The sequence below is a fragment of the Talpa occidentalis genome, unplaced genomic scaffold, assembly GCF_014898055.3.
Source record: "Talpa occidentalis isolate TD23 unplaced genomic scaffold, MPIMG_talOcc4v2.1 talOcc4.16, whole genome shotgun sequence".
NCBI classification, from domain to species: Eukaryota; Metazoa; Chordata; class Mammalia; order Eulipotyphla; family Talpidae; genus Talpa; species Talpa occidentalis.
In genome coordinates, this window is record NW_023601653.1 from 28,150,249 (window position 1) to 29,143,991 (window position 993,743).

The 993,743-nt window shown below is 35.5% G+C and overlaps 1 protein-coding gene, 3 long non-coding RNA genes and 1 pseudogene across 8 annotated transcripts; 3 read left to right on the top strand and 2 right to left on the bottom strand.

Moving 5' to 3' along the window:
• Positions 1-8,255: 8,255 nt before the first annotated feature.
• SYT1 (synaptotagmin 1) lies at positions 8,256-503,807 on the bottom strand. 2 transcript variants are annotated; one of them, XM_054696190.1, is made up of 11 exons: positions 503,439-503,807; positions 404,157-404,274; positions 330,611-330,662; positions 200,515-200,697; positions 151,933-152,117; positions 145,565-145,687; positions 142,157-142,324; positions 137,977-138,144; positions 91,953-92,070; positions 14,034-14,167; positions 8,256-9,613 (listed from the first exon to the last, which is right to left on the bottom strand). In XM_054696190.1, exons 4-11 carry the CDS (start codon positions 200,678-200,680, stop codon positions 9,407-9,409), a joined length of 1,269 nt encoding a protein of 422 aa, XP_054552165.1. In that variant the 5' UTR covers positions 200,681-200,697; positions 330,611-330,662; positions 404,157-404,274; positions 503,439-503,807; the 3' UTR covers positions 8,256-9,406. The 2 variants fall into 2 exon arrangements, with proteins under 2 accessions (XP_054552165.1, XP_037369834.2); XM_037513937.2 differs by lacking the exons at positions 330,611-330,662; positions 404,157-404,274; positions 503,439-503,807 and adding an exon at positions 201,014-201,051.
• LOC129145954 (uncharacterized) lies at positions 20,370-23,861 on the top strand. The gene is made up of 3 exons (XR_008552195.1): positions 20,370-20,493; positions 21,639-21,724; positions 23,823-23,861. It is a non-coding gene; the product is annotated as an uncharacterized LOC129145954 (long non-coding RNA).
• LOC119247476 (uncharacterized) lies at positions 24,892-35,966 on the top strand. 4 transcript variants are annotated; one of them, XR_005125761.2, is made up of 5 exons: positions 24,892-24,972; positions 27,490-27,518; positions 31,941-32,044; positions 32,469-32,592; positions 35,802-35,819. It is a non-coding gene; the product is annotated as an uncharacterized LOC119247476 (long non-coding RNA). The 4 variants fall into 4 exon arrangements; XR_008552193.1 differs by lacking the exon at positions 24,892-24,972 and adding an exon at positions 25,000-25,077; XR_008552194.1 differs by lacking the exon at positions 24,892-24,972 and adding an exon at positions 26,704-26,776.
• LOC119247477 (uncharacterized) lies at positions 84,508-100,627 on the top strand. The gene is made up of 3 exons (XR_005125763.2): positions 84,508-84,569; positions 99,020-99,269; positions 100,559-100,627. It is a non-coding gene; the product is annotated as an uncharacterized LOC119247477 (long non-coding RNA).
• A 228,030-nt stretch (positions 503,808-731,837) lies between the features above and the next one.
• On the bottom strand, positions 731,838-732,987 carry LOC119246927 (annexin A2-like; annotated as a pseudogene).
• Between the last annotated feature and the right edge of the window lie 260,756 nt (positions 732,988-993,743).

The window sequence follows — 993,743 nt, forward strand, 5'->3', positions numbered from 1 at the left end:
AGATTAAGCAGATTATCCTACACAATCGGGGTGGGCCTTAGCCAATCAGTTGAAGGTCTCAAAAGAATAAAGCCAGACCTCACCTGCATAAGAAGGAATTCTGCCAGAAGGCTGCCTTTGGACATAAACTGCAACTATTTACGGAATCTCCACAATTGTGTGAGCCAATTCCTTAAAAAACTGTTTCTCCCCTACTTATATGCACATATTCTGCTAGCTCTGTTTCTCTGGAGAAGCAGGACACATACAACATGCATCTGAGACAAAGGAAAGAAACATATCACATCTACATCCCCTCAACATCCTGTGTCCAGATTCCATACTTTTGTAGATCACTTTGGGAGAGAAAGATGTGGATTTGGAGTGGGTTAATGGGGCATGAGGAGAAGTGCTATACTGTCCAGGGAGGTGAGAGGAGAGGAGTATGAAGGGAATGTCTCTGTTGGGGCAGATTTTGGAAAGAGAATATTCTGTTTCAAGTCAGAGAGAAGGCCAGGAAGATGGTTTGCAGTCATGCAAAGGCTGATTTTAGTTATTAAAACATTTTGAGTTCTGTGTCAAAGTTTACCAGGGCTGCCATACAAATTACTGTAGATTGGGTGCTTAAACAAAACCCAATTTTTTCACTGTTCTTGGGGCTGAAAGCCCAAGATCAAGGTACTGGTGGGGTTGGCCCTTGACTAACTCATGGCCGCTCTTTTGCTGCCTCTTCAGATGGACTTTGTGCTCATTCACCCCTTGTATTTTGTGTGTCCTCATTTCCTCCTTGTATGAGGACACCGTTCAGGTTCAATTAGGGCTCAATTTAAGGGCCTCATTTAAATTCAATCATCTCTGTAAAGGGCCTTACCTACAAATATCTTCACATTCTGAAGTACGAAGAGTTGGCTCTTTAACATACAACTTTGGAGGGAGCTGTAATTCAGCCCATATCACGATCCCATTTCAGTTTGCCTCACACACTCCCAACCAAAGAGTAGCCATTTAGCTGAATAAAATTGTAGAGATAGTATACATTTCCTAAATAACTCTTGGTTGGGTCTTTTGATGGTAAACATACAGACCTGAGTGAGTCTGAAGTCACAGTGGCTTCTGGGGGTGGGAGGCAAAGGAGGCTGATGGTTTCTTCCTGGTCATCAGACACAAGCAGAGATCGTCCCGGCTAGAGGCAAGGCAAAAGTTAATGAGTCACTCAGCCCATAAAGTACTGTCCCAAGCCTGCCTAATTTGAGTCACCTGAGCCCAAGTGCTGGCTGTGAGAATCCCAACAGCACATATTTTAAGGAAATATGAAAGAATGAGGCAAATGTGACAATGACAGGAAATTAGTCAGGGACCTATCTTCCAGTTCCTTTGGGTAAATTATAAATCATCTGACTATCTCACATATGCTGGAGGAAACATTGCTTTAATCTGAAATATGTTCATTTTCTCCTGAATTAAAAAAAAAAGCCTTTCAATATGTTCAAAGAAAGTGGTGAATCTTTCAGGCATTGTTACTCTAAAGAACGTTGTTATTTGCCTAAGGGTCAGAGACATTTGGGGCTGGAAGGAATCCTATGTGTCCCGAACAACAACGATATGAATGGAAGCTGCAGAAATAAGGTAATGTTTCCCAGTGAGAATTGGCAGTGAGGTTAATGGCACGTCTTTCTCCTTACTACCCTTTCCACCTCATTCACCAACCTGTTGGGTTTTGTCTGGAAACTTTTTTTTTCCAAGATTTTATTTATTTATTTATACAAGCATTGGGTACAGTCAGATATGTGGGAGGGTGAGAGAATTCACCAGAGCCAGAGCAGGGAGCAGATCAGGCAGGCCGACGAAGTATACTGCTGAGGGGAGCAGCGGGCGTGGCAGGAGAGGTCTGCGCGCCATGTGAGACCCTCGCCTGGGCGCCGGGTATCGAACCCGCGCTGCAGAGGCTGCGGGCAGCTTCACAGCCCAGCGCTCAACCCCTGCGCCACCGGGGAGGCCCCGCCTGGAAACTTTTGGAGGAAAGGATAGCATTGAAGTCATGGAGATGTGGAGCATGTGGATTGGTTCAAAGGTCTATGCAGCTAGAATCAGCAGCTTAAAGGAGAAGGAGGGAAGTGGCTATTATCTGGGGACAGCCTTGTGTGCAATGCTAGAGGAACAGAAATATTAATCTATAGGAAGAGGTTATATGGGAGGTTAATCTATAAGGAAGAGGTTATATGGGATTATTTTAATAGTCAACATGACATGACCTATCTCTAGTCAGCAATTTCTCACTGTCTGATAGGTGTGCTTTTTCTTTTAGCTACAAATTCTTTTTACATTTTTAGAGGTTTGGAGAGAAAGGAAGGACAGACAAAAAGAGGGACAATAAAACATTCTGTTCACAAAGCTCCAAATATTTACTGTGTCTATTTTATTACAGATAAAGTTTGCTGACCCCAGGCTAGATTTAAAAAGACATTTAGCATTTATTGAATGCTTATTTTATACCAAGTTTAATATTATCTTTAATTTGTAGAATTCAGTGAACGGTCCAGGGCTGTGCCATCTCAGTGGCCCCTGTGATCCTGAGAGGACAGGGAGGGACCTGGTAAACTTCTCAGAGCTCAGAGGGGTTTGCCATAAAGGTAGTGGAGTGGCAGGCATGACGTCTGAAATATTTCTCCTTCTTTCTGGGTATTCTCTTCCTTAAAATTTTCTCTTCTCGGGCCTCCCCAGTGGCGCAGCGGTTGAGCGCTGGGTTGCGAAGCTGCCCGAAGCCTCCGCGGCGCCAGTTCGATTCCCGGCTGCTCCCCGGCCACCGGCGGAGGGTCCCGCATGGCACACAGACCTCTCCTGCCACCTGCTGCTCCCCTCAGCAGTGTACTTCAGTCCTTCTGCCTGCTCTGCTCCCCGCTCTGGCTCTGGTGAATTCTCTCACCCTCCTGCGCTTCTGACTGTACCCAGTGCTTGTATAAATAAATAAATAAATCTTTAAAAAAAAATTTTTTTTTTCTCTTCTCAGGCTCTTGGCCAATGCTTCCTCTATGTTTTTGACCTTTAACCGTGCCGCCTGAAATGTGAAGATGAACAGTGAGTAATACCAGAGTCAAGAGAGTCAGACTCTGCTGGCGGGATAGATACTGTCAGAGAAGCCTGAGTGTGGGGGGATTTTTGGGGATGTGTGTTGTTGAGGGATTGTGAAGAAATCAATATGACTGAAATGCAGATTTTAAAATGCAGGTAATGTACAGCTAGCCGCGGATCTTTGATCACTCAAACCATTAGCAGGTTTGCATAGGTTTTTATTACTGCTCCTTCTCGAAGGTTCTTCCTGCATAATTATTAGTCTGTATGGTTTGGAAATTCTCTTTATATATTTAGTATTTGCCTATTTCTCATTTTTATTTGCCTGCTTTTTTATCTTCTTATTGCAAAGTCACCATCTGACTGTTTTATGGTAAGGATTTGTGTGCAGCTTAGATAGGCTGCTAAACATCAAAGAGATTTATGCATATGTAATAAAGATGTATCACAGGGAGCAGGTAACTGCAAATCTTGGTTGGAATTTTCAAATCTTTAATAGTAAATTCTCTGCATAAATAGAATAAGGATGTAATTTCTATGCATCAGGTGTGGGATGAGCCGTGTGGCTCAGATAGGGAAACCTCATTCCTCTGAGGAAGAACCAAGAGAATTTAGAAATTCTATGCAGTAACTAAAAGGTTTCTTCATGTTATCACCTGAGTGTGTCTCTTCAAAATTTGTGCCTTGAAATTCCAACCCCCATTGTGTTTGTATCAGGGGTCGGGACTTTTGGGTTGGGGTCATTAGGTCGTGAGGGTTCATCCTCATGAATGGGGTTAGTGCCCTGACAAAACTGGCTCGATATTATTCTAGCTCTCCCACCAGGTGAAGACACAGGAAAAAGAAATCCTCTGCCAGACTTAGAATCACCTGGTGCTTTGATCGTGTGCTTCCCACCTTTCTCCACTCCAGTGAGAAATAAAGATCTGTTGCTTACACCATAATGTGTATGGATTGAGTGGACTAAGGCAACTAATGTGGTCAATACATGCTTGCTCACCACCCCAATTCTCTCCTTTCTGTGTCTGCTATGTACTCGGGGGTGGGCTCTAAGACCCAACAGACTATTTCCTAGATTCCCTTGCTGGTTGTCTTTGATTTAAGTTCTGCCAGTGGGAGGCACTGAATGAGTTTGAAGGTAGTAGGAGAGGAGAAGGATTCTCTTCCTGCTTCCAGCTTCTATTGCTTTCCTCTAGCTGTAGTAAGCGTCAGTGGAACAGGATCTTCTAATTCCAGAGCCTCTACGTGGAACCTCCCTCTCAGGAATCTCACAACTGAGATCCTTTGGTGTACAGAAAAATGGAGCCCCGTGGTACCTTCCAGAGGTTCCAGTCCCTCTTCTACAGTTCTGGGCTAAATCAACACTATCTTTTACATTTTGTATCCCAGGTTGGTTTTATGGGATGAATTCTGTTCTCCTCCTACCCTTCAAATTCATCTATTGAAATCCTAACTCTCATATCTCGGAATATGACTTTATTTGGAAATAGGTACCTTAAGGAGGTAAGTAAATTAAAATTAGGTTAGGCCCTAATCCAAGATGACTCATGTCTTTATAAGAACAGGAGGTTAGGATATAGACGCACATGGAGGAAAGACCCTGTGAAGAAAAAACAGGCATCTGCAAGCCAAGGGAAAAGACCTCACAAGAGATTGATCCAGCCAACGCTGTAATCTCAAACTTTGGACCTCCAGAACTGTGAGAAAATGGATTTCTGTTGTTTAAGCTACCTAGTCTGTGGAATTTTGTTAGGGCAGCCCTATCATGCAATTATAAATGATAGTACTACTGATCTCTGGATTATCCACTGCCTCTGTTGTCTCCATTTTTCTGTTGGCCATTTCCTGTATTAAATTATTTCTTTGATATACCTGGCAAGGTATTGGTTTCCTAACTAAAACACTTAATAAATTATCTTCAGTGTATGTGTCTTAGACCTATTAGCCCTTTGAGAAAACAGACATAGTAAAAAGGATGAGGTGATTTTTTGATAATTCACTTAAATATTCTTTAAATAGTTTTGTATTTAATTGTAAGAGCTGCTTAAGAAAATGTTCTCTATCGAAAGTGTATTTATGATGCTGATTTTTGTGGGGCCTCTAACACTAGTGGGCCTTAAATTTGACTTTTCTCAACTCATTTTTTGAATTGCCAATTGCTTCCTCAGAGTGTAGACTAATTAAGTGGTCTTTGCCCTTATTTGACAGTGCTAAATAAAAGCTGGCTGAAGGGAGTATGATAGAGACGAAGCTAGTCATTGCAGATCTTTAAGCCTTGTCAAGTGAGATTGATTTTGCTGCAGTTTTGCCCACTCACTGACTTGATAACTTCTGTCAATTCCTTTAGGACCTTGTGATTGTTTCTAGAAAAGCTTAAACAATGTAGCTTTACAGTTGCCTACTGGACTAGGATACCCAATGTTGGATAATTGCCTGCTCATTTTCCACTCATGTTCCCATATTTCTTTACTATTTATTTGGAGGCAGGTATATATTATAGGCTAGGATCCCTGGGATACAGATTCTGAGATAAAGAGGTTTTATTGGGGAATGCTCTTGAGAATGATACCTGTAAAAGAGTGAGGAAAACCTATTGGGCAGAGGGAGATGTTGACTATACAAGCATACTCAGCTAACCCTTGGGGCTATGAAACTGAGATAGTGCTTTGGAGAGAGCCTTTTTGGCCCAAGGAATGTAGGCTGCCCCCATGGAGGATGATGATCTTAGGAGGCAGCTTCCTCAGGTAGAGGGACACAGTTGTGAACTTTCAGCAAGCGAGGCTTCTAGCAACTGCAGGTTAAGTGCCTCAATGCTGATGCTGAAGTGGGGGTCAGAGTGACATATTGTGGTGTCTGCTGTGATAGGTTTTGCAAAAGTTCTCAGGGATTCAAGGTGCATCATAATATTCATAGAATATTATGATAGTACATTTACTTGTCTGAGTGTGTGAGTTCCTTGTGGCTCGGTGTACCTTATTATATCACTTGTTGTATCCCAGTTACCAGTGAAACACAGTACATCTTAGGCACCTGATAAATGTTGAATTTAGTAAGAAAATATGTTTGTTTCAGCTAGTATTTGCAGTGGGCAGTTAACTTAAGGTATCATAGTACTCACTGAAAATGGGTTAAAAAATCTTGTTATTACTCACATTATGAAAAGCTATGTGACTTAGACTCTGGAGTGAAAACCCTACAGGACACATTCTGGGCAAAATAGAAACCTGAAAGTGTGTCAGATAAATCGATCATAAACAGGAACAGAAAACACATGGTGAGGATGGCATTGCCCATGAACACTGGAGAGTGATGGCCAGATACTCTCTTGGCATTGTTGTCCCTTCAACCATTCTGTATTCACAGATGTGACTCAGCGATTGGCATTCAGTCCATGGTTTTGTTAAGCTACCCCTGCTTCCAGTAGGCCCCCAAAGTCAATAGCACATTGACTTATCATCAGCTTCAGGTAAGAAAAAGAATGGAAAGGCAGCAACATCAACAGGAAATAAAACATTTTTATTGATATCTGTGTAATATGATAAGTCATTTTTAACAACAATCAGAAAACTACTGTGAAATTCACTACACTAAGTGAAACAAAATTTAAACCACCTCATCAAAAATGAAGGTAAAATACAGCTAAAGTAGTTGGCTCGCGGGCCACGAGCCATATGGCAGAAGAAAACACCCCAACATTTCTACAAGATACAGAGAAAACCCACACATAGAAACACTCAAGCAGGCAGTAAATATACACAAAGGCAACTAGGATCTTTCTAGAGCATCAGATTCTAATACTTACACAGCTTTGTCAGAAAGGTACATGTGGCTTATCTGAGGATGAATCTTGATCTTAAAGCAGGTTCAGTCACAGACTTGAAAGATGGCATAGTACCAGCTAATTCTATGGTGACAATCCCATGTCTGGCAGTGTTGCAAGAGGATGCATTAGTAGTACTTTAATGCAAGAAATAATGTGTATTCGGTAGCTTGAACCTGCTTGTTTAAAGTGTTGTTTCAGCATGAACGACTTAAAGCTGAATATAGTGAAATTAAATGTCAGTTTTGAGTATTTAAGGAATTTTCAATTGCCAGTCAACTCCCTCTCTTTGGTCAGATTTGGTATGTTAAATTGGAAAGACGCTCATTTCATTCTTCTGTTCAAACTGATATTTAAGCTCACATCGTCACTAGTGCATTTTCTATTTTCTATGTTTTTAAAAACATATGGACCATCTACAGAAGAGGGAGATGTTATTCTTCTTTCGTCCTTTGTGTCTGTCCCAGTTCTAAAGAGTTTGCTATGACTGGGCTGAATGGTCAAAGGGCTTGCCTCTTTTTTGATGAGGAAGAAATAATGACGAGAATTCTAGTTTTCTCAGGAAACAGTCAACCCGATGCTTGAAGCCCACTATCAGCCCTTTTCAATTCTCACTGAGTTTTTAAAAAACATGGCATGGTGTCCTAAAGTCTGAACATGAGGATGATGCTCAGTTTTCCTCTATTTCGTTTGGTATTGTGAAGATAAACTTTCACTTTAGAACATCACTACTCTCTGTGGCCTAGGAGTTCAAATGGGTCACAGAAGTGATGGGAGAAAAGACTAGATGCAGTGTGAGATAATAGGCTGCCCTCCCACGAAGTGGTTGTCTACCATGGTGGGGGAAAATATGGAATATTGCACAGTGTTTGACAAAATGCTGTGTTCCACCCCATTCTATGTATCTTTCTTGTCCTATGCATAGCTTTTCAGTTCTGAATTGGTCCTTTGTAATGAGAACTGTTTGTGCTACACACACCTTGGGCAGTGCAGTAGAAGGGAATGGCAGTATTGTTACAATATCACTACAGAATAAATTGAGTGCTATCCACTGAGGAAACTAAGTGTCTAAGCACACACGGCAGTCACAGTGTTACACAGAGCAGTCCTTTAAGACTCTTATGGAATGACTAGTAGCTTCATAATAGTGCCATTTACTACATAATAACATTGAAAACATTGAAAAACTCTTTCTAAATCAAGCATCTAGTATACATAAGAGGTTGCTTCAGTTTTCTAGAACTTGTTCTTGGTTTTGTTTCACCTTTTTTTTAAAGGACAAATTAAAACTTATTTAAGTAAAAAGAGCATATAAAAAGATCACTAGCTGTTTGTTTTGGCTTAATTGAAGTGCATTCAGAACTATGGCTAATTGTTTATTTTTTTCATCTTTTGATGGGATTACAATACTGTCTGTTTACCACAAAGTGATTTTGTGTAATAAGCACAGATTGCTGTGTTAAAAATATTCTGCATTCCTTCTAATCTGGTTTCATATAATAAAATATTTGTTACAAAGTCTAATGTGCAAACATTTTGGAATTATCATAGATGTGAAATCTGGAACAGAATTCACAGGATGCACATTTTGTATCAAGGTGACAACAGAGAGCTACTTTTTTCTTTTTATATAGTCAGGCAATATTTCAGAAATGCTGACTTCTCCCCCCTCAACTTCTTCTCACCCACCCCATCCCCAAACAATGCACATGCGCACACATATAGGGACACACACACGCGCACACACGACACCATTGTGTTGTTATTCTATGCTGTAATATGAAATCATTGACTCCTGTTCAGATGCTTCCTCAAATGTCAGAGTGAAGCCCTGATTTTAGCTTTGTAGATATGTACAGACAGATGCTATTCTGGTTTGTGGCTATGCTTCCTGGAGGTCAGCCTGGATGCTGTTTAGATCATGCTAATTTGCCTGTGAGGAAATTCTACAAAATTGGATTCACCCACCAATATGTGTTGTAGGTGTATCTTGGTACTCAAATGATCAATAGAAAGCTCAGATTTAAGTTGTCCTTTAAGATGTCAGTTTCACTGTACTAGTGCCTTACAAGTTGATATTTTTGCTGGAATGCAGACGATACTATATTTACCATATAATATATTATCAGCTCTCCTATATTTCAGTCATTTACATAGTTTAAAATAGAACATCTTATTAAAAACATCTAGATATACACAGATTAGGAAACGCTTACAACATACAAATACACAAACTAGAAATAAATCTTTAGCATACTGGTATATACAACGGTGTGATACAATAAATAATTTCAGTCATGCTCTATCTACACATCATATTGCTTAAAAGAAGAGTTGATTTGGAGGGCAGTGGTATGATGAAGGGTTAGGAACTCTCTACGTTTAAATTTGTGCAAATTAAAATAGGATTTGAAGTACCACTGAATTGTGTTAGGAACGCATGGCTGGGAAAACGAAAGGACCCATATTACTGAGGTATTTACAGATACTGGCTAAAGAGCACTATGTGGGCAAATGCAGAAAGGCTTCTTCATGTCTTTACTTCTTAACTGCCAGCATGGCGTCAACTTCCTCCTCCACCTGGAGGGTGTGCCACTGGGCAATGGGTCGCCTGGGATTGGCCAGCATGTCTGACCAATGTCGAAGCTCCGCCCCGGTGCTATTGTAGCCCACAAAGACTTTGCCGATTGCATCGTTCTTGCCAATCTTGTCATAGTCCAAAACAGTTACCACCACTTGCACTTTCTGAAAGAGGATACACAACAAACATTAATATTCCAGTTCTAGAAACAAAGCCCTATTAGGAAGCTTCCTTGAGAACGAAGCAATTGGAAGGACAAAGGACCAACCTCTAGACATCAGGAGAAGCCTGAAAATGAGTTGAACGTGAAAACGTGAGCCCAATTCCTATTTTGCCTTTAATGCGTCATCATTTTCAAAGTATTCAATAAATGTTATTTTTTAAAAAAACATACGTGACACTGTCCTAAAGTCATTTACATGAACCACTTGGTTTACTTCTGGCGATCAATCCTGTCATTGTTGCCTTTATATAAGATGTGGAAGCTCGAAGAAGGTACATAACCTGACTGAGGTCATATATGGAATGTTAGTGGTTTGGTTTCCAGAGTCTGTAATGTAAGCCACTTTCCCATGCTGCCCATGTCGACTTAATTTCACTCTAAATCCATTTGGTTCAATTGTCTCATCTTCATAATTTATGGCGTTGACATTCACATCATTCTTTTTAAAAAAAAAAAAAAAAGATTTATTTATTTATTTATTTATTTATTTATACAGGCACTGGGTACAGTCAGAAGCTCAGGAGGGTGAGAGAATTCACCGGAGACAGAACAGGAAACAGAACAGGCAGACTGATGATACACTGCTGAGGGAAGCAGCGGGCAGCAGGAGAGGTCTGTTGTGCCATGTGGGACCCTCGCTGGTGGCTGGGGATTGAACGGGTGCTGCAGAGGCTGTGGGCAGCTTCTCAACCCAGCGCTCAACTGCTGGCCACCGGGGAGGCCCCACATCATTCTTTTTTTGGTTACAATCCCTCAAACAGCCATGGACTGCAGTCCCATTTCAGGGGAGATCAGCCAGCATTGTACATAAAACTAACGGAATTTTAGCTAATCTCATAATTATTGAGAATATGAAAAGTGACAATAGTGAAAGTCTATAAAAAGTAGTAATGAAGATATTTTTTTCTCATTCATAATTCTCTCAATAAACATTTATTGAGCAACTTCTGTATATCTGGCATTCCATTTCAAAGGAAATGACATTTTAGATCATATACAATTGACTTTCACGATCTGTTAGGTTGTGAAGGTTAATTTAATAACTTCCCTTTTTGAACTATTTGAATTGATTGAAACAAACAAATTATTATATGAAAGAAACACTTTTAAAAGCGCAATTTAGTTCTGCTTCCTAAGTAGTGAATTTGCTTTGTCAAAATATGCATTGGCTCTGATTTAGAAACTGAGTGTAAAGATAAAGAGTTTAGAACAAAGTGGAAAGCATAACATTGGTGACTAGTTAAAAGAAGCAGAAAGCACAATTTTGAAAGCCAGGGCAGGAAGAAGAGAGAGCTGAGTGATATCCTTTAGTGGACTGTGCTCTGAAGGCTGTATTATTGGACCAAGGTACTGAGAGATGGCACTGATGTACAGCTTCAGACCAGAGAAAATGATCATTTCTGAAAGTTGAACATAGCTGTAAAATGCAGGACACTGGCAACAAGGAAACAAGCTTCCCCCTTTTCTTGTGTAGTCTTGGATTGATTCCATTGTCAATGGACTTATCTAGCCATTGGGTGGTATTTGGAAACAAGAACAAAATCAACTTGACTCTGAGAATTTTCCCCAAGAAAATGAGAAAATGCATCAGAATGCAATCATATTGCAGGGAAAGGGGTGGCGTGGCAGAGGGTCTAGGGCCATCGTGCATAAAGGTAATAAGGGTTTTTGAGGTTGCAGTAAGTGAATTTTGATATTCCATATTGAAGGCACTGATTAATAGCACTCAAAACAAAATATTCTTATGATGGACGGCCTTGCATTAATTTTCCTGCATAAAGTTTATTTATACATACTGGAGGGATGTAACATCTTCATGTGTTTCTGGAAATCAACATATTTTGCTTTTCTTACAATGTATTTCAAAGATAGAGACAGAGAAAGACAGATACCTTCATTACTTCAGGATAAAGGAAACCTAATGCCCTATTTTAGCCTTTGAAATGCTCAATTATTTTCTTTGGGGAAATGCAAAGACTAGGAAGTAGCTTCCTGGAAGAGTAAAAAGAGACAGAAACGATTCAAGGAGCAGAGAAAGAAGGATGCAGTAAAAGACATCCCCGTTATTTTCAGGCCTAATGTACTCTATTAAGTTCAGTTTCTCTCTGTCCTGACGAAATGTTGTGTACTTTAAAATGCTGGCCCAGACACCCAGCATGTGTCTTGATTTTAATGTGTGTGTGTGAGTGTGTATTCATATATATATATATATATATATATATATATGCATTTTAACATATATATGCATTTGTTGCAATTTATAGTTGAAAAAGGATGGTTTAATACAAGATACAGAATTTTAGCTCAAAGGAGAAGGTTTAACAATAGGATTTTTCATCTCAATGTCCTGTCTTATAGTGTTTTGTGGAATTAAAAAATAAAACGCCCAAAGGTGTTAGTTTCCATAGGAATAAGGTCTTAGAATTCACAAGAGTTCACTGAACAAATATAGCAAAATAAATTGTTGGAGAAAATTGGATGTCTTAGGATTTTGCCAGGGGGTCTAAGGCAGTAAGCTCATTGGTTCAGGCTAGTGAACTAGTTATCAGAGACAGGGAATCAGTGTCCTCTGCAATGTCATTTGCTCATATAATAGATGTTGAAAGAAAATAAGTATGTACAATTTCCTGCCATGTGAAAATATATGAGAAAGGTAATATAAATGTGAAGATGCTGGTGATTTTGTCTCATTTAAAACTTCCTTACACAATACAGTAGCTACTAGCCATATGTAGTTGTTTAAATTTAAATTAATTAAAATTAAAGTTCCTTGATCACAACAGTGAATAAGTGCTTATTGCCCACCTGTAGTTGGTGGCCACCATATTAGACAGTACAGATGACAAAACATAGTCATTCTTATCCTCTCAGAATTCTAGTGAACAATGCTGACTTATATGTTATTTTAATCTTATTGTCAGATTCATTTTCTATTACAATGTTAGTTTGAAAAGAGACATTAGCATGCGAGTAATAATAATGATGGAAACTATTTACTGAGCGTTTGCTAAGTCTGATGTGCTTTGTTCATTCTAAATGGTTTTTCTTATCAGTATAGTCTTACTTTTTTTTTCCTTTTTCTTTTTTTTAAAGATTTATTTATTTATTTATACAAGCACTGGGTATAGTCAGAAGTGTGGGAGGGTGAGAGAATTCACCAGAGAAAGAGCGGGGAACAGAACAGGCAGACCAACGAAGTACACTGCTGAGGGGAGCAGCGGGCATGGCAGGAGAGGTCTGCATACCATGTGGGACCCTCGCCCTGCGGCTGGGGATCGAATCGGCACTGCAGAGGCTGCGGGCAGCTTCGCAGCCCAACGCTCAACCTCTACGCCACTGGGGAGGCCCTGTATAGTCTTACTTTAACATGAGTTCTGTTGTTCATATTTTATATGTGAGGACATTCTAAGCCTCACTTTCTTTATATGTAAGACTAGGATAATAAAGGCCCCTCTTTGATGGGTCCTGTAAGGAGTAAATGTAAGGATTAAATGCATGGAAAGTGCTTAAATTGGGCTGAGGTAGAAAGTAAATATACAATAAATATAACTATTATATTAATTTTCTTCATGGAATAAATGTGTGATACCTATTAGAGATAGCAAGAAGTAGCACATAACTATTGGATGTGAAATTTGGACTCCAGTAGTCTCACTATGGATGTGAGGTGAGAAAACCTAAATATGTTTTTAAAAATATCACTAAATACTAAGGGCATAGGTATCATTGTGGATACACATAGCATCTTACCTTGAATATGTTAATGACAAAACCTTTTAATGGAATTCTTACTATTATAAAAATAATTATCTAGCAAATCAAGGTTCCATCATAAAAAAAACCCATATATTCCCACCCAGAAACAAGAACTTGAATTTGAACAATTAAAAATACAACTTAACCTAATCTTTCCACTGCTAGTAATCTCATAATGATAAATGATTAAAGATGCTGTATATTTAGCATCAACCAAATTTTTATTTTTATATTTTTAACTATTTATTTTACATATAGTGGCCCAGAGGCAAACAGTAATAACTCATTTTTCTCTTATTTTTTTTGTTACATTTGAGGATTCACTTTTTGAATTAGAGTAGTTATTCTGTTGATTTTCCTTTTCCTACTTTATTTCTGTTCAATAGAATACCAACTGTTTTTCACTGATGAATCAGCACGTCCTATACTATATATTTTATCACTTCCCTTTATGTAGCTCGAGCATTGACTGTACCTGGGAATAGGAATGGAAGTTCTAATGAAGGAAATTTTAATGCATATTGATAATTTATAAAGTCTGTATAATTTATGTGGTCTGAAGAAAAATGAAATTGAATGGACAACAAAATTATATTCAACATTACCTGGATTTGCTCAAAAGGTACTTCAAAGCTGAATGACTCATTGTAGTAGGGGTTAAGTGTATTCTTTTTAATCGTTGTCTTTTTCTTCTTCAGCCTCTTACCATTCTGCATCAGATGAATTTTCACATAAGGATCTGAAAAACAGAAACAAAAAATTCAGAAGATCAGAGACACATGTTTTACATTATAATTTAGTTTATAAAAGCATCAAATATTCACAATAAGAAAATAATTACACAGCATATATTTGACTTTTTAAAAAAAATTAAGCATTCTTTTACTGAAAGTTTGTAAATAATTCACGGACCATGGCTTTTTTTTTTTTTTTTGATGTGTGTGTTTTTGGCCATGAAATCTCAGTATTTATCATGGGATGTAGGAGATGAGAGCAGTGTTGTGCTAAACCAGATCTTTGGGGAAAAGTCTTAACAGGTAGCGTTTGCCAACATCCATAGTATAAATACTCTCAGCATGGCTAATATCAAGCTACTAGCAGTTTAACAACTGGCTTACAAAATTCCTGAAAATTTGACAATTGACTATTGTGAGCTGGCAAAGAACTCACTGCAGCATGCCACTGCACAGGAATAAAACTCTTAACAGAGAGGACAAAGACCCATTCACCCATTCATTTATTTATTCATTTACTCAACCGGTATTAGCTAGGCCTTAGGGATATAGCAGTGAACAAAACAAGCCACTCCTAATTTCATGATGAAACTTCAGCTTGTGGGGGGTAAATAGACAATAAGCTTGTAAAGAAATGAAATTACAAGCTGACCAGAGTGCTCTGGAAGAAAAGAGCAGAATAGAAATACTATAGAGAAAACTGGGAAAAAGTATGGTGAGTAAGGTAGGAATGTTTAGATTACTTAGGTAAAGCTTTGCTCTGTAGGTAACAAGAGATGTGAAGCATGAAAAGTGATAAGAGGCTGTGTGTGTGTGTGTGTGTGTGTGTGTGTGTGTGTGAGAGAGAGAGAGAGAGAGAGAGAGAGAGAGAGAGAGAGTTCCAGAACATCCATTCCTAGATAGAGATGAACTTCAAGGCTCAAGAAAAAAGAAACATAGAAAAGTGGCAGAATTCCCTTAGGATTTTTCCCAAGGACTCACTGGCAAAGGTAGAGTAATTGGTAATTCACTGGAGGAGTAAAGCAATTTCCATTTCCATTCCCCCTACTAATGGGTGAATGATAAACCTTCTTTCTGGTACTAAGCCCACTGCCCACAATGATAGTATTAATCTCTTTCCTGTTTTTCTAAAACATTGTCCTATTTCATATGTAATACATATTCATTATAGAAACAAAATCAGATGGCAAAAAGAAGAAAAAACATTTCAATCATGATTTTACTTCCTTAAAATAACCACTGCTGTCTTCCAGAAGGTCTTTCCTTCCTTTAAGAATGGGTAGAGCTAGAAGAAACTTTACAAAATTTAGTTTGACGCCCACATCATTTTAGAAGATTAAAAACCACAGACCAGAAAAGGTTCTCATCTGCTTCTCCATATTCTACATCCCACTTTCTTTAGATCAATATGGAAGGGGATGTGCTGGGTCCTGTGGCAGTATACCTCATTACTATTTTTCCCACTGATGCACCAATCCACATTCCTACCAACAGTGCACCAGATCTTCCTTTTCTGCACTTCCTGGATAATATTTATTGTTCTCTGTCTTTTTGATAAAAGCCATTCTACCAGGTATGAAGTGATATTTCATTGTGGTTTTAATTTGCATTTTCCCAGGTGATTGGTGATGTTGAAATTTTTTGTTGTAGCAGTTCATGAGCTGTACGTCTTTGGGAAAATGTCTATTTAAATCTTTTACCCATTTTTGAATAAGTTATATATACATTTTGCTATTGAGTATATGAATTCTATAAGATACTAGCCTTTGATCAGATACATGATTTGAAAATCTTCCCTCCCATTCCATAGATTGTTTTTTTTTCATTGTGTTAATGTTTTCTTTTGCTGTGCAGAAGCTTTTTAATTTTGTATTGTCCCCCTTAGTTTTATTTTTGTTGTCTTTGCTTTTGGAGTCAGATCCATAAAATCAAGTTGATACCAAGAATCTTACCACTTATTTTTTTTCAAGATTTTTTTTTTATGATTTCAGGTCTTACATTCAATCCTTTAATCTATCTTGAGTTAATTTTTGTGTATGGGGTAAAATAGTGGCCCATTTTCTTTTTTTCCCCATGTGACTTTCCAATTTTCCCAATACTATTGAGAGTCAAATTTAAAAAAGTCTAGAAAATGATCTTTTGGAAAAGAAGTGATATTCTTTCCAAACTTCTAAGAATAACCACTCTCTTCTTCAAAGCAAAAAAACTCAAAAAGTTTATCTTTATAATTTAAAAAGTTAAGATACAAATCAGAAGATGATAGTTATACATAGATGTTCTGGCAAGTACAGTAAAATTAGTGAGAAAGTATGAAATGTTAGCTGAGAATAATTTTTCAACAAAGATTCACAATGGGGTTTAATGTAATAATATGCCTTTATGTTTATTTGTAATTTATGGAAGATATATTTTAAAAATATTATAACTTTTAATTCTTGCAATAATACTAGTGAGGAAGCTGGGGCTCAGAAGGGCTGATTCCACCCCTGCTCCAAAAAAACAAAACCAGCTGGGACTCAGAAGGGCTGATTCCACTCCCCCACTCCCTCCCCCACCCCCGCTCCAAAGAAACAAAACCAGCATCTTCTGACTCTAGAACTGTTGCTATTTCTAATATGTTAGAGAGACAATTTAATATAGTGTTTTCAAATACAGCCTCTGGAGCCAGACTAACTCTGCTACGAGCTGTGTGGTCTTGGACAAGTTATCTGACCTCTTATTGCCACAATTCTTTCAAGTAAACGTGATGAGAATGATAATACCAAGCTCATAGAATTGAGCAATTAAATTGAGTTGCTGCGGGGAACGTGCTTCAAGGTTTACCTGGTACATATTATTATAATTATTAATTGTTATTTTAGTTTCACAAACAATAAAGTCAGCATTTATGTATCAGACTCTCCCCCCATATTACTTTGCTGGATCAGTGCACATGATTAGCAAATGAGAAAAAAGTCAATTTGCTACAGAAGTGAGCCACATTGTTCCAAGTGCCAGGTTTATTTCTGGAAAGCAGCATACCTACTTTAAGCATCTGATTAGTTCATGAAGAATTTAGTTGATGACTTCCTTTTGAAAGAGAGAACCAAGCAAAGAGACCATGTGAAGGTAAATGGCAACAGAAACAAGAATGTGAAGGGGGGCAGTGAACTAGTTTTTACCTTGTAATGTGAAGACAATGTTCTAAGGGGACAGAACAAAATAGGAAGATCCTGAGTCCCATACCTAGGCTTAGAACTCCTCCTTTTCCACTTTCATTCTTTTCCTATCCAGAATGAGGCACAGGACACAGGAAATCACTATGTTGAAGCTACAATGATATAATTTGCTAAGTCACCTACTGAACCTTATCACCAAGTGAAGGGCTTGCAGAGGATTTCAGGATGGTGACCAGATGAATGTTTTTATCTTAAATGCCATGCAGGGAGCAGGGTATATACCTTGTTTGATTGATTTTGTGATTACCTGGTCATCTCTAGCTTATGAGGGCATTCCAAAGCTCTGCGAGTTAGGAGGTCCTTTGGAATATAATGCATGTGGTCTGATGTGATTCTCTTTTGTTTATTTTATCCCTATTCATGCATTAATTATGAGGGGAAAATCTCTCACATTAATTGGCAGGAGTTTCCTTTCCAAATGGTTTCTTCCAACAGCTAATTCTTAGCCCTGCCGCTAACTCTAGGTGGAGCCCACCTTAACTCTAGGTGGAGTGAGCTGTCACCTACATGTGGTCCTTCTGACATTGCATCCCATCCTACTGTCTTTCACCTGATACACCTTGGGTATGAGTCAAGCAATTTCTTTTGGTCAGGGAGTACAATGGGGGAGGGCACATGTAAGTCCCTATTTTCTTCCAGCTACTGTGTTTACCACCCACTATATTGCCAAATGCTCGGTTGATTTGAGGACTTCAACTATTTTGGAGAGAATGGAAATGGGCAGGCTTGGTGTGGTGATCAAAAGAAACCCCAGAAGTTCTCCAGATAGTTCTTGATCCCACCATAGCTGGAACTGCCATGGCATTTGTTATGGGCTAAATATGTTCTCCCAAAATTCATGTTGAAATTCTAACCTCCAGTGTGATGGTATGAGGCGCTAGGATCTTTGGGCAGTAATTAGGTCATGAACGTGGTGTCAACATGATTTATAAGAAGAGACACTGGAGACATTTCCTCCATATGTGGATACAAAAAGACAACTGTAAACCAAGAAGAGAACCTTTATCAAGAAACCTGCTCTCAGACTTCCAGTCACTATCCTAATGAGAAATAAAGTTAAAAAGACTCAGTTTACAGTGTTTAAACCACCGCTTAGCAGGCTGAACTAAGATAGCCAAAATCTCTCTTCCTCATTTTTTTCCTCTGGTGGGAACTGATCCTCTGTTTTCTCCCTTCTCTTTATTGGCTCCAGATGACTTGCAGCATTTCAAAGTGTGTTTTATGCATTTAATCACATTTAATATTATTTTCCATATACATTTAATAGGATTTTTTTCTCTACACTACGTTATTCAGTCATCTGCAGTGCAACCTTAGGCTTCCATATCATTGCTACCTTTGTTTTTTTTTTTTTTTTTACATTTAAAATTTTGGCCATATGCATATATTTTATTTTATTATTTTTTTTTTTCCAAAAAAGATGAGTGCTGTTTATTTCTTTGGTTGAATTTAGAACCCAGTAAAACTGCTCTACATTCTGTAGCTACTGACACTAATACACATTTTTTTTCCCTCTTGATGATCACTTGCCATCTGCCATTTCTTCTTTTTTTTTTTTTAATAATAAATTTTATTTTTATATTCCCCCATACAATTGCAAATGCCCCATTCTGACCCCAATCCTTCCCCTCCCGCCCCCCACCCCCCAAAAGTGTCTCTGGTTCATAGTTTTTTGTTGATTTTGATTTTCACTTTCTTATATTCATTTTCCTGGTCCTTTATTTAAGTTTTCTAGATTCCTGCTATGAGTGAGACCATCCGGTATTTTTCTTTTTCTTTTTGGCTTATTTCGCTGAGCATGATCCCTTCCAGCGCCATCCATGTTGCTGCAAATTGCATGTGTTTATCTTTTTTGAATGCTGAGTGATATTCCATGGTGTATATGTACCACATCTTCTTGATCCAGTCATCTATTTTTGGGCATTTGGGTTGTTTCCAAAGCTTAGCTATTGTAAACAGTGCTCATTGCTACCTTTGTTAAGCAAAGTCTGATCACAGACTCTGGCACTGGAATGCAGTATTTTCAACAAAAATGGTGTCACTGGCATAGTTTCAACATGTAAAGTACATCTCCCAATATAGAGAGTAATCTTAAATGAAGACTTTCAAACTAAGCACAAAACTCAGGAAGTGGTATTTCCTTAACTACAGGAACACAATAGGTAGGCTTTGCAGAAACATTTATGTACAGTCCCTGTGCTGCTATACTATAAGGTCATAACTGCCTCTGCTCTTCTCTGATCTTGCAGACAGAGAACTATTGAGCTTCCACCTCCTCCTTAAGCATGTTCTTGTACCATGATTCCAGCTTCATGGACCAAAAAAGTTAGAATATTTTGTGGTTAGAAATTTGGGGCGAGGGCCTCCCTGGTGGCGCAGCGGGTTGAGTGCTGCTCTGTGAGGCTGTCCACAGCCTCTTCAGCATGGGTTCGATTCCTGGCCGGCCAGGGAGATTCCCACATGGCGGAGCAGACCTCTCCTGCCTCACTTGCTGCTCCCCTCAGCAGTGTATTTCTTCAGTCTGCCTGTTCTGTTCCCCACTCTGTCTCTGGTGAATCCTCTCATCCTCTCGCACATCTGGCCTGTACCCCAGTTCTTGTATAAATAAATAAATAAACAAACAAACAAATAAATAAATCTTTTTTTTTAAAAAGATGAACTTTGGGAAGACTATGCACTTGTAATATGGGAGCTTCTTCCATTGCTGCTCCACATTCTAATGCCCGAGAACATTGTCACCCCCTTCTTCCCTTAGGCAGTTCTAATGTCAAATTATGCTATCTTCATAGAAATATAATTGCAAAACAGCTGGCTGTAAGCAATGATCCTTTTGTGTGAGATATAAAGGAGCCACTAAAGGCTTTTTGTCCCATTTACAATGAGAACTAGAAAGCAGCAGTTCAAAGCTGAATAATGCAAGTCGCCTGCAGTTTTCATTTTGGTAATTTTGCATAATTATACTGTCTTCTTTCTTAAATACCACAGTGACCATGGGCCCTCGAAACCGTGGCCTTTCCATTTCAACCAAAAGCTTCTCTTGATAAGAAATAGCCTCATTTCAGCTGTTTTGTTCAATCCCTTCTGAGTCAGTATGGAGTTCTGAGTAACTTCAGGTATTATTCCTTTGATGTTTTATTGTGTGGATGTATTCACGAAATTTTAAGTTAGAGTGATGTGTGAGGAATGTAATACTTGCATCAATAAGCATTCTGAATTTTAAGTGACCATAACCCATTTTAAAATGCTGTAAAATTTAAAGGTAACTTACTGGCTTATATGATGGGAAAATCCAAAAGTAGGACTGCATAGAAAAGATTATTAGTTGTCCCAGAAGCTCAATTCCCCCCTTCTTTTTTAGTAATAGAAGTCCTAAAGTTTTACCTGGGTATCAGTTTGCCCAGTTAGAAATATTTCTCCCAGATTTTCCTATACCTCAGTATGGTATAACAACTGACTTCTGACTATTGGATATAAATAGAAGTGATGTTTGTAAACTCTACAGCATATCCTTAAAGCAGTGGTGCTCTACACTGGTCTACTTTGCCCCATGCAGACATTTTGCAATTTCTAGAGACATTATTGCCAGGGTAAGTCCTGAGTTCACTCTGATGGAACTAGCAGAGGTGAAATATCTACTCTATGGTAATCCCTGTGAAGCAGACAATGTGATGAGCTACGTTGACTTTGTTCCTCCTTAATTGGAGGAACAGAGGTTGTCTTGTGGGCATCAAGGGTGCAGAGGCCAGGGATTCTGCTAAAAATACTACATCACACAGAAGAGTCTCCAGAAGTAAAGAATTATCACACCCAAAATGTTGATAGAGCTGATATTGATAAATCTTGGTTTAAAATAAGCTTTATGCCACATGCCTGCCATTCTTCCTTTCTTTTTTCTTGCAACTGAAACAAGGATGTGAAGGAGGGCAGTGAACTGATTTTTACCTTGTAATTTGAAGGCAGTGTTCTAAGGGGACAGAACAAAATAGGAAGATTCTGAGTCTCTAAGTGACCACACAGGCCAGAAATGCCTACCAATTTTGTCCACCTGCCTTTGGCTATGGGGGAGAAAAAGAATTTCAAATATAAATTCAATCTTTTTGGGCCACTGTATCTTGGAATATCTTTGTTATAGTAATTCAGTCTGTCTCTATCTAATACAGATTCAACATCAGCAAGTTTCTAGGTTTGACTATATCTTTTTTTTTCCTATGGAATCCTCCTCAAATTCCTCAAAAACTTTCTATATTTTCCTCTTAAGGATGCAAATGACCATACCAGCTACAAGTGTAAATCATCATCTTATACCATCCAACGGAAGAGAATGCCTACATCAGAATTGCCAGGGTAAGCCCTGAGTTCACTCTGATGGAACTAGCATAGGTGAAACATCTACTCTATGGTAATCCCTGTGGAGCAGACAATGTCATGAGCTACGTTGACTTTGTCCTGGGTCATGGATCCATCCATAAACCAATCAAGAGGACCAAGAGCCCTACCATTGAAGCTGGGGGTAGGCTCAACTTTAAGCACAAGGCTAAGAGGAGAAACACATGGTGGTTCCCCAAACAGGAATTAAAAGGTTTTTTCCAAGGGAGGGGAGAAATAGAAACTGTCAAACAACTAACCGGTGTTTACAGTTTCTTAACCTAGGGTCTCTAGGATCCCAGCTCTTTCAAAATTTGGAGGTATGTATACACTTGTGGTAGAGAGACATTTGCTTTCCACTTGAGATCAAGTTCCTAGTAATGAGCCACAAAATATTTGTCCAAAGTGATCCCAGCAGTAGCAGAGACAGCAGATTTGGGATTCATAGTTTCTTTGCCAAGTGCAGCTTTTCCTCATGCCAATCAATAAGCTCATCATTTAACAGTATACAAATAATTAAATAGTAATAAGGTTCACAGAGCAAACAATTTCCATCGCTGGCATTTACAACACACTTACTTGTGGGGATCTTTAATAATTTAAAAGTACTTAGAGAAGACTGCATTGAAGAGTTTATCTGTCTTTATAGTTTAAAATGTTCCCTGTAATGTTATAGTAAGGATCAGCATTAAAAATATATTTTGGGGAAATTTTCTATGTGAGCACACAATTTAAATATGAATTTACATTCGTTAAGTGCAGTGTTTGCTAGAAGAAAACAACATTACATAAGTGACTGCCACAGAGAAAACCAACCTCATTTTAATGAGACAGATCATAAAATAGCAAAGGCTGATTTAGTTCATTAATGGTGGCAGAGTGCTTTGAGGAGACAAAAAAAAATGCAAAGTGCTATTATTATGAATTAAACAGAAAGCATTTTTGTTCATGGTGGAGAAAGCTACTGAATTGCAATGGTTCTTTCTAATATTGCCAAATGGACACTGTGTGACTGCCAGTCACTTGACTAAAACATAGGAATGCCTATAAAACCACTGGAAAAGAAGAGTAGAGTAAAGGAATATTTGACAAAAGGGGTATCTTTACGGGCAGGTAAAAGAGCAGTTGAGGGTTTGAAGTCTTCCATCAGTAGAGGGAAGAGTCTAGTGTGTTTGCACAATCAGAATGTTTTGGGTTAAGTTTTTTTTTTTTTTTTTTTTGGTGGGACCCTCTCCGGTGGCTAGGGAACGAACTGGTGCTGCAGAGGCTGCGGGCAGCCTCGCAGCCCAGCGCTCAACCGCTGCGCCACCAGGGGAGGCCCTGGGTTAAGTTTTTTAATCTAAAGTTCTTCATCTATAATTCCATATTCTTTTCCATGTACTTTGGAAAGTCTTTTGGGAAGGGCAAACACATGAGAGAGGAAGTAGTAGTGATTATGCTTGAGTCTTTGATGACTACTAAGAGTTTGGTGGAATCCCCAAGAATAAACTGTTTGTATGAGCGGAATAACAAAAACACAAATGGTCAAATGATTCAGTAAAGCAAACAAAATTGCAAATGGCAAATTTGATTTGACTCTTCCTTGGTGAGCAGGAGACTTGAACCTTCATTTCTTAGTTATGTCAGATAAGAAGTCACTAGTTAAGTTTTTTTTAATGATAATATTTATCCTTTTTGTTTGATAAAATAACACTGGTAGCATTGTCACTGGGTATCATTACTAGGATTTTTTTTTTTTAAGATTTATTTTTATTTTATTTATTTATTTATACAAGCACTGGGTACAGTCAGAAGCACGGGAGGGTGAGAGAATTCACCAGAGCCAGAGCAGGGAGCAGAGCAGGCAGAGGGACCTAGGTACACTGCTGAGGGGAGCAGCGGGCTGCAGGAGAGGTCTGCGCGCCATGTGGGACCCTCCTCCGGAGGCCGGGGAGCAGCCAGGGATCGAACCGGCGCTGCAGAGGCTGCGGGCAGCTTTGCAACCCAGCGCTCAACCGCTGCGCCACGGGGGAGGCCCTCATTACTAGGATTTTTAAGCACATGTAATATGACAAGTGATGCTAATTCTTATCCACAGAGACAGTTTCTTGGCAAGTCAAAATGAGTACACAGTGCAAGCAAGGTGAGTACATAACTGCTCTTGCACATAACATGATGAACTGGGGTGAGTCCTCTTTAGTGGGGTTACCTCAGGCTCACCCACTCACTCTAGCAAAAATCAGTTTTACTCTCCTTAACCTCCTATTCCTCACAGATACTTGCTTCATAATGTCTTCTAAACATTCTGCCATCTGAGCATAGAAAGTTTATGGACTGAGACTGTCTTAGGATAATAGAAGGAGAGATTTGGAAATGTTTCCAGATGGAGTAGAGGAATCTTTCCATTTCCTCATTTTGCTCTGTTTTTAGGACTTGTCAACACTCTGGTTATATTTCTCAGGGAGTGAAGGAATGACCCTCAAGTTTACTTAGCTAGAAGCATCTCGGTGCATCTTCCTTTGCTTAAGAAAAAATTTCAGGGGCCTCCCTGGTGGCACAAGGGGTTAAGATGCAACCTATGAAGCTCACTGCAGCCACTGCAGCATAAGTTCGATCCCCGGCCAAGGAGGTGACTCATATGGCGCAGCAGACCTCTCCTGACTCGCCCGCTGCTCCCCTCAGCAGTGTAGTTCAGTCAATCTGCCTGTTCTGTTCCCCACTCTGTCTCTGGTGAATCCTCTCACACCCTACACCTCTGGCCTGTACCCCAGTTCTTGTATGTATAAATAAATAAATCTTTAAAAAAAAAGAAAAAAATCATTAATGTTTTTAGGAGGGTTTCTCTCCTTGCGCTGCACCCCTGATATTGTTGAGCCTGTGTACCTAGGAAAGGATGAACAAGACAGTTGTAATTTCCCTTTTAGAAAAAGAGAGATGATTTTAAGACTCAAAATGTTGTTGATAATATATATGTTCCCCCTTTGATTTCAGATTATACAGTATTAATAATGCATGTCCTGTTTTATTGTTTTTTTTTTAAACAAAATTTTGAACACCCTCATTGGTTGCTGTTAAGTTTCTTTATTTAAATGTTGATTTCCTTATCCTTCCAGAGAGAGATTTCATTTGGTTCATTAATGGCCAAATATGGTTCTCTTTCACAGAGCAGCAAAACTGTTTGCGATCAGCTGCTGCTCTGCATGTCAAGAAGATAAGTAGCTTTACAGGAGAGATCAACTTCTACCTTGGTAATGTGGTTTTCTTACAATATTATAGGGAGAAGATAAAAATAAACTATGGCTTCAATATTATACTGAATATAGGAAAATGGCATGAAGTAATAGGATTCTGAGGTAATTTTACTGCTTTTTAGGAAGCAAATTTGTGATTAAAGTCAATCACCACATATTTGTATTTCAGATCTCAGTAAAAACTCACAATAATGTTATTACATATTCTGATTTCTTTGGAATCAAAAACATCTAAGAGGCTTTATGCCTAAATCTGGGAGTAGTGAGAGTAAGGATATGAGTTAATCAAATCTTTATATAGAAAATCTGCTTCCTACAAAATGGTTTAACTCTTTACAAGACTCCAGAAAAGGCCGAGAGGTACAAATACAAAGGCTGGTCTTAATTTCCCCACATTTTCCATTGTCTTGAATCACAGACATTCTACTAGATTAACATTTCTCACCTTGATGACTTTAGGTTTAAGAGAAATCAGGTGGTTATTCCATTTTTCTTGATATTATTCCTTACTTCTGTAGGAAGACTCTTCCACTGGTTCAGTCAGCCAGACATTTACAGTGTGTCTATCATGTGCTAGATGTTTCTCTTTCCTCCTGTGTCCTGCTCAGTCCTGATTCCACATGCTTGACACAGGGTCTGGCACATGGTAGGAACCTAGCATATATTTGCCAAATGGCTAACTGAATCTGAAAAATAAGTACCTGTTGAGCCTTTGATTGGGGAAGGGAGGAGAAATATAGGAGAAATTGTTGGGGAAGGGAGGAGAAATATAGAAAACTACAGAGCCCAGTTTGTTCTTTGGAGAGCTTACAGTTAATTTGGGAAGAGAAGACAAAAGTTTTCTGACAGGTTAAGTTTAAATCAGCCCACATATTTTTCTAGTAGGAAAGATAGCCTAAGATGGTGTATGTTTTCTTGCTAAATGATTTGTATAGTGATAACTGTAAGAGGATTTCAGAGCAGACAGACACCCTTTACTTAGTTGGAAATTCTTGTTTGATTTCAAGTGTCTACATTTAAGGAGTCTAAACAAGTTTCGCAAAGAGAGAACAAACCTTTTCTTAATTCTGAAAATTATTTGCTCTCATATCTTCTCCCTTCACCACCACAAACAGATGTCCAATTTTGTAAGACATAAACACAGTTATGTTTGGATAGTTTTCACACTGATGTTGAGAGCAGCAGATAACAGTAGACCAATTGTCTTTCTCTGAACTTGTTTTTTCTTTGGCCTTTTTCAGTCTTCTTGTGTATAATGGAATTTCATGGTTACATTAACATGATTTTCATAAATATGTAGTCCATACATTTTAAGATGGCTTAAATGGCATTTTATGTGCTACACACACTTTTAAAAACTGCAATATCAGATCTGCTCCAGCCTGTATGTCTAAGCTTCATTAACCAAATGTAACTCCTTGGGTACCCATTAGCTTTGAGTACACATTGCCTTCAGGTGGTCCTACCTGGGGAAGAAACCTTCAAAGACCTGATGAATCATCTTAGCAGGGAACTTTGGGGTTTCAGGTACCCATTCCTGCTATATAATGAAGAGCTGATTGCAGACTCCAAATGAGTATGTTTTCTTGGGTTTGTGAGCTCCTTACTCCCTGGGGCTGTAGCTAGGAGAGGAATAGAGTGGGGCCCTCTAAACTCAGGTTTCCTTCCTATCTAGGTTTAAGCACAACACGGCATAATCTTTCCAAATTTTACAAAACTATTCTCAGGCACAGTGATGATTTATCTCACTTGGACTTCATGACCACCCTTATGGGTGGGTGTTCTGCCCTCCATCTCGCAGGTGAGCAGCCCGAGATTAAGTAATATTAGTTATCACAGAAGTCCTGTCACTTTGAACATTCATCCTAAGTCAACATTTGTAAACTTTAGACTATATATTTTATAAAGAGGGATGATTAAAATATGATCTAACTTCTTGTATTGCTTCGGTCCAGGAATTATGCTATAACTTAAGGCCCATTTCTTAGTTAGACTGCTAGACACTGAAGGATCTGACTTTCCTACCTATTTCACCAGCTTCACTTCTCAGGGTGCTCCCCCTTGCTGCCTCCACTCCAGTCCACCTTGGCTTTACCTTGAGTGCAGGCAGCTCTTCCTTCTCTGGGGCCTCATGCCTAGAAACCTCCTCTTTGTGTACCTACTCCATGCCTCTTTAATTGAGCTCAGCCCTGATGTCACTTCCTCATGGAAACTCTTAACTATCCATTTTAAAGCAGTTTTTCCTTTTATAATTCTCATAGGATGGCTATCATCCACTGAAATGATGGTAAATGGGGAAAACAGCTGATTTATTCAATAATCAATTTCCTCAGCTTCTAATAGCTAATAGTCTAATAGGTGCTACTCCAGATAGAATAGAACTTGACAAAACTTACCAGCTAGAATAATTGTAATGAGTCAATATATCACTTAACCTTTTGAAATTTGTGTAAGAGACACAATTGATGTTGCTGTTACAGGGTTGTAACTTTTTCCTTTTCTATCATTTTCTAGATAGCTTCCTGAAGTGAGCGGGTATGCAGGTAAACATCCTCAGATATAGGGCTATTAATGATTTGTATTGAGTCTCTAGTAGTTAAGAGCATAATTTATTAGAGGAGAAGGAATAAGCTATGGAATCATTTTTGGAGAAAAATTATTCCACATCATTTGTCAGAAGGTTGTGTCCTATTTGTATAACAAGTTTATCTCTTAGGCGGCTGTGAAATATTCTTTTTCCTTGAATAAATGCCTGTGGTCTGGATGAGGTTAGAACACTCTGTTCTCATTCTTCCCAGTTTAGCTTCAGAGTGGGAAGGTTTTTGGTGCTAAATGCTGAGCAGTGTCATCTTTAGGAGTGAAGATTAGGCACAGAGGAGGTATTCCAAATAGGTATTCCAAATTTGTAGAATTGTTGAGCTGAGTCAGGGATCTGATTATGAATTTTGTTGATGATTGGATAATTAAGGTTCCAAGTCTAGTTTCAAAAGGGTTAATTCTTTCTTTTTTTTTTAAAATATTTATTTATTTATTTATACAAGCACTGGGTACAGTCAGAAGTTCGGGAGGGTGAAAGAATTCACCAGAGCCAGAGCAGGGAGCAGAACAGGCAGAGTGAGGAAATACATTGCTGAGTGGAGCAGCGGGCGTGGCAGGAGAGGTCTGTCGCGCCATGTGGGACCCTCGCCCGGTGGCCCGGGACTGAACTGGCGCTGCAGAGGCTGCGGGCAGCTTCGCAGCACAGCGCTCATTGCGCCAGGGGAGGCCCTCAAAAGGGTTAATTCTAACCAAATAGTGTTGGATGTACATATACTTCAAACAATTCACAACTTGTACTTAATCTGAAGGTCATCTTAAAGGGACAGTTAAATATCTTTATTGAATAAGTGAATATGAGGGCAGACATGTTCTAAGAGAAGCCTACCATTTATGGGTGGTGAATTAAATGAAATTACTCCCTTATGCTTTTAGTGCCTCTTTTAAGAAATGGTACAAATGATCCAAAGGCCATATGCCATTAAATGATAGTATTGCTTTTTAGGAAAAACTGTTCCTATCCAACTCTTTTAGATGGAGAGGAGTCAACACTTTACAGATTGGAGTTAAAATTTAGCTTAAAAAGTATTGGGCTAAGCTAAATTTAGCTAAAAAATTTAGCTAAGAAATTGTTGGCTAAAATATTTCCCTTTCAAAGTGTATCTCTCTTTCAAAAATGTTGAGTTATAGCTGTTTAACTGAAAGAAATTTTTTTTACAATGGGATTTTCAACATGACTGACCAATCTAAAGAATTTAGTGTGGTAACTGCTGTGAATTTGATTTTGCCCTCAATTCAGAATAAAGTGATTTCAGGCATAAGGACACATCTACAGTACAGAAATTGAAAATAGAACCAATATGAGGCACTTAATCACTTTGACTTAGAATTCTCTGTGAAAAAACAGACTTGTATATGGTTTAAAAGGGGAGGTGCCTATGTAATCTTGTGGGACAGTCACTGCAAACATGAAGAAATGAAAACTGAGTTAGAACACATGGCCAGGGAGATTCTGGAAGTTATTGGAGGGCAAATTATATAATGAATCAGGTTTGCTGAGGTGTCTAGTACTTTGGGAGATGATATAAGAAGACAATTGAAAGGACAGACACCCTGCTAATTCCTCGGATGATTTTATTATGGGTGAGAGATGAGAACAGAAAAAGGATCACACCTGAAAATATGAGAACACATATAAAACTGACATGAAATATCATCTCATTGGGTGAGGAGGAGGAAATCATGCCTGCTTGTCCTCTTTTGGTTAATGTTGGCTTATGTTGTTATTGCGGCTTCTTTGATCATAATAAAGGTATAACTTTTATAAGGGCATGTTAAAATAAAACCAAACATTTCTTTTTTTTTTTTTTTTTTATAAGTGGGGCACGGGCCAGAGTCGTGGGGGGTGAGAAGATTCACCAGAGAGAGCGGGGAGCAGAACAGGCAGATGTACACTGAAATACACTGCTGAGGGGAGCAGCAGTCGAGACAGGAGAGGTCTGCCCATGTGGGTATCTCCCTGGCCTGCCAGGGATCGAACTTGCACTGCAAAGGCCACAGACAGTGTCACAGTGCTGCGCTCAACCCCCTGCGCCACTAGGGAGGCCCCAAACATTTCTTAAAAAAAAAAGACATTAGTTGAAGTATCAATCTCTTCTCTAAGGAACAGGAAAATGAAGGAAAAACAGGCAATTTAAAATCTTAAAAAGCCAGATCTGTAGACAATCACAAACACAAATTTCCCAGGAAAATTGGGAGGCCAAATAGAAGTGAGAGTGTTGACTTTGTGGCATAATTCTAAGGAAATCAAAATAGCTCTCAAGTAGTCACAGTTTATTTAGGAATTTATATGGCCAATCAATTGGTTTGTAAAAATCAGTCCTCACCAACCACTTGCAACCTCACTTCAGCACCCCTAGCAAATCCTCAGAAAACAGAGGCCGAGCAAGAAAAAGAAACTTTTCAAATGGAAGCTATGTTAACATTGCTGAGAAATCAATCCAACCATGGCTGTGCATTTCAAATTGTGGAAAGAGGAAAGATGTCTATATGTTTATGTCTGCTGTGGTTTGCACTGCCTGCTTTACTCTTGAAGCGCTTAAACACAACTGTCATTTCTCAAAAACCTTTGCAAATCCTAATAATGAACAAAACACCACACACATACACACAATCTATGACATTTGTTCATAAAGCCACTTTCAGGGAGAGAACATTCATTGGTAAGACTCTCTGTGGTTGGTTGTTTTCTAGCAATGCAGAAATTCCTCTAAATAGGTCATCATAATACTGATAATCATCTCCACGGTAACCAGCTTTTAGGACAACTGGCTGAAGATCACATTTCTGGATGGGGGAAATTACATTAGAGGCATAGTAGTGACACAAGAAGATGCAATCTAGTGCCATTCAAATCCCCTTATAAGTACAACATTATCAAATATTCTCTTCATAATCTGAATTAAGTAGTATTTATTTAAGAGGCCTTTGTAGGTTATGCTCAGTCTGTTACTGTATGCACTAGAAGGCACAAGTGCTTGGTTATTTCCTTTACTATTTGGAGTTCCAAATTTCTTAACATAAGCAAAATTGAGTCTCTGAAGAAGAGCATCCAATACATGGAGCTGGAAATGTATTCACAATAAAAAACACAAGTGCTTGGTTACTTCTTTTACTGATTAGCTCTAGGTGCTTGGAACTTTTTTTTAAAAAAGATTTATTTATTTATGCATACAGGAACTGGGGTACAGGCCAGGGGGCAGGGTGAGAGAATTCACCAGAGACAGAGTGGGGAACAGAACAGACAAACTGACTGAAAGACACTGCTGGGGAGCAGTGGGTGAGTCAGGAGAGGTCTGCTGTGCCATGTGGGTAGCTCCTTGGCTGGGGATCAAACTTGTGCTGTAGTGGCTGCAGGTAGCTTCACAGTACTGTACTTAACCCCTTGTGGCACCAAGGTGGCCCCAGTGCTTGGAACTTTTAAAGCTAACCCAAAGCCCATGTCTTGATAGAAGTTTAGAGATAGATATTTGTTCTCATTTCCTGTATGCCCGTCACTATCTGTATAGAGGTTTGACATATTTGGAGAGATATTGGTTTCTTATGGAACTGTGCAAGAACAGTCTTAAGCATGGATATCATGAAATTGAAGAACTCTTCTGACAAATGTGCTTTCTAGATAAGAGAGAATCTAATTTTTCAGTGTCTGGGGATAAGACTAAGCAACTTCTTAGAAGAACTTCAAAGTTTAAGTCCTTGAAATGTTTTTAGCCAAGAGTAACTGGCACAAGACCTAAACAAACCACTTCAGCTTTGTCTTGTTGTTTTTTAAATTTGTATTTTATGGACTTTGATAGTCTGAGGTAGATGTTATTTCATGGAAATTTCTTATTTGCTGATTATAAGGTTGGATATTTGGGTTGGAAGAACTAGTTAAGGCCTCAAGCTGCAGGTGACAGTGAAAACAATATAGAATCTTTTTCACAATTAAAAAAAAAATGAGTCAGTACAATGAGAAGCACTGGCTCCCTCCTCCCCCATAATAAATAAGCGACCAAATAAGGCAAGGAGTGTTACTTAATAATATGATACCAAACCAGAACAAAACATAGGAAGAAACACACAATCCTGCAAAATTCTAGCCAAGGAAAACAAAGATTCTGAAGTGACACAGTGCAGCACCCAACCCTGACCTCCTTCTTTGCTCTCTGAAGATTTATTGAATTGATGACTCCTAAAACTTTTACTGCTGTCCTCCAATCTGGAAAGAAAACTAACACATGACTATCCTTATTTCTCCTTTTGAATGAGGGGGTGCGTAGTTAGGCCAAACTGGGCTGTTTCTCTCTGATTTCATATTGTATCTGCAAAGATAATACAATAAATATAAACTTATGAGAAGGGGATTTTTGTCTCATTTGTTTACACAGCTGAAGTCCTAGTGCCTAGATCAGAATGCTTGGCAGTGACTAAGTACTCACTAAAAGTTTGTTGAGTGATTGTGGAAACAAATCTCAGAGTGCTTCCCTTCAGGGTGAGTATGATTCTTTTTTTTTTTTAAGATTTATTTATTTATGCATACAAGAGCTGGGGTACAGGCCGGAGTTATGGGGAGAGGGTTGAGAGGATTCACCAGAGACAGAGTGGGGAACAGAAGAGGCAGATTGACCAAAGTACACTGCTGAGGGGAGCAGCAGGAGAGACAGGAGAGGTCTACTGCACCATGTGGGTTAGCTCCCTGGCCTGGGATTGAACTCGTGCTGCAGTGGCTGCAGATAGCTTTGTAGTGCTGAGACTTAACCCCTTGTACCACCAGGGAGGCCCATGAATATGATTCTTGATTTGAAGGAATGTGTTCAAAACACCTATCAAAATCACAGAAGCTCTGATTCACGCACATTTCACACACACTAACAGAACTTTCCCTTCTTGACCCCTCAATTTAATCTGTATTACAGTGCATGGTACTCAATACCAATTTCTCAAACCATAACTCAGGGGGAATCAAGTCATAGTCAGTGGAAATGGTGTCAAGAAGATGACACTATACAAGGAGAAGAAGGTCTACATAGAGTCATTCAGGTATGAATAGACTGAGGCAGGGAGGGATGGTGACAAATACCCAAACATACTAAGGCTATGCTTCCAAATGGAAACAAGCAACACTGAGCAGCTCTTAGAAGAAAGGAACATACTTGCAAAATGATGATTTAAAAAAAAAAACTTTCTTAAAGAAAACATAATCCAAAAAAACACAACAACATTCCTTACAAAGAGCTTTTGTACTATGAATCAAATTAATGAGAACATGAACTCAGAAAAATATGAGCTTGAAGATGAGATGATAGAACAACAGGGAAGTTACAGAATTAAGGAGGTGGAGGACAAAACAATTTTATAGAACAAATAAATAAATGTGACATAGCAAGGAGCAATATAAACGTGGCTACAAATAAAATTACTGACCTAGAAGAAAGGCTTGTAAATACAAGGAAACTAAAGGAATAAAAGATAATAGACTGGAGTTCCACATTCCTTAATGTTAGCAAAATTGATATCCCTGCAGAAGAGAATTCAACAAAGGAGCAGGAAACATATTCATAAATACCATACAAGGAAATTTCTCTAAAGACAAGTATAATGACATCTGTAGACAAAAAGATGTTCTGGATATATTAATAACAGAATGCTCAACAATACAAGCATAAATCCCACCTTGAATCACTGAAATTCAAGAATAAAGACATGTCTTAGGCATTGGAGCAGATTTAAAAAAATAAAAAGCAAGTTAGGTTGGCCTCAAATGTCTCCACAATAGCAGTTATGACACAACATGTCAGTAAACTTCAGTCAAGGATGATACATAATTGGGCCTCTCAGATTCCTGGTCTCTGAATAGGAAGGATAGTGCAGCCAACCTAAAGTCAACCTACAGCAGTCATTTCCAAGTTGTCTTCTGAATTCTAATCTTGTGAGTTGTTCTATAAAAAGGGAACTAAGGACAAACCATTTGGAAACACAGAATCTCTAAAAGTTTTCCTTTATAATACACATCAGCATATAAGTGACTCCAAGGCATTTTTTATTAGAGATATTCGATTATCTTTTTTTTTTTTTTTTTTTTTTTTTTTTTGTGGGACCCTCGCCAATGGCCGGGGATTGAACTGCCGCTGCAGAGGCTGCAGGCAGCCTCACAACCCAGCGCTCAACCGCTGGACCACCGGAGAGGCCCTCAATTATCTTTTTAAAAATATTCTTTAACCCAATATATCCTTGAAATAAGTTTTACTCTCCAGGATACCTATTAACATCTTGCTAAAACGTGTTTGACAGATACATTGGAGAAATTTTAATCTACTATGTTGAAGTGGAAAAAGATTTAATAACTCAAAACAGTAACCAATACAAAAATGATTCGTATTTTTCTATTTTTCCCCCTTGAGGATAGCAATACTGTTTTATTATGCATTCATTCATTTTAAAGAAATCTTAAAATCCAGTTCCAGGAAGGAATAAGTACTCAAGCAAAGTGCTGGTTATAGGATCACTTTGAAAGTATTAACAGTAAACTCCCTTCTGAAGCAGTCATTTACATCTTTTTGCGCAGCTCAGTTTCACATCTGCTTTGTTTAAAGGAATGTATCTTTGAAGGCTGCATTCCCACCATGAAGCACTGGACATGACAGTACTTCAACTCAATACAAAATGAGAAATTCGAGGAGGTATACTGAAACTGAACACTGTTTTTCTTCCTTAGGAACCAAGAACAGTGTAACTAGGGAAGCAAAGGAGTAAATATCTTCTCTTCCAGGAAACAAACAAACAAACAAACAAAAAAATACACAAAACCTCTACTGCTTTGCAAATACCTTTTCCTTCTCAGTATTTCTCCAATTTACATAAGTGCCAATCCTGGTAGTGTGCAATGACTTCTAATTAGGTTACAAACCACTGCTTTGGAACAGTGGAAGACTTTGCTGTCTACTCACATCCTCCCTTATGCTGCTTTGAACTGGAAAAAGGATTTTAATTCAAGAGTGACTTGTCTTTATTTCCCTCCCATTTTGTCAGAAGACAGAATGTGCCAGGAATGTTGAGTGAAAACGGAGAGGGAGTGTTAGCTTTTAGATACTATTATATTTGTCTGTCTTTGTAAGATACCACCACTGAGCTGATTGAAGTTAGCAGTGGATAGAGGAGTAACTAACTTAGAGGAGGCCAAAGGATTTGAAGGAGTTAAGGATAGAACCCTTACACTGGATTGCAATGTAAATGGCCATAATTACCAGGGAGTACTGCCCTCCACAGGAATGTTAGGGAAAAATACCAGTTAAAATGGGCTAAACATTGAAAAGTCTAACAATATCAATGCTGACAAGGATGAAAATAATAGAACTACTCATATACCCTACATGTATACCCTGCATCCCAGCAATTCCATTCTTATGTAAGTATCTTAGGGAGATTCTCCCACACTTGCATAAGGAGATATGTAGGGATATGCTCCTTGCTGCCTTGTTTGTGACAGCAAATATTTGGAAACAACCCAAAAACCCATCAACAGAGGACTACAAACTTCAAACAGGGTATATTCCTTCCGTGGAATACTATATAGCCATTAAAAAGTAACAAAATTAATCAACATGGAGATACCTCAAGAAGATTATATGGAACTGAATCACATAATATTGTAAACTAATGTTACTCAAAAAAACTAATGAAATAATCTTTGCAAACATACAATACAACATTTTAATTTATCTTCACAAAAAAGAATATAATTTGAAGAGAAAAGTTGCATAAAGATACATAATATACTACTTATATAATGTTTAAAAACACTTAAAACACATAGCGTATATACCATTTACTAATCTGAAGCATGTCAAGATAAGACTGTGCATGCAATAACAGCATGCGTAGGGATGATGACCATAAAACAAGAAAAAAGGCCTGGGAATCACAAACCTCAAATTCAAGATAGCAGTTACTTATGAGGAAGAAGGAGAGGAAAAGAACAGGGAGGGATATGCAAGGTGTTTTGATTATATATGTTGTTTCATTTCTTTTGTGAATTGTGTAATCATTGTATTATATTTGTTATTATAAGACAAAAATAAATATAGGAAATATTTTGCTGAAAAAAATAAAAAGCTCTACTTCAGCTTCAACTGAAATTTATGAAGTTTCTGCCATGTATCTAGCACAGGAGTCTCACCAATACTGGAGGAATCTGTACTTATAAGTGTAATTGAATCTCATTATTTTGAAACATGTGCATTGTACCTCAGATGCAGCTTGGACGACCCCACCTGACGTGCCAGTCACTTATGTTCCTACCTGATCTCCTGAGGGTGCTGTGAGCTCACTACCGTGCCTGATGGATGTGTGGAGCGAGAGTGCATATGGAAGGAGGATCATGCAAGGTAGATTATACATGGACTTCTAGAAAGGGAATTGAGTTGATTTGGAGTTCTTTAAATAAAAGCAGCTTTCTGCTTTTTATGCTTCACATTCTCAATTCTTAACAGAAACTGTGATTGGATGTGGATGCAAGTAAAGAAATTCTCAGCTACATACTCATCAGTGCATGTGGCATGAAGAAAAAGGCAAAAATTCCTAAATTGGTTTTATTTGATTATAATGTGCAAGATTCAGAGGTCTGTTGATTAGAGTGCGTAAACTGAGGCTAGATGTTCACTTTTGAGGCACCTAGAGTGGCTGTTAAGCATCCAATGAGGCCGCAGCCCTTATCAGTGGCTGTCAATTCCAAGTCACTGGAAGAGTTTGATAAACTACACACTCCTTGGACCCACCTCTGAGATTCTGAATTATTTGGTCCTGGATGGGTCCCTGGGTGTTCATATTTAATGCACAGCACTTCTCAGACTGTTCTAATATACATTCAGCTTGAGAACGCAGCAGCTGATCCTATCTTTGTGGTGTGACATACCCTTGACCAATTTTCAGGGACACTGGTTATCTCCTCAGAACAGTTACTGCAGGTCCATCCTGTCACACTTGTGAGTTGAAGGAGAAACCGTGGACAGTATGTTGTCTCTTCTGAATCTCTATTCATATGAATGTTTATAAATCCCTTTGAAGTGTTACTTCTTGCCCAGATACTCTGCTGTGTTTTTGCCTTTCTTCATTCTTTTGTGCAAGACCAAGACATAGGGAGGGGCATGCAGCAAGGTTGGGGGAGAGTAGAATCCCCCTGCCCCTACCCCCACGTCCCCGCCCCCAAGCTACAGAGATAATCCATTTGTAGGTCAGACTCAGCTAGTCTGTAGATTTACAAGCTGGTTTAAAGAATCATGAATCAAGTAGTTCTAGGCGTCTTCTTTCCCATTTCTACCCCCAGCCCCACTGGAGATATTGGCAGTAACACATGACTTTGAGAGCTGAGCATGTAACCTCCCAATCTAGCAGAAAGATCTTTTACAACAACTCATCAGACATTCACTCAGGCACTGCTATAGAAACCTTTGCTAATTTCTGTTCAAAACACTTTTATGGAAGGCCTATTTACTGGGGCCCTGTGTTAGAGCTGGGAATAAAACAACAGTTATGGTTCTAGCTATTCATGATCCACAGGTGGTTAGAGGGGCAGAGTATAACCAAGTGATTACAACAGAGAGTTAGCAGAGAGAAGGTTCTGTGTAATTCCACATACAGGTTATAAAATTAGGAAAGCGGAAGCATTGTACAGATCAGCTTTGTGGGGGAGGAGTTTTTCACAGAGGGAGAGAGGACAGAGTTAAGTTTCAGAGTCTCATCAAGTGTGTTTTGAGCAGCGTCAGAATTACCTGGGACCTGTAGAAACTCAGGCCTCATCCTAGACCTGCAGAAACAGAATCTTCATTTTAACAAGATCCCCAGGAGAGTCATCTGCATATGTCCAGCTGGAAAAGTTGGAGGATGGACTAGGGGTTCTCCATGTTAGAGGTGGTGAGTTGACCACTAAGTGGAGTAACAACATCCACAAAGAATTCCATGTGTGAAAAAGCGTGGCGTTATTTGGGCCTGAGTCTAAGGTTAGTGAAGAACCAAAGATGATGCCTGGAGAGGCAAGTTGGGCCTTGTCATGAAGCAGCTTGTAGAGTATTCTAGGGAATGTGGATTTCATCATGAAGACCGTGAAAAACTGATTAAAGCCAATTAAAGATTTTAGATAGGAGAGATGCACAGTGAGGTTTTGGCTTTAGGAAGTTGCCATTGGCAGACAGGAGATGGGAGGAGCCCAGGGGCCTGACTTCGGGTGTTGCCATCACTGGACAAGCAATGAGGACCCAGACCTAGGTTGACCCCAGACAGGGGGGCAGAGGAGATGGGGATTATTCGACCTCTGAACAATAGGATTTACTACTACACAGCCATCCACATCTCCTTGAAAGTCCTTTTAGACACATATTTTATGTTGGCAGAAGAAAAGCCAATACATAAGCAAACAAAAAACCCAAACTCTCAGATACTTAATCCTAACTAACACTAAAATTAAAGAAAATACACCTCTGAGGAAAAAAAAAAAGAAAACACAACTAGAAGGAAAACATAGGTATACGTGACAAATTGTAGAAGCAGAAAAGACAATGAAAATGTTCCTTGTTTTGGAATGCATCAAATTGACTGACAATTGATATATGCTTTACAATTTAGATTAAATTAAACTACCATGTTGCTGTTGTAAAATATTGTAAAAAGCTTGAAAAACAGAAAGAGCACACACACACTCAGATATATTAGGATTTTTGCCATTTATGTCTAAGTATTTAAAAAGTGGTTTTGTTACTGACCAACAAAGGAGCTATTCTTTTTACTTTTCTTTGAAGGTGCAATCATTTTCTAGAGAATATTGTACCTTTTCTACATCCTTTTTCTTATCAATAACACATGTATAGTAGAATTTGTTAGTTCCAAACTTTTCTTTATGAGCAGAAATAAATTTCTAATAATTTTCTGCCTGAAATAGTAACACAAGTGATTGTTTTTTACTCATTCTCTTAGCAAAATAATCGGTTAAGTCTCTCTCCTTTCATTTTTAGATTTTTAACAAATAACATAAATTATGTATGAGAAGGCTTAGTGCAATTTTAATTACATTTAAAAAAGATATTTGATAAAATCTGAAATTGAATTACCAATGTCATTTTCCAATCAGTCATATTTTTATATCTTTTAAAATGCAGTGATCATCTGTTATTTTACTGCAAAGCATGCTATAAACCCAACCTTTATTTAGAAGATTTGTATATCTATAAACATCAAAATGGTAATGAAGATGGAGTTGTATGTTTCAGAGAATCACATTAGGTGAAAGCAGAAAATAGAAAAGGAGATGAATTTTTGGTCTGCCATTTAACCATATAGTAATCCCCTTTCTCAAGGCAAATCCCTTTTCTTTCAGGCAAATACCTACCATATCTTTTCTTTCATGAGACAAAAATGATCACATGACTGCCACTTGGTTCCTTGCTTCAATTTCCTGAACTCATTTCTTTGCCTTGTTTCTTTCTGTCTACCTCCCTGACAACAGCAGCTCAGACCTGGTCTTGTTAATTTGCTTTCTCAATAGAATTTTCCCTGGGTTTAGAATGGAATCTGTGATAACATTTACATTCCAGAGAGCTAAAACAAAAATGATTCTTTATTTTTAAAGATTTATTTATGTATGCATACAAGAACTGGGATATAAGCCAGGGTTATGAGGGGGTGAGAAGATTCACCAGAGACAGAGTGGGGAACAGAACAGACAGAACTACTGAAATACACTGCTGAGGGGAGCAGCGGGCGAGACAGGAGACGTCTGCTGCACCATGTGCATCAGCAACCTGGCTGGGGATTGAACTCATGCCACAGTGGTTGGCTATAGCTTGATAGCACTGAGACTTTAATCCCTGGGCCGCGAAGGAGGCCCAATGATTCTTAATTTAGATGGGACCATGCCACACCACATGTTAGCTGCACTACTAATACAAACTGCTTTGAGACTTCCAATGCTCAGAGAAAGTTGAACTTGTACGCATGACTGGGATTTTAGTCACAAATGGGTAGGCTGACTGTGAGACTTAACCTTGCAGACCCAGTTCTGTGGCAGCACAGCTTTATAAGCAGGACCTAAGCAAAAAGCTGTCCTTTCCATTGACAGTAAATTGGAACAAAGTCTTGGGAGAATAATCGGCAACATCTATCAACAACTAAAATGTGTATTCCTTTCCACTTATGGATTCTACTTAGAGACATTTCCACTGTAGGTTCCCTTGCCTAAGTACCCAAAGATATATCTACAAAAAGATTCAAAACAGTATTGTTTTTGAAGGCAAAACACTATATACAATCTATATATCTACTATCAGGAGATGCTTAAAAATATTATGGCCCAGTCACCAGAATGGAGAGGTAGCCACTATTTATGTGCTTATACAAAACACCTAAGTGGCAAAGCTAAGGGATTGTTTGTTGGGGCTTTAGTGTTGTCTACTTTCCAGCACCCTCATTTCTTTGATATGGGTAACTGATATTTTATGTGATTAAGAAGTATTTTACAACAGAGCTTCATGTCTTTCCAATCAGACTGCCCTCTCTGAGTCGCTATCACTATAGCATAGTTATGTGGATAAAAGGTAAAACTGTATGATAACATGTATAATAGCATGGAATATATGCATACAAATGCATGAACACATTTTTGGAAGGACACACTTGAAACAGTTTAACAGTGGTTATCTCTGGCTGGAAGGGTTGAGTAAGGGGTGGAGAGAGAGAAATTATAATTTTGATCCTTTTTTACTGCTTTGCAAGAATATAGATTACTTTTCTAATAATAAAGAACTTTAAACAAGTAAATAATTCTACATAAAAAAATAAGATGGAAAGTATATAAAGACAACTGAAATGGGACAATTATCTATTTGGGCGTGGGCACCCTAATAAGAATCTGCAAAAAAAGTCTCTATATTTTTGGTGGTGGTCCATAAGCCCAGAGACTTGTCTCTTTTGCCTATTACTGTGTCCCTACTGAAGAAATGGTTCCCTGGAGTCCTACTACCACTTCATTTTTCAGGACTTAAAGGTTATATCTTAAGTATGGCAGGGGCAGCAAACATCACCTCCTTCAAGAAGCTTTCTATTATTCTCGTAGCCCTTGCTGGTATGCCTTCTTTATACTCCTATTACAAAAAATTCACTGCTTTAGAGTAGGTGCCTATTGCCTTTATTCATATTGATCGTATTCCTTTTATCTCCAGGCAGTTGATGGCAGGAGGTCTTCAGTTCAATTACAGTTGTTCCCATCTTAGTGCTTCCTTTGTTGTTCTGCAGATATACTGATAAGGAGTGAGAATTTTACTTCTCTACTAAGATTGCAGGTATGGGACCTCTTTGCAGTAAAGAAGATCACACAGAGTGTGCCAAATTGCATATAATGGAACATTCCTAGATTCTAGCTGCAACTCCCCCTAGGGAGATTCCTGCTTTAGGATAAAGTCCCACTTTTTTTGCATGAAGCACAAGGATCTATATACATTTCACCCTGTCAACACACACACACACACACACACACACACACACTGACAATTCTAATTTGTTGTTTTTTTTTGGTATATACCCACACTCTATCCACCAAATTACTTGTCTTCCTGGAATGCATAATGCATTCTTACATCCCGAGAATAATTGGTACCAACTGTGGTTCAGTGGTATTCAGAAGTAATTAACCCATATTCATTTTCTCCTTCTTTTGCATTTTGATTTAATGATGCTTGACTCTAAATAGTTTCTCCCATGGAGGGAGAAAAAAAGACTCCAGCAAGACAGTTGGAGAAGGGTCAAACCCCAATGGTGTCTTACAATACTATGGGCTTGTCATGTTCCATGTTATTGCTCACTAAATTTTCACTGGGGTGTGCTCCATGTGAGTCACTGTACCAGGCCTAGCTGAAATTGTAAACAATTAAAAACTGCATATTTGCTTTCCTTATATATATGGAAAAGAATTGTTAGGGTTCCTGAGAAAAAGCAGTAGTTGAGATTCACTGTTTAATTTTTGATTTTGCTTGTAGAGGATGAAGTTTATTTTTGTTCTTCCTATTTTTAGTTTCACCTTAATATTTATGCATATAATTATCTGAAATTTTGTCCCTGCGATCTAATTGGGAATTATCCTGGGGTGTTCAAACTATCACTCACATTAACTCTTAATTTACTAATTGGCTTTTGGGCACAATGAAAGGATTAAGAAACTGCAGAGAATAAATTCAGAGCAATTTTACTGCAGGTAAGTAAGAAAATATATCAATCCCATTCACAGAGTGCATGTGTCTAAGGTATTTGAAGTTCTCTACTTCACAAACATCAGAAGATGAAACAAACAGCTATTTGACTGGCATGTTGTGATCTGGTTACTTACTGTATATCACCTTGGCTCCAGATGTAGTGAAATGTGACATATCATCAGATATTTAAAGGCACACCTTTTTTTTTCAGCTCAGTTACAAATTTAGATGGGAAATATCCTGTTTGGTATGAAAGTAGTTGAACAGATAGATCTTGTGATTCACTGACTGCCTGAATTAAATTTGAACCCCTCTGAATATTTTTGCCATTCTGCTGAGACAAGAGCTTTGACAGTTAACATAAGGGAATGGCTGGGCTGGGAGAAAACCCATATAGCACATACTAAGCATTGTCCTTCAGGCTCATTACCACTTGAGCCAATAAACCTGGTAGTAGCTTGTTTCTTAATAGTAGAGGAACAAATTGGGGTACCTTACTTGAAGTAGCCAGCCGGCATCTTCATTGAGTGCCTCCTGAATTGGAAAGATAGTCTCTCCTTTTAGTTGCCATTCATGAGTCAGCATATATGACACCTTAACAACCTGCTCCTTGTTCAGATTTGAACCCATGAACTTTTTTCTTTCCTGTCAAATCTCTTCACAATAACAAAGAAGGCTAAATATAAGCAGGGGGAAATGTTCAAATTTCATAGTACCCAAGGAAATACAAGTAAAAATGAGATTCCATATTTTGGTCTATTAAATTGGCAAAAGCAAAAAAAAATTATAAATTTCACTATTGGTCAAAAGGCACAGTCATCTCAGGTGGGAGGGTAATAATGTAAAATGTACTAGTCTTTCTGGAGGGAATTTGGTATAGCAGAAAGTTAAGATATGCATATTCTTTGATCAGAGAACCTACCTTCTAAGAAAGGTAATTGAGGATATAAGGAAAGACTTAGTGATAAAGATGTTAATTGTGGTGTGGTTTGTAATACTGGAAAACATGAAATGACTAGAGTTCAACAATTGGACACCAAATAACAGAATTATGTAATGATCATATTGTGGCATAATCTGTAGTCAAATAAGACAATGTTGAAGAGATTATTGATGCAGAAAAAGTTCATAATAATATTTTGTTAAAAGAGCAGATTAAATATTAGTATGTTTTATATAGTCTAACTTTATTAAAGAAAGTATACCTACATGTATATACACATCTGGCTAAAAATAGACTTGAAACTGTGTATCAAAATATTAACATGACTGACTACTGGGTGATAATTTTAAGTTAAAGTAGACATGTTCCAATTTTCTGCAGTTTAGGACTTTCTGTAATTTATATATTTATGTTAGTGAATCAACAGAATGACTTCTAATGATAAATTAGTAAGTATAAAAATGCATGGAGAAGCTAAGTCAGTATGTGACCCTAACAATGATAGCAAGTCAAGGGTTCTGTGAATCTAATTAGGTTAGAGACTGTTTATTGCCTATTTCAATATCCATTTCACCCTTTGCTTCAGTTTTAACACACAGTTTTTAGCTGGGTACATTGTTGCCCAGATAAAGATGGCAATTGCCAATTTTCATGCAGGTAAAGTGTTTTAAAACTAACTTCTGACCATTGATGTAAGTGGATATATTGTGTGGAACTTGAAGAACTTCCATGAAGGGGCATGGGGCATGGGTTCAACCCTTTATGTTACCTTTTTCCTTCTCACGCGAATCTATTGGCTGGACCCTCTCTCTTTCCCCCCACAACCCCGACATACAGGTAGATCCATCTCATGGAAGCCACATGTGGAGGATGACAAAGAGAAAGACAGCAAGCTAGGTTCCTCGTGATAGGGGGAGACTCAAGTCAGCTTTGCATGCTTATTGTCACACTATTTCATAGCATACACACACAAATTTCTATTCATTTAAACCACTCTTATTTTGGATTTTTCAGTTATTTGTAGCCCCTCCTGAGCTTTCTTAATATACTAATTGTGCTTGCGGTTGTTGCTGACTGAAGGACTTTGTAAAATTAGTTGTTCAGAAAAAGAAAATATTTGAAGCATCACAAAACCATTCTTTCACATACATCTACACCAGCACGCTGAATTTCTTTATTTCTAGATAACTCTCATTAGAGATAAACTTTTTTTTTTTTTTTTTTTTGGATACAGCAGCAAAGACAGAACTTCAAATGTTCAGCTAGCCAATTTGGAGGCAGTAACTGCCAAATGTAGTTCTTAATTACAAGCTAAACATTAAATGGATGTGAAAGATGATGAAAATAATGACTTTTTTATACCAGTGCAAATGTGGCTTATTAAAATACATTTAGGGAAAATGAGCCCATTACTAAAGGAAAGTTCATCCTCTCATATGTATTGTTTAAAGATTTTTTTACTCAATGAATTTATCTGTATACTATTTATGATCATGAGAGAAAAATTATACCAAACTGAAAAAATGAATACATGGATTCTTCAGCATTAGTTCATATTGTTAAAAAATGAATAGGAACAGTGTAATTCATACCCTGAATAAACAGCATGATCTATTATTTTATTTTCAGGATGTGATATTTATTTTCTCAGATTTCATCATTGTGTGCCTAATTTACAGGGCAGAGTGATTGGGTGCTTCAGGATTTAGACCTTAACGATGTTGAAAACTTGATTTTTTTAGTGTTGCTTCAGTAAAAACACTGAGACATTTCAAAATGATTTTTGAAGTGGTCTTGAAAACACAGGCAATAAAAGGATACAACGTTAATTCCTCCCACCCCCCTCCACCTCTAAGACATGATTAAAATGAAAAGTGGCAAGAGTTAAAAAAGGAAAACATCCTTTGTGAAAGCTGCCCCCCTTTTCTTTCTTTATTTTTCTCTTTATCAATGCAAATGCTCATGTTTTCATCTCCGTAGGATTCTTTCCTCACTGCATTCCACAAGCCCAGAGAAACTGGCTGGAACTCATACAAAACCCTCTCCTGCTACCATATTAGGAATCAAAATGTGTAGCAGAAACCCACTGCCAAGTCGAGATAATCAACAGGGAATGTCTGTGCCTTCAAGCCAAATGAGTGCCGAAAAAATGATCAAGGCAGCAAAATAAATAATAAAACTGAGGACTGGCTTTAGATTATGGTCGAATTATATCCTCCTCTCTAAAAAGTTGAGCTGGAAATTTCTCTACCTTTTGGCCATTCAGGTAGCAGAGCCCAGTTCTAATATCACTGTGGATGTAATTCACTCTGGGTAGAGTCAAAGTGAAATCATCTATCTTTGCCTTATTAACTCACATCAAAATTTTGTGTGTTTTCATGCCTCATAAATCTTCTAGGATAATACTAAACTATTTTTGTAATACTTTAAATTTTAGATTTTTTTCAACTTTTGCAGAGGGTCTATAAGTGTTTGGAAGCTAGTAGCAGACTTTCTGGTTATATTGTTTTCACTCTAAGTAAAATTGGTTAGGATTAGTCATGTTTTCTTTATTTATAGGCAGCACTTGATCCATCATTTGCTTAACTAGAAATACATTTTTAATTATATGTGCTAAATTAATAGATGCTTCAAACCACAACACAGTGGTTCTGGAATCCCAGCAAGGGCCAGGATGGGGATTATATAGTGAAGGCTGAGCAATTCTTTAGTAGATTGAACAGACTATTGTGGAACTGTCTGCTTTATTAAGACAGTAATGATTATACCGAGAATGTAATGCTGTAAAGAAGAGAAAAGTGACCTTGTAGCCACATGTTATAAATGTTATAAGTTTCAAAGGAGGCAGAGTTAAGAAATGAGGAGATCAGAGAACAGAAGTTTTCATAAATCAAGACAATACATGACAGGAGCCTGAGTGAGATCATAATTGTAGACAGGATGAAGCAAAAAATTTGAAGCTATTACGAAGTAATTTGTGCATCATTACTCTCTGGGATATTGTAATTATCAGAGGAATATTCGACCCCTGGTCCAACTGCCTCTGGCCAAATTACCTGGGCAAAAAAGAAAAAAGAAAAGAAAAAGAAAGAAAGAAATAGAAAAACAGAAGGAAAAATGTGGTCTAGGAGATGTAGAGGTACAGAGACAAATGCCTTCCTTGAATGTGTATAGCTTGACATACTTTACAAAGTGAGTTTTCCTGGCTATTATCCAATTTGATCCTTTGTCAAGTCTGTGAGGAAGACTTACTTCCCACGCGAGGGCCTGAGCTGAGTCATCTCTGCTAATTAATTGGCTCCCAGTCTCAGTATGAATGCACACTGGATCTGAAATCACCACTCTTTCCAATAATCCCACTGATGCCAGCCTAAGCAGGAGTGTCTGTGCTTTCTGGAGCACTCCTCCTTTGCAGGGAAACTTAGGAACAGCTCCCTACTGGCTCATTTGATTGTTCAGTCTTCAATTTGAGCAATTTTTAGTTATTCAGTATTTTTGAAACAACACAGTATTTGGGACCTTAGGCACTTTGTTTAGCCATCTTGGTTTTGGCAAGTCAGAACTACAACCTTGTTGACAACTAATAGGCAGGAAATGCCCATTGTTGGAAGGACTGGGAAAAGGGTATCCAATACCTAGGCCACTACTGCCATCTCCTGTCAAGAATGGCTCACCCAGAACTGTCTTTCCATGTATTTGCTTTAAATTCAAGTGTTATAGCCAGCACAAGCTGATTCCAGGTGAGTATCAGCCTCTTCTGGAACATTTTTTGGTTGTGGCCAGTGTTAGAAGGAAGTACGGATATTAAGAGAGTGAAGACTATTTTCTGTAGGAGGAGAGAGCTGAAAGCAGAGATATTTACAGGGTGTAGATATGGTCAATGATGGAGGAAAAGACAGTAGTGTGATTCTACTCTGAATGTGCTCAGATGAAAGACACAAACTCAAACTTTCTCTTCATGGGCATGAAAAAGAAAGTTGAAGAAACAGAAACTCTGATCCCCTCTGATTATAGGCAGACTCATCAAAGGAGCCTTGACGTACCTCAGGGTCGCAGACAACTGTAGATTAAACCCCTACCTAAAAGGGAGGTCAAGGGTTGGCAGAGTCATGGTACACAAAGAAAGCGCTGGATCTTCTCAGAATTTAGTATTTGCATCTTACATTTGGAGTCATTTTAATGGCACAGCAAATGTGGATAACATTCCAGGATTCAAGCTTTCCTTTGCTCTCACAGCTTCCCACTAGTGATTAGGAAGCAGTTGCAGGGGGCAGCTAGGTAACTGGGCTAGTGGAGGTGTGGCAGACAGGTGGTACCATCACCTAGTGCTAAAGAATCATGACAGGAGTCCATAGCCTCTCTCATCATCAAGGTTTGTGCCATATTTGTGAGGTGGCCTCTTCTCGAAACCATAATCAGCTTTCTGATAAAAACTATTTTCTTTTCAAGATAGTTCCTGATGCTAAATTTAACTTGATATTACTAATTGTTACTAGGAGAGGCCCACACAGTATGATTAATCACAGGTAACAAATCACCCAGGGGGAGTTCTAGTGATAAACCCAGAGAAAAGAGTGAGTCATGGAGGAGAAAAAATGGAATATAGATTATCTGATATTTGTCTAGAACACTAGCTTCTAGCCGTGGGACTACCCTTATTCTTGTGCCACCAGCCAAACATCACCTCTTCAATTAATTACCCGTTGGTATAATTGCACAGTGTGAAATGCTTTCTATTCCACCTGGATACAGTTAAGTACTGCAGTTTGCAGTAAACTTTAAACTTGTTTCTAAGTTTACTCACTGGGTTCTGCGAGTCAGGAATGCATCTTGAACTTAAGCTTCACCTTTAGTGATAAGTCCCTGAAAAGCACATAGCATGAATGCCTCAGATGAAATTCTCCAGATAAGTTGGCTATGTGTATCCTTCTTTTTGGATGTGACCTCTACCTGGTTTGAAATAACTCCCAGGTAAATTCAATCCTTTTACTCTTAATATTGTAGATTCTCCGGGCCTACCTGGTGGTGCAAGGGGTGAAGCGCAGCACTGTGAAGCTATCTGCAGCCTCTGCAGCACGAGTTCGATACCTGGGCCGGCCAGGGAGCTACCCAAATGGCACAGCAGACCTCTCCTGACTGGCCCGCTGCTCCCCTCAGCAGTGTATTTCAGTCAGTCTGCCTGTTCTGCTCCCCACTCAGTCTCTGATGAATCCTCTCACCCCCTGCACCTCTGGCCTGTACCCCAGACCTGTACCCCAGTTCTTGTATGCATAAATAAATCTTTAAAAAAAAATTCTTGATCTTAGAAATCCTCATTAGCGTAATGGACATTATTAAAAAAAATATATTGTAGATTCTCCAAGGGCATGGTGAGAATATGAGGGAGTAGAAGGTATTTGGGGGCAAAGTTTAAATTTAGGGCATAGTATAAATTTGACTCTTGTACAAAAGGGACCATTCCACTTAATAGTTCTATTTCTAGTTTTTCATTTTTAAGGATAGTAGAATGAATTTTACAAAGTTCAAACCTTATAATTTAGTCTGCATTCATGGGAACTGCATAAGGTAATTGAGGCCTATAGCCAGACAGACAGCAATTAGAGACTGCTCTGCTATTTGATACATTAGCTTTATTGGGCACCCACAGTTTTGCTTTTATTGTGTGAAATCTGTATTCAGAGCCAGGTTCCTTTGCAGTGTTGTTATCATGCTTATCCCTGGAGCTCTGACTTCAATTCTAATCTATAAGAGTTAATTGCTTTCCAAGGCCCATTTGAAAAATATGACTCAGCTTAGTTTAAAGAAAACACACATATATTAAACAACATTTACACCCACATTGGTTGGAAAATAGGTGAGGTAACGTTGTTCTTGTAATCAAGCAACTTCTGAAATAGTTGTTTCTGACTTTTACCTTCATTGGAATCACCTGGACAACTCGCTGAAAAACGGCTCAGCCCCACTCACAGGTGCAGTCAGTCCTGGCTGTGCCTGAGAAGCTGCCTGTCTAGCGGCTCCGTACATGTTGTTGGTGCGGTGTGTGGGGGCTGCACTTTGGGAATCACCGCTCTAAGAAACACAGGTCTCTCTCCCCCACTTCTCTTCTTAATTTCTAGATCACAATAATCCCCATTCAGGTCTGTTATGGGCTGAACTGTGCCCCCATGTAAAGGGCAGGACTGGACACAGTGCAGGTTTTCTGATCCCATGCAGACCGGGTAAAGGAGGAGTCAGAGTCCTCAGTGGGTTTTTTGCAGGTCTTTTATTGGGGTTCACCAGGCATATGGCAGGCAGGGGTGCTGGGGGGCCGGGAGGCTGGCAGGCCTCCCAGCCCCCAGCAAATCCTCACTCTATCTGGGCTCTCTGGTGATCTCGGCTTCTCTTCTTTGCTTCTCTTCGGCTTCTTTCTCAGCTTCTACTGCTGCTGCTGGCGTCCCCGTGACGCCGCCCTTAAAAGCACAGTCTTAGCTCAGCTGAATCCCATCTACCTATGCCCACACCCTATTCCAGGTGCCCGCCATCAGGCATGCATTCAGGACAAGGATCCATCATCTATCCTGATGGCGGGAGGGCAGAAAAGCCTGACATTTTCTTTACCCTACACCCCACCTTCCATATGTTGAAGTCCTAACCCACTGTCCCCACTAGTGTGTCTGTATTTGGAGGGAGGGCTCTTATGTAGGTAATTAAAGCGAGGCATTTGGACCTCATCAATCGAAGATCTTAATGTAAAATGGCTGATCTTTCTGAGGAAGAGGGCCTGCCAGCAGACCTTTGGACTGAGGAGTGATGCCTGCTCTTCCAGTGTCTCCAGCCTCCTGGCTCACTGGCTAACTTCTTTGGACTTACTAACCTCTACAAAATCGTGAGTCAGTTGTTTAAAATCTTTTCACATCATACACATTCTATTAGTTCTGTAGTTCTGGAGAAGGCTAATACAAGTTCTCCTTGCAATTGCGGTTCTGGTTGAAGCCTGAGGACCTTATGAATATTTTCCAGTAGGTAAAAGCAATGGAAGAACAACTGTTAACTGGTTTTTCTCATATAAAACCCACATTTAATGCTTTTAGTATCACTTATTCAGATGTATTAGGTATTCATAGTGTGTGGGGGCTGCTCTTTGCCTTGAAGAGAATTCTACCTTGCTCCCCATTGTGGGGCCCACATTTTGAGTTACCTTTTTACTGATTTTATTTGTGGCCAGTGTTGTAACAAAACTAGCTGTATCTGCCAAGTGTCTGGACGGTGGTTTTACTGGAAGAGTTAATTCAGGTCCTTCATATGCTGGGGAGTCATGTGGAATCTCCTGGAGTATTTTGATGACTGAATGCTTTATAAATACGTCAGTATTGGTGGATATGGTGTCTTATTATCTTTATTTTGACTTTTCCCTAAGCCCTGCCTCACACACTGAGGATTTAATGAGCTTTCACAGAGATCTCTACATCAAAACAACTCTTGGGGAGTCATAAGCTTTATTGAGCTTGCTCTCTTTTCATCTTTTGTTGCAGTTTTTTTCCTGCCTCCAGTGTTGACGTGATTGAACTTAGGGGTCTGTTTAGGTTTGCAGCATAGAGGAAACACCTGTGAAAATCTGCCGATTAGGACTTCCATCCACACGGGGTATTTCTCGGGCTGTCTTGCTTTGACTTAGCTTGAAGAACAGAAATTAGAGCCTTCAGAACTGATCAACCCTAGATAACCACTATAAAAAGACCTTGTCAAACTTGAAACCCAGATTTTATCTCCCAAAACTTGAAACCTTGAACTTGTGTTGAGACTGGAAGGTCACACGCGTTTAGATGGCAGCACCTACTGGCTGAGTGAGAAATGGCAGCTCTAGAAAGTGCCTTATTATCCAGGCCTGAGGGGAGCTGTTGCCAGGCGTGGTGCTTGGTGTTATGAAAATTGTTTCTGGGGGAAATTCTTATCTGAGCCTGCGTGGTGTGGAATGTAGATTGACTCAAGCTAGGGGGTCACCTCCAGTGTGGGAGGTTCTGCAAAGGGCTCTGAAAGCACTAAAGTCTGAAAGTGCTGAAACTCCCATTTCGCAAATAGTATGGGGAGAGAATCCCAGGGGCAGTCAATCTACTTTCTTATTCTTTTTTTCTAAAAAGCTTGCAATTTAGTTTCTGTTGTTTTTAATATCTGCTTTCTGTATGGCAATCTATTGATAAATGAAATAAATTGAAAAATTAAATTCTTTCTACAGAAATCTGCTAACCAACACAAGTATTCAGACAACACGTTTATTCTAGAATAAATGTCACAGCTTACATCAACAGGGGATTATAAATGTCACAGATTACATCAACTACATTACTAGTTTCATGACTAAGTGAAAGTATAATGGCACATTATAGCACATTCTTGATATATGGTATTTATGATAGATCATAATTGACTTCATTTTGGTTAATACTGTTATTTCAATGTAAACAGCATTACAGTTGCTTGTTTGACATTTTCACTTTTTAAAAGTATTTTGATATATTCCATGTCATAATGATGAAAAGTCGATTAGCCAGGTGGCATTATATTATCTTACAGAAGGGATAATAGACACAAACTGGAGAGGCTTATCCAAGGTCATGTTTATTAGAGCTGGCAGCCAGGTGACATGCCCCTAACTGCTCCTCCAGTGCTTCTCAGCTTTGCTGGGTTGATTACTTGAATTCATAAATTATTGCCCTACACCAACCACCTAAGAAAAGAAATACCTTTGAAATACTAGGATTCTAAGATTCCAGACCTTCCAAGGAGATGATGGGGGATAACAGTGAAGAACCGTGAATTAATGTTGCCAATTGACTAAGTAGGCAGAATATGAGAAGATTTTCTGAAGTTGTATAATTTATTTTAGTTTCCTGCATTGGTTATTTGTATGGACATGTTGAACTGGACAGGGATTTGAAGTACAGGTTTGGAGAGAGAGGCTGTTATCAAAAAGTCTTCTTGATCCCTAATATCAAATTTTCCTCTATTAAAACTCCACTGTTAATAAAACACGCTCATTTTATGTGCCACACTTTTTCATTTTTAAATAGTAATATAGGTGAGTTCTTCCAGAAAAACTTTCTTCATCAATAAATCCTGTTTGTCAATGTTTTGTCGAATGCCTATTGTTGATAAAACATTATATAAGTTACTATTAATTTAATCATAGTTTAAAATCTACTTAATTTTATTCTTGGCGTGTGAAATAGAAGGATCACATACTATTAAATGTTTGTTTTGTTTGGCAGATATTTATCGACTTCTTAATCCACATTTTTTTACCATAAAAGGCATTGAGACACAAGTGTCATATGTAATACCTGGTCTCTTTGTCAGTAAAATTAAATTCTTCTGACAGTACAAAGGGAGGGTAAGTTAAGGGACAAGAATCGAATGCAATAACTGACAAGATTTTTTGAAGGTAGTACTTGCTTAAAAGTCAAATTAATTATTAAATACAAGGTAGCAACTGCCATGAACTCAGCATGGTTCTTAGTATTCTATCCACATGAGGTATGAAATTCTTCCAATAGCATTTGAACAGATTTCCCCTAGTAGTTCACCGGTGCTCAGACTATGTTATAACAATGGTCCTCTTAACCTGACCTTGCAAGGGAAAATGTAATAAATGACAAATGGAAGGTAATTGTTAGTGGCAAGAAAAGTATTTTGCATTTAGAAATGAATTCAATCTCTTAGCTTTAAACAGCAATTCAGAATGCAATGTTTGTAGCATGAACATACTCTAACCTCATTAGTTCCAAGACTAAAAACTCACCAGAATTCTTTGGGAAACATAAACTTCAGGGTTGTGTAGAAGTTAGTGGAAGAAAGCAGGTTTACTTTTCCTAGATTGAAGATGTTGGGATTAGAACATCATGTAGATTTAGAAAAATACATCAGGGTGGCTCCTTTTGATATGAATTACATCCTACATTCAATCTCATCTTTAAGATTTGCAATACACATTTTTTTAACTGAAAGAGCAAAAAAAAAAATCATAATTGGTGACATTCAGAGGATGAGTTAGAACCTTCCCAAGTACCAAACCACCATCTTCTTTCTAATGGGGGATCCTGCCTTCTGTTTTGACCCTTTCCTGAGACTGTCTTCTACCTCACACCCAATGTGACATTCCAGTGTGTAAAAAGATCACCTCATTGCCATATTTTCCTTGGAAAAACCTTTGGTAGTTAACTTTTGAGTACAGTGGAATACAATACACATCTTGCCACAGCCTTTAACCCCCTACAAGAGCTTGCTCCTGCCTATCTCTTAGACCTAATCCCCAACACATTTCCAGTGGTGCACAAAGATGTAGCCACACCAGCCTTCTAGATAGTCCTCAAGCATACTGTTTCTAGTAAGATAGTTATCTCAGAATCGTGACACTTTTCTTGTTGGCTGAAACACCTTCTTCCATGTTTTTGAAAGTTCCTGTTCACTAGAACCAAATTGGCTCTATGCATTCAACCTCTGTTGTTGCAATTGATGTCATTTTAGCACTTGCAGTACCTTAAATTACCTTTTTTTTTCTTTCTCAAGCTTACTATAGCTCTCTCCCTACTAGAATATGCATTCCTTAAGAAGAAACTATCATGTTAACCTCCCTAGTCCTAGTATCTATATGATAGTGACTGTCATAAAATAAATGTTTATTAAATATTCGTTGTTAGACTGCAAATATCTCTTAATCATGTCACAAAAAATATTTCAGCCACAATTTTCTATATTTAGCACATGACTCTATTCCTTAGCCTGGATATGTAATTTATAAAACTTCTATGCTTGGAGATCTATTCCTTCATTGTCAATCAAAAAAAGAATATAATGATTTCATATAATCCAGTTTTGCACAAGTTTAGTATTACCTGGGAAAACTTAAAAAATTGTTTCTTATGACATTTTAACTCTTTTTTTTTTTTTTTGCAATGTAGGCCAAGTATCTATTTTTTTTTTTAATAGAGGCATGTTTTATTTATTTATTTTATTTATTTGTTTGTTTTGTTTATACATGCACTGGGTACAGTCAGAAGCGCGGGAGGGTGAGAGAATTCACCAGAGCCAGAGCGGGGAGCAGAGCAGGCAGAAGGACCAAGGTACACTGCTGAGGGGAGCAGCGGGCGGCAGGAGAGGTCTGCGCGCCATGTGGGACCCTCCTCCGGTGGCCCGGGAGCAGCCGGGGATCGAACTGGCGCCGCAGAGGCTGCGGGCAGCTTCGCAACCCAACGCTCAACCGCTGCGCCACCGGGGAGGCCCCCAAGTATCTATTTTTAAAGCTTCTAATGTGACCCTGTACTGATAGGATTGAGAACACTGAATTAATATTAAATTTAATATTTAAAATATTATGCTACAAAATTTTCAAATATTTCCTTCCTAGCATGTATTCAACTGAAATATAAACTATTAAGTTAGGGCAGAAACTGTATCAACCAATCTTCCTTTGGTGTGGATTATATCAGAAGATAATTAGCCTTCATTACAAGGATCCCTTACTGTCACCTAGGAATCTACTAGCAGGCACTTTGGACCCTATAAAATGGTCAACATGACAATGTCAGTTTCTAAGGTACTAAAACATTTGGTTTAGAAATGTTCCTGGATAACATCATTCTGAGCATTAACCAATTAAAGATTACAGTCATAGAAACAGGAATTTAGTATATGAAATATATAGTGTTTTGCAGGAATAAAACAATAATAAGTGTTTGTCTTGTAGGCATAAGAAAAAGTGTCCTTATATTTATTACTAAGGATTAATTTAGGAAATATGGATATTTGCTTTCTTTTCTGAGTGTTGTATGATGAGACTTTAAATTTACTGTATTTTATCTTTGATAAGCTCTGCACCAAATTAAATTGTTTTCTTCTTTATATTCTCCCTGTACTTTTTCTTTATTATACTCTTTGAGTAAAGTGTATACTACACATGAATGAGAAAAAAATACATTTACTTCATAAATTAAAGATGACCACTAGTGTCTATAATAAATGTTAAGCTCTCTATTTTATGACAAAAGTCTGTAACAAATGTTGAATGACCTTTTTCACTAATTAATCTACAACTAAATTATTGAGAATTGCTTTTGGATTGCAGACATGATTGACTGATGTCTCTTCTATAGCTATTCTTCCTCTCAACTTCTTTTTCCTTCTTTTTCTCATTTGTTTGACAAATGTGTTTAGAGCCTACTCTGTATCAGGTTCTTTAAAATCATCTTGGCATTAAGAAAACCATAAAATTGTGTATGTGTTATATAAAGACAGTTTTCAAAACATTTGAATTCTTAAAAGATTCATCTATTTAACCTTAATTCTGTTGATAATTATAAATGTAATTTTACATAGGCTAATTTATTTAATGAAACTAAATACACACAATGATGCTGTATAGATACTTTACTGGTGAGATTAAACTTAGTGTCCAGATGTCTTAGCATTTGAATGATAAGCAAGAAGACAAACCTTTTTTTTTTTTTTTTCAAATTATGTGGTAGAAATCTGTTGAACTATATAGCTGGGTATTGTGTGGGCTGAAACAAGTTTTCTTTAACATAAAATAAGCCAAGTAGATGAATTTGTATTCTAATTGTTAAGCATCTTTAAATGAATTCTGAAATGTGTCAACCTCTAAGATGAGATAGGAGAATAAAGAATGAGTTATGTGTCATCAACTTCTATTGGTATTGATCTTTATGTGTTTAAATGGGTTCATATTTGGATGCTGAATCATCCTGAAAACCGTTTTATATACTGTCATAGCAATCTACCTTTATCAGTGCTTATCAGTTGTCTACACAGGTTAGACCCGATGCACTGTTTGAACTGCTGCTTGTCATTTTTGTAGTTGCATTTTCACTGTTTGCAATTCTTCCTTGTCAGTAAAAGCAATACTGTTTCCATTTTGACAACTGCTTTGCTGATATCCACATCATATTCGTATCTGCTGGTCCACTAATACCTACTCATATACCCCTGGCATATGAGTGTTTATCTCCCAACTACCTGGACAATGTGAATAGTTTGTATTGTCTTATTTTAGATAATACATGTGACCAGATGCTAAAGCATCAGAACAAATTACAACCAAAAAGCAGATTACCTCTTCAAGTAATCCCTCATTGCTCAGTTAGGCAAAGACAAGGTATACATTGAAATGGCAGCTGTTGCCACTTCTCTTTTTCCCAGAGTGGAACATTGGAACACTGGCAGAAGTGAACATATTGGGGGAATTGCTCAGTCTCTACCTTCCCCTTTGGGTAGAGAAAAATCAGAGGGTTGGGGTGGCAAGAAGATGGAGGCAGGAAGGCTGGCAGAAGCCTCAAGAAATGCTTTTGGTACTGTCTATCCAGACATGGATAGTCTGAATTGCCTCTGATTTCTTTATTAACTGACCAAGTTAATCTTTATTAAAGTGACTGAGTCAACCTATCAATGTCAAACATATATCTGTAATTTCACATCCTCTCATTAGTCTACTGCTCTTGAGAATTCTTTCTGTACTTTTTCTTTGTTCTTCATTAAATTGTATATCACACTGTACATCAGTACAAATCAAATGGGGAGTAAAGTATCTTTCACCTTCTGTTCTCATTTGCTATAAATGAGTGCATGAATGAGTGTAATAACTTATATATCAACAGTCTTTTTACATCTGATAGTTTCACTACAAGTTATAAAATGTTATTTTAGAATACGGTATAATTATTAATTTGTTTTCAGGCAGTTCAAAATATATTCCCGTGGAAACTTGCCTACATAAAGTATTTCAAACATATTTCAAAAGATTGAAAAGATTACCTCCATGGAGATCCTGTCACAAAATATCTAAACTGTTCTTCCTTGGAGAAACAATGATTACAAACAACTTGTCATAATTTGGCTCTTTTAGTACCCACTCATTTTCAAGGAGCATTATTTTTGTAGTGAGATGTGTACAGATATGGCACATTTCAAGTGAGAGTTTAAAATGTTTGCGAACTGGGGTGCTTTCAGTAATGAATTGACATTTACCTTGTAGCTTACAAAATCGCCCTTAAGATAGGTTTATTTTTCACTTGTGACATCTAGCATTCTTCCCATTGTCTCTAAAACTTGCAGGCAGGTGAGTACTCCTTGGTATTTTCAAATTCCTTGGTTTCTGATCACAAGCTGTCCTGTGTAAAAATAAATCCTTCCATTTCTCTCACTTAAGTGGTGTAATCATGTGCAATTCTTTTGGTCTATTCAAAGCTGTTGGGGGATCAACTAAAGATTCTATTTCAATGATTACAAAAGATAATGTTCTATTTTCTTTACTCTGGGCAACATCTTTTGTACATTCAGAAAATAATGAAAATGGGACACTTTAGCTCTTGGTCATCTTTCTAGTTTGGAATTAATATTTTGGAATTAGTGACCTGTGGACTGTGTCATTCTTTATTAAATTAGGTTTTTATATTCTTAGGGGCCTTTTAAGAAATATGATTCTGGCATCCCCAGATATGTTTTGGAAATGGGAACAAATTTTTGAAAGCTTTTTAAATATCCACTTTGAAAACTACAGTTGCCCTTATTTTTGTTATTTATCTTTAAGCTAATGTTTCTCAAATGCATGATTCTTCAAAATGTTTTATTACAATAGTCCAGAATTGTTAATATGTAGAGACTGAAGTCTCTGCTCTGGAGGTATGTATCAGATTCACTTGGGGAGACCTGAAAGGGAACCTGCAAGATTCTGATGTGTTCTGCTGAGCCTAGTGGCTGTGACTGAAGTTAAAAGTAGTAACTACGACCTTGCTCCTAGAGACATAATTTGCACTGGCTGGCTGGAGGAAAGCATACTGAAAGTGGTAAATTCAATGTGATGAACTTGGAAATTGAGCTCAATACTCTCGTAAATGCAACCCAAGAAGTATCCAGTTGTGTGCTATTACATGTGCAAAACCAGTTGAAACTCTTCAACCATTAAGATGTGGTGGCAGCGTTTTATGGTAAGATAGCAAGAGGATCCTGAATGTAAATATATGGGTACAGTGCGGGATAGAATGATGATTCAACCAGACAAACATTATTTGTATTTTAGTTCCTTCTCTATAATGATGGACAATTATTTCAGCTCCTAAAAGTTGTTTCCTCATCTGTACAATCATACAATACCTACCCCTTAGAGTTACTGTGAAGATTTTATGAGCTATTATCTGTATAACATAGCACAGTGCTGGAGTCATATCCAGCACTTCCAAAATAGCAGCATCTTAAATTTTACTAAAAATATTCCTGGTTTTCACAGGCTCTCTTATTTAATATAGGGACTATTACATCTGTTGAAGGGATCTAAAGTGGTAAAAGTATAGGTACCTCATATTAAAAGTTTTAGTGTGATAGATTCAGATTTAGATAAAAACTGGTTGATATTTGTGTTGCTAAAATATTTGATTAGTAAGATATTTAATAGTCTGCTGACAATGTCTTGAGGCAAGAAACTGATATTTTCACATTTTAATTTTTTTTTCAGGATTCGTGAATGTTAAAACAGCTTGATTTACATACAATTCATTTGTAAGTAGGTAGAGTCATGGGTAAATAGGGTAATGGGATAAATCTACCTATTAAGCATATTTTCCTATATCTTATGGAAAAACAAGGTTGATAGCATTGTGTATATGCATACTTAATGTTAAAATGAGCTCCTTTGGAGTTTATTATTTAAATGGCAGGATTTACATATACCATAGGTTTTGCAAAAAAGGATTGAACTCATGTATGTTTCTATAATATCCTTATATAATTATTTTCATAACATATTTAACTCTGGAAATTGCTCTTAAAAGTACCTGCTTCTTAAATTTTTTTCTGTGAATATATAACATGAGGATCCTTCATAAAAATTTCCACTACTACAAAATTTATACTGTTTCAAGCACATGATTCTTACCCTGAAATCAGTGTTTTGTTTTGAAAAAATCAAAGCAAAGTATGTGTCTGTGTGTTGAAGAGTAAAAGGATACAGGTAATGGCATCAGTATTAAGATGGAGTCCAAAGAAGTGGGAGAATATTAAAAGTGTACTGCAGATATTTTTTGAATCAGCACCCACAATGGTTCCCTATTGCTGTACACACACCTGTTTAAATATTTGTGCAATGTCATGTAGTTGAAGAAAAAAATTTGAATAGGCTGTAGAAGTTCTTTTATTTTAATTAAACAAAATGACATGAGGTAGCAAAAATTTGGATTAGATATATTATCTGAAAAATGTTCGTAATAATAAACAGCAATTATTTTTAAGACAGGTTAGAATATGTCCACTTAATTGTATGTTTGATAAGCCACTCTAATGCCCAGCGATTATTTGTATGTGAAGCTTGAATAATTTGGGTCTATACCTAGCTAAATATTATAGACATTTCCAAGATCCTCTGAAAGGTATTTTATCTTCTCCCTTAGCAATTTTTATTTGGGCATTTCTTAGATTTATGGAAGAAAAATGTATTGGCATTATAAACACCTTCAAAAAATTAAATCTGAATTGGCATCATCAACAAAATGTATATGAAAAGAATTTTAAACATCTTAGTTACATGCATATAGAAAGAATAGAGTAAGAAAGTGATTATAACTGACTAGGAATATTCAAAAAATGTCTGCACAGCTGACATTTAAATAGCTTCCTATTTGACATGATCTACAATTTTATTAGTTATTCTTTACAGTGATTTTAAGAGACCAGTTTTGTAAACCTTATTTAGGATCATTGATTTAAAGATGGAAGGGACTTAGATGTCAAATTTTTCATTTGGGAGGCTGATGCCTGGGTGAGTTAGATGACTTGCCTGTGGTCATGGTTTTAATTATGATGCAATTGCAATGGGAACTCAGCATAGTGTCCTCTTCATTAAACTTAACTAGTAGAAAAAGTGGCAGATAATTTATAATATCACTAGACTTTCAGTTGCTTCTCTGGGTCACTGCTGTCTCTGAGTTACTATTTCTTCAAGCAAGATTGTATAATATGTGGAAAAATATTCCTCTCATGATAGGTATGAGTTAGCTAAAATATTCAAAGATTATAAGGTGGGCAAGGGGTGAGAATGGAGGTAAATTGAGATAAATGAAGAAAGAGACAGGTTGAGATGTTAGCCATAATTGTGATTTGCAATAATACGTGTGTCTCCAATCTCAAATTTACTTCCTTTATCCCCCTAAGGCAGGTGACTGGGCAGACATTGTTACCTCAAATGTATCCAGAAAGGCATTATAAAACACTACAATAGATTATTCTTCAGTAGAATATCTTTCACAGATGTGAGATCAATATTGGGAGAGAAAGCTAGAAGGGTGGGAATAGTGCAGGACTGCAGAACTGCCAGCTGTGTACAAGATGGCAGGAGAGAGGAAGGAAGTGATGGGGAAACAGGTCACTAAGAAGCACTGCAGGCACAGCCAGAACAGGGATGTTCTAGACCTTAGACAGGAGGATGCCTGAAAACCGTTAACTTGAGGGAAGGACACTGAGGATTTTTGTAAAACATTATTAGGTTACAGAGATGATGGCAGACATCAAAGACCCAAACAGTAGTGAATTTTAGGAATGTAGTTATTAGTATTTTTATAAAAAATACACAATAGACATGGAAAATTAGTCCTTGCAATAGAAAACAAATGAATAAAGTGGGAAGAAAAAACTTCAAAGACATATTTGGGAGAGAGTGCTTATTTCCCAAAGGACTCATATAGTTGCAGATTTTTGATTAGAAATTTTTGATTGGAAATTTACCATTTCTCAATGTAAGTGTTAAATACATGCATGTGTAACAAACATATTTTGTCAAGAGTCAAATTCTCTTCAGAAGGATGTGGTACTTTTTTTTTCTTGGGGGGGGCAACTATTTAAAGCAATTTTAACTAACAATAGGGTGATGAAGCCCAAGAGTACAGTATCAGAGAACCAAAAATGACATTCACCTGCACCAGCTGTGACTTGGGCTGGCTGGAGTTTTCTTTTCACTGCAAGATTTTTCTAGCTACTTTACTTAGCCATAGACTGCTTTATCCAGCTAAATGCCAACAGCAGGAACAGCAGCTATCTTAGGAGGGTCAGGATTCACCATGTGGTAATCTCACCTAAGACACCCAGTGGCACATTCTCCTTGTGGTTTTGTTTCTTCATTTAGTAGGTTCATACAATACATTTTCCTGATTAAAAAACTCATATTTGAATTTATACCCACAGTTGATTGATGCTTTTCCCAAAATAACATTGGCCTAATAAGCCAATTTATTCTAAAAACCATATGGCTTGCATATACAAAAGCAATTTACAACTTTGCCCAAACACTATTTTGAATTGTAAATCCTGGCACTTTGCCACCAGTAATGCTAGTATCAAGACTTTAATTTTAATTGTCAGTGATGGTGACATTTTTTTGGGGGGGATAAACATAAAGATTCAAGGCTAATCAGACTAAACAATTCAATGAATATACATAAACCTTGATTGAGCATCCACAAATAGAAAACAGAAATTACAAAATAATCCTAAGAACTCATTTCCAATAACTGATTATGTAGTCCTTGTAGAGTTTGCAAAAAAACTCTTTTGATAGTAGCTTGTTCTCCATTGAAACCCAATAGTTCCCCCTGCCATCCACTGTTTATTATAAATTACTTTGTGGGAATAAACCTTACCGGAAAAGAGTAAACAATGAAACAATAATTGAAGGACTTAGCTATTACACACCTATATGTAAACAAAGTAAGAACGTAATGTCTATGCAATTTAAGAGAAAGCCAATTAAAACAATCATATAATAAGTGATGATGTTTCCTCACATCTGTCAACACTAGTGAATCAACTTTCATTCTAGTTTGCTGATATACTTACATTTAAAACTTGAAATCATGAACTATAAATTAAAATCATCATGGCTCCGAGTATATGGTGCACCAGATCTCCCAGATGGTATCAAACATGTTTATAAAAATCGTCATTCTTCTGGGTGCCAGAATATTTTGTCTATAACCACTATGATCAGGCAGTGTAAAGCCACTTAGAATTTTGTTGTTGTTGAAGTTACAGTTTTACATGCCAGTGCTAAGCTAAATATTGAACATTTTTTATACCTAGTACAGATAGAGGTCATTCTGGTTATAGGTTTTATAAATGATAAATTTCTACTTATTTTAAGACCAAGCTTTTCAGTAACTCATGTTTTTGATACTTAAGAATAGAAGAATTTTAGACATGGGAGAGGTTGTCGACAGATGAATTTTGGCAAAGAGCTATTTAGGAAAAAGAAAATTAATGAATTGGTTTATATTTTTCATATGAGATACTTTAAAGACTTTCACACAAAATTTTTATACTAACAATTGCAATGAACATATATTTAATCAGTAGTTATGGTAAATAAAAATTCTAAGGGGCCTACTGGGTATTTTTGAAGCCTGGAATTTTTCTTCAGTTGCTGTGTTTGTCTTGTTCGGCACTCAGTCAAATACAAAAACATGATATACATGGAGAATTTGCTTTAACTACTAAAACTCAATTTTCTTTATTTATGAAAAATCTTCACGACTAATATGATCACTTCTTAGCCTGCCCTAAATATTAAAATTCTTCAGAAGAGGGTAAATTCTCTAGTTGAAAAACCAGGACACAAATAGTACTTCTATAATATTCTAGTTTCCACAGAGAATTTCTAAATAATAGGTATGATCTAGGACAGGATATATTCATTGGGGCCATTTATCACAATTTAGTTTTTAGAGAGTTTTAGAGAGGAATTCATTTTGTTAGCTCATCAAAATAATAAAGATAAGGGATTTGCATCTTTTTGAAAGGCACAGGTGCTTTACATGATTAAGAATTGAGAAGTGCAATGTAAAAATTCCTCTCTGTAGTTAAGTTTTTTATTTTCATGTGTCTGTGAGTAATCTAGGGATTCAGTCCTTTATAAGATGAAAGAATTTGAAAGCTGTTGCAACAACAAATAAACCTAATTAAATTCTGATCATTTCACTGTTTAGGCTAACTCTAGATTCTGCAAGGGACAACAGCAAAATGTACATAAAAGGTAGTTAGAAAAGCAGAAGGAGTCTTGTTTTTTAGGAAAGATACTTTTTATCTTGAGTAGCCATCTGTTTCATATGGATTTATTTTGCTATTGTACCATATTGAGCAGGGTAAAAGTATCTATAGCTAGGGAACAAATGAAAATAGATCTTCCACAAAGTAGATGACCAGCTCTGTATCACGCTAGGAATAAATGTTTGAATAGTTATATTTAGGTGTGGATTCATTTACCTTAGACGCCAAGGTAAGTGATCCCAGATTATCTATAGTACCAAAATCATATAAACAACATGGGAGAGAATTCTGTGTTTTCCAAGCAGGCTAGAAATGCTTGCATTTCCATGATACCTGAATTTGCTTAGTAATTCAAAGAGGGATCTGCACTGTGACATTTATATTTCACGAAAACCCAGGTATCTACTTATGAGTTGGAGTACAAATCATTTGCCATAGTTTCAAAGTGATAAAACTGTGTTTTTCCCTCTGAACCTCTATATTTATAGTAGGGCTAAGAGGGATATGTCACATGGAAACCATACCACTTGAATAAGATGAATCAGTTCTAGAAGGGCACAGTACATTGTAAATTTTCACATCACTGATATTTACTTAAGAATCTTTTACTTCCTTTCTTCTCTGAATTCTCCAATTTTCTCTTTTTCCTCCTGTAGAGTCTTTACTATCTACAGTAAATAACAAGAAGAGAGAATCCCTGATCCTTTTTTTCCTGGTAAAGTCAATGAGGGTGTAGGGAACGGGAGGTGTTTCTCTGGAGGATGTGGAAGGGAGCAAAATATATGCATTTGTGGTTTTGTGGTTTTGTGCTTTTGAAAATGCCATGCAGCTAGACTGCCTTTTCCCCATTATCCAGAATCATGTGGGAACTTGAATTTGAATTGCTAGAGGGAAAAATAATCTCTCTGGAAATGTAAATGTAATAAAGAATCCAGTCTTAATTTCACACTAGGAATGAACTTTAGCGCACTATAGGCAAAACATCATATTTTGAAGAAATGCCTCCACTTCAACTTGAGAATAGTCTCTTACCAACTAGCCACTTCCTTGAAGTGACGGCGAGTCACTTGTCAATTCTCTGTGAAGCATTTCTTTAAGCAGGGATGGGTATCTTGGCATATGATTGAAAGCCACATTGACTAAACTGGTCTTAATAAGCATGTCTCATGAACATTCTCTCCCGGTGGTCTCTTCAGCAGGCAATAAACTAGACTCACAGCCCTCAATTCTCACATAAAAACTTAGCTGTCAGAGAAGTAATTACCTAGCCAGATATACGCCCCTCCAAGGTGAAGCTCAGAAATCATTATAATACTCTGTAATTAATGTTTATTATTTTATCTGTTCATGTCAGTGAAAGTACAAAAAAAGTGCTTCTCAGCTGGACAATCCTATCATAACAAGACAGAAAATATTAATATAAAAGCTTCTCATTGTCTGCATTTTCTTTGCCATGGCAACTTAAAATCAGCTTGCTTCCAAGCAATTTGTAGCTCAACCACGCTCCCTAACCCTCACACAGCAGACCTGGCATTTCATCCAGGAGTATCTAAATCTTTAGCCTGACAACAGGTGTAGGTATTATCTTCACAAAGACCTGCATGATAAGCTGCTCATTTTTCCTCTATGGGGACAAGTAGTACATTCGGAGCTTATTCTTGGCAGATGTTATTTTAACAGAAATTCAGAATTCAAATCCTTCAACCCCCTACCATGCTGTGCTAAGATGGGGAGAGAGTACATAGAGATGTTGCTGAATTTCAATGTAGTTGAAATTGCTGTTGCTTGGAACTTGGCTTTTGTAGTTCTGCATTTTGTGACCATTGTGGTCCTTTTATCTTCCTCAAGGAGATCTGATAAAATTATCTAATTCCCTGGGAACTTGAGATCAATCTCAACTACAGAAATGTACAAAATTTAGGTATACAGTTTTACCTTTGAACAAAGGACAGATTAATTTAGGAGAAAGTGAAAGAAATATATTTATAATCCTTTAAAAGTTTAAGGCTTCTGTATTTTAAATAGGAATCAGGGTATTCAGGATAACAGTTTTATAGCTTAATATGGGCCCTTGATCTTCAATTTTTGAAAAAAGAGATATGAAATTCTGAGAGAAATTATAGGACAATAGCGAAGGGCATGGATTTTACATGCCTTACCATAGGTCTTCAAGCCATAGTTAATCTCAACTGCAAAATGTTGATAACGATAGGGTGTATTTTGTAGAATTGTCATAGGTATTAAGTGAGGCCGATTGTCAGGTATTTAGCACAGTGCCCAACACAAAATAATCTCCAAAATAAGGTAGCAGTTACTTCTACTCTATCAGACTGTGAGTATTGCATACTGGAGCTAACCTTTTGTGAATTCGCCATTTTGGGATACTCGTCCTTTATCCAAGTTTGTGAACCTTCATAGAGGCTTGTTCAAGCAAGATCAGGAAATTTGGAGTTCCAAGGAGGAAGAAGGCATGAGCAGGTAATGAGGATGAGGGAAGGAACTTTTGCCAAGTTCTATTCAGGGGACCGTGAGGGAAGTTCTCTCAGTTCTACTAAACAAAGCCCCTTCACTTTTAGAAAGGGACTGACTTGACCCTAGATGCAGACTGAGAAAGAATAGATTATTTGCTGATTCACTGACTGAATAAGGTATAAATGTGAATAAATATACTCGAGACACACATTTCAAATTATCTTTGCCAAAGAATCTCTGAACTCCCAATCCTATCTGTTTTTCAGAACATGCTAATTAGTTCCTGTTGTTAATATTTTCTCAAGTGATCTAAATGACAGGTGCTGTTATTTCCTCCTTTTTTTTTTTTTTTTTTTTTTTTTTAGGGGGAATTAAAGGAGTGTAAAAAGAAAGCCTGAAGTTTAAAATTAAAATCTTAGAATAATCTTCATAGCAAATGGAGTATTTTTAAATAAAACAGGTCAGTTCTGAAAGAAGCTTTCCAAAGAGGTCAAACAGGGTTTTAGGTTCACAAATCTGGAAACGTGATTCAAGTGGAAGAGAAAAGGATTATAGTCATTTACTTTCTGGCATGACCTTTGGCAAGTTATTTAACTTCCTTGGAACTATTTCCCCATTGTTTCCAATGGGGTAAACAACACTCATGTTTTTGTGAAGATAAGATGAATGAGACATGTCAAGCATTAAGCACAGGGAGTATAAGATAATAAACCACCAACAAGAGCTATTATTTTTATTGTTATATTCCATTTTGGGTAGTTTTAGTATTCTTTTCATAAGCATGTCAATCAAAGTTAGTTCTATTAGATGCTATTTTGGTGCACAAACATATCTATAATTACTATATTAAGAGGCAAAAGACACAATAGGGGGATTTATTTGAAATCACAATTTTCAGGGGTGTGCTACTGTGCTTGGAAATAAAGATTGCAATCACTGCAAAAACTGGGGCTAACTAGGACTTCCCATAAAAAACCAAGAAGCTTTCTGTGAATTCGGTGCATTATTGTGCAGCTTAGAATGCTCTTTGATCTTTTAAGATGATTAATAAAACCCTTAGTATTTTCAGGGTCTGCAGAGAACTCTCTGGCTCACAGGTGGCACTTTTTGGTAATTTTCAAAAGGCCAATTTTTGCCACTTCTTGAAAATGCATGTCGTTATCTAGAAATACTTCAGGTTTTAAAAAACGACAGGGCTTCATTTGGTGGTTTTCTTACTAACCTAATTAAGTAATCAAGTGATTTGTTATTTCAAGCATATCTCATTGTCTTGCCTGCATTTTGATTAACTTACTAAAAACTCTCTGCTGATGTGCTTATTGGGTCTGAGGGCCATTTACTGCACCATAATCTCAGAACTGAAAATGAGGATGTAAATTGTCAGAAACATGACAGGAACACTAGAATTAAATGCATTTCCTTTGTCAGGAGGAAATTACTCTGGAAGATGAAATGGGGTCCAGATGCTTAACTCCCATCCTCATTTTGAAAAGAACAACTTTGACCCAAGCTCTGTTTTTAGGTATAAACTTTTTTTTTTTTGTATTGCTTAGGGAAGTCAAAACCAGAACTTCCACACAGTCTCTTAGGCTTTGTGTGCAAGTAACTGATGTAAGATTTTTCCCAATTTGGGCTGTAAATTCATCTAATGACCATTTTTAGTTATGATATTTAGCACTTCCCCAAGTGGCATACTTAGGTTGGATCTGTGTGTGGGCATTCCAGCAAGTTCCTTGGATTAATTACTGCTGATCTGGATTCTAATCTTTATACTTTTGTTCCTGGCATGAGTTCATGATTTTATGCTAGTGTCTCATCAAAAGCATTGCCCCACTGTGGGTCATGTTTTGCTTGTTTTTATATCCATTGGGGTTAGTATATTACTCTTTTGACTCTCACAAGTGGTTCTTAAATCAAAATGGTGTCAAATCAGACCAAGCTTTCAATGAAGAGATCTTTGAGGCCACTAACCCAAGCTCTTGTCAGTTGATTCTTTAAAAGCAATTATTTTTATTTATTATTTTTTATGCAAACTTTTTTCTGTAAATTAACTCAAACTATGGAACCCAGCCTGTGCAGTTGAAAGAAATACCAACAAGATTGTTTCCAGTAGATTTTCTTTGGGGTTTTTAGAGTTGATATTTAAATGCCACAGGTTATATAAAGTCCTCTAAAAAGGAGGTCATACTTGTTATATTTCTGAAGATTTCTAGATCTATCTTCAAATAATGCACTTGTCAGTAAGCTGAGATGGGATTAGGAGGATTTCAGAAAGGAATTAAGCCTTGAGCATTTTCTAGTTAGGGGAAGATTTCTGAGGGAAAGGAAATCTGCATTTGATAAGCTGAGAGACAAGTATTTTCAATATGGTGTGTGCCATAGAGAAGGAATGTAAGTCTAGGGTGAGGATTAAGAGTGAGGATGAATGTATATTCCATGGTTAATGACCTGTATTTTATATAGTTAATGACTTTAAGAATTAGATAAGAAGTAAAAAAGATATCATAGCCAACAGTGTTCAGATGTCCTTGACCTAGTGAACACATAGTCATAATTCACCATGGTTGAGATTTTCCATGGCAGGTTAAAAAACTTAAAAACATGAAAAAACATTAGTTAAATACTAGATAACTATTTATTCTTCTAATTGCTATTATAAACTAAGCAAATTACAAAAGAAGTCCATGTCATCCCTCTTCTCAACCATAACCTATTGCAGAATTCCCCATCCCAAGATTTAGCAAATCTATCCTTCAGCAGCTCTGGGCAAAGTTAACCCATCATCCTAATGACTCATTCTCTTTCATAGTTAGAAGCAAATCCTATTGACTTTTCCTTCAAAATGTATCAGAATCTGACCACTTTTCATAAACATTACAAGGTTTATTTTCTCCTAAACTAAATGTATTATCTAACTTTGTATTTCACTCATTATGTTTAGTGTTCCCCCATCTCTAAAATGTCAGCTTCACGAGGGAGATTTACCTATTTTGTTCAGTGCTGTGTCTTTAGTTCTTTAATTAAATGAGTGAATAAAACTACTAGAAAAGAAGGAAGATGTAACTAACACTAAGATTATTGCTAAATTAATTCAGATATTTCATGTACTTATGTGGCTATTTGAATATTGTCTTTAAATCTTGTGTATGCTACCATCAACAAAAAATCCCTTATGTTCGACAATATTTACAGCAGTATTCTTTACAATAACTAAGGCATGGAAGCAGCATAAATTTCCTTCAATTCATGAATGGGTCAAAAAGATGTGGCACAACACATACCATGGAATATTACATAGGCATAAGAAAGGATGAAATGCAGCTATTCTCAGCATAATAGAATTTTTAAAAATACAAGCACCAACACAATTTAAGAATGATAAAATCAAATATCGGACATTTATATAATAGACAATTTGACAATGTATCAATAAAATACTTTCAAAAACTACTGGATATCAATGGACATTTGAGGGCTCTGAGGTTAACAGGAAGAGGAGAGGGAAAAGGACAAGGGAGTGCAAGGAATGGTGTTGGAATCAAAAAGATAATAAGTTGAATGAAGAATGGACCAAGAGTTTCCTGACCAATACTATAGAAATTGTTACAAAAATCTTGTGTATTTTTATATATTGCACTAAAATGCTGTTATCTTTAAAATTTTGAATAAAAATAATTCCAGAATACATATACAGAATCTGCATATCCTAATGGGTGTGTGTGTGTATATATATATATATATATATATATCATATATTCATTGAACAACATTTATGGCACTTAGTTAACAATGTAGAGTATTTCAAATTTAAAAAAAATCTTGGGATCTTGTCACTTTGGACAGTTTTCTTGGAAAGAACTCATTTCAGAAATATAATTAAAACTGTTTTCTTACACTCTCTACTGTTTAATTTTATTCAAGATGAGTGATGACAGAATATGTGTTGGAATATAATTATAAGCTCTCCTTAGAAAATGACAGGGATTTCTAAATAACAGATTTGGTATGTTGAGTAAATTGTATATCATTTTAGCATCCTGGATATTCTCAATTTATAATCAGCCTTAAAGGATTGTGGAACTCAAAGGAAGAAGGGAAACTAAGTTGTTTATACAACAATTGCAATATGGCCATTTTCAGAAGCAATTTTAGAAACAATTCAGTCATATGTAAATTAGGTTAGATTTCAGGATGCATATATGTTTTCTTGGAAAATAGGATGACAAATTGAAAATAGTGCTTAAGACCTATGAATTTTTATCTTATTGTTTTACTAGAAGTAGACTTTTCCATGTTGGCTATTGTTATGCATATGTAAAATAGGAAAAATAAATTGGCTAGGAGTTAAGCTATTTAGAAAGTAAACATTTTATACTATGTGTTACATGAATCTCTAGAAGGAAAGGCTTACTGCATGGCCTATATTGGGTGCTCAATAGATACTGGGTGAATAAATTTGAAAAATAAACAATTTGAATTGTAAATTAACTTGATTTTGTTGCTTTTTGGTTTTCCTTGGAACAAGCACCCTGGAAATGTCATGAGATATAGTGTGTGTGTATGTGTATCATACCACAATTTGTGGTATGATCTTGTGTAATATGAAAGGCTTTTGGCAAATTACACAAGGAGGAATATAATTATTTATAGATCACTCATAAAATGGGTCACTTATTCTATCTCTGAGTTGAAGTTAAAAATCAGGCAGATGAATTGTATATTGGAAAGATTTTACTTCACTTCAAGCTTGGTGAAATATAAACTAGAAAATAGCCTATTTAGATTAAGAAAACTTCTTCAAGGAAATGAATCTCAGTGGAATTGCTGAAGAAAGCCATGTACCATAACATAATTAGAATTCCCTCAGGAAAATAAACTTATGGTTGTATAGAGAATGATTAATCTTTCCTTCAATACCTTTGTTTCAAGTTTTCCATAAATGCTACAATATATTTATCCTTGCAAAATTAGAAGCTAATATGGACCTTATGGAATGACAAAGCGGGAAAATGTTAGCTTTATTTTTTTGCATTTATTCCTTATTAACTTTAGAGTACTTGCTTTGTCATATACCATACCAGGTACTTGTGTATATTAATAATGACAAATCCTGCACTCTAGAACAACAAATGACATTGAAACTCACACTACAAGTTGTGTCACTATGTGCAATGATAGAAGTAAATAGTGCACGTATAGAGGTAGGGATTAACTTTGGTTTTCAGATGAGGAGATTGAGATAGAGAGGGTAAAAAACAGGCTTGAGATCATATGCTTGGTGAGTGGCAGAAAAGGGCTCATAATCCAGGTGAGACTGACTGCATTGCCAGAGCTGGAATTGCTATTCTAGAATTTTGCACTGCTAACTGTTCCCACACCAAACTCCCTGCTCAGTGTCTCCACATCACCTCCTGAGCATAAAGTTTAGTTTCATTCATTTGGCTTTGCCTAGCTCTCCAACTGCATTTCTTAATCTTCTCAGCCATAGCAGCATTTCTTGTGCTCATTTGTGTTCCCCCATCTGCTTTACACAGCCATGCCTCAGCTGACACTATCCTTGTGGCCTTTGAACCACATAATCCCTCAACTCAGTTCTTTCTCCAGGAAGCCTGCGTAACATTTGTTGGGGTTGCCTACCCTTCCTCTGAGATCCTGTAAAATCCTGTTAATCTTTATCAGGGTTCAGCAAAGTATTGTGGACAAAATCTGAGGCTGTAGCTCAGGAGGTTTTGCATATTTAAAATTTGAAAAAAATCAAAAGAATAATTCATGAGACATAAACTCATATGAAATTCAAACATTAGTGCCCATAGCTTTGTTAGAACATAGCCGTGCCTGTTTGTTATCTATTGTTTCTGAGTGTTTCTAGGTTATGAGGGCAGAGTGAAGAGTTGGAAGAGACCGTGTGACTTGGCAAGCCTTAGGTATTTACTGTCTGGTCCTTACAGAGAGTTTGTGGGCACCCACTGTACATCACACACCTTTATTTCTCTTAAGCAGGTCACTTACGCCGACGTTGAGCTCACAGAAGGCAGATACCACATTTTATTCATCTTTGTATGTACCACTGTGATACTTAGTGGGTAGGTATATAATAGGTATTTGGTGAAGGTGTGATTTCATACTTTGTTCCTAGGACAGTTCTTCAAATGCTTGTGAATAGCCTGTTACCCACCCAGCCTTCCCTTTTACAGGCTAATCACCCAGCTATCCCTAGTCCTTGTGTGGCATGGTGGATTCTGGGGGGAAAAATTTTGGATTAGGCCTTTTTATGTCTATTTTTTGTTTCAGATTATGGTGTTATCCTAAAACTTATGGCAAACTAAAAATCCTACCTTTTATTGGAATGGGTACCATCTTTAGAGCAACCTACACATCCTATTGATAAACGAGGCTGCACTGTTCTTTTGGGTTAATGAGTGATTTTAAAGGAAGACAATGGAAACATGACACAAAACTTTCTTGCCCGTGGTGAAGAATACTAAGGTTGGCAGGTTTTGGGTTTATAACTTGGAAACCGCCAGGCTTCAGTAGTCTCCAATGTGGTGTCTGATGTTCTCCATAAAGGAGAAAATAGCAGAATTTTTACTTAATTTTTCTTCTAAAAATAAGATAGATTACAGCTTTACTAAGATTTGAGGAACAGGAACACAGTGGTGCCCTTGTTTGGGCTGATTCACATGCAGTACTCAAGGGCTCCTAAAGGATGTGGGGAGCACCCCAGTGGGGACTGGGGACACAAAGGGTATCTTTACTTACTATTTATTGTCTTTTAGTGCTTTGCTGTGGGGTGCCGTTTATGTGAGGCAAGTTATACTGACTTCTGACTTCGGGATTACATTATTTAGTTGTCAACACACTAATCCTCACAAAATGAGCATATTGTTTATAGTAATTCCTGAAAAACAACAGGTACCACAGGCTCTGCAAGTGAAGGGACTGAGCTCAACTATTGAGCAAATCTCCAGTGCCTACTGCAGGATGCAGCCCAGATGGGACACATAATGCAGGCTGATGGGCTGGATTTTTGAAGCTGGAGTTAGCAATAAGAGAGGGGTGGGGCTTCGGGCTGCCACTGATATTTGGGCTTCTCTCTCGGGCATCACAGAGTGACTTAGCCTTGGAAATGATATTTAAGATCTCATTTGGGGGCTCCACCTGTTTAATCAATGATATCAGTTTACCTTATTTTATACATCATATTTTTCAGAAATACTATCACTCTTCCAGTGTTTTGTTCTACATATCCTAACCACTTTTTATATACACTGTGATTTAAGCTATGTCTACCATCATGGCTTCAGTTTAAAGAAATAACTACAATATTCTTAAAGATTGCTGCCTTTTCTACAGAAACAGAATAGGTAATCCCAAAGATTCCAGTGCTTAGAATCAAGGAACATCATTGCTGGGCTCTTGCTAATCAACTTGTCTGAAAAACTAACATGGAAAATTTTATTGTGACATAATAATGTCTTAATATATTCAATTCAGTTCAATTTGATTTGTTTTGATTCAATTCACTTCAGTTCACACTATGCGCCCAGATGGGGACTAAAATGAAATGTTTGCATTTGCATTTAATTGGAACGCTGAGGGGGCCTACTATGTGTTAGACAATGCTAAAGGCAAAAAATGAATCAAGTCAGCTCCTTGGTAAAAGAAATTCAAAGAGAACGAGCAACAAACACTTAGGGAGAGGTAACTCCCGTGTGCCATGGAAACACAGAAAGAGGAGTAACTAGCCTGGCAACACTGATGATTAAAGAACTCTGTCCATGAATGCAAAAAGGCATTTATAGGACACAATCAAAGAAAGACAATAGTCTGTGATCAAGTGAAGAATATGGACGGTGCAAAGATTAAACAATAACAAAGACAGGTCTAGGATATTGAGGGACATATCCAGGTGAAGTGAATACTTAAATTGGTTCTATTTTTTTTTTCTACTTTTTTTCCCCCCCAAACTAAGGAGTGGCAAAAAAGGAACAAAAATGAAATGAGGCTTTTTAACTTATACCCCTGAGACACCACTTCTGAAATGATTAAAAATAAATTAAAACTACCCAGGAACTCACTGGCTGCTTATGATCATCTTCTACTGGGAAGCCATGGCTCACAATTTCCTGAAAGCTCTTTTTTGTATTATGTTAACTTGTAAACACTAACTTCCTCATTTTTTTTTCTTTTCTTTTTTTTGTCATTGAAAAGAACACAAACTCCTTCTGGACATTATTTTCCAACAGAAATAAGAAACACACTGAAAAAAATGAACCAAGAGCAGTTACTTCTTTGCTCACTGCGGCTTATGCTGTTTATCTGCGAAGTGACAGGGATTTGCATGTGTTGGTATTTGCAGGCACAGTTGGATATTGTTACTTTGTCAAAATAATCTATAGAGGGTATTAATTGTGAGTCAACTGATCATTTTGCAGCTCAAAAACACTTATTATCTTTGAGAGCTGAGGTTTCTATGGTTTGGGAATTATGGCCAATTGAAATTACTGTGCACACTGTCTAGACAGTGGAATGTAATGGGTAAGCAGGAAGGCTTAGGTAGCAGATACGCTGGAGTCATGCACTAGGGCCTGGCCTTCACTCACTCTGTGACCTTGAGCAAGTCACTTTACTTTTCCAAACTTTAGTTTTCTCATTTGCCTATAGGTCTAATGATAGCAACCTCATGGGATAATAATTGGGATTAAAGAACCAAAGCATTATATTGTAATTACTATATTTATATTATGGAGTAGATTATAGTTGCTGCTATTATTAATAAGAGTCGTATTATTTGAGGAGAAAAAATAATGGTTCTTGGTGGGGATGAATTTGTTAAATGGTGTGTTCTTTCATGTGCTAATATTAGCTTCAGGCTGGAGATGATCTTTTTGAGCTTTAGTCTCATCTGGGATGAGACAGTTTTAAGAGATTGGAGTCATTTAATAGGTTAATCCCTTGACCTGTGGAGGTGAGTAGGGCATCATCCCTAACTCAATATTTTTGCTGAAATTGGTTTCTAGTCTTTCTTAGGTAGTAAAATTGAAAGAAGCTAGTATGGATCTCTAATGTTCAACCCATTGACCCCAGTTCAGAGCTTTATTGCTAACAAAGTTCAATTCTTTCTCCACATATTTGCAGCCGGTTATCATTTCCTCTCTGTCTCTTCTGCAGTTTTAACATCTTCAATTCCTTGTACAGAACCTCAACTGAAGCTGTATCTGGCCCCTGCTTGACTCTGACTTTGCTTTGGATTTGCTTCAGAAAGCTAATGTCTCTTCTCATGTGTTTCCAGAAACAAATGAAATATGCCAGCCTTTTCAGTGTCAAGTATAGGAGCTCTGTTGCTGGCGTTTCATCTCTGAAATGAATAATCTCTTTTGGTAATAAGATTTCACTGCTGTTTTACATTTCAGATTAAATCACTTGAAAATTTAAATGGAGAGTTAGAAGCAATGACAAGAACCACCCATAAGAATATCTTTTTGCTCATGAAGCCACCTAAAATGGAAAAAAATTCCCATTCCTTAATCTTGCTTGAAAGCAGATACTAAGTTTCAGTACCTTGAATTACTAGTTCTTACAGCATTAAAAATGGCTGGACTGGGCCTCCCCTGGTGACACAGCGATTGAGCGCTGGGCTGCCCCGCAGCCTCTGCAGCGCTGGTTCGTTCCCCGGCCACCAGCGAGGGTCCCACAAAAAAAAAGAAAATAAATAAAAAAAAATCCAGTGACGGTTATAAAAATCAAAATCTATACATGCTTTAATAGTGTATGTGATTTGATTTTAAAAGTTATACATATGTCCATATCTATAAAATTTGACTTGTGGATAGTGTCTCTTTAGCATTAGGCTAAACTTTCATATCACATCCACTGTTGAATTCTATTGCAGGAATAATAAAGACATCATTTAAAAAAAAAAGCAGCCCCCATCATAGTGTTATATTTATGAAGAGATTTTTTTGAGGGGCAGATTGGAACGTATCTCCTAATTTCATGTTTGCATCTGCCTTAGCATACTGTGGAGCTCTGACATTTTTATCTCTGAAATCTAAAAGAGTCTTCAGGTTCAGGGCTTTATAGAAAATGTTTCCTAAGCAATGGGTTTAACCTTGGGTTGGGCTGACTAGTTGCTTGAGAGAGGCACAGTCCAACATTACTGTTGTGGATAAATGTAGCAATTTGTTAAATAACAAATCAAAGTGGCATAGAAGGATCCTCTCTATTGTAGGACTAAGACACAAAAGTTTTTCACATTTTTTTCACCTAGATTTTTAGTATTATAGCTGAGCTACTTTTCCTAATGGCAAATGAAGCTATACATTTGATGTAGAGTGAAGGCTGTATAGTAAAAGTATAATCCAACCAGGTTTTTTTTTTTTTTTTTAATAAACCACCAAGATGGTGATAGCCTGGGGGTATGTTTGATAAGGAAAAGGACATTCCAGCTAGAGGAAAATAAGCTAAAGCGAGGGCTTCAAAGCGAGGGCTTCAGTTATGTGAGGATTTTGCCTCACATAACTGAGCATTTACATAGGGATTTGTTATTTTTAGTATTGATGCTGTTTGTAAAGAGTTGAGAATTTGTAGAGGTAAGTGAAAGTTGGAATCTTGACCATTCAATTATGTACCAACAATGAGCAATGAATCCTGACTCATGTTGTATCCAATTAGGTATTCATTAGCTGGGGCACAATTATTTGGAAAGACAAGCAGGGGTTGCTTTGGGACCAGGCCTTGTCACTTCCAGTCAAATTAGCATAACAACAGTAGACTCCATCTTGTGGTGTTTCATTTTAGAGGTGGATTTTGTCTAGCAACCAGGCATTAACTTGATAATTAGACTAGCACCTCTGTCATCCCTTCTCTTTATTCCTATTTGCTGGCCCAATTAACAGCATTTGCCTTGGGCCTGTTATCATAAAAAAACCATTTGGAAGAGAACTTCGGTATCTGAGAAAATTCAAGCAAATAAATTAGAGTTGAAGGTGGAAGGAAATGTTACTTGAGAAATTTATTACTGGTCTTCTTATAAACTAAACTGGGTCTTGTGGCCAAGAGTGACAGAAGAGGGAAGCAGAACTGGTTAGCTTTATGATGTCCTCCTAGATTTGTGTAATCAGTGACTGCCATTCAAATAATGAGGGCAATCCTTTATAAACACACACATAGGATATTTGTATCGGTCATATAAGAACATATTTTCTTGGAATGAGGAAATGATGAATTAACCAAGAACTGTCTTTTGCTTAAAAATAACCAACATTTACATAGTGCTGGACAATCACAGTTCCCACCTGGCATTACTTCATTTGCTTATGCAACACTGTTGCTGTCATCAATACTCCAGTTTTATAGATGAACAGACTGATGATAAGAAAGGTTAAAGGCTTCAGATCCAGGTTTCCTAATACCCGTTGCTGTTGCCTTTCTGCTGTGTCCTGCTGCCTCTCAGGAGAGGGTTTGTTTATGGCTAGTTGCATCTCCACTAGAGGCCAAGGAGGCACGGACAAATGCTGGCATTTTCAGATGGGTATTTATTACTAGGTTTTGCCCCATAATAACTGTTAAATCATGCCTTAGGTATGTCTTTTGGCAAGGTCAGGGCACGTATAAAGCATTTCTATAAAGTTAAATTCCTGTTGGGAGGCTTTTAAGGTTTTTATATTTTAATGAAGTTATTAAAATGAAAGTTCAGACTTGCATAATTCATAAGCATTCACTGCCTCTTTTAAAATCTCTGCCACTACACTGTTTTTTTTAAAAAAATTCACTGAAATCCTTACATAAAAGATGAACATGTCTTTCAGTTAAGATTAAAACAGATTTCTAATTAAAGTTAATAGAAGCCTCCCTGTAATATAACTCTTCAGGCTACTTTCATTTATAATGTTTTCATTGCATGTAAAGAAGGCACTATATATTTCAAGAGTGTTGTGTAGATACACAACTTGAATAGGTAACCTTTAATGGTTTTCAGATGTTTAAGTAGTTCTGGAAAGTCTAGAAATTGAGACAGTTTCTGAAAAATGTTTACTTTTGACTTTTGTAAAGGTGTCTTTTACTTTGACCTTTAGTGACTTTCACAGTTATTTTCAACTTGCTATCAAAACAATGCTGCTGGATTGAGTGTTTTAATGGATTCATACTCCTGCAAATATCGTTGATGAAAAGCTGAAAATCTAGAAGCTAATGACCTTATTTTTTTTTTTTTTCGTACACTTTGCAATCAATCCAGGTTGTCTTTTTAAGCAACACACTTTTAGATTTTGAACTTAGGGTAATTGCATCTTACTTTAAAATCCTTTCTTATTTAGAGGCTTGATGAGCCTGTATAAATGTAATATATTGCCTTTTAGCAATAGGAGCCAAAAGTAGAAGAAGCAGCAAGAAAATTACAGGAGCATTAAAAACTGGAGACTTCCCCTATCACTTTTCTCTTACTGATGTAGGAACTCTTTAAGTGTTTGCAAGGTAAAGCTTTCTTCTAGACTGTTTCTTGTCTTTTAATTTCCTAATGGCATTTAATATTAATTTGGGAAGAATTGACATTTTTACTATATTTCTCTCCGGGCACCCACAATTCTTTATTTAGGTATTAAGTCCTTTGAAGCTGTATAGTCTTTCTCAGTATATAAAGAAATTACCAAATATTTATGATATATTCAAGCAAAGTGGTGCAATAGAGGTAGAAGTAATGGCACATCATACATATTGGCCTGGAAGTGTCTTGATTGTATTTTGAAAATAAATTGCAGAATAGTATGTTTGATCTCATTCCAGTCTTGCAAAACTGTGTGTGTGTGTGTGTGTGTGTGTGCGTGTGTGTGTTTGGTGTGTGTGTATAATTTATATGAAGCAGAAAAAAAAACCAGGATATGAACTTTCAAGCCATTTCCCCAAGACAATTAACTATCTCAGATATGGCATTAGAGGGTTTGATGTGGGAACTAAACATCTAACTTACATATTAAGTTGAGGTGATGGGGTTATGGATATTTTAACTATTTTTTTTAGCTTTTCTATATTTTAAAAACTAACAATCTAGGGAAATACAACTGCTATTTGTGAAAGCATTTGTTTCCTTGAACAGAATATGAAAGACACTAATAACATGAACTAATGGCAGCTGTCATATTGAACTGAACTCCCAGTTCCTTATGTATGTGTATCGTGCAAGTATATCACTAAACATGCATGCCACTCTTTATTTGCTTCCTAGGGGACTATTAATTATAATAGTAATAGTGGGACTCTTAGTTACACTGCATAGCATTGGCTGAAGTCAGTAGTTTGATGTCTTTGAATTTCTTGTCAGTTTAAGCAGATTGCTTTAGTTTGGGTTAAAACAGTTGTACCATTTCAAAGTGTATAAAATGGGCTTATTTCCTATTTCTAAGTTAAAGTCAATTTCTACAAATTTATATTTGTAGAAGAAGAAACATCATAGGAAGCCTCCTAGTTTCCCAGGCATCTCTAGGAATGATATGTAGTGAAAGTTAAGCCACTAATAAATGAATGACTATGGTCTCTTGACTTTTTTTTTTTTTTTGGGTCGAACCCTCGCTGGTGGCCAGGGATCAAACTGGCGCTGCAGAGGCTATGGGCAGCCTCGCAACCCAGTACTCAACCACTGTGCTACCAGGGGAGGCCCTGGTCTCTTGACTTTTTTAATTGAAGTGACAGTATTTTACCACACTATATAGGTTTTAATATACAGTGTGCATTTATCACACTGTGCCTACCACCAAATGTCCACGACTGAGCTATTGTCTCCACTCCTTCCACACCACCACTCACTAGTCAGAGTCTTGGACTTCCTTTTCTAAAGACCATAAAGTGGTGACCAGGTAGAATGCTGAATCATTGTCTTATCTGGGCAAAAGGTGCAACCAGGAGACCATCCTTCCTTTATTTCTTCCCTGGAAAATGTCCTTAAGACTGTCATTGAAGAATAACTATAGGACTATGTATATTTCTAGGTCATTCTCCTTTATGTCCCGGAGATAGTCTGTCTCACTATTCTTTCTCAAAATTTTATTATTTTTTATTGAGGTAACATAGGTTGACACACTGTATATGATTTAAGGGTGTAGGTTCACATCTTTTGAGATGTATGTAACCACACTGCATCCACCACCAATCATTGTTCTTTTTACTATTAAGAAGATATAGGGGGTTATGTTTATAGCAGCACTGTTTACAATAGCTAAGCTTTGGAAACAACCCAAATGCCCAAAAATAGATGACTGGATCAAGAAGATGTGGTACATATATACCATGGAATATTACTCAGCATTCAAAAAAGATAAACACATGCAATTTGCAGCAACATGGATGGCGCTGGAAGGGATCATGCTCAGCGAAATAAGCCAAAAAGAAAAAGAAAAATACCGGATGGTCTCACTCATAGCAGGAATCTAGAAAACTTAAATAAGGGACCAGGAAAATGAATATAAGAAAGTGAAAATCAAAATCAACAAAAAACTATGAACCAGAGACACTTTTTTGGGGGTGGGGGGCAGGAGGGGAAGGATTGGGGTCAGAATGGGGCATTTGCAATTGTATGGGGGAATATAAAAATAAAATTTATTTAAAAAAAAAAAAAGAAGATATAGGGGGAACTAAGAAAAGAAGAAAAATTCCCTGAATTGGCAAATTATATAAACAATTTCAAGAATTATATTTTCTGTTATTAATGATTTTACTAATACCTTAGCTGCTATTTCTGTTATTAAGATTACTGTTGTAGGATGCCAAAAGAATTTCATTAAGTAGAAAACAATTCAGTCAGATCAGTTGGAAGATGAAGACTAAATGACCAGTTAGATTGGCAGAATTAAAAAATTCTTAACTGGTTGTCTAGACAAGGAAGGTTAATGATGTTTTTCCAACATGTGTGCTGGGGACTCTGAGAATTCTGGCCTTAGTGGCACAATCCCTGCTCTCAAAGTACCTCATGATAGAGCAGGTGGTCAGACTTTGGAGAAGAGGGAAAAAAGAGAGTCATACCTCTTATAATGAAGAAAAGGATCAAGCGATTAAGGGATCAAATATAAACAGTTTGTCCTTTTATTTTTGTGTAGAAGAACTGGGGTGTAGGCCATAGGTGTGGGGGTTGGGGGACTTGAGAGGATTCACCAGAGATAGAGTGGGGAGCAGAACAGATGGATTTACTGAAGCAGACTGCTGAGGGGAGCCGTGGGAGAGACAGGAGAGGTCTGCTGTGCCATGTGTGGGTTAGTTCCCTGGGTGGGGTTGAACTCAGGCTGTGGTGACATGACGAGACTTAACTCCAAGGCCACCAGGGAGGCCCATACATAGTGTATCCTTTTGGAGGTAGATAAATAAAGTACTTTTAAAAACGAGTTGTTTCTGTTTTTCTGAGCATCATTGTAGTGTTTGACACTCAATAGTATTTTTTGGTTTTGCCACCCAACTGTCGTAGGCCTAACAGGAATCTTGGAGCTTCATAAAAGACAGGGAAAAATAATATAGAAATTGCTATATATTTTTACAACTTTATTAGAGGAAGGTGTTTACCCAAATGTGTAATAAGTTCTCTTGAGAGATCCCACTAAATAATTTTAAAAACAGGTGTCTGTTGGGTCTTTAATCCCACTAACACAATGACAGGAAGGAAACCTGATGTTCCCTATTCCTTTCCCATGTGGAGAGCAGAGGATAGAGTGGTCAACTCAGGATGCAAATGCAGTTGTTCTGGGTTGAATTCAGGAGCTATGTATGCGGCTGTGGAGTCTGATTCTGAATATTGCCTGTGGAAAGGCAGGGGGTCCTACAAGGCAACACAAAGTAAATATGTACTTTGTCCACTTGAGAGTTGATAACTCCAAAGAGACATAAATGTGTGTTTGTGTGTGTGTGTATAGGTATGTATGTGAGTATGTATTTTATCTCAACCTGTTCCATCTCTTAGAGTCCCACTGTAAAATAGCAAAGAAAAATTGACAAAGAATTTTTGAGTAGAAAGGTGCCTTTGAGAACACCTTGAATGGCCCTCGCTTTTATCTATTCTCAAACATCAAGGTCACTTCCGAATTCTGGTATTGTGGGATGTGATAAGCAGGTAGGTGTTACTCTGGCTTATCCTTTCATGATTCTCAGACTTTAATCATATCTCCTTTTCTAGACTACAAAGTCCCAATCCTCTTAGCCCATCCACACACACAGCCCCTTCATCCCTTTGTTTTCGCTGCCCTCCTCTGGCTGCTGGTCCTCCGGCACCACCATGTGTTCCCCTAGGTGGGTGGTCTAAGGACATATACTCTGCACGTGGATGGACTTTAGTCTTGGTAAAGGTAGGGAGTTCTTCCCTTAAGTATTTATGATAAATCTCCCGTGACAACACCAAACCTCTGTGGTTGTAGCACTGTGCTTGGTGAACGTCTTCAGTAGATGTTTCTAGGTGACTTCTTCTTGGTTTATAATTGACCCTATTATTTAATACCTATATATATATATTTTTGGTTGTTCTTTCAATGTGTTATCATTAAGCTTACCCACACTAAAACTCGTCTACACCATTTTGGCTAATTCAGCCTAGCAAGATTTTTTTGGCTCATCCACAGAGTGGCATTTCAATGGCTGGAGAAATTTGTCACATTCACAACTGGAAGTTTCAAGGTGACTAGTAAATGCGTCTTAGCACAGACCTCTTATTTGCTCCTTTCTACTTCTCCAGCCGTGGATTTCTCATGTTAAGTTTCCAGCAGAGTGCTATTTTCCTGGAAAGTTGTGTGATACAACTCCAATTTCTTCATTTTAATATTTAAATAGTAATTTTGATCCCCAGAGTCCAATAGCAATTTACAGGGGTAGTGTTTGTACTATTATATCATAATACCTCTTTTCTGATAGTTTAACAGAGCCTTCTAGAGTCAGCACTTGATAAATTGAATTGGTAAAATTTTTCTGTAGTCTTTCTCTATCTAATAGATGCTCAAATCCCTTTGACTTGGACATTTTCCCATGATGTGTTAGCAGTGTCACTACACACCTACCACTGATACAGTAAAACCACATAGTTTTGTATTTCATCCTCTTTGTTGTGCAAGGAAGCCCTAGAATAACATAGTCATCTGGACAAAAGGGGAAACAAAGAAGCCTTTTTTCCTGCATGGAAATCAATTAAAGTTTAGAGATAATCACTCTTTAGTTTATAACTTAAAGCAGACCCATGTTTGTTTTCAACCTATCCATCTCTTAGAGTCAGATTTTTACTACCCAACAATTTTTGTAGCAAAAAAAAATTTTTTTTGAGGAATTTTGAATAGCAAGGTATATTTCACGTTAGATTTTATGGACTTGTTGATCCTGTCTTTGCTGTCTAATTAGCAAAATAATTAAAATAGTCGACTAGCTAATTTATTCCATGATAGACTTTTAGTTTGCGTACAAAGTAATTTTGGAATGGGGTAGAATTACTGGCCATCTCTCAAGCTGTAAAATGTAGTTAGCCATCTGCTCTCCAGGTTGAACTTGGTGAGAAAGGTTAAGGACTTAGAGTTACATGTTTTATTCATGGAGTTTGAAGACTGGGTTGACAACATAACTCTGCCAAATACTAATTATATGACCTTGGAAAAGTTATTTAGCTCTCTGTGCTATAGTTCCATCAATAAAATAACATTAAAAATAGTCTCTATCTCATAGAGTTGTGATGGGGATTAAATCAGCTAACATATGTAAAGTGTTCAGAGCGATGTCTGACTCACATTGTGCTGTGCAAGTGTCTGCTATTAACTTTTCTCCATAAACCCAAGGGCTGGCATGGTTCCTGGCACAGAATGGGTATTCAAATGGTGTTTGTGGAATGATTGATGTGTACCTGCCAGCTATAGGACTTATTTTGGAGTTTTTGTTGTAACTATTCTGATCAACACATTTTAGCTTATCACTCATTTCTCTTGATTTCAAGCTCACACCCCACATCTGTTCTTGTTTCCTTGAAACCACTGTTTGTCCTTCAGGGATAGCAGTCCATCTATTCTGTGGTAGCTGTACCTGGGTCTCAGCTTCTCTTGGGTGTCACTTTAAGTCTTTTTTTTTTTTTTTGTTTTTTTTTTTTTTTGTTTTTTTTTTTTTTATAGAGGCATGCTTTATTTATTTATTTATTTGTTTGTTTGTTTGTTATACATGCAGTAGGGATCGAACCAGCGCCACAGAGGCTGCGGGCAGCTTCGCAACCCAGTGCTCAACCGCTGCGCCACCGAGGAGGCCCACTTTAAGTCTTTTTAATAACTCAATTTCTAGGAGGATTCAGTTTAAAGATTAGTCATCTCTCTTTTAGATCAATTTGCTCACACCAGAGGGATTCAGATTATCAATATTATAATTAAGCATTTTAAAGCGTCATAGAATTTTATATTGTAATATTCAAGCCTAAAATTACAATGAATCCTCCTGACATCATAGACAACTTATGCATATTCTTGTCCTGTTAGCTCAATAACATGCCGGGTTATTTGCATATTATTGCTTGACCCTGATATCATGGCCAATTAATTTGCATATCCCTGTCTAATTGGCTCAAATAAGTTTTTGTCACTTTATTTATTGGCCCAGTTCCCAGGCTAGTGGCTTTTCACTCAAATCCATAGACTTCGTTGTGGGTTTGTTTGTCATGCTTTCGGCACTAATGAAAGGAGAGGTAAGGGTGGCAGTCTAGGATGTAAAATTGAAATAGCCACTGTTTTTACCTTTCCTATCAGTATACAAAGGCTGAAGAAAAAAGGATAATTTAGATATGTGGGCAAGGCATTTTCCAGGAAAGAAGCAATTGAGCTGAAGAAAGAAATTGAAATTTAAGAGAATTTCAGTATATAAGGCAAAAGATGTATTCTACATCACTGACCAAAAAATAAAAAAATGAGGCTGACCTGGACCTCACCTAAAATTATGATGTATCAGTTAAACACCTAAAGTGTGATTTTCTTTTTTAAATGATTGTGTATAAACATTTCAGATCATATTGTGTAAATTTAAGGTTTACAGCATACTGATTTGGTACATTTAGATACTATAATATGATTACTACCTCAACTTGCTCTGAAGAGTATAGTTTTTAACTTTAAGATACATAAGGTAACATGCAATTTTCACATTCCTCCCCCTCAATAATTCACTTGTAACTGGGTCTGAGGTAGTCCCTGAAATCTTTAATTTTGCATGTAACCTGGGTGTTTGTGATGTAGGTGCAATATCAGATTGTGACAAATACTGCCTGAAGGGATGGTCTGCCTCTGCTGATTTATGGTTCCTTAATTCTATCTAGTGGCTGGGTGAGTTGTTCTTTTCTGGGTGTCTTCAAATACTTAAAACTGGCTGGATTTCCCAAATTATATTTCAAAGAGAGTAGAAAAGTAAATGGAGAAAAGACAAATCCATAAGCAATTTAAAAAACTGTACCTAGTGAAAGGACATCAGGGTGTGTGGGTGTGTATGTGGGTGGGGGCACCTTACTGGCCCATGTCTCAGTGTCTCAATCTACATGCTAGAAGTCTATCATCTTGGGACAAAGATCCTTTTGTTACCACTGTAAATCCCCTTTCTTCCTCCCCCATCATCTCCCTCAAGTAGTTGCCTCCATTTGTGAATTACATTGCCTTGTCTTTTTTTTAAAGATTTATTTATTTATGCATACAAGAACTGGGATAAAGGCCAGAGGTGTGGAGAGGGGGTGAGAGGATTTACCAGAGACAGAGTAGGGAACAGAACAGGCAGACTGAAGAAATACACTGCTGAGGGGAGCAGCGGGTGAGTCAGGAGAGGTCTGCTGCGCCATGTGGGTAGCTTCCTGGCTGGGGATCAAACTTGTGCTGCAGTGGGTGCGGATAGCTTCATAGGTTGAGTCTTAACCCCTTGTGCCACCAGGGAGGCCCTGCATTGCCTTGTCTTTTAGAGACTTGGATGCTTTGGAAGACCTCTCCCTTGCCATGCCCTTGGCTTTCCATGCTATAAATTTCATTGTGCTAAGAAAGGACTAAGGATGGCCAGAATGGGACTAAGGAGGGTGCTTGGTTTGGCAGTGAAATGGAGAACTCTCAGGGAGAACATATGAACTAGTCTTTTTCTAAGAATGAATGATTCTCAGCCCTCAGGAAATCATGCTGATCTCAACTCATAGCCACCTCTCTAGCTCCTTGATGGGGAGACTGCTGGAATCGATGCATACGATTTCAGTTCTTTCGTGGACTTTCCCAACACTGCCCCTTCTGCCATGTTTGACATGCCTGTGTTCTCACCAGAGTATAGGTGAATGCAACTGTTACAAAGGCTGCAAACTTGTGCCTTTGCTGCTTTGCCATGGTTCCTGGAAGTATAAACATGTACACAAATTTCTAAAAGGCTCAGTGCTAGATTTAGGGTAATAAGGAAATGATCAGCCTGATTTCATTCTGTTTCATACTAGACCAGGCAACAAGGGAAACTGAACACCATATCATGTGTGAGAAAAGAAAGTCAGTTTATGATTCTGAGAAAAAAGAAATGGAGGGCCAGGGACCTTTTGGGCGTTTCGTAGGGATTTATACCTGTCGCAGTTTCCCAGTCTTTAAGAATGCCTCCATTACTAACAATCCTTGAGCCTCCATTTCTAGCCTTGCTGACCCCAAGGGCCTCATCTTTGTGTTTCTGGTTCAGATATGGTATACATTTTTAGTAAGTTTGAGCTGGGGAATCCTTGTTCTTCCATCTTGAAGGTGGTGGGTATGGGAAAGACTGAATGAGCAAATGGAAAGTATTGTGCATTGGGAATCAGCGGACCTGGGCTTCATTCAGCTATACCACCTAGAAACAGGTGACTCCGAATGTCAGCAATGACAGTGCAGTTGCCAGTATTGAACCCCTCCTATGTGTCATGTGTAGAACAACATGAATGTCTCTCAGCTTCAATTTTCTGAAAATACTACCTCCAGAAACTTCTTTCTGGGTCCTCAGGGACCACATGAGAAATGAAATTAGAAAAGGATTTCTAAAGTAGGAGGTAGTCACTGAATATGTGATAGTGTGACTTCACAGAAAGACTTTTCAAATTTAAATTGAAAAATCAAATTTCTATATAATAACTTAAAATGTTTATAATCACTTTCACTTCAGAAATTTGGCCTGCCTTCTTTCAAACATCTATACCCTTAAGTTAGAAAACTTTCAGAATTTAATTTATGATATAAACCTTAAATTGAATTTATACCCTTGACATTCCTCATTAAAGTTGTAGTAAGAAGTTTCAAATTTCTGGGATGAATCTTCCTCTCCTCCCAAATTGAGGAAAGTCATTTTGACATAAATAGGGATAAGGAGAAGGCATGACTTGGGAATCTGCCCAGGTATAAATGAATATAAAAATTATATAATGCTGCAGGAACACATGATACATAAAATCACTATGTCGGGAATCCTAACTCTTCTAACACCTTCATAGACCTCTTTGCTACAGGCTAAAGTTGTGTGTTCATCCCTCTCCCTCAATGTGACAATATTTGGAGGTGGGAGTTTGGGGAAGAGATTAGGTTATGAGGTGGGGTCCTCCTGTAAAAGAGGCCCTGGAGAGTCTTACCCTTTCTCTTTGGGAAGACACAGTGGAAATGCGACCATCTATGAACCAGGAGGTGGATTTTCATGACACTGAAGCTGCCAGTGACATGATGTTGGACACTGGGCCTCCAGAGCTGTGAAATCAATTTTTTTGTTTTATGCCATCCAGTCTCTGGTATTTGATTACAGCAGCCGCATGAACTGAAATGCTGTTCACATTCCTGCCCAATTTTTGCCAAGAGAAAATGTTATGCTTTTAAGGGATATTTACTCTAAACATGCAGATGTATAAAAGACAGTGAAGATACAGAGATGATTACTAAGGAGGTTTTTCTCCAATGCTGTTCATCTCCTGCACAACCTGATCCTGAAGAAGACTTGCAGCCCACAAGATTCAAAATTTCACTATGAATAGCTAAATTCTGAAACTCTTGCTGTTGCTTACAAATACTTGAGAGCTGGAATATTAAGCATGTAAGTATGAGGCTCTGTCATAGAGATGTGATTGATCCAATAAAGTCTACATGGTAAAATAGGAGAGGTTGGGACTTTCATGGTTTCCTTTATGGATATATAATAAAGGCAAAATCTTTCTGTACTGCATTTTTAATTCATATAGCATGAAAGAAACTGACCCTCTTGGACAGTAGTAAGAAAAATTATTTAAAAACATTTCCACTTAAAATTCTTTAATATTTTTGGTGGATTAATTCCATCCCTTGTTCAAAATGTGATTTTACTGATAACACTTTGGTGAATTGATCAGCCAATCCCATCAATTAGCTGAATTATTTTTACCATTGAGTCAAGTAATTAATTGGTTAAATTCTCCACTGGTTTTTTTTTGTTTCATATTTAGTCCAAGATTTGATAAAGTTACTAATAGAAATAATTATAATATTTAGTTAGCACTTAAGTATGATGCAAGATCCTTTGTTCCTCACAATCACCTTATAAACAAGAACTTACTGTTCCCACTTTCTAGAAAATGCAACTGATGTTTAAAAAACAACTCATTTAATATCAAACTGCAGTAGTGACAAGTGGGATTGAAAGCCAGGCAAAACAGCCCAATTTGGTTCCAATTAACTAGCCATTTCCAGCAAATGCAGTTTGGCATTTGAATTACCTGGAATGATCTCATTATATAATTTTGATCTCCTCAGACATAGGTCAACTCACTTTTAGACAGACCATCCAAGTACTTAAAGTTATTTTGATGGTAAGTAGGTTAAATATATTTGAAATGCAAGACTTGTTTTTTTCAGACCATAGCTCTTTTGTAAATAATTCATTATTCATTCAGCAGTGCTCACAGGTACCTGTCAGCAAGGGCATTATGGGAGATATGAATACAAAGCACAGTCTAGTGAGGGAGAAGCCTAATGTTTGAAGAATGTAAACAAACTGCTATTGACATTTAAAAAAACAAAAGCTTTGTTCTATGGGGGTGGATCAAAAAAGACTTCCAGGAGTCCCCCACCTAAAGTGCTCTCTCACAGATACCCCTAAGTCTCACTTCCTTATGAGTTACAGGTTGCTGCCAAAATGTTACCTACACAAGAAGCTTTCTTTGAGCATCCCATTTAAAACTATTCCCCAAATTTCTTTATCCCACTTCCCTGCTTGACTTTCTTTGTAGCACATACCACCTCTTGGAATTCTGTACGTGTGTGTGTGTGTATATATATATATATATATATATATATATATATAAATTACAGATTTATTTATTTATGCAAGCACTGGGTACAGTCAGAAGTGCGGGAGGGTGAGAGAATTCACCAGAGCCAGAGTGGGGAACAGAACAGGCAGACTGACGAAATACACTGCTGAGGGGAGCAGTGGGCGGCAGGAGGGGTCTGTGCACCATGTGGGACCCTCGCTGGCAGCCGGGGATCGAACTGGCACTGCAGAGGCTGGGGGCAGCTTCGCAGCCCATGGCTCAAGCGCTGCACCACCAGGGGAGGCCCTCTGTATATTTTTTATTATTTTGCCGACTTCCTATCCACACCTCCACATTAAAAATGTAACCTTCACATGGGTAGGGTCTTTTTGGTGTTTGTCCACTAATGTAAGCTTAGTTTCAGAACAATATCTAACACAGGAATGAAGAATGGGTAGGATTTAGCTAAGCACTATTGGAAGAAAGAGAATTCCAGGTGAAGGAAGTGATGTCAGCAAGGAATGGAGGCAGCAAATTGCATAGCCTGTTTGGAGAACAGTATGATGGTCAATAGGCTTAAAATGTAGAAATATGGTGGGACATAGTCTGAAAGTCTATGTAGAACTGAGTGATTATGACTTAAGGCAGCAGGGAGCTCTTAAGATTAGAATTCTTTAAGGATATTTAACTTATTTATCCTTATTGGATATTTAATAAATTCATTTCAGGTAATTCAAAGGTGGGGGGGAAGTAGACCCAAGTTTATGTGGGTTCTGAAGTTAACATAATTTTAAATTCTGTCAAAACAGGCTGTTTTAATTAGCTATTTCCAGAAATTGTAGTTTGACTTTTAGATAACAATATAAAAAATATAAAATTATGAATGCTAAATTATATATGACCTCTGGCCTTGCCTTTTTGATGTCACAATGCAGAGTTACAACAGTGGGTGGTAGGCATCATCCTGTGAGAGATGACTGTCATTAACCTGCCTTTGCATGGTTATACCTGTACAAGTCACAAAAATATATCTGCTTGACTCCGCTTCCCTTAGCTAAATCTCAAAAATGCTTGATTCTCTTTTGATGTCATTGAACAAGAAGATGGATGATGGAGAAGTCAATGTCAAGAGACACAAAATGTGCTTAAAAAACAAGGTTGAAATATATAGCGTTTTTTATTTAAACATTTTATGCACATAAGAACTAGGGTGCAGGCCAGAAATGTGTGTGATTGGGGGGTGAGGGAATTCACCACAGACAGAGTGGGGAGCAGAACAGACAGATCTAGTGAGATACATTGCTGAGGGGAGCAGCAGACGAGACAGGAGAGGTCTGCTGAGTCATATGTGGGTCCGCTCCCTGCCCGGGGATTGAACTCAGGCTGCATTGGTGATAGTGTGATAACGCTAGACTTAACCACTACGCCACGAGGGAGGCCCCAGTTGAAATATCTGTTATGACCATAGGAACTCACTTCTATATCCTACGGATAAGACAATACAAATGAGGGATCTTGAAGATTTAGTGGCTTCATGATAAACTCTGTTGAATGGTATAAAATGAATTGGGAGGGAGACTAGGGAACACCTCACTAGGAGGGGAGAAGATGGTCGGTGTGGGGGATTGCAGTGGAGCATGTGAGGGGATACACAGCAACAGGCAATAGTTTTGGGCTATTGAACCAAAGGAGAGGGAAAGGTCAAAGTTGTCTGAAGCCATACCTCAGGATACTAAGTAGCGACTGGCAGTGAAATGCTCTTTTTTTTTTTTTTAAAGATTTATTTATTTATACAAGCACTGGGTACAGTCAGAAGAGCAGGAGGGTGAGAGAATTCACCAGAGCCAGAGCGGGGAGCAGAACAGGCAGAAGGACCGAAGTCCACTGCTGAGGGAAGCAGCGGGCGGCAGGAGAGGTCTGCACGCCATGTGGGACCCTCGCCCAGGGGCCGGGGATCGAACCGCCGCTGCAGAGGCTGCGGGCAGCTTCGCAACCCAGCGCTCAACCGCTGCGCCACCGGGGAGGCCCTGAAATGCTCTTACAATTAAAAATTTCTCTGCATTTGAAAAATGTGTTGGTACATTAAATACTCCTTTTTAAGGTTTAAGTTTAAACAAGTTGCGTTTATTATCAGTACTGAAGCTCAAGTTATCACATCTGTGGCCAGTGGAACCCTCTTGAGGGTAGTTCCTAAGCCTTTTAATATGACACAAGTAACTACCTTCCTTTCTGGTGTGATGACATGTTCTTGCCTTTTATACTTTGGTGCCACATCTGGAATCTACCATTTCTCTAATGAACTCCAGTTTCCCTTAGTGGGAAATTTTATTTTGAAGTCATGTGCACTTACACACACACACATTCACATGCACACATATATATATTCTGCATTTTAGGTACATTAAATACATTTTAGAGGAAATTGCTTATTGCTTTAAATTTTCTCTGTTATGTTATTAAGCAATGAAAGCAGTAAGTTATTAAATGGGGTCTTGGTGATATGAAAGAGTTACTGCAGCTTTTGCAGGTAACTTATTTATAAAGAGAAATAAACTTAGGCACCAGGAGAATTGGATTGACAAATCTGTAATTCAGTAAATGGGAACTCAGCTTTAGCATTTTTTAGCTGTTAGGCTTTAGAATATAAAATTGCCTTTCTGCATTAGGGTGACCTTTTGAAGTTATGGTATTTTTGTTAGAGGAAGTACTGAATAACCAGTAATGTTGGTTGTAATTCCACAGCTACAATGAAAACTCTAGTCTATTCATGATGACATTGTGGCATAACAAGAAAATTTTTCATACTTTAATGATTTACTGGGAAATTAAAAATATAATTGATTTAATCACACAGAAAATAAAAATATGTTCATGTACGGAAGTGACAAGTCCTTGAGTTGACTTTGCTTTTGAACAAATACACCAGCTCACTTTTTAAAAAAAAATTAAGTATGGTTTTATAGAGTTTTGAATCCAAAAAGTCTCCCTCATCGCCCATATAAGCTGTAGAAAATAAATACATTCCTAGGGGGATTCACCCTCAGATTTTGATTCACATGTATTGGAAATGCTGAATCTTTAATAAAACTGCTGTTAAAAACTATGCTAGGCTGTGAGATACTTAATAAAGAAGTCTCAGATAATGCACTATTTTTCATATCACGGGTAAATTTCTACCAATAAAACCAAACCAAAAAATCCTGAACTTTCACCGCAATAGAACTGAAAATTGATACTTTGGCTATGAAGCGGGAAAGTCGATCTCATCTTGTGCGCCAGTTCCAATGAACTGAGTGTGGCTTCCTGGGGCACTATATGGGGATGAATGTGAGACTGCTTCCAGGCTCCATAGGATAGAGAACCACGATCAATTAAGGAGTGGGGAGTCACAGCTTGTGTGCTATGCTTTTGCTCTCCATGATGAAGCAGCATTAAAAAAAACCAATAAACATCACAGACTTACCAGATAAGCCACCCACATCCATCTTCTTCAGGTTCTTTGCCTCCAGGATGACAACAGTCAGTTTGCCAGCAGTAGGTACATAGCGAAGGGAGAAGCAGATATCACCCAGTTTCTCTTGCTGAGAACCAATGAGAGAGTATAAGTAATTCTTCAAATACAGGTGAATCTAGTTTGTAAATACACACAGTAAATTCCTCCAGGGGAGGGTTATGACAATTAGAACTCGAAAGTCTTGGGGTGATTGGCATTTACCCTAATTTCATTCCCTCAAATATCAAAAGTGGTTATAACCCATTTCAGATTTTAAGTAGTCTGTCTGTACTTCAACAGTCTTAAAAATATAGCCATCATTCAGCAGGAAATCAGACCAAGATGACTTTTTGAATAGCACTGTAGAACTTGGCAAAATTTCATAACTTAATTAGATTTGAAAGAGCTTAATACTTTTCCAGTGGAATCAACCTACCTAAATTACTGTCTTCTCACATTTCAAATGGGATTATGACTCACACTTCAGATTCTGGAGTAAGAGACTTGCATTTTTGTTCCATTAAATTTTATTAATAAGAAATCCTGAATTCCTAATAGTAAATGGCAACTGCATATGTATATTTTGCTTTTACTCATTTCAAGTGAAGTCTAGCTTTGTTTATCCTTATTCTAAAGTTTGTAAAAAACTAAGTAGTGCATTGGAAAGTTGAAATACTTGGTAACACAAACAAAGCATCTTATAGGCCCTCATGTTATTTTCCTGGTGCCATATTTTAGGCCCAGTGGATGTTCCCCAGACCTGTATTTGGGCATTTCTGAACAACTGCTTCAGAGTTCAAAATGATGATGATGGTGTATATAGACTTCCATTTTTTTTGTTCAGAAAGAACTCCTATGGTTTCTCCTACCTTAAATGTCTTACTTCGTATGATGATTAACTAAGAACCATGCTATTGTTCAACAAGAATTTTTGCATTTATACTTAGGAGGAGAGGGGAGTTTAGAAAAAACTTAGGGAAATTTTATTCTAATTCAATACTGTTCTTGCCCTCATTCCTCATATTTTTTTACATTTCAGACTTAACTAACATTGGTTTATACCATTATATAAATTTCAGATGAACAGGCTTATAAATCAACGTTTGTATGTATAACATGTTTGTCACTAAAAGTCTAGTTTCCATCCATCACCATAAAATTGCCCCTTTTTACCCAACTTAACACTCCCCACCTTCACTGTTGGTAATGATTATTTTCTTCTAAGATCTGAGTTTTTTTGTTGTTGTTCATTCATTAGTTTTGTTTACCTACCTTACATGAGTGAAATCATGATGCTTGTCTGTGATTTGTTTCACTTACTTAATTCTCTCTAGATCCATCCATGTTACAAATGCTAGAGTTTCATCATCTTTCAAAAAAAGTATCTGAGCAGTATTGCATGGTGTATACATATCACTTCATCTTTGTTTACTCATCTGTCAATGGGCGTGGGGGGGCACTTGGGTTCTTAGCAGCTCTAGGTTATTGTCAATAATGCTGTGATGAACATGGTCATGCATATTGCTCTTCAAATTAGTGTTTTTCTGCTCTTCAGATACACACCAAGAAATGGAATAACTGGATCATGCAGTATTTCTATTCATAACTTTTTGAGGCATCTGCATAGTATTTGTTGTACTCTTAGATGCTGGAGACTCTAGACTGCTTTCTGATATAGGGAATTAGGTATCTGGCAATCAGGGTTTATTATTAATATCACTCTCCCTCCCTAAAGTGAAATGTGATTTTCAAGAAGGCAATGGTTGCGTCAGACTTTTGCAAAGAGACTTTTAACAAAGGACTGTGGTACAGAGGCCATATCATAAAGTCTGCTCATGTTATGTTCCTGTTGAGACCATATTTGGCTTTGCCCACATTTTTATTCCTTTATTATTATTTTATTGTTGAGGTAACATTGGCTTACAGCATGTATACAATTTAGGGGTATAGATTCACAGCTCTTCAGATGTACGTTGCAATGCCACACCCACCACCAAAGCATCAATAATCTTTCAGATTGGGACGTCCATTAGACCCCCCTCCTCTTTACTCTGTGCTCCCATCTTTCCCTTCAGGTAGCCTCATTTCTGCAGTAAGATTTCTAGGGTTTGTTTCGGTTTAGTTTTTTCTATTTGTCTCTTTATTTTCCACATATAAATGAAATCATACAATATTTGTCTTTTTCCTTCTGACTTATTTTGCTTAGTATGATTCCCCTCCAGTTCCATCCATGTTGTTGAAAAAGGCAACTCCCCAGTCATATATATATATATATATATATATATATATATATATATATATATATAATGAAACTTTACCTATAACTTTACATATATGCTAAATCATTGAGTCTCCTGTGTAGTAATGACTGCCTAAATGTGATATAACAGTTTAAAGAAATATAATTCTGGTTGGGGTGGGTATTCATTTATATCCATCTTTAAAAAAGGGAAAATGTATATACCTGCCTAACTGTTCTCATTTGTCTGAAGGTGAAAAATGAATGTGTGTGCATGCGAGGGGTGGGGGTAACTCATTATACTTTCCACTTTGGTAATACTTTTATTAGAGATGTCAGCACATATATTTAGAGTCAATTCTTTCATTCCCTCAGTCCTCATAGCATCTTACCCATACATCTCTCATGTTACACTAAGAACTTTTTTTGGGGTCTTACTGTAAACACTTTCTCCCACATGACTGTAAATTCTTTGAGGACAGGATTCTTGCCTGAACTAACAACTTCCCACATGTTTTTCGAAAGTAAATATTGATGGGCATTTTAGACAATACTTTTTTTTTTTTTTTAAGTTACCTAGGTCATCTTTCCCTTCCATTAGTGTAGATAATAGAGAGTTACCTGTAAAGTGCTAAATTCACCTGAAGTGCCTACTCACCCCTAGGAATTAATTTTCACATTAGAAGAATCTGGTGGAATAAATTACTCTTCATAGTCTTAAAATACACAGAAATTAGTACAAAGAAATTGTACTAATCACAGAAATTAGTACAAAGTATATGGACAAATTCGTCTGAACCTTATGAGACAAGAGAAATGTAAATGAACAAAATTGATGTTCAAAAATTCTCATTAAGAGAAGGGTTTTTTCCCCCCCAAGATTCTGCCTGTTCACCACAATAGCCTCTCCAGGGAACTCATTCTGTTGGAGAATTGGGTTACTGTAACCATTCTAATTAGGCCTTTTAGACATGACCACTCTTTCTTAAACGACACCTCTCTTTATAGCCTATCATCCAATTCCCCAATTAATTTATGGGCATCTCAATTGTTTAAAGCACAGAAATGTCACAACTTATCTGTCTTCAAGTATTTTTTTATTCTTCAATCTCAGCAAATACAGGGCATCTTTAAGATTTTACAAATTAGCCTCAGAATAGAGCAGCTGTAGAGTTTGAAAAAACATGTCACAAGTGAGAAAAATATGCATATTTGCCTATAATTTAAAAGCTACATTATAGGGGGAATGAGTGTTTGAAAGAAAAAAAAATCAGATTGGATACATGGGGAGGAGGAAATACAGAGAAGTGGTTATTTTAGCAGCCTTTTCGAAACTGCATTTAATTCATTAATGTGGGAACTTTAAAAATATTTCATTGCATGACTGGTAGGTCAAATTAAAAGTGTTTATTATTAATCAGTTGAAGGTACTTTTCAATGTATTATAATCTTTGTACTTCTGAATTTACAAGCTATTTGCAACTAGTCACTGGTTATTCTGGGATTTGTGTTTTAGATGGCATCAAGCAGCTAAAGAAGCTAATTTCCAGGAAAAGTCCAGCAAATAATCTAGTTTAGACACAATTTTATTGCATTAGCTAAATTCTCTGAGGTGTATGCTTTGTATAATTTTTAAAAATTAACTTCTATAATTTTAGAAAACAAAAACTTTGAGAACTGGGTTTGTTTAGGTTTTCCCTATGAGAATATCAGGTCTATGGGAGAAGAGACTTGTTTTGTTCATGGCAGTGTTTCCAACATTAGAATAGTGACTGGTTTTCACAAGAGTTTCACATATTCTTGTTGAATGAATCAGTGCTCATTCCCAGTACAGTCAGATTGTTCTCCATAGTATCCTCTGTTGCCACAAGTCAGATTCTCCAGGGAAGTAAATTCAGAGATTTGTAGATTTGCAAACAGGAAGTTTGTTAGGGCTTTGTCCTCTAGATAAACACCTGTGTGTGTGTGTGTGTGTGTGTGTGTTTGTGTGTGGGTGTGTGTGTTGCAGGTGTTGCAGGGTGGGGACAGTGAGGCAGAGTTTTCAGGAAGCAGGATTATGCAGGCAGAGAGGTTGGACTGTGATGCAGTCACACCAGATGCCAAGGAAGACCCTCCGGGAGCTCTGGAGCTGCATAGCTCTTAAGAGATTCTGGATTTTGAAAAAGGGATGAGATGTTATGCTCCTAAACCTACCAGTCATTTGTGTGGGCTGTCCCCTACATTTTGGACTAAAAGTAACTTTAGCTGAGGGTGATGCTGAGTTGGAGGAACTCAGTAATGAACTGTAAGCCATCAACATTCTTTGCAGCCAGTGGAATAAATGCATTGATCATGAGTATAGTGCAAGATTTGAGGGTTCACCAGAGCAAACCACTACATCCCTATGAGCTACATGCTTTTCCATCACCAAATTATTTGCTAAGTCAGGAACTTCATCTGCAGTCTTTAGATCTTTCTACATAATCAAGTTACCTCTATCATTAAACCATAGTCCAAGTTCCCTATCTTTAATAAGGCACCTCCTTACTATTCTAGCCCACAAGTATTTCTGCTAGCAATTGCTTAGATTCAGGATGGCACCTACAGATTATTTTTTCCTATTTGTTTCATATATATGAGTTCCCTTCATCCTAAACTCTGAAGGGGGGGATTGTACTTTATACTACTTTCCTATGCTCTAGGCACATAAAAAAAAAAAAAAACTTGCCAATGAATTGTTCTTGATTGTATTAAAATGAAAACCTCACTAGCTTTGCTTTGTAAACAGCAGTGTGGACACTAGTACTCTATCAACATTGTCTCCAGTTTAATAAATGAGTCAACAATGAATTTATTTGGAGTTCCTTCTTTGTGTCTGTGCATGGACACTGCCTTGTGAGCCTAGTCATGAAACCAGAAAACATTTTTGGAAATGTAGTTTTTATAAGATAATTTCAAGACCCTGTAGAGTTGCAACGGACAGAATAGTACTTTTGCTGGTATGATTATCGCATGAAGGGGCCTTATTACTATTAGGAATTTCAGCTTTATGTATAATTTATTTTAGTCAGTTGCCTTGATCACTAGGTGGAAATTGCCAGTTAGTGTTAGAAAGTTCCAACTGTGCGATTCGGAGAAATTAACCTGCTCTTTGAGAATATGGAGCTGACAATCAGAAACCACCTTTGTTCTGAACAGCTTGATAATTCCGTTATGTTTTTTTGCAGCTACTGAATAGAGTAGACGCAAATTAATGATTTAATAGACAGCTACAGCAATGCCTTTTTGAAAAGCACTATAGACATTAGAACAGAGGTCATCTCCAATGGATAAATTAAAAGCTTGACTTAAAATGAATATTTATTTGATGACTTCTGTAGCACCATCCATCATTTGACGTGTATGAAAGAGGGGTTCACTCTAGTGACCTTTGCAAGTGGGGCTAAGTTCACATGTTTGTTGGAAATGCTGTACTTTTGAATGAGTTTGAAAAAGGTGCCCGAATTGACTTAATGCTGTGACATTTTAAAAGGACATAGTCTATTCATGTTAATTGTAAAAATATTTTTCTGTTTGTTAAATTGTCAATAGATTCTCTGAGTAGAGGATTTTTCTCTGAGGCTGGGAGTCTATTTAGAGGTGACAAACATATGGCAGTCCAGTAATCTCTCAAAAATTAAGACCATTTGCAATGTTCTCCATTTATATGAACACTAACGTGTTCTTCACTTGTAAGAAGAGCAATGTCAGGTTCTTAATTTTAATGAAAACTTGGTGACTTTTATTATATTTTTTGGTTGGTAGTATGTTTGAAATTCATTTTGTTCCTATAACTACTCTCATACCCCCGAAGTATTTGCCAAATCGGTATTTACATCTAATGGTCCAGATGGTCACAGTGTGAAATGTTGCTGTGAATTCACTCAGGCTACAAATACTGAATCTGGCCTGCTGTACTAATGTGCACTAAATTGTTCAGGTGAATGAGACAGTATGTTATGTCTTTGAATAATTATAACACTACATAAACTGTTAACTTTGTGTTCATTCAATTACTTATTCATTTCTGATTAATAATGGAGTTCTAATATAGACTCGTCTAGATTTCATGGATACCTAGGTTCATAAGATGAATTTAAGAAGCTCAGAATGGGGCTTTTCTGGTGGTACAGGGGGTTGAGACACAACCTATGAAGCTGTCCTCAGCCTCTGCAGCACGGGTTCGACCCCCTGGCCAACCAGGGAGCAACCTACATGGCACAGGAGACCTCTCCTGACTGCTGCTCCCCTCAGCAGTGTATTTCAGTCAGTCTGCCTGTTCAGTTCCCCGCTCTGTCTCTGGTGAATCCTCTCACCCCCCACACCTCTGCCTGTACTCCAGCTCTTGTATGCATTAATAAATAAATCTTTAAAAAAAAAGAAGTTCATAATGGAATGACTTCGCCAAAATGGTAATAAAGAAGGTTACTTGCTTCACTCCTAAGAGGCATAGCTGACAATTGACAGGGACGATGCAACACTGAAAGACCTGTGGGGCACACTCGGTCCAGTGGAGACTGCACTAGAGGGGACATGGACCAAATTTATATTTCATGGGACACAAAGTGGGTGGAGAAAAATGTCTAGAGACTGTGGTCCAGGACAGAGGACAGAGATGGCAGGACTGCTGACATAGCCATGAACTCTGGGGAGGGGAGAACTAAAATATGGAGACACACACCCTTGATCCAGGTAAAGCCTCTATGGCTGAGCAGGGGTCCAGGAGGATGGCAGAGAATTTGCTCTCTCTAGACTTCATTTTTCTTCTCTTACCTCTTAGGACTGGTACTGAACTTATGAAATGCACTGAGCAGACAGAGCAGAGTCTCAGGTATGGGTCTCCAGAAAGGAGGGCTCTCAGTGGTGTTAAACACAAACAAGCACATTCCCAACATCAGCTGGACTTCTCCAAGCCCCTCCCCTACCTCACTGCTACCATAATGGCAAATGTAGACATCAATACTTATGGAAGACACCAGAGACCAAAATTATCAAGTCAACTCTAAGCCACAGTGCCAGCTGCTGGAAAGGTAAAAGTAGTTCAACTCTCCTAGTTGATCCAGATATATATATATATATATATATATATATATATATATATATATATATACATATAAAAAAGTGGGCAAAAAATAAAACAACCTGCAAAAAAAAACATGGTTGTAGTCCAACAAAATGGTGGCAGGGTGAAGGCACTGGGCTCTCACCCTCCACATATCTACAACCAAATTACCCTAAACAAAGACAATAACCCCAAATGACAGATGACTATTTTATCTACCAAGATTGATGACATGGTAGAAAGGGGAATGAAAAATTACAATCAACATAAAATGGTAAATGTTGTTGCAGAAATAGGTTAGCAAGAATCCCTTTAGACAAGATGGAGGAATTTGTTGTGGTTAATTTCATGTGAATTTTGAGTGGTGAGTAGGGGGAATGTGAATCCCAGAAATGTCCTTGTCAAAAGATTCCTCATGCTGTGGTTCCTGATACCCCTTTTCACTAATGTGCTCAATTCCTAGGAGTCTTTTAAAATAATAATGTGAAGTACACTTTGTCCCCTGGTGGGTGGCATTGCAATCCATTATTAAGTTTTAGCTGACAGTTGGGTTATGGAAGACATATCTAGGGATACATGGGGGAGATGGCAGGTGTGCTCCCATCTTGGAGTGCTGCTTTAGTTAGGAGAATCTGAAGTGGGAATTTAAGTAAATGACAAATTGCTTGAGGATATATGAAGAGGAAGAAAAATAATGCAAAACAGTTAGTGGAATGTGTCCCAAGACAAGCTTTTACCAAGTTGCTTTGTCTCTTTAATATTCTCCACTGTTAACTATTGTCCTTGATTATTTTTCTGGGTCAGACCTAATTTTAAATATTCTATTATCCTCAGGTGACTTTGAGGCTTTGGAGTAAAGTGGCCTCTTCCAGCCGTTAGTTGCACTAAGGGAACCAATGTTATCCTCTTTCATTTTATTTTTTTTAAAGATGTATTTATTTATTTCTGCATAGAGAACAGAGGTGTAAGCCAGAGGTGCCACGATGAGGGAGGGAGCAGAGCAGGCAGATTTACTGAAATACACTGCTGAGGGGAGCAGTGGGTGAGACAGGAGAGGTCTGCTGTGTCATATTGGGGTTGGCTCCCTGGCCAGGGATCTAACTCAGGTGTGGTGGTGATAGCGCTGAGACTTAACCCCCTACAACACCAGAGAGCCCCCAAAGTTATCCTCTTCTAAAGTGTAAATGGATACAAGGTAATTTTGAAATAAGGGCAACATATTTCTAAATTTAAAAAATGCCTATTTGACCTATGCAGTTATAAAGAAAGCCTTGTAAAGAACTATTCTGCCAGAAGATGGGCCATTGATCCTGAATCATACATGAAAACGATGCCAGGTAATCTATGGAAGGAATTGTTTGGAGCTTTTAACCCAGAGAAATGTTATCTCTACTGGCAGTGGTATGTATTTGAATGATTTACACGTAGCCTTATGAGAGAGGACATAAGATTTTTACTAATTCAGCTCAAAGTCTGCAAGGACTTTGTATCCTGATCTTTTGTCACTCCATAGTTAAGATAGCTACCATAGTCACCGTAGATATTCCTAACTATTTTGAGAGGAAACAAGGAGGGAATGGGGTCTCGAAAGAGCAAGCTTAGAAGCCAGGGTACTGTTCTATCCAACAAATACTTTTTCCTTTTTAGTTTTGTGATTATAGTGACTAAGAGGAAAGAGGAAGGAATGACAATGACACAGAATTATGAGATGTTGTTGCCCTAGGAAGGTTTTCCTTCTTGGGGGGATTGGGTGAATCCTTAGCAGCGTATGAGGGCAGTCTAAGCAAATTCTCCCTTTCCCATTACAACAGACAATGCTTTCTCTCTCTGTGAGAAGTGTGTGAGATCCACCTGTGAGCCATGAGGTGGCAAAATCATGAAGAGAACCGAAAAGTTGATAAATGTTGACTGAGGATAATGTTGACAGAGACAATTCACAGATGCTGGTGAGGAGACAAAAGCTATTAGAAAAGTAAAATTGCTAAACCAAGCTTTCCCATTTCTGGTTTCAGCTGGTAATGGTGAGTGTTCATGGTGAACAGAAATCTTGAAAAAAGAGGGAAGGCACAGAAAAATGCTGACAGATTTGGTTTGGGGAGACAAGGCAGTGGGAAACACAGAGAAAGGAACAGAGGAGAGAAGCAAAATTTGAAGAGAGTAAAGGAAAAAAAAGTGCCAGCCTATTTTATCTTCCATTGAAAAGAACACAGAAGGAATATAGACGATAAGGAAAATCAAACAACTTGGGAATGGCGAGTAAAGCAGTGGGAGGATTTTGAAAGAGGTTTTTGTATGGATTCACGTCTTAAGGGATGAGAGGTGTTGTCTGTCTGGGACTATGCGATGGGTCCTAATTATTAGTTCAACCGGGAAGAACCCAGGAGATGTACTTGCAATTCAAATTCACAGAAATAAAGAACTTTGTGTAAACCTCAGATGACAGAAAAAATGGATATATTTAATAGACTGCATTGGAAAGAAAAGCATGAGGCACTGTGGTGATTTCCCCAAGCATGCTAAAGTTAAGACTGTTAGTTCTTGGTAGGACTGAAACAGGGTATATAGGTCAGAAGGCATTTTCTTTTTCTTTTTCTTTTTTTAACATTATCTGGTTTATTTATTTATTTATTTATTTATTTATTTATTTATTTATACAAGCACTGGGTACATTCAGAAGCGCGGGAGGGTGAGAGAATTCACCAGAGCCAGAGCGGGGAACAGAACAGGCAGACAGACGGAGGACACTGCTGAGGGGAGCAGTGGTAGTGGCAGGAGAGGTCTGCGCATCATGTGGGACCCTCGCCAGCATCCGGGGATTGAACTGGTGCTGCAGAGGCTTCGGGCAGCTTCGCAGCCCAGCGCTCAACCGCTGCGCCACCAGGGGAGGCCCCAGAAGGCATTTTCAATGAAAAAAAATTACGGTATGTTGAAGTCCCATTAACAAAGCAGAGAGATTTAGTGTTGGGATAAGGATACAGAAAAGTGAAGTGGAGACTGTTGAGAGGGACATGGGCATCTACCTTCCAGTTGCTTTTAATCCAGAACAGAGATGTGTTCTGGCTGTGGTTGGCACTGCCAGAGATGTCCTTTACATGTGTGCCAACAAGTCTTATGAGCAGAGAGCACCTGAAAAAAAAAGCCCTAGGTAAGGGCAAAAGTTAGCATGAGGAGTTTAGCAAGGGAGCAAGGTATGCATTTTGGGATAGGTGACCCTAATATAAAGGTTGCTATTTGTGTACCTTTGGGAGGGATGATGCTGTGATTGATGGAATGGCGGGAGCTACTATAAATATAACATATTATTTATAGTTCTTTCAAATGGATTTAAATTTGCACCAGAAATCCAAGTAAGCTAGGTAGAAAGGGGAAGAGCTTCAATAAAAATGCGTGGAAAGGATGGCTGTGAGAGAAGCAAGGAAGAGAGGCCTGCATTTGAAGTCAACCGAGGAATAAAGCAGAGCCCTCAGAGATCCCAAAACAAAGAAAGGTCAAAAGAACAAAGAGATAAAAATAACACACTTCTTAAAAATGAAACCCAAAAGCCAGGGGGAAAACATGCAGAAAAGTTCTCACATTCTCCACAGGCTTCCTGAAATCCTCATAGTCCAGCAGGCAGGTCTCGGGCTGAGTCTGACAAAGCTACTGAGGATGTCAAACACCAGAAGACCAAGCCAGCAGATGAAGAGGTGCTGTTCATGTAAAGCCACTATAAACAAGCAACCATGGGTGATATAAATACAGACTGGTCTGGGATGTCGGACTTCAAAGACAAAGCCAAGTGGGATGTCTGGAATGAGCTGAAAGGGACTTCCAGGGACAATGCTTGGAAGCTTATGTTGACAAAGTAAAAGGACTGAAAGAAAGGGAATATAAGGGACTGGACTGGGCTGCCAGCCACACATTTCATCTAAATTTGTATAATACCTTGTTTCTCTAATACCATGGATAAAGTGAAATAATGAAAATAACCAGTTTAACCCAGTTCCTCAAGACTTTCTAGGATGTGGCTCTAACAGATTAGAAACTAAAATGGTCACTGATCTTTAAGTAGTTTTAAATCTGTAGATCAATTAAAAGTACATTTGTTACTTTAAAAAAATATAGGAAAGTATGAGGCAAGAGGAGATATTAGATCATAGAAATGAAGCAGTTAATTATATCTCAATAAAACTGGGAAAATAAGGAAAAAAATGAATGGTTTAAAGACATTTGGAGATCCAAAGATTCCACACAAGAAGAGAAAAAACATGATGTACTAAGCTGCCAAAATGAAAAGCAGGATAAAATATAAAGTACAAATGCTTTATAAAAAAGAAGTTAACGCTCCAAAGGGATTGGCTTTGGATTTCCTGATACTCAGCAATAAGGAAGAACACCAGGGAGAGTGGGGAAGGGGTAGTTGGAAAGGAAAATGTGGGCTAGATGTGTAAGACAAAGTGTGTGTGTGTGTGTGTGTGTGTGAGAGAGAAAATGTGCACTGGGAAAGAAGAGAGACCAGCTTTGTGAATGTTTCTGCTCTCCTAATTTTTATGGGCAAAATAATTAAAGTAGAACTGGGAAGATTGGGGTGAAAAACAATGGCCATTTTGCAGACCATTGGAAAGGCGGTTTCACTTAAAAAAATTTCTGAAAATACAAAGGGGACCTATTAATAAGATGACCTATTAATAAGATGACACCTGAATAGAGAATAAAGACCATGCACATGAAAAGGAAAACTATAAAGTGTTATACAAAGAAATATCAAAGGAGATGTATATTTATGCAGTGGAAATATTACTACATAAAAGCAATGTAATTTGGGGTTGCAGGAACTAGAACAAGGAAGGCCACTACTGGCCTGTTCTGATTGCAACATGTTCTGTGCCTTCAAATTTTTGAACATGCTGCTTTCTTTTCCTGGTATAACCTCTCTACCTTTATTTTTCTGCTGAACTCCTACTTATTTCTCCACTGTCATCTCTTTACAGAATCCCTCTCTGGTCATTCTCAAGAGATTTTGGTCCTTCTTCAGCATGTGTTGCCATGAAACCTTTCTCAATTCTCAGTATTGCACTTGAAATATTATCCTCTAGATGTCTGTTTACCTATTGCTTTGTTCATTAAAAGAGGCCTGTGTTTTGATCAGTTTTGGGTAGCAAGCTGTCTGCCATATGGCTACATTTTATGCTATCATAAAAGTTTGGAGGTAGTAGGTCAAATTGTGAGGGGAACATAATGTAAAGCTATGTTCTCTATACTAGTGTTGTTAAAACCAACCAACCAACCAACCAACCAACAACCTATATCTAGTGCACAGTTGATAATTTGTTTGTGTTATCATTTGGATTTCTTATTGAAAGCAAAGAAAAAATAAGGAGGTAGGATTTTGTGGATCAAACTTTCTAGGAGAGACAATGACCACTGGGGGAATAAGTAGACAAGGTAAAATTGTAAAAGAGACCAAGAGAAAAATCATAGTTTTGGAGGACTGAGTAGGTGTTAACAATGATACACGAGTGTCTTTGGGAATTTGACTGACTTAACAGTGAGAGAGAAATTGTAACTAGATCTATAAATAATAGTGTAACTACCTTTGATAATAAAGAACTGGTAAAAATAAAACAAAATCACACATATAAAAGAGCTTTGAAATATTAAATCTGTTCTGCAAATGAAAGGTATGAATATTTTTCTTTCTACTTCAGTTATCAGAATTACCATTTTTAAGAGTTTTACCTAATTTTTTTTAGACATGGAGTTACTGGATCATAGAATGATGTAATAGAATCCTCATTAGTTGATAACATAATGGCTGATGTGAAATATTTGCATTTTTAAGTAGGTATAAAAATCAGTTAGATGGTGACCAGTTAATCACTTTCCAGGGGTATTAATACCTTATATTGATGGATGCCAGGATAATTTTAAGGATTCTTTGAGACAAAAGTACAGGCCATTTTTTAATTTACTTAGTTGTTTCCACGTCACTATGAAAAGAATATAATCAGCTAGAAACAAAATCTCATGCATCGTTGATTTTATCAGTTTTTGGATATAAATAAGAATATAGGGCAATTATAGGCATACAGATTAGGAATCTGAATTTCAATTTTCCTCTAGAGTATATAATTCATGTGAAGTAATATGAAGAAATTTGCTTCATTTTAGTAACCTCCTTCAGAAAATAGGTTAAAGTGAACTAATCTGAAGGTGACAAGTACACATTTCTAACATCTACATTAATCTCATATTTTTCTTGGTGCAGCCGTCCCATCAGTATATTACTTTTTTTTTTTTTTTTGAGATTTTGACTTTTATCTCCTTGATGGTAATCTTATGTTCTCATTCATTTCTGCTTAAAGGTTATGCAACTAATTAGTGTATTTCTCATGTAGACCTTGAATACACTGCATGTTGTGGCAGAGTTACAGAGGAAGTCAAGATCATCTCTAAGTATATTTGGAATTCAATTTGCCAAGATCTCACAAATTGTTCATTTTGCAGAAACAATTTCATTTCCATCTGGTTTGCCTAGGGGAAAGTTCACTGGTGCTCATTGTTAAGAAAATCAGAACATCATTAGGGAATTCATTGGTCCCTTGCATGGAAATGTGGATGTCACTAAATCACATGGTGCAAAAATACAGTTTATCTGCAAGTGAGTATGAGGTGAATTTGAATGCAAGTCATTCTTCTCAGACAAAGCACATAGGTATATCTTGTTTGCCTCATTTGCATGCATCAGACTGACAGCTGGAGTGACCCTGCTGAGTTGTCAGGGATTTTTTAGTTATGTGAAGTACATCACAGATTTTTATAAGGAATGACTGCTAAAAGAAATTAAAAAAAAACCCCACAAGTGTTATGCAAATATAGCTGAAGGCATTTTAAACTGTGATAATTTTTCTCTTTATTTGGAATCACATTCTGGCTTCTAATTTTTGAACATGATGTTTTGATGAAGGAAAGTTTCTGGAAAATGTAAATGAGAAAACTGAAAAAAATTTTGATTAATTTTACCAGGTGATTTATCATTTTATTATTTTTTTTAAATCTATGGTTTAAATCTATGATTTTAGCACGATATAGTAGTAATGGAGAACAACACTAATTGTTTTTTATTTTATTTATTTATTTTTTAGATTTATTTATTTATTTATACAAGGCCAGGCCAGATGCGCGGGAGGGTGAGAGGATTCACCAGAGACAGACCGGGGAACAGAACAGGCAAACTGACGAAATACACTGCTGAGGGAAGCAGCGGGCAAGACAGGAGAGGTCTGCAACGCCATGTGGGACCCTTGCCGGCCTGCAGGGATGGACCCGGTGCTGCAGAGACTGCGGACAGCCTCACAGCGCAGTGTTCAACCAACTGAGCTACGAGGGGAGGGGAGGCCCCTAATAGTTTTGTTTTTTTTTTTAAGATTTATTTTTATTTATTTATACAAGCACTGGGTACAGTCAGATGCTCAGGAGGGTGAGAGAATTCACCAGAGCCAGAGCGGGGAGCAGAGCAGGCAGAAGGACCGAAGTACACTGCTGAGGGGAGCAGCGGGCGGCAGGAGAGGTCTGCGCGCCATGTGGGACCCTCCTCTGGTGGTCAGGGGAGCAGCCGGGGATCGAACTGGTGCTGCAGAGGGTACGGGCAGCTTCGCAACCCAGTGCTCAACCGGTGCACCACCGGCGAGCCCCCTAATTGTTTTTTAAAGAGAAATTTTTCACATGTGAAATCCTATAATGGCATGTTTACCAATTCTGTATCTTAAAGTAGTTGGCAGATTTCAATGGAAATTTCCTTCAGATAACTAGTAACTATAACTGTTCAGAAATTTTTGCAACGGGATAAATGGAGAGCCTGCAGTCATCCTCATTTCCATGCTTTTGAAATGCATATTGATTCTTGACAAATATACTTTAAAAAAGAACTGAAACTTACAAAAATTAAAAATCCAACGCAAATTTCAAAAGACTCCCCTTCTTAATATCTTTCTCAACTAGGAGAAAGAATATGTGAAATCTAAGGCACTTTACTTTAATTGGAAGTTGAAAAGAATATGTATAAAATGTGTTATCTGAAAAAAAGCCTTTAGGCAGTTGGAGTCCTTGAATATTTGAAAACAGTTGGCTGAAGGAGATGAATCATAGGTACATATGGCTACTTTTGTGAGATGCTAAGATAGATGAGTCTTGCAGCTTTAAGCCTTTTGGAAAAATCACCCAAGAAATGTAAAGAAAATGTATAATATTATAACACATTACTTTGAAATTTATCCAGCATGAATTAAAGGTATAGAAATGACCCAGTGATGTCACTTACAGATGAAGTAAGAGTTGACGGGAATACCTTCTGAAAGAAGCTGTTTTTGTTATAAATTAAGGATACTACACAGTTATGTTGAGGGTAAAATTGAATAGTTTGTATAGGTAAGCCATGGTCATATTTCCTGCAGTCACTGGAAGTTTCCTATGCTGACATAGGAAAAGGGACTAGAAGCTAAGTCTATATTCCTATAGGTTGTCAGTTTCTCAAAACTGATTTTAGACAGAGCCATTAAGATTGAAGTTAGAATAACTATAAGAAAGAAAATATCAAAATCAACAAATAACTATGAACAAGAGACATTCTGTGGGGCGTGGGGGGTGGGGAAAGGAGGGCTTGGGGTAAAAATAAGGGGGTTGTAATTGTATGGGGAATAGAAAAATAAAATTTAAATTAAAAAAAATTGCAGTTAGAAATTCGAGTTCAAATCTTGGTTTATCAGTTACTAGCTGTGTAAGCTGGGAATGTTCTTAAATTTGTGAGACTTTGTATCCTCATCATTAACATGACAATAATTTAATAAGATAATTATAAAATTAAAAAGCCTTATATCTAAAGACAATTGTGAGAGAAATCCATATGAAATGTATTCCAGAGGCTGCACATACTAAGTACAGTAATTGTTTGCCATTGTTAATAACATACTATCACTTATGGATTAGCTTGTAAATGTTGATACTTCATATCATTTATTTCATATATTCATAGTCATGAATATAGGTTATAGTAGCGATTATATGAATGTGTAAATTAAAGCTCAGATCTGTGAAATAATTTTCTTGAGAGAACATGGTTATTAGAACCCAGAACTGGTCTGTTAAGCACCAAAGTCCATGTTCTTCCTTTTTCGTGGTGAAAAAAACTTATGAAATTCAAGTTTTCTTTCTATGTTGGATCATTATTCAATAGTATTTATTTATTTATTTATTTATTTTTGAAAAAAAAAAAAAAAAGATTTATTTATTTATTTATACAAACACTGGGTACAGTCAGAGATATGGGAGGGTGAGAGAATTCACCAGAGCCAGAGTGGAGAGTAGAACAGGCAGAGTGACGAAGTACACTGCTGAGGGGAGCAGCGGGCAGCAGGAGAGGTCTGCGCGCCATGTGGGACCCTCATCCGGCGGCCGGGGATTGAACCTGCGCTAAAGAGGCTGCGGGCAGCTTTGCAACCCAGCGCTCAACTGCTGTGCCACCGGGGAGGCCCAATAGTATTTAATACTATGCCAGTGAGAAACTGTTGACACAAAAAATTGAACTGGGAAAAAAAAATCACATGACAGGATTTCCCTGGTGTAAATGCTCACAGCCAGATTCTTCATCTCCAATATTATGCATCGTCTGTTAAGCAATTTGTAATTGCTTTCATATCTTTCTGAATTCACAGGAGTCAGCAGGACTACAATTCCTGAATGACCGTCTCAAGGTCTTCCACAAATATCTGCAGACGGTGAGATGAAAGGGTTTCTCAGAGGAGCAGAGGCATGTCCAAACACAGACTCCCTGATTTTCCTACATTACTGAGGTTGCCTGAGTTAAATGTATTGACTAAAAGGAGATGTATTACATCGTCTTGAATCAGAAGGGACAATAAAATGTATTCCTCTCGCCTCACAGGAATTTAGTGAGGTCAAATAAGAAAAAATAGGTAGAAGGCTAAGCTTTCTGTAAAAGAGGGGATAAATAAATGCAAGAAAGGGATTATTTTAAACAGTGAATTAGGGAAACACAAAAGGAAAGCTAGCCACCTTTTTTAAACCAGTGATAAAGTGCTATGTTCTCCATTCCCATGTGGTCAAAGGTAGAGACTGTGTGACTCAGTTGGTTGGCTCCATGTAATGGAAGTTGAGGGATGAAATCTAAAGTCAGATCTAGATTTGCCACTTAGTAGCTATATGACCTTTGGGGAAGTTTTTCATCTTCCAAAACCTAATTTTCCTACCACATGACATGGGGAGAGTGATAGTTCTGACCATACCTGACCAGTGTGAGGATGAAATGAGATGAGAGCCATCATATGCTTAGAATAGTGCCTAGGATATGTAAATGTACAATGCACACTACTTAGGATAATAAATAGTGTGCACTGCTAGCTATAAATAATAAAGAAGTATCCTTAAATATTTTATTTATCTCTGTGTGTTCCCAATTCAGCCAGTGTCATGGCACACACAACACAATACTCCTATTTTTGTATTAATAATGGAAGGGTAACGCTATGTGAGTGTTTATATAGATGTGCCACTCTGAGTCAGCCCTCTTACAAGGCAGTTCCTGGACTCACAGATGAGCACACTGACAGCTGGGAGTGGGACCTGGGGAGGTGTCTATGGGAGGTGCATATCTCTCATTGCACATGAGTCCTCTCAAGGTTCTTACGCAGGGGGCCCAGGGCCACCTCCAATATTGGGTTTCTCAGCGTTGAAGTCTACTCAGTCCTTTGCTTTAGTAAAAACATGGTTTGCATTTCATCTCCTATGGGGACTCTGCACTTGGATCAACACTCTGAGGAGCAACTGGTTGTAGTGTTTTTTCCCACACCTGGATGCTAACCGGGGTGATTTGAAATGAAAATCAGAAAGTTCATGAGGAAACCTGAAAATACACAAGCCTAAATAGTGAGAACGAAGGTCATTTTCTTTGTTTTCTATTCAAAATGTTTTTTCCTTTGGACATTTTTTTTTAAACAAATACATGGCTTTTGACTTTGTTTGTGAGCAATTTACAAAAATAGTAGACCAGTAAGGAGACAGTGGAATCTGAAAAATTAAGCAATGCTAGTTGACTGTGGATATGGATGGTAGTATCGAGAACATTTTGATGGTGATGGGGGGGAGAGGGTTTATAAATGGAAATGAACTTTTTAAATCAACCTGTCCAAAACAGAACTTGCTGTTTTTCCTGAAATGAGTGCATGTTTCTGTAATGTCACCTCTTGCCCTGTTTGCTCACTTCTCATCCAGAGTTGGAATCACTTCTTAATGGTTCTCTGCCTCTTTCTCTTCTATCTAATCAGGAACATAATACAGTAAATTCTACTTCTCAATAGTTTTTCAAATTTGAGTTCTTGTTTTCATTACCATATAGTTTAGCAAATTGCAACAACCCCTAAGTGGAGGAAGAGTCTCTATTTCAGCTTCACACTGCCAGAGGATTAATTTTCTAAAACACAGAGCTGATATGGCCACTGGATATTTTCATACCTTCTGTGTTCCCAACTCTGAGAGTAGGTGTTATTCCCACATTCCAGGCCCTGAAGTATTTAGCTGTATTTCTCACCCCCCGCCAACCCCATTCATTTCCCTCTCATATGTGCTAGATCCTAACCAGATTTGAATATCTTGTTCTCTAAATGTTTCAAAGCTTGCTCTGCTTGCTCAACTTGGAAATCTTTCTTCTCAACCTGTTGAGTTCCTAATCATCCCTGATCACCCACTTCAAATTTATATTCTGATCATGCCTGCCAAAAGCCACTTCCAGACAGCATCATCCCTCTCTCATGCCTATGTACTCTTGGAGGGGAGAAACAATGTCTAATTCATCTTTATATCATCAGGGCCCAGCACAGAATGATCTGCAGATGTATGTTTGTTAAACTGAATCATCAGATTAATGAAAAATCTTCCAGAGTTGCCATTTTATTTGTGTGTTTCATTTGAGTTAAATGTTGAAGACATAAAACATCTTTTCTTATGTAGGAGGCAGTTAGTGTATGTGGTGGATTAAAGCCTGGAAAGAAACAGGATGGAAGTCTTCATGGTTAGGTGTTCCCTGAAGCACAACTTTTGGAGTTGAGCTGAGCTGAGATCACTCTGGGGGAGTCACTTCATGTTTCCTTTGTAAAATAGGGATAACAATATTTCCAGGGTGTATATAGGTTGACTGTAGATATTAAACAGTATATACAGCCCAGAATATACTGCTTTTAATTTTATATAGCGCAACCTTTATATACCATGGATGGTATGTCATTCCTATTCCTGAAGAGAAAATAATTATGCTAACAGATACATGAAATAAATGTAGAGACTTACTACTGTGGGGTGTGGCCTAAACTTAGTTGTCAAGCTTAGGTATGAGGTGGTACAGAGCTCCCTTAAATGACCATCTAGTTCCTGTCTGCAGTGACTATATTTATAGGGAAATCTTCATTTTCCTTGTAACTTGATTTTTGGCTGCAACAGTTAAAATGCCAGAACTCAGAGGAAAAAAGACAAGATACCAGGCACTATGGCTATCCCTGAGTCATGTTACCATACCTTTTTTTCTAGGTTCAATATGTATCTTATAACTGTTTAGACACCATTTTTAAAACAAATTTATTTTTATTTTATTTTTTAAAAAATTTATTTATTTATGGGGTACAAGCCAGAGGTGTGGGTGGTGACAGGATTCACCAGAGACAGAGTGGGGCACAGAACAGGCAGATCGACTGAAATACACTGCTGAGGGGAGCAGTGGGTGAGTCAGGAGAGGTCTGCTATGCCATGTGGGTAGCTCCCTGGCCAGGTATTACCTCATGCTGCAGTGGCTGTGGATACCCTCATAGGTTGCATTTTAACTCTTTGTATTACTGGGAAGTCCCCCTTATTGTAATTTTAATTTTTTAAATTTTTGTGTAGAATAACTAGGGTGTGGGCCAGAGGTGCAGAGGTGGGGGATGAGAGAATTTACCAGAGACAGAGTGGAGAGCAGAACAGGCAGATCTACTGAAATACACTGCTAAGGGGAGCAGCTGGTGAGACAAGAGAGGTTAGCTCCTGGCTAGGGAGGCCATAGTGGTGATAGTGCTCAGACTTAAGCCCTGCGCTAACAGAGAGTCCTAGAAAGAATATTTGTGCCATTGCCAAGGTATGTGTGTGTGGGATGAGAAGAAGTCTGTGAAATAAACAATCATTGGGTCTTAAGGTGGTCATCCATTTAAAAGTTTTTCCCAATCAGCTGCCTCTTCAAGACAGAGGGGGGAAAAAACCCTATAGTTTGAAGATAATTGAATCAGAGATTAGCAGGGAGATGCTCTTTCATTTCCAAACAGGGTCCAAAGAAATCAAACATCTCCAGTTTTTCAAAAGACAAAATTTCTTTTGGATTTTTTAAGGGAAAATGAGCTAAACTAACCCTCATCCTCCCCCCATCATAAGTTTGCTGTAATAACATTCTGCACCTCTCTGCCTGCACCCACAAATGCTTGCAGCTGGCTGCCCTGCTCTAGTGAGCCCGTCTCATTCTGCCCTGCCACTTGGCTCTTTTTCTCAGCTCCTGCCTGATCATATTTCGAAATGTCATTCACGCTTATGCAGGCCAGTGAACAAAACACAATTAATTTAACTCACAATGGCACGTTAATATTATTACTTTTGACACCATGAAAACTTATTAACAATAGCTTGTCACAGGCCTCTCAGAATGAATAGCCCAACTCCAATATTGAGAGGAAAATTAATATGATCTAAAGGTTTTAAGATGGCTGGATATTATAAAAAAGTCAAAGTAGTTGAGTTTTTCAATACTTGTACCAAAGTTAACTCTTTCTATGGCAAGAAATGTCTGTCCCTTTAAGAGAGTATTTTATGGTTCATGACCTAAGGTTGATGTAATTTTTTCCTTTGCCAAAAATTATGTTCTCTATATTTTAAGGAGGTAGTATGAAATTTAACATAATTAGCCAGAGTGTAAATTATAATAGCCCAAGAATTTTAAAGAAGGGAGAGGGAGGTAGTATTCCTTGCACATTGACTAGTTCTGGGTGTTTTCACATCTTATTACAATAGCCTGTGACAAAGTTTTGTATTTCCCATACTATGCATAAGGAAATGAAAGCACAGAGAGGTTAGCTGGCTCCTCCAAGTCCACAAAGTTGATGAATGGCAGAAGCAGGGAGAACACAGATCTACATAAATACAAAGACCCTTCCTTGCTCCAGGAGTTCTCACTGCAGCCACACTAAGTCAGCATGACAAGAAGAAACCATAGGACTTTCATGAAAGGAACAACACATTCTTTGTTTTCTGTCCTGGAAGGAGTTTTTTGAATTACTCAAATGTGGCACTTAGAAATAGATGAACTTGGCAATGAAAAGTCACAGAAAGCTCAAAAATAAGTTCTGTGTATATATTTTGGTATGAGATTAGTTGCATGACAGTATTTATTTCCTTTGTTCAAATTCTGATGGTTTTTCTACATCCACTAAGGATGAGATAATAGGCTTTTTTTCTTTTCAGCCACAGCACAGCTTTTTCCCAGTAAGAAGGTGCACTCTGCACACTCTGGAACTGGAACTGGGGTTGAGAAAGTGACACAGTAAATACTGGGAGGTCTCACTCCCTGAGCTTTCGGTGGGCCAGCCGAAAGTTAGATATTTTTACTGTTATAAGTGGGCCAAAAGTCTTCTAGGAATCAAGTGGGACATTTGAGCTCTCCCCCACGTCCCAATCTCCCAGTTGGAAGATACTCACTTACATGGGATTCAGATATTACGGCAGAATATCCAGAGGTTCCTAGGGTGCATTGCAGTACAGCAAACCTGCCAACCACCAAATTGATTCCTGCCATAGCCAGGAGAAGGGAACAAATGTTTGATGGCTACTTATAATAGCGCTCAGCTGGCATTAAAAATGAAAGTGCTTTAGAATCCAGGCTTCAAGGAAGTATTCTGGATCAATATTATTTGATGGTATCTCAAAGATTCTGGAATCCTCTGAACAATTTATTTCCTATTGTGTTAATCTCAGGTTTAAGTCTTCATTTTTTTTTTTTTTTGCCTCATTTGTTATAGGGCATGAAAATATTCACTATCAAAATTAAACTTCTCTTTGTCAGTCGTGGTTTTATTTCAGTCATAGAGCTTTCCCTGTTTCCAGATTTCTTGCCTTCTCAGTGACATAAATGTGTGATGCTGCACATCTCAAACCCAGCAGCAGCTCAGCAGGGGTGCTCTAGGTCTTATGTTTAAATGTTAATCTATTTTGACTTTTCTATTTTCTGATTTCTTAAGGGCAAATACTAAATGCTCCTCTGGAATAATCTATGGGGATATTTGATGCAAACTCAATTGGAAAAAGGAAAAGAAAAAGCCATCAATTGGAAATGCATACAAAGGGAAACCCACTGTGTGTGTGTGTGTGTGTGTGTGTGTGTGTGTGTTGCAGCTGGCAGGGATTTTAGGTGTATGAAAGGAATGAAGGAGGGACCATGCTTGGGTTTATTCACAATTTCTTATATCACTCCTGGTAGTGCACTTAACATGAATCTAACAACAGATTTGGTTCAGATGGTTCTGAAACCAGAATACACTGAACTGAATTTTGAAAGAGTTGCTGTTTGTTAGGTCCAAGTTACATGTGTATGTGTGCATGTATATTCAAATATATGTTAAAATGGGAACAAAGATATCATAATCTTAGCACTTAATTATTCTCATCTTTATAGTTCCCCAAATTATCTTTAGCAAATATTATCCATATCAAATATTTTAAAAATTTACAATGAAAGCATATATATAATCTACTATTTTGCTTTTTCTGTTTAACATGCTAAACAATTTTGCCATGAATTATGTGTAATAGCTAATATCTCACTAAGTGATAGCTTAAGTAGTCATTTTCCTACTGTTGAACACTGAGCCCATTTTAATGTGTGAAATTGTAAGTTAGAGAAAGTTGACTTTCATGAATATGAATATCATTTCAACACGATGGCCAGAGGCTCAGCTTGTTAGTGCTGCTGTTTACAAGAATTCCTTATAATGTGAAATTTCACATCTGTTGACAGAATTTTTTTGGTATAAGTAACCATCATTAAAAATATTTTCAAATTTTACCTGGTACTTTTTTTTCAAGGTGTCTGGTAGGAAAGTCAGGATGATCTGCCTTTAGTTTTTATTGTATTTGTCTAACCTTCCACTGAGAGTTGGCTGCCTGCAAGCACTTGCCCAAAAAAGTTAGCCAGGGGTTGATACATGGAAACTCGCTCTGCTGAATCAACTACTCAAATCCATCATTATAGTCCACATTTTCAGGAATTGCTTTCTGCTATTTGTCACTGTCAAAGATTGATTACTTTGAAAGAGACCAAAAACCTAAATACTGATACCGTTGTTTGTCAAAGTAATTGCAGAGGGTATGTCCTACTGTTTTAGGTCCCATGAAAATGCAGGGAGAGATTAGAAACTTAAAAAAAAAAAGAGAAAGTACATGTAAGCCTTGATTTAGATTGATGCTACCGCTCTTTTATTTCATAGCTCTGCTTTTTTAAACACCTTCTTTGATGAATCACAGGGCAGCTAGATCCCAGGAGAGATCACCTTGTCTGTTCCCTTACCTTGAAGCAGGACTACAAATCCATGCCCCAATTCTTATATTTAAAACCCCCCCAGAGAGTTAAGTTCTTTGAGATACCTGTGGTAACATTTAATACTGCCAGGAGGGTCTTACTTGGTTTCCATGCCACATTTGAACATATTTTATCTTAAACTCTTTATTTTTTATTGGCATGTAATTGACATAAACCATTCTATTTCATGCATCCAATATAATGTTTCAATATTTGTATGTATTGTAACATGATCACAATGTCTAGTTATATATGTCAGCATTTGTACTTACTCTTTTTTTCTTGTGATAAGGGCTTTTAGGATCTGCTTTTCTAGCTGATAGAGTATTATTAACTACAGTCAACATGTTGTACATTATATGCCCATGACTTTTTTATTTTATAATTGAAGTTTGTAACTTTCGACCTCCTTAATCCATTCAGCCCACTGCACCCCACTCCCCCCCCAAAACACACCAAACTGTTTGTTCTCTGTGTCTATGAGCTAGTATTTTTCATTTGTTTTTGTATTTTTTTTGGTTTCTATAAAAGTCAGATCACCTGGCACTTCACTTTCTCTCTCTTGAACATCTTTATTTAATTGGACTCAGTGGCTTCAGTAGGTTATTGTGAGCTATCTCAAATGAATATCTGCCTTTTGCCCTATTAAGGGACATTCATTCACTTCTCTCCTGAGAATGATATTCTAGTGGTTCTGATATTCCAAATCATATTGATGACTATTGTCAATGCCACAATGCTAAAACTTGAGGGAGGGGAGAATTTGTTTTCAAAGTAGAGGTCTGGGTCCCATTCATCTCTAGAGCACATGAAAGTGTCATGCAAATGTGAGGCAATATTAATAACACTCACTGATAAGCTTATAAGAAAAGATAATGTAAATCTTACATGTATCACTAAATTTGGGGGGGACAAATATGAACTAATAAAAGTTGAATTACATGGAACATGAAAGATAATGCAAACAGATGCAGCAGCCCTTTTAAATAAGAAAGTAATCTCAGAGTTTTCTAATAGGAAGGATAAAGCATAGAAGATGATGTCAACAGCAGTTTCTATTTGGGGATAGATTAGTCTGTAATTTTCAGTCTTAGAATATGTTTGAATAATATGTCTCAAATTCTTAGGGAGATTTCAGCTTACCCCTTACAAAATCTTTGTTTAGGTATGCTAGAACTGGCATTTTGGAAATGAAATATTTCCATTCACAGTTCTGAAGTAAGGGCAAGTGATTAGATCAGGAATGGGGGAATCATCCTGAAGCGTTGTCTTAGAGAACACTAGAGGACCGGTCTACTGAGAATGGTGGGGGCAGTGGGGAATGGCACCCACCACATCAGGGCTGGAAACAGTTGACTGTGTTCTGTTATGGTCCCAACCTCTGCCTCTTACTTTCTTCCTGGCTCTCTCACTAATGGCTGGGCAAGTGGCCCTGTGTTCCACTTAGAGGGATCACACCATGTCTCAAGCATTATCATCCTGTAGAAATTACACATGATGAGCTAGTTTTTGCTCCCAGTTACTTAAGTTCTAGCCCAGGGCACAAAATTCATTATGTGCTGAATATGAAGCGCTGAGAGAAGGTTTAATCCCTGCAATTGTGTGCTGGCTTTTTCCATGAAATCATCCCTTGATGACTTTTATATCACATCCTGGTAAATACTTTAACTCAAACCAAAGGCCCCAAACAGCAGCTCTGGCCTAAATCAACCTTGTAAAAATTCATTTATTTTGTATCTCTTTTCTATCTTCATGTTCTGTTCTGTTGATATAGTGTAGCAGTCATTGGGATAAACAATTTCCTTTTCTCTACCATACCCAAAGGAGGAGGACAAGAATTCAAACTGCATGCATGTTATTTAAATGGGCACTTTCTGATCCTGATTACTTAAGGAAAGACCCTCAACCACTTTGTTAAAACAGAAAAGATCACCATAGTCACATACACTTTTTCTCTCATAACTTAATTACAAGGGTCCCTTACACATTTCTTGAACAATATCTCTCAATGCTAGAGATTTAATGTGAAATCCTAAAGGAAATTAAAAATACAATAATTAGCTGTTAAGGCAAATCAAGGATTTAGATGCCTGGTCATTACTTCTTAGTTATAAGTCAGACACATTTCTAAGCCTCAGTTTCCTCATTTGCAAATTTGGCTAAGTGGTAGCTACAACACAGTTTGTGAAATTTCATTGAGTTAATGTATTTAATTACTTCAGATGTAAATTAAATTTGTAAATTGCTTTCCCCTAAGGGAACTGATCAGCAATTAGAATCACACAATTAAGAAAATTCTAAAGAAGGAAGATAGCAAGTAAAAGAGGGTGGACTTTGAGGGTTATTGGTAGTAAGAATCAATGTTTATAGAAGCCGCCTTCTAGATTTGCTGTCCACCTGGGAACGTAAGCCTAACACTCACAGATGAAAGACTTTGAGAGTCATGACTGAAAATGACAACAACCGCTGCTCATTTTATAAAGGTTAGTTATTCCACTAAAATTCACACCTGACATGAAAAGTGGTTAAAAATTTGGCTAGGCAAAATAATTCAGGAGAAAGACAAATACCAGGTGGTTTCACTTATATGTGGAATATGGAGAAACAAAACAAAGAAACAGATAAAACTAAACCAAAACAAACCTAGAAATCTTACTGTAGAACAGCGAGCTTACTATAGCAGAGGAAGGCGGGCATGGTTAGCAAGATGGGAGAAGGACAATGGGCTAGGGTGGAGGACTCTGGGTGCCTTTGTGGTCTGGTAATATAACCTGAAGAGGTGTGAGCTGGGGCCTCCCTGGTGGCGCAGTGGTTGAGCGCTGGGTTGCGAAGCCTCTGCAGCGCCGGTTCGATCCCCGGGCGCCGTCAAGGGTCCCACATGGAGCAGCAGATCTCTCCTGCCGCCCGCTGCTCCCCTCAGCAGTGTACTTCGGTCCTTCTGCCTGCTCTGCTCCCCGCTCTGGCTCTGGTGAATTCTCTCACCCTCCCGCGCTTCTGACTCTACCCAGTGCATGTATAAACAAAACAAACAAACAAATAAATAAATAAAATGCCTCTATAAAAAAATATGTTAATAAAAAAAAAAGTTGTGAGCCTACAGCTCTGAATCACACACAATGTTGTAAACCAATGCTATCTCAATACAAAATAATACAATTTGGAAAGAAAATTTGGCTAGGTTTTATGTGAAATTGGTTGAAATAATTCATATAACAATGATACAAAAACCTCCAGACAGGGATGCTACAATTTTGTCCTTCAAAATATTAAATATTTGGATTTGAAGAAAACAAAAGAATCAGATGACATGCATTTAGTAATCATCTGGTTTTGTAAGATGTGGCTCATATTTTGTCTGCATCTCTCATAAAAGGTAGCGTTTTGAGATGGAAATCTAGGAAGATGGTCAGTGCCATTTTTAAAATTACAGTATTTTATAGGGAAACATTTATTTCAAACAGATTTATTGCTCTTTAAGTATTTTAATAATGACAAAAAATTGGGCAGTTTTGCAGAGCTCAATGTCTTACCTCCCCGACAAAGTGCTCTTAAGGAGCTTCTGTTGTTTTATGAAGCACAGGGGCATAAACAACTCTAAGTATACAAAGATACTTTTTTTTCCAAAAGAAATTTATATTCAAGTAGACCTAATTAAAAACTCCCAGAGAACAACAAAACAAACATTTCATGGATCTTTGGTATTTTCGGTATTATGACAAGGTAGGGTATTCTTCTCATTGTTCATCATGCCTCATATGAGGAAGTGATGCAAGATGGATATAATTATTTTCCTTCTCCTAGAACTTGTAATAACATGGAATGGACCAGATCAGAGGATGAGATGGGGAACTGAATGACTTGCAAACAGAAACCTGTGAATCCTGTATTGAGAATGTTCACAGTCCTATCTACCTCACAGAAACACTGATCCAGAAAGTTTGGGAACAGCTCAATGACTTGGGCATGAGGACAGGAGCTGAACTGAGGAAAGCTGGTTGTCCTTTTGTAAAGTGTGGTGGTGACTTTGGAGTAGGGAGGACAGGAGTAAGGGAACGAGCAGGAGGGTGCATGTGCAGAGTCTATCAGTCCAAGCCATCTCTCCTGGCACAGGCTTTGAGACCCCTTCCTCAGTGAGAGATAGTCCAGTGTGATGGTGTCTTTGACTTCAAACTAAAGTCTGGGGTCAGTCCTTCATGTACTGTGTGGCTTTATACTATTCCAGTTTCTCTGAGCTTCATTTTTCTCTCTATAGATTGGTGATAATTATGGTATTTAACCCATAGTGTTGCTGTGAGGAACAAATGAGCTAACACAGTGCCTGGTTCATTCAAAATTCTCAATAGATGAGAAATTAAATGTGGCTATAGGTAAGTGTGCTCTGCCTGATCTTTCCAGGTAACAGGTTTGGTTTCCAGGTAACCAAAAAGAAACAACAATGATTTTTAAAAAATAAAATTCGATTATCTACTGTGACAGTCAGGTTCTGTAGCTTTTATGCCACTTTCAAACATGGCCTCAATGTAAACAAAGCAACAGTATAATATAGCTTAGAAAAATCAATGACCTTGAAAAGATGCAAACATCTCTTAGATACTAAGGTGAACATTGATGATTTTATCTCAGGCATATATTTCAACCACTGCTGCCTGCACTCCCTATTTATGACTTAGGCTACCCAAAAAAATATGTTCTAAAATCAAAGCATAAGATTCCACGACTCATGACCTATTTTAATAGTGTAATCCCTATTTTTAATTTTTGACACTAAGATATAATTAAGTGCAGACTATTCCTGACACTATGCTGGTTCCTGAAAGACAGTTTTTTCCTTTCCTTAAGCATGAGCAGAAAGTGAAAATTTAGGGCTGCACCTTGTCAGAATATTAATTTAGTCATGTAGAATTCATAGCTTAACTACAGAACTGTTGGTTAGCTTTTGGTAAACAGCAACCTCTGACTACATTCCACAGGCAACTTAAAGAATGAGAAATTTTGACACAAGGTAGTTTCAATTACTTTTGTATCCAAAAGAATTATCCATGGGACCTTCTGCTTTATTCACAAACATGAATCTCTAAACTCTGGTGTTATCCAAAGTTCAAAATATTGTTCTTGCATGTAAATGAATTATCTCCCATATGAAAATAAAAATGCAGGTTTACTAGGTACTTTCAGGGAGGCTGTTGATCTGATTCTAGGGTTCTATAAGAACATCACACTCTAAATATTTTAAAGGTGTAGGTAGTTGGTTTGTCCAAGGCTGGAATTGGGTTACTCTGGGTTTCATTAGTGCCCAATGCTCACCTGTATTTTTTTTTAATTTTTTTGTGTGTGCTTTATTTATTTATTTATTATTTTTTTTAAAGATTTATTTATTTATACAAGCCTGGGTATAGTCAGAAGTGCGGGAGGGTGAGAGAATTCACCAGAGCCAGAGCGGGGAGCAGAGCAGGCAGAAGGACCGAAGTACACTGCTGAGGGGAGCAGCGGGCGGCAGGAGAGGTCTGAGCGCCATGTGGGACCCTCCTCTGGTGGCCGGGGAGCAGCCGGGGATGGAACTGGCACTGCAGGGGCTGTGGTCAGCTTCACAACCCAGCGCTCAACTGCTGCGCCACCGGGGAGGCCCTGCTCACCTGTATTTTTCATTGAAAAATCTGCCCACTTTGGAGCCTGGGAGATGGCCCAGTAAGACCTGACATACACCTAGGTTCACAGTCTTGCTGTGGTCTGTCTCAGGGGGAAAACAATTGTACATTACTAGTGACTCATGTCATTTAAAGTGGAACAACAAAGTAGATGCTTTACTTGTTCCCTGAGTTCCTTTTTGAAGAGAGAGAGAGGAGAAAAGAAATAAGGCTTGTAAAAGACAGCAGTGACAGAGCTATTTGATATGAAGTAGACCAACAAAATTCTTCCATCAGCTTTCCCAAAAGCTTAGATGCATTCTACTTTGCCTTTAGGTGCTTGGAATCTGGAAAGTGTGGACAGGAGCGGGTGAAATACTGAAATAGTAAGACTGTCACTAACCTTGCAGTGAGTGGGGGAAACTTTTTAATGTTATTGGAAACAATGGATTTTTATTTTTTTTTATTTTATTTTATTTTTTTATAAATGTGTTTCTTCTCTTTATTATTTTTTTTATTAGATAATAAATTTTATTGTTATATTCCCCATACAATTGCAGCACCCCCATTCTGACCCCAATCCCTCCCCTCCCGCCCCTGCCCCCCTAAAAGTGTCTCTGGTTCATAGTTTTTTGTTGATTTTGATTTTCACTTTCTTATAGTTATTCATTTTCCTGGTCCCTTATTTAAGTTTTCTAGATTCCTGCTATGAGTGAGACCATCCGGTATTTTTCTTTTTCTTTTTGGCTTATTTCGCTGAGCATGATCCCTTCCAGTGCCATCCATGTTGCTGCAAATTGCATGTGTTTATCTTTTTTGAATGCTGAGTAATATTCCATGGTATATATGTACCACATCTTCTTGATCCAGTCATCTATTTTTGGGCATTTGGGTTGTTTCCAAAGCTTAGCTATTGTAAACAGTGCTGCTATAAACATAGGGGTGCAGGTGTTCTTTGGAATTGATGTTTCTGTGTCCTTTGGGTAAATACCTAGGAGTGGAATTGCTGGATCATATGGAAGCTCTATGTTTAGTAGGTCCAGAAATCTCCACACAGCTTTCCACAGTGGTTGGACCAGTTTGCACTCCCACCAACAGTGCAGAAGAGTTCCTTTTTCTCCACACCCTCGCCAACATTTGTTGTTGCTAGTTTTTTAATATGTGCCATTCTCACTGGTGTAAGATGGTATCTCATGGTAGTTTTGATTTGCATTTCCCTGATGACAAGTGATGTTGAACATTTTTTCATATGCCTGTTGGCCATTTGCATTTCCTCTTCAGAGAAGTTTCTTTTTAGCTCTTCTGCCCATTTTTTGACTGGATTATTTTCTTTGTTGTTGTTGAGTCTCATCAGCTCTTTGCAGATTTTTGTGATCAGTCCTTTATCATTAGTGTTGGGTGCAAAAATGTTCTCCCAGTTGGTGGGGTTTCTCTTTGTTTTTGTTATTGTCTCTTTTGCTGTGCAGAAGCTCTTTAATTTGATGTAGTCCCAGCTGTTTATCTTCGCCTTCACTATCACTGCTTTGGGTGATGTGTCTGTAAAGATGTCTTTGATGTGCAAATCACGTAGTGTTTCGCCTATATTTCCTTCTATATATTTTATGGTTTCAGGTCTTATGTCTAATTCTTTAATCCATTTTGAGTTGATTTTTGTGTATGGTGTGAGGTAGTGGTCAAGCTTCATTCTTTTGCATGTAGCGACCCAGTTTTCCCAGCACCATTTATTGAACAAACTTTCTTTGCTCCAATGCATAGTCTTTGCTCCTTTGTCAAAGATTAGTTGACCATAAATCTGTGGGTTTATTTCTGGATTTTCTATTCGATTCCATTGGTCTGTATGTCTGTTCTTGTTCCAATACCATGCAGTTTTGATGATTATGGCTTTGTAGTATAGTTTGAAGTCTGGGAGTGTGATGCCTCCATTCCCTTCTTTTTTTTTCAGGAGAGCTTTGGCTATTCGGGGTTTTTTGTGATTCCATATGAATTTCATCAATAATTGTTCTATTTCTTTGAAGAATGACATTGAAATTTTGATTGGAATAGCATTGAATCTGTATATTGCTTTTGGAAGGATGGCCATTTTAATAATGTTTATTCTTCCAATCCATGAGCAGGGGATATCTCTCCATTTCTTTGTGTCTTCTTCTATTTCTTTTAACAGTGTTTTATAGTTTTCTTTGTATAGGTCCTTTACCTCTTTTGTTAGATTTATTCCCAAATATTTGATTATTTTTGTTTCAATAACGAAAGGGATGGTTTTTTTGATTTCTTCTTCTTCAGATTTATTGTTTGTGTATAGGAAGGCTACTGACTTTTGCGTGTTGATTTTGTATCCTGCCACTTTACTGAACTGATTGATGAGTTGAATTAGCTTTTCTGTGGAGTTTTTGGGGTTCTCTATGTATAATATCATATCGTCTGCAAATAGTGATAGTTTGACTACTTCTTTTCCTATTTGGATTCCTTGGATGTCTTTCTCTTGTCTTATTGCCCTGGCTAGGACTTCCAGTATTATATTGAAAAGCAGTGGTGAGAGTGGACATCCTTGTCTTGTTCCAGATCTTAATGGAATTGCTTTCAGCTTTTCACCATTGAGAATGATACTGGCTGTTGGCTTGTCATAGATGGCCTTTATGATGTTGAGGTATGTTCCTTGTATCCCAAGAATTTCAAGGGCTTTTATCATGAATGGGTGTTGCACTTTGTCGAAAGCTTTCTCAGCATCTATTGATATTATCATGTGGTTTTTATATTTCTTTTTGTTGATGTGTTGGATAACGTTGATTGATTTTCGGATGTTAAACCATCCTTGTGTCCCTGGAATGAATCCTACTTGGTCGTGGTGAATTATCTTATGGATACATTGTTGGATTCTGATGGCTAAAATTTTATTGAGGATTTTTGCATCAGTGTTCATTAGGGAGATTGGCCTGTAGTTTTCCTTTTTTGTGTTGTCCTTGTTCGGTTTTGGTATTAGTGTAATGTTGGCTTCATAGAACGTGTTTGGTATTGTCCCTTCCTTCTCAATTTTTTGGAAGAGTTTGTGAAGGATAGGCACTAATTCGTCTCTGAATGTTTGGTAGAATTCATTTGTAAATCCATCAGGTCCTGGGCTTTTGTTTTTGGGGAGGTTTTTGATTACCATTTCAATTTTGCTAATTGTAATTGGTCTGTTTAGGTGTTCTATTTCTTCTTTATCTAGCTTTGGGTGATTGTAGAGTTGTAGGAATTTGTCCATCTCCTCTAGATTGTTAAACTTGTTTCCATATAACTGTTCATAGTAGTTACTGATTATTCTTTTGATTTCTGCTGTGTCCGTTGTGATTTCTCCTCTTTCATTGATGATCCTGTTTATTTGTGCTTTCTCCCTTTTTTCCTTTGTGAGCCTGGCTAGGGGTTTGTCTATTTTATTGATTTTTTCAAAGAACCAGCTCTTGGTTTCATTGATCTTTTGGATTGTTTTTTTAGTTTCAATTTCATTTATTTCTGCTTTGGTTTTTATTATTTCTTTTCTTCTACTGGTTTTGGGGTTTTTTTGTTGTTCTTTTTCTAGATCTTTGAGCTTCGAGATTAGGTTGTTTCTTTGAGTTCTTTCTTGTTTCTTGATGTGAGCTTCTATTGCTATATATTTTCCTCTTATTACTGCTTTTGCTGCATCCCATACATTTAGGATATTGGTGTCCTCCTTGTCGTTCAATTCAAAAAAATTTTTAATTTCTTCTTTCATCTCCTCATTAGTCCAGTGGTCTTCCAGTAGTGTGGTTTTTAATCTCCATGAGGTAGGAAAGTTCCTTGCCTTCTTTTTATGGTTTATTTCTAGTTTGATGCCTTCATGGTCAGAAAAGATGGTTGATATGATTTCAATCTTGGTGTATCTGTTGATGTTTGTCTTGTGCCCCAGTATGTGATCGATCCTGGAGAATGATCCGTGTGCGCTTGAGAAAAATGTGTACTCCGTTTTTTTGGGGTTTAGTGTTCTATAGATGTCTGTTAAGCCCAATTGCTCTAGGTCCTTATTTAGAGCTTTGGTTTCTTTACTTATTTTTTGTCTTGTTGATCTATCCATTGTTGATAGTGGTGGGTTGAAGTCTCCCACTACGTATGTGTTTTCTCTGATGTCTGTTTTCAGAGAGGACAACAGTTGTCTGATATATTTTGGTGCTCCTTCGTTTGGTGAGTATATGTTAATGAGTGTTATTTCTTCTTGAAGTATTGTCCCCTTGATCATAATGTAGTGACCATTGGGGTCTCTTTTTATCTTTTTGAGTTTGAAATCTGTTTTATCTGATATAAGTATAGCTGTTCCTGCTTTCTTTTTTGGCCCATTTGCTTGTAGGATTGTTTTCCATCCTTTGACTTTGAGCCTATTTTTATCTTTTGTAGCTAAATGTGTTTCCTGGAGACAGCAAAAGGTTGGGTTTTGTTTCTTAATACAGGCTGCAACTCTGTGTCTTTTTATTGAAGAGTTTAGTCCAGGAAACAATGGATTTTTAAACCCTAGGAAATAGAGAAGGTGTTTTCTACTTGATATATCTGTTTCTTTTAGGAGTTCATATAGCCTGATCAGTATTTGAAAAATAACTTTTCAAGACTACATATTACAGGGTTACATTTATGAAGTGCCTAGAATAGGAAAATTCAAGTCCATAGTAGATTATAATAGAGACCTGGGATGCGAGGTAGAAATGAGAGTGATGACGGATGGGCACAAGGTTTCTTTTGGCGTGATGGAAATGTTCTAAGTTTTGATTATCACGATGGATGCACAACTCTACGTTTAATAAAATAATTGAAAACAATAACTTTAATTTCAAACACATAAATACACAATCTATTGTACATTTTTGGATAGCATTTTGCACATGAGAAAATGAGGCTCAGACAGATTATGGGATTTGGATCCTGAGTTCTTTCCTCATTTGATCTAAGCTATACTTTCTGCTAAGAGCTAACTATGGTGTGCAACAGTGTAAGATACTTTGCATGCATAGAAGGAATTGATATTCTACTTGTGGGGACCACAACTGGTAAATGGCATCATTTCCTGTAGTAGCATTATGTAGCAGTGCACTCACACTTAGAGAATAGGGATGTGTGTAATTAGGTGCCAATTATACGGTAACAGCATAGACAATAGTCTGCCAAGGTCAAGGATCAAGTGATACTGAGCATCATCAGGGAGACTGGTGAGAATGAAAAGAAAATGTGATCAAATCCCATTGAATATCACAATGCATTTTTATATCAGTAATTACCTGGGGCTCTGGTCAATTCAGCTTAAAATAAACATAATACATACCTTTCCACTAGCAATTCCAGCTGAAATGAATGTGTGTGCCAACGGGAACTTGTACGAGTGTATTTATAACAGCTCTATTTTCTAGGGTTTAAAATCAATTGTTTCCAGTAGCATTTAAAAGTTTTAGGAGTATTTTTCTCTTCACTTCAGGGACAGTGACAGTCTCAGTATCTTTCTCACCCAGTCCTGGCCACTGTATATGCACTGTCCTCTGGATTCATAAGAATTCCAAATTGGAAACAACCCAGAAGTCCATTAACAGACAAACAGATAAACAGTGATAGATTTATATGAAAAGTGATATTCAGCAATAATGAGTAAACTACTATTTCATGCAACTGTATGAAGAATTTAAAAAAAATATTGAGCAAAAAGAAAAGTCAGACACAACAGAGTATAATTTCAAGAACAGGCAAGCTAATCTATAATGAGGAAAATCAGAAAGGAGGTTGCCTCTAGAGTCTAGGGCTGGGATCAACTGCAGAGAAGCATGTGGGAACTTTCCTGGGGTAGGAAATATGCTCGACTTGACTGGAGTGGGGCTTACACCGGTGTGTACAATAGTGAAGATTAGTTGATCTGTGCATTTTATTATGTGTTAATTCTACCTCATTATAAAAGATATGATGTTGCAAGAAAAGGTCCAGAAAAGAGCAATTAAATGACTGGGGGAATTCCTGGGAAGCTACAGGATGCAGACAGATTGCAAAACAGATTAGACCTGTATTAAGAACAATGTTTTATGTCAGGAGAATGAAACCTAAAACTTTTTACCCCGAGGGAGAGTAGACTAGTAAAAACTGGTATTGGAATCAGAAAAATTAGTGTTTGGACCCTGAATTCTCAATGGCTGGCCACATGTCTGAAGCCTATCTTCCCCTCTATTAGAAAGGGTCTCAGTATAGACTTTGTGAAAAGTGGCACAACAGTGAGGAACATTATCTTAGAGACAAGCATTCTGGTTAAAGGGAGACAAGAATATTTTGAAGAAAGAATATAGACTTTCAGTGCCTGAAACTTTTAAAGCAGCTTTATGGAGTTTTAATTTACATACCATTGCACCCACTCATTGAAATGTATAATTCAGTGGATTTTAGTATATTATGAATGTGTAACCATCACTACTAACTTTAGGAAGTTATCACTACCCCACAGAGAAATCCCATAACTATTAATTGTCATTTCTCATACTTCCTTTCTACCCCCTCCCCAATTCCCAGTCATAGGCGGCCATTAATTACTTTGTCTTGTATTGATTTGCCTCTTCTGATACATCCATGCGGTAATGTGTATCAGTACTTCCAGTACTTCATTTTTTATGGCTGAATAATGTTCTAATATATAGATATACCATGTTTAATTATTCCTCAGTTGATAGAGATTTGAGTTCATTCCACTTTTTGGCTGCTATAAAAAATAATGCTGTGAACACTCATACAAATTTTTTTGTGTGGACATATGCTTCTGTTTTCCTTGGGTTTTTTTCTAGGAGTGGAATTGCTAGGTCAGATGATGACTTTCTGTTAACATTTTAAGAAACTGTGAAGCTGTTTTCTCAAGTGGCTATACTATTTTATTTTCACATCAGTCATGTGTGAGGGTTCTAAATTCTCTACATCTTCAACATTTGTTGTTAATCTTTTTGATAACATAGGGCCTGAACTTGGAGTGCCTTTTTGCAGTGATCATAGAGATGTACATAGTCAATCAATGGGGTCACATTGCTTTAGGATTACTTTCCACTTGTTCATGCTAAGCCTTACCCTTTATTTGCCCATGTGACCTCTTCATCACCCACTATCTCTTACACATGGGGTCTAAGCTCAGATAGTCTCCCTTTCATCAAAACTAGTTATCATAATATCTTCTGAATACTCAGACTGTCCCTTACAAAAGGAGGAATGTAAATCCAGTGATCTGAGATAATGCTTTTTCAGCTGGCAAGGTAATATGTGTTCTCATCAGTATTTTCAGTGATATAATTAAGTAATATTTATTAAAAGCTTATTAGGGTCTAAGTAGTGCTCTAAGTGCTTTATATGAATGCCTCACAACTCATAAAGGTGGGTAGGACTCATCCTATATTACAAAAGGGTTAAGGAACAAGCCCAAGGTCATCCTGGTGTGAGTGTAGTCCTGGCTCAATCAGTATAAGTTGTGTCCAGGGCCAGAACTTTGATGTATCGTGTACTCTTTCACCATAAGCTTTAATTGCTCAAACTTAATAGGTCTATATTTTTCACCATTGTATTCCTAGAAAGTGAGGTTGGCTGATAAGAGGCATAAAAATAGGTTGAATAAATGAAAAAATGAAATGAGTAAAATCTGTCATATTTAAGCATTCTTGTTCATAAATGGAGAAAACTTTCCCCTTGTTTTAAACAAGTTTGTGTGCATGTGTGCTCCTCTCCTTCTTTAAGCTCTTGTTTTCAGCATATTTTCATTTTTCTCCATTATTCTGTTGTACAAATAGTACAATTCAATTGCTAACATTGCATCTAATTGTAGAGTAGCAGATTGTAATTGATTAAATATTTCACAATATAAATATTTGGCCTTCTTAAAAAGAGGTAGGAGTAAGACAGAAGTTTAAAACATTTAATTTGAGGAACTCACAAACATGATAATATGATTTTTTCCAAATGTGTTAAATTCAAGAGAGAATAGATTGTAAAACAGCCAAATGTGTAGAAGATGGAGGAAACCATAGAAGAAGACATTCTCCTGCATCAGTCATTGTTTTCACTCAAAATCCTCTGTAGTGTTTCAGTAAGAGAACCAAATGTAGACAAGTTTATTCTTCATTTCTCTCCTTCTCCTTTTGTTTTCTATTTATTCTCATTTCAGCTCCCACTCCTCATTTTCTTCTCTACCAATCTGTGTATTTTTGAAACCAGGTTTCCAAACCACTTTGTTCTGCTTTATTTAAAATTCAGCTGAACTCTTTGATTTCTTTTATTCTTTGATTAAAAAAAAAACCACCTAACACCTACTCTAGCTTCCATTAAAACAATTAGATTTCTTTGGCACTACCTGTACAGAACTTAATCTTCCAGTGATAATTTTTCCCACAGTGACTCATTTGAGAGGCCACATACTGATACTAAGGCTCAAAACATCTGGTCAGAGTCAGAATATATGCCTCACAAGGACATCTAGTCCATGTCTTTTCCACCATAACTACAAATATTTTACTCAGTTTGATCAGTTCAAAGTCCATACTTGGCCCTAAAAAGTTATTGATCATTTCAAAACATTTCTCTTTTAAAAACAAAGACAAACCATTATTAAGGACAAATAAAAGAACAAACTGTACACTGAGAAGTACTTTTGGACTGAGGGGCTGGGTTTCAAGGTATTTGGGGCTACTATATGGGCAGAACAGCTGGAGTAATGAGTAGCCTTAAAAGAGGACTTTCTTAAACTTCTATGGCTCACACGTTTTTACAAAAGAAAATCCTCATTTCGTTCTAGTTTGTTCAACCACTTCATTTGAAAACATTGTTGTAAGCACATTGGATGGTCCAGGAACAGTACTAGGTACAGGGGATAAGAAGGTAAACTGTTTTCCCTTCCACTCAGTGTTAGTCACCGAAGGTATATGGCAGAGCAGAGAGAAAGAATTTGGTGGTCAGACAGATCTGGGTCTAAATCTTTAATCTCTTATCTTCTGGGGTCTCTGGACAAATTACATTTTCTAATATGTGAAAGAGGGTTAGGAAGAAATGCCCACAGTACTGCTCTGAGAATGACATGAAACAATATGAATAAAAACACCTCACAGAGCACTTGGCACAGAGATGGTCTGGTTTACATATTCCAACCTTGTCCTTAGGAAGAACAAATTTTATAAGCTTATTCAGTGTCAAGAGTTTAGATTCATGTGTGATGCTTAAGAGCCAAATTTAAATGAAACTACTTCATTCAGTCTCAGGAGAGCTATTTAAGACTGCCAATGACCATCTGAGATCTGTAAATTTGCTCTCGTTGACCCCTTCTTTCAACCTCTCGGAGGTGTTCTTAATTTCTTTCTGCCAATTCAGTTTTAAAAGCTAGCTCACTTTTCCTGACTCTTCCCTGGATTCTTCCTGTCCACACCTTTTCTTCCTGCTAATCACATATGCTACATTTTAGTTTGTACATTTTATTTGGCTTCGTGGAGCTACTTCATTATTATTTTGCATTATTAAAATTATTACTCTTGTTATCCAATCCCCATAGGTGAGTGTTAATCTTCCATTTTATACACTATACAATGTTAATGTCATAGTCAATATGTTTTGAATAAATACATTGGAATTTATATTGTATTTAATGAAGAAATTCATTAATTTCACCAGCATTCATGAATGCATAATAATGTTTGTGTTACTGGGTACCTTTGAATTTTAGGGCTCTATATCTTGCATAGAAATTCAGGTTAAGTATTTATGAAGTAATATTATTATGAAGAAACCAAAATTCCAGAGCTATTTTTCCTATGCAATATATATTTGCAATGTGTTATAATATTGGAAAGGAAAAATATAGGTAGATGTCAACCAGGTACAAGTTGTCAAAGCAAAATGAGGTTAGGATTTAGGTTAAGATTCCAAAAAAAAAAAAGCCAAGTCAAAGCTGAAGAAACTAGTTGTATCAGGCCTGAGTGTGAGTTTTAGCTCTAGTCTTGAGTGAATTCAAAGTATTTAGATTTTCCTGGATTCAGGTTTGTCTCCTCCCTTATATTATAAAACAGATGTAATAGTGTCAATTTGGAAAGATGTGAGAATTATTTTTGTTGGCACATAATAGATTCTCAATAAATGATGGCTCTTCTGAATATCTTGAAGTGGAGAAGCTAAGGTAAGCTCTAATGAAGATGAATTTGAATGTAGTGAGGGGAGACTGGAGACCAGCTCTTTGGTAATAGCTGGGAAGTGAGGGGTTGAGGTATTAGCGATAGAGTAATGGACGGTAGTCAAAGCCTTTTTGAAAATGTCCAGAGTTTCTCTCCCCCTTTCTCCATCTAACTCTTTAAATGAATGTCTAAATTTATAATACTTTTGTAGGGAATTTACAATGCAAAAATATTAAGTTTTTGTTTAGAGAGCCATTGAAGTGAGAATGTGATTTGTGCCTGAAAATTCTTTTTAACTAAAAAGGCAATCAAATTAGTCCTACACACTAGAGAAGGATTTCAGGTTATTTGCTTTTTCCTATAATCTTAGAAATTACATCATGAAGCAGACAATATTTATTATGCCTAACAACATAGTTAAAATTGGTGATTGAAATTCTGGCCAGATTCAGAATCTAGGAAACCATAGCTGTGACCAAAGACATAGTGGAAAATCAAAGGTAGTTATATTTCAGTAACAGCTTACAGGCAAATTGGTATTTTCCAAGTTGCACAAAATGAATACATAAAGGTCCATATATCATGATCTTAATACATTGTAAAACAATTCAATACTATTACATCGGGTCTACTAACAACAAATCTGACAACAGATATTCTTGGAATGATAAACTTAGATTTTTTTTACTTCTACATAGAATTGATTCTATTCCATTTCCCTCCATGTAAATTTCAATGTTTTAAACAGACAAACATCATAGCTTTAACTAAGTCTTCATTTTTAACTGAATCTTAATTAAAAAGTAAAATTCAGCTAAACCACACTCTGTATCTTGGAAACAGGTGAAATGAGGGTTAGAGAGGAAAGAGAAATTGAAAAAGCCTTTACCAAGCGAAAGTTAATGAGAGAAATCTATTCTCATTTTCATGATCAACAACAACAACAAAAAACTAGTTGCAATCATTTTGCTAAATATCTACACTGCCTCTTTTAAAGAAACAAACCAAAAAAAAAAATGGCAAGAACATACTAAAGATTTTTATTGTTCAGGGCTAAGATGTTTTCTTAGCATCCCACTTTTTCTTCATTTGTGAAACAGAACACAATTAACAGGAACTTTTAAAGGGGAGTTTTGCAAAGAGGTAAGGAAGTATACTGGACTATAGTGGAGGAATATGGGTGATTTGGGGGTGGGTGCACTAAGATGGTGACACTTGATGGGGGTATCCAAATATTACCTCAATTAAAAAGAAAGAGATTTCATTAAAAAGGGAGTTGTGAAATATTTCTCATGAAATAAATAACCTCTCCTCATTCATTTATTCAGAGATATTTTTGCATGTTTGCTGCTTGCCTCGGTGATCAAACTTGGTTTCACAGTGGGGTACAATTGAAATGGCTGCTGCTGGGATGGAATTTACAGGCTAGTTGGGAAGATAGACAATAAACAAATAAATCTATACAAATAAGTATACTTCCTTGTGATGCTATGGCTCAAAATTGTTGCATTTCAGTAGTGTGATATATTGAATGACACGAAGATTCTTTTAACTATCCATGTTTATAGTGCTAGCACTTAACGTTTTGCAAGAATTTCTATTCAGGTCATTACTTTGTTGTACAGAGATTCTCAGAGAGCATGAACTACCATCTGACTACTAAGTATACTTAGAAACACATCAGTTCTTTCATGATCCTTGGATATCAAGATGCCATGAGGAACAATGGCCTTAACTCATTCCAGAGGAACTTCAAGGAATTGACCATGGAAGAAAAAATACTTTCCCCATTTGATTGAATATGTATTCTCTAAATGCTTTCCTGTGAAGTAAATATTTTTCTAATTAGGTTAAAAAATGTGATTTTTTTTCTTGCAAAATTGATTTCCTATTAAGGCACTAAAGTAGTTTCTTTTCCCTTCTGATTGGGTACTAATTAAATTATGCTCCAACTTGTTTTAATTCAGCAATCAATTTTTTTCCATCTGCACTGGATTACAGAATCTTATTTACAGAATCTTTAACAAATTCTATGCAAAACAGATGATAGACATTCCTTATTGGAGAGAAAACATTACGTGTCAAGTCACGTGACAGACATGGCAAAACAGTAACTCAGCTATACTGTGGTATCTGTTTCTTATGCTCATTAGATATAAGAAGTAGAAGTGGAAACATGGGGATGAACAATTTTAAGTAGGAACAAACTACCAAAATAGGAAAGGTCTAAATGTTTTAAAGATGTAGCTGATGCTACGGAGCAGGCCTGAAACACTTTTTTAAATGAGCATAAAATTTATTAAGAGAAAATGGGAGTTATATCATTCTACCAGTCAGACTATTCTACCAGTAGGAAGTCTGGTTTCAGGTTCGACTAGTGAGTGGCATAAAGTCTTTTGAATGATTAAAAAGAAGAAAATCTCAAATTCAACTAAGATAGCCTGAAGTTATGTATATATATATCAGGAATTTTTGCATATGGAGAATAGTATATGCTAATTAGAAGGGATACTTTTTGAGGTCCTATATTTAAAAAGGGAAAATAAAAGAAAACAGTTTTATATGTAACCAACTTTGAAATGCAGAGGATGTATATTTCTGTTTTAAAGAAATAAAAGGAACAGAAAGGTTTAGCTGTCCCCAAGGTCATAGTCTATCTTCATCTATTAGGAGGGGGAAGGAGAGAGTGGTCAATTGTGCAACATTTAAAAAATAACAAGTGAATATAAATCAGTAAGTTGACTTTGAGGATGTTTATTAAGCGAATTTAATCAGAATGGAAACCTCACCAAAGATGTTTTCACCAAAGACTAGAATCTCACAGTGGGAGCTGTGTGCTTAGCAGGGCGATTCCTGCATTAGCTCTTCTATACCACTTTTAAACATGTGCTTAGTAACTTTCAGATAGGGTTCCTGCCCATTTGTTTTTTTCCTAAATCTCTTGCTCATACGACTTACCACTAAAATAAGTCATAATTCATTAACTTATGTAATTGCTTAATCATTTTTTGACTTTTGTATTTTTGGCAACAAAACCCCGCTCTCTTCTGTTAAAATTGCTGGGTTGGATCTCAGGGGGTTAAATTTAACCCACTTAAAACCAAGCCTCTACCTGAACAGATTGCAGTGAATAGTGGTTTCATTCCTAGGTAACAAAGTTGATCTTGAATTTTTTCCTCACTTTCCTTGGTATCTTCTATTTATTATGACATTTAAAAAAACATATACCACTATTAGGTAAAAGAAAAACTAAAATCATGAATAGAACTGCTCATGCAAAATAGAAAAACAATTTCTTTAAAATGATATGAAATAAAGTCAATCTATTTTCAATTTATTCACACAACTATAATTTTCTGCAGTTAATGGACAGTAGCATGAAAGGATAGAGACATATCAGTGAGAATAAGTAATTATTCTGATACAAACTGGAATCTTACTTCATTTATTTTGAGAAAGTTTCTACCTGGGTCTAGTCATCCAGAGATAATATGCAAGCTAACCATCTGTTTTATGAGGTTTCTTATTTGTTGATAAAAGGAAATAGTCACTCAACTGAAAACTCCAAATTACCATTCTTGAGTAGATATCAAAAAGGAAAGACTCCAGTTAAAAGCTGTCATAGTTAAATTATTTCTGTGGGCCTCCCTCGTGGTGCAAAGGGTTAAGCGTCAGCACTATGAAGCTATCCGCACCTACTGCACCACAAAATCGATCCCAGGCAAGGAGGTGACCCACATGGCGTAGCAAACCTCTCCTGTCTCACCACTGCTCCCCTCAGCAGTGTATTTCAGTCAGTCTGCCTGTGCTATTCCCCACTCTGTCTCTGGTGAATCCTCTTACCACGCCCACACCTCTGGCCTGCACCCCAGTTCTTGTATGCATAAATAAACAAATCTTTAAAAAAATAATTTCCTATTAAAAACTTCCAAAGGCATTTAATAAACACAGTGGTGATAGAAAAAGAAGAGAGAAGTAGATACAGATAGAAAAGAGCAGAGTAAACAGGAAAATAAAAACATTGGTCAAGAAGAGAGAATAGTAAATATCTTGCTCATTGGGTGCTTGTCACGTACCATAGTCTATGCCAGGTGTTTTACATTATCCTATTTATTACTGTTTTCAGAAGGTAAAATGTGAGTCATGGTAATACATGTTATCAGTGATATACAAGGTGAAACATGAGTCACATTTCTGTTGGCTGTAAAGGAGGATAAACATTTTCCCTAAGATAAGAATTGAAAGAAAAAAAATCACAAATATCTTATGAAAATAACACAATTTTAGACTGAAATTTTATTTACCATGGCTTAAAAATACTTATCTTTATATCTTCATATATTATGTTTTAATCTTAAACATTGAACATCCTCACCATTTCTTTCTTATACCGTTCCCTCTTTTATGTCTTTAGTATACTAATTTTTGTGTAAAGATTTTAGACAGTTTTTTCTATATTATAATTATTTAATCTGTCCTATTCAATCTATACTCCTATTTAGTCAGGTTTCTATATTTATAAACTGAATTGTGGAGAGATTAAGTGACTTGTTCAAGGTCTCTGATAAAATAAATGGATTGGTAAGAATTGAAATTCAAGTGTATTTGATTTTAAAAACAGCTTTTAAAAATTGACTTTTTACCCCTTTCAGAAACCAGTCTAGTTAACAAGAAGCAAAACAGAAATTGGAGTGAGGAGGAAAACGAGACAACATTCAACTCCAAAAAGCAGAAGCACTGTTTCCTCTTTACACTCTTCTTTTTCAAACAGTTAGCACAGTTCCAGGAGTATACCATGTGTAATAAATATTTGCAAATGCATATCTTTGAGTTGAGTGACAAAGGCCTTAGGAAGAGGTCTTAGTAACTTTCAAAGTAACTTTCTTTCCTTGAAAGAAGGAAGTATGATAGGAGGATTGCTGTTTCTCTTCATACAGATGTTGAAATTCATGTCAATATTAGTTTATTCATCAGAAAGAACTACTTATAAAACCCCTAAAATTTAAAAATGTAATAGCTTTGGATTGTTCTTGAAAGCCTACACTATGGTGAAATGTATCTCGATATCTAAGAACGTAAACTTGACTAACCTTTTGGTTATGTATATTTGTTTCCAAAAAGAAAGCAGAGTTCAACTCAATTTGACTCCTTTTGTATGACCAGATAATTTTAGATCACTGATAAAACTCACTTTCAGTGTAGCAATCAACAAGCCTATTCTAAAAGCCTCACCTCTGAAAACCTTAGGTCAAGAGGGGCCCCTAGGTGACGGACTTGGCAGTTTTTTTGAAGACTGCCCACTGATTTCCCTGGTGGCCCAATGAGACACAACTTCCAGAATCCCAGGGACCTAAAATTCCTAAAACTGAGGTCGGTGGCAATCATTTGGGTAATTATTCTTGTATACCAGAACCCCAAAAATGAAAGGGAAAAGAGTTGCATTAGGAATTTGGAAAAGCTAAGAGTTGTTTGCTTTTCTGGTATTGGTCTGTTGAGACATTCACAGAGAAAAACACTTGTACCAGGCATGCATAGCATAATCAAATAGAATTGATTTTTATGTATTTAAAATGTACTAAGGATATTGAACTCCCCTTTTTAAATCACAGAAAAATCCCAGGCTAAACTATTAAAAGCAGACAATACAATTTGAAGAATACTATAAAAATGTGAGTCATTTAAAAAATGGATTTAATTTCAACCATTGTGAATTATATTTGATGTTTTACCCATCATGGTCTGAAAGCTTCATGAGAAACAATGAACTGTCTGCATTTTGCAGAAATAGCAAAGAAACAGTGCCAGATTATTTCTATTTGATAGCTATATAACCTATGTAGAAAGCATACATGATGCTTATTAAAAGATATACTAGGAGTCTGAAAGGATTTCAATGAATTTCATAAATGATGGAAATGATGATGGAAAAATACAAAGAGCAAGATGATTTTTCACTGTCCTTTTAAAGAATTAGGGGTGTGGGTGACATTTTGAAAGCTTCTGGAAAGAGATTGTGTGTGTGTGCGTGCTAGTGCATGTGTCCATGTGTCCATCTCTAGAGAGTTGTCTATAGACCTGGTGCACAACTCTTTATTCTTCAAAGCCCAGAAGACTTGCATGCTTTTTAACAAGGTTATGCAATCCCCTGACCCTATTTTGCCAACTGTCATCAGCTGGAAGCCCATATCACCCTTTATAAAGAGCATCTCTCAGTAGGTTATTATATGAGTAGCAAATGGCGAGTACAGCTTGTCATTTTGGAAATGCTAATGTCTTTCTTACCTCTTCCTTCTCAGCACTTTGCAGATCACGCCATTCCTCAGTTACGTGACCGAAATCCACTGTGTTCATGGGGACCTTGAATTCCCCAATAATGTCATGCTTGGAGAAACGGTCAAAATCATATACAGCCATCACCAGGGTTTTGCCTCCTAATTCTGAATATGGCACCTAAAAGAGATGAGGATATGATACCTGGTTATAACAAAGCTTAAAACTTGTTTATAGTATTCACTTTTAATATTTATGTCAGATAAGCAGAAGAGAGATTATGATTTTTTTTCCTTAAATTATTTCATTAAATGCTTGAGATTCAAATTACTTGGCAGAAGATGGGGACTTGCCATAGTGATTTATCACTTTATCCCCCAATTCTGGAAGCTGTATTTTAAATAATGGATCCCTTATCAGTCATGCTATAAACACTTTGCAAGAATTAAACCAAGTGAATTTGACTCTAAAATTTTTCATGTGGAGAATTCTGTTGTTCTTATAAGTTATGTTGTCAGGCTACAACTTGTGGTAGGTAACTTGTTTCAAAAGTTCTATTAATTCTTTAAAACCATTTGGATACTATAGTTTAATGAAGCAGTGATTTATTAAAAGATATACTAGGAGTCTGAAAGGATTTAAATGAATTTCATAAGGTGCCTTACCTACTCCCTAAAATAATTTACTGATTGACAAGAATTGACTAGAAAATTGATGTTTTGAATATCAGAGGCAGATTATAATATAGAACTTGAAGTTCATTCCTGGGTATGACGCTTTTTAGGATGAGTGGTGGCAAAAGGCCAAGAACTGATGAATTTTCCAGCTGTTCAAATCAATCTGGGACAGATGCTATGGGTTGGGATGTTTATTAGTGACATTTTTAATATGCAGGGAAAGCAGTGCAGTCCGGGTTAGCTACACTTCAGTAACTGGATAGAGATGCCTAATTAGGAAATTTAGACTTATATTGAAGATTTGATCAATTTTCATACACTTGTACCACAGTATTTTATCCACATAAATAGTTGTCTTGTGCTCCAGCAAACATTACTCAATTAACTATGTTAAAAGAAGGAATATTTGTATATGTATATATACATATAAGTATATATGTGGACATATAAGTATATATGTGTACATATATATGTATATTTGTGTAAATGTTTATATATACAAGAAATTTAAGTTTTTTCTTTTTCTTTTAAAGGTTTATTTATTTATTTATGCATACAAGAGCTGGGGTACAGGCCAGAGATGCGGGGGTTGAGAGGACTCACCAGAGACAGAGTGGGGAACAGAACAGGCTGACTGAAATACACTGCTGAGGGGAGAAGCAGGTGAGACAGGAGAGGTCTGCTTTGCCATGTGGGTTGCTCCCTGGCCAGCTGGGGATCGAACTCGTGCTGCAGAGGTTGCTCTTACTTCATAGTACAGTGCTTAACCCCTTGTGCCACCAGGGAGGCCCCAAGAAATTTAAGTTTTTTCATAGTTATAATATTTTGTCATTTATCAACTATTTGAAATCTGAGTAAAATACTGTGCTTAAAAACTAGACACATGCTTTTCTTCAGTTTAGACAGAATGTAAAAGAAGCCCTTCCAAAGAAATAAATTTCAAAGAAGAAATTTTAGAGTACGGATAAACTCTTATTTGTACAATCTTTTTAGGTTTTTTTCTTTTCTTTTATAATTGTACTGAGACAGTATCAGCCAAAAAACTTGAGCTTTGGATCAAACAGACCTGGGTATGGGTTTTCCCACTTTCTAGCTGAGGGATCTGGGGCAAGTGAATTACCCTCAGCTTCTTCATATAACACACAGTGATATTAATAGTGCCTTTTTCACAGAGCTGTTTTGAGTCTGAATGAGTGTTATATAAGGCATATTAGCACAGTGTTGGCAAATAGGACACACTTAATAAAAAAATTATTGTTTGAATGATTAGCAACTCTTTCAGGTGGGAGTTTGTTTTGGAGAATAGGATCAATATTTAGTTTTGGAGTGTGTCAAGTTCATATTAAATGGATTTGAACTAAATTGTAAAAGTAATTCTCTTTAAGCTCTAATCCTATACTTCCATTCCTATATCATCCTGCCTATTGGTATTTCAATTTGGAGAATCTACAATATCTATGGAGAATCTATCCAATGTTCTAGAAACAGTAGTAATTTCTTATCTATATCAAGGTATATTGTAATATGGATTATGGTTTGATCAAACTTTTTGAAATAATATGGAAATTGATCAAAGTTTACAGGCAATTTCAATAGTTATACATCTTGAAGTCACATAAATTGCTAATAAAATTAGCTATTTTTTAGAAATAGCATACAGGTAACTCATGACAATTTTTTAGGAACAGTATATAGGTAACTGGAGACAAAAATCAAATCTCATACAATATTATTTCAAATAATTTAGGAATCTACTAATGTAATTGTGATTAGAAGTGACTAACTTAAGATTAATACATAGTCAAAATGATTGTAATTAACATTTGCAATATTTTATGTCCTGTGGTATATTGACCAAAGTGATTAGTTCTTTGTAAACAAACTATTTCCAGAATGATTTTTTTAAAGATTTATTGATTTATGCATACAAGATCTGGGGTACAGCCCAGAGATGCACAGGGTGAAAGGATTCATCAGAGACAGAGTGGGGAACAGAACAGGCAGACTGACTGAAATACACTGCTGAGGGGAGCAGTGAGTGAGACAGGAGAAGTCTGCTTCGGCATGTGGGATGCTCTCTGGCTGGCTGGGGATCGAACTTGTGCTGCAGAGGCTGCAGATTGCTTCATAGTGCGGTGCTTAACCCTTTGCACCACCAAGGAGGCCCCTCCAGAATATTTTTATTGCTACTCTAAATCAACTATCTGGTTATAAGAAGTATAGATTCTTGAATAGGATTACTGATTATACATTAGGAACTTATGTCTTAAAAACTCAAAAATTTCAGGGCCTCCCTGGTAGTGCAGGCAGTTGAGCATAGCGCTGTGAAGCTGTCCACAACCTCTGCAGTGCTGGTTCGATCCCCACTGGCTGTGGAGATGCCCACATGGCAAGACAGACCTCTCCTGTCTCGCCTGCCGCTCCCCTCAGCAGTGTATTTTGTCAGTCTGCCTGTTCTGTTCCCCTCTCTGTCTCTGGTGAATCCTCTCACCCTCCTGCACATCTGGCCTGTACCCCGGTTCTTGTATAAATAAATAAATCTTTAAAAAAAAACCTCAAAAATTTCAGCACGCATAGAAATAGACTGCTCCTTTTCAAAACTGGAAACTAGGTTTGAGAAAATGACTCATGAACTCAATTTCCTCCATTTATTTCATACCAGAATGTTTGCTAACACTAGGCACATGTTATTGCTAAGACTGGCTGATGAATGGGTGATTCTGAATCAGCCTGCTGGCATTTCCAGACATTTCATTTTTCAGAAATGTATCATTTTAAGTAATGCATTAAAAAAATTCACAAATTAAAGATATCTACCGTACGACTGTTTTTGTACATAACTTCAAGACAAGAGCTAGAACATGTGTGTTTGCTGAGATGCCTGAGGCCTGCCAAACACATTTTCCTGTTGAGTTATCATATGGTCAGTTCCTTTTTGTTATTGTTTGTCAGTTGAGATGCCTGAATAAAATGAACACCAGGGAAGAGCTCAGTATTAAGGAAAAATGCTAGAATTGTATAAAACCAATATGTTGACATTATTTTTATTGATAGGTTAAGAATGGTTTTAGAGTTCAAACTGCCCTGTACACACAGAATTTTGCAATGTGAGGGGTAGCTATTTGTACCATTTAAACAATGGAACAGAGCTTCCCTTGTTCTGTGACTATAGCAGAGTCTAGTTGTTTTCTGGAACTTTGAAAAATAATAGAAATTCCTTTGATCTATTTTAGAGAGGGGGAAATATTCAAGTCTGTTGGCTTGCTTGAAAGTTACCTCCTCTTTTAAAGGAAAAGGTGTCATCGAAATCCTGTTCTAGTCTCTATTCCATTATGAAATGGCTGAGCTGAGTCCTACTTTGACCAAATCTAAGTGTAATGTAGACTCCTCACTGACGATAAGAATTTAAATTTTAAGTAAATGTGAGTCTTGTGAGCAAGCAGTCATGTGCATATCTATGGATATGTCTGGATGAGGTAAGTCTTAAATAAGAGAAGAAAAGTTTTTAAAAGTACCTTGAAAGTAAATTGTTCATTGAAGACAGGATTAAGGGTCTTTCTGTGGACTTTTGTCTCAAATTTCTTCTTTTTATCAGGCAGCAGAAACACTTTCACATAGGGATCAGATGTGCCTCCCATGTCTAAGGCGGGCAACTCGGCAGCCTGGATGATTCCTACCAGGAGCTGAAATGAATGACAGGACACAGGAATACAAATATTATTGGACATTTTGGAAAAGATTGATTTGTTTGCAATGTTGCATATTATGATTTCTCCCTCTTCATCTTTGCTTTTAATGAACTTTTATTCTGTTATGAATCTGAACACAGAAGGCAAATGAACAAGCTATATAGATTTCAGAAACCCAATTATGACAGATGCAGGCTTGAGGATCCTGGTTTTACGCACAAAAGAGGCTTTTAAAAGGTTGCTGATTACAGTTTAAATATGGAATTCATATTTGCAAAAGAGTTGCAATCAAATAACTTTCCAGTTGCTAAAAGCCCTTGTGCATTATTTTCCTTTCTAGGGTATGATTTGTAAGTGGAATTAAATTGTTAAACAATCACAAGTCTGTAATTATAAAGTAGGATTTTTCTTTCTGAACCAGTTTCAGACCAGCAAAACAGAAATTCCTTAGAAATTGGGTAGCATTTTGATATAGAAACATGTAGATAGCTTATTTTATTCATATTTGACCTTGTGTGCTTCTTTGTTTTGACTTATAGTAAATTATTAGCTATTAAGTTCTTTGTTTAAATACAGGACATGGCGTCAAAGAAACAATTTTAGCTTCATATTTAAGGAAGGGGGGATTTCAGCATTTTTACTGTCAAGTGAATCTGATGTTTTCAAATAATGTAGAAATCTCTATTACTTCATGTCTGTTTTCCCAGTGACATATTCCTATATTTTTACAAAGTGGTGTAAATAGACTATACTAGATGCTTCCCATCAGATGTTTTGAATCAACATACTGCTTTAGATTCCTTGGGGAACAAAAGCAGACTCTTTTGTTCAAGGCATATACCTTTTATTTAAGGCATACACTAGTCAACAAATGCAGTCACATCATAGTTGATCATGACAAATGATCATCATAGTTGATCATTTGAACTTGAAACTTTTTATCCAATAGACTGGAGAAACAAATCACCTCCTTAAGAAAAAGTGACATGCATTTTCTGTTAAACTGATCTACCGTGTTCATAAATACATTTGGCTCATTTGTTTTACTTTTAACCTAAACTACTGTCCTGAATGATTATGTTGTTTCCATTTTAATTTTCAACACCTTTGTGACATCCTGATACAACAGGAGCAATGATGCTGGGTTGTAGTATTGAAAACACAGATAATCAAAGACTAGTTAAAGAAGGCATCAGATTAGAAAGACTTGATTAGTCAAGCAAGCCATTTTTGTCTTGATTTGTTAAAATGGTGTTTGGGATTTACCTTTGGATTTTAGGTGAATAAGCACAATTCTATTTTTCTTCATTTTTTGCAATAAATTTTCTTTTCCATAGTTAAAGCCCTAGAAGTATAACCTGACCTCTTTAAAGCTAGATCATATATATTTTGAAGGTTTTTTGGGGTATTTTGTTGGTAAGGGGTATGGTCATTTCTTCCAACCCCCCTTTGACTTCTGCCTTAGAGATAAATATCACATTTCTTTCTATCATGAAAACTCCTTAAACAGAGTATTTTAGGATTTTAGTTTTGGTAAGCAAGATATATTCGATTATAGCCTCATCTATGAAATTTCTTAGACTTTATCATCTATGACTCATAGGGATCATTTTATAAATCAAATTATCTGTGAACCTTTGCAAAAATCAATGTGTAGTATTAAACAATTTCATCATGTAGAATGTTTTAGATCTTCAGAATGAAATATTTTAAAATTTATTTGCTAGGAAGGGAATAGTAAATACGCTCATATTTGATTAAAAAATCAGTGCTATTTACTAAAACCACTGCTTTGTATAAATTAGCCTTAATGCTACTGAAAGTCAACCTAGAAGTCTCAAAATTGTGACTAACCAAGATGAGATGGTACTAGACGTCTAGTGGAAAATATGAAAGTAGGATAAATGAGTAAAAAGATATTGGATACATTTATGAAGGCAGAGTAGATATTTAGAGAACAGGTTATATATTAAGATAACATACATTGACCTTGACCTTTCCTAGAATATGTATAATTAATAGGAAGTTTTACTCCCAACCAAGTCTTGATGATTAAATTTATATAGAAGTGATAGAAGTATACCCAAATATCCTATTTGAAATCCATTGATATAAACTTGTGCCTATTAAACAGTATGTAATTTTCTAGAATATTATGAAATAACCAGTCCAGGCTATAATGAAATTGATAAAGTGTTTTTTATATAACATAGTATATCAATGCATCCTTCAAGAGGAATCCTCTGGAAATGAAGACATTTTTTAAAGTGTCAATTCCTAAGTCCCAGGATTTCTGCTTAGATCTCTCTCTGACAACTGACTTGGGACATCAGTTGTCAAAGCTGAGCATTAGTGTATGATTTATATATTGCTTATTCTTATCAAACTGGAAATAACTAACATATGCTGCATTAGCAGTAACTACATATGTTGATCATTTCTTACTCACCTAGAAAGATCAGTGAAGCAAAGCAAACTGGAGCGATTTAAAACTACCTTCCTCGAAGAAGGGCTTTGTCCTAAGGATTCTTCAGAATAGCATCTTGCACTTAGACCATTCCATAGGAATTCTTACCTAGCTTTTAAAACTCTTAACAATTCAGAAGGTAAGGAGACATCTTCATCAATGTCATGGGTTCTGTAGGAGGAATGCCTGTTTCCTTAGCTTCTTTAGTTCTCTGTCATGTTGGAGTAACAGTCTTAGGCATTAGAGATCAAGTTGCTGGTTTTTCTACTTTTGTAGATTTGCTCTCAAGAGCCCTAGTTTTACCATGATATTCTATAAGGCATTCCTGTCTTTGAAATTCATGACTATAGTAAATTTTTCACCTTTGATTTCTTATCAAGGAAGTCAAAACTTTGACTTTGATGGTGGTCTAACACAGAAGGACCCATGCCCTGGATCTAAATCCATGAAGTTCAAGGAAGATTGTTCTAGCCAGGCTGGGAGCTCTCGGAATCAGACTGACTGCTTCAAGTTAATTTGTATTCCGCCCGCCTGCTGTAAGTGCCATAAGTAGATGTAATCGGTTGAATACTGTGAATTCTAATTACAAGAAGTTAAATTAGCAAGTAGGGGACTGCCTGTACTTAGAAATTATTTCATCAATAGCTTTGATAATTGCATTTTCCCCTCGCAGCAAATGAAATGTTTTAAGAAGTTATCTTGCTTCAATTTCTACTTGGTAATTTCAGAAAACGTAATGGAATTAGAAGACATTTCCCCCCCCAGACCTGGTTATTCTGGAAATCATAATCCAGGGAATACTGAAGCTTTCCCAGTTTCTCCTCTTCCTTAGGTTCCTCTTTTTCTTCTCCATCAGTCAATCCGGTTTCAGCATCATCGTCCTTAAGGGCCTATGAGCAGGGAAATGGATCATATGTGAAATCAAATGAATTTTCATCAAAACCCCAATTCCGCTGGGCCTGTGGTAATACTTCCAAGCTGTTCGAAGCAAGCACTAAGATGCTAGAAATCTGTTTGTCTGACACACATTCACATTTGCTGCTTACATATTTTTTAAATTCCACTTGTGCACGGAATTTTCTCCCCCAGTCAGCAAGCAACATGGAAGCAATGGAAGAAGCCCCTCAGAAAATTGCAAGCAAAAAATGTAAGGCTTTTGTAAGGAAATGTCAACTTGGTCTTACAGTTGGCTCTGATAAAACTACTTCATTTAGAGGGCTGATAAACATGCTATTAACCAGGCCAGGTTTCACATTCATGTAGTTTAAAGAGATGCTAAGCATCATGTAAAAAACATCATTGTTACATGCAGCGGAGTAATTTCTATAAAATATTTGGCCTTTTCTTTCCTTGTTGCCTTAAAAAAGATAGTTGAGTAGATGGTTCTCAGAAAACTGTCATTGCTTATGTTTCATATATGCATTTGTAATGGTTATGGAAAAAGAGGAAAAAAACATGCCACCAGCAAATGCATGTTTAGAGAAAAGTGTACTCCATTTCCCGTCTAAGTTTACCATTTCATTTTCATAACAGCTCCACAGAAAGCTAGGCTGAATTAAATTGATTTCTAGATCTATTTGTTGTCAAAAGATGAGAGGAGTTATGTTTGTAATCTTGTCAAAAACTGAAATTAGTAAAAATAATTTGCTGCTCTTATGAACAAAAATCATGGTATTGAACTCTCAAAGCTGAATTCAGACCAATTGAATATTCTTCACAAATTAAAACATAACTGTAATATCAATTGAAATACTAGAAAGCTCAGTATTTCATAAAATGAGTAATATATATTCAAATGCTCTTTATTTTTCAAAAATGAAAATATAAAATACGTTTTCCTAGCAAGTGCAAGAAGTTTACTAAAACACTAAAGGTTATACAGTCATGAATATAGTTTTTTTCCAGGAATATGCATTTACTGCTTTAAAAATTACAAAATATTAAAACTTTATAGAGATATTCAAAATTAAAAATAAGATGTCCTTTTCCTTGGCCATTAGTGATGGTTGAAAGATTTAAATATATCTTGATGTTAAGATTGTGTGCATATACATTTTTTGCTCATCTTTCTATTGTTTGACTCTTACTGATTTGTAGAGACTCTATTTGAGTGGTCTCAACCTTTCCATCATTATTATATATGGTAATAATTGTCTTCTAATTTTTGGTTATGGCATTTTCATTATGTATGTGTGTGTCTGTGTGTATTTGTCTACAAGATTTTATAGGAATCAAGACATGTGAATGGTAGACTGCTTTATATCTGACAGTAAAGAAACTCTTAACTAAACTCTTGTCAGCAATTAAACTGAATTCTAAAGTTCATGTAGAACTCAAATGCTAGATTTACAAACAGGCTTCAGAAAGGCATCAGAGTCAGACTACCTGCATTTCCTATACTCACTCTCCTCCCCACTCACACTACGTGTTTTTTTTTCATTGCCAAAAGCAAGCGTCTTTATTCATTCATCCATTTTCACAGAGATCCTCAGTGGTATCTCAAAATAGTACCCCAGTCCTCAGAGTGACAAGATTTTCCAATATGGCTCTACCTAGCTAACTCTGAAATGAGTCTTAAAAGCTGACACTTGGGCAGAATTCATTTGGAAGGGAAAAATCGTAAAAACAGAATTCAACAATAAGCAGAGGTACCTCCCCTTTTATGTTTCTTGAAAATTTCAAGGAACTTGCAACACATTTGGAAAATGGAAAATTATCCTTATTACATTTTATTTAGAGACTTTTGCAAATCTGGTTAGCTACATACCTTTTAATTTGGAAAGTTTAATTACCCTTGGATGTTTTGATGTTTCCTTAAGTAGTAAAGTGTTAATGCACTGATAGCAAAAGAAACAGCAAAACTATTTGAAAATCTATATTAGTTTTTTTTTCGAACTTAGAGTGTCATCAAAAGGAACATAGTAGTAAAGTGACAAAACTGAATTTACTTAGAGGACTTTATGCAGTGGAATCCTATTGCCCTTTCAAAACCTTAACTGTGTATATGTCTTTAACATGGTCCTAAAAGATGTGCTTAGAAAATTGCAGCATAGATAACTTCTTCCCTTGTAATATTTTAGTTTTTTTCTTTTTAAATATCAAACTAATACATATTTTTAAAAAAATCTGCACATTTCTCTATCATAATAACAAAGGATCGATTAAAATACTGTTTCAGAAGTCTTTTTCAAAATTGAAAATTTACATATCATGTTTCAGTCCAGTGCAATTTGAAATAGCTGAGATATTAAATCTCCTTCTCCCTAAGTGGTTTTTGCCCTAATAAAAGGTGCAAGACCATCTCTGCAATTATTCTGCATGAAATAGGGCTAAATTTTTGATAATTTCTCAGTGCCACTATTCATCACTGATTAAGTCTATTCTTGTCCAAAGGCTAAGCTTAAGCAAGACATTTTCTGTACCATCATATTAAATTCAGACCTATTAAATCAGTAGCTATTACAATACCTCGAGAGGAATATATTCTCCCCTCTCCCCCAGAACAAAATACAAAAAAAATAAAAGCTTGTAAACCCAGCAGTTCAGAGAGCTTGATAAATTGCAATTGAAATAGCTGTGCTGGGAAAGTCAGACCTTGTTTTAAATTTCAGAGTCAGTGTACATGCTTCTGGCTTGCTTTGACATTCAAAAGGTGCTTAGTTCACAACCATCAGAAGGAGCATTTGTTCATTGTAAATTAAATTGTTCAGATTTGGATTTGATAAGGGACACTAAAAAAGGTAGCACAAGGGACTGAATTTTCTTTCTTTACCGTGGTTTTGAAACTTGAGCTTTCTAATATTGTTCTATTTAATCAGTTAGTAATGTTTAAAATGAGAACACTTTATCTTAAAAAAAGAATCAATTTAGTTCAGCCTTTTGATGTGTGTCAGAATGGTACACCCTCGCCTGTGGAGCCCCAGCTGCCAGGCCACTAAATGTATCCGAGCTTTGACTAGGGTGTCTAAGTAGCAGAGGAAAACCTACCGCAAGGGACAGTCCAGAACAGTCATGAGATACAACACAGATAAGGAGGACATAGAAGGAAGAAATAAAAATTAAAATATCCACACACATTAGTGAAAACCATGGAGAAATGACCTTTGCAGACCTGTGACTTTACCAGTGATTTTCCCATTGTGTTTTTAAGTTTTAAGTCATTTAAAAAATGCATGGCCTATGCTCTATAAACACGCTACCTAGAGTTAACATTTTGGTTGCCATTGCAGAATATTTTTACGTCCCTGGGTTATACAATCTCCTCAGAGAGATGTGTAGCTGTGAACACTGAAATTTGCATTTCTGTGATTTCTTACATGCACTGAAATGGTAAAAACTAATTGATTACCCTAGAGCCTCTATGTCTTTCGAAATAACATCTAAAATGCCTCTCACATCTGTCTTGCTTTGAAATGAGAGCGGCATAGACTATATTTTTAAAAAATATTTTGAAAGATAATTATTTGTGAATAGTTTCATCTTTTGTGCTTATACTGTTTTGAAGTAACTCAGCATCTTAAAATCTGTACCTTCTATTTTGCTTCTTCATTCTTCCTCTTCATAAAATGAAAGAGGCCATGATTAGCTACTTTTGTCTGCCTTAAAAAGTAGTATAAACTACTAAGTGCTTACCAGTGGGGCCTATTTTCATTTGCTCAAATTTCATTTTGTACACTTATAAAATAAAACATAAATTATTGCTCATAAAACAAGAACCATGCCATCCTATACTGACAAAGTGATCTACTTAAAATGCAAAAATACTCTTTGAGTGGTTGGAATCATAATGCTATGTTGTCAGGGTAGAGTACTATGAACTCTTCCTAATATCTTTGTATTTTCTCATTTGACTCTTTAATTTTTCTTCCCCTCCCTATTTGCAAGAGTATGTGATCACTGAAAAATTAACTATTTCTGTTTTCACTCCTTGCACCTTGGTCATTTGTCCAGGTCATAACAGGGGTGATAAACATCACTATTGTGCTATAAATGATAATCTTATGTCATACAAATTGCACAATGAGCAATAGAAATTTCTTGTCCTAGAAAGAAATGTTAAGGTTATCATTTAACTTTATTCAATGCTTTTAATTGTTAATTCTAGGATACATGAAAACCACATTTGAATTTTATTGTTGTCTCGAAAATGAAGGTATTTTCAAAGTATTGCTTTACAGATATAGCTGAAATTCATGTACAGATTATCCAGTTAATATCATTTATCTATACTTAATCTCAAAACAGTTTAAAGAAATCTGTATCAAGTCCTGTTTGCTACGGAGAGTGTTGAAATAAAACAAGACTAGTTTTAAAATTTCAGTTTCTTTGTAATGAATTAACTAAAGAGAACTATCCTTATTGGATATTTGTAGTTGAATTTATACATAGACTTCTTGTGACTGATTAGAGACTTTTCCAGAAAAATGTAACCCTTGTTTTTCTGAGCTCAGGACAATATTCTTTGGGTATGAGCACAGGCATTATGGCATTTTATAGCTCTGAAACCAAACAAAAAAGCGACAAGTTAATATAAGCTTTTGTGAAATTGTGTCAATAGACATTAAGGTTTCTTTGAGAAAAAGTTTGAAACTCAAGCTGTGGAGAGAGTTTAGTCTTTGAGTATGTGGTTACTAAGGACACTACAAATATGCTAAAAAGGTCTTCCCTGATTAAATTGTTCCGAAGAAAATCCACATATTTGAGTTCAATTAGTAGTAATTGATACTAAAAGGAGAATCCATAAAACTTGTAGAGTAAATGGTTTTTCAGGTTTTTCTGCCCTCCTACCATTAGGATTGCCCTGCCTGATGGGGCACCAGCAGTTGTTATATTGTTGCAAACTGTCTTATTTACTTCTGTGGGCCATGGGAGGAATATTGAGTTCATAAGGGAGACAAGCAGAGGCAGGAGAGAAGCAAAAGCAGAGGCAGGAGAGAAGCAAAAGCAGAGGCAGGAGAAAGAGGAAGCAGACAGGCAGGAGAGAAAAGGGGAGAAAGAGGACCAGAGAAGCACAGAGTGAAGACTTGCCTGGGGCCTTGGGACCTTGGGGCTTCCCGCCTCCTGGCCAGCCCCCACCCTCAACCCCTCCCGCCCCACCCCTCCCCTGCCTGCCATGTACCTGGTCACTGCTGTACATGTAACAGCTCAATAAAAGCCTGAGAAAGCCACTGAAGGCTCCAGGACTCTCCTTTACCCGTCTGCCGGATCATAGATAACCTGCTCAGTGGCCTATTCTGCCTCTACAAACTACTATATATTGCTATTTGGGAATAGGTAGAAATTTTGAATTACTTGATGGGAAATATTTATAATTGAAAAAGTTATTTTTCTACATTTACATTTTTCTGAATTAAGTGTTCAGAAATATCCAATAAGGATGATTCAAAAAAATAAATGAAAAATGCATTTAATAATTATAATTACTCTTAATAATAAACTTTATTCTGAACCAAATCATCTAAATAATTTAGGAAAAATAGAAGTTGTTTCCTTCAAAAGAAGATAACCAGCCAGATGGATTTTATAACTTGCACTGTGGTTTTAATGGTCCCTAAGAGAGGAAATAAGAATTATGCTTTAAAATTTTGCCTGGATTTTTAGACCAGCTCACATTTCTCTCCCTTGCCCTGTATAACACGTTCTCCTAAGAACTAATTATTGAGTTGTCTGGATATAGGAATGGTGGCTTTCATCAAGTGTGTTGAACAGCTGTTAAACTCAGTTATCTAACAGTGATTATGAACAGTGAAAATGTTAGATAGATTTCCTGCTCAAAAGGGAGAACACTTAGATATTCTTTATTTTGTTTCCCTAGCTCTAAACACAATTAAGATGGGCTAAACAGATAATAAAAACATTCAGTCATCATTTTGAAATGCTGGACGCATCAAGATCGCCCTGATGACCAAGGATGCCTTTTTCTGGTTCTGTGATTAGGAGGTTGGACAACCCTAACAAATGCTCCTATTGCACTTTGGGATATTGACTAATGACGAAAAGGATTGCAAACCATCTCTGCAACAAAGACCTGTGTCCAGAAGTTGTTTATTTTTATACTTATCTAGCATAAAATAACCAGATATTCATCAATTTTCAATAAAATAATCTAGAAAGAAATCTAGAATGAATACATTACCTGATCTTTCATGGTCTTCCCTAAGTCCTTCACATCTTTCATGTTAATGGCATTCTTTCCTCCCTTTTCCTTTCCCTTCTTCTTGTTTTTCTTTTTGAACAAGCATTTCTTACAGATACAAAAGCAGCAGGTCAGGACTAAAAGCACTGCGACTATGGCTATGGCAATTAAGGCCCATGGTGGCACTGCAAGAAAGAATTATGCAGAGAGCATTAGTAACAAGACTCTTCTACGTGCAAGACCTTTAAATTTATGGCTATAAAGATGTAAGTTTGTGTTTACTGAGTACCTGTTATGCTCCAGGCAAACTGTTCTGCATTATCTTATCCACTTGTTATTTTCTCTGCCTAGACAATTGCTTCCTTCCTTTCCACTGAAGTCAAATAGCATCTCCTCCTACTGCTTTCCCTCTCTCCAGGCTATGTATCCATTAACCCATTCTTTCATCATTCAGACCACAGCTTTGGACTTTGACCTCTGAGTTTTAGTCCTGCCTCTACCATTTACTAGCTGTATGACCTTGGGCAAGTCCTCTGAACTCTTTCTGCCTTTGTTTCCACATTTCTTAGATGGTGGCAAATTGGTATGTATCACATAGAACATTTGAAGGTTAAGATGCAGGGCCTGGCATATGGTAAATCTTCATAAATATTGTTGCTATTACTCATTGATCTGCTACTCTGGATTCTCTTAGTATATTTTGGGCACAGTGGGAAGGGCAACCATTAACCAAATAAAGAGTGGAAAAAAGGGACTATCTTAAGTGTGGTAAAGGTTAGAAAGAAGTACTTGGTGCTCTGAGATTCTAATCATGAGGAGATTTACCAGCGGTCTCCAGAGACAGGCCAGGGGGTTTGTGTCCTGTAATTCTAAAGCTAGGCTGGGACTCAGGCATGGACACTTGAAGGCTGTGTGACTCTGACCAGGTTAGTGAACTGTTCTGAATTTTTTTCCTTCTCCTAAACTAATGATAATAATGTACTACCCATGTCATTGTGTTATAGGACAGGGAGAGGGGCAGCCCAAACCCCGCAAACCTGCCTATACTAAATGGGTTCTGCCATCCGCCGCATCAACACAAAACACATGAGACTAATGGGAAGGATCTTTAATAAAACTAGGAAACAATACAGGTAAGGCAAAGAGTCTAGTTTCTAAATGAAGCACCCAAAGTTACCCGTCCCCTCGTGGGTAAAAGTCCATCCATATGGGATCGGCCCAGAACAAGGCCCCAAAGCCTGCTACAAGTCTAAAGCATCTTCCAGTGGGGACCCACAGAAAAGGGTCACAAACAACCGGACAAGCCCGGAAGGAAAAGAGCAAAATCAACATCAAGATAAAAGCTGCCATTGTCACCTCCCCATGGGTCTCACCCACATCTGTGTCACCCAGTCTACGACCAAAAGACAAGCGCTGTTTCTTCACTTGTCTCTAGGCTCCATGCGCCTCCTCCAGGTCTCCTGGCTCCATCCTGCTTCCTTTCTCAGTCTCTTCTGCAGCTTCTCCTCTTCCTGCTCAGCTCCACCCTCCCTTGGGTGGGGCAGGGAACCTCCCCCTTTCCTGGGACCACCCTGTTACAATTGCCTTGAAGATTAAGGGAGTTTATATGCTAAAAAAGTTAGAATGGAATCCAGCAAATAGTGGGAACTCAATGTTGGGCATATGAAGGGCATATGAAGGGATATAAAACAGTCACATCAATAAATATATAAAAAGGAAGAAACACCCTGAGAAGAATTCAGTGGATATGCTGAGGGGGCTGAGAAGAAGACATGATTTCGAAATGCTTCAGATTTACAGATTCTGTTGAAAATAATAATTCATATAAAAATATATTGAAATAATCTTTTAGTTTATTGTTACAGTTGTCCCTGTACTAGAAGTTCATCTATTTTCTTTGATTTACCCTACAAGCCCAGGTACTTATTAAAAAAAAAAAAGTTCTCATGAAAACATTTAGGATTCACTTTGCCAGGAAAGGAATTATTCAGCTATTGAGATTAATCAGAAGAAATAATTAGATTTGCTTGTTGTAATTAAGAAAGACATTGGATACTGAAATGATAAGAAAACATGCTATTTTATTCTAACTATATAAACATCATTAGTATCAATGATTGCCGCACACAAGTCAGGAGTGCTTTGACAAAGTGAAAACACTTAAAAATTAACCGCTCTTCAGCATTGAGAAAACCCTCAATCTTGGCTCTCAATCTGCATTTAGCTTCAGCTTTGGAGTGTAGAATGCTATGCATGTCGTTTTAGCTTCTGAATGACTACTAGAATTTACCATAAGGACATGTAAAACCATGACTTTGGAAATGGTGTTGTCAAAGAAATATTTGTGTGAAAGTTATAGATCAACTAATACAAAAAGACATGTTTTTTTTTATAAGAAGACATGGTTTTTTACATTTCTCTAATCTCATTAAAAATCACTAAAAATGTAAATTAAAGTAAGCTTAAAGTGATATTGTTCATAATACCTCATTTAAGTGCTTGTACTTTGATGTAGCTAAAATCTGTCTTGCACAAGCAAGAGAGCCTGCATACTCATTACAGGCAACACAGTATTAATAATGACTCTTTCCTTTAAACTTGTAAGTAATTACCCCAGCAGGACTTATGTGATAGTCTTTTAGAGAGACATAGGACACATGATGGCGATAATTTGACAAATTCACACCAAAAAATAGAAACTGAAAGCACAGGAATATTACTTAATTGAAAAAAGTTAAATAGAAACAGAATTATAGAAAGAATTTTGACATGGTACAACTTGTAGGTAAATTATTATCACTGACAATTTTTTACTTTGTGACTTCTATTTTATTTTAAGATTTTATTTATTTTGTGTAGAAGAACTGGGGTATAGGCCAGAGGTGGAGGGGGCCATGAGAGGATTCACCAGAGACAGAGTGGGGAGCAGAACAGGCAGACCTTCTGCTGTCCTGGTAGATGGTAGTAGCACTCAGACTTAACCCCTAGGTCACCAGGGAGGCCCTGTGACTTTCATAAAGTGCTGGCAACTTCTAGATTTGATTTCAGGTGACCTTTTGAATAGCTTAATTTTAACCTTGAATGTGGTATAGTGAATATCTGAAATCAATAAAGTTTTCCTCACAATTTACTGGTACATTTAAATAGAGATTAAAATGTTTTCATTTTGTGTACTCTTGTAATAATGTGGCTGAATAGTTAATTATAATACAAATCACCATATTTAATTAAATGGAGTTTTTCTGAACTGAATTCTCATGTTAAAAACTATGTGGAGCAACCAAATATGTAAATTTGGTAAGATTAGCAAAAATCAACATCCATAGTATTAATAACTTACAGTGTCTATAGAAATATATTTCAATATTAGTGAACAAATCTAGTGAAGTAATTAGGCTACAAACTTATTGCAGACATCCTTAGGGGTTACAACTGTACTATAGTTTTACATGTCTCATCTCATTGAATAGTCACAGCAGTTTTAGTCATTAGCCCTTCAATTTTACAAAGAAAAATCTGTATATTGAAAAAAAACTATATATTTAGTAGCTTGAGAAATTCAAACATGTCTGAATTATTAGGTTAAATTGTGCATATTATAAATACATAAAAAGGAAAAAATTCTTATCTAACTGAGTTATTTTTAATAGGTTTCTTTTAAAAATGAGGCAAATAATAGCAACATATGCTGCCAAGGGTAATTTCTTTAATATAAAATACAGTTTCAATAAAAATTAGGCTCATCAAAGGGCCTCCCCTAGTGGTGCAGTGGTTGAGTGCTGGGCTGTGAGGCTGCCCGCAGCCTCTGCAGTGCCTGTTCGTTCCCCAGCTGCGAGGGTCCCACAAAACAAACAAACAAATAAAACAAAACAACAACAACAAAAAAAATTTGACTCATCAAAATATTGCTACTGACAGAATGTTATCAGCTTATTATTGTTACCCAGCTATCATTAAATGCATTCATATAAAAAGAATTTTAACATTTAACATAAATACCTTTCAACAGAAAATAATAGTATAAAAACTCTCCATTAAAAAATGTTATTCTTATTTTCTAGCTAATTTATCTCACATATTAGTTAACCCAAAAGTGAACTGATGCATAAGAATTAAAAAATCAAAATCAATTTATAATGATTCTGATGTAGACTTTGTGGTATGCAAATTATGTTACCTAACACGTCAGAAAAGACATTGCAAGGATGATGATGCTTAAGGATGATGTTGTGGGTTATCTGGGTGGACTCAATGTAATTACTAGGATCCTTGTAAGTAAAAGAGACAGTCCAGATTTTCAAAATCAGAGATCTGATAATTCTGGGCTGTTGAATTTGAAGATGGAAAAAGGGATCATAAATAATGGAATGTAGGTAGCCTTTAGAAGCTGGAAAGGGCAAGGGAACAGATTTTCCCTTAGAACTCAAGAAGGAATTAGTTCATACAACCATTATGGAAACCTGTATGGAGGATCCTGAAAATGAACAAACAAACTACCAAATGATCCAGTAATCGCACTTTGGGTATATATCTGAAGGAAACAAATAATATCTGAAAGAGACACCTGTATCCCCATGTTCAGTGCTGCATTATTCATAAGAGTCAACATATAGAATAATCTTTAAGTGTCTATATGGATAAATGGATAAAGTAAATGTATTATAGATCTATGATGGAATATTATTCAGCCATAAAAAGATGTATACCCTGCCATTTGTGATAAATATGAGTGACCCTCAAGGCCACTATACTAAGTGAAATAATTCAAATACTGTATGATCTTACTTATAAGTAGGCTCTAAAAGCTAACCCTATAGAAACAAAAAGTAGAAGGCTGTTTTCCAGAGGCTAGGGTTGTATGTGAAATGAGATGTTGGTCACAGGGTACAAACTTTGAATTGTGAGATTAATAAGTTCTGAGGATCTAACATACAAGATGGTGACTATAGTTAATAAACTTCTTGTATACAAGCCAGCCTTATTAGGAGAAAAGTCCTATGTGTCTTATTAGGAGAAAAGTCAACACGCACACAATACACACATGAATATGTGAAGTAATGGGTATGTTAAATAACCATATTGTGATAATCATCTCTCAATATTGGTGAATATTGAAGGTGCCCGAATCATACCACCTGGATTGTCAAAAGTGGTCTCCTTAAGGCTCTGTTTAAAAAAGCAGTTATTTAATCAAACACATATTTACTGAGAATCTATTATGTGTTGGGTATTTTTCTCAGATCTGGAATATGATCTTAAGCATATTTTGTTCAAACATAAACCTAACTATTTACTTCCCAGGTGTTAAAATCTTGGTCTTTTTAAAAGAGAAGTAAATTTCTTGTGTTTGACAAACTCAGATCTCAGAACACATTATGGTACATTTTCAAAAGAAATCTACATGCTCTTGTATACAAATTTAGTGCTGCAGGGCTACATTATTGATGGCATCCACTAATAAATATTCTTTCTATAATAAAAATGTAAATTTCACAGTGAAAAACATTTATTTTCCCCAGGGAATTTTGGCACTAAATAAAAATTTCAAAAATTATTGATGTAAGTGTTCCTGACAAACATTTCTTAAAAGGACATTAAATATTCTCTTTCATAGCGAATAGTAAAATCAAAAATGAACATTTCAGAAAGAACTTGTGTATTGCAGAGGGAAACATTTAGCATCACTGAAAATAACCATGTGTGCTGTTGATATTCCCATAACCAAAGTCTGCTTTTCAGACACCCATTGTTCCTCAGATCTACAAAATGAGCTTTTACTAATTTATACAAAATGTCCTATGGTAGAAGGGAGGTCTACTCTAGATCTGATTCTGAGGTCACTTCTAAATGACAGCTCTCGGTCCTCATTGATAAAAATGTAGATGTCTTGAAAGAAACCCACAGGGTCATGTTTTTGAGCTCAAGTAGAAGTAGCATGCAGAGGCACACCACTATCTCAAGTGTGTTTTTCTTGCATCTACTCAATCCATTTACTCTGATTTCCTTTCATAACTATTTAGTCTCCTGCACTAGCAGCCTTTTGGTAGAATTACTCATTGGGTCTAGATTTAACTTTTGGACGAAGCTCACTGGTTTTTGTATTTCTGCCTTGATTTCACTTTATGGACAGTTTTATCAGTTCCATATCTCTTTAGATGACTTACATTTTTCTCTCTGAGAAATATGAACTTGTACTTTTATATCAGTCCTAGGTATTTCATCTATGAGCTTCAAAATGACACAAGTAATACTGCTGCCACTACTAAAATTCAGAAATAACTTAATTCAAGCCTTTTCTGCCTTTGACACATCTGTTTAGTTATGAGTAACTCACCATTCCCGTTAATGACTATGTTGTTTTTCTATGAATAATGCACCTATTTCTTCATTCTTACATTTGTTGAAGTTTTGGGCAACTTTAGACTTTACCCTAAATAATCTGTCATCTTTCTCAATGATCATACGCTGATGCAAAAATGCAGACTATAATGTGAAAATAATTATTTTGCTATTCAACCAGTAGGAAAAATCATCTCTTTCAAAGCTTTGCTTTTAGACTGTTTATGATTAATTTTTAAAAACACTCAAGGATAATCACTTTTTAAAAACTGGCAAAAAGCCAAATAACCTTGTCTTTTTAAGTTCTTATAAACTGCAGGATGTAAATGGAAAATAAAAACCCTGGGAATACGTGGATTAATATACTCATTAGCCACCTCTGGAAACAGACCATTAAATGCAAGGCTTGAAAGAATGTACAAAGTCATATAGAATATGGTTTAAAATTAAACCAACTAGATAAAGGTTGGAATGAAGAATTTCTCATTATAGACTGAAATTGTTTCAAGGACTATGCATTCTTGGCTCCTGGGTATTAAACAAATTTACTTTGCCCTCATTCTCTACAATGGTAGTTCTAAAGCTTTTTTCCAATCATATGCCTTTTCAAATTATGACAAATTCTATAGGAAAATGTGTGTGTGCAGTGAGTGTGTGTGTGTGCTGTGTACTTCAATTTTCACACAACTGGGAGTATGTGGTACCCTTGCAGGTAGTACAGTGCCCTAGGTTTGGAAGATGATTGTACTCCAAATTCAAAACTCCATTCCTAGAACATCAGGTTAAAAAACTGCAAAGATAAGCTTTGGAAACAACCCAAATGCCCAAAAATAGATGACTGGATCAAGAAGATATGGTACATATATACCATGGAATATTACTCAGCATTCAAAAAAGATAAACACATGCAATTTGCAGCAACATGGATGGCGCTGGAAGGGATCATGCTCAGCGAAATAAGCCAGAAAGAAAAAGAAAAATACCGGATGGTCTCACTCATAGCAGGAATCTAGAAAACTTAAATAAGGGACCAGGAAAATGAATAACTATAAGAAAGTGAAAATCAAAATCAACAAAAAACTATGAACCAGAGACACTTTTTGGGGGGTGGGGGGCGGGAGGGGAGGGATTGGGGTCAGAATGGGGGGGTTGCAATTGTATGGGGAATATAAAAATAAAATTTATTATTTAAAAAAAAACTGCAGAGATTAGTGAGTTAAGGACAGCATATCTCTTCACTTGGTCATTTACCCTTTCAGGCTTCCTTCTTGGCAATACTTTACAGTGTTAGGAGTGGTGGGGGAACAGACAGCATGGAGGAGATGGGTCCCTTGCTCTAGAAATTTATAAAGAATAACTCCCATACTTGGGGGTGGGAGAAACTAGAAAGAGAGCAGAATTAAGTACAAAATTTGTAGTGGATGGTCTGTGTAGGTTGCTGAAGGCCAGGATGATGGGATCTAAACTTCAAGAAAGAAAATATCAAAATCAATAAACAACTGTGAACCAGAGACACTCTTTGGGGGGGGCGGGGAAAGTAGGGATTGGAATCAAAATAAGGGGGTTGCAATTGTATGGGGAATATAAAAATAAAAATAAAATTAAAAAAAATAAACTTCAAGGAAAGCTTCTTGGAGGAGCCTTGCGATGAATTCTGAAGCCTTACTGCACAGTGACAGCAGCACTTGGAGACACTGTTCTTTTCCTCCCTTCCTGCTTACCTGTCTCAGTCCCTCCCTCTCTTCATTTTTTCTTCCTTCCTTTTTTTTCTTTGGTTTTTAGATTCCTTTTAATACTTTTTTCCCCCAATCTCCCAGTCTTGATTCCTTTTAATTTAATGTATTCCTCAGTGACTACCTTGTTCAAGTTCTCAAATAGATGCAGATATATGAAACTATACAGTAAATTTTTATCATTGTATATGAAAAGACATTTCTTTGCAGTAAACACGTGTAGTCTTTATTAAATAACTTTCAGAATTTTCTTTTTAAGGACACATTTTACATTCTCTTCTTATATAGCTCTGTTTAGCTTTTCAATATATGTCCCTAACATATAAAGAAGCTGGAAGGTGTGTCTATATAGTATGCTGTAAAAATCATTCAAACCATTGACCTGAGTCAGCTACCTGCAACTTTTTAAAGAGATGAATTGTATAAACAATAATGTGGAAAAGAGCGACATTCATTCATTTATCTATTTGAGTGTTCAGCACATTTCTTGTTCATCAATTGGAGGACTAGTGAACAAGTTTGATAGGTTAGACAGTTTATAGTCCAAACAGGCCATTAATATACACAAATCAAATTGTGAACAAAACGAGAGAGCACATTAACAGTCAAATTAAATGGTGTTTCTTACTGTCTCCTGTTTCCTGTTTCTACTATGTAGTCTTTGCAATCTTATTCTACTTGTCAGATGAACACATTTAAAATTATTATTTACTTTGCCTATTAAGATGTTTTATTATTATTCAGACAGCAAATATGTAAACATTTTCAGCTGAAGAATTTGTCTAATCCTGTAAGACAAATTCAGTTTATAGAATACTTCTCAGAGATGGCATTTACAGAAATAGATTTTTAGCCCTTTTATTAAATGCCTGTGTCCTGTATTCTTGCTCATACTCATGCTTACATGTATATGGGGGACTAAGGGATATGTACATTTTTGAGTATTTAGTCTAACAGAAATCTGAAAGTAATTGCAGTATAATACCAATAGATAATAACTTTGAGTCTCCATAGCATTTTTTCTTTTTTTCTGATAGATACTCCTCCATAGCATTTTTTTTCCCAAATTTTGAAAGTACTGACTGTCAGAAAAACTTAAATGAGAAATCTACTTTTTGTCTGGCTTAAAAAAAAATCTTAATACATAGAAAACATCAGTAAAATACATTCTATTGCTTTGGTATGCACAAAATCAGCCATACATTGATCTGATTTCAGTATTACTACACTATTAAGCAAATTTAGAGCCGCTGCTGAATAACTTATTAAAGTTATTGATGTTTCTTACCGAATGCAGTGATTAGTCTTGATAGGAAAAGTTAGTTGACTGAAAGCCATTTTACCTGCACATATTAGTCAAATAATTAATGTTATAAAATGTCTATAGTAATAGTCTGCTTTCAATGATAAGGCAAAATCATCCATATCTTCACCATATTGCAATATTTCAAATTTGACATGGAAAATGATGTTGGGCCTTCAGGCAGAGATAAGCCCCAGCACATCTTCCAGGGGATTTAGATAAGGCTCACAGTCAGCCCCAAGCTTGCTGTTTGCAGGCTCCAGGGAGAAGTGCATTGGTAAACATAAAAGGATGCCAGGTAAGTTGGCAGAGGTGAAGGCGAGTCACAGGCTAATCAGTTCTGAAACCTTCGGAAGTTTGTAACAGTTTTCAATCATCTGTGGACAACACAATTTTGTGGCTAAAGGGAAATCCATTTGTGCTATGAAATTTGCAGCTTGTCTCTTGAGTTCTGATTTCTAAGTTCATCTCTAAAAGAGTTATGTCTCAGGTTTTTCTTTCCCTGGTGAAAGCTAACTTTCATCTTAATTTTTGTATTAGAAATCTTCAAAATAAGCCACTCTTGGTTTTTGATCTATTGATAATTATTATTTTTTTTTTAGTTTCATGTTTTGAATTAGGTTAACATTTGGCTTTTCTATCCTTGGCAAAGATATGCCCCCATTCCTCAAATATTTCCAGAATTAAACATGACACTTGTTGGTAACTTCTGGATAATTCAATATGACTATTTGTTTCTTTTCTAAGCAATCTCCTGTTACATACAATGCAATAAAGGTCAAAGAATGTCAGCCAAAGGTACAGATATGTACTCTGCTTCCCTAGGCTATTTTACAAGTTCAAGTTCACAGTTAAAAGCTACAAACAAACAAACAAAAATGCCACTTAGCCTTTGTGCATGGATACTCCCCTCACTGTTTATTATTCTAGAAGCATACAACAGGTTTTTAGAATTCTCTATAACTTGGAGAAATTTGATTATGCTGACAGGAGAACTGTGTGGTAGCAATGCATGAGTAAAGAAGAGCAAGATAGCTGAATTTTTCCCATCACGAAAGGGAAAAGGCAGGCTCATTAGTTTCATTACTATACAAAATGACAGGTAGACAACAGGGAAAAACAAAGCCCTTTGCTTTTCTAGCTATCCACAGAACATTTTCCCTTGATTGTCCAGTAGATTCCTGCTGCTATAGACCAAACATTAAATTTCTTCTCCTACTGTTGTTTTCTGTTTCTTTCAGTATGTTTCTCTCCATGCCACTTTGTAGCATCATTTCTTTTTGCTTTCTGGTTCCCTGAAAGTTCAAATTCAAGAACTTTCTTTATTCTTCAATGACTCCTGTGATCCTTGATTTATTTTCTATTCTTGCTTTTGAAGGGGCTTCTTTAATCTTGTCAGTCCTGTCTATAGTGGCATTTTTTTTTCTTTTTAAATTTGATCCCTCTTCTATTTAGAACATACAGACACTGCAACTGTGAGCACATGACCTTGGGCCCTGTATAGACTTTGCTTCCTTTTGCAGGTTCTCGCAGATCTTGCTAGAGGGCAGTGCTCCTTTATTCTCTTTTCTTTGCCCAAATCTGTCATTTCTTCATTTAAAAGATTCCCAATATGGTCCTCCCTGGTGGCACAAGGGGTTAAGATGCAACCTATGAAGCTGACTGCAGCACGAGTTCGATCCCTGGCCAGGGAGATACCTACTTGGCATAGCAGACCTCTCCTGACTCACCTGCTGCTCCAGTCAGTTTGCCTGTTCTGTTCCCTACTCTGTCTCTGGTGAAGCCTCTCACCCCCCCCCCATACTTCTGACCTGTACCTCAGTTCTTATATGCATAAGTAAATAAATCTTTAAAAAAAATAAAAGATTCCCAATAGTCTGCCTCCAAATATCTACCTGAGTAATACCACAGTGTCTCTCGCCCACGTTTATCCTTGTTTGCTAGCAGCTTTGTGATTTCAATATAAGAAAGCTCCCTAAAAGAGGAATACTGTTATCTTCCTTTCCTTTGCCTTCTTGAGGTGTCAATTGGGCTAGGTATGTGGTAGGTCTGAAACAAATGCTTTTTGGATAACTGAAGGTATAATTAAAGACAGAGAAAGTTTCTTCAAACACTACTTGCATATAGTGAGGGTATGCCTCCATTATGCACCTTGTGAAACTGGAAGTTGTGAGATACATACTAAATATACTAATACTTAGCTGGTAAAAAAGATGAAATCTTGTTTTTTGTGGCAACGTGCATGGAGCTTAAGGTGTATGTATTGCACAACTTCTTAATCTAGTCATCTAGTGAGGGGCATCTCGGTTATTTCCATGTCTTAATTATAATAGATAATGATGCTCTGAACATAGGGGTACATAAATCTTTTCAAATTGGTATTTTCATATTCTTTGAATAGATACTTAGGAAAAGTATTGCTGGATTATATGATACTGCTATAAAATTTTATATTTGACATTCATCTTAATGCTTTTAAATAAAAGGATTAAAAATGGAGAATTCAGTGGACTGATGTGGATAAATATTTTTGATGGAGGGTAAATTATGTCTGAAAAGATTATTCCTTTCAATTTCAATGGACAGAAAGGAAGCAAATAGCAGAGCACTTGACATGAAATACAGTATCAGAATAAGGATCTGAAGAATAAAACAACAAAGAAGTGGTGTGTGCTGTCTCCAGTTGAAAAGCCTGTACTCACTCTAGAAGGATAGCTCACTGACTTCTAAGTGGCAGTTGATTGCACTAAACCATTTATTAATCAGTGCTTTTTGAAGTGCTAGCATGCTCTTGAGACAAATGGAACAAAACATAAGAATGTATTGTGTGGACATTGCAAAAGGGGCTAACTTTGATCAGCTTCCTCTCTGAAACCCATGTTTTAAACTTCACTCCTGACTATTCCTTTAAAGTGCACAATGCTACCTCGGCCCTTGGTCCTCTTGAATTTACTCTAACTCCTCTGTGGGCTGCTTTAAGCTCATTTGATATGGGGAGAATCAAGAAAATTCAGTATGACGTTGGGGGAAGCTATTTGGAACTATTCTCTCTTTGGCACTTTTTCAGATTGTCTTGGAGCAAACATCTAAATTGTAAAATGGGTAGGGTTGGTGGTAGTGGTAAGTGGTATGAAAGTTTTCATACTTGTTCAGAAGAGTGGAAAAGCTGCTTCAGTATCCAGGTGGTAGGAAAGAAAACATGTCTATTGTTTTGTTTGAGGGTTATATGAGTGAGAAGCTCAGGTTCAGTCTCAAAAATACAAATGTAAAAGTGATTAAGACAAGCTTAAGGATATACATGCTTTCATAAAGTACCAGTAATCTGTTGCATTGGAGATGTGGCACAATTATGTAATATTTAATATAAAAAGCTGATCTTGGCTCTACTCCTCACCCTAATACCCACCAATCAAACCAAAGATTTTATAACAGCAGATGCTACCACCTACAGCTAGAAAAATATCAGGCGAGAGTTATAAGGTTGGAGTTAGATAGAAGTTTCCTTTTCTTCAAAAAGTTGAAATAAATACTATTTGAGTGATTTTATAATTTTCTAGGCAAAAGTCCAACTATGCTATAAAAATAGGTTATTTGGGAAAAAGTAAAGTGTAAGGGTAAAAAGCCTTGTTAACACAACTCAACAGAATCAGAATCAATACACAGTAATGGAAAATAAGCTTCTGAAATGACTGAACATTAATGATTGAGTATTTTGTTATAAAACAACACTCAAGGGTTTTGCCTTCCTCAATCAGAATGGATTTGGATAAATTTGCCTCATAGAGCAGTTATTTTGGAGACTGTCAGTATAATTTGATATTAAGTTGGAATAAATGTTTATTTGTGAATTTTAATAAATGTGAAATTTAATAATGAAAACAGTAAATTGTAACAAACCTATGGGGAGGTTAACAAACGGCAACTTTAATCTTGATTTTGCTACTTTTCTCCCGGTCTAGCTCAGACCTCTTCTTCCCCTTTTCTATGAGTCCCCACCAGGAGCTGCCTTAGACTTGTGGCATGCTTTCGGGCCTGCCACAGTGGCTCTGCTTTGGGCCAACCCTGTTTGGCTGGGCATTTACCCACGAGAGGATGAGTAACTTTGGGTGCTGGATTTGAAAACTATATTCTTTGCCTTTTCTGTATTACACTAATTGTATTAAAGTTCTTTCCATTGAAGTTACACACTAGAGTATGTTTTGTTTTGATGCAGCAGATGGCAGAACATATTTAGAACAGGCAGGCTTGGGGGTTCTGGGATGCCCTCTTGCTACTCTGTAACAAAAGCATAGAAAATCAATTATAATGTTACATATTCAACTCATCGTGGCCTACTAGAATGTACTAGCGGTTTGGAGTCAACCCTGAGTTTAAAACTCAATGAGTACTTTTCTTCTTTGAACCTTTACTTCTCTACATGAAAGGTGGAAATAATGCTATGATAACAATTATGAGAATTATGAGGTGATACATCTAAGCCTGGTACATAAATGGGTTTTATATAATAAATGCTAATTCTCTTTCCCAATAGATCAAATTCTGTTTTAAAATTTAGTATTTTTTTTATCCTGAAATTCTTTGGCAACATGATTAAACTTAAACAATAAAATTACATGAAATCTGCTGTATTTCATCTAAAGACCTGGTTCTGTTTTCTTCTATTAAATGTTAAAAGAAGAGAAAATTGGCCCAATGTAATTTCTACAGCTTGGAAGGAATGCAGACAATCTGGAGTTAATCCAGAATAAGATAAAGATGACATTTCAGTCTTCCACAGTGATCTACTAGCCAGAAGAAAATTAAGGACTTATTTTCTACTTTCTGAGGACAGAAAATGAGAGGAAATGAACATAGTACAAGACATTGAAAATATTGGAAACAGAGGTAGAAATCTCTTAACTTTAAGAATTGTTAATACTAAAAGAATTTTAAAAAGGTAGACCTGGCAAAGACCATTCAGTTGCATTGGCAATGAAGGCTCGGTAGCTGGCAGTTTTGATTTTTGTGCCTTGCTCTCATTTGAAAGCCACACTGGGTTTCCAGTCTCATGCTCTAAAGTTATATTAAGTACTGTTGAGGATTTTTTTTTTTTTTGAGAAATCTGCATTAGTATGAGACTACTGAGCACTTGTGACCTTAATAAGCCTAAAGAATGATGACAGGCAGGGAGGGGTTGGACTTGAGGAGGTGCCCCAGAAGGCTGAGGTCCTGTCAGGTTTAACAGTTCACAGTGATTTAGGTCGGAGGAGTTTCTCTGGGGAGTCAGAATCACTAGTTGATACTCAAGATGTGTCTTTGTTATTAGATCTCATAACATGGTCAGGTATTTATCATAAAATTATCCTTCTTTCTCTTTAATAGAATGATTTGAGACACAGGTCCACAGGAAAAAAATAAGGCTTTTCTATAAAAACACAAAAATTTTTCCTTGGGAAAATCCTCTTGTGGTCACATAAAAACTGAAGGATTCCTCATTTCAACTTTTGGATGGAATTTGATCATTAGAGGAGGCAGGTGGAGTGGAAAAATGGGAGATTTAGGTGCTACAATAAAGATCTGAGTCACCTGGGAAGGGTGATATTCTTTCTGCTTAGCACCATGCTAGACAGAGAGTCACTCTTAGTATAGAAAGACAGGATTGCCAGAGCACAAGATGATTTTATTTTACAGCCCATTTTAACTGAACTAGAGTTAATAAAGGCCAGTTTGAAATAAGTTATTTTGATCTCAAAATCTGAGTTTTTAAAACCAGCATTACATCAAAATGAAAGTTTTTTTTATGGCATTTGTGATTCTGAGGAAGCACCTTGTGTAATAGTTTTCTAAAGGTAGTTTGCTATGCATATATGTGAAGTAATTTACCAATAGGAATTTCTGTAATATTATGAAAGTATTATTAAGGGCATGAGAACAACAAAGTTTTTTTTTAAATTTTCTTTCTTTAAAAAAGTTCAACAAAATACCATTTATCTCTAATTTCTTATTTACTTCAACCAATCCTGACAAGATATTCATTTAGAATACTTTCTAATTTAAAAGAAACTGACAGAATTTGACTGAAATTGATCAAAATAAAGTAAAACCTGCAGAACAATAGTAGATATTTTGAGGTTCTACACTGACTTTTATTAAAACATTTTAGGTTGAAAGTTTTGAATTATATTTACTTATAGAATTATGAATGTTAACTAGATGCTCATATAGTGATAGAAGGGTTTTCTTTAATTGAAAGAATGTAGAAGATTTTGTGAGTACAGTACTGTACTTGATTTTAAAGCCATGGGAAATAAGAAACAGTGAAAAAGAAGCAAAGGAAAATCTTTTTGCAAATTAGACTCAGCAAGTTTTCTCTCTCTGGCTGTGAATGCCTTGTAGAAAAAAATAAATGTTTCTGAATTGCTCTGAGATGTATTTGCTCTTTGTCTCTTGTCTTCATAAATCAAGTCCTTTTAGAAAAGTAAAAGTTTTTTAAATGGCATGGTTATAATAGAAGTGAGTAATTCTACTTTTCTTTAATCATGGTCTTATCACACATGCCCAATTCAAGCTCTCAAGTGTTAGACTATATCACATTCAGATTTTGCAATAAATAGGGAAATCAATTTAATATATGTTTTTGTAATATTTAAAAACTATGAATATACTTTTGCTACATTTTAGGTTGAAAGTTTTGAATTATATTTACTTATAGAATTATGAATGCTAACTAGATGCTCATACAGTAATAGAAGGGTTTTCTTTAATTGAAAGAATGTAGAAGATTTTGTGAGTACATGGTAGAGGAAGACAAGCAAGGCCAGTTTGGGTCATTTACCTGCTGAATATTGAAAATGATTGATACTGACCATCTCCTCATCGTCTTGTATGAAAGAACTTCAACTTTTATCACATTATATTTCTCTCCTGATTGCCAAAACTTCAAATCACCTCTCTCAATTTCTGTCCCAATTTCCCATAATTCTACCACCTTCACAAGTAAGCTTCTCACATTTTTCCCTTCTTGTCTTTGTACACATATATTTAGTTACCTTCACAGCAGTTAAAATTTTGAATTTGTTTTTTTCTCATTACCTTCACATATTATTATTAGATCTTCTTTAATTCTTTCAAACATTATTTTTAAGTCTGGGTTAAGCAAAAAGAGTCAAATGTGATGTCCCCTTAATCCAGGTCTAGCTGACAAGTTTAGATGAGGCTATGTTTGAATGATACCTGCTTAACTTCCCTTCTCTCCCCCGAAGAGGTAACCTCGAAATGACATCAAGTGTTTTTTATTCCTGTGTATTTGTGCCTTTGCTGCACATGGGTATCATCTTAGGAACTTCTTAAACTTATTTTTTTCTTATTCCAGTGACAGTTGCTGCTTACATCACAGCGAAACCAGAACTGCTCTTTGAGCTATTTGTCTAGTCAAATAAACCCAACCTTAAAACCACAGCAGAGAAGTCAATGCATCATCCACATGCCCAGAAATCCATAATACGAGTGTTCTACTTTGTTCAGCCATCACACCCTCTACTCTGGGAAGTATTATCAGGATTCAAAAAAGTGCTGTTGTTCAAGCAGCCTCCCCCTCCTATCTTTGCCTAGTTGGCATTCTGACTTCATTTGTACTGTTTAGAAGTCAGAGAGGATGCTAAGTCAGGGGTGGAAAAAAGCATATAACCCTGTCTTCTAACACTGTCACTACCATTTTGAAACCCAATAAATCAGAATCATTATTCTTCAGTGTTCTCAAAGTTTCAGTCCATAGTGATATATAAAATTAAGGTGGTTGGCTTCTGAGAATGAGATATCATATTTATTTTCAAGCAAAAACAAAATTTCCCTTTACAATAAGTGCTTGGTCTTGCTTCCTTACCTCAGATGTTGATCTTTTCTCCTTTTTGTAATCTTGTCCTCTGGGAAATAAAATGCTAAGCCTCAGAGGCTATGACTCAGAAGTCATTGTGATGTATCTTAACACACTGGAGTCAGTTTTCTTCTTACTCTTTGACCCACTACGTGTAGGAAGGGATTTTCACTGCATAGGCCATAACCCAGTGCAGCAGAGGGAATATGGATTTGAACATCCTTTCCCAAAGATATTTGAGGTTAACAGTGAGATGTTCTTTTTTCCTTTTTGGTTCACTTAACAGTAATGTTCTGGAGGGGTGATAATAGGTGCCTGGTTCCTGCAGCAAAAGTGGGACCTCACTGTAGTAACCACTAGCAAGATGACAAATAAATTTAGTGTTAACCATGGGACAAAAGCATCGTTTAACCTCAATACATGACCACTAACCATCAAAATCAAGCTTTCAGCTATCAAACATGTCGATCTACAGTTTTAGAGGGATTGGGATTGACTTTTTCCACATCTCAGTATCAGTGTTGTCTACAAGATTGAAAGTGAGTTACTGTCTTACTCTAACTTCTAATATGTTTTCTTCACTTTTAGATAAAATTGAATTTTGAAACATGCTGCTGAACATCTGTTAAAGTAAAATTCAACACAATTGTCTTTTTTCCTCTAAATCTTCAAGGTCATTTATCTTGGCCATGGTCACACAGAAGTTCTCCTATCAAGTTGCTGGAAAATATTTTTGTTAGTAAAATAGTCTCTGCTAGAAATGAGGCTAAAGTTTATATTAGCAAGCTTTAATTTGAGATTTCATAAAGCTAACTTAAAGGGGAATCATAAATATACAGATAGAAAATACCATATTCTAAATAAATAAGTTTTGTAATATTGCTACTCAGAATTAAATTTCAAATGTAGGATAAACAAATGAGAAGCATGGGTTAATAAATTTGGACTGGCAGCATAAGAAAATATACATAATATACATTTCCATCATTAGGTTTGATCAAAATATCAGTACAACTTGTGATTTCTGAGTGTTTGTACTAAAATCATAGGTGTCAGCAGGATATTTGTGCTTGAGTGGGTAATGGTTTGAAAATTTAAATGCCATTGTAAAAGCAAGCATAATGGCAAAGAATAAAAGAAAATTCCCCAGATTCATCAAAATTGATCTGCATCTATGGAATTCTGTAATCCAACAAAGCCTGAGATTCCTTTTTTGGCTCCTATTTTGACACTGAATGACTTGCATTCCAATATTCAGAGGCATTTCAATACACCTGTGCTATTAAAAATTGGAATTGCAAATATTAGTAAGGAAATTGTGCACTGCACTGCAGAATTTGTTTTGCTGTTTCTCTCCCCATTCTGCATGATTATATTATGGCAAGACATGGCAGTCATCTGTTTTTAGCTTTTAAATGGAATCCATCCTTTCGAACTGCAAATTGTGTCACTTTTCAAAACCATAAGTGGGGTTACAGAGTAGGTCATTATCACTGTCTGGTAAGCTCGTATCTCTCACCTTAGGACAGTGTCACTATACATTCTGCAATCCATGCATGTGTGTTAATTCAAGGTGTCCTTAAATTTGGGTTAATCATAATCTAGGTAATTAATTTGTGTTACACATGATTCCTAGCAACAAATTTTAGTTAATTTTGGTTAATAAGTGGCAGTGCAAATCTATTTAGAAATACACATCTTCCACTGTAATATACAGTGGAGGTATTTACCCAGTATTCCTTCATCTCATCTCAGTAGAACTAAAATCCTTTCCTGTATATGTGTACAGGTACAGGAGACCCTCATTTTAAAAAGTCTTCTTTCAGTCCTACACGATGTCTTATAGAAGGCCATCACTCTTGAGAAAGATGTTCTTGGTTTCCTAGATAAACAACCATTCTCCTTCCTTATTCTTTGCTATGGCAACACCTATGTTCACATATCACACAGAGATCAGTATACTCAAGAATAGTTGGCACTTCCCCCCACACCTGTGGGATGAATCATGATTGGATTAAATATACTTTTTAATTCTTTTTATCACGGATTGATTTACGGTTGGGCTTAAAGAACTGGAATGGGTGACAAACGTTACCATAAGGGAAATGTGCGGAAGAAGTCTGAAAAATATTCTTTCCTGATAAAATGAAAACCCCCTTTTCCCCTCACCCCACTTCAGATTAGATTATTAGGTATATGGTGTTTGGAAGTGTAGTTAATCTTTTAATTATGCAGAGAAGGCCAAAGAAGACTCAAAGTTGCACAGCCAAATTGTAAACTAACTCTAGAACTAGCTACCCTAAGACTTTATTTTATCTGAGATAATTGCTTACTGTATTGCATAAATTGCCTGTATCAGACAGGATAAGATAGTTTATGCAGCAGTAATAAATAATCCAAAGACTCAGATAGGGGAAAAAAACATTTCTGTTAAAGGTCTTTGTGGGTCTGCAGGGTATTTCCTTTCTCAAGGATCTGGGCTGATGGGGTCAGGTGAACCTCTAAAACTGTGGTTCTTGGTTCCAGAAGGAAGAGTGAATTCTGGATGGTCACATAAGAATAATCAAGTGCTCTAGACTGGAGGTAAAATACCTCTTCCACTAATAATAACCTCCCAGAACTAGAACTAGTCCTTCAGCTCCATCTACAGGAGAGTAAGAAAGTACAGTTGTGTTTGTGTTTGGTATCCTCAAAGAGAGAATATCAGAAATATTTGAAAAGTATAATGACTACTCCATTAGCATAAGAATTCTGTTATTTACAGTAGAAAGCACCCCGAGGATAATAATGGTCATGATAGTGATTAAAATTATTAAATGTTAATTATATATTAGTCGTTGTTCTAAGTTTTGGCATTTGTTAATGTATTTAACATGTACTATTTCATTCTGAGGAAAAACTCAGAATTTCTTGATGTAGGTCATCTAGTAGCTTAATATCAGACATCATGTTAACTTTAGGCATTTTAGCTGCAGCCTACCTTCTTAACTACAATTACATAAATCCCTAATAATTTTGATTTTCAAATACATTATCTATGTGATCATCTATCTTGCTAAGAAAAAAAAATAAACATAAACAGTTACCATAACACTATTGTTGGAAAAATATGTAAAATTTCATTAGAAAATATCAGTTACTATTCAGTTAGCTGGAGTCAGCATATTAGACAAACTGTGAATCAATTTTCCCAGAGCTTATGTGGCAGTTTTTCTTCCATGACACAGAGGAACAAAATAAATTTTATAAATTACCAAGCCTGAAGCCTCAGTCACTAATAACTTGAGCTCTACTCACCTGGGGTGAGACAAGATTGAACATCCCTTTCACCATGAAGGGAAAGAAGGTAGCACAAACAGCCTAGAGCTGTTCACTTGGTGGGTGTTCAAATTCTGAACATAAATAAACCTTATATCCAGATGGAACTGAAGATTGTTCTTACCTATTGAAGTTCAACTGACTACACGCAACTAGGGAAGGCTATTTTCCTACCAGTGTGCATTATCTAAATGAGGGTATCTAGCCATTGTGATTCTGGAAGCTTATTTGACTTAACTTTTCCATGTTTGTTACTTGAACACGTTCTATTCATTTTTTGGGGAGAGTTCCTCATCCAACCTTTCTGAATTTAGATTTTGAAGTTTTGACTGAAAAATTTCCTCCCTGGGTTTCGTATCTGTTGTTTGGTTAAAGCACTCCAACTTCTCTTTGAAAAATTAGTGCTTCTCATTCTTAATTAAGGTGATTTGAGTATTATTGATCCTGCCTTGCCTTCCTTTTTTTTTTTTAAGATTTATTTACTAATGCATACAAGAGCCTGGGGTGCAGGCCAGAGATGTGGAGGATGAGAGGACTGACCAGAGACAATGGGGAGCAGAACAGGCAGATGTACTGAATAAAATATACTGCTGAGGGGAGCTGCAGGTGAATCAGGAGAGGTCTACTGTGCCATGTGGGTCACCTTTCGGCCAGGGATTGAACTCGTGCTGCAGAGGCTGCAGCTAGCTTCACAGTGCTGCATCTTAACCCCTTGCACCACCAGGGAGGCCCCTGTCTTTTCTTTTAAAGTTAATCAGAATGTTCCATTTTCCTACAGGGCATAATGACTGGTCTGTGGATGAGCATAAAATTTAAACCTGTGAAATAGCTCTTAGATTTGGGACTATTGTAACAAATGCTCTATCTAGAAAAGGCAACACAAGATTTTCTCTCTATTGATATATCTTCATGGTTAAAGCAATTGTACATGGTAGGTAATTTACATATTTTCTGAGTGAATGAAAAAAGTTGCTCTCTGTTGAGCTTGCTACATCCTGAATATAAGCCTTGAGCTACCAGGTAGTCACTAAGTTCCTGGCCTGAGAGGGAAGTCAAAGTTGAAATTTAAGTCAAAGGATGAGAAGAGTGAAAACCTGAATTCTGATATCATTTGAGCTTTAAAATACAGTTATGTAGAAGCCACTGTAGGTAGGTATGGGTTAGTTTCAAGAACCAAAAAATTGACTTGTCACTTCATGCTCATTGAAGTTGGGTTTCACCGAAAGAATATTAATGAAAGATCATCAGCTATTTTATTGTGTGAACACTCTTCTAGCTCTGGGCTTTTACAATGGAATGACCAAAATTGTATTAGGTGAAGTCACTGACTTGAACATTTCATTCATACATATTTTATTAGGGACTATACTGCAGCAATAAAAATATCTCCAGAGATACAACACAGTTATGCATGGCATGAGAAATACTCTCAATTTTAAAATATTTTAAGTGGTCTGCTCTTCCTAATGACAGAGGGGTTGATACAACATAGAGTGCTTCAACTCTGAGTGTTCCAGAGAAGCCCTTGATGGGAGTAATAACTAGGTCTGCACTAGTATATTCCTGCATTTATTTATGAATGAAGGGTGTGCGAAAACAGTAGCTAAGAGCTCTATCCTACTGGGAAATAACTTATCTTAGAAGGAGGACATACTCAAATGTGGCCTTATCTTTCTTGAATGGACTAGTAGAAGGAGTGTTATCACAACTTCACCTCTTTTCTTGAATCCTCCTTTTGTCCATAGACTGGTAACTCTGTCATTTACTTGTGGGTTTTATATGCTTCTTGCCTATACTATTAAATCTGGACAAGTTAATCTCTAAAATGGAGATAAAGTCTATCTTCTAGGATTGTATGAGGATTAAATATGAAGGTTCTGGTTAAGCACTTAATTATAGGTTAATGATAATTACTATTTCTCTTAGAAACTCTGGATCTCAACCTGTTCCATGTCTGATGCTTTATGGAGTTCTAGCTTTGTATTAACCTTGTTCTAATTTGGAGATTAATTTCTAGTGTTGGGTCTTCAAAATGTTGATTTTTAACATTCAAGCCTAATTACTACGATGAGGCTTTATTCTCCGAAACTTCTCTTGGGGGAAAACTCCAGTTTTTCCAAGAATGGGGGCCTGAACTTGTCTTGTTGATCCATCCAAAAGAGTAAGGCCATCCCTATGGTTGTACTTTTAGTGGGCACACATACTGCCTTGGTATCTCCAAATTATTACACCCTAGTTTCTACCCTTTCCAAAGGTACTGATCTCAAGATTTTGCTGGCTCAACATTTTGCAGGCTATTTGACTAAAAAAAATTACATTTGATCTTTTTCTAGCTATCAGACTGAGCACTAAGTCTCCTTTAGGCCTCTATTTCTTTCTTTCTTTTTTTTTTTTTAAAGATTTATTTATGTATTTATTTATGCAAGCACTGGGTACAGTCAGAAGCGCGGGAGGGTGAGAGAATCCACCACAGCCAGAGCGGGGAGCAGAGCAGGCAGAAGGACCGAAGTACACTGCTGAGGGGAGCAGCGGGCGGCAGGAGAGGTCTACGCGCCATGTGGGACCCTTCGCCGGTGGCCGGGGAGCAGCGGGGGATCGAACCGGCGAAGCAGAGGCTGCGGGCAGCTCCGCAACCCAGCGCTCAACCGCTGCACCACCGGGGAGGTCCTAGGCATCTATTTCTTCTCAAACTTACACACTTCCAACTCTTTAGAAAAAAAAGACTTTGGTGGCCCTTTAACACCTCTAAGGCTGGCAAAGCCATATAGCTCCAGATAACATGCTTGAGAAGTAGAAAATAGGAAAAATATATCTAGCAAAATAGAATTAGTTTATTTTGTTAAACATCACCTACTTTGAACAACAGAATATTGATTTCATGCAGTCTCGCTGGGTTGTCAGACTTTCTACACACATAATATGTTACAATTGATCCCATTAATGATCTCCTTTGAGGACTTTTTTTCCTTTCTGTCAAGGGTCTCTGGGTGACTTGGACTGAGAGGTGTTTCAACAATACAGAAAGCCTACTATGCCCCAGAATCAAGTGGGTTTTGTCTACCTCTATCCCAATTGACCTGTTTTTCAATTTTTACATTTTGTGAAACATACCGTCATTTTGTCATCTAATTTTATTTGGGCACTAATTTTGCCTTTTCTGTCTTCTTTACCACACATTTATGTCCTATCCACTGCCAAATTCTTCTTGATGGCAGTTTTGAGACTCAAAACTTCTTCATATTTACAAACCTTGTTCTTTTCTTCCATATGCTTTTGGTATTACATGCCTGAATAGCTTTGAAGATTTCTAAGGAAGGAGGGAAGAGAGGGCTCTGATTTTTCACACTACTATTCAAATACGGTTATTTTTCTAATATGTTAGCCTTTGCTAAAAAAGAATGTCAAGTACAGTAGAGGTTCTCCATCAACTGCCTCATCTGAACTCTCCTTAGTTTCTTTATAAGTGATCTAATCTTGCTATATTCTCCATTCATATTACTCCCCCCAATTACTAGTAAATTCCATCTTTTGGATGTAAAAATAATCTCTTAACTCTATCATTGGAGAATTCACTGATTTTTCTCAAAAATCTTATTAGTCTTGCACGAATGTTTATGTGACTGGTTTGTCTGATATAATACGGTCATCTTGGATGGCATTAAATTGGCCTGTGATGCTAACTAGATCAAATGGACTTTGTTCTTCCTCAGTGAACTTAAAAAATTGACTTAACCATTTGATTTTTTTTAACCATTAAGATGATTGTTGACCTTTCATTTTTGAAAACCAATTCAAAATGTGCTTTCTCAAGAGGAATAACTTCATCTGCCAAGATGGTGATTATTTTTCCACTGTATGTTCCTTCACTGTGCAAATGTATAGACTATTTGCCATTGTTTCTTATGCTTTAAAAAAAAATAAAAACTCCTGCTCTAGAAAGTATTTTCCAGCTCTTTAAATGTGATATTTCTTTTTTTGGTATAAGTGTGAGCCTCTTGAGTACCTATGCTTATGTGCTATGAGTATCTATTATGTTTTAACTCTCTCCCGCTGGCTTTGCTCTATTTTCTTGAAAGTTGTTTTGCACACAACAGGCACTTATTAAATATTGAATGATCATCCACCGGTGTGTAGGTGGTTGCTGAACATTCTCCTGTGTGTAAAGGAAATAAGTGCTTTTATTCTTTCCAGTTGCTAGTGAGATGTTGATAGATCTAGTGTACTTAATAATGACTCACAAGCTAGATTCTCTCATAGTATAGTGAAGAGTTGTGTGTCACTAATTTTGCTTTTGCTACTTTTCATTATATTCTATGTGAGTGAACAGTAGTATGTTAGTTCTGTGCTAAGACTTATAAACAAAAGTACTGAAGTTTTGATAAGAAAAACCATTCCTGCCTCATAAATTGCAAGGATGGAACTTCTGATATCTTTTTAACAGCTGGGAAACAAAAGGTGCTGGTAAATGGTGGGAATGAGAATATATTTGTTATGTAGCTATATAAAAATGCCTGATCACCCTTGACTTTGTAACTCTTTCCCTGAAGTCTTACTATCTTCTCCATAAAAACCATACACTGGAAAGTCACAGGCAATAAAATAATCACTAAATTCAATTATCATCACTTTCTCTGACCTCTTCTGACACGTGAAATTAGAAAGATTTAAATATTTTATTTTTTTTGGGGGAGGAAAGAATACTCTTTTTTATTCTTTATTTTTTGTTATAATTTTTTTAAAAATAAATTTTATTTTTATATTCCCCATACAATTGCAACCCCCTTATTTTGACCCCAATCCCTCCCCTCCCCACCCCCCACCCCCACCCCCCATAGAGTGTCTCTGGTTCATAGTTTTTTGTTGATTTTGATTTTCACTTTCTTATAGTTATTCATTTTCCTGGTCCCTTATTTAAGTAGAAAGATTTAAATATTTTAAAAACAAAAATCCTCCTTTGAAATCCTTGCCTTTGTTTTTTGACTCTCATTAAGTATACATCATTAGTTCTTTTGCTTTATCTGTTGAAACACCTCCATTAAAGAAATATGCTCATCACCCTTCCATTGAACCCTTCTGTTCTAGCCTCTGGACTGAGTATGGTGATATAAAGAAATGAAGGAATCATCTTAATCTTCTAGGAACTCACAGTAGTTGAGATTAGAGGTGAACATAAGTGACTATGATACAAGATAGAATCAATGATAATTTTACCACAGGCAAAGGTAAAAAAAAAATGTAGAAATTCAGAGAACAGAAGAATTGGAATGGCTTCAGTACATGAAAGATGTGCAGAATTCACACATGCAGAGCTGATGGGGTGGGGGACATGAAAGCAATGGGAATAAAAGAAGAAGACAAAAAAAAGTACCAGGTTGGAAAAGGGAATAATATCTTTCACATACATTCCCTCCTTTGAGTTTGTTTCCAGAGTCCAAGTCAGACTCTTTTTTTTATTATTTATGCATACAAGAACTGGGGTACAGGCTAGAGGTGTGGGGGCTGAGAGGATCCTCCAGAGACAGAGTGGGGAGCAGAACAGGCAGATTGACTGAAATACACTGCTGAGGGGAGCAGCGAGCAAGTCAGGAGAGGTCTGCTGCACCATGTGGGTAGCTCCCTGGCCGGGAATCCAACTTGTGCTGCAGTGGCTGGGGATAGCTTCATAGGTTGTGTCTTAACCCCTTGCGCCACCAGGGAGGCCCCCAAGTCAAACTCTTATTAGGGATTCCCTAGGATATTTGGATTGCCCCTTAATTGATATCCTGTCTCTATCCTCTCCCTTCCCCACTTCATTCAGTAATACACATCCAGAATAATTGGCATAAGTTCTGGTCAGGTTACTTCTTTGCTCAAAATACTTCAGGGGTTTCCAATGAGTCTAGCATTCCAAGCCAACAGTAATGGTACTCTATTCATTTGTAGTCATTATCTCTATCTTTATGAAATACATCCTCTAAACTTTTCAGTTTTTATTTTTGCTCCCCCACACTCTCAGCTTTTCCCTGGCTTAATGCTTTAACCCCCTTTAATTTTCATTTCACCTTTGATTTTCATGCTCAAAGCACTCACTAAGTTTAAAAATATCTTTTGTACCCCAATGCCCTCAACAACATGCTCGTCTTTTGGAATTGACATCTCATATGTCTTTTGGTCTCCAGTATCTATCCTCCATTAAGTTTTTTGCATATTTTCTATAAAATGACATTTTTTAGTGAAATATGGACAAGTTTGATGTTTTATCCTGAGTTCTTCAGAAATGCTTATCTTTTCTCAGAGAATTATAAAATTGCAAAAGACTATTTTAAGATTTTCTTCATTTTGGCAACAATTCTTTAGGGTTATGTTTTTCTTCCCATTGACATTGCCTCTCATAATATTCTGCACAAAAATATGTTATGCTTAAGAAGTCAAAGCAAGGTTAAAAGTTATTTATATTTGTTTTCAACTAGCAAGCAATGTGATATTTTTTAAAAGCATAGCTGCTACGCTGAAACATAATTCCAGAGTCATTCCTTTGGTTAAAAATCTCATTGCTCATTCTAGATTTGGCAGTCATCATAGCTGTACTCAATGGAAACAATTTCCAGGAATAGCATTTATTTGCTTAGACTGCCACCTACTTCATGACACTAAGTTTTAGGGTAACTTTTCAAACACTCTTTTCATTTTGTGGCAAAGGAAGAGAAACTAAAGAGAAAAATCTGTTTAGGAAAAAAAATGTTCAAAAAGCAAAATTACAACCTCAGTTTCACAAGCTCAACAAATACTAAGTTGAAAATTTAGGGGGGGTGGTTAGAATAAAATAGTATAATCTAGATCCCTTTAGTTGCAGATCAAATATTGTTTTTTGCAGAAGTACATAGGAAATTAAAGTTTCTATGAAGTGAGACAAAAATGCAAAGGGATTTGGAAGTGAAGGAATCAAGTGGAAGGTTCTTGAAGTTCAAGGTTACCAAACAGAAAAAAAGCAAATTTAGCAAATTGTAAAGATAATGAGGGTGCAGCAATTTACAAAGCCAATGATAATGATGAAGGTATTAACAAAGGCACCTTAATTTTAGACCAGGAAAAGAACAGAGAACACTGATAATTATTGCTTTGAAATCCTTCACTACCATACTTTAAAGTGCCCAGAATGGAATTGAAGTAAATTGATCAATTGTTGTAACCATTTGAAAATGTGGTTTAAAGAGTCTATTGTGGAACTGGATAAAACAGATAACCCTTTTTGCTTTATGACAGAATATAAAACATTCTGCTTTTGCATCATAAAATTTATGCTCGATTCTTAAGTTTTGTCAGGTATTATTTTATTCAACTCTCCGTCCACATATTTTCTTTTCTCGTTTCTATGCTGACTAAATTTGTGGTGTTACCACCCCCACCCCTTGATGGCAATGTTAACTTTCATTTCCATTTCTGAGATAAGGCTACTTAGCAAATTTAAAGCAGAATTTGATAATTAACTATTCAACTAAATTACCATTTTTTTTTCTTTTTTAAAAAAATATTTTTTATTATTTTTTTACGTGATTGTTCATTTTTAAACAATATTTGCTTCCCCCGACCCCCTCAGGTGTAGTCCCCATAGAGTTTCCTTCACCAATGCACCCGTGCACCATCACCTCAGACCCTTGTGCTCCTCCCTCCCTCCCTCTGACCCCTCTCCTGCCTCCTCCCCTGCAGTATGTCTCTGATTTGTAATTGTCTGTTTTTGCTTTGTTGTGTTTCATACTGTTATTATTTTTTTTACACTGATGTTTCATTTGGTTTCCCTATATTCCTGCTATAAGTGAAACCATCCAATATTTTTCTTTTTCCTTCTGACTTATTTCACTGAGCATAATTCCTTCTAGCTCCATCCATGTTGCTGCGAATGGCATGAGTTTATCTTTCTTGATTGCTGAATAATATTCCATTGTGTGTATATGCCACATCTTGTTGATCAGTCATCTATTTTTGAGCATTTGGGTTGTTTCCAGGTTTTACCTATTGTAAATAGTGCTGCAATAAACATAGGGGTACTGGTGATCTTTTTTTTTTGTTCTTTTTTTTTTTTAATAATAAATTTTATTTTTATATTCCCCATACAATTGCAACCCCCCCATTCTGACCCCAATCCCTCCCCTCCCGCCCCCTACCCCCCGAAAAGTGTCTCTGGTTCATAGTTTTTTGTTGATTTTGATTTTCACTTTCTTATAGTTATTCATTTTCCTGGTCCCTTATTTAAGTTTTCTAGATTCCTGCTATGAGTGAGACCATCCGGTATTTTTCTTTTTCTTTTTGGCTTATTTCGCTGAGCATGATCCCTTCCAGCGCCATCCATCTTGCTGCAAATTGCATGTGTTTATCTTTTAAAAATATGGAACGCTTCACGAAGCAACAATTCGTGACACTCTGAATTGAGTTTAGCTTTAGACCTGCTCAGTAAAAATACTTCGTGATCCCTGAGTTTAGAAAGTGGGGAAAAAGTTAAAATTTTCTATAATGCCCTTCTAAATGTTATAATCCTTGCACCCAAGTAAGGCCCTCAAATTCATTCTTTTTGTACTGATTTTGCTTTGGAATATATATAATTGAAAAATAACACAATTAGTTAAAGAATGACCTAGCAAATATTGTTATCTTCATTTACCAACAAAGTTGCAGCAAAGTGAGAAAAAAATCCCCTCTGCCTACTGTCTTGCTTGATACGGAAGTATGAAAAAGCACATGGTTATATTTTAGTAATTTTAGAAATTCTACTGAAAAAGTTGTAGTCAAAAATATTCATGGAATAATGAAGAGATGGGAAAATTGTTCTTTTCAAATTTGGGAGATGATTTTAGAAGAAAATTGCAAAAACCTGCTCTTAGTCTGTTAATTAAAAAAATGCTATAAACTGGGTGACTTATGGACAACAGATTTATTTCTCACCATTCTGGAGGCCAGATCTAGGTGCTGGAAGATTCAGTGTCTGGTGAGGACCTGCTTCCTGGTTCACAGGCAACATTCTTTCTCTGTGTCCTAGTATGGCAGAAGGGGGTGAGCGAGTAGTTTGGGGCTTCCTGAAGAAGGCTACTGATCCCATTTCGGAGGGCTCCACCATCATGACTGAACCACCGTCTAAAGATCCCACCCTCACATTGGAGATAAAGTTTCAGCAAATGAATTTTGGAAGGACACAAACATTTAGTGTATTATAGCTCCATTATGTACAAGTATATACACAGTCTTGTGGCTACTTTGGAGGAAAGATGGTTTGCAGGACTTATGAGCCTGGTGGAGTTAGGACCATCAGGTTTAGGTATGAGTACTCTCCTGCAACTTACAAGTTGAATGAGTCTGGTTAGTAAGTATCCCTAACTCAAGCCCTTGGTTATAAACCAGAGGTAATGTTAGCATTGATTTCATAAGGAATATGAAACAAAGCATGGTGCCTGTAGTTTACTGGGTACTTGTCCAATAAATGGTGACTATCATAAAGACTAAGTCATAGTGTATAAAACAGTGTTCCAATAAGCTCAGTCCATGGGGAAGGCTACCAGCAAAAGTACCTCTGGCCAAAGTCAGTCATCCTCACACCATTGGAAGTACACCCTAGAAGATGTGTAGTAAATGGAAGTCTCCAGTCTACTTATCCTTCTATTATTCTTCTCCTTGTCATGTGACACTCTCTACTTGCAGAACTGTGATTGGGAATGACTTTGGGCACAGATGGAAAACAGTTCTAAGAATTCATAAGGATTCATATTATTCTCAAGCAACTGTTCCATTGTATTACTTTCAGAGAGTTGCTGAAACAAATTACTATAGAGTGGGTGGCTTACAGCAACAGAAAATTATTCTTTCACAATTGTGAAGTCTAGCAGTCCAAAATCAAGGTGTTGACAGGGTAGTGCTCTTTCTAAAGGGTGTGGGTAAGAATTTATTCTACACTTTTTTTTTTTTTTAAGCTTCCAGTTTTGCTGGCAAGTCTCCATTTCTCTTGGTTTGTTGGTTACCTCATTCCACTATCTGCCTTACTTGCCACATAGTGTTCTCTGTGTGTGTCTCTGTCTCTCCTGTTCTTATAAGAAGATCAGATATATTGGATTAAGGTGACTATCATGAAGACTAAGCCATAGTGCATAAAGCAGTATTCTAATAAGCTCTGCACATGGGGCATGGCTCCAGAAAAAGTGCCTCTGGCCAAAGTCATAGTTTTAATACAGCAATAGAAAACTAGAAATTATCTCTCCAAAAATGAGTTTATACATGTACCATAATAGTGAATCATAGCCTCCAAAATTAATTCAACAAGTAATTGTTTAGTGACTCCTCTATAAGACTAATATATGAGATTGTCCATCTCAGCCGCCAAAGAATTTAGGTTAATCTGGAAGAATAAGACAGATAACTCTAATATAAGAATAAAATTTTTAAGTGTCATAAGTGTGAAACCTATGGAAAGTCCAAAGGCAGACTCAGATCAAGGACGCAGGAAAAAATAGTGCAAATATATTGGTGGTCTCAGCAATAGATTCATAGTCAGTGGGAGTCCTTTGATTTATCAGCGTTTATAATGTTCAAACTGTGGACCATTACCAACCTCTCTATGTTCACAAGCAACTTCTGTTGCAAGAATATGAGGGGTTAGTGATAACACCAGTGGTGTGGATGTATGGTGGCATTCAGAATTAGCCTAGAAAGAGTTAGCTCTGCCTAGGGCACTGAGGATCTGTTTCCTTTTATCTCATTCTATTCACTGCTGAACACTTACCCACTTTCCTTTCATCCCGTTAAGTGCATGGGCTTTCATTCTGTTTGTATACTCAAGGGAGAGAAGAATACATTCTCACTGCTTTCACCTTCTCACTCCAGATACTTCTCTTAACTTCCACCTCACATCCTGCAAACTGACTTCTGTTTCCAACTCCCCAATGAAACAGAGCTAACCAAGGTCAACAAAGAACTCCAAATCCACTGGCCTTTTCTCAGGTATAATCTTCTATGATCTATTTGCAGTATTTGCTATGCCAAGATACTTAGATCTCTAATTATTTCTTTTCATGGTCAAAAAAAAGAAAAAAAAAATCTCTATTCCTTAAGCCCTTAAAGGCTTATGGATTGAGGAATAAAGTATGACCTGCTTAGCCATGCATTAAATGTTCTCAAAAATGGGGTCACGTGTTTTCTTTTCCATCGTATCATTCAATGTATCCTACAATTACCCACACTATTAACCATATAATTGGGTGGAACTCACAGTGCATGTGGCTCTACTCATGTTGTTCAGTCTGGAATGACTTTATACCTGTTCTTCAGATGTACAAATACTTTTTTGGCTCAAGACATAATTCAAGGGCCTCCTTTTAACACCTATTATTTCCATACTGTTTCTTCTTCCTTTGTGCCTTGTTTACTGCTTACCTCTTATTAATATTTATTTCGTTATGCCTTAAACTAAAAAAGTATGTTGCTTAACTTCTTTTGTCTCTTTATCCTATTAAATTGATATCATAAATACATAGACAACAAGGTTATTAGGAGGAATAATTTGTCTTTCAGTGTATAGAAAGGGCCTATATTAATCACTCAGAAAATATTGATGATGATGCTATTGACTCCCTCTCTCCCACGGGACTGAAAATACCCGAAAGGCAGATTGCTTGCTGTAGTCATTTTCTCTTCTCCCAAACTTCAAGCAATACATTCAACAAATTTCTTTTGAATCAAAATTGGCTACTGTTTCTCAGAAACTCTCTTTTTACTCCACTTCTATGATACTCTATATTTTCGTTTTATCCAATACTCTCTGACAGTTCATTTATCTCTTCATCAGTTTCTCTTCTCATCCATGAGCTTTATATTTTAAAATTTATCATTGATGCTCTCTTTGATCCCCCGATCCAATCTTACTAATGACAACTTCTAATTTTATAACCTAAATTTCTGTGTGGCCAATCACCAAATTTTCACTTCTAATGCTGAACTCTCTTGCATGCCCCATTCCCTTCAGGGCATGACCCTGAAATGGTTACTTAGCTTCTGTGGAATTATTTTTCATTTTCTTTTGCCTAGAAACCTTTACATTCAGATGTAGTGCCTGTCAACTGCGTGTTCACAGAGTCTGTCACATCTGTGCCTTCCTTTTCCACAGCAATTTAGGCTTTCATTATCTCTAGTGTTCCTTCAATTGCCTCCTTCCTGCCTTGTCCTTCTCCTCAGACTTCCCCCTTGCAATCTATGCTACCCACACACTGCTGCCAGATTGATGTTCCTAAAACAAAACTATAATTATGTTACTTCCATGCTTAAATATCTCGAATGGTTCCTGGCTCCTCTTTAACTATTAAATAAAGTCTAAACTCCTTAGCCTGATGCCGATGGTCCATTCTAACCTAATTCCAAATTACATTTCCAGTCTCAATTTTGATGACTCCTCTATACATCTTAAGTTTCAGCATGCATCATTATCTTATATTGTTACTGTTTCTGCGCCTATCTATTCTCTCCTATTAGATTATAAGAAGGATAACATTCTGTTTGGTACTCCTCTCCCAAGTCTGTCATCCATGCCATACACTTTTATTGATTGCCTATTCTTTGTAAGCAAATAGCATGGAATGGTTACTCAAACTCTGCAGCTATACTTAAGCACCAAGTCTAATAAGGGAGCTAAGATATAAGCATAATAATACTATGTGATAGTGAATAAGTATATTCAAACAGTAATACAGATATTCAAGAGGTGAATTATAGAAGAGGTAGTGGAAGAAGAATTAAGTGAATTCTTTTGGACAGGGAAGCTTGCATATACAAAGATGGGGATAATGGCACTTCAGAGATAGCAGTGCCATAGGCTAAGGCACAAACATGGGGAATGTATCCTTGGAACAAGAGATAGTTCAGTTCAGAGAAGTTGAAATGAGACTACGTTGGAACTAGACTACAGAGGGTCTTGGGTAACAAAGGGGTTCAACGGTCAGCTAATGGGAAAGAATCAAACGTTTCTGAGCAAGGGACTTGCATGTACAGAGCTGTTCAGAGAGAGACTCACCTGGAAGATTTATGTAAAATGGATTGGATATCGGTGGACAATGGTTGTAGAAAGGTATCTTATGAGGCTCTAATAATTGCAATAAAGATGAGGGCCCAAACAGAGCAGTGGCAGTGGGAATAAAGAGTAGAGAAAGGAGAGTGAATGAGGTAATAGGATTTGTTAATTAGTTGGAAAATGGGGACAAAAAGTGAGAAGAATCAAAGATGATGCTGGGATTTGGACTTTCATGGTACAGGAACATGCACGTGTGAAAAGTTTAATTTTTAGCATATTGAATTTCAATTGCAAATGACAATTGTAGAATGGTGGATTTTAAAGAGTTGAAAAATTCATTCATTGAAGTTTTAATTTTCATTTCTTTAATGACTAAAATGTTGAATATTTTTACATGAACTTATCAGTCATGTTTCATTGTCACATCTTTCATTGGTTGGTCAAGTCTCTTGCTCATTTTTATATTGGTTTATAAGAGTTTTAAAAATATATTCTGGAAATAACTTCTCTGTAAAATAGATGAACAGCTGATACTCTTGCCTTTTCATTTTCATCATGATTCATTTCTAACAGTAGAAGTCATCTCTTTGAAGAAGTCTATAATTTATCAACTTTTGTAGTTAAGTCTTTGGTTCCCTTTTAAGAAAACGTCTGCTGGGCAATACTGATCACAAGTTATAAACCTCCAGTTATATTATAAACAAATTTTAGGGATCAAATATATAATAGAGTGATTAGAACTAGTAATACTTTACTAAATACTTGAAAGTTGCTAAGGAAGTAGATGTTATGGAAAAAAAAGAAACAATTTTATGATAAGGTTTTAGCTGGTGTTATGGTGGTCAATTTTTGATCACATATAAATGTATAAAATCAACACATTCTACATCTTAAACTTATGCAATGTATCAATTATATCTTAATTATCAATTATATCTTAAGCATGACCAAAAGAAAAAGAACTTTGCCTACATAAAGATCATGAAATTATGTGCTACATTTTCTTTCAGAAGTTTTACAATTAACGTTTTTTGAAATGTGAATTTTCATATCCATAAAATTTACCATTTTAATATTTTAAGTATAAAATTTATGGTAGTGAGTGGATTCATAATGTTGTGCAGCTAGTTTTAACTTTTACATTTAGTTCTACAATTCATTTTGATTCATCCGGGATATAAACATCAAAACCACATGATGTATTCTACATGTATCACAATGTTTACAATTTCAAAGACCAACAAATCCAGTGCTGACAAGGACCTGGAGTAACTGGGACTGCCACATGTCACTGATGGGATGTAAATAATAAATGCAACCACTTTAAAAGAAAAATTATGACATTTTCTAATATGAAAGAAGAGCAACACTATGCTCTCAGTAATTTTCTCTGTAAGAGAAAAGAAATAGAACATATATTCACTCAAATTGTTGCACAACAATATTTATGGCAGCTTTCTTAAACACCCAACACTAGAAAGGATCTGTGTGTCCAAGAGATTCATGGGCAAGCATCCACACCCTGGAATAATACTGAGTAATAAAAGTGAATGGAGCTCAGATACTAGAATATGGATGAATCTCAAAAACGTTGTGTTCAGTGAAAGAAACCAGATACAAAAGACCAAACAGTGGTAAGTGGTAAAATGGTTCCATTTTTAGAAATGTTAAAACAGTCAAAATTAGTTTTGTGTGTGTGTGTGTGATGGAAATGAGATTAATTGTTGCCTTGAACTGGTACAGGGTGACAGATGTAGGCAACTTTTGGACTGATGGTTACATTATCTATATTTGCCAAAATGCATGGAACTCTACATTTACAATGGATATGCAAATCATTTTTTAATATGGCTAACTTAACAAAAAGTGTGGGTGCTCTGTAGAGACATTAAGATCGGGGGTTGAGTTGTAGGCATAATTTACATAAAACAGTACTGGCAGTTCTGAAATTATGACAAAATCACAGGGGTAGAAGAATGCCAGAAGCTGTACCTTGGAAAATACTTACCTGTAAGTGATTGGAAAAAGCAAAGAGAAAGAACACTCAGAAAGAAAGCATAAAGATCAAAACTAAGGAAGAAGAGAGCATCAGTAGGGGTAGGATACTTGGCTTTTGGTGCCTTATGCATAGGTCCAGTGGTCCCTGACTGAGTGAATGGCCTGGCCAGCTAATGCAGATAGGAGCAAGGCTGCATCAAGTGCCTGTGGAAGATAAAAGCAGTACAACTGACTCGAGGAAATGGCCTATATGTTTCCCTGTAACTGCAACTCCTGTAAACTCATGTAGTGCTCAAGTTTTAGGAAGATGATTCAATTCAGACTCTTAAGGAGGTACCTGGTCTTTCACATCAGTAGCACTGCAGATTGCTTAATTCAAAGTAACAAAACAGATTCTCTACTGATGAGGACTTGGAAGGCAGCCAGGTAAATCGCATTAGAGCCACATTAGCAGATTGGGAAAAAAAGGTGGATGGGTGACAGCAGCTGTGGAAAGGTGAGGTGACATGTAACGGTGCCAATTAGTGTCGGCAGAAGATGGCTGGCAAGGCCATTTTGAAGCACCACTTCAAATGCTACCCTTGTTGTGGTATTATCAGCATCAACAGTGACTGACAGACTAAACTGCTACGCTTTGTGTGGCTGATGAGGTGAAACTGAAGCTCAGACAAGCTTCCTATAAACAGTTACCAAGGAAAACCTCCCCAAAGTACCCATGGCAAGGAAAGCTGTGGTAACACAACACTTCAGCTATCTTTTGAATTCTTTCCATGAAAGCACAGGAAACTGGGCTGTGTTGTATAGAAATGGTCATAAGAACTGTTTTCGTCTTGTTTCCTGAGCATTCTGAGTCAATACATTACTTTTAAAACTAAAAGCTGATCCTGGTACTAAGTCCCAGATCTCCACTTGAATAAAAATGCTTGTGGGAAGAATCGTTTACCCTGAGGACCAATTTGGCAGCTGCTTATATCTCCATTCTGAATCAGACTGTGCTGCCACTAGGCCAAAGAGAATAAAGCAAACAGGGATGATTTTTATTCAGTGCAGGCAAGAAGGAAAGAAAACAGATACAGACCATGACAAAGTTAGAGCAAGACGGAGGGAAGGCAGAGAAAATAAGAGACAGAGAAAGAGGACGGCTGACTGAAATACTGAGTGGATAAAGGAAAAGCAAAATGACTCTGGAAGTCAGGATGCGTTTAGTCAGTGTGACAAGGAATTCATCTTTCATTACCGTGTCCTCTCCCACTTTTCCAGTAAGGCCTCTTTGGGAGTCTTTTTCTCAATCATATGATTACCTAGGATCTATTTAGCTAAAGGAAAACCATGATTTTGCCTACTATGAGCCAGAAATTTTGCTGGAGACACGAAGATGAAAAGACAGTATTCTGGTCTCATGCAGATTGGTTAGTATTAAGAAGAATGGGGCGTTTGCAATTGTATGGGGGAATATAAAAATAAAATTTAATATTTAAAAAAAAAAAAAAAAAAAAAAAAAAAAAAACACAAGCAGATAGTAAAATAGAAAGTGAAAATGATAACATATGTAAAGTGCAAATGTGTTTCAGAGGGAGAACGGCTGAATAGTTGTAGATGAGGAGGTTGGTAGCATGAGGACAGGAAAACCTTTAAAATGAAGTAGGGTTGGGCCTCCGAGCCTGGTTGAGCGCTGGGCTGCAAGGCTGCCTGCAGCCTCTGCAGCACCAGTTCGATCGATCCCCAGCCGACTGCGCTGGCAAGGGTTCCACATGGCGTACAGACCTCTCCTGGCTCGCTGCTCCCCTCAGCAGTGTATTTCAGTCAGTCTGCCTGTTCTGTTCCCGGGTCTGGCTCTGGTGAATTCTCTCACCCTCCCACGCTTCTGACTGTACCTAGTGTTGTATAAATAAATAAATAAATCTTTAAAAAAATGAAGTGAAGTAGGGTTCTGAGGGACAATTAGAAGTGGGGCTTTGACCATAATCATCAAAACTGCATGGTATTGGAACAAGAACAGACATACAGACAAATGGAATCAAATAGAAAATCCAGAAATAAACCCACAGATTTATGGTACTACTATTTGACAAAGGAGCAAAGACTATGCATTGGAGCAAAGAAAGTTTGTTCAATAAATGGTGCTGGGAAAACTGGGTCGCTACATGCAAAAGAATGAAGCTTGACCACTACCTCACACCATACACAAAAATCAACTCAAAATGGATTAAAGAATTAGACATAAGATCTGAAACCATAAAATACATAGAAGGAAATATAGGCGAAACACTACGTGATTTGCACATCAAAGACATCTTTACAGACACATCATCCAAAGCAGTGATAGTGAAGGCAAAGATCAACATCTGGGACTACATCCAATTAAAGAGCTTCTGCACAGCAAAAGAGACAATAACAAAAACAAAGAGAAACCCCACCAACTGGGAGAACATTTTTGCACACAACACTAATGATAAAGGACTGATCACAAAAATCTGCAAAGAGCTGATGAGACTCAACAACAACAAAGAAAATAATCCAGTCAAAAAATGGTCAGAAGAGCTAAAAAGAAACTTCTCTGAAGAGGAAATGCGAATGGCCAACAGGCATATGAAAAAATGTTCAACATCACTTGCAATCAGGGAAATGCAAATCAAAACTACCATGAGATACCATCTTACACCAGTGAGAATGGCACATATTAAAAAAACTAGCAACAACAAATGTTGGCGAGGGTGTGGAGAAAAAGGAACTCTTCTGCACTGTTGATGGGAGTGCAAACTGGTCCAACCACTATGGAGAGCTGTGTGGAGATTTCTGGACCTACTAAACATAGAGCTTCTATATGATCCAGCAATTCCACTCCTAGTTATTTACCCAAAGGACACAGAAACATCAATTCCAAAGAACACCTGCACCCCTATGTTTATAGCAGTACTATTTACAATAGCTAAGCTTTGGAAACAGCCCAAATGCCCAAAAATAGATGACTGGATCAAGAAGATGTGGTACATATATGCCGTGGAATATTACTCAGCATTCAAAAAAGATAAACACATGCAATTTGCAGCAAGATGGATGGCGCTGGAAGGGATCATGCTCAGCGAAATAAGCCAAAAAGAAAAAGAAAAATACCGGATGGTCTCACTCATAGCAGGAATCTAGAAAACTTAAATAAGGGACCAGGAAAATGAATAACTATAAGAAAGTGAAAATCAAAATCAACAAAAAACTATGAACCAGAGACACTTTTTGGGGGGTGGGGGGCGGGAGGGGAGGGATTGGGGTCAGAATGGGGGAATTGCAATTGTATGGGGAATATAAAAATAAAATTTATTAATTAAAAAAAAAGAAGTGGGGCTTTGAGGCAGGAGTCAGTTTGTATAAAGACCTGGAATCATGACACAATGTAGATAATAAATTTAGTAATTCTAAGAATCTCTGTCCTGCTGAAGCAAACTCTGTGGGGGCAAATAGCAATGTGACTGGAGCATAAGCATAAATGAAAAATCAAAACAAATAAAACTAAGTGCTAAAAATATAATGGCAAATGAGATCACAAAAAGCCAGCAATGTCTTGCTAATAAATTTTCATTGAGAGGTCCTTCTGGCAGAGGTATTGTAAGTCTGTAATACTATTGGGACCCAGAAACAAAATAATGTGTTTTATTTCCCTAGTATGGCATGCACAACCTAGCTCACAGTAGGTGCTATGTAAACCTACACTAAAAGCTTATGTGTTTAGAATATGGTCAACATTACATGAGATTGTTTTATAAAGCATTTTATGTATATTAATACTCTTTACTGCTCTTTGAAGTGCATTTATTCCCAGAATTATTATATCTATGTTTTATAGAGGTTAAATGACTTGTCCAAGGTTATACAGTAATAATGGCAAAACTGAAATTTCGAATACAAGGTGACCAATTCCAGAGCTCACACTCTGATCTTTTATCATAGTAGACAATGTTCCACCAGCCTGAGTTAGGAACTAATATTGACCCTGAACTTCTAAGTGATTCATATAGTTTTATGGAAAAAGTGTTAACACTTTAGGACCACTGAATTATACTGAAGAATTTAGGGAGTAATATTTACAAGACTATCACAGTAATGATTTTAGTTTACAGTAATAGTTTAATGATTTTAAAGAATCTGATCCAAATCCTTATGAAAAATAAATTAATACGATAACATTTTACTTCCAAGGCATCGAACAGTAGGACCCAGTCATTTAAGATTTATTACTCTGAGATCTTGGATCCGTTCTAAGTTTCTGTGGACAGACACACACTACTTTCAGTAAATGGCATATTGATCAGGCAACTATATTTCTATTTGTAGTCTACCATTACCTTTTTTTTTTTCTTTTTAACTTTGTAAACAGATTGAAAGAAAAGAAAAATGGAGAAGGTTCAGTGGTTTTGAAATTCCTCAAGGACAGCAGTTTCAATAAAAGTTGTTTGGCGAGGAAACCTTTAAATGGACAAGTATCTTCTTAATCTTAACCTCAAAGTTATCCAAACTCACACGGTAAACGGGGGAGGCACATGGAGTCAGAAGATGTCAAGTTCACATCCCTTTATTATAGCTTTTTCATAAATGAAAAATCGAAACAAATAAAACTAAGTGCTAAAACTACAATGGCACACTGAAATTTCCCTCTGGTTCGGCCTCTAAATCCTTTATCCAATTTAATAGAAACTGGCACAAACCTGACAAGTCAGCAAGACAACAAAGGATCTACATAGTCATCAAGTGAGGAGAACAGAACACCCAGCTCTGTCCTCACAGCTTCTCTCACACTGCTATTGACTTTATAGATCTGCATTTGTGGTCAGGCCTGTTTAGTGAAAATATAGCCTGTATTTTGATGTGCACCTGTATGGTAAGGAATGGACTTCTCAGGCTATTTTAAAATACATTTGTGTATTTGTATAGTGTTTCATCTAGGTAATTCCTGAGCTATTTTTAATACATGTCCAAAGTAGTGGTCACACCCTTTATTTTTCTCAGGTGTGTTTATTTAATATCTTTGAAATGCTAATGGATGTAATTCAGAAAGGCTTAGAAAGTTCACTGAGATCTTTAATTCACTTGGTGGCTTCTGTGTTTACTGTTGCTCTTATTACTTAACACTTTGAAAATTTATAAAAATCCCTCAACAGTGGTTCATTCTAAAGGCATGAGTTTCTTGGGGAATTTTCTATATAATAGGCTTCTAAGAGGGAATCAAAATGCAAGGACACACACAAACTTCTTCCTGAAATACAACATCAGTTGCGTATACTTTTTTAGATTTCTACATTGACTATAAGATAGTCATATTGCATACTTTAATTCAATGTTCTATAGCATGCCCTAGTTTGTAATAAATATTTTATATTTTTTCTCAGAATATAAATAATAGTAATATAACACACATGTCCCTACATAAATAACTTTTAAGTCAGTAAAATATGCTGTTACATAAAGGAGAAATAATTTACAATGAAATAATTTGCTTTTCAGTATAAAAACCTTCAGATAAAACTGCACTAGAAGATACAATGAAATAATCAAATACTTGCAACTGCTAAAAGGGATTTGTTGATTGTTGATGTAAGCCATTTAGGACTTTTTTTTTTTAAGATTTATTTATTTATACAAGCACTGGGTAGATCAGAAGTGTGGGAGGGTGAGAGAATTCACCAGAGCAGAGCAGGGGACAGAACAGGCAGACTGACGAAGAAATACACTGCTGAGAGGAGCAGTGGGCATGGCAGGAGAGGTCTGTCGTGCCATGTGGGACCCTCGCCCGGCGCTGCAGAGGCTGCGGGCAGCCAGCACTCAACCACTGTGCCACCAGGGGAGGCCCATTTAGGACGTTTTTAAAAAAAAAATAGGAAGAAAATGAAAGATCAGAAGTTATGTGAACATTAGAAAAAAAATTAAGATAGTATATATTGTAGCCATGACAAAAAAAAAAAGCTTTATTTTTATATGCAAGGTAGTTCTGGGTTCAGATAACTATAAGCAGACTTTCCTTCTATTTGCGTGTCCTATGGGAATTTTGAAATATGTAGAGTATGTGGGACAATTTTCAATGTTTGAAACTGTCTCACACATTGCAAGATGTGTGGGCTCCTGGGCGATGGCCTCACACCAATAGCACTCACACCCATTTTTTAGCAGACTGAAAATAACCCAATGGATATTTGAATTATCCTATAAGGGTTCAGTGCCAACTCTATTAAGAATCAAATTGACTTTTTGTCATAGGATTGAGTTTTTAAGTATACACACACACAAACACACACACACACATACACACATGCACATACACACAGAGTATACTAGACAAGTTTCCTATGTTGTGAACCAGAATTAAATTTAAAAATATGAACGAAATAGTAAAGCACAATGAAATAGGTATTCATGTTACATAAGCATAGATCACTAGTTATGCTGTGATGAATTACAACTGATTTCTTTGAGTGTCCTTGTCCCAAATAGAGTCCTTCAGCATTACATTGACAAGGTCACTCTATATTACCAAGCACTTGCTCTGAAATCAACACTCTTCAATTTGTATTATAACATTTTTCTTATAGATACTTCAATTTACTTGATACTAATGAGTAATTTCATTTAATATTGTAGTCAGCGCTTTCCAGAAGTGTGAGAATTGAGTCAACAGGATAACTGTGGCTGAGTCATAAAGAGTGCATCTATACAATGAGACAGTCTCATTGTTTAGTACTTAAGTAGTAATGGGTTATAAACATGAAAATGTATCTCGGTGGGACCAATAAAGAAATGCAGAAACAAAGTGAATAAGTACATCTCTTTAAAGCCAGTTAATGGCATGAGAAAGACTGAATGAGTATTAAATTTATGTTCTGAATATTCACCCATTTAAAATGATCAAAAGGCAAATATCAAATATCAACCAATGTCTCTGACCAGACAAAGAGAACCCTAATAGTTTCAAGTCCTAGTTGTGATAAGGAAGGGTAGATGTGATTTATAGCCTTTGTGATACGTTCCATTAAGGCGTAATCATAAAAGTGCAAAATTTTCCTAATACACCTACAACTTACACCATGTTAAGTTTCTTGGACAAGTCACTTACCTTGCTAGGCATCAGCTTTCTTATCTGTAAAAAGGGGTTTATAACTGTTTTTATAAGGCAGAATAGAAATTGATTTCAGAGAATGCACAACACATAGTTCCATGCTAAGTACTCAATAAATCTAAGTGATCATTACAATAATTGTTATTCACAGACTATGGATTCCTATATGTCCTAAGGGTTCTCTTCATATGTTTCTTGAAATTAACACCTTGAAATAACATTATGTTCATGATATTAATATACAACAGTAACATGACATGTTCATTCTCAGTCACAGGATGGATTACATTTTTCCTCATTGATAAATATTTGCTAATGTCATATTTACCAGCTATCTCATTGTTGGTTGTTCAGTGTCATTCTCTATTGCAGGTGTCAGAGCTGCTGATGGAATATCTAGGGGAGTACTCACTTAAGGGTGTCAATTAAGACACCCTTAATTCACCACAGCAGCCTCGGCTTGCTTTATCCATGTTAGACATTTATAACATTTTTAAATAACATTTTGATTGACAAAGGAATCCTTGAATGAAAAGGTTTGAAAATTACTGCTTTCTGGATGACATTTTCTCCAAGAATGGCACAAGGACCATGGTGTTTGGCATAAGGTTAGTATTTGTAATATGATAATATCAAACAGATATTTCCAGCATCGTTTCAGGCACTTTCAAGGTAAGGGGGATGCAAAAGCAAATAAGACATGGTTTCTGCCTCTGAGGAATTTACATGTCCATGAGAAAGGCCAAAAGAAGACCATATACCCAAATTAGTGAAAGAACTGAATGAAAAATTTCAAAGGTTGGAGGAAGACAAAATAATGGGAGATGAGGGTACTACTGTTCATCAAAGTGGCAACAGATGATCTGGTTGTTGGATGATAAAGACTGTTGGTTACCGAGGAAAGGGAGTCTAGGAAGGAAGAACAGCATGAGAAAGGACACTGGTAAGAAGGGGCTGGCTGGTTTTGAGAGATTTTTTTTTTTCAGGAGAGGAATGAATAGGACCTAAATGAAGACAGATATAGACTGGAGATGAGAGAGTAGGGAGACAGGGATAATAGTGAGAGTTCTTAGGTAAATGAGAGCTCCCAAGAACAACAAGTTTATGAATGGACTAGGATTAAAATTAGAACCCTATAATCCAGGATGTTTACTACTTAAGGAAGGGAAGAATGAAAATAGAGGATCAGACCATGAAAGAAAATAAAGAGAGGGAAAAACAAGGAAGTCATGAGAGTTCTGAACATCAAGTGTTCTCAGAGGACAGAAGTCAATAATGATAAAGAAGCAGAAATATTTGACTGAATGAAGATTTTTAATTAACCTCATATTCAAGCAACAAGAAGTACTTGATCACTTTAGTGAAAACAATTTTAATAGTGCATGAAAGATGGAAATTGGCACCGAAGAGTTGTTAAATGGGAATTGAACAAATAGATGTCAGGATCTAGTTTGTTTTTCACTAAGTTTGATGTAGCTATAAAGGAGGAAGACAGAATGGTATTTGACAATGGAGGTGAGAAAATTTAGAGCATGAAAGAAGAAAACTGATATTTCTCAGAGCACTTACATGGAATTTTGCTAGGCAGTTGCACATACCTGAGTCTTAAGTGTATGTGTAGGCTAAAGGGAATGAGGGAGTAAGATTGTGTAATTAAAGTTAAAAGAAAGGAAAATTAGAGCAGATGATAAAAGTTAAAAGAAAGGAAAATTAGAGCAGATGATAAGAAGAGGAAACACCGAGAGGGAAATCATCTTTTCTAAAACAGGCATCATTGCAGCAGGTTTAAAGAGTGCAATGCACAAATATGTGACTGCAAAGTTTCTGGAATTTTCTTAATTTGTGTGTCTGACCTGAATAGAGGGCTTTTCTAAAATAGAAATAGACTTGTTAAAATGACAGCTTGGATTTAATAATAGCTAACATTTATAGAATGCTTTCTCAGTGCCAGACACTCTGCTAAGCACTTTATATGCATTGATGCCTTACCCAACAACCCTATGATGGAGATATTTTCACCCCCATTTTATGTAGGAAGAAACTGATACAGAGAAAGCTGATGTGACAGTCCCAAGGTGACAGATTTAGTATCTGGGGGAACTAAGATTTGAACCCATGCAGTTTGTGTCCAGAGCTTGTTTTTTTTTTTTTCTTTTTCTTTCTTTTTTAGCATTTATTGAAGTTCTTTATTATAATGCTTCTCTATTCCAACAAGGCCACTGTTAATGATAATATTTGTAATAGAATTAGGTGCAAGTCCATATTATAAATTCCTTTCAGAACTTAATAAATCATGTCATTTGTTTTAAAGCTATCTATCCAATGGCATTTCTACATGAATAACACAACCACCCTAGCTCACTGGCTCTTATTCTGGACTGAGTCAGGTTCTGATTGTTTGGTTTTCTGTTGTGCTTAAGGAAAGGTGCTCTGTACTTCAAGGAGCTCATGAATATCAAAACCTTAATCACAGCTATTCCGATGACATGAGTTCATGCTTTACAAACCAACTATGGCCCTAGTCATATTAAAATCAAAGTTGCAAAATAAAGAAACATTCTGAAAAAGCTTGTCTGCTTCATTTAGATAACAGTGTGCACAATGAATTGAAAGATAAAAATGCTCAGCATTTACCATTTCCTTTTCCTTTTTTTTTTTAATTTTAAGCCCTGTGGTATTATGGATGATACCATCAGGCAATTTGGTTTGAATATGCTCCATGCTGGACTGTGCAGATTACCCAACTAATGACATGCATGCTCCTTGCCATTGTGACACCACTCTTCTCATAAGTGGGAATTTCAAGTGACAGACTAAAGCTGTTTGCTATCAATTTTGCAAAAAACACATCTGCCAGATAGCCAAGATTTAGTTCAGAGACTGAAATCGATTAATATTTTAATTTGTTACCTGTCATTATCGTCACACTATATTATGCCAAGTCAAAAGTGATAACCTTTATATAACATATGCTCCCAAAGGAATTTGATTTTAGGGATATGTTATATTTTTGTTTAGTGTGGCTCTCTGTACATAAACCTCCTTAGAAATTTCAATTACAAGGGCAATAAAAATTGTGATGGATTAAAATGAAAGTGTAAAATATAAAGTTACTTATTTTTCACACAACTGTGTGATCATATTTATAAGCATTTTTCTAACACTTATTTACCATAACATTTTAAGATTTTAGATACTTCACTTGTTCCTTTCTATTACATCAAGGAGAGTACTAGCAATATAATATTTTTATTGGTGTTACCCAGCTATTTTGGGATTTTATTATTTTAGGTTGCTGGCCAAACAAAAATTTTCACAGAGGAGTGGATTGGTTATTTGGTCTGATTTCCAGTGCCCCATGAAAGGGACATGGGAATGGGGCAGTGGCTTGGGTAGAAATGAAATGTGGTTGGCTATGGGAAAGGAAAGAAGGGAGAATTTTATAGATTACTTTCCAATTGATTGTTTTCCTTCTGATGAACAGGGAGGAAAATGTAATAGCTAACTCTCCATGGGGAAGGCTAGAGATGGAACTATTGTAAAGATATAAACAATTTGTTAGTGTGAGCAATACAATATTGAAATAATGCTTTCCTCAGTGTTAGAAATTGAAATATTAATGAGCATCTTAAAGCCTCAAAATCTAAGAGGGGTGGTTCAGGATATAAGTTACATTAGCATCCATTCATTCACCAAGTAGGTATCGTGTGCCACTTATATGCCTGATACCAAGGATATAACTTGCCTTAGAACAGACACAACTTCTTGCTCTCACAGAGCTGGCATTATTTTTGGAGGAAGCTGGAGGAACTTAAAAACAAATTACAAAATACATATTATTGCAGATGGTGCTAAGTAATATTATGAGAAATGAAGCAAAAGTGAGCATAGGAAATGCTGGCAATAATGGGATGTGATGAACGAATTATAATTTTAATAGCATGGTTGAGGAAGATGACATTTGGGCAAAGATCTAAAGGAGATGAAATAATTATGTGAATACATAGGGAACATTAAATCCCATAGTTATCAATGTTGTCATGCTATTCATAATGTTTGCCAGCACAGAGTGGGAGCCGGTACTGAAGACAAGGCGGAATATGCATTTGGCTTGGTGGTATTCATTACTTTCCCTGCTTCCTTATAACATGTTTGTCTTTATTTTTTTTTTTAAAGATTTATTTATTTAAGCATACAAGAGCTGGGTACAGGCCAGAGGTGTGGGAGGTGAGAAGATTCCAGAGACAGAGTGGGGAGCAGAACAGGATTGACTGAAATACACTGCTGAAGGGAGCAGACAGGAGAGGTTTGCTGTGCCATGTGGGTCACCTCCCTGGCCAGGGATCAAACTCATGCTGCGGTAACTGTGGATTGCTTCATAGTGCTAACACTTAACCCATTTGCACCACCAGAGCGGCCCACACATTTGTCTTAAAGTAAGCACTTTGATAAGCTATTTTAAGTGAGAGTTCCCCCGTGATATGCATTTGGTTTCTGCCTTGGAATAAATTATCACCTTATATCAAAAGAACCCAGATGAATCCATCAGCCTAGCGGCAGTACAAGGAAGAGAATGAGAACTTTCATTTCCCATCCTACTGTGTGATCTATTGGACCATCTCTGTCTTCCCTGGTCTGGATCTTTTTTGCTAAGAGTGGTGATTACTAGCAACTGTGCTAAGAGTATCCTGAAATGAATTTGTTGATGTGAACAGATAGATCAACTTGTTTTTAAATAAGGGATCAGAAGTTGATTCCTTGTATTTTTTCATTTAGTTACTGACTGTCCTTATAGACTAATTCTCTTACAAATTTTATAAATCTCTCATCTTCTGTCCTTACCCTTCTATAGTACAGTAGCCAAGAGTTAATTTCTTAAGGGCTCTAGTGAGATCATTTGGACATCTTTGCTCAAAATGCTCCAAAGGCATTTTATTGCACTCTTAGTAAAATCCAAGGTCCGTGCAATTTACAGGCCACACATTAGAAGGCTTTTGTGACTATCCAGCTTCATCTCCTACCACTCTCTGTTCATTCTTTGTAAGTACAGTGGGCTCCTTGTTGTTCCAGGCAGATTTTTGCCTAAGGCTTTTGTCTGTATTTCCCAGGTGTTATAAATTTATCTACCACTTCCTCCAGGTTTCTTTACAAAGGAAATCAACCCTGAAGATCCTAAAAAATAACCTTTTATCTTCTATACCTGTCACCTTCCTATTTACCATCCTCTAGTTTTCTTATTCATCACTACATGACACACATTAGAAATTTGCCTCTTTGTTATTTATTAGTTCTTGTCCCCATGGCAATATAAGCTTTGTGAGGGCCAAAACCTATTTCTTCATAATCTGGAAAAGTGTCTCTAGTATTTAGTAACTGGTTAAATCTAAAGAAAAAAGACCAATCTGTAGTTTGACATTTAAGTAAAATGCCACTGATCAGAATTAATGGTACACTCATACAAAAAACATAGATATAGATTTTTTTCCCTGATGACAGACAATTTAATAGGCTGTTCAAAAGATTTTGAAATAATGAATAAAATCAAATAAAAACTTGTAATATTAGTTCAGTTTACCTATTACTTAGGGATAATCTTTACAATGCAATGCAGATCCAAAATACAGACAACACACCCCATAAACATTAATATTTGTGACAAAAACAGGCATTAAAGATGATTAAGAACCCACTTACATGAAACAAAGATTTTTTTATCAATTAAATTTTGATTTATAAAATATGTTTTAAGACTTTATATCCAAGAATATTTATTTTACTGTTGGAGTACAGTAAAATATTATTTCCAATAATAAAAAAATAAATGTAAGCTTATAATATGTTAAGAGGAGTTCTGCTTTCCAGTGGATAAGGTGATTTTCAACCATTTATTTTTATTCTATTTAAACATTATATAATACTCACATGGAATTTTATGCAACTCATTCATAAATTTCTCTTTCAGCTTAGAAAAGGCATCTTCCTTTCCTTCTCCTGGGCTGGCTGGCTCTGTGGCATTATTTGGTAGAACAGTCGAAACGGTGGTGACTGGCGGGGCTGCCAGGGCCTCATGATGACTCTCGCTCACCATTTTAGGTTCAGATGAAACTGTAAGGGGAGGGAAGTGCACAGAAAAGAACAATTCAAAATGGCTTCACTGATTCCACATCAAAGGTATACAGGAGATGAAAAAGCATCAGAGGGTGCACCTGCTCACTGGGTAAATAGTCTATCATTAGCATATTACTTTATGTTGGTTCATGAAATATTTATGGAACCACAGAGGAGAGTTTCCCCAGCAGGTACGGCCAGACATAGTTACTGAAAGGATTTTCTCCCAACAACACTATGTAAGCTGTCAAATCTAGTAGTTTTCTATACAGTCAATTATTTGCTGTAGATTTAGCTTCTGACCCTAACTTACTGAAATGTGAATGAAACAGTTGCTCCATGCTCTAAACATTTTATATTTTCTGAAAGGAAAAGAGAACAAATATTTATATTAGAAATAATGGTTAAAGATATACTTTCAAAACATTAGTGGCTGTTAGAAGGATTATAAGCAATACTATTATAATATAACAACACTATTATAAGATATTGTACAGAAATTGGTTCTTGAACCTCATTTTTTATGGTATGTTTTCCTCTGAGTCATTTTTTTTTGATATTTGCTGTAGACAATACTCTGATTAATAATTCACTTCTTGCCAGGTGAATTTTTGAAGCTACTGTAAATGTGGCATGATTTCATGGGAATATACATGATACACTGTATTTACCAAGGCACTGATGATAAAACATAACTTGTTCATCTAATTATTTTAATTTATTTAGTTCAGTAACATTCTTGAATTATTTTATGAAATTATTCAATTATTTTAGATGGTTATCTCCAAAATATTAAAAATAATCCTTAAAGTAGTCAGTGAAAAAGGATCTTATAGGAGGCACTGTAGTACTTTTCACTAAATGAATTTTGGCAAGGCATTTGTCCTCTTAATTTACCTGCTTTCTGAAATATGAAGTAATGAAACCTGCCTTGCCTAAATTTTTCTTCATGCATGTGAGTGCTCTCTGAAGGGGTGGAATTGAAGTTGTAGTCTCCAGTCTGAACATATTTTGGACCTTAATAGCTTTACTGTGTAATTTAAGATTTCAGGCTGTGCTGGTGAGGGAGTGAACATGATTTTGGGCAAACAGAGATACTCAATGCCTGGGCATTAATAACCCCAGTTTCAACAGGAAAGTTGGTGGGTCTATAGAGTCCTTTTGATTTGCAAACAAACAATGCATTTTTATGAATTAAACCTTCGCGAATCTATTTTCTGTAACTGTGGATATAGTAGAAGTACAATTGAAAATGTGTAGAATAATCTCAGATAAATGGATAAAAAAATTTCATTCTTTTTTAAGTTTTTAATTTTTCCATTATAAATACTAATATAATACAAAAGTTTATGATCAGGTTAGACTCAGACAGGCATGGATTCACACTCTCTGTTCTTATTTTTTCCTTGGTAAAATGAGAATAATCATACCAAATCATGGGGTTTTCATGAGAATGCAAGATAATCTATTCAAAGAATGTATGTAGCATGATGTCTGACATGTAAGCTTGTTTCATCTATTTATCAGTGGATGAACTGATCGATTCATTCATGCATCCTTCCTTCCCTAGTAGCAATTGGCAGCCCAGAATTTTCCAGAATGTGGCAAAATTTTACTTCCCAACTTAGTGATTTCCAGGCTTTCTCATACTGTTTACCTTAGGATCTTGTCTCCTTATAAGAGTCTGGAGTCTTATTTGCACTATTGGCATAACTCAGGTGAAACTATACAGATATTGATGATACTGTGACTTTTACATTTCATGTTAGTCAGCAAGACTAAAATCATACATACACTCAAACACATACATATGTATGAAATATCAATATGTATGTATTCAAAAAATAAATTTGTTCCTCTGCTGTGAGAATCACCAGATAAAATAAGCAATATTACTTATCTCCACAGGATAGTTGAGGATATTTGAGGAATTATGTTTTATGGTGGAATTTAAAGGAAATGATTGTATTAAATACAAATAGCTAAGTGCAGTAGTACCATCATTAAGTTGAAGGCATATTATCTGTGTTTTGGCTCAATCTTGTCTTGTCTGGAAGTGGGTATTGCTGCTGGTCCTCAAACTGACATTCGGCTGCCATTCCAAGTGGCTACGCCGTTGTTTCTAGTCCTTGGTTCTTGGCCACTCTGGTTTATTAAATATTTTTCTTTTACCCCAGCTGATTATGGAATATAAAACATATTTACATATAGGTTGAATAATCAAAGCAATGATAGGAAAAATAAGATTCAGTATTTAGAAAACGTACTTTGTTTATTCAATTTTTTAAAGGAAGCAAACATTGTTTCTATAATTTCCCAGAATGATCCTCTTTAGGTGTGAAGTATTGTTTGGAAGATGTTTTTAGGAAGAAGGGAAAAACTATAAACTTTTAACGTTCAATTGTCAATGATATTATTCCTATTATATCTGATTTTAAAAAAGTCAAGAAAATATTGCAATAGATATATAGACATTGTTCCTTTTATGTTGCACATACTGTTATAAAATGAAAAATCAAAATACAAAAAATATGACAGATTAATTGCTTATTATTTTATTTTCAATACTTCATTATTTTGAGGTAATATTTGTAAATAGCAAAACTAAGAATGGTTACGTGGCTCTTGAGAATTCATATTCATGGAAATAATGTGGTTATCAAGAAGCTTCACTTTGTAGGTGGGAAAACTTATTTAGTCCTGACTAATGTGATAACTTTAAAGTCTCTAAGCACTTTACTGCATGTGGCAGTTTTATTATTCAGAAAAAAATTGACATTTTGCTCAATTCTTATAATAGGCATTAGTTACTGAGATTATATGTGTTAAGAATAGATAGGAAGGTGAGGGTACAAAGCACTAGATAATTAGGAAATTCCATTGATTTAGAAAAATATTTTATAGTGGCCAAAGTAACAACACATCAAAAAATTTAGAGGTGTTTATTCTTTACCTAGGAATTCACAATAAGAATTAATCTTAGGTGTACAAATAATTTAATGTAAGAATATTTATAGTTAGTTTTTGGTCTTCTGATACTAGGAATATCTAATAGAGAGACTTCTTAAATTACAGTAATCCCATAAAATGCTGTTATTAAATAATCTTAGAGGTAAATATTTACAAACCTGGAAATACATTACAATGCTAGATAAAAAAATTAAAATTATGAGGCATATGTGTCCAGCTTATATAAAAAACTTGTAAAAAGGAGAAGTGATATATTTAAAAATGTTACAACTTGTTAGAATACGCACTTTTTTTTTTTTTTTACCAAATATTTACATTGTCAATATATTATAAGTCTGGGTTATTTTTTATTGTGGTATAAATGCCATATACAATTATAGTGATATCAGGTGTATGATATAATGCTTTAGTATTTGTATACATTGCAAGATGATCACAATGGGTACAGATCATCATGGGTAGAGTTATCACCCGTCATCAGAGTTACAAAGATTTTTTTTCTTATGAGAACATTTAAAATCTAGTTTCTTGGAAGCTTTCATTATGCAACACAGTATTATTAGTTGTAGTCATCATGCTGTGTGTTACAGCTCATAATCTATTTTATAACTGTAGCTCTTATACCCCTTTACAGTTTTTGCCTAAGCCCCAACCCTCATCCCCTCTGGCAACCACCATTCTGATGTCTGTGTTTTGAGTTTTGTTTTTATAAATTCAACTTATTTTAAGTTACATTAAATACCCTTTAAAGTGTTTTGCTCTTGAGAAAATTAGATTTTGCAAAAAGGTTTCCTAATGACAGATTTTCAAAACTATGAAGTGTAATGTAAGGAGCTAAATTGCAATAAAATGATTCAGCTACATATTTAGCAAATAAGTTATGTAAAATGGCCATTGGTTAAAATAAAATGTAGAAAATACTATGGCATCATAAAGGTTTACTTTTGTGGTCTAAAATTAGCAAGATCAGGATTTTGGTTGCTATGACAACTTTCCTCTGTCCTTTATAGTTATTCTTCTTAGTTGAACTTTAATTATGTCTCTAGGTCTACAAATTGATAAGGATTTCTCAGATTATACAGTGAGATAGTCTACCATACTGCATAGACATAATGGTTTCTGAAGAAAGCACCATTTCCATCTCTATTTAAGTATTGTATTTTTTATTAATAATAGCATGCCAAATTAAAGAACAAACAGAAAGGCAAAGAAATACTTAAAAAAATACTTAAAAAAACATTATAATGCAAAAATGCCTTAAACAAAAGTAAGTAAGTCTTGGGGTAATTATAAAAAGCTTGGGAGATAGCATGGAGTGTATTAGAATGCATTTTTTTTTAAAGATTTATTTATTTATACTAGAATCTGTGTACAGGCCAGATGCGCGAGAGGGTGAGAAGATTCACCAGAGAGAGAGCAGGGAACAGAACAGGCAGACTGACAAAAAACACTGCTGAAGGGAGCAGCAGGCATGACAGGAGAGGTCTGCGGTGCCATGTGGGACCCTTGCTGGCCAGCCAGTATCAAACTGCCACTGCAGAGGCTGCAGACAGCTTCACAGCGCTGCGCTCAATTGCCTGCGCCACCAGGGGAGGCCTGTATTAGAATGCATTTTTAAGGTGGAGGGCAGAATATGGTGATTTCTTTCAATCAGAATTTCCCTTGACCTACTGTTAAGTTTAGGCAGAAATCCTAGGAAGATGTCACATAGGGATATCTCCCTGCTGACAACTCATAGGTGAGGAATCTCAAGAATTGCCATTGGCTAAAAGGAACTACTTGCCCAAGGTTAAACACAGTGACTGGTGGATGGTGATTCAAAGACCTGATTCCTTGTCTCAATTTGGGCCTTGGGATCAGCTAAAGCCTGTGGTAACAGTTTTTGCCCAGACCTGCTCCCTCCAATTCCTTACACCTAAAGCGTCCCCCATATCTGACTCTGAATAGCATCCTAGGGAATCAGATTGATGACACCCACTTTCATTTAAACTCTTTCCAAACCCAACAATCATTAAGTGACAGGTTAAGTTGAACAGCATTATCAGAATAGTCCACAAGTTTGCAGATGTTGGAACGCCTGGTTCGAGGTAGGTATATCTTCTCTCCAGTGTAAATAGACGCTCTCTCTTGAGGTAAGAAGAGGAAAACCAGAGGATATACTGAGAATATATTGCTTCCAGTCATGGTGCAAGACAGCTGACCCCTGTCAATAGTCTTAAAAAGAAGGGCAAGGGATAAAAGCTGTTTATCATACCTCGAGGCAGTTGGAAACACAGAGGGCAGCCTATCTTCAAAAAAAACCATAACATGTTTAGGCTTCTGGATTCCCTGTGTTTTCAAGATAGATTTAGGTACTGCTACACTTTATACATTTATTAGTCACAGAAGTCTCCTAAAATGTTCAGGGAGAGTATGATTCTCAAGCACTATCTTTCATAGTGCTTTTGAAAATTGAATGTAAGTGGGTCTGTTTAACTTTGCTTTGAAAATAGAATCAACATTCCTCCCCATCTTACAAATAACATACTAGACAAATTGATATGGTATATAGATTTTTATATTGAAGGTATCTGGAAAAATGGGGGGACAGAGGAAATACTGCTTGTTTATCAACTATGTTTTTAAAGAACCCCTTGTCCCTCGTCTGTCTGCCCATCCAACCATCTATTATAAACTGCTTTATTAAAGCACTGACATGCACAAAGTGATACTTTAATATTTATTGTATACAACTTGATGAGTTTGGCTATACCATTACCACTGTTTCTAGTTTCTTCCCTAGAAAAGGCGCTGTATATTTTCCTCTCTCTCTGAAGCTATGATAGCCAGATTGCCTTTTCTTTGCATATCATTCTTCCCTGTGATTGGGGAGACCAAAATTCCTCCTACATTCCCTAACTTTCACTTTTCTTGTTTTCATAGTTTTCTTACCCCTACCCCCCAAAGAGGAGAATGACACTCATTTATTGTTAGGTCTCCTTTGTCATATACTGGACACTTGATGTATGTCATGAGTGTCTTGAGTCCTGTGTTTTCTATGGAATCAGTATATGACACTAACTTGCACCATCAATATAGCCTGTGCATTTCTCCTGACTGTCTTTCCCTGTCATTATGGATACTTACATATGCCCTGTGATGGCATTTTTTTTTTTGACACCAATATTGGTAAATTATAACTCCACTTACCTTCTTGACATAGACAACTGGGAACATGACTCTGATTGCCCAGGAAGCAGATGGGACAGCATGAATAGGAAGTAGCAAGTAATACCAGGAATTAGGAAATTTGGGTCCAAAGGGAGTAAACAGAGGGAAATGCAGATATGAAGTGCTCAAAACAAATAGCTTTTCTGGTAAATATTTGCATCAAAAAACAGGGATCAGACTTTTTTTTTAAATAAATTTTATTTTTATATTCCCCATACAATTGCAACCCCCTTATTTTGACCCCAATCCCTCCCCTCCCCGCCCCCCCCCACCCCCCATAGAGTGTCTCTGGTTCATAGTTGTTTGTTGATTTTGATTTTCACTTTCTTATAGTTATTCATTTTCCTGGTCCCTTATTTAAGTTTTCTAGATTCCTGCTATGAGTGACATCATCCGGTGTTTTTCTTTTTCTTTCTGGCTTATTTCACTGAGCATGATCCCTTCCAGTGCCATCCATGTTGCTGCAAATTGCATGTGTTTATCTTTTTTGAATGCCGAGTGATATTCCATGGTGTATATGTACCACATCTTCTTGAGGGATCAGACTTTTTAAATGGTATGTACTCCCACCAGAATTTGGAAAATTTTGACTTACTAGCTTCCAGTTTTCATATTTCAATGTGAATTATGTATTTACTATCTTTATCTTAAGCAATTAATTTTTCATTCCCTTCCATGCCTGTGTCCCCAAGACAAGCAAAAGCAATTCCTCATGACCCATTGTACTTAAAGGTGGAAGGACACTGGAGAAGATTTATTTCAAACTTGATCCAACTTGTCAAAATTTTTATTTTTTAAAAATTTTCAATGAGATCTGACCCTGGACACTGTTGATGGTTGGTGAGATATAGACTTGTACATGATCCCAGCTTTCCTATAACACAGCTCCTTGTTAGTGAAATTGTCCTGTATCTAGACTCTGATGACAAAGAATCTACATAGATAGATTGTGCCCACCCCTACAGTCATGGCACAGTGGATTTGGGGGGGTGAGTACCTCATTCAAAGGGAGCTCACTTAGGTGTTGGCCTGAGGCCAAACACGTTTGACTTGAGCAGGTGAATGAAGCCAATAAAAATAGCTCTTTCAGGAATTTAAACGGAAATGCCTAGGGGAAACTGAGGCATTGAGAAGAGTGGGAAATGTTCATTTTCCCAGAGCTATTAGAAGTTGAGCCAGGCTTTTGTCACTCCCTGGCAATGTCATTCTGCTGTTACTTTGCTCTCCCTGCTTTTCACCTCTTTCAGCGCTCACATTGATCATAATCTAAGTTTCTGTAACTTGTCTTCAAGAAAGCATAATGAGAAGTAAAATCTAATGTATGGGGATCTCTGAATTCATAGCCAGATATATGTGGATGAATGACAGAACTGATGATGGAAAGAAGGGTGCCTATCCTACAGGCTTAGGAAAATGCCATGTAAACTAATTTACAGTTGAATGATTACAATTTCCAACTAGTTATATTCTTCCCCTCCACATTTTACATCTCTGAAATGGGACTTGTGTTGTAATCTATGCCATCTTGCTGTCACATCTTGCTTGCCAGGCTGGTGATGTGCATCGTGCTTGTTTTTCCTATTGATATTCCTGTCAACAAACCAGTTAGAGGCCACATGAGGGAGGGGCGTGAATGCTCCTCACAATCTGAAGCTTTCTACTATAAATGCAAATTTAATATTGTTTTTCTGATAATCCTTTTTATTATACACCCACTTCCCAATTAATAAAATATTTTATCATTGTTATTTCAGAAGCTATCATTTGCTTGAAAAACATAACTCAATAGTGGAGAACTTGGAAGGCTTTAAATGGCCTCCTAAGATTTTAGTAAGATGGTGGGGTCATGATCAAAAATGAAACAAAAAGACTTTTCAAATGCATTATAAAAACTTCAAGTATATTTTTCAGTGTTTTAAAAATGGTACAGTGAGGATCAAAGTCTCGTTTTTTACAATTTTTTTGAAAAGGTGGGAAAGGCAGAAATGAGAAGTAGAGATGAAATTGAAATCTCACATGAACCAATTTAATATTGTTTTCAGTGACAATGCTCACGGTGCTCAATATTAATTGAAGTTACCTCTCTTTAACTTTTGTGTAGTAAGATGAAATTAGATGCTTTTGGCCATTGCTGAAGAGGTACAGCTCAGCGAGATCAGGCCAATTGGCTCTCAAAATGTTTATCATAGAAACTACAGATAAATTATTTGAAATTCCCATTCTCTATTGCTCTGCTGAAACTCATCTCTGAACTCTTGCTGTTTCTAAGCTGCAGGCACTGGAGAGAAAAATCTAAGCTTGCAACACAAAGCCCTCTTTTGTCAAACTGTGTTCAAACTGTCACTATTTTGTCACACAGCGATGCAAAACTTTAAATCGATCTGTACACAGTTCAGATTGTGGGAAATATGATGGCAGAAAATTCTACAGCTTATACTTAGAAATGGTGTATTAATAAATAAAAATAGCTAACACTTAATAAACCCATACTGTAACAGACATTTTAATGAGGGCTTCAAATATATAAGCTCATTTAATGCTCACAAAGTAAACCTTACAAGTCAGGTAATGCTGTATTATTTTCTGTCTATTATAGATGAGAAAAATTGCCAAAGTTCACACAGCTAGTGAGTGGTAGAGCAAGGCTTTAAATTGAAAAAGGTTAGCTCTAGGTCCCACTGAATTCTGCTTTGCTAATGAATGATAGTTAAATGTTGAATAAATTAATAAATTCTGTGTCTAAAATGTATATGACATAATACTAGGTGCTTTGAACAATTTCAGGTAGCTCGTTCACCACAAGTATGCACACACATGGTTAAATATCCAGTGCAGTATATTTGTCCCTGTAGAAATGATTATAGCAGATTGTACTGAGAGTTCATATCACATCGAGTAGGGTGGAACTTGTAGACTAAGAGCAGATGGTAGATGTATATCTCTATATCCATCAGATATAAAGTATAGAAAGTAGTGATTTGCCTTATTATTTTTATTAAATTTCATTTTATAACTGTGTGCCAACAACTTAATTTGGGGATATGAGATATGAATGAACAGTACCCGCAATTTACAAAACAAAGAACAAAACCATGTCAGTTGTTTAACAGCTTCTTCTGATTTAAGGTAAGTCCTAGTTTTTTTTTTTTTTTTTTTCCATGCCATGACTGCTCCTTATTCTCCACTGATGGCTAAAACTTTTTAGTCTATATATTACTTGTAATTCTATTCTTTTTGCCAATATTTGGGTTAGGCAAGAACATATGACCCATCTGGGCCTATGATAAAAAAAGAAGTCTGTCGGGTAATGTCTGGGAAAGTTTTCCAAACTCTTAAAAATATATACATAGGACATGATGGCTCTTCTGCTGGTGGTTGTATCTGTATGTAGTCTAGAATTGCTTGTGTTCTTGATGTGATCATGACAGAATCTAGTGTGGAAGGCTGATATTTATAGATAATGGAGCTCAAAGTTGGATATAATCATGACCCACATGATGGTGCTATTCTGTTTACTAATCTGCAATCTCTCAGAACTTTTGGCCTAAAAGATAATACATTTTGGTATAATTCATTATGTGTTATATTTGCTGTTGCTTTGTAGTCAAGAGTTAGCATACACAAACACCTTATAATCTGATTTCCATAATAAAAGATTTAAATTTACTTTTCTACCAGCTTATTTCCTACTATGCTATGCCAACATGGATTCTTTTTTTTTTTTTTTTTAGCGATTTACTCATTTATGCATACAAGAACTGGTGTACAGGCCAGAGATGTGAGGGTGAGAGGATTCACCAGAGACAGAGTGGGGAACAGGGCAGAAGTAATGAAATACACTGCTGAGGGGAGCAGCGGGTGTCAGGAGAGGTCTGCTGCACCATGTGGGTCACCTCCCTGTCCAGGGATTGAACTCATGCTGCAATAGCTGTGGACAACTTCACAGTGCTGTGTCTTAACCACTTGCGCCACCAGGGAGGCCACAACATGGATTCTTGCTAATACCTGTTACTTGCTTTATATTTGGCCTTTGGTTTTTGATTCACCTGAGAATCTCATTACATTTCCTTCTATTCAGAATAAGACTATTTTTTGTGCATCCCATAAATTATGGTGAAAATTATTGCCCTGTCCCTTATGGCACTAGATAAATACAAATTGAATTATAATACAAGAAAATTGATTTTCCTGATTGATTTCAGGAAAGATTTGAGAAGTTTAAGGCTCCAACTTTGAATACTGTATTCCAAGTAAGTGATCTATTTTCTGAAGTGCCCCCCATTAAAGTGTGTGAGTGAGTACAATATGACTTGATCTACCAGATTACTTCAGAAATAAGTCAGGCAGAGTTGAAGGATTGGGAAGAATATTGAAACTCAGGTTATACTGTCATGTCTATTATGAGACAGTCTCCAAATGTTTCTTAGTGTGTGTCTGATCTGCTGCTGCTTTTCTCTTCTCCTTCCTTAGGTTATTTTCTCTTAATAAGAGTTTATTTTTTGTCTGTCCAGCAAGTCAAATTATGATGAAGTTAGAGATACACCCACAAAGAATTTTTGTGTCTTCTCTTTTCTCTTGACAATTTGAGATCACACCACTTTAAGAACATGAGTGTAAGAATAGATTTTCTATGAAATAACATTGAGTCACCATCTCACAGTTAAGCATCCTTGTGAAAAATATGACTTCAATAAAAATCATTATCTGTGACTTTTTAAACTTTTACTTTCATTTTGAACAAGAGTTGAACTTGATGTCATTTCCTTCTGAGTAGCTCAGTAAGACTAAGGAATATACTGCAGTTTGTATCTTAGATTTTCAACTAAAGAGCTCAGTGTAAAAGTCTGTGTTGAGAAGCAGAATCTGTAAATACCCTTTCATTTGCATCATAAACAGGCACGCAGGCTGACAGCAGTATATGGACTCCAATTGCCTTTTCATTTTATATTCACTAATTATAGACACTACAATTTCATTGAAATAAAGCCATCCTATAGGCAGCCCTCCCATCTATTTAGATATTTTCTCCAAACTTACTGATCACTAATTTGATATGGCATTAAAAAAAAAAGATTTATTTATGTATGCATACAAGAACTGGGGTACAGGCCAGAGGTGTTGGGGATGAAAGGATTCACCAGAGACAGAGTGGGGAACAGCAGGTGAGTCAGGAGAAGTCTGTTGCCACACATGGATATCTCCCTGGCCTGGGATCAAACTTGTGCTGCAGTGGCTGTGGATAGCTTCATAGGTTGTGTCTTAACCCCTTGTGGGACCAGGGAGGCCCTGATATGACATATTAAAAGAAAACTGAAATTTGGTCTAAAATATTTTTACTGAGTGTGTACAACTTCCTCTTTGAAAGTTAAGTTAGGTGACTTTTAATCTCAATGCCATATTATCATGATTTTTTAATATTCTTTTTTTTTTGCATAGGGAAACTAGGGTACAGGCCAGAAATGTGGGGGAGGGATGACAGGATTCACCAGAGGCAGAATGGGAAGCAGAACAGGATGATCTACTGAAATACACTGTTGAAGGGAGTAGAGAAGAGAGGAGAGGTCTGCTAGCCCTATTTGGATTAGCTACCTGGCAGGGGATTGAAATCAGGCCCTAGTGGTGACAGCACTGAGACCTAGGGCAGCAGGGAGGCCTCAAATTTTTAATATTCTTAAGTAGAAGTCAGCTCTATCATAGTATAAAGCAACAAATGCAGGAAAGATCTGCAACTTTCCCTATAGAGAAGCTCAAGAACATTGAAGGATAGAAGGAGCTTGTTATATAAGTCTGGTTGTAAACTATGATACATTAGTTAGTTGAATGTTTTTCTCCCCATGCCATTAATAAGCAACTGTTTTTCCTTAAAATTTACAATATCGAGGGCCTCCCCGGTGGCACAGCGGTTGAGCGTTGGGTTGCGAAGCTGCCCTGGGCCTCTGCGGTGCCGGTTCGATCCCCGGCTGCTCCCCGGCCACCGGAGGAGGGTCCCACATGGTGCGCAGACCTCTCCTGCCACCCGCTGCTCCCCTCAGCAGTGTACTTCGGTCCTTCTGCCTGCTCTGCTCCCCGCTCTGGCTCTGGTGAATTCTCTCACCCTCGCGCGCTTCTGACTGTACCCAGTGCATGTATAAACAAAACAAACAAACAAACAAACAAATAAATAAATAAAGCATGCCTCTATAAAAAAAAAAAAAACCTTTAAAAAATAAAAAAAATAAAAAAATTTACAATATCGATAGCTAATTCTCAATAGGAGGAGACATTTCAAAGCGAGGGCACACTATTACAAATTCATAACTGAATATTATGCTACAGATAAACTAACACTTTTACCATGATAAAAGTATACTGATAGTATGAATAAAATATGAGTGTTGATTTCAATCAACTAAAGTCACCTTGTATAAATAGAAGGTGAAATATAGAATAAAATAGATATGTTTAGTAAAATGCCACTTATTTATCAGAGGTTTTATTCATAGAAACCACTCCGAGTCTTTTACAATCAAAGACAAAATCAGTGCAAAACAAAACAAAAGATTGCAAAAGTTTTGTACCTTAAAAGAAGAAATGACATGCTAGCAAAGTATCACTAAAATTAAAAGTACAGGGCCTCCCCAGTGGTACAGCGGGTTGAGCACAGCTCTGTGAAGCTGTCTGCAGCCTCTGCAGCACCGGTTCAACTCCTGGCCGGGGAGAAATCCACATGGCTTGGCAGACCTCTCCTGCCTCCCCTGCTGCTCCCTTCAACAGTGTCTTTGGTGTCTGCCTGTTCTGTTCCCCACTCTGTCTCTGGTGAATCTTCTCACCCTCCCACACATCTGGCCTGTGCCCTGGTTATTGTATAAATGAATAAATCTTTAAAATAAAATAAAATTAAAAGTACAAACTGAAATAAACTATAAAAATTTCTTATAGTGGCAACTTAACATAAGCATTTTCCCAGTATACAAGTACAAATAATTGGTAAAATAAGACTGGAGTAGAAATTTTTAAGATGCAAAGGTGAAAACAATAACAGCATATCTAAACAAAATGTAGGAATTAGGGTATAAAAAAAGAAAGCAAGACCCACTGAGGGGACACAAGGTAAGTGGCCCAGTTAAAGGAAGCCCTTGCTGAGCACATGAGCTCTAGGATGGCCAACTTGAGAGGCATCTCACTTCTGACTCTTGTCTTTGTTTAGCTATAAACCCAAGGACATACTGTTTTCATTCTGAGTCAGTGTTTCCTAAATTGTTAAAAATATATAGTGATACACAATGTAAATATTTCATCTGAAAATAGATAATATATGAATAAGTACATTACAGATACTCAAAGGTAGCTAAATATTTTAATGCAATGTATATGATAATAAAAAAGTCCTATTCCTGTGCAAATATATCCCTATTGTACAGCTAGATGCAAGGAACTCTTTCTACTCTGATTCTGTGAAGGATAATATAGGAGGGAATGCACTGGTGAATGAAGCATGGTATAGCAGTGAATGGATATGTTCAGTCCCTAAAACAAATGTTCGCATTCTTGTTTATATATTAATCTCTTGTGAATAGGTGAGTGTGATTCATACCAAAAGATGACTTTCAAAATAATTTTTGAACCTATTGAGATCAAATTCTGGAAACTGACCAGCTTTTTTTCAGTACTTCTCTACTTCATCACCCTCTTGTTTTGTAAAAACATCAATTGGATTCAGAAAAAAAAAAAATAGTAAACCAAACAACACCTGTTTAAGAGAGGCTCTTCATCTTTCTCTATGGAGTAGAATCTAAATGTGTTCATAGATTTTTCAAATTTTAAATAAAATAGCAACTGCTGTCGAAGGAATTTTTTAGGATTTTGTGTGAAACTGGGGAGCATTTGTGAATCTCTTTGGCAAGGCTTTGCCAAGTGGTCAAAGGTAGTCAACTTTTGAAATCTTTTGAAATCTTTTCTACCATTTCAATATCTTTAAAAAAAAAAGCACAAATAATCTCTTGTGGTTAATAAGCCACCGGAATAGCAGTCCCAATCTGTAATTCCAATAAAAACATGTTGCACCCTCTTTCTTAAACATATAAAGACTCCTCCCTTTTATATTGGAAAAGGGAAAACTTGAGGACTTTTATGCATTGTAACTGCATTTCTAGAATTATATCAAGATTACCCTCTTCTGTGTCTACTTTGCTTACCAGTGATAAGCCCCTTGAATTTTGGGACAGAGTCATATTTATGTTTGTATTGCAATTCTCAGCACAGTGTCTCACTTGCCATAATAACATGGTAGGAAATTGAAGGTGTTTGGAGTAGACTTTGGATGCATTTTTAAGTTTTGCATGTAGGAACAGATTAAGTTCAGTTTTGGAGAGAACTGGTATTTGGAGAGTTAATAGGGCATTTCAGCAGTAAGAATGGAGGCTTGCTTGAAATCCCGAGTGAATATGAAGTCTACATGATATTGGGCACACGTTGTTACCGAATCTTTTTCATCACAAAATGCTGACAGTGAAGTAGAGAAGACAGCTGGTAGAGAGAGAACGGATATAGAGCATTAAGTGTTGAAAGAGGGGTGCATGTAGCTGCAAAATTATGCTGTTATTCATGATAACAAGGAAGCCAGCCAGCATTTTGCAGAGCCTGTTAGAGAAAAGAAAAGTCTCGGAAGAAATCAGCTGATTAAGATGGCACTTTGTAGAAGTCCATCATCAGAAACCAAATATGGTTCTGAATGAGAAAACAGTCTTGCAGATGAGGTAAAATTGGTGTGGCTTTGAAGAGGATCAAAAGAACTTAGACAACAGTAGCAGGAGTCGCTCCTGCCCTGCAGATGTCTCTCTGGCCCTTGCTGGGTAAAGTGTATAAACACCTCTGTGGTGTAGGAAGCCTGGAAATTGCTCTCAGAATGTCAATTGATTTCAGAATGTCAGCATCCACAGTTTATAATTCCAACAGTGCATGTAACCTTCCCTTTGCTCTTTGTGCAGAGGTCTGTTCCATGATGTCCAGGCTTTTACTGTGTTGCATATATAATTTAGACCTGAGTCTTTTGCTGTTATGAAGCCCTTAAATTGAAGTATTTTCTTTATAAAAAGGCTAGAAAAGCTTTAACAATTTCTTCCCACATGATCATTCTGTCATCTTTCACACTTACATCTTGTTTCTTGAAACTTTTATCTCTATTTCTACTCCCCTGACATGGCCATCCACAGACATTCATGCTACTGTATAAGAAAGAAACTCATAAAATTAATGTTCAACTTGATTTAGGCATGAAATTCTAATACTGTCCAGAGTGGGCTCACACTGTTTAAAAATAATTCTTAGTGTATTTCTACAAACAAAGAAACCATTTATTTCAATAAAATACTTGTTTTCTGTGTATTGCATAAAATCAATTTATATTCAAATATTTTGCTACTACCAAATAAATGTCTTTTAGAGAGCTTAGAAATGAAAGTACCATAGAAATTAACTGTGAAACATTTTGCTCTATGAAGAACAATAAAACAGAATTTAGAATACTAACAAGAAAGCAAAGCTATGCTGAGATCACTTTGGTAAATGTGGATCACTTCTGAATTAGCATTTTTCTATCCCTGTTCTTGGAATTGATGGATTCCCTCCCCATTCTGATTTACTTATTAACTAAAGGGATTAGTAAAATTAATTACAGCACAAAAGTTGATATAAATACTAAAATACCACAGAAAGGTGAGAATATCAATTTGTTTTTCTTACTAATTATTAGAATTAAATTACAAAATGGAATTTTATGACAAATTTTAGGAGATTTTTATTTAAAGTTTGGAAACTTGTGTGAGATGAAATGTATTCTCTCCTATTTTGGTTTAGAAATTTAATATTCAGGATATTAATTTTTTTCTGTTAGCATTCCCTTGTTTTTCTGGTAATGTTTTTTTTTTGCCTGCCTTATTTCTTACTGCTCTTATTTGTATCCATCAGAGAGGTTGTTAGCAGGAAATTATTTATTCATCAGAGTAACAGTGTGACCTTTTAAAATATATAAATTTTCTCTGAGGGATTAAATTTGGTTAACTCTAGAGTATTACTCTGAGAATGTGTTTGAGCTTTAAATATTACATATGTTAACATCAGTTTTTTATTACTTTTTTGAAGTTTGGAAAATCTAGCAGATATGTGAAACTGATCAGAGACATACATTCTGGGTTGAGGTAGCTTTGATCATTATTAAGTAAGAATTGGCTAATCTCCAACTTAAAAGTTGGTAGAATTATGGCTTTCAACTTTAAATTATGGTTTTAACTTTCTTATATCTTGCTTTAAAGGAAACAGAATTTATATTAATGTTCCTGAACATTTTGCCTCTTTCACTGTTTTAAGTAAAATGTTCTGGCTATTTTTATTCTGTTTTCTCATTCCTGGACCAGAGGGACCTCTGTTTCTTGTCAGGTTCAGACTGAGATATTCTGCGTGAGGTAAGACTCTGAGTCACCTAGAGCTAGATCATCATCCTCAATCCACCCTGATTTCTAGCCTGACCCTGAACTTTATACCATGATACTGAAACAAAAACAAAATCTGGAGTTTACTGTGACCTAAGGATTCCATCAAATTATACTACTTCAAGTTTACTCGTGTTTTCTTGCTTATAAATTTATTAATCCCATTTTAAACTTAGAATATTCCTACATTTGAAACTTTCTGGATATACATATCAATTAAATATGAACCCCAAAGAAAAGACCAGGTTGCACTGAATTTTTGGCTCTCAAAATTTCCAATCTAAGCCCCACAGAGAGTTATAGAATGGCATCCTCTTAATTATTAACTTTGAGTTTTCCAGGAACACTTTCACCACGTCATGTCAAAGCTAAAATCAGCAGCCTTCCAAAAACCATGAACACAACTTGACTGGTTTTGACAGTCTATTTATTAATTGCTGCCAAAATGTAATTGTTATTGCATTAACGTCATCTATCTGCAGAAGAGCAGCGTCAACTAAGCATCTGCTTCTAAAATTTGAATATAAATTTATTTCTTTAGGTTTCATCACTGATCTTTATAATGTTCTTAATATTTTCAGGCAATTTCTTCTACAACTTCAAATAAATTGTAGAAACTGGAACTAATTGTTCCCCTAATTGATTGACTCTCTTACCTCCTGTTGTGTGTACAATGCATGTCATCCCGGCTGTATGTAGCAACAGGAGGGAAACTATTAATCAATCACAGAACAATTAGTTCTGATCTGAAGCTTTCTCCCGTCTTTTGAGAAGGAAAATATCCTTCTGAAAGGTTAAAGGGACACATTTACTCTCTGTAGCTATTACTAAAGGGAAAAAAATAAATAGGTCAGACTGATTTTCTCCATCCTAATTTTAAATTGAACTTTAGATTAGGATTTCTTAAATTTTGCAGTAACATCCAGATACTATGATGAAGATTAGAAACCCTTGTATATGGTGTCATAGTTCTGTCTTCTTGTTTCTCTAGTAAAAAAGTTATTGTTATGAATTGTTTCTTGGTATTATTTCTTTAACCACAGGTCGAGCAAAGAGTATGTATTCACAACTGCATTTCCTTCACCTAACATTGCACTCATACACGTTTCTTAATGAGTACTTGTTGAAAGGATAGGATTTATAGCCTTCAACTGCAACAATACAAGCAATTTTAAATTATGCATAGACTAGAGGTAGTTCTCTGTAAGAAATCTATAAAGTGAGATAGCTTTAGCTTTGTCATCTATAACTGTATATAACCTATAATAACTATATATGATCTTATGAAAAAGGAGAAGTAGGTAATTTATTTAGTTTTCTATTTCTATATATTTCCAGCTTACTTCCTTGCAAATGGGACTGCAAAAGAAGATAGGTCTTGTGTCAGAATTGTGAATTTGGCACATTTTAATGTTATACCTAAATCTTTACTTGGTCTTTACTTTAGGCATCCTCTTCACTGGCCAGATTCATTCCCAAAGTTTGGTGATTCCCATCTTGGGTGTCAAATAGTTCCCATGGTTTTGACCTTTATTACACTCCCCATCTCTAGCTTAATTCTATTGCATTCTCATTTACAGGGTTAATATCCTTTTTTAAAGTATGTGACTATGCAAGGGATTGCTTTGAATTTTAAAAACAACAACAAACAGCTGGTAGAGTGAATGCACTACTTAACCCAACAAAATAGCATTATTATAAATATAGATATGATTTTCAACTTGGTGACTGAAGAACAAGTTACAAATTTTGGACTCTGGAAACAGATTATAGATGAGTATAGGATAAAATTAGAGAGTCAAAAAAGGAATGACATAATAACAGCAAACACTTTTTCAAATATTTTAATATTTTCGACAAATGTTGGTAAGCTGCCACAAGTCACACCAGGCATCTACATTTAATAAAACATGTGGAAAAGGCAAAATCAAAGACCTAGCAAGTACAGAATAGATTTCATTATACAGTCTGACATGCCCTTACAAATTAAAAGGGATGGCAATAAATATGCAAAATGGGCCTAGTTAACAATAGGGATTTCCTCACTTATTTGTGTTTTAATCAGGGCTCTAAGGTTAACAGAATTTGTATTATTAAAGTTTAGCAAAATAGCTTATTGAAATGCCAATTTTATATCTCTCTTCCTGGTATTAAATCCACCCAGGCAGGAGTCTACTGACAGTTTGACCTGAGCATTTAAGACATTCCCAGTAGCTGAGAATTGGTTTTGCCATCTTTGCAGATCAAAACTGCTCTATGGGGCAGTAGTAGTAATATATACTATGAAATAATGAAGAAAGAACTGTGTATCGTCAGGAATGGGCACTGAGCAGGTTTTCTGATCCAGCAGATGGGGTAAAGGAGGAGTCCGGTTTCGGAGCCCTCAGTGGCTTTTGCAGGCTTTTATTGGAATTTACTAGGTACACAACAGGCAGGGGTGCTGGGGGGCCAGGAGGCTGGCAGGCCTCCCAGCCCCCAGCAAGCCTTCACTCTATCTGGGCTCTCTGGCGTTCTCTCACGTTCTCTCTCTTCTCTTCTCTTCTCCTGCTCCTTCTGCTCTACTCTCTGCTTCTGGCATCCCTGTAACACCGCCCTTATAAACCCAGTCTTAGCCCAGGTGAATCCCATCTACATGTGCCCAAACCCTACTCCAGGTGCCCGCCATCAGGCATGCATTCGGGACCACAGGGTTCAGTCATCTATCCTAATGGTGGGAGGGCAGAAAAGCCTGATACTTTTTCCTTACCCTACAGACTGATAAAGAATGCACTTGATTGAATGATGCACCCACAGAGCTATCTTTAAAAAACACATTCTTCATAACCAAGAATTTCAAAAGTAGATAACGATATATGTATGCATATACACACACACACACTCAGTCACTCAGTCAACCTGCATGCAGCTGCATCAACATTCCTGGTTAATTGTTAGAATGCAAATTCTTAAGTCCAACTCCAGACCTACTGTGGGTAGAATTCTGTGATCTAGCTTAACAAATCCTGGAGGTGATTGATATATGTGTATCATTGATAACCACTGTAGAAGTTACATATGTGTTTAATATCAACCATATCTACTCATGGCAAAAAAATCCCATAAAACAAAAATTAAGCTTTTCCATGTGTAACGGCAGGAAGGACACTGAGCAGGTTTTCTAGGATCCAGCAGACCGGGTAAAGGAGGAGTCAGAGTCCTTAGTGACTTTTTGCAGGTCTTTTTATTGGGATTTACCCAGTACACAGCAGGCAGGGGTGCTGGGGGCCGGGAGGCTGGCAGGCCTCCCAGCCCCCAGCAAGTCTTCACTCTATCTGGGATCTCCAGCCTTCTCTCAGCTTCTGCTTCTCTTGCTTCTCTCTCGGCTTCTACTGCTGCTAGCATCCCCGTGACGCCGCCCTTAAAAAGCCCAGTCTTAGCCCAGGTGAATCCCATCTACCCATGCCCACACCCTACTCCAGGTGGCCGTCATCTTGCATGCATTCAGGACCACAAGGATCCATCATCTATCCTGATGGCGGGAGGGCAGAAAAGCCTGACATTTTTCCTTACCCTACACCATGCAACAAAACTTTATTAGTGTGTTTGTAGCTGGGACACTGGGGATTTATCTTCGTTCTCTTACTTTACTTAGGTGTGGGGTGGAGAATGGAGGAGGCACTAGGGTATTAATACTCGATATTGGTTTGAGGAGTGACGTTAGTCACTCTTGTTTTGTTCCACAGTAAGCTGTCTTCTGTGCATAGGTTGTTTCTTTCTTGCTGTTGTTTCTTCCGGGGATGGTGATCTCTGAAGCTTGGGCCTCCCAGTGGGAAGGGTAATATCCGGGTCTCCGGGCTCACAACCAAGGAACCACTTGCACCTGGCTCGGAGGGCTGCTGCATGCGTAGCGGGCGCACCTGTGCACACTTAAGACCATGGCGCCGACTATGGCGCCGCAGCTCTGCCTTTGCCTTAGCCGCAGCTTCTGCAAGGCTGGGAGGTAAACACGCTGTTGGTTTGCCTTCGCTACGGAACTGTGAGTTCACTTTAAAGTGCTTCTTTCTGGCGTAGGCCTTCTTATGGAGCCCGGCCTGGCTCCACCGGGTTTTATTTGATCTTTCCCGGGAGTGAGGCGGGCCTTCAGTGGGTATCCCGCCCCAATTGCGGGGTTTCTGGCTTCCCAGGTCAGCGTCTGCTGAGCTCCTGGTGCCCTGCCTTGGGCCCAGGGCCACTCTTATGTCAGGGAAATTCCTCTAAGGAATTATGCAGTGTCCTGGGCTTCCCTCGTGCTTTGGGAAGTGGGCCCTCAGCCCAGAGAAGCTTCTCTTGGCTTCTCTTCTCTCCTATTCTTTTCCCTCAGCAGCCACCAACATCAGTTCTTGAGCTCCTTGGGGAGGACGTGAAGTGGTATAGCTGGTTCAAAGAATCTGGATTCTCCTAGGAGCACATATATCAGTGCTTTTTTTTTTAATAGTTGTTTTCAAGGGTGAAATGGATTCCAGCTTCTTTAATATATCATGTTGTGGGTGGAGTCTAAAAGTTTTTCTTCTGAGCAGCTATTATCTCTCTGTACTTTGCTTGTGACTGTCATCTTTTTATATTTTAAGTTGTGGACATTTTTCTATACTAGGTCACCAAGTACCACATAGGTTGTTGTGAGAATTCCATGAAGAAGTCATGTACATGTGTAGTTCCTGGGATAAAGTTTAATATGAATATGCTAACAGCAAGAATTAAATCACTTAGCACTCATTTTTGAAGTCAGCATAATGGCCTAACATTCTCCTTGAAATATCAACTAATATCTCTACACGATCATCCTGTTATAATGAAATCTACATATCCTCAAGAATGTAAGTGTATCAGAAGGTAGAAGAAAAGAGAATATTCATTGTATAGAGACTAACTTATAAGATGCCATACCATAATTACATATATTCCTGTTGGTAGGAATCACCATTATAGTGGTTGTCTCTTCTTTATTCCCTAGCCTTCTCAATTACTAGAATTTATCCCTTCCACAGAAAATTTCATGTGTGTACCTTGAACACAAAAATAGTTACATTTTTAATACACAATTTTCATATGTATTTTAATACATAGTCTTCAAATGTTAAATGTTCATATAACATTTAATAAGTGAAAAATACATTTTCAATGTGGACCTAGAGATCAGGAATATCTATATCTGTCTTTGTATCCCTATATCTCAGTCATCAAGCCATTCCTTTCCATCATAGAATTTTTTTTTAAAGATTTATTTTATTTATTTATACAAGCGTGGGAGGGTGAGATAATTCACCAGAGCCTTAGTGGGGAACAGAACAGGCAGACTGACGAAATATACTGCTGAGGGAGCAGCTGGCATGGCAGGAGAGGTCTGCACGCCATGTGGGATCCTCGCTGGTGGCCAGGGATCGAACCAGCGCTGCAGAGGCTGCGGGCAGCTTTGCAGCCCAGCGCTCAACTGCTGTGCCACCAGGGGAGGCCCAGAAATTTTTTTTAAAGATTTATTTATACATACAAGAGCGGGGTTCTAGGCCAGAGGTTCAGGGGTTGAGAAGATTCACTGGAGATAGAGTGGGGAGCAGAACAAGCAGATAGATCTACTGAAATACACTATTAAGGGAAGCAGCAGGTAAGACAGAACTCTGCTGGGCCATGTGGGTCACTACCCTGGCCTGTGCGGACTGCTTCATAGTGCTCCTTGTGCCACCAGGGAGGCCCCTACATCATAGACTTTTGGTAAAGGAATAGTGATTTATGTTGAGAGACCCTGTGTCTAATTTGAATTTAGCAATAATAACGGTTGTCAGAACAAACAAATATCTATTTGAGAAATATCTATTTGAGAAAAACAAATATCTATTTGAGAAATGGAGTATAGAGTTTACTTATATTTAGTGCAAATTAGCAGCCAATAATATATGTGTTATATTAGCAGCCAAGCTTCTGATTGTCTCTGCTCCAAGTTTCTCCTTCTGATGATCTCTTTGAGAACTGAAAGGTAGAACTTTCTGTGCATAATTAGCACTAAGTACATGAACCTTTTTTGCTTTTGTTAGTACCTGCTTTAATTAGGGGCCATAGATACATCCTTGTAGATAGAAACATGCAATAGATTACTCTATCAAAGAATGATGGTGATACACTAAGTCCTGGAAAAAGGAGAAACTGGAAGCAAAATGATCAAAGCCATAAAAATTAGCCTTGCAAAAAGAACTAATGAAAGCTAGGTTTTTTTAAATCTATCAATCAATATTACTGAATGATGACTATAATGGAATGAATATAAATTGCTTCCCAAATGAGGGGTATATAGTCTAAAATAGCTGAAAGTCATTTCTCTGAAAAAAGAGAATTAATATGGAGAAAAACAGATGTCTCATCTCAGTGCAGTGGAGTGTGGCACCATTAAAACCTGGGGATTGAAAGATATCATTTCGAATGTCATAATTTCTACTATCAGTGGAAAACAATGGACTCAGAACTCTGACTTCTTATATTTGAAACAAAGAGTGGGGTGTGTGTGTGTGTGTGTGTGTGTGTGTGTGTGTGTTCTTGCAGGTCTTTCAACACTGATTTTATCTAGTTTTAAGTGAATTATAGGCTACATCTAAACAAGTCTCTGACTTTTCCAAGAAACTTGATACTTCATAAATGATTGTAAAAGAAAAAAATGTGTGTGCGTGGGTTGGAGGGAAGGGGGTGTGAATAACAAGTTGTACTTTGAAAACAGTCTTTATATAGATTTGCATGTTCAAAACATTTACTTATTATGGAGCAAAGTTCACTAGTACATTTGAAAAAGAATGAATATAAATCATATACAATTGTAAAACTGGTTTAAGAAATGGAAAGATTGCATTCAGTTAGGATCTAGTGCTGCATTTATTTAGGTATTAATCATCTAGATTGAAGGACTAAGAATCTAGAATGGAAGAAAGGAAGACAGTATAGCACAGTGATTAAAAGAGTATACTCTGGGGTAGGGGGTAGAAATCCTGCATCCCACCACCTCAAACACTGCTTTATTTGTGTAACTATGTGATTAGCTAAGATTTTGTTTTCTCTTGGGTAAGCTAAGGATAATTGTATCTTCTACACTGTGTTACTGAGAGGATTAAATCAGATTTACAAATGAAGGACTCAATATTTGGTATATAATAAGCACTTGTTAAACATCAGCTAATATACAAATATTTAAAATTACCTTGTTTGCATTGTTCAGTTATGCTGTTTAATGTATCTCTGATAACTTGAACATAATTCTTAGAATCGGATAATAGTTAAAAATTATTAGACATTAATTAAGCACCTCATTTGATATGATTCCTTCCAAGGTATGTGTGACAATGATCTCCATTTTCTAGATAAACTAAAATGTTGACAGATTAAAAAGCTTGTATTGAGACCACACAGCTAGTAGAGTAGAGTAGTGGAGTCCAAATTAAAACCCAAGAAGATGGTTGCAGAACCATTGAAAAAGATATAGTTGAGGGCTTCCCTGGTGGCGCAGCGGGTTGAGCACAGTGCTATGAAGCTGTCCACAGCTTCTGCAGCACGGGTTCAATTCCCGGCCAGCTAGGGAGATACCCACATGGCATGGCAGACCTCTCCTGCCTCGTCCGCTGCTTCCCTCAGCAGTGTTTTCGGTCATCTGTTCTGCTCCCTGCTCTGTCTCCGGTGAATTCTCTTACCCTCCTGTGCCTCTGGCCTGTGCCCCAGTTCTTGTATAAATAAATAGATCTTAAAAAAAGAGATATGGTTGGAGCTTTCTGATTTTAGAGGAAAAAATTCAGAAAGGTATTGCTGCTTTTAAAATTCAAAAAGTTAGTGGCAAATCAGACTAAACTTGGAGTTTTGCCTTCCAATCCAGTTAACTTTTTATTCAAATTAGCTTTTTACTCCAACAGTTACACTAAAAATTAGTGGCAGTTCATGAAATCATCATGGAAGTCTGACAGAAAATTAACAGTATTCTAAAAACTGAACTAGTGATTTAATATTTAGATTTTTGTTTTTCATAAGAATCACAAAAAGAGACTTCCCACTCCACTATGCATTTTCATAGACTTGAAAAATTTCCAGATCTGTCTCCTACACATCTCATATTCATTGTTTGTTTACTTGCAAGTCTACCCTTAGCAATTTATTCATTGATGTCATTTCTTCTCTCTTTTCTTTGTGGAAAGAAACAGCACATTCTCTTTTTGAGTGTTATTGTAAGGTAAAAAAGACCCTTCCTTAAAGATAGAAAAAAAAGAGTGTTAGTTAGCAAATCACGCTGGATCTAATAAAGGAGATGTGAACCTAAAATAGTGAAATAGAACAAAAGAAAACGAAACCTTATTTACAGCTCTGCTTAAGGTCAACCTTTGTGAAAGAGCTGTGTGATCACACATACTCCCTCTGCTCATGAGGATGCAACAGGGATAAAGGAAGCCAGCATCAGTGAAACAATGTAAGTCCTCAGAAAAGGGTTCAAAATCCAAATTACACCCTTTCTTTCTCCTTAAAAATCAATTTGACATGGCCACTTTCAGAAAGAAGAAATTGCTTTTAAATCATGGATCTAAATTCTAAAATCCAATCAAAAACCTTGCACTCAGATGTTCCAGATACATTTTTTATAAGTTCCAAATCCATTTTTCATAAGGCCTAAAAAGGAAAAAAAAATCTGTCATTTGTAGAATGTCTCCATTCTAAAAATATTTTTGGTATTTTGGGCATTTCACTATGTTACATGCTATACAATCTCACAAAAAAATCTGTGGATAAATAAAGGAAATAGAATAGGAACTCTTTATGCAAATAGCAAAGTTGATATAAAAGTTAAAAGACACCAATATGGTGTGAATAAATTATTTGTAATTGAAAACGAGTGAAATGTTGTATATGTGGGGCATATCTTTCCCACTAGGGTCTTAATATCTCACTGCAGGAAATGCAAAAATAATGAAAAATGACATTCACTTTAAATGATACAAGTGGGGAGAAGAGGCAAAATGTAGATTAACTGGTGCCTTACAACAGTTCAGTGGCGGCACTATGGCAGATTGCTTTGTGGAAATTAAAATTTGACATTCTCACAAATTAAAGAGGTTCTTAGAATCTCTTTAATATGTGGTTCTCTTTAATATGTGGTCCAAAGTGGTCATTGGAAGTTTCCCTTTTGCTCCACTAAACATGCCTTCTTTGAAGGGAATTCTAGCTCCCTCTGAGGAAAAGTAAAAAAACAATCTACTGAGAAAGCTATTTGTAGGGTTCCTACTAATCTTTTATGAAGCCTCGTCTGTTCTCCCATTAGAAACTAAAAATAACATGGGGTGATACATGAATATGCAATGAAATATTAAAGTTGCTCACCCAACTTGAGGGCAGATTCTCACAGCTACAATTGGTAAATTACCAAAATTAATGTGAACTTATGAAATCTAGCAGGAATTAAATCCCAGGTGCTTGTTAGCTGTTGAGATGCAAGTGATAGGCAGGCAAAAAAACTAAAGGAGAAAGTGAAGGCGCTAAGAGCATTGCTTTCTGGACTGTACCTGCAGCATGTTGATGGGAGAATTATTCCAGCACTCCCGGAGCAGCTGCTGCTATGACCTCCCTATTATTCCCACTGTTATGCTCAATGACTTTTAAAAAGCTATTTTGGGTGCAGTTCCTGGGTTCCCTCCAATATATATTTTTTTATTCTTCACTGGTATATTGCCACTTGAATGGGCTTACAGAGTTATGTAAAACAAGCCAGATGGCAGTTGCTTGGAATTTGAGATCCCTTGTACTGTAAGGAGGTATAAAGAAAAAAAAAACAATAAAAATCTAAGACAAAATGTAAATAAAATAATGTTTAGGTAAGGTGACAATATTTCTTGTATCTAATCAGCAAAATATCCCTAAAATTATATAGAGAGGAGACAAATGTTCAGTAAACTTTTAAATTAGATCAAATTAGATCATCTCTTAAAGGGGAAAATAATATTTATGTTAATCATGTCCAGCTAAAGTGCCTGTTAAGCATTTTAACAGACTGTCTTTTGCATGGATTGAGAAAATATGAAATTGATTGTCAATAATTATTTGCAAGGAAAATGAGACTGAGACCTTAATTTTCTACTACTTAGATGACAAAATACAATTTTAGGAAAAATCTGGTAGGAGACAGCATATCCAATAGTTAGTGTATGGGGTGGTAGATCACATATGTAATTATTGGTGATTGACTCCTTGGAATAATCAGATAATCAAAGATAATCAAATTCACATAATTGGAAAATGATATCTGAGGTCCACTACTGAATATAACCAGTGCTCTGGAGGGTCAGCAGCTACACATCCAAATGAAAGTCCCTAGAGAAGAGGACCTGACTCTTTAAACCTACTTTTTCATAGAAGACATTGTTTGTTAGTGAAGATGTTCTTCCTGTAAGAACAGAGCTCATGTCAGAGGTTTTATGTCAGCAGAGATTCTGAGAAAAGAGAATTTTCAGAGGAAATGCTCAGTCTTTGCTAGTCTAAAGGGAAGTATTCATGGTCTAATTGATTTGTAGTTTTCTGGTGACTCTAAAATCCTCAGAATGGGTATGTTAAGAAAGTGGGTATTTGGAAGCATAAGGGCTGTATTACATTTCCCCTTCTAAATTTCTATACCTAGAGATATAATGTAATTATTTTTAGAAAAATAGCTGAAATGCAGACTCTAAAAATCTGCCTAAGTTTGGCCTGTTCAGTGAACCTGAACCCTGGATATCATCCCACAATAAAGACTAGGGTGACTGTGAGTCTTGTCTGTAGAGGCCAAGACACACACAAGATAAAAACATTTGGCGATGACAATTATGGCAAAAATCTTTGTGATGCTCAAATAAATCTTGTCACATTATAATCTCTAAGGGGTAGGATCACTTGCTGATGGTCACATAACTTAATTTAGACCTAAGATTCTTACATTACATTAGAGTTCAACCCATTTATTTAGTATATTACTAACTTCTACCTTGAAAGTTTAAATGAATTAGCTTACACCTAAGTTGTAAAGATATAAATTCTCTCTGAAGCTCTGACTGTGAGTGATTTAGTTCATACCCCATCATATAGTTATGTATGTAGAGAGCTGACTTTCTAAGCTAAAGTTTAGAGAACATTTAAAAGAAAGGAAAGGGGCCTCTCTGGTGGCTTACGGGTTAAGTCTCAGTGTTATCACAGCTAAGGCCCAAGTTTAATCCCCAGCCAGGTTGCTAACCCACACATGGTACAGCAGACCTCTCCTGTCTTGCCTGCTGCTCCCCTTCGCAGTGTATTTTAGTAAATCTGCCTGTTCTGCTTCCCACTCTGTCTCATGCCCTGCACCTCTGGCCTACACCCCAGTTCATCTACGCAAAATAAATCTTTAAAAAAAATAAATGGAAAGGGGCCTCCCCGGTGGCACAGCGGTTGAGCGCTGGGTTGCGAGGCTGCCCGCGGCCTCTGTGGCCCCGGTTCGATCCCCGGCTGCTCCCCGGCCACTGGAGGAGGGTCCCACATGGCGCGCAGACCTCTCCTGCCGCCCGCTGCTCCCCTCAGCAGTGTACTTCGGTCCTTCTGCCTGCTCTGCTCCCTACTCTGGCTCTGGTGAATTCTCTCACCCTCCCGTGCTTCTGACTGTACCCAGTGCATGTATAAACAAAACAAACAAACAAATAAATAAATAAATAACATGCCTCTATTTAAAAAAAAAAAAAAAAATGGAAAAACACAAGTGAATTTTGGACTCTATTGAGATCCCTATAAGTTTTCTACCCTATGAAATACAATACTAATAATAGTAATAAGACTGACTTCCTCCTCTTATTTATGAATGAAATAATGATTTATTGACTATTTGATAGCAACATAAAAATTATATATAGGAAAATTATTGATCTTTGTAGATAAAACTGCAGAATTTTGTCTTGTCCAGGCAGATTTGTTGCTCCTGGTATTTTTTTGAAGGTGGCTAGAAAAATGGTGGCTGGCAGAAATTGCGCTTTGGCCCTGCTGTGAGCTGTGGTGGGCATGAACACACTGGAAAGGAACTGTAATTTGTGAATTGTGCTTGTGCTTCTTGTTATGAGATTTTAAAATGAGGTTGTTTCCTATAATTATGCCCAGCAGGCACAGAACTTACTACCTTAGTGCTTGCTTGAAAACTTTAGTAAGCACTGATTGACCCTTGAGAACAGCTCAGAAAACAAAGAGAAGGTACATATCTCAACTCAACATTCTATGTTTACCCATGAAACAAAAAGATTAGAGGAAAGAGCTTGAAAGAAGACCAATATGGTCAAAGGTAGGAAGGAGGAGGCTATAGGAGAAGAATGGTATATGTTCCTTTTCCAAGAACCCAAGCCACGTGGGCCCTTTAAACTAGAGCAGGGTTGCTTAGTCTTGGCACTGTTGACATTTGGGCTGGAAAATTCTTCATTTGGGAGCCTGTCTTGTGCGTGGTAGGATGTTTAGTGGCATTGCTAGAGGGCAGAAGAACTCTTCACACTGATTATGGCAATTGTTTCCAGATATTACTGAAAGTTCTCTCGGGCAAGATCACCTTTAGTTTTGAATCACTGGTGATATGAATCAGTTCCTCTTTATAGTAGACAAATATCTCCCTTTTGGTCCAGTTTAGTGTGTCCAGTACTCACTGAAGGAAGAGCTGAGTATAAGCTACATATACCATCATCCAGATGAAACGCGTATGGTGAAGGGTATAAAGATCTTGCCTGGTTTAAAGTTCCTAATCCCTAATGACCAGAATAACTTACATGTAACTGATACATAAAAATACCTGCTATAACTTAGGCAATTGATATTTAATTGTCATTAAATATTGCCTAAATTCCTCACTTAAGGAATATATTTGGTTCTTAATCTGAATGATACTATAAATATATCAAGATATATCAGAAATTGAACTATATTAAGTGAAGTATTATTGTAGAAAATATTTAAATATTCAAAATTGTTATGTCTTTAAATAGAACTGATTTTAATATAATTGATGGGCAGTTGTTAATGCCATATCTAAGGACAGTATAGATATAGGAATATGATACAATCTTCTTTTGGTTATCAGATTAAAAGAAATTTTTTTTCAGCAGAAATGCTAAATGTAAACATTTATTTTAATTATAATTCAGATGTCTGCTTCTAGTTAATTAAAAAACCATCATTATGATACATATTAATTTTAGAAACATTGGCTCATAAATATTGTGAATGTATATGCTCCAAAAATAAAATCTTAGAGCTTCACAACATTTGATCTGAACATACTTGTATCTGTTCTTTATTGTGATATAGAATAGCCTATCTATCTGTTACTTTTAGGCTTTATGCAGTGAGCTCCTATGACTCCTTATGTGATTATCACGTGTCCTCATATAATGTTCTCCTATGGGTTAATCACCTGGTAAACTACTGAAATAGATCTTGTTGAAAGACTTTCAAGAAACAGCTACTTTTAGAATTTGGGACCAACTAGTGAACAAGAAAGAGAAGGAATGCTCAGGAGGAAAAATGTAATAACAAAGGGAGTTTATAGATAATCACAGAAAAGGAGTTTAACGAAGGAATAAACCAAGAGTGCCAAACATTAAAGTGAGTTTAAGAAGGCTGGAGACCGATAAGAGACAACTGAAATTAAGGTTTAGAGGTCACAGAAACATTTGTGAGAACTGATTTTGTATTTTAAGAGAACAGAAGTGGAAGTCAGGTTATAAGGGCTTGACAAAGTAGTAAACAGAAGCTGTGATTTTAAAAGTGACTTTCAGAATTCTGCTGTTGAAAGGACAAAAACAAAATAATAACTCCGAGTATGAAGGTGAAGGAAGCTTTCCTTAGAATGTGAGAGACCTAAGCATATGTGTAGACAAAGGAAAGTTGCCAGAAGAAAGCAAGCTTTAAAAATGGTAAGCTTAAAAGGAAGTGATCAGAGGAGCACAGCTTCAGAGCAAGGATGCAGGTGTAGATGTGTGAACGAGCGGTGGCTGGGTGAGCCTAGAAGGAGAGAGACAAGCAGAGTGAATACAAAGATATAAAAATGAAGGATGAATTGATAGGACATCAACTAAATGCCTGCTTCTTCACATAAAGGAAAAACCAAGGTCATTAGCTGAAGGAAGGTATTAGGGAGGAAGGAATTTAACATATCCAGCCCTTGAGAAGGAGGTACTGCTGAGTGGCAGTAAAGTCCATTGATGCCACGAGAGGACTCTACTGAGGTTTCATTCACATGAATTAGTCTTGCATACTTAGTGACATAGGCGTGGGAACCGAGAAATCACGGTAGGATATTAGGAACTGTATATAAAATAAATATTAGAATTTTAGGAAGGTAGAGGCTTGATTTGGAGACCAGTGAGAGCCCTCTAAGAAAAATATTGATACTGCAAGTGGGAGTAGCATATGTACTATAAAGAGCCATACCCTCGGAAATACCAATGGGATAAATATTCAGTCATTTTTATATTGTTGGTATTCATTTTCTTCTAACATGTTGCATAAAGATAAATCTTGACAATTTCTTCCCTCTTTAAATTTTTATTGTATTATTATTTTTTGTATTTTTCATTAGTCTAAGAAAAAAAGAAATTATAAATACTAAAGTTTCAAAATAATGTCACTTATCTGAATTTCTCTAGTGTGATAGTCCTCTACTACCCATGGAAATTTAAACTTGAATTTTGAATTATGAAGTGGGTATTTAAGGCATTCTTACCCTTATACTTGTTCTATAAGTTTTTATTGTTTAACATTACTTAAATTAACATTGGTACAAAATTTTCAGAGAGAAGTAGTTATTTGATTATTTTGAGAAGTACAATTGTGGGAGTTCAAAATGGTACAGTATCTATGGAGGAGAATTGAGCAATATCTGACAGAGTGTGCACCTATAGAAACCTTTGCCTCTGCAATTCTACTCCTATGAGTTTATTCTGAAGATACATCTTCAAAACTATGAAATAATATAAATAGAGTGAGTCATTGTGGTGTAATAGTAGAGGGAAAAAACCTCCTAAATGCTAAATTACAGGATATTGGTTCAGTCAATTCTGATATACCCATAAAGTGGAGTACTATAAAGCCATCAGAAGAATAAAGGATCTATCTCTAAATGATATAGAGTGAGTGTTAAGATACATTGTTAAGTGAAACACCTTAGTGATACAGTCTAAATAAATTTAAAAAAATGGTTAAAATATCTTGAACTTCACATAGCAGTTTTGTTATTAGTGCTGTAACTGGTGTAATTCTGAAACTCTTGTTTAAGTATTGTAGGATAAAGTGATAAATGTATCATTGTTGGAAACCAATATTCTCACACTGGCAGATGGGAGACATGTATGGGAAAGGGAAAAGTAGAAAAGTATTTTGGGTTGAAGTGCCTACAAGTTATTTTCATACAGTTCCAGTAAAAAAGAATACAGGTATAAATAAAGGAAATGTGGCACAGTTACCATTTGGTGTAAGCAAACATAGAAGTTATGTTCATTGTAGAAGTTTTCAACTATTTTTGTAAGTGAAAACATTTTTTCAAATAGAAAAGTGAAAAATATACAACTGAACAACAAACAACATAACTGAAAATGGCTTGCATGAAGCAGATTGCAAAATGGCAGAGTTTAATATTAAAAAACTCAGTATTAATTTAATATTGATAAATAGGATGGTATGTTCAAGTGAATTAAGATAAAATTCAATATATAAAATGTTTGATAAAGTGTTTCCATTTTAATAAATAGCTGTTTATCACTTAGTCTGGGTAGCACTGGGTCTCTTGCTCCTGCACCCCTAAAAATCCCTGGACACTGTCATTATTTGTCTAATACCACCTTCTCCAAATCAATTTTGTATTCTTTGAGCTGAACTTAAGTGGTCTAAGGATAAAATATGGTGAAAGAATCAAATGACAAATAACTCTAATCATGTTCAAATTGAAATGATTTTAAGAACTGCTTTAGTTTAACATAGTCAGTTGTGGCGATGTGACCCTTCTGAGTCTTTAGAAACAATATTAGAGCTTAATGTATATTATTTTAGGGTTGTTTACATAAGTTTATATCTGCTAATAAAGGGATGAATGAAAAGGACTTCATAATTCTCCATGGGCAAACTGTTCAGTAATTCTCCATACAAAAGTTGATGAAATTGTCTTTGCTTTTGCTTTGCTTCATAGAAAAATAATTAAAGTCATTACCTCATAAAGCTGATTTACTATGGAGATTCCAATAATGAATTTTAGTGGCAATGGAGAATTTCATTGCCAAAGATTTACATGTCCCAGATGTGACATCCCTAAAAATTACTTAAATTTTTTTAAAGAGATGTGCAATAAATTTGAAAACTCTGCATTCATAAAAATTTGAGAAGGGTTCCTGCTAATGGCAGCTTGATTTATCCTACTTTGTCAGGAGTGAAATTAAAATTCCCCAGCCATTGGTGTGCTGTGGTTATATATCTCTAATAGAGGTATGAACCTATACCCCTAAATCATGTACCGTGTTGTAAACCATTGTTACTTCAGTTAAAGCAAAGCCTTTCAGCTATATTTGCCCATGTGATCTTGTAGACAAATAAAGACTAAATACAAGTCAAAGGATATACTACATTATTACTAAACTGATGAACTTACCGTGAAGGACAAAACCCAGAGCACCAATAAAATCACGGGAGAAAATATCCATTGCTTTCCTGTGATCAACTAGGCCTATGTCGCAGATGTTATTTTCCATTGTGTTTCTATTAGGGCTAAAATTGAATACAGTGTAAGGCCTATTATTTCATGGTTCCTTATTGTATTAATTTCAATAGAAGACAGGCTAAATCATGTTTCCCAAAGCATAACACACATAGAAAACAAGCTGGATATAACTCCATTAGCTTAGAAGTAGATAGCAAATCAAATCCCTCCCATGTGATTTTTTTGATGATACAATAAAATGCTTTTATAGAGCTTGTTGAAACTTAGATGAATATTCATTATAAAAAGTATATTCTTAAAGAACAGCAGATAGTACCTGACAAAGTAACCAAAGTAACCACTGGATGGCATTGTGACTACATTAGAATGTGTTGGCAAGACCACGGATCTGTCTCTAAAAACTCCCACAAGGTTGTTAGCAGCAAGCTGCAAAGAATGATGCCAGTTCCTGTTCCTAATTATAAGGTGTTGAAGGAATATAAATTTTCAACATCCCAAAGTGATTTGGCAATACCATTCGGAAGAATGGAAAATGAGTCAAGTATGTCATGCCCTACACTGTCAACAGTTTCCTGGAGTTTCTTTCTCAAACCATTGTTTTCTTAATCCTTGGTATTGATAGTTCTCACTTTTGTCCCTATCTAGATTGCCTTTTGAGATCACTTATTCTCTGACCCATTCTCTTATTACTGTGTCAAACAGTTTGTATTTTATTGCACCTTGTAATAAATCCTCAAATCTTCTTAACCCTTTCCGTATTTGATTAACTGAATCATGATATCCTACTGATGGCTTATAGCCACCTGTTTTTCCTATAAGACCAGGCAAATAGGTTAGCATATTTCTCATTCCTCAATGCTACTTCCAGGTTATTAACCACTAGCAGTTACTTAGAAAGTCATATCCACTTAAATATATACCACATATGCTTGTTAATCTTAAATACCTTACTATGGCTCTTCCTTACTCCTAAATATTAATTAAAAAAGCCTCAAGTCATTCTAAGTTCATTAAAAATTCACTTCAGTGTCAACTGGGTCCTCTTTGATGTGTAGAAATTCTTCTAGTTATTTCTCCTGGACTTTCTACTAGGCTCCTCATGATAGAGCTATTCTTTCATCTTGGCTTTCTAATTTATATTTTTCTTTTAAGCCCATCTCTGATCCTCTCTCCTCTGAGTTATTTCCCATCATTCCAACCATCTGGACCCTTTTTTCTTTGAACCGCATGCTGTTGTCTTGCTTTTAGGATGAGAACACTTATTTTATGTTCTCATAGATGTACCAAGTGATTGTGGGAATTTCCACTGCAGTCCCTAAAGGGAAAAATAAGGAATACAGAAATGACACTTTTCATCTTTTGACTCCTTTCCTTCAGGAATTCTCAGAGGGAGGAGTATCTGGCATGACAGATGAATTTGGAAGAAGGAACTGAGCAAACTTATCCATCTGCCTACCTGTGGAGAAGCATGCATGGTGTTGAATATGCAGAAAACTTAGAGGGGTACAATCTGCATTTTTAGGAGAGCCTTGTAGATTTGAATTATAAGCTTAATTCAAGGAACCACACGGAGACCACACATTTTAAAGCAATTAATATGCTTCCAAAAGCTATTCTTTTGATCTTTAGTGGTATGGCTCAGTCTACCTCTAGATTCTTCCTCTGGTGCTGGATTACAGAGAAAAGATAGGGATGCTATTTATCAGTCCTTTACAGTCCCCAGTATTTGTATGCCTTTTATATAACTCCATTTTCTTCCTTGTGCATCTCTCTTAATAGAACAAAACTCCTTTTTTTGATAATAGACACTTGTACTGATCTGTGTTATATGTAGTAGCATCTTGACACATATTCATTGAATTGAATTAGGATGCCAATGTGAGAAAGGCATTTAGAATTTGAAACCCTGTATTGTTGTCAGATCACGGTATTTCCAAGGGAAAATGCTTATGCCATATGCTTAAGAGAAAATGTCTTACACTGTAAAAATAATAGCTGAGAGGAGTTGCAGAATAGATCACAGATGTTTTAGAATCAAAGCTGATTACAAGTAAAGAACTATTATTCACTAGAAAATTGAAAAATCTTAAGTGGTATGATGTTTTATAGCTCATAAATTTAATTCAGAGAGGTCCTCCCCGGTGGCCTGGCGGTTGCGCGCTGGGCTGCGAAGCTGCCCGCAGCCTCTGCAATGCTGGTTCGATCCCCGGCCACGGGCGAGGGTCCCACATGGCACGCAGACCTCTCCTGCCACCCGCTGCTCCCCTCAGCAGTGTACTTCGTCCATCTGCCTGTTCTGTTCCCTGCTCTGGCTCTGGTGAATTCTCTCACCCTCCCATGCTTCTGATTGTACCCAGTGCTTGTATAAATAAATAAATTAATTAAAAAAATAAAAGACCAGAAGGGAGACATTATCCCCATATCAGGTGAGGAGACTTAGGAAAGTCTAAGTAGTTTATCCAAGTTTCACAAACTTGCAAAGATGATAATCTACACGCAGATGGTCTAGCTCTGTAGTTTATGTTTCTAATTACTCTGCTCCCTTATCCCTCTTCTGGAAAATCATGCAGAGCTTTTGGAAGATTAACCTTTTAATGAATGAGTTAAAAGACAGGCCTCCCCAGAATCTCCAGAGTAGGCTTTTCTGAATACATCACTTTGGCATTTGGAGCTAAGGCCAGTCAAGGACCCTCTGACCTTCAAGAGAAAATTACTACTACCTCAAAGCATGAAGATTACCTAGGTTTAGGGTCATCTACAAAAGTGACCTTTTTTGTTTTTTATGAGAAACCTTACAACAGGGCACAAATCTAGAACATCTGGGTTTGTCCTATGAGTCACCCTTCCATCTTATGAGACTCCCCGACCCCTCTTCATGATGTCCCTAATGTCACTCATTAGTTCAAGAATATAAACCCTGGCTCTGTCCCATTTACTCTAGATTCTGTAGCCATGTAAATTCTCCATATGTATGTAATTCATTTGTTCTTTTTCTCCTCCTAATCTGTTTTATGTTTTTTTTTTTTTTTTGTTCCACTGCCTGAGAAGAAACCAAAGAAGTGGGGCAATTTTCCCCCGCCTTCCTACAGAATAACTGAACTCTTGAAGTAACATATTGAAACAGTTATATGCCACATTTGGACTAGTACGAAGGTCGAGAGGAGTCTCCTTCAAGTCCAGCTCCAAGTCTTTATAGTTGAATTTCTCTGACTTTGAACCTTTTTTTTATTTTTTTAATCCATAAATTCTATGTATTTTTTTTGAAAATTTTTTTAAAATATATTTTTTACATCATTTTTCATTTTTGCACAATGTATGCATTTTCATCTTGGTTATATTCCCCATACAATTCACACACCCCTTATTTTGACCCTAACCCCTCCTTCCCTCCCCCCCACATAGTGTGTCTCTGATTTATAGTTGCTTGTTGATTTTGATTTTTACTTTATTATAATTAGTCTTTTTCCTGGAACCTTATTTCAGTTTTCTAAATTCCTGCTATGAGTGAGACCATCCGGCAGTTTTCTTTTTCTTTCTGGCTTATTTTGCTGAGGATGATCCCTTCCAGCTCCATCCATGTTGCTGCAAATTGCATGAGTTTATCTTTTTTGATGGCCGAGTAATATTCCATTGTGTATATGTACTACATCTTCTTGATCCAGTCATCTATTTTTGGGCATTTGGGTTGTTTCCATAGCCGAGCTATTGTAAATAGTACCACTATAAACATAGGGGTGCAGGTGCCCTTTTGAATTAATGTTTCTGTGCCCTTTGGGTAAATACCTAGGAGTGGAATTGCTGGATCATATGGAAGCTCCATCTTTAGCAGGTTGAGGAATCTCCACACAGCTTTCCACAGTGGTTGGACCAGTTTGCACTCCCAGACTTTGAACCTTCTTGTAGAGGGAGCTTTAAAATTCTCTGTGTCTCACTACTGGTAAACTTCTAAGCCATTCTTCTCCCAGATTCATGTGATGATAATAATAAGCAAGTAGCTAAGTAAGATTATATATATTTCTAGTTTTCCCTACATAAGTTCTTACATTCTCTTTAGATTTAATTTTTTCCCATACCATTTATATTTTAGACTTTTAAAAGTCAGGGACATAAATATTTTATAGGTATTCTCAAGTAACCAGTAGTATATGTAGTGTCCTTTGTACAATTGGTTAAGTATAGGTGGGTACCTTACAATTGTTCTTGTATGAATTTTTGGAACCATAAAAAATGAACAAAAATTATCTAAAGAAAATGAGGCCCTAACATTAACTGGAATTAATGTAAGAGTTCTAAGATGACATTTTTTAGAAATAAATTTGCAAATACAGAAAATCAGACTTTCTGCTGTCTCGATTCATCTATAATTTCACTGGGCCTATTTGAAAGTATCTGCATTGTTGAAAATCCATTTAATTTCCAATTCATAAAAACATTCAACTGGTGATTTATGTAAACAGAGAATATAGCATCTTAAGTATTGAAGATGCCTTGGAAAGAATATTGAAAACTTTAAAGACAGGGGAACAAATGCCCTGAAAGTATATAGGAAAACTGTTTTGTAACTAGACTATTGATTATTATTGTTGAATATTGGTTAAACTTGAAAATGTCCTCTTATTAAAGCAAAACTACAGAAAGCTAGCCTCTTATCTCATGTAATAATATACACATTCAGTAAACATTGCACTGAATCCTCACAACAATCCAATGAGAGAGAATTTTCCTTATTTACATATGAGGAAACTGAGATTGGGCAAGGTAATTTACAACTGTGACTTGAATAGAGATTTACACCAGATCTGGTTAACTCCACAGAGTTCCCTACCTCTTCATGTGTTTAAAAATATAACTAGAAGGCTAAGAAGTCAAGTGTATATGTTAGACCATAACATGTATTTTTAATTCTTAATGTTTTAATTCTAACTTGATATAGGTACAAATGTTCAGTCCCTGACATTTTACTCTTTTAATAATTAGGTTTTGTAAAAACAAAGACCAGTTTCTATGTACTGTCTCAGTACATTTCAATAATATATCTTTATACAATTTATTTAATAGTATAAAATTTCACAACTATCAATTTACCAAGAGAAAAGAAACATTTATTCTCTTCTGTATGCATTTCAATTCCATTAACTTCCTCTCCCTTCCCCACCAACACTCACACAAATCAGGGCAGAGTATGTTTTATATGTAATTACTTCACAATAACTGAATACTAATGAGGGTAGGTGACTGATTGAACCAATAAAGTGTCTTACAACAGAAATAATTTGAAAAGTTTCTTTATATAACACAAAGTATGCATGAAATGGTAAGATGAAATGGTAAGATGTTCAAGGCCAGGACTTCTCCATTTTCTGCCCTTCTGTACGGATGTAGTACTCAATTGAGAACTCATTTCAAATGCTTAGCCTTTCTAGATAGATATTTTAATTGAACAAATGTTTATTATAAATGGCATTCCTTTAATGACACCATATTTTAAATATAGTAACATGATATATTGGGTTTCATCGTTAACAAATCATTGCAGATCTCATTTTTTAGGTGATTTATAAAAGAGCACTATGGTAGAAATTATTTTTCTTACATATAGGAGAGTAAGATAAAGAATTATTAATGATTTGCTCAATAGACCACAGCTACTAAAATTAGGATTTTTCAAATGCCAAATTCATGCGTATTTCTGATGTATCAAAACTATCTTTAAAAAAGCTTTCCCCTAGAATTCAACTAACATTTGTACAGTGGCTGGGGAGCTTTCAGCTACATTAACTCATTTGATCCTCACCAGATTTAGGAAGGTAGTTTTTTTTTTATATTCATTTTGATGTCAAATTCATTTCTAAATATAGAAGAACATGTTATCACCCAGGACTTACAAAGGGCTGTTTGTGAACTATTACTAGGTCATCACAAAAATAAAATTAAATACAATTTTGGTCTGAAGAGATGACCTACATTGCTATTCATTATCCTACATTTTTTCCCCTAAAATAATTTTCTCTAGAATATCACCTTTGTCTACCAGATAGTCTCTGTAGTATATGCATCAACATCAAAGTTGGTCTTCCTTGCACAAAATATGAAGTGACTGCTGTGAGTATTAGCTATTGATTTCTATATATACATTAGATTAAGCTATTTTCTTCATTATATATTTTACTGTTACAATTATGATAGAAGTAACCAAAATTGAATTAAAATTAATTTCTGAACTATTTATAAACTCTAACAACCGGTTTGGATTTTAGAATTCTAAGTTTACATATGAAAAATTATATCCAAATGGTGTTATGCAAAGGCAGGTCTCATGGCTCTTAACTTTTGGGTTGACATAAAAAGGTAAACACTTCTTTGATAGGTAATATTGTATGATCAAATCTTGGAATCACAAATTTATGTAGCTTGGTATAATACCCAATTTTGATTATTGACTTTGGTTTGCCATTTCCATTTGAAAAGAAAGGGGAATGCTTTCTTATAAATAATGTTTTTGTGTAGGAGGGCAGGTAGTCAGGATGACAAAAGGTATTGAAACCTTGAGATCAATGGGTGAACTTTTAGCAAGTAATTAGATTTTAGCCTGAAGCATCTAAAGAATATTTTCTGTAATATTATTGGCTGAAAGAAAGTATGCTTTACAATGGACTATGGTGGAGGATTACTGGTGCCTTGGTTGTAATTGTGTGTGGTAATATACACCTGAAGGGTGTGACCCTATATCTCTAACTCACACATAATATGGTAAACTAATGTTACTTTAGAATTAAAAAAAGTAGTTACTGTTCTTCCTTTGTGTGTATTTAATGTATATTTTTTATAAGCAACTGAGAAGGTGGACAATACAGTTCCCATTTAATATGCACTCATTTCAGAGAATAAGCTAGCAAAAATTAAGATCTGTTACAAAAATTAAAAACAAGCCATTTAAAATTCTGTTATGTAGAGATGGGAGTCAGGTTTTCAAATAGCAAGTGCTTGATGATAAAAGCTCTTGAGTTATTATAAGGATAAATAATTGTCCCAAATTGCCATCTTCCACTGCAATCAAGATAAATTTCTTAGGCATCTGCGCAAAGGATAAATTTTCAGTGAAACACATTTTAATAGAAGATTATTCATAGTGCAGCCATAATATAAAATCATCAGCCATATCTTCCTTGAAGAATATATAACATTAGAAATTCTGGAATTAATTTAGTGAACAAAACCTTTCTAACACTATGCTAAATCTGATTTGGTATTGTGCCCAGTCCACACCAAAAAAAGCTTTTATTTGTGAAGCTTCCTCTCAAGCTACAAATATGTAATAAATGTGTCTATTTAAATACTATGTAAGCTATATAATTAATCAACGGAGATTTTCTGTAACTGTTCAAGTATAATTTCCAACCAAAAATGACATGGTAAGAGTTAAAAATTATTTCTAAAGATAAATGCAGCAAAAATGTCACCCAGAAAAGAATTCCCATAAAAGATCCTAGATGATACTTTCTTAAAGAAAAGTATATTTCTAAACACAAATGGGACATCTTTAAGCAAAAATTTTGAATACCATGAAAATAAATCTATTATTGCTTTTCTTCTACCTTCACAAGGATCCAGGTTCAAGATTCCTCATTCCCTACCATTTTGTCAAAATGTGTGCCCAACTTCTTTAGAAAATATTAATGACATTCAGTGATTTTTCTAGATACATGCCTTTTGCTTTATTTTTTTTATTTTTTTTTAATTTTTTTTTTTTAAGATTTATTTTATTTTGTTTTGTTTTGTTTATACAAGCACTGGGTATAGTCAGAAGCGCGAGAGGGTGAGAGAATTCACCAGAGCCAGAGCGGGGAGCAGAGCAGGCAGAAGGACCGAAGTACACTGCTGAGGGGAGCAGCGGGCGGCAGGAGAGGTCTGCGCACCATGTGGGACCCTCCTCTGGTGGCCGGGGAGCAGCCGGGGATCGAACCGGCGCCGCAGAGGCTGTGGGAAGCTTCGCAACCCAGCGCTCAACTGCTGCGCCACCGGGGAGGCCCCATGCCTTTTGCTTTATATCAAAGTCTTAACCAAAGGAGTAAGTTTTCCTCAGCAGACATTTAGGTATCCATCAGGGCTCTGACTCAACCACCAATTCCTCTGTGCATTTTCCACTTCTCGTTTATTAAATGTAAAAAAAGAATATATCTTAACCCATTAAAAATAACTCGAACCCATCCATTCTGTAAAGCAAACAGTGACTATTACTGCATATCCTCTCTCATGACAACCTATTATTTTAACATAATAAAAATGGTTGAACATTTTATTCCCCAATAAAAACAAGGGCTTAACAGAGATTGTAGTCACTGAGAAAAGTCATTACTAAGGATTTCCCTTTACATGGTGCTTGTCTTGCCATGCTCTAGAGCAAATAAATAGACATGAAGTTTTCCTGTCACTCTCAGTAGTTCATGAGGTGACCTATTTGAGAGTATTCATACATATGTCTTTTAGAGAGGTATACAACTTCTTGTAATGTTTTTTAAAACAGATGTAAAAATGAGGAGTGAAAGGACAGTTTTGTTTACATGACTTAATAGTTGGAGTAAAGGGAAAATACCAACACCAAAAAGTAAGAGAGAAAAGCACAAACTAAATTATCCCTGAATTGTTTCAAACTGAATGGCTCTTCACAGCAGTGTCTTGGCACACCAGTAATTCATCACTGAGAATAAAGGACCAGCATTTCTCATTTAAAGAATTTATCAGGTTTAACCTTCCTTGTCTCTGTGATAACATAATACTTGTTATCCTTTCCTGCTAATGAACCTTTTTTTTGTTTTTTGTTTTGTTTTTTTTTTTTTTTTTTTTGGTCAAAAAGAAGTTGTAGAAGTAAGGGTGCATGGGGGCTGTGAATAGGGTAGAGATGGGTATGTTATCAGTCACCTCTGTCTTGGTGGAAAAAGGGCTAGATAATCACACCTTGATGACATCCCAGGTTTCTTTCAAATCCAATATTTTACCAACAGCCCGATTGAAGATATGAAGGTGTGTGCTGAGCACTAAAGCACAGATCTCATAGATTGTTAAGGACTTAAAATATTTGAAAACATTCTTTCCTTGACTTGAGAAAGCTAAAGGTACAAACCAATACTAGGCAACCAGCTCATTCTATTTCAGGGTTTGATACACATGCCAAGTGGGCCTTGATCTCCCAAAGAATTTGGAACTCTTCTTTAGTGATTGTGGGTGCTGTGAAACATTTGGTAATTTATTTGATTACATCAAAAGAAAGGTCAGATAACTGCCTAAGAATAAGAACAACCCTGTTAAGAGCCAGGTTTTCAGTTCAGACAGAACTAGTTGGAAAATTGACCATGATAATGACTGTGAAGTTATTCAAGATCTTTAAGCCCCTGTTCCTTGCTTGTAAACTGTGTGAAAACAAGTCCTTCTTTTACACATTGTTAAGGAATATAGGAGGTGATTATCAAAGGGCATGGCGTGGTGCTTTGCACATACTTGGTATGTAGTGAAACTTTAGGATGCAGGAGCTATCATTATTGATACTGTAGTGTGCATAATTTACAGAAATAAAAATGTGGAGTGTAAGGCCCCAATCAATCAGATGAATTGATACTCATGGATTAAGTCCTCTTTCAAGCGGAGGAACAAGAAGAGAATGTTCTTTAATTTATGATCAAAGGTATATTTAGTTACCAGCAAGGAATTTTTTAATCAAGCAAATAAAGGAGATACTTTACAAGCTAGACTTCTGGATAATGGTAGAAGAAACCAAATAGCTGAAATCACTGAAATCTTACCCTATGTGTAAGCTGGTGTGCCAATGTCCTTGATATTTCTACGAACATAGATGTAATTCAGGCAATGCCAAAAAGTTGTGGTTATTTATAGGACATTGGGTATAAGTGTGTGTGTGGGTTACTCAGGGACCAATGTAATATACTAATTATTAATTCTTTGAGTGTTTTGAAGTGGTATATACATTTGGGGAAACAATTTGTCGTGAATTTTCACTGTATCTGAGAAGTAATATATGAAATCAATTGAAGTTCTGTACTTGGAGCTGTAAAAAAGAGATAAATGATTGGAAACTTTACCTGAAATCTGGAATAATACTCCCAAAGAAATAAAGTTTAATAGGAAAACTGTAAAGTCTTTCATTCAATTTAAAAAATGCTACAACTCCACAAATCATGGATGTGTGTGATTTATCTTGGAAGATAACAAAGATTATTTTTTATATCGTTATTGAGTACAAGTCATTAGGCAGTAATTAAATGATACAAATGCCCCTCACCCCTGAAAAGCTCATGTAATACTAGATTGCATTAGCATACGCTAATCAACACAAAGAAACATTCCCACTGAACTCTGAAAGGGTCTGAGAGAAGTTGCACAATCATTTGGCTCCAGTTGTCACATTTTAAGAGGAACATTGACAGAATGGATTATGTTTAAAGGAGAGAACAGTACTATAATTCAAGTAACAAAAACACTTAAAGGAACTGGAAAATATTAAACTTGAAGAATATAAGACAGGGTGATGTCAATGCTAAAGGTTGTTGTGTGACAGCATATTATGTTTATAAACTAGCATCATTTTGTATTCACTTTACTCTGAGACAGTTTTTCCTTAGACTGGTACCTAAAATAATGAATCCTATTAAAAATGGAAAGTTTTACTTAACACTTTATTAAGTCTGAAGATTTGGCAAAAATGGGTCTTGGAGAGTTGCAACCTTTTTATTTATTTTTTAAAATAAATTTTATTTTTATATTCCCCATACAACCTTTTTAAATGGGACTTTACATTTTCCCACAGTCCTTACCATTCCCTCTTGTTGTCAGCACTGAATTCAAGCATCTATTGTTTTGTCACATTACATTGCTGTTTTCTTATGTAGAGAAACATTTGTTTCCATGTTCTAATCAAAAGTAGGACCATTAGAATAGAGTAAGCAGGTCATAGGTTTTAAGAAATCTTTTTTTCTTTGGTAGAAGTGAACAATGTATCTTCATAGTCAAAAGATTATCAGTGTCAAAAATATACACTTCCAGATACTATAGGTGCAGATTCAGCTCAAGTCTCTCTAACACATTACTTTCCTATGTTCTCTGTAGCATTTAGATTTGCTACATTTTGTATAGGCTGGGAGTGCATTCTGAAGCATTAGGATTTAAGCAAGAGCCTTATTAGATTCAAATCACTAGTCAATCACTAAATTTGTGGCTATAGGAAAATTATTAAACTTCAGATTTCCTTCATTTGTAAAATGCAGATTTGTATATCTATCATGCAGTTATTTATAAATATCAGATGTAGAATGTCTGCCATATGTAAGCATATAATAAAGCATATTTTTTCTTTTTGAAAGTATTATTTAAGTAAGATATTTTACACCTAAATGTAAATTATGTTAAGGTTCTCTGATTGAATTGTTTCTACTATCACTTTATATTTTTCTCCTGGCAGTGGTTTTTGCTACAGCAGTAATACACTATAAGTAGATGAATCTCATATTTATATCTCTAGATCTAACACATCTCCAGAAATAAAGACTATACATTTAAAACACTCTTGGTTGCTTTCACTTGTATATCCTTGTTGCACTTTCAACACAGTGCATAGAGAATTGGAATTTTTACTCCTCTCCAACCAAATTGCTATGCTTCTCATATCTCTTAATGGAACATTTTTCTCTCAACCCTTGATAAAGGATCAAGACTGATAATTTATATGTGCGTGGTATATCTTGCATGGCATATCTTGAATCTTTCATTTTTTTTTCCTACTGCCTTCCCCTAGTTCAAGTCAAGGTTACCCACTGGTTTAGACTTGTAGGTGACTCCATCCACTTTTTTGGTTTCATTGACCCCATTGCCTGGATAATTTCTAAATCATTATTTCTGGACCTGTCCTCTTTCCTAAGTAGGAGCTGAACTCTTATTCCAACTGTCTGCTGACATCTGTAAGTCTGACCTTTATTTCAACCTTGGCATATTCAAAGTTAAACTCATGATGCCAATCCAACATGCTCTCTTCTTTTTTTGCTTTGGTTATCAGTGTTAACTTGTCTGTCATCTTAGAAATCAGTGATTACATTTAAATCTCCTCCCTCCCAATCTGCTTTCAGTGGCACAACTAAGCACAACAAATCCATTATCTAAATATATCCATTATAATTTCTTCAGTCACTAATGCCATTTATTCTCATCATTTCCATTGTATTTCTGTATAACAACACTCAATAAGTATTTGTTTTGTTAATGATATTCTAATACACTCAACGACTGGTCCTCGCAGTTAAATTTACTTTTATTTATACCATATTTCTAAGATGCATGTATTCCTACATTTTAATGTCTGTGAAATAATTAGAAAGCATCTTACAGAGTGGATCTGATATATGGTATTTAATTGGGAGCATGTTTATTTCTTAGGATTTCCTAAAATCATACACCATATAGTTGATGGTACCTTGAATTTGATGAAACAATGCTCTGATATCCCAAATACTTTTCTAGCCTCTGTGACTTCTTTGTTTCCTCTGTCTCATCACTCCCCAGTGATATTTTTGTTAGTAGTCAGAGCAAATTGTAGGGAAAAAATGCTGAATATGTTTACCTAACCTCTAATCATAACTAATTTACACATTTTTCCCCCTGATTATTTGGTCTGAAACCATCAGCCTATACTTCAATTGACTGTTCGTTTCTTTTTACCTGCTTTAAAAATCTTTGCCGTCTATTGTTTATAATCCAACCTTCTTCAGAATAACATAAAAGGCCCTTCCCAGTCTCATTGTACTGTAATTTTCCCTGACTTTCTTCATTTCTTCCATGTAGTTTAAACACCATTTCCAAGTCTTTATTACTGTTTCCTGAACACACTCATTCCTCAATACATGCTACATGTTTAGCCTGAAAGATATTTTCTTCAACTAAATCTGAGCAATCTTTTAGAGTTCAGCTCTGACATCATCTCTCAGAAGCATTTCCTGAATCTCCCTGAGAAAGCCACTCTCTATTTTGTTTGTCTTATTTATGGCAGATAAAAGCATTAACTCTGGAGACAGACTGAGTTTGAGTCCCAGCTTCAGCACTTATTAACTCAATAATTACTAAGTCACTTAACTTCTCCATGATTCATTTTCTCCATCAGTAAAATAGGGATAATAATAGCACTGCCTAAATGATGGTTGGGAAAATTATTTGAATTAATACATTTAAATCACTTAGGAGAGTTCCAGGTGCATAAAAAAGATATGGTCTTATTACAATGTCCTATAATTGGTTGCCTCCCCAGTTAAAGAACAAGTCTTCTTTTTGACAGAGTATCCTAATTTTCTTTGCTACTTAAACCCTCAGGCTAGTTCTTGACATGTGCCTGCCACTCCATACATAGAACTTACTGAATGAACAGTGCCATCAAACAAACATTGAACAGAAGTACAAATTTATCATATATGGCCAAATGGATGAATTATTTTTGTCAGATTCAATGTACACAGAGTTAAACATGTTTAAGGTTTCATTTCAAGTGGGGAGTTTCTTGTCACCTGCTACTTAGAACAAAAAGTCTTCATAGGGTGGAACTGAGGCTGATTCTAAAGTAGCTACTTGAGGTTTCTCACTGCATGTCAGTCTGTCTTTTGAAGTTTTTAATTGCTCAAGGAGCATAACCTGATATCATTACTCCAACCAGCTGCATCACTGCAAAAGGTGAATGATAGCCAAGTCTATAGAATATTGTGTTTTAAAGGTCACAGCTAAAACATTCCTTTGCAATAAATGGCAAGCTGTTCACTTCATCTTGTACAACAAGCTCTCCTGACAGTAGATAGGGTAGAGTCCTAAGCACAGTGGGGTGCAGAGAAGGGAGGAGAAAGAATGATGATGTGAGCCCCATGATTGGGCTAGTGAGCCTACATCTTCATCTTCCTCCTAGCACCTTTCTCCAACACCTTTCTCTTTTCTTCCTGTCTGTCACCCTCTCTCCTCCCTATGTCTATCATGGGGGTGGTGCCTTGGACACTTTGTGCCTGTCTTGGTGAGGGAACAGGTGAGCTGCAAGTGTCTGCTTGTGGCAGTTGGCAGCAATTCTTGCCAAAGAAGACCCTTCTTAGTGATGCCATGATTGAGTCATCAGGACTCTTAAGTTTTTTTAACATTTTACCATTAAAAAATAAGTAAATAAATGAATAAATAATTTAAAGAAAGAGAGCAGCCCTTATTTTTCATGCCATTTGGGATTAGCATAGCCTTGAGGAAAGCTATCTGAAAGCATTAAATATACACATGCAAATAATGAGCTTGTAAAAGCAAAAGGTGTATAAAATGAATACCTAGGGATTTTTCTTTATGAAAATGAAAACGTGACCTTGTGCACTGATGAAAGACTGCATAGTCAAATAAACCTGTCTGGATTTGCCTTAAAATTCTGTTACTTCATTCTAAGGTACCCTATGAGATTTAATTGTGCCGTTTATAAAAGGAGTAATAATACTACCCATTTGCCTGCAACTGTTCTGAGCATGAAGTCATATATGTAACACTCTTGGCACCTATTACTTGCTATAAGCACATAATAAACAAATGTTAGACTCAAATGAGTTTTAATATATATTTCCTCTATAAATATTAGTTGGAGACTGAGTATCTGTTCCATACATATAAGAATAGATGATTAAGCAATTTATATACTCAAGTTATATAATTGTTATCAAGTTTCCATTTGATGCTATAGTAAACTGAAGTACTCTATAATGAGAAGTACTCAAATATGGCCTGAAGACAAGAGAAGAATTTTATTTTGCTTTTTTCCTCCTGAAATGGAGGTGCCACTGAAAGGTTGTCAGTGAAATGTTTATTCCTTTTTAATGTCCATTTCAAAAGCTGAATTAGATATTTCTAATTTCTTCAAAGTCTGCACTAATGGAATAATAACTCTGATGGGCTCTTTTCTGATATAAAGTGCATTTTAAACATATTTTGTATTTAGAGACGTCATTTTGTGAATATAGGACACTATTAAATTATTTACAGATTTTAAACAAAATATGTGCAATTGACTTGATGCCTAGATGAGAATTTTACTCTATTTCAAAAAATACATCAACATGTATATTCAAGTATACTTAGATAGTTGATGCCTCCGTGACAATGATTATAGTTGTGTATTGATTTTATATTAACAGGGATTTTTAGGGAGTTTCTACTTTTAGATATCTGAATTTTTAATTAACAAGGATGAACAGCATCACTTGTGATATTTAGAGATAGGCTATATCATCCCTCTTGGCTGCTTATTCTCATATGTTTTGACAAAACAATTACTCCTATGAAAATTTACAATTTCTTTATTTTCATCTCTCACATTTTTTTGACCCTCCATTATGAAGGGGGTAGTTCTTTAGTATGCCCTTCAGCAAGATATCACACATTTTAAATTGACTTGATGTTGTTATACTTTCAGTTTCCAAATAATGTATCTTGAATTTAGTCAAATACTTCTACTTTTTCTTGCTCTTCAGATCTTGTACATCAGAGCTTAGAGGAATGAGATAATGGTGCCATGGCCATGTGACTATGTTATGGGTGAGTAGAGAATTTTCTGGTTCTTTTGTAAGTTATTTGGTGGATGAATTCAGTAATGAGTACTTCTAAGAGACACAGTGTGCCTTCAGTGGTACAGAAGCAGCAAATTTATCACTGCATCTTCGTTGTCATGTTGATTCCAAGGACTCAAATCTGTGTTTCCTTCTGAATTTATCTTTATAAATTTCCAAGAGAAGTTATAAATACATTATCTTCAGTGTTCTTCCCTTGAAGCATTTCCAATTCTGTCACTATTGTCATTATGTGATACCTGTTTAGTTATCACATGTCCCAAATCAATATTTTTCAGTTCTTCACAGTTTTTTCTATTTCCTATAAATTTTTTCTATATACATACCCATTAAATATCTTGATCTCCCTCTTCTTCCTTGTTGCTACCTGTGAGTGGTATGTTTGAGTATTTTAGCACTGAAATACACCATAAATATATGTAACCATGGATAAATCTCATCCTAGGATGTAGTTAAAGATGTTATGATACAAGTGAGGATGCCATAAGACTAGAGATTTAAATTGAGGGGCTAAATTTCACAGATTTACCAATTAAAATGTGTTTGGTTTTCATAAATTTTAAAATCTTTTTGATCATTGGTTGTCCTGACTATAAAATAAAGACATTAGCAACAGTGATTTACAGATGGCACATCTTTTACATTCTATTGATAAACATTCGGCTTGACTTCATTCCTGAATCTCAGATGTCTAATTAATCATATAGGTAAACGGGAAGGAGAGAAATAGCACCAAGATAATGACTTAAGGTAAACAAAGGCCTCTGAACTTTGAAATTTCCAAAGAAATTATGGCAACAATTGAATGAGATTTCATGCCAAAGCATTTATCTGTAAAACCCACCCAATGAATCAAAACTTATGAAAACTACATTTCAATAAAAGAAGAATTACCACTGCTATAGTTTGAATCAACTTTACCCTGTGGCAGGATAATTTGTATGTAAAACATATTGTCTTCCCTTTGCTTATGTTTATTTTTCTAGCCTTAATTAATGTGTCCCTATTGTTCACAAATTGAGTTTTTAATCATAGTCATTCTATAACATAGATTCATTATGGTACTCTATAAGCCATTACAAACCGTAGCTTAATTTTTCTTTTAGATAGTGAAATAGAGCAGAATTTTCCTGTATGTTCACTGTATTTTCTCCCACTCATAATTTTTTATTGAGGTATCATTGGTTTCCAACACTGCATATGATTCAGAGTACAGGTTTATACCATTTAAGGCACACCCACCAGCCAGCACCCTAATCCTCTACCACAGTCCATCAGGCCCTAGCTCCTTTCTACCCTCACCTCCACCTTTCTCCTCCAGTCACCTCAAAGCTGCAGTCAGATTTCTAGTGTTTGCTTTTAGTTGAGTTTTGTCTGCTCTTTTGTTTTGCCTCTCTATATTCCATAGAGAGAAGTGAGATCATATGTGAGTGAAATCATACGATATTTGTCTTTCTCCTTCTGATTTTTCACTAAGTATAATCCCCTCTAGCTCTATCCATGGCAAGATTTCATTTTTTTAAATAAATATGAGTAATATCATTCCATTATGTATATACCACATCTTCTTAATCTACTCATCTGTTTTTGGCCACTTTAGTTGTTTCCATAACTTGGCTGTTACAGTGGTTTTAGAATAAACTTGTAGTGCGTATATTCCTTTGAGTTAGTGTTTTTGCATTCTTCATGTAGATACCTAGCAGTGGAATTTCTGGATAATACAGTAGATTTATTTTTAATATTTTGAGAAACCTCCATCAAGGCTGGACCAGTCTACATTCCAACCCAGAGTGTACAAGGATTCCTTTTGCTCCATATGCTTCATATACGAACATTTGTTCCTGGTCTTTTGGATATGGGCTATTTTCATTGGTGTAGTATCTTATTATGCCTTTTATTTTCATTTCCCTATGATATGTGATGCTGAACATTTTTTCATGAGTCTGCTAGATGGTTGGATATCTTCTGTGGAGAAGTATATTTAGCTCTTCTGTCCATTTTTGATTGGTTTAATTGCTTTCTTATTGAGTTGTCTGTATTCTTTGTGGATTTTGGATAAAATAGCCCCATGTTGGATATATGATGCCAGATATTTTCCCCACTTTGCAGGGTGTCCTTTTGTTTTATTGATAGTTTCTTTTGCTCTACAAAAGCTTTTTGTTTGATGTCCGTTTGTTTATTTTTACTTTTGTTTTCCCCTGCTGTTGAAATCAATTTCCCAAAGTCATTACTGAAGCCAATGTTGTGGACTCTTTTGCCTACATTTTCTTCTATGTATTTCATGGTTTCAGATTGTACATCCAAGTCTTTCATCCACTTAGGAGTTAATTTTTGTGCATGCTGCGAGATAGTATTCTAGTGTTGTTTTGCATGTGACTGTCCAGTTTTCCCAAAATCATTTGTTGAAGAGATTTTTCTTTCTCCATTGAATGCTTGTGGACCATTTGTCATCGCTTAGTTCTAGATATAAATGTGGGTTTTTTTTTCTAGGCTTTCAATTCTATCCCATTGGTCTGCATGCTTATATTTATTCCGATACCACATTGTTTTGATTACTATAGGATCGGAGTATCATTTGCAGTCTGGGAGCATGATATCTCCATTCTCCCTCTTTTGTTTCAGGATTGCTATGACTACTTGGGGTATTTTGTAGTTTCATATAAATTTCAGTAGTATTTGTTCTATTTCTTTGAAGAATGCCATTGCAGCTTTGATAGACATTACATTGTATCTGTATATTTCTTTGGGTAAGATGGCCATTTTAACAATGTTAATTATTCCAACCCATAAGCAGAAAACTTCTATTTCTTTGTGTTTTACTTCTTTTAACAATCTCTTATACTTTTCATTGAGTGTCTTTTACTACCTTCAGTTTATTCCTTGGTATTGATTCTTTTTGATGCAATCATAATGGGATTATTTTTCTTGATTTCTTACTTTCAGTTCATTGTTCCTGTATAGCAATGCAGCTGTTAATTTGATTTTTTTTTTGGTGTATTGATATTGTAGTCTGCCACTTTACTGATTTATTATTTATTAATTTAATAGGGTTTTAGTGGAGTTTACAGGTTTTTTGTGCATATTATGTCATCTATAAACAGGGATAGCTTTTCCCCCTCCCCCCAATTTGAATCCCCTTTAAAAGTTTTCCTGCCAAATTGTTCTAGCTAGGACTTCCAATCCTGTGTTGAATATTGGTATCTACCTATAATTTCTGTTGACGGTTAGTCAGAGTCATGGGTTTTTTTGTTAAATGTGATTACAGTAGAATTCAGGCTAATTGATATTCTATTGGATTGTAAGAATCATATGAACTATTTTGTTCAAAGTTTTCATTTTTCTTTTTTTAAAACATAATTATTTTAATACAGGAATACAAATTATAATGATTGTTTCTGAAGGTCATCATTCTCTGAGATTTCTTTTTTTGTTTATTTTATTTTATATATTTTTTACATCATTTTTCATTTTTGCACAATGTATGCATTTTCATCTTGGTTATAGTCCCCATAAAATTCCCACCCTCCTTGTTTTGAGCCTACTCCCTTCTCTCCCCCTCCCCCACCCCCTGTAGTGTTCATTTTTCAAATGACAAAATGTTAGAAATCTGGGAAATTAAGTAATTTTTCTAATCTGCAAACCATGGTATGGAACTATTCCCATCTCCCCCACAGTTCCCAGCCTTCCCTAATGAGGCTTCCTTTTGAATTTGATGCATTGTAATTCATGTTTTTTTTTTTTTTTAAGTTATTGATCAAAATTAGAGAAATAGATGCTGGTGGTTCCTTGTCCAAATAAGTATAGTTTATCTATTTGAAATTCATTTCATGTAAGTGAGATGATTTGTAATGCTGGACAAAACTAAATGCTTCTTTAATTCTTGAAAAAGTGACCTAAATTTTCCTTTTATAATGAACAATCCTATGATGCTGATCCACTTAATTTCTCCTCTCTTCTCCACATGAAAAGTTTTAGTGGGCTCCCCTGTTTTCATATATTGGAGTTACCTTAGCATTTCTAAAATCCTGGATTTTTTCTTTAGATTTAAGTGAAGAGTTTGATACTATTTTACACTTCACATTTATAAGAGGCAATTTTCTTTGCCTAAAATATGAAACATTCTTTCCTTTAAAATTTTTAATAAATGGTATATCAAAAGGACTTACAGGAAAGGCTAAGAATGAGAAAGGATCTTAGAACCCCTGCAAAAATGAAAATAAAACAGAACAACCTGAAACTTGATTTGGGACATCAAATTCATGCCAGAAGTTAAATAAGGAAACTACAGGCCAATGGACAAATTTAGGCAAAATGAAATGTCCCAGTGTTCAAAAGGCAGGTGGAGTCCTGTCTTCCAGAAGCTAGATAAGCTGTCTATGAAATTATGACTCTGTTTGTCAAAAACAAAAGGACTGTTGGTGGGAAAAAAAAATCCCCAAGACTGTTTATAGAGGTTTGTCTTTTTTTTAAAGAGCTAAGTCATGAGATTTCTCCAGTGAAATTTAGCATCTATATAATTAATAACGAAGGTGCTTGAAGCCACAAAGGGAAAAAAAAGAACAGAAGGTAAAGTTTAAGAGAGAATGATGGATTTAAAGGGGTATACATGTGGCTGCCAGGCTCTGTGTGCTCTGCTGATATTGCAAATTAGGCCTCCTGGTAAATCTTGCATCTATATGAAGGCCATTTGTTAAGAGGCTGCTGCAGGAGTAAAGGATTTCTGGAATGGTAGTGAGGGGACTGGAGTGTTGTGCCACTGCTGAGTTTCTGGTCAGTTACTTTACCTGTCAGATCTTGAGTTACTTTTATATAAATAAGTATAGATGAAACCTAAGGTGTTTCCTACATCTACATTTGTTTTGTATTTTTTTTTTCTTCTTCTTAGATTTTCCCCTGCTTTTTATAAACCATCAGGAAACCGACTTCCTGTTTAGGCCCTAAAGTAAAGTTTTTTGCTTCTAGCAAAGATTACTATGGAATAGTTTCACTTGGCCCAGTCTGCCCCTCCCCCCACTTTTTCCCCAAACAGTTACTACACTCACTTTTAAACTCTTCCCCCAAACTGTATCCTCACTTTCACCGAACAATTCATCTTCCATATAAGAGATTTATCAATATAACTCCTCAAATAATAGATATATATTTAGGCAATATATAAGATAATTTATCACATAATAGATAAATAGAAGAATGTAAGCAATAATTTCCTTATCATTTGCAATTTTCATCCACTTCTTACTCTATAGATGTGAATGGCTCTGATTTCATAAAGATCCTAGCTCTCTTTTCTTTCCTGTTTATCTGCATTTTGTCACTGTCTACCTTTTTGCAGCCACAGCATATCATTCCTTTACCTTTTTAAAATTTTCTCTTCAAAGTGCTTCTTCCACTTTTCTCTCCACCCTCCACCGTATAAACTGTTCACTTCAACATCATGAAGCAGCAATGAGAATAAGACAACCTAATTTTCTTGATCCTAAAGTTCCCGAGTTCCTAAGTGTCTGTCTCTCCTTCTGGTCAAATTTCATAATGCATTTATTTACCTTACCTATAATTTTCTTCTGTGCCCACTTAAGTCAGTTCCATAGACATTATAGATGGGTAACACATCTTAGTAAGAAACTCCTTTACCCATATTTATATTATATATCCTTGGCAGTAAAAAAAAATCAGTTATTTCATTGGAAATTTTACACTACTATTTTTTAAATAAATTAATTTTTTTCTAATTGAGGTAGTATTAGGGATCCCCCATCAGTATAACCACCAGATCATAGCTATCTTTTAAGTAATACTTTCAAATAGCAATAAAACCAACTTTCACTTTCAAAGATATAAAACAAACAGACATATTCTTCTTTTGTAATAACATCTTTTTAGGTTAGAAGTGGTCTATAACTCAAAAGGTCAAAGAGAAAATGTTAATGAAAACAGAATGCAGTTAAGTCAAATAAAATAAGAAAATAAACCAAGATTTTGCTTCAGGCATTGCAAATCTCATTTAAACAGCTTCTCTTGGAGGAATAAAGCTGCTATTTACTGAAATATAAAGTAATGTTTTTATACTTATTTACCAATAATTTGCCTTTCTAATATCAGGGTGTAACATTCTCCCAAAGACAATAATTTGGATTTATTTCATATATAAGAACTAATTTAAATGATTATTGGAAAGCTAGTTAAAAATCTTGGATTTAACAAAATAGGTCAAAAACCTTATGAAATGACACTAATTACCAGTATTAATAAAGGGAGCCAATGGGTAATTTCATTATTAATGTCTTAGAATCAAATTACAGGCATTTTAATAGTGATTGAACAAGTCTGTGATCATTATTGTTTCAAAGCTGTAGGAATTAATTTAAGTTTTTACAAATACCAACCTAGCACTGCATGTGGTTGGAAACTAAAGTATATCATGTGTAATAGCTAAAGATCTCTTTCCATAGGCTAATGCCTACTTAAGTTCCAAGATGTGCATTATTATTCATATAATGATTCTTGGACCTATGAGATTCTTAACAAAATTACATTAGAAATATTAAAATATTCTGTAAAATTGTGTCATCTTTCAGTTAGTTACCACGAAGTGTTATTAATTGATGTGCTGTTGGACAGGTCAAGGATGATTCAGACAGGGCTTTATGCTGAAATAAAAAATGTCAATTGCAAAATCAGATAGCAATTTAACAGTGGAATTAATTTTTCAGTTTTATAGAAAAAAAGATTCTCACTGAAAAATAATTCCATTGTCTGTCCTGAAATGATTATTTCTATCTCAGGGTCTCTAGGCTTTCATAAAGGTTTTAACAGGAGACTGGAAGGAGTTTGCTGCCCACTCATGATGATGCTTCAAAAAAAGGTTCTTCAGAATGGATCAAAGGCTGTAATTTCCATGCCATTTCTGTCCAATTTTCTTTTCTCCTAATGTTTTCATTTTTTGAAATGGCTATGATTGCAATCCAATTTTGCCCACACAGCACTGCATGCTTAAATGAACCATTTATCACAACTTTTTGTCTTTTTGATGCTTGAGATTTTATTTGCTTAGAAATCTTTTTTTTTCATTAATGTTTACCACTCAAGCTGCATTACAATTACCTTCAGTAATTACTACCTGTAGTGGCTTTATATTATTCTGTTCTCCAGATGTGTCATCAAAAGTTCCTATTTCAAACCAATTATATTAGTACTGGAATTCATTGCTACTTTGCCAAATAAATGTTCCCTTACACATCTTTAAAAAAATAGTGAGTTTGACTCTCTTTTTGACTTAGAAATACTAAAACTTGAAAATTCCTAGGACTGATTTTTAATTCAGTCTTAAAGATTTTTATGAACTCAACAGGTGCAACTTTTCCTTTTTATCAGTTAACCTACTTTCAGCCCTGTGGGGATTTTTCAAGATAAATATTGTAGCTATCACTACATGGCATTGAACTATCTATTTCAAGAAACAGAGTAATAAGTTGACAAACTTTAGAGTTTCAGCTTATAAAATATGGTTTACCTTCTCAAAGGCTAACTGAAATTGACAAAACCTATGTTACAATCATTTAATGAGCATTATAAACTCTTTTCCTAACATTTAGCACTTACAAGGATATAACAAATCACTTTAAATTCAAAATAAAACTAGTGCAAGTCTTCGTGTGTGTGTGTGTGTGTGTGAGTGTGTGTGTGTGTTTTCTTTTTTCTTTTTCCTGGAAATCTGCCTAATTTATGGGGTCTGGTTACTCTTAGAAAGCTCTGCAAAAACACAGTAGCCCTTTCCTTCATCCCAGTGTGTGCTGAGGAGAGCCATGTCCTCATGTCTTGGGTGAAAAAGAGGAAGTGCCTCCCAGAGGAATGTCATTAGGAGATTCATGGCCTGGGGTCAGATGTCTGTGTTCCCTATAACATAAGGGCATTGTTTGGACTTATGTAAATTTTGGGGTGCATAATTTTTTTTTCTGTTTTGTTTTGTTTTTGTGGGACGCTCACCGGTGGCTGGGGAACAAACTCAGCCTCGCAGCCCAGCGCTCAACTGCTGCACTACCAGGGGAGGCCCTGGGGTGCATAATTCTTATTAACAGGTGTGACTTTACTTTTGGAATTTAGAGGAATTAGCTTTGGTACCTCGAGAATTTATTGCATAGCTGCAGTAATAGATTGGTTACTATATTGATAAAAATTGAAAAGTAATTTGATCTATAGTAAAACAAAATAAATTAGGTAGTTTAGAAGGAACTGGTAGGCCAAAGAAGTGATGAGAGGTATGGATTAACCAAATCCTACTGTGGTCAAGCGTGGTATGCTTTATCTTCTCCAATATTGCTTCAAAAGTCCCTACTTAAAGTATTTCAGGAAATCCAACATCATTGCACAAATTTCCAGCAGAATATGTGAAGGCTTCTCCCAATGTGCTAGATCTTTGCGAACACTTTAAATCCTGAGTTTAGATTTCAAGGTTTTGGTTGTTGAGAGATCTGTAACCCATGTTAGCATATTCCTTGAATAGTAAATCATGGACCTGTCACTAGTGCCTTTGTAATGTAGTATTTTTCACTATTCTCTCTCTTTTTTTTTAAAAAAAAAGATTTATTTATTTATTTATACAAGCACTGGGTACAGTCAGAAGCGTGGGAGGGGGAGAGAATTCACCAGAGCCAGAGCGGGGAGCAGAGCAGGCAGAAGGACTGAAGTGCACTGCTGAGGGGAGCAGTGGGTGGCAGGAGAGGTCTGTGCGCCATGTGGGACCCTCCTCTGGTGGCCGGGGAGCAGCCAGGGATTGAACCGGCGCTGCGGAGGCTGCGGGCAGCTTTGCGACCCAGTGCTCAACCGCTGCGCCACTGGGAAGGCCCATTCTCACTATTCTCTTAAGGGATAAAGTAGATGGGTATTTCCCAAAGTAGCTCAAGCTTGTCTCTCTTCCATTTGATCAGAGTATGTGACTTTTTTAAAATAAAGTATCAGAAGAAGCATGCCTAAAGGGGTTTGAGGATGGCTACTTGTCCTGGTTTTGTGTTTTCAAAATATTGCTCAAGGTAGAATGACTGGGTTATGGGTGAGGCATGTCTTCATCTGCAGCAGCACCAGCATGGCCTTTGGCCTTTCTTTCGGGTGATGGCAGCCTCATCACAGCCTCACTGCTGTGACTAAGTGTTCCCAATAAAATGACAGTTGAGCTCAGAATATTTTTCTTATGTACCAAAGAAAGACAAAACTTCAGTGTTACAAAGTGAATGAGGATTTAAACTCATGAAAGGTAGCAGTGGGCAAATTTACACAGGCTTCATGAAAAGAGGGCTTAATAAGTTGTGCCATATACACACACATGCTGGAAAAGCCAACAGTATATAACTTTAAAGGTATTTTAATTAAATTACTTTCTGGGTTAAGTGTTATGTGTGTGTAACTGATGCTGACTAGTACCATAGTTCCTATGGTAACAATTCTCCTAGCAACCTGAAAAGATCTTAATAGGATGTGCTCTTAAGAATCCATTTTTTGAGTATCACCAGAGAAAACTCTATATCACTCTCTATACCTAATCATCCATATTTTTTTTAAGATAAGATTTTCTCAAAATCATAGATCCACAAGTTTACGTGAAAACAATCTAGGGTTTGAAATTTTGTTATTTCTGCTTCTCACTTGTCCAAGGACAGCTTGAGCTTGGCCTCCTGTCTTAAAATGCACTTGAGGCATAGGAATATATCCTGCTATGCTATTTTGGTGTTCTGTAAGCAAAGTGATATTTCTCAAGCTTTCTATGGCTGACACAAATCCCTTAAACAAACTATTCTCTGATTTAGAACCCTGGGTCTTGGACTAATACACAGGGCGATGCACAACAATAAGCACTAGAACTCTGAAAACAGTTCTGGTTCTCAAGTGATTAAAAGCAGTGACAACCATTTTATTCTGCTGCTCAAAAGACAAATGGAAGTACTCATGGAACTGTGATATGCTTATAGTGTCTTATTTCTCCTCATTTTACTAATGTTCACATTTGATTGATTAATTTTTTTCTCCATCTCCAAGCATTTTGCCAAATGGAAACATTCTATTCCATCTATCTTAGTAAGCGACTGTTTCCTGGCATGTGAGATAATAAAAAGTCTTATTATGAAGTCTCTCATAGTTGGTCCACATGAAGGCTGATTTGTTTTTCTTTTTCTGGCCACATTTTCAGTTTGTTTATGCCAGCCAACTATGAATTTATTTCTATCTTTAGTACTTTCCAGAAAACGTACATATATAAACCTCATAAAAAGATGAAAAATGTAAATTTTCAAGTAGCAGCAAAGAAGGGTCTTAACATCTCTTATTTTCCAGTAGTAACTGTAGACTATTAGAAGTGAAGTGAGAGGCTTCCCTGGCAACATAGGGGCTGCTTTGCAATCCAGCACAATAATGCTTGGGTGTGAGAGAGCTGCAAGTCCCCACATGCAGCACTGACCCACACTGTCTATTTGTTAATCACTCAGCAATGACCCTGACATTTTCTGAGGACCTTTCCTGAGATACCAAGCTAGGTACTGCCGCATAGCATAACTGCATGGTGACTGTTAGCCCATTTCTCTCTGGCTCTGAGCATTTCTGCTCAGGCCTCTCACAGACAGCTACACAAGCACATTCTAGGCATTCCCTAGAAACAATATGCTAAGTGCTAATCTGGGTTCTGATGTGCTTTGAAAGCACTCTGAAGAAAGAAACCCAAGTCAATGACACGCTGTTTAACCTAATGAATTATGCATCCTGAAACAATGTGTTCTTATGACTCCATAGTCCTTAGGAAATATGGGATCAGTAAGCTACAAAAAGCTCATGAAAGCAGTAGAAACAATGACTATTACATCCAGAAGCTAACTTACTCATGGCAAGCGAAATATTTCTGAATAACTTTGTAATTTCTTAGAATGAAGTCTTTTGGAGCAGTTTTAGGCTCAGGTTTTGTTTTGTGTTTTTTAAATTAGACAATATCTCTCCCATTATATCAAAACTAATATAAATATTTTCAGTCTTTGCCTCAATTACCCAGTGATCTTTCTTTATTGACAATACTAGAATATTGGTTTTATTTGCTCTGTTATGAAATGCAAAATAGTTTAGTGTACCTTATATTTTTCAAAGGCATCAACCTATATTACCACCTTATTTTTTTCTGGGATAATAGGATCTTTTATTTTATGATATCATGTTTTCCTTTTTTTATTGGAGTATCATTGTTTTACATCCTTTTTGATATTTTGATAGTGTAGGATTCCCCCGCTCAGGTGTTCTCACCATAGTGCTACTACCCCGAAAGCACAGATATTCCTCCATCATAGTCCTTATGGTCTGATCACCCTACCCCTCTGGAGGCTTCAGCTGTATGGTCAGCTTTCAAGGGTTTTAAAGTTGTCTTTGTCTGACTCTTTGTTTTCTTTGTATTTCTCATCTAAGTGACACCATTAGGTATTTATAATTATGCTTATGGCTTATCTCTCTAGGATAATCCCTTCCAGCTCCATCCATGTCACTGTACATGACTAGAATTTACCTTTTTTGATTGTTGTGTAATATTCCATTGTGTATTTGTACCACATCATCTAGATCCACTCATCATACTCAGGTTGTTTCCATAGTTTGGCTATTGTAAATAGTGCTGCAATAAACAGAGGAATGTAGGTTTCCTTTTGAATTAGTGTTTTTGAATTCTTTAGATAGATACCTAAGAGTGACATTGGTGGGTCGTATGGCAGATCCATTTTTAGTCCTTTGAGAAATCTCCACACTGATTTCCATAGGAGCTAGGCCAGTTCTACGGTACCACCAACAGTGTAAGCGAGTTCTTTTTTCTCCACATCAGCACAAAATAATGTGTTCCTCATCATCACTGGTTGTTTCTGGTCTTTTTGATATGGGCCATTCTCTCTAGTATAACCAATATATTATTAATGGAAGCAAACAGATTAATTTTTTTTTCAGCTAAACCATTCATTTTAGCACGTCTATCTAGTCTCATAATATCTCATGTATCTAAATCTTAGGAAATAACAAAGAGACAAATATGCATTATTTGTACATTTTCAAAGGACTGTACTTTTTAAGAAATAAGGATTCTATAGTGTTACAAGATACTAAATGCTGAAATTCTAAATTAGGATTGAAATGAAGCAGAAAGAATAGATTCATGTACCAATGTAAAGATTGAATGTGACCAGAGAAAGCTGGCACGGAAGGGAAGATGAAGATAAATAAGGAGGGGTAAAATAAATATTTGTAACAGAATGAAAAACATTATAGAACTTTGATAGCTGCAAGCAAACAGATGGCATATATGTTTGTTTTCACAGATAAAAATAGTCTTTGTTTTAAGAAAAATCAAGATGGAAGTCAAGGGGGAAAAGCTGGCATACAATTTTCAAGAACAAAACTCAGGAAGTTCATTCCATAGACTTTGTATGACCCTTCTGCCTGTCAGTTCATTCTGAAATAGGGAGGCTGAGCTTTGGTCGGCATAGTGGCCGAGGGGATACTGATGCCAAAGAATATGTGGCTTGTTGAGGGAGACAAAAAGTAGTTGTCACAGTTGTCCTGGCCACATGCTTACCTATGGACTTCTCCTTCTAGACAATTAGACCTTCAAACCATAAATGAGCCAATGCAACCTGATGAACTAGAGAGGGCATGGGTCAAATGGAAGCGTGTACAAATAGCATTTCTTGGGCCCTATCCCAAAGATTATTATTCAACTGTAAATCTAGAAATTCTGCATTTTGTAAGCATTCCATATGACTGTGATGTATGTCACTGCAAAACCTTCCTTGAAAATGAAGAACAATCTTTTGTAAGTCAGGTAGACCTGGGTTCAAACTCAGTCATTTTTCTGACCATATCTTCAGACCAAATTGTATATTAAAATTGCCTTGTAAAAGTGTCCTAAGTCTAGATCAAGAGTGGTTCTGCTAGAAAGTGGTTTGAGGAGATGCCAGAATTTTACAGGCTGTTACACTTTCTTCACCTGAAAGATGTGTGCTTCCTGGTGAGAGTTTGTAGAAGAACATATATATAGTCAGAACATGTATAGTCAGAACATGTACAGTCAGAAGTTTGTATATATTCCCTTAATGGAAGCAATAGGTTACTAGCTCAAGTTCCCCTGGAGTAACATTGCAGGCTCTGTGTTATGAAAGAGTCTGGCATAGGAAAAACTTGGCTGTATTTTCAATGCTAGGAGGGCCTTCCCCAGGTGAAGTGAGTCCCTGGCAGCTGTGTGCCCCTCAGGGAACCCAGAGGCGAGCACACTGCCATATGCTGCAAATCTACTCCTGCTGTGGGAGCCACTGTGTCCCATTCATTTCATCATATTTGTTAAATAAAGCAGGGACTTTGTGCAGGTCCGTGTGGTCTTTTCTTGACAATCCACAGTCTCCTGAAAGGCTGCATGGCAACATGAACTACAGATATATTCTGTGCACAATTCTACTTCAGGGCTTGGTTGTTCTGTTCACTGGATTGCCTCGTGGAAGTACAGTTCTTTTCTCTGCATGAACCAAAGAGGCAACTAAACCAGACAACGTGCTAGTCCAGCCTCACTGATTGAACCAATCAAGACTAAATAAAACCAGTCACTCAAAGTCGGTTTAAAATTTGGTCCTGATTTTAGTAGAAGCTTATTTAAATGTTTCAAAATAGGTGCAACATGAAATAATAAAATAATGATAGAGAATATATTCTAATTTCTTAAAAGCAACTATTAAAATAGATTCTATATTTGCTGAAAACTTAGATAACTATCATCAGAGCATTGATTTTCCAAGACTAACAGCAAGAGAAATAACTATGGAATAGCTATCGAGTAGTTATGGAATACTCTTTTATATTCATAGGTCTAAAAAGAACCAGAAATTTATTTTGTACCTCCAGAAATCATTATGAAAATGGTATTCAATGTTATGGTCAGAAATCATTCATGAGTGAGGAAATTAAATTAGAATGGGCAAAGTAACAGTCGTCTATAGTCTTGTCTCTCTTATTTTAAAATCAATTTTAATTGAGGTAACATTGGGGTACCCCCATCAGGTGTTACCACCATAGTGCATCTACCAACTTTACTCCCCTGTCCTCCACCATCACTGACCATTATTTGTCCCTCCTCTGCTCTTTGCCCCCCAATCCCTCCTGCTTTGGTGTCTCAGTTCTGTAGTCAGCCATCAAGGATTAGTTTTTCAGCTTTTCTTTATCTGACTATTAATTTATTTTCTTTTTCAAATGCTAGAACTGAAACTCCCTCACCCTTTTCTCTGGACCTTTCTGAGCTTTCCCATTCTTGCTTACTCAAGTTTTCAACTCTCATTTCAGCCTCCATTCCTAGTCCAGCCAAAAACCTTTGAAGCTCAAACTGGGAAAAAGAATAAGGCTGTGAGCTATGCAAGAGGCCCAGAACTAAGATCACAGGCATATTGAGTACTATCTCTGTGGTGAGGTGGAGAGCTATGAACCATAGTATGACCCATGTGGGGAATTCTGGTGAAGGCACTGCTTGGCCAAGCCATATTGAATTCTGAGGTGAAGGAAAAACCAGTAATACTGATTCTGCCTTTATTAATTTTAATTTTAACAAAATTAAAAAATGAACAGGTTTTTTTTTTTGTTTTGTTTTGCATCATCTTATTTTTTGTATGAGTATATCTCACTTGCCTAATCTTTGTTCCACTTTGATGGGATGTATAACTATGCAGTATATGAAATAGAGGTAGATATATGAAAAGGAAATAAAGGTGAAGGAACTCACATAAGGAGCCTACTATACACATGCTACACATTGCTTTGTATGTTTATATATTTGTCAGTATTGCATATATATTTATATGTAACTATATATTATATAAATATAACTATATAAATAATGCATATAATCCATATACATGAATTTATTTATTTACATTGTGACAATGAGGACAGGATAAATTGGATAAATTGGAGCGGGTAAGAAACTTGATAAAGATTGAAGAGCTGGAGTCAGAAGAGCTGGAGTCAGAAAGAGATAGTAGAAGTCAGAGAATATGACCTATTTGTAAAGGAAGAGAGTAAGTCACAAATAGGCATACATGCTAGTAGTGGTATTAAATGCATTTGGGAAATGCAATAAAATAAGTTTAGAGGTTTTGTTAAAGAATAAAGTTTATGCCTTTCTCACTGAGATTGAAAATATAAATTTGATGCAGGCAATGTAAGTTTCTTGTTACAGCTTTAAAGAATCTTATAGGGATATTTTGATTTCAGTTGATTTCTCAATTTACTAGAATGACTGCTTTTCTAGCAGTTCTTTTTGTGCACCTCAGTAATAATTGAGTGAGCTATGTGGTGCAAGTTAAATATTTAAATGTCAGAAAACATCAGAGCTAAAGTATTTCTCTATCAATCAGTACTAGTGAAAGCTGTATGGGTTAAAGGTAAGGTTGGAAAATCAATATAAATTATTTATGTTGCTTGTGTCATGGTGACATAAATATCTATCAATGACGTGATGGTTAAATCAGTATGTGTTGCGGCTTGAGGAAGGACATGAATATCTGCAATCATATATTTATGCACTACTGCTTGCAGAGTAGAATAAATATCTGCTAACAACATGACAGCAAAGAGATTTGTGCAAGGAATAAGAAAGAAATAGCCATAGTAAATACAAAAGCAGCATCTGGTACATAAATACCAGTGCTGAGAAAGGTCAGCAGTGCTAACAAATGGTTGATATAAAACTGAATAAGTAAAAAAAAAACAAATGATAGAATTTTATTCACATCTATGATCAAAGACTGTACATTAAAATATTTGTGAAGAAAAACCAAAATTAAACAGGTCAATTTCTTATTTTTACACCAAATAGTTCAATTTTTATTTCTGAAGTATCTTGCAGGCAGCATTATGAAAGGATAAGCATTTAGTGTTAGGAGGCAGGTTGTTTTGGTTTTGAATTTTTTGTCACTTCTAACTTATCACTTGGAAGAGTTACTTGTCTGAGCTACATTGCTCTTGTATAATAGCTGGTAGTGATAGCTACTTTATAGGATGGTCAGGAATCTTAATGACATAATGGATACAAAGGGCCAAGTACAAAAAAAGTTCCAAGTGCAGTATTTGAAACATATTAGTCATTCAACCAAAGACTGGTTGCAAAATGAATAATATTTTGTGTAATAATATTTGACATGAGCAATAGAAATGACCACCCATTTCTGCTCACAGTGGTCATTACTTTTATTTCTCAGATAAGTAAAACCTGAAGAATTAAAAATAGAGTAAATAAATAATATGCAAAGAAAGATGATATTTAAAAATGAGCAGTTATCATTATAATTAATAAAAAACACAGGGCATGGATTTCCCCCCTTAAAATATAATAGATTTACCATTTATATGCAGTAACCTAATCTAATAAATTGTGTTTGGTTTAACAAAACAGTAAATTAATTGGCCAAGAAAAAATGTAAGTCAAAAAAATGCATTAGGTAGGTAACATACTAAAAATGCAAATTACAGATATGCACTAACCACCTTTATTAAATTAAAATATCATTACTAGAGTCATATATATTATTCTACAGAATCTATGAAAAATAGCATAATAGTGATGTGTACTAAAATAAAAATACTTGGAAAATAGAAGTCTGTTTGCAGTCAAGAACTAATTTACTCAGTAAATGTATATGTAATACCTGAATTTTATTGCTGGTTAAGGTTGGCAATATAGAAGGGTGGTTAACAAGATAACTTCTAGGTTAGCATGTTTAGGTTCCAGGCCCAGTTTTACCTCTTAGAAGCTGAAGGATCTTTGACAAATTATCTTTTCCATGTTTTATTTTTTCTTTGTAAAAATGAAATAGTTAAAATACCAAACTCAAAAAGTTTGGTTTAAGGATCAGGCATATGTCTGATGATAAGAGTTCAACAGATAACTGCTGAAAGGATGTCTGCTAACTGGAATGGTATGTTTCTTTTCTAATAATGGAAAATTGAGTGATTTTTTTTTTGTGGTCTAAATATCAAACTTGAAATCTGACTATTCTAAACATGTACATATTTCCCAGCCTAAGCTGAACTCAAACCACTCCTTTAAGGCACTCAGTAAATTTCCAGGAAATGTCTCTGGTTACCCTTCGGGGTTCACACAATGACGTAACTTGGACAGAAAGCTTGCCACTTTGGTGTGATTCCCACAGTTCAGATAGCAACAGTGTTTATCAATGCATTTTAATGACTCTTGCTATGATCTTATTTGTCCTGAAACTCAACCATTTCATAGGACACCTGAATCCATCAATCTTTCTTTTACCATGAGAATAAGCATCAACTTATTATTACCAAACCCTGTCGCCTGGACCCTGAAAGTAAAGGAATAATGTAGGACAAACTGATCTCCCTATAACATGTCTTTTCCAATTAAAAGTAAGATACTCATGTCAGTCAAAGTGCATTTTTACCCAATGTGTTGACTTTTCCTTATCATATAATGAAAAGCTGAATAACTATTTTGAGTATTCAATCTTGTCTCCTCAGTAGATTGTAATTTCTTTAGACTTAAACATTCATAATACCTAACCCTGTGGCAGGGACATGACAGATATGAATTGAATCCTTGTTTTTCATTTATTATTATTTGAGAAAAGCAAGGGATAACTTTATACTTAGAAAGTCAGAAAAAAATTCTGTAGATTCAAGGTATGAAATGTGATGAACGAGGCATATACATTAACCAAATATGTACTATTAAAAGCATGTACTTTTATAAACCTTGGATGCAAAATAAAGAAGTGCTCTAGTACAGCAATGTCTTTGAAAGTTCAGAATTCTTACTTTTGTGAAGCCACAATCAAATCTTGCTATGTACCAATCATCAGAATGTGTTAAAGTGCAAAATCTTCATCGTTACCTTGACATTTTCATTTAGCTTCTACTGAATACCCAGTCGATTCTTCCAACATTCAGAAAAATGTTCCTCAGCATTTACCTTGTCATTTTGATGATGCTATACATCCCACAATCACACAGAAATTGTCAGGTCTCCTTTTATTTAATAGTAATTCAAACATGCCTTTGTAAACCTGAATTACTTGCATTGATTGGTGAAATGATTTATTATTATTTTTTTCACACTTCCATATCACTCAGGTAAAGGAAGATGTAATTATTCAGTTTACATATACACAACACTGTTTTTAAAACTTTTATAGCTAAAATGGAGATAGATTTGGGTTTGATACCCTGTAACAAGGAAAATGGTGGAGAGATTTGAAGCAATTTACTGAATCTCAGTGAAATCAGAATGTGAACTTTATATTGGAAAGAGAGGCATAAAATTGCCAGCATGACTAGTACTTCCAGATTCAAGAATAGTAGATAATTTTTGTGATCTGAAGTCTCAGACCGCAACTGATGGACATGGTGGCTACTAAGTCTGTAATTCTCCCTAGACCTCTCCCCTAAATTCTGTTCACTGAGGATTTATACCAGATGGCCTACTGTATTTTTCAAATTCCAGCTTCCTAAAATTCTATTCATAATAATTTTCAATTCAAAATGGTTGCTCTGTTTGGCATTCCTGTTTCTATCAAAATGTCCATCATTTCCTCATTCAGTGAGAAGCAAGAGCAATATTTAAATTTTTCTGGATATAAATCAGTCATTGAAATCTGTTTCTTCTTCCATATTGCCTTTAATACATACTCTTCCATTTGAGCTGCATCATCCTAAGCTCAGACCATCATTATGTCCTTGGGGGTAGTAGCAATGGCAAGCAGGAACAAAAGTCTAGTAAAGCTGCAGTCCATATTATTGTAGCATTCAACTACATCACCTCAAAAGAAACACCATGAGATCTTCACCTAAATTATAATAGATCCATACATGTATAGTTTGATTTCTGCCTCTATTTTCTTCTCTCCTTTAACCCTGGTTTATTATACCCCCTTTCATGAGACTAATATTCCTACAACAAAGCAGTGTTTCAGATATCTGATTATAAAATTGGCATTTCAAAGTGACTTGTTTTAACTTCCCATATAAATAAGTCAGAAGAAATATATTGTAAGAGCCGTGAGGATATAAATTAGCTCTTTGTTGGTCTCCTGATCTTTAATATTTACTAAACCCTTGACCTTTGATTTAGCTCACAATGGAGATTGTCCTCCTGTCTTTTACATAGTACTTGTAACCAAGTATTAAGGGTGGGCTCATCAGGCATTTGTCCAATAGCAGTGTGTGGGTTGCACTAAAATGAATGCAAGCAGCCTCTGCAGCATGGGTTCGATCCCCAACCAGCCAGAGAGAAACCCACATAAAGAAACAGACCTCTCCTGTCTCGCCTGCTGCTCCCCTCAGCAGTGTTTCGATCAGTCTGCCCTTTCTGTTCCCCACTCTGTCTCTGGTGAGTCCTCTCATCTCTGACCTGTACCCTAGCTCTTGTATGCATAAATAAATAAATCTTTAAAAAATAAAATGAATGTTTGGGTTGTAAGAAGATAAAAAAATTTTGTGTACCAGAAATATTTTCTGCTCTGGGAATAATACTTTGATGGGCAGCTTGGATGTGAGGGTGAGGCTCTAAGGGGTTATACTTAAGTTACAAATACCACTTAGGGACTCATTCCTAAGCTTTCAATTCATAAAAATGTGAAATTTTGTGACCTCATCTCAATTATGTAATATAATAGATTGAATGATGAGAGAAATCAGCAGCAGAACCCCAACAGTTGCATCCTGGTGAGGTGGGTACCAGATAGGTGTCTTTCGTGAGTCTGAATGTCAAAAAAATTATAATCCAATGGAATGACTGGTAGTTTTGAATGGGTAAGAATTTTTACTGAATGCAGTACTAACTTTGTGAGTGTAATGCCCTGAATTTAGAAACTTTAAAACATATGCTAACTACAATCTTGAATCCAAGATATGGTAACAGAGTTACAACTCCTGTATTTTCCCTTCTCATACCCTTTCATTAGCTATTGAGGACACCTGTCTTATTCTGTGTCTGAAAATACTTTTTACCAACACCATTTTGAGGTGTGCAGATAGATGCCTTAAACGAGTTCATTTGCCACTGCCTCTGTAAATTCTCCAGTGCCTGTGCCTCTGGAGTTATGTAAGTGGCAATTCTAGAATATTATGGCACTTTTAAACAGCATATGTAATATTAAAAGTGTATTATTAAATATCAGAATATTCATTAAATATAAATAGTGTATGTGTGTATATAAGGAAGTATATTCTTTTTTTTTTTTTTTTTTTTAAATTTTTTTTTTTTTTTTAATAGAGGCATGCTTTATTTATTTATTTGTTTGTTTGTTTGTTTTGTTTATACATGCACTGGGTACAGTCAGAAGCGCGGGAGGGTGAGAGAATTCACCAAAGCCAGAGCGGGGAACAGAGCAGGCAGAAGGACCGAAGTACACTGCTGAGAGGAGCAGCGGGCGGCAGGAGAGGTCTGCGCGCCATGTGGGACCCTCCTCTGGTGGCCGGGGAGCAGCCGGGGATCAAACCGGCGCTGCAGAGGCCGCGGGCAGCTTCGCAACCCAGCGCTCAACCACTGCGCCACCGGGGAGGCCCAGGAAGTATATTCTTATTTACATATATACAGATAAGAATTACTTCATAAAGATAAGACATAAGCTATATATTTAAAAGGTCTGGTATTTTTGCCAGTCTCTGAAATCTAATCAGGACTTTGCTTTTCTAATCATTCACTCATTTACCAAATAATCCCTGAATCCCACCTCTATACCATACTGTAGTGAACAAAAGAAAGTCTCTCATCTTGGAACTTACATTTTAATGATGTGAGAAGAACACTCAATAAAAATATATCAAATGGGTATAAGTGGTCTGAAGAGAAAAAGAAAACATTTTGATAAGAAGTGTTGGGATGGGGCGCTTATGCCCATGAGGAAGTTAGGGAAGGCTCTTTGATAAGATGGACTTTGAACACAAATCAGAGGAACTGGAATTGTCTGCTTCAGGAAGAGTGAATGTCCCTGATTCAGGAACATGACATACCTACTGGCAAAGTGATATTGGGGTGAGAGCAGTAGAGGATGAATTGTTTTTCACATTTTATATCTGTATAAATCAACTGAGAACTTTAAACATTTTTGTTACTTTACACTGTCTGCCAAAGAATGGAGTCCTGAACTAGGAAGAAGAAAAAAATCATTGCTGTTATTTTCCACTTAGGTAGTTTCTATTAGTTTCTACCCATTTTTCTTGAGGGTTCTCTGATTTAACTTTCTTAGGTGAAGTGATCCATTAAGCCCTAAGGCATACACCAAAGAAGAGATGGAATATTCTTCATCAGAAATAACAAGAATCAAGGATGCATATGTCAGCAGTATAATCCTTATAAACAAATCCATATATGGATAGAGAATGCAGAAGGAATACCTAGTGTGTTTTCTTCTTTCTCTCAATTAGCTTTACTTCTTTCTTTCTTATAGTAACCTCTAATATTTTTCCCTTTTCAACTTAATTTTAAATGAGTTGAAGCCTTTATTTATTCTCAACTAATCCATACTTAACTTTTCAAATCTTCATGGGTGAGATATTTGATTATACTCTTTTTTTTATTATACTCTTAAGAAAAAATAGTGACATAATTGTCTAATCACTAAATAGGAAAATATTATAATATACTACATATAGTATATTCTATGTAGTATATAGTAACATATGCTAGAGATAACACATTTGGCTTATGTAGTTGTATGCAACTACATGAGGAACATCTCATTTTCTATTTCCAAATAATCTGGAAATATGTAATAAAGATGATGATGATTAGGGTAATGTTAATGATGAAAAAAAGCATTCTTATTGGGTTCTTTTTTCCTGGGTATCTATAGGTTACTTAAAATTCCTCCTCATCATAATCCCTTGGGTTTGGTAGCATAACTCTTTTTTCAGATGGTTGAATGGAAATTTGGGAGGTTGAGTATTGTTCCCAATATCATGCTATGGAAATTTGCAAGGAGTTTATTCAAGTGCTGTGCTACTTCCATTGTATTGTGTTGATGCTAGAGAATTCTTCCCTAAGGCAGGCTACAATTTTGAAAGGCAATATGCTTCCAGATAGCTCAGGGTAGTGGCAAAAGTGTGAGTTAGAGGTTGGCATCTGGAGAGTGAACTCAGGCCTCCCATCTGCAAGAGTTTTGTTAGGCAATTTCCCTGTAGCTTAGTTCAGGAAATCCCTTTGGGTTTATGGCAACCACTGAATATGTCAGTACAGATTCTTATCATGGTGTCTCTTGGCACATAGTATGTGTCTGCTAAGTGTTAACTAAAAACAAGACAAAATCAACAACAAAACATAGGTAGGATGAGGAAAGACAAAGGTTGTATGAGAGTCCTTATTAGCTTCTTCATTTAAGGGAAGAAGTCAAGTTATTTGGGACTTTTCTTTATTAATTTCATGGTCAAAAATGAAGATTTTTTTAGTAATTTTAAAAGAACATTCTTGTTTATTTCAGGTATATCAGGAATCACTAATTTGAGCACATTGAGGTCTAACACCAAAAATGAAAAACTAAACCTTTAGACACCTGCTGGTAATTAAAAAAAGAAAATGATTCAATTTTATTTTAGCCAGGGGAAAATTATAGTAAAAAGAAATTATATGCACAAAGAAATCCTGGACATATGCAGTAAATATGTTTCCAAAATGTAAGTAAACATAACATTTGCAATAATACAGCTGTAGTTAAAATCACAGGCTGGAACACTCACTCTCTGTGCGTGTCAGTTTCCTTATCTGTAAAACAGGGATGCTAGTATTTAGAGGACCAAAGGAATTATTAGGTGTTATTAGTTTTCTCTAAAATTTCCTTACCTCCTGATTTCTGAAGTGATTGCTAAGGAATTATAATTTCAATCTAATTTGTTAGTGGGACATTGATCTTTTTTTCTCTCTGCAACTGCCACCCCGCGCCCCACCAACCCCAAGGGTTTTGAGATAGTTCTTTAGAAACAATGAAGTGACCCAAAGAATTTGGACTCCCTGAAAACTAAAGTGCTGACAGAGCCACATAAAACATGATTTAGATAGATGGGAACTTAAGGTAGGTCTTGCCTAGGAATCCACTGACTTCTGTCTTGTTTAATGTTAAGAGTCTATTAGAAAGATGTGGGTTAAATGGCAAATTAGTTTGAAGCTTTGGAAAGATAGTTCATTCTCCCCATAACTAAATTAAAAACACATTTCTGTGGGAGGCTACAGAACTTGTCTCCAAAAGGAAGGGTAAAGTATTCTCATGTAAAACCAGGTTTTCCTCTCATAATAATTCTTCATACTCAGTCAAACTCCTTTTTAAAATGATGGATGTTAATAATCACCTTACTTAGGAGGTGCCATCATTTATTAAAACATACAGGAATTTGGATTTAATAGTTAGAATTTTAACTTTAAGGCTTAAGCAATATGGGGAAGATAAAAACTATTTCTCTCAAAGTAATTGAGAATTGATTATTTGCTAAGGTCTTATTAGAAGCAAAGCATCATCTTAAATATTGTCACATTTCAAATATTTTCATGTCTTTCACTCAAATTTGTCAGACTTAATTTATAGGCAGTAAAATAAATGGAAATTGAATATGTCCAGAAAAATTTACTTTATTAAATAACGTAATCAAATCAGATATGCAAGCTCAATTTTTATAAAATGTTTAATGAGTAGTTAAAAATTCAAATACTTATTTAGTATAAAAGTCTGTTAATGACCTTTATTCTAAGAAATTTTATACCATTTCCACCATCTCTTATGTCTGATTATTTTAGAGAGGATGAATTTGAAGAAAGAGAATGCTTAAGATACAGGATATAGTTCTTTAATTTGAAAGATCTTATAAATCCTCCCAGGAAACATGATAGAAGACACACTTCAAAAAAGTGCTGAAAAGTAATGACAAGAAAAGAAATGACAAGAAAAGAACAGTTTCATTAAAATGTATGCTTAAATGCAACTTTTCTTAGTTCTCTTTTAGCGGGGGGAGAAGGACTTTTCATTTGTGTATATATTTGGTTGTCATGTATTAGCAATTCACTAAATGCTAGTTATTTTGAATTGCCTCTAATAATACATGCTGATTTTGTATATAATTCACAGTATATTGACAGGTTTTAATAGGTAAGTAAATACAAGGATTAACTTCTCCATACAAAGTCTATGGGCTCCCGAAAATATTTTTTGAAGGCAGCTAATAAGAAAATTTCCTTTTTAGTAACTTCAGAGGTGGCCCAGTAGTTAGCAGACTTATGAACTTGACCTTCTACATACCCAGAGGCCTACATAGCTAGGAATGAGCACTGTGTAGCTTTAGGATGGTAGAGTGACTGCGTGGTTAATGAGTCCCCATTGGGGAGAGGAGGAAAGAATAAAATTGAAAAAAACATTACAGAGGCTCTACTTCTGAAGTCAGTGAGAGGCTGGCAATGTTGAATAGCTGTCTGCCTTTCTTTTTAGCTCTATTTGATGTACTGGCAAGTACACTTTTTTTTTATTTTATTCCAGATTGTTCTAGAATATTACAGAATCTGAATAGATTAAAAAATAAAAAGCTTTCACTCTCAGCATATGAGGCTGCTTCTGCAGACCAAAAAACATTCAGATAGCAATCCAGGAATGCCTGGGAAAGAGATGGCTTGGAGAGCATGTCTGTTCGCTAAAGTCAGTCCCCACATTCTGGGGGTTAGGATGATGAACAGTGTGAATGTAAGCAATTGGATCCTCATGATTGGGAAATTGGGGTTACCAGAGGAAAGGAAAGAAAAGCCAGACTAGGACTATATTCAGGAAAAAAGAAACAAACCCCCAACACTGGAGCATGTATGGAGGACAAAGTGATGTTAGGGACCAACGTCCCACTAATCTATGAAAGCTAATTGAGACAACACATTTAATTCCTACTAATTTGTTTTTTTTTTTAAAGATTTATTTATTTACGCATACAAGAACTGGGGTACAGGCCAGAGGTGTGGGAGGGTGAGAGGATTCACCAGAGACAGGTGGGAGCAGAACAGGCAGGTTGACTGAAAACACTGCTGAGATCAGAGAGGTCTACTGTGCCATGTGGGTCGCTCCCTGACTGTCCGGGGATCGAACTTGTGCTGTAGAGGCTGTGGATAGCTTCATAGTGCTGTGCTTAACCCCTTGCGCCACCAGGGAAGCCCTAATTCCTACTAATTGAAACACTATAGGTTACTACACTGAAGACTAATTCATTCTGCTTAATAATTACTTTTTGGAAAGAAGGGGATTTGCAATGTGCAGTAGAACTTTCTCTCAGGTCAGGGTACTTGGGATTTGAGGATATCCTTGGTCACAGAATCATGTGTGGGTTATGGAACTTCTTTGTGCATTGATTCTCAGCTGCATACCAAGGAATCTGCATCAGTTGATATTTATGCTATCTTTGCTTTGTAAAAATGAAATATATATGGAAACTGTCTTAGAATTTATTCATGTGATTCAGTGATCACATGAAATATAATTTAACCTTTTGAGAAACAAATTTTTATTTTTTTTTTATTTTATTTATTTTTTTTTTTGTATTTCAACTATTTTACTTTTCCATGGCCTTTCTCCAATGATTGCCCAACAGAAGAATTTGGATTAAGCACATCCAAGGACTCAAGGCAGTGATATGGCAATACTAAGGGAGCTGAGCAACATCCGGTGACATAAAGGGATATGTGGGGGTCGAACTCCCCAAAAGGGTGAGGTCGGCTTTTCTCAATATGTCTCTTCCAATGTCATCTTTTTTTTTTTTTTAAATATTAAATTTTATTTTTATATTCCCCCATACAATTGCAAACGCCCCATTCTGACCCCAATCCTTCCCCTCCCGCCCCCCACCCCCCAAAAAGTGTCTCTGGTTCATAGTTTTTTGTTGATTTTGATTTTCACTTTCTTATATTCATTTTCCTGGTCCCTTATTTAAGTTTTCTAGATTCCTGCTATGAGTGAGACCATCCGGTATTTTTCTTTTTCTTTTTGGCTTATTTCGCTGAGCATGATCCCTTCCAGTGCCATCCATGTTGCTGCAAATTGCATGTGTTTATCTTTTTTGAATGCTGAGTAATATTCCATGGTATATATGTACCACATCTTCTTGATCCAGTCATCTATTTTTGGGCATTTGGGTTGTTTCCAAAGCTTAGCTATTGTAAACAGTGCTGCTATAAACATAGGAGTGCAGGTGCTCTTTGGAATTGATGTTTCTGTGTCCTTTGGGTAAATACCTAGGAGTGGAATTGCTGGATCATATGGAAGCTCTATGTTTAGTAGGTCCAGAAATCGCCACACAGCTCTCCATAGTGGTTGGACCAGTTTGCATTCCCACCAACAGTGCACAAGAGTTCCTTTTTCTCCACATCCTCGCCAACATTTGTTGTTGCTAGTTTTTTTAATATGTGCCATTCTCACTGGTGTGAGATGGTATCTCATGGTAGTTTTGATTTGCATTTCCCTGATTACAAGTGATGTTGAACATTTTTTCATATGTCTGTTGGCCATTTGCATTTCCTCTTCAGAGAAGTTTCTTTTTAGCTCTTCTGCCCATTTTTTGACTGGATTATTTTCTTTGTTGTTGCTGAGTCTCATCAGCTCTTTGCAGATTTTTGTGATCAGTCCTTTATCATTAGTGTTGGGTGCAAAAATGTTCTCCCAGTTGGTGGGGTTTCTCTTTGTTTTTGTTATTGTCTCTTTTGCTGTGCAGAAGCTCTTTAATTTGATGTAGTCCCAGCTGTTTATCTTTCTCTTCACTATCACTGCTTTGGGTGATGTGTCTGTAAAGATGTCTTTGATGTGCAAATCCCGTAGTGGAGAAACAAATTTTTATATTAAATTCTTTTCACCTAGAATTTGTGATTTTAGTTTTATCATTCAGTTGACCAACTATGATTTCCTTTATACAAAACTTTAGTTTTAGTAAACTATTGCTTTTATAATGTGCTGACACACAATTTCCAACCTTGTTCCTAGGGTAAAATTAAGATTCCCTGATTCCACACTAGAAATGCAGATTTAGAAAGTCTGGAGGGAGAGGTCAGGAATTTGTGGGTATTTTTTGCAAGTTAGAATCATCTTACTTAAAATTTAATTAAGATATAATTGACATAAAACATATTAGCTTCTGTGTATCACATAATAGTTTCATATATTTATATACATTGTGAAATATTTACCACACTAAGATTAGTTAACACTAATCACAATACATAGTTACAGACTTTTTCCCTTGTTAAGAGAAATTTTAAGATATACTTTCTTAGCAATGTTCAAATATATTACACAATATTGTTAACAATAGCCACCAAGCTGTACATTATCCTCAGAATTTACTCATAACTTGAAGTTTGCACCTTTTGATCACCTTCAAAACCCTCCTCTTTCTGATGCTTATACTTCACTTAGCTCAAGTCAGGGGTGGGGGCAAAAGTGTGTTAGAAGACCTTATACAGAAACGTGTTAAGAAAGTCCAGTTTGACAGATAACTAATGTTATTTTAGACCAGTTATATATAGTTAGTGTAAAACTCTGACTACCAAATAGAACTTTGCCAAACATTGGATCATGAAGCTCTTTTTAAGCATCTCTCAAATTCTGCTACTCATACTTTTAAAATTATATGTAAATTAAATGGACTAGACTCTTGAACTGACTGGATTCACATCATCACATAAGACATAAGGACATTCTGACTTGGGTAAATGTTTGTTTCCCTTAAGCACAGGCCTGTTTCTTTGTGTGGTTGTATTTCCCATAAGCAGTAGAATGAGTAGGGAGCTGGGGAACTGAATTCATTATTTCTGGGGAGGCCTTTGGATGCAGATGTTAAGCTTGGTTGGCTGGCCCAATCCCTTGGATCCTATTGCTTTATAGCAGGCCTTTAAGAGGCAACTGGGACCTTCACTACATCTGGTTATACTGGGGATTAAGAAAGAAGAAGGTAGATAATATTTTTCTGTCAGTGCCGTAGAGGATGGCTAATTAGCTTCCATCCTTACTCAAGGGAAAAATAAAGCTATTTAAGTAATTTAGCTTAGAGAAAAATCTTACAAGTTAATTCAGGAAGTAAAGGAATCTTCTAAACTATTTCAAGTGTTCCTCTTTGTGTCAGTGAGTCTTAGGCTGTTCAAGTTCATTTGCAAGCATACATTTCTGCTCACTAAGCTAAACACCAATGATATCAAGTAAACTCTCTAGACACTTAGCACCTTCCAAATATAAACCTCACCATTCTGATTTTTGTAGGACTGGATCAGAGAAAGTTTTCTGGAGATAGTGACATTTACTGAATCCTAAAGGGTGAGGAGGAATAAATTAAAAAAAGCAAGGATGGTGAGAAGAAGGAACTTTTAGACTGCCGGAATGTTATGACCAAAGAACAATCATGTTATTTAAAAAAAAAATACTAAGGAGTGACTTTTTGGGGAATAAAATTAAGGCCAAAGACAAAGAGAATGAAGATTAAGGGAGATCAGCCTCCTTTCTACAAGGTATCTAGAGCACTAAAGGTTTTAAAAAGGAGGAATGGCATATTAGCATTATTTATATAGACTTCCACAGCAGTTCTGCAGAGGACAGAGTAGAGGGTGTTAAGACTAAAGGTAGGAGAACCTGTCAGGAGTCCAAGAAAGAGGTGATGATAGACATAAGGAGATGTTAGCAAGGTTGGAGGGGGCAGACACATGTTCTCTAGTGCACTTGGCCAGTTTGGAGGAGATAAAATTCATAAGCAGGATTTTAGGCATAATGTAGAAAAATAGATTGCGCAGGTCTGTCCTACTTTGCATGGAAGGTGATACCAGCAGCCCCTGAAGAAATAGGAGGCTGAGAAGAGAGATAAGGAAATCGTGGATATTTGGAGGAAGAGTCCAGGGACAAGGATGGGAAGGTTATCTAACAGGCAGTTGGATGTACAGGTCTGAGGTTTAGAAGAAAGTTTACAGTTGGAAATAGTGGAATTGGGAATAATGAGAGTATATAAGCAGCAATCAAAACCACGTAAAGAGATGAGAGTATCCAGGGAAATTATGTACCCTACAGAAACAGTGCTCAGGACAGAAGCTGGTGCAGCTACAGCATTTAAGGAACCAGCAGGACTCATTTGGTAAATTACTTAATACCCTTGAAACTCAGATAATAACTGCTTAGTTTTTGTGTTATGACACAAAGGAGATGAACACATGTACTCTATTAGACTTGATTTTGATGCTCACTATATACTCCTTTTTCTTTCTAATTTTTGTATTAGTGCTGTTTGCTTTACTATAGAGTGAAGATGGTAAACTTGATTATTTTTAAGCAGGGAAGAAAGTCACTTTGTTTTTGGACAAATACTAGTGTATGAAAATTGTATGTAGGCTTGAATGAAATGATTTGTCTATGCAAGCTACATGAAAAAAAAAATTGCTTCATATTACCCTTGGAAGATGTTCGACTTTCATGCTAATACAGAATCAAAATTTGTAAAACCTTTTCCAGTAGACTTTTATACATATATTTCTAGAAATATATGCTTCTACATTCAAATAATTTTAGCTGGAGTGTCACACTACACAAGCAATACTTCATAAGTACACATGTTAAATAGCAAATGGCTTACTCGAATATTAGTCACAAGTGCAAGGTAACGGAGTAAATGATAATGTAGTTAAGAATAAAAGGCTAGATCATTTTTATAAAGGTCAAATTATTTGATGAAATGAGTATATAGAAAAAAATCAGGGACAATAGCAGGGAGGTCAGAAGAACAAAATGGAATGTTTATTGGTTCTGTGCTACAGATTTCTATCCCAAGTATCCAGCTCAGTAGACATTCACTTAGTAAATACAGCTATTTCAAGCTGATGGTAGCGATTTATGGAAAATTTCTGAACTTTAGGCTTTAACCCCCTAAACATGAAAATTACAAGCCTTAAGCTGTTACCCTAAGATTTCTGTAATTTTTTTTCAAAAGTAAATAAGCATTATGATACCTGGCCTCCAGCAACTTTGTTGTAAGCATTACCTACCTCTTATATGTGGTAACAAGTAGTTTAAAATTCTCTGGTAACCGATTTATTTCACTTACATTTTCTAAGGTTGTGTTTTTTTTTTTTTTTAACATTATAACACAGTCTTGTGCTAGAGGCAGGTAAGCTAACTGGGGCCTTGCACCCCATGTGCAGAAACTGGGGTCAATCAGGTCTGAAGCAGCTGCTGCTGACAGGGAACTGATCACATCCACACTTACATGTGGAAGTGTTTTGCTTGATACAAGTTTACTCCTGGAGAGTGATGATGTGGAACTGCAGTCAGCAGTCATCCACTGTGGAGTCGGTTGCTCCTTCTGAAATTGAAATAAATTGGCTGAGGGAATGTGAAGAACAGCAGTTGGTGAATTTAACACAGAGCACTGTGGGCCCACATGGACAATGACTGTATTATATTAAAGCAGCGAAAAGTAAAGAGAAAACCCACTTAAGAATATTGTATTTCTCAATACATATCAAGACATCACAAATGTAAATAGACCTTTTATATTTTAATTGTAGCAAATCTGAGTGAAGAGGGAATTTAATTAGCCTATGAATGATTTTACTGGAACTCCATCTCTTGCTAATCTGTCCTGGTATATTACTTGTAGATTAATGTCTCCAATGACAGGACTTTCAAGGAACAAGAATTTTTTTCTCAGTCTAGAACTGAAAGGCTTTACATTTTGTACCCCAGCTTCTTCATTAATGTTTATAATCCAGCAATCTCTACATTGATACGCTTCCATTTGTAGAGATGCTTGGAAATTCCATAGGACCAGATATTACCCTGGTTGACATTCACTGGAGGAGTAAATTATCTTGCTCACCCAGCTTTTTAGAGATAGAACTCAGATTTACATGTAGAACTTGAGATATGAAAATGAATACAAAATTCTCCTTCACAATTTAGCAGAGAGATAGAAAATAGTAAACAATTATGCTATAATTAATAATTAACTGGGTGTAAAATACGATGGAAATTCAAATAGACAATGATTAAGAGCTTGAGAACAAACACTAGTGTAATTGAATAAAGCACTGATTTTGGCCTCAGAACACCTGGATTTGGATCTTAGCTCAAAAGTGTCTGCCATGTTACAGGTACCCATGTCTTGGGTACCTCATCTTTAAAGTGGGATGCTATAGAGATTTTTTTATTTTTATTTTTTTGCTTTTCAGAGGTTTTATGTGCATCCTAAGTCAAACCTCATTTCCCTATTAGTGAAATATTTTGTGTTATTCGTAGTCACTTTTATTCCATGAACATTGTGTACATTGCTGCCAGTGTGAAATTCCAACCACTTTTCCCAGGGAGCACAAATAAGAATCTTAAATTTCTTTGTTGTATTTTTGAAACTACATGCCCTGACATTTCCAGTAGATATAATAGTACTACCAACATCAGCAATAATGATCAACAACAAAAAGAATACTAACTGCGAACATAAAAAAGGACAATTTGTATGGCCCTGTAATTTGTTCTTTATAAGTTATCTCATTAATCCTTAATCCTATGAGGTAGACATAAGTATTTCCATTTAAATGAAAAGAACCTAAAACTTAGAGAAGATTAAGACGTTTTCAAGGTCATCTAGCTAATTAGGGATAAAGCCTGATATCAAATAGATCTTTCTAACTTCAAAGGTTGTAAGCTACCCTTTCAAGTCACTATGCTCTTCCTTGTTGTTTTCAGAGTATGGGGAAGAACATTGTAGGGACTTAATACATATTTGGTTGAAAGACTAATGTATGATCTCAAATTTGTTCTAGAAATGACCAAAGTAATTGTTCTAGAAATGACCAAAGTAATCCCTAAGATGTAGAAGTGCAGGCTCTGGAAGGGAATCTAGATGAGTGAGAAAAGGAGCACTGTAGACTATAAAACTACAGAAAATACCTGGCATCTCCTAGATTCCCAACAAAAATTTGTAATTGTAATTTTTAAGTTATTAATATTCTACAGTGTCATTGGAGGAATCCATGCTTACTTTATGGTCCCTGTGAGAATAACAATGTTTTTGTGCAGAGTTTAATTTGCCCTACTCCTCTTAAAACCTTTTTTAAAAAGATTTACTTATTTATGCATACAAGAACTGGGATGTAAGTCAGAGGTTGGGAGGGTGGTGAGAGGATTCACCAGAAAGAGTGGGAAGCAGAACAGGCAGATCCAATGAAATACACTGCTGAGGGGAGCACTGGGTGAGGCAGGTGAGATCGGCTGCACCATATGGGTTGCTCTCTGGCCCGCTGGGTATCAAACTCATGCTGCAGTGGCTGGCAATAGCTTGATAGCTCTATCTTTAATTCTGCACTACCAGGGAGGCCCTTAAAACATTTTTAAAAAATATTTCACCTAGAGGTGATTAAAATTAAGTCTAGGCAGTGTTTGCTTTTACACACACAAAAAATATAAATATTAAGGCAAAGAAACAAAAGTGTTTCAAAGGTCATGGGGTAAAGTCATAGCATATTGATTTTTTTTGTTGTTGTTGTTCAGAAATCATTTGCATTGAGGTGGTAGAATGTGAATTTTTGAGAATTTAACTGGACATGAACATAAGGGAATACTAAGAAATGTACCATCTGGGAAAAAAACATTAGTCTCTCCATAAATGTAATTGAACCCTGTAGCTCCACAAGAATAATTGTTGAATCTTCTCTTTAGATAGCTGTTTTTCTGGAATTATTTGCAACCAAATCCTGCCCACAGGCAAGGAAAAAGAGTGTGGCATGTTTTTGAGACTCTTCTCTGAGTTACAATTTTATGATACTGTAATAAATTCCAAGAAGACCATGGGGAGTGTGTTGATCTCCACAAGCATTTTACTGCTACTATGAATTTACAATAATTGAAGATAATTTACTATTTTATGAAGCATAATAGAATAATTGAACCATTTTCAACTTTAAAGAGAAAAGGGTGGGAGAGGTCTGGTCAGGATGATAAATGATTCATGTCCACCTGTGAGTGTTTCCATTTAAAAATGTAGAAATGTTGTATACAGTAATAGATTCTAGTTTTCCATTTTTAAAACATTTTAATCTTCATTTTATTGGAATATCACCAATTTGGGGTTACTGAGTACGTAGGAATAATACTATTTGCAACCTTAGGAACTACTTTCTTTTATCTATAAACGACTTATACACTGATTTTACAATCCAGTGGACCTTCTATTCAAAGATAAATCAACACTGTGACAAGAAGTAAGCATATCCATATAAACTGGCTAGCAGTGTCCTAACAGTTCCCATATTTTGTAAAAACACTTCAAATAACTATATTCTGTTTTAATGAAGAAGTGCTTCTGACCTTGACTTATGGTTTCAGTCATGACTTAGACTTCTATGCTGAATGAAGAATTTCTCCACGGTTGGCAGAAATCCTGGAGGAAGAGCACTGCAGGAGCATGATGGGTTGGCCATATTGCCTCTGTAGCTCTGAACTTAATTCATGAGGGAGGGGAGAGCTCCTGCATTAGCCCCTTGCCTCAAAGTAAGAGCAGCTACCTGATAAGAAGCAGACAGTTATCTTTGAGAGGGTAGTGTGTTACCTCTCCTTAAGTTAGGATTATTCTACATGGGCATAGTTTGGATAGTATTTCTAATATTTCCTAAGAAAGAAAATTCTAATTTTCTTCCTAAGACTATCCTAATCAAGGCCATATGGATGCTCTTAACCTATGTACCTTGACAAAAACTTATCAGGCCCTGTCCTTGTCTATTTCCCTATACTGCTTGTTTAGTGAAGGTGAGGACCATTGAATCTGTTCACCATTTTATCCCCAGAATATCTCGTTCTCCCTGTCATGAAGTCAATTATCAGAAAATATTGAAGGAAGGATTGAGCCAGCAGAGATGGGAAGACAAAGAAAAGCAATATGTTTCTCATTTTTGAGGCAAAGCTAAATAGGACTATAGGAATCCCATGAACACTTATGCTGAATTTGGTCATCTCTTTAACTGATTCACAACAGGACTCCAGAGGTTTTCTGGGAAGTGGAGTTGGTGAAGAGTAGATTTGTTTTAAATCAACACTTTTTATTTCCCTGCTATTTAATGCTGATTTCCTAGTTCTCTGACAGTATTTCTTAAAGTCAGCATTGGAATATGAATAGATGTGAAAAGGAAAAAAAAACATCATATGGTGTAAACAGTTTGGTAAGTACTCAGTTGAATAAATTTAAGTAGGTTTAGTCAGGAACAATCAGACTTTGATATGCTAACCCCAAAGGAAAGAAATGAGATGCACGAATTTCCAACATTTAATTGACAATTGAATTTTTCTTTCAGATCATTCCATAAAATTTATAACCCACAAAGTTAGCAATTACCTAATATGGTATAGTTTTAAGGCCATATTTTTTTAATATAAAATATCTGTCATTGAAGAACTATTTATTCATTGTCCATAAGTCCAGATTCATGTATGGCGCCATTACAAGTATCTTCATTTATCTGATAGAAAACATCAAGTCATTGATGTTAATATCTTAAGTCATGTAAGTGATGCCAATTGTTAAAATCATATTTAGGAATATATATTTAGTTTCAATACATTTAATGCACAATATGCTTGGTTAAGTTATGCATGAAGTACAAAATCCTATCATGACTCCTTTTGAAAATAGCAATCAAAACTGACTTGACTTTTTTTGACTTTTCTGAGGAATACACTTTCAAATTGAAAGATATTTGGGCTTGCTCATTCAGCAGCAGCTACCCAAGACAAGTTCATTATCTCTTTATATACTTCTGTTGATATTTGTGGATGAGTCTGAAGAAACTCTTTTATTTGTCTAATTTATATGCTTTTTCTTTGTCTGCACTCTGCCAGTTTAAATGTCACCTGTAATAACTATGAAAAATTGCAGTGTGCTTCATGTTCTTCTTCTTCTTTTTTAATCTGCAATAGAAGTTCTCTGCAACTACCAAAGGGACTTGAGTTCCAAGAAAAAACAAATCTAATTTAACTGCACCAAGTTGCAATCTCTTACGCTAATAGGCACTTTGTTTAGTATGAAAACTTACCAATGGAGACTTTCTTAAAATTGTTTCATCTATTTTAGGGGGATAAATTAAAAAAAATATTTATTTTAGGTCACTTAAATATATTCTGTAACATCATGTAATTAAATAATACTTTATCATATTTAAATTTGAAAAATCAGGTTTCTTACCTGTATCATATATACACCTGGTAGGTAAATCTTCACAGATTCTAACTCCAATAATGTCACTTTGCTACTCAAATCTCTCAATGGATTCCCATAACTTATCACTTTATGAATTAATTCCTAAGGCTGGCATCTAAGAGCTTAACATTTTAATTTTTTTTTAAGATTTATTTATTTATGCATACAAGAATGGGGTCTGGCCTGAGTGCGAGGGGTGAGAGGATTCACCAGAGACAGAGGGGAACAGAACAGGTAGACTGACTGAAATACACAGCTGAGGGAAGCAGCTGGCAAGTCAGGAGAGGTCTGCTGCACCGTGTGGGTTTCTCCCTAGACTGGGATTGAATTCATGCTGCAGTGGCTGCGGTAAGCTTCATAGATTGTGTCTTAACCCTTGCGCCACCAGGGAGGCCCTTAACATTTTATTCTTACTTTTTTTTATGTCCCTCTGTCACACTATCTCAACTTGTTCTCACTGAAACATGCTCCATAGCTTTCAACCTTGTAGCTTTTTAAGCCCTTTAAGTTTCCTGTCAGATTCCACCACTTCCAGGAGTTTTTTCCCCCAACACCCTGGATGGCATTGCCTTTGAAAGCCTGTGATCCTGTAATTTTAATTAATCATATATCAAGCATGTGCATCATGCTGGGTACATAGAATTAAGTTCTTAGTAGAGACTTTTTCCAATAATCTGTTGACTCTTGTAGCAGCTCTTGCCTGCCTTAAAGTTATTTGTATTTTTCTCTGATCCTTTTTACTAAACTTCAGGTTCTCTTAAGGGCAAAGATTGTATGTATTATTTATTATCACTATGCTTACAATAAATAGTTACTGAATTGAAGGACAATTTGGACCATTTAATTTATAATGGAAAGTTAAATTTTAGCTTTGGCATGCTACTAATTCAATCTAGCAAAATTTTTCAGAGCATGAAATTTAGTATACTACAGTCCTTCTTGTACTTTTCTAGGAGAATAATTTCTCATTTGAGTTATAAGATAAGCCACACTGGGCACAAAGTCCAAATTCAAACATGAGTTTGAGTATCAGATTTGTTGTAGCATTTGTGACCTTGAGCAAGCTTCTTAACTTTCCTACGCCTTGAATTTCTCACTACTTAAAAATAAAAACATTACACTAGCCATAGAGCTTAACACTTGGGAAAATACAATGCAAAGGATGAGATGCTTTAAAATATATTTGCTTATTCAACAAATGCTTTTTGAGTGTTAAATCTATGGTGGACATTATGGTAATTACTGGAGATAAAAATACTGGTTGTTTTATTTTTACAATTACTACATTGAGGTGAATGAAAACCTCATTGTCTCTATTTGGAAGGATCTGATAGTCTATAAGACAATAACAGAAAAATAAAGGACTATAATAGTGTATTTGTGATATATGATATGATACAGAAGGTACTAAGAGCAAGAAGAGGAAGGGCACCTAACAAAGATTAGAGAGAGAAAAGCTTCCTGATGAGTGTAACGTATTAGTGGAGATCTGCAGACTAACCTTTGTTTCAAGTGGTAGAGCAGATAGGGTGTTTCAAGGACAAGTAGAACATTTGAATTGATTCATAATGCATGAGAAAGAATGGTAAGAAATTCTGAAGTTGTAAGATGTTATGGGTAGCATCAACAGACCCTTTCTTGTTTTCTGATATATTCCTTTGTTTTCCTGTTTTTTTTTTTTCCTGCTCCACAACCTCCTGTTTGAAACTTCTCAGGACTACTACTCTTGACCATGAGGATACATAAGGGTTTTCTTTCCAGTGAAAATATTATTTTTTACATGTTAAGTCAAGATGATTTAAATTTAGATCATTCTTAATTGCTGTATTATATATAGTGAATATTTTGAAAAACAGTTATCCACAGTATGGAAAGCACTACATACAGAGTTAAAACAGTGGGTCCATAATCCTCTTGGGTACTTTGTTGTAAATTAACTGTCCATATAGGCATGGGTATTTCTGGGCCCTCAGTTCTACTCCATTGGCCCGTGTGTTTGTTTTTATTCCAATGCTATACTGTTTTGATTATTATAGTGGTGTGCTATTGTTTGAAGTCTGTCATATTATACCAATATTCTTCTCTTTTTTTGGTCAGGATTGCTTTGGCTATTCAGGGTCTTTTGTGGTTTTATATGAATTTCAGTAATGTTTGTTCTATTCCTTTGAACAATGCCATTAGTGCTTTGATAAGGATTGCATTGAATGTGAATATTGCTCTGAGTAATATGTAATATGATCATCTTAACAATGTTAATTCTCCTGATCCTTCAACAAGGAATAGCTTTCCACTTATCTGTGTCTTCTATTTTCTTTTAACAATATCTGTAGCCTTCAATGTATAGGTTGTTCACCTCCTTTGTTAAATTTAATCTTAGGCATTTAACACGTTTTTGATAAGATTGTAAATGGGATTGTTTTTGATTTCTTCCTCTTCTAGCACACTGTTTATATATAGGGAGGCAACTGATTGTTACATGTTGATTTTGTTACCTGCCACGTAAGTGAATTGATTTATAGTTTCAATTAGTTTTTTAGTAGATTCTTCAGGATTTTAAAATGTATATTATCATGTGATCTAAAAATGATACTTTTACTTATTTCCCAATTTGGATTCCTTTTATATCCTTACATTGCCTAATTGCTCTATGAAGGACTTCCAGTACTATGTTAAAATATAATAGTAGGTGGTGAAAGTGGACATTCTTGTCTCATACCAGATTTTAGTCGAAAAGCTTTCAGTTATTCACCATTGAGGATGATGTTAGCTGTGTGTTTGTCATATCCTAATTGGTAATTAATTATTCTCCTCTTGTAACTACTCATCAGTGATACAGATTCAACTTTCAGTTTTTCAGCTATTTATATTGTATCTAACTTCTTTAAGAATATCTAACAGGCTTTTAAATAACTCTAGGGTATTCCAGGGAGATAAGAATGTACTCTGCAACAAATGATAACTTTGTCTTTTTCCAAAATAAGAATAATGAAATAAACATGTGTTTCTGATTTTAATGTTAATGTTTCTAATATGAATGTCAAATTTTATCAAATTCATTGGTTTAATTAATGTCTTTCATTTTCAAAAGAAATTTATCTTCACTATGAATATTTTTAACGTACTATAGAAGTTACTTTGTTAGTACAGCCATCTGTGTTAATAGTTGAGATTTTCTGCATTTTTGTATTATGTTGTACATGCTGTTGATCAAATTTTGTCATTCAAGAAGAATAATGAATTGCTACTTTACTTTTTCCATATTACAGAATATAATAACAAGTTGTTACTTGAATTTAAAAATAATTAATTGGTAAACTCAGTGACCCAATATTACTTTGATAGAAATTATAGTTCTCTTTGGCTTATTGCTCTATCCATTTTTTATACTTTTTGAGTCAATGTACAGCTTTTCAGATATTTGACATTTTCAAGTTTATTAACATATATTTTGTTAGAGTATTGTAATACTCAGTTTATGCTTCTTATATCTCAGTTTATAATACTCTTATAATGCTTCTTAATACTCAGTTTATGTTTCTTATCTCATTCATAATTTTATTTGTATAGGTATGAGTATTTTAAGAACCTTTACTGTTTTATTCAAATTCTGGTCTATATAATTAATACAATGTGAGATATAAGTGTAAACAGCTAGTAAAATGAAAGTGTATATCATTATCATTTTGTTAATGCTTTCTGATTTTGTTTCTACTCTGTTTTTAATGCTTTACAGACAGTAAAGCAGGAGAAAAAAGATAGCTGTATAAAAAAGGATTTGTAGTAATGCTTCATATAGTATGCATTCCTAAGTGCCACCATAGGACTTGAGTCTTAAAGAGAAAATAATTTCATTGCCTTTAGCTATGATGTCAAAGGAAACATTTTTCCATGCTGTTCACAAGACCTATTTTCTAGGCAGTTATTCAGGGTCTGAATATTTCGCAACTTCCCTAGGAAGTTAATATATACTTTAGAAATGTAACATTTTTAAAAAGTCTTCCTTATCTTTGTAAGTAAATGAGATATACACAGAAAAATACCCCTCAGAGCTTAAGAATTTCTATACCATTTTCACTATGAGTGAAAAACTATCAACAATTTTCAAAATATAATTCACCAATGGTTTACATTACAATGTAAGTTCAGGAGTACAGTTTCATAGAGCAACACATGTGTATTTTAAACTAGTTGTACAGATCCTGTAAATGGAATGTCTGAATGAAATTGTTTAATTAAATTTATTATTTAGGTAAATTTATTATCTTGATATATATATTACACATATACATCTAGATAAATGCATGATACATAAATATACACATTGTATATGTACATATATATGTTTAACCACACACATACACATACATAATACAGCAATGGGCATGTAGAATCTGTTCATTGTGATTTTTTGGTTATTTTTTCTTCATATGGACCATTCCCTGTCCTCTCATTCCCAGACTCATTCTTCTGGTCTTGTTAATTACATATATTTGAATGTTGAGACTGTGTCCTTAGCATTCTTTCATTTATCTCTACTCTCTCCTGTCAGTAATATGCCACCAACAATCAAGACTTCAGCTCTAACAGGAATACTGGTGATACTCCAACCCACATTTCTAACTAGAACTTTCCTCCTTATTTTATTTCTGTATTTTTTACACTTGAATATCTTTTGGAATCTCAAACCAGCATGTGCACACTTGAGCCATTCCCTTCTGATTTAAACTCCCTTTTATCATCATCTCAATTTTTAGTTATTCTCTGAGATCCACAGCTTCAATGCCTGTACTCACTTAGTCACAAAGTCCTGTCATTTTAACTCCATAGCATGTACAATGCATTCTTTCTTTTTGGTCTCTGTTATAGAACAAACTAAATTGTTTCTTAACTTTTTTTCTGTTTCTCCAGTGTCTATATTTCCTGTTAACAACAGCTTCATGTGCTGTCCGAAATCTAGCTCCGATGCATTACTTAATTTCTCATTTGAATTTTCATGTCTTTACATTTTTTTTGTATGGGCATGTATTTTCTATATAATCAGTACTAAGAAAAATGAATGCCATGAAAATAAAACAGATTGCTATGTTTAGGCAAAACTGTATGAAACATGGCACAAAAGCAATAACTCTAGAGTAGTTGCAGATCTTACATTCCAATTCAAATACTAATTTGATCTGGGGTAAATTGCTCTCTGTACTTAAGTTTGTGCATGTATGAACTGGGAATAATATCCATGCAATTTACCTCATGATGTTATGAGTATGAAATGCTACAGAAATTGTAAAGTATTTAAGAAAAACATGACAAATGTCCACCTTCAGTTATTTCTTAATGGAGAAAAAGTTTGAGTTAATTTCATCAAATATTCTTTGGTTATTTTTAATATATCCATTTTTTTAAAGAAACATTTATTTACAACATTATATGTTATTCAGAGGCATGAGCTCACACGTCTTCAGATGTATGACCCACACTACCCCCATCACCAAGACACCCATTTCATCAATTTCATGTTTTACAATCAGGATGTTATGTCAGACTACAAAGACTACCTACTCAGAAGTGCAACAATTCAGAAATGGTTCATTTCACTAATGTAAGCATGTATATTTATATGCACAAGGACTGACACAATGAAGGGTATCTTATAGAATTTAGATTTTATTCATAATGTGAATGAAAGCCAGGAGAGTTCAAGCAGCAGAGCTATATTATGATCAAAGACCAATTAGGAAGAGGAAACTATCTCTAAAAAGATGTCAGTGTCTGTCAAAGCATCTCTGTGAGCACAACCCCGTGAACAGGTTCTTTCAATTTCAGAATGTGATCTTTCTCAAAGGCAATAGCAAATGGAAGAAATAGTATTTAACATCTTTCCATTGAGTCTTTTATCGTAATAAATTATACATAACAATATTTACCAGTTTATCATTTCTACATATTTCTGTGGCATTTCAGCACCATCACCACTGTCCATCTCCAGAACTTTCCCAAATGTAACTTTACACCTATCAAACATAATTCCCTGTTCTTTATTCCCCTGGCCCCTGGCAACCATCATTTTATTTTCAGTCTATAATTTGATTACTCTAGTTACCTTATATAAGTGGAAACATTCAATATTTGTCCTTTTGTGACTGGCTTATTTCAGTTAGCATAATGTTTTCAAGGTTTACCTATGTTGTAGCATGTATCAAAATGTCCTGACTTTTTAAGGTTGAAAAATATTCCATTGTTTATTTATACTATATCTTGTTCATCTGTTGATGGAAAGTAGGGTCACTTGGTTTGCTTCCATCTTTTGACTGTTGTGAATATTGCTAGTATGGATGTGTGTACTTATAGCTGTCTTCCCTTTTATTTTAAGGCATGATTTACTTTTTTGGTTTCTAACAGATTCTGTAGGTGGTATACCTACTCATAAAAAAGCCTTAGCTATATCTTTGTTTACCTAATAAGATTGGAGAACAAGTACATTTTGATAAAGTTTTCCATTGCAGTGATGTAGAAATATTTATTTTCAATGCCAAAATGTGGTTTGATACTTCTTTTTCATGGAACAACTAAAAGTAATATAAAACAGTGAATTTAGGTATAATAATTAAGCCAGTCTTCAAATGAGAAAAAAAAATGTCAGGCTACTATATAGATATGTATTTGTGTAGTTCTATCAGCTGAGTTAAGTATGAAACAGTATGACTTTATTTTATTTTTTTTAATATTTATTCATTTACGCGAGAACCAGGGTACAGGCTAGATGTGCGGAGGTGGGGGGTGAGAGGATTCACCAGAGACAGAGCAGGGAACAGAACAGGCAGACTGATGTAACACACTGCTGAGGGGAGCAGCGGGCGTGACAGGAGAGGTCTGCTGCGCCATGTGGGACCCTCGCCTTCCGGCCGGGATCGAACCGGCGCTGCACAGGCTATGGACAGCTTCACAGTGCGGCACTCAACCACCTGCGCCGCCAGGGGAGGCCCAGAAGCAGTATAGTTTTAAACATAAATCAATCAGTACTTTTATGAACTAGGTCAAGCATACTCTATGTGATCACTCTAAATGGCTTCGATTTTTTTTATTATGGGCGATTCATTTCCATTCATTACTTTATTATAAAGAATTTAGAAAATAGAGCAAACATAATAAATCACTGTAACCCTATCATTAAATCACAAGTCTTTTTGGGAATATTTTCACAAGTACAAAAATATTTGTGTCTATTTTGTTTTGTGAGATAATTTTTCACCCCCACTTTCAACCTTATCCTCCCCCACTCTTTTATTAACAATGTTTTGGGAACATATCCTCTACACCTCTACCCCCCATTATTATGACTGTCTGAGTTGACCAGTTTTGAATAGCGCACTCCGGATCTGGTGGTTTAGATGAGGCTTTGGAACAGAGATTGCATGGAATCAAAGTTAGTTCTGCCACTAGTTAGCATTGTGACCTTGGGCAAAAACTTCCGTGCCTTTCTTTTCCTCATCCTATAATGTAGATAAAAATAAATGCTCTGGGGGCCTCCCCGGTGGCGCAGCGGTTGAGCGCTGGGTTGCGAAGCTGCCCGCGGCCTCTGCGGTGCCGGTTCGATCCCCGGCTGCTCCCCGGCCACTGGAGGAGGGTCCCACATGGCGCGCAGACCTCTCCTGCTGCCCGCTGCTCCCCTCAGCAGTGTACTTCGGTCCTTCTGCCTGCTCTGCTCCCCGCTCTGGCTCTGGTGAATTCTCTCACCCTCCCGCGCTTCTGACTGTACCCAGTGCATGTATAAACAAAACAAACAAACAAACCAGCAAACAAATAAATAAAGCATGCCTCTATCAAAAAAAAAAAAAAAAAATGCTCTGTGGGCCTCCCCAGTGGCGCAGCAGTTGAGTGCTGGATTGCGAGCTGCCCGCAGCCTCTGCAGCGCCGGTTTGATCCCTTGCTGCTCCCCGGCCACTGGAGGAGGGTCCCGCATGGCGCGCAGACCTCTCCTGCCGCCCGCTGCTCCCCTCAGCAGTGTACTTAGGTCCTTCTACCTGCTCTGCTCCCCGCTCTAGCTCTGGTGAATTCTCTCACCCTCCCGAGCTTCTTACTGTACCCAGTGCTTGTATAAATAAATAAATAAATAAACAAATAAATAAATCTTAAAAAAAATAATGCTTTGTAAAGTAGCCTTTAGTACTCTATAAATTATTTAGTAATTTTAAAAAGTTTGGGGGAATTTCTATGGAAGATTATAAATTACTGTGATTCTAAAATTCTAACAAGCATAAGAATCACTGAGCTGTTACTGGAAATAACTCCCCTGAGATTCTGACTTAAGGACCTGGAGTAAAAATAGCAAGTTTTAGTGTTGTATCTTGTAAAGCTAAACTCGATGCCTATCCAGCTGAATTCAGCAAGCCACTACCATACTCAGAGACCAGTGTCTGTGTCTTTAAACAAAATCATGTAGGACAAAACTGAAATTTTGAAGTATACAAGTATCCATTGTTCACAGAGACAATGGTTTACAAAAATTATTCTCATTCTTTTAGAGATACTTATCAAGGTATCAATCACCACTTTTCTTTCTTTACATTTTTAGAAATGACCACCTAAACACTTAAAAAATCCTACTTTGTATTTACAAAAGGATTATACTAACAATTCAAGAAGTTGTAATCCCTCAATTCTGTTTTTTTAACTGTACTCTTCTATCTCAAGAGTACATTTCTATCAAACCAGATGCCTAACAACTATGACTTTAAATTATTAATTTTTTTATTCATCTCTAAAGGATAACATTAACCAGGCATATGTTTAATCAAAATTACACTTCTTTAAAACTCCCATTGCAAAGAATAAATGTCAAACAAGTACATTATTGTTCTCGAGTTTCTCTTTTGTGAGAAAAAAACCAGATTTTTTGAATTTATATTTATTGATTGGTGATAAAGATAAAGGAATTAATTTTTTCTGAGGATTATAATGCACTGTAATCAAAGTAGAAATGGTACTTCCTTGATGTATTGCACTTAGTAGGTCAAGTTTATGTAAGTTGTCATTGCCAAGATTGGAGAGACCTACTAGGTAGAGAACCCAAGCAAAACATTCATCTCTTTTATTTCTCCCTTCCTGTGCTCACAATGTAGAAAATTACCATTGACTGCATTTTTTGAAATTATTTCCTTGTTTGTCCTTGAAAGGCTACTGTAAAACTATGAAGGACAAAAAAAATCAATACCCATACATCAGAACAGTTAAGGTTACTCTTCAGTCTACTTAGTGTGCTGTAGACAGGAGCAATTTTGGAATCGTAGTCTGCATAAATCAGATCTGTCTTAGGATCTTCCTGTTAGTTCAAAAAAGAGATTCAGCCCCTCAACAGGTCCTGACAGGTGTCTCTGCTGGCATGCAGTTCTCTCCTGTTGTGCCGTTGTAGGGTACCACATGGCTATGATGACTGTGAGCCAAGAGCACAAAGCTGCGGACATTATTATTAGTCATCACTAGCCAGAAAGTTGAAGATTTTCACTTGTGAATAATTGGACTCTGTTAAGTAGTTTCTCTTTGAAGATTTTTAAATAATATTTCATTGAAAGCACAACTTCACAAACTGAAGTTCTAAAATACCCTTTGAGATGGAATAACATTGCTTGACCTATACGTGTTTATGTATAGGCAACATTAATTGAATCCTTTTGCTGGTGTTTAATTTTTATCATGCTTTTGTTGCCAGTACTTTGGGATTTTCCAATTTTTTTTATTACTGACATATAAAAGTTTTGCAGTTAAGTGCTAAGTTCTGGAATTAAACATTCCAGTTAACTTAGAATTACTAGGGATTGCCATCCATCTGATATATTTGGAAATGACAGGACTTCAGTATCATAAAGACTATTTCACACCTGCCTCTGCCTTTCTGTAGACACATGACCTTGAACAAGATGGTTAACATTTCACATACTCAGATTTAAGTGCAAAATTAGACATTAATATCTCATTCATATAAATATTAGATGAAATGCAATGCAGAATGTGAAACTACTATGGCTTTGGCATAGAATATAAGTCCAGACAGGTTAAATGAAAACAGAATAAATAGTTTTTAGTAAAACAAAACAAATTTGAAAAGAACATGGAATACTTATTGGAAATCAAGTAACCACGTGTGCACAGGTATGTGCATGTATATAGATGCATGTGTGCACAGGCACACTAAAGGGACTGGATTTACTGTCTCACCCTGAAACAGGTGAGGAAAGAAAGGGCCTTTTTTAGTTAGTAACTGGCAATAGAATCCTGGAATCTTGTTTTACCATTTCTAAGCAGAATTTTTAAAATAAAAAATTTTCTGTCATTATTAAACATACACTTATAGATGTGATAGTTTCTTGGAGAAGGCAACAGACCATTTTTCAGAGGTCAAAAGATTTCCTCCTTGAATGGGGTTGTGTAGGGTCTTGTTTGACAGGAACTATACTTTACAAGTGTGATTTTTCAGGATTTTCAAAGACTACTTGATAGAGTGATGCCAGCTCCTGTGACTATTCATAATTAAATAGAGATACTTGTTTCTATAGCTCCTGTGAAAACTATGTTCTCAGACCTCAGAGGTTTAAACCTATATGGATAACTGCTATCAATGACCTCTGCTAATGGATTGCTCTGGCAGTCTTTTGCAACATTAGAGAATAAGAGTATCTCATTTAATTTACCAAAACAGGGGATATATACTTGATCTCCCAGAAGTTTGGCTGATGTCTCTTAGACTATTTTAAAGGGTCTTATGTCTCATATTTTTCACATTCTGTCTTGAATGAATGCATCTACACTATGGCTTAAATCTTTCTGCCTATGTGAAGACTCCCAGGTATGTAAGTTAGTTCATATCATAGACTCCTTACACTCAGCACTTCCATCACCAGATATATTATCTTCCCCAAGATGATTCAACTCAATATCTCTTGTATTTCTTTTGGTTAATAGCACCTGGGAATTATCATTACTTCCCCCTCTTCCCTTGTCTTGCCCTCTTGTACTTTTGTAATTAACTGATTTGGATTGTGAGTCCTAAAAATCTCTTGATTCTGTGTGGGCCTCTTAATCCTCTTCAATCTGTGCCTTCTCACTGTAAATACAGCAACAGATTTTTACTTGAACTTAGTATGAAGTTAATTCATCTTCCATACTGCTTTGAATGTGATGATGGAATTCCTCTGTTCAAAGTCCTTTAATATATACCCAGCCACCATCTGACCCCTCACCGTTTACCAGTCCTCTTTCCAATCACATCTAACTTCCTTTCTCTCCAAATGGTTATGTTTTTGCACTCCGCTGTTCTTTCAGCATATGGCCTTTTTCACCTGACATGCCTGCCTTCTTTGATAAACACCTACTCATTCTTTAAGATTCAATTAGACATCACCTCTGCAGCAAAATATTCCTTGCATGATCCAGTATGTGTTAAATGTACTGGATATTGGTTAAATATATACTAGTTAAATCGTCTCTGGACTGGTATCTATTGAAGCATGAATCATACTTGGCAAAGTTTGTTTACATGTTCTGTCTCTCAGACTTGTAGATCCTTGTGAATTGGTATACTGGTCTAACTGGACCACATTCACCTGACAAATTATAATGTCTTTGAAGCCCGGTATAACTTATTGATGGCCTCAGTAATGAGGGATCACTGGGTTGATAGATAAAACAAGAAGGTGTGAGAGGTGTTATGGAAAATAAGAATTATAAGGGGAGAGGAAAAGAAGCAAGAAACAAGATGGCGGGAGATATATTAGAATGATGTGCATTTGGCTCTCAGTAAGAAAAAAAAAATGGTGTCCTAGATCTTTAGTCTGATTTACTGTCATCAAAATTTGAACAGTATATACCAACTTAAATTCCATCTGCTCTCACATCTTTGAAAACTTTTTTAATGGGATAGTTTTACTATAATAACAACAAAGTGTGTTTTCAAGTAGAAAAGACAGAATTTGTTTTATCTTTAAGAAATATAACACTCACTAAAAGCAAGCAGGAGGTATAGTAATTGAACTCTTATTGAAAAAAATAAGTCTGCAAAAAGTCAAGATGCATCTTTGGCTATTTGTCCATCTCACTGGGGTGTTAGTCCACACAAAATAAAATAGAGATTATTTTCACCCTACTGTTGTTACACAGTTGTTGTTGGAATAATCACAAGGGGAGCAATCAATGCCAAACAAATGTTTCAATACAGATGTATTTTTCTCTGAATTTTGAGTGAATTGGGATACAGAAAAATAAACCTACACACAGAAAGGAGAAACCACAGCTCTGTATTCCATTTGGCTGAGAGTTCAGTAATTTTTTTTTTAAGCAGCAGCAGCATTGAAATACTGCTCTTGACTTTGGGGTGAGGCAAAATGAGGTAAGTAGCAGGATATTAGAGTTGTTTTCAGGCTTTGGTAAGGCAGTGTGACCCTTCTCTGTGGGGCTCAACGAGATATCTGGATCCATCTCAGCAACCCCAAATGCTCCACAAATGCTCTGTAGACTATGGCAGACCCAAAACCCTACAAACTCAATTACAGTTCCTATTTGGACAGAAACCATTTCCTTTTGGTTTACTTTCACAAGCAATTATTGACCTCAGACTAGCAGACCATGTGCAAAGCAGTGGTAATGGAAGGTGAATATAGGGGACCTTAAAGTCAAGTGGGAGAACAAAGCACAGAAGCAGTTAACTCAATATCATGTGACACATGGCAAGATCCTCAGCTCATATCAACTTGTTTCGAAAGTTTTTAAGTGTTGCCAGTAAAGTACTGTTCATCCTAATAGTAAAGTCCTGATCATTTATTTTTAGTTTAAATTCTCATTACTATGTGGTCCTTCCCATTCAGATCCAAACAATTTTTCTTCGTGAGCCTGATTACCTCCCAACACTCACATTGTATCTTCAAGCCCTAATACCTTATTTTGTCATTTATGTCCAGCTCTTCTGATTCTTGCCAATTTCTTGGTCTTTTGCAATTGCATGGCATATTCATCAACTTATTTAGCATTAACATCTCAGACACAGAAATTTTGATTTCTACTGCCAATTTTCTTCCTTGTAATCTACCTAAGGAAACATCAGCTTCAGTCTTTCTGCTTAGGCCAAAGTTTTGAGGCATTTTTTTTTTAACATCCCTTATCTACTCCATCAATGAATTCTGCCTGGTAAACCTTCAAAATATATCTATACTTTGAACTATTCTGCTCAGCAGGAGTCCCCTCTTCCTACCCATACACATATTTTGACACATATCCATTATTTTTTGCATAACCTAACTGGTCTGCTCTCTTCATCTTTGTCCTCTACTAATCTATTCAGTTTTTCAGTAACTCCTTTAAAGCATAAGTTTGATCACAACCCACTTTTTGGGCTTAAATTCTAAATGTTTATTATGCTACCATTACTATCATTATTATACTCACTGTTTACCCCTTTTTATCCAGCTCAGATATAAATTTCTCCCCTTTTCTATGTGGCCCCCATCCGCAGTAAACACCACTGCTACTGGGCTTGATGGACCTTGTTTGCTTATCATCTTCCTCTTCCTGACCCTCTGTGGTCAGGTACTTGGTCCCATTCATCTCTGAATTCCAAAACCAAGACACATAAGAGGTGACAAATATAAATGTATTTTTTAGGGGATCAAAAACCTGTCACCACAAAACAAGTCTTTTGGGCAACAGGTTTATTTTTTAGGATTAGACTTAGAAGGTTGGATGGAGGTTGTCCTGAAAGAGATATTTGTAGGTAAAAGGAGAATCTCTTTCCCTTAATGCATCTCGACCACTGTACTAGGAATACCTAATCTTACCTTTTTTCCATGGAGAAGGCGAAACTTAAACCTTCTTACCTCTGTTTACATTGCCTTCCTTGGAAAACTCCTTAAGTGACCTTGCTCTTTCTTTTCCCTCTAACCCCCAGTGTGGGTGAATTACTACTTAATTTTTGCTGTGTCTATTCCATGTGCTAGGAGGTATAATGTTAGTTAAACTTCTTTTTGACTTTTTCACTTACAAATTTGGTCAAAGCTTGTATGATTATTTGCCAGCCTAGAAGAACCGAGAGGGGTACAGGATCATTTCTTTTGTGAACCAACAATGAAATGAATGGATAACCTAACAACACAAAGTTTGGCTAAAAAATTAAGGAAATGAAAGATCTGAACCTAAATGGCCACTAAACTATATATCAAAAAAGATATAGTTGAGTTTGATTTGCTTAGATGGAATTAAAATACATTAAATTAAAATAAATGTCCCACTCAAGTTAATTATCATAAACTAATGACTTCCATAAATAGACTTGTGATAACTCTCCTTCTGTTGTTTCGGTAGCTTCTCATAAGCCAGACACCGACACTCCCTTTACAGTGAAAGTCACAGAACAACCAGAAGATTTACAAATTTAGGACCTACATCAACGGCTCTGTAAACATGGTACATACAACTTAATTCAAAGCAAAGGCATAATTTAGAGGTATAAAACTAGAAAAGACCCGAACAGCAATAGAGGTAACTAGACAGACTTGGCTTTTGTTTTTTATTTGTTTTTGACTGTTGTAACTCTGGATTTCTATGCTTTAGTTCAGTTCTATTGGGTTATTTCAAGCTTGTCAGAATATAAAAGTCAAAAAAGTATTACAGTAGTGATTGGAAAGAACACACAATTAATTTGAAGTAGAAAGAAGGCATTTTATAATGAAGTCAAAATGCCTGGAGGCCTACCAAGAATATCTGGCCATGCACAAGTCTTTCAGGTTGGATTCAGCTGCACACAGCATGCATGGCCTTGGGAGAAAACCCCACGTCAAATGTCACTGGAAGCTGCTCAGCCAGGCAGGTAGGAAGACACATTGCACCAATGATACTTGACAACCCTGGCAGTGCTGTTTCTGCTTCAGTGGTCAACTTGTCCTAAGTCAGGGCCAGCCAACACACAAATAGTCCATAAAGAACTAGGCTGTCAAAATCATCTTTACAAGGCAGTGACTAGGACACTTCTTTTAATGAACATTTCACATTCTGTGTAGCCAGGAATGTTTCATCCACTAAAATAGCCAGAATTACAGATACTAAACTGATGGCGATGGAGGGAAGCTACTAACAGAAATATCATTAGCTCAACATTCATTCTAACCTGCAGAAAAATAACTATTTCTTATCACTGTGTTTTGAGCTTGCAATTGCATTCCTCATTAACTTTTAATCTAATCTATTAACATATTACTACTGTCTCATACAGAGTGGATATCTTGGCATAAAAGTAGTTAAAATAATTGAAGAGCTAACACATATACAAACACATACACACCCCTATGCCAGGCAATGCTAGTTCCCTGTCCTCTACCCCCCACATACATTTGATTAATTTTATAATAGTCATGATGATAGAGGAACATTGCTCGTGGAACATTGCTCATGAATTCCTTTATTCATTCTTTTTTTAATTTTCCAGGTACTTTTGTAAGTTTTTTCTTTTTTATTTAATAGCCACAACAACTTTAGTAGGTAGGTTAAGAGGGAACTGATTTTATACCAGTTAAGTAATGTGGTCAGTCTCCAAGGATTTGGGAAGAGTGTTCAAAATCCCCTCTTCAAGGAAATGCAAATGGCCAACAGACATATGAAAAAATGTTCAACATCACTTGTAATCAGGGAAATGCAAATCAAAACTACCATGAGATACCATCTTACACCAGTGAGAATGGCACATATTAAAAAAACTAGCAACAGCAAATGTTGGCGAGGTTGTGGAGAAAAAGGAACTCTTCTACACTGCTGGTGGGAGTGCAAACTGGTCCAACCACTATGGAGAGCTGTGTGGAGATTTCTGGACCTACTAAACATAGAGCTTCCATATGATCCAGCAATTCCACTCCTAGGTATTTACCCAAAGGACACAGAAACATCAATTCCAAAGAACACCTGCACCCCTATGTTTATAGCAGCACTGTTTACAATAGCTAAGCTTTGGAAACAGCCCAAATGCCCAAAAATAGATGACTGGATCAAGAAGATGTGGTACATATATACCATGGAATATTACTCAGCATTCAAAAAAGATAAACACATGCAATTTGCAGCAAGATGGATGGCGCTGGAAGGGATCATGCTCAGCAAAATAAGCCAAAAAGAAAAAGAAAAATACCGGATGGTCTCACTCATAGCAGGAATCTAGAAAACTTAAATAAGGGACCAGGAAAATGAATAAATATAAGAAAGTGAAAATCAGAATCAACAAAAAACTATGAACCAGAGACACTTTTTGGGGGGTGGGGGGCGGGAGGGGAGGGATTGGCGTCAGAATGGGGGGTTTGCAATTGTATGGGGGAATATAAAAATAAAATTTATTATTTAAAAACAAAAAACAAAAAAAAAAAACAAAATCCCCGCTTCATGTTCAAATTGACAGATTTGGCTTTTGCTTAAGACTTTAAGTGAACAAAGAGGTTTAAGTCTAAAAACAAATGAAAACTTTACATTCTTGACCAATGTTTTCATTATATTCATGGGGAAACTGCAGCCTGGTGCTCAGAGTCCTAGCAGTGATTCTACGGTTCGGATTCACCTCCCCTGAGTGAGGCCACTGCCACCATGAGCCCTCAGAGAGCTTCTCACATTGACAGGAAGAAGTCATCACACTTCAGTAGCCTCACTGGGCACACTGGAGAAGACTCTATCTGGGATATTCAGCTGCATTTCCAATACTTGCCAGATTACTTAAAAACAGAATAGTAGTTTAAAGTTTTCAAGTATAAGATTTATTGTTGTATTATTTGCACATGTATACATATAGACACATATACTCTGTTCTTATTAAACCAGTAGCATAACCCTGTCAAATAATTTACCTATATCAAATTCCATAGTACACATTGCAAAACAGTTCAATTAAATGCTAATGTTAAGCAATTGTTAACATTTTTTTACATGTATTACATTTTTATATTTGAAATACTATACTGGTACCAAAGTATATATTGATCTCTGAATATTAATACCATGTGCATTCAATAAGGTATCATGGCATAGAATTATGGTTCTCAAACATTTTAAAGCTGCTGTAGCCTGTGCAAGCTCAGTTTGGATAGCATTGTAAATAAGAGCTCAGGAGACTGATGTAGGCTCTAATCTGGACCACACAATCCTCACAAGCTTGGAGATTAAGGCAAAATACTAAGCCTCTTAGACTCTGGGTCTCCCTGCACGCGATGATAGAGGCACCAATACATGGTTACTTGGAGGACTACAGTTAAATATGTAGTTTCTGGAGACTAGTGGATGTTTAAAGCACTCTATGAAATTATATTATTCCATGTTCCCTGATGATACCTTCATGACATCATGCTTTTGGTCCAAAAATTGTAATATCTGGATGAGTAAGAGGACTTTGTGTCCACATTCATTCTGGGCACAGTATCAGTTATTTTATATAGCAGTACATTTTGCACTACAGCAATACTATGAGGTAGATTGCATTATTATCTCTAGTTTGTAGGAGAAAAAGTTAAATCTTCAAGAGGTTAAATAATTCTCAGGTCAGGTAAATAGTGGTGTCTAGACTATTTCATGACCCTAAAGAAAACCACCAGCCACTTTATTCCTCTGTGTCTCAGACATTCCACCCACTTAGTTTCACCCCACTCCATGACAGACTGAAGTTATGTTGTCTGTTGTCACTGTTGTGGGTTTCACACCTTTGTGAAACATCCTGCTATAATTGTGATCTCATCTGATACGAAATAATATTACAAAGGGTGCTCACTTCCATGAGTAAGCAGATGCTAACATGTTCACCTCACTGTATTAAGATGCAAACTCTCTCTTACTTTCTCTGAGCTATAATCACATTCCTGGAGTCAGGATATATTACATCCATGGGAAATTTTATATTTTATGAAACAAGAGTGTCTATTTTAATAATGCATAATTTTCTGTTTCTAGGTTTAAAGCTTTTCTATAAACTTTTTTATAAATCCATTTTTACATTTAATACATTTTTATAATTTTAAATCATTTAATACTTTTTTCATTTTGTTTTTATAAATCACCATGGCTATTGCAATATACTGAAGTCAATAAATGTTTTGTCCATTGTTTTTTAATTTTGGTTCATTACCCTGCTGTGTGAACACAGTTTATCTATTTTCCTACTGAAGAGTAATTAGGTGTCAGTAATTATTTCAGTCTTTTAGAGGGATCAGACCTGAGTGTCCTTGTACGTAACTGCTTAAGGAAATGTGCTAAGGTTTCACTGGGGAATTCATCTAGTAGTAAAACTGCTTAGTCATAGAATATGAACAAGTACAAATTTTCCAGGTACTTTAAAGGTGCTCCCCTTTGCAGTAGTTCTAATTTATTCTTCAATGTGATATATATATGAGTTTTAGACCTTTATACATCTTTACTACCTTGGTGTAGTGTAAGATTAATTTTTGGATAATCTCTCATTGTCTCAAAGTTTATTCATGAACTACAACATTGTTTATAATTTTTTACAAAAAAGGTTATAGACAAATAACTTGTCTCAATGAAATATATACTCTATTGTCCAGTTTTCTTTTGGTCTGGTTGATTTATATTGTCATATATATTTTCTTAATCTTGACATATCCATTTAAAATTTTTGTCATATTTTTATCCTGGTGGAGTCATCCTGAATAACTTTTTAATGATTTTTTTTTTTGCTTTTTGTTTCTTTATTGAAGAAAAAAAAATGTCCTCTAAAAGGCTGCTCAAGACTTGGGGATGCAAGTAGACCCAACAAGGATCACTCTAGTGGGGAAGCTTTGCTCTTTTACCCCACAGACCAGGCTCCTTGGGAGCTCCATATAGCCTTTCCCCCATTCATGCCTCTTCCTTGATTCATAAAGCAACATTTCTGCATGTACTTTTTCTTTCAAGATCCCAGAAACTTGTGAAGCCTCAGTAAATGCTTCAGATACAGTAGCAGCGAGGATAGTAGGGATATACTCAAGGATTTATCGTCCCACACTTCCCTAATAGTTATTCTCTATCACTGCTCAATTTGTTTCATTCATATCACTCATTATGAAGTCTATGTTTAGATGTGTATTTTTTTCACTAGTCTTCTAGCATTTCCTCATACTCATCATCAGTGCATAGTGATTTTCTTACCAGGTGTGTGTTTGTGTGCATGGTATTTGACTTCTGCTCTATTCTGCCAGTTCCTTGAGGGCAGGGGCCATTTCTGCTCACAGTTATACTCGTCTGCTCAAGGTACTGCTTGGGACATAGTAAGTGCCAAAAACTGTATGTTAATAACTAATAAATGAAAGAACTTCCTTGCAGTACCTAGAGGATTTGCTATATTGTGATGCTAATTGAGGCTTGCTCTTGAAGATCATTGAGCTGGACAGTTTGTAAGTCTTCATGAAAAATGATGATCCAAAAAGAGTGTATGTGTAGATAAACGGTCTTATGACTTCTTGTAGGCAGTGTCTACAAAGGGGTCAAAATTTCACCCTAAAATCTATGTTGAACTAGTGCCAGTGTTCCAATACGTGAACATTTGAATCCAAATTTTTGACCCTATTAATTTGGCCAAAATAGTATGTGTTTACTACTATTTTGTAGGGAAAAAAACCTGACAGGTTTTAAGGTCACATAATCTGTTAGCTGTCATGTAAGACAATAAGAAGCTTATAATGTCAAACTTTCCCTTAGAGGGAGTAATTCAATGGTAAATGGAGTTATTTGTGATCTTAGAACCTCCCAGGAAACCTGGGCAGAAGTATTTGAATTGAGAGAATATGCTACCTCAGAGGATCAATTTATAATTTGATTTGGAAAGGAAAGCATGGAATAAAGAGAAAAATCAGACCGAATACCAGATACCAGAGAGTAGGCCTTGTGTGTAACTTGAACTAAAAGTGAATCTGTGAGCCATACCAATGATAATACATTTTTCTTTTCCTTGTAGCTTTTATACTCACACTTTAAAATATTTCTAGGTATATTGCCTTTCCTGGAAGAGGAGAAAAAATAGTGGAATTGAGGAGGATGTACTAGGTTATGTGTATAGGTTTTTGCGCACACACGCGCACACACACAGTCATGATTGATTTTGACATATATCTCTTTCAATCCCTTTCTCCTACTTTTTAATATTTTTAATCCCAAACTTTGTCAGTTCCTTTACCCATCCATTCCACCATCCTTCTTCTGCTCCCTGCTCTCAACCCCCATATAGTCATAATAGTTTTCAATCTGCTGTTATCATGAAGCTACAATTGGACTGGAGATACTCCTTACTCTGTTGCCCCGTGTCAAGGAATTTGTCCTGACCTATCTGTTCTCTTAAATTATTTTGACAAGGAATAGAAAGTGGAAATGACCACCTTGATTAGTCTACCAGTGTCCTTTCGGTTGATAGATTGCCTCCTTGGAATGTGGTAACCAAGCAGAAGGTGTGAATTGCCTTGTTAAAATAACCAATGTTTTAAGATAAATAGCTTAAACATTGAGTAGTATCCTTGCCATGCTGCTCATGTATAAGTAAGATTTTCAAGTTTTTACTTGTGATGTGTAGCTGATAAAGTTTTTCCTTGTGATATAAATATTCAAACCCATCATCTTTTTATGATTTTTTTGGTTTTAAAGATCAGAGAAGATGTATTCATATATATAAACACTGGCATTAATTGTGATTTCTTTCAGATTCCAATTTAGGCAACATAGTTGTCATATGGTGAATGGCTTCTTTTCCTGTTTCACAATGAAAATTTAACTCTCTTTGGACCTGAAGGTTAATTGTCATTAAATCTGTTTTTTTTTTTTATTTATTTTTATTTTATTTATTTATTAATTTATACAAGCACTGGGTACAATCAGAAGCGCGGGAGGGTGAGAGGATTCACCAGAGCCAGAGCGGGGAGCAGAGCAGGCAGAAGGACCGAAGTACACTGCTGAGGGGAGCAGCGGGCGGCAGGAGAGGTCTGCGCGCCATGTGGGACCCTCCTCCAGTGGCTGGGGAGCAGCCGGGGATCGAACCGGCGCCGCAGAGGCTGCGGGTAGCTTCGCAACCCAGCGCTCAACCTCTGCGCCACCAGGGGAGGCCCTTTAAATCTGTTTTTTTTTACTTGGTGTAAATTTAGATAAAAGATGAAAAGCTCAGTTAATCACATTGTGGTTTGGTGGTTGTCAAATAATCCAGATGTCCCAAGATATCCAGATGTTTGGTATAATGTAAAAAGAAATTAGTAATTTGGATAATTTTCCTTTTTTGTAGAAATGCAATGATGTTATATAAATGGACAATGTATATATACTAAATCCTCAGTCTGTTTTCCTATAGAACCCAAAAATATATTAGTGAAGTTAAAATACTTACCCTTGAAATGCCTAATCTCAATGAAAGATTTATTTTTGAAGGAGTGAAGGTTTTACATTGGTCACAATGATATACATTTGAGGAATAGAAACCATTGTACTGTGAACTTAGTTCTTTTAATCCATAACAATCAGCACCTATCCAAAAGTCTTGATTTTGTTTGTAAGATATTTTTATTGAGTCAGCAAAAGGGACAGATGGCCCATTTTTCATGTCTCTAGTTCTGTTCAATGTTAATAAGACCCAAAGTCTGTTTTTTACTTCAGTGTACTTCATTTTAGTGTATGCCAACTGCAAGTAATCTTTTAATTATTGTAGTCTTTCAAAAGAATGTGATTATTTTTATGTTTATAACATAATAAGCATATGCTATAGTTTCTGTGGCATATGATAGACAACACTGATAGAGAACACTGCTGTGATTAAAAAAAATAAAATAAAACAATCCAAATATTTTAAAATGTCATTTCTACCATCGCATACTAATACATTAATTTCATTTGAAATATCTGTATATAAAATATCTGGGTAGTTAGCTGAAATAGTAACGTTGAGATCTTAATTTAAATGAGATATAATCTATATCAATGGGAATTTAAATTTAGCTAGATAAAAATTCATATTTTATGTTCTAAAAACAAAGTAATCACACAAATGCATGGCAATCATTTTATAGAGATCAGTTTTTCATAGCCCAGAAACAAGAGCCTGTGTGTGTATATATACACATATATATCTATATCTATATAGATATATATGTGTATATATATATAGGAAATGGTATGTACATCATAGGAGTCATTTAAATCACTGTCTTTATTACAGATAATAGATCAAGATATATATTGGTACATTATTAATCTCTGCTACAGGGAGATATTAAAATCAGTTGTACTCCTGTCACAAATCCTACACAACTTGTGATAATAGTTTCTATACTAGTTTTATTTTTTTTTACTGTGATTTAATTTATTATTGAATGCTTTTTATTCATTCTTAATTTTGAACCTTTTATTTGGTATTCCTAACAACAGAATGTTCTGGGACTTCTCAGTCAGAGCCTAAATTAGTCCTATGTCAGAATGTTTAGTTGGATCTTGTTCATTTTTTAAAATTTTAATTCATGTTACTTTTTAATTCTACCTAATAATATTGCTGAGTATGTCACTTGCCATTGGGTACACAGGTTTCTCCATGAATTTGCTCCAGGTAGTTAAGTTCTCACTAGCTTTCAGAGATAAGCCGATGTGTACAAGATCTTTTTGAAAATCTAAATAAGGAAATAACCTAGGAATTATATTCCATTTAATTATACATCATATATATAATTTTATATATGTATAATTATATGTTCTTTATTGTGCAATGACTATTTCTTATTATGCATAATTCTGAAAAATAATGATTCTGGCAAAAAAAGAATCTTACAGGACATTTTGTGTCTATTTAATTAAAAAAGTCTAAAACTATATGTGTACTCACCTCCAAATAAAGCAGTAAAGAATTAATAGAAAGTATAAAGGTAATAATATATTAGATGTATATGTACTTCTTTGTAGGAAATTGTAGTAACACTATGACAGTTTTCATAATTTGTGATTTATAATCATCTAATATAGGCCTCTAATTTTTATAAATTTTTTCTTTTGGTTTTCTAAAAAAAAAATGAGTACATGACAATGAAGTTAGAAATCCTGATAGATCAAAGTCATCCCTAGGATTATTATTTTTATTCTCTGTCTGATTTCATGGACTTGAGTTTTGTAAAGAGGAGAGGATCTGCTAAATGTGATGAATTGTTGCCTCACAGACTGCAGAGGTGTGGGTGACCTTGGGAATCAAATAGCCAATATCCTTCTTTTACAAATGAGGAAAGGAAGACTTGGGATTAAGTTCACACAAGTAAAAGTAGAAATTCTAGATCTAGAACATAAATATTAAAGTATCAGGAGCACTTTCCTAGCACAAAAAGGACAATTGCGAATATCCTCTTGAGACTTAGTCAAACAGGGCTCTGTTTACTTATATCAGGAAAGGGTGCTTTGGCTAAACTATGTGTCAGACTTCAGAGACAGATACTTTCTGGGAAGAAAGAGCTAACTGCTTGCTAAAGCTAGACAGAAAAGTCTGTTTTAACGAGCACAAAAAGTTCCAGTGGGCATAAGAGGAAAACCTCAAAAGAGAAGTAACAGATGTAGAGAGTGTGTCATAGAGCAAAAAGAAACTCACAATGATGTCAGAAGACTTGAGGACGTTGACTAGGAAGCAAGGGATTGGATAAGTTGAGAGGCAGGAATCCATTTATCAGTTTTGCAAGAGTATGTAAAAATGAAGAGATTAGAAATGTTTCAGCTAAGGTTCTAATTTCTACAAATACAGGATGAAGAATTCCTAGTTCTGAAAGTATAACAATATGTGCATGGAGTTTCTAGAGATCCTTGACATGTAGGATCTTCAAATATTTTTGATTTGGTGGTTCAGAGTACTTAGTGACATTGGTTGTATTCTCCTTTCTGGGGAAAAAAGGAAGTAAGGAAGTATTATTCTTGGGAACAAGGGAAGAAGTTACCTTCACTCTTCTCAAGGATTTGGTCCAGTGTCCTCTCCTGCTAAATCCTGTGTGAGTAGACAGGAATGGAATGATCAGCAATTACAGGAGCTTGAGTGCCCAGGAAGAGCTGACCCATACAGGGAAAGTTCAGTCTGTCAGGTGAAAAATGACATGTGAAGAAGCCCAACAGCAGCAGGACTCAAATCTAGAAATCTGAGAAATTGATTTGGGATGTTCTTGGTCATGATTGAGCAAAATTAACAGAGGAAGAATGACTAATACTCTGAGGTTTTATTCAGGAAAGTTTATCAGTAGGTAAAAGTATTTCAATAGAGACCAGAATGTGAGTGGGTTTTTAAAGGCTTTTCAGGTTTCTAGAGACTATGTTTTGGGAAACCACCAAGTAAGAAACTTGGGTACAGGATGGAGGCAGAACATGGGCACCAATGCTGTGCAAGTGTCCTTTGTATCTTGAGCTATTTATTTATTTTTTAATATTTTATTTCATATAATTCTTACATCATGTTTCATTTTTGCACAATGTATGCATTTTCATTTTGGTTATATTCCCCATACAATTGCACCCCCCCTTATTTTGACCCTAATCCTTCCTCTTCCTCCCCACCCCCGTAGTGTGTCTCTGGTTTATAGTTGCTTGTTGATTTTGATTTTTACTTTGTATTAATTAGTCTTTTTCCTGGTCCCTTATTTAGGTTTTCTAAATTTCTGCTATGAGTGAGACCATCCGGCATTATTCTTTTTCTTTCTGACTTATTTCGCTGAGCATGATCCCTTCTGGCTCCATCCATGTTGCTGAAAACTGCATGTGTTTATTTTTTTTTATTTTTTGATTGCTGAGTAATATTGTGTATATGTACCACATCTTGATCCAGTCATCTATTTTGGGGCATTTGGGTTGTTTCCATAGCTTAGCTATTGTAAATAGTGCTGCTATGAACATAGGGGTGCAGGTGCCCTTTGGAATTAATGTTTCTGTGTCATTTGGGTAAATACCTAGGAGTGGAATTGCTGGATCATATGGAAGCTCTATCTTTAGTAGGTCAAGAAATCTCCACACAGCTTTCCATAGTGGTTGGACTAGTTTGCATTCCCACCAGCAGTTCAGGAGAGTTCCTTTTTCTCTACAACCTTGTCAACATTTGTTGTTGCTAGTTTTTTTAATATGTGCCATTCTCACTGGTGCAAGATGTTATCTCATTGTAGTTTTGATCTGCATTTCCCTGATTACAAGTAATGTTGAACATTTTTTCATATGCCTGTTGGGCATTTGCATTTCCTCTTTGGAGAAATTTCTTTTTAGCTCTTCTGCCCATTTTTTGACTGGATTATTTTCTTTGTTTTTGTTGAGTCTCATCAGCTCTTTGTGGATTTGTATCTCAAGCTATTTACATTCCTGATGGTTAAAACTGGGAGCAGTGCTGAATTCAGTTCACAGGTGGTGGCCACATACACCACAGCTGTGTGGAGAGGCTTGCAGGGGCAGGAGCCAGGAAGGACACACTGTGACAAAATGTCAGAAAGAGGCTGATTTTTATAACAAAGACTGAGATTAACAAATTTGGGCATTGGAGTCCTGATAGGAGGTGTTATTTTGAAGGTTAACCAAATGATAGAAAATCCACAGGATTTGATTACAGGTTTCATGAAATAAAAATACTCCCTGTGCCTTGGTCTCTGCTGCAAAATGCAAAATGGGTGGCACTCTTACCTACTTATGGAATGTGAATACATTATTATTTATAGATGGAAGCTAATGACTATAATGAAAGCAGAACACTTTAGTTAAATAAGCATGTGAGCAAAATTGACAACACAAGTGTAAATAAGGCTCAGATTAATTAAGTTGCTCATTATTTTTCTGTAGCAGACACTACTTTGTGTTTAGTTTACGAGTAAGATATATACATGTATATATTTTCATTTGCAGAGGTGAGAGATAAAGAAAGATCCACTGAGAGAGACAGCATACAATGGCCATATTTTGAGTAATGCCAAAGAATTAATTCTGGACAATGATGAATTCTATTTAAGGGCACTTGAAAATTTGCCTTTCCCTTGCTTGCTCCTCCCTTGCATACTGATCAAATCTCAATTTCTTGGGAACCCTACAATTTTCCTGACTCAGGGATTGCTTGCTTTCTCCTCAGCCAGGAAAGTACTTCCCCCAGAAGGTTGTGTGGATCCCAGCCTTTTTTGGTTCAGGCCTCTGCTCACGTTCCTCCTTATTTGAGGGGTCTTCCCTCTGATACAGGTAATGGCGACCCCAACCTCACAACCTTCCCACTTGGCCTGTGCCCACACTCTCTTCCTTCATAGTATTCATCACCATATGGCATATTACTTTGTTCTGTCAGATTTAGCAAAGAAAAGGATAGGTCACTTCGATAAATTTTAATTTCAGATGAACAATGAACAACTTTTAGTTTTGGTATGTCCTAAGTTTTGTATTGAACATACTTAAACTGAAACACATTCATTTTCACTTGGTGGTCAACTTGAACAGAGCACTCTGTATTTTATCTAGTGACACTTCCCCACTACCCCATAATTGAAGTTACTGGGGAGCAGGAACTTGGAACAACATGTTCACTGCTGTATTCCCTAGAGCCTGGCATATTGCAGGCTGTCAATATATTGTGTGAATGAATGAATGAATGATTCAATTTTCCTGAAATATACAGAACTTCCCACCTTGGTGAAATCTTTTAAATTTATACTTAAATATATATAAATCCATATTTATACAAATATACCACTAAAGTAATAATATGATCCTTGGTATCATAGAAATGTATTATTTCTCTGATGTGTCTACATACTGTTTGGAATTTGGTGAAGATGATAAACTAGCATATTTAACTAAAGTAAGCAAAAAGTTGTAAATATTTTAGGTACCATTTATATGTTTTTAGAGACATAGGAAACTCAAATATTATAAAAATAGTGTATTTTCAGGTTGGATTGCATTATAGATGTAAAACCCTATTACAGATAAAATATATCAATTTTTATGTAAACATTCTGCTTATGTATCATACTATTTTCACAAATTTCAAAATATATTCATATTATTACCATGGAAGTTTCTCCAAAAGGTCATTTAATACTTCTCCTGAGTTATATGAAACTTTACCATCCCATCACTTAGTTTTCCTATTTAAACAAAACACCAAGGCAAGCATAGCTATGCTATCCATGATCTATTTTAGAGTTGTTGCTCTTTTTTTAAAAACCATCTTTAATTGCTGAATTACTAATTGCTGAATATTTTATATTCCTTATTTGTAATTTTAAGTTACTTTTAAAAGTAATGTGATATCATAAATAAAATACTGTAAATATTTACTGTAAATACTAAATACTACAGATAATAATGAAAATCTGAGAAATATATATATATATATAAAGTCCACATACAGAGCTATGGACTGAAAAAAGTTGATGAATTATATTTCAAATAATACCATGATATTACTTTGTAAAAGAAGGATGGCACAATCTGGTATTTTAATGATCACCTAGTGGTGTGTGTTGAGTTGTGTTTCCTAAAAAATGATATTCTTGCACTGATGGGTTTTTAGGTTCTAAGTCTGTCCTGGTCAGTTTGCATGTTACTATTAGCATTCTGGCTATTAGTAGGTCATTCCATAAAATAGCAGGAATTGGTGATAAACAGCTTTTAAAAGATAGACTTCAGGTATAATGAAAGTGTTACTATTTATCTGTGACATCTTAATTAGCTTTTGGAAAATTTAATAGGATAAAAATGGAAGGCATTTAGAAAACTGTACAATCCTGCAAAATCATTGCATTCGAAGTTACACCTGGACATCTTTATGTATTTTTCTTATTTATTGAATCTGCTAGACAGAGAGATAATGACTTCAAGTAGATTTTTCCATTTTGCATCTCAAAACAGCAGCATATGTATTTTTGGAAGCAGATAAAAGTAAAAATTATTCCTTTATGCAATCACTTTACTCCCACTAAACTACAAAGTTATATAATACTTAGGTTTGCTAAACAGGGCTGAGTATAAGTTTTAACATATGACTCTTTCTACAGTTCATAGTTATCATATATTTATTGCCAGACAGATGTGTGTATTTTTTGCCAATACCAAGTCGTGATAAAGTGAGTATTTAGTAGTCATCATCTATATAACAGGGAATTTTATATTCCTTATTTGTAATTTTAAGTTACTTTAAAAAGTAATATAATATCATAAAATACTGTAAAAGAAAAAAACACTTAACAGTCAAGCAGAATTGTAGGAAAAAGGAATTGACAAAGAATAATAAAAATACATGGAAAAAAGAAAAGTTTGTGAATAATTTTTCAAAACATGTTTAAGAATTTAAGTCAACATTGTGGCCTTAGTTATGTATGCCACATATTTTGTGGAACCAAAAAAATAAAATAACAGAAGAAACAGTGCTTAACAGATTTTCTTGATTATTTATTAAGATAAGTTTTAGCTGCTGTAGAGTATACTGTTGTGAAACCCTTTGCAGGAATATTACCTGTGTTGTTGATTTCACATTACTCTTTGCCATTTATGGATGAACAGCTGCCACCCCTGTTCTCTTCCTTCTGAAAAACTTATTAATTAACCTCACAACAGTTTACTCACAGAGCTATAATTACTAGCTGCTTTTCATTTATTGAACTCTGTAGTTTTGGTTTTATAATTCTCTTTGGCCTACATATGCAGAAAGATACTAAAAAGTCCATATTTATATTTTCTCTGTGACATGGATGGGAACAGGTAAGCTGTTGACCTTAGGTGTTATTACTATTTATGGTAAATCAAATTTTAATATTTGATTAGTCAGATTCTAAAGGATACATTATAAAGAAATTAGCAAGAAACTGATGTAGTGATTTATCCCTGTTGGATATTTTTGTAGTTCAGGGGGGAAAAGACTGAAAAAAATAAATCTTCATGTAACTTTAGAGCCTTTATATTAAAGATACTATAGTAATGTTTAGGAACAGAAAACACACACACACACACACCGCACACACATCCAAAAGGAATTTGTGGTTAATTTGCAGAAAGCGTTTCTATTATTGAGTCTTAGTAAATGGTGTCTAAAGGATGAAATCATGTTGTCTTTAAAATTAGAGTTTCTGTTTTTCTATGTATGATTTATAAGAAGCTATATTCACTTGCATAAATATTAGGATGTAAGGTAATTATTTATATTTCCCCATCTTTTATATATTATCTGTTTTATATGACTATTCTTATATAAAAGTTTTTAAAATCCTACCTCACTAACAAAAATTGTATTTAGTAATTCTGCTTGATTTCTTGTAAATGTGGCATTAAAATGTCAGTTGAAAAATGTCAGTTTTATTTGTCAAGTAAAAGTATACTGTGCTAACATTTGAAAGGAAAAGGATATTACCACACCAAACTTTATGGTATTCATTAAAGTACGTTTAAGCCAGGAGCAAATAAATATAACAGAGTTCAATGATCTGGTTAAAATTAAGTAATAACATTAAATATGTGCAATAGCCAAAACTACCTTCTCTAAGAAACATTAGATCAAATGACTCTTGTTTCAAATGTTCATGTCAACTCCCAATGGCTCATTAACTAAAACTTCCCATATTACCCGGTGATGTAACTCAAGCAAGAGTTTATCATTACATATTTCTTTGTACCTTAAAATTGTACCATTTGGGAATAAAAAGTCATTGCTGCTAGTGAAAATAAGTACATATAACCTGGAATTTGAAGACTTAATTAAAAATACTAAGGAGTCCATAAGGAATAGTCTGTAGTGGTGTAGGGCATGGTCTCAAGTATGGATCATGCACTGGTATCTTTAAAAAGAAATCTTGATCACTTGGGGCTTCAGGGGGAGTTTGAGAAATGTGGGACTAGCAAAAGAAATTGTTTTCTATTAAAATGTAATTCATTTTTGAATGATCTCTGATAAATATCTGTTTTATATTCATAAATGGTGAAATATCTATAATTTTGGATTATTTTTGAAATTAAAAGACAAACTTATTTTTAAATGATCTCATGGTAATCATGAAACTTCAAGAAAACATGCCACTAGGACCCCCCCCCCATGACTAACACTAAAGTAGTAAAATATATGTGGAATTCGAAAATAGATAGGCCTGAATTTGAATTCGAAAATAGATAGGCCTGAATTTGCCTTTATGAACTCTGTGAAAATCATTCAGCCTCCCTGGACCTCTATTCCTTAATTTGTAAAAATGATATAGCTCTCTCCTTGCAGGATGATATGTTAGATTAAATGGGGCAATGTGGGTAAAACTCTTTTGCATAGTGGCTGATACAGCACATGCATTCACCAAAGGTCAGTTCTCCTTGTCTTTCATGGTCCCAATGAACTAAAGGTGTTTGGGATACAGTAGGAAGACAATCAGTATCCACATGTGATGAACACATCAAACAGGGAGACCTTCTTCCTATGAGGCATTTACTTATAAGGTGAAGGCATAGGGCTTTAAAAATAAATAATACTATAGGCAGAAAATAATTCCAGAGCATGACTAGCACTCATGTTCTGGAGGTATGGATGTATTTCACATATATGAATAGATCATCCTGCAGTATTTTTTTGTTTACACTCTATCGAAGGATTAGGTCCAATTATAACTAAGTCTTTAATAATGGGACTAGATACTAGATACTAGAGTATACTATAAAATAAGCTTTGGAGTGATTATGACCTAATTAATTATTTTAGACAGCTTTTTAAAGTTTGATTTCCTAATTGGACTCTCTGAAATTGAAAGCAGGAAATAGAGCTGTCCAGTGCACCAGAAGCTTCATTTCAGTTGGCAAAAAACAAGAGTGAAAGTTGACTTAATTGGTGCTGTTTTGCATGATTGAGTTTAACAAGTGTGTTTGGGTTTCATAAAACAATCAAAGGTCATTTCTGGCCTGACTTTCTGTGACTACAGCCCACATTAAGAAGAATGTTAACCAAAGCAGGATAGGAGTCCAAGGGAAGATGAGTATCCTGCCTTCCTCTCAGACTTGCAGCGTGGGTATGTACTTGTGACAGTAAGTGCGGCGTCAGTATTACCAAGTGATTCTATGCAACCCTGAAATGTGGAGGTACAGAACACTCTTTACATAAGTTCTTATTTCATATGTGTGGTCTGGAACAAATAGTTTCTTAATGTGTTTCTAGCCTAAGGCAGTTTGATCCTGGGGGAGAGAGTATAAGATGTCTAGTAGGATAAAGAACTGCGGAAGTTTAAGGGAACTTCTCAAGTTCAAGACCTGGTTGGTGCCCATATCCTGACTTCTTCCCCTCTACCTTTCTAAACAACTGAGCATGAAAGTATAGTTGTATTGATGTTTTACTTGGAAACTCCAACAACTCTAAGTTACAAGGTCTTCTGGTAAAGTAACTACTGGAGAGAATCACCCATGGCTTGCTTGCATTCATATATTAGTTATTTGCTTCAAAGTTCATATAAAATGTTTGGAATGCTGGTGTTTTATATGGTTTTAGTTCTACAAGAAATTTTTTCTCTAAAGGCTCTAAGTAAAGCAGTTTAAATGTTAGAATTTAAAAAATGATCTAGAACTGATTCTCAGAAATGCCTGTATATCGACATTTTTTCCTGACACTTTTAATATTTAAATGGCACTGAAGTACATATCTCCAAATTCCAATTCCACAGTTCCATGACTCTATTTTTCTACTTGATAAAGCAGAATTTAAAGTCAACTGTAAGAATCCAATACATATAAAGACTACATTTTTGTGCAAGGGACATTGAAAAGAATGGGTAGACAAGAGTTTATATTATTTTAATAATGGAAACTTAACCTTTAACCAACATCTATAACATTATGCTCTTCTTGACATTTCAAAGAATTAAAAAAACCCTCTGTTCTTTCGAAAAAGCATGTTGATTTTCATAAGCTGGTGTAAATTTCACAAACTAACTTACTTATCATAGCAGAAAGTTTCCTCAGCTTTTAGGTAGATAATCCAAAAGCATATTACATTAACTGTATTAAAGCAATGTATAAGTGTCTCTTGTGTAATATGTTTCTGGTCTGTGTGAAAGTTTCATGGTATTATTTAGGTTTCAGAGACACATTAATGTGGACTCAGTAGCCCTTCTTAATATTTCGTAGGACCTAAAAAGTGATCAAATTGGAAAATGCAATTGCTTATTTAGGGTTCATGGTTAGTGAATTATGTGAGGAAAGTCAACCAATCTGAGAGCCACTGGAGATAGTTATAACAGAGGTAAACATATGCCTTAGCCTTTTGCATTAGTTTAGCATCTTGTGTGCCAGGTATTGTATTATGTATGTTACAAACGTCATTCCATTTATTCCTAATAAGGCAAGGTTTATTATTCCCATAGTGTAAATTTCGCGTTGGATGAAGTACAATCCACAAAATCTAATGTAAGGACATGTGATATTTCTCCTAACTCCCTGGCATTGATCTTTCTATTTCAAGACAATGACATGGCCTTGATGTCTCTGAATTTGGTTTAGGAATCGAAAGATGTGACACTGTTAATCTGAAGCACTCAGATGATAAATTTAAGATTTTCTGGTTCTTTATGCCATTATATGCGCAGTGCTGCAAAAATAATTAAGCTTTACAGATCTGGTTGCTTGTCCAGTTATAGGCAACTATGAGCTCCCTCTGGGGCACTGGAAAGAGGGGATGTTGCTCTGATATATGCTGTTATCCCACAGGGTTACCTTATTTCTTGTAAAATCCTGTACTCTTAGCTAACCACATTGGGAGTATAAATGTGCTGTATCTCTGTTTGTATGCAAGTATGTAGTCTGTGCCTTTGTGTTAGTGGATGATACATGTCTGGGAGTCTGTGTGTATATCTGTGCACATATGTGCTTGGGTGTGAGAGTGTGTGGCCAGTGCATTGTGTGTGTGTGCATGTATGTGCTTGGATGTGAGAGTGTGTGGCCAAGTGCATCGTATATATGTGTGTGTGTGTGTGTGTTACCGTAGATGCACACACATGTGCTTATGTGTGGCATTTTTCTCCCAAGTCATAATATAATTCACGCTGTGAAATACTTCTTTTTCTATCTTGTGAATGATTGCTTTGCTCTTTTGTAAATTTCACCACCCTTTATGTAGAGCAGTAACTTTTCATCTTCCTCTTGTCCCTCTTCTCAAAAATCTTTTTGAATTTTCTGCTCATTACAATTAAACCATAAGATAATGAAAAGAAGAAAAATTCAAAATAATCCCCACAGCATCTTCTATGCATTTAAGCGCACATAGACTATTGAAGGTTTCTTTCTGATTGTAGAATTCTGCTTGCCTTCTAAAAGCCAACAGATTGTGGGGGCCTGTTACTGAGATTTAATTCAGAAATTCAGAAGTGATTATGATGTACTTTTGGATACCATAATATTGAAAAAAAAAACAATCCCTGATTTTTTTCCTTGAGGTTGTTTGCTTTCCTGTTTATCTTCTTGCCTTCAGTTTTTGCTAACTACTGCTTTTGGGCTATTGTATTTTTCACTAGCAGAGAGATAAGAAGAAAAAGAAAATACTAAGAATACTAAGTTAGTTTGATAAGTTGTTTCCTCACAAGATCTGACAAAAATTAGAATCTCTCATTAAGCATAGCCAAGAAAGCTTTTTCTTATTCACACTCTTTCCATGAGTTTCTCAGAGGAATGTATGCAGAGCCATAGAATGGCAGCATGCAACACCCTCCAAACTCTAGAAGAGACAGGAAAACCAGGGATTTTCTCTAGGACAGAAGAAGTCAAGGATGAGAGAGAAAAAAGTAAGGGAAAAACTAAAGCTATGTACTAGCTGAGGGCAATGAGCAGTAAATGTTGTATAAGTGAAGGGTGGTTAATTTCTATTCGGAGCCTTGTTGTAAATTAGCAAAATCAGTCTCACAGAGACCAAAGAGAAAACACAAAATGTACACGCGTACGCATACAAACACACATACACACACACATGAACATGTACATCATGGTTTTGCGTTACTTAGCAATATTATAACCAGAATTTGTAGTTTGGAAGATAAAATTCTTTTGCCTTCTCTCTTCATTCGTGAAGCAGAGGAGTATCATCTCGTATATGCAGGCAGATATATTTTAGTAAAAAGAAAAATTCCAAATTAGTAGGAAAAAAATCTAAGTTCTGACTTTTAAGCTTATATAAAACTCATTTCCTTTATCTTCACTTTGAGTTCTGAAGCACACCAAGTATTTTTCTCAAATGTCTTTGCTGAAAGAAAACAGTAAATTTTATATGAAATAATATGAGATAGATGAAATAATTATTTTTGCTTGTATCATCTCCCTCCATTTCCCCTTTCTGTTCTCCCACTTGCTAACCTTGTTCCTTAATTCTCCACCTTTACCTCCTTTTTTCTTTCTTCCTTCATTCTTTGTTGTATGACAAAGAACCATCTGCTATTTGCTAGGCATTGAGCTCAAAGCACTGGATTTCTGTCTGAAAGGTGAGTGTGAGTGTGAGGAGGTGACATGGTTATCATAATCCTCGCTGCTTTTGCTTATATCCACTAGGTCAGATGCGTGCTGCAGAGAAAGCAAGTGGTAGGTGCTCTGGGAATGCAGAAGAGAGGAAGAAAGTATCTCAGTCTAGGAGGCATTTAGGGCAGGAAAAGTAGGGTCAAACCCTTGAGTCAAATCTCTGGTACTTGAATGAATACAGTGCTTTCTGGAATGGTAAGTCGGTAGGGTTCATATTCTCATGGGGACTGGAGGGGACCATACATAATTTTTTTCTTTAATCTTCCAACTTTTGGGGATATTGTTCCCTTCATGCAATTGTTGCTTACGATTCCTAAACAATTTCAGAGAATCTGATGTCTTGGGTTTTGAAAGAGAAATATATTAACTACTTATTTTCATGTTACTTTATCTAACATAACCTCCCTGTTTCTCTTACATGAATAAGGATGCTTTGGTTTACATGGAGCTCTGGAAACAGACCTCACAGTCTTTAAAGGGCATGGATGCTGTGGGTGGGGATCATGTAGGAGACACTTAGGAATCAGCAGCTATTCATGTATTTCCTACAGTTTTCTGGGATATAGCAGTTTGGTCTCAAAAATATTGCATGTCTGCTTCAGGCAACATTTGCTTGGTAGGCACAATTCCAAGAACTCTTCAAAGCCTTCAATATGAAAGTACTCAAGCTGCCTCCTCCCCTGATAGATTGCAAACATAACTACTGGTTAAAAAAAAAAAAAGCCATTATTACAAATGATGCACCCTTAACTAAGGGCTAGGGCAAGGCATTTGAAATTTTTTTCTGGACCTAGAGCCTCAAAATGGTCTCACAAAGAGTACAATGAAACACAAAGTTAGAGATAGCAGTTTTGTGAGTTTGAAACTAGTATCATATGTGAAACTGTTCTACAAACTGTATAGTGTTCTACAAATCCAAATCATAATACTATCAATTTAGATAATTACAAGAAATCAAGAATGATTCAAAAGATAGAATTATAAGCTTGGGCAAATGACTTAGCCTTTCAAAGTCTTCGATTCCTCATCTGTAAAATGGAGAAAAGATACAAACTTAAAGATAAAATGTGAAAATTGTTATGTACAGAGTTTGGTAAAAGATAGGCAAAAAATATAATTTTTATTATGATTATAATAGTAATTTCTTTCTATCCTTAAGTGTCAAAAAAGTTGAACAAGATTTCTTTTAAACTGGCATGTAGTTGCATGGGGCTAAGCATGAAGGTGTTCAAACAGGTTTTCTTGACTTATGCATCATTTATTTAACCCTCCATTGTGTTAAGTATTTCCCTTTTCTTTCTTTTTGTTTTCCTAAGGAAACAAAAAATTTTTCAGTCTAACTGGCTATGTTATTCTTATTAAATTTATGTTACTGTTGTCATTTAGAAACCAGCCATAGTGTGACCCACCATTAAAATATCTGAAATGAACTAAAATATAAGTACTTGTACAAAATATAAATATTTGAATAAAAATATAAATATATGTACTAACAAAATAAGTACTTGTCAATTCAAGCTATCTTGGATTCCAGAGAGACCAAAAAAAAAAAAAAAAAAAAAACCATTGAAGACTATATTTCCAGTTTCAGTCAGTCTGGGGGATTTCTAAGAATGAAGTTTAGACTCTTAAAGAATAAGAGGTGCTTTGGAATGCCCTGAAGAATAAAAGAAGGAAAAGGAGAAAAAATAATAATTGCAAAACCACAACTTTTTCATGGAAACTGCCCAGGACAAGTAGGTGATTTTCAGAATAATAACAAGCACTCACTACCCCATGGCTCAGGGCTTTTCCAACTTCATGCGCAGTGGGGAGCCTTCTATGCCCTCAATATCAAATTGTACATGCAAGTTATTTGTAAGAGAACATTGAAAAGTCAATGAAGGCAAACCTGGTAGGCAGCTACTGTCAGAAAACATCTGAATCAATAGGACACTATCAGAATTGTCTTTCCCAAGCAAAGCACAAAACTGTATTAACCAAAAGCATGACAGCACTGTGAAATTCCTCACTGCAGTAACTTAAAGAACATAGACCTTGGGAAGCAGGCTTCTGTGCCTCACCCACTAGGTTAGAAAATAATAATGAAAAGTTATTACAGATGATACCATTGAGACTCACCTGGAGACAGGATGGCCCTGATAAGAGGCAAGGTCAGATACTTATACATTTAATCATTTCCCAAGTGCAAGAACATTAAAAAACTAATGTAAGTTACAAAATAATTATTTTTCTTAATTTTCTCTTTCTACTGCTACCATTATTCTATTACTAAGACTTCTACAGAATGATTCAATACAAAGAAATATAACAAGCAAGTTTTCCACTGCCTAGAGATCAACTTCAAACTCTATAATGTGACCTTCATGATCTCCTTATAGCCTTTAATCAGTCACATGATGTGTTAACTAAATTCTGGTAATCAAAGTGAAAAACTAGCATGGAAATAAGTCACGGAAGGTTGAGATAGAATGACTTGTAAAGTCTTTTAGGCAGTGTGGAGCTAAGCCTACTTGTTGACTTCCGAGTACTTCAGATCTTCCTACTAATATACATAATTTTAGAAGGTACATCCATTGCACTATTACATGATTACTCCAGGGTGGAAACAATATGTGATAACTGCAGGGTGGATGCTATATATCCCAGCATATAGTATCATATATTAGGCAAATAGGGGACCATGTGAGGTGGCAGACATAAACAACCCTGCATATAGATTTCCTGCTTTCAAGTTTCAACTGACCACTTACAGTAATCACTTAATCTTTATGATCCTCACCTTCCTCATCAGTAAATGATGGCAAAATTGCCAATTAGAAGATAAATACAATTATATACATACGTATGTGTGTGTATCTTGTGTTCAGTAAATGCTAAATATAAAATTACTAGTAGATACATAAAGAATGTTGAAAATATAAAGAAATTAATGGATAATTTCTCTTACTGATGTAAGATTCATCCAGTAGTTCTTGGACAAAATTTCATCATACATAGATTAGAAATTAAATGACCATATTAGAAAAACCACGGGCTATAATTTTATATTTCTATTTTAAAGCAACATTCCCTGTCTTATTATTCTACTTATTTTTAGAGAAATGGTGATTTAAAATACCCCTAGTTTCACAATTCTAAAAAAAGTCAGTGCATAAAGTCATTAGATAAACAAATGAAGACTGGCTAATTCCAATCTGAGCAGTTAAAATGTGGCATGTCTATTACTCAGAAACCCTAAATTATCTTCAACTCATCTATTTCTTCTGCTGATTGCCTATACTTAACTGATTTCTGTGATTAATTTTAGGGTTTAAGATATAAAAACATATGTCCTTGAAATCATAAACTGATTGCATTTCTATATCTGCATGTTTACTTAGGTAATTGGCAAATGATTCCATTTCATGCAACTACATTATTTAGTAAGTTTTAGGATAAATGGATAAATACAATGTGGTATATATACACAGTGGAATATTATTCAGACCTTAAAAGGATAGAAATTTTGACACAAACTACAACAAAGATGAACTTTGCAGACCTCTACTAAATGAAGTATGCCAGTTCACCAAATGAAAAATACTGCATGATTCCATGCAAATGAGCCACCAGTAGTGGTAAGAATCATAGAGACAGAAAATACAATGGTGTTTTCCATGGTTTGTGGGTAGAGGAAATGGGGAGATACTGTTTAATGGATATGGAGTTCAGTTTGGGAAGATGAGTCATACTTCCAGGATATGGTGGGAATGGTTGTACAACAGTGTGAATGCCCTTAATGCCACTGAGCTGCATACTAAAAAATGTCTAAAGATACAACTTTGAAAATAAGACCTTATTGTAATGGAGAGTTTGGTGATGTGGGATAATCTAGCTTAGTGAGGAAAAATAAGAAAAAGTAGCACTTTCAATAAAGTTACTCATATGCAAGGTCTTGATTTAAAAAAAAAAGTCATCACTTTGGTCCAGCTAATTATGAGCCTCTACTCACTGATGTTAGGGTCTGAAATACAAAGATTTGTTATCATGCTCAGGGAGTTTACTTCTTATGTTGAGAGAAACTCTTTAAACATCATTTTCGTGTAAGTCTGTGAAGTGGTTTGTGTAATGTTTAACAGAATAAAATTTTAGATATATAGATCTGCCTCTGCATGTGGGTCAAAAAATTATAAACTATGGTAGTTTCATTGAGAAAACTTACTTGCCTCATGGAATCTGTTTACTCATTTATGGGATATGGATATGAATGTGAACTTCACAGGAATGAAATTACTTTTAAACACTTAGTAGGGCTTAAGTGTTCAGCAGTGGTGGCCACTGCTGTTGCTGTAAGTTTGGGACAGAGGTGTGAGCTGGCTGGGGCTCCGTCCCCTGCCAAGAGCCTGGCAAAACAGAGTTGCCATAGGCTGGTCTGGGCTCACTGTGTCACTTTAACTATTGATCCTAGCACAGAAGGGGCTGAGCCTTTGTTTAATTATTACTAATGGGGCTATTACTAAAAAACATTATATTTACATCCAGAATTAATGATAAAAATTGAAAATTAAAAAATGGAGATTACCACCTTGATCTGAGCTGTCAAATAGAATGGGTGGTATAAATGGTTATGATGAAGTGAATGTTTTTGTCCCTTCAAAATGCACATGTTGGAATTCTAATCCTAAATTGTTGGTATTAGGAAGAGGGCCCTCTGGAAGGAAATTAGATCGTGACAGCGGAGCCCTAGGTGAGTGCTCTGATAAAAGGGACCCCAGAGAACACCCTTGCCCTGTGCCACAGTTTGTGAGGATAAAATGAGGAGAGGTCTGTAACCTGATCTCAGACTTCCAGGATCCAGAACTGTAAGAACTAAATTTCTGTTGTTTATAAGCCATCCAGTCTATGAGACTTTGTTATAGTTGTCTGCTAGAACTGAGACAACAGCACGAATAAAATGATTTCCCTCATGTAAAGCATTTACTTTTTTAAAGTTATTTTTAATCTATTAAAATATTAAATAATAATATTTATAGTTTAATTTTTAAATTTTTAAAATTATTAATTTTAATGGAGGTTATATTTGGATACTGCCAATTAAATTTCTTTTAAATACCCAAAATATAAAACCCACAGAATAAAAAAAATTAAAATGTAGATAAATAGTATTATTTAGTCATATAGTTAAATAAGTTAAATTTCAGAAAAAACAGGCAGTGTCTAATCTGCTGCAGCTTATCAATAGAGCTTCTGTCACAAGCCTCAGAAGACATACTGGGAAAACTTTTGGTATTAAAGAAATTCTTGACTTTGGATTGGGTGAAAATGTAATACCTTAGGAGCAGTGTAGGAATGTCATATTCAGGGCAGTATACCCCAACTATTTGGTTCCTTTCTCTAAATATCTCTACTCATGCTGCCCAAGTTTTAAGGAGGATGTTATATTGCTTAACCTCCCTCATGCTGTTTGCTCATTTGGGTGAACAATTGTGTATGTATAGAGGGTGGGGTAAACAGAGAAATTGTTTGATATGAATGCTGTGACTCAGTTCCTTTTTTTGGTTAGAGTTTCCTTATACTGATTGCATTGAGACATTTTGCTTGAGAGAACAGTGGGGTTAAAGAATGTGTTTCCTTAACACTCGAAAGAAAAGGCGTTTGAGAATATCAGATAGAGAAGAATTACATAGAGGAAAAATGGTTACAAACACAGAAGATAGTGGAAAGTCAACTTATTTATCAGATTTTGAGCAATGTGGATTGTCAAGAAAAGCAGAAAAATTTTGTTCCTATCTCCCTCTTGCTCTTCTAGGTCTCATTCCCAATACACTAAAGATTGTGGTTCAGTGTAAACTGTGGTTGTTTGTGCAACCACTCTGTGTAAATACTCATCTTATGAAATGGAAAGAAAACATCTTAAAATGAATTTCATTACATAACTCTTTCATAAGTTGGGCATTACATGTATTTGCTCCATTATTTTAGCAGTCTCAATGATTAGTTTTATCTTTTGTAAAACATTGAAAATTATGGATCTATTGGTAATTACATAATTATACAAAATCATTTTTCTAGAATTATATTAATAAAATATTTTGCACGCTATAATAGAATGGGGTTGTCAATACTATGACTTAAATAATGCTCTAAGAAAGAAAACCTTCCCTGAAATTAGAAAAACAGATTTTCAAGTCTAAAAGAATAGAAAATTCCAAGGCTAAATCCTTCATAGTTCAAATATTACATATCAAATGAAAAAATAACTTCCCAGCAGCTGCTACTGTGCAGTGTGTCAATGTTACATGCAATAATACAATGGATAAGCAAAATCCCTGTCAAAATTGCAAATCTGCTGCTAAGAATTATTTCTTACATTGCATTTTCAGATGGTTGAAAATTTGTACCAAATCACTTTGGGGGTCATATGAGCTAGCAAAGCAATGTATTTTGAGCATTTGTTTAGAGATGTTATTTCCTCGGTTTGAAACTATTGGTACCATTTCATAAACACAGGCTTTGCCAGAATTCCATTGAAAGTGAAAAATAAAAACAATAGGGTTAAGCAATTTAGGCTAACTAATTGCTCAAATGTCCAATGGAGCATATGCAGAAGCAGATTTTTCATAATTTGTAATAGGAAAAAAAATAAAATTGTCAGTAGTGTGTGTAAGGATTACAAGATACATGAAAGGAAAGACGGAGGGAGGGAAGGAGGGAAGGAGGAAAGAAACCGTGTATCTGTAACTCTTGATTATCACAATCAATGAACAAATCAAAACACATAGAGCTTTACTAAATTGTCCCATGTCCTGTAGTTATTAAGTGGTGGAGCTAGAATTTGAATTCAGTTTTCAAAGCTAGTAGTGGGCTATAATATGATTAGAGAAGACATATCCTATAGTGTTCTAGGACATTCCCTAAGTTGTGAAATATCATTTTAACTAGCTCTATCATGAATAATATTGATTGTGGGAAACCATCTAACCCAGTGTTGCAAAGAAAGTCACAAAGCTCTCAGTCACACAGTTAATCAGATAAGTAGCTTGACAGATATTGAATAGATAATTTAGTATTGTAGTCAAGGACTACTTTCTCTTTATTCTAATATTTACAATTTGTTCATTCTAATACATTACTCTAAATAGTGAGAAATTGCTAATTGAAGGAGGCTGTGTTTGTTTTTTTTTAACTCCTACATCTCCAACATGTAGGACAAGGTACACAGTAGGTTCTCAGTAGCAGCTGTTAAATAATGAAGAATTAATGTAGGGATGACTTTTAAAAGTTTTACCAAAGATTTTAAAGGAAATAAATCCAGATGAAAGAGCATAAAACTTAAGAAGCACATACTCAAGTCTTTATTTTATTGTTATGTGCTTTACAAACAAAAGGTAGCCTAGTATACTTAAGGCTATCATCCACTTCAATTTTGGTTCTGCCTTTTGTAGCTCAAGATATCTGTCTTTAATAATTCTCCTGCTATGGCTTAATGTTCACATATGAGGAACAAATATGCATGGTGCAATCTAATGTTTATTGGGAACTGGTGAAGAAAACTAAAATTGTATATAAAATAAGTATTTTGCCTAGACTGATATTTCAAAAAGTGATATATATATATATATATATATATATATATAAATATATTGCTTCTACCTCTTTCCACCAGGCTGACATTTATGTAGGAAGGTAAAATATGCTTTACTTCATTCAATGTGAAATGTTTAGTTAAGAGGAATAACTTGAAAAGGTGTGTTCAGACAGAGTTCAAATGCTGCTTACTATCTGCTAACTTTATAAAGTTTTTAATATTATCATTTTCATCTATAAAATCCATGATAATTTAGGTGGAATTTTTTTGATAAGTAAACTAATAAATGAGGTTAAAGTAAACATTCAAGGAAATGGAATTTTTTTCTGAGTGACCATTATCATCTAAAACAAATCAGTGAAAAACGTAGCTTTCATTAGCAACTCACTATTGTCATATGATATAATGGGTTCCCAAAGTGTAGTTGCAAATTTTCACGCAAGAGAAAGTTATTTTTGTATTAATATAAATGTTTAATAAAAATAACCTAAATTTATAATTAAACATCACTTCAGGGAATACTGTAAATCCAATTTGATTAGAAGTCTTGGGAGTAAATTGGGTAGGTTTTTTTTTTGGTTATTTAGATGGGAAAACCAGTACCCAAAGAGATAAGTTGATAGACCAGACTGTATATACTGTTAATATCCATTAGTTTTTTAACTGTGATCTTGAATGTTGTGAGGTTCCCCTATGTTTGGTAGTCTTCACTGACAGAAGGAGTTGAAAGAAGCCAAGACTTAGTCTCAGGTTCCCTTATTGTCTCTCTCTGCATATATAAATCTTTCCACTATAAACTTCATGCAATGACTAGATACAAATAAAGTTTTAGGCAGGTAGAGACTAGGCAACAAATTATTTATGTACAATCTCATTAGAGTTTGGTTGAAAGAAAGAATGTAAGTTTCATTTTTGAGCAGAGGCTTTTTGAACCATTCTAAGACCCTCATTTTTTTTTTTTTATGGCAGATAGAAAAAATAGTGGGAGGTTAATTATGTCAGACTTTCTTGATACTTCTAAGTGTGAGAGCATCAATGACTTCTTATTTGGCCTTCTATAAATGATGATATTAGAGAGTATAATGTTTATCAAATTAGACAAGATACATGATTCTTTTCCTAGCTTTATGCCACAGTTACACACACACACACACATACATCTTTACTGTTTGATTACAGGGATTTGTTGCTTCTAATAGAGGCAGGTTTGACTAAATGGAACTTTCGAGGAATATTTGTAAATAATATTTATTCTCTATTGAGTCATGAAATGCTTTTCTAGGCAAAATCTTTTCTCCATTAGGACAGTTCTTACTGAAAACTTCTTTCTCTATATTGTGTGCCAGGAAAGTGAGGTTGTTAATAATAGTCCCACTTTGAGAGAGAACAACTCCCAGTAGTATTTCGAGAGGCTTAGCAAATCTCGGATAATGTGAATAGTTTCCAGAAAGCATGCCTGAGTATTTGAATATTTTTCTTAATGTATCCTCTTTGTTATTATTAGTATCTAGTATATTCAGTTTCTATAGAGAGTCTACTTTCAGAATTATTGAAAATACCACTGAGTATTTGGTGATAGAGAAATTATTGTATTATTTAAAAATACAATTTCCAATAGTTTTTTCCCCCTATGTTTCCTGAGCACAACACTTTGTGTGAAATATAAGTGCAATGGGTTCTAAAAATCTTCAGTAATATTTTAATCAAGAACCCAGTAATTTTTAAGCTATGGAATTTGAGGTGAAATTATAGGTTTGCATGACCTTCCTTGCTGAAAATCCTTTATTTGTAAGGTGTGATTCAAATACAGACTGTACAAATCAGTATTCATGAATTTCCAACACAAACAAATAAGCTATATGTAAAGACAAGACAAGTAATCACTGTATTATCCATTGTCTTGAATTTGTATCACAATTAACCTCATGTATTGGTACCCCTAACTCATGAACTATTTGGAAGCTAAGACATATATTAAGAGATTTGTTTTGATAATATTTTTTTAAAAGATTTATTTATTTATATAAGAACTGGGGTACAGTCAGAGGCACGGGAGGGTGAGAGAATTCGCCAGAGACAGAGCAGGGAACAGAACAGGCAGAAAGACTGAAGACACTGCTGAGGGGAGCAGCGGGTGCGACAGGAGAGGTTTGCCGCGCCATGTGGGAATCTCCATGGCCAGCCGGGAATCGAACCCGTGCTGCAGAGGCTGTGGGCAGCTTCATAGCACGGCACTCAACCCACTGCGCCACCAGGGAGGCCCTGTTTTGATAATATTTTAATTCAGAGTATTCATCTTCATAAATGGTCTCAAAATTTTTAGGTAATATGCTTTATTATTATTAGGGCTTGAATTGAATCATTTTTCTCAGTTGAATGATTGACCATGTAGTTGTTACATAAAAGAAAATAGTTGAAACTGTCCCAAACCACAATTCATATTTTGCAATTACTGAAATTGGCAGTTTTGCTTATTTTTAATGTAAGAAATACCTGATTGTTACATCACCTTCGTTACATCAGAACTATGTAACCATGTTCATAACCAGTTTTTCCACCTCAAAACAACATCTTAAGTTTTTGGAATTTTTTAAATCAAAGGGATACTTTTTGAAAGTTAATGAATTTTGGATTTTATAAATCACTGATTTACATTTAAAGTGTATGGCCATCCACAACAAAAGCAAAAAGTGAGTTGGTGCTTTGTGTGAAATGAAGTTGCACAGAAATGATATCTATGAAACATTTATTTCTCCATATTCCACTTAGACTTCAAATATAAATAAAACAGATTTAAGATAAATTACATTTATATCATCATAGCTATAATTAATTATATTAAATCATTTAAAATTAAAATGTGTTATATGCATCACAATTCTTTGGGGGATATAAAATGTTTCTATGTAAGTGAAATTAGCATGTATCCTAGAAAACTTAATTGTGAATTTCTCCTTTTTCATATCAAGCTTAGATATTTTCCAATGAGCTTTTTTTCTATTTTGATGTATATCAAAATGCAAATTTATTATTTTGCTAATTCACTACATTTAATTTAACACTTGTTTTAACTTTTAAAGATCTTCACTTGCAAATGTGTTTGGATTAGGCGCAGTATTAAAAATGATGCCATATGGATCATTAATGTAGTTTTTCTATTCCAACTTTATTTTATATTCACATATTCAAATTTATAATTGTTTTTACTTAGGAAATCGTTATATTAACAATTCTATAAGCAATGGTATCAGGAATGCATTAACAAAGCTCATTTAATAAAAATCAAGCATGTCAAAGTTGTTTAAAGGCTTGTTAAAAAATGAATTTTGTATCAAATATAGGAAATGTTAGGTACTTTGATTAAATTTTATTTATACCTTTATTTCTTCTTTAGAATTTAAAATATGATGCTAGTCGAAAGATATTATGGAGTCAAGATAAACATTTTCTGCCACACTGATGTATCATGAGGATTACTTTTACCTCTTATCTAAGAGGATTATAGGATAAATGATTTTCACATTATTCCAGAAAACTGAAATTGAGTTTAAGTAGACTCCAGTTGCTTACTGTGCTAATTTTTATCTTAAAAAAGAATAGTAAACATTTTCATGAATTTGTCAGATCTTCTCACTTTATAGATGCTGTCATAGTATATTCATTTTGTTAAATTACTTACTGTTTTGTTAGGAAATCTGGTGTATTCTTTTTCTTTCAGATTCTTTATTTTTCTAAAAGGAAAACAGTATGCACAGTGATTAGTTGACTACACATAGTTCAGAATAATTTCATATTTGCAATAAATTCATCTAATATGTGTATGTATATTTAGTATATGTAGTATATAAATAGGGATTTTAAAATTAGGTTGAAAAGCTAGTTATCATAAAAGAGGACCAGAAGGGAGGGAAGCACAGAACCCTGCTCCCCTCCCCCGCCCACAGAGGCGGCACTCTCCGACCGGCAGAGGGGAGGAAACAACAAACCAAAACGGCCAACAAGAAAAACGGACGCAGCAAGCGGGACTGTGAGTGGAAAGGAACTATTTCAGCCACCACACCCCGTGAACGGGAGCTGTGGAGAACCCTGCAGGATTCGCCGCGGCGGTGAGCGAACGGCTCCGGGCGCCATTAGAGAAGAACAAAGACCCCGGGAGACGCGCACACAGCCCGGGCTGCCGGTAAGCTGGCGCGGATAGCGGCGCGCTCGGCGCGCTTGAAAAGCAAGTGCAGACCAGGATCGCGGCTGCCCAGGTCCCTGCGCCTGCGACCTAGGCTTGGGAGACGACCTAGGCTTGCGGGGAGGCGCGGAGGTCCTCACTGAGGTGAAGGTCCCTCCCTGAGTGAGCAGGAACCAGGCGCCCAGGCACGGGAGCGGTGCAAAAGGCGCCCTTCCCGCGCCACTGAACTGGGCTACAGCCCGCGTCCTGGAACTGAGGGCTTTGAACTGAGACCCGGGGCACGAAATTAGGGGCGTGGGTTCCCCACGACGGTGGGGCACAAGGCAGACACAGCACCCCAAAGCCGTTGAGGTGTACCCTACCATCCCCGCTTTGCTCCCTGTCCCACGGCGTGGAAAATCAGCTCCCCAAGGGCTCTAGGAGAGACCTTTGGCGCCACCTAGCGACTTGTAGACAGCACAGGCTCCTGAAGGAACTAGTGGCCAGCTGGGGAATTAGCCCACACCCAGCCCCTTCCGAACAAGTAGTCTGAGCCCACAGGGAGAGCGAGCACCCACAGCCAGGGCAGACCAGGCACGCAGAAGAGTGTGCCTGACACCGGACGCGCAGGGAGTGTGTCCCACATCACCATTTTAGAACAGGGACATTTCTTCAGTAAAGACTACCTGCAGAAGGCTTCCTCAGGAGCCAGAGGTGAGCGGGGGAAGTTCGCCCACACCAGACCCCCTCTGGCCTGCAGTCCAAGCCCAGAGGGGGAGCAGGAACCCACCGCCGGGGCAGACCAGGCGCACAGGGGAGTGTGTCCCCACATCGACATTTTAGGACAGGGACCTTTCTCCAATAAAGACTGCTTGAAACTGACAGATGACTCCAGGAGGAACCAGAGGGGAGAAGAGAAGCCCACCCAAGATGCCGGCCAGTCCCAACAACACAGTGTCCCAACGCATACGGCAAATTAGAAAACAGACAGTAGGGAGGAGAAGAACCACACGCAACCTAGCAACTCTCCAGAGAAAAAGCACACCACAAAAAGAAAACCAGCCCCCAGATTGCAACGACAGTAACTTGGAAGAACTTCTGAGCCTTCCAGAAAGAGAATTTAAAATTGCCGTGATTAAAAAACTGACAGAAGTCATAAAGGAAAACAATGATAAGGGAAAAATAATCAACGATCAGAAGAATGAAATTGAGTCCCTAAAGAGGGAAGTAAAAGAAATGCAGGAGATCAAAGAATTAGTGGAAGAACTAAAGAATTCTGGGAAAAGCAATGAAAGCAGAATTGATGAAATGGAAGAACGAATAAGTGCTCTTGAAGACACAGAAATAAAAAGAACCAAAACAGAAAAGGAAAGAGAAGTACGAAGGAAAAAGAATGAAGAAAGACTTCGGGAACTATCTGACTCCATGAGGAAAGGAAATATAAGAGTTATAGGAATACCAGAAGGAGAGGAGAGAGAAGTAGGAACAGAGAAAATATTCAAAGAGATAATTGAAGAGAACTTCCCAAATGTGAAGAAGGAGCTGAAAATTGATATACAAGAAGCAAGAAGAACACCAAACTTCCACGACGAAAGAAAAAATACAGCAAGACACATAATAGTAAAGCTCCCAAGAATCCAGGACAAGGAAAAAATAATGAAGCTGGCAAGAGGGAAGAAACAGATAACATTCAAAGGAAAGCCAATCAGGCTGACATCAGACTTCTCCGAAGAAACACTACGGGCAAGGAGAGAGTGGAGGGACATAGTCAACAGACTCCAAGAAAACAGATGCCAACCAAGAATACTCTATCCCGCAAAGCTCTCCTTCCTCTTTGAAGAAAGAATATGGACCTTCCCAGACAAACAGAAACTCCGGAATTTCATTGCAACTAAACCCCCACTCCAAAAAATACTACAAGGAGTCCTAAAGCCAGAACCTCAGAGGGACGAATAACAATGAAAGAAGGCCAAAAAAAAAAAAGTTATTAAAAGAATAAATAAATAAAATCAAAGGAAAGACAAACACAATGGCAAATACAGATGTTAACATATCAATATTAACTCTAAATGTAAATGGACTAAACTCTTCAATAAAAAGACACAGAGTTGCAGCCTGGATTAAGAAACAAAACCCAACCTTTTGCTGTCTCCAGGAAACACATTTAGCTACAAAAGATAAAAATAGGCTCAAAGTCAAAGGATGGAAAACAATCCTACAAGCAAATGGACCAAAAAAGAAAGCAGGAACAGCTATACTTATATCAGATAAAACAGATTTCAAACTCAAAAAGATAAAAAGAGACCCCAATGGTCACTACATTATGATCAAGGGGACAATACTTCAAGAAGAAATAACACTCATTAACATATACTCACCAAACGAAGGAGCACCAAAATATATCAGACAACTGTTGTCTTCTCTGAAAACAGACATCAGAGAAAACACATACGTAGTGGGAGACTTCAACACACCACTATCAACAATGGATAGATCAACAAGACAAAAAATAAGTAAAGAAACCAAAGCTCTAAATAAGGACCTAGAGCAATTGGGCTTAATAGACATCTATAGAACACTAAACCCCAAAAAAACGGAGTACACATTTTTCTCAAGCGCACACGGATCATTCTCCAGGATCGATCACATACTGGGGCACAAGACAAACATCAACAGATACACCAAGATTGAAATCATACCAACCATCTTTTCTGACCATGAAGGCATCAAACTAGAACTAAACCATAAAAAGAAGGCAAGGAACTTTCCTACCTCATGGAGATTAAAAACCACACTACTGGAAGACCACTGGACTAATGAGGAGATCAAAGAAGAAATTAAAAAATTTTTTGAATTGAACGACAAGGAGGACACCAATATCCTAAATGTATGGGATGCAGCAAAAGCAGTAATAAGAGGAAAATATATAGCAATAGAAGCTCACATCAAGAAACAAGAAAGAACTCAAAGAAACAACCTAATCTCGAAGCTCAAAGATCTAGAAAAAGAACAACAAAAAAACCCCAAAACCAGTAGAAGAAAAGAAATAATAAAAACCAAAGCAGAAATAAATGAAATTGAAACTAAAAAACAATCCAAAAGATCAATGAAACCAAGAGCTGGTTCTTTGAAAAAATCAATAAAATAGACAAACCCCTAGCCAGGCTCACAAAGGAAAAAAGGGAGAAAGCACAAATAAACAGGATCATCAATGAAAGAGGAGAAATCACAACGGACACAGCAGAAATCAAAAGAATAATCAGTAACTACTATGAACAGTTATATGGAAATAAGTTTAATAATCTAGAGGAGATGGACAAATTCCTACAACTCTACAATCACCCAAAGCTAGATAAAGAAGAAATAGAACACCTAAACAGACCAATTACAATTAGCGAAATTGAAATGGTAATCAAAAACCTCCCCAAAAACAAAAGCCCAGGACCTGATGGATTTACAAATGAATTCTACCAAACATTCAGAGACGAATTAGTGCCTATCCTTCACAAACTCTTCCAAAAAATTGAGAAGGAAGGGACAATACCAAACACGTTCTATGAAGCCAATATTACACTAATACCAAAACCGAACAAGGACAACACTAAAAAGGAAAACTATAGGCCAATCTCCCTAATGAACACTGATGCAAAAATCCTCAATAAAATTTTAGCCATCAGAATCCAACAATGTATCCATAAGATAATTCACCACGACCAAGTAGGATTCATTCCAGGGGCACAAGGATGGTTTAACATCCGAAAATCAATCAACGTTATCCAACACATCAACAAAAAGAAATATAAAAACCATATGATAATATCAATAGATGCTGAGAAAGCTTTCGACAAAGTGCAACACCCATTCATGATAAAAGCCCTTGAAATTCTTGGGATACAAGGAACATACCTCAACATCATAAAGGCCATCTATGACAAGCCAACAGCCAGCATCATTCTCAATGGTGAAAAGCTGAAAGCAATTCCATTAAGATCTGGAACAAGACAAGGATGTCCACTCTCACCGCTGCTTTTCAATATAATACTGGAAGTCCTAGCCAGGGCAATAAGACAAGAGAAAGACATCCAAGGAATCCAAATAGGAAAAGAAGAAGTCAAACTATCACTATTTGCAGACGATATGATATTATACATAGAGAACCCCAAAAACTCCACAGAAAAGCTAATTCAACTCATCAATCAGTTCAGTAAAGTGGCAGGATACAAAATCAACATGCAAAAGTCAGTAGCCTTCCTATACACAAACAATAAATCTGAAGAAGAAGAAATCAAAAAAACCATCCCTTTTGTTATTGAAACAAAAAAAATCAAATATTTGGGAATAAATCTAACAAAAGAGATAAAGGACCTATACAAAGAAAACTATAAAACACTGTTAAAAGAAATAGAAGAAGACACAAAGAAATGGAGAGACATCCCCTGCTCGTGGATTGGAAGAATAAACATTATTAAAATGGCCATCCTTCCAAAAGCAATATACAGATTCAATGCTATTCCAATCAAAATTTCAATGTCATTCTTCAAAGAAATAGAACAATTATTGATGAAATTCATATGGAATCACAAAAAACCCCGAATAGCCAAAGCTCTCCTGAAAAAAAAAAGAAGGGAATGGAGGCATTACACTCCCAGACTTCAAACTATACTACAAAGCCATAATCATCAAAACTGCATGGTATTGGAACAAGAACAGACATACAGACCAATGGAATCGAATAGAAAATCCAGAAATAAATCCACAGATTTATGGTCAACTAATCTTTGACAAAGGAGCAAAGACTATGCATTGGAGCAAAGAAAGTTTGTTCAATAAATGGTGCTGGGAAAACTGGGTCGCTACATGCAAAAGAATGAAGCTTGACCACTACCTCACACCATACACAAAAATCAACTCAAAATGGATTAAAGAACTAGACATAAGACCTGAAACCATAAAATATATAGAAGGAAATATAGGCGAAACACTACGTGATCTGCACATCAAAGACATCTTTACAGACACATCACCCAAAGCAGTGATAGTGAAGGCAAAGATAAACAGCTGGGACTACATCAAATTAAAGAGCTTCTGCACAGCAAAAGAGACAATAACAAAAACAAAGAGAAACCCCACTGACTGGGAGAACATTTTTGCACCCAACACTAATGATAAAGGACTGATCACAAAAATCTGCAAAGAGCTGATGAGACTCAGCAACAACAAAGAAAATAATCCAGTCAAAAAATGGGCAGAAGAGCTAAAAAGAAACTTCTCTGAAGAGGAAATGCAAATGGCCAACAGGCATATGAAAAAATGTTCAACATCACTTGCCATCAGGGAAATGCAAATCAAAACTACCATGAGATACCATCTTACACCAGTGAGAATGGCACATATTAAAAAAACTAGCAACAACAAATGCTGGCGAGGGTGTGGAGAAAAAGGAACTCTTCTGCACTGTTGGTGGGAGTGCAAACTGGTCCAACCACTGTGGAGAGCTGTGTGGAGATTTCTGGACCTACTAAACATAGAGCTTCCATATGATCCAGCAATTCCACTCCTAGGTATTTACCCAAAGGACACAGAAACATCAATTCCAAAGAACACCTGCACCCCTATGTTTATAGCAGCACTGTTTACAATAGCTAAGCTTTGGAAACAACCCAAATGCCCAAAAATAGATGACTGGATCAAGAAGATGTGGTACATATATACCATGGAATATTACTCAGCATTCAAAAAAGATAAACACATGCAATTTGCAGCAACATGGATGGCGCTGGAAGGGATCATGCTCAGCGAAATAAGCCAAAAAGAAAAAGAAAAATACCGGATGGTCTCACTCATAGCAGGAATCTAGAAAACTTAAATAAGGGACCAGGAAAATGAATAACTATAAGAAAGTGAAAATCAAAATCAACAAAAAACTATGAACCAGAGACACTTTTAGGCGGGCGGGGGCGGGAGGGGAGGGATTGGGGTCAGAATGGGGGGCTGCAATTGTATGGGGAATATAACAATAAAATTTATAAAAAAAAAAAAAAAAAAAAAAAGAAAAGCTAGTTATCAAGATTCTTTGAGTAATTTATATACTAATTTTGTGAACAGTTAATTGTGCTTCCTACATTATATTTTCTCAGTCTGAAAATTGGAATAACACTAATCCAGGCAAACTGTGTTGAAAAAGATTACATTATTCATTGAAAAAGAATCATATACTTACTAGTCAATTAAATACATGGTACTGAGTTGAAAATTAATATGATCATTATAAATCATTTATATACAGCTATTTATTTTTTCTATTTAATTTTTCTACCCAGTTTTATTAAGTTTACATACATCACTGTATAATTTTAGGGAACACAGAATAATAGTTTGATATACATATATTATGAAATGATTAGCCAACAGGTTCAGTGAACATTTGTCTTCTGAAATGTATACAATAAAAAGAAATAGGAGAAAAGAATAATGCAAAAAAGAATTTCTTTGTGATTACAACTCAATTTATTCTAAACAAATTTGTTATATCACAGTGTTAGCTGTAGCCATCAATTGTACATAATATCCCCAGTACTTATTATCATATAATTGTGTTTCTACATTTGACCACCTTCCTCCAATTCCCCCTCTCTCTCCCCTTTGCCTTTGGTAATCACAAGTCTGAACTTTTTCTATGAATTTGTTTTCCTTTTCTTTTTCTTTTTAAGAGTTCCCATATAATGGGACTGTACAGTATTTGTTTTTGTCTGACTTACTTGAGTTAGCATAAAGCCTTCAAGGTACATCTGTGTTGTCAAAAATGGCAAGATATCCTTACTTTTCTATGGCCGATAATAATCCATTGTATATACAGCACAATCTCTTTATCCATTCATTCATCAACTTCAATGACACACAGCCACGTGACTTGACAGTCAGGTTGTTTCATGTCTTGGCTATCATAAATAATGTTGCAATGTAAATGGGGTGCAAATACCTTTTTGATTCAGAGGTTTTTGTTTCCTTACAATACATTCCCAGAAGTAGAATCATTAGGTCATACGGTAGTTCTATTTTAACTCTTTTGAGCACCTGTCATCTTTTTTTCCACAGTGGCTATACCAAAGTACAATCCTACCAAAAATGCAGAAAGGTTCCTTTTTCACCACATGCATGTCAGCATTTGTATTTTTTAAAATTTTTTATTTTATACATTTTTACATCATTTTTCATTTTTACACAATGCATGCATTTTCATCTTGGTTATAGTCCCCATACAATTCCCCCTTATTTTGATCCTACTCCCTCCTGCCCCCCTGTAGTGTGTCTCTGGTTTATAGTTGCTTATTGATTTTGATTTTTACTTTATTAGAATTAGGTTTTTTTCCTGATCCCTTATTTAAGTTTTCTAAATCCCTGCTATGAATGAGACCATCTGGTATTTTTCTTTTTTCTTTCTGGCTTATTTTGCTGAGCATGATCCCTTCCAGCTCCATCCATGTTGCTGCAAATTGCGTGAGTTTATCTTTTTTTGATTGCTGAGTAATATTCTATTGTGTATATGTACCACATCTTCTTGATTCACTCATCTATTTTTGGGCATTTGGGTTGTTTCCATAGCTTACCTATTGTAAATAGTGCTGCTTTAAAAGTATGGGTGCTGGTGCTCTTTGGAATTGATGTTTCTGTGTCCTTTGGGTAAATACCTAGGAGTGGAATTGCTGGATCATATGGAAGCTCCATCTTTAGCAGGTTGAGGAATCTCCACACAGCTTTCCATAGTGGTTGGACCAGTTTGCACTCTCACCAGCAGTGCAGGAGAGTTCCTTTTTCTCCACATTCTCGCCAACATTTGTTATTGCTAGTTTTTTTTTTTTTAATATATGCCATTCTCACTGGTATAAGATGGTAACTCATTGTAGTTTTGATTTGCATTTCCCTGATTACAAGTGAACATTTTTTCATATGCCTGTTGGGCATTTGCATTTCCTCTTTGGAGAAGTTTCTTTTTAGCTTTTCTGCCCATTGTTTGACTGGATCATTTACTTTGTTGTGTCTCATCACCTTTTTGTAGATTTTTGTGATCAGTCTTTTATCATTAGTGTTGTGTGCAAAAATTTTCTCCCAATCAGTGGGGTGTCTTTTTGTTTTGGTTACTGTCTCTTTTGCTATACAGAAGATCTTTCATTTGATGTAGTACCAGCTGTTTATCTTTGCCTTCGCTATAACTGCTTTGGGTGATGTGTCTTTAAAGATGTTACTAAGGTGTATGACATGTAGTGTTTCGCCTATATTTCCTTCAATATAATTTATGGTTTCAGGTCTTATGTCTAGTTCTTTAATCCATTTTGAGTTGGTTTTTGTGCATGGTATGAGGTATTTATTCCAGGGACACAGGATGGTTCAACATCCGAAAATCAATCAATGTAATCCAACACATCAACAAAAAGAAATATAAAAACCCTATGATAATATCAATAGATGCTGAGAAAGCTTTCGACAAAGTACAACACCCATTTATGATAAAGGCCCTTGAAACTCTCGGGATACAAGGAACATACCTCACCATCATAAAGGCCATATATAACAAGCCCATAGCCAATGTCATTCTCAATGGTGAAAAGTTGAAAGCATTCCCATTAAGATCTGGAACAAGACAAGGATGTCCACTCTCAACACTGCTTTTCAATATATTACTGGAAGTCCTAGCCAGAGCAGTAAGACAAGAGAAAGACATACAAGGAATCCAAATAGGGAAAGAAGAAGTTAAACTATCACGATTCACAGAGGATATGACAATATACACAGAGAATCCCAAAAACTCCAGAGAAAAACTAATCAAAATATTCAATCAGTTTAGTAAAGTAGCAGGATACAAAATCAAAACTCAAAAATCAGTAGCCTTCCTATGCACAAACAATAAATCTGAAGAAGAAGAAATCAAGAAAACCATCCCTTTTATTATCAAAACAAAAAAAAAATCAAATACTTGGGAATAAACCTAACAAAAGAGGTAAAGGACCTATACGAAGAAAACTATAAAACATTGTTAAAATAAATAGAAGAAGATACAAAGAAATGGAAAGACATTCCCTGCTCATGGATTGGAAGAATTAACATTATCAAAATGGCCATCCTACCAAAAGCAATTTACAATTTCAATGCTATTCCAATAAAAATTTCAGTGACATTCTTCAAAGAAATAGAACAAATATTGGTGAAATTCACATGGAGCCACCAAAACCCCCAAATAGCCAAAGCTCTCCTGACAAAAAGAAAAAGAAGGGAATGGATGCATCACACTCCCAGATTTCCAACGATCCTACAAAGCCATAATAATAAAAACTGCATGGTGTTAGAACAAGAACACACGGACCAATGGAACTGAATAGAAAATCCAGAAATAAACCCACAGATTTACAGACAACATATCTTTGACAAAGGAGCAAAGACTATGCAATGGAGCAAAGAAAGTTTGTTCAGTAAATGGTGCTGGGAAAACTGGGTTGCTACATGCAAAAGAATGAAGCTTGACTACTACCTCACACCAAGCATTTGTATTTCTTACCTTTATATAATGATCATGCTAATAGGCATGAGGTAATACCTTATTGTGGTTTTGATATACATGTCTTTAATGACTAGTGATGTTGAGCATCTTTTTGTGTACCAATGGCCTTTCACATATTTTCTCTAGAGAAGTAACTAATCAGGTCATTTATGCATTTTTATTGAGTTATTTGTTTATATTGCTGCTGAGGTGTATGAGCTTTTGTATGTTTTGATAGTTTTGCCTGATCAGCTATATGGTGTACAAATATTTTTCCCATTATGTTTTTATTTTTTTTAATGTTTCTTGTGCAGAAGCTTTTTAGTTTGTTATTGTACCACTTGTTATTTTTCTTTTTTTTTTTCCTCAGGCATTAGTTTTTGTATTAAAAAAATAATGCAAAGATCATGTTCCTCTATTTCTTCTAGGAATGGCATGGTTTCAGGTCCTACATTTAATGCTTTACCATTTTGAAATAATTTTCGTGAATGGTATAAGTTAAGGGTCTAGTTTTATCCTTTTACATGTGAATACGCAATTAGCCCAGCATCATTTATTGAAGATGCCATCTTTTCTCCATTGAGCTTTCTTAATTTCTTTCTTAAATATCAGTTGATCATATATGTATTATGTATGGGTTTGTTTCTGGGCTCTTGAATCTGTTCTATTGGTATATTTGTATTTTTTTTAACTGGCAATATCACACTGTTTTGATGAATATTGCTTTATAATACAGTGGAAGTCAGAAATGGGATACTTCTTACTTTGTTCTTTCTTGGAATATATTATATTTTTTGAGGTAATCTATGTATCTTATTTTATTTTTGGATGTCATTTTTTCCACTCAATACATTACATATTTTTGCCAATTTTTAAAGCCAAATCATTGTTCAGATATAATGTCATATTATTATAGTACCAAGGAGATATAGATAGATAGGTAGATAAATTTATACACCTCTCTCTACATACTTTCTCAATCTTGCTCTCACTCTCTTTCTTTTAAGTCCATCAGGGTTTAGGAGAAAAATTACCTCATATTAGCACATAAAAAGTATGTTTCTGTTTGGAGAGTAAGATAATTGAATCCTTCCAAGACTAAATATCAGGAATTGCTTTAATATAATAAAGGTGTCAAGAATTTGTGATTTGGTTGGATAGGTTAGCAACTCATAAATGAAAATTTTCACAGTGCTAGAGACAAGAATTTTTTTTATATAAGTCCTTATAATATTTAGTTGAGAAAATTTACATAGAATGAAAACCAAGAAATAATGAAACCTTTAAAAATAGGTTCAAAATCAGCATGTTACTCTAAGAGTTCTTACAATGTCTGACTATTTTCATCAAAACTGTTACAATGCCAGTAGCTCTAGAGCTTGACTCATGTAGGTACTCAGTGGAAAAGATCTGAAGTGACAGCTATTTTTCCAAAGCTGCATTTATTGCATCTGTTCAGTGGTTAAGCCTCCAAGGTCTGCTTTCATTTTATTCCTGCTTGAAACTCCACTGTTTTCTAGTAAAATCCATTAAAAAAAGGAACGTAAAAATGCTCTTAGATTTGTTTGGTTACCTCTTAAAATACAACTTCGAGACACAATCAATTTTAGCAGAGATTTCTACAGATAGTTTCAGCACACTGACACTTCTTAGTAAAACAAAAACTAGAAGAATTTATGAGCATACAAACAATATGGAAAAAATACCCATTAGAGAAAATGAAGGCCTTCTAAAAAATTCAAAGAATACTTGACACCATATATATTGTATGTATTTACTTAACAAAGGGCTGGTTTCCCAAAGGGCTGCAGTGAAAGAATTAAACAGTTTTTGTGACTTGTGAGCCATCTACAGGGATTTGATTTGATTTCATTTTGGTTTTGCATGTATATCTATCACAAGGATAAATGGACAAGTCTGTTCTGCAGGGGACAAACAAGTATTTTATTTTTAATCTATATGCTGAGTATGGATGTGTATAGTATTATTCTGGTAACTAATTTCTGTTTCCTGAATGTGTAAGCACCTTTTTTATTTTTAAGAGGAAAAATGTGAAAATAGCAAAGGATGATTTTGTACCTTCTGTCATCTATCTGACTTTTCAGTAATGAAATTGTTATTGGTAGGGCTGACTCAGATGGTTTGCTTGTTTCAGAATTTGGTATTTTTATATGTTTATATAATTCTTTAAGAAAGTAACATGAATCTGCTTAGGAAGCTTTATATATTTTTCACAAAACATTGTATTCATTCATAGTCACTAAAGCTGCTGACTCATCCATGTTTTTGTTTTTATTTTGTTTTGTTTTTATCTAGTGTTAGCAGCAAAAATGACCTGGAGAAAAGAGAAAATTCTCTGAGATTTGGAGATTACTATTGTTCAACAGTGCCTAGAAATGAAACTGCAATTTTGCAGCCCTAAACATAATTCTCTTTGCAGATTTAGGAGAAAAACTTATATCTTTGGCATCATGAATACTCCAGGTCCTTGACCTTTCTTACTTTTTAGAGTGAGGGAATTATTGTATTCATTGTAATGATTGTAATTTGAAAATTCACAGGACAGTTTTGTTTTTTAAAGGGGACACAATTCAAGAACGACAAAAAACTCATATTTACATCCACAGTTTGTTTTTAATATCTCAAGTATTTAATATGCATGAAAATGTCAAGCCCTCTCTGAGTCCTTTTGTAAATACTATTACTTTGGCCCCAAGTAGACTTAGGATGGCAACAGAATCTCTATTCCAACTCTTAAATTTCAAAACTGAAAATTACTGATAAACTCAGAATTGTCTGTCTGGACTCCCTCAGACTGAAATTCCAAATCTTGAGGTTAGAATATAGGTAGAAAGTTGATGTGCCATTTCCACAATCATATCACTAATCCTAAGGGATTTTGTTAGACATCTTTTGCCTTAAATTCTTATTCTTGGAACAGCAGTCAGCAAGCAGAGATTACTTTAAAAAGAGACACTATCCAGGTGATTAGTGACTGAATGTAAGTTTTCCAATACAAAAATAGAGCATTACATGCCAGCTAAATGCATTGCAGGATTCTGGATTAGATCCTGGACCAATGGACAGAAACAGCTGTTAAGAACATTGTTGTTATAATGGATGGAATTTGAATATGTACTATGAGTTCAATAATGGTTTTATAACAATGGTAAATTGCCTGTGGTAGAGAACTGTTCTGCGTAATGTAACAGAATGTCCTGTTTTTAGGAGGTGCATTGAAATATGTGCTAAATATTTAAGATAAGGCACACTGTGGTTCCAACTTATTCTCAAATGATTCAGAACATATGTACTCTGTGTGTGTATACAGACATATACCCATAGATAATATGAAATATGTGCATTTTGTATTTATAATTACATATGATAGATGAAAGAAAATAATTTAGGAGAAAATGGAAACAACTGGTTAAATTAGGTAAAAAGGATATGAGGACTTATATTGTCCTTGCAACTTTTTATAGGAGTTTGAAATAACAAAGCAGACAGTACCAAAAGAGTTTATAAGACTATCTTCAAAAAAATTCAATGAAAATAATGTGCCATTTTTAATGCCTTTACAAAATATTACATGGAATTGTGGCTGCTTATTTTTTTCATTAGTCACAAGATTGTTCATGCTGACCAGAATGGTAAAGGATAATGATATATGATCTTTTTATTATCTGAATAACTGTTGGTATTAGACAATAAAAGGAAAATAACCAGTGAAGTAATAAAGTAATCAAACAAATGTTCTGTGAATTAATGTGAGCACTATAGATACCATGGTATTGCTGGTAGGAACAGTTTGAAAGGCAATATTACAGATTATAGACTTGTTAAAAGGAAGGCAGAAGTACAAAAGATTGTGACTCATGTTTAGGACAAAGGGATTTTTCTTTTGAAATTTCACTTAGGATGATTAATTCTACAAGCCTGTTCTCATTTTGAAGAAGCAAATATTTATCAACAAAGATTTAAAAAGGGGAAGCAGGGACAAAAGGTCTACTAATTTTTTCTATTGTGACCCTTTATTCTGTAAGTCAAAACATACTAAAACCTTTGTTATAGTTGGAGTTACAGTAATCACAAATTGAGTTCAACCATGTTTAACATTTTTTATACACAAAATATTTTTTAAAATGGGGGGCAGATACTACAACAGAATGGCACTAAGAATGTCAGTTTGTACCTTGAAAAGGAGAATGGGAATTAATTAAATGAAAAGCTTGGGGAAGTTAATTGGAACTGAGTGAAGATAAGGGCACTACCAATGCATGAAGAAATAGAACTATTTAAAAACAAAGGCAGAGCAGAGAATCACAGTGAGTACATTTGAGTGAGACAAACCAGCGGAAATGTGACAGGAGCAGAATTATGTCTCTGATTGTCTCTGTTGGCCTTTGGCCCCGAGAATAGCACCTGTCACATAAATAAATGTTTGTGGAATAAATAATATTGTATATTGACAAAAGTAAAATTTACTGTCATTAAGTGTCATCTGCCTTTGCCTCTATATAGAGAGTGACCTTAGGCAAATCAATTAATCTATTTTAGCCTCAACTCTATCAGCTATGAAATAAGAGTGTAGTAAAGGGAGATTCTCCAAGGTGCCTTGCAGTTCTGGATGCGGTTCTGTTTATTAAAATGGGCAACAGTGAACAATTTTTTTTAAGAAGAGAATAGCCTGGTATGAGTTTTAAATGAAGAGAAATGGGGACAAATAGAAAAGATAAATAGAAAAACAATGCATTGACTCAAGTATTGGAAGATAAATTCCACTGTAAGAGACTTTAATATAGAAAGAGAGAATGCACAAAGTAATTTAGGGTTTGGGGTGAATGAAGCGACATTTATGGGCACTATTGATACAGAGATACAGATGTAGAAGTTTTCACTGTCCCTTTCATTATCATCAGAGTGGCTCCATATGCTCCCTGCTTCTGGTTCTAGACAGCACAATAGAACAGAAAAGGGGAATGTTCAAAAGAAGCAATGAGAGGAATTTATGTAAATGTTCTTTTATTTCAAGGCCATGGAGTTGGTACTGCCCATCTTAGGGAAAAGAAAGCTGAGGAAACTTAGGATCTGAATTTAATTTCATGAAGAGCTATTTAATTCAATATCTACAAGGTACAACTGCTGATACTTCCATGATATCTTGATTACGCAACACTGGCTTCCTTTTGTGCTTTCTTTCCAACAAGTATGTTGAGCACTTACATTCTGCAACACATAATTTAATCCCTTACTTACAGGTGATGTCATTATTTATTTTCCTCAGTCAAATTTGACTTGATACTAATTGTGGCTATGTGCTATATATTTGTTTCCCTAATATATAGGGTACTTCAAATGAGTTACTCAATAAACACTCATCAGTCAGTGGGTCTGGGTAGGATATACTTGTATCTCAGAAAATGAATTGAGGGCCTCCCTGGTGGCACAGTGGTTGAGTGCTGGATTGAAAAGATGCCCATAGCCTCTGTAGCGCCAGTTCAATCCCTGGTCACCGGCGAGGGTCCCACATGGAGCGACAGACCTCTCCTGCCACTCCCACTGCTCCCCTCAGCAGTGTACTTCGGTCCTTCTGCCTGCTCTGCTCCCTGCTCTGGTGAATTCTCTCACCCTCCCACGCTTCTGACTGTACCCAGTGCTTGTATAAATAAATAAATAAATATTAAAAAAAAAAAAAAGAAAATGAATTGAAATGGTGATTGGCAGCTACCAAAAGTGACTTATTGTACCTCAAGTGTAGTTGATGATTCTAGGACTTCTGTGAAGCTCCTGCCTTGCTTTCCTCTCATCCTTCAGTTTCCCTAAGCATTTCTGGGAAGAGTGACTTTTGACCTATGATATAGAGATCAGCCACACTGTTCTTTCACTATAAAGGTCCAGTCAAATAGTCCTAAAAGCACCAGAAAATATGACTTGGAATAAGCTTGCCATTTGAATTTTACCTACTTTACTTTCTCAGTTTTATTCAGAGATGCCTAAACTCTTATAATTCTGTGTTTAAATTGAAACCACTGGTATTAATATTCCTATTGAAAGTTGGAGGGTTGGTGGTAAAATTAGTGTCATTGTTTGAGGAAGGGGTACAATATAGGAGGGAGACAGATCATTAAAGAACCGGTTTGTTTTCAGAGGAGAGAGTTGATTTCTATACAGATACTAGTACTCTAACAATAGACTATGGATAATAATAGATAAAATAGATACTTACATAATTTTTAAAAAAGATTTATTTATTCATATGTTCAAAACCGGGATACAGGTCAGATGCATGGGAGGGTGAAAGGATTCACCAGAGACAGAGCGGGGAACAGAACAGGCAGACTGACCAAAATACTCTGCCGAGGGGAGCAGCCGGCAAGACAGGATAGGTCTGCTGCGCCATGTGGGCATCTCTGCAGCCGGGCGGGATGGAACTGGCGCTGTAGAGGCTGCGGGCAGCCTCACAGCGCTGCGCTCAACCGCCTGTGCCATCAGGGGAGGCCTGATGCTTACATAATTGCAGATATTGTAAAAGGCAGAAATGAACCACATATCTTTATAAAGGGATCCAAGAGAGTTATAATAACTCTGCTTATTTCCTAACAGGAAACAGGATGCTGAGGAAATGACAAGAAAAAAAAAAAAGTTGATTCAGCTTTCCCAAAACTTTGATTTTGGATGGAGAGAGTGGGGACACCAGTTACCAAAACATATTTAAGGATGACGGCAAGAAACTGATTTATTTAAACCTTGATTTGCAGCAGATTCAAGCCTAGCAAAGTGTCACTAAATGATTAAGTAGTTGTTGGGATGTGACATTAGAGCTTTAGAGCTCTCGGTTGATTGGCTCCTCTTTAGCGCTTTACTGTATTCTGAATCTGGTCAGTATCATGGAAGGTGCCAAACTGGAAGTTCAGGGTCAGCCAATACAAAAACATTCCCAGAGGGAGTGGTCTCTAGTGGCCTCTATTTTATATATGTGTGGGGAACAACGGTAGAAATGAAATGGAAAGTAAGCAATATCTCATGTTACACTTGTCCTCAAGCCAACATATTTTTTTAACTCTTTTTAAGATACCAGTTTATGGCTGCATTAAAAGAATAGAGGGAAATAAAAAAAAAAACAATACAGAATTGGTTACAGGGATCCCCGCTCTTTACAGTCATATGAAGACTGCTCTCTTTAAAGAGTCATTGTGGGAGGTTATGTGCCTATTTTTAGAGGAGAAGCATGATTTAAAGAAATAATTACAATGCTATTTAATAAGCTCTACTCAACAGAATACATGTTTACCACTTTCATCTTCACAAGGACAGGGTGAAGTAGGTGTTAAATATCTCTTTACAATATGAACAAACTTAGACACAACATTTTTGACGTTAGTAAGTGGTAAAGCTAGGGTGTAAATTAAACTCTGTATCTTGATCTTGTTTTTCCTTTGCACTAAGTTCTTTGTACTGCTGGAATGGACTTTTGAAAAGGTAGTGAACCTATTTTCTGAATATTTCTCTACTACTCATTAGGCGTGTATTGTGTGAATCAATTCAAATGAATTTTCTGTGTTAACTACTCCATCTGCAAAGGGGGATAACACAATAAATATCATCAGGAAAAGGAATAGATGAACTGATTTGTTGAGGAATTGTTGATTTCTAAAAGTAATTTAGAAAAATTTCTGAAATTTTTTTGATGAATGAAAGCCTTAAAATTAACAGCCTTTTCAAGGAATTCTCAACATACTTTTCAAGGAATACTCAACATGCAACTTTTAAAATAAAAATCAGCACTTCTAGACCTTCAGCCTGAACACTGTGATGGCTACATTAAACAAAAATTCCAAAGTCAACATAATAATTTCATCTATATCCATCTACATCCAACTATGAGGATTTAATATTGAGGCAGTTGTCATAATAACTTTTAACTCTGAATATGTAAGTCTACAATATAGTTTACAAAGGATTACATTAGGTATGAAACAAAACACACAGCCATGGACTCTAGAGCTACATTTTCTCTGAGAGTGTACAAAATTAAGGAGAATAGCTCAATAAAAAGCCAAATACTAGGTGATGACTAAAGTATTATATATGATGACTTGAAAACATGGAAGCCTGTGTTATCTCAAGTAGCCCAGCCAAGTCTTTTAATGGACTTCTTTTGTCCTAAAAGCTCTAGCTAAAAGTAAAAATACTTTAGATAAAACACATTTTAATAGTTTTTAGATTTAGTATGTAGTTCTTACATTTAAATTTATGTGATAAGAGTTTCATTCTGAAATTCAGTACATATAAAGCCATAATTTCAGAACACTAGATTCTAGATCCCCTATGAATGGGTGAAAACAATTTAATAAATAGTAAAGGCCCAAGGGGAAAAGTTGTAAGAAAGATCCTTGCTATATGTGAGCACCAACTACCTAATATACATTAAACAATTACTTTTAAAATGATCACAAATGCAACATTGGAAAATTGTGAAATAATAATTTATTCAGAGAATCAAAACATGCTTTAAAAACCTCTAAGTATTTGTTAGAGGAAAGGGGACTATCCTTCCAATTACATGGGGAATGTGGAGCTACGACATAATGAATTTTCCACTAGAGAAAGCATTTGGGAACTCTAGCATTAGAGATTTGGGAGAGAGTTCACTAAAATTTCATACTATTGTACTGGGTTTGAAAAATACATTCATTTTACCCATGAAGTAATATAGTAAATAGAATAAGAACAGGTCAAGTAAGGCAATAATATGGGTGAGCTGTTTCCTCAGCTTCCACTCTTTGATCTTTTACATGTCTAATGTGAATGGCAACTAACTTTCACCAACAAAAAGAATATGATCAAGATTGATTGTTTAGAACTAATTCCTTAGAACAGAAAAATTTTCTTAGAGGTAGAACTCTAGACAGAGGTTATAAACACAGAGGATCTGAAGTTTCAACTTTCTTATAGAAAACTCAGCAGAAGACGCCAACCTTCCATTTGAAATTAAACTTCTTTTGCAGTTATACATTAAGTCAAGTGAATTTGTACTGTATTTCATAGTGTTGTTGGTGTGGTATTTGCCAATTAATCCTCTAATGTTGTAATTTTATTTTTAGTTTAAGATTGTGTCACTTTTGAAAACAAACTGTTATAATCGCTTCCATATCTTTGACATAGAGGAGAATCAGAAAATAATCATATAATAATTTACTTTAACAGATTTTAATGGAGTCTATGTTATCATTGACCACATGTGGATTTTTAATTTTACTAACATTCATGACATGAGCTAAAATGTGAACATAATGAAATCATTTAAATGCTAATGATATTAAGAATAGTAAAGTTGGTTGGCAGAGGTTGATGGGAAACAGAGACCCTTTTACTATGTGTATACAAATCCCAGTGTAGTCAGTACAATGGAGGTAACCCCGAGTGAAGTTATAGTTCCATCTCTCTATACAAGCAAATTTCAATAATATTCCTTTCTACATAGTACTATTCCAGGAATTCTGTGGAATAAAAACAGTAGAAGAAAAGGTCCCTATTTGTATTATTATCACAGCACTTAGTATCTAATTTGAAGTTTGCTTTTGTTATTAACTCCGTGAAAATGAAAGTACTATAAGAGACACTATCTAGTTAACTGTCAATTCACAGTTCATAGTATATTGCCTGGTATGTAAGAGATTCTAAAGAAATGTCTATTGAGCTACGCTTTTTAAGGATTCAGTGACTCTCCTTTATTATACCGTTTTCTCTTTATAAATATGCTTTCTCAATTTGGTGGTGTCATTGAATGATGGAGCAACAATTACTAGTAGACAATGTTAACAATGCTTTTGGTTTTTATGTGCACATTAAAAAGTTACTGATTTCTGTGGGGTTTGGTTGTTATGTAGGGCATGGGAATAACTTTTAGTTATTTCTCATGATATTTATCTATCTTGATAACCTGCTTATTTTCATAAAGGTTTAGGTATAACTTGCATAATGAAATTTTGTGACCATTAGTGGAAAGGAAAAGGAATACAAGAGATATTTTGTCATATATGGGTTAATAACCTAGGCTTTTTCTATGAGCAACAATTCCAAAAGCAGGACACCAGATCTCTCATTCTACAGCATTCCATTTTTTTCTCTCTCCCAGTCAGATAACTACTACCCCTCAAACTTTAGCCTTTTGTCCATTAACTATGTGTAACTTTCATTTTTCCCTTTGGGCATATGAGTAAGAGCCAAGTTAATTCTGTCACAAGTTTGAAATGAAGGTTACATCATAAGAAACTAGCAAAGAAAATGTAGGTGTAACTGTCCTTCTAAACAAAATAGAACTGACAACATCACATTACCTGTACGTTTAATTTAAAGACAAAACAATATAAACTACTATTCTTTCTTTTATCCTGTGAAGGATAAAAGCAAGAGATAATAATTTCTTCATAGTATATAGTCATTCATAATATATAGTCATTCAGTATATTTTGCTGGTGAAATACTTTGGCCAAGACACTTGCCAAGCACTATTCCAAATACAAAAATGAGACATCTCAAGTAATATCTGCTCTCCAGAAATTTTAATCCAGAAGACAGAGTGGGAGAGGGAGAGATGAACATACTTGCAGCTCTTACAGAGGCAGACCCTAATGCATTCTTTATGCACACAAATGAACCCTACTGGAGTAGTAAAAGCCCTAATGGCATATGTTTCTTGGAGGATGGACATTCCTTGCATGGGTTTTGATAAGGAGCAGTATCTCTGAGGGACCAGTTATGGACCAGGCAGTGAAGCACTGGGTATGTTTGTGTTCTAGATATTTAGATGGGTGAGGCAGGAGAATAAGGTGAGAATAGAAGGATGAGAGAAATAAAAGTGGAAGATCAACATAGCAAAACCAATTGGACATATTTTTGATTAGGCAATGTTTTATATAAATTTGTGCTTCAAAAATAACTATAACAAAAATTGTAAAGCAAAATTTAAGTGTTATTTTTTTGTTTCTACATGAATGTGGCCTAAATGTGAAATTTGTGGCACATTTAAAGAAAAAGACACTGTTTGATTTTAAAAACACAAAATTTGATACAGATTGTTCCATACGGCACTGATAGTCTACCCAAGAGATAAAAGAAAATTAAGCATAGACAGTGAAGCGAGTCTGACATAAAAATTAAACACAATGAAAATTTATACTATGCAGAGGGGTAGAAGCATAATAGTTAGCTAAGGTTACTATTAGAATACGATTGAGTAAGGAAGAGCATTTGTTGATAACACAGTTGTTAATAAATTTATCTTGAAAATGTTACCATAGGCCTTCTTAAAGGAATATTTATTACAGCTATAATTAATTAACTTATAATTACCATGTAACCTCTGATGTTCACACTCAACACATATATATATATAAATAAAACTTCATCCTAGGTTCATTAGCTAGAGAATAGCATTACTCACGTGGAAAATTTTTTAATTTCACTAATTTCACAAGTGAAGCTAAATTAATCACCAAGTCAGAAGTTGATTCTGATTCTGGATGATAGGATGAAGGCAGAGGTAAATTTAGTTTCATATTCTACTATTTACCCTGTCTGTTGCTCAGTTTTGAGCAATTTAAAGGACATATTTTCTGCAGTTCTATAACTTTTTTAAAATTTTTTAAAAATATTTATTTATGCATACAAGAACTGGGATACAGACCAGAGGTGAGGGGTTTGAGAGGATTCACCAGAGACATAGTGGGGAACAGAACAGGCAGACTGAAATACACTGCTGAGGGGAGCAGCAGGCAAGACAGGAGAGGTCTGCTGTGCCATGTGGGTACCTCCCTGGCCGGGGATCAAACTCATGATGCAGTGGCTGTGGATAGCTCCATAGGTTGCGTCTTAACCCCTGCACCAACAGGGAGGCCCAGTTCTGCAACTTTTTAGAGCAAATTTTGGTCACTTTTTAAAAACTTAACTTGCACAATATTGTACACTAGCACAGTACATAGATTAAAAAAAAACCAGTTTGCACTGTCGATGCTAATGTATGGGATTATTTTCTCAGACTCTGAATGCAATCTGTAAATACATTAACAAAGGCTATAAAATAAAACAGTCTGCACTATCTCTAATACACAAGGGTGAGATGTTCAAAAGTTTGAAAGCAATTAATATCTGCATTATAAATTTCCCAAGAATGAGAAACTATTCTACTACTATGTAATACTTTAAAAGCCAAATATATCTTATACAGCTTCCTGAATGAGAATAATATTCCAACCACTGAATACAGGGAAGAGAAATTTTTTTATGAATTATTTTATTTTATATAATTCTTACATCATTTTTCATTTTTGCCTAATGTATGCATTTTCATTTTGGTTATATTCCCCATACAATTCCCACCCCCTTTCTCTGACCCTAATCCCTCTTCTCCTCCCCCCACCCCCCACTGTTTCCCTGGTCTATAATTGCTTGTTGATTTTGATTTTTACTTTATTGCAATTAGTCTTTTTCCTGGTACCTTATTTAGGTTTTCTAGATTCCTGCTATGAGTGAGATCATCTGGTATTTTTCTTTTTCTTTCTGGCTTATTTCGCTGAGCATGATCCCTTCCAGCTCCATCCATGTTGCTGCAAATGGCATGAGTTTATCTTTTTTCATTGCTGAGTAATACTCTATTGTGCATATATACCACATCTTCTTGATCCAGTCATCTATTTTTGGGCATTTGGGTTGTTTCCATAGCTTAGTTGTTGTAAATGGTGCTGCTATAAATATAGGGGTGCAGGTGCCCTTTTGAATTAATGTTGAACAGAAATATTTTTGACTACTGTTAATCTAAAAGGATGCTTTGAAATAATGTTCTTAGAAAATCTGTTGTTGTTATTGCATGCTGAATGGCAGGAAGTCTTAAATATATTTTCTATTTCTTATTCCCATTTCAACTACTCTAATGCTCTTAAAACAAGGTCAGTAGGAAGGTGCAATTTTTACTTAGGTAAAAGCATGAAATCTGCAGCCTATTACAAATCAGCATGCTGATGAATTTCATTAATTCCTAATAACATAGGTACATTTTAGAGCAAGATAAGACTGTATTATTAATCATTTACCAGTTATACCAAAAAGATTAACACTGTTTTACTATTCTTTTTTGGGGAAGGGGGCGTGGTTATTGATAGAACCACAATATTTTTTAACCCAACAAAAATGTATTGAGTGTCTACTATTTGCCAGATATAGTTCTGGCAAATAGTCATGAGTACAAAGGCTCCTGGTAAAAACATGGATTTTATCTCTTTATGGTGCTTACAATCTCTGCAATAAAAAACATGTATGTTCTAATGTTCTCAATGAAAAAAAAAACTTTGAATGCAATAATCTCCATCCACAGTAGTTTATTTCTATGTTTTTGGATTTTAAACCCCTAATGTATTAGGCTGGCCAGGAGCAGGCATTATACTGCAACATTTATATTTAACAATGTAGAAGTAACACAAGAAGAAAAGATAAAACTTAACAGTATATTTTTCCATTGGTACACAGAAATGCCTTTTGAGTTTCTCTAATAATATTTTTAATGGAGAAGTTTTTGAGGTGATAAAATTAACCAAGTTTTTCTACAATAAAACTTGAACAAGAAAGCAATAATCTCATCTTATGGATTTGGTAATATTTAATATGCCTCTTTTACTCCTTCATCCTGATCAAATATGGAGACCTTTATCGATTCATACTATGCCTACACAAAGAAATAGGAAAGCTTAAATGCCTGTACTCTGGGGAGATATACTGAGCTGTATGCAACCACAGAAAGGCTATGTGATCATTAAAAATGAGCAAATAGTTGAAGGAAATTCCATGGATACATTGGTCTTTATTTTTTTTTAAGATTTATACAAGCACTGGGGTACAGGCCAGAGGCACGGGAGGGTGAGAGAATTCTCCAGAGATGGAGCAGGGAGCAGAACAGGCAGAAAGACAGAAATGTACTGCTGAGGGGAGCAGCGGGCGAGACAGGAGAGATCTGCCGCGCCATGTGGGAATCTCCCTGTCTGGCCGGGAATCGAACAGTGCTTGCTGATAGCTTCACAGCGCTGCGCTCAACTCACTGCGCCACCAGGAAGGCCCCTTTATTTTTTTTCAAAAAAAAATCAAAAGTATTTGCGTGATACCATACCTTTAAAATTAATTGTTGCAAATAGAAGTTATCTTTAGAAAGCTTTTTATTTATGCTTTTAACTATTATAGTTCCAAGTAAAAATACTATGGTATATGGTGTTTGATTTGACTACTTTTTTAATTTTTTTCTAAGACACTTCAGGTGTGATATTATTGAGTAACAAATTGGTTTCAAGTATGTATGTTTATCAATCGCCTACATTTTTAGATTTTCAACTTGTATTACACATTTATTCAACAGTTTTTTGGGGGTGTGTGTGTATGTGTATATATATATATATATATATATATATATATAATTTTTTTTAGCACATCTGATACTTTAGGCATTGTTCATAAGGTAAATTTAGCAGAATAGCAGACAATGCCCTTATCTTCATGGAACTGATGAGAACATGAATCAGGTAGTAATTTTCACTATGAAAAAAATATATGGGCAGGTAATACTTGAAAGAACTAAGCAGAGAGCAGGTAGGAGAGAATGGTTTAGTTCATGTGGTCAGGAAAGGATGCTTTGGAAAGATGTTTGAACAGTATAGATTAGAGTGAGGAAGTTTCTGTTTGAGAGACTAGGTACAAACAATCAAGATGAAAAGAACTAGAAACACAGTGTCTTGAGACAAGGAAAGACTAGCTGTTCTTGAAAAACAGCAAGAGGACAATTATAACTTCCTTGAAAATAGCAGAATAAAGTATTTCCCAAATGTTAAGTTTAGATTATTGTGTGACTAATTTCAAGGGGTCTATGAATGGGAGTAAAAAATAATACACCAGTATCCAAATTGTGTAGATTTTCAGTGTTAGTATCTCCTAAAGATTAAAAATAAATCAGCAAATAAAGCAACATTCAGATGAAATAAAAGTAGAGTGGTTTATTTCATATTCCATTTTGTTTTTCTTAACTGCAGAAGGGTGTTTTCTTATCAAGTAAGAAACTTGTTGACTGGATAAGAATGGGCATTTTCTGTTACCAATCAGTATATAAATGCATTAAAGACCCGTAGAATGCACATGTCTTTTTAAGTCTTTTCTTTACTGTTTCTATAACCAGCCGCTAAAGTTTTCTTGATCAGGAAACAATGAAAACTCTGCATACTCTCAGTTTGTTTATGGAACAGATGTAATTCCCATTTTCAATGAGTTAATAGCTTTTTTGTTTCTTGAAAGTATTTAAACAGAAGCATAAACTACTGTTGCCAATCTGTTAACCTAGAAAAGGAAGCAATTTAAATTGCTTGAATAATAATATTTCCTTACAAAATCATGAGAAACTAAAACAAGTGATGCATAAAATGAACAAATCAAGCTTTAAAATATAATTCTTCATTATAATACTATACCAAAGGCACTTATATTTCAAGGGTCTTTTTAAATATCCATTTTCAGTATTTCATATCTAGCACTGAGGGGAAGATTGATTTTGAATTAGTTAGTCATATATAGACATAAGTTACTTCTCTTTAGTGAAATCAAAATGAACTTTCTGACAACCTATGTGTGTGTCAATGTAACTGACTGTCTGGAAAGATTCAGGTACAGTGTATACTAATAAAAATTCTAGAGTCAGACATAGTCTTTCACTTCCTCCCACTAAATAGTGAACATACCCATACACAGATGTAAACAAATGTATACATTGTAGCATAAAACACAATGTATATAACATATATACATATAAAAGTACTTACACGCTCATATATACACATATATATTACAAATGTATATGTAATGTATATATACATCTACATCAGGAAGTCAAATCAGATTTTATTCTACAAGGTGTACAGTAATAGCCAGAAAATTGGCACAAAGTGTACCTCGGATTTTTGTCTAGATTCATGAATTCAAAATGATATTCCCAAGTCAAGCTATTGGGTTTAGTTTCCAGTGATTTAAAAAATGATTTGGGTCTCCCCTGGTGGCACAGGCAGTTGAGTGCCGCACTGAAGCTGTCCACAGCCTCTGCAGTGCTGGTTCGATCCCGGCCGGCGGGCGAGGGTCCCACATGATGTGGCAGACCTCTCCTGTCATGCCCGCTGCTCCCCTCATCACTGTATTTCGTCAGTCTGCCTGTTCTGTTCCTTGCTCTGTCTCTGGTGAATCCTCTCAGCCTCCCACACATCTGGCCTGTACCCGGTTCTTGTATAAATAAATAAATCTTAGAAAAAATGACTTTTAAAAGCCCCATGGTTCAACATAATTTAAGCATCATAAAGGTTAACGTAAACTTTAACAAGCAAATGCCATTATATTTTAGCTTTGAGTTTAAGAGTTTGTAAACTTAAAGGACATGGAATCATGCTGATGAGGCTCATGATTCACACTGAAGTAAAAGTAAATGATAGCACAGATTTTTTTTTTTTGGCCTCTAAGGGAAAATTACTCTGAATTCAGGCTTGAGTGTTTAGTACATGTACCATGTCAAAATATTCCTGGACAAATCAGAACTGGTTATATGGTGAAAACTACACATCGAACTTTGATTGAACATCAATATTCACATTTAGTACTCACAATTAATTAATTAGTGTATACACATCTGAGTTTTACCTTCTGAATGTATGACACTTTCTGCCCAAATAAATATTTTATAAGCATATTTTATATTATTTTTATATATTTTTTACATTGTTTTTCATTTTTGTATAATGTATGCATTTTCATCTTGGTTATAGTCCCCATAAAATTCCCACCACCCTTGTTTTGATCCTACTTCCGTCTTCCCCCCTATAGTGAGTGTGTCTCTGGTTTATAGTTGCCTGTTGATTTTGATTTTTACTTTGTGTGTTCTATTTTGCAACTGTCAAAATGTCACAGTTAATGCATGATTACCTACATCCTGGCATTATTAAAAAGTAAAATATGTAGCTAATAGGCAGGATTTCAAGAATACAATACATCATTACAGAAGAACAATGCTGGACTAAATTCTCCCTTAGCTTCATTCTCTGCTTCAAATCCTTTCTTAATCAATGCAACATAAAAACTATACCACATGATACAATAAAATATCATTATGGCCTCTCCCTTGTAAAGATAATAGTCACACTTGATAAGAACAGGGGAGATATCAAACACTGTACAAAAAAGGAAGGATGATATAAGAAAATTAATTATACAACAACAAAATGTACCCTGAAAAGTAACTTCCAGGAGACCAGGGATCTTACCCATTTTAGTCAAATGCTATTTTCCTAGTACTTAGAAAATCTGGGACATTATACTTGTTAGTCAGTACTTGTTGAATAAATGAATGTTAATGAGACTAAGGAATTTATCCCTAGTCCAGAAACTTATTCCTATCCAATTTGGACATTCAACTAATTATCAATTATTAAATGAATACATGTCCCTCTAATTCTTGAATGGTACAGGTATGTCACACATGACATAAATCAAAAGTCCAACTTTGGATGATAATCATACAGCAGCAATTCTTCATCACTGAGAATAAATGATATCTACTTATTTAAGCAGCATAAGTAGGAGTTCTGTAATCCATTCTGACATTAGACAGAAGGTACAATCAGTAGTTGGTAGGTGCTGTTCAACTTGTTCTTGAATTTGCCTTGCTGCTTGCTGGCCTTGTAGCTCTTTCAGCCCCCTTCCTCATATGTGTTTGAATTGTTCTTTGGGGAATGAGTCCTTTTTACCCCCAGCCCCAGTTTCTTAGAATTTATAGGATTCACAACACTGAATAATAGACCTGTGCATTTTCATTGTTTACTCTTCATACTTCCTGTCTCAATATTTGGGAAATCAGTAGTTCTTTCCATATTTGGGTTCAGAAAGACTGCCTTTTGGGGAAGAATTTGAAACAGTTCCAGTTATAGATTAATAATTTGGTATTAGTGAGAAATTTCCTGATTTTGATAACTTTACCATGATTATATAAGAAAATGTACTTGTTCTTAAGAAATAAAGACAAACGTGTTAAGAGGTGAGAGGCACGATATCTACCACTTGTAGGCCAATATTCAGGAGAAAAACACTGCAGTGTGTGTGTGCCAAATTTTGGCAGAGCGTGTAAGGAATTCTTTGTTTACTTTTTCTGTAAGAATGAAATAAAAGTTATGTCATAAATGTATTATAAATTATAAAATATAAAAGAAAAAATCTGTAAGTTACCAAAAACAATGACACTGAGTTGTTTTTTTCAACATCTGTGCTCAGGAAATTCACATCATACTTGACCTTGTCGACCTTTAGGAGTTCAGACTTGAAGTTTCCTTTAATGCTTCTTCATTTGAAAGCTGTACTGTCTCAATAATCCTGCTTTTTAAGGCTTTTCCTGCTATAGATCTGTCATCAGTTGTGGGGCCTCAGATAGCCCATATATTACAGATGAAGATCTCCAGATAGTCTCTCCAAAGTCCCATTCTCTAAGTTTCATTGAAGATGGACTCTTTCTTCATCTCTCCCCCACTCAGACCATACTAGCAAATATATTTAAAGAAATTATCCAATTTCCTACAAGCTGGCTTCTTTTCTACCATTTTATATTATCCAGGTGGGCAAGGTGTTGGAAAACCAATTTTCAAAATTGCCTTTGAAAATTCTTTGTGAACTTCAGCCTGTCACATTCTTTTTATCTATCATTTCCTTTTTGGCCTTTGAGAACTTTGCTGTAACTAACGAGTTAGATTTTAATCCCTGGCTATAACACTAACTCATAACTTATGACCTCCAAGAAAACAATAATTGCTGATTTATTTCTAGGGTAAGTGAAATAAAAAAAAATGACAAGGTAGCAAGGTTTTATCTAAAGGTCATTTTTAGAGCTCAAAGTGACATACACATAGATTTTCTTGTCCTTTGAAAGATAGGTACTAGGTTGTTTTGCAGTATATTGTAGCTTCCAATTTTATTCAGTGAGGAAGAGTGGTTCTCAAATGATTTGTGTCTCAGAACTCCTCTAAACTTTTAAAATTATTGAATATATATGTACATATACATGACCTATTGTAAATTAAAAATAAGATATGTAAAATATTAATATTTTAAAAAGATAAACCAATAACAGTAATATATTAACATTAAAATATTGCAAAACAAAAAATTAATGAGAAGAATATCATTTTTTTACACATATGCAATTTTTAAAAAATGACTTAATAGATGGCTAGACTCCCATGTCTATTGCTTTAGTCAATTTGCTGTTTTATAATATGTAATATAATATCTGAAGAACTCTGTTTTAAAATCATTGGACAATGAGATTTTTTTTTTAAAGATTTGTTTATGCGTACAAGAACTGGGGTACAGGCCAGAGGCGTGAGGGGGTGAGAGGATTCACCAGAGACAGACAGGGAACAGAACAGGCAGATCTACTAAAATACACTGCTGAGGGGAGCAGCAGGTGAGACGGGAGAGGTCTGCTGCACCATCTGGGTATTTCTCTGGCCGGGGATCGACTCATGCTGCAATGGCTGCAGATAGCTTCGTGGATTGTGTCTTAACCCCTTGCACCACCAGGGAGGCCCAACAATGAGATATTTTAAAGGAACTATTATATGAGGTTAATAGAGGGGTTGTGTGGGGGTGGGAGCAAAGGTTGTGAGAAGGCTCAGAGGTCTATAGTAAAGACCTATAGGAGCTTGGGTGGTGGGTGTTCTGTGGTAACATAATCTGAAGAGGTGTGTCACAATTCCCCTAAATCATATACAGTGTTATAAACCAATTTTACTTGGATTAAAACAAAGAAGTACTGTTATGAATATGGTTTTTATCTCATATACTTCACAAAAATGTCATTGGACCTGTAGGGGTACCTGGATCACCCTTTGAGAAGCAGTAAACTAGAAGGATAACCATTTGTTTTTGAGTGCCTCTTCAGAATTGAATCCCAGTTTTGCCCTTAAATGGTCTTAAGGCCTTAGTTGAACTCTTTACTCTATGACTCAATATGTTATTTAGGAAATTGAGATAATGCTTCTTCACAGAGAATTAGTAAAACAATACACAGAAAGCTTCTTCCAATAGAGTAGTGAAAATTAGACAATATTTGGTAAAAGTAAGTTTTGTCTATTTCCCTTCATTCTGCAAATCCGTTTGGATTGACATATTGTCAATCGTTTTGTGGATTGGTTTGTGAACTTGGAAAAGTTATTATTTTACCTCTTCTTTTTCCAGTGATTTCAGTGGGTATAGGAGGAACAATAATAACAACAACAAAAAACCCAAAAGGAATAGTCACTTTACAGGATAGTTATGGGGACAAAATAAAATGATAGATTTTAGAAGTTTTAAAAATATAAAAGGAACATTAAAATATTAGAAAAGCACTATTTTGCAATAGGATAAAATGTTAATGAATAAGTTTCCTACTTAGACAAAATTCAGCTCTTTGAAAGATAAAATAAAAAGGTGAATTATGGTAAATTACTTCTTAGACTAGATTTGGGCATTGATTCTATTGTTAAGTAATAAAGATGAAGTATAAAATGTTTTACATGGAGGAAGATGATAGCCCTCTGTTCATTCTTCCACCACCACCTCACTCTGTTTCCAAGCAAATAAACCTCTTTGGACTGCAGTTTCATCTTTGAAATGATTTTTTTTTTGGGAGGGATGAGGTGGTTAGGCATTCATTTTTTCAGCTCTCAATTTGTGAGTGCTATTTGTTTTCTGTACTCATTGGATTTTTTTTTCTGTTTCTTTTTTTAAAGAACATATTTGCAAGATGTTAGGCTCATCTCATCAGTACATAGACTGTGCACAATTTTAATTGAGGGCCATGGAGGAAAAGGGTGAGATATCTTAATAATGAGGATTCTCCACATAGAGGAAAATAAACTCGTGTTAGAAAAATTTACCAAAAGTTCTTATTTTATGGCCTCATGATGGGCTCTCTACTCTTTAGCTCCATTTCTTTTCTCAATAGTCCAAAACCAATTTTATAACTCAGCTGTCTCCCAGCTAAATGTGCAGCCTGCTGCAGAGATGAGTTTATGAAGCTTAACCATACAAAATGCAGTATCTGAAGAGTGCCTGCATATATTTTCAGGCATATTTTTAGAGTTGAAGGAAATTTTGCTTTAGTTTTTTTTTTTTATTTTTTCCTTTCTGATACAGTTTTACAGAAACTATTAACTAAAATAGCCATATCAAGAATAGAACTTAGAGAAATTCAAATGAATTAGAAAAGCTGTGCTTTACATGTGCAATTACTCTAAAAGTTCAGCATGCACCAATATTGACTAAGTATGAAACAATGCCAGTTTTTAATCTCATTAAAGTGATATGGAAAAGCTGCATCAAAATAATGAAATCATTTGTAGTCCTCATCATACTAAGTTCTTAACTTTACCACTCATGAGGTAGCCTTGCTGAGCATTGGTCTAGGACTCAAACACTGCAGGCTTCTTCAAAAGGTTCATAGAGTGAAAATATTAAAACATTAGAGTGATGCATTTTCTTCAAAGTGTTTTCTTTCCAAAGCACAGGAAACCCAAATTTATTGCTATGGACAGGTAACAGCAGGTGATATCAGCAATATAAATTCATGGATGTGTTCATCTATTTTTCTGTTGGAGTGACTGAATTAGGAAAGGGATGCCTGGCATATATGCTGCAATGTGGAGAAAAATAAATCACACATCACTAAGTTCCAGCATCTCTATATTCCATTATTTATATTCACTTCCAGCTAAGACACTATGTTCTGGGAAAAAAGGAAGTTGACTTCATATTAATAGTACATAATATTTTCTCTTTCAGGAAAGAGGCAAATTAGCACACATTTTTATTATCTTGACAGAGAGGTGTCCTGGGTGTTCTGTTAATTGTAATGGACAACTTTGTAGGCTAAAAAAAAAATCTGTCAGGTGGTCTTGTTGTAGCAACATAATGCTAACCACAGGCACAGATGAGATGAGTCACATTCACAACATGCTGCTGGTTAAATTGATTTAGGGAGATAGAAATTACATGTTGGAAAATAAACTGATGATCACAGAAACATACATTAAAAACTGCTAATTCATACTGATGAAGATAGTCCCCAGCATTAAACTTCATTTGCATTCAAGGTCCAAATGTTGTTAATACCAAGGTCAGGGAAGAAGGTATTAGGTCTTCTAATAATTTATTTTAGATTTGAAGTGTCAGATTCTATATCAACTTAGAATGCAGTATTCATTCTCTGGCCACATAAATTGACATTGCTTTTGTTTCTCAAAATGAGGTTTTGCATTAGCTCTCTGGATAAATATCTTTTGGAGCAATATATTACACAAAAGCTATTTGAGAGGTGTTGAAAGGGAAACATCATAGGAAATACCTATTTGTTAAATGGTTAACAAAAATGAAAGCATTTTAATATATATTTCAAGAATTAATTACTATTTTTGTTTGACTTCACTTATAAATTTTGCTCTGGGTTCTCTAGTTAACAATTTTCTTTCTTTGATGTGAAAGGAATTTAGCAAAAAAAAAAAATGCTGTAGGTTGGCTCTTCTCTTCTTAAAAACAACATTAATAGGAAAACCAAACCCGAAATGGCATTTGACCTATCACAGTTAAAGGCAGAGGGGGTGAGGGAAGGGAAAGAATAAAGGAAGGAGGTGCGGTAGATTATGGTGGAGGACTATGGGTGATTGGTGGTGGGTGAACTACATTGGTAATACCTGATCATGGGGTATCCTAATATTGCCTCAAAAAAAAAAAAAGTAAATGGTAACTAACATAATATCAATCAGGAAGATTAATCATAGAAAAAATGTGTTTTTTCATCATTACATTGATACAGATACCAGTGGTACTAGGAAGACACTCTGCGTTGCAGTGTTTGCATTTATAATTATGATATGAATTTCAGTATTGATTGATTTATGTAGCTATATTGCCTTTAAGTTTTGCAATATAACTCTGGATCAACTGCTAATAATTCAACTAGTTACCCTGGTAACTCCGTTGGGTTTCAAATTTCTGTAATAGTTTTAAAGATAAAGCTCCAGGACCTCCCCGGTGGTGCAGCGGTTGAGCGCTGGGTTGCAAAGCTGCCCGCGGCCTCTGAGGCGCCGGTTCGATCCCCCGCTGCTCCCTGGCCACCGGAGGAGGGTCCCACATGGCGCGCAGACCTCTCCTGCCGCCCGCTGCTCCCCTCAGCAGTGTACTTCAGTCCTTCTGCCTGCTCTGCTCCCTGCTCTGGCTCTGGTGAATTCTCTCACCCTCCTGCGCTTCTGACTGTACCCAGTGCTTGTATAAATAAACGAACAAATAAATAAATAAATCTTTAAAAAAAAAATAAAGCTCCAAATTAAAGGACATTAACAGACTATACATTAATGAAATATTATGACCACATATTTAAAAACTATGAGATCATATTATATGGTTTTTATTTGACTGTATTTGACTTCAGATCATAGAGAGCAATCCTGTTTCCCCAGATTTGCATGATATAGGATAGTGGTTCAAAAATACATTCTGAACGAATAAAGGAGTAATATAAGATAAAAGCAATATAAAATTGAGGTATAGCACTCCTTAATTTAACATAGACATGTCCTACTTTGAGCAGTAATTAGACAAGTAGCTGCCATTAACAGAATACTTACATGCCAGGAAGAACATAAAACACCTTACCTACACTATTTAATTTCATCCTAGGAATGAATGTAGGAGGCAGGTATTATTTTCCCATTTTAACAACAATAAAATTGAGTCTCAGCAAGAATCCAGGACACTCAAATAAGGTCATGCACCTAGTAATTACAGAAATGGGACTAACCAATATCTTTTCCAAGTTATTCTAAAAAAAAAGCCTTAATTATTAACTCAGTCTCTTTTATGTAAACTAAATGATGATAAACATGAGTGGCCTTCTCCCCAACAGTTTTTCTGCCAAATTTGGACATTTCCCCACCCTCAAATAACCAGTTTCTTCTCGGTATTTATCACTTATTGGCCCTGTACAACCAACTGGAATACATTTCTACCATTTCTAGCACTTGACTTTCACTGGAAATTTGTATTATACTAAGTAAAGACTTTAATGGATATAAAAAAAATACCTTTGAAAATTCATCCTTTGCCTTAAACCCAGACTTTCTCCTAATCATAAAACAAATTTGGTCTCCTCCTGTTCCGTTATCATCCATACCACCACTACAATACTCTTCTAACAAAGAGAAACCATTTTCTTTCACTCAATTCCCTTTTAATCATCCTCATTGACCTCTTCATCTTCTGCTGGACCATCACCATGGCTACCTTACTAGAGTCGTTAATACCAGTTTTTAATAATTAGTGCTTTGTATCAGTCCTCCTATCCCTTTATTACCTTGTTGATTAAGTTATTTTATCAAAGTTAAATGTAGTCATGTCAAATTTCTGGTTAGAAAACTTCAACAGTCTGAAATTCCTTGGCAGAACTTGCAGGACCTTAATCAACCTAGTATATTTTTTTCATTCTCAGCCTCTTCCATTATTGAAGAAATTCGAATGTTGAAGTCTCTTGTTCACAATTTGTCACATTCTTTACGTTCACAGTGCAGTGTCACACACATTGCGGACAACCTTGCCTTATTTATCAGTTATATGGTTAAAAAATACTTTGAAAAACCATTATCTGTGAAACTCACTAATTTTTCAAACCATTGTATTGGATGTTTCTTGATTTATCTACATGCCGAATTAGAGACTCTATTATTCCATTATGGTTGTTTGCTTACATTTCTCATGATTTCATTAGATTGTAAGCTTGATGAAGACATGGGGGCTATGATTAGACATTTCTGTATTAACATTTAACACAATGCCTGGCACAATTATAAGTGCCTAATGCAAAAATAGTGTAAAATTTGGATACTACTGTTTCAATGTTCTTATCTTCTGATCGCAAGCCATATTTTTCTTAAATGTAAATGTCTATATATGCTAAAACAGAACAGTTTCAGCTTTCAACTAGCTGTCTTGAGGTTGTCTTTATATCATTTTGGGAATCTTATGAACTATTATAGAGTCATTGTGCTTTATCCTTATTCTTATCAGGAATTTCAACAAACTTCACAACTGATAATCTCAAAAGTGGATAATGGCAGTAAGAGAAACGCTATGAACACAATAAGCACTTTGTCCATATCTGGAGGTGGATAATTAAAGGGAGTAATGCTTTGTCTTTTTAAATGTCCAAAGTGATTTTAGTCAGTGTATGGCGAAATTTGAATCTATTGATTGCTTTTATCCATCACTCTACCCTATCCTCATAAATGAAATTTTCTCATATAGTGCCTAGTTGGCACTCATATAGTGCCAATTTTCTCATATAGTGCCTAGTAGGGAGTTGTTTATTAAGCTATTGCAAACTGAATATGAGACCAAATACATATATTTAAATTCTAAGCATATATCGAAATTTAAAGTAATCACTGCTTCTCAGTGACATCATTACAATTTTTTACCAAGTTTAAAAATATACTTCAAATTAAGTTGTGGAAAGCATTGGTAGCCATTTAATACTCATGGATTTTATAATTGAGTTTCCCCCCTTTAAATTTATAATACACCACAAGATAATATTTCCGACACTGGTGCACTTAGTAAATAATGTAATTGATCCCAGTTCTGAAAAACTGACCTCTGTGTAGTTTAAGTTGCTCTCCTTTGCCAAGTTATAAATAAAAATGCAACAATAGTTTTCAGCTGAAATATAATTACAACCAGTATGACAGCAGTAGAACTGAAGACAGCTGTTTAAATAGGAACAATGCGACTCCAACGGAAAACATAATGCTTATGGAAACACACTCCATGCAGCCTTAATTCTAGAAACAACAAGCAAGAGGTTAGAGCATTGAAGAGCTACTGCCTTATATTCTTAGTTTTTATCTGGACACAATGTGTGAGAACATTTGCTACAAATAGCCTACATCATACAGATTGGTATGCTAGTTAAAGTATATGAAATCTTTCATGCAATTAAAGGGAAACAGCTTCTGTTTTAACTGTGTGGGTTTATTTTTTATTGGATATTTTATTTAGAAAGGTAGCACACAGTAATAGATTTTAGCTATAATAGTTGGCTTTGCTTCCATGTAGGAACAGCTATCACCTGACTCAATTAATCTTGATTTGGGATAAATGCTTGATAAATGATTTCCCAGGAAGGGAGACACCATGGCTCATTGCACTTATCTTAGATTTGCTGTGGACTCACTGTGTGACCTTGGCAAAGTCATTTAACCTCTCCTTATGTCTTTTCATTTGTAAAGTGCAGCTAATCTTGGCCTACCATACTTGGCCGAAATAAACAGTAGCACTCTATATTTAACAGTATGCAGTGGGAGATTATTGATATAAAGGATAAATGTGGTGATGTATGAATATTATTGTCATTCACATAAGCCTCTGAACAAATTGCTTTCATGTAGAACTGAGTTTTTCCAACAACTATGTACTTTGAATTCATTTAGGCAAACAGGTGCTATGATATTTTCTTTGATCCACTAGACATAGAAATGCTGGCTGCACAAAATTGGAATGAAAAAGATGGAATCATAAAAATAATCTTGGTCAAATCTATTTTATGCATAAACAATTACATTTTTATCTACTTAGGCTCTGACTTTTCTAGTCAAAACCATTAGTAAAGAAGGAAGTGATAAAAGCAGCCGAAAGATAGAATCAAATAAATATAATCAAAGACAGTATCTGGTATGAAATGATATACAAAGTGAAAAAAAAGGAGGAAAAGAAATTAGAAGTTAGTTAACTGTTATTTACAATTGAGGGACAATATTATGTACATTTTAATTTTAACCTTGTCTTTCCATGTAATATAAGTTTATATTAGTGTACAAGGCACAAATTGCTTACAGATATGTTGGGGAAATGAGTTAGTGAGAAAGGCTATGACTTACAGAAATGGGTATAATAACAGCTTCTATTTGCAAGAAAGTGGACTAAAATTAAGGGTGCGTGTAGTGGTTACAGCTCATAGTTAATACATCTCTGTATTCTTGATGCCTTTACCTGGTTCCAGCATATAGCAAATATTGAATGAATATGTGATGAATCTATTGATTTCTTAAGCCCAATTCACTTTTAAAGTCTTTATTCATTGGTCTACAGACAAGATCTAGTCCAAAATGCCTCCCTTCCCTTGAAGAAATCAAACAGACATGGAAATGAAGGCATCTTAATGAGAATAAAATTCATCTGGAATTTAATGGATATTAATTAAAGAGTAGATATGGGAAATAGAGCATTAGTAGAAAATTATCTAATAATTGAAATATATATTTATATAAAAGAGTATAAAGTGGTTAGGATAGGGTTTTACAAATAATCTGAGCACCCATAAATAATTTAAAAATAATAGTAGAATAGGAACCTATGACCTTATAGTACAAAAGTAGAGGAATATAAATGTGAGTGAAAACATGAGAATCTGGATATTTGGGGTATTATAGGAGGTACTGAAATTGTTAAGAATCCAGATTTAATAATATAGTAAAGAACAGTTCAGTGAATTTAGAAAAGCGGGGATTCATATAAGGATGCCTTTCCTGCTCATGTGCACCTCAAGAGACGTAGCTAAATGTATGATCTGTATGAAAGAAGACAGTGGGAAATAGATTTTTATATACAACTTAATACCTGTTAAGAACCAAAGGAGACATCATTTGGAGAAGGGAGTTTTTTTCCAGAATGAAATAGAAGGACATGGACATTAGGTAGATAATTATTAAGTATTCTGAGAAAAACAAATCACCTACTCTGAACTGGAACTTTAACTGCAAAAAAAAAAAAAAAAAAAAAATCTTTAAGTCGTTTCTGTCCAATTTTCATCTTGTCATGATCTCTTTTCAATTCTAATTCTATTGATTTTTCAGCCTCTTTCTCCATTGTACTAGAAAAATATTGAAAGAACAAGATAGAGAAACATAAACCTACAGTAATTAGAATGCCATAGTATCCATCTAGCAATAAAAAGAAACATAAAAACCCTCCAGTATGGACCTCAGACACCACACAACAGTGTACTGTTCATAGATAGTGATCAGCAAAGTAAGAAATCTTGGAAAATATTATCAGAGTGCAGTATTGTGTATCTAGGAGAGAGGATTGTGACAGCAGTGAAGGCAAAGTGGGCTGAAATATAGAAAACACCTTCTTTCTGTTAAGCTTTAAGTACCTGTGGAGGAAAGCACCAAATCTGGCTTAGAAAAAATATGATAGTAAAATAAAGGCAGAAATAGATGCCAATAAAACAGAAAAGAATTTATATTTTGGAAAAACAAAGAAGAAATTTAGGTTACAATACATATGATTTCAAAATGTTGGAGATTGTGAACATTAGAATTAACCAAATTGGAAAATAACCAAAGTATCAACTGGATTGTTTTGATGATGTAAGAATTTTTTTTTTTACTTATTGCAGGTTTTTTTTTTTTTTAATGAAGGTAAAACGGCTTATCACACTGCATGTGATTCAGAAATATAGTGTTGTTTTATTTGTCCTCCCTCTCCGGATTTATGTTACTACAGCACACCCTTATGTCTTATACACCTTACAGGTATTAGTTTGAGTTGCAGAGTTGTATTTATTGTAGTTCTTCTAATTGAAAGCCAGGTGATCTAAGGCATAGCCCTTAAACTTTTAAGTCTCAGTTTTCATCAGTAAAATGGGTATAATTATGCTGCTTTGTTTATGTGGTATTCATGTTGACTGAATTAAATGATACCCACTGTGGTTATTATGGTGCAAGGAGGCATGGAAGGACTTAAGAGATGTAATTTAGTATTAATAGCTATGTTTTGCTGTGATACTTTTTCCTAATCCTCGGCAAATATGTAGTTGTAGAAAATCAAAGGTTATTCAGGGTGTTAGTGAAAAATGGAAAGTAGGGTCATCTATTGCTTTAGACAATCCCCAGAGTGGATGGTCTTGCATGTATAATTGGAAGTCCAAAACAGAACAAACATAGAAAACCAGGGAGACCTTTAAATAATAGTGATAAAACCACTGAGTTTTAAGATTGCTTTTGGGATACCATCTTACACCAGTGAGAATGGCACATATTAAAAAAACTAGCAACAACAAATGTTGGCGAGGTTGTGGAGAAAAAGGAACTCTCCCGCACTGTTGGTGGGAGTGCAAACTGGTCCAACCACTGTGAAGAGCTATGTGGAGATTTCTGGACCTACTAAACATAGAGCTTCCATATGATCCGGCAATTGCACTCCTAGGTATTTACCCAAAGGACACAGAAACATCAATTCCAAAGAGCATCTGCACCCCTATGTTTATAGCAGCACTGTTTACAATAGCCAAGCTTTGGAAACAACCCAAATGCCCAAAAATAGATGACTGGATCAAGAAAATGTGGTGCATATACACCATGGAATATTATTTAGCGATCAAAAAAGATAAACACATGCAATTTGCAGCAAGATGGATGGCGCTGGAAGGGATCATGCTCAGTGAAATAAGCCAGAAAGAAAAAGAAAAATACCGGATGGTCTCACTCATAGCAGGAATCTAGAAAACTTAAATAAGGGACCAGGGAAATGAATAACTATAAGAAAGTGAAAATCAAAATCAACAAACAACTATGAACCAGAGACACTCCATGGGGGGTTGGGGGCGGGGAGGGGAGGGATTGGGGTCAAAATAAGGGGGTTGCAATTATATGGGGAATATAAAAATAAAATTTATTAAAAAAAAGATTGCTTTTGGAATACACAATAGGAATACAAATGCTGATAAAGCATTGTTTTCTCATGAAAATACCAAAAACTTATAAAAAATTAAACACTGTCTCATATTTCATACTACAATGGAAGTTGTATTCACAGGGTAACAACGAGAACTTTCTTCATGCATGTTAAACATTTAATGAAAGTCAACGACTCAGCTTTTAAATATGTTGCACAGCTTCTAAATACTATAATACTGTTCTAAGTAGCCTTGGAAGCATACCTACATTTGGAACACAGTTGAAGTTTCTAAATATTTCACCACAATATTTTCCCCCTGGGGGAAAATATTTTTGAATAATATTTTCCTGTTTAATTAGTAGAGAAAATAAATTGATAAAGTTTGTTTGAACCCTTGTTGTGTTCATAAAGCCGTGATGGTCACCATGGGTACAGAAGGTAACAGAGCACTTGTCCATGATAATATTAACTGACAAAACAAGGTTAACCACAAACAGAAATGAACAATAAGAGATGACAGGACGTATTTGGGGCATTTCATGCACCCGACTTCTTGTTGAGGCCAGGATCCTGGTTACTGTCCATGATTCCATTTTTGTTTGTTTGTTTGTTTGTTTTTTGTTTTGCTTTTTGGTTATATTTAAATTTATTATTATTTATTTATATTTATCTGAGATATTTTCAGCATAGTGCACCAACCACCAACTCACATGATTCTTTCCTTCCCTTGTCTGCTCTTTTTCGTATTACCAAAAACTCCAATTTACCTCTATAAAATTGTCCTTATCTGACCACCTCACACCATTTCTGCAGCGACTATCATAGTCTAAAACACTTTCATCATTCTCTTTGATAAATGCTTTACTCTCTAAACTCCTTTTCTCTCCTTTTCCTCTCCTGTCAATAACCTAGCCAATAGCCTGATTAGAATCTCATAATGAATAAGGAAAAAAGTATTTCTCTTCTTAAAATATTGTAGTGGTTCCCTATTACCGTTAGAATTAAATCTAACCACTCATCAAGGATTATAGGATCCTAAATATTTTGCACCTGCCTACTTCATTTTCCTTCTCATTGTTCTAAAGTCCTCATACTCTCAATTTTTCTGCCTCTAGAACAAACCAAGGTCATTTCCTTCTTGGACTCATGCATGTATTGAAACTTTCCTAGGAGTTCTCTTCCTCTGACACTCCAGGATGGTTGTTATTCCAGGTTTTTACTCAGTGGTCACTGCCTCATATATATTCCCTTTATGACCTTTCTATAAATATGGCCCTGTGCTTTCAATTCATTCATGATTCCTTTTATGTCTTTAGATTTTTTTTTCCCACCACAATAACAACTATTTATGTGTATGTGGGTTTATTTTTTACTCCATTGAAATGTAAATTCCTTGAGAACAAGGATCTTCTTAAACATATATATTTCTAAGATTTATTTATTTATGCATACAAGAATTGGGATACAGGCCAGAGGTGTGAGGGTGTGAGAGGATTCACCAGAGAAAGTGGGAAACAGAACAGGCCGACTGACTGAAATACACTGCAGAGGGGAGCAGCGGGTGAGAAAGGAGAGGTCTGCTGCAACATGTGGGTAGCTGCCTGGCCGGCTGGGGGATCGAACTCATGCTGCAGAGGCTGCGGATAGTTTCACAGTGCTGTGCTTAACCCCTTGAGCCACCAGGGAGGCCCCTTGTTTAACATATTTATTGCTGTATCCTCAGGTCCTCAAAAGCTGGTGCCTACACCTAGAAAGCATTTATTAGTTGAATGCTGAATGAATGAAGGGAGCCATTACCTATATCTTACACCTAATACATTCTCTAACTGTCAAGTTACTTACTCTCAGAATTCTTTTCTTTGATGAACTTTTGTGTTGAAAATCTTTCATTCCCTTTTTAATAAGAATTGAGCTCCTAAATCTTCTATTCTCCTTGTGCTCTCATAACCTTTCCTTGATACCTCCCAAGAGATGAAAATTGACATATGGCAATGAAAAGAACTAGATACCCTCCATTATTTATGAATTCAGATAATCTGCTAATTTAAAAGGAAGAGAACTCTAGACCCTGGGACATTGAAGTCCTTAGGACATCATATTCCTGCAATACTGTTACTGCTCCATTATGGTTAATTTAATGGTCATGGGGACTTAATCCAGGCAATAATTTCCTAATGATCTAAAGAGAGCTGATTAAAAAAAAATGCAACTATCACATAAAATATATCCTATATCCAGAAAAAAATGTTTCATGTACCACATGATTAACTTACACACGAATTTATAAAGAACATATTTAATTTTTTTTAATAGAGGCATGTTTTATTTATTTATTTGTTTTGTTTATACATGCACTGAGTACAGTCAGAAGCATGGGAGGGTGAGAGAATACACCAGAGCCACAGCGGGGAGCAGAGCAGGCAGAAGGACCAAAGTACACTGCTGAGGGGAGCAGCGGGCAGCAGGAGAGGTCTGCGCGCCATGTGGGACCCTCCTCCGGTGGCCGGGGAGCAGCCGGGGATCGAACTGGTGCCACAGAGGCCGTGGGCAGCTTCTCAACCCAGCGCTCAACCGCTGCGCCACCGGGGAGGCCCAAGGACATATTTAATTTGAAAAATATTTGGATAAGCTGTGAGCTGTAGAAATCTAGAAGATGGGGTGGTAATCCTAACTGGCATAAGGAAACACTGTAGAGGAGGAGGGGGGATTTGAGATGGGCCTCAAATGAAGGTTAGATTTAACTAGCTGTTATACTTCATAATTTCACTTCACCTAATTCTGAGGGCAGTTTTGCATCTCTTCCATTCCCAGTTTTCCCTGACTGGCTCCCTTACTTGTCAATAGCAGGCACTCTTTGGCTGAAAAAATGGTCACAAGGTAATTGGTCATAATTTCAGGCTGAAAACATTTGAATTTCTACAATCTGAAATGTGAATGGTTAAAGCACCTTATGTATTTATTTGTATGGATGAAAATCTTTCTGTGTGTGTGATTGTAAAAAAAATACAGCAAAATAGCAGTGGCTTTTTATTAATAAATCCAATAATCAATGCAACATATCTCAGTCTTTTGCTACAAAACTGTGCTTCAAAGGAATTAATCAAAATAAGTGTGTTTTGCCAATGCTTTGACATATATCGTGGACAAAGTGGGGATCATGTTGTGGGATCCCCCTCTTATTCTCTACTGGAATCAAACTTAATAAATTCTGAAGCTCTAGGAGACGATTTTTCTATTACTATCAAATGATACTACATAGCACACTTAAATAACCAAAAATAAAACCAAAGGAAATAATATACCCAGATAAATAAAACGGGTGGGGCAGATGCCATTTCAGGGACTCTCAGAAGATGGCACCAAATATTCATCCCTACTGGCTGCCAAAAGATAGACAAAGCCAAACATCGAAGCCCTAAGTGCCACTCTAAGAGTGACTATTTTCTAAAAAAAAAGCATCTGCTGCATAGGGTTCATTCATGGTCATTGCCACTTTTACCTTTCCTTTTTCCCCTCACACTGCACTCCGACTAGAACTTATGGAAAGCTGTTTCTTGCATATTAGCCACCCTTTGGCTTTGGCAAGTTTAGTCATACAGGTGCCAGCTGTTGGCAAATTGCTGCATTGGCCAGTACTAACCTAGTATTCCCTAATTCTATAGAATGTAGGGCTTTAATTCCCATGCCTTATATAAGTGATTTTCATACATGGTCACCAATATAGATCAGAAAATCCTGAGAGTAATGAATGTCATCACTTCTTCTTCAAGCTAAAATTGAAATTAATCAGTGTTTCTTGTCAATATCAAGATTGTAGTATTTCCTAGAAGACTACCTTGAGTAAAAGAGCCTTCTGGTTTTTTGCTATTTTTGTTTTTTAGGAAAAAAAAGTATTTGTTGAGGTAATGTTGGTCTGCAATACTGTATATAATTTAGGGGTATAGGTTCCCACTTTTTCAGATATGTGTTGCCACACCCACCACCAACCACAGTTCAGGCAACTCCCCCATTGTTACTTGCTGCCCCCAATCCTTTCCCTCTGATAGTATCAATGCTGCAGTTAGATTTCTGGAGTAGTTTTGGTTTAGTATCATCTGTTCCTTTGTTCTTTCTTTATATTCCTCATAGGAGTGAACGCATCAAGCTTTTGTCTTTTGCCTTCTGCCTTATTTCACTCATTATCAAATCCATTGGTTAGGAAGTAAGATTGTGTCATTTCATGTCTCCAAGGTGTATCATTTGCCTTGTACATACTTCAATTAGAGTACAGTGAGGTAGGCAAGCTAGGTACCTACCCACCAAACTGCAGTGCTTGTTCTAGGTATCTGGTACTAATCTGTAAGTGATTGGGTGTTTCCATGATGTTCAGAACAATTTGGATTAGGATTCTTATGAAAACTATACCTGCAGTATGACCAGTTTTTGATTTTGAATAGTTTTTAAAAACTAAGTGAAGCTTGGGCCTCCCCTGTGGCGCAGCGGTTGAGCGGGGGTTGTGAAGCTGCCCGCAGCTGCTGCAGCGCCGGTTCGATCCCCAGCTGCTCCCCGGCCACCAGAGGAGGGTCCGCGGTCCCGCACCTCTCCTGCCGCCCGCTGCTCCCCTCAGCAGTGTACTTCGGTCCTTCTGCCTGCTCTGCTCCCCGCTCTGGCTCTGGTGAATTCTCTTGCCCTCCCGCGCTTCTGACTGTACCCAGTGCTTGTATAAATAAATAAATAAAAATAAATAAATAAATCTTTAAAAAAAAAAAAAAACTAAGTGAAGCTTTTGGAACTCTTGAAAATTTTAATCCTCTTTTAGTATAGTGATCAGTAATCTAATAGCTCATTTTTATTTCCCTATTTCTTCAGTTCATAACTTCCCTATTTATGAAGGGGCCATGTTGATTTGCTCTTAAGGATTTTGTTGGCTGGGTGATAAATAATAATGATGTTAGTAGATAAAAAACAAAAATGAGCATTCTGAAACACTTTCTGTGGAACAGATATCCTGTGTTTTACATGTATTTTATTTAATGCATGATTAATGTACATCTATGGGAGATACTATTATTAGCCCTATTTTTCCTAAAAAGGGGCTAAAGATTAGTTAGTTGATGACTTGTTCTCAAGCCAAAGCGAGTAAAAGGAAAATTGAGATTGTAGTACAGGTTTGTGACTGACTTTCAAGTGGAGGTTCCTTATCTCCATGGGTAGTTATTCTATTGATAAACATTTAATTGATTTTATGATATAAATAAAAGTTTGGTATGTTAAAAAGGTTCAGATATATTTGGAACCCACTCTTACTTCCTTTCAAAATGCTATAGTTGACCTCTCTCATGATGTTGGTTTTGACCCTTGAAACATGGTGTTCTGTTGTCCATATTGTATATTGTGTATTGCTGGGGTAAATGAAATTAATATAGTCCTAAAAGAGAATTGTTGTTTTCTGGATCCAGAGGGCTATGAGGCAGTTTTGTTTTGCCCACACAACAAGGATTCCAGAGATGCCACATATGTGAATTTTCAGTTATGTCCTAGGAAATTCTTCTTTCCATGGAGTTATTATTCAAGTAGAGATAAGCTTTATGTTTTTGCATAAGATCTGTCTTGAAAGTTCAAAGTTGTAGGAGAGTACAATTCACCAACCAGTGTCAATGTTGAGTGGAAAGGGATTTGGAGTCAGCTACATTGATCCATAACTTGTAACAGTGTCACCTACAGTAAATTACTGAACACCTTTCTGCCTCATTTTCTTTATCTAAATATGGAAATAATATTTTTTCATAATGTTTAATGAAATGAGAAATTACTTAAAGAAACTGGGATATGTAGATCCCATTTATATATCTAAATTGCATTCTTTCACCCTGTGTATTTTTTATTTTTTATTAATTTTTTAAAGATTTATTTATTCATGCATACAAGACTGGGGTACTGGCCAGAGGTGCAGGGTGAGGGGTGAGAGGATTCATCAGAGACAGAGTGGGTACCAGAATAGGCAGGCTGATTGAAATACACTGCTGAGGGTAGCAGCAGGCAAGACAGTAGAGGTCTGCTGCGCCATTTGGGTTGCTCCCAGGCCAGCTGGGGATCAAACTTGTGCTGCCAAGGCTGTGGATAACTTCACAGAGCTGTGCTTAACCCCTTGTGCCACCAGGGAGGCCCCACCCTGTGTATTTTATAAACTATATGCTATTGAAACATACAACATTAAATATCCCTTTTATCTCTAGTCTCAAATCAATAAACAAAATATCTTAATTATAGATATTATTGAAATTATGTTCAAATACAATTACTTATGCTAACTAAAGAAAATGATAACATAATAATGGCAAAGTTTATATTGAGCTCAATATTTCCTTGAATCATAGTATTTCATATCAAATCATGGAATTTATTAGGCATATAAGAGAAGTTAATAAGAATGCAGTGAATTAGTTACATGCTATAATTATTTGAGGAAAATTATAATGTGATCACTTTTATTTTTGAACTAATGTATTCATTTTCAATGAAAATTTAACTTTTATGTGTGAAAATACTACCTTAAGAAACGTAGTGGTAACTTTTACCACTAAGAACTATAAAATGAAATCCAAATTCAATGGAAATATTGTCTTAATGTATTTTGTGTTTGTATATATTTAAACTATATATGAGTATCTTGACTTACTAGGTAAGAAAAAAAGCACAATATTAAATTATTTGAAAGCATAGAAAACTGAATTCTTAGTGGTATCATAGTTACTCAAAAGATGAAGGTTAACTATTTTATTATATGGTTTCTGCTCACGGCAATTTTTCCACATAATTGATGCTTTTCAAGATGCTGGCAATTGTTACTTTAAAATTGGAACAAAAGAAATTAATCCTTTTAGAGGGAGTGATGATTCAAACCTGCCAGATGTAAAAAAATAGCTCTAATCTGACTTCAAAGCTTAAATTCTTCTTTGTGGAAGAGTTTCTATAGAATTACCAAAAAAAAAAAAAAAAAAAAATAGAAAGGCCCTGTCCAAATACTTACGAATTGAAAAGATAGGTTGTATCACCAAAAAATAAAATATGAGTAGATTGCAAACAATTATGGAAATTCATAATACTTCTACACAGGGGAAAATAAAACACACATACATATTTTTAAATAAATTCACCTGTGAAATGATCACTATCATTTGGAATTTTGGAAAGATCCACAATATAATGTAAATCAAACCAGACCCTTTATAATCAGAAACAAATACAATCCCTTAATGACACACATTGTATCTATTTTTTCAGTTCATAATTCTCATAGGGTCTTCAAAATCTTTCTAATTTTGTGGTGATGTATTAAGCATGTGTATATTCATATTTATAGGAAATTAGAAAACCTATATTATAAACTACAACTTTGCCCCATTGACTTTTAAATAACATGCATTGTAATATTACTAACACTGACCAGGACTGATGGCATTGCGCAAGGAAACATGGAGGTAGGAACCAGTGCGCTAGAAGAGTGAAAATTGGAAAGTCATAAAAAGTTTTCCTTTCTGGGTCAGAATTGGACCAGTAATTATCTTGGGACGAGATTCAGACGTCAAATGGTAGAAACACTAAAGTTTCAAGACACCAATCACTGGGTCAAAGGCACTGTAGTGTGTAGGGTGAAAATTGGAATGGAGTGTTTGGTTTGAAAGTCCTGGCCAAATTCCAAGCTGAGAGATTGTAGTCTGCTTTTCTTAAATACCCCCTGTAGTTTCGTTTGGAGCTGTACTCTCATTCAATTCCTTTCTTAAATGAGTTTGCAGAATTGTTGTGTTCAGTTAAACAACTGCTGTGTTCCACTCCAGTGGTGGGTAAGTGATTTCTGTGCTCTTTATATAGTTTGTAATACACTCCTTAGGAGTTAAAAGGTGCTGCATAAATGTACGATCCTGCTTCCCATTTTAAAAGAAAACAACATGCTGATCTTAATTATAACATGTTGGAGATACATAGTGCATATACATATACAGATGCATATATATATATATGCATGGAGTTATATATATGTATCTCCAACACTGTAGGTTTCGTGAAATCATTTACCAAAGTGAATAAGGATTCAAGTTATTTTGCCTTCCATTTTCTTAATTTGCCTTACTTTACCTTCTTGCTGAGTTTAACAACAATTAACAGATTTCAGAGGAGTGACTCAGTGATTTTGTATTCAAGGAATGCAGTCATTAAGCAAATGGAATGTGTTTATTGATGCTAAACTAAATTCACAGTTTGAATAGACATGGGATATAAGTGAAATAAGCTTAGGGAAAGAGTTCAGAGCATCTCAGTAAACACAGCTTGAGGACATTTTTTGTATAGCTCCTTGCTACCTGGACACCAAAAGAGGTTTAAAAGACAAACTTCATTGTTTGTTTAAAAGACAAACTTCACTTGAAAAAAATTAAAAAGCTAAAATGATAAGACATAATTTGAATCAAAATTTCCCCTCATAATAAAATCTATGACTATAAGAAAAAGCTAAACTAGGGCCTCCCCGGTGGCGCAGCGGTTGAGCGCTGGGTTGCGAAGCTGCCCGCGGCCTCTGCAGCCGGTTCGATCCCCGGCTGCTCCCCGGCCACCGGAGGAGGGTCCCACATGGCGCGCGGACCTCTCCTGCCGCCCGCTGCTCCCCTCAGCAGTGTACTTCGGTCCTTCTGCCTGCTCTGCTCCCCGCTCTGGCTCTGGTGAGTTCTCTCACCCTCCCGCGCTTCTGACTGTACCCAGTGCATGTATAGACAAAACAAACAAACAGACCAGCAAACAAATAAATAAAGCATGCCTCTATAAAAAAAAAAAAAAAAAAAAGCTAAACTAGTAATATTTCATCTTACAGTTATAAGTGCATTGTTACTTCTCCTGCCAAAGAAATTTTAGCTAAAAGCAAATAAATTGTTCATAAAATGAAAGCAATAAATCAACAGTAAGCATATGCATGGTGACTTTTCGTTTATGGTGTTCCTACAGGGTGAGACACCTCACCGTACCCATAGGCTTTATTGTCTCTTATATGTACTTTGTCATGCGGTTCTGCTGTTCTCTTTTTTTTTTTTTTTTTTTTAAGATTTATTTATTTTTTTATACAAGCACTGGGTACAGTCAGAAGCGTGGGAGGGTGAGAGAATTCACCGAGCCACAGCCGGCAGCAGAGCAGGCAGAAAGACCGAAGCACACTGCTGAGGGGAGCAGCGTGCGGCAGGAGAGGTCTGAGCGCCTTGTGGGACCCTCCTCCAGTGGGCGGGGAGCAGCCGGTGATCGAACCAGCGCTGCAGAGGCTGTTGGAAGCTTTGCAACCCAGTGCTCAACCGCTGCGCCACCGGGGAGGCCCTCTGCTGTTCTCTTTAACCAGGGAAAGGCTGCAGTGAAAATTATGGTTAAATAATTTAACTGTTTTGAAAAATGTAATGAGAAACAAAAGGCTTGCTTTATCCACTTTTTAAAAAAATGGGCCTGCAAACATTTCCATGCACACTGTAAGTTTTTGCCTTAACTATTTTAGTTATTTCACCATGCAGATGATTACAGCAGAGAACATCTTCAAATGGAATTATAAAACCTTGAAATTAGCAAAAGCAAAACCTTTTGGCTAATCCAACCACTGTTCATGTTCTTTTAAATTTGAAGCAAGTGCTAAAAAAAAGTTTACTTTGATGAAGCAAGTTGAAGTGAAAGCAAACATTCAAATGATGAACTTCACTTCAAGGAAAACAGATGATCACTTCGCACCTTTCAGTAAGAGTATTTTAAAATCCACATCACTTTCACAAAAATATCTGAAAAAGAGACTTTACAATGTACTGTTCTTTCAGGCATCATCGTCACTAAGAATAGACCATAAATTGGTAGTATAGAGTGCTTTTCAGATCCAGTTTTTCTAAAAGCACTTCACAAGGCAATTAGTCAGATAATGGTGGTGTGCTCACTCCTTGTTGCCTTTTTGTCCTCACTAAAGCACACTATCTTTCCAACTAATAAGATGGATTGTAGGTAGAGAGCAGTGTACTCTCTTTGGTCTTTTCAGCCCTCCTCACAGGCTCTTAAATAACTGTTTGATTATCCTCTTATTTATAAAGTAGCGTAATATAAAAATTTGCATTAATTAATGAAACAAGTAAGCATTTATTTTTGCATCCCATCGGTCCTAGGATATGTAGGTGATATCCTCTAAATCACTTGTGAACAATGATACTCAAAAATGTTCTACTGTCATTATAGTAGTGGCTTCCTTGGTGAGATTAAGGAATTCTTTTAAATGAAGTGAACATTAAAATGTTCAAAAGACTTTCAAAATAGCACCATTTTACCCTGTCAAATACATGAAGTGGAGGAAATGATCATATTGTCAGCTTGAAGCTATTGCAAAGGTTAGACAGTTACAACCCTATTTACTATGGTTTTCACACTACCAAGTTGCAGACAGTAATGATGCATTGGCTACTGACAAAGGATCCTGTGGGCAATGTGGAAGTTGGAACTCTCAGAATTTTTAATTTTTTTTTATTTATTTTTACTTTTTTTTAAGATTTATTCATGCATACAAGAACTGGGGTACAGGCCAGATGCACGGGAGGGTGAGAGGATTCACCGGAGACAGAGCAGGGAACAGAACAGGCCGACTGACGAAATACACCACTGAGGGGAGCAGAGGGCAAGACAGCAGAGGTCTGCTTCGCCATGTGGGATTCTTGCCCGCCGGCCGGGATAGAACCGGTGCTGCAGAGGCTGCGGACAGCTTCAGAGCATTGCTCTCAACTGCCTGCACCATGTGGGGAGACCCTCAGAAGTTTTTAAAAGGTAATGTTCAAAGAAAAAAAAGGTAGTATCTATAACCTAATTTATTTGAAAAAATTTCTGTTGAAATTTTAAGATAATTTTCTCTTTATCACTTACTTAATTTCCAGTGAAAACTGTTGGGAATTTAAAATTCACATCACTTAGACAAAGGTATCTGAAAAAGAGCATTTAGAATTGCGTTTCTTGAAATATCTCTGTACATCGGATTGATATAATATATATACTGCTTGGTCCAACAATAATAATAAATTCATGCAAAGTTGATAGCAAAAATAATTCTGTGGCAAATAATATATTGATTGCAATCTTTAGCTTCAGGATAAGGGCCCAAAACTACTTAGTCATTATTATATATAATAAGGCATTATTAGAAAATCCAATGCCAGTGTCCATGACCAATTGTAGAGACAAAGTATAATTTTCCTTTTAAAGATAGGGAAATTATATATTAAAATGAAGGCAGTTTCAACAAGTAATTTTTATACAATTTATGTTATAAAGCAAGAGAGGTATTTTATTTCCAAGAAGTAAGTTTACAATTTTTAATCTTTGCACTGCTTACCTGAAAAAGAAAAATAGTACTCTGCTTTCCATTTTGCTTGAGTGTGAATCACAGCTTAGTAATGGTGAATGAGTTTTGAATTACTTATGAAATATACCCTGTCCTATATTTTAACATACCCTAATCCAATTTAATAGAATCTGATCTAAGATCAGTAACACTTGTATTTATTTCACATTTCAAATATTATGTATATTTCACTAACCTCACTGATAAATGTAAAATAGTCAGCATTTCTCAGTATGAAATATCCAGTTATAAAATCAAAACTGTGGCACCTATTCAGTATAAGTCCTTATTTAAAACATGTGGGGCCTCCCCTGGTGGCGCAGGCATTTGAGCACAGTGCTGTGAAGCTGTCTGCAGCCTCTGCAGCACGGGTTTGATCCTGGCCAGCCAAGGGTCCCACATGGCTTGGCAGACCTCTCCTGTCTCGCCAGCTGCTCCCCTCAGTGGTGTATTTCGTCAGTCTGCCTGTTCTGTTCCCTGCTCTGTCTCTGATGAATCCTCTCACCCTCCTGTGCATCTGGCCTGTACCCTAGTTCTTGTATAAAATAAATAAATAAATCTTTAAAAACAAAAAACAAAAACGCGCGGCGATAAGAACTTTTTCTCTCAGATCACATCTTGTTGAAGTTATGAGTACTCTGAAGGAATATTAACCAGATTCTACTTTTCACTGGTGATCACCCAGCCCAGCCTTACTAACATAGTGAATACATTACGGACAGTGACTGATTCCTGAATAATCTCTCTAATGGTGGGCATTTGACTTGCATTTGACCCTGCATTGACAGGGTCTCACTGTAATACAGGAGGTCAAATTCTGAGTATGGGATTATCTTAATTCCAGTTGCTATTAAGCATACATTTTCTGAGAGACATAGATTTAATCCCAGATCAACTATTATGCTGGGCTGGGAGGACTAGAAAAGGGAGGTGATACAAATCAGAATTGAATTTGCCATTAGAAGGATTGTCAGAAGCAGTTTATACTGTGGTTATCTTTTTTTTTTTTTTTGATCAGTGGCATTAGTAGACAAATTAGTATCCCATTAAGTAGAGTAAAAATTAAAACATGTTAAAGATCTAGTCTCACTACAAATAATTCCCAGAAAAGGAAACTATAGATACAAAATATACAGAAAAATTTCCTTTTAGCAATCACACCATTATTGTTGCCTCTATATTACTTGCTGCTGTTGTAGGGAGGGTCTTACCAATGAAATTTTCCAAGCATTCACGAGAGCATGCTTGTGTTTGCAAATCATGCTATGTTAGATGAAAAAAACAACAGATAGAAATCTGCAAAAATATCTGGTAGAGGGCCTCCCCTGGTGGCGCAGTGGTTGAGTGCTGGGCTGAGAGGCTGCCGGCAGCCTCTGCAACGCCGGTTCATTCCCAGGCCGCAGGCAAGGGTCCCCAAAAAAAAAAAAAAAAATTCTGGTAGCTCAGAGCTGCTTATTTGGAGATTTAGTAGTTTGTTTATCGGTTTGTTGGCAAAACAGAGCACCATGATAAGTCACGTTCTGGCACATAGTCACAGAGTAAGCATTGCTGTGGACATCTTCAATGTCTGTAGCCAAGAGAAGGGCATTTTTACATTGCCCTTCACTCCTTGATCAGCAATGAGGTAATAGAGTGAAAACTTCTACTACTAATAAAACTCAAGGTATTTATAAAATTTTGATTATATTTTGCATGTAACTCTATGAAAACTTGTTAGATACAATATACCTGAACACTCATTATGTGGCAAGTGATATGCTAAGTGCTTTATGTCTAATAGCTAGTTTGTTTTGTAAGAACAGTCTCATGAGGAAACTCATTATGTCCCAATTTATTTTTTTTTTTAAGATTTATTTTAGTTATACAAGAGCCGGGGTACAGTCCAGATGTGTGGGAGGGTGAGAGGACTCACCAGAGACAGAGCGGGGAACAGAACAGGCAGACTGATGAAATACACTGCTGAGGGGAGCAGTGGGTGAGACAGGAGGGGTCTGCTTCACCATGTGGGATCTTCGCCGGCTGGCGGGGATCGAACTGGTGCTGCAGAGGCTGTGGACAGCTTCACAGCACTGCACTCAACTGCCTGAACCACCAGGGGAGGCCCTAACTTGTCAGGATTTTAAGTCAGCTTGGTCCTTCCTCCTTAAATGTGCATTGAAAGTGCTGAGCTTTGGTAAAGTCACCTCAGTCATCAGGACTTCTGAGAGAAACAGAGGTGACTAAGAAACAGCAGCCTGAATTGTCAAATTATTCCTTCAGAAGTTGTTCCTATTAACTTTCCATTATGTTATTGGTGAGGGAATGCAGAGTTTAAATGTAAAATACTGAAAGACACTTTTTCTTCATCCCATGTGATCCTTCTGTTCTCACTGCCCTTCTCTTTTGCACATGCATCTTCTCACCCTACCCCACTCTTTTCCATTTCTCTTTTCAAGGTATGGAAAGAGAAAGGGGGAAAGAAGACAGAGAGAGATTTAGAGTACCAGTTATCTTCTGGGAAGAAAGAGGATCACTTGCATGCACACTACTCTGGTGTTTACTCAGAGTAGTAATTCAAGATATAGGGAACCCAGTCTCTAGGATTTTCATGTTCCTACTTTTTTAAATAAGGCAAAATACTACCACCTTCTCTCAATGTACAATTACTAAATATCCAGCAGTAAAAATTATGTAAGACATTTTTTGGAAACTAGAAAAACCCAAGGCTTTAGAAATAACAATACATAAATGTTTCTATCTTTGTCATATCTCCTTTTTATTTTCAAGACCCTAAGAAAATGGCCATGATAGAATTATGTTGTCTGGACTTTCCTAATTGAGAACTGCCTGTATGTTCCCAAAGGAATGACTCCAGTGGTTATGTCCTCCCTCCAGAATAGTTTTCCTGGCTGTTGCTAACTTATATGGCATGGGCCCTTCACCCAAAATGGGAAAATCAATGGCTAATTTGGAATTATACTGAGAGATCTAGAGAGAGTTTTTGTGCCTCTGGGAGACTTTTTAGAACCCTGGAGAACATATTCCTGCCACTGAGATCTCTACAGTTGTGTTGGATCTCGCTGTAAGATACAAAAATTTAATGCTTATTTGGATTCTAAAGACACCCATATGTCAGTGATGGAATTACTGAGATTTTGCAAGCTCAAATGATAATTCTATGACATGCAAGTCAATGTTTCTTATTTAATGGTATGACCAGGCCTATTTTTAACTTGTGAATAATACCATCTCTGTTTCTTTGAATTTCTTGCAAACATTGCATTTCCAAGGTCACCTATACGAGTTTATCTTTGTTCTTTATTATTTTGAATGTTCTTGAATCATTTTCTGCATTTTGCCAAAATGAACATGTGTGAGTAGAATAATGCAGATCAATGGAGTTGCACGCTATGATACAGGACTCTAGAATCCTTAATCCCTGCTAGGTTTGGGGGTCATTTTTACATATGCTGTTTACGTAGTATTTAGGAACCTACCTCTTTACCAACCAGGTAAAGAACTTCTGAATTTGGAGGACCTTCTAAAATACCCTTTACTATTGGCATCAAAAATAACTGTCAAGAGGAGTTTAAAGCAATTATTCAGGATTTAAACAAAATTTTAATAATACAGTTATTTTAGAAACCTAGCAGAGTTCCCATTTCATTTTTTTCTCTTAATTTGTATCAATGTAGAGTAGCTTATAGTCAAAGGAAAAGGTGTTTTTGTAAGAATCTCCTATACAATCCTGGAAAAAACCCTTCCCTTAGGTAAAAATCAATGCTTAGTAACATTTCCCTAAGTCAGAATTATAGCTGTAGAGGTGATAAAGGGAGTCCCTTGAGAGCAGCTGGACTTTGATGTGGAACAGAAATGTAGTATTCATTGAAAATTACTATTAATGCCTATTTTTTAGTTTACCTAATGCACAGAAGCATTGAAACATAAATGTTACAGCAAAAAACATTTCAGTTCTCTTAAATGATATGAAGGTGGGAAGAAGTGAAATTATACCCATAATTACCTCTGCAGACCTTTCTGTAACAGTAATGGATGGAGACCGACCTGGATTATTAGTCAAACTGACATGGACAACAGTAAGTGCAATTCAGAAACTTCACCCAAGTTTTTTTTTTTTTTTTAATCCCAAAGTATATAGTATTACATAGTAAAAGAAACCTATCTTTCTAAATGAAAGGCTATCATTGTTAATGTAAATTAACTCTAAACAGCAGTTAATTTGGAGATTGGTTACATGGTTGATGCTATTTCTTAGTCCTTTTTATTCATTCTGGTGAAACTTAGCAGCAACTGCAGGAATTGTGCAAAATCAAGGGAGATAGGGTGAAATCCTCCATTAGTCTTTCACAGCCTAAACTTTGGAGAACCAACAGATACAGATTTTTAATAGAAATTAATGTATTTCTGTTACTCAGTCTTACAATGCTTCATTCTGATTGCACTGATGTTCTGAGATATGCTGGCAAATGCTGCTCTAATACAGTTTCTTTGCTGCTAGAAAGGAAAGCTCTTGAGATTTACTCTTGCTTACATAGCTGCTTCAGGTGATTACATCTTTACACAAATGTTAATTACTCTCAGGAGAAAGCTGCCCAAATGATCAGGTGAGTAGAATAATTTTGCAGTGAATACCAAAGAGTGACCTAAGAACTATTATGGAATTTTTTTTTTTTTTTTTGTCTCACAGTAGCTCTTTTTTTTTTTTTTATTTTTATTATTTTTTTTTTATAGAGGCATGTTTTTATTTATTTATTTATTTATTTGTTTGTTTGTTTTGTTTATACATGCACTGGGTACAGTCAGAAGCGCGGGAGGGTGAGAGAATTCACCAGAGCCAGAGCGGGAAGCAGAGCAGGCAGAAGGACCGAAGTACACTGCTGAGGGGAGCAGCGGGCGGCAGGAGAGGTCTGCGCGCCATGTGGGACCCTCGCTGGTGGCCGGGGAGCAGCCGGGGATCGAACCAGCGCCGCCGAGGCCGCGGGCAGCTTCGCAACCCAGCGCTCAACCGCTGCGCCACCGGGGAGGCCCTGTCTCACAGTAGCTCTTATTGAGTTTTGAACTTCACTCCAATTTGGGGTAGATGACAAAAACTTTACAAATGGTAACCTGCTAAAAGTGGATACAGGCATTAGCTTTTAGTCTTTTCCTAAGTTTAGGTCTGGTTTCAATGCGTTTAAAGATGCAGCTATGTCTGGGAATTCTTATTAAAACTTTGATCAGTGGTTCTCAGAATTCACTGTGCATTAGACTCTTCCCGGGAGATTTTGAAAATCTTAATGCCCAAGTCTCTGTTCAGATCAATTTAATCAAAATCTCAGGAGCAGAACCCCATCAGTAATTTTAAAACTCTCTAAGTAATTCCAACTTGCAACCAAGGTTGAGAATCACTCACTGGTTAGGTGCATTGCTCTGCTGTACTTAATCTAGTCTGCTGAACCTCAGAGCAGTAATTGCAGGTGGGATGGCCAATCTGAACAACAAAAGCAAGACTCTGTGAAGAAAACCAAAGCCCCATAGGACTGGCTATAGATGGTTGGAAGCAATAGTTTAAAACATGTCAACCACAAAACAGAATTCTCTCCAAAGAAAATACAATGAAAAACAAAAAACAAAAAATAATGCAGCATCTAAACTAAATATGAAAAACCTAGAAATAGCAATAGACAGGCCATTCAGTAAATATATTATGAAGGGGCAAATTACATAAATATCTACTTGGTATTTTCTCTTCAAAAATGAAGGAATAATAACATATGAACTATAGTAGATTATTGATCATAGCTGGTGCAATTACAGTGCTAAAGATTTACGTTGGTCCTTTGTTAATGCTGCAGAAAACAGGGAGAATTTAGGTGGTTAAAATCTTTTATATGTCATTAATATTAAAGATTGGGGAACAATATCTAGGAGATATTAAATTATACTGTCTGTAGAGTGATTCTACTCAGGAAGAAATAAATATGGAGACCATATAGGAAGGAATTTCATAATAGTAATACCAAACTGATGAGATATTTTAAAAACCAGGCATTTTAATGTTTTACAAAGCTTTGGGTCACTTTGAGTGAAAAGAAGTGTTAACGTTCTTTCTTTTGCCACTAGTGTACTATCAACCAAAAGAAAATGTTGCATGAATCTTAAGAGACAATGCCTGCTTCTTTTTTGTCTGTAACATGTACCTGGTACTTTGAACATAGTAGGAAATTAGCAAAACATTTGTTAAATACAAGAACAAAGAAAAAGCATCAGGCCACACCTAACCTCAACTGAATTCAGGGTATGGATATTTAAAAGGAAGTCTATATTGGAAATAAGACAGTAGGTATAGGTAATGTTATGTGAACCATATAATATCACCATCTTTATAGGTCAAAATGAATCAAATATCAGCAGTTTCATGTGGTCCTTCATACATACATTTTGTTTGCTTTTGAAAACATTTGTTGTAACCTAAAGTGCACAGTCTATTAGAATCTTTTGTTTCCAGAAGTTGGATATTATGGATATCTAGGAGCTAATTTTTCCTTTGCCTATAAATGAAATTTCCTGAGTATGAAGGGTGCCTTTGAGGTGGGGCAGGGTAATGATATGAACAGGATAATGACCTTGGTATGGTATTGAAAAACAAAAGTGGGGCCCCAGTGGAATCAAAGAATTTCTAACTGGGCATCCACATCAGTAAAAAAATATGTAAAATGGTATTATAGGACATAATGTCAAAAGTTTCAAATATTCAGTGGTAACTGATTTTATGAATCAATCTAATTTCATCAAGTACATGGAGAATAATTATTCTGGAGGGGAAATTCCAAATTCACAGAAAATAAAATAGAAGTAATTGAACATCACTGTCCTTCCTTGCAAGATGTACTGAGTCCAAATGATTATTCAGTTTAGTCAGTATTTGAGTGCACCTGCTTGTTGTGATAAGAAATGCATTTTTTCCTATGATTATATGTCCTTTCGGAGACTGGGTTCCAGGATAATTTGGGTCTGACAATTTCATATTCTGCTTTAGGAAACTAGAGAAATGTAATATAGACTTTAAGTCATTAGATATAGGGCTATCAGAATGGGTGAGTTCTGAGATGATGCACAAAGATTGATTAGCATAAAGTAGTCATCTTGTTTCTCATACACACACACAAAATTGTCAGAAATACCAAAGTATGCAGAGGAAGCAAACATAATATTATTACCACCACGAATTTGAGAAGAGTTGTCTAAAATAGCTCTTAAGTCAGCTAAATAAAAATATATTAGTTTATTTGCTTTCCTTTCTCAAGTCTCTAACAGAATGGGAATTGTGAGTTCCTATATGTCACTTTTACATGGTTATCTACAGCTCATTTTCTACACTTAATGCAACAACATGACCTCCAAGAAAGTTGCCCAAGGCAATCACTGACACTGGAGATAGTACTCCCTGTATTCCTAAAGATCTGGTCTATGGTGTATGCATGAATCACATTTTTTGGATTTCTTTTTTTTTTTTTAACTGGATGACCCAACTCCTTAGACTAAAAACTGTTAAAGATCAAAAGAAATCCCCCAAACTGGACACATGGTCAAAAATACATTTTACAGCATAACTCAGTACAAATAAATAACTAAAATAAAAGTTTCATAAAGTAGTATTAATCTTCACTGCATTTAATGTAACATATTTGCATTTGATTCTATTCCATTTCAAATGTGTCACCAAGCACTATTTTGTTACATCTTTTAAAACATTATTTTTTTAATTTGAGACAACACTGTGTATGATTTAGGGGAACAGGTTTGCACCTCCTGTGATGCATGTCCCCACAACCCACCATCCAAGTCCCATCCTTCTTTACCACAGATCATTGTACCTCCCCCCACCCCACAGTTCTCATCCCCATCAGGCCACTGATAAACTAGGTGTCAGATTAGTTGGGGGAATATCATGTCTAAATTCACTCCTGGTATTTGAGATGAGGTTTGGAGACTCTTAATTATACTCTTTTAATTATACTCTTTTAATTTACCTCAGTATACTGAGGTAAAACGACAGTATGCTGGAGCAGGCAGTCATCGTGCCAAGAGACACGCACAGAGGTAATTGGCACATACAGAGTCCAGTTTTGGGGAAAAAAACCTAAAAAAATTCTTGAAATAGTTCAATCTTTCCACAAAGATTTCCATATGCTTTTTGTTGCTAGTGACTCACAGAGCATGGGTAAATTAAGAGCTTTTTTTTTCTTTATAAATGAATTTTCCTGACTATGCAGTGACTTTGAGTTGGGACAGGACATAACCTTGGTGAAAAGGCAAGGTCCTCACATTGCCCACAGATCCCAGGGTACATTCTGAGGACCAAAAATAAAGTTTCCAGGCAATAAAGACTTTTCATGGAATGCCTCTCAGTTCAAAATGATCTATTTTTCTCTCAGCAAGAAATAAAAATTGCATGGCATAAATATAACTATCAAGCAATTCAGTATGATTTTATAAAATCTACAGATTCAGTACTTATAGATAAATAGCAATTTTATAAACAATATCAAAAATTATGAGAAGAAAACTTGGTAATTTAAGAAAGTTCATAAAATGATCAGGCAGAGTATCAAATTTGAATATCAAAATTACTTCTCTAGAACTTTCTTGGAAAAAAGGGCTGGTTTATAATGTTAATAATGAAAACAATTATTTCACAAAAAAAATTCCAAATAATTCTCTCTTGTATTAAATTAAAAATTCAATTTTACTATCATGTCAAATCTAAAAGAAATAATTATCTAGGGATTTACATGTCTATATTAATGTGCAAGATTTTTGGCATTGGATCCAGGCCAGAGAAACATGCATTATTATACATTTTCTAAGGAAATAGGAAAATACAAGTTTAACATAAAAGAAAGGACTTGAATTATTGTAGATAAGGAATAATTATAGGATGTTATGAAACTGCCTTTATATAGTTCTTAACAAATTACAAATCTCCCTAATATCAGTCACAAAATACTTAACTCTTTGGGATTTCTTTTAATATTATGTTTTCCCTCAAATATTCCTTTAATTTTGATAGTTCTATAAGATGTATTCAAATGGAATAAGAATATATGTGAAAATAATAATCTCTCTTAATGTTCATGTCATTTATATTCATAAATTTAGTGAAGAGTAAAAGTGCTGTTGTTCTGAAGTGAAAAAAACAACATAGCACAAAAGGGCACATGCATGGAATTACTGTACTTTACAAGTAAAGAAATGATCCTCATAAGACCACTTTAGCGTGCTCTGTTTCAATAAATCATTTCTTCATGTATTTGTCAGAGAAGAGCTGTTCTTTGCCATTGATGTTTGTCTTTGATTCCAGTGAGATGAGTTGCTGCATGCATACCATATTTCCCTCAATATTACTTTAATAAAGAAGTGGGCTAGCTGCTTGAATAACTAGGACATGTTGCTGTTACTTTGTATTTTCCTTTATTACATTTTTAGAATCAAAAGGAGATAAGCATTACACCAGACACTGTTATCAATATCAAGGAGACACACACAAAAGATCTGTGAACAAAATGAAATTTGACATGTCAATAGGAGACGGATCGCTATAGGAAAGTACTAGATAATTAAATTTTGAGAAGAATCTAAATTTTGGACTTCTCACAATAGTACAGCATGATATGGCAGTCATAGATAAGAATATGTACTTAAAAGCACATGCAGATATCAATTCATACATTGTTTTTTAGAATAATGCAACAAACAGAGCAAGTATCTATACGGAAGTGTAAATCAGATAGTGATGATTTAAATGCTAATGTGTTGCTTGAATTAGAGTTTTGAAAATCAGGAAAAAATTGGAATAAGAGTAGTGGCAAATATTTGTTACAGTACTTATTTACTTATCTCCCCAACAGAGATTGTATTCCTGTGTTGTTTTGTGGTTTTGTTTGTTTGTTTGTTTTTGCTTTTGGCACAGTTTTAGGCATATGGAAGATTCTCCGTGAATGAATGGTTAGTATTTATTAAAACTTTTCACAGAGGTTGCATTTGACTGGCGACATTCACACACCACCTAACATATTCACATCCACAAGCTCATGTTCAGATATTATCCAAACATCTCTACTAAGTACATGAACCTAGAAGCTCACTCTCGGTATTTATTTTTTTTCCATCCTCCTGTGACATTTTTAAGCTCTCTGTTTAATATTTCTGATTACCCTGTTTCAGCTTCCTTAATAGGTCTATCCCCACCTCGTTAGGCTGACCGAATCTCTGTTTATTATTGATTTTGTCATTTTTAGCACAATACCTGGATTGGATTTGTTATATCTGAGTTTTCTTCTTTCTCAGAAATGTTTCTTGGTCTTGGTCTCATTTATCTTAGATAATTCCTGTTCTCTTCTTGTTTATTTCACTTCAGCTACTACCTACTATCTCTAGAAAGGTTGTGAAATACTCAAAGTTATTGACCATAGTTTATTCTAATACAGTTTCTTTTACTTAGCAAATATATCTTAAATACCTTAAATAGCTGTTCTTTAGATGGGGCAATATGTTAAATTATGGTTTTGAAAATGGGTATTGAGTTGGTAAATAAGCAAGCAAAGTGTTGTAAACAGGCAAATGGACGAGTTGATGGAGATAATTCTTATTAGTTACATATTCTGTCTCTTCATATATATGTATATGTGTGTGTATGTATATATATATGTCTTCCAGGCCTCTGAGCATAGAAATAGGGGCAGATTTTTCACAAGAAAGAATTGTAGTTGTATCTTGGTTCATGAGCAGATAATTAATTTCAAAGTTATAAAAATATTAAACTGCAGGTCATTGTTATGTCATTTCATTTCTAAATTAACAGAGAGTAGATAAAGATTAAGAAACTATTAATATAAAAATCTCTGAACATAAAATTATAACCATATGAAGCATTTTAATGATTATCTTGGCTTGCATTTAGTGCTGATACTTGGACCAGTTACTGTGGTTAGACTACCATTGTTATATACTTTAATTTATTCGATATTTTGAAGTAGCAAATATAGATCGAAAGGAAATAAATTCCCTAAAAGAAAGGAGATCTATGTCATGGCTACCCCAATCAGGAAAAAATTCTAACAAATGTCACTGAAAAAAAAGTTTACCAAGAATTACAAAATTTAATTGTCAGATGTATTATTAAAGATGATGTAGGCTGGTTATATTCAATGTCTCATTTATGGAAGAGTAAATGAATATTGGCTGAGCAGCTATGATATAGCACATGCTGTCATAGGTGCTGGGAGTCCATGGAGAAGAAAACGAAGTCTGTGACCTAATTGAGTGTGAGGAGGAAACAGTGAGTAGATCCAAACAAAATATTAGGTTAGTGATAACTTCGATGCAATAAAAACCAGTGATTTAATTATGTATCAAATAGGGTGTGATGTGGCTGCTCCAGCTAAGATGCAAGGGAAGCCGATCTAAGAAAATGACATCTAAGCCCAGTCATGCAAAATGAGAACTAGTGAGTCCTGTGAAGATCTAAGGGATATTCCAGGTAGAACATTCAGGGCAAGGGTAAATCTGTGAGGCATGTCAGAGATGAGAAAATAAGACTCATGATGGTAAAATGGCTATTTATCCTGATTTGTTAAATTTAAATCAGTGATAAATACATTATTAAGATAGTCTAGGCTGTGTTTTCCCCTAAGCTAACATCAGAATATAAAGATACCAGAAATCATGGGGGGGGGGGGGTGTGTGTGTAATTTTTTCAATGAAGAGAGATAATCATAATAGTCAAATTTGTTACTTTTTAGGATTTTTTTAACATATAGAAGCAAATAAATGTTTAGGTGATACTGTAGATTTGTTTGTAGATTTGTTTCTCTAGTGGCTGTCTAAAATGGGTATTAGGGCCTTCCTGATGGCTCAAGGAGTTAAGATGCAACCTATGAAGCTTTCCACAGCCACTGCAGCACTAGTTCAATTCCCGGCTAGGGAGCAACCCACATGGTGCAGCAGACCTCTCTTGACTTGCCTGCTTCAGCAGTATATTTCAGTCAGTTTGCCTGTTCTGTTCCCCACTCTGTCTCTGGTGAATCCTGTCACCCCCTGCAACTCAGCTCTGACCTGTACCCCAGTTCTTGTATGCAAAAATGAAATAAATAAAAATAATAAATCTTTAAAAAATTCTTAAAAAATAAATAAATGGATATTATAGAGAGATGGTGATATTATTTTGAGTATCCATTGGCTATATTTTTGGTATCATTATAGTGCCTGATTTTAAGTATCATCCCTAAAACAATGCCTCCTGTAGCAGACATAGATCATTACCTCCCCAATATATCCTGGATTTTCCACTAATGATGGGACCTCAGTCATAAGAAATGACTCAGACTAGCCTTATCAAATTCTTTGTTATTTTTTCCTCTTACTCCTCATCAACAAATATTATATGGTCTACTTTCAAAATATGTCTGGTATCTTATACTGCCACAAACTATATTAAAAAACTGTTAGCCTCTCATAGCCTCCTTATCTCCATTACTGCAATAACTTCCTAATGGTCTCTGCCTGTAATTATGACTTGTACTTTTGTACTTTCCAAAATAGTCAATCTCTTATTAAAAACCCTCCAATAACATTCTGTTCCTTAGGTGGAAAATCCACTCACTTTACCACTTCCAACAAGGTCCTGCATGCTTTCATTTCCACCTAATTCAAATTTATCTCCAAGCATGTTCCTTCTTTCATTTTTTAAAAATTTTTAACTGTTCTACTCATTATTGGGTATTCTTATTTGGTCTACCTTCTCATTTCCAGGAGACATTATAAAGATTCTCTCAATCACATTGTTTATCATTTTATATAAACTCAATGTCTCAATGACTATAAATATCAGCAGATATATATGTAAGATTATGTATCACATATAGCACATACCTCTAATAAATTTTGTTTTTCATGTATATCTTGTTTATTTCCCCAGTAGAATGAAAGCTCCATGCTGGCAGTAATGTGGTCTCTTTTACTCACTGCTGTAGCACCAGCCCTAATGCCTACCCTAGCACCAGCCCTAATGCCTATCTAACATTATATATGTCCAAAAAATAATTGTTGGGTGATTGAAATAATAAGTGAATGAATGAGGGGTAGTAACAAGTCTAAGTTCTTTTTTTTATAGATCTTTGGGATTATACAAGTCAAAATTTATTTGCTTATATCCATAGTGTCTTTTGTTTTGCCTTATAAAAAGGATGCCATCCAGCTATCTATGAGGGGTAAAAAGTAAAAAAGTAGAACTCAACAAGTCTAAGTTCTTGACTACATAGAAGAGTACTCAGAATAATAGATTTTGGTTGAATAAACTGTTTGTAGTAAAAGGCAGAAGATTCCTCTTTAACTTTATTATGGTTGGTGCTCGACATGATAGCTTACGGGCTGGGTCTTTTTGAGGAAATTTATATCTGTGTTCATGAGATATGGAGCTGAAGCTTTCTTTTCTTACAGTGTATTTGTCTAGGTTTGGCATTAAGGGAATGCTGGCTTCATAGAATAATTTAGGAAGTACTGTTTCTGCTTCAATCTTCTGGAAGAGAGTAGATAATTGGTATAATTCCTTTTAAAATATTTGGTAAAATTCATTAGTGAAATCACTTGGATTTGGTTAGGCTGACTTTTTAGGATTTATTTTATACATTCAAGATGCAAAGTGACTACCAGATGGTATCTAGATATGCAGAGTACTATGGGCCCTAATAAATTGTTATATTCCAAGGAGAGGTAGCAGGGGCAGGTCAGGTATGGTCCCATGATTCCTAGTAAGGACTTTATATACTTGTCTGGGATAAGGATATGACTAAATGATATAACTAAATGATATAACAAGAGAAGATTAGAACAATGAGCCTATACTCATTATCCCGTCTGAAACTTTGTGTTCCCTGTTTTATTCAAATCTTTGTTTTTAATTGAGATATAACTGAAAGATAACATTAGCTTCAGGTATACTGTATATATACTATTTAATATTTGTATACACTGCAAATGATCACCACAAAGTCTAGTTAACATACAAACCCATACATAGTTACCAAAATTTTAAATATTTTGTAAAAGTCTGATGGTTTGGGAATAGCCTCGGGTCTTTTTTTTTTTTTTTTTTTTAAGATTTATTTATTTATTTATTTATACAAGCACTGGGTACAGTCAGAAGCACAGGAGGGTGAGAGAATTCACCAGAGTCAGAGCAGCCCGGTGAGAGAATTTACCAGAGTCCGAGCGGGAGCAGAACAGACACACTGACAAAATATACTGCTGAGGGGAGCAGCAGGCAAGACAGGAAAGGTCTGCTATGCCATGTAGGACCCTCACCAGGGATTGAACCAGCACAACAGAGGCTGCAGGCAACGTCACAGCTCAGCACTCAACCACTGCACCACCATGGAGGCCCATGTCTTTTACCAAATATGTAACCCCATGAGCCCATCAGCCTCAGTGCCTTCTTCCAATGTGATGCATATATCTCTTTGTCTAGGAAAATAGGGTGCTAGAAAAAATAACAAACTTGATGAATGCCTATTTGGTTTGAAGACATACAAACATTTAAAAGAAATGTGTCAGACAGGCTAGCTTCTCCATTTGCAGTAATTATAGTAACACAATAACTTCTCAGGGTTTGTAGAGGAATGCTTCCTAGTACATATACCTGTCTTGAGAGAGTTCCCTGAGCATGTTAACAAAATATTTTACATGGCTGCAGCATTTCTTAAAGTCAAGGTGACCACAATGATAGACGTGATTCAATTAGAAAAACATTTCAGTACGTTAACTTTGTTTTTTTTTTTAAAAAGGTTTTATTATATGGTCATGCTTCCATAATTTTAGTATTTCTCCATTCTGCAATGTGACTATTTTTAATAAGAAATATAGGAAACATTGGGGCAGTTTTCCACATATATTCAGAGACTGACAATGCTGATGGCATTTTTGGAAAGAAAAAGATATGTATCTAATCCTTCATGTGTATGTGGAAAACCAGTCATCACAATCCAGAATTCTATTACAGAGAGCCATATAAACAGATTTATATTCTCTTTCACAAACTAAATTTCAGTGTCTGTATCAAATAAATGGATGACATATTCCACAAGCTGAAAAATGTTGTTTCAGGGTATGAATGGAAAGGCTTTCTTAATGTGAAAGAGTAATTGTTCCCTTGTTAGGAGAAATCTTAATTTTAGTTATAGACAGCAGTTGTTAGAAGCAATCAAATGAACTTCATTCTGCTATATAGATATAATTGTTAATGAGTAAATATATTTAAATTTTACCTTTTGAATGCTAATAGGTAAAGGAATTTTTCAATCACTATATTAGCTAAAACTAGTTGTAATCATGAAGGAAGGATTCTTTCATTAAAGGAAGAAAAAAGCTACCAACTGGAAAAAATTGAGGGAAAACAATACATTTATTTAAACTACTCTATATTGTAAGGTATCAGAGATCTATAAACTAAATGGTATAGTAGAGAGATATAAAAAGAAACTGGATCAGTTGTTTGATAGCAATTTATGTTCATCTTTGTGATAAACAGATCATTTTTATAAGGTCAAACCAGGGAGATCCTTCTTTCAGTAGAAAAACACTGTGAAATTTGTGGTTTGAATGTCCCTGCGTATGTGGAGGAAACTAGTGGAAACATCATGACTATTCACAACATCATGAAATCAGACAAGACAAACAAATATCAAATACCAGGCTATATGCTGAACAGGCAGAATGGCATATAATTTCTAAAGATGTACACATTTTTTTCCTCCTTTTCCCAAAAGTACTTTTTTTTTTTTTTGAGGACATTTCTTTTGCATGGTGATGAAGCAAAGATATTAGTTTTTTGTTTTTTGTTTTTTACTTTTATAAAGGGGAGGATACTGCTAAATTAAAGGAAATGAGTGTAATTTTTCCCATTTTCCATCAATTTTTAATTACATTTTGAAATTATATCTTTTGTTGATTTCTGTAGAATCCTTAAGGTGAATATTTTGCATCCAAAGAAAATTTGAAAAATGCTGGCCATGAGTCAGTTTATAAAGTGTTATTTAAGATTCTAAATTATTAAACAGTATTTCCTTACATTTATACTACAGAATTAAACAGTAGTAGATAAAAAACTTCAATCCTGAAAGAATTGAAAGTTAGAGAATAGCATGAAGAATTCATTATCAATTCTGTAGTTGGAATATGCCCATTAAAATGAAGAGGGTTTATGAAGTATGATGAGCAGGTTAAGTCCATTTCAGAGAAGTACTTCCTTGCATAGTGTTAACAGAGTGATCATTTCTCCTTCTACAGAACATCAAAACAGCCATTAAACCCAAGGTTTAATGTAGTTCTTGTATTCAGCTGCCAGCTTGACAGAAGCCATTTTGGAAAGAGTTTTTTTTTTGTTGTTTTTTTTTCTAAAAGGTTTTTTTCAGTCTCTTTTGCTCCTTTAGAGTGCAGTAACACATAATCATAAAATAACTTATCACTCACATTATTACTCTTAATGTTCCAAGTACTTAGTCATAAATATGTGAGAAGTAGGAAGTATTACAAAAACACATTTCTTTAAATTTAGGGACTTTACTTGTCTGGGATAGGGATATAACAACTATCTCATATGCATTACATGTGCTTGACACAAAAGTGGTATAAGGGTTTAGTCACAGAAGTCATTTGTAAATTTCTCAGACTATTCCAGAGCATTTGAGAAAACTGGGTATCTGCAAAATATACACATGTAAATATGTAGACCTACTTTTTGAAATGCAATAGTCTACATCTAATGATGGTTCAAGCACTAGATGGAAAATCTTTGGAAAACAAAGATCTCACACCGGAAGTTGTTAAGAAGGATTGTTATGGCACTGCCTAGATAACTGAAGAAGAAATGGTCAGAACAGTGCAGGGTTTCTAAATATTGGGACACTTAACTATCTGGAGAAAGGATACCTCTCTATGTGAGAGGTATGTGATAAATAAACGTGTATCAGCAGTAAATGTGGTCTTCAACAATATTTCATTGATAACAAATGCTAGAATCACAAAAGCATAAAGGTGAAATATTTATAGAGGATTGCACCAAACAACAGAGTTCTCTTTGGTATATTTTGTTATTCAGAATTTTTATGAGTGGTGAACTTTAGTCTTGTTCTGAAAAATGCCTTTATTTTCATTCTTGAAAAAAAAAAACAGGTGATATAAGTGTTGAAGTTGGGATTGCCATTCCCTTGCACACTGGAAATTATTTGTTTCCATTATCAGTGTATTGTAATTGATGAGATACACATTATCTTCCCCTTGCATTTTTATGTTGTTCTCTCTAACAGATTTTTAAGATCTTTGCCTTGTCTTTGGAATTTTGAGAATTTGATTAATGTGTATGTATGTATGAATCTATTTTTATTTATCTGGTTTGTGGCTGGGTACATTCTCTATATGGTATTCACAATCTTCCTCAAATATGAAAAAAATTTAGCCAGTATCTTGCAATTGTATCCATCTGGAATTCCTATTAGATATTGGCGTGCTTTCTCATTTTATTATTCTGTCTTTTAACTTTTATATCTCTTAATATAATGTGCTTATTCAGGAAAATTTCATCAGATATAATTCAGGCTGTTAATATTCTCTTAGATCATTTCTCTTTTCTGCTGAAAGTTTTCATTGAATTTTTAAATTTCAAAATGGTAGTTTCCTGTTTCACATGGCTATTTTCCATGTCTTTTATTTATTTTCACAACAGGTTACTCTTGGTTTCTATTTTCTCCATTTCCTTTGTATTTATTTTAAAAATAGTTATTTAATATTTTTCCTATTAAACTCTGAAAATTTTAGAATTCTATCCACATTGTAGTGTCCACTTATTCTTTGTCATTGGATAAATCTTGTGTGAGGCTTTATTATTCTATTAAAAAAGTGAATTAATTTCTTCTTAATGGGCCTTGTGTGTCCTGGCATTGACATGTGTACATTCATTTATAGAAGTTATATTTTGTGAGATTCATGCATCATGACTAGGATAAACTTAAGCCCATATTTATACATGCCTAAGCCTATTGTGTTGATTTGTCACAGTAGAGCAATCTTGTTTCTCCATTTTATCTAAATTCCTAGTCAAGCTCCACTCACTTCCCTGAGTACAATTTTCTTATTGCTTCATCAGTGAGAAAGGAGTTCTCTGGGGGTCTTTAGTTTATGTGAGATTTCAGTTCCAGATCTCTATAGTGTTTCAACCCAAGTACTTAACTATTAGAGACTTGATAAGGGGCCACCTTATCCATGGCATCAGTTCTTATTCTTTCTCTTCTGCTTAGAGTTCTCCTTCCTCTCTTACCCTTGAGAATTTTCAGTTTTTCACTTGTTGCTAATGAATATATTTAGAAATGTTTCTGATATACACGTAGAAAGTGGCCTTTAATATGTAAATGAATGGGAGTTAGAGACTATCTCATTTCAGTCAAAATTGTTGATATGAAGCAAATTGGTTTTTGAAATTTGACAATATTAAAAAGGGGGCAGCTATTAAGAATTTATTAGTATAGAACTTATTTTTATAGGTTTATAGAACCTATTTATTACTATAGAAGGGCAAATGTCTGCCCTTCATCTCCCTTTGTAGTATCACTTCCTAATAAATAAATTTTTTCCATTTATTTTATGCATTTCTACCTGCTTCATATCCAGTATCCTAATTAAATCATTTCCTTCCTATAACCACAATTACCAAAAATGCATTGTTCTTATATTGACTTTTATTGAATTTGAGTGACTAGTCCAACTAAATCTATATGAAAGTTATTTTTTGAAACAGAACAACAGAGCAAAAGACTTATTCTGATGTACCCCAGGACATGTAGTCACTGTACAATATAATTGAGAAAAATCACAGGATCAGAAATTAAGCGTTTTTAGGCCTTGGTTAGGGAGGATTTCATTCCATAATGGACATAGTGCAGCTGCTCTAACATTACTTAAGTCTAGTTATGGGATTAGATTTCTCAGGCAAGTCAGCTATATCTAATATGTAAATTTATGCATTTCCTTGTCCTTTCCATTTCATGTCCTCTTCCATTAAAATGCATTTCCATGTCCTTTCCATTTCAGAAAATGGAAAGCCTTAACAGAGTTAAATAAGTGGATCAATTTGATTTTAGTGCATGGTTGATAACAGTAAGAATCAATGAGATTAAAGTGAGTGAAATCATTGGTTACAAAAAACTTGAGGATAAAAACATATAGAAGTATGATTACTTATAGGTTGACCGATATGTTAGTGGGTCTGAATATTCAGGGTTTGGAAGAACTGTTGCATAGGAGATATTTAAGAAAACCTTCATAGAATGAATTAATTTTGGAAAAAAAAAATTGAGGTTGGACTCCAGGATGGACAAGATAGATTTGCTTTGTCAAGGGAGAGAGTAGGAGACAGATAATATTGATTAGAAACTTAAGTGTAGGGAACATCAAAAAACTTTACACGTGAAGATAACTAGCTATATAATATCAGTCAGGCAAATTTGTTTTTTAAATTTTTTATTATGGATTTTTTTACAACTTTAATATTTTGGCAATATAGGATTTCTCCTATATTGGTGTGGTCATCATTTCTCTCCCACCAGCAAAGCACCTATTGCCCTCTACCACAATCCGTTGTGCTCTCAGCTCCCTGCTTCTCATCCCTTGGTTTCATATCCCTTCTTACATATGGTCAGGGAATTTTGAAACCACCCAAGGGAGAGGGAAACAAAAGCATGTGAGAAATTAATCCAAAGCATATCTCTTAAATCCAGGTTTTCATAGTGGCTTTTAAAAGATGAGAACTAGTTTGAATGAAGTCAAGATAAGAATTGGCTATTCCTGTACTCAGAACCTCCTTAGAATGTTGTCAAACCTCTGCATTTGTTTCTTACAAATTAAATGGAAAAGAGGGGGATATTTTACATTGAAAATCCCCTTTCGGGATCTTAAGAAATTTCATGATGACTTGTGCTGGGCCTAAGCCAAAATAGTAATAGAGATTCTGGAAACTTTCCTTGTAGACATTTTATTGGAAATTAAAATTAAGAAAGAATGAAGGGTCCATTTTCCAGTATGACTTTCTAACATCTTGCTTCTTATAGTGCACATCAGTAATGAGGTTTGGAACAAATCAAGAGATGCTGTGTAGTTGGAATGATTTATTTTTTAGAAAACTTGTGAAAATAAAGGTCCAAATGTAAAAGTAATAATTACAGGAATCATGAATTTAATGCCTTTGAAAATTACAGAGATCATTTACTATTTGCAACTATGAGAAGCTTTTAACTTAATAGACTTAGATCTCCATAACATCCATAATGCAGAATTTTTTATTTCAAAGTATGGGAGTCTCACATGAAAAGAGAAATGAAATAAATGGTCTAAGATCCATTATAAAGTCTCAGAAAATATAAATGCATAGGAAATATCAGAATTTAATTTTAAAAATTTAAACTTTTGATGTCAATTACATGTCTATAGTTTTATAGTGTTTTCCTCTCAACTGTTATTTCCCTTCTCGTGCAGATTGGTAGATCTTATATGTTGGAATGCATGAGAATTATGTGATATGCATATTTAAAATGCTTGCTATAGAGGCCTCTCTGGTGGCACAGGGGTTAAAGACAGTGCTACCAAACTATTGCAAGCCACTGCAGCACGAATTCTATCCCAGGCCAGCCAGGGAGCTACCCACATGGTGCAGCAGACCTCTCCTGTCACACCTACTGCTCCCCTAAGCAATGTATTTCAGTAGATCTGCTTGTTCTGCTCCCCACTCTCTTTGGTGAATGCTCTCACCCCCCATACCTCTGGCCTTACCTCAGTTCTTATATGCATAAATAAATAAAAAGATCTTAAAAAAAATGCTTGCCCACTCCCAAAGATTCTGATTTAAGTAAGTTTGGCATGGAACTCAGCAATAGAATTTTTTGTATCTTGGCTTCAGGGTACATTTTGAGATGTTTCTCAAAATCTTTGCAGAATGGAAGATGAAATTGTTCCTAAAACTTTCAGAGTGGAAGTGAACAAAATGGAAATATTTTAAAAACTGTATGGTAAGAGCAATATTGCCAGAACAAAAGCACATACCCTTCATTATGAATTAAATAGCCATTATACATTAGCAGTATGACAATTGTTTCCTAGGAGACTAACGTACTTTTGTGTCTGGAAATATGCATTTTGAGAACCATTTAGTTTGTTTTAATCCATGTTAAAAATTAGTAAATGAGAAAAAAAATTCAAGAACAATGCATGTAATACTGTATTATAATATGGTGCATGGTAGATAGGAGAAACTGAAAGAGTTTATTTCCAAGAGGTTGATGGACTGTGATACTATCAAGCTTATGGACAGATTTATCAAAAAGCTTGGTGAATTTATAGAATTGTAACCTGATTTCTCAGGAAAAAACCTAAGGTGCAAATAGTGAATTGAAATCTTCAAAACAGTCTCACTCTGTAACATTATTTTTTCCTGAAATACAATGTGATTATGTGGAAGTCAATTCCTTAGAAATCCCACATTTCAGAAACATGGGACTCCAAATAATGATTAGTGAGCTAATTTAATCACCTCCAATTTATTTCATAGATTTGTGTTTATGTCTAGTGAAAGTGTGTTAGAAATGACTTAGACCAAAGATGCAATTTGATTGGTTAATGAAGAGTCTAAGAGTGGTAATTGAATTTGATGGAATTCATTAGTTAAGACAGTGAAGCAGATACTTTACATATGTAATAGTCACAATGTAATGTATGTACGCCATTGTTAAATTAGCCTTATATGTAGGAATAAGACAGCATGGCACTAAGAAACATCAGTCTGAGAAAAACTGTGCCTCTACTCTTACCCCTTTACCCAATATTCTTGTTAAAATATCATCTGTACAGTAGGGCACAAAAGCACAGAGGCAGATGCCATGGCATATTCTTTTAGAATGCAAGGCTGCTCAAGATCATCTACAGATAATGAACCATGACAACTTTGGATTTGATGAAATACAAAATGAAAGTGGGAGAAAGCAGAACTTATACAAGAGGCCAGCATACAATCAACGAAACTGATGCTTCAAGGACATCAATACTAGCAATGCTAATATTTCCTTTGATATCATAATACCTTGTTTTAAAGAGACACAGACCTCCAATGTTCTGCACAAATACTCCCTTCACATCACTGTGCATGTGTGTGTTCAAATGCACATACACCCCCCCACACACATATATATACATATATATATGCAATACTGTGGGGGGATGATGATCAAATCTTTCAAAAGTTTTTATATTCCAAATACCTTAGAGAGTTGAGTTGCAATTTCCAGAGTGAAGCAATAGGCAAATAAACTGTCTTCCAGTTTGAATCCAGATGTTTGTCACTCAAATTCTTGCAAGTTCTTGTTTTCCTGTTGTTCCCTAGAGAGAGAAAAATCATCCATGAAAATGCTGGCCTGTAACTCTGCCCTTGCCTTTACCAGTGACTGAATCTAAAGACTTCTGCTTAGGTAGCCCATTTATTATTCACATCCTGCTTTTGTTTCCTCCATTCCTGGTTGTGCTAAGTGCTCCAGGCTAAGAACCAATAGGTATGAATTATACTGACATTAAAGAATTCTGGAAGAATGTTTCACTAAAATGAGTTTTTCATATTTCTTCTGTCATAGACTGTACAATGGCATTGGTGTATAGAGGAGAAATAGCATGTGCTGCCACGGAAGGCACCCAGTGGGATTATCAACCACAGGGAATTATCTCTAAGCAATTCACACTTTGTTTTGCTAACAAGACTCCTTGTTAGGATACTCGAGTGCCATCCCTCTCTGGCAATGTTCCCCCACCTTTCAGAATTATTGAAAAGCTAACTGAGTCTATTTTGATTTGTGAATCTCTTTGTAAGCAACAGCAGCTGCAGCAGGGCTAATACAAAGGAAAGACATTGCTATTTACCTAGGAAGGATGTTTAAATACTGCAATACAAAAATATCTGCGTTGTGGACAGGCTCAATCAAATATTTTAAGTTTTCTTTCTTCTTTGCTTCCTTTGTCTTTTCTTCCTCTCTCCCTTTTCTATCCATTCAATTTGTTTCTTCTGTAATTCTTTCTGCCTTTCTTAATAGAACCTTTTGCATTTACTTATTGATTGTTGTAGAGTAAACCACTATCTCATACTTCAGGTTTTAAAGTGATTTTAGAATATGAAATCTGAAAACACTGAGTTAAGTAGGATAATTCTTTCACAAGTGTAGAAACAGAGGTAGGGAGACTTGGAGTTATCAGCTGAGTCATGTAGTTGCAATTAAGATTGGAGGCTTTGCAGATTTCAGTGACTCTGATACCGATCAGACTAATCTGCTCTCTTTACTGTTTGGTTTTCAATTCTCCAGTGGAAGTTAACATGGCAACACCCTGTTATTTGATGATTCAAGTTTTCCTACTACAACATAAATGAATACACAATCCCCTGCAGTTCTCATTATATTCCGAATAGAATTTTATAGTTCCTCTGCAGTTATAAAGGAGTCCTATTTGTCAGCTAATGGATCTGTTCCAAATCATCCTGGAATAAATCCACATAGGAAAATCTTCTGAGGGTTTACCAGGTTTGGGAAAACCTTAGTGTGTAACAGATATTACAGAAGAGAGCATCATTCCCTGAGTGGCTACTGAGTTCCATTTTGCCTGGCTATGTTAGACAAGGGATGGTTAAATCCTGTCTGTTTCCATTGAAAGCATTAATTTGTTATCTGTGATTCATTAAATGATTATTAATTGATTATATACTATTTAGCTTTTATTGCCAGATGTTAGGGATGGAAAGAGGAAAATACAGGTTTTTGTCTCTAAAAGAGGGAGATAAATTGATAAATTACTGTAAATTGATAAATGAACAGTAGAGATTTAGGATATCCTAAACCATGGAAAAGGATTCTTCCTATTCCTGAAAGAAGTAGAAGGCATCAGCACATGTGTTTATGTGCATATGTGGGTACCCTTTAGATGTGACTTGAGGTGATCTAAGAAAGTTTGAAGCAATTGCTATCTAGAATTATTTGATGGTTTACATAATTGTAATCTTTTTTGAACAGTGATTTCAAGCATAAAGTAGTTCTTCCCTCCAGGAAGCATTTAAAATCTCGGTCCCATAGCTACATGTCTCGGAAAGTATCTGATTCCTGAGAGAGTACAACCACCAGAGTCATTTTCTACATGTTGGAGGGAATACATGAGTTGTTAATGTACACCCATTCTGGAAGCCAAATAGCAAAGATTAAAAAGCATCTGTCATTGGGACTGTGAGCCTACAAGCAAGCAGTATACTTCCAGCAGAGACTAGGGCAGGAACATTTTGTAACATAGATTTAAAAACACAAGAATTGAACTGGAACCACTTGCTCAGTTACAGGGTTTAAAAGATATTAGCAGCTCTCACCAGAAAGAGCCTACTATGCTGTGTGTTACATAGAGCCAGGTGCTATGAACCAAAGATATTTTTGGTGGAAATCCATTTTTTAATTCTCGCAGAAACAATTTTCTAAATGCAAAGTTTTTATCAGGGTACAAAACACTGAAATTTCATCAGCCAAAAACAGCTGCCTTCAGCACCTCCTCCTCTAAGCCCACAGAGCTTTGCAAATTACCAAAAGAAATAATGAATACATACACACAAAGAGCATATATTATTACATAATGTGAACCATAAGAAGTTAGGAAAAAGACAGGAAAACATGCTAGGAAAAAGAGGTCCGTGATACATTCTGCAAAGTTGACATGCATGCAGAAATCACTTTGAAATTACTTGGATGTAGAGGTAAAGGACTTCCTTACAAGGTGGGGCAATGTGTGTTTGAGGTACCAAGGCAGGAAGGACTTTTACATGTTTCAGAAGCAACAACAAAAGGAAGGTCAATGTGGCTGTAAAACAGTAAGTATGGGGGGTGTTAGGGCCAGAGGCAGGCAAGAATTTGCTCCTGCTCAGGGTTGTAGGTGAAGGGCCAAGAGAAAGCACTGAAGGGATCTAATCCCTTTAGTTATTCTTTAAATAATGACTTGAGTGGGGAAATTCATAGTGGTCTTTAAAAAGTTCTTTTACCTCTTTTCAGGAATAAAATTGATCTTCTTGATCAAAAAAAAAAATGTTCTGGTTCCCTAATACATACTAGGTTGATTTGCTTTGTTATAATTGATGCTATATTTTCATAGTAATTATCATCACATTTTTTTCCTGCTATATCTTTTAGAGCTAAGTTTTTTCCCATTTGGTTTACTGATATATGTCTAGGACCTAGAATGTCATTGGGCCAAGACTAATAAAAATATATCTTGAGTGTATAAGTGAATGGGTGATTTTGAAAATGATAGCATATTAGACTAACAACATGCGCTCTTGTTATATTTGTCATTAAAAACTGTCTTTAGAATAGTTGGACTTTATGACAAAGGTATTAATGAGAGCAATCTGATCAAGTTGTGAAACAACATAAATGCTCAAAGAGAGATGAGTGGATTAGGAAGATGTAGTATATATGCAAAATAGAATAGCATTCAGTTGCCAAAAACAAACTTTTGGCTTTTGTGACAACAAGGATGGAACTAGAGGAGAAAATGCTGAGTGAGATAAAGCAGAAGGAGAAAGACAAATACTGCATGGTGCCACTTATATGTGAAATGTGGAGAAAGAAAAGAAGGGGTCAGATCAAAACAAATCAATAACAAATCCTAAATTTCTGACTGTAAAATTGAGGCCACCAGAAGGTGGGGAAAGTTGGAAAGTATGGAGGAGGCACAGTGCACTATTTTGGAGGACAATGGATGCACTGGTGCTTGGTATGATATGGTAACATAAATTTGAAGGGTGTCATCCTAGACCTGTTAATCAAATACAGTGTTGTAAACTGATGTTACCTCAATAAAAAAAAAAAAAAAACCACCCACCTAGATGGTCAAGCAAATGCATATAAAAGAAGAGGAAGCAAACTTGATAGAAAAAATATTTACTTCTAACTAATGTACTACTTTTAGATTTTAAGTTTAATGAAGTCAGCAAACTCACTTGATATAACACTCCAGTTCCCTTTATTATGAGTTTAGAAATAAGTACCAAATGTAGGTCTCTGACACCTTTTATTTGACAGGATCTTAAAGATACATATAAAAATATACTTTTATGCCACAGGTATGGTTTCATATAATTTATGGATTCAGAATTTTAATACTGTTAACACAGAGTGAGATATTTCTTAATTTGTCAATAATTATTTAATTATTTCTGTATATATACTATTTTGGGAGATTAGATATAAATTTCTATAATATACTGAATAGTTTAAATAATCTAGAGCTTATTATTATGTGCTTAAGAAAGGATTTTCCAAGAGAAGCTACCAAAGGTTATTTGCTTATGGTGCCTTAAATTTCAGCTTATGCGTGTTCATTTTTTTCATGGTGTAATTTTTATTTTATTTTTTTAAATTTTAATTTTATTTTTATATTTCCCATACAATTGCAACCCCATTATTTTGACCCCAACCCCTCCTTTTCCCGCACCCCATCCCCCATAGAGTGTCTCTGGTTCATAGTTGTTTGTTGATTTTGATTTTTACTTTCTTATAGTTATTTTTTTTCCTGGTCTCTTATTTAAGTTTTCTAGATTCCTGCTATGAGTGAGACCATCTGGTATTTTTCTTGTTCTTTCTGGCTTATTTCGCTGAACATGATCCCTTCCAGTGCCATCCATGTTGCTGCAAATTGCATGTGTTTATCTTTTTTGAATGCTGAATGGTATAATTTTTAAATGGCTAACTTGAGGATTGGTTTAATATGGAATATTAACTTCATCGTAGTCAGAGTAGGTTAGAAGAGTCAGTGAAGTCTGATATAGGAAATATAAATTATTAAGTTATGATAAATTACCTCAGGTTTTGACCTAATGGGCAAACAAATCACAAAAAAATTACCAGCCAATGCCCCCAAGGTATGAACACTTACAGCATTATTTCATTAGAATATTTCTTGTTTGTAGATGCCCTATAGGATATTGTATAAGAATCATCTTGTTGGAAATGTACAAAGGCAAAAAGTAGGGGATAAGGAAATAGACCTAGGCTTTTACTTGCAGTCTTCCATTTAGGGCAATCATTTTCAAATTAATGTGCAAACACAGAATGCAGAAATATTTGGGGAATTACCTAGTTTTTGGTGTTAATATCTATTGGTAAGGCCTAGAGCTCCAGTAAGTGTTCAAACCCTGGAATACTATGCAAAAGTGAATGCATTTATGTATGTGTATATTTTCATTAGATATCCAAAAGGGATCAATGATTCTGCTCCTAGAAAAATGTTTAGTAATGGAAGTTCCTTTGCCCAAGATCTCACAGCTTAGTAGTAGTATAGTGGAAGTTAACATTCATGTTTTTTGGTTCTTAGCCCAGCAAGTGATAACTGCCTTTTTCATCATAGACTTCATAATTCCTGCTATAATACATGGTCCAAGTGAAACAACATAGCTCTTATTTCCCCCTAGGAACATGATGTTAGAATAGCACAAAATGGAAAAATGAGGTCTTGCTTTATTATTAAGATTTGTTTGGGTAGTTTTTAGTAGAAAGGAAGAAATTCTGTACTACATTCATGACTATAAGACAAAAGCTAGGAATTTTATATATGAATTGGTCATATAAAAGTGAATTTGAAGAGCCTGGTTTTCTTTTCTGATTTAGTTCACAAAAAGTGCATTTCTTATGTTTACATTCTCAGTATAGAATAACAGACTGAATATTAACAACCTGTTTTTGTTCAAATGTCTTCAGTTTCTCCATTCCTTTGTTACTGAGGACAAGTGAATATATTTCTTTTCTCTGTTGTAAAGTTATTTCAAAGTTGACTGTAAAAGAAGTTTGGAGTTCTTTATAAGATGAATTTAGAGAAGTAATTTAATGTAGACATTTGCTCAAACTAGCCATCTTGCATGTGATCTATTGACTAGTGTTATACACATGATCTTTAGACACACACACACACACATTTTTTATGTTAGTCATGCCCGTAATATCTTATCACCACCTTGGACAGTGTATGGACTATATGAGCACTGTGAACACTATAAACATTTATTGAAGGAAGGGATTCTTCATATGTCAGTTTAGATATTATATCTGGTAAATACCAGTGAATCTCACAATGGCATGGTCCACCCTAAAGACTGGGTTTCTTTCCTAATGCAACCGACCATGTGCTATGCCTGGCATATTTACTGAAGATACAGTGAAGATTATTATAGGACTGTTTTCTGTATGTAGAATAAATTAAAAAATGATCTGAGTTTCTCTTTCAAGTTTGTTAAAAATTTACGGGATACATTTTGAGATCCACAGATTAACTTTTCAATAAAATAGTAATATATATATATATATTCAATATATTATTTATGCTTTTGAGAGAGCAGAACACCAACCAAAATCAACTAATTGTCTATGGATTTTGGCTTACAAATTCTCACTATTTGGTTTTTATGTTTCTGTGCTCTGCTCGTTTACAAACTTGCTCAATTTGTTCCACAGTAAGCCAAAATTTTAATTCCACGATGCCTACATTTTTATTAGTACACTAACTTTTCTCCTCTGTAAGTTTTCTGCATTTATTTCCACATACCAATTAAATGTTTAGCAATTTGGCTTCCCCATTCATTTTTCTAAAATCACCATGAACTTTCTGATTGTCAGATCCCCTGTTATGAAACTCTGTTATGAAACTCTGCAAACACTTTTTGGTTTTGTGTCTCTGGTTTTGTTATGTTCTGTATTTATTCTTATTCTTCCTTTATCATGTCATGTGTGGAAGCTCCTAAAGGTTTTATGTTCAGATTTTTTTCTGTTTCTCTGTTCTTCCATGTACCCCAGAGTCAGTGAAGTCTGATATAGGAAATATAAATTATTAAGTTATGATAAATTACCTCAGGTTTTGACCTAATGGGCAAACAAATCACAAAAAAATTACCAGCCAATGCCCCCAAGGTATGAACACTTACAGCATTATTTCATTAGAATATTTCTTGTTTGTAGATGCCCTATAGGATATTGTATAAGAATCATCTTGTTGGAAATGTACAAAGGTTTCAAATGTCTTGACATGTAGACTACTCTTAACACTATCATTAGTGCTTGCTCTTTACTATACTATACTTTAGATAGATTTCCTCTGATGGTCATCTGATTATAAATATCTTACTAGCAGGATATTAAGTTCATGAACCTTATATGAAATGTGCACATTTCCCTTATAGCTTTTTCTTATGTTTCCTAGCTTGATGACTGATAAGAAAACTTGGATTCATCTTTGACTCCATCTAACTTGTACTCTGCCATGTGATTAAGTGCTTTAAATTATTGATTGTTCCCCTGAAATGTCCATGGTATTCTTTTCCTATTATTCTGTCAGTGTACTGACTAAAGCAGGCCCTTATCATGTTATTGCCGATATGTGTGTTAGCTTCATAACTGATATCTTGCACTTAATATCCTGCCACTTCAATCCAAGCTCCACATTGCTCTGACCTCTAGCCTTGCTCTCTTTACCCTACCAGGGCACTTTGTATTGTTATTAAGGGTTTCTTTATCCTTCCATACTGCATTTGATTGCCTATATGTCTGGTTTCAAAATCAGATGATTAATTCCTTAAGTGCAGAAATGTTATCTTTGTCTCTTTTATAGCCTCCTTAGTCACCTTGCCCACAGTGGACATTTAATAAATACTTGCTAAATTCAGCATGAGCTGTGTGAGAAAAAAATATTCAGAAGATATTACTGTGCGAGGCTAAGATGACATTCTCTACTCTGACTCCGTGATTGTCCCTAATAGTTTATGTTCAAATATTACCTAATACTTTACTTGGAATCCTCACAATTTAGTTTTTGAACAAAGAATTGTTTAGTAATATGCTAGGAAAACTAAAGAGAGCAGAAGCTTGTGTTGACTGAATAGTGATGTAATTCATATATCAGTTATTTCACTTGTTTGTCTCAATTCTTATTGTTAAACAATGATTTTATAAAAACAAACTTTTTGAGTATTTTATATTTGCTAAAAGAATTCTGAAAGAGTAGGTACTTTCTTCAATACCATATAAAATTATAGGGATTAATTCATATTTACCATTGTTTTTGAATCACACCTCTGGCTAAAGCTCTGTAAATAGATAGGTGACTTCCCTTAATATTTTTATTGTGAAATAAGTGAAATGAGCAAAATGTTTAACATGTGTGTTGTGAATTGTTAAAATGTGGTATGAGAGGAAAATATCTATAGATTTCCAGGCAAAACCAATTGGCAAGAATGGGGAGCTGAAAGGTTATGCATACTTAGAATTAGACAAATTTGGAGAATTTTGAATTAAACATGTATAAGCTCTGAAATCTAATAAAACATCATTTAAATTTTAGTGTTTTTCATCTTTAAAATGGTGATCATGTGCCAGTGTTAGAGTTATATAAATAGAAATGAAGTTTGACAAAGTAATGATTAAGGTATATAAACATTTAGTACTCAGTAAGTATCGGTACCTTCCCACTACCCTGTCTTGTACGAAAACATAAAATAGACATTATAAGAATATGTGAACATTGAATTAATAAAGGGTTTTTAAAATTCATTTATTCAAGAATATTTGATACAATGGGTTCTAGGCAACATGTTATCTATTTATTATCTAGTTTATTCAGGTGCCAGCTCCAGGACTGGTGTTCATTGGCAATAGTTGAACACCTGTTTATCAGCTCAGGAGGTGCTTTCCTGTGAGGTATAATGTTCAATTTACCAGTTAATCATTTTGTAGACATTAGATATTATTAGGACTAGATGTAGATTTGAGGGGGGGAAAACGTGGTTTGGATTTAAATATCTCATATTTAGAATACTAGTAGGGTGCCAGGAATTTAGATTGTAGGGTATATGCTTCAGTCGCACAGGGGTCATGCCTGTTTGACTAGTGTCATGTTTTCAGGGGGTCATAGTATCTGCACAATCAGTAATAAGAGCAATGACAATTACAGTAAATGTAATAGAACACTTATTATGTGTCAGTTTCTATTCCAAGGATTTCACAAATGTAGTTCATGTAACCCTCACAACAGTACTATGATTAGGTACCCTGTTTTGTAGGAGGAAAGGAGCCACAAAGATATTAAGTAACTTGTCGAAGATCACATAACCGGTAAGTAAAGCTAATATTTACATCCAACTTTTTCGCCTTTCACTAGTCCCACTAATTCGGAAAACTAAGGGGCAAAGAATAAATTTGGAAGCATAGGCCCAAGATTTGAGATTGTTCATATATAAGTAAAAACAGAAAAAGAGAGAATAGTTGAACTTTCCCAGCAAACATATAAATAGTAAGAGGAAAACAAATGACTGAGTATCCTTAGGGCACACCAAGATGTAATACAAGGTAGACAGAAAAAACAGTAATATGTTCAAGAATTAGGCAAAGAAAGCAAGCATGGTTTTGAAATGGAGTAGAGAAGTTTTTAAAAGTACAGAGTGTGAGAAAGACAAGTAAATGTCATATTAAAATTCTCTCTTGGAAGTGTTACTTCAGAGGCAGAGAGAAGCTATAGAGTGAGAAATAGAATAAAATATAATGATACGTGATAACATACAGAAGATAAGCATATTGCTGCTTTTGTGGGGTGCTTTAATTGTTACTCAAAGGACATTATTGTGGGATATTAAGGGAAAGTAGCATTTTCACATGCTAAAAAAGAAAAAATACTTCAAGGAGTAAACTATCCTTCAATGTTTAATTCCTATTTTCTTGTCAGACAACAAAAATTCTTCTTCAAGGTGGTGTGAAAATAACAAATAGAGGGAGATAAAAGTAAATAGCAAAATCTTGGAAGATTCAACATTGTAAGTAAGCAATGTATTAAAGTTTAGACGATAAGAATCAGTTATCTTTTACTGAGTACATAAAGTGACTTTCCACATGAACATCTCAGAATGTATTGGGAGTAGTAAATAATAATCAAATGTTGGTATTATCCACAGCAATATTTTAAAATGATAATCTAAATTTTCCACATTGGTCACAATCATTTTGTTAAACAGAAATCACACAGATTTTATCTTTATATGTATTTGCTACTTTAAATATAGAAAGAAATTCATCAGATTCTGGGTTCAAAGAAATATTTTCTTTGCAAAGGAATTCCCTTTTTCTCTCAGTTTCACCCATCTCATAAAGTTGACATATTTTCTTAATGTGTTAGCTGCAGTATTAGTTTTGAGACATTTTTCTAATAGTAATTGTTTTAGTGATCGCCTGTAGGCTATACAGAACATTTATGCATGGAGAAAAGTAAAGGTAATTTGCCCTATGGAGTGATTATAATACTTACTGTAAAATCCCATAAAAAGGGTGCTGTTGAGTTATTCTCATATGCCATGAGGTGGTATAAACACTATATCTTGTATTAATTTAATCTTTATAATAACCCCATAATTGCTACATGTGATCAGTCATAAACTAAACTCTTGAAATAATTACACAAATTAGAAAAGAGATGTGGAGTTTTATCTGGACTATTCATATCACAGTTCAAGAGTTGAAAGCAAAACCACATGAAACTTATGTACCTTTAAGCTGAAAGCATAGGAGAAAATCCCTGTAAAAGAACCAAAAAACACAATCTGATATTTTCATCTCAATGTACTTTTTCCCCCTACCCTTTGGAAAATTCTAATATTTTTTATGTGTAATCTATTTTATGTAATTCTTACATCATTTTTCAATTTTGCACAATGTATGCAATTTCATTTTGGTTATATTCCCCATACAATTGCACCCCCCTTATTTTGACCCTAATCCCTCCTTTCTCCCCTCCCCCATACTGTGTCTCTGGTTTATAGTTGCTTGTTGATTTTGATTTTGTTCTTTATTAGTCTTTTTCCTGGTCACTTATTTAGGTTTTCTAAATTCCTGCTATGAGTGAGACCATCCGTTATTTTTCTTTTTCTTTCTGGCTTATTTCGCTGAGCATGATCCCTTCCAGCTCTGTCCATGTTGCTGAAAATTGCATGAGTTTATCTTTTTTTTGATTGCTGAGTAATATTCCATTGTGTATATATACCACATCTTCTTGATCCAGTCATCTATTTTTGGGCATTTGGGTTGTTTCCAAAGCTTAGCTATTGCAAATAGTGCTGCTATTAACATAGGGGTGCAAGTGCCCTTTTGAATTAATGTCTCTGTGTAGCTGGGACTACATCAAATTAAAGAGCTTCTGCACAGAAAAAGAGACAGTAACCAAAACAAAGAGACACCCCACTGACAAGGAGAAAATTTTTGCACACAACACTAATGATAAAGGACTGATGACAAAAATCTACAAAGAGCTGATGAGACCCAACAAAAACAAAGAAAATAATCCAGTCAAAAAATGGGCAGAAGAGTTAAAAAGAAATTTCTCCAAAGAGGAAATGCAAATGGCCAACAGGCATATGAAAAAATGTTCAACATCACTTGTAATCGGGGAAATGCAAATCAAAACTACAATGAGATACCATCTTACACCAGTGAGAATGGCACATATTAAAAAAACTAGCAACAACAAATGTTGGCGAGGATGTGGAGAAAAAGGAACCCTCCTGCACTGCTGGTGGGAGTACAAACTGGTCCAACCACTATGGAAAGCTGTGTGGAGATTCCTCAGCCTGCTAAAGATGGAGCTTCCATATGGCCTAGCAATTCCATGCCTAGGTATTTACCTAAAGGACTCAATGTACTTTTTTAAAAAAAGATTTATTATTTTACAAGAACTGGAGTACAGGTCAGAGGCACAGGAGTGTGAGAGAATTCACCAGAGAGAGCAGGGAGCAGAACAGGCAGATGGACCGAAATACACTGTTGAGGGGAACAGTGGGTGAGACAGGAGAGGTCTGCTGGGCCATGTGGGAATCTCCCTGGCCGGCCAGGAATCGAACCGGTGCTGCCGAGGCTGCATACAAGCTTCACAGTGCTGTGCTCAATCCACTGCATCATCAGGGAGGCCCTCAATGTACTTTTGCCATAGGAAAATAGGTGGCATTAAAGACCATTAGAGTAATGTAATATTGAATTTGGTCTCTGGTTGGCTCTGAGCAACCTATGAGTCAGAAGGTTTTACTCTGAAGTGACATCAGTAAGTAAATGATTATGTACTTACCAAAAATGGACACAGAAAGCAGAAAACAATGGGATGCAGTGTCAAACCATTATTCCAGTTCATCCTTCTGAAAGGATGATCAGTTTATCTAATACTAAGTGTCCTTCAGCCTAAATAAGTTTCAAGTTACCATTAGTATGTGTCAGATCTGCTTATCATTTAAGCAATGTAGCCTATAACTACCTTCTCATTTATCTTACATGACAACTACTTGTGATACAGAGAAATAACAGACTGCTTCTGGAGACAGTGTTGCAAAGATCAAATCTCCATTGGACAGAGGATATAGTAAGCCTTTATAAGGACATGAAGGCAGTTTATTTGGTCAACATGAACTTACAGAAATCTTAATCAGTGGAGTAAGAATTGCTGTAAGCTGGGCCTCTCTGGTAGCGCAGGTGGTTGAGGGCAGCGCTGTGAAGCTGTTCTCATCTCCACAGCCTCTGCAGCGTGGATTTGATCCCTGTTGGCCCAGGAGATACCCACATGGCCTGGCAGACATTTCCTGTCTGGCCCACTGCTCCCCTCAGCAGTATATTTCTGTCAGTGTGCCTGCTTTGTTCCCCACTCTGTCTCTGGTGAATCCTCTCACCCTCCTGCATATGTGGCCTGTACCACCATTCTTGGATACATAAATAAATAAATCCTGAAAATAAAATTGGTTAAAAAAAAAGAATTGCTATAAACTAGGCACAACAAATATAATGCAACAGCTACAAAGTAGTAAGCATTCCTTACAATGGGTATTTGAGTGTAGAAATGCACTACTTGAGAGAGGTAGAATGATAAAATATCTGTGAAGGAACCTTTTGGCAATTAATGGATGACAGATTCCTACTGGGATATGAAAAATAGAATTCAATAGTTTTATATTGCTTTCCACCTTTACTTAGCCACTCTGTAGACAGACCATTAGGTTAATAGAAAGTTTTGTAGTTGTGGTAAAAACAAATATAAGTATTGAATACCGTTAATTAGCAGGCTGTTAGCTTACTAATATTAAGGAGCTAATTTGAATTCTCCAAAAGTATTCGTCATTCCAGTTCTCAACTCTCAGAAGTCATCCCTAAGCACACTGATCTAAGTGTCAATCATTTCTTTGTACCCCAGAGCGTCACAAGCCTCTCTTAGCGTGATACAAATATTACTGCTCTACATTAATATCTTTATTTGCTGGTCTTTTCCAATATTCTGTGATGTCTCGTACAGAGAACATGTTAACACAGCTGTTTATTTTACTAGCACGCCGGATGGTTTCATTAATTGACAGAGAAACTGACTTTTTAATTGAAGTAATAGGTGAGTAAAACTAAATCAAAATAGTGTTTCTATTTTCCAAATTATTAAACAAATTTATTCAGTCAAGAAGTGACCATTGCATTGCCAGATCATTGTGTATATTCACAGCAGAAAATATTTTAAAAATCCTATGATTCTCACCATTCATTAAAATACTTGTGAAGAGAAAATCTGGAAAGGGTAAAGGTTAAAGATAAATTCAAAAGAATTTGAATAGGGTGAAGACAACAATTAGTTGAAATTTCATTTTGATTTCTTTTGTTTCATGATTAGCAAAATTCCCATATTAATTTAGTAGGCTGGAAAATACATGTAAGATTTACTTATTTTTTTTAATTAGTTTGAGTTTACATGACATTTTTAAACCATCTGGAATGCAGTTGTTCCCATCTCTGGCTTTATATGGCTGTTGAAATTACCAGCAGGAGTGCTTTTTTTTAAAGATTTATTTATTTATATAAGCACTGGGTACAGTCAGAAGCGTGGGAGGGTGAGAGAATTCACCAGAGCCAGAGTGGGGAGCAGAACAGGCAGACTGATGAAGTACACTGCTGAGGGGAGCAGCAGGCACAGCAGGAGAGGTCTGTCGCACCATGTGGGACCCTTGTCGTGGCCGGGGATAGAACTGGCGCTGCAGAGGCTGCAGGCAGCTTCGCAGCCCAGCGCTCGACCACTGTGCCACTGGGGTGTTTCTTGAACCCTGTAGTTAAAAACTTTACAGCTACATTCTTCTGCCACAGAATCACTTCAGGTAACCCCTTGATCATGGCATAACATTCGAATGTGCTTACATTTCCAAAGAACATGAAAGAATTTCCAACTGTTATCTCACTTGTCCACTGAGTTTCTCTGTAGCTTCTATAGCTAGCATTGGTGCTGTGTTTTTAGTAGTTTTAAACAGGGCATTTTCAACCCAGCAGCATTTTGTGTACACATTTTGGGTACACATTTTCTTAGCAAACTCTAACATCTGTTATTTTGTAAGAAAAACTAGAATCTAGATATTTGGTATTTAGTTTAGATGCCTTTACAGAAGTCATCCAGATTTACTGTATTTATTAAAGTCTCTTTTGTGTTTGCATAGGTAAGTCTCTCTAGTAGAATATGGCTTTATTTAAGGTAACTAGCAATTAATTAAAAAAATGTGTTTGTGGGGACATATGGGTACAGAAGGATTAAAGACAATTTGATGCACAATAAAACCAATATTTTTATATTAGGAAGCTGTTTCATTATAGTTCCTTTTTTCATTTTAAAAGGACAAGTTAATTAGGAAAAGGGAAAAGAAAAAGACACCTGCATACTCACAGATGGGCAGGAGAACTACAGATAAGTTACTTTTAAGTAAAGATATAACTTTAATGAGAAAATATGGAGATGTTTTAATTATAAATTTCATAGTAAATATAATTTGATTTAGTCCAAGTCTTTCTTCTAGTTGACTCAATATATGGAAACACTGCTTGAGTTCTACAAACTATAGGTCATACTAGTACATATATAGGTTTCTCTGTGTTAGTATAAAAAAGTAACTAAAGTAACTGGAAATTTGAGAGAACCAGGTTTAAAATTAGCATATAAGAATGTTACATACATACAATAGACTCTAAGGGTCTGTGTTTTTCTCAATTGATATTAAGAATATCTTGAATGCTTCTGACATTCGCATAAATAATACAAAATGAGGTAAAGCACAGTATACTTAATTTAAATATTAGAGCTGTAATAAAACTTCATAAATAGGATGGATAATACCTAATATTTTGAATGATCTTTGATATGTATATAAATGTATGTAGTAGAGACAAGGCTAAAATTATAGCAGTGAATAAGGCAAAGAAGTGACATACTTGTCTGTTAACATTTGTAAAGTAAAAGGAGAGATTTGAGGTGTCTCTTGATTCTTTGGTTTCTGAGTAACAGCTCTTGCATGCAGTGTTTCTGTTGTAGTGAGGGACTTGCTGGGCTTCAGAAGAAGAATACATTTATCAATTGAATGGTACTTGGGGGAAGGCGGTAAACTTTTATATGTCTGTAACTATAACTTGGGGCCTCCCTGGTGGCAGAAGGGGTGAAGATGTAGCACCATGAAGCTGTCCGTAGGCACTGCCTCAGGAATTCTATACCCAGCCAGGGAGGTGACCCACAAGGCGCAGCAGACCTCTCCTGCTTTGCCCGCTGTTATCCTCAGCAGTGTATTTCAATAGACCCACCTGTTCTACTTGCCACTCTGTCTCTGATGGATCCTCTCACCCGACCCCTGTATCTCTGGCCTGCCCCCCAGCTCTTGTACGCATAAATAAATCTTTAAAAAAAAAAAACTTTCCTCCCAAAGAAAGATAAAATTTCTCAAAGAGGGCTTCTCTTTTGAAATTAGTTTGAACAGTAGTAGAAAAAGGTATGATCCTAAATTAACTTATATAAGGATTTCAGGGATCTGAGAAGAAAATAAAATTTCTACATTAAATATAATGATATTTTAAAATTATCTGAGTGTTACAATCTAAATGAAAATACAGGTGGAGTTCATCTATTTTAAAATCATAAATGATTTCTTAAGCCCAAAATATGGCATAATTTACTGATGGCATAATTTACTGATGGCCCAAAATATGGCATAATTCCACAGTCTGCTGAGTTTCTATATTTATTTGGGGAGTATTTTTGAAAATACCTTGAAAGATTAAGATCTGAAATGGTTAGTGGTTTATGTACATATGACCTTGCAAAGTCAACTGAGTCAAAGGAAAAGTATAGTGCATTCAGGGGCTCAACATTTTGACTCCCAAAGACAAGCAAAGATCACAGTCTTTTGTTTTACAGAAATAAGATGTAATTTCAGTTCTACCTACCTACTGCCTGTGTGGCCATGAGCAAATTATTAAATATTTCTGTCCACTTAGTCACAAAATATAACTATTAAAATCAAAGTCATAGAGTATTTGCATTTATTGAAATATTAACCTCAATGCTTAAACATAACATGTGCTTCAGCAAGTGAGAGAGTGAGAAAATAGGAGAGTTTGCGCTAGGATATTCAGAAAGCATATTCATTAAATTTTTAAAAATATACAAATACTTTTGAGATGTTGTTCCCAATAGTCAAGTTACAGTGACATATTCTATGTTAAGTTGACGAGTGATAAGAAGATGTTTTTCTATTGATTTTCCTCAACCAGTCCTAGTGCTGAGTGGAGCATTTGCAATATTCCACAAGTGTTTTTCTGCCAGTGTCTCTCTGGCCTCCTGATAGAATGGAGACCTGAGGATAAGAGTCCATGTTTATGGTGGTAGACATTTTCATCAAAATTTACTGATCAGGGTCCCCTATTTGCTTTTTCTCCTTTTTCTCTTTAGAGTTATATATGTGTGGCTGAAATGGGTTTTTGGTTATATTCTGAAAAGTAGACTAAATATATTTCAGAGAAAGGACAGCTACAATGGTGACTGGACCTAAGGGGAAAAATCTTATACTGTGAAAAGAGGAAACTATGATTTTATTAGGAAAAAAAGGAAAGGAGACCTACCATCATGTTTGAGCAGAAATTGTCAAATACATTGAGGATAGAGGTAAGCCATACAGATAAACAGATTGGAGAAATAGGACTCAATTATGTGTAAAATTTGATATGCAGAATGGATTTCAGTTTAAACTCATAATTTTAAGTTTCTTACCTATGATACCAAAAAGTCCCCATCAAAAGACTCTTGCTTACAATGAAATATAGTACAGTCTTAAGTAAAAATTGCATATATTGTCGAAGAGATAATTATCCCATGCAGGGCCTCCTTGAAATTGTGAGGTTTTAATTTTTTTCACTTGTTTTTCTGATTGAACTTGTAATTGAATTGTGAATTAGCAATGATTTTGATAAAGACTGCATAGATGATAAAAATGAAATCATATTTAAGATGTCTGAGAAAATGTCGATGTATAGTTCTCCATAGTAGCTTCCAATTTCCATAGACCTGAGCCATGTGTTAAGATGACCGTGCTCTGTAATCAGGTAAGTCCTTAATAACACTTTAAGTCCTATGCTTCTAACCACTGGGCCTTTACTGCAAGCATGTTGATAATGGTGGTTTTGTTCCATAAAATTAATCACAATAGTGTAGAAATAAGGAAATGAACTGACATTTGTTCCTTAACATTTGTTCCTTCACCCACCGTGTGTTGAGAATCTGCTTATGTGCCAGGTTATGAGGTAATTGTGAAGGTACAACTATGAAAGAAGAATTCTGGTCAGTAAGCAGATGATAGTCACAGGGTAAAGACAGTTACAAGAAATATGAGAGATTACAAAGTAGAAATCAGAGTGCCTATTAGTAGTATATCAGTGACTTCAAGTGTTATGCAATCAATGCTGGATAAGGTCAACTAGCAAGCTTTCTTGAATAGATAATATTATTTGGCCAAAAATATTTCTAGAAATGATTAGCTTTTGTTTTAAGGTGGATACATTTCTAAACCATAAGAAAAAACTAACTTGTCTGTCATTAAAAAGCAAAAAATAAAGTACTCTGTCTTAGTAAACGTTGGTGCAAAGGTAATATTCCTGGTGTGTTTTCTATGATGATTATTTTCTTCATCAAAATAAATTTAGGGCTCACCATCAAAGAAAAATATTGAGAGAGCAATAATCTGTATTTTGTTTAGCATAATCCCCTGCAGTTCCATTCATGTTGTCACAAATGGCAACAGTTTTTCCTAGCTGAGTAGTATTCCATTTTGTAGACATACATTTGTCTAACACATTTCTTTCTCCACAGGTACTTGGTTGTTTCCATTTCTGGCTACTATAAATAGTGCTATAATGAATACAGAAGTACATACGAACATCATTGGTTATAAAACCAAAAGCAAAGAGATGGTATTTTAAGTTTAAATTAGAATCTTCCAGAAGTAAAATAAATGAGTGGATTCCGTTGGAAAAGGGACAAAGCAAAATTGGAGTTATTGGGCTCGGGAAAACCCAAACTGAGTTCACACACGAGTGTCTGTCAACTGCGAGTCAGCTCAGGTGGTCAGTGGTGGAGATATAAAGTGGATCTCACAGTGTCTTCCCTTTACCTTCCTAAGCTAACAGTCCTGTGATAGTAGAGGAATGTTGGGTTTCAGGTAATTAAACTATTATTAACTCATGGTTAACTAGAAAACTATCTGCGTTTTGCCTCATACATAAAACAGTGTAAAACCAGAGTCAAAAATCATTGCATTACTAGTACATCACAGTGATCTCGAGTGAATATTTGCTTGAGTATTTATAGTAAGGATGATAGTGTTGGGAAGTTTAGCTGGAGTGAGAAGACTGCTCATTGAACAGTTGTTAAGGTTTCAGGATCTTCCATTTATCTGAGTTCCAGAATGGCACAGATGACAGCTTTGGATGTAGGTTTCTGGAAGCCTAGTCTGGGACTTGACAGATTCTGTTTTCAGTGGTCAATAAAATGAACATTGTGAGGACACTTCTGAAGCCCAGCCTTTGCTGTCCATCCTTGTACATTTACGCTAGAGAATATTATGGGTCCTCTCTGGTCAGTGGTTCACTTATCCACGAATCAGCATCAGCAGAAGCCTTGTTAAACCAGGGGGCTGGGAAACTTCCTCAGAATTGATGACTCTATGGGTCCCAGTCTAAAAGGGTCTCCTTTTTTTCCTTAAAAAAATCAAACCTTTACCAAGCATAATTCTTTACAGCTCCATTCCACATTGCTGAGAATGGAGAAAGAGAAAGAAGAGAAAGCTGCGTTGTACAAAAAGGAAGAATGATGTAAAAAAAAAAAAATATGTACAATGAAATACAATTAACAAAATAAAACTTTGACATGAGTGTTTGTTTTTAGAAACCCCCCTTAGCTCTCCCACCACTGCAGCACCTGTGATTATTACCATAATGCTTTGTGCTTCTCCCGCCCCATCTTGATCTCTGTCCCTCCCTCTCCCCTGCTGACCATCCAGTCTAGGTGACAGACTGCATCCATGTAGAATAGTGGAAAGATACGCTTGTATAAACTGCATTGGTGGTGAATGCTTTGCTAAATTTGGTTCCATATAAATCTTCTAATCATGGAACAAAAAAAGGTGTTTAACGTTGTAGTCATGAAGACCAGTGGGCAGTCTATTGAATTTTTGTGTTTGGGGGGAAAAAAAAATCACAATTTGTCTTTTTATATTAAATGTTTATTGAGGTATCCTCGGCTTACAGCGCTGTAGATTTCAGAGTTATAGGGTCACACTACCTCTATGGCATTAGTAATCCTTCACCATCGTTCACGGGGCCCCGTCCCTTCCTTTTCTACACCCAAACTCATTGCTGAATACATTAAAGAAACTTCATTTACCAAAACTTCAATTTATGGCAATTTAAAGGAGCATCTTGGATTCATTTAAAAGAAATTTATGGGACCTGGTGATTCCATTTCCCAAATTAAGCCTACATTATTTAAAAAGTGCTATGCACCCCTTTTTGCGATATACATCCTGAAAGAGCCTGGAAGTAGATGTGACGAGTTAGTGACAGGTTTTGCTTCTACAGTGAGCTGATTACATACAGGTGGTCGTGAAGAGCTTGTGGTCAGGTTCTGCCAAGCTTACGTCAGTTTCTTGTTCTTTAATAGGTGCCCTGAACGCCTCTAGGTGGGGAACCTCCCCGGTGGCCTAGGGGCTTACGCCTCAGTCCGATCCCTGCCATGGCCTGAGTTCGAGCCCCAGCCAGGGAGCCAACCCGGCCGGGGTGCAGCAGACCCGTCTCTGCTGCCTTGTTTTGGGGGAGGAGGGGGGGAGGGGCAAGAGAGGGGGGCAGGGGGAGGGGAGGGGGGGAGGGGGAGGAAGGCAAGAGAGGGGGGGAGGAAGGGCGGGGGAGAGGGCCGGGAGGGGCCCAGACAAGAAATCAAGATTCAAAGTGCGCTATTATTTTAATTGAAATATTTCTCATAATGGCATTTGCCTTTTTTGAAATATTTCTCAAATGTACAGACATTCCCAGTTTCATTCAGAAACATGAAACCAAAGTTCAAAACGGAGTAGGAACTTCATTTTATCATAGTTTTTCTTATTATAGGGGCCTCCCTGGTGGCACAACGGGTTAAGATGTAGCACCGTGAAGCCGTGCACAGCCCTTCCAGCAGGAGCCCGATCCCAGGCCGGCCTTGGAGGGGACCCACGTGGTGCAGCAGGCCTCTCCTGGCTCGCCCGCTGCTCCCCTCAGCAGTGTGTTTCTGTCTGCCTGTTCTGTTCCCCACTCTGTCTCATCCACACCTCTGGCCTGAACCCCAGCTCTTGTATGCATAAATAAATAAAGCTTTAAAAGAATTTTTTCTTTTTATAAATGACTCTATTCTTACCGACACATCCTGACTTCTTACACACTCCCATTCTAAACTGATCAACTCATTTGTTTTCAAATATTCTTCTTAAACTATGCATTAGACCTTGACATTTCAAAGTCACACAAATATACATAACTGACCTGCTAGATGACCACATTGCAAATGACACTATACTTAAACTTCTCTCCCTCCCTCCCTCTCACTCCCTTATCTATTTATACACACATAATATCTTGGCAGAAAAAAAAATGTATGGGCAAGGAAACATTTCTTTCTTCTGGTTATTAACGGTTCAATGACGCTAAGGCTACCAGTGATGCCAACTAATCACCTATTGGATAAATAAGCATTAATTTTTCCCTGTGGTCCAAATGGTGTTTTCCTATTCAAGATCTACAAATTCTGAATCATGTACTTGAACATTAATTAAAACAACACTTTTCTCTCTTTCTGAATTCTGATCCTATTGACCAGGCAGACACTACCTTACTATGGCATGTTGTATGGCAGCTGGTCAAAACTGAATGGAATGCCATCGTTACTGTCAACACTTGGGAAATTAGTTTTCCCTCTTAAGGTATTATAACATATCTGAGAAGCTGTTTAACTGTCACTTTAAGTTACAGCAGCATTTAATGATATCAAGAAATACTGCTTTTATAGGAGAATGGATAAAAAGCTAGAAATGAGAATTACAAAACTGAAAAGAAAATCTCAAAAGGCATATGAACTCAGCACATGCATTCACACAATTTTCCTATCTTCAAGGTTCAGATAAAGATTTTAATTAGCTCCCTTGAAAACTGTTGTTAACACTAAAATAAAAATTCCATCATCACTTCCTTTTCACACAGTGCTCAGGATACCATGCCCCAAAATAGAATTTAAATTCCTGATTAACATTGCAATAAAAGAGTAGAGAAATATAATGCAGGCAATATTGCTTCAGTTTAAGTCAATTTTAGCAAATAGGTCTTCTAATATTTAGCATTCATTATTACCCACATATAGCTAAGTTACACATTTAATATCCCTCACATGTTAATACCTAAAATCCCAAATGAAAAATATATATTTAAAGTTATTTATAACAACATGACACTAGTGGAAATGCTCTAGATACATTCTGACAATATCACAATGTACAAAAAAATCTGATGAAACCAAATTAACTTCAATATTGGGAAAATTTATATATGCCACTTTCCTTCCAGATATATTCCTATCGTAGTGAAGTTGGATGGAGTATAAGAGCATTTTTTTAAGAATCTGTCATTCATTTCCTGCTATTTTTTGATAATTATGATTTATTCAAGTATAAAATGTATGCTACATTAATAAGAAAAACTTATCAAATGCATGGTTATTCAAGTTGGAATACACAAAACATGGATGACAATGTTTGATTTCCTTCTGAAGCTGTAATATGCTCAGGCTTATTTTTATGGTCAAGGTGACTTCTGGATATACTGACTGAATCCTTACACAGAACTGTACCAAAGGAAAACAACATGTGTCAACCCTGTGGGTGGAGGTGACATGCAATTTAAAATGTCTAATTATACATTTCACCTTAGCTAAACAATCTGAAAGATGACATGATCTAATTGCAGATTAATGTATTATTTTTCTAAGGCCAGTAATGAACTAGGGGAGAAAACATCTTTCTGATTTTCTAAGTAATCCAAGAATTCTACCCAATGCCTTCTGTGTGTGTGTGTGTGTGTGTGTGTGTGTGTGTGTATATATATATATACACACACACACACATTCATATACACACAGCTATATAGCTATATATATTGTCTATATTCTGCCATATAAAGCTGAATCATTCTCTATGTTACTGGCCCTATAACATTACTAAAATACTACTAAACAGTAAAATTTCATTAATAGTCATTTTTGAAATTTGAACAGATTTAAAAACCTTTTCTGGCTAGGGACCCAAAGCAAACCACATGAGAGCAAATGAAAAAGATGATGCTCTGTTTTCACTCTTTTTGATACCTCCCACATATTTCCTACTTCTTACTCTCCCTCTCTATACCATACTGTCTTCTTTTCTTGAATTTTTAATGAAAAGTTTCAAAAACCTTTCCTCTCTGGCAAAGTATATTTTCTGTTTTCTTAGGTTTATACAGTGGATTGAATGTTCAGATTTCATTAAAATTTGTGTTTGCTAGAGGCCTAAATACTTTTAGACATTTGCTTCTGGTGGATTATACAATTTGTATAACTTCTCACCACAAAGCTCAATTCTCTATAAAGTGGGCAACACTTTTGTGTTTCATGATGATACTGTGCATGTGATGGTCCATCCCTCTGTCTATGCTCTTCAAGTACTTACTGAGGCGCCAAGCTCTGAGCTGCAAATGAGAAGGTGATCTCCATTTAAGTCCCTCTAGGTGATATAACATAAATGTTCTGGGTCCGACAGGGGTACATGAACATGGTGCTTTGAGCAGGCTGTTCATGTCACCAGAAAATTCCGATTCTGGATTCCTAATCACCAATCTGATATTAATTGAAGGTTGACATTGTGGATAATTGATTAGGTTGTGAGGGTAGACTCCTCTTGAGTGGGTTTAGCGTTCTCATAAGAGAGCACAGAGAGCTCCCTGGCTGTGCGAATACAAAGAAAGAAGGTTGTCAGTCTATGAGCCAGAAGGAGGTCCCTACCAGACAGCAAATCTGTTGGCACCCTAATCTTGGACTTTCCACGCATGAGGGTTGTGGAAAAAACTTTTCTGTTGTTTCTAAGCTACCCAGCCTGGAAATTTGCTATAGCAGTTCAGATAAACTAATGGGTAGAATCTTCCATTGGATAGATACATATCCTTTCAGCTCTTCTCTGTATTGTTCAGTTTATTTTCCTCCTACTTCACATAATTTTTAAAATTTTCTCCAGCTTCCCAGAGATCCAGCCACAATATGTTTTCTAGAGTCATTCATTTATGCATCAATTCCTTCTACCAATTTTTATTATGTCCCTACTATGTGGCTGAGGATACAGAAGACAGATTGTTCTGTTTGCAGGGAGCCAATGGGATAATGTAAATTAAATATCTATTCAATTGTAATTCTTAAGTGCTAGGCATGAAAATTAAAAATATCTGTCCTCACGGGTTTAAATAAGGATCTCATGGTTCTCATTTAAGATTAGTATTTTTTTCTTTCTTTAAGCCAATTCTGATTTATTTTGCCTTTACTAGCTACATTAAGTTAAAAAAAAAAAAGCAACTCAATTCTTTGTAATCTCTACTTAATACCACATATGTTGGTCTCTTCTCGATCTAGAAGGGATTATGTCATCTGAGCAATCTTGTAAAGCATTGGCCGTTTTGGCTACCAAATCTATAATGTTCATTAAATCATTGATTGAATTTTACTCTCAAGAAGAAGAACATAGGGAAATACATTGATGTGGAATGATTTCATGGGGCTAAAACTTAACAAATCTGTAGTCTAGGAATATTTCAGAATTTCCAATACATTAATGGTGACAATGGTGCTTTTTGATATAACTACTATACAGTATTCATCTGAACAGAACATGAGTCATGGCATCCTGACAGTCCATGTCGAATTTAAAACAAATTGGAGCTATAATTTATAGTACAATAGAACCCAAGACAGAGGCACATGTAGTCCACGCTCTTTAAATATTCTATAAATAATAGCTCAGAGAGGCACAATTGGCAATGAGCAGAGGCTGGATGATGAATCATCAAGTAGTTTAAGTAAAACCGTGCCTGATTAAATGCTTTGTTTTTAAACCACCTGCATCAGTGTCTGCTGTAGCAGGACAGATCAAATTGTTCTCGATCTTTTTTCAAAAAATGCAGACAGGCTTACAAATGCTAAGTTTTATTATATTGTGAAACTGATGCCAAGCTGAAGTGCTGAGCCTTGTATAATTCCAATTATCTGCATTTTGGACCATGATTTAGTGCCAGGCAATGTAAAAGACAAGGCTAATGTAAATAATCAGACTTCTTATGGCTTTGGGTCATATGCTAGAATTTCATTTTGGTCTTTATGGCCTGGAGAATTCATTTTTTCATATTTCACTTCAGGAGTCTCTTTGTTTATCCCACCAACCAGCTACCAGATGCTATATCGACTAAGCTAATTAGTGGAGTCTCCTTCGAAAGCTGGTGCTTGCTGAGTGTGGTCATTAGACAGACAGAAGCGCAGAGGCTAGAGACATTCAGAGTGACATATAATCTCCAGCAAGAATTCTCATAGCCAAATCACGAGGAGCTGTGTAGTGATTGTGAATAGGCTGTGGCAAAATATAGACCCAGGTGAACAAAAACTTTGTCATTTATCTGACTTAATGTATGAAGAAAAGTGGGCTGACTGACTTGTTCATTGCACTGAACCATAACAGACTTACTTGTTTATATGAACTGATATCACATATTAAATGATACATTTTAAGTGCATCCACTCCCCCCTTGGGTTATCCTAATTATTTAAAAAAATTTATATTATCAAACCCCATATTTTTGTCCCCCAAACCTAAATTGCACCAAGTCACATATAACACTATCTCATGTATATCTTCTGTATTACGATCCAGTTTATCACTGGATGTGCTCACTATTTATAGTAGGTAAAACCTGGAAACAACCCAAATGCCCAAAGATAGATGACTGGATCAAGAAGATGTTGCATATATGTACATAATGGAATATTATTCAGCAATCAAAAAGATAAACTCATGCCATTCGCAGCAACATGGATGGAGCTAGAAGGAATTATGCTCAGTGAAATAAGTCAGAAAGAAAAAGAAGAGTATCGAATGGTTTCACTTATAGGGGGACTATAGGGGAACCATATAAGACATTGGGGGAAAAACAGTAACAATACACCACACAACAAAACAAAACCAGACAATTATAAGCCAGAGACGTCCTGCAGGGGAGGGAGAGGGAGAAGGATCAGAAGGAGCAAGGGAGAAGCACAGGGGACTGTGGTGATGGTGCACAGGTGAACTGGTGGAGGAAATTCTATGGGGACTACACCTGAGGGGAAAAAAAAGCAAACATTGTTTAAAAAGGAACAATGATGTAAAATACATATATATAAATTTAAAAATAAATTTAAAAAATATGGTGCTCATAGCCTTACTCATATCTCATTCCTACCTACTACATGGATAGTTCCTTGAGTACACAGATTCTATGTCTAATTCATATTTAAATATTTATATTTCAGCATGAATACAATAAATAATTATGTAATATATTTTTGCTCAAAAAATGAAGCTCCTGTTCCAATAATAGACTAACATGTAGATAAATTAGGAAGTGATGAGTTTTATGTTAGATATGAGGCTTTATTATGAAAACAATGGAGTTATCTATATACCTAGGCAAATAGTTAATTGACGTGTGATTATCAGGGCTTATTCTAGAGCATATACATTGCCCATTTATATCCATTCAAACTGTTCACCTCCAAAGTAATATGGAATGTATTTCAATATCCAAAGGTAATGTTGCTTTGACTTTAAAATTTAAACATATGGAAACCCATCGTGGCTTGTGCGTTTTGTATAAGCACTTAGGTTGCCAGTTATAATAGGTGTCTTTCAATGAGCTTTTTAAACTCTCTGAAACACATAGTTCTGTGCTATAAAGTAATACTCATGATTTCATTAATATGTGAAAAAGTATCTGCATATAATCCACTGAAATTCCTTATGAAGATCCATCAGAAACTGTATCTACATGTAAATTCCACTAGACATAAGTGTATTTTGTGTTTGGTTATGTTATATTAAGCATATACTTCAGAAGGGGATTACATTAGTAAATTATGGCATAACCATTTCATGAAACACTGAAGTGACAAAAAATTAAAAAGTAAGCTCATATGTGCTGATACATTCAGTTTGTATCTTAGGACAGTGAAAAAGTAATCTGCAGAAGAGTATCATAGAAAAACCTATTAATTAAAAAGCATATGTTTGTATAACACCAAATTTCTAAAAGGATTCATACCAAATTAAAAATTGTAGTTACATTTAAGGGATAGAATTCCAGGGGAGCTTTGCTTCCTTTGTGGTTTTGAAAGAATTTTTGTGGTTTTTTTAAGAATTATGACTTAGCAGAACAATACAAAAATTGTTGTCCCTTTTGAAATTGAATTCTAATCTATGTACAGGTATTGATTATGCAATTTATTTACACCTACTATTCTTTTTTATTAAGATATAAATTCATATTCCAAAAGTTTTCATGGTTCAGGTAATGCCAATTCCACCTTTAACTTGCCCTGTTTAATGAAAAGTGGGTACAACCTTACTTTTCTTCCTAGCTCTTCTGTTTTTCTCATGCTTTCTTTGTAATATGGGACAAAAGACAAAAAGAGATTTGAAAGTGATATTTTACTTACTCAACATGAATTTCCCTACCTGGCTCCTTTATTTTCTTCTTTTAAAGGAAAATATTTCTGCTGTATCCCATTGTAGGCATTTTCTCTAGCAATGACACAAAACCAACCACCATAAACAATTTGTGGAACACAGTACTTAAATCACAACACCATTTCATTTATAATTCACTTTTAAGCCTCTCAAACTAGATATTATTTTATAATAACCTGCACCTTATAAACTCTCTTCCAGCTATCTTGAAATCATTTTAATCATTATAGCTCTGCAGATATTGTTGGGTGTTATTTTGTGAAAATAATAACTATCACATCCATTATTCATGTAGATAGTTTGTCTATCTATAAAGTTAATATATATTTCTGTAAGTATTCTATAGCAATTCCATATTTCTAAAAGTGACCTCTATAGTGAAACTATTAAAACATTGTTTTTAGTATTTTTATGCATATGAATCAAAATTTACTCTTCTCATGTTTTCCCAGTATATGCCCTGTCTTTCCTAATATTCTAGTCCTTGATTTGGAGAAGTCCAATATTCAATCACTATGCACTGGCATAAAGATTATCATTAAATTCAGAATTTAAATTTTGCAATTATATCCTAAAGTGTAAGGGACCCTGCTATTATTTATTTTATTTTTAAAAGGACAGATTTATTAGGAAAAGGAGAAAGAAAAAGAGAGGCAACTGCATAGTCACAAACTGGCAGAACCACCTCTCAGCTCTGCTTTTTACTAGAGAAAAATGCAATTTTAACTCCGACTGTGTAAGGGAACTTATGTTTGAGACACCAAAGCTGGATATATCATGCATTTAATATCAGTGCACACTATGGACGCATCTCTCTGTGGACACTATGCACGTTCTTATCTCACTTTTGGCAGTGAGCATGAAGGGAATGGATACTACTTAAAATGCTAACATGTGCAGACTAATTTAAGATGCTCATATATCTGTGATAAGATGAAAGGAAAATGAATTCTTGACCAGATTAGAATCTTGTGAAACTGTCAGTCAACCACCACTTGTCATGCCTAGGGTTGATTAAATTCAACAATCCTATATACACATGGATATAATCAATGCCAATTTTACTTTATGAGGCCTAAATTAATAAACAGGATGAATCTGGCTTCATTTTATAGAATTATACAGAACAGACACAAAATGACCAGCCATTGGTGTATATTATATCTGTAGAATGTATATCATTAATAATAGTATATTTTCATTAAAATAGGGTTATGAACTATACTAAATACTGCGAGCATCATTAATTTTCTGTCACAGTATATTATAAAATTAAAAAGGGCAGTAATTAACCTGACATAAGTGTTTCTTACAAGCCAGACGTTCACTTCTAGATGAAATAATACATTTTCTAAATTATATTTTGATTAGGAATAAAGATAGCAGTATGACTAAATAAGAAAATTAAATGTCATTAATTGTAGAAAATGTTACTCCATGACTAATTCTCTCATTTTGAGCCTATTTAATATAGGGAATTATACTAATAATGTCTTTTAAAAAATTATCTAGGGATGGTGCTCTTTATTTTCTTAATGGTTAAAATAATCTGCAGGCCCTTTCCTTTATTTCACTTATGCCCTTCTCTATCATTATTAAATTTACCTATTTTTAATAAACATTTCTATGAGTCTTTAAAAGCTTGAAAAATGAACTAGAAAACTAATACCTGCTATTTAAAATCCTACTGGGCGGTGGGGATATTTTATTAGGTTAAAAGTTTTATTAAGATTTTTAAAAGATTGGTTTATACAAAAGACCTACCCTAAGTTATTTTTCTGTCACCCATATAGTTTCATTTTTTATGAATTCTCTTATTTTCAAGCAGTTGCTTTTGCAACAGGACCAAGCATTTCTAAACCAATTAAAATAACCCAAATGGTTCTATAAACAATGATTAGATAAAATAAAGCAAAAAATAAAGAAAATCCACATCATCCTCCAAAGCCACTATCAGCATTTCTAAGATCTGTTGACTAAAGTTGCTATCAGTCTGAGCAACAGAAATTTTAGTACCTGTTAAAATTTTTTAATATCTTATCTGCCATATTCTCTTAAGTGAATATGTTCTCCTTTTCTAGATTCAGTCAAATCATTCTCAGGTACTGTGTCCACTGGCTGAAATTGATAGCCTGTGTGAAAAGTCCATGACTGTAACTTAAATTGTTTGGCTTGTCTCTCAGAAAAAATCCTAATTCGCTAGCCACTAGGTTTCCAATTCCAGGTCTTGATGTATAATTTAGCCAAATTGTGAGTGACATTTCCTTCAAGAAAAGGGCTTTACTAATACAAAATTATTAGTGCAAATATATATTCTTTTTTCCTCTCCATCTTTTAGATACAATGCATTATTTCTACTTTGCCAAGTTACTTCCAGAAAAGAGGCTAGAAAATTGAGCAGTACAGGCAGACACTACCATATAAAGTGCCTTTTTGAAGGCTAATTCCTTCCATAAGTCTATAACATTCCTGCTCTTTGCCAAGAAACAAGGGATACAAGGAAGAGTAGAAAGAAATCAGGTTGCAGGGAGAAATTAGTTGCAAATATTTCATGAATAAAAAAAGTGAAAAATAGCTAAGTAGTACTCCACACACTATATTAACAAACCATTTCTAGTTAATAAATGCAAACATTTAGAAAACAAAACTTGTGAAATTGGATTTGTGGGGAGATATAAAATAATAAAATATATATAAAATAAAATATAAAATAAAATAGATATAAAATAATAAAATAATTCTTTTAATCTGTACACTGAGAACCAGACATAAAAAATTAGATCTCTACTGTATTCTGATTAAACCTTGCGTTTTTAATTTGTACATTCCAAAGCTGAGATAAAATAGCTAAAAAATATGTCTTCACTGGTTTTCAAATTTGGTGAATTAATGTATCATCAAACAAATATTTATTTTGTATTTAGTGGAAGATGTTTTGGGTGCTACAAAATTACAAGTCTAGGAGTTTTGAAATAACTCCTGTTTTATAAATATATGCTTTATTCTTTAAGTATTATTGGAATATAAATTCTTTGTGAGCATTCAGTTAGGATATGCTTAGCATATTCTTGTAGAATGAAAACATTTATTCCCTCCTTGAGAAAGAGATGTACTTTTACAATCTGAAAAGCTATTTTTCCAAAAGATCATTTTTTTACAATAAAAATACAGGTTTATAATATCAGAATTCTCTACCATAAACATACAGAATAACTGAAAACATGCAGAATATATATTTATATATAAATATAAATCTTCTGTTATGTTATGTACCTGAGTTATAACATGGATATTACTGCTTAAAAAAATGAAACAAAAACAAACCTTTACTTTTCTTTGAGTGATGACAAATAGAGTGGTAATATTAGAGGAAGCCTCATATTTTGGACTTCTTTTATTCCCCTACATATATACAACTACAAGGTAAAGGACATTTGAAAAAATGGTGAAGCCAAGAAACGTCTTAAATTTTAGGTAACATATGGAAGCATGCTTAACGTGGGAGAATGGACATAAGGCTGTACAAAGGGCAGACAAAGGACAATTATTCATCCTTTACACTTTCAATACAACAGAAGTGATTTCCCATTCACACCATTAGATTTGTGTCGGTGACTTACACTGCCAAAACCCACATTATTAGAAGCACAAAGCTAATGTGAGTATATTAGTACCAAAGATTGATGATACCCCGTGTTTCACATAAGCACTGCTGATTTCATCTTCTGAATAAAGGACGAAAGTTTGGCCTGGTAATATTTGCCTAAGCACATCATTGAATAACCCAAATTTGTGCAATCATAAAATGACAACAAACATATACATAGAATATATATGTATACGCCCATATGTATAGTATATGAAAGTCTTTATTCCAAAGCAATGCAAATTGCTGTATTTCAAAATTCCTTTTTGTTCCACGTGTATTTGTGGCTATACATTCTTTTTGAACTTGCTTTGATAAGAAATTATCAAGGAAGGAGAACTAATGTGGCAGTGAGGTGACTGTGACTGTAGTTAACACATTTCCAAATTTTGGCATATAAAAAGAAATTGCTAAAAAATTTATTTTGAAGATGAGTACAATTTGTCTCTGCAACATCTTTTGGAAAATTATAAATTGCAAATGCTGATTCATGTCCCAAATTTAAGGGAAAAATACTTTTGCTTCAAAATGATTCTATTTTAATCTCAAGTACTTTTGCATAACACATAATCTCAGTTATTATGCTGGAGGGTTACAATGTCAATAACATGTGCATGTATGTGTATCTGTTTATTAAAATGACTTTTAGCCAAAATAGCATAATTTTCCAATTTTACATTTAAAGGAAAAAACGCTGAGATAAATTACTAATAAGGTATATTTCTGTTTTGAATTTATTACCAATTTTATTTACTTTTTGGAATTTGGAAACACAATTCAGCAGGTTGACTTGTTTCAGAATAATAAAGGATGTTTCATAGATATGTATGATATTCATATGTGTACACATTATGTATTCACACATATGTTACATATATAATCTATGTATATATTTTTCCCTTGGTAGGATTGCAAAATTTCAGGTTATTCAATAATATGCTTAGGCAAATGTTACCAAGCCATACATAATAAACTAAATTTCTCTCACATTTTAATCATAATAATCTCTTACTACAGTTAAAAAAAAACTATCTTTTAAAGAAGAAGTTTTGATCAGTGGACACATCTTAAGAAATTTTTCATTATATTTGCATTCTGAACTCCCAAGATAAGCAAGCCTAAAGTGAAGTCCACTTACAAATATTAGATGGCACTGAAATAAACCAAAATCCTGAAGCTGAGTTAGCAGCTGATTTTCAAATTTTAAATAGAAATTGCTTTTTTGTAGTTATTTATCAAACATATATTCCCCTTTAGCCATTATCTCTAGGGCAAAGACAAATGGATTTCTTTAATAACTAACAAAATCATTCCTGTACTACACATTGGGGTATAGGGTGGGAGGATGAATGACATTTGCCAAAATTGTTATTTAACAAGTTAAAAAAGAAAAAAATATCCACTAAGCACACACTAAAAATTAAGCATTTTCTGACATATATCCTTTTACAAAGATTGTGAAAATTCTGAAGTCTTTGCAAAAATAAGCCAAAAACAAACCTCAGAGCCTCACTGAAGCTACTGGGGTGGGGGTGAGGGGGTGGGGGATGATGCACTCTGGAGTATGGTGCCTTGACGATTGTTGGGGTAACATACATTTGAAAAGGAATTCTGTATTTCTGAGTCATATACAGTGTTGTAAAGCAATGCTACCTTAAAATTTTTAAAAATTATAACTTTTATATAAAGGAAAAAAATTCAAATGTACTTATCAATGTGTTAATCCCCAAAGATCAGGGTTCTGAATGATATCCCTTTCATATTTATAAGATATCCTTTGAAGAAAACTATATACTTATGCAAAGGCTATGACTATATAGGAAACCAATTCAACAGAAAGAAATTAAATTTCTGATTTATTATAAGGTATAAACAAGATGAATCATTTGATGGGTCTTTGTCAATAGTGAGTAATAGGTCAATTTTACCTAGTTTTATTAGCAAAATGTCCAGGAAGGCAAAATGGTGAGGCACAACAGGGTTTGCAAAGTCTTTTCAAAGACATGTGCAAATTGTCACTAAAACTTAAAAATCTGTTTTGCCAAATCTGGCATGCTATGTTATATATACCAGTTATATTTCCGATAAGCTAAACATGACCTGGAATATGGAGCTCATTGGGGAAATCCAGTCATAATGTGATTAATAGAGGTGATAGAAAACATAGAACTATATCCTTCAGGGGATTATAGGCTCCTTATAAATTATTATGCTCTGTACAAAAGAATTTAGTAAATGTGTGAAAAATTATGAGTATATATTAGCCTAATAACAGTAGATGTTCAATAAATAGAGAGCAACGTGGGAAAAATAAACATAAAAAGCCTTCATCAGCTATTTTGATGACCTCATAGAATACTTATAAAATTTTAGACACACTTTAACTGACAAACTTGTATTACATGTTATACAACTGTAGTCATATGTCATAAAGAGTATGATATGTGATAGTGAATTAGAGGTAGACACTGAATTTATACCATATTTTACTAACCAGTACGCTGATTCCATCTTTCAGGTAGTTGGGAGAAATGATTATACAGTTAACCCCCCAAAAAGGAATAAATGGTTTCAAACAGTGGGACATAATTCAGTGGAAATGCTGAGAAGTGCATGGACCCTTTCATATGGAGAGATCACAGAATATCTGGCAACTTGAAATCTATAGAAGAGTGTTTTGTTGTTGTTGTTTTACATTTTAACCTTATTTTTATTCTCATTTTTCAAATGAGAAAACAGTTACAGAAGTACAAAGTAATGTGCCCAGGTAATGCTGGTAGGAGTGACATGCTGGCATAAGTCTAAGGCAAGATGGAGAAAGATTATAAGAATGACTTGTAGTCTACAACGGGGATGCTTATTTGTATAATTCTTGGGTGACTTACAATCTTGTGAAAATATAAAAAAGAAAAAAAAAAGATTTAGAGACAAAGGTACAGACCCAGTCTGATGATCTTCAATACCAGAATAAGAAGACTAGGAATGTGGCAATGGGAATCAGTGATTTCCTGTACTAACATAATAATTTTGAGAAATTAAATTGTTAATTACAGGGTTAAATAGTACAGAGGAGAGAGAAAGAGAAAGAAAGAGGAGAAATGGATTCTTACAAGGTCTCAATGATTAATTCTATTCTTTGGGCCTTTGATAATTTTTATAGTGTAGAGAATCCATGAAGGGAGCTTGGGTAAGTTGATGAGGTCTCCATAAAGATGGAACTTGTATAAAAAGATGCCTTGAGTTTGGGGTAAAAAGAGGAAAGTGATAGTCACTGAGTGGCAAGGGATGTTCAAAGTATCACCCCTACTTTCAGTGTTCCTATCCTTACTTCTGCATTCTCTTCTGGGAATAGTGAGCCACCTCCATTTGGGTAACATGTTTCTTGATGAGTGAAGTAACTTTCTATTAGCTCAAGGAGTAAGAAGGAATATCTTGTTAGAAAAAAAATGTAGGTCACAGAAAATTGATTGCTAAGGCAGTTGGTTGTAGAAATAACAATCAAAGGGCAAACAGAAATCTTACATCTTTACCAGTAGTCCACAATAGGAGAATTAAAGGAAACATTATGGGTCTGAATAGGGTTTACTTTCACCTTGCGCCCCATTGCTGAATATTGATCAAAATGCTTTTTTATTTTATCATAGCGTGTAGTGAAGGTAATATATTGTTTCCCTAAAACTTTCAAGTATTTTCAGATTAATTCACTAATCTGATTGGTACTTTAGGGTTCTGAATTCTACTGATTTACAAGATTCAAGAAATATTTATTATTTTCTTAAGAAAAGTCGAGGGATTGGGGTCAAAATAAGGGGGTTGCAATTGTATGGGGATTATAAAAATAAAATTTATTATAAAAAAAGAAAGTAAATAAAGATGTAATACTTGTGAGATTAAAAAAAAAGTCTAACTAAAAAATATAAGTGAACTTTAAGGGATCATCCTGAATCTTATGTAATATTATCATGTAAGGTTTTATTGAAGTGGAAACATTTAACCTTCTTGTAATAGTTGACCTCTAGAACATAAAAAAGGCCCTTAAAAATGGAATAAAGAGAAACAATTAGAATTGAAATCAATCAGTAGACTCAACACGTCCATGATTGTTTTTAACTCCCATGAAGACAGAACAATAAAGCAAATTAGTTGTCAAACCTAGAAATATGACTGTAGAATTAAAACAGCTAGAGAGGAGAGAGTAGCAGTTTCCGCAATGGTGTGAGAGTGCCCAGTGGCCTAGGTTCAAGGACTAGGAGTGCTTTGATGATGGGGTTAGTATAGTGACATACATCTGAAGAAATGTGAGCCTAGTTCCCTAAAGCATACACAGCATTATAAATCAACGTTACCTCAACAAAGAGAGAAAGGCAATTAGGTTCAAGCACATTTAGAAGAAAAAACCATTATGAATCAGCTGATTAAAGACTAAGTAAAAGTGCTGTGCTAGGCTCTGAGAAGTAGCAATCAAGGACTAGTCGTTAAAGTAGAAAGACAACAGATGCTACTTTATTTTTTTTTTAAAGATTTATTTATTTTATTTATACAAGAACTGGGGTACAGGCCAGATGCGTGGGAGGGTGAGAGGATTCACCAGAGACAGAGCAGGGAATAGAACAGGCAGACTGATGAAATACACTGCTGAGGGGAGCAGCGGGCGCGACAGGAGAGGTCTGCAGTGCCATGTGGGACCCTCGCCGGCGACCGGGGATCGAACTGGCACTGCAGAGGCTGTGGACAGCTTCACAGCACTGTGCTCAACCACCTGTGCCACGAGGGAGGCCCTTCATAGATTTTAATATATAATATAACCCCTCCACCCAGATAGTCTCTTATTGATCCAGGGCTGTACATATCCTCGGTATCTCTGTTCCCAGCACTCACCACATGTCTTGTCCATAGTCCTTTTTTTTTTTTTTGTGTCTATCTGTGCCTGTACTATAGAGTCGCTTATATCCTATAGTCTTACTAATTAAAGAAACTAAAAATAAAATAATCTGTAAGCATTGACATTAATAAGGTTTCATGGAGGGAGTAGCTCATGATCTGGACTTTATAGATGACTACAAATAAAAAACCACTTAGCAGAGGGAATAGTGTCAGTAATGCTAAAGTCAATTAATATAATATGACAAATGAGTGTTATTTTGGCCATCACTGCCTTCCATTGGGAAGGCAGAAAACCTCTGCATCATACCTCCTTGTATCACTCATAAAACAATCCATTTCTAGGCATCAAGGCATATTTGCCATGTTCTTATATGTGCAGAATGTGACTCTCGAGTCCCCACTTCTCTCATATTACCTGTATGCCTATGTAGAGGTTACTTCACAGAAGAGTTAGTTTCTCTTTGAGGCAAAGGGACTGGATTAAGTATCTAGAGATCTTTCTAGCTATGTAATTATTGTATCAATTTTAATTATCCACAAAGCATGAAACTGCTGAGAGCTCTGATTCTGAAGCCATGACCTAAATGTTTCAGAGTCATACCCTTACCCCTGTTAATTCAGCTTCTCTGTCTTTATAGGAAAATTAATACTGCAGATAAAGCTTTAGGTAGATTTGACTTAAATGCTCACAGTAAGATTTAAGTTTAGATGCTTACTTTGCAAGTTCAAAGGGTGACTTTAATCCCAGAAGTCTAGAAAAACAAGAATATGAAAAGCCATATTCTCTTTAATAACTCAGTCCACATTTACATTTAAATGAAATAGACTTTGAAGTGTTTTCTTTTACATTAAACTATTCAACAGTTCATTTTATGAAGTAGGTTTCTTTTAGTTTAAGAAAAAAGAAACTGATTAAAAGTTTTAATCTGTGCTGGGAAATTCATCAGGCCAAAATCCTAAGGCTTTCTAAATGTGCCAAGTGCCCCTCACCTTGTGTAATGTGGCAATTCGTGATGCTCTCCTAAAGCATCAAACAAAATGCTCTTACTCTATAAGTCCTTAAATGAAGAAAGAGTAAGACTGAATGTTTTAACTAATACTAGTGCTTAAGCAAGATATTCCTGATTTACTGGCAACGTATAATTTGCTAATTGGTTTTGTCATCATTAGGCTCTGCAAAAGCAACCTATGTGTGAACTATACAAAGGTGGCAGCTGGTCCTGGAGTGGTGTTGTGCAGTTATATTTCATGGATAGCCTAGATTTATGCCTCTGGCTCAATATCTCATTTTATTTCAAAATTATTTTTTGATGTGTGTTATGAGTAAATTGTGAATGAGTCGTTACAGGACTTCGTAACATTTACTTTATTGACGAATTATTCCTTTCTATACTTTAGGATACTTGGCATGTTTATGAGTGTGTGTGTGTCTGTGTGTACATTTTAGGGCCCTTTTTTTCAACCTCACACCTGTGTAAATAGATAGAAGGTAATTATCCTATGTGATAGGCCCAGGGAAGCCAACGGATAAAGGCTTGATAATAGCAATGAAACACACCAGAAGTAAATCTAGTGAACTGTTGCTAATTCATACTTAATGGTGAGGTTCCTTATCAGTAGAGCCACATTTCTCAATTCCTATTCCACTACTAGCTTTAGCCTATTAAACCCAGAGGAAAGGTTGAGTCTTCAGACATGGCTTACTGAGTACTGGCATGATTATGACTTATTCCCTAACGGCTGTTTGAAGTTACATATTCTTCCAGTGTCCTATTTTCCTAGCAAAGAACAGTGCTAAAGGAGAAAGAAACAGTAGGAAGGGGTTGGAAGGAGGAGAGAGGACAGAGACCTCAAGAACTCATCTGAATAGGGATGGCAAAATGAAAGTAAGATGGAGAAAGAGAAATGTAAAAGTAAAATGATTTTTAGCCTTTACCATAATCCTTTCAACTACAATTCAAAGTCTTCCAGTTACAAATCTTTACATCTATTGTTAACTGCCTCACCTTCACATTCCCTCACATGGTCAGCATGACATTAGTAGCGTAAAATTATGATCTGCAATACCAGTCACATCTGCTTTTCTCTAAGTGACTGGAAAATCATACCTAATTACCCTACACAGCCTTCAAAAAATAATAGAGAGCTTTAACTTTCAGAGAAATAAGAATTACCTAGGTATCTCTGTTTATCAACATTTTAACGAGCTGTCTTAGTATAGAATTTTCCAGAAAGTGTTTTTTGTTGAAAAGTTTTTTGAAAGAGAATGTGAATTTATAATTATTGCTGCCTTCTTTACCAGGCAATATATAAACTCTTCTTCTTAATTCCAGTTTGTAAAAAGCTGCTAGTATAAGAATATGGCTATTCTATTTAAGTAATTGTTCAGCATGACTTACCTTAATTTACTTATAACCACATCTCTTTTCTATGCATCACGATGGTTATGTTCACTAAAAATACTACTGCTAATTGTGACTCTATGATACTCCTGTGCAATTTCAGCAGTTTAAGGTATATGATTCATTATTATTAGTAGGATAAATATTGAATTTCTTTTCTTTTTTTTTTTAATTCAAAGGCCATAAAGGCAGTTTCTCAGGAAATAAATAGTAGGTAAGAAAGAGCAGCATCCCTACTGTTCTTTCTCCTTTCATAAGCCCAAATGTGTCAGACTCAGCAGTCCCAGGCAAAGAATTTTGGAAAAAGAAGTTCAAATTATAACTACAACATAATATATTGATCAAAATGGTCTCCCTTTTAAAATTTACAAGACTTAAATTTAGACAGTCTTCTTCCTGAATCAAGACTTTTGATCTTTTTTATCATTTACTTAATAAAACTTGTAATTACAAAATCATTCTCCACTCCTTCAAAAAGTATTTTAAATTTAGTCAAGCTGAGGGAGACCATCTTGATTAACATATTATGTTGTCATTATAATTTGGATTTCTTTGTCACAGTTATTTGCCTGTGGAGACCTGGGTATCCATGGTGGTAGGAGGGATAATGATATTATATCTAAAGTATGACCCTCCACCTCTGATTCACATGCAGTGGTGCATTTGCAACTGTGTGGTCAAACAATGTTACCTTAATAAAATAATAACATAGTAGCATAGAAGAAGAGTGCATGAGCAAAAAAAAAAAACAAAAAAAAAACTTCTTGTCAATTTTATAAAGTTTTTCTCAAAGACTTGGTAGCCATCCTTCTGAAATACAATCAAGGAAGATATTGATAGTAATCCTATCCCCCAATATCTTTGGGAGGGAGGAGCCTAACTCTGATGGGCACCTTGCTTTAACTTGTTCGACTATTAACTTTTTTTTTAAAAAAAGATTTATTTATTTATTTATACAAGCACTGGGTACAGTCAGAAGCACGCAGGGTGAGAGAATTCACCAGAGCCAGAGCGGGGAGCAGAGCAGGCAGAATGACCGAAGTACACTGTTGAGGGGAGCAGCGGGCTGCAGGAGAGGTCTGCGTGCCATGTGGGGCCCTCCTCCGGTGGCCAGGGAGCAGCTGGGGATAGAACCAGCGCTGCAGAAGCTGCAGGCAGCTTCACAACCCAGCGCTCAACTGGTGTGCCACTGGCGAGGCCCGACTATTAACTGTTTTTAAGATAGGAAGTTTTCTTTTCCTTCAGGCACAGACAACTGGCAATTACAAGTGGCATAAAGTCTCTGCAACCCCTGTACATTATGCCTTCCTGTTTTTTGTTTCAATGGAATAGAGCTCAGATTGAGTTCTTACCTCTCTTCTAATGCTATAGCTCTGAATCTAGGCTTCCCCACTTATTTATGAAAATGGAGGGACCAGGATATATTCAGTGAACACTATTGCCCCACTATACTAAAAAATAAAGAAGTCACATTTTTTTTTTTTTTAGTGAAGAAGCAAACTTATGTTTAGTTACAATTTTTCTTATAAATATCTTCTAATACTACTTATAAAAACTATTTAATCAGTGAGTAAAAGAAAACAAGCAGGCATATATGCAAAGTGAATCTGTTACAGTTATACTGAAAGTTATTTGAAAGGTGTGATTAACAAGTAATGATTTAAGAAATGTTAAATAACTAAGGTCTAATTTTCCAATTATATATAATGACAAGTGTACAATTCATCATTTGAAATTGACTCCTTAGAGTTCAAGTTTAGAGATAATACTGATTCAACTACCATTACAGATAAGGAAACATTACAGCTCCAGTTCCTTACCTAAGTAAACATTTATATTTGATTCATCAGCTAGCCTTTTCTGCATTGAAAATTTCCTTTTCAGTTGTATATTTTTGAAGACAAAGGTCAAATTTTCCCGAGCTATCCAATTTAAAAGAAGTGAAAGTGGGCCTCCCTGGTGGTGAAGTGGTTGAGAGCTGGTTTGCAAAGCTGCCCGCAGCCTCAGCAGCGCCAGTTCAATCCCCGGCCACCGGTTGAGGGTCCCACATGGTGCGCAGATAACTCCTGCCGCCCGCTGCTCCCCTCAGCAGTGTACTTCGGTCATTCTGCCTGCTCTGCTCTCCTCTCTGACTCTAGTGAATTCTCTCACCCTCCGGCGCTTCTGACTCTACCCAGTGCTTGTATAAATAAATAAATTAAAAAAAGAAATAAAAGAAGTGACAGAGTAAAATGCAATAATTGATTTTGGTGATAATATAATTTCTTCCATTATTTTACATCTGTTATATCGAAAGCATTGCTTGGTTGCTATATCTCTCTACTTCAAATGAAAATTTACTTTTTATACTTTAAAATATTTTATGAGATTGCCAAAATGATGTTTTATATAATTTGATCAAGATGGCTTACTCTGCTTGGAGACATATATAGCTAAGATGGCTTTTTAAATGGCTTTATAGCAAATTTCTTACCTCTAACAACCTGGTAGACTAGGAAGTATTGCCTCTTATTTATTTTGACTTACACAGATTTCTCTTACATGCTCTCTGAAAACCCTCACTGGCAAGTGACAAGATCAAACTACTTTATATTAGGATATTAGGATTTCTCCACATTTTCACTTATCCAGCCTGAACCTCCATTTTCAGTGTCTATGCTTGCATATTATGTAAGAGTCTTAACTCCATTCTGTTCTGTAGTAACATTTAACCTCCCTTCTCTTACCAAAGAAAGAAAGTGTAGGTTGCACAAAACATGAGCCATGCCTGTAAGGTAGTGCAGGGGGGATTAAATACTCCCTTCTTCATCACAGGAACTCAACAATTTGTTAATTGAATGGATCATTCAGTAAAACAATTAAATCCAAAACTTGCCTCTCAGAAGCTTATCAGCAGAGAGTCAGCTTCGAACTTAGAGCAACTTCATGAAAAATATACGTAGTGCCACCAGGGGATGAGACGTCACTGTTATTATAAGAAGCCTAATTGCTCCCTAAGGTTGCTCCTCTGTTTAAAGATAAATTCAGCATTTTCTAGATCCAGTATGAAATACCTTTAGAAGTTAAATTTTTAAAATTGTCTGAGGTCCAGTTTTAGTCTGTTTAGGCCCCTGTCCTTCATTCATGGGAAACAGATGCGAGCAATTCAAAATTAATAGGTACAACAAGATTCTGTGGAGTACAGTTCAAAGTATGATCCTTTGCATTTTACAACTCACTTACCAGCATAATATATGCTGGTATGACCTGTGAGAATCTATACATTGAATATAGTATTTACCTCTAGAAAATCTTGGGAAATAGCAGCTGTTCTCTGTACTTGTAAGAAAGAGTTATATGCAAACTCCATCAGGAGGAGAGAATCTAGGCTTCTTTCTGTGATAAATTTCTGTGTGTTTTTACCATAAACATCTTGTACTAAATTTATATATATGTATTATACACACACACACACACACACATACACAAACATACAGATTTTAGGTTTTTTTCAAAAATCTAGGTTTTAAACATAGGCATGCAATCCATGTTTTGATTTGTGACAGGTCTTCTCAGTTCCAGATGTGAAATAATACTTCTGCTTTTAATACTTTAATTTCTGTTTTCCAAAGAGTCTTAGGTCTTTCATATGTTTAATGAACTGGTGCTAAGGGTCAAAAAGTCAATTACCTACAGAACTAAAAGGGAACATAATAATTTTGTATTTACTCAATTGAGAAGCCTGCTGTGATATTCAAACAAAATATTTCTTTACTCAACAAAGATGTATTGACTACTGTTTCTTAGAAGAGACTCTGACCAATAGGACAGTTACTGAATAAAAATTATTCCTCTCTTTCCCCAAATAATTGCTGTGAATAACTTTTTGTATATCATTTCAAATATGGGGTAAAATATATATGTATGATTTTCTGTAATCCTAGAACTTTTATTTACCAATCTTAAATTTTTTCTTAATACTACCCTGTAATTGGCAAATATTCGCTTGAATCATGTTAATAACAATATAACTTAACTAGATATAGTTTGAGATAGTTTACCAAATGTCCCTCTATGTTGGTCCCATATTAAGTGGGCACATGGAAGGTTCTGTTATATTCAACTACAATATTCAGATTACAAAATAATGAATTAGAACAATTATGTTCAAATAACACCAGATTATTTGACAGAATTGAACAGGTAACATTTTGTTTTATTATTCTTCATGAAGCTCAGAATTTAATAGTAACTCTAAGGTCTGGGATTTTGAAGGACATTTTTGGTTCTTTTTTATGCTGGTAGTATTTCATCTTCAGCTTCATAAACATTTCCTTTTTATTTCCTTCTTACACAGGAAATTTTGGATCGAAATTATTCACTATACTTCCAAATGTTCACAAGAGTATTTAAATACTAACTGTCATATTCTCTTTCCTTAAAATGGATATATGTGCAAAATTAGGATAATTCCTGGTAGATAACCCCATGTGATTGGACTCATGATTCACAATGCATTAGAATTCACTATTGACATCAGCACAACTATAGATAATAACATTAGATGTCTTCCTGAGATTTTTCCATTTGTTGTGTCATTTCTATCTGTCAAACTCTGTGATTTAAAAAACAAGTTTCTTCTTGTTTTTGTTTAGTGAAGTCACAAACTTTTCAAAGGTTATGGTTCTTCTCTACTTCTGAACATATATCTAATTTACTTTTTATAAGTAACATTGAGTCGGAATATATTATTTATTGGCTCTAAGGATAAATAAGTCAAGAAATAAGTCCCTCTCTATATTAATCCAGTTTTACTATCTTTAAGAAATGATTAAATAAAAGGGTGATGACTTATGCTCTGAGGTGAAATGTATATGAACTATTCTCATTGAATGAGTCAAATATTTATACCTTAAAATGGAGTGTCAAATGACTTATTACAGTAGTTTATAATGATATTAGCCAAGAAGAGAAAATGTCCAAAACACTATTATTGCTGATAGAAGTTATATTTTTTGAGTTATAACTCCTCCATCTTATAGTAGAATTTTTTTTAATTTGTTAATTAGTATTATTTACTTAAATTTCAAATAGATATTTTTGAATCTCAGCAGAGGAAAATGGGGGAGAAATACAGAAAAACAAGCTACCAGGCAATCCACAGATTGAGTAGAAGCATATAGAAAAGCACTAGAAAAGATAAATGGAAGTGCAGAAAAAGTATCCTTTTATAGAGGTGTGTTACTGCACTGTAGATGTGTGACTGGCTAGAGGCTATGAATTCTTTTTGCTTAAAGATAATTACAAAATTAGGTGAGAGGAAAGCAAACTTCTCTAGCAATAAGGGTCGTAAATGTCTGATATCTACTGGAAATTTTATTGTAATAAAACTGGAAAAGTGAATATTTTTCTTTGCAAAAACGCTAAGCTAATTTCTATTTAATGCTTAATTCAGTATAGCAAAGAGGGGTTGAGATCTTAGCTAGTTGGGAACATACTCTAGACATTTGGAAAGGTCATTTCAAAAGGGCCAAGAAAATGTAGGCATGATCCCTGGTAACAGTTACGGAATTGGACATAACTCACAATGGAGATGTAAAATAAAAATAATGATCCACAATAATATTGTAAAATTTGTAGTTGAGAGGGTTAGAGGATTGAAGCCAATGTCTCATAAAAATAACCTTACTTAAAGACTGTCTTTCCATATTATTCCAAGAAAATACTGTGGTTCAATAAGCAGCCAGACACATGCAATATGCAGCATCCTGGATGATAATTGGAAGTTTCTCTATTTCACCAGAAACAATGACAACGATAGGCATATAAAGGATGCATGAGAGGTCAGACATGAAATCTCCATAGGGGTGGGGATGTACAGGAATAAGTGGTTTTGGAAACCCTCTCCAGGCTCGGAGAACACTTGGCGTCTGAGAGACTGCTGTGAGCAGAGGGCTGTTATATTTACCTCATTTGGAAAAAAAAAAAATATTCAGAAATGTGAAAAGGGGCTTCTAAACAAAGCAATAAGCATCTGTACATTGCTTTAAAGAAATCCCTGGTTGAAATGTAGATACAGTAAAGTCTCTAAATATGGATAGGCATTTTTAACATATCTTTACTATAGGACCATATATTAAATTTTCCCTTCAAATCGAGATAACATGCTTACTATTTCAACCAACCCTGGAAATATATGCAACGTGTAGTTTAACAATTCTAAGTTCACATCAAAAATAGCGAAAATGTATTTAACCTCTTGAAGGAGTTTGTCATCGCTGATGCATGCATGGTTGTTACTTTTTTATCTTGAAATATCTTATCTCTGTTTGCTTTTGTAAATGTTTTAAGGTTCAGTTATTGTCATTTATGAGTGCTCTGTGCAGTTTATTTTTTTCCATCGCTTAGTAATGAGCTCAGGAAAAGTAATAGTAAAATTAAATGTTTCAAAATTTAGGAAATTCAGTAATTTTAATGCATGATCAAAAAAATATATGTGGGTGTTTCATTAAGAATATATTTCTCCCATTGGAAGAAATACATCAAATTTGATCCAGAAATTTTATTGCATACATTTAAACATGAAGCAATTTGTTTTTTGACATACTTATAGAACATCACTAGCAAAGTATACACATTAGAATCACTAGTTAAGTATGCAAAGAGTTCATGAGAAAAATGCAGCAATATTAAATGTCTTCAGAAAAAATTCATTAAAGAAGTGCATGAAAATAAAAGTGATTCTAATGATGTAATGCTCCCACCCTTTCTCTTTGTGGAGCATGACTTAATCTAGAAAACTTATCAGAGTTAGTTATGCATGTAATCCACTCATTTCTTCAGACATGCCTCAGGATTCTTTATTTGTTTCACTCTAATCTAACCATTATAACCTTCATACAGAATTATAGCTCTTTTCACCACATTTAAGGCACCTCTGATTCCGATGTTTTCTATACTACTTCTACTATAACATTATGCTTATCAAATATGCAGTAACCATATTCTACTTTTTAAGGAATAAAACAGCCAGTAATTCTTAGCTAGAAAACCAAACACAATAGTGTTTTGTAATCAATTGTGATGGAGTATAAATAACATGTTACAAACAAAATCTCAAATATCAAAGTTTGAGAAGAACTTTAATCACTCATTTGTATTCCAACCTGATTTCATGGTCAGGAGGAAAAGCTATGAAGTGTAAAAACAGGTAAAGCATATTATTAGATGATTAGCTAAATCAGAGTTTATAGGATTTAAGTGGATGGTAGGTAATATGCAGAATCTAAACATTTATAATCTTATTTCTCCAAACAGTATTATGAAGGGAGGGTGAAACAGTATTTCTCTGGCTATAATTTCTGGTAGAACTCTGACTTTTGGAAATGTGTAATGTTTCACATATTTAAAACAGGAAATAAAAAAGACAAGATTGAGGAAGAAAATACAATTCTAAAAATATGAAAAGAAAAATAAGAATAGGGTCACATTTCAAATGAATAGCACAACTACATCAGGTGCAGAGTAGGGAGAATATTTGTATAATATATCCTCAGTTGGAAGACAGAATTCCACATAGTACTTTTTCCAGATTCAAGGGTTATTTTTAAAGTATTTCCTTTGTATTCCAGGAATAATGACATTGGGTATATTCAGGGTTGTATACTGTATTCTAAGGTAGAACAGGGAAATATATTGTAAATCTATATTATGAATGCAGGATGTTTTGTCAGAGAAATGAGTTATGCATATGGTATGAGGGGAAAAGAATGTTGTTGGTTGGAATTGGAGAGTTGAAGTTAGGACTTTTCAAATAAATATGTACAAAGATCGATATAAATATATACTTATAGATATGTAGTGACATACACTCATCTCTTTCTTTCTATATTTGTGTGTATCCTTATCTGTCAGGTTCTAGAAGAATTGACACCCAGCAGCAAAAGAGCATACCTGACCACCATTTGTTTCAAAGTGCCTGTTTTCACCTAAAGAAATCTAGGCATTATGATGAAATTGCTGATTCATGGGCTAGCTAGGAAAAGTAAAAGAAAAATATGAACCCTCCTCTTGTGTCATCAATTAGGAAAGTACTCAAAGAATGGTGGAGTTATGTCAAGAAGATATAGGGGCAAGCCAGTGGACAGTCCCTCTGATAAAAATCTGGGAACATTTGAGCATAAAAATATGATTAAAAATGATTATAAGCTCAACTAGCAGATGGTTTCCTGGTAGAAAGAACCTTGATAAAGTGATCACAGTTAATATCACCACATAGGGCAAGTGGTCCTCCACTGCCAACCAATATGACAGCAACGACAAAGGGCATAGCACTCCCAAAAGTACACAATGTGAATCTACTGAGGAGGAAACACTGGACGAACCTGAAATGGAAGATACTCTATATACTTACAGGTCTACATCATTAAAAAGTTGACTGTTATGAAATACAAGTCAAGATGAGCAAAGGTCTCAGAATAAAAAAGACTAATGAGGGCCTCCCTTGTGGCACAAGGGGTTAAGCACCGCAATATGAAGCAATAGCAACCTTTGCAGCATGAGTTCGATCCCTGACTGGCCAGGGAGCAACCCACATGGTGAAGCAGACCTCTCCTGTCTCGCCCGCTACTCCCCTCAGTAGTGTGTTTCAGTCAGTCTGCCTGTTCTGTTCCCCACTTTGTCTCTGGTGAGTCCTCTCACCCCCTGAATCTCCAGCCTGTACCCTGGTTCTTGTATGCATAAATAAATAAAATAAATCTCTAAAAAAAATAAAAAAAAAAGACTAAAAGACATGAAGATTGAATGCAAAGCATAAGATGGCATATGCTATGGACATAAAATACATTATTGAGACAATTGCTGAAATGTGTATAAGATTTGTAGATTAGTAAATGTAAATTACCTGATTATGAAAAATAATATACACTTACATGTTTTGTAAAGGAAAGGGGTATAATACCTACAAATTAATAATCAGAGAGAAAGAATAAATACAAGGGAAGGACTCTATTAACATTTGGGAATTGCAAGTTACATGTATACAGGAATTCTTTGTGCTATTCTTGAATCTTTTCTGTCACTCTGAAATTATACCAAATAAAGGTATTTAAAGATGCAACTCAGTTGTTACCCTAATTTTTGTGTAACTCAACTCTGTGCGCTGAGTCACATATTAAGTGAGTACTAGATTCAAGATCTGAGCTTAACAGAGCAATAAGGACAGAGAAAGAGATCAAAGGACTCCAAATTGGGAAAGTAAAACCATCACTTCTTACAGATGCATGATCTGCTGACCATATATATAGAAAACCCTAAAGACTCCACTAAAGGTCAAAACAAACAAGTATTAGAAACACTACATCAACAAAGTGGCAGGCTACAAAATCAACATATACAAATCCATAACATTCCTATATGTAAACAATGAACTAGAAGAGAAAAATCCAGAACACTCTATCTCTTTTTGATATTGCAATATATGGTACCTAGAAATAAACCTAATAGGAAATGAAAGATTTATTTGATGAAAATGATGACATTGTTAAAATAGAAGATGACACGAGGAAGTGGAAAGTTAGAATATTAATATACCTCAACCCCAATAAATGATAAATCAGAAGTCCCTAAATACCCATTCCTAAGAGATATGTTGTTACATATGTAGGTATGATAAGTATTCTCTCTTTTCCTTATCATTTGTTGAATGTCATTACCTCATACAAAAACTGAGTGGCAGGCACTATAACTTCTTCGTGACCTTGTAATATATCTTATAGAAGTACAGTGAACACTGTTATTAAATGTTGTTTCATGAGTAATTGTCACTATATTATTAATCTAATTATTGGTTTCCATGACTTTCATTTAGTTTATAATTTTCTTTCAAATCTATTAATCTTTCAAATCTATTAAAAAGAAAACAGACTCCTACATATCGCTAAGAAAATAAACATATTAATGTATATTTTTAAATTTGGATTTTGGAGCTCATTTAGTAATTTATTTTGCCTTAGAAGATTAAATATCATAGTTCTCTTGAAGAAAAAAAAAACACCCTGATGATGCTCTGCAGTATACTGATACTTCTATATAGTGTCTGAAGTTGGCAATGCCTGTGTAAATCAGTTACTATAGTGATCTTAAGGAGACTATACTTTTTATGGCTGAGCAACATAATGCACGTTATTGAAATGTTCTAGAGTCTTAAGAATTGTAGTATATGCAATTAGACTTTCTTGTACCAATAAGATAACAAAATATTTAAAAGTACTATGTGAGGATCTAAGGACTTCCAGAAGAGTATTAACACAGCATCCCATTTTAACCTTTGATGTAAAAAAAAAAAATTCACTACTCTTTAGCATCCAATAATCTCCCTCTACTGAGAGAAGTGATAAAATCTCAAAATAGGAGGTGTGTGGCTACCTGAGCCAAGAGAAGCAGAGGATAGACTCTCAGGACCTGGAGACACGGACATAAGCTATGAGAATGGGCCAATATTATGCACCATCCTAATTAGGATTTTTGAATCTTGACAAGTAGAGTTAGTGATAATTACAGCCTAGGGAGTAGAGCGTCAGAAAACTTAACGATGCAGTCTTAAAGGTGGCAGTAAAGAGTTCGAGGCAGGACATTCTATTGTCTGAACCAGCTCTGTATTTGTCTGTCCTGGCCTCCCTTGGTGTACTGCTGATCTTGTCGTCTCTCCCAAGCTTGGATCCAGTCACCTGAAGATTTGGAGAGTTCTTTGATAGCTTTCTAATATCCTTTCTTTTTTGCTCAAGTTCCTCAGTTACTGATGTTCATAATCATGAAACTTTATTTTTATATGTTATAATTGAACACATTAAATGACACATATTTTATTACCAAACTTGTAACTTTATGCTTGTGTAATATTCACATAACACATACAAACTCAGAGATTAAAATAATCACTAATTATCAGTAACTCTACCATCTAAAGTAAATCTTTAAAATTTTTGGTTTATAATCTAATTTCTTCTAATTTCTTCTGTTTCTGTTTCTCAGTCTATTGTCCATAAATACATCATTTCTTAATAGTAAAATGCCACTATACAAACGTTGAAATTTGATTTAAAGTAACTCATTAATATCTTATGGAAATGTAAAAGGGTTTTCTTTATCATTACCATGCATATTATGATAATTGTTGGTCATTCAGACTGTATACTTATCTTTTTCCATTATAAATAATTCTATGAGGAATATCTTTTACATAAAATTTAACCCCAACTACTTTTTCTCTCTGTTGGTTTTTTTTTTTTTTGTGTAGGTGGTATGTTGATGAATGTTACATAATAATATTACCTATAATATGGGCCTTTTGCCCTGTTCAAAGAGCACTGTCAACCTAGGAGATGCAGCCTTTTCTATGTCAACCTAGGAGACGCAGCCTTTTCTATACATACCAATAGCTACATCTCCCTAACTTGAAGAGGGACCAAAATGTAACCAGCTCATATGTCCACAGGGCAATCCTCTTTTCCCAGAGTCTACAACTTTCAATTCTCTCAGTCAGTCAGATCCCAACCAAAAAGCAAATCACACAGGCATACCGCATGGACTTATAGTGGCAGTTTTACAGGTAGGGATGGGACTGTGGCAGAGAGCCTGCCTGAAATGGATAGAACAGATGGGGAAAGGTCTTCTTACATGACTTTCCTGGTCTCTTCCCTGGTGGCATCAAATTCACTCAGAGCATATATGATGCAGAATCTGATTTGAGAAAAAAAAATCTAGTGTACAATTACTTGTACATTTCTAAGCTAATTATTTGATATAGGATTGTATATGAGAGTTCCTAAGACCTCACAAATACTTAAAAATCTCTTAATAATGCATGCTTTTAAAATTCCTGAAAGATTTGTTCAATCTAAACATGAGTTAAGATTTAACCTTTTTTTAGTCGAACAACTCGTCCTTGAGTTATTCAGGGCCCAATTCTAGTTTGCTTTAAATTTCATTGAGCTAACATTATAAAAACAATCATCTTAAAAGTTAATCTGATCAAGCGGGTATGTGTATGTATGGCTGGAAGGTGAGGGGTGTTAATGGAAATATATTCTCAAGAACAAGGTTAGAGAGGATTCTACTTTACTCTGATGTTCAGGCTAATGCCAGGCTCCTGCAGTCAACTCTGTGTACACAGACTAATTGGGATACATCCAGAAGATAGGATGGTAAAGAAATCAAAGCTATGACTCATAAAAAATTGCCTAAAGCAGAGATGATGTAGGAGGATGAATATAACCATCTTCAAATACTTGAAAGGCTGTTGTGTGAAATAAGATTTGTTCTGTAGAGCCACAAGGGATTGAGCTATAGGTGGAAATATAAGAAAACATTTCAACTCAATATAGGAAGGAACTTTCTAATAAAGCATTGGACCAGATGTAACTGCTTAGAGAATTCATACTGAGAATGTGAACAGAGAAGTTTCCAAGTTTATATTTTGTAGAAAGCGATGAGGCACTAAAACAAAAATTAAAGACTATGGTTTCATAAATATTAAGCACATAGATTTAAACTGAGGACAGAATTCTAGGGTTTTCATAATTTGAATGGACACAATTAGCCAAGGCAATTATAAATGCTTTGCTCAGCGTCTACATGTATATCAGTAGAAAGAGAAAACTATGTAGTCTCAAGTGAACAGATCACTAAGCAAGCAACAAACTATATTTAGTGACCAGTAAACAAAAACGGAGATTAGGAGGGAAATGCATGAGTTTAGGTTGAACTTTGCAATGAAAAGATTTTTGTTGTCAAAGGAATGCTTCAATAACCAAATCTGAGCCCTCCTCAAATATTCTTTATTAAAAAAAGTTTGGAATGACTTTTTTGCAATTACTTTTAATATCAATTACTTCTCATAAAATCTTGATTTTGACACAACTCTAATATTGTTTAAAGAAAGCCATATATTTGACTAAGCAATTTATTCAAACCTTTCAATGAAATTAAATAACAGAAAATCTTGGCTCAACAGATGGTCCCCATACATGATTTCAAATCTTGTTGGGCAGGCTCAGCAAAAGAGCTGAGCTATTTTACATTTACAGAATCAACAACTGAAACCTGAATCTTCCATTGGGGTTCTTTTCTCTTAGCTTTTCCCACATATTTTAGCATAGTGTACCATTTAATTAAAATAAGACTGGATTTCATAAGACCCAGAAACATCTGATTAAACTCTAGAATAAAACATCACTATGAACATATAATTGCATAGTAATATGTTAAATGTATATTAAAATAAATCAGTTTATATACTTATGCATTTGGGAATTTCAATAAAGTGTTACAGAATTGGGATGCAAACTGGTAAACAAAGCCAAAATATATTTTGAACATAATGGCTTGTTTTCTTAATAAGCAGATATAATTCTTTCTAAAAATATCTTTAGAAGCACGTAATTTTAATTATTCAGTGCAACTGTAAAAGGATATAAAATTTTAAAATAACTCAAGAATTATAGTGAGCATAAGTAGAAGGAAGAAACACCTATGAACTTATTTTGACAAAAATTTTTGTGTTTTCAATGAGAAAAAAATGACAGGAAAATAGAATGTACATGCACTATTCAAAGTAGTAATAAAATGAGACAGCAAAATTTTTATAAGTGCATTGTACACAGTGCAAATAAGTAAAACTTGTCATTTTGAATGTTAGGCATTTAATAATAACTAAAATGCCTTCCATGTCATTTCCACATTTCTTTCTTTCTTTTCTTTTTCTTTTTTTGGTCCCTGTGTCTTGCTCTAATTCCAATTTCTACTAATGAGGCCAGAACATTGTCATTTGTCATTGCAACCTATGGTTCCTAATCTTGGTTATGCATCAAAGTGTCTTGGTGGTTTCCAATATTATTTCTGAGGCCCTACCTAAGAACCATTAAATCAATCTCAGAAGGGGCCTAGAAATGTTCTGTTTCTTAAAAAAAAAAAAAAATCTGTTTTGGGGCATTTGCGTTGTTTGCATTGCTTACCTATTGTAAATAGTGCTGCAATAAACATAGGGGTGCAGGTGCTCTTTAGAATTAATGTTTCTGTGTCCTTTGGGTAAATACCTAGGAGTGGAATTGCTGGATCATATGGAAGCTCCATCTTAAGTGGTTTGAGGAATCTCCACACTGCAGATATTTCTGTAGCAGAGGACTCAGTGGTTGGGAACCATTGATCTATTATTAAAATGGTGACATAATTGCTTTTTAATCTGTAGAGTCATGCTGTTTTCTAATCAATCTGGATCAAGCTATCACTTCAGTCTTCTAAAACATTTAATGATAGTACCTTTCTATTCTAAGACCTTTAATAGCTCATAATTGGGGCCTCCCTGGTGGCAGAAGGGGCTAAGTCTCAGAGCTATCAACCTATCAGTCACCACTGCAGCATGGTTCAATCCCCGGCCAGGGAGCTAACCCATATGGTGCAGCAGTTTCTGTCTTACCAGCTGCTCCCCTCAGCAGCGTATTTCAAGTAGATCCTCCTGTTCTGCTGCCAACTCTGTCTCTGGTGAATTCTCCTACCCCCTGCACCTCTGGCCTATATCCCAGTTCTTGTATGCATAAATAAATAAAATAAATCTTACAAAAAATACCTCAACAGTACTTTGTCTAGATGCTCACCTTCAGTACCTGTGATAAAAGTTATCAGTCCCTATTTGGAATCCCTACATATTCTATATTACTCACCTGGTAGTTATGGCCTTCACTTTTGTTTATAATTACCTCTACATCTTTTATTGTGTTAGATTACATATAAATTGATGATACAATGAAATGTTAATCACTGTATACGTCACACATATCTCACCAAATATCTTGAACTGTAATACTGTATACTTGAAGCCCATTATTATACACCAGTTTTATTTTAATGTTTTTTAAAAAAATCTACTGTATGAATTACTGCATGAAAAGATAGAGAAAAGAACACCCTTACTCAGAGTTAAATAAGATATTTTATAAGAAAAAAAAAGGTTTCCAATACAGCAAATTGGGCTGGATGTGTCTTTAAGCAGACATCCATGGTATAGGACCCGAAAGTTATTGCACATCAGGCTTAGAGCTGTAATTCATATGCCTATTTAAACTTATGTAAATGAGGACATTAAAGTGGAAAGGTATATATTACCTATAATTTGTTGCTGTTAAAGTAGGCTTAATTCATTAAACTGCTTGGTAGCTAGGGTATATGGAAACATCTGGTATAGACAATCAAGCTATTATCTGAGTAGATTCCAGGAACAAAAATCACTGTTTTCATCACACGTTACACATCTCACACCTCAATATGGCAGAACCCTTATCTTTTTTAGGGTATCTTCACTACAGTCTCCACTTCCTCAATGTCAAAGTTCCTGTCACTACTCCAAAATCCCTTTGAAAGCAAACCTATGTATATCTGCATCATTGAATTTTACTGTGACCAACTTGATAGGTGTACAAAATAATGATTAATTGAAGATTAATGCCATCTTTCTACTTTGAAAAAATCATATACATACACAATTGCTTCTCGGCCTTTTGGCTAAGATCAAGTGTAAAAAGTCATACAGATACCCTAAATTATCATAATGTGTAATAATATTTACCTTCAATATTTTGCAAATGAAAAAAAAACCCTACCACAAAATAAGATAAACCTGTTTTTCCCAAGGTAAATCTACTTTATTGCCCCTTCCAACATGCTTTTTTCCAAAAATATTTAATGTTTATGGAGACAAAATCTTAAAGACAGAATCTTTAAGACACAATCAATATTTTGGATAGGAAGGTATAGTTATACTACTCCCAACCACCTCACATGTGATTAGTACTCCATAATGCTGTTAACCTATGACCTTTCAGATCACAGAAAAATTTACTCATTTTGTAGCCCAGTCTAAATGGTTAAGTTGCTTTCAGATCTTAGAGCATAAAAGTAAAAACTTGTTAAAGCTTTTCTTTCATACTTGCTTTTGCAGACACAGCAGAGCTGGAGGATTACTGGCTAAACTTAAGATGAGTTTCAAGGATGGCTCCAGTCAGGAGAAGGCAAACACCAAAGACCGTGATAATCAGGGGTGAGAAAGCCCACCAATAGAAAGTCAAAACTCCAATTGTCTAAAGAAAAGCCTTCTAATATGTCATGTATAAACTGCCCTATAACTAGCCTTTGACCTTCACATTTCATTGTTCTTGGCCTATTCGCCAATAAAATTTAATTCCTTTGTTCTCAACATGGTCCCCCCAACCTATATAATTTCATTCCCTTACTTAATTGGGAAGGCATGTATTACTTAATCTGTCTCTTTGGCAGCTGATTCACATTAAAAGTTTTCTTAAACCCTGATGTCATGGTATTGACTTTTACACGCATCAGGTAGCAGGCCTATTGTTCACTAAAAGTTCCATGTAAACATCATTGTGAGTGAAATATGTGTTTTGTTAGGTGAAGGAAATATTGCAATTACATAATTTTGCTAGTGAAGCAAATATGCAAATGATTTGAGTATTAATTCAGCAAAACAATCCCCACCCAAAAAAGTAAACCTAACAACTCACATATTGGGGAAAAAAAAAAAAACATTCAGAATGCAAACAGGCACATGAAAAAATATTCATCATCACTTATTATTAGAGGAATTCAAATCAAGGGCACAATGATATAGCACCTCACATCTGTGAGAACGGCTTATATTGAAAAAGACAAAAGCAACAAGTGCTGGTGAGGATATGGAGAAAAGAAAACACTCCTACACTAACTCATTTGGAATAAAGGAGAAATAAGCTGTGGCAAAAGGATTTCCCAGGAGATACCAACATAACAATCACGAAGCCTTAGAGAGATTAGATTTATGTAAACTTTACTTCATTTTAACTTCCACTCACTTCTTACTCATCATTCTAGCTTCTGTTCCCATGACTCCAATGAAGCTCTTGCTGAGATTACCAATGATTTCCATGTCATTAAATGTCATGAATATTTTTCACATTTTAGGTGATATCATAGCAGATTTTTGATGTAGTCAGTGTCTTCCCTGCCTCTCAAAACACAGTTTTCCTTTATCTTCAGTCACACATTTGCCAGATTACCTGGTAGTCATGGCCAGGTGTTAGCTTGTGTTAGCTAACATCTTGTGTTAGCTCATTCCTTGTCAGTTGCAGCTCATTCTTGTTCGGATAGACATTAAAATGCGGAGCACCTCAAGGTCCAGACTTAGACTCTCTTTATTTTTATTTTACGGTTTCTCATATATGCACAGCTTGAATTATTACCTAAACACAAATGATTTCTTCTGTAACCTAAGGCTTTATATTCATTTTCCTGTAAGACATCCCTCCTAAGATTTATTTTATTTCCAAACATATATTCATGTCCAAAATCAAATTCATGATCTTCTGACATGCTCACTGTGTTTTATACCTCAGTGAATAACACCCACATCCATTTAGTTGTACCAGCCAGAAAACTTAATGGAGGATAAACCAATCTACCCACATCCACCTTATTTCCCCTTTATTTCACTCCCAACATGCAAGCTTGGGTGACTATGTAAAAATGCTATTCCAATCATTCTCCCTAGTTTAATAACCATTAGTAGCCTCCCATCACTCTTAAGACAAACCTTGACTTTAAAAAGCCCTATAGAATCTAACTATCTCCATCTTTTTAATTTTATAACACACTTTTATGCATTCTCCATACTCAGTACAGTGGCATTCCAGTCCCTTGTCAACTCTTCAAAGAATTTGTCTGGATTCTCTCTCCCATGCTCAGCACCTAGTTAATTTCCAGTTTGTCCTTTAGATTCAGCTCATGGTTTGAAAAAAAGAACTAACTTACCCAATAACATAACATTTCTTTATTATGAGTGCTCAGAACACTATACATTACTTCCTTTTGTAGCATTTTTCACAGATGTAATTTTGCAATTTCTGTAATTTTACAATTTTTGTGATCATAAATTACTCTTATTTTCCTTTTTTAACCTACAATATTTATGAAGACAAAGGTTTATGTCTGTTTCTGCTTCTCTTTGTAGGCAGAAAGCTCAGCACACAGTAGGAAGTCAATACGCACCGAATGTTTTTGAAATCTCTGACTTTCTGTCATTTGTCCAGGGGCACAATGACATCTAATCTGCATAGGAGTCATTATACAAAAGTATGTGGTCTTCGCATAAACATGGAAGAAAAAAAAAAAGACTGTAGTGTGGTCTCTGAACATATCTACTTATAATAAACTCAATAATTTTCTCCTTTTAGGATTAAAACATATTTTTCATATTTTCTACATAACAACGTGGCTACTGGGCAAACGATGCTAGATACTGCAGATTCTAGAAAATGGTTATACAAAATTCTTTCTCCACTCTATACCTGAGAGGTAATTAAAACTATCTCTCTCAGGCTTCCCCTGGTGATGCAGTGGTTGAGCCCTGGGCTGCAAAGCTGCCCGCAGCCTCTGCAGCGCTGGTTCGATCCCTGGCCACCGACAAGGGTCCCACATGGCACACAGACCTCTCCTGCCTCCCGTTGCTCCCCTCAGCAGTGTATTTCATCAGTCTGCCTGTTCTGTTCCCCGCTCTGGCTCTGGTGAACTCTCTTACCCTCCCACGCTTCTGACTGTACCCAGTGCTTGTATAAATAAATAAATATTTTTTTAAAAAGGTAGTTAAAAAAAAAATCTCTCTCAAAGCATAAGGCAGAGAGTTGGATCAATGTTTTGTAGAAGTAGCCACCTTAATCATTTTGCTTTTGTTAAGTCCCAAGAATTTGTATTTTTCAGTTATAAGACATAGACAAACTCATATATTATTTCATTTGACATAATAAAAAGTAGCTTCATGACAGTAATAACTGAGAGGCAGATCAGAGTGTTTGACCTAACTGCAGATGACATTTTATATTTTGACTTGAGACAGCTTGTCTTTGAAACTTCCATCAGCACATAAAAGGAGAATTTAGTAGTTAATGGTATAATAAGTATGCAACTTCTAGAAAAGGAGGACTACTTTGAGGATGCAAATCCCAAGGCAGCATCACCTAAATTTGATCACCTTATTTAAAAGAACTCAATCTCTTAGTTTTACAAAAGAAGAGTTGCTCCAGAAAACACTCAGACATTTATATACATACATGCATACATAAGTAATAGCCATCTCAACATAGTTTCCACATAATTTAATTGATTTTTCTATATTGTACATGCACACTCATGATGATATCATCAAGCTACAAAATGAATTTCTCTAACTTGGTGGTTTGTATTCAATATCTGCTGTGCTACTTGGTCACCCCATGTTCTTGGACATCTTTTTTTTTTCTTATCTTAAAAGGGGAATCGCTACCACCAAACTCATGGGAATATTGTACCGATTTCATGAAACAATATGAATGAAGCAGCTACTCCAGGCCTTGCAGAAGAATAGGCCCTCATAAACTCCATATTCTCTTTCTGATAACATGTAACTATATTAATCAATCAAATGATGAAAATATAATCCTTAAATAATTTATACAAAAGAGCTATACCAGTAGCTATATTAAGGTGCCAGAATTTAAGTTTTTGTGTGCAGTTATGAAGTCTTAATCTTTAAATTCACAAACATATTGCCTAGCATAGTAGGCACTAAAATCAATATTTTAGTGATGAGATAAAATGAAATGATAGAATGATCAATATAACCTAGGAATGCTATATGCTCTGGAAGAATGAAAATGGAGTCCAGAACACTGCTTTCTTCTAGCAGAACTATCTGCATCAAGATGGGTAAATAATTCTCTCTAATTGCTCTCATTTCACTTCTAAATCATTCCTCTTAGAGGATATTCACCATGAGATGGGCGGTCCAGGGACAACTCACACTCCTGCTGCTAATACGTTCCCTATTTTTCTTTCGCCATATCACTTTTACCATCTGGTTTGCTAAATATTTTATTTTTTGGTATGTCTGTCTACCTCAGCATCTGAATATAAACCCCATGAGGACAGACAATCTATCTGTTTTGTTTGTTGCTATTTATCTCCCACACTTAAAACAGAGTCTGGCACTTGGTGATTACAGCTATTTGTTTTACAGCTATTTGTTAAATGTGTGAATGCACTCCCACTTATAGAAAATTGTATTTTCACATCTTATTCTTGTGTGTGTATGTGAGTGTATATGTATACATACCCATAATTAGCTATCAACACTTAATATGACTGATGTTTTGCTTTTCTTTTAAGATTTTTAAAGACTCAGAATTACTAAAAGTCATTGAATTGATCATTGTGCTTTCTAATTTAATTAATCTATTTATTTTATCCTTATCTTTAATGGATAGATTAATTAAGTTTATGCTATAAATAGGGCTTTGTTTTCTTGAGATTCTTTGAACTACATGGTAAGGAAGAGTATTCTTAAATTATAAATATTTTTATAATACTTCTGGAAAGAAAACTCATCACTGTTTATAAATAGAAATATCTCTGTAAAAACATTTCTTTGATGCTACACTATAAGTAGTTAGAACTATTTTTCTGCATATTACAGATTTAAGTAGGATTTTTTTTTATATACAAAATGTTTAGTAGCACTGAAATGAGCTGTAGTTTTTAATTATTTAAATAGATCAAGAGTGCTGTCTTTCCTTGTCCAAAGTCATTTCTCTTAAAAAGAAGAGTATTCCTGTGTCCAGGTATTCATGCTTTCTTACTGAATCTGAAATTAAGGTAAATAACAGTAAGCCAAATCTAATGTATTGTAGAAGATATATATTGAGGTCAGGTGGTATAAAAGCAAATGTTTTACCCTTTTCTGAATTTTAGCCTTAAGAATTTTTCATGTACAGAGAACTTTAAAAAATGCTTTTAATAACATGTTTACAATTAAGAAAATATTCACAAATGCAGGGCTTGAAACATTTTATACTCATATCATGTGAAGCCTAGAAAATTTCATAACCAATTTTCAAAAATTTTTATTCTTTTAGCAAATAAACTTGAAGTCCTACAAAAAAAGATGTGTTGTTTTTGTGTGTTTAGTGTATTTCAACTTATGTGAATATACTCAGCAAATGAAAACCTGGATTTAAAAAATATTTAATGCCAAGTATGTTAGGGCTTATGGTTGGAAAGTACTGTCATAAACTTGTATATTTATGTACTTACTCCTTATTGTGTTCACTCTTTCTAAGACTTTACTATTGGATAGTATGTATATTGTGACAAAGGGTTAGGGGAAGCTATTCAGTAAACCATTTGACAAACTCCTTGCTGGCTCACAGGACTCACAAATTAAAACATTGGCCCACCCTGCCAAAAGAAAAAAAAAATTAAACAAAAGTATCTAGGTTTACTTACACTTAAAAAATGAAGATAAATGATACTTTCTGGAAAAATTCTTACAATTAGATATAATGATTACAGGCTTCCTTCAGCAGTACTTAGCAAAGTTTGGAACTCAATAAATTACAGATACAGGCTCTTAAGTGGAAAGCCATTGATTGCATGTCTTACTTGTTAGAGTGGAAACCCCTGAAGGCCTTTGAGTCAATTTGTTTACTACTCTATCCCCAGAAACTAGTTCATTGCCTAACTCATTGTGGGTTCTGACTAATTGATTCTGGGAATAAAATATGTGAAATGTTACTAATTTAGTCAAATGAAACAGGTTTGGATTTGCATTTCTTTTGAAGAGTTACAATATGAGAAGAGTGATGAGAGAGGGTTCAAATAGTAAAAGGAATAAAACAAACTATAGAAAATACTAGGCAGGGGGCTTTTGATATATTTGTCCTCAGTTCTTCATTTGACAATGTATTTATCTAGAAGAACATCCTTGTCTTCCAACATGGGATGAAGGTGTGGGTAAAAATGGATTATAGTGAAGGATTATTGGCACTTTCATGGTGGGATTGGTGTGGTAACAAACATCTGAAGAGATGTGAGTCTATTCCCCTAAGTCATAAGCAGTCTGTAAATCACTTTTAGCCAAAAAATACATTTTTTAAAAAGAGAACATCCTAAGTTTGCTCTAATAGCTCAATTTTTATTTTCGCATGGTGCCTATTTTCTTGAGATAAGGATATTTAACTGGAATAATACTTTATTTTGTATTCAACATAATGATTTGATATGTGTACATAATGCAATATTGTAAAATGATCAGTACAATAAGTTTAGTTAATATTCATCACTTTCATAGCTATAATTATTTCTTATGAGAATTCCTTTTTAATCTCAATGGTATTCTTCAAAAAAAAACCCCAAATATTGACGAAATTCATATGGGATCACAAAAAACTCAAATAACCAATGCTCTCCTGACTAAAAAGAAGGGGAATGGAGATATCACATGCCCAGACTTCAAACTATACCACAAAGTCATGATAATTAAAACAGTATGGTAGTGGAACAAAAATACCACACAGGCAATGGAGTCAAATTGAAAACTCAGAAATACAACCACATATATATGGACAACTAATGTATGACAAAGAATATGGTATGAGAATTTTTAAGGTATAATATCATTGCAACTTTCAAATATACAATACAGCATTGTTACTGATATTCACCACGGTATACTTTCCTAAGGAAAACACAGGAGGTAAGATCCTTGACATGGAATGGGTAAGGAATTTTTGGATTGGACAGCAAAAGCACAGGCAACAAAATTACATCCAAGTAAGTGGGACTACAACAATAACAAACTAAAAAGCTTCTGTACAGCAAAGGAAACCATGAACAAAAGGAAAAGCTAGACCACCAAATGGAGGAAAACATTTGAAAATCACATTCTCTGATAAAGTGTTGATATACAAATTATGTAAAGGACTCATAAAACCAAAGAGCAAAATAAAACAAAAAAATTGATAACAAATCAGCAGAGAACATTTTTCCAGAGAAGGCACAGATAGTTTTAATAGTTACTTATTATTCTTATTATCAACACTCTTTTTGTCTGTGTTTAAATTGAAAATAGAGAACAAGTGTTTCCCCTATTATAGTTCATCACTTCGTAGAGAAAGAAGACAATTACCATTACTGTGTCATTTCTGTTATATTATACAATATATCATTAGTGTCCAAGAGTTTTTAGAGAAAAACAAAAATTGATCATTTGAGGAATAGGTAAAACTAATCCAAAACAACTCCTAGAGGGCCTCCCTGGTGGCACAAGGGGTTAAGATGCAGCAGCATCAATTCCAAAGAGCACCTGCACTCCTATGTTTATAGCAGCACTGTTTACAATAGCTAAGCTTTGGAAACAACCCAAATGCCCAAAAATAGATGACTGGATCAAGAAGATGTGGTACATATATACCATGGAATATTACTCAGCATTCAAAAAAGATAAACACATGCAATTTGCAGCAACATGGATGGCACTGGAAGGGATCATGCTCAGCGAAATAAGCCAAAAAGAAAAAGAAAAATACCGGATGGTCTCACTCATAGCAGGAATCTAGAAAACTTAAATAAGGGACCAGGAAAATGAATATAAGAAAGTGAAAATCAAAATCAACAAAAAACTATGAACCAGAGACACTTTTTGGGGGTGGGGGGCGGGAGGGGAAGGATTGGGGTCAGAATGGGGCGTTTGCAATTGTATGGGGGAATATAAAAATAAAATTTAATATTTAAAAAAAAAAAAAAAAAAGATGCAGCAGCACTATGAAGCTATCTGCAGCCACTGCAGAAAGTTTGATCGCTGGCCAGGGAGGTGACCCACATGGCAAAGCAGACCTCTCCTGACTCGCCCGCTGCTCCCCTCTGCACTGTATTTCAGTCACTCTGCCTGTTCTGTTCCCCACTCTGTCTGGGTGAATCCACTCACCCCCCCAACACACACACACCTCTGGCTTGTATTCCAGTTCTTGTATGCATAAATAAAAAAATCTTTTTTAAAAAATTTAAAAAAAAGAACAACTCTTAGAAATTTGCTTGTAGAATTCAGGGTACCAGAGGTGGAAGATGGGGAACACAAGGGTACAGAGGGCCCAATGGACTATGGTGATGGTAGATTTGATGTAGTAATATACATCTAATGAGCTGTGAAACTATACCCCCAAATCTCAGAAAGTGTTGCAAACTATTGCTACCTCAATAAAAGTTAATACAATTTAAAAAAAAAATACTCATATAGGTGGTAATTAAAGTCATGATGATTTTCATAAAGTAAAGGAGGTGAATAACCTGTAATCTCCTCTTATTACTTCATATACTATATTTTACAGAATTTTATGAGTATGTAAGGAATTTTACATAAAAATGAAAATGATTTCTTAAATGTCTTATAAGAAATTATTTTCAGTGTCTAAGAAAATATTAAACCACTAGTCAAATTTTGGGAAGTAAGATCTTTCAGTTGATTAAAATCAAACTGAATTGATTGCAATGTATAAAAGTCATCCTAATTTTGAAAAGTGCTTCAAATTTACTTAACCTCTGCATGTTTCATTTGCCAAGCGCACACACACACACACACGCACACACGCACACAGATTCACACACACCAGTCTTATAAAATGTTCTGAGTAATAATGAGTTCAGAACAACACTTGGCGCATATAAAGTATGCTCAGTGAGTCAGTAATATTCTTTAATATTTTAAGTTAAATGAAAAGCTTCTGCATTCTTTTTCTGAGAACATCCAAATATGTGTGGACTTCAGTACATGCTTTTAACATGAAAATTAAAATTGAGTAATTTTGGTTCCTATTATAGTATTGCACACATCTGCTAGCTTCTTTTCATCACATTCCTTTAGGATAATGAATAACATTAAATAAATGCAGTATGACAACATTTAAATTCACTGATTTGAATATAGTGAAATTCTTGAAATAGGTGTATTAATTAAATTCTTACCAAACAATCAAACTTTCATATATTTTACAAGATTAATGGTGGCCTTCTATACTGAATTTCAACTTGGCATTAATTAGCATTCTACTGGATTAATTTACATGTAAATTAATATTCAATTATCTTAAAGGCTCAGTCACATGCAGGTAATGACCAATTTGAAATTTTACAGTATTTATAGACAAAATAATCTGTGAGATTAAAATTTAATGCACACTAGCATTCCAGTTTGTTTTTCAAATTATATTTTATTACAAAAACATTCACAAACTTGATCTAGCTAAACTTTAGTTCAGTGGGATTTTGATATACTCTTATGTTGGACAGTCATTTTAATTGCCATTTTTTTACAGAATACACTAGTTACTTTGTTCCATTAATCATACAGAGCAAAATTTTACCATATAAATTCAGGACATATAACACATTTTGAGTTTCTTTAATAGGAAAATAAATGGGATATCATTTTGCTTCTGAACTCGAAGGACACAAGGAATTGTTTTTATTGAATATGGTAAGAAAGCTAGAAAATTGTTGAGATATTGGTATAAATTTATGTATTACTATTTATGTATACATTTTAAATTAAATCAAGTATGTGACATAAGGGGCTCTTAATCATTCAAGATTATGAAAATTTAAATATGTATATATATATATAAATTAAGTCCTCAGAATATCATGAAAAGTTGTTTTCACACATTTTGAAATGTTTTTGTGTACCTTTTTAACTAATAAATATTAACAAATGCAGAAAGAATAAAGAAGTGATTATATTCCATTGATAACTGTAATAGTAGACATTTTGATATACTTTTTGAAATGAAATGTGTTCATATTTAACTTGATAGATTTGAGATGTAACAATTTTATTTTACTTCCAGCTATGAAATATCATCCTTTGTTAATACTAGATATAATATAAATGACTGCTGTCAGTTCTCTGAGTTTAGAATTGATTTAGTACAAATGGTGCCAAATCCAGCTGCCTGAATATTTAAATCCAAATTAACTCCCAGAAATTATTACCAGGGTTGAAATAAGTAAGACCTGAATTTCACGGTTATGGCACAATCCCACAAATTATTTCCAGAAAACTGGATACAAGTTTTTCCCACTCTCTGAAAATAATGTTCCTAGTTGGTATGATCTGGTACATATTTCTGAGATCTGGGAACACTATTATCATTATTTATGGGCAGTAATTTTTGAGTGTTTACCAGGTGCCAAGAATTATCTGGTAATCATACCAAACAAAATGCTGTACTTTCAGATATGTGTGGAAACCTATATACCAGCTATTGTATGCTGAACACAAGCAATGCTTTTTTGAGGCTTCAAGTTATCAATACTGTCTTGTGACAAGTCTTTCAAGAACAAGCTACAACTTCCATAACCATCAAAGGAGAGAATATTTTTTCCATGAAGGATCAAGACCAAGCAAAACAACTAATTGCCAGTGAAATTATCGACTATCATTTTACTACTTTGTGGTTAATTTATAAGTGCCTATATAGATGAAAAATAAAGTTAAAGTATCCTTTGGATATATATTCTTGATATTTATTTGGTTGTAAACCAACTTCTGATCTTATACATTTTAGAAAGACCAAAGATTCCCCCCCCCCAAAATTAGTAATAGCAACATTCATTAATAGTATTGCTAAATTTCCATAAATTGCAGCTATTATAACTGATAATTTTCTTTTACTCTTTCATAATTTCAATGTCTCTGCCAGCTTATATTACCCATGCCATTTTGTTTAATATTATTCAACTGAATAACACACTAGGAGATGGGTGTACATAAGGTTTTAGAGACTATAGCTTGATCTAGAGGATATAGGGATGTCCCTTCTTTAATTTGACTACTGTTATATGTTGAGTCTGACTCCAATTGTCTTGTTAAAAATCTATGTAATGAAATATATTTTCATTTTTCCAAGAGTCAAAGGGCATATTATATACATAATGCTAAGATTAAGAATCTTTATATGATCGGTGTTAGTAAGAATTTTAAAGCATTTGGTTGGGATACATTTTAAAGATATAGGTAAAGAAGCAGCCAATAATATTTCTGCCTTCAAGAATACTTTCCATTTTAAAGATGCTGTCTCAAGCCATGTATGACAAATGTGATCATATGACTATAGTGACAGCCAAACAGTCAATCAATAACCAGTTGGTGCCTGAGAAGGAGAATTGGTTTGGCTTAACGATCACCATTTCATCCACAACTACATGAACAAATATTTGGACATGTTTTCATAACAGCAAATTATCTCTTCCAATTACCCTCCAATTTACACTTGTGTTACTTTTAATAGCTAGATTGTCCTTTCGTACAATAATAATGCCCTCAACCACTAAATCTAAAATAAAAGCAGGCACAAGCTTAGTTTTATTAATGCTGAGACAGAAATGTTAATTACAGAGGATATTGAAATATAAAAGAACTCCCTTTGCTGTCTCCAATCCCTTTTAAACTTCTCAGGGGTTTAAATATAGTGTTTGCTTGGCAGATATTCATGTCTGGAAAATAAAGAGAAACACTACACCAAGACAAAATCTTAAAAATTCGTAACCAACACTAATCTTCATCAATCAAAAAAAGACTATCTCCTTTTATGAAAAATCCTTTTAAAAGTTCTATCAGTTCAAACTTTGATTCTGAAAAACATATAATTTTGTCCTAAAAATATTGATGGTTTAATATTTGAACTGAAAAAAATTTTTTCTGACTATTCTCTAAAATTATTGTCATGGCTGTTCTCTCCAGTTAGAGAAGTTATGGTTTAATATCAAATCAGCTGTATTTAAAAATAATATGTAGGGCCTCCGGGTGGCGCAGCGGTTGAGTGCTGGGTTGCGAAGCTGCCCATAGCCTCTGCAGCACCGGTTCAATTCCCGGCTGCTCCCCGGCCACCGGAGGAGGGTCCCACATGGCGCACAGACCTCTCCTGCCGCCCGCTGCTCCCCTCAGCAGTGTACTTTGGTCCTTCTGCCTGCTCTGCTCCCCACTCTGGCTCTGGTGAATTCTCTCACCCTCCCGCGCTTCTGACTGTACCCAGTGCATGTATAAACAAAAACAAACAAACAAATAAATAAATAAATAAAACATGACAAAAAAAATATGTAAAGTTTTTCTTTATGTAGGAAGGGTATAGTTAAATGAATGCATTGGATATTGTTTAATTGAAACATAAAATAACTTAAAACACCTTTGAGCAAATAGATAAAAAGGAAAATACTTTGCCAAATGATTGTAATTGCCTTCTAGTGTTCTAACAAACCTCATTAAATTAAGAATCATGTGTGTTTGGACACTGTTGATTATTTCAATTAAGAAACAAGAATGTATTGCCAACAGGAAACCTAATTCATAAATTATAAGGAGTATAAAACAAATTTTTTCCACTTAGAGGAGTTTTCTTTCTAAATGGAAAATAAGTACCTATCACAAAACTTTCCAATTCTTTAACACATTTAGATTACAGTCCAAAAGTTCTCATGGTCTCCAAGGTCATAAAGGGCATTTCCTTACATTATCTCTAGCCACCTCTCCCCTCTTTCCTTAGTTCCACGTGCTCCTGTCAAAGTGCCTTCTCTCTGTCCCTCACACACCTCAAGCTCATGTCTCTCCCTTAGGCCCTTAAGCTGCTGCTTCTGCCTAGAACATGACACTACTCTCCCATGGCTGGCATCTTGTCATTTAGGTCTCAGTTCACCAGAGACTTCAATGACTATATCTCTTTACAATCATTCGCTAGCCTGTGTTATTTTCTTCCGACACTTAAATACACCTGATTTCACCAAGTTTCTTTACCTTTGTACTTAATGTCTAACTTTTCCTCTTGAATATAAATTCCATCGGAACAGTATTTTGTCTGGCTTGTTTGCCAGTCTAACCCTAGTAATAGAAGGGAGGGTGCCGAGCAAAATGTCCAAATTAGTGTTTATTAAGTGAAAGAATACTTTTTAAAGATATTTTCAGTATGCCCCCATCAAACTGTCCATTTAATTAGAAAACTACTGAAATGCAGTTATTTTTAGCCACTGGCACTCTTAAACACCACCAAGGGATCTATTAGCAACTTTCAAAGACCACTTACGTGATTGACTTGTTTTGCCACATTAGTGTTTGGTTTTACTGTACTACAATTACAAACTGATAAACTTAATTTAGATAAGAAGCATATCTGTTCATGCAATTTTATTAATTTGTATGTCTAAAAGTACCTTAGATAAAAACTAGGAACTAAATTTAATTATATAACAAAATTAATGACTTCCCTCAAAAGGTCTTCATATTGAAAGAATAATTTGTTTTACCTATAAAAACAGTCTAGCTATAAAATTATTTTGGAGTTTCACTAAAAAGCATTGTTAAGAAATATAAAGCACATTGAACTAAATGTATTAGAGGGAAAGTTTTAACATAGTGTTTTAAGAACTAGGTTCAGAAAATCCAATTATATTGAGTGTGCAGATTAAAAAGAATAGAATATTTTTTTAAGAGCTACATTAAATTTCATGAGAAAATTCTTCTTGGATGACAGAAACAGAAAAAAATAATCTCTTCTAGGAGGGAAATGTTAATATTTTAAAATTTTGTATGGTGAATCTCCACCTACACGTCTATCTCTACTCAAACAACTTTACCATATGTTAATAGATTTACTGTATATTTTTAAATATAAGAAAATAAATCTGGAGAATATCACATAGATTTTTGAAATAATTTTTTTGGCAGATTTTGTAACTTTTCATAATTAGCATTATTCCTCTAATTGAAATCTGTGTTATTTGGATTTCACATTTATTCATTCAATTATTTATTGCATAGCACTATTAACTTATGTCAGATACTGTACTAGCTCTAGAAATATATTGAAAGACAAGCAAAGTCTGACACTGGAAACCCTCCTGAGGAACTCATCAATAACCTCAAGTATTGAGAACAAAACAAGAACTTGGAATCTCAAGTTTTATTTGAGAGTGTGATATTTGGTAAGAAATATTTCCTAGTAGCAACAATATCAGAGCTGAACTTTCTAAATCAATGTCATCAATAATGAATTAATTGATTTCAGTCCCATGCATTCACAATGGGTATCTTAGGCACTATGTACTGAAAAGATGCATGCATAAAGAAATAAATGAAACATTTCAGTATTAACAGCTATGTCATTGTCTATCAAAACTGGATCTGCAATTAACTGTTGGAAAACATGCTGTCTTATAAATGCTTGGTTTTAGCTAACAATTTTCAGCATCCATTTTAAAAGAATGTATTGAAAGAAGAACATTTTTAATGTTAAAGAAATAACTTCACTGCATGTGAAATCACTGTTAAAGATATTCTTCCTCATTGTAAATTGTGCTTGAATTGGCCTGCAGAATCAAAAATATCTGTACTCCTGTTCTCCAAAACCCAGAGTGCAGTGCAAAGCCAGCTGGCAGGGCCCGTTGGCAGTCTGCCATTCTCATCTGCGGTTGCAATGCAGTCCTTGGGGAAAAAACAATCATGAATTCTGTTTAACTAGGGCCATAGAATAGCATTTGTTTCTTGATGGACTGTGGGTCTATTACCAAGACAAACTAGATGAAAGCCATTCAAATCCTACTTTCTGTGACTCAGGGAAGATCAGAGGGCTGAGGAAGTTTTGAGATGAGAGATTATGCTGTTTGTTATTCTTTGACACAATGATAAAACAACCAAACGGAAAGTAAGCATTCTGGAACAAATTCACTATTTTGATTGATCCCCATCCTCCCATCTGACTAAATTGTTTTGGTATAACTTAGAAGTAACCTTTAATAAGAAAAATAATAACAAAAAACTGTAACAATGATAATTAACATGTTATCTTTTCCTAGACATTATTTCAAGAACATTTGTGTCTATTGTCACTTAAACACTCCCAACAAATCTGAGGTAGTACTTTTCCTGTTCTAATTTTACAAGAAATATGAAGCAGCAACGTTAAGTAATTTGCCCAAAGGTGTGCAGTTATTAAGTACTGTGTTAGGATAAGAATGACTCCAGGTAAAACATCTTCAAACATATAGACAGAGTAAAAGATTTATAAATGATAATTCTGACATGCAAGCGTTCAAGAATGCCCCAAGAAACTTTTAGTTAGTAAGGGTAGGTATTTTGTTTCATAGGTTTTTTCAATCTGAGATGTTTCACCCCTTTGGGAACTGAACCAAGTGGGGCTTATATTCAGGTCATTTCTTACTTTGTATTTTCAGCTCTGCCCAGGCCGAAGTGTTGGGTGCACTAACCCCATAATATCAAAACTGGTAAGATTGTTTTTTTTTTTTCTTTTTGTTGAGTTGTATTTCTTTGCAGATCTTGTATTTTAGTCCCTTGTCAGATGCATGATTTGCAAATATTTTCTCTCATTCCCTAGGGTGTCTTTTTGTTTAGTTAGAGTCTTAAAGAAATGAAGCATCCAGAGAGAGAGGGGTGGAAGGATGAGAACAAAATGGAAGAGAGCACAATAGCTAGTATGGTGGTGGCCTATGGGTGCTGTCCTTGTGGGTGCACTACAGCAACTCAGTGAAGAACCTATATTTCCAAAATACTAACAATATAAACTAACATTTCCTCAAACAAGCAAACAAGCAAGCAAACAAACAAACACAATGAGAACACCAGAGGTTCAGCACTATATCCCCCGACCAACATAAAACGTCACAATGGGAAACAGCCACCCCTCCACTGTATAATTGTGATGCAAATTTATTAATAAGTCAATTATGATTTTTGTGAGATGACAAATTTAAAGTCTTAGCCTACAGTGTTGCACTTAATAAACTATGTAAATCTTTGTTAGTTGTGTACTGCCATTAATGGATGAGATCTAATCTAATATAATCTAATCTGTGTCAAAGTATCATATTTCCAGTCTTTTTCTAAAATTATTTTTAATTTTTTTTATTTTATATATTTTTAACATCATTGTTCATTTTTGTACAGTGTATGCATTTTCATCTTGGTTATAGTCCCCATAAAATTCCCACCATCCTTGTTATGATCCTATTCCCTTCTTCCCCCCTGTAGTGTGTCTCTGGTTTATAGTTGCCTGTTGATTTTGATTTTTACTTTATGTCTAGTCTTTTATAAAATGTCCAGTCTTTTAAAGGATCAGGAGAAACTGCTGAATAGGTCTCCATACAACAGTCTTGTGCTGTCATTTTTTTTTAGGCTTACAGAGGTTTAGACAATGATGCAGACCCACCTCCAAGATTTGGATAGTGGCCAAGCCCTGGTCTAATAAAAGGCAGTTTAACTTCTGCTCACCAAATATTTAATCCTTAGAATCATAAAGTAATCTAAGGATAGTTTAAGTAATATTTCTATGTTGATAGCATTGAACTACAAAGGATGTAGCTTTTCTCTTCAGTTCAGAAAGCATTAATACTATCCTAATATTTGGAGTTTGATAAACATAGTTTGATTATTTTTCACTGATATTTTAAGGAAACAGTATAAAAGCTATTTCATGCTACATTTTAGTTTTATCAATGTGCAAGTATTACATATTTTAATGCATGGTTGTGGTTGTCTATTTCTGCAGTCTAAATATAAAACTGTTTAAAATAAAATTTGAAAAATATATTTTGATTAACTGGTGACATCACCATAAATTTATTGAGATACATAAGTCAAAAGGACTTGTGAAAAAATTGTATGTTTATGAGATTAAAAGAATATAAAATTTCTAACTAGAAATTACCTTTATTCTGTAGAAGAAATTAATTTTTCTGTAGAAAATTATTTGCATCTTGAAATTTAAAATTTCTATTATCTTCTATAAAATATATACATGGCAAATTTAAAACTATATTTTTTTTCTTTTTGAACTCAAAGGAGAAATGAAGATAATTCAAAGATACTTTCTTTTCACACTTTTTTTTGTACCTTTAGATTATATTTTATGGTATTTTAAATGATTAAATGACTTTGGTATCTAGATTATAAATAATGAATAGAAATATAACTGACTCTTAAGTAATGCCAAGTCTCCATTTATGTGAGGATATATAATTTGGGGTAATTTCCCCCCTTGGGAAGGGAGTTTGTTGTCAATTTCAAATTTCAGGATATGTTGGTTCTCTCCTATATTAAAAACAAGTCTCAGACAGAATTTTGGGTGGCATCAGACAAATTTAGCCAATGGATTTATACTTGTTTCATTGGCTATTTTCTTGTTTGTTCAACAAAGAAAGGTAGCTAAAATGTTCTCCTTCATAATTTACTCTTAGGCATTTTCTCTGTTGCAAATGTCCTTTATTTCATTATCTCCTTTCTTTCAAATACATTTTCCAATGTACTTTTCTTATAATTCCTGTGAAGACCTTATTCATGTTTAATACAGTTGTAGAAATATTTATTCAAGTAAGGCAGTAGATAATTTTAGTAAAATAGAATAAATGCAGATCTAACTTTACACTAAATGCTGAGGAAAAAAAAATAGTAAAGTCATTTTGTGATACATCGTTAGATTTCTAGAAACAAATTCATTTATTCTTATAGTAAAGTCACAAACTACATGCCAGAAGTAACTCTAGGTATTCTGTGCACTAAGGGATCTGTTTTACCATTGAAATCCATTTAATTATTCCCATTTTACTTTTGAGGAAAGGCTCAAGGCTTCTGCAAATGCACTAGCTGAGTTTACTTCCTATTTTGTGTTTCTTTGTCCATTTTCTTTTTCCTAAACACAGCATTTTTCATAAGGTCTTTGCTATAATAGGAGGCCTGATTTCTATAGATTGGAACTCCAAGTAATCAGAGTCAATAAGCTGCAATTTAGCCCAGAGATCCAAATATGGAATAAAACTAAAGAAAGCATTTGACATTGTTGCTGTTGCAGCTTTTATTAACTGTAATAAACAAGAATTAACTCTTATTATTAAAATGCTTTTCATATCTCACATTCATTACTGTGTCCAATGCCCTTCAAATATATGCTCCTATTTTAAAAGTTTTTGAATTTAGCAAAATACATGAATCAACAAGAAAAGGAGTATTTTTATGGAATATTTTCAGAAATGTTTTAAAAACAAGTCTGAATCACAAAGAAATGAAAATGTTTCTATGATAACATATTTTATTTTTCATGTGAAAATGCCATAGTTCAAGTCATCAAATGTGTTTTTTTAGGTCTGTTTAGTATGTGGGAAGCACACAAATGCCAACTCTTTGGTAATTGCTAAAACAAATATTATTTTACACTAAGTATTTAACAGAATAAATATTACACCAAAGAATTTTGTGGTATTTAATATGTTGATTATATAAGCCTATAATCCTAAATGTCATAAATTATTTTTATGAGGAGGCATTTTTTTTTGCCTCATGCTACTTTATTTTTCAAAATGATCCTATATTTTAAATAATCAATTATCTTATGAAAAATTCATTTCATGCATATTTATTTATTTTCAAGATCTTTTACAGGATTCTATGGAAATCTGAAAGGGGACACATAAATTCTAACTTAAATATTCATTATTTTAAGAACCAGCTCATAGTGAGTTTCTACAATTTTTCAAGCTTTTCAATAAGCTCTTAATATGCACCATCTCCTTAACTCCTGACAAGTTCTTGTTTGTACTATGGTTGTGGTGCCCATCTGATAACAAGGGAACTGAGACTGACAAGGAATAAAAGAGTAAGTGACTTGTCTGGTGTCACACAACACGGAAGTCATGAGTTTTGGGATTGAACCTTGGTCTGTTTGCTGGACTGGAGACAATTATCGCTATACTATGCTGGTGATGATAGACAAGAAATACCATAAAGAATCATAAATTAAGACTGAATAAGACTGACTTGAAAATAGGTAAAATCAAAGGGCTATAAGCAAACCAGAATGCCTGCATAGAAAGGGTATATGGGATAGCCTTAAATGTTAGCATTTTAACAATGGATGGGGAGTGGCACAAGGAATGGTCCCAGGTATTGAGTTCCCTGACACCTGTACAATTCTGAGGGCCCTTTTGAAGAAAAAAATAATCAAAGCAATGAAACTACAATATTAGGCAGAGAGAAAAGTTCTCTCACTAATGATTAATATTTCTTACATTTTACCAAAAAAAAATTATATATCCACTTATTAGCATTCCTGCAAGACCTTGGAAGGGTTTGTGTGATTGAGGGGTCCTAAAACTTGAAGACCTGAGGAGAAAAACAGAGGACCCTTTATTATGATTTATATCATTGCTTTAGTTAAGACAAGCATGTGTATCTAACAACTTGCGTTAAACACATTCAAACTTATTAATGTATCATGGTTCTTGTTTGTTCATTTGTTTTGCTAATCTATATAAAAGATAAGTCCAGTTTTGAGTGTGACCTTTACTCTTAGTTATAGTCTAGATGCTTCATAACTCTATTGTCAATGTTAATTATTTTTATATTCTGATCAAAAGTATCTGGAAAACCAAAAAAAAAAAAAACCCACAAGAATTATTATTAGTAGATTTGAAAAAGCAAGATTTCATACACCATTAATCACTCTTTCTATTGATGCTGCAATTTCCTGCAAATTCTCTGGAACTGTTTTGTCTTATTTTCTATGTACATGCTCAGTATATCGACACTGATTGGAATAATGGCAATCATCCATTTGTGTAAATGGTTTTGATGGCAGTAGCTACGAGCAAATCAAGTTAGTTGGGAAATTTAGTTACTAGTGAACCCAAATTATGATGTACTTACACAAGCTATTTTTTCAATTTTAGAATTTGATTGTCTCTTTTTTTTTCTGTTAAAAGGACTCTTCATTCAACTAGTATTCACACTGAATTATCTCAAAAATACTGTAAAATTTAAAAAAAATACCTCTCCCCCTGCATTTTGTAATCAAACCTTTTTCCTTCAGATAATTTTGGGAGAGAAAATATGTTGCTAAATCAAATACATATTTGCATCATACAAATGCCAAATTGATTTTGACTTTCCTTTGCCCAATTTCTTAGTATTTCTTTTATTGAATTTCAAAATAGAATGCCAGAAAAATTAAATGTCATTTTTTTCTAGTGGTTATATGTTGTCTTGCATTATTAATCAAAATTTGAAAGTTTTTGGCACTTATTTTAAGGTATGTATGCAAGAAAGTGTGGCGAAGGATTATAAAAGTTATTTAGGGTACATGATGGTAATTTTTTGTATTGCTATTTTTATATTTCAAGAATTATTTGAAACCTTTTATGGTTTTTCTACTAGAGGTTGCTGATACTCTAGCTTTGTTTATATAACTAAGCTAATTTTTGAGTTATATCACATACAAAACAACATTTATGGATAAAGTTATTTCTAAAATTACTGGTAGGTAATAGATAGGCTCTCTTCATATTAAAGACACAGAGAAAAATGGTATTTTCCATATTAGTGAGTCCAAGAGCTTTAAGAATTCACCTTTTTTTTTAAAATCAAAGCCTGCAAAATACTTTCCCATTAAAAACACTTCATATAGTTCAGCTCAATGGTGGATTCTCAGCTCTAGAGTTTCTGTAAATCATACAAGTTTTAGAAGGATACACCTAAACCATCAATTAGAACTAAGAAAAAAAATAACATTAAGAGGAAAAGAAATATGCTAATATATACAACTATGATAAAGTTATTACCTTACTCAAAGTTTTCTTAGGTCTTTTATCTCTTGAATATATGTCACAGGTAGGAGAATTTATTTGAATAATTCTCAGTTCATCAGCTTAACAGGATAGGCATTGAATTTGTGGAGATAAGCATGAGATAACATGCATCTCAGTTTGAAGTTAGTTTATTTTGGTACCACTACTTAGCTTGTGAAAATGCAGTAAATTGTGTCCTGCCTTCTGAGCACAGTTCAAATTGTCACTAACTTCCTTTTTTAATATTTTATTTTATATAATACTTACATCATTTTTCATCTTTGCACAATGTATGCATTTTCATTTTGATTATATTCCCCATACAATTGCACTCTCCCCCTTATTTTGACTCTCGTCCTTCCTATCCCCACCCCTCCCTAATCCCCCCACAGCTCCTGCCCCCAACCCCACTCCCCGTGTGTCTCTGGTTTATAGTTGCTTGTTGATTTTGATTATTACTTTGCATTGATTAGTCTTTTTCCTGGTCTTCCTAGGTATTTACCCAAATGACACAGAAATAGTAATTCCAAAGGGCACCTGCACGCCTATGTTTATAGCAAATTGTCACCAACTTCTGAGGACATTTATGACAAGGTTTCCTTTTACCCTTCTTGTTTCCAAGGTATCTTTAAATTTTATAACTTAAATAGCTGTTGAAAATGCCTCCTTCTATATATAAGTAAATACCATTTATCTCTTATTTCCTTACGGATACTTTAAAGTTCAGTTTCCTCCATAAATTCTGTTAACTATCCTGACAAATTTGTTCGAGAGCTATTTCCCTTTGATCAGTAGATATTAGAAACTATTCATTCTTTAACATTTGTTTATGAAATGCAAGGAAGCTTGGGAGCCTGGAAAGCAGCAATGATAACAAGGAAAGCTGGTTATGGAGCAAAATCATTCAGTTTAATACACAGCTATTTACTCATTTCCTGTTACAGATCAAATCAATTTCCTTATCTGTAAATTGAAGATGGTGGTATATTACAGTGCTACTAAATGAGAAAAATTTTCTGAAAAGGGTTTGCGTTCTGTATATGACAATGTATGTTGGCATTTCTTATAAAATTCTCTTCCTTCAAATCATGCCAATGTTTTAAAAAATAACTACATTTCAAGAGTCCATTTTGTACCTAATAAACTGACAGAATAAAGCAAAAAACAACAAAGCAAGCAAACAAAAATCAACAATAAGATCCTGCTGATTCTGGCATCAAAAATGTTCTAGTTCAGGTGGGAAGATTAACACAGCATACATGAAAAATCAGGGTACATTCTAAATGACACTTAAGAAAATGATATAAAATAGGGCACTACCTACATACCTAAAGTCTAGATATATTCATGTTAGGAGCATGATAACTACTGGGTGGTTCTTACCTAGAAACATTCTAGCTAATGTTTTTTCAGCTAAGCCTTGAAGGTAGATAAGTGTTTAAATTGATGCAGAGGAAACAGTGTCTTACTCTGGATAGGTCAGGAATAATGGAAATGCAAAATGAGTGGGAACTAAACATTAAAAAAACCTTCTCTGAAGATGAAGGATGAGCGAGTTGGAGAATGAAAAACTGATTGCAAGTGATAGAAACTGAAGCTCAGAAGGAAAGGAAGAGGTAAACAGTTGGGTGCAGAGTAGAACAGTCTGGTGTTAGATACATTTTGAGGTAGTACTGTCACAGTCACATAGAGATGTCTATTCTCTTACGCCTTTCAATTTGATTATTTCCCCCTTATTTCCCCCTTCTGAATAAAACAGAAGTCCATAAATGAAATGCACTGGAAATAAAAAAATGTAAATATTCAGTATATATTAGTGCAAACTGCAAAAATATAATATTACTGAAAACCATGTTTAGTGTCTTTGTGAAATGGACCACATTCTTTTTCTTAATGACATGTTATGCTGATTATTGTTGAGTTATTTTACAAAAAAAATTCTTAATGTTTAAGGTTTTCAGAATCTTAATCCTTTTTACTCTAACAAAGATCAAATAGGAGAAAAATTTCTATATATATATATATATATATATATAATATTCAACATTTTAAACCATGGAATTAATTTCAGGTTTGTCATAACTCTTTTTTTTTCTTGTATAAACCAGTCTCATATAAGACCCAGGTTCTTCATTATTTTCCTAACCACTCTAATCAATATTAATGCCAAGGTCTTGTTCACATTCTTCCCCACAGTACGGAAGTCCTATGAAACTTGTGAGACTTTAGCAAATACTTTTTGAAAACCTAAATCAAGTCCTAATTTTTTTCCCCTCGTGTTTTTTGGAGGTGACATTGATTTACAACACTGTATGTGACTCAGAGATATAGGATCATACCTCTTCAGATGCATGCTATCTCACTACATAAACCACCAAGGTACCCATAGTCTTCCATCACAAGTCCTAATTCTTTCCTCTAATTTATTACTAAGTGCTTTGTTTCTTCTTACCTATTGCATTGTATCCCACTTCACCTTAACTTACTGTATCAGTTTCACTTATATCGCAAACTCCTCAACCAGAGGAATATTGTCTTTCTAGAAAGTACACCTGAACTTCACCATCTTAACCATTTAAGAACCGGTTCATTCTCCAGAAAAAAAAAATATATATATACAAACACACACACTACATTTAGCATATACTGTCAGTGAAAATATCCTGAACCTTTTAGTAACACAGATGCCAGGATAAGATATTCTGAATTAGTGTTTAAAATACATCCCTGAATAAAGCAGGAATCCAATATATGTTTGTCAATGGATTAAGTATACATACTAGAATGATTTTGATTGGTTTAACAAAATTAACTGAACCAGGCACTCTGGGAGAACTAGGGCAGAAAATTGATAATAGTCCAAGGAGGGGGGAGGTTGGGGGATTTAGGAGAAAAGAAAAGCTTTGGCCTTAGGTATTAATCTAGCTAAGCTCTTTTTCTAGTAAGGATTTGTTACCAAGTACACATTTCTTAAAGAGAAGCAGGTAGTAAATCTGTGGATGTGGGAAGCTTCAGAATACAAGATGCCTTAAAGAACCTTGTGCTCCAAAGTAAAAATAGAAGTGACAGTGAGCAGGAGGAAGGAGGAGGATATGCTAGAATGGAAATCACACCCTTGGTTTCCTGATGAAGCATGACTCAGAAGCTACCAAAGATATTAACCAATCACCAGGCTGAACCATATAAAGTAGAGCTCAGAACTTAGCTGGAATAAGTACTCTCTGAAGCATCTCAAAAAGGAAACAACTCCAACAAGATTAGTAAAAATAATAATAGCCATTATAGATATAATTATTTATTGAACATTCCTCTCTGTCAAAACAATCTCTTACATGCATTATCTCTCAATAAATTGAAGATATGCTATTATCCCAGCTTTTAAATGTTTCATTAAAATTTAAAGAATGGAGATGAGTTTATTCATCTATCCAGGATATTATGCCAAAGATATCCAGGAATGAAGAGTCATGTGGGAAACATGAGTTGAATTATGAGCACCTCACCAACACTTGCTTTACGCAGTTAGATGTATCATCTCCTAGACACAATAAAAATACTTAATCTTGCCAAATCACAAAATCAAAAAACAAAGAATTTAAAAATACTTTTAATACCTGAGCTTCTACTAATTTATATTTCATTACTATTGTTAATTAATATTTCACTCTTCTCATGTACTAAATTTTATTATTAACCATAATCTCAACATAGCTTAAATGCTCTACTAAATAGTTTTGAGATGTGAAATTTAAGCAATCTTATTTGAAAATAAAATTTAGTTTCACTTATTTCCTTTTTGAAAGGTAAACTTTCTTTCATAAGCCAAGACTATCACCTTTGAAAAACATAATCAATACTCTCAAACAAGCAATAATTAATCTATTTCTCCTAAAAAAAGTTCTACATTGTTGAAATTACGTTTTACCATCTTAAGAGAAAACATATACTCCATTCAATCAGGAAATATTTAATGAATATTGACTATGTGTGCAGTATCGTTTGGGATATAAACACATTTTCACTACTCTGACTCATGTTGTAATAGGGAAGGAAAAAAATATAGGCAAACAACTATAAGGTAGGAAGTGCAAGTGTCATAGTAGATCATTATCGTCTCAATTCCACCAGCTCACCCCAACTTGTAACTAACTAGTACTTGGTATCTTGTTGGACTTAACCTAAAATAACTTTGCGTCTATTTATCCACTATGTCTTTTATATAAATATACATTTTCTTTGCTTTTATATAAATATATTTCTCATACTTTTCACTGAAAATATTTTGTGGATCTTTTTTAGACCTTTAAAATTATTATATTCTTTCTAAGAAGTTTTATTATTTTTTATTGAGGTTCTATCAGTTGTCAACACTAAATGATTTAGGGGTGTAGGTTCACACGTCTTCAGCGATATGTTACCACATGAGGGCCACCACCAAAGCACCCATAATTCTCCATCATAGTTCATTGAACCCCCTCCTTTCTTTTTTGTTACCCACCCTACCCTGCTCTGGTAGCCTCAATTCTGCAGTCAGATTTCAAGGGTTTGTTTTGGTTTCGTTTTACCTCTTTCTCTGTTTTGCTTCCCCTATTCCAAATACATCCAGTATTTGTCTTTCACATGCTGACTTACTTTTTTTTAGCATAATCCTCTCCAGTTCTAACCATGTGATCACAAATGGCAAAATTTCATCTTTTCTTAACTGAGTAGTATTCCATTGTGTGTACATTGTGTGTGTGTAGATAGACAAGTAGATAGGTAGGCAGGTAGGTAGGTAGGTAGGTAGGTAGTCAGGCAGGTAGACAGAGAGATGCCACATCTTAATCCATTCATCTGTCCTTGGGCACTTAGGTTGATTCCCTAGATTGGCTACTGTAAATAGTGCTGTAATGAAAATAGGAGTGCATAGCTGCCTTCAAATTAGTGTTTTTTGCATTCTTCAGATAGATACCTAGAAGTGGAATTGCCTAAATGTTACTAATTGAGATCAAAAGCATAGCAACAAATTAAGAAGAAAACATAGCTATGCCTCTAATAGCTATGATAACCTGTATTTTAGTCAGTTCATGCTCCTAGTGTTTTAGATACCCAGCAAATAATTTTCTATTGTTTACTTATTAGATGAGCATTCAGATATTCTAGATATTCTTTTTTAAAATTCTGGTTTTTAAGTGTAATATATAAAATACTATGTTTTATGGTATATAAATACAAATTTTACATTTAAGAATGTAAAAACACATGAATGTTTATCTCATAGCAAGCAGTAGAAAAATGTTTGCTGTGTACCTAAAGCATCAGTACAATACACTGACTAAAATATAAGTTATAATTAAAAGTTATAAGAATATTTTAATCCTCAATTTGTTGCTATGCATTTGACCATAACAAAGAACATTTTAGTTGATGATTAAATTTAGAGAATTTTATCAGATATCTTATAAATCAAAATCAACCTTAAGCAGAGTGGACACTATCTGGAATGTTGGTATGGATATATTTTTAATAAAAATTAAATTAAATGCAAAATATTTAAAAGCAAACACATTTTGTCTAAAAACAATTTTTCTTGAAAAGCAATACCAAGGTATTTTATGGAAGATGGCTTTTTGAACAATTGCACTTACACTATATTCTTCAACCCTTAACACGTCTATTATTCCAATGTTGAGAGTGCATTAGTAAGACTTTCAAGTGTAGGAAAAAAAAAAAAAGACTTTCTCTACCATTTTTCCAGATGTTTTAAAGTTAGCCCTGCTTTTATCTATTTGGCCCAAGAAAATAAATTAGATGAGAAGGTGGGTGGGAAACACATGTATAAAATGTTAAAAAATAAAATCAGTGTTATGATAAGCTCTAGTTTGTAAGATGAATATCAAATACTTTGAAAATAAACCTTCTGTATTAAGAGATTATTGTACTTCCCACTGCTCTACTCATGTACTGAGAGACCACAAAATCTGACAGGCAGGCAGAGAAGGTATGGAGCAATTCTGTTTCAAACATAAACCACAAAAGCAAACTTTCTCCTTGCTTCCACCTTGCCCCATTCAGTCTATTTTATTCAAAATGACCCTTTTACAAGAATCTAAGTTGGGCTGGGTTACCTTTGTTCTCGAACCCTCCACTATAGTCACTCAGCATCCTGCACCAGGTGCCCCTGTGCTAGCTCTCCAAAATAAGCTTTTGGTGCTTTCTTTGTCCTCTCCACCCAGTTCACACTGTTCACACCGAGTCTTTTCTTTTACTGAATCACCAGGCAAGGCACTGTCCCACCCCATACCAAGTTCAATTCCTCACTTCCTTCAGATCTCAAAGTGACCTTCATTGACCACCCTATTTAAAGACACATTCTGCCTGTGTCCTTACCCCTACCTGCCACCCCCCCCCTTCAAGTGGGCACTTCCTTCCCTGGGGTTTTTATTTGTACTGTCTTGATAGCACTTACCAGATAAAACATACTACCAGAAAAGTCTGTCCCTCCCTCCTGTCCATGCTTCCTTCCTTCTCCCCACTACCTTTCTCCCTCCTTTGCTTCCATTTTTCACTTCTTCTCTGCCCTCCTTAAAAGGCTAGTTCTTTGAAGACTGAAGATTCTTAATACTGAATAATTTTGAGCCAACAGGCAGTTTTGAGAGTTATTAAAGGAAAAAATGACCTAGTTCCTCTTGGTCCTAAAGTCAACCCCAGTCTCTACCCTGTCCCCTCCAGCACTGAATTCCATCTGCAACACTTAACAGCTTTGTGACCAAGAGCATAATTTTTCTGTCATTTAATTTTTTTCTTTCAAGATGGACATAAAAATAGTAAAAACTACACAGAGGAATAAAGTTGGATTAACTGAATAATGAACTTAAATATAAAGAATAGTACTTGGTCTGCAACTGAAGCCGTCAGTAAACTATTACTCAATTTTTAAAATTTTGTGAAGATGCATAAAGCTTCTTCAAACATCTTCTATATTTTTTCTCTTTGTTTTAAAATATTTGTAATATAGCTAAATTGTGGAAAATTGTTCTCAACAATTTAAATATTTTTGATTATTTAAAATTTTGAAATATTTAAAAGTCTTAAAATGAACATACTGTAGCCCCAAACCAAAGCTTTTTCAAATGTAACTATAAAATCTTATTTATAATAGTATCTGAGCATATACAGGAAATCAGAAATTAAAACATGTAGGGGAGATTATGCACTCTAATAATTATTATTTTTAAATATTTACTTATGCATACAAGAACTGGGGCATAAGCCAGAGGTGTGGGGGGGTGGTGAGAAGATTCACCAGACAGAGTGGGGAACAGAAGAGGCAGATGTACTAAAATATACTGCTGAGGGGAGCAGTAGACAGGAGAGGTCTTCTGTGCCATGTGGGTTGCTCCCTGGACAGCCAAGGATTGAACTTGTACTGTAGTGACTGGCAGTAGCTTGATAGTGCTGTCTTTAACTCCTGCACAACCAAGGAGGCCCTCTAATAATTATTGATGACAGGTAATTTTAAATAAGATCTAAACATTTTGAATTTTAAATAATTTTAAATAAGATCAAGCATTGTGTTAACACAATGCTTTGTAATGAGAAAAGTAGAATCCTTAAGTGTTACCAAATCTATATAATTTAATACATCTTATGTGTATTGTCACAATTATCATAAGTTATATTAGAAATACTTAAAATTAAGAAACTAGTTATAGCAAACTGTTTTGTAAACCAAATTGCAATATGCAATTAACATAGCTTATGTATTAGTGTTCATGTTACAGTAGCCAAAGGTAACATGTTACAGAAGCCAAAGGTAACATTAAAAAATCATATAATAACCTAACATGTGGCTAACTTTGTATATATAATGGAAAGTTGATTTTACATATGATGTATGCATATAATATTTCTGTTAGGAGATATAAGAGATTACTACAATAATTGTCTCTGTGAAGACAAAAATGAATATAAAGAAGATTTATTTTTTTAATTCACATAATCTTAGCAAATTATATTTTTAAATATTTTATAGAATACTGTTCATTTAAAAATGAAGCTAAAACATTTCTTTAGAAACACTTATTTTCATAAGCAAAAAGTTATAGTTTTCTAAAAAAATCAGTCTCACACCTACACTATTAAACATATAGAGATAATATATACAGGAAAAATTGTTTTTCAATAATAGAACACTTCTGTGCTTTGAATGCAGTAGATATTTATGGCATAATTGAGGGATGGTTACAAACAGGAAGGAAAAAGGAAGAGGAGAAAAATAAAAATAAAAGAACGATTATCTATTTCAAAGATAGGTCTCATTGACCCAAATAATCTAAAATAGTGGTTCCATTAAGTTAGAATTGGCATATTTTATTATATAACATGTTTTCATTTTAATTATCACAAAATGAATGTTTAAATTAGCAAACATTCATTTGGAATTTAATAGACTGCAACTTGGCTGATTTATTCCAGACAAGTGAAAACAGATAAGGGAAAAGAAGTTATATTTTACCTTGCATGAAAATAGACTCAACTATAACTAATTCCAGTTCATGCAGATTTTTATTACTAAGGCCACACATTAAGTTACTAAATTAGCTTGAAGAAAAATAGGAATGAGAGAAAAACAAGTGAAAAAAGTCAACCAGAATGATTCACCCAGCAATATCAACCAAAGATTTTTAAGTGCTTACTTAAAAAGTGCTAAGCACTGTTGGGTTCTTGGCAATAAGGGTCTGCAGGAAACAACACGGAGAAGGTTCCTACACTCAGAGCACTCAAGTGAATACAGGTTTTTTTTGGTATTGTGATAACATTAATTCTTCATGGGTCTAACTTTATAATTTAATGCATTGTTGTTGGAAGAAAAACATAGAAACGTACATGAATCTCATTTTGACAGTTATTCTCAAATGAGTAATCAGTAATTAGAGATTTTTAAAAATCATACCAGCCTGTACTTCTGTTACAGTCTCACTATTTTATCTTTAGCTAGAAGTTTTTTTTTCACTGCATTTTTCAGATATTTTCTGAAAATGTGTTTTCGCACCCAGCGGATGTAAGATCAGAGTGTTCCTATTTCAAAGAAAAGAAACAAACATGAAAAAAAAATCTGTGACAGCATGATTTTTAAGAAAACACATTATCAAAATTATTGGGAAAAATGCTAAGGTTAAAATATCACATATCATGTATACTTACAGATATATTGTATATAGATATAAAATATGACATAAAATACTTTTCTAGATCTCCTATAGGATTTCCTCCAACTAAATTTAGTCTTACCAGTCTTTTCATATATAATATATGACTACATTTTTTTCTTAAAAGCAGTTAAGTATTCAATGTCTTTATACTTAAACTCTACCTGGTGTTTCCCCCAATTTTTTTTTTTTAAGTTTCAATTACTGGTAAAATATTTTTCTATCACACAGAGATAGAGACAATTCTGCAGGAATTTCGAAAAGTAACATATACGTTTCTTATAATATGGAAAATTGAACTTCTACCTACAGATATAAATAATAAAATTTAATTTTAAACACCCATCCATATTATACTACTGCATTTACATCAGTCTCTTCTAATAGTAGATGTATCTACAAGTACTCTAAATATAAGGAGCAGGATGTGCTAGGTCCCTGAGACAAGAAGGGATTTAGAATATTAAAAACAGGCCTCCCTGGTAGCACAAAGGGTTAAGACACAACCTATGAAGCTGACCGCAGCCACTGAAGCACGAGTTCGATCCCCGACCAGGGAGCAACCCACATGGAGCAGCAGACCTCTTCTGCCTCACCCGCTACTCCCCTCAGCAGTGTATTTCAGTCAATTTGCCTGTTCTGTTCCCCCCTCTGTCTCTGGTGAATGCTCTCACGGTCCCCCCACCCCCGTACCTCTGGCCTGTACCCCAGCTCTTATATGCATAAATAAATAAATCTTAAAAAAATAACAGAGTACTAGAAACTTGATAGAAGGAGAGTGTGGCCAGAACACGAGCATAAAGGATATGAGAAAGGAAGTCTGTGCATAGGAGGGTTCAGATAATGCACGGGCTTGAAAGTTTAAGAATATAATTGGGAAGGTAAATTGGTTTGAATTAGAGTATGACAACAGACGTAGAGAAAATTAAGCAGATTCCAAAAGAGATTTATGAATTAAAGAAATGATCAGGGCACCATGTAGTCTGGGTTTGGAGTAAAGGATGAAAGGCAAGTGAAAACCAAGATGATTTCCAGGTTTCTAGATAACAAAATTAATGGTGCAATCATTCACTAGGATCAAATACATTAGGGAAGGGCAGACTTGTTAGTGAAGATAATGAGTTTAGCTTTGCACATGGTGAAATTAAGGTATTTAGAAGACATCCAAACAGACCTGCCAAACTGGCAATTGTATTCCATACTGGGGGTCCTAGTAAGACATAAATGATTGTTTATCCTCCAAATTTTTTAGGAATGCCAAAATTCTTAACCAAATACATATCCATTATTTAAGATTCAGGTAAAGAAAAGAGAAACTTTCATTAAATAATGAGCTGAGAATCAATCATGAAAATATATGTATCACCTACCCTGTGAAGCCAAGACAGCCTTGATGAATTGATCATTCACGCTCACATGCTTCCAGAAATCTGTTACTTTACTGTTTTAACTTATAGAAGAAGCTTTAAATACTTGGCAATATCCTCTCCTTCCAAGCCCCAACCCCTTGTGGTTATAGACCATGCCCTTGTATAGACCCCTTCCCATGTTCTTGTATTACAGGCCATGTAGACTGGATTTGACTAATAGTGTGTGAAATTATATTTGTCTCCTATAGGCACAGAGTAGTTAATTACTGATGAGAAAACTTCTAGTGTTTTGCTCTCTGTTGCAACAAATCCTTAAATGTTATGTTGAGATGACTGTTGTCAGTGAACCCATACCAGTCTGGGTCCTGGAATGACTACAAAAATCAGAAGAAGGGCCTCCCTGGTGGTGCAGGGGGTTAAGGGCGGCAGGGGGTGAAGCTGTCCTAGGTCTCTGCTGCCTGAGTTCTATCCTGGTCTGCCAGGGTGCTACCCACATGGCGCAGCAGACCTCTGTGTCTTGCCTACTGCTCCCCTCAGCAGTGTATTTCATTAGTCTGCCTGTTCTGCTCCCTAGTCTGTCTCTGGTGAATCCTCTCACCTCCCCCCCCAACAGCTCTGGCCTGTACTCCAGTTCTATATGAATAAATAAAATAAATCTTAAAAAAAAATCAGAAGACCCCTGCACTCCCACCACATACAACACACACTTATTCACATGGTTATGTAATAGGAAGAAAAATTGTTTGTTACCACCACATATTCTGCCCTATCTTAAGTATTTCACCGCCCACATCTGAGTGTATTATCATTTCTTGCTTATGTTGTTTCTCTTGTACTATTCTATGGTGCTGGGAATTTGTGTTCTTTAAATGTTTTTTTTTATAATTTTTTTTAAGATTTATTTATTTATTTATACAAGCACTGGGTACAGTCAGAAGCACTGGAGGGTGAGAAAATTTGCCACAGCCAGAGAGCAGAACAAGCAAACTGACAAAGTGTATTGCTGAGGGTAGCTGCAGGAGGCAGGAGAGGCCTGCGTGCCATGTGGGACACTCGCCCAGTGGCCCGGGATCGAACCAGTGCTGCAGAGGCTGCGGGCAGCTTCGCAACCCAGCGCTCAACCACTGCACCACCGGGGGGGCCCTCTTTAAATACTTTTTGAGATTACTGAATGACTGAAAGATCCAGGACAAAATTTCCAAACTTACCTACCATTATGAGAAAACCTACATGAATGGTAATGAAGTCAAAGGAGTATCCCTGTGCTGAGCCACTCATTTGTCAATTATCTTGAAGGAAAATACTATGGTCAACAACAGATCCTCACATTAGCACTAAAATGTGTCAGAGATATCATCCAGTAAAATCCTCATATCATGGAATCAGTGAGTTTGAGGGGTTTCATATTATTTGCCTGTTTTTAAATTTGAACAGAGAATTCTAAATACTTATGCTTGGTCTTCATCTTCAGTTGGCGCCATAAACTAGTTCTCTACTCACTAATTTAAGTAACAGAAATAATCTCTTATCACATCTGTGTATATGCTATTCTAAAAGGAAGTTTATCCATAATTTTAAAAGTGGTGCAATGTAGTCACACCAGTTCAACAATAATTTAAAAAAAAAAACTTACCAGCTCTTAACTCTAACCAATAATGATAATATCTTTTAACTGAATTACCCAGAATGTAGGTAACAAACACAGATCTGCTTGACTGAGAATGACTAATAACAATATTGGTGCCATATTCATTGTGGGCTTAACAAAAAAAGAAATATTTCATAGATGTTTTGTTAATATCATTTCTGTGTTTGATGCTTTATTGGGTTGATATGTCAATCAAAAATAAGAAAATACTGACTTAGGGCCTCCCCGGTGGCGCAGCGGTTGAGCACTTGGTTGCAAAGCTGCCCATAGCCTCTGCAGCGCCGGTTCGACAGCCGGTTCGATCCCCGGCTGCTCCCCGGCCACCGGAGGAGGGTCCCACATGGCGCGCAGACCTCTCCTGCTGCCCGCTGCTCCCCTCAGCAGTGTACTTTGGTCCTTCTGCCTGCTCTGCTCCCCGCTCTGGTGAATTCTCTCACCCTCCCGCGCTTCTGACTGTACCCAGTGCTTGTACAAATAAATAAAAATAAATCTTAAAAAAAAAAGAAAATATTGACTTAGTGGATCCATTTACTCTTTCAATAAACTCAGAGATGATAAAAATTGTAATTGCAGAATCCTGAAAAATTTACATTTAGTGGCGAGATCAGATAAATTTAATATATCGAAGTACACTCTATGTTAGTACATACATACTAAACCAAAAATATTTAGAATACAGAAGAGCCATGCTTCCCCAGATAAGGAAAACAGAGCATATCATGTATTGGCCCAATAGTCAATTATAATTCCTGCTATATTCACATATGGGTAACTTTATGTGACCTCAGCAAATAAAACTCCATTTTAAAGCATGTTATTATCATGTATACTGTTTATAGGAGTCATAGGGGAAAAGAGAGAGACATTTAAGATTGACGCTTTAATTACTACTTCATTATTGCTGCATCATATTGAGAGGTACACAGTCTCACAAAACTTAATATGCTTCTGTAAGCACCTAGATTACTGTCATAGAGTGACCTAGGTAGACTTAGGTTATTGAGTTCTTGATACCAGGATATGAAACTAGATAGAGGAAAAATAATTTCCGGTTAATGCTCTGAGATCTGTGTTGTCTAAATGACAATCGACACAAAATGATTTGTTTCATTATGTCTTCAGTATTTATTTACTTTTGTTTCAAATTCTAAATTAGAATGTTATAGGATATAATCAAAAGGAAATTACATTGAAAAAAATCATTATTGTGATACAAAGCCAATGTGTTCAGTTAAATTCAAAGAAATAATAAAATTGGGGTTAGATCATGTGTTCATTTTCTTCAGAAATGAGGGCAAAAAGAGAAAGGCTATTAAGATTTAACAAAAGATCTACATAAAGTGTGTAAAGAATAACTCCCATAAAAGAAAAGTAGTTATTCTTATTCCAGAGATGAAAATATATTCCTAAAAGACAAAGGAGATACATTTTGAAAGTCAGGGAGGAAATAGCACATATTTCATGGTTGTAAACATCAAAAAAAATGTAAGTATTTGAACACAGACTGGAAATGCATTGCAGGGATGAGATACCATAGATATTTAACTAATGTTGAGGTCATGTGATTATTTTGAAGTAATTTTGAAATTTTTATTAATGTTTGTAGATTGTTTTTATTTAAAATACTAAAGTAGGGTGAAATTCATGTCATGATTCTTTACAGTTCAGCTACACTTGTCTTTTGTCTCTTCTGTAAGAAAACCAAACTTATTCCCACTACAGGACTTTAACACTGACTATTTCTCCCGTCTACACCTTCTTCCCCTTATACTTAACATAGCTGGCTCTATCTTCTTTTATGTCTGGACTTACACATTTTTGGTTGACCAGATATTAAATGTTGTTGCTGTTTTTTTTTTTATTTTACAGTATTTCTCACATTTGAAACTACTTTAGATTTGAAACTACTTCAGTTATGTTTTGTTACTATTTTATCTACTTTCCTAGGATGTAACCTCCCTGAAAGCAGGGAATTTTCTGGAATGTATGCATCTCTGAATCACAGCATCCCAAACAGTACTTAGAATATAAGAGGCACATCAAGGTACTTACTAAAGAAATACACTATTCCTAAATAATTCCTTTTAAGTTTAGGATCTAGAAAGGGGAAAATGCAAGCATTTTTATGCAAATGTATTTTGTTATATCTGTAGCAATATATAGGTAGTTAGGGAAATTATAAAATAAAACTTTATAAATTACTAGAAATAACCTCACACACAAATATTAAAAATTTGAAGTATATACTGGTGGCCCTATCACATGTTTTTAGTTGACTGCTTCTGGCTCTACTCAGCTTGAAATCTAAAAATCCTTAAATCATGTAACAATCTGTGGTCTGCATCCAAAAAAAGGAAGCTAAGCCATCAAGGCAAGGATTGGACTACAATTAAGACTCTCAGCTCAGCCTCTGTCTTTTTCCATCAACCCTTTCACACTGGTATAGTCATACCGGTTGTTGAATTATTGAAAGTGTACACACGTATTAGTAAATGGTCATTGCTTTAAGCCCTCCTCAGTTACTCATTTCTATATTCTCAACTATGGTAGTCTTTTCTTACAGATCCCCAAATTTTCTCCTGCTGCATCAACCAGTGTTAACAGCCTGTAATAATAGGGACCCAGGAAGCACTTTCAACATTAGAGCCAGATGACATTCCTTCTGATGGATCAGTCACTACATCATATGAGCTGAACATCTGAGGCTTTTCCTGCCCTAAATTTAGTCATTTTTAATTCTTGTAGCAGTAGACCACTCTTTCTATGCAGATGGATGAGGCTATACATACCCAAAGCTCTCAAATCCAGAGATGATACAAGGCCCAGTGTATATAAATATCAATACTTCCAGCCCTTACCATAGAGATGGGTTCAGGCTAAACAATACAAGTTTATCCTGAATATTTTTTTGGGAAAAAAACAGACATTGTTTTACATGAATGTTTCCTAGGGTAGGGGAGGATAAGCATGGTCCTGATCATGTGGTTACTTTCCCACTTTCAGCTATGACCAAATCTAGAATATTCCTCGGCATCATGATAACATGAGCTCTAAATCCCTTTTCTTTCACAAACCATTTTTGAGTTTCACAGCATTTTTACAAGTGAAAGCATTCCCTGACTAATAAAAAAATGGGGGCAAGTGTAGTTAGCTCTGCAAACATCATTACATTTCCCTTTTTGAGAAAAAGAAACTTTCAGTAGTGAAATACCTTATTGAAGCTTGCCATGACAGACAGGTAGTTGAACCAGGTCTAAAAGATTCCAAGTTTCATGTTTTTATCACACTGACATGATGGTCAAACTACCGGCTTTAACAATGAAGTTGATAAAGTTTGCCTATGACTTTTCAGTTTCCCCTAGTCACCTCTACGTCTTTGTCACTATCTATTCCTTTTCCTTTGCAGCTGAGGAACATAATGATTAAATGCTTATGGGTGAGTATTGACTGTAAATAGACTTCTTGAGTCTGAATCTATATCCTACTACGTAAGTTGTGTGACCCTGGATATTTAATTCTTTTTCCAATTTTCTCATTAAAAAGGTACAATTAGGGCTTCCCTGGTGGTGCAAGGGGTTAAGTGTCAGCACTATGAAGTTCTCAGCAGCCACTGCAGCAGGAGTTCAATCCCGAGCCAGGAAGGTGACTCACATGACACAGCAGACCTTTCCTGTCTCATCTGTTGCTCCCCTTAACAGTGTATTTCAGTAGCTCCTCCTGCTCTGCTCCCCACTCTGTCTTTGGTGAACTCCCTCACCACCATCCCTCCCCCACACCTCTGGCCTAGACCCCAATTCTTGTATGCATAAATAAGTTTTTGAAAAAGAAGTACAATGAGAGCCAATCTCATATGTTATTGAGAATATTAAATGGAATGAAACATGAAAGTACACAGAAAATATCTGGCATGTAAGTAGTAAGGACACAAAGATATAATTACTCTGTGTTTTTCGCCACCCCTGTAAATACCAATCCTATAATCTAGATAATCTTGCATTCTTCCTATAGGTCTTTCCAAATTAAAACTTCCATTTCCTTATATTAGATCAGCTATGCAGTCAATTATATGGTCTACATTCCAATATATACGGTTATTAAGCATTGCTTACAAGTGTTTGACCCTTAACACACACACACACACACACACACACACAATGTCAATTGGTGGACTACATATAAGGACTGGCTGATAATTGGGCTCTGATACGTTCCCTTAGAGGACACTGTTCAGCTCTTTCTCCTTGTAACTGAAGAAACCACCAATAGATTCAATAACTTCCATTAATGTTAGATTTAAGAAACTGTGAAAAGCTGGATGTATGAGTACCAATGAAGAAAATCATAAGAAATGAAGCTGGGAGCATGTGGCAAAATATTTTAACTATTCCATTCATATTTCTGTGCATTATGGGAGGTGTTTTAGGACTATATATTTTACAAATGAGGAAATAAATGGGATTTAATATCATAGTGATATTCAGAAATCACTAAAGGCCAAATAAGCCTAGTAACTAGAAAGCTTTCAATAATTCCAAACAAAAATTTATTTCAAAGTTAGAGTCATAGAAGCAAGCTAGTATAGTAAAATTTCCTTTGCTTTTCAATGAAAAGAATAAAGATTATGTATCCAATAGTTAATGAAGATGAAATTTTTTTTCTATGTTAGATAGAAAGCTGGTTCTTATGTATTAACTTTTTTTTTCTTTATTAAATGCTGAGGCAGTATAATTTAGTAGGTAAATATTCTAAAAGACTTCCTAAAGATTGTAATTGCACTTAGGTAACTTAATATCCGAGTATCCTATATTGTCTCTGTTAAATGAAAAATATTGTCAAAAACAAATATAAAACTGTATTTAAAAAATACATGTCACTAGAAATCATGATTTAATTATTATCATTGGAAGAGTAAAATAATTATAAAAAGTAGAAAAGAAGGAACCTGATATTACATGCCATTTGCTTGGAATTTTAACATAATTAGTCTGTCTCTTTGCAATCAATGTTGGTATAGAAATTACAAGTAGGCTAGTCTTTACATGTTAGATCTAAAAAAAAAACCATTCATATCATGACATATTCCATTTTAAGTATGCCAATTACATAGAGAAGCCACTCATACGTACATATATATATATATATATATATATATATATATATATATACACATACACACACACACTTATATGTATGTGTTTTGTGAAGCTAAACTAGAATGTAAACAAACTAAGAATTAAATTTCTTGGCTTCTGTCAAAAAAACAATCCTGCTGATAGAGATTATAATGATACCTAGAGTACCAGGATTCCATTAGTGATTCTATAGGAAGATAATTTAGCAAGATATAAAAAAAGAAAAGGCAAGGAAAATAAGGAGTGGGTAGGAAGGGAAGAGATGAGAAAGAAAATGCTACAGAAAGAAAGGAAATGCCAGAGGATTACTACCTTTACTCTCTCAGTAGTGCTCATGAACAAATACCTTCCCTATGATAGTGAATAGTAAGTTGCTTCAACATATACAGGTATAAAAAACCAGAAGTCAAAAGAAATAAAACTGTTGCTTTGTGTTCAATATATATAATGAAACAGATTCTCAAAGACATAACAGAACTTGTCTACTTCACTTTTTTTTATGAAGGAGTCTACTCTTTCCTATCATCAGTATTCATCTAGTGGTGAATGGTTCAGAAATTATCAATGAGTCTCATGAAAAATAAAATTGGAAATTGCATATCAGGTTCTTTTTTTATCATTTAAAAGTAGGGCAATTTGGTCAATTTAAGAGTATTTTGACTTTTTGTTAAAATGTCATTTCTTGGATTATTAAACTCAGATGTATCTCAAGGTGACGACTTTAAGATTATAATTTCATAAAAACACTAAAAATAGATGCATTAGTTGTAATGTCATATTGTTAAATAAGCTTTTAACATAAAAAATTCCTGTATACAAACTCAAGCACTTTTAGACATATAATAGCCTGATTTATACTTATATTTAAATATAAAACCCGTGGCCTTGAATTCTGGACATTGGTTAAAATAGGATGGTGATGCTATTCTATTTATAGAAGAGGTTCTGATGCTCCAGAAATGTGCTCTAATGCCCAATGGTTCACTTTATTCATTCCCCAAATCTGATGAAAATGCTAGGGATTAGGCAGAAAGCCAGCCTTGTAAGCCAGGATCTGGCAGAAACTCCAAGTCAGAAACAGATTCAATGCTTAGCTACCTTGTCTTTCTCCTGAGAAATTGTGTCAACTTTTCTTCTTAATAATCTTGCTAACTCAAAGTCTGACTGCTACAGGAGCTCAGGTAGGCTGGGGTAAATTGTGTTATACCACTTGCCCTTATTTCAAAAACCATTAAGTTATCTGTCTAAAAAAAATTAGTTGATTTTTTTTCTCAATATAAGAAGATTTTGTGTAATTTCCACACTTTATAAATGGTGAACAATGACCTATTCACAGTTTGATAGCATAGAATACTTAGTGAGAGTAGTCTACTGCTCTGATGGTTCTATTGGTGCTTACACTTACAGTAACACTCACATAAACTTATGTTAGAATATTAATCTATTGTCAGATATATCAGCAACTTTATGTGGTGTTTCCTAATAATTGCCAGAGATTTCATAGAAAATCAAACCAGTTCTCAATTATCTATAATTATGAAAATGAGATATGTGAATGTCTAAGGGTCTCCATAGTAAGACACATATTTGCGAAGATTTGGGAAAGACTAAAGCTAATCCAAGGATTTGAAATTCCTTTTAACAATTTCCACTTTTATCCATTTGTATTAAAAAGTAAAAAGGCTGTACTGGTTCATGGTTTTATTAACTCACCTTCTCCTAGAATCACTGGTGAGTAATCAAAAGAAATTCCATGGAAAAAACTATGATATTAATTATACTAAAACTTCTGTAAGATTCAGGATCCCATTTGAAAAGTGTTTATATTAAATTTGCTATAGCTGTGTATGTTTTGGCTGAGTGTATCTTTTGCCTTCACATTGATGAAAATATGCCAACAAATCTCAAAGTAGCAATTAGTAAATCCAATTATCTGCTTCCAAGTCAGACTAAGGATGGGGTGACATGCAAGGAGGCTGCTACAGAAAGGAAATGGGCCTCATGCAGAGACAGAAGACAGTTCCCTGGAGGCCACACCCAGGGAGCTTATCACAGAAATCTGAGGTAGGTTTGCCTATTTTCCCCAGGATTCCCACATGACTAAGAAGATGGCTGTAGTAAAGAAGGGTGTAGGGGGAGAACCAGATAAGAGTACAGCTCATTTAAGCAATTGCAGTATAATGCTATTTCAAATTTAAAACTCTAATTCTGTTTATGTTAAGTACCTACGTGCATTTTCTCCTTGATTAACTAAACAAATTATTTAGAAAGAGAAAGAAAATATTTATCTATTGCAGAAAACAACCCACAACACTTCTTACCTACACAATATCCTCTGGCAAAAATAAAAATTAATTACATGAACTCTAAGCACTTGAGAATTATAAACAAAGTTGCATTTCACAAATAGAGAAACAGGTTCAATAAGACAAGTTAAGATCAAGTGTCAGAACTAGACCTGAATTAGATTATTCCAATGAAAGATATATTCCTGACTGAGCACTCAGCTAAATGTCTTAAGCACCATACTTGTAGTTACTGTAGCATGGTTGCAATCTGCCTTGTCCAATTAAATGTTTTTTTGCCAGGGCTGGCAGGAAAGATAGGAAATCATATACTAAAACAGTTTCACCAGATTCTTATACTTGTTTAAAAAGGCCATTTTCATTCTGCATGGAAAATTTCCAGTTTCCATTTTGTATAAATAGATAAGAAATGGAAAGTATTTATTACTTTCATCTGCTTTATAAATTTCCAGAACCCCTCTCTAACAAAATCATCCCTTATATTACAATATGTACAATAGACTGTACGTGAGACTAATATAGGAAGGCCCATATTTTTCCTCTTTATCTCCATGATAGCAGTAACCAAAAAAGATGAACTTTGACCTCTTCAGTTATTAAAAGTACATTTTACAAACCTGTATGCCACATCCTTCCCAAGCATTGGTACTCGTATAAAGCAAAACCAAAGGAAATAGAACTAGTTCTAAACAATTACAACCTGTAGTCTCACTAGACATAAAACTTATGAAAATCAGAGAGACAAATTTTTGAAAATAAATGTATTTTTCAAAGATGTGGCATAAATTTATTTCTAACATTATCATAAATATGCTAATTTGACTAACAGGCTTTCTTGTTTTAGAACTCTTTTAAATGTTTTCAAATTAAACAACCCTAGATAATTTATAAGGAAGTTTCTTTGCAATAGGACCTTTAAAATTGTATTTAAATAGCATCTTGGTGCTTACTATTTCTATAGGATAACAATATTTTTCATTGTACACTTTAAGCTTTTTTTAAAAAAACAGCAAAGTTTAGGGTATTATTTACATATAGAAGGACAAGAAGCTCTCTTATTTGTAATAGCTATTTTACATCATTTTGTAAATATATTTATGGTACATTATTCTATTACTAAGACTTGAGTAAAATGACATTCATATACTCTGCTACCACAGTTTATCTGATAGTCAATATAAAAGTACTCTTGGAAAATTCCCTTAAAATGACAGAAACTACTATTTCCTTCAAAGTGAAAAAGATCAAAATTGTGCTTTAAAAAATAAGCATACTTAATGGAGAGATCTGAATCAAGTTTACAAAAATACTATGAAAAATACTGATTATTCCTAGTGGAGTAAAAGATACCAATCTATATCCACCTATCTAAAAAAGCAGTGATAATTATGCCACTCAATTATGTAAAAGATTAAGAACAAGTTTACCTTTAGGCAAACACTAAGAAACAACCAATAAAAGCATTAGAAAGAGAGAAATTTTATCACCCTGTTATGTCCAAATCAAATGAAAATATGATTTCAATTTACCTGTATGTAGAAGTGCATCTTCTTAGACTATGAGTATTTTTTATTCATGAGTCATACAAAAACACTTATTCCTAAAGTCCTAAAAGGGAGAGATCTAAACTCTCATTAATTTTCCCTTTGTTTATTCTTAGTCTTTCAACTAAAGAATTATTTTAAAAAGCATACACATTATCATTTTTCTTTGAAAGGTACTTTTTACAGGATACTCCCCAGTGTCAGCTACTGTCTCTTAATCTAATCTTTTTAGAAAGTTACATAATCTTAAAACATGTATATATACATATCTGCACATATATATTCTTAATGCCAGTTGAAATAGTTTATTACTTTTGACTATCATATGGTTTATTCCTATTCAAACAGCGTTTGTCAATTTCAATAGAAAACAAATTCAACCAGAAAGTAGCTCTTATCTATGACTTTGATACAAATGTATTTATGACAATTATGAAATCATTTATAAATTGAAAACAAATAAAATGTGGAATAGTTATTTAATTTTTGACTATAAGATCTATATTATACTATGGCAGAAATTCTAATTTTGGTCTTGCTTTTTGTAATATTAGACCAAATTTGTTTCATTATGTAATCAAACTGTTTATTTTTGCTTTCCCTCCCATAAATCACTTCATTACTGCTATTAGGTAAAGAAATATTATGTTCTAATTTGGAATTAATGATATTTCTTACTGTCTATTGCACAAACTGGAAATCACAACAGCTAGAAGTATTTTGAGCTCATACAATTGTCTATGTTATGTGTGAATTTTCTAAAATTGGCCGGCTCTAAAAATCTGTTTTGGGACTTTATTCTAAAATTGATTTAATACAGTAATCTTGAAACGCATAAATTATGTCATGGTGTCATTATGCTAATAGGAAGTTCAAGTTAACTTTCAGATTTCTAACCCATCTCCTTTTTATCAATCTTCCAGTCTTGCAAATAATTAAGACAAGTTACAATATATTTTTAGTTTTATTTTCAGTTAGCACTAAACCTAATATGCAAATCTTATAATGTAAATATCATGTTGCTCATTTTCATATTTCTTGATAAGAACTATATGATTATTTGACCAGTGGAATAACTAATATTCTCCAATATGAACTGGAAGTTCAAAACTGTCCTGCAGTAACTCTTTTTTTCTGTGTAATTTTTTGTGGAATTAGTATTTTAGGATTTCCTCTGCAGAGTAGCAATCTTTAGTTTTCACAAAAGTACCTTGAAGTTCAATTACATATTTGCTCTGAAATGGTAATAAGATTTACTAAAACAGTCTTTTAAAAGGAGACCAGATAAAGACTGTATGAAATTCTTACACTAGAACATTTTTGTAGGATGACAGTTTAAAAATTCTATAATACATCATTTTAAGTCTATCCCAATCCACTCACTATGTATTGGAAATAGTTCTGACTTCCAGTATATAAAGGCTCAGATTTTCTTTATATGTGAAAAACTAAATACTCACATACATCTCTTTCATAAGTCATTGCTATAAATAACATTTCTAAAGAGTCATGAAAATAAATGTCACAAACCAAGCCCAAACTTTTTCCTTTCCCTAAGACCATGGAGCAATAAGCAAAATCTTATTTAGTTCACATGGAAAGCAATTGGTTTCTTTTTTGTACATCTTTTCATGTCTGAACTTGTTAATTCAGTTATACACACACGAGGCAATTAAGTGATTGTCCTTTTGTCCTTGTAACCAAAAGGTGGCACCTCTAAAAACTAGAGTTAGCTTTCAACAGATATATTACATTTTAAAAAGGCATTTAATTGTCAAAGCCCTAGAAGGAATTCTTGTATTTGTGACTCCAGGTAGTTTTACTCAGATAGAAAAGAAAATTACCTCCAATGAAAAATGATTAAGAATACATCAATGATGAATGAATCCAACATATTCTCCAAGTTGGTGTATAAACTTATGCACTAACATGCATGTTGAAAAAATGTTTTCTGGGGTATACAAATTAATAGGGAAGGTCAGACAGAGTTGAGAAAGAGAATTATTTATTCTTATCCCAAGTAGACATGTAAGAAATAAAACTAAGATACAGCATTTCCCCTCACAGATAAAAGGAAAGGATTTATCTGGACATTCAAATCTACTGACTTCCCTGAACTCATGTAGGACACACATGCATTTCAACGAGGAGCTACCTTCTTCCACCTGACAGTAATGGCTTAGCTGTCTCTGATGAATAACAGCAAATGAAAGCTTATATCACTGATGATGGAATTAGAAATTGCTGAAGATGCCGTGAAGGCTCTGTCCAACAAGTACTTTTTCCTTGACCTATTATGCAGGCAGCCAGGACACATGGTTGTTTATCTTTTCTCTTCTAAGATGCAGGAACAAAAATATTTTTTCTCTTTAAGATTTTTTTGAAATTTGAGGTTATCATCCTACCATTACTTTCTAAACTTTGTGCCCGTGTAAGAGAATTCTTGGCCAACTGAGCTCTCATGTGCCTTGTAAATGAAGAAGGGAAACTGAATCAAAATCATGTTTACATCAACTGGATATTGTTATTAAAATAAAACAAGGTGAGGCATGAATTTGACGTTCAGGCAATTAAATACAAACAGATAGTGGAAAGATAGAATGAAATGACAATTCAGTGCAAATAGAGCTTTAAAGCAAAAGTTAAATGGTTTCTTTATCTCACCAAGAGGTTAATACTCAAAGTGAAAATCAACATGTACACAAAGCTAACTAGAAGGAAGATTAGTTTCCTCAAAGTAGAAATCCAAGCCTCCTGATAATAGTGGTGTCACATGTTTTGAAACTTCTCATTTTTTTTTGCTCCCACCCCACCCTAAAGACCATACCAGAGAACCTCAGGAAAGTACTAATCTGTTTTTAATTTTTTTTTTTCTTTACTGGAGAAATCCCTCAAAGTTCAGCCATTACCACTGATGTGCAATACTAAATAGTCAGCCCCACAGGACAGATGGAAACAGGAGTAGTCAGATGGTTGGCACTTAAAAGCAACAGCAATTAAGCAGTTGAAAGTGGGTTAGATTGTTGGTTTATTTTTGTTCCATTTGAACAAATCAAGTGAGAGACATAGCTCTTGCAAGGAGAACAAGTCAAACTTGATGCTTCCCCTCTTTGACAGCCCAGGCTGGAAGGTTGTCTACTCTCCTTATTCAGTTTAATTGCTTTCTGTACTCTAATTTCCACAAAGGTTGTATTTTATCTTGTTTCCCCCCTCCCATGGCAGAAAAAAAAATTCTCCTTTCTTTACCTCTTCCACTGCACCCCCACCCCCTATGCTTCCCTCAGAGAAAAGGCAATCCTCTCTAGGAGAAAAGGAAACCTAGTGCGTGATTAGGGTGGAGGAGAGTGAAGATAAAAGAAAGATTAAGGAGGCGAGGAGTGAAGAGAGCCTGAGAGGGGATAGGGGCGGGGGACGGAGGAGAGAGAATTAGACAAGGAAAGAGGGAGCAAGAAGATGGGGGATGCCAAACATTAACTCCAGGCTCTAAATCACAGGCGCTGTGCAAAGTGCTTTTCCAAGAGATGCACATGTGGTCTTATTCTATTTCTCACAATAGGCCACCCGGGGCTCCCTCCCCAGGTCTGTCTCCCACTACCAAAATCCAAGTGCACCTAGAAGACTATCAAGCCCACGGATTCAAGCAAATAGGCACCCCAGAGGTGGCCGCGCAGCGAGTCCCAGTCCGGCTGTCTTACCTGGAGGCAGGATCTGGAGGTGGTGCCGGTCTGGGTCTCCACTGCTCTTGCTGCGGACCGGGCGTGAGGCACACGTCCTCTCGCTGCCTCTGCTCTTGGAGGGGCAGCCTGCAACACAAAAGGGGTGTGTGGGTGTGGGTGTGTGGGAGGTTTTCCAGGGCCACCAGCTGGTCCCAGCTGGCCGCCCCCACCCTACACACACCCCTCCGGGGCGCTGAGCCCCCCTCTCAACAGAGCACCACCCTGGGGGGCTGGCCCAGGGTGTAGCCTCAAGTTGCTTCTAAGTGCTGCTGCAGCTGCTGCCACTGCAGGGAGAAGAGGTGGAAAGACACTGGGGCTGTACTCGGTCTAGAGCATCCCCACACTGCAGCTTCTCCAGGAATCCCTCCAGTGAGGAGGCGGCCGCCCAGCATCTCCCAGCCCAGGCTGCCTGATTGGTTCCACCTCCGGTACGCTGCGCCCAGGAGCCAATCCGGACGCACTAATAATAGGTGGATCCGCTCAGCCAACATCGCCCATCCCAGTTCTGTTAGTGTCTCTCCATCCCCACAGCGGACAGGGACCTGAAGGGGGGGGGGTCGAAGAGGGGATGAACTAAGAGGGGGACAGATCCCAAGGAGACCCAATCAAGGACATGCAATGAACCCTCTGTGTAGGCACAGGGGTACCCCACAACCTGCTCAGCAAGCCATATGCACGAGAAGAAAACAGCATAATACAAAGCTATTTTCTTTCTTTCTTTCTTTTTTTTTTTACTTTCAATCAAAAGCTGCTCTGATACTGAGCATGCCCAGACTGCAACAGAGCTCTCGGAGTTCTGCTGTGTGGGGTTCGCCGGCTGTGGATTTTTGAAAAGGTGGGAGCCGGGAAGGAGAGGCAGAAGTTTGTCTTTGGCCATTTGACCCAGCGGAGTTGTGAAAGCTGAGCAGGGCGGGGAGACGAAATGGTTCTACACAAGTGTCCTCAAACTGAGCCACAGGGAGGTGGCCCTTTGGGATATAGGAGGCTAATGATATTATTCTGTCGGGGTACAGCTGTGGAAGCTGCGGGGTGGGGGGTAGAATGGGCTGAGCCTTGTTTGATGCCTGCAGACTTTCCTGAAGGGTGCGGTGGACCGGAGAAGCGCTGTCCCAGAGGTGGGCATGGGGAGCATGACTCCACCCAGCAGCAGCAGCTGCCTGGCAGTGCAGAGTGCACTGGGAGTTTCCATTACAGCGACCAATAAGTTTGTAGACTTGAGCCAAGAGCGACATTGTTGGGGGTGCTGATTCTGCCGAACCCCTCCCCCATCTCTCTCCACCCTTGCCAGCGCAGTGACGAGTAAAGCAGTAAAGCATGGGCTTTCTCCTGTTTCTCTTCCCCCTGAACCATTGTGCTAGGAAGTAAGAAGCTTTTTCCCTTGTGAGGGCGGTGCTGACCTGATTGTCTCTAAGCTCTGGGGCAATTTATAGCTTGGTAATACTAAGAGATACCAAGCTGGGAGGTTCAAGCTGTTGGGGGAAGGGACTGGAAGCTTGGCTGACTTGCAGAGCCTAGCTCCAGGTAGAGCGAGCCCATTCTCTGCTCCACAGGTGAAAGGCTTTGAAATGCAAAGTATTTCTCTTTCTCACTCCCTTGACCCCATTTAAAGGACTCTGAACCTCTGATTTGCTTTATTTAGAAACCCTAGAAGTCGGTGAATAAACTTGATCAATAACTACAAATTGAAACTCTCCTAACTGGGCTCTTTATTTTACTGAGAAGATATATCATGGAACCTCAGGTAAGGAAATAAATAGCTATTTCAATTCTGAAAGCCATCCACTTTGAACTGGAGTTTCATTAACATAGGTTTGCAAAGGTAACTGTAGCAAGAATTCAATTAACACTAACACATTTCTTCAAGTTTTAATTAAATCCCTCCTATTTATGTAATGTTTAAGATTGCGATCTTTATTCTAAGTGTAGGAGAAAAGTCTGGACACAGGTGGATTCTTTTAGTGACAAATACTTGAGTATTCCCCAAATTTTAACTTTATATAAACATTCACCTTGCATTTTTATAAGATTCCTAAAATCTCATTTTAGAAGAGTTCCCTAGTTAGAGAAAGGAAGTAATTGATTTTAATTTAAAATCAATATTAAATATTTGATGAAGGAAAAGGAGAAGAGGAGGAAGAGAAGAATCTATTATCCCTTTCACAGTGTTTTCCAATAAGTGTCTTTATACGAGAGGATTAGCATAATATCCCCCTAGTAGAGATATTTATTCTAAAAATACTCCTAGCACCTTTTGTAGATTCCAGTAATTAAAAACATATTTAATAGCTGCACCCAACACTTGCATATAGAAACAAGTAAATTTATTTTAGAAATTAGTAAGTAGAATATAAATCCAGATTAGTCATCTCTGTTCCAGACTCTAATCCTATTATCAATATTTCACCTAATTTCTCTTCCTATCTTACATCCTACTCAACAATCACTTTCTCCCAGTGGTCAGAATCATAACCAATATGAATGGTGTTAGATGTTTGTGTTCCAAAATTCCTTGGGACTGCTGGCTAACTAAGATAGGTTTTACATGTATATTGTGATTAAACTTAAAATAGCGTTTCTATGGATCAATAGTAAGAATATTTACATACAAAAGTAGATATATTTTTTTTTTTTTTTGCTAGACTAAGATGTTTATTCTTTCCTGTTATGTTTTCCTCCGACTCTGGAAGTGAGTCCCAAGAACTCCACCTGGTCCTACTGCATTGATTTATATTTCTGTTTTATTCATACTCTTCTGATTTATACTCTTTTGTTCCAGGGTGTAAATTGCCTTCTTGCCCTTTTAACAGACTATTTTCCATTTAAAGAAACAGCAAGCCAATCTCTCACTGTTTTCACCCCATTTCTCAGGTACTTTTTAATCTAGAATCACTACTACAGAGACTTAACACCCCGGTTATAGGGCATTAGAAAAAGCATTGCTTGTTTTCATATATTTATTTAATATTTTTCTCATTCTTTGTTTAAAATTTTTTTCCCACATTTTTGCTTTGATTGAGATATTTTCTTTATTCCTTTTTTTTCATTAGATTTCTCTGCTTACCACCATAACATTCCTTTCACCATCTATTTTAGACTGCAGGATTCAGAATAGAAACTAAATTGTATTGGGGCGCTGAGAAGAAAAGTGTGTCTTATGGCAAGAGAGGGAATTTGAGTTTAGAAACTAGAAATTCATTAAGTACAAACTTAGCTAAGGTTTCTGTAGACCACAGACGTAATGCCTATCTGAGAGAGGGACTAAGAAAATTCTCGATGTTAGTAGAAAGATATGTATTTACCAGTTGATCAGTGTTACCTAAGTTCCATTTAATCAAGACTCTCCTATATCATTAAAGATTATATCTTCAATAGCCACACAATATGGTCAAAATTGTTCATTGTATCATTACCCAGAGCTGTGAAAAAATTAACAACTTTTCTAAATTTTGCCGATTCTTTCTATAGATCCATATGTTATGTTTTTTATTTTATAATTATACTTTATCTGCCATTGCCTTTCCAGATATTTTTCTTTCCGAAGGATGGATTGTTTCTGGGATGAAAATTTGTTATAGAATTACAGCTATACCACTGTGTTATCTTGAAAAATGTACAAAACACCACTAACAATCAGTTTTCACATCTATAATATGTATATTAAGACCAATATATATTCTTAGGTATTTAGTGCAGATTAAATAAATCAGTGCACATAAAGTGCCATAGCAAAGGCTTAATATTATTGCTATTAAATATCATTATAGTTGCTGCTACTACAACTACTATTTTTTTGTTTGTTTGCTTAGATTTCTAAGAGATTGGATGTTCTTCCAGCATCCAGCCCATTTAAGCCAATAGTGAGGTGTACACTCTGCATCTATGAGCACTGGAGTTAGAAGAATATTAGTCCATGTTATAAGAACTTGTCTAGGCATCGAACATCAATACTACCTATGTGGAATGTGTTAATCTTAAGCTGTAATCTTTAGATGAATGATTTGATTTTTAGAAAATGTGTACATAAGTATTGTTTTATAGTAAAATTTAGTTTTTAATTATTCTTTAAACTTAATTCCAGTGGTAAAAAAAATTAATGAACATGTGATTTTACTTTCTAGCAAACAAGGGGGGCTACCTACTTGTTTTAAAGACACTGAATGATAGCAGAACCATTCATTTTGGTTACCTTTCTGATCATCTCTCATGATCAGTTAGCCTGGCAGCATTGCTAATGATTTTATAGGCAATCAGTAAGAAAAAAAATGAGAGCTTTCTGTATCAGAAATACATAAAAAGAAATTAGCCACATGGATTTTTAAATGGGACACACATGGCGCTAAATAAAGACAACCTAGAGTTGAGAAAGGGAAAAAAGAAAATGGATACAGATGGGAGTCAAGTCTCTAGGGCAGAGAGTAAGAGCTCTGTAATTGAACTACAATACTTTACAATTTCCAAAGAAAAGAAAATAAAGAGCTAGCAGTATTCAATGTGGCTTTACAAAAGCTTTTTCTTAAAGTTATGGCTAAGAAAATATTGGAATAGAAAAGGAGGACAGTGACTCAAAAAGTAATATACTGTGTCAGGCTGTTGAGGTTAGCAAGGAAAATATTATTTAGGTGAATCTATCTCAAGGGCAAAATAAAAGTAGTCGAGCTGATGTTAGCCAAAGGTCTTAGAAAGAAAACAAATGATATATTTTTTCAAATACTCTATTATACAATGACTATACTGTGGTGAAAACAAGTTTTCTAATAAAGCAAGAGGAACATTAAATTTTATATTAATTCTCTTTAAAATCAGACAGGGGGTTTATATTCAACTCAGTGTATACAGAATCATAGTTTGATTGCTTCATTCACCTTATGTGAAAAGTATGTCCAGAGAGATTTATTCACTTACCAAAACCATAGCCATGCCTCAAATGGGGAGACTGTGTGGGACTGATATTCTGTGTTTTGAACAAGCTGAAATGTTGGATCTCATTTCCAAAGTATTTTAAATTTAATTGTATTTTTTTATTGAGATGACATTGATTGGCAACATGATATATGATTTAGGGAGCAGGTTCACATCTCTTCAATGTAAGTTATAACACCATATCCACTACCGAAGCACCAATAATTCTCCACCATAATTCATTGGGCTCCCTGTCTCCCACCCTCCCTCCCACCCTCCGTCAATAATAGCCTCAATTCTGCAGTCATATTTCTAGGGTTTGTTTTATTTAGTATTGAATGTTCCTTTGTTTCTTTATATTCCAATTTGAGTGAAACCATCTAGTCTTTCTCCCTTGGACTTATTTTGCTTTGCAGAATTCCGTCTAGTTCCAGCCAACCAACAGTGTATAAGGATTCCTTTCCCTCCACATCCTCAACAATTTTTTTTAAATGGGCTATTATTAGAGGTGTGAGGCTATCTCATTGTGGTTTCTCAATTCATAATTTTCTGATAAGGAAAACTGGCATTTTTTCACATTCCTATTTGCCATCTGTATGTCTTTTATTGGAGAAGTTGTTATTTAGCTCTTGTGTCCATTTTTTGGTCAGATTATTTGTTTTCTGAGTTATAGAAATTCTTTGTAGATCATGGCTATTAGTCCTTTGTCAGATGTATGATATATACATATTAACCTATCACTGTTTTCAGACAACATGATAATGTATACAGAAAACCTTATAGCCTCCACTAAAATACTCTCAGAAACAGCAAATTAGTACAGTGACATGGCAGGCTACAAAATCAATTTACAAAGATATGTTACACTCCTATATGTAAGCAACAACCTTGGAGAAAGTAAAAGAAAAAAAAAACCACATTTATAGTCACATGAAAAAAGAAATAAGTAACTCAGAATAAAGCTAACAAAGGATGTGGAGATATCCAGAAGAAAACTATAAGATATTAAAAGAAATAGAAGAAAACACAAAGAAATGGGAAAATATTCCTGGCTATGGAGTGGAAGAATTAATAGTTAAAACGGCCACCTTACTCAAAACAACATATAGATTGAATGCAATTCTTTCAAAATTTCAATGACATTCTTCAACGAAACAGAACATTACTGAAATCTACATGGAACCACAGAAGACCCCAAACAGTAAAGCAATACTTATAAAACAGATGAACAGACATGTCACATGCCCAGACTTCAAACTATACTACAAAACCATAGTTAAAAAAATTATATATATATAGACCGGGCGTGCAGGGGAGCGCGTCTGCGGCACCGGCATTTTGCAGCAGGGACCTTTCTTGCTGGAGACTGTGTGAACCCAGCAGAAGGCTCACCGAGGAGACAGAGGTTAAGCTGGGAGGCTTGCCCACACCGGCACCTTCTAGCCTGCAGTTCCAGCCCAGAGGGGAGCAGCACCCACCACTGGGGCAGACCGGGCATGCAGGGGAGTGCGTTCCCGCATCACCATTTTGCAGCAGGGACCTTTCTTGCTGTAGACTGTGTGAACCCAGCAGAAGGCTCACCGAGGAGACAGAGCAGGGACCTTTCTTTGCTGGAGACTTGTGAACCCAGCAGAAGTTCCCCAGAGGAGCCAGTGGTGAGCTGGGAAGGTCGCCCAAGATGCCGGCCACTACCAGCAACACAGTGTCACAAGGAATACAGCAAATTAGAAAACAGGCAGTAGGGAGTAGAAAAACCACATGCAAGCCAGCAACTCCTCAGCAAAAAAGCACACCGCAAAAAGAAAACCATCTACCAGATTGCAACGACAGTAACTTGGAAGAACTTCTGAGCCTTCCAGATAGAGAATTTAAAATTGCTGTGATTAAAAAACTGACAGAAGTCATAAAGGAAAACAATGATAAGGGGAAAATAATTAATGACCAGAAGAATGAAATTGAGTCCCTAAAGAGGAAGTAAAAGAAATGCAGGAGATCAAAGAATTAATGGCAGGAACAGCTATACTCATATCAGATAAAACAAATTTCAAACTTAAAAAGATAAAAAGAGACCCCAGTGGTCATTACATTATGATCAAGGGGACAATACTTCAAGAAGAAATAACACTCATTAACATATATTCACCAAACGAAGGAGCACCAAAATATATCAGACAACTATTGGCATCTCTGAAAACAGACATCAGAGAAAACACATACGTAGTGGGAGACTTCAACACACCACTATCAACAATGGATAGATCAACAAGACAAAAAATAAGTAAAGACACTAAAGCTCTAAATAAGGATCTAGAGTGCTTGGGCTTAACAGACATATATAGAACACTAAACCCAAAAAAATCTGAGTATACATTTTTCTCAAGTGCACACGGATCATTCTCTAGGATCGATCATATACTGGGGCACAAGACAAACATCAACAGATACACCAAGATTGAAATCATACCAACCATCTTCTCTGACCATGAAGGCATCAAACTAGAAATAAACCATAAAAAGAAGGCAAGGTACTCTCCTACCTCATGGAGATTGAAACCCACACTACTGGAAGTCCACTGGACTAACGAGGAGATAAAAGAAGAAATTAAAAAATTCTTTGAATTGAATGACAAGGAGGACACCAATTTCCTAAATGTATGGGATGCAGCAAAAGCAGTAATAAGAGGAAAATATATAGCAATAGATGCTCACATCAAGAAACAAGAAAGAACTCAAAGAAACAACCTAATCTCGAAGCTCAAAGATCTAGAAAAAGAACAACAAAAAACCCCAAAACCAGTAGAAGAAAAGAAATAATAAAAACCAAAGCAGAAATAAATGAAATTGAAACTAAAAAAACAATCCAAAAGATCAATGAAACCAAGAGCTGGTTCTTCGAAAAAATAAATAAAATAGATAAACCCCTTGCCAGGCACACAAGGGCAAAAAGGGAGAAAGCACAAATAAACAGGATAATAAATGAAAGAGGAGAAATCACAACGGACACAGCAGAAATCAAAAGAATAATTAATAACTACTATGAACAGTTATATGGAAACAAGTTCAACAATCTAGAGGAGATGGACAAATTCCTACAACTCTACAATCACCCAAAGCTAGATAAAGAAGAAATAGAACACCTAAACAGACCAATTACAATTAGCGAAATTGAAATGGTAATCAAAAACCTCCCCAAAAACAAAAGCCCAGGACCTGATGGATTTACAAATGAATTCTACCAAACATTCAGAGACGAATTGGTGCCTATCCTTCACAAACTCTTCCAAAAAATTGAGAAGGAAGGTATAATACCTAACACGTTCTATGAAGCCAACATTACACTAATACCAAAACCGAACAAGGACAACACAAAAAAAGAAAACTACAGGCCAATCTCCCTAATGAACACTGATGCAAAAATCCTCAATAAAATTTTAGCTATCAGAATCCAACAGTGTATCCATAAGGTAATTCACCACGACCAAGTAGGATTCATTCCAGGGACACAAGGATGGTTCAACATCCGAAAATCAATCAACGTTATCCAACACATCAACAAAAAGAAATATAAAAACCATATGATAATATCAATAGATGCTGAGAAAGCTTTCGACAAAGTGCAACACCCATTCATGATAAAAGCCCTTGAAATTCTTGGGATACAAGGAACGTACCTCAACATCATAAAGGCCATCTATGACAAGCCAACAGCCAGTATCATTCTCAATGGTGAAAAGCTGAAAGCAATTCCATTAAGATCTGGAACAAGACAAGGATGTCCACTTTCACCACTGCTTTTCAATATAATACTGGAAGTCCTAGCCAGAGCAAAAAGACAAGAGAAAGACATCCAAGGAATCCAAATAGGAAAAGAAGAAGTCAAACTATCACTCTTTGCAGATGATATGATAATATACATAGAGAACCCCAAAAACTCCACAGAAAAACTAATTCAACTCATCAATCAGTTCAGTAAAGTGGCAGGATACAAAATCAACACGCAAAAGTCAGTAGCCTTCCTATATACAAACAATAAATCTGAAGAAGAAAAAATCAAAAAACCATCCCTTTTATTATTGAAACAAAAAAATCAAATATTTGGGAATAAATCTAACAAAAGAGGTAAAGGACCTATACAAAGAAAACTATAAAACACTGTTAAAAGAAATAGAAGAAGACACAAAGAAATGGAAAAACATCCCCTGCTCATGGATTGGGAGAATAAACATTATTAAAATGGCCATCCTACCAAAAGCAATATACAGATTCAATGCTATTCCAATCAAAATTTCAATATCATTCTTCAAAGAAATAGAACAATTATTGATGAAATTCATATGGAATCACAAAAAACCCCGAATAGCCAAAGCTCTCCTGAAAAAAAAAGAAGGGAATGGAGGCATCACACTCCCAGACTTCAAACTCTACTACAAAGCCATAATCATCAAAACTGCATGGTATTGGAACAAGAACAGACATACAGACCAATGGAATCGAATAGAAAATCCAGAAATAAACCCACAGATTTATGGTCAACTAATATTTGACAAAGGAGCAAAGACTCTGCATTGGAGCAAAGAAAGTTTGTTCAATAAATGGTGCTGGGAAAACTGGGTCGCTACATGCAAAAGAATGAAGCTTGACCACTACCTCACACCATACACAAAAATCAACTCAAAATGGATTAAAGAACTAGACATAAGACCTGAAACCATAAAATACATAGAAGGAAATATAGGCGAAACACTATGTGATTTGCATATCAAAGACATCTTTACAGACACATCACTCAAAGCAGTGATAGTGAAGGCAAAGATCAACAGCTGGGACTACATCAAATTAAAGAGCTTCTGCACAGCAAAAGAGACAATAACAAAAACAAAGAGAAACCCCACCAACTGGGAGAAAATTTTTTCACACAACACTAATGATAAAGGACTGATCACAAAAATCTGCAAAGAGCTGATGAAACTCAACAACAACAAAGAAAATAATCCAGTCAAAAAATGGACAGAGGAGCTAAAAAGAAACTTCTCTGAAGAGGAAATGCGAATGGCCAACAGGCATATGAAAAAATGTTCAACATCACTTGTCATCAGGGAAATGCAAATCAAAACTACCATGAGATACCATCTTACACCAGTGAGAATGGCACATATTAAAAAAACTAGCAACAACAAATGTTGGCGAGGTTGTGGAGAAAAAGGAACTCTTCTGCACTGTTGGTGGGAGTGCAAACTGGTCCAACCACTATGGAGAGCTGTGTGGAGATTTCTGGACCTACTAAACATAGAGCTTCCACAGGATCCAGCAATTCCACTCCTAGGTATTTACCCAAAGAACACAGAAACATCAATTCCAAAGAACACCTGCACCCCTATGTTTATAGCAGCACTGTTTACAATAGCTAAGCTTTGGAAACAGCCCAAATGCCCAAAAATAGATGACTGGATCAAGAAGATGTGGTACATATATACCATGGAATATTACTCAGCATTCAAAAAAGATAAACACATGCAATTTGCAGCAACATGGATGGCGCTGGAAGGGATCATGCTCAGCGAAATAAGCCAAAAAGAAAAAGAAAAATACCGGATGGTCTCACTCATAGCAGGAATCTAGAATTCTTAAATAAGGGACCAGGAAAATGAATAACTATAAGAAAGTGAAAATCAAAATCAACAAAAACTATGAACCAGAGACACTTTTTGGGGGGTGGGGCGGGAGGGGAGGGATTGGGGTCAGAATGGGGGGATTGCAATTGTATGGGGAATATAAAAATAAAATTTATTAATTTTAAAAAAAAATATATATATATATATATATATATATATAGTAGTGGGATTTAAAAAATAGACACACAGATTAATGGAAGAGAACTGAGATGCAGAAATAAATCCACACTTATATGGATAGGTAATTCATGCCAAAGGAGTCGTGACTATACAATAGAGGAATGAATGTCTTTTCAACAAATGGTGTTGGGAAAACTGGATTAGCAACGTGAGAAAGAATGAAACTTGACTACTATGTCACATAATATACAAAAATTGTTCTCAGAGCAGAAATGCAAATCTCAAGAAGTCTTTCTTCCTCTTAATAAAATCTCATAAATCTTTTCTTTAATTTTTTTTAAAGATTATTTATGCATACAAGAGCTGGGGTACAGGCCAGAGATGCGGGGCATGACAGGATTCACCAGAGACAGAGTGGGGAACAGAACAGGCAGAGCAAGCCAGGAGAGGTCTGTTGCATCATGTGCGTTGCTCCCTGGCTGGCCAGGGATTGAACTCATAATGCAGAGGCTGTGGATTGCTTCATAGTGCGGTGCTTAACCCCTTGTGCCACCAGGGAGGCCCTAATTTTTGTTTTTTATCTCCAGAGTGATTGGTGCTGCCTCTTCTCCATTATAACCAGCTGCCTGGCTTTAAACACACATTCTTTCCAAGCTATGGTAAATCTCTAGAATGTATAGTTTTCTCAAAATATTTTATTATTTGGGAGAGAAGTAAAACAAATACTAAAGACCTCTGCTTTCAGATTTGAGTCTAGAATGTGCCTTAGAGTTCTGATAAAGACTGGAAAGATACAGATCAGTCTCATTCATTCTAGGATACTCTTGAAATGCTTTTTTGCAGAATGAATACATGGATTTGCTTTAATAATTTATTGTTGGTCCACTTGTCCCTAATTCACTTAATACTAAATTAGGCATCATAAATTAGTAGACTCTTGAAGGAAATAAGTCATTTATTGGTTATTGAGGCAAAAGACTATTGAACAAAAGACATCAAGGTTCTCTACTTTCAGTCCAACAAAAATACATTATCAAGCTGCGCTGCCTCCTTTCAGATATTCAAAATTTATGGCAAAGGTGAGACAGGGCCCTCAATGATTTATCCCTTAATTTGTGATTATGCTTCCACTCCAGGTGATTGTATTCTCTTGTAGATGCAATAATAATGACATCCCTTGGATCATGGTGATCCTTTGTGGGTGTCCTTTTGTTTTCGATCTTAAACACGGATGGAAGAATTGATTTGGGTACATGAAAAATAAATATTTTTGAGAAAATTGAGACAGAAATGCAAGGTAACTTCATTATCAAACAGGAGGTAAGTGCTTCACTTTTCACATCTTAACCCCTAGTACTTGACAATCTTAGGAGAAACTTAAGATACATTCAAATTTATTAAAATTATTTTAGGCATATGAATCCTAGTTTAGTAGCTTTAAAACAAAAAGAGTAACCAGAAAGATTTATAGATGACTAACTTAAGTAACATTTATTAATCAATTATGTCATAATCACCAAGGGAAATTTATGAAACCAGAACAGGATAATTTGCCAGCCATTCTCCTTAATCAGCAAGATTACTGAGTGTTAGCAATTGAATTTAGAACTCATAGTAATTTTCGTTATGAAAAAATATGAATGGTTAAAAAGTTTATAGTAAAGTTACCAGCAACACCCACCATCTAGCTTCAGAAATTTACTATTAAAAATTACCTTTGTCATCACCCATGTGCTCTCCCCTACCTGATACTCCTTCCTACCTGCACCACCAAAGAAAATTTATCCTCTACTTTTCTAGTCTCTATAGTTTTACCTCTATTTTGCTAGTCTCTATAGTTACATATATATGTTTAGTTTGTTTTTTTAAGGATTTTGCAAATAGAATTTTCCTGTAAAATATACTTCTGCAACTCACTTTCTCAGTTTAAGAGTAGGTTTTGAGGGGCCTCCCTGGTGACTCAAGGGGTTAAGCACAGCCCTGTGAAGCTATCAGCAGCCTCTGAAGCACGGGTTTGATCCCGGCAGGCCAGGGAGCTACCCATATGTTGCAGCAGACCTCTCCTGTCTCCCCACTGCTTCCCTCAGCAATGTATTTCAGTCAGTCTGCCTGTTCTGTTCCCCACTCTGTCTCTGGTGAGTCCTCTCACCCCCAGCACCTCTGGCCTGTACCCCAGTTCTTGTGTGCATAAATAAACCTTTAAAAAATTACTGAGAGTTTCCTATGGTTTAATCTAAAACTTTACTTGTTTCTTTTATCATTTAACTATATAATCCATCTAAATTGATTTTTATGTATGCTGTTTAGTAGATTTTTATGTATGCTGTTTTTCTCCATGTGGAGTGGATATTTAGTTTATTTAACAGAATTTATTGAAATGATTTGATCTTTTATCAGTTGTATTGCAGTTGCAACTTACATCAATTAAGTGACTTTAAAATAGGCCTTTTTCGGAGGTGCTTCTTGCAGCAGGTAACACATCAGACTCATAAAAAAGGTCGTTTTCTGAACTATCTATCTGCTTTTACTGACTTACTAGCCTATTGTATGCCAATATAACAGTGTATTACTTAGCATCGTTACAGCACAGATCTTGAATTGAATAATATCTTCCCACTTTTTTCCCCCAAGACTGCCTTGACAATTCTTAGCCTTGCTTTCAATGTACATTTTAGAATTAGCTTGACAATTTCCACAGAAAGTGATTTCTAGGATTTACTGAGAAATAATTTTATTTCTAGATCAATTTCTGGACAATTTATATTTTTTAAATGTTGACAAAATTAATTTTGGAACACGGTTATTTATTCATTTATCTATTAATTAGGGTAGCCACCTATTTTATCAATATTTACATTTTTTTTCAGTATATAGAACCTTCATAGATATACTGTCATATAGTTACTACTGTTTTACACTAAAATTACTTCTATAGTTTTAAATGTATTTATGTGCATAATCATTATCTGTTAACAATGATAAAATTTTGCCTTCTTTTTCATTCGAAAGAACTCATTCTTTTTTTTTTTTTCATCTTAATGTATTGACAATTCTCGCAGTGGTGACAGAAGGTATTTTTGTCATATTCCTAATCTTGGAAGAAATTGTTAATAATTTAGTGTTAGTCATGATATTTTAAAAAGTTTTCTCATAGCTAAATTTATCAGAATCAGAACATTTCCAGTGTTCTAGGAATGTTTCAATCATAAATTGGAGAATGAACTTTATCAAATGGATTTCTTACAGCAATAAAAATATTCAATATATATAATTTTCTTTTTTTATTTTGTGTATTATACTGATTTTAAAATGTTCAGTCATCTCTGCATTCCTGAAATAACCATGATTTGTTTAGACTTTACATTTTGCTGGATTAAATTTACTAATATTTTCTTTAGGATTTGCATATTTAGTCATGAGAAAAATTAGCCTATACTTATATTATTCATGGTTTATTTTCAAAATTATAATAGTTTCATAAAATAAGTTCAAAATACTCTCTTCAGTTTCCTTTAACAGTTGCATAAAATTTGTGCCATTTCTTTTGCAAACCTTTAGATATATTTACCAGTGATCATTTCTAGATCTAGAATGTTGATGAGAAATTTTAGAGAAGGATTCTGTTTTAGTAGTGGTTATAGAGCTTTTATATTTTCCATTTATTTTTATATCAGTTTTGTATAGTTATGTTTTTCTTTTTTTTTAAGTTATTTTTTATTAATACAAGAACCGGGGTATAGGCCAGATGTTGGGGAGGGTGAGAGGATTTACCAGAGATAGAGCAGGGAGCAGAACAGGCTGAAGAACTGAAATACACTGTTGAGGGGAGCAATGGGCATGACAGGAGAGATTTGCTGCACTATGTGGGAATCTCCTTGGCCAGCCAGGAATCAAACCTGCACTGTAGAGGCTGCAGACAGCTTCACAGTGCTGTGCTCAACCCGCTGTGCCACCAGGGAGGCCCTGGATAGCTATGTTTTTCAAGGAATTTGTTGATTTAATCAAAATTGGATTTTGCTTTAATGCTAACCACAATATTTCCTTAACGTCATTTGAATTATCAGTAGGATCTTGACCGATATTCCTCATTTTCATTTCTGGTTGGTAACATTTCGCTTCTCTGTACTATTAACAGTTTTGATAGATTCTTGTGAATTTGATATTTTGAAAGTATTTTTTTTGTATTTCTAATACAAAGATTTTATCAGTTTTTTATTAGATTTTGAATTGCTGGGTTTTCCTTTTGCTTACCCTTGAAGTACTTGTTTAGATCATTTATTTTCAGTGTTTAGTTTTTTCCAATACATATGTTCATGAGTAACAGTTTCCTTCTAAGTATCACCTCAGGTACATTCTCATGCATTTTTTGTTTTATCATTATTATGGTATTGAGGAAAATATTTTATGATTTCCTTCTGATTTCCACTAGGATGGCTATATTTTAAAAAAATGAAAATAAGTCTTGGCAAGAATGTGAAGAAACTTTAACCTTCACACATTGATGATAGAATGTCAAAAGGTGGATTTGCTGTGAAAAACAATTTGGCAGTTCCTTAGTAAGTAAAACATGGATTTGCCATATGACACAGCAATGCCACTCTTACAGCATCCTCTTTAAAATTTATCATTCCACATCTTTGAATTTTTTGTATACTTTAAAAATGATGATGTCCAGCACCTGCACAAACTCTGATTACAGCTAAGTTGTTCTTAAATGCAAGTCACAGTTTAGAACATTCACTTATGAGCTATTTTTAAGTTATTCTTAACTCAATTACAATCCTTATGGGTTAACAAATTTCAGCTTTACATGATTATAAAGATGGATTTGTTAAGATTCAGGAAAAGACAGAGCAACATACATATACCCAATTCCCTATGTAACCACAAGTTCATCTTTAAGACATCCATTATTGTGTCTTCTCTAGTCCATCAAAAGTCATATTAATGATTGTACTGAAGAGATTTAATTGCTCTAAAACATATAACACTGCAGGAGTTTACTTCTTTTGCCTTTGATTAAATGGACTGTGGGCAGTGTTCTGAATTACAATATTATGAAAGTATTTTCTACTCTATTATCTTCAAGCATGCCCTTTAACAAGTTCTGTTTAGGTTGTATTTTTGTTTCTCTGAATATTAGGAAGACTCTGTTGTTAAAAACATTGACGTTAAAAACATTGACAGGGTTTAATTTTATTTCTGCATTGTACATATCATTCACAAAAATGACCATTCCGTGTTTCTCAGTTTAAAAACTGATGCAAATTATATGACTAATTAACATTTTCTCTTTATTCCATAGAATATAAATGCTCCAGGCTCATAATACCTAAAACTGGGCAAAATAAATTTAGTCTCCCTAGTAGATAAAACCTCCACTATTTCATCAGGTAGAAGCAATAGTAAAATTATGACTTATTATGTATCATTAAGTATTAATAATTTGCAAAATTGATAAAATATGCAAATTTAACAGCTAATAAAATATCAACATGTAAGATAAAGCACTAGTATATCCCAAACTGGAAGATACTGATGATTATAAAGTATTTAAGATTGATAATAATAGAATAATAAAGTCATGTCTTTTATTTTTTTTTTAAGATTTATTTTATTTATACAAGAACCAGGGTACAGGCCAGATGTGTAGGAGGGTGAGAGGATTCATCAGAGATAGAGCAGGGAACAGAACAGGCAGAATGACCAAAATACACTGCTGAGGGGAGCAGCGGAAGAGACAGGAGAGGTCTGCAGCACTATGTGGGTTGCTTCGCGACCGGCGGTGATCAAACTGGCACAGCAGAGGCTGAGGACAGCTTCACAGTGCTGTGCTCAACTGCCTGTGCCACCAGGGAGGCCCAAGTCATGGCATTTTAATAGGTGTTTGTACTTGAACTTGAAAAACTATCCACTTATAATTGAAAATACAGAAATTAAAAAAAAAATAAACCTGATATTAACTGACAATTAAAACCCCCTTAATAACACAATAAATGAGAGATACTGGTTAGGTTGCATGCAACATGGGGGACAGGGGTATTCAAAATGAATGTTAGCTTAGGAAAGGGAAAAATAATACTCAGGATGAATTTGGAATAGCAATAAAGGAAATGTTTCAGCCAAATATAAATAGCATATTTCCAGATTTTTAAAGGCATATGGTACTCTAGATATTTCAGATAAAGTTTAAATGGGTGCTATGTCGAGGAAGAAAAATAATTTCTTAAAGCCACTGAAGCATGCTTTGGTTTTTTCTTATATAGCATGCTTTGGTTCTAAAATATTTTAACCAGAGCTGCTTTAATTATTTAAAAATTGTATAAATCAAACAAAATGATTCCTCCTGAAATCAAAACTTTTTTTTCCCCTCTATAGATAAAGTGAGGAATTCACTTATAGATGGCAAATAACCTTCCTCTGTTCAGGAAGATGATGCTACAAGAAACTAAATTTAAGACTCCTGAATGTCACTAAAATTTTTGGGCATTATCAACCAAGACAAAGCAATAATTCAGAAATAGAATTCTGAACTATGACTTTTGTAAAAGTTAAGTTGGATAATTTTTTGAGGTAAAGTTCAAAAATACAGTGTAGATAGTGATTTTCTAAAATTATCTGGAATTAAAATTAAGCAAAAAGTTACATGTTAGTTTTTAACATATAAGGTGACTAAAATAATATCTAGCATCTTTTCCAAGCACAACCATATGATCAGAAATCAATTATAAAAGGAAAAACTGGAAAATTCAGAAATACCTGGGAATTAAGCCATATTCTCGTGAACAACAGTGGTGAAAGAAGTTAGAAGATAAATAAATTTGAGACAAATGAAAATGGAAATGCATAGCATGCTAAAACTTCCAATAAGCAGCAAGAGTAATTGGAAGTGGGAAGTTCATAAAAATCAATGATTACATTAAAAATGATAAAGATCTCAAATAATCTAACTAAAAAAAAAAACCTAGGAAAAAAGAGAACAAGCTAAGCCCAAACTTAGTGGAAAAAAGGAAATTAGAATGGAGATAAATGAAACAAATATTGAAAAGAAAATAGAGACACTCACCACAGCTAAGAGCTGATCTTTTAAGAAGATGAACACAATAAAAATTTAACTAGACTCACCAAGAAAAACAAACAAATTACTCAAGTAAATAGGATTAGAAATAAAAGAGAAGATAATGCAAAGGATGCCACAAAAATACTGAGGCTATTAAGAGACTACTATGAATAATAAACACCAACAGATTGGGCAGGTGCTTTTGTTGTTCTTTTTTTTTTTTTTAAAGATTTATTTATACAAGCACTGGGTACAGTCAGAAGCTCCGGAGGGTGAGAGAATTCACCAGAGTCAGAGCAGGAACCAGAGCAGGCAGACCAACGAAACACACTGCTGAGGGGAGCAGAGGGCGGGGAGCAGAGGGCGCGGCAGGAGAGGTCTGTACACCATGTGGGAGCCTCACCAGTGGCCAGGGATCGAACTGGTGCTGCAGAGGCTGTGGGTAGCTTCACAGCCCAGTGCTAACACTGCGCCACCAGGGGAGGCATGCTTTTGTTGTTCTGTGCAAGTATAGGGAATGTGAATTGTTGATATCAATAGATTTCTGATACATTTTGTGCTTTGTTCATAGTTTCTTTATACACAGTTATAATTTAAAAGTTTTTAATTAGGGGGCTCCCTGGTGGCGCAGCGGGTTAAGCACAGCACTGTGAAGCTGTAGCAGCCGCTGCAGCGTGAGTTCGATTTCTGGCGGGCCAGGGAGCTACCCATATGGTGCGGCAGACCTTTCCTGTCTTGCCCACTGCTCCCCTCAGCAGTGTGTTTAAGTCTGTCTGCCTGTTCTGTTCCCCACTCTGTCTCTGATGACTCCTCTTACCCTCCAGCACATCTGGCCTATACCCCAGGTCTTGTATTAATAAATTAATCTTTAAAAAAAATAAAAGTTTTTAATTAGAAAAAAATTCTCTATTTCCCAAAATTCTTTCAAATGTATAATTTTTTTGACTTCACTTCCCATCCAATGCAATGAATTCCAGGAAAATAAACCAGTAAATACACAAGGATGTATGTATAAAGATTTTCAGTGCAGATATTCTTTTGTAGAATATTGGAAACAAAGTTCATCAAAAGAGAGAAGGTTAAATAGTCTTTGGTATAGCAACCCACTTGGCAAACTATACCATAATAGTATAGAATACAATTGTATGATTTTATATTATATAAAATACTATGTGCTAGCTGCTTTACAACAGTTACATGGGCTAGGCAGTGCTACTATTTCCCAATATAAAGGTGCAGTTCAACACAGTAAAGCAATTTGCCCTGTGCTCTACAATACTACAGTGTCAGCTCTTGATGAGAAAACTGGCAACCTGACTCTACAGACAATGCTTTTCCTCACACAGTTACTGGTATATATATATAATTTGTAACATTGACTTATTTCTTAACATGTTTTAAATGTACTACAGCTATTTGGGATATAAATTGGGAAAATTAAGTATCTATCTTAAAATATTTCCAGAAGTTATGTCTGAGAGCAAAGATGTATGGTAATAACAACTTACATTTTCCTTTCACCTAAATTTTCTATTTGTGTTTCATATAGAAAACATAAGATAGGGGCCTCCTTGGTGTCCTAGTCTCAGTGCTATCCCCACTATGGCCTGAGTTCAACCTCAGCCAAGGAACTAACCCCCATATGGTGCAGCAGACCTCTCCTGTCTCCCCCACTGCTCCCCTTAGCAGTGTATTTCAGTATATCCACTTGTTCTGCTCCCCACTCCAGTGAACTGGGAAATCCTCTCACCTCCTGCACCTCTGGTCTACACCCCAGTTCTTCTATCCAAAAAAAAAAAAAAAAAAAAGAGAGAGAAAACATAAATGAATATAGAGTATTCTTAACATATTGGCAAATGAATACATGCATGTTATGGGAAAACAGAATGAGAATATATATATTTATATAAATGTATCTGAATGGCTCTTAACTAAACTATTGTTTATTTAATCGCTGTATTGCAGGAAACATTTTCCTAAATCCCTATTTGTATACGTATATTCTATGTTCTTTAGTCTCAATATATTACATAAGCAACTAAAATGTAATGAAAATTTAAAATAAAAAATGGTAAACTTTGGGCCTCCCCAAACCACTGGTGGCGCAGCGGTTGAGCACTGGGCTGCGAAGCTGCCCACAGCCTCTGCAGCGCCGGTTCGGATCCTGGGCCGCCGGTGAGGGTCCCACATGGCGCGCAGACCTCTCCTGCCGCGCCCACTGCTCCCCTCAGCAGTGTATTTTGTCAGTCTGCCTGTTCTGTTCCCTGCTCTGGTTAATTCTCTCACCCTCCCGCACTTCTGACTGTACCCAGTGCTTGTATAAATAAATAAATAAATTTAAAAAAAGAAGAATCTTAAAAAAAAAAAAATGGTAAAATTTGCTTTGCTTGCATTGAATACCCAGTTTTTATAGGCAATGATGGTAGCAGGTTGCAAACATAACTGTGAGCCTTTCAACCCCTACAGCAATGTAAACTATTTAAGTAGTGCACAGATAATGTAGGGATGATTTAGTCGGTGTTCTGAGAGTAAGCAATTTTCATTCCATTACCACAGCTGCATAAAGTATAACTCTCAACCACCTGCAGAAATTTCCTTAAAATATTTCCTAGGAGAATCACAGCTTACAGTTTAGCAGCTTTTGCTAGGACACAAATCAGGTTAAATTATTGAGGTTCTTTTGCTTTCACTAATTCAATGAATCTGGATGTATGTTTGACAGAGCAAAGAGAAACAGCCATTCACTGTACATGAGGTCCTAAAAACCTATATCCCAGAGGAATGCCATTTTGAAATTAGGTTAAACTCAAGATGTTCCTAGGTGGGTAATAGGAACACACGAAGCTAATAAACAGAATTCATAAGCAGCAACAATGGTCCACCTAGTACACTCTTAATTCCAAATCAAATCCTACCTGTTCTATCTATATTTTATTAGGAAAAATCATAAAACTGGAGAATTGCAATGAAGGAAATGAAAACTTTAGCTAAGTAAACAGCTTAATTGTTTAAATCTTGTTAAATATGATCTAGTCTATATTTGCTTTGTCCTTTTTTCTGGCTAACAGTAGAAAAATGAATTAATAATGTATTTTGAGTTATTTCTCAGAGGACTGGAATCCATGACTTGAGGTCTGTTACTACACAAAGTCAAAAATGTCATTGACAGTGATTTTGATTTCACAATATTCTTGATTATCATAAAGTTTATTAAAAGTCCATTAAGAGTTCATCATGCTAATTAAACTGGGAAAGTCTAATAGATTGTCATTGGATAGCTTCCACTAAATGAATGCAAAATTTATAACCAAAGCTGTAGCTATTGTCATTATGAAGTAAATAAAAACTGTAATAATGTGCTGTTTACAAGCAGAAATCTATATAACATCATTAATGAGTAAAATTAAATCTTTTGCAAGATAAAATTTAGTAAAAAAATTTGGTTCTCAATTATTTTTCTCATAATTCATTAATATTTTGGTTGCAGCATTAATAAATGCATCTCACTCTTTTATACTTTAGACTTGTAGACACTAATTTGGAGGGTTGTAGAGGTACCCTTATTTGTGTCTTGATCCTTCTGAGAGTACTTCACACTCCTCTGGTAGCAAGTTCTTTTGTAAGGTGTCTGACCAGATACAAAAGTGCCCATTTGATAAGTCAGTCAATGGGTCTCATGAGCAAAGGCATCTTTATTCTCCCAATGCATCCTATCTCTTAACTTTATTATAAATGAAATAGGTAGAGTTGGCTCCTGAACAACACAGGTTTGAACTGCACAGGTCCACTTACAGGTGGATTTTTTTTTTTCTATCTTCAGTGTCTGCATTATTAAGTTGGACCAACTGTGGAAGTAGATTGGTGGAATCCCTACATGTAGAATTTACATGGGGAAAGGATGTCAGAATTCCTAATCCCTGTGTTGTGAAAAGGTGAAAATGTGGTTTTCTACCTAATGACCTTTTATCAATTTGTCCAGGCAGGGAAGAAAGACAATCTTCGACTTCCTCAAGAAACCTGTCTTAGAACATTTTCTGCATGGGATGAGTCAAGATGACCATCCCACATTTGTCCCATGGGGAATATTTCATATTTAGGAAAAAGATAGAAGAAAAAAATTTTTTGTGAAAGAATATATAAGTCAATTAGTTAATTTATAGGACAAAAGTCTCAATAGTATATGATTTACTAGCATCAATCCATAAGCAATGGCTGAATGCCCTGCATTTTATGAAATACAAGCAAAAAACAAGAAAAATTGGATTGATGCCAGCAAGATAACAGAATAGGAGTCTTGGACCCTTGTTTTGCTCCTTCCTTCCATGGATATCAATTCAATGGCAATACACAGATCAATCCCCTTTATGAGGAATCCAGAAACTGAGGGGCTCCTGCAGCCTGAGATAATGTAAAACCAGCCATGCCAAAACTGGTTGGAGAATTGGAAACATTCTCTTGCCATCACTGCCACCACTGACACAGTGCCACACAATCAGGAACAAAACTCCACTCCCAGCCTATTCCTGTGGAAAGAACTAAACCACACAAACAATATCCCAACTTACTTTGGTTGCTGCTAAATGGACTTAATCCTATCTCACCTATCTCGGAGTGATGGCAGGAACAACACATGCTGGACTTCGAGATACACAGAATAAAGGCATAAATTGGAACTAGTATGTAGGCACTGACCACAACTCCTCCTCATGCTTAACACAGAGTCAATGAGAGGAAAAATTAAAAACCAAACAACCCAGCTTCTATCTTTTCCACAAATGCTTTGGTTGGCTTGTCTGGTGAATATTATCTTTTGTATGGAGGTCATTTTGTGAAGGCTGAGTATTTGCAAACAAAGTATCACATAATTTCTGAAATAGATAATGAATTTGTACAACTAAATAACCTGATTTTAAAAACAGGCTAAAGACATAATAGGTTTTAAAAAGAAGGCATACAAATTGCCAACAGGTATGTGAAAAGATGTTCAATATTACTAATGATAGGGGGAATGTGAATAAAAACCATAAAACCATTGGAATAATTAGTATAGAAAAAAATGACAATAAATGTTTGTGGTAATGTGCAAATATTGGAACTCTTCTACACTTTTGATGGGAGTTCAAAATGGCATGGATTCTTTGGAAGCCATGAGTTACAGAGGATAAATAACACATGATTCTGCTTTTATGAGCAACCTAGTCAAACTTACAGAAGCACAGAATAGAATAGTGGTTGCCAGCTCTGAAGGGAGAGAAATTTGAGGGATTATTAATATATAGGTCTAAAACTTCCATTATTCCAGATAAGTTCTAGAGATCTGCCATGCAATATTGTGCTATAGTTAATAGCACTGTATTGTGCATCTAAAAATCCATTAAGGGTATATTTCAGGTTAATCTTACCTCAATGAACATTTCTTGCAAAATAAATATCAAGAGATGTCAGTAGTAGAGAATCAAATTATGTGAACTCATGAGTAAATAATTTTCTCCATAAAAAAGTAAAGCTAGAAACCAATTTGTGTGGTATTATGGAGGTTTAATAAGACAGTTGTAATTGAGTAGATTCCTTTTAACACATTTTTTTCTCCTGATTTTTTCATTTTTTTTAATCCCTCCTGTTACTTTACTGATCTTCATTTTTTTTTGTTTTTGTTTTTTTTGTTTTTTAATATTTTATTTTATATAATTCTTACATCATTTTCATTTTTTCACAATGTATGCATTTTCATTTTGGTTATATTCCCCATACAATTGAACCCCCCCTTATTTTGACCCTAATCCTTCCTCTCCCCACCCTTTCCCACCCCCGTAGTGTGTCTCTGGTTTATAGTTGCTTGTTGATTATTTTTTAATTAATATTTTATTTTATATAATTCTTACATCATTTTTCATTTTTGTACAATGTATGCATTATCATTTTGGTTATAGTCCCCATACAATTGCACCCCCCCCTTATTTTGACCCTCGTCCTTCCTCTCCCCTTCTGCCCCCGCCCCTGCCATGTGTCTCTGGTTTATAGTTGCTTCTTGATTTTGATTTTTTAGTTTGTATTAATTAGTCTTTTCCGAAAACTTATATAGGTTTTCTAAATTCCTGCTATGAGTGAGACCATCCGGTATTTTTCTTTTTCTTTCTGGCTTATTTCGCTGAGCATGATCCCTTCTAGCTCCATCCATGTTGCTGCAAACTGCATGTGTTTATCTTTTTTGGTTGCTGAGTAATATTCCATTCTTCTTCCATTCTTCTTTTAATTCATATTCTTTAACTTCTAAGAAGTGATATCTTCAAACTACTCTACCTATTCCATGACTGATTTGCTGAGTCATATGGTAGATTTACTTTTAATATTATGAGAAACTTCCCTACTAGAAAAAGAGTCTTTGACAGTGCCAGCTTCCAGTTCCTAATGCTACTGTGGGAAGGACAAGTTGAACATCCATGCTTTGTGTTCTCTGAGATATGTGCATATCCTAAGAACAATTTCTTTTTAATTAATTTCTTTTTAAAGCAACCTAGTTGTAGTGGGATTGTATAACTTTCAGTCAAAAGAATCTTGCTTTGTAATTTCACTTTTTTGCTTCTCTCTCTCGATCTTTTATTGTCCCCTTTTCTCTTCTGACATAGCATTCAAAAAAAAAAAATCAAGGCCAGACAATCTTCTCTATTCATGTTTATTTTTTACTTCCTTTCTGTGTTGACAATTTCTATCTATGTTTCATCTCTTCCTGCCTTCTCCTTTTCATACTTACCATTTTCTGCTTATTTTTAACAAAATTCTCTTCCATAGTCACTATTTCTGTCCTTGTATCATTGCTTTTTTCTTTCTTATTCACCACTTCCCGTTCTTGAAACTGATGTATTTTCAATTATATATGTGCCTAGGTCTCTGCTTAGATTTTTTTGAGATCTGCACCTTCCTATCCATGCAAAATTGAAGGCAAAAGTGCTGTTTTACAAAAAAAAAAAAAAAAAAAAAAAAACAACAAAAACTAAAGGGAAAAAAGTCTGTTTAACTCAAAATATACAAATATACAAAGAATGGGCATATAAATATTGTATGAATTTTTCTCACCAAGACAACTTACCAAATCCATTTCATTTTATTTTTAAAGATTAATTTATACAAGTGCTGGGGTACAGGCCAGATGCGCAGGAGGGTGAGAGCATTTACCAGAAACAGAGCCGGGAACAGAACAGGCAGACTAACGAAACACACTGCGAGGGGAGCAGAGGGTGAGACAGGAGAGGTCTGCTGCGCCATGTGGGATTCTCGCTGGCAGGCCGGGATTGAACCCGTGCTGCAGAGGCTGCAGACAGCTTCACAGTGTGGTGCTCAACTGTCTGTGCCACCAGGGAGACCCTAAATCCATTTCATTTTTTTCCCTTTAGTCAAAGAAAATTAAACTACCCTCAAATGCTTGAGGTCAAAGTGTCATGTTTTTATTGTAGCATACAGAGCAAAATTATCAGCTTCCACTATGTGAGAATCAGATAAGTAAAGTTTAATCTTGTCCTCAATTAAAAACAACACTACCTAATTGTCATTCAGTAGTTTCCTTACAGGGGCTAAAAATATGCATATGAGTGAAATTTCCATAAAGGTGACATTTGTAGACATTTCTGGGTTAAAATATAAGATTTATTTCACTTTATGGGAATATATTTTCTGACATTTGTCCTATTGCATTTATCTCAAAGGTCTGAGAGTTGAAGGTGGGAATTTTTCTAGGAAAAGACTGTAGGTGATTATGCAAACTTGTAAGCAAAGGCAACGTCCATAATGCACTTCAACTGACAGCAATGCTTTGCAGGGTACGTATTATAGAACATAACATGTTCTGTCTACTGGGAATCCACAAGAGATTTTTAGATTGCTTTATAAGTTAAAAAAAAAAGTATGTATGAATGCTGTTGCCAATAATGTGAACCCAAACATATGAGCTTGTTTGAACCATAACCATGGATGTTGATGAGTTTCTTTTATAAACAGATATTAAAATGTTGTTGACAAATACAAAGTCAAATTTGGTTTTCAGTTATGCTTATCTAGCCAGACAAAAAAATAGGCCAGAATAATCATGTGACTCTCCAAGCTATTTTGAACCTCTTGTTCATCAACCAATGAATCAAATATACTAATATTGATTTGTTAATAACATATGGTATTATTGATGTTTTATATCTTAAAAGACTTCTAAAGTGTGATTGTAGGATATTGCATTGATTTACTTAGGATTTTTGCATTTATGGATTTTTCATTTACATGTGAAGATAAAAATATTCAAAAAGTTTTGCAATAAGTTTCATGTACTAAAATTTTTATGATTTAATCATATTTCCATTCAGGTATCAGGTTTCATATATGTCTCCTCAGAGAGTTTTTCCAAATTTAGCTTGTCTAACAGAGAACTTCCTTATCAGTTTTTATACCCATATCTTGTTTTAGTACTCTTTATAGCACCTCATTCTTTTATATGTATTTAGAGATTATCTGTTCATTGCTCCTTCCTGAGTTATAACATAGCTACACAAAGGTCAGGGATTCTGCATGTTTTTTCCCTATTATACCCTCTGGCCAGGAATAAATCATAGCATTAACTATAACAATAAACAAAATTTGACTGTAAAATAAATGATATACAATTGGCAGATTATTGACTAACTGAATATATATTCATAATTTAGACCATCAAAATTGTATCTATTTCTTAGTAAAGTGATGTTTGTGTTGTAATCACATGTGAGTAAGACAAGACTTATGCAATATGATCAATATATGCATATTTTAAAAAGGACAGAAAAAAACTCAAAATATTTATAGTGAATATTCAGACAGAAAGATTGTGGATTTTCTTTGTTTCTAAATAGTTTGAGTATGATAGGTAGATCAGCTATCCTGCTAAGGTACCATAAATATGAAAACTTAAATTAACAGTATATGATTATTTTAGTATTATGTGCAAGTATTATTAAAAGTACTTTACAAAAATGGAATTGTCTATTTCTCATAACCACTTAATGAGGTCAGTATCAATATTACGTCTATAGTACAGATATAGCCCGGAGAAGACACACTACTTTCCAAGTTTCCCTAGCTAGGGGGTGGTAGACCTGGAACTTGAAGTGTTGTCTGAGTAAGGGTTTATAGACTAAGTGGATCAAGAATTATGAAAAAAAAAGTGTCTTTCTGACACAAGAATAAAGAAAAAAATCTCAATAAATTCATCTTAATTATTCAACAACAAGAAAGTAGTATCAATTGTTTACTATTTAAAATGGCTCATTAGGAGTCAACAATATAGAGCAATCTTGAATATTTGGAAGAGTACAAATTGCTGATAGAATGAGAATTGGTGAATTACAGAACACATACTATGTCACACATTATTATTGTGTTTTGATGATTTACCAGGCTACTCTGGCCTCGACAATTCAGAATTCTGTATAGAGAGAAACATTAAATCTCACTATTTTTAAATTTAGATATGTGTATAATACATGCCTAATACTTAAGACTAGATGCCATTTTGAAGTGGTGTGAAAACAATTCTTCCCATACTAAAATTTATCATATTCACAATTTCTATAAAAATTAAAAAGTACCCATAACTCTACCATTATATTGTGGAAATATGAGCTTTGCAATTATATTGGTTTGAGTTTGAATCTCAAATTAGTATTTCACTGTATGATAATATTCATGAGGCACGACATCCAGGTATGTGATTTATAATGGAAATTCAGGCAAAAGGTTTTAAAATTTCTTTCATGTTTAGAATACAGGCTATTGCAGTTTCACAGAACTAAATAACCCAATTGTCTTTTTTGAAATTAAAAATCCTAGGTATTTACTATTTATTAATTATAACAGATTAATTACAGAGCTATAAAAGTGACTGAAGTCACAACTGACAGTTTAAAATGCCTTTACAAAACAATATACCTGATTCTGTTCTCAGTGAAAACAGATGAGGAAATTTAATTTAGGATGCCAGGTGGCACAATAGGTTATACATTAACTTGTCCCCTCTGGAAAATTAAATTTGAATTTGGCTCTGGTCACAAATGAAATGAGTCATTTGGTATATGCCACTAAGGATACTCACAAAGCCAAAATGACATTTCATTGAAAAATCACCTGTTAAGAAAAATGTCTGTAGTCACTGGGGAGTTTTCAAGAAAAATAAACAAGTGCATAGGACTCTAAGAAAGGGATCTAAGGAGCTATTGCAGATTATGAGCTTTTAAGTTTAGAGGAAGGAAAGTGCTATAAAACTTATGAACACATATTCAGCCTAAAAGTCTTAAATTTTAGCCTGTACCTTCTATTTTTTCCCCAGTTTTAGGATTCTAGAGGATTATTCAATTATTTTCCAAAGAAAATTAGTTTTTTCTCCTTGTCAAAGGTTTAGCCAAATGTCAGTTTTATCAAATTATCATGGATTACTGAACTCACTGCAAGGAATCATCCAACTGTGATTTTGAACCATATGTTTAGCTTTTTCTCTTCTTCAGGTAAATAAATAATTTTAAGTTATATTCCTTCCTCAATCTGGGTTGAAGAAAATGTATACCCGACTTAGTTGGCAATTACCAATTGTTCTTTTTACTGGTACATCTTGTCCATATAATAATCACATAGCAAGCATTTAGACAAAGAGATTAATGGAATAGCAACATTCCCAAAATAAGCAATAAAATCCCTCTTCTTCCATATTCACTATTGGTGAAACACTGTATGCAAATATTAAGATCCTCCTATTTTTTCATAGTTTGGGTGCTTTTTACTGGATTCAAAGTAAACTGTGAATTGTTTGGAGGTTTCCAAATTTGAGGGGACTCTGCTTTCTGAGTCTGGCCTGACTCATTTTATATTCTGCTGAAAGTAACAACCAGACCATATTTAGTGATTCCATGAGTAGTTTCAAGCCTCTGTTGTAGGGGGCTATAACAGCTGAGCGTTGCACCCATGGGCATTCAGGACAGTCAGCCTTTCCAACCACTCATGTCTGTTACGCTCCAAGTTGGAGGAGGCCAGTGTCATGGTCTAATGTCCTGAAAAGTAGATTGCGAGGAAGGGGACAGAGTAGAGCAATAATGTTTGTGAAGCCCCTGAGAGCAGCAGCAGCAAATCTCTGTCCCACCTTGCTAGCACCTGTAGCTATAACTCTACCTGGTACTATATCAGTCAGTGATTGGACCTTCTCCCTCACCATCTATCCTGTTGGTTTGTACTGGTGGTAGTCAGTGACTGGACCCAAAACAAGTGAGAGAGGTTCTGAATCCATTAGCGTTTGTAAAGCTTTTGCTAGATAATATGCTTGCTATCTTCAGGTTCTGAGTGATCCTGAGCTTCTAAGCTATCAGGGCCTGCTCATTCTGGGCCAAAAGAAGGTAGATACAACCTACAGTGTTAACTCAACAGGCAAATTCCAGACTATTCCAGTCAATAGCTGAAGAAAGTCTATGAGAAAGACTTATGACATGACTAAGCAATGTTAATGACAAAAATTTATTCAAAGCAAATGTGGATTTTATTCCCAGCAGTAATTGCTAGGTAAAAGTCCTTGTTTAGCAATCTTATTAGATCTTAAACAAAGGGACAAATCTCATTTTAAGTAGATTAAGATGATAGGTCATGTAGCAAGATCTACAATAAAAAAGGGGCATAAGATTTGCCTATGTAAATTCATTCTTCATTAGTACAAACATGCAAATGTATTTTTACAGGAAAGAATGTACTGACCTTCTGAAAATCTTACTTAGAAACAAAAGCCCAATATTTATTAATATTCTCTATTTACATAGAAAGGAGATGTCATAGCAATTGAGATAATTGGGGAAAATATAATAGTAAGTCATACTAATCATGTCTACATATAAGTTAATAGATCCAACTCTTCTGATTTAAAAAAAAAATATGAGCGTGTGTTGGGGGGAAGGCAGGAAGCAAAATGCTTTATAAGCAGTTTCTGTCTTATATATGGCCTAGAAGAAAATTACCTTCTTTGTATTCTGTTGTCTTTTATTATCTTGGGAACCTTAAAAACTAAAATTGATAGTTGGTAGATTGTTAAAACATATAGTCCTATATTCTCTAAGAAGGGCTCTGGTTATATCAATAATCAGCTCTCTACAGCAAGTTTTAAATGTAATGGGTAAAATTGTCACTTTGCTTTATTTTTGAAAATGTGAATCAAAGATCCAGTTAATTATGGAAAACGATGAAAGACAAAGTTGGCAACATGTATCTTCTCACTTCTAAGACACAGGTATTGAATTTGAGTCATAGTAAATAAAATTTTTCTTAGGCCTCGGCTTGATCACATATTTCTTTTTTTTTTTTTTAAAGATTTATTTATTTATTTATACAAGCACTGGGTACAGTCAGAAGCGTGGGAGGGTGAGAGGATTCACCAGAGCCAGAGCGGGGAACAGAACAGGCAGACCGATGAAATACACTGCTGAGGGAGCAGCGGGCGGCAGGAGAGGTCTGCTCACCATGTGGGACCCTCCCCGGCGCCCGGGGATCATGCGGCCGGGGATCAAACTGGTGCTGCAGAGGCTGCAGGCAGCTTTGCAGCCCAGCTCTCAACCGCTGCGCCACGAGGGGAGGCCCTTGATCACATATTTCTATCTTACACATTCTTGGGGGCAAACACTAGTTTTCAGTGATAGGTATAAAAACTTTCAATTTACTGTCCAAATATTTTTTCAACTACTAAATTGAAAAGCAATTGGCAGTTTTATTAAACATTAAACCCAGTCAGTTTTTCACAGCTTGTTACCTTTAAAACAGAGTTTCAAAAAGTTTGAAGATATTTTAAAATCAATACTGATTAGAAAAAGCACTGTGGGACTTTCAGAATATATTTCTTTAGTCATGCTATTATAGCAACTGCTTCTAAAGATTGGAAAGAATGGTATGTGGGTTTGGATTTGAGTATAGCCTCAGAAAGAGAACACAGTATCACTTGCATTTTTCCAGTATTTAAAATTCTGAGATTTATGACTCAATTTTTAGCAAACACTGAGTGAGACATTCTATTAATATTCTTTTTAATCTGTTTGTTCTAATGGACTTTTAATATTTTTAAACCCTAGTTTTGTAACAGTAAATAGAAATTTTATTAGGCTTATTTTGATAGTAGTGAATCATGTAATTCTTGTACTTAAACAACTCCTCTGAATCCCTATTGATTTTGAGGTTCGAAAAAACATGCATACAGGTTTTTCTTTCTTCCAGAGATCTTGGTTATCAGTACCAAAATAACAGACTAGTTTAAAAAAGAAATGTTAAACTTATCGGAGGGCACTCACTATAATGGGGAGTTAATGGAGAATTTGGAAGCACCAGGCAACAAGTGCGGAGGTACAGCCATCAGAAAGGACATCATCTTTCATAAATGACAAGCTGTAGAATCAGTATTAAGAGTATACACTATGAAATCCACTTAGCAAATATGAACTCATTGAGGAACTTCTATCAGTCACTGTGCTCTTTCACACATAATTTTCTAGACTTATGATAGGATTGCACTCCATAATGTTTCTTTGGTTGGGGTAAAACCCTCGGTTTGTTGCTTCCTACTATATGAACTGTTGTTAAGTTACTTAACCTATCTGTGCCTAAGTTTCCTCTATAAAGGAATAACAGTACCTATCTCTATTAGAGGTTTCTAATACTAGGAAAAACTATGTTCCTGTTGCTGGGAAGCTAATCCCTGGTCAGGGAACCAAAAATTGATACTAGGAATAATCGAGATGTACTCAGGGACCCAAACTGTTAAGGGAACAATTCTAAGAGTTTGTACAACCTATATGAATAAAGGCAAAGGAAGCAAACTTTTAGTGTGCTCCAAGATTTTTTCAATTTTTCAATTGGTGAGGGAGAAGAAAAGTTTTCAAATAAAAGACTCCAGATCAAATTCCAAAATCAACCAACCTCTAATAGACAAATAGCCAGCTGATCAGGCAGGGCCCAGACCTGTGGAGTCACCAGGAGAACAAGTTCAAGACAACTTCTGGCAGGCAACCACAGGAAAGGGGTTAGGCAGGTCCCGAAGAGATGGAAAAAAGGATCAATATGCACTGTACAAGCTGAATCCACCAGAGTCAAGGCAGAGTTTGAAGAGCCCACCCACCAAAAGCACTTACAAGACAAAGGGCCAGGAGTACCCGCCCCAGGAGAAAACTCCACAGGGAATATATCCCCCTCTCCTCTCTTCCATAGCAATGTATGTTCACCTTGCTCCTTCCACCTTCCCAGCTGCCCCCCACATCTTCATTCCAGAAGTCCAGTTCATAGAATGCTGAGAGTTATAATAGAGTGTATGAGATGTTGGCAACATGGCAGAGGGGGTAGGGGAGAATGGTGCCAGTTCCTGGGGTCATGGTGATGCTCCTCCCCCCCTATTCCCTAAAAGTAACATATGCAACCTCTATTGACAACTCACTGGCTCAAACTGCTCATTTGGTTATACCCAACTTGAAGGATATCAGGGGATAAAATACCACCATGAGTCCAGAATATTTGGCAAAGGACATAATGGCTACTGGAAGTTTGTAAAGTAGTTAATATTTGTAAAACATTTAGAATTGGACTATGTATACTTACTAAACAGAAGAGTATTTATGAATTTGGATATAGTCACAGCTAACTTGAGTATCATTTTACTGCCTTTACAGCTTTCATTTCAGATTCAATAGCCAAAGCTGAGCTCCAGATATTTGCATGTACCTCTGCTGCCATTAGGTACCACTTCTCTCCTTTTTCAAGTGGTAATTGGTACTAATATTATATTTTTCCCTTTTTTCTGGTGAAAGGAAAGCTCAATGCTGATGGTACCACAAAGAATTAAATGTTTATGCAATTACTTCTTTGGCTATCTCATTTCTTCACACATCTTTATGCCAATAATACATTTTAAAAGATAATATTCTCCCAGAACACAACCAAACTTAAATCCCCAAACATACCCAATTCTCTCCAAAAAGGCAAATGATTCAAATCTCATCAGTTATTGAAGACTACTGTTAAAGAGTCTAAATGTCTAAGCCAGACACTTCTAGTTGACATCTTTTATTTCCTTAACACCATTATTATTCCATCTTAATTAAAATAAGTGCTAAGTGCCAGTAGAGAAAAGGGAAGAAGAAAGAAAAATATAAACACAGACATTTGCTCTCTCTTTCTGTTGGGATAGTCCCCTCTGGGGATGACTGCAGACATTACTTCTTAACTCTATTGCCAATTCATTCGTGCTTTTCACCTTTAGTCTGAACCTTGACTATATTTGTTTTGCTCTGTGAGCTCAGAGTACCATTACCTTACCTGCAATGGTGATCCTACCTGTAATAAATTACAATACTCTTTCATTACTTTTTGTCACTGCATAGGGGACTTTAGGGGAATCTCAGGTTCCATTCAATTCAACTCAATATATATCTGTTACGTGACTGATGTATTGTAACCACGGTTCTATATAGTTGGATGTTTTGGAGGACAAAAAAAAATTGTCCTTGAGTCACATTTAAGCATGAAATGATGTGCAGTAAATATTAAATACCTATTAATAAGTAAATTGTATAATGTTAGAATGCAATAATTATGAAAGAAATTAGGTAGAGATGCACAAGGAGAACTAGAATTCTGGAACAAGAAATGTAGCCCAAGTCCTCCCTGGTGGTGCAGGCGGTTGAGCACCACACTGTGAAGCTGTCCACAGCCTCTGCAGCGCGGGTTCGATCCTGGCCGGCCGGCGAGAATCCCACATGGCGCAGCAGACCTCTCCTGTCTTGCCCACTGCTCCCCTCAGCAGTGTATTTCATCAGTCTGCCTGTTCTGTTCCCTGCTCTGTCTCTGGTGAATCCTCTCACCCTTTTGCACATCTGGCCTGTACCCCGGTTCTTGTATAAATAAATAAATCTTTAAAAAAAAAGATATGTAGCCCAATTTTACATAAAAAAAATTATTTCTTACCCACAATATTCCTATAACCTTCCATTAAGAATAGTTCACTAAGTGTCATGAAGAATCCCAATGGCCATGTATCAGAATCAACTTTTAATTGGTGGATGTATTGTTTCTGGTACATTAACAAACCAAGTGAATCATCAGGCTTCACAAGGGCATGTGCTATGTCGAACTTCACAGTAAGAGACCTGACTCGTGAGTCCTGGCTATGGGAGAAAGGCAACATACATAGAGACCATTTACCATATCCCCTAGATATAAGTTAGCATCCAACCTGAAAATGATTTGACTTCCTGTTCTGGAGAAATTAATCTTTTTAATCGCAGTTTAATTATTCTATAATACCAGCTGTTTCTTAATGACCAGTAAACTAAATAAGATCAATGAATCAACTTTCAAAGTTTTGCTTTTTCTGTACCCTAATTTCTTTGGTCCAAGCATGATATCTTCATAAGAGGAGAATGGATAGGGCATTTAGCAAGTCATGAACGTCAGTGCTAGTATAATACGATGAGCAAAGAAAACAAATCTAGATCTAAGTATTTGTCTCTCCCATTCCTACTATATAATGGAAAGTGTCCAATGTCAAACTTACTATCAGTCATCCCCTTGGCTGCATCCTTTGTGATACATTATTGAATGGGAAACTCAGAGGTGGTGGCTTTTCTTGGAAAATTGGGTTCTTACATGTGGTACTGCAAGGTTCAGCAGTGATTGAGTGAAGGAATGGAATGTTGAACAGAATGAATATTGTTCCTTATTAAAAATGATCACTTTGGTAATCCACTGAAGTTAGGTGATTAGAATGAGACTTAATGACACATGGATACTAAATGAACTAGTGTCCTTAGTTAAGTTTCTTTTCAAAAGAGGGGTTTTTTGTAAATATTCATATAGAAAAAAGTCTGCTATCTAGGTCCACTAGAAATGGTAGAAGAACATCCTTCTTTCTCCAAAATGTCTCTTAAAAGTTTTCCTCTTCTGGGCCCCCCTGGTGGGGTAAGGGGTTAAGCACAGCACTATGAAGCTGTGCACAGCCTCTGCAGCATGCGTTCGATCCCCCCACCTGCCAGGGAGCTACCCACATGGCCCAGCAGAACTCTTCTGCCTCACCCACTGCTCAGCAGTGTATTTTAGTCAGTCTACCTGTTCTGTTCCCCACTCTGTCGCTGGTGAATAATTCTCTCACCATCCCCCCACACCTCTGGCCTGTACCCCAGTTCTTGTATGCATAAATAAATAAATCTTAAAAAAAAGTTTTCCTCTTCTTTATTTCAAAGACCCTGTTGTCCAAACCCATTGTTCCTTCTCTGATGATGGAAATATTTTCTACAATTGCTGTCTAAGATGGTGGCTACTAAACACATCTAACTACTGAGCACTTAAGTGTAAGTGGTATGACTTCAGAGTTACACTTTGACGCTAATTTAAAGAGATATATGTTCACTGCAGCATTATTCACAATAACCAAGAGTTGAGAACAACCTAAGTACTCATTGATGGGGGATGAATGGATAAAGAAGATGTGATATATATACATTATGGAATACTATCACCATGTGGTACAATGTGAGTGAACATAGAGGGTATTATGCTAAGTTAAATAAATCAGAGTAAGATGAACACCATATGATTTTATTCAGAGGTGGTATATTAAAATAAAATAAACAAAACAAAAATAAACAGATTATAGGAACAAAACAGTGGTCACCAGAGGGGAAGGAGGTGGGTATGTCAGGCAAAAGGGGTCGACTGTGTGGCGGTAGATGAAAAGTACATTCTTGGATGCAAACATAATATGATGTATACATATGTTGGTTTTTAAGGCTGTGCACCTCAAACCTATATATTATAAATCAACATTGCTTCAATAAAAAGCTAAATTAAAAAATATAAGCTCAAATACTAACATTTAGCTAGTGGAGACTGCACTGCAGAGTGCAGCAGTCATTCCTTTAACTAGATATCTTGTTTATATTCCTATCTCAAGCTTTTTAATTTATCATAGGGAGTTTTACTCCACCAGAATGAGCTTCAGGTATCCCCTGTTCTACCCTGACATATTATTCCTTGTTAAGTGGAGGAGCTCGTTACCCAAGGTTTATCTACCCAAGTGATAAAACCAGAATCTGAACCTAAGCAGTCTTTTCTTCAGAGATGTGCTCATCATTTAGAGCAACCTTGCCTCTGACCTAAATTGCTTCAGTCATAATATAGGGAGCAATCCTGACCCTTCTCTGTCTCTCATATCCCACCTCCCCTTGGTTGTATGTTTATATCAATTATACCACCTGACATCTTTCCAACATTATAATTCACCCTCTACTCTCACTACTTCAAATACAATTTTCTCCTGAATTTAAAAGTAGATATCTCTTCATTTATTTGCCAGTATCAATTATAATTGACTTGGTCCATAGGGGCAATGGATTCATTCCTACAAATGCTTTGTTAATGACTTAACTGCACTATTGCTTCATGCCTAGTTCATACACCTGTTACCACACATAATCTTGTGTAATAAAAGTTGATAATTTATCATTCTGTAATATATCATACAAGTACTTATCTAAATTCCACCATGTCACCTTCCTGGAATCACTCTCTATGACTCTTTCTTGATTCAATCTCCCTCTTAATCAGCTTTTTAGCTGTTATCTGGAACCAGATAGGAAGCTATACTTAAGACAGCCAACGCCATTTATGCTTTTCATTACCTGGAACATCCTTGACTACTCTTGCACCTAAACTCCACAAATTATCTTATGGCTAGTGACAATTTTCAAATCTATGTACCAGACTATTGTCCTATATTTTAAATTCTTGCAACAAACCTTTGTGGTAGGTATAACTCCTTAACATATATGAGAAAGTTGAGGTTCAGACAGTTGATATCATGTGCCAATGTTCACACAGCAACCTAATAAATTTGAATATCTAGCACAATAAGAGTCCCTTTTTGGGGCTACAATTATTTTAGATAATGACTGTATGGAAATTTTTCTCACATGTCCAAGTTTGTCTAAATTAGAAAGTATGCTTGTCTGTACTAAGAGGATGTTCAATGTTTTCTATAGAATTTTGCTTCTTTTTTTATAATTCTATTACATTGAATAGCAATTCCCTTTTTTTAAATCTGGAGAATATCTTATTAATCTTTGTGTGTTAGGCCCATAGTAAAAACAAATATTTGAATAAATGGAGTTCATAAGGTCTACCTTCCAAATTAGCTTCTTCCTATTTTTAGATATGAATTTTTTTTTCTAATGTTTCTACCCTGTTGAATATTTAAAGGTAGAGGAAATATCATTTAAACCTTACATTGCATCACTTCATTTACCTTTTTACATGAAACTTACCTCTTTTAATATTAATTTTCTAATATTTTGCATTTCTTTAATTGATGAATGACAAATTATCAGCATTGGTCCATTTGGTTTTCCAATGTCTGTTTATAAAACTAGAAATATAATTTTTGCTTTTCTCATTCTTTGAGAAATGTAATTAAACCTCTCTCATTTATTGAAGGATATTCATAGATGGTTACATAAGTGTCAACAAGAGCTAAATTAAAACACTATTTCCTTAGGAGTACAGTGGAGATGGCGTGGTCCTTACATAGCAACCCTTTATAGACTTAGGTGAGCTTCATGACAAGATCCAGAAGTTGACTTCGGTAGATGTCAGGAAGCTCCCTGTAGGAGCCTAAGGGTGACCTGCTATCACAGATGTCCTATAGAAATCAGTATGGCTGTAGTAAGATCTCTAAAGGGGAATAAGGACCGAATCACCATAGCAAACCCCTCACAGATGTTTGCACAGCCTTAGTAAACAACAGAAAGAGGCCTGGGGATGGGCCCACCATTGGGTCCCACTATAGACAGTAATGCAGCCTCAAAGAGCTACATTTTTCAGGAAAGGCCCTGTAAGTAGTCCTGGCATAGCAGACCTCCCCCCATTCACTGAAGACTCAACTACAGATTCGTTCTCCCTGACATATAAGACCATCAACTGGCAAAGCAGAAGTTTTGCACAGTTAATAATTAGAAATCAAGTAATGGGGAATGAAAAACAAACAGCAACTTTACTCCTGAGGGGACTATCACACCACAGAATGTCCAGAACCCAATCACAAAGGCATGGTAGAACATTTCTTCCTATCAGATAGAGAGTTCAAAATTGCTATGATAAATATCTTCAAAGAAATGGAAGAAAACATAGAAAATCCAATCAAAGCTGTAGAAGAAAACTCAGAAAAGCTAATACAACTCTTGAAAAATAAAATATAGTGTATAAATATTATTTTTGTGCTGTCATTTCTGCAATGATGTTTATCTAACATTTTTGTTAATGAAGCAAAACTCTAGGTCTAAGACTATACTAGTGAAATAAAGACACCTAGATGCTATCCTCAGGAGTGTTGAATTCCCACTAATAAATCCACATTACAGTATTGGACTGAATAAAAAGAGTAAATGATAATAAGAAGAAATTAAAAAGCAAAATTAACAGACAACTATAAATCAAAGACATTCTGCATGGAAGGGATTGGGGGACAGGGTAAAACAGGGGAGAGAAGAGCACAGGGGACTGTGGTGATGGTATATGGGTGAATTGGTGGTGGGAATTTTACAGGGACTGTAGCTGAGAGGAGAAAAGAAAGCATTGTACAAAAATGAACAATGATGTTAAACATACAAATAAATATATTAATAAAAAGTATCACATTCAACTATAGTAAAAGGAGCCCATTATACATAAAAACATAATAAAATAATATAAATTAAAAATCAATTTTTCAGAAAAAGCTAATCCAGCAAACAGGAGTGCTAGTGTATAACATCAAATAAATCCATACTAAATAGTTTTTGTAGATAAGGTACATCACTTCAGAAAATTAATTGAAGTAAAACAGAAAATCAGGTCAAATATTAAAATAGAAATTTCTGAAGAATAAATATTGCTAGATATATGGTAAGAGTTAGAGAATATGAGTGTAAAAAAAGCTAGAAAAAATATGAAAAGCTATAAAAGGTAAGTATAAGAGAGCCAGCAAACACACAGTTGAATTTGGAAGACAATACAGTTCAATATGATTAACTCATGAAGAAACAGAAGAGTTGAATAAACCAATTACAATCATGGAACTTGAAAATGTAATCAAAAATCTCCCCCAAAATAAACTCTGGGGCCAGACAGTCTTTGAGAAGAAATTATACTCATCTTGCTTAAATTACTTCTAAAAATCCAATAAAGGGAAATGTTCCCTAATACATTTTATGATGTCAAGATTATCCCAACAGCAAAGCCAGACATAAAAAGCACAAAAGAAAATGACAAATCAGTATCCCTGATGAATATTGATGAAAACATCTTCAACAAAATACTAGCAAATCAAATTCAACAATACATTACAAGGATCATGATCAAGTGAGATTCATCCAGGGATGCAAGTATAGTTTAATACATGTAAATCGATCCAATGCTCATATAATGTAAATCACTGTATCAAAAAAGAAAAAAATGATAATAGATGCAGAGATAACATTTGATAAGGCTCAGCATCCAATGATGGTAAACACTCTAAGCAAGATGGAAGTAGAACAAACCAACCTCAATATGATAAAGGCCATATATCACTAATCTATAACCAGTATAATGTTTAATGGTGAAAAACTGAAAGCTCTTCCCTTAAAATCAGGAACAAGACAAGGATGCCCAGTTTCACTATTTCTATTTAATGCAGTATTAGAGATTTGAAATAGAGAAAATAGAAATAGGAAATAAAAGGATTCAGTTGGAAAAGTAGTGTAAATCACATTTTGCAGATGATATGCCACTATATATATAGAAAAATTCTGAACATTACACTGAAAATCTATTAGAAACAACAAATGAATATAGCAAATAAGTAAGTTATAAAATGAGCATATAAAATCAGTTGCTTTTTTTATACACAAACAATAATTGGGAAGAATAAAGAATTAAGAAGACTATTCCATTCACAATTCATCTAAAAGAATCAGATAACCTAGAATTTACCTAAAGAAGGATGTGAAGGATTTATATGATGAAAACCATAAGGCATTATTCAAGGCTATAGATCATGGCATAATTATAGAAAGATACTCCATGCTTATGAATGAGAGTCATTATAGAAATCACTGTTCTGCGAAAAGGGATACATTTAATGCAATTTGCATCAAAATACCAACTATATTCTTTAAAGAAATGGAACAAAAATATTAAAATATATATGGAACCAAAGTCTTGAACAGCAAGTGCAATCTTGAGTAAAAAGGAGAGAAATGGAGGCATCATATTACCTGGTTTTGTCTTATAAAGCAAAAGTATCTTAAGCAATATAGCACAGCAATCACACTCCTGGGCATCTCTCTGAAGAGCATTTATTCATCAACTCAAAAATTTATACACTCTACAAAGTTTATTGCAGCATTATTTACAATAGGTATTATATGGAAGAAAACTAAGTGTCCTCTGACAGAAGACTGGATTAAGAAGATAAGCCATATCCACACAATGTAATATTATTCAGTCATTAGGAAAGATGGAATGCTGCCATTTACAGCAAAGGGAGTTTGAGGAATTATGTGTAGTAGAGCAAGTCAGAATGACAAAGACTAATATTGGATGATTACATAACACAGGATTTGACAAAGCAAAATACTAGTACACGTTAATAAACAAAGTGAGTCTTCTGAGGTAATGACAGGGAGGGAAATAAAAAGCATCAAAAACATATAAGATATTGTTGTGGGATGGGAGGAGAGGGTTTATCCTCAAAGAATAAAAATGAAAATGGTAAGTAGTGGTGTAAAAAAAAAAAAGCCACATTCCAACTGGAAATATGTGCTTGAATAAAGTCACGGGAGTAGGTATAAGTTTGGTATGTTAATAATTGTGTGGTAAAGAGAAATACTGTATTCAAATTGGAGAAAGGGAGGAAAACATGAAATCCTAACATTTGCAACAAAGTGGGTGAAATTAGTGGGGTAATATGCTAAGGGAAATAAGTCAGACACAGAAAGATATAGCAATCACACATTGCTTGACTTCACACATATATGGATCATAAAGAAACATATATAATGAACTAAACAGAACAAACATTCAGATTATAACCAAAACAGTAGGGGTCTTGGGAAATCTATAAAAGGGATAGCATATGGTGAAAAATTAAATTAAACCCTTAATAGTGAGCATAATGTAGTAGATACAGATGTTAATTTATAAGGAAGTATACCTAACCTATGTAAGATTATATGTGAATGATATTTCATTAAAAATTTTAAAGAAGGTTCATCCATACCAATTTCTTCCTTTTATAAGTGAACTTTGTTTTGTTTTGATGTAGAAGCATGGATTTTCCATTAATTTTACTTTGACATATTTTCAACTTAAACCTTCCAGGTTAATCTTTCTAGCTACAAACATGGAGTCTCTTAAAAGAAAGATTAGTTCTGCTTTTATTTCAAGAAAAATTAGTTCATTTAGTTTTGTGGTCCTGTTTTGTTTCGGTTTTACATCTTCCATTTCCAACTGTGTGTTTATTGGATCTCTTCTACTTATCTTTTATAGCTTTTCATATTTTATTTTTTTCTAGCTTTACTTTTTTACACTCATATTCTCTAACTCTTACCATATATCTAGCAATATTTATTCTTCAGAAATTTCTAAATATTTGACCTGATTTTCTGTTTTACTTCAATTAATTTTCTGAAGTGATATAACTTATCTGCAAAAATTATTTAGTATGAATTTATTTGATGTTTTACACTCATACTCCTGTTTGCTGGATTAGCTTTTTCTGAAAAATTGATTTTTAATTTATCTTATTTTCTTATATTTTTTATGTATAATGGGCTTCTTTTACAATAGTTGAACTTGATACTTTATTTTTATTAATATATTTATTTATATGTTTAATGTCATTGTTCATTTTTGTACAATGCTTTCTTTTCTCCTCTCAGCTATAGTCACTGTAAAATTCCCACCACCAATGCACCCATGCACCATCACCGTAGTCTCCTGTGCTCTTCCCTCCCCTGTTTTGAACTGTCCCCCATCCCCTTCTGTGCAAAATGTCTTTGATTTATAGTTGCCTGTTAATTTTGGGTTTTTTTTATTTATTCTTCTTCTTTTTTCCTGATTCCTTATTTGGTTCCCCTATATTCCTCCTATAAGTGATAATACTTTTTAGACCAGAAACACTGAATTATTCTGTGAATAAAGAATTTGGGTGATTTTGTCTATTAGGTCGATTTTACCTTTTTCAGAGTGAAGGACGGTTTGTATAATAAATGGTGTTTTGGAAGAGGTTGTGTTTTATATTTTATACGACCCAGTGAGCTCATTTACTCCTCAGTATATTAGGTATTTGTCAAGCCAATACCAGTTCCAAAGACCTGAAGGAAGAGAGAAGAAATAAATGATCCTTAGGATGAAGTCCCAGAGTCACCAGAAAACCACAGAAATTCACTCTTTAATACCTGGGACCAGAAAAGCCTTTATTCTCACACAATCTCCCACAGAGAAATAATAGCATAAGGTACTGATTAGATGATAGTTTATCAGTAAATCTACAAAGGGAGGAGTAAAGAAAGGGCCTAAATTAAATTCTTAAATGAACAGGGCTTCAGATTTTACTCAAGACATCTGCTGACCAGTGCTCTAAATCACAGCAAGACAGGCACTGTTTGTCCCAGGACAATCGCAGGGCAAGCAAAACAAAGTTCCAAGAGTTTTCTCTTCAATCATGCTGTAAATTGCCAGGCCACAAGACAATTCTATTTCCTATGCTCCCACCCCACCCTGACATAAGACACCCACTAGCTCAAAACAGAATCTTAGAAACCTTGTGATGATTTTTGACATATATATATATTTTTTCCATTTATGAGTCAGCATTGCTCTTGTGGGAGGAAACCAACCAAAGTGTGAACTATGTTCTTAGTAAGTTAAGACATTAAGCACCTGTAATATTTTTGAAGGAATTCTACTACTAACATAATTGTGAAACTGTAATGAGAGTAATTAGAACTTACTTTAATAAAAGAAATTGATGATAGAGGTGCTCCCTATCAATTCTATAATTTCTAGATTTCAGATGATTTTAGATTAAAAATAGATCTTTACCTCAAAATATTCATTTTCATGATGTTTTAAATTGTATCTTCCATCAGAGAGTGAATTATGGACTTAATTTTTAAAGTACAATGAGATATAGGAAAAAAATGATTTCTGGTGAAATTAATAAGGTCTGTTTTACTGAGGGACTTAATGAATTATAAAGTAACTGCAATTTCTCAATATATAAAATCTCATATAACAAGAAATTTTGAATGTGGATCAAAATTTCAAACATAAGAATATTAGGGAATCAGAGAAGCCATAAAGACATATATGTAAAATCAACTATTCAATTGCAATTTTCATGGCATCTTAAAAGGAAATTAATTGTCCTATCCTTCATTTGTTTGGATGCTATTTAACAGACTTAAATCCTTCATTTTCAAAATCAAACAATTAGAGAAAAACATAGTAAATGATGTGGCATAAATTTAACATATAGGCACATGTAAGTTTCCACTTATACCCATTCATGTTGAATGACAAAATACTATTAGAGAAGTAAGTGGGTAAACAGGAATCTGGCATTGATCCAAACAATGTACTAGAAAATGTATCCAACCATTCAGAATCTCAATGTACATAATAGAGATAAAACCATCTCTAAACCTCCTGAGTAGAATTTTTAAATGGAAGATTTCATTAAAAACAAGAAATCTGAGCATCCTCTTAGAAAACTCCTCAAGGTCAGTTTAAGAAAATTATATTTGAGTAAAACAGGATGGGTTGAATCTTTTCAACAAGGTGAAATTTATTTCTTTATGCTTTCTATTCTGAAATGGAGAACCTTGATACGCTAAAAGACTGGAGCAAGCATGGAGCTTTTATAGACCATAGTGTAATGTCTGCTACCTTGAAGAGAGCCATACATCTCTATTTAATAATCCATTCTCTGAGGGCCTTGGGATTCAGATAAATTTAAATAAATCAGTCTTGATTTTTCAGACAGAATTAGAGAACCTCTGATTTATGGGCCACTCAAACTTGTACCTGTAATAGTGTAATGACAAAGAAGGAGACAATTTTAGATAAATGCCAGCTAAGATTACAGTTAAAACTCATGCTCAATTGGGTATGTCTGTACGATAGGTTCTTGGTAGCTTTGTTTTATCAGTGTATCAAGTGGCACTTTTATTTTATAGAACCTTTCAACATTTATTACTTTCTCAAAGGAAAAACATATATAAAAATTGAAAAAGTTCTGTGGACTTATTTAAATCCCATATTAAAGGTTAAAAGATAAAATCAAAATATAATTCTGTCTTGTGCTCTATCAACCCTGTTTAAAAAAATACACTTGTTTTTGCTATAGAACTAGAAACTAGTAATGAAGATAAAATTTTTACTGACATTGTCTTCACATTAACTCTGAAGTTTTTTCAATATTGTTTTTTTCTATTACGTATGTGCAATTTTTAATAGGTGATATAATTAAGAGAAATGAGTAATGAATTTCTCCTCAATTAGTAATAGGTTAAATACATATCAATTATAAAATTGATATCCACTATAGAAACTTAAAAAAAATAAATAAGGAAGAAAAGCAATATTATCTTTACTTTCAGCTTCTAGCTCCAAATAATGTCAGCATATGCAAATTTCTTCATTGTATTAACCTACAGCACTTCTTAATGTATACTTTTATTTAAATGTTGAATATTATGATTAAATAAATTTTCTATCATGCTTTTGTTACTTTTAGATTATTAAAATATTTTCCATGTTATTAAATATTCTTCCAGACCTTTACTATGCATAACAGTTTATGATACATCTATAGTATTATTTATTTCACTCTGCTCATTTAAAAAAAAATGATTCTCCTTTACTTTGTAGAGAACAATATAGGACAAAATGGGAATGCCAGTTGAGAAAGTAAATTTTGTTGTTGGAGTGTTAGACGTCTGAAAAAATAGTATTAGAGAATAAAGAAAGAAGAAAAATCATTGGAAAACAACAGCTAGAAGAAATCAATGGTGGCTACAAAGAATTCAATTTAAAAGTCCTAAATTAAAGATATGAAGGTACACATCACTGAAGTGAGTTAAAGTTGATTTTTTGTATTCTTTTTATGTCCCACTCTAAAAAACTTAACTACGCTTGAGCCTTACATGATTTTTGTACTTCAATAGTGCACTTTAGTACAAATAAGAGTATATTCCTTAAGAATGTACAATTTATACTGCATTCTAGATGTGACATGCAAATTAACATTACTTCCACATATACTGTCTGAAAAATAAACTACATTTCCCCCCCTATTTTGTAGCTCTCCTAGAAGGGTGAAAATTTTAGGAAAGACATTTAATAAATCCTTTCCATAAATAATTTCTGTCAATTAAGATTGTCCTTTCAGTTAAATGACATAAGGGGATAGAAACAGTAATTGATCTAAAGCATGCAAATTCACTCATAAAAGTGATTTGCAATACAGCTGTGTGTGATGGAAAAGAAATTAATCTGGTGCTGAATGACTTAAGAAGAAAGACTTCTTATACATTTTATTAAAAATTTCATTGGATGTTGATTCTTATTTGTTTTCTGAATTACCAATACATTGGATTTTGAATAGCAAAATTGTACTTTCAAAGTCTTAAAAGATCTATATAAATAAGACAGATGAAAAAATAAATTTATAATCTCCACTAGTAACCACTGAATACTTTCTCCTTTCAAGTTTTCTTATCAATATTTTTATATCTTGAATACTTCATGTTAGGCATTTATATAAATCTCCTTTTTATATTTTAAGATAGCCATAAGTATAAGAGGTAATTTTCAAATGTAAATATGTTAAGAATAATATGCGGCTTTACAAACTGTACTCAACTACAGGAATCTGGAATTTTGCTAGACAAGATGAGTATATATAGGGAATATTGACTTCTTTAAAAATTACTTTATAAACCTTATCAGTTTATTAACTGATCTACTAAGTGAAAAAATCCAAGGCTCAGAGGAGCTGCAACTGAGACAGCTGGATTGAGGATTTCAAAGCATGAACAGCAATCTGAATTCTATGCCAAAACTACAAGAATACTATTTAGGCATATAGAATTCCAAAATCAAACCTATGTCTCTGAGCCACCTTGTACATGTATAGACATCTTGGACCCAATTTGAGTCAAAGTATGTGGATTCCTCCCTACATTAACGAGCAATTATCAGATACTAGCAGGGTATCTGAGAATGCAACTTGATTCTGATACTATCCACCTGGAAATAACATCAGATTTCACAGGCTAAGGGCTCAGTCTCACAAGAACACACTCTACTTCAGATGTTAGTCTCAAGCCCAGACTGTTACCTGTGTCTCTAAGTATAAATCAGAATTTTCTAGAATCCCTCCTCAGGGTCCATTAATTTGATTGAGTAGCTCATACAACTCATAAAACCCACTTTTTCACTAGCTGACTAATTTATTACAGAGGATGTAACTCAGGAACAGTCAAATGGAAGAGATGCATAAGGCAAGGTATGGGGGAAAAGCATGGGGCTGCCATGTCCTTTCCAGGTATGCTATCTGCCTGAAATCTTCACATTTTCACCAACGCTGGAGTTCTTTAAAGCCCCTCATTTCAGGCTTTTATAAAATTTCATTCTGTAAGCATTAAAATCATTGCCTATTGAAAACTGAGCTCAACCTCCATGTTTTCTCCCCTCTCAAAAGGTCTGGGTATGGCCCTACAAATTCCAACCCTTGAATCACATGGTTTGTTCTCCAGGCAACCAGACTCTGTCTTTAGAAACTGCCTTAAATATCACCTCTTTAACATAGTAAGAGACAACATTATTGCTCTCAACACTTTGGAAAGCACAATGATTTGGGAGCTGTGAGCCAGGAAAAATATATAAAAATAGAAAATATATATTGTGAAATATATTTTGGTCGCCTAAATCATAAAAATATTTATTTCTTATAAATAACAATATAATAGTACATAAAATTGCATTGTCCTCATAACTCCCCAAACTACATCTCAGCAATGCTGGCCAGTTGTGATGGGTTGAGTAAACTCCTTCTCACATGTTTAATATAGTGGATACTTTAAAATTCTTATCAGGGCCTCCCCGGTGGCACAGTGGTTGAGCGCTGGGCTGCGAAGCTGCCCGCATCTCTGTAGCCCACATCTCTGTAGCTGCCCGCATCTCCATCCCCAGCCGCCAGCGGGGGTCCCACATGGCATGCAGACCTCTCCTGCCGCGCCAGCTGCTCCCCTCAGCAGTGTATTTCATCAGTCTGCCTGTTCTGTTCCCCACTCTGGCTCTGGTGAAGTCTCTCACCCTCCCACGCTTCTGACTGTACCCAGTGCTTGTATAAATAAATAATCTTAAAATTCTTTTTTTTTTTTTTTTAAGATTTATTTATTTATTTATACAAGCACTGGGTACAGTCAGAAGCACGGGAGGGTGAGAGAATTCACCAGAGCCAGAGTGGGGAGCAGAGCAGGCAGAAGGACCGAAGTACACTGCTGAGGGGAGCAGCGGGCGGCAGGAGAGGTCTGCGCGCCATGTGGGACCCTCCTCTGGTGGCCGGGGAGCAGCCGGGGATTGAACCGGCGCTGCAGAGGCTGCGGGCAGCTTCGCAACCCAGCGCTCAACCGCTGCGCCACCGGGGAGGCCCAATAATCTTAAAATTCTTATCAGTTGTGAAAACTGTGAACAAATATGGTTTTGGAACTGAAATTTGCTCGATGACAGCTGAATATGACTTGCACCTATATCTATAGGTAAGTTGACTACATAGTACATGAACAATCTATGGATAACCTAGCTTGGCAAAACCTGAGCCAGTGACCCAGGCAGCAGCCTCATATTCAACCAGTGAAACTAACCAGCATCCACTCTAACCTTCTGGCATGTAACTTAAATTGTATTATTCTGAGCAGCTTAAAAGGTAAATTTTTGATCATTACAATAATGTCTTTCCATATGACAAATGAGTGTTATAAAATTTAGGGGGAAATGAATGTTTTCTTCCAAAGGGTAAACTGTCATGTGTTGATAAAAAATGTTTTTGTATCTTTAGTTGTTTACTTGTTTCAGAACATCAGAGTGTAGGTTAACTTAAAATTCAATTTATAGCAACTTTTAAAGTACAATTAATAATTTAGATTTGAAAACATTTATCATATGTGAAAAACAAATTAGCCTAAGAGCTCCCCAGCCCGCACTTCATCTGCTCAGTAGAGAGCCTGTTGGCATCAGTTCCTATGGATGGTTTGCAGAAGACCTTCCTCCTAAATCCCTAGCAATCATTGGATATCCTCCAGAATCTTCCTTAATTTAAGCATGAAGGAGAATTAAAGCAGAGGTTTCCTCCAGCTCCAAAGCTCTGAGCTATTTAATCACTGTTTTGGCTTTGCCCAGGGCAATCATCGCATCAGAGCAGTGACTCATTCCTGGGTGAGCTGGTGTGGACCTGGATGAGATGAGAGCTTAATTATATTCTGTCTCTGTCACAGTAGGAACAACCTGTGTATTTAGTCTTTTCTATTGCCTGAGATCATATTTGATCTACTGACCTGAAGATGAAAAACTTCCAGTATGAATCGCTGAGTCATGCAATACCTAGTCTCTTCATCTCTTTACATTCTTTATTGATTGAGGTTAGGACCATATCTCAGACAACTTTTGACATTTTTACTTTCACTTCATGGAAATAGGACTGTTTTTCTCTCTGGCTTGGTTTTTCTAACATCTCAGATTTCTTTAATCTCTGAGCATGAACAGATTAAACTTCCTTGTTTTCACTGCTTATCATAGTTGATACTAGAGAACAGTTAGTTTAAGTCATGTAACTGTCAAGTATATCTATTCTTTTAAGATTTAGTAATATCAGTCCCTGGCCACCCTGAAAATTTTGGCACCGTTTATTAAGAGATCTGTTTATTGTCCAATAGTACAATGATCAATGATATTTTATACTGAGTTCATAATCAATCTGATGTTCTGTACTGAGATTATAAATTAATTGTAATTCAAACTTTATTTTATGTGTAATAACAGCAGTATCTTATATGTACTAAGCAATATTCTAAAAAACTGGATTGTATTATTTAAAATACTCCCAAAAATTCCTATAAGTTTTTGTCATCTCTATTTAATATATGAGAAAAACAAACACATTATAACTTTGTGAGATTTGTCCAGACCCAAAGAGCAAGTTAGTGGCATAATAGAGAATGAAATCCAGGTTCGCCTAAATCTGCATTCTCTGATCTTAACCAGTAGTACATGCTACTTCACCCAAAAAAAAACAAAAAACAAAAAACACCCTATTGATGAAAAACTGGAAGTATTTAGATAGACTTTCTTTGAAGTAGCTAAGTACTTTGAAACTGAAATATATTTTCTGTGAATCTGAGATAATATGTTGAGATTTTTTAAGGATGTAAATAACTATAAAGTGTTTCACATGAAGTGGCAGATCTTTAACAGAGTCAAATTTTATCAAAACCTATGATAATCTGATGATATTTAATGCAACTAAAATAATAAGGCGTGCCGAAAAAATTTAGCCTGCATTTGGAAAACTTTTGTCAAATGTGAGACTACTGTTTTCTAACATAAATATGGCACTGGGATTATTTCATCCATCATCAAATGGCAATCCTGTGGATTTATTATTTCCCCGGTCATGAGCGCTGGGTTGCGAATCATCAGGGTCCCAATGGCGCAATCCTGCCGGTGAGCAGTGTACTTCGCTCCTTCTGCCTGCTTTTTCTGGCTCTGGTGAATTCTGACTGTACCCAGTGCATTATATAAATTTATTTATTTATTTATTTATTTATTTATTTATGCAAGCATTGGGTACAGTCAGAAGTGCGGGAAGGTGAGAGAATTCACCAGAGCCAGAGTGGGGAGCAAAGCAGGCAGAAGGACCGAAGTCCACTACTGAGGGGAGCAGCGGGCGGCAGGAGAGGTCTGCGTGCCATGTGGGACCCTCCTCCAATGGCCAGAGAGCAGCAGGGGATCGAACCGGCGCCGCAGAGGCCGCAGGGAGCTTCGCAACCCAGTGCTCAACCGCTGCGCCACTGGAGAGGCCCCTGGTGAATATTCTATTTATAAGCTTTCTCAATATAAGTTTTCAAGATATTAAGAAGTCTAATTATTTTCTAAGGCAGATACATGCAGTAATAGCAATAGTAGTATAATTTTAGATAGGCTATTTTCATAACTCTGTAGCATAGATGTTTGGCACAAATGTGGAATTTGTAAAAACACCTAATCAAAAATGAGATAGGGTGGTATCCATATCCACACATAATGGAGAAGTCCCCAAAGCATTCTAAAATGTCTACCTGGTTGGATATTTTCTCCCATGAATAATAATTTTTTTATTCTATCAATTCCATACTCTGTTTTTTTTTTTTTTTGTTTGTTTGTTTTTTTGCCTTAACAGTTAACAGTATCCTGGATGAATTAGATGCATATCCAGTTTGACTGCTTTTCTGTATTTATATTTACCTGTCCTCTTTCCCGAACAGTTGCCCTCTTTTTGTATGTAAGCTTTCACATTCACTAATGGGGAAGAAGATGCCAGAAACAACTGGTAATTCTGTTTAATCACACAGACCAGAGACACAGACCCTGGCTAGGCTGTCACTTCTGTAACTGGCTTAAGAACCAAAAGAACTGGAGACTTGAAAGCTTTCACATTTTTCCATCCTACTTCATGTATAACTCAACTAAAATAATGACTGATAATAGTAGATTGTCCTATGAAGAATAAAGCTAGAAGCAAAAACTAGTGTTGCTGTAAGCATTCCTGTGTGGGAGGGCTCACAGAACTTTCTATTAACAATAACCTATCTGACATCAATTGTGTCTAAGAAATACTAAAGACAGCCTTTCCACCAAGCCCTCAACAGTCTACCTTGGGAATTGTGTGTTTACAGCTAATTGCAGCCAGGTATAGAACAGGGGGTTGGGCTGAATTCACAGAAGCAGACAAAGGGGATTTAAACATTTGTGTAGTTAAAGAAAAGGGCAAGCTCATATACTGATAAAACAAACAGTTCAATATTTATCCAAACCAACCAAAAATGCATTTGCACAACTGGACTCTTCATGTCATACCAAATTAAAATGCTACTTCCTGTATTTTTCACCCATTTCTTTGGAGGAAGCGAAAGATTGAAAACATAACATTTAGCCAAGCATAATCTATTATTTCATTTTAATTATGTAACAATTTAATCATGACTTGCACTGGCAATAGACTGCTTAAAACTGTTACTTTTAGGAAGTAGATTATGACTTCCCCCTAAGCCATTTTTTGTCATCACTTCTTTATTATTTCAATGCTTGAAATTCGGATACAAAGATGCATTTTTAAGTGTTCTTGTCCTTGGAAAAATATCAGTAGGCTTCCAGTGAATCTCTTAAAGCAGTGAAACTGCATTCATATTTTGCATTAAAATGTCAGATGAAAGGAGACAGACACCGATGCAGTCTAGAAGCAAGGCAGCCAGGTGCTTAGTAAGGATTATGTTTGCTAATTTAAAAAGGAGAAGAAAAAAATAGGCTGTGCGCATCATCAGTCTCAAAACAAGAACAGAAGCACTGTTGAATTCAAGCTGTGTCATTTATCCCATCACTGCTGTGCATGTGCCACCTTCCCCTCCTCTTCTATTTTATTCCTCCATTCCTTCAGATTCTGCCCACATGGATTGTTGCTACCACCTATTCTCTTCCAAAGGAGAGAAGGGAGTAGACTGGCAGCCTCAGCTCCCTGGAGAGCTGGTGCAGCTACACTCTGGAAATCAGTTCACTGAGTCCTGGATACCTTCTGAGTACAGAGATTATACACTATGCTAACACACTTGCAGTTCCACATGTTAAGCTCTGTGTGATTACAAATGTTTAATAGGCTAGTAAGATCACCCACAGGAAAATGTTTGTAGAAACTATATTTCAGAATGATTTTTAAATGCTGTTTTGTTTTTTTTTTAATTCCTTTCTACAATTCAGGGCAGGATTGAGAATCTGTTCATTTGTAATGGATAAAGGCAGAGAGCTGTTTACTTCTAAGGCTTCTGGATCAAGCTTTTAAGGAGAGCAATTAAAAATGTATCCACGGCATGATAAGAATATACACTAATAGTGCCATGGCAGTGACTGTTTTTTTTTTTTCCTTTATCCTTTAGATATGAATGAGGCTCCTTGTACTGTCCTCTCCAAGGGCCTTTGAAAGGTATTCTTGCAATTGCAAAGCACCTTTCACAAACTTAGAAAGTGTGACAAAAATAATAAGGACAATTATTAATAAATAACATGATTGTTGATCTTCCAAGAAACTGTCCTGGGAGGTTTTATGTTTTGATTTCAATGATGCTACATATTTCAGAATGCCTCTTCTAAAATTGTGTTCAGTAAGACTGTTTTACAAACGACCTTAAAAATGAATTTCTTAACTCTGTGGTAATACCTTGTCCATGCAAACTGCTATGAGGGCATTTACAATGAGTTTAAAAATGGAGAAGGCTTCACAACCAGGTTGAATTCCATGGTATAGCATTTTCCATTGGTGGTACTTACCAGTTTGATTTTTAAACAGAAACTCTCAAGTATTCATGAACTGCTTATTTAATTTTCAACAAGCAGGTCATGACTTGTTCAACATCTAGCAAGACTGATTAAATAATATCTAAGCCATTTCCATAGAAATGGTTTTTTTTATTATTATTATTAACTTCCCCTATTGTCACATGGCAGGTCAAAAGAAAATCATGTTGTAAAAACACAGGAAGAAGTGTGACTCATGAGATTTCATAAGTTCCAGAAAATAAAATTGTCACCCTAGGGTGAAAACTGACATAATACACTTCAAAATTACTTAAATGAGGAAAACTAACAGAGTATAATTAAAAATAAAATGGTGACTTTTAAAACATAATAACAAGTGGAAGAAATTAAATTTGATTTTTCAGTTTCATATGAAGCATTCAATCATGAATCAATCATTAATCATGAAATACATGCTTCTTTAAAAATCATGCCGGGCTTCCCCTGGTGGCGCAGCGGTTGAGCTCTGGGCTGTGAAGCTGCCCGCAGCCTCTGCAGCACTGGTTTGATCCCCGGCCGCTGGGCGAGTGTCCCACAGGCGCGCAGACCTCTCCTGCCACCCGCTGCTCCTCTTAGCAGTGTACTTTGTCTGCCTGTTCTGTAATCCGCTCTGGCTCTGGTGAATTCTCTCATCCTCCTGTGCTTCTGACTGTACCCAGTGCTTGTATAAATAAATAAATAAATCTCAAAAAAAAGGTTAAAAAAAAGACTTCCTCTGTTTAAAAAAATAAAAATAAAAATAAAAATCATGTCTATGTTTATTGTTGAATAATTACTGATAGTAACTGGACACAATTCTTAAGAGCCAGGTTCACTAAAGTACTAATATAATGTAAAATCTCTTCAAATTATTTTAAAACATACTTTAAAATATTGTGCCATCAGCTATTATCAAGTACACATTGTTCTAATTAAGCAAAACTTAAATTTCTAAAGCACAGGTAGTATAGGTCATGAATAGTTAGATTGTAAATGTTTATAAATGAAAGTTACAAAAATTAACTCAGTATACTGAAGATATGCAGGTGAAAAGTAAATTATTTTATGTACATTTAATCAAGCTTTTGAGCACCTACTTGATATTTACTAGGTACTTACTAGGCAGATGTGTGTGTGTGTGTGTGTGTGTGTGTGAGAGAGAGAGAGAGAGAGAGAGAGAGAGAGAGAGAGAGAGAGAGAGAGAGAGGGAGGGAGAGAGGGAGGGAGAGGGAGTGAGGGAAAGACACAGAGAGTCAGACACACACACACACACTCATACACAGAGAAGGGGATAGACAAATATCCAAAACTTTTCGGATTTAGCATAATGCAATGAAATAAGCAATCCCATTCAAACATTCTCAGTTTCAACAGGAAATAGGAAAAATTATGTTTCTTTGTATTTTGCCGTTTTGCTTAGTAACCAACATGGCACTTTGATCTATGACATAATAGACATGAATGACCAAACCCTACATGAACTGATATAGAAACCATACATAAAGGTCTGTTAAGACCCAAGAGCTTTTCCATTATACCCTCTGCTCTTGAAAGGAATGGTATGGTAAATTCTTTTCATTTCCCATTATTTTTACTTACTTTATGATTGATTCCATTGTATAGAAGTATGATGATAAATGTAGTTAATGCATGCAAAGATTTGCCATATTATAGTGGGGGTAAAAACAGGAGAGTTTATTCTTTCTGTAATGATTTCAAATGTTAAAATATCTTAGTATTCAATTTTCTTTTGGAACTTGCTGCTGAAATTTTGGAACATAATAAGCAACACACGCATTACCTTGGAGTTTGTTAGAGATAAGGTATATCAGACACACTTTGACCCATCGAATCAAAACCTGTATTTTGACAATAGAGTCAAGAGAATCTTAGGCACCTTATTGTTTGAGATACACTGCCACAGAGTTTGGTTGTGAATTTTGGTTCTACTTCTTAAAAACAATGATATTTGCCAACTAAAAATCATATTCCATAGCCAAACAATGGAAATAATATTTTTGTAGGTATTTTATGTACATCTCTTAGCACTTAAAAAAGTTTCTTCCATCTCCTACCCTGGGTGACCAAAAAAAAGTTCTCCGTATCTTTTGGGATTGTTTACCTGCACTATACCACAAAACATTTTGTCTGACAAAACTGTGCCTCATAATCAAACAGAGTTATAATTTTCTGAAAGACACAATGCAAATGTTAAAATTTAAGACATAATTAAAGTGAAATATTTAGCAAGGTTTTTTTTGGAACATAAGAATTCAGCAATGTTTTCCTCATGAATATGAATTTGTTCTACAATAGTAGAGTGAAATGAATGCTAAATTATTTTATTTGTCTAAAACCAATGGAATCCAATTCTAAGATCCAACTCATTGACTGAAGTTTGATGAGATTCTTGGAAGCATGTTTATTTTCTAGAAAGCTGGAATGGTATAGCAGCTATTCTTTTGCATACATTGGCCATGACATCCTTCAGAACTCAAATATGTGATTCCTTACGTATATGGCCACAACAGTTAAGGTTTTTTTTTTTCCTCTAGCAGCTATTCTCATCCTTACCCATTAATTGAATCTCCTATCTCTCCAATGTTGCTGGGTTCATGAATTAGATAAAAAATAAAATTAAGAAATGAAATCACCAATAAGTAAGTTTCTGGTACTAAATAAACTTTCTCCAAATAGTCATATATTAAACAAGAGTATATTTCTTAATCCAAAGTTTTATCATTTTTATATTTTTGTAAGGCACACACATGTATATTATAAAATGTATATTCTTTTATTAAAAGTAATTATTGAGAGCCAATTATATCCCAGGCACTTTTCCATACAGCAGGGATTTAACAGTTTAACATAGAAGGGGAAAAAACCCTGCTCTGCTAGAACACTGGAGATCTATATGCAAATAAATATGAATTTACACAAAGACCTTATACTCAATACAGATATTAAATGTAAAATGAAAACTATAAAATTTCTGGGAGAAAATGTAGGAAAATATTAAGTGATTTTGGGTTTATTGCTGACATTTTAGATATAATACCAAAGGACTCTATGAAATAAAGAATTGATGAACCGGACTTCATTAAAACTTTCTGCCCCTTGAAAGACACTGTAAGATAATGAAAGGGCAGTCTATGGACTGGGGTGGGGGGGAAATTACAAAAAACACATGTGATAAATGACTGTTACCTAAAATATGCAAAGAAATATAAAAGCTCAACAAGACTGCAGCCCAATTAAAAAATGCATGAAAGAACAGACACCTCACCAATGAAGATATGAAGACTGCCAATAAGCATTGTATTAAACAACATATCAATGCTCTGCAAATTAAACAATGAAATACCACTACAGATCCATTACTAAAATGGTCAAATCCGGAACACTGATAATACCAAATGGTGGTGAAATGTGCAAATACAATGTGCAAATACAATGTTGGTGCAAATGGAAAATGGTTCAGTCACTTTGTAAGACAAACTGGTAATTTCTATAAAAGTTTAACATGGTCTAATACTTTGATCAGGATAATCTGTGTGTCACAAAAGACTAAAAAGACCAACTTTTGAATAGATGTCCCTGAGTCACTGGTCAATTTTTAAGAGTACGTCCAATTCAGCTAATCTCCTATATTCATTCCAGAATTTCACCTTACCTTTTTAAATCCCAAGACTCTCAGGGGTTTGTTTTTCTGACATTTCCTTCATTTTCCCAATCAATTAACCAAATCTATTTTAAAGAATGGTCTACCAATTCCTAACTCAATGTCATCTATGGGTCTTTTTCTATTGTCTATTATATTTTCTGTTTGGCTTAGCTGGAATTTTCTTTATTCATATATGATTTTTTAAATTAATGATCAGACATTGTATATGAAATGTTAGAATCTAGAGATTCTTTAAAGATTGTTTAATACTTCTGTTTTCAGACATGGACCATGGACTGTTACTATGATCCAATTAAGGCTGGGGTTAAGGTTAAAGTATTAAGGTTTTCTTTAAATTCAGCTTACCTATAATCCTTGAATATAACCCATAAGCTACATTTGTGGTGTTCACTAGTGAGTACTGAACCCTAATCCTGGTTCTCATAACATGAGGAGCCCAGTGAAATTTTTTTTTTTAATTTCCCATAGTTTGTGCTAGATTTATTAATCTCTTGCTCAAGGAGATTTAAAAATTGGCAAGTATCTTGAGTGAAATTGATATAATATTGATACCTAATTCCTGTCATCACACAATTTACTGGGTTCTTTTCCTGCTAGTTTTATGTGTCTTTCTACTTCATAGAGCTGCTAAAAACTAGTTTTCCAACCTATTAGTAGAAACCTTTTTCCTGAGTCAATGTTGCATTATTCAGTCTCCTATTCTGTGTTTTGATTCTTGAAAGAAAGACATAACTATAAAATGCTGGTTTGTTTAACCTGAGTATGTTTTGTTCTCAGGGAATATGTCCCTGAATTTCTCAGCAGTACTCCAAAGTCTCAGTATTTTTACAATGCTTATAATTTTTTTAGGCATTTTAAAGTCATATTTCTTTTTTTATTCTCTGGTGGAGCAATTGTATGTTATAAACTATTCTATTTTAGTAAAAAGGAAATCAATTTTCTGGGTTTTTTTTTTTTTTTTGCTATATATGTTTGCTAATTTCCCGTCTTCCCCTTTTATATTATAAACCAATAGGAACAAGGACTTAATCTGCATTGCTTATTACTGTATCCCAAGTACCTGTCATTAGTAACTGTTCAGTAAGGACCTCACTAATTTCACATTGAATAGATAACTATACAGAGCCCGCACAAAATACATATGTCCCAGATAAAAACCATCTCTTTCTTTCTTTACTTCTATTGTTGGAAGACAGTAAGACTTGGAGACCAAACCTTTTTATTTTGGGAATAAGAAACAAACCATGTTATATTTATCTTTTCTAACCATTAAATATCATTACCCACAAATGTCTTTATTCTCTCACTTGCTTTTTCCAAAAATGAAATGACACAATATTTGTGAAGAACTTTTAAATCTCAAAGCAGAGTCAACCATCAGTTAAACTGCATTTTCCCATATCACTGAGTAGCAAACATACAACAACTGTTCTACAATCTGTTTTCATTGAAAAGTCCAAGTTAATTAGAAGAATGAAAAGCAAAAGCAGAGAGCAAAATATTTCTTTCTTATTTTTATCAGTGATTTCCACCCCTTACCCCATATTTCAGCTGTTGTACTTAGTCCATAAGAACTTAAAAAGAACTGTTTTATAATGATTGAATTAGATCACTTGTGCAGTGGTAAGGGAAAAAAATTGATTAAGCCATTCAGAATGGTCCACTGAATTTTATAAAATAACAAAAGCCCTATTAAAATTAGTGACACTTGAGAGATTTCTGATTTTAATCATGATGGGTGATCACAGCATACTCAGTGTTAGAATTCAAAATCTAATTCTTCTACTTGATTGCTGGAAGGTCCTCATATTTTTGTTTAGGTCATTGTCAATCTTTAAAGAAGGCATAGTTTTCTCTCACAGACTTAGAACCATTGAGATGTATATTAGTACATGATAGGAGTTTACATTCAGTTTATACTTCTGCTGCTAAAGACAGCCCTTAATGCTAATATATATATCTGAAGAATTAATTTTCAAGAGAGAAATAGATGAGTCAATTAAGAAAATATGGTGTATATACACAATGACATATTACTAAGCTATTTAAAAAAAAGATGGAATGTTGCCACTTGCAGGAACATGGATAGAATTGGAGAAGATTATGCTAAGTGAAGTAAGTCAGAAGGAGAAAAACAAATAATGCATGATTTCATTCCTACGTGAAATACAGAGCAACAAATCAAAGGAACAGATAAAACAAATTCTATAAATCTGAATGCAAAATTGAGGCTGCTAAAGTGGAAGGGTAAGGGTAGAAGCAAATGGAGGAGTATCTAAGTCATACTACATGTTGTGAACTAATATTGCCTAAATATAAAAAGAGGAACTGTTATGTTCACTGAATTGAAAATCACAGTCAAATTATATGATCTAGGTATTAATACATACCTAGATATGATCTAGGTATTAATACATACCTATTATACATAATAATAATATTGTATCTTAATTATATGATCTAGGTAATAACTTCTAACTCTTAAATTAGAAAATTAGTCTTTTTTGAAATAATATATTAACATAAAATTTTTGTTGACAGTGCTTTAGAAACATCTGTCATTAAAATATACTCAGTTGATTTTAATAAGTGCATATTCATTCTTTAATTCAACAAAATTTTATTTAGAATCTATTACACCACAGTAAAACTCAAGATAAATGAAAACAAAAGCAGGAAACAACTGCCTTAAATAACACATTAGACCAAATGGATATGATAAATATATACAGAACATTCCATCCAAAAGTAGAATGCACATTTTTCTCAAAAACACATGGAGCACACCCCAGAACAGATCATTTTTAGGCTGAAAAAGTCTCAATAAATTTAGAACATGGAAATTATATCAACCATATTTTAGGACTACAATGGCATAAAACTAGAAATATAACAAGGAAACTGGGGAAAAAAATCACAAACATGTGGATATAAAATAGCATGTAATTAATGACTATTGTGTCAAGAAAGAAATCAAAGGAGAAATTAAAAATAATCTTAAGAAAAATGGAAATGAAAAGGCAACAAAAGAAAACTTATGGGATGCATTAAAATTGTCCTAGGAGGAAATTTCTTACTGGTAAACCTCAAAAAATTAGAAAAAATTCAAATAAGCAATCTAACTTTATTCCCGAAGTAACTATCAAAAGAGCAAAGTACTAACTTAGTATAAGAAAGGAAATAGTAAAGATCAGAGGAGAAAAAAACGAAACAGAGTCTAAAAAGACAACAGATCAATGAATCCAAGAAGTATTTCTTTGAAAAGATAAACAAAATTGACAAAACTTTAATTAGAGGAAGATTCAAATAAATAAAATCAAAGAAGAGAAAATTACAATTCACATGAAAGAAACACAAAGAATCCTAAGAGATTACTATATATAAACAATATGCCAAAGAATTGGATAACCTACAAAAAATAAATTCCTAGAAACAATTTGTAAGGATAAAATATAAAAAAATAGAAAATTTGAATAGACTGACTACTAGTAAGAACATTCAATCAGTAATTGGGATGTAGAGAAAAGGAACCCTTTAAATTGTTGGTGAGAATGTGAACTGGTTTAGCCCCTGTGGTAAGTAACATGGAAGTTTCTCAAAAGATTAAAACAAAACTACCATATGACCTAGCAATTCCACTCTGGAAATAAAACAATGCAAAAAATTTGAAAAGATGTATGCATCTTTATGTTTATTGCAGCATTATTTATAACAACCAAAAAATAGAAACGGGGGGAAAACTGAAATACAGAGAAGATTAGTGGTTACAGAGGGAGAGTGACTGAGGAGAGGGCAAAACGCGTGAAAGATATCAAAAGGTACAAACTTCAAGTTATAAAATAGCTGTTATAGGGAAGTAATGCACAGCAGAGAGATTGTAGTCAATAATAGGCATATTATGAATTTGAAAATTGCTAAGAGAAGACAGTAAAATGTGGTGGAAATTTTATAATATACAAGATCAAATCCATGCTGTATATGTGAAAACAATTAAACATTATCCATTATACTTCAATAAAAACTAAAAGTAAGTATCTGACTCAAGTCTTGAAAATTCTTCAGGAAAAAAAAATCATATGTAGTACTATTAATGTGACCCTCATCTTAATACCTCTTGGGTAATGCTATTACTTGCTAGAAAAATAATGCTTTCTTAAAATTTAAAGTATAAAAACATTTTTCACTATTCTCTAAACTCAAAATTTCAAACCATATAGTCTTAGCTATAAATTGAAAAACATTCATTGTCAGTATACTTGCCTTGCTTTAAATACTGATATACATTTAAAATACCCTAATTCATATATACTTTCCAGTATTCACATTTACCCTTGATTATCTTTCTAACATTTCCTTAATTATCTAAACTCTGTGTAAACTGATGATTCAAAAATACAATCTCCAATTTAGAAAACTTTAAAAAATAATTTTGTAGAACTAAATTTATTTTCTAAACATATTTACTTTCACCAGACATTTAATTTAACAAGACTTCTTTATCTAATGATTGTTCAGGGTAAAATTAGAATAGCCTCTTTTGATTAATATTTTTTCTGTGTGATAAAGTTTAAAATTACTACAAATAATATAGAGCATCAGACCAAGGATCATTTGAAATCTTTTCAGGCATGAATAATACTGTTAGATAAAGAGCTGCAAGTAATGACAATAATTGGAAATTTATCCCATGATGTATTTGTTCAGATGAGCATACTTTCACTGAATATTTTTGAAGCATATAGGGGGATAACTGGAAAAGAAACAATAATTTTCATATGAAAACAATGAGCCCTGGGAGATATAACCCAATCTTGATAATGAACTATCTCAATTCAGGAGGGATAGCATAAGATGTAGTTGATTTGAATTGAAGCACTAGGGATTCAGTGAAATATAAATATATTTCCTAATAAAGAGGATTACTAATTATTGGGTTCTATTCCTAAGAGTAATTTTGGGATTCCCACTTTTTTAATGGGCACTAATAATAAGATATCATAAAAAATTCCCAATAGTAAACCAAGAATAGATTTTTCTCTTACTATGAAGAACAGTCAGCATCATATCTAAATGCAATTTTGAAAATATTGTTATTATAATTTGGATTAGGGAAAGAAGAATTACCAGTCTGATGTTTGATTAAGTCAATAAGCAACAAATCAACAATATTGGTTATAGTTTTTTAAACCTAGTATCATAGTCACAAAAAGTTATAGACAAAATATTTTCCTAGCTATTAAAACTAATGACAAGGAAAAGTATCTTGAGTACAAACAATAGCAAAATAAACATTACTTGTATAATAGCCAGTGCAATAATATATATTCAAAAAGTTCTAAAAATAGATGTGATGAAACTATATTATGAATATTATGAAAAAAATAAAATGATCTGAATGAAATCTTAAAGGGCCTCCCTGGTGGCTCAAGGGGTTAAGCACTGTACTATGAAGCAATCCACAGCCTCTGCAGCACTAGTTCGATGCCCAGCCAGCCAGGGAGAAACCCACATGGGGCAGCAGACCTCTCCTGTCTCGCCTGCTGCTCCCCTCAGCAGTGTATTTCACTAGTCTGCCTGTTCTGTTCCCCACTCTGTCTCTGGTGAGTCCTCTTACCAACCACCCCCCCAGCCATCTCTGGCCTGTACCCCAGCTTTTGTGTGCATAAATAAATAAATCTTTAAATAAAATAAAATAAAAAAGAAATTAAGCCACAAGCCATCATAGTAAGAACAAAAAATACAAATATTTAAGTCTTCCTCAGCAATTTTGGTCCGAAACAATTTTAAGCAAAAATCTCACATGGGAAATGGTTTCATTTTTTTGGCAATGCCTGTATTTGAACATTCTCAATTTCATCCTTAAAAAGATAACTTGTGCTAGATAGTTATATCTATTTTGCTAGTTTAAACATATATGTTTACTTGTTTGCTTTTATATTTTACTGTTTTCTGTTTCATTTTTTTATTTATGTACTTATTTCATTTTACTTTTTAAAATGGATTTATTAGTCTACTATATAATTTTCTAATATTTAATTATTTTAATTTCATATTTTTAATGCAGGCATTAATATTATGAATTTTACTTTGAGTTCTACATTAGAAATATCCCATAGATAATGACAAATATTTTTATTATTATTTTGAGAAGTTTTCCAATTTAATTTTATATTTACCCTTGGCATAAGAGGTTTTTTTTAAGATTGATTGATTGATTGACTGATATATACAAGCACTGGGTACAGTCAGAAGCGCGGGAGGGTGAGAGGATTCACCAGAGCCAGAGCGGGGAGCAGAGCAGGCAGAAGGACAGAAGTACACTGCTGAGGGGAGCAGCAGGCGGCAGGAGAGGTCTGCGCACCATGCCGGACCCTCCTCTGGTGGCCGGGGAGCAGCCAGGGATCGAACCAGCGCTGCAGAGGCTTCGGGCAGCTTTGCAACCCAGCGCTCAACCGCTGCGCCACCGGGGAGGCCCAAGAGGTGATTTTTTTTTTTTTTAATGAGTTTTTAGTTTATTTTCAAGTGGCAGAGGCTTTTGCTTCTGTTTTTCTCCAATTTCTTTTCCCTAATTATCCTTATTATACTTATTTAAAAGTCTAACACCTGAGGAAAGAAAGCAAACATTGTAAAAAAAGAAAAGGAAAATTATGTAAAATATATAAATAAGAAAGGTCTAAAAATGTAAATGATACAAAATATCAGATATGAAAGACAAAGGAGAACCACAAATTATAACTGCAGATGAACAATAAATAAGAACAGAAACAATATGAATGATAGAAATCAAAAACTATTTTAATTAAATAGGAACTGATTCAGCCAGCTAAAATCAGAGTCGGGCAAGTTGGTGGTGGAGTAAAGAGGCCGAGCTTGTCTCCTCCAGATACTCATAACCAGATCGCAGTAAGACAAAGTAAAAAAACCTGAGGGGAAAATGAGAGCTGACACACACTCAGAGTAAATGTGTGGCAGAAAGGGGTAGGAAAAACTTTAAGTGAACTTTGTTTATAATAATAACAAGGCAGTGCAGCCCACAGGAAGAAGGCAGCTGCTGTGCAGAACACCCAACGGTCACTGATTTAGGTGCATCCTCCATACTGGAGATGCCTGAAATCCACAGCTGCATGGGTATGGGGAGATGAGAGTTAGTACCTAGGTTGAACTGTACTAGACAAGGGAATATTAAGGTTGGTACCTAGGTTGGAGGGTGCAGTGCTGGAAAGATGCTAGTTTGTGGGTGCAGAGTGAGGATTTCTAATTTGAGCCAGAGACTTTCAATATAGAACAGCTGGAGCCTGAATTGGAAGGGAGAAACAGATTAGAGCACTTGGATATCCTTGTACAAGAGGATACTACTGGAAGCCAAGACTGAGATATTCAAAATTTCTACCACTGCCCCTCCACCCTATACCCAAAACAGAAATAAAAGAATGCTAAAGCAAACTAGAGCTCAAGCTCCTGTCAATAAAAGAAGGAAACACCCCAAGTAAAGGGTCTGATGTGGAAAAGAAAAGCAAATTCCTGGCCTATCACCCTATGTCAACTACCATCTGTGCTCAACACAACACCTAGTGCTTAAAAATAGCATAGAAGGGAAGTGCACATGATACTATAAGAGGGACTAAGACTGAGGAGCTGGTCTCGAGGAAGAAATGTGGTGGATTCCCATGACACAACTCTGGCACCCACCCAGCATAGTAGGAATGCTGACTTTGAGTTTATTGGAGGTGATCATTTGGTGCCCTACTGGCCCTTTTATATCTATTACCTCTAGTCAGTACACGTCTACAGATTATTTCAAGTTCAAGACAACAGACTGAAAATATATCCCTATTACAACCCAGGAAATAATTGAAAATAAGGAGACAGAAGAACACACACCAAAAATACCAGATCAAGGAATTCCTGAGAGGAGCCCTGGTATAGCAGAACTGCACATGTGAGCAGAGGGGTTCACAATAACAGTCTTTCAGTGCTTCTCGAACTGAGAAACACAGAGGATATAAAACAACAAAATAAGGATAAAGGAAACATGAGGCAGCTACTACAAAGCTCAGAAACATTATAATTAATTTAAAAAATACAACTTGGGGCCCCCTCTGGTGGTGCAGCGGGTTGAGCACAGTGTTGTGAAGCTGTCCATAGCCTCTGCAGTATGGGTTCGATCCCAGCCAGCTGGGGAGATACCCACATGGTGCAGCAGACCTCTCCTGACTCAGCCGCTGCTCCCCTCAGTAGTGTATTTCAGTCAATCTTCCTGTTCTGCTCCCCCCTCTGTCTCTGGTGAATTCTCTCCCATCAGCATACCTCTGGCCTATACCCCAGTTCTTATATGCATAAATAAATAAATCTTTTTAAAAAAAGATTGGTGTTCCCTTGTTGGGAACACAATAGACTGTGGGCACCAATCAGACTGTGAGCAGACCCTTCAGTAGGAGCAAGCATGGAGTAACCGTACTTATAGTACTTAAAAAGTCTTCCAGACCAGAATCCTTTACCCAGTAAGATTAACATTCAAGACACAGAGTAGAGTAAGGAGCTCCACTAAAAAGTAAAAACTAGAAAAAACATCAATGCCAAGCCTCACATTAATGAAATTCTAGAGGCAATTATAAAACACTAGAAACCAATGTAGAGGTGGCACCTAAACCACTTACTATGGAGGAACAGGTGACAACGTGATCTATCAGAATGTGTCAGAGATCAGACCATCCAAGGGGTTACACAACAGCTCATCATATGTGAACCTTAGTAAAACACTGAAATAAAAATTAATAGAATGCACAAGGTAAGAGAAACAGAACTTAAACAGAGCATAACTATAAACAAGAAAAACAAAACCAAAAGCCAATATAATAATAATTGGAGCAAAAATAAATGAAATAGACATCAAAGAGCCTAAAAGATTAATGAAACAAAAAGCAGTTTCATTAAAACAATAAGCAAAATATACAAACATCTAGCTAGACTCAGTAAGAAAAAAAGGCAGAAAACTCAAGTAAATAGGATCAAAAATGAAAGGGAAGTTATAACAAACCGCATAAATTCACAGAAAGTTGGAGACTACTATGAACATTTATATGCTAACAAATTCTATAACTGAGAAGAGATGGACAAATTTAGAGTTACATAATCATCTGAGTCTGAATAGGGAAGAAATAAAAATCCTGGACAAAGCAATCACCAGCAAAGAAATTGAAACAATAATCAAAATTCTCCCAAAATGTAGAAATCCAGGACCAGATGGCTTGGCAATTGAGTTCCACCAAACTTTCAAAGATGAACTAATACCTATATGCTCAAATTCTTCCAAAAAATTTAAAAATAAGAAATACTTCCCAACACATTTTTTGTTTTTTTTTTTTTTGTTTTTAATTTCTTTTTTTTTTTTTTTTTATAAATTTTATTGTTATATTCCCCATACAATTGCCGCCCCCCATTCTGACCCCAATCCCTCCCCTCCCGCCCCCGCCCCCCTAAAAGTGTCTCTGGTTCATAGTTTTTTGTTGATTTTGATTTTCACTTTCTTATAGTTTTTCATTTTCCTGGTCCATTATTTAAGTTTTCTAGATTCCTGCTATGAGTGAGACCATCCGGTATTTTTCTTTTTCTTTTTGGCTTATTTCGCTGAGCATGATCCCTTCCAGCGCCATCCATGTTGCAGCAAATTGCATGTGTTTATCTTTTTTGAATGCTGAGTAATATTCCATGGTATATATGTACCACATCTTCTTGATCCAGTCATCTATTTTTGGGCATTTGGGTTGTTTCCAAAGCTTAGCTATTGTAAACAGTGCTGCTATAAACATAGGGGTGCAGGTGTTCTTTGGAATTGATGTTTCTGTGTCCTTTGGGTAAATACCTAGGAGTGGAATTGCTGGGTCATATGGAAGCTCTATGTTTAGTAGGTCCAGAAATCTCCACACAGCTTTCCACAGTGGTTGGACCAGTTTGCACTCCCACCAACAGTGCAGAAGAGTTCCTTTTTCTCCACACCCTCGCCAACATTTGTTGTTGCTAGTTTTTTTAATATGTGCCATTCTCACTGGTGTAAGATGGTATCTCATGGTAGTTTTGATTTGCATTTCCCTGATGACAAGTGATGTTGAACATTTTTTCATATGCCTGTTGGCCATTTGCATTTCCTCTTCAGAGAAGTTTCTTTTAAGCTCTTCTGCCCATTTTTTGACTGGATTATTTTCTTTGTTGTTGTTGAGTCTCATCAGCTCTTTGCAGATTTTTGTGATCAGTCCTTTATCATTAGTGTTGGGTGCAAAAATGTTCTCCCAGTTGGTGGGGTTTCTCTTTGTTTTTGTTATTGTCTCTTTTGCTGTGCAAAAGCTCTTTAATTTGATATAGTCCCAGCTGTTTATCTTTGCCTTCACTATCACTGCTTTGGGTGATGTGTCTGTAAAGATGTCTTTGATGTGCAAATCACGTAGTCCAACACATTTTTTGAAGTTACCATTACTCTAATACCGAAACTAAAGACAACAATACCAAAAAGAAAACTGCAGACCAATTTCCCTAGTGAACACAGATGCAAAAATTCTCAATAAAATCTTAGCAAACTGAATTCAATAATGCATTGAAAGAATCGTACACCATTGCTGAGTGGAATTTATTACCAGAGACATAAGGTCGTTCAACATTCAAAAATAAATCAACATAACTCATTTTATCAAAAAAAGGACGCAAAAACATATGATCATAATAATAGAGGAATCATTTACAAAGATCCAACATCCATTATTTTTTAAAGATTGATTTATTTATGATTACAAGAACTGGGGCACAGGCCAGAGGCACGGGTGAGAGGGGGGTGAGAGGATTCACCAGAGACAGAGTGGGGAACAGAACAGGCAGATTGGCCGAAGTACACTGCTGAGGGGAGCAGAGGGAGAATCAGGAGAGGTCTGCTGCACCATGTGGGTAGCACCCTGGCCGGGGATAGAACTCGTGCTGCAGAGGCTGTGGACAGCTTCACAGCACTGTGTTCAACCCCTTGCGCCACCAGAGAGGTCCCAATCCAACATCCATTTATTATAAAAAAAAACAAAACCTTCATAAACTGGGGATAAATGGAACTTAAAGTAATAAAATCCTAAACAACAAATCCACAACTAACATCATTCTCAATGGTGAAAAGCTAAAAGTTTGTCTACTAAAATCAGGGGCAAGACAAGATTGTCCACTCTTACCACTACTATTCAATATAGTACTGGAAGGCCTAGCTAGAACAATTAGACAAGAAATGATTTAAAAGGAATCCAGAATGGGAAAGATGACATAATAATATACAAAGAGAACTCTAAAGATTCACTGGTAATCAGATTTGTTGTTTCCGTTAGTTTTACAAGATGGCAGGTTATAAAATCAATACACAAAAATCAGTTGTCTTACTATATTCAAACAATGAGCTAGAAGAGAAAGAAACCAATAAAGTTCCTTCAAAAATTAATTGAAAAGAAGTAATCAAAGATTACTAAGAGATTACAGGAGATGAAAAATGGAAGAATATGATTTTAAAAGATTTGAGACAAAAGCAATAACTTCAGTCTAAAATTTAACTCCAATGACTGAAAATGTTAAGATTAAAAATTAAAAAAAAATAAAAATTATTCTTTAAAAAATAAAAAAAGTATTCTTAATAGGAAAGTAAATAATTAAAAAATATTAATATAGTTTGAGGATTACAGCAACAACAGAAACTAAATGTATGCAGAACATTATACCAAACCTGTCACTTATGAAAACAAATGGATCTGGAGTTAAACATATAGGTATGCATATTAAAACTTGGCAGTCGATTCATTGAACAAAATAAACTTGTGGGAATGCAATTATAAAACAGACTTTTTTCATACTCCTGTACCTTATAACCATCTAGATCTCATTGATTTCTGTTATTCTAAGATATTGACTAAAAGCCTCATTTTCTAAAGTCTGCTTTGCTCTAAGTTGACTTTTACTTTGCTTTCAAAGTTTCTTTCCTCACAGATGCCTGACACAAGCCACCAAGTGGAAAGATGGGTCCCAAGTTTACCTCCTGCCTCCTTCCCGCTACAGCAGTCTCAGCAGAAGAAATTAACAAGCATGCAAAACCTTTTCTGACATGTGTCATTGCAGTCCAACAACCTGGATCACTTTGTGTTAGATATTTTAAACATCATTTTGTTTTTTTCTGCCTGTGTGTTATTTTTGTAGACTCTTGGAAACCTCTGTCACTGAACTGTCTCACCTGCAGCATCAGGATGTGGGCAGTGTTTCCTTGGTGACCAATTGTAGCCCACTCTGGCATGACTTAAACATGGTGTCACCACATGTACTCAATCAACTGCTGTTGCCTTTTCCCATCAGGCTGAATACCACCTAGTTCTCTGTTTTAGAAGCATTCCACCAGAAAACTCACAACATCCTTACTCTGAACCTAAAGCCTGTTTCTGACACATCTCTTGCACATCTGCCATGCAAGGCCCCTGCAACAATTTGTGGTCTTCAAGTACTTTCAGTCTTGAGGTACCAGTTTTGTGCCTTTCTAATCCCAGGACACTTGTCAGTTTTTCTAAACATTCTCTTGGAAGTTTCGTTTCTTGGCTAAAAGGAGTGACAGAGGAGGGAGGAAGACATCCACACTCCCTTCATAGAGTTCTTTATTCTTGTCATAGTAATCATTCTCTCTAAGGCATTCTTAGCTTTTGTTCATCTAATATTTTTGTGAGAGATGAATTGTGGCAGAACCAGTTTGGGATACTGCTTTTGCATTCTCTGCATAAAAGTTCTTTAAGTAAGAATGACAGCTTACTTCGTAGTGATTGTTCTTAAGTTTGAGACCAGACTTCATGACAGGTACTGTCTTACTTTAACATTCTGTTACATGGTTGACTCAGTCTGAAAATCCAAAAGCCTGCCTTATCTAGCTGTTGTCAACCCTCTCACATTCCCACCTGCTCCACGCAATTCAGCTACCACGACTTTCTTTCAATTTCTGAATCTTATGCAACTGCTCTTTCCTCTGCCTAGAAGACTATTATCTTTCAGATCTTCAGAAATTAGCAAATGCTACCTACTCAGAAAGTTCCCTGTTCACTTGTCTAGAATACCTCATACCCACTTCAGCTCATTCAACTGCTTGCTTTAATAGCAATAACTAATAGCTTAACATGTGCTCTGTCTCTCCCTACTTCAAGGTCAATTTCAGTGAAGTAGCACTGGAATTTTAAATTTTAAAATGGAAGACAAAACATCAAAGTATAGGCAAAATTTTTACCAGTCAAGTACAAACTTAAGGAAGTAGAAGTTGCAAATACTGAAAGTTGATATTCTACACTGAATGGACCTATCAATATAAAGGAGGAGCCAAAATTGGTCCATAGATTTCATTACCCTTCAGGGTCAAGCATTAGAACAAAGATACCAGATATCAAACTACCATTAAACTAGAAAATAAGTTCAATGAGAGCAGGAACTTTTGGACTTGTTATTTTTTTTTTAAGATTTATTTATTTGTTTGTTTGTTTCTTTATTTATACAAGCACTGGGTACAGTCAGAAGCGCGGGAGGGTGAGAGAATTCACCAGAGCCAGAGCGGGGAGCAGAGCAGGCAGAAGGACCGAAGTACACTGCTGAGGGGAGCAGCGGGCGGCAGGAGAGGTCTGCGCGCCATGTGGGACCCTCCACCTGTGGCCGGGGAGCAGCCGGGGATAGAACCGGCACTGCAGAGGCTGCAGGCAGCTTTGCAACCCAGCGCTCAACCACTGCGCCACCGGGGAGGCCCTCAGTTATTTTTCTTAATGAACACACCGTTACGACAAGTTCCTGAAATATATTAATCAGTGAATATTTGTCAAATAAATGAATCATTCAACCAATCTAAAGGAAATCACACAAATTCAGGAGTAACTCATTATATTTGAATAATTCAAAATAACCGTGTTTAGGTAGATCAATTAGGTAAAAATAGATTAAGTTGATAAAAGTTTAAAATAATACAACTTTTATCAATTATACTATTAATTTGTAAACACCTTTAATTCTTTCATGTCTCTCTTATAACATTTTACTCACCAACCTCAACTTTTTCATTTGTATTTTGAATGGATGTTATATGAATGTTGTTTTATTGTTATATATATATATATATATATATAAACACTTCAATAAGCTCCTAAAAATGGGATTTATATGGTATAATCTCTAATTACAATGTATAAAACTGATATTAATGAAAAAAGCTTATATGACAAAATTTACTATTAAGAAAACCTAAGAAACGTGGGAAAAATTAAGAAGTTTCAAATAATTACTTAAAACAATAAAGTTCCACAAAACTTGTAAATCAGAATACAAATCTATAGTTAGGAACTAATTCATACATATTTTACAATGCTGATTTTCTTGAAATTGCAAAGTATAAAGAAATATGAGGTCACATTTACATCTGTATGTCAGTGCTACTGAGCTATTATCTAACAAACCATTTTTTTTTTACAGTATTCATTTATATTTATAGGCATGTTCTTGTATGGTAGTAAAAGTACCAGTGTTTAAATATGTTTGAGAAATACTAGGTTAAGCAAAAATAAGATGCTTTGATGCTAAGGTTTTTTCAGAAGAGAAGCATGTTATGGACTAATAATTTGCATGTGGTAATATGCAAATTAACTTTCTCAAAGAATATTATGTTCTTGCCATCTATTAACATTCCTAAATCCAATCTCTCAGAAAAACTCAATTCTTGGAAATGTTACTATATGCAGAGCCATTAAAATTGGTGATTTTTTTCTTGGAAAACCCAAATTATCAAGCATGAATAAGGAAACAATACCAGAAAAAACAAAAACTTACCAAAAACTGCAATCAAAAATTAAAGCAGGCAATGTCCCAAGATCCTTTAATGAGTAACTTTTTAATTGAGAATTAACAATTACCTGACAACTGACCATTATCTGACAATATTCCAGGTAATAGAAAATACAGGGTTGTTTTCCCAGTTACTGATACAAAAATCTATTTATTTGGCATGGAAATCCAATGCCAAATAAAACATGCATCAGTATAATAAAATAAAAATTCCTTGACTAAGTCACTTATCATGCATCCAAATATTACCTATATTTTATGAAGTCCATTTATGTAAGTCACTCTATCAATGATACAGAGAAAAATTATTCCAATATCACATTTATTTAATCTAGCTAAGAGCAATATCAACTGCTATGTAAAATTATAATTCCTGTCTATTTCCCACACTTGGTACATTATCATGACATAAACTACTTTGCAGTCTGCTTTGATAAAGGCTTCATTTATTTTCCAAAATTATGAATGTGAAGTATGAGTAATATTTTAAAATTAGGAAGTTACATATGAAAAGGTTAGTGAAAACTTTTCTTCAGATACTAAGATCCTCCATCTCCTTCTTTATCTGATCTCTCATGTCACTTCTAAGATGGGATGTAATTTAGCTTTGTCCCATAAAGCACAGCAACTCATATTCATGTGTGATAGATAATAAAGTGAAGAAGGATGTGAGTGAATAAAAAACCAAAATGAATATTCACTATTTCTTGCCACTATAAGTTTACCCACTTAGGGATGATAACCGAGAAACATGAGAGTTAGAAGTTTTACGACTTTCTGATATTATCATGATTGTGGCTTTTAAGTTTAAAAATTAGTAAAAATCTTTTTTTCTTTAATTTTCCATCTTAGTTTTTTGAGATGGATTTTGCTCTTTCTAAAATATATCAAAAGCATTTGTCCGAGGAATCATAAGAGTTAATCTAAAGTTCATGCTATGCAAATAATGTGCATATCTGGGAAGGTAAAGCTGTAAAGTTCCTGTTGAGATTAGCATGGTCCCAACATTTTAGAGTCTAAAGAAAGCTAGGAAGCAAGAAGACTGAACTATAATAAATATCAAAAAGGTCAGGTATAAGCCTTGATTCAGTATTTTTCTGGGCCATTATTGTCCCAACTGGCATAATAGTAAGTGAATGTCATTTCAAGTAATGGGTTTTGTTTCCAAAAAGGAAAGCTATTATTTAGGATGATGTGTTTTTCTTCCAATCCATTCCTCTATCTGTCCAGCCAGTTAGTCTATTTGTGAATGAGATACAGACTTACACATAGAAAGAATATGATTGAAATGCAAAAAGAAAAAAAAAGCTGGAGTATTTATAAGCAATTTTAAGGACACAATATTGCAGATCAAGGATACCATATTAACCAATATTTTAATAATGAAATATAATAGTGTAAAGAACACTTACACTGAGCTTCAGAAGTTATAATTATGTTACTTGAGGAAACTATATTCTTGTTTTAAAATAAAAGCACTATCATATAGCATGCTGAAAAGTAATGACTGTCAGAAAGTGTCAGAGAAAAAACTCATTGTTGTTCAGCCCAAAAAATTAACATTGTCTCCCTAAACAGTTAGATTTTCTGTTAATATTATGGACACTGTTTTCACTTTTCTTCTCTCCTTTTTTCTAGGAAATGTACAGCCAAATTGCAACTCCTTTAACACAGTCTTTTAATGGTCCGACCTCAATTTTATTTCTCCTTAACCTAACTTAATAATCTATTTTTATTTTATGACAGTATCACAGTTCCACAAGCTTTATATGCAAGAGGATTTTGAAATAAAGTTTGCTAAAATAAATAAATGCATTGAATCAACAGAGCCTTTCTATTTCTTGTGCTCCAATTTTCTCTATTCCCACATGATTATGTTTTTTGCACTTTACAATATCTCCACACTATAATGTCTCCTTCAGTAGGTTTTCTTTTTTATCATTCCCCTTAACACTACTTCCCATTATCATGTGATTTATTCACTTACCACTCTGATATTTAATATCTTTTCTCACAATTTTATTGCTACAGAATGTAATTTCTAACATTCACAGTGTTCCTAAATTATCTTTCTAAATTGTTTTTTAACCAACAATATACTCCATTGAAAAAATATGAAAAAATACACAAAAGTTCAAAAATTGAGGTACATTTCTATTACACTAGAGTTAAAATATTTCAAGGAAATAAACAATATTTTTATGAATATCAGTTATTAATCATTTTATTATTCAGTATGATTGCTAAGTGATAAAAGGTCCCTAGTTAACACTTCTCTTACCCATTATGTAGTAATTTGTACCAGACTTGCCCTTCCTGTATAAACAAGTAGAAAACTAGACAGAATATTTGTGAAAATTTTTATAGACATGAGCTGGCTATATGTAACTCTGAAGCACAAGGAAGGGAGAAATACCAGGTGACCTGCATGCACATTTACCCTTGCTTTCTGCCTGTGGTTCCTTTTCAGCTTATTCTGCAAGGAGACAGAATTCAAGAGAGCCCATAAATCTAACTAAACAGATGCTACCGACGTAGCTGGAAATTGCTGGGCAGGGCACCAAGATAAGAAGGTTGCAGAGAGAGGTCAGCATAGAATTCTATGTAGAGGTTCCCCACGTGTGCCTGCTTGAGATCCACAGGACCTATGCAGAAATGAATAAAAAAAAAACACACACACACTACATTCAGACAAGTTAAAATTCATTATTTGATTGATTAACTGATCTCCCTCACTAATACAACCTGATAACCTTTTAAGGAAGACAACATTCAACATTGCATTTGGCATCACAGCATCAACCCTAATGTCCAGCATATAAATTAAAAATAATATTAGAAGTGTAAGTAATTTAAATACGGCATAAAGTAAAGACAAAAGTAGTTAACAGAGAAACATCACCAAGACGGCATAGATGTTAGCATTGGCAGGGAAAGTCTATAGTATAACTATTACATGTATGTTTAAGGACATAAATAAAAGATGGATATAATAAACAGTAAAAATCATTATGGGAATAAGAATCCTAAACAAATGAAAATTCTAGTAATAAAAATGATAACTGAAAAAAATTACAATGCCAAATTATTCTTTATTGGGAAGTTCCTTTGCTTAACTTGCTGACACTCCATGTAGCTCTGCTGATGTCATCTCTGGTGTCCTGAGAGTGGCAGAACCATCAAGATTGTAGAGCTCCATAGAGAGATGGCTAATTCTTAGAATGGAGCAGAAAGCATAAAAGACACCTAGAGCATCCAGTAATTCTAGAAAGTAAGAATGTGCCACAAAAATCAACAACAACATAACTATGAAAGTAAATGAAAGGGATATAGGAGACTCCTAGAATTATCCATGAGCCCATAGTAATATTTATTAGATAATAAAGTAAGCAGATATAAACTTTCAAATTATTTATGTAGATCCTTTGGTCTTATGAAGATATAGCATTAATTTCCTACTTTTTAAGTATGGAGTGTGCACAAACTTTTTCTTTCAAAGAGTATATTGTAGAAAGACATAAAATTCCTATCTCAAGCTGGTGATCAAGGTTACTATGATGGCAGTAAAATGGCCATCAAGAGGTTGATATACTAATCTGGAGCATGTGAATATGTTATGCTACATAGCAAAAGGGAATTAAAGTTGCAGAAGGAATTAAGGTAGAAAATCGCTTGACCTTCAGATAGGGAGTTTCTACTGTATTAGTCAGATGGGGTCTAATATAGTCAGTCTCTTTAAAAGAAAGAGGGAAACAGAAGGGAAAGTCAGAGGGAGAGTCACTGGAAGAAAGAACAGAGGTCAACCACTGTTGACCTTGAAGGTGGAAGAAAGAAACCAGGATTCAAGGAAGCTGTGCAGCCTCTGTAAAATGGAAAAGGCAAAATACAGATGCTATTCTCGAGCCTCTGGAAAAAAGCCAATTCCTCTGACATCTTGATTTTAGCCTAGTGAGACTCTGTTGAATTTATAACCTGTAGAACTATAAGGCTAAGTATTTTTTTTTAAAACTCCTACGTTGTAGTAATTTGTCACAGCATAATAGAAAATGAATACAAGCAATATCAATAGTGAGAAGTCATATTGATAATATGTACCCTTGACATTTTATGAGAATGACACTTTATCTCTGTGACCTTCCTACAAAACAAATCATTTTAGTCTAATCATGAGGAAGACATCAAACAAACCCCTGCTGAGACATATACAAAATACCTGACCAGCAATCCTTAAAACTGACAAGGTTATTAAAAGCAAGGAAAGTCTGAGAAACGGCTGTAGCCATAAGGTTTTGGGGAGACATACCCAAGTTGCTAATGTGTTTTCTAGGATGAACTCTTCAAACAGAATTAGGGTAAGACAGAATCTGAGTTATTATAGACATTGTTTCATTAATTGTGACAAATGCACTATACTAATGTAACTTTTCTCTATTGACAGATAAACTGTTTTGAGGTATATAGGAACTCTATAACAATTTTGCGAATATAATTTTTTTTGTTATTAAACAAAAAGTGAATTTAAAAAACAAAGCCTTTGAGATGATTCCAGTTCCAGTCACTGTCTGAATTCAATTACATGAGATCCTAAGGGCAAGACTGACAGAAGACAAACTCAGAACTGTGGGAGAAAATAAAAAAAAAAAAAAAAATGTTTTTGATGTCACTGAATTAGTTGGTCTGTCTTACAGCAACATGTGAAGTCAACAGTCTTGAGAACTAAGACATCTTCACACACCTTTCCTTCTTCCTCATTACGTTGTTTTCCTTTGCAAGCATGGCCAGCCTACACCACGATTAACTCTTTCCAAAAGGCCTGAACACTCCTACTCAGCACAATATCCTGTTTGTTTTTTTTTTTTCTATTCTGAGGTAAAAGTTCAATACACTAATAAAAATCATTTCTACTGTTCTGCATGGTAAATTTTAATTTTTTACTAAATATTCTGCTTTGAAGCCTAAAGAAAAGTCATTATCTTCTTAAATATACAAAGGTAGTAATAGTAAAAGCCTCACAAGACATTTATTTGAGTGCTTATTTTGAGCTACATCTAACTCTCAAAGCCTTATATACATCATTCAATGCTACAACTTTATGATGGGCATGCTATGTTGATGATCTTATGGATAATGAAACCAAGATTTAGATATATAAGTAATTTATTAAAGTTGCTTAGCTAGTAAGCACAACTGGAAGATCTCTAACTAGGTGATTTGACATCATAATCCATTCATCTAACTATACAATATACTTCCTACCATAAAGAAAACCAGCAAAACCATTTGGATTTCAGAAACACTAGGTGGGGGAGAAAGCAAACCAGCCTACACCTAATTGTTGGATACTATCTCACATACCCCCTTGCCTGATCCCTATCCTCTGTTGTAAACTCTACCCAGACATTTCTAGTTTTTCTCTTCCTAATCCATTTTTTCATTGTTCTCTTTCTATCCAACTTTTCCTTCTGGCCTCTATAATGATGCTTGATGGGACACAAACTTTATTATAACCTCAATTACATCAGTTTGCTTACTCCAGTTTCTTTGGCTGACTAATTACTTTCCATATTCTTGGCTCAATTCAGTCCAGTTTCTCCCACTGCTGATCAGTATTTAGTTGGTGATGAGGATTACGGCAGTATCAGTAGTCATTTAGTTTCTGTCCTCCATTGTTGATTTGCACTTTGATGTTAAGAAAACTTCTCTTCTGAGATTTGTGATATCCCTTGATATAATCTTGTTATCTTTGTTACCCATATTTACCAATCCGGTCAACTCTTACCCAACCCAAAATGTGTCTCTCCATCATTAGCTCCAACACAATCCTATGAGACTCTGGCACCTATGTGAATATGTTTCTAACCTTGCATTTCTCGGGGATTTCTTGATCTCCTGTCGACAAGTCATCTACTCGTCTTCACTGAAATTATCCATATCTATGGTTAAATACTGGAAACTGCTTATTTTCCTCTCTAGTCTATCTCCAAATTTTGAACTATAATATTTCATTCTTTTAATTATTTTTGTGATTTCAACATACTCTTGCATACCTTCAAGGATTCTGTTTCTTTTTGACCTTTTTATACCTACCTAAAACAAAACTTAACAAAAGACTCCAACAATCATACTTTAATCCTGAATAATTCCAACATTCTATCCTCTCTGACTCCCCCAGGATTCTCAATATAGTTGAAAAAGTCACTTCATCGTGTCATCTTCTGTTACTGTAAATTTACAGACCCTCAAAAATCTTTACATGTAACATACTTTGGCTCCCTTTTCCATGATGTAGTGCTTAATTATACCTAGATACAAGCTACTGGTTTTCTAGGGTCCTCTAAGTTCCTCTAAGCAGCTAGTCAAAATGTTACAGGTGCTGACAATTTTGATAAAAAGCTGCCATCCCTACTATTCACAAAGGAGATGTGATGTCTAAATATATCTGGAATAAATGATTCCGGTAACTTTTTTTTTTTTTAACTCACAGATGGTATTTCCAAACATCGTCCAAGTACTTTAGAAAAAGTCATTTAATGGCGCATTGAGCGCGGTTGCGAAGCTTGCAGCCTCTGCAGCCGGTTCGATTTTTGGCGCGCAGACTCAGCAGTGTATGGTGAATTCTCTTCCACGCTTCTGACTGTACCCAGTGCATGTATCAAACAATAAATAAATAAATAAATAAGACATTCTAGAAAAAAAAAAAAGAAAAGTCATTTAATTATCCCAAGAATCCATCAAGATATATACATCATTATTATCATTTTCATAAGAGGAAATATGCTTTGAGACAATTACTTAGGTCACATAGAGAGTATAGAATCAGGATTTGAACCCAGTTCTAAATGGAAACTTTGGTCCACCACGACTCTTGCCTTGGCAATGTCAGACATACTATGCAGTGTATTTTTTCTATTGGTCACTCCAATACACAATTTGCTGCATTTCACTGCAACACAGAGTGATAGAATTTGCAGGCCTGGGGGAAATCATTCTGACATTTAAAATTTTCAGCAAAGTTTCACACTCCATATTTTGTTTCTGTGCACTCAGAAACTTATCCACTGTATTCGTTTGAGCTGCACAACCAAATCAGAAGAGCAGAGGCTAGAAGATTGTGATAGCCCCAGGGAGGCTCGTATCTATGAAAATCTGACAGGAGACTGACTTTTTGAGCTGAGCAATACTTGCCTTCTAGTCCCTCCTGTCCCTTATTATTTTGTAATACCCTGATGATTTAACTAGCATTATGGAAACCTCATCAGTTAAAGTTATAAGACCCATGGCAATTATGGGTCATTAAACCAGATGTTACAGATTAACAAAGACTTTCCCTAAAATACATTCTCATGGTTATTTAACTTTATAGGCTATTTCTGAGAAGACAGGTAGAAATTCCACATCACTACTGGGAAAAGTTTAAATATTGGGAAAAACCCTTTCCATAAATATCAGATGACATAGATAATTAATGGAAATGTCTATATTGCACATGGACTCTCAGTTTTATTTGCCTCAACATATAAACACTTCAAGTATGTGCTTTCTTGAGGTAGATCTGTTTATTTTATACAAGTTTAAAGGGAAAAAAATCTATCAATGGTTACAGAGAATCTCAATTAGCTTTAGATGCAATTATCATTTTTTAATTCATTAACAATTTTGGTACATTTTTACTTACTTTCTGAATATATTATTTTGACATACATACGAGGCTTTTTTCATATATATCCTTCATATTCCAAACATTTACAAGACATTAATCTCATTTTCCTCACAGAAAGCACACCTTAGTTTGTGTTTGGCATTCTCTCATGAGACTATAATAGTTTTTATTTTTCATTAACTTCACTTTGCTGTATTGAGTCATTCCAATTTATTTGCTACTATGTTCCTTTGTGTCAGTTCTGATCCAACCGATGACATGCAAATTTTAACAAACTAGAAAATAGTAAATTCAAGCATGTACCAAAGAAATAGTTTTTATTATTGCTATAAAATTTTATTTTTTATAAGATTTATTTATTTATACGAACACTGGATATAGTCAGAAGCGCGGGAGGGTGAGAGAATTCACCAGAGCCAGAGCGGGGAACAGAACAGGCAAACTGACAAAATACACTGCTGAGGGGAGCAGTGGGCACAGCGGGAGAGGTCTGTCGCACCATATGGGACCCTTGCCAGTGGCTGGGGATCGAACCAGCGCTGCAGAGGCTGCGGGCAGCTTCGCAGCCAGCTTTTAACCGCTGCGCCACCAGGGAAGCCCTGCTGTAAAATTTTAAATTACTTTTCCAAATTGGTACAGAATGGTTTATTTACTAACCCTGATTATCAAAGTTCAGGGTACACAAGAAATGTTTGTGGAGGTTGTTGAAAATCAAAGTATAGAGATTCCTCAAATATTTAAAAATAGAGCCATCATATGCTCTAATAATTCTACTTTTCGGTACCTTAAAATATGAAAATATTAATTTAAAAAGATATATGCACCCCTAATTACACTGTAGCACTATTCACAATAGCCAAGATATAGAAACAGCCTAGTTCCCAAATAACAGATGAATGGATAAAACAGATGTGATATATAGAGATGAAATTACTCCTTTTGCAACAATGTGGATGGACTCTGAAGAGATTATGCTAAGTGAAATAAGTCTAAAAGAAAGTTAAATACCTTATGATTTCACTCTTATGTGGAATACAAAGAAATGAAGTAAATAAAAAACAAAGACCATTAGATTCTGACAACAGAACAGTATTGACCAGAGAAGAAAAGAGTAGGGTGTGGAAGGAAGGAGTTGAGGAGTCTATTGAATTGTGGTGGAGGTAAGTTTACTGGCTGACATGGGGAGTGGTAGATACATTTGTTGAAGTGTAATGTCACATCTGAAACTTACATGGTGTTGTAAACCAGTGCAATCTTTAAAAAAGATAAGAATATAAGTACTGAGACTTACAGAAACTATTTATGTTTAGAAATATACGTAGGTCGTTTTTGTGGCACATGCAATCTGAGATCCAGTACACTGTCAGATTTTAAAAATTAACTTTCTTCTCAACGACTCTTGAGTTTACTTGTCATTTTCATTATAGTTTTCGGCAAATGCATGAGAACATTAAATTCTATGACAACTCTTAGAAAACTTTTGCCCAAGAACAAAACTTTTAATGTGAGCTTGTCTGGACCATTGCAATGGTTAGTCAACTGACAGTAACACATAGAAGAAAAGTGACTGACAAAATTAATAGGGAACGTTTTATTAAAATTATTACTCTATTGCCTAATTGATGACAACATATAATTTTCTTCTTTGTAGCCCTCACTATAATTTGTTTCATTTCCACTAAGAGGAAAGTTATATTTCTGTGATCACTGTAGCAACATCAAAAGATGTTGCTTTCATGTGTTAAGAATTTTAGAATGCCAACCAAAAGGTACATGCTTAAAAACAAAAAGAAAGCAAAAGGTTAATTTCAATTATGATCCCTTCATTACTTGTGAACACTTGACTGATCCTACTCAGATCATACAGGGTATGCAAAATACACTCCTCCTCCTACACATGCCAAACCATGAAGGAGGTAGCCTGCTCTTTAAATGTTCCAGTCCTTAAAATAGATATTTCTGAAGATCAGCCTCAAAACTCAGAATTCACAGTCCCAACGTTTTTGCATATGAAAAAAGAAAATTAATTTTCAATCTATTTATTTTTCCTTGAGTTCTTAGCATTTCCCTTGGCAATGGTATGATGTCATGCACTGGTTTCTTTATCCCAAAACTCTGGATTTCTTCAAGAAATACATATCCCATAAAAACAAAGTTTATTTCTGATAACAGGTTCTCAAGGAGAGGAATACATCTTTTAATTCTCAATCTGGCCTTAGCATTCTCCAATTTAAAACTAAGTACGATCTCTGTAGGATGAAATTAAAGTTACATATTATGTTTTAACCCTCTCCACAGTCTTGCTTCTTCCTCCTTCTCCAGCTTCAGTCCTTATCCTTCCTGCCTTCCTGGAGAATATGACCACACTAAATTGCTCCCTGCATATTGTTTTGTTTCTCTTTTCATTGCTCATATTATCTTTCTAGTGTATCTTCTTACTTCTTATATGGAGTCGTAGGGTGTAATGCTAAGTGAAATAAGCCAGAAGGGGAAAGATAATGAACAGTGTCACTTATATGTGGAATAGAGAGAAACTAAATTAAGGGTCAGGTAAAGACAAGCTAAAAATCAAACCCTTGAAAGATGACTATAGAACTGAAGCATCTAGAAAGGAAGGGGATGGGGCAGGGTAAGAATAAAGATGGAAGGGAATACAATGGATCATGATGGTGGATATTTGATGATTTGTTTGTGGGAGCACTGAGGTGGCTACACCTGAGGGGGAGCACCTATACTTACAAAATACCAACAATAAAGTAAGCCAACATTATAGCAATACTAATTTGAAAATAAAAATTCAAAAAACTGCTATGAACATCTTCACGTAGGTTTGCATGTACATAGACATTTTCAAATCAACTGAGAGAATACCTAGAAGTAGGTAATGGTGGTTCATTATTAGTCAGTCACCATGTTCTGCATTGTAAGAAATTGCTAGTTTTCCAAAGTAAGTGTACTACTGCATTCTTGCACAAGCAATGATTTAGAGTTCTTGTTACTTCACATCCTTATCAACAACCGGTATTGTCAGTATTTTCCTATCATTTTAGCCAATCTAACAGATGAAATATCTTAACCCTGTTATTTTAATATTTATCATATTAAATATCTTTTTGAATATGATTTAGCCTATGATATTGAATATCTTTTCATAGGCTTATTTGCCATATTTATATTTCCTGTGGTGCGGTACCTATTAAAATATTTTCCTATTTTTAAAGTGGGTGGTTTGCTTTCTTATTGAATTTAAAGCTTATTTATATCATTGAATTTAAAGCTTATTTGTACAAGTCTAATATCAGATATGCATTCGCAAATATTTTCTCCCTGTATAAGCCTTGCTTCTTTATTCTCTTAGCAGTGTTTATCAGTTTACTATAGCTTCTCTACAAATTACCAAAAATACTTTAAATAACAGAAATTTATCCTCTCTCAATTCTGTAAGTTTGAAGCCTGAAATCAGTTTAACTGATTAAAACCAAGATCTTAGCAGGGAAACTATCCTTCAGATGCTCTAAGGTAAATCTGTTGCTAGCCATTTCTGGTTTCTAGAGACTGCTAGAATTCCTCAGCTTGTAGCCACTAGTCCTTACATCTGGGATGAGATGGTATTCTCTCCTGTCAATATCAACTTCTTTCTGTATCTTTTTCATAGAGACACGTTGTTGCATTTTGAGCCTACCAAATAATCCATAATTCCTATAATAAGGATATCTGTGAATATCCTTTATCTATCAACATATTTACAGACTGAAGGGATTAGGACCTTATATCTTTGGGGAATCACTACCTTGCCTTCTACAAATGTCTTGCAAAACAAAAAAAATTTAAATCAGCCCATTTTTCCCATCAACAAGTCAATACTAAATGCAAGATCACATAGCATATAGATGACATTTTTTTCCTAGATATTTTATAGGTTAGCAGTGTTTAGGCATACCATCTATAGTCAATCAAGTGGTTGAAATATCTGTCTTACTTTCCTCTATCTGCTGTCACTGAATCTCACCTGGAGGCTAGAGCTTAAGACATTGTCAGGTATTTCCTGTGCATGCAAAGTTTGTAGTATGTTCACAGTACTTATATGACTTTTTTAGAATTCTAGGAATATGTTAGAGGCTTCCAAAAGATCTTATTATTCTCCACAATTTTCCTTGAAGCTTTTCAATGTGTTTATTATTTGCCCCAACTGTTTTCTATCACTACAGATAGCTATGAAGTTAAAACCTTATAACTATCCTCAAGCTCCTCTGGAGATAAAGGTTTTTGGCCCTTGGGGATATTCTTTGTCAAATCAAACACAAATTTTCATGCAAATAGGGTCTTCCATTGAACTAGCAAATTGGTTAAATAAGAGTGTGAAAGACCTCTAAATTCTGTTCCCTAAAGTGACTTCCAAGCTGTACTCCAATTTGGGTGGCTATTTTTAAAGGTTTCTGTACAGTTAGAGAGAGAAGATATTAGCTAGGCAAGTTAAAATGCCACAAAGCTCAACTGTTATTATCAAGATTTAGCTTTTTTTTTTTTTTTTTTTTGAGTAAATGCTTTCTGGGTTTAAGAGCTTGCTTAGTCCTGGCAAAGTTAATTCTAAAAAATTTTGCATTTTTGTGTGTGTGGGATGAGGGCGACAGTTGTTTTTGTTACTTTTATGGAGAGAATTTTCATAGGCTCTGCTCCAGTAGTTTCAATGATATCAAACTTTTTCAGTTTTTGCCTAAAACATTTTGTTGTTAGGTGTATATACAGGATTGCTGTGTCTTCTTGGAGAATTGACCTGTTCATAATTATACAATGCCAATTTTTATCTTTAACAATTTTCTTTGTTCTGAAGTCTTTGTGAAATTAAAATAGGTGTTCCAACTTATTTTATGTTCATATGGAATTTATTTTTCTCTTTTGAGTCTTTAATAGTTAATGTGGGTTTCTGATAGGTAACATAATTGTCATTACATATAACTTTATTAGCAATAATTGTTATTACCAGTATTTTTATATTTTATGTTTTGTTCATTTGGAAAATCTTTTAATTGGTGTTTTCATATATTAAGTGATTATTGCTTTAGTTGGATTAATACCTACTATGAAACTGGTTTTTTTTTGGTTCCCTCTTTTCCTGCCATTTTCAAATTGAAATAACATTGCATTGTAACAATTTTTTAGGTATTTATCATCTGTTCCTTGGTTTTCAATGAGCATTTTCTATGACTCAATTTCCTCTCCTCTCTTAATTAAATATAATTCTGTAAAATACTTTTTAATGGTTGCTCCTAACAAAATAACGCGGAGATGCATTAAGATTCAGAGCTTTAGGTCCAAGCCTTACTTATCAATACAGATCACAATAAGGCCTAGGAATATGATTTTTATCAGATTGATACATTTTATATTTATATATATACATATATATACACACACACAAATTTTTAGAACCACTATTTTTAACATTCTTTCTGAGCTTTTGCTATTACCTGTAGTAAGTCAGTATCTAGCTGTACCTTTCTCCAAGGAAATGATTTTTTATATAAGTATCATTTTGCATAACTAAGTGATAAATGTAACCCAAATTATGAGCTGCATGAATCACCAACACAACACTTATTTTTAAAAACCTTTAATGTTTTAAAGATACATCCCATGGAGCTGTTTATTTCTTTAACCAGGGCAGAGGTGTGAAAGCTTTCTTCACAGTTCTTCTAATTATACAGTCACACTATCAACCATGTAGAATGGAATCAATACTGTAGAGCTGCTGCAGTACACTGCTTTTGGGAGAAATGCATTATGAAGCGAGGCCATGTTGTCAATCTTAAAACAAAATTGAGCCTAGATTGAAATGAAACAGAGCATCTCAAAATCAAATATAGAAGATATCCCACTGTTTTTTCCTTCTGCTATCATTTTTTAAAAGATTTATTTATTTATTTATACAAGCACTGGGTACAGTCAGAAGCGCGGGAGGGTGAGAGAATTCACCAGAGCGGGGAGCAGAGCAGGCAGAAGGACCGAAGTACACTGCTGAGGGGAGCAGCGGGCGGCAGGAGAGGTCTGCGCGCCATGTGGGACCCTCCTCTGGTGGCCGGGGAGCAGCCGGGGATAGAATCGGCGCTGCAGAGGTTGCGGGCAGCTTCGCAACCCAGCGCTCAACCGCTGGGCCACCAAGGAGGCCCCCTTCTGCTATCTTGAGAGAGGGAGATAAAAGAGTTTAAATGGTAACACCCAGCATACTTTCAATATTCAAATATACTTTCCTTACATCTTAGTGCGAAGTTAACACCCAATGTTCTTATCCCATTACAATATATCTTAAAAATGGATCCTTGGAGTTTTACATCATTTTTCATTGCAGTTTTGGATATGAATGTAGGTAAATATGAATGTAGGTAAAAAGTGGGTCAAAGTGTCCTCTTAATATTACCTCATCTTTCATTTTCCCATCCCAACTTTCTTTTCCCTGTGATCAATCAAGGACTGTGTGGAAATAGTGTAAGAGTCAATGAAAGTCATAACGAAAATTGTTCAAAGGGACACAGTATAGATAGAACTTTGTTGACAAATAACATTTATGAATTGATATAGTTTATTTCATGGATAGAGAAACTGGGTTATATGGAAATGGAAAAACTCTGAATGGAAAAGTTCTATTGAACTAGACATGATTTCATTTGTAATTGATCTACAACTGGCCTTTAAAAGGCAAGAAAGAATCCCACATTTATTGGTTAGAATTTCAAGATAAAGAACTTTCTATGATAAAAGATTAAATGGCACAGAAGAGCCCTATTAGAAAATTTCATGTTTCTCTGATATCTAACACTTGTTTTCAATGTGCTATCAATAGAACTTTGGATATAGGAGAAAAGTAAACTGTCCTTATGAAGTAATGCAAAATGCTATGTGAACATGTGATATACAATTTTTCCAAAAGAGTAGGGATATATTAGGCAGGAAAGATGGCATATATGTTGGATTTTATATTTATTAGATACTTACTATGTATCAGACTCATTGCCGGTGCTTTATACCAATGTTTAATTGTACTGCTATGCCATTCTGTTGAAGTAATTATTATCATGAAAAATTATACAAGGATGAATCTATGAATCACAAAGTCAGTAATTAGCATGGAGATGATAGGACATATCTGCCTAAATCTTAAGTGCACCATAAGGTTTATCAATTTGCACTCACTCTGATCTCCATGGTGTCTAGACTTTTGTGTGTCCAAGGCTCAATAATTCCCACAACCAACTTACTAATTTTATGTTTTATTTTCTTTTTTCTCATTTCAGTATTTAGTAATTTTGTTGTATACAAAACTCCTAATTTTAACAAAAACAGTATTATTCCATTTGATTTATAAATCACACTGACTAGAACAACAAAGTTGGTAATTAATAGCAATAGAGAGACCTGAAATATTGTTGTGTTTGTAAAAATGGTAAAAATGTTAACAGATCCTTAAAATCTCCATCACACCTAATTAAATGCTTGGACAATCTTGTTGGTCTAGCGGATATAATGAGCCTATAACTATGCATAGGTAAAATGTGTCTATGATGCTACAAACATAAGCCAGATAGTCTTAACTGACCAAACATCCACACTAGTGGCAAGACTCCTCCTAGATCCTCCCCTAATGTGTTGACTCAGCAACTGGAAAAATTAAGTTTTGTATCTATAAAAGCCTGCAAAGACCAAACAAGTAATCAAATCAAGTGTCACCACGGTGTCACCACAGCAAAAGTAAAAATAGTTCAACTCTTCAAGCTAAAAGCTATTTTTTTAAACATGAAAATTTAAGGTAGACAAATGGATAGATAAAAAAAATATAACACATCACAATTTGTGATCTCAAGGGAATATGACACCATAGGGAGAGCATAACTCTCTAGACTCCAATCACCAAAACATGGAATATTACATGTCTCTATAGGACAGAGCTCAATATTGTTGCAATAAACTCGGAGAGATAGAAGAAAACTCAGAAAGACACATTAAAATGACACCAGAGATCTCAGAAAAGCTAAAAAAGAGATACACAAAAATTCAAAATAAATTATCTCAGAATTAAAACTGACAAGAAGGTAAAAAGAGAAGAGATTCATAATATAAGGAGCTCAAACAGTGAGATCAAGAACTGAAAAAGAAAGCTATGAAAGCAGTATGGACAAAATGGAGGATAGAAAAAGTAACCTTAAAAATAGTGACGCAAAAAAGACCCAGGTGGAAGAAGAGAAATATGATGTTAAAAAAAAATGGGGTCTCCCTGGTGGTGCAGCAGTTGAGCGCTGGGTTGTGAAGCTGCCAGCAGCCTCTGTAGTGCCAGTTCGATCCCTTGCCACAGGGCGGGTCCCACATGGCATGCAGACCTCTCCTGCCACCCGCTCCTCCCCTCAGCAGTGTACTTAGTCAGTCTGCCTGTTCTGTTTCCCGCTCTGTCTCTGGTGAATTCTCTCACCCTCCTGCGTTTCTGACTGTACCCAGTGCGTGTATAAATAAATAAATAAATAAATAAATAAATAAATAAATAAATCTTTAAAAAAAATGAAGACAAATTTTTAGAATAGACTACAATAAGAAAGCAGTGTGAGATAATGGGCATATCAAAAGGGGGAGATAGAAGAGGGGGACAGAAAGATATTAAAAGTAAAAATAGAAGAATATTCCCCTACATGGGAAAGTACTAAAAATATAAGTCCAGGAAACTAAAAAAGCACCTAGTTATAAAAGTTCAATCAGATCTCTACCAAATCATAAACTAGCAAAACTACTAAGAGTTTAAGACAAAGAGACAATATTGAAGGTGGCAAAGGAAAAGAAAAAAAAAAAAGCAAGAAGCAAATCACTTATAAAGGTATTTCCATCAAATATTCTTCAAATTTCACAGCATATTCTCTACAGAGAGAGAATGGAATGACAAATTCAAAATACTCAGATAAGAACTACCATTCAAGAACACTATATCCAGATAGTCTATTGAGGCAGACATAAAGACCATCCAAGACAAACATCAAAGCAGTTTCCAGCTCTAGAACTCCCACACAAGAAATGTTGAGAGGAGATAATAGTACCCCACCACACACATACACATATACCAACACACACACATACCCCAACAAGGAAATAAATAAAATGAAAAATCTAAACAAAATGGCAGTAGAAAACATTAATACGTCAATTATCAACCATAATGAAAACAGACTAAATTTATCAATCAAGAGGTACAACATAGCAAAATTGATCAGAAATGAAACTCAGTTGAGCTCCAGACATGAAACTGAGTTTCAGTGTCTACAGAACTATCGTGGCAGAAAAACTCATAAAACATCAATGCAATTAGCTTAATTCATTCAATATTATTTTCCTATACACATCTGGACCAACAAAGATAATGTTTAAAAGAAAGGCTTAAAAAAAGCAGGGCAGACTTTCAATAGTGTATTATGATAAACTTATAATAAATCCATTTTATACTTACTTCACTATTTTATTGCTTCCTCTCTATGACAAAGAGAACTAACTCAATTGGAACATTTATTGAATTAAGTTATTCTACTTTTAAAGGTTAGTAGGGAATTTCTATGTTGACTTTATACTTAATACTCAAAATAATGAGAATTCCTCTCAAGCGTATAAAGAATGTTTGTCTATAAAGAGGTAAATATATTAAATTAAGTTTAGGGGACTCAACTGACAAAGGGGTCATGAAAATTTCCTATATTTTGATAATTAAAAGTGTCCTTAAAATACTTGACATTATTTACAATAGTAGGAAAAAGGACATATTTTTACATAAAATGAAAAACAATAAATCATTGACAAAGGAGCAACATTTGAGGTTCAGTTTTTAGAGGAGTCTTTCCTAAAATGGTAGCAAAGAATTTGTTACTGTACTGATGCCAAAATTGGATAACATAGGTTGGAACATTAATAATCTCTTTATACCTCAGATCTCTCATCTCTAAAAGTGGGGAAAATGGTGATCAAACACTGGAGATAGTATTGAGTAGTTTTCACAGCATAAAGATAGTATTCAATAAAATGACCTCAATTAAAAATTAAAAGAAAATAAAATGCTTTCAGGAGCCATGTTAGTAGAGAAGCAGCGTGGGTTATAAACTGAGTGTGGTATAAGAAATCCTCGCCTGGACCCATGTCACTAAAACCCAAAGTGCTGATCTGATCAGGAGCTCCCCTCATCACTACGCAAGTCTGCTCACTTCGCTAGTCTTTGATTTTCTCATTGAAATTAGTTAACTTTGTTAATTCCATGACATACTGCTTTTTGAACACTGGGAATAAGATGACCAAATCATAATCTGACCTGTGTGCCATCTTTATTCTTAGAATCTATTCTTAGAAATAAATTTGGAAAATCATGGGATTATACTAATTAGAATTATATTGAGAAAAATGTAATCTATCCCCTGATGGAAGCTGAAATCTATTGAATATTGAATAGAAATAAATTGTATGTTTTTATATGGTTCGTCATCAAAAATAGAAAAACAGGAGAGGTATAAATGTGCAGTATGGGATATCAAAGATTATTTCTTATCATGGTTCTCTTTTAGAAATAAACAACTTTGTAGCCAAGTAAGAAGACTAATTAAATTTTGGTATTGTTGCTAAGTGGAAATGTCTTATTCTGCTTTAAATTATGTTGGGAGATGAGATCTACAAACTGATTATAGTAAACTGACAACATTTTCCAGGAAGGCCACTTAGGAATAATGTAAAGAAAAACACATTTAGTATAGATTTCTAAAAAGCCAGCCTTGTTCTTGCATATATGTTTATGTATTATTTCCATCCTGCTACCAAATTAACAATTATATGAGCCAGAAGAAACTATCTAATTAAAGAACAAAATGTAATCTGTGCTGCTACACTTCCCTTGGTTCTATTATAGAATTATCTGTGAAGATGATGAAATACTGCTCACTACTAAATGATTTATGCCTATATGACCATTTATCATTAGAAATAATTTCAGCTTAGCAAAGAGCCCTTAGTCCTAGAGTAATGCTGTATTAGCCAGGGGTCTTTGGGATAGTTCTGTGTTATCCTGATAAAACAACCTTCCTTATCTCCAGCCTCCTTCTCCCTACCTAATTGGAGACTTTCTATTTTATTAAAAGGAAACATCTATTCAGACGCACAAGTTGAGGATCTGAGAATCATTCCTGACACTTCCCTCCCTTTTATCACCCTACCATTACCCATCTTACCACTAAATCTTTTTTTTTTTGAAGATTTATTTATTTATACAAGCACTGGGTACAGTCAGAAGCACGGGAGGGTGAGAGAATTCACCAGAGCCGGAGCAGGAAACAGAACAGGCACACTGACAAAGTACACTGCTGAGGGGAGCAGCGGGCATGGCAGGAGAGGTCTGCGTGCCATGTGGGACCTTTGCCAGCAGCCGGGGACTTGACCAGTGCTGCAGAGGCTGCGGGCAGCTTTGCAGCCCAGTGCTCAACTGCTGCACCACCAGGGGAGGCCCCCACTAAATCTTTTGTATTTGATCTCTTAAATATTGCTTGAATGTTTGCTTTTCTCTTCACCTCTAACAGTACTGTCTAACCCAAACTGCCACTGTTTGTCTCCTGTCCTACTTCAAATGTCACCTATAACTTTTTCTTGTTTCATACTTTCCCCTCTTCAATCTACTGTTCACCTTTAAATTATTTTCTTTGTTCCTAGGCTCAGGGACTATGACATTAACATGAAAAATTCCCTCTACTAGACTATTCTCTATCAATTCTGCATCAGATATACAGACTGAGGAATGTCTTCCCATTTGGTATTTTCCTTTAGAATATTTATCTCACAATATATTCATGTATTCATTTATGTAATTATTTCATTAATGTGTGTCTCTGTGTTACTATGCAAATTCTCTGAAAGAAACCACAGCTCCTGGTTTTACTATTGTTTATCCAGTACAAAGTACAGTGCTTCTAGCACAATGCTATTAAATGTTTTTTAAATGAATGAGTGAATAAATGAAGGAGTAACAGTCAATATTTTAAACAGCTTCCTGGTTCCTCAGGCTTAAGACAGATATTTTACACCATTTAATTTAGGGTAAACTTTGGAGAAACAATGGAACATAGATCTAAACAATCTATATAAAATATTTCATGTCATCAGATTAACTTTGGAAGTGACATATGGCAACATAATTAAGTGATTCTGGTACTTTTCATTATTTAAATCTATTTCATATTATTTTAATGTAAACAAAGTTTCCTCCAAAGTTGTGAATTTTAATTTAAAACTTCCATAATGGCATTATTGTGCTATTTTATTGCATATTATGAAGTGTTAAAAAATGTTATTTTTACCTAGACCTGGAATAAATACTACTTTAATTTATCCTTCAGGGTTAAATTCCTTTGCTTTTCTAACATTTGTAATGGGAAGCTAACACTAAAAAGTCAAATTTTCACTAGTTACTTCATATGTGTTCCACACACAATATTACTCACAAACTTTCAAATAGGCATCTATTTTTTGGATGCAAAACTCTAATAGAGTGTCTAGTCAAACCAAAAGCTAAATTTTCTCTCACTCCTTATTCCTCAGAAAATCTGCTCCCTGAATCTCTAAAGCCCCTGCAAGTCATTTCAGCCCTAAACCTACTTAGGATACAGACATGCCTCTCTATATAATTTATATCTGTAAATATCTATAATTTATAGATCTATAAATACAATATCTATAAATAGCTATAATTTACTATTTTTCTCCATCACTCTGGGCATTTAAGTTACTTTCTCTGAATCCCTTATAGTAGTTGAACCCTTTCTCTTGACATATCACAGCAGCAACCCTGCTTTGCCACTTGCTGGCCAAGCACCTCTGTTATGGCTCTGGCTTAGTTTTCTCTGTAGATATTAGATATATCTACAGTATATTAGGAGAAGCCATGAACTAAGACAATTTGAGGGGCCCTTTTTCAAAACTAGTGAAGCATATCTAAGAGTAAAAATTGGCACACTGTGTTTATTTATTGAGAATAAACAGGGAAAATAAAACACAGCTTAAGAGTTGATTGAGATCACATTATCACAGAAATGAGAAAATAACATTTGTATTCATTGACTTTTTTTAAAATAAATTTTATTTTTATATTCTCCATACAATTGCAACCCCCCCATTCTGACCCCAATCCCTCCCCTCTCGCCCCCCACCCCCCAAAAAGTGTCTCTGGTTCATAGTTTTTTGTTGATTTTGATTTTCACTTTCTTATAGTTATTCATTTTCCTGGTCCCTTATTTAAGTTTTCTAGATTCCTGCTATGAGTGAGACCATCCGGTATTTTTCTTTTTCTTTCTGGCTTATTTCGCTGAGCATGATCCCTTCCAGCGCCATCCATGGTGCTGCAAACTGCATGTGTTTATCTTTTTTGAATGCTGAGTAATATTCCATGGTGTATATGTACCACATCTTCTTGATCCAGTCATCTATTTTTGGGCATTTGGGTTGTTTCCAAAGCTTAGCTATTGTAAACAGTGCTGCTATAAACATAGGGGTGCAGGTGTTCTTTGGAATGGATGTTTCTGTGTCCTTTGGGTAAATATCTAGGAGTGGAATTGCTGGATCATATGGAAGCTCTATGTTTAGTAGGTCCAGAAATCTCCACACAGCTCTCCATAATGGTTGGACCAGTTTGCACTCCCACCAGCAGTGCAGGAGAGTTCCTTTTTCTCCACACCCTCATTGACTTTTTCCTACAAGATTTGGCTATGAACTTTCTGATTGTTTTTTCCTATGACCACAATTCTGCAAATTATTTTCTATAAAGAGAATTTTTATAAATCTTTGGTTATGCTGTGAGAGTAAGTTGAATTATTTCATTGATAGTTTAGAAGTGATTGGTTTAGATTTACTAAGCACTATTGGCAATAACACATATTTTTAGATTTCCATCTAATATGGGAAACTTCAAGTTTCTTTCATATATGAGCAATAAAATTGGAAGAATATTTACAGACTAACGCCTGGTCTACCTTTCAAACCATGTTTCTCTTTTACTCTCCATATACTTCCAGGGTTGGGAGTTGTGGGAAATATTTGTAATCTGAAAACATCTTTGTTCCTTCGTGCAGGATAATCTAGATGGGTACAACCTTATACTAATTCATAAGTAATATGTCACAAATAAAATCAATCTACCAGATATTTTAGGGCAAATAACAATTGCTTCTATATTAACAATAAATATAGTAAAGTAACATACCGTAACACTGTCAATATATTTCACCACATTTAAAGACTCACTGAAAAAAATGTAAATGAGTGTTTGCAATATTATGATGACTAAATCAATAAAGAGAATTTATCTAGAGTGCACTGTGTGATAGGCACTCTTCTAAGCACTTTATACAACTAGTAATCCTTTCTATCCCCCTATATGGCATATGGTTTTCACATTCCTATTTTATATACGAGGAAAATGGGGCACAAATGAGTTCTTTTCTATCATATTTAGTCTCTACAGTGCATATATATATATATATATATATTCTCCTTTAAAGTACAAATTGTAAGAATTTTATGTACTATTTTATGGTGAAGAAAATTGGCAAAAATCCACCTGAGATAATTTAAGAATATTTTCTCATAGTCAAGTATATAGATAAAAGGACTAAAGATGCTTTTTTTTAAATTTAAACTTCTCTAGAATATTTTACTTAAAAATAACACTTATAACATACATCAAGTCATTTAAGAATGAGAGTCCTGGAGTGTGCTAGTGTCTAGTTGTAGTGACACTCCAGTAGACCTCTCTGTCTCTTAAGAAACTTCTTTTCATTTTAAGATTCAGGCCAAAGATTTCTTCTTCTTAACCCATTCTAATCTCACATATAGTTGGTTGATTACAACTCCATTAAACTATCACTTTATCTTATATAAGCAAAATTCCATATAGTTATTTTCACTCAGCCATAGAGTTACTTGTTTATTTTTTTCCTATAACAATATATAGTGCAAAAGTTCAGGAACCTCTTCTATTTGCCTTTTTATCAACACCATTCTTGCTATGAAACAGAGATCAAAAGTAGATGCTAAATGAGCAAATACTAGAGAACAGCTTTAGAATTTGTTCTTTGTAGAGCATAAAACATTGCAGATACAAGAAAATTTTGTGTTAAAAAGAATATGGACTTTCACAGGAAACTTTTCTCTATTCTACCCATCCACTGGGATTTATTCATGTATTCTTATGTGACAAAAGAATTCAACCTGCAATTGAGATTTAAGTAGAGTAAGTTTCATTAGAATAAGCATACAAATTTGCCGATTTTTTCAAATCAATTATTATTGATTTGTCATGCATCTACATAACTACTTGGGAACACTTCATATCTCAACATGTGCACCTTTTCGATCTCCCCCCTCATTATTTCCATTTCCAATATATTCTCACATGACCCTCCCATTCAATCTCCCTCCCTCCCTGTCCAGTACCCACCATATTTTGCCAGTTTGCTTTTTTATTTATAATCCATAAATGAATGAAGCTATCTAGTAATTGTCTTACTCTCTGGCTTATTTCATTTAGCACAATCATCTCAAGATCCATCCATTTTGTAACAAAAGTCACTATTAATAACTGTGTACTATTCCATCGAGAAAACAGCTCACAATTTCTTTACCCAGTCTCCTGTTAATGGGTATTTAGTTTGTACATGTGCATATTTGAAGATAGAAAAGGATAAAAATAGCACTCTACTATCCTTAAAATCCTGTGCATTTTAAGCTCTTTCATTTGAATAGCAGTATTCTAGAAACAAAGAATATAATAAGCTGATCTATTTGGGAGTCAGGGTCATATACCTAACAGGTTTAAATCTAATGCATTGTTTTAAAACCTCTTTGGAAGGGGGTCCAGTGGACTAGTGGAGGATTATTGATGCTTTGATGGTAGGCATGGTAGGGCAACATGTATCTGAGGGGGGGTGAGCCTATACCCTTACATTATGAACAGTATTGTAAACCAAAATTACCTCAATAAAAAGATACATATTTTTAAGAAATAAAAGCATCTTAGAAGATCATTTTATGTGCCACAGATTAGTAATTAATAATTTACCTTCTCTTAAAAGCCATCCCTTTTTTTTTTACATATTTACAACTTATAATATTAGCTTTTAATTTACATTTTAATTATTCATTCTTGTAAACAGATGCTATTGACTCAAAGTATAGAATAGTCACATTACCCACTTCCATTTAAAAAATGTATAGTGCTATAATCAGTTAATGAAAAATATTAAGCACATAAGCTGATTAGTCGGTAAAGGTCATCTGGCAATTGTGTGGAGGAGAAAACTAGAGGCAGAAAGGCCAGTTATGAGACTATTTAAAACTGAAGCTAAAGGTGATGAGTTTTCAACCACAGTTAGCTGTGGTTAGAGTGAAAACTTAGGATATTCTTAGAGATGTTATCAAATAAAGACAAAAAGAATAAAAGATTTAGAAGAGAATCAAGGAAAAGGTCTGTTCAAGAAATGCAATAATATACAAGATTACCAGATACTGCACTTTGACAGAGTGACTTGAGAGGAGAAATTCTGTGTAGAAAGAGACTCAAAAGCCCACACTGTTTGAGTCATGAGACTCAAAAGCCCACACTTTAGGTGGGGAAAGTGCAAGCTAACTCTCAGGAAAGAGGGGAATCGAAACAAGGGTGGGAGGACTTATGTGTCAGGGATAACTCTGAACAACAGGGTCTAAAATCTCTAACTCAGAGAACTCTTTTACTTCATAGCAGATTAAGGTCTTTAACCTATTGATCTCTGTTGGCCAGAATATTGGGGTGAGGGTTTATGAAATATACACAGTAGACAAATTTTATTACCAAGTTGCTTTATTGGCTATTTTAAAAATAATTGAGTATGTGAAGATTGTAGTTTGGTGCTGGTGGACTTTTGAGTTAACAGATCTCAGCCTGTAGTGATGAAATAAAATTAAGGAAACCGAAGGGCTAATGTGCAGAGGATATGTCTGATTCATTGTATAACCCTTTGTGACCAGTTAGCTGCAAGAGGAAGGGAGAAAAGCTTCAAGGTTTTTGGTTTGGATTTCTATTTGATCACAATACAACTTTACCAGCAAATTAATAGTCCCTCATTGGTGCTTAAAAATAATTGTGTGTATGTGGATAAAGGAATTATTAAGAGACAACACTGATAGTTTCTTTCATGACTTGTAAAAGTATATTATATATCACATTTACCAGAACTATAGCAAAATAGGAATTATAATTATATATACATGTATAATTTTATGGATTTGGATTATATGTTCTACTTATCAGGATTTCATCAGAACCCAAGATGGCTAAGGTTAAGTTTCTTCCCTATACTCTCCATTACCTCAGTAATGGAGTTGCCGGTAATTGGTTTATTTATGATCCATACACTAGTTATTATGTCTCTAGAATACAGTTGATTTACTTACAATCTATATTTCACCTATTTTAAAAGATCTAGCCACTCTGAATCAGTAACAATAGTAGCTATTATTGAGAGATTACTATATATTTGGCATAGTCCTAAGAGCTTTTGATATAGTCGCTTATTTAGTCCTCAAAACAGCTCTATGATAGACACTATTATAATTTTATTCATGTATGTGAAAGCTGTGGAACAGAAAGGTTAACAGCTAGTCATTTATGGAAATAGATTTTGAACCCTAGCAGCCTATTCTCTTGAGTACAGTTTACGAGGTCCACACATAGCAACTAGAATAATAAAAGAGATCTTAGCAACCAAGAACAAGATGACAATGTATTATAGTTGAGCATGATTAGAATTCATCCAACTATTCACAGATATTGATGTGCTTAGGTATTACACTTCATATATCATGAAGTGAGAGTTATGGAAAATATGGTCCTTACCACATACTTTCAATTGAGTGGGGAATCTTGACTGTTACAAAAACAATAACATGGTGTAGTCAAGCTTATTCAAGTACATATTATGGTCCAATCAATTATAAAAAAATTCTTCTTGTAATTACCTGCAACCTCATTCATCATTTGGTCAATAAAAATTTATTGTCCATCAACCACAGGTCAGACATTATGTTGATGGTGGGTACACTAAGATATATATGAAAAATTTGTCCTTTAAGCCTTCTTTTCCACAAGTAACCAGAAATTACTAGAAACAATTTCTACTATTTTTATCTTTATAATATGCAATTTGAGATCCAAAATTTTATGAAGATTTCCCAGAATTACAAAACCTTCAAGTGGCAAGATTAGGACATGAATCAAGGTCACTCATCTTTTAAAAACCCACATTCATTCAGTCAAGATATATTGAGAACTCACTGTTTCAGATGATGGATACAGCTGTAAATAAAATAGAGGAGATAGACATGGATCCCATCCTCTTAATGTAGGACAGATGGAGCTTCATTGTTCCATACTCTAAGCACCACCTAGATGCAGAATGAAAATTTAATACTACAATGAGGAATTTAATATAGGGAAGTGGCTAAGCATAAAACACTGAAAAACAAATGGAAGATTTGAAGCTGTAGACTGGTACCAATTGCTACATCAACTATATGTTGCTAGACATTGTTCATGAAACAGACAACAGAAAAGAACAAAACATAGTCTTTCCTGAGCTTTTGGACTCTGCTGCTACTGACTCCTATTGAGGGAAGATATTGTAAAGTAATGTAAATTCAGTAAAAATCAGTAAAAGAAAATAAACTCTTGGCTGTGTGTGTGTGTGTGTGTGTGTGTGTGTGTGTAAGCTACAGGAAACCAGGTGGCTAATGAGAAATGTGGTTTGCAGGTCTAGCCTTGAACATTTCACAGAGTGGAAAGATTGGAGCTGAGCAACAATAGGTAAATGACATACACATCTTTTCACTCAATGTCACAAAGAATGTAATTGAACTTTATAAAGATTTAGAGCTAGGAAATACAGTAGAAACTACCTGGTCTGACTTATTTCATTTTCAAATGAGAAAAATAAGGCCCAAAGGAATCAAGTGTCTTTTAAAAGGTTATAGCACTTCTTAAGTATTAAAGCCAGGACAAGAATCTAAATTTTTCTATTCTGCCTTTCATTGAAATTCTGTTATATTACAACTTCTCAGCTTTTTGGCTAAGATCAAGTGAAATTTCTGTTATGCAATGCTATCCCTAAGGATGAAGAACAAATTAAGAACAATGTTCTCAAAGATGAAAAAAGATTTGCAGAGAATGCAAAATATGAAAAAACTTATATAATGGATGCTATCCTTCCTAGATCAAAATAAATGATTACTTGAAGACTTTATTTAATATGAGGGCAAATTTTGAGAAGTAAAAAATATGGTAGAGGGGCTCAACAGTAGACAAAGAGGCAACTGGTTGAATAAACAATCTTGAACATATTATGGTAAAAAGCACACAAACAGACCAGGAAAAAGAAAAGTGAATTAAACAGAACAAAAATAACATAAGAACCCTATGGGAAAAATTAAAAGACTAATATTTATATCATGGGTTCCTAATAGGATAAGAGAGAGATGGGAGAAACCTTAAAGAAATAATAGAAAACCAATTTTATCTCAATTAAAAAAACCAGAATGTAAACAACAAATGTTGATGAGGATGTGGAGAAAGAGCAACAGTTATCCATTGCTGGAGGGAACGCAAATTTGGTTCGGTCTTTATGAAAAATAGTGTAGATATACCTTAAGGAAATAAAAATGGAAATCTCATATGATCCAGCAATGCCTCTGCTAGGTATTTAAAATTAGTGTGTAAGAAATAAAGACACTAATACACTAATACAAAAATATTCATTTACTCCTATGTTCATAGCAGTATTATTCACTGTTGAGAAGTCATGGAACTAACCTAACTGCCCATGAAAAGTGATAGATGAAGAAATTGTGGAATATATGCTGAATGGAATCTTACTCAACTATTTAAAAAGATGAATTAGTGTCATTGGGACAAAATGAATGGAGGTGGTGATGCTAATTGAAATAAATTATATAGTAAAAAACATCAGATGGCTTAACATATCTGTGGAATATGAATAAACAAAAATATACATAATGCAAAGCATAGCTAAACCTTAGACATAGGGGAGGGGGAAGAAAGGGAATAAATCACTTGCAAGGGTTTGATGGAGGGTAAATGAAGTGTATGCATATATGGAGAAATAAAAATTTAAATCCAATGTTATATAGACATGTAAAGAACAGACAATAAAAGAATGTGTTCATGGAAAAAAAGCAGTTATATTAAACAGGAATTGCCCTGTAATGATTAAATAAATTAAATTGTTAACAAAATTATAAAGAAATAGATGAGAATCTTCTTAACTTGAGAAAAGACATAGACACCCTGATTCAAGAGGCCCAATGAGTTCCACACAAAATAAATGCAACGAGAACATACTCTAAGCCATGTTATAACTGAATTACTACAAAAATAATAAGGGACGAATACTAAAAAATCCAGAGTAAAATGATTTATATGTAAGGGAATCCCTATAAAATAGTCCATGGATTTCTTGGTGAAAAGCTACAGGATATATTTAAAATCCTGACAAATGGATTTTCAATCAAGAATACTTTAATCTTCTAGATCATCATTCAAAACTGAAGGAGGAATAAAAACATTACAGAAAAACAAAAGTCAAAAGAATTCATCACCAATAAACTGACCTTATAAGAAATGCTAAAGGGATTAATAAAATGAAAATTCTACTTAGAAGAAGTATCACTCCAAAACATAGAATGTGGAGGAAGAAGAGAGTAAAAATGTGGAGCTTCAGAATGAGTTTGACATCAATTTGCTCACAAGGACAGAACTTTACACATAAACCTCAGGATCATGTTGAAACAAAAGCTTAATGAAGAACACATAAGAAATTGGAAAATGAACTTAACAAAAGGGAAGATGTTGACTCGCCCACTGCTCCCCTCAGCAACGTATTTCATCAGCCTGCCTGTTCTTTTCCCCACTCCTCTGTCTCTGGTGAATCCTCTCACTCTCCCACACATCTGGCCTGTACCCCGGTTCTTATATAAATAAATCTTTAAAAAAATAAAAAAGGGAAGATGTCAAAGTGGAAGAGAACAAGAGAAAAAAGAATCAAGACCAATTATAAAAGCACCAAAAATAACAGCAATACTTATATTTCCATAATTACCTTAAAAGTAACTGATTTGAATTCATTAATTAAATGAGTTGCCAAATGGATCCGACAAAAATTCTAGGTTTTGCTATCTTTAGGAAACAACTCTTCGCTCTTAAAACAAATAAATAGATTTCCAGTCAAAAAAGGTAACAAAAGAGAGAGAGGAACATTAAATTGTGATTAAGGATTTAACACAACAAAAAGAAGTAACACTTATATTTATATATGAACTAAATGCTTATGCATGAAAATTTATTACCAATAGAATTCAAGAGTGACAATGACACACTAATAGTAAGGGGTTTTAACACCTTACTTAATCTATGGGCAGATCAACCAGAGAGAATAAATAAGGAAATAGTAACTTTAAAATCATGAGCTATCTTGGATTCGATCCCGACTAGGGAGAAACCCACATGGCATGGCAGACCTCTCCTGTCTCTCCTGCTGCTCTCCTCCACAGTGTATTTCCTCAGTCTGCCTGTTCCGTTCCCTACTCTGTCTCTAGTGAATCCTCTCACCCTCCTGCACATCTGGCCTATACCCCAGTTCTTGTATAAATAAATCAATCTTGAAAAAAAAGTTTAAAATCATGAACTATCAATAGATCAGATTGGTTTAATACACATTTATATAACATTGCACCAAAAGTTAGTAGAATTTACATTTTTCTCAAGTGGACAGAAGTCATTCTCAGGAATACAACATATGATGGGTCAAGAAACAAATATCAGGTGCAAGAGATTAAGATGCAACCTATGAAGCTGTCTGCAGCCTCTGTAGCATGAGTTTGATGCCTGGCTGGCCAGGCAGCAACCCACATGGTACAGCAGACCTCTCCTGTCTCGCCCACTGCTCCCCTCAGCAGTGTACTTTGGTCAATCTGTCTGTTCCATTCCACACTTTGTCTCTGGTGAATCCTCTCATCCCCCACACCTCTGGCCTATACCCCAGCTCTTGTTTGCATAAATAAATCTTTAAAAAAATCAAATGTCAATAAATTTATGAAAATTGATATTATACCAAACATTTATCCAATCATAACACCACAATACTAAAAGTTAATCACAAAGAGAAAAGTGGAAAACCACGTACACATGAAGATTGAACAATATTTCTTTCAATAATCACTGGGTCAGTGAGGAAGTTAAAAAAAGGGTGACAAACATAAGCAAAAATATACATTATCGAACATATGGGATGTAGCAAAAGCAATACTAAGAGGTAAGTCAATCATAAAACAGTCCTACATTAAGAAGAAAATGTCAAATTAGAAGGTTGGCTTCATGGCTAAAACAACTTGAAAAGGGTCTCCGTGAATTACAATCTGTTAGAGTAGCCTAGATATGTTTAGTCTCGAAGGTCTGTGAAAAGGTTTTACAAACATGTGCAAGTTTTCTATTGGTTGTTTTCACAGACAAGCTATTGAATAAAACACCTAAACTTCAACCCCTTTTAATCCACTTTATGTAAATTAAAAACCTCCACAGTGCAATACAATACTACAACATGTTTTTGTCTTTAGCCAGGGTTATTCAAGGATTTACTGGCTAATATTGTACATGCTTTTATTTGGGCACTTTTCTCATTGATTCCCTGTAGTCAGTCTTTTGTTTAATTTACTTAATAAAAGGTGGCTTTTCTTTCCAATTATTTGACATGAGGATAACATTTAATTTTAGCACTTTCCTGTCTTACCATAAAGCTGAACTTTGGCAGTGGAAAGAATGTATTCTTTTAAAAGGCAAAAGATACCTGAAATTTAAGTGGTTGTGCTAGTTAATTTCACTGTGAAAATTATACAACTGTACATGGATTAGCTTTGGGGGAGATGAGCAATAGTTAACTGAATTGGGGAAGTTTCACAAGGTAGACTTTTACCAAGAATAATGATCATTCATAAATGTACTAAATATTCCGATAAACCTGGGGGGAAAACATATAATTTTAAGAATACAAAATGTTGATTATTATAGGGAATATGCTGTATCAGTAAATCAACTTAAAGTTTGCATTTGGTTTTGATTTGATTATTTAGCTCTATTATTTTGATTCTCAAACAAAAGAATCAAATTAAAAATAGAATAATTTATATAACACTATCTCTCATCGTAGTGTCTCCAGAATTTTTTTAAAATAAAAACTAATACTAAGAATCAGAAAAAAAACAATATCATTTTCACCTTGACATTCAAATCTTTTCCCTTTGGACATATTCTCCTGCTTCTAATTTAAAACTTATATTTATTACAGAGAGATGAATTATTTTCAGCAACATCAGAAATCCCCGGGTTGTCAAAATTATTCCAAAAATAGAAAAGAGCACTAGTTACTATAGAGCACCATTAGGTGTTTGGAACTATAGAAGAGATTTCTATGAGTAAGGGAAGAGAATAAGAAATAAAGCAAAGTAGATAAGTAACTATAGATGTTAGTGACATGGACATGCCAGCTATGAATGAGGTAAATCTTGACAACTTCATTAAATAAGCTGTTTATTATCAAGTAAATATCTTGTTAGGTGATCTCAACCTAACATAGTTTTTGTAATGTGTGGATATCTCTTCTCTTATTTTAAACCTACTAAAAACAGAACTGCTATCTATGTTAGAGATGACTGGATTTTTCCACTTTGAAATTAAAATATCATTCTGTTCCTGTTTCAAGTTATTATCAGTTTAATGAAAGAATATACTGAGATTACAAAGTCTACTTAAAACTTTTCATCAGCAAAACTTAAAGATAAAATGATGGTTTTCCTTATAAATGCAAGACAAAATATTGAAAATTGATTTTGAATCCAAGGTTCATGAACACTGGTGCCTATAACCAGTTAGTTGAAATTTTTATTTTACTCAAAACAGCTTCAATTTTTTCCCTAAGTTTTTAAACAATATATTACATCAGAAGTACAAAATATGGTTCTTTAATAAGCCTCTTGGGGTTATTAGATATATAGTTACATCCACAAAATATGGTTCTTTAATAAGCCTCTTGGGGTTATTAGATAAATAGTTGTATGAGTCAATTTGGGGGGACAATGATTTGGTTTCTGAAACTATAATTTTTTAATACAGTTAAAGATTATGAAAATATATTGAAGTAGAGTCACCATGGACTTTTCCATTTAAATGTCATAGTTGTTTATTCAGTTAACAAATAGCGTAGTTAACTAAGTGTGAATTCTTGAATACAGTTTTGTATTTATTAGTACTATAATCTTGAAAAAGTTATTTGGTTTTTCAGACAATCATGTTTAAAATGGGAATGGCATATCTTATATGTTACCTAGTGGAATGCAACAAGATGCTCAAATGTATACTTTTCTTTCAAGACACAGAAAAGTAGAACAAGTATGGAGTCTGAATTATATCTAAATTATTAAGTGCTATACTATTTATATATTTTGTTAAGTTAAAGGTGATTTGATAAGGAGTACTCTTATGCAGAAATATTTTCATCAAATTGAAGGATAATTCATTACACATAATGAGTGTCATGCACTTTTATATGTGCTTTACATTAATTATAAGAAATTCAAACAAAATAATATATAGTGGACTTTCCACCAGGTTCCCTTGATTTTCAAAATATTAATAAGAATTATGACGCCAATCAACAGAACTTAAACAGTCTAGAGGTCCCTGTTGTTTCAAATGTTCACTAACCATAGATTATGCTACGCTGGGGGAAATACTGAGGGCACTCAGTGTGGTAGTTCTTTTTCCACCAGTTATTCACACATTCTAATATCTGAAACATCTGGCATAGTGGAAATGTGCATATGGGCTCTAAGAAACAGTCCTACTTTGAACACATATCATTTTTTTGACATTTTCTTAATTGAATACATACCATTTAGTCACAAATATGAGAAAAAGCTCATTATGTATATAATTACATAGTAAAGAGTAACAAGGGCTTCATTTTGGAAACTCAGGTGATGCTGCTTTTGAAAGATTTGAAAAAGAGGAAGAAGAAAACTCTTTCATAAAAAATAAAATTGCATAGGCAGGCCTGCCATAAAGAAAATATACTTTGTAAAGGCTCCTTGGAGATACCAAAACTGCAAATATGTTATGAGAAATACTGCATCCAAATTTTTTTTTTGCAATACTAGATATTTTAGAATGTTTCTCTGGACTCATAGGAACTATAAGTAGGCTTGTGTGAGATCAATTATTTGTTTATGACCACATGAAATCTAAATAAAGAAAATCATTGCTATACGATGCTGGTTATTCTGTGATAAAGTTCAGTATCCTCTGTAAAAGGAATTTTTCTAATAACAGTCTGCTTTAAAATCAATGTTCCATTGAGACATAACAGGCATAACATAAAACTTACTACAGCAACATTTTGTCTTCTGATTTAAGAGACAGATGGTAAAAAGGTCTAAGGGTAGAGCAAAAAGAGATCTCTGTATCAATTAGAGAAATTAAGACTATTAATCATATAATGCTTTTGATATCAAAGAGTAAAAGACAAAACTAACATTTTGTGTTAGCTTAAATATTTTAATCATATAGTAATGTATGTTATTATAAAAATTAATCCTGTGCAGAACTGTATAGAGACTGCACAGAATTAACTAAAGTTAAAATAACTGCATCCTTTCCCCTAGGTGCTATGCTCCTTCCCAGAGAGAGCATCTTTATTACTCTGTCACTTTTATACACACACACACACACACACACACACACACACGCACACAGATCTCTCTCTCTCTCTCTCTCTCTCTCTCTCTCTCTCTCTCTCTCTCTCTCTTTCTCTCTCTCTCTCTATCTATCTCTATCTCTCTCAGACCCAAAAAGTAAAAGCAAATTATTGTGGAAATTTAAAGAAAGCACAGGTAACATTAAGATGTCAGAGGTGCAAAATCTAGGCGCAAATAATGTAGGCCTTTGTCTTTGTTAAAGATAAAGATCAACAGAAAAAGTACAATATACATGGGATTGGCAAAAATACCATTGCATATTGTACATTTTTTTCCAAGTAAATTTTTGAAAGTAAATAAAACATCTAGTATTTTTCACATAATAGCAATCTAAAGAGCCTCTGCAAACTAAGTTATTACTCCTTTTTTATTGATGATGAAACTGCAGTTTAGAAGGCATGCTGACTTTTCTCAAGTTTGCAGTCAGGACCAGAAAAAACAAGTTTTGCGTTTCTGTTTGTCTAATTCCTAACCCAATAATTTTTACAATAAAATATGTGATTTTCTTTCTAATTTTAACAGAAATGGTTAGAAAAATATTTTAAAGTTACTAAATAAATTCACAGGTACAAAAGGAATTCTCATTAAATTATTCTAGGCTGAGAATTATCAAGTACATAGAATGTTAATGTTAAAATCATTCAATTTTATTTTAAATAGCAAAGTAATTTCTATTATTAGTGTATGCATATTTCTTTTCCACTTGTCCCTAGACAGCCATGGGTCAGTTTTACAGTCCAATGTTTATCTTAAGATAATAACTTAAAGAAAATTGTAGTCAACACACCAGAAATATTAAATAAAAGTAGTGCTATGAGAGTGAAGAAACATTTCTAATACTAGGAGAAATGTAAAATATAATGTTGCATAGGAAATTGGACTTTTGTGCATATGGTGAAAATTTCTATGTTGAGTCTCCATGAAATTCTCTCTCCTTAAAAGTATCCAGAAAATAAATCTTCCCTGCCCTCCTCAACTCCCTTACTTGGATTATATCATAAGTAGATTACAGATTCAGAGGGAAAGATATTGTCTTCAGTGATTTTGTGGATATAAGTATTCTGAGGGAATTCTTATAAAAACAGTTAATAGTATTCCATGGACTGTCCAACAAATTTTTTTTTGGGGGGTGGGTGGTTGGGAAAGGAGGTCAAATTGATACAATTTTTTAAAAAACTGTATTAAAAGGGGAAAATCAATCTTATCTTTTGGGCAATTAATAATACAATTAAAAACAGTTGCATCCATTCAATCTATAAGGGGATTCTAATTAATATTACATTGAGTTGTGTCAGATCTAGAAATAGAATATCCTCAAATTGAAATTAAATGTTTTTCTAGAGAAATGTGTAGATATAGGAGAGAACCTTAGTGTAAAGTTTGACGATATTTGACCAACAGATATAATTGATTATAGTCACACTAAAGTAACCATTTCACCAATTCCCACAAGGAGGCATTGGAAATTACAATAGACTTGCATAATAAAGATATGTGAGTTTATATGCAATTACTAAATTAGGCTTACAGTAAACATTGATGCTGCTGTTATATTTAATTCTATTTTTGTGTATGTGAGAAACTCATCCATTTTGGAGGAAGATATGTATTCTGTTGGTTTTATATAATGAGGATTCATTCTATCAATTCAAGCAGAAGGAAGCAAGCACAGAAAGTCACCTCAGGAGTTGGACAGTCACTGGATCTCACTTCCAGTTCCCATGACTTGAATTTGTACTAGCTACTTGGAGAATACAAGTAAAATGATTTACTATGATTCAGGCTAAACAACAACCCAATGACTCTATCCCATTCATTTTCCTTACTATCAAGGACCCCTGTTTAAATCTTTATGAATAACTTATTTTAAAAATCATGAGAGAAAATACAAGTGATTGACCTTATATCCATCCAATAAGGACCACACATCTCCAATATGCTTGGTGTGGGTAATCCTCTCTAGGGATGAGGTTTTGTTATAGGCTGACATTTTTTATAGTTTCCACTAATATTTTATGAATAAGATGACAGTAGAAGACTACTGAATATTAGGATATAAAACTGATGGCAAGAACAACATCTATTCATAGTATAGAAGCAGCAGGGCCTGTAAATGCTTCATTCTTAGCACAATGTGATTTTACTGTGTGTCCCCAAATATAAAATAATTGTTATTTTCAGTAGTTATTTTTATTCCATTGTCTATTTTAGCTTTTATCCATACGTTATTTATATTTAAACATGTTTAGACTTAGCATGATTTTCATTTACATATTTTCTTAGTATATAGTTGCTGCTCATCATTATGTCAATTATATGTTCACCCAAAGGTTCACAGTTAAGAAATCTTAATGAGGGCCTCCCCGGTGGCGCAGCGGTTGAGCGCTGGGTTGCGAAGCTGCCGGCGACCTCTGTGGCGCAGCGGTTCGATCCCCAGCTGCTCCCCGGCCACCGGAGGAGGGTCCCACATGGCGTGCAGACCTCTCCTGCCGCCCTCTGCTCCCTTCAGCAGTGTACTTCGGTCCTTCTGCCTGCTCTGCTCCCCGCTCTGGCTCTGGTGAATTCTCTCGCCCTCCCGCGCTTCTGACTGTACCCAGTGCATGTATAAACAAAACAAACAAATAAATAAATAAAAACATGCCTCTATAAAAAAAAAAAAAAAAATGTGTTCAAAGGAAAAGAGCCCTTTAAAAAAAAAAAGAAGAAGAAATCTTAATGAACTTGAATTTTAGTAGAAATTTTAGGAAGTGTAGTTCATTTACAGAGGGGCAGGTTGCTGTGCTTTTTGAATTGCTCCTTTTCTATCCATTATCATAACTATAGTTTACCACTTTAAATTTTAGAACCTCAGTATCCCCAACACAAATGTTGGCTTATTATTAGCTTCAATAAGAAATGAACTGGATAAAAATGCATACATTATGCAAAAATGAAAAAGATGTAAAAACTATATACAATAAAATAAAATACAATATATAAAAAAAGAAATGAACTGGATTTCTTAAGGAAGGGGTTTTGTGATATAAATCAGAATTATTAAACCAAGAAAGATTACTGGCGCCTCTCCTATTTCAAAACAATAAATTTTCCCTTGATGTAGAAATGTGAGGATTTTTACAGGTAATGGCTAAATTATGGTAAATGGATTGATGGATCAGTTTAATTTCCATGGGTTTCAATATACTGAGCCATTTTTAAAAGTTTAGTGCCTGTCACAGGTCATTATCTGTCAGGGAGGTTTAGTATTTAGAATAAAGCTACATCCATGCGAAAAAAATAAAAACTACTGGGAGACAATTCTCTGTGTTTTTGCATGTCTTGATATCAGAAGCACTGCCTTTTCGAGACTATTTTCCAGAGTACCAAACAACTTTGAAAGATAAACACAGTTTTTCTTTCCAGAACAAAGTTCAGGCTTGCTTGCGAGCTGTTGTAAAATATTCTGGCTCCCAAGACCCAAGGTTCCTCCCATAAAATGTAACCCACTGCAAATGTGGATGTCAGTTGGTCCTCTTCATCTCATCCTATCAGAATGGAGGCTCAAGAATCAAAGCAAAGGGCCTCCCCTGGTGGTGCAGTGGTTGAGCTATGGGCTGCAAAGCTGTCCGCAGCCTCTGCAGCGCAGGTTCGATCCCCGGCTGCCAGCGAGGGTCCCACATTGTGCGCAGACCTCTCCTGTCACGCCTACTGCTCCCCTCAGCAGTGTATTTCGTCAGTCTGGCTGTTCTGTTCACCACTCTGGCTCTGGTGAATTTTCTCACCCTCCCATGCTTCTGACTGTACCCAGTGCTTGTACAAATAAATAAATCTTTAAAAAAAAAAGAATCAAAGCAAAAACAACACTCTCTATTGTTGTTGCTGTGAAAAATAAATTGTCATTAGTTTTTGAGTCAGGAGTCTTATTATCTCACACTTACAAAACTGTGGTAGATTAACTTGTTACCTTTTAGGAGGGCAAACATCTTAGATTCATCATGATTTTTGATAAATGCACTTTTTTACTAGAAATCTCCTAACAAATGCTTTCCCTGAGTGGCCCCTGATGTTTCTTAACATGTGTGGTTGATATACATTATTGGTTTATCAGCAGGAGAATAGTTCTAATATTATTGATAAAAACTGTAAATATACATCTAGTGGAAATATTAAACTTTACAAAATGTGGACTGTCATTAATATACATAGTACTATAGCTTTTAAAAGAATGGCCTGAATGATAAAAAACTGACATTCTAACATTTGCCTTAGTGTCCTTTACCTGGGGTAATAATTATCTCCATTAACAGCGTCTCTTCATGTTAGACTTTGTGGAGAATATTCAAAATAGTTTCTCAATATGAGTAGACAGATGGCTTGGAAAGACAAAGATACAATTTGTCTAATAAGTTAAACTTAATTTCTGAAACTTAATGAAACTTCTGAGAGCTAGAGCTTTAAAAAAGACATCTACATTATTATAATAAAAGTTCTCAACTAGAGTATCATAAATTACTGATAATTCACACTTTTACTTTAGCTTACTGCTTGGGAATAAAAAAAAAATGAAGTTATTCTTCAGTCCCTTGATAATTAGTTCCTGTTGCCAATTTGATAAAAAAAAAAAAATCCCAAATGTCAAGAGCCATGGAGTCTGATAAATATGGATGACATTTAACAAGCAAAGTTGGTAGTATCTACAAGAGAGGGTAAGTGTTTTATGATGCATTTATTAATAAAATACCTTATAGCACAAATAATTATTTGTTCTTTGATATGAATGGACCTTTCTATGTATGAAGAATGATATAAATAACCCCTGGTGTGTATTTTAAATGCTAACAAGTTTACAAATAATACCTTAGATTTCAAAAGACTATTCAAAAAGAAAATAGAATATGTCTAAGAAAATCTATTAATTATTTAGAGTTCCCTAAATTACCAGTTTTACCCTAAATTTATTCTATTTACTAATGAGTTCTTGAGATTACGTCAGTGCATATTCATTAACTATTACAATGTATGGTTCTGATGTGCCATTTGGGTAAGCAGTAACTTCATGCCAAATCAAAGGCCTGATAACCGTTGAGAAGTATACTGCTAAACTGAGTGATAAAGCGGCAGACAGAACGCCTACATAAAACAAAGAGAAAACGCCAGTTGTAAATTTTTAAATTATCACAGAATTTAACAATTTATTTCTCAAAGATATTCACTGGCTCTACTCAGATTCCATTTTGATCAGTGGTTCTTTATGTTAGCTTCTCTATGTTGATTTTGATAACTCTTGGTAGATTTTTTTTTTTTTTTTTTTTTTTTTTTGGTGGGACCCTCGCCAGCAGCCGGGGAACAAACCAGCACTGCAGAGGCTACGGGCAGCCTCGCATCCCAGTGCTCAATCGCTGCACCACCAGGGGAGGCCCCAGATGTTATTTTTTTTTAAAATAATAAATTTTATTTTTATATTCCCCCATACAATTGCAAACCCCCCAATCTGACCCCAATCCCTCCCCTCCCGCCCCCCACCCCCAAAAAGTGTCTCTGGTTCATAGTTTTTTGTTGATTTTGATTTTCACTTTCTTATATTTATTCATTTTCCTGGTCCCTTAATTAAGTTTTCTAGATTCCTGCTATGAGTGAGACCATCCGGTATTTTTCTTTTTCTTTTTGGCTTATTTCGCTGAGCATGATCCCTTCCAGCGCCATCCATGTTGCTGCAAATTGCATGTGTTTATCTTTTTTGAATGCTGAGTAATATTCCATAGTATATATACAGATTCAATGCTATTCCAATCAAAATCTCAATGGCATTCTTCAAAGAAATAGAACAATTATTGATGAAATTCATATGGAATCACAAAAAACCCTGAATAGCCAAAGCTCTCCTGAAAAAAAAAGAAGGGAATGGAGGCATCACACTCCCAGACTTCAAACTCTACTACAAAGCCATAATCATCAAAACTGCATGGTATTGGAACAAGAACAGACATACAGACCAATGGAATCGAATAGGAAATCCAGAAATAAACCCACAGATTTATGGTCAACTAATCTTTGACAAAGGAGCAAAGACTATGCAATGGAGCAAAGAAAGTTTGTTCAATAAATGGTGCTGGGAAAACTGGGTCGCTACATGCAAAAGAATGAAGCTTGACCACTACCTCACACCATACACAAAAATCAACTCAAAATGGATTAAAGAACTAGACAGAAGACCTGAAACCATAAAATACATAGAAGGAAATATAGGCAAAACACTACATGATTTGCATATCAAAGACATCTTTACAGACACATCACCCAAAGCAGTGATAGTGAAGGCAAAGATAAACACCTGGGACTACATCAAATTAAAGAGCTTCTGCACAGCAAAAGAGACAATAACAAAAACAAAGAGAAACCCCACCAACTGGGAGAACATTTTTGCACACAACACTAATGATAAAGGACTGATCACAAAAATCTGTGAAGAGCTGATGAGACTCAGCAACAACAAAGAAAATAATCCAGTCAAAAAATGGGCAGAAGAGCTAAAAAGAAACTTCCCCAAAGAGGAAATGCAAATGGCCAACAGACATATGAAAAAATGTTCAACATCACTTATAATCAGGGAAATGCAAATCAAATCTACCATGAGATACCATCTTACACCAGTGAGAATGGCACATATTAAAAAAACTAGCAACAGCAAATGTTGGCGAGGTTGTGGAGAAAAAGGAACTCTCCTGCACTGTTGGTGGGAGTGCAAACTGGTCCAACCACTATGGAGAGCTGTGTGGAGATTTCTGGACCTACTAAACATAGAGCTTCCATATGATCCAGCAATTCCACTCCTAGGTATTTACCCAAAGGACACAGAAACATCAATTCCAAAGAACACCTGCACCCCTATGTTTATAGCAGCACTATTTACAATAGCTAAGCTTTGGAAACAGCCCAAATGCCCAAAAATAGATGACTGGATCAAGAAGATGTGGTACATATATACCCAGATGCTATTTTTTAAAACAGTTTTTAAAACATTTTATTAAATGTTTATAGATGTTATTTTTTAAAACATTTAGCAGTTGCCCAAGCTAAATGGAAGTAATTCAGTTCGCCATAGATAAAAATTTTCAAGTCTTTAGATTAACATAGTAAAGGAGCATGCACATTTAATTATAATAGATCCATAGCTCTGAGCCATGAGTTTACTATTTTTTCCTCTATTTTGTTGGCTGGATTCCAGATGTTTCTTCCCATAAAATACACCAATTCAAAAAAATAGATACAAAAGTAGATGTAAACCTGCAGACCTTTTCTTGTAGCATGCCCTACTCAGAGATGACACTGTTTGAGATATAGAAAATATACATATATGGATAATAAATATAATTTTATTTCCACTATATAAAATTTACATATTATATATAAACAATATAAATATATGCAATATATATGTGTTTATATAGTTATCTCCATAAGCACATCTACAATGGAACATTCAGCTTTTAGAAAAAAAAGATGAAGGGCCTCCCTGGTGGTGCAGCAGTTTAGTGCTGGGTTCCAAAGCTGCCTGCAGCCTCTGCAGCGCCAGTTGGTCTCCGGCCCCTGGTGAGGGTCCCCCATGGCTCACAGACCTCTCCTGCTGTGCCCGCTGCTCCCCTCAGCAGTGTAATTCTCATTGGTATGCCTGTTCTGTTCCCCGCTCTGGCTCTGGGGAATTCTCTCACCCTCCGGCACTTCTGACTGTACCCAGTGCTTGTACGTATAAATCAATCAATCAATCATTACCCCCCCAAAAAAATTAAAAAAAATGAACTTTTACCATCTGTGACATGATATATAGAACTGGAGGGGTTTATACAAAGCAAAATAAACCATAAGGAGAAACACAAATACTGAATAGTTTAACTCACATGTGGAGTACAGAGAAACAAAACAAACACCACCCACCTGAATATGAATACTAGAAACCTGACTGTAAAATTGATGATATCAGGGGGTTAGCGTGAGGGTGGAGACCAAAGTTGGGGAGAAAACATGATACACTATTGAAACAAGGGCTCCATGGCCCAAGCCAAGCAGCTTAAAAATCCTTTAATCCGTTACACTCAATTATATGAAGATAAAAATAAGAACATATTTGCTCTAGTGTTTATAACTACTTACTATTATCTCAAGTTATTTTCCACATATGGAGGTAGTAGTGGACAGTTAGTCTGTCCAGGGTCACTGAGCAAAAACAAACCGAAGAACTATGATTCAAACCAAATTCATTGATTTTACTGATACTAAAATTTCAGGACATATATTCTATCATCATACCACAAGTGACATATATATATATTTTTTTTAAAGATTTATTTATTTATTTATATAAGCACTGGGTACAGTCAGAAGTGTGGGAGGGTGAGAGAATTCACCAGAGCCAGAGCAGGGAGCAGAACAGGCAGAATGACGAAGTACACTGCTGAGGGGAGCAGCGGGCAGCAGGAGAGGTCTGCGCGCCATGTGGGACCTTCTCCCAGCGGTCAGGGATCGAACTGGTGCTGCAGAGGCTGCGGGCAGCTTCACAGCCCAGCCCTTAACCACTGCGCCACCTGGGAGGCCCACCACAAGTGATATTTTTTAATTTCAACTTTTATTCCTCCATAAACAAAAGTCTATCAAAATCTATTGGCCCCTGTACTTTTTCTATAGAATTATTTTTTTCAAAGGTAGGTAGGCAACTTTAATACTTGGCTTAAATTTCTTTTTGTTTATCTATAAGAAATGAAGTATATGAAACTTTCATGTCTGTAGAAATTCTGTTGCTTAGTAGTATTGATTATGTAGTCCTGTTTGATATTAAAAGATAAATGAATTTTTCAAAATTTAAAAAATACAATTTCCTACCAGTTTAACTATATATATGATACCTTTAAAGCATGCACATTTGGAAAGATATGTACACATACCTTTCCATGAGAAAGTATTCTATTTTTCTTCAATATAAATAGAACATTTTATTGAAATTTATTGCCAGTATATCAAATAGAAAATTAAGGAGAGTTATAATATTTAAATATAATCAAGTTGGGCCTCCCCTGGTGGCACAGCAGTTGAGCGCTGGATTATGAAGCTGCCTGCAGCCTCTGCAGCACTGGTTCGATCCCCAGCCACTGACCAGGGTCCCACATGGTGTGACAGATCTCTCCTGCCGCGCCCGGGGCTCCCCTCAGCAATGTATTTCTTCAGTTTGCCTGTTCTGTTCCCGCTCTGGCTCTGGTGAATTCTCTCACCCTCCTGTGCTTCTTACTGTACCCAGTGTTTTTATTAAAAAAAAAAGCTAGAAAAATAAATAAATAATCATGTGTTACTCACATTATACCTAGTCATAGGCACTAGATGGTGATGAGGGGGAAGCAAGTGATTAAGAGATTCTTTCCATGGGATACAATTACAATACAGAAGAGGACAAAAAATATAATAGACAAAGGCTAGATATTACAGTAATATAACTAAATAAATGCCAAAGTAACTCAGAGATGAAAGAGTAAATATATGAGAGCACAGGTTAGAAAATAAACAGTAAATTTTACTGATGACATATGGAAGTGGAGCCTGCCATCACTGATATTATTAATAAATTATTACATTGATTTTTTTTTTTTGACCCTCGCTGGTGGCCGGGGAAGGAACCGACGCTGCAGAGGCTGCGGGCAGCCTCTCAGCCCAGCACTCAACTGCTGCGCCACCACAGGAAGCCCAATTATTACATTGATTTTAACTAGCTGTTGATAAAAAATTGCGTATCAATTCCATGAAAGATTAGAAGATTGCATTATAAAAATAATGTAATAATTGGGCCTCACCTGGTTGTGCAGCGGTTGCTAAAAAGAAACTTCTCTGAAGAAGAAATGCAAATGGCCAACAGGCATATGAAGAAATGTTCAACATCACTTGTAATCAGGGAAATGCAAATCAAAACTACAATGAGATACCACCCCACACCAGTGAGAATGGCACATATTAAAAAAAACTAGCAACAACAAATGTTGGCGAGGTTGTGGAGAAAAAGGAACTCTCCTGCACTGCTGGTGGGAGTGCAAACTGGTCCAACCACTATGGAGAGCTGTGTGGAGATTTCTTGACCTACTAAACATAGAGTTTCCACATGATTCAGCAATTGCACTCCTCGGTATTTACCCAAATGACACAGAAACAGTAATTCCAAAGGGCACCTGCACCCCTATGTTTATAGCAGCACTATTTACAATAGCTAAGCTATGGAAGCAACCCAAATGCCCAAAAATAGATGACTGGATCAAGAAGATGTGGTACATATACACCATGGAATATTACTCAGCAATCAAAAAAGATAAACACATGCAGTTTGCAGCAACATGGATGGAGCTAGAAGGGATCATGCTCAGCGAAATAAGTCAGAAAGAAAAAGAAAAATACCGGATGGTCTCACTCATAGCAGGAATTTAGAAAACTTAAATAAGAGACCAGGAAAAAGACTAATCAATACAAAGTAAAATCAAAATTAACAAGCAACTATAAACAAGAGACACACTGGGAGGGGGGAGGGACGGACGGGTAAAGGAAGGACTAGAGTCAAAATAAGGGGGAGTGCAATTGTATGGGGAATAGAACCAAAATGAAAATGCATACATAGTGCAAAGATGAAAAAAGATGTAAGAATTATGTAAAATAAAATATTTAAATTAAAAAAAGGATTAGAAGATTGCAGAAATAAAAGGAAAAAAGTTATTAAAATTTGTCATGTAGTAAATAATAGCACCACATTATCTTTGTTTTAGTGACTCAAATAAAAAAAATCATTAAAATCCATCTTTTTATATTTTATTTTATATACTTTTTACATCATTTTTCATTTTTGCACAATGTATGCTTTTTCAACTTAAAATACATTTTAGAAGAGAGAGAACATGGTGTTTCAGGCAAAGGGAAGTCAGCAAGTCATTTCATCAATTCTTTCTTTATAACTCTCTAGGTTGCCATCTCTTCCTGTCTGGCTTATTGCAATAGGCATCTCAATGGCCTTGCAGTTGGTAAACACTCCCGGCTTCCAATTTATTTTATTCATAGTCATTCTATTAATTTTCCCTAAATACCCATTTGTTGATGTCAATCTTTTCATGAAATGATCTAAAGCGTTTTTAGGAGCTGTTAACTGTAGTTTGGGTGATATTAAAAGTTATTCCTCAAAAAAAGTTTTGCAGTCAAATATATTTAGAAAATATTGCTTGAAAAACCTATATATTTATATGTAATTTCTTAAGAATTTAATGGAATAATGCATAAAATGATTATTCAAAACAAGGGATGAGAAAGAATGTTGCCCGAACTGATTTTGGAACATTGAGTTGGAAAAAACTGATATAGGACAGATTGTGGTGAATATTTCACAATTTATACATATATTAAATCATCAAGTTGTGTATCTTAAAAATAAACAATTTTAAATTGTCTACTTTATTGCAACAACTCTGGGGAAAAATGCATACAAAATCCACACAAAAAGTTGCAGGGAATAAAATTCAATCTAAGAAAATCATTATCTATATACTAGTAAAAAACAAAGCTAATACAATTGACTACTACTAACAGTACTGAAATATGAAATACTAGCATGAATCCACACAAATATTCCACCATTAGCCTCCAAGTTAGAGAATTTAATAGCACCCTTTGATGTTTCCATTCACTTTCTATACTCTATGACAATTAGAATATTAGGTAATATTTGTCAGATTGAGGAGTACTTCGTGTAAGAATAAATTGCATGTTATCTAGCAGGAAACCTTTAGAGTTTGAAGTATGGTTTTATTGTTTCTATTGAGTTTCAGAATATATGCAGATTATATTCAGTTTGTGGTTGTTTTTGTTCTTAGAAAGAGTTTGAAAGAGATTAATGCTTAGTGCATTTTACCAATTTCCTTGGGAGTTTTCCCAAATTAGCATTAAACTTGCATTCAAATTTTCTCTGTGCAGCAAATAAAACATTTGATCAATTCATATGAGACCTGATTACCACCCATTTACCTAATCTCTTTTAATAATTTGATAGGTAATAGCCTCCTAACTGGTCTTTCTGCTTCAACTCCTGTTCTCCTCTTCTTTATTTTCAGCAGTCAGAATTACTCTGTCAAAATGAAAGATCATGTCACTTTTCCATTCAAAATCCTTCAATTCCCTCCATCTCATCAAGAATAAAATCTGAAGTTCATACTATGAATTACAAAGACCTTTCCTTCTTTACTTTTTTGAACCTTACTCTTAGATCCTTATTCTAATTAACACCGATGAGATACCTAATTTGTTGTCTTGAGTTATGTTCCTCCTCAAGCTCTTTGCATCCACTTCCCATCTTGGCCTATTCAGATTAAGAATCGGCTTCTCAAAGACATATCTGGCATCCCTATCCAAAATTTCAGCAGCCTGTATTTCCTATACTTTTCCCCTGATGTTTATGTGCCTTTCCTATTGTTTAAATTCTGTGGCACTTAACCACTATCTAATAACTAGAATTCTTAGCAAATGTCTCATAGCTATTAGATGTTAATCAATCATTAATTATTTAGTTTTGTTCAAGGATTTACAGATAAGTAAAGACGTGTCCCCAAGCCAAATAGATATCTCTTTGCAAACTACTCTGGTGTAGAATCTTATTTTCAGACGAACAAACCTTATTCATTCTTTAAATTTTATAGGGAATGAATACATTTTAACCATCAAAAAATTAAAAAAAAAAATCAACTGCTCCTGATGTTCCTAAATCTCTCAATGTTCATAGGTGCCTTAAAATTAAACTAGCAGGGCCTCCCCTGGTGGTACAGCAGTTGAGCGCTGGGCTGCGAAGCTACCCACAGCTTCTGCAGCGCCGGTTCGATCCCCGGCTGCCGGGCGAGGGTCCCACATGGCGAGACAGACCTCTCCTGCCGCGCCCACTGCTCCCCTCAGCAGTGTATTTCATCAGTCTGCCTGTTCTGTTCCCTGCTCTGGCTCTGGTGAATTCTCTCACCCTCCCGCACTTCCGACTGTACCTGGTGCTTGTATAAATAAATAAATCTTTAAAAAAAAATTAAACTAGCAATCTGAGAGTTTTTGGACTTTTTTTTTAGGTAGGCATATTTTCTTTGCCTAAAAAAAAAAAAATGTCCAAAAACTCTTTATTTATTTATACAAACACTGGGTACAGTCAGAAGTTTGGGAGGGTGAGAGAATTCACCAGAGCCAGAGCAGGGAACAGAACAGGCAGACTGACGAAATACACTGCTGAGGGGAGCAGTGGGCGTGGCAGGAGAGGTCTTTCTAGCCATGTGGGATCCTCGATCATGCTCAGCGAAATAAGCCAGAAAGAAAAAGAAAAATACCGGATGGTCTCACTCACAGCAGGAATCTAGAAAACTTAAATAAGGGACCAAGGAAAAGAATAACTATAAGAAAGAAAATAGCAAAATGATCAAACAACTATGAACCAGAGACACTCTATGGGGGGGTGCGGGGCGGGGAAAGGAGGGATTGGGGTCAAAATAAGGGGGTTGTAATTGTATGGGGAATATAAAAATAAAATTTAAATAAAAAAAAGAAAATATGCCTACTTCTAACTTTTGTAGTGAGCAGTGTCTATAATCACACAACCAAAGATTATTGATAGAATAGAGGTGTAGTAAATCATGTTATACTAATTTATCTGAGGAGCAAGTTGAAATCTTAGTAGGGTGTTTTCACAATGGGTGTCAAATAAGCAATACAACTCTTAGGTTTAATCTAAATCCTATTATATTAATAATAACTAACAGCTATATACTTCTTAATTACTTAGTCCAAAACTAAAATCATTTACACGTAAGTAGGCTGTTAAAAATTCAACATATCTAACAATGCTTAAATGCAAGGAAATATGCAAGCAGTTGTGAGTGAATGTCCAATGAATATCTATTTTTTTAAAAAAAATATTTATTTATGCATACAAGAATTGGGGTACAGGCCAGAGATGCAGGGGGTGAGATTAGTCACCAGAGATAGAGTGGGCAGACTGACTGAAATACACTGCTGAGGGGAGCACCAGGCAAGGCAGGAGAGGTCTGCTGCACCATGTGGGTAGCTCCCCAGCTGGCTGGGGATTGAACTTGTGCTGCAAATTCTGTGGATAGCTTCATAGCTCTGTGCTTAACACTTTGCACCACCAGGGAGGTGCCTGAAAAAGTATCTATTGCATGCAAGTACTTTAAGTAAAAGCCCACATGACTATGCATAAGGATGGCTACATGTAAAACATGAGGATATCACATCACTTTTACAAATTAAATTTTTGCCTTCAGATGCAGAACATCATCCAAATTAAATTGAAAAGAAATATTTTGGTTGACATACTATAGTAGAATTTTTGTATAATGAGTATATGGTAAAATCAAAATCATAATAATCAAACCTCTGTATCTTCATGTGTTCATCAGCAATTTGACATTATAATTTTTTTTTTTGTTTTAACTAAAATTACCCATTTAAAAAAACAGTACATAAATAAGTGTGAAGAAGGTATTCTAGGTGCCTATTTTTCATTGATCACACAATCCTCAAATAGAAAGCATACCTATGCCCAGTTGACATCTTGCAAAAAAAAAAAAAAAAACAAAACACTCTGCTCTTTATCTATCTATATAAGAACTATAATTGCCTCCAAATTTCATGCTGCTGATTTCTCTCACTTGCTTTATTTTTTCTACTTGTGATTTTCTGTTTGTAAGACTTGGTATGCATAGCATAGCAGTGCCATTAGAGAACACGCAACTCATATGAAAAGGAAATTGCTCTAACTCTGGAACTGTTTGGCAAAATACCTTACATGGGAAAAATTATGTTCTTTTATCAGGATGTCTGAATAATAAAGAGTAAACAGCAGTCATTGAGTTATAATTTTTAAATGGAATCACTCAATATATTTCCAATCCTTTAAAGCACCTTGGAAGGCAGGCTGATTTCCGGGTCAGAGATTTATTTATTTATTTTCCAATCAGCAGATATCATTTACTATAATACCCAAATTGATACTCAGTAACACCTCATCAAATAACTTTCACATTTTCAGTTATCTATATAATGTTGTCAAGCCTAAAGTCAGCTGGTTAATTTTTTTAATTTAGTCACATTTTATATCAAGTAGGTGTAAGTATATTTCTATATGCAGTAATAGCACTTATGCATGATCCCTGATTGAATCCCAGTTCCCTAGCATCAACTTCTTCCTAGATTAGCTGAGTGAATTGGGTCTACTGAGCCATTAGCTATTACTGAAGGGTATATGAATATCAGCCCCTGCAGAATAGTGAATTTGCTCTTGCCTTGTAGCAAAGCTTTTTCCTGGTTTCTCTTCACAATGGGACTCCTTTAACTGTGCCTTTTTCTAATGCAACAAGAAAGTAAAGCGGCAGCCAGAGGAAAATGAAATCTATTGAAATAAAATCATCAAGTGGGAATGGCTTTAGATTTTCACAGTGGGGTGATGTGATATGATTAATCTACAATGATAAAGGTGGGCTTTGGAGTTCCATGGCAATTTCTGTACGTATTGAAGTGTGTGTGTGTGTGTGTGTGTGTGTATTATACAATAGAAATAGTAATTGTCAATTCATAAAAAGACGTTAAAATTACTGAAAAGGATTTAAAATCTGATAAACGAATCATATGGTAGAATAAAATGTTCCTCACTTTTAAGGTAAGTTACACTTAGTGTTTTTTTTTTTAGTACATTTTATTACTTTAAGACAGAAGGAAAATGTGAAAGATACTCTGCATAACCCTACTTTCAACAAATTAGTAACTACTTTAGAAGTGATAAGTAAACTGTTTAACTGGTTGCCGTCTTGCCTAGAAAAACTAAGTTTCTTATTTTATTTTGTAAAATAAATGGAGAATATATGAATGTTTTTATGAACTGGATGCTGGCAGAAAAGCAACATTCAAGATACATACTTCAAAACAAAATGTTAAAACACACCACCAGGTAAGAGGTAGAAGATCTGAAAGACATTTTCTTCCATGGTATAAAGCCAAAATGAAAATCATCTCTCTCTGAGATTAGACAAAAAGCAGAATTTACAAAGAAATGGTGACAAACTGATTTCTAGGGAGAAATCAGCCTTCATATAGAACTTGTAGATAGTGCCTAAAGAAAATGTATAGGCTAGAAAAGAAGAAAGCTCTAAACTTTTTGGTCCAAATTTCCACTATAAGACACTAGAAAAAGACAACCAATGAAATCCAAAGTAAACAGAAAAGGGGAAATAGTAAAAACAACAGCAGAAAACTATGACATGGAAGACAGAAGAGAAATACCTTTTTAAAAGTAGTGTTTGGAAAAGACAAAATTAATAAAACTCCAGCCATGATGAACAACAACAAGAGATAAAGCATAAATTGGCAATATCATGAATATAAAGAAAGTATTCCTACATGGGCACTCAAGCAGTAATAAGGGAATGTTAAAAACTTTTAAGCCAATATATTTGACAATTCAAGTGAAGTATACAAACTCCTTGAAAGAAACAAATTACCAAAGAATAATCCAAAACAAATAAAAATCTTCAATATGTGCATATTTAAGGAATTTGAAATCAAATTTTTAAATATCATAAATAAAGATTAAATCCATGTAAATTCACAGGTGAATTTTATGAGACATTAGAAAATTGAATATGTTATTGTAATAGGTAAACAAACACCATTTGATCTACTGATATATCCAGTAGCAATAAAAATTCTCAGTGAAAAAGCGTTAAGGAAAAATTCTTAATCTGATAATTTTCATCTATGAGAAAACATTTACTTAATTGCATACTTAATCATTAAATTCTTTCCTTTGTAAAGATGAAACCAAACATGGCTGTTCTCATTATTTCTAACGCTATAGTGTAGTTTCCAACCAGAGCAATAACAAATTAAAATCATAAATATTAAAAAAGGAAAAATGAAATGTATTTTCTGTAGACAACATTGCTGTGCTCATTATAAAATATCTACCCAGAAAAGAAATGCTAGAACTAGTGAGCAAATTAACCGGGTTACAGTTCAAAAGGACAATATGCAAAGATAACTGCATTTTTATAAACTATGAACAGTTGAATAATGAAATTTATAAACCAGTATCACACCTGAACTCATGCCAATGGGGATATACTTAGTAAAAATATTAATGCTCTTTATAGTGAAAACCTACTAGGCACTGCTGCATGAAAGACTATTAAATAGAAAATACACCATTTATTTGCCAGTTTATTAATTGGATGATTCAACAATGTGAGATGCCAATTCCATCAAATGGATCAATTCCAATTAAAGTCCCAACAAGCCTTCTTCCCTTTCCCTCTCCTCCCATTCTCTTTTTTATTTGGTAGAAACAAAACAAGCTTATCCTAAAATATGTATGAAATTATTAAATGCAAAAGACATCAAATAACCAAAATATTTGTGAAAGAACAGGACTTAAACTACTTAAATATCAAAAATTATCAAGTTACAGTAATCAAACCAGTATGTCATGGTTTAAAGACTGAAATGTATCAGTAGAATATAATAGAGTCAAAAAATATATGAAGAGGGCCTCCCCTGTGGCGCAGCGGTTGAGCGCTGGGTTGCGAAGCTGCCCGCAGCCTCTGCAGCACTGGTTCGATCCCCGGCTGCTCCCCGGCCACCAGAGGAGGGTCCCACATGGCACACAGACCTCTCCTGCCGCCCGCTGCTCCCCTCCCCTCAGCAGTGTACTTCCGTCCTTCTGCCTGCTCTGCTCCGCACTCTGACTCTGGTGAATTCTCTCACCCTCCCGCACTTCTGACTGTACCCAGTGCTTGTATAAACAAACAAACAAACAAACAAACAAACAAATAAATGAATGAATAAATAAATAAATCTTTAAAAAATATATATATGAAGAAATATGACCAATGGATTTTTAACAAAGTAAAAAAGTTCAATGGGGAAAGGAAATTCCTCAGTAAATTAGCTGAAACAACTAAGTAGTCAAAAGAAAAATAATGAACCCTAACTCTTATCTCATATATGACAAAAATTGATTCAAAATTATTAGAATATATTTATATTATGAATATAGGCCAAGACTCCTTAGAACAAGAAAAAAGGAGACAATAATAAGCATCATCAAAATTTTTTAAAAGTCATTCTTCAAAAAATACTAAGGAAATCAAAACAAAAGCCACAGACTCACAAAGATAAATCTATAATTTACATATTTATAATTTATAATCATATGTAACATAATTATTTTTGTATGTGCATATAATCATGTATTTATAAGATAATTATCCCTCTTATGACTCAAAGTTACAAGAATTTCAACAGAAAGTCAGCAAAAGATTTTAAGAAAACAGTGCACAAAAGAAGTATATTACTGACAATAAGCACATAAAAAATTATCATTTCTACTATTAATTAGGGAAAACACAAATAAAACCAAAATTAAAACTCTACAGCATGGCTAGAATTATAAACAGCAATTCTGAGTGTTATGAAATGTGAGGCAACTGGAATTCGTATAGACTGTTGGTAAAGGAGTAATATACTAGTCTGGAGAACAGCTTGACAGTCTCCTGTGAATTTAAACATATAATGGCCATGTGAGCAATCAATTCTATTCCAAAGTTTATACCCAAGAGAAATGAAAATTATCAGTATAGAAAAAATCATATATTCTCACTGCAGCTTTATCTATTATAGCCAAAAATATGGAAGTGGGTAGGTGCAGGTGAAGAAGTCCATCAACAGGTGAATGCATATACACATTCTGGCATATTTATATTCATCCAATGGAATATTATTGATCAATAAAAAGTAACTTACTATTGATACACTCAACATCTTGGCTAATACTTTAAAGTATGAAGAACAAACGAAGTCAAACACAAAAAAGTGTGCACTGCATGACTGTGTTTTACATGAACTCAAGAGCAGGCAAACTAATTTATGGTGCTGGAAATAAACAAAATGGTTGTTTGGGTGGGAGTTACCTTAAAGCATATGAAAATACTAGGAAGCTAGATATGTTCTATATATTTATTGAGATCTTGATAATGGTGTATGTGTCAAAATAGATCATATTGTGTACTTAACAACTATGTATTTACTGTATGCAATACCACCTCAATAAAAAAAAATATGCTGGTTAATATTGTTACCTCTTGTCATCTTCTACTATATCAAATATTATCCTAAATTATTAAATTCAAATTTAACAGTGAGTATACAGTCAGGTATATGCTCATAGCGCCCCTTCCAACTGCTTTTTCTTTTATTATCTAATTGATAATTTAATCAGTGTTTAATATGTGCTGGGCCTTTATTAAATACTCAGTATTGAAAACTCATCAATTTATGATTCATATATCCAGAAGTTTAAGGTCTGGAAAAGATATTATCTACTCTACCCTGCTTCCACAGGACTGCGGATTCCAACTAACATTACTGAATCGAGGTGTCACTAAATCTTTGGATCCACAGTTAATAACTCCCAAATAATGGGTCACAATTATATCTAGTACCTTTGTCTCTGGAAATAATTTTGTTCGATAGAAGGAGTATCTCTCAAGTGTAAATCTACATACTGCTTGAATCTGACCACTGTATCTCGGTCAGAAACTGCCCCATGATCTTAAGTTTGAAAATTGGGACCACTGTATACACATTCCAGAGACTAGACAAAGAGACAAGCACAGAATGTGACACGCCTATGTAACTAGACCATATATTTTAATTTTATCTCAAAAGCTATGGAGACCATTATAGTAGTGTATGCGTATGTGCAGGGACATTACAGCTTTTAAACTAGCGAAAGATCAATTCCACTTTGCCTGAGAGACCTTTATTGTCACAACGTGAGGAGAGACAAAAGGATGAGGATATTAAATGTAGGGATATTGGCTATTATACTCACTGTCAAGAAGTCATGAGGGGCTAACTAGAAACAGGAGAGTGGTTTGGAGATCTGAGAATCAATAAGGAAGAATACACAAGAAGTGATAATGGAACAAAACAATTATCTAAAATGTTTCTTAAATTCCTGGCTTTAATGGACAAGAGAGGCATTTTCTAAGACAGAATATAGGAAAATGATTTTTTTTTCTTTTTAGCTGGGTTTGGTGGTTAATTCAGCTTGGGATGATGAGTTATATATGACTGTAGCATATTCCATAGATGTTTATCAAAGCAAATAGGACCAAATAGAGGAGAAATTTAATTTGGAGATAGTTTTATGTTGGGAATAGCTTACTTGTAAAGGGTAGTTGAAGCTATAAGGTTATCCAAGGGGAATTTAGTGCACGAATAGCCATGGGACAAGAAAACTCAATGACTTGGACATGCAAATAAAGGAGATACAAAGTACTAAACCACAATAACCATCTTAGAAAGATCAACCGATAAAGTAGGGGAGGGTGGAAACAAGAAATGCTGTAAAAGCTAGGGGAGGGTGGAAACAAGAAATGCTATAAAAGCCACAGGAGGAACATGCAGAGAAAAAGTTGATGTGGCACATGTCTGATTAACCTTCCCAAAGGATATCACAAATCAGTGATCATTCAGACCAGATCAAGATCAGCACTTAAAGGATCACTTGGTAGAAACTGATATTTGTTAAACTGGAAATAGTGGTATATATAATTCTTACCATGGCTAACCGATATCCCACCAAAAGCCTTCTATTTCTTTCCTTAATTCTTTCCCCTTTAATATGCCATTAAGTTATGTGTGGATGAGTAGTCCTCCATAAACCTCTATGACACAACAAAATGGTTACTTGCTACCTTCAATTTATAGAGGACTGAGGCTCAGAGAATTTTAATAAACTGCTTAGATTTGTCAGAGCTGTTACAGAGCCCCTGGAACCTAGTCCTTACTTGTTAGCTTACCTTCCCATTATTAAACTAATCTGGTCCCTGTATGCTACCTTTGTTAGAACACCCTGCTTCTCCATTTGCCCTTGCCATTTTTTTTTTATTTTTTATTTTTTGTATTTATTTATACAAGCACTGGGTACAGTCAGAAGCGCAGGAGGGTGAGAGAATTCACCAGAGACAGAGCGGGGAGCAGAACAGGCAGACTGACGAAGTACACTGCTGAGGGGAGCAGCGGGCTGCAGGGGAGTTCTGCACGCCATGTGGGACCCTCGCCAGCAGCTGGGGATCAAACTGGCACTGTGGAGGCTGCGGGCAGCTTCGCAGCCCAGTGCTCAACCGCTGGGCCACCAAGGAGGCCCTGCCCTTGCCATTGATCAAGGAGAATTAGGAGAACCATAGAACTAGGAGAACCACATATGAGAACTAGGGCTCATATGCCTCAAAACACTGCTGACTCAAGTGTTAAACTCCCTGATGTCCACTGCTTAAGTTCTTTTTCTAGATTTCATTCACCATTATCGAATCGCTTTTATATTTAATTATATATAAAAGAAGCAGACAATGATGGAGTGGATGGAGTGTAGAACAAAATGATGAAGCAGACAGACTAAATGAAAAGATAAACAAGGTCAGATATTTTGCCTGGAGCCTTTCTGGCTTAAACAGCTGCATATAAGAAGGCCATTGCAGAGTTCAGGCCTAGAATTGAAATTACAATTCTAGCTGCTAATGCACCCAAAAAAGTAAAACTTTTTTTTCTCTTTTTTTTTTTTCTCCTGCTTAAATTTCCTAACTGTGGGGGCATACTTATTTACATTAATTTAATATTCTGCTTGTGAGACTGGATTTTTGGCAAACCATAGCTAATTACCATTGGTCTCTAGGAAGCAGAAATGCAGAGCCCATAGCTTACAAATTTCAGTTGTAAAATAAAAGGAAGCTCATGAAGTTTAGCCAGTTGTTTTTAGTTAACTAAGGAAGGAAATGGTCTAATTTGCCAAATAAGAAAACATGGTCTGTCCCTTCGATGTGTATCTGCTAAGAGCATGAACAAATCCTATTACCAGCGTTCTGAACATGATTTAGTTCTATCCATTATGCATTTCTTCATATTTTTGGTTATTTTGGTTATATGTGATGCCATGGAAAGCCAAAAGGACAGATGCCAAGCATATCAGCAATATTTTGTGGATCTGGAACTGACATATAAAACTATATCCTTCACTTGAGAGTCTATATTTTTTAAGAAAATCATTGTATATCACTCAAGAAGTGAAGATGAAGACTATATTGTATTTGTTGTAATCATAAAGCAGTAAAAACATGATATAGCAAAGATGCTGCTTCCCCTCTATAGCAGGACTTTATTTGGTAAAATGTGTGTACAGAGGCAGAAAATATATTCCCTAATCAAAACTATTCTCTCCCATAATAAGCTTATGCTCCTTCACTTATTCAACTATATTTACTTAGCTATTAAAGATAGTGTTTCATTTGCTGCACCTTCGATATCTACCATATGGCCAAGGCTTCCTGGGTTACACAATAAATATATAGAAGATGGTCCTTCCAGTGAGTGGCAAAGTCTGTGAACTCATTGTAAAACTAGACAAAGGTGCCCAGTATCCGTCCTATTATTTTCTTTTTTTTTCTTTTAAAGATTTTATTTATTATGCTATAAGAGATGGGGTACAGGCCAGAGATGCGGGGGGTGAGAGGATTCACCAGAGACCGAGTGAGGAACATAACAGGCAGACTGACTGAAATACACTGCTGAGGGGAGCAGTGAGTGAAACAGGAGAGGTCTGCTGCACCATGTGGGTTGCCCCCTGGCCAGCTGGGGATTGAACTCATTCTGCAGAGGCTGCGGATTGCTTCATAGTGTAATGCTTAACCCCTCGCACCACCAGGGAGGCCCTCCGTCCTATTATTTTCATAACTTCTCTTTAGAGACACATTTTTTTGCTCCATCTAAACTGTTATTATTGTTAATATTACTGTCGATGCCTGTCTTTACAAAAACTAGTTAAAAATACAATGTGAAAAATAAGTGATTCTAACTTTAAAAGTGGTGATTCAGTACTAGTGGTTCACAAAGAATCCTTGTCTTCCTCTGTTTAAAATCCTTTTTTGGCTACCTATTGAACAAGATAAAGTTCAAATTCCTTAACATGACATCAGATGCTTTTTATAATTTATCTGCAACTAACTCTTCAAGTCTAATCTCTTCCATTACCTCATAAGACCCTTGACTGCAATTAGAGAAAACATCTGGCTCTTTGTTGAGTAGATCACGCACTTGTATTACCCTGCCTCTGTACACACATTTTACCAAATAAAGTCCTGCTATAGAGGGGAAGCAGCATCTTATGATGATTAAGATCCTGAGTTCCATCTTCAGACTGCCAGGGTTTAAATCTTGGTCCTATCACAGACTAGCTTCATCCAAGTTATCAATCATCTGCACCTCATTTTAATGATCCATAATTTAGGGAAATAAGGCTTCTTTCTCAGCATTGTTCAGAAAACATGTGACATTAATTCAGAAGAAGTTCTTTAGAAGGATTAGGGTACTTCCCCCTCTGAGCTGCTTTGTCTCAGTTAATCTCTTGCTTTCCCTTTATTTTATTCACATATCTTTTATGACATTTTAATACATTATTGTATTATCACAATTTATATATTAGTGTTTATGTATTGACAAATTTTGTATCTACATCATCTAAAACTGATGTCCTACCACTATTTCCTCCCTCAAATGAACTTACACAAATCATGTTATTTTTAACATGATGTAATTTCACAAATAATGTTATTTTTAAGAAAAAATAAAAAAAAATAGTGCTTCCATTGTACTATTTAAAATATGAGGGGAGCCTTCCTTGGTGGCGCAGCAGTTGAGGGCTGGGCTGCGAAGCTGCCCACAGCCTCTGCAGCACCGGTTGGATCCCCGTCTGCCAGCAAGGGTCCCACATGGTGCAACAGACCTCTCCTGCTGTGTCCACTGCTCCCCTCAGCAGTGTATTTCATCAGTCTGCCTATTCTGTTCCCCACTCTGGCTCTGGTGAATTCTCTCACCCTTCCACGCTTCTGACTATACCCAGGGCTTGTATAAATAAATAAATGAATCTTTAAAAAAATAAAATAAAATACAAGGGGTGGTATGGCAAATACCAGTAGTCAAACTATTGAATTTTTTGTATTACAAATTATTAAATTATCACAAAGTAATGGGATTATGAGTGACTTTTATTTTGTTCTTAATTTTCTATAATTTATAGTACTGTTAATATGAAAGTAGCATAAACATTTTAAAATTTTGAAGTGATTTTAAAAAGGATTCGTGTTAAGAATATTTAACATGAAATCTGCCATCAGAACAAATCTTAATGTTGTATAATAAATCTTAGTTTACTCAACTTGCTTAAGTAAAATTTTATAACCATTGATTAGTAAACTCCTCATTTACCCTCTCTACAGGTCAAAAAAACTACCATTCCACAATTTGATTCCATGAATTTGACTACTTTCTATACCTCATTTGAGTGGAATCATATATTATTTGTCTCTATGATGGTTTATATAATTTGGCATAAAGTTCTCAAGGTTCATCATTGTTGTCCTATATAGCAGTATCATTTTTCATGGTTGAATAGTATTCCATCGTGTGTATCTACAACATGTTCTTTATTCATCTGTCAGTGTTTTTACATCTTGACTATTGTTAACAGTGCTGCAATGAACAAAGAGAGTGCTAATATGAGGAATGGATAAAATATTTGCACACCATAATGTGATAAAAGGTTATTCTCCAAATATGTAAGAAAATAGTCTCTAAAATTTTGACTGATTAAAGTTAAATCAGACTCAAGTAAAAAGAGGCTAATGAGAGAGATGGGGGGGCAAGTGTAATCTTCTTGGAAATAGTATGTAGTCATGATTATGTCTATCAAATTTCAAAATGCTTGTCCTATTTCTTGAAGCAGTTATTTTTACTAACATGACAATATACCTCATAAACCATAAATGAGTAAAATTTAGACTCATGAATGTAACAAAGGAGAAACCATCTAGACCAATTAGAAAAAGGAAAGTATTTTTGTAGGTAACTGAGGAAGATAGAAGAGGTATGTTTATGGGGAGATATGAAAATTTAAGCTAGAATGGAGTGATGTTTTGTTGTTTTTACTTTGTGGTTTTTTAAAATTTATTTATTCATTTACACAAGATCCGGGGTACAGGCCAGAGGTGTAGGGGGTGAGAGGATTCACCAGAGACGGAGTGGGGAACAGAACAGGCAGACTGACGAAACACACTGCTGAGGGGAGCAGCAGGCGTGACAGGAGAGGTCTGCTGCACCATGTGGGACCCTCACTGGCTGGCCGGGATTGAACTGGCACTGCAGAGGGTGAGGACAGCTTCACAGCAATGGAGTACTGTGACATGCACTTGTCTCTACTTACTGAATGTGTCTTATTTCTAGTTGCTGCCTTTCTTTAATGGCTTGCTCTTTGGTTTTCACTTTTTTTAATTCATTTTTTTACTTTGTTTTCTTCATGGAATGTCTTGACCTTTTTCTTTTTTTCTTACTTTGCCCAATATTTATATTTCTCCACTCTCTTCAAATCTCTGAATCCCCCTCCACACACTTTCAGCTAATGTCATTGAATAACTATCTTGACTTGTGGTCATTTATTAAACCTTCCTTTATCTATAAATGTATGTTTTTTCTCATAGTTACAATGAAAGAATGAAAACAAATCATCTAATTTTGTTTGGAAATCTACATTTTCTCAAAAACTTTCTCTTTTCACACTTGATTCTTCTATTAACCCTTACAATTAGCATTTTAACTTAATCACATTTAATCCATATTTAAAAACAGATTTAAAAAAATCCCTCATTTATCACCATGGTCTTTTTCCATTCACAGTTCTATTTTTTCATTAATAATCAAGTGTAGCAAAAACCAAAATGTTGCGTGTGTTCAGTGTTTCAGCATCTTCACTTTTCATTTACTTCTCAGTAGGTTTCAATTCAGCTTTCCCTCTTTCCATTCCAATGGAACTGTCTTACTGAGCTCACCAGTGACTTCTTCTATGTTATTAAATCAAATGAGTTTCTTTGAGGACTCATTTCCATGGCTCAGGAACATTTGAAACAACTAATCACTCCCACTTACTAGACATACTGTCTGCCTTTGACATTCAAGACTCCACCTCTCCAGATTTTTCTCATCATTCTTACTTATGAGCTGTATCATTAAATGTTAGAAAACATCAGCATCCTTTTCGATTGGTAGGAAAAGGATCATTTCTAAATGCTTTCACCTAGAGAATGTCATGCAGTCCATGACTTTACTTAAAATCTGAATGCCGTATTTCTAGAACTCACATTGCTTCTGATTTCAAGATTCTCATATCCAGCCATCTGTTTGACATTTGGATAGCTCACAAACATCTCAAATTTAATATGTACAAAACCTCTATTCACTCTGTAAATGATACCATCTTCTACCCAGTTTAACTCAAAATCTGACAACGTCCCTTCTCTCTTCTACTCACATCTACTCTAACACCTACTACTTCTGATTCTACTTTATAAACTCTCAAATCCATCCACAACACATTTTATGCACTGCTAATTATACTTCTTAAGTTACATACATTTTTATTTTATTTCTATAATAGCCTCTAATTGGCCACCTTGATTTTTCCTAACCTGTTCCTTCTTGGGTATTGCCCAAGCCCCCACTACTTCCATTAAGCACAAAATCCTACACTGTGCTAAATACTGTGCCAAATATTGTAGAGATTACAGTGAATTCAATTATAGGTACAGGTTAATTTATAGCCTCACTAGGGATACAGAGCAGAGGGAAAAATGAAGACTGACCAATTATTTGACTAATAACAATTTCACATCTTGTTCAATGTCTCTCATGGTTCTGAACCAAATAACCAATGGTCTACAGGCAATTTTAGTTTTATCTTAATGTCAGAAATCATATTCATTCTCATTTCCAGATATTCTAGTACCAAAATATGTATTATCTTAATGAATTTTATAATAACCTTGAAAAAAGGAACAATTATCCCACCTTTTCTAGGAGGAATTAATGTGCTTAATGCACAAGATTGGAAAATTAGCCCAGTCTCATTTGACACACGCTACAATTGTCTTTATTCAGAACAAAAACCTACAACTTTTGTGTGGGTGGCATGTGTGGTAAGAGGAGGTTCACAGATGGAATTGGAGGCTGCTGTATGTAATGGGTCATTTGTACTGATAAACCTTATAGAAGCTGGGTGCTCATAATTTTGGTGGTGGCTTGAAATAAATTAGTAAAATTTTAAAGTTAGTGAGAATATGGAGATTACCTGATCCAATATTCCATTTGGAAAGGATAAGAAATTGAAGAATTATATCAGTTACTTGCCCAAGATTAAGCAATAAGCTGTTTGTAGTGTTGTGAGAGTTAGGACCAAATTCTAACTCTTTTGTTCCTCAGCCCAATGATTATTCTAATACGCATCGCCCCCTATTTTCTTCCAGGCTTCCTTTCCTTATAAAATCACTCTTCATACATTTTTTTTTAAATTGCGAAGTTGTCATATGAGCTATAAATAAATTTAAATGTAAAATCCAACTTGAAGTAGCTTATTTAAATTTATCTTGGACTTAGATGTTTATAAATGAGGCAAATGATAATTGACAAAGTCTTCCTAGGGTGTCAGGAACAGACTAATGATATTAATAAAATAAAGAGAGTCAGGAAGTGATTTTGAATGACAAGAATCTGGCTGGTGCTGCTTGGCTAACTAAATCAGGTCCAGGCTTAAGGCAAACAAACAAAAGGCCAACTCCAGAGACAGAGCACTAAGTGGGTTAGATATTCTGACAGAAAATGCACTGCTCTGACTTGCTCCCTGAGAAAGAAGCATTAAAGCACACTGAAAATCTCAGAGAACCTAGGTAACTCCATGGGTCCTGTCTTCTCTGATACATGTTTGTAAAAGTAAACATACCCTTTTGGTGCCAGATGGAATATTTCAGAGTTTGTTCATTAATAATCATATTAAACAAGCCCAGAGGATGTACCCCTTGATTATGGTAATTACACTGCTAACAATTTTAGAAAATGGGAACTGTTGATTAAGTTATATCTATCCAATCTCTTTTCATTGGCTGCTTCATCTCCTGGAGGATCTCTCCTTCACAGATCTGAAGACAGAATTTAGTCTAATTTGCCTCTGCCCATTATGTCTTCTTTCTTCAACAGATTGGACTAGAGATCTAAAAATGATTAAATTCAACAACAAAAATAAATAAAAGGACCAATCAAAGACCAGTTTGTCTTTCACTAGATCTCCTTGACAAACCAGATATGCAGTTGTCTTCTGTTCCATGATTTTAGTTTGTATATTTTATATGCATATATGGCTTGAGGTTAGAACTATACAGTATTCATTAAAGAGGGGATTTACTCATGTTCAAGTATTTGAAAAAATAATGGGAATATGTTATTGGTGCCAGACATTTAAAGTTTAAAGGTCCCAGAACTGATTGCCTTCTCAATGAGGACAAGCATGACAGATTGTGTGTGTGTTTGTGTAAGTGTTTAAGTGACATTTAACATTTTTCAAAGGATACTATAGTCAATCTAAGATGCTAATATTTTCATTAATCTAGTGTAATGGCCATTTTCCTTTGTATGTGACTTAAGTCTGAGTCAATAATGATTTAGGCAGAAGTCAAATTTGGTGATCTGTGTACATTTCAGTTACATGCTAATTTGCCATTAGAGTGATCCTTCTCATTGATTTAGGGATGCAGAACACAGAAGACAGTGACAGTGATCCAGTCTGCAGGATCAGGTAAGACTTCTAGAAGGAGGTGCTACCTCAGATGCTTGGGATTGTGAAAAAAGGACAAATAAATGCTATTTTTGGTAGATGAATGAGTCAAACCATGTTGTACACTGACAATAGCAAATATCACAATTCAGTTTTTAATAGGTCAAATAAGAATTCTATTACTAAAGAGAATTTGAATTTTCCTTTTATTCATAATAATAGGTTTGAAAAAGGGTTTGACTAAAACAAGATGTGAACTTGGAACTTGGCCAATAATTATTTCAAGAGATGGTAGAAATGGGAAATGTTGTGAGCAAATGGTCATGATCTTGTATTTGAAATTTGCTTCCCTTATCAAGGGTTTCTCCAGAAAGAAGAGGGAGTCAATAGCTTTAAAATAACAAAATTAGATGTAAATGAAACCAGTAATCTTGACTGAGTAGTAGAGTTCTAGCTCTTCAGTTAGGTATATATATGCTATAAATATGAAATTCTGTCCTACTTTTACAATATATTGGCCCCAAAATTGGATAAGACTGCTAAGCAAAAATTATCCACAATAGTTTTTCAATTATTTAAGCAAATCAAAGTCTTTGGATTTGCTAGTGAACTTTTCTGGGTCAACATATATGGATTTTCTGACTACCTAATGTTAAGATATTAAAGTGAGATGATGACAGTTACAAAAGTGATGATGATGGTGATATCTTACTATAAAAATTTCAAATCTCAAATTTTTAATTTTCTATGTAGTAAAAAGTAACCAGACTAGTTCAAAATGAAATTTATGAGCTAGATATTATGATGGGGTTCAAGGAAATACTTAGCATATTACAGCTATTTATGATTGGGCATTTATTGAGTAGGTCATGAAAAGTGTGATATCTAGAGTGCTGATTGCAGATGATAATTATATTAATCATTGTTACAAATGTAATTCTCAGCAGCACTCACTGAAATAAAAGGTCGTATATTTTTCATCATAAAATTTATCCATACAAGAGACTGTAATAAAAAAAGATAAAAGCAGCTATTTTCACATCTCACAAAAATAGACATAAGAATTGATGCATATCCTGGTTTTCTATATAATACATTTTCATTTATGCTATGTTTAAGTATTTATGTTCATATACTATTAAGGATTTAGTGCACTATTTTAAAAATTTGTCTACCATAAGGATTTCTACATTATGATATTTTGAATGAATATGGACATCAATTTTACAGTTGTGTGAGATAATCTCAAGAGGATTTTTATCCATTTGGCATTGTTAAATATTTTGCCTGCCATATTTTATTTGTGTAAGTGAACTTAGAAAAAATATCTACATAATGCTTCTTTTACATTTAATTTTTTGGGTTTATATAAAACTTCCTTAAATTGTCAGGGCAAAAATTAGAATTTAAATACAAGTATTTAAAGTAATCACTAAGATAACATTTTTTCTAACAATATGCAGAAAGCTGTTCAATTTTGCTTGTCATATTTCTAGAGAATGATTAGGTATATCAGAATTACATGAAAAATAAAGTATTCTTATCTCTTACTTTCATGAACAGTTATGCTTACTATTTCTATTTCTAATCTTATTCATACTATGACAGAACTGCCCAGATACTGTTAGCTAAGGTATAGACAGGTATAGTGATGAAAGATAACAGATTTTGGCTTAAAACCTGAATTTTAAATGTAAATATGATACTATCACAGAAGTCTGACCAAACTATACAACACAATGAATTTAGGTCCTTTGTGTCAAAATAATAATATTAGTTTATGTTAAACTACTGGTGTGTGAAGATTAGTACAGGTCTTTGTAAGAAGCTGACATGTAGTGGATGCTCTTAGGTGGCTACTTTTATTATCTTTTTTTTGCTGTTGCCATTGATGCTTCTATCGGGGTAGCCACAAAATATTATAGGGTGACAACGTATTAACAAAGACGTAGTTGCTTATGAGTAGTTACAGCCAGGTTTCCAAGCTCTTCCCTCCACACACGACTCTTGCATCTAGGAGAGGACAGGTCATGTGGTACTTTCAGGCTTGGCCCTTTCAAATATTCTATATATATAGTCCACGTGTACTCTCTTACCACTGCTGATGTCTGGGTGTGAATGCTTATTTCCATGGGGAATCTGGAAACTACATGAAAATAGCATGACCTGTTGTGCATCCTGTAAGACTAAGTAAAACTCCCTTTTTGCTAACACTTGACTTTAACTGGAGTGCAAAACTGAGTTACTGTATTAACCCCAAGACTCTCGGATTTATTTGTTGCACTTCTAGTATTTCCTTGTACTGACAGAGAAACTGTTGTCAGTATATGGTGTCATAAAACAAAACTAAAATATGTAGCATTAGCTGAGTACTTTGGGTAATGTATAACAAAGAAACTGGCATTGGCATCTGAAAGCTATTGATACATGTCATGCAAGGACAAAACATTGGATCACTTTGTCACATACAATAATTGGCAGGGCAGGCAGGACACTTAACCCCTTATCTGTGGCTCTTTAGGGATGACAGAAAGTGTTACAGGATGAATTTAGTAAGTATGAGATGAAAATAATTGACTATCAAGAACTGGTAAAGTTTGTACATTTCATAAAATTCAAATGTTGCAGGTGGCTGTGGTAAGGATTTCAGCCTCCCTGGTGGCGCAGGTGGTTGAGGGCAGTGCTGTGAAACTCTCCACAGCCTCTGCAGCGTCGGTTTGATCCCCATCGACTGGGGAGAAACACACATGGCACGGCAGACCTCTCCTGTCTCGCCCACTGCTCCCCCCCAGCAGTATATTTCGTCAGTCTGACTGTTCTGTTCCCTGCTCTGTCTCTGGTGAATCCTCTCACCCTCCCGCACATCTGGCCTGTACCCTGGTTCTTGTATATATAAATCTTAAAAAAAAAAAAAAAAAAAGAAATCCAACTAAAGGAGTTTACCATCTTCTATACATGGTACAATTTCCCTGGACCTTGAAAGTTATTGAGGACAGAAAGACACAAGACTACAAATGTGACTTTTTTTTTTTTTTTTTTAAGGATATGACCAGCAATGGGATAAGTTGCTTCTACCAACATTCCACTGTTCAAAACTCAATCAGATGTCACCTTTGATTGCACTGGGCTATATATCAATAATGTGTATATATATACACATAATCTTTCTAATCAAACCACAAAAGAATATTCTACTCTCGGATAACAGGAAAAGCCTGTACCTAGACCATGACACTCAGTTCCAAATCTCTGACCATGATATTTAGCTTTTTTATTGACTAGAATTGAGATTCTTTCTCTGGATATACTGCCTTTTGTCAGTCTTCAATAATCTGACAGCATATTCATGCTCGGTTTCTACTTCTCTATTTGAACCATTTATTTTTTTTTTTTTTTTAATTTTTTTATATAGGCATGTTTTATTTATTTGTTTGTTTGTTTTGTTTATACATGCACTGGGTACAGTCAGAAGCACGGGAGGATGAGAGAATTCACCAGAGTCAGAGCGGGGAGCAGAGCAGGCAGAAGGACCGAAGTACACTGCTGAGGGGAGCAGCGGGCGGCAGGAAAGGTCTACACGCCATGTGGGACCCTCCTCCGGTGGCCGGGGAGCAGCCGGGGATCGAACCGGCGCCGCAGAGGCCGTGGGCAGCTTCGCAACCCAGCGCTCAACCACTGCGCCACCGGGGAGGCCCAATTTGAACCATTTCTTATAGGTGGTACTCTTAGTGGGATTTTCCTTGGACACCTATACTCAGATTTGTTTAGGATTTAGTAACTATACTTGAAAAAAAGGCAAAAAATTGCTAAGTTCGGGATCTATAAAGGAAACTAGGCTTACAGAGTATGTGTTAACCATGGAAACTCAAGTATCTTCTTTCAACTTTGTCAAAGAAATTCCTTTCATTGGAGAAGAAAATTCCATTTGGTACTACTGGCTTGACAAATTTAATAGTAATTGGTCTACATTCCCTTCTTTTTTTTTTTTCAGGAGAGCTTTGGCTCTTCGGGGTTTTGGGTGATTCCATATGAATTTCATCAATAATTGTTCTATATCTTTGAAGAATAACATTGAAATTTTTATTGGAATAGCATTGAATCTGTATATTGCTTTTGGTAGGATGGCCATTTTAATAATGTTTATTCTTCCAATCCATGAGCAGGAGATGTCTTTACATTTCTTTGTATCTTCTTCTATTTCTTTTAACAGTGTTTTATAGTTTTCTTTGTATGGGTCCCTTACCTCATTTGTTAGATTTATTCCCAAGTATTTGATTTTTTTTTTGTTTTGATATTAAAAGGGATGTTTTTTTCATTTCTTCTTTAGATTTATTGTTTGTGTATAGGAAGGCTACTGACTTTTGCGTGTTGATTTTGTATCCTGCCACTTTGCTGAACTGATGGATGAGTTTAATTAGTTTTTCTATGGAGTTTTTGGGGTTCTCTATGTAGATTAACATATCATCTGCAAATAGAGATAGTTTGACTTCTTCTTTTCCTATTTGGATTCCTTGGATGTCTTTCTCTTGTCTTATTGCTCTGGCTAGGACTTCCAGTATTATATTGAAAAGCAGTGGTGAGAGTGGACATCCTTGCCTTGTTCCAGATCTTAATGGAATTGCATTCAGCTTTTCACCATTGAGAATGATACTGGCTGTTGGCTTGTCATAGATGGCCTTTATGATGTTGAGGTATGTTCCTTGTATCCCAAGAATTTCAAGGGCTTTTATCATGAATGGGTGTTGCACTTTGTCGAAAGCTTTCTCGGCATCTATTGATATTATCATATGGTTTTTATATTTCTTTTTGTTGATGTGTTGGATAACGTTGATTGATTTTCGGATGTTGAACCATCCTTGTGTCCCTGGAATGAATCCTACTTGGTCGTGGTGAATTACCTTATGGATACACTGTTGGATTCTAATAGCTAAAATTTTATTGAGGATTTTTGCATCAGTGTTCATTAGGGAGATTGGCCTGTAGTTTTCTTTTTTTTGTGCGTGTTGTCCTTGTTCGGTTTTGGTATTAGTGTAATGTTGGCTTCATAGAACGTGTTTGGTATTATCCCTTCCATCTCAATTTTTTGGAAGAGTTTGTGAAGTATAGGCACTAATTCCTCTCTGAATGTTTGGTAGAATTCATTTGTAAATCTATCAGGTCCTGGGCTTTTGTTTTGGGGGAGGTTTTTTTATTACCATTTCAATTTCGCTGCTTGTAATTGGTCTGTTTAGGTGTTCTATTTCTTCTTTATCAAGCTTTGGGTGATTGTAGAGTTGTAGGAATTTGTCCATCTCCTCTAGATTGTTGAACATGTTTCCATACAACTGTTCATAGTAGTTACTGATTATTCTTTTGATTTCTGCTATGTCCGTTGTGATTTCTCCTCTTTCATTTATGATCCTGTTTATTTGCGCTTTCTCCCTTTTTTCCTTTGTGAGCCTGGCTAGGGGTTTGTCTATTGATTTTTTCAAAGAACCAGCTCTTGGTTATATTGATCTTTTGGATTGTTTTTTTTTAATTTCGATTTCATTTATTTCTGCTTTGGTTTTTATTATTTCTTTTCTTCTACTGGTTTTGGGGTTTTTTTGTTGTTCTTTTTCTAGATCTTTGAACTTCGAGATTAGGTTGTTTCTTTGAGTTCTTTCTTGTTTCTTGATGTGAGCCTCTATTGCTATATATTTTCCTCTTATTACAGCTTTTGCTGCATCCCATACATTTAGGAAATTGGTGTCCTCCTTGTCATTCAATTCAAAGAATTTTTTAATTTCTTCTTTGATCTCCTCGTTAGTCCAGTGGACTTCCAGTAGTGTGGGTTTCAATCTCCATGAGGTAGGAGAGTATCTTGCCTTATCTTTATGGTTTATTTCTAGTTTGATGCCTTCGTGGTCAGAAGAAATGGTTGGTATGATTTCAATCTTGGTGTATCTGTTGATGTTTATCTTGTGCCCCAGTATGTGATCGATCCTGGAGAATGATCCGTGTGCACTTGAGAAAAATGTGTACTCAGATTTTTTTTGGGTTTAGTCTGTTAAGCCCAAGTGCTCTAGATCCTTATTTAGAGCTTTAGTGTCTTTACTTATTTTTTGTCTTGTTGATCTATCCATTGTTGATAGTGGTGTGTTGACGTCTCCCACTACATATGTGTTTTCTCTGATGTCTGTTTTCAGAGATGACAATAGTTGTCTGATATATTTTGGTGCTCCTTCATTTGGTGAATATATGTTAATGAGTGCTATTTCTTCTTGAAGTATTGTCCCTTTGATCATAATGTAGTGACTGATGGGGTCTCTTTTTATCTTTTTAAGTTTGAAATTTGTTTTATCTGATATGAGTATAGCTGTTCCTGCCTTCTTTTTTGGTCCATTTGCTTGTAGGATTGTTTTCCATCCTTTAACTTTGAGTCTATTTTTATCTTTTGCAGCTAAATGTGTTTCCTGGAGACAGCAAAAGATTGGGTTTTGTTTCTTAATCCAGCCTGGGACTCTGTGTCTTTTTATTCAAGAGTTTAGTCCATTTACATTTAGAGTTAGTATTGATATGTTAGCATCTGTATTTGCCATTGTGTTTCTTTCTTTTTGATTTTATTTACTTATTCTTTTAATAACTTTTTTTTTTTTGGCCTTCATTTGTTGTTATTCGTCCCTCTGCGGTTCTGGCTTTAGGAATCCTTGTGGTTTTTTGGAGTGGGGGTTCAGTCGTAATGAAATTCCAGAGTTTCTGTTTGTCTGGGAAGATCCTTATTCTTTCTTCATAGAGGAAGGAGAGATTTGCGGGATAGAGTATTCTTGGTTGGCATCTGTTTTCTTGGAGTCTGTTGACTATGTCCCTCCATTCTCTCCTTGCCCGTAGTGTTTCTTCGGAGAAGTCTGATGTCAGTCTGATTGGTTTTCCTTTGAATGTTATCTGTTTCTTCCCTCTTGTCAGTTTCATTATTTTTTCCTTGTCTTGGATTCTCGGGAGCTTTACTATTATGTGTCTTGCTGTATTTTTCCTTTTGTCGTGGAAGTTTGGTGTTCTTCATGCTTCTTGTATATCAATTTTCAGCTCCTTCTTCACATTTGGGAAGTTCTCTTCAATTATCTCCTTGAATATTTTCTCTGTTTCTACATCTCTCTCCTCTCCTTCTGGGATTCCTATAACTCTTATATTTCCTTTCCTCATGGAGTCAAATAGTTCCCGAAGTCTTTCTTTGGACTTTTTCCTTCGTACTTCTTCCTTTTTTGTTTTAGTTCTTTTTATTTCTGTGTCTTCAAGAGCACTTACTCATTCTTCCATTTCATCTATTCTGCTTTCATTGCTTTTCCCTTAATGAAATTTTATACTTCAGGTTTCCTAAAAGCATAGTGGAAAATTGAATGGACGCCTCCATTATATTAATCTTGCCTCCACTAAATATATATGTAATATATATGGATATATGTGTGTATATATGTGTAGATATTTCATCATTTTAAAGTGTTGATTAAATATATGTCACATTTCAATTTGTTGAAAATATGGTATAGAATTAGTTAGGAAATTGATATCAAAAAATATAGAAAGACCTCTGACCTTTCCAGTTATATATTTAACCTTATCAGTATTTTATTCTAAATCCTTGAATCATGGCCTTTATTTAGAATATTCTTTATTCCCCTCCATTTGTGCAAGTGGATATGTCATATTGGCGGTCAATATCAGAATATAGTATAAAGTGAGTTTATTTTGTGAAGACTGATATTTTTTCTAATTTAAACTATATACCTCATGAAGAGTGGTTCATGAAACATCTTGAAATATCATTTGCAATCTTTTCCCCTCTTCTAATAATAGAAATATGGTACTATCACACCTGGGGATATTTTATTACTTTCTTTAATTTTCATTTTTCCACTATTCCCTTTAATTTTATGAGTTGCTTTTATTTTAATCTTTTGCTGTTGTCTGTATTTGTCTTTCTTTACATTTCATGCTCATAGCATTCTCCAGGGTAGTGATAGTTACTATTCTCATTTTATACTCAATAATGATGTTCATTTTCTGTCAGTCATGCATGTCTCTGGAATACTGTACCATAAGCAATGAATACCCAGCTTCTTAAATCCAAAAGTGAATTCTAATTCATAAAGCTGTCATTTACCAGAGCAAAATATAAGTCTTTTTTCTGGAATAAAACAACAATTATTTTTATCTGGAATAAAAGAGGAAAAATAAGAGTTTTAACTCAAGTTTTTTGAGAAAATTAAATAGAATATTGAGTAGCAAGTAATGTACAGTGCTAATTATTTTTATTACTATTGAGTTCAAATAAATGGTTGTGTTATAGGTGATATGACCAGAAAGGTCTGAATTCGGGGACTGAACTTATAGATAGGCCAACTATTCATGATTTCTGGGATGCTGAACTGTGGCCAGTATCCTGAAATATACTTCTTCTTCCTGCTCACTGGTGCCTGAAATTAATTCCCTAGAGTGTCATTATTTTGACTTAAGTTTCTTGGCCTCTGTTAACATGCAAGCAGCTTTGGAGTGTAGACATATTTATGCTGTACCTGCATGTGTCATTTTCAGTACCTCTCTTGTATCTAGTTTTTATTATTCAGGAATTAAAGCCTTGAAGGGACAAAGAAGGTTCAGGCCAATATCAAGTGCCCGAATATTGCTATATTTCAACAGGGATATTTACTTCTTAAGTTTAGGATCCTGTTTCCTAGCGACATATATATATTTAATGCCTGTAACTCATCATTGTACCCTCTGGCCACTAAACAGCACAGCAATCTAATTAAATGGATCCCAGTAGCATGTTAAGGCATTTTACCATTTCTTTAAGCTGAAAAGCAAACGTTCACTTCAGATGCTAAATTGTGACAGACATTTCTAGTGGCATATGGCTCTTTGGAAGGCTTCCCTGGTTGGGAAACTGGCAGTTCTGAAATCACCTCTGGTTAGTCATATGGTTAGTTTGCTGATGGGCTGTCTGAAGCTTCCAGCAGACTTTCACAATCATCAAAACATTTGATTTATAGCAAATCTTTGGTGTCACTATAACAATAAATTGCAGTTACTTTCTTCCTCTATCAAAACTGACTAAGAGTTGAATATTTTGCACCTATCAGAGCCCTCCACCCCAATTTCCATTAAGCGTCATATATCTGAATCTTCCTTTGGATGGCAGTATCAAGACATATTTCTCACTCAACTGGTATTAATTGGGCTGAAAATGACTTTCCTCCTGAATCATCTCATGTAAGGATCTAAAACCTTTCTACTTCTTCCCAACTCACTTCAAGAGCTTTTCACAGCTGTGTGGCTTATAAGGCCCTGGGGATTCAACTACACAATATGTTCAGTTTCTTTGTGCAAAGTACATTTGAGTGATAGAAAATTCTGAAAAGCTTAATGTTGGTAACAGCCAAAGTATTAATGATATAGGATGTTTCTTAGAGGGTAATTTGTAAGCAGGTCAAAATCCTTACTTTTGGAAACAGAATATGCCTGTTCTCATTTGCACCAAAGTTATATTTTATAATTTGCTTTATAGCTAACTATTGAGCTGAATAATTAAACCAAAGAGTAGGACAAAGGTTAGTAGTGGTACATATAAAACAGTGTAGCAAAATTGTATAATTACAAATTGCAAGCATAGCTTTTTTTTTTTCTTCAGGTGAGTTAGAAATGAAGCTTTATTGTAGGTGAAAAAACATGCTCAGCGAATGCAGGCAGATTAAGAGGAGAATCTCCTGTTTTCCAAAGAAAGTATTTTTCATGTGTATAGTTCCCCCAACCCCCTGAAAAGTTTTAATAGTTTTATAGCACTAAAATTGGTATAGGTCCTAAATCTGGCTTTTTGGGTATATTTTAGATTACATAAATATTAACCAATGAAGCAGTTGTAGTGGAAAGGATCACTTTAAGGAATAATAAGCATTTTTTCTGAATTTTTCACTTCTTTGCAATGCAAATTAATTTTGGATAAATTGTGTGACTTCCCTAGACCTCTTTATGCATCCTCTATTGAAATATTAACTCAGATTTCTTGAACAAAAATGAGATTAAAGATGTAAAAGTAAAGTTTTTTGTGATATCTGAATACATGTATTTAGTACAATTAAAACAGTAGCAAATCACTTTTCTTGAGTTTTAAAATCAAAGACATGATTAGTTATGCCTCATATAGTTACACCTCTTACATAGTCATATACACCTTATATAGTTATACACGCCTCTTACATACTTATATATGCTTTATATAACTTATATATATAGTTATATATGCCTCTTACATACTTATATAGTTACAATATAGTTACGCCTCATATCACACTTGATCTGCGTCTAGCCTATGCATTAAAAAAAACCAAACATTGATTTGGAATCAGAAATCAAATTATAGTCCCAATAGATCTGTTTCTACCTCTACAAAAATACCAAGACTCGCAGCACCAGTCTCACAGGGGTATTGTTGGTATTGAATGAGTTCTGAGTTGGCGTAAAAGCACATATACATTCACATTTTGTAATTTGTGAAGTGTTATGTTAATCATAATAATTATACTACCCATTATACTTCCAAAGCACCCACTCCTCAATATATTCCAGGATACCATGGTGAGAGAATAATGGATAGAAAGCAACAGCAGCAGTTGAATAATATTAGCCTCTGGATAACCGTAGAGTCTAGTTTTCTGACAATATTTCATTTTTGTCATATTTTAAGCCTCTGGGTTTGAAAATCAGAGCTCATTTACACAAATGTTCCAAATTACTCTGATCTTGAAAATGTTTTATTTTAAAATCTCACTGTAAACTACAAACACACAAACAAAAACACTTGAAGTTACTACATTCAAAGGAACTATCTTCATCTGAAGTACATTCTTAAATATACTTGTCTGATTGCAAGACACTGCAGATTAAAATCTTCAACCCTAGTATGGACAGATATTTCCCTATATGTATTTTCGAAAAATATTAACTGCAAATTTCTAATGCCCTACATAGATGTTTAACCACCCCCATCCATAATCTCTAGCTGCATTCCTTAAAGGTAAAATTCAATACCGGGTTTTAATGTAAATACTCTTTAAAGCTCTGTTAAGAAAGTGAGAAAGTAGATGAGACTCCTGTCAATGACAATTATAAAAGATAGGAAAAACATATGAAGTTTCATTTTGTAATCACATTTTCCCCTCATTTCTTTATGCTTAGCTAGTGAGTAAAATCTATGATTTCCTTATGAAGAATTTTGCAAAGCTGAAAAGCAACACTGTTTTAGAAGACAAAGAATTTTCCTTAAAAAAATCTATTCTCATTCTAAAAAGAAAATGCAGTTATGGAGCTTTAGGCACATGGAAAAGTATGTTTCATCCTGTGAGCTCTAACAGATCAGCACAACTGCTATGACACCACTATGTATCCATCCCACAGATACAAAGGGGGATGGAGCCCCAGCCCCCAGATATGAATGAAAACCTAAACAGACAAATTACTAGCAAAGACTTGGTGCGGTGGCCTCCAAAGCTCCTGATGGAGCAGGTACAGCTTCCCCCTCACTCCCTTCAGCCTCAATCCAGCTAGCTTTCTAGTTCAGTGTAGAAAAATATTTTTTTTTTTTCTTTCTGGTAGGCTAGATGCACAATTTATTATAGAACATCACCTTCTCCAGGTAAGGAGTGAATAGATAGTTCCTTGTATTATATGAGATAATACTTTCAAAGGAGAGGTCCATTAAACAGTAAATTGGATATTCCTGAAAGGACGATTTGTGATGGGAAGTGGAAGTTAATACCACAGAGAATGGTTCATGAGAATCTCCAGAAATCTCATAGCCACAGTACTTTCAAAAACAGTTTCTGAAATACTGATATAAAGAATTAGTAGAACTCAATAGCAAACCAAAATTATGCAGTTAAAAAAAAAGTGAACGGAGAATCTAAAGATATATTTTTTCCAAAGAAGATATACAAATCACCAACAGGTATAAGATATGTAATATCACCAATCATAAGGAAATGCAAATCAAAATCACAATAAGATATGACCTCCCACCTCCCACTTACCAGAAGTAACAATTGGTAAGATTTGGAGAAAAGTATACCCTGGTGGGAATGTACACTGGTGTAACCACTTTTGAAAAGAGTATGAATATAACTCAAAAAATTAAAAATTAAAAGTACCACATGATCAGTCAATTCTACTTATGGCTATTTACCCAAATAAAATGAAAACACGAAGTCAAAAGTATATATGCACCCCTATGTTAATAACAGCATTATTTACAATAGCCAAGATATGGAAACAGCCTACATATATTTGTATCTACTTATATAAATATATTTATACATATATGCACAATAGAGTATTGCTCAGCTCAGCCATAAACAATCTCTTGTCATTTGTGTCAACATAAATAGACATTGAGAGTATTTGGTAGGTGAAATGTCAGAAAGAAAAATGTGGTATAATCTCATTTATCTGTAAAAGTAAAAAAATATTTTATAGACATAAGTAACAAAACAGATGGGCAGTTGCAAAAAGCAATGGCAGGTGAGGGGGTAAGGTCAATGACATGAGTAAAGTGGGGCTAGAATGTACAGAATTTCAGTTATTAAATAAGACATGGAAATGTATTGTTTAACATGATGACTGCTTTTAATACTGTATTATAAATATTTGAAAGTGGCTAAGATTATATTAAGTCTTTATTACAAGAGCAATTTTCTTAAAATATTACAAATAGATTTGCCATGTGATCCAACAATCCCACTCAAGTTATCTACCCAAAATACAAAAATATTAATCCAAAGGGTTATATGCACTCCTGTGTCACTGCAGCACTATTCACAATAGCCAAGTTACAGAACAGCTTAAGTACCCAAGGGCAGATGAAAAAATTAGGAAGATATATATATATATATATATATATATACACCTTATCTTATTCATATGTGTGTATACGTGTGTATACATATATGGAATACTACTCAACCATTAAAAATCAAAGAAGAACTCTTGCTATTTGCGATGACAAAATGGAAGGGGTAAATAAGTCAAAAGGATAAAGACAAACATCTGATAGTTCAATTAGGAAATACAGAGAAACAAAATAGAAGGATCAGACAGAATCAAACCCATAAAATACCATAGAAATCTGACTATGGAATTGAGGCCATCAAAGAGGGAGTGGGAGGGCAGAGATTAAGATGGAGGGAAAGGTGGGGGCCTCCCTGGTGGTGCATGGGGTTAAGCCCCACACTATGAAGTAATCCACAACCTCTGCAATTTGATCCCCTGCCAGTCAGGGAGAAACCCACATGGCGCAGCAGACCTCTCCTGGCTCGCCCGCTGCTCTCCTCAGCAGTGTTCAGTCAGTCTGCCTGTTCTGCTCCCCACTCTGTCTCTGGTGAATGCTCTCACCCCCCCACCCCCGCTTCTCTGGCCTGTACCCCAGCTCTTGTATGCATAAATAGATAAATCTTAAAAAAAAAAAAAGATGTAGGGAAGGCTCAAAGGACTATGATGGAGGGCTATGGGTAGCTTGGTTGTGGGGCTAACATTTGAAAGGTATGATCTTAAACCTCTGAACCACATACAGTGTTGTAAACCAATGTTACCCCAATTAAAAAAAATGAAATCTAGAAAATAAAAATTTTGCGACTGTATATGGTGGCAGATGTTACTGTGATGAACATTTCATGATAAATGCAAATATTGAAATATTTATATTACCCACTTGGAACTTACATAGTGTTATATGTCAATTTTACCTTAAAAAAAAACAGTTATAGCCACCAGACATCTGTATGTTCATTTAACAAATAATTTTTAGAGGTTTAACTGAAATCATTGATATAGATTAATTTTGCCTTGTTCTCAAACATTGTCCAAACGAATCTTGCTACAGAAATGTTTAATGCATGTTTTTACTATTTTTCTGAAAATACAGGATATTAGCTAGCTTACTAATTCAAAAGTAAATTGCATATGTGGAAGGAAGCTAAACTTGCTTTACTATATCTTATAGTTTGATAGTTGAAGGACAGATGAGGATGTTATCATATGTGAATGGCAAAGAAGTCTTTCAGGTTTTCTTTGCCTTTTGTTTTAGGAAGAAAGGTGTTTATGAAGCATATCAACGGGAAGTCACAGAGTGAGACAGCTTTGTTTAACATCTGTCTGTCAGCTAAAGCTACTGTGGGGAGACTGGCAGAGTCTTTTGGCATTTAAGCAGGTGTCTTTCTATTTGTCAAAAGCAACTTCTATGACAATTTTCTGTGCAACATAAGATGCAAACATTGCACAATTCAGACACAATTCTTCCTATGATTATCTTTTCACTTTCCCTTATTTAAGAAAATGAGGCAAATTTTATTTTTATATTTACAGCTTATAATTGAATTTTTTCATTTCCCTTGTTTATTAAGGACACTTGAATATTACTCTGTTGTTTTTAGTATATTTCATTTTTTAAATGGATACAGTATTCAGGGGAAAAAAAAAAAGAAGAAACTAGAGTATTCCACAGGGAAAGATGCAAGCATTTGTCAGAACTGGCAATAAAAACATATATAGAATAAAACTTTTGTTTGATTTACCTTAAAAGTAGTATGTCCACTTACTTTTGGGTAGTTTAATTTTTTTTTAAATCCTGTTTGAACGTTTATGAAATTCTACCATACTTAAGTACTAACTTGAAATCAGTTACTTCATGATTCCACTTAATTTTATCAGTATCCACATACCCAGGAAATAGCTTTTAATTGGAGATTAAATTTTAATGGACACAATATGTACCACTTATCAAGGTCAAGATGGAAGAAAACTAAAAAAAAAATGATACTTTTTGAATAATCACAACTATTTCAGATTAAATTGAGCTGTGGTATTATTTTAAATTCCTTTACACAAGAGAAAAAAGCATTATATGTAAGTTATTTGTTATAACTTTCACATACTTATAACCATTTAACAAGAGAATTATTTTTAAGAAGTATCATTGCTAACTTTTGCCATATTTTAAGAAGCATCAAGGCCTCCCTGGTGGCGCAAGGGGTCAAGCATTGCACTATGAAGCAGTCCGCAGCTTCTGCAGCACGAGTTTGATCCTGGCCAGCCAGTGAGAAACCCACATGGCAAGCAGACCTCTCCGGTCTTGCCCACTGCTTCCCTCAGCAATGTACTTCAGTCGGTCTGCCTGTTCTATTCCCCACTCTGTCTCTGGTGAATCCTCTCACCCACCCCCACCCCCATATCTCTGGCCTGTACCCCAGCTCTTGTATACATAAATAAATATTTTTTAAAAAATATTGACTTTTACTCTACAAACACACAAAATCAGTATGTGGTTTTGGAAAGCAGACTATGGAAAATCTTGCAGAGTTCCATGCTCAAGCAGCAAACAAGTATGTATGAAATCAGTTATTGAATTGTCTTTCTAAAATGATTGCCTTTGGTTCCAGTTCAAGAATGTGAATGTACCTCCTCCTAAGGGCACATCAAATCTACAGCTACATATGAAACATCATTCTCTGAAATTGAATGAAATTCCTTCATATTGGACAAACAAGAAAATACATCAAGGAAATAGGTAGGAAAGACTGAGTCCATTGCCATAGGCGCTCATAGATACAAAGAACACATTGGTGGCTGTCACAGGCAGTGGCAGAGGGAGATCAAAAGGTGGAAACTTCCAACTATGAAATAAGTGATGGGGCTGTACTGTACAGCATAGTGATTATAGTTAATAACACTGTAGTCTATATTTGAAAGCTGTTAATAAACCATAACAGTTCTTAGGATAAGAAAAAAAATTGTAACTATAGTAATGGAATTAACTGAATTTATTGTCGTACTCTCATATACAAATTTTGAAGCATCATATTTTACATCTGAAACTAATACTATGCTAGTTGTCAATTATAGCTCAAATTAAAAACTTACTCTTAGGATTTGGGATTGAGTAGTAGAATAAATGGTAGAGATTTTCACTATTAATAAAGCAGAAAAAATCTGGGAGGAAAATGTTAGAAGGACGTAATTAGAACTTTTTGAGATGCTGACTAGCCATCCACGTGGTAGCTGGTTAAATGAATCCAAATTTGAAGAAGTTGGAGACTGAACTACAGGTTTGGACCCATCATATTTTTTAATAGTACATTTTATAATTATGGAGTTAGGTAATATGACCCAAGGTTTGAGCATGATAAAAGTGTCTACAGATATCTCTTTTAATGAGTTTTAGTGTAAGAGCAGCTCTCAGAAGAGTAGTTTTCGAATCTTATTCATTGTATATCTGTGATGGTGTGATGAGCTGGATATACTGAAATAGACCTCAGATGATAGGAAAAGTGTGCTAAAAGACCTTTTTTTGGTAAGGAAAATAACATCCAAAGTCAGCATCCCCAATTATTGATTTCATCTAATTATATCACACAAGATTTTCTAGGCAAAATCAGTGGCTTTGTTACGGAGCAGCCCGGATATAAAAATGGGTTGCCTGGCTATGGGTCCTCACCAGCGTGCTTAAAAGGGACTTATTAATACTCCACTGCAGGCACACACAAAAGATTAATAAAAGGTTTATTTACAAGGAAAAGGGAAATGAGGAAATGTACAACTCAGGGAGAAAATAGGGAAATAAAGTCTTTAATGCGTCCTACCCAATCCACAGACCTGGAAACCCAAAGGCACTCTGAGAGCTGGCTGGCGCTGCCAGCTGGTGGAGAGCCAAAAAAAAAAAAAAAAAAAGGGAAACCCCCAAAGCCCACGTGTCTGCTTTTATACCAAACCTGGCTGCTTAAACTCACCCTCAGGTCCCAGCAACCTTCCCTTTGGTGGTGATGGGATTTGTCTCTCCCAATGTCTTTTGGTCTGGAGTGGGGGTGGAGTCCACAAAGCCTGTATGGAATTAGCTTTAGGACATACTTTTCCCCCTAACAATTTCTTGTTCAATATGGTTTCTGACTAGAATATTCTAATACAAACTCTCTAAACACCACAACTTTGAAGACTGTCAGAAAATGCAAAAACTAGAAATGGACATCCTTAAGGAGACACAAGGAGAGCAGGGAACACGCACACAGCACAGACTGACTGTGTTTCAGAGCTCAAAATTAAAAACAAAATAGATCAGACTTGAGAACTCCAGGAGACAAAATAACAACATAAGCAAAACTCAGCCTAATTTCCTTAATATAAATGAACTTTATCTTGCAAATGCCTCTGATAATCATAAAAAAAAACTCAAATCATCTTTCTGAAAATTATGAGATACTTTTAAAAAAACTCCCTGTTATCTGGAAACCACCACTGCAATAACCATTCACAGTAGAAATTAAAACTATCAAGTCTTAAAGAAAACTTGAAAGATTAAACTACAATTTTCACTTTATAACCTGTCCTGTACCTTTAGGCCCTTGAATTTCATATCATCTTTTATATTTGAAGATTCCCAGTTAAGAAGCTTTCTTATAAGTGGAATAAACTCTTAATAAGTGCCATTTATTGATTGGGTCATTTTAACTTTGCTATTTCTGGATTTTTGACACAAGAGAAAAATAACTTGATAAAAGAAATTTCTAACTACACATAGTTAAAGATGGCTGAGGGAAAACAAGCATTTTAACTTCCTTCTCAATTCTTACTAAACCTGCAGACTTAATTTTATTTAAGACTTAAGGCCAAAAGGAAGAAAATAAGGCAAAAGATTGAAACAGCAGCAAACTTTTAAACTGAAATATAACAAAAAATGCAACTCACTTACCAGATCTCAGAACTCCGTCAGGATCCCAGGATCCCAAAACAGTTGCAAGGAAAGGTCACAAACAGCCCAATTTACATCAAGACCCTTGGGCATTAACACCTGATAATCTTAATTGAATACTGGTGTTACCTGGGGTGGAGGTGGGGCTACAAGGAGGAATATTCATTGCAAGTTTGTTAAAGAAGAAGTGCCTTAAAGTCATCCCCAGACAGCTGGATGTATTGCCTTCTCCAAAATTGGCATAAGAGGAAGATTTGTTCCTTGAAGATAGTGAAACACACATTCTTCACACCAGCGAATGTCCACACAGTTAAGGGCAGGAGTTACATAGTGACCACAGGTGAATCCAGTGAGTATTCGAGCAGCCATATCCCTACAATGGAAACCAGTGCCCCCTACCCCCTGTGTTCTCACCCTCACCTTCCTCTTCCACTAGCCCTAATTCTAAAGTGATCTGTCTAGGCTTTGTTTTATAGCATATTTATTTAACAGAGTCTTTGAACGTCAATTCAACGGGTGAAGTGGTTTTATTTTTCTATTTTGTTTCATTTTATAAATTTGTTAGCCAACAGAGTTTTTGGTATATGGATTGCCAGTTTACTTAATGGTTGTCTTTTTTCTCAATGTTATTATTTTAGAGTGAGTGTGTGTGCATGTTTATGTTGTGAGAATATATTAATTCTGGACAATGTTGTCTTGTTAGTTTTGTGCATTTCAAATATCTTTTCACTTACGGCTTCTCATAACTCTTCATTCATTATACAATAGCCTTTTATTTAAGTGAAGTAAAATAAACAGCCTCAAAAAGTATGTGTACTATTGGAACATTTTTTTAAAAGAAAAAAAAAATCCCTCTTGAATCATATTCTCCATTCTAAAACATTCACTCTTTTAAAAAAAAACTTTTAATCCAATTAGAAGTTGTGTGTGTGTGTGTGCGCGCGCGCGCGTGTGCGCGCGTGCACGCGCAAGCACTACATATAAGCACATCTGTTTACTACAAGGTCAAATCTATGTCATTTAACATTTTTTTCCATTTGGATAACCAACTACTTTGACACCAACTTTTGAGTGATTCTTTCCACTCTAATCTCTGGTACTATCCTATTCATACTTCAACTTTATATATATATATATATATATATATATATATATATATATGAGGGTTTTTATTCTTTTTAATCTGACCCTTCATTATAACTGCTTATATAAATTATCTTAATTACTGTGACATAACAATTTTGCAGAAAAAAAATCATTATATTTTGTTGTTTTTCAAAATTACCTTATCTATACTTGGTCTTTTGTACATCTCTCTGCTTTTTTGTGGGTCAGATTGTTCTGTTCCCTGAAAATCCTTGAAATTTTGATTGCAATTACACTGAATTTATAGATTATTAAAGGTGATTTGCTATTCAAGGCAGTGAGACTTTCTATTTAAAAACATTTTTTAAATTATTTTTATTGAGACAATGTTGGTTTATAGCACTGTATATATTTGGGGATATGGGTTCACACTTCTTCAAATGTATGTTGTTATACCAAGTCCACAACCAAAATATCAATAATCCTCCACAGTTATTCACTGAGCCTCCTTCCCCTTTTGGTCTCTACCCCTACTTTCCCCCTTGATAGCCTCAGTGCTTGTATTGGCAAGTCTGCAGGCAGGCAAGGCAGTGGGGAAGGAGGCTCAGGAGGCAACTGAGCTCCCCAGTCCCCTGGGAATCTATTGGCTCTTTCTTCCTCTGGTCTCTGGCATTCTCTCCTGGTCTTCCCTCTTCTTGCCCTAGTTTCCAGGCCCAGGTGTGCACACTCACGCATGCCCATACCATACTCCAGCTATCCATCCTCAGACATCCCAAGCTCCCAAGCACCTTCTGCATTCAAGGCCAAAGGTGACAGGCACAGAGGCCAGCTGTGCAAAAAGCCTGATTCAATCACTTACCCAAAGTGCTGCAGTCAGGGTTTGTTTTGACTCAGTTTTGTCTGTTCCTTTGCTTTGTTTCAAAAACATTTTAATTTCCATTAATTGATGTTTCTTGCGTATTTTTAATGTTTTAAAAAACTTTTTCCATATAAAATTACACATATTGCTAGATTCATTTTTGTATAACTTAAAATTCTATGAACAGTACTTTTAATGATGTTTCCCGGTTCGACACTTACTGGTATATTGACAATTATCAATTTTTATATTTTAATCTAAGTTACTTTAATCTAAAAAATTCTTGCTGAAGATTCCTATAATTTTAAGTTTGTGTAAATATCCCTGAATTCCTATGAACACAAGTAAAATACAGTTTAAAGTTTTACCTAATCATTTGTATTACTCTTTTAATAAATGAGTTTATTCACACTTATATTATGATTAATTATATATTTACTTTTTCTGCCATCTGGTGGCTTGATAAAATCTTGTCACCTCCATCCCATTCTGCCTTTCACCTTCTGCTCCGGGAGTTATAGATTATACCTTCTACATTTTTGTTACCCTTTCGAAGCATTCCTACTTAATTGTAAATTGTGGAATTATTTTACATTTTTGTAATGTAAGATAACAAGATCATTTTTGAAAATGTAGTAAAAAAATTAAGCTATATTTCTTAAGCTTAAAATTATTTTCTATTTCTGGGTTTTACTTTTTTTGCATAAAAATGTGTTTGGGGGCCTCCATGGTGGCACAAGGAGTTAAGACGCACGAGTTACATCCCCCCCCTCCACCCTGGCCAGAGAGCAACCCACATTATGAAGACCTCTCCTGTCTCCCCTGCTGTTCCTCTCAGCAGTGTACTTCCATCAATCTGCCTGTTCTGTACCCCACTCTGTATCTGGTGAATCCTCTCACCCCCCATGCCTCTGGCCTGTACCCCGTTCTTGTATGCATAAATATATAAATAATCTTTTAAAAATGTGTTTGGGTACTTTTTGTGAGCAAATTTTCCAGTCTGAACACTGAAATATTTCATTTGTGAACATACCTTCAAATTTATCAAATTACAAAATTTTAGTCTTAAATTATTGTCCCTCACCCCTTTAACATATTTCATTCTTTTTTCTGATGAGATACATGTTGACTGTCATTTTATTTGTTAGTAATGTGAATTTATTTACTCTGTTGGTTTTCTTTCTTTTCTTCTGCAACAATTTTTTTTTTGAGGTAACTTTGGATTACAACAATTCTCACCTCTTCAGATGTATTTTACCACACCACAGCCACCAAAGCACAGAAAATACTCCACCACAGACTACTAGGTACCCTTCCTTCTGTTTTCCCTACCTCCACCATCTCTCTGCAGTAGCCTCAATTCTGTAATCAGATTTCTAGAGTATGTTTCCGTAAAGATGTGATATAAATACGCAATAGAATACTACACAGCTGCAAAAGAGAAGCAGCGCATTTTTTCTTCTTTTTGTTTTACATTCTGGGAGGGTTTCTGTACTTTATTTTGCACCATTAATATATTTTTTCTACATCATTCTATTTATTGCTATTATTCTTTTGGGTTTTTTTGTATTCTTGCTTAATTTTGGACAACTGCTTTATCACCTCTGAATCACCTTAAACTATTTTAATTTTTTTTTGTTTTTAAATTGCTCTCTTATTCTATATCTTTATGCTAAATTTGGGGATAACTCCTACTTGATATAATTGTTAAATGAGAGAAACTACATGAAATAATATCACTGTCATATTACTATAAATTTCAGTGCTTACTTTTATTAACACTATCATCATTATCAGAATCATCCTCAATATCCATACAGTTAGTAGAAATACTAGCTGAATTTAAGTTTATGATGTTGTCTTACGCTTAGTATCCAGTACTATTATTAGATATGTGACTTTAAGTATGTTACTGCCCTACTATATAGACTTTTAACTTTTTAATTGAATGCCACATTTTCAACTAATATACATATTACTTGAATATATGAATATATATATACATGAGCCAGGTGGATAAGTCTTGTACAATAAGATCTAAATGGAGGTTGCTTTCTAGTTTGTCTTTTTTTCACGTAAAAATAAGCACCATCTTTTAAAATCTGCAATATTTAGATTTTTTATTTAGATATTTTGTTATTTTCCACTAAGCTCATGAATTAACTGATCCAACAACTTCCATGGTACATATAAACTGCCATAAAGAATCATTCCACTAAGGAAAAAATATGGACGTTTGAATCAGCAGTGCTGTTTTTCTGCAGAGCGTGCAGGACCATAGGTCGCTGACTGTGTCTCTCAATGATGTACCTCCTCATCAGCTAGTCAATATTCTTTCCTGGTGCTTATAAAGCATTGATTTTACATTTACTTTTTAGACACCTAATACCAACTTAGCCCAGAAACCTCCAAAAGTTTCTTAGAACAAAATTAAACATACAAAGCAACAGTGAATCTAACACACTAACAGTACAAAGGAAGACAAAATAGTAGCAAAGTGGCATTAGGAGTGAGAGAAGAGGAATAACAGACTGACCCCAAAGAGGTACTATGTAATGTAATGGAGTCTATTAGCTTCTAATCATATCAGCTCATTATCTTGCATTACAAGGTATTTTAAAAAGCTATTTTCTTTTTGGATAGACAGTAGTGCTTTCACTGAATTCCCTTTAGCAGCCTCAGAAGTGCAGGTGCATTACTCTGCATAAGGGAGAGCATTGCAAATAGTTCACATTGACTGATGATTAGGCTTACTTGTTTTTCCCACGTATATTGTAAATATTCTTCATTTAAGGTATCAGTTTTCCTATTTCGCTGTTCATTAGCATTCTTTTAATGTTGAATATATACTATCTTCCCATAAGCAAAATACTCTTTTAAATATTAAGCCTTAATATTAATGTTGATAAACTAAGATCCAGTTACATATTTAGCGATCCAGAAGAATATTTAATTTGTGGGGGACAAAAATAATCACTGTTGACTGTTTGATTCAATAACCAATGTTTTAATGGGGAAAAAATGCAGCTGAAACATGCATACCATTATTTCTAGTTCATATTTATAATAGTCAGTGTTTTGGTGAAAATTTTGATTTAAAAGATATTACAAATCAGAGAACTGGAAAAGAAGACTAATAGAGTTATATCCTGAAAAAGACAGTATTTGTTATTTAAAATATATTCCAAAAATACTTAAATAATAATCAACATTTCCTGTGACACTATATTTAATAAAGAAGATTAATGAATGAATCAAGATTTGGGTTTCAGGTATAGAGCATAGCTTTGCCTCCTGATACTATTTTTAGATCATTAACTTGTGCCCAAAGACTCTTTCACATCCCTGTATGATGCCCTGTGATTTAAAATGTCAATGTTTTTGGGTTGCTACATGCAAAAGAATGAAGCTTGACTACTACCTCACACCATGCACAAAAACCAACTCAAAATGGATTAAAGAACTAGACATAAGACCTGAAACCATAAAATATATAGAAGGAAATATGGGCAAAACACTACATGACATGCACCTCAAAAACATCTTTATAGACATATGACCCAAAGCAGTGATAGTGAAGCAAAGATAAACAGCTGGGACTACATCAAATTAAATAGCTTCTGTACAGCAAAAAAGACAGTAAACAAAACAAAGAGACACCCCACCAACTGGGAGAACATTTTTGCACACAACACTAATGATAAAGGACTGATCACAAAAATCTACAATGAGCTGATGAGACTCAACAAAAACAAAGAAAATAATCCAGTCAAAAATGGGCAGAAGAGCTAAAAAGAAACTTCCCCAAAGAGGAAATGCAAATGGCCAACAGGCATATGAAAAAATGTTCAATGTCACTTGTAATCAGGGAAATGCAAATCAAAACCACATAAGATACCATCTTATACCAGTGAGAATGGCACATATTTAAAAAACTAGCAGCAACAAATGTTGGCAAGGATGTGGAGAAAAAGAAACGCTCCTGCAATGCTGGTGGAAGTGAAAATTGGTCCAACCACTATTGAGAGCTGTGTGGAGATTTCTCAACCTACTAAAGCTAGAGCTTACATATGATCCAGCAATTCCACTCCTAGGTATTTACCCAAACAACACAGAAACATTAATTACAAAGAGCATCTGCACCTCTATGTTTATAGCAGCACTATTTACAATAGCTAAGCTATTAAAACAACCCAAATGCCCAAAAATAGATGACTGGATCAAGAAGATATGGTATATATACACAATGGAATATTACTTAGCAATCAAAAAAGATACACTCATGCAATTTGCAACAACATGGATGGAGCTGGAAGGGATCATGCTCAGCGAAATAAGCCAGAAAGAAAAAGAAAAGTACCCGATGGTCTCACTCATAGCAGGAATTTAGAAAACCTAAATAAGGGACCAGGAAAAAGACTAACTATAATAAAGAAAAAAATCAAAATCAACAAGCAACTATAAACCAGAGACACACTAAGGGGAAGGGGTGCGGGGAGAGGAAGGATTAGGGTCAAAATAAGGGGGTTGCAATTGTAAGGGGAATATAACCAAAATGAAAATGCATACATTGCGCAAAAATGATAAATGATGTAAGAATTATATAAAATAAAATATTAAACAAATAAAATGTCACTGTTTTATAAAGGGTTCAAGTAGATCCCCATATCACTAGGAAAACTAGAGAAACACTCTTCAACTGACACATAGGGAATAAATACTCAAACAAGATTCAGCCACAAATATGTATGCTTAATGTGGCAGAGCATTTTATACCTTCAATTGTCTATATCCTTATAAATACACACACACATATATTACATATGTAATATATACAATAGGTAATATCATACTCTTGCCATGGTCTCAGGATAGAAAGAGTATATTTCTTAGTCTCTTGACTTTGGGCTTGGACACATAATTTGCTGTGATCAGTGGGATTATAATGAGCATGCACAGCAGATGCTTGGAATGTGCCTCGAAAGTTCATGAACCAGCTATCCCATGACCCCAAGAAAAAACGAGACATATGGAGAAGGCCTCAATATTAACCATGGCCTAAAGCCAAGTCCTGCCACATGCAGTCTAGAGCAATTGAACCCCAGTTAACATGCAATGCATGAATGAGTAGCAAATGATTTGTGTATGCCACTGAGATTTCTGCGGTCATTTGTTGTGCAGTAAAATTTAGTAGTATAAGAAAACAATCGCCTCAATACTAATAAAAACTGGCAGGCAAAGTTGTTGCTGTAAATAGCAACATCTCTGCACTTTTGTGATTTTCCCCCATGTTTCAAATTCACAGATGAAAATAGGTAACTACACTTTAGCTATCAAATGGTCATATTAGATCCTTTACTTCCATAGTGGTAGGTAATGGTCAATCTCCCAAATATGTAAGAGTTACTCCAAAACATGGAGGGTATTCCAACACTGGTTACCAAAACCATAAACATCCACTGTAATACTCAAGTGAAAAAGTAAAATAATGGAAGAAGTAGAATCTCAACTTGGGAAATAAATACTAAGAGAGCAAAAAAGTTCCCATTTGTTTATGGAGTAATATATTTCCACCCTTTAGATAAGTAACACTCTGTGAAAGTTGGCCACATTCTATGTCTTCCACAAGTGAAATGTATCCTTCCCCATACTTTTGTGTTTCTATGGCATCATAATTATTCACTAGTGCTGCATTTGGCATACTTTACTGTGGTTAAGTATTCCATGAACATATTCTATACTAACTTGTTACTCCTTTGAAATATCATTTTTCTATCTCTAACCTTAACACCGGACAAATGTGGTTAGCCTCATAAATGTTCAGTTACCAAAGGGACAAATACCCCCTGGCTGGGGAAGAAGTGTATTTTATATTTTTTACTGGCTCACTTTTCAATGCTGCTGTTGTGGGTTGCTGGCTGTACTTTAATGAGGGATGTGACATTTTGGAAGCATGTGGCTCTTAGTAGATAGAAATACCTAGAGAGTGTCATAAAGGACAACTGGATATTCTGCAAAAGGTGTCTGTCAGTTGTAAAGTACCTGTCTTAGAAGCTAGAGAGTCACTTTTCATGCTCCCATCTCCTTTCATATCATCTTTTACATGTGTCACCTATTAACCAAGGAACACCTGAGTAAACCTAGAATCAGAGTATGGTAAGAGACTGGCCACTACACTACAAAACTTTCATATCTCCATGTGTGTCAACATCTGCCTTTTCAAAGACCTATTTCCATCTTTCCCAATGTGTTTTTGGTCACATTTGCTTAGTGGATGTCAATAGTTGCTATTTTTTTAACCTATTTTGTAATTAAATTTGGAGAATGAAAGATAAAATTAAACAAGGCAAAGCAAAATAAAACAATAAAAGGTAGGTTTCCTGAAATAGGGCTTTTTGGAGTCTCTAATATACAAATTAACACCAAATTTTCTAGAGAAATAATATGTACTGTTTTCCAAAAAATTATTCATGGAAGCTTATTATTTTTAACTTTTATTATTTAATTGTAGGTACTGGTATTTTGAAGAATACACTTTATGAAATACGAATCAATATTATTGAATTTTCTCTTCTCTTAGGTATCCTCACCAAATGTTTCTTACTCATATATAAATCTCTTCCACGATTCAGACATTGAGAACAGCTCAGGAACATTCCTCAACTGGTACTAAAAGCATTTTACAACATGCCACATGAATATTCTTTCTTAAATTAAGTTTTAAATGAATGCGTTGGCTTAAAAGTATTTGGCGCATGCACAAATAAAAAATGATATGGTAATGTACAAATTCTAAATCTCTTATATTAACAAACAAGTTTGTTTGTTGTTATAGTGATCATATTTTCTCCTTTTATTTCCTGGTCCTTTCCAAAATCAATTTTTCTATAACCTTAAGAATATCCTTATCACACTAAAAATAGAAAATCGTAAATATGAGGTTCAAATTAATCAATGTACAACAATCAAAAATTGAGACTATGCTTATGCTAATGTACGAAAAATAATTTTAGCTAAAATCTTAGCTTTTGTCTAATGTCTCAATACACAGAGGAGGTAAATGAAAGCAATTTCACAATCCTGCTCTGTGAATGGCAATACATTTATTCCCAAGATGCTATGTTATTTCACTATATGTAATTCTTATGTATTGCTTCTTCTGGGTAAGGCTTTATATTCATATAATTCTGAGATTGTTCCATACCGTTTTTGTGTTATGTTCCAGAATTAGTGGCACATAATAAAATAAAATGGCTGATGTAGTGAGAAAAATAAGAACATGACTAATTGCCAGAGATAAATTAAGAAAATAGATACTGATAAGTAAGAAAAGATTAAGCCAAAACCCATATCTTAGATAATGCACAGATACATGTTTGAATGTGATATGACCACTGAAATTTATTGATAATGTCAAAAGTTTTCATTTGTAAACTCATATACAAGAGACTGGTTATTTCTTTAACATAAGGTATATCTTCTCATATGTTTGAAGTTATTTTGTAAAGGAATAAAATTATTCTCTAGTGTTCTATTTTTAGAATTTGTCATAAATTAATAACCTAATGTGTCAATTTGAGATGCATGAAAATGTTAATATAATTCAAACATGGATTTTATAGAATCAATCTTGAAATTAAGTTAATATGTAGGTATCACTCTATTTCCTCAGATTTGCTAAATGCCCATAGTAAATTAAATTTTAGTAATTTTTAGTCCAAATATTGGCCTTTTTTTTTTTTTTAAAGAAATGTGCTTACAATCTTACAAACATGGTTTTCGGCATCTGTATTGATGAGAGTGAAACATTTCCATTACAAATGAGTAAGAGGCAGAGCTGTTCATATCCACAGCTGGAATGGATCTGCTTCTATAAAAATGAGAAGTAGCAGCTGCAGGGAACATAAATTGTGCAATTGATTTGATTTTGCAAAGCAAACACATTCCTCTTGTTATGATTTAGCTTGCTAATTAGGGTTCACATAATCAAAGGAACTTTGGAAGAAAATAATTCTGGATTTTCTACACCTTCTGAGATCGCCTTAGAACATTTTCCACATTTTCAAGACAATTATATCTCAAATTTGAACACCTTCAACAACAAAAGACTGATTTACAAATAATGTCCCACTGAGTGAATGTGTCCAGTGTCAGATTCCTATTTCAAGTGAATAAATGGAGAAGTTAAACATAAGACTTTCAATGGATCTACAACACAGGGGTCTCAACAGTTCTGTAAACCCAGAGCATCATATTATTATTTTTTTTTATTTTGTATCAGGAGTTAGCAAAGGTTTTCTGTAAAGGGCCATAGTAAATATTTAGGGTTTCTTAACATGCACACCATGATAAATGTACTCAACTTTGTCTTTTAAGGAGAATGCAGCCACATACACTGTTAAAAAAATAGTGACTCTCTACTAATCCTCAAGCTGGAATGATGTGGGAGATAAGAAATTTTAAAAGTAGGTTAGGGCACAAGTGGGAAAAAATCCTTGAATTTAAGATAAGAAAGTTTTAGTTTGTTCTGCAACCAGTTGATATTGATCACAGAATCAAGTAATTAAATGCTCTTCAAGGTGATTACTCCAGCCAGAGTTATGTGATGAGCTCAGAAGCCTGCAGAAGACAGTGAGACTGGCTGGGAAGTTGGTTCCAAGATGAGGTAAGAATGAATGAAATGTCTTGGTGGCAATACCAGTGCAACTAAATATATGTATCACTGAGTCTAAAGGAACTATCATAACACCTGGCATTTCATTTACTGAACACAAAGTTAGAATTTTGAACCAGAGGATATGCTAAGCAGTGGCATTTTTACTTGAATTCACATGTTTTATCCTATACTCGCACACACACAAAAAGATAGCACTTGAGAAATGATTGGTACTTTTACTTCTACCATGTCTTTATGTCTAGCGTGTATAATACGTGTGAAGTGTCTAGCATAACACACACCAGTAGGTGTTTAAGATAAAACAACCCCCTAAATGACAAATACAGCTGAGACTCAGGCAAACTGGAGAAATGATAATACAAAATTCTAAAAGATTATTTTAAAATTGGACATCTCAGAGCTGTTAGTATGTTGTTATGTGTACTGAATCCTCAGGAATACTTCTGACTTAGCATCAGTATTATTTTCTTGAACTAAAATCTTCTTTTTCTCGTGAATTTTTGCTCATTTGACTCACTTTATGTAGAACCCAGGTCCTCTGAGGCCTCTCTTCTTCACACATCCATTCTCAGCAAGTCAACTTCCCTTATATTTTCTAATCATTCTTCTTAATAGTATATATAACATAATAATCATTTGTTTCTTGACTTTTCCGTAATCTCTGGATGATAATTCTTTGAGATTGGAAAACTTGCCTTACTTGGTCATTGCTGTATCTGTGGCAAGTAAAATCAAATTTGATCCACAGGAAACACTCAGTACTCATTAGCTGACTAAAATATTAGTGAATAAAAAGAAAAAAAAATAGTGAATTAAAATAAAAGAAAAATTAGTGACTTTATTAGTGATTAAAATAAGAATTATTGTGCATGCAAATAGAATTAACCATTTATGCAAATAGAATTAACCATTTCCCACTGGCAAAAAACAATTGTCTAAGTACTCATCACTTCTTAGATAAGTTAGCATAAATGTATCTTCTCTCTTTTTATTTTTGGTGTCTTATTTTTTTAAAATATTTATTTTTTTATTTATACAATAGCTGGGGTACAGCCCAGAGGCTTGGGAGGGTGAGAGGATTCACTAGAGACAGAGCGGGAAACAGAACAGGCAGACAGACAGAAAGAAAGCACTGCTAAGGGGAGCAGCGGGCTAGACAGGAGAGGTCTGCCGTGCCATGTGGGAATCTCCCTGGCTGGCTGGGAATCGAACCCGCGCTGCAGAGGCTGCGGACAGCTTCACAGCACTGTGGTCAACCCATTGCGCCACTGGGGAGGCCCCGATGTATCTTCTCTTGATCTTCCAATCTCCCACTACGAACAACCCTTGCACTCAAAGACACATTAAAATTACACAACACCAGGTCAGTTTGTGGAAGTAAATATCTCCTCCATCTTCTGTGAGACAAAAATAAAATTCTCATCTAGGAATTCAAAGTTCTCAAGAATCTTACTCTACCTTCATCTATCCCCCTTCATTTTCTAAGAGTTCAAAATACTTTTCTCAGTCAGGCCTCTTGAGGGTTGACTCCTAACTCTACACTCATTCTTTACTTTGTGCTTTTATAAGGACTGTTCTTAATGTACAGAAAACACTTTGCCTTTCAATCCACTCATGAAAACACTACAAAACATGCAAAGAGCATCTCTGACCTGTTATACATTTTGTCTTCCTCCTTGAGTTAAATTTATATTTTAATGTTTTCTGTTAACAGTGGTTTAGGATGACACTACACATGCTTTGCTTCCAGAGCAAATTTATAAACATATCAAGAGAATCAATCTTTGGGAATTATAAGAAAAATACTTCTCTTCCACCTTGCAAGCAATCTACCACAATTATGTGTGTTTATTTATAACTACTTAAATTCAATTGCAATTTATTTGTTAATATTTTTAAACTATAGTTATTAATCTGCCATCTCCTATATCTCTTTGTCCCTTTTCCCCTCCCATCTCTCTCAACCTCAGTCTTCATTACGTTTATTACTGTCTTCTAATTTATGTAAGTGCTTTACTTTGTCAAATCGTCTATTATGTAAATGTCCAGCATTTTTTTTTGTCATTTTGACTTGCTTTTCCACATATAAGTCCCTCCATTTTACTATATTAGCTACAAATATTACTGAGTAATCCTCCAAAGTGTGGATATACCACTTCTTCTTGATTCAATTGTCTTGATGGACATTTAGGCTGCTTCAGTATCCTAGCTATTGTAAATAACATTGCAATACATATTGTAGAACATATAGTTTTTTTGCAATGATGCTTTCATTTCTTTGGGTAGATGTCCTGGGGTGGGATTTCTGGATCACACAGTATTTCCAATTTTAGATTTTAAAAATGAATCCAAATAGTTTTCCATAATGACTGGACTAATTTTCATCTTCACCAACAGTGTTATAGGGTTTCTCTTTCTCCACAACCTCTCCAGCATGTGTCATTGTGGGTCTAGTCAATATGCAACATTCTCACATGTGTGAGATAACTAATTGTGGCTTTAATCTTCATCTGCCTTGCTGGAAGCACAACTACTGGTCTTCTGGATGTCTTCACTGGTGAATTGTCTGCTCCTATCTGCTTCTGATTCATTAACTTTTTATAGTTGATTTGTTTAAGTTTTATATATTTTTAATTATAGACACACTTCTATATGAACACACATCTATATGAGCACATATAGAAAGTTAAAAGTGATCTGTAGTTCCCAACTATTTTTTTTAATATTTATTTATTTAATTTATACAAGCACTGGGTACAGTCAGAAGCATGGGAGGGTAAGAGAATTCCCCAGAGCCAGAGTGGGGAGCAGAACAGGCAGACTGACAAAATACACTGCTGAGGGGAGCAGGTGGCACGGCAGGAGAGGTCTGCGTGCCATGTGGGACCTTTGCCGGCAGCCGGGGATCGAACTGGCGCTACAGAGGCTGTGGGCAGCTTCTCAGTCCAGGGCAGCTTCACAGTCCAGCTCTCAACAGCTGTGCCACCAGGGGAGCCCCTTAGTTCTCAACTTTTAATGCCTACGAAATATTCCTTTGAAAGTTCTACCATAAAGATTGTCCTTTGGGGGCCTCCCCTGGTGGCGCAGGTGGTTGAGCACAGTGCTGTGAAGCTATCCGCAGCACAGGTTCAATCCTGACCAGCTGGCGAGGGTCCCACATGGTGTGGCAGACATCTCCTGTCGTGCCCGCTCCACCCTTCAGCAGTGTATTTCGTCAGTCTGCCTGTTCTGTTCCCCACTCTGTCTCTGGTAAATCCTCTCACCCTCCCGCAAATCTGGTCTATGCCCCAGTTCTTGTGTAAATAAAAATAAATAAATCTTAAAAAAAAAAGGATTGTCCTTTGGGTTTGCATAGATTTTAGGATCTGCCATGCTTGTATATTTGCCTCTTTGCCCCATTTTTTTTTAAAATATTGCCAATATGGATATATTTTTTTCTTTTTCTTGCCTTTTTTTTTTTTTGGCCATAACTTCCAAACCTATGTTAAATAATAGTAGTGAGAGTGGGCATCCTTGCCTTATTCCTGATATTAGGGGAAAAGCCTTCCATTTTTCGCTATGGCAACTCAGAATTTTGATTTGTATGGCACTGAAGAACTGATTTCCTCTCTAAAATGATGAGTTTTACTACCCATTAATGTGATATATCTTCACTTTTAAAAGTATTTAAATATATCTTCACTTAAATACTTTAAAAGTATTTAAATATATCAGTATTTAAATATATCTTCACTTTTAAAAGTATTTGAGCATAATTTACGTTTATTCCTTAATATCTTATTTTTTCTAGTGTGACCTTTAAAAATATATTTTCTAAAAATTGTACAGAAAAAGTGTGATTCTTTTTTATCAATCTTATATCCAATTACTTTTCTATATTCCAATTTTTCTAATGTTCTTTACTGATTCTTTGAGCCTTTCATGTGGACAACAAATTATATATGAATAATTACCTTTTTCATTTATAATCTTTATTATCTTTCCCTACTCCACCTTTTTATCTGTGCTTACCAGAATTTTCATTTCCAGAATTAAAATGATAACAATATACATAATTGCCCTCTCTTTAAAGAAAAAAATGTTACTACCAATTTAAGTAGTTTTCCTTTATAAAATTAAAGAGTTTATCATATCTTCCTAATTTGCTAATAATTCATTAATTTTTATCATTTTTTTATCATTAGTAATTTTTGGGTTTTGGACAAGATCAGCATAAAATTGGTGCATGCTGAGCAAAGCAGCTTGCATCCCAAACATGGGTAGGCTTCATCTAATCAAAGAAGACTTTAATAGGACAAGACTGACCTTCATTCCCAAAAGTAGGAGCCAGCATTTGGATTTAAACTCGACATTGGGGGCCTCTCTGGTGGCGCAGCGGTTGAGCGCTGGGTTGCAAAGCTGTCTGCAGCCTCTCCAGCGCTGGTTTGATTCCCGGCTGCTTCCCGGCCACGGGTGGAGGGTCCCACAATGTGCGCAGACCTCTCCTGCTGCCCGCTGCTCCCCTCAGCAGTGTACTTCGGTCCTTCTGCCTGCTCTGCTCCCTGCTCTGGCTCTGGTGAATTCTCTCACCCTCCCGTGCTTCTGACTGTACCCAGTGCTTGTATAAATAAATAAATAAATCTTTAAAAAAAAATAATAAACTGGACATTGGCTCTTCCCTGGGTCTCTAGCTTATTGAACAACCCTGGACATTTTGAACTTGTGAGTCTCTATAATAGTATGAGTTAATACCTTAAGATAAATTTATCTGTCTATCATCTACATCTCTTTGTGTGATCACACAAGTGTGCATGAATGCACACACACACACATCGCCTATTGTCTCTGTTTTTCTGGAGAATGTTGACTAATAGAGTTTTCAGAATAGGGCCATCAATTTAAATATCTAACACCAACTTTTAAGTAAAGACCCTCTGATATTTATATTGCCTAGGTCATAAGAGGTTAAGCTACTTTTGAACTTGATCTTCAAATAAACCATATGAAGGAGGGGGAGTGAGTACAATAATTAATCTGTTACTAGAAACCTCTATTCACCTGTACAAACTAAAAGATCTAGATACTGATACCCTCATATTTCAATGTATTTTTTTTTCTAAAGTAGTTTGCTTCTCAATAATAATTGCAATAGCAGCTTTGTGTTATACTATATATGATCTGGTCAAGCAATCTGCTCTAGAATGTATGCCAATCACGGAGAAAGTAAATCTCCTTTAGCTGAAGATAAATTAGCCTTGATTCTCCAACTATAGTATAAGAAGGGATCTAAATAATGAGTAAGAGCAGAAGCAGGGCCTCCCCTGGTGGCGTAGCGGTTGAGTGCTGGGCTGTGAAGCTGCCCGCAGCCTCTTCAAAGCAGCTTCTGCAGAGCTGGTTCAATCCCCGGCTGCCGGCGAGGGTCCCACATGGCATGACAGACCTCTCCTGCTGCGCCCGCTGCTCCCCTCAGCAGTGTATTTTGTCAGTCTGCCTGTTCTGTTCCCCGCTCTGGCTCTGTGAATTCTCTCACCCTCCCGTGCTTCTGACTGTACCCAGTGCTTGTATAAATAAATAAATAAATCTTTAAAAAAAAAAAAAAAGAGCAGAAGCACTGGGAAGTTAGTGACTGGATCTGAAGAGTGGATATTGAATTACCGTGACAAATCATTTGTCTTCTCAGAGAAGGTACAAGTAGAACTATGCAAAGATGATTTTGCTCCAAAGATCCAGCCTTGCTCCATGTTTCCTACCCATGATTGCTGACACCCACGGGTGCAAAAGAAAAAGCTGCACATAGTGACCTCACCCCACAGTATGGACCAATCAATACCTCAAATTCTTATCAGTTAATTTACAATTTCTTCTCTTTTGAGGGAGTGTGAAACTGTCTATGTATATACTGTCTTCTAAAGTACATAAACAAATGAGAATACAATGAGAGGAAATAAATGAATAAGTTATAAACTATGGAAATTCCTTACATTCATAAATATTGGTGAGGAAATAAGACATTCTTTTATAAGGAAGGCAAGGGATGAACCAGGAATGTGCCTTGAAGCAAGAGGGTTTAATGAAGATGTGGTTACTAGTCAGCGGCATATTTCATGTTGTTGAAAGGTTGAGGGTAATGGGGAAGAGTCAATGCACTGGTGATTATATTTCCAAATTTTATGACTCAAGGAGGGTCATAATATTTATATAGTTCCTGAGATCACCAGGTAAATTCTAAATAACTCTACAACATGAAATACCTATCATGGTTTCTTCTTAGAGGAAATGAAATTTTAAATAAACTTGCATTCAGCAAATTTGCCCATGAGAGAGAAAACAGACTGTGCTAACTTGGAGTTAAGGTTGAGGCTTTAAAGAACCACATTCATTTCCTGACTTCCCACACATTTTTTTTTATTACTTTATATCAATGAGATTCTTGATCTTGTTTCTTCCTTTCCCAAAACTCCTAGTTATCGCTAGTGTAATCATACAGAAATCTGTTGATTGTGCTTTTGGAAAGTATTGCTCTGTATTCAACACAGTACTTTGATCTTAAATCACATAGAATTTAAGTATTTGGAACTTTTTTAAATTGAGATTTTTAGCAATATACCTAACATATAGTAATGAAGTAATAAACACTTATTGAATAAATAATGAATGCTGAACAAATCACTGGGAAAACAAACATAGAAATTTCTACCCCTAATATTTTCATTCTAGTTTGGGGCACTAAATTTATAACAGTGAAATTCACAGTACAGGATATACTCTTAGAAATAATACAAAGTATGAACTGAACAGATGGATACAGAATCAAAATTAATAGACAAGGAGTATGGTTAGCCAGGGAAGATTCCTGAGGGAAGTCAATTTCAAAGACAGTCATAGAGAATTCAACAGGCATAGAGTAAAAGCATATGTGGGAGTGTTAACTTTGAGAATATGGAGAACTTTCAAAGCTGGAGGAGAATGAGGGGCAGAATTCTAAGGAAAATTTCTATTAAAAAAAAATTATGCAGAGAACAGCAAGCCAATATATTTGAATGGACTGAAGAGGGCCTATTTGCTGGTGCAATAGAGGCAAGGATCAGTTGAAGAGGACTGCTGGGGATGCCAGGATGAAGAGTTGGATTTAATATGGTAGACACCAGGGTGCTCTTCCCTAAGGGTGCTTGAGCAGGAATGACATGATGAAAATGGTGCTTGAGAAAGATTATTCGCGCAGCAGGGGGTCAATGGCCTAATACTATAAAGGGAAACATTTGCACCTAACACATTCACCAAAACATTACACTCTGCCAACCTAAGAGTCCTCAGTGATTACAAGAGACCTTTTTTGAAAGACTGTACTTTTGGTGGCATATTTCATTCATGCACTTTGCCAAGGGATTTTTTTTGTCCCTTTTCTTTTATCTTTGTACTTTAACAAATGCCCTGTCCCTGGTACAGATAAGAACCACAATCATTTGTTTTCTGGAGCCTGTGGCAGACTGATGAAAACAGTTACATTTTAAACTACTTCTCTGTGTTTCCTTGAGATGACTTCAGCTGTGACAGGGGCATTAACCTTAGGGGTGAGGAAACAATTCTTACTTCATGCTTTCTTAGTTTATTGCTGCTCCTCAGCAGGGAGAAAGCAAATCATGTACATTATTGGAAGCAATTTTCTGATTTATCCACCAGGCAGTGACCTACAATCAAGTGAACTTTGCTTACCACCTCCAAATGGATTCTAACTGCTGTTGCAGGGTAAAAAGAGACAATTCATGGAGCTACCTTCTCAAAAGCAAACTTTTGAAAAAAATTCTGCTAAAAACCAAGAAACACACTATGTCTTTCACCCTGAATTGCCTTTGAGTCTGTTTCAAAGATAGAGTAAAATTTCATCTTCTTTCTTAAAATCAGGTGTCATTTGTAAAAAAAAAACCAAAGTCAATGAGGAGAAGACTGGAGTTCACTTTTCTCAAAATTTATGTTATAGGCTTTACACCATTGTGATTTTATAGAAAGAGGTGAAAAGTTAACCAATATCAAACTAAATCTCATCCCTGGCCAAATGAATCTTACAAGAGAATTTGAACTGAAGATGTTTAATCCTTGATTGTGGATTGAATCATCATATATGATTCAAAGTATATATTTCTGCTTTAGTGACAATTTAGTTGAAAACTGATGAATCAATTTGATAAATTTAACGATTAATTTTTACTAATACATTTGTAATGAGAATATGTTTCTACCTACTCTGCTGTCCAAAGCGATGGTTTATCCTTTCTGGTATTGCACAAATTTAACACACACTCTTTCATCTCATATCAATCTTTCTGTCTTTCTCTACAAAAGAATAAATAACGTGAATTGAAAAAAAAATTATTTTGAACTTAAACTTTTTTTTTGTTTCTTTAAGGATGATACCTATTAGGATATCATATTACTGGGTTGACAATCAGGGCCCCTAAGAAGTGGTATATCTACTTCACAGCAAGATGTTTCTGGGCAATGTGTTCAGAGGCTGTCATTTTCAAAGGGTGCCATGTGGAGTAGGGCCTGGCAGGCAATGGATGAAGAGGGAATCAGCTAGGAAGGCAAAAAGTGACAGCCATGTAATCCAGAATGTGATTGCTTTTCCACATTGTCAGTGGTAAATTTTATGACCACCTGAGTGACTGGATAAACTGCTAGATAAATGAGGACTTAACAAGAACAGAGAGACTATATGTAGAAGGCATACCTCATTCTTAACACTGCCAGAACGAATCATTCATGTCTAAGAATTGTAATCAAAGGCCCAAGATTTGGAATATTTTCATGAAGTAAAAATAACAAGTTAACAATTATTTAATCTTACTCTCTGTCTGATACTGTTCTAATTGCTTTACATGGATTATAATTCAATTATTCCAACCAAAATATGAGATAGATATTTTATTAGCATCAGTTTTTATATACAAGGAAAATAGAATACCAAGAAATTGCCCTAAGATCACACAACAATTAAGTATTAGAGCAAGAATGTAAAACCAAATATTGTAAAAATAACATGCAGACTTTTACAATAAATGTATGTGTGTATATATGTTATCATGTATGTGTATCAAAATAATATTTGAAATGTATTGATAAGGGAAAAAGAAATTGTACACAGTATTATAATATTTATGTGCCAAATATGTATATTTAAATATGTAGAAAATATATATTCTTGTTATATAATGGCAAAAATTTTAGCTGAATCATTTTCTATTGTTGGGCAGACAGTAAATTTTATTTAATGAACTTAGATATTTAGCTGAGAGGATTTCCTAGCAAAGTGTTGAAGATGGGAGTCTGGTTTTTTACTTGCTGCTTATAGTAAATGTAAGAGAAAAGAGGTGAATTTAAAAAGAAGCTATTAATGGGCCTCCCCAGTGGCACAGCAGTTGAGCCCTGGGCTGCGAAGCTGCCCGCAGCTTCCCCCCCGCTGCTGGCAAGGGTCCCACATGGCGCTCAGACCTCTCCTGCCATGCCTGCCGCTCCCCTCAGCAGTGAACCTCGGTCCTTCTGCCTGCTCTGTCCCTGCTCTGGCTCTAGTGAATTCTCTCACCCTCCCGCACTTCTGACTGTACCCAATGCTTGTATAAATAAATAAATAAATAAATAAATAAATCTTAAAAAAAAAAAAAAAGGAAGAAGCTATTAAGCAAAGGGACCAAAATTTGATGATATGGTAAATTCTCATTCTCTGCAGATAGCATGGTCTGAAATAGGGACAAGGCATGACTACACATTTTTTTTGCTAGAGAGATTAGCATGTGATTGTCAGGTTCAATCAAGCATTAAGCAAAATACTACTAACTTGTACTTAATGAGACAGATTTGGTGAAGACAGATTTAATGAAATGATGAAGGCTCTTGTATTTCTGGGACTTCAAGAGCCAGGGGCCAATAGTGCTCCTCAGCTATGAACTGTGTTATCCTATAAACTCAGCTTTAAAAAATGAAATTTTGTCACTTGCAGCAATATGAATGGAACTGGAGGGGTTTATGCTAAGTGAAAAAAGGCAGAAAAAAGACAAATATGAATGATTTATTTTATTAGTGGAATATGGGGAAACAAAACAAAGGATCAGACAAAGCAAATCCAAATGAAATCTGAGAAATTTGATTGCAGAATTGAGGCTCCAGTTAGGCAGGGTGGGGGTGGAGTGGACTATGTTGGAGAATTATGGGTGCTTTGGTGGTGGGGTGATATGATAGCATATAAAGGAAGAGGTGTGAAACTAACTCTGAATGATATACAGCGTTATCAACCAACATTGCCTCAATTAAAAAATAAATACCAAAAAAATGTTTTCAATGCTGTCTTCAGACCTGGTCTACACACATATCCTAATGTGACGCTCCATGTACTCCTCTGGTTTACTACTGGGACATAAAGTACCTACTGAAATACATTATGGCCTCAGAAGATGAAATGATGTGGCCATAGCTGCAAAGATCTCAGGTCTCTAAATGTCTTTACAGAGCATAATCTTTCCTATGTCATCTGATCCATACTAGCCATCCATGTAAAAAAGAAAATCCAATTGCATTATATTAGGTCACTGAGATTTTGGAATCATTGGTTACAACAATTAGCATATGGTGACTAAATGTACCTATTCCATGTGGATCAATTTTTAAACAACAATGTAATCATGTTTTAAAACAGGTAAGGTTGGGGTCTCCCTGGTGCCAGAGGGGTTAAAGACACAGAGCTATCAAACTATCTCCAGCCATTGCAGCATGAGTTCAAACCCAGGCCAGTCAGGGAGCTACCCACATGGCACAGCAGACTTCTGTCTTGCCTGCTGCTCCCCTCAGGAGTGAATTTCACCAGATCTGCCTGTTTTGCTCCCCACTCTGTCTCTGGTGAATCCTCTTATCCCCACACCTCTGGCCTATACCCCATTTCTTGTATACATAAATAAATAAATCTTTAAAACAAGTAAGGTTGACCTTAAAGGTAATTATATAATAATTATAAGGCAAATGAAAGGTGTTTTCTGTTTCGCTTCAGTGATACTGAAAAATATGAAGTGAGTATAGATGGATAATGGGATAAAGGTAATATCCATGCACTCAATACAAAACAATGCTGATTTTAAAGATAGTGGGCAATCAATAATTTAAAATTACTTGAGAAGCTGATTGACTAGAAGTAAACGGTTTCTGATAAGAGGTTAAATATATGTTTACAGTTATTTGAATGTTTTTATTTTCTATCATTTTATTTAAGTTTTGGTTGTCTTGTTTGAGCTGGTAAGAGTTTTTATTACCTGTGAAAAATATGAACCACGAGTAACGTTTACAAAATTCTATAACTGCCCTTTCAAAGGACTGTGGCATTCTCAGAATTACATTGTCACTTTTGTATTCCTAGTAACTTGGTTATTTCTCACTTTTCACAGGAGTACACAGTTTAAATGTTGAGTTCTTACTATTTGTAGCTTGTTTTTGCTAGCTTGCAGTATTGCATAACACTCCAGTATCCATACCGAGGCAAGGATAAGTTACCTTGAAAGGGTATGTCGGTTGTATGTGTCCCCACAGTGACAAGGTCTGAATCACATAGCCTTTTAATTCCATGATGCTTAAACATGTAACACAGAGGGGTTCCTGGGATACAGTCTGTCTGACCCCTAGGACACCGGGATCCCTGGGATACAGTTCCTCCTGAGAATATCATAGTAGAAAGCAGTTTGGGTCCTCACAAGTCCAGCTGTAGTGGTTTAGAAAGGGCACTCGAGCCTCAGTTGAATTTACTTGCATATAAACTTGAGCAAATTATTATCAAAATTTTTTAGTTCATAAATTCAAGAGGCCCAGATAGGTGTCAGCTGATTTTGTCCATGTGGCTTAGGGAGGGAATCCACAAGAATGGGAACATCTTGACCACCTCTTCAGTCCCGAACAAGAAAAATTTTCATCTCAGATAAAAGCAGGTTCCTCCCCCAAGAAGCAAGAGCCTAGGCACTGAACTGTAAAATCCCCCTTTATTCAAGGTGATCCCCAGCTTGTAGACATTCATGGTCCCTGCTTTCCCACTTTGCTCACTGTGCTGTTTCTACTGGAATGCTCCCTTGCTTTCTTACCTGCAAGTCCTATGTATCCTTAAATTTAGCTCAAAGACTATCTGCTCACATCATCCCTGATTATTCAATTGAATTAATAAATCGTCATCCCAGCAATACCATCCCTTCTGCTGGCACCTTTTATATAGCACTTATTATGCTACATTGTATTTTATTTATTTAAATACAAATGTCACTTTTCCATTCCACCACCAACCACTTCATAGCAGGATTCAAACCTCATTCTATGGAGAGCTCCTTGCATGTGCTAAATAGGTTCTAAAGTAAATGAATACATCATGTAGTGTTTCAATTATATTTCCTCTTTACAGACACATCACCCAAAGCAGTCATAGTGAAGGCAAAGACAAACAGCTGGGACTACATCAAATTAAAGACCTTCTGCACAGCAAAAGATACAATAACCAGAACAAAGAGAAACCCCACCGACTGGGAGTAAATTTTTGCACACAACACTAATGATAAAGGACTGATCACAAAAATCTACAAAGAGCTGATGAGACTCAACAAAAACAAAGAAAATAATCCAGTCAAAAAATGGGCAGAAGAGCTAAAAAGAAACTTCCCCAAAGAGGAAATGCAAATGGTGAAAAACAGGCATATGAAAAAATGTTCAACATCACTTGTAATCAGGGAAATGCAAATCAAAACTACAATGAGATACCATCTCACACCAGTGAGAATGGCACATATTAAAAAACTAGCAACAACAAATGTTGGCGAGGATATGGAAAAAAAGGAACTCTCCTGCACTGCTGGTGGGAGTGCAAACTTGCCCAACCACTACGGAGAGCTGTGTGGAGATTCCTCAACCTACTAAAGCTAGAGCTTCCATATGATCCAACAATTCCACTTCTAGGTATTTACCCAAAGGACACAGAAACATCAATTCCAAAGACACCTGCACCCCTATGTTTATAGCAGCACTGTTTACAATAGCTAAGCTTTGGAAACAACTCAAATGCTCAAAAATAGATGACTGGATCAAGAAGATGTGGTACATATACACCATGGAATATTACTCAGCAATCAAGAAAGATAAACACATGCAATTTGCAGCAACATGGATGGTGCTGGAAGGGATCATGCTCAGCGAAATAAGCCAGAAAGAAAAAGAAAAATACCGGATGGTCTCACTCATAGCAGGGATCTAGAAAACCAAAATAAGGGACCAGGAAAAAGAATAACTATAAGAAAGAAAAAATCAAAATCAACAAATAACTGTGAACCAGAGACACACTATGGGGGGGCAGGGAAAGGAGGCATTGGGGTCAAAATTAGGGCGTTACAGTTGTATGGGGAATATAAAAATAAAATAAAAAAATAGCTAAAACCTGAAAAAAAACAGTTTCTATTACTAAACAGGTTATATTTAAATAGCTTCTCAAAAGAGAAAACAGTCATCTCCCTCTCTAGTACTAGTTTATCTTATATTTTCCTTTCTTTCTAATGTGGAATTGTGTATATACTTAGTGATTGAAATTTTCCTACCATCATCACTTCCTAAATTATCCAGTAATCTCAGTTAAATTTATAATAAAATACTTTTAACACAAACTTTTGATATATGGAATTTTGATCAACTAATATAATGAAACTTAACCATTTATTAAATTAGAACATAACATGTGTCTTCAAATGAAGGCTTTGGTAGTCAGCATTTTTGTTCCTTTTTTAAGTCTCTTTCATCTGATATAAAAAATTTTTAATGAAGAGACATGTTTCACAAAAAGAACTCGACACCCACATTTTCAGGTCAGAAATAAAAGAGATTTTCTTCACTTTGCCTAGTGTATAATCAAGGCAGAAAAGAACATTTTGCTGCTACTTTATGACCTTTAAAAAATTGGACTCTCCAAGCAACTTTGCTAAAGTAGACTTGTTTTCATGAAACCGCCTAGGCTTAAATTCATCTACCTCACTTTCAAATTTGTGAAACAAACAGATTTCTAGTAGAAAGTTCTGCTTTGTCCCTCTTTCTAATCACCTTTACCAAGCAAGATCTGTGAAAGAATTATTTTGTGCTGTTATTGAATTATAACTACCACATATATCCTATTCCTGTACAGGAGAATCCAGGAATCCACCTTGTTGTGCGTGCGTGTGTGCATGCATGCATTTGTGCATGTGTGTGTGTGTGTGTGTGTGTGTGTGTGTGTGTGTGACTTTACTATATTCTCCTGGAACTCTAGGATGGAAGAAAATCACAATAAGATAGAAGAGATTTCTCAGAGGATGAGCGCTCCTTTAGACATCTTAAGATTTGAGTTCACCAAGTAGGCCTGGTCAATTGTTTGGAAAGAAACAACATCATTATCACCAGAAGGAAAATGAGGCAGAAAGATAAAGTGTTTTTCTGGAAATTGACTGAAATGTTATGGTAAATAGCTCGCCACAAAGTGGGAATCAAGTCCTGCATTTTTTAGACAACAAGTAAATTACATAATGCCTAGAAACATCCATTTCTTCAAAATTTCTCCATTTCTACAAAATGGATATAATTAGGTCACTAAAGGGTGGTACAATAAAAGGGTATTAAAAATGTTATAAAGTGCTTAGCAATTTGTCAAGTTTTCTTGACAAATTATTCTAAAACTATTAGTGTTATAAATATTTATAAATTAGAACTTAAGCACCTTGCAGTGGACACAGCTGACATTGCATACCACACCCACAAAAAGATCACTTTATGATTTCCAAACATATCATCAAATTGTATACATTTCTACCCTCTCTTATAATATCCATTTGGTAGAGAGAATTCTGACTACACCTCTCAACTCCAAGAGTAGATTTGATTGATGTAAAAGTAAAACCCATCAAGTAATCCAGTGCTGGTCTATGGTACTAATTTCTCCTTAGAGGCTAGCTGGAGGCTTCTGGGACTAATCTTTCTCTTTCACGAGATGGCTACAGAAAGTCCCACTTTTCATACTTCTGATGTGACCACGAAGGCTTGTAACCTTACTTCATAAACAAAGTTGGTCTACAACATGAGGATTTACCAGGGAACCAGGTTTGGGATGAAACCAAGATTAGAGCACATCGATGGAGAACATAAGGTCATTGATGACATCCTGACATCACTGGATCAAAAAACCTTTTCTACCACTGTGCTTTCAGTGATGTGAGTCAAAACTTTTTTTTCTATTAAAACTATTTTGATTTGACTTTCTATTCATTGGAGCTAGAAGAGCTCTAACTCACATACTCTGGAGAATGGACATCTATTGTTTTATGTCCGTATAGAATTTCACTTTTAATCAAATATACATAAATCAATTCAATGATTTTGTTTAAACATTTTAAGTTTTTAAGTCCATTTCCAAATTGAAGCCAGAGTAAGGGAAGCTTATACTTAGTTTTTCTTGAAAGTTATATTGTAGCAGGAGGAAATCTGATGGAAGAGACAAATCAATTGCATACCACTTTGCGAACATATATCCCTAATAATTTCACTGTATCCTTTAATCATATACTATTCATATAGATTTCCTAAAGTCATTTACATGGTTGTCCTAATATTTAAGAAATGTAACTTTCTTAATGTTATCACTACTTGATTTTTCCTAACTGTTCCACAAAGCAAAGAAAGCAGTGGCATTTCCTCACTCCACATGTATAACCTCACCTGTCCCAAAGCCTTGGTTAGCATTTATACTCATTTACAAGTGTTATTTCTGACCCACACTTTTTTTTGAACTTCAAGTCACATATTTAGTTTCCTCCTGGAAACTTTTACTTTTGATTTGGCAACTTTAATGTCCAAAAGTGGGTAGCATTTTATTCTCCAACATCTAATCTCTTTTCCGTTCTCTTCTTCATAGTGAATGCTATTATTATTCATCTAATTTCTCAAATTAATCTATATTCCTTACAGATTCTTCCTTGCCACTCACCTCCAATGATGATCAAGCATTACTATTATACAATTTATTCTCTCTCCTAGTTATCTCTTTTCCTTGCATTTCTACAGCGTCAACTTAAGCCAGCTTTTCATTATTTTTGACTTATCTATCAAAATAGACTTCTAATTTGTCAGATTTCCTCTAGTGTCTCTTTTATGTCTTTTATCATCCACTGTGTTGCCAGAGAAAACTTTTTATTCATCAGACCATTTGCCATGCTGTTTTCTGTGCCCCTCTGCCTGTTGGAAATATGTACATAATTACAGGTTTTTAATTGATTTATTCATGTGTAGTCTGGCTACTTCAAATCTTATAGTCCTTAGCATTCATCTTTCACACCTTTCTTTGCCATGACTATTTTTGACTAGATCATGAAATCCTATTTGGGTTGTGCATGTATCATGTAGCTGAATAATGGCATGAAAGAGGTGGTCCCATCTTGTTCATTAAATTAATACTTGAGGGCTTCCCCAGTGGTGCAGCGGGTTGAGTGCAGTGCTGCGAAGCTGTCCACAGCCTCTGCAGCACGGGTTCGATTCCCGGCCTGCCAGATTCCCACATGACATGGCAGACCTCTCCTGCCTCACCTGCTGCTCCCCTCAGCAGCGTATTTCAGTCGTCTGCCTGTTCTAAGCCCCGCTCTGTCTCTGGTGAATCCTTTCACCATCCCACACCTCTGGCCTGTATCCCAACTATTGTATAAATGAAAAAATAAGTCTTAAAAATTAAAGAAAAAATAAATTAATTACTACTTGAATGAATGGGAAATTACCAACATTTCAGAAATTGTACAAAACCTACAGTTAATCAACTACAGATAGAAAAATCTGTGTATTGCCCAAATAATGATGGAATAAATTGAGATATCTAGACAGTACTTGTAGTTATGAAGACATTCTGAAAGGGAAGTTTTCTTTTTTGAACACCAAAATCTTTACTATAATTCAGACATCTGATTCTAAGAACATATTTTGGTTCTTTTACTCAATGCTTTATATAGGAAGAAATCAAAGAAATGACAAGCACTAGTGGTGAATACATGGAGCACTAAATAACTAATTTATTGTTTATTGTCAGATCACTTCTTTTTCCTTTTGTGTGGGATTTAAAAACTTCCCTTACAACTATGGATTTTAAAGATTAACCAAATGTGAATATCAGACATGAATTTTACAGAATGTACTTATGAGAACCCACATATGCAAACGACATTTGTCTATGAAAGAATATAGCTAAGTTACTTTGCTTACTACAAAAACTATGATGTTCCTTTTTCAAATAACTTTCACTGATAAAACGCACACCCTATGGGAACCAGCACTACTGCTTATTCAAATGCACATTTCTCTGATCAGATATCATACTCATTTCATTCACTGTACAGATATTTGTCTATTCGAGAGAAAGCTGGGTCATATTGATTTAACAAACATCAAAAATCAATAAATTTATATTGATTGATTAAAGTTTGGCGTCTCTTTTACAATGAAATTTGAATTACTGCTATTATTCAACTCTAGTAGTGGGCTTGTTTATTGTAATAGTACTTACCATGAGTTAGAGAGTTAAGAGAATAATTGACTATTGACATTTTGTCAATTTCTATCATGCTATATAATCACATTATAATATAATAGGTTGAATACTTATTAACTTTGACCTTTAGGTAATAAATTCAAATATTTCACTTAGAATAAGAACTTATTTTCTGTACAGGTGACCAGTGGTAGGGGATGAAATGTGGGTATTATCAAAGTATTTGCCGGCATGTAGTAATGGGAAGGTATGCCAAAGGCTTGGCTGTCTTGTGGTCATTATTAATTGCCTGTCTAATACAGTAGTTGGTCCTTTAACTGTGATTGAGTTAACAATTAATTGTTTGGAATAGCGATTCACAGCTGACTTTCTCTATGCGTTTGAATTTACCATGGAAACCAGGAATTGATTTTGTGATTGTGTTGTGCATTGCTTTACAGTAAACCATTAAAATGGTGGGATTAATAATTGAATGGCAATTATAAAAGCCGTACAGCTTATGTTCTTTTATCTTGCTTATTTTCTGTTTATTATGTATGCATTCATATACACCCTATAACTGTCCATCTGCCTATCCCCATCAACAAAGAAATATGTTGTATTAATATGAATGTCAATTTCTTATTTTCATTATTTTTAGTATGAGTATTTGAGGAATTATAATGTTGAAACTACTCCTTGTGTATATTTATATAACAGTATTAAGAATTTTAGTTCATTTTACTTTGACCACAATTTGTTACTTTTTTTTTTTTTTTTTAGAGGCATGTTTTATTTATTTATTTGTTTGTTTGTTTGTTTTGTTTATACATGCACTGGGTACAGTCAGAAGCGCGGGAGGGTGAGAGAATTCACCAGAGCCAGAGCGGGGAGCAGAGCAGGCAGAAGGACCGAAGTACACTGCTGAGGGGAGCAGCGGGAGGCAGGAGAGGTCTGCGCGCCATGTGGGACCCTCCTCCGGTGGCAGGGGAGCAGCCGGGGATCGAACTGGTGCTGCAGAGGCTGCGGGCAGCTTCGCAACCCAGCGCTCAACCGCTGCGCCACCGGGGAGGCCCCAATTTGTTACTTTTCACTTGAAGGTAAAGCAAATTTATTTTGACATATCACATCAACTCATATATTTATTTTTTTTGTAAAACAGTGAAACTATCCCCACTTAATAAGCTAGTAAGTAAAGGATTAAACAATTTATGTTATTTGACCTAGTCTATCAGTAACAGAGCAAAGAACAAAGTGAAACCTTGTTTGATTTACTTCTGATTTACCCTTTGTGAATTTTGTTCTGTCGGAACCAAAAGGGTCACTTTTAGGTCATAATTTTTATCACTTTCATTACCTGTTCTTAAACTTTTAATGACTTTCCATTTTCTATATGATTTTTCCTAGTCTTCCCTCAGATTCACTGCCCTACCTAATCTGATGGGTTTTTGGAATTCTAGTTATTTTTTAAGTATGTCTAGGTTAAGTTTTACTTAACGCAAAATATGGGAAAATATATATTCTAAAAATAATCCTTCATCAATGTGGAGAATGAATCAGAGAATGAAATTGAGACAAACAAACTGGCTAGATTCCACCATTAGTTCATGTAAAAGATAATAAACTGGTTTTAAGGAAGCAAAATAAGAGACAAGGAGAAAGCCTGTGGGGTATGTCTGTAATAGTTTTCAACTATAAAGTAGACTTCTTTTTTTATTATTAAAAAAAAAAAACGTATTCTTTTTAAGATTAGCTTATGACACTACATATTAAATAGGGATATATATTTATACCTCTCTAGGTAGGTGTTACCACACTAGGCCCACCACCAAAGCACCACTACACTCCTCTTATAAAGCCTCAAATCTGAGGCAGATTTCTAGGGTTGGTTTTGGTTTAGTTTTATCTTTTCCTTTGGTTTGTTTCATAATAGTCCACACATAAGTGAACCCATCCTGGGTTTTGTCTTTCCATTTCAGACTTAATTGTCTTTGGTTAATTTCTCCCAGTTCCATCCAAGTTATTATAAATGATATGATTTATATTTATAACTTAGCAGATTTACACATATTCCTCATTCATTATCTGTCCTTGGGTACTTAGGTTGGTTTCTATAATTTGGACACTGTAAGTAGAGCTGAAATAAACACAGAAGTATATATATCCCTTTGAATTGGTGTTTTGTATTTTTTGAATAGATCCTAGGTTTGGAATTTCTGGATCACATGGTAGATCTATTTTTAATATTTTTACAAACATCCTTATTATTTTTTACAGGGACTGAAGCAGTCTACATTCTGCCAAGAGTAAATGAGGGTTTTTTTTCTCTATAACCTCTCAAGATTTGTTGCTTCTGGTCTTTCTGATATGAGCCATTGTCATGGGTGTGAGGTGCTATCTTGTTATAGTATTGATTTGCATTTTCCTGGTAATAAGTGATGATAAGCTTTTTTTTTTTTTTTTTTTTTTTTTTTTTCATGTGTCTGTTGGCCACTTGATGTCTTCTTTGGAGAAATGTCTATTTAATCTTCTGCCCATCTTTTTGATTGGATATTTTCTTTCTTGTTGATGTATGACTTGTTTATTTTTTTTCGGTACATCTTGGATATTAGCTCCTTGTCAGATGTAAGAAATGCAAATATATTTTTCTCATCAGTAGGGTGTCTTTTTACTTTTTTAAAAAGATTTATTTATTCATTTACACAAGAACTGGGGTACAGGCTAGATGCACGGGAGGATGAGAGGATTCACCAGAGATGGAGCAGAAACAGAACAGGCAGACTGACAAAATACACTGCTGAGGGGAGCAGGGGGCGTGACAGGAGAGGTCTGCAGCGCCATGTGGGACCCTCGCCAGCTGGCCAGGATTGAACTGATGCTGCAGAAGCTGTGGAGCGCTTCATAGTGCGACGCTCAACCACCTGTGCACCAGGGGAGGCCTGGGTGTCTTATTACTTTAATGATAGTTTTCTACAGTGCAGAAACTTTTTGATGTAGTCTTTCTTGAGATGTAGTCTCATTTGCTTATTTTTGCTTTTCTTTGCTTATTTTTGGTTTTGTTTTCCATGTTGTTGTCGTTGAGTCCCTGAAGCCATAACAAGCCAATGTAGCAGACTGTTTTGGCTGTTTTCTTTTATGTATTTTATAGTTTCATTTATGACATCCAAGTTTTTAATCCATTGTGAAACAATTTTTGTGGATGATGAGAGGAAATGATCTAGTTTCATTATTTTGCACATGGCTATGTCCCATAGGTTCTGGTTACCTCTGACTTTTACATTTGTCTCCAGATATTTTTAAATTTCATATTTGATTTCCTCATTAATATAATAACCATTATGTAGCATATTTTTTAGTTTTCACATATTTGAGATTTTTCTTGATTTCTTTTTGTGGCTAATATCTAGTTTCATAATATTGTTTCCAAAGAACATATAGGATATGATTTCATTCTTCACAAATGCATTAGAACTTGTTTTGTGACTCAAGTGGTCTATCCTTAATAATGTTCCATGGGTACTGAAAAGAACTTGACTCAGCTTTTTTTGTGCTTCAGTGCCCTGTAACTCTCCATTCAGTCTTTGTGGTCCAATTCCTCACTTAAAGTTATTATTTCCTTATTGATTTTGTGTCTGGCTGGTCTGTCTATCCACTGATGAAAATGTAGTGTTGAAGTCTGTTTCTGTAATTCTGATGCTAAGTCCTGTTTTTAGGTCTGTTAATAGTTTACATATTTTGATGTTCTTCATTTAAATATTGTTGCATGTTATGTTCTTATGATGCACTTATCCCTTATTCATTACATAATGTCCATCTTTGTCTCCTGTTAACATTTTTAGCTGGGGTTCAATGACATAATATATAAATATTGCTGTCCCCTCATTTTGTAGGGTACCATTTGCTTGTAGGATTGTTTTCCAACCATTTTCTACGAGCCTATGCTTTCCTTTTGTACTCACATGGATCTCCTGGAGAGTTCAAAAAAAAAAAAAGTTGCATTCTGTATTCTGATTCAATAAGTTACTCTACATTTTGATTGTTTAATTCAGTCCATTTCCATTAAAGGTCATTATTGATATAGGAGAATTTGTTACTGCCATTTTGCCTTTATTTTTTATTTCTATAAATTTAGATTTTTGTTGATTTAGATTAACTTCTTTCAACATTTCTTGTACTGGAGGTCTATTGTTGGCAAACTCTCGTCTTCTGTTTTGTTGGGAAGGTCTGTATTTCCCCCTCAAATCAGAAAGATAGTCTACAAGATAAAGTAATCTTGTATGTCAATCTTTGAGTATTTTGAACATGGCATTACATTCTCTCCTTGCCAGTAGACATTCTGTTGCCTTCTATCAGTACGGAGGTCTTTTTATTGCTGTGCTGACTCAACAGTTTGGGGGAGGTTCTTGGAGGAGCCCAGATGCTGTTGCAAATGTGCTTAAGCAACTTGGCTTATGTTTTTGGTACTGCCGATATCACTCTCTGGTTCCAGATCTGATACTCAGCATTTTGCGTACATTCAGTGCTCTTTTCAAGGCCAGTACAAGTCAGAAAGTGTAGGGGGCAGAGAATGCAATTGAGTGCCTTTTTTGTTCATTTTCTTATTTGGGATCTAACCTGTGTGTAGCACCTCAGCTCCTCATATGGGTTTCTCCTCTTTCAAAGGTGTGTGCCATTTCTAATCTTCCCTCCTCAGGGCTCCTGGCTGAATAAGTTGCCTTGCCTTCTGTATCCCTTGCCTTATGCTGCATACCCACTTCCTGTTCAGTGAAGTGTGAATCAATGCCATTTCTCCCCTGTGCAGTCGGTGTTGGCCTCTGATATCCCAGGGATGCTTCAGTTTCACCCTGAGACATGGCACTCTCTAATGTGTCCCTTCAGTTATTAGATGTTTCTCTCAGGGTTGATGCACAGAAGATCTACTGTCACCATCCTGATGATGTCCCATACTCTCAAAGGCATTTTCAGTATAGCAAACATTGAGTTTTCAGATGTTATAGCTCACTTTAAGGGAGACATAACCCTGTGGTCACTTTATAGCTGGATCCTCTCTGTTCTATGCTAAAAGACCATCTCTATAGATGCAAGTCACCTGATAAGCATATGTTGATCATCAAAGATATTACATAAGAAAAATGTTAATACACTTTATTATAAAACCCAGAAAAATAATTCAAAATCTTACTATACCTTCATTGGTCGACTGTATTAGAATCATATTTTGATTTAGATTGTTCCACATGTATAATGTCAGGTGGGCAATTAAAGAATTATACCTAAGAAATCATGTAGGGAGCTCCATAAATAATTCATTTTATTTAAATGCACGTCAGCATTTAAACTTATTCTTGAGGGTCAACTGCATCAATGGCAAGAAGAATGGTTAATGGAACTACTTTGACCTGGAAAAGGAGATTCCCAGTTAAGGGGGCTGGATGTGTTATAACTCCAACTTTTACTTTCTGAAAGGAGTAAGCATTCTTTTTTCTACTAGATCGTAAGTGCAGAAGTGATGAATGGAACTTGTCCAAAGGCATCTGTTAGCATAATATTAGCAGAAAAATAAAACTAACAATTTAGAACAACCTAAAATGAAAAGGTGATAATGTGCCATGTCTTTTTAGATCAGCAAAGGAATAGTCTTTTTGGAGTTGCTGTAATCTGGATTCATATATTGAGTGGAAAGTTAATCTAAATAATTTCTAGGCCAATCCTATATATGGTAACATGGCATAGAAGAGAACAAAAAAATGGAATTTGAATACCTAGTTCATATTTACTAGCCAGTTGATTAGGCCAGAAAATTTAAACTTGAGCATTAAATTCCTTTATATCTCTCTCCATTAAAACATTTACTTCCTTAACAATAAATTAAAGTTATTGTATTCATACCTGACAGAAAAAAATTCAATTATCAAGAAAAAAATACACTCAAGAAATAAAGACTGGGACTCCGCTGGTGGCACAGGCGGTTGACCACAGCGCTGTGAAGCTGTCCGCAGCCTCCGCAGTGCCAGTTCAATCTCGGTGGCCAGCGAGGGTCCCACATGACGCAGCAGACCTCTCCTGTCATGACCACTGCTCCCCTCAGCAGTGTATTTCGTCAGTCTGCCGGTTTTGTTCCCTGCTCTCTCTCTGGTGGATCCTCTCACCCTCCCGTGCATCTGGCCTGTACCCCGGTTCTTGTATAAATAAATGAATAAATCTTAAAAAAAGAAAAGAAATAAAGAAGACTAATTTAGACCTATCTCCAAGATGATTTCTTAACAGAATATTTTTTATTATAGCTCAATTATTTATAAACAGATGTATGAACATTTAATGTAAGTGACAAGCAATGGAATTATTACAAAGTTTTTTTTTAAAGCAATTGGCAACTGGGCTATCAAAAGATATTCATTTCTGGACATTCAATTTTTTAATTTCTAGAAAAGTTTCTTATTCTGATGAAATATAAAGATAGTTGGTTTCTAGGCATATACCCATGTAACTCTTAACTGGATTTCTCCCTCAGGGTTCTCATAAAGCATCAATTAAAAACATTAATCACCTGATCTAGGCTGCATCTGAGGAGCATGGAATTAGATTTTGCTCAAGTCCTTTACTTAACATTTTTAGAACTACATTGATCTCTGTGGATTTATTTTGTCAAAATGGGTGTGTTATCTCTGTGAGTAACTCAAAGTAACACTTCTATTAGGTAATTTTATATGAAAATAATAATTGTTGTTTATAACAGTCATTGAACTTTCTACTCCTCTGTTCCTTGGTGAGATCTTTAAAAAGTATCATTGGATTGCTTTAATCCCACACCATTCTCTAGGAATTGAGGGGGTTAATTCCAGAAATAAACAGCGTTTCTGACAGTTCATTCCCTGTTGCTTCTTTCAAGAAATGAGTACAATACTTCACTGCTAAAGAAGAAAACTCTGTGTGAATAAAAAGCAACTACATTTTCAAATGTGGCTCTGATGCCATCTGACCTAGGAACAAGCATACAGCTATTGTAACTCTCCATCCCGATCCCATCAATGAGCTCTCATCTCCTGCTGCTCTTACTGATGTGAAGATTAAGGATACTTTTATACTTTTTTGAGTGGAATATTTTGCATGGAAATTACACTGAACTTCACTCAAACTCATTCATCTAGTGCTACCAAGTGAATAAGATAGGACTCAGATAAGAGTGACATTTGAGGCAACTATTTGTTAACAACTTTTAGCAACTCTTCTATTACGTGATCGTTGATATAATTAAACTATATTTCCAAATATTTGAAAAGCCAAGTTTTACAGCTCTGTATTATTAATCAATAGATAATACATCATAACCGTGTGTTTGTCCATGTGACTTTTTCTATGTTATTACAAGTTAAGCAAATTGCAATGTTTTTAGTGATTTAACAGGATCTCAATAGCTGAATTTTTAAGACTGAGAGTCTGAGGAACTTAGTAGCTAAATTAATCCAAATCAAACAGCTACTTAATAGCTGAATGATGACATTAACAACTTTGCCAGTAGCAACTGATATGTATTTTTTACCATATGTGAAGCCCTGGCTACATATTCTGATTTTTGGGTTGTATCAATATTTGATAATGAGATTTTGGGTGATAAGTTGCAACATATGCAATCATTAAAGATAGTACTAACTGCTGGTTTTGACTTTGAGTAAATATAATAGTTCCATGCTAGAGTATCGATATATATGCAATGCCTACCTAGAAACTAGGAAGAAGACATAGCAATAAATAAATTTAATAAATGGTGAACAATTTTTTGGGTAGCATGCAGTACCATCTTATAAATACTCTCTTTTTTTCCTTTAAAACCAAGCTTTTAAAGAAGGATCAGGACCTCCCCATTGGCACAGCGGGTTAAGTGCCATGCTGTGAAGATGTCCGCAGCCTCTGCAGCACCAGTTCGATTCCTGGCCAGTCAGGGAGATACCCTCATGGCACTGCCGACCTCTCCTTTCTCACCGGCTACTCCCCTCAGCAGTGTTTTTGGTCTGTCTGCCTGTTCTGCTCCCCACTCTGTCTCTGGTGATTCCTCTCACCCCCCACACTGCGGGCCTGCACCCCAGTTCTTGTATAAAAAATAAATCTTAAATAAATAAAGAAGGATCAACCTTTATTTTCCTACCTTCAGAGCTAGCACAGCTTGTATAATTTGATGTTCAGTGCACTGCAAGGTTTACTGAAAATACAGATTTTTCCCATCATTGGAGAAAATTCTGTCAGGGACTTAAAGGTTACTTCCCTCCATACCACCCCCCCAAAAGACATTAATAATACACAATTTAGTTTAAGCTACAAGAAAGGAGGCCAAAGGGGGAAAAAAAGAGAAAAGTATGCAGTGCCTTCTACAGTCACTATCGTTGTAGCCCAGCACCAGACAACAAAAATAATTCAACATTTTATTTTAGATGGTATGTATTTGCCATCTAAATGAAATTCACAAGAGCAACACCCTATTGTCAGTAATAATTGCTCAATGTCACTGTATATATGGAAATTTCTGTGCTAATTGAAATGGTACTATCTCTTTTTCTCTCAATGAACTCCATCTTGTCAGTGTACCCCAGCAACACAGCAAGACCAACATATCTGCCACAAGCCATGTGAAAGTAGGTATAGGAACACAGGGAAAATGTCTTGCTTAACATTGACCATCAGGGAAATGGAGATTCAAAGAATTGAATCCCTTGATGCCAAGTGAATCAATTTAAAAAAAAAAATAGGGTTTTGTGACTAAATAGAGATAATATCTCTTAACAGCAGGGGGACAAGATGCAAAACATGCAAATGCAATTATTTTCCAAAGTATAGCTATCATACTTTGATTATAATGTTTTGGAATTACTTAAAATGACTTTTATAAAATGCATAAAAATTATAAAGGAATAATTCATGATACTTGCCCTAAGGGAAATAACAGCCCCAAAATTGAGTCAGATATGCAAGCCTTAATCATTAATGTGATAACTTAGGTGTTGTAATAGAGTTATCTGTAGGAGTCACTGAAGGCAGGAGAGGGAGTTGATTACCTAAATGCCTCTAGGCAGGAAGGATAGCAGGGAGGGTTTGAGTGAGAAAGAAGAGCTTTAGTTGTTTGATGGATGCATGATGATTTTCCAAGTGATTGAGAGAACAGCATGTGTCAGACAGTGAAAGCAAATGGCACAAAGGCATGGGGGCACTTAAACCTCAAGAAAACACATGAAGTTTGAGATCCTATACCTCTAAATCATATACAATGTTGCAAACCATTTTACCTCAAGTTAAAAAAAAAGAAACATTTGGGGAACTCCACTTGGATTTATCCAGCTAAGGCTAAGGTATGAACACAGAAGAAAGAACTTGAATTTTGAAGTCAGGTGAGCTCACAGCACTGTCCCGCCACAAGTGACTGGGTGACTTTGAACCTGTTAATTTACTTGTCTGAGTCTTATTTATTATAAGAGAAGCATAATGATTGCCCTGTAGGATTTCTGTGAAGACTGAATGCAAACAGGTGTTTAAAAAAACATCAGAGTGTGTAGGTAAATATGCTCAGTAAGTGATAGCTCTTCAACTCCTTTTCCCTTCCCCCTCTTCCCTCCCCCTCCACTTTCTTCCCCCCACCCCCACCTCCTCGCCATGTGGTCATCACCATTGCCTTCAGATTGGAAAAGAATGCTCCTAGAAGGCCTTGTGTTCTATACTGAATATATATATATATATATATATATGAAAGAAGACTGTTAAATAATTAAGCCGAGGAAAACAAATTCAAATTTGTATTTTAGAAAAATCAATTGAGGGCCTCCCTGGTGGTGCAAGGGTTAAGCACCACACTATGAAGCAATCTGCAGCCTCTGCTGCAGGAGTTCGAACCCCGGTTGACTAGGGAGCAAATCACAGGGCACAGCAGACCTCTCCTGTCTCACCTGCTGCTTCCTCAGCAGTGTATTTCAGTAGATCTGCCTGTTCTGTTCCCCACTCTGTCTCTGGTGAATCCTCTCACCCCCCAAACCTCTGGCCTGTACCCCAGCTCTTATATGCATACATAAATAAATCTTAAAAAAAAAGAAAAAGAAAAATCAGTTGATAGCACATTAGGAAGGGAAAAACCGAGTATAGAATGAGGGAAAACAGTGAGAATGCAGTGAGAATGCAGTGGCAATAGCTCTAGAAATATGAATGAAGACTAGGACACAAAATGTTGAGATGAAGTGAGAGGATGTTTTCATGTTTACATTTCCTTTTGTCCCTGTCCCCATGCAAAGTTAAGTGGTTTATGGAAGGCTTTAAGTACTCAGCCACAACTGAGGTTGCTGTGGTTACAGTGGAAGAGAAGAAAATACTGTGGATATTTTCTTCTTGTCCCATTCCTAAAAGAGTAATTTTATCATATTGTATTTCACAATATTGTATTATAGTTAATCTTCTGCCAGGGAAGTTTTCTGTTCTGCCTCTCAAAGTAAATATAAGATAAACAGAAAGCCTGTTCCTCAAATCTTACCCTTTGCAATCATCCAAGGCATTAAGATTCTGTACATAATGTTAGACAAAATGAGTTCAGAGCCATGTAGCAGTGGATAAGAAACAGTCAAGCAAAATATGAATGTGATTGTGGGCACTGCCATTTTCACTTTGAGCATCATAACTACAAATTCTCTGATCTAACCAGGGCTATTTCTTGTCAAAGGGGTTTAGGTTTCATGAAGAAGCAATGTAAGAAATAATTTAAAGGAAACTGATTCATATTTATATCTAATTCTGCTATAAATTTTATTTTGATAATTCCAAGATTTTTTTAATTTCACAGCAGTTTTTGTTAATGTATTTCTATTCAATGGGACACATGGTTAAAACCATGGCCTAAACACATTGTTAGGTGTCCTTGAGATAGACTTTTTATATATATATATATATAAGTCTTTGGTGTCAGAACACTTGTGTTCTAATAGGGAAGACCACTAATAACTGAATATAAGTATAGCAGACCATGGTAGTTACACCCTGGCTACCTAGTACCCTTCAAAGTCACATTCCATACCTGAATGATTGATTTAATTAGATGGAGGTTCAGTTATTCTAAAAGCTTTCTATAATGCCAGAAAAACATAGCCTCTGCTTTGTAGTGCTTTATAAAGTGCTTTCTCACCCATAAGTTCACATATTTCATGAATAAATATTTATTGATAATTTATTATATGATAGATACTGATCTAGAAATATAGCAATGAGTAAGAGTCTAGCATTTTTACCCTATGGAGCCCACATTCTCATTCTCATTGGGCAAGACAATGAGAGTATATAAAAAAGTGATGAGTACAACCAAAATATATCAAGCAGGGGAAGGAGATAAGAAGGACAGAGAATTTCCAACTTTCAAGTGTGAGATCAGAGAACAAAGATGTGAAAAGACAAAGGAAAAAGTACTGCTGTTATCTAGAGGAAAAGCACTGTAGGACACAAGAGTACAAAGATGAAGGTAGCAATATGTTAAAGAAATTCTCCAAAGAGCAAGGAAACCAGTGTAGATGTTTCTTTCTCCACAAATGAGAAAGAAAAAATGTGGCTGCAAAGTAAATCCTAAAATTAATTCCAGGCCTGATTATGTAGGGTTGTTTTTTTTATTTTTTTATTTTTTTAAAGATTTATTTATTTATTTATTGATGCAAGCACTGGGTACAGTCAGAAGTGCGGGAGGGTGAGAGAATTCACCAGAGCCAGAGCGGGGAGCAGAGCAGGCAGAAGGACCGAAGTACACTGCTGAGGGGAGCAGTAGGTGGCAGGAGAGGTCTGCGCACCATGTGGGACCCTGCTCTGGTGGCCGGGGAGCAGCCGGGGAGCAGCCGGGGATCAACTGCTGCGCCACCGGGGAGGCCCCTGATTATGTAGGGTTTTAAGAACATTTCAAGGATTTTACGTTTAGCATTGCAGTTGACATTGGATGTATATGATGACTGCAGATTTTAGATGGGGGAAACTCTGGATAATGAAGCGATGAGAGAGATCAGGAGTTCCATTTGGGCCTGTTTTAGTTTAAGATGTATACTAAATAACCAACTGAGGAGTTCAAGAGGGGATGGAGACCAGAAAGAAAAAAAAATTGGCACTCATCACCCTATAAATTGTACTTGAGGAGCTGGTAGAGGGTATAAAAAAATAAAACATTGTAATTGATTGTGGTCACCAAAAGGGTAGGTGAATTGAGAAGAGGCCCAATAAGTGACCTCGGAGGCACTCCAAAATTAAGACAATGGAGAGATGAGAAGGAAGATGAAATTATATTGAGAAGAAACATCAATGTAGGAAAGAAGCTATGAGAAGTTGTGTCACAACAGTTACATAGAAGCGATTCCAGAAGGAGAAATCAACTATGACAAATGGAGATCTTTTGAGTTGAGCAATGTAGGTTATCATTGCAATAAGAGCGGAACAGTCTTGTAGAGGGTGGGCCAGCCTCATTGGAACGAGTTTAAGAGAAAATGGAAAGTAACCGAAAGTTATAACTATAAAAATCCTGTTCAGTGGTTATTGCAGTAAAGTGGAGTAGAGAAATGACAAAGTAGTAGAAGTGGAAATGGACTAGAGAAAAAGCTTTAGCTATGATGGGAAAAAGAGGGCCTCCCCTGGTGGCGCTGGCGGTTGACTGCAGCGCTGTGAAGCTGTCTGCACCTCTACAGCACTTGTTCTATCCCAGCCGGCCAGCGAGAGAGTCCCACAAAATGCGCAGCAGACCTCTCCTGTCTCGCCTGCTGCTCCCCTCAGCAGTGTATTTCAGTCAGTCTGCCTGATCTGTTCCCCACTCTGTCTCTGGTGAATCCTCTCACCCTCCCACGCATCTGGCCTGTATCCCAGTTCTTGTATGTATAAATAAATAAATAAATAAATAAATAAACCTTAAAAAAAAAGGGAAAAGAACAAATTTATATACAATGTTCAAATTAGCTATCACATATTTACTTTGGTGAGGTGATATCTACAGTTTTTAAATAAGTTTCAATTGAAAGAGGAATGGCATCATAGAATATATTCTCACATGGCTACAGATATCTGAGGTTTTATCTATTTCTTTAAAAATTAACTATATTGCAACTGCATTCATGAAAAACTAGTTAATTCAGTTTCTTTCTCCAACACCATCAAATTAGGTTACTCTGCTGGTGAGGAGTGTGAATTACCAAAGGGAAATAATTTTGAAATGGTTTACATGCATGCTTATGAAAATTAATGACTAAGAAGAAAAACATGCTTCCAGCAAAGAACAAACACAGAGATAGAGAACATTCAATAATATAAAACTAATATTTATGACTCACATTCTTACATTTGAAGAGTATTTCAAAGCTTGATAAAGGATGTGTTACCAATTAGCTTTTTTGAAAAGTATAGTCAACTGAAATTAAACTGTCAAACTGACAAAGATTATAAATATAGAAAATGTTCATTTAATAGTGGGTATTCATTGTGATATGGCTAATATTTTCAAAATAATTTCAAATATTCTATCAAAATATAATCAGTCTGAAATACTCAATGTATTAAAAAAACATGTAGAAAAAATAATTATTTCCAGTTTTCTTTTGACCACATGAATGATATACATGTATGTGTATACAAATTTAAGCATATATTTAAATATCTTGATTTAAACAATAAACGTGAAATAATATAAAGGCAAACCTAAACACATACATCCTTTACTTCCTTTCTCATAAAACTGTGAGACAACCATAGTTAAATTTTCTCATGTGCAAAGAATTCAGTGGTCTTGCGGATATGAGGGTATAGATAGTAGTTAAAGAAAGACAAGATCACTATAAATTTGAGTGGCCAGAACCCTAAAAGGGAAGGTACTTCACCAGTACGGAATTTGGGGGTTTTGCAAAGAAGTGCTTTTAAGTCTGATCATAAATATTGATTGGCACATGATTGAAAGGGAACTACCTTTGCCAGGGAAAGGACAAACTGAAAAATGTTAGGACTCCTATAGGATTTGTAACAGTTTACATTTACACCAAAGTCAGGAGACATATAATACACAGACATTAAAGAAAGTCCATAAATAGTTTTTACTTAGAAACAGAGCTAAATATGGTCTAAAAGTTGCTTAGATTTTCACTAATAAATTCTGAAAATAGGTCTCAAACTTTTTGTTAATTTCAAGCAATTTAACTGTGTCAGAGCAGAATACAATTGTTAAAAGAAAATTAATTTCAACTATCACAACATAAAATTACAATGTCCATCATCTACTCAAAAGTTACTAGGCATTCAATGAAGTAGAAAAAGTATGACCAAAAACTAGGAAAAAAACAATCAACTGAAATAGAACTCAAAATGACAGAGATGATAAAATTAACAATGAATGTAAAACAAAGGTATAATTGTACATCACTTATTCAAAAAGGTAAAATAAAACATGAACCTGATGTCAACAATAACGACAGATATTAAAATGATAAAATTGGGGTACTAAAATGTAAAAAATAAAAATTCTACAATGGAAAAGTCACTGGTTAGGATCAATAGCAGATTAGACATAACCGAAGTGATCAATGAACCTGAACACTTGGCAATAAGTAATATCCAAATGAATCCTACTGCAGAGAAAAAAAGAAAATTAAAGACCTGTGGCATTTAGGAAAAGACTAAGTGTACTAAATATACATAACTGGAAATGGAGGTGAGAGTGAGGGTTCCAGAAAAATGCTTGAATGGAATGTCCAAAAATTTCCCAAATTTTTGGAAGAAAACAACCAACCCACTGATACAAGAAAACTGATGAATTAGAATGACAGCAGTCCTTTTTTCCTGAGACAATGTGGTCTAGAGGGTTATGGAACATTAAAATGTTCAAAGAAAAATTGCCATTAAAGTGTCATGCTTGGAAAAAAAACATGTTTCACAAAAGAAAGTAAAATGATAACTTTTTAGATAAAAATAATCTGAGAGTATTTATTGTCTCAAAAAATTCACTACAAGAAAAATGAAAAGAAATTCTGTAGACCAAAGAAAGGTAACCGCAGGTGAAAACTCAAAGCAAGATAAATCAATGCATACATAAGCATGCAGATAACTACAAATAATGGTTTCAAATAAAAAAAATAATAATATAATAATAATAAACCATTTGGATTTTTAAAGTAGATGTAATTAAAATATAGTTAGGAGTTTATATATGAGTAATGAAAAATAGATGTTCATAGCAGCAGAGGATAGGGGAATACAAGTATAATGCTGAAACTTTCACAAAATAAATGAATTCCTATAATCTATTTAAAGGTAAAATGTGGTTAATGAAAACTTTATATTATAGGCTCTAGAGCAGCCATTAAAAATTAAAATAAAATCAGGGCCTTCCCAGTGGTGTAACAGGTTGAGCACTGAGCTGTGAAGCTGTCTGCAGCCTCTGCAGTGTGGGTTCAATTCCCAGCTGGCCAAGGAGATTCCCACATGGCATGGCAGACCACTCCTCTCTCACCCGCTGCTATTCTCAGCAGTGTCTTCATCCATCTGCCTGTTCTGCTCCCTACTCTGTCTCTGGTGAATTCTCTCACCCTCCCTCGCCTCTGGCCCAGTTCTTGTATAAATAAATAAATCTTAAAAAAAAAAATCAAAATTAAATCTGAAAGCAAAAAATTTACTTTAAAAAAGATTTCTTTGAAGAAATTTAAAAAATGGGATTTAAAAAGCAAAACACAAATATCAAAAATTTAAAACTCCAGCTAAAATAGTACTTTGAAGAAATTTTTATTATAAATACTGTATCAGAAAATAGAAAATGTCTAGCAAGTAGAAGTATACCCCCTCTCTGGTCGGATAAAGTACTTGAAATTTGGGATTTATTTGTTTTTTAAAAGATGTATTTATTTATTCATACAAGCACTGGGTACAGTCAGAAGCGCAGGAGGGTGAGAGAATTCACCAGAGCCAGAGAGGGGAACAGAACATGCAGACAGATGAAATACACTGCTGAGGGGAGCAGCGGGCGTGGCAGGAGAGGTGTGTCGAGCCATGTGGGACCCTCACCAGCGGCCGGGGATCAAACCAGCCCTGCAGAGGCTGCAGGGAGCTTCACAACCCAGCACTGAACCGCTGCGCCACCAGGGAGCCCCAAAATTTGGGGTTTCTAGCCACAATTCTCACAAGTTTATTTTGAAGAGGAAATGAGATGAGCTGATTGTGATAAAATACAGAAGAAGGTGTATATTAAAAAGGTGAATAGAGTCATCTATGATTATGAGTTCACTGCTTTTACTGCTGTCACTGAAAAGTCCCAAATGTTCCTATACATACGAACAAGCATACCCAGGTCTGTCTATGCCCACTCCTTGAAACTATATCTAGAAGAGAGACCCAGTTTTTGACCAGAGGCTCACCAAGTCACATTAGCTAACCAGTGATGCACCTTTGCACAAATTTCAAAAAGATATCCTTGCTTGAATGACAACCCCCTTAGACAAAGTTTATGTTTTTGGGCAAGCAAACGACAAGCTGAAACTGACTGCCTATATGCTCACTTTTATGGCCAAGTATCTTTGCAGAAGGTAAGCATTTCATAAACAAACAGATGGTTGAGTGGTGGCCCTGCTGGCACAACTAGACAATACGGGTTTAAAGAAAAATTTTACATTAGTCACTGCTTCACTTTTATGTGTGCCATGATAAAAGCAAAAGGATCACTTTCCCTTTTCATTTGAGCACAGGGCTTTTTGGCAAAAAGAAGCTAAAGTTTCCTGTGGGAGGAAAGGATTTTGCCAAGTGCAAACTTTCCCAGAAGGAGCCACATTCTCTGACTTCTGAAGACTGGGGGCAGGGGTGGGAGGTGTCAGGTATTCTTGAAGGGACACAAATTCCTCTTGCTAGCTCTTGTGTCTAGTACCAGGATCGATTGAGGGGCACAAGAAAGAGCGGGTAAGGGTTCTGAGACAGAAAGAGATGGTAGGGTCTCTGTTTATATTATAGTTCAGTAAATCTGAAGGGTAAATGAAAATTAAACATCATATCTGAAGCTTAATGATGCTCATCTAGATTACAATTTGTATTTTGCTTTAGATAGTAATATTTGTTTACATAGAACTTATTTGATAACATAAATTTCAGACTTTCACATTTTATTGTTTCTTAAAGAAAACATGCACATGATTCTTAAAAGTGAAAAGTACCTTATTTTCTTGCACATCTATTACTTTGATGTATGGTTCATCTACTGATAATGCTAGACTTTTAAAAAAAAGTGACTCTTTTTGAAAACTGTTAAAATGACACATATTATTTGATTTTTAGTTCCATTAGATATAAAACTAATATAAGAGACCATCTGTGTAAAATCCAGAAGCATAGAAAACCTGGGGCCCAACAGTTCAGGTAGTGTCTTTCTCCCACTCTAGAGGGTGACTTTGAGGTATCATCACCAATATCCTGCAATAGGATTCTTTCACCTAGACCCAGCTCTCCCTATATGCCTGAGGTAACACATTGACTACTTTGGATTTGTTTCAGTTGGAATATGATTTGTCCCAGTCAACCTCTTTCATTTTTTCCCCCTTACTTAAAAGTCTCCTGCCACTCCATCCTATCTTATACCACTATCTGTTATTTTCTTCCCTATTACTATCCACATTTACTTCTTGTTACCATGGCAACCAAACACTTTTAGTAAAGTCTTTGTTACCAGGTTCCTCATTTTCAATTGATTCTGCACTGTATACTTCCCCTCCCATTTCAGACCTCAAAATCTCACATTATCCAACTAATGCTTCTCTAATCACCAGAACATATTTCTTCATATTTTAAACTCTTTCTAGCAATCACATTTGTTTAAAAAATAGCATTATGTTTTTAAATGTAACAAAGCAGAATCCTAAATGCTTTCACTTTTTGATTCCGGAAAAATCAATACAATGAAAAAAGAGTACATTTTTTTCCCCCTAGAAACACAATATTTTGTGGAAATAATGCATCTCTTTATATTCAAATAGCACTCAGACTTTCAAAACTACCATCAAGAATCATTTTGGGTTTTTAGTCCAGTAGTTAATTGCATTTCTCTGCTATGTCCATGTAAAAACAAACGACGAAACTCGAGATTGAACTGCTTTGTTGCTTGTGGTTCAATCCAAGACTCTGTAGGCTCTATCTAATCAGGGATACGAAAATTACCATTCAAGTTGGAGAGTCACTGTGTCCTGTTATTTGACTGACAAGCTAGGGTTTCAGTAGTTTTGTTTACTAAGAAGTATAACAGTTAATCTTTAAACAAAGAAGAGACAAGCAGAATCTTTCAAGAATGATGTGAGCTCTCAAAGCAAATAGCTTGCCCTGAGCAAAGGTTTATATGGACAAGTGAGATGATTGGATGATTGGATTTGTACAAAGAACTATGAAAGCATTTACCATAAAAGAGAAAAAATCAGAAGCTTAAGGAATTTTTAGAATTTAGGTTTAAATGATAATACATAAAGGGTAGTGATATAACAGACTAAATTCTCACAAAAAGCATACCCTATAAACTAGGATATGCAAACTTCACAATGTTTAATGTTTCTAAAACTACAGATATTTTTAAGAGGTAGAAAGTTATTGTGAATTTACAAGTATCTATTATATCATAAAAACATCCTAAAACACTATTTCTTAAGAGTTTAAAGAGAAATTTAGACTAAATAATGACCAGGGATCTGTATTATTTTTCAGATCAATATTCCAGAGTTGCTACATAATACCACACAATCTGAAGTTTACAACTGCAATCAGGTATGGGATATCTGTATGTGGAAACTACCTGTCTTATCAGGCCAGGGGTCCAAAACAGGGAACAATGGGATTTTTTATTCTTAGTTTTTATGGGATCTACTAGTCTAAGAGATGACTTTCCTTACCTAATCAGTTACTCAAACATTAACCACTAAGGATTTGGGTATAACTAATGTATTTCTATATATTTACACTAATATATACTAAGAAAAGTCTGTGTTATTTATATTATCTTCTTTCCAATAAAAAAATCACTTTGATCATTTTAATCGGTTTCATGTTAGAAAATTAATATATATTTATAAAGAAGCCCAGATTTTCTGAAGTAAAGCCAGACATGGTTATATTATGATAGAAGGAGAATGACCTTTGAAAATAGAATGCACAATGAGGTACACAGTTTAGCACAACTAGTTTTCTATTTTACTTCTTCAAGGACAAGAGGGGTGCTAGATATAGTCTAGAAAAAGTATGGTTTCTCTCCAGAGGCTCCTCCCTTTCCTGTTTCATCCTAAAAGAGAGAAATATGAATCTGGTGGATCACATTTCCTACACTGAGATGGATGATGATTGTGAGTGGTGGAAGTTTCAAAACTCAAAGGACCAAGAAGTAAATAGTGATCAGGTAAAAGTGGTCTCTTCACTTCGATGTGGCTGGAATAATAAACACTTACCATCTTCTTTCTCTCCTTTGGGAACACTTCTCTCCTATTGTGACAGGTAATCCTTTCACAAACATATGCTGTTCAGTAATGACTAGACAGGAAAGATTATGGTTGAATGTTCTCATCAATGTATCCCCAATGGAGATATAGTTAGGCAGGTAGATAAGTAGGTGCGTAGGTAGATGGATAGAAAGAACTTACTGAGAGCTTTATTTATGCTTTAGTGCTAGCCTGAATTTCACTACATTAGGATTTTAGCTCCATTCCTATTGGCTACAAGAATTTCCTCAAAGTGATACACAGGAGGAAAAAAGCAAAGGGAATATCTGAAAACCATCAGAAATCTTGGAATTGATAAGAAAAATGTTTTCTATGACCATTTTCCTGATCATTTCCTTTCTTTCACACTTCTTCTTAAAATATTTTTTGAGTTCCTACAAGGTACTGAAATTTTCAATGTAGTAGCTCTCATCAACTTTATGATTCAGGCTATCAATCAATCAATGAAAAAGAAAAACATGAATTGTGATTGTGAATTGTGTTAATGAAGCTAATGTACAAAGAAAATGAATATAAACACAGTGGAAACCTCTTAGCTAAGGTGCTCAGTAAAAACCATTATGTGCACACTTGGCGAACTAAGCCAGAAAGAAAAAGAAAAATACCGGATGGTCTCACTCATAGCAGGAATCTAGAAAACCTAAATAAGGGACCAGGAAAAAGACTAATTGCAATAAAGTAAAAATCAAAATCAACAAGCAACTATAGACCAGAGATACACTACAGTGGGGGTGGGGGGCGGAGAAGGGGGATTAGGGTCAGAAAAAGGGGGTGGGAATTGTATGGGGAATATAACCAAAATGAAAATGCATACATTATGCAAAAATGAAAAATGATGTAAAAATTATATAAAATAAAATAATTTATTTTAAAAAAAACACCAACAACAAAAAACCATGATGTGGCTGTGACACTGCACCAGGCCTGAAGAATTCGAGGAGAGAGTCAAGCAGAGCAGGGCAGGAGTATCCCTGATAGAAAGATGAGCCTGGATAAGGTAAGTCCAGAAAGGATCAAGCACCTGAAGGCTCATGCAGTTGAAGTAAAGTGTTCCCAAGCAAAGTGCAGGAAGCAAGTTGGGAGAGGAAGTTCTGTTAAGGACTGTTCTAAATGCAGTGAGATAACCATGATCACTTTTGAGAGAGTTATAATTTTTTTTATGGTTTAATAAAATCATACATACACATACAATCAAATTAAATTGGTTAAGTCCTTACATGCAAAATGCTGGAAATATATCACAAAATAGCTTAGACTATAAGAGAAAATAAATCTAGACATCAAAAATTATAAATAAATGAATAAATTATTTGACCATGCTGTTTACTTATTGCAATACTAATACAATAGTTGTGTAGCTTCCATAGCAAATTTTACCTTTCTTAGAAAATCTGAGCTCCACTAACCTGTCTTATTTATCTTTAAATCCAAAGACCTGCTACAGTGCTTAACATACCATAGCATCTCTATTAGACATTTGCTGAATAAATAAACAAACAAATGAACTACTAGGTAGTGTCAAATGTCACCTCTCCCATCTACAAGTATATCATTAAGGAAAACAATTTTAGCAGGGAATTTTGCAGACTTTTTATTTTCTGCATCAATGTTACACTCCATCAATGAAAGAAAAAATGTTAATATTTTTATCTATTTGTGTTTGATGTAAAAATACTTCAGTCATTGATAATATTTTATCGATAGGACCATTTTACTCTATGGTCCTAAATCTTCTCCATGTTGGTCTCTGGCTTTACTCTATGTTCAAGTCTCCTGAGTAATTTCTAGAATGCTAATCAGGACCACAAATAATATTCTAAGCCTAACTGTCATATTTTACATGGTAGTACAAGTTATAACAATAATTTTTAAATAGGACTCAACAGTTTGATTAAACTCTTCCTACCAGTGTTTGCGATTAAAAAGACTTTTTACCTGCTCAAACAAGCCATGTTTCTAGGATATTTAAATCCTGTTTATTTAAATCTTGAATCAAACCACAATGAATTAGTCTTTCCAAAATGTTTTCCCAGACTGAGGTGGAAAAACATCTACATAGTTTAATTGAAATGTCAGAAGAAACCCTCCGATGAAAGCAGTAGATGTACCATGTCTCAGCAGGTTACAGACCCTACCTAATTGTGACTTTGTAATAATGTGTTAAATATAATTAAAAGCTAAAGTAAAACAAGTAAGAAAAATAAGGACTTGGAGTGAGGATCTGAAAAATCCCATTTTTTATTGCTTCTATCTGATCACATTTCCCAACAAGTAGGAAAAACATGAAATACTTGAGTATCTCACTGTAACGTTAATAAATGATGTTTCAAACCTTGTCTCCTGGGAGGCCATTCAATCTTTACCATTGAATAGTTCTGGTTTTGTCAAATGAAAGCAGATTGTTAGATGATTAAATGAATGTGCGTGCCTGCACCCATGTGGGTGATTTATATGTGTTTTGTTTCCAACCTTCTCTGAACCCTTTTACATAATAGAGGCAAAACAAAACACAGTGTAGTCCCTCTAGACCATCCCTAGCACTCAATATGGACACTTCCCTTTTCTAAGAAACTAGAATGCTGTGAGACTGATTTGAACCATTATTTGACCCCTTTACTGAACAACATATCCCCTCAGGCTCCTCTTCATGTAGTCTGTGCTTAGCTTGTATTTGGCATTTAGCTAGGGCAGGTCTAACCTGCAGAGAATTGGATAGAGAGCACTGTTTTTTAGAACCCTATGGCTGAAGAATCTCGATTTGGCTTTGACATTTGGACCTTAGTAAAAGAAGCAAATTCCGTATCTTTAGTCTCATCATGAGTCATTCGATACACATCCCTTTAGACCTGGTCCTAAAGAAGCCCTGAATTAAAGTTAAAGACAGATGCTTTCCTCACATCTTACTTGACTGCTTTAAAAAGGATTATTTCACACAAAGGTTGTTTGGTTGAAATAGATCAATAAATAGGATCAAAAAGTTATCTATTCAAATCATTAAAATAATTACTATGGGGGACCTATGACTCCTTTAGACACTTTTTACTTTGCTTTACAGGTCAAGAGAGAAGTATAAGTATACAAAAACTTTCATATTCTGAAGAGTAGGAGTCCTGCTTTGTGCTGAATTGGCATAGAGTTCATAAAAAGTTAAATAGCAAAAGATTGCACTGTGAAGCTATGCAGAACGTAGCTGTCTCTTAGATAAAAATTATACATGAGAAAGGAAATAAGATCTGCCGTCCTATTAATACAATAGTAGAGTAAGGCAATTCATTTAAGAAAGTAAAAGTCTGTTTGGAAGGTTATATTTGGGACGAGCCAATGGATAGAGGTGTCATTTGAGCAGAGGAAAAATGCATCTCTATTTTATGTATTTATAAGCTGTTTCCTTTGATAGCTTTGATTGTGTTTTGTAGCAAAATTAGGCACCTTATGTTGTTAAAGTGTAAACATAGAAGAAAGGAATAAACAAGGAATAAAGGAAAAAAGGAATAAACAAGGAATAACAAGGAATAACAAGACTGGAATTTGAAATTTAAACAGACATTTCTCTTTTTAGTAGATCTAGAGGTTGATCAAATCGCCCCAGATCTAGTTTCTAAAACTAGAAATTAATGAGGGTTTCAATTAATGATTACCAACTGCAGATGAAGTTGATTTGTTTCTACTGGTATTCAAAGTTTTTATTTACTTCCTAAGGTAAGATAATCATATGCTGTCTCTCCAATTTTTTTTTTTAAAGATTTATTTATTTATACAAGCACTGGGTACAGTCAGAAGTGCGGGAGGGTGAGAGAATCCACCAGAGCCAGAGCAGGGAGCAGAACAGGCAGACTGATGAAATACACTGCTGAGGGGAGCAGCAGGCATGGCAGGAGAGGTCTGTCGTGCCATGTGGGACTCTCTCCAGTGGCCAGGGATTAAACCAGTGCTGCCGAGGCTGTGGGCAGTTTTGCAGCCCAGCGCTAAACCGCTGTGCCACTTTGGAGGCCCTGTCTCTCCAATTTTGGCCACATAGAATATATTTTGTTCATTATCTCCTCAAAAATTGTTAGAAGACCTACTTATGAGGAGGATAGAATGGTAAATACTGATGTATTTATATTTTTAATTAAAAAAATTGCCAGGAAATATCTAATATGTAGAAGTACAATTGCAGGAACTGCAGATTCAAAGATGAGGTCTTATATAATAGTTCACAATCTAATGGAGAGCTGGAATGGCCTCATTTAGCGAGGATTAAGTATTCAGGAATTTTACTCAATTCAACTTAAGAAAGTAGTATTATTTTTAGGATTTTTTATTATATGATCCTTATTATATATAATATATATATTTCTTATATATATTTACATGTAACATATACTGCTTTATAGTTTTTATACTATATGTAGTGTATATATAAACATATATATATATATACACACTATATATCTAAAACCAAATTACCTCTGTTTAGATATGATCTGTTTTTCTCTCTGCCCCAGCCTTTCTTCCCTCTCTCTACTCTCTAAGCACATGCTTTTTTATTCACCTACTGTCTACAGAGCCTCTCATCTATGTTTCTTTCTTACCCTGTCAAAATTCAGTTTTATGAATTGTTACATTCATTTATATACTCAACAAACATTTCTTGACTATATGCTTTGTGCAGGCACAGTATATAGGATGTTAAAGAGAAATTGCACTGCTTACTTGCTAAAAATGGCAAGTCAGATATCATTCAAGTTACTGCAGTAGGGGAGAAGACTTCAGTATAGAATTAAACTCAACTTCATTGAAACAAAAAACAAGACTTTTTAAGCACTGGCTTGAACTAGTGAGAAAATGCTAGAGGAAGTTAGTCAATGTGATTTGGCCATCTGTGTTTGCTAATTGGTGCTTACTGAAGACAAGCTCCTACCCTCCTACAGAGACTGGGAGACAGGGATTCTATTTTTCTAGATGATTACATTTCAGTGAGATAGCTCCCAGGTCTTTGAGAAAGACATCTCTAGGTTGTAAAATTGGCAAGAGGCTAGTATAAAATTTACATCTCTAAAGGATAGAGTAAGAATTTATAATTGTACATTTTCTAAAGTAAATGCTGGGAGATAAGGAACCTAAACATAATCAGAAACAAACTTGTCAAAAGTTTAGTCAAATTGAGAGAAGTATTAAGACTGTACTAGTCAGAGATATAATAGCCAAAATATGTCAGACAAAAAATCCCTGCCCTCATAAGGTTTACATTTTAGAAGTCTATAATAACAAAAAGAAAAACAAATTAAATGTAAGTAAATAAGCAAACAATTATATCTGATTAAGTGCTATAGTAAAAAAACAAGGCGGGGAAGTGGGCATGGAACACAGTAGGTTAAAACAGTTCAGTCATAAGATGGGGACCATGAATGTTCTCCCAAATATAGCAAACTTTGAATGAAGTTCTGAGGGAATGAGATTAGGCAAGGGAATATCTAAGGGAAGAGAATTCCAGATAGAGTTTAAGAATAATTATATAATCTCTTAGTCAGGAGCATGCTAGGTGGGAGTCCCGAGGCCAGGAAAAGATAGTAGGATATGGTGTTGGGCAGGTCACAGAGGAGGCAGACCAGATAGTGTAGGAAAGCTTAGGTCACAGCAGTGACTTTGACTTTGTATGAGAGGGCTGAAGAGGAATAACATAGTCTTTGACTAACTTTATAATACGATTATTCTGACTCCCACACTAATGAAACTGTTATTGGGAGGGGTGATTGCAAAATCTAGGAAAGATACAGGTGGGTATCTTTAGGTGGTATGTGAAATCTTACATAAAGAAAGTAGTGTGAGGGCCTCCCCTGGTGGTGCAGCAGTTGAGCGCTGGGCTGCGAAGCTGCCCGCAGCCTCTGCAGCGCCGGTTCGATCCCCGGCCACCAGCAACAGTCCCATATGGCGTGACAGACCTCCTGCCATGCCTGCTGCTCCCCTCAGCAGTGCATTTCGTCAGTCTGCCTGTTCTGTTCCCCACTCTGGCTCTGGTGAATTCTCTCACCCTCCCCTGTTTGACTGTACCCAGTGCTTGTATAAATAAATAAATCAATCTTTAAAAATAATAAAATAAAGTTCTAACTGTAAATGTTTAAAAAAAAAGAAAAAAAAGAAAGTAGTGTGAACTAGAGGTTACAATGGATATCATCACTGTATAAATGTTATGTGAAATCACCGAAATGGATGAATATAATCGACCAGTATAGGTAGAAAACTGAATTGCTTTATTGCATGAAAAACAAGGAGGAAAAAAACCCAAACATTTAAGATGAAAAATTACAGCATAGTTGTGTGCTAATATAGAAAGCTTTCTTAAAGGAAGTACAGGGTGATGTGGGATAAAGAGGAAAGAACAGCTAGACCAATGTTTTTGAATAAATGAGAACTGCTAGGATTAAATGTACCAATGCAGAAATTGGCCTTAGTGAATAAGGTCAATGAGTGCATTTGTGGTAAAATGGGGAAGGCATAGATTTAGGCAGGTGAGTAGACGTGGAGGTAGGGACTTGTAACAGTACCATTCTATGTTCTTTCATCTTCAGGTTATGACTCAGTTCTTCCAACACAGTTTGCCAAGATATTCTGGACAATCTAGCTCAAATGTTCATACGGGATCACTGGTCATAAGTCATAAGTCACTAAGCAACTTTTGGGTTAGCTGCCTTCATTCATTTGAACATTCCTGGTCAAAGAGAAGTGTGATGTGTTCCAAGTCACAGAGGGAGAGAGAATAGTTTTCCTTGGAAGAGTTTATGACAGGTTCTGTGTCTATGTCTTAGAATGTGAAGGAAGACAGAAACACAAACAGAGGTAACAAAGTGCTGTGGGCTATGACATAAACATTACAGGAAAGAGTTTAAAAAAACTTAGGAGAATGATATCAGAGCAGAAAAGATTTCAGTTTGGAAAGCTTAGTAAAATTTTCAGAGACACTCCAAGAATAAAAAAAAAAATGGAGCCATAAAATATAGATCTATCACAATCTAGCAATCTAGGAACTGCAAGTTGCTCAACAGACCAGGTGCAGAAGGGCTGGGGTGGGGCAGAGGAAATGAAATGAGAAGTCAGTTTAGTGAGAAATAAGAAGGTGAGAGTGTAAAGAGCCTTAATAGGCCATGTAAAAGAATTTTTACTTCATCTTGCATGTGACAGGTAGCTAAAAGCATTTTTAATCATATTTACATTTTAATGAAGATCTTTCTGGTATCATAATAGAGGTTCAATTGTAGGAAAAAGAGGCTCAAAACTGTTTTAAATAGTCCAGGAAGGGCAAGCAAGGATCTAAACTAAAATGGTAGTAAAAAGGATGAGAGTTGAAAACTAATGTAAGAGACATCAGAATATAGTTAATGAATTTCTTAATCAGATAGAAGACAGAGTATAGACTGTCTACAGTAGTGACACAGTGAACCACATATATGTGCTTAAAATGTAGAACTTCATAGAATAAACACAGTGATAAAAGTATCATATCTGAAAATATTCATGTACTCAAAATAATTCATGCAAGATACAAAAAAATCACCCAAATAAATTGCTGCCTAGACTTTATGGCCTTCATATAAAAATGCAATACATAAGAAGCCCTTATAAACGTGACAGTTTTACAGGCAGAAATCTAACAAATTATTTTGATATTAAAACAGGAATTATTTCATCAATGGGGTAATCCCTCAAAAGCATTTGGTAGTAATGATTACACTTGCTATTTTGAATAGTTGTATATATTTTGTCATTCAATCCTAACATTATTTCTCTTGGGGTAATAGAAATCTATTTACAGATGAGAAATCAGAAACAGAGCAGTTAAAAAATTTGTTTAAGTTAGTAGGGATTTCCTTTCTGCTAGAGATATTAATAAGAGAGAGTCCCAGTTTTTGAGTAACTAGCTCTGTAAAAGGAACATACAGGTATATAAACAAATAAAATTATGTACAGTCAGTGCTAAAAATAACCATTGGGTTTATGAATGAAGGATTGGATAATAATATACTAATAAAACATTTTAAAAAGATTTGATGAATCTTAGCTCCAAATGAATCTTTTAGAGGACTTCAAAGTAGAGAAGAAATATGAAAGAAGCTGAAGATAATCAAGAAATTGAGAATCAGGATTTTTGGGAACCAAGTGTGAAGACACAGAGATCAGATGTGCAGGGACAAGGGAGGCTGCTGCTCCTTGTAAGTGGACCATACTAAAGGCCAAGACAGCAGTTCTCAAAGTGTATTCTTTGCACATCTGGGGTCTGAAAGCTTCTTTTGGGAAGCATGTAATGTTAAAAGTAGTCTATAATCCTAAAACATATTTGACAGACATTTTCTTGAAAATGAAGAAAGTAAACTTGTCACTATATGGTAAACAACTGACAGCATTTGTTGCCACTGACAAAATTCAAGTTTTCAAGAGAAAATTAGATTTTATGAAAACCTGTATCTGCTGCTGTGAGTTTGACAGCTTCCTAGTATTTAACATATTTTTATGAGATCTGGGGTGATACCAATGAATGTGATTTTTTGGTACTGTATAATAAAATCCATCAACTTTTGGAATAGCTGTATAACTCAGTGAATCAATATTTCCCATATAACCAAGGCAGGATATTACAAAATCAGACATAGGTAAAAGTTCTTTTAAAGTTCAATTTAGACCAACAGATTTTACAGAGTAAAAAAGTCATTGATATCATCTGAGATCACATATTTCAAATACCCTGTAAGATAAAAAGTATCATTTGTTAAGATTTGGTATGGTATCAAAGAAGGATATCCACAATGGCCTGAAAAAGGCTATATAATATATTCCTTCCTTTGTCAACTACCTATCTCTGTGAGGTATAATGTTTTCCATGTGTATCAACCCAACAAAATATTACAATAGATTGAATACAGAAGATAAAAGAATTCAATTGACTGATATTTTAAAAAGTTTTAAAGAAATATAAACCATGCTGCTCTGCTCACTATCATTTAAGGTTTTGGAAAATATATGACTATTTTTCTAAAAATGCCATTGCTGTTATAAGAGAGCTGTTGTTAACTCTCAGTGTGCTAAAATTTTTCATTTCCATTTTAGTTTTTAATACAGTAAATGTAGATATATTTAAACTATATAAACAAAAGCATTTCGAAGTAATCAATAAATGTTAGCTACATAAAAGATTCTGGAAACCAAAAAGCATGTAAACCATTGTACCAAGTAAGTTGTGTACTTTTCTCTAGGGCGATGAGCAGACTAACAGATTTGTATTTAGAACATGACTCAGGCTGAAAATGGGCTAGGACACTGCCACTTTGATGAAAGCTTACGGGGGTTTATCTTGTAAGTGAAACTTGGAGGAGAGGTTATTTTCTAATTTCAAAAGCTAAACAGACTTAAATTAGGTGCAAAATGTTCCATGCTATACAGATTCCTACTCCAGCATAAATGGTTTCTGAAGGTTCTAATATATTCATTACACTTAAGAAAAAATAGTTAAGTAACAATAAAAGTTCATTGCAGATGCTCAACTGGGAAAGAGGCGAAGACAGGCAGAAACTGTCTTCAGATATCTTAAGGGTGTTGGTGTGGAAGAAGGAATTAAACTTATCTGCTCCAGTGAACATAATAAGCTCCAATGGTTGGAATTTATAGCCAGGCAGATTTCAGAACTTTGTGACAATTAGAAAGTTGAACAATAGAATGAGCTGTCTTATTTGCTTACTAATTCTTTGAAAAGAGCTACTATTTATAATGCTAACTCTATGCCTGTCAGGCTATTAGGCACTTGACTTGATATCACTCCATTTCATTCCTACAATAACCCTAAGTGATATTTTATAAATTAGCAAATGAGCTTACGTTTCAGTCTTTAATAACTTACCATACTCATTCAGCAAGCAAAGATGGAGCCAGAATTCTGAGGTTCTGTGATTCCCCTACTTAGGCTTTTGCTTCTAGTTTTCATATGAAGAATGGGCCTGTAACTGTAAAGAAAATTGTGACAGAAAGAATTAAAATCTCTCCACAATTTCTTTAAAGTGCTAAGATTTTTTGAACTTAGTGTTTTGGGATGGGTATTCTTTTATCCCATTGGGGAAGGGATCGCCTATTTATATTTTTAAAGTTTTCACAATTCCTAGAATAGTTTGTTTTCAATAAGCATATGTTAAATAAATGAAAATTTATAATTACGAAAAAAGAAATGGAAAGCACTGTTTAGAAGGACTGTTAGTATGCTATTTTAAATCACTCTAGCAATCAAAAATTATATTTAATATAGATCAATATTAGTTGGTTTGACAAATTAGAAAATGAGTGAAAATCACTATTGTTACAAATCTTTAATTCATCATTTCTGTATAGAAATAACCTTGGACCCAGGGAAAGTGATTCTTTTTTTTTTAAGATTCATTCATTCATTCATTCATTCATTCATTCATTCATTTATTTATTTATACAAGCACTGGGTACAGTCAGAAGCGCGGGAGGGTGAGAGAATTTACTGGAGCCAGAGCGGGTTGCAGAGCAGGCAGAAGGACCGAAGTACACTGCTGAGGGGAGCAGCAGGCGGCAGGAGAGGTCTGCGCCCCATGCGGGACCCTCCTCTGGTGGCCGGGAAGCAGCCGGGGATCGAACCAGCGCTGCAGAGGCTGCGGACAGCTTCGCAACCCAGCACTCAACCGCTGGGCCACCGGGGAGGCCCGGAAAGTGATTCTTTAAGACTTTTATTAAATTGTTTTGCATGGTGACCTGATACAATTGAGTTTGCACATTGGACAAGCCACAGAGGTTTTGCCCTCATATATTTTTGTAAGAATAATAAGCCGTTGGCTATTTTTAGCTTCCATGACATTGCTCAGACAGTTCTTACGGGATTAAAGAGGGAGAGATTGACTAAATACTTGTAATATGATGCGGGTTTCCTCCAAATTATTTATTTTTTTTAACAACATGAAATTAAGTTTCTGCTTAATTGAGGCAACTCTGTATCTGACTTAGAGACACAGGGTCATATTCAGGTATATGCTAACAAACCACACCATAACTAAGGCAGCCATAGTCCTCCATGTCCATTGTGACTAATTTTTTTAAAAATTATTTATTTATTTATACAAGCACTGGGTACAATCAGAAGCGCGGGAGGGTTAGAGAATTCACCAAAGTCAGAGCAGGGAACAGAACAGGCAGACTGACGAAATACACTGCTGAGGGGAGCAGTGGGTGCTGCAGGAGAGGTCTGCACGATATGTGGGACCCTCGCACAGCGGCCAGGGATAGAACCGGCACTGCAGAGGCTGTGGGCAGCTTCGCAGCCCAGTGCTCAACCGCTGTACCACCAGGGGAGGCCCTCCATTGTGACTCTTCCCCTCTCTGTTCTTCCCCAATCTTCTACTCTGAGATAGTCCTTTCTATAGTCAGATTTCTATGGTTTGTTATTGACTTGGTTTAATTTGACTCTGTTTTGTTTCTCTCTATTCAACATGTAAGTGACACCATTGGTAGTTTTCTTTCTCCCTCTGACTTTTTTTTTTCTTTACTTAGCATAAACCCCTGCAGTTTCATCTATATTGAAACAAATGACAAGAGTTCATCTTTTCTATAGCATAATCCACTTATCTGTCTTTGGACATTTATGTTATTGCCCTACCTTGACTATTGTAAAAAATGCTGCAATGAAAATAGGAGTGCATACAACCCTTTGAATTAGTGCTTTTGTTTTCTTTGGGTAGATACATAGATACGGAATGGCTGGATCATATGGTGGATCAATATTTAATATTTAGAGAACTCTCTATACTGTTTTTCCATATGGGGTGAATGAGTCTATAGTCCCAAAAACAGTGTAAAGAGTTTCTATTTCTCCACATCCTTTCTAACATTTGTTGTTTCTGGACTTTTTGGTGTGAGCCATTTTTACAAGTATGAGGTGATTATCTCTTTGTGGTTTTGACTTGCATTTCCCTGACAATCAGTGATGATGAACATTTTCTCATGCCTACTGGCCAACTGTATGTCATCTTTGAACAAATGACTATTTGACTCTACTGCCCCTTTTAGCTGGAAATTCATTTTATGTCATACAAGTCTGGATATCCTGCCTTTCACATATTAGAAACTTTTCTTCCATTTCTTGAGTTTCTTTATCATTGCAATTTTGAACTCTACTATAGTAGGATGAAATATCTTTGTGGTTGGATTCTGGAGATTTGATCTCTGTGTGGTGAAATAGTATCTTCAGTACTCAAAGTGCCATGTATAGTATTTTCCATTCTTTCCATTTCGTAGCTTTCTGCAAAATGTGATCTCTACTCTCTCCTCTCGAAGACATTTAGAGGCTGATGCCCTGTCTGTGGTTGGCCTGACTTAAAGTAATGGGAAAAGAACTGAAATATAGACATTTCTCCTATCTTGTTGCTAAAATTCCCATGCAAGCAGTAGGCTTACATCAACATCTGTTGAAATAAACAAAAACTCCTCATGATAAAGAGTATTAAAAATGAATTATTTTAAAAAGTACTTAATGATGCTCGAGGACTTGATTACTCCATTGAGTATGTTTATAAACATATTTTAAATTGGTAGATATTTTCTTAGTTTAGACAGGTTCTATTCTAATTAACAAAACTATTCTCATTAGGATATTTACCCCCAATATCAAATCAGAAAGCATTGGGCAGACAGAGGAATAGGGTTCGAAATTTGTCCTAAATTAAAGCTTGAACATGACTAAAATTGTTATTGAATTTAAGGCTATATCTACCACAGAATTCAAATGCAGTGCAAAACTGCCATTTACTGTTGAATGACTCTGCCTCAGTAGCTAAGCAAAACAGGCTTGGTTTTAAGCATCTCATTTCTTAACTTTTAATCATTCTCTCCTCTTTTTATCTATTCCCAAAAGCTCTTTATAACATAGGGTTTGGTGACTGTGCATACTTAACATTAAGACTACTACCACTGTCCTGGTATTTGTCTGCCATCCCTGCCACATGAGTCTACTTCCTTGTTTTTGAGTTGATACCTTTGAGAAGATCCTCAAATGCTAAAATATCTGAAAATCCTTCAAGATCATATAATGCAAAATATTTTTACAATACCTGCAATATTCAATCTTCTCAGTTCTTGGGAAATATTACTTTCTCATTAGAACATGACCTGAATTTATATAGTCTTAAAATTTGTGTACTTAATTTCCAGATATACAAACATTTTGAAATTACTAACTCCCTCCTATTTCTATATTAACTAAAATACTTAATATTTGTATAATTGTGTATATATAGGCATGCATACACATATACATATTTATATATTTATTTCACTTACATGTACATATACATAGGTGTGGAATTGCTGGAATTTCTATACATGTGCATAGGTGTGTATATAAATACATACACAGATGTAATTTTAAAGTACATGCCCTAATTATCTAACTAGGGTTCAAAACACACTTAGAAGTGTTTTCAAATGTAGAAAATGAAGCTTATTTCAAAACTGCTGGGAGATTCATGGAGTGATTTGGCATTCAACTTCTTTTCATTCTCAAACAGTACTTTTGCCATCATAAAAGAAATACTGACTTATTTTCAGTGGATGATGTTGCATAGAAAAAGGCTTCTTTAGACCTTCAAAGGGAATACAATGTGTTGTATATTGAATCGCAAAGACTATTTAGGAAATAATTAATGGTACCAAATCAAGAGCTTTATAGTCATCTGAAATAATATTTTCAGAGGGCATCTGATTTCTTCCCAGTCATTTTTCATACATTCATCATTTAATTATTGAGCACCTCCTATATGGCAGTTACATTAGCCTGCCAATAGAATTTATTGAGTTCATAATAATAATTGCTGCTATTTACTGAAAGTTTTAAACACACCATATCACTTAATCTTACCTTTAGTAAGGTAAGGTTGGTCTATGAGTCAGGTTTCTCCAAAGAAAAAAAGCCCTATGTATTACATGTATATAAGTAGATAACCACACATATACACACAATGTAATGGAGGAGAGTGAAATAAATGTTAAGGATTTGGTTTACACAGTTGTGGGTCCTGATAGATACATAATCTCTAGACCAAGCGAGCAGGCTGGAAATCCAAGGGCCCATGTTCCTTATCTTGAGTTCAAAATCTGCCTGCTAGAAACCCAGTCAAAATGTTTGTGTTTCAGCCTAAAGGCAGGATTGTTTCTCCTTCAAGAAAGCTCATTTAATCTTCATTTAATCCTTTAGCTGATTGGATGGGGCTACCAATATCATAGAAGGTAGTTTGCTTTACTCAAAGTCAATCGATTTAAATGTTAGTCACATCTGGACCTCCCTGGTGGGGCAGACGGTTGATCGCAGTGCAGTGAAGCTGTCGGCGACCTCTGCAGTGCCAGTTCGATCCCCACCAGCCTCGGAGCAACCCACATGGTGATCAGACCTCTCCTGTCTCGCCTGCTGCTCTCCTTAGCAGTGTATTTCGTCAGTCTGCCTGTTCTGTTCCCCGCTTTGTCTCTGGTGAATCCACTCACTCTCCAGTGCATCTGGCCTGTACCCCGGTTCTTGTATAAATAAAATAAATCTTAAAAAAAAAAGTTCTGATATTTAAAATAAATAAATAAATAAATAAATAAATGTTAGTCACATCTATCCATAAAACAGACCTTCACAGTAGCCACTGAATTGGTTGGTGTTTGACCAAACAACTAGTCATTATACTCCAGTCAAGTTGACACATAGAATTACACTTCACAACTGATATCCCTAACTATATTATACATGAAGATATTGAGGCTTAAAAAGATTTTTTGGGGGGGATTTACTAAGATAATAATTGAGAACTTAGGGATTTGGGCCAATTTTGTCCTAAATCCAGCATGTTTTTCTCTACATTACCATCATGGTGGTATATTACAAAGCCAGATATAGATTTTACATTTTAAGTGCTTGAATTATTTTTGATTGAGGATGTCAGGTTGCAATTATTAATTCATTCATACAGTAAATATTCTTGGAAGTCTACTATGCATAGGATACCACGCCAGGAGCTAGAGATAAAACAGACAATGGTCCTGCCCCCTAGTGGGAAAAAAGACAATAAACAAACATCAGAGCCAACTGTGTCAAATGCTACATAGGAAAATGAAATCTTGTAAAGATGATAGGTGTGATCCTGTGGTAGTATTTGAACAGATGAGGTAGAATTTGAACAGTGATCAATGAAGGGAGAGTATAAATCATGCAGATGGATAGAGAAAAACATTATTTTCAGTTAAAAGGAAAATCAAGAGCAATGGCTTTGCAATGGATGAATGTTTGGTGTGCCTTAGGCACAGTAGAAAACCAATGTAGTCAACAAGAAAAGACTGAAGCAGGTTTACAGTGTAATAGATTCATGTAACACAAATACAACATAACTGTTCTAAAGACACAGGAAATATATAAGTGCTTAGTTTAGGCACCCTGAGTAAAGGAAAGATTCTTGAAAAATGAATTCTAAGTAGGATATTCAAACTTAGCATAAAAGCGGCCTCCCTGGTGGCACAAGCATTAAGACGCAACCTATAAAGCAATCCACAGCCACTGCAGCATGAGTTCGATTCCCAGCCAGCCAGGGAGCAACCCACATGGCTCAGCAGACCTCTCTTGACTCATCAGCTGCTCCCCTCAGCAGTGTACTTCGGTCAATCTGCCTGTTCTATTCCCCACTCTGTCTCTGGTGAATCCTCTCACCTCCCACACCTCTGGCCTCTCACCTCCCACACCTCTGGCTCGCTCTTGTATGCATAAATAAATAAATCTTTCAAAAAACAAAATTAGCAAACAAATAAGCAAACATGAAAAATGGGAATGACTTAGGTAAATTCACTAAATCTAGAGGTATATCAGATTAAAATGGAGAAACACAGTTAAGTATAATGGTTTCACAGAGAATATATAATCTGGAGAAGTTATGCTGGTGATTGGAGGTCAAGGGATCTTAGAGGACACCAAGTAAGTGTGTTGCAGGCAGAATGTGTGTATTTAGGCAGGTGACAAAACTTGGTGTGAACTGGTTAAAAGGAAGTTAATGGAGGACTCAAGTATAGAAGGACGACATGATACTGGGGAGTAGAAGATCTGGAGGAAATAGGGGTTGGGGGAGTGGACATCATCAGCCATTGATGGAGAGTGAAGCTGTTACTCTTTGGCACAGGAGTCCTGCAGAGCAACAAAACTCCAAAACCTTAGCAGTGGATGATACCAATTTCAGCTGTGTCCCCTGCAAAAGCGAACACCATCTGCCACGGAGGCGGAACAGTGGTGGATTGGAATAGCAGTCCAGACTCAATTTTGAAAACTTGGCTATGACTTCAGATGGCAATGTGACTAAAGTTTGCAGGATGGAAAAGCATCCTGTCATAGCCAACTTATCGTACGTTCTCAAACAGAAAACAAACAAACAAACAAAGCCCTTGCCCAATTTTCAGATGTCCTGTGGTTTTATGCTAAGACAAAGCTCTTCAAAACAATAACTTAATTTCCAAATAACATATTTCTAATTCTGTTTCAGTAAGACTCTATCATACAAAATTAATTAGTGGGTTGTAGGTGTGTCAGGATAATGGGGCATTTGGAGGGGAAGGCCTGACTCAGAATGTTGGTAGCCACCATCTGTTTCATGGTAGACCATTAAATAGGCCAATTTATTCTTTAGCGTTTAATTCTGGATTTGGAGTATCCGACAGCAGAACAAGCTATAATAAGTCATGCATTCAAACGTAACGGAATTTCATGAAAACTATTTGATCTTGTTTCTTTAAGATAAACCCAAAGGAACTGAGGTATCCATTTAAGGCAAACAGCTGCAAAAATAGATTAAATATCTATTTTCCTGCTTTCTGTTCTTTAGAGGGATAACCAAGAAGTATTTGGGGGGACTGAAAAGGGGCCTTGTGTGAGATACACACCCTGGGCAGCCAACACTGGCTGGCTGAAACCCCTGAAGTGCCATTTGAGCAGAAGGAAAATTCTGCTTGTCTTAGAAACTACTCATCCATCCCTGGGGCTTAATTGCCCCAGGTGTTGTGGCCATCTGCCAGACTTATTTACAACAAATGTTTGCTTTAAAAACAGGATATTGAAATCTCACAGCTTCTAAGCTTAGGGCATGGTCAAAGAGCATATGGAATTAAAATTAAAACTTGGCTCTTTATCTACCACACCTACAATACCTGCTATTCAAGGGACAAGAGAGATTGATTAGGCAGGGTGAGCTGATGACATAAACTGAAAACAGGCGAATGTTCCAAGGTTAGAAGGTGAAGAATTCAGAGAGACACTGGAAACTGAAAGCTTAGGAAATAAAAATCCTCAGACAGAATTATTCCTTCAACAATCGTGATGAGAACAACTGGTCACTTAGGTTTACACTAGTAAACATTTCACAGACAAAAACAAGGAAGAGGGTGGGATGTTGATTAATGAAAAGAAATACACATTTTTTAAATAACTGAAGATCTCATAAAATGTATTTAGGATATTGTGCTATAGTGCTCTGCCTCCAGGAGTGTAAATGCCTGCAACATAATTAACAAAAAATGTCATTTCAGCAAGAATAGGGTATTCGGTCATTCATGAATAGGCAATTTTAGAATCAGTTTCAATCTGCTTTAATAGAGTGAAGAAAACAAATGCAAACCCAGCTATTTTCTATTTAAAAAAAATCTTTCATGGTTTAAAAAAGAGAATGAAATGAAAATAAAGAAATACAGTAAAAATTAATAAGATTAAGGTTAAAAATAAATGTTGCAAATATCTAATTCTATTAAGCAATTAGGTGGTGAACAATAAAGATAAAATCCTAGCACTTTAGTACCAAATATTTCTAAGGGAGAGTTATTGTATTTTTATTTCTTTCTTTACTCCAATATGCTCCTCAAGCAGCACACTTTTCTTTTTCCATCTGAAAACTGAAGATGCAGTCATATTTCAATGCCAGTGCCACTTGACCTTTCTAGTATTTCTATTTCTTACTCTTCATGAACATTTTAAATCTCTGTCTTCTTCTCCATGTTACTTAAAACACAAGCAATCCACATTATCACCTCCATTTTATTTATTTTTTATTTTATTATATATATTTTTAAGATTTATTTATTTATTTTTATTTATTTATGCAAGCGTTGGGTACAGTCAGAAGCGTGGGAGGATGAGAGAATTCACCAGAGCCAGAGCGGGGAACAGAATAGGCAGAGTGACGAAATACACTGCTGAGGGGAGCAGCGGGTGCGGCAGGAGAGGTCTGCGCGCCATGTGGGACCCTTGCTGGTGGCTGGGGATCAAACTGGCGCTGCAGAGGCTGCTGGCAGCTTTGCAGCCCAGCACTCAACTGCTGTGCCACTGGGGAGGCCCTCACCTCCATTTTAACATGACCTTTATAATATGTAAAATTCTAACTTGGTGAAGGGGGAGGGGTGAAGTTCCCCTGATAACTCCCAATTTTGTCAAATTATGTGGACACTGACAGCTCCTCCACTGCTAGTAAAGAGTTAATTTTTTCTCTTCCTCCAGCACATGCATTCTCAGTTCATTAACTTGTATTGATTATTGGTCTTCAGTTGATCAATAATTCATTTTGGCTGTTGATCAGTTGACTCCATTCTCTCTTAGATATAGCAAACAGACCTTGTAAGGTAGCTTTCTGCTACAATTTTAGAGCATATTCTAAGAGTGTACTCTCTCTGTTAATATCACACTGGTAACTGCAAGTAACTTATCCTTTTCAGGAAAACAGTTAGTGCTTAGGGTTGCCTAGGAAAATGGCCTGTTGGGAACTATGAGGTGTGACCCAACCTTCCCACATTTCTTTCTCTTTGTGCTTTGTCTTTATAACCATCAAAATTCTCTAACGATTTTAAAGACAACAATGATCAAATGTAAAGTATTCTCTTAAATTATGTGGAGACAAGAAATTTCAAATGAAACATAGTGACTATTCTTAGAGGAGTGTAAAATCTAGTTGGTGTGAAGACAGATATGCACACAATTAATTCAGGGAGTAAGGGAAGGTCATAGGAGAGGAATTATGGAATCTAAAATTAATTCATCTCAGTTGTCCTACTGAAGTATTGTGGGGTATATATTTAGTAATATAATACTTACACATAATATATAATAGTATAATACATACAGCCTTCGTACTGTAAACTTTTCCATGAGACAGGAGAGCAGATGCAGAGGACACCTTTATATTCTATGCCAATAGCATACCAAATATTAAAAATCTAATTTGGATCTGGGGGTCACGACACACCTATCATTTCTTCTGACAATTTTTGAACTTGAATATCCAGAGAATTTAGAGTCAGTGAATAGTGAATATAAGCAGACATATATAAACATTATGACTTTAAAATATAGGGATATTGTTATTTAAATAACACTCTAGAAGTGATATACCCAGATGGATGTTGGAGCACTCCAAAGTAACACAGTTATAAGACCGAACATTGACATCAATTCAAATAATCCTACTCAAATTATATCTTTAAATAACTCCTTCAAGTTATCTTTAAATTCTATACTGAAATGTTTTGTGATAACCAATTCCCATTCCATCCCATCTGTCCATGTCTGCTCCAGCCTCATCAATAAGCATCCTAGGAACAATAATCATATCTCTTCCTCATACTAAGAACCACAACTAGTAGCATTCCAATGTTCCTTTATAATTCCCTCAAAGGATAAGAATTGTTTTGCCAATATTTCCCCCTTTCTAGTATTAAGGTGGCCTCCCAGATTTGTCATAGCTATATTTCTAGAATTTGAGAAACACTGTCATACAGAAGTCCTATTCCTGTGTGCCTTCCTTTTATGTTAAACTACTTGAAAGTTGACAGTGACACAGATATGTCATGTGTTAGGTTTTCAGTAGTTGGCCTTATTAATTTAGAGTTTGGACCTTTTATTTAGGGGATAGCAAGGTGGTCATTGATGGTATCATGTAGATGGACCCTACTGGATATGGAACGCTGGGAGTGAAATAGATTTGGTTCAAGTAATAAAAAGTATTTTGATACATTTTATAAATAACGTATGTGATAGATCTTGGTAATGCAATTTCGGGTCCCAAATATGTTGTTATAATATAAAACCTGAATTTCGGGCCTCTCCTGTTGGCGCAGGCAGTTGAGCGCCGCGCTGTGAAGCTGTCCGCAGCCTCTGCAGTGCCAGTTCAATCCCCGCCGGCTGTTGAGGATCCCACATGGTGCGGCAGACCTCTCCTGTCATGCCCGCTGCTCCCCTCAGCAGTGTATTTCGTCAGTCTGCCTGTTCTGCTCCCCGCTCTGTCTCTGGTGAATCCTCTCACCCTCCCACACATCTGTACCACAGTTCTTGTATAAAATAAATAAATAAATCTTTAAAAACAACAACAAAAAAACCCTGAATTTCATTTATAAGTATGATTCTGAAAACATTCCCTAAGAAGAATTCAACAGTTTACATTCCCAACATGATTAAAGATTAGTTTTCAATTTAGAAATAGATTTCCTTTTCTTCCCAAAACATAAGCTTTTATTGTCATATATATTCAAAAATAAATAAGTAAGCTCATCCTCGTGACAATACCATTAGCTTTATATTCATTACCTCTATATATTTTTGAAACTTTTATAGATCATGGCATGTTCTACTATATATTTAAAATATAATTTCTTTCCAAGTTCATATACTATTGAATATACCAGAAGTATGAAATCAGTGTTTTGCCTTTTCCACTGCTACAAGAAATTTATAGATTAAATACAATTATGAATATATATATTAATAATTTACATAATTTTAGCTTCAGTAGCTCACATTTTACTTTAGAAAGTATCAATATATGCAAATTAGAAGCTACTTTTCTTTCAAAAAACAAGATAAAATTCCTGTTTTCTTCCAAAGCTATGTGTGCCCTAATTCTGTCCTACTTTTTGTAGAAGGAGGATAATTTAGAATTCCTACCTATTAATTATTAGATTTGTTTTGTGGATACAGCCTTCAAGAATGCAACCAGGTATTAAAAGTGTGATGGTTGCCCATGATCGTTTCATCACTAAAAGACCTAAAATGTGTGACAAATGTACCATAAAAAACAACCTAAAAGTCATCCTATATTTTAATCAGTACTCTGACTCAATGTGCAATCGGCATATACTCAACAGTTCTCATTAGCTTGGGAAGATCTACCCTTTATAAAATCCTCTTTAAGGAATTCATTTCTTGCTCTACAGACTCGGGCAGTGATCTGAGGGAATATGGCTGCATGAAAATAAATACAGCCACAATCAACTGGCGGTGTGATCTATTTCACACTGGCAAATGATTTAGTTATTCCTTTAGCAGGTGTTCAGAAAGAAAACTAAATTTACAACATTAGTAGCCAAATCATCTCTTCCTCAAACCCCATGGTATGCCATGATAATTGAAGCCCTACAAATAATTCAGGCTCGATCTGCTACAATGGCAGCCAGGATTCAATTTAGCAATATTCCAGGGAGCTAAGGGAAGTCAGAGCTCTCCGTTCGCAGTGCAGGGATCAGGTCCTTTGCTGGCAGCAGCAGATGACTTAATTCCTGTCCAATGTGCACACCTGCTGCATATCAAGGCAAAGATTATTGCTTTTTGGAAACCTCTGCCAAAAAATCTTTGCCTTGATTCTTTGGCCATGCTTTGTTAGCACTCTGATATGGACTGCATTATTCCCTGCATCAGTTTCTTCAGTTGTATAAACAGAACACTTGGTGATGAGTTTGTTTTCAACATGTTGTATAGATGATCAATGTTTTAAAGATTGGGATTTCTAAATGTATGTATTGTTTTGGTTCAGATGTGACCTGCATGGTGGTAGATTATTACTTCTGCCCATTCTTCTGTCTCTATTCTAAAACAACTGGGGATGCATTTATGTGGCCTACCTCTATGGAGTATGAAGTTTTAGAAAGAAAAATACTGAATTTCTAGAGGTAAGCCCATCTATGAATCTATGATATTGTAACGCGAAGTTTCACAACAGCTATTCAAGTCATTTGTGCATTAATTTGGACATGTCTATCAAACATTAGAAACTTAGAGAAAACCTGCCTGCTGTTACAGTGCCTCTCACAAGTCAGACAGAACTGATAGAAAGGGAATGTACAGAGCAGGAGAAAAAAAAGATATCATAGGTAAAAGATATAGTCGGCACATTTAAAGAGATCTGGAGAAAGATATACCTCCTTAGGAATAAAATTGGTGAAAACCTTGTAGAGAAAGTGTAAAACTGAGAGAGAAAAACAAACATTCTCGACTGGCATAAAAGGAAATAACTATTCCAATGTAGACAGTGGAATGACACCAGCATCACAGGAGTGACAGAGGTGATTGCAATTCTACCCAACTGGGGTGGGGAATGTTAAGGTTAGGAGTAGACTTAGGAAGATATTTAAGATAGTGAAAGTACTTTGTGTGACACTCTAATAGTGGAGACATGTCATTGTACTTTTGTCCAGGTCCATAATATATACCAGCAAGAGTAAATCTTAATATAAACTATGGATGTTGGGTAATAATAATGTGCTGGTATAGATCTGGTTGGGGGGAGGCTATGCATGTGTGGGGACAGGAATAGGGATTCTCTGGGAAATTTCCATACCTTCAAGTGAATTTTGCTATACATCTTAATATGCTCTAAAAAAAAGTTTTATTAAAAACAACAAATATACAAAAAGAAATTTTAAAAGGAACAGACAGTGGAACAAGCAAGGTTACCTGTGACAAACTCATTTTCATTCTTAAAACCCCATGAGATCTGCCATCAGCAAGGTAATCAATGATATCTTTGGCACTAAATTCCAAAATTACTTTTAATTCTTGTTTACATAATTTGATTAAAGAGAACTTTCACTTTGTTAAAGAGAAGTGCAATTTTCTTTATCTACCCTTAAGTTCTAGGGTCTCCAGAGTTCTGACCTATGTCCTCACATCCTAAAAATTCTCCATAGATTGCTAACCCCCAATAGTTGCAATTACTATCTAAATACTGATAACTCCCTATCCAAACATCCAGCAGATAACTCTTCCCTGAGTCCAGACTGATGCCTCATACTTATTATGATATAGTTCCATTACAGTGTTTCGCATGTGCCTATAACAACCGTTTTTTTTCACCCACGTCCAACTTGTTCCTTCTGTGGTCCTCATCCTGATGAATGGTGTTGCTTCATTCTACTAGCTGTTAAAGATTCTGTGGCACACAAGACAGATATTTTCCCTACCATGCTATAGTTTCAATCCAACAGTGAAAATAAAGCTTTGTAAGAATAACAACTACTAGTATTGTTTCAAAAGGAAAAAGTTCTTACAGCATGTAAATGGAGTCTATAAAATTATTTGGGTGGGAGTAGGTCATTATGGACTCCCTCTTGCTTAGCCCCCATATCTTCACCACCTCATAAAATTCACAGCTTCATGTATATTTAAATCCTTTTATTCCCTCTAATCTGACTAACCCTACTCTCTCAGGCCACCATGACCTTTTACCTAGATAATGACAAGTAACTCCTTAAAAAGTCTCTTTTCTTCTTTGTCTCTTTTATGTTCTGGAATAGAGTAGAAACACAGAAAATGATCGCCACTGTTGCTATTATTTATACAGAAAAGCTATTTTTTTGTCGTGATCTCTAATCAGAGAACCATTCTAAGACATTTTTGTCATCTGAGTGTACAGCAAATGGCCAGCTGTTGACAGATAGCCTGAGGAAGCATCTGTTTTGCAGTGTTAACAAGGCAGAGCACAACCTTCTCTGCCACACAAGCAATAAAGGAGAAATACTCAGCTGGCAGGAAGGCAACTTCATACACCCACAAAGTTGTCACGTTATCTATGTCTAATTAGAAACTTAAATCCAGAATAGCATGAAACAAATTAGATTTCCCCATCTAAAGATGTCATGGTTGTCTTGTGTTTTAAAAGCAGCAGCACAGAAGTTAGTTGTGAGATGTATCCAAATAGAGGGAACACCTACAGTTTGCTATATACAGGAATGCACGGAAGGAGCAGCTGCTCGTGTCTGTGCTCTAAATGTTCCCATTAAAGCCAAAGGCACTCTCCAATGTTGCCAGTGGAGCCCTGCAACTCAAAAGACAGATGGGCAGCTTGCCACTCAAAGGAGGACCTGGTGTTGCAAGTGGGACCTAGCCCTGACTGGCTAGTGTGCCTCATGGGAAAATTCACTATGCTAAATCCTTCTCACCTTACTTCCAAATGGAATAGTTCATCCATTTTGGGCCTTATTTTCCTCTCTGCATTGTCCATACCATGAGTTTCAACAAAACACATGCTCTAGAAAAACACATCTGTGATGTTTAACTGGGTTTACTGAGGTTTGATTTAGTCAACCTGATTATAAGAATTGGAAAATAAAGCAACAGAGCAAGACACTATTCAAAGGATATGTGATTTCTAGTCAGACACCCATTTTCAAGTTCACACTCTTCCCATTAATAGTTGGGTTCTCAACTGTTATTTGAGCTACAATTCATTCCTCATTTATTAAAAAGTAAATGATAAGAAATAAATTGTAGCAATTTGATAAAAATAGTTGAAAGATATAAATAAGCACTCAAAGGAACACAAAGATGGCTAACAAGCACGTGAAAAACAGTTTATCATCTCTTATTGGGGAAATGCAAATCAAAATCACAATTAGATATCACCTTAAACCTATACAATGGGTATTATCCTAAAGACAAGAAACAAAAGTGGTAGAGAGGATGTGGAGAGAATAGAAACTTTGCACTGTTTGTGGAAGTGTTATTGGGGCAACTGTTATGGATAGCTGTCTGGAGATTCATCCAAAAATTAAAAATAGCAATTCCATATAATCTATCATCTCATTTCCAATAGCCAAGAACTGAAAACAACTGAGGAGCCTACTGACAGATGATTGGATAAAGAAAATATGTCATGTATACACAATGGAATACTACCCAGCTATACAAAAATGAATTCCTGCCATGTGTAACAACATGGTTGGATCTAAAGGCATTATGCTTAATGAAATCAGACAGAGAAAGTGAAACACAAGATGATTTTACTTCTTTGTAGCACATAAAGAAACAAACCAAATAAAATAAATGAAATAAATTTTAGACTATTTAACCAAATTAGAGGTTATCAGAAGGGAAGGGAGAAGTAGATAGATATATCGGGTAAAGGAGGTCAATTAAATTGGTGAGTATAGAATTGGCTTTTAGAATTAATGTAGTATATACAGATGGTGATTTTAATGATACACACCTGAAACATGTTACAGTGTAGAATAATATTACTCCAGTAACTTAAAAAAAAAAAACTGTAGAAAGGTAAAATGTGACTCAACATGTGAAATTATTTTCCGACCTATAAAATGCTATAAATATATTACTATTCCATGCCCCTGAGAACTCCTTGGGAGCAGATACCATGTTTTGACATCTTGATCTGATTCCTTTCCTTAGCAATCAGACCTAGCTTACTAATGGCATGGAACAAATTTCAAATTTCAAAAAATAAATTTTTTGAATAGTGAGAAAAGTAAACTTGTTTTATCTTTGTGTAGAATTTTTCACAAAATTTTTCCTAAAAAGGGAAACATGCACGTAAGAAGCATGAAAACTTTAAAACTGAGCTTAGCACATTAATTAAACTCCTGAGAATAAAAAGAGGTGAGAGAAGGAAATATTAAATTCAATAAGATCTACTGAAATATGTAGTGATGGCTCTTTGGTGGTGGTATAATAAAAAAAAATAGCAACTTGATTTTGAGGCTCTTCTCAGCACCTGCCTTTGGCAAAGTTGAGAATTTGGCAGCTTGGTTTTAATTTTTCTCTTAAAGTCTGCAGCCACTTTCACCACCTGGAAATCATCCCTTCATCTGAAGGAGACTGGAGTTTGCTTCCAGGTGTCTTCTTAGAATCAGCATTCCTAAAAGTTTCTCATTTTCTCTTAACAGCCCCTTCTTTTCCCCTCAGTTTTATTTCTGTCTTTATGCTATTTTTAGCAAGTTATGAAACAAAAACTTATATCCATCATTTTAGGCAAAAACATCTGTTAGAAATGTAGAACCTATTAGATTTTAGGAAACCCAATATGGTAAGATACTTCTTGATTTGAGGTAGCTCACAGCTGTGTTAGGTATAGACTAACGATGATACATATTCAGACAAGGGCATTAAAATATACAAAAGCAAAACATTGTGAGAACGTCAAGGAATGGGCAATTAACCAAACTGGAGCAACTGAAAAGGCTCCACACAGGAAGTATGGCTTAGTCTTAAGAGGATAGGAACAAGTTTGTCAGATAAAGTCTGCAGTGGGCAGGAATGGAGAGAAATGTACATTTCGGGCAGGAAGAACTGCAATATAAAAGGTCTAGAAGTAGAAAAGGGTACCACCCGACTAAAGGAAAAATAAATATGGTTTATTTTTTATAGTCAGAAAATAAATATGGCTGAAAAATTGGAAAATGAGTCTCACAATCTATTTCTTACCCTCATAGGAATTTTTGTTTTGAAAAGTTTTTGAACTCAGCTAAGTCTCTCTCTAACAATAGTTGAACATCATGCTAGCATGGGGATGTTTAAATTATGTGCATAAGGAATATTTTTGTTCCAGGGGAACCTACAACATGGATAACAACTTCAACATATTCCCCCAAGTTGACTAGTTTATCCATCCCCCCAATTCTGGTCTGAAACTTGTCTCCCCTGTCAATACATTCTGACTTCACAGTTGATCTTACATCTTGTTAAATGCATGTGTGTCTCTTTTATTTAAAATATCTCATCCATCCTGTCCTCTTTAAGGTGCTAGCACATTTATAAACATATAATAAAGTGAACATAGTATATGTCATTAATTAGAATCTAACAAATATGTATTGGCATTTAATGTACCACTTATGTTATGCTAAATAATACCTACTATAGTGGGATTATTATCTTTCTTATTGGGTAGCTGAGTAATCTTGTTCTTTGTATAAAACTTAATGCCTAATCATGGAAATGCTATTATTTTTTTTTAAATCTACAATCTCAATTTATTTGAAAATAAGATGTTCTTTTTCAAATGTATGAAATGACTCTGTGTGTGTTTTGGAGTGAAAATGCTCTTTACTATACACATTACATTAAATGACTCCTCCAAAAAAGAAAATAAATGCAAAATTATAAAATGATCACACATTACAAATTCTTCTGTGTGTGTTCCAGGAACTGTGAAACACCTGTACCATGTAAACAACTCAGATGGTGTCTACTGGCATACAGAATAATAGGTATCAAAATATCCAAATGCACGATTTGTTGTGACCCGTCTACAAAATTTCTTGGATCAAAGGGTGCAAGAATTTCAGGGCTGTGTCTCTCCTAAGAGTTGTATTCAAGTCCAGAGGTTCATACCTCTTCTGCAATATGCATTTCTGCAATGTTTCATTGCCTTACAGAGAACATATCAGTATGTCACAATTTTATCAATAAGAACCACCTACCTCATTTTTTTATTGTTCAGGTTTCAGATTAATGTTTAGGTTATCACAGAAAAGAAATTAATAAATTAATAATAAATAATAATAAATTAGAATCAGCATTCCTAAAAGTTTCTCATTTTCTCTTATCTGCAATATTTTTCAAACTGTGAGGGAAATCAATTTTTTAATCCTAATTGCACCTACTTAAATGTAATAATCTTTATATTAATTATAATTTGCACCCATCTATTTGCTGAAACAATTTGCTGTATAGAATAAATGTACTGTTCCTTTTACCATCTTTTTCTAGGACCATATTCATTACATTTTTTATTTATTGCATCAAAAATTTTTATAGAAAATATAATTCCTTACGACACATTTCCTCAGTTACTGAAGTAGAAGAGATACTCTTGCTCTTGATGTAACTTATGCAGAATTTTATGGAATCATCATCATTATCCACCTTAAGAGTCAGGTAATATCTACATATTCTTTCAATAATGTCATGAAGTCCCTGTTACCTAAGTCCAGTTAATTATTTTATACAACTTCTAAAACTATCTGGAGAATTTCTAAAAAAGTCTATTTTTCTCTTAGGTATGTTTCTTATACCCAGAACTTTATTCTATGGTATTGAGAAAGAATAAAGTATGTTTATACACGAAACATGATGAGAATCTACACAAATTTGAACAAATAATTGAAACAATTATTCTATGGATTAGAAACTGAATTCTAAATCAGTTTAGGAACTTATTAGAACTTAACCAAAATATTGCTATTTTCTAAGTCTAATTGCATGAAAAAAATATTCACAGGTAAATATCTACATGGAATCTTAAAAGTAAAATGGACTTTGGAGTCTTCTAGTATAAAACAAGAGATTCTCCTTATGAAAATCTTCCAACTGGTAATTAGCTGTTACTTAACTATTTTCTGTAGCTATAGTTGGTGAAAGGGAACCCAATGCTTTTTAAGATGGTCAATTCCATTTTAAAATTATAATTGCAAGAGATCCTTCTTTAGGTTTAATCCAACTTACTGTAATTTTAGAGGCAAACTACATGAGATGATTCTATTGCTAGGTATGAATGAATGAGAACACCTTACTTCCAGCACAAAGGTAGATTACTGATAACCTCAAAATTTATTTATTGTGATGTTGTTATTTAATACATACACCTTCCTTATCTTAAAATACTATATACCTTATTATAATGATAGTCCAGGGATCATAAGTTTATTGACTGATATTGCAGAAAAATAAATAAATCACATTTAAAATCTTGACACAGTTAAGAAATTAATAAATGATAATAGATGCACCTCAGGTCAATGGAGGGGCAGTCACTTAGTGAATGGACTTGGAATATACAGCTAGCAATCTAGAAAAGTCTCAGCTTGGTTATTCATATAAGATTATATATCAAATACATTGACTTTTAATTTAACACTCAAATGTAAACACTAAACTTTAGCCATACTAGAAAATAAATACTATAAAAAAAAGTCTTAGACGAAGTAAGAGGAGAAATCAGAGGAAATTATCTATAGGTTCAAAGGCATAAAAAATGCAAATTTCTGTATGCAAAAACAAAAACTTAAATTAAAAGCCAAACAGGGTAGAAAAAAAGTGGTAGCATATATCATGGTTTAGTACTGTATAAAAAAACTCATAAAATAACAATAGGAAAAAATTCTTTCAAAAGATAAATGGGCAAATATACAGATACTTTCCAGAAACAGTAACACAATAAATAGAGAACTGTTTATTCTTACAAGTAGTTAGACATTAGTCAAAAAAATATATACTTGTCTATTAGTAATAATAACACATAAAACCTAAGGTAATGAGAGCCTTTACTATACACTGTTAAAATTCCTTTAAATTCATATTTAACACTATGTACCAAAACAATAAATATATGCATAGCATGGGATAATTATTCTGTTTTGAGATTATTCTAAAGAATAATATAAATAATTAAAATATAATATGCTTAGTTATGTCTATTAGGAGGATGACCAAACTTTAGAGTGAGAGCAATTTAAAACAATCTAAAATAAACCAGCATTAAAAGTAATTTTGAGTTGGTTGTTATCATGATGCATAGCAGATTAAATATAACTATAAACATATAAGAAACAATTATAAAAGTTTACTAAAGCCCTATTATATGTAAAATATTGTTCTAAGTATTACTCATAGCACCTCTAAGAGGATAACCAAACTTTAGAGGAAACTTAGAAACAGGTTTAAATTGCTTAGCCTAGAACATAAAAGTGGTAAAGTAATTATAGACACTGATTCCAAGGCCTGAGATCTTTTTGTTGTTGTTGCTGTTTTTAATTGCAGTAACTTTGGTTTACCACACTGTATATGATTTAGAGATACAGGATCACAACTCTTCAATGTATATTACCACACAATACCCACCACTGAAGCCCCCCAGTTTTCCACCGTAGTCCATGGAGGCTCCTCCCTCTTTGCTCTCCATCTTCTTCTTCCTGCTCTGGTATACTCAATATTAAAGTCAACTTTCTATTTTTTTTTTACTGGTGTTTCTATTTTTTTTTTTCATATGCATTCTATACATGAGTAACACCATCCAGTTTTGTCTTTCTCCTTTTGGCTTATTTTGCTTGGCATACCATGCTCCAGTTCCATCCACGCTGTTTCATGAGAGCTGAAGCTCTTGTGCTTTTCAAATACTTTCTGGAGGTGAAAACCACTCCACTCAGTCATGATGCTGATCCTCTGTCTTTGAAAGACATTTTCAAAGAAGCTTGGTAGGTACTTGGACACATTGGTTCTTTTCCTCTTCACTCCACATCATAGAGATCCCAAGCATCTTGTTCAATCAGTTCATAATCAATGACAGAGTTCTCATCTGCCCTTTTACCCTTTGTGAGGGAAACCATCAGCTTACAGAAGTCACCACAAGTGTTGGAAATAATGTCCTCCAGATCTGGCTTATATATTTCCTTGTAGACTCTTGATTTCCTGAAGCTCCAGGTTTGTTCTTGAGCAAATGATCTCAGTGGGGGACTTCTCATCAGTTCCCAGTCCTTTCATGGAGGCTTAGAGCTCTGAAACACGGTCCTGAGCAGGTGTTTTCAATAAGCCCCAAATCATTGTCTCTAGGTGACCATACAAGGCTGACTTCTGTGCTGATGCAAGTTCCTTTTAGGTCTGTCTTTGGTAGATGAAGGCAATACCCCATCTCTGTTCATTGTTCTGGTTGGTAAAAATGTTGATGATGGTAACCTTTGTTCTTGATGGCTGTTTTAATGTTCAAAGTATCCTGCTCAACATTGAAGCTGGGTATGCTTTGACTTACCTGTAAGCATTTGGTGGGGTGTAATCACCTTCCAAGCTGAGCTTGCACAGAATTTTGTAAACAGTAGACATTTTCAAAGAAGCTAGGTAGGTACTGAGAGCTGTGTGAGTCCCTTACTTATTTTTAAATTCATATTTTTAATGTCAATAAAAATGTAATTCCTTCATAACTTTTGTTACTTTACTGTATAAATCAGCCTTCTATAAGCTCAGTTATGTGCCAAAATTTCCAAATTATGCCATCTTAGAGTGAATTACACATCATCAGTGTATAATTGGGTTCATGTTATATTTTCACTATAAAATCATATCTGTAGAACTGATTAATATCACAAAGCAGAGTCCTACAGTAATTGGACACAGTAGTGGTAGTCTCAGGTTAGGCAAGTTGATGAAAGGAAAACAATAGATAGACAAGAATCTGATGCACATACATGTGAACACAATATATAACAGAAAATGCATTGTGGATGTTGGGGTGCAGGGGAAATATCTTAATCCTCTGGGTTGTTCTTGGGCTTGATGAGTAATCAAAACAGCATAAGATGGATTAACAAAGAAAAGACAATCAATTTAATGCTGTGCATAAGGGAGCTACAATGATTATGCAAATCCTGACATCTGTCAGGGAGAAAAGGAATAGTTTGTTGAGGGGCCTGAGAGGGAAGGGCAAAAGTTCATTTGACAAGGAGGGAATGACTTCATCTTTACACAAGACAAGGAGCAGATGACTTTATCTTTACTATGAGAATAAAGACTCAGATAAAGAAATGTTTAGAGATAAATCTTCACCTGGCTGATAGGCTCCCAAATGACATTACAGTAGTTATCACAGTAGTCATTAAGTGTGGAGCAGATAGAAAAAATGTGTCTTCAGAAATTAGTCAACAGATTGCCTATCACTAAATGGGGAATAATGGTTACCTCCTCAATCAGGAAAGGGCATATATTTATGGAGTGACTCAATCTCTTACTATATTAGGGAAGGGTAAAGGACTGAGATAGGTAAAAATAAATTTATGATTTTTGTGCTTGTGTCCAAATCTTTAGCACATTTTAAATTAATTTTTGTGTATGGAGTTACATATGGGTCTTGCTTTATTATTATTATTTTTTGTATATGTCTATCAATGTTTCTCAGAACCATTTACTAAAAACGCTATCTTTTCTCCATTGTAAGGTCATAACTCCTTTGTTGAAGATTATCCATTTTTATATGGATTTATCTCTTGACTTTCAGTTCTGTTTCATTGGTCTGAGTTTCTGTTACAGAACCAAACTGAATGTCCTTCAACAGATAAATAGAGGGAGAAACTGTGGTGTATATATTCAATGGAAAATTACACAGGTATAAAGAAAGATAAAATGATGGCATTTGGGACAAAATGAATGGATCTTGAGGTGATTACATTGAGTTAAATCAGTCAGAAAGTAAAAGAGAGATTTCACTCATCTGTAGAAAAAAGCTTCTCTTCAGCTTCCAGAGCATTCATTGCTTTTAGATCAAGATAATCTGCATACCAGATTGGGACATTTTACGGAGACCAATAATAAGAATCTTAAGGTGGTCTGATTCCAAAATCTTCATGGATCAGTGGAAGAAAACAGACATTTCCATAAATGTTCTGGGAAATTATGCACACATATGGAAGAAGGATGAAATTAAATGTTTACTTCACACTTTACACAAAAATCAGTACCATGTGGATTAAAGACCTAAATGTGAATGGCCCATGAGAATTACAGTAGTCATTAAGAGTGGAGCAGATAGAAAAAAAATGTGTCTTCAGAAATTAGTCAACAGATTGTCTATCACCAATCAAGAAACCCCAAATTTCTCAAATCCAGATTAGAACTAAGTAGGTCATTTACAAAGACAATTGAGGAAAATCCTTACAAGGTTTTTTAAAATGTGACCCAAGGCAAAGTGTGCCTACAGGATTCCTGAATACACTTTCAGAACTTATTTTGAGGGCAAACTAATTGAACTTAATGTTCCTCTTTTCCCTGTAGAATCTTTCTCAGAGATTAAAATGCAAATTGAAAATGACAGACAAAACATTTGTAGTCACAGGTAAGTTTACACCAAGGATGAGAAATTTCAAATCTGATCAGAAAATCAGAAGACTCCTTAAAGAGATCCTGCTTCTGGGCTACAAAGCAGACTTAACATTTGTAATTTAAATAAAATCAGTGCTGAGACCCACTGTGAGTCTGACTCCTCCATCCTATCTGGAAGGACTCCCTAAGTAAAAGACTCAAAAGATCTCGATGGAACATACTATTTCTGACTTAAGCATTTTGGAAATTGACAGTGACTGGATCCCAATGGGACTCACCTAAATTTTCCCAAATTTGGCAAACTCACCAGAGTATTATAAGACAGCCTATTTTTTTCTTACAAAAGCAAAATACACTAAAGTCACAGTAGTAAGGGAAAATATCACCTTAGCAAGTTTTTAGCATCAATTCATAAGGTGGCAGTCAACAGAAGAGTATGCATAGGATCTTGGATCTTGCATAAATAGTTTAAATCAAGCCTTTAGAATCGAGGAACTGATTGGATTGCGCAATCTATGGTATTATACTTCCAGATTAGTCAACACACCAAAGTGATGAATAAATCTTAAGCAGGTATCTCGTTTTTTTTTTTTTTTTGCATAAATGTTTTGAAGAAACCTGTAGTGTTATTTGTTGGGTTATAGTTTTATCTTTTCCTGCACAAATATTTCCTGGAAAAAACAACTAAGTCATGTTGACACATCCCCTACCCCTACTGGCTTCTTCTAGGTTTGTGAATAACCAAACACTCATCAAGCAAATTGGCAAGAGAAAAATCCAAAAAGAAACTGAATAATAACAGGTTTATCTCCTGTATACATCAGTGCAACACAGCATGATTGAGTCATTTGTCTGTTTGCTATTTTAAATAGCTCAACTGGGCCTCCCCAGTGGCGCAGCGGTTAAGCACTGTGTTGCAAAGCTGCCCACAACCTCTGCAACGCCAGTTCGATCCCCCGCCACCGGGTGAGGGTCCCATATGGTGCGCAGACCTCTTCTGCCGCCTGCTGCTCCCCTCAGCAGTGTACTTCGTCAGTCTGCCTGCTCTGCTCCCTGCTCTGGCTCTGGTGAATTCTCTCACCCTCCCGTGGTTCTGACTGTACCCAGTGCTTGTATAAATAAATAAATATATCTTTAAAAAAAAAAAAATAGGGCCTCCCTGGTGGCGCAACGGTTGAGCGCTGGGTTGCGAAGCTGCCTGCAGCCTCTGCAGCGCCGGTTCAATCCCCGGCTGCTCCCCGGCCACCGGAGGAGGGTCCCACATGGCGCGCAGACCTCTCCTGCCGCCCGCTGCTCCCCTCAGCAGTGTACTTTGGTCCTTCTGCCTGCTCTGCTCCCTGCTCTGGCTCTGGTGAATTCTCTCACCCTCCCGCACTTCTGACTGCACCCAGAGCTTGTATAAATAAATCTAAAAAATAAATCTAAAAAATAAAAAAAAAATTAAAAAAAATTAAATAGCTGAACTAAAACAAGAGAGGTTGGAAAGGCTGGGAGAGAAGAAAGATCAGTTAGGGGGATTATGGGAAAGCCACAGGGGGGAAAGAAAGTTATGTTCATTATTTTTTTGCCTTCTCCCTTGAAAAGGGATAAGGAAATTATGTGTTTCTGGCAGAGATCTTTACGGAGAAGCTTACACATAAGAAATATAAGCAAACTCCACCCAGTCTTCAGAACCTCTCCCATTAAAATAGCCTTTTGACAAGAAGACATATTTTAGAGTGACAGATTTTTACTGTTCTACAACCATACTTAGTCCAATAAAAAATAAGTATGTAGTTTAGGAGTCATACATAGGTGGCAAAATTACTTCTAATACTAAATAATTAACTAGGGCATGAAGAAACAATGAGTTGATGTGGTAGGTTCTTCACAAAAATGGTATTATTGTTATTCATGTTTTTTGTGGAAAATGCAGCTAAGAAAGATAAATAATATTATCAAGTTTATTCTGGTACAAAAAACTGAAGAGATGGGGATTGCAACTTAATTCAGACATCAAATAGAGTATAAGGATATGATTTTTAATTTGGAAGTAGCATTTTAGTTAATTTAAAAATTTTAGCATAGTATCTATTCAGTAGATTATGTTAAATATAAGTACAGTTCAAATAACTGACCTAAAATCTTTTGAGAATTAAAGTCTATTGAACCCTTTTATCCTTTCAACATTTACTGAGAAGTAAATAAAGTACAAGACACTGCCAAATACTAGAGATGTTAAGAGAAATCCACACTTCTTTGTTTCTCTGCAATAAGAACTCTATGGAGCATGTTATTGTGTTAATTTTTTTTATCTGTTCCATTTGTTTTCTTGATTTAAGAGTAAATCTCCTCAGACCAGATTCCCAGGTCTATTGGATCATCCCTCCAAATTCAGTTGCCAAGATTTAAGTTTCAGCAATTATGAGTAGTTACTAGTGGATACAAATATATTTAACATTTATTTTATGTGACATATTGGACTTTATTCTACTAAGCAGAATATGAGAGACCTAAGCTTGCAGATATGTCTTAATCCTGTCTCTAAACTTGAGTGTTGCAGACCACTGAAACATTCCATTCACTAAAATTTTGATCTGCAGATGTGACACCAGTATTATCTGGGATTTTATTAAAATGTGGAATCTAAGACAATCTGTAGATATATGGATTCATAATGTGCATTTTCATAAAATTCTTAGATGATTTAAATGTATATGAAAATTTAAGAAGATGCTGTAAGTTACTTGAATCTTTTGAGCACTTCTTTGGAAATGATTAAAGTGCTTTTCTCTACATAATTATATTATTACTTTTAGTAAAAATAAAGAGAAAAAAAGAAATATTTGACTCTAGAGAGTTCAGTATTAGGTTTTGTTAGACACTACGTAAACCTCGGTTTCTAATGGAATGGTGGCAAAGAGAGTGGCAAAATCATTTAAAAGGTTTGCCATTTTATGCTCTTGTTGACATTATGAGAATGATTTCAAAACAATTTGAAATGTTCTTACAAGAAATGTAACCAGCTAGTGGGGAACCTTTTGAATACTTGTAACTAATTAATGTTCACCCTTTAGGCATGAAATGCAATTACCATACTCGTTGGGATACTATTTAACTTGAAGTTGACATACTGAATGCACAGAATATGACAAACAGTAAAGGCACAAAAAAGTCTACTTAAGGGAAATATCCTTCAGTTCAGAAGCACACAGGACACTGACCCACTGGCATGAGGCCTGAATCATATTGGGAAGTGGCTTACAATGGATTTAGTTTTAGGAACTTATTATTTTTTTAAAAATGCTAAGGGATTATGCTAAGTGAAATAGGCCAGAAGGAGAAAGATAAATACCAGATGGTATGACTTATATATGGAATATAGAGAAATCAAACAAAGGGTTAAATAAAGACACACTTTAAAACCAACCCTTGAAAACTGACCACAGAGCTGAGATATTTAAAGGGTAGAGAAAGGGAAGTATGTGTGTGTGTGTGTGTGTGTGTGTGTGTGTGTGTGTGTGTGTGTGTGTGTGTTTCGGGAGGCAGGAGCACAATAGACCATGGCAGACGACCACAGATGATTTGTGGCCAAAGAGAAATCCACACCAAATGGGAGAAATATGATGCTGTCAAAATATTTTTAAAAATGTAAAACAATGGCATTTCATTAATAAAACAATTTTTAAAAATGCTATGACTTTACTGGCCATTTAACCCCAAGAAAAATAATTTCTATTTCATCAGCTACAAACTTGGATATGGCTCTTCCTAGTAGTTCATTGCCCCTTGTTGAAGTTCAGCAATTATGAGGATGATGAGTGTATAGGCAAGTGCTTTGTAGACAGAAAGAAATGGGTTAATCTAACATCGCATTATTCATTAGACTTAGACAAGAGGATCTTATTCATTGTAAACTTAATTTTTCTGTACAACATCTCATTATTGTAGAAATGGGAGCTCAAACTAGGCAAATGTCAAGCAAATCTATGCTATTCTTTCTTCAATTCTGGAGAAATACATGTGCCCACAATAAGATTTTCTATATTCACTCAATATGTCTGCACTGCTTTTTTTATACAACTTCATTGCCTCAAAACACAAATAAGATTATTTATATGACACATAAATCACTTCCACCCACAAATCTCTTCACTTTTATATCGTTAGGCAAGTGTGATTAAAGTTCTCACTGTTCTTTTTTTAGAAATTTGAGCAAAAACAATAAGTATGTAATATTATAGTCATGTCTCCAAGCTATTAAAATGAATTTGCTGAAGTATAGTCTATTGATGTCATTTGGAGACATTCAAAATATGTTATTATTGTTAAACTATTAAAGAATTTATCAGAATTTCTTTTATTACTTTGCATGCATACATACCTATGCATATGTGCACATGAATATTACAGCTCAAATTTTCTTCTTGCTACATCTAGGTATTCAATATCAATGAGGCTGAGTGGAAAGTATGTCCAAAAAATAAAGTGAATGGAAACATTATCCCAAAGGATGCCAAGAGAACAAGTATTTTCATTTTTTTAAATTTTACTTTCTTAATTATTTTTTTTAATTTTTTTTAATATAGGCATGTTTTATTTATTTATTTGTTTGTTTGTTTGTTTGTTTGTTTTGTTTATACATGCACTGGGTATAGTCAGAAGCCCAGGAGGGTGAGAGAATTCACCAGAGCCAGAGCGGGGAGCAGAGCAGGCAGAAGGACCAAAGTACACTGCTGAGGGGAGCAGCGGGCGGCAGGAGAGGTCTGCGTGGCATGTGGGACCCTCCTCCAGTGGCCGGGGAGCAGCTGGGGATCGAACCAGCACCGCAGAGGCCGCAGGCAGCTTCGCAACCCAGTGCTCAACCGCTGTGCCACCGGGGAGGCCCTCTTAATTATTTTTTAATTTTATATATTTTTACATCATTTTCATTTTTGCACAATGTATGCATTTTCATCTTGGTTATAGTTCCCATACAATTCCCACCCCCCTTATTTTGACCCTCCTTGCTCCTCCCCACCCTACTGTAGTGTGTTTCTGGTTTCTGGTTGCTTGTTGCTTGTTGCTTGTTGATTTTGATTTTTACTTTATTATAATTAGTCTTTTTCCTGGTCCCTTATTTAGGTTTTCTAAATTCCTGCTATGAGTTAGACTATCTGGTATTTTTTTCTTCTTTCTGGCTTGTTTCTGAGTATGACCCCTTCCAGCTCCATCCATGTTGCTACAAATTGCATGAGTTTATCTTTTTTGATTGCTGAGTAATATTCCATTGTATATATGTACCACATCTTCTTGATCCAGTCATCTATTTTTGGGCATTTGGGTTGTTTCCAAAGCTTAGCTATTGTAAATAGTGCTGCTATAAACATAGGGGTGCAGGTGCTCTTTGGAATTGATGTTTCTGTGTCCTTTGGGTCAATACCTAGAAGTGGAATTGCTGGATCATATGGAAGCTCAATCTTTAGCAGGTTGAGCTTTCCATAGTGGTTGGACCAGTATGCACTCCCACAAGCAGTGCAGGAGAGTTCCTTTTTCTCCACATCCTGGCCAATATTTGTTGGAGAACAAGTATTTTCCAGTGAAATAATAATTAAGGGAAATCAAGTTATTAACCACTGTTGGAAAGAACTAGAAAATTTTCTTTTTACATAGATATAATTTGACAGTTAATTTCCAGGTTAAAATGGCCAATATTTTTGTCTAAAGCAGAAAATAATTGTATCAGAAAAGTGCATAGCAGGAGAAGGTGCCTGTTATACTGAAGACTTAAATCACCCCGATCATTTATTATCTATGCCAAAGGTTATAGCTAACCACGATGAATCCCAAAATGTCACTTCAGTTGTTCCTAAGTAATCTTTACTTTCTGCCCTCCCATCTTTCAGACCATGAAGAATTAGACTAAATGTTCTGTGCTCCATCATTAATGGTTTCATTAATTCCTTTAGTCATCAAGTTATTTTAAGTTAATGCTTTGCTGAAGAAAGTGTAAATGAAACAGGATAGAAAGAATTAAAAATCTATTAAATCTGTCAAGAAATAATGGGACATTTTTGGAAATTCCTTTCAGTAAATTTGAATTCAAGAGTAAAATGTAAATAGCAAGGTGATTATTGCAAAAGGAGATCTAGAAATAATAGTAAGGAATTAATAAGATTTGAATAGTAGTTACAATTTAACAATAGAAAGTATTATCTAAAATGAAGTGTAGATAGTCTTAAATTATAAGAGATGAGATTTATATTATGAGTTATAAAGATCATTTTTGATGATTCCAATATATAACATCAATTGTGATAGTCTTCTGAGAGAGATTATTATTAATAGATATTTCTTATTTAGGTATAGAAAACATGCATAAGGGGGCCTCCCAGGTGGCACAAGGGGTTAAGTGTCAGCACTATGAAGCTATCTGCAGTGACTACAGCATGAGTTCCATCCCCAGTCAGAGATTTGACCCACTTGGCACAGCAGACCTCTCCTGTCTCGCTGGCTGCTCCCCTCAGCAGTGTATTTCAGTACATCTGTCTATTCTGCTCCCCACTCTGTCTCTGGTGAATCCTCTCACCCCCCACACCTCTGCTTGCACCCTGGCTCTTGTATGCATAAAAAATCTTAAAAAAAAAAAAAAAAAGAAAACATGCATAAATCAAGCATCTCTAAAGCATTTTCCAACCAAATTTGTCAGCTATCTAATATGATTTCCAATTTTGCTCTCCCCATAAATATTCCTATTCTTAGAATACCTTGAAGTATAGTTGTATGTTTATTTAAAAAATAAACAAAAAATTCATTCCATGTTCTTCCCCAAAGAAATTCATAGTCCAGACAGTATTTCCAATTTCTCTTTGATTTCTCTACCTGGGTATCATAATTAAGTCAGTCTCAGATTCAATACATGCCAAACTTAAGACAATTCTCCAATCCTGTTTATCTTTCTGATTACCTTAATTGCATTACTGACAAAAGATAAAGTCATCTTTGATTCCTTCCTCTCTTCTAAATGGCAACCATGTCCTACTGGTTGTCATTCTGACGCTCATTTACTTCTCCTGTCCTAAGATTTTCACATTCCCTTTTCCTTTTCCCCGAAATGTTGTCCTAGTTTCTGAACTAATATCATTTGTATTCTCCCTCTCCTATTCCTGTCAAGATCTTAGTATCCAATTAATTTTATTGAAGCTCTACTTTAACCATATTAGTCCCTTGTTGAACAATCTCCAATGATCCTCCATTAAATGTAGAACAAACCCAAATGTCTTTGGCTAGCACCCACACCCAGGATTGCCTAAATTTATTTTTTGCAACATTGCTTTCTTTTATGCAACTCAGTTCCCCATAACAGCAAAATATTGCTTCCTATGCCTATCTGTTGATTTATTACCTTTATTGATCCACTTGTGTCTATAATGCCTGCCCTGTGTACCCAAAATTAATCCAAACCCAGTGTACCAAATTGAAATACTATTTCCTTAAAATTTTTCTTATACCCTATTAAATTGTACTCATTTGTAAAACAGAAATCTTTTCTCAATCCAGTGACACTTTTCATTTTTATATTTTGTCCAACATCATTACCTTCCTAGTTATTTGTATACCTATCTCACCCCCAGAATTTAAAGTCCCTTTAAGACAGGTACTTGATTACTATAATGGATACGTAGTAACTATTTACTTATTAAATATGAATTGATATGAGAGAATTACTTTTCTTCTCCTGCTTCCCACAAAATGTAGACCGTTATGTCATTTCAGGCAGCAAAAGTATAGTCATAAAGTAATATGACAACATAGGCATATATAGGATTTTAGTAGCTGCAAGATTTATGAAAAAGATGGAAATATTCAGCACCCCAACTTTTGAGGGGTGATATTACAGAGAACTGATGCAGTATCTCTAGTGGGTCAGAAGTAATCTGAAATGTTTGCCTTTTTGTTGTGTGATTTTATGTTCTTTCTATTTTGCCTATGGATGGAATGATATAATTCATTCTGGAAGAGACAATAAATACCAATTTGTTTTGGCTTAAAACAGAGGTGATAAATCTGATAAAACTGAAATTTCTGAGTGGAATCATCATTTCTAATACTTGAGTAGCAGCCATGGAACAATGGCCTCAAAGATGGAATCATTAACAGAAAGGAGCAGAAAGGGGAATGTATAGCTTCCAAAAGGGATTTTAGGAGATAAGGGATCAGAATGGGAGGTGTGCCAAAAAAAAAGTTATCTGGTAATTAAAGAAAACTTTTAGAAGCCAAGAGATATAGTTTCAATTTACAGCTCTGACATTAGTGACTATGGGTCTGTGACCCCAAGTTTTCTTATCTGTAGGAGTCTCATAAAGTAATTACCAAGTACCTAGAACACTAGAATGAAAACTAATTACTACTCTCTAGGTTGTTCTGAAGATGGAATAATACCAACATCTAGTTTAGTAACTATCAAATAATCATTGTTTAATTCACAGATGCTAATACTGTAGAAGTCAAGATAGCAGCAGTAAAGATGTTGACCTGGATTGATATTCTAATTCTTAATTCTATCATTGTGAGATGTGATTTTAGAAAAACACCTAACCCCATATTAAACCTCAAGTTTATCATCATCTATCCAGGGTCCTTGTGAAGAGTAAATTAAATAATGTATATTTCATACATCTATCAATTTCCCCTAGAAAGTTAGATAAAATTCACTAGTATACACATGAACAATCCTTTGAACAATACATTTATGTGTGCGCATGTGGGGGGGGGTGTGTGTGTGTATTTATCTACATTTTGGGGAAAGGAGAAGAGGAAAATGGATAATAGGGTCTTCTTTTTTAAGAATTTTTATGTTATTTTTTAACGATTTATTTTTTTAATTTTTTATTTTTTTAATTTTATTTTTATATTCCCCATACAATTGCAACCCCCTTATTTTGACCCCAAGCCCTCCTTTTCCCACCCCCCCATAGTGTATCTCTGGTTCATAGTTGTTTGTTGATTTTGATTTTTTCTTTCTTATAGTTATTCTTTTTCCTGGTCCCTTATTTAGGTTTTCTAGATTCCTGCTATGAGTGAGACCATCCGGTATTTTTCTTTTTCTTTCTGGCTTATTTTGCTGAGCATGATCCCTTCCAGCTCCATCCATGTTGCTGCAAATTGCATGTGTTTATATTTTTTGATTGCTGAGTAATATTCCATTGTGTATATATACCACATCTTCTTGGTCCAGTCATCTATTTTGGGGCATTTGGGTTGTTTCCAAAGCTTAGCTATTGTAAATAGTGCTGCTATAAACATAGGGGTGCAGGTGCTCTTTGGAATTAATGTTTCTGTGTCCTTTGGGTAAATACCTAGGAGTGGAATTGTTGGATCATATGGAAGCTCTATCTTTAGTAGGTTGAGGAATCTCCACACAGCTTTCCATAGTAGATGGACCAGTTTGCACTCCCACCAGCAGTGCAGGAGAGTTCCTTTTTCTCCACGTCCTCGCCAACATTTGTTGTTGCTAATTTTTTTTTTTAATATGTGCCATACAGACACATCACCCAAAGTAGTGATAGTGAAGGCAAATATAAACAGCTGGGACTACATCAAATTAAAGAGCTTCTGCACAGCAAAAGAGACAATAACCAAGACAAAGACAAACCCCACCGACTGGGAGAAATTTTTTGCACACAACATTAATGATAAAGGACTGATCACAAAAATCTACAAAAAGCTGATTAGACTCAACAAAAACAAAACAACAAAAAAAATAATCCAGTCAAAAAATGGGTAGAAGAGCTAAAAAGAAACTTCTCCAAAGAGGAAACACAAATGGCCAACAGGCATATGAAAAAATGCTCAACATCACTTGTAATCAGGGAAATGCAAATCAAAACTACAATGAGATAACATCTCACACTAGTGAGAAAGATTTATTTATTTATGCATACAAGAGCTAGGGTACAGGCCAGAGATGTGGGTCGTGAGAGGATCCACCAGAGACAGAGTAAGGAAGAGAACAGGCAGACTGACTGAAATACACTGCTGAGGGGAGCAGCGGGTGAGGTAGGAGAGGTCTGCTGCGCCATGTGGGTTTCTCCCTGGTGGGCCGGGGATTGAACTCGTGCAGCAGATGCTGCGGATTGCTTCATAGCATGGTGCTTAACTCCTTGAGCCACCAGGGAGGCTCAATAATAGGGTCTTATCCAATGTCATCAATAAGATATTTGTTGAAATTATACTTTCTATTATCTAAAATTCTTTTTAAAAACAGGTGAAACATTAAACACAAAAATGTTGAAGTAATAGATGACAAACAATCCTCTCAGGAAGGATTGAATTCAGGAAGACAAAACACTGGGAGAGATTCATCTTTTAAAGAATTAGCCTAGCCCAAGAGAAATGCAATGTATTATGGTAGAAGAAAGGATATTTGTGTTGAAGGTGGGAAGGTGGTCAATAAATATTCTGAGTGTAAAAGAACCATTTTTGTTGACCATGTATTTATTCAATGCTTATAAGCCACCAAGAGCCTGTTATACCAGAATAGAAAGGTGGAAACTTCCAAGACTGAGCCATGGTCTAGAAACCTCATCTATCTGTAGGAGAAGTACATTAGACTCATAAGCATCTATCCTTGAGCAAAGATGGGGGTATAGACAAGCTACATATTTGATACCATTGATTTCATTTCTTTTTTGAGCTCTTATCAAACAAACCAACATTTTGAATAGCTTCTGATTATAATATCAATGGATGTTAGTGGCTAACATTGAAATCTAGTATGGTTATACTATAGTTAGACTAAAGATCTACAACATTTTTTCTCTGGCTCCTATTTCTGACTTTACCATTTTTGTTTCTTTATCTTCGCCATGATACAGTCTAGTCCTCAACTCCACTCTTTGATTTCCAAGAAACAACTACTACCATAAAATGAAAATCAAAGCAAGCACAACCACTAAGAAAATAATGAAACTAAGGTTACTATGTAACTGAAAGTTTGAAGGAAATGAATGTGGTTTGAATCAGAATGAGAAAAAACATTTCTTTATATTTAAATTATTATCATTATAATTTCTTGTCCTTGGACCACTATAAGATTTAGTAACTCCATGTAACTCAGTCCTCATTTCTAATGACTTATATAAGAACCGGGGTACAGGCCAGAGGTATGGGAGGGTGAGAGGATTCACTAGAGACATAGTAGAGAGCAGAACAAGCAGACTGACTGAAATACACTGCTGAGGGGAGCAGCAGGCGAGACAGGAGAGGTCTGCTGCACCATAAGTGTTGCTCCCTGGCTGGCCGGGATCAAACCAGTGTTGCAGAGGCTATGGTCAGCTTCTCAGTGCTGTGCTCAGCCCACTGCACCACTGGGGAGGCCCCTCTAATGTCTTTATATTAAAAGAAAAACCTGTAATCACAAACCAAATAATGATACCAACAACAAGCCTTCGATTTTCTAATGCAGAACAATTTACTCACCAGCGTCCTGCTGTCAACTCAGATCAGCGTTTCCCTTTACATGTCCAAAACTTCAGCAGAAGCTTTGAAATGACTACTTTGAAGAGCCTGGTTAACTTCTTAGACCATACAAAGTTTTTTAATCTTTTTATTTTTACCTATAAGCATCAAAGATAATAGAGGATTGAAGTTAAAGAAGAGTTTTTACTTTGCACTCAGTCTGGTTTAAAAAGATAAATATATTAAATGGCTTAATTCCACTATTTTTCAATAAGGTGGGAGTTATTACTCCCACTTTGCTGTAAGGATGATGAAGTGTGAAATGATTAAGGAACTTGCCAATGTTACTTGACTAGAAGTGCACAGAAGATAGCATCTTTAGTCAAGATAAGCTACATTTTATGATAGTAGATTACCAAATTAATTCAGAATTTCAACAACTTGGTTCAAGAGTCCTTGGCACCAACTTATCTCAAATGCATATATATTAAGTGGAAATAACTTGTAAATAGAATGATAATATCAGAAAGTAAAACTGTGTTTAATACTGATTTTAAGAAACTGTATTTCAATTTGCAAGTCCTTGTTTACTTATCCACTTAAAAAAATAACTTTGAGATGATAATTTGTCTCCTTACCCAGGAGGTCACCTGATGATACCACATCAAAGTTAACTTAGTAGAAATAAATATTGTAGGCAGGATTTCAAAAGGCCAGGATTCAAGTTCTACCTTTTCAATTGAAAGGAACTATGGTCTTAATTATTTAACTCTTCTGGGCTTCAACTATCTCATTTATAAAATCAGGATAATGGCTTTCATCCAACAGGGTCATTAATTAAATATCCTAGTCTTTGGGGTACAATTTTTCTGGGTTCAAATTCTAGCTCTGGCATCTAAGGTATATGTGACATGGGGTGGTTACTAATTTTCTCTCTTGAGAAATGGTAAAAAGAATATCAACCTGAGTCTCAGAGTTATTGAAACTTAGTGATAAAATATAAAAAAAAAAACTTATGGTAGAACTAGTGACATATAGCAAGAAGTTCATGTGTGATTTATCTTAATATTTATGATTATCATTTCCTAATTTTTGTAGGCAGCAGAGCCCATGGTATTTCCAAATCTTTTCTGAGGCATTATTAATTACCCCTGACTTCAATCAGCTTAAATTTCATGTGAAATAAGCACACATGATTCATGTCCTCCCTTATATCACTTCCCTGACTCACCAGTGCCTTCTGCGTAACATTTTAATTTCTATTCCTAACATTCAATACATCTGCGCAGCAGGATTACAAAGCCACTCGCATTCCTTCCTATCAGTACATAAGTTTCCTGAACACAAGGAGGGCTCAGTGCATTAGTGATATAGTCTAGATACTACACAATTTACAAAACTAGTTCCTACAATCTGAATTTCTTAAATTAACTGCATTATCTAATATAGAATTGATTGTATGGGTTTCCTCATAATTTTTTTCTTGCTTAGATGCCAATGGCCTGCCTCCATTTTTCTCTACTGTCATATATTCTACAACAGTCTAAATTGGTATTGTTCTTGAGCTTAATTTAAAAAATAAGTATCTAGTTTATATAATTTATCCACATAAATAATACAAACTTGCAGTGAATTTATTGAAATGGGCAATAAACTCAGTTCACTCTCAACTGTGGGTGAAGCAACATTTTCCCTTTCAAAATATCAAATAGATTTCCTCACATCTCCGTTGAAGAATTTAATTAATATAAGGAGACAAGAACAACAACAAACTTTTGGATCTTAATTGTAATAGCAAAGAAAGGGAAGAATGAATATTGCATGCATGTGAATCTAGGATGTGTATCTTCAGAATATTACTTTTTAAAGAAAACATACAATTATGAAGATTTTGTGAAAGTATTACAGATTTCACTAAAATAGAAGGATATCATATTTGTTTTGGTCATTGTAGTAAACTGCACAGTGCTAATTTATTTATTCTTGCAACACATATTTTGAGTTAGGAATTAACTAATTGTTGGGCTAACAGAAAAGACTGTGCTTTGAAAAAGGGCTGCGGGGAAAGAAGGGATTATCAGGGAAGATGGAATAACTTTTCAAGTAGGCAAACCATTATGGCCCAAGAGTAAACCTGAGGTGAAGTTGGAATGGCAAATAGTGAGCTGATGCCCTAGAACTTTGTGTTGCATACTAAGAAACTTGGGATTTAACATAAATGAAATGATTCTCAAAATTATATAGCTGACAGGGGTTTAGAGAACCAGAAATCTCATTTTTAAAACAAAACTGGGCTATTAAATCAAGTATTTAATAACAGTAGTTAGCTCAGCATTCAAAAAATACATATAAAAACTCATCTAATATCAACTTTGGTGTTTCTTCTGAGAAAATCATGACAATTCTAAGATATGAAGACTGAGAAGCAAGGTGAAGAAGTTATAAAGTATATTTCCAACATAAGGGAAAACACGCAATGGCCTGGACAAAGAAAATGTGATATACCTTAGGACTGCATTTATATTGGGGCTCCGTGTGGGATAGAGAACAGAAATTTGATGGGAGACAGGAGATGAAATGGGATAGGTGGGCCAAGTTTAAATGAGATAGGCTTTAAGTTACCGTAGGGATGGTTATCATTATTCTGGCTAGCATCAATGAGAACAAATAATGGCATATCCATTCCTGAATTCACAGTTCTCTTCTGCTTATACTCAAGAGAGACACGCAAAAACCACTATAACACACTGAATTTGCTTCAATACATAATTCTTACTAAGCATCTTCTTTGTACTAGGTAGAGTATTAGGCACTTGAAGAGCTGAGAAAATAGGCATTGTACTTCACTTTTTGTCTTCTATTTGTCCAGTTGTTTTTATTAAGCATCTACTGTGCAATGAGGGAAATACTGATATGCTCTGTTTCTGAGCTCTAATGAAATACATGTTACTATAGAGCGAGAGAGATGTATTGTGCTTTTCGGATACACAGATGATGAGTACCTAAAGATATTTCTATTTCTGTGTACTATCTATGTAAGCTGGTAGGTTAGAGATAAAAAATACCTTGAGGACAGATTTTCCAAAGATGAAAGAAAAAAGAAAGCAAAAAGCTTTACAAGGACAAGGGAGAAAGACCATGGGTGTGCAGGAACCACTATAAAGGATGTCAACTATACAATTGACTCTAGGACAAAACCTGTGAACAACAGAGAAAAAGGCTCCTGTTCAAAAAGGTTTCCTCTCTACCTCACCGAAAGGACAGATCTTCACTTATTAAATATAAAACTGGTCACATTAACGGACATTACTTTAAAGCAGACAGAATCTAGTGACTATAATAAGGGACATTCCTATTTTATTCTTAAATTACTTTATTTCTACATCTCTAACAGAGAGTAAATCATAGACTTATGATAGTTCTGCAGCTGGTAAAGGGAAATGTGATGCAGATAACTATTTTTATTTAAATCAATGTGTTGTATTCACAGAGAATAGGACAGAATGCTGCAGCTGCAAGTGGGAATTTAAAATTAGAGCAGCTTCAACAGTGCTGTGCACAATTTCATCCAAATTCCTGGACCTTACACTACAGTAAGCATTTCTTTTTCATCTGTGATGTGTGTGCATGTACTATCTTCGTGAAAAATTGAGAGACTATACTGCTCTAGAGTCTGAAAATCAGTTTGTGGGATGATTCTCTCTCTCTCTCTCTCTCTCTCTCTCCCCCCCCCACCCCACCATAACTTCATGGTTATGTCAAAAATGCCACCTTATAGCTGCTGTTTCTGCAAATAAGTGACATCATTCCATTTCCATTACCTGAACAGGTACCGTCTGTTCCACATACAACGGAATTATAAAAACTTTCCTCTGAAATAATTGCTGCATTTGAAAGAGTTACTTATGTAACCCAAATGTCCTAGATTTCTCCAGGTTTCAAGGGTCATTTCTATTCCCTTTAAAGCCTAAATAAAAATCATCCAAATCCTCACCCTGCTTGTACACAGGGATCTGGTATTTCACAAGGTTTCCTTCTTCATGAATATTTGGGAATCTTTACATATGTCTTAGGTTGGAAAATAATATTACATAACCCTGTTTCCTAGGTTATAGTCCATTTCAATGATAATGTATTGCTTTATATCTGCAGAGTCTTTTACAAAGCACTTTCTCATTCATCTTCTCATTTATTCTCTCATTATCATGTACACAATGCCACTTAGTTGCTAATGACACACAGATTTAAATGTGGCTTGAATCCATGGTTTAGGATTCCCAATCCTGTGCTCAGCAGCAAAAAGCATTGCCTCAAGTCTCGCGAGATTGCTGTAGTCAAATGAGCTAATACATGTGAGAAAACACTGAAAGAGAAAAACTGTGTTCCAAATAGACTGTTGTTTTATTTTTTTGTTGTGTTTGACACAGTTAAAGGTGTGCCAAGGCAGGCTCTCCCTTCTGTTCATTCTTGGGATAATGATCAGATTAATCTCTCTGCATGTAGCATCTATAACACTGCCAAGCATACAAGGATGCTTTATTCTGAAAATGCCTTTGCTTATCATCCAAAGTATTGCATCATGATAGTGTTTGAAATTTCTTAGCTCAAGGGAGAACTCGTGTGGTTTGACAATACTGGCTACGGTATACATATCTGCAGCCTGCCCAGCCCTCACAGGCAGCTGCCAGTATCTCTGGGGAGATGAGGACACCATTGGTAAAGTTAGCAAAACAACAAGGTCACTGATTGACTTAGGAAGTGACAAATGTGTCAGGATTCCCTTGTGGAAACTGTGGAAATCTGGCTTGTCCAAACATTCTTGGCAAACGTTACAAAGTTTTTTTTCAATTGTGGTAAGTTGTAGTCTGGCTGACAAATTCAAAAGGAACTCATGCATGGCCCAATTTTCTGCCAGCCTTGCACAGAAACACCCAATAATAAGCCCATGGTAGTAAGTAGCATTTGCTTTACAGTCTCACAAAGACCACAATTAGAATTCTTCCTTTGCTAATAATCAGGTGTACAGACTGAAGAACCAGAGAGTAAAGGGGTGACTTTTTGCAAATAATAGTAGCATCCCTAAATGGTTCAGGTCTGGAAAGATATTGAAGGAAGAATTAGTCTCCAATAAATGTGCACTTTCTTCACTTTATGCCAAACCATTTCCTCTTTTATATTCTTCCTCCCACCAATACAATTTCCTAGCAGTTCTTTAATATATTCACACCTACGTCCTTTCTACTTCTGACTCATGATTTTAGCCTCACTTCCCACCTTTTGCTTAAATGATGGCCTAAATAATGAAAACACTGTTCTGAAATATTTTTCACTACAGTTTTTGGCTCAGACCTATTCTACTTATATGAAAAAAATATATAAAACAACTGTTATTTATGTGCACTTGACTTTTTCACAAATATATGTAAAGTATTTAAATGAATAATGTATATATTTAAGAATCCTTGGTAAATACTTTATCAATGAGAACTATGAAAATTATATTTAAGAAGGGGAGTGAAAGAGCTAAGTGGAAAATATTATCTCTAAGTGAAAATACATAGCTCATAAATCATAACAAATTACCTACCTTGATGGTCATTGTATGTAAATACAATTGTGATTTTTACAATAGTGTATACACTTTTTAAAACAATATTTCACAATCATCATTTCTCCTTTTTATCGGTTGTAAATGAGAAAGAAAAGTATATTTTAATGTTTCTAGGAAGGAATACATATATTAAGAGAGACCACTAAATGATCGTATGACTTCCCATAGTATATCAAAATTAAGAATTTTGAGTTTTAAACTATAGCTGTTTGTAATCCTCAAAAAATTCTTGCTTTTTACCAGATATTCAACTATAATCACATGAAATCTATTCTCATTATCTGTAGCAACTGTTTTTTTCTGTCTTCTTCCTTTGTGAAGAAAAGTCCATGTTCCATGTTCCTTGAAACATTAGAGTATTCCAAAACCCAAGACAAGAAACAAGTGTTACTTATAATGTGGAGAAATAGGAACCCTCATATATTGTTGGTGGAAATGTAGACTCTTCCAGCCCTTAGGGAAAATCAGCAAGGAGGTTTTCCTAAATATTAAAAACAGATCTACCATATGATACAGCTACTCAACTGTTGGGTGTCTACCCAAACAATACAAAAACTGTAATTCAAAGGAATATGTGCACTTCTGTGTTCATTGTGGCTTTATTTACAATAGCCAAGTTATAGAAACAAGTTGTGCCTAAGGATTGATGATTGAATTAAGATGTGGTATATATGCACAATGTAATACTAATCATTTTAAAAACTGGACTTTTGCCATTTCAACAACATAAATGGAACTGGAGGAGATCATGCTAAGCAAAATAAGTCAGAAAGCAAAATACTGTAAGATGTCACTTATAGAAGAATACAGCAGAACAAGGAGTCAGGCGAAACCAAATCAAATAAAACCCTTAGAAATCTGACTGTAGAACTGAGACTACCAGAGGGAGGGAGGGAGATGGAAAGCAAATTGTGGAAGGTTACTAAAGGACTATGATAGAGACAATGGGTGTCTTGATGGTGGGTATTGCATGGTAACATATATTTGAAGAATTGTGACACTACACCTCCAAATCATATACCGTGCTGTAAACTAATGTTACCTCAAAAAAGCAAAGTGTCCAAAACCCTCCTATTGAGTGACAGTTATACTACACTATTATGACTAAATCTTTCTGAGAAAAAAAATCAATAATTAGGATTAAAGTAAAACATAAACACAAGGTTACATAACTCAGAACATAATCAAAGATTCTTAGATATAGTAGATGTTTGTTAGGTTTGGTTGCCCCCAATCATTTGTCTGCCAGTGAGTACTTGGGGAATTTTCCACATTCTGATTCCTATACTAAAGTTTATCCCAGGTTCATTGTGCCAGCTTCCCTCACTCACTCCAGGAAATAAGCAGATGACTCAGATTCTGCCAATTCTGGGGCAGCCAGAAGGAATAAGAGAAAGTTTCATGAGACAAACAGAAAAAAAAAAAAAAAGAAGAAGAAGAAGAAGAAGAAGAAGTAGGCATGTGCAGTGAGTAAGGTGGTAAAGAAACAAGACCCTCTGAGGGGAACAATGGTGGAAGTGGCCACTAGTATAGTTGGTACAAAGCATGTTAACTCTGAGAACTAGGTGATTTGTGCTGGTTAGGGATGATAGGGATTTTTCTCTACAACAGTTCACATAACACAATTAGGGATTTTTCCTGAATAGTCTTTAGCTCTCTGGGAGATTCTTTGGGGTACCTAATTAACATTTAATAAACTTCTACCTGGTTTTCAGAAGAAAGCATTGAATGACACACTATCCTATGTAACCATTTTCTCATTGCATTTAAATATAGTATCCTGCACATTCTAATCTCATCTTCTGACCTCTTAGTTTTTGTTCAGTATAATGTTAAAGTCATCATCCATGTGTCAAATGCAGCCCACCCTCTTCCAGATAACAAAAGCCCTCTTACCTACTCTTCTTCATTCTTCTTCACTGAACTTACCACCTTTAAACAAAGTACACGTTTACTATGGTTAATGCTTAATGCTTATCTTCTTGTAAACCGTAAATTCCTTAGTCTGTTTGGGATATTGATGTATCTCCATATACCTCAAAATCGTCAGGCACATAGTAGGAGTAAATACTTTTGAATGAATGAATTAGCAAAGAATATATCATTTCATTTTTGTATTTTTGAGGGCCTATGGCAAGATAGGTACTTAAGGCTTTTTTTCAATATAAATAAGTTAGAGGCAGTGTCCTCATTTTTCTCCAGATTCCTTGGCCTTTAGGTAAGCCCAAGAAGTCAGATCAAGTGAATCTTAGCTATGAATGACAGTGATTCCTCTCTTTTTTACTAATTTCATGTACTAAAATACTTTACTATTATACACATGTTCTCCTAAATATCTTATTGCTTACCCACCATTGGTCAATATAAAAATGCCTTGTTATCATTAAAGAAGTTTAAAGTATGTAGTCTAAAGAAATATATTACTGAGACAAGTACACTGTCATATTAAAATAAGTAGCAAGAAAAAAATGTGGAGTTGATTTCAAAACAACTAGAAAACATTAACTCAATAAAATCGACTGAAAGTAGAAAGCTATTAAGTATTTCAAAATTATATTCAGAAATGAAGTATATGAGGTTGAGGAGGTCTATTAATTTCTCCTCACTTATAAACATGTTATAATTTTCTTTTAAAATAGTTCACAATTGGATCAAATTTCTTTCCTCTTTCACTACAGAACAAAAGTATGCTCCAAGGAGTTAGAGAAGATATCCACAAAGTTTTCTTCTAAAGCAAAATATTGACAATTAAAGCCACTTATTTTCAAAGGATTTTAAGACTCTCTTGAGAGAGGGAAAGAAAAGGAAATGGAAAGAGAGAAAGAATATAAGAACATGTATTGAATATCACTATATCTCAAAAATTTTGCTAGGAACATTATGTTATTTCATATAATCATAATTCTAAGAGGCATCAATATTATTACTATAGTTACTATCATTATTATTAACAATTGAGAAAACCAAACTTATAAGAGTTGTTTAAGTCCATGAAACTAGTAAATGGGACACATACAAATATCTAACTTTAATAGATATTTGTTTGAAATGCACTGCACTCACTGGTATCCTAAAGATAAGGCTAATGGAAAATTGTCATTAGGGCCCTTCTTACCTCTTACTGATAAGAGAAATATTCTCTTACATAGACTCAAATACTTTGAAAGGATTTGGAGAATACTACTGCCATGTTTTAGAAATATCAGCTGTTATGACACAAGAGATCCTAATAAAAAAGGATGTTGATTATTCAAATCTTAAGAGAAAAAATTGAGCCAAAGCTTAAAATTTAATTAAAATATTTTTGTCTATGGCAGTCTAATTTGTATTGTTGGACTTGATTTATCTATGAACAGAAATAGAAAATCAGATAACATGACAAAGCAGTAAAGAGAATGAAAAATTGATATAAAGTCATGTCTTTATTTCATAAGCATCAAACCGGCTCCTAAAATTTCATTTCTTGATAAACAACCTTCTCCCTGATTTTATGAAGCACTGATGCTAAACAAAATCTTTATTTGACTAACAAGTTCTTCTCTATGAAATGTCCTATGTAAGTCAAACTAATTTTCTCCCCAGAGAGAGTTCTTGTTCCGTCATGACCTAAGCCAGATAATATATTCCTTTGGTCCCAAAGAGACTAATCAAACTACATCAATTTGAGACACACAAAATTTGACTTCCTCAAAAAACAATTTTTTATTTTGTGCTTGAAAATGTCATTAATATGAATAAAATTATACATTATAGTACCTTTTCACAACAACTTTAAGAAGTTATTGTAGACATTATCTTAATATTTGGGGAAAGACAAACATCATATACTTTCACTCGTATATGATACATAAGGAAACAATACAAGCAAATCAATGGGATATAACAAAAATAAACTTTTAGTTTATAAAACTAAATTGGTGGTTACCAGAAGGGAAGGGAGAAATGAGGTGGGTAAATGGGATAAAATGAGTTAATTGCATGGTGAAAAATAGATTTGGAACTTTAGTTGTAAACTTCATTAATATATACAGTTGTTGACTCATAAGGATGCACACATGAAATTTATATAAAGATATAATTTAATGTCCCTTCAATATTTTTTAATATTAAAAATAGTGTATCTACTATATGTTACTGTTATCATTTTGAAGAAGTTACTTAATCCTTTGAGCGCCAGCTTCAACTAAAAAGTTAAAATAATAATTCAGAACTGTTGTATTAAAAATTTACAAGGTGAGGGCCTCCCTGGTGGCGCAGGTGGTTGAGCGCCGCACTGTGAAGCTTACCTCAGCCTCTGCAGCGCAGGTTCAATCCCGGCCGGACACAGAGAAACTGTCATGGCACAGCAGACCTCTACTGTCTCACCTGCTGTTCCCCTCAGCAGTGTATTTCAGTTAGTCTGTCTGTTCTGCTCCCTGCTCTGTCTCTGGTGAATCCTCTCACTCTTCCCACACATCTGGCCTATACCCTGGTTCTTGTATAAATAAATATATCTTTAAAAAAATAAAAAATAAAAATGTGCAAGGTGAAAAGTTGCCTTGTAAAACAGAAAAGCTACACAAGTGTAAGTCTACATTAATATTTTTACATTTTCTTCTCATTAGTATTGCATACTAACCCAAGGAACTGAATCTCTGAAGACAGAATTCCATCAGAGTTAAGTCAGAGGAATGTTGCAGGTAGAAAACTAGCTGTCCCTCAAGCTCTTATTGTATTGTGGGCCATCTTATGTGTGCAGGTCCTGACCACAAAGATGTTTAGGTTAAGTATTGAACAATAGGTGCCATAAAATCAAATCGGGGGATTTCTTAAGAGAAGACAGGAGGAATATTGCCAGGATTTGTACCAAACCCTTTCATTGTTCCTGTAGACTCAATATCTCTTCTTCTATACTTTATGCAGACCTGCTAGTATTGTGGCAATTTGTTCCTACTTCATCCTCCACCTTTTTACTTATATTCCCTGAACGTTCTAGACAAGACTATCTGTTCTTCCTATCTCTCTGAAGCCTCTGGTCTTTCATGTTCGGTTTAAGCCATGCCATCTGTGATGTTTTTCTCTAAGAGTCATCTAGAATTTTTCCAGTTCATTCTGTGAATACTCTAAATTGTTCAGACAAAAAAAAAAAAAAAAAAAAAGCGCCCTTATTCTAGAAGCTGTAAAAAAAAACAAAGTCATGTTGCAGCTTTATAAACTCCTTCCTTAGTCCCCTGACTCTATTTTTTCTGTGGTGCCTACTCCATGATGTGTGATTATTAAGTATATTTTCTCAAAATATTCAGAGACGCTGCCCCTGTTGGTAAAAAGGGCATGTAACATGTGTGACTCATATATTGCTGATGAGTCTGAACACAGTTTAGGAAAAAAAAAAAGAAAAAGAAAAAGAAAAGATTTTTTAGGGCAACAAAGATTTATTAGTAAGCCCATTTTGACAGAATTTTGTGCCTGCAAGCAAATAAAGGGATTCATAATAAAGGTATAATCAACTGTAAGTTTGTGTTTATTAACACTGAAATCAAGCATCTATGGATTAGTATATTTTAAGGCTTATTATTAGTAGATTCTTTAAAGCTCATTTTTAAGAAAGATGAGAATCCATCATGCTGTTTTTTTCAAAGTACTAAAATTGCCCAGTTATTCTCTGTAGATTGATGGCTCATTGTTTATACCTGTGTTCATGACACAATATTTGGGTGGAAGAGAGGGCAGAGAGGTGAGGGAAAGAAGAGGGAATTATGCATTTTTTCAATAACTATTTTTTCAAAAGAGGTATCTGAGGGGTCCATTATAAATGGACACTGAATATTAACAATATGAGATGAATAATAATCGAGTTCAATAATCATCTTTGAATTTGTTGAGTTCTTTCATTCTGTGATGTTCTCATATACTTTACAAAGCCACTCTTCTGTGTCTTAATTGTAATCCTGCTAGAATCCAACTCTCACACTACTAATATATCTCAAATTAATTGCAATGAATCAAAGGAAATAAGGAGATTTAGTCATGGTGAGGCTTATGGGTGCCTTGGTGGTGGGTGTGGCATAATAATATACATATGAAGAGGGGTAAACCTATATACCTCTGAATTATACACAGTGCTGTGAACTGAATAATGCAATTAAAAAATAGAAACTGCAGGGGCCTCCCCAGGTGGCGCAGAGGTTGAGCGCTGGGCTGGGAGGCTGCCCGCAGCTTCTGCAGAGCTGGTTCACTCCCCGGCCGCTGGCGAGGGTCCCACCATAATAAATAAATAAATAAATAAATAAATAAATAAATAAATAAATAAATAATTAAATAAACCGCAGAATAAACTACACATTGACTATAACGTTATGTTCACTCATTCATCTCGTACAAATATGGTTCTTATATTCCAGTGCTTCCTTCCCTCAAGCCACATTTGCATACTCTGATTATTATACATACCTTAAAGTTAGCCCTAGCAAATTTGCTCCATAACTTTATCTCCCAGAACTGTCGCTTCTTAGTGCAACATCTGACCAAGACTTTCAACAGTGGCTTGCAGTAGGAAATGTCATATATTTCCTGCAGACACAGGAAAATAACTGTGCTGTGCTGTACATTTTATATAATGTGCTCATATATTTCTAGCTATTTATTTGTGTGTTTTCTGCCTACTTTCAAGATAGATTTCAAGTGGCCTTCACATGTGTCAATATTTCATTTTTTACAACAACATCAGTGGTTTGGGATCATAATACCCACTACATAGATTAGATGATTGATAAGTAGATAATTAAGAAAGAAAAAATCACAAAGACACAATGTGGTTGTGTCAGGATATGAAGCCATGCGTGCTTCCGTCCAAAATCCATTCCCTTAACAGGCACTCAATATATATTTGTTAAATGATTTTATAAATGAATAAATACCATCCTCCCTATAGAAAACTAGAGACAGCAAGAGGATTGAGAAAATGCATGAGTAATGGAGTGGAAAAGGAGAATAAATCGAAGAGAATCTCCACAGTTGAATGAAACTACGAGTGAGGGGGAGAAATAACAGAAAAAGAAAACAATATTAGGTGCTTCTCGATTAACTTACTATTTTCAATACTGTGTCACCAAACAAATCTCTTTTCATAGAGAAGAGCTGCAGACCTTTTGCACTGATTTCACTCTGTAGGGCCCTCATTCTTTAAGCAATTACCAGGAATGTTTTATTATAAGATAAATATAATATTACAATTATTTGACATCTGTGCTTATGTATGGTAAATGTTAACTTATACTACAGTTAATGAAAATTGCATCATCTTAAAGTGACTTCCTTTAATTAAAATAATCTCAGGAAACACATTATTGCTATTTATGTTTCAACTGGGCAAAAACAGATCTCACTCTGCAACCAATGTGAAATAATGAAGCTTTGTATCTGTGAGTTTCAGAAGGTTACACTGTTAGATAGCACTCTGATAGAAAATGTTACCAGTAAATTTTATGTACTTAACACTTCTGGAATTTTTCAATTAATTTAATGATCCTGATCCATATTTATTATTCACCCCTCAGCCTAGAATACATGGTATATACCATCTTATGAAATTTTAAAGACATTAAATAATTCCATTCGACAGGAGTCTAGTTACATGGTAAACAGAATATCAAAATTAATTTTAAAAACACATGACACTATTTAAGCTATTATTACATCTCTAAGGCTCAACAAATATGTGTTAACTAGCTGCTACATACACTATACTTTCACTTTGAGTACAAAAATAAATAAGAAATCCTATTGTAACTAGTGCTGCAATAAATATAGGTGTACAGGTGCTCTTTAATCCTTTCCTATATTTGTAATAGAAGGAGACAGGCATGTCACTATGTTAATAGACATAGTAATACATAATTCATGTTTCAATTATAATTAATATATACTTAATATTATTATATAAATATATAATAATTAATAGAAACTACTATTTATTGAGAAAGTGCTTTGCTTAAAAAACTATGATAATCACCTTAATACATTATCTAATTGAATATTAATAACTACAAATGTTAAGAAATATTAGCCACATGTTTATAATAAAGAAATTGAGACAGAACAATTTAAGTCCCTTGTTGAAACTGAGTAGCATAATGTCAGACTTAAGTGTTTTTCTTTTGAAGTTAGAATGCCTGATTTCAAATCCATTACCACATCATGCCTCAGGTTCTATATCGATAAGGCAGGCATGATAAGATAACTGACCTCACAGGATTAAGTATGAAGAATAAATAAGTCATCACTTATAACGTGCATCAGGCAGGACTCTGCATTTAGTAAGGACTAACTGATATTATTTCCCCAGCAAAGGCAGTGGAAACAAGGGGGTAAATAAAGATGATAAGATTGATGATTAATGTATAGCACAAGAGTCATGAAAAATTTAGCTCTTTTTCCCCTTAATAAATTATCAGGTAGTTAGGAGTGGCTGATACATAGACAGGGAGAAAATGGAAGAGGAAAGCATGAATGTACAATAAATTCATTGCTTCGAATAACTTATAAGATCAGGATGTGATGAGACTGGACTTTCTGTTTGTACCCTCCACTACTCATAACACACAGAATCAGCAGTAAGAATGTGGATAGCAGTTATAAATTCTACTTTATTAACATTTTCTTTTCCTAATAATAACACCACTGCTTTCACTTTATATTATCAGGAAAACTGCCTGTAGTTTATTTTCTCTGTTAAATACAAACTGAAGTCCAGAGACACACAATTCTTGATGTATCTTATGGCTCCTTATGAACAAATAAAGATTGCAATCAGCAGTGCCGTTTTCCCCATTAAACCAATTGACGAGTGACTATTTTATGGTCCAGAATTGAAAGATAAATATAAGCACACGATTTACAGAATTATTTCAAATGTGGTACTGAAAAGATCAATGCAAGTTTAATCCTTTAGGCCACTAACCCCATGGTGGCAGTCATTTGTTTGAATAAAGAGTAGTACAGAGGAATGAAAAAGGGTTTTAGTGCCAGACAGACCTGAGTTCAAATACAATTTTTAATCTTTACCTATGCTATGCTCATTATATATATATATGGCACCTATATATATATATTGCCCATATATATAGCACCTGTATGTGTGTGTGGTATATATATATATATACACATACAGGTGCTATATATATGGGCAATATATATATAGGTGCCATATATATATATATATGTATATTGCCATTTGTGACAACATGGATAGAACTGGAATGGATTATGCTAAGCAGCATCAAAATGATACAATACCAGATGGTTTCACTCATATGTGGAATAGGAAGGAATATAAAACTAAACAAAAATAACCCTAGAAATGTGACTAGAATTGAGGCTACTGCCAAAGAACTATTGGTGCTTCAGGAGTGGGTGTGGCGTGGTAAAAATGCAGAGTTGTGAACCATTTACAGTGTTGTAAACCAACTTTACTTCAATAAAAAAGACAATAAAATTATAAATATAGTACTAAAAAAAGACACACTACAAAGGTAATCAATTGACTTCTTTATATTTAGTCCATAGTAATAGATGACCATACATGTGTGTATATATACATATGTATGTGTACATGCATGTGTGCAGAGAGACAAACTAGAAAGGAAGAGGAAAAGAGGAGAAAAAGGAGAAAGAGAAATTGTTTCTATTTGTTTTCAATGGCTAGCAAAAAGGAACTCAAATTATAGGACACAAATTATACTCATTATGAAATATACTGATCTATCATTAACAAACTTTTAAAGGAATATAAAGACATCATAATCATCTTATTTTTTACTTTGTGCCTTACTATATATAATAGGAGTACATAAATAATCCAGAAAAATCATGCCTAGACTCCTTGGTTTTCAAAGTCTTCCATACGTATTTTGCTAATGATGCCTCATGTCCACTAATCAACACAAAGTGCATCATTTACTTAAATATTTCTACCTTCATTATAGTTCTACAAATATTCTATATTCTTCCTGGATTCTGTTTCATCCCCCTGACCTGAAATGTCTTGTGATTCTTCCCCCATTTACCAAAATCCAATTTGTTTGGGAAATCTAGCACATTGTGCCTACAAATCCATATTGGATTTTTTTTAACACCAGTTCCACGAATGTTGCTCCACGATAAATTTCATGAATATAAGGAAAAATGAGAAAAGCTTTTATTATGGTCAAATAATAAAAAGGCCTGACTAGTATTGTTTTAGGTTCATTATTCCTTCTTACAGTTCAACTTCAAAGGTAGGTATATATTTCAGGTTTTCGGGGACATTCTATTTTCAAATATCTGTTTACTTTCCCATTATGTCCCATTTAAAATATCTTGGAAATTTAATGATTACAGCACTTAAATTACTTTTTCCAGAAAGTTTCTTTCACCCTATAATGAAACAAAAATAATTTACTTGAACATGGGTCCTGATTATGAACATATGGCCATACATTTATATCACACAATAAAGCATTTAAAATAGACAGAACTTGAATAATTTGCATAGTCTATTTTAAATGTTTGCCAATTTCTACAGATTTTTTTGTATTGTCACCCCGGTGCATATTAAACTGTATTGTTTAGGAATCATCCTAGAGTTTATCTGATGTAAAATAGTCATACTTGCCGACTAGCTGGAATGATCCATCATCTGACTATACAGAAAAACATGTGATTTCTAACAAAGGAAAGCTTAGAAGGGTAGTGATTTGGTGAAGAGAGAGTTAATAACATGAATTATCACAGGTACAGTAACATAATAGAAAAAGATGAAACATAAATTTCTGTTTTGAATATTTTCTAAAGATATGGGTTAATGGTCCTCTCTAAAAATGTTGAAAACAGTGCTCATTTCTGGAGACTTCAAAAAACTTAATTCCCTCTGAACTAGGAAGTAACCACTTCAGTTTCTCCAAGGGTCACATCAAACTGATGATATACTATGCTTTTTGCAAAAAATAATTCCCTTGTTTTCAGGGCTACATCAGAAAGATTTCTTTTCCATTTCAAACATAGGAAAAAACATTGCCTAGAAAATTGTTACAAAGTGAAACTGTAAGACCTTTGTTTATGAGGAAAAAGATCAAGTATGTAATCCTCTTGCTTTGCCCACAGCCAAACAAGTTTGTGTGCTGAAAATAGAGGATTCCTCTCTTACATAAAATGTAAACCTTTGCACATGTGCCCTATTTAATGTCCCCTTGGGAGAGGGATGCCTCCACAGTCAACATGACCGTTTTCACTTAACAGCCTCCAATTATTTATATATATATATATATATTATAAATTCAAATCAGTTTTTGTATGTTAAAGCTCAATGTAACTTTAATTGTTATATAATTACATAAAGCTGCTTACAGTTTCCTCTACATCAACATATATTTGTTTTAATAATTAGTCCTTTAAGTTTTAAGAAATCCTTATCTTTATTTCAACAAGAAACTATATTGATTTGATGTAAGTCTAGGATATAGAAGAAAGAGCCTCTTTGGGAGAAATTTTAGGAAAGCAGTTTGGGAAAATTTCATATTAGGGATTAAGCTATGATATTTCTCCCTTTAAGAGCAATAGAAGCACTTGTCATTTATTTACATTAAGGGAATGATTACTCAAATGCTGAAGGCTTTAAGTCCTGTTTATTAGGTTCATGTTTCATATAAATATTAAAATTTATATTGTTCTCTTGTGGAGTTTAATAAGAACTTTATGATTAATACAACAAGGATAGCAGTTAAGTCATAAACAATATTAATCAATTAAATTGAACCAATTTATTATGGAAATTTTAATGAACTCTTTTCTTCTTATTGGACAAACAAAAAGTTCCTAAAGTTTTAACTAAGAAAAACAAACTGTTCCAGGTCTTATCAGAGGCCTCATGTGAAATAGTTATTCCCAGAAGATCCACGTGAAGCACATAGTCAAATTTCAACTTGGAAGCATGTCCAGCAACATATGGTCTGTGGAGATCAATGTTTAAATTTCACCTCATTTTGCCAGATTGATTTTTTAAAATGACACTAGTGGACTGCAAAGAGACTTTTTTTTTTTTTTTAAGATTTATTTATATATACAAGCACTGGGTACAGTCAGAAGCCCGGGAGGGTGAGAGAATTCACCAGAGCCAGAGCGGGGAGCAGAGCAGGCAGAAGGACCGAAGCTCACTGCTGAGGGGAGCAGCGGGTGGCAGGAGAGGTCTGCGCGCCATGTGGGACCCTCCTCTGGTGGCCGGGGAGCAGCCGGGGATCGAACCAGCACTGAAGAGGCTGCGGGCAGCTTCGCAATCCAGTGCTCAACTGCTGCGCCACCGGGGAGGTCCGCAAAGAGACTTTATTATTTAAAATTAACACAAAGCTTAATAGTAAGATTTTCCCCAAATTCAACCAGGCAGCAAGCTCTGGTAAAATACAAACTTTTGTCTCAGATGGAAACAAAAAAGTGAGGAGGCAAGAAAGAAAAAGAAAAATACCGGATGGTCTCACTCATAGCAGGAATCTAGGAAACTTAAATAAGGGACCAGGAAAATGAATAACTATAAGAAAGTGAAAATCAAAATCAACAAAAAACTATGAACCAGAGACACTTTTTGGGGGGTGGGAGGCGGGAGGGGAGGTATTGGGGTCAGAATGTGGGGGTTGCAATTGTATGGGGAATATAAAAATAAAATTTATTATTAAAAAAAAGAGAGAGAAAAATAAGTGAGGAGGCAAAATGATAAGTTTCAAGTGGTTTTCCCAAGGTTACAGGAAGATAGCTAATCCAGAAGCTCTAATTCCTTTCTCACAAAATTTTAATAAGTAGAAGACATAATAAGTTCAACTATCTCAACATCAAATCAGTATTTATTTACTTAATATCTACATTGTGTACATACTATCTAAAACAAAGTAAAGCAAAGCAATTAGTTGGAAAACGAATTAAACTTTCTAATGGTATTCAGAGTATTTCTTCACACCCTAAAATTGAAGGAGTTCTGTCTTGATTGACCTTTTCCTTGAGATAACAATAAGAGACAGGGATTTGCAAGTTAGAGAAGGAAAAAATAGAAATCAGGATTTGTTCACCTTACTTTTGTCTTCTATATCTAGGGAGGTATAAAATTTGCCATTGAGTTCTCATTGCACCACCTGATTAACAATTAGGGTAACAGTGGAATGAAAACATTATCAATATTTTCTCTATTTTGTGAGGCAACAATCTTACTAATACAGACATTTTTCAGCTTTCTGAGTGAAGTAATTATGTTGTAGTTAAATTTGCATAATTCTGCAATAAAAGAAATATATTACTAAAGTTAAGGAGTACATTAATTACTTTAAAGCCACTTGTATTGAAATTTATTTTCCTGTAAACCTTTAATTGTATGAAAATAGGCTTAGAAAGAAATCCTTAACTATCCACAAATATAGTGAAAAGCAACAAAGAAGGGAGACTATTTTATGTATTTATGATCACTTTATTATTGCTCATTTTAGTGCACAGAGAGCAACATTTCATTTAACCATCACACAAAGTAGCAGACTATTCCTCTGAGTTCCTCCGAGATGTAAGGTACATTTCTTGAAGCCTTTATTAAAAACAAGTCCAGGCAAAAATCTATTACAATACATAACTTTATTCCACCAACCCACAAGGTCACTTTTTTATTTCAAAACATTTTAGAAATAGGAATTGGAATAAAGACTACTGGATGCCAAGACAAATCATGAGGTATTCACATGAATACATAAGATTTGTTGCACTCAAAAAGTTAAATGAATTTAGTGACACACAAAATCCCTAACCATTCACCTTGTTTAATAATTCATAGGGTCAAAAATAGCCAAGATTCATGAAATCTACTCTATAATGTGTCTGATTCTTAGAGTCCAGATTTGAATGTGCCCATAGGGAAATTCTTTAAAGTAACAAGTGTGAATAACACATGTATAACATGGACCAATATGATTTATTCTTCCAAGGTATCTGAGTAGTTAACCTCTTGATAGCATAAAATGTTGGATGTATGAAATTTTACAATAAAAATAATTAAAATTTAAACTATATTCCATTTCTACTGCTTTCACTTATGGAAATGTTGTAGCTAGTTCATAGTTCAGTCAAGTATTAGAATTTGTAAAAGAAATAGAAATTTGTATATTTTAAATTATACAGCCTCATGCCTCCCCACACATGGAACCTGGTATTAGATATATTCGCTGTGGATTCAGCCTGCCCAGAATCTCTGTCAGGGATGATTGGGAAAGGACTTTCACAAAGTCAGTCTCTAAAATCTGTAAGAGGCAACTACTCCCTCAAATGAGCAAACAGCAGTGCAAACCTGTAAGTATTATGAAATATTTGAAAAATTTGACACTACCTAAGAATCATATTAAGCCTATGGTAACGTACCCTAAAAAATGGAGATTGAACTGTCTCCCAAGGATTTCAAAATAATCATCTTAAAGTAGTTTAGTGAACACAGAAAACACAAATAGATACTAAATAAAATCAGAAAGTCAATACCTTAACAAAATATGTTCAATAAAGAGATAGCACCCATAAAAAAGAATGAAAGTGACTTTCTGGAAATGGACAATATTATGACTGAACTAAAATGTTCAATAGAATATTTCAAGAGCAGACTCAATTTATCAGATGAAAGAGTCACCAAAATAAAAGACAAGGCATTTGAAGTTACCCAGAGAATGAAAAAAAAAAAATAGAATAAAATAATATTGTATAGTAATTCTTTGGATGGGAAAGCCAGATCAGAATCAGCACCTATTTATGATAAAAACTAAAGAAGATGGGACTAAAAAGAACATACCTCAACATAAGAACCATATATTATACATCAACAGCAAATATAATAATTAATGTTGGGAAAAAAGAAAGTTTTCCCCTTCCTACAATGAATAAGACAAGGATGCCCATTGTCACCATATCTGTTTAACTTAATATTAGAGGTTTTGGCCAAGGCTATCACTTCAAAGAAAAAATAGAGGAAATAAATGGAACCCATGCCAGAAAATAAGTTTATCATTATTTATAGGCAATGCATTACATATAGAAAATCCTAAGGACTCAACCAAAAGGTTATTAGAAACTAAAAGTGACTACTGCAAAATGACTACTGCAAAATATTTTTAATATACAAACAAGCAAAAGAAATCAAGAAAATAATTCCATATATAATTGCTTTAAATAACACAGAATTAACCTGATTAAGGAGGTAAAGAAACTGTACTATGATAAATGTCAGATTATTAAAAGACTAAGCATATGAAGATGGAAATATATCCCATGTTCATGGGTGAGCAGAGTTAAAATAATCAAAATGACTGTCTTCCCTCAAATGATATATAAATTGAATGCAACCCCCATCAAAATACTAGAAATATTTTTCAAAAGAAATTGAATAAAAACATTGAAATTCATATGAAACCATGTAGGCCTTGAATTGCAAAGGCAATCCTGAGAATAAAAGGAGAAAAATGGTGGCATAACATTACCTGACTTCAAAATTTACTATAAATCAATAGTACTGAAAACAATATGATTTGGGCACAAAAATAGATAAATGGATCAATGACAAGGACTCAGAATCCCAGAAAGAGGTCCACATACATTATCAGTACCTAAGTTACAATAAAGCTGCTATGACCATAAAAGAGAGGAAGCACTGTCTAAAGTGGTGCAGGGAAAATTGGAAAATCACACATAAATGAATTTTAATCATTCTCTAACTCACACACACACACACACACACAACCTGCAAATGCATTAAAGAGTTAGGTATAAGAATCACAATAATAAAATATTTACAAGAAAACTGGTAGCACAATCCATGGCATCAACAACAGAGATGTTTTGGGAGACTTAATCCCTAACTTAAGGGGAAAAAAAAAAAACATAAATAAACAATTGGGATTGCCTCAAGTTAAAAGGCTTTATACAGAGAAAGAAAATATAAGATTAAAAGTACATGTTATTGAACAGAAGGAAATATTCACACTTTATATCACCAATAAAGGGTTTATATCTAAGATCTATAAAAAATCTCAAACAATTCAACAATAATATTAATTCAATAATTAATAAGTTGACAGCAGATATAGAGACAATTCCCCATAGAGGATCTCCACAAAGTCAATAGACATATGAGAAAACATTCATCATCACTTCTGAAAAGAAAGGCACAGTTTAAAACTAAAATGAGATACTATCTCACACCACTGAGAATGCCATATATAAAGAATGACTAACTACAACAAGTGCCGGAGAGGATTCAGGGAAGAGTAAACCTATTATGCTGTAGGTGGGAATTTAAACCAGTGCTACCATTATGTAAAGCAATTTGGATTTACCTTCAAAAAAATGGAAATACTATATGATCCAGAAATCCTACTCTTGGGCATCTAGACCAAGAATATGATGCCATCAATGTGAAAATCTGTATGTTATACAATATTCATAACAGCATTATTTATAATAGCTAGGACAATAAAAGCAGCCTAAACATCCACAATGTATGATTGACTCAAGAAGTTATTTCACACCACAGGGTCCAAATTTATTCAGTCATAAGGACAGGTAAAATAGTCATTTTTAACAAAATGGAGATTGAGGGAATTATGTAGTAAAAGAAGCCAAAACAATAAAAATAAATAATATACATTTATATAGCAGAAGATTTTATAAAGTAAAATACTTATAAAAACTCCTGGTGATTAATAATCATTTGAGGGTTCTGAGGTTCAGGGGACAGAGAGAAAAGGACAAGGGGTTATAAAGGATGGTGGTGGGGGAAAAAGTCACACATTGCTAGTGTGGTGGCTTGTGTTTATGGATAAAGGATTCAATATTGCTAGGATGACAATGGTCTTGTCTTCCAGTCCAAGAACTCAAGATATCTTTTCTTGTATTTGGGTATTTAATTTTTTTTAACAATATATTATAATCATGGGGATTGGGATTGTGTTTTCTCTACAAATTTTATAGTTTTGGTCCTTGCATTTAGGCCTATTATCCAATTTTAGTTAATTTTTATATATAATTTGAGATAGGTGTCCAAATTCATTCTTTTGCATGTGGATACACAATTGTCTCAGCTCTATTTATTGAAGAGACAATTCATTCCCCATTGAATTGTTTTGTACTCTTGCTGAAAATCAATTGACCATATATGTATGGTTTTATTTCTGAACTTCTAACTAGTTCTTTGAGCTATCTGTTCCTTAATAAGGCAATACAATACAACCTTCAACCGTGCAATTGTGTAGTAAGTTTTGAAATTGAGAACTATGGATATGCCACAGCAAAAGATAATATATACTTTATCACAATTATAAACTTTTGTGGTTCAAAAGACACAAAAAAGTGAAAAGAGCCCACATAATGGGAGAATATATTTGCAAATCATATATTGATAGTTGATACTAGAACTAGTTGATAGTATCCAGAATAAAAAAAAAGACAACAAAAGTAACATACCACTTTTAATAGCAAATCATTCAGAAAGCCAGTGACCATCTTTGAAATGAAAGGCAAAATTTTTATAGGTCTTGGGAAGGAAGGAAGTCATCTGAATGTCAGTTTCAGAAATAGTTGATCAAAATGATTCTCACAAGAGGGAAGAGTTATTCTTGTTTAATAGTCATGGGTTTTGCAATTTGATTTATCAATATCATAAAGATGGAAAGGAAGGTTACTATGAATTTTGAGTGGCATTGGAGAAATAACTGCAGGTACCAAGAGCATATAAGAAACTTTGTGGCCAATTTTTAATATCTTCTTTGGTCTTTTGTTGTTGTTGTTAAATAACATTGGTTTGTAAGGTTAGGGGTATAGGTGCATAGATCTTCAGGTCTATGGTAACACACCACTCCCATCACCAAAATCCAACACCGTAGAATATGGAGCCCTTTTCTCCTCTTAGTATACTCAATTCTGCACTCAGATTTCTAGAGTTTGTTTTGGTTCAGTTTCATATTTTCCTTTATTTCTCCTTATTTCACAACTGAATGAAAACATCTAGTATTTGTCTTCCTTTTTCTGACTTATTTCACAGCATAACTCCCTCCAATTTCATTCATTTTTTTGCAAGTAATATTTCATCTCTTTTTATAGCTAACTAGTATTTTATTTTGTGTGCAGACATATAATACATATTTTTATCCAATCTCAGGCCTCTTTCAATTTATGTATTATAATCTTGCTATGTACCAATATTTACTATTTCCTTATTATTTTTATTTTTTTGCATTTATAATTGATTACCATGATAGTAGACTATTATAATTTAGGCAGTAATTGTAATTTCTCATTGTATTTTATTTTATAGCATATTGCAATTAAATATAATTTTTTCTAAAACATTTTTAAATTGAAGGAAGCTAATTTTTTTTCTAAAACATATTCTTGTAAAATTGAGATGCAACTTATATATGTCCCAAGCATTGTAAAATTGTGATGGTAGTCACTTGGTAAAAGCAAATTAAGTATAGTGTATAAAAGTCTTATTTAAGGGCTCAATTAAGATATGGGTTTTGAGGCATGGGAGGGGGAAGTAAGTAAAGATCAATATGTTAAAACATCTAGTAGAGGGTCTCCCTGGTGGTGCAAGGGATTAAGCATCAGCATTATGAAGCAATTTGCAGTTACCACAGCATGAGTTCAATCCTGGCCAGGGCGGTGGCCCACATGGCGCAGCAGACCTGTCTGGCCCACTGCTCCCCTCAGCAGTGTATTTTCAGTTGATCTGCCTGTTCTGCTCCCCACTCTGTCTCTGGTGAATCCTCCCCCAAGCCACATCTCTGGCCTGCACCCCAGCTCTTATATACATAAATAAATAAATCTTTTTTAAAAAAATCTAGTAGAAAAGGGAGGGAAAAAGGCAGTAGCAGTAGTAACGTAAGGGACCAAAATAGGAAACTGCTTCGGAATAGAAATGTCTACTCCTGTTGTTAGGTGTAGTGGCAGGAAAGGCACAGTGCAGGTTTTCTATGACCCAAGCAGAAGGGGTAAAGGAGGAGAGAGTCCTGGAGCCCTCAGTGGCTTTTCAGGTTTTTATTGGGATTTACCAGGTACACGGCAGGCAGGGGTACTGCCTGCCAGTCTCCCTGCCCCCAGCTTGTCTTCACTCTGTGTGGGCTCTCTGGTGATCTCTGCTTCTCTTTCACTCTCGTGGTTCTTCCATTTGTTCTGCTTCTTTCTCGGCTTCTGCTGGCATGCCCGTGACGCCGCCCTTATAACCCCAGTCTCAGCCCAGGTGAATCTCATCTACATATGTCCACACCCTACTCCAAGTGCCCGCCATCAAGCATGCATTTGGGACCGCAGGGATCCCTCACCAATCCTAATGGCAGGAGGGCAGAAAAGCCTGATATCATTTACCTTACCCTACATTAGGTAAAAGGAAACAATTATTTGAAGGACAGAATATTTGATGGTGATGCTTCAGTAGATGTAGGGGGTGATGAGAAAAAGAATACAGACTAAATCTGTTGCAATCTATATCAGTAAACTTTATCTTTTCTGGAAATCTCTAAATATAATCATTTGCTAAGAGTCAGAGGGGTGAGGAAAGGGAATGACTATTTAGGAAATTGAGGGAGTAGAGATTAGTAACAGATGTCCTTAAGAGTCCTTTTGGGAGTATAACTAGTTCATGCTGCAAGTTGATTACCAGCTCCTTTAAAACAAAGAGATGATTGAAGTAGACAATAGGAACATTTCCATAATGTAGGAGAACAGTGTGCCAAGAAAATTAATAGAAGTCTATGCATGAAAACATCAAACATAAAACTGCCCAAATAGACATTGCAATAAGCAGTGATTATGCTCATTTCATTTGATTCTTATGTGTTTTAAAATTCAGGATACTCAAGATCTCAAGGTAAATGTATACAGGCCATATTTTCCTCTATTTCTATATGCACTATATATAATACGATAAAGGAGATCACGTTTCCATATTCAACAGATCCCACAAACCACTATGCCACATTGATCTCTCACCAAACACTTACACACACACACACACACAAATACAGATAATTTTATTATATCTAGGCTTCACCTGATGAGTAATAGCTGATTTTAGGTATACCTTCTTAGGACAAAATATCGAGTACTAAGTGTTTTTTAGTTGAGGCAGAAATACAACTTATGAATGTTGATGACTAACATCTTATTAAAATAACAAAGAGCAGCATATTCAGGTATAAACAGACTAACAATAGAAAGAAGAAATAAGTTTTAAAATAATCAGTTAATTCTGGAAGAGGTCTGAAGGGGCAGAAATGGAGGTTTTCTGATCCAGCAGACCGGGTAAAGGAGGAGTCAAAGTCCTCAGTGGCTTTTGCAGGTTTTTATTTAGATTTACCAGGCATGTGGCAGGCAGGGGAGCTGGGGGGCCGGGAGGCTGGCAGTCCTCCTAGCCCCCAGCAAATCCTCACTCTAGCTGGGCTCTCTGATGTTCTCTCTGCTTCCCTTCTTCTCTCGGCTTCCGTTCGTTCTTGGCTTCTGCTGGCGTCCCGGTGACGCCGCCCTTATAAACTCAGTCTCTGAGCCCAGATGCACCCACATCAGGTGCCCGCCATCAGGCATGCATTCAGGACCACAGGGTTCCCTCATCTATCCTGATGGCGGAGGGCAGAAAAGCCTGATACTTTTACCTTACCCTACAAAGTCTCATTAAAATAATCATATTTTCTTAAAAGGAAAAACTATGACAAGTAAAAAAAAAATACATAAATACCGTAAAGAAAACCTAGGGGAGAGATCAAAGTGTATGTGAAATGACTGCTGGACATCTGCAATTCTGAAATTCAGAGCTCTTTACACATTGGCGTGTGAAGGGAGAGTAATACAATCAGCCAAGCCCATAGCTTCACAAACAAGAAAGGGTAGCCATTCGGGAATCATGGAATAATAAATAATCTTACCTTTCCGTTCACACTTCCTTCTCCTGAGTTTCTCTCCTGAAGAACCTAGAACTGAAAAAATAAGGAATACTAATCCAAAATAAGTTGGGCTTTTTTTTTTTTTTCACTGCTGATTTTTTATTCTTTCATTATTAAAACTGGGTCTAATGAAAATAAACAGAAAATTCTGGTTGGCTTCTTTGGTGACCCATATCTGTTGTTCTGTTGTTTGCAAATACTTTTTTTTTCTTTTTCCTTTTAATTGAGGTAATGTTGGTCTACACTGTTCCTTGTATTCTGGAAATATAGGAACCCCCTTTCAGATGCTGTTACCATAGCACTCCGAATACCAAAACACCCAGTCCATCCTCTACAATTGGTGATAATCCTACACTGCATGCCCCCTGAATGTCTTAGTCCTACGGTCTTTTTTCAAAGGCTAGTTTTTGGGTGTGGCTTTATCTGAAAGTTGTCTGGTTTTCCTGTATTCCATGTATAAGTGACACCATGAACTGTCTCTCTCTTTCTGAATTATTTTGCTTAGCATTATCCCTCCCACCCCCATTCATGCTGCCACAATGGTATTAATTTATCTTTTTTGTTTCACCTATGTTTTCTTATATGTATTTTATGGTTTCAGGCCAGGTTGAGTTGATTTTAGGTACACCAGTTTTAGTTTATGTTTTGAATAGTGTGAGATTCTGATCTAATATCATTCTTTTTGCATGTGGTTTTTCAGTTGTTCAAACACCATCAGATGCTTGTTCCAATGTATGTTCTTGGCTCCTCTATCATATGTTAACTGTCCATGCAGGTGTGGGTTTATTTCTGGAGTCTCAATTTTATTCCATCAGTCTGTGTGTCTCTTTTGATTATTACATCTTTATACTAAGTTTGAAATCTGGTTGTATAATAGTGCCATTTTTCCTCTTTTTTTATCAGGATTGCTTTATCTGTGGTATTTTATGCTTCATATTAATTTCAACAATCTTTGTTCTGTTTTTCAGAGAACACCATTCAGATTTTGACAGGGATTGCAGTGATGGGCAGGATGGTCATTTTGATTATGCTGATTCTTCCAATCCATGAGCAGATTATCTTTCTATTTCTTCATGGCTCCTTCTATTTCTTTCAATAATGCCTTATAAAATTCTTTGTGCAGGTCTTTCATGTTCTTTGGTAAGTTTACTTCTAGTTATTTAATTATCTTTTTGGTGTGATTTTAAATGGTATCATCCTTTCTTCATTTAAGTCATTGTTTCTATGTAGGATGGCAACTGATTTTTTTTAAAGATTTATGTATTTATTTATTTACTTATTTTATTTATTTATACAAGCACTGGGTACAGTCAGAAGCGCGGGGGGGTGAGAGAATTCACCAGAGCCAGAGCGGGGAGCAGAGCAGGCAGAAGGAGCAGAAGGACCGAAGTACACTGCTGATGGGAGCAGCAGGTGGCAGGAGAGGTCTGTGCGCCATGCGGGACCCTCCTCCGGTGGCCAGGGAGCAGCCGGTGATCGAACAGGCGCTGCAGAGGCTGCAGGCAGCTTCGCAACCCAGCGCTCAACCGCTGAGCCACCGGGGAGGCCCACAACTGATTATTTTTTATGTATTGATCTTATAACCTGCCACTTTATTGAACTGATTTATTGTTTCAATTAGTTTTTAGTGGAGTAGCCAGAGTTCTATATATATTGCCATGTCATCAGCAAATAATGACAGCTTTACTTCATCTTTCTAAGTTTGAATTCATTTTACATCTTTCTTGTCCAATTGCTTTACCTATGGTTTCCAGTAATACATTGAATAGTAATGGTAAGCGTGGACAACCTTGTCTTATACCAAATTATAGTGGAAAAGCTTTCAATTTTTCACAATTGAGAATGTTGTCAGCTGTGAGTCTGTCATATATGGCTTTCATTATCAGATGAGTTCCATTTATCCCTACTCTTCCAAGGGTTTTCTCATAAAAGAATGCTGAATCTTACTAAATGCTTTCTTGGCATCTATTATGATCACAGTTTTTATGTTTCCTTTTCTTGATGCACTAAATCATGTTGATTGGTTTTTGGATGTTGAACCTTGTGTCCTTATTATAAACCCCAATTGCCATGGTGTATGATTCGTTTACTACATTGTTGGAGTCAGTTCACTAAGATTTTATTGGGGTTCATTGCATCTGTGTTCATTAGGGAAATTGGCCTGTAGTGTTCTTCTTTTGTGTTGTCTTTGGTTTTGGTATTAATGTCGGCTTCATAAAATGTGTTTGATAAGTCATTTTTTAAATCTTTGAACATAAATAAACAGATACAAGTCAGTACTCATCCATAAACATTATAGGACAAGAGATAGAAGTAATCAACCTTCAAGAATAAAATGATATAAGAGGTATATGGCAATAAACTATAACATTTCCAAAGGTTGATTGCAATATTTAAGCGCTTTCCTATATTTGGATTCATGACTTGATTCTATTTTAATATTTTCTTATATATTTCTGCTATTTTAATCTTATTTACATTGATTTATCATAGCTAAAATTAGAGAAATTAGAGTCCTCTCAAATGTAAGAAATCAAAATCTAGAATGGTTCAATTTTTTATCCAATCTAAGATAAGCCTTTCATATTTTCATATTCATAACTAATCAAATAAAAGTACTGGGTTTGATTGATGTTGTAGCATATAAAATATATTAGGAGTTTATCCAAATTGTAAAGTTTGCACTATTTTAAAATCAAAATGTTACTACATGAGATTCCACTTCAGGTGACACAAAGATTCAAACTCAGCATTTTGAATGTGTATACACACACACACACACACACACACACACGTGCAAATAAACCCAGATCTTTTCACACAGGAATATAAAAGGAATGGGTCATTAGAACTTTCACAGGGGTGGATCCAATTTCTTGATGATATGTTCACCACTTATTGCTTCCACTAAATGTCAGACTGTAGAGACACAGGCCCAGCAGGCTTAAACACCAAAATAGGCTTAAAATGAATTTCTTGACATCTCTCTCCTTGGAGGCCATTAAGAGGACTGACAAGTACTTACTTTCAGAAGACATGTTCAAAGCTTTTTATGAGTAATCAGAGAAGAGAATAAAAGAGTCTAGATAATATGTTTAGAAAATAATTTCCCACAGATTTTTAAAGTTTATAGTAACTCTACTATGAAATTACAAATAGTATTAATTTACAATAAAAATGTGGAAAAGTTTAAAATCAGAATTTGGCTATTTGTAAGGTGACAATCATTTTATCTTATAAACGAAAAAATAAGGCACAGTACTCGACTGAGAACCTAATACATGCATGTCATGACCTGTGCTGAGATCTTTCATTTTTATTTTGATAAGAAATTATGCATTCCTCATATTCTGTATAATAAACAAGTACCCTGTGATACAGACAAATGTGGAAAACAAGACTTGTCAGTTACTTGCCTACACTTAACTAGTAAATGAGGGATTTGGTATCTGGTCCAGTTTCAGTCTAACCACTCTTCTATATTGTCACTATTCACCTTATACCTTTGAACAATTAAAATTCATTTTGATAAAAACACATACCACTTTGACCTTTATATACACCAAAGTCCTACAAACTTCACTAACTTCATTGTAACCTAATGAAGTGGAACAAATCAGTTTACCCATGTCATGTTCTATTCAGGATACATGGCGCTCACTTTCAGTATCTTAGCTTTGTTTACTCTCTGCTTTTCTTACTGAAACTGATTCTCATCTTCAGATAGTTTTCATTCTCAGTAAAATCAATCTTTCTGAAACCATTCCATAAAGAAACAATTGCGAGTTAAAATACAGAAAGATGTATTTAAGTCACATGATATTTGTCTATCCCTTTTTTTCTACCTTCAAAGATAGAATCCAGCATACAGGGATTTTTACGATTTGAAAATAAAAATCCATCTAACAGACTTTATGCCAATGGAAATGTTCTAAAATACCCATTTTCCTTTCCTAAAATGTTTCTTTGAAATTCCAGCCCATAATTTTCAGATAGCATAAAAGGAATTTAATGTTTTCAGTCTGAATAACACCTTCAATGTTCCATTATAGTGCTTCAGTTTAGGATGTAGGGAGTTGGATATTCTGCATATTTCTTCCCTATTATTCGATATGGCATGTCTATGAGCATGAATATTATCTTTTTTGGATGGAGAGAAAAGATGTGGGGGTGGGTGACAGTGGTTCCAGTAACAGAGACTACGTGCAGTTAAGAACTTTGTTGCATAATTCATGGAATTCCATTTTTACTTTGCAAATGTGCCACAGAATTCCAATTGGGTGCTCATTAACCTATGAGAAGAAAACAATGCTCCAAAATGTATTTATAATCCCCAAATCACTCCATTTCAGAACTCTTAAATCTACTTTATTTATTGATACAGTTCCCATAAAAGACCTTTTAATAAATTGTTTTGATTGAATTTGACACTGATTTGTCTTTAAGTCTAAATTCCATTTCTTTTTCTTGATGTCCATGATAAAATTTTCGTTTATTCGCCCTACTCAGGAGCTGACAGGTCATTTTTCAATATCACTTCATGCAGTTTAGTGTTAAAGAAGTCTTTCACTATGAGAATAATGCTGTTTATTTAAACTACTGAGTAACATTATAGACTCAAGTGTTTCAGGTAACAATGCTACAAATGGTTCACATAATAGAAAACACACTACAACAACAACAAAAATATTTTGGTAATAGAAATTATCGAATCAGTCCCTTATTTTCTATATCCAAACAATCCAATAAACCAATGGACAAACACAAGCAATTTGAAAAAAAAAAAATGAGCTGATGAGACTGAAAAGCACTGACTAGGGGGTGGACAAGCTGAAAATAACAGATGTTCGGGGACTGAGGAAGTAAACCATTAAATGATGAAATTTGGCCAAGGGAATGGAATGATACTTAAACAAAGGTTCAAGGTAAAGAGAAAAATACACAGGGAACTCAGGAAATAGGTGAAGGTCCCAAGCAGAAATGAAAAGCTAGGGTCTTTTGTGCTAATGAAGGAAAGAAAAAAAGACATATAAAAGACTGGTTGGCCAGGGATGGGTGATGCTAAGGAAAGGTCTTGTTGGGATGACATGACTGGTAGAAATAAATTGAATGACCACTATCACTTCCATGAAGAGAGATAAATAAGAGGTGAATGGTAGCAATAGGAAGCAGCCTGTTCCTAACTGACAATATCATTCTGTTTGTTGAGACTTACTCCTATGTCTAGATTGCCTTCCAAGGAATAGTGATTTCTCTTTGAGAGATTGTTGCCTTGGATCTTAATATAGTTCCACTGGTAGCAATAGCACCAACATATTTCAGTTTTCCCAAATGGAATGAGAAGCTTAAAGAAAGGAAAAGTCAATTTAGTCACTTGAAAGGCAGAGATCATAAAGGTCACACAGAAAGGAGATGAAAGTTGTCAGATGCCCTAAACAATTCCAATGCATACTCACATATTTATATACATTGGTTTAGAAACAACAGGAAGAATGTGGATGAGCGCCTCTCAGGGGGCACAGGCGGTTGAGTGCAGTGCTGTGAAGCTGTCTGCAGCCTCTTCAGTGCCGGGAGATACCTACATGGCACAGCAGACCTCTCCTGTCTCACCTGCTGCTCCCCTCAGCAGTGTATTTCAGTCAGTCTGCCTGTCCTGTTCCCCAATCTGTCTCTGGTGAATCCTCTCACCCCTCATACCTCTGGCCTGTTCACCAGTTCTTTTATGCATAAATAATCTTTAAAATTAAAAAAAAAATTTAAAAAAGAATGTGGATGAGTCCAGTTTCAAAATAATTCATTATTATTATTTTTTCCTAGTTTAGTAGTCATGAGAAGTTGGAACATTACTGATTTTTCCACCTAAGAGAATGCCCTTATGATTAAGAAAGTTAATGCCTAAGTTCTCTATTCAGTTAATTTCTAAATTCTAATCCATTTAATTTATTTCTATGGTTCCCAAACCTCCTTGCTGCATCTCTAGTTCTGTTAAAAGGCTTCAGGTTCCTTTTAGTCTAGTCCTTTCTTGCTGCAGTTGGTGAATCATGTCCTAAGTAAAAATGATGACTATTCTAGTAGCCAAAGGTTTTTAACTATGGGGTTTAAAACACTCTTAAGGCAACAGGATTTCAGGAGAATGAGGATGTAGTGATCTGTCTGAAAATGGACAGAAGATTTGGCATTAAGCTGTAACTTCTTGAGTTCAACAGTACTCATGCATCTGATGGTTAATTTTCTATGTTACTATATATATCATAGAAACAAGTAGACTAAAGGATACCATTCAACTTTAAGATTGGGAGTCAGAGAGAGTGAGGTACTATGATACTGTTTGAGTTACTTGATATTTGACATGAAAAATCAGAGTTTGTGAAAATTAGGTATAGCTATAATACTATCAAACAATACTGACTTAAAGGTTAAAAAATTTCTAAATGTGACATAAAATAATACATAGCTTAATTCACTTCCCTCTTAAAACTACTTTTGATAACATTTAGTGTGTTGTATTTAAATTTTCTCTGTCTTAATATACTTTCTGTGAAGTCAGAGTCCTATAGCATTATACCTATGTTTTCTTCTATGTGTTTTATCATTCCAGGTACTACATCCAAGACTTTTATCCTTTTTGAGTTAATTTTTGTGTCTGGTGGAGGATATAAACAAAGTTTAAAAGGTGAACAAGACCATGAAAGTAAAATTAGAGAAGCACAATGCACATTACTACATAAAATGGCTCTGAGAAATTAGCTGTAATGTAGCCCCGTTCAATTTTACTTAAAATTAAATTTCTAGTTTCTCACATTCATTTGATTATAAATCCCTTGCTCTAAGGAATGCCCATTAGCAAACTTTCAGGATATTAATGTTCCACTGGACAGAGTTTAGGTTATATTGCCCTAAACCTTTATTTCTTAAACTCATCATTAAATGGAAATACTTTACTTTTGTCATTCATATTTCATTCATAAAAAGAGCAAAGGATACTTAATCATTCTTCAGGTGAAATGTCCCTGATGATGTTTCCCCCCCTTTTTTAATGTCTGTCTATTAACATTTCTGTAGTAAAAATTAAATGAAAGAATGCTGTAAATAATAGGACAGAACTTGTTAACCATTAGAATTTTGTTTTTAATTATTTAGTAAATAGAAGTTTTTTAATTAAAAACATTTCATTCAATTATTTTTACTGACTGAAAGAAAAATGTAGAAAACTAAATGTGAAAACTAAAAGGAAGAAAATAAATTGAAGAAGGTAGATGGATAGATATTCAATAGATAGATAGTTGTAATGTACTTTTCCAAAGGACCTTTGTGATTTTCTTGAGCATTTTTATTTTATTATATATATTTTTATATCATTTTTCATTTTTTGCACAATGCATGCATTTTCATCATGGTTATAGTCCTCATACAATGCCTACCCCCCTTGTTTTGATCCTACTTTCTCCTCCCTCCCCACTGCAGTGTGTCTCAGGTTTATAGTTGCTTGGTGATTTTGATTTTTACTTTAATATAATTAGTCTTTTTCCTTGTCCCTTATTTATGTTTTCCAAATTCCTGCTATGAGTGAGACCATCTGGTATTTTTCTGTTTTTTTTTTTTTTTTTTCCTGGCTTATTTCACTGAGCATGATCCCTTCCAGCTCCATCCATGTTGCTGCAAACTGCATGAGTTTACCTTTTTTGATTGCTGAGTAATATTCCATTGTGTATACGGACCACATCTTCTTGATCCAGTCATTATTTTGAGGCATTTTGGGTTGTTTCCATAGTTTAGCTATTGTAAATAGTGTCGGGGGCCCCAAACAAAGGCTCCCCCCCCAAGGACCTTTGTGAATGTGAAACATAACACAAGAGTTTACTGGACAAAATACATGAATGAAATAGTATTTAGTTCCAACTGTGGTAAATTTCACTTGAGAGTCAAAACTATATTGAGATAGTGAATTCTCCCAATCTTTCTCTCTTTCCCTCAATATGAATATATCCTAAAAATGATTTATAGTATTTTCTTTTTTTTAAAGATTTATTTATTTATGCATACTACAACTGGTGTACAGGACAGAGGTGCGGGGGATGAGAGGAATCACCTGAGACAGAGTGGGGAACAGAACAGGCAGATTGACCAAAATACACTGCTGAGGGGAGCAGTGGGCGAGTCAGGAGAGGTCTGCTACACCACGTGGGTCACCTCCCTGGCCAGGGATCAAACTCATGCTGCAATGGCTGCAGACAACTTCATAGTGCTGCGACTTAACCCCTTGCACCACAAGGGAAGCCCCCAATTTATAGTATTTTCTGAAAGTCAGTGATTTCATGATTTAATCCATGCCATCTTAGATTCAAACAATTTATGTTCATTTTGTGGGCCATGTGGACTCTTATCAAAAGCAGTGTCCAAAGGAAACATATCCAGTCAGGCTTTCAGCACCAGGGTGAAAATTTTCCTTTACCAGAAGAGCAATTCAGGAGCTCCACTGATCAGGACTGCACTGCACTGCTTTTTATTAGCTGGCATAAACAGGGTATGCAGCAATATTTCCATCATTACTGTAAAACTTTCATTTTATTTATAAATTTATGCACTCATTTATTTACCCACCTAACTAAAAATACCATTTGTTTAGCTAGAAAATAATGATGTGTGCTTCCTTTTCAAAACAAACTAGACTATACAGTAATTCTGGGTAAAACATCATTAAAGTGTAGGGGCAAGGGAAAGAGAGAGTGAGAGAGACAGAGCAACAGAGAGAGAGACAGAGAAAGAATTCATTATCTTAATTTGGCATTGGTTCTCAAGTGAAATATACAGCAGTTAGAGTTAAATATTATTTCATCAATGTTACATTTACTCCAATGAAGTGTTGTTTTGTGGAAACAGAAAATACAGCTTAAAGTTATACTAACTATACTCACAGTCCATGAGCAGTCCTCCTGATCTGGGGTCTCACTAGGAAATAGGCCTGTCAGTGTCCTTGGAGGGGAGAGGCAACCTCAGTTCAACAGAACTTCCTAAAATTTACCTGTGATTTGGTTTCAATCATTCCTAGCTGTGGTACCAAAACACGCCCAGCCAAAGACCCATCAAAGAGACATAAACAGCTGTGTACATGAAAGTAAGCCTATCAATGTCTCTCTGACTACTGATCCTATAACTTTGCTCCAGTCACTCCCTGCCACCACCTCCTCCAACAATGGTCAGGAGGCAATTCTGCCCACCCAGGGACTTGGCAGGCAATAAGTCCATCCAAGCCAGAAAATCATCTTCATACCTTAACTGACTGTGAACCCAAACTAGTCCTGTGTCTCATTTCTAGCCTCTCCAAACATGGTTTGAATACAGTCCTATCCACCCAGGATATATCTGATGAACTGACAGGAGCCACATGTCTGCAACTGGTAAGAGGTCTGTGTTTGAGGAGCCAACTATATACTTTGAAGTGGCCCTACACTATAGACTATCAGAACCAAATAGACACACGGAGATCACCCCATTCATTCTTCTCAAGTGTACACAGCACATTGTCCAAGACAGATGACATATTTGACACACACAAAATGTCTTAACAAATTTAGAATATTGATATGAAAGGCACTTCATATCAAGTATTTTTACTGAGTCTAATATGAAACTAGAAGTACAGGAGGAAAACTGGAAAATTTACAATATTAGGAAATTAAACAACAAACTCCTGAACAATCTAGATCATAGAAGAAATCAAAAAGTAAATAAGAAAATATATTAACACAAGTTAAAATGGAAACACAAGATACCAAAACTTGTAGGATGCAACAAATGTATATTTAGAGGAAGTTCATATCAATATATGCCTACATTATGCAAAAAGAAGGATCTAAAATAAAATTTATCCCTTGGGCCTCCCTGGTGGCACAAGGGGTTAACATGCAACCTATGAAGCTATTACCAGCCACTGTAGCACAAGTTCTATCCCTGGCCAGGGAGATACCCACGTGATGCAGCAGACCTCTCCTGACTAGCCCAATGCTCCCCTCAGCAGTATATTTCAGACAATCTGCCTGTTCTGTTCCCCACTCTGTCTCTGGTGAATCCTCTCACCTCCCACACCTCCGGCCCATATCCTGGTTCTTATATACATATATATACATAAATAAATAAATCTTAAAAAAATTATACCTCAAGAAACTAGAAAAAGAGGAACAAAGGCCAAAGACAGCAACAGGAAAAAATAATAATATCTATCCAAGCAAAATAAATGAACTAGAGACTACAAAGACAGCAGGAAAATAATCAGTGAAATTAAGAGTTGACTTTTTGAAAAGATAAAGGAAAAATGACAAATCTTTAGCTAGATTAAGAGAAGAAAAGAGAAAGCTCAAGTAAATAAATTAGAAATGAAAAAACAGACATTGCATTTGATACTGCAGAAATATTTGCAAATCATATCTGATAAGGGGTTAATATCCAAATTACATAAAGAATTCATCCAACTCTATAGGATAAAAATTGGCAAAGTAACTGAATAGACATTTTTCTAAATATATACCAATGGAAAAAGGTACATGAGAGGATTCTCAACATTACTAATTATCAGTGAAATACAAATCAAAATTACATGGGATGTGGTGGTAGGAAGATTAAGGGGACTACACCTGAGGAGAGAAATCAATTACTGTACAAAAATGAACAACAATGTAGTAAAAATAAATACATTTAAGAAAATAGCAAAAATATATAACTTCACAGTTGATACAATGGTTGTTTTCAAAATAACAAGATATAACAAATATTGACAAGGATATACAGAAAAGATAATCAACTACTTTTGGTGGAAATGTAAATCGACACAGTCATTATAGAAAAAATAAAAGAATCCTCAAAAATTAAAAAAAAACACCATTTGATCTAGCAATTCTACTTCTGGGTATATATTCAAAGGAAATTATATCACTGTAGTGAAGATATATGTGTGTGTGTGTCATTGCAACAACATAGTTGGACCTTTGGGGTACTATACTTAGTGCAGTGCTCAAAGTGAGACAGGAAAAAAAAAACAAATGCTGCATGATCTTACTATTTATATTTGGAATCTAATTAAGGCAAACTCAGAAAGGAATTTAGACTGATGGTTGTCAGGGGCTAAGGAGTCAGAAAAATGGGGAAATTTTGGTCAACAGATATAAACTTCCAGTTACAAGATGAGTACGTTTTGGGAACATAGCAGTGATGACTAAAGCTAATAAGATGTATTACATACTTGAAATATGCTAGGAAAGTAGATCTCAAATGTTCTTTTTTTTTTTTTTTTAAAGATTTATTTATTTATTTATACAAGCACTTGGTACAGTTTAAGCGCAGGAGGGTGAGAAAATTCACCAGAGCCAGAGCGGGGAACAGAACAGGTACACTGATAAAATACACTGCTGAGGGGAGCAGCCGGCATGGCAGGAGAGGTCTGTTGCGCCATGCGCGACCCTCGCCGGCAGCAGCCAGGAATCGAACCAGTGCTGCAGAGGCCGCAGGCAACTTCGCAGCCCAGCGCTCAACTGCTGCGCCACCAGGGGAGGCCCTATCTCAAATGTTCTTAACACACACCCACAAACGTAAATATATGAGGTAATCAATGTAACTACATTGTGCTGAACATTGCACAACATATAAAAATGTGTGTCAAATCATCAGGTATAACTCAAACTTACACCATGCTGTATATTAATTATATCTCGACGTTGGGAAAGAAAAAAAGTTATTTTAAACAACCACAATTCAGATGAAGGTAATCCTGGGTTAAAACTTGCTAAACTTGCTAGTTGGAGGTTTCCTACTACGTTGAACATATATCATGAATCAATAATTGCAGTTCCAAAAGTATTATCTGAGCAAATGTGTTAGTTTTCACTAACTAATATTTTTATAATAATGTTTTCATGTCATTAATATGGGTATAATTGAGCATAAATAAGCATGTGTAAGGCATCTATTTCTCTAAATATCCAATTCTTTTTCTAGTCTAAGTGTATATAACAAGCCTCTTTATTCTTAATTGTGAAGTTTGTGAGTCATAATGCATAGTTCTGTTGCTATTTATGATTTATAGTAAGGCTTAATTACTTAGATTTTTTTATTTTAATCCTCCAAACTTTTGGTCATGGAAAAAAATTCTTATCAACTTGCAAAGAACAGTTATTTTCTCCCCAAAATATGTCAACCATGGATACCATTTTAATATTGCTTTCAAAAGTAGGCAACTACTGTGAAAATTCAGTTAGTTTTGCCAACATTTACACCTCAGAATTGTGTTCAGGCAATTTCAGAAATATTTCATTTTCTAATTCTTTCCAGAAATGTCTTAAAGGAACAAAAAACACACAAAACCAGTAACAATTCAGGAAAAAAAATACAGAAATGAAAATCAAAGGAAGAAAAATCCTGAGTTTTAATGTAATAAATATACCACTTAAAGCCTCAAAGAAACATAATTGATCTGTTTTTAGAAGATGGGCATTATTTCTTAGCCATTTGTTGATCTAATGAGCTTAAGCATTAATCCTCCAGTTTCTTTCAAATGTTAGCATGTTTAACCTAATTCACAAAATGTTCTAAGGTCTAAAGCTATCAACAGATTATTAGAGACTCAGGGACTTTTCTTATTTCTATGATAACATTGCTATACTCTCCAGTGTACTTTTAACACAGAGATACCAGTTTATGAATGCAGTTAAACACACACACACACACACAAACAAATAAACCAAGTATTCTATTTACCAAATATATGACCAATTTAGTTTATTATATAGAGGAAATACTGGTAATTAAGTGAAATTATAATTACTTCTCTAAACCTAACCACAGCATAATGATATTATATTTTGAAAAATATATGGAAAAAAGACTATCCTCAGCAAAATCAAAAACAATGTCAGAGGAAACAAGAGAGGTGAAATTCTATCTTTGACACCAATTCCATTTTGTTATCTCTTTCCCCTTGTTGTTGAGTTCCCACCTTCTCCTCCAAGTGCCAAGTGCTGATTCTCTCCAGCCCTCCCCTACTCAAAATCAATTTATGTCTCAGGATTTCATCATCCTCTCTATTCCACCATCTAACTTTGCAATTTGAAGTGTCATTTTCTCAATAAATTACTGTATTATTTCCCCAACATGTCTGAGAATCACAATCATGTGTCTTTAAAAATATGTACAGGTGGGCCTCTCTGGTGGCTCAAGGGATTAAGCACCACACTATGAAGCAATCCGCAGCCTCTGCAGCACAAATTTGATGCCCAGCCAGCCAGGGAGCTACTCACATGGGGCAGCAGACCTCTCCTGACTCACCCTCTGCTCCCCTCAGCAGTGTATTTCAGTCTGCCTGTTCTGTTCCCCACCCTGTCTCTGGTGAAACCTCTCACCCCCTGCATCTCTGGCCTGTACCCCAGCTCTTGTATGCATAAAGAAATCTTAAAAAAATATGCACATGCCCCACATCATCTGAATGCAAATGAGTGAGAGTAAGGTCCAATGTTTAAATTACCTTCCTGATGTTACTGATAATCAAGTTTGGGGAGGACCAGGATTCTATTCAGTGGGCTGAGATAGCCAACATTTTTTTTTTAAATCCAAAGAGCTAATAACTACTAAATTTATATTCTTTAGTAATAAAAAAACCAAAAGTAAGATGGCAATTTTGGACATTTACTAACTTATTCATCACAGATCTCTGGATAATAGTATTGAGCTATCCTGATTACTGCAGAGCTCTAAGGCAGTAGAGCTATGAAAATAAATCAGGTGCTTTTGCAATAATGGAGCTATAAGTAGGAGAGAAAAACATGACAGAAGTGAATTTTAAGAATAATAGAAATATTAGCAAAAACCTTTGGGAATCTAAAGCAGAGAGTAAACATTTTCTGCAGTCTGGGGGAGGTGGCATTTGAGCTGGTAAAAAGATGAGTAATTTATCAATTACAAAAGTCTGACAGTGTTAATGAAAGGAAAATGGTGAAAAGTACAGTCTTCATGGTCAGCGGATTGTATAGCTCGTGAACAGGGAGAAATGATACTGAATAAGAGTGATGAAGGCCTCAATGCCTCACTGCGAAGAAGTTTGAATTCCCTGCTAAGTAGTTTACACCTTAGCCCAAAGATGGATCAACTAGTGTCCACTGGGTGCAAGGGAGAGGAATCTCAAGTAAAATTGTCCCATGTGCTAACTTCAGTAGCTGGTAGAACCTGTGTTCAAGCTATGTCCCTAGATTCATTCTCTGCATCCCTGTGTTTCTCTGTACTGCTATTACCTCAGACTCCATCTGGTGGCAAGAAAACTGTCAGAGAGTTATTCTTTCTAAAAGAAAATACTGTCAATTTTTCACAACTCAATTCTGAACCTCAATGTTTTGTCAAGTGGACAGATAGCTACCAACCATTCAAGGGTCACATTCTCGAAAGTTCTACTCTACGCAGAATGAGAGTGTTGCTTCCATAGCCTTACTACACATCCCAAGACTCAGTCTGATTGCACCAATGCAGTTTATAATCGCAACCTCAAACAAATCACAATGCTAGGAGTGGGAGGAGGATGAAGGAAGAAGTAGATTAGTTAGGATGGGACAAATGCACATCTAAAGCAATCCTGTTGTTAGAGAATTGATACCCTCATTCAAACCCCCAATCCTAAAATGGGGAATTGACTGATGAGTGTCAGAAACCAAATGCATAAAAGGAGAACTAATTCTGGTAGCCAAATAAACAATTGGGGTGAAGAAAGACTGACAGCAGAGTCAAAACATTAGATGGGAGCCTGAATTAAACTGAGTTTCAAAATGAAAGATAAAATGAAATCATTTATTTAGTAACTCTATTGGGCCTCTGAATGACTGGGTGGGGGGGGCAGAGAGAAAAGATAGAGTGGATCCTCACTCTGAAGTTTCTACGTTTCATTGCCGCTAAAATCATTATTTGCACACCTGTGCTTGATAAAGATATTTTCAGGATGTAACTCACACTTTCTCTAGAGAAGTTTCTGTGCTCATAAGAGCCAAATGAGTAGACGCTACATCTCTCTGAAATAATTAGAACTATGAAAACACTGAGAAACTTGCATTAATACACCTTCACATATTCACTGGCATATATTTTCTTGGATTTTAATCTATGTGCTGCTAATTAATGCAATGTTAATTAAAATTGTGAGTTGTGATACTGTTAGTGCCATTACAGTTGATTTTCTAGGATAAGCATTTTAAAAAGGTATCCCGATGAGCTCTGGGGGAGGGGGGAGGCTAAATCTAAAGTGTTTCTGTTATTTGATTTTAACTGCAAAAAAATGTTCTTAATTACAGCTTGAGACAAGTTTCAGCAAAAGGTAGTTTGAATAATTTGAAATTGTTAGAACAAAACTAATTCAAAAGCTGTTTACTTTTAGAAATACTAAATATAATACGTTAATTTTAGATTCTCTTATCAAAGGAGTCATTGGAAATGAAATTCTTTCAGTCTTGCCTACTCTTTCAACTTGCTGCTCAGTATTAAAGAAGATAGAATGTTTTATACACAATATGCAAGCAATTTAAATTACCTAAATGAATCCCTTTAAGTAGCTGTCATCTGCATCTGAACATTCCCTGTCAGAGTAATTCCAGATCCCATTTAACTATGAGATTTAGCTTTCTACCAACACATCACATTCATGATCATGTCTACACTTAAAAGTTATTACCTCTAGACTTAATTCAAGGAACATAGACAACAAAAGTCTTCTGTGCAGTTATTTGTTTCATAAAATAATACTTTTTTTTAATAAGGAAACAATGTGTTTAAAATGTGCTTTAAGAAAGCAGAACAAGGTAGAAGGATGGGGGAGGGAGAGTGTTTACATATTCTTTAGAATCAATGACTTAAGGCTGAAGTAAGGAGGTAGGCAAGTCAAGATGCAGAAAGACTCCACAAATCTGTCCAAGAAATAGGTAGTGTCATCATATTTTTATGGGGCTTCCCAACTAGAAACAACCACTGGGGCATTAAATGGACATTTATCTAGGAAGTGATCACAGCAGAGGTCACAATCGATTTATATATTCTTGACTGTCAGTAAACAAGTTTATTCTGTGTCACTGCAGATGCCAGAGAACTGGAAGCCCCAGGAGAGAAGTTGAGGGAAGCCTTTGATCCTGATACCATGAATGTCCAGTATGTTGACAAATTGGCTGACATTTTCCTCGTTTGTTAAATGTGGTCAATAATGCCTAGTTTTTAGGGTGATACACAAAATATTTAGCAATTATCACAAGTTGTAACCAATCAGCACCAAAGCATGATCAATTAGAAGACTAATATCATTTTCCTTATCTGCACAAAGTTGATATGGTCATTAGATGAGAAGATTGTAACAGCACCATATCTTTAGAAGCTCAAAATACTCATCTTGCACTCCTGTTTCTTCCTTTTTTCCTTACTCTTCACTTAAAGCACAAGACTCACTCCAAGCACATTCTCTTATTCTCAATGTCATTAATTTTGGAAAGTCCCAAACCTGGAAGAAGGTCTAAACGATGTCTACCCAACTCCAGGGACTAAAGATAATGCATTGCCTGTAAGAAAACAGGTTAGTTCATTGTTTACTTCTCTCAACACTCAATCTTTTTTAATTCCCATAATTTACCATCTAAATATTGATGATTCCCATACCATGTCTCTGACTCAAATCTCTAAACTATATCTTTAACAGTTCCACATATGTCATTCATTGAGTTCAACAAATATTTATTTAGCATCTGTTAGGTACTAATTCTCTGCCAGGCATTAGTTATTTATAGAGAACAAAACAGAAACTCCCAGCCAGAACATGTACCTGAAAAAGCTTTATCTTTCACCAGAATCAATTCCTTTTCCTGTCTTTCCTAATTCAGTGAATAACCACCAATTAATTAGTTGCTCAAGTGAGAGTCTTGCTGGATACATTTAATTCCTTAGTCTCCAATATCCCACTTAAAATCAATCTTATCATGAAAGTTGAGTCTCCAAAACAGACTGTTCCCCGATGAATATGTTAGGACTATTACTTGATAAGAATACAATTTGTATTTCTATCCCTCTTCTTAGAGCTTTCTTTCTGTCTTTTAGCATCTTATTTTTTTTCTTGAAGTAAAGTTGGTTTATTGTATTTTTATTTCAAATACAAAATTATTTGTGCTTGTTTTATGGGTTATAGGCTCAAACCTCTACAAATTTATGTTTTCATGATATGCCCAGCACCAATACCCCAATAATCCTCCAAATGCTCTTTTGTAATTGTTTTTTAATATTTTTACAACTGTTAGAGTATGTTACTTTATATTTAAGTACTATTTTTAAAAAAAGTAAAATAAAAGCACATTTACTTAACAGACAGGAAACGTTTCCCCTCACCTCTTCTTTCAGAATCCTGAGGCATTAATGCTCTGGCCTTCTGTCCCTCCATGGTACCTTTAATGATCATTTTGATATTGATTCCACCTTGAAATATGTTCCTCAGCAATTGGGACCATGACTTCCCATTTTCCCATTGAAATGTATGTTTCGCTCCTGCTAAGAAGCAACCCATATACTTTGTCTTTTGAAGCTGAAGTCTCAGCCTAAAATTTTCTTTGCTATTATACGTTATATTCTATCAGCAAGAGGCAAGGTTCAGCAAGAGAGCACTGTTCTTTTGGTGGTGTTATATTCTATCAGAGTTTGCACAACATCTGAAATTGCAGGCTGAAACAGTGGGTCAAATACATAGTAGCTACTGCTGGGCTTTGAAAAGTCTTTTTTTCCCCTTTGCTAAAAAAAAAAAAAAAAAATTCTGTAAGGCCCATGCTGTTCTGTCACAGTTGTTTTCTTACTTTGAATGACTTATATTCAAAATTTTGCTTAATTTTGTGGATAGGATTACTTCACACATCATAGAAAATGATTCAGGCAGGTCAAAAGAAATATATGAATATCTAAGTACAAAGATTGCCATTATTAAAACTGGAACAATATACAAACTAACAGAAGACCTAAGATAGCAGCTGCATTTTTAACCTGTTATTTTTCAGCTTTTGTGCCTTTCAGATCCTTACACTAATACATAATCCAATCAGGAATTGCTGATGCATTTAACAAATGTTTACTAAGAATATCCTGTGAGGCTGGAACCTGTCCCCCTTTTAGGCAAGAAGGAAAGAAAATAAAGAAGTCAACCTCATAGTGCTAAATATTTTATTTAAAAAATAAAGAGGCAGCTCTTTCTGCCCACTTGTGTTAATGCAAGTGTCCTCTATTCTTCTGTCCCCTTTCCTAATAAACTTGCTCTTTTAAATATAAAAAAAAGAGCATGCATGAGAGCTAATCAGATTTGTTTCTAGAAAGACTATCATACCTAGTCTCCAAATTAAAATTTACTTTCAATTTTTCTAGTCTTTGCTTTGAATCTAATGGTGGGAGACTGGAAAAGGGATCACTTATGGACATTCTTTACAAGGAAGGACAAAACCAGAGAAAGACAGAGTCTGAGTTTCCATGAAACCTAAATGAATTTTGCTAGTCTTTTGTTAATTCACTAACTCATTCAATAAATACTAAGTCCTTAAAATAAATAGGACACTGTGTTGCATGCTGAGGTTATAATTGTGGTTAAAACAGTGACAGATTCTATCCCAGACAACTTTAGTTCTGGTAGAAGAAGCATGAATCAAATAATATCACAAACTTGTAACATAAAATGGTAAGACTTCCAGTTGTTTCTATAGAGAACTTCATTTTGAACCACTTAATCGATGCAATGCCTTTATATATATATATATATATATATATATATATATTGTCTATAATGATTATTGCTCAATTTTTGAAAGGAAAAAGGCATTGAGACATTGGAAAGGTTTAACTTCAGTCAGGGGGAACATTTAAGAGAAAATACAAGTACTCCTGCATATACTCACTCGTTGAGTACATCCCATGAGAACTGGTGTGAGTTCCCCAAACATGTAACTTGTTCATAAGTTTTGGTTGGCACTTTTTATTTTATCCCCAATTATGCACCACAATTATTACTGCTTTCTTTCATCATTGAGAAGGTGTAGCCAAAACCACAAGTTTTATATAACAAATCCACCACACAATAGTTTTTAACCTCCCATTATTTCAATTTCTTTGTGTAAATGATGGGAGTAATACTTTCTATTGTAGGATTATGATGAGGAATAAACAGCATAATTTGTTCATTCTGGTACCTAATAGACTTAGATACATTTACCCTTAACATTCTTTTTTTTTAAAGATTTATTTATTCCTTTACACAAGAACTGGGGTACAGGCCAGATGCACAGGAGGGTGAGAGGATTCACCAGAGACAGAGCAGGGAACAGAACAGGCAGACTGACGAAATACACTGCTGAGGGGAGCAGCGGGCGAGACAGGAGAGGTCTGCTGCACTACATGGGACCCTTGCCAGCTGGCCAGGATGGAACCAGTGCTGCAGAGGCTGTGGACAGCTTCACAGCATGGCGCTCAACCACCTGCGCCACCAGGGGAGGCCCTTTACCCCTAACATTCTCTGATTGATCTCCTTTCTGTGTCATCTCCAGTTCAAATCAAGTACAAAGCCCCAGCTGACATCTTTGTTAGGTTGCTTAACATTTCATTTTTAGTATTTAATGTTTAATGTTTACATTTCAAACTTAGCATATAAAAGTCTGAACTTGTAAGTCACCCCACATCCTCCCCCATGACAGCAATGTTTTCGATCTCAGCACCATCACTCACCTCATTGCTCAAAATTTTGAAGTTATTCTCACCTTCTCCTTTTCTCTTTGATTATACATTTAATTACCAAGAATGATCACTAAGTTTGCATTCAAAATACAACTAGACCCTTACTGCTTCATACCACTTTTTGTGGTAAAATATTAATACAAGACATTATTGTCTCTCATATCTCACCAATCTGCCTGCTTTGACTTTGAATTTACTCAAAATAATCAAAGGAATGCTTATTAAATAGAAAACAGATATTCATCCATTCAAAACACCCCAATATTTTCCCACTGCAACTACAATAAGAGTCAATGCCCTACCACAATTTGGGAACAATTCTGTTATCTGGACATTCTGAGTCACTTCCATGTTTTTTATCTGCTACAAACCTCCTCTTTAATCACTCCATTTCAGACACTTCACCCACCTTGATGTGTTTTAATTGTTCTTACTCTTCCCATGCTTAATATACTCTTCCCAAAATATCCACTTGACTTATTCCAACTCATTCTCTATAATTTCATTCCTTCACTGTCCTTCTGTTAACATAATCACTTAATTCTAGGACATAAAACCCTCTGCTAACTTCTTTCCTGACTTTAGAATATAGTTGAATATTTTAGCAACACAATACAAGAGGCACTACAGTCTGACACTGGCAGAACTCTTTAGACTCACCTACTAGCATCCATCCCCTCTGCTTTTTTTTTTTTTAATTTCAATGGCAATTTTGCATGAAGACTGAAAAATATCCCTCAAGTTTGCAATTACCATTCCTGAATTCAACACAACTTGATGTCTGTGGTTCTGCCCCCTGACATCCATTACCAAACACTGTTTGTTTTTTAAGATTTATTTTTATTTATTTATGCATATAAGAACTGGGGTATACGCCAGCGGTGTGTGTGGCGGGGGTGGGGGATGCATGGAGGGTGGGGATGAGAGGACTCACCAGAGACAGAGTGGGGAGCAGAACAGGAGGATCTACTGAAATACACTGCTGAGGGAAGCAGCAGGAGAGACACGAGAGGTCTGCTGCACCATGTGGGTTACCTCCCTGGCCAGCGTTCAAACTCATGCCACAGTGGCTGGTGACAGCTTGATAGCACTGAGACTTTAACCCTTGTGCCACCTGGGAGGCCCCATTACTGCACCATTTGATTTTAAAAGAAAACAAATAAAAAGAAAAAGAAATATTGTCCTTCCTCTGAACATGTGTATGGCTGACTGTGTATGCTGCTATTCTTATCACATTTCACAGCTATTCTCCACTGCCTGGAGTTATGTTCCAGGACATCCCAAGGTCATTTGTGTGTGTGTGTGTGCGTAAGTTTCCATTCTCATATAGTAGTATTTTCTTGGGTATTTGCCATCATCTGCCCTTTTCCCACAGCCAGCTCAGTGGAGTTCAAGGGCAGCAAAGAGAGTGGACTTCTCTATTATAGATATTGCTATTCACAGTTTGCCATTTGCTGACTCATAGGTAACTCTGATACAACTCACCAATGAGCCTATATGAAGTCTCTGGCATTGAAGTAAAAATTATAGATGAATAATAGCTGATAAAAACCATGATGGATAAATATATTACTTTACTTTAGATTTATTCTCTCTACTCAAACTCAAGATAATTGGGTTTTACTTAGCTAATTTCATGGTTCCTGCTTATTTCATTTTCTTATTTACCCACAAAATTTTTATTTATCAACAATTTATTTTCATATACTGCTTGTACCTTGGGGTGAAAAATTTCTTAAATGCAGCACAGCAACTGACATGCAGTAGGGACTCAAAAGCATTTTAAATAAATAAACAATTACTGAAAAACACAGTATTTTTCTACCAGAACATTATATTTAGCAGGAAATAAAAAAGGCCAACACAATGGAAGGGCACTGTCATTTGAGAAAGATGCACCCAGAACAGTGTCTGACATATAGTAGGCAAAAAAAAAAAAAATGTTTGTGAAATGTATGACTACACACGAGTAAGGAGGTACAGATTACTGAGTTCACAGAAAATGACAGACCTAATTTTTCCACAGAGATATGGGAAGGAATCATTGATATGCTGTCATAGGTAGCAATCTGAAAATTGCTTAACTATTTGACAGTTGGGCCAGGGAAGGCTGACTTGTTAACTATCAGAATAATATGTGCTAAGCAGAGCTACAAACTTGTGGAACTTGGTGCAAAATGAAAATATGGGTTCAGTTCCTTTGTTCAAAAAGTGGGCAGGAAACTATAGTTAAAGGAATTCAAATACAAAGTTTTTCCAACTTTCATTTCTTTCTCTCAGATGTCATCATATTTTTTATTTGCTATTGTCACTCTACATATAGGGAAATTAAAATTTTTAATTATGAGCACAAACTGTGCTATTGATCCTTTTTTGTAACATCAGTATTAAATGAAAATATGAAAACATTTAGCATGTGTGGAATCACTGAATTATATAATTTGCATTATATAATGGATATGTGGATGTATACTTTGTTCTTAACAATGGACACACTACAAAAACCTAACTCAACTGTTTTTATTTCACTTTTTGATATATGAACATTCTACCAACACTCTTTCAGGCTTACTAAACAGAAGAGGAAAATTGACAGTAAAAGAAAACCTGGGTTGCTCTCTTTACTCACCTTCTAAACATCATTTTCAGTAGTTGACTAATACAAGAAAGCAATATAAATGGCATAGGATATGATGGAATTTCTTGGTATTCTGAGTTCCTTATAATGCATTTTCTTCCTTTTTACCTTTGAAACAGTAATTCAGCAGGGAATTACTGTTCTCAGACTATTTTTACCCCCTCCTGACTCAGTTGTAGACAACGCATATACCTTGTTTGGAGTTATCATGAGTCAATATAGTGTGAGTCCATCAGAGTTCAGTACCCATGTGTATTTCAAATCATATGGGCAAACAGAGCATCAGGTAAAGTTTTTCCTTTGGATGTCACTAATAAAACACATTCAAAAATAAATTTAAGACTTTTCAGATACCATAGCTCAACACTCAATAGAGCAAAGAATTCGTCATCAGGTGGAACCACATAAAACTGCACAGGTTGCATGCTGATGAAGCAGGCCCTAGTTCAGAGCACAGAAGCAAGGGCCAGAGGTGTGTTCAAGGAATATGGCAAGACTCAGCGTGAGGGAGCCTGGAGTATAACTGAAGGACAGGAAGGGGCCTCTTCGGTGGTTTTGGTTTTAAGTCTCAGCGCTATTACCCATAAGGCCTAAGTTTGACGCCCAGCCAGGGAGCTAACCCACATGGCACAGCAGACCTCTTCTGTCTTGCCAGACGCTCCCATCAGCAGTATATTTCAGTAGATCTGCCTGTTCTGCTCATCACTCTGTCTCTGGTGAATCCTCTCACCCTATACACCTCTGGCTATACCCCAGTTCTTCTACAAAATAAATATTGTTTAATCTAAAAAAAAAATTAAAAAATTCAAGGACAGGAAATCTTCCCAATTCAGATTTGTGGGGACAAAGGAAGAAAATCCAGCTCAGAGCAGCTGCTGAATCCTGTTTTCAAGGCTTAATAGCTATTCCATCAGTTTTCTAGTTTTGAAACCTTGGGGAAGTTACATATATTGTCTGTGCCTCAGTTCTTAATCTATAAGATGTGTTAAATAGGAATTGCAAAGTACTTAGGGTGTTGTTAGCTGCTATTAATTAACCATGGAAATATTCAAACATTTAATGATCACCAATTATGCACCATATATTCCGCTAGTACACAAATACTACCAGATTTTATGAAGAAATCTGAACTGTGGCAATAAAGGATGACCAAAACAATGTTAAGAAAGAAGGGGCTTAAAAGAATTCACTGAAGTGACACTCATCACAGTAAAAGATGTCATTGGAAATGGACCATTAATTATAGCTGGCCAGCTAAATATTTCATTTCTAAGAGAGGAATTGAGGGATTCACAAACTCAGACAGGTTACAGAAATTGTTTGGAAATTTGATTCTTTTAGATGGGCTCCGGGCAGACGATTATAATCTTAAGGGTTATCCCTTAAGGATAAGGATTATGCTATAAGCAGTTTCTGCTGTAAGCAGTTTCCTAAACCTCCTGGCCCAAAAAAAAAGACATCTAAAAATATTTTTACATCATATTTTCACTAGAATCTTGGTGATAAGCTTTAACAAATATTTCAGTTGTGTTTCACTTATTATAGATATAGGTTGAATCTTTGCCCATATGTGCAAATTTACTTTCAAACTGACCAGTTTTCATACCCAAAAATTCAAGAAAACATTTTGATTGATTTAAAAGCATGAACATTATTAGAATTTCTATTTCAGAAAATTGGTTCAAGCTAGTCTTACCCATAATAGGAATTAAGAGTCACCTGCAACAGACTTTTACCTTTGTTCAACTATATCCATTTTCCATACAACAGCAGAGTTTATAAATTACATATCACACCTTACTTTGCTGCATGAAATCTTTCAATACTTCCTAGTGAAAATGGAATACAGCCAAAATTACTTAACATAATGTTAAGATTAATATTACCTTCCACCTCAGTTACTAATCATCTTTCTTTTAGTAAGTATATCCACTGATTAGGACTTCTTCCTGATTCAGAAAAACACCACCAAATTCCTTCCCTATATCTCATTTTACCTTAATCCAAAATTCTCTGGCTCCAGGTTTTCTTGTAACTAACTTCTTATCCATTAAATTTCAGGGGAAATATAATTTTCTCAGAACTGTCTTCTCTAAAAGCCCTATCAAAAGTGTGTCTCCTTCCAGTTCACTCTCTACCCAGTTACCATAGTTCACTTTAAAACACATTTCAGAGCACTTTGTAGTCTTTAAATTCTTATTTTTTCATACCTAAATTTTATTATTAGTTTTATTCTAAAATGTAAAGCTCTAGTAAGAGGAAATTCTTCCTTATTCACCATCATGTTGCCACCATCCATTGTCACTGACATTTAACAGCCAATTATCAGGATAAGCATTTGAGTTAATAAATGAGAAAATGGATGTAAAACTGCCTCTGTGATTTTATTTTTACACTTCTATTCTTTCCATTATAGTTTATGTTGCTTTTCATAAGTATAAGCAATTACTCACATTTGATGTTTGAATTGATTACTGTCAAAGAGATATTTTATTGGGTTTGACAGTTCATTGGTGTTTTATCTTATTTGGGCAGAAAAAAATAGATTATTCTCTAAAATGCATACCCAGCAAACAATCCATTTCTTACAGAAGAATTGAAATAAATATTGCAGCCCTAAGGGCAGCCATATGTATGGACTATTAGAAACTACAGTTCTAAACAAACAATCTAGTGGGCAGAAACCACTCACTCATCATTTGATCCTACAAGGTCCTGCTCAATCTCATTAACCTCTATGAAGCATCCCAAGAACCCTCAGTTCTTCAGAGTTAAAACTAATAATGATCAAATCTAAGTTTCTGTATCTAATAGCTATACTTACCTATGCTAGAGAAAATTGTATTTAACCATTAGGTACCTGTCTTTTTTGCTAGATTGAGAAATCCTTAAGAACATAGTACATATTCAGTTGTCTGTCTAATCCTAGTACCTATCACACATTAGGAGTCAAACATTTAATGTAACGGAGTCAATCATTCCTCAAAAATACATCTTCAGACTTTCACAGTCTGAACACCTTCATAGTCCTTACAGACCTATAGATATGCTGAATATTGTGCTAATATCTATAGGAAAATAATATAGCATAAATTTGGGTTTTCAAAGTGGAATGACTTCTTTCATAATTCAGGTCTACCCCTTGCTAACAGTGTAGCTTTGAATATCTTTATATAACCCATATTACTCTCAGTTGCCTCATCTTTAGAATGAGAATTATAAAGCATTCCTGAAGTGTTGTGTGAGAATTTAATGACATGTCTGAAGTGTTTGTCTTATTGTCTAGCAAAGAGTAAGCACTTCATAATATATTGATGACTACCATTGTTACTGAGGTGGTGAAACAGCTTATATTTGGAATGTGCTAGGAATACAAGAAACTGTGTACAATTCTCTTTAGTTCATGTTAGGTGCTGTGTAACTGAAAATTCTGATATATATTGCAGGGAAGTGATCTTCTATAGAGTAGCATGATTTTGTGATCACAAGGACTTAGAGTAATTCACAAAATGCCAGATTTTTTTCTGACTGTTAATTTTATTGGGCCACTGAGTGTTTTAATTTTTGTCAGGTTTACTAGTAATAATATATACTGACCCTACTAATTTTTTTAGCTTAATATATATCCAGTTCAGTTGAAAAGTATATAGCTATCCATCAGTAGTCTGCATATATCAGTTGTTGCCATTACTAAGCTCATGGAAAATCCTGGTTTTACAAAACACACCAGCTGAGAATGGCTCATACATTTTTGAAAAGCTGAAAAAAATGATAGCATCCCATAAATAGAGTTCTACTGGGTACAACCATCACAGTATAATTTTGATAGAATTGAGAATTAGTAAAGACCCTATGACTGGAAAAACTTAAACATGTTATCAACTATTCCTTCACAGAAAAGGTTTTCCAACCTTTTATTCAAGAACAAAGGATAATCTTTATTTTCATGCATTATGGGAAAGGACTGTTCACTCCAAAACTTCTCCATCAGTTCCCCAATGCCCCAGTAGGGTCACTTCATATTACTTAGACACTTACGAAGAAAGGTTACTTTGGTTACTCAGCACATCAGTCTTATTTAAAAAAAAAGTTATGGAAAATCCAACACATTCTTAATTTATAATACTTAGAAAAGTGCTTCAGAATCACTATAATTGACTTTGAAGCTGGGGACATTCTCTTTATACAATTTAATAAATATAGCCTGACTTTTCAAGAAAATGCTCTATGTTGTAAATAGCTTGAAGTAGCACCTAATCTTTGTCCCATATACTGTGCAGTTACTTCATCTGACAAACATCTTGAAATAAAGTCAATTTTCTTTTTAGCTTTGCTAAAAAGAGAAAGAGACAGACAAATGTATTTGTTCTTAGGCTTCATGAAACACTGGAATGAATAAGTTGCCATTTCATTTACTTGATGATAAACTTCAGGAAGAACAAAAATGTAATACTCAGAAAGAAAATTAGCATGTCACTTATTGTACCAGATAGTTCCCCTGAGACACACTGCACATTTTTTTTTTATTCTTTGACTTCCTCACCTTCATTTTCAGTGCCCAACACAAATCCAGAAAGTGCAAGTGCTTATCCATAAACACACCTTTCTGTTTCTCATTTTCCAAGTAAATCAACATATTTGAACAGATGACAGAGCCATCGAATTGCTACACAATATCCTTGCCCTCAATTAACATCTCCTTGGGGCAATTCACACTGAAATGAAGTCCCTTTGTCTCTAGTTGACATCTTAAGGAAAGGCTGTGCAAATTGATGAAAAGGAGAGCATTTTTTGGAGAGAGCTTGTTAGGATAAAATCTAAGTGGCCATATTTTTTTCTCATCTTCAACTCTTACAAGAAGAAGCAAGAAGTAATCACTGGCCCTGGTCAATCAGGAAATACTGCTTTGGGATGGTTAGTAGACACTGAACGTTGTGGCCTGTAGAAGAAGTGAAGTGCATTTCTCCAAACAGTTTGTACCCTTTCAGGATGAAAGCAATTAAAATGTTCATCTCGATTTTGAAATAAATACTAAAGACCTAATTGAAAATTCATCATATACCACCCCCTCTACACACACACACACACACACACACACACACACATATAACCCAAAGGCATTTACACATATATGTATGATTGGAGAATACCAATGAATTAAGAAAATCAATTTTATTTAGTGAGAAATGTAAAAATTAGAACGTTGCAAGTGAGTTTCTCCATATCTTGCTCATAGTATATTAAGAGAAATAGCATTTAGATACTATTTTCCTGAGACCTGTAGCCAAGAGAAAAAGCATTTTACAATTTCAAAGCTGAAAAGAAGAGCTACAGTATAGAGATATATCAGTTGATAAAAGTAATGCTGACAAAGAAACTTTTACAATATTTTCAAAATTTTTTATCAAGCTACATTCTATTATAGAATATGGCAACATTTTAAATTGGATTTTCCTCAAGCTGCAAAAGTGAGCTTGTTGTCCTTTGAGGGGGCTCCAGGATTATTAACCCTCTATCTTAGGAAAGACAGAAAATGTCCCAAAGCCTGCTTCCAAAGGGAGCTGGCATCTGCAAATACAGAGAGAGTCTGCTAAAGTGTGTGTTATTATTTCAAACAAAATTGTTGAGTCCTACAATATTCTGTAAATACATCAACAAACAAAATAGACAAGAATCACTACCATTTAGGAGTTACCTTTTAGATGACAGAGACAAATATTCGATAAAAACATATCAAACAGGTAAATAATACAGTATGTTAAAGATGATCAGAGCAATGAGTAAAACAAGATAAGGAGGATTAAGTGGAAAAAAGGTAATGGTTTTTAAAGAAATGGTGAAGATAGGCCCTCCATGAGAAGATGCTTTTCGATTACCTGATTAGTAAATATCCAGGAGAAGAATGATTCAGAGGCAACGGCCAGTATAATAGCCCTGAAGTTGAAACATAGCACCACGTCTGAAGACAATCAAAGAGTCCAGTGGAAGGTAGGAGCAGACCAAGTGAGGGTAAAGGTTAAGTAGACAATGAGCAAGCCAAGGAAGAAGGTTACAGATCCTGTAAGGTTTTAGAGTAAGAATCTGGAATTGAGGGCTTCCCCAGTGGTGCAGCGGTTGAGCGCTGGGTTGCGAAGCTGCCCGCAACCTATGCAACACTGATTCGATTCCCGGCAGCTCCCTGGCCACCGGAGGAGGGTCCCACATGGTGCGTAGACCTCTCCTGCTGCCTGCTGCTCCCCTCAGCAGTATACTTCGGTCCTTCTGCCTGCTCTGCTCCCCACTCTGGCTCTGGTGAATTCTCTCACCCTCCCATGCTTCTGACTGTACCCAGTGCTTGTATAAATTAAATAAATAAATAAATATTTTTAAAAATAAATTTTATTTTTATATTCCCCATACAATTGCAACCCCCTTATTTTTACCTCAATCCCTCCCCTCCCCCCCACCGCTGTTGTTTTTTGTTGATTTTGATTTTCACTTTCTTATAGTTATTCATTTTCCTGGTCCCTTATTTAAATTTTCTAGATTCCTGCTATGAGTGAGACCATCCGGTATTTTTCTTTTTCTTTCTGGCTTATTTCGCTGAGCATGATCCCTTCCAGCGCCATCCATGTTGCTGCAAATTGCATGTGTTTATCTTTTTTGAATGCTGAGGAATATTCCATGGCGTATATGTACCACATCTTCTTGATCCAGTCATCTATTTTTGGGCATTTGGGTTGTTTCCAAAGCTTAGCTATTGTAAACAGTGCTGCTATAAACATAGGGGTGCAGGTGCTCTTTGGAATTGATGTTTCTGTGTCCTTTGGGTAGATTCCTAGGAGTGGAATTGCTGGATCATATGGAAGCTCTATGTTTAGTAGGTCCAGATATCTCCACACAGCTCTCCATAGTGGTTGGACCAGTTTGCACTCCCACCAACAGTGCAGAAGAGTTCCTTTTTCTCCACAACCTCGCCAACATTTGCTGTTGCTAGTTTTTTTAATATGTGCCATTCTCACTGGTGTAAGATGGTATCTCATGGTAGTTTTGATTTGCATTTCCCTGATTACAAGTGATGTTGAACATTTTTTCATATGCCTGTTGGCCATTTGCATTTCCTCTTCAGAGAAGTTTCTTTTTAGCTCTTCTGCCCATTTTTTGACAGGATTATTTTCTTTGTTGTTGTTGAGTCTCATCAGCTCTTTGCAGATTTTTGTGATCAGTCCTTTATCATTAGTGTTGTGTGCAAAAATGTTCTCCCAGTTGGTGGGGTTTCTCTTTGTTTTTGTTACTGTCTCTTTTGCTGTGCAGAAGCTCTTTAATTTGATGTAGTCCCAGCTGTTTATCTTTGCCTTCATTATCACTGCTTTGGGTGATGTGTCTGTAAAGATGTCTTTGATGTGCATATCACGTAGTGTTTCGCCTATATTTCCTTCTATGTATTTTATGGTTTCAGGTCTTATGTCTAGTTCTTCAATCCATTTTGAGTTGATTTTTGTATATGGTGTGAAGTAGTGGTTAAGCTTCATTCTTTTGCATGTAGCGACCCAGTTTTCCCAGCACCATTTTAATTAAATAAATCTTTAAAAAAAAAAAAAAGAATCTGGAATTGAAATGAAAGCATCGGAGGCATACTGTTGTGTTGGAGTGGAAGGCTTACCGCTTTGAGATAGCATAAGCATTTTAGAGGCTGATATTTATTTTTATACATGAAGAATAACTTGTCTCACATGAGATGGGAACTACGAAGATTATACAATCAGAACTCCTGCTTTAAGCCAGGAAAACTGATTAGTTCCAGGTTTATTCTGTGATAAGTGAGCCATTTAATTTCTCTATGACTCTAAAAGTTTTGAAAGAGTAATGTTACCTGCCATGTGTAGCTCTCAGAAAGGTTTGAAAAACTGGGGAGATAATGGAAGAAAGATAGAGTATCAGATCAATATGGGTTGTCTCATAGCTAAAGTGTTGATTGTTGATGACGATCTTGTATACATCCTGGTTGTCACAACGATTATAGTCCTTTCTATCAGGAGTCAGATTGTCTAGGTTGAGGCTAGAAAGTCAAATTTTCAGAAGATCGTTATAGTTGTGAGAAATGATAGGCTATAACGTATGTATAAGTGATTTATAGTGATAATGTAGTGGAAGTGCTGACAGCAGGCCCCTATGATAGATGTCAGATCAATCTATCAGATGGAAAACTCGCAAGTGCTATGTAAAATGTGGGAGGAGAAACTCAATCCCAAGTCAAGCATGTCACCAATGTTAAGTGACAATACTAGCTACTGGGAAAGCTAAGAAAGAGAATACAAACTGCCGATACAAAAATGTCTCACTTGTCTTTTACCACCCTAGCTGAGGTAGGAAAACAATTCTATTAGCTGAAAAATTAAATGGAATCACATATTTTTAATATCAAACACGAGCATGAAATATTGTCTGAGATAAAAATCTACATTTGCAAATATATCTATATGGGAGATATTCATAATTTATCTCCCATATTGTAAATTCATAATTTGCAATAAAAATAGTACGATGACATACATGGTCAACACACACTTCCCCTGTATAATGTAAGGGAAGTTAATGTCTACCTAAGCAAATCCTGCAGGTCCTATAACAAATCAAATAACTGTTTCTTCTATTAAGGTAGTTTTCTCTAGGGAGTCTATGATTTTACCAACCAAATAAGTTAACTGTATGTAGAAACATACATTTTACAAGATAAAATGAATAGGCTTATCAAATTTCTTCTCCTAACAGGATATCTAGTGGGATAAATCCGTAAAATAGAAGAGTTCTGAATTCAAGGAATAAAGATTGAGAAAAGTGGTGGGGGGCGGGGAGGGGAGGGATTGGGGTCAAAATAAGGGGGTTGCAGTTGTATGGGGAATATAAAAATAAAATTTATAAAAAAAAAGATTGAGGGAAGTGGCTCACAAAGTGGCTTGTTAATAGTTTCTTGTGAAAAGGGTAAAAGGGTCTGTAGTAAAATGGATTTGGGAAAAAAATGCCATGAGTATCTCAAGCTAACGATAGGCAAACTAGAAGGACAAAATTATGAGGCATTTAGGGACATAGGAACAGGGAATTCAGCAAGACAGTTGATTCAAAGTAGCATATGTAAAGAGAAGGTTCCTTACAGTTTTTCTGAAGATATACCTGTCACAATTATGAAAAAATCTACTTTGTGTTCATAGAATTTTAGCACATTTGATTTCCTCTTTTGTAGCTATATAAACTGAGACTCTAAAAGAAAAAATGACGTATCCCCAAATATACAGCCAAAATTAAGCCTAATTCAAGTCTTTAAAGTGCTATTTTTTTGACTTCTAAACTTCTAAATAGCATGAAAAAAATGACAGATACTTAGGATAAACTTATACTTGCCTCTCTTGTTGTGAATTATTTCTAATGACTTCTGCCACGGGAGCTGAATTTCTCTTCCTTGGAAGAAAATCTCCCATGACCTCCCTGGTGGTGCAGGCAGTTGAGTGCAGCGCTGTGAAGCTGTCCGCAGCCTCTGCCCGTTAAATCCCCCTGGCCATGGAGCAACCCACAAGGTGCGGCACCTCTCCTGTCTCGCCCGCTGCTCCCCTCAGCAGTGTATTTCAATCGTTCTGCCTGTTCTGTTCCCCACTCTGTTCTGGTGTATCATCTCACCCTCCTGCACATCTGGCCTATACCCCGGTTATTGTATAAATAAATCTATGAAAAAACAAAACAAAAACAAAAAAAAGACAATCTTCCAGGTCTAACAAAAATCTTTTTATCTACCAAGTGTTCCATAAATACAGATGCACTGAATGGTTGACCTATGTTTTTATTTTAATTTCTACTATCATTTTACCATCAAATTTTTTATTCTAACATGTTTTTAAAATCTTAGACAAGTATAGAGATAATGCTAGAAAGATATTATCACAATATAGGGCATAAGATAAATAGTTACAGAGTAAATTTAGATCTGATGTGAGAAGTAGAGTATGAGAGAGTAAATTCAGAGTTACTAATCTCAACAATGCTGAAAAAAATATGAAACATACACAGAAAACACACACCCACAAAAGAGCATATGTTAAAACTGATTGCAATGGAATAAGTTCTGTGATCTAACTGACATTATTGAATGGGTGTCAATGTCCTGGTTTTGATATCATGCTACAGTTATGTGAGATGTCACCACTAAGGAAAGTTAAATGAAAGATTAACAGACTCCATTATTTTTACATTTATTCCAAATAAAAAGTTAAAAACAAAGAGCATGAATCAAAGGAGGTTTCCAAAAGCTTCTTCAGAACACTAAAGGCGTGCATGGTACACAGCAAAAAAGTTTAAGAACCAATGGCCTAATCTTTTTGGTAACCACAGGAAGACAGCCGACTCAAGATAAGCCAGAGATCCTCTGCAGAACTCCTTTGAGTTTATACAGATCCAGTTTCAGGAATCGTTGAGAAACTTTGCCGTTATTTTTCTGTCTACATAACAATTCCCCTACTGATCCAGAAGAATGACATGATGATTTTTTGTAATGTTTTTGCTAAATGCCTGCACACTATGTTCATGAACTTTTCCCATCACCCTGCTGTCCCTAATTTAGTAAGAAACTAAAAATAAATGAAATTGGGTCAGCAAGAGCTGTCCATCCAAATTAAAAAGAAAAGGAAAAGACATAATTTGTAAAAGAGCTGATCCCTTTTACTTTTTCTAAATAAAATTCATTAATATTTTGCAAAAGGAAGTCAGAGTCAGGAATATAGCTTATTACAGAAGATGTGGGAAGTATTATTTCTCTTTCATTTTGTGAGAGAAATAAATTATATAAATTAAGAAATGTTAATTGGTCATATATTTTACTCATTAATGTGTATCAAATATTTTTCAATATAATCCTAAATCTCAAACTACTTTAATAATTGTTTACTAAGGTAATACAATCTGAAGAATGTATTTTTCAAAACTAATTTTACACATACTATTGTACCAATAAGCAAAACAAATAAAATATTAGAAAATCTAAGCATTCAAAAAATTAAGTTGGGGTATAGGTATTGCTAATTCTCACAGGGGTTTAAAGGATCTTAATTTTTTTTTAATAATTTTTGTTCAAACTGTAAAAGTGCAATAATTCAAATGTGAGAGTAAATTTTAGAATTGAAACTTAGCCTATTTGGTTTTTGAAAGAGAACAAACTTCATTATTTAGAAAGTTAAAGCATTTCACTACTCAAGCAGGTCAATATTCCTTGGCACTAGTGTGGAATATATTTTGAAAAGCATCTTGGGCCTCACACCACATAATCATCACTAACTTTGAATCCAGATTACTTTTAGTAAGCTGAGATATAGCCCATGCTGGTCATTCTTATCAAATTTTTGACAACTGTATTCTTTTTCTAGGTTTTTCATGACAAAAATGGGAAGTTTTAAGGACCAGAAATACAGTCTGTCACAGTTTTAAAGACCAGAAGACTGAAATCAAGTCTTCTACAAAATTGGCTTCATCTGAGCCTCAGGGAGGAAATCTATGTGATGCATTCTCTCCAGCTTCAGTTGGCTATTGGCAATCCTTGGTGTTTCTTTGTTTAGAGTTACATAATTTCAATTTATGCCTATACATATTGTCTTCTCCTTCTGTATCCCTGTGCCTCCAATCTTCCTCTTTGTCTAATAAGGATATCTGTCATCAAATGTAGAACCCAACCTAAAGCCAAGATGGTTTCATCTAAAGATCCATAATTTAAGTATCATTTTCCCAACAAATTCACAATCACAAATTTCAGTGGAAAGGATTTGGGGACATATCTTTTTGAATGCCCTAGTCAACCCAATATTGCAATGATCTATTTCTAAGATAACTTCTGCATGATCACAAATTATATAGGTTTAAGATGTGGTCATATGGCCACAGTGATTCATCCTAACTGTGTGTAGTTTTAAAAAATAGATTAAAAGTTCTTTAACACTCATGTTTTCATTAACATTTACAATAACTATTCATGTCAATGAATTATTAATGTCAATAAAACTGTTAATAAAACCTCAGTAAAATTTCATTTTGTTATTTTCATTTTTATTTCTATTCCTTTGAATCTTATCATATATATATATATATATATATATATATATATATATGAAAGCAAATGATCAAGTGTCTGGTAATTTTCAGTTCATGAAGTCTGAATTACAAGTTGAAAGTGAAAAGCAGTTCTGCTGACCTCTATATACCACTTCTCTCTAATGTCTTACTGCATGATTCCTTCCTTACCTCCTGGACAAAGCTGATGCTATATTTATCATGTGAGATTCTGAAAAGAACCACAGATAACATGTTTTTGACACCTTACAAGATTGTGTGAGATGTCGGCAGGATAAGATTTCAGTTTTTTGATGTTTTTGAAAAATCCTGCATTTCCAATTGCAATAGAAATAATGGCCATGGTGCCCGCTTTATGTAAGGAGTTTTAATGGTCGGGGACCTAGAATACCTGATTTCATGAAGTATGTCTTTTATCTCCCTAGAAATACTGTCTTCCCATCTCTGACTATCTACAAAGTCTTATGAACCTGAATTGTTCAAATCTTAAATGTGGATCTTTCTGGACTAGAACATTCCAAATGATATAATGAATCTATCAAGACCTGCATTCATCTTGCACACAGCAGGTTGACTGAATGAAAACACAGGAAATACCTATTAAGTTCTGATGTAGAAGCATTCTACAGTGAAGTGAATTCACTGGAGTTGATTTCCACAGTCAGTTACATTAATCACTAGGTTCTTGGATGTTATGTTCTCCACGCTTGCTGCCTAATATGTAAAATAGGCTAGGTAAATCTCACCAGTTCCTTGACAAGCTGCTAAAGTTTTATATTCTTTATTATAGAATAAAAATCCCACTGAGAAATGGATTTTTTTTTTTTGATCAGTCAATGTCAAGTGAGTCAGAAAGCATTACTTCATAATGTGCATTTCATTGCTTAAACATTCAAAATGGTGAGGCATAAAGCAATAGGGAACAAATCATATGCAGGAGGTAAGGTAAGAAACTTGAAAGAGTATGGGAGAAAAGCAGTCTCAGTAACAATGAGAAACTTCCCATTCCTTTGTCTCTCCCTCCTTTTTTATCTACTTCTCTCCTTTCCCCCTCCTTATGCCCTGCTGGCCTTCCTTTTTCTTTATGTTCTTTTCCTTTCTCTTCCTCCCATCTTCTTTCATTCTTTCTTTTTCATTTCAAAATAAAGGAAATAGCCATCATTTAGTCTAGAAGTCTGGCTATAGTCATGAGATACATGGAAATCAACTTGGTTGACTCACATTCAATTAGATGATCTTTTATAGTGTAAAGAATGTTATAATAGTAGGAGACTATTTTCATTGTTTTATGCATCCATTCAACAATACCTATGAATACTTACTTTGTGTTAAACAGCAAATTAGACACAAGGGATTCAACAGTGAACAAGATATTTAAGAAACTTGGTCTCTATAGAAGATACACAAAATAAAAAAGGAAGAAAACAAATTTAAAATCAGATCCACGTATGATCAGAGAACTGAAAGAATTAGCTTGTAATTGCAGAGAATAGTAGAATAGGCTAATTTTATACTTTAATCAAACATATAGAAAATGCAACAGTATAGTCACTTTTGTACATTTGCCATAAGAGAACAATTAGTCCAGGATAATCAGAAATTCTAGGTGATGGAATAATTCTTTAAATACCAACTGTCAATATCACTTACTTTCTAAAGGAATACAAAGCCATATTCTGACAATGTGCATTGAGTATCATTTGTATGCAAGGTACTCGTTATTCACTATCAATGACACAAATCAGAATAAGACCTAGACACTTTTATTTGTGAATGTATAATTTAGAAGAGGAGACATAAACACAAATAACCCCAATATTAAAAACTGGCTATAGGAAATGTCTCATGAACAAAAATAGGAAAAAATTTTAAAAATACTATAGATCAAAGGAAAAAAACTTTTATAACATGACTCAGATTATATCACTTCTCTGCTCAACAATTCTAATGGTTTCCTGCCTCACTCAATACAAATGTCAAAGTCCTTGAAATGAGTTTCTAGGCCCTCTACAATTTGGCTACTTTTACATCTTTAACCTAATCTACTACTATTCACCCTAGCTCATCTGTTCAGCCACAGAGGATTGCTTCCTGCTTCACGAATCATAAGCTACGACAAGGCTTTGGAACTGGTTCTTCCCTCCAGATATCCATGTGGCTAATTGTCTCATCTCCCTCAAAACATGGTGTAAATCTTCTGTTGTGCAAAAGCTCTAATGACCTAGTTATATAAAATTTAGATACCAACTCAGATTTTTCAAATTCCCTTACCAAACTCTCTTGTTTATTGTGCTTCTTATCCTCTAGAGTACTATGAAAGTGACTCAGATATTAAGTGTGTTGTTTATTGTCCATCTCTGCTACCTGAAACATAAATGCCATGTGGATAGGGATTTTTATTTGTTTCATTACTTGGCGAATATGAAGCATCAGAAAAGTGTCTGAAACATAATAGGAACAAAATAAATATCTATTGAATAACTTACTGAACGATCATCTTTGAAGAGAGTGATAAGGATAGAGGAAGAAAATCATTCATGACTTATTTTATGTAACTTGATGATAAAGAACTATAATGAGGAAGGATGGTCTTCCTCATTTATAGCCCACATTAAATTATTACTATTTCAGCATGTGAAAAATATTTGTGAAACATAGATCAGTTCATACAACTTCTTTATGCAACTGATGCATTGGATAGGTATGAGTCATAAAGTGTGATCATAAAACAAATTCATTTCAGTCTCCCATTGTCCTTGAAATGTACTTAGTTGTTCCCTTTCTACTGGATAAAACTCAGATAATCTTATGCTTCTTTTGGTCATTCTAAAGAAATGGACACTTTAAATCAAAGTTGCTATCTCAGTTTTAGAAGTCAAATATCAAATCCACCTTGATTTACATTGATATGTACTCTTTCCACCCATCAGATCCAGGAGGGATAGGTGGGCAGTGAGGAAGAGAGAGCTCACAGAGTCAAGGAAGTGGGAGGCTTGTTCTTCTTTCTTCCTCTTTCCAGCTTGAAAACAATTAGTTTCTTTCTTTTTTAAAAAAAGATTTATTTTTTTATGCATACAAGAACTGGGGTACAGGCCAGAGATGCAGGGGATGAGAGGATTCACCAGAGACAGAGTGGGAAACAGAACAGGCAGACTGACTGAAATACACTGCTGAGGGGAGCAGTGGGCGAGACAGGAGAGGTCTGCCATGCCATATAGGTTTCTCCCTGGCCGGGGATCAAACCTGTGCTGCAGAAGCTGCAGATTGCTTGATAGTATGGTACTTAACCCCTTGCACCACCAGGGAGGCCCCAGTTTCTAACCACTGCAGAACTGAGCCCAGGAAGGGCAGAGCAGAATAGATGACAGAACAGATCTTACTGTCCTGAGTTGCATTCTGTGGGTCAGCAGCTGTTTAGAGTAAATTCTTTTCCTCATTTGTGCTTTCGTGGGGTCTCAGGAGATTGTTCAATCAGTGGTGATCTCTCTCCCATGGCTCCCTAACTCAAACAAAAGCATCTCTACCCTGAATGGTCTATTACTTCTTTCATGACCCACATAATCCAGATTCTAGAAAAAAGTTCTGTTTGCTCCTGTGGGCAGTGTTTTACACAAGACCTAAGATCATACTCATAAACTCTCTTTTATTCCTGACCTGACTGTGATCCATGGAAAAGACTCAATCTTTCAATCATTCTTTGTTGCAACAAAAATGGCTTTTCCTTTACTTTAGCTATTGGATTAGCTATGCAGTAATTCTTTGTGTTTTGGAATTTTGAAAGTAAGAGTGAATGATCCTCCCACTCTGTTTATACCCACCAATTTATAGATGCTTCCAATTAATACAGTGGAACAATTCATAAAACTCCCTTTTTTATCTTGAGGTGAAGGAAAAACACCTCCTATTCTTGTATCTTGAGTTGGGACTGAAGCTCACATAACAACTTTCTTCTCCTCTCTTCCAGTGTCCAATTAATGAACCTCATTATACTCTTGATACAATTTTGACCAATTCAATATTTGCAAACCTGGCTTGAGGCCATTTCCTGCTCGTGAAATTCAATAGGGTGATTTTGACTAGAAATTCTTACTGAACTTCCATTCCATATGCAAAAACCTTCCTTGATTCCCAATTGACCAGGAGGTAGAGTATAATTGTTTGAGCTGGCATCTGTGTACGTCCAGCAGAGCCTCATGCTTTCTTCCCAATCCTGTCATCTATTAAGCCTCTTTAGTACTTCCAAGACTTACAGTCTCCTTTATTTATCCAATAATAGCTTTTAAGCCCATAGTATATTCCAGGTCATGTTCTAGGCCAGATTATATGTATATCAAAGATGAATAGGCCAGATAGTCTCCAATATATCATAAATTATTACACTTAAAAAAAAAACTCTTCGTGATTTCCACTTTACAGAATAACATTTCACTCTTTTCTGGACAATAAATTCAAATTAATCCATTACTGCTCTAAAATCACCTTCGCTGTGGCATCTACCCCTAAATTCCTTAGATGGGATTCACCACTTTCTATTCTGTGTTCCCAGCACACTTCATTGTCAGCCAGCGTGATACTATAGGACTTGTAATATGAGGTGTAAAAACAACTACTTATGAACTGTTTATGTCCAAATCATCTGTTAGTTAAGGAGATACAATAAATTTATATTTTATTTTATAATAATTAAATACGCTTGCCTCAAGCTGGAAGTCCAATATGTTTCAAGAATTAATAAAACTGGAAAGGGAACATCTTCTAAAAGAAATGGGAAGGCAACCACACACACTTGCAGACAAATGAGTCCATCTCAACTGCAGTATGCAATGAATGATAGAAGTTAAGACTTGTAGTGCAGATTGGATCGATATTGGGTGGTATTCTGAAAAGTCTCAAAAACCCTGGGGAGAAATGTGTACTAAATTCAGTAAGCAAAAAAAGAGTTCATGAAAGCTTATAAAGAAATGCATTGTTGGAGTTAAACTTTTAAAAGAATCTGATGACATTATGCAGGTTTCTTTGAAATAAGACAAGTCTAAGAGTAGCTTTAAAAGGACATAGGGGAAGACATTTACACATATAAAGGAAATATCACATGAATCATTGAAGAACTGGGAAGTCTGTCTTCAAAAAATGTTAGGGGTAAACTTTATGGAATATATATACATGTTGATGTTCAATGATGCATACCCAAAATTTATAGAATATTACAATGTAATGATACTTTGTGTTAAAAATTTACATAAACAGAGAAAGAGTCAAAATGAAGAAGAGTAAAAGATATGGTCAGGATGGTAAAATAAATGCTGTAAGAGTTGAGAAGGAGTAGAAGATGATTCTTAATCTAATTTGGCATGTTAGTTTTATATGAAATGTGAGATTTGCTATCAACATTCTCAGGAGGCAGACTAAAGCACCTGCACTTAGTGTGGTACTCCATAAACTATCTAGTTAGAGAAATGTGACCACTGGTGACAAAAACCAGAGCAACTTCAATTAATAACTAAAATTATTGAAATATTCATTTATTTTTAAAAATATAATAAAAAACAAAATTGTTTGAGAAAGGATTTCAAAAAAAAAAAAAAAGAAAACAGGAATATGCATATTCCTCAAGGGATAAAAAACAAATCAGTTAAACATTGCTCCGATGAGAGAGAAACAAGTGGCAAAGATGAGAAAAAAAACTGTTGGTAAATAGCACAGTTATTGAATTAAACAACTGAACCCTTCAGTCTGAGTCAATAATTAACAGACTTGGCATTGCAGGAAATGTAATTAGTGATTTACAGGGCAAAACTGAGATGAAACTGAGGAATCCAGAGGAAAAGGGCAAAAAGAGTACACTGAATGAGAAAAAATGTAAGCCAAATGGAAATCAGTTCATGAAAGAGATGTTTCCAAAAAAGAAAGCAAAATAAGGAGATTGTAAATAATATTGAAAGAGGACTCGGGACTCCCTGGTGGTGCAAGGGGTTGAAAGGTAATCTATGAAGCCGTCTGCAGCCACTGCAGTGAGTTTGATCCCTGGCCAAGGAGCTACCCACATGGGACAGCAGACCTCTACTGACTCTTCCGCTGCTCCCCTCAGAAGTGTATTTTGGCCAATCTGCCTGTTCTGTCCCCTGCTCTGTCTCTGGTGAATCTTCTCACCCCTCCCCCTGCACCTCTGGCCTGTACCCCAGCTCTTGTATGCATAAATAAATCAATCTTTAAAAAAAAAGAAAGAGGAACTCTAAAAAATTACCCAGTGTTTAAGAATACTTGCATTTTGAAATTGAGAGAGTACACATTCCAAGCAATTTAATAACAAAGGCCACACACTCAAAAATAGCTTGGTGACATTGCCAAATTCTAAACATAAAGAATGTTTCAAGCACAGAAAAAGCAAGACACAAGATGGACGAAAACTCCTTTCAAACACCAAATGCTAGGGCACCAGGGAACAATATCCATTGATGTCAAAAGGAAAGATTATGACCCATGATTTCTGCATTCTGCACTGTTTAGAATAGCTATATAATATCTCATAAGATAGCCATTATTTTGAGGAGTTTTTCCTAAAAGGAACCATAAGTGATTGGCAGGTGAAACAAACAAACAAGATAAAGGACAGTAAATTATTGGAGAAAAGCTAGTGATGTATATTGAAAAGTTACACAGAAAATATAGAAAAGCAATTGAAAGTGCTAAAAATGTTTACAAAATATTAGGAATGCAGAGGCTTTATTGAAAGATGTTTTTAACATTTTTGAAAGATGACTACATCACTTGAAATCAGGCAGAAAAAAATAGAAACCTTAAGTTCCTTATATTCCAAAACACTAAAGAGTACTCATTCATTAAACTTGTAAAATAGAATATGGTTGAAGATAGAACAGAGAGGATAAAATAGACAGAATTAAGATTATTTTTGAAATTTAGATTATGCATAATACAAGAAACAAGAAACATACAAAGGAAACAAAATATACAAAATGAAGCAAAATGTAAACAAAGGAAGCGTAAAAATTAAATAAAGGATAAAATTTAAAAATAAGTTGTATAAAATAGTGCAATTGATAATACTGCCTGTCTTCTGTATGTGTGGCTTATCTCATTTGAGCCTTAAAAAATACTATATGAAATATATGCTACTATTATTCCCATTATTACAGCTGGAAAAGTAACATTTGAGAAAGTGAGGTAACTTGACCAAGGACACATGACTAATAAATGGTGAGGCCAGGGTGAGAAACACATGGCCTCAGTCAATCATTATTCTTTTTTTTTTAAGATTTATTTATTTATTTATACAAGCACTGGGTACAGTCAGAAGCGCGGGAGGGTGAGAGAATTCACCAGAGACAGAGCAGAGAGCAGAACAGGCAGACTGACGAAGTACACTGCTGGGGGAAGCAGGGCCGGCAGGAGAAGAGGTCTGCGTGCCATGTGGGATCCTCGCCCAGTGGCTGGGGATCGAATCGGCACTGCAGAGGATTTGGTCAGCTTCACAACAGAGTGCTCAACCGCTGCGCCACTGGGGAGGCCCCAGTCTTTATTCTTAACCTCCAAACTATGCTGCCTAGAATCTACATACCTTCACATGTGCAAATAAAACATTCATTCTTATCCCTGCCATGCACATATTATCATATATACATTCATAAACACATGTGTTCACACAGATATATATATATATATATAAGCATATACATACATGCACACATGAAAACAAATAAAATTGAGAAAACCTAACAGTGGAAAATTGTCTAAATTTCCCTATATAAAGGGAGAATCTCTTAAGAAAAAAGAAAAGAGCAAAACTTAATTCTAAACTTGTTACTAAACCTACATAAAACTTATTCTTTCTTTCTTCCCACAGTTACTTTGGAAGAGGTGTTATTTTATTAATTTATTTATTTGTTCGCCTAATGACAAGGCACATAAGTGCTTCCAAGACCCTTTTGCTTCTTTCTCAGAGACTTGTCTTATACATTACATTATTTACCTCACTTGAAAACCTCTTCAGTAGCTATGCATTCTCAAATATTTCCCATTTTAAGATTGTACTTGTCTGATTCAACTACACTTTCCCTTTCCACAACCTCTTCACCACTAACCTCTTTTTACAGCCACTCTCTGCCTGCAAATAGTTCTTTATCTTCAACTGACTATTCAATTCTACACTCTCTACTCCAAACTTAGCTGGCCAAGGTTGTTCTATTGCTCAGTTCTTAAAAACTTACCTAGGTCCTTAGACAAAAATTTACCACTTGTTACTATTTTTAATGTTAATGCTATTTGAAATTACACACAAAATATTGAAACACGATTGGAAAGAATTCAAAGCAAAATAATAGTGTGCAATTTATTTTAAAACTATGCATTCTCTTATTCTTTTCCTAAACAATCTCTTCAGAACCCCCAATCTATCTCACCATCTCGTCTCCTCTTTGTCTTTGAGAATCACTGCCTTAAAACCTTAAGTGCTGCCACTCCCTGGGATTTTGATTTAGGCTCTATTCTCCAGCCTCATTTTGAAAAACTTATCTATGCAGGCCAATCTCCAGTTAATATCTATCATAAATTCTTATGACTGTCAAATCTTGATCTGCTTAAATCTTTTTTCTGAGTTACAGACTCATATATCTAACAACTTATGGTATCTCCATTTATTTGAAATTTTCTTTCTGGATATTCCACAAATGCTTTAATTCTCCATTCTCAGAGCTACTACCTAGATTAGTACATAATTACTTCCTTCTATATTACTCATATGGCCTTCTATACTTTTCCAAGCTTCCAATTTTGCATTTGTCCAAGTCATTCTCCATATTGCAACCAGACTGTTCTTTTTTAAAGTATCATTTTGATCATTTCATTCCTTTGAATGAATCATTTGACTCACTGTTTGCTTACCTTTGTCTTTAGGATAAAATCCAAATTTTTTCATATAATTGACACAGTCATTGTGAACTGTCTAGTGCTTAGTGTTCTACTCCCCACCTCCCATTTGTCCTCTCTCTTATCCTTGAAAACTTATGTTAGTTGTTCAATTATAGTTCGAGACTCAGAGCCTCCCTAAAGGTGCAAGAGGTTAAGTCTCAGCACTATGAAACTATGGCCAGCCACTGCACCGTGAGTTCGATCCCCGGCAGGGAGTTAACCCACCCACATGGCACAGCAGACCTCTCCTGTTTCACCCACTGCTCCCCTCAGCGGTGTATTTCAGTAAATCAACCTGTTCTGCTCCCCACTTTGTCTCTAGTGAATCCTCTCACTCCCCCACCCGGCACTTCTGGCCTACACCCCAGCTCTTGTATATATAATAAATAAATCTTTAATATATATAGAGAGAGGGTTCAGACACACATTGTGTGCTATCATAACACACAGCATTTCACCATTACCACACATATTAACTTTATTCTATTCATCTGTTTATTTGTTTATATCACCCACTAGATTCTAAGTACCATGAAGGCAAATATAAGATTTAAATAACATTATAGCTATAGTGAAAGGCACAGAATTAACACAAAAGCAATATCATTTGAGGGAAATAATGAATAACTGGGTGGAAAGTAATAATAGACAATGACATGCAAAATATTAGAATTTAAATAATGAAAATCTGCACAAATAACTTCAAAACATCAGAAGTAACAGTATTAATAGACAATGTATAATTTTATTTTTTAAAGTATTTAGAATTATTTATTTTACACAATTACTTATTTAAATGCAAGATTTATTTATTTATTTTATACAAGAACTGGGGTACAGGACAGAAGCGTGGGAGGGTGAGAGAATTCACCAGAGCCAGAGCGGGGAACAGAATAGGCAGACTGATGAAATACACTGCTGAGGGGAGTAGCGGGCAAGGCAGGAGAGGTCTGCTGAGCCTTGTGGGGTTCTCCCTGGCTGTTGGGGAATCGAACTGGTGCTCCAGAGGCTGTGGACAACTTCCCAGCGCAGCGCTCAATCGCTGCGCCACCGGGGGAGGCCCGACAATGTATAATTTTAGATTCATCAAGTGTAAAAAGTGGCACTTTTCAAATAAGATGACATAAAAGGCAAGAATATGGGTGTCAATAAAACGCTGGAAAAGATAAGTCATATGACCCTATAGAAGAATGAGAAAAAAGAAAGCAGCAAATTAAAGCTCTTCTTGCAAAAAGTAAAGTAATTAAAGAAAGAGGAAAGTAGCTAGAAAGTAATCCTTCAACTTTGAAAATAATACTGAGGTAAAATTTTATTTAAGATGAAGAAGAGAAATTAATTTGTTATTACTGACAAACAGGAAGGATCAAAGCAGAGTATAGTCTATAGGTGAATAATTGCTCAAAGTTTAAGAGGAAACGATTAAAAGTGAATCATGATTACAGTTGTGGTTGTAGCATGACCAAGGTAGGGAGGATTCTTCACAACAAAAGGAATGCATCAAATGTACAATCATGCCATTTCAGTCTCCTGAGTTAGGTAAGATACAAGGTCATAAGGTAAATATTATTTGGAAAAGGCAGAAGACATATAAGTGGAGTTCAAGAAAAAAGAGTGTAAGGGAAATCCATGACCAAAATGTAACACAGAATACATAAAATTTGTTTTCTTTTCTACCTTCACAGAACTGCATATTAATAACATCATTTACATCTACTTATTATTCAGAGTAATCCAGTTACTACACTCACCTCACCTCTGAACTTTCTACATCTATCCATAACCCTCCTATGATAGGCACATTTCACCTTATTTGGCTTTTTTTTTTTTTTTCATACTGATGCTTTTTCCTTCTTGATGCTTTTTCCTCTATTTCTCGAAAATCCTCTTAAGCTGAATCAATGTAAATAGAAAGTAGAGTCAGTCTAGAATGATAGTGCTTAGGAGAAAGCTAAAGTATATAAAGATATAGTTGCATATAAGATCATAACCGCAGATAGGATTTTTATATTTGATTTGGAGTACAGAGATTAATGAGACATATAGATGAATGAGATAAAAGAGGAAATGGTGGTGTTTGGATGTTCTCAGGGATTTTGAAAGTGTCATGAAGATGCTCTGTTAGTTAAGTTGGGTATAGGCTAAGCTGCTTTTACAACCAACTTCCAAATATATTTCCTCAAATAAATAAATAACTCCCTGATATAACAGTCCAAATATAGACATGTATTGGTAGCAGCTTAACTCTACAAGTAATCCAGAAATTCTGGTTCTCTATTTTGTTCCTATACCACCTCTAGGGTATTTTCCTTTCCCAAGTAGTCCAAACTTTCTTTCCTTTACCATGTTCATGAACCAGTCTGCAAGAATAAGCAAAGGAGAAGCTTAAGGCAAGCAGCTGATCTGAAAGTAGTGCAACTTTTATGTTCATATACCACTGGCCAGAGCTTAGTTCCATGGCACATTTGAGAAAGTTGAAACAAAGGAATATCTTCAAGGGAGGTTCAGCTATACAGTCAGGCCGGTTGGCTATATTATAATAAATCAAATTGGCTTCCTTAGTAAAAAGAATCGAAGACCGCATATTGGGAGTCTGCATACCTGGGAGGTAATTAGCCATCTCAGATACAAAGTCAAAAACAGCAGAGAAAAAAAGAACTGTGAAATGAGTGTTGAAATTAGTAAGGAAAGGAGAATTAAAACCTCGGTGAGGCAGATAGGAAACTTCAAAACAGTGAAGGAAGTGCTATAAGTGGAGTGAATAGATTTTATTAAAGAAAAGATCTCAGAGCTATTGTACTAAAGGTTTACCACCTCATCTTTCATTGGTAGTTTTTAAAAATAAAGAAATTGTTTTTCAGGCTGTTTCACTGGAACTAAATATATCTTGCTTATATTGTAGGTAACATGAATAAATTCAGTGTTCAACAGAAACACAAAATTCTATATTAATGAAGGCATCTTATACTGAGAATTGGCATAGTACTAGATTGGTAAACATACCATAGTCACAAAGATTCATTTAAAATATTTTCAGGTCTAGAATTCAATAATGTTCAAAAGGTGTCCAATAAACTTTCTTTCATAGAAAATGATCACAAGTTCTCCTTTGAGAATACTAAACTCTTTCTGATATTGTGAGTTTTGGTGACATTCAGAAGAGGGAGATACAGGAGAGACAGTCATTTGTCGAGAATAATGACATTTACACATTAATGGAAAAGTGTGGAAGCAAAGTTTTGAATGGAAGGGGTTAGCATGGAGGGAATTGAAAGTAAGCAGGAATAATTAAGGGATACCAGTTCTGGAGATAAAGATTAGGGAAGATGGAAGGAGAAACGACCACTTGTCACTCTCATATTAATGTCCAGGGTAAGAGAAACGGGAGGAGCCAGAGAACATTGACAAAAAGGTAAGTGAAATATTATCCTCTCTCTTTCCCATGGTTTCTTATCATTCTTTTTAATCTTGTTTTAATAGTTCACTATCAAACATTATAAGCAAAGTGCACTTCTAAAATTTGAGTAGAAATTATAAAGAAATATAATTGGGTAAAATTCTAATTATTGGGAGAGCGTGTGAAACTAATCAGCTTAATAGGATTTTGGGTATAAAAATGTACCTTAGAAACTCATATCTCCCAACTGCTGTCTCAGATTGATGATGGCTGCACTTCTCATGTAATGGGGAGTCAGTGTGGAGGCCAGCATGGTGGCTGGAGTACAGGCGATGCCTGCTCGACCAAGTAATTTTCCTTAGTCAGTCCAGTTTCTACTGTGGACTTTATCGCCTTGGTAATAGTGATGATTGAAGGATTTGAAGCCAGAGGTGACATGATTCATGATTTAATTTGCATTTTAAAGAGTTCACTGTGATGGCAGAGTGGAAAGCTGATGGAAATGGAATCAAAGTAAAAACAGCGAAAACACTTTATAAATTAGTACTATCACATGAGAAGATACAAAAATATTACTCTATATTATGGATTGTAATACATCATTATGAAACTGCTTATCAATATACTAAAAGTGTGCACAAATTCAGCTTAACTAAATGATGGACAGTTAAGCTATATAGAGATAATAAACATAGCTTATACTTTATAATGGATTTGGAAAAATTCAGAATCATTGAACATTGTAGACAATGACGCTAAAGTTTTTTCTACATGGTAATGTTTTTACAAGTTCACAGAAATTTTTTTAATTGGCTACAAGGTTGCTTAACTTTTACAGAGCATGGGGGAAATATAACCATAGTAATATGCTCATGAGAATATATTTTGTTAGAGTTATTTCTGTTGGAAGAGTTTCAGTGCTATGCTTTTAAAAATGTAGTATTTTGGTATGTCCCAACAAATGTTGCATCAGAACACTTGAAAGTCTTATTTGTGCTATTCAGTGACCTCTTGGCTATATACTAATAGATTTCCAATCCGCTGAGAAGAAAACCCTCACAGACACTTTTCCGACTTTCAAAGCTATGATTAAATGTGCCTTTACATCAAAAATCAATCTTTTTTAAGGCATGCGAGGGATTTGGTCTGCAGAGCAGAGACTAACATGCCAGACAGACTCTCCTAGACCTTTAAAATATCTGTCTATTCCCTTCACAGGAAGTCTTTGTTCCTGGGGCTATTTATAAAGGCTGATTTTCAAAGGCCCCCAGCCTCAATTAATATATTGTTGGCTTAATCAATTAATTTTAATATTAATGATTATTTACTCATTTCATTATTTCCTTACTACAGGACATTCTTGAAATATAAAAGCATTACACACAAGAGGTATAATTAGTAATTAATAGGTTTTTTGATTGGTTAAACAGCATTGTAGTATTTATTCTTTAGAAACTTTCAAGTAATGAACAGATTTTTTTCAGTAGAAACATTTCCATAAAATTAATAATATTTTGCTCTCTAGAACTATCATAATGATAACACAAAATAGTACAGTTGAATTTAGTTAGCATTTATAAAATTCCTCATATATTATATAGACAGCTGACTTTATTTTGTTTTTTATAATCTAAAGAGCTTCCTATGCTTTTAACCTTGCCTCTCCTAAAAGATCTATAAGATCCCTGAGGATAGAGATTCCCATCTTCTGTTTTCCTTAATTTCCACATCACATTTGTCCAGTATTAGATGTTAGCAGCTAATCCTCAATAAACACTAACCATGAGCTTTAACACTAGCACAAAGTCTAATTACAATTTATTTTTACTTTGTCACCAGTCAGTTTAATAAACAGAGAGTAGAGATTAATAGCTTCTATTGTCATTGATCTGATTTATGAAATTGTTCACAGATTTTTGCTGTCTGAACTACAATATTGACGCAGTCAATAAAATCTTTTCACCAATTGTCCCAAATGTCATACTGACCTCTTATAGTCTCGTGATGTCATTGTCTATTACATCTGCTTCAAATGTATCATTGTTTTTATTTCCTAAACTTATTTCTAAATAATTTCCTAAAATTTTTCTAAAAAAATGATTTTGCTCTTTTCTTTTTTCTTAAGAGATTTTGCCTTTATATAGAGAAATTTAAACAATTTTCCAATCTGTTAGGTTTTCTCAATTTTATTTGCTTTCATGTGTACATGTATGTGTATGTGTGTGTATATATATCTGTGTGAACACATTTGTTTATGAATGTATATATGATAATATGTGCATGGCAGGGATAAGAATGCATGTTTTATTTGCACAATGTGAAAGTGTGTAGATTCTAGGCAGCATAGTTTGGAGGTTAAGAACAAAGACTTACTGAGGCCATGCGTTCCTCACCCTGGCCTCACCATTTATTAGTCATGTGTCCTTGGTCAAGTTACCTCACTTTCTCAAATGTTACTTTTCCCGCTGTAATAATGGGAATAATAATAGTATATGTTTCATATAGTATTTTTTAAGGCTCAAATGAGATAAGCCACACCTAGAGAAGACAGTATTATAAATTGCTCTATTTTATACAACTTATTTTTAAATTTTATCATTTATTTAGTTTTTATTTAATTTATTTAATTTTGAAATATCACTCCCAAAGTGGCCACCCCACTATGACGTCATGATATTCCAAGGTTTAATTATTTGGTTAATTTGCTAACAACCCACATAAGTGGACCTGAATTAATGAAAATGATCTGCAGACAATCACAGATTACTTGGCAGAGGCTAGTGCAATACATGCCAAAGGAAGATGAATCATTTATCAGTTTGTAAGAAGTGAATGCTTCTTGCAAGCTGACAGTACTGAAAAACTGACAAATACTCCTCTGGAACACAGAGTAAAAATCCAGGAGAAAGTAATAGTGATTCACATTTCCAACACAATGACCTCGAGTCACTCAAACTCAGCCAAGACCAAACAGCACATCTGCTATCTCAAATCTGCTATGTTTCCCAGACTAATTAACATATTGTACATCTTGTTGTCCATACCAGCAACACATTCAGTCATCAGATAATATCAGTTCTCACTTTTTGACATCTGTCAAATCTTTCCACTCCCCGGCCACCACTACAAGTTATTACCACTGTTATTCTTTGCCTAGTGTACTAGAAGTCTTTTGATTCATTTTTCTATCTCTAGCCTTACTACATGATTCCATCGGCTGCACTGGCCCCTCTATTCACATTCAAGCTCAACTAGCTCAAGTTTTCCTTGAGTTAAATATTCTTGAGATTCCCCACAGCATTCAAGAAAATAAAGTCTTAATTTCGGTACAGAGCATTCATACCCCACCACACTCTAATTTAAAATCCTTTCAGTCTCACATCTCATGTCGCCCTCATTTGCACTTGTTGCAGAGATCTCCCGCTTTGAATACTATTTTTTTTTTTTGTGTGTGTGTGTGGGGGGGACCCTCGCCAGTGGCCAGGGATCAAACTGGCGCTGCAGAGGCTGCGGGCAGCCTCGCAACCCAGCGCTCAACCGCTGCACCACCAGGGGAGGCCCTTGAATACTATTAGAGTACATTCTTGCCCTGCTACTGTGCTCACACTCTCATCCCCTCTTTACCTAAACATCTTCTAGTTAAAAGAACTTCTACTCCATTTTTATGCTTCACCTCCACTTGGCTTCTTGTTAACTAAAGACATTTTGTTAGCTTCTATTTCCTTCTTTGTAAAATAAAGTTTGCTAGTCTAAATTTCAAAGACTATTTTTTTAAAAAAACAAATTATTGGGCATTGACATTTGTTAGGAGCAAGAAGAAACAAAAATATAAGTTGTGCTACTTGGATGTGTCAAGAGGAGGAAAATCTGTGAAACAGAGTGTCAATGCCATGGGTCAACTGACACATCAATCAAGCATAAGAACTTTCAAATAGGAAATAGTAAAACAGGAGACAGTAAAAGGTCAAAATGGATATATTAGTCTCCTATTGCTGCTCTATCAAATCACCACAGACTTGGTGGCTTAAATAAATACAATTTATTATCTTACAGATCTGAAGGTCAGAAGTACAAAACTGGGTCTTAATGGGCTAAACTAAGGTTTCAGCAGGGCTGCGTTCCTTTATGGACGCTCTAGAGAAGATTCTTGTTTTGTCTTTTTCGCTTTCTTGAGGCTATCTGTGCTCTATCTCATGCCCTCCTCCTATCTTTAAAGAAAGCAATAGCCAATCAAGTCTTTTTTTATGTACAATCACTTTAACATTAGTGCCTCTCTCCTTCAACATTTTAGAGACTCATTATCACATTGGACCCACAAAATAATCAGAGTCCTAGTTTAAGTTAGACATTCCCTAGTCTTAAAACATGGGATTATTAAGGTTTTATATGGTAGTCTTGCTGGGATATAGATGCTATTAAAGCATATAGCTTCTCCTCACAATCACTATATTGTAAAAAGGAAAAAAAAAAAACTGAGTTGCTTTGAGAATTAAATAACTCAAAGTATGTAAGACATAAAACATAAAATCTTCCATAGCATGTTGGAAGAGCTCAGTAAATGATAATTGTGAGTATTTTATTTTCAGTGAATGGTACTAGTTATTATTATGAAGGTAGAAATAAAGTTTTTCCTTTTAAACCTCCAAAGAGTGCAAGGTTAGATGCCTGGGGAAGATATCAGAATTATTTTAGGAAAAATGCCACTCTTATTTAGAAAAGACATCTAGGTCAGTGCTTTTAGAATTTGAAAATTAAAGTCTTATAGATGTAAACTGCACAAGAAAGGAACACATGAGGGAGTTTCCTCTAGTCATCTGAGAGAAAAGGAGGTTTTATGAAGGTGAACAAGGCCATGGGAGTGGAGGCCCAGCTTCAAGACAGAGAACAGAGGCAGATAACACTTTGATCAATGGTAGATTCTACAACACAAAGAGAGCTAAGAAACTATTAATAACCTTGATTAAAGCAAAAAAAGTAAGTTATTCTTTGTTCAGTACTATGTTAAAAATATCCCCCTATTAACTCCGAAAATTTTATCAGAATGTGGTTCACATATCGATGTCATCTATATTTAGTGGGGCCAAGGGGAAATGATGCAAAAGAGATCAGTGTTCGGCATGGGGTCAAGCAGTGTGTACAGACAGTGTGCATGGTAAGATCAGGTAACACTCATGGTAACACACATGGCTATGTGGGGCGTGGCCCATTGGGAATAAGAGGAAAAACTCTCTATTTCCAAATAGACAAGAGGAAGGGGAACTTTTTGTTTTCCTTTGTAAGGAGAGGAAAAGCAGAGGGAGTTGTTTACTTGTGATCTCACATACTTCATTACAGAGATTAGAGTCACGCCGATAGCAGGTATTGCTTCTGTGAATTATTCATGTTATGATGATGACTTTTGTCATTATGATAATTTCCAGATGATCTACATCATTTAGCCATTAAGAAATATTTGAAGTTTATTCTCAGATGTATCATAAAGAATATTAAAGAAATCTTGGGGCATACAACAAGTATAAGAAGAATGAAAGGGTCATAACATTACAGTATATAAAGAGAGGTAGCAATACAAATATCGAAAAAGTAGAAAATGTTTTATTTAATTGGATAATTGTACTTTATATGTATTTACTAGATCACCAGAGACTTGATTGAATTCACTCTACAAAAGATGTCACGTGGGATAATTTTATCATTTTGAAAAGATGCCTAAGCTCTTCAAGGCAATAGTTTTTACCACAAAAGACGCAACAGTAAAAGCTTATTCCATAGCATAAACATTTTCAAATAATAATGCTCTCTTTGGGCATATTACGTTAGCCTCTTAAGTTACAAGAAACAAACATCGCGATATAATAAGTTCTAGATGTCTAAAATACAAAACATAAAATCTAAAACTATCAAATGTAAATAAAATGCAGCAGTTCCCATTTTGCTTGAATACATCGTATTTTCTATAACAAAAATATTCTAACTTCCTACAGTTCTAAGATTAAGTGAAGAATATAGCTAATATTTTAAATCATTTGGTACAACTGCCAAGTATATAAGTAGTGAACATGTCCCAGTTAAATAAAAACCTGATTTTTGAAAGGAATATGTGTAAACATATGTGCAAGAGAGACTCCAAGATAGCTCCAATCATCCCTGACTCCCAATTTTTTGCAATCCCTTGCCCTCGATTATATGGTGACTTGTTTCTAAACAGCAAAATACAGCAAAGGTAATGACATGTCACTTCCATGATATTACATAAGATTGTTACATCTCGGAGCTCAGACTTCCTCCCTTGCTGTTTTTGATGAAGCATGCTACCATGTTGGAGAAACCTACATGGCAAGGATTTGAAGGTGGCTCCCAAATGACAACCAACAAGAACTTGAAACCTTCAATTTAATAGTCAGTAAAATTTGTATGTGTCCAAGAATCAGATGATTTGGAAAGCAGGTTCATTTCAAATTAAGCTTTAAAATGAGGACTTCATCCTAGCCAGAGCAATAAGACAAGAAAAAGACATACAAGGAATCCAAATAGGAAAAGAAGAAGTCAAACTATCACTATTTGCAGATGATATGATAATATACATAGAGAACCCCAAAAACTCCACAGAAAAACTAATTCAACTCATCAATCAATTCAGTAAAGTGGCAGGATACAAAATCAACGTGCAAAAGTCAGTAGCCTTCCTATACACAAACAATAAATCTGAAGAAGAAATTAAAAAAATATCCCTTTTATTATCAAAACAAAAAAAATCAAATATTTGGGAATAAATCTAACAAAAGAGGTAAAGGACCTATACAAAGAAAACTATAAAACACTATTAAAAGAAATAGAAGAAGACACAAAGAAATGGAAAGACATCCCCTGCTCATGGATTGGAAGAATAAACATTATTAAAATGGCCATCCTACCAAAAGCAATATACAGATTCAATGCTATTCCAATCAAAATTTCAATGTCATTCTTCAAAGAAATAGAACAATTATTGATGGAATTCATATGGAATCACAAAAAAAAACCCGAATAGCCAAAGCTCTACTGAAAAAAAAAAGAAGGGAATGGAGGCATCACACTCCCAGACTTCAAACTCTACTACAAAGCCATAATCATCAAAACTGCATGGTATTGGAACAAGAACAGACATACAGACCAATGGAATCGAATAGAAAATCCAGAAATAAACCCACAGATTTATGGTCAACTAATCTTTGACAAAGGAGCAAAGACTATGCAATGGAGCAAAGAAAGTTTGTTCAATAAATGGTGCTGGGAAAACTGGGTCGCTACATGCAAAAGAATGAAGCTTGACCACTACCTCACACCATACACAAAAATCAACTCAAAATGGATTAAAGAACTAGACATAAGACCTGAAACCATAAAATACATAGAAGGAAATATAGGCGAAACACTACGTGATTTGCATATCAAAGACATCTTTACAGACACATCACCCAAAGCAGTGATAGTGAAGGCAAAGATAAACAGCTGGGACTACATCAAATTAAAGAGCTTCTGCACAGCAAAAGAGACAATAACAAAAACAAAGAGAAACTCCACCAACTGGGAGAACATTTTTGCACACAACACTAATGATAAAGGACTGATCACAAAAATCTGCAAAGAGCTGATGAGACTCAGCAACAACAAAGAAAATAATCCAGTCAAAAAATGGGCAGAAGAGCTAAAAAGAAACTTCCCCAAAGAGGAAATGCAAATGGCCAACAGACATATGAAAAAATGTTCAACATCACTTGTAATCAGGGAAATGCAAATCAAAACTACCATGAGATACCATCTTACACCAGTGAGAATGGCACATATTAAAAAAACTAGCAACAGCAAATGTTGGCGAGGTTGTGGAGAAAAAGGAACTCTTCTACACTGTTGGTGGGAGTGCAAACTGGTCCAACCACTATGGAGAGCTGTGTGGAGATTTCTGGACCTACTAAACATAGGGCTTCCATATGATCCAGCAATTCCACTCCTAGGTATTTACCCAAAGGACACAGAAACATCAATTCCAAAGAACACCTGCACCCCTATGTTTATAGCAGCACTATTTACAATAGCTAAGCTTTGGAAACAGCCCAAATGCCCAAAAATAGATGACTGGATCAAGAAGATGTGGTCCATATATACCATGGAGTATTACTCAGCATTCAAAAAAGATAAACGCATGCAATTTGCAGCAACATGGATGGCGCTGGAAGGGATCATGCTCAGCGAAATAAGCCAAAAAGAAAAAGAAAAATACCGGATGGTCTCACTCATAGCAGGAATCTAGAAAACTTAAATAAGGGACCAGGAAAATGAATAACTATAAGAAAGTGAAAATCAAAATCAACAAAAAACTATGAACCAGAGACACATTTTGGGGGGTGGAGGGCGGGAGGGGAGGGATTGGCGTCAGAATGGGGGGTTTGCAATTGTATGGGGGAATATAAAAATAAAATTTATTATTTAAAAAAATAAAAAAAAGAAATATTACAGAAGTAATTAAATAAATAAGTATGATAATATTAGGATAAATAAATGCTTTGGGAAAAAGTGAAATAAATAAATAAATAAATAAATAAAATGAGGACTTCATCCTTCCTGATATTTTGACCGCAGCATTATAGAAGATCCAGCTAAAATATGCTTGGATCTCTAGCTCACATAAAATGAATTAATTAATGTAACTATTTAACAACTTTTTTAAATTTAGAGATAATTATGAACTCCCTGAAGGTATATGAAATACTACAGTGAGAGAATGTGTACCTTTTGCCCAGTTTCTCTTAATGGAAACATTATAGTAAAGCTATATTGTCTCAACCGAAATATTGATATTGCAAGGTCACAATACAAATAAGTTTCCATTACCACAAGGATATGGATCCTTATGTTGCCCTTTTATAATCATACTTACTTCCCTACCACTTAAACTTACCAATCATTAACATATCTCCCAATCTTATAATGCTGTCACTTACAGAATGCTCTAAAATGGAATCAAATGGTATATAAACTTTGTGGATTGAATTTTTTCACTCAGAATAATTTTCTGGGGATTCATCCAGATTGTTTCATGTCAGAATTTCATGGTATGCAATTACCAGGGTTTAATCATTCATCCTTGAAGGATATCTAGATTGCTTCCAGTTTTTAACTATAAGAAATAAAGGGTCATAAACTTTCAGTACACATTTTAGTGGACTTAAGTTTTCATTTCTCTGTAATAGAAGCCCAGAAGTGCAAACATTAGGCTATATAGTAACTGAATAGTTTTATATTTTTAAAATAAACTCTCAAATACTTTTTCAGAGTGGCTGTACCATTATACACTTCCACCAGCCACACATGAGGAAACAACTTTCTCTGCATTCCTGCCAGCATTTAGTGTTGACATATTTTTTAAAGAAATTTGGGCTATTACACATTCTATTGTGGTATCTCTATTAGGTTTTATTTCCCTAATAATGTGTAATGATATTGAGCATCTTGTCATGTGCTTTCTTATCACCTGTTTATCCACTTCAATTAAATGTCTTTTTCCATTTTGTAATTGTTCACTGACAACTTTAGTGTTACAGTGTTTATTTAATGTTTGATTTTTCACTATTCTTTATATATTCTGGATACTATTCCTTTATCAGAATTATGATTAGCCAATATTTTCTCCCCTTCCATAGGGATTTTCATCCTCCTATTATTTCCCAAAGTAAAAATTTTACTTTTGTTAAAATCAAAATTATTGATTTTTAAGAATTGTTGATATTATCTATGTACACAATCATGCCATCTATAAACAGGAACAATTTACTTTCTTTTTTCACTCAGTATGTTTTTTATTTCCTTTTTTAGTGCTATACTGTTTCTTTGCTGATATAAGTAAATTGTATTTACTTTGGGTCTCTTTTTGAATGTTTTTTGTTAGAGATTTGAACATTTCATTCACCTTTTATATTTGTTTGCTTCATTTTCTTTTTTTTTTTTTTCTAGCATTTTATTGATTTCTGAGCTCTCATTTTTACCTGAGATTTACTTTGCACTTAGTTTGCTCTTTTTCTAGGCTCTTTGTTGGGAGGTTAGGTTGCTGATTTGAGACTTTTAGTATTTTCTAATATATTCATCTCATGCTATAAATTTTCCTTTCAGCATGGATTTAGCTAAACCTTACAGCTTTTAAGAGTCCCATGCTCTACTGACTGAGCTAGCCAGGCTAACTTACACATTTTAATATAATACCATTTTCACTTTATTCAGCTCAATGTACATTTTTTTTATTTCTCTTGAGATGTTCTCTTTGATTTACAAATTATTTTGAATTGTGATGTTAATTTTTGCTTGCATTTAGAATTTTTTCTGTTATCTTTCTGTTAATGATTTCTAGTATGATTCCAAATTATATATCTACTCAGATTATTCAGAATATATATTTATGACTCAATGACAAAACGCAACCCAACTTAAAAATGTGAACAGTTTTCCAAAGATATACAAATGACAAAAATGCTCAAGAAAAAAATATGAGGATTAATTACTTGGGAAATTCAAATCAAAACCAAATTAGACACCACTTCAGATCTACTAGAATAGTAGCAGTAGCATTAACAGCAATGATAAACAAAAATAAGTGTTGTTGATGATATAGGGAAGTGGAACTTTGCAAATAAGACTGTCACATGGGCCCTCCCGGGTGGTGCAAGGGCTTAAAGTCTCAGCACTATGAAGCTATCTCCAGCTACTGCCACCTGAGTCTGATCCCCAGCTAGAGAGCTGGGCCCACATGGCACAGCAGACTCCTCCTGTCTTGCCTACTGCTCCCCTCAGCAGTGTACATTTCAGTACATCTGCCTGTTCTGCTCCCCACTCTGCCTCTGATGAATCCTCTTACTTTCCCCCAACACCTCTGGCCTACAACCCAGTTCTTTTTTTTTTTTTTAAAGACTCTACAACGGTGCGGCACTATGGAAAACATTTGGCAGTTCTTCAAGAAAATTAAATATAGTCACAGTATGAGTCAGCAATTCCATTCATAGGTATATACCCAAAAGAATTGAAAACAGGTATTAAAATTAAAGTTTGGTCACTGGACTAATAGAGATATCATAAATTTACATTAAATTAATATTTTAAAAATCTAATCACCAGTGATATTAAGAATTCATCAGAAAAAGATGACACCTTAGCCTTCACCAGTGGAGTAACTTGAGGATTCCACATCTTTTGCAATATTGAATATTTAAGTGATGTTTCTTAAGTTTCTGGACTCAATTCCAACGTGGGTGTTGAGGAGACCTCCCACTCATCACCAAGCAATTCAGAGATAGTGTCAGATTCCACAGGTTAAAGGCTCAGTCCTGCAAGACCACGTACACACACTTCAAATGCCAGTTGCAAATTCAAGCTTCTGTGTTTCTGACAAACCAACTATAAATCAGAGGTTCCAGGGAATCCCCCCAGTGAACCCCTCCAACTCAGGATGCCAATCCCAAATATAGGTTGCTACCTGTCCTGACAGACTGGCTGCAAATCAGCGTCCCACCATTTCCACCTCAGACTCAATTAATTTGCTAGAGCAGCTCACAGAACTCAGAGAAACAGTTTCCTTACTAAAAACCTACTTGTTATAAAGGATACAGCCCAGAAACAGTCAGACTGAGATGCATAGAGCAAGGTTTGTAGAGAGGGGTATAGAACTCCCATGACCCTTCCACATGCACCGCTCTCGTCAAGTCTTCACATGTTCACCAACCCCATCCTCTTGGGTTTTTATGGAGGCTTTATAAAAAAATAAATAAAATTGAAGTTTGTTTGTGAATATTCATAACATCATTATTGACAAAAGCCAAACACGTATTAACCCAAATGTCAATGAGTAGATAAACAAATAAAATGTATGCAGATAAAGGAATTATATATCAGACATAAAAATGCATAAAGTACTGATACATGCCAAAGCATTAATGAACCCTGACATTATTATGCCAAGTACACAAAGGTAGTCACAAGAGATCACATATTACATTATTTCATTTATGTGAAAGATTCAGAATAGGCAACTCTTTAGAGAAAGAAAGTAATAAGTGATTTATTGAGGCCCACTGCATAATGAAATAAGGGGTAATAGTTAAATGAGGTTTCTTCGGCAATGGAATTATTCTAAAATTAATTATGGTGAAAGGCTTTATATATCTGTGAGTATACCAAAAGTCCCTGAATTAAATATTTTAAGTGGGTAAGTATAGAAGTGAATTATATATCAATAAAGTTGTTTTAAAAGAATGTGGCATTGCCTAACAAGCACAAAAGCATGTTCCACACCATTATTATTAGAGAAATGCAAATCAAAACTATGGGGGATATTACCTCCCACCTGTGAAAATGACATATGTCAAAAAGATTGGAAACAACCAGTGTAGATGAAGGTGTGGTGAGAAAGGAACTATCATACACTATTGGAAATACAAATTGGTACAATCTCAATGGAAAACAGCTGGGAGATAACATGTAATTATACAAAGAACATGAAAAGACTAATACAAAAAATATATGCACCCCTATGTTTATAATTGCATTATCCCCAATAGCCAAGACATGGAATCAGCCTCAGTGCCCGTCGCCAGGTGACTAGACAACTAGACGATGATGTGGTCAAATACATTGATTTCACTTATGGGTGGAATACAAATGAAATCAACAGAACCAATGCTCAGACATGAGAAAAAAAATGGTGATTACCAGATGGGAAAAAAAAGGATGTGGGTGGGAGGGACTGATAGAAAGCATGAATTTAATATTAATGAATGAAACTAGAATTTTGGTGGTGGGTTCATTGTAGTGCACATTTATCGATACATAAAGCTATACTCTGCAATTTATATAATGTTGCAAATAAATGGTAAATCAATATTGAATAAGTATTTGTTTAATGTGAGTGTGATTAAATTATAAAATATCATGTTGGGAAATCAATAATAATGACATTCTAAAAAACAAAAGGTAAGAACCATAGTTAACTTATTCCCACGTCATTCTTTAGGGACTGAGTTCCTCAGTAGTCTATCTTCTACCTTTACATTTTCTTGTATTTCCTTTAATGTAGTGTCTAGGGATTTGACTTTTAAATAACAGAGAGAGTAGAAAAATGCACTTCTACTCCATCTTCCTGGAAGTACAATTCCTCAATGTATGTTATTTAAGGTAAATTTGTAGTAAGATTGTTATGTGATTATAAATACCATGCAATTGTATGTATATCCACTGAACACTAAGAGGTAGATATTTGCCACAGGACATTACTGCAAGTGTTCAGTTAGTGTCAGTGAACGGACACTAACAGAAATTTCACCTATGGCTGAGCTTGTGGTAGAGCATAGATAGATGAGGGTTCAAATTCCTCTACACCAGCTATTCAAAGTGACAAATAATCATATTAGAATCACCTGAGGTTTTAGAAAATGGCAAATCCCTAGGCCTCAGGAAAGATTGATTAAATAAGAATATCTGAGCATGTATCCCTTGAGTAAATAATTGTTTCAAATTTTGTCCTGTGATTCTGATGTTCAGTGACTTTTGGAAACTGTTTGGGTAAACTTCCCTGAAATTGTTTTCTCATCTCTAAAATGAGAATAATAATATAATAAGAAGAACAAGATCCGTTCATCACAACTTGGTATAAGACATAAATGTCTTAATCAAAAGTTCCAAGCATACATTACCAGCACTTTGAAGTAAAAGGAGTATACAGATTTTGTAACCAGGTTCATGATTAGCTTCACCACTTCCTAGGTCTGTCACTGGTAAAGTTGTATGAACTTTGTGTCTCAGCACCATCATTTGTAGGGTGGAGGAAGCTATACACCCAAAGAGCTAATGTAAGGATGAAATTATATAACATACATAAAAGCACTTTATGCATTTGTAGGTGCATTAGTTTTTGAACCTTCTTCTTTAAATACCTATGCAAAACACAAAAGAAATAAACCTTACCATAATATATAATTTCATAAGGAACTATAAATGCTTATTAGGTAAAAGACACCTTATAAGATACTAACTTCACACTCACTGGGACAGTAGTAGTTGTTGTTGTGATAGAAGGAAGAGGGAGGAACCAGAGAAGGAGAAGATTAATAATAATAGACAAAAAACCAAACAAACAAGTGCCAGTGCCATTATACATTAGATATAGATGCTACTAAGGCCTGGCTACAGATGTATTGATTGTGTGGTTTTCAGGGAAAGAGGTGGCAGTAATTTTTCTGATTATGGAAAAAGTAGGCTTATTTTCTCTTCTGTTTTTACATTTTTTATTTTATATATTTTTATATCATTTTTCATTTTTGTACAATGTATGAATTTTCATCTTGCTATAGTCCCCATAAATTCCCACCACATTTGTTTTGACCCTACTCCCTTCTCCCCACTGTAGTGTGTCTCTGGTTTATAGCTGTCTGTTGATTTTGATTTTTACTTTATTATTAGTCTTTTTCCTGATCCCTTATCTAGGTTTTTTAAATTCCTGTTATGAGTGAGACCATCCGGTATTTTTATTTTTCTTTCTGGCTTATTTCACTGAGCATGATCCCTTCCAGCTCCATCCAAGTTGCTGCAAACTGCATGACTTTATCTTTTTTGATTGCTGAGTAATATTCTATTGTGTATATGTACCATATCTTCTTGATCCAGTTATCTATTTTTGGGCATTTGGGTTGTTTCCATAGCTTACCTATTAGAAATAGTGCTGCTATAAACATAGGGGTGCAGGTGCCCTTTTGAATTAATGTTTTTGTGTCCTTTGGGTAGATTCCTAGGAGTGGAATTGCTGGATCATATGGACTCCATTTGTAGCAGATTGAGGAACCTCCACACAGCTCTCCATAGTGGTTGGAACAGTTTGCACTCCCACCAGCAGTACAGGAGAGTTCCTTTTTCTCCACATCCTTGCCAACATTTGTTGTTGCTATTTTTTTTTTATATATAGATTTATTTATTTATACAAGAACTAGGGTACAGGCCAGATGTGCAGGAGGGTGAGAGGATTCACCAGAGAGAGAACGGGATATAGAACAGGCAGACTGATGAAATGCACTGCTGAGGGGAGCAGCGGGCAAGACAGATGTCTGCTGTGCCATGTGGGTTTCTCCCCAGCCAGCCTGGATTAAACCCGCGCTGCAGAGGCTGCGGACAGCTTCACAGTGTTGGCGCTCACCCGCCTCCGCCACCAGGGATGCCCACTAGTTTTTTTAATATGTGCCATTCTTACTGGTGTAAGATGGCATCTCATTGCAGTTTTGATTTGCATTTCCCTGTTTACAAGTGATGTTGAACATTTTTTCATATGCTTGTTGGCTATTTGCATTTCCTCTTTAGAGAAGTTTCTTTTTAGCTCTTCTGCCCAAAAAAGTAGGCTTATTTTCACCAATTTTGGGGTTTTGTTTATTATTGCACAATATCTATTTTATCTTCCCTTCCCAAGATTTCTGCATATAAACTTTGTCCCAGAATTTTCTGAATTCATAGAATCAAAATGTCATCTCAAGATGTCTCTTCTGAAATTCTAGAATTGTTACAAGTCTTAAAGATGTCCTAAATATCAGTGAAATTGGGACTGTCTCCCCAAAGTTAGTAACACTCCTGGGCTATGTAATGAGGAGATTCTGTGATACCTCACTTCATTGTCTATACTTTCTTCTAACTTTTCAAACACTTGTTCATTCTTCTAACTGTTCAAACACTTGTTCAGAATGTGTAATATAGAATATGTGAGACAGAATTCTGGAGATTTGAAAGAGGTAATGGAAACCCTAGAACTACCCTATTTCAGCTATATATATATATATATTCATAACTCACAGATTCAACATTTTGATTATTTGACTTAAAAAACACAATGGTTACCCATACTCCCACCTATTTAAAGGTGTGGTCGATTGTAGAAAATTCAGTCATTTTTAGAACTTTATGAAATTATTTTCTTTCTGATACAGTTAAAATACAAACTAATACCTGACATATCATCTTATCTTTAGAGGCATGATTGAATCCTAGAGTCTAACATTTGAAATTATTCTGTACACCAAATCAGAAAGTTACGATAACTCACAAATTCATAAAAGAGCTCTGGAGATGAAGCACTTCAGTCTGCGTTAAGTAGACTTAATAAAAAATGACAAAAGAAAATATAATGCCCTTCCAAAAAACAATTACATTTTCTATTTATATCATTAGAATAACTGTGACAGTAAGATAGTGAAATGACTTGTTTTAATAAACTATTGCCAAGTTATTTTAAGAAAAGAATACTTCACTACAACAGAACTGAGTCATCCATAAGTGCAAGATTATATTTTCTGAACAGATTCTTTTGGTTAGGGTCTGGGTTTACTTTTTGGCCAGTTTTTATATGCTTCCTTACCAAAAAAATAAAATAAAAAAATTAAAAAAACTATTTTTAACTGAGTCATGATAGTCTTTTCATTCTCAGAAGCAGTTTTGTGAGATCAGAGTTGGAGAGGATGAAAATAGATGAATCAGATACTGACTAACAAAAGCATATAGCAGGAGGACAAAGACAGCTAGCATTTAGAGCAGTGATTTCAGGTTCCTGGATTTCTCTCTTGACTTCTTTACCTTGAAAAAGTCTAAGCCTTTTCATTTTCTTGATTCTAAACACGAGTAAAATGAACTCTCAACTATTCCAATCTAAACTAAGCTCCTACTTTCCTACTAGAAGGTACTATTAACTTTCCCTTGAGAAAAACAGGTTATATAAGAGCCAAATAAATAAGACTCCATTGAGGATCCTGAGAGTGCAAACAATGAACACAAAAATCAATGGGAGCCGCTTTGATAGGTGAAATTAGATGTCTCATAATCTAATGCCAGTTTCATAGAGCATTGTATATTTTCAAGGTACCCTCTATACCTTTGTGTTCCTTTATCTTTGTTTGCCTGTCTTGTTAAAAATACACTTTTGCCCTTTTGCTAACATTTCATGGGCTTAGGGACTTTCTTTCATGACCTGACCACAAAGCCTTGAATTGATGGCATCACCATTGCTAATAGCAAATTAATTTGGAAGAATATACACCTTGGGGTTATTCAAAAGTGTACTGCCATTGATAATTTTCATTTTGAAGTTTGGCCTCTTTTCCCTTTTATGTCACATGGAATCTATACAAAAATGATAAAAGACTATAGGGGTTTGCTGGAAGAAACAAATAACTTGTGATTTTTGCAGTGTCTAAAGATGCACAGTTGAAATATGTAGCATGGGTATAAATTTAGGAAAGGGAGAAGGAAAACTAGTTAGCTCGATGATATAAACCAGATTCCTTAGACAGAGACACAAGAAAATTACAGGAGTTAGCACCGCCATTTATTAACCAGATGGACGAAGAACATGCTATTCCATAAAACATCTTCAGCACTCGATGGCCTTTGCTAATACTTTCATACTTTACACTGAAAGCTAGTCTTATTTTTAAGAAAGAAGAATAAGAAAATTCATTTCAGGTGATATTTTTTCTGTTGTAAAAATGGAATGGCCTACAATTGTCTGAGTCCCTATCCTGATCACTCATTAAAATCCAACACCTCATTCCCTAAACAGCATCCCAATTTACCTTAACTTGCTCCACTTTTTCTTTTTTGTGCAGTCTAACATAACCTCATGATTTACCTATTTCTTGTGTTTATTGTTTGTGGCAGATTTTCTCCTCCTAAACTATGAAATTTATGAGGGCAAAGGTCTTTGATAAGTATATTCACTGGTCTATCCCAAGGGTGTAGAATAATGCCTAACACAAAGAAGTTAGTGAATGAATGAATGGATAGTATTGACACATATTAATCAGGATCTTTCTTCCTGCCATTTAGAAATTAGTCCAGTGGGAGCTGACATGATTTGTAGTATTGGCTCTAACATTTAATCTCTGTGTTAACTATTTGCCATAATTTACCTTCTTGCCTTCTTTTTGCAAACATAAATTCTATGCTTGGAAAAATATTATACTTTCTCCTTGTCTCAAAGGAATTATGCAATAAGGACAGAAACAGACTTAAGACCATATGGCATTATATGTATACTTTCTAGTTGCAATATAGTGAATAAATGCTTTTTCAGTGTTTATCACCCACAAATTTCCATTCTTTAATTAAACAAGAGAAGAAAATGGAAAAAAGAACATGCTAATATGTATTGGTTTAAGAGACAAGCAAAATCAAATATAAAAAAAGCTAAAATAAATTTATATAAAAATAAACTCCATAGAGCTAGAGAGAGCCTGAGTCTCATTGCTGAAGTTCTGAACTTCAAAATAGAGGAATGGCAGATTCTGTTTAGAAAATGATGTTTCGTGACATTTCAGTGAGTTGTCAAATCTATAACCTCCATTTTTTTTTTGAACTGTTACTGGAGGACAGATGCGTTTCCTGTGGGGGTTACACCTCTATGAGCAGCTAAAAAAGAAGGGCAAGCTCTCTGCACACGGCACCACTATTCACTGAAGAAGGTTATTTTCGTGCTAAATCATCTGCACAAAACCATATGGGTAGAAGAAAATAGACTGCTAGCCAATATAGAGCATCTCCAGAGGGCACTAGACTGGCATTAGATACCTGCTGATTTGTTTGCTATTTGAATAGATGCTTTCCTTTCTGTGGTTCATTGAATGAAACTGTGATTTGGAGCAATAATTCCAATTCAAAAGAAAGAAAAAAATGTCATCAAATAAAAAATAGTTTTTAGTGTTATATACATATTATGGATATTCACATATTACATCAGTTTCTAACTGTTGTCTAATGCTATTTGTTGACCTATGTCACATAAATTATATAAATTACTCTCAATACATATTATGGTCTAAATTATTCAATATATCCTTCTCCCTCAAAATTGATATGTTAAAGGGCCTCCCCTTGTGGCGCAGCGGTTGAGCACTGGGCTGCAAAGCTGTCCGCAGCCTCTGCAGTGCCAGTTCGATCCCTGGTCACCAGCAAGGGTCCCACATGGCGTGCAGACCTCTCCTGCCACGTCCGCTGCTCCCCTCAGCAGTGTGTTTCGACAGTCTGCCTGTTTTGTTCCCCGCTCTGGCGAATTCTCTCACCCTCCCGTGCTTCTGGCTGTACCAAGTGCTTGTATAAATAAATAAATAAATCTTAAAAAAACAAAAACAAAAAACAGATGTTAAAGAACCAATCCCAGTATTTTCAAATATAACTGTCTTTGCAGATAGGGTACTTAAAATGATAAAATGCATTACATAAAAAATGTCTTTTATGAAATTAATGAATGAGGATAACCAGCAAACTAATAGAGGATAAGTGATTTCTGCTCCTGTTTAGATGGCAATAATCCTTTATAAATAAACCTCTGTAGAAAAAAGCCTCTAATTAGACACAAAGATAAATATATTTTTAGGGAGGAAGAATTTCAGAGAAATAACGATAAATATAAAACTACCAGTATTTGCAATATATTTGCCAACACTCTAGTCTAATGATATCAGTCTTTTGAAGTGGGACTGTAAATTTCAATCTGTAGATTGGTTTGTACAAAGCACACAATGGGAACTGAACCCAGATACTGTAATTTTAATCTTATTCTGTCAAAAAATTACCTTTGTGTGCTTATTTCATTTGGGCTTAATTTATTTTGTGTTAATTGCCTTTATTGGATAAAGTTCAACTTTCAACCTGTTTTAACCTTAGTAAAGACCATATTCCTTATAAGCAATGGAAACACTGTAAGCAAGGGAAATATACCAGTGTGTATTAGGTAAGTTCTTTTTAATATCCAATCATGTTAAATTATTGTTTTTATAATGACAATTCAGTTCCTAAAACACTAAGAACACTCAACCAACCTAATTTTAATCTGTATCTTAAAACTGAATGGCAAAATATATTGTTCTCTAAGAGCAATAAGATGTAATACAGAAACATCTCAATTATCTAAGTAGAGCCATGATACTCTCATTATGATTACTGATACATATGTAGGTAAGAGGTTATAACAGACTGATTACAATTTTCATTATTTTCTAGATTCTTTGTGTTAGGAAGAAAAGATGTTTAGGTTGAGGGAATTGTAACTATTCTAACATCAAACATCTAGTTGTATCTAGTAAACTTTATTTACAAGCTACGGAAATGGAAACACGTTTCATTACATTTCTGATCAAAAACATTGAAACAAATATCATTGAAAATGTGGCATTTGTCCACTCTTCTTCCACAGCAACTTTCAGGTGTATGTTTTATCCTCTACTGATTTGTAAATTCCTTGAGATCAAGATTCATGTCCAATTCCTCCTTGCAACCTCACTCTATCTTGTTTGTAGTAGATGTTCAAAAAATATTCAATTTGTGAGCGAATTAACAAAATCAAAATGGTTTTCTGTTTATCACCCAGATATTAAAAATATGAATTAAATTAGAATACACAAATTTGTACATCAAAATCAGAATATTTATGCCTTAGATTCTAAACAAACAAAGCACTAACATATGGTAGAGTTTTTTCATTTGTGTTAAGCAGATTTTTATGTTAACTTACAAATGGTGTTTATCAAATTTCTATGGCATTAAAAATTTTCTTCCTTAAAATTTTTGCATTTGGTGTCTAGTTTAAGAAACCAAAGTCCATCAGTCTAACTTATTTATGCCATCACCTTGGCACATAAGACTCCCCTGGGGATACTTGGAAAGAAACCATTCCCTCCTGCTGTTTCAATTAACACTCTAGAACACTCATTATCTTTAGTAGAAACTATCTTTGAAACCGTAACACCCTTCAGCACAAAATATGTTTTTTTGAGTGTTCAGAGGTAAAAGGTTTAGGATTTTTATTAAGGGACTCACATGGGGATGAAAATTACAAGTGGAGGAAGACCTTAGCGAAGAAATTCAGAGAAAATGGTCACAGGTCCCTCCAGCTGCTCAACAAATAACCACGTCCATGTATTAGGAGATAGCTGAGGTTAAAATGCTGGGAGCACACTTTGATAACTTTCCAAATGAGAGAATCTTTAGATCCCTAAGCTTGGCCCTCATCAGATAGGATTACAAGATCTGCTTCTCACTCAGGTTACACTTGAGTTGAGAAATTAAGAACATTTCTTTAATCTTATCCTATTTAACGATCTGCCTTCAATCACCAGCCAATAAGATTTATTGAGTCTCCTTTCTATGAGACCCTGTGCTGCCACGCTGTGTATCAGCACAACAGAATGAGGGAAAACAGAAGATCCCTAATACAAGGCACTTCGGGAAAAGGTTAATTACAATATCACTTAATTTTTTTATTGAGCAGTACAGAGGAACATAAATTAATATGAATAAGTGCTGCTAAAGCCATTTCCTTTTTGTGATTTAGGTAGACTGTAATGAGAAAGACACATGGGATAAAATAAGGATCCTCAGCTCACACAAATTGGCCTTATTTTTAGGCAAGAACCACACATGAATTTGAAAACGACACCATTTAGTGAAAGGTGACCTTATTAGGAAAATTAGCAACTACACACTGTAAAGAAATGTATGATAAAATAGTTCTAAAAATACCCTAGTGCAGCCCTCACATTTTCAGGCAGAGGCTACTTGATTAAGGCAGGTGAAATCAAAGTTTGCCAAAATCTCATCTTAAGAAAACCATTGAATAAATAATAAGACCTATAAAAAAATCTTACTGAAATAATTTGTTTCCCATTAAAAGGTTGCTGGGGGGCCTCCCAGTTGGCGCAGCGGTTGAGCGCTGGGTTGCGAAGCTGCCCGCAGCCTCTGCAGTGCTGGTTCGATCCCCGGCTGCTCCCCGGCCACCAGAGGAGGGTCCCACATGGCGCGCAGACCTCTCCTGCAGCCCGCTGCTCCCCTCAGCAGTGTACTTCGGTCCTTCTGCCTGCTCCGCTCCCCGCTCTGGCTCTGGTGAATTCTCTCACCCTCCCTCACTTCTGACTGTACCCAGTGCTTGAATAAATAAATAAAATAAAAATAAATCTTAAAAAAAATAAAATAAAATGAAAACTTTAAAAAAAAAAATAAAAAAAAAATAAAAGGTTGCTGGGAATATGTGAGAATGTGTGTATGTATGCACACGCATGCATGCGTGCGTGCATGTGTGTGTGTGTGTGTGTGTGTGTGTGTGTGTGTGGTTTCCTGCAATCTCATCTGTTGTTGGAAGTGCAGGGTTTTGATAAACCAATAAAGACAATGTGCAGCAACTCACTGGGAGAGGGAAGCCATTTCTAGAAACATTTTGTGGTAACCTTAATCTCTCCTAATATCTTTTCCCTTGCAATGTTCTTTATGATCGATAAATAAGTTTCTCAATGTTCCTGAGATTGATTGGTTTCATCACAGGCAAGAAATTTATTCCACCTAAGTTCACTGAGTGTTATCACACAGTCTCTCTCTTCGCTCTCTCTTTCTCTCTCATTCCCTCCCTGCAGATCTCTACCATACCCCTTCTGAATAATTTAAGGCAAAAGGGAAAAGATGGTTAAAGATGGTTAAGAACTATGACAGTTAATTCCTTGTCAAATGTTGATTTCTGGAAAGTAGAGATATAGTTAAGGTTAAGTTTCTGACTACACAAAGTACCTTTTATGTAAATGAAAGTTCAACACTTAAGTTACATTGTCTACAGAGTAACAAATAATAGTATTAAAACTAATTATTATTAACAGGCCATGCGATTCTATGTGGAATCATGAGAGATTGAAAAATAGCAATGGCGTCCCACTGGCAAGATATTTCTTCTTAATATTCTACAATAGTATTCCCTGGGACATTTTCTCTTGAAATATTCAGCTACTCAAAACAAAGAGAGTTGGCAATTGGAACAGATCAGGGAGCTGAGTTGGTGAGAAAGGGAGTGGGTGGTAATTTGATTAGGAAGTCAGGACAGTCAGTTCTGAAACAAAAGTTATCTCACAAAAGCAGCACTTTAATGTACCAAAAGTAAAAAGAGGAAAACAATTATAGGTTCTGTAGTTAATATTAATGGGGGCGTTATTACTTTGATGGCAAGGTTAACTAACTTTATAAAACAATGATGTCTTTTTTTAAGACACACATTTGAATTATTTTAGGGCACCTTATGCATATGTAGGCTCAGGCACAGATTTTTAGGTGTTATAAGAAGTCCAATGTATTTTCCTTCAAAGGAAAGAAAAATGTTTCTTGAATTTGAATTTCTGCATCATTCATGCCAGAGAGCTTATTGTAAGCTTTCTGAATAGGATAATATACACATAGACATGCATAGAATATTAACCGATTTATTTCTGTCTGTATGTAGGGTGTTGACTGGAAACATTCAGTATTTTCACATAATTATATTCATCTTTTTTCTGGGTTTTAGGCTTATACAAAATTGAGGGAAATGTGGTCCTTGATCCAAGGGGCATACGGTCTGAAAAATAACTATAGGATATAAACATATTCTTTTTGTTAGATGATTCCAATAATTCTAGATTACAACGTGCTGTGGAATTAAGGAGATAAAACCAGAAAAAATAGTTCTTTATGAAGAAATTAACAGGTTTCATTGAGATTAGTAGCCCTTGAAATGGAACTTAATATTTGAAATCATAAATTACATAGCAGTAAACACAGGCAAAATCTCTACAACATTGGCTTCACTGAGACTTGAGGGGACTCAACTCCAATAGCAATGGGGAAAAAAACCCACAAAAATAGGCCAATTTTAGATGAGATGAAGTAGCAGAAAGGACTTTAGTCAGAGTGAATCACATTAACAAAGACTCAGACGAGTGAGAATGTGGATCTGAACTTTGAAGATCAATAGTACAATCCAAGTGGAGAAGAAAATATTTGAAAATGGAGAGAGGAAACCTAACTTTATCAAAATTATCCACGTTCTTCAATACCAAATTACGGAATTTGGACTTTATTGCCGAAGCAATGAGTGAGAAAGAGTACCATATATTGTATGTAAACCTATAGTACTGTATACCTTCCAAAACTTGTCCTTTAAAACATGATATAGTAGAGCTGTTAATGTACAGTTTATATATATATAATATATATATCCATAAATGAGATTTATGGAGTTCTTATTTCAAAGAGCTTTACATGACCTGTTTAATGCCAGAAAAGTGCACGTGTAAAAATGCATATGCACACGTATACTCAAACTTTTTCTTCACTTTCAGGATATTCACTGAATCTCATTTTTATTCCCTGTTAGAAACACTTAACAACTATCCAAAGTTATCACCCAGTGAAGAAATGCATTTCTTTATAATTCTATGATCCAGCAATATTTAGGAATGCATCAGAAAATGTTGAGTTATTGAATAAGGTCTTTTTTTTTATTCTACAAATGATCAAAACAATGTAGTAATTTCACCCCAAATTAAGAAATGTTCCCATTATAAAATGAAAACAACATATTGTTCCAAATCAGCATCATTTCACAGCCATTTAAATTCCTTTAATATTTCATAGCATTTGTCAAATTTTTCTAAATATTTTCCATAATATTCCTTCAATGTAAGGGACCCAAATACCATTTAAACTTCACCCTAATCGTATAGCTGAAATATCATTTTCATTAATGAAAAGTCAAATCTCTACCATTTAGATATAGATATAGAAGATTTAACTTCCTATCAGATAGTGTTTAAAATGTCCATAAGGGCCTCCCCTGGTGGCACAGGAGGTTGAGCGCAGCGCTGTGAATCTGTCCGCAACCTCTGCAGCGCTGCTTTGATCCTGGATGGCTAGCAAGGGTCCCACATGGTGTGGCAGACCTCTCTTGTCTCGCCCGCTACTCCCCTCAGCAGTGTATTTCATCAGTCTGCCTATTCTGTTTCCCGCTGTCTCTGGTGAATCCTCTCACCCTCCTGCACATCTGGCCTGTAACCAAGTTCTTACATAAATAAATAATCTTAAAAAAAATAAAATGTCCATAATAACAAAAATCAGAGCTGGAAAAATGCAGAAAAATTTCAAAATGATACAAAAATGCTCAAAGAGGGCCTCCCCTGATGGCACAGTGGTTGAGTGCTGGGCTGCGAAGCTGCCCACAGCCTCTGCAGCACTGGTTCAATCTTGGCCACCGGCGAGGGTCCCACATGGCGCAACAGACCCCTCCTGCCACGCCTGCTGCTCCCTTCAGCAGTGTATTTCGACAGCCTGCCTGTTCTGTTCCCCGCTCTGGCTCTGGTGAATTCTCTCACCCTTCTGCACTCCTGACTGTACCCAGTGCTTATATAAATAAATAAATAAATCTTTGAAAAAAAAAAAAAAAGCTCAAGGAAATAAAACACACATTACTGAAAAAGACTCCAAATTACCAAAACAATCCTGACCAAAAGAATAACAGAGGTAATACAACCCCAGGATTGTGTACTACAAAGCTATAGTCATCAGCATAATATGGCATTAGAATAAAAACAGACACACAGGACAATGAAATAGAATTGAGAGCCCAGAAATAAACCCCCATGTATAACAGTTAATCTATGACAAAAGAGGCAAAAGTATAAAATGGAAAAATGGAATGTCTGCTCAATAAATGGCATTGGAAGAACTAGAGAGCCATTTGCAAAATAATGAAACAGCTCCCTTATATTCTACACAAAAATTAATTCAAGGGCCTCCCTGATGGCGCAGCAGGTTGAGCACAGCGCTGTGGGGCTGTCCACAGCCTCTGCGGCACGGGTTTGATTCCTAGCCAGCCAGTGAGATTTCCACATGGCACGGCAGACCTCACCTGTCTCTTCTGCAGCTCCCCTCAGCAGTGTCTTCAGTCTGTCTGCCTGTTCCGCTCCCTGCTCTGTCTCTGGTGAATTCTCTCACCCTTCCGTGCCTCTGGACTGTACTCCAGGTCTGATATAAATAAATCTTTAAAAAATTAATTCAAAATTAATCAATACTTGATGTAAGGTGCCTCCATGCTGGTGCAGGGCCTAAAACCTCAGGGCAATCAAACTATTGTCAGCCACTGCTGCATGAGTTGCATCCCCAAGGGAGACCTCTCCTGTCTTGCATGCTGCTACCCTCAGCAGTGTGCTTCAGTAGATTAGCCTGTTCTGCTCCCCACTCTGTCTCTGGTGAATCCTCTCACCCCCCAGCACCTCTGGCCTATATCCCAGTTCTTGGATGCATAAATAAATAAAAATAAATCTTTAAAAAAAAGACTTGATGTAAGACGTGAAACCATAAAATATATAGGAGAAAATAGGCAAACACTCCACAAAATTGGCTTCAGTGATGTCTTTGGAGACTCAAATACAATAGCAAGGGAAGAAAAAGCAAAAGTAAACAAATGTGATTACATAAAATTAAAGAATTTCTAGACAACAAAAAATAAAACTGTCATTAAAATGAAAAGAAACCCCACTGAATAGATGAAATATTTGTACATCATATATCTGACAATAAGCAAACTTCCAAGATCTACAAAGAACTCATATAACTTGACAAAAAGAAAAGAAAATCCAAAAAAATGGGCAAAATAATTAATTAGACATATAGATGGCCTTCACACACAAGAAAAATGCTCATCATCACTTACTATCATAGAAATGCAAATCAAGACCACAATTACCCCCCTGAGGATAGGAAGGGTCTAGAGAGGTCAGAGCTCTGAGAAGCTCCCTGGGATTTCTGGAAAAGGGTTGAACCATCCTTGTGGGTTCATCTGTGCCCCTTTCCCCCTCATCACTTACATACTTAACAAATATCCTGTGGTCATTGTGGGTCTTTTACTCAGACAGAAAAAAAGAAAAAACACTATGAGATACCACCTCATATCTATACCCACAAGACCAGAAAGAACAAGAGTGATGAGGATATGGCAAAAAGGAACCTTCATTCACTGTTCGTGTGAATATATATGTGTTGCTACTGTCTTAGCTACTTTCAAACATGTGATAAAGTCGAGCTGTTAATATACAAGCTGAGGGGTATCCCAGGATCCCCAAACCTGCATGCTCTAAATGGGTTTTGCCATCTGCTGCATAAAGATAAAGCATACTGTTAGTGTAAAGAACATTAATAAGATTAGTGTGCATAGAGAGAGGGAAGATAAGGATATTTTCCCAATAAAACACAAGAAGTTACTCAACCCCTGTAGGAAAATGCCCATCCAAACAGGGTTAGCCCAGGAAGCGCCTCTGGCATAAACCTTGCCACAAATCTAAGGCACCTTCTGGCAGGAAACCACAGAAAAGGGGCAGAGGAAGTCAAGCAAGTCTTGGACAAAACAAGCAAAATAAAAGTAGAAATCAAGGTAAAGGCTGCCAGTGTCAGCCACCTCATGGGTCTCTCATTCATATCTTTTCCAAGTATCTCTACATGTTTCCACTCTCCAAGTCTTTTTCCACGTGCCCCAAATTCCTGGTACAAGTCCAAGGCCAAGAAGCAAATGCAACTTACTTACATGTCTCTGCATTTTCCTTGCTGTTTAGCTCTGCCCTTCCATAGGTAGTGCAGGGAACATGGAACCTCCCCTTTTGATAGAGAGTACCCTGTTACACTTACTATAGTCACCATGCTTTACATTATATTCCCATGAATTATTTAATTAATGTACCATTGTTTTACATCCTTGCTACTGTTCCTATACATAGAATTTCTTCCCTTAGTGTAATCACTGTAGTATTCACACTACCAAAGCCCCATAGCCTGACCCACTCCATTATCATAATTTCCCTTTATACTCCTCCTCTGTAAAAGTTGCAGATCTATGGTTAGGTTTCAAGGCTTGATTTTAAAGTTTGTCTTTGTCTGACCCTCGTTTGGTTTTTCATATTCGACATAGTTGAATATAAAAGTCTCACCATCTGATATTTATCTTTCTTGTTCTGGCTTCATTTGTTTAGCATAATCCTTTCTAGCTCTATCAATGTTGCTTCAAATGGCATGAGTTTATCTTTTTTGATGGCTGAGTAGTATTCCATTGTATATACCACATCTTCTTGATCACACATTTGCTTTGGGACACTTAGGTTGTTTCTATATCTTGGCTAAATAGTGCTGCAATTCCACTCCTAGGTAGTTATCAAAAAATATCAAAACACTAATTTAAAATGACTTGCTTAGGAGCCTCCCTGGTGGCACAGGTAGTTGAGTGCAGCGCTGTGAAGCTGTCTGCAGCCTCTGCAGTGCCAGTTCAATCCCCACTGGCCATGGAGCAACCCACATGGTGCAGCAGACCTCTCCTGTCTCCCCTGCTGCTCCCCTCAGCAGTGTATTTCAGTAGGTCTGCCTGCTCTGTTCCCCACTCTGTATCTGGTGAATCCTCTCACCCTCCTGCCTATCTGGCCTGAACCCTGGTTCTTGTATGCATGAATAAAAAATCTTAAAATAAAATAAAATAAAATGACTTGTTTATTTTTAACTAGAAATGTGTACCTTTTGACCCCCTCATTCATTTTATCTATACCTACCCTCTACCTTTTCCACCATCAATCTGTCCTCTGTATTTTATGAATCCTCCCTTTCTGCTTCCTCCCTCCCTCCCTTCTTTCCCACATATAAATGAGGTCATGTGATATTTGCCTTTCTTTTTTGACTTAGTTCACTAAGGATAATGCCCTCAAGGTCTACTTTGTTGTAATGAGTGTGAAGATTCAATTATTTTTATGACTAAATAATATTCATTCTGTGTATGTCTCTATACACATATATTCATGTTTATTCTATATATAAACCTTTACATTCATACACATGCATATTTATTTAGATACCTCTCTCTAGACTGGTAACCGATATTAAGTATATTTATTGGGGTGATCAATTTGTAATACATAAAAATATAGATCTAATTATAACGTTGCATACATGAAATGAATACAATGTTACATATCAATTGTACCTCAATTTAAAAAAAGGAAATCTCAGAAATGTAAAAATATTTGCTTAAGTTCATATATTTGGTTTCAAAAAAATAAAATAGTAATATACAAAAGACACAAATTCCCAAGTCCTTTTGGTGTAAAGATTTAGGGCAGTATCCACAATATTTATTGGATTTCACAGCCTGAAATACATACCCCATCCCTATCTGTAAAGTTTCCTTCTTTAGTTTGTTCTGAATGTTTAAACCTAAACCTCAACTGTGACAATATCTCATCTACTCTTATAAGTAAAACAATAACATAATTCAAACAAAGACATTCAAGATAGCAAAATATTCACCCATTGTATTAAGATGAATTAGCCATTATAAATTTGATATTTGTGAACTTGTTTGATGGTTTAAAATTCAGATTTTTATGTCATGCAAAGTAAGATAAGGAATAACTGTTCTAATGAGAGCCAACTGCTAAATCTAAAACTGAGGCTAATAAGACAAGGCCCTGGTATGATAACCTTGGGCATTTTGGAGAAAGAAAATAGTTATCTCTCCTTTTCACAATTTTGCAGAGAAGATAAGCCAGTAAGCAAGCATGACAGTTTATATTTTGCACAGAGATGATTTAATATAAATTTGAAAAATTAAAAAATAAATAAAAAGGGGCACACATTTCCTCAAGCTATATTATATATTTGCAGATATGTCATTATTTATTTATTTGTTGTTTTTGTTTGAGCTCTTGAGAGTAGAGATTCTTGTTTCATGTGTTGTTATAAATCACCTAGCACTCCAGACATGCTTTATAAATTTATAATAAGATAAACAGGAATACAAACATTACAAAAGAAAAATGAAGTACATAACGACTCAACTTCTCAGTTCATGTGTGCCACTCAATTTCTTTTAGCACTTATTCAAATGCTCAGGACCTCTGATCAATCCCTTAATCAGTAGCTCTTTCTATATCCCTTAACACTGACCTTAACCTTCAAGTCTGGCATCTGGCATTTAAAAAGTTTGACTAATTCTTACCAAATAATTATTAAATAGCAGTAATTAACTAGTGCTGAACTTATGGAGTACAACAAAGATCCCTACTCCATCAGGGATGTGTGTGTGTCTATCTACATATATAGATATATATGTGTACATGTATGCATTTATATTTATATATATATCTGAGTATATATGTAAATATACACATACATATTAGTAGAGCTAATTTGATCAATTTTATAATCATGTCTGAATTCCATGAAGGAACTGAACTGCAGAATTTTCCAGGAGAACACTCACACAGATTACTTAGGACTACAATATTAATGTCACATTACATAAAGTCATCTCCAGATGAAGAAACAGAAGTATGTAAATATGTTCCTCCAAAATTTCTCACTGTTGGACAAAGCTGTGCAAATGTGTACTGCAGATTAAGAAATGTCTGTAAAGGTGTGCAGATTTTTTATAGTCCCTTCACAATTATTCAACCAAACATGCATTGTAAAGCTCCAGAAACTCCCATGAAATTGATTCCTTATGTTCTTCTTCACAACAAATTTTAGTAAATAATATACTTCACCTCAGAATATATTGGATTACAGAAATATTCTGTTATGAAGAATAAAAACTGCTTAGATTTTAACTGATCTGACAGAGAAATATAACAAGATTTTGTTTGCTGTACTGCCTGTTACAAATTTGATCCTAATTTTAATCCAAATGGAAGGACAGTCAGATTATGTCTCTTTCTGCAAATTTCAACTTGCTGTTTTCTAACTCTAAGCATTTGGATAATATATATTCTTTCATTGTGATTTATGTTTTAGAAAAGTAAACATGCAGGGCCTCCCCAGTGACGCAACAGGTAGAGCACAACGCTGTGAAGATGTCCACAGCCTCTGCAGCACGGGTTCAATTCCTGGCTGGCCAGGGAGATTCCCACATGGTGCAGCACACCTGTCCTGTCTCACTCCCCTCAGCAGTGTATTTCTTCAGTCTGCCTGCTCTGCTCCCCACTCTGTCTCTGGTGAATCCTCTCACCCTCCCGCGCCTCTGGCCTGTACCCCAGCTATTGTATAAATAAAAAATATATATTTTTGTTTTTAAGAAAAGTAAACATGGGGCCTCCCTCAGTGGCACAGTGGTTGAGCACTGGGCTGTGAAGCTGCCCTCAGCCTCTGCGGCGTCAGTTTGATCCCTGACCACGGGCAAGGGTCCCATATGGCACGCAGACCTCTCCTGCTGCGCCTGCTACTCCCCTCAGCAGTGTATTTCATCAGACTGCCTCTTCTGTTCCCCGCTCTGGTTGTGGTGATTTCTCTCACCCTCCCATGCTTCTGACTGTACCCAGTGCTTGTATAAATAAATAAATCTTTTTTTTTAAAAAAAGTAAACATGCAAATTTCCTTTTGATAATTAAAGTGAAATTTTGGTAGAAGACAATGGTTTATGAAGTATGTAAGCATCACCTTTTTTAATTCGTCTCCAGTATATTACTGTTCACAAGGGTCTCCTTTCAGAGCTTCTTGTAGAAAGATGTCACATCTCTATCCTGTTTTACAAATTTGACAATGTCACTTGTTTGGGCCAATGAAATGTGAGCAGGGGTCCTAGGTATCACTTTTAAGCCAGAATTTAAGAAAGCACAGTGTGTGTTTCTATTGCCTTTGACAATCGAATCAATGGACATTGATACAAAGAACAGTTACTTGATCATGGTTCCTAAAGTTAAATAAATAAATGTATAAGTACATGGCAAAGCCACAGCTTCCCTGTAATGGACATGAGGCATGAAAAAAAAATAAACTCCCCCCATTTACTTTTAGGTTAACCTAATATTTTGTAGCTGTTGTTACCACAGAATGACTTAGTCTGTCCTGTATGAATGATAACAGTCTTTGAAAGAGTTGATGATTTGTTTGGGGGGAGTGACTGGCCCATATTCACAGATTTATTCAAAAGGACATTTTTAGCATGAAGATCTCATTGTAAATGGATAAACATGTTATTGTTACTGTGGCCATATAGAACACAGTTTTGCTTCAAAAATTCTTTGTGTTAGCTAGAGTTACATCTGTTAAATAAAATTATCACACCCAAGTTTAATCCATGACTTTGCAATAATGTGAGCTTTCTCCTTTTACAATGCTTTCACAGAAAGATCCAAGAGTGAAGAACATAATTGGTGAAACCACATATAATTATCCCCTTCTCTGTAAGAAGCACATACATTTACTTTTATTTTCCTAACAACAAGAAAAAAGCATTATTCCTTGGTCCAATATAAAAAATCAAATGGAGGGAAAATATTTTTTGGTTGAACTCTAAACCTTCCCACTCCACTTCTCATTTTATTTTTGAAGTGTTGGTACTGAGAAGTGATTTTACAATGTAAACAGTTCAGTATTTCCTTCATTTCTAGCATTTTCTAATGTCCTTTTGTTGTGATTGATGAGAATTATTTGTTTTATTTAGTACCACATAACACATCTGATAGATCATATATCTTAACTAAAAGAAGGTGACTAAGTGCTGTAGTATAAATGGTGTTAAATCCTAAAAGCCTTATAGGCACAATCATTCAGTATGAACAAAAAATGGTATTTGTGTCATCAATACTGAAGGAAGGGGGGTGGTGGAGTGGTAGCGCAACAAAAAGAGAGGGGTAGACAGTGAAAAATAGAAAATGAGAGGAGAGATCTTATAACAACAATTCAACCAGTAGCCTGCAAATTAATATGTGTCATCACCTTTCCTCTTTAGAAAGATGTTCAGAATATACTTCCTGAGAATGATTTTGATTAGAAAAGACTTCTTTCATATTAAAATGTGGATTTTCCAGCTCAATGGGTTTTGTAAAATGTCAGACAATAAAATTGCAAATTGTACTAGATTAAGTAAATAAGACTATCAAGAACTTTCCTTTAATTCAACTATACTTGGAAGTCCTTAATTTTATGCTGTGTTTAAAAAGATGGTCTGAGCCCCCAATAATTTCCATGTTCTATCTTCTGATGACAGATTATCAGTCTCCGAGAGGAATGTGGTAGACGCCTTGCAACACTGGGCACCTAATGTTTCACTGCAGATATGCTTTGTTTTCATAGCTGTGTCAACACAATATCTTTATTTGTATGTTCTGTCATTCTGACATGCTGGTGAGAAATGAATTCCTCTTCAAAAGATAGACCGTGCTCATTTCCCTGAAACACAAGTCATCTGCAGTGGCAGCAAATGGAGGAGAGCCCTAACCAAGAATACACAAACTTCTTATCGTAGAAAAAGATATTTTTAGTGATATTACTCTACGAAAGGAGAGAAAAAGAAGTCAGAAAACACTTTCAGTTTAATGAACCATTTGCTACCTTTTCTCTTTCCAGAAAAATAAAATATACATGAATGAACGATAGAAAAGCAGTCAGGTATACCAATGCTGTTTCACTGTTGAGTGATTAGACTTCAAAGGCTCTTCAAATCTGTGAGAAAGAAATTTCTTTGTCTTTGAAGAAATTAGTTGAAATTACAAAGAAAGACTAGAAATAAAAAATATATATATATGCAGAAACCAGATAAAAGACAAAACAGAAAATATTGTATGATGCTGATCAGATGCCATTAAGGGGCAGGCACAGAAACCTAAAAGTCCTAGTTTTTCACAGGCATGGAAAAGACACTGAAGATAATTAAATAACCCTCGAAAATACAACATACTATTCTGAGCCAGAAGGGTAAAACATCCTATTTGGTTGATTAATTATAACATGTTTGGAATAAATATATTTTCCTAAGGTAAACTACTATGTATCCAGGATAGTGTTTCAATAAGACAATATTATTTTCAATAACAACTGAATTAATAAGTGCAACTATTTAATAAGCATGCCTGATCTCAGGCTAAGTATTCAACTTAGTTATTGTAGAAAGTTATAGCCTATGGAGTCTCATCTGTCCAGATGCATTTTCTTCTGTGTTACCTTGAGGGCATTACAACACAACACACTGATCTTAATCTTTAGCCATGATTATGGCATCCAGGAGAAACTGGCAGATGAGACCCTGAACTGACAGTTTTCACCTCTAAAATAGGCTTGACTGCCCTGGCCTTTAAATGTCAGGGTCTGTGCAGGAAAGGCCAAGACACTGCTCTTAAACATCTAGCAACACCAAGATCCTTCCTGCTGATGAAGAAAAGTAAATATTTCTTTCAAAATCTAGAAAATATATGCTCCTCAAGTCACACAGAATGGGCAAACACTTATCTCATTTGTCCTTCAACCTAGAGAGAGCTAATGTGCTTTGTGACTGTTTTAAAGAGAGTCTTTAATCTCTAAAAGATATCTAGAGCATATGTTAGGAGAAAAGTTAAATCTACAATAAGTGGTCCTACCTGGAGTTGCATATAGGATACCAATTAAAAGTAAATGTGAAGAGTTTCTATTTCCTAGTTAAATATTTTTACCAATATTTATGTAAAATATAAACTGTAGATAGTTATGGAAACTGGTCTCATGTTTAAAGTGAAAAAATAAACATACATAGGAGTGAAAATCTAGCTCATTAATATTTCTATTATTATTTATAGTCATTTTTATAAAGTCCCATGAAATTAGAAGGAAAATGAATGAAAATTACTTATCTAGACTACATACTGTCCAAAATGAACTATAATGAGAGCCACATTGGCAATTTTAAATTTATACTGCATGTTTTGAAATCTGAATTTTAATGAATTAAACAAAACTTAAAAATCAGTGTAAGTGGGACCAGGAAAATGAATATAAGAAAGTGAAAATCAAAATCAACAAAAAACTATGAACCAGAGACACTTTTTGGGGGGTGGGGGGCGGGAGGGGAAGGATTGGGGTCAGAATGGGGCGTTTGCAATTGTATGGGGGAATATAAAAATAAAATTTAATATTAAAAAAAAAATCAGTATAAGTTACAATAGTTTTATTATGAAATCTCAATAGCCACATATAGCCAGTGGCTGTCATATGGCCAGTGGCTGTCATACTAGACCATGCATCCTTGGAACACATTTTTTTTTTTAAATAATAAATTTTATTTTTATATTCCCCATACAATTGCAGCCCCCCCATTCTGACCCCAATCCCTCCCCTCCCGCCCCCGCCCCCCTAAAAGTGTCTCTGGTTCATAGTTTTTTGTTGATTTTGATTTTCACTTTCTTATAGTTATTCATTTAAAGGTCAATGTACGTTCATAAAAGCTAATGGATGAGAGGCTCAGATGTGGTAAATGAATGTCTCAAGGTTCCCTAGATCAAAAGGCAAACTCGGGCCTCCCCGGTGGCGCAGTGGTTGAGCGCTGGGTTGCGAAGCTGCCCGTGGCCTCTGCGGCGCCGGTTCGATCCCCGGCTGCTCCCCGGCCACTGGAGGGGGGTCCCACATGGCGTGCAGACCTCTCCTGCCGCCCGCTGCTCCCCTCAGCAGTGTACTGCGGTCATCTGCCTGCTCTGCTCCCCGCTCTGGCTCTGGTGAATTCTCTCACCCTCCCGTGCTTCTGACTGTACCCAGTGCATGTATAAACAAAACAAACAAATAAATAAAATAAAACATGCCTCTATTAAAAAAAAATTTAAAAAAAAAAAAAGGCAAACTCAACTAGAAACTCTTTTTCTAGACTTAATTGTATTTCTTCTATGTAAATTTTAAATGAACTCAAAGAAGTTAAACTTAAATTTTAACATCTATGCCTAGTTATTATTTAATAATTTAGAGCAATGACTATGTTATAAAGCACAGGTTTCTCAGTGGGCTCTTCATGACATATTGGGCACCTCTCAGTGTGGCTGGGAGAAAGGGTGCTCTTTGGACTCACAATTCACTGTTTCTGAAGTCAGTCAAATATTCAAATTGTCTCAGGTCAGTTTCCCATGATTTTATTTCTCATTTTTATTGACCACTTGGTTAGAGGTTTTTATTAAGGTTCTTGTGGCAGGGTCAACGACATTCCAGAAATAAAGTACATGTCATGCCATATCCAGATTCTTTTTTAAAGTGTGCTTTCAGACAACTGGCCACAGGCAGCGTCACTTCAATTAACTCAACTGTAACAGATGATGGATCTCCTTCACAGTGGGATTTCTCATCCATCACAAGGCACACCCTGCCCTCTGCACAAATAATACATCATTTCAGAGCTCAGGGCCATACGAGTGAAGAACCACAAAGAAAAATATACAAAAGAATGTGTTTTGTCAGCACAGAATAGGGCCCCAACAAACAAACAAAAGCAGAATCCTCTTCTAATGTGAGTACATTTTCCTTATGAAAATCCTCTTGCTCAATGTCCACTTGTGTTCACTACAAACATGCTTTGTTTCTGAGTAAAATTAGGAATCATCCTTTGCTTTCTCAGACCTTCTATCATTTTATTGAATTATCCTCTAATGCCCTGCACTGAACTGGGAACTGTCCCAGCACCCTGTCAAATCCTTTTATTTTTGTTATGAAGCAGGTTATACCTGAAGGAGATGCCTATTTGTTGCCAAACTTAATTAAGGAGAGTTGGATCTTTTAGTGCAGGGAAAGCATATGAGTTGCTAAATGGCAAAGGACATTTTCTGTGTTTTTGTACAACACTAAAACACCATGTTTTTTCTATCTAAGCCAACAGACAAAACAGAGCACTGCTAACCCTGCTGACTTTGTGCTTATTATTTGATCATCATTATCCCCCATCCCATCCCCCCCCCCATTTAACAGGTGGGGAAATTGAGATAGTGAAAAGAAATTGGACCTACCTAGTGCTAGGAAACAGAACTCAGAACTAGAAATCATTAACTTTGTCAATTTTCACCGCACAGCTGAGCCACTCTAGTTTTGAAAAAGAACAGATGGTAAGTGAAGGCAAGGACTAAGACGGAGGTCTTCCTTTAGTAACTTGGAAGGCTGTTGGGTGCTATTCTGCATGCTAAATAGGACTGAGACTCCAGACATTGAAAGCAAGCCATCCTGTCCTATATGAGGTTGTAAAAATAGATCTTTTTTGGAAAGGGTGGCCTATGCTTAAAATACCCTTATCCTATTTTCAGAGGGGCTAATGCAAACAATTTTTTCTTTTTTTTTTAATGGTGGGTAATCTTCCCAGTGGTCTGCTTAAAATAGATCACCTTAAGTAGTAGGCTACAATTGCGCTTTTAGGAGAAGGTCCTTTGGATTTTCTCTTTTTTGTTGTTGTTTGTCATTTATTTCTATAGAGCATTGTGAAAACATGTAATTTACAAATTAAGACCACCCCCTTCTTCCCTGGCAAATAAATTCTATTCTTTCAATGTCTTGCATCTCTCCCAGGAGAAAATTTTCTTTTGTAATGCATATTTGAGGAACAACTTCAGGATATTTTACTTTCATGATTTTACTTTACATGGGCCCATAATGTTTTGTCTCCTTGCTCATTAGAAAAGGGTGCTTTAAGCTATTAGGTAAAATTTCCTGCCATAGTCTATCATTGATATTAAGTAATTTTAGGATTCCAATGACTTTTAATTCCATAACCACAATTAAGATAAATTATTCAGCTTTCAACTATATACCCTAAAACTGAACTAACATGGCAATCACTAGTATTATATGTCTGTGAGCACTTGAAATGTGGCAAGTTCTAATTGGGATGTGCTGTAAGGTAAAATAAACACTGAATTTTGAAGACAGTACCAAAAATTGCAAAATATCTAATTAATAATGCTAAATATGTATTATATATCAAGATGATAATAATTAGGACTTATTTTTAGGCTAAATAGAGTATATATTTTGAAATTAAAATAATCTAGTTTCTTTTTCTTTTTACTCTTCAAATATGGCTATCAGAAAATTTTTAACTACATATTTATTTCTACCGGACAATGATATTACAGAGCAGAAGTTGGCAAACTTTTCTTATGAAGGTCCATGTCAAAAAATATTTTAGATTTTATATCCATCTAATCCCTTCTCAAGCTACTGTACCTTGCTGTTATAGCATGAAAGCAGGCATACCCAGTACACAAATGAATAAACATGACTTCATTTCAACAGACCTTTATTTATAGACACAGAAATTTGAATTTCATAAAATGTTCACCTATCATAAAATATTATTTTGGATTTTTGGATTTTTTTTACCTTTTAGAAAGGTGAAAAAGTTTCTTCCTTCATATGTCACATAAAAATGGATGAGAGATGTTTGGTCAAATTTGACCCATGGGACATAGTTTGGCAACCCGTGTCGGCATAGGTTACAGAAAGTGCAATGTAAAATTGGACATAAAGGATAATCCTATCATCCACCAAAACCTGCTGTCCACGCAAAAGAAAAACAAGTTATATGTGAAATTAGAACAGAAAATAAAATTTTATTTCATTTTTTAAAATTTCATTTTTATATTCCCCATACAATTGCAGCCTCCTTATTTTGAACCCCAATTCCTCCTTTCCCCGCCCCCCCATAGTGTGTCTCTGGTTCATAGTTGTTTGTTGATTTTGATTTTTTCTTTCTTATAGCTATTCTTTTTCCTGGTCCCTTATTTAGGTTTTCTAAATTCCTGCTATGAGTGAGACCATCCGGTATTTTTCTTTTTCTCAGAAAATAAAATTTTAAATGAGGGTTGCAGGGGTGAAAGCAAAGGCCAGGGTGCTGGACTCATTTTTCATGTATCACAAACCATAAGAAAAAAAATTCCAAAGGAATTAATATCAAATTTTATTACTAATATTTTTCAAGCAATTTAAAAATGCAAAATACAATGAAGCTAGAACAGAAGATGGAAAAAATTTCACAGATGTTAGTCAGTTTTCCTGTATAAGTTTCAGTTACCCTGCACACTGGGCTGTAGGTGAATCTGTTGTTGAGAATGAAATGTCTGTAAAAAAACAAAGCCTACACCTTGTAGAGCTGAATCAATGATGAAGTTTGTTACTGATGGTTTCCCATTTCTTCTGTCTTTGCCCATTAATTGCTGACCTCATACAGCTTATAGTCTAGCGTGACAAACTAACAGTTCAATCTCTTAAAAGTGTAAGGATACTACAATATAAAAGAACAGGTGCACTAGAAGTTAAGAATATGCAAACTTGCTTATGAATAACTGAGCGCCTTGTTAAAAGAGAGAATGTGATTTAGTAGAGTTGGCTGATACCTATATTCTGAATTTCTTCTAGGTTTTCAGGTCATGCTGATATTCTTGGTCACTGGACCACACTTAACTAAAGTGTCAAGGTTCACAGTAGCAGATATTTTTGACCATTTTCATCTCTTTGGTTCACTGATATCCCAAGTACATAGAATAGTGCTTGACACACAAGAGACACTCAAATATATTTTGAATAAATGAAAACTAATATATGAGAAAATCACTTGGAAAAACATATTACTTAGATTGTGGCATCTAGGAAAAGTCTCTGCTGGGAAAATATTTTAGTGAGGCTGTATCTTCTGAATGTTATCACTATTTTCCTATCCCCTCTATCACTTAAATCTCAACTCTAAGGGTGAGTTCTCATAACAGACCTCAAAGAAAGATGCAAATTATGAGTAATTGTCAACTATTTGCCTTTCCTGTGACACTCACATTTCTAACATTGGTGTCTGGAGAACGTTTTCAAAAGAATGGCTCTCTCATGGTATAGTTTAAGGATTGTTGACAACTGAGTAGGGAAATATTTGGTTATCATTGTTCTTCTGATCAACCAAATAATAAAACAACTGGCTACTATTCTCTGCATATAGGTAATGATACAGTCATTAAAAAGCATGAGTCATACTTTTTTTTTTTTTAAGTAAGGCTGGCATATACTGGGTTGTCAGAAAAGTCATGACACCATTTTGTTGGAAAAACAGAAAAAAAAATACATCATTACTTTTCTGACAACCCACAGATAACACCATTTCCCCTTACAGAAGTACTAATAAAATAAAGAACTGAGCCACTTTTTTGAATTCACTCATCCTTACCTCTCAGATTCACTGTCTATTTTTGAGACTGTTTAATGAACAAATTATTTTTATTGGGGTAACATTGGTTTACAACATTTGTGTTGCAGAGGTATAAGCTTTCCCCCTTCAGGTGTTGTTGCTACCCACCACCAAAGTACCCATAGTCCTCCACTATAGTCCATTGTGCTGCACTAGTACTTTGTTTTCACCCCTTCTCCTCTATCTAACTTCCCCCACCCCATCCAATTCCATAGTCAGATTTATAGGATTTGTTATTAGTTTAGCTTTACATGACCGTTTGTTTCATTTCTCTATACTCCACATATAAGTTATACCATCCAGTACTTGTCTTTCTCCTTCTGACTTATTTCGCTTAACATAATCCCTTCCAGTTCCAACTGTGTTGTTACAAATGGCAGGGATTTATCTTTCTTAACAGCTGAGTAGTATTCCTCTATGTATGTATGCCACATCTTCCTGAACCACTTGTCTGTTTTTTGGGCACTTTGATTATTTCCATAGATTGGGTACTGTAAATAGTGTTGCAATGACTATAAGAGCACCTGTTTCCTCTTAAATTAATGGTTTTGTATTCTTCACATAGATACATAGGAGTGGAATTGCTTCAGTCTCTTTCTTAAGGTAGGGGTTTTTATTCCATATCCTGTCTTGAATGGTTATAAAATCCGAGCTTCCTCACAAAATAATCCATTCCATTATCAGTATCTGATAAAGGATACTAGATTACTTAATGACGTTCTCATCCTAACGTATTCACTTACTATTTTACATAATTAACAGATACTTTAGTGCCAACAGTGTGCTGGGATATGATAGTGTAGTCATTTGTGGGACTTACTTATGGCATCCTGCCTTCTAAAACCCATCGAAATAAGTCTGATCCATCTTCCCTGTGACAGCACCTCATAATTTTTAGAAGTTATTCTTAAAGATGTGGAAAACTGCCCACACATCTTTATTACATGTCTTTTCATTTGGTCACTCTTTCACAGCTGCCCAGAGCCAGCTGCTGTCCTAAGAACTCAGGATATTGCTCTGCACAAGACAAGGATTTTTTTTTCCCTCAAAGAAATTGAAGTTAGGGAAGCACATGCATTGAAAAAGTAAATATAATACTAGATAACATGATGAGATAATAAAAGATGCTATGGGGTCTAGCTGATAAGAAAGTACAATTCCCAGCAGATTGACATTTAATCTGAAGCCAAAAAGACTAAGGTTGACCAGAGATATGGAAAGAACACCCCAGGCTAGGAATAGCAAATGCAAAGACCCCATTTCTAAAACAAAATGCTACATCTGGAACAAAGATGGTTATAGAACACTATGGGGAGGGAAAATGCTAAGAGATGTAGCTGGGAAGATAATTAGGAAGAGCTTTGCAATTTAATTTGAAACTTCTGTATTTTAGTCAAAGGTCAAGGAGAAGATATGGAGGGCTTTTAGCAGGAGAATGACATGATCAGAGTTGGATTCTTCAATGATTGTCTGACTTTGGTCTTCAGAATGGAATGAAGGTGAATAAAGCTGGAGGCAGGAAGACATGGCAGAGTAGTTTGTGTATAAATTATCTGAGGGTCTTTGAAAATGCGGGTAATAAGCAGGTTCAGGTGGAGCCTAAGATTCCATGTTCCAAATAAGCTCCCAAGTTTTGCTGACACTGATGACCTAAGATCCTCACTTTGAGTAGCAAGTAGAAGAATGTGGATGAGAGAGAGAGTACAGACTGCATGTGATGAAAGAACTGCAGTTGAACAGAAGTAGATGGATGCAGGTGAGTTTCAGAAAGTCGACTCAGTATGTCTTCATAGCTATTTGGGTGCAGAAGATAAGAAAAGGATGCACCCAGATTTCTGACTTAGCAATTGGGGATGCGAGGGTGGTGGTGTCTTTAAACATTATTTATAATTCAAAACAAAATGAAACCCTTGGTTATGCTCAGTCCTTCATAAATACAGCAAGTTTTCTCCAATCAGTTGTCTCTGGTCCATGAAATCTGATGCATTTATTCCAAAATGTGTTAAGCAACTTAGAAAATGCATAAGCTTAGGCATATTGCCTTGATATGGTATTTGGGTTCTTTAAGGACAAACAAATCTAAGGATTAGCTTTCTGTATACGTAACAACATACACATTAACTATAATCGTGCAAGCATGCAGATCTGTACTTCCACAGAGCACTGTGGACTTCAATGGTTTGCATACCAATGGGGTCTCTTTTGGCATTAAGCAGCAGAAATGGGTAACTAGAGGTAAAAAGGCTAATTTCCTAAATTTTTACTACTCATACGGTAGTAATAGTGAAAATCACATTTCTGTGATGGCCTGACATGGTTTTTAACAGCTAGAATTCCTTCTACATTTCCAGAGCACATTTCTTGGCAGGTTTCTGTTAAACAGAAGAGGTAATTTAAAGGTTTGATTATTATAGATTTCTTGAAGTTGAACGTACATAGCAATTATAGCCAGCCTTGCTAGAATAGTGGGGGAGGGGGCCAAGGGGAAACTGAAGTAAAAAAACCCTCATTTTAAGAGTTCTGTTCTCACCTACCTGTAATATAACATCCAGTTTTGGGTTTTAGGAAGAAAGTGTTTATTTGTTGAACTATTCAGACATCAGATTGATAAGCAGGTCTTAGGCTTGTCAGCTGACTTGAAAAACTGAAATATTCCTGGTTGTAAAGCTTAAAAAAAGATTGCTATTTATGGTATATATTCCATAGTTTTCCATCTACTTAAATTGAAGCTGACAGAAATTCAAAGTCAATGCCTTCCTTATAAAGTGATCCTTTGTGATGTAATTACAGAATGAAATCTCCTGCCTGAAATAGGATTTTCTCCCCTTGAGATGACATTAAAAAGAAATAGAGATTACCAATAAACAATCTGAGAGCCCACATGAGTAGCAGTGAAAGGAAGTAAAGTCATTTCTTTAATTTTCATGAATGCTGTCAGAAAATAACATCATTCAGTTGAAACAAGCAATTCAAACTAGACTGCAGGAGCTGAGCCAGCAGTTGAGGCACTGCGTAAGTCCCAGGAAAAGCAAGATAGTTATCTCATAATAGAAGGCCTCTTTGGGGAATCCGCCCCACACTGTTCTTCGAACAACTCCCTTGCTGTCCAACAATGATGCGTCCCTGTGTCAAAGATAATTATATTTTCTTAACTCCTAGGCTGATGGACAAACTGAATTTCCCAATCTCTCTTGCATTTAATTGGGTCCTGTGACAAATCTGGCAAGAGAAAGTGGTTAGAAATAATGAATGCTAATTCTAGGTTTGGTGCCTAAAAATTCTTCTAAGAATTCCTCTGTCTACTTTCTCTCTCTTAACCTATTGGTCATTACAGCAAAAGATCCAATGAAGAACTCTGACACAGTGAGAGAAGTTTGAATTCATGAAAGACACTGACTTTTTTGTGTATTTGACAGTGGCCTTCACACCATGACTAATAGAGCCTGTTAGCCAAAGTCCAGGTTAATTAAACCGAGAGTGAACAGAATGCTCTTGCTGAGCCAGGTTCTCATCTCTACTTGCTGAGCATCTATTTCTCTTCTTCCAGAGACTTATAACTGAAGTCATTCTAGTGGAGATTTAAGAGTTCAGATAATATTGTTTCCACTCAGTAATTCAGGAAACTCTTCCACACTGGCAGCAGGGAGCACCCCTACCTCATCTGGACTGCCTGCTGCTGGATTACAGATCAAAGTGTTTGCTTGGAATAAGGAGCCCCATTAGCTAGATGATGGACTTTAGCTCTAGTGGTAAGACAGGAGAGGAATAAAGGGTTAAAATATGTTTATTCCATTTAAGAAGAAGGAAGGGATAAAATATAAAAATTAACAGTGCATGGAAATTAGAGGCAGGTGGGAAGGGAAAATACGGCATGAAAAAAGAAGCAAGAGGAAAAAGGGAAAAGCAACCACTTTACTCTCTATCAAACAGGTCTCTGACTGGCTTGTCCAGTCAATCACTGATGGGGGCATCTAAAAAGAACTAAATGGGGGAACAAGAAGGAGGGTGAAAGTTTACTCATAGAAGGTTCAACGAGTTTATTCTTTCCCAAAACAAACTGCACTTATGATGAAAAGATGACATTCCCTCTGTGATTGGCACTAGAATGTTCAGGTAGCAGGGGAGAGGACTTGTTGGAAATACCTATTTATGTGTAGAATTGCTAAGCTTGACATCTGAAAGGCTACATACATGGAAGAAGGGCTGGGAATCTACATCCGGATGGGTAAAGTCAGTCAAAGTTTACAGTTTATCAAAAGAGCCTCCAGGTAGACCATTCACTTTTTACATCAGTTGGCAAGTCAACCTATCATTATTTTAACGCAATGATCATGGATACTCCTGTTCTGAAATGTGTTGCTTTTCTAGTCTCTGATATCCATCTCAATTTCCTTCTATCCCTCACTTTGTCTTTATTGTTTGTGGCATAAATCTGACTATGCATAGTTTATATAAAAATCTTCAGCGATAGCCCCTATTTTTTTATTTAGCAGTATCTCCTACTTGGCCTAAAGCCACTGTCCTGATCCTGTATGTTCAGGCAACATTTTCCTGGTTCTTTATTCTATTTGCAACCAAACTCAGCTACTGCCTCTTTCTTTCCTATTTGGCATATTATTGTCTTAGGCTGAAGTGCCCTTCACATTCTCCTCTTTTAATAAATCATCAACAATCCTTAAAGGTCATCTTTAAAGGGTAATCTCAAGTATTAGTTCCTGGACTGGTCTCTCCCTCCAGTTAACTCCAGGACTTCTTTTTAATTCCCAATGGATGTGCTATATGCCAAGCATTCACTCAGTTCATGTTCTTCAAAAAAGTCCTATGAAGTAAATATTCTTATTATCTACTTTTATTGAGAGATAATTTATATACAATACAACATTATGTTAGATTCAGGTGTACCAAATAAAGGTTCACTGTATGTCTGGATTGTAAAACTATTTTCATGGCATTACCAATGAAAAGTGCATTCGTCTTATGAATTTATAAAATTTAATTATACCAGTGTACAGTGAAAATTTAAGGATTCACTCTAACCTCTGACCATCATACAAGGACCAGATATTGTTTTGATCCAAATAGTTCCCACTAGCCTTTTATCACACAATTGAAATGTGCTCCTTCTCTGAATTCTCTTTATGGTCACCACGCGAAGCTGTTTTCTTCATTTGTTTTTGTATGTCTTATAAGCACGTCTCAGAAATCACCATAGCATAAGCAGCTTGTAGTTCTTTAAATTAAGGTCCTTAAAGACCTTTAAATGAAGGTTGTAGTGGATGCTATACATTTCACTTGTATCTTTTAGAAATAATTGCTGAGCAGTCAATTAATCTATTACATTCAGTAAATGACTTCTGCTCTAATAAAACAACATGGCTCATAAAAATTTAAAAAATAGATAATCTCTTAGACATAATCATTTTTTTAGTTTCCATTATTTCATTAGATTACTTTGGCCAGTTGTTTCATTTACTATTTACTGGGCACGATGCTACACTCTATGAAAGTATGTAACTGCTGTGTTGGCTTTGCAATGAACTATTTGTCTCTGATTACTCAAATCTTATTCTATTAGACTTGTAGTATATTTCCTCCAAAAGAAAGAAAGATGGCACTTTAATGTGTCAGAGACAAGCTTGTTCTGCCTTTTTCCAGAGCACTGGACCAGACAATGCAAAACTTGGAATGCTGCACTGCCATCTGGGGGATAAAATTTTAATAGTACATTTGCTGTTGAGCTCAGATGGAGGGGTGAACTTCCATAATAAAATGAAGAAGTGGGAGCAGTGAGAATATTTCTAAGATACACTATGAAGTCCTTCTTCACTTTGGGTGGTTTCCTAAAAGTAAAATACCTTTCTCTCTAAATCTACTCCTTTCCTTCAAAATAGGATTCTGACATGATGTCACTTTCTTTTTGATTACATTTTGTTTTGTTTAAGTCATAATTTGAGCCCAAGGAGTCTTCGAGCTCAGATAGCATAAGTCTTTTGTTGCAGAGATAGTTAAATGGAGGCCTAAGTATTGCTACAATTCACCCTGTCATTTAACTTACAAGCTGTAGATCCAAGAGACATAAGTCTCTCAATTGAATACCTTCATTTCTATAAGATCCTATTTCCAATGTCAGAATAAAGATGCTTCCCAAACTTGTAAATAGCCACTTTGCCAGTTTCCCAGAAGTGAAACATGAGTACACGTGAGTCAACAATACTGTTGATCTTAAGGCTCTATTACATACATTCCTTTGGTGGAAGGGTGAAAGGCACTGATTGATTTTTGTGCTTATTTTATAGACTAGTGTACTTATCCTTTATTAGCCTTTGATATTTATCTCCCATAAGGTTCAGAGCTATTGCTACATTTCTAAAAAGGAAATTAAAAAAAATCTTTTATGCATGCATAGTTAACATTATAATAAAAATTGAACATTCATTTAACATTTGTTTAGTAAGATAGCTAATCTTTCGATTATGTGGGCTATAGAAATAAATCACAAGTTATCAAGAAATAGGTCTTCATGTGATCAAATATTTTGCTTCTGTTGATTTTTAACTTATCTCCTACATATAAGCAATAGTAACACCTACTCATTTTATTCTATATGTTAACATATATTAATATGTTTATAGAATTCCTGTTCAACAATTTACTGATATGAGCTAAAATTCTGTCATGCTCATTTGCATTAAAATTCAAATGCCTTAAGTGATAATCTCCAAAGGATTGGATTACCAAGAGTCTTGTCAATAGAACAGGAAAAATCTGAGGTATTCTTTATCTACCCAGTCATATAGGCAAAATAGGTGAGACATCTGACTCCTATAGAAACCTTTTATAGTCTGCAGGACAGAGGCTTCAAAGAACTCTGAATTTCAAATAACTGGCTATAGACTTATACTAGGGGAAGGTGACAGCACAACTAATATTACACAGCTCGTGAGCCCTTGACCTACTAAAGCAGCATGGAGAACAGAATGCTTAGGAAAAATTAATAGGCACCAAATATAAATATATATATATATATATAAAGAGAAAAGTCTATTTAAGCTTTTTTTAACTAGAACCTATATAAGAATAAATTTTACTGTCAATTACACATCTGTAGATGCTTACATGAAGTCATCTATTCATGTGTTACAAGAGAAAGACATAAAATAATAATGATTTAAATAAAAAATTCACTTCTCTCATGTAAAATTCCAAAGAAGAGGCCCAGGACTAGACTGTTGACTAAGGTTCCCTCTGTCTTGGTGTCCTGCCTTCATAAGTAGGAGGGGAATTTCCCTCTCATCACTAGGCTCACATTCAATCAGTGGAAAGAAGGAACAGAAAGAGGACATACCCCTTTCCTTGAAGTGCACGCCGCAGAAGTAATCCATGTCACTTCTGTTCATATCTTATTGAAAGAATTAAGTGACACAGTCATGTCTACTCACAAATGATACTGGAAAATACAGATTAATATTCTATTACATATATAAAGTTGTGTTAAATAGGGAAGCACTAGCTGCTTTAAAAAATAGGCCTTTCCATATGCAAATTAGGTGTATACAATAAAGGTCTATTCCTCATCTATGTTGGGCATTTTTTTCAGAGATCTAGGCTGATGGTGGCTCTACCATCTTCTATACATGGATTTCATCATATTGGATGTAATGGGTGAGGGAGGGGTTGCCCTCCCATTTCTTGTGATGGGAAAGTTGAGAAAAGAGGACAGAGAAGATATTCATTTTTTTCTTACACACCTTGGCCAAGAAATGACAGACTGTATAGATGATGTTGACTCAGTTTCATTGACAAGTAGTTATATGATCCCATCACAATGCAAGAAAGGCTAGAAAATGCAGTCCCTGAACAAGTGTTCAATTTCCAAGGTCAACTAAGCACTATGAATGGGTGAGTGAATTTTGCTAGTAAGAGATTTTCTCTGTAACAGAAAAGGAAAATGATGTTGAAGTCTACTTCAGTGTTTGCCACTATTCCCCACTGAGATCACATTTTCCTTCTCATTCATAGTTAGAACATACTTTTATCCTATTCTCCAAGAGAGACAAACTAAAATCTTATCCAGATCCAGCATTCTGTTCTAAGTCTGGCATCTCTGGTTGCATTTCTATCTAGACTGAGAAGAACTTCTCTTGAATTCATCATCTATTATAGAAACCAGAATTGAGTTAACTGTCCTTTTCTACCCAACCTCATATAAAGTTGTGAATAGGAACAAGATAGGCCTCATAAAAACTCAATTCTAAAAAGGGAAGAATAGAAATGGTCACTGTATTAGTAATAGTTACTGTAGTAATTATCATGGCCACAGAGTAATTTCCTTGGTTCCATTGCCTATTATCTCCAAGGTCATATATGAGATAGACATTAGAGAGCATTCCCAGCTTACGAGCATTAGAATGTTGGCAGGCTGCCTCCTGATGAAATGACAGCACTAAGAAGACAAAGTTTGCTTTAAGAGGTGAATCATAACAGAATTTTAGAAACCTGGTCAGTGATGTTTTTGGTAACACAATGCAGCAAAAAACTTTAGTAGGCTCTTGGACTCTTTAATTCCATTAACTCTGGTTTCAAGTAAAGACAAAATTCTCACTTTTATGCTTTTTAGCTCAAATACTGAACTTTTGTTTACCTGCTCAATTTTGTTTACCTGGTCACTTTCTTGCTCAATTTAACAGTGACTATCTTCATGGCCAATGAATTAATTGGCCTCAGTAGGAAGGCAACATCTTTAATCTTATGTTTTCCAGGGGAGCTAATTCCCACTGTCTGATAGTCTTAATGGTTTTTGTCCACAATTATCTCCTGATAAGACCATTTCTTGATTTGGAGACTTCTTTTACCACAGCCTCAGTTTGGACACAATACCTTTGTTTCCTGGCATGACTGGCTTATAAGACTCTATATTATGAGACCTAGGTCAATTTAGAGTACAAGCCAAACAAACAGAAAGCTTACTTTACCAGATCTTCATTCTCTTCTTTTTCTTCTGTCAAGTAGTTCTAATTTGAGGCCATCTCTCTGGTAGGACTTCACATGTGGAAAAGGAAATTAATGACATAAACAATGAATAGGTAACAAAAGCACGTAATAAAGGCTTGATTAGCAGATAGTCTTATTTCCAAAGTCTCTCTAAGTCAATTTTGACAAATGATTTGCCACAACATACTTAATATCAAAAGTTTTCCAGTCTAGTATCTGTATTCCCATTCCAAGGTACCTAATCACTCAGCTAATATAATAAGCGTAGGTATTATTCCTATAGCCCTACTCCCAGGTACAATGGTCTGTATTAATTGTAATATCAATTCAATTATAGTTAGAGGAAGTCCAAAAAATGGAAGTTTAAATAAGATAGTTAATTAGAAATGAGCTGAAAGTCCAGGACTGGTATGGAGGCTCCATAATCATCAGGCTTCCAAGCTCATTCAAACTTCTTGTCCACCCATTTTCAATGTGTGGTTTCTATTTAGTGGTTTGGCTACTCCATCTATCATCAGTATATTTGTATTCCAGCTAAAGTGGAGGCCAGAGGAAGACAAAACCAAAAGTAACATAAGATATGCCTTCAATCAGAATTAGTTTGTAAGGCAGGCAAAAAGTATTTTCCTCTACTCATCATAAGTTTTCCAGAAGGGATCCTATGGATTGGCCAAAGACATATTAACAACAGAAAGACAAATAGAGTTTTTTAATGTGTTCATTAAACATATGCACACACCAGGGTACCCATCAGTGTGCAACCCAAAGGGCTGACATCCTCTTCTCTGTATGGGAGATACCTCTTACAAAAAAAAAAAAAATCCTTTCTAAAAGGAAAACACACATTCTGTTTCAGGAGTTTTTCTTGCCACTACTTGTTCTCAATGGTTATTGAGAACAAAATAATCTATTTACGTAAATAATATATTTACTCAATCTATTTACCCAAAATAATCTATTTACATAAATAATATATTTACTCAATCTATTTACCCAAAATAATCTATTTACCAAAATAATCTATTTATTCAAATTTTACCCCAAATAATGTATTTACCAAAAAGGTATTTTGAGGGGTGGCATACTCAGTATTCTTCAAAGTTATATGATCACACAGCTAGTGGGTGGCTGGGAAATGTATTTGTTTTTCATTTATAAACAGGAGAGTAGGTGCTTGGTGAAAATCTAGCAGTCTTCCCCGTTTATTTTATGTGTAACTGAAACAAAAATCTAACATGAAACCTACCCTAACTACTCGTATTACCCTCTCCCAATGTACTTGAATCTATTCTAGTAAAGGTGCTAGTCAAACTCACAAAATTGACACTCCATTCATTAATGCATCAAAACCATCAGTTTTAATAATATGGATGAAGAAGGCAAATTCAAGCTCTATAAGCTGCCATTACATTCTGCATACTTGATTATTTTTTGTATCTTTTTTCTATTTATTTTTTTACATCACTGTTCATTTTTAAACAATATTTGCTTCCCCCCACCCCCTCAGGTTTAGTCCCCATAGAGTTTCCTTCACTAATGCACCCGTGAACCATCACCTCAGTCCCCTGTGGATGGAACTAGAAGGAATTATGCTCAGTGAAATAAGGCAGAAGGAAAAAGAAAAATATCGCATGATTTCACTTATAGCAAGAATATAGGGTAACCAAATAAGACATCAGTGTAAAAAAAATAATAGCAGTACAAAACACAATAAAGCAAAAATGGACAATTATAAATCAGAGACATCCTGCAGGCGAGGAGGCGGGAGAGGGATCAGAGGGAGGGAGGTGCATACTTGATTATTAAAGAAAGCTTACATTTGGTGATCTCTGTGCAAGTGACTCCAGAACAAAAATAATAACAACAAAAATCCTTCCTAGATGCAAGACAAAACAGCATAGACAAAAGGATAACAAAGTTCTTCTCAATTAGAAATTGAAAAACCTAGAGATTCAAGTACCTGGAGGAGTTAACAGGTGATTGTGAATGAATTTCAGTGACTCTCACACCCTGTGAGGTTACTACAGTCTCCTACTTTTGTTATTAAATATAAATAATAATACCCAAGTACCACATATAAAATACTTAGGATGCCTGACAGCTCAGTCACATCCTCTTCAGACTGCATTTATCCTTAGCACATGACTAGGAGAGGAAAAAGCACTGGTTTTTGTATTTTTTTCTTAGCACGCATCTGAAGGCGTATACCATATGGCTTCACAATAGAGAAAAATATAAATGTACATCTTTAACTATTTTTTTTCTTTTTTTAATTTTAGAATTACGTGAAATTTGAAGGAAAATAAACATTAATTCTCAGTGGATAAAAATTTCAGTGAGCAAGGTTTACAAGGGTTCAAACAATAATATATCTTAGACAGTTTTTTTGAAAATGTAGTTTGAGGTCAATATTTTGACTTTTCAGGGAAGGTACTGATGCTGGACTTTGAAAGGAAGCAATATTTTCCACCCCAAAGTTGTGTCTGTTTAGCATAAAAATAATTTTAGGGTAATTATTATTAAAAAATAGCAGACACAGGAGGAGAAGCTATGAGAACCAAGTAAAAGTTACATTTTTGTAAGAAACATTTACATTTATAAGGAAACATTACAATTTCAAGGGTGTCCCTCACTGTGTACCAGGAGAAGACCAAATCTCTTATCAATAAATAAGGCAGCAAACTAATTCTGCATTAAAAAACATACCCTTGTTTCTTGTGCTTTTCCTGATAGCCTCCCCATCAACTTCCTAAACAAACACTGAAAAGAGGGCTGTACCAGAAGCAGCTATTACAGAGATATCATTTTTTTTTCAAGTAATTTATCTGTGTAACTGGGAGACCTTTGATACATAAAAGCTCATCTGCCTTTCTATGAATGACCTCCCCTTCCAAACCCCTACACCATTCCTTAACTATGGATGGGACTATAAAAACTTCAATTATTTGAAGTCCCGTATTTTTGTTCCAAATATAGTCCCATATTTTTGTATTTTTAAGAGGCTCCCATATGTAAATAATTAAATTTTATTTCTCCTGTTAATCAGCCTTATGTCAATTTAATTATTAGACCAGCCAAGGAATCTAAAATGGAAAAATGGGAAAATGAGAAAATTTTCCTTCTCTACAATGCATCTGGATTGTTTTATTATCATTATCATTATATTATTATTATTATTATTTAGAAATGGCTTATACAATAGTGTATGCCAGTAATATTTTTCATCACAGAAATAACAAAATCAACATCCCATTTCCAAGGCACATAAAAAAAGAGCAAATTCATTTCAATAAAGAAAGATAGACCTCCCAAAAATGTTCAGATAAGCCTCCCCAATATATCCAGAAAATGCTATTCCCAAAACATGCCACAGTGAGGCATTTGGAGCTAAGATCAATCGAGGCTTCAAGAGAATTTGTTACCATTACTTTACTTAGAAGATTGAAGGTTACCTATATTGGGATCATCTTGAGAAATAAACTTTCTATTGAAGATTCCTATCTCAATGGCAGACATCTAGTTATAGAGAATCTCGTTTTGACTTACGAGTCACCACTCCTCATAATGTGAAGTCCCCTCCTGTATCCTCCAGGCTCCTATTCCATTCACTAATTCAAGAATACTCTCAGTTTAATTTATTCTAAAATTTATAGCAACATAAATTCTCCATAAATATGTAATTAAATGTTTCTTTTCAGAATCAGTAATAAAAGATGGAAATTATAAAAGGACACCACAGGAATACAAAGGATTATAAGAAACTATTATGAACATCCATATGCAAATGAGTTGAACAATGTAGAAGATAATGGACAATTTTTCAGAAGCATACAACCTTCCAAGACAGAACTAGGAAGAAATGGGAAGGTTTAACAAAAAATCACAAGTAGAAAAATCAAAACTGTAATTAAAAGTTTCTCTAAGAACAAAACTATATCTTCACTAGTGAGTTCTACCAAACTGTCAAAGCCAATCCAATATCTACAGTTCTGAAAATCTTCCAAAAAAACAAAAGAGGAGGCACATTCCCAAACACATTTTATGAGACCAGTGTTACCCTGGTACCAAAAACACTGAAAGAAAGCAAACAAAAGAGGCTACTACAGGCTGGTAACTCTGATGAATTAGGTGCAAAAATCTTCAACAATATCATGGCAGATTAAATCCAACATTAAGAGAATCACTCATCACATAATTTACAGAGTGATCCATATTACCTCCATCTATGAATATGAATACTAGCTTCAAATTTCATCCTTCTTTATCTTGTACTTGAAACTCAAGCGATGCTGGTCTAAGCATGATGTGGCTAAGCTTCTGTTCACCGCATCTGCTTTATCTGCAATCAGTATCCTCCATTTAGCAATCTCATTGACCCCTTCCTTCTGTATACTCTCTTAAAATCTCATATTAACCATCTATTTAACATATGGACTGTCATCCCTTTCTCATAACTGCCCTTTCTTTTATCATGAGCTCTTTGCGCATATTGTCTGTAACTAGCTCATTTTGTTTACACCAGCATCTATATCAGTGCCGTACATAATCACACCTTAATGAAAGCTTCTTAATGAATTATAAATATGCTTACACCACCCAGAATATGCTATGCATGGAGTGGAGTAGAAAAAGGGTGAAAGTTGGGAGTGTGAAGGGAGATAATGTTTAACAAACATTAAACATTCACACACCATAATTCTGATGTGTGCTCATGGACATTTTCCAAACTTAAAGTTTATTTGAATGCAACTATAACATTTATTATAAAATGCATATGTTCTAGGTTGGGTAAATGTTTTAATTCTCTCAATTTTCAAATATAAGGAATTTGCCCAATTGAAGGAAAAGGCATTCTTACGTATCAAATTATGATTCTAACCAGGTTTTACTGCCTGACTATGGACTGACAGAAAATCTGTGGCAGCTTACACTAGAAGATTTTCTGATCATTGACAATTATCTTTCATACCATCAACAAATCTTCCAGAAGAATCCAGAGTTGGATTATAAATCAGTGTGGAGAAATCATCCAGCATGGAACTGAACTAAATTCACAGTTGAAAGAAAACAATAGCTAAATCAGAAAATAAAACAAAATATATTGATATAATTTTCAAAAAAATACATCTAAAATGAAAGGACATTTTGACAAGAGTCTAGGGCCTATAAGAATGTCTAAGAAGCAGTTTGTAAACAGAATTATAGGAAATTTATTGGAGAGATTATACGAGTAAGATACTCTTTGGGAATGTCTTTAAAGTGCCACGGCATACGTTTATAAATTCTTAAGAAAATATTTTTAGTAGTAATATTTCCCACTCCATTAAAATGTGATATACATTATTCATACAAATAACAGGTAATTAGTGAAAAAAATATTGGCTCTTTTTGTTGTTTTAATATCTAAAAAATATATTAGAGTTTTTAATATAAGAAATTCACCTTCTTGGGCCTCCTTGGTGGCCCAGGAGTTAAATCTCAGTGCTACTGCCTGAGTTCAACCCCCGACCTGCAGCTAACCCATATATGGGGCAGTAGATCTCTCCTGTCTCACCCTTAACAGTGTATTTCAGTAAAACCTCCACTTCGCCTCCCCACTCTGTCTCTGGTGAATTTGCTCACCCCTTGTACCTCTGGATTACACCCCAGTTCTTCTATACAAAATAAATATTAAAAAAAAAATACCTTCTTAAAGTAAAAGACTGAGGCTCCATAAAGTCAAGAAACTGATTTCTTAATAATATACATTCTGGATTAAGTATAAATTAATGTTCTGTTACAATAATAAAAGATAACTTTTCAAGCAACTTTGATATTCATATACTAATAAAGTGTTTGTCTAGAGACTGCGAAATATGAAATTTCAAGGGACATCTAAAATACATATTTTCACTTTTTTAATAAACCGTGTTCTAGGTCAGCTATAAATTAACACAGTAATTACCTATAAACTTTGACAGATTGAAAAATTACTAGCAAAGAATTAGGCACTTTAAATGAGAAAAAGATGTCATTTTAAAGGCAGGAAATCACATTTTGATTTGCTAGAAAAGCTATCATTATTGATCTATTTTTTTCAGGTTATACTCTTTCTGTTTTCCTAAATTTAATTAAAAACAAAAACCAGGGCCTCCCCTGGTGGTGCAGCAGCTGAACCCTGGAATGTGAGGCTGCCCGTAGCCTCTGCAGCACTGGTTCATTACCCGGCCGCTGGCGAGGGTCCCAAAAAAAAAAAAAATTTCCCCCATATTTTCATATTGAATGTACATAATATAACTAGCACCAAGTACATTAAGAAATACTAATGTAAATGAAGAAATTCTAAGAGTATTTGACTTCTTTATATACTAAAAATTATTTGGAACTGGATAATTCTTGGTTACAAGTGTAAGAGGAGGCAGAGACTGCACTGTAGGATATTTATTAACAACCCTGGTCTTTTCCCACCAGATACCAGTAAAGCCTGTTTGCTTTCTGAGACCTCCACTTCCCTTCCCCCAAGTTGTGATAATCAAAAATGTCTATAGACATACTGAAAAATGTCTTCTGAAGGGTAAAATCATCCTGGTTGAGAATCACTGATTTTAATTTTCTAGATCATATTTTTAATACAGTTTTCCTTAGTGATACTTCCTCAATAGTTTCAACTTTATTTAATTTTTTTGGATGATTAATATGTCAACTTACAGCCCAGGACACTTTATCTAAGACAATGATTGACACTTGAAAGGAAGCAATGATATCTATTTGAAGTATTTTTTTACAGAGTATTTTTAAAGTAGACTGAAACATTTTTAATTCTCTAATATGATTACTAAGGGATGTCATCACATTCTTTCTAGCTGACTCCAAGTATTAGTTAGGGATCTTGGTTGCAAATGGAATTTTCAGTACAAATTTAATTTAAAGAGGAGTTAAAGGATATCTTGTATAACCCAAGGGCAAGATAGAAACTGGGCTGTCTTCCATCAGCTGGGATATTGTGAGGTCCAGAAATATTCTCACTCTTATTTTTCTTTTTCCCCTACTGGATGTTTTTATTTTAAACGCTTTACTGTGAAAATGTTTATCCACAAATTAGAGCGAAGGGTATAATTGACACCAATTCACCTATAATTTAGCTTCATTAAGTATAATATATTGTCATTGTTTCATTTCTTACAACTTACCTCTTTCATTCTACTTTATAATACTGGAGCCTATGAAAACAAATTCTAGACATTATAACATTTCAGTAGTGAATATTTTTGTATATATATTGCTAAAAGACATGCCCCTTTTTATAATACAACTATAAAATCATTGTGATACGTAAATCCAAGGCAGAATTAATTTATTAAAATAATTAAACATCCCATCAGTGTTCAATGATTCTTAATATTTTCATAAATGTCTTTTAATAGTTGGTTTGTTTACATTAGAGTCCAAACAACTTAAACATTTAGTATTTGGTTGGTCTGTGACTTAAATATGTTTTTATCTATAACAATTCCCCTGCCCTCATTTTTTTTCTATTTCCCTTTGATTGATTAAAAAATCTGGTTCTAATTTTCTAAATTAAAGATTTTACTAACTATATCACCTTACCATTTGCTGCTCCTCTCCCCTGTGTATAGCCTTCAATTTGGTATTTATATGCAGACACTGATCGAACTGAGGCTTAAATTTTTGGAAAGAATATTTCATTTATTGTACATACAGTTCCTACTGCAGCATGTCAAAAAGTAAAAACTGTCAAATAATCTCTTTTTATAAGTTAAGTTTCTATCTCTGATTCTTTATTAAATGTCTAGTTCTCTGAAGCTATATTTTTCAAATCATGTTTACATATGTTGAGATACTGACCAGTTTTCTTTAAAATCATAGTGCACACATTATCAAAGATCCTCTCTTTATAAATGGTGTTTGAATCATGTTTGAGGAAGAGCAGCATAATCAGTCTAAGTGAATAACTTCCCAGATATTATTTGAAGAGGCTAAAACTCATTCTGATGTATAATTGCTAGTAAATTTGCTTAAAGCAAAAATGTTGTGGCCTTATTCTCATACTATAAAGCTGGTGAGAAAACAAAGAATAAAGATCCCCTAAACATGACTAGTGCACTAGACCTTACTAAGCAGTTTCACATCTATATTTCATTCAGTTCTCAAGACAGATGAGAGGGCATGCTGGCAAGCTGGCTTGCACACACAGGGAGGGTATGGAACTGTGCGCATACCTGAGAGTCCATCTGCTGTTGTCCAGCAGACAGTGGTTGATGGTTGATAATGTGATTGCTTCTTTAATGAGCACAATGTTTCTTCCAGAGATTGCTTACTCAATTTTAATAATCAACTTTAAAATATGAAAATAGTAGGAACAAAATTGGACTGTGTATTGAAGGATGATACTATTAAAACAGGATGTGCAGGCTGGCCATGACTGTAGGGCTCATTCTGATCATCTCATGGAAGAGGAAATGATAACCAAAAGTAAGAAATATTAAAATGTGGCAATATCTGTGGGCCTTGTATTTATTTTATTAATTTATATTTAAGTACTTAAGCATTTATTCTTAGTACAAAATGTAGTATTAGCCAGTACTACACTAGAATGAGATATACAAAGTTTAAAGTTAAATCTCTGAGAAAATAGTGACAGAAGGCCTGTCAGTGAGATGTATGCACTAATTCCTAGGCAGACTGTTCCAAAAAACTGTAAAAGAGTAAAAAAAATAAATCAAATATATGAAAGCTCATGATCATAGGAAAGATTATTTAACTTCATTAAATTCACTATATCAATTCTCATTTGAAAAATATTTGAGGGTCCTGTTCATTCAAGAATATAAACTGGGGTTGTAAAAGCATAGCTATGGATTAGAAATTATCTTAGCCTTTAAGTATATGAGTTGAAAAGAAATGTGGTAAACAATTGAATATATACAAGTGAAACGATTCATGTTATAGGTGCTAGTAAAATATTATAGGAAAAAAACTATGGAAAGCTAATTCCAACAAGATGTTAGAAAGACTTCATTTTTAAAGAAAGAATAGGAATCAGACAGATACAACAATATGAGCCAAACATGGGTTTAAAAAGGCAGGTCATCTAGAGGGGACAATGAATATGGTCTGAGGAAAAAGTGACATAAAGGAAGGACAATGGCAAGAGATAAAAGCTCAGTAGGGTGAAGTTAGGAGGATTTCAGCTTCTTTGCTAGGAAGGGGGCTTTATTTTATTGACAATAGAACACACCATCAAAAGAATTTTAGCAGGGACATATGTATTTACTACATTAATATGGTAAGTTTCTTCCAGCAGCTATATTAAAAATTTATTGAATGGGGAAAAGAGTAGCAATGGTCAGGGAGAGAACCATCAGCCTCTAAATCAGGAAATAAAAGTAGAGAAAGATCAACAAAGTTGAAAAAGCAAACAGCTCAGTCATGGTTTGCATTACTCTATTCGGTGAATCAAATTTGTATCTAAACTCCTATTTGAATTTTTAAATAATGCAATTTTAAACCACCAAAAATCATGTCAGCTAAATAAAAGCATAGGTGTACATTGTTACATTCCTTCTGCCATAAAACTCTGCCTAACAGTGCTTGACACAACATAATCATTCAATGAACTGTTTTTAAAGGTCAATTGTGAAAAAAATGATAGGAGGTAAATGTCTTATGCACTAACAAGACAGGGACATTCACTTACCTTAGCTTTTAGTGACCCAGTTGAGAAATAATTAAAGACCACTAACCGTTCAAAAAACCTATCTAGAGAATCACATGATGTCCGTATATAAAATAAATGCTTAAACATAATACAGGAAAATGTGCAACTTTTGAGACCAGCATAAGTACTTAAACCTACAAAACATTGTTTGCATGGGAAAAGTGGAAATAATCGATTATATCAGTGTGAAAATTGAAGATATTACATAATTTGTTACCATGTAGGATGAGTATAATGTACATTACCTACAAATTAGTATAAATATTTGAAAGAATATAAGAGTAGTTTATGTTTCTCTATAAGAGAGAGAGGCTGATGAGAGAAAAGCCTTCAATAAACTATGTAATGCCAGGATTTCCATCACATTTATGTTTTCATTGTATCTAATATTTCTGAATACAATTCAATTCAACATCCCGTTACAAGATTCTGGAACACATATAATGTCAGTTAACTGCCGTTGTCTTTATGTTACTTGGGTCCCAGGGGGTTTCGCTGGATGCTACTTCCCCTCCATTAGGCAGCCTGGGGTAGCCCCAAGGGAACCCTCTGTTTTCCTTTATTGTTATATTTTACTGTTATTACTCATTCCTTTACAATGGGAATAAAATATTTTCTTATGTAAATGGGTTTTCCTCTGTCACATTTCAATATATTCAACCCCTTTCTAAATCAGATTGAAGCATATCTTTACTTACAGGTAGGGACAGAGATAAGGTGGGATGATTACATTCCTGTGCAGAGACAAGTGTTAATATTTAGTTTCTTATAAGCTTTTCCACAAACCCTTAGACTAAACTAAGAGTGGCCATGTTCATTCATCCAACCAATAATTATTTTTTGAATGCCTATTTTATTACAAATACTTTTCTAAGCCCTGGGAAAACATTATGGGCAAACCCATTTTTCTCATGGAGTTTATGTTCTAGTACAGTTTCTAGAAAACAAATAGGTGGTGACACATTCTATCAGAAATCAAATTAAATGAGACTGAGAACACTGAATGTCAACTTAGGGTGGGATAAGAGAAAGGGAAAGTGAGGTCTTTCAGAGGAATTTAATCAAAGTCTTGCTGAAAGATGGGATTTGAGCAAGTCCTGAAGGAGAATAGAGATTGAATCATTTAAATGTGGGAGAGGATCACAGGCAAATGAAAGACCAAGACAAAGGTCCCGATAAGGAACATTCTTGATTCATTTGAGAAAAAGTAAGGAAATTGACCAATGAAACTGGGGAAGAGGAAATGAGGGGAAATGTGAATAGCACATGGGGCTTAAATTTTAAAGGTTGAGACTGATGATACAGTCTAATGTCACTAAAGGAAGAATTTACTAATGACAGTTCTCAAGAGAAGCCAACATGCCACAGCACACAGCTGAACAGAGAAGCTACTGGGTTTGGTCAGGAGGCAACACATGAGTGAGAGGAAAGAACAGACTACAGGCTTCACTGGAGCATCCATGAGAAAATCAAAGCAGAATAGGGTGACCATCTTAAGAGTGGCAAGTTGACGTAATTCTGGTAGACTGTGACACACTGATGGTGTCCTTGGTGTTACAGTATCTGGCCCTGTGTTGGTGTAGGGCAGGAGAAATATTGACTCCATGTTTGAGAGTTAGATAAAGGTGGTAGCTGGGGGTACAGACTCAGGATTGTTGTATGATTCAAGATACAATTTTTTCACACACCTACAAAAGCTGAATCTTAGGGGAAAATATAAGTTTGACTGTTAGTTTAACCTTGAGATTATTCAAGATTGGCTAAAATTCACTGCTGAGGGTAGTGGCAGGTGAGTAAGGAGAAGTCTGTTGTGCCATGTAGGTAGCTCCCTGGCCAGGGAGCGAACTCATGCTGCAGTGGCTGCAGATAGCTTCATAGTGCTGCCTAACCCCTTGTGCCACCAGGGAGGCCCTCACTGTGGTTTTATTTTTTTTTAAAGATTTATTTATTTATGTATACAAGAGCTGGGATACAGGACAGAGATGCAGGGGGGGTGAGAGGATTCACCAGAGACAGACTGGGGAACAGAACAGGCAGATTGATTGAAATACACTGCTGAGGGGAGCAGCAGGTGAGACAGGAAAGGTCCACTTCACCATGTGGGTTGCTCTCTGGCCGGCCTGGGATTGAACTCCTGCTGCAGAGGCTGTGGATTGCTTCATAGTGCGGTGCTTAACCCCTTGCACCACCAGGGAGGCCCTCCTCACTGTGGTTTTAATAAAGCCAGTGAACGAATTGGGTTTATCAATTTGGGTCTTGGTGACACTGATACATTTGGGAGGAGGAGTATGGATGAAAGACTATTTGAAGATTCTAGAGAAAACAGGAGCAAAGAAATTTGAGGCAGAGAATATGGATGACCTTTGTGAAGAATTTAATTGTAAAGGTAAACAGAATTGAGGGGTCAACTGGAGATAATGATTAGGTCACAAAAGTTGTTTTTATGTTTTGTTTTTAACATAGTTAACATATGTGTTTTCATGTCTGTGGGATTATATCAGTAAAGTGGGAAATAATAAAGATGCTCTATAGAGAGGAAGAAACTAATGAAGAGATTTCTTGAGTAAGTAAAAGAGGATAAGATCAAGTTAACAAACAGGAGAGTTAGTCTGGGATAGAAGCAGAGGCATTTTATCCAGAGGAACAGCAGGGGCTGTAGAGTATAAAGATACAGGTGCAGATAGGTGCTCATGGATGTGGTGAATGTTATCTCCTGATTGCTTTCTATTTTCTTCAGTGTAATAGGAAGCTGAGATTGGACAGAGAAGGAAAAGTATTAGATCTTTTCCACTTCACACCCTGACGCATATACTATGCTCTCATCACTGAGAGAAAATAACTAACCCACATAAGTGTTGGCACCTACTGAGCCAAATCTCCAGAGGATATATCACAATATGCGACATCTAGGAGTACCCCCTTCCATGTAATGCAGAAACGCAGATGTTTCTCCCTAGAGAAGTATTGCCTCATACTACTTCCACTGGGAGTCTATTATTTAGAATGAGTTTTCTCTAAGAATACTCTTACTCTGTCCCTTGCAAATATGTTCTCATTGAATCTTTCCTTATTTTTTGCTAGATACATTCAGGCTTTTTTGATTCTTATAAATAGATTTAACCCTAGACCAACTAAGACAGATACTAATGTTACACAAACACATAATCACCAATTCTGTAAGTGCGGTGGAAGGGGGAGGAAAATATTAGGCTGAGCTCTAAAGGAGAAAGGCAATGGACAAAAGTGAAGAGAAAGCATTCATAAAATACCTTGAAGTAGGCATTGCTGAAACTTAGGTCAGTGAGGAGGGAATACAGAAAGTAATGAGAGAAAGGTGATGGAGACAGGGAGTGATACAGCAAGATAGGTCAGAGTAAAGTCACAGGGAACCTAGTAGGCCATTTTCTGAAATTTGGTCATTATTATAAGACCAGTGGAAAGTCACTGAAATCATTTAAGCAAAGATGTGACATAGCAGAGTGTACTGAAAAAGCAGCTCAAAAGGTAGGCAGCTAGAAGGGAGAGATTAGTTTTCCTTTTTTGTGCAGTAAGCGCCAAGTGGAGGTATGGCGACTGTGGTCTACACAAACATGTGCGAACAACTACAGGTATTATAAGGCCAAAGGGATGAACTATATAAAAAAGGCATCTGGGACTGCAAGATTGATTTCATCCATTCTTTAATTCTGCCACCTTACAATTCTATATCTCATAGGCTTTACCTATCTCAATATTTATCTCACCATTGAGTATGATTCCTCAGTTGACTAATTTATCTTTCCTTGATTTCAGTACTGGGCTCTTCTTTCTCACTGAATATCAACAACTATCTTTTGCTTTCCAAAGATTTCATATGCTCAAAACTTAAAGTCCTTTCTAATAGCACACCCTCCACTCCAATATAGTATTTTTTGGTTCTGATTTCCTACCACATAGCTACATACTCACCTATAGTAAGGCATTATAGTCTATTAACTAGAGCTCTCTCTCTTTTTCTCTCTCTCACTCTCGCTCTCACTCTCGCTCAGAAACCCTCAGTCTTAGGCCTGGAAGGGCTGCCCTAAGATTAAGCAGTCATTTGTTTGAAAGCAGTTAGAATATGGCTGATAATCTGATGTGAGAATCTTATGAAAATCAGTGTGCTGAAAATTTACTACTACATTAGATATTTGTTTTCAGCCATCTCTCTTTGATATTAGACTAATCCAAAGACTCTTTCTATAGTTGGTGGCCTCCATTATAAAAAAGAGAGAGTAACTGAGCATGATCCCTTCCAGTGCCATCCATGTTGCTGCAAATTGCATGTGTTTATCTTTTTTTGAATGCTGAGTAATATTCCATGGTATATATGTACCACATCTTCTTGATCCAGTCATCTATTTTTGGGCATTTGGGCTGTTTCCAAAGCTTAGCTATTGTAAACAGTGCTGCTATAAACATAGGTGTGCAGGTGCTCTTTGGAATTGATGTTTCTGTGTCCTTTGGGTAAATACCTAGGAGTGGAATTGCTGGATCCTATGGAAGCTCTATGTTTAGTAGGTCCAGAAATCTCCACACAGCTCTCCATAGTGGTTGGACCAGTTTGCATTCCCACCAACAGTGCAGGAGAGTTCCTTTTTCTCCACAACCTCACTCATAGCAGGAATCTAGAAAACTTAAATTAGGGACCAGGAAAATGAATAACTATAAGAAAGTGAAAATCAAAATCAACAAAAAACTATGAACCAGAGACACTTTTTTGGGGTGGGGGGCGGGAGGGGAGGGATTGGGGTCAGAATGGGGGGTTGCAATTTTATGGGGAATATAAAAATAAAATTTATTATAAAAAAAAGAATTAACATTTAAAATGTACATTCTAAAAAAAAGGATAATGGAGAATAAATGACACATATATATTAAAAAAAATAAAAAAGAGAGAGTCATATGTTTTTGTCTTTTAATATGATCAGAAGTTGCTGAGTTTATGAGTTTAATCAAGTTGCTAGGGGAGTACATTAGAGACTAATGAACAAGGACAAAGGTTAAAACATTTTTACACAATAACTGAATACATGTCTTATATATGGTCTACTTCAAATGTGTGGGTCTTTATGCTAAAGCATAACAGGTTTTGTGAATTTTAAAGTAATTTCAAAATTAGCTTGTTCAGTGATGACAATAACAACATCCAGACTTTGTTTTCTGTTCACATAATGTGTGCTAACTCACATGCATTATATCAGCATGATTTTTAAATTATAGACCTTTCACAGTGGTGATGAATACAAATAAGAGACAATATAATAATAGCATTATTCCAAAAATCTCTCTGAACCATCTTTGGCCTTGCTTTTTAGCTCTGATTAAAGATTAATTTGGTTTAAGAATCTCCTGAGTTAACGCCACAAGTGATTTCTCATGTGTACCCTTCAATATTTTCCAGTCAATGGCAGTTTTAAATGAAATTTCATCAAAGTTCAGTACAGGAGATTACTTCTGGGCTGGGAAGACTTGTGAAGAGTATAAAAAAAGAGAGAAAGAGACAACAGTTTTGCTCTTTATATTTTGCATGAGAAATACAATTTATAAGGTGTGAAGAAGGGTACTTTCAGGTACTTAATAACTATTCTTGCCTGTTCCCTATTCATTTTTGCTGGGAGAGCTTTCCTTCACTCTAAAGACATGGAGGATGGTAGCTTACCACTCAATCTCTCTCAGAACATGTGCAGGTGACTCAGTCTTCCTTGGTGGATCACAAGGTTAAATTTGGTAAAAAGTTTCTGGATTTTTTTTTTCCTTTTTCATGATTGAGGATATGCTGTCTGGGTTGTGGCAGCTTTCTAGTGAACGTCAGAAAACAAAGCTATGAATAGAAGCCAACACACTGAAATAGTAGCATTGCAAGCTCTTGGATCTGTAATATCATAATAGCTCTGAAGAAACCCTGGAGTCATCCTACATGTACACTACATTGACCCTACCTTGATAGGGTCAATTATGTTTTCCCCTATGTAAGTCATTGTTACTTGGGAAAATGATCTAATCGATCTCTAAGTAAATATATTAATTAGACATCTCACTAATAACTACAAGTAGAAACATAACATAAATCTGGAATTTATTACAAAATGTCATGTCAGTTATATAATTCTGAGTTTAAAAGAGATGTTTTATGACCATAACACCTTACTTTGTGTCAGCACTTAGAAACTTCATATATTAAAATCTTGGCTAGGGGGGATACTAATGCTATGGAGGAAGACACGAGAAAAACTGTTAGACCCCAGATTTACCATATTTCGCCTCTATTTCCTTTCAATCATTAGAAAAGTTCAGATCTCCAAATTTTGTGAACGTGATTTGATAATTGAATCCTAGTGGCATCTGTCACTCCTTATAATAGAAATACAAAATGGCAACTCCAAGTCAGACAGTATTTTCAGAATATGTTTAAATAGTAAGACTTGACATTTCTTCCCTCTTATTAACTCTGTATGGTTTCTTCATAACACAAAGTCCAGACTCTGAGAACGGCCATGGATAAAATTTTTATTTTAAATTGTGATTGGAAACTTGAAGAGGAAGTCTATACATCCTCTAGAAACCCTGCATTTCAAGCTGAGTTCGGTATATAATTGTCTCATTTGAGGAGATGGGGGTGCAACTGGATGATGCTAAAGGTAGAGGAGCATCATTTCCTCTCAAATTCTATCCTTCCTTCTTATATAGGAAAAATATTATTTGGTTGAATACTATGCTGCTCAGGTTGAGACATTTCCCAACTTCCCTTATAACTAGGCAGAATCTTAGGACTAAGTTCTTGCCAATAAAATGTGAGTGGAGTTATCACGTGCAATTTCCCAACATGAATGTAAAGGAAACAAATGTATCATCCATTTTCCATTTTCATTCAAGATCCCTCTGATCAGTACTGTGAGCTAGAAGATGTCTGTTAAAGATGAAAGGGTAACATAATAGAGGGAGCCTGCATTGTTGACATTTTTGGAATTACCCTAGCTTGAACCAATGTCTTAGTCTTCCACATGAAAGAGGAAAAAGTCCCCTTTAATCAAGTCACTATTATCTTTGTTCTTTGCTACTGAACTGAACCAATACTCAAACTATTATGTTCACTAACTCCCATAATGACTAAGCATTCTTCTTTCTCTGTATATATCATATTTGAGCCTTCAAGAATATAAAGTTTTTTTTTTGTATTTTCCATTCCCTATTTAAAACTCTGAATATACTCAACTAAAAGTATTATTATCATTCAAATAAAGGAAGAATATATAGTATTGAACATCTAGCACTTGCTATCATTTTGGGATCACTTTGGAAAGTGAATAAAATGCAATTTCAGTAGCACATGGGCTTAAAATATTATTTAACAAATGCATTTCTCAATTATCACCATCCACAGATTTTCCTCACCTGTTATTTTAAGAAATGTTTAACATTTGCCTTAAGTTCTTAATATGATTTTTTTTTACACCATAAGACTTCCAAAAATAATTAGGTAGTTTTAAAACTTGTTCCTAGAAAATCATTCTGGCTGGAAGATGTCAATACAGAAGAAGGTCTTACATTTATAAACTTTTAAATTAAAAAGTTTAGTGCATATAAAAATGTTTCACTCTTGGGCAAAAGTACTTAACTCTCACCTTTAATGTGGGAATAGTACAAGATCATTTTATTTTCTGCCACCTAGTTTTTATTTTTGCACCGTTTTTCTGTTTATTGTTGTTTTTATGTATTTTATGAAAGTATGTTTACTAAAACCTGAAAAATGAAAAAAATGAAAAAAATGAGAAAACCATTTGATTTGGAATGAAAATAGAAATAATAAAAATAAGCAGCTTGTGAGAAAATGACGTTGCCCAGAGATAAGGAAATAACAGTAGGAAATATTACCTTAAACAAGGAGAGTAGACTATACAATGTGTGGAAGGTGCCAGGGGCCTTATACATAATCACCAAATGGTGGGAAGAGTTAGTTATAAACGGGAAGTCTAAGCAGTATGGCTGCAGGTACATCTGGCAAACTTTGCCAGATGCTGGAATTCCTCAGAGAACATTAAAATACTGGTGTCTATCTGCCCCTCCCCAGACATTCTAATTTAATTGGTCTCTGATATAACATGTGGCCTGGACATGTAGATATTTTAAATCTCCCCAAGTGCTTCTAATGTGCAATCAAGATGAGGATCTCTAAATGTGATTACTTGTATGGACTGAGAAGAATCCAGAAGGTGGCTTCTTCCAATTCTAATAACCAGAATTAAATGCTTACAAGAGACACCATGTTTATAGCTTCAGATGCATATTTTCAACCTATTTTTACAATCAGCTGATGGGGCATGTACTATATCCACATGAAGAACCAGTAAACACATGAGGAAACTGAGGGTTACAGCAATTAACTTTTTTTTTTTTTCAAATCCATCCAATTCATGAATCTTTAAAATGAAGGCTGCCTTTTCTCTTCATTAATACTTACAGTTGACACACCTTCTTATAATTATATGGGGATATTAAGTAATGTTTTTTTTTTTTTTTTTAAATATCAGGAAACTTTTTTTTTTAATTTTTTTATTTTATTTTTTTATTTTTTTTTTTTTTTTTTTATAGAGGCATGTTTATTTATTTTATTTATTTGTTTGTTTTCTTTATACATGCACTGGGTACAGTCAGAAGCGTGGGAGGGTGAGAGAATTCACCAGAGCCAGAGCCAGAGAGGGGAGCAGAGCAGGAGGAAGGACCGAAGTACACTGCTGAGGGGAGCAGCGGGCGGCAGGAGAGGTCTGCGCGCCATGTGGGACCCTCCTCAGGTGGCTGGGGAGCAGCCGGGGATCGAACCGGCGCCCGGCACCGCAGAGGCCGCGGGCAGCTTTGCAACCCAGCGTTCAACTGCTGCGCCACCGGGGAGGCCCTTAAGTAATGTTATTTTAAGTGCTATTGAACATTTCAATACCACTTCTGAAATATATGCTATATCAACAGAAAATAACTGGTAACTTTTAGAATAAGGTGTTGTCTGTGTGTCTTTGTGAATGCATTTTCACTTTGGTACTATATCATTTCTATAGTTCTAGCTTTCCAACAAGTAGCTTGAAACAAAGCTAAATTCTAGAAGCCATAGTAACAAAAACTCACTGGTATTCATAAATTAGAATAATTGATTGTTTTCAATTGTCTCCTGTAGTTTTGCCAAGGTAGCAAGAACAAAAGTAGGATAATGATTTTCACCAATGCCTTTTATTTTGGAACTATTCATTAGGTAAAAATAATTTAGTCAAAATACACTTTGAAAAGGCTTGATGATTTGCACATTTCTTACAAATGCATTCAGCAAGTGGCAATGGCAGTTAAAATCTAAATTCACAGTAAAGAGATATCACAGGATTTGGAAGTAGCAAAGCCACTGCTAGTTGCAAAAGTGTAAGAATTAAGAGACAAAATAGTGAACTCTTGGATAGATATCAAAAAAAAAAAAAAGTGATACCAACACAGTGAACATCCATCTCAAGCTGTCTCCAGAAAACCTGATATACACTCAAAACGCACAGCACTAGTACAACAGGGCCTTTTTCAAAATTTATCATCAGGTTTTATATATTTTACTCTAGATTCCACTAAAAAGATATTGAACTGTTAGCATCCAAAGGGTTCTTACAAGGTTATTTTCCAATCTCCAAGGCCTCACTTAATAGACCAAAGTTGAGACTGTCAATTAATGAAATGAGGCAATATATTTGGAGATCAATGTTATATTCTTAAAAGCTGTCTTTACTTTTAGCTAACATAAGAGTATATGTTCCTATACTATTTCAATCTTTTTAAAGTGATAGAATCATCTAAAGTAAAATCCAACTTCAATAAATGAAAATAGTTATGTCTGTGTGTGTGAGGCACTGTGCTTGTTTACTCAATGAATCCTTTTAGCAATATGAAGATGTTATTTTCCATAATTTGCCTGTGAGGAATGTGAAATTGAGAAGCAAATGACTTCCCCAAAATATGAAAACTAATAGGGAGGTGAGCCCAGTGTGCCAATGCTCATAACAGTTCTTGTCTAGGCCAAACTAGGAATATACATGGGCAAGGCTAAGTGTTTTAGTGCTTTCTTGTCTGAAAATGGATTATCATTTCTTTCACAGAAAGAATGCGGTTATATAATATATGCTGATACTATCCCTACTTTCCCACAAGTTCAGAAATTATTAAAAGAAGTAATTTCTTCCATTTTCATGACATGGAATTTGTCCTTATTTTTCCAATATTTACTGAATTTTAAAACACAAATTAATTCAAATTTATTTTGCTATGTTTATTTTATTATGTATATTGACTCCTTTCTTACTGAAAATCCAAATTGAGTCAGCAGAAACTATCATGTAGACCAACAGAACACATGTAGCCGAAGTGGGTGAGAAAATGTGGACATGGCACATTTCTCAATATTCCTGGAGTAGACAGAATTTTCCAAATAATTCCTCAACTCTAGAGGTCATTACAAGTTTCTATAAATTCAAATATGTCTATATATCTGCAAGATAAAAATACAATATGCAAAAGCAAATCACAAGTAAACCTTCATATGTATCAGAGAAATTCTTTATAAGATGCTCTGAGAAATAAGAAGTAAAAACCACCCAATAGAAAAATGGGTAAAGAATGTGAATGCAGAATTTATAGGATAAATGGGGGAGAAAGTCTCTGAGGAAGAAAAAATTTTCAATAAGGCACGTGCCATGATCCACAAGACGACTTTCCCATGGCTGACTTTTTCCCTGTGTTCACATTCCCACCCTCCAATATTATATGCCCCAACCTACACGGAAAATCACAAGAACTAGGCTGTGGTAACATGAAATTTTCTGTAATAAATGGGACCCAGAAGGAGTCAACCTTTCAAGGTTGCTGAGGCAACATCAGGACAGAACTCTTTTGACCCACCCTGAGAGAAGCTGGCACAGCACAGCCACCAAGTCAGAGGGAGGGAAGCAAACTTGAGTCAGGTCCTAGGCAATAATTAATGTTCAAAGGAAAATATAACTCTAAGGAAGAGTGCTGAGGTCATGTTAGAAGAAACAGATGGACGAAACATTTGAATCATATCCAAGTCTTCTGGAGACAGAGAGAAAGAAGAGCAAAAGAAAATTGCCTCAGATAATTTTGATGAGTAGTTTTCCTCCAACAAATTGGAAGTAATGTCTGAGCCTTGAGGAGGTAAAAAATAACCCAGGGAAAATGCACAGACAACAACAACAAAGAAACAAATACAACCTTCCTCCTTATCCTTAACCTTGCCAGGTTAAATATATTAAAATACTGTCATTTTAGTAGGATTGCCAAGCTCCATGTCTCTCTCTGGACAACTTTGCAGCTGGTCTTCACGCTATATAGTAATATTACAGAACTTGATTCATTAATGACAAGAAATGTCGTAACAGATTATATGACCAGATTACAGTCTCACTTGCTAGGCGAAGAGCTCTAGGTCTCAGTTTACAACATCATGTCAGATAAAGAAGTTACTAACACAATCAAAGAAATTTATTTAACAAATTAATATTAATTTGCAAATATTCAAAAATTTATAACTTTAATTACCATGAATAGGATGTTTTGGGGGGAAAGGAAAGAAGTATTAACTATATTTCTTGTATGCAGCAGGCAAAATGTCAGCACATCATTTGCATTGTCTCATATAATATTCCCATAAACATTAAGTTAGGCATTGTTACCCTCCATAATGGAGATGAGGAAATTGGGACATGCTGAGGTTTCAAAATGTATCTATTCCCCAAGATCACGTTTGAATGTCCCTTTTAACTATGCTGTATTTTCTCTATGCCTAATGCCAACAACTGAGATTTGCAAACTTAGTCTGTCTGCCACAGTTTCATGAATGCTGGCAGAACACACAAGATTCCTGGATCAGAGAGAAATGACAGTTTATTATTACTCACAGAAAAAGAAATATCTAGAATATGCTTTTTTCTTTTACCAGTTTCTCAAGTCCCAGTTCCCACAGGGTGACATGAATGCAACGGGCTTTGTTAGAGGAGTAACTTTGTTATTTCCATAATCAAATTTTTTTTTATTTACTTTATAAAGAAAATAGTGGTAATGCTGGATTACAACACTGTATATGTTTTAGGAATTTATGTTCACACTTGTACAAATGTACGTTACCACGCTACACCCACCACCCAAAGCACCAATAACTCTCTACAATAGTCAATGCTAAGCCATTGAATCCCCTACCCCACTTACGAAATTCTGCAGTCAGATCTCAAGAGTGTTTTGGTTTAGTTTTGTCTGTTCATTTCCTTTATATTCCACATATATATTCTGTTTCTTTATATTCCACATATGAATAAAATTATCCAGTATTTGTCCTTTTCCTTCTGAATTATTTTGTTAGGATAATCCCCCTTAGTTCCACCCAAGTTGTTGCAAATGGCAAAATTTCATTATGTATACCTTAAATTAATGTTTTTGCATTCTTCAGATAGATACCTAGGGATGAAATTGCAGGATCATATGGTAGTTCTGCCTGTAATGTTTTTGGAAAAAAACCCATACTGTTTTCCATAGAGAAAAGACTAATATACATTCCCACCAACAGTAAACAAGGGCTCCTTTTTCTCCACAACTTTGCCAGCATATGATGATTCTGGTCCTTTTAATATGGCCCTATTATCTTATCATCCATTTAATAGTTAAACTCCAGAAATGATATATTTGATGAAAAATGGTCTAGTCTTTTTTTTTTTGAAACCCTCCTCACCATGAGGAACTGATTATTCTCTTGAGTTACTCTATTTTGTGACATAACCGTTCTGTTACAAAATTCTTCAAGTCAGAGTTCAATCAACCTCATCAAATTTCCTGTTTATACTCTTGATTTCATGTAGATTCAACTCAGTCTTGCATTTCTATGAAAATACATAGCACATTATTTTTTTTTAACTTCCCTCTAAAGCATCTCTCCGGTGGCATAACTATGACCAGTGCTTTAATCCTTCTTTTTACGTCCCTTTATCACATGATTAATTATAAGTTTAGACATGAAATCAAAATTTCAGTCATAAACAGACCAATGAAAGCATAGTGTCATCATGCCCACACTGGTTTGAGTTTGTACTTCTGTTAATTTGGAAAAATTTCACTAAGATTTCTGAATTTTTTTTTAATTATTAGTTTTAAGCCCTATCTCAAGTCTCACTATCTTTTTTAATGGGAGAAAAGGGAAGATGTTGGGGACAAGATTAAAATTTAGACTGATTTATTTGGTTCAACCCAAACTTCTTGATTAAAAATATATATTGCATTTGAAAATTCACATCTTATCACACAATTTATAATCATGCTTATATAAATTCATTTTCTGTGGATACAAGAATGAATAGGGAAGCATCCTCCAACCTATTACCTATGACTAGACACTTCCTTTCTGATTTGTAGTTTTACATCACCTAGTGAGTTACTTCTTTTTGCTGACACTTAAAGCTCAAACATCAGTTTTCGTAAGTCTTTTAACTGTCTTGCTGCACTCCAGATGTGCTAGCTTTTCTACTAGCACATTATCTACTCCATCACAAATACAAGAAGGTAGTTATTTATCACACTTATTCATAACTGTGAATCCCAGGAATAATTAAAATGCTGAACCTTAATCCAATATTTTGCATAAATTTAGGCAATTATCAAAAAATCAAAAAGATGGGAGAAAATTAAGCAGCCATATGATATTCTGGATGTTGTAGTGATATATCTGAATCAGTTATTTAGAGTTTTATTATAGGTATATTAAAAATGAAATAATTTGAAAAGAATCAATTCAATTGAGTTTTTCTGTGTGCATATTCATAGCATATCCAGAACATTAAGGTTCCTTCTCCTCTATGATTATTTAAAAGTCCTTCAAGCACTAAGGCTATAATTTATGAATATGTAAAGTGTTAGGAAGCCATACTTTAGCCATAGAAATCTGATTGACTAAATCATTTTGTAATATATAATTTAAGTTTCAATACCTTAAAGTCTATTCAAATCACAACTTTATTAAATGGGAGTTATTACATGGAAGTAGGAATTTAAGATACATAGGCTTTAACTATACAAACAACTGATATGAACATCTTAAAACAAGTGACAAGTCATTTAGTAAATCACTATAAAAAGCAGTCAAACTAATTTTGTTTAAGTATCTTAATCAAATAACTAGTCAATTACAGTCAATCATTACAAAAAGCAAACTATATTTTTTGCATTTATTAGAACTTATTTTTAGAAAAACTTAAATTTCTTGCAAAAGGGTCTATTATGTGAATATAATAAGGTTTTTTAATCACTACATTTTAGAGATGAGTGAAATGAAATTTAAAAGTTTGATATTTAGATCTACTAAGTATATTTAATCTAATAATAAGGTGCTTTAAATTTTTCCCCAAGAATTTCTATCTCTAATTCATGTCATAAAATAGTCACTAAAAGGACATATATGTCATTCTGCTATAAACAATTACAGAAGGATACAGGATGTGATTTATTCTGCTTGAAATAACATCATTTGTGAATACTTTACAAACAATTTTATTAGAAAGGTTTTTGAGAGTCTGGGATTTTGAATTATTTTACAAGACTTTGCCATGTAAAATTGTTTCTTACAATGCTTATGGAATTTGTATGTAAGAAAATAATTCTGGGCCGATCCCATATGGATGGACTTTTACCCACGAGGGGACGGGTAACTTTGGGTGCTTCATTTAGAAACTAGACTCTTTGCCTTACCTGTATTGTTTCCTAGTTTTATTAAAGTTCCTTCCCATTAAAAAAAAAAAAAAAAAAAAAAAAAGAAAATAATTCTGAGACCACGAAGTTTTAAACCATGTGAGACCTTGCCAATACATTGCCTATCTCAGGATCTCTCAGAGGATTTTGAAGAAAATACCCTTTTAAACTAAATACAAAAATAAATATATAAACGAAGACTAGCCAAAGTAGGGAGATTTAAATAAAATTCTGTGCTTGAGTTTTTATTAGATGAAGTGAGAATATAGCCACTCAAGTGTCTACAACATCAGAAGAACAAAACAGAACTTAGTTCTAGAAATCCTTCAATGGTTAAAAGAAGTTTCCCTAGGACTACAAGGCTCATAGCAAGCAGATGAAGATAAAGACCTAATGCCAAATTCACTCTTTAGTCACATCTCTTACTTATAGAATTTAAGAAATTTTAGGTATTTTCAACATTTCTATAAATAATAGTCATCAGAGACAAATAGATTTTAAAACCAAGTTGAAAGAAATGGCAAAAATAACCCCAACACTTCTCTGCAAATATAGTGCATTAAGATCAAATTACCCTTTGAATTTAAGCAAAGTATATCTTAATTATCCAATAGTACCATTGACCTTCCTTCACATATTATTTTAAGAATGGAAATACTGATATGGTAGTAATTATGTTGATATCTTATCTATGAAAAAATGTTAGATGGTTCCTAACATCTTTCTCTTCTTCCACAATGATCACAGCTGAGCATGTGGCTGCTCAGTTAGAGACACTAATTTCTCAGCCCCCACTTGCAACTACATATGTTCTTAAAATTAAGCCCACAATTCTTCTATCTTCTCGGATGCTGACACACCATCCAGATTCACAAGACTGAGAAATTTGGGGGCCACATGACCACCGCAAGTAGAGAAGCACACAGGATGGGATGGTAATGCTGTTGGCTTGCATCACTATAGGCTCAACTTCAACAACCATGACCAAGGTAAATTTGGGGAAGTTGGTATGAGGTTTTACCACTGAAAGAAGAAACAGAGCTTCTCCCAACTGTCAACCTTGATAAAATGTGGACCTTGGACATTGGAAGATATAGATTATTTCCACGTAAATAGGACTGGAGATGCAGCTCAAATTGTGGTGTCATCAGGCTACCACAGTGTTCTGGGGAAGAGAGTTTCCAAAACAGCCTATCATAATGAATTAACTGCTTCAGCAGGAGAGTTGAGAGATTAAGGTTGTGGGTGGCCCTGTGTCCTGGTTGCCTGAAGTCACATGGAGGAAGGTTCATTACATGCAAACAGGTGCTTCTCAAAAAATAAATTCACATGAATGACATATGAGTTTAATGGCAACTTCCTCCACATTTACTTAAAATGAGTAGATGCCTTCCATCTGGTGTTTTATTGCCTTCTGTGGGTGGGGGTGACCCAGCTGTGACCACACAAACAAGCATATTACCCTTTGGGACAGAGGGACAGGGTAGATTGAGCAAGAGTAAGTTTGTCTCAGCAGCTATAATTGGCTAAACTGTTAAGTGAATAAAAATTGAATTATATTGTATTTAAATAACTTAGTTTTTACCCTTAGTAACACAACTATTCTCATCCTAGGTATCATATCCGATATTATGAAATTTTTAAAGAACAACAATGTCTTATTTATGACCTATGAGCCTGGGCCTGGCTAATAATAGCCCTGAAAAAATACATATTAAATAGACAATCAAGAATTCTCTCTAGAAAATAACCATTTTTTTCTCAGTCTACCAGAAAAAAAGTTGTATTTGAAGACAGTAATCATATCACTCCTCTCCAAGCTAAATGCCAATTCTTTTAACCTTTCCTCATAAGACATTTTTTTTGGCCCTTTGGTCATTATGTCAAAGTTATTCTTTTCTGAAATTGTTTCAGTTTATCAGCATCTCTTTAAAAAATAATAATAAATATTCACATAAATTGTACACTGAAGTTAGGAGCATGTCATTGAATAAGTTGCTTTGGCACAACCACTATTTAGAGTTAAAGGCATCTGAAAAATACCCTGATGTGACCTTTTTATTTTTTTTGCTAAACACAGGAAACGAAATTCCAAAATGGAATGTATATGTGTAGATTTATTATCTATAAATGTAGTCATGAGTATTTGATTCATCTGACCAGGTTACTATAAAATTAAGGTCTGTGAATTATCACCTGAAATGTTAATCAGATTGATCCAGAGTCACTAATAATTATCTATACTGTGATTTTGTTTGGTATCAACAGGTGAATCACTTCAAGGATTAGATTCAACCTCATATAATAAACACTCCTTAATCAAATGGGATTTATTGCTTTCACATAATTATAATCCTGAGAAGAAAATAAGATTGACATAGCCACTCTATATACCAGATGCTTGTTTTCTGCTTTGCCTTGCTATCTTCAGTTTGGGTCTATTATAATTATTCAAAGACAGCTACCACATAGAGAAAAGGCCAAAAGGGACATCCTAGTGTGTTTACTCCTTTTAATAAAATAGTGATTTCCCATAAAACTTATTTAGTAGATGCCTACTTAGATTTTATTAGTCAGAACTGCACCCGATGGCTAGCCAAACACAAGGGGATTCCAAGACACAAATATCTAAACTGGCCACATTGCTTCCTCCCAGATCATATTTGGGATATGTTAGTAAGGAGGAGAGAGAAATCAGTGATGGGTGGACAATTTACCCTATCTTCCATGTATTATATCAGGAGAGGCCACATTATAATTTTCAGATTGTGGAAAAAATTTATCATCAAGTAGATCAAAAATGAAATCAACATCTATCCGTGGCTTTCCATTAATCAGCAAAACCCTATCTTCACTAAACATGCTGGAACATGACACTTGAACTAGGTTATAGCAAAATCAATATTTGCTAATCTATTTTGGTATTTACGTAAAGATATAATTTCTGAAATTCCTGTCTCATTCCTTATGAAAACAAGACTGCAACACTGACTTAACCAGCCCACTGGGATTTGCTGTCAAGGAATAGCAAGGAATAAATAAAACCTGTACCCATTGGAATATGGAGGAAGACTATGGGTGCCTTGATGTTGGTTATGTTGTAGCGACATACATCTGAAGAGGTGTGAATCTCTATCTCCAAATCATATATAGATTTGTAAACAAATGTTACCTCAAGAAAAATGTAAACCAATCTTACCTTGAAGAAAAATGGAGAAAACAAAGGTTTTAAAACATTTAAGATGCTCTTATTTTCCCCAAAACATAAAGGTCTTGAGGAGTTTGAATGGATTTAGGGAGTTTTCAATATCACTTGTGTCTATTTAAATAGATTATAGCTACCCCTCTTTAATGTACACCACTTTCAGCATACAAGACTCTTCAGAGACACACTTTTCAAATTGTTTTACATGTGGTTTACATAGATCACACAGTCATCATTCAAGAGAGAAGAATATGAGTTAATGATAATAATCTCTATGTTTTGGTGAGACTGGTTAACCTGTTCACAAATCTAGTGGGTTAAAGAGGAATCTCAATACCTACTGTATTATCTTCCATTCAGGAGTCCTCTGACAATTTTCAAAATCACTGAGAACATGAGAACACTCTTGTCATAGGTCAGGTAAAGTGGAAAAGATACGCCTGGGATCAAATCCTCTATTTTCTATTATTGGTCTACTCTCAACAAGTTGAACAGTCAGGCCCTGCCTCTCTATCTGGGAATCAGATTTATGGTATCTCTTCCAGAACAGGAATTCCAATGCACCACTCCATTATTGTCAATCCTCATGTATCTCTTTATCAGAAAGATTTCCCAGCACTGAGATTTCATGTCAAATATTTCCAACTTTAGCAAAATTTTACCCTAAGGAACTTAGTAAAAGACATCTTTAGCAGGCTCTGCAGCTCTAAAAGTTGACAACCTTTAGGAATGGTACAAAATGACTGTTATTTTCTATGCTGCTAGTCTCTAGAATTATATATCTGTAGGTAAATAGTGGCTTTTTGTCATTTTGATATTTGTATTGTTTTGCTAAAAATACATTAAATGTTGAAATTCTGACAGCTAGAAAGTTCCAATTCCAGCACCTACTCATCTTAATTCCATTTGAATCTCTTTGCCTCAGCAGTGTGTTTCTGTCTTCCCCTTTGCCTTTTTGTTTACCCAGTAATTCAGATTTTGCTGCCCTCCGCATTTATTATATAAGCTTGTGCACTTTGGCTGTTGACTAAGTTTAAGCATTAAGAGAAACTATTATTTCAAGATTTCTTTAAAGCTTTCTTTGTAAGAATGATATATTTGACTCACATTATCTGGAGACTATTTTTATTTTTAATTCACATGTCCTTTTTACTACAGAAATGTTGAAGCCATTAATAAAAGCAAATTCTTCCTCTGTTCGTGTGAATTATATGTAGTTTGAAACTTATTCTAGGATACACATTAAGTAGACAGCGCTTAATAAAAAACATATTTTCAATAATTAACATCAATATTTCCCTAATCATGCATAGTATTTGAGCAGAAAAGAAAATCTGCCTTCCCTGTGAGAAACACAAAGGCCAGTACAAACTCTATATGCAGGCTAAAGGATGAGACTATGTCCTGAGTATTTCTAACCATCCGGGAAGCCATTAAGGCTCTCAGCCATTGTGTTCACAGGGGCCTTTATTTCGTGTGTGTGCTTGTCCCCAGCATCTTCTCTTTTTATAAGGACATCAGTGACACTGGATAACAGCTGCACCCTTATGAACTCTTTTAACTTTAATTATCTGTTTAAAGATGCTATCTCCTACATCAGTCACATTGGGGATTAGGGGTTCAACATACGATTTGGGGGCAGACAGTGGGAGGGACAGAATTTAGTTTATAACAGTATCTGTGCTGGCATTGGAAAATCTGTCTCCTTTGCAGTTCCCAACCCCAAGATAGCTTTTTATTAGTGAAGGAACAAGAAATGTATGTCCCTGAGGTAAATACTCATGCAAGTTGCACAAGTAGAGGATGAAGGTACACTTTATGCCTTCATACACACTACGAGAGAGAAATCCTTTTCCAAACAGGGTCTCACCAGAAGCGTTCATTCTGAGGAATTAATAAGCCTGCTTATTATCATGTTAAACAAGATCAGCTACAGCTCACAAATAGGTATGCAAAAAACATGTTTTGGGTACCACTGCTATCTGCTAGCTATGATAGATGCTACTATAATGAAATCAGATTCAATCTGTGCATTTATGGCACTTGCATTCTAATAGCTCTTAAACACCTATCAAAAAATTTTTAAAGATTTATTTATTTATGCATACAAGAACTGGGGTATAGGACAGAGGTTAGGGACGGGGTTGAGAGGATTCACCAGAGACAGAGTGGGGAACATAACAGGCAGACTGACTGAAATACTCTGCTAAGGGGAGCAGCAGGTGAGACAGGAGAGGTCTGCGGTGCCATGTGGGTAGCTCCCTGGCCGCCTGGGGATCGAACTCTGTGCTGCAGAGTCTGAGGATAGCTTCACTGTGCTGTGCTTAGCTTCCTGTGCCACCAGGGAGGCCCCTCTATCAAATTTTTGAAGGGGAGAGAGGGTTTCATTTAATTTTGAAGGAGAGAGAGGTCTTCATTTAATGTGAAAAGAGAGAGAAGGGAGTGGGAGGTAATGGTAGTGGCTGCTAATGAGCAGAGGGTTTCTTTGAGGGGGCTAAACAAGTTTTTCAATCGAACAGTTTTTAAATTGCACATTTCTGTGAAAAAAATCACTGAATTATATAAATGAAAAGGGTGAATTTTATAATATGTTAATTATGTCTTAATTTTTTTTTTTAAGGTACTCAGAGGATTTCCTATTTTGGTCTTTGTGAATGGTTTAGGAACTTCTACTTCCTTTGAATTTTACCAGACTATATACAATACTAAGTTTATAAAAATACCCTTGAAATACTGAGGCATTTATCCTGCATATTTTAGGAATTTACACTGTACAAATGTTAAGAATTCATATTCAGGAATAAGGATGTTCTTTGTTCACAGTCTAGTTCTTTCTAGATTATATGCAAATCATATAATCTGTGACAAGTTACCTAACCTCACACCTACAGATACACATAAAAATTATGAATCAAATACACTTCATAGATGAAGAATCAAGCTTAATCAAGATCACAAGTAAGTGATCACCTGAGATGTTGACATGGGAAGAAGGAGTGATGAGGAATGAAACATTCTGGCTTAAAATCCAGGCTCTATGATTTATTCTGTGACTTCCAGAAGTATCTTAATGTCCTTGGGTCTTAACTTTCTCATTGATAAAATGATATTTTGGGATCCTGTCGCTATATAGCATAGTGTCTGAAAACTCGGGGGCTTAACCTAGGTTATTATCTCTCTTGCTTCTTGAGGTTGACTGAACGCAGCTGGGCAGTTCTCATTTGAGCTCTCTCATGCTACTGCAGGCAGATGTTGGCCTGGAGCGGAGTTACATGAAGAATTCAGCAGGTGAGACATCAAGGATGACCTATAGATAGACAGGACTAGCACCTTGCACTGGTTGAGAGCAGGGAGCTCAGCTGGGGCTTCAACTGTGGCCATTTTATTTGTGCTGCATTCTGATAGCATGCACACTGGATTCTATGAGGGAGCATCTCATTCAGTGTTCCCACAGGTGGGACTCAATGAAGCTCAGGTGGAAGCAATGAAGATTCTAAGAACTAATTTTGGAAGTGTCCATATATCATTTCTGCTGTATTTTACTGACCAAATCAATCACTCAGGATAGTCCATATTTAACAGGAGAATCAGATCTACGGCTCAATGTGAAGATGCACATAAAAATAAGGAAGAACTTGGTGATGACCATTTTGAAAATTATTGATCTTGCTTGGCCGTTATAATCCCAAAATACACTCACCCTTTTCCCCCAAGTCCCAATGATGCATCCCATTACGGGATTGGCTTGAAATCCAGGATCTTTCAGCTAAATAAGTCTTAAGAGAAGTTCCTGGAGGACACTTCCTCTCAATTTTCAGACCTGTGTATCAACAAGGTTTTGCCTGTCACATACACACCCAACATAAAATGGTGAGGCAATCCCTCCTGCTCCTCAGAGAACACACAAACTCATACCAAAACTAGAGGTCAGAGCTCAGGAGCAGCCTTGCTATGTCCCAGTGCAAGCGTGGGCAGTGCTGACTCAGAGGTCCCTCCTCCAGGGTGGAGATGGGAATAATCTATGCTTAGAGCCACCCTCATTACAAGGCTCTAAAGTTACCGAGATATGTATCTTGGTTGTATTACAAAGCAAAAGGTAGGCACGGTGCCTCTTTATAAGTTTCTCTCTTTATACTTTGATTTCTGTCCTTATGTGAGAATCTTGACCCTGTGATCCTCTATAATGAGGTGCTGAAAAGACAAACATTGTAGTCGTGCTGTATGTCTTAGTCATTTCCTGAAGAATATTTTTTTTCCCCAAAAAGATGACCATTCTTTGGGTTTTTTTTTAAGTAACTATTTCATTTTCTTAGTAACAGAAGCTTTTTCCCCTCCCCAACAGAATCTGTAGGTCTTTCCTCCTCCTTTTCCTTTATTTAATCTTCATTTGCAACTCTAAGGCAATGATTCTCAAAGGTTAACTTCCACCAGGCTCACCTAGAAGCTTGTTCAGTCACAGATTGCTAAACCCCATTTCTAGAGTTTCAGATTAGAATCTGAGAGGGGTTCAAAAGTTGCATTTCTAACATGTTACCAAGTGATGATGATGCTATTGTTTTGGGGAACGCAATTTGAGAACCGCCACTATTTTAGGATATTCACCAAGAAACAAGTTTAAAATTATTTTTGACATTTTTACCTATATTTTAATGGCAACCTGTTTTACTCCCTACCAAATATAATCTTTTTTGCTGATAGACTTTAAAAGTCTGAAATTTATTCTTTCACGTGAAAACTAGATCTGTTAGTCTATGTACCTAGTTCCTGAATTACATAAGGAAGAGTGTATCGGAACTGACATCAGAGATGAGACTTGATAAGGCAATTTTCCCTACACTTTGAGTTGATTCCTAGGAATATTAATCAAAGGAAAAAAGTTCCTCCTCATCTTCTTTTTCTCCCTATGTAAACATATATTCTTCTTTCACCCTCATAACACCATTTGGAACACTTATAAATGAATGCATTAAGATAACTAGGAAGTGAAACTGCCCCACTAATTTCCGATTCATTATTATCACCTCAAACTTAGGCTGTGGTAAAGTAGGTAACTTTTTTTTTAACTAGTTATAAACGGTGGCTATTGGACAGGTTATATAACCTCTCTGAGCTTCCATTTCATTTATAAAGTGAGAGTAATGGAACTTGCCTTCTAGTACTTTTATTAGGACTAAATATATAAAATTCCCCATCACTTGGCCTGGAAATGCTGCTGATTATTCCTTCTCTTTCCTCGCTTCCTCCTCCTATCGCTGATTAATATTTTGTTTTTAACAAAGATAAAAACAAAACTTATGGGGAAACACTGTCATCCTTTAACATACATTTATGTTTTATCTTGAAGTAGAAAGATAAAATTCCTTTACAACTGTAAAATTCAAGGCAGTATTGATTAAACACTCTTTCCCACTCTTAGTTTTTTTTCTCAATTCAATTCCTATCTTAATTTATTGGAATGTAAGTTAGCTGTCATTCCATGGAAAGAACTCTTCTTCTTGTACATCTTAATCAATCCCTTTCTCAGTGTTCATTGTCTCCCTAAATTATTGTCAAGACTTTGAAAAGCAAGACAGGAAATGCTTAACTCACACCAATTTACATGTTCCATTTCATCTTCTTTCAGCTTATACTAGAAAGTATAGTTGAAGATATCCAGGATTTGATATAGAGAAACAGCACTAATACACATTTTGAACACTTAGTATGTGGCAAACATTGCTCTGTTTGCTGTTTTGCCTCCTTTAATTTTCACAACTCTTTTAGTAAGGAATTATTTAACCATTCCCATGATAATATGGAAAATGAAGCACAAATAAACTGGATGACATTCAATTCTGAGAATATGTTTATGAACCAGAGTTTCAATCCTGTGTATGTGATTTCAAAATTGATAAGCTTAATTATTACAGAGTCCTGTTTAAAATTAGAAAGAATTGGATTGTTAATACAACATCCAATTACTATGTGTGAGGGCAGTTCCACAAGAATTACATCATGTATATGTGATTTTTTTTAATTTAATTAATTAATTTATTTATACAAGCACTGGGTACAGTCAGAAGCGCGGGAGGGTAAGAGAATTCACCAGAGCCAGAGCGGGGAGCAGAGCAGGCAGAAGGACCGAAGTACACTGCTGAGGGGAGCGGCGGGTGACAGGAGAGGTCTGCGGCCATGTGGGACCTTCCTCCGGTGGCCGCGGAGCAGCCGGAGATCGAACAGGTGCTGCAGAGGCTGCGGGCAGCTTCGCAACCCAGCGCTCAACCGCTGCGCCACCGGGGAGGCCCATATATGTGATTTTTACTTAGGTATACTAAAGGATAATATTGAAATATTCCCAATGATGACCAATATTTTAACCATCTTCATTCTTTCTTACAATTCTTGTGTTTACAGAGCATAGAACTCTATAGTAACAGTCAAAATTTGTAGTTAGAAAAAGTTAACTTTATTTTTATTACATTGTTATTCCTTTCTTGTGCAATAAATAAATCCTCAAAAATCTCCCACCACCTTATCACTATGAACCATCACCATAGTCCCTTGGGCTCTTCCCTCCCCTGCTTTGACACTTCTGTCTCCCTCTCCCCTGCTATATGCCTCAGATCCATAGTTTGTCAGGAAAAGTCAATTTTTTAAGCTACCACATAGTAAAGTTTAATTTCTTCCATTACATTTTTATATATCAGATGGTAGCAAAGGATGAAACCAGGACAGTTTATAGCTCCATCCAGCCTGTTAAGCCAATGCCATTATAGTGATAATTCTGTTCCCTGGCTGTGAAAGCAAACTTGTAAAAGCAATCCATCTCTTCTAAGTCAATTACATCATAGGGATCTTCGGGAAATTATATTTGTTGCTACTAAGACAAATCTCAATCTTTCATTTTTCTATGACTAGGATCTCTCAACTGCTTTGACCTAAACAATGCTGGAAAGAAAGAAACTTATCAGTTAGTGTCTGATCAATTGCTATGATTTTAGGAGGATGATAGGTGATAGCTATAAAGAATATTAATAATCACAAAAAAATAGATCACTAAAAATAGAAGCAACAAAAGGTATTACATTCAGCAGCTATCCATTCTCTATGTATTCCACTTGGCTGACATCACTCTATAATCTGTTCTAAGTTCGATTTAGGATTTTATGGATCAAAGGCCAAAATTTACAAAAAACTTTGGTCAAAAAAAATAAAACCAGTGGTGCAGCAGGTTGAGCACAACACTGTGAAGCTGTTTGCAGCCTCTGCAGCACCGGTTCGATTCTCAGCCGGCCAGGGAGATTCCCACATGGCGCACAGCAGACCTCTCCTGTCTCACCCGCTGCTCCCCTCAGCAGGTGCACTTCGTTCCTTCTGCCTGCTCCCTGCTCGGTCTCTGGTGAATTCTCTCACCCTCCTGCACCTCTGGCCTGTATACCAGTGCTTGTATAAATAAACAAAACAAAAAAATGTTAAAAAAATAAATAAAACCTTGAAGATTTTCAGAGATGCAAACAAGTTTATGAGGAAAAAACTACATTTTATCAGCATAAACAGCGGGACTGATAATTGAGGTCAAATAGGGGACTACAGAAGTGAGTTATAAATACTGATGCCGGATTTGGTGTGTTTAGAGGATGATCTATAATAGCCAAGGGAGAGTATTTGGGAAAGGAAATAGGAATAACTCAAAGCCACAGGATGGTTTCTTCCCAACTAACTAATTGCTTCTTTCCTCTGCCCAGGCTAAGCCAGGGGTGTGGGATGGAAGGAGGGATGCAGGAGAAGCAGCAGGCATCACATATTTGAATCAGGCACTATGATCTTCTGCATGTTGGATTCCTCTAGCTGCTGTCACAAATTACCACACACTTGGTGTCATTGAACAAGATAGAAATGTTATCTCTAAGTTACCAAGGACGGACAGATATCTGCAAGTGTGGTATTAGCAGCATTAGACTTCCTCCAGACTCTAAGGGAGAAGCTATTCCTTGCCTCTCCCAGCTTCTGAGGGCAGTCAGCATCCCTAGACATGTGGCTGCCTCACCATTTTACCCATTGGTCTCTCTCAAATATTCCTCTCACTTTCTCTTACATGTACAATCTTCATCAGGTTTATGCTCACCCAAACCTAGGATGACCTCATCTCAAGATCTCTAAGTAACATCTGCAAAACCCCTTTTTCCAGTTAAAGTAATATTAATGGGTTCCCAGGATTTGACATCAATGTATCTTTGGGGAAGGAAGCACTACAGATTGATGGAATATGTCTCACAAACACAGTTTCTAAAGTGAAACAATCTCTTTTCCTGGAAATGATTATCACTCTTTTAAATGAGTTTGGACTTAGCGTTCTCTTAGTGTGAGTGAGAGTCTCTTGTCCCATCCCAAATATAATCCTGGCTCTTTGAAACAATACTCCAAAGACACATATTATAGGGCCTCCCTTGTGGCTCAAGGGGTTAAGACACAACCTGTGAAGCTATCCACAACCACTGTAGCATGAGTTCGATCCCCAGCCAGTGAGATACCCACATGGCGCAGCAGACTTCTCTTGTCTCCTGTTGCTCCCCTTAGCAGTGTATTTCAGTCAGTCTGCTTGTTCTGTTCCCCACTCTGTCTCTGGTGAATCCTCCTACCCCCCAAACCTCTGGCCTGTACCCAGCTCTTGTATGAATAAATACATCTTTAAAAAAGATACATATTATGATCATATTATGATATCTGTAAATTATTATCAACAGAAATATATTAAACAATCTTTGGATCACCAAAAGTTTTTGTTGAATAACGTGGAAGTTTAAAGTATGCATTCACTCTTTCAGTTCACCAGGGTCTGTTGATTACTTATAACAGTCATGAACAGTCTTTGAGTTGAGCAACCTGAAAGAAAAAAATGTCTTTTCTACACTCAGTATCAAGAGTTAGACATCTGGTTTGATGAGGCATTAAAAAAGTTTTCATCTACCTTTCTGCAATAGGCATACTATACCATCACCTGTGATGTTGTAAGTTTAGCTAGTTTTCCAGAACTAAAGGCCTAAACTTTGCTGACCAAAGGTTGTTTCTCTATTCTTATCTAACACAATATCTTTCATTTTCTTTCCTAGGAGTTGTGAATACTAATTACAACTAGACCTACAAATGGAGTTTTAAAAATCAAATTGTAACCAATGGAACATTTTTTTTGAAAACTTTATGCTCTTTGGCATACTGATATTAAATAAATGGATATAAACAATTACAAGATTTTAACTCTTGCAATCTATATCATACTCAGGAAAAATCAGGAAAAAAAATCAAACAAAAATTATAGTAAGATCCATTTGAAAAACCTAGTAAATGTCTTGCACCTTATCTTTTCCATCACCTATGTATGTCTACACTGAGACGACTAATTTACAATTAAAAGAAAACAGCATATTATAGAGTTTAGTTTGCATTTTATTTGTTTTTATTCTATAGATGCCTTTCCTCTTAATTCAGTATTAATTCAGTATTAATACCATCACAGAACATCTTCTGTGTCTCACATTCATTCCATAACCTTCATCTGCATGCCTCTTAAAGACAAAGCTAACAAAAACAATTTGCTTCACTGGAGGGAATAATATGGTGCATATTGATATGGGAAATTTCCATCTCTAACTTTAAAGGGTTTACACTAGTAAAGACAACAACAAAAAAATAGCATTCTCTCTCTCCTCTCTCTCTCTCTCTTCTTCTTACCTTTTGTGGTTCCCACCCCACTACCCCTGCTCTCTGTTCCCTGCTTCCAAATGAGGACCCAGCTGTTAGTATTGTGCTGCAACTGAGAGGCATCAAGGACATTCTGCTGGGCAATGAACAGGACCATTGGTCGTTGAGATCTCTGGCAAGAGAAGTATCCTTGCCATGCAAAAAGAAATGGGTGTGCTGCAAGGTTTTTGCTTTTTGGAAAAACACATTAAGCTTATTAAGTTCGGAATATTCAGCAGTTTAAAATAGCTATTTGCTTTTCATCATTACTGCCTCAGAAAAAGAATGTATGTATTTACACCCAAAAACATAAATCCAGAGTCTCCTATGCAGCAATACATGGAAGAAAATCCTTACCCCCACAGTTCTATATTGAAGTGACGTGACAAAATGAAACACTCAGGCAAAAGCATTTTAGTCTGATAACTGTGCGCTTTAGAGACAAAAAGAACAAAAGTAAAGAACACTCAAATTACCATTTGCAAAATAACCATGGATTTTTAGCATACAGCATGAACCATGGAGGCAATACAAGTTGTTCTTTAAAAGCTTTGGATAAGCTTTTAAAGTTACAGATCTGCAACACAAACAAATTTAAAACTAAGACGAGAGACTGTTGCCATGACAATATGACACACTAGCTCCCTGTCATGATGGATGGTGGGTTTCAGGAACATGCTCACCCCATTGTCCTACCAGGTTCTCTGGTAACAACATGCTGCTTTTAAATATTTTTAATTTGTTAAACATTTGCTTTAAGTATTAAAAAAAAAGATGTGTCATAGGCAAATAAGCTAGCATAAAAAAGGCTTAGTTATTGCAAAATATGTTTTTATGTGATGTTTTTAATAACTGTGAACTTACCCATAAGATCTTTAAATTAGGAAGATAAATTCTATTGTTCAAAATTGAGAAGGCTGTTTGTCAGAATCACTCGTACTAACGCTTCCATAAAAAGAAAGTCATTTACTAATCGTAAGCTCAGAAAAACTTATTGTGATATATTATTCATTGCACAATTATGTCTACAAATGTGCTTTAAAAACAAAATAGAGAAACAAAGAACAGGTCCTAACTTGTCACAAACAGCATGAGTCAAAAAGAATCTCTTTTGAAGCACAAAACAAACAGGAAAAGATGTTTCTCTCTGTCAAGGCAGATGGCAGTTTATCATCTGTCCCTCACCTTCTTCCCTTTGTCCAAGATTTTCCTTGCCTTCCTTTGTCTTACTCTTTTGGAAGTGCTAAGAAATGAAAAGCTAAGCTGTATTGTCATTAATTCATGTTCACAGTAAACATTTAAACAGTTTTAATTTTACAGTAGGAAAAAAGAGATTAATCTCGGTCTATAAGGAAGTCATATGTGAGAAAAAAATCATTAAAAAGAATCTTCTTAAAGGCTGTAGCCCTGGAATGTTATGGAGTTGGAAAAATCACAAAGGATCAAAGCTTCAAAGGGACTCTTGGCACACGTAAAACTCCAAGGAGGAGTTTTGTTTGAAGAGAGTATTTCTCTGAGCAATGAGGGGTAAAAAGGAGGGCTATTTCAAGGAAAGGTCATGTGCAGAGACACAAAATGTTGATATTCATTTTGGGAAACTCTATTTTGGGAAACCTCACCAGGTGTGTATACCTGCAGTGAGGTGCATGTGGGGAGATAGTATGAAAAATGTTTGCCATAAAATGAGATTTCTATTTTGCCTGTAAAGTACAAGATTCCCATCAAAAAGTACAAAGCATGGGCAAAAAAAAATAAGTTCAAAATCTGTTGTAGAAAGAGTTTGCTAATAGAATGGTGAAGGCATTTGGGTTCAGGTGAGAATGAAGACAAGAAAATTACAAGGCTTTTTAAACAGTCCAAGAGAGACACAGGAGCCAACACAATATCTATAGAGATTTGGGAACTCTCTTGCGTGATAAATTTAACAAATCTCAGTAAATTGTAGATGATGAAGTAAAAAACATTTCTGCCATGAGTGATTGGTGAATGTTATTAAATTTTCTACAATCAGGAATATAATTCAGGAGAAAGTCATGACCATATGCATCAGTGAATTACACAAAAATTGTAAGAAAGACAGAGAAAATCAAATACCAGATGATGCCAGCAGCTGCAGTGAAGAGTTGTAGGGGAAGAGGATACAACAAAAGAGAAACAAATGCAATAGTCAGAAATTGGTAGCCCTTTTTCAACAAAGGCATTTCAAGGAGAAAGCCTGCCATACTGAAGTACATTTATGTTTCTAGAGTGGAAAAGTTAGCTGTTAGTATGAAAAAAATTGTATGTGATATTTAAAATGTTATAGCTCATTTTTGCTATATAATATATGCATTGTAGAAGCATCATTTAATCTCTACAGTACTATTTCTCTTTTTCTCTTATGGAAGATTCACTAATTCCCCAAGTCAGAAAGCTAGGAACCCAGGTCTGTTGAGTCCATTTAATAATGGATTAAATATTCCACTAAATAATCTAGTTATATCTGGGCTGCATAGGGGTTTATTTTATTTATACATAAAAACAATGCATTATTTAAGGTCAGTTCAAATCTCCTCAAAGTGTAGAAATGATTTAAATAACTACAGAAAGAATTTGGGAGGTAACAGTTCTTGATACAACTACAAGCTCATTTTTACTGTGGTTTTGTAGACCTGCAATATGACAGTTACAAAGAGAAAAAAGGAGGACAAGAAGACAGTGTCATAAACATTTCTGTAGAAGGTATTTTTACTCAAGTCAGACAATCAATGCAATTTTCACTCTCAAGTGAATACTGCAAGTCTCAAGGTGATAATTATTATTCATTATCTGTTTCAAATATACAAACAGGATACTCAATTTTAGATTCCTTAATATGGCAACCTTTCAACTGAGCCAAAGAAAATAATCAATATGAAGGGTAAAGTCATTCCAAATATTTCCTTAGAAACTATTCAATAATAGCACACCTAAGACTCTTACACAGATTATATATATAGTAACTGGTACAGGTTTGGGGGTTTTTCTGGCCCCCAAAATAAGTGACATAAAAAAATTGAAAACATCAGATTAAGAACTGAAACTATAGTCACATCTGCACAAACATCTTTCAGAACTGTAATTCTGTAAAAAGTCAGCAAGGATCAAGGAACCATTCTCAATCTCAGTATGGTCACTGGAAATATCTCCCTTATTAATCCTTACAATAACAAAAATTATTTCTTGTGAAACTTTACTATTATCTTACATCAATTTATAATTTCTTTCTTTTATTTAATAATTTCTGTGTTAGGCGAGCTGGTATCTTTTCCACCATTGAAGGATGAAGAACTATTGGCAGGGAAATTGATATTTGTCCCCATTTATTAGAGGAAGAAAGAATATAAATTCTTGAATTCTGACTCTAAATCTGAGTATCAGGTCTCTAGTCTATGCCTCCTTCACAAACTTTAGTACTCCTATGATAAAATACATGACATGATCTTTTACTAGAAAGAAATCCCATCATATCATAATGTCAGTTGTCTCACAATAATTATGTTTTATTATGATGTGCATGGACAGCTAATTTCTTCTTTACACTATGTTGACAGATAACCAAGGGTGTGTCCAAAGTTGCATTAAGAACACAACTGTGTAACTACAGTATTCAGAGACTCCACATTTTAATTATACACAGTGATTTCATAACTCAGTCCCATGGCAAATCATTATAATAAACACTTCAAAAGAAGTCTCATGTCTTTATGCATAATGCAAGTATCAAATACAATGACCTTTCCTATATTTGCACATTACTAATTTTATTTTAGTGAGGGTAATGAATTCCTTTGCTTCTCAATTTGATCTTTGTTTTTGTAAAATATTAATCATTTGGTATTCAGAGTCCTTCTTTGTAAGTTTTAAAGTCTCTTTGCTATAACCAAAAATATAAACAGAGTTTTCAGATAATAATTATGGACTCCCTAACCTTCTTAACAGTATTTCAAGTATGCTAGCTAAAACATGCCTGCAAAAAGAAAAGGAAGTCCTTTTCTAAAGCTATTTATCCCTGGGATATTCTCAGGGAGTGAAGCAGCTCTGAAAATTGTCATTGGACTTCTTTGGAGAGTCACATGGATTTCTGCAGAGTGTTGTCCTCAATATTTGGCTTCCAGAGTGAGGTCAGTATTTAAATTGTTGATTAAATTAGGTTTGGGATGGATTTGTAAGTTGCATATGTGTTTCTGTCCACAAGTCTCAAGACCTGAGTTTGGACACTGTCGATAGCTATACTGCCCAAAGAGAGTTATATATTATATATATTCATAAAACCATAATAATTATTGTATTACAACTATACTTGTAAAATCATTGTAGTTATAATTATTCTTTCCTTCTTTTCTTCAAGTTTTTAAGCACCTACTGTTTGCCAATCATTTTGCTAGGTGTCGGAAATACAAGGAAAACTGTAGCCTCTTCCCACGGAAGTCACATCACCTTCACATAATCATTTTCATCAGTGAAAAACTAATTGTCATTATTAAACATGCCTTTACATAAATGCAATTTTGAGAAAAATTATTCCACCCTGAAAAAGAAATTTCCCAATAAACAAATTGAAATGTTTTCTCCTGAGTTTTCAGAATATTGGAGGCAGGAAATATTTCTACCTGTTTTAATCTTACCCTTATTAAAAATGATATTGCTCAATTAACATTGTGGTGAGAGAGGTCAATTGTTAAGGCCTTATATGAGAAAACCAATTCCTGGGCATTCTCTTTTTTTTTTTTTTTTTTTTTTTTTTTTATAAATTTTATTGTTATATTCCCCATACAATTGCCGCCCCCCATTCTGACCCCAATCCCTCCCCTCCCGCCCCCGCCCCCCTAAAAGTGTCTCTGGTTCATAGTTTTTTGTTGATTTTGATTTTCACTTTCTTATAGTTTTTCATTTTCCTGGTCCCTTATTTAAGTTTTCTAGATTCCTGCTATGAGTGAGACCATCCGGTATTTTTCTTTTTCTTTTTGGCTTATTTCGCTGAGCATGATCCCTTCCAGCGCCATCCATGTTGCAGCAAATTGCATGTGTTTATCTTTTTTGAATGCTGAGTAATATTCCATGGTATATATGTACCACATCTTCTTGATCCAGTCATCTATTTTTGGGCATTTGGGTTGTTTCCAAAGCTTAGCTATTGTAAACAGTGCTGCTATAAACATAGGGGTGCAGGTGTTCTTTGGAATTGATGTTTCTGTGTCCTTTGGGTAAATACCTAGGAGTGGAATTGCTGGGTCATATGGAAGCTCTATGTTTAGTAGGTCCAGAAATCTCCACACAGCTTTCCACAGTGGTTGGACCAGTTTGCACTCCCACCAACAGTGCAGAAGAGTTCCTTTTTCTCCACACCCTCGCCAACATTTGTTGTTGCTAGTTTTTTTAATATGTGCCATTCTCACTGGTGTAAGATGGTATCTCATGGTAGTTTTGATTTGCATTTCCCTGATGACAAGTGATGTTGAACATTTTTTCATATGCCTGTTGGCCATTTGCATTTCCTCTTCAGAGAAGTTTCTTTTAAGCTCTTCTGTCCTGGGCATACTCTTAAATGCAACATTATATCAGACTGTAAGAGCCTAGACTTTAAACAACAGATAAATGGAAATAGCTGGACAGTTTGAAGATGGCAAGAAAAATACTGATGCAGAGGGAGAAGGGGAGATAGGAAAGGATCACAAAGATATTATGTGAAAAAAAAAGAACTGAAGTTATTAGAAATTAAAGAGATAATCAAATGATAATCTTGTCACAGCCACCACCACAGATTGTCCCATCACTGCCACTAGTAATTTGTGACCTGCCTACCTCAACTCTTGCTTACACCACATTATTTACACTTGGAATAAAATCTGTGAATAACTTTTTTTTTCTTTTTTTTTTAATCATTTTCTTTTTTTTTTTATTTATTTATACAAGCACTGGGTACAGTCAGAAGTATGGGAGGGTGAGAGAATTCACCAGAGCCAGAGCGGGGAGCAGAGCAGGCAGACTGATGAAGTATACTGCAGAGTGAAGCAGTGGGCGGCAGGAGAGGTCTGCACGCCATGTGGTACCCTCGCCTGTTGGCCTGGGATCGAACCGGCGCTGCAGAGGCTGCAGGCAGCTTCGCAACCCAGCGCTCAATTGCTGCGCCACCGGGGAGGCCCATTTTTATTCTAATATAATTATTCCTAAAGCAATTCATGAAAAAAACCAAGAATAATTAAATTTTTGAGCTATTCATACATTCAGTCAACATACTAATTGCTTTAGGTATGTTATCTCTTTCTTAACATACAAATCTTCATGATATACATATATGTATGCCTGTGTACATAGATATCTGTTGTATTGTATTGTAAATCTATTGTACATATACATCTATTATGCCAATTTATATATAAATTATAAAACATAGGACTTAATTTATCATAATACTTTCCATTTGTCCCTCCTTTGCCTCTGAAAACTAGATATAAGGGCCAGATCTAAGGCAAGGTTCAGACAGTTAACCGTGTAATCTTAGATATTTTATCTCACAAAGTCTTAATTCTCTCTCTATAAAGTCAATACAATAAAATCGAATGTATAGTATCATTGTGAGGAATAAATAAGATATATTCACATAAATTTATATCTGTAAAAAATAAACTCAATAAATTTTAACAATTATTACCATTACCATTATTATCTGTTTTCAAGTAGTTAATAAATTAGCAGATTGAACATCAAGATCTTAAGTATTTCACTTGTGGTTAACCGGTAAATACACCAGGGTAGACACTGGTTTGAGAGTGAAATGTTAGAGTTCTGTATCAGATTATTAATTTCTTTTTTAAAAAAAGATTTATTTATGCATATAAGAACCAGGGTACATGCCAGAGGCGTGGGAGGGTGAGAGGATTAACCTGACACAGAGTGGGGAGCAGAACAGGTAGATCTACTGAAATACACTGCAGAGGGGAGCAGCAGGCGAGACAGGAGAGGTCTGCTGCACCAACGGGTTGCTCTCTGGCCAGCCGGGAATTCAACCCGCGATGCAGAGGCTGCGGACAGCTTCATAGTGCTGCGCTTAACCCGTTGCGCCACCAGGGAAGCCCTGATTATGAATTTTTGAAAAAAGACTGTTGAACAGTGTCTGGACGCTCAACACACACAGCAGCTAGTTTAGTGTAGTGAGGTGGAAATAAATGCATTGTATGAATATCTGGCATTACTGGAAATGTTTGAGAGTCTCACCTCATTGCTGCACATGATACTCATGCACATGGGTTCTAGAAAATGTAACCAATGACAAAATAATGTCATGACCCCTGCTAGAGTACACAGAGACCTATAGAGTGTGAAATTGCTAATAATTATCACCAATGTTGTGAAGGGTAGGGTATTTTTGAAATAATCATCAATTTCCCCCTTGTTCATTTGCTTTCTGCCCTCAGCTCAGTCCCTGCTCTTTCCTCATACTCCGCTTCCCCTGCTGTCCATGTGGTTGGGTTGTGCAGTACTCACTGAGGGAACAGAAGCAAAGCCAGCTTTGATTTGTAAAAGCTTAGTCATTTTAGAGGAAAAAGATATTTAAAACATAAACAAGATATTTGAGAAGGGTAGGCTGAAGAGAATAGGGATGCCCCGGAATAGGAACAACAAATAAAAAAAAAAAAAGACGGCCAGACCAGACCTGACATGGGCACGTAGATGGGAATGAAGTACACTTCATAGAGACCTTGTGGGCCAGGCAGGATGACAGTCAACCAAGTGAATGCCTGCAGTCCGGCAACATGCAAGACCAGATCCCCTCCCTCTTCAGGATACTGTAACAAAAATACCACAGCCTGGGTGACCTATAAACAATAGCAATTTCATTCTCACATTTCTGGTGCCTGGGAAGTTAAAGATCAACGGCAGGCAGATTCAGTTTCTGGGGAGAGCCAGCTTCCAGGCTCACAGATGGTCATCTTCTGTGTTCTCACATGGCAAAAAAAAGCAGGTCTTCTATTTTATTTATGGGCTGTGGCTAAGCAGTGTGTTCCCCCTCAAACAGGATCCAGACCCAGGATAGTCCCAGTTGGCTTAACCACGATGTCACTGCCTATTCATATGCAGGTCACCCACACACACCTGCCCTCTATCATCAGAACCCTTCCAGGAATCATGATTCCAAGGAATGTCCACAGAGTGTCTTTCAAAGTCTTGTTTATGGGAACTCTGCCCTCATGACCTACTCACATCCACAAAACCCTGCCTGCAAATACCACTGCAGTGGGCCACAGTGTTCAACATAAGGATTCAGGGGAGATACATGGCATCTATGACAGAGATAATTCGTAAGTTTCCAGAATCTAGACATAACTAAAAAGGGTGGAGTAAGGGGTGGGTAGGTAGGGTCCTATTTATTATTAAATTTCTGTCATGTGAATAGAATGAAGGTTCAAATTGCAGGATGATTTTTTAAATGAATTTTTTGAGTTTTTTTTCCCCCAATTGAATGAACCAATTCAAGTTTATATACCCTCGACATATCATAGCTTTGTGACTCAATCTTGTGTGTGTGTGTGTTTAACTGCACATCTAGACATATCAATATGGCTACGAAATTATGCATCTAATTTCTAGAAAATTCCACACAGTAAATGCTACATAATTTTTCCTCCAGGAATTTATAAACATCTCAAAGGGAGAATGTTATTTTATTAATCTTTACATTAGCAAGGCCTAGCATAATTTCTGAATTTAGTGAGTACTTATTATATCACTTAAACTACTAAGTACTCATTGAATTTAATTAAATAATATCAAGTGACTACTATTCAGTAGTCATTGAATGTTCATGTGAAAGAAAGTGGGAAGATTAGAAAATATGCTTTGAACAGCATTAGGAGTAAGGTAGCTTGTGTAGTTCAGTTATAAGTTTACTGAAACACCAAGGGAAAAGGGTATAAAGATTTTTGAATTTGGTTGGAGGCACTGGAAGCAGAAAAGAGGGCATGGGGGAGACTGCCAAAGGGGAACAGATAAAAATGGCAAGTTTCCTATTTTAGAACCAGTGATTTTGTGGGGATTGAGCCTAGAATGGTTTCTATCCCTTGGCTAGGTGCTTGAGGACATAAAGTAAATATTAGCTGTCAGAGATAAAGAGGTATTAGTAGAAATAGCTTTAAAAAGAATACATTTTTTTTAAAGAATAGGTTCAAACAGCTCATCCTTTCAGATTTTCTGCATTTAAGTATTCTATCTAGTTAAAGCATAAAACTAAGACTATGAAACTACCCTTATGTTCATTATGACATCATATTATAGTTACAAGTGCCCAACTTTAAAATAACAATAACAGCAAAAGCAATTAGTGTCTATTTTCAATAAACAATTGCATGAATAATTCATGTGCTATAACTTGTTAGATATTTTAGATATACATATTCTTTGAATTCAAACTGGGATTGTTGCCAACTCGAAAGAAACTGGTTAGTAAGTATTGCAATGCCTGCAGTCTTTATCATTTTTGAACTGTGGTCAAATAGAATATATCTCAAAGGAGAAATAAGAAGAAACTCAGGTCTATCATCAAATCAGGTAAAAGATTTACCCTTATCAGGTGAAGATTTACCACTGTAGGAAAAAAAAAATCAGAATACCTTTAACACACACACACACACACACACACATATATATTCTTTAACATATATATATATATTCTTAGCATTAGAATTTTAACTATGAAAAGTAAGAAAATAAGTCCATAACACCTCGACTATATCCAAAATCTTATAGCATCATGTTTGTCTCTAAATTGTCATTATTTAACAGAGTATAATTTAGATGGACTTGGTAGAAAATGACAATTTCTGGTCCTTCTTTTGTGAGTTCCTTTCAAATGTCAGATTTGAGTTTGGTGTTCTTTATATAAATTCAGTGGGAAACTGATTTCTAAAATAGACAATGTCTTCTTTAGATGACCTGGTTAATACAACCCTTGTAACTATAATATAAAATATGGAGTCAAAAGTGTTTTTATTACCTTTATATTTTTAATTAAAATATCAATAAAAATTCCCCCAATGCACACCAAATAGTATTAGTCACACATGCAGAGGCAATCAAACTCAAACTGAAAGGCATGAAATAAAGGAAAAATTTGCAAGGATAAAAATAGTACTTTAATAATTATTGAAATTTGATGGTGAAAATAAGCCACAGTTCTATTTTTAGAAGTCTGAAGGACTGTATAGGGAACCATCTTTGAGTTAAGAGAAACAAATGGAGAACTGCCAATGCCAAAACAAAGCATGAATGAAAGCTATGTAACTAAACAGTGGTCGGGGGGTGGGGGGGGGGAATTCCAGGGAAAGGGGAAACCACATGATTTTCCTGAATGCCTCTCCCTAGTCCTACTTGCCTCATATGCTCATAACCTTTAGGATATTTTCCAAGTAATGTGTGGTTTTTAAGTTTCTTTGTATACCAATCACAAAATCCCTCTATACGCACAGCTGGGTACTCATTTTTAACAATCTTTTCAAAGATTTTGTTGTTGTATTACTGATTTATTTCTATTCTTGGAAGGAATACGTAATGGTAGGAGAGGAAATTAATAGCCCAATGCCCACCATGCCATCAGGCCACTCTGAGGAAACAATGTCTTGTCCATTGCTACATTCTGATGAGGACCACTGCCTAGGCTAGTGCCATCCAGGAATATAAATGGTTGTGACCTTCACTAAAGGAGACTGCACCTGAAAGTCTCTTGTGTTTTCTGGCCCACAAGGGATCTCTTCAAATTCCTCACAGGCTAGAAGTCAATCTGAAATTTCTGCAGGTCTAGTTTTCCAGTCATGTTGGCTATGCCCACGGACTGCACCAATCTACAGAACGACCATTTATCTGCCCCTGCCTGCAGGCATTCCTTGAATCAGATGGTGAAGTTCCAAGTCAACCAGATTCTCCTTGAACTATGAGACATGCAGAGATTCTGATGATAATCACAAAAGTCTTGAGAAAGTAGAAGCTATGAAAAACATAAGCTAGAGTGATGAGTGATGTAGAGCAAAGAAGTAATCATAGAGCTCAGAATCTTAGAGAACAAAAAAAAAAAAAAGTCACTAAAATCATAGATCACTATGTAAAACATGCATGCTTCTGAGGGATCAGTGGGCAAACCTGAACAGCCTTCCAGCTTCTAAATATCATTCCAGTCTCCATAAGACATGCTTGGAGCACGCTGGCTTTCACAAATTCTAACTGTCCTTGCTGCTATATATCTTTATAAAAAGGCTCAACAATATAGTCCTTTTCTTTTCACACTGAAAAAATAAAGTACAAAAGGGACGTCAAGTTCTGAGTGAAAGATAGAGGAAACCTAGCACATTATATAAAACTTGAACATCTTTATTTCCTTCCCTAACTGCCACATACAAGTCAAGTCCCCTTGCCAGCCTGCTGGACAGGAGGGCTGACTCAGTCCCCAGCTGTTGGAGGCCTGACTGCCTGCGCTTCCCACGGTGTCCGTGTCCTTGGGAGTGCAGAACGGGCTTTGGCTAACACAGGTCACTTTATATTCAGCTCACTTTTATTATCAGAGTGAGGAGCACATGCTGCCATTTAACTAATCAAAGAACCACTTGAAATATCAACAGAGGAATATAAAGTGTTATTTTAGTGTTCTTTATTTTTTTTCTTCTGAATTGTCCAAGAGGCTCTTTTCTTTTCTGACCCACAGAGTGTCCCTAAGTACCCTTGGAGGAACAGGAGTCAGACTTGCAAGTCTGCAAATGGAATCAGCTGTGTCATGCTGTGTAGAGGCATGTCACAGTCTAGATACTCCAACCAGTCGCCTGCAGTTCTCATTACGTGAACAGGTTTGGGTGGGCAGGGGTTGCCACTTTAAGAGCCAGGGCTGTTCTCAACTCTTCCCACACAATGCTCTAATGAATGTTTATGCACTTTACACAGAGACTCAGGCAATTCACCTAAGTTGTAGATGTGTAGGGGACTTAGCCACACCCTGAGCTAAGTCACTGCCTCCTTCCCTCCTTTATCCTGTGGTGTCATTTGGTAGAGTGCCTTTTTCTGTCTCTGCTTTATATTTCCATAAACTCCCTGTAAACTCCTCTTTGTCCTTCAGCCTTGTTATGAATTCCTACAGAAATGATCAGTTTCCTTTTTCTTTTTCTATAAAAGAAAGCAGTGAAGTCTGGTATGGTCTGCAGGGATGAGAATGGAAGATTTCTATTCCTGTCTCTCGGAGGGTTTCTTCTTTTTTTTTTTTTTTTTTTTTTTTTAATAAATTTTATTGTTATATTCCCCATACAATTGCAGCCCCCCCATTCTGACCCCAATCCCTCCCCTCCCACCCCCGCCCCCCTAAAAGTGTCTCTGGTTCATAGTTTTTTGTTGATTTTGATTTTCACTTTCTTATAGTTATTCATTTTCCTGGTCCCTTATTTAAGTTTTCTAGATTCCTGCTATGAGTGAGACCATCCGGGTTTTTCTTTTTCTTTTTGGCTTATTTCGCTGAGCATGATCCCTTCCAGCGCCATCCATGTTGCTGCAAATTGCATGTGTTTATCTTTTTTGAATGCTGAGAAATATTCCATGGTATATATGTACCACATCTTCTTGATCCAGTCATCTACTTTTGGGCATTTGGGTTGTTCCAAAGCTTAGCTATTGTAAACAGTGCTGCTATAAACATAGGGGTGCAGGTGTTCTTTGGAATTGATGTTTCTGTGTCCTTTGGGTAAATACCTAGGAGTGGAATTGCTGGATCATATGGAAGCTCTATGTTTAGTAGGTCCAGAAATCTCCATACAGCTTTCCACAGTGGTTGGACCAGTTTGCACTCCCACCAACAGTGCAGAAGAGTTCCTTTTTCTCCACACCCTCGCCAACATTTGTTGTTGCTAGTATTTTTAATATGTGCCATTCTCACTGGTGTAAGATGGTATCTCATGGTAGTTTTGATTTGCATTTCCCTGATGACAAGTGATGTTGAACATTTTTTCATATGCCTGTTGGCCATTTGCATTTCCTCTTCAGAGAAGTTTCTTTTAAGCTCTTCTGCCCATTTTTTGACTGGATTATTTTCTTTGTTGTTGTTGAGTCTCATCAGCTCTTTACAGATTTTTGTGATCAGTCCTTTATCATTAGTGTTGGGTGCAAAAATGTTCTCCCAGTTGGTGGGGTTTCTCTTTGTTTTTGTTATTGTCTCTTTTGCTGTGCAAAAGCTCTTTAATTTGATGTAGTCCCAGCTGTTGATCTTTGCCTTCACTATCACTGCTTTGGGTGATGTGTCTGTAAAGATGTCTTTGATGTGCAAATCACGTAGTGTTTCGCCTATATTTCCTTCTATATATTTTATGGTTTCAGGTCTTATGTCTAGTTCTTTAATCCATTTTGAGTTGATTTTTGTGTATGGTGTGAGGTGGTGGTCAAGCTTCATTCTTTTGCATGTAGCGACCCAATTTTCCCAGCACCATTTATTGAACAAACTTTCTTTGCTCCAATGCATATTCTTTGCTCCTTTGTCAAAGATTAGTTGACCATAAATCTGTGGTTTATTTCTGGATTTCTATTCGATTCCATTGGTCTGTATGTCTGTTCTTGTTCCAATACCATGCAGTTTTGATGATTATGGCTTTGTAGTATAGTTTGAAGTCTGGGAGTCTGATGCCTCCATTCCCTTCTTTTTTTTTCAGGAGAGCTTTGGCTATTCGGGGTTTTTGGTGATTCCATATGAATTTCATCAATAATTGTTCTATTTCTTTGAAGAATGACATTGAAATTTTGATTGGAATAGCATTGAATCTGTATATTGCTTTTGGTAGGATGGCCATTTTAATAATGTTTATTCTTCCAATCCATGAGCAGGGGATGTCTCTCCATTTCTTTGTGTCTTCTTCTATTTCTTTTAACAGTGTTTTATAGTTTTCTTTGTATAGGTCCTTTACCTCTTTTGTTAGATTTATTCCCAAATATTTGATTTTTTTTGTTTCAATAACAAAAGGGATGGTTTTTTTGATTTCTTCTTCTTCAGATTTATTGTTTGTGTATAGGAAGGCTACTGACTTTTGCGTGTTGATTTTGTATCCTGCCACTTTACTGAACTGATTGATGAGTTGAATTAGCTTTTCTGTGGAGTTTTTGGGTTCTCTATGTATAATATTATATCATCTGCAAATAGTGATAGTTTGACTTCTTCTTTTCCTATTTGGATTCCTTGGATGTCTTTCTCTTGTCTTATTGCCCTGGCTAGGACTTCCAGTATTATATTGAAAAGCAATGGTGAGAGTGGACATCCTTGTCTTGTTCCAGATCTTAATGGAATTGCTTTCAGCTTTTCACCATTGAGAATGATACTGGCTGTTGGCTTGTCATAGATGGCCTTTATGATGTTGAGGTATGTTCCTTGTATCCCCAGAATTTCAAGGGCTTTTATCATGAATGGGTGTTGCACTTTGTCGAAAGCTTTCTCAGCATCTATTGATATTATCATATGGTTTTTATATTTCTTTTTGTTGATGTGTTGGATAACGTTGATTGATTTTCGGATGTTAAACCATCCTTGTGCCCCTGGAATGAATCCAACTTGGTCGTGGTGAATTATCTTATGGATACATTGTTGGATTCTGATAGCTAAAATTTTATTGAGGATTTTTTGCATCAGTGTTCATTAGGGAGATTGGCCTGTAGTTTTCCTTTTTGTGTTGTCCTTGTTCGGTTTTGGTATTAGTGTAATGTTGGCTTCATAAAACGTGTTTGGTATTGTCCCTTCCTTCTCAATTTTTTGGAAGAGTTTGTGAAGGATAGGCACTAATTCGTCTCTGAATGTTTGGTAGAATTCATTTGTAAATCCATCAGGTCCTGGCTTTTGTTTTTGGGGAGGTTTTTTATTACCATTTCAATTTCGCTAATTGTAATTGGTCTGTTTAGGTGTTCTATTTCTTCTTTATCTAGCTTGGGTGATTGTAGAGTTGTAGGAATTTGTCCATCTCCTCTAGATTGTTAAACTTGTTTCCATATAACTGTTCATAGTAGTTACTGATTATTCTTTTGATTTCTGCTGTGTCCGTTGTGATTTCTCCTCTTTCATTGATGATCCTGTTTATTTGTGCTTTCTCCCTTTTTTCCTTGTGAGCCTGGCTAGGGGTTTGTCTATTTTATTGATTTTTCAAAAACCAGCTCTTGGTTTCATTGATCTTTTGGATGTTTTTTTTAGTTTCAATTTCATTTATTTCTGCTTTGTTTTATATTTCTTTTCTTCTACTGGTTTGGGGGTTTTTTGTTGTTCTTTTTCTAGATCTTGAGCTTCGAGATGAGGTTGTTTCTTTGCGTTCTTTCTTGTTTCTTGATGTGAGCTTCTATTGCTATATATTTTCCTCTTATTACTGCTTTTGCTGCATCCCATACATTTAGGATATTAGTGTCCTCCTTGTCGTTCAATTCAAAAAATTTTTTAATTTCTTCTTTGATCTCCTCATTAGTCCAATGGTCTTCCAGTAGTGTGGTTTTTAATCTCCATGAGGTAGGAAATTCCTTGCCTTCTTTTTATGGTTTATTCTAGTTTGATGCCTTCATGGTCAGAAAAGATGGTGATATGATTTCAATCTTGGTGTATCTGTTGATGTTTTCTTGTGCCCCAGTATGTGATCAATCCTGGAGAATGATCCGTGTGCGCTTGAGAAAAATGTTACTCCGTTTTTTGGGTTTAGTGTTCTATAGATGTCTGTTAAGCCTAATTGCTCTACGTCCTATTTAGAGCTTTGGTTTCTTTACTTATTTTTTTCTTGTTGATCTATCCATTGTTGATAGTGGTGTGTTGAAGTCTCCCACTACGTATGTGTTTTCTCTGATGTCTGTTTTCAGAGAGGACAACAGTTGTCTGATATATTTGGTGCTCCTTCGTTTAGTGAGTATATGTTAATGAGTGTTATTTCTTCTTGAAGTATTTCCCCTGATCATAATGTAGTGACCATCGGGGTCTCTTTTTATCTTTTTGAGTTTAAATCTGTTTTATCTGATATAAGTATAGCTGTTCCTGCTTTCTTTTTGGTCCATTTGCTTGTAGGATTGTTTCCATCCTTTAACTTTGAGCCTATTTTTATCTTTTGTAGCTAAATGTGTTCCTGGAGACAGCAAAGGTTGGGTTTGTTTCTTAATCCAGGCTGCCACTCTGTGTCTTTTTATTGAAGAGTTTAGTCCATTTACATTTAGAGTTAATATTGATATGTAACATCTGTATTTCCATTGTGTTTGTCTTTCTTTGATTTTATTTATTTATTCTTAATAACCTTTTTTTTTTTTTGCCTTCTTTCATTGTTATTCGTCCCCTTGAGGTTCTGGCTTTAGGACTCCTTGTAGTATTTTTCGGAGTGGGTTTAGTTGCAATGAAATTCCGGAGTTTCTGTTTGTCTGGGAAGGTCCATATTCTTTCTTCAAAGAGGAAGGAGAGCTTTGCGGGATAGAGTATTCTTGGTTGGCATCTGTTTTCTTGGAGTCTGTTGACTATGTCCTCCACTCTCTCCTTGCCCGTAGTGTTTCTTCGGAGAAGTCTGATGTCAGCCTGATTGTTTCCTTTGAATGTTATCTGTTTCTTCCCTCTTGCCAGCTTCATTATTTTTCCTTGTCCTGGATTCTTGGGAGCTTTACTATTATGTGTCTTGCTGTATTTTCCTTTCGTCGTGAAGTTTGGTGTTCTTCTTGCTTCTTGTATATCAATTTCAGCTCCTTCTTCACATTTGGAAGTTCTCTTCAATTATCTCTTTGAATATTTTCTCTGTTCCTACATCTCTCTCCTCTCCTTCTGGTATTCCTATAACTCTTATATTCCTTTCCTCATGGAGTCAGATAGTTCCTGAAGTCTTCTTCGTTCTTTTCCTTCTACTTCTCTTTCCTTTTCTGTTTTGGTTCTTTTTATTTCTGTGTCTTCAAGATTACTTATTCGTTCTTCCATTTCATCTATTCTGCTTTCATTGCTTTTCCCAGAATTCTTTAGTTCTTCCATTAATCTTTGATCTCCTGCATTTCTTTTACTTCCCTCTTTAGGGACTCAATTTCTTTCTTCTGACCATTGTTTTCCCTCTCTAGGGACTCAATTGCATTCTTCTGATCGTTGATTATTTTTCCCTTATCATTGTTTTCCTTTATGACTTCTGTCAGTTTTTAATCACGGCAATTTTAAATTCTCTTTCTGGAAGGCTCAGAAATTCTTCCAAGTATTGTCTTTGCAATCTGGGGGCTGCTCTTTTTGTGGTGTGCTTTTTCTCTGAGATTGCTAGTTGCGTGTGTTCTTCTCCTCCCTACTGTCTGTTTTCTAATTTGCCGTATGCGTTGGGACACTGTGTTGTTGGGACTGCCGGCATCTTGTGGGCTTCTCTGTTCCCCTCTGGTTCTTCCAGGAGTCATCTGTCAGTTTCAAGCAGCCTTTAATGAAAGGTCCCTGTTCTAAAATGCCGATGTGGGGACACACTCCCCGCGCCTGGTCTGCCCGGGGCGTGGGTTCCTGCTCCCCTCTGGCTTGGACTGCAGGCCAGAGGGGGTCTGGCTGTGGGCGAACTTCCCCCGCTCACCTCTGGCTCCGAGGAAGCCTTCTGCAGGTAGTCTTTACTGAAAAATGTCCCTGTTCTAAAATGGTGATGTGGGACACACTCCCTGCGCGTCTGGTCTCAGGCACACTCTTCTGTGCCTGGTCTGCCCCGGCTGTGGGTGCTTGCTCTCCCTGTGGGCTCAACTACTTCGGAAGGAGCCAGGTGTGGGCTAACTCCCCAGCTGGCCACTAGCTCCTTCAGTAGCCTGTGCTGGGGTCAAGTCGCTAGGTGGCGCCAGAGATCTCTCCTAGAGCCCTTGGGGAGCTGATTTTCCACCCCGTGGGACAGGGAGCAGAGCGGGGAGTAGGGTACACCTCAACGGCTTTGGGGTGCTGTGTCTGCCTTGTGCCCCACCGTCGTGGGGAACCCACGCCCCTAATTTCGTGCCCCGGGTCTCAGTTCCAAAGCCCTCAGTTCCAGGACGCGGGCTGTAGCCCAGATCAGTGGCGCGGGAATGGCGCCTTTTGAATCCCACTCCCCTGCCTGGGCGCCTTGTTCCTGCTCACTCAGGGAGGGCCTCCGCCGTCTCCCCGCAAGCCTAGGTCGCAGGCGCGGGACCTGGGCAGCTGCGATCCGGTCTGGATCCGCGCCACTTTCCGCGCAGGCTTACCGGGCGGCCGGGGCTGTGTGCTGGGGCTGGTCTCCTCCTGGGCGGGCTCTCTTAATGGCGCCTGGAGCTCACCTCCGCGGCGGATCCTGCAGGGTTCGCCTCAGCTCCCGTTCACGGTGTGGTGGCTGCAATAGTTCCTTTCCACTCACAGTCCCGCTTGCTGTGTCCGTTTTTTCTGGCCGTTTTGTTTGTTGTTCCTCCTCTCTGCCGGGCGGAGAGTGCCGCCTCTGTGGCGGGGGAGGGGGAGCAGTTCTGCGCTTCCCTCCCTTCTCGTCCTCTTTTATGGCAACTTTCTTCTTTGGGCAGTTTGCTGGAGTCGTCTGTTTATCTTCCGTGTCCCAGTTCTCACTGGGACCTGCCGCTTTTCCTCCCTATTAACTTTTTTTAATGGAAATCTTACTCGCAGCGTCTCCTCGCCGCCCCATTGCTCCGCCCCTCGGAGGGTTTCTTCTTAATTTATTTCTCATCTTATTCCCCTGGGGTAAATTTATCATGAAAAACCCAAGACATCTAGATGAGGACGTTCACTCCTATTAATGGTGAACTTATTGTAGTATTTAAACATCTTCATGTATATTTTAATGATGCATACCTGAAACATATAATGTTATAATGCAACATTACTTCAATTTAAAAAAAAATAAGACAGTTTGGATTACAGAAAAAAATGCAAAGATGGTCAGGGAATTCTTTAATACCTCATACTCAGTTTGTGTGTTTGCATGTGTGTGTGTGTGTGTGTGTGTACATATATATGGCCTTTTGCAACAACACAGATAGGAATTGGAATTTGATGGGATGATGCTAAGTGAAATAAATCAGATGGAAAAGGCAACTCTCATGCAGTTTCACTCAGATGTAAATAATAAATATATGTAAAAAAACAAACAAAAAAACAAGTAAACAAACAAAACAAAATAAACCTTTCAATTCTTGCAATAGAATGTGGTTACCAAAGGGGAAGGGGGCAGACAAAACAGGTAAAAGGAGTCAATCATTCAGTAGTACACGGAAACTAGATTTTGGAAGAGATCACAATGTAGCCTGCACAGTTGTTGAATTATAATACCTGAAACTTATATAGTCATAAACCATGTGTACATCAGTAAAAAGTTTAAGGATTAAAACAAAATTAAAAGAATTAGTTTGACCTCTAGAATTTAGTTTATTCTCCAAATTCTAAATAAAATGTATACCAAAGTACTTGAATCAGAGTAAAAGGTTGAAATATCCTCAAAACAAACAACCTTCTGAGGAAAGACAAGTACCATCCCCATTTATCAAGGAAGAAACAATGACAGAGGATTCTAATAACTTGCTCAAGTTACAGATTAGACAGACTGGGGATTGGTGCTCTCCTGTTTAAATCACCACAGCAAGCTGAGCAACTTCCCCCACTCAAAAAATATAAATTTTCACTGTCAGGGATTTCTCATATAATCCAGCCAGAGAAGTCTGGTTTGTGCAGCTTTCCAGAATGTAGAGTGCCAGTTGGCAACTTCAGTAGAGGGCAAATGTGGGGTGTTTCTGCAGATGGCAGAAATCACTGACAGATTTTAGTACTCTGCCAATGAACTCGTGCAAAATCCTACTCAAGTTTCAGTAGCCACCATTCGTGAGTCAAAGTCACCATCCCAGTGTAGAAAATGTCAGTGAAGTCACTCTGAAAAAGCAACTGCATATACATTTAAAGTGTCACTGTCCAAGTCAATTAATGATTGCAGCTCCCACTTACACATAATGAATAGAAAAGTGCACCTCAAAACAGAGATCCTTTGGATCAAGCCAAACAATGAAATGGGCATCTCTCCCTGAATTTGGGGTTGGCAATTCAGACCACACATTCATTTTCCCTTCATTGACATTATGCCACTTTTCAACACAGGGATTATACAGCTTTACTGACCAGAGTTCTCAATTGGGAGCTCAAAGTTATGGCTTCTCCAGCATTATTGAGATCCCCCTTTCTCAGTCCCTGGCAATGATATAACAGACAGTCTTTGGTGATATAGTGCACCATGTCAGAAAGAGCATTTGTTCATTTACCTTTCACAATTTAAACACAACACATGACAATTTTCAGAGCAGAGTAGAAGTTTAGAACTTCTTTCCCAAATTCAAATATTCCCAAATCAGGAATAAAAGCTTCAGGAAATTTGAATTATATAAGTCGAGGCATTAATTTAACAGATTTCTTTTCTTCATTCATCTCAGACAAAGCAAAACTAGCAATTTTTTGCTTGCTTGTTTATAAGATCTGGCCTCAGAAAGTAGAAGAAATTGAGTGGAGTTTGAGAACAATAATTGCTTGTCTATAGTAAAATTCCACCTAAAGAAATATAAACTGAATCATAAATCAAAAAAGTATTTTTTTTTTTAAGAGGCATGTATTATTTGTTTGTTTGTTTGTTTATACAAGCACTGGGTACAGTCAGAAGTGCAGGAGGGTGAGAGAATTCACCAGAGCCAGAGCGGGGAGTAGAGCAGGCAGAAGGACTGAAGTACACTGCTGAGGGGATCAGCGGGCGGCAGGAGAGGTCTGTGCACCATGTGGGACCCTCCTCCAGTGGCCAGGGAGCAACCAGGGATCGAACTGGCGCTGCAGAGGCCGCGGGCAGCTTCGCAACCCAGTGCTCAGCCGCTGCGCCACCGGGGAGGCCCACTAAATCAAAAAGTCTTGATAGAGGTTTTAGCGTGGTTCTGATACTGATTGAAAAGAGAAGTTACCATTTTTATTTATTTTAGAAAATTTTGAGGGTAAGTAACTAACCTTGAGAAGAAATCATAGGTGGTAAATTGGAGTAACCAAATTCAAGTAGAAACCCAGCAACTCAACTCCTAAGTGTCTATCCAAAGAGCACAAAAACATTAATTCAAAAGAGAACTTACACTCCTGTATTTACAGCAACACTACTTACAATAGCCAAGATATGTAAACAAACTAAATGCCCCAGAACTAAATGTCCCAGAATCTTCTTGAATAGATCAAGAAGATAAGGTGAGATACACGCACGCACACACACACACACACACACACATACACACAAATGGAATACTATTCAGTGTTCAAAAAAGCTAAACTTGTGCCATTTATGGCAACATGGATAGAATCAGAAGGGATTATTCTAAGCAAAGTGAACCAGAAAGAGAACAACAACAACAACAAATATATATGGCTTCACTTATATGTGGAATCTAGAGAAACCAAACTAAGGATCAGACAAACAGTAAATTGACACTTGAAAGTAGACCTAGATCTGAGACACAAAAGGAGGGAGGAAGAGCGGGATTGTGGGGGAGGGGAAGGAGAATTAGATGGAGTGTGGTGGAGGACTCTGGGCACTTCTGTGTTGAGAAAACTATGGAGACCTCACCTGAAGGGAGAAATCCTATATTGTGAAAAAATAAACAAGAATATTTTTAAAAAAGAAAAAAAGTTCAAGTATAAGAAAGATACATGCTATAATCTAACAGATTCTAAATGGAGTAATTCAATATAATTAACAAAATAATATGAACAATTGAGCAAAGCAATACAAGCAAAAGGGTCTACGTATTCAAATTACAGAGATATGTTCTCCAGGTTCCTAATATTTTCTTAACAAGTTGCATAACCTTTTAATAACTGGTCTTTAATGAATTGCCATTAAATAAAAATACATCTTTTTTAATCAACAAAGCTTACTATTACAAAAAATGAAGCAATTAAATGTTAGAACTATGACTAGAATGCAGTCAACATACAGTATTAGTTGAATAAAATAATAATGATGAAATTGGATTAAAGAACTTGCGTGGCATCTAATCACTTACATATTTGAAATTGAATGCAAACTTGCTTTGCCCTTTCTCTTAACATAAGTATTGAAAAAAGATTCTCTACGAAATAAAGACAAATCTCCTCATCCTCCACGTGAATTATGTGCCCATTGTGCTTTGCCATTTACCAGTTTGCACGACCTTAGGTTAATTACTTAACATTTTGAGTCTCCAGCTTTCCATCTGTGGCCTGAGAATAATAAAACCCCTCTTTGCCTGCCTGCCAGGATTGTTGTAAGGTTTAAACAATATAATGTAAGGGAAAAGTACTTTGTACACAAGAAAATGGCCTACAAATAAAAGAGATTAACAATTAATGACAAGTTTAATGTTCTGGAATGCATGATGCTCAACACATATTAACCTGAAAAGATTTCTACAAACATCCTAAAGCTCCAGCTCAGAGGCTACCATTCCCCGTGCCCACCTGCAAATGATGCATGATAATGGCAATTTCTTGTAGAACTGGCAAATGGCATTTTTTTTTATCTGTCATACTTAACCAACCAATGCTTCTTATTGATCTGCGACATCAAAGTGGCAAAGTCACTTCCTTTTTTCAGCTTGACATTTGCTATTATCTTTTTGCAGCACACAAATCTAAAAGCAACACCATAAAAAAATAAAAACCCCACGGCTTACGTATTGATTTAAAACAAGCTGGTTCATTAAAAACACTATTGGGATTTCAAGCACTTAGAGGTAATCTTTTCTTTTCCTCAGCATTAAAAAATGTAGTGATTTATAGATCTTAGTGGCTCTGAGGAGTTAGCTTTTATTTAAATAAACTTTACAGTAAAAAACAAATAAAAATAAAAGCAAATGCTTATAATTAGTGTCCAAATTTCCCCCAAATAATAGGTATTTTGTACCTATTATTGGGAAGAGAACTTTTTTCTTAGAATTATAGAAATACAACTCATGAGGGTTCATATAGCACTTTTTCTACTATGAGGACATTTTATATAATGTATTCTATAGCTTTGTCTCATCCCATAATTTCTTAGTTCTCCAAAAGGGACAAGGTCAGGGATGGGTAGAAGTGAGGCTGAGCAGTCACTAGCTGCGGTCTTGAGGGATCCTCCCAGAGAGGGAAAAATCTGTGCTCCTGTCAAAAGGAAATATGTGTCCTTATCTCAACCTACTGTTGTGTTCCTCTTTCCAGCCAGACATCACCTTGGTTAGAAAGAGCATCAAGTCATACAGTGAGCCAGACCTTCTACCCTCCTAGGACATTCAGTTTATACCTTACTGTAAACAAAGGAAACAAAAGACATTGAAAAGGAACCTTAAACTAAGACTCACTTAAAACTCTTTGAGACTACATTATGTCATGGATTTATATATTTAGTTGTTTTCTTTAATCACGTTACCACCGATTATCCTATACCTCAGTGGTCTTATGCCTCAATATTAACACATATCCATCACCAATTTTGCCATATCCATGTATCATCAATGATACTATTACTGTCTTGCTTTAAAATTGAAAAAAAATTTGAAAGGCAGTTTATATCTATCATACTTTATATTATATATGTATATAAAAATGATTATAAGTAAAAATGCAGCAAAAACACTGGTAAAATCCTACTTCATTACTATTACCTGCCAAAAGCTATTTCTCTTTCTTTTTAAAAGGATCAGTGGTTAAAAAAAGTGTTAAGAGAGATTAAAAAAAACTCACACTCAGTGATACTTATCCTCTGGGAAAACACAGCAGGGTTATATTTTTTCATGATGTGCTTTTGAGTTATTTAACCTCGAATTCTAGTGCTTCTACTTAAAAGAGTGATTGATGCCAAAGCATGAGAACCACTTTTACTTTGCAAGCAAAATCTCCAAAATGAATTTTCTGATATTCATGCAGATTCGCTGCTATATGGGTATAATCTCTGGTCATGAGCAAAAAAAAAAAAAAAAAAAAAAACAGAGGACATAGGAACATAAAGTCTACTAACCCAGAATGACCTCCCTTAGATAGAAAAGCATGTAATTGTTGTGAACATGTAGGTCTGGGAAGGGTTCTGAAATGTGTTTCCAACAAGCTTTCAGATGATGTCAGTGATGATGTTAGTGGACTGAAATTGCAAGAGCTAAGAGCACAGATTCTGGATTCAGGTTCTACAGTTACAATAGCTTTGGAATCCCAGATTCACCATTTCCTACCTGTGTCAATTTGAACAACTGTTTAATTTCTTGCAGTCCCTTTCTTCATCTGCTAAGAGGGATAATAGGAAAGGGAAACACTGGGTCTCCCTGGTGGCGCAAGGGGTTAAGGAGCAGCCAGTGAAGATGTCTGCAACCTCTGCAGCACAAGTTCGATCCCTGGCCAGGGAGCAACCCCCATGGCACAGCAGGCCTGTCCTGTCTCGCCCACTGCTTCCCTCAGCAGTGTACTCTGGCCGATCTGCCTATTCTGTTCCCCATTCTGTCTCTGGTGAATTCTCTCACCCCCCACACCTTTGGCCAGTACCCAAGCTCTTGTATCCATAAATAAATAAATCTTTTTGAAAAATTAAAAAAAAAAAGGAAATACAGCGTTAGGGACTGATTTCACTGGATTGTTATGGAGAACACATGAGATAATACATGGAAAGCACATCAGACTATACCTTACACTTATTAAACCTTTGGTAAATGTTAGTGTGCATAGTGAAGTTGAAAATGACAGACCTGCACATTTTCACCAAGATTGTATCTGTTCTTTCATCAAAGATCTATTGCTAAATTGTTTCTGGCTATCAACAGATGTCAGCAATATTCATGATCACCTCTTACTACATTGCTTGAATAGTCCCACCTAGTTTACATAGCCATGTCTTAATCCTTCAATGTGGTCATCAAACATCACCTGGCTTATGACTGTCTCTCTAATGCTACTTTCTAGCTTTCCACCTCAAACAACTGAAACCTTTGGCTAGACAAAACTATCTCAGACTAAATAGGTCATTTCTTTCCCTCATATTTCTATGCCCTCAAGATATTAAGAGCATTGAGAGTCTAGCATGTTTCCTGTTCCAGTAGTGAACCAGAGTGGCTTCTACATAATTACAGCCTTGCTATCTCGCACTTTTTGACATTGTGTATCAATGAAATGAACCATTGGCACCAGGTAGTATAGTGAGAACTATAATTTCAATGTTAACTATATTATTTAGCACACAGACACTAAATACTTGTTGAATTAATGAAAATCAGAAATTAAATGTATACTTATGATGGAGTTCTCACAAATTCCAGTTTTCACTCATGAGGGAATGATGTAATTTTAACTAGCCACAACTCAATAAAAGGATCCGCTATTCTGAAGAATTTCTAAAAGAATACAATAATTACCCATTACAATTAGTACTCTTAAAACTTTTACAAAATAACTTTTGTCATGTTATGTTTAAACGCTTGTGTATCATTTACATATTATACATTTTGTCTTTAAAACACAAATATTTGATATTAATTCTAAAAGAAAATTTTATTTCTTATCTAGTTCATGAATTAGTAATGTTGTTATATCTATTATTTCTAGAAATAAGACTGAATTGAGAAAGATGCATCAGATTTTTATAATATTCATTTTTTTATATTTTCTTGTATTTTGAGATTCTATAATAAAAAATATTTTTCTTGCTACATGAAACTGAGCTCTAGCATAGTTTATATCATTAACATTGATATTTTTAAACCAAGAAGCATTTTAAAATCTTTGACAACTTATAAATATAATTGATATCATTTTTCTTTAAATTGTAATATATATCATGTGCAATCAAATATGAGACATTTGATATCACATAATTGAGAGCATTAGTAACACACATTACTGATACCAGAAATTTTGATAAATATCTTCTTTTGGGAGACTAATTTACATGAAATTGCTAAGATGGTCCATGAACTGTTGAGAAGTCTTACTTACTATGCCATACATACAGACTACAATGAATAGTTTGTATCAGACAAATTCACTGATCAATAATAACATGAAAAGATGGATAACATATTAAGAATATTTGTTTGATTACATGGGTGAAATACTAAAATACCCAAACTTAAAGCCAAGATCCTGAAGAGAAGTGCAGAGGGACAATCTGACATTTAGTACATCCTTTGCCCTGGAAGCATTTGACAGTTCACTGGTGATAGATGAACCACTAAGTAACTTTTAGCAGGCTCAAGGGGCTAAGACGGGAAAAGATGTAATCAGTGCCTACCAGTGAGGAAGGATCTGGTAAAATTCTCAAATTTTCAACTCAGATGTTTGAAGGGATACACCAAATAATTAATGGTTAATCAGAAATTGTCTTCACAGTGACAGAAGCCCAGTTCAAACTATTATTGACTTAAATGAACTTTCCTATTCAGACTCCTCAGAAAGGCAAGAGAAAATTCTCAGTGAAGAAAAATAACATTCTCAATGACTCATATTATGTCTATAATGTTTCATATATAGTATTTATCATCCAATCAAAACTTACTAGACACAATGTCAGTCTACCCCATATCTCACACTGAATAAACTCAATGAAGGATGAAAAAAGAAAAGCACTATAGGATATGTTGACATTAAAGATATCATACTTGGACTTTGAAATAACTAGTTATTACATTAAAGAAAATTGGGAATATAATATCAATATACAGCCACCATCCATGAAGAAAATTTACTATGGAAACCACCAAAAATCTACAATTAAATAATGTAATAAATATCAAAAATAAATAACTCAAGAGATGGATTTGAAGCAGATTAGATATAGCTGAAGAGAAGATTAGCTGGAAGATAAACTAGTACAATATAGCTAGCTAGACTAATGCACAGTGAAAAGAAAGGAAAATAAAAAATAAGTCTACATCAAAAACTGTAAATTATTATGGAGATATTAAAGAATTCATGAATACTTAGAGACTTTCACAGATTGGCAGATTCAATAACATGAATCTGCCAAATTCAGATACAGTGTCAACAAAATTTTAATTAAAACTTGCAAACTTATTTTTAAAATAGTGTAAAGTTGCAGAGAGAGAAATATAATCAGATATATTTGATGAAGAAAAAAAATAAAGAGGACATACAATGATCTTAATGTGGGTTACCATTCCTAGGCTTTTTTCTTACAAATTTAACTCCAGGTTCTCAGTAGGTAAACTTTTTAAATAATCAATAATTCATCATTATATGTCTTAATTTTTTCATCAATTAACCAATCCATCATTATTAAAATTTTTATATGTCCATAGACATCATCATAAAAATGTAAGTATATGGAAGGTAAGTATAACAGACAAATAATTCATGTTAATGATGTAATCAGCTAGTTAAATATGATATTCAGCACAGACTCTCAATCATTTGCACCTCCATGTCTTTCATCTCATTTAAATTGTAATTAGATAGCACTGTTTAATAAAGACTTTTTTCAGTTTTGTTGCCTATTTTTGACCCAAATATTTTTCTGTATTAGGTTAATAGAAAACATAATAATGGCCCAAGAAGATAAGCTCATATGCTAATCTAGAACATAGTCTTCTTAGGTAGTTCTAAAGTTGTCCTTGAAGTAAATAAGAATTTTTATTTGCTATTGATTAAATTGCTATTGTACATCCTATAAATAATTGTCCTTTTTATTTAAAATCTTCAAGTAGTTTTCACTGAATTGTCCATGTTTATTATAATCATGAATTTATATAATTTTTTCTCAGTTTCCTTAAAAGTGTTTGTTCTTATTTCCTAGAATTACAAAGAGATTAACAACATCTGCAAAGTCTAAAATCACTTATTCTAATTGTTTATTTCGTATTGAGGAAATGTTTGTATACAACACCATATATAATTCAGATGTAACCGATGCTATCTATTAAAATATGGGTCTTATTGTGCTTCTAAGGGAAAACAAGTATTCACATGCACTTGACCAGTTAGCTATCTTCATTGATAAAGGTGTGACCTACAAAAGCTGTCATGATGATAAAAATACACCAACTTTCACCAATATAAATCTACATTATAACTGGAGATATTTCCAACTCTGTTACCATACTTAAATTTCAGATGTTATGTAATACAAATTCAATGTTTTTATTTTACTCTTTGTTGAGATTTCAATACAAACAAATAAACAACCTCAAGTCTGTAAACTACACAACCCCTGGGAATATTTTTCATTTAACAGCTTATATAAATGGTGCCTCCTAAGATTGGCAGCATGGCCACTAATCATTCACAGTCCTAGAAACTTCTAAAAATTTTATAAATGTTCTCAAATAAATTATTTTTTCTTAATGTTCATCTGAAATGTTAATATGTCCATCTAGCACATTTTTACTTAAATGCACAATCTTTTAATTTTTATCTCCCAATACCATGCTGCTATAAGTAGACAGATTTTTTTCACTGCAAAGTGAATTTAGGATTATCTAATATTGCTTGGTAATGTTATGAAAGGAATTACAGGCATTGAAGTAATGCACATTACTCCCACATCCTTCACCTCGCTGTGCAGTCAGCCAAATTATATATTTATTAATTTTGTTAAGCTGGCCTCATGAGTCAATAGATTGAATAGAGTCCCTGTTAATTAAGTTTGCTGATGAAATGACTAGAAGCTTGGAGAATAGCTTTGGAATTAAAAATGAGTTTAACCAGCTGGAGGGGATTTATGCATTGGATAAGGATTGGACCAGATGACCTCTGTGGTCTTTTTCAACTTTGGGATTCTATAAAAGACTGAGAAATCAATATAACAAGGATGTATCTGAACTGAATTCAATATAACAAAAATTCAGATGGAATGAATCATTAAAATAGACATATTTATATTCAAAACCAGAAATGAATGGCAAGCCAGACATATTTTTCGATTCTAATAGAGAAACAATCAAAACACGTGTTACCAAGTTAGGCTATTCAACTATGAGACTGAAATGTCTCATTTGCTAAAAACTTTTCTATAGATTAGTTTTTTACGTGCCAGGAACTAGGTGTTGAAACTCATAATTTCTACATCCTGCCTAAGCAATAACATTATAATTTCCTATACCTAATGGAACTTCTGTAACCAAATTAAATTTGACAAACAGAATGTGGTTAGAAGTGGTAAACATTAATGTCAGGCCTTCCTCATAAATGCATCCTCATTCAAATCTCTATTTTTTCTCCTTTTAGATTGGCTATCATGGACAATCAGTGTATCAGGGAGAGTTTTGATGAACTATGGCAAAGATAGATTCATATCTATAAAGATACATGTGGATTCATATATGCACAAATGTGCACATAAACATGTATAATTTTCTTATTATACAAATAAAAATAGAATTCATAAGTATTTAAAATGAGGAGAGAAAATATCCAGTAAGGATATTAAGAAGTATTAACCATCATTGACCATCAAGAAAGTATAAGTAGAACCTCAATGAAATAGCATTACATAATACTAGAATGGTTTAAAAAAATTAAAAAATAAAATGCCAAGAAGTGATAAGATTGTGAAATTAAAGTATTTATATACTGTAAATTAAGAAAGAACTTGATGGTACTATGGAAGCTAATCATATACATACATAGTATATGATCTTAGCAATCCCACTCTTAGCTATTTCCCCCAAAAATGTGCATAAATAGTTTTATCAAATAACATTTATAGAATGTGCAAAAGAATGCATTCATAATAGATGAAATGTAAAAAAAACACAATTATTTATCGACATGTATAAGTATTTGAATGGATCAGTAAAATGTGCTATATTCATTCATATAATACTGAAAAACAAAAAAAAGTTTGAAGTTGAATCATAATATTGAACCAAAAAAGCCTTTAAAAACAAAGACCAACATATATAAATGTGTAAGTTGGAAAACAAGAAATCAAACAGATATAGAAATAAGAACTGAAGTTTTTTTCAGTGTGTTTGGAGGCGCAGTTGTGACTTGTAAGGTATTGAGGAAGACTTTGCAAAGCTGAGATTAGTGTATATATATTTTTTGTTGTTGTATTCTCACTTATATATTTATTTGTAAAATTTCATGAAGTTTTAAACCTAGAATTTTGCACTTTACTCCATTTTTAGAAAGTCACAGTCTGATGAACTCAGAATAAATGTACAAATACATCTGAAATATTAAAACAACAGAAATGTTGTGCAATTTCCTCTCTCAAAGGAGACTGAATGGTTAAAATGCAATCATGCCCAGAGGCAGGCTGGGAGATTAGATGACCTTTCTCTGTCCCTTTCAGCCCTATGATCCTATGATATTTCCTACAATGTTGTTTTTCTTAAAACTCCCTTCAGTTTTTCTATTTCTCTAGTATTGAGGTGTGCAGGACTGAATGTAATACTCTAGGGGGTTTTTCACAAGGGCAACATAAGTAGAAAGTCTGTCACCTCCTTAATAGGTAATATGATGGAGTTGTATCCAGTGGGAAATCTCAGTGGTATTTTGTGTAGCCTGCTACAGTTGGATGGGTAATGCAAGGTCATATACAATTTTCTCTCTGCTCTCACCTCTGGATATTTTAACATTATTTCTTCACAAGTTTTCCTTCACATAGCATGCTTTGCACTAGATTTATCTGCCATTCTCCACCCTAAGGTATGAAATTAGCTTCTCTTTCTGTCAACTTCAGAACAATTTTTTAAACATTTTAAGTCCATGAGTATATGAGATAGAGAATACCAGTGATTTCAAAACATTGTGTGGGGAAAAAAAATCAGTGGATTCATGATTTTTTTGATAGGTGAATCTTATGACTACAAAGATAGGAGATTTCACTTAGTAAATTTTGTGTCATGGAAATTATATTACTATTAATGCTTCTGCTAAAATCCTTGACATATTCAGCTTCAAATATTTTTAAATGAACTAATTCACAATAAAGAATATGGTAATAGATGGGACCTCCCTGGTGGCACAGGGTTTAAAGACTCAGTGCTATCAAGCTATCACCAGCCACTGTGGCATCATTTTTATCCCTGGCCAGGGGGCTACCCACATGGCATAGCAGACCTATTCTGTCTCACCCACTGCTCCCCTCAGTGGGTATTTCATTGCACCTGCCTGTTCTGCTCCCCACTCTGTCTCTGGTGAATCCTCTCACCCCATGCACCTCTGGCTTATACCCCAGATGTTCTATGCACAAATAAAATAAATCTTAACAAAAAGAATATAATATGAATAAAATTTTTACTGCCAAGCTATTACATTTACAAGTAAAATTTAATACTAATTTATTTCTAGTTTATGAATGCATACACATATTTTGTTTTGGCATTGTTGAATAGCAAAAAAAAAAAGTGAATTCGTTTCCTTTCAACATAGTCATTATAGGAACATTTTTAGTTGAAGAATTCACTGAGTACTAGAAGCCTATTATTTCTGGAAGTTTCCCAAGTAAAACATTTACTCTGGAGGAATAAACTCACAGATTTGAAGACATCTCCATCAATTGAAGCTACAACATTTGTTCCCAGTCTTTTAAGACTCTCTAAAGGTTGCAATTTTAGGACGCTCATTCAAACTATATGCCACTGAATGGTTTGGGGCAGCTACAGAAACATTGCACTCTATTGGTACTGTGCATCTGTGAACATAGCAATCTCTAACTGCAGCTAATGGAATCTCAGCATGAAACCAGAAAAGATTTTTCCAAACTCATTATAGTAGCAGGTTACTCTAGTTGAAAAATTGATTTTGCACTGGAAAGTAAAAATCTAACTCCACGATGTCATCAATCACTGGGAAAATATAAATGAGGCCCAAATGCAAAACTTATCCAGTCATAATTCATAGAAAATCTTTTAATCATTCAAATGGATCCAAAATGTCAATATAATTGGAAAAAGAGCTTATAAGAAAGTTAACAGAAATTTAGTATTTGTTTTAGTGAAAAGAATTTTTTAAAAATACAATTACTAGATATTTCCATCCATGGAAAATTTATGAGCATGTACAGCAACTGGAATTACTTTTCATTCAAGAACCCCCTTTCTCAGCTGGCACATGTCAGGGATAAGATTCCTCAGTGATCCTCATCATATCTGCATGTCTAAAAGGCAAACGAGTAAGTTTCACTCAGTGATTCATTTAAAAATTTTTGATTCAAATTGTTAAAAGACCAATAAAAGTTAGATTTTATAAGCCAATACTAGCCTCACATTCCTAAGAGTAGTGAACCCTAAAAGCATTTCTAAGTATCCAAGGATTACAGGGTCCCTAACTGAAAAACAAAAGTTTAAGTAAAACAATTATATCCTCTTAAAGATTTTAGTAAATCTGAATTCCATGTCTATGGCCAGAGGTTTTTTTTTTGGTTTTTGGTTTTTTGTTTTTTTAAAGATTTATTTATGCTGGGGTACAGGCCAGAGGTGCGGGGGTTGAGAGGATTCACCAGAGACAGAGTGAGGAAAAGAACAGGCAGATTGACCAAAGTACACTGCTGAGGGGAACAGCGGGCGAGGCAGGAGAGGTCTGCTGCACTCTGTGGGTTGCTGCCTGGCTGGCCAGGAATTGAACTCGTGCTGCAGTGGCTGAGGATAGCTTCATAGGTTGCATCTTAACTCTTGCACCACCAAGGAGGCCCTAGGCCCTGAATCTCATCGCCACCTGCCAAATATACATTTCTTGTATAATGTAGAGAAAACATTTCATTAATGCCTATTTCCTGTTTTCATAGACTTGGTACTCTCAGGCATCTTCTATTTTATACAGATACCTCTCCTGTGGGAGGGAGACTCCAAAATGGCTGCAAACATCCTACATGCTGGTACTCAAACCTTTGTGTTCCTTGAGTGAGGATTACTGACTTACTTCCAACAAGTAGAACACAGAATAAACAATGACAATGCCATTTTTTGAGAATAGGTTGTAGATAAAGAATCTGGTTTCCATCTTAGTGGCTCCTCTTTTGTTCTCTCACTCATTTGGTGCCACTCATGTGGCAAGGAAATGAAAGAGTTCTCTGATCAATAAATGTTTTGAAACTAAATCCTGCTACCTGAAATGAGGAAAGTCTCCTGCCAATAAGTCATTAAGCAACTGAATAATGTGATGGACTGAACCCTGTTACTGAATATAGAAGTAAATTTCCCCCACTTGAACCTTCAGATGAGCCTGCAGTTGTCAGTCTGACTGAAACATAAGGCAGACATAAATTGTACTCAGATTCTAAGCCCAAGGAAACTGTAAGAGAGGAAATATTTGCTGTTTTATGGCACTAAGATTTGAGGCAACTCTTTATACAGAAATAGATAACAAAATTACATATTTTACATCCCTAAGAAAGTAGAATCAACTTGTTTTAGTGTATTTTGTGACTACTTCAATAAACAAAATTGGAGGGGAAAAAGAACTGAAGATTAATTTTAAAAAATCAGGAAAAATGGGTTTGAAAATGATAACAAATATTAAAGTTGGATTGTGGGTATTTTGGAGTTTATGATACTCTTTACCCTTGCATGTTTAATAAGCCAATTTTTAAAATTGCTTTAATAATCAGAAAGAGAATCCACATTTCCCCTACCCACTTTTCTGATTAAAATTATTTCCTTTTATAGTTTCTATAGGAATTATTCCTTTTTTATGTTTTTCCACATATTTTAGAGCATATTTATATAATTATATATATATTTGCCTGATAACAAACTGACATTAAAAAATTTAGAGGATATTATTTAATATATAGAATTATATAGATATAATTAACATATATGGATATGATATACAGATATAGAATCTATGGGGGGAGAGATTTCTAACTCACAAGTATTTGTAATAAATATGAACTTTATAATTAACCAGAATTGAATTAGTTATTTTCACTTTTTAATATTTAAAGCTTACTTAGTAATTTATTTCATTGGCCTGTGATAAAAAGTATTAATAGATGATATTTGTGAGTACTTAATATGTATTTGGCAAATATATTTCTGGTTTTGTACTCTCATACAAGCCACAAAAGAACCATTTTTTCCTATATATACAGGGAAACTAGAAACCAACTTTTGCAATGACAAACAGATAGTTTGTCATGTAATATTGGAAAGATTCCAATATTACATGATCATGCTGGTGATTGAACTATTTTAATCACTAAGCTATACTGTAAGTAAGAGCATATGGGCTATCTATCTAAAACAGTATTGGGCACTGAGATAAAAAACAATTTAAGTTCCTTCTCTTCAACATCTTCATGAAAGACAAATTTGAGAGGTTGTGAGATTATCTGCATTTATTTGATTTTTATTAATATATGCTATATAAGTACTCCAAACTCTCCAGCAAGTTAAAACAAGCATTTGCTTCATCCTTAGAGGCCTAAAGTTTGCTGTGAAAGCTCTACTTCAGATCAAAGATTAGGTTCAATATAATACATTTCTCAATGTAATCCCATGTATAGCCGGAACAAGTGCTTTTTCAGGCGGAAGAATCGACATGAAAGGTGAGTAAAAGGCTTCAGCTCAGCTCTGGTATACTCTCTCCATTGCCAAATAAAGTTACATGACCATCCCAAGGTCAATGGGGCAGGCTAGTATACTGTACTCAAAGATTCATGACAGGGAGAGGAAGATAGGAGAAATAATATATGAATAATATAGTTTATCTACCACATCACTCATGAAGATGTTATTAAAATAAGCATTGAATAAACTTATAATATTTGATGTTTAAATTGATTATACCCCAAAATTTTATAGTTTAGCATACATTTAAAAAATGTATGTCATTCTCTGGTTAATATGCCTATTAACATGCCCTCTTTTATTTTTTAACCATTCTTTTTTAAGGTAAATATGGATTTTTAGTCATTCTTAAAAGCATTTTCCCATAATTCCTCAATGCAATACCTAATGACTCCAAAGTAATAACTAAATTAATGAATTACTATAGAAATTATATCCTTAGTCACCATAAATTAAGGGCACAGATAGCCACATTTGCCTTTACCCAGGGCTACCCCTCCCCAGTACTTTCATTTTGTTCATTGTTTGTTTCTTTGTTTGGAATGAATGCTTTATATCTATACTCCTTACTGTATTGGTAAATTCTGTTGAAGAAAAAATTGAACCTTTTTTTATCATGGTATCACTTGTGTCTATTCCAGTCACTAAAACTAGTAGGTACTCAATACATGCATACATGCATATTAAAGGGAGACTTGCTGAATGAATACATGACATGATTTTTCAGCATTCAACCTGCTTTCAAGGTTATAAATAAGTTCTATTTTGAAAATAGCTTGTGAATAATATCCAAAATTTTTATATAAAACTTGAATTATCACCAAAAAAAGACTATCATTTACAAGCCTGTCAGTCAAGGCATATTGGGATCACAGTAAATTTAAAGAAATGTGTACAGAACATGAAATTCCACCAGCACACACAGAAGCAGCTCTCATCCCAGAGAACAAATATTGTCAACTTATGTAGATTATGATGCATTCGAGCTACACCCAGGGAATCACAGTCAGATTTCTGGGTAGAGGAAAATGAAATCGTAAAAGGCATTGCTGGTAAAATTATTATTATAGAAAAAAAAAAAAGCCAGCCAGCAGTAAAGGCTGTCAAATTTCCTGCCCCACGTTCACCTAACATAAATCAGAATTCAAGTCTTGTTGGCAATAAATCTCAACTTAAAATGTACATTATGAAAGAGATAAATAAAAGAAGGAAAGATAATATTACTGAATATCAAAGTATTTTCCGGAATTTCATTGAATATTTGCTTGTACATATATAAGTTATTTCTTCAATATGGACTTATTGTCTACTAATGCCATACATTTTTTTTTGTGCAAGATGAAAAATAGAGGATATCACAAAATCTAGTTAAGTAGACGTAAAAGTATATCTAAAATAATAAGACATTTTAGGTACTGACTGTTCTATGAGAACACAGAAGAACACCCACTGGACCTGAGAATTGAAGGAAATATTCCAATGAAAAATGCAAACTCAAAGCTGAGAGCTGGAGGATGAATGAGAGCTGACAAGAAGAGTCCAGAAAACAAACAAACAAACATGGGCAGCTTAAAATACTCCTTTTACGAATCATTTATGGAGCTTGGACTGTAGAACTTGAGAACCATAGTTAATTATTATTCCCCCTTTTGACAGTATATTACATTAATATCCTTCCACTGGGTATACATTCCCATAAGGAGCCATGCAGATGCTCCTCCAAAATTTTGGGAAGCTAGGGTTCCTAGGATGGGTCAAAACTCAGTCATCAGCAGGCAATGCCTGGACATAGTTTTGGCTGCACCTTACCTTCATTTTGTTCTGCCAACTTTCTGAGCACTGATTGTGTGAACTCTCCAATATCCTTCAAATAAAGTCCATTTCTGCGTAAGTAAGTTAGACATAGTTGGTCTCTACTTTATTTGAAACAAAATTCCCTGATAATTCAACACTTAAAGGATTTTAGGCAGAAAAGTGGCCGAGATTTATACCTAAGGATTAATTATCTGGCTGCAGTGTTCATAATGGGAAGGAAAGTGGCTATGCTGGAGTCCAAAGGTCTAGGTCTAATCTGGGATTTTGCAATTGCTAAACAACAGGTTGTCTTCCGCTGGTAATGTTGAATTACCAGGATGGAGCTGGAAGGGATCATGCTCAGTGAAATAAGCCAGAAAGAAAAAGAAAAATACTGGATGGCTTCATAGCAGGAATTTAGAAAACCTAAATAAGGAATCAGGAAAAAGACTAAATATAATAAAGTAAAAAATCAAAATCAACAAGCAACTATAAACCAGACAAACACTATGGGGGGGTGGGGAGAGAAGGTGAGGGAGAAGGGAGTAGGATCAAAACAAGGGGGGTGGGAATTTTACAGGGATGATAACCAAGACGAAAATGCATACATTATACAAAAATGGAAAATGATGTAAAAATATATAAAATATTTTTTTTAAAAAAGAAATGTAAAAGCAGACTGAATAACTTAAGAAATATAAGCATGGGCCTCCTTGGTGGTGCAAGGGGTTAAACAGCACTGTGAAGCTATCTGCAGTCTCCGCAGCAGGAGTTCGATCCCTGGCCAGGGAGCTACACACATGGTGCAGCAGACCTTTTCTGTCTTGCCTGCTGCTCCCCTCAACAGTGTATTTCAGTCAGTCTGCCTGTTCTGTTCCCCACTCTGTCTCTGGTGAGTCCTCTCACCACCACCCTCCCCTGCACCTCTGGTCTATACCCCAGTTCTTGTATGCATAAATAAATCTTAAAAAAGTTTCTCATGGCCATCTACAATGATTGTGTTGGGCAAGAACAGTCGGTAACCTTGAAACATGTAGTGAGTGGATAAACAATATTTGGAATTGAGGAGAAATGACAATAATTTTCATTCAAATGAAAGATATTTACTGGCCGACATCTAAATACACAGTTATAGCATAGGCAACTATGAGGAAATTCTACCAAGATAGCTGAAAAAAAAAAATCTACCAAATAAAAATAGTGTAAATGTAAAGGACCTACCAGGAAGTAAATAATAGTGGTGCAAGAAATTAGGATTTAAGTAAGCAAAAATCTACCTTAATGTGGTTTAAACAGTAAGGGATCCTTTAGCTCACTTATCTGAGAGGCAGACTGTTGATTTAATCTAGTGGCTAAGGTTAAATTTTAGTGAAATATGTTTGATTTGTTCATTCTATTTCTGTTACTTATTAGGATCATATGAATAGGGTTGTAACAGTTTAGGGCCACAGGTCTGTGCTCAAAAAAGCTCAGGAGAAAGAGATCAGCTCTCTGTTTCAAGGGAAAGACATTTTCTAAAATCTTCAGAAGAGTCTCCTTTATCATTATTGTACCTTAGGGCATGTGTCCAATCCTGAAATAATTACTGTGGTTAGGATTGTTTGGGTTCCTCTAGCAAGATAGATGAAGAAAAATTCATATAATAGTAATAAAAAGAAAAGGGTAAAAATAAACCATGTTAGCAATTTAAAGATGCAGTATGATGATAGCACATTAGAGGTGGTTCTTAGTCACAAGAATGTTATAAACAACTTTACGCCAATAAATTTTAATTGATAGATGAAACAGGCAATTTTGTATAAAATAAAGTTGCTATAATTGATTTAATAAGTAGGAAAATGGAATAGACCAGAGAAATTAAATGATTGAATTGGCTGGGGGGAAAAGCTCTCTTAAAGGGTCAGAGCAAGTTATACCAGATCATTGCAGAGATAATTTTTACTAAACCTTAAAGGTTAGACCTTTAATCCTTATAGTTTCAAAATATTTCAGACAGATGAAATATGAGAAATGATCTCACTCATTTTACTAAGGTAGTAAAACATGGGAAAATTGGACAACTATAAAAATTAAATTATAATTAAATCTCACTTTTAAAAATAGATGAAGAAATAAAAAGAAACAAATCAATTATCTGAAAGAACTTCAAAAGATAAAAAAAAAGGTTTTCTCAGGAATATAAGGATGGCATATCTTTTTTAAAAATTAACAAATATTAAAACCCTGGTCTGCTAAAATAAAAGACCATGATGAAGAAAAATAAGTGCATAAAAATCATCTGAAAAACTCAAAGCCCATTTATCAATCTTATACAGTTTTCAGCATAATGACTGAGTAATCATGCCGGATTCAAAACCAACATATTAAAATCATTAGAGGGCCTCCCCGGAGGCGTAGCGGTTGAACAATGAGCTGCGAAGCTGCCCGCAGCCTCTTCAGCACCAGTTCGATCCCCAGCCGCTGGTGAGGGTCCCAACATGGCGCACAGACCTCTCCTGCCAGGCCCACTGCTCCCCTCATCAGTGTACTTTTGTCAGTCTGCCTGTTCTGCTCCCCGCTCTGGCTCTGATGGATTCTCTCATCCTCCTGTGCTTCTGACTGTACCCAGTCCTTGTATAAATAAATAAATAAATCTTTTTAAAAAATCATTAGAATTCCTACACATAAGGAAAAATAAATTACAAAATGCTATATGATATGTGAACATTCACATCAGCAATAAAATTTTACTTAGAACTTATTAAGTCTAGTAAAAACAGTGAGATCTTCACAGGAAAAATATATTAAAATGCACAAAAGATAAATGTGGAGGGTTCTCAAAATTCATATTTATTCTGCACAGAAGGCAAAACTTTAGCACATTAATTTTAGGCAGTTCTGTGTGGTGGGGACACTGGTATTTGTTATACTACCTGCTGTATTTTTTTTTTAACTTTTCAAACCAAGGACAAATAGGAGCTTCATATTTCTGTATTGAAAAGTCTCTTACTTCATGAGCTAATGACATAAATTTCCTACAAATGCTTTTCATAAGAAAAAGTAGGACACAATTGTTCTATTCCTAAAAATAAGACAGAAGTGCTTCATGTAGAGCGTCTGCCTAGAAATATTTGCTGTTTGAGATAAAGAAATAATAACATCTACTTATAGTAGGATTCAAATCTTAAATAAAAAAAATACCAAAATGATTTTCTGACCCTTTTTATTAAAATGATTATGCTAATATATTGTATCAAGAAAAATATGAAATTGTGATCATTGTTTCATTCATTCAGAAAGTAATCACATAAGCTAATATGTTTGAAGTGTTCATAAAGCAAAATAAGCTGATTTTTGAGAAAAATAATAGCTTCCAAGATTTTTTTCAATGTATTCTCCTCAACAGCCTCTGTTTTAGTCATAGGTATTGCATTCATTTCTGCTAGGACACTGAATTATACATATTGTCTGCCTGAAAGTTGTATTAACACCTTTCAGAGTATCCATAACACAGGATTATTTTTTCCATGAGAATTAGCAAGGGATTGTTTTTCTAATCCTATTTCCAAATATTATGAGATATTTGACACGTTTGGATGATTTAAATTACTTTCAATGAGCTCAAGTACAGTATTTCACATTGTTTCCTGAAACTAAGAGTAAAGAAAATTGCATAATAGTTTTATTTTCTCCTAACACTAAACTAAAATGAAAAAAAAAAATTAAACCAAGGAATGTATCTTCGGCGGGTCAAGTGTCAATATGTATGGGAATCTTGGAATTACATGTTCTCATAAAAACTGGGAGCTTCGGAAATCATTATTGGTTAAATATAGGATATAAAAAACTTCATGGCAATGAACTACTAATCTTGAATATGTTTCTGCCTAAATTTGTACTGCTCTTGTCTCGACAATCAAAGTTCATTTTTTACATACATGATGCCCGGAAGTGGAGTAGAAATTTGAGGATTATGACGAAGAAAGATACAAATGAAGGAAAAGGGGAGGACTCAGAGCAACATTGGTATGCCTGAGTCAGCATAAGTGTCTGGATCACCTCAAATTTGTTTTTCGCAAAAAAAAAAAAATAAATAAAGATCTGTTAGGATGGGCAATCATAATCAGATTTCTATTACTTGCAGCCAAACACAAACTTAACTAATTTAAAAAACATTTTTAATTACCTATTCTGAAAATTTGCCCCAAATCTACATTTATTACATATGGATAACTAAAATCTCCATTGTACTATTATTTTTCTAATTTCTATGCAACTGTGCATTTCTGTTATGCCCCTTATGTTTCCCTTCACTCTAGCTATTGGAACTTAGATATCGTTTAACAAAAATAATTACATATAATTTTAGTAATTTTCACATTTCAAATTTTATATATATCTCCATAGCAAAACATCAAATGTTATTTGAAGTTAGTATATATATTTTTTATTCTGCTAGTACCTTTAACTTGGTAGACACTCCATAAATATTTTTTAGTAATTCCATGAAATTTTGACAAATTCTAAGCATTGAGAGAGAGGACTTGGAAAGCTCTCATTTAGTTTTAATGTTATTTCAAAACATCACCACTGTGCTAATAACTGCATGACAAGAATTAACTAAAACTAAATATGGATGTCTTTCTAAAAGTCTTTTTTAAGTTAATTGAATTATTTCAATTGCATTAGACAAGCATAATATTTAAGGAAATCCTGTGGTGAAACCTTTTACAAATGTAATGTCTCCTTTTATTCACCCATAATTTATCTGCTGGGTTTTTGTATTGCTCTAGGCAGAATTCAGAAGACACTAGCATGCTATAGACAGTTATATAAGCTTTAACCAGGATGTCAGCAAACATTTTGAGTAGTTGTCAGGGAGACAAAGGAGAGGCCAAGGGAAGTTTTGAAATAACGCCCAAACTATTCCAATCAAGAATTCTAGTAAACAAGGTGATATTTTCTGGTTGCAGTCTGATTCCTCTAACCAGATTTGCCAGAGGTCAGTTATTCCGAGAGACAGTTTCTGTTTTATGTAATGCTCACCCACTATGTACATCTGCATCTTTCCTGGTTAACATTCTCATTGCACCTCTGAAGCTTTGAATTTTGAAGTCCACAGATTCCCTTTTATCAGCTTTTTTCTACAAGTGCATTTGGGGGATCAGAGTCCTGGCAGAATGTTTTGATTCAATACGATATTGCATAAGATAGAGTCTTCCAGGATCTAAATGGTATTATATAAGGACAATTAAAAAGCAAACAACATAGCCTATCACTGTCATAGTTAAACAGCTTCCCTCTGGGAAGACAAACATCAAAATAACTGTGAAATACGGTTCTAAATAGACTTACTTATTGCATGCACAATGAGAAAATGATTAATGCAAAGAAGGGGAAGAGAATTTAAGCATATATCAAAAAAATTATGTCAAGCACAGTGAATGTATACAAAAGGTTAACATTATCCTTTGTTATTTTAAAATGTGTAGAAAAATGGTGTATAATTAGGAATTCAATTATTCATAAATAAAGGGATGCTTCCAAATTTCATGTGTCCGAAAACAACATTCATTTTATTTTAATTTTTTTAATCATTGTCTTAGCAATGTACTTTGCATAATTCATTTTGTCTGGCAAAACATCCAATGATGGAATACAAAATTAAGCTTTTATTAGTTGTTATATGAAAAAGTACAATCAAAATTAATAAAATGTCGACTTAAATATGACTAAAAGTTTCCTATCAATATATTACACTGTTCTTTATGTAAATATGCAAAATGATAGAAATTATTGGCAGTAAAAATTTTAAAACATAAAAACTATCACCAAAGTCTTTAATTTAAATGTCAGAAAATATCTGGTATTATCGAAAGACATTCAATTATGGATACTTTCCTGATTTTTATAAACAGTTTACATCTGAAAAAGATGTCTTACAAAGGAAGTGCTAGATTTTTAAATCATATTTATAAATACTCAACAACCATATTGCTCAAGTTACAGTACAAGTCTGTCTGCATTTGTATCCAAAATTTGTGACCACAGAATTCTGCAAGTCAAGTTTATATAATGTTTATTGTCAAGGTCTGCAGATGAATTTAGGGAGAAATAAGAAAAAAGAATTGGAGGGCAACTAAAATAAATCATACCTGTGGTACAATAACTGTGAATGTAGGAATATTAAATAAGTGATAATTATTCTGAAAAATCGCAGTGCTTCTGCAGTATCAACTAGTAATTACTTAAGAAGGAACATCATTGTACATTTTGAATTAGTCATTATCCCTTCAATTCCTCTTAGCATTTATAACATTGAAAAATATGCTATTTGCATTGAATAATTGCATCAGGATAGTTGAGGGTTTCAGCATTTCTTTCCTTGAAAGCAGAGGGCATGTCAAGCCAAACCGGTTATGGTGACTAATCATAACAGTCCCTGTGTCTGGGTTGACCGCCCTCAGCCGAAAGACCTCTGCCACACTGTCATTATTATGGGCTGTCTGCTGGCTGGCTGACTCCAGTTTCCTTCTGCTCTTCCACAGCCCTTTAACACTCAATGATTAATGAACTGTAAAATAGCAACCGGTCTTTGAGCAAGTTGGGATTCCTTCCCATGAATACTGACAGAAAATGCAAAGTTTCTTCCCTGAAGTTGTCAAGATGTTATGGGCAAAGCTTCCTTGTCTTTCCACCCCGCCCCCTCAACCCCACTAATTCTAGTGATTGTTTTGTTACCAATGAATAGCAGAACCAGACATCAAGCCAGATACTCAAAGACCACTTCTTAATTTCCATTGTAACCCTAAGGTGCTGCTACATGTTTTCATCAATTTATTCTAAATTATTCCAGTCCCTGTGATTCGTAATTAGGTCTTTCCAATATTCCATATTGGTGCTGTGTTTTGGCATGAAAGAGCTTGTGAAAGAGAAATAACACAGTGAAGCAAATACAATTTTAGAGCTGAGAGCAGGCTGACATTCTCAAGCTTGCATAACTGAATTAGGAATGCTCAATGTGCAGAGCAATGCTGCTTCTAATAGGAATTCTGGTTCTGTAAAGAAAAGAATGTGCAAATAAAGTAAGAACATAGCTAAATAGAAAAACCCACAGGTTCAGTAAAAGAGAAAAACAGAAAATCTAAGATGAGGCATGCTTTAATACTAGCATATTGATTTCTAAACATCTCATCCAAATAGTTTTTTCCAGCAAACCCTTCTTGCTTAATAAGCAAGTCAATTACAATTGACTAAAGATTATCATGGATACTGAGTACAAACAACTAAAAACTGACTTTAGCTTTCAGTAAACTTGGGTCTAGCAAATATTTTTAAATTAAGTTCTTCTATAAATGAATTCCTTCTCTCATGAAACTGTACTTTTACAATCTCCTTTTTTTATTCCAAAAGAAAAGTAAATGATAAAATAACACAAAATGCCCAATTATAAGCCTTATAATTCAATCACTGATTTATGAAATTTCATTGGTCAAAAACATATTTCTTTTTTTTAATTTAATTTATTTTTTTTAAGATTGATTTATTTATTTATACAAGCACTGGGTATAGTCAGAAGTGACGGAGGGTGAGAGAATTCACCTGAGCCAGAGCAGGAAGCAGAACAGACTGATGAAACACACTGCTGAGGAGAGCAGCAGGCAGCAGGAGAGGTCTGCACGCCATGTGGGACCCTCACCCAGTGGCCGGGGATCGAACCGGTGCTGCAGAGGCTGCGGGCAGCTTTGCAACCCAGCGCTCAACCGCTAGGCCACTGGGGAGGCCCAGACATATTTCTTTTTTATATTATCTTGTAACTTTTAAAACATTAAACTTCTGTGTTATATTCTTGTTGATTATACTTCAAGAATAAATATTTTAGTTTTCCTTGAACTGAAAACTCAAATCCAAATTCCTTAAGCATTTAGAATTTAAAATTTATTTCTCTTCCTTCCAACACATTCTTTCTACCAGTCTATCATGTATATGTTTATATGTATGTGTGTGCATATGTGTGTGTGTATATATATATATATATATATATATATACATATATACATATATTTCTCTGAGATGTGAATTCTCATCATAACACATTACAATACATTATCATTTTGATAGCACACATGGGTATGATTTATTTATAAGTATTTAAACAGTTATTCTCTGAAAATTATTAGTTTATGTTTCCTAAAAATATACTTTGTAAACACAGAAACAGTTCCATTTTTGCATTCTGGATGTGAAAAAGTCTTTGCTGATTCATGAGAATTTAGCTTCCAATGCTTATTACCTATAGCTTTAGAACCACAACTGTCACTGTCTTCAATTTCTCTGTACAGTGGGAACAGCAACTTAATACTGATAGTGACTGTGAATTGACCCATTTAGGGTAAATGTGGGTATTTATAATTTTTTAAGTTTTAAATGTTTATTGTAACATTTAAAATGACTAACAAAATAGTTCAAAATGCCAGGTTATTCAGTTTTGTTCAAATCCATGTTTCCTTCACATGGATATGGCTTTACTGTCCTCAAGGGTACTCAGAGATACATAATTCTGTCTAGGAAATTCCATTCAAAGGTACCTTTGTGACTGTAGTTTAAAAAGAACTCCAGCACAAGTGTTTAGTGAATAAGCATACACCTACTAGAATGCTGCATCCCATCTACTTGCCCCACACTTCTATTTGGGACTAGCAAACCCTCTATTCTTGGAAGATTCACAAAGTAACACCAGAGTCTAGTTGGTGTCCCCTGTAGTAAAATTCCCTCATGTAGAAGTTAAGACACCACAACAGGATAACATTGTATATTTTGAAGTTTTTTTTTTTTTTATTTTTCCCCAATAAAGATCTTCTCAACTTTAAATAATAGAGTTCTAAGGGCTAAAAATTTTCAACCAATATTAATGAGAAGCTATAAAGTTATAGCAGGTGAATGTTTTCCATACAGAGAGGCAAATTCTGTGCATTACTCATTTGCTAAGTCTACTTACTTGCTTCAGTACAAATTTTTATATCTATAGATGGGCATTTTAGAATTTCTAAATTCTCAAGAAAATTAAGTAACCCTCATATTTCATGATTAAATAACTGTTCTGTAGAAATTCATATTTAATATTATTTCATATAGACCAATCAGACCCATAACTGATGTATCCCTAATATAAGGGGAATACTCGTTAAGTTCCCTGGGAGAGCCCCTTTTGTACCACACTTTAACCCATTAAGGAAATTGATTGGAGCCAAAGGGATTTTTTTAATATTTCACATCATCAAAATTAAAATGATCGCGGAAAGCACACATTATAATTATCAATATCAACACAGTTGTCAGGAAAAGGTCCTCTAAAGACAATTCCCAGAATCCCATTCATGTCTAGACAGCTCATTTCTAAAATAAAGACCATGAGTCATACCAAAGAACTAAAATTCTGAATTCATCAACAAAGCAAAATACAAATGAAAATCACTTTGCATTTTTTTAAAGTGACTTTCAAACCTGTTTCTCTAATTCTCCTAAAGATTTAGTGATTTCTAGTAGGGCTTCTCATCTGGAATGGTCACATTCCCCCCTTACAGTAAGCAGACCTCTGAAATTTCTGAGAAGCAAATTTTACCAGTAACAGTGTGTTGGAAAATAGCAATTACCCAACAATTTAACTGTCACCGAAAAAAATTTTTAATAAAAAATTCAGTACATACAATGTAATACCCTCCTTCTCCCGCGGGACTTTAATTTATATTTTAATTCATGCATTCCACCTTTAGAATTTTTCCATTTTCCTCTCCATGATTTTGACATTTCCATTTGAATCTGCTGGAAGGGAATTGCTTAAGCAATTACGGCTAGCTGAAATTAGTATGAACCATTAGTACACAGGCTCACCTATTGATGATTTCCAATAAAGTCTAAGAACAAAATATCACTGAGGTTATTCCATTGAAGCCAGGCCTCCTTCCGCTGTGATAGCACCATCTAATCACATTTTTCACAAGTTATAAAAAAGACAGTGCTTGTTAGGTGAAGAAGCACCAAGCTTTTCTGAATCTAAAAATATCACAAGGAGGCAATTCATAGTTGTTAGCCACTTGCCAGTGCATGATTACCTGACTACACTAAAATACTACCTCTCAATCAAGAGTCAACGGTTCTCGTACGAATTTTCACAGTACCGTGTTTGTGTGCAAATTGTTACCCCTTCAGAGGTCTGCTAGCACCTATTCCCTGATGAAGTGCTGGCCTTAGAAGTAAAGGATATCTTTGCAGCTTTTGGTAAGAAAAGTTGGTGCATTAATGGTGGGTATGGTTTAACAAAATATACTTGAAGATATGGGATCCTATACCTCTGAATCATATACAGTAGTGTTAACCAGTGTGACCTAAATTAAATATAATAGGACGTAAGAAAATGTTGGTCTAAACTTCATCATATATAAATGAATTGCCCTAAGAGGAAAATTCAGAACTAAGACTCTCTCCTCAGCTCACCTGTGTACACTTTCTTCCATTTGATCTAAGTTGTATTCTTCCCTAATATTTCCACACAGGAGCACAGCATAACTTTCAGTATGTTCTGACCTGAATTACCAGAATGGGTTTGCATCCTCCTCTATAATGGCCAATTTCAAAACTATTATGTTTCAGTGCTATTTTCTTTATCTTCCCAAAATCTACAAGACAAAAGTATTCTGCCCGTAATGCGACTAGCCTTGCTTTTCTTTCTAAACAATGATCTAATTTTCCACTTATCACCTACATGTTGAATTATGCATTTGAAAATATGAAAAACAAATTCTTAACAGTTTGTTAGACTTAGTCTTTCAGGCTTACTAGAAAATCATGTATTTGCTGACAATTCTCATGTGGTTAATAAAACAGCTTCAGTATTTAGATAGATGATAAGACTACAATAAGTAAATGAATGTGGTTCATGGGGGAAAGTTGAGGAAGGGTGTTTTTTCATTTTCTGGTCATCCCTTCTATATTAAGGGGAATTGAATGGGGTAGGAACACTTGCCTTTCTTTATCTTCTCACTCATTTTTTGCAATGAGTCAACAATTTGAAATGATTGGTGACATATACACAATGGAATATTACTCAACAATCAAAAAAGATAAACTCATGCAGTTTGCAGCAACATGGATGGAGCTGGAAGGGATCATGCTCAGCAAGATAAGCCAGAAAGAAAAAGAAAAATACTGGATGGTCTCACTCATAGAAGGGATTTGGAAAGCCTAAATAAGGGACCTTATTTACTTTATCCCTTATATACTTTATTATATAACTATAATAAACTAAAAATCAAAATCAACAAGCAACTATAAACCAGAAACACAATACAGGGGGGAGAGGAGGGAATAGGATCAAAACAAGGAGGGTGGGAATTGTATGGGGACTGTAACCAAGATGAAAATGCATACATTGTACAAAAATGAAAAATGATGTAAAAAATGTATAAAATAAAAAAAATGATTGGTGATTGTGCAGTGAAAAACTGGGGAGTCCAGTCCCCTTCTCCATCTCTTTAGAGCAAGGGTATTTTCAGGAAAGACTTCTTTCTTTGGGCTCTACCCCTGAACATGAAGGCCTGGCCCCAAAGCCAGGCCGAGCCTATGGTTCAGTCTACCTAACACTCTGGCACTCTTCTAGACATTTCACTACCATCTACAGTATCAAAGATTTTTTTTTTTTATTTCCCTCCCCACTTGCTTTACTTTTGCTTTATATTTCAGTTAATCACAAATTAGATCGGGAATTGACAGTTTTGTTTTTAGGCTTTCAACCCAGCATGTCTGAAGAATTTTATTTAATTAATTTACCACTTGATGATTTCTACATGTTTAGAATTGCTTAGGAATTTGACAAATCCCCATTCTTAGCTCATATTTGCTTTCTAACCTGCCAGTCTATCATACAGATATTTTAGCAGAACAAGGTAATTATCTGAATAACCCACTCAAATATATAATAGGATATTAGTATTTACAAAAGCAAATTTTATCAATTTCAGTGCAATAAGTTGTTATGAGGTAGTAATAGTTAACATCTCTGAGAATTGTGATAATTCTACTGAAAACATACTCCCTTATTTCATCTTCAAAACAGCCCTATGAAAGGCACTACTATTTTCACTTTTAAAATGTTAAATTTCAAACTTAATAAACTTGTCTGCAGACATAGAACTATTTTAGGATCTAGAGCCAGATCTGTTTGACAAATTTCATGTGTTCTAAAACCATACTATATAGTATCACCCAATCATATTTTCCAGAACATCATTCATAGACTAGAAATCATTTGGAAAGTAAATTCTATTTAATTTCACTTGGATTTGTTGCTCCAATCTCAACAGTATGCAAAAAACAAATGCAAATGTTAATCAAGGATACAGCCCTGAAAAATTTGTGGGTTTTATTAGGAACCCATTGTCTTTAAACAAAAGACTGAACTGAAAGGTAATATGTAAAATGAGGACTCCAGATTAAGAAACAGAGGTGCATGGAAATTGCTTCAGTTATTGGAGGATAACCTAAGGACATGTAGGAAAGTAAGAACTAACAGAGGTAGCCCCTCTGCCACTTTTTGCAGTTATTGTATAAAAACAATTCTAGCAGCACCTCAAGTAATTCAAGTCATTTTATGGGGAGTCAACAGCTCCATTTTTGTTTCTCTCTCCATGTGCTTCTTTATTCCTATTCTGCTCCTGGCTTTGTTTTCTCTTCTTCATGACTTCAGAGATCACAGTTCTTTCACAATTCTAATTACAAGATGAGCCCAACTTACAACATGATTGGCCTTCTGATTTGTACAGAGTCGAGCTGTGATGGTTGATGGGCTAGTGTTTCATGCTTTTGACTTCATCCTACTCTAATGATAGATATCATGCAAAGTTCTTTCTGAAGATGACTTTCTTTCACTCACCCTGAAACCTCTCTATTGTCTCATAATACTTTATCCTAATTATTTTAAAGAAAGAAAATGTCTTTGTTAACAGCCTTCCTTGGTCTGCAGACATATAATATACTATTAGTCATAGTAGTCAACAATGTATTTATTATTTTTACTTTAGTGTCAGCCTCAGTTATTTATTTTGTTTTGCCTTGATCATCATCTGTGATGTAGCCAGTTAGCTAGTATAAAATGCACTGGTATTAACATCTGGCACAGTGATACATTTGTAAATATATATATTAATCATTGTTGCATCCAAAAATTTCTTTTCTTGGTAGACATATTTTGCCTTATCATTTCATTGAGTGATATGTACATTTTTCTGTGCAAAGAGATGAATCTTAACAGTGTCCCTTGCCTCTGACCAAAGTGAGTGACCCAGGAATGAATTTATGACCCAAACCAAATCAATCACAGAATTTTCCCAGATTTATGAAACTGGGGTTAAAGTTTCCTATTTAGAAAAATTCTATATGATGTGATCCCAACGTTGTTCAGCAATCACTATTTTTACCACAGGGGCAAAATATGTCTACCATAGAAGGAAATAGAAGCAGAGAGCTACAAGCAAGGATAGATGAAGACAGAGAGAAAAAATTGTTTCAGTTGCTGTCAAATCCCAGTTATTATTCTTTAAGCCACTAGAACTGCCCTAGTCCTGCAGTCATTCCTTTATTATATGAGCTACTGTAGCAGTGTAATATACATAGAAAGGGGAGGTTCCAGGTTCCCTGCTCCACCCAAGGGAGGGTGAAGCTGAACAGTGAGGAGAAGCTAGAAATGACTGGGAAGAGGACTTCAGAGGAAGAAGGGAGAAGACCTGGAGAATGCATGGAGGAGAGAGACATGTGAAGAAGAAGCAGTCCTTCCTTCTGAGCCTTAGACTTGTACCAGGAACTTGGGGTCATGGAAGGAGACACTTGAAAAAGAACATGGTGAGAGACCTGTGGGGCAGCTATCAATGGCAGCCCTGGACTTATATTTTGAGTTGGATCTTTTCCTTCCAGACTTGCCTGGTCCCTTCTGCTCCTTCCCAATGGTTCCTTGCCAGAAGATGGCAAATCTTTGGGCCTCAGTGGCCTTGTTCTGGGGCAACCTTGTTTTGCTGGGCATTTACCCACAAGAGGATGGGTGTTTCATAGGAAAACTGTTTTAACTATATTCTTCCTCTTCTCTTTTGCAAACTATTCAAATTCTTTTTCACTAAAGGTCAGGTACTTGCCGCGGACCAGCACAGCAGTAGACGATGAGGCCGTCTCAGGGTTGAGAGACTGCGCAGGGTGGTCAGGGATTCGGTTAAAGAAATGACAAACAGACACACTTCAAGAGAGAGTGTAAATCTGAGTGTAATTTTCTTTGGGTTTGTGGCCGTATTTATATGTTCTCTAAAAGCATAGGAACAGTGAATATACTTTTCACAAAGTAATATTTTTATCATTAAAAGCTAACAAAGCCAAGGACACAACAGAGAAATCATTAAACTAACAATTCTATTGTTACATAGAGTTTAGTAATGTTTCATTTGTATTAGCCTTTTTATATATTTTTTAATTAGCAACTAATGACCAGGAAAGGGAAAGATTTTAGAAATACAGTTGTAGCAGAATAAAGTTTGTAGATCTGAGACAGCGAGATAAGGTTCCAGGTGGTCAGCATTTCTTTTAACCATCTTTGTGGTGGCTTCTGGTGGTCATTATCTCTTGGCAGGCATTCGGCTTCTCTGCATCTCAGAGAGTTTGCTGTTCTCCCCCTGCGTGCATGGTTCCTTGCCCACGTTGGACCTCAGGGACCATGGCAACAGCCATTAGCCCTGAAGGTCACTGCAGGGGGAGGTGCAGCAGATACTAAGAGCATGTTTGTGTTTATGCAGTGAACGGCCGAACCCATTTAGAGGAGGCAGGTGTGGGGCTCTCAGGTGGTCCCTCATTTTGCCCATTAACACTACCTCAGTACTCTTCCAATAAATGTTCTTTATTGCTTAAACTACTTCAAGTTGGTTTTCTATCACTCATAACTGAAAAAGTCACAAAATGGTATGTCTCTTTGGCATCACATATTTGATCTCCCTAATACAGAATACCCTGATTGTGTATCGCAAACTCTAGCAAATAAAAATGTGGCTTTATTTAAAGATTTATTTATTTATTCATTCATTCATTCATACATTCAAGCACTGGGTACAGTCAGAAGCGCGGGAGGGTGAGAGAATTCACCAGAACCATAGGGGAGAGCAGAACAGGCAGACTGACAAAGTACACTGCTGAGGGGAGCAGCGGGTGGCAGGAGAGGTCAGCGCGCCATGTGGGACCCTCGCCTGGCGGCCGCGGATACAACCACGACTACAGAGGCTGCGGGCAGCTTCGCAACCCAGTGCTTAACCGCTGCACCACTGGGGAGGCCCAAAAAAAGGTGTCTTCATTTAACAAATTTCTCATCCTAGGATAATAGAATCTCTAATTCACCACAAGTAACACTAATTTATCATTTAAGCCCCAATTACTTTTCCTGCATAACTATTTAAGTGTTATCAGCAACACTCTTTTACTCAATGTCAAAAAAAACTTGCCTCTTCCACTTCTGTCTCATTTCAGTCTTATCCAGCTTCTTCATTATCCCTTAAATTACTCACTTGCCTATTTTCTCTAACTGAAGCGCAAATTTTTATGCAAACCTGTGTATCTGATTTTTATTTCCCATCTCTTCTACATGTCATTTACAGAGTAATCTCTTTAAAATGTCATTTTGAGCAACAACACTCTACTTCAAATGAAACTGAAAAATCTACAGGATAAATCAAAATTTTTCAACTTACATTTCAAGGCTTTTTTTTTTTAAGGTTTGTGAATACCATTTCTGACTAAGCTGTCCTTGTTTTGTTTTTGTTTTTTCAGGAATCCCACAATTATTCATATAGTGCTCCCTGGTCACATATTTATGTTTATACCTCTATACCACTCATTTTATCTAGAATTCCTTCCTATTTTCATCTCATTTTCTAAGCTTTGTCAAGCTCAAGAACTATTTTCTCCTTGGAGAATGTGTTTGCCTAGAGGCTAGATAAAATAATCAAGAGGAATTGAAACTAAATATGATGAGGGAGGAGAAAAACATCCAGATAAATATGTAAATCAATTTACTATGGAAAACAGTTGCTGTAACATTCAAGGAAGGAAATCGTTGTGGGCGGCATCAGTGAGTTCTTTCAGACAACTGGACCCAGAACCAGTAACAACAGTTATAACCCCAAATGCAAATATGTGTCGTCGTGAAGGTCCCAAGTAATATGAATTTTAAATTTTAAGAGAACAGCCATTTCAATAGATTTTTAGACGTGCTACTTTTATAACTGTGGTACTTTTGTAAAAAGGAAATACAATGTGAGACATTTATAAAGACCTACCAAGAGATAGAAGAGTAGCATAATTTTATGTCCACCTAGGGAATGAAGATCCTCAGAGGCCAAGATTACTGAAGAACATTTAAATTGTTTTTATATAATGCCTAACTTCAAAGTATTTGCTATGGGGTTAAAAGGTTGGATCATAATTAGGGTTATTGTCACTTAGAGTTCTATTGAATGCATAAATTATGATTAAAATCATCAAATGGGGAATAAGAAATTTGCTCAGAAGCAAGACTTAGTTGTGTGTTGAGAAAATCATTTGACTCAAAACAGAATGTCTAACAAGTTCTATATTAGCTTTACTGAAAATTAAAACTCCCAGAGATATAGGAAATTAACCAAGGGAAATTACTAGAACCTAATTCTGACCAATAAAGAACCTAATTCTGACCAACTGGACGACAAAGTAAGTAAGAAGCAAAATTTGAGAAAGTATGTTAAAATACCATGAAGATAACCTAAAGATAACTGACATGACCAATATACTTTAAAGAGCATAATTAGGAGGAAAAAATGGTATTCATATAATGAAAACAGAGTTTAACAGGAAAAATTACAAATGAAAACCACCATACACCGAAGAACAAATCTTAGAATATAATTGAGATATTTATTTGGGAAAATTAAAGAATTTCCATAGTGGAAAAAAAGATAGTGAAATTTACATGCAAATGCAAAGTTCTTAGAACATCCAAAATTGAAATTGCAAGAGTTCACTACTAATTTCAAAACTTCCCATAGAACTAAATTACTCAAATTTGGGTGATGTTCAGGATCCAAAGGCAAGAAAGTAGTATTGCAAATTTCAGAAATTGCTGAAAATAGATGGGAAACATGCTTAGGATGGTAATCAACTCAAACTGTAAATAAATGTCAAAATTATTACATTGTACACTTGAAAGGAATATAATATTGTATGTCAATACAATGGTAGTTTAAAAAAAAAATAAGACTGTGTAGCTCACATAAAGTAGATGTATGCATGACCACAACAGAGTTCAGAGGTGGGGATGCACATTCAGTAAACTGATGTCACTAAGGGGCAAAAGTAATTCAGAGGGAAAAAACAGTTTTTTCAACAGTGTTACAGTAGAATTACATGTCCATAAGAAAAAAAAGAAAAACGTTAACTCTTACCTTAACCAAACTGTAGACTAAGTGAATAAATCAGTATTTTTGTGCCACTAGCCTCTGTGGCTATCACCTGCGGCCTTGATGGTGTTATTGCAGAGGCGCTTGGGAGCGTGGGGCGGGGCACACGTGCCTGAGTGTGGGCACCTGGAACCTGGATGTGCGCGCATGCGTAACTGTGTACACCTGAGCCTAGCGGGCAGGGATCTAAAGACGGCTAAAGAATGACAAGTGACTACAGAGGAAGCGAGACCACAAGAGGACGCCAGAGAGAGCCCAAAGAAAGAGCTTAAAGATTCACTGGGGGCTGGGAGGCTTGTCCACCCACCCAACCTCCCCTGGCTGTCCTGCGCCTGGTTGCCCCAAGACACATGCACAAAAATTAAAGCTGTAACTATAAAATTATTGTAAAAAACACAACAACTTTCAACCTAGAAGATTGTAAAGTCAGGAATGGACACAGCAGGTTTTCTGATCCAGCAGACCGGGTAAAGGAGGAATCGGAGTCCTCAGTGGTTTTTTTGCAGGTCTTTTATTGGGATTACCAGGTACACGGCAGGCAGGGGTGCTGGGGGGCCGGGAGGCTTGCAGGCCTCCCAGCCCCCAGTGAGTCTTCACTCTGGGCTCTCAGGTCTCTTCTCGGCTTCTCTCTTGGCTTCTGCTGCTTCTACTGGCGTCCCTGTGACGCCGCCCTTAAAAAGCACAGTCTTAGCACAGGTGTACCCACTTCAGGTGCCTGCCATCAGGTGTGCACCCAGGATCACAGGGTTCCCTCATCTATCCTGATGGCGGGAGGGCAGAAAAGCCTGATTTTTTACCTTACCCTACAAAGATAAACAAATATTTCTTAGGACAAAAAAGCACTTTTCATAAAGAAAAGTGATCAATAAATGTAGAACTTGTGTTCAAATTTCCTCTGAATCATTATTGCCAATCCATGTGATCTTAAGGACACACAGAAGAAAAGAAATTGTTGAGAATAATGACAAAACGGTTTTTTTCCTACATCAAAAACTGTTATCTTTGGACTTCTAGTAAATGTTGTTTTTGAATATCCTGCAGATTTTTGTGAACACAAAATACTGCCCACTATTTGCATATAGTAAGTTTCTAATAATGAAAACACTTTCTAGGTACTTACCATGTACCAAACACAATTCCAAGCATACTATGGGCATTAACATGTTTAATTTTAAGCGTGAATCTTGATTTAGGTTCTAAACATCCCAGTTTTTACAGATGAGAAAACGTGAGGTATAAAGAAGTGACTTATCCAACTTCAGACAACTTGGTGAAACTCCCAAATAAGATTTGAACTTAGGCTGTATAATGCTACAGTCTACACTCTCTACTGTCCACTCTATATAACTGTTCTGTTATACAGCTTAATGTTTCCCTTTCATAGACATAAGAATCACCTGGAAAACTTGTTAAAAAACAAATCCCAACCCGCCAGAGATTTCATAGAATAGACAATTTGCATCTCTAAAAACTTTCAGGTGATGCTAATCCTGCTATCCTTAGACCAGGTGTAGAGTTAAAAATTGGCGTGTTACAGATATTTAAAACAGAGAAACTTTCTCATGCCAGCACAGTAAACTATAATCTCACTTCAGGACAATATGCAATACACCCCTTTAAAGCCTATGATCCCATGAAAATCAATGTGGTTTAATGCCTAGAGACAACCAGAATATGGCTTACATTATCCTTTACAAAACATTGTTTGCCTGTCAAAATGCATAGAGAAAAAAAAAGTATACTCTAAAGAATTTTCTTACAACAATTCTACAATGAAAAAGAGGGTTAACAAAATCATAAACATCCAAATTCTTAAATCTGTTGGGTTTAAGGGCTAAACATTGTTGGCTTGCAAGTACAAACTCAAGAGCTAATATTTCAGTCAAGACTGACGTAGCTCTAGAAAAATGGTGGGTATTTTATAAGTGCTTCACACACTTTTTTTTTTTCTAAAAGAGGAAGTAAAGTTGGGGAAAACATGGAAACCTTACTTCCTGGCATAGAGTAGGGGAGACTGCTTTGAACAATGCCTGACCTTTACATAACTCAGATTCTCTAGGGTCCAGACTATTTGCAGAAATATAGCTACTTGAATTTAAGCACCAATTAAATATTCCATAGGTCTTAGTCACTATCTTTTACAAGAACATCCTACTGCATCCTTAGACAGCAAATCTACTGAGTATTCCATTTAAGAGGCTAGAAAAGCATACACTGAGAGTTTTTCAGCATAAGAAGCAAGTATGGGGAAAACAATTTTCAAATAAAATGGCAATAAGGGTTGGGTAGGAACTACCTTTGCAAAGTGTCAGCTGGATGTTTCCTAAAATTATTAACTTGTCATCCTTCCTGCTATAAACTGTGCTTCAGAACTTGAAATTTGAGGTCTTACAGATGTAATTTTCTGGTATGTTTTGTAACGTTTCTGCCCTGTTGGGCACAGAGCAATTTCTTACAAGTTAAAAAGTTTGTTCACAACTACTGCTACTTTTCCGTTGGGAGAGAAATTTGAGACCCTTATTTCCCATATTTGCAGATAGAGTGAAAATCAGTATTTCTTGATATTTCTGCTGATTAAAAAGAAACAGAAAAAAAAAAGATGTTAAGGAAAGCACACGCACTAATTCATCCAGTTCACACTGTTCATTACGTGTTAATCAAATGTTTTTTTTTTTTTGTTAGCTCTCTCATCTGAGGAATGGACTCTTGTGGGAAACAAAATGTGGGTGTGTGCAAAACACTCATGAGTTATACTAATACATATTGACTAATGTACATGCATATCTTATAAAAAGTCCATTAAAAATTAATGCTTAATGCAATTATGTACCTAGAGATTCTCAGCCAAGAGTCTTTCCACTGGATTCCTTAAACTTTCACAGTGCAGTTAGATGATTCCTTTCATAAGCAGTACCAAGCCCAAGAAATATAATTTTACCAAGTAATCTATTTTAATTTGTCCCATTACTGAGAACGTAAACACCATTAGGAGAGGAGAAAACACCTATTTGGAAATAATCTGTGCTTAATACCAGGTATTAATTGTCTTCAAAAAGATTCATTTTGAAATAAATATAATGATCCAGGTTTGTAGCTAGGACTCCAGTAAATATATGGTGTAAGGAGTACTTCAGTATTCAAGATAAACTCCTATGGGTATTCCCTAGAAGAACATAACATGCAAGGGGTGAAAGGTTTAAAGTGGATCTGGGGTGACCCCTTGCACCCACATAGCTATATTAAATTATTGCATAAAGAATCTTAACTCATGTATACTTTTAAAATTCAAAAAGTTTCAAAAGTTACATAAAACCTATTTTTTTTGTGTTAGAAAAGAGAACCCTTTAGAAGAATCCAATGGAGTTGAACAAGGGTCTCTGATCTGGCAGGGAAAGACATTTTTTTCCCTAAGGATCCAGCTATTCATCTGGTTCTGTCTAAATGAATGTGGACTAGTTCAGAGAAGGGGTGGGTGGAAATGATAAGGAAAACAGTAATTCAGCCACAGAGAACATAAGGTGTGAAGGCATGAAGAAAAACAGAGTAGAAAGAGCTTGAGAAATGGAATAAAAGTTGCTATGCTTAAGATGGGGAAAGCAAGGGCAAAGAAAAGCATTGCATGAGGCTACTAGGGACTAAAAGAAGCAAACTTTACCATCAGATCATGGACTTTAGATTATGCTCTCAGAAAGATGTTGCACTGTTGACAATCTTAAGGAAGAAAACATCACACAGTTTGCCTCTTCAAGAAAACTTCCCTCCATGTTTTATGGAGACTTGACTGACACGTAAGCATAGAAGCAGCAAAATTAGGAAGGACAAAGTCGATGACACTGTGAACATGGTGTGAAACTGAGTGAAAATGGAGGTGAAATGTTTTTTGTTTTTAAATACTTATTTTTTTTTAAGATTTTTTTTTTTGGTACAAAAGTGGGGGCACAGGTCAAATGTGCGGGAGGGTGAGAGGATTCACCAGAGACAGAGCAGGGAGCAGAACAGGCAGACTGACCAAAATACACTGCTGAGGGGAACAGCAGGCAAGGCAGGAGAGGTCTGCTTCGCTATGTGGGGATCTCCCTGGCTTGCTGGGAACTGAACCCGCGATACAGAGGCTGCAGATAGCTTCACAGCGCTGCGCTCAACCCGCTGGGCCACTGGGGAGGCCCAGGAGGTAAAATGTTTTATTTATAAAGGGAAATAGATGGAAATGAGAATAAGGGAAAAAGGAGGTATCAAGGATTATTCCAGTATTTCTGGCTTAAGAAATAGCAAGATGGAGAAATAATAACCTCGACTATTTACTAAACACTTGCTGCATTCCTGGCTTGTTATTGATGATTGGACATTATGTCTCAAATACTGTGTGTGTGTATATTCACATATATGTGATTATATATTACATGTATACTAATGAAATCATTTTTCAGTATTTTATAGTAGGAACTATTATCTCTATTTTGCAGGTGAGAAAAATGAGATACATAAAATTTAAAGACCTAGTAAACAGTAACTCAGAACTGGAAACAGCAAACTGGCTCCAGAATTCACCAAGAGAACAAGGGACTACACTGATGTACTATGAGTGTTTTGTTGGTGGGAAAACTGTGGTGACCACACCTGAGGGGAGAAATCCTATACTGCCAAAAATGAACAAGGATGAAAGAAAAAGGTACATCATTAAAAATTTAAAAAAATCTTAATAGGGTCTTACCCGAACCCACATTAAGAATACCAACTCCAGTCATATTTGATTTCCTCCCCCATCCTGGTTTTCTTCCTGTAGATTTAACAGTTTTAGGAGTTTCATTGTGAAAGTTTTTCTAAGATAACATGGAAGAACAACAATGAAACACACTCAGTCACACACACACACAGACACAAAATTCTTGTTTTCTTCGTGATCATGATCATGTCTTGCATTTTTCTAAATATAATGATGTCTATGCTAATTAAACATATATCTTTACAAACTCAAGATTCTTAGATAAACCTCCCTGTTTATGTAAGAACTGCTGGGTTTCACTGACATTTTTAACTTCCATATCATGTAATGTCAGCCCTAGTCAGTAATTCAAATTCTCTTACCCCCTTCAAACTAACTCTCTCTCTCCCCCTCTCTCTCACACACACACACACTTAGGCTAGTCCACAGGCCAGCTATTACTTAGTATCACTAACTGTTTTATTTTTGTGTTTTAGACCTGCCACACAACTCCAGTGAGTACAGATGAACAAACTCAGATCAAGGCATATGGCATAGGAAAAGTGCAGGATGCAATGCACTTTAGTGCCCTGGTCCACACTCACTATAAACAGTGTGAGATTTAGGGAAGGCAGAGGGAAGAGACCATAGGGTTTTTCTCCTGAGGACATACAACTTAGTGTAATAAGACCAGTCAACCAATAGCGTAACTTGATGTGACTTGAACACCAATTGTCATCTTAGCTCTTGATTTTTTTTCCCCACAGAGTCACATTAAGTAATATAAATTTATCCACAGAAGGGGGAAATATGACCCTACTAGTAACAGTAATTTGAAATTAAACCCCAAGAACTAAGGAAATAAGTCTAAATGAAATCATCATTTTAACTTGGACTCTGACAAACAGATTTCTGTTCACTAGTTTTGCGGTCATTGAATAGAAATTAAATGACTTTCCCTTAGCATTCTTCTCAGTCTTTACATGCCAATCATGCTGACAAACTGTGTTTTTCCTTAAAATTTAAATACCCTTTTCCTCCCACCCATAGTATAGAATGCCAAGTGTTATTCTCTGATCAGCTATTGATTTTGTGCCATCTGTTACCTATGAAGGAAGATTTCAAGGAAAGCAATGACATGGCGTGTCTTAACTTAAATTGTTCTAGGCAACTGCTTCTTCCAAAGTGCTAGACATAAACCTGTTTATTTCCTGTCTGCCACCAAAATTTGTTTATGATTTTTTAAATTATTTATAATTTACATCTAAATAAGTTCACAAATAAAATGGAAATTTACATTTGAGTTGATAAGTCGAACAGAAGGTTTTTAAGCCATTATTTTCCTCAATCAGGACATTCTCATGGACATGCCAAAAAACCAAATAAGCGTCTTTTCTCTATTTTTTTAAATTTAGCTCCCCTATATGAGTACATAGGAATAGTAATAGAAATAGCATTTGAGGGGAAAAAATATCCTATGATAAAATAAATTTGGGAGAAGACAAATACTACTTACATTACACGCTTTTAATATTAATAAAAAATATTGACACTTTGACCAATTGGGCAGTGAAGAAACCTATTTAACTTATTTAATCCAGCCTTTGTTCAACTTAAATCACTGAACATTTTTGATTTCCCTCTCCCACAGAACATGTATTAAACTCCTCACAGTTGATCTCGGCTAATACTCAATAGGGAACAACCATGTGCATGCATATGGGTTACCATCACTTCCTCAGAAAAATATTCATCATGGAATGTTCACAGATTTTCAAAAATTACAATTCCTTGATGTATTTTATTAAGAATCCCCTTTAAAATTTCTCTCAAATGTTTTCAGTTTTATTTTTGTTGACTTTAAGGCATTTACTTCTCAATATGGTTTCATATACTTATATATCAACATTAAAATGTCAACTGATAATATTCCAGCACTGCTTTCATTGGGTTTAATTCTTCAGTGTTTCTCTTTTCTTTTTGTAATATTTTTTTCACCCATCACCATCCATTAGACATCCTTCAGCCTTACTCTCATTCTCCTACCCTTTTCCCCTCTGGTAACCTTAGTTTTGTTGTCATTCATTAATCTTTGATTTGTTTTGTCCATTCATCTACCTTGTTTCCTTATAGGTGAAATCAACCAATATTTATTTTTCTCTACTGACTTATTTTGCTTTGCATAACCCTCTCAAGTTCCTTGAATTTTGTTGCAAATGGCAAAATGTCAACAATTAGTAGCTGATTAGTATTTCATTGTGCGTGTATAACATAATGTCTTCATCTAGTAATCTACTAGGTTGTTTCTGTATCTTAGCTACTATAAAAAGTGCTACAATAAAAATCATGGGTCAGGCTGCTTGATAGAGGGAAATTTTATTTTTAGATTTCTGAAGGAGGCACATAAGATTTTCCAACATGGTTGCACCAATTTATATTCCCACCAACAATGTCTGAGGGTTCCTTTTTCTTATTACTAGTCTTAATATTTACCATTTTGATATAAGCCATTATAGATATGAGATGACATCTCATTGTGGTTTTAACTTACATTTACCAAACAGAAAGTGATGGTTTAGTGGTAATTAATTCCTTTAATTTTTGTTTTTGTGCAAAACTCTTTATCCCGCTATCTATTTAGAGTGATACACTAGCAAATTGAATTATTCTCAGTTGAAAACCTTTTCAGCGCTTTAAATATGTCTTGCCATTTCCTTCTGGCCTTCAAGTATTCCACCAAGAAATCTACAGATTTTATAGTGATTCCTTTATATATAATTTATAAAGGAAATGATTCCAGATGCTTTTAGGACTTCCTGCCTTATCTTTAGTTTTTGCCACTTTAATCATAATATATCTTGGTGTGTGCCTGTTTGGATTTATTTTGTTTGGAACTCTTTAAACCTGTTGGATCTGGATGTCTGTTTCCTTCCCTATTTTAGGGAAATTCTTAGCCATTTTTTTTAATAAGGTTTCTACCCCTTTATCTTTCTCTTCTCTCCCCACAACTCCTGTTGATGCACTCATTTTTATTGGTGGTATGCCACAGGGTTATTATGCTATTTTGTTCTCTTAGATTTTTTTTTTTTTGGTCTGTATGGGTGTTTTCCATTGTTCTGTGTTCTAGCTCACTGAGTCTGTCAGTTGCTTCTTCTTGTTTAATGTTGAGTCCTCTTAATGTATTTTTTAGTTCATCTAGTGCTCTTTAGTTCTATTATTTCTGCTTGAAGTTTCCTCATATTTTCTCTGTTCTTATTGCAGTTGTCATTTTGTTCACTAATCATTCTCCTTATTTCACTAAGCACAGATTAGACTGTTACTTTGACTCCTCTACAGGTACATCCCTAGTTCTGTTACATTTAGATAGCAACTCCCCCACCCAACCCAGGTATTGTTTGTTCCATCATTAGCAGCATATGCCTTTATTCATTTTGTTTGATGCTATATGCTAATTTCTATGAGTTGAGCTACACAACTTTCTTTCCTAAACTTGATGTGTTGACTTTATATTAAGTTTACAGGTTGTAGGATACAATTCTAGATACTTCCCCAGGATACAGGTTATCTGTTGTTTTGTAGACTGACACCTTTATACCTATTTGGATGAATGGAGTTCTACTGCCAGTAAAGTGTAGGGGCCAGGACAGTGGGAAGTAAAGAGGTTATTTCCTCTTTGAACCACAGAATTTAATATATCACTTCAAACAAATGAGCTTTCTAATAAAATACCATTTTCCATAAGTTTTCTTTACTTATTTCTGGCAATGTGAACTTCCTCTATGGGTTAAAAAGAGGTCAGTGAATAAAATCTATATCTTTGTTCTTCAACTTCCCCATTTATTAAAAAATTGTATGGTGTCAAAGGATAGTATTATAATTGCTGATCAAAATAAAAGCTTGATATAATATTATCATAAGGATTATTATAATTACAGCCATTTTAAAGACATGTAGCAATGACTGAATTGAATTTTTCATTATTTTACAGGAAGCAATTTCTTCTCTCCTAAATCTTTGATCTTTCCTTCTCTGTTCACCTATTTTTACACATTCTTTCTAATTATTTCTTTTGTTTTCAAGGAACAGAAATATGTTCACACCAAATCAAAAAAGAAAAGGTGAGGATATTATTATAATCAGAAACATGGTAATTTATTGGATCCCCAAAATAGAAGCCAAATGAGACCCTGACAAAAAGGACAAGGATTAAAATGACTATCTCTTTCTTTTGGGTCGTTAGTGTTAATACACATATGTATTGAATACCTCATGTGCCAGACACTCATACGCCTAGCACTGTCCAAGCAGCAGAAATGAGAAATTGTCTCTGTAGACATTAAACCAATTATTTGAAATATTAAAAAAAGTAAAATTGAACAAAGTAAAAATATTTCATGTAGAGTCTAATTTTAAGAGGACAGTAAAACCTTCCCAGAAATGAAGTCAAGTTTGAAATCTTAAGAATAAAGAGAAGGTAACCAGTCGAATGATGTTATGAACTTTCAAGTGCAACTATGTGTTGTCTAAACCCTTCTCCTGGTATATCAGCTTCATTGTTCTGCCTATGCAGTTTCCTTTGTCTATTTGTAAGTTTTCCACAGAACCAAAATACAGATGACTTTAAATACATAAATTAACAGCCATTATAGATTTATAAAAAGACTATAGTCTCTATAGTTAGTGTGGGCATTCTGATTGACTCTTAACTAGTTTATGGAAAGTTTCACTCATGTTAGGTGCTGCCATTGGTCCAATCAGCCTGAGGAAGGGGAAGCAGAGTTGGGAGGGTCTTAAAGTAAATGGCTGTGGTTGTGATCAGGAAAGTGAAGTAAGAAGGAAAAGTAGACACAGCAGGTGAACTGATTGACATGTGTAGGATAGAGGAGTTTTAATATACACACATTTGCGGTGCACCTCGTATGGAGTACTTTATATTGTTTTTCACTGTTAGTGAACGGTTGTGCACACCATAATCTGGCTGTCCATATGACTACAAGACAGGAGGGCAGGAGCTAATGAATGACAAGATGAACCTAAAGACTGGCTATTGAAATAAATCAGTTTCCTTGGGAAATGTATTTATAATTTTGGCTTGACTAGCCATGGTCTCTAACACTGTATGAATTAGTAATGCTGCTTTGAAAAGAATTATGTTGATTGTTAAGTGAATTAGATCTTTACAATAAAATTACTCTATCATAATTAACCTAGTAGTAAATTATCAGTACTGAAAGTCAAACTCCAATTTGAATCCTCACTCAATTAATTGCTATGTGAGATACTGTATAAAAGTTAGCTGAATTGGTTCAGTTGCAGGAGTCTTCATCCATCAAATACAGAAAATAATAATGCCTTTATACTTTTAGGAAATCTGAGTGATGGCCTATAATATAACCTATCCTAAATAGCAGTGGCTTAAACAGATGGCTTAATCTCTCTCATAGAAGTACAGGTATGAGCAGTTCAAAATTGGCAGGATGATTCCATGAAGTTACCAGTGACACAGGATCCTTCTTCTTTTGTTTTTGTTCCCTTATGCTCATTCCTGGCTTAAATCCTCAAGACACCATGCTCTATGCTGGCTCCTGAATCACTAGGCATCTTATCTGTATGCCAGGGAGTAAATGCGGGAAAGTTGGGGTGGAGGGTGATTTCTAAGGAAGCATCATCCAACAGCCTAAGAGCCACACATGTTTGTACACATCTCATTGGTCATTAGGCTGTGTGAGCCACTAGGCTGGCTTGGAAATGGATTTTTCTAGCTAGCACTTCATTGCTTTAGATAAAGTGGGTACTAAGACAGGACAATTAGGCTGACAATAGTCTCTGCCAAAATGTTTCATACAGCATTATTGTGTCAATTATATGAATTAATATATGTTAAATTCTGAGCAGGGTGAATATGCTTTATTAGCACTCAAAAGCTACCATTACTGTTAAAGGTCATAGGCATAAAATTCTATTATTTAAAACTCATTAAAAAGCAAATAATCTTTAATACTGGAATGCTAGAAAAACTTAGTCTTTTGGGAGCTGATTAAATTTTAAAGTGATGATTCAAAAAGGGTCATAGACAAAAGTATGCAGGGAAAATAGTTTAAACCAATATTAAAAATTATACTCGGTAGAGTTTATAAATTAAAAAAAAATATTAAATGTAAGATCCAAAGCTGGAAAACTTTTTTAGAAAATGGATTCTGTGAAATGTAGAATTGTCAATAAATAACTTAGATCATAATAGAATGTGGGTTCTTCCTCAATATTTCACAGATTTACACAGAATTCAGTCCAAGTACTTATGTGGGTGGAAAATGAAGGGGAAGCAGCAGTGTTCCTGCTCTTCCTTGGATGTCTTTAGTCTGTTTTCTGACTTTCCTTTTTCTATTTTCACCAGCCTTGCTTTTTCTCTAAGTCTCCTGTTCCTTTCTCTTTCCCCTTGCATTGTTCTGGTTTTTGAGGTTTGATGTAAATAGTAATCAGTGTTTTTTTTTTTTATTACTTTTTAGAGTCCTGAATCACTGTTAGAGATGATGCCAGATTCTCTTAATGTTAATTCTCCTGTTTAATACTCTCTCCAAACTAAATGGAAATATACTGCCAAAATCGTCTTAGGAGAATGGGGTTCAGCATCACACAGACCTGTGCTACCTAAAGGGAAGTGAATTAATAGTTCTTTGCCTCAATTGTCCTTTCTCTAAAACTGGTATCATAATAATGTATGTTACATAAGGATTTTTGTTCACAATTAAAAATGGTAATGTATGTGACTTCATAACACAGTAATATGGAACAAATAAAAGCTAGCTCTGACAAAAATGAAGCTAGATATAGAAAATTCAGTCAAGCTTCTAGTAGCTACAAAACATTGTCGCTAATAATGATTTCACTATGTTATTAGATTAATAAGAGTTTTCCACAGGGAAAAAAACAAATAAACAAGAATTCACAACTAAATATGCTATGCTTTATTCATCTGTTGGGTAAATCCCACTCCCAATTTGCATAGGATACGGCAAATTGTCCAAAGTCTGTGCTGTGGCTATAGTCCAATAGCCAAAGCTGTCAGCATTTGGAATGATGAAATACAATGACTTACTCTCAGCCTTTCATCATTTATCCTAAATCAGAAATATATCACCTCTCTATTTTTCTTGTAGCTTGAAATTATTTCCTCATTATTCATCATTTCTAGGCAGAATAACTCAGTCTTTATCAGATAAGCTATACAATATTAGCCTTCACTGATATACCTTTATTTGTCTGACCATCTGAAATAATTACTCCTTTCACTGCCTTCCAAAGCACATATGGTGTTTTTCTATCTAAAAGTCCTTTTCCCAAGGCACTGACTGACATATCTTGACAGACTTTCCCTACCTCTATCAAAAGTAAAGTCTCTTAAAACTATTTTGACTAAGAGGTGTTTTTTAAAATCTGATGAAATGGATATTTTCTTTGAAAAAATAGCATGACATGTTGCTATTAATTGAATGTCCATGACTCTCTTCCAAAATACAACTGTGAAAATTCTAACCTCCCTGGTGATGGTATTAAGAGATGGGGCCTTTAGATGATCAGGTCACAAACACATGAATGAGATTAGTAACCATATAAAAAAATACATCAGAGAGTTCCCTAGCCCCTTCTACCTTAGTGAGGATAAAATAAGAAATCTGACATAGAAGAGGGCCCTTACTGCACTCTGCTGGCACCCTGACCTCAGAATCCCAGCCTCTGGAATTGTGAGAAACATTAATTATCAGTCACATGGTTTATCACGTTTTTCATCACATCCCAAGCAAGGACATCATTCAATTGCTAAGTGGCACTTTTCCTTTCTCTTTTGCTTTTTATTCTCCCCATAAATGAAGGGATTTTTGAAGAGTGATGACGTAGAGAATATTCCAGTAATGAGTTCATTGATGTTGTTTGCAAAGAACATTTTGTACAGGATGGTGAGGCGACTACCCTCTCACAATGGGTTGAGTATTGAGTAAGAGGCAAAGAATTAGAATCAAGAAGTACAGACCTCTTATCTAATACAGTCCTTGAAGAACCAAGTAAGGACAGTAGTTCAAGTAATATACATAATACTATTCTCATAACATTGAATACTTCTGACCTGTGGCACTTTTGCTGTATGTGAGCATACTTTCCCATTTTAAATTGAAAGTTTCCATATGTAAGGCTACATGTCTGCAATAAATATTCTCTTTGATCATGCAGTTTTGTGAACCTATAATGAAGTCAGGAAGATTCTGATGACCAAGTGGATGAACCAGTGAAAGACTCACAGTGCCAAAATCCAACTCTGTTTCAAATACCAGGCACATCATTTAGTCTCTGTTTCCAGGTGGCACTGCCTGTCAGAGGATTTAGCCTCCTATTTGAAACAAAGAGATGCTGATTCTTAGCTTATTTTATGAAATGTGAATAAGAGTCCTGGCAACCAGAGCAGAAGAGCTAGTAGGATGCACAGAAAACTCTGACAACAAGCTGAGATCTGTAAATGGCCACTCTGACATATCTCCTCCAAAAGGGGCTTTCACCACTTATCTGTAATTGTCAAGTAAAGAGACAGACACAGACACAGACACAGACACACACACACACACACACACACACACACACACACACACTATAACTATCTACAGGCACATATTTAATTTTATGATTTCTCCCTGCAGCACTGCCAAACAAATATCCTTTGAGCCTATTTTGATTAACAATGCAGTTTGCATTTATTGTCTGATTTCCAAGTGATACTCCAATATGGATTTCCAGATCTTCTCCACATTCTGTTTTGAAAGGAAGGCTCTGACTGATATAGGTTTCAGAGAACACACCACTGAGCATGAATATAAAAGCAACAGCATGTACACAGAATCACAGAAAGGAAGAGAAAACAACCCAGACCAAATGTGCCACAGCTTAGTTTTTAAGAGGAGCAAACCAAAGGACAAATGCAGACCAAAATATCCACTGCAAGATTTCATAATCTTTTTGACTTTCACCCCAGGTGTGGCTTCCTATGTAGGTCATTTTTTTTTTTTAAGTCAAATGAACAATAGAGTTAGTTCTTATTTTACTTGCAATCCAAGTATCTGAGCATGCTTAATTTCTCCAGCTGGTTGGGGTGTTCAGATCCACCTGCTGGCTTGAGTTCCTCAAACCCTCTGTAATTATTTGGGTAGAGATGTGAGGAACAAGCTAATTTTTCTCCCTGTCAATTCAGTGTAATTGTTAATCTCCATTCAAACTTACACATTTTATGTGTGTTATGCTTTATTTTAAACCCCACTCTCCCACTGAGTCACAAACAGGTCACTTAATCTCTTCAATTCCTCCAACCAAAGGTAACACATATTTCAAATTTTACTTATGAATTTTGAGACAACAGGGGAAAAGGTAGGCTTGCTTAGCAACACAGCAGGACAAACATCTTTGACTATCAGACCTCTAGTTTTCAAAGTCCTTAAACTTCCTTAAGAAATCTATGGCATGGGCCTCCTCGGTGGCGCAGCGGTTGAGCGCTGGGTTGCGAAGCTGCCCCCAGCCTCTGCAGCACCGGTTCAATCCCCGGCTGCTCCCTGGCCACCGGAGGAGGGTCCCACATGGCACGCAGACCTCTCCTGCTGCCCGCTGCTCCCCTCAGCAGTGTACCTTGTTCCTTCTGCCTGCTCTGCTCCCTGCTCTGGCTCTGGTGAATTCTCTCACCTTCCGGCACTTCTGACTATACCCAGTGCGAAAGAAAGAAGGAAAGAAAGAAAGAAATCTTAAAAAAAAAAAAAAAAAAAGAAATCTATGGCAGTCATGTTTTTCTACAAGTATTTTGGCCATGGACCATATAGCTGACCCCTCCTGTTTCTCCTCAGACCAAGCTCACTCACCCATATTTCCCACCTGAGGTTTCATATCATTTCTGCTGCAGAACAGTTTAGCTAGCCCTATTTTATTGCAAGCCATCTGCTCATGCCCAAAGGGCCTCATTCTCATATTCATGACTGAACAGGACTCTTTTCTCCCCAAGAGGAGTTCTGAGCCAATCTTTAAAGTAATATAATTTTTCTTCCTTCTGCTACTTCAAAATAAAGCTTGCATGTTTGGGCCCTCTGTTATGGAAATGATGTACTTACATCATCATTTTCTCATAAAAAATAAAAAAAAAAAAACTGAAGATTTCAGGATTTAGTTTACTTTTTTTTACTTTTGCCCCTATCAGATTTGTCCTAATTCTCATCATTTGAGCAACTCTGTCTTTTAGAAATCCCCCCAAAAATGGCTAAAGAAACCTTAATTTTCAGCTTCTACCCTATACTCCTAACTCCCATGTTAGTTCACTATATCTTGAGGGTTCATTATATCCCTGTGATGGTTAATTTTATGTGTCATTGTCAATGCTCTGGGGGTCAAACATGTAAGAGAACATAATTCTGAGTTGTCTCTGAGGGTATTTTTGAATAAGAATCACATTTGAATCAGTGGCGTGAATAAAGTAGATGGCTGTATACAGGATAAATGTGTCTTCTTAGTCAGCTCTATGACCTTCCCTTTATTTGGAGTCTGAGAATGGTTTAAGAAGTGTATGAAGTAAAAAGTGTCTTCATGAATATTTAAATTTATCCATTTAAATGTAAGCAAATATTTTATCACACCAAACAACAAAAATATTTAGTAAAATTTGCCTCTGATTTGAAAAATATATATTTGTATTAAGTAAAAAAATATATATTTTTCTGAAACACACCTTTCAAATCTACCTAACTTTATACTCCAACTAAGACTAGGTTAAGGAATCTAAGATTTCTTAATATACAGAAGACTGGTCTTTCCTCTTCATCTCTATAATATTCAACACTATATAAAATGCATAATTTTAAACTTTAAAAAATGTGAGAGTCCATACATTTGGTCAAACATTATTCTGGGTGTGTCTGTGAGTGTGCCCAAATGCGATTTACGTTTGAATCAGTAGATCACGCTCCCTAATGTGGGCTATCCTCATCCAATCTATTGAAGACATGAAAGGAACAAAAAGGCTGAATCTAGTACTGTTCTGGCCTGACTCCTTGAGATGGGATTTTGGCTTTTTAGGTTCTCTGACCTTTGGACACAAATTGGAACTTATACCATCTGCTCTCCCGGGTTTCTCTCATTTATTGACTGCAGATGTTGAGTTTTCCACCTCCTTAGTTACAATTTCTTATCATAAATCTTGATGTATGTAGGTAGGTATTGGTTCTGTTTCTTTGGAAAACCCTAATACAATCCTACTCCAGGCAATCTACTCTCTTATTTTAGCCTATTCAGACATACATACTTTCAAGTTCAGAGTCCATTATATCTTTCACAACTTCCTAATTTGTCTTCTTTCCTTTTGCACATGCCCAGTGCAACTTAATTTGCTCAATGATAAACTGTATTTCCTAGGCACTGTGGGTGCCAAATATAATGATTTTCAAACACAAAATAAAAAGTCTACCCTCATACAACATACATTTGTTGGGGAACGAGAGAAACCAAACAGCTGGTTTCTTAATTTGATGATAAAAATTAGCAAGAAAATTAAAAAAATAGTGAAAAGAACTAGAAAATGAAAGAGGGGATCCCAGTTTTAAATGAAGTTGCCAGAGAAGGGCTATCAAGGTAATATTTGAGCAAATATTGCTGTTGTAACATATAACTTAAAACTTTGTGGCTTAAAACAGAATACCTCCAGTATTTCTGGAGGTCAGAAGTACAAAATCAATTTCACTGGGAGGAATCAAGGTGTCCACAATATGGCCAGGCACACAGCAGAGCCCCTAAAGGAGAAACATTAAAAAAAAAAAAGATTTATATTTATTTGTTTATCCATACAAGAACTGGGCTGTAGGCTAGAGGTGCAGGGCTAAGAGAATTCACCAGAGACAGAGCAGGAATCAGAACAGGCAGATCTACTAAAATGCACTGCTGAGGGGAGCAGTGGGTGAGACAGGAGAGGTCTGCTGCACCATGTGGGTAGCTCCCTAGCCAGGGGTCAAACTCATGCTGTAGTGGCTTGATAGTGCTGAGACTTTAACCAGTGTGCCACCAGGGAGACCCTCAAAAAAACTTTATCTTTTCCAGTATCTAAAAATGTTAGAGTTTAATTTCCACAAAAAGTAGAGATTCCATGTTCCCTGCCTCACATAATGAAGAGTGGAGCTGAGTCGCGAATAAGAATGCTTGGAGAAGACTTAGAGAAGGAAACACATAGAGCAGATATGTGAAGGAGGGCGCACTTGCTTCTTGGCTTTGGACTTGCACTGAGCACTTGAGGGACATGGAAGGATACATGTGGAGTTGAGACATGTAAAGACACTTGGAAGAGATGCAGGTAAGAGATCAGTGGAGAGGCTGACAATGGCAGCCAATATCTCAATTTGTACTTCAATCTTGCTCCTTTTATCCCAGAATTGGCTGACTCCTACTGCGTTTTCCTACGGTTGCCTGTGAGAAGGTGCCTTAGACTTGTAGTCAATGTTTGGGCCTCCGTGGCCCTGCTTTTGGCCAACCCTGTTTTGTTGGACATTTACCCACATGAGGATGGGTCAATTTGGGTGTTTTTTGGGGGGAAATTATCCTTCCTTCTCTTCTCTATGAACACTATCCTACTGAAGTTATTTCACACAAAGAGTATACTTTGTCTTTATGCAGCAGATGACAGGATCCATTTAGAGTATGCAAGATATAAGGTCCAGGGGTGCCCCTTAGTCTGTTCCCTAACAGAGACACATACTTTGGTTAATGGCTCATTTATCCATCTTCAAAGTCAGAATTGCGGTAACTTGTTCCAGACATCACATTGTTTTTTCTGCATGAAATGTCACTTTGATTATTTTTTTTAAGATTTATTTATTTATTTATACAAGCACTGGGTACAGTCAGAAGCGTGGGAGGGTGAAAGAATTCACCAGAGCCAGAGCGGGGAGCAGAACAGGCATACTGACAAAACACACTGCTGAGGGGAGCAGCGGGCGCAGCAGGAGAGGTCTACATGCCATGTGGGACCCTCGCCGGCTAGCCGGGGGAAAAACTGGTGCTGCAGAGGCTGCAGGCAGCTTTGTAGCCCAGCGCTCAACAGCTGCGCCACTGGGGAGGCCCTGAATCTTCTTTTATATACACTTATGATTATAGTTAGGGTTTATATGGGTAGACTAGATTAACCCCCATCATAAGATCCTTAATTTAATCACACTTGAAATCTCTCATGCCTATATGGTAAAATTTGCAAGTTCTAGAGATTAGACACTAAATATATTTGGGAGCGGCATTATTGGCCCTATCACAGTCATGATCTTTCCACACACAGAGAATAACTACACCAATCTTGAGACATGCATGTTCCCATGTATTCACCAAACAGCAAGGGAGCCAGTGTAACTGCAGTGAAATGAGCAAGGGGAGAGTGGCAGATGAAGTCAGAGACAAGGAAGAATGTCCAGTGACAGAGAGGGCAGGACAACTGATAATAGCTTTTAAGTCGACCGGAAAGATTTTTGCTTTTATTCTATGTGAGAGATGGCAACTGGAAAGACTCATTCTGAATCAATGCAGGAAAAATGCTGATTGTTTTACTCCTTTTCCAATCATTGGGAACACCCTCAAGACCATGTGATACTTCTTTTGCAACTTTTCACTTTACTCCTACCCATGTCATATAAAGGCACTCCAAAATATCTCTATTTCAGATTCCTTTAAGTTGAAGAATCAACCTGCCCAGAATGTCAGTTTTTTCCTGAAAGTACCAAAAAAACCTCCAATATAATAGTTAAGGTTTTTATCACTGCTCCATCTCCCCCAAGTATTGCCCCAGGGATTTTCTCTTTACAACCTTATTAACTTTGGATTTCATCTCTCACTGTATTGTGTTTGATCATTTGACTTCCAAGGATCTTAGGTGACTGAAAATAGGAGTAAAAGAGAGAAGGAAAGAGGAAAAAGATTTGCATGAGACCATTCAAATAGGTGCCAGCAAAATCTCTGAGCACATCTGGACATCCACTGCACAAGTTCAGGCAGTTTTCATGGTAAATTCACTCAGCATTGACAAGAACTGCTAATGAGGTTCCCCAGCACCAGGGACACAATGCACTTGCTCAAGTGGCACCAGTGGCTTGCAAGCCTTGGCTCCTCTCCCATACTGCTCCTTGGCACAGGAGACAGTGTTCAGCAGTCTGCAGGTACTCACTATTATTTCTGACGTGAACTGCCAATTTGGAAGTCAAAGACTGAAACCTTGTCTCTTCTCTTTGCATTTCTGCCACAACAGTTTAATTCTCCAGGCTGTGTGCATGCTTGAGACTGACTGGAGAAGGGTCATGTGCAAGAAAGTTTACATTCAATAGTTTAAAATAAGATCTCACTGTACAGAGCATAGACATATCCTATTTCATACATTTCCCAGTAAGAGGGGATAAGTAAGTGACCACACAAGAAGAAGCAAATTTAAACTAGAGAGTTGCCTGATCAGTCTGTATACAAAGGAAATTTTTAAAAATTCTGAGAAAAAATAGAAAACCTGTAAAATGTATTTCCCTCAATAACCTGGTAATTTCTGTCCAGATTTCCTTACTTTTACATTTTGCGTATTCTAGACACAGTATATTCGCAGAGTCTTTGACTGTGAGATTCTTTCTGCCTGGAAGAAATTTTTCTGAGGTAGCCACATGGCTGACTTCCTTCTGAGCTTACCTGACATGTCATTGTAAGGGCAGGTTCTCTATGATCCAAGCAGACAGGGTGAAGGAGGAGTGAGAGTCCCGGATCCCTCAGTGGCTTTTCAGGCTTTTATTGGGATTTACCAGGCACAGCAGGCAGGGGTGCTGGGGGGGTGGTTCCCAGCCCCCAGCAAGTCTTCACTCTTTCTGGGCTCCAGCGTTCTCTCTGCTTCTCTCCTTCTCTGCTTCTGCTGGTGTCCCTGTGATGCCGCCCTTATAAGCCCAGTCTTAGCCCAGGTGAATCCCATCTACCTATGCCCACACCCTACTCCAGGTGCCCGCCATCAGGCATGCATTCAGGACCATAAGGATCCATCATCAATCCTAATGGCGGGAGGGCAGAAAAGCCTGATAACTTTATTTACCCTATAGTCATCATGTTAGGTAAACTTTCTCTCACTCCTCCTCACAACAAATACCACATATTCCTAGTCCCTCTTTTTGTTTTTTTCCCCTAACACTATTTGGCTCACCTATTGACAACACTGGACTGACAAACAGGAGTTGTGGAGCAAGCTGTACAATGCAGGGTGCTGCTGAAAGAGCAAGATGCTGGCCTTTTTATTTTTAGAATAATCATACAGCATCAGTCACGAGGGGAAGGAGGGCAAAAAGAAAAGGGAGGGGTGAAACCAGAAAATGCGCTATGTCATCTAGGTTATTAGGGGTCCTGAGTCTGCACCCCAGGCACTTTTTATCTACTTGATGACTGTAAGGAGCAGGAATGCCCACTGAGCAAGTTTTCTAGGATCCAGCAGACTGGGTAAAGGAAGAGTCCTGGAGCCCTCAGTGGTTTTCGCAGGTCTTTTATTGGGATTACCAGGTACACAGCAGGTAGGGGTGCTGGGGGGCCAGGAGGCTGGCAGACCTCCCAGCCCCCAGCAAGTCTTTACTCTATCTGGGCTCTCCGGCCTTCTCTGCTTCTCTCTTGGCTTCCGATCGTTCTAGGCTTCTACTGGCGTCCCTGTGACACCGTCCGTCAAAAGCACAGTCTTAGCCCATGTGAATCTCATCTACCTATGCCCACACCTTATTCCAGGTGCCCGCCATCAGGCATGCATTCAGGACCGCAAGGATCCATCATCTATCCTGATGGCGGGAGGGCAGAAAAGCCTGACATTTTCCTTACCCTACAATGACTCAGTATTGAGATTGAAATCAAGCCTTAGTTCTCCAGCCAGGGTTTCAATCTTATCAAGGTGTGCCAATGATCAGCTTCTGAGGTCCCTTATCATACATCAGTCAACGGCTCCCCGGATGTACCCAGTCATACCTCATGATGCATACCCTCCCCAGGGTGATCAAGCTTTGAAAGATATCTTGTAGTGTTGGGCTCCTTTAACTGGTTGCCAGGGCAGTTCTGACCTTGTAGAGGAATGCAGAACCAAGGTAACCAAAATGGTGGCCAAACAGGCTGTTTAGGATTAGCAGGCCCACGCGTGCCCCTTTTTTATTTTACTTACAGAAAGGAAAGACAGGAGGAGGGGGTATTAGAGGTATTAAAGTAAATTTTGTGTTTCAAATATGTCAGTAAATAGGGATAATTCAAGGGAGAAGCAACAACAAATATAAAAGTCTTGATTTAAAACAGATGAAACATTAAGGGGACAATTAGAGTTCAGTTTGACTGAAATGCAAAGTACAAGTTAGGGGCAATTAGTTTGGGATGAGTTAGGATTTGTTAGCAGGAGTCGGTTATAAAATACCTATGGGAAACCTATGCTAGATAATGGAAGACATTGAAAGATTTTAGGAAAGGGAATGACAAAGTCATTTTTGACTCTTAATTTTTTTTGAATTATAGACTGAAATTTAGACAATGTATTAAAACAGCAGAAGGGAAGATGACTGGTTGTTTCTAAAATAATTGTGTCTATAATAGGGTGATTCTCAGTGTTGTGTCTTTTTTGAAAGAGAGAACAAAGGGTCAACAACATTACTAAAGATGGGACTCCATCTTCTCTATTAAATGCAAACAAAAATTATTAGGAAAACAGCGATGTGATTATAGCTTTCTGAGTGCACTGAAATAAAAAAGTCACTTTAAAGTGATAAACAAATATAATTGTAACAATGATTTGGGTACACATGGGAACTGAGGAACTAATTATTTTCACCCTCTAAAGTGCCTTCCATTGTTTATCAAGTTTGCAAGATAAATGCTTTAACTCATTCTATTTACAGAAATCCCCTTGCAGCATCTTCTTTATCAGTGCACTTACAAAATGAATTGATTTTCTAATACTTTCATACTTGTTTCAATTAGCATACTTACATTTGTACTTTATTAAATTCAGTTTTTCTTCAAGTAAACTATCTTATCAATTTATCACAAAAAAGTGTGGATTCTAGGATCAATCAAATTTGAAAATTTAATTTCCTCCCTTATGAATACAGCCCACCTCTCCTCACCTTCTGCATGATAACCACTGCTTTCATTAAATCCAAACTAGTAACTCTGCCCTTGGTTTAGCCTCCTTAAAAGAACTGAAAAATTGAATTACAAGTTGGTACAAAAGCGTCACATACAACACTAAGAAGAATGCCGAATGTCTTTCATTTTTACAAAAAAAATCATACTCTTCAAGTACGAATTTTCCTAAAAGTAAGTTGTTCTTTCCTTTTTCAGAACATAAAGCCTACTAAGTTAATGTGTAATACTACATTAAAATCAAAAAACTCTACCTTTTATTATGTGAAACATATCAGAATAACAAGTATCAATATGTATTTCCATTCTAATTCCCTTTGTTAACTATTTCCTAGAAGTAGATAAAGTAGCATTTGAGACACAGGAGGAAGCAGCAGAAGAATATAATTTGTATATATAATATTAAGCATATTTAATAACAGGCTATAACACATATAAAATTGAATTATTACAGGAATAGATCATAGGCAATTCCAAATATTAGCATGGACAAGAAAATGGCTGCTTCTTCCTCAGTGACACACATTTTATTTTTTGAGTTACTATTTTTAATCCATTTCTGAGCTTTCTGAGTACAAAATGAACACTACCAAACAAAGGCCCGATCTCTTAGACCTCAGAGATTATCTCCCTGTTAACCTTGGTAATAAAGTTCTGCTAGACTACGTGGCCAACTGGGCAGGGTGTACAAGAGAGTAAGCACTGCATGAGTTTATTGAATTAATCAACTGAAAAATAAATAATTAAGTTTCAAACTCAGGGGAGGAGAAGTTATGTCATTTTTTTACATCTTCAAACTGTAAGAGTTTGACAGATCAGTCCTTAAAAAAATTGAAGAAAATATTAAATGCTAAAACTGTTTAAAATATTTAAGGGTATTTAATTAACTAAGTTGCTCAAGTAATTGATTGTTTAAGAGTTTAAACCATTGGACTTCAGCTAATCTAAAATTAATCAAGAATAAGAGTAAAGGTGATTGCTCTTTCTCAAATAAAATTTATTAGATTTATAAGTGACAATAAAATATGTGAAAAAATAGTTTAACGACCTAAGAAAAAAGAGAATTTTGAAGTTTTAATTCTAATAATTGATTGACAGTTTAAATGCAAAATATAAAAGAATGTTAAGGGCAAAAAGTCATCCTACAAACTCATATCCATCATAAAATTCCTCACTGATATATCCAACCTTTCAGAGATAAGTTATCTTAAAAGGTCTGAGGACAATTGCGTATTTAACCAAAAGGTGAAAAAAATGTCTTTGAACATTGACTATGGGGAAATTATCTCTACAAACTTCTTTGATCAAATTTTTAACTCTGCTATTCTAAATAATTTTAAACTTTACCATTTTATATTATTATAAAGGTAGAAGGTATTGTCAAGACACAAATTAATAAGGTTATGAACTGATGGTCCAGCAGGCAGGTTTGAGAGACTGGAATAGATGAGGGAATTGATAAGGTTGTCTTAGGGACAAGTCCATAAAACCGACCACCTAGGCCAGAAAAAACAGCCCAGCTCTAGGAATGCAGATGTAGAGGCCAGGACATGTTTCTGTGGCAAAGGCCTGTACCCAAGACCACACATCCTAGCAGATAACTGTTCCAAATTGGTACTCCAAGTAAGCCCTCGAAAACACTGTATAAAAGAGAACCTCAAATCCTTGGGTGGCAGACTTCTCTGTCTGGCCCACTGCTTCTCTTAGCAGTATATTTAAAAAATCTGCCTTTTCTATTCTTTACTCTGTCTTTGGTGAATTCTTTTACCATGGTGCCTTTGGCCTCACTCTGAGATTTCTTCCCCACAACAGGAATCATACTAAGTACTTTAACCTAATCCACAGAGTATTTCAATTCTAGTTATAAGTATTGAGACACACATACAAAACAATATTACATATAACTGAAATGAGAAAGCTAATATGTAAAGTATTGCAAGGCAAGGTATTGTTTTTTTAACTGGAGTCCAAAAAGGATCTGGCACTTATCCCTAAGTTTTATAGGTTAGGAAGAAGTTGGACAGTGAATGTGATGCAAATATGTTTTATATAACTAAATGTCCATTGTCAGATATGTGACTTCCCCTGTCATAAAATTGTTCCCATGGGAGAGATGACATATTTCATGATGTAATTTATTCTGTGAGCCTCAGGACATAATTTAGTGAAAAAATGGGAAAATTTTCTTTTCAACTATATGAAGGCAGGCCTGTTTCTGTTAGGGGGAAAAGGATGTCCTAAAGCTAATTCCATGCAGGCTTTGTGGACTCCACCCCCACCCCAGGCCAAAGTCAAAGACACTGGGAACTCCAAATCCCATCACCACCAAAGGGAAGGTGGCTGGGACCTGAGGGTGGGATTAAGCAGTCAGGTCGGTATAAAGCCAGACACTTGGGCTTTGGAGGGGATCCCCCATTTTGACTCTCCACCAGCTCGCAGCGCCTGGCCAGCTCGGAGAGTGCTTTTTGGGTTTCCAGGTCGGCGGATCAGGTAGGATGCATTAAAGACTTTATTTCCCTATTTTCTCCCTGAGTTGTACATTTTCCTTATTTCCTTTTCCCTTGTAAATAAACCTTTTATTAACCTTTTGTGTGTGCCTGTAGTGGAGTATTAATAAGTCCCTTGTAAGCGTGCGGGTGAGGACCCACAGCCAGGCAACCGGTTCAATATCGGGGCTGCCCTATAACATTTCTTCTTTGAATAAAAATACCAAATGGATAGCATTTCAATGGATGCCACCAAAGGAAATTCAGTAGCATTTAATAAAGAGCTAATTACAATACATTCCAAAGGAGAAACCTGAAGAGACTTCTCAAAAGGCTAAGTGAAAAGTAGTTGTAAGTGAGATTAAGTAAGAGAAATAGTGTAAGCAAGGATAAATAATGCAGGACGTGAGGAAGGGAGAGGATAGAGAGGAAGATGACAGAAAAGTTTTACAAATTTGAGGGAAAAGAGGAAAGAAAGTATAAATAAGAGCAGTGAAATTTGTAATTTTTTAAAGATTTATTTATTTATGCATACAAGAACTAGGGTACAGGCCTGAGGTGTGGGGGGGTGAGAGGATTCACCACAGAAGAGTGGGGAACAGAACAGACAGATCAACCGAAACACACTGCTGAGGGGAGCAATGGGCGAGTCAGGAGAGGTCTGCTGCACCATGTGGGTCACCTCCCTGGCCGGGGATCGAACACGTGCTGCAGTGACTGCAGGTATCTTCAGAGGTTGCGTCTTAACCCCTTGTGCCACCAGTGAGGCCCCAAGAACAGTGAAATTTAAATTAGCAATTACAGGAGGCTTGGTTGCTATCCTCTGTGACAAGGAGAGGCACTTCTCAAAGCAACTGAATGGCAAAATAAATAAATAAAATAAAGGACATTGAAGAAAACAGTATGTCCCAATGTCAGTGTGTTTTCCACAGAAAGGTTGAACTAGCTTTGTGAGCTATTGCGAAGAACTAACTGCATGTGCATAGCTGAGGAAGAAATTCAGACCTTTCTATTTTTCATCCAGATCAAATAAAAACCAGCACACAATCGACATAATAGAAGGTGAGCCAGTTCTTAATATAATTCTACTGCATTCATCAAAGCCTTTCTCTCTTCAGAAACCTGTTTTCCAGAAGCAGTTAAATGTCTCACAGAGCTAATGAAATGCATCATAAAAGAAGCACTTGTATTCACAAGCATTAGCAAAAAGTGTGTGTTGCGCCACCTACTGGGTATGATGTGAAGTGCAAGGAGAGGTTCTCCATTTAAAAATCCCTCCTGGAAGAGATTGCTGCTGTGAAAGATATTCCCTCTGTAGAGGCATTCAGGCGTAGGCAGGTTCAGGTTAAAATGTGAGTCTGCTAACTGAAAAGGAAAACCACAATTCTAATCACTGTCCTCATCTCTAATAGCCAATGTGGCATCGATCACCCCAAAAGGTCAAGATTGGCTTATCTCAGCATGTACAGAGTAAGCCTCACACCAACTTGGTCACCTTGCTTTAGGAATTAAAAGTGACTCAAGACCCTAGGAAGCTTGGAGGATCTCAGATTTTTTGGGTTGAGAGCAGTCAGGAGCCTGAAGGTTAGGAAAAACTCTGTCTTCACCTAAGTCCTTTGCCCCTTCCTAATCCAAGAAGAGATACCTGGAAGAATTGAGTTTGGAGGGTCTCATCCAGTTGTATGTGTATAAGTCTTTTCTATCTAAGATACTCATCTTTACCCTGACAGTAAGGGTAAGGTAACTTCCTCTTGAATCTAATTTTTATAAGCAAACCACTAGGTCCAATGGATACTCAAGAGGAGGGGAATTAGGTTTTGACTCTTAAAAGAAGAATATTAAAGAAATTGTGAACATAAATTCAATCCACTGCAGACTTATTAACTTATGGGAAGCAAATGCACTAATATGTGGAACCAACATTTGAAATTGGTTCAGTTTTAGTCCTAGTTCAGACCCTATGTTTTCTTTTGTTTTTTAGATTTATTTATTTATGCACACAAGAACTGGGGTACAGGCCAGAGGTGTCGGGGGAGAGAGGATTCACCAGAGACAGAGTGGGGAACAGAACAGGCAGATTAACTGAAATGCACTGCTGAGGGGAGCAGTGGGAGAGACAGGAGAGGTCTGCTGTGCCATGTCGGTTGCTCCCTGGCCGGGGATCGAACTAGTGCTGCAGTGACTGTGGAAAGCTTCATAGGTTGCTTCTTAATGCCTTGCACCACCAGGGAGGCCCCCGGACTCTATGTTTTAATCACAGCTCTCACTGCCTAGAACAACTATGCATTACAACACATGATCTCTTCCGGGCATATTTAGAAACCAAATGCAAATAAAATGCAAGCATCTAGCTGAATTTTTGTTGATGTCCAAAGATAGGCATTAAAAACTCTATTTGTTAGTTCCCAAGTGCTATTTACATTCGAATTTCTTCTTTTCAAAAATGTCCTCTTTTTCAAGAAACTGGATATACATTTTGCTAAGAAAGAAGGTAAAACATTCAGCAAGGTGTTTGGAATACCAGAATCCAACATTAAACCCAGTTAAACTGTTCCCTTCTAAGAAGCCTCAGAATGATAGCCTTGCCAACTTCCCCTTTGACCATCCTTTGTGTAAACCTACTGAAGTTGTACCCCACATGGCTTGGCTCAGGGAAGTTCGATAATCAAAGAAACATAGTCAAATGATGTTTCCAATCTTTGCCTGATCTCTCAAGGAGTAAAAAGGAGGATCCGCATACATTGTTCATAACAATTCTTAGTAATACCCCCAGTCTTTATTCTATCTTTGAATATCAGGAAACCCTGCAGAGTCTCTCAGTATTCTGACAGAAATCTTTCCATTCACTGTGTCATTTTAGGCCCCACTTTTCACCCCTTTTCCACTCCATCTACAATATGCATATTTCTTGGGTGAAATGGCCCTGCTCTTATTTAATAGTTTGTCAATGAGGCGCTTGTCCCTTCTGGATTTTCACTTATAGACTTACCACAGTCAGATGCACCAATGAATGACCTGAAGAGCAGATGAGACAGCAAAGTTGTGAAGCTACAATCTTTATTTACGAGCAGGGAGGAGACACACACACACACACACACACCCCCCACTGTGGACACCGCTATGTGGCTAGGAACCGCTGTCTGACACAAAGGCAGCCATCCACAGGCTTAACAGTGACTTGGCTGAAAAATTGCTGACTGAGAATGCCACACTGAATACCAATTGGGAAAATCACTTATACTCTTTCTTTTAGGAAATTTAAATGTGAAACACTTAGCCAGGCAATATGTTACTAGGGAGAAGAGAAGCAGAGAGATGTAGAGCTATAAAGCAAGCCTTGCATAAACAGCAGACCTGAGGCAGAAAGAAAAATACATTTAAAATAAACTCTAATTAATGAGACAACTGAAATGTGTCTTTTCCTTGCAATCCAGAGGAATCTGATATTCGATTTAAAAGGATAAAAATTATGTTAGGTGTCTTATAACAAATTTTGTTTGTATTTATTATTTATTTACTTTTTTAAAATCTTATGCAAGCCCCAGCATGAATTGCTAGAGTAATGATGATTGTAAGAGCATAGTAATGGATAAATAATGCATTAACTGGATGTTACTATGTTTTAAATATCGGGAATGTATTTTATTATATATTTATTATATCTATTATTATCCTCATTTTAAAAGAAGACGTTAAGGCATCAAGTATTAAAACATCATCCCCTGAGTCATAAATGGCATAATGGCAGAGGTGGGATTTGAACCCATGCAGTCTGGCACCAAAGACTGTGCTTCTACTGCCATACTCTTCTGAGGCCCTAAATGAGTCTCTATTCACTAAAGGATAATTTCAAAACTTCTTAGCCTGATATGTTGGGTCTCCACAATAGAGCCGCAACAAACATTAGCTAATTTCACTACTTCAACCCTTATCACCCCAGCTTCCCATCCCACAGAGACACAGCTCACAGGCTTTACAAGGTCTCTTTCTGCACTTTTATCCCTTCTGAAAATGGAAAATCTAACCGAGCAAGGGTGTGATCACAGAGAAACCTGCACATGAGAAGCAGCAGGACTCCCAACTGCCGGGGATTCATGCATCTGAATTCTGAGGGTGGAGAAGCTAACTTTGACGCACAATGTGATCTTTCAGATGGTTTTTATAAGTGTTTATTTAGACTCCCAGTTGAAGAACAAGGAAAATGAAATTTAGTGCCGAGCTCTATGAACATGGTCTGACTCTTGGATAATTTATTTTTTATGACAGATTCCATTTTCTGCTGCTGGCATGATTACACAGGGATACATTTGTCCACTGAGAGTACATTTGTGTCTTTTGCATGGACTAACTCAGTGGTGGCATTTAATTTGTTCAGTATTATTCACTTATCAGACTAAAAGACAGTGCATGCTCAGAATTAGTAAGTTTATTGAAATGTTATTACAAGAAACAGCCTTGGAGACAAAAGGAACATCAGTGCATAGCTTGAGATTGTCTCATTATCTTCAAAGTGCAGATATTATTGAGATGATTAGTTTCTTGGATAAACTCAGGTTTGAAGAGGTGTGAAAATGTACTCTGTCAGAAATACTGTGTTGCCTATGGAAAGCTGTGTGGAGATTTCTTGACCTACTAAAGACACAGCTTCCCTATGATCCAGCAACTCCACTCCTACGTATTTACCCAAAGGACAGAGAAACATTCATTCAAAAGGGCACCTGCACCCCTATGTTTATAGCAACACTATTTACAATAGCTAAGGTATGGGAAAAACACAAATGCCCAAAAATAGATGACTGGATCAAGAAGATGTGGTACTTATACACAATGGACTATTACTCAGCAATCAAAAAAGATAAACACATGCAATTTGCAGCAACATGGATGGCGCTGGAAGGGATCATGCTCAGCAAAATAAGTCAGAAAGAAAAAGAAAAGTACTGGATGGTCTCACTCACAGCAGAAATTTAGAAAACCTAAATAAGGGACCAGGAAAAAGACTAATTGCAGTAAAGTAAAAATCAAAATCAACAAGAAACTATAAACCAGAGACATACTACAGTGGCGGGTGGGGGGAATTGTATGGGGAATATAACCAAAATGAAAATGCATACATTATGCAAAAATGAAAAATGATGTAAGAATTATATAAAATAAAATAATTCATAAAAAAAGAAATACTGTGTTGTAGTATTTAGTGTATAAGGCAGTTGTTGAAAAATGAAATATGTGTAGAGTGAAAGTGAGTAGATGTGCCTTAGCGGGGAGCAAAGGCCCCCACTGTACAATGCTCCTCTATAGGAGATTGACTTTCAGGTTTAATCAATTGTACTATTGAAATGTGATCCAACGCTACTGGAAATCCTGGTATTGAGAGATACTAGATTGCTGAAGATCTGTATGGAATCTGAGGTTTAAATATGTGGTAGGAAGAATTCTCCCAATGACCCTCAGCAGTGTATACTATTTTCCCCTTTTAAACAGAATCTGTTAATATGAGATATTACTCCCATGACAGTTATGCTTTGTGGTAAAAGGGTCAGTGAAGTGACCTGACACACAGTGTCAAAAGGAGAAAGCAGGGCCTCCCTGGTGGCACAAGGGGTTAAGGAGCAACCTATGAAGCTATCCATAGCCTCTGAAACACGAGTCCAATCCCCGGCCAGCAAGCTGCCCATGTGGTGCAGCAGACCTCTCCTGACTCTCCCACTGCTCCCCTCAGTGGTATAGTTCAGTAGATCCACCTGTTCTGTTCCCCACTTTGTCTCTGGTGAATCCTCTCACCCCCTGCCCCACAACTCTGGCCTGTACTCCAGTTCTTGTATGTATAAATAAATAAATCTTAAAAAAATAAAAGGAGAAAGCATTACAATGATATCTCAGGCATGCTGGTTTAGAAGTTATCAATGGCCATGCCCAGGATCCAGTAACCTGTAGGAACTGGGAGTAGTCCCAGACTGACAACCAGCAAGAAAATGGGGACTTCAGTCCTGCTATCATAAGCAACTGATCTGCAACAACTGGAATATGCTTGGAAGAGATTTCTTTCCAAAGCCTTCAAGTAAAAGATTATCCTTATCAACATTTTCAATTTGGACTTGTGAGACACTGCACAGAGAACCCAACCTAACACTAGCCTGGCTTATGATTAAAAGACTATGAGATAATTCACTGTGTGATTGTTATTCAGTGATAGAAAAATAATACAGCAAACAAAAGTATTTAAAAATTATTAGTAGACCAAGAAGTAAACATTAGTCAACGAGATATCAGGTGGAAAGAGTCTGAGCATTTCTCTACATTCTCATGAAACAAATGATCCAGCGTGCTTCATATATATGCTTCTCATAAATCACTCCGAGAAAAAGTATCTTTCAAGTGATGTGCAAATAAAAATTATTCACATGATCATGGGCAAAAGCATAAATAGTGAAATGCATAAGAACAACACTAGAGGCAATTATTTACTTTGGGCATACTTCTTGTACTTGGTAACATAAGGTCATTGAGGTAAAACAAAAAGAAGGAAATTTTCCTTTACATTTCTTTCTAAAAAAGAATTCAGGATAATTCTTTCCCTAAATACCTTATAACATGCCATCACAAATCTGCCTTATTTATTCTTGAATGAATAAAATAGATGACAAATATTCTTTAAAATAGCTGACAAATATTCCTGAATGTTCTCTAGCTTGAGTATCCTGTTACGGTAAGAGATCATTCTGCCTTCTTGTAGGTAAACATGCCAGGTGCATGTCTTACCTTTCACATAAGTCACTCTTGCTCTGAGAATGTTCAAGTAACAGGTAGAGATTTTAAGAATAGGTTAGGACCCTGGAGAAAATCTGAAGGAAATCTGATTAGTAATTGTTACATGAAATTTTTATAAATGCATCATGTTTGTGCTCTGGATCAGCTCTCTCACCTTAGCACTTTGTTCCAGAATACTAGACCATTATTTGTACAAGCCCCTCACTTTGGCAGTGGAGATGAAGTGGGTCCTTCCACCCTTTTCCCTAAATGAAATTTCTATCTCCTATGTCCCAAGCTCAAAAAATGGGAAGAAAGGTTTCACTTTCATTAGTATTTATTATACTATTTAAATCAGACATTTGTTTACTTGATGAAATCATTAGATAATGGATGGTCAATAAATAAATCAAATGTCTTACCTTTAGAAGCGACAGCTGATTTTTCATATCTGTTTGGAAATGTAAATGTTTATATTAAGACATAACTAGTGTTTATATTAAGACACTGTTGTTTCTTTTGGAATTTTTCAGTTAGTACCCATCGTTATTAAAGAAGGTGGGCATTTAACTGATGTATTACTATTTGACTGAAAAGTAGTATTTACTGGGATTTAATTCCATTTTTCCTTCATTTTATGTGTCATGTTCTTTATCAAGAGTAATATAAAGTTAATAGTTTTTATATATCTTCTGAAAATTGGTTCTACAACTTTGTAGATTTATCTCCAAAGTATTAACACATCATGACATGCTAGGAGTTACAAGTTAGTTGATCATAAAAATCTTTTTTTCCCTTAAATTAACACTTGGGTTGATTTCCCAATAAAAGTTATGATGGAAAAATTGCTTGCAGCATCGTCCCTTTGATGTGTTCAAACTTAGTCTATTTTTGCTGTACTGATGTTAAGATCTGCAACTTGACCTTTCTTTGAAATTAATGGTCACACAGCAACTGTAAGTCAGATTCTAGCAGTATCAATATTTGCTTGGCTGGAGAAATGTTTCAACTGTTTGCACATGATCTATTTTCTAGTTCTCTGGAGATCTTGCATATCTTTTGCAATTCATTCTGTGTAAAGGAAATTTCCAAAGCACACTGGAAATCCGTGGTATCCTGCAGAAGTGATGTGGGGCTGGTTCTCATATAACTACCACACCAGCTGGTCACCCCAAACTTTTCCTCTACTTTGGCTCTTTGCTAATGGAATATAAAAATTTTATTTTCAGGTTGACAATTGAAATAACATTAGTGCCAATTATAGTTTTATTTCATAGGATAATTAATTCATTTTTCTGCACTCCTAATGCAATTGAGTGTTTGAGGTATTCATTATTTCAAATTTCTGAGTGTGCTTCTAATATGAGACAGCTTTTTCTTACTCGCTAATAAAATTCTAAGTTGATGCTGAAAAAAGCAAACAACTAAAGGGCACACTACATTAAAAAAAAAAGGATAATTAGTGTTTTACACTTACAAGGGGACTATTCACTACATTTTCTCTAGTCATCCCTGTGACTTCTGCAGATTTAGTTCAGTTTTTATTAGTCAGTCTAAACAGTCAAGGAAATAAGGTGTTTCTAATTCTGGATAAAAATGGCCACTATATTTTAATATATTAGAAAAGCCAAGACAAAATTATGTTTTACAATTACCTTTACAGGTTTTGAGGTTTTTAGGAAACTAGCTCAACAAAAAGAATGTTGTTTGGTGAGCAGCGAATGTGGGCATGAGTGGTGGATATATCCCTGAAGGATAGTTTATCCAGTTAGTTATCCAAATAGTCTATTTATCCAGATAGCTAATCTGTTTCTTCCCTCTCATATTTTGCATTTTATTCCCAGTGTATCTGTAGAGATTTCTTTCCAATTCTGTTATCTCCAATCTCATAAAGCATTTTCTTTCTAGGGGCCTCCCTGATGGCGCAAGTCACCAGGTTAAGTCTCAGCACTATGAAGATATCTGTAGCCACTGCAGCATGTGTTTGATCCCCAGCCAGGGAGCTACCCACATGGTACAGCAGACCTCTCCTGTCTTGTCTGCTGCTCCCCTCAGCAGTGTATTTCAGCCAATCTGCCTGTTCTGTTCCCCACTCTGTTTCTTGTGAATGCACTCACCCCCACACCTCTGGTCTGTACCCCAATTTTTATTTGCATAAATAAACAAATCTTTAAAAAATTTTTGTCTATATTTATATATTAATTTATTTACCAGTTGGTTTTCAGTGAATATCTGATCTTGCTCTGAGAGTCATCTGTTATTTAAGGTATTTTGGGATAGGTATCCCCTTTTTTTTTTTAAATCTAGAGAAGAGGGTCGTATCTTGTTATACAAATGAGCAATTTGAGATAGGATCTTTTTTATCCAAATGCAGGATGAGTAGGCAGCATTTGTTCTGGGAATACAGAGAAAGAAAAAGATGGGTGGGTAGGTGGAGGGAGGGAGGGAGAGAGGGAGGGAGGGATGGATTGGTGGGGGAAAGAAAAAGAGTTTATGATTCTGTAACTATATTGTTTTTAGCAGCTTTTGAAAAGGAATGTACAGATTTATGGAAAAGGCCATGGTTTTTCACTAAATGGTTGAATTTAAAGAAAAATGTGAGAAAAGACAAGGGTGATATTTACCAGAGTTTGAGAGAAAATAGAATAACAGAAACATGAAAAGCATACAATGCACTATTGTAACCCAACACTTTCTGCTATTCACTGGGAATACTGTTCTCTGAAAACTGATAGAAAAATATTATCTATATCACAAATGATGTATAGAATCACTCCAGTAATATTGGGTGCATCTTATTATTTGTCATTATCTCTAGGGTATAACATCTAGATGAATACAGATTACGGTTAAGTTGAATCTTCCTCAAAATATCACAAAACATAGCTAGAATAGAGACTTTCTGACCCTGAAT

Bases quoted from the DNA above. Each gene is read 5' to 3' on its own strand.
- SYT1 (XM_037513937.2), bottom strand. From the start codon at position 201,041: ATGGAGCAACTGTTTCATTCACATTTCA. The intron at 200,698-201,013 runs GTAAGTTAGGGT...CTCCCCTTACAG, and splicing joins ACTGTTTCATTCACATTTCA to TTTCATCTGAACCTAAAATG. The intron at 92,071-137,976 runs GTAAGAAAGACA...ATTGGTTCTCAG, and splicing joins AAAGTGCTGAGAAGGAAGAG to CAAGAGAAACTGGGTGATAT.